The following is a 1098772-nucleotide window of genomic DNA, read 5'->3' on the forward strand; positions in this document are numbered from 1 at the left end:
AAAAACAATAATGAGCCCGTATTCGCTGGAAATTTTAAATGTAATTATTGAAACTGGATTTTTTTAATTAATAATAATAATAATAAATATTTACTAACAATCACGCCACGTTAACTGGTCCCGTGATAAGTTCGTAAAGAACTTGTGTTACAGGTACCAGATAACGGAAATAAATGTAAGATTTTTATTATACACATACATATATTTAATATACATCCATAACCCTGGAAAAGACATTTATATTTATCATACAAATATTTTCCCTTGGCGGTATTCGAACCCGCGACCCCCTTGTGTAGTGACCATGTCACTTACCACTACACCAGACGGCCGTTAATTTATTTTATCAATGTACCTTCTAATTCAGCACGCAATAGAACCTATATAATAGCAATGTCAAGCGCCAACTATTTTCGCATTAATAATTATATCTCACATTTCTTTACTGTTAATTCAAGTACAATTAACAAATTGAAAGTACAAGTTTGCAATAAAATAACTTTAGGATCATTTAATTTTAAGCCATGCGCTATTAGATTTACTGATCCACTAATATTTTAAATGACTCCAATTTATAATTAATAAATAAGTGCATATAACTCAAGCCTTTGTGTGTGGCATTGTATTGCAATATGTTTTACTCAATGTTGATAAAAATCAAGACTTACTGATTAACTAGAAATATTACCGCTGCAATGTTAGAAGTCGCCTACGTGACAATGAAATTTTCAAGCTATAATCAGCAGACCTCGCAACAAATAATGAGACATTTCCTTTGAATACGTTACTAACATATATTTATATTGAACGAGATAAGAAACTACTGTATTAAACCTGCAATACAGGTGTAATTTTAATGAACTATACAAGTACAAAGATGGTGTATGGTATGTTAAGGAGAGATAGTCAGAGCGTTTGATACTATGTAGAACAATGATGCGAAAAGTACTGCCACGCCGACCTTTCTAGTCAAAATCGTGTCAATACCTATCTCCATGCAGCAAGGCTTTTAAAATATAATTTTATGCCCTTTTTGTTAGCTCAAAATGTTACAAAGGCGCTCATGTTCAGCATTATAAAAAATTTATTAATTTTACAATTTAATTCGATGTAACGATTATAAAAAAGCCAGATTAAACTGTTACAGATTAAAATAAATGATTTAATGAATATAAGCCGTAAATAATGAAATAAATGATATTCCATGAACCATAAACCAAAAAGCAAACACGCATATTGGTTTAGTTTAGCTACATTTTACGACCATAGTAATTTTCATGGAATTATATACGAATTCTTTTATGATTAAACATACAACAGTACACGTGTACGAGGACAACATAAAATAACAAAATTAATGCTTAATCAAGATATTGTAGGGATGAAGATGAAGGTGAAAGTGCTTAAACGTTAAAATTACCGGTCATCGTTCTTCGCCGGATCTTGACAGTGGGTCGCGTTTCCGATCCGGTAGTAAATTCTGCGGAGCACGGCTCTTGCTAGGGTTCGTGTTAGCAACGTCGTCAGGTTTGAGCCCCGTGAGCTCACCTACTAGTTAAGGTTACGCTGAAATACCCCGTCAAGGCTATCGCTTCGGTAGGCAAAAAAAAAAGTTAAAATTTTCTTCTTGTTTTTTTTTGCTTCTGTTTGTGGACGGCCTTACGGCCCACCTGGTGTTAAAAGGTTATCGGAGCTCATAGACATCTACAAAGTAATTGCCGCTACCTAACACAAGACACGACGGCACACATTACAACGGCAGCCCCATTCTTCAAACCGAAACGCATTACCGCTTTACGACAGAAATAGACAGGGTGAAAAAGACCTCCTACTACCTGTAATTACGCAATTTATCATTTTTTATTTGTTACACGATGTTATTCCTTCACCTTCGAAGTTAATCGTAAAGATTTGTTTAGTACGTATTTCGTACGTAATTGAACACCGGTGCATCGCTAGATACGAATGCACCGGATGTCCTTTACGTCACGACTAAACTTGTTGCCCACGACGACTTGTTGCCCTCATCCCACATTATGTGATGTTGGCGCAGTATGTCCTCTTGCTATTCATAGAGATTTAACATGAGGCTTAATACGTCTGCCAGACTACACCGCTCCTTCTCATCTTCAGTAGTATACCCGTTGCAACGTGAAGAATGGACTTTTTCTGTTTCTTCCTTTGGTGTTTCTTTTTTTTTAATCTCTCTTTGGTTCTTCGTTGACATTCGTGTTTTTTTAATTATTATTTTCTGAACACGATCAAGGGGTTTGAATGACACTCACGCCACGCTATTATTGGTCATAACAGAATGCCAATAGTTAGCAATTGTGGATACAATGTGACTTTCGATTTAGAGGTAATTTCGGTATTGTCTGAATGTATTTCTTAGAAGCATATAGCACAGGAGAAAACTAAAACAATGTGGATCGTTCGTTTAATCTTTACATGACCTGAAATGACATTCCAAACAAATAAAAAAACATACATTTTCAATAATTACTAGAAATTTCTGTCACATTACAAAGTGTTTTTTTTGTCCTCGTAAGCAGAAGAACATACGGCCCACCATTTTCATTACTACATTTCTACTTTCAAACGCTTTATTATAAACTTCTTAGCTTTTGTCAGACTACTTATTATAAATAATGCTACAAACAATTTCGCCGTCGCAAGAGACCGTCAGCCGCTGATCTATTGACATTAATATATATATTTTGTTCCTACCTATGCTTGCGTGCTACCTATGCTTTACGATAGCCTTAAGAGGCTGGCTATTTCAGCTTCTCCTTGACGTGTATGTGAGCTTACGGAGCTCAAACCGAGAGTGTTGTGAACACTGGCCCTAGCAAAAGCAGTGCTTCGCAGAATCTACCACCGGATCGGAAAAGCGACCCACTGAGAAGATAGGGCGAGAAACTCAGTGGGCTGTGTCTATCGGTTAATTCACGGTGACCGGGTAAATATGTTACTGGCAGCCCACCGACTTAAAGCAACGGTTTCTCGACGGTACTGCTCAGCGAGTCACGATTCCGTTCTGGTGGAACATGCACTCGAAACAGCTGCTCTTGAGCTGTAGCAAGTCTTTCTCTCCTGTCTTAGTCATCCAATTTGCCCGTCCGTCTGGGCTAAGCGACAAGGTCTCTGAACGAAACCCGTTCGTTTCATCTCAAAACAAAAGCAGAAAATCTTCAACCTGCATTTAAACGTACCAGGACCGCATTTAGGTTAGGGCAACCGGGGCGAAAGCCCTGGGCCTCCACAAGCGGAGGGCCCCCACAATAGACTTTGGAAAAAAAATCTTTCAAATTCTGACAAGTAAGCACTACTAAACAACTTTTCCTTCCTCCAAAATTTTATTTCAGATAGATAATTCTTTTCTCCGATTATATTTATGTATGTTTGTTAAATACTAAGAGAATCTACGTGGTTTGACAATAAATTATTTATTGGAAAACTCGACTGAAAAAAATTGCTCATTTTATTTGGAGAATAATTTAGGGCCGGGGGCCTCCAGACTTCTAAATCCGGCCCTGAAACGTACCTTCTTATTTAAGTATCTTAAATGTAAATTAAAACCGGTTCAGTTTAATCGTAAGTCCATAGAGGTTATAAGGCAATAGAGTTCAGTGCACCGCAGTGCAATTGTCGGTGCAAACAAAACAATCCGAACGCTAACCATTGCGCCAACGAGGCAGTCAAACATACAAGAGCCATGCTTTTGTAATTGGTAAGTCGTATTGTAAACCTCACCGAAGGTACCATTCTGCCGATTCTGCTACTAAGAATAATATGTTCAACTAACACAAGTCATGAGTTCAGGTTTGAAAAGTAACACAGCTATCATGTCAATACAAGGTGTGTTACAGTATTGACGAAGCATTCGATACGATAACGCCGCGCGTCTTACCGATTTTACCAAATATGCTTCTATACCGGAGACGCACCTGTAGAATATTCTAGAATAAATGCAATTTTAGTTTAAACAATCATTTGTACATATCTCAACTATTATACAGGGTGGGAATCTCATAGTGCTAAAGCAAATAAACTACCAACCCTAAATTACCCTACAAATAAACTGTATATATGTAATATGTTATTTAATTGACTTTTTTTCGGATATCTGTAATACGGCGCAAATGCAGCTAACAGACCTCTCTAGGTATACCTGTATACTTTACATTTTTTTGGGCACAAGTTTGAATGTTGAGAATTGCCACTTGCCTTTATACTATCTATCTTAATTTTCAGTAACCGTTACGATACAAAATGAAGCTTTTTTTTTGTTTTTTTTTTTATTGCTTATTATTATTTATTTAAACTGACAAGAGAGCGCAAAAAATCATACTCGATAATTTTTTTAAACGCCATTTAATACAATTTCATAGAGAATTAGTGATGCGCCGAATCTACGATTTTAAGACCACTGTTTTACCACTATTGTACTCACTAAAAATGGTATTTCCAACCACCTGTGCATATATACAGGGTGTATAAAAAGACATATGTGCTGGAACTATAGGTGATTGTAATAGTAGCTCCTGGATGCTTCAGCATTTAATTATTACTTCAAAATAATAAAACAATCAATAATTTCTTTATATAATTCATTTATTTAAATTGTATAGTATTCACATTGTCGCTACGAGTTTCAAGACTTGAAACACCAGCTTTATATATAAAATGAGAACACAATGATTCACAAAAAATAATAATTATGAAACTAGATTACAGAGAAATGCAGCGTTCGAACAAAAGCTTAAAACTAGAGGTTTTGCTTAGCAAACGATAGTAATACAACTAAGCGGGGCTACCAGATTTAAAGACTTATTAGTACAATTTTAAAAAAAGTCCAGAAAAGTCAGGAAAAAATGCCTAATAGTCAACAAAACAAAATACATTCATAGATATTTTCGTAGAAAGTTATAGTTTATTGCCAATCAGGGGAAATTCTATTTTTTGATCTGACCACCCCGCGTCTAATTAAACTACTTGGCAGTTGAGAGTCTGAAGATAAAATGTTTAATACTGGTATTTGCCAAGAAAATAGCTTATGCGTGCGTTATAGAAATAAAGGGGTTCGATATCGATAGGTTATGGAAAAGTAAGTATATTTAAAAATTATATTTTACCATAATAAATAAAATACTTTACGTATTCGTGAAATCTCTTGAGCTTTAAAGTCTTTCTATATTTGTACTTTAACGAACGTATTGCTGGCGAAAATGTATTTAGAATATCGATTTTCTCATTCTATCGATAACGATAAATTTTATCGAACAAATAAGAATGATTGTAAAGAAACACGCAAGCACACAAGCTATCACAATTCGATTCGAGGCTAAAGTATGACTCGTTTCAGCCGTTGCGTTATTTATTTAGTAGCGAAATTGAGAGAAAAAGAAAGCTATATAATAATTGACTAAATACCTTAAGATTGCTATGAAGACGAAAAGGAAGACATATTAATGTATTCGACAAATAAAATATTAATGTGTAATGCGACTCCAATTTTCAATTAAATTTAAATGCTTAGTGTTGTATCATGATTAAGATTGATTATTTTATTTTCTAATTTGAATAAAATAATACGGTGCAATCGATTTGGTCTATTAATGAACTTCTAAAGTGGTTAAAGAAAGCCTTACAACAAACTTATTTTAACAAGATACGTTCTTAATAAAGTGTGTTGTTTTTTCAAGTTTCACGAAATTAATTATAAATAATATAATATAATAAACCTAATACCAATATTATTATTATTATGTAATTATTTATGCATAACTTAAAATAATTCTTTGTTTTTTTCTAAATTTTTGTTACATTCTCTCTAGTTTGTATAGCTAAAATTGTTGTTCGAATTTTAAAGTTTTAATTGAGGAGGCATTTATTTTAAAATACTATATTTTTATTTATTTTGAATATTCATTAAATACGCACTTATGATACGTATGAAGAATATAACATAAAAAATCGTACAAAATACATAGTGAGAGGCGTGAAATAAATAAAATTTAATATTTTTACTTTCTCCTAGAAATATTTACTTAATTATTCCTGAAATGTTCGTTTAAACCTCCTGTTTAATAACACGAAATAACAAAAACTACTTATGAGTACTAGTGCAATATTTACGTACGTTCAAACAATTGTGAAATCTAAGATCAGTCAGTTAAGTATCAAAATCGATTGCCAAACGGAATATCGATCGAATGCTCTTGGGTCGAATCCAGGAATATGTCTTCCGTTACGAAAATAAAATTAATCTAATGTCATCGTTACATATTATATGTCAGGATTAATAAAACTCCGGACGTATTTATTATTTACTATTATTGAGCACGTTATAAAGAAGGCAGTCGACGCTACAATAACAAAAAAAATGCTGTTTGAGTACACAGAGATGGGTCAAGATGTAAAACATGAGTGGACAATCACTAGAAATATGACAAAATATCGTTTCACGATTCGATTTTAACTAATCGGTCATAGATATCGATGATTCACTAAATTAGTGTTGTGCAAATATCGATATTTCACGTTCTGTATAGCTGTGTGTATTAGATCAAATATTTAAACAATTAATCAGTTTATCGAGTTTCTGAACTAATTTAGAATTTGTCAACACAATAAAAGCCTATAATTGTTTTTCATTCTTGTATTAAGCACTGTCCACTCAAAAAAATAAATTGCATGAAATAGTAAACAAAAAAAAAACTAAACATTATATTATAGTCATACATTTAATATGTAATCACATTATCGAAATTAATTTTAACAAAGAAAAAAAAATATTAAAATAAAAATGCTCAATCGATTACATACAATAGGCCATTTTCACAATTACACAATAGAGGAAGACAAACGAAAGTTTTTTTTTTTATAAGCGAGTCAAACATATTGCACTGTTAGTGGATTATTTCGAATGCATTTCAATACAGTTACAATGCAATGCAGTTGAATACAATTCAACAACATTTTCGGTAATTAACCCTATAACTGCCATGTGGGTCACCGGTGCCCCACGTGGCCCACTCAAGTAATTATATCGATTTCTGTTATAACTTTGCCTGCTTTTTAAAGTGTTTCAGTATTTTTGGGTCTCTTAGAAATATAATTCATACTTAGTATCTTCGGATTCGTTTTTCCGAGAGTCTACTAGATATTTGGGCGATTTAGTAACAGAAATCGACTTAGGGCACCGATGACCCACATGGCAGTCAAAGGGTTAATAGACAGTTTAAATGAAAAAAAACAGTCATAGGGTTAATAGACAGTTTAAATGGAAAAAAAATTAAGAGTCAGAAACAGTTTTGATTGCGACACGATCGCAGCTTCAAGCCTCAAAACGAAATTAAACAGAATGCGTTTTATACATAGAGATAGATAGAAGAAAACGTCTCAGAGAAGCAACATTGGAAATGCATTTTGCAAATAAATTGTAACAAATTACATTATGATCGAACATAAGTCGTTCGGCTCGAGTTGTCTGCGTCAAAACACTACGGTATGTTCGACAGTATAAAAACTAAAATCATTAGATAAGTTGTAATAACGTGATACAAAACAAAAAAAAAATGCAAATTTAAATAACATATCATGTACTTTCGTAATTATACTATTTGTATATAACAACTCTCCATACAGATATGGCAAAGAGTCTTCAGTTAAATATTTCGTCTACTGGTTTACATAAAGCGCAGTCAAGGGCGTGACAGACTAGCGTAGAAAAAAACGCGCGTTTAAAATGCCGCTAAAGTTTCCTTGTATGTTTATCTTCGTACACAAGTACGTTTGAACGGTTCAGCACTTCATTCACGCTCGTTCGTCAAACCGCTGACAAACCAATACATAAATCACACCGATGCAATCACAACATCCACTACGCTATGTTGACTGAACGAAACCCACATAGCTTAGTTCCTTAAACTAGTTCAAAAGGCCTTTTTAACTAACTACCCTTATATCCAAAAATTCCAATTATAAGGTCACAGTTTCTTTACTAATACAGCGTCACTATATCACTTGAGAGAAGTAAACTAAACCTTACCATAGAATTAAATTATAACTAACCAAAAAATGTTTCTGTAGAAAAATTGTTACGTTATTTAGTCACACAATAAAGTTCGCTTATACTAAGGTTTTCGAGAGGGATTTTTTTTTTTTATGAAAAAAAAAACTTATTACAATCATTAACATCGCTCGCGTGTCCGTGACGCCAATCCCGGAGAAAACTCCGGCGACGAAGCGTTACCATTTGGCAGTACGAATCAAACAATTCAGTTAAAATCTTGTTTTAGCACGTTGCAAGATTCTACGAATTTCGAAACGTTATTTAGAAACACTACGAAGCGACCGTGCTCGCGAACAAAAAATTCAGCTCTCGAAAGCTCAAAAGTCGTTTTCGGTAAAATACTCCCAAAGAGTTCCCTTAAAGTGGTCGAGGTACCTAAATACTAAACCAGACTTAGTACGCGCTAACATCGACACATCGTTCTCACGATATATGTATATTACATAGAAAACAGTAAAACACGTTAGGTTACTCGCACAATTCCACTACAAGTCCGTACTTATTCATAGTCTTTATTTTATTTATTGAGATCAATTTTGCCTCTATGCACTAGATGGGACGCTCGCCGCCAAGCGAATAAAGTTCAACTTCCCCCTACTGCCTAAGTAATTTAAGTTAAATTAAACTAGGTAGGAACATTATTGTGCATTAGTATTCTATGTCGAGCGTTTTGACGCCGCGTTTCATACACAAGAAAAAAACGCCCGACTGCACGATTCCGTTAGAAAGACACTTCTAAGAGTATATGGTCAATTAAATATTTAAGTGTCTATTTAAAGGAATAGTGTAGTATAAATAAATTCAAATGAGAATAAACTAACGAAACCGGTGTTCTTCATTTACGTGTCTCCAAAAGGTCTTAGGTACACGAACGAGTATACAGGAAATACATCGTTGTTACTTAGGCAGTAAGTGCAAGTATCGCGTGCGCACTGTCGTTGTGTCCACTATTGATCGCCGTCGAACATTAACGTCGCTGCACTGAGTTCCTTGGGACGACCCGAACCGCCTTGTAATTGACTCCGTACTATGCGAACACGCACGCGCACACACACAAAACAAAAACTAATTGACTATAATCGAATTTCAATTATTTTCATAATTTACGTATTTCGTTGCCGATTGTACAAAGTACAGTCGAGCGCAAAAGTAAAGCGTCTGATTAAGGTAACTTTTTCAAATTATTAACTGTATCATAATCGTGAAAAGCAAACGTGACTCAGCGACAAAGCGTGAACTTCAGACTAGTTTGAACAGTAGACTAATTTAATGTTGAAATACCTGAAAAAAATTCTATTTTAACGAATCTAGAGCTGTAGGATTGAAATGATTTGAATAGACCTAGAATTTTTTTTTTTCTGTGCACCGAATATGTTTATTGCCTATCATTTACGTATAAAGCAGTTATTGTCGCTTAGTCACGTTTGCCTTTTAAGTGTCGATATGATAAATATATTATTGTTCGGGTTTGTAGTGACATCGAGATGTCACAATCGGAATATTAAAACTAAAACCATTTTGGATGTCATCGTGTTTATCAAACGAAATCAATTTTGAACGTTTTGTTTGGGGGCGGTTTTGTGTATGGCGCGGGGGGTTGGGAGGGGGAGGGCGCGCGCGGTTCACACGAGGTGGTCCCGGTCGTCGAGGGAGGCGTCGGAGTCGCGGTCGGGCCGCGGGTCGCGCTCCAGGTCGAGGCTGCGGCGCTCGAGCTCCGGGCGCGGGCACGGGGCGGCGCCGCACCGCCGGGGCACCTCCAAGGACGACACCTGCACATGCGAAAAGAACACACGTGTACGAAATTGAACAACTATAGCTCTGAAAGCGTTTGAAAACGTAACACATTGTAACTAGATCAAACGATCATTAATCATTGTTTTTTTGTGAAATATAATAATTTAAATTTTGTTAAATTCCAACAATTTTTACTAAATTAGTAACAAACGCATGATGTCTTATGAGACTAATCTTTTTTTTCTTGCTTTCAAAAGCAAACAGCTCTCTTGCCATCTACTTACATTAGATTAGATTGTCTTTTACTTTTGGCCCCAAATGACGTCTCAGGCAATGAAATTGCATTTAGCCGAAAACTGCATTTCATGCATGCATGCATAAAATTGTGAATGTTCATCGCAGTTAATTAAACAGTTTTTTTACTTGAAACTGACATAAAGCTAAAACTATTGCCATAAAAAAAAACGGTTTTATGATAGGTTTAGACTTAGAAAAGTCAAAATTTGTGGATACTAACCTTGGCGAGTCGCCTGGTCGAGGGCGGGCGCTAGGAGGGCGCGGGGAGGTGCGGCAGCTTACCCCCCGCCGCCCAGTACCGCCCGCCCTCCTCCGACAACGCCGCTTGGAGCTTCGCTTCTGCGAATACAACCTTCATATTAACACGTTGACTGCGTTAAGCGAATTAAAAGCCCCACACGCGACTATTCCCTGATGCCGCAGTCAAAACTTTTCGCTTGGTGCGTAAGGCGACAAGTCCACATCTCTATAAGTATGGGTATACTAGCTGTAACCGTCCGCTTCGCTGGGCATTTAAAATTAACGTTATTATTTCTCGCCCCCACAAAGATTCTCATCATTAACGCCCCCGCAACTGATGTAGGGAGTACAGCACTCATATAAATATTCAGCCTATCCATTAAGTACATGTATTTTCTACATGGATACCAAGTTTCAAGTTAATCGGATGTGTGGTTCGGTAGTTATAACGGAACATCCGTAAAAACCACTGTATATTAATATATTAGTATAGATTCGAAAACATTAAGGTCTCATAGCGTAAACAAGTCCAATCTTGCCTTGGAAAGACCACATGCGAACTGGCTAAAAATCCCTCAAATAGTCAACGTGTTAATTAAACATTAAAACAAAACGCGCTACTTGAGTAAAAATATTTTCAAGATACCATACAACATCAGTGTCGCATGATATCAGATGGAAGTCAACTGTCTCGCTGATCAGAACGGATGCACTAATGCTTCGTGAAAGAAATAGGAAAAACGATATAATGAACTTTACTCAGTATGCAAGTGGATTTTGCGAACTGACTCTTACATTCATCACTATTTTATGCTACAGCAATTGTAGGCTGAAGCTACTGAAGTTCCAGGTGGAATGTTTACGGCCTAGCAGCAGCAAGCAGGGGATTGGCTATAACTCTGGCGTAGTTGATATCCATGAGCGACACTAATACAACTAGGTTATTGAACCGTCTGCTGCCTATTACAATAAAAAAATTTTTTTTTCGAAGTACGACTAGTGATGTGTCTGTAGTGTAGTAGAGCGAGGTGTCTGTAGTAATTGAGAAAAAAAATTCTACCTACCTATGCTGATAGCTTTGAGAGGCTATTTCAGCTTCACCCCAGCGTGTAGGTGAGCTCACGGGGCTCAAACCGGAAGTGTTGCTAACACTGGCCCTAGCAAGAGCAGTGCTTCGCAGAATCCGGCGAGAAACTCAGTGGACTGTGTCTATGGGTTAATTTCCTCGTCGAGCCCTTCGTCGCTCGTGACGGGTTCGGCGAGGACGGTGACCGGTGCTTGAAGTACCTAAAAGCACCGTTAGTGGAACCGGAAGAAGTGTTTGCGTAACGTGTTATTTATTTTTATTTTATTTATTCCATTCAATACAAAGTCAGGCTTACAGTTTGCACCAAAACCCTGACTTGTTAACACAAAAAACATTATTAAAATTATTAAGTACTATTATAATATTATGCTAAAAATAACATTATTTTGGAAAAAAGTATTCCCATTATATTATTAGAAAGGATTGTGTCTCACTGGCGACTTGCGAGGCGTTGAACGTGACAGGCGTGCGCGCGAGCGGAGTGCGCAGCGAGCCTCCTCGCCCCCCCGCTGCACCGCCCCCCGCCGCGCCACTCGCCCCGCTCGCAACGCTCGTCTGTAACACACCGAACACTGTAGTAGCTACAGAACAAAACAATCAGCATTTCAATTTATTCACATCGTTTTTATAACCGTGTGGTGGTTAGCGAGCGGGTAATATTGCTCGGTAGACCGACGGTCCGAATGTTGTCTACCTAATCTGATGGTCTTGAGAGACTATTTCAGCGTAACCTTAAATAGTAGATGAGCTCACGAGGCTCAAGCCTGACATTGTTGCTAACACTGGTCCTAGCAAGAGCCGTGCTTCGCAGAATCTACCACCGGATGGGAAACGCGACTCACTGAGAAGATCCGGCTATCAGTGAACAGTGAGCTGTGTCTATGGATTAATTTACTCGCCGACCCCTTCGTCGCAAGCGACAGGTTCGACGAGAACGATGACCGGTGCTTGAGGTACCTAAAAGCACCGTTAGTGGATCGGGAGGATCCGAATTGACGTGTCCCGAATGTTGTTGTTCGGAACTTGTATATTATGAAAGCTTACTTTGAAAATGTCGTAAGCGAGATTCAGGCATTTGTCAAATATCTTGTGTTGTATGATGGCTACCGCCACAACCGTCTTAGTTGCAAATTTTACTAGTGAAAGGGCGTAATGTGAGCCGGCACTGGCAACTAAATCCATTATTACTATTTCTGAGGGAATGTGTTCCAGCACGAAGAGTGTTATAACCTCTTTAAAATACAATTCAGACTTCAATATTATTATATCAAGTTGGCAATCACGTTGTCTGTGAGTTTCAGTTATCACTCAGACCTTAGTTGATTGAGTCCGTGACCACGTCTGAAAATCGAAAACAGTAGGAAAAACAATATTTTACTTAAAATTCCGCGACAAACTTGATATATTATCTCGAATTCAGAACGAGGACGTCAATATTTTCAACAATAAATTGTATTGATGTTATCTATTACAATTTTCGGATTTGTTATGCACGCTACTAATTACTTGCTACATTTCAAATTTATTACTATTACCATTGCTATATTTACCATTTCAATACGCTTAAAATTCAAATTGTGATTTTAATACACCAGAGCAACAAACTAGCGTTCTTTAAGGCCAATTCAATAACATCGTCTTGTATTATTTTGTATATACATATTTGTCCTTTGTTGCAACTACAACATGGTTTATAACTATACGAAGGTCGAAAACATTATTTCAAACAACGTAACAATACCCAATACAAAACAATCTAAATAAACACATATAAAACTGTAAAACATATACCGAATAAAAAATAATATAAACAAATCAAAATTTGTATACACATTCGCCGTAGACTAAACTACAAATAGATAAAAACATGCATGATTCATTGAAACATTCAATCCTTTCTTTTTTTTCTTCAATTTAATCTAAATATCACAAGCGTACACACCAATAAAGATTAATGATCATGGTTCATTAATCTTTATTCAGATCTTTATTTAGATCGTAATCTTTATACTGAATTCGTTCCCAAAGAAAATCGACGCTTGAAAGACAAACGTGACTAAGCGACAATGCGTGAACTTTACAGTAGACTAATTTAAAGTTGAAATACCTGAAGAAAAAAAAAATATTTTAACGAATCTAGCTTTAGTAGAATCTAGCTAGTAGCTGTAGGATTGAAATGATTTTAATAGATCTAGAAATATATATTTTTTACGCATCGAATATGTTTATTGCCTATCATTCATGTACAAAACAGTCATTGTCGCTTAGTCACGTTTGCCTTTCAAGCGTCGAAATGCTTTTCAAAGAAAACCTTTTATAAATCAAATTTCTGGGTAACACGAAAATTCTACAACTTAATAAAACTGCAAATTAATAAAAAACGAATCGAGTTGTTTGTCGCGTGTATATAAATCTTCTAATGCGTATCTACTCTAAATCTTTGTTTCAATTGCATACATTAGGTGTCTTAAATAGGGGAATCCGTGCCTCGTTTGGTTGCAGAGACAATAAAAAGGATAAGTAGTAAGTAGAACAGAGAAGGTTCAAATTCAAGGTTGGAGTTAAATTGACATTGAATGTTGTGTGCTGAAGTGTTAATTTTTTTTTTATACACGGCCATTTTCACACAACTTTCTCTAGCCCCCAAGTTAAGCTTAATGCTTGTGTTATGGGCGCCAGATTACGGATATACTACATACATTACTTTTTGTTGTAAATATATAACATATAATAGGTAGAAAACACCCAGACGCAGTACAAATATCAGCGTTCATCACACAAATAGTTGTCCTGTGCGGGGATCGAACCCGCGACCTCGAAACGGCAGTCGGTGTCACTTACCAACACGCCACGAGGCTCATCAATTAAAACCAGCATGGACACTTTTGTTTTTGTAAAACTGCTTTATACTACATCTCACTGGCAGTATCGTACCCCACCTTTATTCGCCTCACGATATGAAATTCGGGTTCAAGATGATAACGATAATGAACTTCACACAACTTATTAAGAAAATTGGGGATGCGCAGTTTTGGGAGGCAATTTTTTTTAAACTTAATTTGTTAAGTAAATCTGTTCATGATTTATTATTAAACCTGCTGGAATATGTGCGACCGTTTACGATACCGTTACCCATGACAAAACGCAGTCAATCATCCTTAATTGATTTTAAAACTTGAAAATTACTCCCCGATATCTGCAAGCACATTCCAGCTTTAAATTCGCAAACAACTCGATTCGAAAACAAAAACAATAAATAAATAAAGCGGACGCTGTTATGCAAAACAAGATCCAACCGAGAAATCCTTATTTAAAATAAAGATATTAAAGGCATAATGGATAACTAAGAAGCATTTAAAATATACATTCATCGATAGTGCAATAGTGGATCTTTGATGTATAAAAACGTCCGGTGTCATGAAAAAAAAAGCGGGTGTAAAACAAACCTATTTGTCAGTGCAGTTGGGGTGCGCGAGGCGCTTGGCGTGGTGCGCGATACTAACGTGGTTGGGTTCGTCGTCGTGGGGCGCCCTCGGCAGCCGTCTCCGAAGCCACGCATGGCGTAGCGCTGCGGCCGGCGTGAGGCGCTTCTCTGGGTCCCATTCTAAGCAACTGCAAAATCATTTAACCCTTGCATTAGACGCCTTTAGTTCGAACACTAGGAGGAGGCTTTGAGACCCCGGTAACCGTACTCGTCGAGCTGAGTTTCTCGCCGGATCTTCTCACCGCGATTCCGATCCGGTAGTAAATTCATTAGTGAAGCAGCTGCTCTTGAGTTGTTAGGTCTCCTTCGGAGGCGCTCGGGCAGCTGTTAGCAAATCCCACCCCTCCTAACTGAGCCTTTGCTCGCCCACCTGTCCTGGTTGGCACCGGAAAGGCCTCCGAGCCACCAGAAATCCAACAATTATTAAAAAAAATGTATGTAAATATACATACCACGTTTTTACTCGACTTCTTTGTAAATTATATTGCAATTGACTTTAAACATAATTCCTTATAATTAAGAGGCTTAAATCGAAAACAGCTCATCAAAGAAGGAGTATACGTAAGTATTTAGTTTTGATACAATTTATATAGTTTCAAGAAAAGAAAAAAAAAATTGCATCCTATCTGATTAAGTTCGTTGCGGGATCCAAGATAAATAAACTTTGCCTCTGTTTGTTTGAACCTCATTATACAGCGTATTATGGTCGCTGCTGTGGTTCCTACACAAGAAGTGGAAAGAATAAGGGCTGAGTAAATAAACAAAAAAAAAAACCCGAACACCGGATTTGCTTCACGGCAAAAATAGACAGAACTAGAACCGAATTGGAGAACAAATTGTTGGAATTGACACTTCGAAATTATGTCTACAGTGGCATTCACGCTGTGATATCTATTCGCTGCGATAAATACTTAACATCAGGATAGCCTTGAACTAGTCGAGCAGATGTAGAGCTTTATAACAGTTTTTGTGGAATGGAGCTGAACAACAACTGTAATCCTATTTTATTCTCAATAATAATGTGCTCCAAGTATCATAAATATTTATAAAGAATTTGCAGATTCAAAATATTTTTGTTTGTAGTAAACCCAATAAGTCTTTGATGTTATTTCGACAATACGAAAATTATTTAGTTTATTTCATGTCTAGCGCATCGAACTAAGACATGACCGATTTTAAAACAACAAAAAAATCCATACCAAGAAACAAACTTCGTTCTTCCATCGCCAAATTATAAAGAAGCAAATGAATATTTATTCCACATTTCCGGATATCAATGGAGAAGTAAGGAAAAAACATCGTAAAACCGCCATAGGCTGAATTTTTATCGCTTTAGCAATGATTAATATGTTGAGTGTATCTTCAAAGCTAATAAGTCGAGTACCCACGTAATGAGAATTTTGGATATTATTATATTAATCGACAAAAAAAACTGTGGGAGATTCTCGGTACGCATATGGAAATTTATTTTTGTTTGAATGGATATATTTTTATAAATTTTCAGATTGTCTACCAGATCATCCACCAACATCGGGTGAATAACTTGCGTTTTTAAAATTCAATAACTTAAAAAAAATATCATACAGGTATACGTAATTGCGAAATTCTTAGTAAATTTAATCGTTCTGTTTTAGGATTGAAATCGATTTACAATTCTTTTTATTATATTACAATAAAACAGAGGATGTGATCTCTAGTTCCAAAAGCGGTGACGGCATTTAGTTATGCCTATAGACTCCATTAACCACTTATCGCAAAGTGAACTGTAATTGTGTTCGCGCACCTAGATAAAAAGAGCAGAAACATGGCTCCATTTAACACAAAACTATAAAAAATGTTTCATCACTTGACATCAACAATAAAAAAAATACTAATAATCAATAAATACAACATTCACACAGCCTGAAATTTCATGTTATGTTACAAATATAATCCATGTTTTTTTTGTTTTCTTAGATGGGTGGACGAGCTCACAGCCCACCTGGTGTTAAATGGTTACTGGAGCCCACAGACATGTACGACGTAAATGCGCCACCCACCTTGAGATATAAGTTCTAAGGTCTCAGTATAGTTACAACGGTTACAATGGTAAACTCACCGTCTAATGAAATCAATGAAAAATTTGTCTTGACATCCTTTTAGTGCAGTAACAAAACTCTTCGATCCCGGCGGACCTCGGGGCTTGCCTCTCCTCGACATGCCTGAAAACATTACAAAAAAAACAATTCAGATTTCACAAAAAGACATTGCGACTAGAAACAACAACACTGACTCTAACGGAAACATTCATCGTATTTTTAATATAGACTCAGGAATATAAAATAATAATGTTTATTATAAATTTAAAGTCCTATAACTAGTGCTTAATAACGTCGGGATAAATTTTTTTATTGCTTAGATGGATAGACGAGCTCACAGCCCACTTGGTTGTTAAGTGGTTACTGGAGCTCATAGACATCTACAACGTAAATGCGCCACCCACCTTGAGATATAAGTTCTAAGGTCTCAAGTATAGTTACAACGGCTGCCCCACCTTCAAACCGAAACGCATTACTGCTTCACGGCAGAAATAGGCGGGATGGTGGTACCTACCCGTGCGGACTTACAAGAGATCCTACCACCAGTAAAAAAGGATTACGATTAATATCGTTAATCCTTTAGTATAAATTGTGACGTAAACTCTAGATAAATAAGTTTCTCGATTATAATGTTCATTATAAAGTACATATGTATTTACTAAACTGTATGTAAACAATGACAAACGTCGCCCCGTGAACTCTGTTTACAAACACTACGAGAAGAAATACTACATTGAAGACATTTAAGAAATACTAAATTGTTTTATTTACCCGTATTTTAAATTATAGCTTTTAGATTCCGATGTACAAAAAATAAACAATCTTCACAAAAAAATTTTATTGCCTAGATGAGTGGACGAGCTCACAGCCCACCTGATGTTAAGTGGTTACTGGAGCCCATAGACATCCGCAACGTAAATGCGCCACCCACCTTGAGATATAAGTTTATTATCATTATCACATTGCTCATTGAATCTTAAAGAAGACTGTATCTTTTAAATGTATAATAGTATTTTCTAAGCTTATGAAAGACTACTTTTGTCTGACAACGTAGCCTAAACACAGAAATTAGAATTAGAGAACACACAAACATTAGAAATCGGGAGAGATGTGGTTGTAGCCCGTATTTTAAACCCCAAATGGATGAATACCAAGATACCGTCCGCAAATGTGCAACATACGCATTAAGACATAATTAAAACTACATTTCGTCTTTTCGCATTAAAAGTATACAATTTCCAAAAATATTCGAAATTGAGTTAATATGCGGAATCATTTGGTATCACCAGTATTTTTCTCATAAATTTGAGAATCATATCGAGCAAGATCGAGGGACTGCTGATCAATAGCCTTTGCAGTAGGCAATTGAAAGGAGAAAAAAAAAAAAAAAATGGTAAAAAATGTATATAATGATAGTTATGTGTTAGATTTTTTTTTAAGTTACTAACATAGCTTATAAGTAATTATTACTAACAAAATGTTATGGTTTTAAAAAAAAAAAACTGAAATAAAGTGTTAATAATAATAATAATAAATACTGTCAAAAGAGCGTAGTTTAGTTTTTTTTTTTTTTTTTTTTAGTTTACCTACTATTTTGACTACTATCAACAAAATTAATACATAATTTTATCTTACTTTAAAAGACAGATAATGTATCTGGTAAAAAATAAAAAATAAATGTTACAAAGATGATTAATATTAAAAATATCACATGTTAAACCTTTAAAAGACTCTCCTGTAAAATTAGTAAGTTTTGAGATTATACACTTTTAATGCGAGAAGACGATTTAAGTTTTGAATATCAAAATTTTACGTGGTCACAGACGACTAAGGTAAAACTAATTTTAATTATGTACACGATTTGAAAAAACCCTAAATAGTATTATACGCGTTTAAGAGATAAGCAACAATTTTTATTTACAAAATTTATCATATTTCACTTTTAATCGTGAACGAAGTTTAGTACCCTGCATACGACACGATCGTTCAAAATTTTCGTAATACCTCTAAGATGTAAAACTTAATAACTAGCGACCCGCCCTCGCTTCGCTTCGGAAACTGTAATTTATTATTGATTTCTCCACTATTTAATGGATGTTATTATACATATAAACCTTCCTCTTCAATCACTCTAACTATTAAAAGAAACCGCATCAAAATCCATTGCGTAATTTTAAAGATTTAAGCATACATAGGGACAGATATAAGAACAGAGAAAGCGACTTTGTTTTATACTATGTAGTGATATTGACACGTCAGTGAAGCGTTTGTAATGCACACGAGAACACAACATTATCGGACTTTTACTACGACCAATTCGAAATACGAATCAATATATCGTTGAGAACGTGACAAATCTGATCCGCACATACTCATACGACAAGTCATGAGCTATGTAATAACACACCTGACCGCGTCAACATTTGTAATGCCATTAAATAAAACCACGGGAAACTTAACACCGTAACGAGACTAACATCGTAGGATTATCCAAGTCATTACGCATACATTTTGGCAGTCGACCAAAAAGAACAGACAGCATCGAAGACTGTGTGTTGGTCTGTGGTATCTATATATTAATACGTGAAGCAAAAACTTTGTATCCCTTTTTACGAAAATTGCGCGGACGGAGGAGTATGAAATTTTCCACACTTATAGAGAATATAGAGAAGAAGTGCACAATGCTAATATTTTTTTTAAATCATGCATAAAAGATACATTAAATCAATAAATAAAACATTACACGCATGCATACTATTTATTGTCAAACTTTTGTTCTTGGCGTCTGTTGTCAAATTGAGAATAGATTAAATATTGTTTGCCTTTGTTAATATTTTTTATAGTGTAGCCTTGGCGAAATTTGTGATTATAGAAGTATAAAATACAATCATAACAGTGTACAAACTTACAATTCCAATTAATTATAGTCGAATTTCGACTACTGCGGGACCTCTAGTTATTATTAATGTGCCGTTCACACTAAACAACTCATATGTTTTTTTAATGTTTTGAAACCGCTAATATTTATTTTGTAATAATATGCTTTTTTGTAAATTATTTTCTTTGCTATGATTATTTTGAGTTATGTTAACATGTCAAAGGTAATAAATGAAGCCTACATTGTATTATTACGTATTTACTATTACTTTAAAGAAGGTTACAAGAGAAATAGCGTTGTAATTGCAACGAATATTTAATTTAAACTTTACACTTTTATTTAATTCGTGTGAGCGCGTCTTTATTTATCAAAAACTCTGATTAATCTGTGAATCATTAACACATAAGAAAGTGACGTCTCATTTTATGTTTAAAAACATCGTTATTAGACTGGTATGTGTGAGTCAGGGTCGCTGTGAACTTTAGGATGAAAACCCCCTAAAAATCCGTGCCGGAAAAATAATGCCGCGTAGTAAAATATAATAATATGTATAAAATGTATTATTTAAAAAACTAGGATATAAAATAAAAAAATATCCTTTTTTTTTTGCTTTGATGGGAAGACGAGCTAACGGCCCTCCTGGTGTTAAGTTACCGGAGCCCATAGACATCTACAACGTAAGTGCCGCCACTCACTTTGAGATATGAGTTCTAAGGTCTCAGTATAATTACAACGGCTGCCCCACCCTTCAAACCGAAACGCATTACTGCTTCATGGCAGAAATAGGCAGGGTGGTGGTACCTACCCGAGCGGACTCACAAGAGGTCCTACCACCAGTTATTCAATAGATTATGTTTTTTTTTACATTTTGTCGATTCATGTCAATATTTACTGCTGTGGATCAATTTAATGTTTAAGAGAAACGCATTAGTGTTATGAGCGCTTAGTATTTAAGTAATCAGTGTCCTTTAAGAGTCTCGGTTATCTAAGAAAAATGATGAACATTGATATTAAATCTATCAATAGAGTCTCTAGATGATCTGTATTCGTATATAGTCAGTCGTAGCAAGACGAGTGCTTCCAGGCCAACATTCATCTATGCATAAAAATATAGTAAGGCGATTAATAAAAAGATAAAAAAAATCTTGTACAAAATAAAATTAGATCGGTGAAATCTTTCATCATAAACAATATGAATTTTTAATGAAAAAAATTAACATTTTTTTAGAATCAAAAATAGATAAAACCGAAAAGAACCTAAAGTCATAAACAATTTTCTCCATATCGACGCTTGAAAGGCAAACGTGACTAAGCGACAGTAACTGCTTTGTACATAAATGATAGGCAATAACCATATTCGATGCGCAAAAAAAAAAATTTCTAGGTCTATTAAAATCATTGCAATCCTACAGCTACTAGCTAGATTTTACTACAGCTAGATTCGTGAAAAGAATTTTTTTTTCAGGTATTTCAACTTTAAATTATATTAGTCTACTGTAAAGTTCACGCATTGTCGCTTAGTCACGTTTCCCTTTCAAGCGTCGATATGAAGAAAATAAACTTGAAAATCGAACCTATACACGCGTATTACACACATGTTATAGATACATTAAAGTCTCGCGTGAACTATTAATACGACAGCAGCCATGAACGTAAATAAACATTGCTACGAATATTATATTTAGTTTTGTATGTCCGCCATGGAACAATTAAAACCATGGTTAGATGCGAGGATAATATTACTGATGTTCGGCCTTCGCATCAAATGAACTGGCATCATATCAACACAACAGTTCCAAAGAACAACTAGTCTGAAATTTATAAAGAAATTGTATGTACCATTCCTTATTAAATTAAGTAAAAAGCAGCCTGAGTAATTTAAATTCGGAAATTCGGAAAAACTTTTTTGCAAAGAAAATCCTAAAGGCAACTTGCGATAGGGATTAATAAGGATTACATAGAAATCGTCACTTGACGAAAAAGCGCCTCGCTTCTGGTTCAGTCATAAACAAATGTGAGCTTTAAACACGGCCGCATAAAAACTAAAGCCGGATGCGCTATTGACTGCAAAGTTATATATTTAAATCTCGACTTTAACAGACTGATTCAGAGATGAAATTTAAGAATCGAATGCAGATTTTAAAAATGAACTTTTTATTGAAATTAAGATCTTCGATGGGATCTTCCAACAGCATTTGTTTTTCATACTTTCGTGGACGAGCTCACGCCCACCTCACCTCACTTCATCCCAAAGGGTTACCGAAGCTAATAGACATCACAACACAATGTAAATGCCAACACACATCTTGATACTTGAGGACGAATTCTCAATTGTACTTTATATATTGCAGAAATAGACAGGACAGTATTTCCCCAAAAAAAAGGTATCGGAATGCGGGATTTAAACAACAGCATAATCGCATCGCCTGATACGGCACCAGACATCTTATAGGCTATGACAACATGATTATATTACTCTTTGGAACTGAGGCATCGATATACTATGTACTTCTTTTACCAAGGTAAAGTTTTAATTGTGTTTCTGACGCTGCCAAAGTTCTATGTGTGAGATTATGCTTGTTATATTATTAGTTTTGACAATAAAAACAATTACAATATTGTGAATTTTAGATATCAATAATGAATCTTATCAAAACTAACACAACAACAGTATGAAATTTCACAAATAAACTTGAGAGGTAGACACGATTTGCTACAGAGGTAGGCAGAGAAGGAAAAAGACCCGTGTTAGTTCAAAACATTTACAAACACCACGTACTAATAATAGATTAAATCTGAAAAAATATTCCACAAACAGAACCGAAATACTTTCGACAAACGTTAAAATAACTGTAATGAATTTATATTGGGAAAGTCGGATCATAAACCTTGCTCAGACTAAGGTCAAATTCTTTCATTTACACCATTTGAGTCTTCTCAACGCGTGTTGTTCTAACGATATAAATAAACGCTCGTATAATTGTAGGATGATATGTTAAATTTCAAAAACATTACTACCTAACCCTGGCATTTCAACCTTACTCAAGCTATTACATACGGGAAATAAAACAGAAATCTAATGTCATAGTTACGTTTAGACGAACGTACAAAAGATCCCTTGTGTTTACAAGTGGCTGGCCATTTAGCCACGTTATCCACTCGAATAAGCCGCCGAGTGTATTTCGACTTAGATATTTAAGCTATGGAACTAATCTGCAAACCAGAGACTCTGGACTACGTCTTCAACTGACCGAAAGCAAATCTCAGAGGCTTTAGTCGTATTATTTCTAAAACCGGCTTCAGATACCGGACTTAATAATATTTAACTAAAATGCAAGTACGCGTTATTTTGATTTCTCATTTACTTTCTATAAAGGTGTATCGTAAATGTATTCACTGATGTGTCTCACATTATCAAATAAATAATATGTAGTTTAAAAAACTAAAAAAATACGCTTTTATATAAAATCCAACTAAAAATAGAAAATAAATTTTAATAAAGTTGAATTAAAAATAATTTAAGAAAAAATGATATTATTGTAAAAAAAGCGTGGGGATAACGAATCAAACTGTTTTAAATATTGAATTGTCATCGGTCCTTAATAAGTATGCCAAATTTCGAGTTAATCCGACTTTTGGAAGGGGGTCAAAATCATGTTCGAAGATTCAGTTACATACATACGTCTGAAGCTAATAAAAGCGTATTAATAATGTTATTTCAATGTATGTATATGAGCCATGTTGATTAGTCACCGTCAGAGTATATTCATTTATCGGTTTAAAAAATCGCGTTTAATTTACTGGTGCTTGTTTTCATTATTATAATTTAATATTTGTATACATTTGTTTACGGCATACAGCCCACCTGATGGTGAGTGGTTACCGTCGCCCATGGACTTCAGCAATGCTAGGGGCAGAGCCAAGCCGCTGCCTACCGCTTAGTACTCTCCACAAGCCTCGTTTGAAGACGGACATGTCATAGCGCTCGAAAAACACCGTGGAGGGGAGTTCATTCCATAGCCGGATGGTACGTGGCAAAAAAGACCTCTGGGAACGCACTGTGGATGACCGCAGTGGCTCCAGGTAGTACGGATGAACTCTACTCCGATGGCGGGCAGTGCGATGGTAAAAACGAGATGACGGTATCATCTCGAACAATTCCTCAGAGCACTCCCCATGGAACATACGGTACAAAGTACAAGAATCTAGAAGTTTTTTAATTGTACAAGAGTAATCAAATTAAAGATTAAGCGAATTGATTTTACCTCCACTGAGCACGGTGGTTCCGTCGGCGAGGGTGGTTGCCGTGCAGTATCGCGGCAGGCCCTTGCTGCTGATGAAGTTCTTTGACCGTTTCCCCTGTTCTATTAACTTGGGGGGAGGCATGCCTAGCAGCTCTATGATGCATGCCATTTGGTCCGCTTCGTCTTCGCCGGGTAGTAAGGGGAACCCTGTAATGCGCATTGAAAAGATTTTGTATTTTCTCTAATGTCAAGTGATTTTCTTAAGTTTTTTTAGGATTATTCTTATTCAACTATTTCATATATAATATTAACCTCAACAGGCATTTCAAAATACGAATACAGAACGAAATACGAAGTGTCGAATTGATTGAACAAGTAAAAGTGGACAAAAAATATGTCTATATCATATTATCTCTATATAATATATGATGTTGTTTACAATAACCAGTTAAATAATTTTAGCAGCGTCTGCTTTCATTTAATTTCTTTTTTCTTAAAATTGTACGTAATATGAAGTGTTCATGAGTGCTCACAGTAACTAATCAGCAATATATAATATTAAGGTAGACGGTTGGGTTTAGACCACTTATCCGTGCTAGTTCTAGGCAAATTAATTAAAAAAAAAGGTTAAAACCTTTCCATTGCAGTTATACTAAGAGACATTGCTGATTGAAAATTAATGCAAAGATTAAATGCAAATGTACCTGCATCAAAAGCCCTTACCTGGCTCATTTTTAAGGATCAAAATTTGTAACCGCTGAATAGTTAATGATTCATGAGTGAACGTTTTAATCTGTCTAACGCGAACTCGTAGACGCGACCGGTTGGAGTCGTTTTTTTTTTTATACGTCTACAAAGTTGCGCCCTGAACTGCAGGTCGACTGAGACTTGCTAGAATTATAAACTAGTTAACTGGTAAATTAATTTGTCACATAACATTTTATTAATTGAATTTTTCGTGTTACCGTCACACCCTTGTCACAAAAATGAGCATGCCTCAAACTGACACATAATACTGCTTTAGAACTCTTTTTTTTTAGATGGGTGGACGAGCTCGCAGCCCACCTGCTGTTAAGTGGTTACTAGAGCCAATAGACATCTACAACGTAAATGCGCCACCCACCTTGAGATATAAGTTCTAAGGTCTCAGTATAGTTACAACGGCTGCCCCACCCTTCAAACCGAAACGCATTACTGCTTCACGGCAGAAATAAACTAAAGTTAAGAACACATTAGAGTTCACTAAAAATTAATTATTCAGCATAGGTACTCGTATTGTATGGGCAGACGATTACAGTGTGCGTCTGGTGTTACGTAACAGTCGAAGCCGTTATGTACTAAAACCCGAATTACTTCGATGCATGACTGACTTCACTATCAACTGCATTAAAATAATTAATCGTTTTGGAAAAATAATGTAGATCTTTAGCAATGTCGCGAGCAGGTTCACACCACGACCAGGCTGTAGTACTCAAAATGAAAATAAAAAAGAAAACATGGTAAAAATTTTGATGAGTTTTTTTTTAAACTGAGACTGTTAGAACTCAGCTCGCCTGACGTTAGTACGGAGCCCTTAAGCATCACACATGATTGCCGCCATCGACCTTTAGACATGAGTTCGAAGTCTCATTTGTATAACGTCTGTCAAGCCCCAACCGAAAAGCCGTCGCCCTGTAAATACGCCCTTCCAATGGTAACAAACCGCTATCCATTGCCGCCAATTCTGATTCGGACCATCAGATGGATCTCGATTTTGTTGGAAAAAAAAGAAGTATAATTACCAATGAGTAACTCCGCGAGTATGCACCCAAGGGACCACATGTCGATGGGCATACCGTATCGGGCGCCCATCATCACCTCAGGCGCGCGATAGAACCGCGACTGTATGTACGTGTAGACGCGTTGGTGCTCATAGCAAGAGCTGCCGAAGTCTATCACCTGGAAGGAAATAAAAGCGTTCATTAAATTAAAAGTGAGACCTTGGAAGTTATGTTTCAAGGTGGGTGGCGGCATTTACGCTGTGGATGTCTATGAGCTCCAGAAACCACTTAACACCAGGTGGGCCGTGAAATCGTTCACCCAACAAAGCAATAAAAAAAAAACACTATCTACATGTTAACATTGATCTTATCTTTTTTTTTTTTTTTTTTTTTTTTTTTTTTTTTTTTTTTTTTTTTTTTTTTTTTTTTTTTTTTTTTTTTTTTTTTTTTTTTTTTGTGATTGAAAGTTTACTGGTGGCCCGAAGGCCTTTCCAGTTTCACCAGGACAGGTGGGCGAGCAAAGGCTCAGCCAAGAGGGGTGGGATTTGCTAACAACTGCCCGAGCGCCTCCGAAGGAGACCTAACAACTCAAGAGCAATTGTTTCGCGAATGAATCTACTACCGGATCGGAATCGCGACCCGCTGAGAAGATCCGGCGAGAAACTCAGCGGGCTGATGCATGGGTTAGGTTGCACGTCGACCTCTTTGTCGAGTTCGACGAGTACGGTTACCGGGGTCCCTAAGCCTGCCCCTAGTATTAGAGCTGAAGGCATCTAATGCAAAGGTTATTGGATCTGATGGATCCGTAAGGACGTGTCTAGGGCGTCGACGGTGACTGGCTCCTGCATGATCAGGATTCGGGGAGTAGTCAGCGGCGGCAACGATAAGGCGATTATCATGACGCATAGCCTTATCGAAGTATCGTTCCGACGCTGACTTCATGTATTTCCGAATTGATTCGAGGCCCAGGTCGTCGTGTAGGTCAACGTTCCTCACGAACCACGGAGCCCCGACAGCTAACCTGCAAAAGCGGGATTGTAGGGATTGGAGGGTGTCTATGTGTGTGCGGGCCGCGTGAGCGAACACCACACTCGCGTAAGTCATGACGGACCTTATGCAAGTTTTGTAAAGTGTCACCTTGTTCCGAAGGGACATTTTACTCCGCTTACAGATCATGGGGTAGAGTCTACCGAGAATAAACGCGGCACGGTCACGGACTGATTTTATATGCGGGCGGAATGTCATCGATGCATCCAGGGTAACGCCCAGGTACTTGACCTTCCTGGCCCAGGGTATGGGTTGTCTAAAGAGAGTAATCGGGGGTGTGAGATTCCTCCTCCTAATCCGGGAGGAAATCCGTGTGGAACTTCCCCTCTGAAATAGCACCGCAGTACTTTTCGCTGGGTTGATGTCTATGCTTCCGAAAATGAAGCTTCAGAGCGCAGCCCTAGGGCTGCGCTCTGAAGCTTCTTCGCGATTAGGGACTTATTTCTACTAGAATAGTAAACAGTCGTGTCGTCGGCGAATAAAGCTAAATGGGTCGGCGGCGACCGGGGAATATCGTTGACGAATAAGCTAAATAGGAGGGGTGAGAGGACAGAGCCTTGCGGGACTCCAGCTGTGAGAGGTCGTGGGGAGGAGCGGGTTCCCTCGACTCGATATCGAAAAGAGCGGTTCGACAAGAAGTCCCGTATGATGAGCACGAGACTATCCGGCACGCCCATGTTGAATAGTTTGAAAATCAAACCATTGTGCCAGACTTTGTCGAACGCTTTTGCGACGTCGAAGAAGAGAGCTCCCGTGTATAACGGTTTTGGTCGATTAAGCCCCACAAGAATGTGCTCCGTGAGGCGGTGCACCTGTTGAACGCATGAGTGATTTGTACGGAATCCGAATTGTTCATCGATGAGAATGCCCTTGGATGAGACGAAGTCTCTGAGGCGTTTGTAGAGCAGACGCTCATACAGTTTGCCTAGAGACATGAGGAGGCTAATCGGGCGGTAGCTCGTCGGATGATTTTTTGGTTTACCGGGTTTATGTATGCCGATAACGTCCGCTTCTTTCCACACCGCGGGAAAGATACAGTTCGCCATAGCGGCATTGAAAATAGATGCCAACATCACGATGAGTTGGACGGGTAGAAGTTTAATAACGCGGTTGGATATACCGTCGGAACCGGGAGCCTTGCGAGGACGTAGGTCTTTGATCAAGTCTTTAACTTCCATCGGGGTGACGGGTGGTAACGCATCAGAGGGTGGCAAGGAGGCTCTGCGTTCTACCTCACTGTCTACTAATTCTACATGAACAGGGTCCACGGATTGAGTGCTGGGCGTGCACTGGGTTTGCAATGTATCGGCCAGCAGCTCTGCTTTTTCGTCATCATCGAGCGCCGCGAGTCGGCCTGAGGGGCCTACGAGGGGGGGCATAGTTACTACCGTATCCGATTTGAGAGTACGAGCTAAGCGGTAGTAAGACCTTTGGGAGGGCGCGAGTCCTTCTAAGAAATCAGACCATCTGGCATCTCGGACTTCGGCGATGCGAGACTTTACGTCGCGTTGTAGGGCACGCATTCGAATACGATTTTCCGCGGTAGGATACCTGTCGTAGGCGCGTATCGAGGCGTTCTTAGCTCTAAGGAGTTCCCTAATATCGTCGGACAATTTGAAGCGGTGAAGGAAGTCCTCCGCTACAACTTGTTTCGATGACCTATCTAATGTCGAGGTGATGTGTGACGTTAAGATGTCTATGGCTTCAGCGGTATCCTGAGGAGACGGGATAGAGTCCGGGTTAAACGGGAGCGATGGTGGATCAGATTCAGCCAGGCTGATGCCCAGCGTGTGCCAATCCACCACAGTCCTCGTGACGGGAACGGAATCGGGAGCGCGACCGAGCTTCATAACGACGGGACGGTGGTCTGAATCTAACTCTGAAACTACTTCGATCGAGTGTAAGCGCAGAGTTACGTTTTTTAATAACGCTATGTCGAGTATATCCGGGCGATGCGCGATATTTAGCGGGTAGTGAGTCGGGGTTAGCGGAGCGACGATATCGAAGGCGAGATCATCGACTAACGCGTCAAGCCGCCTGCCATTCGGGGTTGTGGTGTGTGAGTTCCACCTGATGTGTTTACAATTTAGGTCGCCCGCCAGAATGACAGAGCTCCCCATACCGAGCAGCGCCTCGATATCACTGCTTAGAACGATCTTATCCGGTGGAAGATAAACGGACGCGATAACGATCGGCGCGTGTCCCGTCAGTGAGATTCGGCACACTGATGCTTCGATATTAGCGAGCGCGGGAGGATCGAGCGGGACGCAATGCAGGGCTCTTCTATAGTAAATGACGGTACCACCACCACGGGCAGAGAGCCTGTCGTTCCTGACCATGTTATAGTTCGCGATTTTAGGGTCACGGCGCGCGGGCTTAAGTAGGGTCTCCTGCACTAAAAAGATATCAATTTGGTGGTCACGCAAAAAGTCAGAAACCTGATCACGTTGATTTGCGAGACCGTAAGCGTTAAAAAATCCTATCGTTACGGATAGGGGCTTTATTCTACTTATATACGCCATTGATTACCGGCGGAGTGAGGGGAGGACGTACGTATTTAATGACGCGTATACGTCGGCGTATTCCTGCACAACGGCGATAAAGTGTTGTGCAGTGGAGGCAGCGCGAATGGCGTCGCCCAAAGCGTTAACGCGCTCAAAGTTGATCGACTGAAAGAAGTCGATCGCTAAAGCGAGATTGTCGGACGCGGTCGGAGGGCAAGTCGCGGGAGAGGGACGAGTCGCGGGGGCGGGACGAATCGCGGAGGAGGGAGTTGTAGCCGTGTTCGTGTACGGCAGCGGTTTTGCCCAGGCCGAGACACTGGGCACCGCCGCCGGAACGAACGCTGGCTTAGCCTGCGACGCAGAGGGTGCCGAGGCTTTGATGTCTGGGCCGGAAGCTCGGAGGCGGTTTTGGCGGGCGACGCGGCGATTTATTTTAGGGGCTCGGGGGCAACCACGGTAATTCGCGGGGTGACCCTGTGTTCGACACAGGACGCAGCTAGGCGGTTCCGTCGCGGTTTTTTGGTCGCGAGTGCAGAGGGCCGTGGCGTGATCGCCCAAACACTTAACACATCGGGGGCGCGCGTGACAGTTACGGGAAGAGTGCCCGTACAATTGACAGTTATGGCACTGGCTAGGAGTGCCTTTTTTATGGGGGGCTTCGACGGCGATACCAGAGAGCCTACAGACGGTCTGTGTGTTAAAGATTTTCTTACCCTCGGGGGTGGGCTGGAGAGCGACTAGAACCATATTATATGGCTCCCTACCGCGACCGGTGTGCATGCGGTGCACAGAATTCACTGGTAGGCCTTGTTCTAACAGGTCGGCTTTTACGAGCTCTACATCTAACTCTTTAGGGATTCCGCGTATTACAACGCAGAGTTCGCGCTCCTCCTGGAGCGTATACGTATGGAAACTTATACGCTCCTTACGGAGGTAAGAAGAGAGGGCCCTATGGTCGTCGGGTGTTTGAACCTTAATTTGAATGCCGTTCGCGAGGTTACGGGCATTCGTGAAATTTATATTTTTGGCCTTAAGGGCCAGGCAAACTCGATCCCAAGCTGCCTTCTCCTGAAGGATAACCGGGGGAGGGGTCTGGGTTTTATTTTGTGCCACCGGACGCGGCGACGGAGTGGCACGGGCTGGGGGCGCAACGGGAGTCTGAGGGCGGGGGCGCGACGCGTTCACGGCTTTGCTAATTTTAGCGGCCGCGGGAGCTCGAGACTCCGCGGCACGCTTCTTACCCTTCTGTACCAGGGTGAATCCATCCGTCGATGAGGCGGGGGCGAGGTCGACCTCCATGTCCGAGTCAGAGTCGGAGCACGAGGAGGCGGGTGCAGGCGACCTACGAGCAAGTGTAGGTGTTTTAGAGGGCGCGACGGAGGCCGCGGATGATCGCTCAGCTGAAACGATGGTCACGGCGGACGACGCAGCAGCTTTTCTCGCCAGTATAGGCGACACGGGAGCGGCAGGCACGACAGAGGCTGCGGTGCTCAATGCAGAAGCTCTGCACGCAGGTACAGGCGACGCAGGAGCAGCGAGCGCGGCGGAGTCCTCGAGAGGGCTCGCAGTGTGATTGGCCTTGAAGGCCAAAAACTCCGAGGCGAGCTGTGGGTGGCGAAGTCGGAGGAATTCCGCGAATACAGCGTCCATGATCGCTGAGTACCCAGGTGGGGCGGCCCCGGGTCTTGAAAACACTCGCCTTGCGGCGAGGCCCCAACTTCTCGGACCTGAGCGGTTCTATTGAACACAGGTGGCAATGCGGCGCGATTACTACAGGACAAAGAAAAAGCACAACAAAACAGAAATTACGAAAAGAAACAAAACAAATAAATACTTGCAGGAAACCACTTTGTCGGCAGATGTACCACGAACACAGAAACAACAAAAGGAAACAAAACAAATAAAAACTTCCAGAAAGAGCACTTAGTCGGCAGATGTACCACAAACACAGGCCGCGCGAACAATGGCCGGGCTAACAAAAGCCGGGCGAACAAAGACCGGGCGATCGAGTGGACGATGAGCACGTCCGCACGTGACGGGTGCCTCTATCGGAATGAGATCTTATCTATTTCTGCACATAAACTTCTACATAAATTATGCATAGCATGTTTGTAATCTATGCGTTTTTATTAGATCCTTCGTTTGATTTTCATCTACATTGTGTGGAGAAGTGACACTCGACTTATTTTAATAAATGTGCTCTGTTTTCTTTTATTCAGACAATATTACAGCCTATCTGATGGAAAGTAGACACCGCCGCCCGTAAACACTTGAGCCTCGCTTGAAGGACAGCAATTCATAGAACCCAGAATTCCAGGGGATGTGCAAGCCGCTACCTAAATAGCTCGTAAATATCCATCTCTCAGTTTATTTTCGTTCAGGACTTAATAACCATATAACACCGTAACGTAAGTTAGTTTTCTCGTGAAGAGGAATTTTAAACACTTCCACTAATCTCGAGTGCGTGAATTTTTTAGGTAAGATTGGATTGACATCGAGTGTGCTGTATACACTAGCCGCGTAAGGACGCGACATGTAAGATTCTAAGACTTAAACATAATATCTGGAGGTGAGTATCTACACTACGCATTTTTAACATTATCGGCCGATCTAAGAAATAATCTACTTTGGTCGGTAGAACATGGGTAGAACAGTATGCTGTCCTAATATGTAGACAAGTAATCTAGCGAAATTACTATAGCAACTAACCTCCAGATTACATTTTTTTACTGCCCTCGAAATGGCACAAGCATAGGGCCCATTTAAGGTAGAAAAGGCAAGGAAAAGGCACGTGTAAAAATAGTTCAAAAACGTCGAATGATATTATACGTACTTACAGAAATGTTATGCCGGTCAATTAACCAACTGTTACGTTATATGAAACAAGGTTTACGATTTAACGTTGCTTTTATTTGATTAAAGCTTAAGAATTATCAACGTTCTGAATACCTGGAGCCTCTGGGTCTGCGGAGGGACTTCGGTTCCCTCTGTATTTTGTACCGTATGTTCCATGGGGAGTGCTCTGAGGAATTGTTTGAGATGATACCAGCGTCTCGTTTTTACCATCGCACCGCCCGCCACCGGAGTAGAGTTCATCCATACTACCTGGAGCCACTGCGGTCATCCACAGTGCGTTTCCAGAGATCTTTTTTGCCACGTACCATCCGGCTATGGAATGAGCTCCCCTCCACGGTGTTTCCCGAGCGCTATGACATGTCCTTCTTCAAACGAGGCTTGTGGAGTGTATTAAGCGGTAGGCAGCGGCTTGGCTCTGCCCCTGGCATTGCTGAAGTCCATGGGCGACGGTAACCACTCACCATCAGGTGGGCCGTATGCCCGTCTGCCTACAAAGGCAATAAAAAAAAAAAAAAAAAAACTTTCGGTGGTTTTTTTTCCCAGCTTTACGCGTTTTTTTGAGCTTTCCGCAGTCACTGAGCACATCGGTTAAACATTTATAAATGGAGTGAGAGAGAGATACGTTACAACACAGAGCGCGTGGAAGATTTCAAAATTTTATACGATTTTGGATGCCGATTAATTCACATTAACACATTTGTAACGATTTCAAGACATTAATTAACGTATCTGGTAACCTATTGTTTTGTATTTGTTAAACATTATAGTTTATAATAAACCATATTTTGTTGTTTGTGGTCGGCCTTCTCTTTGCATTGCTTTCAGACTGGTCAAAGTCATTCTCGACATCTGCAAGATAATTTTTTGTTATGTTTGAGAGATTACTGGTGGCCCGGAGGCCTTTCCAGTTTTACCAGGGCAGATTGGCGAGCAAGGGCTTAGACAGGAGGAGTGGGATTTGCTAACAGCTACCCGAGCGCCTCCAAAGGAGACCCAACCACTCAAGAGTAGCTGCTTCGCGAATGAATCTACTACCGGATCGGAATCGCGACCCGCTGAGAAGATCCGGCGAGAAACTCAGCGGGCTGATGTTTAGGTTGGGTTGCACGTCGAACTCTTTGCCGAGTTCGACGAGTACGGTTACGAGCAAGATCATATACACCACCATATGATAGGATAGCCTTACCAATCAAATAAAAATAACAAAAACCAATTAATTGCCTTCACAATACATAAACCACATTGTTTTCTTGTATAGGACAAGTTCATAGTCTTAGTATTTTATTTATGAATATAGGCTATCATTTATAATAGGCGTTAACATTCAGTACGCTAAAATGAAATTGAAATGAAAATGAAATTTCACATTATTATTATTTTTAAACTGCTATTAATTAGAATTTATTTCAAAAATTATTTTGAAATACTAAATGAAAATGTTACTCTGCTATTTACAACGTAACTATGTATATGTTTTTAGGCTCCAATCCAAGCAATGAAACTGAAGAAATAATTGGATAACAATAATTGGAAAGTAGTATTATTATAATTGATTATTGATTGTCCCTAGTAGGAAAACGTTAAAGACAAACGCATTTTTATCATCTTATCAGTTCGTATTCAGTATTCGTGATTACGTTATAGATGCGTATATATTACAAATACATACATACATATGTATAAATACATACATTATACATACATATGTATGTATAAGTAATGTATGTATATGTGTGTATATATGTACTTAGAAAAAAAACTTACATGATCACATCCTGCCGACACGCTTACATCATTATACGCATTAGTCCAAACACATTTCAAAATGCAGTTAGGGACTTATTAAATAAGATAACAATGTATGGACACAATCGAAAAAGCTTCCACCCACCCACTCGCTTAAGCAATTATTGCTTTCTAAGAAATGTTCCAGAGAATTGGAAAACAGTATTAAAACGCACCCACAAACACAAAACAATGGAGTGTGCGTCAATTGCACGACTCCAATAGTATAACGGAATATTAATGTAAACAATAGGTATTATAATACCATAATATCACACTTGCATTGTAGTCACAGTCAGGAAACTGGGAAAGTATAAATAGACGATGATATTATTTATTGACTCGGCCGTCCCGCCCGGCCGGAGAGTCGACCTCACGTCTTCCCTTGCATTAAGCCGGTACTGTAGTCCATAAACACGCATACATAACCTGAACTTCTCCGTTGCGTGCGTAGATTTTTCGATGAGCTTGGAGTCTCGGATGCAGTTTAATAAACGACTATGGCGTCGGCTGTGACGTAATCGTAATATTTATCTAGTCTTTTCCATAAAACCATTTAACAGAAGTCGTCGTGGCCTAAAGGATAAGACGTCCGGTGCATTCGTATCTAGCGATGCACCGGTGCTCGAATCCCGCTGGCGGGTACCAAGTTTTCTAATGAAATACGTACTTATCAAATGTTCACGATTAGCTTCTACGGTGAAGGAATAACGTCGTGTAATAAAAATCAAACCCGCAAAATTATAATTTGCATAATTACTGGTGGTAGGACCTCTTGTGAGTCCGGACGGGTAGGTACCACCGCCTTGCCTATTTCTACCGTGAAGCAGTAACGCGTTTCGGTTCGAAGGGTGAGGCAGCCGTTGTAACTATGTATACTGAGACCTTAGAACTTATATCTCAAGGTGGGTGGCGCATTTACGTTGTAGATGTCTATGGGCTCCAGTAACCACTTAACATCAGGTGGGCTGTGAGCTCGTCCACCCATGTAAGCAATAAAAAAGAAGAAAAAAAAAGTTCGGTCACGAATGCTCAAAGTTAGTATTGTGTGCAATTGGACTATCAGTTTGCTTTGTCAGTCGTCTAGTCATTTAGTACAAACTAATGAGGAACGTATAATCCGTGACGCACGAGCGATTCTGATCATCCTTGAATAGCCTATTGTTGTAACATAAGTGAGGAAGCTTCATATGTAATGGTTCTATTCGAGCATAAGTTCTATCGTCATAACATTTTTCTTAAATCATTAACAGTATGAAGGATAACTGACGTACAATTTGATTTAATTATTTTATCTGAATCTTATAATCGAAAAAAAAAATCCAATAAGTAACAATTTTTTTTAAACTTAAACGACCATAAATACCAAATTCGGTTAGTTTTATATTTGTACTAGCGACCCGCCCTCGCTTCGCTTCGGAAACTGTAATTTATTATTGATTTCTCCACTATTTAATGGATGTTATTATACATATAAACCTTCCTCTTCAATCACTCTATCTATTAAAAAAAACCGCATCAAAATCCGTTGCGTAGTTTTAAAGATTTAAGCACACATAGGGACAGAGAAAGCGACTTTGTTTTATACTATGTAGTGATAAATAATTACTAATTTTAATATTGGACTGTAAATAAAATCTAAAATGCCAATGCGTTTTTTTTTCTAAATTCTTACTAGGATATTTTTTGTTTTCCTTGAACGAGCCCTTTATCGCGATTCAACATGTCAGGGCCACACAGGTGCTGCATGATGGATCTGGAGCGATGCCAATGCCGCGGCGCTTCGGAGAAACACCGGTAAACGAAAATTTTCACCTATTTATTACAGTTGGACGCACAATTTTCTAAAGAAATGTCACAATCGTTCTTCCATTGACGTCAGAAAATTTAAGGTGCCGTTTTGAGTGAATAGTTCTTGCTTCAATACCATCAGGTTGCAGGTTGGTAAGAGTGTGTTAACTATGAATGTGGAAGGATGTAAAGGAAGAGGTAGACCTAAATAGAAATGGATGGATAGCGTGAAAGACGATATGTGTAAGAGGGGAGTGAGCGAAGAAATGGTATATGACAGAGAAGTATGGAAGGGCAAGAGAATGATGATGTCACTATACGCCTATATCATCGAAGTCATTCCTAAAATTTATTAAATAGGTATTATATACGTAGGTACGGAATTTGAATAGGGACATAGCATTGTTCGGTATAAGTACACCAGTTTCTTATCAACTAAACCACGATAACTTAGGTAAAAATATTTTAAGTATGCATTACATCTCTATATATAAAAATGAATTGCTGTTCGTTAATCTCGAGAACGGTTGAACCGATTTGGCTAATTTTGGTCTTGAATTATTTGTGGAAAGAGAAGGTTCAAAAGGTAGATAAATATGAAAATGCTCGGAATTCAATAAAAATAACAATGTCTTTTTCCTTTGATGTGTCCCCCGTCGGATCGATTTCTTTTGTTTGTTTTAAGTTTATTTTATACAAAAGCATAGGTATTTTATTTATCGATTGAGGCACTACGAAGTCTGCCGGGTCAGCTAGTTATTTTATAAATAAGTAAACATTCACTGTATTTATTTTTTATAGTTGAAAAAGAAAGAAAGAATGTCTTTAACTATACATTTACAATACGAAGACATGTCACGTACGTGCAATACAATACAACAGTGAATAGGGCTTCAAGAAATCTAGATTTTACAATTTGGTCTCTGAACTCAAAACTACACCCAATGTTTACGAATCAGCTCCTCCATTTACCTTCTCAAGTCAAATGGAGTAATACTTTATGTATGAACGTTTGGCAGCTTTCCTTAAAACTAATTAACTATTAGTTACGAACTCTTTTAAATATGACTTTCTAAGAATTTATTCAAAATTCACACATTTGTTGGGTGCTTTTAAATATGACTTTTTATTTATTAAGCTTTTTGCTATTTTACGTTATTATTCAAATATATGATACTTAAAATCATTTGTACTATTTTTTATTACTTTTCAAAGGAAGAGATTCAATCAAATTCATCCAATTGAAATCATGATTTTCAAAATTTCTTTGTTTTTTTTTAACTTTTGTTCTTATATTAGTTATCAAGCAATAAGACCACCTATTTTATTTATACTCGGATCTAAGTTTACAAAAAATAAACCAATTTTAATTCTCCGTACGGTCTTTCACTCTATCGCTGGCTTTGTACCTTCGAAAATTTTACCAAAATGTATGTAATATAATGTTTAGTAGTCCGTTTATTTATATGTTTGTATGAACTGTGACACAAGCGATACAAATATCATCCTACCACTTTTTTGAAGTCACCGATTAAGTTTAGAATTTGATGCACAAATTCCTAAGCCCACACACAACTAGAGAGTTATATCATGTCACCTACTGGAATGATGACGGAGTTGTAGGAACTTGAGAGTGTTAATCATAAGATTAAAATATTTCGTTATATTTTATCGTTTTCTTCGGAACTTTACTACATGTAAGTATATTGTGAATTTCGGTTATAATTACATATCGTTTAGGTTAAGATTTTAACACTGTGTGAATTAGGATATCCGTTTTCTATGTATAAAATTGACATGTAAATCGTATAACCTTGATCGAAGTTGGCATATGTGCATCCCATTGAAAATATTGCACTTCCGGGACTGGGCGCATACGTCTAACTGTATTTTCAAGTCATTTACAATGTTACGTGCATACGTCACGCAAATTGTCTCACGCCTGTTAACGTATGTATAATAATAAGTTTCGGCAATATAATTTGTTGATGAATTAATTATGCAACTAAATTTCTATGAAATTCTGATCTTTTTCATAGTTGCCGAGGAAAATGCCAATTGTTTTTATTTCCCTACCTGTTCGCTGTTAGTCTAAGAGGCTATTCCAGCTACACCCGGACGGGTAGGTGTTAGTAAGTCCTCTCAACCTGAGAGGATTTGCTAACACTTGCCCTAGCAAGATCAATGCTTCGCAGAATCTACCACCGGGTCGGAATCGCGACCCACTGAGAAGATCCGGCGAGAAACTCAGTGGGATGCGTCTATGGATTCGTTCGCTCATCGAACTCTTCGTCGTAATCGACAAGTTCGACGAGGACGGTGACCGGTGCTTGAGAGACCTAAAACCATCGAGAGTGAATCCGGAGGATCCGACAAGGCATATTTCGTGTGATGGCAGCTTTGCGTAGCCCCGTCGCGGATAAGATTTGCCAATGACGCACCTGATGAAAAACTAGATGCGCAAAATTAATAGCAGGTACACAGGCAAGTATGTATAAGCCTACCGCTCGATTTCCAAATGTATATGAGTTGATATTGGAAAATTTAATCGGTCGCTAAAAGCGGATGCATCACATACGAAAATTATGTTTACAATTAGTGGTATAGCAACACCATAACCACATGACGCTCGGGGAAGTACCGTAAATACATCCCGGCCACTTACAATATTTCAAAATTAATCATTTCGCGTTTACGTTCGTGTGACTTTACAACAACTGACGTCAAGGAAATAATTCTCTCGTAAATCTTTTCGAGTTCCTGTCATTGCAGATACACCTCGCTTCCTTTAAATAACCCGAGTTAATGGTAACATCCGGTTTCGGTTCGTCTATTAATGAAGTGTTACCAATACTAAAACTACTGCCATGTTGGTATTTGTAGATAAATAAGTGAGGCTATAATTTCTACTAACTCCTCCGAGTCCTGAGGTTGCGCGTTTTCAATCGATTCGCTGCTTTGTGTCATGAAACATTCAAATGCTTAAACATGTCTCAAAATGGACAGCGACATTTCTTTTGTGATGTCTATTCACTCCAGATCACCGGGAGCTCATATAATAAAATTAAAATGTTTTTTTTTTTTTGTTTTTTTTTATTGCCCTTGTAGGCAGACGAGCATACGGCCCACCTGATGGTGAGTGATTACCGTCGCCCATGGACTTCAGCAATGCCAGGGGCAGAGCCAAGCCGCTGCCTACCGCTTAATACTCTCCACAAGCCTCGTTGAAGAAGGACATGTCATAACGCTCGGGAAACACCGTGGAGGGGAGCTCATTCCATAGCCGAAATGTACAAAAAGTTCACCAACTCAAGTATGCGTGTTTTTCAAAGCTTCCTTTTTTATTATGTACTAGTGGACCCGGCGAACTTTGTTCCGCCACACGGTTTGTTTCAAACACATCAACCGGTCAACTTCAAAATTCTACTATAATTAACCATAGAATATATTACGTTTAGCTGTCAGTTGCGTTTTATTATTCCATATCAGTTGCGTTTTGTTATACCACGTTATATGTCGCGTCCCACGGGAACGTGATAAAAAGTATCCTATGTCCTTCTCCTGGTTTTAAGCTACCTCCTCACCAATTTTCAGCCAAATCAGTTCAGCCGTTCCTGAGTTATAAATAGTGTAACTAACACGACTTTCTTTTATAGGTATATATAGATTAGAAACGTTTTCGGAATGTGTACCAGAATTTGACATAAATGGCAGTAATTTAATACATTACCTAAATAATTAACACAGTGTTAAAAATATTATAATAGTTAAAAGCTTTTAGTCCTTTATCTTCATTCATAGTTAAAATAAATAAATTCTGCTTCGAGCTATTCAAGCAGAATCTTTCAAAAGTAAATATTTTTTCTGTAATAAAAAATATACTTGAAAATACACGACAGTAAATATGTATTATTTATGCAACATTACTTATGTATATTTTTTATATAAATAGATTAGATCTAACCATCTGGATGCAACCGACTACATTAAATTTACTTTGTGAGGTTCCCATTTGGTATTAAAATAAATACAACTCAAAAACGGAGCACAATAAGTTTGGAATGCGTTTTACACTATTATTATTATTCATCCGTTAAAACATTTAAAATATCACCCACATCAATATTAAATCAAAATCCGAGGTAAAATTACTCAAAATACACATCTATATTTATATACCAGTGTTTGGTTTTAAATAAATACTAGGAAAATTCGATTGTTATTAAACATTTTCCTCGTTCGCATTGTAGTAAGATTATAATACAACATATTCCAGGAGACGTTAATGCATTATGATCTGATATAGAAAGCAGTTTATGCGCGAATGAAACAACAATAAAGGTGTGTAATTCCCTTTTGACGTCAGTTCAGTTTTAAAGTTATATATACGAATATAAGTGGCGGAATTTGTGACATGTACAAAATCTGATAATGGAAAGGTAAAAAAAATGGTCTTGAAGGCGGTTGGGTCTCTTATGAATGTTCACCACAGCACCTGTTTATTTCTCCCGTGAACAAGAAACGCATTTCGATTAGAAGGGTGGGGCAACCTTTGCTTATAATACTGAGACTAAGAGCAGATTTCTCGAGGTGAATGGTGGTATTTGCTTTGTTGATATCTCTAGGTTTTAGTAAGGACCAGATGGGGGGCAGTGAGCTCGTCCGCCCATCTAAAAAATAAAAAAACAGTAGACTTCTAAAATCGTTCATTATTTACAATGCTATAAGGATTACAATTAATAAGCTATATGTGATACTTCGGTCACATCGCTCCGATAACTTAAGAGAAGCTGATGGTAGTTTGTCAGGTTGACGGGAGAAGATCACGCGAACGCTCACCTACCCGATGGTCTGATCTGGTAAAGACGCTCCACGGTCTGCTAATAATCGAGGCTATAAAGACCGGGCACGACAGGAAGACGTGGGGAAGTATTATGCATAAGTCAACATTTCAAACTAGACCCGACTTTCAGCAATGAAGAGACCGACTCAGAAGAAGATGTGATATTTCGTAACTATAAAGTAGAAGTGATTATTTTACCAGGGGAAAAGAGAGTACTCTGAAATACCTAGAGATATCGTTGGTGTAGACGGCGATTGTGATTGTCCAGATGACTTCAATCTGTCCAGCTATTAATGAGTACTGATGTTGGGTCGAGTTCGGAATGGTTCATGGCGGCGATCAAGCCTTCATATTATACTAACGGCTATACTCGGAGTGTAGCCGTTATTATAATTCAATTAACATTTCGCTTATACGTCTCAAGCGACATCATTGTAACTGATATATAGTATAGGTACGCGGTATGATCACCCGCCTATTATAGTATTGTAAAATAAAACTGGTTACTGGTGGTAGGACCTCTTGTGAGTCCGCACGGTTAGGTACCACCACCCCGCCTATTTCTGCCGTGAAGCAGTAATGCGTTTGGGTTTGAAGGGTGAGGCAGCCGTTGTAACTATACTGAAACCTTACAACTAATATCTCAAGGTGGGTGGCGCATTTACGTTGTAGATGTCTATGGACTCCAGTAACCACTTAACACCAGGTGGGCTGTGAGCTCGTCCACTCATATAAGCGATAAAAAAAAGAAGGCATTTTGAGCTATTGACATAAATACAATTACTAACGAGAAATATGCTTTACGTTGAACGAAAATGGTTCCAGCTGGCTTATTACTGGATAGGGATGAAAATACGCGAAAGCGATTACGTTTACGTATAACTTCTATTACTCTGTTCGCTTACCGAGAAAACGTCAAATAAATCTAAAAACAATTCGGTGCTTCACAAAGACCGACTGACTGACTTTACAGTGAACAATCTGGTTGGCTTAACAATAAACTTGAACGTGTTTATTTAGAAGATCGTTAAATATATTTCAAGAGCAATGAATCTGTTTTGTTGCGAAGATACCTAGTTTCAATTTTTAAGTGCACTTTTGCTATATTCCTCGTTTTAAAATACTTAATACCGATTATTTAATAATAAGACATAGATATAACAAAAACAAGGCGCTCGCTCCTGGCCTTTTCATTTTTCATTATTATTATTATTATTTTTTTAATTGTAATTTGTTTTTTCTTTTATTGTAAATATTTTTATTTATTTAAAAAAAAGAAAATATTTGAGAAAAAACAAAAACAAAAAAAAAGCCCGCTGAGTTTGTTTCGCCGGTTCTTCTCAGGACTGTGGCTTTTTTTGGAACCGGTGGTAGAGTTAACATTGTTATTTGTATTTTGACATTCAACAAGTGTGTCATACTGACATCTAAGTTGAAATAATTGATTTTGAATTTTGAATTTTGAAGATGTATTCGTTTTGTGAGATATGTATGTAATCGCAATTGGTCATCCAGTGTGTTGACGTTGAAACCGTTCTATGGGACTCTGGGTTCTGCAGAACTACTACTCATCAGCGTAACCGCCTTGCCTATCGCTGCATAGAAACGATTATTTGATGCTAAAGGTATATAGGCTGTTATTCAATCGATACGAAACTGCCTTTTAATATTTCAAGGTAAGCAAAAGAAGCTTACTCAACACGCTCAAATCTTAATTTCATATTTTTAAAGAAAAAACTTTTCCCATCTTCATATATTAACTCATCAGCTCTATTAATTAGGACAGGATCGTTATTTACTAAAATACATGCGCTAATTATGTTGATTGACATTTCCGAGTGCGTAAATTGGCATAACGTTTAAATATTTATATTTTTATATGAATAATTTGTTTCGGGGAGGTCTTCGTCGAATCGTGACACAAGTGATTTTATTCCCTCCTGGCTGAGCCTTTGCTCGCCCATCTGTCCTGGTGAAACTAGAAAGGCCTCCGAGCCAACAGAAATCTTAAAAAAAGTGATTTTATGAAGACCTTTAGCGGTTATCGAAGATGAAAGTTTGTAGGAAACGGCTTGAGCTAGTCTCGAAATTGCCGTGTTCCTGGATGGATCTCCGCAACGGTGACCGGTTATCGCTCTCGAAGGGCTTGGCAAGTAAATTAACCCACAGACACAGCCCATTGTTTGATCTTCTAAGTGAGTGGCAGTTTCCGATCCGTTGGTAGATTCTACGAAGCACTGCTCTTGCGGGAGTTAGTGTTAGCAACGTCGACAGGTTTGAGCACCGTGAGCTTACCCTATTCGCCCGGTGACGCTGAAATAGTCTCAAGAGCATCAGCTGAGGTAGGAAAAAGAAAGCAGCCGTGAATATGATCAGATGATCTGTTAATTAAAGATTAATTCAAAGTCATCGTCACCCATTTTTTTTGCCTACATATGCTAGTAATATCGTATAACCTCGAGGTTATACGATGGTTTATACTAGCTGCTAACCTAGCCTAGCGAAGCCTAGTTCTTCTAGCCTAGCGAATTTGCTGATACTAGCCCTAGCAAGAGCAACGGCACCCGTTGTCTAGTTTGCATTATTATCCTGAAATTTCGTTTGAAGAATGTCATCGTTGTGTTCGAGATATAAGACGAAGAATTATTTCTAGAACTTCATAATGGTCAAACAAATCAAAATTCACATTAAGCGGCCCAGGGTTGGGTTTTGCTTCTGTATCCCAGGTGCCAGAAACCCAATACAAAAAAAAAAAAAACAAGTATACCTAGAATCCGAACACCGGATATCTCTCACGGAACCGGAATCGAATATGAACTTCGTGGTAGGGCTACTGTCAGGGTCATTAACACTCGACAAATGAACGAACCGCTCTTTCTACACTCGTTTTCATTCTATTCATTCGTGATCTCGTAACATTATGCTGGTAGTTGGACGTGCCGTAAAAGGTTTATTCCTTTACATCAGGGAAGTCGTAGTCATAAAACAGAAATAAAAATAAAAACAAAACAATTTAACTTTGTGACAACTTAATGAAGTAAATTGTCACGATCTCTTGGTCTCCTTTTCGATGGGGCAATATTACTTGTTAGGGCTTGTGTTTTTTTATGATTTTTTTATTGCTTAGATGGGTGGACGAGCTCACAGCCCATCTGGTGTTAAATGGTTACCGGAGCCCACAGACATCTACAACGTAAATGCGCCACCCACCTTGAGATATGAGTTCTAAGGTCTCAGTATAGTTACAACGGCTGCCCCACCCTTCAAGCTGAAACGCATTACTGCTTCACGGCAGAAATAGGCAGGGCGGTGGTACCTACCCGTGCGGACTCACAAGAGGTCCTACCACCTGTAAAAAGAGTGTTAGAATAAACCAGTGCTAGCAAATTCTCTCAGGTTGAGCCCGTGAGCTCTCCTATCCGTCAGAGGATAGGAAAAAAAAAGACTATCATTTGAGTTCGTGTCCACGACGAATTCATTCAATTGGCCTCGAAATGGTGGATCTATACTAATATATAAATCTACAGGGGTTTTTCGGATGTTCCGCTATAACTACTAAAACATGTATCCGATTGACTTGAAACTTGGTATCCATGTAGAAAATACACGTACTTAATGGATACGCTAATATTTATATGAGTATTAGACTCCCTACGCCAGTTGCGGGGGCGTTAATGATGAGAATCTTTGTGAGGGTGAGAAATAATAATGTTAATTTTAAATGCCCAGCGAAGCGGACGGGTACAGCTAGTCGCATATGAGGCCTATAAAATCAAAGGCAGCTAAATCCAAGTCTGTCAAATATTCAGGTAAACCACAAAAATCGGCCCTAAACACGTCATTACGGATCCTCCCGATCCATCGAAGTACTGCTCTTGCTAGGGCCAGTGTTAGCAACACTCCGGGTTTGAGAAGCGGAAATAACTTTGCTCGGATAACTACGATATTCTTTATTTTAAAGCATATTTATAAAGAATTTGTGAGAGATTTAGCTGCATTTGTTATAACATGAAAACACTAAAGCGTGTCCAACTAACTAAACAAGATAGCGTCATTGTTAATCCATTTTACGACATTAAGGCGTTTAACTGCCTTTGATTTTATAGGCCTCATATAATATCGCATCTCCTGAAATCTGCATATCTTCAATTATATATTTTAATTGAAAACGTGATTACGGCATCGAACGACCTTCGCAATGACGAGGCCGCTGCGAACGGAACGCAACAATACAACAGTGCGTGCAACTTTATCTGGGTTAAGAGCACGCGCATAACGGTTTCACGTTTACTAAACTAACTGGTTCTTTATAATATGTTTTCATTTAATTTTAATGCCTCCATCAATGTTACACATTCATTACTGGTAAAAGTTTTAGTTTTTTATTTTAATGTCTTCCAGTATAAGCCCGATTTCGCGAAGTACTCAATAAAAGATGGATTCTTAGGGCTTGTAACACATATTTTACTTCATATTTATAATAATTTTTTTTTTACTTTAATTGGTAAATATCATTTCTTTTTTCCTGTAAGTAGTAAGTGACAATGTATTTACGCTTGTTCACCGAAGGTAACATGTTGACATTATTAATGACATTGGCGACAGTTTTGTTTAAGCCAGCTGCTCATATTGCAGATCGAAAACTAGATGTGCATAGGTACAATAAATGCAGTAGAGTTTACCAGAAGCATATAAACTATTAAGCCAATAGATACTTGTGTCTAAGAAATGTGCTAGATTTTTCTTTTAAAATAATTATTATCTAAGTTAATGATTCTTCTGAGCCAATGATACAATTCTCTTCTTCACTTTAGATAATGTGGTTTTTTGATTGATGTCATTGAGAGTTTTCGTTTTGACTTTACTTAAGGTCGCTTCACACTTACGGTAGAAATCTCGACCGTATAAGGCACAATTTAATTTTTATAGTATGACACCTAATTGACGCGGGCAATTAATTTAACTAAAATCCTGTTTAATGGATCGTACAGTTTTTTACCAGTCTTACAAACAGAACTACGTACACTTAACTAGGTGCCCTTCAAAAGTAGGAAATGACATGCAAAACCGCAATAACAAATCTATTCACACGCAACTTTACTAATTGTTTCCGTTTTCTAGTTTAGTTATGAAATTGTTTAGAAAGTTGTTCCGGAGGTAAACACTCTCATTTGCCGCACTTCTGCTGTTTTGTCTCGCTTCATCACTTTCGAGTCTAGAGCAGACTTGCATTTTGATCATTGCTTTTTTCAAATAATACTTTTCACAGAACAACATATGCCGAAATCGGATTTTTAGAACGCATTTTCTCCGAATGACAATTATTACGCGGTTGTAAATGAAGAAATTCCCGCGTGTCCAATTAATCTATTACGAGAGTTTATTTTAACAGAGAAACCGGGTCAAGAAAATCAAAACCGCAACAGAAAAACAATCTAAGATTGCGTATAACCTTCACGGATCTACGTAAACATGAAAAGCCGCGAATTCGATAGAGGGGTTATTCAATTTTTTACCATATTTCCATCGGTAAGTAAAGTTTAAATCACATTGCATAATGATTCGCAACGTTATGTTGTGTCGGTAATCGACCGACAGATGTGGGGTATGGCCTCATTGCGAGCGCGAAAAAACACGCCCCGTAATTAAGATGGTTTCTCCCTGACGAGTGGATCTGTGTCACTGGCGAAAAAATATATTAAAAAGTTACATTTTCACTAGAAATGTTGCTGACTTTGAATTATTAATGTGATGGTCTACAAGTTCTGAGAATGTTTGACGAAATCGCAACTACGTGTAACGGGTTCTCGAATAATTCGCGAAGCTGATGAAACATATATTTTTTGGGTCTAAATGGTACAGATCGATAACGGTAAGGACAACACTTTATTTAATTTATATTTGTCGGTGGAGCTAAAATTATTAACACCATCGTCAGATATCGTAGGGGCGAATAAGGTGATCGAGCTAAGAGAAATATTGAGTACACCAATCACGTTTGCTGTCCTACAACAGTTTTAAATGTTCTCTTGACGTTAGCAAACGAAAACGAATGACAGTTCTTGGGACGGATGCACCGCTCTTCAAGGAGGCTGGTTGGTAAGTGTCATGGCGTCTACGCGCCTCCATCGGCCAGGCTCTGTCGTAGCACAAAGTTAGCCGAGTTCCGACGATACCGCAATCGTGCTACCATCTTTTGGGAATCGTGCTGCGTTTCGTTTAGCCACCAAACTAATGACCGTCACCGACATATTTTTAAACTATAGTCATCATCATCATAGTCGGCTGCTCTTAGCAGAGCAGTCGTGACCATGTGGAATTCTTGTTTGTTAAAGCCTTGACAGATGTTTTCCATAGATTGCGAACTGACGCTTGGCGCACGCACTTGTTATAGTATCGTATGGTATCGCGCATGAAGATTCGTCCACGAGATCTCTTACCGTTGACCCTACCCTGAACAACAAGTTTCTCGATAGACTCAGCTGGCCGTCGCGATAGTAACGAAAATACCATAATAGCGAAACCATAGTATCCCGTCTTAAAATTTTTAAATATATGGCACGCCAAGTTATCACCAAAATATGCAAAGTGCTCTCTCTGTAGCCAAAATAATTTAGCGTTATCAGAACTTTATAATCACTGGACGGGCGCTGGTGAAATCAGTGGAATGGATATTTCTGTTTCAAATCAAAATCGTTGTTATATATTATGTACTAGCGACCCGCCCTCGCTTCGCTTCGGAAACATTAAAACACACATGAAACAAAAAAAAATAATTAAAAAAGTAGCCTATGTTCATCAGGGACAATGTCGGCTTCTAATGGAAAAAGAATTTTTCAAATCGGTCCAGTAGTTTCGGAGCCTATTCGAAGCAAACAAACAAACAAATCTTTCCTCTTTATAATATTAGTATAGAGGCAAGATCGAACAGCAAACGTTCAAGTTGTTTCTTCGAACGTGTCAAAGTCCTGAAACGGGGTGAGTATTATTGGCCTGATGCCCGAGGGTGCAATACCGAGTACAGAGATTCCGTTGATTCTCAATCTGGGCCGCACTCTGTGGTTTATTTCCGGACTGTGTTCCTAAAAGGGGTGACTCAGGGACGATTCTAAGCAGTGCGTGCTGAAAGATTTATCCGTGAAAATTATCAGTAAAAGGATTACTAATTTAACGAGTTCTCGCGAAACCACAGACCTAATATCTTCGTAGAAAGCTTGTTGCCTGAAAAATGTATTCACTTACAACTTAAATTTGTGATCGTCTAAAATTTTATCTCCCTAAAATGTACTACTATCTGTACGTGATAATTGTGACCAGATAATGTGAACTCACTTATCCACCATAAACACATAGGTCAAAGACCTGAATAAATTAGAATAAACAAAATTAGAATAAAAAAACGCTATTGCCTTGCAGAATACAAGAGAATAGTACCATCAAAATCAACAGCATAGTGTACGAACTTATCTATTAAAGAACATTTTTTTTTTCAAGCCCCATCACACGTTCAAAGCAAATACCTGCTCATATATCTACACAAATTCTCAAATAAATATACAAGATTCAGAAACCGCTAATTACCATTAAAACAGCTAATTAGAAACTTAAAACTTGTTTGCACTGGTCGTGGCACGTGCGATGCTAACGTAATTCGTACGTAATTCCAACAGACTATTTATTAAACAACCATATTATCGATGTGTGTGACTCATGACGCTATGATATGCGACAAATACAAAAATCGACCAATCACAGCACATATATCGTAAGAATCACGCATTGCAATTGGTCAATGAGAATCAGATTTAAAATCAGATTCATTATTCAATGCTGTACTGGTTTAATGTCATCCATTTAACACTTTATTACCTTACTTAATGACTGCGAATTCACGCTACAACTGTACTTACGCAATAAAGTAGTTGCTGGATTTATAAGTCAAAAAAACGTATGTGTGTGTGTGTGTGTGTGTGTGTGTTTTTTTTTATATTCCATTTACTCATGTCTATGATTGAACGCTTTTATTTATCATGATTAACATAACCATTATTATAATACCTTATTACGTGTACAGTATCATTGAAAGATATATTCGCGTTACGAAATCATGTTTGAAAAATGGATCGCTATCTTAACATACACGTATAGGTATATAATGTAGCGATGCACCGGTGTTCGAATCCAGCAGGCGGGTACCAATTTTTCTAATGAAATACGTACCCAACAAATGTCCACGATTGACTTCCACGGTGAAGGAGTAACATCGTGTAATAAAAATCAAACCCGCAAAAATTATAATTTGCGTAATCACTGGTGGTAGGACCTCTTGTGAGTCCGCACGGGTAGAGTAATGCGTTTCGGTTCGAAGGGTGGGGTAGCCGTTGTAACTATACTGAGACCTTAAAACTTATATCTCGAGGTGGGTGGCGCATTTACATTGTAGATGTCTGTAGGCTCCAGCAACCACTTAACACCAGGTGGACTGTGAGCTCGTCCATCCATCTAAGCAATAAAAAAAAAGTGTAACATAATATTCAATACTATTTTTAGTGTGCGTACCTAATTCGGCTTCGTTGACGCTTTAGATAAAACATACAGTCATGTATGTAACTTTCCGCAATTTATATCGTTAACTCACACCCACAACGCTCATATACAAAAGCTGTCATTAATACGATACTATCTTGTTCATTCTATTAAACGACATGTAGACGTCGATCTCGCAACCCTTCTGGTACCAAGTGGCTATGGCTCTGGCTCTGGTACCAAGTGGTGACGGATTGAAACGTGAAGTCGAGTTTCTCGGCGGATAGTGGGTCGCGTTTCCGATCCGGTGGTAGATTCTACGAAGCACTGCTCTTGCTGGGGCCAGTGTTAGCAACATTTCCGGTTTGAGTCCCGAGAGCTAACCTACACGCTAGGGTGAAGCTGAAATAACCTCTCGAGGCTATCAGCATAGATAAGAGAAAAAAAAAAGTAGTGCCAAAAGTAGCTTATATTCTGCAAGCTATTTCTAAGCCAAGTTTCGAACTATTTCTAAACCGAATTTGATCAAAATCAACTGAGCGGTTTGAGTGTTAAAACGTAACAAAGAGACGATAGTTTACCTTCGTATTTATATTATTAGTATGTTTTTATACCAACTAGAGGTCCTGCAGTTGTCGAAATTCGACTATAATTAGTTGGAATTGTAAATTTGTACACTATTATGATCGTATTTATACTTCTATAATCACAAATTTCGCCAAGACTACACTATAAAAAATATTAACAAAGACAAACATTATTTAATCTATTCTCAATTTGACCACAGACGTCAAGAACAAAAGTTTGACAATAAATAGTATGCATGCATGTGTGCGTCAAATACATGGTATGTAGTGTGTGTAATGTTTTCTTTATTAATTTAATGTACCTTTTAAGCATTATTTAAAAAAAAAATTAGCTTTGTGCACTTCTTCTCTATATTCTCTATAAGTGTGGAAAATTTCATACTCCTCCGTCCGCGCAATTTTCGTAAAAAGGGATACAAAGTTTTTGCTTCACGTATTAATATATAGATTGCGCTACAAAGAGACGGAAAATAAAACGTAAATTACTTTGTTTTCGGTTTGTTTGTTAACAATGAACAAATCTGTAATGTACATTTCAAGGAAGATATTTAGATCGATAGCCGATAGCTACGAACGAAAATATTTACGTTACAAGATAAATAAGATGTTTGATGATTACACGTTTGCCCTCGCTCCGAGAATTATGTGTTTGATTGTATTGATCGTATCCGATTTTCTCTTCTTTGTAGTAATATGTTTGATATTGTTTATAAAAGTGTGATTGTTCCTGGAGCTTCTGTTTTTTTTTTTCTAAATTTATTTTACTGTAAAGATATTACACGAGTCGGAATAGAACACTAACAAGTAACAAGGATGTTAATAAACTATAGAGCTTGTTCTTGAATTCTATAAATAATAATGTGTTTTAATTTTCAGTAATAAAATATTTTTCTACAATGTTTTTTTATACCGCAAATAGTTCCAACTCTTTAATTACGATACTTATGATAATTACGTCACAAATCTCTGCAGTGCTCGCTGCTCGCTTATTGTAATGAGTTGAATAAAGCTTGGTTAAATATTTAAAAGGACATTTTAAAAAAGCTTAATCTTTTCAATTAGTATGACGTTATTTGTATTGTATACTAGCTGACCCGGCAAACTTCGAAGTGCCTCAATCGATAAATAAAAGACCTAAACTTTTGTATAAAATAAACTTAAAACAAACAAAAGGAATCCATCCGACGGGGGACACATCAAAGGGAAAACAAAATTGTTATTTTTATTTAATTCCGAGCATTTTCATTTTTATCTACATTTTAAACCTTCTCTGGACTACCACAAATAATTCAAGACCAAAATTAGCCAAATCGGTCCAGCCTTTCTCGAGTTTTAGCGAGACTAACGAACAGCAATTCATTTTTATATATATAGATTTGTCAAGATTCCTCCCTAGTCTTAAGATAGAAACACATTGAAAAGAACAGTTGGTCAGATAATTGATCAGTTAAATTTAAAAAAGTCTTCTTTTTTGAGCTACAATAGTATGTTTTTCTAAAACACTAAGTTATGTTACATTACAAACAGAACAATTGACACCAAACCCCATCCACACTGACGGCCAGATATATTCATAAAACTACAAAGAATATTGAAGTCAGAAAGAACTGGTAAAATAATAAAGTAGAATAAGACTTCAAAAAACTTTCATAGCTTTTTAACGAAAAAGTCCCATTTTACGAACGTAAAAACTTAAATAATATCTTCATATAACACTAGTCTTCATTTTACGAGGTGCAATTAAAAATTTTCGACCGGACATATTTACATACAGGTCTCCTGATACTAAACAGTTATTCTTAAGATGAAAGTCGTCAAGTATTACGGTTAAATGATTTATATCAGTCTTGGGTTATTTTTGAATATTTAATTGTAATTTCCATGCTAGAGCAACAACATTAAGATCATAGTTTACACAACGTTACCATCACCTTCTAATTTCGAACTAAAAGAGTGAAACAGAGCTTCTACGACAACAGAGTTGCTTTATCACACAATGAAATCTTAAAACAATATTTCCAATATTAAAAAAAAAGTATTCAGACACATCAAATTGTATTTTTTTTATGATTGAAGGATCACTGGTGGCCCGGAGGATTTTTCAGTTTCACCAGGACAGATGGAAGAGCAGAGGCTCAGCCTGGAGGGGTGGGATTTGCTAACAGCTGCCCGAGCGCCTCCGAAGGAGACCTAACAACTCAAGAGCAACTGCTTCGCGAATGAATCTACTACCGGATCGGAATCGCGACCCGCTGAGAAGATCCAGCGAGAAACTCAGCGGGCTGATGCACATCACATTGTCCGAGCGGAGCATTCATTCAAAACAAAACAATCCGTCAAGTGGTTAGGGTTCGATCACCAGTCGGAGACAGCGTATTTGTTAAACTGAGTTATGAGTTAACTGAGTTATCGCCGGATCTTCTCAGTGGGTTGTGACTTGTGACTCTGATTCGGTGGTAGATTCAGCAAAGCACTGCCCTTGCCGATTGCTAGTGTTAGCAAATTCGTTGGTTACTAGCAGTAGATAACAAAAAATCAGTGGAAGATATTTGGTATTCGGGTTTTGATGTACTTATTATCAGTTGTAAATTGAAATTCCATGAATTGAAAAAGCGAACCTAAAAAGAAACAAACATTCACTTAAATACAGTTTAAGAATGCGAAAGAATTAGATAGAAATCATTCCAAAAACTTCACTCCTACCGTGTAAGGACCGCGCACAGGTTTTTTTTTTTGATTAAATCACAAATACCTACTACAAATAAATTATTTACGAGCCGTATTCGATACATCCTGTACGTACATCGCATTATAAACATTACGTTAAGACGCGGTAAACCTATTTTTTCGCCATTCTCATTAATATTTCTCGGTAAAAACCCCGACCTATTGCTTTATAGGCGTTCGCGTGAAAAGCTAGTAATTAAAATAATCGGGTTTATTGATTTTCAGGTAATTAATAATTAACATTATAAGCCTTGCGATAAAAATACGATTCCAATTAAAAAATTCACCACAATAACATGTAATTTAAAAACGCCAATTTATATTTCATTTTAAAAATTTCTGAAATGTCTCTGAGATGTACAATAAATATTCAATATTAAAAGTCCATTAAATGAAACCCTTTGTACTTATTGTAGGTCGATTCGTAAGCACTTTAAATTGTATTACATCACACATACGTTTTAAATTAAAAAGATTAAAAACATAAACAAGAAACAGACTTCAACTTAATGGACACGATCAGATTTCGTCCAAATTGACTAAATGCCACGGTTCGTATTATTAGAAGCATTCTGCTGTGGCTTCACAAACACACATTACATTTTGACTTAAAAAATGTAAAATTACTTCCTTTGAAAGCCTCGATTTAAATGTATTGCCATCTTGCGAGCGTTATCCACCATTTTTCGTAAAAACATCTGCCAAAAGCAATACAAAAAACAATCTGAGAACGGGTTTAAAAGAGTTTAAAAAAACATTCATTTCGCGAGTGTCTCAACATGTCAACTGCATTAAGAACGTTCAAAGATAATAAAACGGCAACGATTTACTGAAAACATTGTGCTTTAACATCAGTATTGATAAATAAAAATGTTTATTAGTTTGAAATCCTGAGATTATGACACTGGGACAGGCTGAAATCGAACTTGTTCATTATCTCTCTTTGATCTTACAGGAAATGCATTAGCAACATCATTTAGCCATTGAAAGTCTTATTCAGATTTGGATTTTTAAGGGATATTTATAGTAAGTTGCTTGAGAGTCATAATTCTCAACTTAATTATGTCAATATTTCGACAGGTACAATAACATTTTAACTCAGCCTATTCTAAATACGATTTACAATGTTATTTCTTGCATGTGTCCGCTACCAGGACCATAGGCCTGATCAAATGTGATTAATGTGATTTGATGGTTGAAAGCATTAGTCTATCTATGGCCTGGTCTGACTGAATTAAGAATTACGAATAAAAACAACTATAGTTTCCGATTTCAGGGCATTTTACTTTTGGAGCACAAACAATGAATCTTCCTTGTTGCGGACGATTCAAAGTTCTCATTACTAAAGTTTTTAAATGCGATCGCTCGCCGCAGCAGATGCTGCGTTATTTAGTTGAATCTCTTTGTTACAAGTTTAACTAATGCGCCATCGCTTTACGTGTCCGAGACATAATCATAATCTCAATTTGTTGTCGTTTCCAGAAAATCAAGATGCATTATTTCAAATAACTCTTTGCTGTTTGTAACACGAGCTTTGATATGAACGTCAAAACAACATTTAGATACATTTTTTATGTGAATAAATTGAATTGAAAAAAAAAAAACCGATTTATTTTAAAAAGCTTTTGTTTATAGTCAGTTCGTTTGTCTGCTAAGCTGATTCCGAAGAAGCTGCTATTGTCAGGTTACGATATTATCTAAGAAAATAGAAAGATAAATCTTATTTTTAAATTAAAAATGTTAAATAAGAAGAAAATTTTATAGAGATTGAAAAAGATAATGTGAGTGCAACAACAAAAATAGTTGTTATCAAATATTTTCAGATTACACATTGAGTGTTTTAACGTCTATTTGTAAATAAGTACACGCATTAAAAGAGAAGCAAATTTACTCGCAAAACTCAAATACCCATCTACGACAGAAAAAAATATTAATGAAAAGAAAATGTATAAATAATTCAACATGTATTATAAACTACACGAAATAAAACATTTTCCTTGAGTAGTTGCAGGAACAGAAAATACATAAATAATCATTAAGTGATTGTCAAAAATAATTCCGACCAGACAGGTTGACGCTGCTACGGCATTTTTTATACGAGTATGTGATGATTTTTCTTTACCTCGTAATGTACAGGCGATAAATTAGCACTTTCCGAGATACACACCCACAAATAGACGACGAAAGAATTCTTTCCCCTTGGATTTTCCACATGACGATATTACATTAAAATTGATTCATATAATAAAACTAGCTTTTGCCGGCGACTTCATTTACGTAGAAGGTGAAAATATTTTTTAATAATAGAATGTTAAGGAGCTATTTAAGGTACCAAAATAACATTTTTAACCGACTTCAAAAGAGGAAGTTATCAATACGGCGACCATTTTTTTATATGTATATGTTTGTTCACCGATTTCACGAGAATGCTTGAACCGATTTTGATAATTCTTTTTTTGTTCGAAAGGGTAGAATTTCCGAATGGTCCCGTAATCATAAGAATCAGGATTTGATAATGAAATCCCGGAGAAATCCAGAAAAATCTACAATTTTCAAAGCCTATCTTGAAGTGATTTTGGGGGTTTCGTATTATTTTTCTTATTGTGTGCCGCCGCGCACCGGCTGGCCGGCGCCTTGTACGTCATTATCACGCGCTTGATCATTATTTTGGTGCGATGTTAAGATGTTATGTTAAGCCTTCCTCAATAAATGGGCTATCTAACACTGAAAGAATTTTTCAAATCGGACCAGTTCCTGAGATTAGCGCGTTCAACTAAACAAACAAACAAACTCTTCAGCTTTATTTAGCATAGATAAATTGATCAGTTTCTTTATTTTTCTTTCTTTAGTGTGAATGGTAATTAAGACATATTTAAAATGAGTGTAAGAGTCTCCTTACAACTAACAACGGTATGATATTCTGCTATCCGTAAAGCTTCCACAAAGCATTGAGAATTACTTACTGGTGGTAGGATCTGTTGTGAGTCCGCGCGTGTAGGTACCACCGCCCTACCTATTTCTGCCGTGAAGTAGTAATGCGTTTCGGTTTGAAGGGTGGGGCAGCCGTTGTAACTATACTTGAGACTTTAGAACGCTTCAGCAATCACTTAACACCAGGTGGGCTGTGAGCTCGTCCTAAGCAATAAAAAAAAACAACAAAACAGGATTAGCTTGTACTTTTGACGCAAAAACAAAATTACATCCATTCCAATATTTGTTTAGAATTATCAATGGTTGGCACAAATGAGCACCCATGTGTTCGACATCGTAGTACAAATTTAAATCTACGGAATTTAATATTTATTACAATATAAATATTTTACATGCTAAGTATTTCGGTATCTGCCTTGACCCGTTCGTTACGAGTTCGCATGTGGCGTGACAGCCCGCACAACTCCGAGATCCGATAGCTGTGACGAAATTCATGGACTATCTGGACGTGCGGTTAATTAATGCTTTCATTGCATCTGAGGAATCGTGACACTTTAATTCAAGTAGTGTTAAATTAATTAATCTATTTCACGGCGTATGAGGGTAGACTAGCATTCGATGTTGAATTCAATTATTTTATTATTATTTAAGGTAGTAGTTCTAATGCAATTAATAAATGTGACACTCAGTTTGGCCATATCTGCAACCCAAGGCAATGTTTGACATTAACTCAAAAATTTAAAAATTTGCGTAATATTCTAATAATAAAGACGTACTGAGAAACCGTACGAGTATGTCCTATGAACCCAACTATTTCTGCTGCGAAGCAGTTCAGGGTTGGAGGGACAGTAATGCAGATTACTATTGAGTTTTCGACCCATTGTCTCAATGTGGGGGGCAGTATTCACTTTATGACCTATGTTATTACCTAACCTTTCTTTTTTTTGGGCCGGGGGCCAAACCTCCTCCGAGGTCCCCGCGCCTAGGGGGCGCGCGGGGTATGTGGGACTTGACGATCTGCAAGGTGTTGGGAACAGACCGCAGGCCCAAGGATTTTTAGGGCCCTATCGCACTAAACAGCTTCCCTGCACTCTTACATCCGACGTCCGATCTCTGTCCGAGGTCAGAACCCAGTCAGAGTAAGGGGGTTCCTGCGGTCAACACCACAACCAGACACGCGGCGCCACCCCGAGGACGCCCGACGGGTCGTCGAGACGATAGTCGACGACCAACGATGCCGGTATCGGACGCGATGAAATGATCTCGCATTCATTACTAATCATCATCATCATCATAGTCGGTCACTAGTGGGAGAGCAGTCGTGGTCATGTGGAGCCCTTGTAAATTAAAGCCTTGACAGCTGTTCTCCATAGTTCCCAAACGGAGGCTTGGCGCACGCACTCGTTAAGTGGAGTTTTGGTAAGGATTATCATCTGATCAGTCCAGCGCATGGGGTTTCATCCACGAGGTCTTTTACCATTGACCCTACTCTGAACAACAAGTTTCTCGATAGACTAATAATAATACTAATATATCATTTAAAAAAACCACGTCAGTTCAATAAAAACTTATTTTACTGCTATATATTTATATGACTATTTTAAGCTCTATATTGTATCATTTATATCTGCAAAATGAACGAGAAAAATTAAATGGAAACCCAAAGGCCCAAAAGTTTCGCAGAAAACTAAAAGGAAAAAATGGATCGGCAAAAAAAAAAAAACTGCACTCAACTCTCCAAGAAACCGAAGAGATAAATTGAAAAGCGTCTTCTTCTAAACATGTTCTTACATTTTATGTGTTACACGATTTGTCCGGGTTTTAGCTGGTTTCCCTGAACGGTTCACTGGAAGGGGTCGAGCGGTGGCAGATGCCAAATTATTAAACACCGCGGTTCGTTGTACTAATGATGTTCTTAGAAAATGATTTTTATCTTCACGCCCAATGAACAGGTGACGTATGTGTAAATTTGCACGAGGAAATTAATAAATATTCTATAAACAATCACAAGATTATTTTAAATTTAAATATGGTACTCGTTCTCTCTGTAGCGTATAATATGCGTATATTAATTTCGACATATTAGCACGAATTTAATTGTATTATTGCTGACGCACGATCACAAGCGACGTCGATAACAAAAGAATAACATCGTAACAAAAATAATTTCACCAATCATTAACATAGACGTTGCGGATTAAAGGGTTAAAAATCTTCATATCTCAAAGCGGGAGGTCACCTTAAATAGGTCATACTGTCTACCATCATACAGGCTATGAGCTCTAGCCTTAACATCGCCGAATCTTCTCAGTGGGTCGCGTTTCCGATCCGGTGGTAGATTCTGCGAAGCACTGCTCTTGCTAGGGTCAGTGTTAGCAACACTCCGGTTTGAACCCCGTGAGCTCACGTACAGTCAGGGAGAAGCTGAAATAGCCTCTCAATGCTATCAGCATAGGCAGGATAAAAAAGACGGCAAAAGTTTGAATACAATACAAATAGTACTAGATTTTTTTGCGACACAATAAAAAATGAAAGCGCATTGAAAACAAAAGCGGTCGCGTTCTGAACGGTGACCATTAACCGAGTTAATTGTCGGACAGTGAAGAGAGCGTGACCGGACAACGTACCACCCTATTTAACTACCACTGTCTACTTGTAAATACAAAGAATCATTTCTATAATAAATCTGTTTGTAACTCGATTTTTTTACTCACACTTTAAAGGTTCCGATCTTTCGAAGCATACATGTGTATTATTACCCAGTTACAAAAAGAGAAGAATAACATAAGAAGAAGAAGAACAACAACATAATACAGAAAAGCAGACAAACGTATAGTTACCCAGTTACAAAAAGAGAAGAATAACAGAAGAAGAAGAACAACAACAACATAAGACAAAAAAGCAGACATATGTATTGTTACCCAGTTACAAAAAGAGAAGAGTAACAGAAGAAGAAGAAGAACATCAACATAAGACAGAAAAGCAGACATGTATTGTTACCCAGTTACAAAAAGAGAAGAATAACAGAAGAAGAAGAACAACAACATAGGACAGAAAATCAGACATGTGTATTATTACCCAGTTCCAAAAAGAGAAGAATAACAAGAAGAAGAAGAAGAACAACAACATAGGACAGAAAAGCAGACATGAGTATTATTACCCAGTTACAAAAAGAGAAGAATAACAAGAAGAAGAAGAAGAACAACATAAGATAGAAGAAGCCACGAAAGGCTGAATAAATTTAAACATAAATCGTTAATGCGATTAAATCTGTGAGGTTAAATTTAAAATACATCGATTTTTGATAAACAAAATTAGTATGATATCATCACAACAAATAAATAAATGCGAATCCTTTCACAATAAAAACGAAGGCTTACAATTGCAATCGGTTAATTGCGTCATTAAGCGCAATTTAAGTAAAGTTCAAGGGAAGCACTTTATGTTACTTTACAGATATGTTTTAACGCGTGATGTTTTTATAGGAAGTTTTTTTTAAGTGATCGACATTAAGGTGTAATCAACTATATTCGTAAATGTACTGCACTGTACGAAGAAATCCATTTAATCTATATATTAATACGTGAAGCAAAAACTTTGTATCCGTTTTTACGAAAATTGCGCGGACGGACGAGTATGAAATTTTCCACACTTATAGAGAATACAGAGAAGAAGTGCACAATGCTAATATATTTTTTAAATAATGCATAAAAGATACTTTAAATCAATAAAGAAAACAGCACACACACTACATACCATGTATTTGACGCACACACGCATGCATAGTATTTATTGTCAAACTTTTGTTCTTGACGTCTGTGGTCAAACTGAGAATAAATTAAATATTGTTTGTCATTATTTATATTTTTTAATAGTGTAGCCTTAGCGAAATTCGTGATTATAGAAGTATAAAATACAATCATAATAGTGTACAAACTTACAATTCCAATTAATTATAGTCGAATTTCGACTACTGCGGGACCTCTAGTAAATCTTAATCGATCATAATACACAAATTATTATGGTGATGATACATTTTAATGTTCATTCTTTATATTAGACAGAGATTTTGGAAATCAATGTTCTTCTTGTATGGTACAGTAGCAATTAATGCTCGATAAAAAAGTCTATTAAAACGAGCCATAAATTATATATTGCATTTTAAAATTCATCAATTTTTTTGACAATTGCCATAAAAAAAGGCAATTATTTAAATCAATAAAATTGTGAAATTATAATAAGTCGTATATGACCACGAAAACTGTTTAGCATTCAAAACGTTTGTAAATTGAAAAACGAATAAGAATTCGCAAATTTGACGTGTTTTTAATAAAGAAAAGACATATCGCATCTATGTCATCACTAGTAACAGTACATTTATTGCAAAATGAATAATTGAGCTTACGATAGAGCATTCTGCTAATATCAAAGTAATTTGTTTTAATTGCGGATATGGACCATTGCGTGGCGAGATGTGGGGCTTCGAAGAAAAGCAAAATTCGCAGCGATGTTAAAATAGGACGACGAAAAAACTCTGAAAGAAATTAATACTGATTTTGTCTTTAGTCAAAGTAGGTTGAGTTCTGAATGTGCCAACGACGAATATGTAACATATATACTAATGTCACATCGGGCACATAACTAGCTCAACTTTCGTAGAAACAAAGCTCTACACAGATCTATAATAATTTGGATGTGGTAGTAGCTCTAAACAGTAGCAACTCAGTAAGTATTTTTTATTTTTTTGTTTTATTAAAGACATTTTTGTGGGTTCCAATAGTTCCACTCCGTAAAGGGTTGTTTAAAGAGGGTACTCTAAACGGTTGGTTCTCTCTATGGTTGCGAATTGTATCACGTGTTTATTATAGTGTATTATTTTCCAATTGGTTCCACAATATAGTTTTTATCAATTCTTTGTAGATTTCCAGACGTGCCAACATTATAAATAAGTGGTTACCGGAAAGCCTTAAAAGAATCGAAGTCTGAATTATATGTATTCATTATACGTATACCAATATAAGCGAATTATGTAATTTAGCATATACAACAAGAATGTCATCCATATACGAGAGTTTTGTTTTTAGAATTAAATTATTATTACTATTATTTTTACTGACTTTAGTGATAAAACCGCTCGTTCGCTAGCTAGCCTGAATATTATTGTACTTATAAAATATTTAATTTTTTCATCAGATGCAATTAATTTAAGCATGACAATGCCTCAATAACAATGTTGTATTGCTGCACATGTCCCGGTCACCGTCCTCGTCGAACCCGTCGCTTGCGACGAAGGGGTCGACGAGCGAATTAACCCATAGACACAGCCCACTGAGTTTGTCGCCGGAACTTCTCAGTGAGTCGCTTTTCCGATCCGGTGGTAGATTCTGCGAAGTACTGCTCTTGCAGTGTTAGCATCACTCCGGTTTGAGCCCCGTGAGCTCACCTACTAGTTAAGGTTACGCTGAAATAGCCTCTCAAGGTTATCAGCTAGGTAGGAAAAAAAAAGCACATGTTACAGCAACAGGCTTCATGTTTCTTACAGAGGCCGCTGCAAGTTACGTGGCAGATGCAGTGACGTTGCAGACTATAAATAATGTATTTGACCCACTTGTTGTCTCGAATGTTACACGGATGTAAGAATAATGAGCGAGCGCTGCTTCGTTTCGACACGCCGAAAATTTTGTTTATAGGTTTTTTTTTTTCATTACATTTCGATCTGTTTTATCGATTTCCAAGAGTCAGTGACTTTAGGTTTTAAGGGCTGGGTTAATCCATTACAATTCAGATTTTGTATTCATTTCTCAGGGCCACCAACTTAATACCATTAATGTTATGGTATCTATAAGATATGGAAACCTTTTATCACCTTTTTTTTACTGGCGGTAGGACCTCTTGTGAGTCCGCACGGATAGGTAGGTACCACCGCCCTGCCTATTTCTGCCGTGAAGCAGTAATGCGTTTCGGTTCGAAGGGTGGACCAGCCGTTGTAACTAAACTTGAGACCTTAGAACTTATATCTCAAGGTGGGTGGCGCATTTACGTTGTAGATGTCCATGGGCTCCAGTAACCACTTAACACCAGGTGGGCTGTGAGCTCGTTCACCCATCTAAGCAACAACAAAAAAAAAACAAATTGTCCGTGAGCACATCTGTCATCGGTGCCACTAAAATAAATCTGTATTGATTTAAAAGCAACATAAAGAAATGATTGACAGACAATATAAAATTTTGGATTCGACATTCGCATAGCGATTTTAATTTCAGCCATCTTGACGTCAATGTAAATAATTTTCTTAGAACTCATTAAAAGCTTCTTTATGCAGTATCGGTTCATCGGGCAACCCAGTACATTAATCTCGAGCAATTACTCATTGAAATGATAACAATTGAGTAACTTTTTTTTTTTTTGGATATAATCCAATGATTATGAAACAAAACGTTTTATAGATCGATAAATCTTCAGTTAACTTTCATCGTACATAATAATATATTTACTGCATTCTTTCTGTGCCGATCGTTAATTAACCGTTTTATTTTATTAATAAATATATTTTAATAACGATAATATTTTTCGTGACGCACGGATGTGGAGGTGACATATTGTGTGCACCTTCTGATTTTGACTGTTTTATTTTTATTGCCATTGTAAGTAGAGAGGTATAGGGCCCATCTAATGGTGAGCCATTTACTTGTTACTCATGAATATCAGCAATGCAAGTGCACAGTCAAGCCGCTAGAACTACAATACAGTTCATTTGGTTCCATAGTTCTTTTTTTTTTTTTATTGCTTAGATGGGAGGACGAGCTCACAGCCCACCTGGTGTTAAGTGGTTACTGGAGCCCATAGACATCCACAACGTAAATGCGCCACCCACCTTGAGATATAAGTTCTAAGGTCTCGAGTATAATTAAAACGGCTGCCCCACCTTTCAAACCGAAACGCATTACTGCTTAACGGCAGAAATAGACAGGGAGGTGGTACCCACCCGCGCGGACTCACAAGAGGTCCTACCACCAGTAAAGTTCATTTACGGTCGTGTTTTTTCATAAACTTTTTCAAAGTTCAGCAACCGCTTTTCCGTTTAGTCTAATATTAAAGTGTTGATAGCAGGGCGTATAGCCCGTTTATTAAGTCTGCAAACAACAACAAGCCAGGGTTCGAAGACCTCACTTAATAGATCGTAACAACTGTACCAATAACTCTGCATACTATTTACAGAGTTCAATTTAAAGGTATTCGATAGCGGCTCGTGACGTCAATGTGAACACACCGTCGGAGTGCATCAATCAATCTAAGTGCACCAAATGCAACCGACGTACAGTTGTTACCATGCGGTATGTACGTCATGAGCCGGGCGGTCATTGAAACCCAAATGTTTAAGCGCTAATGTTTTGCATAAAGACGGTGCTTCAAAATTTGGAAAAGCCGGTCCCTAGTAATTTTTACATATCCGTTATACTGGTGGTAGGACCTCTTGTGAGTCCGCGCGGGTAGGTACCACCGCCTTGCCTATTTCTGCCGTGAAGCAGTAATGCGTTTCGGTTTGGAGGGTGGGGCAGCCGTTGTAACTATACTGAGATCTTAGAACTTATATCTCAAGGTGGGTGGCGCATTTACGTTGTAGATGTCTATGGGCTCCAGTAACCACTTAACACCAGGTGGGCTGTGAGCTCGTAAACCGAACTAAGCAATAAAAAGAAAAAAAAACTCATGTCGATTATAAAATTAAAATCGCTATATTAAATGGCCAGTTCAAAATTTTCTTGTTTGTAATTGAACTAATATTTTTAACAAACGATAAATAACCTTTTTTGCTGCACCAGTACCTACTTAGATCTGTTGAGAGGTCAGTGTAACCGATTTAGTATCCGAATTTCAAATTAACCTGCAAAACATTACAGTTTACTTGTAAGTACAGTTGTTTGTTAACGGTATCGGTTCCATTTAGTGAATAAAGTCTTAGTTTAGAATTCGGATTAAGTATTTTTTCATTTACATAAATTCGTATAAATGAAGGTTAGGTTATCTCGAAAACATTTTTGTAACGAACTTTCTTAGGGATGCGGATGAGTACCCTAACCGGTAAAAACGTCCGTAACATAAGAATTTTATTAGTAATGCACACAGTGTACGACTTAATTTGTAATAACGTACAAAAAATAACATATTTTTATTACATATTTTTTATAAATCATTGTGAATAAAATACAGTTGATATCTTTGTAGTTTTTTTTTATTTTTATCAATAAAAAAATCATAATAAAAAATGTATACCCGAATAATAATTTTTTTTTGTACCTCGAATAGAACTTAAAATTAATATTTATAATTAATATTTATATATTTATATATAAATATTTAAATTCATATTTCGATATTTATATATCAGTAACTTCGTTCCTATCCGGTGTCCCACGACACCACACTTTTTTTTTTTGTACTGGCGGTAGGACGATATTATGAATCCGCACAGGATTATTTTTCTATGAGCTTTGTACTATCTGCAATCAGTACTTATACTATAAGCAGGTGAGGGGTAAAGATTATAGTTTACGGTGGCCAATCCAATGACAGAGTCTCTTTATTTAGCAGGATGCAAAATTTTCATTCAGAATCCGCACGGGTGGGTAAAATCATTTTATTTGGTTCAATCGCTAAGCAGATATAGAGTAAGAAAAAAATATTTTAACCCGGATTCTCAAGGCGGGTGGAAAAATTCACGTTTTTATCACTATGAATTAAAGCCTCGTAAGCTCGTTCGTCCATCTGATGCATCAAAAAACATCCATTATTCATGCTGGTTGCAGACTGCACTATAAAGGGTGGTTTCGGTATCAACAGTCATCTACCAGCTCAGCAGCAATGACTTAAAGCGGAAAGCATTGATATGCCGGTTATTCTTATAAGTTCCCCTCCTGGCTGAGCCTTTGCTCACCCACCCACCTGTGAAACTGGAAAGGCCTCCGGGCCACCAGTAATCCTTCAATAATAAAATAAATCTTATAAATTATACACTAACGAACACTTTAAAGTGTCGAACACTTTATCGGACCTCAGCTTAAAATGAAAAAACAACCTAATTTTAAATTATGAATTACGAAAAAGACCACCAGCAGGAAAACTCGTAAGGTTTAAAAAGCAAACAACAAAAAAAAACTTTAAGATCTCTTCATGGCTGTTTGTTTGTGTTTTTAACTCATTTACATTTGAGTGTATATTTGTAAATTATCAACGTGACCATCGCATAAGTTTTACGAAGCCGGCGCCAAGTGGACGTTGAGTCAACCGAAAGATTTAACTCTTCGGTTGCGATGATGCTGTCTTGCAACGTAACGCGAGACTGGATATGAATAATAGTTATTTTTACAATACTAGCCGTGATCCGTGGCTTCACGCATGTTTTTCCCATGCAGCAGAGATGCGAATGTTGCGATGGATGTGTGGAGTAACGAGAATAGATAGAATACGAAATGAATATATTATAAATGAAAATGAGGTTGGTAAGAGAGTGTTAATTATGAATGTGGAAGGATATAGAGGAAGAGGTAGACCTAAGAAAAAATGGGTAGATTGCGTGAAAAACGATATGTGTAAGAGGGGAGTAAGCGAAGAAATGGTATATAATAGACGAGTATGGAAGGAGAAAATATGTTGCGCCTACCCCAGGTGCCTGGGACAAGGGCAGGAGAATGATGACGATGATATTTTTTTTAACAGTAGTCCTATGAAAACTCTAGAGAATGAGTTAGAAACTGGCTTACTACTACTATGGAGATTATCGTCTCCACCTCTATTAAATGATGGACCCTCGGTATTAAGCGATGACGAATACAAACCCTATTACCCAAAATTTAGAATCGACGTGACAATTACCGGACGACAATAATAGTACGGTTTACCCTACCTCATATTTGGTCATACATCTCTAATTTTACTAGAGCACTTACTTTAAAACCAGAATGTGTTCCACTCAAATTGTACAGTAAACGGTTACGGAATAACGGGAACAAGATACCCAAATTAGGAAAGAACAATAAGTACGGTATTACGGAAACGGGCTGCATACGAAACTGGATCGAGAAATGAAAAATTCTTTGTTTCGTAGAAAGCTCGGATGTGAACCTGTAACCTGAATTACGGAACGCCGAAACGTCCGCGCCCCCGGCCGCAGACACATATAGCGGGCTTCCCCGAACTATATTACATGCACCTCGACTTACGGAGGCGGTGACTACGTGTTAAGTGGAAGACACGTCGCAGCGTCTTCCTGAATCCCGCCCTCTTTTATCCCGTCACTATAAATATGTAGCCGAACCGTTCCCTGTTCAGTCGTTCATGAAAGCTCGAGGTGTGCACCGTGCCAAATCTCGCTACTCCATAGCGGCAACGTGATCGCAATCGCGTCTCGAAATCATAACATTAATTTACGGGATTTCGTAACTTGGCGATATATCAAAGGGAGCATCTCTGTGTTGTTTGTGTGTTCATAATGTTGGACAAGTCTTTCATCGGGGGCAGTTGGGAAAGCGTGGTAAGTTCGATTTTATAAATTAAGTAACGTTCCATTTCAGCTCTAAACGTGTCGGCCGTAAACAAACATAGGCGGTGCGCTGATTACGGAATACTGACCGGTGGTTATTACGCAAAGCGGACGGCCAGTTTAATGCGCTTAAAAGGCAGCTGACTTGTCTACAACTGCTGTCATTGAACTGTGAGCGTGCGGGCTCGCTGTTTGAATACGGAATTACATTATTTTTGTGGTTAAAGCTCTTGACATTGCCACTTTTGGAAAGTTTCACGGCTGCGACTGCGAGTCGAGCATTAAATTAATCAACGTCAAAAATCGATTTCTCGTGTTTGATTAAATGTCGAGATTAATAAAAACTTCCTCTGACGTTCTTTTGATTGAAACTTCAAATTACGGTAAAAAAATAATCACTAATAAAATTAAAGAAATTCGTAGGTTACTTCGCGACCTCGAGATATTAAAATTTCATGGACGTAGTCAACTTTAATATCTGTAATTTTATAGTTGCGGTACCAAATATGTTACAAAATAAAGATAATCAGGTTACAAAAAAAGAACGATATTACTAAATTAGGACACTGTTGAGTTACAATATTAGAAAGTGATTATCTGTCAGGCACACAATGAGAGCTGTCAGAACTGTCAAAGCTGTCATAAATATCGATTGTCGACATACCGGTTTTGTTCTTAATACGATCGTTTTTAATTCGCGAACCGGATGGCGTGCTTTGACTTTCACTAGCGAATTCAATATTCAATTTGAGAATCATAAAATTTCTATATAATTGCGCACAATAATGATCTGTTTTTAAACTTAGGTTCGCTTTCAAAAATAATTTTCTATAAAAAATAAATAAATATTAATGTGCTGTTTTAATTTCAATATTTAACTTTTTCTCAAGTACGCATTTATATAAACTTAATAACTAACAAAATAAAATATATAAACTTAAGAACGGCTGTCGAGAATTATCAAATCCTTAAAATTGGTTTATTATTACATGTATAGCCCATATACAAAGTAAGAGCAACACAAATCAAGTGCACAAGTTGAACTGTACGCGCTCACACTTCATTTAACATTCATAAATAAATTTAATTAAACGGAGGCAGACGAGGGCGAAACTTTCGGCGAAAAAAAAAAAAAGAAAACATGCATCAAATTAAATCGGGCAATGTTGTGTTTTACATTAATGAACAAAGCGAAACGTACGTAACGCCTCGTTGATTCAGCTAAACGATCCTCCGAGCCTACTCGAGCCATTTAGCATATGAAAAACTTCTTTTCACCGATTCATTTATTTGTTAGGTCAGCCTGACAAATATTTGGTCATAAATACAACGTTAAGCATGGAAAATCAAATCTCTTCCATCCGTCGGGAACGTGTTACGAGCTTCTTCGGACACATCATGCGGTCTCTCAGACATTAATTAGAGAAGCTCATAATTGCGGGTCGCATAGAGGGCAAGCACGCCGTGGTCAGAACACCAGTCAGATGGTCAGATCTAGTAAGAGAAGCACTTGGTGGTAGTCTGTACCATGCGGTCCGTGTCACCCATGATCGAACACAGTGGAAGAACGTCACATGTGATCGCGATCTTCAGCAGTGAGGTCGATATAGAAGAAGAAGAAGAATGGAAAATCATATTTTATTATTTATCAGTCATAGTTTACGCTTGTAGGATACATGAATTTAATTAGAGGATTGTACGATCGAGCTTTTTTTGTTGCCCTTGTAGGCAGACGAGTATACGGTGGTTAGCCAAGCCACTTGCTACCGTTAAGTATATGGGAATACCACTACGTTGACAATCCTTTTTGAATTGTAACCACGTAATGACTTTTTTCCAAATATTGGTGCTGTCGTAGGATTAAAAAAAAAGGTTAACCTTAGTTTACATTTCAAAACATTAACGTCTCATCGAGCAGACGTGGTGAAATAAAATGAAAATTGATTACTCATAGAAAAGTGATGCGTTGTGAGAGAAAATCCGTGTGGGCAATGCTCTTAGTCAGAGGACATCGTCATTATACGTCACAGTCTAATTATAGTGTTTATTACACTGAAGACATATCTCATTTTGACCTAAGTAGGTGAAAATTGTCATAATACATATTTTTATTTAAAACAAATTAGTCGGTTTTTTTAACTGTTTCATTTAAGGTTCCACTAGACGATGACCGGTTTTTTTTTGATAACGCCTGCTTGTGTCTTTAAAGCGGTTAGTTGCCCTCAATTAAGAAAAATAGTATTATTATTCGCTAATAGATGTCGGGAAGAGTTGATTATTGAAAACACGAATAAAACAACATTTTCTGAAAATAAATCGTAGCTGGATCGATTTATCGCCCCCGAAATCCCCTGTATACTAAATTTTATGAAAATCGTTGGAGCTGTTTCCGAGATTCAGATTATTTATATATTAATATACAAGAATTGCTCGTTTAGAGGTATAAGATCTAGAGTCTCTAATAAACTAACTGCTCGGCTAAATTAAGTAGTCCTTAACACTAAACATACCATAACGGGTCAAATGACCCATTTGAACTTTTGCATTGTAAATGCACATATCATCTTATTGCTTTTGCACATTTGACTTCATGACTTTTTCTAACCAATTAATCTACAGTTATTATACTTTTTTATTTTGTTTATTTTTAGTAATACTTGTCGTATATCTACCCGCTATGGTAGAAATAGGTGTTGATACGATTAGTTCGTAATACTTTGTCAAAACGAAAAGATTTATTAAGATCGGACCTCCTCTTCTGTGTCAACAAGAGATCGTGACCGATGTTGTCAATTTGGCGGTATGCCCTAAAAATCTTATGAATCTTATCAGACATTTTAAAGTGACGCAATATTTTGATTACAAATAGCTTGCAATTTTATAACACGGTTATTAACCTTCGCACGTACACATCATCTGCATGCATAACTAATAATAGATCCCCGAACTATAGTTGAAACGAACTAAAATAGAACGATGTTATATTAAAACTAATGCAAATGTTCGCGAATTTAGAGACTCTTAAATAGGCCACCATTGTTTATAAGTTTGTTGCGTAAAAATAAAACGTTGATGTTTTGATATACGTATCTGTAGCGTTTTCAAAACTCTCGACAGATCTTCGGCGGTTAAATAATTAGTTTTATATATTTTTTTTTATTGCTTAGATGGATAGACGATCTCACAGCCCACCTGTTATTAAGCGGTTATTGGAGCCCATAGGTATATACAACTTAAATGCGCCACCCACCTCGAGATATAAGTTCTAAGGTCTCAGTATAGTTACAACGGCTACCCCACCATTCGAACCGAAACGCATTACTGCTTCACGGCGGAAATAGGCGGGGTGGTGGTACCTACCCGTGCGGACTCCCAAGAGGTCCTACCACCAGTGCTTACGCAAATTATAATTTTGCGGGTTTGGTTTTTATTACACGATGTTATTCCTTCACCGTGGAAGTCAATCGTGAACATTTGGTGACTACGTATTTCATTAGAAAAATTGGTACCCGCCTGCGGACACCGGACGTCTTATCCTTTAGGCCACAACGACTTCTAAACGACTTTTATATTATTTAAACTCATACATATTTAAATTCACTGTAGATTAGAAAACACTTCCGAGTGGAATCTAATTTCATGATTTTTCAAAAGCAATGCACTGTAACGTCTGCATAAAAATACGTCTGCTTGAATTTTAGAAACAGTACATTTGCTTTCGACCCTCGAAAAATGCTACATCAAAAACCTAATGTTATCTACGACACACAATTAAACCGCTGCACGAGCATAATAATAGCAGTCGCATTGAACTAGAAATAGACTTAACACGAATATAATGTGCAAGATTATATATAACCTTCGGGGCCAAGACATGGATTATTATTCTAAAAATAAACATCGCACGGGAATAATGTAAGAACTACGTTTAATAGTAATAAGGGACTCTATTATTAGAGTGAAACTTCTTTAGAATCGTTGTGATTTCAAACTCGATGAAACGAAAAAATAAGTCCATAGAGACACAAACACATAAATGTATAGGAGAGAATGAGATAGAAGACATTAAACGTTCTCGATCTCCTCTTCGTAGCATCCCCACTATCGTCTACTGAGCATTGTCCATATGTAAGCTCCTGTGTAGTGGGATAGTCAGTATATCTATATCTTATTTATAAGTTTCACTTCTACCGTGTGTGACTTGCAGACACACACACTTTTTTCCATTTTCTTCATCTTCGTAACCTTCTCATAAATATTAAGCGCGGTCAACACAACACGTCATCTTTTTAGATTCAAGCTTATCATATGTCATCTCTGCACTCACAACTTTCTGTCGCATATCCTCTTTCATACAGTCCATCCAAGTCTTTTTAGAATGCCCCCTACTAATATTACCGTGTATATCCAGGGTATTTTTTGCCAAATGATCGTCCTCTATTATTTTCTTTTTTATTCAATAAAAATCTATGGCAAAAACCCCTTTAACGCCCCTGGAGGTAGGACGGTGGTAGGACGTCTTGTGAGTCCACACGGGTAGGTAGCACAGCAAAGCCTATTTCTGCCGTGAAGCTGTTTTGCGTTTCGGTTTGAAGGGTGAGGCAGCCGTTGTAATTATAGTGAGACCTTAGAACTTATATCTCAAGGTGTGTGGCGCATTTACGCTGTACATGTCTATGGGCTCCAGTAACCACTTAACACCAGGTGGGCTGTGAACTCGTCCACCCATCTAAGCAATAAAAAATATGTAGAGTTAGACGTTGATATGTCACGACAATAAGGATTTTTTGCGTTGTATGAATTTTTGAGTTAATTCAATATTTAAAATAACTTACGCCTATGACGTCTGAGAAGCGTACACACCAGAACTGACGGACATTGAATAATTACCTGAAAATTGAAAAGCCAAGGTTTAACGTTACGTTCAAAAGCCAATGTGTTTTAGTTCAAACACGTAATTTGCGATTCCAATTGGACCGCGTTAACTAATAACATTAATAGGACGACTATTAAAAGTTGACCCATTTAATTTTTCGCGACCCAAATTCGCAATGCAATGTTGTTCTTTTAACAGTATCACATTAAAAATGTTACACAACATGCCTGTCAGAATACGAAAGCGAACAGATTTGTCGTTTCAAAGACATTGGGACATTGAAATATTAACTTTCTTTAGTCGTATCAATTCAACCGAGAATTAGGACGCTCCTTTAATATTTGAAGTTGAGAATGACAGCCATAAAATTAAAACGATATTTTACGAAGCGTTGAGTAATCAGGCAACATTCAGAAATGTGATTTGAATGTTAATCTTTCGAAATGGAACATCGTACAGAAATCTATATATTAATACGTGAAGCGAAAACTTTGTATCCCTTTTTACGAAAATTGCGCGGACGGAGGAGTATGAAATTTTCCACACTTATACAGAATATAGAGAAGAAGTGCACAATGCTAATATTTTTTGAAAATAATGCATAAAAGATACATTAAATCAATAAAGAAAACATTACACACACTACATACCATGTATTTGACGCACACACGCATGCATACTATTTATTGTCAAACTTTTGTTCTTGACGTCTGTGGTCAAATTGAGAATAGATTAAACATTGTTTGGCTTTATTAATATGTTTTTATAGTGTAGCCTTGGAGAAATTTGTGATTATAGAAGTATAAAATACAATCATAATAGTGTACAGACTAACAATTCCAATTAATTATAGTCGAATTTCGACTACCGCGGGGCCTCTAGTTTCAATAAACACTGCTATTAATTTTTTTAAATGTCAAACATAATTTTATTAATGTTTAATTGCGTTGAACGGTCCACGATATTTTAACGTTGTAAATATACAATTCTAATGAAGTCCAGTAGGATCGTTTCTATTTCAGTCTGACCCATTATTACAGAGAGAGCCGACTCTGTCGTAAAGTGGAATTTCAAGAAAACCCCATAAAATTCTTGCACAACATGAAAATACCCAAATTTAACACAACACAACACAAATGTCGTAGAAAATTAAGCACCCGAGTGTTGTATAACCGTTATTTAATCATTAGACACGAAAGCTTTTACCTTTGGAAGATGCACAAAGTCAAACAATTTTTGTGAAGGTCCTGTTAATAAATAAAAAATTTAAACCCATGTTTATTTTGCTTCTTTGTGCGAGATTAATTTCGTAAATAAACAGACGTACTGTAGGTAAATTTATTAGTACGATATGAGCCCGTGAAATAAAACTTCCTAGACGCAACTACACACAGTTGATCTATAAATATATTAATAAACAAGTTCACGAGACTTAAAACATATGGCACGTCTGACAGGTGTTCTCCGACACGTTGGAATCGAAGGGCTCAAATGACGACATAAAGATAACGAGCACTGAAAAACAAAGTGAAAAATAGCTCGAATTTATTGAATCAAATAATTGTTACATTGTTTTTCGACGTCGCCCAAAACACGTCATTACGGATCCTCCCGATCCATTAACGGTGCTTTTAGGTATCACAAGCACCGGTCACTGTCCTCGTCGAACCCGTCGCTTGCGACGAAGGGGTCGAAGAGCAAATTAACCCATAGACACAGCCCACTGAGTTTCTCGCCGGATCTTCTCAGAGGGTCGCGTTTCCGATCCGGTGGTAGATTCTGCGAAGCACTGCTCTTGCTAGGGTGAGTGTTATCATCACTCCGGTTTGAGCCCCGTGAGCTCACCTAATAGTTAAGGTTACGTTGAAATAGCCTCTTAAGGCTATCATCAGCTTAGGTAGAAAAAAAATTTGTTTTATATCATTATTTATGAGAAATTAAATCGTTCCAGGTGTCGCGAGACGACTACGAGGTCGACTACAGCTCAAGCCCGAGGGGATCTCCGCTCAAGGACACGTCTAACATCCAAGATGACCAAACATATTGCATCAGTCGTCACAACCCCAACAAAACTTACCGCCGCGAATCCGTGATCGCTTCGTGGAAAAGTTTGAAGAAGGAAAGGGAACTGGCTTTGGGGAAACGTGTTATTTACGTTGACCCTAACACTTACAAGGATTATTATGGCAGGAATCAGATGAAGCGATGCAAGAGCGACAGAACAGCTAATGTGCCCAAGGTTCCGAAGAAGGTTAAAAGGGCATATTCAGTTCTTTATAGATACGATCCTAATGAAGAAAAAGTTATTAAAGAATATAAATATCAACTCCCCAAAGAACCGCAGGTGGTAACTCCGCCGCCAATGCAGAGGTCTTACTCGGAACCTTTCTTGAGACCGGAGGCTGTGCCAAAGAAGAAGGTAAAAAGATCTTTCACCACCCTCCTCAACATCAAGACGAAGTTCTTCAACATTTTCTCTTCGAAAAGTTAAATCGTTTCGTGAGGATTTAGGATGATTAATTGCTCAAATCAATGCATTTCGCGTTCATTGACTAATTCAAATTTAATGAACACAAATTGGATTTCATTGCCAAAGTATCTAGTCAGAGCTTGACGAAGACGAATTGTGTATAAATAATTTTGATTCGCAAGGAGAAAGTAGAACCCTTTCTTTATTTAAAAGTTTTATACTACGGCAAAAAGCTATATGATTCAAATTGTATTCTCACACAGCGTTTTTAGAAATAAGTTAATTAAGTTTGTAATATTAAGTGTGTTGTGATATAATTTAGTATTTTTATATAATATTGCACGGTCTCTATGTTGTATATTTTATACAATATTAGACGACGTTGCTGTAAGCTTTGAATAATATTATGTAATTTGCATTTAATTAGGTATATGAGAAATTTGTAGTTTCTTTAATTTTTTTATTTCATTATGAAATATAAATAATTAAGTTTAACTATTTGGAAAAAATATTGTAGTAATTTTCACAACAACATTAATTAAATATTCATTAAAATCTATATATAGAGACAAAATAAAGTAATTTTTATATTTTTTAAATAAAATATATTTTTAATTACATTTTGTGTTCTGTTTATAAAAAAAAGAACAGGTTCAATGAATATATCTCAGAAAATATGTATTGCTATTATAATAATCTGCTTTACTTTTATAAAAATGGAAGATACTGAAAATCTTAGGCTTTATGTCATATTCATGATATGACATATAAGTTTTAAGGATAACTTTATTTCAAAAACTAATTACTTCATGTATAATAAAAAATATAACAGATAAATGTTTAAGTACTTAAATTTCTTTTTAAATTCCAATGTTTGTGTATTTTACATTTCTAATGAGTATGTCATGTTTTATTTTGAAATAAAAGTAAAAAAAAGCTAATTTATTAATAAATACAAGCTAACAGAAATTATACATTCATTTAATATCGACTAAAGCCCTTTTTCTTTATACAAGCACGGCTTTATTGACAAATCTGTCGTAACTAATCTTATACCATGTTTTGTCTCTTTCGATTGTCTAAAGTTAACTCAATGACAAGAGGAAAATGTTGAACACTGTCCCTAAGTTACACGACGCTTATAAGACCAGTTTTGTTTACAATCATGTATTCATGCTTTATAGGCGTACAGTAATATTCATTAACCGTCGCCAGTATTATATACTTGTCCAATCGTTATATGGACTCTACTTATTTATATTAGCTATTGTATAATCAAACGAAATATTTTGTCCTTATTTTTAAAACCTATTCTAGTTTATATTTTAGTATATTATAACCATTCCTTAGGAACACTATTTAGATATTAATTAGTATAGTGATTTTATATTTAAAATATCTTATATTTAGTGTTTGGTTTTAATGATAGAGGAGTGTTTGTTGATCGCCGATATTTTTTCATGTACTACATTGTTCATTATAGTTCGTCTATTTATTTAACTAGGTAGACTCTAACTAGTAAGCAAAAATATTACTGTTCGTTTAAAATTTATTTGATAAAATAATAAAATTTCAGATTTAATTTGTTAAAACAATATTAAAGTTTCGTCTATGAGCTGCTGAAAAATAGCATTTATATAAATCGAAGATATTTAGCATTATACCATAAACAATATAAAATTCTATAAACATTTTGTAATAATTCTAAAATATACAGGGTGAAGTTTTAATACTTTTTTAGTATTCTTCTGCTTGACCAGTTTTTCGATCGAGTTGTTGGTTTTTAGACGTAAATATAGAAATAGAGTGAAACTGTCTTAGTAATTATCGTTACGGAATAAACAATCTTATGTCATTACCCATAGTACTCAGAATAAGTACGCCCTTTAAAAATACACGGCGAGTTTATAGAATTGGGTAATTTGACACCGAACACTCCTCATTTACATTACAACATTAATTGACCATATCAAATTTTAGTATATTAAGTTTTCAATTAACTAAATGACTTTATTTACGAACGTATGCTATTATTGATTGTATTCAATAGATTTTTAAGCAATAAATTTTATTACATAATTATATTTTACGTGTTTCAATAGCATGGGACATAGTTCGATTGATTTAAAAGCCTAGTTAACGTTCGTGTAATGCTGACAATAACTTCTTCCTAGTCGTACACTCTTAGGAGAGTGGTCGTGGTCATGCATCAGTCGGATCCTGGAATACCGATGCTCTCGCGATGCGATGCCATGTGGCGCGATGTTTCGCAGAGTAAAAGCAATTATATATGTTACAGTGAGTCACAGATTTTGTGAGGTCGGTCCATCTTGTTGGAGATCGTCCGCGAGATATTTTGCCCTCGACTTTCCCTTGCACCACCAACAGTCCTCCAATAACTATGTAATCAATAAATAAATGATAATCAATTGAGTGGATAAAAGGAAATTTACTTTTTGCTTGTTCCTAATGATGCCATCTTAATTACCAATATGTATTAACTGTAAATTTGTATTCTTACGGAGACGAGCACGCGACCCACTTTATGGAAAGCTGTTACCGCCTTAAGTTAGACACTTAGAAAAATATGCCGTTGCTACAGACATACGTACCACAGAGCTCATAAAACTTCAAACGTACGTGTCTTTACTAAAATTTAACTTTTACACTGTTCTACACTGAGACTATTGTATTTAGAAGAGATATTTAATAGTATTTGAAATATAAAGCCAATGAAGAAAAGAGCAGAATTATTGTGGAACATCAACGATTTCTTGTAACTTATCAGTAAATCAACCAACACATATTATGAACTTTAAGAATATTCTTGATAATTTACTATCGAACTGAATATGGCCTAGCAGATTCGATTCATTTAATTACGCGATTGTTCCGTGGTTCGATTCTGGGGTGGGTATCATTACTTCTAAGCCCTTTTCTAACTATTATATGCGGTGAAGAGTAATTAATAGAAGAATTGTGCTTATGAGCGCTCGAACGTGTCAGTGGTCCACAGTCCTGTATTTTTATGAGGCGGACTATTGCATTTGAGGCTACGACCTCACTTCTCAAAGCATTTAATTTAGCAAAGGACCACTTCAAAATTGCGACAACCTAAATTATTTGGCGTACAAATTTCTTTATGTTAATTTCACTATACTGTAACCGAAATTTGGAAACAATGTCAAGTACATTGAATAAGCCCGCATAATAGGCACTATTAATAATTTAATCCACGGTCGTAAGATAGGCTATCTGGGGGAGGTTAATGCGGGCCCTGACGATCCTGTGACGGGTAACTAGGGTTTCGGTTAATTCAAATTGAAATTGTAAATGACGTCATGAAAATTGTTCGGTTACATGATTTAATAAAGACCTCTAATATTTTTTTTGGTTTTCAACTCTAAGATCCGCTTTGGGTTTAACTAATGCCAATGTACCGTTAATTAATTTCGTGTAATCATTACAGAACAGCGTTCAAATTTGACATATATTTTGTGCTTGTCAACCGATTTAATACACACCCAATAAACACGGTTTATTTAAGAATAATAACGTCGTAAGCATGCAGCAAAAAATATTCTTTATTAACATGTTTTGCAAGTCGTTAATTTCAATGCAATGTGATATTTTAACAATAACGAGACACACCAATGCGTCATAGCTGTTTATTTATTTATTTATTTTATGTACACACAGAAAACAAGACACAGTACAGAGTAATAGGAAAATTATGTACAAAGGCACTGCTTATTTATTTGAGAAATCTCTTCCAGCAGACCTGCGAGAGGATAATGAGAATAATAATAAAAAGTGATAAGTGTGTGTAGAACAAATAACACATAACTAAAATAACAAATACAACATGAGAATTATAGCACATACACATAGCAAATATTATAAGTAACACAGTAACACTCGTTTATTGTTGTGCGTCGGACTAACAAGACTTCTTCCCATTAAAATATTCAGTGGTGAATGGGCAGCAGCATACCCTAAGTACGATACCAGCGTACGATAATCGTTGTCGGGTATTCACTGGCGGTGGGGCGTACTGTAAGTAAGCCCGCACGGATAGGTAATACCAGCTTCGCTATTTCTAGGGCAAAGCACTCATGCGTTCCGGCCATTATAAAATACAATTGAGACTGGTTTTGAAGTGGGTGGCAGCATTCACGTTGCGATCTCTATATCTTTTTTTTTATTGCCCATGTAGGCAGACGAGCATACGACCCACCTGATGGTGAGTGATTACCGTCGCCCATGGACTTCAGCAATGCCAGGGGCAGAGCCAAGCCGCTGCCTACCGCTATTTTCTAGGCTCCGGTCATCACTTCACGAGATATGGGCCGTGATTTCGATTAATCATCAGAGCAACAAACAAAAAAAACGGAATGAACCTGTGGGATTAAGCCTCCCACAGGTTCATTCCGTTTTTTTAGACGTAGACGGAAGGAAGATCTTGCACTGGGCGGCTGTAGTTACTCGGTAGACCGACTATCCGAATGTTATTATTCTTAATTTGTACATAGGTATACAGGGTGTCCCACAAAGAATGGATAATCCTGAAACACCTCATAGTAGAGCTATTTTGGACTTAAAATAAATAAAAATACTTTTTAGGTACCCAAATTAAAAATTAAAAAAGTACCATATTTCATGATTAAAATTTAAGTTCAGATTAACTTTTATAAAAAAATACACTAGCTACTCATACGATTTCCTCCATATTCCTTAGTATAGTCCATGTAGAATATTATAAAACCAAAAAGCCTATGGATTTCATTTATTTGTAGCTGTTGTATATTTCAGAAACGCACTGTATATGAAAAATACTGGTACTACCTGAGAAATATTTTTTTTATTTTGTGTCCCCAATAGCTCTACTATGAGGTGTTTCAGGATTATCCATTCTTTCTGGGACACCCTGTATATGCAAGCTTCTCTTGACAACGTCTAAGCGAGATTAAAGTATATGTCAAATATCTTGTGTTCCGTGATGGCTATCCGTCACAAACCTATCAAAGCTTTCAAATATTATTTGAACTAGAGGTCCCGCAGTAGTCGAAATTCGACTATAATTAATTGGAATTGTAAGTTTGTACACTATTATGATTGTAATTTATACTTCTGTAATCACAAATTTCGCCAAGGTTACACTATATTTTTTTTTAATAAAGACAAACAATATTTAATATAATCTCAATATGACCACAGACGTCAAGAACAAAAGTTTGACAATAAATAGTATGCAAGCGTGTGTGCGTCAAATACATGGTATGTAGTGTGTGTAATGTTTTCTTTATTGATTTAATGTATCTTTTATGCATTATTTAAAAAAAATATTAGCATTGTGCACTTCTTCTCTATATTCTCTATAAGTGTGGAAAATTTCATACTCCTCCGTCCGCGCAATTTTCTTAAAAAGGGATACAAAGTTTTTGCTTCACGTATTTAATATATAGATAATTGGACAATCTCGTTGCTAAACGACAGGCACCCTTATTGCTGCATTGTGTGCTTCAGCTTGATTCATAACATAAGTAAAACTCTTCGATCGGGCTTCTTCGAACACAAAACGTTTCACTTTAATTTTTAACTAGATGATGACCGAGCATTGCTCGGTTTTTTTTATAACGCCATCTTGTTGTGTCTTTAAAGCAGTTAGTTGCTCTCAATTAAGAAAAATAGTATTATTATTCGCCAATAGATGTTGGGAAGAGTCATAAAGTTGATTATCGATAAAGTTGATTATTGAAAACACGAATAAAACAACTTTTTCTGAAAATAAATCGTAGCTAGATCGATTTATCGCCCCCGAAATCCCCTGTATACTAAATGTTATGAAAATCGTTGGAGCCGTTTCCCAGATTCAGATTATATATACAAGTATTGCTCGTTTAAAGGTATAAGATAAGATATACTCACTTTTACCTGGATGGGTTCCCCTTTAGTTGAGAGTCAAAGCGAATTTTCGTTTGCAATCGCCTACGTCAATGCAAGCCAACGGATGTTGGTAGCTATTACAATCAAGCGATAGTTCATAAGGAATTTTCGTGTTCTCAGAGTTGAATATATTTTTGATTTAAGAAACGACGAACCATCGTTTACGTTGCGAATGTCAAAAGATCAAACGGAAAAATAATTTATGACGACGTCTAAGGTCTCCGTTCGAAGAACATACAAAACTATTGACACTGACAATGTTCCAACAATATTTAAATGTGCTGTGAACTTGTTCTATAGAAAACTTGAAAATGCGTTTCAAGAGCGCTTTTGTTGCCGAAGTTCTTATTTCAATATCAATGGCGACATACATCCAGAGATTCCCGGATACACTTTTGATGTTTTTGGAACCCTCAAGCACCGGTCACGATCCTGTCGGTCAAGAATTCGACGAGCGAACTAACCTATAGACACAGCCCAGTGAGTTTCTCACCCGATATTCTCAGTGGGTCGCGATTCCGATGGTAGATTCTGCGAAGCACTGCTCTGGCTAGGGCTAGTGTTAGCAAATTCTCTCAGGCTGAGCCCGTGAGCTCACCCACCCGTCCGGGCGTAGCTGGAATAGCCTCTTAGGCTACCAGTGAATAGGTAGGGGAAAAAAATCCAGAGACAGACTTTTAAATTGAATTGTATAAGTGATGACACCAGATATGGTTACTGTTGGACACGGAATATTCCTGTCACACTACCATCGACGTACGATCAGTAGCACACCAGTAGTTTAAAAAAAAACATACTTTTCCTACAATTAGAAATCACAGGGTTATCAGGTTTCAATAGTGCGTTAAAAAATTCATACAAACCAGTCGCAATTAAGTTTTAAGAACCAGTATGTGAAATTTCACGAAGCAAACAATGAGGCAACAATCGTTCAACTATTATATAATCTCCGTATATTTGTGTCAGCGACCCGTTAATGACGGATAAATTCATGAAGCCGCAAACCTAATAACGTAATTAACATGCAAACCCGTTTCCCCGGACCGAATAGTCATTTAGCACGGTATACGGAATTAGGAAACCGGGACAGCGTGGAGGGATACAGAACAATGCTTCCACCAGGCTACACGTAAACAATCCTTGAATAATATTAAAAGGAGATTACTTAAGTAGTGCAGACTTTTTGTAGGTACTGTTAGAAGTGAGACCTTACAACTCATGTCTCAAGGTGGGTGGCGGCATTACATTGTAGTTGTCTATGGGCTATGGTGATCACTTAACATCAGGTGGGCCGTGAGCTCGTCCGTAAGCAAAAAAAAATGTTTTTTTTGCACCACTACCTCTTTGAATGTTACCGCTCGTCTATACTAATATTATAAAGAGGAAAGATTTGTTTGTTTGTTTGTTTCGAATAGGCTCCGAAACTACTGGACCGATTTGAAAAATTGTTTTTCCATTAGAAGCCGACATTGTCCCTGATGAACATAGGCTACTTTTTTTAATTTTTTTTTTGTTTGTTTCATGTGTGTTTTAATGTTTCCGAAGCGAAGCGAGGGCGGGTCGCTAGTTTGAGATAAAGTAAAAGACGCCATCCATTGAAACGTGTCGGCTATCTATTATTCAAAATAAAACGCATGTTAATTTTATTTGCATTAAAAATAGACACGAATGTGGCTTACCCACGCGGTCTCACTATACCACCAAAATACTGTAAGGCGAATATACTTTTGCGTTAAAAATAAATATGTAAATGAATGAACATTCTTAATTTTAATATTATCAATATTGTCGTCCATAATTATTATAAAATATTTTTCGTGTATCTCAGGAATGTGGACAAGATAGGACTATTATAACAAATTACATTATTATTTTAGCAACGTTTCGGTCTTTTATTAGACCTTCATCAGGCATCTGAAAATTACACATAATTGATAACCTACAATACAAAAAACAACAATTGTCCAAACTACCATATTTACCATAATATGAATTTAAATAATCTCTATCATACACTGCACAATTGTCTCAGACATCAGAGACTAATACAAATCTACAAAGCCACTAAATTATTTAATTACTATTTTTTGATTCCGGAAACAAAGCCAACACGACACATAAAATTGCTAATTGCGTGACAAAGGTAAGCCCACTATTGAAACTTCAGTACATAGACTATACTTTACAATATTTTATACTAGCGCAAACCTCGCTAAGTATCAAATTCAAATATATCTGAAATGAAGGTTATTTTTTTCTATTAGATTTATACTCTTTTAATATATCATTATATAAAATACTTAAATTGTTAGTGTCTGTTCGTTTGTTCACAGTATCATTAGTTTTTATAAAGATCATTTCACTAACATTACGTTTCCACCAATTCATTTCTTTATCCAAGATTTCTATCTTATCAAACTTAAAATTATGATGTTGGTCAAAGTGGTGGGTTGCTAATGCTGTTTTATTCTCTTTTAATATATTAATATTTTTACAATCATAAATGTGTTGTTTTACTCTATTACTCAAATACTGCCTAGTTTGTCCAACATAGCATAAGTCACACGAACAAGGTATTTTATACACTATTCCAGTTTGTTGTTGTTTATTTACTGGATCTTTTAACTTAGAATAGATTGAATTAACTCTCAAGATGTTATAAAATGCTAATCTTACATGAGTTCCTATAAAAACTCTGTTTAATTTATGTGATAATTCTGCTATATAAGGAAACCGACAATATCTAATGTTATTATTATTTGAGTTGACCAAACTCCTTGGTTTATTATTTAAGTTCTCTTTAAATTTATTTATAACACTGTCTACTAATGGTATTTCATAATTATTATTCAACAATATGTTACGAATCTTACTAAAATTAATTTCATAAAAATCACTACTACTTAACTTTGTCATTCTATCAAGTAAACCTTTTATCATACCTATCTTCTGAGACCGAGGATGATTTGAATTCCAATTTAATAGCCGACCTGAACTAATGGGTTTGACAAACCAATCAGTTATCAATTTATCATTTGATCTTTTGACTAACACATCTAGAAAAGATAAACTATCATCCTTTTCTACTTCCATGGTAAATTGTATATTATTGTCAAAGCTATTAAATAACTCTAAGATATTATTTACTTCCGACTCCGGTATGGCTGCGATAGTATCATCCACGTATAACTTTAAGAAGTGAATTTCAAACGGTAGAATCTTCAATATCTGATCGATGACATAGTTCATAACGATGTTAGCTATGACTGGACTTCTTAAAGTTATACGTGGATGATACTATCGCAGCCATACCGGAGTCGGAAGTAAATAATATCTTAGAGTTATTTAATAGCTTTGACAATAATATACAATTTACCATGGAAGTAGAAAAGGATGATAGTTTATCTTTTCTAGATGTGTTAGTCAAAAGATCAAATGATAAATTGATAACTGATTGGTTTGTCAAACCCATTAGTTCAGGTCGGCTATTAAATTGGAATTCAAATCATCCTCGGTCTCAGAAGATAGGTATGATAAAAGGTTTACTTGATAGAATGACAAAGTTAAGTAGTAGTGATTTTTATGAAATTAATTTTAGTAAGATTCGTAACATATTGTTGAATAATAATTATGAAATACCATTAGTAGACAGTGTTATAAATAAATTTAAAGAGAACTTAAATAATAAACCAAGGAGTTTGGTCAACTCAAATAATAATAACATTAGATATTGTCGGTTTCCTTATATAGCAGAATTATCACATAAATTAAACAGAGTTTTTATAGGAACTCATGTAAGATTAGCATTTTATAACATCTTGAGAGTTAATTCAATCTATTCTAAGTTAAAAGATCCAGTAAATAAACAACAACAAACTGGAATAGTGTATAAAATACCTTGTTCGTGTGACTTATGCTATGTTGGACAAACTAGGCAGTATTTGAGTAATAGAGTAAAACAACACATTTATGATTGTAAAAATATTAATATATTAAAAGAGAATAAAACAGCATTAGCAACCCACCACTTTGACCAACATCATAATTTTAAGTTTGATAAGATAGAAATCTTGGATAAAGAAATGAATTGGTGGAAACGTAATGTTAGTGAAATGATCTTTATAAAAACTAATGATACTGTGAACAAACGAACAGACACTAACAATTTAAGTATTTTATATAATGATATATTAAAAGAGTATAAATCTAATAGAAAAAAATAACCTTCATTTCAGATATATTTGAATTTGATACTTAGCGAGGTTTGCGCTAGTATAAAATATTGTAAAGTATAGTCTATGTACTGAAGTTTCAATAGTGGGCTAACCTTTGTCACGCAATTAGCAATTTTATGTGTCGTGTTGGCTTTGTTTCCGGAATCAAAAAATAGTAATTAAATAATTTAGTGGCTTTGTAGATTTGTATTAGTCTCTGATGTCTGAGACAATTGTGCAGTGTATGATAGAGATTATTTAAATTCATATTATGGTAAATATGGTAGTTTGGACAATTGTTGTTTTTTGTATTGTAGGTTATCAATTATGTGTAATTTTCAGATGCCTGATGAAGGTCTAATAAAAGACCGAAACGTTGCTAAAATAATAATGTAATTTGTTATAATAGTCCTATCTTGTCCACATTCCTGAGATACACGAAAAATATTTTATAATAATTATGGACGACAATATTGATAATAGCAATTTACCGAGGGGTTTTTTTCAAGTAATGAGAATTGCACATGGAGATGAAGTAGTAAGATCAGTAAAGGAATGGTCGAATAGCATAATTAAATTGACATCATTACATAACAGAAAAATTTTCTTACTAAAATGCCGTACAAATAATATTATTCCTAAACATATCAGTAATAATATGAAATGTATTTTATCATTAAATATTGAGGATCATCCTTTTAAGAAGATGTCGGATAGATTGATTACGGGTTTTCAAGGTTCGATATTGAGTCTGGAGATAAAGGTGACACTATGGAAATTAGAGCAACAAAATAAACGGATAGTAGACATGGAGGATAAAGTTAAAGGTTTGGTCTCAGAACAGTTATTTAGAAGATGTGTGGTAATGATCAACAAAAGATATGAATATAATTTTAATAAGATAAAAAATACCAACATTAAAAAATTTGATATATTAATTAAACAAAAAATAAACCGTCATACATTATCAAGCAAGAGTAAACATATTTACAATTATACAGATGTACAGCTACCAACTGAAGTAGAAATGATATTGAACTTAGAACCTAAGTTTGGTATAGAAATAAAAGAAAAGTGGAAGGTGATACCAACTGTGATTAAGGATTTAGAATTTGGAATTGAAGCTGTACAGTTGGATGATTGTAACGATGAAGGAAAAGATATTGTTAAGAATAATTTGAGATCTAAAGCGATTAATGTAATTTCTAACTATTACAAAAAAACAAAAACAAAAAAAAAAAATGATAGACTAAATCATACAGTATTAATAAAAAATTTATATATTACTCGAAAATTTCTAAAAGAGAGACCGGACTTAATAATTGCAAGAGCGGATAAAGGGAACACAACAGTGATAATGTTAAAAACTGAGTATGACACTGAAATGAGAAAGATGTTGAATGACAAGGTGACATATAAATTACTGAAAAAGGATCCTACAAATAAATGGCAAAAAGTTGCAAACAGTTTAGTGAACAAGTTAGTAGTAGCAAAAATTGTTGAGGAACAACAAGGTAAACATCTGAAAGCAAAGTATACTGTTGCACCCAGGATTTATGGTTTGAGGAAAACACATAAGGAGACTTGTTGTTTGCGTCCAGTGGTCAGTTGTGTTAATTCCCCGAGTTACAGCCTGGCACGGTTCCTACATGAAATACTGACTCCAGTGATTGAGAAGTTTCAATATAATGTAAAAAATTCATTTGACTTCGTGACATTTAGTAGAAAGGTTAGCTTACCGAAGAATTATGTACTGATTTCATTGGATGTAGTGTCATTGTTCACGAATGTACGTCGTGACTTGATTCTTAAAGTAATTGAGGAAACTTGGGATAACATGAAGCATTTAGTAAAAATTCCTAAGAGTGTGTTAGTTGACCTCATTACGTTTTGTTATGATTCAAGTTACTTTGTATATCAAGGAGAGTTCTATGCACAAACGGAAGGCAGCAGTATGGGAAACCCTGCAAGTCCAGTCATAGCTAACATCGTTATGAACTATGTCATCGATCAGATATTGAAGATTCTACCGTCTGAAATTCACTTCTTAAAGTTATACGTGGATGATACTATCGCAGCCATACCGGAGTCGGAAGTAAATAATATCTTAGAGTTATTTAATAGCTTTGACAATAATATACAATTTACCATGGAAGTAGAAAAGGATGATAGTTTATCTTTTCTAGATGTGTTAGTCAAAAGATCAAATGATAAATTGATAACTGATTGGTTTGTCAAACCCATTAGTTCAGGTCGGCTATTAAATTGGAATTCAAATCATCCTCGGTCTCAGAAGATAGGTATGATAAAAGGTTTACTTGATAGAATGACAAAGTTAAGTAGTAGTGATTTTTATGAAATTAATTTTAGTAAGATTCGTAACATATTGTTGAATAATAATTATGAAATACCATTAGTAGACAGTGTTATAAATAAATTTAAAGAGAACTTAAATAATAAACCAAGGAGTTTGGTCAACTCAAATAATAATAACATTAGATATTGTCGGTTTCCGTATATAGCAGAATTATCACATAAATTAAACAGAGTTTTTATAGGAACTCATGTAAGATTAGCATTTTATAACATCTTGAGAGTTAATTCAATCTATTCTAAGTTAAAAGATCCAGTAAATAAACAACAACAAACTGGAATAGTGTATAAAATACCTTGTTCGTGTGACTTATGCTATGTTGGACAAACTAGGCAGTATTTGAGTAATAGAGTAAAACAACACATTTATGATTGTAAAAATATTAATATATTAAAAGAGAATAAAACAGCATTAGCAACCCACCACTTTGACCAACATCATAATTTTAAGTTTGATAAGATAGAAATCTTGGATAAAGAAATGAATTGGTGGAAACGTAATGTTAGTGAAATGATCTTTATAAAAACTAATGATACTGTGAACAAACGAACAGACACTAACAATTTAAGTATTTTATATAATGATATATTAAAAGAGTATAAATCTAATAGAAAAAAATAACCTTCATTTCAGATATATTTGAATTTGATACTTAGCGAGGTTTGCGCTAGTATAAAATATTGTAAAGTATAGTCTATGTACTGAAGTTTCAATAGTGGGCTAACCTTTGTCACGCAATTAGCAATTTTATGTGTCGTGTTGGCTTTGTTTCCGGAATCAAAAAATAGTAATTAAATAATTTAGTGGCTTTGTAGATTTGTATTAGTCTCTGATGTCTGAGACAATTGTGCAGTGTATGATAGAGATTATTTAAATTCATATTATGGTAAATATGGTAGTTTGGACAATTGTTGTTTTTTGTATTGTAGGTTATCAATTATGTGTAATTTTCAGATGCCTGATGAAGGTCTAATAAAAGACCGAAACGTTGCTAAAATAATAATGTAATTTGTTATAATAGTCCTATCTTGTCCACATTCCTGAGATACACGAAAAATATCTTAATTTTAATGTTTACGACGAATTTAACTTTCGCATTCAAAGCGTTCTGTATTATTAACGTGATAAAAAGTAGGTTAAACAAGTCAACATATTGTTATGCAAAAATACATTACAAAATAAAGACAATAGGCGCAACATCGGGCGTTGCTATAAACTATTCTAATAGTAATTTTTATTCAAAAACGGCATTTGTTACCGTTTCCAACGTTACGATTCGCACATTAACTTTCTTTTTGTTTCCTCTCAACAGTACAAAGGTACGTTTACGTGTAACCACACTCATAACATATGAATAAACGCTACGAATGATCCCACAGTCAATTTACGGTCGCCCGTTCGAGGGCGTGGCTCGGAGCCCGTGGGAAATCCATACACGATCCCTGGAAAACTGTGGGAATCAGAATGGGAACGGCACAAAAACTTTGCGCAACTCAGTACAACAAAATTGATATCTATCAGGCAGTGTCTTGACATTGCTTTTCTTTTCTTTTTTTTTCGTACCTATGCTGATGGTCTATAGAGACCATATCAGCGTAACTTTAACTAGTATGTGAGCTCACAGGGCTCAAACCTGACGATGCTGCTAACACGAATCCTAGCAAGGGCCGTGTTTCGTAGAATCTACCACCGGATCGGAAACGCGACCCACTGAGAAGAGTCGGCGAGAAACTCAGTGGGCTGTGTCTGTGGGTTAATTTACTCGCAGAGCTCTTCGTCGCGACGGGTTCGACGAGAACGATGACCGCCATTGCTAATGACCATGAGCGACGATGACCACCTACGATTTTGTGGGCCGTATACTATATATATTTTGATAATATCCTGAAAAGCACCCCACGCTTTTTTACAATAGAATCATTTATTCTTACACTATTTTTAATTCAAATTTATTTTCTAATTACTTATTTTTCATTTTTTAGTTGAATTTCAACTTTTTCAATTTTTTTTTATTTTTTTTTTAAGTAGGTAAAAATTGAATTTTCATCGGTGCTTTATACAAAATTTCGAGTTAATCCGACGTTTTGAAAGGGGTCAAAATCATGTTCAAAGATTCCGTTACATACATACGTCTGAAGCTAATGAAAGCGTATCAAAAACGATAATGGTTTGTACCAACGGATGCTGAAGGCGAAATACGTTATTGCATGACAAAATCGTAAACAATAAGTACCTACGTATTTTTAAAACTCTCACTGTGTAAACCAGCCTTTAAAATGATTGACAGAAGACAAACAATACTAATTCAAAGTTCAAATAACATTTTCTTCTGAATTCTTTGAAACAATTTATCGTCGAATCTCGAGTATGTTTGTAGAGAGATTTTTGAAGGCTTCGAGAGCAAAGGAAACAGGCTTACAGGCTTCCCGAATTAATCACAATGGCAGTACTTTTGCTGAAATTCTAAATGTGTTGTTCAAACTCGCATATTGTTTTAATTCAAACTTCCATAAATTTGATTCAATTACTTTTAATTTACTTTTACATATTGAAGCATTGTAAAAATAAGGGCGACTCCTGTACTTAACACGAGACACTTGAAATATTTAAACTAACTTTTTCACTAAAAATTTTCTCTTCTTCTTACTCCAATTAGACCAACACTTTAGAAATACATAAGAAATTAAAATAATAAGACTTATGAACACGGACGGGTTTGTACCGTGATCTTGCTTATTTCTATAACGAAACCATCATAAAGTGAAGGGATGTCATTTTATCATCTTAGTTCTAGGTGTAAGGTAGCCGAGATTGGGTTTTTTTAACTTAACATACAATGACATTCTCTATATGACATCCACGGCCCCTAAAACAGTTTGTAATTGCAGCGTTTACTTATTTGCAAAACAAAGTTATAAGTGAGTGGTTTTTTTTTATTTTCTAATAATATTGTCATTTTTATAAATGTACTAGCTGACCCGGCAGACTTCGTAGTGCCTCAATCGATAAATAAAAGAGCTAAACTTTTGTATAAAATAAACTTAAAACAAACAAAAGAAATCCGTCCGACGAGGTACACATCAAAGGAAAAACCAAAATTGTTATTTTTATTTAATCCCGAGCATTTTCATATTTATCTACCTTTTAAACCTTCTCTGGACTTCCACAAATAATTTAAGACCAAAATTAGCCAAATAATTTAAGACCAAAATTAGTCCTGCCGTTCTCGAGTTTTAGCAAGACTAACGAACAGCAATTCATTTTTATATTTATTATATAGTTTTTTTAAACTACCGTACTGCGGAAACGCTAGACTTGAATGCATCGACTGGACCAAATAAAAAATTCAGAACGTTACGTTGCATTTTACGTTTGGAGTTTTTCGTATTTGGCATTTCTGGTTATATTTTAAAAATAACCTTTCTAGCTATATTAATATAGTAATATTTTAAATATGAAAATATTTGTGTTACGTTTTCACTTCGTAACAACTCAACCTATCATCATAAAACGGCATAGAAGGGATACAGGAAACGACATAGGATTCTATTCATCCAGAAAGAGTACCTACAATTTCCGAACGATATAATATACTTTCCCTGCATTAACGCCCGCGAAGCCCAGTGTAAAAGCTAGTAATATAATAAAAACAGCCATAGCAGTCTTGCTTCACAGTCAGATGCAGTAAATGCTATACGTGGTTCTATTCCTAAGTAGGTTTGCTCGTTAATAATGGTTATAAGCAGAGCTATGAACCCTATGTGTTAAAAGGTTTTAGCCAAAGCACACTTTATTCTGTACACATTGGGTATCTTTTACTTTCATATGCAATCAAAGTCTTGATATTTTAATTGAAAGGAAAGGGAGCAGCGTTGTGGATGAAGCAATTATGGATACTAGAGTTGGCCCAATAATCGAATTTCGACCGTAATCATTGACATCTTAAGATTTAGATTCATTCTATGTTTTGTTATTGACATTAAGAAAAATAAAACTGAAAATATCCAAAACTTTTTTAATGATCGCACTAAACTAGTCAACAGCAAACTTAACTTTTCTGTCTTTGTCTATTTATACCTAGGTAAGAGTCCTATATTAGTATAGTACCTATATTAACTATTTAAAATGTTATTTTCGTGAACATCATTCTATACGAGAATATTATAGCAAAGCATTTGTAAAAGGTCCAATGTAGACATCTTACATTTATTTCCGTTATCTGGTACCTGTAACACAAGTTCTTTACGAACTTATCACGGGACCAGTTAACGTGGCGTGATAGTTTAAAAAAAAAAAAAAAGGATTCCAAAGTCCTACGCACAAATAAACCACTTTTACGATCTGTAAATTCTGATTCGTGTTTGGCTACAATCAAACTTGGAACTATTTCCAGAATGAAGGGAACGTTGTTGTGAACAAGATTATAATGAATCCACTATTTACTTTTCAAATGGTATGAGCAATACCGTCTTTACCATAAGGGCACACGGGGCCCGTGCCCAGGGCCCCCATTCTCAGGGGCCCCCGAAAGACCAACAATTTGGTTACCAATTGTAGTCGAGAGCGGTCATTTTCGCAGCTTAAGAGAATAAAAAATGAATTGCGAACAACAATGTTACAAGAACGGCTGAGTAATTTGTCAATTATGGGCATAGAAAGTGATATCCTTCAAAAAATTTACTTTAAAAATATAATGGAATATTTTGCTCAACAGAAATCCTGAAAGAAACCATTATCGTAATCGTAACCAAAAAACCAGCAGCATTCTAATATAATTAATATTATTATATCATACTGTATTTGATTACCTATAATAAATGGTCATACTCAGCAAAAAAATATTATAATTCGCTTTTTTTATTTTCCAAAAGGGCCTCAAATTCTTGTGTGCCCAAGGGCCCCAGCCTAGTTTAAGACGTCCCTGGGTATGAGGGCTGTGAGGTTGGTTCTCTTCAACCTAATCTGCTGTTACCAGAGGCCATGGATATCGCAATGTGCTTGCCACCACGCTGCTTAAATCATGAGTTGTAATTCTCGACGTATTGTCTTTTTTTATATATTGGTTAGGTGGGTGGACTAGCTCACGGTCCACCTCATGTTAAGTGGTTACCGGAGACCATAGACATCTACAACGTAAATGCGCTACCCCCCTTGAGATATAAGTTCTAAGGTTTTAGTTTTTACAGTAAAACGGCGGCCCCACCTTTCAAACTGAAACGCATTACTGCTTCACGGCAGAAATAGGCAGGGAGGTGGTACCTACCCGTGCGGAGTAACAAAACGTCCAACCACCAGTAATTACGCAAATTATAATTTTGCGGGTTTGATTTTAATTACACGACGTTATTTCCTCACCGTGGAAGTCAATCGTGAACAACGTCTGTCCTTTCAAATCATGATAAGTCCATGTGATAAACAAGTTTGTTTTTACTTTGTCTGGGTGGTTAATATCTATAAATGTATATTGTTAAACGAATATCAGTCTCTCTACAAAGAATCATAGTTTGGAACTCGTAGATGATCGTGCGTAATTTGTCGTCGATTATTTATTTATTTATAATAAAAAATATGTCGAAAAATCCTATCATCATAAATAGCAACTGAATGTTGAGTATGAGCAATTATCTTACTACGATTCCTTGTACTATGTGAAGCTACTGCGCGCTATCTGATTATTTTTTTATAAATTTCGAATATTTTCACACCCTCCCTTTGCGAAGCATTAACATGAATACCTACACTTATACAACGTTATACAAACACAACGTAAAATCACTCAAATATGTTTGTAATGACAAACATATCTTCACTACAAAGTATTATTTATATATCTCTATAAGACGTACACGGTACAGGTCACGGGAACCTTGTCAATGACATTGACTTCAATTGGTAATAACGCTAGTGAAAACGTTCAACCTTGCCGTTTCGTTACGGCACGATTTGAACGTTAAGAAACCGTACACGGGTGATCTATGAACGGTTTTCTTGATGAAAAATAAAGAAGTAATTTTATTTTATTGTTCGCTCACTTCCTGTTTGCAATGAAATAATTTGCCCGTGCTTGCATTACTTCTAGTTATTTTAAGTTCTATACTTATACTTCTGAAGATGTCTAACGTGCAAGATGCCTTGTGTGACCGTAATAATGCAATTATGCCTTGGTTCACAATCCTGAAGCTGCTTTCAGACTATGTTATACTATAGTGCCATATAGTATAGCAGCCTATAGTTAGCCAATAATATATAGTACATTATAGTGTGAACGTGTCCATAAGAGTGTATGGTGCGCGATATTATATTGTAGCGTAGTCTGAAAGCAGCTTGAGGGCAAGTAACAATTTTTGGAACTAAGTTCGGTAATACGGCTGGTGCAGTATGGGTAGAATAACTGAAATCGTCACGTAACGAGATAAGCGTTATGCTCTTGACCATAAATAAATATGTCTTCTAAACAAAACAATGTAAAGATTAAACTCCGATATACTATTTACTGCAAACCTATATTTATTATATATTATTTTTGTCTGAGAAGTTATTTGGTGTCACGAGATAGTGGTGTAGGGTTGAATTTATTTTTATTTTTATTTTCAGCACATGTTGAGTTCGCACCGATCAGTATTGTACCACTTACCAGCCTCCTGCGTATTTCTGTACATAACCAATGCTTTGTGATTCATAGAATTTTGTAATATCTCTGTTATAAACGTTCCAATGCATATAGACTGAGCTAACCGGTTTACACTAGGCGAGCCGTCGACTCGTCTATCAAGTTTCACTAACAAAATGACTTTTTCTTCTGTTCTTATCCCGGGGTCAATGATGTATTATTACCCCCCCCCTCCTCTTTCGACACATCTGTAATTAATATTTTAAATAAATACTACAAAATTCACCAGTGACGTAAACGAAAGCCGTTATTACTATGAAGGTTTTTATGTCACGACATTAAAAAAAAAAGATAGTAGGCCAATTAATGAAAAAAACAGCTAAAGTTCAACATTCGAGTTTGCAAACTTATGCAAGAGTCACATGAAACGAAAATAATTTATTAAAGCAATGGATTTTTTTTAAATTAATTTTATACAATATACAGTCGGATTGAAAATTCATTTTTAATTAATGCAAATGGCATAATGTTCCAAATTATATGCAAATTTTTTTATAAGCCATTATAATGAATACGAGCGCTATTTTAGTGTCTATTCTAAATTATTACAGCCGCATTTACTGTAGTATTGTGTTAACATTTTCACGTAAAAATATTAATGGCATAATTTTTTTCTAAATTATTATACGGCCTACTGAGACTAACCCCGTAAAAGGGAATTGCAATGCAACTTAATCATCGTTCCTTAAATTATATTTTTGTAATATATTTGTAATCTTAACTGCAAATCATACTCTGAGTATTAAAAATGTTAAGTTCGGCAAATTCTCAAGCGGTTTGTGATAATATCGCTTATATGTGTACGTATATTATGTTGTAAAATAAGTTTTATTTGAACTTAATTAAACATTAACACGCCTCAATTGTATTTTATTCAAATTTTGCGAGTCCGTAATACTTAATTAAAACTAGAAATTTTAGCACTTCATTGGTTTTGATAAAATACAAATACTCGCTAAAAAAAACAAGCTAATTCAACGTATGATACGCAAGACCGTTAGAATAAAACAAAAACCCAAACTTCAATAGAGAAGTTGGTTGACGCTTATCTAACTTAAGTTCCTTTTATCGTGAAGATGGAAATTCAAGTCACAGGGACTGCCAGACCTCAAATTGCTGTTCTCTATGAGTGGGAAGAATTGTAAATGCAATCAAATAATTTTCATAATGAAAATATGACGACAACGGGCACTTTATTGAAATTATGATAAATAACACTTTTTTTTTTTTTTTGTTAACCTATTCTGATAGCCTTGAGAGGCTATTTCAGCTTCGCCCTAACGTTAGTAGGTGAGCTCACGGGGCTCAAACCTGTTGACGTTGCTAACACGAACCCTAGCAAGAGCCGTGCTTCGCAGAATCTACCACCGGATCGGAAACGCGACCCACTGAGAAGATCCGGCGAGAAACTCAGTGGCCCGTGTCTATGGGTTAGTTCGCTATATAAATAACACATTAATCGTCCGTGACTACGAAAACAGTAAAGTCGAAACGTCATGAATAATAAAATTAAAATATTAAATTCAAGATTAATCCATAATAGTAGTCTAAATTACAATCAAGCTGATCCGTTTTAATTAATATTAATTTAAAAATATTTTATTCACACGCAATTTTTCATAATAAATAAATTGCACTTATTTAATCGAATATGATGGCGCCATAGCATTGTTCTTCATTATAATGTTGACATCATAGACTCGTGGGAACCGTTCATGTATAGATATCAAAATAAACATCAAATCACAAATGAAACCGGTCGTTAAGACAAACGGTACATATTTTTATAGCTCTAGTTTTGGACAGATTTGTAAATTACTTTTTTTATTTCTCCAACAAAATAATTTTTGTTTTGGTAGTTTGAAAAGGAATACTCCTTATTAAGATAGCTTTTGTAAGTTAATTCATCTATACTAATATTATAAAGAGGAAAGATTTGTTTGTTTGTATTAAATAGGCTCCGAAACTACTGTACCGATTTGAAAAATTCTTTCACTGTTTGGAAGCTACACTATTTCCAAGTGACATAGGCTATAACGTTTTTGAAATTTTTTTACTAAAACTCCAATAATGTAACCCAAGGTATAAAAAATTACCTAAAATATTCTTTACATCGCGTGTCATGCGCAAACTATTCATGATAGAATAAAATAATGTACTACGACTTTGTAGAACACATTATTATTTACAAAAAGTGTCGCGACAGCATATGTCTAACTATGCTATTATAGTTATGCCGCAATAAGTGTTCTTTTATTTAAAAAAATTAAATAACGTCAAATATCGTTGAAATTTTTGTTAAAGACCCGAGCAGAGCCGGAGCGGGCCGCTAGTATAGTATAATTAGAAAAGAATAATGGAAAATCGCACTCTTTCGCTGTGGGAATCGCTAGGAGCATATAAATACAATAATTTCATACTTTAATTTCGTACATTCAAACAATAGTTAATGTATGGATTCGTGTTAACATTAAATCCACAACCAATTTAATTAAATTTAGAAAGCAAAACTCTTTATTATGCGATTGTGACACTGAAATAGGAAATCTTTCTAAATTTACATCTTTTTAAAATTAAATATTATATTGATTCGATATTCAGAAGACTCGTGTAGGTGTCGCTTAACGACTTGGCTAATGATAAAAATATTCCAAATTAATAAAGTGTGATAAATAATAAATTATTCGATACAGATTTGATCGACGGTACGAAATCTATAATAATAATAAATATTTACTAATAATAAATAAATATTTACTAATAATAAATAAATATTTACTAACAATCACGCCACGTTAACTGGTCCCGTGGTAAGTTCGTAAAGAACTTGTGTTACAGGTACCAGATAACGGAAATAAATGTAATATTTTTATTATACACATAAATATATTTAATATACATCCATAACCCTGGAAAAGACATTTTTATATTTATCATACAAATATCTTCCCTTGGCGGGATTCGAATCCGCGACCCCCTTGTGTAGTGACAATATCACTTACCACTACACCAGACGGCCGTTATCTGTCTGATCTAATCTGAATTGTAATAGTTTTCTGTTGGCGCATCATCACCAGACAGTTAAGTAGCTACCGAAACCCATAGATACATTTGATTAATAAATCGAAATCACAAATATTGTTTAATGTCTTTATTAGCCTTCAAAGCGGAACACATTTCTGTTTCGCGTCACAAATAATCTGATTGGGAGTTACGCATTTATAAATTTTTACGGAAAACGAAAGCTGTCGATGCGGATTCCCAGAGCAAACTGTACGTCACATTGTCATGGAATGCCCACTAACGAGATTCGCAGGCCAAGTGGAGGATCTCAAAAATGTAACAAAAGAAGCTATCGATTATTTCATAAACTGTAAATTTAAATTATAACCACGCAGTGTAAACGAATGCCATACGATAAATAAATAAATAAACAGTTTAATTTTTTTGCAATGCCATCTATACAACCCCTTATCGCGGGGATAGTTCGTGGATACATGTCAGATGCGTATATACTTGGAACAAAAAACTCATACCTGCTAAATGATTTTAACTTCGGCACGGCCTCAACACTAGGTCTGACATCTTCCCGATTACTCCACGGATGCTACACGGACATGTTTTGTTGAAGTTGCATATTTTTTTTAAATATCAACGAACGCAATTAGTAAATGGGTATCATGGTTCCGGCAATATCAGAACCACAACCAAACCACCGCTATGTTTTTTTTTATTGCTTAGATGGGTGGATGAGCTCACAGCCCACTTGGTGTTAAGTGGTTACTGGAGCCCATAGACATCTACAATGTAAATGCACCACCCACCTTGAGATATAAGTTCTAAGGTCTCAAGTATAGTTACAACGGCTGCCCCACCCTTCAAACCGAAACGCATTACTGTTTCACGGCAGAAATGACGGGATGGTGGTACCTACCCGCGCGGACTCACAAGAGGTCCTACCACCAGTAACTGTTGTATGTTGCTTTAAATCGAACAGCACACCGTCACGTTCATCCACAATGATTTACCTGTAAACAAAGAAATAAAGTAATTAATTTTAACATTACGATAAAATATGATGGAAAGGGACATTAAAAATTTAACACTGAATGTTCCGATTTATTTTCCAGTGTACTTTTTGGAGAGTAATAAAGCTTTAACGACCTGGTTTCTGTTAACCATTTATATCTTACTTCATTTAGGAGCTTATATAAGCTCGTTTTGTCGTTTCTTTGTTTATTTAAACATTAATTTAATATTCGAATTTATTGACACGACTTTTAATGTCATCTGTGTTCGTTCTTTTTACGATCGAGCTTTTCTTATGAATTCAAGACCATAAAAAGAGTGGAGCCCTATAGCTTTGTGGTCTCCTCCATGGAATCTAGAAGAGATTGGAGTATAAATGATTTTATTTTTGATTTTCAATTTAATATATGATTCAAATGTTTCGAATGATTGTATTCCAAATTATATATACTTAGTTCTTGCGTCGTTCCAGGAACGGACGTCTACTGACCTCAAATAGCTTTGATCTCGCAACATATGCCATTTACGACTTCGTTAAACTATAGACCACCGGTCACGGTCCTCGTCGAAACCGTCGCTTCCGACGAAGGGCTCGACGAGCGAATTAACCCATAGACACACACTGAGTCCACTGAGTTTCTCGCCGGATCTTCTCAGTGGGTCGCGTTTCCGATCCGGTGGTAGATTCTGCGATACTGCTCTTGCTAGAGTCAGTATTAGCAACAGTCCGGTTTGAGCCCCATGAGCTCACCTATACACGTTAGGGTGAAGCTGAAATAGCCTCTCAAGGCTATCAGCATAGGTAGTAAAAAAAAGCTATAGAAACTATAATAAATTCTCAGAAATTATTGGTAGAGGAACTTTAAACAGAGCTTGTCTAGCAACAAAAGTCGAAATATTGCGTGTCTGCGGTTAGCCTTGACGGGTGTCTGATACATAACAGTTAGTGCAGTTACAACAATAATCTTCAAGGTGACAAACGATATTTGATTTATTTTTAGAAACAAAGTCGGATTAGTTTACTACAGAGTGCAGTAATGAAACGCAAGAGAAACTTTTAAATATCAACAAGACGTATTTGATGTTGATTTATTTTGTTAATACACATATGAATGTACGTGAAATTATTATTTTTTGGTCAAATAGACATACATAAGTACTAATACAATTAATATTATTTCAAATAATAAGATCACTTAGGTATGTCAAAAGGATCCTTAGATTTAAAATGACATATATAACTAAGGTCTCTTTCGGTTTTGCTGTAATAACGTATTTCTTCTTTCTATTAGTAACAACATCTCTAATAAAACAATCGATGACGACATTAATTTCGAAAAATTATTAATATTAGTGTTTAAGTAATTAACGGTAGTTATAAATAGGGTGTGGGTTCAGAAGTAGTCATTCTGTCGCGAAATATTATTAATGTTTTGTAGAGATAAGCGCCGTTATGTGAATGCAATTGCGAATTAGGAGAAACGTTTATTTGACGTCAGTTTTTACTTTGGAATTACTATGAGCGTCAGTAGCCACCTTTATTTATATTTAAAAAACATAATAGATTTGAAATTGACAGAGCACTGTTACGAACGAGTCTGTGTCGCCACCTTGTCTGTCACTTCACAATGCAATAAGAACGATAATCGTTGCAAATATGTATAGCATTTAGTATATAATATATATCGTTTACTAGTCGTATTTGCCCGCTTCGCTGGACATTTAAAATTAACACTATTATTTATTGTCATTATTATTAGGGAGTCCAACACTCACATAAATATTAGCCTATCCATTAAGTACGTGTATTTTCTACATGGATACCAAGTTTCAAGTCAATCGGATGCATGATTCAGTAGCTATAACGGAACATCCGTAAAAGCCACTGTACATTTTGTATATTAGTATAGATTTAGACTATGAATAGCACTCTGAATTAAAAATCTGGTATACGAGAGTACATATTTTCCAATTTCAGTGTTTGAAGTGAAATCTTCTTTAGAACCGTTGTGATTTTAAACTCGATGAAAAGAAAATGCGATACTAAAACGAGACGAACATATATGTATATAAGAAGTTTGCGAGCGAATGACGTTTAATATTTCTTTTCTTTCTACCTCGTTGAATTGTAGACATACATAATTATACTTTTTTTTTACTAGTAGAAAAAATTATCGAAACTAAGCCGCTATTTGTCACATCTGCTATAATATTTTCACGAGCATCTTAGTAGAAGAAAAAAAAACATGAATTAATTTCAGATAAATATTTATTTATTTATTTGTAAAAATTAAAAGATCGGGTTTTTATTACAGCCCGTTATTAAATGCAATTCACAGTGCTAATAAGTTTATTACGCTTCAGAGCCTATCATTATACCAGAATGCTAGTAATGTACAAAAATTATAAGATTATCCGATTTCTTAATTAAAAAACGTAGTACCTACTACGGGTATATTATATTTTAAAATAATTCAAATAAACGTAATTCGTCGTAAATTTTTCAATTCACCAATATTCTATGTATAAAAGCTTATACGGTAATGTCTCTCTGAGCTCATTCGTTTTATTCTTCGTGTTACGTTTGAAACATTTTTCATAACAAATCTGTGCATAAAACAACGATAAATAACGATATTCAGACGTTGTACACCGACATTTATAAATTGTACAAGCCAGCGCAAAGTCTCGAGTCTAGACTACTAAATAACCCTGGTACCGGTTTGACATCCAAAAGCGATCAGCGCACCTACCTTCCGGCAGTTGGAGGCCAAATGACTAATGCACGGGAGAACACCCACCCTCTGGAACAGGGTTCGTTGTGCCTAATGTTTTATACCGAATTAAACAGAGCTTTAAAATCGTTTATCTCATTTTAAATTGTCCGTGATTTTTCTGGAATCTGGTAGATGCGGAGAGCGCAGGACCATTCAGGAGCACAGGACAAGGATCATTCATTGTGGCTAACCTTGCAGGAAGGTCAATGTTCAACAGTCCTTTTTATAATCTAATGATGATGGTTACAATATTATAGATCCCAAACTGTTCCCATAAAGAGTACTATTGGCCACTCCATCGCATTTTTTCCCGATGATTGGATGGATTGATTTCGATGTCTTCCTTTTATGGCAGTTTGAATGGTAAGACAACCATCCACGTTGTATCAATGCAATTGAGATTTAGTGGTATTTGTATCAAAACCAGCAGAGATATTCACTTTGTGGTGGTTATAGATTCCGATAGATAGAACAAAAAAAAATTTTTTTTTATTGCCCTTGGAGTCAGACAGCATACGGCCCACCTGATGGCGAGTGGTTACCGTCGCCCATGGACTTCAGCAATACCAGGGGCAGACCCAAGCCGCTGCCTTCTGCTTAATACTCTCCACAAGCCTCGTTTGAAGAAGAACATGTCATAGCGCTCGTGAAACACCGTGGAGGGGAGCTCATTCCATAGCCGGATGTTACGTGGCAAAAAAGACCTCTGGAAACGCACTGTGGATGATCGCAGTGGCTCCAGGTAGTATGGATGAACTCTACTCCCGTGGCGGGCGGTGCGATGGTAAAAACGAGATGAAGGTATCATCTCGAACAATTCTTCAGAGCACTATATCGGTTCGAATCGATCGTTAATGAAAAAATATCTGAAGTCCGTATAACCTACCCAAACTGCCTATGTCGTCTCACAAGATGATGCTTAGAAGGAGATCAATCAAGAAGATTAATTTCTTAAAGTGTGGTGTCATGGTGAAGTTCTTAGCCGGTATAGCCGCATCGCTCGATATCAGTACACTTGGCTTCTTGACCATTTGTCCAAGAATAAACGACACTGAAGAGCCTCTCTTATCATAGTCATTGAGGAAACACGTGTAGATACCGGCCAAGGACCGATTGCATAAAGTAAGATTAACATTGTTTTACATCAATTAATTGTAAACAAGGATAGAATTACTTGCATTCATCGGCGTCACGATGTCGCCCGGAAAATGTTGATTGATCGTCGACACGTTCCAAAACAAACATTTTCAAATCTATCGCAAAAGCGGAATGGAAATAAGCTGAAGTAAAATCACTTTGCTACATCACTAGATTGAAACAAATTTTGTCAAGATGTTTTACTGAATTACTTGCAAATTACGAAATAAGACTCAAGTGCTCTTTATTACGAACTAGTGGCTCGCTCCGGCTCCGCTCGAGTCTCGAACAAAAATTTCAACGATATTTGACGTGGTTTTATTTTTTTTAATAAAACAACACTTATTGCGGAATAACCATAATAGTTAGACATATGTTGTCGCGACACTTTTTGTACATCATAATGGGTTCTACAAAGTCGTAGTACATTATTATATTCTATCATCAATAGTTTTCGCAGGGCAGGCGATGTAAAGAATATTTTAGGTATTTCTTTACACCTTGGGTTACATTATTGAAGTTTTAGTAAGGATACCTAATTTTGTTCAAAAAAGATTATAGCCTATGTCACTCGGGAATAGTGTAGCTTCTAAACAGTGAGAGCATTTTTCAAATCGGTTCAGTAGTTTCGGAGCCTGTTCAATACAAACAAACAAACAAATCTTTCCTCTTTATAATATTAGTATAGATTAGTATAGAAGAAAAGGAGATTCGAGATTAATCTCCCTACGGTAAACTTGATAGATAACGTTTCAGTATTCATGGAACCCTAGTCTTTGTTAAGAGTACGAATACTCGTGTTGTGATTCCCAAACTGTTATCTGATACGGAGCGTTTTGTAAACGCGCGTGCATGTTTATAGATATGTAGGCGTACAAGGTGATCATGACGTTAACACAAATTTGTATATCGAGATTGTGTTAGAAATAGTTCATGAAATATACAATGCATGATGTGCTGAAAGGCTTACATGCTAAAATATTTGAAGCGTTCCAAAACGATGGAACAATGCCACATTTAAAACGAACTGACAAAATTAATTAATTAATTTTCGTGAATATATGAGACACATTGTGAACCTCGTGAAGTCGTCGTGGCCTAAAGGATAAGACGTACGTATCAAGCGATGCAACGGTGTTCGAATCCCGCAGGCGGGTACCAATTTTTCTAATGAAATACCTACATTTCAAATGTTCACGATTGACCTCCACGGTGAAGGAATAACATCGTGTAATAAAAATCAAACCCGCATAATTATAATTTGCGTAATTATTGGTGGTAGGACCTCTTGTGAGTCCGCGGAGGTAGGTACTACCATTCTGCCTATTTCTGCCGTGAAGCAGTCATGCCTTTCGATTTGAAGGGTGGGGCAGCCGTTGTAACTATACTGAGACCTTAGAACTTATGTCTCAAGGTGGGTGGCGCATTTACATTGTACCTAGATGTCTATGGGTTTCAGTAAAACCACTTAACACCAGGTGGGCTGTGAGCACGTGCACCCATCTAAGCAATCAAAATAAATAAAAAACCTACACGCAACAGAACTTATTGCGTTCCAGTACTGCGATGTTTGTTATTCCAATGCACTCGAAACTTCACAGATATGTCTCGAGGTAAACGGCAGTATACGGTGTGATATCTATGGGCTGTGCAATCCATTTAACACCGGAAGCCGTGCGAGCTTATCTGCCCAATTAAATCAATAAAAAATGTGTTTTTTTTATTTTTTTATTGCTTAGCTGGATGGTTGAGCTCACAGCCCACCTGATGTTAAGTGCTTACTGGAGCCCATAGACATCTACAACGTAAATGCGCCACCCACCTCGAGATATAAGTTCTAAGGTCTCAGTATAGTTACAACGGCTACCCCACCCTTCGAACCGAAACGCATTACTGCTTCACGGCGGAAATAGGCGGGGTGGTGGTACCTACCCGTGCGGACTCCTAGGAGGTCCTACCACCAGTATAGGTGTCGTGGGACACCGGATAGGAACGAAGTTCCTTATTATAAAAATATTAATTTTAAGTTCTATTCGAGATATAAAGAAAATAATTATTCGGGTATACATTTTTTATGATGATTTTTTTATTGATAAAAAAAAATCTACTTTACAAAGTTATTAACTTTATTTTATTCACAATGATTTATAATAAATATATATAATAAAAAAATGTAATTTTTTGTACGTTATTACAAAGTTAAGTCGTACACTGTGTGCATTACTAATAAAAATCTTACGTTACGGACGTTTTTTACCGGTTAGGATACCCCTCCGCATCGTCCCATAAGGAACTTCGTTCCAAAAAATCTGATGTAGTCAAAATGTTTAAAGAAATACACAGAAAGTAAAGCAGTAGACGTGGATTTCAAATGGTAATTTATTATTAATTCGATTACAATTCCTTACATTTGTTTCCTAGTGAATATTGAGTTAGTTTGCACAATAATTGTAAACAAGACGTCAAACTCGTAGCTCGTCATTGTTTCACGATTCCCGATTCATTTCGCATTCTCTTTGTTAGCTGAAGGAAATAAATATGTTATTCGGTGAAATGCTCCTTCGGCTTCAAGTTCAACAGGTATTTGACAGTGTTAGCTGAGAACCGCCTGATCAGGTTACAAATTAGCATGACAAAGCAGCATGAAAACGATGTCTCGGCTTGATTCCACTTTGCTAATGGCGCGACCTTCTCGAACACCGTGTTGTGTACGATTATTTTATCTATCTTGCGATCTAAGTACAAGATTACGGGTAATTATAGTTAATTAAAGACCAAGGATCCGTGGAATTGCTTGAGAGTTTTGACCTTTACATGATTCATTTAGTACCGATCTCTATATTTTTAATTTTATATGGTAGGCAGCGGCTTGGCTCTGCCCCTGGCATTGCTGACGTCCATGACCGACGGTGACCACTTACCATCAGGTGGGCCATATGCTCGTCAGCCTACATAGACAATAAAAAAAAGCCTTCTACCGTTGTAAACAAACAATCGACATAAGTAAACTAATTAATAGAATATAATTGAGTCGTATTACTCAGATCACGTACGTGTGATAACAAAGGCATATCCAAACAAAGGGCCAGACGTTAGAACAGACAAAGGCTCGATACAGACTCCTGGCTTCGGGCCAGGATCATCTGTTCGGTCTTCGTCACCGCTTACTCATGTTGGGAGGAGAGCTGGTATAAAATAATATCTACTAAAATCGATTTAGATTACCCATCCTCCTTAGTCTGGAGACGTTTAGATTTTTGCCTGTATTTCAATATAGTTTTACGGTCTGATTTCAATTGGTTCAGTAAAAGAAAACAGAAATGTATGTATACTACACTTATACGTGTTAAAAGTATTTACTTGAAAGTCAAAATTTCATTTTATGAAAGACGCTGATCTGAATCCGAGACACTTTCAGTATAGACAAATCCTTCTCGGTAATGAACGACACGAGAACCCTCTCATCGTGGCCGCCGGTAACTACATTCTTGATCCTGCGGACAGAATGGAAAGCAGTCGACGTCGCCCAAAACACGTCATTTCGGATCCTCCCGATCCACTAACGGTGCTTTTAGGTACTCAAGCACCGGTTATCGTTCTCGTCGAACTCGTCGCTTGCGACGAAGGGCTCGACGAGTAAATTAACCCACAGACACAGCCCACTGAGTTTCTCGCCGGATCTTCTCAGTGTGTCGCGTTTCCGATCCGGTGGTAGATTCTGCGAAACACGGCTCTTGCTCGTGTTAGCAATGTCGTCAGGTTTGAGCCCCGTGAGCTTAGGTAGTAAAAAAAAAGGTAATGAATCCTAATAATAGATATTATTTAAAATTGCTATTCCACTTAAAAGCTATCAGTCATTTTTGACGGTGTCTCATACAGCTACACGTAAATAAATAAATGCCCTTTTCAGCTGTACTTCGATATTAGATTGGTTCAACTTATGCTTACAAGGCATTTCATAAAATCTTGTTTAATAACTAATTATAATAAAATATACTTTTCAGGTTATTTTTTTGTTGCGCATTTTAATTGTGCTTCAAAATACAAGTTTTTGTAAACATTTTCTGTTGTGAATCCCATCACATATAGATTTAGAAATGAACTTAAACATACAAACATAAAGACGATTTAAATTTTAAAACATAGTCCTGCCAGTATTTTTGTCAGCATTTTAATTAAAAAAATTATATTCCTTCATCGTTAAAGCCGTTCGCGGACTTATTAGATACGTATTTTCTTTCAAAAATTGATATTTGCTCACAGAATTTTAGCCCGGGCCTAGCCGCATCACTGGATGAAAATACACCGGGCATATTAATTAGGCCACGACGACTTCATATTGGCGGTGTAAGTCGATCCCTCAAGAGCACAAGTCCCACCGCCTATTTCTACTGCAAAGCCATCGTGTATTTCAACTAGAAATGCAGGATAGCTGCAAAATACTCAAATAAAAAAAAATATCGTATCGATCTTAAATTAAATTACATAAATAGATTCAAAGGCGTTGAAATAAAAATAAATTATTCAAGTTCTGTTCAAAGTCAAAATCGGAACGACTAGAGCCTTCTCTAAAATAAAAACAACTTCTTCTTGTTTAACAACTAAGCTTTCTGTAGCTAGTTAAGTCGGGCACCTCTGCTGACGCATGTCTGCAAAGGCAGATCTTCGGCGAACTCAACTGCTGAATTGTGGAATTCGCAGACGACGGCATCCGCTGGACCGGTGGTCCGATGCCCTTCCCGTTAGATTAAGATTAGTAATAAGTTAGTCTTAAGTCAGATTTGGTACGGAATAAACGTTCATAAAATATAATTTCTATTTTTTAAAACGTACTCCGCGTGGCCCGCAACTTGACTGGCGCAGCCGGTAGGATTTCCGCGATCGCGAACTCAATCTGGAAGTAATCGCGACGTACGTTTTTACGCGTTTAACGGAAATTCGAACAAAATAAATTCGTCAAGACAACACGACCACAACAGCTCCGGAAGTCACCACCATCTGCTTGAGATTCACCCCGAGGATATGGACAGTCTGTGAGTAGACCCTAATCGCTATTTTCATTCCATTCCATTCCTTAGTATAATAGTTATACGTTTTTCTAGAAGACAGAGCGCTATTTCCAAAATTCGAAAGGTGTTTTCAGTTTTCTTTTAGTTAGGAATTAAGTGTAAAATTAATAAAATTACAAATAATACATAAAATTAAAGAATATTGAAATTTACTTTTAGTTATAAGAATTACAAAATTTTATACGACATACTTATTAAAATTATTTCGATTTTATTTAAACAAATTAATTATTAAAATAAATTAACATGTTCAACATATCTCAGATACCACGTGAAATTGCTAACGTCATCCCCAAATTCGACGGTGACGAAAAGTTATTAAATTTATTTATTAGAAAATGTGAATATGTAATTCGATTGTGTCGTGTAGATGATAGTAGAGAACAGGACTTATATATATTTCATGTTGTGACATCCCGATTGTGTGGGAAAGCCGCAGCTCTTATTAGTGAAAGACAAGACTTAGATACATGGGACTCATTAAAAACAGCCCTAGAACAACATTTCGGAGATCCACGTTCGGAAGAATGTATTGCAATAGAATTAGAAACTTTAAAAATTAATAACGGAGAATCGTATCTTGATTTCTGTAATAGAATACAGCATATTAAAAGTACTTTGATTGCAAAAGTAAATTTAATACAGGATGATAGCCTTCGTAAAAGTAAAGTTATAATATATGACAACATGTCTATGAATGTGTTCTTATATAATCTACCGGAGGACCTTCTTCGTATAGTTAGATTAAAAGGATGTGATTCGTTAGAAAAAGCACTAAGTATAGTATTAGAAGAAGTTAACTTTATGTTCCAATATAGTTCACGCAATAAAATGTTAAAACAACAAAATACCCAGTGTACGGCTCCTAGACCTCAACCGTTCAACAATTTTCAATTTTCAGATAAAAATGTAATAAAACCTCATTTCATTAGTAACACACAACCTCAGTATAAATTTGGTATTCCACAGAATGTCGCAACCATGTCAAATCAACCTCAACAGCAAAATAAATTTAAATTTGGAATTCCCGCTAGCAAACAAATAAAATTACCACAAACGCAACAATTCGGATATCGACCTCAAAATCAAACTCATTTTGGATATCGACCACCTTTGAACCAAAATCAATTTGGTTACAAACCAAACTTAAATCAACCTCAATTCGGTTACAGACCCCAGTTAAATCAGAATAACCCTCAATTCGGTTATAAACCCCAACAATTCGGATATCGTCCCCCACAGGTGTTACAACCTAGGAACGGATCGACTGATGTTAGTATGCGTACCGCTAAGCCACTAGGAATACGCATGAACGAATTATACAACTTAAACGATGACGATAATAATTATAACCATTCTGAAATTCAGAACCCTTCATACGATGATTATAGTAATACAGAAGTAATGGAAGAGTTTGAAGCAATAAAAACTGATCAAACCGAAGAATACGACCCCGTAGTAGAAAATTTTCACATAATTACCAACAACCAACCCCCGAGATAATAAACTTAAATTGTAACGCATTAAAATTACCATATATTAACATCCCCGAAATCAATGGTAAATTTATGATAGATACCGGAAGTTCACGCTCATTTATTAGCCCTAAGCTGGTTACTAAATATTTCGAAAATTTTAAGTACTATGAACCCTTTGAAGTAATTAGCACACACGCAACTAGTAAGCACGACGAAGTAATATATATACCGTTATTTCCAACATTTAATAGTGACGAGATGCATAAATTTTATATATATGACGTAGACGGACGTTACGACGGACTAATAGGAAGTGATCTACTAAAACAGCTAGATACAAAAATTGATATGAAAAATTTATTACTACATACAAATACTACTAAAATACCTATAATATATAATCCCGGTTGTTCAATTAAAATAGCCCCGCGTTGTGAACAAAGAGTTAGGTTACCTACAAACCTACGGAACGGACAAGCAATAATGAATTATAAAATATTTTGTGATGGAGTTAGAATGCCTAGTGCAATAGTAAGATGCGAAAACGGTTTCGCGACGACGGTCATACAAAACATTAAAGACCGCGAAGTAACTTTAAATTTCCTTACACCAGTAACCGTAACTGAATACAATAGTGACACATGTGAAATTAACAATATAACTGACATTGACATGACAAACATAGACGTAGACAGTATATTAACCGAAAATTTAAATAATAAATTACGATTAGATCACATGAATGAAGAGGAGAAAACATACATTCGTAAACTCTGCTCAGAATATAAAGATATATTTTATTCTGAAAAACTACCCTTGACTTTTACCAACGATGTTAAACACCACATTCGCACTCGTAACGAAGACCCTATTTTTATACGACCATATAGACAGCCCCAAGTGATTAACGACGAAATAAATAGACAAGTTGAGAAAATGTTAGAAAATAATATAGTAACTCACTCTCACTCACCCTGGAGTGCACCCGTGCACCTAGTACCAAAAAAAATGGACGCTAGTAATGAAAAGAAATATAGACTTGTAATAGATTACCGTAAACTTAATGAAATTACCATCGATGACAAATACCCATTACCAAATATTACAGACTTATTTGACAAATTAGGACGCAGCTGTTACTTCTCTACCCTAGATTTAGCTAGTGGTTACCATCAAATTGAAGTCGCTGAAAAGGACAGACAAAAAACCGCATTTAGCACAAATGCAGGACATTATGAGTTTACTCGTATGCCCTTCGGACTTAAGACAGCTCCGGCTACTTTTCAAAGAACCATCGATAATGTGCTGCGAGGACTACAAGGAATACACTGCCTAGTATATTTAGATGATATTATCGTCTATTCGTCTAGCCTTCAAGAACATTTAGACAAATTAAGGACCATTTTTGACAGACTTCGAAAAACCAACCTTAAGGTACAATTAGACAAGTCAGAATTTTTGAGGAAATAAGTTCTATACTTAGGACATACAATCACGAGCAATGGCCTTAAGCCTAATAATGATAAGATTAAAGCCGTTTTAAACTACCCCCTACCCCGTACTACTACCGAAATAAAAAGTTTCTTAGGACTAATTGGTTATTATCGACGTTTCATAAAAGACTTTGCAAAGATTACACAACCTATGACCGCTAGATTAAAAAAGAAACGTTCAATGCCAATAGACGACGAAAAATATATAGCCGCCTTCCAAAAATGTAAAGAGTTATTAGTAAATGCCCCTATCTTACAATATCCAGACCCTGAAAGACCATATATATTAACAACAGACGCTTCAGAATTCGCTCTCGGTGCAATATTATCACAAGGAACAGTAGGAAATGACAAACCTGTGGCGTATGCCAGCCGAACTTTAAATGATGCTGAAACACGGTATAGTGTAACTGAAAAAGAATTGCTTGCAATCGTTTGGGCAGTCAAACATTTTCGACCCTATCTTTATGGTAGAAAATTTACAATTGTGACTGATCATAAACCCCTCACTTGGCTTAATACCCTTAAAGAGACAAACAGTAGACTGACCCGTTGGAGACTTAGACTATCAGAATACGATTTTAACATCATTCATAAAAGTGGAAAACTGAATAATAACGCAGACGCCTTATCGCGTATTAAAATAAATGCCTTAGACAAAGATAATAGCTCATTGAAAGTAAACGTTGACAAAGATATAAATAGAAATAAACATGTAAAAGAAATTATTAAAGAAATAGAAAATTTGCGTAGAGAACCCGAGGAAAATTTAGAAACTATGTCTATTTCCGACACAGACTCTGAGAGAACTTTAACAGCCCATTGTCGCTCACCTTACTCAATACCATACTCTAGTTCCACCCTGACCGCATCCGAAGGTTCACCTAGTAACACAGAAACTGCTCATTCCGCACAAGATACAGAATCGAAAGGTATTCCTATCTTACAAGAAGCCATAGACACAAAACCAAATCAAATTCTAGTGTATACATGGCTTATCGACAAACTCTCAGTTAAAAATTTGTCTAGAGAAAAACAAAGAATTTTAGAAGTCCACCTACCAGTTAATCGACCTGACCTCGTTAAACAGTTTCTTAAGGAATACATAAAGAACAATACTAAATACTTCATTTATTTCGAAGATGACCAACATAGGAGACAATTTACAGAAGCAGTAATCTTTTTATTCAAAAAGGAAATGGTACAATTTTTCGAATGCACTAAAAGAGTAGTTTTTATTGAAAATGAATTAGAACAAAAAGAAATCGTTGAAAAATATCATACAGGTAAAACATGTCACCGAGGTATAAGAGAAACACTTACACATATTAAACGCACATACTTTTGGCATAAAATGGAACAAACCGTTTCAAGTGTCATAAACTCTTGTGAAGTATGTAAACGTATGAAATACGACAGGAAACCCCTCAGACCTACACTACAATTAACACAGACACAGACTAAACCTTTAGAAGAACTTTTTATCGACTTATTTACTATCGAAGGACATTACTATCTTACTATTATTGACGCCTTCAGCAAACTGGGACAAGCACTAGAAATTACAAACCGATCTACTCCTGAAGTAGTACGAGCCCTAATAAAATACTTTTCATTTTATGGGATACCCCAAAAAATTAGCTCGGATCCCGGTACGGAATTTAATAATGCACTTCTAAAAGAACTCTTATCATTTTACAAAATAGATTTACACATCAGTACACCTAACAACCCGAACTCCATGGGACTCATAGAAAGGTTCCATTCCACAATACTAGAAATATATAGATTGGCTAAATACGAACAAAAATACACGGATGCAGCATCCATAATGACCTATGCTATTATGGCCTATAATCAGTCAATTCACTCCAGTACTGGCTACACCCCATTCGAGATATTCCTAGGACACACAGACTCTAGAAATACTTTTGATGCCGACTTTAATAAGCAATATATACAACAATTAATAAAAGAACACGCAAAAAGAACTAAATTTTTATACAAACATATTTCGGAACAAACAATAAAAATGAAGGAAAAACGAAACGAAAAAAGAGCAGGAGAAACAGAATTTAATATTAAACCAGGAGACACCATATTTTCCAAAAACACAAATAAAAGAATTAGCAAAGATAAGCCGCGTTACCAAAAAGCTATAGTAACAGATGACATAGTCAGAAACACAGTTCCCGTTCAAATAAAAGAACGTAGTACAAAAGTTCCATTAAAAAACATTAAACGCCCTTCACAGGCACCTCCGCGTCCTCCTGATGACGATCATGACGACGCAAGTCCACGCCCTTCAACTTCAGGTATTAAATAACAATCCCGGAGTTTTACCCGTCAGGGAAGGCACTGCTGTTTTGAGCAAAGACAAGTGGATAATAGCAAGAGTATTGGACTTTAAACCTATTAGGGAAGACTTAGATCTTAACATTCAATGTTTCAGGGAACTAAATAGTTTAGTTAGTATTAAGTTTATTAAGAACTTTACTTATAATTTTATAGATGTAAGAGAACAAGTAGAATATATGCAAAATCTAACAGTAAGCAAATTCGAACAAATCACTCCTACCTTTAAAATCAAACGCGGACTGATTAACCCAATTGGATCATTAATTAAAATCATTACAGGAAATCTGGATCACGATGATGCCATAAAATACGATAAATTAATTAGTGAAATAAAATCAGATCAAGACGCTAATGATAAAAAATTAACGTTAATCTCTGAAATGGTGCAATTGTATCCAATTCAACCATTACCTTAAATAGAAACCTCATTAGATTGAATAAAGAAATTGCAACATTGTGGCAAAATTATACTGAAAATTTACGTATTGAACACTTTGAAGTTCAAATTATATCCGCATACAATAAAATATACCATAACCTTCAGACGATTCATGTTAAGCTAAATGAAATAGAAACTAGTTTTGCACTTAGTAGATTAGGAATATTACATCAATCCATTATTGATTCAAACAAATTGTTAAGTTTACTTGAAAATATTCATAAGAAAGATAAATTAGTTCATACCCCTAGTTTAGAAAATTTAGTTAAGATAGAGCAAACGATAACACTTAAGGCTTATTTTAAGAAGAGCCAAATTACCTACGTTTTGGAAATACCTTTGATCGAAAAGGAAACCTATATCTATTATAAACTAATACCATTGCCCGTATCTCAAAATCCTACAGTAATTATCCTTCCAAAATATCCCTACCTCTTAGCGAAAGGGTTGAAGATCAGACTGCTTGCCCAGCCATGCCAGGAAATCGACGAGGCCAGCTTCATCTGCATCAACGATGAGATGCTACAATTCATACAAGACCCCTGCATAACTGATCTAATGATGTACGTAGAAAACGTGAAATCATGCATTCAAATTCCAGTAATTATAGAAGACATCAAAATTCAGATTCTACAACAAAACCAATGGATTTTATACGCTAGAGATGAGACATTACTCACCAAAACCTGTCCTGAAGAAATATCCCGACAGAAAATCCAAGGCACCTATATACTCACCCTTGATGACCCCTGTGAAATTAAGGTCCGAAATATAACTCTGAAAATACGCCAAACCAATGTGGAAAATATAGAATACACAAAATCACCGATGCTCAATTTACCCCTACTTGATTCAACGAGTAAAATAAAAACTGCAGAACCAGTGCACCTGGAAGACGTCGATCTTACAGACCTGAAGATGCTCTCATTCGCCCTCAAGAAAAGTGTTAGTGGTTGTGAAAACAGTGAAAAGGCAATTATCCATGTGAAAAGTGTTAGCGTTTGGACTCTTTGCATTTATGTAATTTTAATAACTTTCATGTTATGTGCCTTAGTATATAAGTACCGTCTGAAATTCTGTAAAATTTCAGTACGTAGTTCTCCTGAAACAGAGAACTCCGTTCTTAAGGAGGGAGGAGTTAAGTCGGGCACCTCTGCTGACGCATGTCTGCAAAGGCAGATCTTCGGCGAACTCAACTGCTGAATTGTGGAATTCGCAGACGACGGCATCCGCTGGACCGGTGGTCCGATGCCCTTCCCGTTAGATTAAGATTAGTAATAAGTTAGTCTTAAGTCAGATTTGGTACGGAATAAACGTTCATAAAATATAATTTCTATTTTTTAAAACGTACTCCGCGTGGCCCGCAACTTGACTAGCTTCGCTTTTACGATTTTGTTTATAACCTCAAACAGAATAAGAAAAGCAAACGAAGGTCAGTTGCGAAACTTTCGGCGGGGTCATAAAAAGGAATTTCATAAGCTTCACTAAAAAAGTTTATAGTGTCAGTGTGGTTGTGAAATAAAGCTAAAAAGCTCCTTTAGAATATTCCGTGCCTCTGACTTATAGTTTTTATATCTAAAAGTTAAAAGAGAAGGAAATTATTCTCCGAATTCGGAAGACCTCACACCTTGAGGTGGGTAGACGAAGCATCATTAATTATATGGTAATTAGGAGCTCACTATGTGCCAACTATGTAAAAAAACAACACAAATACAAATCATTTCACAAACTAGCAAATATCCTCGTTACAAATCGATTAAATGATTACCATGCCACACAGCGTTTATAGCCATGCTGCTACAGTTGTATTGAGACTTATAAATTTTGTAGTACTCGTGTTTTCAGATTTATGTTTTTAGAAAACTTATATAAATAGTAATTAAATTAATTTCATCTGTATAAACTCGCGATTCCAGACGTGAGTTTAGAAGTATTAAAAAACAAAATTGATTTTTTTACTTTTATACATTTTAATTGTAATACTTATAGTTTAAATAAAAAAATGTCCTCTCAATTTTTATTAACATTTCGAAGTCACAATTTACAACCAGGCGATTGAGGCTAAATACTGATTTATCGACCACTTACCTATCAAAAACTTTGTCACATTTGAAGTTAAAAATGTATGTTTATATTTTATAACTCTGGTGGTAATCCTTGGTTATAAGTTCGAACAGGATAGTACAAATTCGTTGTGCTAACTTCAGGTGTCGCACACAATGTGCCATCTTATCTAATGTACCTTTTACAATTATTTTCATGGTTCCAAAGTGCAAAAAAAAACACTTTAAATTTTAAAGATAAAATATGTAAATACGGGAAGTATCTGTAGCCCATCGCGGCACCGTGAGAAACTTACGGATGATATTAAATTTACCTCCCCTGTATTATACGTTATCTTTTTATGTTGTTGTAGTTTATGTGTCTCGTTGATTTATTATACAAGGGTTAGAAAAGTATTATAAGACTTTAAATTCTAGGTATCTATGAGGATTGGGAAACTCCATTAAGTAACTCAATGACACCGTTAAATTAGATAGGCGTTTTTTTACTCTACGTTAGTTTCCTAATAATAAATATGGAGCCCATAGACATCTACAACGTAGATGCGCCACCCAGCTCGAGATATAAGTTCTAAGGTCTCAGTATAGTTACAACGGCTACCCCCAGCCTTCGAACCGAAACGCATTACTGCTTCACGGCGGAAATAGGCGGAGTGGTGGTACCTACCCGTGCGGACTCCCAAGAGGTCCTACCACCAGTGATTACGCAAATTATAATTTTTGCGGGTTTGATTTTTATTACACGATGTTGTTCCTTCACCGTGGAAGTCAATCGTGAACATTTGTTGAGTACGGATTTTCTTTAGAAAAATTGGTACCCGCCTGCGGGATTCGAACACCGGTGCATCGCTACATACGAATGCACCGGACGTCTTATCCTTTAGGCCACGACGACTTTAGCGATGTGACGTCCCTATTCGATAAAGTAGCGATCAGATGACAACACTTACAATTTCACATTAATATTACTGTGACTGACATACAAATTACTCGTATTACGTGTTAATAAATCAATAATAACTTGTATTGCGAAGTTCGAAACGAGGTAGCAATACCAATTTACCAGCATTTACCAGAAATATTATAGCAACAAAGAAACGTGCCTTCAGTTCCAATATTTTGAAATTATTTCGTCTACACAATATTAGCAATAGTGAAATACGTAAGTACCCTAAATCAAACAATTTTCTCAACAAAGGAAATATCTATGTTTACATTTATAGATGTTGTAACTAACTGTGTATGACGATAACATAAGTTGCAATAACATTAGCATTAAATAACTATTACATTTAAACAAATCATCCGATACGGCGGTGTAATGGCTCATTGGTTGTATTAACGCAATCCTACTCGTGACTCGAGGAAAACGTGATTTAAAATAAACAATACGGATGATTCTGCGTATAATTTATTGAGTATTTAATTACTGTGAACGCGTGTAAGACGATTGTGAACTTGACATCTTGATACGCGTACAGATAATTCCGTGTACAACACGACGGATATCTAATAGCGCAGATTGGAAGTGTAATTAGAGCATGTGATGAGACGTCTCAATCTATAGAATTCAAGACTTGGTTTCTAGAAATTGTTTTACGATAGATTTAATAGGTAAACAACCTCTGGATGTTTTACTGGAGCCCATAGGATACAGATAGCAACAACAAGACAACGTGCATTTCGCTAATCTACATTATTTATCTCTTTGTTTACCTTACATTTGAAGTAATTGAGAGAGGGAAAATACAAATAAACCACTGTGTCGCGCTCACATACTGCGGTCTAGGACGTTAGGAGCAGGAAAATATGCCTACCCTCTAGTCTGCTTTTGAGTGTTACCATTGAAAACTCGATGACTCGCGTCGCCGAGAGACACTTATGGTATCGATAGTTTCTTTCGGATACTGAGGAAGCATTGTTATATATGGCTAAAGGGCAATTAGGCAGAGAATCTTCTAGTTAATAATCGGACAGATCATATTATATACCTTCTAGATAAATAACGTCAGATGAAAAAGCAACCTTGACCTCTACGATATTACGTCTAATCCCAAGCACTAACGTTAAACATTCATATTGTACTCTCTACGAAAAACATATTCAGGATATACACGTAGCAAAAAAACTCTGAAAGCCGCCGCGTCCCATAATGCTAACCCGAAATGACAGCATGCATTATTCAATACTACTATGGAGACTGTCCGTTTTTATAACACACAGAGACTTCATTTATCAACTGGTATTCGAGCACAATGGGGGCGAGTAATCTAAATAAAGTAACCCCTCGGTGGAAAATATATTGATTTTTTTCAATTAACGTGTGTGCGTCCCTCACTTTACGCACCGGAATGAAGGTGTTTTTGAGTGTTCACAATTTATTTATGATAATAAATAAAACTCTAAAAAGGCTCGTCGTTCGTGACTGGTGATGAGACCTCTTGTGAGTCCGCACGGGTGGGTACCACCACCCTGCTTATTTCAGCCGTGAAGCAGTAATGCATTTCGGTTTGAAGGGTGGGGCAACCGTTGTAAATATACTGAGACCTTAGAACTTATATCTCAAGGTGGGTGGCGCATTTACGTCATAGATGTCTATGGGCTTCAGTAACTACTTAACACCAGGTGGGCTGTGAGCTCGTTCACCCATCTAAGCCCAATAAAAAAATAATCGTAGAAACAATTTTAGGAGAATAGATGCAAAACAATTTTATCTGTCTAAATATTTTTTTATTGCCCTTGTAGGCAGACGAGCACACGACCCACCTGACGGTGAGTGGTTACCGTCGCCCAAGGACGTCAGCTAATGCCAGGGGCAGAGCCAAGCCGCTACCTACCGCTTAACACTCTCCACAAGCCTCGTTTGAAGAATTAAATATCGATTAAGATCACAAAATATAAATTTAAAACGGTTCTTTTATCACTTTAAAATGTGTTGTGCACCATATTTAAATACAAAGAACATTATATGTCACTTTCTGTACGAATTGAAGAAATGGCAAAGTAAAAAAAGAAAAAATACTGAAGTAGCAGCGCCCACGCTGTTATAAGTCTATTTGTCGGTTGATTAGGGCTTGACAAGCCAAATTAAGTTACGGCCGACTTAAATGTGTTTTTAATAAGGACTTCTCGAGACACAAATAACAATTTTGTAAGATTTAACCAAATTGATTTATTACGATAATACACAATAAAAATGCGTTATTGAACATGCTTCTTTTTCAAGAAGACGTAAGACTGGACACGATGATATTTGCATGACTACCTGGTGAAGTGTATTCACTACAGTGACGACTTCTGAGTCGCCTATAAGTAATTTACTGTCAGGTCTGTTGGCCATCTGTCAGAGGAAACAATCCGTACACATTAGTTACATATGTCTTCCATAAACAAAATACAACATGTTATTTTTAGTGATGTACATAAACAGACGGCCTCTAGGCTTACTGCGTGCTGCGAATGATTATGACCTTGAAAAACCCACTGAGTTTTTCGCCGAATCTACTCAGTGGGTCGCGATTCCGATCCGGTGGTAGATTCTGCGAAGCACTGCTCTTACTAGGGCTAGTGTTACCAAATTCTCTTAGGTTGAGCCCGTGACCTCACCCACTCGCCCGAGCGTATCTGGAACAGCCTCTTAGGCTACCAGCAAATAGGTAAAAGTCCTTGAAAACTCTTGCTTGAGATATATAAAAATGAAGTCAACCAGATATAGGCAAGATGTTCACAAGTGATTCTTAAACTAGCACGTTCTTATACGCGTGTGGCATCTGATACAGGCCCACCCAAATCCTTCCGTTCTCATTTCGTGTTTGTAGTAACGTTGTCTAAAAGAAACAAAATTTTATTGTATTTTAGAAGCGTTCTCGCTGAACATTGGAACGAATTCGTCTAGTTCGATAGACGTTGGTTGAATTATTTAAGGAAGTATCTATATACCCGTGTTATAATTTTATTATTTGTTTCTTTTGATATGGAAAAGTATTGCAAATCCATAATTTTACAACGCTTTATTCAATTTGTTGTAAATTTCGACTAACGCAAGTTTTTTTATTTAATATTTAACAATCAGTTACTAGTGACCAGGCTATACCAAGTTTCACAACGAAATGAGATTTTCACTCTTTAATCTTCGACGAAAATACTCAAATACATATTGTATGTACCAAGATCTTGATGCAGTTTTCCATAATCGCCCACATCGATTCAAGTTACACCAGAAGCAACGAGGGGTCAGGATTACACTTTTCTTTGTTGTCTGGCGAGCGAATAAACACATGCAATTAGCATTCCAAGCCATGACTTGTGTGTACTTGACTTTAACAAACTTAGCCTTAGTATTTAGTTTAATTTCTTTTTTCCAAAACTAAAAATTATGGTGTTCTACTTTGTGTTGCAACTGAAGTCTTAGTAATTACAAATAATGATAGATTTCGTATTTCAATTCATAAAAGTCATTTATCGATCTCTTCTAAATATTGAACGGACATTATAATCGTGACAGAAAAGCAGTGAATACTACTAGAAATACAAAATTTTCAATAAAAGAGAGACGACACCCTGTGGTTGTCTCAGTCAAGGTTGAAAACTAAATACGAGCCACTTTATTTGTTTTAAAGAGTCTAAATATAAAACTTTAAAGGTATTTTGATAACTTTTTCTACCTAATTACTCCAAGGTACTCAACGAATATTTACCCGAAATTTCACAAATTTAAGTCGATCGGTTAATAAAGAGCAAAGGCAAGATCGTATTTGTTCAAAACAACGAGTTTGACGGATGAAACAATCGGAACTTTTCCTTGTAACTTCCACAAAAAAAACATCGAAATGAGAGAAGCAAATAAAAGTCTGCGTGTACAAAAAGACAATAATTCTTATTTTTGTCAAATAAATGGAAACTATTTTGGCAAAATACCGGCATAAATTTTATTCTAGAGTAAAACTAGCCATATTTTATTTATGCTATGCTCAAAAACAAGATTATAACATATTCTGAATTTACCACGAGCTGCAGGCATGTGTAATGGCATTCTTTTATTTTTATTTAACTTGACGAACGGACGGATCTCGTGGCTCGCCTGATTTTAAATTGTTATCGGAGCTTTATCTGGAATCAATAATTAATTTATAATTTATGTGCCTTTTTACGATGCGATGTTTTTTTTATCGTGAAAATCGTGAGACATGAAATCGAGCGTTGGAAATGTTTTCTTCTAGAGCAATTGATACTTTTGACTCCGACATGGTCGAATCACTTGTTGGAAGGACATAGGTCTTGAAAATGTTAATTTTTTTTACATATTCTAGTAACCTTGAGAGGTTATACTAGATTCGCCGAGCGAGTAGGTGAGCTCACAAGGCTCTAACCTGGTGAAAATTTCTAAAATTTAATCACAAGCATTAACTTTATTTTTCAATTCAAGTAATTTTTTGACAGAAGGTTGGTACTAAATTATAGTATCTGCACATGCACATGACTCACCCTTCGACAAGTACTCATGATAGGGGGAAGGAGTTAACGAATTTACGCAAGAAAAGACGCAGGTGAACATAATAACTACCATCACGGAAGTAAGGCCGGAATCACATATGCAATTACTATCTCTAAATCTGTGTTTAAATGAGCGCATTGAAATTATAAAAAACAAACTAATTCCTAATTCAAATGCAAACATGAATAAAACCCAAGTTCTTAACATGTTACTGCATGCCGATCGTAAATTCAACCTATAAACATCATTGTAGATATAGCACCATTACAAACTAAACAACGCTACGCCAATGACTACGGCCGTACCACAATAATTGCTCCACTGTGACTGGACAATACATAGAAATAAACCAGCTATGTACATTGTTAGACCCACTTTACGAGAAGAGCTCCGGTTAAGCGTATCATGTAATTCGGGCGGCCTACATCCTGTGTGAACTATTCGTGCAGGCTAATTGGGTTTGGGGGAGAATTTAGGTGTATGGTAATTATTAAGGTTGCGATGATGTAGGATGTGATATTGGCTTCCTACCGATGTCAGCCTTTGATTTAGCCGCAATTTACCGATCATTAATTCCGATTATCATTAATTCGCTTAAATTCGCTTCCGATTTATCATTAATCCGCTTAAACAATGCAACCAATTAAATAACGTTCTGAGTAATGTTACAATCAAACTAAATTCGGAAGTGGTAATTTCATACGATCACCTGTGAAGTCAGTCGACAGCTGTTCACGGTGTTCTGATAAAACGTGCATTTAAACATCCAATAGTCGGTGCAATGTCAATGACATCTGTGGTTCATTGACACCGCCAGCTGTACCTGTCACTGTATCGACATTTTAATTTGGTTACTGAATGGTATTAAGGGCTCGATCAATAAAGTCTGATTGTTTTTCTTAGAGTTCCACTTGAGTTCTCAAGGCCACGTGTGTCGCAACAGTTTTTCTGTCTTATTTTTTGCTTATCAAGCATCAGGTTCGATAATTGGCACGTACTCAGCTCATTTAAGGTCTATGATTGTACATTATCTAAAGTTTTTTCACAAGTAATTGGCCACCTGTACATAAAACCTGATTAACATGCGGAAATCTATTGTAATAGAGCAACGCAAACTACACAGTAAGAACTTTTTATAGTTACATAAATTTTCACTTCGTTATATGAAGATAGCGTTTTGAAACAAATCTAGGCCAGAGGTTCTCAAATGAATAAAGGGTTAGATATATAGTCTCGCATTTACACATGGTCTATTATATTTGACTTTTCGAAATTGACAATAGATTGACGGCCGCGTCGATGGCATATCATGCGAACGCACTGTCGGCGCGGTGCGCGTATGACGACAGCATTAATAAGTCAGTAATTGGTGGTCGGTCTAAATACACTGTGTGTTTGGTTACGTAACGGTTGCCGGTTTCTTGACATAGAATCTACGTTCTTCAAAAATCGGCACGTTACGAAAACTCTATTGTTATGACCGGCTTTAATTACATACCCAATCGAGGCAATGCAAAGCCGTCATCACCCTATGATCAACAGGCCTTGTCGGATCCTTCGGATCCACTCTCCGTGCTATTAAGCGCTCGAAGGACCAGTCACCAAAGCACCGGTCACCTTTTTTTTCCTTTCTGTGCTGATAGCCTTGAGAGGCTATTTCAGCGTAACCTTAACTGGTAGGTGAGCTCATGGGGCTCAAACTGGAGTGTTGCTAACACTGGGCCTAGCAAGAGCAGTGCTTCACAGAATCTACCACCGGATCGGAAACGCGACCCACTGAGAAGATCCGGCGAGAAACTCAGACGCGTCGATTACGACGAAAAATTTGACGAGCGAACTAACCCATAGACACAACCCACTGAACTTCTCGCCGAATCTTCTCTGTGGGTCGCGATTCCGATCCGGTAGTAGATTCAGGAAAGCACTGCTCTCGCTAGGGCTAGTGTGCTAGCATATTCTCTAGGTATAAACCCATGAGCTCACCTACCCGTCCGCGTGTAGTTGGAATAGCCCCTTAAGCTACCAAAGATTAAATACAGAAAAAAAGAATCTGCGATAATTAGCTTGTGAAGTTAATCGACAATTGCGATAATTGACTGAAATTATAATTCTAACAAGATGTACATTTTGGTACTGCAGAGATATTTTAAATATAACTAAAACTGCCCTCCTTCGAGTAAAAAATAATCATACATGTCATTTTATTTCTTTTGATGAGTACTTTCATTTAAAGTAACGTCGGATCCAAAATTCCTTCTATCATTAAAGAACGAATTTAAAACAAAAAGTGATTCGTCATGCAATTTATCCATCGGTTTAGGTTGTATACTTTGTCGGTCAGTCTGTACTACAGTTGCATAGATATACCTGAGCCCTACCTCATACACATAACGACCGACCGTGATCACCACGACAGGATGTGCCCGGGTGGTCATTGGAAACGGAAGCCAGATAAATTATATGTAACGCGACGTTGCGCTCGACGTCAAATGCTTGTACAAAGATAAGACTTTAGTGGGTCTTTTACTTCGATTCCAAATTGTAACGGCTTCATATTTGAACGGGGAAGTAAACTAACATAATACAGACAAGATTAATAAAAGTGACCGTTAAATTTTAGGTATGCGTAACAGTTATTTTGATTTTAGAAGTGAATGTATATAAAACTTTGGCGATTAAAACCTCATCTGATGTGTTATCATCATGAGCTCAAATTTATCTAATGCAGAGGCTTTGGGAGAGCCCAATACGCGCTATTGAGCCCAGTTTTCAGCTATACCAGTATAAGACAGGCCGCTTATGTGAACAAGAATAATTTTTCATATATCACTAAAAAATCTTATTTGTTTGTTTAAGCTTAATATACATATTTGGAGTTTTTTTCAGACAATTCATCCCCATTAAGAAACGGCATTAGGAAACAATCATACTTATTTCAAAGTTTCTTAAATTCGTTTACAGTCAAAACAATGTAACAATCATAATTGACTACCACATGAGCTTCAAAATCTATCAGAAAATAATTTAACTGATTAATTTTTAAAAACTTTTCATTAACTAATTCGAGAACTACATATTATTATAAACCTAATAAATGGGATAAACAACTCTTCTCAGCACTAGTTATTCACACTCAAATGGATTTCCAGTAGTGCATCTCATATATTTTTAAATCATTCGACTAATATTTAACAGACGGAGCAGTTCAACTGCTGCAAAAAAAAGGGCAAATTAAAAATATGAAACCACAAAGACGGGTTTAAAAGTCAAGACAGAGACAACGATATCGCTGCTGATCGAATCTCTTGGTGTTGAGGCGAGACAAATCGATTTATAAGTTGTCCGTTAAGAATTTTGTTAGAGCAGGATAGACATATAGGGGATCCTATGGGAAAAAAACGTCCAGACGGACAGCTTTCGAAGTGCAGAAGAACGTGTAAGGTCGTTGCCATGTACCTAAACACAAAAAGTTAAGATTTGTAAGATTAGATGTCAGAAAATGCAGTTGGATCAGTTAAACGAGGTAATACAAATCTTTCCTTGAACTTAACTTAAGATTCATAATATTTTTTTCATATTTTCTGGTTAACATTTCGCTAACACTTTTTCGTACTCTGGTTTTTTGTTTGATACAAGGCGCGATTACGTGGAAGTAAATTAAAAAAAAAGACTATTAGGGATTCGGTACGCATTTAACATTGGTCGGCCTTAAGCTCGTTCTATGCAATAAAAAGATAAATACTTGTATTCAATAAACAAAAAAAAAATCCTTTCATGTAGTTGCTTAAAATCTCTATATTCATGGTAATGACTCATATATCCCATATATATATAATCAAGAAAGGTTAATAATCAATTATCAAACACATATTTAAGTAATTAATTGTATATGTGACTTTGTAGTTTCATGCATTAAACTACATATGTATATTAAATTATAATCCAAAAATTTCTAAACGTTAGCTCGTAATCAGAACCTTAGTACACACCGTTGTTGGCGCCAAAGGGAGGCCAATCAGGATAGATGCAAATGTGTAGATATCACTTTGTGATAGTCATAGCTAAGTACTAGAGAACTGTGACTTTGGTTGGCGGCATTTCATTTGTTCATGTCCCCCCCAAAATCATATGCCCGCTTCCCCTGCTAGTATTCCATAAAATATTAAACTATAAACCGATAGACTACGGATCAATCGTGACATAATCTTAGTGAAATAATAATCTTTTGAAAATAATAATAAAAATCGTAATTTTTTCATACTCAGCGGTTAAATGTTACGGAACGAGTCTTTTCGTTTTATTTTTATTACCTAATAAATTCGAAAGTATTCTGACGAGTCATCTACTTAGATTGACCGCTATCGATTTACGATTCTCGATTTAGAGATATTGTGGTTTATAATAAAATTCAAGCGTATATTACGCACGTCGAACCTGAGCATTAGAAAGGATGAAGACATAGGAAGGACACCCCTTTTTTTTTTTTTTTTTATTGCCCTTGTAGACAGACGAGCATACGGCCCACCTGATGGTGAGTGGTTACCGTCGCCCATGGACTTCAGCAATGCCAGGGGCAGAGCCAAGCCGCTGCCTACCGCACCTTTAGTCACTATACGACATGTGACTGAAGTCCCAATTGTTTTACGGCTGTCCCCTACCTTTCAAACTGGAAGCGTACGTCTGTCTACAGGATTTGGTGGTAGGACTTGAGTCCGCACGGGTAGGTACCACCACCCTGCCTATTTTTGCCGTGAAGCAGTAATGCGTTTCGGTTTGAAGGGTGGAGAAGCCGTTGTAACTATACTGAGACCTTAGACCTTTATTTCAAGATGGGTGGCGCATTTACGTTGTAGATGTCTATGGGCTCCAGTAACCACTTAACACCGGGTGGGCAGTGAGCTCTTCCGCCAAGCTCATCAAAAAAAAAAAAAAACGGCTATTTCACCGATCAAGCCACGAGCGTGTCTGATGCACACTTTCACGAATACAAATCTTGGTGAGGATCTTTTAGTTATGCGTGCACACAGAATTCGCACTGTAGTCCGATCGCGCCCTCATACGAATCTGCCCCTAGTCCTAATGGGGTTAGCACTCCCTAAGTTGGGGACGGACATTTGCGAAGGGTCTCCAAGATCGATACCGGCTTGAGGTATACTGACAATACACATATTAAAGCTAGATGAATGTATCATCACTATCACTACATAGTATAAAACAAAGTCGCTTTCTCTGTCCCTATATCCTTATGTATGCTTAAATCTTTAAAACTACGCAACGGATTTTGATGCGGTTTTTTTTAGTAGATAGAGTGATTGAAGAGGAAGGTTTGTATGTATAATAACATCCATTAAATGGTGGAGAAATCAATAATAAATTACAGTTTCCGAAGCGAAGCGAGGGCGGGTCGCTAGTTTACTGATAAACGAATTCCAACACGTTTCATAGAACATTAAAATTGAAACAAAAGCGATGAGGTACAATAAAAATAGACGATAGTTAGAATGTTTAGTCATCTGTTACCACGAAAACGGTATAGGATTCTGACATTGTTACGAAAATACAGAAAAACGAATTAAATGTGACATATGAAATCTTTTTAGTATTAGAAAATTTCATTTAATTCTTACTAATCTAAATATTTGAAAAGCTTCTTTCAAAAGTTTATCATCATCGCATTGAGCCAATTTCTCTCTAAAAACAGAAAATGGTATGGACGTTTCGATCTCGAGATTTTAAATTAAATCAATTAATATTTTCGTTGGTCCATCCAATCCGAGATCGTATTTTTTCTTCATTCTTGTTTAATTTCTAAATGATAGTGATAATAATAAAATTAATAGATATAAGAGTAGAAGTAAAATTAAATGTTAACAATACTAAAAACATTCAGAATTATCAACGATTTGTGTAAATGACCTTTTCAAATGGATTGATTTATGTGACAAGGATGATATGGAAATTTATTCAAGAAAAACACTGCAGTTAAACGTCTAACGGTCTCCGGAAAGAGTGTATACAAATAATTCTCAAATATAATGCTATGGTTATTTTCATTTCGTAGCTATTGAACTTATCCATTCGGCGTCAAGTGTTAGACTAGGCCAGTGAGTTCAAATGTTTTACGTGAACTATTTATAAAACTGTAACTGCGCGGACGCACCGCGGCTTACGATGTGCAAAAATAGATGGATGTTTTTAGGGACGTGATCATGTAATGATCGTTACGATTTTAGACGATTCGTGAAATCGATTTTTATCGATCGACTAAAACATTTTTTAAATTACGAATGTTGTGTTTAAGACCATATTACCTAGCTAGATTTAAGTGATATAATTGTCTTAAAGTTTATTGTATGTATGTATATTAACTTTACTACATGTACGCTATAGACGACAAATTGGCGGTTATTAAAAGCAAACATTAAGTCAATGAACAAATTTATTATTTTAGTTTAAGAACCCTAAAACTAAACGGAAATACATAGTTTTGTCTGTCTATTTATAGACTTTGTACTAAACTAGTTTGTTTCATTTCTGTTTAGAGAACAATTAAAAAAGCTTTAGTGTTTCTTTAAAATTAAATTCTGAAAAAAATAAGACATTTAATCTTCAAGTTACTGCCACGAAACAAATATTGAACTTAGAGTTGAAAATAATTACCACGTTTGTGGAAAATATAAAATAAAAATAAAATCTCGTCAAATTAATCTCCAAGGCGTCACAAAGTAATATTACAAAAGTAGTCAAATCATGCTTCACCGCATTAATTATTTTTTATTACTTTCAAGACAGACGAGATGACCCAGGTTTTTATTCATTTAAGTTATATTAATAGTTATAGCGATTGATTGATACTAAAATCGACTTAAGCATAATCGTTATTAAAATCGATACGAAAATCGGACATCACGCCAACACTGAGTCTAAAATTACGAGCAGTCTGCGTTAAAATCTCCGCGTGAACGTACACGCCCGTACGTTGTGAAATGATGATAATTTTCGTTTTTCTTTCAATAAACAACGTTAATTTGCGAACGTTTTGGCACAAGCCAAGTTCAAACCAATCGCAATGTTTATGTTAACTGCTATTTCGTTAACATTGATTCCTCCAGCTTCCTGATACGAATATAGAAATTCGATTTTGCGTTATCTTTCCGCATACTCTACAGTTCGTATCCTATTTGAAAGAATGAACTTTGCAAACAGATTTTCAATTCTTTTGAAATGATTTACAAATACATACATAAAGATGAAAGTATTTTATACGCTTCACAATATAGGAATTCTTACACATCTATTGTAGAGTTCTAATTTTAATGAAATGTTAATCTGCATATTAATCCGCAAAAACCATACAACCACTTTTGAATGGAAAGAGGATTTTTTAACATGTAACAATCTACTTAAATGTATAGATAATAAAATACGTAATCATTTAATACAATGCGAAGCTCAAGAGTTGTTATTAGTTATTAATCGGAAGACAGCGAACTTGCCGTAGCAGTATCTGTAACTACTTATTCTTTCAACAAACTCCCTAATTTGTGCAAGGTACAACAAGGCAGGTACCTAATTTTTCTTTGTTCCTTGTACAAATTATGGGCTAAAATACGTGTAATTATAAGTCCGAATGGATTAGTACCGTTGCAGTAATTACTGGTGTAAGCCCATCTTGTATTCCAGTTTGTAGCTCAGGACAACCGATGGCATTTCGGTAAGCGCTAAACAGAAGTTGGGCCTAGAGCTATAAAAGTAAGACGTCCACATTGTTACTTCAAAAAAAAAAAAAAATTTCAATGTCATTTATCGTAATTAATTAACAGCTCGTTATATAATTTACTGTTGGATATAATAAGATATTCAATAAAATACAACAGACAAACACAACAGTGAATACCACAGTCATAAATAGTTTTCGTTTTGTTAATAGTTTTTCCCAGAATACAAACTCGAAGAGACATTATTGAATATTGCATACCTATTTTAGTGATATAGATAATAGCATTGTTACTAAAATACTCGCCTAATAATAAGCTATGGATGTGGTATAATTTGTTTTCGAACAAAAAACGAACAAAGATTAAATTCTGTACAAAACATAAGATCAAAAACCTTTTTTTTTTGGTACAACTTTTCCTTATTAGCAGAGGCAAGGGGATCTAAGCCCATACAGCCTTGTCTGTTCTATATAATTTCTGAAATATAATCATAAAGTCCAATGAAGACTGATCCATAAACATAAAGCCAAAGTAACAATAATAATAAATCTACATTTTAAAATGAGATATAATTGTAGTTCAGTTAGTTCTTAATCAAAAAAAAAAAAAATATATATATATATATAGTAATTTGTATTGTTGTAGTTCAGCTAGTTCTTAATCAAAAAAAAAAAATATATATATATAGTCATTATATACATTTCTAAGAATTCCTTCTAATTAAAATTGCGTAAAAAGAATACGGTAAACAAAATTACCGAACTTAGTTAATGACAATAAAAGAAGTATTAATTCAATAGTCTACAGAAACCTGGAAATTTACAACGTTGCGTTATTGAATATGTGTAATATACTAAATTTTTTAGAGCCTTTGCAGGCAAGCACGTGAAAAAGCTGACAAAGTTGTCACCATCGCTCATAGACGCGAAAATGCCACAGGGACAAGCAAGTTGCAGTCTACCGCAGAGTACTCACAGCAAACCTCATTTTAAGTAGTACATACGTTCGGGAAACACCCTAATTATATATAAGCATTATAAAGCTATATATTATAAATGAGGAGATCCCTAGAAGAACGAAGGTTGCTGACATAGCCCGTAGAATTAGTGAACTGAAGTGGCAATGGGCCGGCCGCCACATAGCACGAAGAGAGGACGGTCGATGGGGCAGAAAGATCCTGGAGTGGCGACCACGTACTGGCAAGCGCAGTGTGGGACGGCCACCTACTAGATGGACCGACGACCTAGTAAAAAGCGCTGGGTCTCGTTGGATGCAGGTGGCAATGGACCGGTCGCACTGGAAATCTATTGGAGAGGCCTATGTTCAGCAGTGGACGGCGATAGGCTGAAATGATGATGATGATAAAGCTAGTGCTTTCCAAGACGCCTTTGATTCTTTGCATCTTCTTCTTTACAAGCCGATAATGATTTCCTTCTGGGCTTTGTCCCTACTAACCTTGATCCTAATAACGATAAGGAACACTAGATAATTACAAATGATATGTGTGAGTAATATCCTTATATTAATCTCCAGTCGTATCTTGTATAATACACTTACATATGTATATTTTATCCTTAACGACGAGCGTTTAAATCGACAGTTCAATTACCTGCAACAAAAAAATAAAAGATCGTTACACATTTATAGACAAAAAAACATACCTAGTTTTTATGAAACCAAAAAAGGGTATAAGGAAAATAGACCGATTAAATATTAGAATTTTCTTGGTATTAAGAATGCCCTTTTTTTTTATTGCTTAGATGGTTGGACGAGCTCACAGCTCACCTGGTGTTAAGCGGTTACTGGAGCGTATAGACTTCTACAACGTAAATGCGCCACCCACCTTGAGATATATGTTCTAAGGTCTCAGTATAGTTACAACGGCTGCCCCACCCTTCAAACCGAAACGCATTACTGCTTCACGGCAGAAATAGGCAGGGTGGTGGTACCTATCCGCGCGGACTCACAAGAGGTCCTACCGCTCAATGGTTTCTACATGCAGTTACAGTTATATGGACGTTACCAAGCTAATATCTGCAGCGAACAGTTTTTTGGAGATTTCTATACTTTCACTATACTCGTTTCAAGATTTATTCTCACGTTTTTCATGTATTATTTCGAGTTGCAGACAAATGGCAGGTTTAATTATACCCACGACTGACAAGTTTTCGTCAATTAACTTTTCATTGGAGATGGTGGCATGGCACCCTGGCTAGATGGTGCGATGACCTCCGCACGGTGGCCGGCAAGAAGTGGATGAGGAGAGCCGCAGACCGGGCTCAGTGGTGTGGATTGGGGGAGGCCTATGTCCAGCAGTGGACGACTGTGGGCTGTTGATGATGATGATGATAATGATTCAAGATTATAACATTTTGAAAATTTTTCACAATCATGGAACGTCAAGATGTAGAAATCTCAAAATAAGCCACATAGCTCTAATCTAAATAAAATTATCCATAACAGGAACTTGGACAAACTTGCAGTTTCAATATATAATTACTGTAACCAATTTATTTATTTATTTATTTATTGCCTATAAATATAAATATGAACGATTTTTTTTTATTTATTGCCCTAGTAGGCAGACGAACATACGGCCCACCTGATGGTGATTGGTTACCGTCGCCCATGGACTTCAGCAATGCCAGGGGCAGAGCCAAGCCGCTGCCTACCGCAATAAATATTAATATGAACTAATTGATTAAATGCTTACAATTTCAGAGAATCGTATTACTTTATTTATCATCCAAACCTAACAAGACCCATTACTAAATGTATAATTTGTGTTTTATAGATCTATTTAAAAAAATATATAAACCTTAATCTTAATATATAAACCGTAATATATAAATTTATTAACCTTAATATATAAACCTTTTTCGAACTAACGACGGAGGATAATTGACTTTGAGCGTATGTATGTATATTTATTTATCCAGTCCTTTGGCACGCGTTAAACATTTTTGACGTATTACAACAAATTATTTTCTTTATATTCGTTTTAATTTTGCAAGTGACGAATTATATATCATTTGTGGTAGGACCTCTTGTGAGTCCGCACGGGTAGGTACCACCACCCTGCCTATTTCTGCCGTGAAGCAGTAATGCGTTTCGGTTTGAAGGGTGGGGCAGCCGTTGTAACTATAATTGAGACCCTTAGAACTTATATCTCAAGATGGGTGGCGCATTTACGTTGTAGATGTCTTTGGGCTCCAGTAACCACTTAACACCAGGTGGGCTGTGAGCTCGTCCACTCATCTAAGCAATAAAAAAAAAAAAAATTGTATAAGCGTTAACAAAAATCGTCAATTCGAACTTTCCAATAGTTACTTTAATCTATTAAAATTATTAAAATAATTATTATTAATTAAATTAATAGATCTGCATCCTGCAAGAAATAATTTATTATATTTTTAATCGTTCTAACAAAAAATTGTGAGACCAAATAGATTATTAAAAGCTACAAAAACGCAACTGCATTAATTTGGGGGTTGGTGCTTCCCGCTTCCGTAGGTTTAACCCGCGATTCCCTACAAGTGACCCCTGGGTGGTGCTAAACGGGAGCCGAAAACATAACCGGTGGTAGGACTTAGTCCGACTGGCTGGCGACCACCCTCCAACTAGAATCCGCCGCCAAATAGCCTAGCTGTGTTCCGGCGTGTGGGTTGGAGAGCCAGTTCTATCCCTTCCCTTTCCCCTTCCTTGTTGGGGGTGAGTCTTGGTTACGCCTGGAACTTGCGGAGCAGACGTGCGTGCGAACTCGCGGGGCGTGATTGTTTGACGGGGGTATAGGGAGACCCAGTGAAACGGTATCCGCTGCCGCCCGCCGGTCAGTAGGGGACCTGAACCCGGGTGTCTCTACTAAACTCCGCCCCGGGAAGCTGTCCCGCCAACCGGTGTAAAATTCTGCCGTGCGGTCGTCGTGCCGGAGTCGGAGACCGGAGTGGATCCCGGCGATCGCACGCAGAGTGGACTGGGGGCCCTTCCATGCCCTGCGTCAGTCTCTCACGCAACCCGTGGTCGAGCACGTACTATGTTCCGCGCTTCATTCAGGTGTTGCCTCGATCTCACCTCTAACATCCTACCTCTCCTAATCCTACTCTCCCGAAATATAACAACTTAATGAAGTCGAAAAAAAAGAAAAGGGTTTTACAGGCGGCTCCCCATTCCACATTTAATGTGGATTTCAGCAATGTCAGGGGCCTACATAGCAACCTTGACGCCGTACACCACCACCTTGAGACGGCGCAGCCTGCCCTGCTTTTTTTAACGGAGACGCAGATATCTGCTCCGGATGATACCTCATACCTTGAATACCCCGGCTACGTATTGGAGCACAACTTCCTGCGTAAAGCCGGGGTGTGCGTATTCGTCCGGGCTGATGTCTGTTGTCGCCGTCTTCGGGGCCTCGAACAACGGGACCTGTCCCTCTTGTGGCTGCGCGTAGATCACGGGGGCCGTAGCCGAATCTACGCGTGCCTGTACAGGTCCCACAGCAGTGATGCAGGTTCAGCTCTGTTTGAGCATGTGCAAGAGGGGACTAACCGCGTGCTTGAGCAGTACCCATCTGCGGAGGTGGTGGTTCTTGGAGACTTTAACGCTCACCACCAAGAGTGGTTGGGGTCCAGAACCACTGACCTCCCGGGTCGGACTGCCTACGATTTCGCCTTGGCCTACGGCTTCTCCCAGCTGGTGACACAGCCCACCCGTGTCCCAGATATCGAGGGGCACGAGCCTTCTTTGTTGGACCTTCTGCTGACCACAGATCCGGCCGGATACAGTGTGGTGGTCGACGCTCCGCTTGGATCGTCTGATCACTGCCTTATTCGTGCTGCCGTTCCACTCTCTCGTCCTGATCGTCGAACGACGACCGGGTATCGAAGAGTTTGGCGGTATATGTCAGCAGATTGGGATGGATTGCGTGAATTTTACGCATCCTACCCATGGGGGCGGTTCTGCTTTTCCTCTGCTGATCCTGACGTCTGTGCGGACCGTCTTAAAGACGTGGTGCTCCAGGGGATGGAATTGTTTATTCCCTCCTCTGAAGTGCCCGTTGGGGGTCGCAGCAGACCCTGGTATAACAATGCCAGCAGGGATGCTGCACACCTCAAGCGGTCCGCATACGTGGCATGGGATAATGCCAGGAGACGTCAGGACCCTAACATCTCAGAGGAAAGGCGGAAATATAACGCCGCTTCCAGGTCCTACAAGAAGGTTATTGCCAAGGCGAAGTCGGAGCACGTTGCTAGAATTGGCGAGCGACTGAAGAGCTATCCCTCTGGGAGCCGTGCTTTCTGGTCGCTCGCCAAAGCTGCAGAAGGAAACTTTTGCAGGTCTAGTCTCCCACCACTACGCAAGTCCGATGACAGTCTGGCCCATAGTGCGAAAGAGAAGGCTGACCTTCTGGTCAAACTCTTCGCCTCGAACTCGACTGTGGACGACGGGGGTGCCACACCACCGAACATCCTCCGGTGTGATAGTTCCCTGCCCGAGATCTGCTTTACACAGTGTGCAGTCAGGCGGGAACTCCGACTCCTGGACGTCCATAAGTCGAGCGGGCCAGACGGCATCCCTGCAGTGGTTCTGAAAACGTGCGCCCCTGAGCTGACGCCTGCGCTAACGCGTTTGTATCGCCTCTCTTATTGCACTAACAGGGTTCCGTCTTCATGGAAGACTGCCCACGTCCACCCTATCCCCAAGAAGGGTGACCGGTCGGACCCATCGAGCTATAGGCCTATCGCGATAACTTCCTTGCTTTCCAAGGTGATGGAGCGAATAATTAATATACAACTCCTGAAGTATCTGGAGGATCGCCAGCTGATCAGTGACCGACAGTACGGTTTCCGTCACGGTCGCTCAGCTGGCGATCTTCTTGTATACCTTACTCACAGGTGGGCTGAAGCCTTGGAAAGCAAGGGCGAGGCTCTTGCTGTGAGCCTTGATATCGCGAAGGCCTTCGACAGGGTCTGGCATAGGGCACTTCTATCGAAGTTACCATCTTACGGAATCCCCGAGGGTCTCTGCAAGTGGATCGCTAGCTTTTTGGATGGGCGGAGCATCACGGTCGTTGTAGACGGTGACTGTTCTGATACCATGACCATTAACGCTGGCGTTCCACAAGGTTCGGTGCTCTCCCCCACGCTTTTCATCCTGTATATCAATGACATGCTGTCTATTGATGGCATGCATTGCTATGCAGATGACAGCACGGGGGATGCGCGATATATCGGCCATCAGAGTCTCTCTCGGAGCGTGGTGCAAGAGAGACGATCAAAACTTGTGTCTGAAGTGGAGAACTCTCTGGGGCGAGTCTCCGAATGGGGTGAATTGAACTTGGTTCAATTCAACCCGATAAAGACACAAGTTTGCGCGTTCACTGCGAAGAAGGACCCCTTTGTCATGGCGCCGCAATTCCAAGGAGTATCCCTGCAACCTTCCGAGAGTATCGGGATACTTGGGGTCGACATTTCGAGCGATGTCCAGTTTCGGAGTCATTTGGAAGGCAAAGCCAAGTTGGCGTCCAAAATGCTGGGAGTCCTCAACAGAGCGAAGCGGTACTTCACGCCTGGACAAAGACTTTTGCTTTATAAAGCACAAGTCCGGCCTCGCATGGAGTACTGCTCCCATCTCTGGGCTGGGGCTCCCAAATACCAGCTTCTTCCATTTGACTCCATACAGAGGAGGGCCGTTCGGATTGTCGATAATCCCATTCTCTCGGATCGTTTGGAGCCTCTGGGTCTGCGGAGGGACTTCGGTTCCCTCTGTATTTTGTACCGTATGTTCCATGGGGAGTGCTCTGAGGAATTGTTCGAGATGATACCAGCATCTCGTTTTTACCATCGCACCGCCCGCCACCGGAGTAGAGTTCATCCATACTACCTGGAGCCACTGCGGTCATCCACAGTGCGTTTCCAGAGATCTTTTTTGCCACGTACCATCCGGCTATGGAATGAGCTCCCCTCCACGGTGTTTCCCGAGCGCTATGACATGTCCTTCTTCAAACGAGGCTTGTGGAGAGTATTAAGCGGTAGGCAGCGGCTTGGCTCTGCCCCTGGCATTGCTGAAGTCCATGGGCGACGGTAACCACTCACCATCAGGTGGGCCGTATGCCCGTCTGCCTACAAAGGCAATAAAAAAAAAAAAAAAAAAAAAAAAAAAAAAAAAAAAAAAAAAAAAAAAAAAAAATGCAAATTAAAAATCGAAAAACAAGCTCTGTATAATGTATTCTTCAGTGTATTTTAAATTTATTTCCATCTTCGGATTTCCATAGTATAATTTAAATGTAGCATGAATATGAAGATAGACGACAAACAAAGAAATTAATATTTATGTGTTATTTAAACATCCCAATCATCTTGTCGTTCTTGTACTTACTATTGACACACACAATAAATAGTATTAGATATGTCTATAATACGTAGATCTATGTCCGTGTCGACCCCATAAGACATCACTGATTTAGACGACAAACAAAGATATTAATATTTATATGTTATTTAAACATCCCAATCATCGTGTCGTCCTTGTACTTACTATTGACACACACAATAAATAGTATTAAATATGTCAATAATACACAGATCTATGTCCGTGTCGACCCCATAAGACATCACTGATTTGAAAATAGTAGAGGTCCCGCAGTAGTCGAAATTCGACTATAATTAATTGGAATTGTAAGTTTGTACACTATTATGATTGTATTTTATACTTCTATAATCACAAATTTCGCCAAGACTACATACACTATAAAAAATATTTACAAAGACAAACAATATTTAATCTATTCTCAATTTAACAACAGACGTCAAGAACAAAAGTTTGACAATAAATAGTATGCATGCGTGTGTGCGTCAAATACATGGTATGTAGTGTGTGTAATGTTTTCTTTATTGATTTAATGAATCTTTTATGCATTATTTAAAAAAAATATTAGCTTTGTGCACTTCTTCTCTATATTCTCTATAAGTGTGGAAAATTTCATACTCCTCCTTCCGCGCAATTTTCGTAAAAAGGGATACAAAGTTTTTGCTTCACGTATTAATATATAGATACCACAGACCAACACACAGTCTTCGATGCTGTCTGTTCTATGTTAGATATGTCTATAATACGTAGATCTATGTCCGTGTCGACCCCATAAGACATCACTGATTTAGACGACAAACAAAGATATTAATATTTATGTGTCATTTAAACATCCCAATCATCGTGTCGTCCTGGTACTTACTATTGACACACACAATAAATAGTATTAGACATGTCTATAATACACAGATCTATGTCCGTGTCGACCCCATAAGACATCACCGATTTGAAAATATTATACCAATATGATTTGTATAATTAACAACCGATACTGTCAGCAACTGGTTGACAATGTTATTGGAATAAGTGACGCGACGTGTGCGTTTAGGTCGCTAAAACGGGTGTCAGCATTTATAAAATCAAATATATAGAAAAGCTATTAAGGTATTTAAAAACGTGGTATACCTAGAGTTGGCTAGGCCAGCGGCGAGGGCAACGACCCGATCGCATTGACCTTACTCTTGAACGTTGTTCGCATGTTTTACAAGTACGATAAACGCGAAAATTGTATATCGTTATCGCTTTCTTAGATTTTTTTATTAAACTTTTTTCTACTTACATTAAATATATCACAACAGATCGTAGAGAGATAGCTTAAGCCAATCGGAATTAGTAGACCCAATGAGGGGTGACTAAAAATACCTATACCTTTAAGGGAACACAATACGTATGTTTAAAAGTAACATAAAAATATAGTATTTTATAATGAATTCAGTGAAACAAGTGTAGATTCATCAAAATACTAGATTACATATTGGACAGGCTAATTCAGTTGAGGACAAGTTTTCTGGAAATTAATTATGTATCCTATATACGATAGTTCACAATGCAGATGTTAATTTTGAACTGTCTACATTTTTGAGTCATTAAATTCAAAATTGAAATTGAAAAAAATATTCAGTATTACATTCTCACGAATTGGTTCCGATGTATTCTACTTTTACGAATGACTTAGCCACATGCCAAAACATTTTTGCCTTCAAACAAAAACTAAATGGTTCAAGTACCCCGAATTGGAATTGCTTGTTGTCGATAATAACGTTTAGTTCCTATTATATCGATAATCATTTTTATTATTAAAATAGTTAGGTCAAAAACCTCAGTAGCATTTCAAGGTAACTTTTCGGTTTTGTAATCAAAACTTATTTGGAAATCTGGTTTTAATTAATCGCCAAGTTATTCGATTTTAATTATTGCAATAACTTTAACGCCTACTTCAGAAGAATTTAGGTATTTATTTGATTTTCACGATGCAAAGTTATGATTGTCTTATTAATTTCATGTGATTGGATTTGACTGGAAACGAAGGCCAGGCTCCTGTTGCTCCAATGAATACAATTGGGACTAACCTCATTTTTAAAGTGGTAATGTAGCCATTCTCAATATAAGCTTTACTGAGTTTGATAACGCCTATTACTAAGCTGACGTACGAGCTATGTATATGTGATACACTGCCTAACTTTTTTATTGCTTAGATAGGTGGACGAGCTCACAGCCCACCTTGTGTTAAGTGGTTACTGGAGCCATATACATCTACAACGTAAATCCACCACGCACCTTGAGATATAAGTTCTAAGATCTCAGTATAGTTACAACGACTGCCCCACCCTTCAACCTTCAAACCGAAACACATTACTGCTTCACGGCAGAAATGGGCAGGGTGGTGGTACCTACTCGTGCGGACTCGCAAGAGGACCTACCACCTGGTAAAACTACCACCACTATCCACTTAATTAAGAATATCGAGTTTCATCAATTGTCTACAACAAGATATAAATTATCAAATAACAAGTATCTATATACCCATATAGTAATGAAGATGTTTCCTTTTTCCACATTATCTGAACAGAAAAAAAAATCACTTCATTGTAGATACCGACATACGAGCAAGGTAAAAATTTTCGTGAATACGTTTTTCAATGGGCATATGCTAAAAACTGGCCCTATTGATAGATAAACCATCAGATAGTCTGAGTAACTATAGCTTATTTATTAACGAATTGTAACAAATAACATAAAATAGGGATATCGATAACCGGTAACCCAAGCTCATTGAAATCAGCACTGTCAGAGGCACAGGCTTGCTGCCTACTGCTATATGGCGATAGTCTATGAGCAATGGTCACCTATTAGCATCAGGTAGACCGTTATTTTATTACGGCAACGAAAAAAAAACTGAACTCCAACAAATAAACGCATCCGTCATATTATTAATTACATATAATTGTGTCTTTGCCGACACAGACCCACTGACATACAGTTGAAAGAACAACAGTTAGACAAACGTTTTTCAAAGCGTAGGCGCTATGTAAACTAGCAGACAAGTTTTTTCTTTACCGAAATTATAAGACGCAATTGACTTTTTTTCATAGATGGCCAGATCTTTTTATTTATTGCTTAGATGGGTGTATGTGATTATGGAACACCTGGTGCTGAGTGGTTACCGGTCACATAGACAATCAATAAAGCAAATGCCGCCACCCAACTATATACTTAACGATATGAGTTCTAAGTCTCAATTCACAGTACAACTCAATAGTAGGGTAGGGCAATCCCTACCCTTTAAACGGAAACACATTAGTGCTTCACAGCAGAAATAAGCAGAGGGGCGGTATCTACCTCAGCGAACACGCAAGTCCTACCACCAGTCATTACATCAATTAAATAACTTTATTCAAGTTCCAATTTCACTCAAAGAACTCTTTCTTACCCCACCGTATACTGGAACCTAAAATTTATTTACATTAGAAATAGCAAAAACGGCAATGGAGAGCCATAAACAAATGAGTGCTTATCTACACTAATATTTACTCTATTTATGTTTCTTAATTAAACATTTGCTGTTCATAAACGCATCTACTTTATTTTTTTACTAGATTTTTTTTTGGTTTTCTCAATAAGTAACGGGTTCAGTACAAGTTTTTACGTGAGAAGTGTGAAACTCTTATGCGAGTTGAAACTATATTAAGAAGTAAAAAAAATATGATTGATATTTAATGATAAATAGATTAGATTTAACCAATGAGATGGACCTACGAGCTGTGTGTTTAGTGAGAGTTTTTTAACGTTCTCAATAGCGTTAAAGTTAACTCAAATTTCTCCGGCATCGCGAAAAAGAGACACAGGCATCCCATTCGAACTGCCACTAAAAACTTCGATCGCTTATACCTCTGAAGTTTATTAGCTGATTCAATTATCTCTTCAACATAAGTATTAATATTTAGTTCCAACTAGCATGATATCAGTCAAATAGTTGACTAGAACTCCAAACGCTTTAAGTGAAACGTGATTTTAGTAAGGTCATTGTACATCGCACTAGTTACAAAAAAAAAACTGGACACAGATGGACCTCAGGCTCAAAGTTCCGACCTCTCGTATATAAGGCACGCATGATATGCTTTAGAATGAGCAGCTAAACGTTCTCTCTTGTCTCATGTCGTACATTTGACATGCGTCAGAAAGGAAACTAGCAACCGGTTTATCGGTTTATCCCTAACAGTACAATAGGCCACGTGGCGTTGACCTCCACCAATTATGGTAATGGTAAACTGACAATAATTACGACGGTAAACTAATGACTCCAGTAATTTCCTTATGGTCTCAAGCTACCATAGAGAATACGAGATAAATTTCGACTAATGGAAAAACGGTGCCGATAACCGGTTTTTAAAACTGCATTAAAATGATTTATGGCTTTTTAGATTATGAATTCGATTATGTCTGTTTAGAGAGATTTAATGTTGCCATTATGTAAAAGCTGATGAACGTTTCGTGTTTTGTTATGTTTTAGAATGTTCAGGAGATATGAATTTATAGATTTGAAACTAAACTACCCACTACGTTGACTAATTAATGAACCAAAATATTAGTAATAAAGGCTTTTCATATAATAGTTTTTGCCCAAATACTATTTAAAATTTCTCTAAGTTGACGCTTTTGGTACTATCTAAACTATGTCATTACATTTCCACATTCGTTTTTAAAGTGAGACATATTCCAAAGCATTTGTTACTGCGACTTCATATCTGTGTGGTGATGTGTACCATCATCATTCATCGATCCACTATTGTCCACTATTGGACATAGATCTCGCTCAATTTGTAGCACCGAACCTGACTTTGGTCTCTTCTCTACACGTCTTGGTCTTTCGTCTATGGCTATGGCATAAATTACTGCACACGTGTGTATAGGTATCTAGTAACTACTTAATAGGTTAGCTCTGAAGTCGTCTACCTCTAATAAAACTAACACGTACATACAAAGGCAGGCATGTATATGATCACATTTACCATGTTTCCTGGTTTTTCAGTTTAATCATCGATCATTGACCCCGAAGGTCGTCTCGGGACGTTAGCACGTTTCCACGGTTCAATATTCAGTGACCGTGATGATTCAATAAAGAAAAAAAATGGTAGAATTAATGTACGTGTATGTGCTTGCGGTCACATCGTATTTTGTTCCGAGGGGAGATGCGTTAAGAATTTTAACGGTAACTTAGGATGCAGCAAACGTTTTTTTTTTAATTTTCGTGAAAACAACGTGATCATAACACGACAGTGTGTATCATGGACACTTTTCAGGAATCCAAAGAACATTGTTTCGATACTAGACAATTGTGACACAATACTGCCTATTTTGATCGCAAAGCTTATGTGTCAAGGTAGGTGACGACATTTACATTGTTGATGTCTATGGGCGCCGGTAATCACTTAACCTCTTAGCAATAAAAAAGGTATACGTATATCAGAATTTATTTTTGATTCGTTCGGCCCCAATCTATCCCATTGATAACAGTTTTAAGCATCACGATTAGTGTGAAAACGTTCAAAATACGAATCGATTTATATTACTATCATACTAGATTTGAAAGTAAACATTATAAAATATAAAAAACGAAGACGCAATATATACTTTCTCTTTCACGTATTGTCATGTGAGTGTTAAGTTGTCATCAAAGTGGTTTGTCAGAAAACGAAGTAGAAACTGACGTAGAGTAGAAATTTACGATTTTCACTTTTATTCTTTTATTCATAATGAACAGAAGCCGTATTCAATCAGCCGATATTGTACAAACATTGATCTTTCGATGCTCGAACATTGAATTGTTCAGCGAAAGTTTAAAAGTTAATTAAGAATGAGTTTTCGTGATGTTGAACCAACATTAAAACATTTTGAAATCAAGATTACGATGCGCTAGGATGAAGTAGATTATCTTCAAATTAAAATGTAATAAAATGAAAATAGCTTCTTATATTATTTTCTTCTATTACTGGTGACGCAGAGGTTGCCACTACTGACTGTTCAGCCAAGAGCTGCAGGTTTGATTCCCATTTCCGACAAACATTTGTGTGACGAACCGGTATGTTTTCTCTGTGTCTAGATGTTTGATATTTATATATCTATATCAGTCATTGGTTCTCATGATACAGGAAATCCTAGTTTGGGCTTAGTTGACCGTGTATGATTTGTCGCAATTATTTTTTAATGATATAAAATATCTTTGTACATTTTCTATACAATTCTAGATGCTTTCTGAAGTCTGGCCTACACCTCCCAGTATTTGAGTTAGGGGATTGTTGTGAGCAAAGGACTCCCTATTATCCTGGAGTAACAGCAGTATCCTCAGCTATTCGGTAAAACCTACTAAACTTAACTAACAGTAATAACAAAGCCGTTCGATTAATGCAATTTAGCCTTTAATTTTTTGTCTCAAGGTAGAGAGAGCATTGACTTATTTATTCTACTTAATACCACAAGTTAAAGCGTTAATAATAAAACTGTCAACTATTTTCCTTGAACAAAACAATAGTTCGATGAATATTCGTCATTATTATGAGGGATTAGGACTCTCTAGTTAGGCGCGACGTTGTCCGGGAGTTATGTGGGTCATGTGACGTCATCGGCGCGGGTACTCGTCAACTCACGCCCGCCACGGATAGTGACAATGTTTAAATTTTTTTTTCCAACTACACCACGCATTCTATTTGCGATGGGCCTTGTTTAGTTCAATGGCGATTGGTAAAAAAAATGTTTTTGAAGATATAAAAATTTCCATGTCGCCCTATGTCCAATGATCTATAATATATTTCTTGGTAAAATAATCTTGACGTTGCTCCGTAGCTGCGTCAACAACTACAAACTAATAATTGTTCTGGTCAAAGCCGACTTTCAGATTAAAACAGAAGAGATTGTATTATATCACGGAATGTCTTCGGTCTGAAAAGAACAAACGCATCCTTGTGGCGGTAGCTATCATAAATAGAGAGATATTTGACAGGTGTTTTAATGTCACTTACGACATTTTCAAGATAAGCTTGCTTATATACAAGTTCCGAGCAACAACATTCGGACCGTCGGTCTAGCGAGCAATTACACCCGCTCGGTAGAAGATCTTCCCTTTGTCGTAAACCTCCATATAGTTGACAGAAAAACTTTTACGCTTCTAAATGAAAATTCTTTAAAAAAGACAATAAATATAATTATGCTTCGTCGCTATCAAGAAAACCGTATCCTTACAATGAATATACACAGTAGCATTGTTAACTAACGGTTTACGATCTGTACACGCGAGAGCGATTGTAAGGACGACAGCGTGTAACGGTAAACATATGTGTGTATGCGCGTTTCGGTCAATAGATCGCGTATCGTAACAATAACGTGTTGTGTTATTACGGAAAATAGCACATTAAAAATAAACCAACATTTTATTTAATTAAATAGACTAGTAATCTCGTTCAATATAAATATATGTTAGTAACGTATTCAAAGGAAATGTCTCATTATTTGTTGCGAGGTCTGCTGATTATAGCTTGAAAATTTCATTGTCACGTAGGCGACTTCTAACATTGCAACGGTAATATTTCTAGTTAATCAGTAAGTCTTGATTTTTAACAACATTGAGTAAAACATATTGCAATACAATGCCACACACAAAGGCTTGAGTTATATGCACTTATTAATTATAAATTGGATATTGGAGTCATTTAAAATGTTAGTGGATCAGTAAATTTAATAGCGCATGGCTTAGAATTAAATGATCCTCCAAAAAAACCCCCAATCTGTGATGTACCTAAAGTTATTTTATTGGAAACTAGTACTTTCAATTTGTTAATTGTGCTTGAATTCACAGTAAAGAAATGTCATCGTGTTAGATATAACTAGTGGTCGCCCGGTAATCGAAATTCGACTATAATTAATTGGAATTGTAAGCTTGTGCAGTATTATGATTGTATTTTATACTTCTATAATCACAAATTTCGCCGAGACTACACTATAAAAATATTAACCTTTGTTAACCCTCGTCTTTACAAACAATATTTAATCTCAATTTGACAACAGACTTCAAGAACAAAAATTTGACAATAAATAGTATGCATGCGTGTGTGCGTCAAATACATGGTATGTAGTGTGTGTAATGTTTTCTTTATTGATTTAATGTATCTTTTATGCATTATTTAAAAAAAATATTAGCATTATGCACTTCTTCTCTATAAATGTGGAAATTTTCATACTCCTCCGTCCGCGCAATTTTCGTAAAAAGGGATACAAAGTTTTTGCTTCACGTATTAATATATAGATAGATAGCTCGTGTAGAAAATGACTTTTGTTTTCCGTAATATAAGATATATTTTTGTACTTATGTATAATGCGGACTATGAAACGATAATATTTTATATTAGCCTTTACCTAATTATCCAATTTGAAGGGCGGGAAAGCCGTTATTTTTATGCAAGTAAGAACTGAAGTTTATCGCAACGTAGTCAGCGGGATAGTGATTAAAACGTCGAGTTTATTCGTGTAGAACTACCCTCTTTTGAGTACCGTTTTTATATATCCCTAATACATGTTCACGAACGATTTCCACGATCAAGGACATTCGTTTGTGTAACAAAAATGAAACCCACAAAGTTTATCTTCCGCAAATCCGTCACGCGTCCCGACCAAATTGTGATTTCGAGCTCATGTCTCGCAATGAGTGACGACACTCTTCCTGTCTTTAAGTTAATACAGACAACGTATATTACAGTAATGCAGTTTTAGCACGGTAAAAGAATAACATCGTGTAATAAAAATCAAACCCGCAAAATTATAATTTGCGTAATTACTGGTGGTAGGACCTCTTGTGAGTCCGCACGGGTAGGTACCACCGCCCCGCCTATTTCTGCCGTGAAGCTGTAATGCGTTTCGGTTTGAAGGGTGGAGCAGCCGTTGTAACTATACTGAGACCTTATAACTTATATCTCAAGGAGGGTGGCGCATTTACGTTGTAGATGTCTATGGGCTTCAGTAACCACTTAACACTTAACTTTAATTTTTATTTAATTAATTTAATAATGTCATTTTGTTGTCCTTTTCATAACTGTATCTTTTTTTATTATTCATGTTCTTTTATTTTTTAATATATTTTACAATGTTGTGTATTGGTCGGTCTGATGCTGGTGTGCGCGTCACTCCGCAGGTGCCGGCGGAAGATCAGCGCCGCAGTACCGATTGTTTCGTTACTGTTAGGCATTGCTGAGCCGGTAACCGTTTCCAAGCCTCGTTATTTTTGTTATCTTTTTTATTTATTTTTTGTACTTAATTTGTGTTTGGAATAAATGTTTATTATTATTATTATTATTATTAACACCAGGTGGGCTGTGAGCTTGTCCATCCATCTAAGCAATAAAAAAAAAATTGAAACTACTTTTACGGTTCAATCTCACTCATTAAATTTATTGTCATTATAATATTATTAAAATAAAATAATAAGACAATGAAAAACGATATACAAAACCATATAAAAGTAATTTTAATTATTTCTAAGGTTCACAAATATCTAAGTAATATACTTCACATTATATTTTCTATTTAATTTAGCCAGTGTTCGGTTTTAAAGAACATTACAATTAAATTTATGTCATTACAATACAACGCAACGATAAAATAAATATAATACGCACTACAATTTTCTGGATAACGATTGAAATCGAAACCACACCTAGTATTAACCGGGTTTTTACTTTTATCAAATCAATATTCTAAGTCAGTGTATGTAGTGTAGTACCTTTAAAAAATAAAGTCGTCGAAACACCGATAAATAAGTATGTCGGCCGTTGACCTCATAATCTCAGCTGATTGTAATGTCAACAAAACGTAGCAATGTGGAACGAGTAGGTACGGTAACGACTAACGATGATATAATATATACGGTTATTTATGCAGAACATACATAAGTCGCGAACAAATTGTTAGAGGAAGTCTGAAAGTGGCACCTGCGACAGAGAAGCTGTGAAGTGCGCGTTTGGGATGGTATGGACATGTGATGAGACGAAATGAAAATGAGGTTGGTAAGAGACCTTACTGGTGGTAGGACCTCTTGGGAGTTCACACGGGTAGGTACCACCACCCCGCCTATTTCCGCCGTGAAGCAGTAATGCGTTTCGGTTCGAAGGGTGGGGTAGCCGTTGTTACTATACTGAGACCTTAGAACTTATATCTCGAGGTGGGTGGCGCATTTAAGTTGTAGATGTCTATGGGTTCCAGTAACCACTTAACATCAGGTGGGCTGTGAGCTCGTCCATCCATCAAAGCAATAAAAAAAAAAAAGAGAATGTTAACTATGATGTGGAAGGATAAAGAGGAAGAGGTAGACCTAAGAAGGATTGCGTGAAATTGGATGGATTGCGTGAAAGACGATATGGGTAAGAAGGGAGTGAGCGAAGAAATGGTATATGATAAAGGAGTATGGAAGGAGAAAACATGTTGCGCCGACCCCAGATGACTGGGAGAAGGGCAGGATAATGATGACATTTGTCGCGAACATATATCCGAAGAAGCCTGTTTTCTTTGATTAAGACATTACAACATAATTTTATGTGGCTTTTGTATAAGTATGGTAACGGTAACCATGAAAAGGAATGTGACGAATTGTAGAAAAAAATACGATGACGTATTAAAATCTAGTTGGCCCCCCCTAATCGAAATTCGACAATAATTAATTATTGTCAAAGACTATTATAAACTTCTATAATCACAGATTTTGCCCAGACTACACTTTAGACAAACAATATTTAATCTATTCTCAATTTCACCACAAGCAATAACAAAAGCTTGACAATAAACAAATAGTATGCATGCGTGTGTGTGTGTGTCAAATACATGGTAGTGTGTAATGTTTTTATTATTATTGATTAAATGTACTTTTATGCAAAATTAAAAAAAAATATCTATAAGTGTGAGAAATTCCATACTCCTCCGTTGGCGCAATTTTTTGCAAACAAAAACTTTATACCCCTTTTTACGAAAATTGCGCGGACGGAGGAGTATGAAATTTTCCACACTTATAGAGAATATAGAGAAGAAGTGCACAATGCTAATATTTTTTTTAAATAATGCATAAAAGATACATTAAATCAATTTTTTTTTTAAATAATGCATAAAAGATACATTAAATCAATAAAGAAAACATTACACACACTACATACCATGTATTTGACGCACACACGCATGCATACTATTTATTGTCAAAATTTTGTTCTTGACGTCTGTTGCCAAATTGAGAATAGATTAAATATTGTTTGTCTTTATTAATATTTTTTTATAGTGTAGCCTTGGGGAAATTTATGATTATAGAAGTATAAATTACAATCATAATAATGTACAAACTTACAATTCAAATTAATTATAGTCGAATTTCGACTACTGCGGGACCTCTAGTTTAATATAAATACCTAATAACGTCATCACAATCATCCTGATGAAATTCATAAGAGCAAATTAACTAAGGAAGTGTCAATCAGTAATCACAATAATAATCGAACGTCAGTTTTCACTGTAATTTGCCATTTTCAACATCACATACATATTTCCATGTTCTTTCTTAGAGTACTCAGTAATATTCTCCGGAAACAAACCAATAATTGGTCGTCGACGTGCTTTCTACATAACGATCGATCACTTCGACTCATGAACCAGTTAATGAAGACCTCGTGAAAAGCAAATTTTATAGTTTGGTTGATGAAATCTTTTTATTTATTTATTGCTTAGATGGTGGACGAGCTCACAGCCCACCTGGTGTTAAGTGGTTACTGAAGCCCATAGACATCTACAACGTAAATGCGCCACCCAACTTGATATATAAGTTCTAGGGTCTCAAGTATAGTTACAACGGCTGCCCCATCCTTCAAACCGAAACGCATTACTGCTTCACGGCAGAAATAGGCAGGGTGGTGGTACCTAACCGCGCGGACTCTCAAGAGGTCCTACCACCAGTAATTACGCAAATTATAATTTTGCGGGTTTGATTTTTATTACACGATGTTATTCCTTCACCGTGGAAGTCAATCGTGAACATTTGTTGAGTACGTATTTCATTAGAAAAATCGGTACCCGCCTGGGATTCGAACATCGGTGCATCGCTCAACACGAATGCGCCGGACATCTTATCCTTTAGGCCACGAAGACTTTATACATAGTTAAAAAGGAAAAGATACGAAACGATGTTTTGTTGTGTTTTTTAAATCCTCACGATAGGTCCCAAGATGCCATTGGGCACAAAAAATCCAAACACCTCAACGCATTTTGTTAACATAATCCAAAACTTGCAGTACTTACACAAGAGTACGTTCACATAATATAATGATTGCATCATAAATTGCTACATATGATATCTTCCAGCAACACAAGATAAGTTTGATAGAGGTCAAGTATATTCAAGAAACGGTTTAGCATAATATTAATATCTTAGCGTAACATAATCCTTTATCAGAATTTGTCTGTGAGGTAACATTATACTATAACTTCTGGAGTCGCCGAGTGCTGCGAATTTAATATTTTAATGGCAGTTGTATTTCTTTGTACGGTCACATCCTGTTTTGTCATAACACTAGTTGAGCCGGCAGATTTCGTAGTGCCTCAATCGATAAATAAAAGACCTAAGCTTTTGTATAAAATAAACTTAGAACAAACAAAAGGAATCCGTCCGATGGGGGACACTACAAAGGAAAAACAAAATTGTTATTTTAATTTAATTCCAAGAATTTTCATATTTATCTACCTTTTATACCTTCTCTGGACTTCCGCAAATAATTCAAGACCAAAATTAGCCAAATCGGTCCGGCCGTTCTCGAGTTTTAGCGAGACTAACGAACAGCAATTCATTTTTATATACAGATAGATTATTGCAATGCATGAAGCATTGATGCGATTACACTCACTCATGCTCAGACTCATTACACACAGAGGGTACATTAATATACTTATTTCAATAATTTAAAAAAATTTAAGCTCACTTTTATGCAATCCATGAATTTCAGATTAATTTTCGTCAAGTAATTTTCTATTTTTGTGTATCTGAAGTAAAGCTGTCGTATTCTTTGTACAAGGAGCACTGCTGCTTGAGATATAGGTTTTATCACCTAGTTTAAGCACAGGTGCAAATTATGATTGTGATTCTACTTCTGTGTTAACAATAAATAAATTAACCGTGATCATAATAATAAATAAAAATTAAAAATAAATTGTTCATGTGTTATTTTGAATTGAAATATTGCGTTCTCTCCAGAAACCGTTAAATAAACTGCCAAATATATAAGTTTTATTATACAACAATTCTGTAAGTTAATTCTGGTATATTAATATTTCAACCGCTCATTATATTTAGGGTCAAGGTTTCTTGCGACATTGCACATGGCGATGTCTGTATGATACGATAACAGAATAATCAGTATTGCACTAGTAAGTAATGAATCTTTTCCTCTCTATCCCATTTAGACTTTTTTTATTGCTTAGATAGGAGGACGAGCTCACAGCCCACCTGGTGTGAAGTGGTTACTGGAGCCCATAGACATCTACAACGTAAATGCGCCACCCACTTTGAGATATAAGTTCTAAGATCTCAGTATAGTTACGACGGCTGCCCCACGCTTCATACCGACACGCATTCCTGCTTCACGGCAGAAATAGGCAGGGCGGTGGTACCTACCCGTGCGGAGTCACAAGAGGTCCTACCACCAGTAAAACTGGTTAGAAGATTGGTATTATTATACAATTGAAACTTTACTTAAAACCGAATGGCCCTTTCCGACACTCATCTATTCTAATATTCATAAACTACACGTATTGCGATTAGAAATCATAAAAGATTTCACAAAGTTAAAAACTCACAAATAAAATTGTTACATATATCTAAAACGTTTACAACTGAAACGTTTGTTTAAACAAGACTTTTCTTTAATGGCTCGTAAAATGATTGAACGGTTTGAAAAGAAAGACTTATTGTAAAGTGCAATGACTCGGCGGGACTCCCGCGCAGAAAGTTTGCTTCTATTAAAACATGTCATTGTCAGTTTAATAGCGGGATGAGAGGGCGCAGTTATACAATTATTTTTAGTCAATCGACTGAAAACGGATAGAATTCTAATGGTGATTACTATGTAATTAAATTCATGTGAATATTACACGAACGCTGGCTTTATAACACTAAAGTTACATTGGTGATTTTTATGGGTTTATTTGCTGTAAACCTAATTTTGTTTGAAAATGCTCCAATACAAAAAAAAACGGTTTTTGGAACCAAGTTCCTTATGGGACGATGCGGAGGGGTACCCTAACCGGGAAAAAACGTCCATAACGTAAGATTTTATTAGTAATGCACACAGTGTACGACTTAACTTTGTAATAACGTACAAAAAATAACATTTTTTATCATTCATTGACCACGATCTCAGAGAGTTCATTTGCAAACAACCGTGAATGAAGTGTACCACAATAAGTTCGCACGTTACCGAATGACCGTGGGTTGTTGCGAGACCTCCAGCTTTATTTTCTTTATACCTCGAATAGAACTTAAAATTAATATTTTTATAATAAGGAGCTTCGTTCCTATCCGGTGTCCCACGACACCACACATCTTTTTTTTATTGTCCTTGTAGGCAGACGAGCACACGGCCCACCTGATGGTGTGTGGTTACGGCATGCCGCCCATGGACTTCAGCAATGCCAGAGGCAGAGCCAAGCCGCTGCCTATCGCTTAATATTCTCCACAAGCCTCGTTTGAAGATGTGTTACAATAAACATGTATCAGATCGTTGCGTTTTACAATACACATAAATTTCAAATATAATCAAAATTATTCGACACAGAGAACAATCGAGAACAATAAGTGGCAAATACTAAATTTTTCCGCTCACTGAGAACTGTAAAGATTAACGATTTAATATTGGGACGGAAAAGAATATTAGACTTAGTTACTTAGAAATTACGTTTCACATTTGCAACGGAATATCTCGACAGCCTCTACTCATAATTCGATTAGTGAGTGTGCAATTTAAGGTAGCCTTAAAGATTCATTTTAACGTTAGCATCTACTGCAGCATTACAATACACTTTCTTTCCAAACACATTACATGCGAACGCCAAAAAGGCAAGTTGGATATCGTCCATGTGTATGTGATTTTTATTTATTTCTTACGTTTACTTATGTAGTTCACGGTCCAACTAGGATTGATCACAGAAGCCCAAGGACCACACAGTAAATAGCACATTCAAAGGAGGCCACAGTCTCAAATATATTGCAAAAAGGTCGGTGATCACATCATGCCCTGTCATCTAAGCTAAAATTTGTTTTAAGCTCAAAATACATTTTACCAGTTCAAGGACCTCGTAGATCAATCAATACATTTATGATGGTCGAAAAGGAAATCGACCATTTTCGCTTATGAATATTCCCACAGAAGAACCTGTTCACTAAATCGACCATGTTGTTTGTCTGTTTTAACGAAATTGATTTAACAATAACCAATTTATTCCGGTCCTATTCTATTTTATTACGGTTTATTAAATCGGTATAAACAAGTATAACCTATGTACCTTTCAATAAAAATAACACGACCTTGAAATACATAATACGTATTATTGGATATGATATTAGTAGATTTATTAATGAATACGCAGTTATAATCGGAAACAAATGTGCGGACACGAGTATGAACATTTACGCTGCGAGTCATTTTACTTACTGTTTCTTTTAAAATAATTACAATAAAAAAATACTTCCTTAATCTTATATATCAGTCTCAGTAATAACCATTTTAATTAATAAGTTACAAACGAATTTCCAACTGGTTCTTGGACAGACTTTTGTCAGACTACATATTATTATGTTATATTTTTTAGTTAACGTTTCATTTAATTTTTTTTATTGACTACAATTAGAAAACTGAGTTGTACAATAATTTAAAGACAAAAATATATATTTGGTATTTGGGTTTCGTTTTTCGGCACTGTGAGAAAAAAAGTCTGCGGTGATAACCACGAGTCTATGGACTCCAAAATCAAGATAGCTAAAAGACAAAGACTGTTCGATATTAATGCATTATGACTTAAGCGTCCACAGCCCGTTATTAACCCCGGATACGACAACGAGGTCGAATGAAGGATAAGCAAAAGTAAACTTAGTTTTGAAGGTTCTATTTTGCACGACCAACTATAGTGATGAGTCAGTTTTTCATTGCAAAGGTAAGTTAATGTAAATATAAAAAATCAGCTACATTCTATTTGTTATGATTAATATATTTGTTAGGTAAAAAATCTTTTTAATACGCTTTTATTAGCTTCATACGTATGTATGTATGTATGTTTGTAATGGAATCTTTGAACGTGATTTTGACCCCCTTCAAAAGGTTAGATTAACTCGAAATTTGGTATACTTATTAAGGACCGATGACAATTCAATATAAAAATAAAGATTGAAAAAAAATAATTAAGAATTGAAATTCAACTAAAAAATGAATAATAAATAATAGTTTAAAAAACTATGCATGGTATCAGTAGTTATAAATATTTTATGAACAGATATGAGTAGAAGGGTTATTTTGATAATAATCTGAAAAGCCCCCACGCCTTTTTTTTACAATAAAATCATATTTTTTTTACAGTATTTTTAATTCAAATTTATTAAAATTTATTTTCTATTTTTTTAGTTGGATTTTCTATAAAAGAGTATTTTGTTAGTTTTTTTAAACTATTATTTTTTATCACATTCCTATTCCTTCTTGCGTCGTGTTCCTCAGTGCTGAGAGTCGTGACCTTTACGGAGCACTTTTCTTTGGACTATGTTCCTCTATTCCCTCCTCTGCGCAACGGATAGCAACATTGATGTCGGAGTCCAATGTCGTCTTAATTTGATCGGATCAGCGCATAGGACTAGGCTCCCTAAGCCTTTTTCCTTCCACTTAGCCGGTAACTCACATTAGAGATCAATAAATATTACCTACTAGCTGACCCGGCAGACTTCGTAGTGCCTCAATCGATAAATAAAAGACCTAAGCTTTTGTATAAAATAAACTTAAAACAAACAAAAAGAAATCCGTCCGACGGGGACACATCAAAGGAAAAACAGAATTGTTATTTTTATTTCATTCCGAGCATTTTCATATTTATCTACCTTTTAAACCTTCTCTGGACTTCCACAAATAATTCAAGACCAAAATTAGACAAATCGGTCCAGCCGTTCTCGAGTTTTAGCGAGAGTAACGAACAGCAATTCATTTTTATATAGATAGATAGATAGATTTTCTTGAGCACAAACATATCGCGTGATTTATTATTACATAGGTGGTTAGAGTCAGTGACACCTGAAATTTAATTATGATCTATACGTATATTTAAGAAAACTGTCAACGTAAGTTTGTGCTTCCAAAGCATATCGTGAAGTTAATCAGTTACTTGATCGATACTACCACGTGAGATTAAGATGTTGGCTCCGGGCCATTTCTATTTTCCTCTTGTGATAATTAATTTTAGTTTTACGGGCATTACAAAAAAAACTGGCCGAATATTTTCAAGGCTAGATTGATTTTACTTTTTTTTTGGGATGTAGGGATTTTTGGTGGCCCAGAGACCTTTCCATAATCACCAGGACAGGTGGGCGAGCACGAATTCACCCATGAGGGATGGGATTTGCAAACAACTGTCCGAGCGCCACCGAAGGAAACCCCAAGGGCGACTGCTCCGCCAATGCACCTAGCTACCGGATCGAAAACACGATTAGCGGGGAAGAATCCCGTGACAAAATCGGCGAGTTAATGCTATGGGCTAAATACCTTTTACCACCATGGTAGAGTTAACGTATAGTATTAAGATACTCCACAAGTACGTTATGATGACATACTTAATTACTGTAATTTGTAATAATTACAATTTTTCGTTTGAAAAAAAAAGCATACTGTCACCTTTTTTATAAAGACCACAATTTAATTAAGATAATCAAACTTCTTTTATATTTTCTTACCAGTATTTTTCGCACTACGAGTAGTATCAATTTTAGAGAACTGGACACCGTACATGTTACATTTTGAACCTGATTAAATAATACGTGAAACAGTCCAACGACATAGTTGCAGTTTCAATGTATGGACGTTACAGCTCCATATTATGTCGTACGTAATAAGATTCTTTGCATTGCATCCGCGAAATAACTCTACAACCGGTTGTTATTGAACAAGAAGCTTCATTAGGTACATGCATTCCTTTTTTTTTCGTTGTAAAACTCATATCAGTAACATCTTTGAGTTGTATGATGCGATTAGAGAAGTTCTAATATAAAAATAATAATAGACACATTACCAACGTTTTTATTATTATTAGCATTATTGTCACCCGGAAATGAGGCATTCGCTCCTGGCCTTTTCATTTTCATTTCCATTTTTCATTATTATTATTTTTTAATTGTATTTTTTGACTTGTTTTTTCGTTTACTGTAAATATTTTTAATTATTTAAAAAAAAAAATTTGAGAAGAAACAATAAAAAGACCGCTGAGTTTCGCCGGTTCTTCTCAGGACTGTGGCTTTTTTTGGAACCGGTGGTAGAGTTAACATTTTCATTTATATTTTGACATTCGACAAGTGTGTTATGCTGACATCCAAGTTGCAATAAATGATTTTGAATTTGAAAGGTGACGATCAATCACCGTTGGATAAACTTGCCTTTTATTGTCTTTCATTTCATGTTTTAATTGAATTTCTTCGAAAACGGAACATTATTATTCAATTAATATTCATCCACTCGCCGAAATTGTCGTAGCTGCGTAAAAAAGCTTCTATTTTTAACCCATTATTTAATTCATAAAATCCAATTGATAATTTGAGAAAAATACTTAACACCACATCTAAAACAAACCGCCTATAAAATCGATTCCATATCGAACGAGCGTATAAAAATCGAAATAATCTAAAGCGGAATTTTAAGTGCACGGTGCGTTGACCCCGACCGGAGGATAGCATGGCGACGCATCTCCTGCGCGTCCAATGCTTCTATAAAGAATATAGAAATTTATTAGACATACTACACATATATACATACATACATAATTTATAGAATATAGAACATGGGTGGACGAGCTCACAGCCCACCTGATGTTAAGTGGTTACTGGAGCCCATAGACATCTACAACATAAATGCATCAGCCACCTTGAGATATAAGTTCTAAGGTCTCAAATATAGTTACAACGGCTGCCCCGCCCTTCAAACCGAAACGCATTACTGCTTCACGGCAGAAATGGGCGGAGTAGTGGCACCTACCCGCGCGAACTCTCAAAAGATCCTACCACCAGTAATTACGCAAATTATAATTTTGCGGGTTTGATTTTTATCACACGATAATTTAAACCTTTAATTTTCAAATAACTACTTATATCAATATTGTTTATTTAATTAATTTCACAGTTATCTCGTGCGGTCCTGATGCATCACTGCGCTTCAATACCGTTACATACTTCTCAGAATGTTTTGTCTTAACGGATTCGACTCGTTCACAGACCTATAATTATTAAGATACAAAACGACGCGACGCTTTAAGCATTTGCGTTTTTATTTTTTCTCCCCGCTATTTTCAATTTTAATGCATAAATTCGTTTTGTGTCTTGTCGTAAAAATCGAACCCGCAAAATTATAATTTGCGTAATTACTGGTGGCAGGACATCTTGGGAGTCCGCGCGGGTAGGTACCACCACCCTGCCTATTTCTGCCCTGAAACGCTAATGCGTTTCGGTTTGACGGGCACCCGTTGTAACTATACTCCTTAGAACTTATATCTCAAGGTGGGTGACGCATTTACTTTGTAGATGTCTATGGGCTCCAGTAGCCACTTAACACCAGGTGGGCTGTGAACTCGTCCACCCATCTAAGCAATAAAAAAAAATAACAAAAAAAAGTGTGTGTGTCCGCTCCGACGCACGACTGGAGTTTACTGGATATAAAAAATTAAACGAAACAATACGAGAAATAGTTCTATATTACGACAACACGATACACTACAGATTATTAACAAATTAACGAGACACAAAACAAACGACTAACAAATATATGAAAATACAATAATGAGAGAAACGCGCGATCAGTACGAGGCTTTGTGGCGGACTGCCGGCGCAGCAGCCCGGCGTCACCTGCAATAACGCGGCCGCGCGTTGGCTCCTGATTGGCGCGCGCACGCATCACGCAATCAGGAGCCAATCAGGCGCATAACGCATTTCGTGTGACATGCTAGTACGATTTTGATTGGCGCGCGCACGCATCACGCAATCAGGAGCCAATCAGGCGCATAACGCATTTCGTGTGACATGCTAGTACGATTTTGGTCCCCATAATTTTCATACCCCGGGCCTATATATGTAAATCGATTCTAAAGGAGTAAACTCCAAAAAAAACATTAAAACTAGCCTTCATTTCACGGTTATTATAAACCATGGGGAGAGGGAAATGTCGTTGTGAAAGTTACTGTGTATTGGTTCAGAGAAGTCTCTTCACGCAAAAAAAAGCAGTAACGAATTACGCAATAGATTCCTCTTTATGTAATATTTGTTTCAATTTCCACGAAAGGATTTCGGACGTATTGCCCTTTAAGAATAAAATTCGGTAATTCGATTCAATACACTCCTAATTTCGACGCGGGGCATCCTGTTTACGGCCGAGTTTATTTGAGTAAAGCAGGCGCAGATTTGGGATATTTCTCGGGGAAATATTTTTCTTCTTCATTTTTGATTTGATTAATCCCTTGGCAGGAAAGGGTGGAAAGATACGAATAGTGCTAATGAGCAGAACTTATTCATAAGTCTACGTTAATTTGGTCGCCACACGTTGAAGCTAAACAGTACTCACTAAAAATAATATAAATTGGTCATTTAACGGCCGTCTGGTGTAGTGGTAAGTGACATGGTCACGACACAAGGGGGTCGCGGGTTCAAATCCCGCCAAGGGAAGATATTTGTATGATAAATATAAAATATCTTTTCCAGGCTTATGGATGTTTATTAAATATATGTATGTGTATAATAAAAATCTTATATGTATTTCCGATATCTGGTACCTGTAATCCAAGTTCTTTACGAACTTAGCACGGGACCAGTTAACGTGGCGTGATTATTAGTAAATATTTATTATAATTTTTTATTATATTTTAGTATATTACTACGGTACATAGTATATGGCTTAAAAAAATTATAACTGGACCCGTGGTTCCATTCGCAGACTTTGGAATTAAATTATACATTGGTACTTGAAACGGAGAATCGATTTTTTTTAAACAGGTAGATTTTTAAAGTTTTCTTTTCATTTCCACAAATAGTACTTAGTACTTCAGATTTAAGCATTGTACTGTGCGTAACACTCAAATGTTTTTATGTGGGGTATTTAATCAGAATGCCGAGAGTACGCACCATTCGGACATTTTATATTATGATGTGTATAATTAAATACGTAAATCGGTATTGGTTTCCTGCACGAAAGTGGTCGGGCCGAGTTTTGGTACTTTGAAAGCATCTTTATGTTGGTGATAAAATAAAATTTCACAACACCAGATTTCTCTTATTTATACTAAAGATTTTGATCGATCTTTCACGTTGATTTTATTAATGATAGTAAGTTTTTATTTAAATACGCCTCATAGAACAAAATCGTTTTTTATATAATTATATATTTTGAACATTACGGCATTAATAATTGCATACTTTCAAATCATTGTCTGTAGTATGTAAATGCGCTACCGGTATGTATTATGTTCATTAGTATTGTCGTCGACGTATCGACAAGACAATGACAACAGCAGCTAAATACATTTCTTAGTTACCAAATTAAATCACTTACCAAATTTACAACAGCCTACAACAGCCTTAACGAAGAGACACACAAAGCCGACCTGACACAATATTCTTGTTTCCCGCCGATTGTCAATGCGTGCCGTTATTAATGCGGCGGCCATTGTTTTTCGCGCCAAATCCGTCCGCGTGTAGGTGTTCGCGGTGTCATTTTTTTGTTCGCACGCCACACTATATTATAATGACGGATTGATTGTGGCAACGTACGCGAAACGAGGACAGTGGACTGTTAATGTGGGTGTTTCACTGTTCTAATGATTCAGAAGCGCGGTTTCGAGGATGATAAGGACCGTTCTTTTGACCTCGTTATTAGTGAAGGATTACAATCGAGAAGCAAATAGGCCAGAAGCATTCTCATATGTCTCAAAATTGACAATAATTATGATTCGAACGAACACATAAAGACAAAACTGAACACCGAAATAATAAGGGTCTATCTTTTTGATTAATTCTGTTAAATATTACGTCCTCTATAATAAAAAATTTAAAAATGGATTCAAAAATAAAAGCCTAATTTGTGTCAAGGTGTGTCAAGTGTGTGTGTCATGTGTCAAGGTAGGTGGCGGCATTTAGGTTGTTGATGTCCATAGACTCCACCACACCGCCGTAAGCTTGTCCACCCATCTAAGCAATAAAAGAAAATACAAACGTAGCAAGCCTAAACTAAGATTACAGTGTAGCTTATTACCGAAATTAAACGCGTAATCACATAGCTAGAAAGTACAGGATTAGTGCACATCAACCGAAATTGTTCATTGACCAACTTGGATGGCTTAGGAGATTACAAAGCGCTTTGAACGTGTAATTAAAGGTCACAAGAGACTTATTGCACAATACAGATAGAACAGTAATGTGCTTTAATGATATTACAGATTATAATAAAGAATGGTCTCATGTTACTTTTCCATATTAATAAACTGTTTTTGGTTGTTAATACCTGAAGGGGTACCACTACTTTATTTTGGATGAAACTATAATCCCAACATTGTATGCAGCGTAACACTCAGTTGAACAAGTAGGTTAACTAGCTTTTTAGTGCATATCGTGATTTGTTATCAATAAGCCAACAAGTGCAAATTTTTGCGTCATTACTGTTCTCCTTATACTATGATTATAAGACATCCATAAAATTTACTTAGCGGTTACTCGTCCAAATTATCATGAGCCGTTGTTCGTTGAAGCTGCCCATTTGAGTAGGTCAATCAAAACGGTGAAGTGAAACGACACGGTAAAGAAGGAATATAACGAAGCGCCAATAAAACTACAGGACGGTTATTGTTATGTTAATAATCTCGTTTAAGATTACTGAAAGTTAATTTTCCTATAAAAGTTATGCGTATGAAGGTAATTTCATTTCAATTTTTTTTATTTTTTTATTACCGTATAGGCAGACGAGCATACGGCCTTGATGGTGAGTGGTTACCGTCGCTCATGGACGTCAGCAATGCCAGGGCAGAGCCAAGCCGCTGCCTACTGTTTAATACTCTCCACAAGCCTCGTTTGAAGAAGGACATGTTATATATCACAGTTCTCTATGGAATTCAGTAGAGACCTAGTTTTGGACGCCTATCAACAATGTAAACACGAGACATTAGCTCGTACAAGCATGGTAAATGTAGGTCACCTCTAATTAGTCATTGGGAAATATATGAGTCTAGCTTAATGTTCAATCATGACTTTAAACACCATCATTGAAGTTTCTGTTGCATTGAATGACCCAAAACGCATGATTGTATCGCTAAATTTGGCAGATTGGTGGTACGCACTCGTGCTATTACATTACGGAAGAGAGAGACTAGAAATGTAGTCCTAAAAAGCGTGTTAGGACGTATCCCAATAATCGTAATTATTAATTACTCAAAGATGACAGAAAATTTTCCAAAAAGGCGACCTCTTCGGTCCAATATCCGAATTATAGTGAACTATAATCATTAAAATCCGCTAATTTGCAACATAGGAAATAATATTTTTAAAATTTTAATAACCTTCCTTTCCAATTCAGGCGCACTATTGATTTTGGCCAATACGAAATTGTGTCACGGAATGCCGTAAAAACTTATCGGAGCTCTTATCACGGCGCGGTCTATCCTGATACAGTCGAATAGCATCTGCGCCTAACATAATGTGTGTTATTCGCGTTTCGGATGTATGGCAAGATGCGAGATGATGCCTTAAACTTTAGTTTGTTTGGCAGAGTTAGAACACATAGGTATACGTTATATTAGAAGTAAACAGACACCATTTTGATTGTTGTGTGGAGTAGGCGTTCATATTTAATTTTCACATTTTTTATAGAGCTTATACCAAATAATAAAACGATTTTGCCAGTCTACAAGTTTGGCAACAAAATGTGTGACTGCAAAAGTTTAGTAGAATCAGTATTTATCATAGGAAAATGAATCTAGGTTATTTGATGCGCATTAGAAATCATGTCATTGGTATGTCTAATTAGCCACAAAGACCACAATATAGTAGTGGCTAACAATTAGTCATAATTAATAACAAATACATGTTAAAGTTCATAGCTTCATATAGCACATAGCTTCCGTGTGACGCAGAATAAGTTCCGACACATATTTCCTGAGTAATTCTTGACATTCAATGATTTTTTATGACAATGATATCTTAAATAAATAAGTAGTGCTTTTCAGATGTAGTGCTGAAGGAGAATGTTGCAAATCCCGTGGATGATACAGGGTTGCATGGTACATAGATATCATCGGTTATTCTAAAGAAGCTTGCAATACCTCCGCAGAATATTCGTTTTTGCTTGCCATTTCACCCGTTGCGACCAAAAACTGTTGTGAATTTAAACAATCGTTTCATACAGAAAAAGCATATTATTCATTATAATTAAATTAGTGAGCAAACTTCAATGAAATACATACCCATAGAATTCAAATGAATTGGACAAATATACTTTTTGGCTAAAAAAAGCGCATTTACTTGTAGATAATTTTATTTTTGTCGAAATAGATGAAGCATGGTAAGTTAAAATATAAAAGAAACATCTATTGTATCAGTGTTTCTTTGAAATCCTTCATATTAAAGGTCTCAGACATCTGTCTCCATGCAACAAAACAAAACATCAAGGCCTGACACACTGAGATCCTTTGAAACAGATTCTCGGAATAAAAATCCTTAACCACCGGAACTTGAACCGGTCATAATTAGTCATTAAGTATGTGAATCATACACGCGATCCGTTGATCGTGTGGCAATTGCAGACATGCCCAGTCGAAAGACATTTGTGTTTTTTTTTCGAATTGGTGAAACGTATTTTTTTAAAGTGAGGCGTTGAAACATGCAGAAATATCACTACATAGTATAAAACAAAGTCGCTTTCTCTGTCCCTATATCCCTATGTATGCCTAAATCTTTAAAACTACGCAACGGATTTTGATGCGGTTTTTTTAATAGATAGAGTGATTGAAGAGGAAGTTTTATAATATGTATAATAACATCCATTAAATAGTGGAGAAATCAATAATAAATTACAGTTTCCGAAGCGAAGCGAGGGCAGGTCGCCAGTAAAGTATATGTCTCTTTTACGGTTTAAATAAGTGGTATTTCTATGCATTAAGATAAACTACACTAGAATTCGTGTAAACTAAATTAGACTAGCTGGAAACTATTATAAATACATTCATAGACGTCACTATAATTTTCTCTACCTAATCGTTGGTAGCCTAAGGGGCTACGAGTATACTTCTACCAGTATATCATTTAGTAGGTGACCTCACGAGGCTCAACCTCTGAGGACTTGCTAACACCAATGCGTATATAATAAACAATAGATGCGATGTCTATGACATAGTTAAAGGTAGTTTTCCAATTACAGAGCATAATGCGACTCAGTGACGCACAATGCCGAATTATGCTGAAGCTTAATTGGAACGTGAATTAGTTTTCAAATGCATCAGCAGAGTGCGCTAAGTTAGCACAGTTTTAATTAACATTGATTATTTCTAAGAAACTACGACGAAACGAGTCTTACAAATTTTTTCAACATTAAATAATATTACTAACGATAATATAATCAAAATTTCGATCAATGCCAACTTAAAGAAAAAACACTAGTCAATTTTCTGTCACTGAGTCGGTATCGATTGCGAGTATCACGCGAGAGCAGTACTTTTGAGAGTGGTCGATTGTGCGAAGCGTTGCTGTAGTTGGAACATTCAACGTTAAGCATTATGCCGCATAATGCGCTCTTGTGCTGTAATTGGAAAACTACCATTAACTACAGACATCAACGCTTTCGGTAATTTATGACTTTTTTTGTTTTATCCCAACCTAAGCGTCCGCGTCACCGCGTTAGTAGGTGAGCTCACGGGGCTCAAACCTGACGATGTTGCTAACACGAACCCTATCAAGGTCCGCAGGATCGGCAATGTAGATACCGGCAGCCACGATGAAAGGGTTCTCGTGTCGTGCCGCTTTATCGAAATAGCGCATTGATGCCGCCTGTAAATACTTACTGATGGAATTTATGACTACTAGTTTATAATCAAATAATATTATATCAATAAAACCTTATTAGTTATATTTAGATGTTTTCTCATTCCCGTTTAACCTATAACAGAAGGTTTTTGACCAAACCAAGAACTGATTCCTAATGTAGGCCTACGGACAAAAGGTTATGTGGACAACTATTTAAAATCTATCCAAAGCATTTCATTTATTTCTAATGAAAGACAGTCCTTTTTCCAAATATTTTGTCTAGAGATAACTCATGTCGTAAATCCTGTTTGGATATCACTCATAAATCATCAACATTCATATCCTGTTAGGATTGAATTACTTTAGATATCATGTTTAATACGTAGAATACGTTCTGATTTCCGGTGTAATCTCGTGTACGTAGATGACACATTGTCATCCTATTGTGACGAAAAAAAATGGGTTTTACAGTTTTTCAATTATGATAAATTCGGTTTGTAAAAATGTTTGTTAATAGTATCTCATGTTTTATTAAAATTATTAAGACAGGACTTTTAGCAACATATATCAGTAAGATTGAGAAAGATACAATTGTTCATTGTTTAGTTGTTTGCAATTTATAGCTAACTAGCGGCCCGCTCCGGCTCTGCTCGGGTCTTTAACAAAAATTTCAACGATATTTGACGTTATTTTATTTTTTCAAATAAAAGAACACTTATTGCGGCATAACTATAATAGTTAGAAATATGCTGGCGCGACACTTTTTATAAATAATAAAGTGGTCTACAAAGTCGTAGTACATTATTGTATTCTATCACTAGCGACCCGCCCTCGCTTCGCTTCGGAAACATTAAAACACACATGAAACCAAAAAAAAAAAAAATTAAAAAAAGTAGCCTATGTTCATCAGGGACAATGTCGGCTTCTAATGGAAAAAGAATTTTTCAAATCGGTCCAGTAGTTTCGGAGCCTATTCGAAACAAACAAACAAACAAATCTTTCCTCTTTATAATATTAAGTATAGATCAATCGTTTTCGCGGGGCACGCGATGTAAAGAATATTATAGGTAATTTTTTTACACTGTGGGTTACATTATTGGTATGTTAGTAAAGATCCCTAATTTTTTTTAAAAAGATTATAGGCATGTCACTCGGGAATAGTGTAGCTTCCAAACAGTGGAAGAATTTTTCAAATCGGTTCAGTAGTTTCGGATCCTATTCAATACAAACAAACAAATCTTTCCTCTTTATAATATTAGTATAGAAGTATAGATATAATATTAGTAGCTCATATAATGATTATATTATTTGTGACCCAATTGCAAATAATTAGATAGAACGCGATGACGTCATTAAGAAGATTTAGATCTATCGATTTTTTTTCTTGAATCCGCAAAAAGCGAGTGCCGAATGCTATCAGTTATCACTAGTATCAGTCGTTTGGATTGCTCATCGTACGTAATCGAGGTCACCTGACGATACGATAAAGTATTTCTTATTATTTATTTGTTCGTAGTTTATTGTATTGGCTGTGGAAAACGTGACTGATAACAATTTCTAGATTTAATGTTTGGCACAAATGTTCTAGATAAAAATTCGTTTGGGAAATTACAATTTTTCCTGTTCTTTTTTTTTTGTTGCTTAGATGGGTGGACGAGCTCACAGCCCACCTGGTGTTAAGTGGTTACTGGAGCCCATAGACATTTACAACGCAAATGCGCCACCCACCTTGAGACATAAGCTCTAAGATCTCAGTATAGTTACAACGGCTGCCCCACCCTTCGAACCGAAACGCATCACTGCTTCACGGCAGAAATAGAGGTCCTACCAACAGGGTGTGTATTTCTCCCAAAAAAAAAAAAACAAATCCACAATACGATACAGTTTCAACAGCATGATATTCTCTTCCTCTCGTTCCATTCTAGGACCATCGAGACTTCGTACTTAAGTCTGGAGGGATACCGCCGCTGAACGTAGTGTCTATAGATACTTGAACTCACGATACTTTAAATCGAGGCAACGAATTTTTTAACTGCACTCTCACGACTGACGTTTTCTGAACAGATTCGCAATTTTTTTTTCAGCCTCTAATATCTGAATTAAATTCACTTCAAAAGTAACAGAATAAGTAAATATTATTTTCAACCTCTAATATCTGAATTAAATTCACTTCAAAAGTAACAGAATAAGTAAATATTATGTTCAACAGATCTTTTTAACTTTATCAGAAAAAATATAAATATAAAATTAATTTCTTATAATTTTGTTTGTGTATTTTTCGGTAAGTATACTTCCATTTTCACGTGTTTCGTACATATAATTCAATTTCATATTTTTGATAAAAACGAAAACAAAGCGACATTCCATGTTTGTCCTGAATTGCGACATTATAGATGTCAGAAAGAGATACACGCGTTTTACCTTTTTCCCTTTGAGGGTTTCACATTCAGCGTAGTATTTCGTTTAACTTATTGCAATTTTTTTTCAAATCTTAAATTGGGTAGATTATGTAAATATAAAAATATAATGTATACCTTTGAGAACTATTTTAAAATACTGTTTAGCTTTTAATCAGAGAACATGAGTATTAATTCTGCGGGCCGATTCAATTTGTGTATACCGATTTGTTTTATCCCATATTTAGTTGAAAGGCTTTTTGCCTTATTAATTTTATAATACACTAGCTTTTGCCCGCGACTTCCTCCACGTGGAATAGTTACGTTGGCATAACGTTAAATTTTTGCCGCGACTTCATTTACGTAGAAAGTGAAAAAAATTTTTGAATAATAGAATGTTAAGGAGCTATTTAAAGTACTAAAATTACGCTTTTTAACAGATTTCAAAAGAAGAGGTTATCAATTCGACCACAATTTTTTTATCTATGTGTGTTCACCGATTTCCCGAGAATGCTTGAACCGATTCCGATAAAAAAATACCTTTTTTTTTTATCGAAAGAGTAGACTTCCCGAAAGATCCTATAATCAACAAGATCTGATGATGGGGTCCTGGAGAAGTCCAGAAAAATCTATAATTTCTTGTTATTCTTCTTATTATGTGCCGCCGCACACTGGTCGGCTGGCGCTTTGTACATCAATATTACGCGCTTGATCATTATTTAGCTGCGATGTTATTTTAAAACTGCGATATCTTCTCATACTCATTAAAATACTCATAGCGAGATACTCATTAAAATTAAAATTTCTTTAAAATTAAAAACTTGTAATGAATAACGTATTTATTTGGATAGGGATTAATATCATCTTCATAAAAACACCTTCACAAGAAGTGCTTTATTTTAGAACAAATTTGGTTAGCATAAAAAACGTTATAGTGAGTCAACCTTAAAATATAGACATATGCTGCATTTTTTTAGAACTTTTAAAGGGGAACAATTTTTACATACATTGGGAACAAATTATTTTAGCGAAACTTTAGCAAGCCGTTTTCGCAACGCACGCAGCGGAAGCTCTCAAAAGGGAAAAAACCCCGATTTTGAAACATTCTTTATTGGTGCTTCGCTTATACTGATTTAACGTGATGTTATATAGTTTATAGCCTTCCTCAATAAATGAGCTATCTCACACAGTAAAGAATTTTTCAAATCGGGCCAGTAGCTTCTGAGAGTAGCGCGTTCAACCAAACAAACAAGCAATGTAATATGTAAGGAACACAGATGCAAGATGTTTTCAGTATTGAAATAAAATATATTGTTTTAATATTAATTGTAATTTTTTTAAATGTGTGTAGTGTGTAGTGGTAAGTGACATGGTCACTACACAAGGGGGTCGCAGGTTCGAATCCCGCCAAAGGAAGATATTTGTATGATAAATATAAAATGTCTTCTCCAGGGTTATGGGTGTATATTAAATATATGTATGTGTATAGTAAAAATCTTACATTTATTTCCGTTATCTGGTACCTGTAACACAAGTTCTTTACGAACTTAGCACGGGACCAGTTAACGTGGCGTGATTGTTAGTAAATATTTATTTATTTATTATGTATTAAAAAAAAACCACACTTTTCTGAAGATAAAACTGAACTCTCTTAAAGCTTGGAATTCCTTGTAACGTTACCAAACGAAATTTGAAACAATACAACGTTATTTAGGTTGTTTCGTTCAATGTTATCTTTTGTTTCCAGTTTCTTGAAGATTTATTGTTAATCTTGTAGTTTTATTTGGGAGTTTCCGACGGATTTAATTAAGATTATTCCGGATTGAAATTTCGCAGGACTGTAAGAAACTTTCAATAAACATAAAACATAGGTATGCTATTACCATTTTCCATTATATCTTAAATTTCGTTATAATTCTTAAATGAATCTCGAAGGTTGATTTTGAAAACGACCATCCCCAGTGGGATAAGAATGAAAACAATAATGTTTTTCGTTAATTTTAGAATACATTTCGTCTTCTCGCATTAAAAGTGTATAACCTCCAAACTTACTAATTTTACAGGAGATTTAACATGTGATAATTTTAATATTAATCATCTTTGTCACATTTATTTTTTATTTTTTACCAGATACATTATCTGTCTATTAAAGTAAAATAAAATTATGTATTAATTTTGTTAATAGTAGTCAGAACATCGGTAAAAAAAAAACTAAAACTAAACTACGCTCTTTTGAGAATATTTATGAGAAAAATACTGGAGATACCAAATGATTCCGCATATTAACTCAATTTCGAATTTTTTAGGAAATTGTACACTTTTAATGCGAAAAGACGATTTCGGCTCATTTCACTCATTCGTGCACTGTACGGACACAATATTACTGCTCAAATGACCAAAGTTTCCGAATTAAACAGAACGTAATGTGCGTATCGCAGAAGTGTCGATTAGGTAAAACGGTCATCGGTGTTCGGTCAATCATAGAGTATCCGGCAGTCACACATCACGTGATCAACAGATAGTAATCATACGCAGTCGGAAATGTAGAAAGAAATTTGTTGGCGTTCTTATAATACAATTAGCTGGTGGTAGGACCTCTTGTGAGTCCGCGCGGGTGGGGAACACCGCCCCGCCTATTTCTGCCGTGAAGCAGTAATGCGTTTCGGTTTGAAGGGTGGGGCAGCCGTTGTAACTATACTTGAGACCTTAGAACTTATACCTCAAGGTGGGTGGCGCATTTACGTTGTGGATGTCTATGGGCTCCAGTTACCACTTAACACCGGGTGGGCTGTGAGCTCGTCCACCCATCAAAGCAATAAAAAAAAAACAATTGAAACTTCCACCAAATGTTTGAAAGTGAGCAGTGGCAGTTACATCATACTGTCTACTAGCTGAATCCCGCGATGTTATGCGCGGTTATTGTCGTGCCACGGGTGACGCCGAGGGGCGAAGCTAGTCTAAAAAAGTAGCCTAAGTTACTCCTTATATCATCAGCTACCTATCAGTGAAAGTCTCGTCAAAACCGGTCCAGCCGTTCCAGAGACTAGCCGGAACAAACAGACAGACAAAAACTGTAAAAAATGTTATTTTGGTGTATATACCGTATATATATTCATATGCATGTAGTAAGAAGCGGTTATTTCAATATTACAAACAGACACTCCAATTTTATTTATATTTATAGATGAACTCACGAGTATACAACTGCATATACTGTGATATCACTACCAGTGTGTTTGGAGAAAATAAGGTAAAAATAAAAATTTCAAACGGTGCGCATTACGAACGGATCGATGGTCACAGTCTGACGGCAGGACATTTTCCTGGTGTTGCCATCATGCATTATTCATGCGAATTCTAGCAGTTTTCGCGGTTATTTTTTAATAAACGTCAGTAATTTTGAACGTTCGGGTGATTCCTGATAATCCTACTCTGAAGTATTTTCACTGTGAACCTTTTTTTTATTCCATAAATGGGTGGACGAGCTCACAGCCTACCTGGTGTTAAGTGGTTACTGGAGCCCATAGACATCTACAACGCAAATGCGCCACCCACCATGAGACATAAGTTCTAAGGTCTCAGGTATAGTTACAACGGCTACCCCACCCTTCAAGCCGAAACGCATTACTGCTTCACGGCACAAATAGGCAGGTTGGTGGTACCTACCCGTATGGACTCACAAGAGGTCCTACCACGAGTAAACACCTAACCTAAAGTTCCATAATCGATTTTACCGATTTATTAAATACGATCGTTCGACAAACGCTCGAAAGAATTTTGATTAATCGTTTTACTTCATTTTAAAATAAATAATGAATCTCGGACACAATATGCTCTAGTTTTTCGCTGAATACATAATGTACACTTTTCTTCAACAAATTCGCGTGGCACCTATGAGCATCGATAGTATTATGTCTGAACCATCTTTGATCTTCTAACGTTAACTGTACAAAATTTCAACTGTAAGAAATAAACTACATACAAAAAAAAACATTTTAACTTTATTTATAGAACTATTTAGAAATACGTTAATATGATTATGTAATGTGTAATAATAAATTTATATAGACTATTTAATGGAGTTATGTAATTTTGATCTCGTATCTAACTTACTCATAAAAAAAATACATTTTTATTTTATTTTTTAAACGGGCAAGAATTTACCTAAGTGTCAGGAAAAAAACAACATATTGAGAGAAAAACATTTTGTAAGTATAATTTTGCATCATTTTACTAAAATAAACTTGAAAAATTATTAAGTCGTTTAAAGATCACGAATTGAAATCTCTTGTCTTATTAAATTCGAGTGAATATGAATATTTATATGAACTCGACTTTGCATTATGTAATAGGACCTCGTAAGCAATATGGCGTCGGGAGCTGCTTTCCCTACACTCGGATGAAATCGTGTTATGAACACGAGAAGCAATCGACACTTCGCATATGTAAATGCGAAATTATCCCTTACTTTACACCAAATATGGCTGAAAACTGCAAAACAATATTCTTTCAGCGTAACGCTCTTGGGATGCGAAAAACTTCGAAAGTTGAAATGCACGAACGTCTACTGTACTTCTAAAGTATGCTTTATCTCAAGCGGTCACAGTTACTTTTCCTTTGGCGATGCTGACGACAAAAATTTTAGTTATATGAATAGGTAGGTACCCTGATTTTATGATATCATGTTTCAGTGAGCTAGTGTGATTTTAAGGTTGTCTGCCGCGTGGTATCTTTTTATAAGAGGTTTTTAATTATAATAACCACAGACTTACAAATTAACAAGAGTATAACCGTTGTGTCCAAAGAATAATTATAAACGTGGATCAGTTATAAAAAAGTCTTAATACGGAACAGATCGCATTTTAACTCAATCAATAAACGTAGGAATAATCGAATTTCATATATAATTCCGTTCTAACGTACGAATATTAACATCACACTATTCGATAAGTAATTTGCTTTTAATACTAATACTACTCAATATTCTAAACAACCGTACTCGTGCAACTCAGTAAAGAGTTCGACGCGCAACCTAACCCATGCATCACCCCGCTGAGTTTCTCGCCGGATCTTCTCAGCGGGTCGCGATTCCTATCCGGTAGTAGATTCATCCGCGAAGCAGTTGCTCTTGAGTTGTTGGATGTCTTTTGGAGGCGCTCGGGCAGCTGTTAGCAAATCCCACCCTTCCTGGCTGAGCCTTTGCTCGCCCACCTGTCCTGGTGAAACTGGAAAGGCCTCTGGGCCACCAGTAATCCCTCATTTATAAAAAACGTTGTGGCGCATTATACCATGTTACCTGCCTGTCACTAAATTCCTCCCAATTTTGGGGGTGACTTTATTTTGATATGGTGTCCGCGAAAATAATAATGGAAGAGTAATAAATAAGCTGTTCAATAAGCTGTAACAAATGTTCACGATTGACTTCCACGGTGAAGGAATAACATCGTGTTATAAAAATCAAACGCGCAAAATTATCATTAGCGTAATTACTGGTGATATGATCTCTTGTGAGTCCGCACGGATAGGTACCACCACCCCCCTATTTCTGCGTGAAGCAATAATGCGTTTCGGTTTGAAGGTAACTCATCATACATAAAAAGAAAACTCTAAACGTTTTCAAGACAACTGCAGACAGTGAAAAAACCCGGTACGATAAAACGCCCACTTTCTATCGCTAACAATGCACGCGCGTTTAGATCATCTGACGTCTGTAGGGTTGACGAATTCAAAACATTTATTTATTTACATTTATAAAATTTTAACATAATTAAATTGTTTTATTTGGAATGAGGTACGTTCTAAGAAATTATCAAAATCAATTCTAGTGTGCATATATTAGAACAATATTCTGAGATTAATCTTATGTGATATAACTTTATGTACTATACAGTATACTATGATTTATTTTTTCAATAGTCGTGCATAGAGTGTATCATGCCTGGTGTACTCGTATCGAACGATGCGACTGTATCGGTGTTCAAGTCCCATTGACGGTTACATTTTTTTCCTACTAAAGCTAATTTTTTTAGCGTAGCATTTTAGCGTAGTCTTAACTAGTAGGTGATCTCAAGCCTGACGACGTTGCTAACACTAACCATGACAAGAGCAGTGCTTCGCAGAATCTACCACCGGATCGGAAACGCGACACGGCGAGAAACTCAGTGGGTTGTGTCTGTGGGTTAATTTCCGATTTTTGTAATAAAATAAGTAATTCTCAACTCAAGTTCACGTATGATTTCCACGATGAAGGATCTTCATGTAAACGGTTTGAGGAAGTTATGAAACTTGACGAAGGGTTGTTATTATTACCCACCCACATCAAACGGTTATACATAACAGTCAAGATGTTTGTTTTAATTTAATGATGATATTGCATACGAGCATACGTCCCACGTGGTAGTGCTTTCCGTCATATAGTATGGACGTTGCCAACAGCTAAATAAACCTTGCCGAAGTCAATGTGCTCTAGACCTGAGAGACAAAAGTCATATTGTGCTGGCATAATAACGAATTCGTTTGTGATAAAAATACTAATAAGTTGTTATTACTTAGTTGATTTTTAATTATAATAATATTAAAAATCAAACATACCTATAAATAAATCATTGCACAATTATATAAAAAAATATTTATTCATTAACAGTTTTGTTATTATCATTAATATAATATACATATATTGCAGCCCTAATCGCGAGCAGCATCGATGCTCATCTTGCGCAAACCGGACATGATTGTCAGTCGGTACGGCCCATTTTTTCGAAAGTCAAAAATGAAACGCTTCGTAATGTTTTGCTGTGAAAATGTCATTGTGCTTTTTAAACGTACTCATTAGGTCTACGGTACTTCAGAACGTATGTACCATTTATAAGCTAGTTTTTTCATTGTTGTCGAGGTACTGAACTGTTGAATTTGTTGTTGAAGTGACGACAGACAGCCATCGGCTTGGTTGTGTTAGCGCTGTCGAAGTTCTTCGGTGCAAACCACTTTCTAAATGGCTGGCAGCTCGATTATCATCCTTGGCAACTTAAGACTAACTTTGGAAATTAATAAAAATAATGAAACTTATCGACACAAATATATCTTTACAGAAGTCTAATAACATATAAACTAACCTATTTAAAAGTACTTTTACGGTTTAATCTCGCTTGTTTTTTATTCTCATTAAACTATTTCCGATGTATCGAGTAGTTTTCGCGGTTACGGGCGAATGACGTGTATTATTCGTCGACATTTGAATATTGTGCTAACTGTAATTTTACGTCAAACGCGACAGTCAACCGTAATCGTCATTATCATCATCATCATCAGCCTGTATCTCTCAATTGCTCGATGTAGTCCGCCACAATGAACGGGCCTTTATAACTGTAAAAGCAGTTTTAATAACATCCTTTTCGACCAAACCAACCTTTTTAACCGACTTCAAAAAAGGAGGAGGTTCTCAATCCGACTGTATGTTTTTTTTTTTTTTAATGTTTGTTACCTCATCAATTTTGACTGGGTGAATCGATTTTAATGATTCTTTTTTTATTATAAAGCTGATGCTTCCCGTGTGGTCCCATTTTAATTTAGTCCAGTTCTGATAATGGTATTCATAAGAAAACCATATAAGTCTTAAATTTGCATTAAATACGTGCGCGACAAATATATGAATAACTCAATAACTCAATATCACGCCAACCGATTTCGATGATTATTATTGTTTTTAGTATATATTAATTTGTTTTGGAATATCATTTTTTTTTTCTATTTCAAGGCGGTTTCTGCTAAAGCATATCTATTTATAATTATCTGAATTGTATTTATCTGATGCTATTTTCCGTAGTTTTCAGTATTACACTGAAATAAGCATGGATTTGAAAAACAAAATTTTATAGGATTAGTACATGTTAAGCACAAATTTAATAATAAACTACGGTGGACTACCCAACATCCGTTAATTAATTTCATATTTCAATTTTATGCGTAAAACCTATACTAATATTATAAAGCTGAAGAGTTTGTTTGTTTGAACGCGCTAATCTCAGGAGCTACTGGACCGATTTGAAAAATTATTTCAGTGTTAGATAACTCATTTATTGAGGAAGGCTTATAGGCTAACGCTATCACATCACGGTAAAGCCAATACAAGTGGAGCACCAATAAATAATGTTTCAAAATAGGGGTTTAAATAGCTCCTTAACATTCTATAATTCAAAAATATTTTCACTTTCTACGTAAATGAAGTGGGGGTAAAATTTAGCGTTATGCTAAAGTAACTATTCCACGCAGACGGAGTTGCGGGCAAAAGCTAGTACATGTATAAAACAACTCTGCTCTAATCTAAAATTAGTCAATCACCTCCATAATAATTTAATTTACTGTCAGATCCAACAAAGAACTGTTCAAATAAGGAAAAACTATTAAAACAAAAAAAACACAAATCACGCTGTGTTCCGTACAAAAGAATGATTCATCTTGATTTATATTAGTATATTTTATTGTGTTCCGGAATCAGGGCCTCATCATTAAAAACATGGCCTGCTTTAGAAAATATATATTACGGCTTTTACAATCCACTGATACAAGACGTGAGATAAAAAAATATTTAATGAACGAAGTAAATTATCGTATGTTTTCTGTACGTTGATTTCAGATTATTACTTTAAAAGTGAACCAAACCTCATCACACTTTTGTTATCAATTTCATCTAGTATCTTAATTCTATACATATAAATAAAATTGGAGTGTCTGTTTGTAGTATTAAAATAACCGCTTTTTACTACATGCATATGAATATTATATGGTATATACACCAAAATATATTTTTTTCCATTTTTGTCTGTCCGATTTTGACGGGACTTTCACTGACAGGTAGCTGCTGATGATATAAGGAGTAGCTTAGGCTACTTTTTTAGACTAACTTCGCCCCGCGGCGACACCCGCGATACGACAATAACCGCGGGTAGCATTGCGGGACTCAACTATCAATAATAAATTTTAATGTTTCCGAAGCGAAGCGAGGGCGGGTCGCTAGTTAATTATAAAATGCGACTAGTGTCATCCATGGTAAACCTCGATCAATTTCTTATGTGCATACTTTAACCATATCATATCTGCCTTTACGTTACCGTGGTGTTTATGTGTATACCATTAAGAAGTATTTTTCTTTATCTTATCCCACTAGATGGAGTCGGCATAGCAAATTTTTCTATTCCATTATTTTCTATTAGTCGTCATCTCAACACTCATTCCTCTCTCTTTCATATCGTCATTCACATACTCCATCGATGTCTTCTTCGATCGGCCTCTTCCCCCTCTACCTTGCACTACGATTTCCATACATCTCTTAGTCACATCTCTCTACGCATCACATGTCCATACCACGCTAACCGTTCGCTCTTTTATTTGATAATGTGTATGTTTATGTTTTTTTTATTGCTTAGAAGGGTGGACGAGCTCACAGCCCACCTGGTGTTAAGTGATTACTGAAGCCCATAGTCATCTACAACGTAAATGCGCCACCCACCTCGAGATATAAGTTCTAAAGTCTCAGTATAGTTACAACGGCTACCCCACCCTTCAAACCGAAACGCAGTACTGCTTCACGGCAGAAATAGACAGGGTGGTGGTACCTACCCGTGCGGACTCACAAGAGGTCCTACCACCAGTAAATGTGTATACCACGTACGTAATAATATCATGAAAATCGCATTTAAGCTTTTGAATGGACGTTTAAAATGAGAGAACGTGAAAATGCAATAAACAAAAAATCGCAAACAGTTGCCGAGATATAACTTGTAATTAGCGGCCGCTGCTTCGAGAACGCAAGAACTGGGGTGCCCGAGAACAAAAGGTGGTTTTCAGAACAACTGGTTTAATTAAACCGGTCACTGTTAATAATTACTTCCTGCGCGCAAGGCTGCTTATATGCACGACCTGCAGACGGAGGGCGAAAACTGTATTAGTTCTTGTTATTTATAAAAAAACATTTAACGTGGAAGAGTTGAACGCAAGATCCAACTATTGTCTATATATCTATCTTCATCACTACACAGTATAAAACAAAGTCGCTTTCTCTGTCCCTATATCCCTATGTATGCTTAAATCTTTAAAACTACGCAACGTATTTTGATGCGGTTTTTAATATATATAGTGATTGAAGAGGAAGGTTTGTATGTATAATAACATCCATTAAATAGTGGAGAAATTAATAATAAATTACAGTTTCCGAAGCGAAGCGAGGGCGGGTCGCTAGTATATATAAAAATGAATTGCTGTTCGCTAGTTTCGTTAAAACTCGAGAACGGCTGGAGCGATTTGGCAAATTTTGGTCTTGAATTATTTGTGGAAGAGAAGAAGAGTCCAGAGAAGTTTTAAACAGTAGATAAATATGAAAATGCTCGGAATTAAATAAAAATAACAATTTTGTTTTCCCTTTGATGTTTCCTTTTGTTTTGTTTTAAGTTTATTTTATACAATAGTTTAGAGGTCTTTTATTTCTCGATTGAGGCACTACGAAGTCTGCCGGGTCAACTAGTTAAAAATAAATTTCAATCAAACTCGTGGAATTTATTTTTATTTTACATCGAATATGTTCGTTTTATTATATTGGATTCTGTAAGTATGTTCACAGCTCGACATTTAGTGTTGTATTATATCTTTATTTATTGTTTATTGTCTTTTAGCCTTAATCAAGAGTAGTTTAAATAAGTTATCTTATTTTAACTGTTTTCCTTTTCTGTTTTGTTAATTAGTCAGCTGTTCGATTTTAGCTGGTTTTCAATTTACAACAAAGCAGACATCTCCTTTAATTATGAGTAAGTGGTATCCCATCGCGTTAGGTTAATTGAGGCCGTCAGCGCAAAAGTAGCCTAAGGTTGCCATAGTTATTATGGAGCAATGAAGTTTAAAAGTTTTCATGAATTTGAATTTGAGTAGGCAAAAAACAATACGCGCAAAAATAAGGTTTACAAAGCCATCTGTTATCTATGGGTGAAACTATGGATAGGCTGGTTTTGCATCAAAATTTATTATATTTGATTATCAAAAATTGTGGATTAGGCCACTTTTGCGCTGACGGCCTCAATTGTACTCTATTAATAAGAATAAGAATAACCTTATCCCGGGTATGTGAAGAAAAAAGTAAAAAAAAAAAAGTGTGTGTGTCCGCTCCGACGCACGACTGGAGTTTACTGGATATAAAAAATTAAACGAAACAATACGAGAAATAGTTCTATATTACGACAACACGATACACTACAGATTATTAACAAATTAACGAGACACAAAACAAACGACTAACAAATATATGAAAATACAATAATGAGAGAAACGCGCGATCAGTACGAGGCTTTGTGGCGGACTGCCGGCGCAGCAGCCCGGCGTCACCTGCGATAACGCATTTCGTGTGACATGCGCAATCAGGCGCATAACGCATTTCGTGTGACATGCTAGTACGATTTTGGTCCCCATAATTTTCATACCCCGGGCCTATATATGTAAATCGATTCTAAAGGAGTAAACTCCAAAAACCTATTATATTCAAATCGTACGTCACAGCATACGTACGTAAGAAATCCAGACATTTATATTGACTATTAAAGTTGGCGCAAAATTAATGTGGAAAAACACGAGACTAAATAAAACTAGCGAATGAAAAAAATTATTCCCGCTAATAAATCCAGTGAAATCATACGCTCCACGCGACATTATATTAAACAGGCGATCCGCGATTGTTTTTATCGCTCTCCGGAACATACACACACTCACGACTCTCACAGTTGGCAGCTGCGATGCACTCAACAGCGGTAACGTCACACTGTAAGCTATAAGAAATTGATTTTGAAAGCTATACAAGTTTTTGAATAGAATAAAGCACGATTCGAACATTATTATTTTATACATTATCACCCCATTCGGACTTAATCACTGTCGGATTATTATTACATGATGGCTTATATTTACGAAACATAAACGTTAAAATAGCAGTTAAGTGTCCAGTTTCAGCATTATGGCACTAAGCATTCGTTCAGAACTTAACGAAAACTTTCTATTAAATCATACATTTTGAAAGCTTGAGAACAGTTTATGCGCTATGCTATTTCCCGAACTGAATACATACTTTCTTTTTTACATATCGACTGATGAAAGGATATTAGGTTTAAGCGACATTTCTGTAACCTTACAGGAGAGTCATTTAGAGTTAAAAATTTGGATAAAATATGATAACAGAAAAACTTATTCAGCTATTTGAATGGAGTAAACTTAGTTGAAGTTCAATTAAAAACATCGAACTGTTACAAAGATAAATGTTGCGTATCCAACGAAATGTCGCCTTTTACCCCTCGATATAATGTTACAAGAGAGCGCTCAATAATGTGTAGCTGGACAGATTCAAATCCACGAGCCACGTTCTACCTCTTCCGATTCGGTGTATTGAAGTCAACAAAAACTTAAGAATAACTTATTTAATCGCTTTACATGTGTCAGTAACTTTATAGACGAGTAACAATAACACACAATGTCCGGTACAGGTGCGCGAGAAACGTTTACTCGCAGAATAGTTGAGATTGATCGAATTATTCGTGTTTACGTGTTGTAATGTAATTTACTGTACGCAGCTGATGTTTTAATGTGTGGTTTAGTTTTTTTTTTGTCTATTCTAGTTCATTCTAGACGGCCGTCTGGTGTAGTGGTGAGTGACATGGTCACTACACAAGGGAGACGCGGGTTCGAATCCCGCCAAGGGAAGATGTTTGTATGATAAATATAAAATGTCTTTTCCAGGGTTATGGATGTCTGTTAAATATATGTATGTGTATAATAAAAATCTTACATTTATTTCTTTTTAGTTCTTTACGAACTTAGCACGGGACCAGTTAACGTGGCGTGATTGTTAGTAAATATTTATTTATTATTTCTCGTGCTCATGTAACATTTTTATATTCATCAAAAATGCTTTCTCAGCGCACCCAGAGAATGACATCGTACTATTTCGTTCCATCCAATAAAAACGATGACCAAAGCTAATGAGAAAAACAATGTAGATGCCGAACACCTGTGAACATTCTATAAATGTATTAAATATCATTATACCACTTCAAACTTGAACGCATTAGTTAATACGCGAGTTGTCCTTATAAATTAACTAATTAGTTATTCATTATCTGAGCACGTAACCATTCCGCCAATAGGATAACTCAAATTGGCTGGCGTGGTCCATTTGCTAATCTCTTAAAACGTTACAATTCAATATGTTTTGAATAATTTGATTAATCAATCTCTAATAAGAGGGGAATTGAGACAAGTTTTTGGCTGTCACACCCGTTACTTTCCACAGTTTATTTATTAGGCATAGCTTCAATTTCAATCGAGGAAGTCCGTGAAAGTGATAATATTTTGTTTTATAACGTGAACTCACTGCTTGAACTTTATAATAAACCAATAAAATACATGAAATTGCTATTAGTTCGCTGTCAAACCGCGTTCGATGTCCATACACATTTATATCTGTTACGTCTATACGTTTATTTTATTACCGATATGTGGATTAAAGGGTCGATATGCCTTAAACGTAAAAAATGGTAAAGTCATTATTATAATTAGAGAATAATTCGTTGTGTATTAAATTTTAACATTTGTGACGTCCAAATGAATGAAATATAGATTTTATTCGATTAATATTTTTTCACTAATAAGTGAGGACACTATTATGTTTTAAGTCTTGTCTACAGTACGGAGCTAGCGCGCCTGCGAAATATCTATCATATTTTTTTATGAGAAAAATGGCGTTCGCTACTGTAGTGTGATGCTTAACACACTGGGCTAACATAAGCGCACGTTGTTGTCAAATGTATAACTAGTCAGGTCATAAGTATTGTCACACAGTAAAAACTTTTCTTTTAGAATGCTGGTCACAAAAAAGTTTATTGAATTCCAATTTCGAATTGTTCATGAAAATAAAAATGTATACTTTTAGAATTTTACTCACTTTCAAATATAGAGTGGACGCTTAAAGAAGACCGTGTTGCAGTTATTGCGTTGCATCGTTGCGGTTACGCGCCAATTCAAATTTTTAACATACTGAAAAATTTCAATATAACCAAAAGATTCGTTTATCGTACCATCAAACGATACAATGAAGACTCTAGTGTAGATGACAGGTCAAGAAGTGGTCGCCCTCGGTCTGTTAGGACTCCAGCAGTGATAAAAGCTGTGAAGGCGCGAATTCAAAGAAATCCCAAACATAAGCAGAAACTGTTGGCCCTTCAGATGCGGTTAAGCAGAACCACGGTGAAAAGGGTGTTAAATGAAGACTTAGGGCTTCGGGCATATCGAAGAAAAACAGGACATCGTTTGAATGCTCGTCTAATGGACCTGAGACTGAAGAGATGCCGCGCTTTGTTGAAGCGGTACGCGGGAAAAAAATTACGGAAAATTCTTTTTTCGGGTGAAAAATTTTTTACCGTAGAAGAGAGCTACAACAAACAAAATGATAAGGTGTACGGACACAGTAGTGAAGAAGCGAGCAACCGTATTCCGCATGTCCAACGAGGTCATTTTCCATCCTCGCTCATGGTATGGTTGGGAGTTTCTTATTGGGGCTTAACAGAGGTACATTTTTGTGAGAAAGGTGTAAAAACGAATGCAGTTGTGTATCAAAATACAGTCCTGACGAACCTTGTGGAACCTGTTTCTCATACCATGTTCAATAACAGGCACTGGGTATTCCAACAAGATTCGGCGCCAGCTCATAGAGCGAAGAGCACACAAGACTGGCTGGCGGCGCGTGAAATCGACTTCATCCGGCACGAAGACTGGCCCTCCTCCAGTCCAGATTTGAATCCGTTAGATTACAAGATATGGCAACACTTGGAGGAAAAGGCGTGCTCAAAGCCTCATCCCAATTTGGAGTCACTCAAGACATCCTTGATTAAGGCAGCCGCCGATATTGACATGGACCGCGTTCGTGCTGCGATAGACGACTGGCCGCGCAGATTGAGGCTTTAAACTTTAGTGTCATAAGAATCTATGTTTTGTTAAGTTCATTTTGGTATATGAATGGTTACATAATGAATAAACTTGTTTCAATTATTTTACATTAAACATGTGACAGAATTTATGACCTGACTAGGTATAAGCGCAGCGGCTTGGCTCTGCCCTTGGCATTGCTGAAGTCCATGGGCGACGGTAACCACTCACCATCAGGTGGGCCGTATGCACGTCTGCCAACAAAGGCAATAAAAAAAAAAGCGCGTTTTTTTTCCTGTCTATGCTGATAGCCTTAATATCAGCTTCTCCTTGACGTGTAGGTGAGCTCACGGGGCTCAAACCGGGTGTGTTGCTAACAGTGGCCCTAACAAGAGCAGTGCTTCGCAGAATCTACCACTGAGAAGATCCGGCGAGAAACTCAGAAACACGATACGGGAACAAAACAGTGAAATACATAAATGAAGCTCATTTATGTTCTTTATTTTTTATGGATATGTTCGGTAGTCGCGATAGGGCTGTCAACTCCGACCTATGCAAAAGGTGTGATGCGGTAAAATCGGTATCGTGGCCGATGTCTCTTTAATTGTTGAGAATGCAACAGGAAAAACGGAAATAAAACCAATAACAAAATAATTCAAGTATAATGAAACAACTTTCAACTTTTATTATTATGTTATAAATTTCTTATCGACAACAATTTCCGACTTTAGAAGATTAAATTTTAACTTAATAATCATCGTGCGAACACAAAAAAGCCATTAGTTACGTAAAATTACAAACCTTTAATTTATGTATATATATATACTTATAAAAACGCACAAATACTGATTTTGTGTTACGTGACGAACCATTGATTTATAAATAAGTACTAACGTAAATATTTAACTCCCTTAAAAAAGTTTAGGTATATTTAATAACGATAATTAAGAATTTAAGATCGGATTTAAATATCTATTAACTGAATAGCAACTTTTTGGCACATATACGAGATTAACATCTACAGAAGACATTGTTTTTTTTTAATTAAAATATTCTCTATTAATTTTTACCATCGCGTCTTGAAGCCCTTTTATTACAACCCTTGACGTGGTCAGGCACGTAAAAGGTTCTTTTAACATTTATAAGTGGATTAACCCAGTTCGCGGGAGAAAATTTTTGATTGTACATACAAATTAAGAGAAATTTTTCAACGGTCTTTTGCGTCGAGGGTTTTCAAATTTTTACGCTGACTACGCATTTCGTATTTCATTATGGATTATCTCCATTATTGTATGTATGTACACCGTCGCCGCGTCGTCTAGAAAGTTAGCGGAGATTTCAATTTATTTTTACCTGCAGCTGCAACAGTAGCTGTATCACGTATGTTCATGAAAGCAATTTGAGTTAATCTTACACTCACATCTACTTAACTTAAATCAGATTATTTGAATTAAATTGAGCACGTCGTTAGGTTACTGTTTCCAAAATTTCCATAAAATCGGTAGTTCACTGTAGTACTTTTGATTATAAATTCTTGACATGTGGGTCAACCATTCTTACTCCGAACACGTGAACAAAAAAAATACTAAGGTGACGTGTTAAGTCAAAGAGCCTTCACCCTATCCGCATGGCAGTATATATGGCACCACTGAACCATGAGTGCATAAAGGGATCACATAGGAAATAGCACAAATACCGCTTTTATCCTAGTAATATACGAAATATTTTAAGCTCTTATCAAACCGTCTGCACCAACCCTATTCAGGCGACCTTGTTGTTGGCCGTCGAAGTTCATTATTTGTGACGAAAAAGCGAAAAACATCAGGTAGTTATATATTGCACAGCGAAAAATACTTTCACTCCGCCTATGGACGAAGACACGTAAATACGTACCTACTGTTATAATCGACCTAGAACATAATTCTCTTGCCGATTGTACCTTTGTTATTCTTTTGTTGTCTTCTACGTTAGCAAAATTGAATAGCATCGATCAAAGCTGTAATGTTATGTGTGGACTGGACTGTACATGTTTTTATATTAAGTAGTTTAATAGTAATATTTTTTCCTAAAACTTTAATATCCTGTTTATTTTCTGTTATTTACCTGCGACTAAGTTACCGTTTAAATTTGAACATCGTGTGAAGTACTGTTTAATAATCGACAACAAAATGTTTTTTTTATTTTTTATTGCCCTTGTAGGCAGACGAGCATACGGCCCACCTGATGGTGAGTGGTTACCGTCGCCCATGGACTTCAGCAATGCCAGGGGCAGAGCCAAGCCGCTGCCTACCGAAATGTTATGACAATTGTTAATGTTAATGTTATGATAATGTTTATTGACATTAAGGTTTTTGACATAGTCTGTCCATCTGTCTAACGGGTTGGTTTGGATGTTACCTGTATTTTGCGCTTAAGGCAAAATCGAGAAGAGTGAGAAGATATAATTTCCAAGACAAATCCACATTGCCTCGCTGAGCCAAAACTGACAATTTGTATGAAGTGGAACTTCAAATTCATTGAGAATCCTTTCTGTATTCGATGACTGAATATACGTAATTTATTTTAATAATAAACTAATGTGGTTTCTGTGAAAGTCATTTTCTTTTGAACTTTGAATAAAGCTCTGAGTAAAACTGTTTTGTTTGCCATTGAAAAGGCTTACATCATTTGTATTTTAACAATAGATGCGTAATGACGTATTATATTATCTACATTTACATTACAAGGCAGTTAAATTTTGTGAGTGAAAGTGTAATGCGAATAGTTTTACTATTTAATTTACTCTACAAAAATCTGTAATGAACAAACAATCAATTATTTGAATAGACTATAAATAATTTAGTGTACTTGTTTTAAGGTATTTGGGCATTTTATTTTTATAAAACTTTTAACCAGTCTATGGTTGAAATTATTAATTATTGACAATTATTATTGTTGACTATAATTACGATCCTATTTTTAGCCGAAGATTAACAGTATTCAGTCCATCCGCGATCACGGACCTTGCAACCACAATAAAATCTTCTAAATAAAATTTTCAACAAATTATCAAACATTAATAAGTTTTTTTAACCAGAGATACACTTCCTGTTGTATTTGAGTTTCACAATAAAATTTAACCCACGGAGTTTCTCGCGGGATCTTCTCAGTGGGTCGCGTTTCCGATCCGGTGGTAGATTCTGCGAAGCACTGCTCTTGCTAGGACCAGTGTTAGCAATAGTCCCGGTTTGAGCCCACCTAATAGCTCGATTGATGAATCTAGAATAACCCATCGAGGTTACTAGAATAGGAAGGTAAAAAAATATATATAATAATTTATTTATTTCTCTCTTAAAAGTATAGTAGAAATACATATAGAAATTAACCTTATAATTTATTTTGTAAGCCTTTGAAAGAGCTGAAGTCTGTACTAGGTTCAAAGAGCTGTGTTACTGATCTCACTTAACTGTGGATGTCACTTAACTACTCGGGCATAGTCAAGGAGCTACTTACCTTAGTTATGGATATAACCTTATACTACGTTTAACAGTCAGTGTTCGCGAGTGCTCAAAAGCATGCGGGTGGTTAATTAAAAGCATTTTATCTTTATTAACGAGCTGTCACAGTATTAACCAATAGTTTCATGACGTTCACTAACATTTTTAAGAAGAGTTTACTGGAATATAACAATAAAACGTTTTCGTAAAATTACACAAGAGTAAATTTATCTAACTGAATATAATGTATCAATCAACATTCATCATCAAAACACACAGTGTACATTGAATGGAGTATAAACATTATTTCAGTACACGGTTTAGCTCTGATTCTATTCGCGCGTACATTTTCAAGGAGCGGAATGAAATATTCGTCAGATGTAATTTTATAAGTGAAAATTGCATTACCCACAACAGTTTGCTATAAAATAACACTTGACAAAAAACAATACAATTATAATTTAGACAATGAACGGAAAATCACAAAGGTTAACGTACTGAAGTTAATCTGACATAGACTTCTAATAAATAATAGTTTAAAAAAACTAATAAAATACGCTTTTATAGGAAATCCAACTAAAAAATAGAAAATAAATTTTAATAAATTTGAATTAAAAATAGTGTAAGAAAAAATGATTTTATTGTAAAAAAGCGTGGGGTGCTTTTCAGAATATTATCAAAATAATCCTTCTACTCATATCTGTTCATAAAATATTTATAACTACTGATACCATGTACCCCACGCTTTTTTTACAAATAAATAATTTTTTCTTACGCTATTTTTAATTCAAATTTTTAAAATTTATTTTCTATTTTTTAGTTGGATTGTTTATGAAAGCGTATTTTGTTAGTTTTTTTAAACTATTATTTATTTTTCATTTTTTAGTTGAATTTCATTTTTTTCTTTTTTTTAATATTCAATTATCATCGGTCCTTAATAAGTATACCAAATTTCGTGTTAATCCGACGTTTTGAAGGGGGTCAAAATCATGTTCAAAGATTCCGTTATAAACATACATACGTCTGAAGTTAATAAAAGCGTACTAAAAACTATACTATTCTTTTGCAATAATACTATAATCGCTTATCTCTTAAATCATTTTAATATGGCGAGTATATTCGATTAATTAATCCGCGAATATCAAAACATTGTGTATCAATTATAATGAAAGGTGGGATAAATTTTATTGAAATTTAATTTTTTGTTATTTTTAAAGGCGGGTAGATTGCCGTTGCTTACAAAAGGCAGTACGGTAAAAGGTTGGTGGCGATATTATATTTTGTGACGCCAATTTGTGAGTTAGTTCCATTTTACTGTTTGATCGGTTCCTTGAATTTCACTTTGGCATAAAATTGTACTTAGAGCATAGCATCTGAGTGTAAATAGATCTCATTCTTAAAAATGTCTGCTAAAGATCCTCTTTGACAACTGTTATTTCTTTGCAAACATTTTAGTCTTGTCTTTATTTAACTGTAATTCCTTCGTCGCTTGCAACTACATATTTACAGCGGTACTGAATCAGCATCTAATGCAGAAATAATACACAACTATTAGACAGTGGCAATCGGTGTCTGGGCATTGCGAGGTCGCTGTTGCATTGTGTAGAAACCTTGCGGCTTGTGGTCGGCGTGAAAGTTTAAATTCTGAGTACACAACAGCAGCTAATTTTATATTTCTTTAGAAGCGCGTATACTTCAAAAAACACCCTTTTAAAGTTTTAACTTTATACTCGAATGTGTGAAATAAAAAAAAAATTGCTTAGATGTGTGGACGGGCTCACAGACCACCTGGTATTAAGTAGTAACTGGAGCCCATAGACATCTACAGCGCAAATGCGCCACCCACCTTGAGATATAAGTTCTAAGATCTCAGTATAGTTACAACGGCTGCCCCACCCTTCAAGCCGAAACGCATTACTGCTTCACGGCAGAAATAGGCGGGGTGGTGGTACCTACCCGTGCGGACTCACAAGATATCCTACCACCAGTAAAAATCAGCAATGTTTTTTTTTTTTTTGTGATACGGCAACACTACTAAAATACATTTACATTAATTAGTCCACAATACCGCAGTTGCACGTAAAGCATATTTTTTTTATGACAGCCCGTAATGCTTAATTGTTAAACGTTAAGGAGCTTAAACTACCCAGGTCACGACCCTTTAAGGAAACGTTTCAGAAAGGGGGTTTGTTACTTCCTTAACGAATAATTAAATCGAAGAAAAAAAAATTCTTTCGTTACGACTGCTTACGCAATACAGTCGAGCAGAACGGAGCGGGTAATGAAGACAATATTTGCAGTTCAGTTAAAGTTTAATGGGACGACTTAATTTAATTCGTTCCTTTTGTTTTGATCAATGACGTATCAGCGTAATTAAAAATGAAAATGTAGCGAAACAGGCATTACTACTACATACAGTAATATTACAATAGGGCATTATCTGTATACAAAACTACATATATTTTCCAACTAGCGACCCTCACCGGCTACGCTCGGGTCTTTAACAAAAATTTCAACGATATTTGACGTTGTTTTATTTTTTTAAATAAAAGAACACTTATTGCGACATAACTATAATAGTTAAAAATATGCCGTCGCGACACTTTTTGTAAATGATAATGTGTTCTATAAAGTCGTAGTACATTATTTTATTTTATCGTCAATAGTTTTCGCAAGGCACGCGATGTAAAGAACATTTTTGGTATTTTTTTTAGACCTTGGGCTACATTATTGGAGTTTTAGTAAGGATCCCTAATTTTTTTCAAAAAAGATTATAGCCTATGTCACTCGGGAATAGCTTCCAAACAATGAAAGAATTCAACAACAACAAATAAACAAACAAATCTTTCCTCTTTATAATATTAGTTTAGATAAAACAATAGGATAAACGCATTTCATGGTAGAAGAAAATCATATTCAAAATTTCATATTGAACGTTGACGTCACTGTTTGCGTTATTATAATAGTAATAAACTCGATCGTAAATACTAGCTAATAATACTTAATTACGTATTATAAATCAGTCATCTCGGAAAGATCTCTGCGATAACACATTGCAAATACAGATGTGGTAGTCTTTAAACGCTCCGATGTGTAACAATAGTGTGGTACGTACAGGTGTTTAAAACAGATATAAGACTAAACTCGCTAAACCAATAAATTATAAAGTTGAATGCAGAGAAATAAATGAAAATTGTTGTTGAACAATATGTCAGGAAGAACGGTGTTGTTTTGTGTGGGCGATAGTCACACATAATTCAAAGATTATATGAGTCGACTATTATCAAAGCCGGCAATGTGACTTTTGGACAATTATTGGTAAATCAGAAAAAGGAATTATTGACTTTGTATTCCATTGGCAGTCACAATGGTTATTGGAGCCCATAGGTATATACAACTTAAATGCGCCACCCACCTCGAGATATAAGTTCTAAGGTCTCAGTATAGTTACAACGGCTACCCCACCATTCGAACCGAAACGCATTACTGCTTCACGGCAGAAATAAGCGGGGTGGTGGTACCTACCCGCGCGGACTCACAAAAGGTCCTACCGCCAGTAATAAATTGCAGTAATAAATTGTTATGCAGCGGCGCGATTTTTGTATGTCCACATGTGTGGTATCTAAAGATTAGTTTTGGCTTGATTTCCAAGCTTGTTAGTTTTCGTTTTTATTAGAATTACAAGAGGTACTGCGTATTGTAAAGACCACGAGTAAGTATCCCAATCCCACCTATATCTGCTGCGAAGGTGTCACGCTGTAATATCGTGATGTCTTGACGTGATATTTATGGGCTGCGGTCGCCAATTTACACTAGAGGATCTGATCTAGAGCAAAATCAAAAATAACTTTTTATTGATGAATGAAAAACATAATAAAACGCATTCAGTGCGTCATTGCTGTCACTAAATCAGTCACAGCTTTTTTTTATCAAGAAATTTCAATTCTATGAGAAGACTAAGTCTACTTGATTGTATCACAGTACTTTCATGAGCAATGTCGAACATTTTCAAATTAAATTATACTTTCAAATCAATTGAAACAACAAAACAAAAAAGCTATTTACGTAACCGACATCGATCATAGCCAACTACATTTTCAGTCGCTCAAAACTATTAAACAGCACTTAACCGATACTAAAAGGGGGAGAGAAACAAATAAATCACGTTATGCCTACATACATTATTTGATTTAAACAAAAACTTTTTTATTAGCATGAATAACAATGTATGGTCCTCGTGCTCTCGCGATTTTAAGACATCGTTTTCAAACAATGTAGAACATATTCGCCGCCAGTGATTAATTACAAATTTATGTTCGAATTTTAATTTATCGATCATTGAGTCGATTCATCTATTTTAGTGACTGTGTTTTCAACAAAAATCTCATTTAATACGTATGTATACTTTTGATGTCGCCGTTCTGCAGACATCAAATGCTCACTTTGATATTCATTAATTCACATTGAAGACAAACACATAAAATAACTGTCTGTTCCGTTTTTTTATTGCTTAGATGGGTGGACGAGCTCACAGCAAACTTGGTCTTAAGTGGTTACTGTAGCCCACAGACATCTACAACGTAAATGCGCCACCCACCTTGAGATATAAGACCACCCTTCAAACCGAAACGCAGTAATGCTTCACGGCAGAAATAGACAGGGTGGTGGTACCTACCTGGGCGGACTCCCAAGAGGTCCACCAACTGGTGGACCTTATGATTTTTTTTATTACGAATGAATTACGAATAACGTTTAAGAATGTTACGAATGATCCTCTAAGACTACTTATCTACTTGGAATGTTTTTTTTATTTCTTTTTATTGCCCTTGTAGGCAGACGAGCATACGGCCCACCTGATGGAGAGTGGTTACCGTCGCCCATTGACTTCAGCAATGCCAGGGGCAGAACCAAGCCGCTGCCTACCGTGTTTCCGTGAATATTGATGTTTGAGTGAGCAGAAAGCAATTTTGATTGAACTGAAACCGAGTTTGCTTTCGAACTTATCTAGCTGATAAAAGGTGGGTTAATAATAATTCAACGGAGACAGGCTATTTCAAATAAAAACAAGTTAATTTTAGTTTAGCAGCGACAATAAATACAACTATTTTGTGTTTATTTATTGCATATACGGGTGAATTAACTCATGGTTCGTCTAGTTTTAATCGCTTTACCGGGACCCGCATAGTATATATGTAACCTCTATACGATTAATCCTTAAAGAGGTTAATATGTTATTTATATCATTCTTCTATAGATGACATAAATAGAATTTCGATTATTGAAACATTAGAACATTAGACATATAAAGAGCATTTTTGCAATATTAAAATATAAAAAGATATAAAAATAATGGTGAAGCAATAGCTTTAAATGTTGTTTCTCTTTATAAGAGCAACCCAATTGCTATAGTTTTACAAAGTGAAACTGTATTTTGATATAAATAAATAAATAAATACATTATACCTATAGTTTTTACTGCAGTAAATGCGCCATTTTCAAATGGATTAAACGAAAGGTTAAACCAAACGTTAGTTAACAAAATTCATTGCAAGGTTAATGAAAGAAGGGACAAAATTGCTTGGACAACTATTGCTCACGAATGCACGGAAAGATATAACGAAACTGAACATAGTGTAACAGGGTTCTCTCCAAAATATTTACTTCAGGGAAAAAACGTTGATATTCTACCAGATGAACTGAAACAGAATATAACAGATAGTTATATATTGCGAGACAGAAAAATTGCTTTAGAAAATAGTATAAAATCTCATAATTATAATAAAGAAAGGTTTGATAAAAACAGAAAACATTATGAACTAAAAGTTGGTGATTTGGTATTTGTTGAAAACGGAAACCGATTAAACCGAAAAAAACTAGATGAATTGAAAATAGGACCTTATCAAATTGTAGACAAAATATCCAACACAATTTATAAAGTAAACACAGGTCATAGAAAGTCTGAGTCAAATCTCTTTCATATTACCAAACTTATTCCAGTAATGGAGTAGTTTATTAAATAAGACTTTACAATTTTAAGGGGGGGAGATGTAACCTCTATACGATTAATCCTTAAAGAGGTTAATATGTTATTTATATCATTCTTCTATAGATGACATAAATAGAATTTCGATTATTGAAACATTAGAACATTAGACATATAAAGAGCATTTTTGCAATATTAAAATATAAAAAGATATAAAAATAATGGTGAAGCAATAGCTTTAAATGTTGTTTCTCTTTATAAGAGCAACTCAATTGCTATAGTTTTACAAAGTGAAACTGTATTTTGATATAAATAAATAAATACATTATATATATATGTGGGATCGCGGTGCACAATGAAATTAGCGAATTCGTTAAATTTTATTTAATCGTCAGCTCAAAAAAATTTACGTCTTTTCTTATTTCGTCTTAATCATTCTGTCATATACTTCATGCACCATCTGTCATCTGTCAGGTCGGTGTGGCCAATGGTTACACCTAATTATTCCCACATATATATATATATATAAAATCATTTTATGTAATTACAAAACGTAGTCACAAGTCCTGCTCACAGTATATAGGACGTAGTGTATTTCTGTACGTGAAAATGTCACGAAAGTGTTGCGCAAACGTAACGTACAAGTCGGTTACGTCTCTATAAATATTTCGCTAACTGGCAGTTCAACTATCGAATTTAATGCCGATTATATATTATTATGAAGTTAAAACTTTGGGTGTACTAAATTTGTTTACAAAATTTACTTTAGTGACGCAGATGTTCAATTCGATTTCTGTGGCTATTCGGAGGCGATACTAATCTGTGATGTAAAATAGACAACAAGATTTGGAAAAAAAAACTTCGCTTTAACCGTTAACTTCGCTTAACTACTTCTACTTGGGCAGTCCCTTAATTCTTGCTTAGCTGGTTATTGTCTAGCGTCATCATAACCATAGAGTTTTTTTTTTGTTCTGAACAAAACTTTTGCTGCCATAACAAAGAAGTTCTGCTATAGTCTCTTGGTTGGAGTAACTATATTGTTTGCACACACTCAACTGGTTTGTTCCTGTATACTCCAACCATTTTCTTTTAAAAACTTTTTAACTATTATAACTAAAAAGGAATGATTGCTAGAAGCGATTAATTACATCCAGACTATAAAACTGTTATTTGATGGATTATCAGACCTTTAAATTTTGTTTGTAAGTTTTCGAAATGTGAAATTGAAAGTCTAATTCCAGCCATACGTTTAGGATAATCCAGATTTGTAGAACATAGCAACAGAGCTGTCTAGACAGACGGTCGAGACACGATCTTAGGAATACATAAAAGCCTACATGTGTGGGAAACGAAATGCACGGTGCTCAGACATGCGAAGGCCGAGGTCTGCGAATACAATTAAATTTGATATGACATTGTATTATCAGTTGAATATTTTTGAAAAAATGATGGTTTCCTAATGTATGTTCTATGTACGTAATGTAAATGATCTCTAAGAGTCTATTTTTAATTATTCAACGGAAAATCAATGCAAGCTTATTATTATCCTCCATTACATTTTATTGCTAATTCGAATTATACTATAGCTATTAGTACAACCATTAGTTAACTAGCCAATGGCTATTATTAGTTACGGTAAACACAAAACTACAGTTTATTTCAATACAAATTAAGTTACAAATAGTTGTGCAAACATACCATATCCGATAATCTCTCTGTATTCTGCGGTTCGCATCATGTATTTTCACAATTTACCCAGAAATTTACTGCAATACTAAATATTCAAAACGTACCTGTAACAGAAAAAAAAATTTTAGTGAAAATTTTCTTAGTTTTATTTACATTACATTTTTCGTACGTGACATTCCATTATTAAAAAAAAGTTATTATAATTATTAAGAATATAAATTAATTTTATTTTTTGACATGTTCAAGTTTTACCGCTTACCGTTAAAATAATAAAATAAAATTCATAAAAATATAGTTTCTTAATTACGAGCATATACGGTCCATTCGATGACGAGTAGTGATCAGAGCGATGACAATGTCACTGCCCAGTTTATTTATTTATTTGTAGTCCAATTTTTGTATCACGACAAACGAAGTCAATATAGGTACAAACATTTCCGACTGATACCCGTAAGGGACATTGTAATCTCAATATGGTACAACGTTAAATTAAAATTTCAGAAGTCAAAGACGTTTCACAGTAATTGTTTAAAAATATTTCAGCATTGGCAAGATAAAAAAGATAATAAATTCATTATTTCTCCAATATTTCTTTTTAACGCTGGGGAATCTGTTTTCGGATACCCGGTCGAGAGGGGTAACAGACTGGGTTATGTTGGACTCCGGCGACTCCAGAGAAGAGGGAGAAGAGGAAGATCAAAGTCCTCCTCTTCTTCCAATTCCTACCGAGAGATTACACCTTGAGAAAGGCGCGCGAGGCGCTACGTGGCAGTCACCACGCAGGACCCGCCCCGCGAAACCGACTACCGACTAAACGCCATCGAGCCCCACCACTCAGATTCCACGAAACCTACACCCTCACCCGGTACCCACAGTACAGCCTCTACGGGAGATTAACGGGAACATCGTGCCCGCGTCGCTCACCCCGCCTTCTTCGCTGAGGAGCCCGAAGAGAGATCCCACTCCCTTTCGCGCTCCCTAGTTTCACGGAACGCCATGACTAGGTCGCAAAATCTGGCCATGGCCTCCCATGAACTCTGGTCCTCTAGCATGCGGGCGAAGACAGCCCGCTATGAGAGATCCCTCCCCAGCACCGCGATGAGATCTTCAATAATTAACCTACTGATATTCGAATAACATTTACTGTCTTGCACACGCAACCGCATATTATCGTTTGAAACATCTCAATCCGTTCAGTCAGACCTACATACACGCGAGATTGGTACATCGAAACGGGAGTCACGTGGAGTATCTTATCTCATATTCGTGAATTGATAAATTCATAAACATAATATACTCGAACATTATGCTGCCATAGTTTAAGGTATCAAACCCGTATATGTATGTAAGATTTTGAAGCGATTCGAACAATAATAATTAATAAACAAAAAACTTTTTTATTATCGATTATTTTATTGGATACAGCATCCGCTGACTAGTAACAGAAGCAGAATTGGTTTCCTGAAATCTTAAGTTAACGTTTTTTTTTTACTTTAGATATTGTGATGATGTTTAATTATAATTGATTCGAAAGTCTCATTGACCCATTGGTTAGTTATGACTATTGTACTCGGTTAGTATAGTTTGAGACGTGTGTGTAAGACAGAGTTTGGGTAAACTTATTATTGTCTCACTGGTGTTTGGCGATACTCATAATTTAGAAATAAATACTTGTTTGAGAATGCGTTCCAGATCGGACGAAAAATGTAACAAGCTACGTTGAATTTATTATTTTAAGAAAATGTAAATTTTCCGTAATATCGAAGACATTTTCAACAAAATTAATCATTATGTCAAATTAAAATAAGATTAATAATTATGCACTATAAATTAAATCGATCGCATTCTCTCGGCAGCCTAATAATCTTTTTCTTCTTCTTTTTCTCCACCTAATCCCACTAGGTGGGGTCGGCACAGTTAATTTTTCTCTTCCATTCTCTTCTATCAGCCGTCATCTCAACACTCACTCCTCTCTCTCTCTCATATCGTCACACACTGCATCCATGTGTTCTTCGGTCGACCTCTTCCCCCTCTATCTTGTACAACCATCTCCATACATCTCCTGATCAATTGCATCTTCTCTCTACGCATCACATGTCCATACCACGCTAACCGTCCGCTCTTTAATTTGTTAATGACCTGGGCTACTTTCACACTTCCTCTGATATACTACTAATAACAGATGTAATTTGGAAAGCAGGTGTAATAAGAACAAAGCAAAGTTAGTAGTTGATTGATATTGAAAATCGTGTAGTAGTATTATTATTAGTAGTAGTAGTACAGTAGTGTGGTGATAGTGCGAAGTCATTTTACTGAGGTTTGGCACTTTCCCCTTGCCGACTCGTTGACCGTGCAAAATGTAGGCTATTTGCAAACACGCTTCGGTCAGAATTCGGAAAAAAAATCGCACACATTTCACTATGTAGTTTGAACGAGCATTAGTGACCGAAATCGGGAAAGTATTCCGTGAAATCGAATATCACGTTCAGATAAAATCGCTAGGATCGAAGTAAATGTAAAAAAAAAAAACTTTAAATTTAACTTTTGTCTACAAATATATAGTGTTTTATAATTCTACCGTGTGGTTAAAATCCCGCCGGCAGACGTAAAATTTTCTACCGAAATACTTAACTAGCTTTCACAAACTGTATGTGGCAGGTAGCCATCTTACAACACAAGATATTTGACAAATACCTGGATCTCGCTTACGACATTTTCAAGATAAGCTTGCGTATATACAAGTTCCGAACAATAACATTCGGACCGTCGGTCTACTGAGCAATATCATCCGCTCGGTGGAAGATCTTCCCTTTGTCGTATACCTACATATATATTCGGTGATTACAAATACATCATGTGTCATGGTTTTAAGGTTGTGACAACAGATATACAATAAAATTGAGACTTTGACCTCAAGTCTCAAAATGTGAATTCCATGGGTCCGGTAACCGTTTAACACGATCTGACCTGTCAGTTCTTACATCTGACCAGTGCAATAACAATAATTAGTAAATGATGTAGATGTAAAATTATCTTCTGTCCCTTTTCAACTTAAGGAACTCTTTATTATATCAGAACAACGGAAGGTCAAGTATCGATAACATTTCCCGAATACAAACTGCTTTGAACTCGAGTACAACGACCGAACAAGTAATAATAATCTAAAATCATTGAATGTTCATGTTTTAGGTCAAACTCTCTTGGCACATTAACAACCCGGTCGGTTCACGTCACGCAGGCTTTTAAGTTTCGGATTAACGACCGGTCAACAACATCTTTGAGGTTTTAATGTGTCAATACTTCGACAACTACCGTTCGAGGCGATCGATCAATAGAAAAGCAACTGAATCGATGAATAATAATGTACGTATCCTTGTTGATGTGGCTTTTTTTCATACGTACACACGCCTAATCTAGTAAGAGCAACGACTGAGTCATTGAATCCAACTCATTCGTCAGACAAAGGTTCTCAACGCCCACCAAGCTCCTTACCCACGCTTACCTGAATTCTAAGAAAGGTGCGTATTATATTAGTTCTTGCAAAGTAAATCGGTTACGATCTAAAACAATAAATTTTGGCCCCCTAAATATTGTTACCAGTTCACCTAAATTTTCAGTCAAAATCGATAAACCGGTTAGGGTGTCCCAAGGTCGCCACTCATGTGTGCTGCTCAAGCCCGCAGCCCCTTCGAGGGTGTTTACGCAGGCGGCCAGGTGTTGGTTGTGGAATTGCCCAAAATAGCCGGGACACGCAGCCTGTTGCTAGTTGAGGCGGAACTAACATTATCCGGTATTACGCGGTGCGATCTCCGATTATCGATCATGCTATGAGAAACTTTTAATTTTATTTTTAACCTGCTCTACAAACTCAATATCTTTCAAAAACATATCGTCTTTTCGCATTACTTAAAAGTGTACAATTTCCAAAAATATTCGAAATTGAGTTAATATGCGGAATCATTTAGTATCACTAGTATTTTTCTCATAAATACTGTCAAAAGAACATAGTTTAGTTTAAGTTTTTTTATTTTTATTTTACCTTTGTTTTGACTACTATTAATACATAATTTTATCTTACTTTAAAAGACAGATAGTGTAGCTAATAAAAAATAAAAAACAAATGTTTCAAAGATGATTAATATAAAAAATATCACATGTAAAACCTTTAAAATTCAGTAAGTTTTAAGATTATACAGTTTTAATGCGAGAAGACGATATTAGTAACCATATGTTTGAGTCATACTGATCAGATAACAATGAAAGCTAATTTTTGGCGATGGATATGTACATGTGTAACACTTCCTACTGTTTATTTGGACATCAAAGCAACATCGTTTACAGCTACAGGAACAAGCTCAAAGCACATCGAAGTACATGCAAATGATCATCAATCAGAGTGCAAACGAGTATGGAAAGGCACCATATCCGTTTCCTCTTGCAAGTGGAAGTGACTAACAAATACAATGGCCTTTGCTTTCAAAGAAAACGTCGCGCGCCGTCGTGGAGCATATGGCTTTGTTTATTTAATTTTTGAAAGTACGAAACCATTTTTATGAACAGAAAATATGTTTAGAGAACTGCCTTGTTTTAAACTGCATAATAAACAAACCTAAAGATTTTGAACACTAATATTAGTTTCCTTTGAAAATACTCTAAAATAAATTCTGTGGTGCACTTCAATTATGAAGTAGTATACTCTAATAAGTTTTGCTTATTATGCTATCGTAATATTGTTAGCAATGTAGAACTCCGCTTCCAACAGTCAGGAAATAACACACAGATTACAGTAGTTCACTTAATTTTGTATTGCTTTATTTTTAACTCCACTTGTACAATCTTTAGATATCTGCTCACTACTGAATACACTGCTTTCTGTCCCGTTTTTTCAGACTACCGCCTTTTTTATTATGTCACGTCCCCACTACTGCCATTGCTCTCACTAACAGTGTTGCTATTTGGCAATCCGAAAATTGCCTTAACTTTGACATGTAAAATTTCATTTAATTATTTTACAACAAACCTTACGGTAACATATTATTAAATTCTAACAAAACTATCTACTAATATAATGGATGTGCAGGATATCAGAACAATAGTAAATAATTAAGTGAAACGATTCCGGCTATTGTCATGTCCAGGGAAGCGACCGTGTACAATAACAGGAAATACATTTTGTTAAGTCCTCTGGCCAAATGTCGCTTAGGAGACGTCTTTTTCGTGCAACAAAAACATCTTATATCTTAAAATTATTTTTAAGAGACATATTTGACAATGTCGTTGGTCAGATCCCCGAGATCTGATTCGACTGTGACTAATATAAATGAAATATAAGTTGCGAAATTTGATATCCGCACTCAATACTTGTCGAGTCTTCAATCTCATTAGCATAACGCACTCCAATGAAACTAGTATTGTTGATCAGACGGTGATAGACAGCATTATGGAAAATAACCCTTTCGTCATTGATCTTAATCAATATGACTCTTTTACATTTAGCCGTGACGATTTTTATTGTCAATGTTTAAGATTTCACAATGACAGTTCATAGGAATCGCAAAGCCTATCAATAACCACGTTAATTCAATGGTGCAAGATTCAATTTCATTCTGATAGATGCCAAACACATCGGTCTGTGCATGAATGTTCTCTGATTCGTACTGACAGCGAGTGAGCTCAATTGAGATGTGAATAAAACTATCGTGATTGAAATAACCTACGCTAAATTCTGTACTCTCGAAGAAACTTTGGACTTGCTAAATTGATATTAAATCGGTCGAGATTCAATTTTATGTAGCACGATATTTATTGCTTGGATGGAATTTAATATCTACGCTTTTATTGAAAGGATACTGTTTACTTATTTCATGACAAAACCACTTTGAGAACTTTAATATACCTGAACAGTTTGACGTTCAATCAAAGATACAATCAATCTATGGAATTGCTAGCAAGCCTTCAAGCGTAGTTTTTTGTACTTACCGCAATTACAATTCTGTCTAAGCCATTTAGTCAAGGACCTTGAATTATTTGAGTTCGTGACTGAACAGATAGGTATCATAAATACAGGCATCATAGTCCATTGAAATGGACGTACCCAATTATAGACGCTTCGGACCCGCTTTTGTATCGAAGTTAGAGGAAAACAACTTTGAGCAACACATACCAAAGGACTGATTTGAAAATATAAAATCGGCACCTGTTCTTATTCGTTCTGGTTAAAACCAATAAAAAATAACTAAATCTAAAATATTAATTATGAAATTTATGTCTAAAGGTCTTTAATATTTGGTAAACCAAATATTTTGAATGAACATTTCATAACACGAATCAGGATATTTCACAGCTGAACTCTAAAGCCCAGGGCAAGTTCTCGATTCGCATTCCGTTCCATTCGTCTCGTGAACGATATCAGGGCAATTAAGCGGTCCTTTTTAACGTTTTGCGATCAATGATTACACGGTATTGGCATACACAAGTGGGTGTAAATATTTAATGATTCAAGTTGCCTACGCGTATTCTGAATTAACGGGTCTGCCGCGGTTTCTCAATTGATTAATTAGTTTATCTATTTTCACATTATTTGACATATACAACTCAAACGACGAACCGAACGATCCCCGTAATCTTCAAAGTGTTATTCGAAAATATTGAATATTAAAAATCTATCTAAGGCAACTTTTACGTTTCAACCAAATACCCATAGTCATTGGCCTGTCTACCCTCTTCCTGTTGTCATTAGTTTTACAACAGTGACGACTGAGTTAGATTGTAAGGTGATAGATGTCAATCAACTCCGGGGCGCAGGTCGTGTGGGTTTGGCATTAACCTACATTTCATAGCCCGTGGGAGTGAGATCTAATATTGTGTAGTGAAAAAATCCACCAGCGTTTTTGTTTGCTTTATGCGTACGCAATACAGTTACTGCAACAGCTCAAGAATAAACAGCATTGAATCCGAGAATGACTAATGAAGTTGCGAAACGTTTGTTTGACGATGGATTTGATGCGTTAACTGTGTTTAGGGAAACGAGCGTACTTGCAAATGTTAGTAGTGATCGTGCACTAATATTTGCATACTTCTCAAATGCACAATAAGGAAATATTGAAACGTTCGCTACTTTTTATAGGGCAAGTAGTTTGTGAATTCCGAATGAGAACAACATTGATTCATAAGAGGAAATAAGATGATAAATTGTAAAAAAAATGGCAGGAAATCGCTACGTAATTTCGTTTAAAATGTGAAATAGAAAGTAGGTGTAATTACTGAAATTACTAGTACGGCAATATTATTTCGCGAAAGCATTTATAGCGTTTGTTAGGATTCCATTACAATACTTTCACGAACTGAAAATGTAGCCTAGTGGACTATATATTTAATTGGATTCGCTTATAATGCATAATTAGTTAACTTTCATTGTAAATGCGGAATCATACGCCGACTTGAACACAACTAAAAACCGTAAGAAAATAGTTAATTAAATTAACACATCTCTTGGCATGAATTTTGTTTGAAATACTACTTCGATACAATTAGTTGATTTCGTAAAAGCACAAACGACATAAATACATTTTATGTTTAATATTTTCATCAAAATAAATTATTTCAAATGTTTTTTAAGATACTAGAATGGGCATTAAAAGTCGCTTTTGTGTGTATCGTTGTCAAAATAATCAATTCGAATGTATCTAGGTCATAATCTCGGTGCATAGATAATCTGTACAGCAGCTCAGTCCCACGTACGTCATTAGTTCCAACAAAAGTTTGCTTTCGGTTTAATTTAAATAATAATTCTTTTGTATCGGTCTGGCTGAACGCTTCTGTCCGTATTTGGCAGGTCTCCAACTGCTTCTGGTGTTTGGTGCAACACGAGAGCGAACACAGTCTAACGTATTACGCAATTTATATTTATCTCTTTAACGTTTTGTGCATTTGCAGGGTTACTGTCCTTGATAAACCGCTAAATGTTTTGCGATAAATCCCCCGTGAACTAAATCGAAATGAAGACCGATGTATTTTCTTATTAGACACGAACAAGACAATAAGCTTGTTAACAAAGCAAACTACACTACAGTATCTAAATTACAGTGAAACTAGGATATTTCATCTTTACGACTCACAACAACTTAAATCTTATCACTTCTTAATTTTGATTTATTACAATGGACGAGATAAACGAGAATCATTTGTGTTATCACGAAAACAACAAATAAACAATTTATATCATGACGGTTATTACTATTTACAAATTAGGTGCATCTATTGATCCATTTAATTAGATATATTAGTTGTTATTATTTGATACTCTCTTAGTTGGCGATTAAAATTAAATACGGATGAAAAAATCTTGGACCAAGCACTATCGGTTAGAGCAGATTAAGGCAAGAGCTCTTGGGGACACTTATAGCTGAAGACCGGCTGTCTACGCTCCTGGCTTGATACCGGACCACTTTACGAGATTGGCCTATCCAACCAACCAACACTCAATATTTAAACGCCCTTTATTTGGACACAGAAACTACTAGGCAATGAATTTGATAAGTGTGTTTGCTCGGCTGACTTGATTTACATAGCGACTTGACCAATTAACATGTTTAGCGAAAAAATGAACTGGAATACTATCACGTTCAGATACAGAGTTGTTTATTGAACGAGGTCAATGCTTATGTCCCGTCGAGGTGATCTGGATAAACCTGATATCGAACTGAATAAAAGTTGGTAAATGTTAGAGGATAATTCCTTTGTTTGTCTCGTTGGAGCAAACTAAAATTGTAGATCGATGAAACAACCTACAGATTTCAGAGTTATTAAGTCACAATCGACTTTTTTGGGTTACTTCATTTGTAAACGTTTATACTTGACTGAGTATCGTAATACTTAAGTATGATTTAACGATTCAATGTTCTGTCCCATTTTTTTTTTTGGAAGCCTTAATTGCTTATACTAAACAATGATATTTACACATAGTAGCAAATTGTTTTAACTTAAATCTAATCTAATACATCGGGTTTCCCGGTTCAGTGATCAGCGTGTCCTGTGACAGATAGGCCTCTTCCAGTTGCTTCTATTCTTCTCTATTGCTAGCTTTTATGTAATGTAATACTTAAGTATGATTTAACGATTCATTATTCTGTCCCATTAGTGTTATAATATCAGCTCCAACAAGAAGAATTTATTTACGGATCTTTATGTTTAAGATAAATTACTGACATGTAATTGTTGATACTTCAGGTACTATACAGTGACATTAAGATTTATGTTCTCTTATAAGGATTTATAAAGGAGAGTGCAATAACCCAGCCGATTTATCTTGTTGCGTGGCTGCAATCGATCGAGCCCTAGACCGTTGCTCCTGTCAGTGTGACCTGCTTACGTCCCCGTGTATACCTCCGAACCGTAATGGTTACGCACTTTGATAAGTAGCCCCGCGTCTTAACTTTTAGATGTGAGCGTAACAAAGTTAGATCAATAAAATCTATCAACATTATTCTGATTTTATTGTAGCTAGTAATTTCTTATCTTAGAAATGTTATTTAGAAATGCGTACATTGTTTTATAGACACTTAAAGTATCTTTCAGTTCAAGCTTTTATTTATTCTGTAATATTGTATTGTATTGTGCTGATTGTATTGTTATTACAAGAATTATAATACCTCAAATACAATATCTAACAACGCGAATCAATAACTACATATTTAATGGATTTCCAATGGGTCGAGCATACACCGGTTCGCAATTTCTCACGGTTGGCTGACACGCAATAACAATGAGCCCTCACTTATTGGCAGTTTCGTTACGTGCTCTTTATACTGAGTGTCAAGTGCAGCTTTGTCTTAAGTTAATGATCACATTTGCAATCCGTATATGCAGTGCCGTTAACGCCTGACTTCGAATTTATTCAATACCGTATTCTGACAGGTTTCACTTTTGAAAACTATGGAAATTTTACTCATTTTACACGGATAGGTATATCGTTAATAGCTCCCTTCAAAGATAGCATAATGAAGTGGATGGGATATACTTACTAGCCCTACTAGTCTACTGAATGTAGAATGTAGGTGAACGCAGCTATTTTAGAGAGAAGATAGAGAAAATAGAGAGAACAGAGCTTGGTGGTAAGTGACGCAATGGTAAAATAAAATTTAATTCTTCAGTAGACTTCTTCCGCCAAATTTCCCATCAATAAGAATTCCATCTTGTTACTTACAGTTGGTGAAAAATGACGGAGAATTAAATTTACTTTTTAATCCTGATTTTCTCATTTCACAGTTACAGTTTTAGAAACGTTCACTGCAGTAAATATTAGTGTTTTTTTTATATATTGGATATTGCATTATATTCAAGCAAACGAACGAAAGTAATTAATCACGGGTAAGCTCATCGTGTCCAAGTTATTAAGTCCGGACCACTTCCCGGATTAATTGAAAGCGTTTTCTCGAGAATCCGGGTCATGGATTACTAAAACAAAAAATATCTTGCCACCAATCTGATCGACAACTTTTTAAATCAATTATTTAAAGTATCACAGTTTATAGTTAAAAAAATATTGAACTAAGATTTCTTTATTTCACGACAGAGACAAACAGTACTATTTTTATTTATTTATTATAAATTAAAAACTTCAAAGATGATAATAATATAAAATAAAATAATATCGTTTAGGTGATTATACATATATCTCTCATTTTATTCACTGCATCCGAAGGTTACATCGATATTCGCCGAATGAGTTATGATTTTATATAAAATTCAGCGTAAACGATAAGTTTCTCAGTTCAAAGTCACGTTCTGCTGTATATTTATCGGTATTAAATCTAAATAAACCTTGAGTTCACAAAATATTCTCTTGGCCGCTTCGTACGTACGGGTGACAATATTTTTATTCGTATTTAATGTTATTTTTTTATCAGAGGCTCCAAGAGGCACGAACTTACACATAACAATCTTTAAGAAAATAATTTACTGCATGATATTGCAGCAATCGAACTGTCAAGATTATTTAAAGAAATAATGATGTTTCGGTGTAAGATTTGTTCGTTAAATATTCTGCTGAAGTTGAATTGTGTAAAGGACTTATGTACATATGCGTAAAATTAAACAAGTTTGGCTCATCCCTAAAATCGTCTGACACTTATTTCATAAATTACTGTAGGAACATTCAAACCCGTGCAAATCTATTTTATTTCTGTACTTGTCCCCTTGCCTAACCTTTACTATCATTCACGTAATACATTTTTCGCTTTTAATTGGTATCTTTAATGAAATCAATTTTTTTTTGTTTTGTTTAATTAATGACATACATACATATATGAATATAACAATAGTGTGTTCGTTTTAACTTCACACAAGAAACTAATAACATAATTTCCTTCCACTATCATGATCGGACATTTTTCAGTATGTCCTTAAATTACCATCACTGTTACGGCCGTCTGGTGTAGTGGTAAGTGACATGGTCACTACACAAGGGGGTCGCGGGTCCGAATCCCGTCAAGGGAAAATATTTGTATGATAAATAGAAATGTCTTTTCCAGGGTTATGGATGTATATTAAATATATGTATGTGTATAATAAAAATCTTACATTTATATCCGTTATCTGGTACCTGTAACACAAGTTCTTTACGAACTTATCACGGGACCAGTTAACGGAGCGTGATTGTTATAAAAAAAAAACTGTTTGTATTCCTCATTTGAAATCAAGGTAGCTGCTGTATGTAGAAAGAAATTTATGTGGACTATGTTTTTATTTTTAATATTCGAAGTAGTATTTCAGAAGGTAAAACTTTAAAGTAGTATTAGTATAATAAATAATCTTCTAGAACAGCCTAGATAATTGATATCGACTTAGCATAATATATACAGAGTGCGAATCTATCAATGGGTACTTTTCCATTAAATTATTCGATACATGCGAATGACGCCGAAGTCCTTTGCAGCTGACACAGAGATAAAATTGGGTCACACGGCCGAGACGGCTGCTATCGATTTTGCCATCTAACGCAAACCATTGGTGTTGTGTACATTGCGTGGTCCGTACTATGAGAAGATTGCTTTATACTCCACAGCTATTTTTGGACGAGCATAGGCTTTAATGCTTTCCAATTGGAAATGTATAACTTTTGTTACAAAACAGTTGTGATTGAGCTGACCTCTAAAGATAGGCAGCGTCCGTCCATATAATAGTGTCTCTTAACATCAGTGTGAACCGAAATTATTCCGAATTATTCAGTGTGAACCGAATATTATTAATTATTTAAAAAGATAACGCCAAAAAGAATATAACGATAGCTATTTATTCTCCTCTGACGGTTATAGATAGAAGAAGATACCGGAACAATGGAACCTTCTCAGGTATAGTTAAATCTTTAAAATAATATTATGTTGAAAAGAAGACTTAAAAAAGAAAAGACTGAAAAAAGAATAGATATGAAAAGAAAAAAAAATCTCGCAGTTAGTTGATTTCGATGATGATCTATTTTAGAATTTAATTATCTGCAATTGTCGACTGGGGTCTAATGAAGATGATGAGTTATTTATGATGACGCAGGCAAGTAAGCAAGATTCCGCAAATCCATGTGTTTAGTGATGTATTTATCTTCTTATATATAGAAAAAATCGGATAGAACAAATATCAAATTTTAAAAATAAGGAATTTACAAGGTTCACTTTCATGCTATCATCTTTACTTTAATTTATACGTTCAAGAGGGATTCCAAAAGCATATTAACAGTTTCTAATGTAGGAAGGAGACAGATCATCACTTCTTTATCTTGGATTCTTTAATCATCACTTGCCATTTTCGAGTATTTGTTTATTATACAATTTAAATTTATTCGGATTCCCTATGAAGCTTTTTTGTATTAACAAACACGACATCAGTCGACTACTCAATTAGGCCTAATTCAACCAGGGTTTAGTCGTTTACTTTGTCGACCCAAAAATGTTGCGTTTATTTAACTCTTAATCACGACAATAACGAACACATTGAATTATATAAATTTGTTGGGTGAAGTCTTTTGTGTAAAACGTTAATGTCCACAAAACGCCCGCATCTCGTAACTTGCATAATCAAAGAGACAATATAATTCATTGCTGCCAGAGAATTTAATATGAAACAGTCATTGTTCGGAACAAGAAGTTTTTGAACCAGTCAACATTGTTTCATCGTATGAAACTCAATATGTACATCTACTTTGCAGAATAAATAACTTTGTATTGATTGTCAAGATTTGTTCTTCATATTTAAGGATATACGAAAAGTTAAGTTGTTTCAACAAATATCATTGTTGCTTGATGTATAGTCAAGGTACGAATTTGTTTGCTGCAATATCGGTTTTTAACTTACACTTTTAACACACAGACCACCTGATGATGCGTCTCTTGTATCTTCAGACGATTAGGTAACATCTCCATCATAAATACACTTTGAAACGAAAAGAAAATCACATAATAAACTACATTTGTCAAAATACTTCACCTTCGCGTAGAATTTATTCTTCATATTTCTTAACGACGTTCTATTTTTAAATAATAGGGTTTACAGAACCGAAGCCCGCCGCAGATTAATGGGCAAAACGTTCCAGAGCGTTGTGAACTTCTAATAATTGGGTCACAGTTGATTGATGTTTAATTTTGATGGTGCTATAAATAAATAACGGTTAACAAATTCGTTTCTTTTTTTTTTTTAATTAGGGTAGTTTCACACCTCTAATCTGTTGTTGGTTATCGAATATAAACAAACTGTACTGAATGAACTACATTCGTTGAGTGAGAATTTCAACTCATGTCGAGGCTTATATCCTCGGATATGTACTAAGGCTTCATATAGAATTACAGTAGTAATAAAAGTGACAAGAGCTGACCTGTTGAGCCAGCACGGGTTGATAGCAACATTCTGTCTGTTAAAAAAGCAGTCATGCATTTAGATGGGATAGTCTTTTATTGAGATCAAATCATGACTACAGTGCTCTCAATAACGATAGTTATCTGAGATGATGGTAAAGGAAGATGACGATCTCTCTTTATCATCCCGTCCCTTAGTAACAGAAAACACCGCATTAATCTGCATTTTTGATGCATCAGACTCTGGAATTAACACCTATCTACAGTGCTTTTCAAACTAGGCAGCGCTTTGTCCCGTGCTATTGCTGATAACTCCGAGCGACGATAACCACTAATCACCATCAGGTGTCCCCTACAGCCTTAGAAGATATTTAATAAAATAACCACCTCATGTCTTAATGTAGTAGGCAAAATGTACGGAGCTCTAACAGCCGCTTTACCTTTCATCACCATTAATAAGTAATAGCAAAATCTACACATATATTATGGACTAGCTGTACCCGTCCGTTTCGCTGGGCATTTAAAATTAACATTATTATTTCTCACCCCCACAAAGATTCGCATCATTAACGCCCCCGCAACTGGTGTAGGGAGTCCAACACTCATATAAATATTAGCCTATCCATTAAGTACATGTATTTTCTACAGCGATACCAAATTTCAAGTCAATCGGATGCACGGTTTAGTAGTTATAATGGAACATCCGTAAAAACCACTGTAGATTCATATATTAGTATAGTTAAGTACATAAAAGTCAACGCTATTAAAAAGTTATGTTCGAAATCATCAATTTTATAATAATTAAGTACTGCGCAAAAAGCAAAACTGACGAAGACTAGGTTACATGGTCTGATTGAAAAACTAGATTTAATCTTAACAACGAAACTATTCGAGCGAAATAGCTCCGAGCAACGTTCCGAATCGTCTTGTTTGGCCACTAGTTTATCAAAGGAGGACGGGCGTGTGTGGAGCAATTAATTGAAACAAATGGACATTAACTAGTATCGTCACTGGCTACTGTGGTTTTACGAAAACGGCAATTGGACTCAAATGTGATGAAAAAAATACTAGAGTATGATGATAAAATCGAATAATGTAATATGCTAAGACAGGGTTGCGTAAGCAATGAGGACCGTGCGAGCAGTTTCTTTTTTTTTTATTACCTACCTATGGTGATAGCCTTGAGAGGCTATATCAGCTTCGCCCTAACGTGTAGGTGAGCTCACGCGGTAGCAAACTGGAGTGTTGCTAACACTGGCCCTAGCAAGAGCAGTGCTTCGCAGAATCTACCAGCGGATCGGAAACGCGACCCACTGAGAAGATTCGGCGAGAAACTCAGTGGGCTGTGTCTGTGGGTTAATTCGCTCGTCGAGCCCTTCGTCGCAAGCGACGGGTTCGACGAGGACGGTGACTAGAGAGTTTCTCATGTTTTTGGTGCCCGCAAGATGTATTTCGTGTCGGAATAAAGATAATTTAAATTAATTCTATAGATTGGTTCTAAAAGTTCAGTATTTAATGAAAAATACATATTGAATTTTGTTTTTCCTTGAAATGATATTGTTAAGTCTTATATGGCCAGCCAGTAGATGTCGTAATTGTTTTTTGGCTCGTGCAATAAGCCATCCCGGGCAGCCCTCTCGTGTATTATTATTCTATAGCAGACCCTCTTACTTAAACTTATAATTTAATTTTTAATTTACCTCAATCTCTTAGCGGGTGTCGTACATTCGTATTTTAATTAAGCCAAGCCATATAACGACAGAGTCATTGAATGCGAATGTTGTGGTAAGGTAACCCATAAAGTGCTAGTTTATGCCAAATTTCAATTAAAACCCCACAACTTAGCTAGAAGGGAGGGCTCCTTTATTCAAGAAACTTTACACAAACGCTTCTAAATGTTAAATTAGGTAAAATTTAACAGCCGTCTGGTGTAGTGGTAAGTGACATGGGCACTACACAAGGTGGTCGCGGGTTCGAATCCCGCCAAGAGAAGATATTTGTATGATAAATATAAAATGTCTTTTCCAGGGTTATGGGTGTATATTAAATATAAGTATGTGTATAATAAAAATCTTACATTTATTTCCGTTATCTGGTACCTGTAACACAAGTTCTTTACGAACCACGGGACCAGTTAACGTGGCGTAATTAAAAAAAAAAGAAAGAAAAATGTATAAATGTTAAGTCTTGAGGTGCTTGAAGAAGTTACCAAATTTAACGAGTTTTTTAAGTGAAAAGACATCGAGAAAGTATATTTTTAAAGAATTATATCTATACTAATATATAAATCTAGTGGTTTTTATGGATGTTCCGTTATAACTACTGAACTATGCATCCGATTGACTTGAAACTTGGTATCCATGTAGAAAATACACGTACTTAATGGATAGGCTAATATTTATATGAGTGTTGGACCCCCTACACCAGTTGCGGGGGCTATAATGATGAGAATGTTTGTGGGTGTGAGAAATAATAATGTTAATTTTAAACGCCTAGCGAAGCAGGCGGGTAAAGCTAGTAACTTATATAAACTAATTTAACTTAATCATTTGTGTATATCACACAAAGAACGCGTAACATGCGCATCAAGTACTTTGACCTTTAAACACGCTTCCGCGTAATAACACTATTTAACACTTTGTTTAATAAATGCAAAACGGTAATAAACGTTTTAATAGTATTAGAATTTTACTATACATGGCGCGTTAGGTGTCATGTTAGTATCCATTGCGCACAAGATTATGTGTTTTTTTGTCTTCATCCTGCGTAAAAACACATTCGTTTTCTTTAATATTATTATTCATTCTTTGTACTCGGAAGTGCGCGTCCTTTTGTTGTTTACACATGGCATTAAACAAGGAAGGAACATGTTTTAAATACAAAACGCTTCCTACTTTTTAAATTATTTACACTCTTGAATAATGTGTAAACGTCTCAATTTGTTTGTTGCCCTTATGCGGGTAAATTTTATGACGAACATAATCCTCAAAAAAGGAATGAATTTTTCCTTTAATTAAAAATCAAACTGATTCCTCAATGTCCTATAATGATGAGTTTATGCAAATAAACGTATACAAAACGAATTATTCAGATTATTGGAACATGCGTGTGCGTATTAACTCATTAACAATAGTATTTATGTATTGCATTCGAATACTTTAATTAAATGCATACGCACGTGTGTTTCTCGGAATTACAAAGGCGCGAGCCATTTTACCATTGTGTCATGGATATTTTAATATTATTAATTAAAAATCGGAATTATTCACTTTGTCTTTTTTTTTTATTGCTTAGATGGGTGGACGAGCTCACAGCCCACCTGGTGTCAAGTGGTTACTGGAGCTCATAGACATCCACAACGTAAATGCGCCACCCACCTTGAGATATAAGTTCTAAGGTCTCAAGTATAGTTACAAATGTATCATCGCGGTATCATTATTATTTGTATACACCACGATTGTTTCAATCGTCTTTGAAACCAACTGGCAACGTAAAATAGGTCAACAAATAAAGCTTATCTTCTTTTCAAATTAATGTGTTCTTGTTCATTCGATTACTCCAGCAGATTGTCGTTAAATACGAAGTTTGGTAACATAAAAACTATGACATTATATGCGAGAGTGACCATGTTTGTTATGCTTTCAATTGATTAGTTAAAATACTCAGCTGATTATCAGGTAATTTAGCATACACTTTGTCAGGAGTATAGAAAATGACAGAGTAATTTTCATCTAGAAAAAGTACTATTCCAGCGGCATATAATTTATTTTCGCGAAGAAATGTTCACTGGTAACAGTTTCACCAGGACAGGTGGTCGACCACGAGCTCAGCTAGGAGGGATGGGATTTGCCAACAGTCGCCTGAGTGACTCCGGAGGAAACCTAACTCTAGGGCAGCTGCTTCGGAGCGTTGAACTCTTTGCCAAATTCGACGAGCACCGTTAATTTTATTTCTACATTAAAACGAGCAAAGCCGTGTATAAAAGCTAGTGCCTCGTAAACATTTTTTTCATTATATTGCTGAAGAACTCTAAACCTACCTGGTACCGGTCATTGTTCTTTACTCGTCGAGCCCTTCGTCGCCAGCGACGGGCTCGACGAGTAAATTAACTCTCAGACACAGCCTGAATGTTTTTTTCATTTCACAATTTCATTTATTATAAATCCGAAAAAAGGGGTTTTTGCAAGCTATATAGTTTTAAAATCTACAGGCAGGCGAACGCAGAATTGACAGCGTGGCAAAACAGGTGACGTCATTGAGCAGGTGTCGGTCTCATGAAGATACGATGAAGTCTATAGCCGATGTGAGTAATGTGGAAGAGTTGTTGCACCAATAGAGATTGACCCGAGGTTTGTTCCGGCTGCTCTACAAAAAACCAAACAGATTACCGCACTCCTCAACGACGCGTGATTCTCGCTAGGATGTACCAAATTTTTCTCTGAAATACATTTTTTTTTTCATGTAGATCGTTTAATTAAATTTTATATTTAGATGAACAATAAGAACTGTCTACTCTACTGCAGTAAAGATACAAAACTGGATCTTGGCCAAATTGTATTTCGTTAATAATTAAAATTTTAAATGCATGAGCAATGTTGTTTGTTGTAAAATTACAGCATGTACTAGAAACAGTTCCGTAAGGCAAACACACAAGGACGCATGTGTGTTCCACATTTTTCGACGGTTCGATACATATGTACGTACGTCTACGTATTAAATTATTTTGGAAAATGTATAATTATGAACGTTTTCTGACTTGAAGAAAACAATAGTTAATTTTTCGTTGAAGTTGTCGTGGTCTAAAGGATAAGATGCCCGATGTAATAGTTTCGAGCAATGCGAATATGCCAGTGTTCGAACCTCGCAGACATGTACGAAAAAAATAAAATATGTACTTAACAAACGTTGACGAATGACTTTCATAGTGAGGGAATGACATCGTGAATTAAACATTCCCGATCCTGCGGACAGAATGGAAAGCAGTAGACGTCGCCCCAAACACGTCATTTCGGATCCTCTCGATCCACTAACGGTGCTTTTAGGTACCTCAAGCACCGTTCTCGTCGAACCCGTCGCTTGCGACGAAGGGCTCGACGAGTAAATTAACCCTCAGTGAGACACAGCCCACCGAGTTTCTCGCCGGATCTTCTCAGTGGGTCGCGTTTCCGATCCGGTGGTAGATTCTGCGAAGCACGGCTTTTGCTGGGGTTCGTGTTAGCAACGTCGTCAGGTTTGAGCCCCGTGAGCTCACCTACTAGTTAAGGTTACGCTGACATAGCCTCTCAATGCTATCAGCTTAGGTAGGAAAAAAAAAAGTGAATTAAAAATCAAACCCATAAAAAATATAATATGCGTCAATTATTATTTGTAGGCAGCCTTATGAACCCGTACGAAAAAAAAACAGATTCCATTTTGTCGGAATAAATAATTGCTTCTATCACTATGTACCAAAGCAGGTACATAAACTATCAGTCGATTTGTATATTAGTTTGTACCTAAGTATTTAAATCACGAACATCATGTCATTTGTCATGATAAATTTACACTGTATACAAATCTATATTATTAAATACATATTAATACGTGAAGCAAAAACTTTGTATCCCTTTTTACGAAAATTGCGCGGACGGAGGAGTATGAAATTTTCCACACTTATAGAGAATATAGAGAAGAAGTGCACAATGCTAATATTTTTTTTAAATAATGCATAAAAGATACATTAATTCGATAAAGAAAACATTACACACACTACATACCATGTATTTGACGCACACACGCATGCATACTATTTATTGTCAAACTTTTCTTCTTGACGTCTGTGGTCAAATTGAGAATAGATTAAATGTTGTTTGTCTTTATTAATATTTTTTTATAGAGTAGCCTTGGCGAAATTTGTGAATATATAAGTATAAAATACAATCATAATAGTGTACAAACTTACAATTCCAATTAATTATTGTCGAATTTCGACTACTGCGGGACCTCTAGTTTATTATAATTATACCAATAATAATGCCAACTTCAAACTATGTGTGAATTTTATGCAATTCATTTCAGCGTGATCGGAAAACAAACATACAAACTATCACATTTATAATATTGACCTAGATAATGAAAAGAGAATAACAGTTTCAGAAGAAAAACTTATTTTATGAATTTTCATATTCGATGACCTAACCTATTTTCTCTTGCAGACAACTTAGCAACCATTTGTGTAATATTTGGACACGTGCTATTTTGGCACGGTTTATCCACGGCCACTGTGTTACATTGTTACGTAAACTTAACAGTTTATATGAAAATAACAGAGCCAGGGGATCTTACAAACAGTACAGTCTGCCCAACTATGTATCTAATCGGAAGATATGAGTTATCATCGGCCGTGTGTCTTAATCTAGGTCTAGAATTCTCATTTTCGAACCAACCATTCTCTACTGTTATCTTCTTCCAAGTCTTTCTACGTATTTTTGCCGTGAAGCAGCCAGTCTTCACAATTCGAATGGTAGAATCATTATTACAAATAGCACTTCGACATTATAAGGGCATAGCTACCACTAAAAACTAGGTTGCGTGCACATCTGCAACAACAAAAACTAATGGAAACAATGGAATCTTCTCATTGGGAGGATGTCTTATGAGTCCGCACGGGTAGTTACCGTGCCTATTTCTACCGTGAAACAGTAATGCGTTTCAGTTTGAAGGGTGGGGCAGCCGTTGTACTGTAAAAACGGAGACCTTAGAACTCATATCTCAAGAAAGATGGCGGCATTTACGCTGTAGATGTCTATGAACTCCGGTAACCACTTAACACCAGGCCGTAAGCTCGTCCACCCATATAAGCAATAAATAAAAACATTTTTTGTGTAATTAATTGTGATTGTGCTTGTAGTGGCGTTTGCTACCTTACTGCTCCTTACTGTCGCAAACATTCGAACCGGTTTTAAGGGTTAAAGAATAGTACATGAAACATTCTCATGAAATCAAAACATCGAACTCGTGTTTTTAATGCGGGAAGATATGTTTATGTAGCGATGTTTATCCGGGCCCAAAAACCGAATTTAGTATCCTCTTCTACTCATTTACGCCTGTCATAGAAAACGCTAGCTATAGTTATTCTTGTAATAAAACAGTACTGTTGTTTTCATGATGCTCGATTTGAAATCCTTTGTTCTGCTTTTTATACTATCAAAACAGGAAACGTACAAGGAAATATGTAAAAACAACTGTTTCACATGTACAATTATTGTAGTAAAGGACATTACGGAAATCCAATGCGGGGAGTAAAAATACAAACAGTATCATAATAATACCTTTGAAATAATTGTTCGCGTGGTTTTTATTAAATTAAAATACTTATACAATAATTAACGTCAATCTAATATTGACCTTAAGTACATAGAAATAGGTAACATCGGAAACAGTTTGATGTATACGACGAGATGCGAACCCGTTCTAGTAGGACTGGTTTTATTTATAAAACTACCTGCGGGCACAGGTGTTCGACCCTCTAGGTCGCTGCACATGCCGATAAAACGAGTCCTGTTGTGCAAACGATTGCTGTTAAATATGCCGTTGCTATGGCGACGCGTTTTGCCGGCTTAGTTTTAAGTTCATTTATTTTTGTACGCAAAAGATTAATCTGCACATTAATATGAGGCGTTAACGTTGTCTACACACTCGAAGTCTTTTGTCGTCTTCTTCTTAGATCTCTTTTGTTTTTTTCAAAAAATTATGAGATATATTGCCATCCTGTAGATAGTTAGGGGCGACAATTGAAAGGTTGTGCCTGTGGCATCATTCTCATTCGCTATTGATTGAGTCAGATCTCAACGAAGTCTTGCCCGCATCTCTCAGGAAATCCAGAAGTAATACAAATGGACCTTACATTCACCTATTGTACTCAATTTATTTCGACACTTACATATTGTATTCGTAAAAACAGAAACTGATTTAAAACCTTCATAGAGGTTCAATAAAAAAAAAAAATCAAGAAGCTTTTTTTTAAACATAACCTCTTTTTTAATGCACATGCAAAACACAGTGAATGCGGGTTCTACGCAGCCTGAGGTTTCAAAGATTGATTGACTTTGCAGTACTACGTCGGATTTCGTGGCTGCCAATAGCCCACTGAGTTTCTCGCCGGATCTTCTCAGTGGGTCGCGTTTCCGATCCGGTGGTAGATTCTGCGAAGCACTGCTCTTGCTAGGGTCAGTGTTAGCAACTCTCCGGTTGAGCCCCGTGAGCTCACCTACACACGTTAGGGTGAAGCTGAAATAGCCTCTCAAGGCTATCAGCATAGGTAGGAAAAATAAAAGGCTGCTATTGCAGAATTGCAGCCACGTAATCCGATGTCAAAAATAGTAACGAAACAGACACAGACCGGTCGGCGTTCCGAGCAGACTAATGCTAAACTGGTTCGACAATTTTCAACTACTATTAACAAACGCTAAGATTTCTTAGTAAAATATCGTATTACCTGACTTGAGCATTGATGACGTTCAAATTCTTATAAAATCCACGTACAAGTACATCGATTACCTACAGTAATTCGCAAATCCATTACGACGTAACGAATAATGAAATTAGAGTTACTAGTGGTTCCACAGAAGTCGAAAATCGATTATAATTATTAGTTTAAATTATAAGTTTGAACATTATTATGGTTCTATTGTCAAAAACTTTACTTCTTTAATCACATATTTTTCCAAGGCTACATTATAGACAAATAATATTAAAGACCAACCATATTAATCTATTCTCGATTAGACCAAAGACTTTAACAATAAACAAAAGGGTATATATGCGTGTGTGTGTGTCAAATACATCTAATCTAATGTCTAATGCTTTTATTATTGATTTAATGTATTTTTATGTATAATTAAAAGAAAAAATTAGCATTCTGCACTCCTTCCCTATATTCTCTATAAGCGCGGGAAATTTCATACTCCTCCGTCCGCGCAATTTTCGTAAAAAGGGGTACAAAATTTTTGCTCACGTATTAATATAACAATATAGATAATGTACGAAATTAAAAAAAAAACCGGCAAGAAAGGCAACCCGGTTTACTTTGCACAATAGAAAGCAATAAAACGAATACTCGAGACTTCCCACACGTAACGTAAGCCGTGACCCATTACGTAAATTAACAACAGCGTGCCTGCACTTAATACAATGTCACAAATTAAGATAAGATGACCTAGATTGAACGTCTAACAAATGTAGTTCAATATTCTGACAAGTGTGTATTTAAAAACATTTAAAACATTATTGTATCTGGGTCGACGGATGGTTTACTCGACTAACGGTAATTTAATATTTTAAGGCATCAGGAACATGGTCCTTCCATTTGGATGCGTGTGTTTTGTTCACGTTATATGAAGCCGTCAGCGCAAAAGTAGCCTAAACATACCTTAATTAGTATGGAGAGTATACTAAGTAAGTATTAGGTTTGAATTTACTTTTACACTGCTTCGTAGGCAAAAGTAATACGCGTAAAAATAATGTTTACAAATCCATCTGTTATCTATCAGTCAAATTAGGGATAGGCCTTGTTTTAATAGGTTTTAAATTAATGGCAATATACGTATAAGGACGAATATGAAAAAATTGTGGGGTAAGTCACTTTTGCGCTGACTGTCTCATATATTCACGTATTATGCGCGTCGGCTTTGGGCATTTGCAACGAACCTCTTTACGACTTAATCTAAATTATTTTTAAATTTCAATTTCGAATAATTTACAGATTTGGTGTTCACACACAATCAAGTTGTTTGGACACATTTTGGCATTGAGATTATAATACGTAACTGTTTTTTAATCACAATCTTAATTACTCGAGTATCCGTATATTTAATTACAGCCTGACGACAGTAAAAAAACTGAAAACATTACAGCCACATTTATTATTTGTATACCAGAAGCGTAATGTTAATAAGCGGAGAATTGTAATTAGTTTACGCTCTAGTGAAGTAATCAGCAGGCAGTAAATTAGTGCAGGCGGTTTTTTAACACGACCTCATCTCGTTTACAATTACGATCAAACGGAATTTAATTTGCAGGGTGAAAACTAATTACTACAATGCTATATAACTTTTGCATTAAAACACTGGAGATAATGGTATTATAAAAAAAAAACGATTTTAGAAACTCAAAACAAAATTCATAGAACATATTTATTTGATTTATATTCATAACGTTTCCAGTCAGTCCTCAATCACTAAAAAAATAGGATTGTAAATTTCTATCAATTGGCTGTAATATAATCAAGTTTATATTTTTTTTAATCTACAAGACCATTAGTGATCCTTTTATGGTTTATATAATAATGTTTGAAATTGAGAGTCCATTGCTCCCAAAACTTTTAGATCGTTAGACAATTTTTAGGTGCTTTAATTAAAAGTTTTACGGCGAAATTTTACGAAATCGGTTAAGGAAACCGGTTAAAAATTAAGAACTCCCGTTATTGTATACGCCGAATGAAAATTACGATTGCCGGGCCATATTCATATACATTTTATAACATATCATTTTCGACAGTCGTAATTCTAATTAAAGAATTAAAGAAATTAAAGAATTCTCATAGAACCGTGACGAATTGAATCGTAAATTTTAGGTATACATACTAGAATTTTAAATAAGCTCTTATTTTGTATTACTTTCTTTACATTTGAAGTTATGTATTTTCTTGGATGTTCACAGTCACAATAATTCATAAAACTCCATGCCACAAGAGTATTTATTATGTTAAAGAAATGATCTGGTCTTAGCTGTATATTTTACTTATGTATGTAGTTACATTTGTATTAAAAATGCGATAAGTATCTGCTGTTATATTGTGGTTCAGGATGTTAATAAAAGCAACTAAATGTGTCACGCTGATCCACCCGTGTTAAATTCGGAAGAGTTAATGTGAATAGCGTATCTTGTATTATAAATGCACATTTAAAATATTATTTTAGTTTTTTTTACTATTCGGACTTTCACAACTTCAAACACATTCTCAATAAACTGCAATGAATTGTAAATCAAATGTGGTCTTACGGTTAATCATTAGCTCTCGATACCTTAGCTAGATTTTACGAATTAAATTGTAGTCATCTTTTAAGTGCCAGATGCGGTACGGTCCACTCGCTATTAAATGGTTACTGGAACTAAAAGGCATATTAAGGTAAATCCCGCTACCTACCTACCTTGAGGTACAGCTTGTATAGTAATACAATGTCGTATGTCCATTTACTGGTAGTAGGACCTCTTGTGAGTCCGCACGGGTAGGTACCACCATCCTGCTTATTTCAGCCGTGAACCAGTAATGCGTTTCGGTTTGAAGGGTGGGGCAGCCGTTGTAACTATACTTGAGAACTTATAACTTATATCTCAAGGTGGGTGGCGCATTTACGTTATAGATGTCTATGGGCTCCAGGAACCACTTAACACCAGGTGGGCTGTGAGCTCGTCCACCCATCTAAGCAATAAAAAAAAACAATGACTGCCTCAAACTTCAAACCGGAATGCATTACTGTCTGCGGAAGTAAGCAAGGTGGTGATGATTACCCGTGCCGACTTACAATAAGCCTTAATCAAAGTTTTGCTTCTATATATATTGCAATACATTGCGTTTAGGCATAGTTACAAATTAATAATGACATACGTTCCCAATGAAATATTTATCTTATCGGCTGCATATCTATTATTGTAGTGTTGATCTAGGTCTCACCTGAATAAACAAAAGAGCTACATTTAACTATGAGTTTTCGTGATGGATACCACCTAATACACTAGTTCTGGAATTTTCGTTCAGGTAAATACTATGCTGATGGTTTTCGATTTGATTCCTAAATATACAAAATCCCCACGGATATAAATATATTTTGAGTCAAATATTTTTTTATTGGTTATGTTACAGTTTGAGAACCAAATATATTCTATTAGGTATGAAAGAATAGCCCACTTAACATTTAATTTTAGGCTTTGCGATAACATCTAAATTAACCTCAGAATACGACTACAATAAGTGTAATAGATACCTAGTTCAGTAGTTTATATAAATCTACTTGGATGTAATAGCCCACTGAGTTTCTCGCCGGATCTTCTTAGTGGGTCGCGTTTCCGATCCGGTGGTAGATTCTGCGAAGCAAGAGCAGTCTCTTGCGAGGGCAAGTGTTAGCATCACTCCGGTTTGAGCCCCGTGAGCTCACCTACTAGTTAAGGTTACGCTGAAATAGCCTCTCAAAGCTATCTATCAGTTTAGGTAGGAAAAAAATATTGGATGTAGTAACAATAGAAAACACTTTTATGCATTAAATAAAAAAATATTTTTTCGAAACTGTAGTACTATAGGAATTGGTAGAACTATATGTTACAAGAAAACGCGAGTGTCAGAACTTAAATAAGCTCGAGGAAACTCAATCAACTTGCAGGTCAAAGTTTTTACGGGAAGATAGAGAGCGATCGAAGGTTTCATGTAGTTTTTGCAGTTTCATTGCGGCAATAGTGGCATTGGTTCGGGTTACGAGATGTGTATTGACGTAAATAACTCCGTCTAAAATCACATGGCTTTTGAACGTCTCCTCAATGTATTGGGAAGTATCAAAATAGAACACGTTGCTTCGCGCGATCTTTCCACAGATAACGTTTATCTCGGAATGATTACGAAAATACTTCATAGAGTTCGTAGTCTTTGCAAAAAAAAAAAAAAAGAATACTAAGGGCCGGTGAAAATCAGAGGTTGCGGGTGTGGTCAGCTGATCAGACGCACACACAAGTATTTTAAGAGAAAAAGTATAACTGTATTCTCTGATTTCGGCTTATTGATTTTACCCGATGTGTGCGCCATGTGAACAGGTGTTCGGACTCCGTGATTGTTGTTAGAATGCAAACAAAACGGGTTTCTAACTTTTAAACAAAGTCCCCAAATACTGCTTCACTTAAAAACGTATTGTGGAAGTGTATTATTTATTTTGTAATTCAGTTAAGCTACGTAAACAAGATAACGAAAACTAGACTAATGGAACACTAATAATGAAAATTTCGAAATATGCATAAGGACTGCAATTGGTTTGATTATTACTCGGTATTTTATAGATAGTAGTATCATTTTTACACAACCGGTTATAATCATTTTAAGCATACTGACCTTGATACCAGATCGTCCCTGTTGCTTGAGCAGCACGTTCTCTGGCTTCATGTCGCAGTGGATGATGCGGTTCTTGTTTAGAGCGTGCAGACACTGCAGAAGACTATGCGAGAACTTACGCACCAACTGCAGAGAGAAACCTTGGAACTTGTTCTTCTTTATCAACTCGTACAAGTTGATCGAGAGTAGCTCGAAAGTGATGCACGTGTGATTCCTGAATGTGAACGAGTCGAACATGTGGATGACGTTCATCGTGTTGTCCTTGTCTTGCTCGCGGAGGTGCTCCAGTATACGGATCTCCTCCTGTGCTTGTCTGTGAAACCGCTTTTCGTTGCGGACCATCTTGAGGGCAACGTGTTCGCGTTTCTTATGATCGAACGCTTTCACCACTTGCCCGAAGCTACCTTTGCCGATGACTTTCAGCACTTCGTATCTGTAGGCTATGTGGTCGTGGGGGATGTGGATATACGAGCCCTGCTCGTTGTCATACTCGCAATTGTTTGGGAACCCGACTAGGCCGGGGCGCTTCTTCGCGTTCGCACCTATGAAGTACACTTGAGGATAGTCGAATATTTCACGGTGCTCGTAAGGCGTGAGTTTGTTCATATAGAGCTTCATGACCTGCTCGGGACTGGCGGCGGCGGCCGTCGGTCGCTTGTCGGGCGGTTGCGCGTTGGCTGCCGGCGGTGCGGGCGGGCCAGGCTCCAGCGGCGGCAGTGCCCCGTCCCGGAGCAACGCGAGCCCGAACGCGTGCGCGCTCCCCAGAGGCATGTCGCCGGTCATGGCCGCACGGCCACCGCCACCTCCGCGTACTTCGGTCGCCGTGGCCGAACCGACCCACGCTCGTTCCGACACACCACCACTGCACCTCACTGCACTTGCACTTGATGATGGCGCCACTCTGGCAAACGCGACATTTCACATCGACCGGGAGGAGCGAGACCCACGCTTCCACTAAAAATGCGGGCACATTCCTTCTCGACGATACGAGGAATCGCGATCACGAATAACTCCGCACCGCACAACGCGAACGTGAAACGCAAACAAAGACCCCCTTCCTTACGGCCTGACCCGACGACAAAACCAGAGAGAAAATAGAAACGGTCTCTAAAGTCATTGAACCATTCGACGTCGCGGAGTGTGCGAGTGCGAGTGGGAGAGAATGCGTTTTGTTCACCATTTGAATTTCCGGTAGATGGCACTAATCAATTCAAAACCGTCACTGACTTTGTATTTTATGAAAGACCGAATGACGAAGAAATAAAGTTTTTACTCTCCTTAAACTAAATTGTGCTTTGTCAACCTATCCTTTACGTTGTTTCATAATTTTAACTTAATTAATTAATTTAAGATTATTTATTTTGAAAAAGATCCTAATCCTTTAGTACTTTGAATATATTTTTTATTTTCAGCTGTGTCTTATGATGAATGGTCATCGTTGCTTATGGTCGTGATCAATGATAACACAGCCATGCAGTTGCCTACCAAAGAGAAGTTTCTTCAATCTTAAGCTGAAGAAGAACATGTTATAACCAAAAAACAGTGAATAAAAATTTGTTCCAAAGCGGGATGGTACGCGGTAAAAAAAAGCACTGAAAGTGTAAAATGGATGAACGCAATGGTTATATGGTGGTGGGATGGTAAAAAGGAGATGAAGGAATCATCTGATTGTCATCACATTGTCCAAAACGTACCAAACCGAATAAAAGTCCAACCAAAACCAATGATCCCAGAGGTTCCAAATTATCGTCATTCTGACGTTCAAAAAAGTGGTTGATAGTTGGGAATCCTTAGAGTTGGTCGCTCTACTGCACGCGAAACCGAATTTGTGTTTTTTCAGAAAGTACAACATTTCATCTGACAGTATACCTAGTCCCTCCATACTCTGTTGAGGCCTCCTAATACTTTAGAAGTCAACTTGGTTTTACCATTCAAATACAATTTTGAACACCGCTCGAAATATGAACCCTAAGAATTTTAATACTCTCTAAAGTACTCTCATATTCCAAGGTTTCCAAAAACTTTAATAACATTTTTCTTGTTTCTTATACCTACAGATTTAGGTCTATCATAATACCAAAAATTGTCTATGAATCTTTGAAAATGTTTATTGCGCCATCTACCGACATCTGTCAAAGTTTAGTTTCTCACTCAATTCACTTATCATCGGCGACTGTCTATTTTACTCCGTTGTTTTCTGTCGTCTAATGAAATCGTATTCTGAAAATAATTACAGTCCTTAATTTTAAAAGGAAATTATGTAAATATTATTCGAGTGCAAATACAACATTTAGTGCATGTTTGGACCCATTTCGGTAAGTACAGCAACTAAATTTTATTTGAACAATAGTTGAGTTTTTTTTCGTTAATATTTAATTACGAACCTATGTATTGCAAACAATATTATTATTACCCTGAAAGACAAAATTATCCACATAACGTAATTATACACATTAACGAGGTACTTACAATTTAAAAAAGAAAAAAAAAACGATTTGACAGATTAGTAATGACAAAATAAAATATTATAAATGAGATATTATTTAGATTAATAATCTTATTTACAACAAAAATATATCATTAAAGTCATTATTACTGTTCCTTATTTATATAGTATATCATTTTTTAGTATGAAACTTCAAGGTAACAATAGGGCTCTGCCCTGCCCCTAGTGACAAATACTTCCTACTCTACCGACCGGTGTACCTACGCGATTTTAATTTATGTTATTTGGCAATCAACCAGTACATTCAATTAAATATATGTGTAAACAAAAATTGATATAAAATAATCATACACCCATTGTTTATTTTTTATTCTCTTGTGTATGAGTCATTAGGTTGTATTGAGAGTGTACATAATGCTATAATTTACGAGGTATCCACTAAACCTTGACCAAAAGCAAGGATTTGATGTATTGTTCACAAAATAATAACTATGAAATAGCACATTCAAAATATATTTGAATACCTTTTTTTTTTCCTTCAGGAATTAAACAATGTATTTAAAATTTGGTTTGGGTAATTTATTGATTATTAGAAGACATATCTCTTTTATTGCCCGAATGCTGATTCAGCACATTTGGTAGGTCCAAATGAGTGGTGGCCTGCGTGACAAATAGCAGTCTTTGACAACCATAGAGGTTAAGCACTTGCACTTGTGCTCACACCAAAACTCCCACATTAAGCTTTGTTTCAAAAAAGATTGTAGTCAAAAAGTGCTGTATTTAGTGTCAAAGGCTTTGAAAAAATTTCCAAAACTAATATGTCAGTATTCTAAACAATATACAAATGTTACTAATCAGTCCTGGATGCATCAGGTTTATTTCCACATACACAAATACGTTAAAATGAGTTACAAACAGATTGCTATTGCTTTGCTTATGATTCTTTTGTGTGCCTGTATGTAGGCAAAATATATGTTCTTTTTCTAATGCACAAAACTGTTAGTGATTCAATTTGAACACATCCCTGACACGAGTATTTATCAATATTATAATTATATTCATAAATAATAGTAATATATTTTTTTAAACAAAAACCATTTATTAACTGGTATTAAATGATGAATGTCTCACAAAAAAAAAACTTAAAAAAATGACTGATCAGGAATTTTAGTAATTTCACAGATGGCAATCAGTAACGTATAGTTAAAACTCGTATGGCAGTATATATTTGTATATTAAATATAATTCATGATGTCATACCAATCGCCATACGTATCAAAGTTGGCAATGAGAAAGCTCAGAGGAAAAGTACCCTAAAACTGAATGTTTTTAGATTTTCAAACAGTTTACAAAAGGACTTTGGGCTTGCTATGTTTATAAAATAAAGTATTTCATATATAAAACATTTGAAAGAAACGCTCTTGGTGTACCACCTTTTTTCCGATGCTAAGAGTTAAGAACAATCCTTTATAATTCAGAGGCTTGAACTAGACAAATGAGCTTAGATCAATTTTACCACATGCGAGGTTTAAGGGATATAAACTAATTTTACTAAAATGATGATTGTTATGATTACAAAGTAAAACTATCTTCATTAAATGATATTTGTTTAAATTGGACATATATTTACGACATTGTAATTAACACAAGTAAACTGTGCATTATTGTCTGATAAGTTTTGTTGAGTTGGTAACAATAATAAAGGGAAAAGTGCCCATTTAAACTGGTTTTGAAATCATGAAATAATTAACTAATGATTTGTAGCAGTAAAAAGAATGAAACTTAAATCCTGTACATTCATCTGATTTTCAGCTATCTTATGGTTAATGGAAACCTAGTAGTACATTGAGCCACTTAATCTTCAATTTGTTTTAATGGAGTTACCATATTTATTTACTTAGTGAAAAAGTTTATGGTCCCCCTTGTGCTAACCTGTGATCGGTGCCCATAGAGATCACAATATTATGATCCCATCTATCTACCTTGAGATGTGAGATCTTAATGTCAATCTCTCACCTTCAATTGTGGTGCTTCACCACTGAAATGGGCAAGATGGTGATACCTACCTTTACGGGGTTACAATGTAACAAATCATATAGAGTGACTAAGATGTAGCCTCTAAATTTGTCTTTGAATAAACATTGTCACTAATTACCATACTAATGAGGTAAATAGAGGATAATGTATGTTAAGTGATCATTTAGCAAGTAGAGATCTTGAAAAAAAAAGTTCTGCGTAAATAATAGTACTTAATAATAATGATTGATTGGTTCAAATTTTTTCCTATATTAATTTAAGAATTCAACATATTGAATACATAAAAATCAATATTAGTATCTCTTTATTTCTGTTTAGATTTAATGTTGTCAAGTTATAGTTTACACATGCGGAGTTTATCATTAAAGTACGACAGGTGGCGCGCAAGTAGTTTCAACAATGGTTTTTTCACAAACTTTAGTTGTTATCACAACGGAGCATAGGCTGTTTTCACTAGTATCTATTGTTATAAATTGTAATCGAAAGGCACACCGATAAACACTTTTCATTTATTAGAATAGCAGAGATTCACATCACCCTACCAGATGCCTGCACTTGGCAATGCTGCAGTGTTCTTCGTACTATAACAAGACAATTTTTTTTACATCAATCAACAAACTAACATTTGACTGACTCGGTGGTTCACTAATGAAACAGTGAGGGCCCTCACTGTTTCGTCGAGGGTCGTGGGTTCGCTTCTCAGATCGGGTAAACATTGTGTGATGAAGGTTTGTTTGCTCATTGTTTAGACGTTTGCTATCTATATATTTAAACACATATAAGTATGTTTATCAGTCTCTAGTACCCATAACAGTGACCGTGCGTGATTTGTTCTCCGTTATTATTATTTAGGTGCCTTTATTTCGTTTTAAAAAACAAAACATTATTGTGAGTATCAACTCTGAATCTTTTTTTTCCTACCTATTCGCTGGTAACCCAAGGGGCTATTCCAGCTACGCCCGGACGGCCATATTTTCTAAGAACGAAGGAAATAATAATATGTAGATACCAACCCAGGTATATTTTCCTTTAGCTAAAGACGTCGGTGAGCGTGGGACAAATCTTACTTTAATATATCGAAAAATTTGATACATTTACAGTTGTGTACTATCGGGAACTGTTGAATTTATCCACAGTAGGTTGAGATATCTTTTCCCACGTACCGTCCGGTTCTGGAATAAACTCCCCTGCACGGTGTATCCCGAACTTTGAATTAGATTTGAGAAGAGTCCTCAGCCCGCCCTGGTTGCTTCCTGGCTTTGCCGATTCCTGTGAGCGTCGGTAACTAACTACCTACCGTCGTATACTCATCTGCTTTCAGTAACATTTAAACAAAGAATAAGAAATAAATTGGATCACACATCGGGTGGTTTATATGTAATTGTTTAAAAGAGATATTCAATAATATTCTATTCGATGCTATCTTCAATTAGAATCGAGAGACATTTTTGTCGCTCTTGCGTCAAAACTTGTTGGCTCATTTCCACATTTAAGATTCAAATAAATTATTTTATTTTATATTATTGTTTGTTGACATATATTGGACATTAAAATAGTTAACGGGCGTTCTTGCAGATTTTACTGTACATACTTATAAATTATATTTTAATTAAAATGTAGTGCAATTTTGTGAACTACTGTAGTATCGATTTAACCCTCAGACACAGCCCACTGAGTTTCTCGCCGGATCGTCTCAGTGGGTCGCGTTTCCGACCCGGTGGTAGATTCTAAGAAGCACTGCTCTTGCTAGGGCCAGTGTTAGCAACACCTCCGGTTTGAGCCCCGAGAGCTCAACTACACGTTAGGGTAACGCTGATATAGCCTCTCAAGGCTATGATCATTGGGAGGAAAAAAAATTAATAATGCCAATATTATACTGTCAACCCTGGATGACGCTGATTTTTGCTGAAGTCGTCTCAAAAATTGAAACGGTTTGAAAAATGTTGAACTTTTTTTGATGTACTAAGCCCGGCGAGAATTTTGACCACCTGAGCTAGTGGTCACCCTAGCTCATGGACGTCTGCAAAGACAGGGACACAGACTGCCTACTATTTAAACATTAAATACATTGAATGACCTTAAAGTCTTAGAACAATCGTGCTGTTAATAGTATTGTATTACTGTTCTTGTTTAGTCACTATAGCATTAATGTAATAATATCACTGGAGCTAGTAAACCATGAAATTAAACCTGCTCGCGGCAGTGACTAATATTTTATTACCTAACATAGTAAATAGCAATGTTTTTTTTAATAACAAAAACGATGAGAACTTAAACAAGTTTTAAGATGAGTCAAGTATAAATATTATAACGAGTTGTACCTTGAGTTTAACAAAATACTTATACTAGAGTGGCAAGTGGTAGCAGCACAAAAAATCTTGTAATGAAGATGAATTGTTTGGTACCGTCGCATCGTCTTTGCCATCGGATTAACACCACCGGAGTAGACCCATGCCACCTGGAACCGCTACGTTGATTTTTTTCTTCCTACCTAAACTGATAGCTTTGAGAGGCTATTTCAGCGTAACCTTAACTAGTAGGTGAGCTCACGGGGCTCAAACCGGAGTGATGCTAACACTGACCCTAGCAAGAGCAGTGCTTCGCAGAATCTACCGCTGGATCGGAAACGCGTCCCTCTGAGAAGATCCGGTGAGAATCTCAGTGGGTTGTGTCTATGGGTTAATTCGCTCGTCGAGCCCTTCGTCGCAAGCGACGGGTTCGACGAGGACGGTGACCGTTGCTTGTGGTACCTAAAAGCACCGTTAATGGATCGAGAGGATCCGTAATGACGTGTTTTGGGCGACGTCGATTACCTTGATCCATAGTGTGTTTGTAATGAACATTTTTGCTCCTATCCTATTCGGCTCCAGAAAGATTTTATACCCACGATTTTTCCTAGCAATGTATTAATTCGGTATGGAACCTGTATGGACATATATTAAATGTACGAAACCTGAGAAAGAACCTATCTTTCATCTCACTGCTGATCTCAGATTTCCGCCCACGTTAAATACTTTGTCCACCCAAGCGGTGGTACGGGCGGAAAGCTAATAGTCAATAACATTATATAAAATAGATGTGGACAATATAGAATAGACATAATATATATTTCGGTTATTTTCTACATATTTGCTTCTCATAGCTATTATATATGATATTGGGTACTCCAGAATCAATAAACAATGAAAACTTAATTTGCATTTTCTATTATATGTATAATAAGAAAACGTCATTTAAAGCCCTTATGTAATCTAATAAAATTGTATCTAATAAATCTAATAAAAATGTATGGAAATGGTAGTGCAAGGTAGAGGGGGAAGAGGTCGACCGAAGAAGACATGGATGGAGTGTGTGAATGACGATATGAGAGAGAGAAGAGTGAGTGTTGATATGACGGCTGATAGAAGAGAATAGAAGAGAAAAATTAGCTGTGCCGACCCCACCTAGTGGGATAAGGTGGAGAAAAAGAAGATGTCATCTAATAAAATTAATAATTTTAAACAAATTTAAATTTCGTTTTACTGCATGACAGACTTCACTGAATGACATTCAAGAAAAATCCTTTTTAGAAAACTAAAGAGTTTTAAACAATAAAGGTTTTTTTTACACTTCTCCTCCTTGGGGAAATAATTACGTGTTGTTCATGTAGGAACTGACACTGGAGATAATTTTGTAATATGGTAGAGGTTCGATTCCACTTTCTTGTGCCCGATGTCGAACTAAATACCTATTTTGAATTTGATTTCTTTTTTAGAATTTTATAGGGTCCAATTACTATTTAATCGATTTCCATTTTCTTCATTAAATTTAATTAACATGCAGTTATACCAATCAACACTACAGTCTAGAATTTATTTTTATTTTGTGTTTGTCTTCTTTTATTTTAAATCATTCACATTCCTTATTGAAATCTTTAATCCGTTGGTAAGTGTTTGGATTTCTTCGAGAAAAATTAAAATCATTATCAGCATTAAAACCATTAGCCCGCTGAATTTCTCGCTGGATCTTCTTAGCGGGTCGCGATTCCGATCCGGTAGTAGATTCATTCGCGAAGCAGCTACTCTCGAGTTGCTTGGTCTCCTTCGGATGTGCTCGAGCAGTTGTTAGCTAACCCGAAGAGGGTGATCGGGGGTGTGTACAGTATTATCAGTTGCCCCGCCCCACCTCTCAAACCGGAACATGGTTTGCGGTAGAAATAGGCAGTACTATTCTAAATAGTAGAAACTTTGATTAGTTACGCCGCTTTCGTTGATAACAAACAGACTTATGTCATCGATATTAGTAATAGAATTAAAGTATTACTGACTTAAATGCAAAAGTACAGAATTAATCATGTTTGCGTCTGTAAAGCTGTAAAGGGCACTGTATAAGTAGTCGTAACTATCAATTACCCAATGAGACCTAATAGTTAACTAACGAAACGTGAATTCAATACATACCACTGACTTTTGTAACACAGGTTTTCCTAGCATAAAAGTCAGGGAATATTGTTATTAGATACCTCATAAAAAAGCCATGTATATTATTATACTAGTGTTAAGAATTCTTGTACGTGTTTGTATTTTAAGAGGCTTGAATAAAAAATATTATTATTATTATTATTTACATATGTTTCCCCTTTCTCAGTTCAGTCTGTCGACAGAGCCGGTGGAACTGTATATACGGGCTTTTGGCCAAGTAATATACATTAGTTATGAGTTAATAATTATGCTAGTTTTTATTGCGTGTAGTAAGTTTGGTTTTCTTCAAGCTGCATAAACTTTCTCACTATTCTGCATGTATTTAGGATAGCTGCCTTTTGTAGTGAAATAAATATGTTATCTTTTAAATCTAGAAGCTTTAAGCTGTTGTGGATGTGGTTTGGGACAACTCCAGTGGTTGAGATTATTATTGGGACTATGTATGCTTTTTTCTGTTTCCAAATTCTAACTATTTCTTCTTTAAGTTCTGTGTATTTTGTCATCTTTTCTGTAAACGTTTTTTGAATGTTGTGGGTATTCGGGACTGCAATGTCAATAATGTAGGTGACTTTATTGTTTTTATCTTGTAAAGTGATATCCGGTCTATTGTAGTGAATCGTCCTATCGGTAAGAATAGCGCGATCATAATAAAGTTTACAGGAGTCATTTTCAAGAACGGTTTGTGGTTTATAATTGTAGTACGGTGTGTTTATATTTTGTATCAATTTATGTTTGAGAGCCAGTTGTTGATGGATAATATTAGCAAGTTGGTTGTGTCTGTGAGTGTAATCTGTCTGTGTAAGGGTTGAACATGCTCCAGTTATGTGCTGTATTGTTTCTGGCTGGGTGTTGCATTTGCGGCATTTATCGTCTCTAATAGTGGGATCTTTAATAATATATTTTCTGTAATTTTTTGTGTTTATTACTTGGTCCTGTATGGCAATTAAAAATCCTTCCGTTTCGGGGAACAGACTTCCTGTTTTGAGCCACATGTTTGATGCCTTGCTGTCTATGTGAGATTGGCTTAGGTCATGAGGGTGTCGTCCATGTAGCGCTTTTTTCTTCCAGTTTTCTTCCATGTCTTTTTGTGGGTTTCTATTTCTTAGGTTTTCTGTATTATCTATTAGTTCTTTTTGTTTGAGATTTAGCGGTGTGTAGTTGTTATCATTTTGTGCTATGGCTCTGTGAATTTCACTTAAATCTGATTTTATGTAGAAAAATGTTTTTAAGCTGTGTATTTGTTTACGCCATAGATGCCAAATATCTATCATGCCTCTACCCCCGTCTTGTCTTTTAATTGTCAATCTTTCTATTGCAGATTTTGGATGAAGATTATTGTGTTTTGTTAATGTAGTCCTTGTTATGCGTTCTATTTGTTCTATGTCAGTTTTGCTCCATTTTATTATTCCAAATGAGTAGGTTAGAATGGGTATTGCATAGGTGTTCAGTGCTTTTATAAGATGTTTTCCAGATAATTTCGTTTTGCAAATGGCATTGATACGTTTTTTGTACTCTGAAGTTAATGATTGCTTTATTGTTATATGATCGAGTCCTTTGAGCTGCTGAAAGCCCAGATATTTATAAAGGTCACTTGGTTCCATCGCCGTTATTGTGTTTGTGTCATCTATTGTATAATCACCGGGTTGGACTTTTCCTTTTATTATATGTACGGTTTTACATTTATCAAGTCCAAATTGCATACTGATGTCGTTGCTGAATATCGTGGTAGTATCTATTAACTTTTTCATTTCTTTGTCATTTTTTGCGTATAATTTAATGTCGTCCATATAAATCAGGTGTGATATTATTGTTTCGGTGTTATCTTGTTGTTTAATGCGGTATCCCGCCCGGTCATTATGCAATTGATGGGATAGTGGGTTCAAGGCGAGGCAAAACCACAAAGGGCTGAGAGAATCACCTTGGTAAATACCCTTTTTTATGGCTATTTGTCGTGTTGTTACAAAATTAGGAGGGTTTTTTAATTTAAGTGTGGTTTGCCAATGTGTCATGATATTGCGTAGGAAGCTTATTATTATAGGGTTAATTTTGTAGATTTCTAGGACTTGGATCAGCCATGAATGTGGGATGCTATCAAAAGCTTTTTTGTAGTCAATATATGTACAGTGTAAATTTCTATTTTTTGTGGTGGCGTGTTTCATGATGGTTGAGTCTATAATTAGCTGTTCCTTGCAGCCCATGTGGCCTCGTCTACACCCTTTCTGTTCTTCAGCTAAGATATTATTGTGTTCTATATGTGAATTTATTTTCTTTGTAATAACTGTTGTTAAAATTTTGTAAATAGTCGGAAGGCATGTAATTGGTCGATATTGGGATGCTTCTATAGAGAAGTCACCTTTTGGTATCATATAAGTGATTCCTGTCGCTATGAATTCGGGAATACTTTGATTTCCAGAGATAATATCTGTTAGATTTTTGGCTATTGTTTTGTGTAAGCAAATTAGTTTTTTAAACCAAAAATTATGGATTTTATCTATACCTGGGGATTTCCAGTTATGTAGTCTAGCTGTTATAGTAGTTATTTCTTCCTCTGTCACGTCATCAAATTGCATTTCTTCTATTGTATCCCATCTTTCTTTTTCTTCAGTAATCCAATTTGCTTTGTCATTATGTTTTGCACTATTTTCCCATAACCTAGCCCAATACATTTCCAATTGTTCTGCTGTTGGTATATCTATATTACTATTGTCTCGATCAGTTTTCGGCTTTATTAGGTTTCTGTAGAATAGTTTTTCATTTGTTAGAAATATAGTGTTCTCATTCTTTCGTTTCTGTGAGTTGTTATATCTTTTTAGTCTGTGGGCTTTTAGAGCTAATTTTTGTTTCAGTGTGTCTAAAAATTCTTGAGATTTTTTATTGCCATTTTCGTGTGATGTGTGTATTTTAGTGTTTTTAAATATTTGTTCAACGCTTTGGACTACTTTTTTAGATCTATTATTATTTATGTATTGGGTCAGTTTACCAATATCTGCTCTCAATTTTGCTATATCCTTCTCCAATCTTTGTTGCCACGGTGGTTTGAAGTTTTTTTTATGTCTCGCGTTTCCTTCTATTGCTATAATTTTATATTTTAGTTGTTCCGAAATAGTTACGGCGGTGCAATATGTTAATGTATGTACATCTGATAGTTGTGTGTCTGGTGAGATGTAATCTACAAGTATGTCATTATTAAATAGACGTATCAGTTCATTTAGCTTAGAGCTATATTTAAGTTTAGGCAATGGCGGCCTTGCTTTAGGGTCCATGCCTGAGTACATTGTTAAATTCGTTTCAAATTTATCTTTAACTTCTTGTGTCTGTGTTGCCCCTTCTGTGGGGTTAGTATTTAAAATATCGACTTCATTTTCTAACAGCAGAGTTATTGATTCGGTTTGAGTGGATGAATGAGAGGTCTGTGTGCTAGAGATAATATTTGTATGTTGCTGTGTTTTCTTCGTTAAAATAGTTTGTGGAGTAAGTGTCGTATATTCGTGTGAATATGTTTCTGAATTTAATTTTTCATTTTCAACATTATTGGTTTGTTCGTCTTCGAGCTGTTTTCTCACTTCCTCTTTTAGTCGGTCTAGGGTTTCTTGAGATAGTAGTTTATTTCTTTCTATTGCCCTTTTTTGGTCAGATATTCTTTGCTGTGAAATTATTACATTAGGGTATTTTAGTGAAAAATGTTCATGCAGCTTTTTTCTGTAAATAGTCAGATCAGTTTCTAATTTAGTGACGTAGTAGTAGGTGCGCATGATAAATAGGTTTACTTCTCTGCTCCATTTCATGCGCACCCTTGTTTTGCCAGCTTTGGTGGACGCAGGTAAAAAGGCATTCGCCCCCTGCGCAACATCCATAGTCGACGTTGGTGAGCCTCTATGACCCGAGGATGATGGTGATGATTGTACCGAGGGGTTGTATGAACCGGTACTCGGGCTGTAAGGTTCACATGGGCTATTGCTCCTACTTTCTACATCGTGATTTCTGTTGGCGGCTGTAGCATTTTCGGGTTGTAAATCCCCGGCGAGAGCCCGCCTGCTCAACTCTCCGCCGCTGACGGATCCTATGCTGGAACACCCAGCGCCAGCTCCAGGTGTGCCCCGGCGATCGCCCCCGGGAAGCGGCCCTCTCAATTTTCTTTTTAGTCTTGTCTCCATATTAATGGGTTACCTTTACCTTGTTAGCCGCGTAAGTTTCGATAGTACGCGTTTCCGCTCCCCACGTGGACAGATGTTCGCCTCGGACGTAAGGTAGGATTTTAGGGAGCTTATTATTATTATTATTATTATTATTATGTACCTATTGAACAACATTATTTAAATTAGCATAGGACCCCTGGACTTCGACAACATGATTGCTACCAACCACAAAGTGTTTTCCTTAAACTTTATTTCAATAAGGACATGATAGTGTACAGAGAATGAAATATCTCAAGGAACATACGTTTGCATACATAGCAGATTTCTTCGAGATTCATATATGTCGTGGTTAACGACTTTTAGTAATATTAAGACGTTGTTTTGACTATTATTTTAAACGATGAAATGTTGTTTTGATAAATATCACAAAATGTAGGGTAGACTCCGTAACGCCACAGTATAAAATGGCGGTACGTGGACAGAGTCGTGGCATTCCGTGTCAGACAGTCATTCAGTCCGTATCAGACGGTCCGTCCGTCTCAGTCAGTGAGTCTCTGGCAGTCAGTCAGTCGGTCTGTCGGTATGTGAAACGAAACTGTCGGTTTACCCTGTCATTGTGAAAGTTGTGTGTGTTGAGTTTCAATAATTATTATTCGGAAAGTTTTATTGACTAAACTGAGTTCAATCGAATACGAGTGATGACGGAAACTACCGCTTAGCCATCCCTGGCGCCGCGACGACATATATGTATTTAATTACACGACGCAATCATTCTTAGTCGTGAAATTTTTCACACCTAAAAAAGAACCGTATAATGACATAATTTGACAGTGTTGAAGCTCTTCAAAATGCCTTCCTAAACTGTTTTATTAACTAACACAGTCAGAAGAACCATCGCTCTAATAGGATAGCGTGCTCATAACAATTCTAAATACATTGTATTAACAGGCTGAAAACATTGGCACTAATGAGTAAGTACCCCCATTTTGCGGGCGCAGACTTTGGTAGGACCTCTTGTGAGTCCGCGCGGTTAGGAACCACCACCCTGCGTATTTCTGCCGTGAAGCAGTAATGCGTTTCGGTTTGAAGGGTGGGGCAACCGTTGTAACTGTACTTGAGACCTTAGAACTTATGTCTCAGGGTGGGTGCCGCATTTGCGTTGATGTCTATGGACTCCAGTAACCACTTAACACCAGGTGGGCTGTGAGCTCGTCCAACCATCTAAGCAATAAAAAAATAAATGTCTTAATAGATTCGTTGGGATACCGCCTGACCATCAACATGATCAACGTGAACCTTCATGCATATAGCATATGCATAGCTTTACATGCGTTATTTAAATAACTAACATTGATAAGTTATTTCCACACAGGTATTATCTTTTATTTTTCGCCGATAAAACTTATAGAATGATTGTTTGATAAAAATATTTATGTTAAACATTTCGATATAATGCTTTGCAGAATACAAAGGCGTGTTGTCTGTATTTTGTGTAAACACTATTTATAACTGACGGTGCTTTGAGGACAGTGTTTGAAGCGAACATATTAAATTACCGTTTTAATACTTACTTATCGGGCTCGGTGACCCGAAGTTTATCTTGAACTGCGAAATGAGATCCCTTCGTTCGTCTCGATCTTGTATCCTGGGCCCGTTCAGCCGCTTAATCTATATCTATTCTAATCTATACTAATATAGAAATCTACAGTGGTTTTTACGGATGCTCCGTTATAACCATGTACCACTTGCCACGTACCATCCGGCTATGGAATGAGCTCCCCTCCACAGTGTTTCCCGAGCGCTATGACATGTCCTTCTTTAAAAGAGGCTTGTGGAGAGTATTATGCGGTAGGCAGCGGCTTGGCTCTGCCCCTGGCATTGCTGAAGTCCATGGGCGACGGTAACCACTCACCATCAGGTGGGCCGTATGCTCGTCTGCCTACAAAGGCAATAAAAAAAAACGTGTTGCACTCGGGAACTGCCGCGGTAAAGGTATTGCATAGCATTTTTTATCAACTCATGCAATTATAATTAGACAATGATAATTTAATATTAAAACAATAATAAAACAAGACCACGCTATATTAAATATTAATAAAAGCAAAACCTGAACTGTCCCCTTCATACTCATAAGCTAGACCGCGCGAGAGAGAAATGGGCAGACTTTTCATGCACATGCAGTGTGACGTCACGCCACGCGCTAATTCACAAACACTACACAAGCGCAACGTGTGAATGTGTTGAACGCGAGCTACATAGTATGCGGAGTGAGGGTGTAAGGTTTTTTTCGTTACGGAATTTCATGATTCGGTCGCCGCGCCCAAGGCCCGCGATAAAAGCTATGCAATAGCTTAAAAAACTACTGAACCATGCATCTGATTGACTTGTAACTTGGTATCCATGTAGAAAATACACGTACTTAATGGATAGGCTAATATTTATATGAGCCTTGGACTCCCTAATAATAATGACAATAAATAATAATGTTAATTTTAAATGCCCAGCGAAGCGGACGAGTACGGCTAGTACATAATACGTATATGCGCATGCTTTATGTTTAGTGTTGAGCTTTTGAAAGTAACAAGATTTTAGAACATTCGCAAGGCAACTTACAGAGTAAGAGTAATGGGGATGTCAAAAGTGTGTCGGAAATTTCGAAGTACACTTTTATCATGCATACTCTTATAATTTAATGCTGAGTTTTTCGAGAAAAATAATTAGCAAATGATTTTTTTTTTAATTATTGCAAAACAGATGTTATTTTAATTTGTTAGTGGCCTGAAAGTGCAAAAAACAGTCTATTAAATTACTAGCTTTTGCCCGCGAATCCGTTCGCGTGGAATAGTTACTTAGCATAACGCTAAATTTTACCCTCACTTCATTTACGTAGAAAGTGAAACGACATTTGAATTATAGAATGTTAAGGAGCTATTTAACCCCCTATTTTGAAACATTCTTTATTGGTGCTCCACTTGTATTGGTCTTACCGTGATGTTATATATATAGCCTATAGCGTTCCTCAATAAATGGGCTATCATACACTGAAATATTTTTTCAAATCGGACCAGTAGTTCCTGAGATTAGCGCGTTCAAACAAACAAACAAACTCTTCAGCTTTATAATGTTAAGTATAGATAATATTCGAGCAAATCGGATAAAATATTCAAATCGTAATATAAAAATAATAAATTCGTCATAAGAGTTCAGTACTTAAATGAGATGAACTGACAGCTGCGCTCACAGATGCGCGCACAATGTCGTCTGCTCCGGAAAATAATACGACGACAGGAAACGCACAATTAGTGAGAATTGAGTGCACTAATTAACTCGAACCAATATGCATATTCATAATAGTTAATTTACAATCTTCTAGTAAGAGCACTTATGTAATTTACTTGTCGCCGAAACGAGTGTAATTATTTGTTTAAATGAGCCTTCTTCTTAGTCGCATACTTCATTGCTGAAGGTCGTCCCTGGAAGCCCTTCGTGGCTCTAAAAACTGTGTAAATGTAAAATGAGCCTAAACCAAAAATAATTTTTGTTTCTTTCGGATTTCGCGTATTGTAGATATAATTAAAACTGCTTTAATTACTTTAACAGTTTTTACCAAAAATATAATACATACATACAAATATAAGTATTCGAAACGTTGGAAATAATATAAAGACAATAAGACCGGGTGATTAAGCTATAAAATCTATTTATCCGAACCGATTCCAGAGGCTTGTAAAGTGTTATAAGCCTAGGACGGCCTTGCACCAAAATAATTGAAACTTTGATCTTATGTGACATCTGAGTGAGGGTGAAAAAAAATCAACTATTCAAATAAAAACATGTCTCGTTGTCTTGTCACTAAACCAATGAAAGCTACTTAAATGTTTCGTCTTTGCATTGTTTACGGTAAGATACGGCATTTGTTTGCGTTACGTTGGTTAAATGTAAAAAAATACATATTTGATTGAATTTTGATTGTAAATTTAGAGTTATCATTTCTAGAATATTTCGGGAGTGTATTAACTTAAAATTTAATTTGTCACAATCGAACTAATCGGTGCTCAGAAAGGTGATTTAGGTTTCCCTAAAAAAATATAGTTTTTCTCATATTATGATCACAAAAAATGGTTGCATAAAATGAGATATGATTGTAGAAAAAACGAATTGTAAAACATTTATTTTTACTTTAAATCTTCAATCGATTCGACTTTAAATTATAATGGATAATTATTTAAAAGTAAGAAGCTTGAAAACAATATCATTTATATTTTCAATCCAGCAAATACTATATGGATTGTAATTGAATCTTAATATATAAGAAAATGTAGCAAGAGGCTCATAATTTCACTACGATCCTCAGATGCTTGTCTGCCAGACCAATTACGTTTTAATTGAACGTGATAACTAAACAGGCCTCATAGTTAAGGAGTTAAAAGTACTTGTTATTTAATATGGTCCTATTTGCTCAACAAATAAAAAACATATTTAAACAAAATTCAATAAAGCTACTCTTAAACCATATAATAATAATCGATAATGGTATGAACCCGATACCTACAGGGAATCCTAGTTTGGCCTTAGGTGACCGTGTGTTAGGTGTCCTTGATCATTTATTCATAGATTATTTCTAAAGTAAATCTTATGGGTTATTTAGCTTTCTATATTCGACCAGAAATACCTAATATAAAATGTTGGACCAGGCGCAGCTGATGATATATAAACGTAAATATGTTCTGAGATGAAGAAAAATTTCAAGGAAAAAGAGTAATATTTGTTTGTTATGTGTATTACCTAAAATCATAAAAACTCAAAATTTAAATTCACGAAAAACTTCCATCGTTCTCCAATTAGGTACTATCTCCAGCAAAGATTGATATCAACCAGTCTAGTCGAGTGCATTACAAAAGTAATCTTATCTCGAAGGGTTTGCGTTGAAAATAGCTTGAATTATATCAGTTCAGTTCGTTTCAGAGGGCAACGTGAAAGGCATAAATAGATTATCGTGGCTAACAAGCCGTGAATATTTCATAGGCCCATATTGTTTGTCGGGGTTTGTTAGGCCTTTTGACTGACAGAAGGTATGCGCATTTACCGTAATTGACTATGTTACAAGTTAATTTAAAAATGTATACGCAATGTCTCTCTCAGTAATAATACTGCTTTTATAACTTAGCTTAAAGGTCAAACATTCCGGTGACTGGATCTACTGCTGCATCGTAAGTTTTAAAGGACAAATCGATATTGCGCAGACAATCGCTACAGACTTTTATCACGCCCTGTAACATTTTCTCTGCAGTACCTGATGCAACAGAATAGTGATTACGCTGATATTTATACCAATAAACATGCACATAGGTTAGATTAATCGAAATTTTTATATAAATAAATGGTTTGTCTTTGGAAATCTGATTAGGTGGTAAACTAATGTCTTAGTTGCTTAAACAGAATAAGTCTGTTAATCTGTCCATAAAGTTCATTTAAATGTTTTAAGTGTTTCTTCTATTTTTAGAATCATAAAACAATATCAAAGCATTCAATTTGTTTAAAAGCCATTTTTGTACTCGTAAAACGTATTGTAAAGCCAATAATACATAGAGTTACGAACCCTTGGATAAAAGGTTCTTATCATAACCGTAGATGGACCGCGACTGGAATTCATATTTTCCGGTTCAACGAATTGAATAGCTCTCACTATCAATGTCTTAACGAAACGGCTTTAGTATCGGTACACTAAATACACATATATTATATAATAATATAAAGATTGAGGGATTACTGAAAGTGGAAAAAAAAATGAAATGAATATTTTTGATTGAACGAAGTCTGAATTTATGTTTAAGGCTTTAATTAATTATTATAAATATTTTTTTAAGTCTTAAAAGACTCAAAATTAGCGCTACTTATTGTCTTCATAATAAATTGCCGAAAAATATGCTATGATGCTTGCGAAAGGCTTGATCACATCTTCTCTAGGGATGACGGAAGGAAAGAGAATACTGATATTATTAGCAAAGTAGCTTTTCACCCGCAGCTTCCATAGTCCATATTCAGTATCCATTCAATAGTTCCAGAGATGATACAGATTCCAGTAATTCTATTATACTATTAAATGTATTGAGAAAATAGTTTAAAATCATTAAAATATTTACTCATGGTACATGCATGATCTGTTGTAGATATTTAAGTGATTAGTTTGGTTAACAGCCGTTTGGAATGGTGAATGAGCAAATAATGTCCGATCATTGCAGTTAATATTGGATCGAAGTATTCCAGACGTCATAATGAATATTAAAACATTAAACGAAGCTGGTTACTAGATTAGTTGAGATTACCAAACTCGTTGCTACAACGGCTGTGGATTTAGATTTATTATTAAGATTAGATTTTGTTTGCCTTTTTGCGAGGGGCAACGGTTCGATCACGTTGCGAGTTATTTTCGCATTAATGACTGTGTTTTGGTGTTGCTATAATTGTGCTTTGTATAATTGCAATGGCACGTTCTTTTGTCTCGAAACTGGTATTGCTTTAGGAGTTTTAGTCGAACTAGCGATCGAATTCTGTTATAACAAAAAGACAAACTCCATTATATTTGTTGAATAAGTAGCGTTTAGCGTCTTGGAGTTGATAAAAAAGATCTAATGTATGTTTTCATAGAACTGCTGATTTGGATCACGGCTCATCTTGTGTTATGTGGTTTCCAGAATTCAGAGAAACCACAACGTGAAACCTGCAACTTCGCTTGAAACATAAGGTCGAAATCACAGTTGGATATTGCCAACAGCAGCAGAAACAGACAGGGCCGTTTAAAATATTTATGTGTAGGGAAAATGTTAATTTTAGTCGACTATGTATCGTTTTTGTATACTCGATTCGACAAGAAACAAAGGTCAACAATCTCATATCTATAAAGGAAATTGTTTAATGATGTCTTTAACTTGTCGTCAGATAAATCTTATTATGTTTTATATATACATTACGTGTATTAATTTTTGTAATCATTGTGAACGATTAGAATGAAATAATATATTTTAAAACACATGTTTGATCATTAATCTTTTGTTTATAAAACTACTAACTAACTAACTAATTATTGTTTATAATCGCGTTATTTATTGAAAAAAAATTAAAAAGATCAGAGGTTTTTATTTAAAAAAGGACAAAAATTGCACACACGTAAAAACCTAGCATTATATCGGATTAAAAGAATTCATTGGTAAATGCCTTTTGAATTTGCAATCGAACCATGCCTGGCAACTTGAAAACAAACAGCAAGCAAAGCGAAGCGAGTTCAAAGTTCACACCTAAATATACATAACAATAAATGCTGTTGCAGTATCTTAGGTTTGTGATGTGTGGGCTATCTTAATGAAACGAGTGCTTTGGTCGACGATCGTTTATTGACTGTCTTACTAATTACTTAATACAAAATACAATGGTTATACCTATACTACAACTAAAGTAACGTGTTGTTGCACACTACACCTTCGGGGGTGAGAAAAAAAATAAAAAAATATGTAAAAACATTTTTTTTTTTTTTGTCTTATAATAATGAAAAAAAATACTTACTGCTAAGTTTAATGCTAATACATGTAAATTAAATTTAAATGTCATGACATGTAAATTCTATTATTCTATAATTAAACATTAAGCTTGATAAAATGGTTTTATCCTATTCTTATGTACTAATTCTATTTTGTTATCTTTTAATAATTTTACATTAGGTCCGCAATCTTCTACAATACTATATGGTCCGTGAAACACTCTGTCCATTTTTGTTCCGGTCTCATTTTTTAATAAAATTAAATCGTCTTTTTCGTACACAGTTGACTTACTGTTCTTATCATACGTACATTTTCGTTTTATTTTATCTGCAATTAACTTTTCTCTTGCATCCTTATTTGCTAATTGTAATCTATACCTTAACTCTAATGCATAATTATCGATATTATATATTGGCTCTACAACATTACTTGTTAACCTAGTAGGAATATTACATTTCTTCCCAAATACAAGCTCATAAGGTGCATATGTGGTTGACGTATGCACGGTATTATTATATGTAAAAGTCCAAAACGGTAACCAATATCCCCAAGATCCCACGTTTTCATCGCATTGTATACGTAAAAAGTTACGTAGACTTTTGTGTGAATTTTCCAATGCGCCTAACGACTGATGGTGATAAGCCGTGGACATTTGTTTGTCTATGTTCAGAAGTTTACATACCTCATTCATGGTGGATGACACGAACTCGGTTCCTCGATCGGTTACAATCGCCTTAGGAATTCCATATCTCAACACAAAATTACTTACAAATGCTTTTGCGACTGTTATCGTATCCTTTGAGGGTATTGGGTATGCTTCCACGTATTTGCTCAATTCACACTGGATAGTCAAGATGTAAATATTACCTGAGTCGTCCCTGTCTATTGGACCTATAAGATCTAAATAAATCTTATCGAATGCTGACTTAGCTGTTGAAGTGATAATCATCGGTTCCTTCGCGCTAGGTGTATGTTTCATTATCTGACATTTAGAACATTTTTTTACGAATTTCCTAACATCATATTCAAGTTTTGGCCAAAAATACTTTCTTTTAATATTGTTTACCATCCTTCGAACTCCCGCGTGTCCGCTAGTTGGTAGCAAATGATAGTCTTGTAATATAAACGTATTTTCATCTTTGTCAACAACTTTCTTTACGCCTTCAATTATTAGAACACGTGGTCCGGACCATTTGTTTCTACTATATATTTCGCTTATTAATTCTTTTATAAATAATACATTGCTATCTTCTTTTACTATGCATAGTTCTTTTATTTTAATATTTTCACAAAAATATCTTAGTTCATTTACAAATACGTCTCGCGTGAAATGTAATTTAAACCTAAGATTAATATATAACGTTTGTTCACTCGGTGCAAACGCAAAACATTTTTCTTCGCATGTTATTTTATCATTCTTTCGTAGTTTGTCTAATTCTTTATCGCTTTTGAAAACTAAGTCTATGGTATCGTTCGGTTTCCGTAATATTTCTGCGACTCGAGGGTGATCAATCCTTTTGTCTGCGGATATATTAGGGTCACTTTGTATACCATGGTCTACATTTTCCAATCTTTTTTTCTGTGCTCTAATCATTACATTAATACTTTGATTACTCATATCTTTTAATTCATCTGATGTTAAAGTAATTCTGGACAAAGCATCTGCCACAACATTTTCCTTTCCTCTTACGTAAATAATATTGAAATCGTATTCTTCTAGTGTTAAACGAAATTTTAAAAGTCTACTAGATGGGTCTTTCATCCCAAATAAATAAATTAAAGGCTTATGATCAGTTTTGATCGTAAATTTTCTGCCATATAAGTATGGTCTGAAGTACTTAACACTCCACACTATCGCTAATAACTCTTTCTGTATGGTTGGGTAGTTTAGTTCAGCTTTATTTAATGGTCTGCTTGTATACGCTACTGGTTTCATATCTCTATTACATAATACTGAGCCTATTGCTTTCTTTGAAGCGTCTGTTTGTAAGATAAATTCATTGTCCTGGTCAAAGTTTGGATACTGTAAAATAGGTGGTGTAATTAATTTATTTTTCAATTCATTAAACGCTATATCGCATTCTTTGGACCAAACAAACGGTTGATGTTTCCTACATAAGTTATTTAAGGGTATTGTTATCTCTGCGAATGATGGAATAAACTTCCGGTAGTAATTGCAAAATGCAACGAATCTTCTAACCTCATCAGCGTTTTTCGGAACTGGATAATTTTGCAAAGTTCTAGTTTTTTCTGGGTCTGGCAAAACTCCTTCAGCTGATACTACGTGTCCAAGATAGAGAATGTTTTTCTTTAAAAAGTCACACTTTGTTGGGTTAAGTTTTAAATTAACTTTTCGGAATCGCTCAAAAACTGAAATTAAATTCTTATTATGCGTCTCTAAGTTCCTTCCAAAGACGATGACGTCATCGCAATACACAAAGCATTTTTCGTATGTTAGTCCTGAAAGTGCTACTGACATTATTCTAGAGAAAGCACTTGGGCTTATTTTAAGTCCCATAGGCAATCTCTTCATTTGATATTGGCCGGTGTTAGTAGTAAATGCTGTAACTTTTCTGCTTTCAGGATCTAAAGTAACTTGATAAAAACCTTGATTTAAATCTAAATGAGTAAAATAAATGCTTCCTGATAGAGCGTCTAGTATGTCTGTCATGTTTGGTAACGGGAATTTATCGTCCTGTATATTTTCATTAACCTTTCTAAAATCTATTACTAATCTCCATTTTTTATTACCATTTGCATCTACTTTCTTTGGTACTAGCAATATCGGACTTGACCACTCGCTATTCGATTCTTCGATAATATCCTCACGTATCATTTTATCAATTTGTTTTTTAATCTCTGGTTTTAAAGATTGTGGTAACCTGTAAGGTTTCGTATAAATTGGCTTCACATTTGGTTTCAAAGTAATTGATTGATTCATAATATTTGTTGTTGTTAATGTATCTCCTTCTAAGTAAAAAACATCAGAATATTTAGCACAAATTATCTCTATTGATTTTTGTTCTTCCAACCCTAAATGATTTAAATTTAATTGAGGTAGTAATTTTTTCACTCTGTCTACATCCGATTTTAATTTTCCGATTTTACACTGCTCGAAATTGCTTAATAAGTCTACACATGGTTCAAATACTGGTAACTTAATATCTTGCTCACTGGTGTTCAGAATTTGTACTGGAATTTTATTATTTTTCGATCTGACTATGCCTCCTGCCAAAAATAAATTTTCTGTTAGCTGCTTAGAGCTTACCACAAAATCTGTTTGTTCATTATATTTGCAATTCAAAAAATGTATTGACTCACTACGTGCTGGAATATTTAAATAAGCCTCAAAATCGCTGCTCTTATGAATTTGTACCACGCTCTCTCTACCATTTCTCAGTAATGTTAATATGTTATTTGATAAATCAATATTCGCGAAGTTTGTTCTCAGGAAATCTAACCCGATAATTCCGTCGACTCGACATGGTAATGAATCGAATAAGTAGAACCTGTGACAAAATAAGTCTCCGTTTTCTAACGATAATGTTATGTCAGCAAAGTGATTCACGCTAACTTGACCACCAACGCCGTTTATAACAACATCGCTTTTGTTTATAGTTACGTTCTCGGGTATCGCCCTTCTATGTAATACAGATAATGTTGCTCCGGTGTCTAATAAGAGATTATATGTATGATTGTTAACATAAACTGTTATGAATTCTGTGTCATGATTACAAGTTAGAATTTTATGGCCGAAAAAACTGCATTTGCCTAGAATCTACATTTTCTTGAGTACTACTTGTAGGAGGCGGATTATTCGTATGTGACATAGGTTGTTGCATTGTATATGCTTGGTGAGAGTTGTGACGTCCTCCCCTATATGTCTTATAGGTATTTACGCGTCCGCGATAAGATTGATAATGGGGACGTGACGGCCGTATGTAGCTATTTGCCTGTTGATGGAACATTGGTGCTCCAGGGTGTCTGTAAAAATTACCATAACCACGATGACCTGCAGGGCGCTGAGATCTGTAGCCGTAACCTTGGGAGTGGTTCTGCCTGTATATATTTGATGGAAAATAATTTCGCTTACCCCGATAGTTTAACACGGTGCCTTGCGGTGGCTGCGCTGATTCCTCATCCTCAGCTGCTCTTACCGCGTCCTTGAAGTCGCTGTAGTCCCGCGCTGATATGATTGTACTCAATCTCCTATTGCGGAGACCATCCGCAAATTTTTTCACGGCCAACTTCTCATTAATTGGCCTCAAAATTTCGTATGCCTCTGGTTTTGAATTAGCTTGAGAAATTGTGAGGTCAACGAACATTGTTTCTAATTTATTTGCATAATCTTTTATGGTCATTTCTTTTTGACTTATATTATTAATTTGCGTTAGAAGAGAACTTGCCGATTGCTTAGTTAGTAAATATTTTTGTATGTCAGTTATCAATTCCGTAACAGTTGTATAATTTTGTTTTAATTTGAGTTTAGCAGTTTTACTGATACGCGTTTTTAAAACAAAAGAAATTAATAAAACTTTGCAAGTTTGCTCTTTTAAGCATGAATCATACATTTGTATAGCATCAATCATTTTTTCAGTAATTTCCTCCGTACCGTTCATCATGGGGATCAAGGCTGCCGCCGTTTTAATGTCGAACTTGTCCATGGTTACACTTTCAATATTTGACTTTATTTCGTAACTTAAAATTTTCTTAAAAGTTAAATCGATATCCTTAGTTAACAATTCCAAAAAATATGCATTTTCCTGCACATACTGTACGTCTAAACTTTTTACTAAATATAAATGCTCCTTATACAATATCTTAGCGTTTTCTATCTTATTTTCAACATTGTCCTTATATTTTTCTCTCCTTTCTAACCCTAATTTTCTTAAATTCAAACAAATACTTTGGAGTTCGCTTAGAATAAACTGTAATCGCTCACCCATTTAAATTGTCCACTCACTGTAATCACTTTCCACTTTCTTCATCTACTGGCTCCAACCTTCTGCGCCATGACATGCGACGTCGAAGACCTTCTACAATTTCAGCTCGTACTTCTCTCTGTATCCATTTCTGGTGACATTTCCGGTATTGCCTGTAGGCTAGCACGCCGGCGACGAGGATGATAATTACGCAAACAATTCCTACGAAAATCTTAATCGTGGACATGTGGCTCTGAAACTCTTGGATCACTGCTGAATTTCCTTCTCCTCCGGCAGTATTTTGAGCTATCACTATTTCCTCGTTTTCCTGTTTCGTATTTTGTCCTCCCATGTTCTTAGTATAAATAGATTCTCTTCTTTTTTCACAAACTCTTTATAAACAGGTACAGACGATGCTTAGGTAATGTCAAAAATATGTTTGTGCGGAACAAATAAATTTAAAATTTTTGTAAGTTACTCCAAAAATTGTTATGCACTTATTTAAAACTCGGCGTAACTAGGTGTTACTTTACAAGCGGCGCGCCCGCGACGCATCCTGGCAGGGTCGCCATGTGATGTGTGGGCTATCTTAATGAAACGAGTGCTTTGGTCGACGATCGTTTATTGACTGTCTTACTAATTACTTAATACAAAATACAATGGTTATACCTATACTACAACTAAAGTAACGTGTTGTTGCACACTACAGGTTTATAAAGATAAGTGTGTTCGACGCGTGAACAGCGTTTCATGTTTCTTTGTGTGAATGAAGTAAAATATTACGTATCTCTTTATTAGTGATACAATACTCCCTGTTTTATCAACCCGCACGTGCCGATGGTGCCCCAATAATCTTGCCTATTTCTTTAGCGAAGCCATGATGCGTTACGACTTTAACTGCAGCTATGCATTGACTGGAGACTTTGATTTTATACCTTAAGGTGGCGCTTATCTTGTAATGTTTATGGCCTTCGATAACTTTAATATCAGGCGAGAGGTGCACTCGTTTGCCCAACCAGAGCAATAATAACGGGTACTATATAGTTTGAAATTCGTACAGGTCATGTCCTCAGAGTTTTACCGCATGATCTTCTATTTATGTCTAACAAGTGTCAAGCAATGAACTCTAATAAAATATTGTGCAGCATTCAGCAGATGAGTAATCCAGTGTCGAATAACTTCACAGAACAGTCTTTTTGAAAGTTAAATTTCACCGTCAATCATTGCGTGACGCATACACTTACCGCTTTTAAGTTACCATTCGGCTCGATCTATAAAATATAAATAAATGTAAGAATAGATATGTTATTGAAAGCCACGAGGGTCATTGAAAGAACATCAACCTCAAAAGAAAAAGCGTTAAGACACGACAAACCGTCATATGCATTCGTTTTAGCGCTGAACTGACCATATGTATGCATAGTTTGATATTAGATTCATGAAAACTACCAAACAGTTGAATGAAGTCAATGGATTGTAAAGTCATTTGCACTTTCGCGTGAATTTGTGTATTAAATGATAACATCATTTTATATGAAGGCTATGCTCTGAGTTAGAGATCAAATCAAGATGAGGAGATTCGCAGGAAAACCTTCATAACCGATATGGCCCAAAGGATTGCGACGAAGTTGCGGTGTACAGGGCACATTGCTCGTAGAACAGATGGCCGCTTGGGCCGAAAAGTTCTTGAGTTGCGACGGCGTCCAGAAAACACCACTCCTTCCACAACGTGGACCGATGACCTATTGAATTTAGTTGTGGTCGTCAAGGTCGTTGTGGCAAGGCTTGGGGAGGCCTATGCCCAGCAGTGGCCGTCTCTGGGTTTGAAGAAGAAGATGAAGCTTTCGTGGTAGCCTAAGGGGCTATTCTAGATACTCGTAAACGGGTGGGTGAGCTCACGGGCTCAACCTGAGAGGATTTGCTAACACTAGCCCTAGTAAAAACAGTGCTTCGCAGATTCTACCACCGGCTCGGAATCGCAACCCACTGAGAAGATCCGGTAAGAAACTCTGTGGGTTGTGTCTATGGGTTAATTTTCTCGTCGAATTGTTCCTAATCAATGAGTTTGATGAGGACGGTGATCCGTGCTTGAAGAGCCTAAAAGCAACGAGAGTGCGGCTTTTCCCTGCTCCGTCGCCTGGATCGAAGATGTATTATAGTCGATTATCGTGTCGCGCCGCTTTGTAGAAATAGCGTTCTGACGCTACCTTAAGATACTTACATATCAGGTCTAAATTTAGATCGTCGTGAAGACGGCAATCCTGCAGAAGCGGAATTGGATGATCTTGAGAGACTTCTCTCTCGAAGCACAGATGCGCTATTGTTTAAAACCTAAATTAATCTTAACCAAGAATTTTAGTAACTTATTTTTCCCTTCAAATAAAAGTTTCATATTTAGTATGTAAATTCTTCATTAAACTTAAATAGTTTTGAACACACCCAGAGAAAAATTAAAATACCCCATTATTTCTTCCCGTCGACTAATGTAGAAGCAAATAATAATACGTATTGTGAAGAACGTCAATGAGTCGTTGTGATATCGGCTTTAATCACAAGCTGTTAGAATGTGCGCCGTATCAAAACTAGGTTAATTATAGTATTGAAGTGTATTAATGGGCGTCGTTGTACGAGCTTGAATCACATCCAATTACCATGCCGTGTAGTGTTTTATATGCTTTTGTCGTTGGGGAGTAAAATTTTATCTTATCGATTGGTATGTATTTTTTTTTTATTGTTTATTATGCAGATTCCGAAGGTCGGATGAAGCGACGCATATTTATTTAGTTATTCTTGTAAGAAATGATAAGATCTTTCAGCGAGCGAGTGTTGTGACTCAATACAGCGACAGTCCTAATGTTTTTGTTCTAACTTGTGTGCTTATTACATATATGCAAGATTTTTTTTTAAATTTCCAGTTATTTTGTGTGTACAATTTTAAATCAATCTTCTTTTTATTCACCTACTAGGTGGGGTCGGCACAGCTAATTTTTCTCTTCTATTATTTTCTATCAGCCGTCAGCTCAACACTCACTCCTCTCTCTCTCTCTCTCTCATATTCACACACTCCATCCATGTCTTTTTGTAATGTCGTCACAATTTTAAATCAATCAAGCAAAATTCATTACTAATTCATTCATTACTAATTCAATCAAACAAAATTCATTACTAATTAATACATCTTTTATATATGTATTAAAACACTGTAAAAAAGGTTCTTCTCCTTCTTCTCTGTTTTTCCCCATTGTTGAGGATCGTGACTCTACTCTAGTCTTCTTCATGTTTCTCTGCACCGATTCCTATCTTTGAGAACCACGTTGCCCAAACCATTTCTAGCTGCTGAATGACCTGATCAAACCACCGACATACTAAAGCTTTTAAAAATATTTTTTTTTATCTCTCCAGCTTGTTAATTATAAAAAATAATGAGGTTTTAAAACAAACTACAACTGATAACAAAATCATAATAAACATCTGGCTAAAATAATGGTCTAAATGTACATATACTATACGGTAGATTAGAACTGTAAATTATTGGCGGCGACTCATTTTGGTTTTGTATACGTATATATTGATGATACTTTATTTCACACTAGAGGTCCCGCAGTAGTCGAAATTCGACTATAATTAATTGGAATTGTAACTTTGTACACTATTATGATTATATTTTATACTTCTATTATTACAAATTTCGCCAAGGCCACTCTATAAAAAAATATTAATAAAGACAAACAATATTTAATCTATTTATCTCAATTTGACCACAGACGTAAAGAACAAAACTTTGACAATAAATAGTATGCATGCGTGTGTGCGTCAAATACATGGTATGTAGTGTGTGTAATGTTTTCTTTAGTGATTTAATGTATCTTTTATGCATTATTTAAAAAAAATATTAGCATTGTGCACTTCTTCTCTATATTCTCTATAAGTGTGGAAAATTTCATACTCCTCTGTCCGCGCAATTTTCGTAAAAAGGGATACAAAGTTTTTGTTTCACGTATTAATATATAGATATCCTTATTTAATATTGCAAATATTTCATACAAATAGTAAAAATGTGGAAGTGTTTGTTTGTCCTTCTTTCACGTCGAAACGAGGCAACGGTTTGAAACCTTCTTTTAAACTGATTTTAGTTCAATATACCCACTGAGTTTCTCCCCGGATTTTCCCAGTGGGTCGCGATTCCGATCCGGTAGTAGATTCAGCGGAGCACTACTCTTGCTAGGGCTAGTGTTAGCAATTCTCTCAGGTTGAGCCCGTGAGCTCACCTACCTACCAGTCCGCGCGAAGTTGGAATATCCCCTTAGGCTATCAACGATTAGGTAAGAAAAAAAAAGTTCAACAATGTTACATAGGCTACCTTTTATACCTGAACAACTTCTTTCCATGGGGAACTGCACAGACACTTCTATGATCACGCGGGCAGAGCCGCGGTTAACCGCTAGTAAATATATAACTACTAATGTTGTTTGCTATATTTCTAATCTTACTATCATACTAATAAAGGAGTTGATGAACTTCTGTTAACCGAAAGGAAAAATATTCGTAATATCCTAGCGCTGATGTAATGGACGGAAACATTAACTTACTCTTATTTTCGCGACGACCTTAATAAGATCACACTTGTAACTGTAACGATATCTACTCTTTCTACCAAAATCAGAAATCATTACTCTTAATTTAGCAGCGTAGTGCTACTATAAAGGAAATTAAAAAAAACTTGAAAGTATTTGAAGGGCTTTTAAACCTTATTCCATTTATTTAAATTATTTATTGGAATCATAACCATGATTAATTATTTATTAATATCGGTATATAAAAGTCGATAAGTGTATTTCAAGTCGGGCCAGGTTTACTGGTGGTACAACTTTTTGTGAGTCCGTACGGGTAGGTACCACCACCCTGCCTATTTTTGCCGTGAAGCAGTAATGCGTTTCGGTTCGAAGGGTGGGGCAGCCGTTGTACTGAACCGAGACCTTAGAACTCATGTTTCAAGATGGGTGGCGGCATATACGTTGTGGATGTCTATGGGCTCCGGTAACCACTTAACGCCAGGTGGGCCGTGAGCTTGTCCAACCACGTAAGCAATAAAAAAAATTTAAAGGTTTGACTAGTTCTTTATATGTTCTCCAAACTTAAACATCCCCTCTAATATTTAGTGACCAAAACTTTCAATAAAATATGGTTATTTTATTGTTCACAGGTATGAGTGGGGTGGCCACATCGAAAATGTTCCTGAAACTAAACTCAAGAACGTCAAGAACGTTGAGAAAACAATAGGGGATAAATTCCTATACTAGGTCTCTTAGCACATCGTAATAGATGCTAGTTTCGTTTAACAATGGATACGCTTCACGTTACCCACGCTCACAGTAAAGGGTCCAGCCGGAGCCAGTCGCCTTCCGCCGCGGACCTCGCCGTGGTTACCGATGACGCGGTCATCAGGTCAAGGGTACAATCTCCATCTACCGTACATCATGTTGTTAGTGTAAGTATGAAATATGTAACTGATGCTTTTTAGAAGGAAGCGTATGGATAATTATTCCATAAAGACTTTAAATTAAAATAATAATACATAAACAAAAAGTGTTATGAGGCCTTCTAATTAAATTTATTCGTAATTTACCTTGTAATTAAGTTTACAGGTTTATCGTTTTAACAAGTCTCATTTTATTTAACGAGAAATTTACACGAAAGCTGAATTCCTTTTCAAAGTTTAAATTAAATTACAAATATTAAACTTTTAATTAAAAAAAAATACATTCAATACATTAGCAGTGATTTACTGTTATTTCTCTCGTAGTCTCGTTCGCAAAACTTTTCGCATTTTCAAGCGATGCAGTAATTAGTTAATATTACGAATAAAGCACTTGAGAAATAAAGACGATGCGACAGCGTAAAAGAATTTGCCTTTTTAATCGTCCATTGTGTTGACCTTAAATCGTGTTCAAAAAGTTTCAATCATTATTAATTCCAAATTAATGCCGTAATATTTAGCAAAAGATTTAGCGCTAGAAATAGTTACAAAGTCGCTTTCTCTGTCCCTATATCTGTCCCGATGTATGCTTAAATCTTTAAAACTACGCAACGGATTCTGATGCGGTTTTTTTAATAGATACAGTGATTGAAGAGGAAGGTTTATATGTATAATAACATCCATTAAATAGTGGAGAAATCAATAATAAATTACAGTTTCCGAAGCGAGGCGAGGGCGGGTCGCTAGTAATTTTATAAACGGTAAATTTTATATTCTCGTAATCAACAAACATTGTTCACATGAGCCTCAATCACATGTTCACGTCTGAGTTAAGACAATAGCCTACACTTTACCGATATGTCGGCTTATTCGTGGAAAGAATGTTGGATAATATCGTTTTTCCAATCTACAAACAATACTAAGAATGCTCAAGTTATTCTCATGCTGGCAAACATTTGTGCGTACTTCATGTTTGAGTGGCACTCGTTCGAGCCACGGTATAGCTACTGCAAAAGAAGTATTACTAAGTCAATGCGTCATACGGTCCACAGTAAACTGGCCTAAACTAGCCTATTTTTTTGACCAATGGGTGCCGAAATGCAGATAATCTGGAAAAGTCCATAATTTCGGATATGGTAACGCGTAATTACGGTACGGAAGGTAAAAGCCCTCGGGGAAGAAATCCTAGATTTTGGTCGGACCGATTGGCTGAAAAACTTAAAATACCAATGCCTAAGGCTCTCCACAATTAGTGAGTCAACACCTTGACAAGGAGGAGATTGAATGCAGACATACACCCAGACCTCGACTACCAAGGGTTAAGTGATAAATTATTCATTGCGCACTGCTTTTCTATTATGGAAGTTGTCGCGTTTCAAAAGGTAATGGAAATCGAATTACTCATGGATGCACAGGTTTCATGTCCTTGTCATGTCAGGAATGTTTAGCGACAACGATATCAATAAAGAACGCAGTTTTATTATTTATATTCAATCATTCATTTGATCATAAAGCCATTTGTTGTATCGGAAGATTGCTTCTAAAATGGCTTCAAGTTAAAAAGACAGCATTTTGTGAAGAAAGTGATTGTTACAACTTTTCCAACAGCACTAGCCGGATACAGTCATTGGTATCTTGACTATGTCCATGGCATTGCTGAAATGCATGAGCGACGGTGACTACTTACCGTCAGGTGGGTCGTACACTCGTGTGTATGCAAAAGCAATAAAAAATAGCTGAAAAATTCAATCATAATTCGCCGACCCGAAAATTTCAATCTTTAACTATAATACGTGTGGATCTCTATCGTGGAATCAAGACATGCCCTTTTTTCCCTACCTAATCATTGGTAGCTTAAACGGCTATTCCAACTACATACGGACGTGTAGGTGGGCTACTGGGGCTGAAAGGACTTACTAACACTATTATGAACAGTACTTCGCCCAATCCACTATCAGATCGAAATTGCGACTCACAGAGAAGATCCGGTGAGAAACTCATCAGAAATGCGTTTCGGTCTGAAGGGTAGGGCAGCCGTTGTAACTATACTGAGATCTTAGAACTTATATCTCAAGGCGGGTGGCGCATTTACATTGTAGATGTCTATGGGCTCCAGTAACCACTTAACACCAGGTGGGCTGTTAGCTCGTCCACCCATCTAAGCAATAAAAAAATGTAAAGTTTCGTTTATAGTTTAATAAAAAAAAATGTAACTGCAAAATTTATAAAACATTCTGATCAAAATTAGTTTTCTTGTCTAGCCGTAATTCAGCATATCGTTGAAAGTCAGCCAAGTCTAACAAGAACGTTATAATGTGAAACGAAGTTGCCCGCTCCCGACAGAAGTCCGAACCCTTGACCCTTGGCCTCGTGTCGTTGACCCGACCCCACCAGTCCAATGATACGTCCCGACACGTAACACAAAATCTTTTACAAACCTTTTACTTTTTACAACTCTATAAAATTCATATCAGCGCATACTATGCGCTTTATATTTTTACTGAATATGATAGTAGTACCTTGTCTGTGTTCGGTCACAGGGGTCCATAAAAACAGAAATGTGAATACCGCCATTTTGATAAATGTTGAATTCCTATTTCTTATTATTTAGATGGGACGATCTCGCGGATCATCTATTGTTAAGCGGTTGCCGGAGACCACAAACAAAAATTCAAAATTCAAAATTCAAAATTCAAAAACTTCAAAATCTCTTGAGCTTCATTTCTAAGTCTCAATTTTTATAATACAAAGCCTAACAGCCTTTCAAAGGTATCAGGTACCTACCACAAGTCAATTGCATTGGAACAAGTATCACTACCTGTAAAACTTGAATGCATTGATTATTTTACGGAAGGAATGAGCAGGTAGATGCTTGTTTTATCCGCATAAAACACATCCTATTCCGAGTAAATAAACAAACGAACTTATAATAATACTTTTGAGAAGATTTACAAACCTTACACCTTCATTCGTGGCGACAGCGAAATACAAAATAAGCTTTTTTCACCTTTACCTACACATAAATTTTTAAGTTATCGTATCGACTGTGTCTCTCTATCTATTCACCTTTATTATTCTACCACCAATCCTTGTTTAGAACGCCCATTCCACTTTGGTTATGTCGCGATCCCGATCTGGTAATAGATTGAGTGAAGTATTATTCTTGGGCTAATGTTAGTAAGTTCTCTCAGGTCAAGCCCCATGAGCTGACCTACACGTTCGCATGCATATATGTATAGTAGAATTATTTTGTCCGTGCAGTTTGGGTCATGAAACATAGCCCGGCTAGGGCGGTGAGCATATTGCGCGGACGCAACGCCATTATCGATAAAAAGAAATGAATCATCGAGACATTGTTATGTTAAGTCATTTGTACTTACCTGCAAATTATAGTACATTATGTCGAAGAGTAATGTGTTTTTATGCATTTGTTCTCTGAATTTCTTTAGTGACACAATGGCTACTCCTTTGTTTTGTATCAAAACGGCAGAATTTATTCAAAATAATATTTGCACGTGCTGTCAACAATGTGTTAAAATTTTTCACTGAAATAAGAATAAATCCCGACGAGTTACAAAGTGTTAATTTCTGCCGTTCTCGTTAACTTGCTGCGGCGATATGTGGTGTAAGTGTTCGATTAGAGATTCTTTCTTTCATTTTTATCACTAACCCACGAAATGACAAAACTAAATACACTATCGATTACGCTTATCGACAACAATAATGCGCATCACTATGCTCGTCCATAAGGCTCATGAGTGGAAGAGAGAGCGAAATACTCGCTTCACCGCTCCCGATTTTTATGACCCAAACTGCACGGACAAAATAATTGTAACTATAGTTGGAATAGCTTTTTAATCTACCAACGATTAGGTAGGGAAAAAAGGGGTTGTCTTGATTCCACGTTAGAGATCCACACCTATTATGGTTGAAGATTGAAGTTTTCGGGTCGGCAAATTATGATTGATTTTTTTTAGGTTTTTCTGATTGCCTTTGTATACACGCAAACGTACGACGCACTTGACGGTAGGTAATAGCTAGTCATCGTTTTTCATGCCCTTCAGCAATGCTAGGGTTACAGCCAAGATACCTATGATTATATCTAACTAGTGCTGTTTGTAAATGTTGTAATAATCACTTACTTCAAAAATTTTAGAAGCAAATAAATAAATAAATATTTACTAACAATGACGCCACGTTGTCCCGTGCTAAGTTCGTAAAGAACTTGTGTTGCAGGTACCAGATAACGGAAATAAATATAAGATTTGTATTATACACATACATATATATAATATACATCCATAACCCTGGAAAAGACATTTTATATTTATCATACAAATATCTTTCCGTGGGGGGATTCGAACCTGCGACCCCCATGTCACTTACCACTACACCAGACGGCCGACGTTACGACGAAAACCAGCAATCTTCCGTTATTATGAAAATGTTATAACATGAATTATCAAATATAAATAATAAAGCTGCGTTCTGAATTGATTGATACCCTTGTCGCTAACTTTCGTTATGTCATCCCATGCCCGTATCTATGTATGGCATGGCTTGCAACGTAAACTATATTATGAAGAAAGAAAAAAGATTTATTTTAAACACAAACACTTTTAAAGAGGTGTAACTTTCGTAAACGGATTCGGTGTTAAAGAGGCGTATCGTCATTAACAAAAATAACTCGGAGACTGCACAGTATGCATCATCGGAGCATGCTTGTTTACGTGCGTACCATTGGTTCGACATTGTTTTCAGATCAGGTTACTGTTCATTGTAGTGGAAGCTTTCGGCATAACAACACTATAAAATTACGGCCAAAGTGCATATACTAAGTGTGTGTTAAAATTGTTTCTGGAGTAATTAAGTAATAAAAAAACAAGATTATTTTTTAAGGCATTAAATTGTAAAATTAATTGTAAAAAAGTTATCACAGAATTTAAAGCCTGACAGTGTAAAGTGTATAAACTACAAGAAATATCCAAACAATTTTTATTATTCAATTTTAAAAGCTCAAAGTAGACTTAAGCTTTAAAATTAACGCTTAATTCCTTTACGTAAAAAATTCATTGCGCATTTGTTTTCACCTACACTGCGCAGTGGAATGCAATTAAGTATGTTTTTTTTTTGTTCCGTCCTCATATCTCTGTAAAGGCAATGTAATGTAATTAATCTATAATCATTTAATCCTGTCCCCTTATCTTTAAGCGAATATTTTTTAAATGGTCCTAAAAGGTAATAATAATATTGATAGATTTAATTCGTTTTCAGGAGCCGTCTTCAAGTTCATCGTCTCGTCACGGCGATAGAACGCATCACGCCAAGTCTCATTCACGAGATCTCGGTAACAGTCCTCTTACCGCCAACGCCACGGGAAATACATCTAGAGAGTTAGTACCTTAGGTGTTTTTGAAATTAATTAAAAGATATTCAATCGTTTTTTGACGTTTACTTCACTATTATTGATCCGAGTATCATTAGTTCCCTACCCACATTCATGTGACAACGAATTTGCTTTGTGTCTGGGTGCCTTATCTCTATATGAGTCGTCTATTATCAAAGGTGGCAATCTGTGCATTTGGACAAAAAAATGTTATTGATATGTCAATACAGATTGATTTGAATATAATCGTCTCCTTAAAAGAATACGGTTCAAAACCTGCATTAAATAAAGGTTAATACTTAACCTGTTATTTATCTAAGATGTCGATCAGAAGAGTTTTGTGACTGCCAATGGAATACAAAGTCAATAATTCGTTTTTCTGATTTACCAATAATTGTCCAAAAGTCACATTGCCGGCTTTGATAAAAGTCGACTCATATAGTATGTTATGGTTTTAATCCGCGTTTTTTTTTTTCTATCTACCTGTGATGTACCTATTTGTTATTAACAATTTTCGTGGTCATTGATAACTTATTAGTCAACATTTGTATATTGTTGAAGCTAACCGTCATAGAACCAACCATCAATGTACGACAAATAGCGCTCGACTAGTTCAAAGAAACAAGTTTCTCATTCAATTATGTAGTGATAGTTACAGAGAAGCATAAGCGTGTTCACTGGTTAAAATCCAATGGATAGCGAACTAATAATTATATTCATATTTTTATATCCTGTTGATACTGGGATATTAGAGCGATAAAACTAATGTGCAAATTTTCATGTCAATACAAATGTACGTACGTGCCAAGAAAACGCCCGTTGAGTTTCTCGCCGGATCTTCTCGGTGGGTCGCGTTTTCGATCCGGTGGTAGATTCCGCGAAGCACTCCTCTTGCTAGGGCCAGTGTTAGTAACACTCCCGGTTTGTTCACCTACACGCTAGGGTAACGCAGATATAGCCTCTCAAGGCTATCAGTATTGAAAAAAAAGAAAAGAAAATAAAATCGTGTTAAAAATACTAATATTTCAATTACAGTTTAGAAGATTCGCCGCAGAAGAAGATTCTGTCAGGTCTGATGGCTCCAGGCGACTATGCCAGTACCGTATACAGCCCCAACGTATCGTACGCTCTCTCTTCGGACGAATACGGCTCGCCGGCCTACAGGAGTGAGTCGATATTCGATTTTGACACTGATATTGGCATGTACGATTTGCATACCGATCGATTACGACATATCTAATTTGTTTTATGTATTACTAGCGACCCGTCCTCGCTTCGCTTCGGAAACTGTAATTTATTATTGTTTTCTCCACTATTTAATGGATGTTATTATACATATAAACCTTCCTCTTCAATCACTCTATTAAAAATCTATTAAAAAAAACTGGGGATCAAACTGGGACATTCACTTAGGAGCATATTTTTTTTCTTAAAATCGGTATTTAAAAATAAAAGCACAAAAACTTGAATATCTCAAAAAGTAATCGCTATCGACTAGGGTCCATATTATGACAAAATATATTGCAAATAAGCTCTACTTTTACCCCTCCAAAGGAATGTATCGAATTTCAGGTAACCCTGTATATAAACCTTCCTCTTCAATCACTCTATCTATTAAAAAAAACCGCATCAAAATCCGTTGCGTAGTTTTCAAAATTTAAGCATACATAGGGACAGACAGATACAGGGACAGTGAAAGCGACTTTGTTTTATACTATGTAGTGATAATTAATTGTTTTTATGTTTATTTGTTTAGTTCTATGCATTTGTGCGTGTTTTATCGAACAAACTCTAAGCTCAAACATTGTCGTTGCCATTTTACGGAATTTCTTTTGCCATGTATATACCACGGGTGGCGCCCTAGTCGTCTTTGTTAATGCACCTTTCAAATATTAATGATAGAAATTATCTATACTAACTGTCTATGTTAAATCAGCTCAGAAATTTCGGACAAGGATACGGAGTGACATCGGGCCTAATAGTAAATTCATATTATCATTAGGAAAAAAGCTTTAGTGAATAATTTGGACTAGTCGTAAATGTCAAGTATTGAGTTTATTTAAAAAAAAATTATTTACTTATATTTATGTATTTATATGTATTTCAGGTCAAGATGGTGATTACTCGACTCAAGGTAACATCAAATATATTTGTTTTTTTGTTGGTTTTGTTGAAAATATTGTAATTTTGTATCCAATAGTACTATACCATTAACGTTGTTTCTAGTAGAAAAGGGTGAAGGGTTTCTTTAGCCATAATATATACGGTCAAGTGAGTCGTACGTTGGTACTTTCAGTTCTAAAACCTTGAAAAAACTTAAATCTGGTAGGACGTATTGTGAGTGCGTACGGGTAGGTACCACGACCCTGCCTATTTCTGCCGTGAAGCAGTAATGCGTTTCGTTTTGAAGAGTGGGGCAGCCGTTGTAGATGTCTATGCGCTCCGGTAACCACCTAACATCAGGTTAAATGGCGTTAGTTACAGCTGCATGCGACTGTACATTGGTACTGTCTATGCACTTTTGATTTTTTTTTGATTAATGCTCGACAAACAACATGTATCTATCATAGAACAAAATAAATTTGACATAAACCGAAATCTCACTTAGAGATATTTTCAAGATAACTTTTCATATATAAAAGTTCCGAACAATAATAATAATGCACTATAGAGATGAGATTTGAAACGAATGTCTCAAGGTGGGTGACGCATTTACATTGTGGGTGGGTGTCCATGGACTTAAATTAGTTGGGCCGCAAGATTGTTCACCGGTCTAAGCAAGAAAAGAAATTGCTGGAAAACACATAAGTTTAATAATATAATTGTTTTCAGATGAAGCAGATGGTACCAACGCTACATCGACTAAAGCGCAAGCGGCCATCGCTCATCTGAACAACAAGATTGAACGTACTAAAGAACTGATACGGCTCGAGCAGACCATCAGAGACGGTGAGACAGATTTTTTTTTTTTTTTTATTGCCCTTGTAGGCAGACGACCATACGGCCCACCTGATAGTGAGTGGTTACCGTCGCCCATGGACTTCAGCAATGCCAGGGGCAGAGTCAAGCCGCTGCCTACCGCTTAATACTCTCCACAAGCCTCGTTTGAAGAAGGACATGTCATAGCGCTCGGGAAACACCGTGGAGGGGAGCTCATTCCATAGCCGGATGGTACGTGGCAAAAAAGATCTCTGGAAACGCGCTGTCGATGACCGCAGTGGCTCCAGGTAGTATGGATGAACTCTACTCCGGTGGCGGGCGGTGCGATGGTAAAAACGAGAGAAGATTAAGATGAAGTCGTCGTAGTGTAGAACAGTGGTGCTCAAACTAGAGGTCGCAACCTCTATGGGGGCCACTAGGAGATTGTGGGAGGTCGCCATTTTTTGGAGTTTACTCCTTTAGAATCGATTTACATATATAGGCCCGGGGTATGAAAATTATGGGGACCAAAATCGTACTAGCATGTCACACGAAATGCGTTATGCGCCTGATTGGCTCCTGATTGCGTGATGCGTGCGCGCGCCAATCAAAATCGTACTAGCATGTCACACGAAATGCGTTATGCGCCTGATTGGCTCCTGATTGCGTGATGCGTGCGCGCGCCAATCAGGAGCCAACGCGCGGCCGCGTTATTGCAGGTGACGCCGGGCTGCTGCGCCGGCAGTCCGCCACAAAGCCTCGTACTGATCGCGCGTTTCTCTCATTATTGTATTTTCATATATTTGTTAGTCGTTTGTTTTGTGTCTCGTTAATTTGTTAATAATCTGTAGTGTATCGTGTTGTCGTAATATAGAACTATTTCTCGTATTGTTTCGTTTAATTTTTTATATCCAGTAAACTCCAGTCGTGCGTCGGAGCGGACACACACACTTTTTTTTTTAACTACGCAGCTTGTAATGCCACGCCCTCTCCCTAGTTTACAGATCGCCAAAAATGTCTCTACTGAAGGGGACGTAGTCAAAAAAAAGTTTGCGCACCGCTGATTTTTCTAACTAAACGTTATCATATGTGCGTGTAATAAAATGGTATTCGCAGAAAAAAAACGTTTGTCAAATTATGCGATATCGAAGTCGTCGTGGCCTTAAGGAAAAGATATCTGGTGCATACGTGTTGAGCGATGCACTGATGTTCCAATCTCAGGCAGGTACCACTCAACAAATGTTCACTATTGACTTCCACAGTGAAGGAATAACATCGTGCAATAAAAATCAAACCCGCAAAATTATAATTTGCGTAATTACTGGTGGTAGGACCTCTTGTGAGGCCGCACGGGTAGGTACCACCACCCCGCCTATTTCTGCCGTGAAGCAGTAATGCGTTTCGGTTTGAAGGGTGCCGCAGCCGTTGTAACTATACTTGAGACCTTAGAACTTATATCTCAAGATGGGTGGCGCATTTACTTTGTAACGTCTATGGGCTCCAGTAACCACTGAACATGAGGTGGGCTGTGACCTCGTTTAGCCATATAAGAAAAAAAATTGTGAGATGTTCCCTTTTCGTAATATCACATTCAATTACATTAATATTATTTTTTTACTCAATCCGTCGCCTATATTAATTGGTTGCAGACAACGTAAACGAATACTTGAAGCTGGCGGCGAACGCGGACAAGCAGCAGCTCCAGCGGATCAAGGCAGTGTTCGAGAAGAAAAACCAGAAGAGCGCCCTCTGCATCGCGCAACTGCAGAAGAAACTCGAGGGCTACAACAAGAGGATCAAGAACTGGGAGGTGAGACACGAGATCAAACATCAAATCGGAGTGTCCATTACATTTTTTTTTAACGGACTTTATGACCTGGTAACTAAAACCTTTAGGTCTTGTCTTAAATTTATATTCTTATTTTTATGAAAAATGATAATATGGGGTGAAATTAAATGAAGATGATTAATTTGACATATTAATCAACTGAAATTAAATGTAGTGAGATGAGTTGATATGGGATGGAATATAATCTCAGTAAAATTGTGGTCATTTACTAAGATTTTTTCAGTGTACTTTTTGGAGGATCCCGAGAAGCTACGTCCAGCAGCTTTCTTTCATTTTCCCACATTTGTGCACTTTCACAGATATTAAGCAATTAATAAACCACCATTATTACACATTAAAACCTGAAGAAACACTAAAAAGACAAATTAAAACAAATCACACAACTTCACTCCTCGCGTTCCCGCCAAAAAGTCACAATTAATAAAAGAATAACGTATTAGGGTTGTACCTACCCTTTAAATCAGATCGCGGGACTCATTCACAACAGAGATAGCCAGGGCGGTGACTCATACCCAGGCTACTCCTGCTACAAGACATTCCATATTATTGATTTCTTTATAATTGAACATCTAACACTTGTCTATGAGAAGTCGCTTTGAACGATAACATATTATTAGTCTTGTAGAATAATTATTTACTCCAAAAAAAGGAATATTAGAGCATATCCCTGTTAAATCTAACAGACTTCAATATTAAGTACATATAATGTTTACTTGTATCTCTTTTTGTGTATTCAAATTGCTGCTTGAACAAAAATTATTATTTAATACTTAAGTAAAAGACATGCCCGCTATTTTTTTAGGGAATGTATCTCTTATTGCCACCACTTATAGAGCTTATTTTCACTTCACAGAAGAATGTACAATGGCATCTCAATTAAAATAAATTTTAATATTTTTTTTCTAGCAACATGGCTCCAGCGGACAAGCTCACAGACAACCTCGAGAAGTTCTGCGAGACATGGGACAAGGTTTAAAGTATGTTAACTTTTAACGTTACTGATTTATATATTCTAAAGTTTTATTTAATCTAATTCAAATATAATAAAGGTAAATGGGTTCCGTAGCATAAATGAAACAATGTTCAACACCTTTTTTAATTTATTGCTTCGATGGATGCTCATTACCCACCTGGTATTGAGTGGATACCGGCGCCCATAGATTTCAACGACGTAAATGCCGCCACCTACTATGTGACACGAGTTCTAATTCAATTTTTTTTTAAAACGCATTACTGCTTTACTGCAGAAACAGGCAGGGCGGTGGTACCTACCCGTACGGGTTTATAAAACACCCAGTATCCTGTTAAAGTAAAAACAAAATAAATAGGAGAACTCTAATGACGTTTGCTTTCTTGTTTCCATAGAAACGTGGGCGGAAACATCCGCGACGGCATCACGGGTCTCGGCGGCAGCGTCATGGCCGCCCCGCGAGAGTTCGCTCATCTCTTCTCGAGGTCCAACCGGTTCGGATCCGCTGACAACATCGCTCAATTAGCCGGTCTGTATACGCTATCTTATCACCTCAGTTTATGGAGGTTAGGGGCAACGAGCACACTGTACTGTAGATTGGGGGGAATAGAGACTAGAGTTAGAATAGGGACAAATCTGGGATATCACAATACTTTATTTAGTGTTTAAAAATATTAAATTGTTTAATTTACTCATCAAAGTTTTGTAACTAATTAAAGATGTTAAAAAGTTAATTACCTAAAGTTAGATACCCACCTAAAAACTAAATAGTGCCAGCCCTATCGAAAAACTGTATTGTCCCCATACGTAACTAGGTTCACGTCAAAGCCAAGGTGAATCAGGTCAAGCTAGTTTTTTCAGTTTTTGTAAATATTTTGTAATGAAATATTTATCATAACGCACCGTATATAAAAATTTAAGCCTCCGGAACCATTTTAATCTCAATTTTATTGGTATTACTCTAAGAAAAACCATTTAAAAATTTGTATTGGATTTGGAAAGGGTCCCGATTCCCCCCAATCTACGGTATATGAAAAAGTGTCCTACAAAAGCGGTTAGGGTGGCGCCACCGTAGCAACGGCTGTGTTTTCATAATGCTACCTCAAAAATTATTATTTTATAATTTTCAACTTATGAAACTTTATTTATAACGGCCACATTCATATTCACTTGTTACGCTGTTGTTTTTTTAGTGGGTTTTTGTGAGTTATTATTTGCTGCTCATTGTTGGACACTTTTTCAATTCGTTCTCTCCATATACGACAGTTTTCCTTTCTTCTAACCTCCATACATAATTTTATAATCGATGGTGGACAGGCGTATGGTTCATTTTCTCGTAACTGTTACGGTATTATTCGAAAACAACTGCATTACTTTTGATATGAAGTCGCGCTACGATATATCGGCACCGAAATAGGTCAGTGATTCGATAACAAGGTATCGTGGCGGTCAGTATTCTAAGCCAACGGGGACGGGTCTGTCATTTAGTCGCTCCATGCACTAGCACTCCGATATCGATGTATTGATTATTTAGTCTTAATGAGTTTTTAAAGTAATACTTATGATGCGTTAAAAGACTCGCTTCTTAGAGCAATTGGTAACCCTAACACTGATTCGACAATGTCGCCAGTGTATCGTATAAAGGGTTGTCCGTTTATATTATCGATAAAATCTTTTTACGATATAAAGAAGCAATCTTAGTACACTATTTCTTAATATAAATTAAACAGACATGGGATTTTCGTTTGAAAAGATAATCGTAGGAACCCTCGCATCTAAGGGTCGCTTAAAAGAAATAAATTAAATATTGAACTCTAAAATGATAGATAGATAATCGTGATCAATGCTAAAAATGCTATTATGATATACTTTTATTTATATATCCAATAGTAACGCCACGCTTCATGGCGCGAAAAGTTTTCGTTTGCTATTTATTGGTTGATGCGTGCGCGCCATGTTCGTTACCCGCCGCACCTGAGCGAGATAGCAGCTGTCTCTGTTTCTGTTGACATAAAATCTTAACGTAACCCAATAAAGACTATATTTCAACGGAATTAGCACATGTTTTTGATCGCCTTTAGCTTACTCTCTGGTTTCTGCAGTCGTACTTTGCCGACGCTACTCATAAATGTGATAAGACCTGTTACTCTGTTTGTATACATATCTATAAACTCTATTGTCTACGCTTTAATATGCTTTTTGCTTTAAATGTTACGTATACAAAAAAAAAAAACAAGTTCATGTATCCATATTATGTGTCTTATTTTAATAGATATTTATTTTGTCTCACAGAGAACACGGGTGCTTGTGAGTATATAAGGAAATTGGTAGTGTTTCATGTATCCTGTAAATAATTTACACTCACATTCATTTCATTATAGTGAGTTATTTTTTTTTTTTAACTTTAACTAAACTGTGTGTATATTAATACCATCACAATAGATTTGTTTGTAGCGTACGGTCTTAGGTTTTATTACTTATACCGTCATGTAGTCAAACATAAAAGTAGAGACTTAATTTAAAAAAAAATTAACTTCAATATTAGTATTTAATAATGCATGAATAGTCATTTAGCCCCGAATTAGGATTCCCTATACTATGGGAAACAGGGTCTACTTAAATACGTTTAAATGTATAAATATAAATGTTGATATTAAGATATTAAAAATGTGCGTCACACAAATGTTTGTCCGATGTGGGAATCGAACCCACAACCCTCTGCCCAGCAGTCAGGTGCTCTCACCACTACACCACTGGAGCAGCTATTTCACAGAAGTGAAATTTTATTACCTTTTTTAGGCAAACGAGCCTCTCCACCTGATGGTGAATTGTTACCGTCGCTAATGGACGTCAACAATGCTAGGGGCACAGCTACGTCGCTGCGCATTCTACCTATATTATGAAATCATTGCAGCAAAAGCGTACATACATTAACGTAAGGAAAAAAAACAACATAATGCCGCGGGATTATTGACGACCAGTCGTGCGTGAATAAAACACCGTATACATTTACGCGTTCAACGACTCGTGTCGTTAAATATCAATTTGTATCTGTTGGAGAACTATTTATTAAACATAATTAATTTGCAATAGTCATAAATACTACTGACGTGACAACGTCTTATAATTCGACGGAGCCGGCTGCACGCACGAAAAAACATGACTCATTGAGGCGTTCCATTTAAGGCTTGAAGTGCAAGCGAGAGCGCACAACGAGCGACAAAGAAGCATAATCGGCCTCCGCATTCGGCAGCGTTCGACATCTGTCTCTCTCCTACTTGAGTGAGCGATGCATCCGCGTGGACAGCTGCTATACAATAATACATTTACATGTTTTCGTCAAGTATGAAGTTCAGTGAAAAGTGAATGTGGTGTCAATTGTCCATACAAAATATTTATCAAACAAACAAATAAAATTAAAATTTTATTTTGAAAAATGAAACCATTTCATGAATATTTTGTTATGACGTTGCCACGTTCAACTATCGTCAGAAAACCGACTTTACAGACAACCGATTTTTTATAACAAATTACATGCAATATAAGTGCACGAATATAAACAATGTTAATTCTAATTTCGATAAAGAAATATTTTTTTTTGGATTATTATGTTCTAGTATTTTTTGCAATAAGCGTAAAACGTACTTAACGAATATATTCTGGAACACGCCGGGACAACCCCGTATCTCGCGCTACACGGACAACCACAAACCAATAAGGCACCTGACAGTTGACTCCAGTTTCATTGCAGTTTAAAAAAAACCAAATTAGTAATTAATCTTGAATTTAGTCATTTATGTAATAGTGTTTTCTTTCACGTTAATAAGGTGGTTGTCGTTTCGGTTTAATTACGATTCTTTAACACCCTCTACTAAATTTAATAGAAGATCACGTTGAACAAAAATCTTCTATTTAAGTTTGCTTTACATTAAAATAAATAATTGTACATTTATTCGCGATAAGTTCGCGAACACGAACTCGGTGAATAAAGAACGGAAAACGCGTTAAACAAATCGTCGCCTTACATATACACATCGACCTATGCAGTAATCTGTGAGTAATCCGCGAGACAAGTTGTTCTCTCTGTGCTAAACGAGAATATTGTACACAGTCATGATGACGTAAAGGTGATAATAGTGATAATGTTGTTTCGAAAATGCAAAAGGTGCCGAAAGAAATGTAAATATATTCATAATAACTCAGCATCAAGGATCGGGATTCGATGTTAGATATTGTTGTTTGGTTCAACAGTATTGTTGACTGCGGTCTGTATTGTCCTGTTAATACTATGTCCTTCTTACATCCTTATCTATGTCATTATCGCGCCGTTATCACCGAGGTCCCTTCTGTTGGTGTCAACAAATGATGTAATATTCATATACAATAAATTCAATGTAATTTAAATCTGGCGATGCTCGATAATGTAGGGTCGCTCTCATTGATAGCACGTAGTACGATCTCACGCAGCAAAGTAAATGAAAATCATAACTTAATTAAAATTATTCTTATGGTTTCTTTTCTTTCTTTCTTTCTTTTCAGTTACATTGTATACGACGTTTTGAAAACTTCATAGTCTTCATTAATCATAACATTAACCTAACATAATCATAACAAATGGGTTTCTCGAACAATATTTTTTTTCCTAAATATATCTCTAATGAAATTTAATTTACATGTTACATCTAAATTGAACAAATCGCCTCATATTGCATGACCATATCCATTGGTTAATTGTAATTGGCGCCGTATTCGTTCCTACGCCGGAGACAATTGTTTCAGTGTCTAACAAGACAATAGGAAATGTATTCTTCTTCTTGTCTATATGCTATCAACAAAGAAAAACACACAAAAGGCTCCTCTGACCTTGGTATGTGCTTAGTATCGAGAATATTTAGTAACATTTGTAAATTCGAAGAGATAAGAATATTACAGATGTTAATTATTTAAATTGGATTTAAAACAAATGTATTAAGCAATGTTTATTAGTAGAATATTATAAAAATAGGTACTAAAATTTGTATTATTCGGTAAATAGAAGTTAAGTCCAATCGATTATATGTAAATATATTTTTTATTTATTTTATTTATACTTATTATACACAAAAAAGAAAATACAATAAAAACAGATTTAAAAGAATGTCTAAATACTATGTACAAAAACGAGCTTAACTCATTCATGAGTTTTCTTCCAGCAAACCATTAGCAGAGAGAAATACGATACGAATTGTGATTATCTGACAAATATAACAAGTCAAAAACAGCATCCCATTTATACGAAACCACACAATAAGCTACCAACACTGGTCGCATATTGCTTTAATAAGGATCTTTAGAACGAAATAAAAAATTGTTTGGTGTTCGAAATTTAAATTTCCCTCCACAATTTTATGAATAACACTAAAATGTGTTTAATGTTTCTAACCTAAAAATAGATCCGATTTTCGCGCTAATTTTTGGTCGGCTTAAATGCGCCAATACAAGAATAGTTACTTTGGTATAATCGCATTAATGGCGTTCGAAGACAAAAGCCTGCCTCAGGTGATCTTTTAACGATCACTTATTAAATCTAAGAAAAGAAAGTGACATCCTTTGACGGGTGTTAGAGCAAAAAAACTGCAAACAACATTCATATATTCTTCTTGGCTATGTCTCTAGTATTGCTAATGTCCATGAGCCACGGTGACTAACCATCAGCCGTATAATATTCTGCCTAGAATATCAAATAAACCGTAATGAAAATAAACCGTACTATACAATCGTTGCTCGAGCCAAAATACACGAGTTGTTCTATCCACATAGGCCGTGACTTTTTGAAGGTGAAACATAACATAACAAATTGTAAAGTTTATATTTTCATATTTATCACAACGACCTGCCTATTAATGCAATATATCCCAACGTACGATCGTATAACATTTCCAATTTTTTTTATACTTTTCCTATTCGCTGGTAGCTAGGGGCTATTCCTTTTAGTCAGGTCGACTCCGACATGCCCCGCCCCCCATCCCCAGTGGAGGGCGGAAGTCCGGCGATTTCCTCCTGACCAAAAAAAGGGGCTATTCCAACTACGCGCGGACGGTGCTTTCGTTGCCTTTCGTGAGTGGTAGACTTTTTTTTTAATTCTCTTTATATTCGTTCAGACGTTTTCGTCATAACGGATACTCCCGATCCATTAGCGGTGGTTTTAGGTACCACAAGCACCGGCTCGACGAGCGAATTAACCCACAGACACAGCCCACTGAGTTTCTCGGCGGATATTCACAGTGGGTCGCGTTCCCGATCCGGTGGTAGATTCTGCGAAGCACTGCTCTTGCTAGGGTCAATGTTAGCATCACTCCGGCTTGAACACCGTGAGTTACACGTTAGGGCGAAGCCTCTCAAGGCTATCAGCATAAGTAGGGAAAAAAAACCGACGTTACGATAAATATACAGTTTTCGTAGTCACGGAAGAAGAGAGTAGGGTTATTCGTTGATAGTTAACATTTGACATTGTGCTGACGTACATAAGTATATAACGTCTATGACGTTTTGTGACTAAAAGTTGAGATCATATTTCCATTATTAATCTCATCGTTCATACGTTGCACGTGTATTAATTTGTAATTAGCATTGATTCGAGCACTGTCTTAACGCGTTAAAAGTGTAATAGAAATAATTCGCTAACTTGAGGTACATATCACAAGATTATTATTAACAAATACAATAAGAATGTTTACTTAAGTTCAGTTCTCATCGCTTGTGTGCCGATCCCAAGGAGGATAGAAGCAAGGGACGACATTTGAAATTGGTCGTAAAATAAAATCAAATTGAAATATATAATGGCAAGAGAAAAAGGTATTCAGATATTGGTGTTGACAGCTTCTAAACATTGTGCTACTGTGGGATAATCTATTTGAAGGATTTTACCAGGTATTTTTCTGAATGTCACCGTGATAGATTTCGTTCTTCTATTTACAACTATTGAGAATAATTTGAAATGTATTTGACTGAAATTCAATCACATTTTTGTATTTAAGAGATTATAATTAGACTCCATAAAATAACCTTAAAATACGTAGAGACCAGCGGAATAATTCGTTACTAATTACATCAAACGGACTCAACAGACTTAAACGGATTATTTATTCTGTCTTTTATTGTACAAAAGACAAAATAAATAATATATTGAAAGTGTACAAATATTACATTTACCTAGTCACCTAGTGTCTCAATAGGATTAGTTTGTTCGCTTTAACCTATTACATATTAAGCTCGTCCCCTTGTAGCTCCTTGTAGCTAAATATGCAAAAGCTTTCTTAGCGATTATCATTTCGTAGTTTCTAGGTAAACATATTTACTATAGCAGGATTTGCTAAAACAAATCTTTATCCACATTTTCAATCATAGAATATAGTTATATATTTTTATTAACCAAAAAAAAAAAAGCGCATTTGTGTGTAATTGTGTCGCTTATCATGCTGTCTCGTTTTTACACGCCAGCCCCACCACATGCGGAACTAAGAGGTAAATAAACACTTTACACTGTAACGGTTTACTTTTTTGAGTTTTCGTCTTTATTAGTGTTCGTATCACGAAATTCGACTATAATCACTGGCATTTCAAGATTTCATACATTACATTTTTTTCCTTTTGTTTGTAATTGACATTCTGAAAACAAAACTGACTGCAGCAAAAAATAACAAAAAAAAAGGAAATTAACTGACAAACAGAGGAGAAAATAGTGCTTAATTATTATTAATGGGACATTATTGGTACTGTTTTGTCTATTCACATATAAACATGGTTGTTGGTTTAACGGCTTCCACAGATATACAACGCGCACGCTTCCTATAATAGCTTTGTTTTATTAAATTTTAGAGTGAATATTAAAAGGTAATAAATTTGTAAAGCAATAAAAAAAAGCATAAATTTTTTTCACTCACATAGAAATACATTTATCACATAACACTTAAATTTTAAAATATATTGGCAATTCTGGTCTGGGACTGGGGGATATAGTGTCTTTCTATTAAAATGTTTACGTTAATAATATTACAAAATTTAATACATTGAATGAATAATTAAAACAATGTTAAAATATTGTTATAGTTTAGATTTATGTCATGTAATTTTGTTAAATTGTCTTCATTATATAACTTTTCGTTACATCATATTATAAGTACATGAGAATAGATGGCAGCACGTGTATAAAATAATTTTGTAACAAGCTTTTTGTACAAATCTTTTTTATCTAATAAATATAAATTTATAATAAAGCACGTGCTTGACATAGGGGAGGCATTTATTAACCTCCTTATGATCTTCGCACTCAAAGAGTAAAACCCAGTCACGCCTCGGTGCTGGTACGCCCGATTTATTTGTCTTTCGCCTAAATTTCACAATGCGACAATTTTATGGTTATAACTTAATATGACACTAACATTTTTCTAACATTACATACATTTTTCTATGATTGTTTGACTAACTGCATAGTTCCAAAATTAGACTATATATCTCGTGGCTCTGTTACCTTGTCATTGTTACTATGAGTCATCCCGCCACTCACCTTGAGACATGAGGTCGAAATTTGGGTAGCATTGGCATATAACAACTATTAGCCTACTCGTTAGAGAAATAGGCAAGACGATGGTATCGATTAGCCCTGGCTGACGACTTGCTTTATTAGTGTCTGTACTATATTGGCATATAACAACTATTAGCCTATTCGTTAAAGAAATAAGCAAGACGATGGTACCGATTAGATCTGGCTGACGACTTGCTTTATTAGTGTCTGTACCATATTGGCATATAACAACTATTAGCCTATTCGTTAGAGAATTAGGTAAGACGATGTACCGATTAGCCCTGGCTGACGACTTGCTTTATTAGTGTCTGTACTATATTGGCATATAACAACTATTAGCCTATTCGTTAGAGAATTAGGTAAGACGATGTACCGATTAGCCCTGGCTGACGACTTGCTTTATTAGTGTCTGTACTATATTGGCATATAACAACTATTAGCCTATTCGTTAGAGAAATAGGCAAGAAGAAGATACCGATTAGCTCGTCGTTAGTTAGTCAACAGTCGTTATTGTGTATTGAGTGCCTCTACAACTTGACAGCGAACGCGTCGTCTGAAGGTTCGAGGGCTTCGGAAGTAGGCGAGGCGGCTGCCCCCCGAGGCTCAACGTTGCCGCGCGCCGCTACGTCACCAGCGCCCAAGTACTCGCCCGACGCCTCGCCCAGCTCATCCGTCACCAGCGAGGGAGCGCCGTAAGTGAATGACAACTTCTCGACGTTAGGGACATGATGATTTCCTTTTCACAAATTGGACGTTTCAGACTGTGGTTTTTGTTAATCTATCCTCCCCCTCCTTCAGTCGATCGCTCACTGCTGAGCATCGTGATGCGTCCGCCTGTGACCTTTTTTTTTGTAATTTGTATCCACTTATGTCGGTCAGAGGCACAGTGAAGTGCGTGGCTCAGTCTCATGTCCAGATACTCGGACACTTGGTCACTCCATCTTTTTCGGCTTCGACCTCTGGATCGTCTTCCATCCATTTTATCCATCACTATGAGTCTCTCCAGGCTGTCAGAGTGTTTTCTTGCTATATGACCAAAATATTGGAGCACTCTATATAGGCATTTGGTGAATGAATAGCCTCTGTTCAACTTTTAACTATACTAATATATAAATCTACAGTGGTTTTTACGGATGTTCCGTTATAACTACTGAACCGTACATCCGATTGACTTGAAACTTGGTATCCATGTAGAAAATATATGTACTTAATGGATAGGCTAATATTTATATGAGTGTTGGACTCCCTAATAATAATGATAATAAATCTGGTGGTAGGACCTCTTGAGGCTCCGTGCGGGTTCGTACCACCACCCTGCCTATTTCAGCCGTGAAATAGTAATGCGTTTCGGTTTGAAGGGTGGGACAGCCGTTGTAACTATACTTGAGACCTTAGAACTTATATTTCAAGGTGGGTGGCGCATTTACGTTGTAGATGTCTATGAGCTCCAGTAACCACTTAACACCAGGTAGGCTCTGAGCTCGTCCACCCATCTAAGCAAAAAAAAAAAAAACGAACAAAAAATATTGGATGCATTGATGGGATCTATGTAACAGGTACCCAACGCAGACGGGTGCGAACAATATGACCGACTCTGCGTTCACACTCAAACCGATCCTGAACGAACTACGCGAGCGGAGGGAGGATTATGAGCGGTTAGCCGAAAAACTAGAGGCGCTGAAGGTGGTACATAAATGTTTTATTATAAATACAGGGTGTTTAAATCCAGTATTAAAAATAATAATTATATACAGGGTGTTTGATTCTAGTATTTTACGTACATTTTTATTTATATGTTTTCGGCATTTTTAACTCGTTCTTCTATTGGCTTATGAATGTGTTATATGTATCTATGTATGTATGTAACGGAATCGTCAATGTAATTAAAGAATACTTATAATAGTATTTTTACTAACTTATAGCCATTTAATTAACTTGAAAATATGCGCACTGTATCAAAGACCGATGATAAAACAATAGTTTTATTACCTCGGTCAATGTTCTATGTGGGATTATCAGGTTGAATGTTTGATTTTAAGTTCGGCTTGCAATTTGAATTTTATATTTTTCTTACTTTTATTAAAGTAATTTTTTAAATGAATGTACAAAAAAAAATTTTTTTCTTGTTTTATTTTTGCTTTGTTTTAGTTTGGCTCAAAGTCATATGTCTAATGTGAATGGAATATTCTAGAGCCTGTCCCAAGAAGTATCGTTCCTGTCTTCCGCGTTGCAAGAGGAACGATTCAAAACCGAACGCTTGGAGGAGCAAATCAATGATCTCACTGAACTACACCAGAATGAGGTGAGGATGACATATTATGATCCATAAAATGACCTCAAATACGCCTATTAGGAAATTGTAGATATTCAATACATCGTTAATATAAAGTGTAAAAATATTATTTTTCTAATCTATATATTAATACGTGAAGCAAAAACTTTGTACCCCTTTTTACGAAAATTGCGCGGATGGAGGAGTATGAAAGTTCCCACACTTATAGAGAATATAGAGAAAAATGCAGAATGTAATTTTTTTTTAAGTTGAGCATAAAAATAAATTAAATCAATAAAAAAATACATTACACACATTACCATGTATTTGACACAGACACACGCGTGCATACTATTTGTTTATTGTCAAACTTTTGTTATTGCATATAGTCTGTGGTCAAATTGAGAATAGATTAAATATGGGACTTTTTGGCGGGAACGCGAGGAGTGAAGTCGTGTGATTTGTTTTATTTTGTCTATTTAGTGTTTCTTCAGGTTTAAATGTGTAATAATGGTGGTTTATTAACTGTTTAATATCTGTGAAAGTGCACAAATGTGGGAAAATGAAACAAAGCCGCTGGACGTAACTTATCGGGATCCTCCAAAAAGTCCACTGAAAAAATCTTAGTAAATGACCACCATTTTACTGAGATTATATTTCATCCCATTTTATTTCATTTAATTTCATTCCACTCCATAATATCATTTTTTATAAAAATATGAATATAAATTAAGACATGACTTAAAGGTCTCAGTTACCAGGTCATAAAATCCCTTAAAAAAAATTGATTAAATATTGTTTGTCTTTATTAATATTTCTCTATAGTGTAGTCTTCGCGAAATCTGTGATTATAGAAGTAAAGTCTTTTACAATAGAACCATATTATTGTTCAAACTTATAATTTCAATTAATTATAGTCGAATTTCGACTACCGGGGAACCACTAGTATCAATAGAAGCACCACTAGTCGTTGCAAGATTTAGTCCTGAGATATCTTATCAATATTCTGGCAATGTCTTGAACGTGTTTAACGAAATGACATTAAATTTGTGTTCCATTCAGGTGGAGAACTTGAAACAAGCCCTCACAGACGTGGAGGAGAAAGTACAGTACCAGAGCGAAGAACGAATACGAGATATACACGAGGCGCTGGACCTCTGTCAGACTAAGGTATGTCGGCAACGTCGACACGTCCATTGACTGCAGATAATTGCCCCAAAATCTGCAATTTTAACACCGTTATGATATCCGAATACGGTGTAATAACAATAGTTTAGAAATTAAAAAATATCACGCCTGAATAGCACACAGTACTAAAGATAAACATGATCATTTCTTTACGCCGTTGATTCTGATCATGGGTCAAATTAATAAAATTATTGTCTTGTTATCGGTCCTTTTAATGCCTGGACAAATTTTCAATTTAATCTAAATAAAGTAAATTTTTAATAAAAAAAAAAAGGATTGGGTGGTTTTATGAAACCACGGCACTGGCACAAATTAGTAAGAGTCTATACACTGCACGGTCAGCTGCTGCGAACTATAGGCGCCACCATATTGGCCTTGGCTGCTCTGACGAGCGCCTTGCACTTTATCCCTACTCCGCGGCCGAGCGTCACGCGACATGCAACATGCAACACACAGACGAAAAATTTTCACTAATAATAATAATATAATATTTAGTTTTTTTTTTTTTTTTTTTTTTATTGCCCATGTAGGCAGACGAGCATACGGCCCACCTGATGGTGAGTGGTTACCGTCGCCCATGGAGTTCAGCAATGCCAGGGGCAGAGCCAAGCCGCTGCCTAGTTTCGTCTAGTACAAAGCGTGGTCGTCTCGATGTGACTTGGAGGCGGTACTTCCATGACTTTTCGCCCGTTCGAGTTTTGTTGCGGCGGTATCTGACGCGACGCGGTCGTGTAGTCTCACGGTTTGGACACAGATCAGCAAGCTGGAGCAGTGGGCGGCGAGCGGGGGCGGCGGCACGGGCGGCGGCGGGGCGGGCGGCGAGGCGGGGGGCGCGGGCAGCCTGCCGCCGCGCGTCGTGCTCGTCAAGCTGCTCAACGTCGCGCTCACCCTGCTTCAGCTCGCCTTGCTGCTCGTCGCCACCGTAGCAGGAGTCGCCATGCCCTTCTTGCGGACCAGGTATCAGTTATTCCCTAAACCGCGTCGGTCAATACACTTAATACTTAAGACTGAACTTTACTGGTGGTAGGACCTCTTCTGAACCCGCGCGGGTAGGTACCACCACCCTGCCTATTTCTGCCGTGAAGCAGTAATGCGTTTCGGTTTGAAGGGTGGGGCAGCCGTTGTGACTATACTGAGACCTTAGAACTATATCTCAAGGTGTGTAGCGCATTTACGTTGTAGATGTTTATGGGCTCCGATAATCACTTAACACCAGGTAGCTGTGAGCTCTTCCACCCATCTAAGCAATAAATAAAAAACATTGTTACAGTAATTGGGGGGAATTGGGACAAATCTGGGATGTCACAATACTTTTGTCGGGTTGTTAGAGATTTGACTTTGTTGAACTGAAAATAACTTTTATTTTGTGTTTAAGAATATTAAATAATTTAGTCGTCAAAGTTTTGTAACTCATTAAAAATGTGAAAAAGTAAATTACCTAAAGTTAGGTACGTACCTAACAACTAAATAGTGCCAGCCCTATCGAAAAACTATTGTCCCCATACGTAACTCGATTCACTCCGTGCCTGGGTGAATAGGGACAAGTGAGTTTTTGTAAGTTTTTATGGTTATTCTTTAATAAACTATATCTTAATGCATTATAAATGAAAATCTAACTACCGGAACCATTATGATCTTCGTTTTATTACTATAACTACAAAAAAAAAAACGATAAAAATCAATGTCGAATTTAAAAAGTGTCCCGATTCGTTCGTCGTTACGAACGATCGTAAAATTTTTAGTCAAAATAAAAATAATAACTAGGCATGGGAATATTGTGGAAATTATGCCAAGATAAAAATCAACAGTGGTCATGCATCTCTAAAGAAACCGACAATGACTTGGTCTTGTTAGTGAAAACACAAATTATTGCATTAGGCGGTCTTGTACTGGAAATTGCCTATATCACAACAGTATGTTCTTTTTTATTAAACTCCGAATCATGAAAATTCTCTTAATTTACTTTTTATGCCAAATTAATCGATAAATAGTTGTCGATGTATATTAAAATTATCGATAAATAGTGGTCGATAATTAAAATAATCGATAAATAGTTGTCGATATATATTAAAATCATCGATAAATAGTTGTCGATATATATTAAAATTATCGATAAATAGTTGTCGATATACATATATTAAATTTATCGATAAATAGTTGTCGATATACATATATTAAATTTATCGATAAATAGTTGTCGATATATTTTAAAATTATCGATAGACTTAGAGGACTAATTATTACGATTGCAGAGTACGAGTGCTAACGACGTGTCTTGCGGTACTAGTCGGTATAGTAGTGCTGAAGCAATGGCCCGAAGTGTCTCAAGTGTCTGAACATTTGGCGAAAAGACTCAAACATTACTTGTTGGACGCTCCCGCGGACAGGTAATGTCATACGTCGGCCTCTGTACTCCCTCCACTTTCTGTAGATGTCGATTGATCTTTTAACGTTTCTGGATGTGAAATTTCTTAAATTTTCATTGGTATTCAATGCATTCTTTGATAATTATTTCATTTAACTCTAAATGATGCACAACTTTCGCACGTGTTGAAGTTTGAAAGGTACTTATATCATCGATATTTAAAACGTGTCTCTGTTGACTATTAACAACTCTTTCTTATTTAATTTTCTCTTATGTGCTATAATGATATTTTAAGTCAGTATTCGCTTCTTTTTGTAATCTTATGTTGATGTCAAAATTATGAAAAAAAGTATTTATTTTCGATTTTTCACATCCAGGTTAAACGGTGTGCGTCCGTGTTCTTCAAATATAACAATTAACTGTTGGAATCTAACTAATAATAATGCTTAGGTAAATAAATATCTCAAGGTTATGATTTTGATGAGCATTTACTAAAAAACATTAGGTTTTTATAAAAAACATTTTATGTTTTTCAACTAACATTCAAATATATTGTCGTAATAAAAATATGTACAAAAGTAAAAAATAATATTATAATTATTAATATTATAATGTACTTAAATGGAAATTATGCAAATACCCACATTTACTGTTTGGTAATGATTAGAAGTACAATTTTATCTGTAAAGTAATTAATCTGTCAATTGTGAAAAAGGTTTGCAAACATTTGCTAACTATGAAAACGAACTTTTTTCATAAAACGTATTTGCCGTTCCATTAAAGTAATTTTTTATATAATTCATGAATAATGAAACATGATATTTAAACTAACAAAAAAATATATTTCTATTCGGAAATATAATTTTGGTTTTTCTATTCCAATAAAATGTTGATATAGAAGGATTTTCTCTCTCTCTCTCTCTCTCTTTCGGTAGCTCTTTAGAGTATTAAATAGTATCAAGTCGTTTAAAAGTATGTATTTCCGAATATCAATATTGTTTTGAGAACTAAAAATAACTAACATTTATTGGGACTATTTTCAATACTAACTCTGAAATTAGTTTTAATGTAATAAATAACTTTACACATGAAATAAATTTGATGTATTGTAATGTATTTATTTGTGTATTATATTGGAATATAGGCTATAAATTATGTAGAGAGTTTAGCACTATTTTATTATGTGTTATTTGTGCTTTAGATGGATAATAGTGGGGATATAATTAGATATTAAAGTGTATATCCGTTTGGATTATAACTTTCAATTTCAATATAACTTGGAAATGATTCATACAAGCATCAAAACGTAACACTGATTTTTATTACATTTAAAAGAAACTTTATTTACATTAATTGTTGGTATGTTTTAGCTTTTTAGTGAAAGTAAAAAAATGTAGTATTTTATAATAATACTTGTGGTATTTGCAAAAAAAAATAGTTTGAGTTTACAAGAATATTAGATAAATCAGCATGTCCATATACCCGATTGAAAGTTTTAATCTAAACACAAGTTTATAATTAAATAGGGATATGAATCCGGTATGTTTTTACATTCTTATAAAATTACTGTCAAATGTTTAATTCATTAACATATATTATTAAACAACATCAATAACAACTATATTAAAATATATAATCACAACTTTTTTACTATATTTATTTAATTAAAAAAAAAAAAAACTAACACGCCTCTTGTGAATGAAAAAAATTATCTATAAACATAATGTTTGTATGTAGTATGTTTGTGTAGCCTTTGTTAATTTTTGTTTTTGTTCCACTGCAGGTATGAATGCAAGTCGTTGTGTGGTTGATAGCCTTAGTTAAAACTTAAAGTGATGTGTGAAAACGTTTCCGAGACAAATTATGAGGAACACGCATTCAAAGTACTCTTTTACGGCAAAATTTGTTTCGATTATATCGGATTAAATTTCCAAGGAATTATAATCGATTTCTTAACATCAGAATGTATCGTCATATTTTCAGTCTTTCTTATCGTATGTGATTTATTCTGTGTATCGTACAATTATTTCAGTTTGAATCTTTTTATGTTATCAAAGTAAAAATATTATAGCAAATTACTGACAGGTATACGAATAATAAATCAAAATCTAGATTCAAATGAGTTAGTATGAGTTTTTTCGTAAGTTTCAACAAGGTCATTATTCCCGCCATCTCTGTGATTTGATGGTGGACTGATGAGGAAAACCGTGAGACTGAAAGAGTGTAACAACGCCCTATGTGTTTAAATATGCTGTGGTGTAATTTGCGAGAGGCTTCACTAGATAGTATAAAACAAAATCGCTTTCTCTGTCCCTATATCCCTGTGTATGCTTAAATCTTTAAAACTACGCAACGGGTTTTGATGCGTTTTTTTAATAGATAGAGTGATTGAAAAGGAAGGTTTTTAAGCATAATAACATCCATTAAATAGTGGAGACATCAATAATAAATTACAGCTTCCTAAACGAAGCGAGGGCGGGTCGCTAGTATTTATTCAAATTAGACATCTGTCTGTGGACTAATGGTGTTTATCTACATTTTCAAAGTTTTTATAAAAATAGAAGCTTTATTCGCAATAGAAACAAATTTTCAAGTTCAAATTAATTGAGTGCTAAATATGCGTGTCAGTTGCATGTGAACATTAATGGTCAATTTGTCTCGAACGTAATGCGTTGTTTTACGCGTGATTTGATAAATGTAAGCGTAATGTGGTATATTTCGCAGTGATATTAATATGTTTTAAGTCCTTTGTAAGTGATGATGTGATGGAATATTCAGAACGTCTACGAAAACTTTTCTTTCCAGCAAGCTAAAGCCAAAAGCGACATTAGGCTAAAACTAAATTAGATGCTCTACAAATTGGAAGTAAAAACTTTTTTGTTTTGGTAAACATATTTTATTTTAAAATTATTTTTGCACTACATAAGTGCTTCATTTAAAAATAAAATTTAGTTTTGAATATTACATCACATTTGATTTATATTAAACGTTGACGGGCTGGGTCCGATTTTATTTTGATTATATTAAATTATTGTTATCTAAATATATCTTTTGTAGTTAATTTATATCGAAAACTCATCGCATTGCACTGCATTCTGTAAGTAGAAAGGTAATTATTTCAATGAAAAATATTGTTTTAAACTGAATTGATAGTTGATAAAGACATTTTTTATATATTTTTTTTATATATTTCAATGATTAATTTTCAAAATTTAATTTTAAATTTCAAAATAGAAGATTCGGTTCATCAGATAGATAGTCCAATCGTTTAATGAACAGGCGATTTCTCATAATGTATAAAATAATATAACATTGAAAAAAAGAATCGGTTAATAGACATGGGAAGTTTTTGGACATTATTTATTTCTTAAATTTAATTGGGGCATTTAATTGGGGAATTGAATATGAAATTTTTGTTACATAAATGATTATTGGATTTTGATAATAAATTGAATATTTTTAGAATAATTGAATACATATATTTATTTTTAAAATTTTTTTTATTGTTTTCACATAGTATATTATAATCTGCTCGTTGATGATGTGATTAATCGTAAAATTTGTTTTATAATACTCTGGTCTGTAGTTAGAGGTAATTTTCTAGAAATTCTCATAATGATAAAACTTAAAAGACCACCATAACTTGAATAAATATACATATCGACGCTTGAAAGGCAAACGTGACTAAGCGACAATAACTGCTTTGTACATAGATGATAGGCAATAACAATATTCGATGCGCAAAAAAATATATATTTCTAGGTCTATTAAAGTCATTTTAATCCTACAGCTACTAGTTAGATTCTACTACAGCTAGATTCGTTAAAATAAATTTTGTTTTCAGGTATTTTAACTTTAAATTAGTCTACTGTAAAGTTCACGCATTGTCGCTTAGTTACGTTTGCCTTTCAAGCGTCGATATAAAGTAAAAAAAGAGATTATTTTATATTGGGAGCATGTTCTACAAACTTTGTTTATGAAAACTCTCAGAGCACTCCATTGAAATTATTCAGAAGACAACATCTCTGATTTCACAGCTGAAATAAATTTATGTTTTGTATTGTTTTAATTTTGTTTCTTTTTTGTTAAGTAATAGAACTCATAATTAAAAAAGAAACATGTCTATATCAATGTGATTATTGTAAATTGTATTAATTAATATTTGTATCCATTGTATTGCAATTTGTAAAGATAAAACATTCCAAATTTTTTTTAATACGTTGAACATCTATGGTTGTGTGTGATGCTCCTAGTGAATTCATTGAAACATGAACCAAAAGTATGGTTATTACTGTAGAAGTAATTGATATCATTAATTTGATTTTCATAATATTAAATCTTTTAGTCAAGCGAAAAAATTATGCCATTTAAATAAGCACAGTCACAGCTCGAGAAACAAAAACACATGTGTAAAAAAAAAAAAATTGATTCGTACTCATTTTTTTATATGGTTAGTAATTGCCAGGCTTGCGTCACACCCGGATAATGTAAATAAATGCATATTTATTGATCGCTCAATGAAACACCAACCTACAGTGATCGTAATGTACAAAGTAAAGTTTTTTTAGAAGCAATAATCTAATGGTTTTGTAAATATAAATGCGTTTTTATTGTTGCTCCTGTAAATATCGAATCAAGAATCATTACAATTTGCCCGTTTTCTTTTATTTTATTGTAAATGTTAGATGCAAACCAATTTTTTTTTGTAATAGTTTTTGCTCGTCCATCATCAATGTATCTATAAATTTAGATATAATTATGATCTCAATATAAATAATTTATAATTATTCTCTAAATTCAATTGATTGTTTCAAATTGGTTTGTATCGTTTTTAGTCTCAATTACGAATGCAATATGTTTACGGGGTCGTTACTGCCGCCCTTATTGATTCAATAAAATCATCACAGTTTAATTCTAATGTTTTTCATTTCAATGTCTATTTACAGTCCATAAAAATTTACAATCTATAAAATGTATTATGTGTAGTGTATTAATTAATCAATGAGACGATTATTTGTTTTCATTTGTAATTCGTTTTGACACGTCCTTACGGATGCATCAGATCCAATAACTCTTGCATTAGACGCCTTCAGCTCTAATAATAGGACCAGGCTTAGGGCCCCGGTAGGTACTCGTCGAATACTGCAGAGTTCCTAGCCTAAATGGAACTTAACCCATGCATCAGCCCGCTATGTTTCTCGCCCGGATCTTCTCAGCGGGTCGCAATTCTGATCCGTTAGTAGATTCATTTGTTAAGCAGCTGCTCTTGAGTTGTTGGTCTTCTTCCGAGGCGCTCGGGCGGCTGTTCTCAAGTCCCACCCCTATTGGCTGAGCCTTTGCTCGCCCATCTGTCCTGGTGAAACTGGAAAGGCCTCGGGGCCACCAGTAATGATAATAATAATATAACTCTTTACTTAATACCACATGTACACAGTAAGCATATAAAACAAATAATAGACGGTGACATAAATTGGCGGCCTTATCGCTGAAAGCGATCTCTTCCAGGCAACCTTGCAGCGAGAGGAATAAGCAAACTGGACGGTGCTTTATCTTAATAAACTTACATAAAAATATATACTTATACACATGTGAAAAATAAACACAATATAAGATAGACTTACATACGATTAAATACAAATAAATACTAAAAATATGTAAGTTAATACAAAATAAGTAGCAACTTAGTGCATAAAATAAGTAGCAACAAGTAGTAAGGGCTCAATAATAAATAAAAAACCTCGTTTGGATAACGCAATATGTTTGCACCGATTTTCCGAAAAACAATACCAATGAATACCTCTATAATCAAAATAAAGTTTACTTAGAAAACGGGATATACCTTAGGTTACTTAAAAAATTGTAACATTGTTTTTTATTGTAAGAGCATAACATAACAGTCTGAGGTATCTTTAATGACTAGAGGTCTCGCAGTAGTCGAAATTCGACTATAATTAATTGGAATTGTAAGTCTGTACACTATTGTGATTGTATTTTATACTTCTTTAATCATAAATTTCGCCAAGGCTACTCTATAAAAAATATTAATAAAGACAAACAATATTTAATCTATTCTCAATTTGACAACAGACGTCAAGAACAAAACTTTGACAATAAATAGTATGCCTGCGTGTGTGCGTCAAATACATGGTATGTAGTGTGTGTAATGTTTTTTTATTGATTTAATATATTTTTTACGCACTATTTTAAAAAAAATATTATCATTGTGTACTTCTTCTCTATATGCTCTATAAGTGTGGGAAATTTCATACTTCTCCGTCCGCGCAATTTTCGTAAAAAGGGATACAAAGTTTTTGCTTCACGTATTAATATATAGATATGTAAATTGTACGGATAATTTGTTGGATGTATTGAGAGTACAGATGAGGTACCACCGATCAACTTCTCTGCCGCGAAATAAACATGCGTTCCGTTTTGAAAGATAGGGCAGGCAGCCACTGTACATTAACGAGATATCGTCCTTATGTCATATCAAAAGACCACTTAACATCAGGTGGGCTATGAGCTCGTCCACCCGTCTAAGCAGTAAATAAAAAAGGCGTATTTAAAAAAACTACATTAAATAAATTATTAATATTTTATTAATATTTATTATTTAATAAATAAAAAATTGGATCTTAAATATATCATTATAAAATTTTACAAAAATAAAATTAAAAAAATATGAAATGAATACTGCACCTAAAAACGAAATATTTTCAGCCCCGTTAGTCATTAAAAACAGCAGTCTGCAGACCTTTCTAAACATAAATAAAAGAAATGAAATACGGAATGTTTGACCTTTCATTTGCAGCCACCTTATTAACCTAGTCGCCGTTGTGTCTAATTAATCGACTCCTCAGAATTAGATCTAGGCAGTGGCGATAAATTATCAGGCTTTGGAGGCGGCTCTGGTTTCTCAGCAGTCGGCATACCCCAGCCCGAATCCTCCACCAGTTGGTACATCTCTGTAGTCTCTACTGTTTCGGTAATTACAGCATCATCACTGGATCTAAAATCACACAAGATTCGGTTTAAGTATCCAGGTCCCCCAGATTGTGCTGGTATGATGCTGTGCAACTGGCGGGAGACGATGTAACGAAAGATGAGCAGATTTCGATTCCAAATCAATTTCATCCGCTTCCGAATAATGCATTTAAGTAGAATTAATATAATCTTTACCAACTTGATATATTGGTTAGTAAATATATGCTGTTAAACTTACAATAATCATTAAATCGAATTGATTTGTCTAGGTAATAAAGGTAATAAAATATTTGCATATAGAAAAAAATTCATTTCCAATTCCATATTATTTTTAATAGTTAGCTCCATTTTTAAAATTGTAATTTTTTTTTTAATCTGCTCTATTCTATATATCTATTATCAGTCGCTTAGACGTGGAGAATTTACAGTCGCTAAATAGTTTTAGTGCGAAAAGGAGAAATGAAAAGATGCGAAATACGAAATCGGTTTTTATTTTATTTGTTTACATTTTCGTCTAAACATTCCAGACAAGTAGCAAGTATCACTAGATCCAGCGTTGTTAGTTAATTTCAGTTTATAAACAAAATTATTCTTAGCATAATGATCATCATAGATAAAAAAAAAACTAAAATTCTAAAATCGTTTTAAAAATCCTTAAATAATAAAACTAACAAAATAAAAAATTTACATTTAAAAAAAAATAATAGCAAATAATATAATCGTTGTTTCCCCTGAGGAATGTAAAATCTAATAAAAAATATGAAATACATTCTGCAATACAATTAATATGTAGGCAATTTTTAATTAAATGGAGTTTAATGTTTTTTTTTTTTTTTTCATAATTATAAAATACAAATGCCAATAAAGGAATGCAGAGTAAACAAGGAATGTAAATAAAGTTATGAAAAAGAAAAGAGGCACGACGCAATTGTCTACAAATCTTTTGTTCGTAGTCAATTTGTAGACAATTGACATTGTAAGTATATGACATTAAAATACGTAACTACAAAAATGTATATAAAACGTACAGACACGTACGATTACGCAGTTCCGTTGTACATAACAATACAAACACCCATGTAATATCACATAATCAATTCCACACACACACATGATTGCCAACTCCCAATGTTTTTATAAGCAATATTCATAAATAAAATACGTATTACACTTTCGAATAATTAATTATAAAATGAAAGTTGATCTAAAATACACAAAAACTGCATTATATTGAGTTTATGTCTTTTTGTCATTTTAATAAAATGGTGCATTTTTTTACTTAGCACATTTCCGTTGGCACGGGCAGCACGAGTGTCCTTACAAATCCAATTAAAAAAAATGAGAAAAAAATACATTATATCGTAAAAAAAGATTCGTTGTAAAAAATGTATAAAAGTTGACAAGTAATTAATACTAATTTATTTTATAAGCACTAAAATTCCTTCATTTTTAATATTTAAAAGTATTTTTTTAAAGTACCGTGAATGCAATAGCTATTCGCTTTTTAACGAGTTATATTTAGTTTATTTTAGGCCGCGATCATTCATTACGGAATTACAAAAATTAGAAAAACGCTTGTATATTAAGTATTTTCAGGCAGTTTTATAAAACGCTGAAGTTTTAAAATGATAACTTATAAAAGAGAGAAATTATACAATATATTGTTCGTAAAACTACATTTAGTTACAAACATGGCTGCTTATTGTTTAACTTTATTTATATAGTTGAAAGGCCAAGTAAAAAAACAAAAAAACTGAAAGTTAATATATCAATTAAACATATTATATTATATAAACTTTAATAAGTTATGTTTCGATGCCTCCAATGAACACTACGCTAACTCCAAATTCGTAGATTTACAGGAGGAGCGTTTAAACGAAAAAAGTTGATAAAATCTTTATTATTGCAGATATATTTATGGTTTTTTTGTGTAGCTAGCTGATTTACCCTTGCTTTGAACCCCATTAATAATGATTAATTGTAATACTTTTAACATAGTGAAGCGATTTGCGTGGAAAACCAAAATTTCAAAATTTTGAGTTAGAGTAGTGTTCATTGGAGGTATCGGTTTGTAAATATGAATAGAATACGCAGCATGTTATTCTTAAAACCAACAGTTTCTCAACTGATTTTTTTACTAAATACTTTTAAATATTGCATGTTTATATTTTCATATATAATAATATTACATATATATAATGTTCCCACCTATTACACAAACACGAAAGTATGAGACACAATAAGCAGTAAATTAAACATTCACCAATCCCAATAATTGATTATATGAAAACAATTCGTTACTTCATTGAAGATAAATCGAACAAATATAAATCAATTCAGTTCACATTTCAATTTCTTTTTTGATTGTACATATTTTGAAATGGCATAGATCTTTGAAATATTGTTTCCGTTTTAAATTATTGTGAATATTGTATGCATTTCATTTGTAAATAAATCTGTTAGTCTTTACGAAATGCGAACGAATTATTTCCATATTATTCACCACAGCACAGAATAATGATGTATTGTATAAACATACACAGTATGGAATGTAAGACATTTTTCAGTCTTTTATTTTTCAAAATGGCGAAATCAACTCCTATATATATTTCGTTGTAACGGGGAGGTGGGTTATACAATTGATTTTATATTTATATGTATACACGATCAGCCCAAGCTAACGCACACATAGATCCGTTAATTGTCGAACATAGAATTTTGGCTATTTTCGTGTCGATAACATTAAATTTCGTTTATAAATCTTATTAACATATAAATGTCTTTACAACATCATTGACGGAATATCAATGGAAATAGTACGAAGAAATAATATCTTTGCAATTTGAAATATTTAAAAAAAGAGATACGATTTACGAGATTATCGATATTTTAACGGGAGTTTTCCAACACTAGTCGGTTGTTTTATCCATTTAGGGAAAACTGCATTTGATATATTAAATTGTAGGTTAAGCAATATTGTAAAATTCCATCATTGACATCATCGATACAACGAAACTGAATTTTATCGACAACAAGCTCAGGCCGGTCCGACTTACGGCTTGACGGGCGCGTCCATGGTGGGTATGTAGTCCAGCGCCATGAGGCAGGCGAACACCGTCATGATCATCTTGGGCTTCCGTTCGGTGATGTCCTCGGGAAGCGCGTACACGCGCCCGCCGCAGCGACGAGCCATCGATATCGCGTATTTAGCGTTCGCCAAGTTCTCCTGTCGAATTATTACATAACACCTCAGTTCTTACGTTCACAATGTTAACATTTTAGAAGTAATCATTACATGACATCAGAATATATCTGTAACAATTTATTATGGATATTCGTAACAAGGGTCGCCCGATGTAGAGCGTTGCAACTGTCCTAAGGACATAAATATTTCACAAATGTCACAAACGACTTCCATTATGAATAAGTATTGTTTAAAAAATAAGAATGATATGAAGCCTATGTCTCCAATTTATAACTGTCCCACTCTTCAAATTTGGAACGTGTGACTACTTCGAGACAGAAATAGACAAGATACGGTAAGTTACGGTAGGCAGCGGCTCTGCTCTGCTCCTGGCATTGCTGAAGTCCATGGGCGACGGTAACCACTTACCATCAGGTGGGCCGTATGCTCGTCTGCCTACAAGGGCAATAAAAAAAGAACAGAAGATACAACTTCAAGCCGGCACAGCTAGGGCCTAAAATACGCCCTACCACTGCTAATTACGAAAAATAAATAACTTAATTCAAATTTTTACGGGTCTGAATACACGATAAATGTGTTAACAAGATAATCGAACGAACCTCCTCGTTGCCTCCGGGCAGCACTAGGTCGTAGTTGATGGAGCCCGGTTTGATGGCATCGATCAAGTCAATAACGACCTTCCCATCGGCCAGTACTTCATCCTGAAAAATACATTTTTATTATGTTATTAAAACTTAATAAAATAAATTGAAGAATTTTCATTATATCATTCATTAAGTTAATAAAATAAATTGAAGAATTTTCATTATATCATTCATTAAGTTAATAAAATAAATTGAAGAATTTTCATTATATCATTCATTAACTTAATAAAATAAATTGAAGAATTTTCATTATATCATTCATTAAGTTAATAAAATAAATTGAAGAATTTCATTATTTTCATTAACTTGAATCAAGAAAAATTACTTAGATATGTTTTTTTAAAGTATCTAATTCTTTTAGACATTAAAACGAAAAAAGGCCTTATCGTTTTCTAAGCCAATTTACAATTTAATAAAACATAACAATTTGTACGAAATTGAATCGACAATTTCTCTAAAATTTGTTTCTATTTATGTGTCTATTTATCTTTAAATTTAAAATCGATTGCAACCACAGACAACGTACACAAACAACGATTATGTGATGCCGCAGGAATGTTCTAATCAAACCTTAATTATATCCCTCAAATAGATGCTAGTACATATCATTCTATTATACTATTAACATAATCATTGGGTAAGTATTAATGCCTTTTAAGTATTTTCTCTTTTGGATGGATAGAAGGGTGAACGAGCTCACGGTCTCTCTGATTTTAAGTGGTACTTGCCTCTTAAGGTGGCAACAATCTGGAATCTTATCCTGACTAGAACATCTTTAATGTCTCTTAAGACAGTACCTGGAAGCTCCTAATGGAGGACTGCTTGCCCGCGCTCTGCAGCTTATTATTGACCCACTGAACGATTTCCTTCTCTATGATAGGGTTGCCAGTGTTGGCCAGCCGGGTCAGCACCGACAGCGTGTACGCTCGCATCAGTTGCCAGATCAGAGCTGAAAATTTCAACGAATATGGTCAAGATATAGTCTTTTAGTATTTTTAGATATCTAATGTCAGCGTGGAGAATGAATGAATGAATCAAAAGTTTGCCTGGTCTTGGTATGGAATGGGAAAGTACCATAACCTTGTTATGTTTGCCGCTAAGTAGCTGGGTTTCAACGGTGGAAAACACAATTGAGACGTCGACCTCATGTCTCAAAATCGGTGACGGGGTTAACGTTCTGTTGTATAAAACCGGACAGAGCCAAGGAGAGGTTATTAGAACCAATTGCTAACTGAGTTTCTCGCCGAATCTTTTCAGTGGGTCGCGTTTCCGATCCAGTGGTAGATTCTGTGAAGCACTGCTCTTACTAGGGCCAGTGTTAGCAACACTCCGGCTTGAGCCCCGGAGCTCACCGAGTCAAGGAGAAGCTGAAATAGTTGTCGTGGCATTCGTATCTAGCGATGCACCGGTGTTCGAATCCCGCAGGCGGGTACCAATTTTTCTAATGAAATACGTACTCAACAAATGTTCACGATTGACTTCCACGGTGAAGGGATAACATCATGTAACAAAAATGAAACCAGCAAAATTATAATTTGCGTAATTACTGGTGGTATTACGTATTGAGTCCGCACGGGCAGGTACCAGCACCCCGTCTATTTCTGCCGTGAAGCAGTAATGCGTTTCGGTTTGAAGGGCGTGGCAGCCTTTGTAACTATACTGAGACCTTAGAACTTATATCTCAAGATGGGTGGCACGTCGTAGTTGTCTATGGGCTGTGAGTCGTCCACCCATCTAAGCATAAAAATCCTCTCAAGTCTATCAGTATAGGTGTAAGAACTGATAGTCGAGTATAGGTAGATGCAAAACGCTTGTCGCACCCAGCGTGAGCGTGGCGTTCCCCTCGTTGATGTCTGCGCCCGCGATGCCGACGAGCGAGAAGCCGAGCGCGCGGCCGAGCTCCACCGCGTAGTTGCAGTTCTCCAGGCGCTCCATGAACTTGCGCAGCTTCGAGAACTGACGGTGAACCTGAAGTCACATAATACAGACATACAGTAAAAGCTCTCGCGCTCTCTTTGGGTTTACGACGAAAGAAAGATCTTCCACCAAGCGTGTGATATTACTCGGTAGAACGACGATTTCAATGTTGTTGTTCGGAATTTGTATATAAGCAAGCTTATCTTGAAAATGTCGTAAGCGAGATTCAGGCATCTGTCATGGCTAACCGCCACACTCTCTTCATTTGCGTTTTCAATATTTGCAGTTTAAAAAAAAAAAAAACCTAATTCCTATATTCGCTGATCTAATAGGTACATCGGTACATACAAATTTATAAAAGGATTTCAATGTGTTGATTTCCAACTGAATATCCTTTGTAAACGTGTCGTCAAATGGACTAATAAAACAGTAAAATATACCTTATTACAGATTTGCTAAATGCATATCCCTTATAATTTCATTTATGTTTGTAATCAACGTTTGTAATCAATCAATGTTTGCAATCTCAAATAAATAATGATATACCTACTTACTTATTTTTGTTGTCAGTTTGTGATATTAGTTCCGCCCTTTATTAAAAGGTGGCTCTGTCGTCAAGAAAGATCAAAGTAAACCGATATGAAACCCCTTACATAATTCAGACTATATCATTTACCTTCTTCCAATTGACGATGCCCGGCTTGATGATGTCGTACAGCTGGAAGATGACGAGTCCGTCGGTGAGGTCGGAGTACAGCCAGTTCACGTGCGGCGCCACGCCCATCGAGTTCATCCAGTTACGGTACGCTGGAAACGAACACAAAAACCTTTCAGTATTTCATTCGCGAGACGAGAACGTAATTTTAGTTAGTCTAATATTGAATTTTTATTTTTTATAGTTTACGACATTTCCTTTCAAGATTGTAGTAGTTAGCATAATCCTCGATAGTCAACGGATAATACTTTAGTCATCTGTTATGTCTTAAACTGTAAAGTATTCGCAATAACAAAAATTATAAAAAAATATGTGTGGTGTCCATGACACCGGATAGGAACGAAGTTCATTGTTCTAAAAATATTAATTTGTTCTATTTGAGGTATAAAGAAAATAAAACTGGAGATTTCGCAACAACCCACGGTCATTCGGTAACGTGCGAACTTATTGTGGTACACTTCACGGTTGTTTACCTAAAGCTATTGCTTCAATATTGAAACCTTTTTTTAAATGTGCAGATTTTTGTAATTTTTTAAGAAAGCACGTTATCTTTTTGATTGTCCAAAGCCAGAGAGCGATCCCAATTATAGAATGAACATAGCTTCCATCATAGATAATATGATAGTCGAAGCTAATGCGCGGGAAATTGAAATGCTATGAAGGGCCAAGAGAGCTTCATTTACATATCGACGCTTGAAAGGCAAACGTGACTAAGCGACAATAACTGCTTTGTACATAAATGATAGGCAATAACCGTCTTCGATGCGCAAGAAAAATATATTTGTAGGTCTATTAAAATAATTTCAATCCTACAGCTAGATTCGTTAAAATATTTTTGTTTTCAGGTATTTCAACTTTAAATTAGTCTACTGTAAAGTTCACGCATTGTCGCTTAGTCACGTTTGCGTTTCAAGCGTCGAATTATGTATTAAAAACGAATTATTGATACGTATTAAGTTGTATAACTGACTTTTCTCTTCCCTAGTCTCGTCGAGCTGGTGGTACTCCTCTGCGTCGTCGGTGCGCTGGAGGCCGGGGTGCTGGTTGAAGAGGTTGGCCACGAACGCCAGGTTGAGTTTGTAGACGCCGGCCACCACGTCGGCGGGCGTCACGAACGCGCGGCACCGCAGCTTCTCCGCTTGTTGCAACATTATCTCGGCGCGACGGTGCAGATCGGACTCCTATAGTAACAACAAATATATATTTAAAATTTTTATTGCTTAGATGGGTGGACAAGCTCACAGCCCACTTGCAGGAACGTATCTAACGTGTTATAGGAGGGCTACCTGTATTATAATTGATCATCACGTGTCGATCACGTGACCCGGTGATGATGGATGATGCATTATCCACTTTTAGTAGAGTAACGGCTGTGTGACGTTTCCGGTAGACACTTGCTTTTGCATCAGCACAATTCCTCTGAGTATAAGTGCTATGGTCCAACCAAGTGGTTCTGACCCTATCTAGCGTAGCAGAGTTGGGAGTTATAGAGTACCGAGAGAGCCTCGAGCGTGACGCCGGCGTCGGAGGGCGCGATCTGCTTCAGCAGGTAGGAGTAGATCTCGGAGTCGGCCACGTCGTGCTGGAAGTTGGCGCAGCGCCGCGTGACGCCGGCGGACTGCAGCTGGTGGTTGACCCAGCGCAGCAGGATGGCCTCCGGGGACAGAGCCAACAGATCCTCGATGCGTTCCTGGGGACAAACATTGACACATTAATATTAAGCTGACCGAACGTTACGTGGCATTAGATAGTGTCACGGTACCATCAACGTGCGTGGCGCGCGATTTTTTTTTCCCCTACCTATGCTGATAGTCTTGAGAGGCTATTTCAGCTGCACCCTAACGTGTGTAGGTGAGCTCACTGGGCTCAAACCGGAGTGTTGCTAACACTGACCATAGCAAGAGCAGTGTTTCGCAGAATCTCCCACCGGATCGGAAACGTGACCCACTGAGAAGATCCGACGAGAAACTCAGTGGGCTGTGTCTATGGGTTAATTCGCTCGTCGAGCCCTTCGTCGGTGGCGCGCGAGCAGTCTCAACCAATACATGTGTGGCGGGTAGCCATCATACAACGCAAGATATTTGACAGATGCCTGAATCTCGCTTACGCCTTTTCAACATAAGCTTCCATATATACAAGTTCCAAATAACAACATTCGGACTGTCGGTCTATCGAGCAATATCATCCGCTCGGTGAAAGACCTTATCTCCATCGTTATGCATACACACGTGAATTTCATAGATTTAGTGATAATTACAGCGGTGCACGATCTATTTATTTCTTAGATGGGTGGCCAAACTCACGGCCCACCTGGGGTTAAATAGTTACCGGAGCCCATAGATATCTACAACGTAAATCCGCCACCCACCTTGAGAAATGAGTTCTAAGGTCTCAGTTTTTACAGTACAACGGCTACCCCAACTTTCATATTGGAACACATTACAATATGAAAGAAAGATAGATTCATACCTGGTCATTCAGCAATTCCGTGAGTCCGGGGCAGTGCTCCAGCGTTATCTGGTTGAAGAGACCAATTCGGATGATCTGCCACAGGAGACCGAGCACCAGATGAGGTTTGCCTGAAGAAATATTTTAATGCATTTTATAAATGTTATACTGTTTAAAGCAAAAACACATTTTTTCTTCTGTAACAAGGTTATTTGAAAAATACCCCATAATAAGTATTTTAAGTTTAAAATGCATAAAGACTAATTTCCATTAATTTATATGTTTATTTATAGAACAAAATTCCATCTTTACTTTTGAGACACCGAAGACTCCAAGACCAAATAAATATCTGGCAAGGACTATAAATCTATTCAATAACATAAACGCATGTTTTTTCAAATTTTTTATATCACGTAAGTACGAATTTATTGTCATTAACCGTAATGGGATGTATTATAAGCCTGCATGGGTTAATACACCCATCCTCTTTATGTCAGGTGCAAAGTAACAGTTTCAAAGGTGTTGTTATAGACCCTATTCTTTTGAGACATCGACCTCATGTCTCAAGATGGGCGTTCACGATGACATGTCTATGTGCAACAATAATTCCTAAACACCTAAACCGTCAAAAGCCAACATCAGAAGTATAGCTTCGGATTTATTTTAACAACAAAACTCTATTTATGTTCGGTTTTTGGTTTTTATTATATCAAGACATCTAAGACTGAAGTTTTAGACTAATTATTGAAAGGAATTAAAACAATGGATATTCGACTTAATGTTCATAATGTAAAGATATATTATTGAGTTGTTGCGGTCATCGTTCTGCAAAGCACTGCTCTTGCCAGTGTTCTTGTTATCAACAACGTTAGGTTTGAGCCCTGTGAGCTCACCTACTCGCCCGGTGACGCTGATAATATGGTCTCTCAAGACCATAAATTTAGGTAGAAAAAAAAATAGTTTCAAAAACGAACAAAACACGCTTTTATAGAAAATCCAACTAAAAAATAGATATTTTTTTTATTAAATTTGAATTAAAAATAGTGTAGGAAAAAATGATTTTATTGTAAAAAAGCGTGGGGTGCTTTTCAGGGTATTATTAAAATAACCCTTCTACTCATATCAGTTCATAAAATATTTATAACCACTGTTACCATGCACCCCACACGTTTTTTTTACAATTAAATCATTTTTTCTTAACTATTTTTAATTCAAATTTATTAAAATTTATTTTCAATTTTTTAGTTGGATTTTCTATAAAAGCGTACTTTGTTAGTTTTTTAAACTATTATTTATTTTTCATTTTTTAATTGAATTTAATTTTTTCTATATATTTTTTTTAAATATTGAATTGTCATCGGTCCTTAATAAGTATACCAAATTTCGAGTTAATCCAACGTTTTGAAGGGGGTCAAAATCATGTTCAAAGATTCCGTTACATACATACATACATGCGTCTGAAGCTAATAAATGCGTATTATTTTATTTATTTAATAAACAATGTTTCAACAGCATTTAACTAGACACAGGGTACAGAGGATGTTTTCCCAAACATGAGCCAATTAAAGAAACACATTATGTTTCCAGAAAATTTTAACATAATTAATGAACACAGGTAGATCAACTAAAAAAAAAAGAGTTTTTATATTCGTTTACCTTTAGCAAGATCGTGAGCGTCGATGTTGACGATGTTACACCCGATGGCCTGCGAGGAGACCAGCGCCAGAGTCAAGTTCTCGTGTTTCGTGTATAACGTCAGGTTCTTCTTGTTGATCGCTCGCTCGTCTATCGTGTCCGGGCACGAGTGATTTATTACTTTGCTGCGAATTTCATTGGACGATTTAATAATAATTTATTACTAATATTACGTTATACAAAGTGTTACAAAATACCCCGTAAAAAATTTAATTAATTATCGAAGACAAAAATTTTGTCAACCCTACTAAGCTGTCATGTCAGGGAACCAGATTTATTTAACAGAAAGGCCTACGTACATATGTTACTTATTTTAATAGTTTTTATATTTTTCATTCATAGGTGTTTACTACCTCAATACAAGAATTATACACAAGTATTTGTTGTACTTGTCAAAAATTTTGTCTTACGCGAATTAGGTAGAAATTGTAAGTACATTCTGCGTAAACTACTCTTTAATTTTACTGATTTTTTAATTTTTTTGGGGTATGTTATATGGCGTTACTACGGTTCTTAAATATTGTGAATGGACTCGTTATAAGGCCCCATTTAACCTCCTTTCGGCTTTACGGGTAGTTTTGCAACACCTTGTTGTATATTAATTTATTTGTTATTATTGATTATTATATAAAATACATTAATTAGTATTATAAATATGAACGGGTATTTATTTGTTCTGGTTTCACGTGATAATATTCTTTAATTTAGTTTAGTAGTTAGATTTAGTTTTTCAGGTTTCTTAGTAATAGATTTATTCGCAGTATCTTTGGATTCGTCTTTCCCATAGTCTATTAGATTTCCCATGCCTTACACAGATACAAATGTAGATAGATACACAGGTGCGTAGTCTTCAAACCTGTTGCTTCCTCAGAACCCCACCACTTCCTCGTCACTCATAATTAAATGTGGAGTATGAAGACCAACTTTACATTAGGCGGCCGATCATAAAAGCAACAAATTAAAATACACGATGGACACAAATAGTGTCATCCTTACATATTGAGGCTAGGGTAGGATACTGACCATAGAATAAGTCCGTCTTTGAGTTTTTCGTAGAGCTGCTTGCCTTCGGGATCGATCGGCAAGAGATGTTTGAGGTCTGGATCGTGTTCTAAGTTACTGTTGATCCAACCAGAAAACGCCATCTGTTCTTCGAGTCGTACAGAGTGCGTTGTACCTTAGAAAAAAATAACAGTGCGTTGTATCTTAGAAACAAAACAAAATCTGCTCGACCAAAACCCATTCTTAAAATCGCAAATTACTACTTATCCCCTACAACTTAAGGGTCATCCTTTTTACTATACGTTATTTTTGTATCAAAATGACATGTCCTCGATGAAAAGCCAATAACACCTAACCGACCTGTTTGAGAAAACTAACTTTTTAATTCCAATAGACTGAAACTTGAATTTTGCATCGATGAAAATATCTGTTAACTTTTTATCATTATAATATGGGCTGCTAGCAATTCATAGAAATAGCTACTATTAAAATGGCAACAATTTTTTTACGATTTGCAATCAATCGTTTTTTTTGCCTAGTGAGAAATAGATGATCATGCACTTAGGAGTTATTGGTATGTACCCCATCGACGATATACTTTATTTTTATGCGTCAAAATGACAGTGACATAATGTGGGCGTGCACAGAGTATAAACATATTGCATTACGTATAATTGAAATAACATTGCGTAGAAGCACACCTTATTCAACATTACTTCTAAGCTATCCCGTTTATTTAATGGTAATTTTTTTTCTACTTTAATGGGTGGACGAGCTCATAGCCCACCTGGTGTTAAGTGGTTACTGGAGCCCATAGACATCTACAACGTAAATGCGCCACACAGCTTGAGATATAAGTTGTAAGGTTTCAGTATAGTTACGACGGCTACCCCACCCTTCAAACCGAAACGCGTTACTGCTTCACGGCAGAAGTAGGCAGGGTGGTGGTACCTACCCGTGCGGACTCACAAGAGGTCCTACCACCAGTAATCATGATAAGTGGTCAGTTCAGCCACAAAATTTCTCAACATTAATTAGCATTTAATACAACAGGGTCACATTTAACACTAATCATACCAACACTTACTGGTACCAATTTCTACCATAGCGAGTAGATAACGGTATACGATAAGTATTACTCAAAATAAACAAAAAAAATAGTATATTAACTACAGATTAATTGTTAAGAAAAAGTTCATGACTTCTCAACAATGTGCTAAAACAATAAGATGAGATGTGCGTTTTCAATGCAAAAGGTTAGAAATGGGTCATTTGACCCGTTATGGTATGTTTAGTGTTAACATAGAATGATGAGAATCGAATACCTACCATCGCTTGATGCTTCGCTCATGCCTCCCAGGTGTTCCAAATTCTCTTTTTTACTGACCGCCTGCTTGAAGGTGCTCGACACCTGAGACAATTGAACGTTAATTTCAACAATCTCTATGTTGTAATCCCTGAATATTTTTACAACTACGGGCGAACCGCTTTACCTCCGATTCAAACGGAACAAACTATATATTGATCAAAACCTATTCGTATACGTCATGTGGAAATCAAGTTCAAATGGGTTAAGATTGGAGATCTCTGTGATAAACATCCAGCCATGTTTACGATTTAATGATAGATAACTAACTGGAAACAGATCACGCCACAGACTTCCGACCCCAATTGAGAATTACCTGTGTTATAGGTACCAGAGACTGGCATAGATACTTATATCCTTCTTTTCTTTAATAAATACATATTTAAAGATAACTAGCGACCCGCCCTCGCTTCGCTTCGGAAACTGTAATTTATTATTGATTTCGCCACTATTTAATGGATGTTATTATACATATAAACCTTCCTCTTCAATCACTCTATCTATTAAAAAAACCGCATCAAAATCCGTTGCGTAGTTTTAAAGATTTAAGCATACATAGGGATATAGGGACAGAGAAAGCGACTTTGTTTTATACTATGTAGTGATGATCATCCAGATAAAGAGCAAACAAATCTGTTCATCAAACAAATGTTTGCCTGATGTGGAAATCGAAGCCACGATCCTCAGTGCAAAAGTCAGGGGCGCTAAATACTGTACCACCGAGTAAATTTTTTTATTATTGCCCTTTTAGGCAGACGAGCGTACGGCCCACCTGATGGTGAGTGGTTACCGTCGCTCATGGACTTCAGCAATGCCAGGGGCAGAGCCAAGCCGCTGCCTACCGAAATTTCTACCTAATTTCATTGATAATCATTTTAAACAGTGACATTATCTATTTCCCGATTAGCTAGCTTAACAATAGTTCACGTCATCCTCCACCTATTTTATCTAAAAAGAATTACATTAAAAAGTTAACGAGTACTAATCAGATGGTGATGTCAGCGTTTCCAACGATTTAATTGTACAGATACGCCACAGCGGAGTACCTAATGAATCTATATATTAATACGTGAAGCAAAAACTTTGTACCTCTTTTTACGAAAATTGCGCGGACGGAGGAGTATGATCTTTCCGACACTTATAGAGAATATAGAGAAGGAGTGGAGAATGTTATTTTTTTTTTAAATGATGCTTAAAAATACATTAAATCAATAAAAGAGAACATTACACACACTACCGTGTACTTGACGCATACACGCATGCATACTATTTGTTTATTGCCAAACTTTTCTTAGTCCGTGGTCAAATTGAGAATGGATTAAATATTGTGTCTTTATTAATTAATATTTGTCTAAAGTGTAGTCTTGGCGAAATCTGTGAATAAAGAAGTATAATAATATTTGACAATATGTAGTTCCTTAATAATGTTCAAACTTATAATTTCAATTAATTATAGTCGAATTTCAACTACCGCGGGACCACTAGTCATGAACAATTTCCCTTTCCCTTTTGACGAATACGATCCAATATGAAGCGTCTATTTCGACCCGGAACACCAAATAATCTGGTCACGGAATGCGCTATGTTGGCTGTTAACCCATCAAAACGGTCATGGGGATTAAATAACTCGACATAATTTACGAGGGCCTCATTTGTGGGACGTTGTAAATCTTGAATTACGCATTCATTTGAAGTCGTTGTGGCCTAAAGGATAAGACGTCCGGTGCATTCGTATCGAGCGGTGCAACGGTGTTCGAATCTCGCTGGCGGGTACCAATTTTTCTAATGAAATACGTACTCAACAAATGTTCACGATTGACTTCCACGGTGAAGGAATAACATCGTGCAGTGAAAATCAAACCCGCAAAATTATAATTTGCGTAATTACTGGTGGTAGGACCTCTTGTGAGTCCGCACGGGTAGGTACCACCGCCCCGCCTATTTCTGCCGTGAAGCAGTAATGCGTTTCGGTTTGAAGGGTGGGGCAGCCGTTGTGACTATACTGAGACCTTAGAACTATATCTCAAGGTGTGTGGCGCATTTACGTTGTAGATGTCTATGGGCTCCAGTAACCACTTAACACCAGGTGGGCTGTGAGCTCGTCCACACATCTAAGCAATAAAAAAAAAAAAAAAAAAAATTCACGAAGTTAACTGCCCTATACTGGGGTCCGAGATTATTAAAGTATTGCGCCATACGGATATATTTGATTGTATTAAATGACATTGTTCCGGAACATAACGTGCCTATAAAAATACTACGGATTGAGATCTATCAATTCCTCGTGTCCTGGAATGGTTTGCGGTCGCCTTATTACCATGAATTCCAAGGAGCCGCGAAGATGTAATGGCGTTTTCCATTTAAAGTAAACACCGATGTTTCCGGTTCGCGCCGAGCGTTCACGAATCGGTAAAATGACGTTCGTTTCCTTTTAAGAGATACTATTTATATATGGAAGTTGGCTGACGTTTAAAGATTGTATTTAACACTTTTTTTTCCTACCTAAGCTGAGAGCCTTGAGAGGCTATTTCAGCGTAACCTTAACTAGTAGGTGAGCTCACGGGGCTCAAACCTGACGACGTTGCTAACACGAACCCTAGCAAGAGCCGTGCTTCGCAGAATCTACCAGCGGATCGGAAACGCGACCCACTGAGAAGATCCGGCGAGAAACTATGTGGGCTGTGTCTGAGGGTATTTAACACAATGTGAGCAGCATGGTAATTATAAAATACGTTCACAGATGAATGAATTAGTATTACCTACCAATCGGTGGTTGTTTTGAATGTGGATAATTAAAGACTTGAATGGACGAAGGGGTTAAGTACCATTTTTAAGGTTTTTGAGTTTTTACAGTGAATGAAGGTGTTATGTGCCTATAAACTATATTAGACCTTAACAGTGCGGGTTTAAAGGCCATTTTTATAAACATGTGATGAATGAGTTATGTACGAAGAGAAAGTACAAGTAACAAAAGTTTGTTGCCCGTTTTCTCAAAATTAAAATATTGTATCATATCCCCTTCATCCTCTCATGTCTTCAATTATTCAACAAAAATAAAATTAAATTTACATCATCGCCATGAAAATGCGAGCGTACGTGAGTGATGGTGGTTTTTTTTTAAATATCAATTGCCACGTCATCATACAAAAACTATGATGGGGTTACAAAAAGAAAATTCTTAGTTTTCGAGCAAAGAGTTCCTATGAAATTTCTGGAACCTTCTCACCTGTTGTGCTTTAAGATTGGCGCACAGATCCTCAAACTCCACAAGCGACATGCCGTTCCGTCTGGCGTCGCCGTTCAAACTTCCGTTGACACCTCGTCCGTGCTTCCCTCCATTATCGTAGTACTCCTCGATCATGCACCGTACCTAAAGAAACAGCGCTTGAATTAGCGAAGAATTGAATATATTTGGTTTTTTTTTTTAAAAAAGAACATACCCCGTAAGTTAGCATGCAGAATAAGAGAGGTTGAAATTTCCATTGACAATAAAAAAAATAGTTAAAAAAAACTAACAAAATACGCTTTTATAGAAAACTCAACTAAAAAAAAGAAAATAAATTTGAATTAAAAATAGTGTAATTAAAAATCATTTTTTCTTACACTATTTTTAATTCAAATTTATATTCTATTTTTTAGTTGAATTTTCTATAAAAGAGTATTTTGTTAGTCTTTTTAAACTTTTTTTTTTTTTTATTATTTCAATTTCTTCAATATTTTTTTTTAATTTTTAATTTTCATCGGTCCTTAATAAGTATACCAAATTTCGAGTTAATCCGACGTTTTGCAGGCGGTCAAAATCATGTTCAAAGATTCCGTTACATACTAATATACGTACGTCTAAAGCTAATAAAAGCGTATTAAAAATGAGAATTGTTTTCAAAAACTTTAGTATACCTTCCATTGTGGAATCTTATATCCTACGCCATCTAGAGCATCCTTCAGTTCCTTCAAGTCGATGTAGCCATTGCCGCTAGTGTCCAGCTGTGAACAAAGGAAAGTTGTTTTCTGTACATTTTGAATTTCGAACTCTTTCTTTAATTATTTATTTATTTAATTATTTATTTATAACTTCTTATACTAGAAAGTATAAAGGCGGACTTAATGCCATAGGCATTCTCTAACAGTCTACCTTAGGGGAGTACAGAGATGAAGCTTATTGAATTAGTACTTATGTATTGACGTACACAAGGACCGACGGTATTTAACGGAAGCCCGTAGATATCACATCTTACAACAAATATGATCAGTTTCTATTCGATTTTAAGAATGACAATTAAACCGAATCTCGAAGCATTATCACGGCAGATATGGGCCAAGCGTTAGCACTTACCCGCACATTTACGAAACGAATTACTTCCGATAAAAACGTGTAAGCATGACACTTATAGAGAGCTATCCCTTATGCCCATAGAATTGAGTAGTTATAAACACAGGAGTCGCATCTACCGCCTTCTAATTTACTTTTTATTAAAACGGTCACACAAACTAAATTGAACAGATTGATTATTAGGATTAAATGATCAATCAGCATTTAAATGAGCTGAATGAAGCAATCAGTGTGACCTCATTCGATTTCCAAACAACAAAATTTAGTATACACACACACACACACACATACACAAATTGAACTCATACGACGTTCACGTTCTAGAACCACTCGTCCATTGTCTTAATTAAGTTGTATCCACGAAAACAAGAAACGCTAGGCGTAATTAAAATCGCGAACGAAAATACAAGCTTATAATCAAATCAGTGTACGTTAGCGTAAAACAAAAAATACTACGCGAATGTAATAATAACATTTAGTGTAATGTACATATTATACCATTTCGGAATCGCACTAAAATTGAAAGTTATAAGCTTTTAACTAGATTATAAACTCAAAAACGAAAGACCGTGAAACATTAAAAATTAAGATTTTCGGTCGTATTAAACGGAGTGGACTGCTTGAACATGTAAAACCGATGAACCTTGGGCTTACCTTATTCGTTTCTTCAACGATATCGACTAATGTATTTTTAAACTCATACTGATTTATTTATTCAGAGAATAGTATATATTTGTTTGGCTTCGTTTAGCGTTCACACGAAATTAAATCTGATAGCTTTTTTTATCGGTCTTTACAAAATTCGACTCAAATGAAACTCGACTCACTCGACTGTGACGTCATTTGAGGCCAATATGAAAGACGAGCTATCCATTAACCGTACACTAATACACAAATGATTAGCCACAATGTGCATTGATTGGTGATTTAAATGGTGATTTAAAATACATTTCGTAATTTTTTTAAAAGAAACAGTGATCCCTGTAATTTAGGTATAGTAGGTATAGTAGAAGGTATAGTAAGCACATCCAGTGGTCAACATTTCAAACTAGACACGACTTTTAGCAATGAAGAGATCGACTCAGAAGTAGAAGATATCTAGTTATTAGATTGTTACGTTATTGTACGCCCATTTGCCTAGTACAAACAGATTAGTCTTCTACAGCTTCATCTCAATATTTTAATCCCTTGCTTTTAACACTACAGCGTATTCATAACATCGCTGTAAATTGCCGAAAGCGTACTATATGCTTTAAGCTACTGATATTAAAGGGTATAAATTAGAATTTTGGGGACGCTGTCTTGTTTAATGACACGTTGATTCGATCAGGTCACCTTTATCGCTGTTTTCATTCTATCTAGAGTTATTTATAGATCACGAGGGACGAACTACATTCCAATACTAATAAAGTTCTATTTAACATAGTGTATACTTCAAATAGATCATTATCGGCGTTTTTATCTAGTCATGACTTCACCAACGCTTCGAAGCGCAATTTTTCCATCAAGAAGAATCGACAAGAAAGCGTTGTTTACCCGTTAGATTATTTTTTATTGAAATTAAAAGCGAATGCACCCCTAATTAGAGGAGTTTTACTAATAGCTATTTACAAAAACTGAAGACAACGAAACATTTTTATATCGTTTGTGCATTTAAAAGAACTTTTGGTTGAGTTTTTAAATTAATTACATCTCATTAGTATAATAAGGAATGGGACGCTGACGGTAAGAGGAACTGTGCTATAGCTAGAAACTATTATTATTTACTTTGCAAACTTTCCAACCATGCCACAGAGATCGACTAAACATCATTACTAGTTAGATAACGGTAATAACTATTACATTATTTTCATAATATTCATTCATATCATAGATTATAATTTTAATAAACATAGATGTTACAGCCGACATGCAATCCACCAGTAAATATGAAAATTTATAAATGTTTCCGTTTTCATTTTTATTCCCTTCCTTTACATCCAGGACTCTTATCCTTTAAGCCAGTCTAGGCCATAGACGATTTTAGATGCTTGACTATCCGCTTATAATTCAACGAAGTTTGTCTGGCATAGTACATTCTTTCGACGACACTAGTCTTTCCACTAAATACTTCTGTTCCTTAGGTTTAGTCATAAACGACGCGTGGCCCAGTTTCACTAATGGATCATAAAAATAATTATCTAAGCTAACCGCATTTATTGTAAAACAACAACGTTAAAAAAAGGAAATCCCAATTAATTCGAGCGATGAGGCAGCAAAAAAAAAGCATTAATTGCCATTACGTCACAGACCAACAACACAACATATGCTGTTTGTTAATGATGGTACGGTCCGTTTGCCACCGAAATGTAGTAGCAAGGTCGTTACAACGCAATCGTGTAGCAGCTAGTATGCATTTCATCACTTTTTATTAAGCACGCTTATTTTTGTTAAGTGAAACTTGCAATGCGTAAGTACCAGCGATAATTGTAGATCCGAACAGGTTTTATGAGTGAAGATTCGCTCTCTGTTTAAAAAATTTAGGACCGGCTTTAATATACATTTTTTTATTGCCCTTGTAGACTAGCGAACACACGGCCCACCTGATGCTGAAAAGGTTACCGTCGTCCATGGACTTCAGCAATGCCAGAGGCAGAGCTAAGCCGCTGCCTACCGCTTAATATTCTCAACAAGCCTCTTTTGAAGAAGGACATGTCATAGCGCTCGGGAAACACCGTGGAGGGGAGCTCATTCCATAGCCTGATTGAGAGTTTGACTTCACTTCAGATGATTCGTGTTGCGGTGTATATGCGCTTCGATAACCAAAGATATGCAAAGAATCGATTCCATTAAAATGCAAGTAACGCCAAGGACTGCCAAATCAGCTCTACCAAGTTTCATCATAATCAATTTAGGGAAAAACATAATATCTTATATTTAATACAGACACGACAACCACATGCGAACCCCAATTTCTTTTTGTATTACGAATGCCGAAAACATTTACGCGACAAGAAAAATATGCATGCCCAATACCCGAGTATCTCTCACATAGGTTCTGAAGTCGTCGTGGCCTAAATGGTAAGACGCCTGGTGCATTCGTATCGAGCAACGCGACTGTGCTGGTGTTCGAGTCCCGTAGTAGAATCGAGTACTAATATCTCTAATGAAACACGTACTTAACAAATGTTCACGAATGACTACCACGGTGAAAGAAATAACATCATGTAATAAAAATCGAACCCGCAAGAAAGATAATTTGCGTAATAACTGGTGGTAGGACGTATTGTGAGTCCGCGCGGGTAGGTATCAGCACCCTGCCTATTTCTGCCGTGAAGCAGTAATGCGTTTCGGTTTGAAGGGTGGGGCAGCCGTTGTAACTATACTTGAGACCTTAGAACTTACATCTCAAGGTGGGTGGCGCATACACGTCGTAGTTGTCTATAGGCTGTGAGCTTGTCCACCCATCTAGGTAAAAAAAAACTCTGAAGGCTATGAGTATAGGTATAAGAACCAATAGTCGAGTATAGCTAGATACAAAGCGCGCGTTGCACCCAGCGTGAGCGTGGCGTTCCCCTCGTTGAGGCGAGGCGTTTTGTGAGCCCGCACTGGTAGGTACCACCAACCAGCCTACTTCTGCCGTAAAACTGTAATACTTTTCGGTTTGAAGGGTATGGCGGCCGTTGTCCCGTAAAAAAAAACTGAGAACTTAGAACTCATGTCTCAAGGTGGTTGGAGGCATTTATGTTGATGACGTGTATGGGCTCCGGTAACCAATTAACACCAGGTGGATCGTGAGTTCGTACACTCATCTGAGCAATAAAAAAAGGAAATCCTAACTTCGACCGGGAACCGAAGCCCGACCTTGTGATACTACGATAGTGCGGGTCACTACTATCTAATGATTTCTCTAGATTCATTGGAACTAAAACTGTGATGTGCCCTCTTTATAAATGTTATCGTGCCGTGTAATTAAGTCGATACAGTTAAAATATAATTAACTGAACGTATCAGCGATAACCCGATGTAATTAATAAACTATACTATCACGATAACCCGATGTAATTAATAAACTATACTATCAAGGCATATAACATTGGTTAGATCATTTATATTGTTTTGTTTGTGTGAATAGGTTATCGGCTATTGCATTCTTCAAAAAGTTAAAATTATATTATATAGTTCAGTAATGGAACACATATTAGTAAGATTGATGAAGATTGATCATAGATGTACACGATATTACGCCTCATAAATAATTACTATTGTAATTTTAAATGTTTATTTCTTAAATATTCCCAACGGAATAGGGACGATTGGTAATAGAATGACCGAAAGAGAAATTGAGCGTATTTCGTTAAAGCAATATTCGTAAGAGATCGTTGCATTGTACCTACTCATGAATTACAATATCACACTCATTTCAGTTGTTTATTACACTCATTTCAGTGGTTCAGAAGACTGATGTACTCGTCTGAACTAGCGCAGTTTTTTTTCCTACCTATTAGCCTAAGAGACTGTTCCAGTTACGCGCCGTCGAGTAGGTGAGCTCACGGGCTCAACCTGAGAGAATTCAACACCAGCCCTAGCAAGAGCAGTGCTTCGCAGAATCTACCATCGGGTCGAAAACGCGACCCACTTAAGAGATCCGGCGAGAAACTCATTGGGCAAAAGAGAGCAACGCTTAAACTACTTTCAGACTACGCTATAATATAATATCATATAGTATATAGCTCATAGCACAACAATATCGTGCACCATACATTGTTATGGAGACGTTCACACTGTACTGTGCGGTCACCGTCCTCATCGAACCCGTCGCTTGCGACGAAGGGCTCGACGAGCGAATTAACCCATAGACACAGTCCACTGAGTTTCTCGCCGGATCTTCACGGTGGGTCGCGTTTCCGATCCAGTGGTAGATTCTGCGAAGCACTGCTCTTGCTAGGGCCAGTGTTAGCAACACTCCGGTTTGAGCCCCGTGAGCTCACCTACATGTTAGGGCGAAGCTAAAATAGCCTCTCAAGGTTATCAACAAAGGTGTGAAAAAAAAACTGTACTGTACTACCTATATATATTATTGGCTTACTGTACGGCTTACTTACTATGCTATATTACATGGCACTATAGCATAGCGGAGTCCGAAAGCAGCTTTAGCCTGTATTACCCCGAACAACGGACCCCACGCGATGCGAAAGTGATTGTCTCCATAACCGTTTAATACACAATATCGTTATCATTTCAGTATCTGAAGAGTTATAAGTATGCGACGTACTGCTTACACAAGTGTGGTGTGAAAATATTTAAGGTCGAATTGTTGAGAAACACGTGTCCAGCAAATACATGAGAATAACATTTATGCATGGTTAAAGCCGATATCTATACATCGTTTATGCATGCTCCACTATCACCTAAATATATTATAATATCGAAAAAGATTTAGATCCATTAGACTGTACACATGTATTTATTTATGTGCAAATAAACACACTGTCATTTTATGTTTTATTAAGATTATTCATTTTCGAAAAAAAAGGACGTTTTTAAAGAATTTATCGATAATTCTAATGATAATCGATTTCCAAATGAACCTGATAAAATCCATGTTAATGAATATTCAAACAATCATATTCTCTGATCTACTATTTATACCGCGTATTATGGGTAGAACGATTAATTGATAACTGAAAATAGTCATTTTCTTTGTGTTCTATTAGGTCATTTAAAAAAAAACCTTTGTTAGTTGACAACGTCTTCCTTATTATACTCGACAAGGTCTTAAGGTCCTTAGACAATCACATACCTCACGAAGTCATAATAAAACATTTAGTAAAACCGTATAAGACATATTGCGTATAAAATTGACGAATCTTGATCGATGTTTAAGATCCGGTTCAATTGAAAACCGCTATATTGGTTCGAGCATTATTAAAAATAAACCGAAGGAGTTTGACCAAATTCCATCACACTTTCTCAAAATACGTAACGCATTTAAAACATGGACGATCGCCCCGAAAACGACGCCCTTAATTCATAAGAAGCATATTATATTTGAATTTGATTATATAATTTATATAATATACATTATTATAACTTCATATTATTGATATGCATACACAATAAACTTCATAAATATATTAGCAGAGCAGCGCAACAACATATCACTATTTCAATCACATCATTAATTTTATATCATGAAGCAAATTTAAACGGTTTTTGACATTTTGTCCGTAAATCATAAATTTTTCATTTACGAGTACATCCCGTTAAGTAAGTGTTTTACGAAATAAAGTTTGTGATACCAATTCACAACTAACAGCGACTTTACATAACTAAGATGATGTTTTATTTATATCTATACCAATATATAAATATACAGTGGTTTTTACGGATGTTCCGTTATAAATACTGAATCATGCATCCGATTGACTTGAAACTTCGTATTCATGTAGAAAATACATATACTTAATGGATAGGCTAATATTTATATGAATGTTGGACTCCCTAATAATAATGACAATAAATAATAATGTTAATTTTAAATGCCCAGCGAAACGGGCGACTACGGCTAGTTATATTAATATTCAATCAATCCCAGTCGCAATTAAACTGGTGGTTCATTTAAAAATACAATTGACTCATAAAACTGACGCGTAAAACGTATTTGACATTAAAATATTTTCTTCATATAAATTTTTACGATGTGACCTATTTTAATAGCACGACTGGATGTAATCTACATCACAGAGAACGACATAACAGAGTGACTCATAAGCGTGAATCACGGACATACTTGTTTTTATAAACATTTAGACGTAATACGTACCTACGTGTTTTATGCTTGCATTGTCATATTCTATAATAACAGCGAAACCTAATTACTTATTACAATAGTAGTGACAAGTGATTATATTTTAGAGATTTCGTAATGATAATACATTTTTTCTGTTTTATTAAGTTTTTTAATAACACATTAGCACCTCGGTTGTCCGATGACGGAAATAAATTATCGATAAGTTATTTATTAATCGAACATTAAAAATTACAACCATATGGAAGCGACAAAGCTTTTGTGTTAGTTGCATCTAGAGTCTTTTGTTTTGCGACGCTTTCGATCCCTTGAATAATGTATTGTAATGTGCAGTCCACAGAACGTATTATCCTTTGGCTGCAAAATAATTCGATCGTTTTATTCTGCATCTCTATGGATTTTGTTGCAAACCAGAGTAATTTTCACTATTCTGTCTATTTCAAAGGAATTATGCGATACATTTTTCGTTGGGTAAGACGACCCATATATTATTATAATACAATTGAGATTTCGATGTCATGCGGTAAGGCGACGCGGCGACGTGGCATTCACTTAGTGATAACTTATAGGCTTCCGTAGCAACTTAACAATCTAAATAAGAGATGAACTGTAGGCCTGTTAACCCATCTATGTAATAAAAAAGAGATGAATAGCTCTTTTGTATATTTAAAACATTTATACAATTTGGAGATTTGGTAAATTCATTTCACTATATCACATTATATACTAATATTTATAAGCACATACTAGTAGTAGTACTAATTACGTAGTAGGCGTATAGTTAGTCATTTACATTATTGATTTATTTCAAAGACCTACATTTAATTTTTTTTTGATACGATATTATTATTGATAATTAGCTTAACAATGTGTACTTATCGAAAATTATTGTGATAGTTCTCGGAAAACATAATCCGATATCTGTAGATACTTATCAACGTACAAATTTTTATTTTTAATAGCGTTCCATAAAAAAAAAAAAATTAATACGTTTAATCTGGTCGGATCAATATTTTACTGTATGGTCATTTACAGTCATTAATATAATAAAAATAAATATAGCTCTATCTAGGAATTACATTTTGTGTTTTCATGTTGACAGTTTTTACTGGTGGTAGGACCTCCTGTGAGTCCGCACTGGTAGGTACCACCACCCTGCGTATTTCAGCCGAGAAGCAGTAATGCGTTTCGGTTTGAAGGGTGGAGCAGCCGCTGTAACTATACTGAGACCTTAGAACTTATATCTCAAGATGGGTGGCGCATTTACGTTGTAGATGTCTATGGGCTCCAGTAACCACTTAACACCAAGTGGGCTATGAGCTCGTCCACCCATCTAAGTAATAAAAAAAAAGTTAATTTCAAACGTCAACGAAAGAGACAAATGTATTGTGATCAATCAGGTGTTGTGAAATGTCCTAAATAAGTCTCTTGATGGGTTCATTAATTTTTATTACTAATGTCAATAATGCTAGCGTATTTTTTAAATGACAATTTATAATGTTTGGAAAACAAGTATAGTTTTTTTTGGACAATGTAGAATAATAACATTCAAGATTCCTTAACAGAGTTGCATCAAAATGCAATATCACTTACGAAATGTTCAAACAATTGCACGAGCAGATTACAAAAATCATTCCACTATTTCATCGAATCAAAATTTGTATAAATAAACAAGCAAAACTGTATTTTACAATTTCCGACTGTGCTTTGAAACAATTAATTGAAAATAGTCTTTATCCTGTTTACTTAAATTACAAATACGTCGAAAGAATCGCTCAAAATTAGTCATTCTGTTCATATCAATGAAAGACTCAAATGTAGGGAAACATTATAGTCAGTGTTTAATTTTTAATACAACACAGTATAAAAGTTTTACTCAATAATATTTTAATATGTCTGAGCGGGATGGAACAAAATTCTTTTTTTTTTTCATACGGTTCTATTGCTATTTTGAAAATCAATTTCTCGTCGGCGCGTAGTTGGAATACGCCCATAGTGCCACTACCTATTAGGAAAAAGAACGAAAATCAACAATCGTTTATAAATAATCTCATAACAGGAGACATTATTACTATAGAACCTCAGTCAGTAACTATCTACAATCGGCATCACTGCGCCACTTTGAGAAGGCGGCACGAGAACCCTCTTATCATGGCCGCTGGGAATTACATACACGATTCTGTAGACTGAATGGTAAATAGTCGACGTCGCCCAAACATGTCATTATGGATCCTCCCGATCCATTAACTGTGCTTTTAGGTATACCAAGCACCGGCCAAAGTCCTCGTCGAATCCGTCGCTGGCGACGAAGGGCTCGACGAGCGAACTGACCCATAGACACAGCCCACTGAGTTTCTCGTCGGATCGTGGGTCGCGTTTCCGATCCGGTGGTAGATTCTGCGAAGGAATGCTCTTCCTAGGGCCAGTTAGCAGCACTCCGGTTTGAGCCCTGTGAGCTCACTTACATGTTAGGGCGAAGTTGAAATAGCCACTCAAGGCTATCAGCATAGGTAGGAACAAAAAAGGGAAAAAAGTAATTAAATAAAACTCATTAAAAAATTTAGATAGCGAATTATAAGTTAATCATATGCAACAGAAACTTCAGACTTAATATTTCAAGGTTGTGGTTATCGTACAATATTCGATCGGTGGAAATCTTGTTTGCCCATAAGTGGTACAGGAAGATTGTAAATACATACGTCATATGTGGTTTTATTTATTTCATACTACAATTGGATTCTATTAAAATAATTCAATTACGAGTCTTTTAAAATTGAAGTTTGTGTATTTTATTTGTACTAACTGTAACACATAAGGAAGATAATGTATGATCATCATCATAATATAGCATTGTTGAATTTAATTCTACAAAAGCCAACAGTTTCCCACCTGTACCAAAAACGAAAGCACATTTTTTTTGTGAATTTGCTTTAAGCTTTAACAAGCACGATAAAGTTCAATAAACTACCGCTCTGATGCTTATGAGATTAGGAGTACAACGACCCGTGACGATTTCGGAGTCTAACAAGCTATTGAATCATATTACGGCTGTTTTAGGAACGGGGAAGACCGTACTTTGAATTTATTGATAACAACATTTCTTATCGTTTTAGAGTTCTTTGGGTGAATGCCAAGGTAAAATCGTCTTTTTTTTTTATCGCTTCGATGGGGGACGAGCTCACAGCCCACCTGGTGTTAAGTGGTTACTGGAGCCTATAGACATCCACAACGTAAATGCGCCACCCACCTTGAGATATAAGTTCTAAGGTCTCAAGTATAGTTACAACGGCTGCCCCACCCTTCAAACCGAAACGCATTACTGCTTCACGGCAGAAATAGGCAGGGTGATGGTACCCACCCGCGCGGACTCACAAGAGGTCTTACCACCAGTAATTACGCAAATTATAATTTTGCGGGTTTCATTTTTATTACACGATGTTATTCCTTCACCGTGGATGTCAATCGTGAACATTTGTTGAGTACGTATTTCATTAGAAAAATTGGTACCCGCCTGAGATTCGAACACCGGTGCATCGAAAACCGTCTAGCTACTAATGGAAATATAACTCATATAATAGCGTTATTCACTCGCATTTTAGAAATGCGTATAAACTGGACGAATTACCGACCGAGCTAAATGCGTGTTTGGTAACGTGTAAATTTACAAGATACCTTTGCCCTCTTATCAGGTTAAGGACATCCGTTGCTAAATATGAACCTTTGGTTTTCCTTAATACACGAAATGCTACACTACGAGTATAAACAAAGGCCAATACTGTGCCCTATTTCCACGAAATTTAGTCACTAATGATATCAACACGAAGCAGACGAGAAACCATACAAATAAGGTTAAAGGTTCATGAACATACGCGGGTGTTTAATACCCAAATTATAAATATTAGTAGTCTAAATTCGACAATAATTAATTGAAATTATAAGTTTGAACATTATTATGGTTCTATTGTCAAAGACTAATAATATTATACTTCTATAATAACAGATTTCGCCAAGGCTGCGCTATAGACAAATAATATTAAAGACAAACAATATATTTGTTGTGTCAAATGCATGGTAGTGTGTGTAATGCTTTTTTTATTGACTTAATGTATATTTTATGCATAATTACGAAAGTAAATCTATACTAATACTAATATATTACTACAGTGGCTGTTACGGATGTTCCGTTATAACTACTGAGCCATGCATCCGATTGACTTCAAACTTGGTTGGTATCTATTTAGAAAATACATGTATTTAATGGATAGGCTAATATTTATATGAGTGTTGGACTCCCTAATAATAATGACAATAAATAATAATGTTAATTTTAAATGCCCAGCGAAGCGGGCGAATACGGCTAGTATCTAATAATACGAACATATTGCTCAAATTATTTTCAATTATGTAAACTGTTGAATTACACAAATTGCGAGATATAAGTAATATATGACCGCATTGTTATGATAGCTATCCGAATCGACAAACACGAGTGCGCAAGCAAAAACTTGGACATCAATTTCATAACAAAGTCAATATGTCACATACAATTAATTATTGATGATAAGCAAGTTTTACTTACATTTTTCTTGTAAGCAAATTAAGTTTAATGTGGGTGAGCTACATCACGTACAGTCGTGAAATCGTAATTATCTGCCCACAGTATTATATATAGATCACGACGCCTATATTTATTTGATTATACGGATTGCAAAAGCATTTTACAGTAGAGCGTAAATAAAAATCACATAATATTAAAATCTATATACACAAAAATGAATTGCTGTTCGTTAGTCTCGTTAAAACTCGAGAACGGCTGGACCGATTTGGCTAATTTTGGTCTTGAATTATTTGTGTAAGTCCAGAGAAGGTTTAAAAGGTAAATAAATATTAAAATGCTCGGAAATAAATAAAAATAACAATTTTGTTTTTCCTTTGATGTGTCCCCCGTCGGACGGATTCCTTTTGTTTGTTTTAAGTTTATTTTATACAAAAGCTTTTATTTATCGATTGAGGCACTACGAGGTCTGCCGGGTCAGCTAGTACCTGATAAATATTGTTTTCATAACAATAATATATAAATAATAATCTTTATAACTTTACTGAACTCCTCACAAGTCCGTGCATTTAGGACCTTTTTTCCCCTACCTAAATCGTTGGTGCCCTAAAGGGCAATTCCAACTACACGTGGACGGGTAAATTAGCTTACTAGCTCTAGCAGGAGCAATGCTTCGCAAAATCGATGTGAAAATCTCGACCCATTGAGATAATCCGGCCAGTAACTCAGTGGGTTGTATTTGTGGGCTAAGTTGCGCGCCGAATGCTTCGAGAACTTAAAAACACCGATAATAGAACAGGAGGATCCGATAGGAACAATGTACGATACAAAACTTTAATAATTGTAAATAGTGATGCTTTAACAAAAACTGACTTCAAATAGAAAAAAAAAAGATATTCCAAAACAAATTAATATACACTAAAAACAATAATCATCCAAATCGGTGGGCGTGATATTGAGTTATTCAGTTATTCATCTATTTGTCGCGCACGTACTTAATGCAAATTTAAGGCTTATATGGTTTTCTCATGGATACCATTATCAGAACTGGACTAAATTGAAATGGGACCACACGGGAAGCGTCAGCTTTCTAGTAAAAAAAAATCATCAAAATCGATTTACTCAGTCCAAAAATGAGTTAACAAACATAGAAAAACATATATTCGAATTGAGAACCTCTTCCTTTTTTGAGGTCGGTTAATTATAACGCATATATACGTAACTGCAATAATATAGATAGTTCTGTTACAGGAACAAGTTACATTTTAATTTTACATTTTTCATTCTTAGCCCCGATGCGCAAGGCACTACCTAGAGATTCTTTCAGCCAGCTCGGTCAGTCATTGAACTTTCTTTTAGATTATAGTCGGATTATAGTGAAAAAAAACCGTTGAAACAACGTAATCCCACTGGGCGACTACAGTATTACAAAGATGATATGAATATTTTTTTTAACTAGAGGTCCCGTAGTAGTCGAAATTCGACTTTATTTAATTGCAATTGTAAGTTTGTACACTATTATGATTGTATTTTATACTTCTATAATCACAAATTTTGCCAAGATTACACTATAAAAAATATTAACAAAGACAAATAATATTTAATCTCTTCCCAATTTGACAACAGACGTCAAGAACAAAAGCTTGACAATAAATAGTATGCATGCGTGTGTGCGTCAAATACATGGTATGTAGTGTGTGTAATGTTTTCTTTATTGATTTAATTTATCTTATAGGCATTATTAAAAAAAATATTAGCATTGTGCACTTCTTCTCTATATCCTCTATAAGTGTGGAAAATTTCATATTCCTCCGTCCGCGCAATTTTCGTAAAAAGGGATACAAAGTTTTTGCTTCACGTATTAATATATAGATTAGTCGTCGTGGCCTAAAGGATAAAACGTCTGGTGAATTCGTATTTGAAGCCTGTCTATTTCTGCCGTGAAGCAGTAACGTGTTTCGATTTCAAGGGTGGGGCAGCCGTTGTAACTATACTGAGACCTTAGAACTCATTTCTCAAGGTGGGTGGCGGCAATTACGTTGTAGATGTCGAGATCCAAATTCTAAGGTCTCAAGTATAGTTACAACGGCTACCCCCCACCCTTCGAACCGAAACGCATTGCTGCTTCACGGCGGAAATAGGCGGGGTGGTGGTACCTACCCGTGCGGACTCCCAAGAGGTCCTACCACCAGTGATTACGCAAATTATAATTTTGCGGGTTTGATTTTTATTACACGATGTTATTCCTTCACCGTGGAAGCCAATCGTGAACAATTTGTTGAGTACGTATTTCATTAGAAAAATTGGTACCCGCCAGCGGGATTCGAACACCGGTGCATCGCTACATACGAAATTATGTGAAAATACCAGCACTTATGTTTCTAAGGTCTCGGGTCCTTCTCTACCATCGAACATGACGTCATAAGTTTTCTAAAATAAATGTTAAAGCATTTGATAGATTCACAAAGAATTCCAACATTTTGTTTTTTTTTCTATATTATTATCAAAGAAATCCGTAAAGTTGTAACCCGTTTCAAAGGTTAGATGCGGCTAGATTAAACGAATGAACAATGAGAATGGGTTGAGAAGCAGAGCATGGGAAGATAGCGGTAGACACCGATGCTTATGTATGTGGTGGTACTTGTGACGGAAAGTTCACACAAACTAAGACGCATTCATCAAACATTAGAAGCGGAGACAAACGTTTTGTACATTTGGTAAAGGGTTGAATTAAATTATTTAGAAATATCCCATATTAATACGCTTTTATTAGCTTCAGACGTATGTATGTATGTTTGTAACGGGATCTTTGAACATAATTTTGACCCGCTTCAAAACGTCGTATTAACTCGGAATTAACGCTTTTTTTTAGAATAAAATCGTTTTTTCTTACCGTATTTTTAATTCAAATTTTACTAAAATTTAATTTTCTATTTTTTAGTTGGAGATTCAATAAAAGAGTATTTTGTTAGTTTTTTTAAACTATTATTTATTTTACAGAGTTCGCTTATTTCCAAAATCGGTCATTAATAAAAGTGTATTGTTTCTTTCGAACGTTGAAAGTAATTAATATAAAATTATATTTAAAAAAAAAACATTATATATTTATGTTAAGTTATGTGATTTCTAAAAGGTAAATAATACAGTTAAATTTGTTTTACCTAAAAATTCTGAATTAGATATTCAACAACCAAATGAATTTCTAATTCAGAATACATATTTAGGTAAAACAATATTATACTTAGGATACAGAAATCACGAAGATGCTGCAGTTCGTAAGATTATATCGACACATTACAAAAATTAATGACCCGATGAATTCTAAATCTGGGGGCGTTTTAATGATGAAATAACAATAATTCTACAATAATGTTTCGATCTACATTTAATAGTCTGTCGAATGATGTTACGTAATAATCGTGTTGTTTTTCGAAATGACGTAATCTCACAACGTTCGAAAGTTTCGATCTAATTTCACACATGTGCATTCTGTTCGCGTGTCGTTCCTATACTTTGCGTAATACGAAAAGATGACATTATTTTTAGTGACGTAACAATTTGTTACCACATTTCAAGTGTTGCGAAGAAGAACGTTCGGAATTACAATTACACGTTTTCAATTTATCATTACGATAATACTATCACTGCTTATAAGTAGAATTGTTATCGAAATAGAACATTATATCAATTTTATGCGACGTAACAATCTAAATTTTTTTTTTTTTTTTTATTGCCCTTGTAGGCAGACGAGCATACGGCCCCCCTGATGGTGAGTGGTTACCGTCGCCCATGGACTATATATTAATTTATCGCAATAAAACTAATATTTGATAGAATATGAAATTGAAACAACTCGTTAGGTATGTGCTCCAAGTAAATTAAATATGACATGCGTCAGTTGCGTAACGACGATATATTTTATAAATATCGTCATTAAATTTGATAAGAGATAGAAGATAATAATTGAAATCGACAACGGATGCTTCTGCCCTACGATTGTTATAATCGTCAACGATGTTGTAGCTTAAGTAATAACACCGCGCATATCAAATACAGTTTACAAACGTCTTCAGTAAAGACAAAAAACACATATTTGTTACTCTATATTTAGCAATTTATGGGAGACATCACATACTCGTAGATACAGACGTCTAACAAAATCCTCCAGCTATACAAGTTCAGTGTTTTGTCTGCGCTGAAAACAATCTCAAGCACCGGTCATCGTTCTCGTCGAACCCGTTGCTTGCGACGAAGGGCTCGACGAGTAAATTAACCTTCAGACACACCTCACTGAGTTTCTCGCCGGACCTTCTCAGTGGGTCGCGTTTCCGATCCGGTGGTAGATTCTGCGAAGCACGGCTCTTGCTAGGGTTCGAGTTAGCAACGTCGTTGGTTTGGTTTGAGCCCCGTGAGCTCACCTACTAGTTAAGGTTACGCTGAAATAGCCTCTAAAGGCTCTCAACTTAGGTAGGAAAAAAAAAAAGCTGAAAACGAAAAAAAAATTGACGAGCACGGTGTTGTAAGATATTATATGTACAATTTATATTACATTCAATAAAAAGTGCTTAGCGAGTATCAAAAATAATGATATGAAAGTTTCGCGACAAATGCCGCCTTAAAATACCACTAGTGAATTTAAAACATTTCCTTTGTAGATTTAACATACATTCCAAAGATAAGTTTAGCAGAAGAACGAGAGCATTTTTTTTTTTTTATATTTATATATTTACCTAACTAATGATGACCGACACAAGTGTTGGTTTCTTATCTGAAGCGCGTCACAGAACGGCCGGTAGCAAACGGGATGCTTGTTCTGATAATGCCCGCAATAAAGCTTAACATAAACAGTGATGTTCATATTAAAATATTCGCTCGCGTTCGATGTACTGAAATTGGTTTATGTAAATCTCTTCTTTCTTTCCCTAAGCTGAGAGCCTTGAGAGGCTATATCAGCGTAACTTTAACTAGTAGGTGAGATCGCGGGGCTCAAATCTGACGACGTTGCTAACACGAACCCTAGCTAGAGCCGTGCTTCGCAGAATCTACCTCCGGATCGGAAACGCGACCCACTGAAAAGATCCGGCGAGAAACTCAGTGGCTTTAATGGGTAAGAAAACATAAAGAAACTAACTAGCTCAAACTTAGGCACGTGTTCGTAGTCTTCTTAAAAACGAAATTATTGTAATACTCGTAATAGATATTATAATAATCTTATTTAAGCGACGTTAAAGAGACAGAATGCGATATAATACGCATTTCAGTGGTAAGTCATACGTGATCATTCTGAATTATTAATTTAATTTTTTCCTAGCTGTTCTAGTAACATCGACGGGTTATTCTAGATTCACCGAACTAGTAGGTGAGCTCGCAGGGCTCAAACCTGACGTTGTTACTAGCACGAACTCTAACAAGAGCCTTACTTCGCAGAATCTACCACCGAATCCGAAACGCGACCCACTGAGAAGATTCGGCGAGAAACTCAGTGCGCTGTGTTTGTGGGTTAATTTACTCGCCGAGCCCTTCGTCGCAAGCGACGGGTTCGACGAGAACGATGACCGGAATTATTAATACTTCACATTCGCCGTACCAGTAAGCCTAATCATATTTTCTTGCCTATCTCTTCTCTTAAAATAAGTAGTTGTACTGGAACAATAAGTAATGCACCACTAATACAATAATGCAATAAAAATACGACTAATACTCGTACAATAAAATCCAGGCTTCGAATTCATGTCTCATGATGTACGCCGGCATTCGGGAAAGAATCTATCGGCTCCAGAAACAGTAGGAACATGTATATACACATAAAGGATCTTCCATAAAGGACTGACTCTTTAGTAAGTTGAAGTGTTGACAACAAAAACTTACTGATTCGGTTGATACATCATACACTTTATGAGTGTGACAGCAGCTTAGCAAAGGCAATAAATGAATAACTCGAGCAATGGTCATCCGATCATATAGGCTACTATAGGAATATACTTGTCTCCGAATGCTATTGCAGGATTCATACGAGAGGTGTTTGGAGATGAGGAACCGAGAAATGACATAAAGATCCCAAAGGCCGAACAGTTGGCTAAGTGTCTGCCCAAGCTTTCAAAATCCAAGATAACAGTGTTGCTGTCCTAGGGTACCGCGTTGGTACGTACGGCTCTCACAAGTTGTCTCCACTGGACCCTGTCTTGCGCTTGCTACTTGATATCACTCCAGGTCATGCCGGCAGTCCTCATCTCACTCTCCACGGTGCGTCGCCAAGTATGTACAAGGCGACCAGGCCTTCTCCTGCCAAGCGGTTCCTACTCAAACGCGATTGATGCTGCGTTGACTCCGCTGCACCGTAGAGTGTGTCCTATCCAACGCAATTTCCGACAGGCAATGTTTTGCGCGATGGGGATTTGGTCAAATTTAGTCCAGAGGTCTTTATCTAGATCAATCTAGGGGCTGACCAAATATGCGGAGTATCGACCTCAAGCACTTATTTACAAATACCTGCAAGTCCTTAAATTTAAATAGTTTATGAAAACCCAAGACAAAAAAATTTACAGTAATCATAATTATTGAATAGTGTAGAGACGTAAAAGACGTAGTTTACCCCAGTTATTTTCGTTCATTTTGAATATTTATAATACCGTTAAGCTCAGAACACCGTGTATGTATTTACATTAGTCACTTTGATTCCATGAAAATAGACGACTAACGCTTCTGCGTAAATTATACGGAACCATATGTTGAAGTTTATTTATTTATTCAGCTTTACGCACAAAAGTAAAATGGCTGACGTAATCCTGGAAGCATTCTCTACCAGTCAATCAAGGGTGCTGTAGAGAGCCATGTGGTAGATGCAATTCGAATATATTTAATTCGAAGCAATGTTTTGTAGAATCTGAAATCTTTAAATATACTTTTTGATACTTTTTGGGTATACGTAGAATCAACAGCAATATGCAGCAAATCAACTAATAAAAGTAGTCATAAGACTTATTGTCATCATTACGTTTTTCTGAATAATAAGAAGATATTACACCAAAATTCTTGTCATCCACTGATGAACATAGCTATATTTACACGAACATAGGGAATGTTTAATAGATTTGAACCTACTTATTTGGTTCGATATAGTTGCAAGCAATCCTGCTACAATTCAAACCCAATTCCAATTTGATTTCGAAGACAATTAATTCCTATTTTGTTTGTCATGAAAACCTTTAAACTCCAAGCTGGATTCTACTGATCCTCGAAATTACCACAAATATTTCTTTTATGCTTTACACGCGGGCTAGGTTGACTAGATACAATTTCATCACTTAAAAAAAATGACTTTAATAAACACATATACTACAAAGCTATACATTAATATGCTGGAATTCAAATGATGCTGAATTACAATACTGTGAATACGGGTTAAGACTTTAAAGACTAAACAATAATGACAGCGTTTTTGTTATTATTCCATTGTTGTTACAGTGGGAGTGGAATCTAATACAAACTAATGTCTCTATCGATTTACATTTATTCAGCTATAATCTATTTGTTTATAGCCACCATTGTAATTTGAAATGGTTATGCAAATTTACTGTCGCAACTTGCATGTGAAATAAGTGTGAAATTACAACGACAGCTGGAATATTAATCTTATACTAGAGGTCCCGCAGTAGTCGAAATTCGACTATAATTAATTGAGATTGAAGTTTGTACACTATTATGATTGTATTTTATACTTCTATAATCACAGATTTCGCCAAGACTACACTATAAAAAATATTAACAAAGACAAACAATATTTAACCTATTCTCAATTTGACAACAGACGCCAAGAACAAAAGTTTGACAATAAATAGTATGCTTGCGTGTGTGCGTCAAATACATGGTATGTAGTGTGTGTAATGTTTTCTTTATTGATTTAATGTATATTTTATGCATTATTTAAAAAAAATATTAGCATTGTGCACTTCTTCTCTATATTCTCTATAAGTGTGGGAAATTTCATATTCCTCCGTCCGCGCAATTTTCGTAAAAAGGGATACAAAGTTTTTGCTTCACGTATTAATATATAGATGACAAGACGTTTGACAATGTATGAAATTGACGCAAATAATTAAGTTTCAATGGATTCTTTTTTATTTATTTTATTCAACGTTTCTAAAAGAAAGCATTTTTTTTATTGCTTAGATGGGTGGACGAGCTCACAGCCCACCTGGTGTTAAGTGGTTACTGGAGCCCATAGACATCTACAACGTAAATGCGCCACCCACCTCGAGATATAAGTTCTAAGGTGATATAAGCATGAAATATTTTATAATTACGCAAACTTTGTAGGATTACCTTCACACCCTTTTAAATTATTTTTTAACGCTGTAAATTTTTAAGCAAACCGGATCATATCGATCTGTTTAAAAATCACTTACCATAAATAAGTCGTCGTGGCCTAAAGGATAAGACGTCCGGTGCATTCGTGTGTAGCGATGCACCGGTGTTCGAATCCCGCAGGCGGGTACCAATTTTTCTAATGAAATACGTACTCAACAAATGTTCACGATTGACTTCCACGGTGAAGGAATAACATCGTGTAATAAAAATCAAACCCGCAAAATTATAATTTGTGTAATCACTGGTGGTAGGACCTCTTGGGAGTCCGCACGGGTAGGTACCACCACCCCGCCTATTTCCGCCGTGAAGCAGTAATGCGTTTCGGTTCGAAGGGTGGGGTAGCCGTTGTAACTATACTGAGACCTTAGAACTTATATCTCAAGGTGGGTGGCGCATTTACGTTGTAGATGTCTATGGGCTCCAGTAACCACTTAACACCAGGTGGGCTGTGAGCTCGTCCACCCATCTAAGCAATAAAAAAAAAAAAAAAAATTATCAATTATCAACGTGGGTGGCGCATTTAGGTTGTAGATGTCTATGGGCTCCGGTAACCACTTAACACCAGGTGGGCTGTGAGCTCATCCACCCAAGCAATAAAAAATAAATAAAAAGCCTTTTACACCTACCCACTAAAAGTATGCGGTTTTTCTAAATGGTTACATTCTTTTTTTCGGTTTTTACTATATTCACTACTATGGAGTTAAATAGTTTTGACTACAAGTATGTTGAAAAACATTTAAAACATTTCCATTTTATAAACAGTTTCATTTATTTTAATTGAACTTGTATTCGTTTGAGAATTTTCAATCGTAAACCACGATCTGGTGATTTAAAGGGATTATACATACATATTATCTGAACAACGTCATCTTTATTGATAAAGGCTCAATGAAATCCACTGTAATTATTACTGAATGATGAAAGGGCTACAAACGAGCCGGCAAACTTGATATATGCATGTCTAATGTTATTAATAATATTTACATGTATGCATATTAAACAGATTTATTTGTTTTTATCATTTAAAAAATGAAAAAAAAAACGGAACCAACTGAAATCTATATCTATAAAAATGAATTGCTGTTCGTTAGTCTCGCTAAAACTCAACAACGGCTGGACCGATTTGGCTAATTTTGGTCAGAGAAGGTTTAAAAGGCAGATAAATATGAAAATGCTCGGCATTAAATAAAAATAACAATTTTGTTTTCCTTTTGATGTGTCCCCCGTCGGACGGATTCCTTTTGTTTGTTTTAATTTTATTTTACACAAAAGTTTAGGTCTTTTTTTTATCGATTGAGGCACTACGAAGTCTGCCGGGTCGGCTAGTAGATAATAAAATAATTTGTCGAATTTCAAACGTCCGTTCATTCGAAAGGATTAAAAGCAAATAAAATATCAAAAGGGACATTAACAATGATAGTGTCGAAACACAGTCGTTTGGGGATAATGATAAATATGTAGTTTTTATTTTTAAATATATTATATTTAAACTCGTGTATTTGGTTTCTCTCAATCCCGATGCTGACTATTTTAACCAGAAAGCATACATTAGCAGTTTGTAAATGAACACGTTGTATGTTTTACGATCCACCGGTGGGCCTAGCGTCCCATTATACCATTCGGGCCAAACCAAATCAGGGTTTCAGTAATCAACTTGAGACTTTTCATTCTAAATTTTAATGCACGGAAGATAAAAATTTACGACTTTTACCGTTTAGGAACTTTAAAAGGCTTACAGGTGACCCCACTCACGGCTCGAATGGTTCAGTTAAGATAAGGCTCACTGTTGAGCACCGTGGTCTGAATGAAAATACTAAGATGCCTTTTGGTAGGCAGCGGCTTGGCTCTGCCCCTGGCATTGCCAAAGACCATGGGTGACGGTAACCACTCACCATCAGGTGGGCCGTGTGCTCGTCTGCCTACAAGGGCAATAAAAAAAATTAAAGATACTTTATTTTCACGTGGCGTTCAACGTGTTAACCGTTACACGTTATGGGTACGTACGGCTTAAAACGTTACAAACCAAAATAAGTTGTGGTAATCAGTTATCGAGCTATTTGTGTACGGAACACGACCGGAGCACGCGCACCATTTCCGCGATGACGGCGCTCGATGCATTCCGTGACTGTATAAATTAAGTTACATAGACAATACATAGACAAGAGAATTTCGTTTGTATTAATCATATCGAGTTGTTTTAAGCGACATTTTTGCAAGTTTACAGGAGAGACATTTAGACACAGCCCACTGAGTTTCTCGCCGGATCTTCTCACTGGGTCGCGTTTCCGGTCCGGTGGTAGATTCTGCGAAGCACTGCTCTTGCTAGGGCCAGTGTTAGCAACACTCCGATTTGAGTCCCGTGAGCTCACCTACATGTTAGGGCGAAGCTGAAATAGCCTCTCAAGGCTATCAGCATAGGTAGGAAAAAACAAAAAAACTTAAATGAAATGTCGCTTAAATCAAATAACCTTTCAACCCTCGAATTATTTGACTACTTAAACTTTACAAAAAGATTCATGCCGGTGGTCGTTTTTATATATATAACAACATATTACACGTGTCCTGTCCGTGCAAGAATAACTGTGCTTGATAATCGCTGTTCGGATTCGAAGCTCTCTGCGTGGGAGTCCAGTGTGCTTAGTGCGAGTTTTTTAACGTTCTCGATAGCGTAAAAGTTACAAACGATCCCATTCCATACAAATATGAGTTAACTTTTACGCTATCGAGAACGTTAAAAAACTCGCACTAAGCACACCGGTCCAATCAATACGTTTTAATATAAACATTCCAACAGAAATAACTATCGGTTTAGCAGCATTCAAAATATGAAGAAGCACTTGAAATTTATTCATATTTATTACGAATTGAAAACGTTTAATCCTCGTTCATGTGTCTACACCGAACACACACCCCTTACCTTTGTATGATTCATCGAATATTGACCCAACTGTGTTTCTTTCGTCTTGCGTTGCGTAAAGTATTGGTTTTGGAATGTTAAAACTTGTGTTCTTGAATCACGCATCTTGAGAATTTTATTGATTCAATTTTTGAAAATTCATAATAGGCAAATGTCTGAAGAGTTGCATTTAGCTATACGACTATTTGTTTATAATATGAAAACCTCCGTGCATCATGGCATAGAATATGTCTACAATTTTAAAAAATGCGTAGTACCTACATTTTTTATTGTGTATATGGGATAAGGAGCGAACTTACAAACTTTGAGCCCCGTGAGCTCACCTACTAGTTAAGGTTACGCTGAAATAGCCTCTCAAGGCTATCAGCTTAGGTAGGAGAAAAATGCACGAACTTACGATACGACCTATCACTAATAAATACTATTAGACGATTCGGGTATGTTGGCACGTTCAAAGAACGCTGAACCCTCGTCCGCGTGCTACCCAACTGTCCTGGTGAAACTGGAAAGGGCCAACAATAATTCCTCTCTTCAAACAAAAATGACGATGCTGCCGCTGCCCGTTCTCTGGTTAATCCCTTAGTCACCTTTAATGACACCCACGTATTGAGATGGGGGGGTGCTATTCTAGGGAGAAACGACACAGCCAGTAATCGGATTAGAATAGACTTATAACAAAACAAAGGACACAAAACGCTGCTTTTCTTTTTAAAAAATTAAGATTTATTATTCACCAAACATTGACCAAAACTAAATCTGGGCTCACTGTATTAGTAGATATGCGTGGTAGTTCTACATTTTATGCAAACACCAAGACTAAAATAAAATTTTCACAATTTTTAATTACCAGTACACGAAAATATTAGTTACATTAATTACATAATTCGTTCTGATTAACAATTAAATTATTCAGGTTGTATAAATACATATACATAATTTTATAATAATTATTATTTCAATCAAAGAAATGTGTTTTAATGTGAACACTATAATAAGCACTGACAAAACAACAAACCACATACATGTGTGTGATACCTTTCTTATACATTTTCCTGTATGCCCTTGTCAATCCTTTGTTCTTTCTAAATCTATCGCTATTTGGTATGCAATTAGCAATTAATCAGCAATTATTACGAACATAATATAATATCAATAGACTAACGGTAGTAAAATCTTTTGTTAATTGAAAACGTATTTAGCGGTAGGCTTAGCTCCGCCCCCTGCGTTACTGACTTTCATGAGTGATGGTAACCACTCACCATTAGATGGGACGTATACTCGTCTGCTTAGAAGAGGAACAACAAAAGAACGTTACTTAACACGTTGAGAGCCAAGCTTATAAACCGTGTTTTTTGATATTTAGACTTTGCATTTTTTTTGCCTAATTCGTATTCTAATGCTATTTTAATAAAATATGTATGAAATAAATGCATGTTTTGCCAAGATTTTCCACTAATTTTCACGTGTGCCTAAAAGACACACGGGGCCCCTGAAAAAGTTTTTGTAAAAAATCTTTGTCATGGGCCGCGTGTATCGTTTTGGAAACACCAACTTTTTTTGGTTTTCTGTAACTTTCTTCAATATTTTCCTTTGTATTATTTTAGTTTAAAAATAGTAAAGAGGAGAAGAAGAAAAAATAAACCACAGAAAAAAGGAGGGTCAGAAAATCCTAAAGAAATTTAAAAAAAACGGTTTTTTGACCCTTTTTTCTGTTTGTTTCAAGATAAAAGTGTAAAGTGAAAAAAAAGTGTATAAGCAGATAAAACAAGACTAGACCACAGTGAAAAAGACTATAATAATACAGTGAAAAACAACTTCTAAAAGAAAAATAATAATAATCCATGTCGTTTATTCAAGATGGATTATTCAAGCGATGATTCTGTAGCAATCCAGACTTTGTCTGGAATCACAATCTGATTTATCTGATTCACCGGATAACTCGATAACTCACAAAGAATTCGTACAAACCGAACGATCAGTGAAGCCTAAATGCATCGTAGACTATAACACCGGAAAGTCCAGCATAGATCTGAGTGACCAGATGGCGTCATACCGGTCCGCTTTGAGGCGTTGTACAAAATGGTATCGGAAGTTATTTTTTGAGGTGTTGTGGGGTACGAGCATCGTGAATGCTCACTACTTGTATTATGAAAATACTCCCAAAAAGAAGCACAAAATAACTGAGTTTAGAGAGGAAGTAATCAAAGGAATAATTCGCTAATACGCAGCAGTTCAAGAAGGTCCATCGACATCAAAACCTCGCCCAGCGTCAAACAAGCGTCACAGGCATGTGTGGAATGTAAAGGAGAACCCTCGTAAAAAACGTAAAGGATGGTGCTTAGAATGTTATAAAATATACGGAAGAAAAGGGAAAACTGTAGATGGAAAAGTCAAATTTACAAAACAAACTAGCAAAATTTGCTCTGTGTGCAAATTTTTATTGTGTGAAGAGTGCTTTGAGAAATTCCATTAACTTTTTTCTGTCATTTCAGACTAAATTTGTTATTTTTTTGGATTTTGCATGCAAGACGATTATACAAAAACTAAATAAAGGTCATAAAAAAAAGGGTTTTATTTTTAGACATAACTTTTGATCAAAACGTCGTACAAAAAACCCACTCACACCGAAATAACCGTGGAGACCAGAGGTATTAGAATTCATAGTAAAATGTATTGAAATGTGTTTCCTGGCGGACACACTGGCCTACGAATAAAGTACTGCTCGTGTTTCCTAAAGGAAACACGCGGCCCCTGAAGGTGGTACTTTGTGTTTCCAGAAAGATACACATGGCGCTCAACGTGTTAATTATTCCCAGTTATTAAAAAAAACGACTAAATAGCTTCAGAGCAGTTGATTTGGGACCAAAAACTAAGTCCAACGTTCAGTCCTCCAAGCTGACCTTTTACCTATAGTAAGTAACTTTAAGATTAAATGCAAAAATAGACTTTAAAGGAAGTTTAGGTCTTCTGTAGACTAGACAGAAGATAGGTTGTACTCTTGGCATTGTCAACGTCCGCAGCCGACGATAACCACTCACTGTAGTGAGTCGAAAGTTCATTTACCTTCGCTGACTATTGTCAACAAAAGGTACCTTTTTTTTAAATTACAATACTTTTTTACATATTCGTAACTGTTTATTTTGAAACCGTAGAAGGGTTGATCTCCCTGCCCTACTGTGTTTACCATTGATAGCACTGTTTAACCCTTTTGTAACAATGCAAATCGTGCCACGTGTAATAATCAAACCCCTCCTTTTTGAGTCAACTATCCGGTTTAAGACCGGCTTTATTGTGACGAAGTTATGTACTGTTTCATGGTTAGTCGGCAACACCTATGTGTGACTCATAATTTCATAATGGCTATTGAACTCATTTCAAGCAGCGAGCCGTAAGCAAAGTAAAATTTGAATGCACCTTTGTTCGAAGCGACACGTTTATTGAAGCTTCTGGTATTTTCTAAACAGTCCCAATCAGTCATACAGAACTGTAGGCATTCTTAAAGAAATAATCGGTGATTTTGAGCTAATCTATCTTAATCGTGTGTGTGTGTGTGTGTGTGTTTTTTTTTTGTTTCAGCTCTATCCATAATATGATGACAAAGGAATTAATGCATGCGTGTAGGACCTTTTGTGAGTCCGCATGAATCGGTACCACCCTTCCTATTTTTGCCGTGAAGCAGTAATGCATTTCGGTTTGAAGGGTCTGAAGGGTTTCAAGGGACAGTCGTTGTAACTATACTGAGACCTTAGAACTTATATCTCAAAGTGAAGGTGGATGTCTATGGGCTCCAGCAACCACTTAACAATAGGTGGGCTGTGAGCTCGTCCACCTACCTAAGCAATAAAAAAAAAAGAATTCCATTTTTACCTTTTTCTTTTTAGTCTTTATTATAACAATAATGTTGCGATACTTTTTTTATAAGTTCACCTTAACAAAACAAAAAAAAAAATACATCTATCTACATTGTCTAGAGAGTTGCAAAGCGTTATCAATAACGTATTATCATTATTGTTATCGGTGTTACGCGTCGGTGTCAATGTTCTAGATAACAAATAAATTGAAAGCGAATAGCTTCGATGCACAATGAATTCACATTTAAAATGCACATACAAAGGTTAGGGCTTGTTCGAAGATTTTATATTCGCACTTGGCAAGTTCACAGAACCAACAAAGTTCTGAAGATTACAATAAAACTTAAGCGAAATAGTAAAGACGCGATGCCGTCCTCTTAGGTATTTTTGTGAATAAAACTAATTTGTATATGTGCGCGTGTATGTTTTTGTATGGAACAAATCAGCACTAAATGTTTACATTCTTCTACATTAATTATGTTTAATGTTATGTATTTTCATAGGGAAATTAATTGGCTATGCGCTAAGACTTCCATATATTATTATTATTACTAGAGGTCCCGCAGTAGTCGAAATTCGACTATAACTAATTGGAATTGTAAGTTTGTACACTATTATGATTGTATTTTATACTTCTATAATCACAAATTTCGCCAAGACTACACTATAAAAAATATTTAATCTCAATTTGACAACAGACGTCAAGAACAAAAGTTTGGCAATAAATAGTATGCATGCGTGTGTGCATCAAATACATGGTATGTAGTGTGTGTAATGTTTTCTTTATTGATTTAATGTATCTTTTATGCATTATTTTAAAAAAATATTAGCATTTTGCACTTCTTCTCTATATTCTCTATAAGTGTGGAAAATTTCATACTCCTCCGTCCGCGCAAATTTCGTAAAAAGGGATACAAAGTTTTTGCTTCACGTATTAATATATAGTTATATTCCAAAGATTTTTTGAGATAACCTACGGCGAGTATGGCTATATATAGTGTTTTAGTTTCGTGGCTTAGTATATGCGTATCTCTTCTCTACTCGTGGGTGTCATAAAAAGCGGCTAACATATTTACTGAAGAATGGACAGCAGAGTACTTATGTAATCGGAAAACTTTCAACCTACCAAAAATAAAAAGTAATCTTGACCAGCATTCTGCTGTCTATCGTATTCTTCTTGACTGTATACGTGATGAAACGGACATATTTGTTGACCACGCTTCTCTAGCCTCACTTAAAATAAATTTACGATCCGTGACCCACACTGATCTGTAGACCACATTTGATTTTTATTGAACATTAATTTCCCTCTTTTTTTACTGTTGATTGTTTTTTGTTAGTTTTTATTGGCAGTTTTTTGTGTTCTCTTAGTTTTAATATTATCTACCGACATTTTTATTTTATTCAAAACCGCTCGTATGCAATTTGTGTTCACACCCAAAAGGGTGATTTCTATAATGTTTTTTTTTAAAATAAGTTCAATGTTTATGTGTGCATATTTTATCCAGTTGTGTGAACTTAATAAAAAAAAATTATATCAACGTACTGCGATCCTCAACTGGCATTTACTAATCGGAGGGCGTATTACAGACACGATACCACCATCTTGACTATCACGGGCGCGTTGCAATAATGCGTTCTGATATAAATGGTAGGACAGCCGGTATACAACATAATTGAGACTTGGACCTCATGTCTCAAGGCCTCAACGTTACACCAGTTGATCTTGTTCACCCATCTAGGCATTAAAATCCCTACGAATTACTGTTACGATTATTATGAAAACACAACTCACAATTTTACAATGTACAGTAATTTTTAGTAAACAATTAGTATCCATTGTAACACAGCTAAACTGTATAACTTACAACGCCTAAGCATCGTTTTTTTTATGACAATAGAATGATTCATTGTTTTCTAACCGCAAACGTACGACAAATTATTTCTATAGATGACAAAAGCTTGTTGGTGTTAGAACATATAAGTTGTGATGTAACATATAAGTGTTAGAACATAGAACATGTAAGCTCTAATAAGTAGCTTTTTCTCATTTTTGCCGCATAAAATTAGTGTGACTCCATTTGAAGGTTGCGACAACTATTCTTCAATAAATAAATAAATCTCGGCCTCCTGTTTCAAAGTGGATGGCTTCGTTCAGGTTATGATTGCTAAGGGCTGCAGTAATCGATATAGTAACAGATATTAAATATTAGGGTCAGATATCAGCTAGTCTGTCCGAATATAAAATTCATATTATATGTGATCAATAAAGTTTTTTAAACCTTAATTTTTTCTTCAAATATATTGGAATGCTTTTCTGACTCACGAGTTGTGTACACATACAGATTTTTTCTAAAAATAAACACGTAAAGGATGTTTTTTTAAAAGAACTTTGGTATTTTGATATTTTTGATTTTGGTAAGTATTTTGATTTTTGGTATTGTTTAGTTGAATTTTATATTCGTATTTATCGTAGATTAAATCACTAACGTCTCAATTTACGTACCATTTCCTAACCCATAATTTAATAAGCCAATAAAACTAAATCGCCTTTTTTACTATAGGCTAACTATTACTCTAATTCAGGTCTGAGAAGAATCATTTAAGATACGTAATTTCTTTTAAGCTCAGTAAAAGCTTTGAGATGTAGACACGAATGCTTAATAACGTTGTTCGGAGTCCATAGGCCATTTGCCAGTCGCAAGGTCTCGGTCATTGCCATTTGAATCTGTACCGTCCATTGTATGTTGATCTTTCGGAGGTCATTCTCTTACATCCATCCTGTATAGAGATGTCGATGTTAGTCGCTGCTGTAGGTCTCACAAGACTGGCTGTTCGCAAGGCTTTCTTTAGTGAATATATTTATCGATTTAATGAATGTCACACAGCATTTTAAGCAATACTTTTTACACAACTGGTTTTTTGTTGTTGACTTTCCGGATAGTGTTGCGTTATTTGGTTGGTATACATTGGTATAAATACCAAAATTAAATTGAGGCCTATAAAATCAAAGGCAGCTAAACGCCATAATGTCGTAAAATGTATTAACAATCGCTCTATCTTGTTTAGTTAGTTGAACATGCTTTAGTGTTTTCATGTTATAACAGATGCAGCTAAATCTCTAACAAATTCAGTTCAAAAAAGTTAAGTTTACTCTGTATTAAGTACTAATAAACGAAGTTTTATCATTTAATATTCAGATTATTAGTAATATTCTCATTCTTTATATATCTGTTTTAAAATAAAGAATATCGTAGCTATACGAACAAAGTTATTTCAGATTCTCAAACCGGGAGTGTTGCTAACACTGGCCCTAGCAAGAGCAGTACTTCGATGGATCGGGAGGATCCGTAATGACGTGTTTAGGGCCGATTTTTGTAGTTTACCTGAATATTTGACAGACTTGGATATAGCTGCCTTTGATTTTATAGGCCTCAATTGAACTGTGTATAAATTTGTCATTCGGAAAATCATTTCAACACCTAACAATCAATGGAAACTCCATTTAAGACACAAAATTTTTAGTATAAACTATAATAAAATATAATGTTTAATATTAAGGCAATTATTATCTATATCTATTTAGTGTCTCTTTGTCACGGACTATGAAAATTAAATTTATAGGACACGTGGCAGAGGAGACGGTTTGCAAACATCATAAAAATAATACCATAAAATATATTTGTACGTAGATAATTCGATGAACGCAATGATAATAATATGTTTTTGTGTGTTTTGAAATGTAAATTGATGTTGGGAGGTAGTAGGAAAATTTCATTTATAGGCAGGGCTGACGCAGTATAGTCCAGGAGAAATTTCTTATGGGAGGTCACGATCCTCAGCATTGAGGATTATCAACGCAAGGAGGAGAAGCAAAATTTAGTATAGTTGACGGTATGTTAGTACCTACATTTATTTACAGAGGACAGAGGCACCGATCGGGTTTAAGCTGTTTGCTCATATGCTAACATAGGTCAATGAAGAGGAAGTCATAATAATATACAAAGGCAAATTCCATGAATAACTTATTCAACTCGATTCTTAAGATATTACCATGATTTCTTATTGGTCGTGTAGTGCGCCTTATAGGGCCTAATTACTTGAGCATTAAGGGCGATTTTAATAAATAATAGACTGGTGATATTGTGGCAAGCTTATAATCCACTAGTAAAAAATCATTCGCCGACAAGATTACGTATCTCATCATCTGACGTACATCCAATATTACGAATAAAAATATGTTCAATTTCGTTGTTATGACATCCGTTATTGCTTTGTTAAATACACAATAGAATATTTAAAAACAAAATACGCAATGAACTATGTCTACTCATACGAACGTTAAATAAAATCATTTGTATATTTTCCTTCTTACCTCTAATACAATTAAAACATCAGTCATATTGTTCGGAGTAGCTTAGATAATTCTATCAGAACTGTATATGACTGGTGGTAGGACCTCTTGTGAGTCCGCGCGGGTGGGTACCACCACCCTGCCTATTTCTGCCGTGAAGCAGTAATGCGTTTCGGTTTGAAGGGTGGGGCAGCCGATGTAACTTACTTGAGACCTTAGAACTTATATCTCAAGGTGGGTGGCGCATTAACGTTGTGGATGTCTATGGGCTCCAGTAACCACTTAACACCAGGTGGGCTGTGAGCTCGTCCACCCATCTAAGCAATAAAAAAAAAATGACGCGTTTACTTATTTGCACATACATTATATTTTAATGTAATCTCAATTTCGAGCTTAATTCGTTTTACGATATAATATTCTAAGTATTAAATGAATTCCACTACATTACATTTTGAAGAATTGATAAGCATTTTGTTAATTGCTCTAAACTAATAAAAAATATAGATACAATAGATTTCTTAGATTTAATACTCATATTTATCATTATTTACCTCGGTATTGTTTTTTATATAACGTTAGGACAGCCTTGTAACTAAATACATAACCCATAAAGATCATGTTATGAGAAAAAAAGATCCCCACACGATTTCATATTATGTTGCAGTAAAATTATTTAATTACGAACAAGATAATTTAGCCCAAATTCTTTTGCGTCTTATATAAAAATATGTAAATTTTAAGTGACGAAGGACTAAATCCGTCGCATTATATAAATTCCGTTCGTTAATAACGGTACATTAACCGGTCAGTTCCAAGCCGATGCCTTGATCTCATCAATCATATTTACGAACTAACAAAACTATGGCATACCTAATGATATTTGGATGCGGCATTTTGCGTTATAAACCTTATGATGACTTCTTTAATGTATGTACGCATTGCTTCTTCTTGATTTTAGATTAAAAAATGCCATCTCTGTTTTCTTCTTCATTTGAATATTTTTTTTATTTACTTACTTAATTATATTCGTCAAATTTTGAATTGTATTTAAAGTATTTCTTAAATATTTCTTTAATGTATGTACGCATTGCTTCTTCTTGATTTTAGATTAAAAAATGCCATATCTGTTTTCTTCTTCATTTGAATAATTTTTTTATTTAAGTACTTAATTATTTTCGTCAAATTTTGAATTGTATTTAAAGTATTTCTTAAATATTTCGTAGTTCGATTTTGATAATGTAATAAGAAATAGAATGCAAAGATTTTACAATTTCATCACCGTCGGTGCACTAAATCCTCTCTCTCTCTCTCTCTCTCTCGGTTGACTAACGAAATTAAACAAATCTATTTAAAGGTAGAATTACTAAGAGTTAATCGCGTGAAATGAAATTACACAAGTAACTTGCACAAGTTTATAGCTTCGTTCAAAGGGGAGCTACGAAAGGCTAAAATTAAAACCGAACTTCTAATCCCAAGATGTTTACACAACCTAAGCTGCATTTCATCACGTATTATAACGCTGCTCGTTCAATAAGAAGTATGTTACTCCTTATTATTTTACGCATAGAGAGCAATAATTAATCCCATTGAAATCAAATTCATAATATAGATTTGATGGTAAATTAATTTAAATTAATAAGTTAGCCAACATATTTTTGCAATTGGCTAACTTATGAAATTAAATGAAATGATCAAAAAAAAAAAACAGAATTGATAAATAGAAATATGGAATTTTGAAAGCCTTAATAATAAAACATGATCACAATGAATATCATGCATATAGTGCCACTATAACAGCCACAATCACTCTAACAAGAGCTTCAGACTAAGAAGCAGAAATTGTTGATTTTATAGTAGACAAAGAGTCTTTACAGAGAGATTAAATAACGAAGTCAAAGTTCACATCTGCAATTCAAAGTCTTAGATAACTTTGTGGGAGAGAGAAGAGCATCCCCAAAAATAGCTTAGAGCTAATGACAAACACCATAGAGAAGTTTATTTCTGAGTGAGATAGTAAAAGTGTAGTTCTTCTGGGTAGTGTGGGTAAACTGCTCTCACTGCAGCACACAACAAATTATATCATTATAATGGTTTTTTTTTTTTTTATTTAATTTATCGATAAGACTTTTATGACTTTTTTTTCCTACCTATTCGCTGGTAGCCTAAGATGGTATTCCAGCTACGCCCGGATGGTACGTGAAGCTCATGAGCTCAACGTGAGAGAATTTGCTAATACTGGCCCTAGCAAGAGCAGTGCTTTGCAGAATCAACTCAACAAACACCGGATCGGAATCGTGACCCAATAAAAAGATCCAGCGAGAAACTCAGTGAGCTTTCATGATTAGAGTATAGACTGATAATAATTTATCCTATTCATCAGCTACCTTTAGACCCTTAGCCCATCAATAATAAAGTTTAATTTAATAGAATTTCAGAAAAATTTACTATAAACGCATTTAAAAAAATTACACAAAATTACTAATAATCAAGCTCTCACGAATTTTAAACTCATTTATACACCAAAATATGGCTCATACTTTGCATTCTTGTTGTTTGGTTAAACAACATGAAACCCACAACAGACGTGTCAAGGCGACATGCTCTATACACAATTTGAATACTAAGTATCACTACATAGCAAAATTGCCTCTTGGGTAATGTACAATGAATCATGCATATAAGTACCAAAATCACGTAACTAGTATGAGTGCCATGGCTTATTTTCAATTTATAAATTGAATTTTAGTAATTTAAATATAATTTAATGTCAAGATATTTTAATATCAAAACTCAGTAAAAAATTTCATCCAACATTTTGATATTTAATCATCTTTCTGACATTTTGTGTTGCATATGCAAATGTGAATGCATAATGAATACTTGTGTTTGAGGAATACATATTGCATTTCAAGAGTGGGTAATAAATTAATAATGGTGTAGAATATTCAATGTAGAATATTCCCAAAGGAGAAACGAAAAAGACTTAGACTGTATTGTCATTTATCATCATTTTAGTCAATTAAATTTTGATGAACCTACAAACAATTAAAAGATACCCTTCATCTTAGGCAATGGTTCTAGTACAACTTGTGTATTTCGGTATACTCATATAACAATAAATGAGACACTTAAAAATTGAGATTGTAATTATACCAACATATCACCAAGAATCTACTTAACAATGCAGACTTAATAATATATTAACTCCTCACCCACCTGCACATTATGCCAAAATAGGCATTGGTATGTGCATAGTAGATGATAGTTGATATTTTGGTTGAGTTCTATTCTTGCGATTCTTGTTTTGTCATATGGCAGTTGTAGTATAAATAAAACCCATATATACTGCACTTACTCAAGTATCAAGTAGCAGTAATACTGGACTTTGTTTACTTTATTTTAACTTTGATTATTGGAATAAGTATAAATTGGCCATTTGAATTGGCTATTTGAAATGTTTCTTGGGGCTTGAATTGTAGCCTATTCGAAAGCAAATAAAACTTCATCCTATCTCAATATCCGCAACATAAACTCGATATTATTTTAACTCAAAAGAAGAATCATTAATTAAATCAAATTTTACTGCTTACGGAACACCGTTACAAACAATGAGCATCATAAAATTTATGACTATCTATGTATTACAAAAAAAAACAGTGTTATTATCGAGATAGTTTAAATGTTTTAGTTATGAAGTTTTTCTTATTATGTTAATTCATATTCAGGTATCAATTTAAAGTTTAACAACTACCACATTTCTCAGAACACTACACTGAGACTACACAAAAATAATAAATGAAAATATTAGTTGTTGCTTTTTATGTAGTGTTCGAAAGTGGTACGTGGAAATTAATAAAAATTACAAAATATACAAAACGATTTCACCCATTTTGTGAACCTTTGTTAATTAAATAACAAGTTTTTATATTTATAACATTTTAGAAGCTGTAGAAACTTTGGGTAATTTAAAGTTAGACTTTAACTAGCAATGGTGGATATTTTTAACTGTTTTAGGCTTCATCTCATGTTGTATTCATTTGTACTCAAGGTTGACCACACGCGGTTTCACACAAAAACAATACGTACAAACAAGTTTCTGATGAAGCGGCAGATGTGTTAGTAAGTGTTTTATTGATTTTACATAGAAACATAACAAATTACCTGCGCGAATTGCTCCCGGATCTCTATTAATTCTTCGTCGGTCAATTTTGAATTGTCTGCCATTGTCAGTTTTGCAAAATTCACAAAAACAAATCACATGCACATACGCCGCTTTTGCTAGTCTCTATCTCACTATCGCTTCTTTCACTGTTCACTTACACATTAAATATAAACGTAGAAATTAGTAGCACTTTTTATTTAGATTTCATTTAGTAATTTTCCGCCTTCAAGACAAGTCTTATTCGACCGTCCCTTCTACGTGTTCGTCAAATATGAAATAACTTAGGTCGACCTCAGCTACGTACGACAAATTGCAGAATGTGGCGCTAGGCTCGTCGAATAAACATCGAAACAATTATCAACTATCGATATTTTAACTCGATTTATCGAAATATTTGATCACTATTTAATATCTCGGACGGTAATTTTATCGAACATGTTCCCCGACTGTATTACCAGTTCGTAGAACGACCTGTCGCGTCAGGGAAGAAGATGGCACAAAATCGCGTGGGAGTTTTTAAACGAATACAGTAGGATGACCTCGAGCATAGAGAGAACGCGGTATATCGCGAGGCGTATCAAATCCACCCTATCTATCTCCAGTACCGCGGGATGCAACCACTCTGTTAGAAGTGTAAATATACATACTTGTAGAATTAAGCATATCATTCTCCGGCTCCCATAATGCAGAAAATTCTAGTTTTAGGCCACTTTTCCATGTATGCTTTGTTGCCGAGTATTCTTTTTGTAGATTTGGTAATTTGTTATCAAATGTTGTATTGTTTTACTTTCATATTAGATCATACTAGATCAAGATATTGTTGCTAACTGTGTTAGAAACAGGTTAAGCGTTTATGTCGGTATTATTACTTAGTAAGAAGAGACAATTGACCTGGATTAGACTTATTAGAGCACGAAAACTGTTTGAAATTACATAGATAAATCGTAGTTTTATAAAAAAACCTCGATAACGACATCGAAATCGATATTTGCTAAAAATATCGGTTTGATATTTCAAGACCTTTTGGCATTTCTGACATCCCTATGCGGAGCGTCGATGAAGAACAAGCGGTGGGGATCGAAGTGATCGAACTTCTTTCTACCTTGATACCACCTTGATACCTATCTACATTTAGACAATTTTTGATTTGCCGATGAAATACGTACTCAACAAATGTTCACGATTGACTTCCACGGTGAAGGAATAACATAGTGTAATAAAAATCAAATCCGCAAAATTATAATTTGCGTAATTACTGGTGGTAGGACCTCTTGTAAGTCCGCGCGGGTAGGTACCACCACCCTGCCTATTTCGGCCGTGAAGCAATGCGTTTCGGTTTGAAGGGTGGGGCAGTCGTTGTAAGTATACTGAGCCCTTAAAACTTATATCTCAAGGTGGGTGGCGCATTTACGTTGTAGATGTCTATGGGCTCCAGTAACCACTTAACACCAGGTTGGCTGTGAGTTCGTCCACGCATCTAAGCATTAAAAAAATTAAATAAAAAAAGACACTCGCTTTAAATACTAAATAATATTATATTATACTCGCCGACTGCCAAAAACAGACGAATGACCACAATCATATACACTTTTTAATTGAGCATAATTAATCATAATATGTGTTTATATTGAGAGATGAAAGGCTATTAGATTTAAGTGAAATTTTGCAACTTTACAGGATTCATTGAAAGCTTATTCCTAAAAATATTCATATTTTTTTTAAAAATAATTATTTTACAAGAATATAATGATGTTATCGTTCAAAGCGATTTCTCACAGACAACTGTTAGATAGTCAAGTATAAAGAAACCAATAATGTGGAATGTCTAGTAGCAGGAATAGTCTGGGTATGAGTCACCGCCCTGGCTATCTCTGTTGTGAATCAGTCCCGCGATCCGATTTAAAGGGTTGGTACAACCCTAATATGTTATTCTTTTAATAAAGCCACTGGACGTAACTTCTCGGGATCCTCCAAAAAGTCCACTGAAAAAATCTCAGTACATGACCATCACTGTACTAAGATTATATTTCATCCCATATCATCTCATCGCATTTCATTTAATTTCATCCCAGTTGATTAATGTCTCAAATTAATCATTTTCATTTCATTTCATTTCAATCCATATTATCATTTTTCATAAAAATATGAATATAAATTAAAATAAAACACGACTTAAAGGTCTTAGTTACCAAGTCATAAAAGCTCTTAAAAAACATTATAAGATTAAGTGTATTATCTATGGCTCCGCGTGTTTTAGGTTGGACTTGGAAAAGTGACATCTATTGATACAAATAGGTAATACACTTAGTAAGTTTATAATGCTACTAGACAATAGATGGCAGTATAAAACACAAAACTTTAGAACATTCTCGTTCAATAACATATTATTTACGCCCTCTAGAGTTAACTAGAAACATCTCGTTCTACAGTGGTCTCTACGACGCGGGTCGCATTTGAATGACACCAAACTGATTTAAAATGTTAACGTTTACTGAAAATATACTCTGGGAGTTAATTCAGAATTTAACATGAAATGTATCCGTCTCTATTAACTATTTTAATAGTTGCACTTTTAAGCAACTTAGTTAAGTGACCATACTTTATCATGCGTTTTTGATATGAAATCGCAGGTTTTTGACTGGATTACTAATTATGTTTTTTTTATACATAACAGTAGATAAGAAACCTAGTCACCTGGAGACAAGCAGTTCTAGTTGCGTGTTAATATGAGCAATGAAATAGGCATAGCCTATTCTATGCTGCTTTCATCGGTGTCCATATTAGTTTTTTACAAATTATTTTTAGTTAATTGTCCATTAAATTCACACTACTGTATGTGACTCCATTAATTCTTGTTGACTCTGTACAGAAGAGAGCCTGTACCACTGCGTTCATCGAAATGAGACTTAAGAATTTCATATTGCTTTTTGGACAAAAGAACTCCCGCGTCGGTGTATTCTTATCACTAAGACATGTATTTTTTAAATTAGGAGTTGAAACGGTTATTTAACTTGATCGTACACAACTGATTTTGAGATGTTTTGACCAATTTTTATTAGGAGGGTCATATGATTGTTAGTTACCAGAAGTAATAACGACGAAACAACGAAAATATAAATTTTCAGTTCAAAATTTCCAGTACTTCATGAACTGCCTGCGGCCCATTTTGTCTATAATGGTTCCCGGAGTATAGATATAACGACGTGCATACCTTTGAGACGTGATGTCGAAATCACAATATTACTTACATTGATCTAGCGGAATGAAAGCAAAAAATAAATATTTTTAAATTATTAAGATTTCTTGATAAATAAGTTAAATTAATTGTTCCAATGAATTCAAAATGATTTCAAGAAAATTAGAAACTAAGCGACCCACAATTTGATATCCCTGCGCACGAGAAGCTTCCACAATATGCTAGTAGATTGCGCCACTGCATAAAAGCGAACGTAGCGGCGAAATGTCAAGCATTTGAATTCAAGCGATCGTGACTGAAACAAGTGAAAAAAGTCTTCAAAACTTAGTGAGCATCTTTACAAATCTACAACAACAAAATGTCGTTGATTCCGTGGTTATTTGATTACGAAATTGAGCGTCCTCGTCGCCTCATGGATCAACATTTCGGCTTGGGGCTGACTCCGGAAGATTTTCTCAGTGCTGCAGCCGGCCCCCTTGTGAGCAGAGAATACTACCGCCCGTGGCGTCACCTTGCTGCCGCGGCTCGAGACCTTGGCTCCAGCATCAAAAGTGATAAGGATAAGTTCCAAGTAAACCTGGACGTCCAGCATTTCGCCCCGGAAGAAATCTCTGTTAAAACGGCGGACGGCTACATCGTGGTTGAAGGCAAACACGAGGAGAAGAAAGATCAGCATGGTTACATATCGCGTCAATTCACTCGTCGCTACGCTTTGCCGGAGGGCTGTACGGCTGAATCTGTGGAGTCCCGGCTGTCTTCAGATGGTGTGTTGTCTGTAATCGCACCCAGGAAGGTGCCGCCAGCAGTGGAGGGTGAACGCAAGATTCCGATCGCCCAAACCGGACCCGTGCGCAAGGAGGTGAAGGACCAATCCAACGGCGACAAGGCTTAAGTCGTCAGCAGTGTCAGCACAAGTGTTCTATTTTAATTACCTACATAGCCATTCCGTGATCTTTGTTTTAAAGACTGATTGCTTTTAAGTTACAATAAATGTTCGCTTAGTACATACTAATTGTTTTACTTCCAACTTTTTTATTTGTGTATTATTTTGATGGGTAGGCCTTTCATCCTTTCAAATATGCACGTGGTCAGCCTGTAGCGTCTGTTTGGTGGATTTAGGCAAACCACACGGCTATACCTACGCTTTGTTAACCGTTTCTATTTCGACATTCGTACAGAAGATCCTACAGGCAATCCATGTAGTTTAAAAAACGACGAATTTAGGTATTATATTAGTAATAATTTATTATTATTATACATATTGCACGATTTGCAAAAAATATGCAAAAATTCGGGGTGTACCCTCGGAGCACCACACCAGAGGAGACTAGGCAATCTCGTAAGCATTTTTAAGTTGTCATTTTTACCCTTTTAAGCCGATTAGCACACAGTACACCTGATGGTGAATAGTTTACATTTGCTCATGGATATCAGCAATGCTAGAAGCATATCGTCTCTGCCCGCCTGATGTTAAGTACTCCGCAAATCTCGTTTGAAGAAATGCATGCTACAGCGCTCAGGAAACATCGTGGAGTTCATTGCAAAGCCGGATGGTAGGTACATGGCAAAAAATCTCTCAAAACGCACTGTGAATAATGTTTTGCTTGTACCCTGCACCCTAAAATAATGATGGGTGGTAATGTGGTGCTATTATTATAAAACTACTACATATTATACTTTTATACAATTTTTTTATACATACATAGCTGCATAGTGTTTTAGTTTTATTTCATTCGGTAGGTGTAGATAAAATTTAAGTGGGTAAAAAATATTATACTGTCTCAGGAATACTTTAAAGTTCAATGGCAGTTTGTTACAATGTTAGAAGAGCACTTTTTGGTATTTTTCGGGTTTACCGCAAAATGTGTTCTCAAGCAGAAGCTCGATACCCACCCTACTGGTGGTAGGACGTCTTGTGAGTCCACACGGATAGCTACCAACATCCTGCCTATTTCTGTCGTGAATTAGTTTCGGTTTGAAGGGTGGGCAATTGTACTGTAAAAACGAAGACCTTAGAACTCGTGTTTCGAGGTGGGTGGCTATAGTGTAGTATTTATATTGTAGATGTTTATGGGCTCCGGTAACCACTTAACTCCAGGAGGGCCGTGAGATCGTCCACCTGCCTAAGCAATAAAAAAAATTGCTTTTGGCTTACTCTGTGTATTGATGATTATATTTCTCTAAGTATATCTCTAATAGGTTTTCTATATTTTCTCCCTACCTTATTGTGGGTAGCCTACGAGAATATTCCAACTACGCGTGGACAGGTAGATCTAATAGTATGTTATCTTCAAAAAAGATTTAAGAGAATTATTTATTTTGCTTCTAGGCTAATCTTCCGCCACACCTTCTGGTATATTTATATTTATTTATATTACTTTATTTATATTAGACATGGGAGAGCATTGCGCATCGCGTGGTCAACATTTTAAATTAGACATGACCTTCAGCAATGAAGAGACCGACTCAGAAGAAGAAGATTTATATTACTTATATTTACGTTTTATTTAATACTTATAAATTATAACACTATTAACACGTCTGTGGCGATGAGGCGAGTCACAGACGCCCATTGGTAGTCCGTTTTTTACTAGTGGTAAGCCAAATGCCACAATGCAAAATTCTGAAAATGTAGTTAGTGAACTCCGTAAGATTATCGGTTTTGATTCGCAAAAGTTTTAAAATACATTCCTTAAATTCATTTTTATGTTACGTTACTTTAAACTTTAAAGTATATTTATGTTTTTAGACCTAGATATGTACAAAGTTTTTTATTTAATTTTAACTACTGAAGTCCGGTTTAACCTATTAAACATAGAAATCGATGTGAATCGAGAAACATCGTGCTCTTGGAACTACTCGCTTGTGACATATGGCACATTGATGGCACCCAGTGGTAGATTCTGCGAAGCACTACTCTTGCTAGGGCTAGCCTAAGCACATTCTCTCAAGAGCCCGTGAGCTCAACCACCAGTCACAGCGTAGCTGAAATAGCCAGGCTACCAGCGAATAAATACGAAAACAAAATGAAAACTCACACGACAACCATACATTATTTTTTAATTTATGTACAACTTTATATTTTATATGTATTTATTTGTTTGTTTATAGTTTTATTAATTTTTCCCTTGTATTTACTTTCAACGCCATCAAGTTAGGATTTTCTCCTGTGTTATGTGTACCGAAAACACAAACTAGATTAGAACAAGTGCATCCAGACCCCCGAGAACATATACAAAAAGACAGACATATTACTGGTGGTAGGACCTCTTGTGAGTCCGCATGGGTAGGTACCACCACCCTGCCTATTTCTGCCGTGAAGCAGTTTCGGTTTGAAGGGTGGGGCAGCCGTTCTAACTAACCTGAGATCTTAGAACTTATATCTCAAGGTGGGTGGCGCATTTACGTCGCTGGTGTCTATGGGCTTCAGTAACCACTTAAAACCAGGTGGGCTGTGAGCTCGTCCACCCATCTAAGCAATAACAAAAAATAAAAAAAAATACTGACCGACTCTGACTAAGAGTCTAAGTCGGATCACGTAGTACAGTTTTTTAAGTAACTAACCACTCGACGATGCGATCATCATACAAGTTTATTTATTTAAAAAAAAAAACAATAAGTTAATTTACAATAATGTGCAGTCTCTTTGAACGGTTATGAATGAATGAATGAATGAATGAATGAATGATTTATTTTATTTCAGACAACAAGTCCATATGTGTACATAGTATCATTGAAACATACTTAAAATTAACAAAACCAATCAAATAAAAAAGATACATTTATTAAAAATAATTATCAGTTGAATACATTTCAAATATTCCATTCAACTGATACTTACTTCAAACCAACCATTATTATTATTATTTAGTCCGCAAGTTAATCACAGTAATTTTTAATTAATTTTATCCATCACAGTAATTTTTGTCACTTGCTCGGAGTTTCTTCTGTAATCTCCTTCCGAACCGGTCCGGTGTGCGTTATGGGAACGTCTCTCTCGTTCTTTGAAGCCTCAGCTTGTCTCGGAGCCACCACTGTGAGGACTCCATCTGAAGAAAGCCTCGATGCGACCGCGTCAGGATTGCTGTCATCAGGCAGCTTGAACCTTCTCACGAACTGCCGCGAAATGTAACCGTGCTCATCCTGCTTCTCCTCGTGTTTACCCTCGATGACGATGTACCCATCGGCGATTTTGACCGTGACCTCGTCGGGAGCGAAGTGCTGCACGTCCACGTTGATCTGCCACTTGTCCTTGTCAGCTTTGATTGAAGAACCGGCGTCTTTCGGCCACCACGGTCTGAGGCGCGGCACCACGGGGCTGGTAGCTGCGTTCAAAAGGTCTTCCGGTGTGATCGTGAGCCCGAAATTTTGGTCGAGAAGTCTTCTCGGCCATCGAGGCGCGTCGTAGTCAAAGATGTAAGGTAGCAGAGACATTTTTATCTAATCACGTTTACCTATCGTCTGTTTTATTGCGAGACCAGCCCGCTTATATATAACACGTCGGATGCGTCATTTGCGTACGTTTTTAGATCGGTTAGCGAGAACGAACGTTCTAGATGCATTCGGCTTTCGGAGTGGACTTTGTGGTGTTTATATCATAGTTTTGTGAAGTGTATCGGCGCTCGTATATTTAACGGCGCATTTGAATAGTATTAATTTTTTTTATCGTTAGTAGACATATTGTGTATCCATCGCTCATTTGGACATTACACACACAAATATCTCGCTAATTATTAAAAAAAAAAGTCTTAGAAAGGTTGTTTGGTGTCAGTCCAGAATAGCACCGACTAATATCTTTCAATGTGTATTGTAATAACAAAGAGATTAGGTATTCTCCAACTGTGTAATTGTAATTTGCATATTAATTATGCAAATTAAATCACGTCTCGTGAGTCCGCACGATTAGGGGTACCACCATTCAGTCTAAATAGGAGAAATCTACCGTGAAATAGTAATACGTTTCGGTTTGAACTGTGGGGCAGCCGTTGTGTACTATAAAAACTGAGACTTTAGAACTCATGTTTCAAGTTGGGTGACGGAATTTACGTTGTAGATGTCTACGGGCTCCGGTAACTATTTAAAACCAGGTAGGCTCATCCACCCATCAAGGGTTGAGCTTATTGTGAGCTCATGCGAGTACCATCGCTTCGGCCCTCTAAGCAGTCTTGCGTTCCTTTTTTTTCTACTTATTCGCTGGAGCTTAAGGGGCTATTCCAGCTTCTCATGGACGGGTCCAATTTAAAGGGGGGATAGTCATTATGCAACACCATTGGAATTTAAAACGCTCATTTTACGGTGCGCGATTAACCAATTTAGACGTTAAACAAACAAAAAAACCTATAGTGTTAAATATAATGGCTAAAGTGGGTTGCAGTATTTGACGTTGATAAAACTATAGACTCTTTTAGTCGTTGAAAAACAGGTGGACCATGACATCGTCTCTCCGTCTGGATCAATAAACAATACATTTTTCTTTTTAAAGGTACTATCTCTTCAAAAATATAAAATGAATGAATGAATGAATGATTGAATGATATATTATTTCAAAAAAATGCAGGTACTTAGCATCATTGAAACACTTAAAATTACTAAAACAAATTAAATAAAAAATACATTATTAACAGATGAATACTCCATTCAATTGATACTTACTTCGAGTCAACCATTATTATTGTTATTTTTATTTAGTCCGCAAGTGAGTTATGGTACAGCGGTTCAAGTCCCGACAGTCATTACGGTCTGCTAATGCCTTAAGGATGTTGAAAATGAAGTTTTCTATATCTATACTAATTTTATAAAGAGGAAAGATTTGTTTGTTTGTTTGTTTCGAATAGGCTCCGAAACTACTGGACCGATTTGAAAAATTCTTTTTCCATTAGAAGCCGACATTGTCCCTGATGAACATAGGCTACTTTTTTTTTTTTTTTTTTGTTTCAAGTGTGTTTTAATGTTTCCGAAGCGAAGCGAGGGCGGGTCGCTAGTTATCAATAAAGTAATTGTCAATTCAATATGCATTATTAAAGAAAAAAATCTACTGGTTCGATCTTCATAAATTTAAATGGGGACCACATGAGAACTAGCTAGCAAGCTTCAAATAAAATAAAGAATCGTCAAAATCGGTTCAAGTTCTGAGGTGATGATGTACATAGGAAAAAAATCAATAGATTGATAATTTTTTTTTTTTCGCTTTCTATTTGCTGGTCGCCTAAAGAGATTAAGCCCAAACGGGTAGGCTTACAGGCTCAACCTGAAAGAACTTTAAGTCGTTGTGGCCTAAAGAATAAGACGTCCGGTGCATTCGTATGTAGCGATGCACCGGTGTTCGAATCCCGCAGGCGGGTACCAATTTTTTTTATGAAACACGTACTTAACAAATGTTCACGATTGACTTCCACGGTGAAGGAATAACATCGTGTAATAAAAATCAAACCCGCAAAATTATAATTTGCGTAATCACTAGTGGTAGGACCTCTTGGGAGTCCGCACGGGTAGGTACCACCACCCCGCCTATTTCCGCCGTGAAGCAGTAATGCGTTTCGGTTCGAATGGTGGGGTAGCCGTTGTAACTATACTGAGATCTTAGAACTTATATCTCGAGGTGGGTGGCGCATTTACGTTGTAGATGTCTATGGACTCCAGTAACCACTTAACACCAGGTGGGCTGTGAGCTCGTCCATCCATCTAAGCAATAAAAAAAAAATTAAAAAAAAAAAAAAAAAATTTTTTCGACAAGTATTTCTATCTATTTAGAGTGTAGTCATCGATTATTTGGCAACCCAAACTCAAAACTATAATTGTAGAGCATTATATTTGTGTCTCTGTACACCCACTCAAAAACGATGCGTGACTATTTTTATAAGTAATGTTATTAATAATGGTTTTATTTTTAGTTTTTTATTTCATTTAGGAATATGATTTTTCGTAATCAAACACATACATAGTTGTTAAAAAATAAAATATATTGTATAATAATATAATTAAAAAAAAACAAGTTTCGAAAAAGGAACCTTCAGTGTTGCATTATTTGTACATTACGTACGTACAGCACAATAATGTACATTATTTTGTTAAATTGGTAAAAAATTAAATTTTAGTTGCTGTTCACATATTATTTAATTTTATTAAAAAAATTCTATACGCAAAACTAAGATTATTTCTTATTGTCTTTGTTATTTAAGTAATCCTCACAGGAATTCGTGCTTTTAATATTAATTTTTTCCTTATCATTCTTCTGCGGATCTGAATAACCTATTGGTATCAAAGTTTCACAGGGCGTAGTTGTTTCCCAATTTTTTCTAGGCGCTGTTATCGTGAGAATGCCTTCAGGAGACAGCTTAGATTCAATCTTCTTCGGACTGCAACCCGGAGGTAATCTGTATCAAAAAAAAGGCAACGAATCTCAGTTGTTTTGCTATTCTTGTGTTTTTTTTAGATTAACTGAAAATATTGTCATGTGTGATCTTTCTTGCGACGCTTGCTGGATAGATTGATGGACTGCGGTAGTGATGTAACAAATATCTACTCGCACGGTTATAACATTAAACTAGCTGGTATTACTGTATGCACGACGTATTATGCCTACCCTATTATAGTTTCAAGATTAAAATAGGCGTTTGCACTTCGTTCGATCTCAAGTTTCATCGTCAATACGTCTTGGTATACAGAATTTGCCTTTGACTGTATAGTCACGTCTATGCTAGTTTATTTATTTTTATTGTTTAGATGGGTGGACGAGCTCACAGCCCACCTGGTGTTAAGTGGTTACTGGAGCCCATAGTCATCTACGACGTAAATGTGCCACCCATCTTGAGATACAATTTCTAAGGCCTCAAGTAGTTACAACGGCTGCCCCGCCCTTCAAACGGAAACGCATTACTGCTTTACGGCAGAAATAGGCAGGGTGGTGGTACCTACCCGCGCGGACTCACAAGAGGTCCTACCACCACATCCTAATTAAAATTTACTGTATGGTTAACTACTGAAAAAACAGCGAGATTAAAAAAGAGATACAACAAAAAAACTGTTTGATCAATACGCCGAGTTTTCTGATGAGTTTTGGATCTATAAAATACGGTTTGCGATTTCCACAGAGCAGGTATGTTTGAACTATTAGATAGTTTGTATCGAAAATCTCATTCAAAATGTTTGCGAAAATGTCGAGACATGATCTTAGGTTTTCATTATACAGACAAACTCACAATTCACATGCACGGCAATCGGCGCCATATCGTGCATCACGCTGCCCATCATTTCAGAAAACACAAGTGCGGTAATGCAACTATTATTCTAACCCTGAAACAGGAAAGCAATCTGCCCCACTGCAGAAAAACGGAAGTGCTTCTACACGTGCCGACTCCCAACAAATTCTAATAGCATTTAGGCAGTAAAATAGGTGTTGAATAATGGCACGATAGCAGCATATAGTAGATCATCGTGTCTGTGTAACTTTAGTTCAGTGAGTGGTAATTCAATATTCGGATACCTTGACTTAAAGCTAAAACGTGAGCAGCAATGGATAGTAAAATAATAGTTTGAGGACCTGAATTTTCTTGTAAACCTTCTCATGACGTAGCCAGTTTTCGTCTTTCTCTCTTGCTTCCCTTCAATCACCAGGCAGTCTGGTCTAGCCTTCACTCTTAATTCGTCTTTATTGAATTTATGAACATCGACACTCAGCTGGAACTTATCTTTTCCTATTTTAATATTCGACCTTAGATTTCGTGTTTGAGGAACTATTGCGCTTATAAATGGATGTAATTTGCAAAGGTATTTTGTAAGTATCATTGTTTATATTGAATCTATGTGACTTGTCATTTTTTACGGCGTGTAGATAAGGTTGTAACTAATAAGATTTTAATCAACAGTATTTTTGCAAAAAGTACTCTCTATAGACAGCCGCGAACTAAACTTAATTTAATTCTACCAAGATTTAAATGGATAAGCTTTATCCATTAACTTAGTTGGCCGAAACATCAGGTCGAAGACCCACCCTTCAAACCGCAATGCATTACTCCTTCGAGGCTGAAACAAAATGTTATCAACATTGGTGCGAGCCCATAATATGCCACCTGTGTTTTTATAAAAAAAAATCGTTGTCACCATGAATCTTGATTTGTATGAAGTAGGCTGTAAGTCGTGGCAACACTGATTTTGGACTTGATTTTTTGGCAGTGTAAACTTAGTTTTCAATAGACAGAAAAAAAACATAAATATACTTAACATATAAGGAAAAAGAATAGGCAGTTAAAAAAAAGCAAGTTTTAATTAAATTAATAGAATTAAATTAAAAATTAAGTACAGCACTCACAGTCTACACTACACAGTCTTTGTGGCTTTGTAGTTTTGTTAATTTAGGTGGGTTTTTTTTTTCTTCCTGGTATTTCTTACTTAACCTAGTATCCTTGATTTGTTTTTTTTTTATTGCTTAGAAAGGGTGGACGAGCTCACAGCCCGCCTGGTGCCAAGTGGTCACTGGAGCCCGTAGACATCCACAACGCAAATGTGCCACCCATCCCGAGATACAAGCTCTAAGGTCTCAAGTATAGTTACAACGGCTGCCCCACCTTTCAAGCCGAAACGCATTACTGCTTCACGGCAGAAATAGCCAGCGTGGTGGTACCTACCCGCGCGGACTCTCAAGAGGTCCTACCACCAGTAAAGTGTGTCTGTTTATGTGTATAAATAATAATATAAATATCAGTGCATATCAATGCACTCATTAGCATAGAATTCACCTACATATATAATATTTATTTGTAAACAGATTCAACTTCACATATTACTTTGATCGATAATCCCATCCATCAAAATATGAGAGATTATTCCCACCCGCGCGGACTCACAAGAGGTCCTACCACCAGTAACAGAGAGTCTATACCAGCGTAAAATAGCGAATAAGTGAGCTCATGGGGCTCAAACCTGACGAAATTGCTAACATTAACCCTAGCAAGAGCAGTGCTTCGCCGAATCTACCGCCGGATTGAAAAGGCGACCCTCTGAGAAGATCCGACAAGAAACTGAGTGGGCTGTGTCTGTGGGTTAATTTTGTCGCCGAGCCCTTCGTCGCAAGCGACGGGTTCGACGAAAACGATGACCGGTGCTTGAGATATCTAAAAACACCCTTAGTGGAGGGATCCGAAATGACGTGTAAGTGGGCCGATGATGATGATGATGATTAGGAACTGTCAGTGTCAATTCTCTCAAGTTGAGCCCGTGGTGAGCTCACCTACCGGTCCGCATGAGGTTGGCATATCCCCTTAGGTACTAACTAACGATTAGGTAAGTAAAAATAATAAATCAAGAATAGGATTCAGAAAATAAAATCTTTCATGTTTTCCTAAGGTAGAAAAATATTGTTATAAAACTTAAAATATACTGTTGCGAATAAAATTTTTAGTAAGATTAAATTATTACTACAATTTTTTAAGTAATGGGAAGGCCTTCGTCCATCAATAATCGATCTCTCTTAAAAGTTTGGGTCTTTCTCATTCGTTTGAAGGTTCCCGTGTAAAAACCATAAGACGAGTCGTGGTGATTGAATTTTAGAAAATCGAAATTATCATCGTTGATGTTCTTAAGTGGGCGATAGACATACGAACTTAAAGTACACGTTTTTTGTCTTAAAAATCTTTCGCGAACTTCGCTCGACACGTGTCGGTGACACGCGTGAAGTTTTACTCACAATGTGTTGCGATATTGTCGATAGAAAAAACTTTTTTGTTATTTAGCAATTAGATCGAAGTGTGGATAAACAACTTTGCAGTTCGTGCACGAAGGTTTCTGTTGCCCCAAATGTAATATAATAATTATAGGTTTCAGTTAATTTGACAAATTGTAGGTGTTTATGATTAGAACGTTTCAAACTGAACAATACTGTTTACTATAGACATTTGTGCTAGTAGTTAAGTGTTATATGCGATTATATGTATGGAAAAATAATATTTGTAATGGATCTAAAGATTTTAGTATTTAAGTTGAGAATTCAAGAAAACAAAAACGGTTGTTCCTACTTAATTCTTTACCCGTATTTTTGAGATATTAACAGATTTAGAAATGATTTTACGAGTATGTCAGGTCAATTATATGATTTGGCGATATTATGTATAGACAAATACATTCAAAACTATTTTGGACAAAGAGTATCTTTTCCGGTCTCAGATTTTATAATGTGAACGGTAGACCTAAATAAATTTGATTTTGAAAAAGAAGAATAATACCTATGTCTGTAGTGTAAGGTTTATGATTATTTATATTAATATGATTATATAGAGTGTAAGGTTTCTGATTATTTATATGATTATATAGAGTCCTGTACATATTAAGAATTATTATTAAATATGAGGTTTATATTGCAAACCATTAAAATATTGTTAAGTTATAAATTCAACAGTTGACAAATGTCGTCAATAGATGTCACAGGCTAACAAAATTACATCGCGGTAGCGTTGTGTGTAAAAATTTGTATAAGAAGTCCAAAGTAATTATGAATAAATCAAGAACCAAACGCATCAATGTAAAATTGGCAGATTAAAGCAAAGTGTGAACAAAGTTAGCCTGTTTAATTTATATGTCTGACACCCAAAAGGTCAGAAGCGGGATAAATAAGGCTCTAGAAAACTAACCTTACTACGCCCACGGATCGGTAAAACGTAAGTTATTATTAATTATTTACATCTGATTCAGTGATATTGAAAATTCTGATGGTTGTGATTTTTTTTTTTTTTATATGAATTTTCTTTGTCTTGTTCCTCTTCATAATACAAACCCGCACTGAGTCATTTTTTATTATTGCCTTGTAACCGATCAGTGCAAGCGCACTGAACAATCGACCACGTAATGATCACATGTGCGTTGGGTTGAATAAACCAATGACGAAGAACCAATGAAGAAATCAATGACGATTATAACTTTGACTTAATATAAGTAATTAAACTTAAAACAACAAATTCATTCTACCCACCTGCCGTTTTATTTACATGGTGACGAAAAAGTTAAGGGTTTTATAGGCTCTATTAGAATCTAACGACACTCGTTATTGCATTGGTTTAAATGTTTACATAAATATATTAGAGTGCGTCAGGTCTTTGGAAATACATGATTTTCGATGAATGCACATGCATAATAAAGTTTATTTTCTTTTCTGTTCCCCGTTCCACGAGGAGTCCTCTTCTAGCTTTTCGGAATGTACCCGATATTATGCCATTTAAATTACCCTATTCTACTTTTTGCAATTATTAAACCCGGTTAAAGCAGTTTATAATTATCATCATTCTAAGCTCCACAATGTGAGTTTCAGTTACGCTCATCATCTGTGACGTGGAGGACGACACTAGCCGAGGAGAAGGGTCTGGTGCTCGGCTAGTAAGAGGAAGTGGCTTAATGATAAAAGGAGCCCATGTGCTTAGTCGAGGGGAAGGACTAACACATAGGGAATGACCAAGGAGCATCCGAGGCTGAGGATGTAGGTCACATGTGCTTAGTCGAGGGGAAGGGCTAACACATGGGAGTGACCAAGGAGCATCCAAGGCTGAGGGTGTAGGTCAACAGGGAAGGATTGGGAGGATGAGCTCGCGGATAGAGCAAGGAGCATCCGAGGTTAGGATGTAGGGTCCATGTGCTTAGTCGAGGGGAAGGACTAACACATGGGAGTGACCAAGGAGCATCCGAGGTTAAGGATGTAGGTCAACAGGAAAGGATTAGGAGGATGTGCTCGAGGATAGAGCATGGAGCATCCGAGGTTGAGGATGTAGGGCGACAGGAAAGAATTAGAAGGAGGAGCTCGAGCATAGAGCAATATGTAACATTTGATAAAATGGACAAGGACACGATGATTCGAAGAGAACGGTTGCGTGGAAAGCGATCGAGTGAACGACGATCGCGTAAGCAGCGGTCGAGCAGGCAACAATCAAGCGGCTCTGATGACAGGGACGAATACGAAAGAAGGAGATGGAAAACAAGGACAAGGACAGGACAGAGGAGACGGCATGTGTCTTCCTCTTCAGGATCTGATATGGGGTCACCGCAGCTTCCGCGCAAGGTTGAGCGTGGTAAGGAGGACGACGGTTCAGATACAAAGGTATTAGTAGATAAATTCTTGAATATTCTTGACAAAATAAAAGGTTCAGATAAGCCCAAACTTACGTTCAACACAAATGTTATCCCCGAATTTGACCCAATGGCAAAGGAACAAACTATCCTTACTTGGCTGACGAAAGTGGAAGAATGAGCTCACATATATGGGTGGGAAGACAGGGAAATTATCCACTATTCCTTGCCCAAGCTTTCTGGTGTCGCTAAAACTTGGTATCAGGGCTTATCTAGCCTATTATTTTACATGGACTGAGTGGAAACAAAAACTTATAGAATCTTTTCCCCAAAGCGAGAACTATGCTGAGTTATTGCATAAAATGTTAGCAAAAACAGTTAGATACGGTGAGTCGTTTGAACATTACTATCATGCGAAAATGAACTTGTTAAATCGTTGCAAAATTTATGGCAAGGAAGTGGTAGACTGTTTGCTGTACGGGGTTGAAGATCGTGCCGTTAAAGTGGGTGCTCAAGCCGCTCAATTTAAGCAACCTGAGCAAGTGCTCAAATACTTTAGAACCGTGAAGGTAGGCAAAGTTCGTGACTCCATTAACGATGCCAACCTGAAAAAAACAAATCAATCTGGCACGAGCAGGGCGGGCCCTAGTAATAACGGAATCCGTTGCTTCAATTGCAACGAAATAGGTCACCCTAGCTTTAAATGTACAAAACTTATCGCGAAGTGTACGACCTGCGGGAGGATTGGTCATTAGGCGATTAACTGTTTAAAAAAATAAAACTCCGATTAATAAAGACGATAGTCAGGCCTTAGATAAAAATAATGAACAAAAACAAGTATCTAATGTAACTGGCGATGATAGTGCTATTGATAAATATATACTGGATATAAAGATTAACAACTCAGGGGTCAAGTGTCATGTAGATTTAGGGAGTCAATGCTCGTTAATTAGACAGAGTACCGCTAAGGAGTTGAACCTGAATATCGATGTGAGGGAAGGTATGCCGGTATTAAGAGGAATAGGAGGAAACCTGACTTGCCCTTTAGGTGTAGCTACCGTGAGTGTAGAAGTTCAAGGGTTAAAAAAAACTATTGAAATATATGTAGTAGAAGATTATGTACTAAGTTACTCTGCATTACTTGGACATTCCTTTACAGAGAAGCCTGATATTATAATGACTAAAACGCCGACTAAGATCGTATTTGAAAGACTCGCGTGTACTAAAATAAGACTCATAGTGGAAGATGACACGGAAATAGATGGTAACGTTGTACGTCCCATAATTGTTAATGCTGATGGGCAGGGAAACGGTAGCATCTACGTCCATGGCTCGTTAAGGGGTGCTGAAGGAAAAGAGTACTATCTTTTTCCCGGTACGTACGAGATAAAAGACAGCCGCACAGCGCTTTTAATTTATAATGCCTCGTCAAACAAGGTTTGTATAAAGAAGGACACTCTCTTAACACGAGCACTGCGTAATACGCATCCAACACCTTTTTTCCAATCTTGTAGCGTTCTTACCGATAGGGGACTGGATGAAGAGATCAGTTGCAATCCTGAGCTAACAAAACAGCAGCCCGAAGAACTACAAAAGTTATTATTTCAGCATAGCGATTGCTTCTCAAGTGGGCTCAAGGACCTTGGGTTTACCAACATCACTGAGATGGTTATCGACCTTAACGACACGGAACCAGTCGTGTATCGCCCATGCCGTATGTCACATACTGAGCGACAATTAGTAAGAGACATGGTTAAGGAGATGGTAGATAATGGTAGAGCTAGGGAGTCATCTTCATCATATGCCAGTCCTATAGTCCTGGTACAAAAAAAAGAATAGTGAGAAACGATTGTATGTGGACTATCGAGCTCTAAACAGAAAGCCCAAAAAGGAACACTACCCCCTACCAAGAGTCGAGGATCAGTTGGACCTATTATCCGGTAACACCCTATTTACGTCATTGGACCTTGCTTCCGGGTACTATCAAACACCAGTCGCCGAGGCCTCCCGTAGTAAAACTGCCTTTGTAACACTTGATGGGCAGTATGAATACAACCGCATGCCTTTCGGACTAGTTAATGCACCATCTGTGTTCCAAAGGACAATCCATAAAATATTAAAGGAGGCCCAAATTAAATATGCTGTTGTCTACATGGATGACATACTGATACCATCCAAGGATTTTAGGGAAGGCATCCAAAGACTAGGCGAAGTTCTCACACTGAAATTAAGTAAGTGCTATTTCTTTTTGAATGTCATAGACTTTCTAGGGTTTGAAGTGAGTGCTAATGGTATCCGCCCAGGTAGTAAAGAAAAAACTGAAGCCGTCTCAAAATTCCCAACACCTACCAATCAGCACGAATTGCGTCAATTTCTGGGTATGTCTGGGTTCTTCAGACGGTTTATACAGGGATATGTTACGATAACTGCACCGTTAACGGATTTACTGAAGAAAGACGCTAACTGGGGTTGGCCGAACAGGATCAGGCGTTCACAGGCACTAAAAGCGCTCTGGTGGAGTGACCGGTGCTAGCTCTATACGATCCTAAGTCCGAAACCGAGCTACATACGGACGCTTGCAAAGAAGGCCTAGCGGGTATTTTACTGCAGCGTAACTGTAATGGTGCATTGCAACCAGTTTCCTACTTCAGCAGGAAAACTACCGCTGACGAACGCAAGTTTCATTCGTACGAGCTCGAAACTTTGGCGGTCATTGCATCTCTCAATCAGTTTAGGGTTTATTTAGTGGGAATACCATTTAAAATCTTGACCGATTGCAATGCACTCAGGTCCACTCTAACTAAGCGTGACTTGATACCTCGCATAGCTAGGTGGTGGGTCCAACTTCAGAAGTACGACTGTACAATCGAGTACCGGCCTGGTGTTAGCATGGCACACGCGAATGCCCTAAGCAGAAACCCAGTCAATTCTTCCTCAGGTAACACATGTACTAGATGTTTTACAAATACAGCAAATCGAACAGGACTGGATTACGACGGTACAAACTGCAGATGACGAGATAAATAAAATCAAAAGGATTCTTTCTGACCCTTCATCGGCGGAGGTAGCGGACATACACAAAAACTACAGACTGAAGAATGTCCATGTTTACCGCGTGGTAGGTGACGAAATAAAATGGCTGGTACCCAAAAGTGTACGCTGGCAAATTTTAAAAATGAACCACGATGACGTTGGCCATTGTGGTTTTGAAAGAACCCTACAGCGCATCCGAGGCCATTATTGGTTCGCGAAAATGCGGCGTCTCGTCCGGAAGTATGTTACCTCCTGCCTTGAGTGCGCGTACCACAAAGCTCCAGGTGATAAACGAGAAGGAGAACTCCACCCAATCGAAAAGATAAAGGTACGAGTTTCACCAGTAAGGCGTTTCAAGATTTTACGACCTCTTACGGGATCAAACATATTGTAAATGCCGTTGCAACGCCTCGAGCAAACGGGCAAGTAGAAAGGTTTAATAGAACGATTTTAGATGCTCTATCGACAGCCAATCACGGCGGCGACGACAAGTCGTGGGACAACCACATCACTGATATACAGGTTGGTATGAACACAGCTCGACATAAAACTACCCAAAAGAGCCCCTCTGAGCTACTATTTGGATTTAACATAATTAATAGAACGGAAAGCATACTTAGTACGGTAATCAATGACACCCTAAATAGGACTCCCATTGAGGAATTGGCGGAAGTCAGACAACAGGCTAGTAAAAAAAAAAAAAAAACAGCAACAAGTTAAAGATGCAGTCAATTTTAATAAGCATAGGAAACCAGCGAGGCAGTACCAAGAAGGGGATTTAGTACGCTTAGCAAGGCAGGCTCCGCACGATGGAAAATCTCAAAAGCTCTCTGTTAAGTACCAAGGCCCTTATCGTATACTAAAGGTTCTTCCCAATGATAGGTTCGTGGTAGAAGATATACCAATGACTCGCAAAAAAGGTAGAAGGTATGAAGCAGTTGTATCTATTGATAAGATTCAGCCTTGGATGTCGTTCTGTAGAGAATTAGAATCTGATGAATCTAGTTATAGTGTTGATGACAGTGATTAGATACTTGATTACTCAGTTTATGTTTGACATTTAGTTACTTAAGAAAGAAATTGTTATTTTAATTATTATTTTGATAGAACTTAAAACCATGGAAACGATTTAGCGATAGATATGTGTATGTACTTAGTATTTATAGCAAAAAAAATGTTTAAAAAAAATGTTACACGTCATATATAAACCTAGTGTATAATTAATTGCATTTATTATTATTATTTTTTTTGTAACATATATATTTTGTTTTTTTTTCTTGATCTCAAAGCGAAGGGTCTCGCTTTAGGTAGGATGGCCGAGCTGTAAGGTTTATGATTATTTATATTAATATGATTATATAGAGTGTAAGGTTTCTGATTATTTATATGATTATATAGAGTCCTGTACATATTAAGAATTATTATTAAATATGAGGTTTATATTGCAAACCATTAAAATATTGTTAAGTTATAAATTCAACAGTTGACAAATGTCGTCAATAGATGTCACAGGCTAACAAAATTACATCGCGGTAGCGTTGTGTGTAAAAATTTGTATAAGAAGTCCAAAGTAATTATGAATAAATCAAGAACCAAACGCATCAATGTAAAATTGGCAGATTAAAGCAAAGTGTGAACAAAGTTAGCCTGTTTAATTTATATGTCTGACACCCAAAAGTAGTAATATTATTTTGTGTGGGTAACTAATGTTAAGGTATGTAGATTTAATAAAAAGCCAGAATTGAAATAAAGGTAAGTTTATTGATTAAATAAAATTACTTAAACTTAAAATAAGATACAAACTGAATCAGTCTTACACAGACAATACTTTGGAACAAATTAAAATGCACCATTGCAAAACCACCCTACTTATTTTCGGCATCCTGGGTTCCCTCGCTCTGGTCCTTGATCTCCTTGCGAACGGGACCGGTCTGTGCGATGGGCACCTTTCGCTCTCCCTTGACGGCGTCGGGTACCTTCCTCGGCGCGGTGATGGTGAGAACCCCGTCTGATGACAGTCGCGATTCCACAGTCTCAGGCGCCGCGCCTTCAGGCAGCGCGTAACGTCGGACGAACTGCCTTGAAATATACCCGTGCTCGTCTTTCTTCTCTTCGTGCTTGCCTTCCACCACGATGTACCCATCGGCAGTCTTCACCGAAATCTCTTCCGGCGAGAAGTGCTGCACGTCCAGATTGACTTGGAACTTGTCCTTGTCGGCCTTTATGCTGGAACCGAGGTCACGAGATGCAGCCGCGAGTTGTCTCCATGGTCTGAAGTAGTCTTCGGAGAGCACTGGACAGGCGACGGCAGCCAGCATGTCGTTCGGGGTTAGCGCCAATCCAAAATCTTGATCAACAAGACGACTGGGCCAGTGGTTGTGACGAACGCGGGGCCAGTCACCCAACACGAATGGTAGAAGAGACATATTTGGTTGTATTTGAATAGGTATGGTAAAACGCAGAGAAAAGTTCGCTTGAACGCTTCACAATTCGATAGCTTGACTCAAATTACTTGGTCGTTGGCAGGCGGCGCGCGTTTATATATGATTTGAGCAGTGACATCTAGTGTCGAGTAGAAAGTTCTCGAATGCTCGCGACATGACTAACGAAACAGCTGCGCGCACAGTTCTGGCACGCACACATACAAGTAAAATATACACACATATTCACAGTGCTATGTAATGTTAACAAAAAACGTCATCTTTATCGAATTTTCTTGAAATGCCGCGAAGCTCGCCGAAAGAACAGCCGAGTGCTGAGCGTGATTCGTTGTTTGTAAACAGGTGGTTATTTATGTAGATGTAGAAAATTATTATACGAAAACATGATTGTAATTACTGTAATTTTACATAGATTTTACATAGATGAGAAATATGTAATGTCATTAAAAAAAACCATTTGAGGATGATGATAATAAATTTTCAATATTGATCTAGTTAGATTAGACAGGATAAATTGAGAGAACTAGCGATGTATTTCACTGAAAAAAATAACCCTTTTTTAGCTTTTAATACAATTTGTAAGATAATTTAAGGAAATATTTAGAAACAAAGGTCGTTTGCCAAGCAGTTTCCTAGGCGATTTATTTTCTCCACATTTAGAATTGCCATTTTTTTTTTTATTTTTTTTTTTTTATTCATTAGATGGGTGGACGAGCTCACAGTCCACCTGGTGTTAAGTGGTTACTGGAGCCCATAGACATCTACAACGTAAATGCGCCACCCATCTTGATATATAAGTTCTAAGGTCTCAAGTATAGTTACAACGGCTGCCCCACCCTTCAAGCCGAAACGGATTACTGCTTCATGGCAGAAATAGGCAGGGCGGTGGAACCTACCCGCACGGACTCACAAGAGGTCCTACCACTAGTAAAAATTTCAATCCAATCATCGAGAAATCCAATTGAGATTTCGACCTCACGATTCAAGGTTGAGCCGATATTGACATTGTGATATGTATCTACGCAATAAACAAATAACATGCAGTAATCAATATTGCGCCAAGCAATGTTTGTTTTCCTTATTGATAAAATCATTGGAAACAAACAATAATGTCTGCAATAATTGTGTAAGACAAAACGTGAAACTTCTGTTCACCTTACGAGAAGTTTCTAGACATAATGAACATTGTCCACCATTTATCTTGCATGATGTCACTTTATGAACGTCTATTATCGGAGTTTTACGTGTTCTGTTTTATTAGTTACGATGGACAGGCTCACGGCCGTCTGATATTAAGTGGTTAACTGGGCCTATGGGCGTAGCGTGAATTCCACAACCCGTCTTGAGTAATGAGTTTGTGTTCTCTGATTGCCCTACCATTAGCAGTGGGCAACGGGTTGACTGTGCTCCTGGCATCGCAGATGTCCATGAGCAACGTGACTGCTTATCATCGGGTGGACTGTATGCTCGTCTGCCTAGGGGGGCGAACAGCGTTGCTACACTAGACTGACACTACATAGCACGCTTTTTATCGTATTTTTCTATTACTAAATAGTTCTAGTAACAACAATAAGTAGTACAAAATTTTCTGAGTTTAAATGTAGCTCACACGCAACCAGAACGACTTCCACGATGTTGCAAATACTTTTATTTATTTATTTATATTTTATTCCACTTTATTGTTTAGGGAAAAAAAAAACATAAAATTTTGTTAGTATAAGAATTATTTATAATCTATGTTAGTAACTTAAAAATCTCACACATAGCTATCAGACATACATTATATAATATTAAATTATATTACTGGTGGTAGGACCTCTTGTGAGTCCATGCGGGTAGGTACCACCGCCCTGCCTATTTCTACCGTGAAGCAGTAATGCGTTTCGGTTTGAAGGATGGGGCAGCCGTTGTAACTATACTTGAGACCTTAGAACTTATATCTCAAGATGGGTGGCGCATTTACGTTTTAGATGTCTACACACATGACATGATCACTACACAAGGAGGTCGCTGGTTCGAATCCCGCCAAGGGAAGATATTTGTATGATAAATATAAAATGTCCTTTCCAGGGTTATGGATATATATTTAATAAATGTATGTGTATAATAAAAATCTTACATTTATTTCCGTTATCTGGTACCTGTAACACAAGTTCTTTACGAATTTAGCACGGGACCAGTTAACGCGGCGTGATTGTTAGTAACTATTCATTTATTTATTTATTATTATTATTATTTATTATTATATATACCATTATAATCTTTTCTTTCCAAATGCCTGCTGCAAAGACTATTAATCAGCAGTCCCTCGATCTTGCTCGATATGATGCTCATTAAGAATAACGTGGGTACCCCAAAATGTATATTGCTAGAGCGCACGGGTATAACCAGCTGCCTATTTCATTCGGGAAGTATTCATGACCTGTGATTTAGACAAGATTTAGGCATTTATTGCGATTAAGTCTTCAACCGTATATCTATGATAATGGCGTTGAGAACATGATGTCTATGGTTTTTCTGCTATGATTATATTTCAAGTTCGATGTTCAAATTACTATTTCGAATAATTTCTCCAGACAGTATTTATTGTAACGGCAACCAATTTTTTTTTTTTAAATACATTAACTGTCAATTCAATATTGAGTCAAACGTCATACATATTATACCTATGTTCGCTGTGGTTCGCTGTAGGTGAATTAAAATTAATTGAAACTGACCTCTCCTCCACGAGCCAGACGACCTTTGCATGCGTCCTAGTTCATAAAAAATCAATACTGTCTGGTTACCTAGCAACAGCCTAGGGAGGATTGTTCTCGATTGAGGAGAATTTAATACATATACCTACTCGTAATGTGCGCAAGTACAGTTGAGACATGAGGTCGAATACTCAGTTTTAATGGTAGAATTGAACGGATTGCCTAAATTCATACTAAAAAGAACGTGGCGATTTAAAAATAAATATTCGTTTTAGAGAAAATAATGTTTTTATTGCATGTTCATTTTTACACGCTTTATATTAGCTTCACTTGTATGTATGTTTGTAACTGACTCTGACTCCTTTAGACGCGATTTTGACCCACTTTAAACGGCCAGATTTCATTCAAATTTTGTTGATTTATCGAGGACCGATGACAATACACTAATTTGATAAGATTATTCCATTATTCAATTTGCAAAATAAGATTTTTGCCAATTTATATAATTTTTATCTATAGTCGATAAGGCAGAAATTGATGTTACAGTACTTAATAGTTTTAAAAATACGCTTTTATAGAAAATTTTATTAAAAAATTAAAAATAAATAGTAGTTAAAAAAAGTGTGGGTTGCTTTTTAAGATATTATTGAAATAATAATTCTTCTACTCATATCTGTCAGAAAAATATTTATAACTAATAACACCACGCACCCCACGCTTTTTTTACAATAAAATATATCTATTTTTACACTATTTTCAATTTAAATTTATTAAAATTTATTTTCTATTTTTTAGTTGAATTTTATATAAAGCGTAGTTTTTTTAAACTATTATATTATTTATTTAAACGTAAATATATGAAAAATGTGTAGAAGTACAATTTATATACTATATAATATATTTTCTGATTTGCAATAAATAGAAATCATGGTTTTGTGATTTATTAAACTAAAACTAATTTTATTTCAACATTAAATTATAACATAAGTATCCAATGAACGTATTTAATAACATAAGAAATATCTTGAGACTGTGGCTCCATGTCTCAAAGTGTGCGGAGACATTTACGTCGTCATGATTATGAGCTACAATAATCACTTAATAATATGCGATCCGTAAACATGCTGACTCGTCTACAGTAATAAGAAAATCGATAACAACAACAAAAATACGTATGATAATAAATTACAAACATTCAATTCGAATATAATTCCAATTTAGAACGACCTTCATCGTGACCTACCCCACGAAATCGTCGGTCCAGAAAGTACCAGACACAACGCGACGTACGTATATATCTATACAATAGTACACAGCTGTGCACAAACAAACCTCTACAACAACAGCATTGTCAACAAATTTGTAAGAAAGAGACAGAACGATAAAATATTCCAGATAATTCTCGTAAGGTCGTTGACTCCGAAGCTGCCAGTCGATGCGCATGTATAAAACATACGGCCCGCATTCCATTTTATTTACATTTTGTTTCAAAGTTAAAATTTGAATCTAGTTAAAGTTAGAATTTTCAATAACTTTTATATGCTTACTATAATATACTACTTAATTTTGAAAATTTTCCAAATCTAAATGTAAAAGTCCAAAATATTTTTGGCATTTATTCTTTTTTCGAATGGTTATCAGCCTACTAACTATTGAAGGAAACTCAATTTGATATCATGCATTTAAATCAAATGATTTATGACTTTAAGTCTTATGTTTTAGGTACACAATTTTCAATTTTTGTAAATAAAATTAGTTGCGGCCCATAACCATTTTCAGTTGATGCCCCTGCACGATCTGGTATATTCTACCCGATACTAGAGGGCGCTGAAACAATATAAATACGAATAACAAACCGTCAACGTCAGTTGAATTTCGATCCACAAGTGAGAATACAAACATACAAAGTTATATCCAAGCGATTTTCGGGAGTAATCTTCAATAAAAAGCAAGAATGTCGTTGCTACCATATTTCTTCGATGATTTTGGCTCTAGACGCCCTCGCCGTCTGTTGGACCAGCATTTTGGCCTTGCCTTAACACCAGATGATCTTCTTAGTGTCGCTGCCGGGCCTTTGCTGAACAGGGAATACTACAGACCGTGGCGCCATCTCGCTGCAGCGGCTAGAGATGTTGGTTCCAGCATCAAAGTCGACAAGGATAAGTTCCAAGTGAATTTAGATGTGCAGCACTTCGCGCCAGAAGAGATCTCTGTGAAGACTGCCGACGGGTACATCGTAGTGGAAGGCAAGCACGAAGAGAAGAAAGACGAGCACGGGTATATTTCAAGGCAGTTCGTCCGACGTTACGCGCTGCCTGAAGGCGCGGCGCCTGAGACTGTGGAATCGCGACTGTCATCAGACGGGGTACTCACCATCACTGCGCCGAGGAAGGTGCCTGACGCCGTCAAGGGAGAGAGAAAGGTGCCCATCGCACAGACCGGTCCCGTTCGCAAGGAGATCAAGGATCAGAGTGAAGAAGCCAACGAGAAGGAAAAGTAGAAAGGTTTATGAAGAACTTCGTTTATTACAAAATGGCGGTGCCACGAGAGACTGATTCCAAATATTGTGTAGGTGTGCTATAAGTTTTATTTGTAAGCTTTGTGTATAATTTAAAAATAAACTTTTAAAAGAAAAAATCTTCTTTTATTTGCTATTATATTTCCTTTTTTTGGCTGTGCGAAGAAGTTAAGAGTCTAAGAACCGCAATTTGAATACCAAAGATTTGATATTATGAGACCAAACTGTTAGAGTTACCTATTTATGTAAGTCAATTTTAGAAGTTTTTACGCAAAAATGATACCCATTATCAGGTCTTCATTTTTTTATAACTGTGATAGTAAACTTTAATTTATTAGGTATCCACAATTCACTTTCATTGTCACAAGAATCTCAATTCCGTCGTAGGGAGACATTCAAAGTAATTAGTACCTACCTAGAACTTTGGCCTAGTATCTAGGGAGAGTTGCCCATTGTGGATCAGGAGTTGATTTCCCTATTTAAAATGTCAACAAAAAATTATCCTTGAAGTGCTACCAACCTTATATTCACAAAAGTATTGAATAGAAATAATCAGCTTATGCGAGATTCGGACTTTAGTGGTTTATGTCAAACGATTTAGGATATTGTAGGTTACAAATGAGACGGTAGACTTAAATGGTAATGGTTGGTAATAGGTTCATAGATAAACATGGTATTTAGAAGCTTTGAAATGCCAAGCTCTTTACCATTATAATATAAGAGTACACAGCGCTAAATCGCGTTGAAGTGAAATCGAAATCCATGTGCGGTTTCGGCTTGTTTATTAGCGCCAATGCCATAGCATAGGTACATGATCTAATAAGAATTGCTGATTATGTATTTACTACGCAATTACTACATAGTATAAAAAAGTCGCTTTCTCTGTCCCTATACCCCTATGCTTAAATCTTTAAAATTACTTAACGGATTTTGATGCGGTTTCTTTAATAGTTAGAGTGATTGAAGAGGAAGGTTTATAATATGTATAATAACATTAATTAAATAGTGGAGAAATCAGTAATAAATTACAGTTTCCGAAGCGAAACGAGGGCGGGTGGCTAGTAATGTATAAACTATACTTGAAACTGGAGAACCAGACCAGATGAGCCGCGTGGACTCATCATACAAGCCTTATAAAATTTAATACTGATCTGTTTTTAATTTTTCAGTTGTTTGTTAAAATTTCACTTAAAATTTTGTTTCTCCTATAGTCTATGGAGGGTAAAAATAAAACACTTTATTGTATGAATTTTTTTTTAGCTACAACAAAATTAACATCTCTTCCTCATAGAAGATTATTAAATTATTTTTAAATTAGATGCGTTTGTGTATAAACAAATAACATCAATTGTAATTCTGTAATGCATACGACTACTGTGCGGTGTATTCACAAATTTTATTAATTCAATGTCGATTTGGAAAGGAGCTAAACAAGTCAAGTTTATCGATTGCCTAACAAAGAAAGCATGAAATGGTTTGTTTACTAGTTTGAGATAGAGTTTCTTAAAACCGATAATAGATGGAGTATTCTTCAACTTTGTACTGTGGAATGATTCCAATTTTTATTTAGTATTTGCCTTGGAATGCATGTTTATTACATTACATTAATTCTAATGAATTTGAAGAGTTCGATAGCTTTTTCATGTAAAAGTATCCTAAAAATAAGCACGATATTCTTTTAGTGTGCAATTTCCAAATCGATATTAAATTTAGTACATATTGCCTATACCTTGAGACTACATAGTCGTTTAAAAACTAGTAAATTAACTATTTAAATATAACTTATAATAAATTTAACATTGCATTTATAAAGTAAAAATTAGTATAGAAGAAAAATTACAAAACCAGAGTGGTTGATAGCGCCATCTATTGAAATAAATAAATAGCTATTTTCAACAACGACAAACTTGAAAATTGAACTAAGATAATTTTTAAATCAATTAGTGACATGTTTATAACAAAATATTGGATTGTATAAAACATTTGGTGTTATAAAAGATTTAGTGCAATAATGTAAATAACTTTCTTCTCTATAATATTATATATCTATTTAGTATTTCTATAAATATTTACACAGTATTTGGAAGGCAGGAGGCGTGTGCTTAAAATAAACAATAAAAATGTATAATTACAATAGTATATCATCAGTAATCTAACACAGCTCAACATCGAATTTAGAAACATTCCTTCTATTAGACTTTTTTTGTAAATTTATTTACTAACAACTATTTCTTATTTTCTAAAATCTAAACATGGACGTAACAAGGAAACTAGCATTTACCTCGTTTAAGTTTGACATCCGTAGAAATAGCAAGTACCTACGAAATTTCTTGTTTTTTGTATTAAAAACAATTTTTAGTTGCTGTTTATTGTAAAAAATGTCAAACTTATTTCTTTGATTTCCACGTTTGCTAGGAACATTTAAGCGCTTTTTTTTCAATTGTACTACATATTAACTAGGTATGTCACGTCCATGATTCTAATTACAAGATTCATTGATCGAACTTAGTAGGTACCAGGTAACCACAGAACCCTTTATCACCAAGATTAGAACATTCTAGTTTGATGTTGAATGATATCGTGGTTAAGCAACGTCCGTTATCTCTTGACACTAGTTGGACCACAGAACACACAAAAGAGCTGTGTGTCTTCTGTCCTTTGACATTTAAATTTAAAAAAATTAATTTTAAAGTTTGAATGTGAGTTCATTGACCCGTAGACGTGTCTTCAATACTTTTTCGACTAGTGAAAAAAGTTAACTCAAATTTGTATGCAGTCGGAACAGCGGCAAACGTAGGCAAACGTTCAAACTCCATACAAAGTTGAGTTAACTTTTACGCTATTCTGAACGTTAAAAAACTCGCACTAAGTACACTGTTTTTTTTTATTTTTGACCGGTCAAGTCGATACTAAGTTCGTTCAACGCGTCTAATTAAGCTACACGAAGATCAATTTTGCCTTGCATCTAAATTCCTAAGTAACATTTAAGTACAAAATTGAGCTTTATTGATATGTATCGTTTCATTACTTTTGTACCTAATTTGTAATTTTGGTATCACGTTATAGTATAACGAAAAATCGAAATACAAACTCAAGATTCATGCTCACTCAGATTTTTCACTAAATGAATATTGAACGAACTGTAATTTCTGTGAATTAACAAACAAAATAAATAAAATTGTAAATTGAATTTTATTTTTAATCAATTAAATTCCAAGTTCTTGTGATTTAATCGATATGCAAGAATCTGAGGGCCTATAGTAATCTAAAATACCTAAACTTAAATTCTTGAATCATAATTTCCAATAAAACTTACACATACATATAAATATATAAGCAAATAATGCGTTGAAATCCTTCGGAATCTACGAATATTATAAATAAATTTAGCCACAAGTGACGTCATACGTCAAACTACAAAACTTCATTTTTGTAGACATCGCTCTGTTTGTAACAAAACAAAAGCTTTTAGTCGTAATCAAGCCAATCGGCGTAATGTGATTATGCAATTAAACCAACTATTTAATAAGGGTTAATTTTGACTTAGTCAGTGGTATCATTTTTCTAAATAGCACTGTACCTATGGAATAGTGTCTTGTAATAAATTCAGAGAATAACAAAAAAAAAAAATTGTGTTTTTTTATTTTTTTTATTGCTCTTGTTGGTAGACGAGCATACGGCCCACCTGATGGTGAGTGGTTACCGTCGCCCATGGGCTTCAGCAACGCAATGGGGGAAGACCCAAGCCGCTGCCTACTGCAATTAATTATCACTACATAGTATAAAACAAAGTCACTTTCTCTGTCCCTATATCCATATTATTATGTATGCTTAAATCTTTAAAACTACGCAACGGATTTTGATGCGGTTTTTTTTAATAGATAGAGCGATTGAAAAGGAAGGTTTATATGTATAATAACATCCATTAAATAGTGGAAAAATCAATAATAAATTACAGTTTCCGAACCGAAGCGAGGGCGGGTCGCTAGTTAAGCATAAAAATATGAACTTGCACGGGTTGTACACGCAGTCCTGCGATAGTGAAAAAGAGCTGTGTGAGCGCTCAAACGTAAACTATACTTTTTTCTTCATAAAAAACGTGATACCAAATTATATCATCATATTCAATGAACGAGGTTTTTTTTGTCGTCTCAACTTAAATGTTAAAAGCAAATTCAATTATTTTCGATAACATAACTTTAACATAAAAGTACATTTTGTACATTTGAATTTTTTTAAAACCATAACCATCTTAGATAAAGTGTGCATTCAATTAACTCTATACATTTATTTATCTATAATATTAAAATAAAGGTTGTCTTAAATTAAATACATTCTTATTACATTAAAAGGTGAAATATTCAAATTTGTACTATGAAAATCCGTCATTGAAACTATAATTTTTAATTTGAAGGTTAGTTTATTTAAAATTAGCACTATCTGTTCTTATTAAGATTATGTGAAAAAGTAAATACAAATAATAGATACAAATTCTAGTTTACCTTTTAAGTGAATTCACTGCATAGATTTTCGGTTCGATTTTTTTCTAATTAGTCCAAAGTATTTTTCCCTTTTATAGTTTCAATTTCTGACGAATTTTCATACAATTTTTTTCTTCATAAATTTATCTAAATAATTTGAAACAATGACACACAGACCTCTGTGTTACCCTAAATATTTAACTAAAGAATTTACGTAATAATTGCAAAAGAAAGTATTGTAATCGTTACAAAGCATGATTTCGAATCATTTATTTTTGTAAAAATTCTCTTAAGGTTAGTGTTCTAGAATAGGGATTGTGTATTTTGTTTAAAGAAACTACATTCTTTTGAGGTTTTTAGAGTTTATAGTCTGAACTGAATTAAACACACGTATGATATTCAATAAATACAGTATAAGTGATTTTTTTTAGGGAAGAAACTCTGGTCCAAGTCAAGTTTTTTTATTGCTTACATGGGTGGACGAGCTCACAGCCCACCTGGTGGTAAGTGGTTACTGGAGCCCATAGACATCTACAACGTAAATGCGCCATCCACCTTGAGATATACGTTCTAAGGTCTCAGTATAGTTGCAACGGCTGCCCCGCCCTTCAAACCGAAACGCATTACTGCTTCACGGCAGAAATGGGCAGGGTGGTGGTACCTACCCGCGCGGACTCACAAGAGGTCCTACCAGCAAATACCAGTATTTTTTGTAAAATTGGATGCAACTTTAATGTTATTTCTTAGGAAGTCTTTGTTAGGAATCGGGTAGGTTACCATGCTTAGTGCTTAGTTTTTTAACTTAACGATCGCGTAAAAGTAAACTGCAATTTGTATGGAGTTGAACAGCGCCCCTGCGTTGTATGTAAATACCCCTGGTACTTTAATAAATTAGTACTCTATAATATTAATTTATTATAGACGACGAACGAATTCTTCCATCGAAGTTGTTCGTGAACATTATTTATTTGGAAAGCATCCGGTATCACTCGTCATGCAACGAGCGCTTAGGTTATTACTACCGTTGGTATTACCATAATGCCGTATAATATTCTATTTAATCTTTTTGATAATCCGAGCTTATTGTCGTCGTATATTATATAGTTTTTACACCACCGTGGAATTATTTAAAAATTATTTAAAATAAACGGATGTTTTAGAAATGTAGGTTATTTTATATTTTTTTGTGCTTGTAATTTATCTAGTGGTATGATAATATTGTTTATTGTATTGAACAGAAAAAAAGATCCATTTTCAACGTCTTTTTTTTATCAAATCCCTCTTCTAGAACAACGAAAGAAAATAAAATAAAATGAATAATCAAAATTTACAAACTCAAAGAAGAATGTACTGTAAATGTAATCATATTAACGAACTCATTAGTAATAGTATTATTTATAAAATAGTTTCTAATTAAATAAATCAATCGTTTAGATCTTTCAATAATATCATAACAATGTGTTCTTAAATTACGTAATATACATTTAAAAAACAACAATTAATATCTAAATCAGGAAAAATATTAATAAAGATATACATATATAAGTACATATGTGTCGCTGACTAAATTCAGCTGTGGTAAAAGCACGAAGGAATTATCATGTTCACGATGCTTAGAATTTTATTGTGGTGTAACTTACTCTTTGGGAATAATGTATCGAATTACAATTTGGATACGAAAGGAGAGTTTTTTTCAAAGATAAATTAAATTCATTTAGGTATATTAATTTCAATAATTTCATTTCCATTCCATTCCATTTGATTTTCATTCCATTCTATTCGTCATAGTTTTTAAATTAACATACAATTTTACTTTCCGATCGATTTTTTTTAGCAGTTTAAGCAGTAGACCTTCGGCCCATCCTAATCCTTTTTCATCTTTTTCTTTTATCTTTCATAGGTTTTTGGATTTATCGAGATCGAGTATCTTTTTAATTTGCCAAAACTGAATTCAGTCAGCTTAATATGTAGGTAATTTAAAATTCATTTAGCGTACATTTTTTGTTTTCGTACAAAAATGTAATAACGCTTTCGTTAAAACAAGAATTATCTTTCGCTACTAAAATAGAATTAAAACTAAAATTTAACGTACAATTACAGATACATGGTGCTCTGGAAAAGCTCCCGAGAAACAATACTATACTGAATGTATTATGTTAATGTTGCATAATATTTAAAAAAAGTTAGGATTTTTTGAACTAACTTTTATTTAATTTTTTGTTAACGTACTGTTAACATTTAAATTTAGCCAATATTTCTGCGGTTTGTAAAATTGCTCTAACATGTCATAGTGTGTTATAAGAGATTGCTGTACATGCCTGTAACTGGCTTACATACCAGTACTTAATTTTATACATGTTAATTTTGAGCTTGAATGATTTCTGTGTATTGCTGTTGGTGTGTCTAAATAAATAAATAAATAAACTATAAACTTCAGTATTATACTTTTTATTAATATAGAAACTAGATGTTGCTCCGATTGAAATTATCGGGAGCGGTTCCAGTACACCATAGATGCGAATTTATTCCTAAACAACATTACTAGTCAGCAGTATATGGACACATTTACAGCATTCTATGTTGACGACGACTATAAAGGTTTCCGATATATAGATGTACATACCTTACCGTGAAAAGATATATATTCTCTGTATATTCTCTGGAGCCTTTAGATCATGACCGATTTACGTGCATGTACATAAAATATAAAATATATAAAATTATGAGTAGCAACGTCTTCTATTTGATGAATACGTAAATTAAAATGTTATTTTTCCTCTTCCGTTTCTAGTTTAAGCTCCTATATGTATTACCCTATAAATAGTGTTTCGACCCTATGGTTTACCGGCAGAGATTGCCGTAAGGCGTTAAGTTCGCTCTTTACACCCTTTTTTGGAACAAATTTTAAATAAATAATTCAAAAACCTTAGTATCATATTATATTACTAGCGACCTGCCCTCGCTTCGCTTCGGAAACTTTACATTTTATTATTGATAGTTGAGTCCTGCGATGCTACCCGTGGTTATTGTCGTACCGCGGGTGACGCCGCGGGGCGAAGCTAGTCTAAAAGAAGTAGCTTAAGTTACTCCTTATATCATCAGCTACCTGTCAGTGAAAGTCCCGTCAAAATCGGTCCAGCCGTTCCAGAGATTAGCCGGAACAAACAGACAGACAGACAGACAAAAATTGTAAAAATGTTATTTGGGTTTGTACCGTATATATATTTATATGCATGTAGTACAAAGCGGCTATTTCAATATTAAAAACAGACGCACCAATTTTATTAATATGTATAGGTGTATAGATATATTGTTGTTAGGTGAAGAGATGACGTCTGGTTCAGTACGTGGACCAGTCTAACGAAAATATTTAGCTATTTATTTAAACTATAGTAGATTACTGACAAACGATGCGTGTTATTAGTGGGCCTCATTCTTTTCCAAATGACAGTTAATTATTTAAAAAAACTAAATTAAAATCTTACGTAGGGGTACGAAAGGGGTAGTTCGGGGAATCTTATCTGTTCTTATGAGGGGATTGATAACCAATATCGCTTTTATCTTATTAACGAATGGCTACTAAGTATATTAAGGGATGTTTTTTTGACTATAAGCACTGTGCAATTCGTATATAATTAAAAAAAGGGTTTATCTGTTTATATGTGTGTCAATGTGCATAAATAATCATAAAAATATAAACATATTCACATTTCTCATTAGCATAGGTTAATTCACCTACTTAAATCAAATTTATTTGTAAACATATTCAACTTGATATATTACTTTGATTGATGGGAGATATTTTGATGGATGGGATTATTAGTTTGCCTTCGATTTCAATGATAATGAATCCAAAGGATAATTATTAGTTGTTTTGTCGTCGCCAACACACTAAGTACTTAGACGGAGCGTCATACAATCACATTACTACACTTCGAACATTGGAACACAAGAATCTATGTCTACATCAAATTAAAGCTTTCCACTTTACCATTTTTAATACATTACATTTTGTTAATATTTATTGTGTAACGTCCTCAGAAATATCTAGGTGTCTATCATAAGTTTTGAAGCACAGGAGCAAAACTTTACAACGGTAAGGTAATTGTTTGACTTCTGATTCTGCTTTGTAAACAAAAATAATAAGGTATAATCGGAGACTAATCATCCACAGCCCTTGCCCTAAACACGTCATTACGGATGCTCCCGATCCATTAACGGTGCTTTTAGGTACCTCAAGCACCGGTCACCGTCCACGCCGAACCCGTCGCTTGCGACGAAGGGTTCGACGAGTAAATTAACCCATGGACACAGCCCAATGAGTTCCTCTCCGGATCTTCTCAGTGGGTCGCGTTTCCGATCCGGTGGTAGATTCTGCGAAGCACTTCTCTTCCTAGGGCCACTGTTAGTTACACTCCGGTTTGAGCCCCGTGAGCTCACCTACACGTCAAGGAGAAGCTGAAACAGCCATCTGCCGCCAAATCTGGGTTTCTCTCTACTATCGGTACCAGAAACTGCTATACGATGTTTAGAGGTATAAATATATACACATACGTGTATATATGCCTATATAGATATATTATGTCTATATGTCTCTGTAGATATCCCAGACGTAGTCTGGAAAAGCTTTTCATTCTTGGTTAAGTGGACGGGAAACCAGCCAAGGGCAGGGCAAATAGTACAGTTGGAGGCTGCATCCAACAGGTGGTCCACCTCGCAGCAGATCGATATTCATGGAAATACTTGCATACGTGCGGTCGCGACCTTCAGTAATGAGGGAAGGACGAACAAAAAGATATTAAGCACCGAGGCACCGGTAAATTTAGAAATAGAAGAAAATTTAATCTGATTTATTCATATATTTGCACGGAACACCTTTCCACTGATATTTTTTAACCGATGTAAGCTTATGAAAATTGTTAGGGTTTAAAACAATCTTGATCCAGTGTAAAGTTTTGCTAAGTGTTCCATCCTAATGGTGCATTCACATTTAATAACAGCTACTTACATCGATCTAAACGAAATGCGCGTTAAAACTACATTCGAACTAGCCGAATAACTACACTTAAATTTGTCTAAAGTAAATTATTTTTCGGCGCTCAGCTATAAAATTCAATAAAGAATATAATGATTCAAGTGACAAGTTTGATTACAAAACAGTTATATTGGATAGAGGTGCTCACAAAAACCGGTTTGATGAATAATTTAGAGCCGAGGTAAAATCGATTACGCTAAATACGCTACCGGAGACAACAAACGAAATATTAACAGTGTAAAAGGCGTAATACACTTATTTACAAAACCCAGCCTTTAAGATCAATCTACAAGCACCAGTCCTAAATCGAAAATAAAAACGAAATACATCACTATGATATGTTTAGTTAAACGTCTCAGTCTTCATACTACTACTATAGTTAGTTCTAAGCTAACGGATTTTATAATCCCACAAGAAGAGGACGCGATTTTTTCAAAACACAATTCATCGACAAGCTTCTCAGGATCTTCGCTACAACATCCAATTTTATAAAACACATCCCTAGAAAAATATTTAAGTATAATCGCACCAGCAAAGGGCTCATTCAAATCATCATATATTGTAATACTCACAGCATTCATGATATGTTTCGTTTCATTAAAACTATTTACGTCTAATACACTTATATAGGTTTTTGTGATATGTTCATTTTGTGCGTTTTCTAAAGCGCGTGCATCGTGCTCTTCGTTCACAACAGATACTACATAAAAATCTATGACGTCATCAAATTTATTTAATGCGTTCATAAAATTAATGAGATTATTAAAAAGAAAAGTATTAATATATGAAACAGCATCTAGTTGACTAGAAGGTCCGTTTGGCTTATTTACCAAAGTCGAGACCCGATTAACGATATTATTGATGAGAGTGAAACCGGATAGGGTTTTAGTAGATTGTTGAATGTGGTATAAAAAGGTTATAACAATGATAATCATGTAGAGGTATTTCATTGGCCGGAGGCTGACAGCCGAGCTGGGGGGAGCGGGGTACACGACATCCACTTCGGCGATCTTGAAAATCGAGAGCAAGAGATGAGACGAGATGTCTTCGTGTTGCGAATTTATACGAGACTTGACAATCTTTAGAACGTCGATGCATTGTTCCTGTAAACGAAATGGCATATTTAGCCCAGTTCTATTAGAATATTACTTAAATGATAATTGTAGTTTTTTGAATCGAGAGTTGAGTGAGGCATGTTTGGGTTTGACATTAATTATTAGGTCTACCAATACTTTTTTTATTGCTTAGATGGGTGGACGAGCTCACAGCCCACCTGATGTTAAGTGGTTACTGGAGCTCATAGACATCTACAACGTAAATGCGTCACCCACCTTGAGATATAAGTTGTAAGGTCTCAGTATAGTTATAACGGCTGTCCCACCCTTCAAACCGAAACGCATTACTGCTTCACGGCAGAAATAGGCAAGGCGGTGGTACCTACCCGTCCGGACTTACAAGAGGTCCTACCACTAGTAAAGTACAGTTTACTGTAAATGAAAAGCTACTCTTTATGTTTGCCTAAGATGAATACGTGTATGGCATTCGAATTTACGTTCAGCTCAAGTTTCCGTCAACCTTAAGTTTTGATCAGTTTAAATTATCTGAATTTACCTTTTCTTTATCAAGCAATGGCTCCCCAGCTTCTCTCAGCACCTCCTGCTCCTTCGGAGGAATGCTCGCTGATATTATGACGTTTTCATTGCTGATGTTGTACAAAGTCAACGTGCAGTTTGTCTGAAATTGTCAGTGTCTTTTTTAATGCGTTTTAAGTTGTTACCGAACTCTATAAATATCACAATCTGAACGCCAACTTGAAACTCCAGATTGAAGTCTCTATCTGGAGTCAAGCTGTTGCCTTTCTGAAATACTATTTTTATTGGTCTTTCTGACATTAATATTTATTCCATAATATTTACATTTATCTCATCGAAACGTAATCCTAATTGAAGATAGTAGATTAATTACTGAAATATTTTAGTAATGAAGATTTCAGAAGAGAAAGAGGTAGACCTAAGAAAAAAATGGATGGATTGCGTGAAAGATGATATGTGTAATAGGGGAGTGAGTGAAGAAATGGTTTATGATAGAGGAGTGTGGAAGGAGAAAACATGTTGCGCCGACCCCGAATGACTGGGAGAAAGGCAGGAGAATGATGATGATGTAATTAAGATTTCAGAATCTTGAATTGTTTATAGGAAGTCCTTACCTTCTCGTCATGGATTGTGTAAAGATATTGCTGAAGTAGTCTAACAGCATCTTCTGCTCCGAGACCTGTGTGCGGCCGCAGGAGTGCTTCGTCTACAGCACTAAACCCTAATAGAAGATAAACTCCTTCTGGAAGTTTATATTCACCTGAAAACAAAACATACTTTTGCAAATAGCTTATAATATATGTTTTCGATTATTTGTTTTCATCACCATCAACAAAAAAATTATTGAACAAAATCCCTAATAATCTTTCATGAATAGCGATAATCATAGTATATTATGTATACATAAAGAGATGGGGCTGGACGGAAAAAGAAAGCTGTGAATGCGGATGCCCAGAGCAAACTGTACGCCACATTGTCATGGAATGCCCACTAACGAGATTCGCAGGCCAAGTGGAAGATCTCAAAAATGTAACAAAAGAAGCTATCGATTATCTCATAAACTGTAAATTTAAATTATAATCACGCAGGGTAAACGAATGCCATACGATAAATAAAATAAATAATCTAGTCTTGTATAAAAATTCGTTATAAGATATATAAAAATGAATTGCTGTTCGTTAATCTCGCTAAAACTCGAGAACGGCTGGACCGATTTGGCTAATTTTGGTCTTGAATTATTTTTGGAAGTCTAGAGAAGGTTTAAAAGGTAGATAAATATGAAAATGCTCAGAAATAAATAAAAATAACAATTTTGTTTTTCCATTTATGTGTCCCCCGTCGGACGGATTCCTTTTGTTTGTTTTAAATTTATTTTATACAAAAGTTTAGGTCTTTTATTTATCGAGTGAGGCACTACGAAGTCTGCTAGGTCAGCTAGTTCATTATAAGATAAAAATATCTCTGTTCAATTAGTCAATCTTGCATTGGTTGTATTTTTCTATGCACTTGACATACAAAATTAAAAAAGCATTGGCAATATAGCCAGTGTCTATAATCTCGATCGAACGCACGTATCAGACCTTCTAGTTGCAATGGAGATCCATGAAATATCCATACTACAACAACAAGTGCTTATGGTGTTTCTGTTTGGTTTATTTGTATGTTTTGAAGTAAATTTAGTATATCAATGTTTTTACTGTAAGGCTAGTACTATATTCCCATTTATTTTTTGAGAACGATCTCTTTACGGCTTGTTTGTAATGAAGACACATTGATGACCAACCAAATCCTAAGTGATATCTTGTATAAAGCCCTTAAAGTTTTTAATCTCACCTGGGTTAGGTCGCATACAAATAAAGGACCCAGAGTAACAATAGCATCTCCCCCTATAGGCTTGGTACGCCGGAGCCGCATGGGAATAGTGGGCTAGCCGGGACGAGCAAGGCGCCCGCGGTACGCAAGCCACTTTGCAGGACACTTGGAGTGTCGTCTCACAGACGCACAGGTCCGTGCACTCTGCGAGTTCTGCTGATCGATACAACTGAAATAGTTTAGAAAATTTGTTAGAACAAGACCGGCTGTGTCAAAAAATATAATAATCGAATCAAACTTATTTGGAATTAGTTTTCAAATTAAAGTGTTTTTATTTTTATTTAAGTACAAGGCTCTTGCTGAATTTTGGAATTGGAATTCGGAATGCAATTTGGCCACTGCGAACGAAAGTTAAGGCTTTGATCTATTTCAATTTGGCTAAATTTAAAATTGAAACAACTCTAAATTACTGAGGACTAATCAAATATCAGCTTACTACCATTCTACGTGGAGTATAATTTTAAACCCACCAAATTCTTTCATTGACATAGTTTTTAGGGTATTTTTAAATTTTTCATTGAACTTTTAAAGCTAAATCCAAAGTGTCTCAGGGGATTTTGTTGTAATAAATTACTGCTTTACTAATAATACCTGCTTAAACATTTCCCCTCTATTTTATTGGTTAAAGTTAGTGTTTTGATACCTGGAGATTCTTTACATCACACTTTACAGATTTACATTACACACCTTACACAACTTAAAATTCGGTCATTTTAATTTGTTACTATGAATATTTTTTCATATGGCTTATGATGTAATTTTGTTTCTATAAAGTTGCCATTGGTTCCAATTTGGTGAATAAAGCCATTACAACGTGAACACTGCCCTTTACCATGGATCTCAGGCTTAATTGCACTGTCTATCCCACCTATAAACCAGGCTTTTATGAGACTTGGACTTTTCTGGTTATGGAAACTAATAATTAGCACTAGTAAGCCTTAACCTTAGTATCCATAAACGCTAATAACGTGTTTTAATCAATCTCGAACTTACGCGTCTCGTTTCCCCCATTTTAATATACTGCGCTTCGTCATCACTCTCCGGTTTCTTCACAATGCAGTATTTGGTTGGCTCTAAAGTGGTTGTGGGCTTCGGCGTGGTCGTGGTTGTTGTAGTGGTCGTGGTCGTACTGGTTGTGGTCGTTGTGGTGGTTGTCGGCTCCGTGGTTGTCTCCACAACCGGTTCGGATATTTGCGCCACTTCGTTCGGACCTACGGTTTGTTCGGACATCGTTGTGATCGGGCTCGGGACTTCGTGGGATTCCTGGAAGTTGTTAATTTCGATTGTTAGTACCATAATAATGGATCTCACAAATTTAGACTTATCGGATAATAGCTAAATAATAAATGAATTTGTCTATACTAATATATAAATCTACAGTGGTTTTTACGGATGTTCCGTTATGGATACTGAACCATGCATCCGATTGACTTGAAACTTGCTATCCATGTAGAAAATACATGTACATAATGGGTAGGCTAATATTACTCTAATAATAATGACAATACCCTAATAATAATGACAATAAATAATAATGTTAATTTTAAATGCCCAGCGAAGCGGGCGAGTACGGCTAGTTATTACAATAAATCTTCTATTACTTCATTTCGCGTTTCACCAGAAATATTTAGAATAAGTTTGCTTTCATATTAGTCGTGATGCCATTTTTAATTTTTAGAGTAAGTAGTTTTTTTATTTTTTTTTTATTGCTTAGATGGGTGGACGAGCTCACAGCCCACCTGGTGTTAAGTGGTTACTGGAGCCCATAGACATCTACAACGTAAATGCGCCACCCACCTTGAGATATAAGGTCTAAGGGTCTCAGTATAGTTACAACGGCTGCCCCACCCTTCAAACCGAAACGCATTACTGCTTCACGGCCGAAATAGGCAGGGCGGTGGTACCCACCCGCGCGGACCCACAAGAGGTCCTGCCACCAGTAATAAATTAATCCCAAATTGACATAACTTATTTGCGGTATAACAATTTATTTGTAGATACGAGATGGATGAGAAAGTAGTTTTATTTTCTATCAATATCCCGTTAAAAAGGTACATTTTCGTTGATGTAGTCAAGTCTCAGTTTATTTCTATATTTATTATGCACAAAATCACAGAACATTAAATCTAAAAGTCCCACAGCGCTGAATCCTCGTTGTGACGGTGAGTGAGCGAGTGACGTGAGATTGCTTAATAGAATTATGCATTATGTCTTTTCTATTTCACAGCCAATTCAATAATTCAACTTTAAACTAAAACTAATTAAATAAGAATTGAATATACTGAACCGAAACGGCTTTTTTAAAATAAATGAATAAGTGTTCCACATTCAACAGTTCAAGATCTCCTGTGTTGTCTCTCCTGTATGTAGAAAACACACGTATGAGATAAGAATAGATCTCGGACGCTTAAATATCTTTGAAAGAAATGCTGACTGACGGAGAATCTGACTGGGAAATGAAAATTAGGTGATAACTAAAAAAATTAAATTATTGGTAAACATACCTCAATATGCTCAATCTGGGATGAGCCGTGAGTGGTGTGGCGGTGTTGGTTAGTGGTGGTGCGGTGGTAGATCGGAGACTCGGGAGGCACTGTGATGTACCGGATGCCGTTATCATAGGGAGTGGTGGTCAGGATCGAGCCATATGTCTTGATGTGATAGTCACTTTGGGACTCAACTGGAATGATAGTATTTATATATTTCAATATATAATTCAATAGCTATTTTAGTTGTTTTTATTGTATTATTTTGACGAGTGGGCTACCTCACCATTACCCATGGTGTGCATTGGTAAGCGGATCCCACAGACATCACCAAAGTGAATATTGATCCTCACCTTGAGACATCAGACCGAGCCCTCACTAGTATAGTAATTATAGTTGCTCCATCATTCCGACCAGAATATGTGAATGCATTGATTGCAAACAGACTGGACTGCCCCTATATAAGACACTGTTGTAATAAGCATCTGTCACTCATTAAGCTAACACAGTGACTCGTATGGTGGCGGTTACTCAGTTAACATTATTTCATTATTTATTGTATTAGTTCTTTTATTAATTTAAATTTTTTATTAGTAGTTGACAATTTTAATTTTAATAATTTTGATTTGGTTTCATTTTTGTTTGTTTTTGTTTTTAGTCATTCTGATAAATTGTAATTTTAATTTTATTGTATATTGATTTAGATATTATGTAATTGTATGTGAAATTTTATGGGCTTAAGTTGCCTGAAATAAACTCATTTCATTTCATTTCATTGTGGCAAAAAAAGTTGTATGTTGGTTTTGGAGAAGCGCAAATAATTGAAAAGTATCCTGCTACGACGGTTCAGTTAAGCGATGAGTATTGCTGGATAGACTAAGAAGAAGACAAAAGGGACATTTTCAGCCGAGTAGATCTGCAGACCCAATGTTGGTATTTAGATTTGTTAAACGCAAATTTATCTTGACAATATCTATAACGGGATTCAAGTTCTTGATGTATTTCTTATACTCCATGATAGTTACCGCTATAGGCTATTTTTAAATAGGATTCTCTTACTGGAACTGCAAATGCAGTTGAGATTTAGGTCTCATGTATCAAGGCGATTGGGAATTTTTATGTTAGATGATCTGGCCTTAATTTACCATTTGCTCTACCTCCATTGATAAAACTATACACAATAAATAAAATTTTACACGAAAATTCCATGTAATTCCAATATATTTTAAGATTTAGCATTGGGTAGCAAAACATCAATTGCAAACGCGACACGTGTAACGGCATACGCGCTGCTAAACTTTCTCGATGTTCATAGAACTTTTCTGATTGGAACCGAAAAACCTTGAGAATTGAATAAATGGAAATGTAACATCAGAATATACTGTGTTACACTGTCACAGATGGGCATAACGATGATAAAACATAATGGTCTTCTGCCACACGACCAATTTTAAAAGTGCAGCATACTTGATGTTCACAAATTAGCTAATTTGGACGTATGAACTTTTCAAGACGCAGGAGAGTAGGTTGAGATGGTATGGTCACGTAAAACAGAAAGCCCCCTGACTCGGAAATTTGGCACTATTCCTCGATCTCCCCGGCCGGAGACCTAAAGGTAGACCCAAGACAAGGTGGAAGGATGTAATTCTCAAGGACAAAAAGAAATGCAATGTTGCTGACGAGGATGTCGAAGACAGAGCGAAGTGGAGGAGTAAAGCAAGGAAAGTTGACCCCACCACCATGTAGGATAGCTGGGAAGAAAGAGAAATAGAGATAGAGAGAGAGAGAGAGAAATTTTCGAATGTAAAAGAGACCAATTCATTTTCAACTTGAAATAGGACCTGTATACCGCACCTCTTAGATTTTCGTCGATATCATGAATGGCTACTGAATTATTCACCAGAAAACAAGCAGTGGCATTCCCTAAGTTATAGCAATGATACTGCGATCGTTAATCTGTAAACGCTTACTGGTACCAGAGCGTATTATAAACCTATCTTCGTTCACGTTGAAAAAATATTGTTAGTTAACAGTTACCTTTAGACAACTGGAAATTTCTTGTTTTTTTGGTAGAGTAGCTGATAGTATAGTATAGAGATTTTTAGTGTCCAGAGGTCGGCGAATAGTTTCAACTCGGTAAGTCGCATGTAGGAATTTAAAGGTAATAAAAAGGAAGACTATTAGTTCTTTGATTGTCTTACCGACACAAGGGTTCAGCCATAGAAGACGTTGCCAGCCCAAGCAATCGTATAGCTGGGCGAAGTCAGTGCCGCGGCAAGCGCAAGCCGCACGTAGCTGGGTGCCGAGCACGGCGACCACAGCGGCGCGGCAGGCTGCAGGAGATCCAGCACACCCTTGGGTGACAGCGTCCACAGCGCACCATTGTTCGTAGTTTTCCAAGCGGATTCTAGAAAGAAAATCGTTGTCAGTTTTTATGTTCTATATCTGATTTAATGGTGGTATGGCGTCTTGTGAGCTGCATTGGATGTTTTCTTTTGTTTTTTAGACGGGTGAACGACCTCGTTGCCTACTGGTGCTAAGTGAATACTGGAGCCCATTGACATTAACGTAACGTAAATGCTGTCACTCACTTCTAAATATGAGTTAGGGCAGAAATATCCAGGTAATGATGAACCAACCCGTGGGGGTTCACAACACAACCGTACCACCAGTAATTACGCAAGTTAATATTTTTGCGGATTTGATTTTTTTATTACGCGATATTATTCCTTCACCAGTCGTCGTCGTGGAAGTAGTACCACCATTCCTGCTACAAAGCAGTAATACGCTCTTCTTATCTGTTCTGTTCTGTTTCGCTACGAATGATAGGCAGCCTGGATATAATACATGTGTGACTATGAACTCTTGTCTGAAGGTGATGGCGAGATTCGGGTCTTAATTTGTATGGACTTCGGTAAAACAGAAGGCCGTGAGCTCTTCTGATTATCTAAGTCAATTTATTGTTTTATGTGATACAGGGGCTTGGCATAGCTGACGTCCATGAGTGACCCTGTCACTAGGAGTAGTGACCCCGGTTACCGTACTCGTCGAACTCGGCAAAGAGTTCGACGTGCAACCTAACCTAAAACATTGCTGAGTTTCAGCGGGTCGCGAATCCGATCCGGTAGTAGATTCATTCGCAAAGCAACTGCTCTTGAGTTGTCAGGTTTCCTTTAGAGGCGATCGGGTAGCTTTTAGCAAATCCCACCCCTCCTGGCTGAGCCCTTGATCTCCTGGTAAAACCGGAAAGGCCTCCGGGCCATCAGTAATCTCTCAAATATAAAAAAAGAGTGACCGTGTTTATTGCTTAGGGAGGCAATAATTTTTTTAAAATAAAAATCGAACTTTTTAAGCAAAAATATGAAATTAGATTCTGTATAAATTTTAGACCTAAACTAGGCGATTCGTTTATTCTAGTTTATACTGTTGGTTTAGATGACACACTTGTTGACCTAGATACAAGAGATGGCCGATTAAACCACACACACGATCGCCACTTGTTCACACAGCCACAGCTATTTCATTATATTAGTTTGTAACACCTTTGTTGTATGTTCATTTATTTGATATCGATTTTAAATACACAGCAGAACGACAAGACAAATAGACGGCAGAACATTCAAATGTCGAAGATAAAACACCTTAGTCATCCGTGACCAAGTAAACAATAAACTACTCTTTTTTTTTTATTGCTTAGAAGGATGGACGAGCTCACAGCCCACCTGGTGTTGAGTGGTTACTGGAGCCCATAGACATCTACAACGTAAATGCGCCACCCACCTCGAGATCTAAGCTCTAAGGTCTCAGTATAGTTTGTAACTACCCCACCCTTCGAACCGAAACGCATTACTGCTTCACGGCGGAAATAGGCGGGGTGGTGGTGGTACCTACCCGTGCGGACTCACAACGCGGTAAATAATCTAATGAGAATTTAAAAAAAAAACAAGTGGGATTTATCCGTAAAAGTACTTTTAATTAACGGGATAAGTACTATGAAAAACGTTATATACTTTAAAAAGGATAGGTCCGGTTTTTATGTATTTTTTATTTATTTTAATTGCCTTTGTAGATAATCGAGCCCTGCTGATCATCAAGTGGACCGTATTATTGTGGCATAGCCTTCTAGTTTTCATCGTCACGAAAGATTACAATCTCTGTTGTTTTTAGTTGTGTGAATTGTTTTAGGGTTAAGATTTGGATTATCCAAGTAACTTCTTTTATAATGGATAAAATGTTAATTCTATATCCCAAAAAAAAAAACGTTGTCTTAGTTAAAGTTTGTCTTAAAAAAAGAGTATTAGTTTTTTTGTTTGGAACGAAGTTTCTTATGGGACGATGCGGTACCCTAACCGAGAAAAAACGTCCGTAACGTAAGATTTTTATTATTAATGCAGTATACGACTTAAGTTTGTAATAACGTACAAAAAATAACGTATTTTTTATCATTAATTGACCACGATCTCAGAGCGTTCGTTAGCGCAATACACTAACTCTTATGCAAACAACCGTGAATGAAGTGTACCACAATATGTTCGCCCGTTACCGAATGACCGTGGGTTGTTGCGAAACCTCCAGTTTTATTTTCTTTATACTTTAAATAGAACTTAAAGTTAATCTATACTAATATTATAAAGAGGAAAGATTTGTTTGTAAAAATTATTTTTCCATTAGAAGCCGACATTGTTCCTGATGAACATAGGCTACTTTTTTTTTATTTTATTTTTTTATTTATTTTTTTTGGTTTCATGTGTGTTTTAATATTTCCGAAGCGAAGCGAGGGCGGGTCGCTAGTATTTTTATAATAAGGAACTTTGTTCCTATCCGGTGTTCCACGACACCACACATCTTTTTCTATTACGTTACTGACCTGCACTCGGGTTCTTCACGGCAAGCATGAGCCAAGGTGTGGCAAGCTGGAAGAGGGGATCCTATAGGAGGCCGCTGAGCACAAGAAGGATGTAGACGCTCCTGAGCATTCATGCAGGAGTCTTCACGGTTGTCGGTTTTTCTAGAAGAAAATACACGTATTATAAGGGTAACAAAATTTGCCACAAATGAATGCTAAGGTATTCATGAAAGAAGTTACATTTTCATTGTCGTCTGTTAAATAGTAAATAAAGTTTATTGTTTCAATATCTTTGCTGCAGTTACGGCCTAAAACCAGGCGCGCGTTTAAAGACTTAAGTCTAAAGCTGATACTCACTCACACATAGATACATCTTCTCTCCCATATAGGTCCGCAACAGAACTATAATAACATATGATACAAAAAAAACAATAACATCCAATTTGGAAACTGCCATTACAAAACAAATATAATCCATTGTGTTATCTCATTTTCGCGCGAGCTTTTGTCAAATATTCTTGTGACATGAGTGGGGTGAAAATAGAACCAAATTCCTGTAATATCATTACACAAAGTAGGTAGGGAGAATTGTTTTAAACTCTCCATCTGTTAAGTCTTTAACGGATAATGGAGCGCCGAACAAATGTGTCAATTCTCTCGGAGCAAAACATCAAGACCCGTCTGTCTATCTACGATCTGTATGCAGCGTCTTCTGAAGTACTTCGGACACGTGGCCCGACGAAATCCTGACAACTTGGAAAAATTAATAGTAGTAGGTCACGTGGAAGGAAAGAGAAGTCGACGAAGATTGCCAACCAGGTGGACGGACATTGTCAAGGAGGCCACAAACACCAGCGTCCCGAGCGCCATTAAGCAGGCCGAATGCAGGCAGCATTGGAGGAAGCTGGTGCAAAAACTGGACCAAGGTGGTCACGACCCTCAGCAATGAGGAAGCGACAAAGAAGAAGGTGTACTGGTCTATTAATGTGTATAATGAAACGTTCTCTGTTGGCGACAGAAGCTAAATACTTAACAATACCAGGCCCTGTTTACAAGAAATTTTTTTATCAGCAAGACTAAGTACCAGAGTTCGATACATAGGTGAGTAGCAATTAACCGTTTCTAATATCATCAGAGTCTTTCACTCTGTCTGTCTGTCCGCCAGATAAAGTATATATATATGCTATATGGTCTCTTTTTAACATTATAACTATAAACGACACCATAACTTGGTTTCTTTAAAACTTTCCATAAGATTGTCAGTGGTCTATTTTCTTCTGAAGAAATTTCGCATTCCAATAATGATTTAAGGCCTGTATTGTGACCAAAGTGACATTTAGAATGAGTTTCATATGTTCAAAATTACATTAACGTATATATGTACAAATTGTGCATTAAAATGTGTCATGCCATAGAAAAAACGAAGTTCCTTCTTACAATATATATGGCCACATATGCCCATAGATAGACCTTATGGAACAGTCCGAAATAATTCTTCCCAATTCTCGTATGTATTGAATATGAAATATAAAAATTACTTACTTGCACAAACAAAAGGCAATTTCCGTATTCCAATGGACGCCTGGTTTCCTATAGAAAGATCTTAGTGCGGTCATGCAACCCTCTCGGTCGCAATCCGTTGAGTGACACTTCTGCAATACTGGGGTAAGTGACGTCACACACACGCTGTCCTTGATGCAAGCGTCCAGGGCCACATGGCAAGTAGACTGTAGTGCCGCTTTCTCATCACCTGATTTACCGTTCTCTTTGCCAATTCTCTCTGTTGATTTTTTTTATATCTTTAATGTATTATGCAGTGCATTTGTGTAAAATGTGTAGGGTATTTGTGATTGTTATAGCGGTGTTTGGTTTTATGGATTTTTAAGCTATTGCACAGCTTTTATCGCGGGCCTTGAGCGCGGTTTGAGAGCGGAATCATGAAATTCCGTAACAAAAAAAACCTTGCACCCCTCACTCCGCCTACCATATAGCTCGCGTTCAATACATTCACACGTTGCGCTTGTGTAGTGTTTGTGAATAAGCGCGTGGCGTGACGTCACACTGCATGCGCATCATGAAAAGTCCGCCCATCTCTCTCACGCGCGGTCTAGCTTATGAGTGTGAAGGGGACAATTAAGGTTTTGCTTTTATTAATGTTTAATATAGCGTGGTCTTATTTTATTATTGTTTCAATATTAAATTATCATTGTCTAATTATAATTGCATAAGTTGATAAAAAATGCTATGCAATAGCTTTACCGAGGCAGTTCCCGAGTGCCACACGTTTTTTTTTATCGTTATAATTGTGTGTTTTTTCAGTACCGATACTGGCATTTGTTGAGCTGAATAGAAAATAACAAAATATTTCTATTAAGCCGTCAAACTAGATGAATATACTGTAAATCGAATCAAAACGTTTGAGAATTTATTTGTCCACATTTTTTATTTATTTTATTTACCAAGATATATCATCATAGTGTGCTCTGTGCCAAAATGTATTTTAACGATCTATTTGTAGAATACATAATCATTCTGGAATCCGCAATTATTACTATTTTATTTATAAACGCTTCAAAATCATCTGTTTAAAACTGAAACTTTAAACAAACAAAATCATAGAGTAATAATAAATAATACTTGACAATACTTAAAAATAATAAATTCGAATAAGGTGTGTTTGATATTCATATTGCTTTGAATCATGCTCAAATTTATTAATACGATATTAAATACGATACTTAAAAATGTGAATGACACTATACGTCGTGTGATCAGAAATATAATATAGATGAATACAATGAATGTCAGTGACAATGGTCAGTTTGTATTACAAGCAAGTACATAGTATATTTAGTATGAACGTTTCATGCGCAATTTTTACTGTAAAATGAATGAATTCATTTGGTAATAAATTCGAGCCATACAAAATTTAATAGTTGTTCCAGAAAAAAATGGTTTCTTTCATATTTCTATCAAATCTTGTATGGTTTTATTTTTATAAGAATGTTAGCAATTTGGACGATAAGTAGTGTGTATGTGTGTATTATTTTTTAAATTTAAATAACTGAATCTCTTTTTTCAATCAACATCTACGGAACCCAATGTTTAACGAATTATTTTATTAGCTTTGCGAAGGATTCATTTGCGGGAAATTTCAACTAGAGATCTATTATTGTAACGTAAAACACGATAACCGCTATCTGGAGAAGAACTAACATCAACGGGTTCTAAAGCTTTATCAAAAACCCTGATACTACGCAAAGCCTCTGTTTTCGTATTTAAAGTATCTAAAAGTAACTATGAAACTGTGAAATAACTAGTCTATAGTGCTCGAATACAGGGAGTAAATAATAAAAGGGTAGATTAATAGAGCACTTGAAAATAATTACAAATGGGGCTAGTGCTGAAATGAACCATGTCATCTTTGTCTTAATGATGATTCGAAACCTTTAGTATCTGTACAGTATTTAAGCTCATAGTGTGTCTTACGATATCTATGGTTAGTTGTACAGTTTGTTTTTAAAGTGTTTGCCTTCCTTCCGTCTATATCGTCAATACTGTCAACCAATATTTCTACTTTATCAGTGTCAACGCGGTTGTTACTACCCATTTTAATTGTTTCTTCTTTATTTTCGGAAATATTAGTTGACTTAGGAATAGCTATACGTACGGTTCTCGTCAATGTATCCAGCTCCGTAGACCGTCTTGGTTGCGTACAACGGGTCTTCACTTCCCCCCGGTTCGTGGTTCCATCGATGGTAATGATGCCCGTGAGGATTGTAGTGAGGGCTTGCGTAACGATGGATGTGAGTCATAATTTTGTCCGGAGCGATCAGGTTGCCATCGTTTGTTATAGACATACCGCCGATCCACGAGGTCACGCCAGTGCTGTTTCGATTCGTGGTCCGTCCATCCGACATCAGCTTTACTGGAATTGCATCCATGGAATCGCTTAGCTCTGGGAAGCTCGGGGACCGAGTTATGGCGCGACAGGACTCGAAAAGTGAGGCTCTCGCGCCCCTCGATCAGGCAACTGACATCGATTACGAAACAGACCCTACCCAGAGCAGACAACAACAATAATCTCGACAACAACAAAAAAAAACACGACATTTACATGACACAATGTAAGTCATGATTCAAAGATATTGAACCTTTCAAACAAAAATTGCAAAGCCTCCGAATTTCAGGCCCACCCGAACTATTTTCACAAAGCCAAATCTATGCCGCGCAGTAACCATAGAGATCGTAGGAAAGTAGGAAAAGCTTAGAAACATGCAGACGTGCAACGCGGGCCTCAAAGTAGATGTATCAGCGTTTTGCATATAAAGAAAATACATAGGAAATGCAGAAGAAGATAAATTAGCAATGATCTAAAAAGCATGCGTGAATAAAGTAGGAGCGAATGTTTTTATTTCAATTAAAATTCGTATAGATTGTACCTGGCACATAACGGTGTTACTTATTTTCTACATACTACAAATAGAACTATAATTATAAGATAACCTACTTGTAGATTTTTAAACATAGTAAAATACAGAGTATCGTATTGTTGTTGTTTATCATAAAAATCATCCTTATTGTATGTAGTATAGGTAATACCATCACGCTCCTACCTTACGAAGCAAAGAGCGAAGTGCGCAGTGCCAGATGCGACGGAATCCGACAAAGAAACACAGAGAGAGAAGATGAAGAGAGGGTGCGGCGGCGGCTCACCGTGGCGGGGTCGAGAGGGACGCGGGGAGAGGAGGGCAGCACGCAGGAGGCTCGCGGCGGCGGCGCGCGTCATCAGCCGGGTGCCGTTCTCGGTGAGGAGGAGGATGGTTCCGTCCGGCGCAGCATAGCGCGTGAGGGGCGGAGCGCGCACCGCCGGCCGTCTCGGGGCCTCGAACAACGCTCGAACTGCCGGCGGGCAATCACCCCACGTCGCCGCTGCCCCACAACCACGTTACCAACAGCCACGAACGCCCACCATTGCCGCACTGTGAATACCCTCAAAGGACCAAAAAGGACATCCTTTGAGAGTACTCCACGTAAAGACAAGTTCGCTAGGATCGTGTGTGCCGCCCCCTAATCGTAAAGATCATCATCGAAGGCTGAAAGTGTCGGAAGCTAAGAGTTGAGGTAACTGCGGGCATGTACGGTGTGTGAGGTCAGGAGTTCGCTAAAAAAAGCTCAGTGTCCAGTGAAACATAAAGGATCAGCCTTGTGTGGTAAAGTTGTGATCTAAGTTTTTCCTAAGGCCTATGCATCTAGTGTCCAAACAAAATAGGCAAGTTTAACTCAAAAGGAAAGTAAAACACAACGAAATAAAAACGAATAACAACTAGTACGTTGACGGCTATTACTAGCGAGTCTAATACATAATCCTTGTAAGCGTTTGATAGTGTTCATGATTTTGTTTTATTTTGTCAAAGGGGTTATGAAATTATTAAAAAATTCCTCGACGAACGTTCAAAAAATAATGTTTTCAAGAAATTAATTTAAGGTGTATTGAAAGGTGGCTCTCAGTCGCAATGTTTGTCTAACACATATTTGTTAGTGTAGCACAAGTCACGCGTGTACCTATGCGTTGCCATAAAACACTTAAAGCTATAATTACTAAATTATTCAGTACAGTATCATCGCTGGTTCTGAGTGGAAATCCATTATGCCGTAGCGTTTGAACTGTTAAAAACACTTTGTCGCACATTCATTATTCACGGGAAGCAATACAGGAAAATACAGGAAAACGAAATATATCAGGAAGTCTGAAAAGCAAACGTGGAGCCTCCCTTGAAGCGTTTCGTTTTCAGATTACCTTTCCTCGAGCACAACAAGGCCTGTTTGAAAGGTAGGTATTTTTCGACAAACGTCTCGAAGCGACGTCGGATATTTTGCCCCCGTCTCGGCAAGTCGGAGAAAGTAATTTGAGCAGTTGTATGTGTTCCCACGCAGGGAAAGCGAGCCGGCCGGGGTGACCGTGTTAAATTTTAAAATTAGGACAAACAACAAGACCGAAGACCCTTTTCATCCTTTGTAAACCGATGAGAAATAATCGGCTCAGAGGTTTTAACCAAGGTTTCGGTGAGAATAACAACAACTTATTCATTACGTTTAATGTGTTTGTCGGTATGTACTTTTACGTTGATTATGATGAGATGCGAGGAAAGAGTTTTTCGTACAAGGACAGCGGAACAGATGGCTGCTCCTGTAGTCTCTCCAGGGGAACAATGAGATGACGAGGTTGACCTCACATGTCGAGTCGATTTTTCCTTGGCCACAAAGAAAAAAAACAAAAAGTGTATACACTACTAATACCAGTTTTGGGCAGATATATCTCCATCAAACAATTTACAGGCAAATGCATCCCTTTGATTCCAAAAAACAATTTCTATAATTTTGGGTGTTAAAATTGTATTTTTAATCGCTGTAGCATCTTTTAAGTACTTTAAGCTCTTTGTATTCTGATTAATGAATATTACCAAAGTTTTCATGATAAAATATTATACAATACAAGAATTTCAAATTCTCTTGGTAATATTTTCCATTCGATTCATTTTGATCCAGAAATGTTTACGGCATGAAAAGCTCAATTAAAATCGGTTAAGCTTGGGGGTTGGTCTGGACAAACAAGCATTCGTTGTGTAGTCCAAAAATAATCATAGCTTGTTATGAAAGATAATTATTTTATTTTATTGTAGTATAAATAAAGAAATGTTCATGCGACAATAAAATAAAATAATGAGTAAAAATGTTTAAAAAATTTTTTAAAACAGATTTTTTTACTGGAGCCCATAGACATTTACAACGTCAATGCGCCACCCACCATGAGATATAAGTTCTAAGGTCTCAAGTATAGTTACAACGGCTGCCCCACCCTTCAATCCGAAACGCATTACTGCTTCACGGCAGAAATAGGCAGAGTGGTGGTACCTACCCGTACGGACTCACAAAAAGTCCTACCATCAGTAAAAACAATAAACAAACATATAGAACAATATTCAAATATCAACGAATTGTACGTTAGTCATCCGTGACCAGGAAAACTGTAAAGGGTTTGCGACGTCAGAAATTACTAAATTTTAAAAAAGCCAACATAGCTTTTGGTTTTGAAAGAAAAAAAAAAGCAAACCAGAACCGGTTCGTGTCGTATTATAATATTCTAGAAAATCTAATTCAATTAAAAATTTCAGTGTTTTACACTATAAAAATAAATAATAATAGAAATATGGATACCGCAAAGGAGTATCTGTCAGAGTCAATATCTGAGGTTGAAAATGCAAAAATTATTTGTAACCATTTACATGAAATTACGTAGATATTCGAGGGATACGAATTGTTTTTGTTTAAATATTGAATAAAAAAAAATGAATTGCTGCTCGTTAGTCTCGCTAAAACTCGAGAACGGCTAGACCGATTTGGCTAATTTTGGTCTTGAATTATTTGTGGAAGTCCAGACAAGGTTTAAAAGGTAGATTTAAATATGAAAATGCTCTGAATTAAATAAAAATAACAATTTTGTTTTTCCTTTGATGTGTCCCCCGTCGGACGGATTCCTTTTGTTTGTTTTAAGTTTATTTTATACAAAAGTTTAGGTCTTTTATTTATCGATTGAGGCACTAGAAGTCTGCCGGGTCAGCCAGTATTGAATAAAATTTTCACGTACATTCGGAACTGTTTATTGTATCCATTATTCGGGCATTAGAATAATTATTTCTTTTATTATAATTAAGCCTCCTAAACATGGTCACCGTGCTATGCCTAAATTATGGCTATCAGGAATTATTTTTAACAAAAGTTATATAATCTCAAAATTGCAGTTAAATTTTTCATAATTTAAAATGATTTCATTAAGACATTTACAGTTTTAATACCACAGAATAATGTCTAGTAATTCGGATTTGCATAAAAAAAACTTGCATTTACGATTTAATTTTAATTTTTTTTTTTTTATTGCTTAGATGCTTGGGCGAGCTCACAGCCCACCTGGTGCTAAGTGGTTACCGGAGCCCATAGACATCCACAACGTAAATGCGCCACCCACCTTGAGATATAAGTTCTAAGGTCTCAGTATAGTTATAACGGCTGCCCCACCCTTCGAACCGAAACGCATTACTGCTTCACGGCGGAAATAGGCGGGGTGGTGGTACCCACACGTGCGGACTCCCAAGAGGTCCTACCACCAGTGAATATTAATTACTATGAAGACTTTTTTTTATTGCCCTTGTAGGCAGACGAGCATACGGCCCACCTGATGGTGAGTGGTTACCGTCGCCCGTGGACTTCAGCAATGCCAGGGGCAGAGCCAGGCCGCTGCCTACCGTTAAAACGACTATTATTTTTTATTTTTATTTTCTCTGAATGCGTTTGAAAATGGATCTTAGTAAATCTTCATTTGTGCTTTTTTATATATTTAATTCGGGTAAGATCGCCTATATAACATGCTTAATTTTTAAGTATTATTTTCGACTTTTAAAAGCAACAGTTTCGTCAAAATCTGTTATATAGTTTTTATATGATATCCGAACAAAACAAAAAAACAATTAATTCACCTATGTTTGCGTGATTGTGTAACAACCGATCGGAATATGGTTATAGATTTAATGATTTCTAGTTCAATATGCCCAAAAAGGTTTTGATGGTTAAAATAAGTTACATATACTTAAAGTTAATCGGCACCTGAGACTCCAAAGTTGAAAAAAAAACCTTAAATTTCTCCACTTCAAAACCGTGAACTTTTCGAACTTTTACTCGACAATATGACTCGATTGAGACGACCTTCAATGATTCCGTAAACGGTTCGATGTATTCGAAAATATACATTGGTCTCACATTACACAATCGCATACGACTTCATTACTGGTGGTAGGACCTCTTGTGAGTCCGCACGGGTAGGTACCACCACCCTGCCTATTTCTGCCGTGAAGCAGTAATGCGTTTCGGTTTGAAGGGTGGGGCAGCCGTTGTAACTATACTTGAGACCTTAGAACTTATATCCCAAGGTGGGTGGCACATTTACGTCGTAGATGTCTATGAGCTCCAGTAACCACTTAACACCAGGTGGGCTGTGAGCTCGTCCAACCATCGAAGCAATAAAAAAAAACGACAATCTCCTATATACCAAACGGTATGGTTCAATTCTATTAACACAATCACGAATCTAATATGCTCCTTCTAACGCAATAAGACGTTGACTGCCTGGTGTAGGTATAGAATAATACCACCCTATCTTTTCCCTTGGATGTAGTAAACGTGATTAAGGGATTCACCGGAGAACGGAGAGTAATGTTATCTGAGTATTATACTAGCGTATTATGATCATCAACCGGCATTAGCTGGTGGTAGAATATATTTTGAGTTCACACGGGTAGATACCACTATCCTGTCGCGAAGTAAACAGTGTTTCTATTTCCAACCGTGGAATAGTCATGTCATTCAGTTGAGACTTCGAATTCCAGTCTCAAGATAATCTAGAGACTTCAAAATCCCTGACCTACCTGATTTAAAGGGAGCAAATGTTATACAAACTTCTTATTTTCTCGCCATCATGATGAGAAAGGGATGCTTTACGTTTGTAAATTCAGAACGAGATTACAAATTTAAAGTAGAAGCTAGCAGTCATTCTTTGACGCTGAAATCAGAATAAGAATCCACCTATCTTACTACGGGCTGGGCGCCCGGCGGATACTGCTGCCGGGTACCGTCCCATCGTGCTGCTGGATGAGGTGGGCAAGCTGCTGGAACGCATTCTGGCAGCCCGCATCATCCAGCATCTGGTCAGGGTGGGACCCGATCTGTCGGCGGAGCAATATGGCTTCCGAGAGGGCCGCTCAACGGTAGACGCGATCCTTCGCGTGCGGGCCCTCTCGGATGAGGCCGTTTCCGGGGGTGGGGTGGCTTTGGCGGTGTCACTCGATATCGCCAATGCGTTCAACACCCTGCCCTGGTCCGTGATAGGGGGGGCGCTGGAACGACACGGAGTGCCCCCCTACCTTCGCCGGCTGGTGGGTTCCTACTTGGAAGACAGATCGGTCACGTGTACCGGACACGGTGGGATCGTGCACCGGTTCCCGGTCGTGCGCGGTGTTCCACAGGGGTCGGTGCTCGGCCCTCTTTTGTGGAATATCGGGTATGACTGGGTGCTGAGGGGTGCCCTCCTCCCGGGCCTGAGCGTAATCTGTTACGCAGACGACACGTTGGTCGTGGCCCGGGGGGGGAGTTTTGCTGAGTCTGCCCGTCTTGCTACGGCTGGGGTGGCGCATGTCGTCGGCAAAATCAGGAGATTGGGCCTCGACGTGGCGCTCAGTAAATCCGAGGCCATGTGGTTCCACAGGCCCCGGAGAGTGCCACCTGTCGATGCCCATATCGTGGTTGGAGGCGTCCGTATCGAGGTCGGGGTGCAGTTGAAGTACCTCGGCCTCATTCTAGACAGTCGTTGGACCTTCCGTGCTCACTTTCAGAATCTGGTCCCTCGTTTGTTGGGGGTGGCCGGCGCGTTAAGCCGGCTCCTTCCCAATGTTGGGGGGCCTGACCAGGTGACGCGCCGTCTCTATACAGGGGTGGTGCGATCAATGGCCCTATACGGGGCGCCCGTGTGGGGCCAGTCCCTGGCCGTGGGGGTAGCGAAGCTGCTGCAACGGCCGCAACGCACCATCGCGGTCAGGGTCATCCGTGGTTATCGCACCATCTCTTTCGAGGCGGCGTGTGTACTGGCTGGGACGCCGCCTTGGGTCCTGGAGGCGGAGGCCCTCGCTGCTGACTATCAGTGGCGGGCTGACCTTCGTGTACGGGGCGTGGCGCGTCCCAGCCCCAGTGTGGTCAGAGCGCGGAGGGCCCAATCTCGGCGGTCCGTACTGGAGTCATGGTCTAGACGGCTGGCCGATCCTTCGGCTGGTCGTAGGACCGTCGAGGCGATTCGCCCGGTTCTTGTGAACTGGGTGAATCGTGACAGAGGACGCCTCACTTTCCGGCTCACGCAGGTGCTCACTGGGCATGGTTGCTTCGGTGAGTTCCTGCACCGGATCGGAGCCGAGCCGACGGCAGAGTGCCACCATTGTGGTTGCGACTTGGACACGGCGGAGCACACGCTCGTCGCCTGCCCCGCATGGGAGGGGTGGCGCCGTGTCCTCGTCGCAAAAATAGGAAACGACTTGTCGTTGCCGAGTGTTGTGGCATCGATGCTCGGTGACGACGAGTCGTGGAAGGTGATGCTCGACTTCTGCGAGTGCACCATCTCGCAGAAGGAGGCGGCGGGGCGCGTGAGAGACGCACAGGCCCGCCGCCGTCGAGCGGGGGCCAGAGAGGCGGATATCGCCCAAGCCCTGGCCCTCTAAGTGTTTCGGGTCCCCTCACATGTCGGCCTGGGGACCGGCGAAGGGGGCCTAAGAAGACGGCGTGCAAGCTGCTCTGCACGCGTTTTATGCATGAGCATCCGGGTGATGGAAGGCCGGCTATCCTCAACCCACGCTGGTTCTGACCCAGCGGGGTATTCCGTAGGATAGACCATTCTAACCGGCGCCATCTAGGCGGGCTTCGGATAGCCTGCCGACCGAGAGGGCTGGTGGTCGTGGCGCCGACGACCGCCAGTCCGGCGTCCCGAGGGGGAGGGTGATGGGAGAGATGTGCTCCGCACTAAACGCTTCACTTTCCCCCCTTTGCCTTTTCATGAGTTTTGTCTCATGCGAGGTTTGGACGTTGGTTGTTGAGAGACAGGAGGTTTTAGTCGGTTCGACTCCGACATGCCCCGCCCTTCATCCCCAGTGAAGGGCGGCAGTCCGAAAAAAAAAAAAAAAAAACGGGCTAGAATTCGACAGGGTACCTACTAAACGCAATTATGCATTGTCCGAATATACTCCAATCCTTTCTATGTGCTTGTTCTTGATGGTAGGACTGTTGCACGCCTGTTCTAGCTATTATAATTCAGCATAAATCTGTAGCGAAACAATGGTCAGTTTGAAGAACAGAATAGCCACTGTGTTTAGGTGATTTGTTGTGATATGTATTGGCACCGGATCCTTCAAGCATCACGCGATATTTTTCATCTAATAAATTAGTTAGGTTCAAAAAACTCAGCTTGTTTATCTTAAATCTCTATTATAAGCTAAGTTTCCCTTTAAGCTGTGACGACGGCAATTAATCATTGCTTTCACAGGCTGCCAAATCTGCTAATATCCTAAAACCTGTCCATCTTGTTCGGGTGAAGCGTGTACATAGAATCGGGATCATGGTTCCGTTGTATGGCAGCTTAACTAGAGCTTGCGAGGCCTTCGGGCGAGACAGGTTTCATATAAACTTGGTAGTTACACATTGTGAAAGGATGATGAAGTGCCTAGGCTCTGTTCGGGATATTAGTTCTCATGAGGTCGCCTTGTAAAGCCTCGTTAAAGTGGAACTTATTTTAAATTGATCGATTCAGTGGCGGTTTCACTTGAAATTGTGTTAATATTCGTGTGATTAACAGGTTTGTTTGCTCTTTGTCTTGGTGTTCATTATAAATAAATTGAAACTTAAATATACCACGATGTAAGAGAACCCTATATTGGGGCCAGATTAACGGGTTATGTGTCCCTAATTATTTATTTAAGGATTGTGTTTGAATTCGTTGTGTTTCAGCCGGTATTTTGGCAATAAAGTGTGTTTATTGGTCGCATAGTCTGGTTTCTGGACGAAGCTCACAGTTTACTTGGTATTTTTTAATTTTTTATTGTCTAGATGTGTGGCCGAGGTCACAGTGCAACTGATGTGGACCAATGTTTACCGGAACCCATAGATATCTACGATGTAAATGCCGCCACCTACCTCGAGATATGAATTCGAAGACCTCAGTTTTTATAGTAAATCGGCTGCCGCACCCTTCAAACCGAAATGCATTACAGCTTCCGCAGAAATTAGCAGGGTGATGGCACCTAGCAGTGCGGCTTCACAAGATGTCTGACCACCAGAATTAGGTTCCTATTGGTACGTAACCATAATTACAAATACTTCAGAATTTCATGAAGAAAATGCTCCTTGTTACTTTTATATCGAAGCGCATAATAATATTTAATTTACTGGTGATAGGACCTCTTGTGAGTCAGCGCGGGTAGGTACCACCATCCTGCCTATTTCTGCCGTGAAGCAGTAAGGCGCTTCGGTTTAAAGGGTGGGGCAGCCGATGTAACTATACTTGAGACCTTAGAACTTATATTTCAAGGTGGGTGGCGTATTTACGTTGTAGATGTCTATGGGCTCCAGTGACCACTTAACATCAGGTGGGCTTCACGCTCGTCCACCGACCTAAGCAATAAAAAAAAAAAACGCGTCGGATATTTAAATTTTTTTATATATTTTGATCGATAAAACTAATATTGTTCCAGTTTTCAATATTCCATACTTCACACAAAAAAAAGCGTTGAAAAAATCCAAATATTCTAATCGAAATCAATATCGTTCTATCACGTTTTCAAGATCACGTAAACGTCCATTGTTCTAACATAAAACTGGAACAATTTTACTTTGGTAATCATTATTAACATAATCGAATAAGGGCACAACGTCAAAAGGGAAAGAAAGGGGGCGTTCAAAAGCTTTTTTCTTCGCACCTCAAAATGAAGTTCACAAAGGGCCCACACTGCGGCGTGCCTTTGTTTCCCCATTGGATTCCGCGACGTCGGCAAATTAATATTCGATTCAACTTATTGACGTTTTGCGCCTTGGCAATAATACACTTTCGCTTCATTTCGTGAGAATTTTGAGGGAATTTTGATTAAATGATGGGTAGTAACGAAATTTTGCAGTAAGACGACAACCGAACTAGATTATTGTATGTTAATATTTTTTTTTATTACCCTTATAGTCAGACGAGCATACGGCCCACCTGATGGTGAGTGGTTACCGTCGCCCATGGACTTCAGCAATGCCAGGGGCAGAGCCAAGCCGCTGCCTACAAACACATCATAGTTTGAAATACTGCATTATGATATGTACAGCAAGGCAAGACTGCAGGGCAGTTGTTTAGTGGGTCACATCCAACGTCTTCCCAGTGTCACACATGCCGCGCTATTATTTATTTTTTGAACTTACCTAATTGCTTTGGAAGTCGTCTCGGTCTAAAGGATAAGACGTCCGGTGCATTCGTATGTAGCGATGCACCGGTGTTCGATTCCCGCAGGCGGGTATCAATTTTCCTAATAAAATAAGTACTTAACAAACGTTCACGATTGACTTCCACGGTGAAGCATCGTGTAATAAAAATAAAAACCCGCAAAATTATAATTTGCGTAATTATTGGTGGTAGGACTTCTTGTGAGTCCACAGTGATAGGTATCACCACCCTGCTTACTTTTGCCGTGAAGCAGTAATTCGTTTCGTTTTGAAAGGTGGGGCAGCCGTTGTAACTATACTGAGACCTTAGAACTCATGTCTCAAGGTGGGTAGCGGCATTTACGTTATAGATGTCTATCGGCTACGGTAGCCACTTAAAGTCCACCCATCTATGCAATAAAAAAAAAAAAACAAAAAAAAACATTGCTTCGCAGAATCTACCACCGGATCGGAATCGCGACCAACTGAGAAGATCCGGCGAGAAACTCAGTGGGCTGTGTCTGTCTATGGGTTAGTCGACAAGGACGTTGACCGTTGCTTGAAGAGCCTAAAAGCGCCGAGAATGGATCCGGGGGATCCAACAAGACAAGTTTTGAGTGACGGCGTCTTTGCTTTGCCCTGGTCACCTGGGTCAGAAATGTCTATATTTAATCGACTTCAAAAAAGGAGGAGGTTCTCAATTCGACTGTATGTTTTTTTTAATGCTTGTTACCTCATAACTTTTGGCTGGGTGAATCGATTTTGATGATTCTTTTTTTATTAGAAAGCTGACGCATCCAGTGTAGTCCCATTTCAATTTAGTGCAGTTCTGATAATGGTATTCATTAGAAAACCATATAAGTCTTAAATTTGCACTAAGTACGTGCGCGACAAATAGATGAATAACTCAATAACTCAATATCGCGCTAACCGATTTCGATGATTTTAGTGTATACTAATTTGTTTTGGAATATCTTTTTTTTTTCTATTTGAAGTCGGTTTTTGTTAAAGCATGTCTATAATTATGAAATAAGATACTACGTAGCAGATGGAAGATTTTGCTCATGATTATTTCAGAGTTTTATAATTCAAGGTAGACAAATTACTTTGATAACGGATTCGGGGTACGTTGCAGATGACAAAAATGAAGTTTGTCGCGGTGTCGATAGAAAAACCCGTTAGTTTTTCAGAACATATGACTGGTTTTTGCCTGTAAAGATCAACAGAGAATACAGGCTTCACCGATAAATAGCCACTATCTTATATTTGTATAAATAATCCATTAATCTCTAAATGTGATCATTTATGTTCGTGCTTCATAAGTTTTTACTTAAAATGCATATACAAATACATATACGTTGCAGATGTCTATGGGCTCCAGTAACCACTTAACACCAGGTGGGCTGTGAGTTCGTCCACCCATCTAAGCAATAAAAAATAATAATAATAATTCGCGATGGATATTTAAAAAAAATTATATATTCTGATCGAAAAAACTAATATTGTCCATTTTTCAATATTCCATATTGAAGTGAATTGTACGCATGTTTTTTTTTTGTTAAAGACCCGAGCGGAGACGGAGCGGGCCGCCAGTGTTCAATAAATGCATCTATGTCAATATTAAATGTAACAGTGTATTGAACGTGTGATTTCAAGAAATCTTTGTGCGACGTATTATATCGAAAACGCTTGGTAAACTTGTTCCATATTGTGTTAGCTTTAGAAACTGTGTTACAGAAACACGAATCTAGAATATATGACTTTTAAGTTGTGGCGGCTTTAAATTATTGTTATTTTCTTTTGTAGATCGCGTCATTTCCTCACTGCTGAGGGTCGTGACCATTATATTATGACAGGATTTTACTCCCTGTAATGTTCCGCCAGTGCCTCCGATCATTGGCCTCTCATGGGACCAATGGGATCCCTAGTGTGGTGCCGATTTGGTCGACTGCGCCCTCGCGGTCTCTTTCCCTCGATCTTCCCTGTCACGAATAGTCTCTCTAAGCTATCCGGTGTTTTCCGAGCAATATGACCGAAGTACTCGAGCGCGCGGCGAAGGCAGAGTGTGGACAGTCTTGTCTTGATATGCAGTTGGTCTAAGTGTAGAACTATGTGTTATTAAATAAAAAAATTCAATTTAATGAATTAGTTCTTTTATGTGCCTATTTAGAAAGCGTGCCGATGGCGATGGGCCGTGAGTGAGCTCACCAAACTAAGTAATAAATAAACGGTAGCTTCATACAGTAATTAATCTCACCTTTTTGTTTACCACTAGATTAGAACTTACGACCAACTATAACGTCAGATATCTGCTAATTAAAGTCCCGTCAAAACTGGCTCGAAAGACGAGTTAACACAGATACTGGATACGATTTTTTACTGGTGGTAGGACCTCTTGTGAGTCCGCACGGGTAGGTACCACCACCCCGCCTATTTCTGCCGTGAAGCAGTAATACGTTTCGGTTTGAAGGGCGGAGCAGCCGTTGTAACTATACATGAGACCTTAGAACTTATATCTCAAGCTGGGTGGCGCACTTACGTTGTAGTTGTCTATGGGCTCCAGTAACCACTTAACACCGGGTGGGCTGTGAGCTCGTCCAACCATCTCAGGAATACATAAAAAAAGATTAGACTACAATTTCATTGAAGTCATCAATTAAAAAGAACGCAACTAAAAAATCCTAATTGAAAATAAGATTGAACGTAAAACATCGTGAGATTCGTATATAATAATATATGAAACGAATGTTTGGGAATATTTGGAACATGCCTTATCGAGCGCACATCAATCACTGCGCCAAATATTTTGAGAGCCAACGCCTCGAGCAAATTGACTCTCGAACGGGAGTCAACGATAGAATTCCTCTTTCTAACGATCGGTATTATTTGTATTCTTATTCGAGAAGTGGAGCATATCTTTATATATATACTAGCCGTACTCGCCCGCTTCGCTGAGCATTATTATTTATTGTCATTATTATTAGGGAGTCCAACACTCATATAAAATATTAACCTATCCATTAAGTACATGTATTTTCTACATGGATACCAAGTTTCAAATCAATCGGATGCATGGTTCAGTAGTTTCCGTAAAAAACACTGTACATTTATATATTTATTAGTATAGATTTTTTCTGTGCGTGTGTTTGTCACGGAGCTTCTCCTAAGCGGTTGAATCGATTTGAATGATGATTTAATGATTTAGTTTTATCATTAAAAAATATTTGTTGTCTGGGTTTTTACGAATAGATCCTGAAAGTGCATAGTGAATAATATGGTGTTTAAAACAATTCGTAATATGATAGATTATGTATTATAATACAATGTTCGGGATATGATTGGTTTTTTGGCATCGGTTTTTTTTCCCTACCTGTGCTGATTGCCTTGAGAGGCTATTTCAGCGTCGCCTTGACGTGTAGGTGAGCTCATAGGGCTCAAATCGGCGTGTTGCTAACACTACTAGGAAGTAAGAGCAATGCTTCGCAGAATCTACCACCGGATCGGAAACGCGACTCACTAAGAAGATCCAGCGAGAAACTCAGTGGGCTGTGTCTATGGATTAATTTACTCGCCGATCCCTTCGTCGCAAGTGACGGTTTCGGCGAGGACGGTAACCGGTGCTTGAGGTACCTAAAAGCACAGTTAATGGATCGGGAGGATCCGTAATGACGTGTTTAGGGCCGGTTTCTTGTGGGATGTGTGATGATCTATAAATTTATTTCTTTGCATAATATCGACCGTTGCAGATACAAAAAAAACATTAGCTGTGAAGAAAATACTTGAGGCACAACTTCTTGATGATTATTCTGGAGGAACTCATCACCTAATGACGGGGGACTGTAGACTACGTCGTATTTGACATTCGATTGTGCCACAGAAAAAACTACCAGCTGATTTTTTAAATCGGAATCGATGACTATTGTCCGGAACACGCAAACGCCCCGAACAAAATCTCGAAATAAAAAAAATAAAAAAAGAGTACTAAAAATTTCGTAGAAAAGTCTTATTCTTGAAGATAACCAGGAAAAAGAGGAAAGTAAGGGTTTCGAATTACGTTTTCCATTTGTTTGTTTGTTCAATCCAGCTAATCCTTAATCCCTGGCATCGTGTTATCGCAGGAGTCTCCGCGGGGCGCGGTCGAATTCAAAAACGCTTAGAATATTTCCTTCTTTATAGAAACTGGGACATTGTCCGCTTAGAATCGTTCCTTGTTTAAAAGAAACTGGGACATTGCCTCTTCTTCTTTTTCTCCACCTTATCCCACTAGGTGGGGTCGGCATAGCTAATTTTCTCTTCCATTCTCTTCTATTAGCCGTCATATCAACACTCACTCCCCACTTTCTCTCTCATATCGTCATTCACACACTCCATCCATGTCTTCTTCGGTCGGCCTCTTCTCCCTCTACCATTTCCATACATCTCCTAGTCACATGCATCTTTTCTCTACGCATCACATGTCCATACTACGCCATCAGACACAAAACATAGTATCAGATTGATTAGCCCTTCGTATCATGATTTTCGATCATGAGGCTTAGCTAAAAACGCAAATTGTTCTTTTAAGAAACAGTAGTTCTTTTATAAATGGTTTTTTTTTTACCAAATGAGAAATATGAAGTAGATCTTTACTCAAACATCAACATTGGACATTTATAGGACGGAATTTTTTTGTTACGATTAGTTACATGTGCTTCTCGTCGAGCGATTAGCGAGTCTACTGCAACTCTAGTCTGACGATTTCTGTCAACTATGGCTGTCTGGTGTCAAAATAGAATGACACCAAGCGATTCACCGGATCTTCAGTATCATTCTCGAATTATACCAGCGCACTGCGAACGCCAATGGCATTTACTAGTGGAAACTGGTATTGTAGATGGTTGTGGTAAGAACGCTAGGTTAACGTATGTACGATTAGGTATTACTCTACCTACCTCCTCTACCTACTTCTGCTGTCTCATGCGTTTCATTTATTTTTTTTATTTTTCCTACCTAAGCTGATAGCCCTAGCGGCTATTTCAGCGTAACCCTAACTTTAGTAGGTGAGCTCACGGGGCTCAAACCTGACGATGTTGCTAACACGAACCCTAGCAAGAGTCGTGCTTCGCAGAATCTACCACCGGATCGGAAACGCGACCCACTGAGAAGATCCGGCGAGAAACTCAGTGGGCTGTGTCTGAGAGTTAATTTGCTCGTCGAGCCCTTCGTCGCAAGCGACGGGTTCGACGAGAACGGTGACCGGTGCTTGAAGTACCTAAAAGCACCGTTAGTGGATCGGGAGGATCCGAGATGACGTGTTTTGGGCGACGTCGACTGCTTTCCATTCTGTCCGCAGGATCGGGAATGTAGTTACCGGCGGCCACGATGAGAGGGTTCTCGTGTCGTGCCGCTTTATCGAAGTGGCGCATGGACGCCGACTGAAGATACTTACTGATGGACTCTAAGTCCAGGTCGTCATGGAGGTCGACGTTCCTGACGAACCACGGGGCTCCGACGGCTATCCTGCAAAAACGGGATTGAATGATTTGAAAGGATTTTAAGTGTATGCGGGCCGCGTGAGCGAACACTACACTTGCATAGGTCATGACGGGGCGTATGCAAGTTTTGTAGAGTGTCACCTTATTTCTAAGGGACATTTTACTTCGCCTACATATCATCGGGTAGAGACGTCCTAGGATGAAGGCGGCACGGTCGCGTACCGTCTTGATGTGGGGGTGCGTTTCAGTTTAAAGGGACCGACCTTATGCAATACAATTAATTGAGTCTGCGAATTGATCGCTGATGGTAGCGGCATTATGGCATGGTTAGCGTTGTGATGAAGATAATAAGGAAAATTATTTTCGGTAAAGAAAATCCTTAGGGTCCTCGAATATTTGTGTGTTATATGTATGCGTGTAGTTTATATCGTATACAATCACATCATCACTGAGTTAGCTCAATTATTAATCGATTAATTAACAAACTTAATTTGATTTATTATATTTTTTAATAAAACGATACATATACATGTCACTGATTGCTGATTTAACTGAAACGTATCAAAATAAAAACGAGATTTACAAATATCATGAATCTAATCAATAATCAATTTTTCTAATGAATTACGCACTCAACAAATGCTCACGATTGACTTCCACGGTGAAGGAATAACATCGTGTAATAAAAGTGAAACCCGCAAAATTATAATTTGCGTAATTACTGGTAGTAGGACCTCTTGTGAGTCCGCGCGGGTAATTACCACCGCCATTGCCTATTTCTGCCGTGAAGCAGTAATGCGTTTCGGTTTGAAGGGTGGGGCACCCGTTGTAACTATACTGAGATCTTAGAACTTATATCTCAAGGTGGGTGGCGCATTTACGTTGTAGATGTCCATGTGCTCCAGTAACCAACATTTAACACCAGGTGGGCTGTGAGCTCGTCCACCCATCTAAGCAACAAAAAAAAAAACAATCTAGAAGATGCCATTGCGTAAAATAAAAGAAAAATTCGGAAACAAAAACAAAACACAGCAAATCAGAAACGCTATGAGTTGACAACTTGCGAAGTTTTCGCTTGAAACATTACGTTTTTCTCAGAAATCAGTCCGCCTCGAGACTAATGAGATTACTCATTCGTATTCTGATGTTCGTTTCGCGTAATATTGCCCATGATCCGGCTAAATAGTCGATTTATCTTAGAATATTTTTTTGTTGTGTAAAATCGAGGAGCGCTTAACGAATAAATTATATGATCTTTTTGTGTATTCAAATCATAATTTATTGTGACTATCGTGGCACCTATGCTAGGAACTGCCCTTAGAATACCATCAATTTTTCTAATGAAATACATACCCAACAATTGTTCACGATTGCCTTCCACGGTGAAGGAATAGCATCGAGTAATAAAAATGAAACCCGCAAAATTATAATTTGCGTAATTACTGGTGGCAGGACCTCTTGCGAGTCCGCGCTGGTGGGTACCACCACTCTGCCTATTCCTGCCGTGAAGGTTTGAAGGGTGGGGCAGCCGTTGTAACTATACTTGAGACCTTATTCTCAAGGTGGGTGGCGCATTTACGTTGTGGATGTCTATGGGTTCCAGTAACCACTTAACACCAGGTGGGCTGTGAGCTCGCCCACCCATCTAAGCAATATAAAAAAAAAAACAATACGCTTAAAGTAATAACATTGTAATTAAGTTCATAGGTTCATAGTTCATGGGTGTGTCAGATTTCGCTTCCAGTTCAGAATCAATGTCTTAGTTTTACCGGCACTCACGAAAGAAGGGTTAATTTTAGATTAGAGACGATAAAGTCATTGTCTATTGATTTGCAAAGACAATTATTTTTCACCTTGCCGGTGGGTCGCTGAAGGAAAATAAAATAAAAGATAGCCTTAGTACGTTGCATACGTTGCACTGTACAAAAAAAAATACTAATTTAAAATGCAGCATTTTCCCTCAAACCTTCATTTGTTATGTAACTAACATATCGCTAATTATTTAATGATCTAAACATAAGATTAGGGAACGACTCGGTAGCTTTAAAAACAAAGTTCTAAAATTTTTTACTTACTATCAACTTAAATAATGTCATTGCTCTAAGTAAGCAGGTACTTTGTAAGACTTAGACAAGCCGATCGAACGTAAACAAAACTTGTCACTTAAAAAGTAATGGTATATATACACAAGGGAAGTCGCGATCAATTTATAGTATTAAAGGGCTCCGCTCAGATTGAAAGTTGACGCGCCCCGTCTACGGATGAGCCCGGGATTACCACGGGATTAGGACCCCGGCCCTCCGGGATACCGAGATTTCGGAATAAGAACTCAGCCGAGATTATAAGAAATGAATCAAACGTTCCGTTATATTGAAACAGGGAATTAGGGAAAAACGTTGAACATTCTATTAAATCTGTTTTGTTGTGGTATTTGTATGTTGTCTTATGTTTCAGTGTATGAACATTTATCCGTATTAGGCTTAATAGTTTTTAGTCCGCACGGGTAGGTACCACCGCCCCGCCTGTTTCTGCCGTGAAGCAGTAATGCGTTTCGGTTTGAAAGGTGGGGCAGCCGTTGTGACTATACTGAGACCTTAGAACTATATCTCAAGGTGTGTGGCGCATTTACGTTGTAGATGTCTATGGGCTCCAGTAACCACTTAACACCAGGTGGGCTGTGAGCTCGTCCACACATCTAAGCAATAAAAAAAAAATTATAATAATAAAGATTTGCATTTTGACGCTATTTTCAGACACGTTTCTCGGTAAGACGGTTCCGTGACAGTACTAGAGGATGAAGACGACTAGAGCACGTGGGAGGTTAACTTCGCGATGGTCAGATTGGTTGAAGTCGGTTATATATGTCCCACTGCATTAGCTTACCAGAATCACTGTATAGATGGTGAGAATTCGCGTGGCGTGCTAATTTATCAACAAGTTCATGAGATCGCGACCGACCGCTCTAGGTGAAATGACGATGAATAAGACTTAAATAATATTATTATTAAACATTTGAAAAACTGTGCAATAAAAATTATCAATTAATTTGTTTATTTTTTTATTTTACTACCCTGCCTATTTCTGCCGTGAAGCAGTAATGTGTTTTGATGTGAAGGTCGGGACGGCCGTAGTGCTACGAGTATAAATAACCTTCAGAACTTTCAGGTTCAGATCTCAAGGTGGGTGGTGGAATTTACGTTGTTGCCGTCTATTCTTAACGGTGCTTTTAGGTACCTCAAGCACCGGTCATCGTCCTCGCCGAACCCGTCATTTGCGACGAAGGGCTCGACGAGTAAATTATCCCATAGACACAGCCCACTAAGTTTCTCGCCGGATCTTCTCAATGGGTCGCGTTTCCGATCCCGTGATAGATTCTACGAAGCACTGCTCTTGCTAGGGCCAGTGTTAGTAACACTCCCGGTTTCAGCCCCGTGAGCTCACCTACTCGCCCGGTTACGTTACATAGCTTCTCAAGGCGTCTATGGGCTTCGGTAACCACTGAACACCATATGGGCCGTGAGCTTGTCCACGCATGTAAGCAATAAAACAAAATAAACTTAAACAGCATAGGAATTAAAAGGCTCTCAACGCTTTTCTTTTAATTATTCTCCATCGGTGGACATGTTTTAAAGACTAGAGAATACGTAGTTCTTAAGAATATCTGGATATGCAAGATTTCCGAAGACGATTAAAATTATACAGTGAAATTAAAGTATAAGTTATTCAATACTGAACTCATCACCCTGTGCCAACGACTACAATTAGAAAGCGATATAGGTAATTTAAGCGCGTTCGTCCTAAATAAATTAAAAATCTTAAGTTTGAGTGAATGGTATCTTTTTAAATTTTCAGTATAATATAAATATTACTTTTGGTTTTAAGTAAGTACTGGTGGTAGGACCTCCTGTAAGTCCGCACGGGTAGGTACCACGGCCCCACCTATTTCTGCCGTGAAGCAGTAATGTGTTTCGGTTTGAAATGTGGGGCAGCCGTTGTAACTATACTGAGACCTTAGAACTTATATCTCAAGGTGTGTGGCGCATTCACGCTGTAGATGTATATGGGCTCCAGTAACCACTTAACACCAGGTGGGCTGTGAGCTCGTCCACACATCCAGGCAATAAAAAAAAAAAAGTCAATTTACAAATAGCGACGCTTTACTTTTTCCTTGATTAATTTTTTTCGATATTTCGAATAGAAAAGTACAAAATGAATGGATTATGTTATAAGACCTTTATGACAACCTTACCGAAACATACAGCTGATATTCTATTCTATTCTATCAGCCCATGGACGTCCACTGCTGGACATAGGCCTCCCCCAAGCCTCGCCACAAAGACCAGTCCTGCGCTGCCTGCATCCAGCGGATCCCCGCGAACCTCAATAGGTCGTCAGCCCACCCTGTGGGAGGCCTACCTACGCTACGTCTTCCATAAGATAATATAATAATATAATAGCTAATAATAGAATAGGAAATATTGTCTGTTCCATTTTCTATAACTCCGTGTACTGTTCACGAGTCCAGTCAAGCAATAGTCGATAAGTTCATTATATTAGTTCCACGAGAACTCGTAGGGCGTATATAAGTACTCTTGGCGAGTGCTTATATAGAGTACAGTCGTTAGACATATTTATTTAAAGGATTGCGTAAGGGTTTATTCCATAGAATGTTTATTAATAAGATTATGTTTGAGATTTCGATAAATATGTTGAACGATAAATAATGAGGATTTTTTCTTTTGTTAGAGATAATAATAAGACGGGCGGCCTCTTTTCATTATTTGATGCGCACTATAGATACGTAGGTAAGTACATAACAGACATGGATACAGAGAGAGAGAGAATGTACTTTATTGCACACCAAAACACAATTAACATTAGAAAAATACAGGGGAGAAAGAAAAAAGAATGTCATCATCAATACGCTCTTAATTCACTTCAATGATTTGAAAATGATATATTGTTTTTAACTTTAACGTTTCGATACTAGAATATAAACATGACAAGGTGGTATGGTATAACCGGATTTAACATTTACGTAGAAGACTGAGTTTCTTTTTAGAAACTGGTGAAATATATTCGAGGAACTGGTGGTAGGACCTCTTGTGAGTCTGCCGTGAAGCAGTAATGCGTTTCGGTTTGAAGGGTGGGGCAGCCGTTGTAACTATACTAGAAATTATATCTCAAGGTGGGTGGCGCATTTACGTCATAGATATCTATAGGCTCCAGTAACCACTTAACACCAGGTGGGCTGTGAGCTCGTCCACCCATCTATGCTATAATATAAAATAAAAGAACTGGAATAATTGTATGTAAAATACGTCATAACCCAAGGAAAATGACGAACACGTGTCTGAGTTTTTATGTAAACATTTTATCGTCATCGAAAGCACACCAACGCATATTGGTAGGTGATCACAGTCGCTCATAAACGTAAGTAATGCCAGGATCATGAATGAGTCGTCAAGTAACAGTGATCAAAAAACGCCGTTGAGCTAATTTTGTTTCAGAGCCCGATGGTGTGTGGTAAATATGATCTTCTAAAGTATAATAAACTAACGCTGTGTTTTTTTTTTATTGCCTTTGTAGACAGACGAGCATACGGCCCACCTGATGGTGAGTGGTTACCGTCGCCCATAGATTTCAGCAATGCCAGGGGCAGAGCCAAGCCGCTGCCTACCGCAAACGTGTTTCTAAGTAACAGGTTGGAACTCTGTTGTAGTGCATGATAATATTAAGATGGTCATCTCAATTTCTTAGAGAACTCTCCATAGAACATGCGGTGTCGAACGCAAAGTGAACTGAACCCATCGTAAACTCCAATCCTGGCTGAGCTCGTACTCGCCATCTTGTTTTGGCGAAGCTAAAACACCTTGGATCCACCGGTTATCCTTCGACAGCAAAAAATCCTCGTAGATCCGTGGACCCGTTTAATTAAAACACCAACACTTACTTTTCTAATCAGTACACTATATCACTATGATTGAAACAGTTAGGGCGATCAATTAACTCTAGTCCCTGATATGAATTTCCCTCAGAACCAGCGAGCCACACCCAGCGTGCGTGTTATAAAGGCTCAAAGTACTCACCGACGCAGGGATTGTGGTTGACGACAGCAAAGATGCGATCGCATCGTTTCTTCATGTGCGTATTGGGGCAGATGCAACCAAACAGTGGCGAGAGACGTAACCCAGCCCAGGCTTCACGACAAGCCTCCCTGTGATAAACATATAATTTTTTTTAATTTTTTTTGTAGATGCACCCTATTAAGTGCCGATATTGCCAAGATTGCCAAGATTGCTACACGCCTCAAGACATGAATTTGAAGTCTCAATTGTGTTTATAAAACGGCTTTCCAAGTTAGCGAATCGAAAATTAGAAATAGAAAAGATGATAGTGTCTGCAGTCGTGGACTCACAATACGCCACGTACCATCAGCAACAACAAAATCTCATTTTTATGTACCAATGCTAACAGCTTAAGTGCCGAACGAGGTCTGATCTACCTCGTGCTTATTCCCTTAGGCACTAATAAATACCTATACACTCTCTCTTGCGAAGGCCGTAACTTCGTTTTCATTTAGTTTAGGAAAGAGGTGAACAGATGTCTTATTAAAACGGAATGCCTGCTGTGAATGTGTCAAGTACACCATTGTTCTTTTTCTTTTTTCTTTTTTTTATGATTGAAAGATTACTGGTGGCCCGGAGGCCTTTCCAGTTTCACCAGGACAGGTGGGCGAGCAAAGGCTCAGCCAGGAGGGGTGGGATTTGCTAACAACTGTCCGAGCGCCTCCGAAGGAGACCTAACAACTTAAGAGCAGTTGCTTCGCGAATGAATCTACTACCATTGTTCTTCTTCTATCTTTAAACGACATCATAAATCAGCTTCATCGATTAACAAAAAAACATTAGCATAGACTACCTGTCATCCATACGACATTCTCCGTCACGTGCTTTGCAAGCGTTTTTGAACCGGTCAAAGAGCACGGAGCAAGCTTTTTCGTTGTGGCAGACACTCAGAGCATAAGTACACGTAGGGAGAGTCTCGACGGGGTATGGATCTTTCTCTGTAAACAAGATTTTTTAAAGTAAACCATCGTGATTTGAAACTCGCTTCATAAGCGACACTAAAAAGAGATAGACGTGTGCAAGAGAATGAGATAGAATACTTCTGTAGGTTTCGCTTTTGGGACTAGTGAACTGCACTCATGGTTTTTTTTTTCAGTTAAGGTCTGACACCGATATTATGGGAATGCGGCCACCCACTTTGGACATAAAGTTGATATCACAATTGTTATGGTTTGGTGGCTGTCTCATCCTTTTAATCGAAATGCGTGATTAGTTCAGGGTAGCTATAGCCAGGGATACTCGTAAGGGCTTGCAATCTACGATACCACTATTCATACATACTTAAGATACATACTTCCACTATACATGCTTAAGTTATCGAATTACCAGGAAAATCAGGCGGGTTTAAGACAATAGGGACAGATAGAGAAGTGATAGCAGTAAATTTTGGGGAAGACGAAGTCTGCTCCTTACTTTCTATGCAACAGGGTTACTTAAGGTAAATTTCATTTATTAAAAAGGTAAAAAAACCGTATTTAAAATGAATAATTCTTTCTTTTCATATCCTATAATCCTTTCCTTCGATAATCCATAATATTTCTTCAAACTACGGATAGTAAAAATAAAATTAATAATAAATATAAAATAAATAAAACTGAATAATTATTTTATTTTCACTTAACAAAGATATCTCCAATCTTCATCGGGACAAGAAATGTGTCCTGTCATAATCAAACCGGTATTGCAATTAGTAAAAATGAAACATTACAGAGTAGAATAACTATTCCCACACGAGATCTAAATCAACCTCAGCGTTATAGCTATTGATATAGAAATAGACATATTCAAGATTATCTGAAAATAATTCTCAATAAACACATATAATAATCTGTAGTGTTTCGGTAAACCGTTTTCTATTCTATTCTAGGACAAAAGATCGGTAATATCATACGTTGTGTCGGATTGGATTGATACATTTTGATTGGCACGTCTCGGTCGGTTGTGTATTATATATTGTATTTATAAACTTCAGACTTTTTATTTATATTATTTAATTTATTTCTTACATACATACCGGTTCCTACGATTTTGTCAAAAACACGTTTTGAATTTAAAACAGTTGGTTGTCTCTAAAGTCGGTTTACGGACGATAGTTTTACGTTTTAACGTCAGTAGCAGAAATATTCGAACTGCTAGATCTGACGGTACGCGAGAAGAGAGATAAATGTGTCACAAGTCAACGCTTGGACCGATCATGCCTCTCTGTCGCTTGTTCCGCGGTCTCCCTTGCACGCTTAGACGGAACGTGACACTTTTACGTGCGTGCATCCGGTTTTCATAGATTTTTATGATGTTATCACGCCAAAAATGACATACAAATAAAATTTTAAGAACCAAGACTAGTCTTAATATATCATTTCTAACACAATGCAAGCTTTGTAGTTGTGGGTAGTTAGAAACTACGCAATATCAATGTTCTTTCGAATAAAAATAACACGACTATAAAAACACGAAAAGATAAGTTATATAGCCTATAGCCTTTCTCAAAAAAATGGGCTATCTAACACTGAAAGAATTTTTCAAATTGGACCAGTAGTTCCTGAGATTAGCGCGTTCAAACAAACAAACAAACTCTACAACTTTATAATATTAAATAAGGTATATATTTAAAAGTCTTACCTTTCTTCATAACGAACACGCAAGGGTGATCGAACAAGAAGTCCCTGAAAGAATTACATTCCGGATCGACGTTCGGTTCCCGGCAGAGACAGGTCGGCTTGAAGAACGGGAATGCTTGCAAGGTTCTTAGGGCCGCTTGGCACTTTGTCACGGTAACGGTCGAGCAAGCCACTGAAACAATAGAGATTAATTTAATACGTATCCCTGTGTTTCTTAAATCTTCTATATATATAAAAATTAATTGCTGTTCGTTAGTCTCGCTAAAACTCGAGAACGGCTGCACCGATTTGGCTAACTTTGGTTTTGAATTATTTATGGAAGTCCATCCAGAGATTTTTTTAAATCAAAAGTATACAAACAGAGCTTATAAAAGGTTATTTGCAACTTCACATAATATTTGTAACCTTCACGGTGGAAGTCAATCGTGAAGATTTGTTAAGTACGTATTTCACTGGAGAATGAAATGAAATGTAAAGCAGGCGGGAATGAAATGTAAATCAAATTAAATGAAAAGCAGCTCCATTGGACAGTGGCCGTAACATATTGTCCCATATCCATTAAAATATATCATAGAGGCCTGATGTAGAGCTTCATAAGTCCATTTACTCTTTAATCAGACCCCGAAACCTTTTTGCACAAAAAGCGGTGACTCAGTCAGTCATTCGGTCACTCCCTAATGTCTTGGACACGCAAAAACGATATCTAATTTCGCGAGTAATCGTACCGGCTGTTTTTGTTAAAGCTAGTTCGATTCCCAATCTAAAAGGATTGCGCCCAGGAATTTTAGAAAACGTGTTTCGTAAATGGTACTTTTGTCATACGGGTTTCGGCAGGTTATTTGGTTAAGGGCAGTGTTTGAGGAACATTATTTTACGACAAACGTCAAACATATAAGTGCGCTGTTACATATCTAGATTTTGTTATCTATAATATATAATAATTAAATATATGTATACATTTAGACGCATATAAGTATGTATATTTACCCTGTATTTTGTGGTACCCATAACACAGGGAAGGCTTATTTAGGGCCGGATGACCTTACGCGATTTGTTCCCAGTAATTATTATTATTATTGTGATTCAATCGATATTTTCATCAATGGCTTTTTTGCCACCATTTTATGAAAAAATAGAACACATAGGTATAAAATATTCAAAAGTTTTATAATTAATTTGAAGATCAAATTTTTTTACCTAAGACAAAATGGTAAAATTTTCGGTTCTTCCCAAGAGGCAAAAAAGGAATATCTTATGACAGCCTGGTCCACTTAATGAATATTCAAATTAAAAACGTTTGAAATGATTTAAAATTTTGCACAGTCGTTGAATGTTTGGAAAAACCAAAGATAATCTAATCACCAGGTTTTAGCAATGTACCTACACACATTTTCGGCAGCAAATTATCTGAATGCGCTTCGTTGGACAGCGGTTAATCAATACGAAAATAGGTGTGTACGGCATTATTACATTGTCTATTAATGACATTATCTCGGGCCGAGGTAAGACGAAGTTGTTAAAGAGAGATCGTATCTGGTATCAGAGTCTACCGAATTGAGGTTGCCACGATAATTAACAGCGCCGGCTGGTGTCATATTGTTGTATCTGTCTTGTGCAATTTTTTTAAAGATTGATTCTCTAATAGCAAATAATAAACGTGTCTCTAAACTTTTTCTCCCTAAAACTCTAGAATTTTCTTATTTTAAATGAAGATCTGTCTTGCGCGGCAAACAGACTTCGTTGATATTGTATTAATAAATATTTATATTACGGTTAATTTTGATTATAAAGGATAAAATGTTCCCGATTGCCCTTGTACAGGACATTTTATTTATGTTATTTTATATAGTATTTATGATACTATAGTACGTCTACGTATGGTACGTATTAACGGTAGGCAGCGGCTGGGCTATGCCCTTGGCATTATTGAAGTCCAGGGAGTTAGTGTCTGCTAAAAGCCATTCATCATCATCATTCGAGATGTGGTGCTACCGTCGCCTGTAACGAATTAGTTGGACACAGAGGGTCAGGAACAAAACCGTGCTTCAGCGCGTTCATATGTCCCGGAAAATGTTGCCTTCTATCAAAAAGCGCAAGATAGAATATCTCGGCCACGTGCTCAGGAACGATAGATACACGCTGTTGCAGTTGATAATGATGGGCAAAGTGGACGGAAAAAGACGTGCTGGGCGAAGAAAGAAGTCATGGCTCTGGAATATCCGGGAGGGGGCCGGTATTGACTCCGTCGAACAGCTGTTCCGGCTGGCTGCTGATACAGATGAATACAGGAAGCTAACGGCCAACCTTCAGGATTGAAGAGGCACTGGAAGAAGAAGAAGAAGAAAATCCATCCAAGGGATCTTGTAGCCTTACTGGTACACTACGAGTCACTCAGTTTTTTCGAAACTATTAAACTCACTAAGCATGGGTTGACAGATATTATACATGGTTAAGTACTTATAGTTATTCGGTATTCCGACGTTTCAGGGTGACGAGGGTCGCGTATTATCGACGCTACAGCATAAAATTGCTCTCAACTCGACTAATTTGGCGTCGGCTCTTTCAGCCAGTGAAATATGAACGACGATTTGTCATTCTCAAGATGTTATACCGGATAGAAAATTTCTCGAGCGATTAATTTTTATGAGAATTTCGCTTGATAAATGGTTTCTTACATTGTGATTTTACTTTTACTAGAGGTCCCGCAGTAGTCGAAATTCGACTATAATTAATTGGAATTGTAAGTTTGTACACTATTATGATTGTATTTTATACTTCTATAATCACAAATTTCGCCAAGACTACTCTCATACTTTTTATAAAAAAATATTAATAAAGGCAAACAATATTTAATCTATTCTCAATTTGACCACAGACGTCAATGACAAAAGTTTGACAATAAATAGTATGCATGCGTGTGTGCGTCAAATACATGGTATGTACTGTGTGTAATGTTTTCTTTATTAATTTAATGTATCTTTTATGTATTATTTTAAAAAAATATTAGCATTGTGCACTTCTTCTCTATATTCTCTATAAGTGTGGAAAATTTCATACTCCTCCGTCCGCGCAATTTTCGTAAAAAGGGATACAAAGTTTTTGCTTCACGTATTAATATATAGATTTTTAAACATTTAGCGAATGTGGCGCTCGTGCGATTGCTAATGGACGTTTGATTGTCATAAATAAGTTATAATTGATACAATTAATGCTTTGATTCAATTACGACATCTTTATCAGAATTTTGGGTCAAAAAGGACGTATAAAAGACTGATGAGTTGTACAGTCGTAAGGTATCTTCAGACTTTGTGTGCTTAGTGCGAGTTTTTTAACGTTCTCGATAGCGTAAAAGTTAACTCAAATTTGTACGGAGTTGGAACGTTTGCCCACGTTTGCCACTAGGGGCGCTGTTTCAACTGCATACTTTTAGTTAACTTTTACGCTATCGAGAGTTCTCATCGATGAACAATTCGGATTCCGTACAAATCACTCATGCGTTCAACAGGTGCACCGCCTCACGGAGCACATTCTTGTGGGGCTTAATCGACCAAAACCGTTATACACGGGAGCTCTCTTCTTCGACGTCGCAAAAGCGTTCGACAAAGTCTGGCACAATGGTTTGATTTTCAAACTATTCAACATGGGCGTGCCGGATAGTCTCGTGCTCATCATACGGGACTTCTTGTCGAACCGCTCTTTTCGATATCGAGTCGAGGGAACCCGCTCCTCCCCACGACCTCTCACAGCTGGAGTCCCGCAAGGCTCTGTCCTCTCACCCCTCCTATTTAGCTTATTCGTTAACGATATTCCCCGGTCGCCGCCGACCCATTTAGCTTTATTCGCCGACGACACGACTGTTTACTATTCCAGTAGAAACAAGTCCCTAATCGCGAAGAAGCTTCAGAGCGCAGCCCTAGCCCTAGGACAGTGGTTCCGAAAATGGCGCATAGACATCAACCCAGCGAAAAGTACTGCGGTGCTCTTTCAGAGGGGAAGCTCCACACGGATTTCCTCCCGTATTAGGAGGAGGAATCTCACACCCCCGATTACTCTCTTTAGTCAATCCATACCCTGGGCCAGGAAGGTCAAGTACCTGGGCGTTACCCTGGATGCATCGATGACATTCCGCCCGCATATAAAATCAGTCCGTGACCGTGCCGCGTTTATTCTCGGTAGACTCTACCCCATGATTTGTAAGCGGAGTAAAATGTCCCTTCGGAACAAGGTGACACTTTACAAAACTTGCATAAGGCCCGTCATGACTTACGCGAGTGTGGTGTTCGCTCACGCGGCCCGCACGCACATAGACACCCTTCAATCTCTACAATCCCGCTTTTGCAGGTTAGCCGTCGGAGCTCCGTGGTTCGTGAGGAACGTTGACCTACACGACGACCTGGGCCTCGAATCTATACAGAAATACATGAAGTCAGCGTCGGAACGGTACTTCGATAAGGCTATGCGTCATGATAATCGCCTTATCGTAGCCGCCGCTGACTACTCCCCGAATCCTGATCATGCAGGAGCCAGTCACCGTCGACGCCCTAGACACGTCCTTAAGGATCCATCAGATCCAATAACCTTCGCACTAGACGCCTTCAGCTCTAGGAGCAGGCTTAGGGACCTCGGTAACCGTACTCGTCGAACTCGACAAAGAGTTCGCCGTGCAACCTAACCCATGAATCAGCTCGCTGAGTTTCTCGCCGGATCTTCTCAGCGGGTCGCGATTCCGATCCGGTAGTAGATTCATTCGCGAAGCAGCTGCTCTTGAGCTGTTAGGTCTCCTTCGGAGGCGCTCGGGTAGCTGTTAGCAAATCCCACCCCTCCTGGCTGAGCCTTTGCTCGCCCACCTGTCCTGGTGAAACTGGAAAGGCCTCCGGGCCACCAGTAATCCTTCAATCATAAAAAAAAAAAAAATAAAAAAAAAAAAAAAAAAACGCTATCGAGAACGTTAAACAACTCGCACTACGCACATAGAAGTCTGAAGGATGTTGAAGGCATTGTCATTCTACATTAAACAAGACATTAACACGAGCTCACCCACTAACTACTTAAGACTAGTACTATTACTACTCATCCTATTCATCCGTAGTAGTCCTTGCTTTATTTTTCTAGTAATTCTAGTGTGAAGGACTGAATGACGTATTTGTGAGCTTGAACGGATAGGTGTTACTATGCTCCAGATTTCTCGGTGCGCTGTGAGGTGCTCATCTATATATTAAGACGTGAAGCAAAAACTTTGTATCCTTTTTTACGAAAATTGCGCGGATGGAGGAGTATGAAATTTTCCACACTTATAAAGAATATAGAGAAGAAGTGCACAATGCTGATATTTTTTTAAAATAATGCATAAAAGATACATTAAATCAATAAACAAAAAACATTACACACACTACATACCATGTATTTGACGCACACACGCATGCATACTATTTATTGTCAAACTTTTGTTCTTGACGACTGTTGTCAAATTGAGAATAGAATATGGTTTGTCTATGTTAATATTTGTTTTAGTGTAGTCTTGGCGAAATTTGTGATTATAGAAGTATAAAATACAATCATAATAGTGTACAAACTTACAATTCCAATTAATTATAGTCGAATTTCGACTACTGCGGGACCTCTAGTTTAAGTTAACTAACAATTTCATTGTATATCAGTATAAAATATAAACATCTATTTGAATGTTTATTATGTGTATTTTAATTTTACAAAACTTTTATTCTTTTAAAAAACAAAGATTGTTTTTAAATCAAGACCGCTGAAAGTTTTCGCATTTGCATTTCGCATTTGCATAAACTTATTACGTGTTTTTTATTTAAATAGCATCGGATTGTGTTTGAGCTTATGAATACAAACAAGCTCTGTTGCATTGAGAATTGAATGTACTTGTCTTATTTCGCGGTACTTATTTCAGTGAATCGGTACGTCTCTAGTAAGTTTTTTAAGTGTGGATTGAACTATTAAATTGAATTACCGGTGGTAGGACCTCTTGTGAGTCCGCACGGGTAGGTACCACCATCCCGCCTATTTCTGCGGTGAAGCAGTAATGCGTTTCATTACACGATGTTATTCCTTCACCGTAGAAGTCAATTGTGAACATTTGTTAAGGATGTATTTCATCAGGAAAATTGGCACTTGCCTGCTGGATTCGAACACCGTTGCATCGCTACATACGAATGGACGTCTTACATTTTAGGACACGATTACTAAATTACCGTGTAAAGTTTATCGCGACGAGTCTTATTTATATATATTGACTTTAAAAATTGTTAGAACTGCCCTTTTCTGTTTGAGGAAACACAGTAAAATCATCAATATACGTTACACAATTTGATTCAGTCATGTTCCCATTGTTGTTAATTTTTGTAATGATTTGACCGGATTCTATTGTTGGTTAGTGATGTTGCTTTTCTTTTGTTCGCACCGGTCTGCGTGAAGTTGGAATAGCCCCTTAGGTTGGGTTCACACGGCAATGTTCTGCACGTTTATTTGCAGTATACGTCTTAACGAATGAATAGTGGCACATGCATTGTACATAGAACCATTCTCATGTCGTTTGTACTGCAAAAAATTGTACACCGCTTATGCGTTTAAATGAATACTCAACTTATCAAGCAAATCGAATGAACTTTAACATTGCAGTGGCGTATAATATAGCTCTGTCTCGTTCACACGTTCGTTTTTACACGAATGAAAATCTACCGTATGATTGTACGTTAAAATCATGAATACAGAGAAAACGTGCAAGACAATGCCGTGTGAACCCAACCTTAGGCTACCAACGGTTCGGCACCCGGTCACCGTCCTCGCCGGACCCGCCGCTTGCGACGAAGGGCTCGACGAGTAAATTAATCCATAGACACAGCCCACTGAGTTTCGCGCCGGATCTTCTCAGTGGGTCGCGTTTCCGATCCGGCGGTAGATTCTGCGAAGCACTGCTCTTGCTAGGGCTAGTGTTAGCAACACACCCGGCTTGAACCCCGTGAGCTTACCTACACGTCAAGGAGAAGCTGAAATAGCCTCTTAAGGCTATCAGCATAGGTAGGAAAAAAAATAAGAAAAAAACAAACGTGTGGCACTCGGGAACTGCCACGGTAAAGCTATTGCAAAGCATTTTTTATCAACTTATGCAATAATAATTAGACAATGTTAATTTAATATTAAAACAATAATAAAACAAGACCACGCTATATTAAACATTAATAAAAGCAAAATCTTAACAGTCCCCTTCACACTATAAGCTAGACCGTGCGAGAGAGAGATGGGCAGACTTTTCATGATGCGCATGCAGTGTGACGTCACGCCACGCGCTTATTTACAAGCACTACACAAGCGCAACGTGTGAATGTGTTGAACGCGAGCTACATGGTAGGCGGAGTGAGGGGTTAGGTTTTTTTTCGTTACGGAATTTCATGATTCGGTCCCCGTGCTCAAGGCCCGCGATAAAAGCTATGCAATAGCTTAAAAAAAGATTCGACAGGAAAAAAAAGGTTCGTGAAATGGCGAACAGCGATTATGAGTATATTAATCATAATTTTTTTATTCAGGCTCATGTAGCCAGCTCTGGGTATTTAGGTACTCGAGTTAAGGGGTATTTTAAAGTATTACTGTTTATTCACGGACAGAGTTTCTGCTTATAAATATCTCAGCAGAATGAATACCGGCTGAGCTCGCCGCATTTATACGGTTCGAAGCCGCTTAGAATTCTAAAAGGAAAGTGGTTACTTCCGAAATGCTATTTCCCAGACATTATTCGTTTATTTGTCGTAAGCATCAAACACAAAAATGACATTAATTTTGTAGATTTTTTATAATCTGGCTTTATATAAGCACATATTATATAAATCAATGTTCTAGTGACGACGTTAACGGATTAAAATTTTCTAATATGCAATTATAATAAGGTAAAGTAAATTGAGCATTTATCAGTAGTGATTTGAGCCTTAATAGAAACTAATCGGTTATATTATTTCCGATGTTTCGAATGCTTCACAGGTTTTGCGGTCACGGACGACAAAGAGGTTATTCGTCGCGACTTTTTAATATTGTACTGATTTTTATAAACAAAGATAAATAACTAAGTAGAGTATTATCTTTTGTTTGTAAGTCAATTTATAGTCAATAGCTACAGATATAAGAAATAGATGCTTCAAACTATACGTACCAGGTCCACGATCCCGTGGTATGCTCAAGAAACGCTGGTTGAATGTGGTAAAGGCGGATATGGACGAGAATAACCTCATCCAGAAGGATGCCGAAGACCGGGAAAAGTGAAGTAGGAAAGCAGACCTAGGCATTAAACCGGGAAAACGCCAGGAAGAAGACGAAGAAGAAGCTATAGAAGAGCTTCGGTATTATCGATAAGAAAAATGCAAGAACTCAGTTTTATTGAAAATATCAATAAAGACACTAGTGTAAGAAAATGTAATACCTACATTAAATGAATTTGAACGCTGAGGTGTCAGTGATTACGGTCGTATTTCGATTATAATGTGAACACTAGCTGAATTTAAATAATCATCCAAACACTATTTCCGTGTCAAATTATAATAATATTTAAACCTTATATAAGTTATTTTTATTATTAGTTTGGGGTTCGTTCCCGCATCAAACAAAAAGACAAACATTCGTGCTAAAAACAATTTTGTTCGCTCTGTTTTGTTACTAGCTGTTTACTTTTCTCCATGTCTCCTTGTCTCCATTTTTTATGCACGTATCGGTCATCGAAACAGTCCCAAAACTCCCGGAAGTGTCTTTCCTCAAGTTTTTTTTTTTAGGGATTTTATGACCTGGTAACTAAGACCTTTAAGTCATGTCTTATTTTAATTTATATTCTTAATTTTATGAAAAATGATAATATGGAGTGAAATGAAATGAGATGATATGGGATGAAATACAATCTCAGTAAAATTGTGGTCATTTACTGAGATTTCCCGCCAAAAAGTCTTCTTTCCTCAAGAAAGCTTCGGATCCTTGACAGATTATCTGTCGAAAGGCTTCGCAGTATTATATTCATTCGTAGATTCGGTACATGGGAAAACATCAGTGTTTGATAAGATATTAAAAATTCCCTACATTGTTCAAGTGAATGATGAATACGGCAGGTACATACTATATCTTTCTAATCATAATCCTTCAACTATTGTAGTAAGTCAATTTAAGAATTATTCTTGTATTTTTCTAAAATTTGGTGAGCTGTATTGTATGCATTATGTAGCATTGCAGTCTTGTGACAAAATTGTTATCTAAGCAAATAGATTCATAAAAAAATATTAATAATGTAGAAACTGATAAAAATAGTATACAAATATGCCACACTATATTATATTGTGGTGAGTGGTGACCATTTATTTTCGATCATTTTTGTCTTCCAACTGGAAGATAGGCAGAGGGGACGCAGACCATACAGCCATACATATTTTTTTATAAAATAAAATCAATCACCTCCCAATACAAAACGCGGTTGAAATCAGTCGGGTTTTGTAAATATTGCACGGCATTTTAAAGAGAAAGACTTAAGGAAACAATAAACGTGAAATTAATAGTAAACCGTAAAACTTGTTTGAACAAACATTCTGATATAATTCAATAAACAAATGCTATTTCAACAAGAATTAGGTCGCTCACACAGAACATTACTCATGGAAATGTTTAATCAATATTAACCAGAAATAATATCCAATGGAATTATGCGTTCGACAATTTGTAGCATGAAATACACGTATGTAATGCCCTGAAGATAAATTCGTATGCCTTGTTTCGTTATTTATTAATTGGTAATTTAAAACTTTTGATTTCTAGTTGATAATTTTTAGTCTTTAATTCTATAATGAGCAAACTTGATAACGAACTGGCGATTGTCGAGTTTAATGTCAATAAACTTATTTTTATATATTATTATGAAAAATAAGACGGTAGTTAGCAAAATGTTTGCTTTAATTGTCAATGCACTAGTTTTTCATCAAACTCTACGTCTTTCTGGAACTTGCTTTGTCTATCTCTGGCCCTGAAGGCGTGCTACATGTCCAGCCCATTTCCATATTAAAGTTAAGCCTTGAATTAATACATCATTCTTATATTCTAACTTACATTTTGCTTAAACGAAAAAGGAAAATAAAACATTGTTTCATTCCTAAGGATATAGTCGGGAATCTTCAGTGGATTTTGTATTTTTACCAGGACTGCACGCCTTTTAGGATGTAAACGTAAAAGAGGAATATTTTCTGTGCATTAGGTGGTGACAAAACGGCCCTGTGTCAAAGGTCAGTCCCTTGTCATGCGGTTCATTGTACGAACTCGACATTCTGAGCTGGGCTTTACCGTCCTATTTTATAACTTGTGACTAAAGTTAATTTTGTGAAGCATTCTATTTCAAAATCTAATTATATATTTTTTCCAACACGGAGAACCCTAATTTGGGACCGGATGACCGTGTGTGATTTGTTCCCAGTTATTTATTTATTAGTTTTCGTTTTTATTTGCTTAGATAGGTAGACGAAGCTCACAGTCCACCTGGTGTTAAGTGGTTACTGGAGCCCATAGACAACTACAACCTAAATGCCACCACCCACCTTGAGATATGAGTTCTAAGATCTCTGTATACTTACAACGGCTGCCCCACCGACTTTCAAACCGAAATACGTTACTGCTTCACGGCAGAAATAGGCGGTGTGGTGGTACCTACCCGTGCGGACTCACAAGAGGTCCTACTCTTACCACCAGTAAAATTATTATTAAAATTATTTTTATTCCTTCATCGCGGAAGTCATTTGTGGACATTCGAGTTTAATTTTTTTATTTTATTTTTTTGCTTTTGCAGGCAGACGATCATACGGCCCACCTGATGGCAAGCGGTTACCTTCACTCATGGACGTCAGCAATGCCAGGGGCAGTGCCAAGCCGCTGCTTACCATAAAACCACTTTAGCCACTGTCATAGTTAACTGAAATATAAACCACGATATCTTTATATGCGCATCTGCTATTCAAAGTGAAAGCGGTAGTCTTACATATTTAGAAACAAAAAAAAACCAACAAGCCAGACCAAACCATAGTGAGACTATAAACTTTTCAGACAATTAATATAGTGGAGCTCAAATTTCAGGTAAATAATAACTCAGTTTATTTAGCTTTTGTCCGTAGTTTCGTTATGTACACGAGCTTTGAGCACCATCTAATGCCTGGAGCTTTTCCGGTTAGTGTGTATTTTATTATTTTATGTATATAGAAATAGGCAAAGACGATTTTTTTGTTTAGTAAAAATAAATTTAAGCAATGAAAAGATAATAGAAATGCTATTAAATTAGTGATAAAAGTTCTGCATTTAACGGTCTCAAACTAAGATTTCTCTTGATGCTATAATTGTTTCAGGCCTCTAAAACTGAATATGGCCCATATTTGATTTGATTTGATTTGATTTGAAATGTATTTGGCCATTATGCCATTTGCCAGCAGAACTACATTCTTAAAGTCACACAGTGTGTTGGTGCTAAGGGCGATCAAACTTTACATTTTGTGGAACTTTAAAAAAAGTAGCATATTCGTAACGTATTTTTTCTCAAGTCATGCTCATGTTGTATGTACATATACTTATCGTCTTCTCGCATTAAAACTGTATAATTTCAAAACTTACTAATTTTACAGGAGAGTATTTTAAAGGTTTAACATGTGATATTTTTAATACTAGTGGTCCCGCAGTAGTCGAAATTCGACTATAATTAATTGGAATTGTAAGTTTGTACACTATTATGATTGTATTTTATACTTCTATAATCACAAATTTCGCCAAGACTGCACTATAAAAATATTAACAAAGACAAACTATATTTAATCTCAATTTGACAACAGACGTCAAGAACAAAAGTTTGACAATAAATAGTATGCATGCGTGTGTGCGTCAAATACATGGTATGTAGTGTGTGTAATGTTTTCTTTATTGATTTAATGTATCCGTTATGCATTATTTTAAAAAAAAATTTAGCATTATACACTTCTCTATATTTTGTATAAGTGTGGAAAATTTCATACTCCTCCCTCCACGCAATTTTCGTAAAAAGGGATACAAAGTTTTTGTTTCACGTATTAATATATAGATTAATGATATTTGAAATAATTATTTTTTATTTTTTACCAGTTACATTATCTGTTTTTTAAAAGTAAGATAAAATTATGTATTAATTTTGTTAAAAGTAGTCAAAACATAGGTAAACTAAAACAAAAAAACGTAAAACTAAACTACGCTCTTTTGACAGTATTTATGAGAAAAATACTGGTGATACCAAATTTTAATGTTTCCGCATATTAACTCAATTTCGAATATTTTTGGAAATTGTACACTTTGAATGCGAAAAGGCGATATGTTACCGAGAGTTTTGCTTTAGTGTAGGTAGCAAATATAGATTTAAAAAGCTATATCTGCCTATATGAGATGAATGCCAAGTTTCCGGGCCACAATCTCGTACTCGGCGAGGTCTCGAGGTAAGCTGAAGTGGCCGTCTTGACCTCAGGAACACTTCAGATACAAATTTATCCAGGAAATTCGAAGACTTCGCGGATGAAAATTTTGATTGAAACAATGTAATAAATATGTTTGACTTTTTTACATTCAAGTCTTGGTAAGGTCTTCCTCTTAAATGTAACGACTGTGCGTGGATAATGTTTAGTGTTCAATAGATGTAGTTGAGAGGTCATTTTCTAAGGATGCTGATGATAGGTATTCATCATCATCGTCATCATCAACAGCCCACAGTCGTCCACTGCTGGACATAGGCCTCTCCCAATCCACACCATTTATATATATGATAGGTATTGCTATGGCCCTATAGGATTTGTAGTTTAAGCGCCTCAAGTGAACTACCAGTTAATGGAGATCTATTGATAGCAGTGGTTTTACTAATGTCACGTGGTGTTAAGGTATTGGTAGATACCAGTGTTCCATCTTGAAAAGTCGGATAGCCGTTATATCAGTGCAAATTAGTCTCTGACCTAATGACTTCAAATAGCGGTATACTAGTTGTGATATCTATCTGCTTCCTTACGTAACATTGGTGGTGGAGTAGCTTGTGAGCCCGCACGGAATGTACCATCAGCCTTTTTTTTTTTTTTCGTGTAGAGTGCCGAACCTCCTACGCCCGCGCAAAAGGGGCGCGCGGGGTATGTGAGACTCTACGATCTGCATGGTGTTGTGAGCAGACCGCGGGACCAAGGATTTTAGGGCCCACCCACTAAACGACTCCCCTGCACTCTTACACCCGACGTCCGATCCCCTCCGAGGTCAGAACCCGGATGAGGTAGGGGGGTTACCGCGGTCAACACTACAACCAGACGGCGCGGCTCACCCCAAGGACGCCCAGCCGACGGAGCCTTCGAGGCGAATCGAAGGCTCTGAAACGTCGGTCGTCTCGGTACGGCAGCCCGTCGGGCCGCCCAGACGGTGCCGCTGGTGTCCTGGAATACCCCGCTGGACCAGAACCAGCCTGCCGGGTCGGGACGCGATACACCGTCGACCGGTCGCTCTATTTAGTCCATGGCAGCGCGCTAGAATGCTGGTAGCGCGCCGCGCGGCCTCACCCCCTCAGGTCGCCCCTTGACCTTCACCGGGGGGAGTTCGCCTTTTACAGGGGCTGAAGTCGGACAAAAGCCCTTCTGCGGCCCCCGGCTCGGCGGCGACGGATAGGTGCGGAGAGGGATGAGCTCTCCCTCTCTCGTTCCGCCGCCTCTTTCTGCGAGATGGTGCACTCGCAGAAGTCGAGCATCGCCTTCCAGGACTCATCGCTGCCGAGCATCGTAGCCACGACAGTCGGCAGCGATAAGTCCGGTCCTATTTGCGAGACAAGGACACGGCGTTGCTCCACCCATGCGGGGCAATGTGCGAGCGTATGCTCGACCGTGTCCTCGTCGCAGTCACAGTGGTGACACTCCATCGTCGGTTCCCTCCGGGCAACGCGATGCAGGTACCGGCCGAAACACCCATGGCCGGTAAGCATTTGCGTCAACCGGAAGGTGAGACGCCCTTGGTCACGGTTCGCCCATTTCGCGAGGACCGGGCGCACCGCCTCGACGGTCCGGAGACCGGCCGACGGGTCCGCCAAGCGGCGAGACCACGCCTCCAACACAGACCGCCGAGATTGGAGCCTCCGCGCTCTAATTGGTCCTTCTCCGGGACGTGGTTAATCGGCAGCGAGCGCCTCCGCCTCCAGGTCCCAGGGAGGCGTCCCGGCGAGAACGCACGCCGCCTCGAAGGAGACGGTGCGGTATCCACGAATCGCCCTGACTGCGATTGCACATTTGAATGTTTATTATGTGTATTTTAATTTTACAAAACTTTTATTCTTTTAAAAAACAAAGATTGTTTTTAAATTATACATACAAGACCGCTGAAACTTTTCGCATTTGCATTTCATATTTGCATAAATTTATTACGTGTTTTTTATTTAAATAGCATCGGATTGTGTTTGAGCTTATGAATACAAACAAGCTCTGTTGCATTGAGAATTGAATGTACTTGTCTTATTTCTCGGTACTTATTTCAGTGAATTGGTACGTCTCTAGTAAGTTTTATAAGTGTGGATTGAACTATTAATTTGAATTACCGGTGGTAGGACCTCTTGTGAGTCCGCACGGGTAGGTGCCACCACCCCGCCTATTTCTGCCGTGAAGCAGTAATGCGTTTCGGTTTGAAGGGCGACTTACTGCTTCACAGCAGATATAGGCAGGGTGACGCGGCGGTACCTACCCGTGCGGACTCACAATACGTCCTACCACCAGTATGTTATTACGCAACTTATCATTTTGCGGGTTTGATTTATATGTATTACACGATGTTATTCCTTCACCGTGAAAGTCAATTGTGAACATTTGTTAAGTACGTATTTTGTTAGAAAATTTGGCACTTGCCTGCGGGATTCGAACACCGTTGCATACATACCAATGTAGGTCTTACACTTCAGGACACGATGACTAAACTACTGTGCAAAGTCCATTGTGACGAGTCATTATCTATCTATATATATAAAAATAAATTGCTGTTCGTTAGTCTCGCTAAAACTCGAGAACGGCTGGGCCGATTTGGCTAATATTGGTCTTGAATTACTTGTAAAAGTCCAGAGAAGGTTTAAAAAGTAGATAAATATGAAAATGATTGGAATTAAATAAGAATAACAATTTTGTTTTCCCTCTGATGTGTCCCACGTCGGACGGATTTCTTTTGTTTGTTTTATGTTTATTTTATACAAAAGTTTAGATCTTTTATTTATCGATTGAGGCACTACGAAGTCTGACGGGTCAGCTACTATAAAAATTGTTTGAACTGCCCTTTTCTGTTTGAGGAAACCAATTGAAGCCACAGTAAAATCATCAATATACGTTACACAATTTGATTCAGTCATGTTCCCATTGTTGTTAATTTTTGTAATGATTTGACCGGATTCTATTGTTGGTTAGTGACGTTGCTTTTCTTTTGTTCGCATCGGTCTTCGTGAAGTTGGAATAGCCCCTTAGGTTGGGTTCACACAGCATTGTCCTGTACATTTATTTGCAGTATACGTCTTAATAAATGAATAGTGGCACATACATTGTACATAGAACCATAGACATCAATCCAGCGAAAAGTACTGCGGTGCTATTTCAGAGGGGAAGCTCCACACGGATTTCCTCCCGGATTAGGAGGAGGAATCTCACACCCCCGATTACTCTCTTTAGACAACCCATACCCTGGGCCAGGAAGGTCAAGTATCTGGGCGTTACCCTGGATGCATCGATGACATTCCGCCCACATATAAAATCAGTCCGTGACCGTGCCGCGTTTATTCTCGGTAGACTCTACCCCATGATCTGTAAGCTGAGTAAAATGTCCCTTCGGAACAAGGTGACATTTTACAAAACTTGCATAAGGGCTCGACAAGTAAATTAATCCATAGACACAGCCCACTGAGTTTCGCGCCGGATCTTCTCAGTGGGTCGCGTTTCCGATCCGGCGTTAGATTCTGCGAAGCACTGCTCTTGCTAGGGCTAGTGTTAGCAACACACCCGGCTTGAGCCCCGTGAGCTCACCTACACGTCAAGGAGAAGCTGAAATAGCCTCTCAAGGCTATCAGCATAGGTGCATAAAAAAATAGGAAAAAATGTGGCACTCGGGAACTGCCGCGGTAAAGCTATTGCATAGCATTTTTTATCAACTTATGCAATTATAATTAGACAATGATAATTTAATATTAAAACAAAGACCACGCTATATTAAACATTAATAAAAGCAAATCCTTAACTGTTTCCTTCACACTAATAAGCTAGACCGCGCGAGAGAGAAATGAGCAGACTTTTCATGATGCGCATGTAGTGGACGTCACACCACGCGCTTATTCACAAACATTACACAAGCGTAACGTGTGAATGTGTTGAACGCGAACTACATGGTAGGCGGAGTGAGGGGTGTTAGGTTTTTTTCGTTACGGAATTTCATGATTCGGTCGCCGTGCTCAAGGCCCACGATAAAAGCTATGCAATAGCTTAAAAAAAGGTTCGACAGGAAAAGAAATGGTTCGTGAAATGGCGAACAGGGATTAAGAGTATATTAATCATTATTTTTTTATTCAGGCTCATGTAGCCAGCTCTGGGTATTTACTCGAGTTAAGGGGTATTTTAAAGTATTACTGTTTATTCACGGACAGAGTTTCTGCTTATAAATATCTCAGCAGAAGGAATACCGGCTGAGCTCGCCGCATTTATACGGTTCGAAGCCGCTTAGAATTCTAAAAGGAAAGTGGTTACTTCCGAAATGCTATTTCTCAGACATTATTCGTTTATTTGTCGTAAGCATCAAACACAGAAATGACATTAATTTTGTAAATTTTTTATAATCTGGTTTTATATAAGCACATATTATATAAATCAATGTTCTAGTGACGACGTTAACGGATTAAAATGTTCTAATATGCAATTATAATAAGGTAAAGTAAATTAAAAATAGTAAATTAAACATAAAAGAGGACACTACAAGACGCATACAGGCATTTGAGATGTGGTGCTACCGTCGCATGTTACGCATTAGTTGGACACAGAGGGTCAGGAACCAAAACTGTGCTTCAGCGCGTTCATATGTCCCGGAAAATGTTGCCTTCTATTAAAAAGCGCAAGATAAAATAGCCACGTGCTCAGGAACGATCGATACATGCTGCTGCAGCTGATAATGATGGGCAAAGTGGACAGAAAGAGACGTGCTGGGCGAAGAAAGAAGTCATGGCTCCGGAATATCTGGGAGTGGACCGGTATTGCCTCCGTCGAACAGCTGTTCCGGGTGAAAAATGATAATATGGAGTGAAATGAAATGAAGATGATTAATTTGAGACATCAATCAACTGGGATGAAATTAAATGAAATGAGATGATATGGGATGTAATATAATCTCAGTAAAATGGTGGTCATTTTCTGAGATTTCCCGCCAAAAAGTCTTCTTTCCTCAAGAAAGCTTCGGATCCTTGACAGATTATCTGTCGAAAGGCTTCGCAGAATTATATTCATTCGTAGATTCGGTACATGGGGAAACATCAGTGTTTGATAGGATATAAAAAATTCCCTACATTGTTCAAGTGAGTGACGAATACGGCAGGTATATACTATATCTTTCTAATTAAAATTCTTCAACTATTGTAGTAAGTCAATTTAAGAATGATTCTTGTGTTTTTCTAAAATTTGGTCAGCTGTATTGTATGCATTATGTAGCACTGCAGTCTTGTGACAAAATTGTTTTCTAAGCAAATTCACAAAAAAATATTAATAATGTAGAAACTGATAAATATAGTATACAAATATGCCACACTATATTATATTGTGGTGAGTGGTGACCATTTATTTTCGATCATTTTTGTCTTCCAACTGGAAGATAGGCAAAGGGGACGCAGACTATACAGCCAAATATTTTTTTTTATAAAATCAATCACCTTTATACCAATGCTTTAATTACAAAAAGCGGTTGAAATCAGTCAGGTTTTGTAAAGATTGCACGGCATTTTAAAGAGAAAGACTTAAGGAAACAATAAACGTGAAATTAATAGTAAACCGTAAAACTTGTTTTAAACAAACATTCTGATATAATTCAATAGACAATTGTTATTTTAACAAGAATTAGGTCGCTCACACAGAACATTACTCATGGAAATGTTTAATCAATATTAACCAGAAATAATTTCCAATGGAATGATGCGTTCGACAATTTGTAGCATGAAATACACGTATGTAATGCCCTGAAGATAAATTCGTGTGCCTTGTTTCGTTATTTATCAATTGGTAATTTAATATATTTGATTTCTAGTTGACAATTTTTTTATCTTTAATTCTATAATGAGCAAACGTGATAACGAACTGGCGATTGTCGAGTTTAATGTCAACTAGATGATGACCGAACTTTGCTCGGCTTTTTTTTTTATAACGCCATCTTGTTATCTTTAAAGCAGTAAAAAAAAGAAATTATTATTCGCCAATAGATGTCGGGAAAAGTCATAAAGTTGATTATCGATAGAGTTTACTATTGAAAACACGAATAAAACAACATTTTCTGAAAATAAATCGTAGCTAGATCGATTTATCGCCCCCAAAATCCCCTGTATACTAAATTTTATGAAATATATATATTAATATACAAGAATTGCTCGTTTAAAGGTATAAGATAAACTGATTCTTATGAAAAGTAAGACGGTAGTTAGCAAATTGTTTGCTTTAATTGTCAATGCACTAGTTTTTCATCAAACTCTACGTTTTTCTTGTAAATAAAAAATATGTGTGGTGTCGTGGGACACCGGATATGAACGAAGTTTCTATAAAAATACTAATTTTAAGTTCTATTCGAGGTATAAAGAAAATAAAACTGGAGGTTTCGCAACAGCCCACGGTCATTCGGTAACGTGCGAACTTATTGTGGTACACTTCATTCACGGTTGTTTGCATAAGAGTAAGTGTATTGCGCAAACGAACGCTGTGAGATCATGGTCAATGGTCAATGAATGATAAAAAAAATATGTTATTTTTTGTACGTTATTACAAAGTTAAGTTGTACACTATGTGCATTATTAATAAAAATCTTACGTTACGGACATTTTTTCCCGGTTAGGGTACCCTCTCGGCGTCGTCCCATAAGGAACTTCATTCCACAAATAAAAAAGCCCTTAGGTTTCATGCAAGTATTGCAAAACAAAATTGAATATATGTTGGTTCATCATCATCATCATTTCAGCCTATCGCCGTCCACTGCTGAACATAGGCCTCTCCAATAGACTTCCAGTGCGACCGGTCCATTGCCACCTGCATACAACGAGACCCAGCGCTTTTTACTAGGTCGTCGGTCCATCTAGTAGGTTAGTTAACTAAAAATATGTTTGTCGGATAATATTAGGTACCTACTATTTCCACTTGCAAGAGCTCCTCCTCGCCTCCTCCAAAGATAGCCAATCTTCTCAAGATTGCGCTATTTTAATCTAATTTATAGTTGCTACTTTCTTTATATTTTCTTCCCATCTAGTATATGGTCTTAAATTCTTTCTTTCCCCAGTGGGCCTTTCCACATTGGAACTTGCTTTGTCCATCTCTGGTTCTGAAGACGTGATACATGTCCAGCCCATTTCCATTTTAAAGTAAAGGCTTGAACTAATTCATCATTCTTATATTCTAACTTACATTTTGCTTAAACGAAAAAGGAAAATAAAACATTGTTTCATTCCTAAGGATATAGTCGGGAATCTTCAGTGGATTTTGTATTTTTACCAGGACTGCACGCCTCTTAGGATGTAAACGTAAAAGAGGAATATTTTCCGTGCATTAGGTGGTGACAAAACGGCCCTGTGTCAAAGGTCAGTCCCTTGTCATGCGGTTCATTGTACGAACTCGACATTCTGAGCTGGGCTTTACCGTCCTATTTTATAACTTGTGACTAAAGTTAATTTTGTGAAGCATTCTATTTCAAAATCTAATTATATATTTTTTCCAACACGGAGAACCCTAATTTGGGGCCGGTATACCGTGTGTGATTTGTTCCCAGTTATTTATTTATTAGTTTTAGTTTTTTTTTGCTTAGGTGGGTGGACGAGCTCACAGCCACCTGGTGTTAAGTGGTTACTGGAGCTCATAGACAACTACAACGTAAATGCCGCCACCCGCCTTGAGATATGAGTTCTAAGGTCTCTGTATAGTTACAACGGCTGCCCCACCGGCTTTCAAACCGAAACACGTTACTGCTTCACGGCAGAAATAGGCGGTGTGGTGGTACCTACCCGTGCGGACTCACAAGAGGTCCTACTCTTACCACCAGTAAAATTATTATTAAAATTATTTTTATTCCTTCATCGCGGAAGTCATTCGAGTTTAATTTTTTTATTTTATTTTTTTTAATTTTGCAGGCAGACGATCATACGGCCCACCTGATGGTAAGCGGTTACCTTCGCTCATGGACGTCAGCAATCCCAGGGGCAGTGCCAAGCCGCTGCTTACCATAAAACCACTTTAGCCACTGTCATAGTTAACTGAAATATAAATCACGATATCTTTATATGCGCATCTGCTATTCAAAGTGAAAGCGGTAGTCTTACATATTTAGAAACAAAAAAAAACCAACAAGCCAGACCAAACCATAGTGAGACTATAAACTTTTCATACAATTAATATAGTGGAGCTCAAATTTCAGGTAAATAATAACTCAGTTTATTTAGCTTTTGTCCGTAGTTTCGTTATGCACACGAGCTTTGAGCACCATATAATGCCTGGAGCTTTTCCGGTTAGTGTGTATTTTATGTATATAGAAATAGGCAAAGACGATTTTTTTGTTTAGTAAAAATAAATTTAAGCAATGAAAATATAATAGAAATGCTATTAAATTAGTGATAAAAGTTCTGCATTCAACGGTCTCAAACTGGGATTTCTCTTGATGCTATAATTGTTTCAGGCCTCTAAAACTGAATATGGCCCATATTTGATTTGATTTGATTTGATTTGAAATGTATTTGGCCATTATGCCATTTGCCAGCAGAACTACATTCTTAAAGTCACACAGTGTGTTGGTGCTAAGGGCGATCAAACTTTACATTTTGTGGAACTTTAAAAAAAGTAGCATATTCGTAACGTATTTTTTCTCAAGTCATGCTCATGTTGTATGTACATATACTTATCGTCTTCTCGCATTAAAACTGTATAATTTCAAAACTTACTAATTTTACAGGAGAGTATTTTAAAGGTTTAACATGTGATATTTTTAATACTAGTGGTCCCGCAGTAGTCGAAATTCGACTATAATTAATTGGAATTGTAAGTTTGTACACTATTATGATTGTATTTTATACTTCTATAATCACAAATTTCGCCAAGACTGCACTATAAAAATATTAACAAAGACAAACTATATTTAATCTCAATTTGACAACAGACGTCAAGAACAAAAGTTTGACAATAAATAGTATGCATGCGTGTGTGCGTCAAATACATGGTATGTAGTGTGTGTAATGTTTTCTTTATTGATTTAATGTATCCGTTATGCATTATTTTAAAAAAAAATTTAGCATTATACACTTCTCTATATTTTGTATAAGTGTGGAAAATTTCATACTCCTCCCTCCACGCAATTTTCGTAAAAAGGGATACAAAGTTTTTGTTTCACGTATTAATATATAGATTAATGATATTTGAAATAATTATTTTTTATTTTTTACCAGTTACATTATCTGTTTTTTAAAAGTAAGATAAAATTATGTATTAATTTTGTTAAAAGTAGTCAAAACATAGGTAAACTAAAACAAAAAAACGTAAAACTAAACTACGCTCTTTTGACAGTATTTATGAGAAAAATACTGGTGATACCAAATTTTAATGTTTCCGCATATTAACTCAATTTCGAATATTTTTGGAAATTGTACACTTTGAATGCGAAAAGGCGATATGTTACCGAGAGTTTTGCTTTAGTGTAGGTAGCAAATATAGATTTAAAAAGCTATATCTGCCTATATGAGATGAATGCCAAGTTTCCGGGCCACAATCTCGTACTCGGCGAGGTCTCGAGGTAAGCTGAAGTGGCCGTCTTGACCTCAGGAACACTTCAGATACAAATTTATCCAGGAAATTCGAAGACTTCGCGGATGAAAATTTTGATTGAAACAATGTAATAAATATGTTTGACTTTTTTACATTCAAGTCTTGGTAAGGTCTTCCTCTTAAATGTAACGACTGTGCGTGGATAATGTTTAGTGTTCAATAGATGTAGTTGAGAGGTCATTTTCTAAGGATGCTGATGATAGGTATTCATCATCATCGTCATCATCAACAGCCCACAGTCGTCCACTGCTGGACATAGGCCTCTCCCAATCCACACCATTTATATATATGATAGGTATTGCTATGGCCCTATAGGATTTGTAGTTTAAGCGCCTCAAGTGAACTACCAGTTAATGGAGATCTATTGATAGCAGTGGTTTTACTAATGTCACGTGGTGTTAAGGTATTGGTAGATACCAGTGTTCCATCTTGAAAAGTCGGATAGCCGTTATATCAGTGCAAATTAGTCTCTGACCTAATGACTTCAAATAGCGGTATACTAGTTGTGATATCTATCTGCTTCCTTACGTAACATTGGTGGTGGAGTAGCTTGTGAGCCCGCACGGAATGTACCATCAGCCTTTTTTTTTTTTTTCGTGTAGAGTGCCGAACCTCCTACGCCCGCGCAAAAGGGGCGCGCGGGGTATGTGAGACTCTACGATCTGCATGGTGTTGTGAGCAGACCGCGGGACCAAGGATTTTAGGGCCCACCCACTAAACGACTCCCCTGCACTCTTACACCCGACGTCCGATCCCCTCCGAGGTCAGAACCCGGATGAGGTAGGGGGGTTACCGCGGTCAACACTACAACCAGACGGCGCGGCTCACCCCAAGGACGCCCAGCCGACGGAGCCTTCGAGGCGAATCGAAGGCTCTGAAACGTCGGTCGTCTCGGTACGGCAGCCCGTCGGGCCGCCCAGACGGTGCCGCTGGTGTCCTGGAATACCCCGCTGGACCAGAACCAGCCTGCCGGGTCGGGACGCGATACACCGTCGACCGGTCGCTCTATTTAGTCCATGGCAGCGCGCTAGAATGCTGGTAGCGCGCCGCGCGGCCTCACCCCCTCAGGTCGCCCCTTGACCTTCACCGGGGGGAGTTCGCCTTTTACAGGGGCCGAAGTCGGACAAAAGCCCTTCTGCGGCCCCCGGCTCGGCGGCGACGGATAGGTGCGGAGAGGGATGAGCTCTCCCTCTCTCGTTCCGCCGCCTCTTTCTGCGAGATGGTGCACTCGCAGAAGTCGAGCATCGCCTTCCAGGACTCATCGCTGCCGAGCATCGTAGCCACGACAGTCGGCAGCGATAAGTCCGGTCCTATTTGCGAGACAAGGACACGGCGTTGCTCCACCCATGCGGGGCAATGTGCGAGCGTATGCTCGACCGTGTCCTCGTCGCAGTCACAGTGGTGACACTCCATCGTCGGTTCCCTCCGGGCAACGCGATGCAGGTACCGGCCGAAACACCCATGGCCGGTAAGCATTTGCGTCAACCGGAAGGTGAGACGCCCTTGGTCACGGTTCGCCCATTTCGCGAGGACCGGGCGCACCGCCTCGACGGTCCGGAGACCGGCCGACGGGTCCGCCAAGCGGCGAGACCACGCCTCCAACACAGACCGCCGAGATTGGAGCCTCCGCGCTCTAATTGGTCCTTCTCCGGGACGTGGTTAATCGGCAGCGAGCGCCTCCGCCTCCAGGTCCCAGGGAGGCGTCCCGGCGAGAACGCACGCCGCCTCGAAGGAGACGGTGCGGTATCCACGAATCGCCCTGACTGCGATTGCACATTTGAATGTTTATTATGTGTATTTTAATTTTACAAAACTTTTATTCTTTTAAAAAACAAAGATTGTTTTTAAATTATACATACAAGACCGCTGAAACTTTTCGCATTTGCATTTCATATTTGCATAAATTTATTACGTGTTTTTTATTTAAATAGCATCGGATTGTGTTTGAGCTTATGAATACAAACAAGCTCTGTTGCATTGAGAATTGAATGTACTTGTCTTATTTCTCGGTACTTATTTCAGTGAATTGGTACGTCTCTAGTAAGTTTTATAAGTGTGGATTGAACTATTAATTTGAATTACCGGTGGTAGGACCTCTTGTGAGTCCGCACGGGTAGGTGCCACCACCCCGCCTATTTCTGCCGTGAAGCAGTAATGCGTTTCGGTTTGAAGGGCGACTTACTGCTTCACAGCAGATATAGGCAGGGTGACGCGGCGGTACCTACCCGTGCGGACTCACAATACGTCCTACCACCAGTATGTTATTACGCAACTTATCATTTTGCGGGTTTGATTTATACAGGGTGGCCCATAAGTCCTTTGATATGAAAAAAAATTATTAAAATAAAACTAATTACATTATGAATTAAATTTTTATTTACATAAAAAGCTTAAAAAACGGGAATTATTTTTTGAAAATAACATCTCCTAAATGTAATCCGTTGCGATCACGGCACTCTTGCAAACGACGTCTAAAATTGTCGATGACTGCGCGGCACGTCACTGCTGAAATGCTTGTCATTTCTCTGCGGATGTTTTCTTTTAGGGCCTCAATTGACCGCGGGTTTGTGTCGTATACTTTAGCCTTAAGGTAGCCCCACAAAAAAAAATCCATCGGGGTCAGATCTGGACTACGTGGAGGCCAGGAAATGTCTCCTCTCTTAGAGATAACTTTGCCAGGAAAAAGTTGACGGATAACGGGCATAGCAGTGTTAGAGGTGTGAGAAGTGGCCCCATCCTGTTGAAACCACGTCCTGGCATTAAAGCCTGAAAAGTTTTGCAATTCTGGTATGAAAAACTCTTCGATCATAGCCACATATCGCTTACGAGTTGACTGTGTCGGATTTTCGCGAATAGACTGTGTCACTGTGTCTATGTTTTGTTCCGTACGTGACGTCCTTGGGCGACCCAACCGCGGTTTATCTAACGTCGAACCGGTCTCCTCGAACTTAGCAACCCAGTTCTTAATCGTTTGAAGAGTTGGAGTGTCGTCAAAGTTGTGTAAACCTTTGTGTTGCCGAATTGTCGTTTTTATAAAACTCGCGCACACAAAACGCACGGTCCGCTCCGGTAAAACGCTCCATCGCGACTAAATTCCCAGAAACCGAAGTTACTCCCCCCGCTTCCCCTGCACCGCTCACGCGCGCCCTGTTCGTTTTATTCAAATTTTACTTTTCAAAGGACTTATGGGCCACCCTGTATTACACGATGTTATTCCTTCACCGTGAAAGTCAATTGTGAACATTTGTTAAGTACGTATTTTGTTAGAAAATTTGGCACTTGCCTGCGGGATTCGAACACCGTTGCATACATACCAATGTAGGTCTTACACTTCAGGACACGATGACTAAACTACTGTGCAAAGTCCATTGTGACGAGTCATTATCTATCTATATATATAAAAATAAATTGCTGTTCGTTAGTCTCGCTAAAACTCGAGAACGGCTGGGCCGATTTGGCTAATATTGGTCTTGAATTACTTGTAAAAGTCCAGAGAAGGTTTAAAAAGTAGATAAATATGAAAATGATTGGAATTAAATAAGAATAACAATTTTGTTTTCCCTCTGATGTGTCCCACGTCGGACGGATTTCTTTTGTTTGTTTTATGTTTATTTTATACAAAAGTTTAGATCTTTTATTTATCGATTGAGGCACTACGAAGTCTGACGGGTCAGCTACTATAAAAATTGTTTGAACTGCCCTTTTCTGTTTGAGGAAACCAATTGAAGCCACAGTAAAATCATCAATATACGTTACACAATTTGATTCAGTCATGTTCCCATTGTTGTTAATTTTTGTAATGATTTGACCGGATTCTATTGTTGGTTAGTGACGTTGCTTTTCTTTTGTTCGCATCGGTCTTCGTGAAGTTGGAATAGCCCCTTAGGTTGGGTTCACACAGCATTGTCCTGTACATTTATTTGCAGTATACGTCTTAATAAATGAATAGTGGCACATACATTGTACATAGAACCATAGACATCAATCCAGCGAAAAGTACTGCGGTGCTATTTCAGAGGGGAAGCTCCACACGGATTTCCTCCCGGATTAGGAGGAGGAATCTCACACCCCCGATTACTCTCTTTAGACAACCCATACCCTGGGCCAGGAAGGTCAAGTATCTGGGCGTTACCCTGGATGCATCGATGACATTCCGCCCACATATAAAATCAGTCCGTGACCGTGCCGCGTTTATTCTCGGTAGACTCTACCCCATGATCTGTAAGCTGAGTAAAATGTCCCTTCGGAACAAGGTGACATTTTACAAAACTTGCATAAGGGCTCGACAAGTAAATTAATCCATAGACACAGCCCACTGAGTTTCGCGCCGGATCTTCTCAGTGGGTCGCGTTTCCGATCCGGCGTTAGATTCTGCGAAGCACTGCTCTTGCTAGGGCTAGTGTTAGCAACACACCCGGCTTGAGCCCCGTGAGCTCACCTACACGTCAAGGAGAAGCTGAAATAGCCTCTCAAGGCTATCAGCATAGGTGCATAAAAAAATAGGAAAAAATGTGGCACTCGGGAACTGCCGCGGTAAAGCTATTGCATAGCATTTTTTATCAACTTATGCAATTATAATTAGACAATGATAATTTAATATTAAAACAAAGACCACGCTATATTAAACATTAATAAAAGCAAATCCTTAACTGTTTCCTTCACACTAATAAGCTAGACCGCGCGAGAGAGAAATGAGCAGACTTTTCATGATGCGCATGTAGTGGACGTCACACCACGCGCTTATTCACAAACATTACACAAGCGTAACGTGTGAATGTGTTGAACGCGAACTACATGGTAGGCGGAGTGAGGGGTGTTAGGTTTTTTTCGTTACGGAATTTCATGATTCGGTCGCCGTGCTCAAGGCCCACGATAAAAGCTATGCAATAGCTTAAAAAAAGGTTCGACAGGAAAAGAAATGGTTCGTGAAATGGCGAACAGGGATTAAGAGTATATTAATCATTATTTTTTTATTCAGGCTCATGTAGCCAGCTCTGGGTATTTACTCGAGTTAAGGGGTATTTTAAAGTATTACTGTTTATTCACGGACAGAGTTTCTGCTTATAAATATCTCAGCAGAAGGAATACCGGCTGAGCTCGCCGCATTTATACGGTTCGAAGCCGCTTAGAATTCTAAAAGGAAAGTGGTTACTTCCGAAATGCTATTTCTCAGACATTATTCGTTTATTTGTCGTAAGCATCAAACACAGAAATGACATTAATTTTGTAAATTTTTTATAATCTGGTTTTATATAAGCACATATTATATAAATCAATGTTCTAGTGACGACGTTAACGGATTAAAATGTTCTAATATGCAATTATAATAAGGTAAAGTAAATTAAAAATAGTAAATTAAACATAAAAGAGGACACTACAAGACGCATACAGGCATTTGAGATGTGGTGCTACCGTCGCATGTTACGCATTAGTTGGACACAGAGGGTCAGGAACCAAAACTGTGCTTCAGCGCGTTCATATGTCCCGGAAAATGTTGCCTTCTATTAAAAAGCGCAAGATAAAATAGCCACGTGCTCAGGAACGATCGATACATGCTGCTGCAGCTGATAATGATGGGCAAAGTGGACAGAAAGAGACGTGCTGGGCGAAGAAAGAAGTCATGGCTCCGGAATATCTGGGAGTGGACCGGTATTGCCTCCGTCGAACAGCTGTTCCGGGTGAAAAATGATAATATGGAGTGAAATGAAATGAAGATGATTAATTTGAGACATCAATCAACTGGGATGAAATTAAATGAAATGAGATGATATGGGATGAAATATAATCTCAGTAAAATGGTGGTCATTTTCTGAGATTTCCCGCCAAAAAGTCTTCTTTCCTCAAGAAAGCTTCGGATCCTTGACAGATTATCTGTCGAAAGGCTTCGCAGAATTATATTCATTCGTAGATTCGGTACATGGGGAAACATCAGTGTTTGATAGGATATAAAAAATTCCCTACATTGTTCAAGTGAGTGACGAATACGGCAGGTATATACTATATCTTTCTAATTAAAATTCTTCAACTATTGTAGTAAGTCAATTTAAGAATGATTCTTGTGTTTTTCTAAAATTTGGTCAGCTGTATTGTATGCATTATGTAGCACTGCAGTCTTGTGACAAAATTGTTTTCTAAGCAAATTCACAAAAAAATATTAATAATGTAGAAACTGATAAATATAGTATACAAATATGCCACACTATATTATATTGTGGTGAGTGGTGACCATTTATTTTCGATCATTTTTGTCTTCCAACTGGAAGATAGGCAAAGGGGACGCAGACTATACAGCCAAATATTTTTTTTTATAAAATCAATCACCTTTATACCAATGCTTTAATTACAAAAAGCGGTTGAAATCAGTCAGGTTTTGTAAAGATTGCACGGCATTTTAAAGAGAAAGACTTAAGGAAACAATAAACGTGAAATTAATAGTAAACCGTAAAACTTGTTTTAAACAAACATTCTGATATAATTCAATAGACAATTGTTATTTTAACAAGAATTAGGTCGCTCACACAGAACATTACTCATGGAAATGTTTAATCAATATTAACCAGAAATAATTTCCAATGGAATGATGCGTTCGACAATTTGTAGCATGAAATACACGTATGTAATGCCCTGAAGATAAATTCGTGTGCCTTGTTTCGTTATTTATCAATTGGTAATTTAATATATTTGATTTCTAGTTGACAATTTTTTTATCTTTAATTCTATAATGAGCAAACGTGATAACGAACTGGCGATTGTCGAGTTTAATGTCAACTAGATGATGACCGAACTTTGCTCGGCTTTTTTTTTTATAACGCCATCTTGTTGTTATCTTTAAAGCAGTAAAAAAAAGAAATTATTATTCGCCAATAGATGTCGGGAAAAGTCATAAAGTTGATTATCGATAGAGTTTACTATTGAAAACACGAATAAAACAACATTTTCTGAAAATAAATCGTAGCTAGATCGATTTATCGCCCCCAAAATCCCCTGTATACTAAATTTTATGAAATATATATATTAATATACAAGAATTGCTCGTTTAAAGGTATAAGATAAACTGATTCTTATGAAAAGTAAGACGGTAGTTAGCAAATTGTTTGCTTTAATTGTCAATGCACTAGTTTTTCATCAAACTCTACGTTTTTCTTGTAAATAAAAAATATGTGTGGTGTCGTGGGACACCGGATATGAACGAAGTTTCTATAAAAATACTAATTTTAAGTTCTATTCGAGGTATAAAGAAAATAAAACTGGAGGTTTCGCAACAGCCCACGGTCATTCGGTAACGTGCGAACTTATTGTGGTACACTTCATTCACGGTTGTTTGCATAAGAGTAAGTGTATTGCGCAAACGAACGCTGTGAGATCATGGTCAATGGTCAATGAATGATAAAAAAAATATGTTATTTTTTGTACGTTATTACAAAGTTAAGTTGTACACTATGTGCATTATTAATAAAAATCTTACGTTACGGACATTTTTTCCCGGTTAGGGTACCCTCTCGGCGTCGTCCCATAAGGAACTTCATTCCACAAATAAAAAAGCCCTTAGGTTTCATGCAAGTATTGCAAAACAAAATTGAATATATGTTGGTTCATCATCATCATCATTTCAGCCTATCGCCGTCCACTGCTGAACATAGGCCTCTCCAATAGACTTCCAGTGCGACCGGTCCATTGCCACCTGCATACAACGAGACCCAGCGCTTTTTACTAGGTCGTCGGTCCATCTAGTAGGTTAGTTAACTAAAAATATGTTTGTCGGATAATATTAGGTACCTACTATTTCCACTTGCAAGAGCTCCTCCTCGCCTCCTCCAAAGATAGCCAATCTTCTCAAGATTGCGCTATTTTAATCTAATTTATAGTTGCTACTTTCTTTATATTTTCTTCCCATCTAGTATATGGTCTTAAATTCTTTCTTTCCCCAGTGGGCCTTTCCACATTGGAACTTGCTTTGTCCATCTCTGGTTCTGAAGACGTGATACATGTCCAGCCCATTTCCATTTTAAAGTAAAGGCTTGAACTAATTCATCATTCTTATATTCTAACTTACATTTTGCTTAAACGAAAAAGGAAAATAAAACATTGTTTCATTCCTAAGGATATAGTCGGGAATCTTCAGTGGATTTTGTATTTTTACCAGGACTGCACGCCTCTTAGGATGTAAACGTAAAAGAGGAATATTTTCCGTGCATTAGGTGGTGACAAAACGGCCCTGTGTCAAAGGTCAGTCCCTTGTCATGCGGTTCATTGTACGAACTCGACATTCTGAGCTGGGCTTTACCGTCCTATTTTATAACTTGTGACTAAAGTTAATTTTGTGAAGCATTCTATTTCAAAATCTAATTATATATTTTTTCCAACACGGAGAACCCTAATTTGGGGCCGGTATACCGTGTGTGATTTGTTCCCAGTTATTTATTTATTAGTTTTAGTTTTTTTTTGCTTAGGTGGGTGGACGAGCTCACAGCCACCTGGTGTTAAGTGGTTACTGGAGCTCATAGACAACTACAACGTAAATGCCGCCACCCGCCTTGAGATATGAGTTCTAAGGTCTCTGTATAGTTACAACGGCTGCCCCACCGGCTTTCAAACCGAAACACGTTACTGCTTCACGGCAGAAATAGGCGGTGTGGTGGTACCTACCCGTGCGGACTCACAAGAGGTCCTACTCTTACCACCAGTAAAATTATTATTAAAATTATTTTTATTCCTTCATCGCGGAAGTCATTCGAGTTTAATTTTTTTATTTTATTTTTTTTAATTTTGCAGGCAGACGATCATACGGCCCACCTGATGGTAAGCGGTTACCTTCGCTCATGGACGTCAGCAATCCCAGGGGCAGTGCCAAGCCGCTGCTTACCATAAAACCACTTTAGCCACTGTCATAGTTAACTGAAATATAAATCACGATATCTTTATATGCGCATCTGCTATTCAAAGTGAAAGCGGTAGTCTTACATATTTAGAAACAAAAAAAAACCAACAAGCCAGACCAAACCATAGTGAGACTATAAACTTTTCATACAATTAATATAGTGGAGCTCAAATTTCAGGTAAATAATAACTCAGTTTATTTAGCTTTTGTCCGTAGTTTCGTTATGCACACGAGCTTTGAGCACCATATAATGCCTGGAGCTTTTCCGGTTAGTGTGTATTTTATGTATATAGAAATAGGCAAAGACGATTTTTTTGTTTAGTAAAAATAAATTTAAGCAATGAAAATATAATAGAAATGCTATTAAATTAGTGATAAAAGTTCTGCATTCAACGGTCTCAAACTGGGATTTCTCTTGATGCTATAATTGTTTCAGGCCTCTAAAACTGAATATGGCCCATATTTGATTTGATTTGATTTGATTTGAAATGTATTTGGCCATTATGCCATTTGCCAGCAGAACTACATTCTTAAAGTCACACAGTGTGTTGGTGCTAAGGGCGATCAAACTTTACATTTTGTGGAACTTTAAAAAAAGTAGCATATTCGTAACGTATTTTTTCTCAAGTCATGCTCATGTTGTATGTACATATACTTATCGTCTTCTCGCATTAAAACTGTATAATTTCAAAACTTACTAATTTTACAGGAGAGTATTTTAAAGGTTTAACATGTGATATTTTTAATACTAGTGGTCCCGCAGTAGTCGAAATTCGACTATAATTAATTGGAATTGTAAGTTTGTACACTATTATGATTGTATTTTATACTTCTATAATCACAAATTTCGCCAAGACTGCACTATAAAAATATTAACAAAGACAAACTATATTTAATCTCAATTTGACAACAGACGTCAAGAACAAAAGTTTGACAATAAATAGTATGCATGCGTGTGTGCGTCAAATACATGGTATGTAGTGTGTGTAATGTTTTCTTTATTGATTTAATGTATCCGTTATGCATTATTTTAAAAAAAAATTTAGCATTATACACTTCTCTATATTTTGTATAAGTGTGGAAAATTTCATACTCCTCCCTCCACGCAATTTTCGTAAAAAGGGATACAAAGTTTTTGTTTCACGTATTAATATATAGATTAATGATATTTGAAATAATTATTTTTTATTTTTTACCAGTTACATTATCTGTTTTTTAAAAGTAAGATAAAATTATGTATTAATTTTGTTAAAAGTAGTCAAAACATAGGTAAACTAAAACAAAAAAACGTAAAACTAAACTACGCTCTTTTGACAGTATTTATGAGAAAAATACTGGTGATACCAAATTTTAATGTTTCCGCATATTAACTCAATTTCGAATATTTTTGGAAATTGTACACTTTGAATGCGAAAAGGCGATATGTTACCGAGAGTTTTGCTTTAGTGTAGGTAGCAAATATAGATTTAAAAAGCTATATCTGCCTATATGAGATGAATGCCAAGTTTCCGGGCCACAATCTCGTACTCGGCGAGGTCTCGAGGTAAGCTGAAGTGGCCGTCTTGACCTCAGGAACACTTCAGATACAAATTTATCCAGGAAATTCGAAGACTTCGCGGATGAAAATTTTGATTGAAACAATGTAATAAATATGTTTGACTTTTTTACATTCAAGTCTTGGTAAGGTCTTCCTCTTAAATGTAACGACTGTGCGTGGATAATGTTTAGTGTTCAATAGATGTAGTTGAGAGGTCATTTTCTAAGGATGCTGATGATAGGTATTCATCATCATCGTCATCATCAACAGCCCACAGTCGTCCACTGCTGGACATAGGCCTCTCCCAATCCACACCATTTATATATATGATAGGTATTGCTATGGCCCTATAGGATTTGTAGTTTAAGCGCCTCAAGTGAACTACCAGTTAATGGAGATCTATTGATAGCAGTGGTTTTACTAATGTCACGTGGTGTTAAGGTATTGGTAGATACCAGTGTTCCATCTTGAAAAGTCGGATAGCCGTTATATCAGTGCAAATTAGTCTCTGACCTAATGACTTCAAATAGCGGTATACTAGTTGTGATATCTATCTGCTTCCTTACGTAACATTGGTGGTGGAGTAGCTTGTGAGCCCGCACGGAATGTACCATCAGCCTTTTTTTTTTTTTTCGTGTAGAGTGCCGAACCTCCTACGCCCGCGCAAAAGGGGCGCGCGGGGTATGTGAGACTCTACGATCTGCATGGTGTTGTGAGCAGACCGCGGGACCAAGGATTTTAGGGCCCACCCACTAAACGACTCCCCTGCACTCTTACACCCGACGTCCGATCCCCTCCGAGGTCAGAACCCGGATGAGGTAGGGGGGTTACCGCGGTCAACACTACAACCAGACGGCGCGGCTCACCCCAAGGACGCCCAGCCGACGGAGCCTTCGAGGCGAATCGAAGGCTCTGAAACGTCGGTCGTCTCGGTACGGCAGCCCGTCGGGCCGCCCAGACGGTGCCGCTGGTGTCCTGGAATACCCCGCTGGACCAGAACCAGCCTGCCGGGTCGGGACGCGATACACCGTCGACCGGTCGCTCTATTTAGTCCATGGCAGCGCGCTAGAATGCTGGTAGCGCGCCGCGCGGCCTCACCCCCTCAGGTCGCCCCTTGACCTTCACCGGGGGGAGTTCGCCTTTTACAGGGGCCGAAGTCGGACAAAAGCCCTTCTGCGGCCCCCGGCTCGGCGGCGACGGATAGGTGCGGAGAGGGATGAGCTCTCCCTCTCTCGTTCCGCCGCCTCTTTCTGCGAGATGGTGCACTCGCAGAAGTCGAGCATCGCCTTCCAGGACTCATCGCTGCCGAGCATCGTAGCCACGACAGTCGGCAGCGATAAGTCCGGTCCTATTTGCGAGACAAGGACACGGCGTTGCTCCACCCATGCGGGGCAATGTGCGAGCGTATGCTCGACCGTGTCCTCGTCGCAGTCACAGTGGTGACACTCCATCGTCGGTTCCCTCCGGGCAACGCGATGCAGGTACCGGCCGAAACACCCATGGCCGGTAAGCATTTGCGTCAACCGGAAGGTGAGACGCCCTTGGTCACGGTTCGCCCATTTCGCGAGGACCGGGCGCACCGCCTCGACGGTCCGGAGACCGGCCGACGGGTCCGCCAAGCGGCGAGACCACGCCTCCAACACAGACCGCCGAGATTGGAGCCTCCGCGCTCTAATTGGTCCTTCTCCGGGACGTGGTTAATCGGCAGCGAGCGCCTCCGCCTCCAGGTCCCAGGGAGGCGTCCCGGCGAGAACGCACGCCGCCTCGAAGGAGACGGTGCGGTATCCACGAATCGCCCTGACTGCGATTGCACGCTGCGGGCGTCGCAGCGCCACGACGTTTCTGCGAGTCAAGGCGCGGCACCACACGGGGGCTCCGTATAATGCAATAGACCGCACCACCCCTACGTAGAGGCGGCGCACCACCGTGTCAGGCCCTCCGACGTTTGGCAAGAGCCGACTCAGCGATCCAGCCGTCGCCATCAGTCGGGGGCCCAATGTACCATCAGCCTGCCTATTCTACCGTGCAGCAGCAATGCATTTCGGTTGAAAGGGGCAGCCCTTTTTCACCACCAACCCACCTATCTAAGGCACCCAAGGGCACCCATCTAAGATTTAACAAAAAAAGTGGGCTGTGACTATAAAATTTAATTTGAAAAGAACGATATTGTCTGCCTTGACTTTAATGCATTGCATAACAGTCACAAACCACTCTACGAAAATCACAAAGCCTTGAGATATAATAGAATCTGAAAATTGAACGTTGTTGAAAAGGTTCTATATCTATACGTAAAAAATATACCCAAACACTCTGTAAATAACAGTGGACGGATGGATATACGGTTTGAAGGTGTGCCAAACAGGGTTGTCATGTTTAAAAAGAACACGACGTGACACTATTTAAATTAATTAATTAGAAGAAAAAAAAAAGTGAATGACAAATATCACCGTCAGAAATATACCCACAGTGTAATAGATCATCTAGAGTTTTTTTTTATTTTATTTTTATTGCTTAGATGGTTGGACGAGCTCACAGCCCACCTGGTGTTAAGTGGTTACTGGAGCCCATAGACGTCTACAACGTAAATGCGCCACCCACCTTGAGATATAAGTTGTAAGGTCTCAGTATAGTTACAACGGCTGCCCCACCCTTCAAACCGAAACGCATTACTGCTTCACGGCAGAAATAGGCAGGGCGGTGGTACCTACCCGCGCGGACTCACAACAGGTCCTACCACCAGTAATTACGCAAATTATAATTTTGCGGGTTTCACTTTTATTACACGATGTTATTCCTTCACCGTGGAAGTCAATCGTGAACATTTGTTGAGTACGTATTTCATTAGAAAAATTGGTACCCGCCTGCGGGATTCGAACACCGGTGCATCGCTTCAACACGAATGCTCCGGACGTCTTATCTTTTAGGCCACGACGACTTCGTTTTAGGCCACGACGACTTCGTAAAGTTGAACATCATCTGCAGCTTTACCAGGACAAACGCTACGCGAATGTATCTATTACCGGATCGGAATCGTGTCCAACTAAGAAGATCCAGCGAGAAACTCCAGCGGGCTGATGTATAGGTTAGAATTCACGTCGAACTCTTTGACGAGTTTGACGAGTACGGTTACCAGGGTCCCTATACCTGTTTCTAATGCCAGAGCTGCCGGCGTCTAACTAAATAACGACATAATTTTATAATAGATTTTCATTGGTTTTCGAAGGCAGCAAGCATACGTCTCTGGACATTTTCGCTAGTTAGCGATGCCAGGGACAACGTTGAACCACCACAAGATAGATTCAACAATTGTCAATTTTAATAAAGTGAATAAATAGTATTATCCTCGGATTTCTGGAGTTGTAGACATTATTTAAGCAACATTTATGTTTTAATATTGCGTTTATTATTTCCTGCGCTATACATACATTAAAAAGATTTAGAATCCAACGTGACGCAATGCAAAACGACAATTGTACAATTAAATTTTTTTAGTATTTATCTTCGGCGTTCTTAAGTTTCAGATATACTTGAGTCTACTTTTCGGGTTTAATTTCTTTCGGTTTAATATCTTAATTTAGTACAATATTTATATGTTGACAAACTATTATTTGTATTTTTAGTCTTCCGTGACCACGAAAACTATAAAGTATAAGAAACGTTAGAAACAATTTAATGACAAGAAAAAACGCGAAATTGAACCGTAGAAGTAATTTAATTGTACATTTATTTAGTTTTTCCATTTTTAGTAGACTGACTCGGTGGTGTAGTAGTTAGAGGCTCTGAATATTGTGCCGAGGGTCGTAGGTTCGATTCCTACAGCAGGCAATGATTGTGTAATAAGCAAGTTTGTTTGCTCTTTGTCTGGGTGCTTATTATCTAGGAAATCCTAAAATGGGGCCAGCGGACCGTGCGTGATTTGTCCCCAGTTTTTACGATTCGTGATTTGTCCAGTTTTTACGATTATTATTCAGATATATTAATACGTGAAGCAAAAACTTTGTATCCCTTTTTACGAAAATTGCGCGGAAGAAGGAGTATGGAATTTCCCACACTTTTTTTTTTAAATTATCTATTATTAATACATGAAATCAATAAAAAAAACATTACACACACTACCATATACTTGACATACACACCTATGTAGACTCATGGTCAAACTTTTGTAATTGCATAAAGTCTGTGGTCAAATTGAAAATGGGTTTATAATATTGTTTGTCTTGAATATTATTTGTCTATAGTATAGTATGGGCGAAATCAGTGATTATAGAAGTAAAATAGTATTTGATAATAGGACCATAATTATATACAAACTTATGATTTCAATTAATTATAGTCGAATTTCGACTACCGCGGGACCAGTAGTTCAGATTAATACGTTGTAAATTACTTGATGGATAACCAGATTAATGAGTAATAAGGCGTATATGAATATTAGACTAATAAAAGAATTTATTTGGGTTACACTTTAATTGTAATCCACGTTATGTTAATGTATTATTTGTTAGCGTGAAGCCCTGAGAAATGAGCATGTGTGCGTGCTAGCCGTAACAATGGGAAAGAGGTCACTGCCGCGATAACTTGATGTTAATATTGATTTCACAGTTATATTTATAACTACGACATATACTACTAGTTGTACGTATAAGTCAAACGTTTCAAATCTGTATATTTTAACCTAGAAAATATGTAGAGTTTTATTCGATTGGTCACATGTTGCATGAACTCCAAAGAGTTTTTTTTATGAAGGAAGTCTCACTAGTGGTCCGAAGGACTTTACAGTTTCACCAGGACGTCGATATCTTTGCCGAGTTCGATGAGTATTGTTAGCGGGGTTCATAAGCCTCCTTCTAGTGTTAGAGCTGAAGGCGTCTAGTGCTGAGGTTAATGGATCTGATCGATCCGTAAAGATGTGCCAAAGAGCTTGTCTAATAAATTTTGAAAGTTATATTAAAGTAAGTGCCTTCAAAGTAAAGATGACGTTACGGATGTATGATTTTATTAACTTTTTTCTTTTAAGTTTTCAATCAATTTGAACATACACGGTGTAGGTTTTGGAATACTAATAAATTGAAGTACAAGGAAATCAATTACCAAACTAGCCATTACCATTACCATTACAATTATTAATTTTCATTAGGAATATCGCTTTTTAACAGTTTTCGGGTAATGCGTTCTTGAAGCTGTAGCTGTAGCTGGTGTTGATAGCTCATTCATTATGCATAAGATCGAATGTAGGTCTTTTCGAAATTCATGAAATATCAAATGATGAATTGAATGATTCATTCATTTAACATAACGTGTGCACAGCAGGCAGTCGATGCGGGCGCTCCATTTTTTTTTTATTTCTACCTAAGCTGATAGCCTTGAGAGGCTATGTCAGCGTAGCCGGGCGAGTAGGTGAGCTCACGGGGTTCAAACCGGGAGTGTGCTAAAACTGGCCCTAGCAAGAGCAGTGCTTCGCAGAATCTACCACCGGTTCGGAAACGCGACCCATTGAGAAGATCCGGCGAGAAACTCAGTGGGCTGTGTCTATGGGCTAATTTACTCGTCGAGCCCTTCGTCTCAAGAGGTTTGGCGGAGGACGCGTTCCATCGAAACCGTTGCCCTCACAAGTTAATACTTAGTTTGATTCTAATTGTGTTACATTGCTTACTATGTAAAACAATGGTCTATATGTAAATTTTTGGATAGGCATTACCGATTATATTCGCACTTAACACTAAAATAGTTCTTGTTTATTATGTATTATATAATAAACAAGAACTATTTTAGTGTATTATGTATTATATAATAAACAAGAACTATTTTAGGGTTAAGTGTTTTATTACGAATACGACGGCGTTTTCATTTAAGCATTGTCTTTTTATGGCGCCCAGCGTTTATACATTTACTTAAGGTTTGAAGAGTATCATAAATGAGTGGGAACAAATCACGAATAACTTGTTTTATGGGTACCAGAAACTGAGATACATGTTTATATATAGGTACGTTTATATATATACAGATATACATAATAAACACCAAGATAAAGAGCAAATAAATAAGTTCTTCACTCGAATGTTTGCCTGATATGGGAATCGAACTCACCACACTTGGTGCCATAGTCAGGGTCGATAACTACTACACCAGCGAGTCAGTCTATGGGCTTCTTCTTCGGATGCAAAGGTAATGTGCTCGTTTATAGAAAAAAAAAATTTCATCCTTATTTTAAATAGTTAAATATTAAGTTTTTATTTTTATTACACGATGCTATTCCTTCACCGTGGAAGTAAATCGTGAACGTTTGTTAAGTATTTATTTTATTAGGAAAATTGGTACCTGCCGGCGGATACGAATGCACCGGAAGTCTTATCCTTTAGGCCACTAAGACGACTAAATTACTTATTACGTAAAATAACACTATATACGAACAAATTTAGTGGTCGCAGAATTTGTCGAGCCGTGGACAGTTGGGAGATGTGTTCAGAACGCGCGCGGAAATATCACCACATTGAAATGAGAGTCTGGTAAGCAACATAAGATAGCCCCACGCTCATTACGCTTCTAATTAGAGAAAAAATTACGTATGTCAAAGGATTCAAACACGGCATAGTCGTATGGCTTGATATTTGTTTACTAAGCGTCTTAAGCCTTAGCGACGGCCTCTTCAGATAAAATATCACCACAAAATCTTTAACAATTTAATTCAGTAAGAAAAACAACTCAATATTCTCAGTTTCTATTAGTTGAAATTTCAAGTACATTATTAGGTATAATAATTTTTGAGGCATAATGGACTTTTGGCACGAAAGTATCAAAGTTTTAATAAGTACGGTAATGTCGTTTAGAAGTCAGAGCTATTACTTCGATGTATTCGAAGTTAAGAATATAGAGTAAAGGTTTTCTTGTAGCGGGAATATGTATCGCTGCGCGATAGCGTTCTTTAGGTAAATAAAAAATATAAAATATAATTAAACATCGCTTGTACATAGTTTTACGGTCTATTTCAATAAGACGAAAACTGAGGGTAAATGAAAAAAAAAACTTTTTTATTTTAATTGCAATTTTAGTCAGCTTACCGTCACCCATGGACTTCAGCAACGCCAGGGGCAGAGCTAAGCCGCTGCCGACCGCTTAAAACCAATATGATTTTCAAGCGTTATTTTTCACATCAAGATGGCCACTGTTCTAAACGTTTTCACTGATTATTCACATTAACGGGAAAATTCATCATAAAAAACCAAAAACGATACTAAATGATTGGTAATAGCTTCGAACTCACTCATCATGAGCTCGTCCACTGTTGGATATAGGTCTCCAACAGGACTGCTACAATGAGCGATCTTGCGGAGCTTGCATCCAGCGGATTCCCGACACCCATAAGCAGGTAATCGGCACCTTATAGGAGGCCCAGCCACGCTATGTTTTTCGGTGCGAGGTCATTAGTCACCACTCGAGTTTTTTTTTCTCCTAGCCGCCAACTACTCATAAGTCTTTTTTTTAAAGCTACCAAATAAAAACAATTTCAAATTACCGCCTATTTGATTTTCGTAGTATGTATGATATTACGTATCAAAAGTTCGGTAAATTAAATATTTTATCTATTATATACTTGTAGTTTGTCAAATAAGACTTATCTATATATTAATACGTGAAGCAAAAACTTTGTAACCCTTTTTACGAAAATTGTGCGGACGGAGGAGTATGACATTTTCCACACTTATAGAGAATATAGAGAAGAAGTGCACAATGCTAATATTTTTTTTAAGTAATGCAAAAAAGATACATTATATCAATAAAGAAAACATTACACACATTCCATGTATTTGACGCACACACGCGTGCATACTATTTATTGTCAAACTTTTGTTCTTGACGTCTGTGGTCAAATTGAGAAAATATTAAAATTAAATATTGTTTGTCTTTATTAATATTTTTTATAGAGTAGCCTTGGCGATATTTGTGATTATAGAAGTATAAATTACAATCATAATAGTGTACAAACTTACAATGCTAATTAATTAATTATAGTCGAATTTCGACTGCTGCGGGACCTTTAGTTGATTATTATTCAGTGTTTCGTTTTGTAATAATTTGTTTTCGTCTACAATAAAATCATTACTCGAGTACGTAAATTATTTATAATGCGCTATGCTCATTTAAGACCGCAACTTAAGGCTTTTTAAAACTGAAATAATGTGATGTCAGAAAATAGATGGTTGTGTTAGATTAAGAAAGAACCTCGCTTCGAAAATTGCGATGAAGGTCGAATGCGTTAGGTTAAATAGAAGCGTGGGTCGTATACAAGGTTAAATATTAATAATTAATACTTAAAACCTGTCCTGGGAAAGATTTCATGTTACTATTGTAAAATGCTTAGAGTTTATAGAAAAAAAATATTCCAATAAGTTATATTGGACACTTGTATATGAAAACAAAACATGGGTTTGTCGTAAACTATTAATTTATGCTCTAAAAATCTTAATAAACTAAACGTTATTTAGCTTTACTGGTGGTAGGACCTCTTGTGAGTCCGCACGGGTAGGTACCACCACCCCACCTGTTTCTGCCGTGAAGCAGCAATTCATTTCGGTTTGAAGGGTGGGGCAGCTGTTGTAACTATACTAAGACCTTAGAACTCATATCTCAAGGTGGGTGGCGGCATTTACGTTGTCGATGTCTATGGGCTTCAGTAACCACTTAACACCAGGTGGACTGTGAGCTTCGTCTACCTATCTAAGCAATTTAAAAAAAAACGATAAGCTTGAATTACTTGTATGACATTTTTTGATGTTAGATTGTAGAACGTATAGTTAATATAAAAGTCAATGTTCTTTTTTTTTTTCGTGCTTGACGCGGAACCTCCTTCGAGGTCCCCACGCCTAGGGGGGCGCGGTTTATGTGGGACTCAACGATCCGCAAGGTGTTGGAAGCAGACCGCGGGCCCAAGGAATTTTAGGGCTATACTCACTAAACGACTCCCCTGCACTCTTACACCCGACGTTCGATCTCCGTCCGGGGTCAAAACCCGGTCAGAGTAGGGGGATTCCCGCGGTCAATACTACAACTAGACACGCGGCGCCACTCAAACGTCAATGTTCTAACCCAATTCGAAGGGAATCGCCTGAAGTTACGTAAAATAGGGTTCTGGGAACGTGACCGAAAAGCAATGGAGGCGTGTATAGAAATTAATTTTCTTTTAAGAATACGTGCCTTAATACAATCTAGATTGAGGCACGGTCGTGGGAGCGCGCCAAATAGATATAAAGTGCTCTGAAAGGGTCCTACTTAGGGCCGTGTTAGCCGTGCGGGCTGCGTTCGAAGAATCGAGCCGTAGAAAGTATTTCACAAATTTCCTGAACTTCTTATTAGATTTCTTTTAGCGGCTGTTGTTCATGAATAATTCAGTTAAGCTGTAATTATATTTTAAGAAATGTTTCTAATGGAAACAATATTGTAAGTTTGGAGTTCGTTTTTTTGTGTAAAAATGACCTACTTTTAGGCTCTGGCCTCGTGTTTTTTCAATACCCGAGTACTTTGTTTTCTATGTAAATATTTCTTGTTTATCCAAAACACAGAAGCAGTAATTTAAATGTTGATAAAACATTCTTGTTTTTATTTTGAGAAGATGGACGATTAATGGATGGTTAATATAGAATTTCTTGAACTTACGGGGAGATTGGGTGCTAAATATGTCGAAGAAAGAACGTATGGACAGGTTGTGTGAGTAAAAATAATGTCACCTAAACATATTTTATGTATGTATCATATTTATTATTCTAAAAATATAGAAAAACTTACAAATGTTATATTATATTTTTATCTTTCTGGTATTGAAAATCTGAATTTTGGTGCATATGTTTATGATGATCAAATGCTAATCATAGAACCAAAATTTGTTGATATAAAAGAAACGCAAAAAGAAGAAACAGAAAAATCCTTCCGTGTGGCACGTATTCATGCATGCATACGGATTATGCATGCATGATAAGAAGATATGCTGCGCCGACACCACATAATGTGGGAGAAGGGCAAGAAGAAGAACGTATACATTGATATCAATACGATACTGAATGATACGATACGATGATATGATATGATACTGATACGATTCTGAAAACCATTGATATAAATTTGATATAAGTGAAGCCCATTTGTCAAACGAATGATTATTTGATGACGTCTGATTTAGGCCACGTCTGTGATATTTTATTCTCTCTTGGCGTCCTTCCCTGGAGTGACTGCGGCGAGAAGTCGACTCCCAGAATTTTGTCACACCGTAATGTTGTGAATAATAAAAATAAAACTAATTTCATAATTTACTTGCACTCATGGTAGGTTAGATGTGGTAGGTATGATATGAGGTGTAAGTATAAAATTGTGTAACACTTTTTATTGTATCGTTGGAAACTAGTGCATAGCAGCGGATTGAAAGTAAGGCTATTTCTTTTCCGGGTCTCAAAACATTTCCATATTTACTTTCTTCAAAATTTAATTTTGTTGCATCGGCAGAAGTCGTCTTGGCCTAAAGGATAGGACGTCCGGTGCATTCGTGTAATATAGCGATGCAACGGTGTTCGAATCCCGCAGGCGGGTACCAATTTTTCTAATGAAATACGTACTTAACAAATGTTCACGATTGACTTCCACGGTGAAGGAATAACATCGTGTGTAAAAATCAAACCCGCAAAATTATAATTTGCGTAATTACTGGTGGTAGGACCTCTTGTGAGTCCGCACGGGTAGGTACCACCGCCCCGCGTATTTCTGCCGTGAAGCAGTAATGCGTTTTAGTTTGAAGGGTGGGGCAGCCGTTGTAACTATACTGAGACCTTAAAACTTATATTTCAAGGTGGGTGGCGCATTTACGTTGTAGATGTCTATGGGTTCCAGTAACCACTTAACACCAGGTGGGCTGTGAGCTCGTCCACACATCTAGGCAATAAAAAAAAATCGGCGTCAAAACTTAACTGAATTTTCTATCTTTAATATTAGATTATACTAGCTTTTATGATATAGTGATATCAGTTTAGATAATATGTCATATATTTTAGAAGTTGATTGATCCTGCCAGACCAATTAAGACGTGAAGTACTTCAAATAGCTAGTCCATAGTCCATAGGTGTCCTGCAATAGGTATATATAATGAATCGTATTCTAGAACAGTAGTCTTAATCTCGTCACTGCGGACGTAAATAATAATATTTAGTACGAAAAATATCCTTTATGCTATAAATTATATTTTAGCGTCAGTTACGTGCCGGTGTAACTTACAGCCGGCTCTCGAAGGTAAGATGTCGCGGTTAGATTCTCATATATGTTCTCATGCATAATACCGGAGTCTTAACAAAAGAATCACCCTGTATATAGTACACGCACATCGCTCAAAGACGTCTTAAGGGTGCGATGCGGGATTTGTTCAGGAATACTTGGAAATATATTTTTTATTGTCCGCCGCTATGTCTGAAGTGTTTGTTCTGTATTATAACTTACCCAAAATTATACTTTAAAGGTATCAGAAAAAAAAAATTACTTAACTTAGAATTTTGCGAATAAAAACATCGGTATAGTTTTGATTCTCATTTAAGAGTGAACAAATCTCAAATCGATAAATTGTATTATTAAAAATAAAACAATTAAGAAGTAATTAAGTTCAGTTATTTTCCTTTTCAACATTAAAGAAATTAAATTAAATTTTAATGACTATCGACCTTATTATTTATTCTTAGCTATCCACTTATATATCTTTAAATAAGTGTCTGTTTTATGGGAATGTGAATGGTCAGTAATTTTCGAATAATTTTCAGTTTTTTTCGTCACGAATGACGTCCATAAGTTAATGATGTAAGTTAATAAAAGAGATTTTTCACCACCAAAACCAAATCACTAGAAAAATCATGTCCCTTCAAAGTAATTGATTAAAATCACTGTACAACCAGTAGTGTGTAGTGTAGTGAGAGTAGTGACCAATTTCAAAATAAAACATTCCTGTCTAAAGAAAGGTTACTAAGTAGACTTCATCTCAGATTTGCAATTCGATAAAATTTTGTCATCGCTAAGTGAAATAGCGACGCGATATTCCCTTGATTTAGAAGTGTTGACTTTTCTGTAAGTATAAATATAAACGTGGACGGTTGTCCACACGATGGACCGATCAAGTCAAGTCGGCAGTTGGCGGTTTTTTACGTGAGTGTACCAGACTCACTGCAAATCGGGAGAAGTGGCGATTGCTTGTGAGGCACATAACATTTGCCCACAGCAATGATACCGAATGGCGACCACGACCGCTCTGACAAGAGTGATACGAGAAAGAAAAAAATGTGTGTGTGTGTGCAAGTCACACGCGGTAGAAGTGAAACTAATAAAAGTTAAGAACAATCGCAAGGGTCAACCACCAACTACTCCGCAGTGCAATGGAGCAGCCTCACACTGGGGAACCGCCTGCATATCACGGTATCTCTGCACCAGGTTAATATGATTTAGCAAGAGAAATACGAGAAAGTTTATTAACTGTGTATCATCTCGTCATCGCGATTCAGGAATTGTTTAATTTACGTGCAGCGACATCTGTTGATAACAAACTAAATAGAAATAATCGTAAATCATCTTTTATAGTATGAGGTAGCGCCCTCTGTGAATTGATATTTTAACTTCACGTTTCATTTTTTCGTTTCATCGAGTTTGAAATCACACCCAAAGATTCTAAAGAAGTTTCACTTCAAAAAGAGGTATGTATATATAAGTCTTACCAAGTTCAGAGCCACAGACGCGCGGTATTATCTCGAGGATGGCGGAGCAGGAGGCGTCTTCGAAGCAGAGTTGTCGGGCCAGCAGACAGTTTAGTATCGCCATTGTGCCCTTAATACCGGGCCCTGAGGATAGAGAAACATTAATTAGAAGAGTTCAATTTCCAGCCACTACTTAGTGAAATTTGAGCTTCGAGATTGTAAGTTATTTGATACATCGTAAACTTTAGAATTAAAATTTTAAAGACGATGTAGAGACGTAAAATTCATTTTGATATAGTCATACATGTGTAATATACATTAAAATCAATTTTACGAATAATTAAAAATATTGTAATTGAATACGAATGCTTGTGTGTCTTTTATTCGTTGCAAATAAATCCCGAATTGATTTAGCTGAATTTTTATATACAGATTTTTTTATTGTCCTTAGAGACAGACGGGCATACGGTCCACCTGATGGTGAGTGGTTACCGACGCCCTTGGACGTCAGCAACGCCAAGGGTTGCGCCAACCTGCTGCCTACATAATAATGCTGATAATTTACAATTTGGTTATTTAGTTTTACATAAATTTTTAATGGTAAATGTATAGATCGTGTAACACCAATTATATCTACTATTATAATAAATCGTAGTAGTTTATAATAAGTTATGAATTGCCATAAAGTGATACTTATTTTTTTAGCAGCCAGTATGGAAATACGAGCCTACCGATTTAGAGAAATGGACATCAAAACATATACGCTGTTGCCAAGTAGTCTCGTAAGATATGTACAAATAAATACATTTATTACCGAAACCAAATTATAATTTAAATAGATATGGAGCTCACATTAGGCAAGCCCGTGTGCGGAGTGTTTGTTTCGCCTTCTTTTTTTTCCTACCTATGCTGATAGCCTTGAGAGGCTACTTCAGTTCCTCCTTGACGTGTAGGTGAGCTCACGGGGCTCCAACCGGGAGTGTTGCTAACACTGGCCCTAGCATTAGCAGTGCTTCGCAGAATCTACCACCAGACCGGAAACGCGACCCACTGAGATGATCCGGCGAGAAACTCAGTGGGCTGTGTCTTAGGGGTAATTTACTCGTCGAGCCCTTCGTCGCGAGCGACGGGTTCGGCGAGGACGGTCACCGGTGCTTGAGGTACCTAAAAGCACAGATAATGGATCGGGAGGTTGAAAATCTAAAATGAATTGAAAAGTATTATCTTTGGTCAAAACCAAATACGTTATGTAAAGAATACATCGATCAATCAACATAACAGAACAACACTAATGGAATATACAAACTAATTTGTCGAGATGAAAACATACCGACCGAAATAGAGGTTCAATATCGATCGCAACCAGCGCCGCGTATACTACAAACTCGTGGATGCTTTATTTAAGACTAACTTTCGGAGAGTTGTGGCAGATTTGTTTGGATGGTATATCTAAAAGTGTACTTCGATGAGATACGATAGAAATCTGAATGAATTATGTGGAAAAAATTTGTTTATTTACAAAAGTCAAAACATAGATTTGTCTGCACAACTATAAGCTACTGAATGGACTGGTGGAATAGAAATCGACGTCAATCAGTAAGCAGAAATACATGTATCGTGGTTTGAAGAATAAGGATACGTAGCAAGCGATGCGAGTGTTTTCATGTTGTACTCACAAATGTCCTCACGGTGAAGCAATGAAGTCATGTTATTAAAATAAAATTTTCAAAAACTGTATATATACTGGTGGGCTTATAATCAACGAATACCAGATAGACCGTCAGCTCACCCACAAAATAAATACGATACTTTTAATACAGATTTATTTTTTCGATTCGGTAAAGTAATACTCGTAATACAATACAGCCTACATAGTTTAATAAAGATAGATAGACAAAAAAACATCAGCTTCCACCATTAATACAACACATGAGTGTATAGTGAACCAAAATAGTTAAAGTTAGACTTAAAATTTACAAAAAAGATGTGTGGTGTCGTGGGACCCCGGATAGGAACGAAGTTCCTTATTATAAAAATATTAATTTTAAGTTCTATTCGAGGTATAACGAAAATAATTATTTGGGTATACATTTATTATTACGATTTTTTATTGATCAAAATAAAATAAAAACTACTTTACAAAGTTGTCAACTTTACTTTATTCACTACTAGCTGACCCGGCAGACTTCGTAGTGCCTCAATCGATAAATAAAAGACAAAAGGAATACGTCCGATGGGAGACACATCAAAGGAAAAACAAAATTGTTATTATTATTTAATATCGAGAATTTTCGTATTTATCTACCTTTTAAACCTTCTCTGGACTTCCACAAATAATTCAAGACCAAAATTAGCCAAATCGGTCCAGCCGTTCTCGAGTTTTAGCGAGACTAACGAAAAGCAATTCATTTTTATATAAATAGATGATTTATAAAAAAATATATAATAATAATATGTAATCCTCTCCAAAATAGAAAGAAACAGCTATTTATATGAATAATAATAATAACCGTCATCACGTAGACTATACATTAGACACTGTATAGCCACCATACTAAGAATATACATAAATAATAAAAATCTTACGTTTTTTTTTTTTTTTTTTTTTATGATTGAAAGTTTACTGGTGGCCCGAAGGCCTTTCCAGTTTCACCAGGACAGGTGGGCGAGCAAAGGCTCAGCCAAGAGGGGTGGGATTTGCTAACAACTGCCCGAGCGCCTCCGAAGGAGACCTAACAACTCAAGAGCAATTGTTACGCGAATGAATCTACTACCGGATCGGAATCGCGACCCGCTGAGAAGATCCGGCGAGAAACTCAGCGGGCTGATGCATGGGTTAGGTTGCACGTCGACCTCTTTGTCGAGTTCGACGAGTACGGTTACCGGGGTCCCTAAGCCTGCCCCTAGTATTAGAGCTGAAGGCATCTAATGCAAAGGTTATTGGATCTGATGGATCCGTAAGGACGTGTCTAGGGCGTCGACGGTGACTGGCTCCTGCATGATCAGGATTCGGGGAGTAGTCAGCGGCGGCAACGATAAGGCGATTATCATGACGCATAGCCTTATCGAAGTATCGTTCCGACGCTGACTTCATGTATTTCCGAATTGATTCGAGGCCCAGGTCGTCGTGTAGGTCAACGTTCCTCACGAACCACGGAGCCCCGACAGCTAACCTGCAAAAGCGGGATTGTAGGGATTGGAGGGTGTCTATGTGTGTGCGGGCCGCGTGAGCGAACACCACACTCGCGTAAGTCATGACGGGCCTTATGCAAGTTTTGTAAAGTGTCACCTTGTTCCGAAGGGACATTTTACTCCGCTTACAGATCATGGGGTAGAGTCTACCGAGAATAAACGCGGCACGGTCACGGACTGATTTTATATGCGGGCGGAATGTCATCGATGCATCCAGGGTAACGCCCAGGTACTTGACCTTCCTGGCCCAGGGTATGGGTTGTCTAAAGAGAGTAATCGGGGGTGTGAGATTCCTCCTCCTAATCCGGGAGGAAATCCGTGTGGAGCTTCCCCTCTGAAATAGCACCGCAGTACTTTTCGCTGGGTTGATGTCTATGCGCCATTTTCGGAACCACTGTCCTAGGGCTAGGGCTGCGCTCTGAAGCTTCTTCGCGATTAGGGACTTATTTCTACTAGAATAGTAAACAGTCGTGTCGTCGGCGAATAAAGCTAAATGGGTCGGCGGCGACCGGGGAATATCGTTGACGAATAAGCTAAATAGGAGGGGTGAGAGGACAGAGCCTTGCGGGACTCCAGCTGTGAGAGGTCGTGGGGAGGAGCGGGTTCCCTCGACTCGATATCGAAAAGAGCGGTTCGACAAGAAGTCCCGTATGATGAGCACGAGACTATCCGGCACGCCCATGTTGAATAGTTTGAAAATCAAACCATTGTGCCAGACTTTGTCGAACGCTTTTGCGACGTCGAAGAAGAGAGCTCCCGTGTATAACGGTTTTGGTCGATTAAGCCCCACAAGAATGTGCTCCGTGAGGCGGTGCACCTGTTGAACGCATGAGTGATTTGTACGGAATCCGAATTGTTCATCGATAAGAATGCCCTTGGATGAGACGAAGTCTCTGAGGCGTTTGTAGAGCAGACGCTCATACAGTTTGCCTAGAGACATGAGGAGGCTAATCGGGCGGTAGCTCGTCGGATGATTTTTTGGTTTACCGGGTTTATGTATGCCGATAACGTCCGCTTCTTTCCACACCGCGGGAAAGATACAGTTCGCCATAGCGGCATTGAAAATAGATACCAACATCACGATGAGTTGGACGGGTAGAAGTTTAATAACGCGGTTGGATATACCGTCGGAACCGGGAGCCTTGCGAGGACGTAGGTCTGTGATCAAGTCTTTAACTTCCATCGGGGTGACGGGTGGTAACGCATCCGAGGGTGGCAAGGAGGCTCTGCGTTCTACCTCACTGTCTACTAATTCTACATGAACAGGGTCCACGGATTGAGTGCTGGGCGTGCACTGGGTTTGCAATGTATCGGCCAGCAGCTCTGCTTTTTCGTCATCATCGAACGCCGCGAGTCGGCCTGAGGGGCCTACGAGGGGGGGCATAGTTACTACCGTATCCGATTTGAGAGTACGAGCTAAGCGGTAGTAAGACCTTTGAGAGGGCGCGAGTCCTTCTAAGAAATCAGACCATCTGGCATCTCGGACTTCGGTGATGCGAGACTTTACGTCGCGTTGTAGGGCACGCATTCGAATACGATTTTCCGCGGTAGGATACCTATCGTACGCACGGATCGAGGCGTTCTTAGCTCTAAGGAGTTCCCTAATATCGTCGGGCAATTTGAAGCGGTGAAGGAAGTCCTCCGCTACAACTTGCTTCGATGACCTATCTAATGTCGAGGTGATGTGTGACGTTACGATGTCTATGGCTTCAGCGGTATCCTGAGGAGACGGGATAGAGTCCGGACTAAACGGAAGCGATGGTGGATCAGATTCAGCCAGGCTGATGCCCAGCGTGTGCCAATCCACCACAGTCCTCGTGACGGGAACGGAATCGGGAGCGCGACCGAGCTTCATAACGACGGGACGGTGGTCTGAATCTAACTCTGAAACTACTTCGATCGAGTGTAAGCGCAGAGTTACGTTTTTTAATAACGCTATGTCGAGTATATCCGGGCGATGCGCGATATTTAGCGGGTAGTGAGTCGGGGTTAGCGGAGCGACGATATCGAAGGCGAGATCATCGACTAACGCGTCAAGCCGCCTGCCATTCGGGGTTGTGGTGTGTGAGTTCCACCTGATGTGTTTACAATTTAGGTCGCCCGCCAGAATGACAGAGCTCCCCATACCGAGCAGCGCCTCGATATCACTGCTTAGAACGATCTTATCCGGTGGAAGATAAACGGACGCGATAACGATCGGCGCGTGTCCCGTCAGTGAGATTCGGCACACTGATGCTTCGATATTAGCGAGCGCGGGAGGATCGAGCGGGACGCAATGTAGGGCTCTTCTATAGTAAATGACGGTACCACCACCACGGGCAGAGAGCCTGTCGTTCCTGACCATGTTATAGTTCGCGATTTTAGGGTCACGGCGCGCGGGCTTAAGTAGGGTCTCCTGCACTAAAAAGATATCAATTTGGTGGTCACGCAAAAAGTCAGAAACCTGATCACGTTGATTTGCGAGACCGTAAGCGTTAAAAAATCCTATCGTTACGGATAGGGGCTTTATTCTACTTATATACGCCATTGATTACCGGCGGAGTGAGGGGAGGACGTACGTATTTAATGACGCGTATACGTCGGCGTATTCCTGCACAACGGCGATAAAGTGTTGTGCAGTGGAGGCAGCGCGAATGGCGTCGCCCAAAGCGTTAACGCGCTCAAAGTTGATCGACTGAAAGAAGTCGATCGCTAAAGCGAGATTGTCGGACGCGGTCGGAGGGCAAGTCGCGGGAGAGGGACGAGTCGCGGGGGCGGGACGAATCGCGGAGGAGGGAGTTGTAGCCGTGTTCGTGTACGGCAGCGGTTTTGCCCAGGCCGAGACACTGGGCACCGCCGCCGGAACGAACGCTGGCTTAGCCTGCGACGCAGAGGGTGCCGAGGCTTTGATGTTTGGGCCGGAAGCTCGGAGGCGGTTTTGGCGGGCGACGCGGCGATTTATTTTAGGGGCTCGGGGGCAACCACGGTAATTCGCGGGGTGACCCTGTGTTCGACACAGGACGCAGCTAGGCGGTTCCGTCGCGGTTTTTTGGTCGCGAGCGCAGAGGGCCGTGGCGTGATCGCCCAAACACTTAACACATCGGGGGCGCGCGTGACAGTTACGGGAAGAGTGCCCGTACAATTGACAGTTATGGCACTGGCTAGGAGTGCCTTTTTTATGGGGGGCTTCGACAGCGATACCAGAGAGCCTACAGACGGTCTGTGTGTTAAAGATTTTCTTACCCTCGGGGGTAGGCTGGAGAGCGACTAGAACCATATTATATGGCTCCCTACCGCGACCGGTGTGCATACGGTGCACAGAATTCACTGGTAGGCCTTGTTCTAACAGGTCGGCTTTTACGAGCTCTACATCTAACTCTTTAGGGATTCCGCGTATTACAACGCGGAGTTCGCGCTCCTCCTGGAGCGTATACGTATGGAAACTTATACGCTCCTTACGGAGGTAAGAAGAGAGGGCCCTATGGTCGTCGGGTGTTTGAACCTTAATTTGAATGCCGTTCGCGAGGTTACGGGCATTCGTGAAATTTATATTTTTGGCCTTAAGGGCCAGGCAAACTCGATCCCAAGCTGCCTTCTCCTGAAGGATAACCGGGGGAGGGGTCTGGGTTTTATTTTGTGCCACCGGACGCGGCGACGGAGTGGCACGGGCTGGGGGCGCAACGGGAGTCTGAGGGCGGGGGCGCGACGCGTTCACGGCTTTGCTAATTTTAGCGGCCGCGGGAGCTCGAGACTCCGCGGCACGCTTCTTACCCTTCTGTACCAGGGTGAATCCATCCGTCGATGAGGCGGGGGCGAGGTCGACCTCCATGTCCGAGTCAGAGTCGGAGCACGAGGAGGCGGGTGCAGGCGACCTACGAGCAAGTGTAGGTGTTTTAGAGGGCGCGACGGAGGCCGCGGATGATCGCTCAGCTGAAACGATGGTCACGGCGGACGACGCAGCAGCTTTTCTCGCCAGTATAGGCGACACGGGAGCGGCAGGCACGACAGAGGCTGCGGTGCTCAATGCAGAAGCTCTGCACGCAGGTACAGGCGACGCAGGAGCAGCGAGCGCGGCGGAGTCCTCGAGAGGGCTCGCAGTGTGATTGGCCTTGAAGGCCAAAAACTCCGAGGCGAGCTGTGGGTGGCGAAGTCGGAGGAATTCCGCGAATACAGCGTCCATGATCGCTGAGTACCCAGGTGGGGCGGCCCCGGGTCTTGAAAACACTCGCCTTGCGGCGAGGCCCCAACTTCTCGGACCTGAGCGGTTCTATTGAACACAGGTGGCAATGCGGCGCGATTACTACAGGACAAAGAAAAAGCACAACAAAACAGAAATTACGAAAAGAAATAAAACAAATAAATACTTGCAGGAAACCACTTTGTCGGCAGATGTACCACGAACACAGAAACAACAAAAGGAAACAAAACAAATAAAAACTTCCAGAAAGAGCACTTAGTCGGCAGATGTACCACAAACACAGGCCGCGCGAACAATGGCCGGGCTAACAAAAGCCGGGCGAACAAAGACCGGGCGATCGAGTGGACGATGAGCACGTCCGCACGTGACGGGTGCCTCTATCGGAATGAAAAATCTTACGTCTTCCAAAAACATAATATTTTAACTGTACCATCCATATATTATTATATACAAGAATGTTGTTTGTTTGTTAAAAAGCACCCACAATTATATAAATCGTGTGGCGAGTACTGTCAATTTAATACAAGATACCCTACTAAACTAATGTTACCAAGTATAAATACTCGTTACTACCATACAAACTGTTATCCTATGACTATCAGAATATTTAATAAGATACCAAACAGCATAAGAGATCTTCCACTAAATCAATTTAAAAGAAAATTATATTTATGGCTAATAGACAAGGCTTATTATAGTGTGCAAGAATTTTTAAATGATAAGTGTTGTACATAATAAAATATTAGAATAAGAAGTGATAGAATGTAAAAATAGATAGATTTAGTAAATTTTGTGTTATAATTAATATAAAAATAAATTAAATTTTCGCATGCCTAAACAGGCGAAATATATGAAACTATGTCCTATATCTTGTAAACTATATTTCTGGCGAATAAAGATTTTCTTTCTTTCCTTCTTTCTTACGGACGTTGGGGTACCCCTCCGCATCGTCCCATAAAGAACTTCGTTCCAAAAGGTAATAGACATAAAAATATAGAGAATAGAGAATAGATATAAAAAAATAGGAAAAAAATTGGAGTCAGACTACTGAAGGTATTTTGTTTCACGTTCAAAAACATCACACTTTACGATCCAATTTCACAGTTTTCATTTTCAACACACACACACACAAACACACACACACTCACACAATATATTGTGACGTAACACTGTGGCGCATAAAGAGGAAACTCAACGAATTTGCATAGCGTAAACAAACTCGGCACGTAGTTGCAAAGCGATATCAATGTTTTAATGCACGTCTCTGCGGTTTTTGGTGCGACATCTGTTCCGAATGCGAGTTTAAATTTAAATCGGACAAATAATGTTTTAAAACAACAAAAGTAAACACGCTGAAATAGTGAGTGTTTGTAAAAATTGATATAGTATTTAGTGAAAGGGATACGATTATCGTAATGTTAACCTTGATAGCTTTACTTTCTTTTTTTTTTTAATAAGGGTTTTCTCAATTTCGAGACGTCCCCTCAAAGTTTACGCAAAAATTTTAAACGCGACGCTTTATACTTACATCTACCAACCTTGATACTTGTTCTTATACATACTCAAGTTAATCGAACGTCTTGAAATTGGTGAATATTACTTCTTATTTTTTGGTATGGAAGAATTACTGATAGCCTGAAGAAATTTCAAATTTCGTGAGGACGGAGCACATGCTCCGTCAGGAGAAATAGCATTCTTAACAGCTGATCGAGCCCCTCCGAAGAAGCTAGAGCGCAGCTGCTTCGCGATTGGGTCTACTACCGGATCGGAATCGCGACCGCTGAGAAGATACGGCAGAATTATATCACAACACCGTAGGTTCAACCGGCCTGCCTATTTCTACCGTGAGGCAGTCCCAACATTTCGATTCGAATGATTGGGATAGCTTTTATCTATATATTGATAGGTGAAGCAAAAACTTTGTACCCCTTTTTACGAAAATTGCGCGGACGGAGGAAGGAATATGAAATTTCTCAAACTTATTGTGAATATAGAGAAGGAGTGCAGAATATTCATATTTTTTTAAAATTATGCATAAAAAATTCATTAAATCGGCAAAAAACATTACACACACTACCATGTATTTGACACACACACGCATGCATACTATTTGTTTATTGTCAAACTTTTCTTATTGCTTAAAGTCTGTTGTCAAATTGAGAATAGATTAAATATTGTTTGTCTTTAACATTTTTGTCTAAAGTGTAGTCTTGGCGAGATCTGTGATTAAAGAATTATAATAGTATTTGACAATAGAACCATATTAGTGTACAAACTTATAATTTCAATTAATTATAGTCGAATTTCGACTACCGGGGGACCACTATAGAATACATTTGTACATAGATCATGTTTCAAAATGATTTCCTTCGAATTACGTTGTTTGTGAGGTCCAGTGTGGGTTTAAATCTAGTGGGCTTCGATGCCCGTTTGTGCAAACAAAATAAAACTATTATTATTATTATAGTGTATTAAACACTGCCACGCCTGGGAAGACGGCAGGACACACTCCGGCGAGGTGGGCAACAATCGGCCGGAGCGTTAGGGACTATTGGGAGAGAAACCGGCGAACTATACGGGCATTGTCGAGCAAGACTGCTTTTTGCATTTGGGCCACCACCGACTTTTTGTTGAGACCAAGCCTCTCGAGATGTTTTGAGAGGCTTTTAGGGACCAAACCATTCACCGACACAACTACCGGGATTATTTCTGTAGATACCACCCTCCACATGTCGGTCACCTCGTGCGCCAGGTCCAAATATTTGGTCTTTTTATCTGCCTCGGCCCGCACGAGGTTCTCGTCGTAGGGGATGGTGATATCCACCAGAAATACCCGAGACTCCGTCTGGTCCATCAACACGATATCAGGCTTATTCGCAAGAATAGTCCTGTCCGTAATGATAGGCCGGTCCCAGTAGAGCTTGGCACGGTCGTTTTCGAGTACAGCGTCCGGCTGGTACTTATAATACGGTAGCCTCTGTTCGATGAGGTCATACTTAAGGGCGAGCTCTTGGTGGAGGATTCTGGCTGCTTGGTTATGTCTGTGCAAGTACTCAGTGTTAGCAAGCATAGAACAACCAGAGGTGACATGTCTGAGGGATTCACCCGGTCGGCGGCATAATCGACAGATGTCAGCTGTCCCATCCCTCAGAATGTGCTTCCTATAGTTGTTCGTCCTGATAACCTGATCCTGTATTGCACAGACAAAACCCTCGGTTTCCCCAAAGAGGTCACCGAATCGCAGCCAGTGCAGGGAGGCTTCTTTGTCCACGTGGGGCTCATGCAGTGCCTGAATTATTATTATTATTATTATGTATTATCTATATATATAAAAAATGAATTGCGGTTGGTTAGTCTCGCTAAAACTCGAGAACGGCTGGACCGATTTGGCTAATTTTGGTCTTGAATTATTTGTGGAAGTTCAGAGAAGGTTTAAATGGTAGATAAATACGAAAATGCTCGGAATTAAATAAAAATAACAATTTGGTTTTTCCTTTGATGTGTTCCCCCGTCGGACGGATTCCTTTTGTTTGTGTTAATTTATTTTATACAAAAGTTTAGGTCTTTTATTTATCGATTGAGGTACTATGAAGTCTACCGGGTCAGCTAGTGTCTAATAAATTGTTATATTTTTGTTGACTCAGTACGAAAATAAAAATAAAGCTACAAGAAATACAAAATAAAATCGCTAAAGACGTAAAACATACGTAAACCTGGAACTGAGCATGAGACAGCATTAGCTGGTTTTCTTTTACATGTCATTAACTTTATGACAAGTACGGACTTGGGGAAAGTAACCTTGTAACATGTAGGTCAGAGGTACTCAAATTTGTGACGTAAATGTGTGTCCCACTTTCAAAGTAATTTCATCCTACGAAGTATCAAAGAAGAGCTAGATCATGTAAAAACTAACCAAAGGAAGTTTACTAATACCAACTAAGTTTACTATGCTATAGTTCACATTACATTTTACACTATTTTACTGAACTATATTATTCCAGTAGTTAATAACTCTAATTACTATACATCTGAGTCCACGCTTGACTTCCGACAGTATCCTCTTTCATATCGGTATTGTGCGTTTGGATGACTTAGTCAGATGACGTAGTTAGGAAACAATCCTATGTATATTTTTTGGAATACATAACATATGAGAAAATCGTAGATCGGAGACCTAAGTGTCAAAAGTTTCTCGTTTTATGAAATTCTATGTGAAGAAGAGTGAAGAAGAAGGCTTGTGTAAACAGCAAGATGTCTTTCAGACAAGTTGCAAGTCAGGAGTCATTGCTAACAAATCTCCAAGCGCAAGCATATCTGAAGATATTTCTTTACTTCACATTTTTAAATTTATATACACAATAAAAAGGGATGAACATCAAAACTGGGATAAGGGTGTTGGTTACGTCTGTTAATGAGTAAGTTTGTTACCAGTGCTGTTGCAGTGTGTTTTGCGTCACCCTTAAAAGTGTGCAAATGTTTGAGAATCACCGTCCTTCTTAGCCAACATCATAATAAAAGACGTCTTATTTACAAACTTTGATACTAAACAAGTAGGCTGAACGAAAGCCTAGTAATAAACTGGGTATTAAGTAATGTAACTAACATGTCAGTACGAGAATTACAAATGGAATTCGGCTATAATCTTGCTGGTGACTGTTTTATCTAAAGACTATGTTGGTTTTTAGGTGCGATTCTGTTTTTTTTATTGCCTTTGACGGGAGACGAGTTAGCAAATCATTTTTTGGTAATTACAGCCGCGCCTTTACTGTATTAAAAATGTTAGTGAATAGGTATGCATTGAATTTTGGCTTGATTTTTAATGTATTATTGTAGATGTAGCTATCTAGGATTTGCTCTTCTTCCTTCCCTCGATGCCGTCGCACGGTTTGCACGCTGTACTGTTATTGCTGGTGGTAGGACCTCTTGAGAGTCTGCGCTGGTAGGTACCACCACCCTGCCTATTTCTGCCGTGAAGCAGTAATGCGTTTCGGTTTGAAGGGTGGGGCAGCCGTTGTAACTATACTTGAGACCTTAGAACTTACATTTCAAGGTGGGTGACACATTTACGTTGTAGATGTCTATGGGCTCCAGTAACCACTTAACACCAGGTGGGCTGTGAGCTCGTCCATCGTATCTAAGCAATAAATAAAAAAAAGTTCCTTTATAATAATATATCTTTGGTATTATTGTACTGTCTGTCCGCCTGATTACTTTCAATATACTGCTGGATGTTTACTGCTGGTTTGTTTTGAATCCCACGCAAGTTCTACCTGCGTGACTGACACGAACCAGAGGCCCGCATGTCATTCATCTGCTCTAATATACTGTACTTTATTTATTTGTTATTAAATATGTAGTAGTGTATAAACAAATCTGTACGAATTACAATGAAAAAATCATACGGCTGTCTAAAAAATTTCGTAACAGTCAATCACTTTGCGAAGTGTCCAACTGTCAGAAGTGTTGTATAAGTTGATCCTCTCGTGAATTTGGTTCAATTTAACGAATGACCTCGATTCTTTTCGGCTTTGTAATCGAGAGCGATCTAGATTGGACATCTCGGTACGTATACACAAAAGTGAATATTTGTGGCTCAATTTTTTTGTTCATATTGAAACTTTCAGTTCTATTGTTGGCAATTCAATGTAGTTTTCCGGAAATTACTATATATAGCGAATACGTGGTCGGGTTCTCTCAGTTAATTATGAATCTCATTTACGAACCATACTATTCAAATATACTTATTGACCTGTAAAATAGGACTCCAAAATAGATTGTATTTTACAAACTTGTGACATTTCAAATTATTTCCGTTTGTTTTTCTTCGGGAAGCTCGCATCCGCTCTGGAGTTTAGCGATTATTAGCAACTATTAACTAGGGTATTGAAAGGAAGCAACCGTTTTATCTATCTATTTCTGCTGCGACTCAGGTTACGGTTTTTTTTTATTATTGTTAGATGAGTGGACGATCTCACAGCCCACCTGGTGTTCAGTAGTTACTGGAGCCCATACACATCTACGACGTAAATGCGCCACCCACCTTGAGATATAAGTTGAAAGGTCTCAGTATAGTTACAACGGCTATTGATACACACTGGATTACTACTCTCATCTCGGGTTTAGGGATCTCAATTAGCAGCTACTTCCAAACCCACAGAAGAGAATTGATCGTATTGACATCGAGTCGTGTCGTCGCGAATTGTTTGATATCGTTCTCCTTGTTCTGTATGGTATGTTTCATGGAGATTGCTCCGAGAAATTGATTAACATAACGCCGTCATCTTTTTATCATCAAAAATGTGCTATCGGAGTAGAGTTCTTCCGTGTACGTAGAGCCACTGCGCTCATTCAAAGTACGTTTCTAAAGATATGTTATTGTCTCGTTCTATGGGACTTTGGAATGACTATCAACCATATAACTATAGTAATATATAAATATACAGTGTTTTTTACGAATGTTCCGTTATAGCTACTGAACCATACATCCGATTGACTTCAAACGTGGTATCCATGTAGAAAATACATATAATTAATGGATAGGCTAATATTTATATGAGTGTTGGACTCCCTACACCAGTTGCGGAGACGTTAATGATGTGAATCTTTGTGGGGGTGAGAAATAATAATGTTAATTTTAAATGCCCAGCGAAGCGGACGGGTACAGTTTGTCTTCGATAGTTTTGGAGCATTATGCTATGTCTTCTTCATATTTAAACGGAGTTCGATGAGAGCTTACCGTGGTCAACGTTTACGGTTAACTAGGAGATGGGCCTTATGATCGACTACTATCCAAGACAAAATAGAGAGACACGAAGAAATTCGTGAATCACGGGTTATAAAAAGCATTTATAAATAAGTAATCTCTCATCCTCCTTAAAGTGTCCGTTAACGACTAACTTAGCTATTTTCGTCTACATGAATAGCTACCGAAGCCAAATTTTCTTTTGAAAACTATTGTAGGGCGCACAGCTCAACAGAGACGCCATTCTTACTTCTGTTGTGAGATCTCTTCCAAACGCTCACGGGGGACATATGTAAGATGTTTTAAAATTTAATATCCCTGTAACGTATTTCCCTTGTGGTGTGAGCTTTTCTCAAGCGGTCAGTAGAAGACAGCTTTAGGTAACGTGTAGTCATCCAAACGTATGATGTCCATGGACCAGAGTGATTACCTATATAGTGTGTACATACATTCGTGAATGTGAATCGAGTGACTTGACCGATGGATAGAGGCTCATCGAAGACAAATAATGCACATCAAGCTTGCGATGTACATAACTGTATGAGATTGGCAAATATCGCTTTGTAAGGGTTAAATAATAAACAGTATTTAGAAAAAATAAAGTATATTGAAAAACTTAGATAAAAAATAAAAAGTCTAGTCGCCCTCGTCTCCCCCTTCTTCCTCCTCGTCGAACTCGCCCTCTTCTTCAGCAGTAGCATCTTGATACTGTTGGTATTCCGATACCAGGTCGTTCATGTTTGACTCTGCCTCAGTGAACTCCATCTCGTCCATACCCTCGCCCGTATACCAATGTAAGAACGCTTTGCGCCTGAACATCGCCGTGAACTGTTCCGAGATTCGTTTAAACAGCTCCTGTATTGCTGTTGAGTTGCCTATGAATGTAGCAGACATTTTCAGCCCTCGAGGCGGAATATCGCAAACCGCTGTTTTAACATTGTTTGGAATCCACTCAACAAAGTACGACGAGTTCTTGTTCTGAATGTTCATCATTTGTTCGTCCACCTCCTTCATAGACATGCGACCTCGGAAGACAGCGGCCACAGTCAGGTAGCGACCGTGGCGCGGATCGCAAGCCGCCATCATGTTCTTCGCGTCAAACATCTGCTGCGTCAACTCCGGCACCGTCAGCGCACGGTACTGCTGACTCCCGCGTGACGTCAGAGGTGCGAAACCCGGTATGAAAAAGTGCAATCGCGGGAACGGCACCATGTTCACTGCTAACTTACGCAGATCTGCATTCAACTGACCAGGGAACCGTAGACAAGTCGTCACGCCTGACATTGTCGCCGAAACAAGGTGGTTCAAGTCGCCATAAGTCGGGGTTGTTAGCTTCAGCGTTCGGAAGCAGATGTCGTACAGAGCCTCGTTGTCAATGCAGTACGATTCATCTGTATTTTCCACCAACTGATGTACGGAGAGGGTTGCGTTATACGGCTCAACTACGGTGTCAGACACTTTCGGTGAAGGAACAATACTAAAAGTATTCATTATTCTATCAGGATATTCTTCACGGATTTTGGAAATGAGTAACGTTCCAAGACCAGCTCCGGTTCCTCCTCCAAGTGAGTGAGTCAACTGGAATCCTTGCAGACAGTCGCAACCTTCAGCTTCTTTTCTGACTACATCGAGCACAGAATCTACCAGCTCCGCGCCTTCGGTGTAGTGACCCTTAGCCCAGTTGTTGCCAGCACCCGATTGCCCAAAGACAAAGTTGTCCGGACGGAAGATCTGACCGAATGGTCCCGAGCGTACAGAGTCCATTGTCCCGGGCTCCAGGTCCACAAGGATAGCCCGAGGCACGTACTTTCCTCCGGTCGCCTCGTTATAGTACACGTTGATGCGCTCCAGCTGGAGGTCGGAGTCTCCGTGATACGTTCCCGTCGGATCGATGCCATGCTCATCGGATATAACTTCCCAGAACTAAAAAAGAGTTGATCGTTAGAACAATTTTATTGCTTAGGTGGTTGGACGAGCGCACGGCCTACCTGATGTTAACCGGAGCCCATACACATCTACAACGTAAATGCTGCTGCTATCTACCTTGAGGTTCTAAGGTCTCCGTTTTTACAGTACAACGGCTGCCCCGCCCTTCAAACCGAAAAGCATTCCTGCTTCGAAATAGGCAGGATGGTGGTACCTACCCGTTCAGACTTACAAGACGTCCTACCACCAGTATGCAATTAATGAATCCGATTAAGAGGACATTTTAATTGGTCTATTATTAACTAAATTGGGCTTATAGCGATCTTTGGCGATCGTGTTAGTTAATTATAATCGACGCCATACTTAAAATAAGATAGGTTTTAATTAAAACAATACTCAAAAATTACATTTACAACACTATAAACAAACGAATACTTTAATAATAAAAATAATATGGTGTTTATTGGTTCAAGGCTTTCTTTTTCTCCATCACAGACATCAAAATGGCGACTTGAGCAATCAGTGGCATTGTGAAAAAATTCATAAATTTTTAAATACGTATAGCAAGTAAAGTCTAGTTTTGATATAATATATTAGTTAAAAAAAAAGGTAATGTAATTGATGATAAGTTAACACGCATTGATCAATAAATACTTAAAAAATTGTTTTCGCATTTTTAACTATTATGAAAACATAGATAGATTACCTTAGCTCCAATTTGATTGCCGCATTGACCGGCCTGTATGTGTACAATTTCCCTCATTTTAAATGGAATAAAAACACTTTTCTAGTAACTACAGAGATTGGGAGGACTTACTCTACTCACTGCAGATCGATAAAAACAATTGACATTTCGGAACGCAGTTCAAATTTCGTGCGACATTCGAAAAAATTCAAAAAGGACAGTTAGTTATATTGTTGCGAACTTTTTTCATTTTCTATATGTAGGTTTTAATGCCTTACATTTAAGAAAAAATTTCGGGATTCGTTGTGTTTAGATTTACATCAATCCAGTGACTAAAAAAAGTATTCAATATATATAAAAATGAATTGCTGTTCGTTAGTCTCGCTAAAACACGAGAACGGCTGGACCGATTTGGCTAATTTTGGTCTTGAATTATTTGTGGAAGTCCAGAGAAGGCTTAGAAGATAGATAAATATGAAAATGCTCGGAATTAAATAAAAATAACAATTTTGTTCTTCCTTAGATGTGTCCCTCGTCGGACGGATTCCTTTTGTTTGTTTTAAATTTATTTTATACAAAAAAGCTTAGGTCTTTTATTTATCGATTGAGGCACTACGAAGTCTGCCGGGTCAGCTAGTTATCAATAAAATTGTAAGTGATGACATCGTTTACGTAATTGTAAATAAGTTTTATTAGAAGGCAGTTTATGCTTAGTGTTTTTCCTTCTGTGTCCATTGCGCCTTCTTTTATTTCCAAAATATAAATACATTTCTTGGTGCTTGTTGTCTTCAATGCGAGGGATTGGCAGCTTGAAATTCCTATGAGGAGTTTATTCCACACCCTTGAAGATTCCTATGGGTCGAAGATGCCATTTTTTCAGAAGTTGACTACCGCCTTTCAATTTACAGTTATACTATACACTACTTATACTATACATAAAAACTATGTTCTATTCCTTTTCTGAACACCGCAATATTTCTCCATCACATCATCATAGCTGTCTTCGCATAGATTTGACGTGTAGGTGAGCTCTCGGTGCTCAAACCAGAGGTGTTACAACACTGTGCCTAGCAAGAGCAGTGTTTCGCAGAATCTACCATCGGATCGGAAACGCGATCCACTGAGAAAATCCGGCGAGAAACTCAGTGGGCTGTGTCTATGGGTTAATTTACTCATCGAGGCCTTCGTCGCTCGCGACGGGTTCGGCGAGGACGGTGACCGGTGCTTGAGGTACCTAAAAGCACCGTTAATAGATCGGGAGGATCCGTAATAACGTGTTTAGGGCGTCTTATCTGAGAGTTTATTGTTTCAGTGTCACTCTGTTAAAACAAGTTTTAGAGTAAATGAAAGTAAGTATGAAAGGCATTAAATGTCATAAAATCTTTAGCGCATCTGCAAGAACTTATTATCTATTCCACTATTTTACTTGCTTATTTTCTAAAGCCCTAAAGACCTTTCATGTAGCTTTTTTTAATTAAACACGCTCGTGTATATGTATACACGAGCGTGTTTAATTAAAAAAGATATATAAAATATATCGATTCGATGTCGAATCGATATATTTTATATATCTGAAAACAGTTTTATAAGATACCCTTTCAATGATTACACGTTTTCCATATCTTTCTTTTTCTTCTTCATTCTTTCTATCTTTTTTCGTCACCTTCTTTCCTAAAATAAAGTCCTTCTACCTAGATCTGGTGGTCGGCTTTGTGGCCCCCATACCCCAGTATTATTACGTTATTAAGTATGTGGCGTTTAAGTACGCACCTTTTTATGATGCCTAAGCCGGAACGCACGAGATGTGAAAAACAGAATATAGTCTGTGAGACAATACCTTTTTACCGCCAAATATGAAAAACATAAAAATAATTTATAATGTGTTAAATAACTAATTTAATGTAATTACTTGATGCCGCTACAACAATAAAATTTATATTGTTCCAACTGTGGTGTTAATTACATAAAACACGACCATGCGAAATAAAGAAGGGACTCTATATGCACTCCCTCAAGTAAAATATAATCTTGTATTTCATTTTGAAATGTTTTTATTTTATTTTATTAAAACCGAACCGACTTGATGAATTGACGAAAATTTATTACTTACATATCGATAAGGTTAAGTACTTAACCTCATTACATTACTGACGATAATTAATTAAAAAGTATCCATCGTTTTGACAATAGCTATACCTGTCATTATACTTTTCTAGATGGACACGGAGTCTGATTTTTTTTAGAATTTTTTATTTTACTGTTTTTGGAAGTTTTAGTTGGTCGTGGCTTAGTTTCGTATTATTGGACAATAAGATACACAGTATTATATAGTTTACAAAAGAAATGAGGGAAATAGTTCATATCCAAGGAGGTCAATGCGGAAACCAGATTGGGGCTAAGGTGAATAGCCTACTTTACTACTAGTTCGGTATTGTTATATCTATTTCATGAATAGTTGGTTTTACACGATCGCCAAAGATTACACTATAAGCTATATTTAGTTGTTAATAGAATAATTAGAATGTCCTCTTAATCGGATTCAATAATCGCATACTGGTGGTAGGACGTCTTGTGAGTCTGAACGGGTAGGTACCACACACTGCCTATTTCTGCCGTGAAGCGGTAATGCGTTTCGGTTTGAAGGGCGGGGCAGCCGTTGTACTGTAAAAACTGACACTTGAAAACCTCAAGGTAGGTGGCGGCATTTACGTTGTAGATATCTATGGGCTCCGGTAGCTTCTCATCATCAGATCGGCCGTCAGTTCGGCCGTGACTTCCAACCACCTAAGTAATAAAAATAAATACAGAAAATTCTAAATGTCAACTGTTTTTTAGTTCTGGGAAGTTATATCCGATGAGCATGGCATCGATCCGACCGGAACGTATCACGGAGACTCCGACCTCCAGCTGGAGCGCATCAACGTGTACTATAACGAGGCGACTGGAGGAAAGTACGTGCCTCGGGCTATCCTTGTGGACCTAGAGCCCGGGACAATGGACTCTGTACGCTCCGGACCATTCGGTCAGATCTTCCGTCCGGACAACTTTGTCTTTGGGCAATCGGGTGCTGGCAACAACTGGGCTAAGGGTCACTACACCGAAGGCGCAGAGCTGGTAGATTCTGTGCTCGATGTAGTCAGAAAAGAAGCTGAAGGTTGCGACTGTCTGCAAGGATTCCAGTTGACTCACTCACTTGGCGGAGGAACTGGAGCTGGTCTTGGAACGTTACTCATTTCCAAAATTCGTGAGGAATACCCCGATAGGATCATGAACACCTTTAGCGTGGTTCCATCACCTAAGGTATCAGATACTGTGGTCGAACCGTACAATGCCACCCTTTCAGTACATCAGTTGGTAGAAAATACAGATGAATCGTACTGCATTGACAACGAGGCTCTGTATGATATCTGCTTCCGCACGCTGAAGCTAACAACCCCGACTTATGGCGACTTGAACCATCTTGTTTCGGCGACAATGTCAGGCGTGACGACTTGTCTACGGTTCCCTGGTCAGTTGAATGCAGATCTGCGCAAGCTAGCAGTGAACATGGTGCCGTTCCCACGGTTGCACTTTTTCATACCGGGTTTCGCGCCTCTGACGTCACGCGGGAGTCAGCAGTACCGTGCGCTAACGGTGCCGGAGTTGACGCAGCAGATGTTTGACGCGAAGAACATGATGGCGGCTTGTGATCCGCGCCACGGTCGCTACCTGACTGTGGCCGCTGTCTTCCGAGGTCGCATGTCTATGAAGGAGGTGGACGAACAAATGATGAACATTCAGAACAAGAACTCATCGTACTTTGTTGAGTGGATTCCAAACAACGTTAAAACAGCGGTGTGTGATATTCCGCCTCGAGGACTAAAAATGTCTGCTACATTCATAGGCAACTCAACAGCAATACAGGAGCTGTTTAAGCGTGTCTCGGAACAGTTCACGGCGATGTTCAGGCGCAAAGCGTTCTTACACTGGTATACGGGTGAGGGTATGGACGAGATGGAGTTCACTGAGGCAGAGTCAAACATGAACGACCTGGTATCGGAGTACCAACAGTACCAAGATGCTACTGCTGAAGAAGAAGGCGAGTTTGACGAGGAGGAAGAAGGGGGAGACGAGGGCGACTAGACTTTTTACTTTACTAAGATGGATTTTGTGATATGGTTTTTTGTAATAAATTATTTTTCTTATACTATATTCTCATTGAATACTTCTTGTATTAGAAGGCGTTGCTTGAAAGCTAATTCATTATATCTGACATCAAACGCTGTAACTGGAAATGAGTTAAATTAGTTTAGTTTCTAGGTATATAGCGCGTAATTTTCCGTCGAATTAGTGATGCGAGTGTTTGCGAGTGATGTTGAATAGTGCATGAATGACCACCTATTCCTATTTCCTTCCTTCCTTGATTCCCTACAAGTAACCCCTGGGTGGTGCAAAACGGGAGCCGAATACATAATCGGTGGTAGGACTTGTCCGACTGGCTGGCGACCACCCTCCAACTAGAGTCCGCCGCCAAATAGCCTAGCTGTGTTCCGGCGTGTGGGTTGGAGAGCCAGTGTTATTCCTACCCTTTCCTCTTCCTTGTTGGGGGTGAATCTTGGCGATACCTGGAACATGCGGAGCAGACGTGCGTGTGAGCTCGCGGGACGTGATTGTTTGACGGGGGTATAGGGAGACCCAGTGAAACGGTGTTCGCCGCCGCCCGCCGGTCAGTTGGGGACCTGAACCCGGGTGTCACTACTAAACTCCGCCCCGGGAAGCTGTCCCGCCAACCGGTGTAAAATCCTGTCGTGCGGTCGTCGTGCCGGAGTCGGAGACCGGAGTGGATCCCGGCGATCGCACGCAGGGTGGACTGGGGGCCCTTCCATGCCCTGCGTCAGTCGCTCACGCAACCCGTGGTCGAGCACGTACTGTGCTCCGCGCTTTATTCAGGTATTGTCACGATTTCGCCTCGAACATCCTACCCCGCCCAATCCCACTCTCCAAATAAAAAAAATAATGAAAGTTCGAAAAAGGAAAAGGGTTTTGTCGGCGACTCCCCATTCCACATTTAATGTGGATTTCAGCAATGTAAGGGGTCTACATAGCAACCTCGACGCCGTACACCACCATCTTGAGACGGCGCAGCCTGCCCTTCTTTTTCTGACGGAGACGCAGATATCTGCTCCGGATGATACTTCGTACCTTGAATACCCCGGCTACGTATTGGAGCACAACTTCCTGCGTAAAGCCGGGGTGTGTGTATTCGTCCGGGCTGATGTCTGTTGTCGCCGTCTACGAAGTCTCGAACAACGGGACCTGTCCCTCTTGTGGCTGCGTGTAGATCACGGGGGCTGTACCCGAGTCTACGCGTGCCTGTACAGGTCCCACAGCAGTGATGCAGGTTCAGCTCTGATAGAGCATGTGCAAGAGGGGACTAACCGCGTGCTTGAGCAGTACCCATCTGCGGAGGTGGTGGTTCTTGGAGACTTTAACGCTCATCACCAAGAGTGGTTGGGGTCCAGAACCACTGACCTCCCGGGTCGGACTGCCTACGATTTCGCCTTGGCCTACGGCCTCTCCCAGCTGGTGACACAGCCCACCCGTGTCCCAGATATTGAGGGGCACGAGCCTTCTCTGTTGGACCTTCTGCTGACCACTGATCCAGCCGGATACAGTGTGGTGGTCGACGCTCCACTTGGATCGTCTGATCACTGCCTTATCCGTGCTGCCACACCACTCTCTCGTCCTAGTCGTCGAACGACGACTGGGTTTCGAAGAGTTTGGCAGTATTTGTCAGCAGATTGGGATGGATTGCGTGAGTTTTACGCATCCTACCCATGGGGGCGGTTCTGCTTTTCCTCTGCTGATCCTGACGTCTGTGCGGACCGTCTTAAAGACGTGGTGCTCCAGGGGATGGAATTGTTTATTCCCTCCTCTGAAGTGCCCGTTGGGGGTCGCAGCAGACCCTGGTATAACAATGCCAGCAGGGATGCTGCACACCTCAAGCGGTCCGCATACGTTGCATGGGATGATGCTAAGAGACGTCGGGATCCTAACATCTCAGAGGAAAGGCGGAAATATAACGCCGCTTCCAGGTCCTACAAGAAGGTTATTGCCAGGGCGAAATCGGAGCACGTTGCTAGAATTGGCGAGCGACTGAAGAGCTATCCCTCTGGGAGCCGTGCTTTTTGGTCGCTCGCCAAAGCTGCAGAAGGTAACTTTTGCAGGTCTAGTCTCCCACCACTACGCAAGTCCGATGACAGTCTGGCCCATAGTGCGAAAGAGAAGGCTGACCTTCTGGTCAAACTCTTCGCCTCGAACTCGACTGTGGACGACGGGGGTGCCACACCACCGAACATCCTCCGGTGTGATAGTTCCCTGCCGGAGATCTGCTTTACACAGTGTGCAGTCAGGCGGGAACTCCGACTCCTGGACGTCCATAAGTCGAGCGGGCCAGACGGCATCCCTGCAGTGGTTCTGAAAACGTGCGCCCCTGAGCTGACGCCTGCGCTAACGCGTTTGTATCGCCTCTCTTATTGCGCTAACAGGGTTCCGTCTTCATGGAAGACTGCCCACGTCCACCCTATCCCCAAGAAGGGTGACCGGTCGGACCCATCGAGCTACAGGCCTATCGCGATAACTTCCTTGCTTTCCAAGGTGATGGAGCGAATAATTAATATACAACTCCTGAAGTATCTGGAGGATCGCCAGCTGATCAGTGACCGACAGTACGGTTTCCGTCACGGTCGCTCAGCTGGCGATCTTCTTGTATACCTTACTCACAGGTGGGCTGAAGCCTTGGAGAGCAAGGGCGAGGCTCTTGCTGTGAGCCTTGATATTGCGAAGGCCTTCGACAGGGTCTGGCATAGGGCACTTCTGTCGAAGCTACCATCTTACGGAATCCCCGAGGGTCTCTGCAAGTGGATCGCTAGCTTTTTGGATGGGCGGAGCATCACGGTCGTTGTAGACGGTGACTGTTCTGATACCATGACCATTAACGCTGGCGTTCCACAAGGTTCGGTGCTCTCCCCCACGCTTTTCATCCTGTATATCAATGACATGCTGTCTATTGATGGCATGCATTGCTATGCGGATGACAGCACGGGGGATGCGCGATATATCGGCCATCAGAGTCTCTCTCGGAGCGTGGTGCAAGAGAGACGATCAAAGCTTGTGTCTGAAGTGGAGAACTCTCTGGGGCGAGTCTCCAAATGGGGTGAATTGAACTTGGTTCAATTCAACCCGTTAAAGACACAAGTTTGCGCGTTCACTGCGAAGAAGGACCCCTTTGTCATGGCGCCGCAATTCCAAGGAGTATCCCTGCAACCTTCCGAGAGTATTGGGATACTTGGGGTCGACATTTCGAGCGATGTCCAGTTTCGGAGTCATTTGGAAGGCAAAGCCAAGTTGGCGTCCAAAATGCTGGGAGTCCTCAACAGAGCGAAGCGGTACTTCACGCCTGGACAAAGGCTTTTGCTTTATAAAGCACAAGTCCGGCCTCGCGTGGAGTACTGCTCCCATCTCTGGGCCGGGGCTCCCAAATACCAGCTTCTTCCATTTGACTCCATACAGAGGAGGGCCGTTCGGATTGTCGATAATCCCGGTCTCACGGATCGTTTGGAACCTCTGGGTCTGCGGAGGGACTTCGGTTCCCTCTGTATTTTGTACCGTATGTTCCATGGGGAGTGCTCTGAGGAATTGTTCGAGATGATACCGGCATCTCGTTTTTACCATCGCACCGCCCGCCACCGGAGTAGAGTTCATCCATACTACCTGGAGCCACTGCGGTCATCCACAGTGCGTTTCCAGAGGTCTTTTTTGCCACGTACCATCCGGCTATGGAATGAGCTCCCCTCCACGGTGTTTCCCGAGCGCTATGACATGTCCTTCTTCAAACGAGGCTTGTGGAGAGTATTAAGCGGTAGGCAGCGGCTTGGCTCTGCCCCTGGCATTGCTGAAGTCCATGGGCGACGGTAACCACTCACCATCAGGTGGGCCGTATGCTCGTCTGCCTACAAGGGCAATAAAAAAAAAAAAAAAAAAAAAACCTAGAATGCTTTCTTTGATGTCATCATTACAAGGCTTTTTGCATATAAAGTTTACATTCGTATTTAAAGTTAAAGTAATTCGAAATTTAAAAGGGTATGGAGTTATTTGAGGTTAATATTTCTGCTTGCTGACTGCTTGAAATCTGAGAGTTATTAACTTAGTCTTTTTGTAGTTTAGTGTTATTCGGGCAAATTAGCCAAACCCCTTCTCACGGTGTGTGCGCTCTAGCCCATTGATTTTTAAATAATATATCGAGTGGCAGGAACCCTTAGCACATAAACTTCTCAATATGCTTATCCCCTACCCATCATGATATCGAAGAAATCGAAGCAAACAGCTACCTGCTTTCGAAGTGGAACATAATACACCATCGCGTCATTTATATAGTTTGTACATGACGTATAGATTATAAACCTACCTATCGCCATTAGTTTGAGGTTTTTTATTTTATTTTTATTGCTTAGGTAGCTGGATGAGCTCACAGCCCACCTGATGTTAAGTGGTTACTGGAGCCCATAGACAACTACAACGCCAATGCCGCCATCCACCCTGAGACATGAGTTCTAAGGTCTCAGTATAGTTACAACGGCTCACCACCCTTCAAACCAAAACGCATTAGTGCTTCACGGCAGAAATAGGCAAGGCGGTGGTATCTACCCGTGCGGACTCACGCGAGGTCCTACCATCAGTAAAACCAGTTGAGGTGTACTATGATGATGTTTTTGCCTGTTTAAATATATTTTTTGGAATTTAAATTATGATCTTGGTTCATTAGCAAACAAATTGCTATACGGTTTCAGTTCTATCATGAAAGCTTTCACGTTAAAACAATGAAAGTTCGAACTTACTTGCTTCCTACATAACCCTAATTATTCAACTCAGCAATTCTCTTTACGGAGTCAACGAGCTTCGAAAGCCAGTTATGTGATGTGTTAAGCGCTGTCCCGTTCTTTCACATGTAATCTCACATACGTCGCTTTCGTGTGTTTGCTTAATGACCTTTTCACGGGGGTCATGTGCTTAATGAATTAGTATATAAAGGCTGATAAGACCAAAGTTTAATCTGTAGATGAAATTCTGAAGATTTACAGACTTTCAAATACTGATTCGTTCGTCTTCAATTGACCGGATAAACGATTTGAATAGTAGTTGAGTAGTATCTATATTATTATTTGATAATACGTGAAGCAAAAACTTTGTATCCCTTTTTACGAAAATTGCGCGGACGGAGGAGTATGAAATTTTCCACACTTATAAAGAATATAGAGAAGAAGTGCACAATGCTAATATTTTTTTAAAATAATGCGTAAAAGATGCATTAAATCAATAAATAAAACATTACACACACTACATACCATGTATTTAACGCACACACGCATGCATACTACATATTGTCAAACTTTTGTTCTTGACGTCTGTTGTCAAATTGAGAGTAAATATTGTTTGTCTTTGTTAATATTTTTGAAGTGAAACTTCCTTATCGGCGTTGGAAAAAAATTTACCGTCACATTTTTCGGTTACGCGTCACTTTTTTCCGTTACGCGCCATCTGTTTTGTATTCATGTCTATGATAATAAAATCCTTTTGTTTAAACTTTATCTAATTTAACTTTTTTGTATTCATGTCTATGATAATAAAATCCTTTTGTTTAAACTTTATCTAATTTAACTTTATTTAACCAATTTCTAGAAAGTTGCATGTAGATCATTTTTCGAAAAATAAGGCCATAAACAAGTTTCACTTCTTACGTGTGTACACTAGTACACGCACACATTTTTTTATAGTGTAGTCTTGGCGAAATTTGTGATTATAGAAGTATAAAATACAATCATAATAGTGTACAAACTTACAATTCCAATTAATTATAGTCGAATTTCGACTACTGCGGGACTTCTAGTCTATATTATTATTTGATTATAGCAAACCGCTACAAGAGAATGTGTAGACCGCGTTTAGTCTATATAAACGTATGCTGGACAACATCGCGGCAGAAATAGGCGGAAGGGTTTTTTACCAATGAATTGATCACCGTAAGCCTAAAATTTAGTATCACCATACAATTTAGACTGACCTTATGTCTCTGATTAGCGGCCTTCACGTCACGATAATATATCTATGGGCTCCGTTACCACCAAGCGAGAGAGAGATGGAGGGAGAGAGAGACAGAGAGAGAGAGATGGAGAGAGCCACAGAGAGAGAGAGATGGAGAGAGCGACAGAGAGAGAGAGAGAGAGAAAAAGAGATGGAGAGAGCGACAGAGAGAGAGAGAGAGAGAGAGAGAGATAGCGTTCCACAAAGAAAAACACTTATTTTCTACGTATCATTCAATGATTTTTTATACAAATAAAATATCATTGGTATCATCCCTAATTACATATAAAATATCATTGGTATCATCCCTAAAAATTTCAATTGTCCAAAGCTTTATAAACGATTAACTAAAACACATACATTCAAAATAAAAATGTGTGCGTGTACTAGTGTACACACGTAAGAAGTGAAACTTGTTTATGGCCTTATTTTTCGAAAAATGATCTACATGCAACTTTCTAGAAATTGGTTAAATAAAGTTAAATTAGATAAAGTTTAAACAAAAGGATTTTATTATCATAGACATGAATACAAAAAAGTTAAATTAGATAAAGTTTAAACAAAAGGATTTTATTATCATAGACATGAATACAAAACAGATGGCGCGTAACGGAAAAAAGTGACGCGTAACCGAAAAATGTGACGGTAAATTTTTTTCCAACGCCGATAACGAAGTTTCACTTCAAAAACGTCATATTTAATTAAAGCAGAAATTTGTTGTCAACGTGTTTTTTTATTGACAGTACCACAGTAATCAAGAAAATGAACGCACTCACATTATGAAAACGACGATACACAAAACAGATGAGACCGATTGTGCTTAACAGATCAATTCTACTAATGCGTTTTATTCAGGACGCTACACAAATGCGAGTTCCTTTTTGGGACGGTTTGTGTTTGTGAACATCGAAATTTGTTGCTTTAGAATATTAACGGACCGATTTTTATTTAACGTTTTCCGCTTTTTTTAAATCTAAGACGACAGGTGCTCGAGTATGAGATTTAGATAAAAGACAATTGATCGTTTGGAACCTCGTTTGGAACCTCTGGGTCTGCGGAGGGACTTCGGTTCCCTCTGCATTCTGTACGGTATGTTCTCTGAGGAATTGTTCGAGATGATACCGACATCTCGTTTATACCATCGCACCGCCCGCCACCGAAGTAGAGTTCATCCATACTACCTGGAGCCACTGCGGTCATCCACAGTTCGTTTCCAGAGGTCTTTTTGCCTTGTACCATCCGGCTATGGAATGAGCTTCCCTCCACGGTGTTTCCCGAGCGCTATGACATGTCCTTCTTCAAACGAGGCTTGTGGAGAGTATGAAACGGTAGGCAGCGGCTTGGCTCTGCCCCTGGCATTGCTGACGTCCATGAGCGACGGTAACCACTCACCATCAGGTGGGCCGTATGCTCGTCTGCCTATACGGCAATAAAAAAAAAATTGGGATCTAAAGTTATAAGATATAATTAAAAAATTCATATATTTTTTTGGTATCTATAATTTCTCTTACTCTTTCTTCTACTGTGAAAGCTGTAAACTGCCCAAACTATGTTATAACGAGTAAGAACTCAATTTCACGTCATCAAAGTGTTTTTGACTGAGTCCACAAAAAGTCTAGTCTACACTAAGGAATAATCATATACACATTCAATAAACTAAATAGCGTATTTTCATTTGATGAATCTGATTTATTATTGTTTAAGGGTTATTATTGATTGAGATTGCGATAAGGTCACGTAATGAGACTTTGGCGTGTCGAGCGCGGCGTTATGACACGAATTACATTTTCTTTTTAAATGTTACTATGCTATTTTCGTTGCTTAATCGATCTGTATACATTTATAACGCTTGTTAGAAGTCGAAGAGAGTTCGTAGTATTTTCTTCGCTTTTCGCGAGTCGTAGATATAATTCAGACTAGTTACTTCAATAAAGCGTTTCTTTATTGTCATTATATCGAGAGGTGAAATGCTATTTGGCTTAAGCGACATTTCATTTCATACGCGGCATTTAACTTTACTAGAGGTCCTGAAGTAGTCGAAATTCAACTATAATTAATTGAGATTGTAAGTTTGTACACTATTATGATTGTATTATATACTTCTATAATCACAGATTTCGCCAAGGCTACACTATAAAAAAATATTAATAAAGACAAACAATATTTAATCTATTCTCAATTTGACCACAGACGTCAAGAACAAAAGTTTGACAATAAATAAATAGTATGCATGCGTGTGTGCGTCAAATACATGGTATGTAGTGTGTGTAATGTTTTCTTTATTGATTTAAAGTATCTTTTATGCATTATTTAAAAAAAAATTTGGCATTGTGCACTTCTTCTCTATATTCTCTATAAGTGTGGACAATTTCATACTCCTGCGTCCGCGTAAGTTTCGTAAAAAGAGATACAAAGTTTTTGCTTCACGTATTAATATATAGATAGTAATCAAATGTAATGTATAAGTGAAGTCGTCGTTGCCTAAAGGATAAGACGTCCGGTGCATTCGTGTTGAAGCGATGCACCGGTGTTCGAACCCAAAGCGGGGACCAATTTATCTAATGAATATTACGTCCTCAACAAATGTTCACGATTGACTTCCACGGCGAAGGAATAACATCGTGTAATAAAAATCAAACCCGCAAGATTATAATTTGCGTAATTACGGGTTGTAGGACCTCTTGTGAGTCCGCGCGGGTAGGTACCCCGTCCTGCCTATTTCTGCAGTGAAGCAGTAATGCGTTTTGGTTTGAAGGGTAGGGCAGCCGTTGTAACTATACTTGAGACCTTAGAACTTATATCTCAAGATGGCGGCGCATTTACTTTGTAGATGTCTATGGGTTCCAGTAGCCACTTATATATTTTTTATTGCATACTTGCTTGGACGAGCTCACAGCCCACCTGGTGTTAAGTGGTTACTGGAGCCCATAGACATCTACAACGTAAATGCGCCACCCACCTTGAGATATAAGTTCTTTTGAAACCCGCTTTACAAGTCGAACAAGCCAATAGAACCAAATGGATCCCAGTTAGGATAATACGCCAAAATAATTGAATATGCTATGTGCTAAATTCATCTGTTCTTGATACGTGTGAAAATTTTAAACTTAACTAGACTTCTTGAAATTAATAAAAATTAAATTGTACAGTTCCGTTACAATGATAAAAAAAGAAGTGTGACACTCGGGGACTGCCGCGGTAAAGCTATTGCAAAGCATTTTTTATCAACTTATGCAATTACAATTAGACAATAATAAAAATAAGACCACGCTATATTTATAAACATTAACAAAAGCAAAACATTAACTGTCCCTTTCACACTCATAAGCTAGACTGCGTGAGAGAGAGATGGGCAGATTTTTTATGATGTTCATGCAATGCGACGTCACGCCGCGCGCTTATTCACAAACACTACACCAGCGCAGGGTGTCAGGTTATTTTCGTTACGGAATTTCTTGATTCAGTCGCCGCGCTCGAAGTCGCCGCGATAGAATCTATGCAATAGCTTAATAACTTATTAAGCTCACAAAAGCGTGTTAAATATGATAGTAACAGTCGGCACTGCATGATATCTCCTTCTAAACTTTATGTAGATTCTGTGAAAGTTAAACAGGTAATGCTACATAGTAGGCGTAGTGAGGGTGTCAGGTTATTTTCGGTACGGAATTTCTTGATTCAGTCGCCGCGCTCGAAGTCGCCGCGATAGAAGCTATGCAATAGCTTAATAACTTATTAAGCTCACAAAAGCGTGTTAAATATGATAGTAACAGTCGGCACTGCATGATATCTCCTTCTAAACTTTATGTAGATTCTGTGAAAGTTAAACAGGTAATATTGTATGAAAGGCATTTGTTCAAGAAATTTACGATTTCATAACCGGACCGACATCGCAATGGTTAGGTATAAATTTACTTGGATTTTATAGTCTGCGAAATCTAGTTTAAAATAGAATTTTAAGTTGAGCTTCGTACGGTGCATGTCATGAGAAAATTTTGATACTACTCATTTATTTCGGTAAATTATTATTTGATAGGTACTCCAAAGCTCGGTACCACCTAGCTGCCTTCTCAATAAACGATATTACGTTTGAAATAGGCAGTGACCCTGGATACTTTTGAATAATGGGGCTTTCATGATCAAGTTACCATCATGTAAGCGTGTGAAGTCACATTAGTTGAAACTCAGAGACGGGCGGGTATCTATCAGCCAGACCCGAAAAAAGAAATTTCTCAAGTTATTACGGATCCTCCCGATCCATGAACGGTGCATTTAGGTACCTCAAGTACCAGTCACCGTCTTCGCGGAACCCGTCGCGTGCGACGAAGGGTTCGACGAGTAAATTAACCCATAGACACAGCCTACTGAGTTTCTCGCCGGATCTTCTCAGTGGGTCGCGTTTCCGATCCAGTGGTAGATTCTGCAAAGCACTGCTTTTGCTAGGGCCAGTGTTAGCAAAGTTACCAGTTTGATCCCCGTGCGCCAAGGAGAAGCTGAAATAGCTTCTTAAGGCTATCAGAACAAGTAGAAAAAAAAACAAAAATATTTTAATCTGTGTCTAGCGTCTGTATTGTTGTATATTTAGTGCTTAATCTGTGGTCGGTACATTTAATGTACACTGCATTCTGTATAATAATGTGCTCACGTCGTTACCCTCGGTCCCGCCTGAAAATTAATGGCCAAACACAGCGGAGTTAAGTCATTTCCATGAGCTATGCAAGTGTAGTGTTCGCTCACGCGGCCCGCACTAATTTGAAACCCCTACAAGACATGCAATCCCGTTTTTGCAGGATAGCCGTCGGAGCATCGTGGTTCTTAAGGAATGTGGATCTTTATGATGACCTGGAGCTTGACTTAATAAGTAAGTATATACACTCGTCATCAATGCGCCATTTTGAGAAGGCAGCACGATACGAAAACCCTCATGTCGTGGTCGCCGAAAATTACATACCAGATTCTGTGGACCGATTGGCAAACAGTCGACGTCGCCCTAAACACGACATTGCGGATCCTCCCGATCCACTAACGGTGCTTTTAGGCACCTCAAGCACCGGTCGTAGCCCACTGAGTTTCTTATTCTCATCTTCTTAGTGGGTCGCGTTTCCGATCCGGTGGTAGATTCTGCGAAGCACTGTTCTTGCTAGGGCCAGTGTTAGCAACACCTCTGGTCTGAGCCCTGAGAGTTCACCTACACGCTAGGGTAACGCTGATAGCTTCTCAAGGCTGTCAGCATAGGTAGGAAAAAAAAGAAGTAATTTTTAATATTTACTAGACTAACATAAATATTTTTTCCAAATTTTTTCCCCAAATAACGTTGTCTTTCTCTATGATTCTCATATCTTATACCACACATATCAGGCGGTCCGGCTTCTGGCAATGGTTCCAAATTGCACCGTCTATACGTTTGGATGCATGTACATTCGACCTAGTTCCAGACATCTCAGGTATCCTAGGCAACGGATTACGTCACACTATCTCGGAAACTGAAATAAACTAGATAATGCTATCTGGTATTTTAAATTGAGTATTGATTTTATATCATCCCGCGTATATGAGACGATTATGAGCCATTTTTAATGTTTGGCAGACCGTAATTATCTATAGATAGATATATTACTTAGAGTTGATAGAAATCGCGCAATGATGTTAGCCTAAAGTCTTAGTGAAATTAGTTCAATCACTATCCCGTCCTTTAGATATAATATATGTAGGCTATTTCGTGAAAAAACAACCTTTTATTACCCGATGTTTAATTCCTTCATCGCGGAAGCGGACCGAGAACATCTTTTTTTTATTTTTATTGCTTAGATGTGTGGACGAGCTCACAGCCCACCTGGTGTTAAGTGGTTACTGGAGCCCATAGACATCTACAGCGTAAATGCGCCACACACCTTGAGATATAAGTTCTAAGGTCTCAGTATAGTTACAATGGCTGCCCCACCCTTCAAACCGAAACGCATTACTGCTTCACGGCAGAAATAGGCGGGGCGGTGGTACCTATCCGCGCGGACTCACAAGAGGTCCTACCACCAGTAATTACGCAAATTATAATTTTGCAGGTTTGATTTTTATTACACGATGTTATTATTCCTTCACCGTGGAAGTCAATCGTGAACATTTGTTAAGTACGTATTTCATTAGAAAAATTGGTACCTACTGGCGGGATTCAAACATCGGTGCGTCGCTAGATACGAATGCACCGGACGTCTTAACCTTTAGGCCACGACGACTTAACATCTGTTAAGAACGTAATTCACACGCATCGGTAAACCAATCGTCTTATCCTTTAGGCTACTGCGATGCGTATTCAAACGTGTTTATCTCAAGAGTTTCCAATCGGATTTAAAAATAAGAAAAATCTAAAATAAGCATTCGAATTAGATATAGTATTTAACCGACCTCAAAAAAGAAGTTCCTAATTCGTCTGTATGTTTTTTTTATGTAACAGATTACCTTATGACTTTTGGCTGGATGAATCATTTTTGATGATTTTTTTTTTATTAGAAAGCTGACGCTTCTCGTGTGGTCCCATTTCAATTTAGTCCAGTTCTGATAATGGTATCCATGAGAAAACCATATAAGCCTTAAATTTGCATTAAGTACGTGCGCGACAAATAGATGAATAATTCAATAACTCAATATCACGCCAACCGATTTTGATAATTTTTAGTGTATGTTTTGGAATAACTTTTTTGTATTTGAAGTCGGTTTTTGTTAAAGCATGTCTATTTGCAATTATTATTCACAATAGCTTACTAAAATTACAGTAAGCCAGGTAATGTAATGAATTAATACTGAGACATTGTAAAAATCTAGATTTTGAGAAGAGTCTGCAGGCTGTATCTTATGTCTACTGTGTATATCACGTCAACGATAATGTTCGAATTCATTTTAGTTATTACGTGAAAGAAAAATATACACCTATAGGCAATTTATAAATTTCTTTTTTTTATTACACGCTTTATATTAGCTTCACTTGTATGTATGTTTGTATCTGACTCCTTTAGACGCGATTTTGACCCACTTTAAACGGCTAGATTTCATTCAAACTTTGTAGATTTATCGAGGACCGATGACAATTCAATATTAAAAAAAGTAATTGAAAAAAATAATTGAAAAAAATAATTGAAATTCAATCAAAAATGACAAATAAATAATAGTTTAAAAAAACTAAAAAACACACAAAAAAGCGTGGAGTGCATGGTGTTATTAGTTATAAATATTTTTCTGACAGATATGAGTAGAAGAATTATTATTTCAATAATAACTTAAAAAGCACCCCACGCTTTTTTACAATAAAATATAATTTTTTTACACTATTTTCAATTTAAATTTATTAAAATTTATTTTCTATTTTTTAGTTGAATTTTATATAAAGCGTGTTTTTTTAGTTTTTTTAAACTATTATTTATTTTATTCTCGAAAGGCTGTCCAAATATTAGTAGTTTTTATTGAAAAAATTATCTCATTTAAATAGACAAGTTTGCATAGGATTCGGCTATTGTGGCTTGTTTGCCCGCAGTTCAGGTTCACTTGGTTTTGTCTGATTTCGGGGATAGCTCCGTCGGAACGAGGGTAAGTAAATAAAAGGTGTTCGTAACTCAACGATAATTGGATGGATTTTGTATGAATTGTGCCCTTTTTATCTACAACGATTTAAAATTTTAAGAAAACAACATTGTTTATTTAGATATTACTAGCTGACCCGGCAGACTTCGTAGTGCCTCAATCAATAAATAAAAGACCTAAGCTTTTGTATAAAATAAACTTAAAACAAACAAAAGGAATCCGTCCGACGGGGGACACATCAAAGGAAAAATGAAATTGTTATTTTTATTTAATTCCGAGAATTTTCATATTTATCTACCTTTTAAACCTTCTCTGGACTTCCACAAATAATTCAAGACCAAAATTAGCCAAATCGGCCCAGCCGTTCTCGAGTTTTAGCGAGACTAACGAACAGCAATTCATTTTTATATATACCTATATAGATTATTCAGTGTCTCTTAAATTATTTTTAGTGATCGTATGAAATTAGATAATTTAAATATCAAATGAATTAAATTTTATGATAGCTATGGCTGTAGGCATGAAAACGAAACTTAATTCTTATATCACATACCGTCTTTTCGCATTAAAAGTGCACAATATCCAAAAATATTTGAAATTGAGTTAATACGCGGAATCATTTGGTATCACCAGTATTTTTCTCATAAATACTGTCAAAAGAGCGAAGTTTAGTTTTAGTTTGTTTTTTTTATAGTTAACCTTTATTTTGATTACTATTAACAAAATTAATACATAGTTTTATATTACTTTAAAAGACTGATAATGTTACTGGCAAAAAATAAATGTTGCAAATATGATTAAATTAAAAATATCATATTTTATGTTTAAACCTTTAAAACACTCTGCTGTAAAATTTAGTAAGTTTTCAGATTATCTATATATTAATACGTGAAGCAAAAATTTTGTACCCTTTTTACGAAAATTGTGCGGACGGGGGAGTATGAAATTTCCCACACTTATAGAGAATATAGAGAAGGAGTGCACAATGCTCATATTTTTTAAATATAAGGCATAAAAGATATAAATCAATAAAGAAAATATTACACATACTGCCATGTATATGACACACACACACATATGTACATATACTCTTTGTTTATTGTCAAACTTTAGTTTGTCAAAAACTATGGTCAAATCACTAAAATATGAAACCTATATTATGGGTCAAATTGAAAATAGGTTAATATTGTTTATCTTTAATATTATTTGTCTATAGTGTAGTCTTGGCGAAATCTGTGATTATAGAAATATAATTAATTAATAGCCTTTGACAATAGAACCATAATAGTGTTCAAACTCATAATTTCAACTAATTATAGTCGAATTTCAACTTTTTTTTTTTTTTTTTATGATTGAAAGTTTACTGGTGGCCCGAAGGCCTTTCCAGTTTCACCAGGACAGGTGGGCGAGCAAAGGCTCAGCCAAGAGGGGCGGGATTTGCTAACAACTGCCCGAGCGCCTCCGAAGGAGACCTAACAACTCAAGAGTAGCTAACAACTACTGCGGGGTCACTAGTACAGCTTTAACGCGAGAAGACGATAAGGCAATTTGTAGTGTTTATCGACTTACGTAGCTATTTAATAGGTACCAAGCTACCACAAACATACAAAATAACACAAAATCTGTAATAATACGAATACAATAATTGAATTGTTCCGTTTATAAAATCGCTTCGGTCACGATTTCACGGTCAGATTTCGAATAAAGGCGTTTTACATTGTTCGTGAATTTCCTTTTTCATTCGATTCCGATACTTTATCAAAGTCCCAATTAAATTGTGATCTGTGAAAGATTCATTAATTCCGCTAACTCGACTTTTAATTTGTTCCATGGGGATTCAACGTTAACTTTTATATTCATTGTCAATCTCAATTTATACTTTTTTGCGGGCTTTTTATTTTTGTACGAAGATTTTTTATTTATTTTATCGTTCAGGGAGAAGGTGAAATGAGAATGCCCGGGTAGGTATCGGTGTAAATGCGTTGTAGTCGCGAAGCAATCATGAGTTGCTCACACAAGGTCTATGAAGGCATATCTGAGTCGTCTATTATCAAAGGTGGCAATCTGTGCATTTAGACAAAAAAATGTTATTGATATGTCAATACAGATTGATTTGAATATAATCGTCTCCTTCAAAGAATACGGTTCAAAACCTGCATTAAATAAAGGTTAATACTTAACCTGTTATTTATCTAATATGTCGTTCAGAAGAGTTTTGTGACTGCCAGTGGAATACAAAGTCAATAATTCGTTTTTCTGATTTACTAATAATTGTCCAAAAGTCACATTGCCGGCTTTGATAATAGTCGACTCATATAATATACGTTGTGATGTCTATGTAACCACTTCGCTTCGGACGAGCAAAAAAGCATAAATATCTTAAGATAAGACTGCATCAGTTTGGTGAATTTATTCTCTTAACGTTGACATCAGGTTTTAAGCTCGGCATAAGCTTGGGGATTTACGCGAACAAGCTTCGATGTAAGCCTAGGCACTTAGCGGTTACATCCTGCTCCAACATAGGACCTCAATACCAAAGTAAATATAATGCTAATGAAATAACCAGAGAGTATATTTCAAGTGGCCGTACAATAACGTTATCGTTTTCAAAGATAGTTCTTTATTTTGTTATTATCGACGTAAATCGAGCTTACGTGCATCTTTTCTTTTTCTTTATTGCCCTTGCAGGCAGATGAGCATACGGCCTGATGGTGAGTGGTTACCGTCGCCCATGGACTTCAGCAATGCCAAAGGCAAAGCCAAGCCGCTGCCTACTGCATGTGCTGTTAAATTACCACCGGCGCCCGTAGACATCACCAGGAAGTCTCGTACGTAATCACTGTTCCACACTTCTAGAAAGATCGTAGTGCTGTTACTTTTGAATTTTATTAATACTTACGAAGAGCGTACTGTTGTAGAGAGGAACGTATTTTTTCTCGTACTCTGACTGACTTGGTGGTGTAATAGTTGGCGCCCTTGACTGTTGCACCGAAGCTCGTGGGTTCGATTCCTACATCGGGCAAACATTCGTTTTTTTTTATTGCTTGATTGGGTGGACGAGCTCACAGCCCACCTGGTGTTAAGTGGTTACTGGAGCCTATAGACATCCACAACGTAAATGCGCCACCCACCTTGAGATATAAGTTCTAAGATCTCAGTATAGTTACAACGGCTGCCCCACCCTTCAAACCGAAACGCATTACTACTTCACGGCTGAAATAGGCGGGGTGGTGGTACCTACCTGCGCGGACTCACAAGAGGTCCTACCACCAGCAGTCGTTTGATAAACAGGTTTGTTTACTCTTTGTCTAAGTGTTTATTATTATCTATACATGTATGTATACATGTACATATTTAAATGTATATAAGTTTGTTTTTCATTCTCTGGTATCCATAACACAGGGAATCCTATATTGGGATCGGATGATCGTGCGTGATTTGTTCGTAGTTATTATTGTTATCATTATTAAAATCTGAGATGAACTCTCTCATGTCGAGTTTTGATAGCGTTGTAGTATTACACATAAGACTTTAAATGAGCTGTAAAGAAGGTAATTGACGTTAGGTAGCGGTCTACCTATGTCGCGGGTATCATCGTTTACCGACAAGCCGTGGGTGGGTTCTTCAACTCTTTAGTACAATTATAAATAGAATCAATAGAATATTTGAAGATATGCTTAGATAAAATGCTTAGATTTTAATAGACAAATTACAGCGGATTACAATTATCGTCCAGTGGATTATTTTTACTGGTGGTAGGACCTCTTGTGAGTCCGCACGGATAGGTACCACCACCCTGCCTATTTCTGCCGTAAGCAGTAATGCGTTTCGGTTTGAAGGTTGGAGCAGCCGTTGTAACTATATTGAGACCTTAGAACTTATATCTCAAGGTGGGTGGCGCATTTAAGTTGTACATGTCTAAGGGCTCCAGTAACCATTTAACACCAGGCGGGCTGTGAGCTCGTCTACCCATCTAAGCAATAAAAAAAACATTAAAATCAGAACAACATTTTGCCGACAGTAATTACGTAAAATAAATTGAGTGGGTTTGAATTCATTACACGATATTATTGCTTCATCCTACATTGTTTACTTACATTAACTTATGATTACGAACCGTAAGGGATTCTCCGATATTTGAAAATACAGAAAATTATAACTTTGGAAAAAGAGTATAATTATTATTTTAGGATTGAAGGATAAACCGAAGGTCTTTTCAGCTTCGCCAGGACTTGTGGGCGAGCATGGGCTCAACCAAGAGTGTTAGGATTTGCTCGAGCGCCTCCACAGGAAACCTGACAGCCCAAGGGTAGCTGCTTCGCGAAAGCCTCTACCACCGGATCAGAATCAAGATCCACTAAGAAGACCTGGCGAGAAATTCAGTGGGTTGATGTTATTGCACAATTACCTGAGTGCCTATGCCGGATGCCACTGCTAGAGCTGCAATTGTCTAGTCTTCTTCTCCTCAATCGTGTTACACTTGACAGAGTGGTCGTGATCGTCATGTAGTGTTGGAAGCGGCAGACTTGATGTCCCGCCATCTCTCCCTGCTCGAGGCCATTCTACTGCACTCATTTAGGGGATTTCCCACTGCAGTTTTAATTTGGTGACCACTAAATTGTCTAGTACAAGGACTCATATATTATATTAGAAGTACATAATTGGTCGCCCCGTAAACTAGTTTCAAGTGATGTGACTATGCCGGGTATGAATTTCGGGACAGGCTACAGTTTACGTACGTAAATACATAAGTATAGGTAATCCAATCTTGCCTATTTCGGCGTCAAAACAGTAGGGTGTTCCGGATTGGAAGATGCGTTGTTGTTGTTTTGAATTCATTTATTTAAAGTAACAACAGTAGCTCTACTAACAAAGCATTTGAATAGTGAAACATTACAAGCTATTTGAAGTCGTCGTGGCCTAACGTCGTGGGTGTAGAGCGATGCACCGGTGTTCGAATCTCAGGCAGGTACCAATTTTTCTAATGAAATACGTACTCAACAAATGTTCACGATTGATTTCCACGGTGAAGGAATAACATCGTGTAAGAAAAATGAAACCCGCAAAATTATAATTTGCGTAATTACTGGTGGTAGGACCTCTTGTGAGTCCGCGCGGGTGGGTACCACCACCCTGCCTATTTCTGCCGTGAAGCAGTAATGCGTTTCGGTTTGAAGGGTGGGGCAGCCGTTGTAAATATACTTGAGACCTTAGAACTTATATCTCAAGATGGGTGGCGCGTTTACGTTGTGGATGTCTATGGGCTCCAGTAACCACTTAACACCAGGTGGGCTGTGAGCTCGTCCACCCATCCAAGCAATAAATTAAAAAAAGCTAGTGCTGTACTAAGCTGTTTCGCAAAGCCCAAAGATCCTAAACGACCTCAGCACTAACAGTCTCCTGTTCTGTCAATAACTTGTTGACTTAATGGGGAAGTACAGGGAAGGGGAAAGAAAGTAGCATCAACCCGAAGTGATAGTTGAGATAAGTTTTGGTAGTTGTAGAACTAGGCAACAAAGTGATTTTAAAAAGAATTTAAATAAAATTAAATCGATGGGATTCGATTCGAATTAAATCGATTTTTTTGGATTCACAAAGCACTTGGAACATTTCGAACACACGAGCGAGCCCACGTCCCATCGGGTATTGAGTAGTCATCGGAGCCCATAGACATCAACAACTCAGTTTTTAGTACAACGGCTGCCTAGTCTTCAAGACGAAAAGCAATACTGCTCACAGGACGCCTTAGCATCAGTAATTCCGCAAATTATTATCCTGAGATTTGTATAAGAGCTTGAGTTTTTGGTAGCGTTTATATACCTATATATTAGCTAAATGATGTCCAGTTATTAAACTGTAATTAGCTTTTAAACGTTGTAAATGTGGTCACATTGAGATAGAAAATCACGAACGCAGTAAAAAAGTAATTATTTAAATTTGAAATGCGAATACATACCGGTCTGTGCTTTATATTTATGTTCATCGATATATCATGCGCGTCCACCACGCCCCAAGCCGTAATCTAGACCCTTACTTAAAAAAACAACTAGAACATCAGAGGACTACTAAACATAACATTGCATAGCATTTAAGGAATTTTAGACGCAGTCAATATATGTACTTACTTACATTTCTCATCGATGGTCTGAGTAATTTACAACGGATTCCGAACTCCACTAGATTCGGAAACTAATTTATAAGATCGTTAACGCTATCGGAGGATATAGACTGAATTGGAACGGGTGCATCAGCTAGAGAAATATATAGATGCTTAGTTTGATCATGACGACTTGTTCTTGTATTATTGTGGTAATATTCAACCGATTAACGCGTAGAAAGGAAATTATTTTATACTTTCGTGGCTACCTGTATTCATAGTAGATAGATACATTTGTATAGATGAATCATGGCTTTATATATTTTTTTATTTTTAAGGTATTGCATAGCTTTTATCGCGGGCTTTGAGCGCGGCGACCGAATCAAGAAATTCCGTAACGAAAATAAAACCTCACACCTCCCACTCCGCCTACCATATAGCTCGCGTTCAACACATTCACACGTTGCGCTTGTGTAGTGTTTGTGCATAAGCGCGCGGCGTGACATCGCACTGCACGCGCATCATGAAAAGTCTCCCCATTTTTCTCTCGCGCGGTCTAGCTTATGAGTGTGAAGGGGACAGTTAATGTTTTGCTTTTGTAAATGTTTATAAATATAGTGTGGTAAAATATATTTTATTATTGTTTTGATATTAAATTATCATTGTCTAATTATAATTGCATAAGTTGATAAAAAATGCAATACCTTTACCGCGCTTTACCTTTACCTTTGAGTGCCACACGTGTTTTTTTTCTATATTTTGCATACAACGTAATCACGATTGGACTGATTATATTCTAATTTGGCATTATTATTTTTTATTGCTTAGATGTGTGGACGAGCTCACAGCCCACCTGGTGTTAAGTGGTTACTGGAACCCATAGACATCTATAACGTAAATGCGCCACACACCTTGAGATATAGTTCTAAGGTCTCAGTATTGTCACAACGGCTGCTCCACCCTTCAAACCGAAACGCATTACTGCTTCGCGGCAGAAATAGGTGGGGCGGTGGTACCTACCCGTTCGGACTCACAAGAGGTCCTACCACCAGTAATTACGCAAATTATAATTTTGCGGGTTTAATTTTTATTACACGATGTTATTCCTTCACCGTGGAAGTCAATCGTGAACATTTGTTAAGTACGTATTTCATTAGAAAAATTTGTACCCGCCTGCGGGATTCGAATACCGTTGCATCGCTCGATACGAATGCACCAGACGTCTTATCCTTTAGGCCACGACGACTTCAAACGGCATTGTTGGTTTTTATTGAGTAATACGTGTTGCGTCAAACTCTGTTTATTATTTTAAAAGAAAAATCCTTTTTCAAAAAATCTTAGAGCAAATACAGTAATTATAAAAGCAATGAAACATTGATCTTCAAAAGGCCTCATTAAACCTAAGCGTAATTTAAAAATTCGAAAAAATACGATGTCGTATTCATCTCTATTGTTTTTTGTGTTTAAGTAGATGTATAGTATAGTATAGTATAGTATAGTATAGTATAGTATAGTATAGTATAGTATAGTATAGTATAGTATAGTATAGTATAGTATAGTATAGTATAGTATAGTATAGTATAGTATAGTATAGTATAGTATAGTATAGTATAGTATAGTATAGTATAGTATAGTATAGTATAGTATAGTATAGTATAGTATAGTATAGTATAGTATAGTATAGTATAGTATAGTATAGTATAGTATAGTATAGTATAGTATAGTATAGTATAGTATAGTATAGTATAGTATAGTATAGTATAGTATAGTATAGTATAGTATAGTATAGTATAGTATAGTATAGAGTAGTGGTGGTGGCGTTATGTTATGTCTCTCTCTATTCAGATCGATTTGAAAGCAAAGTAGAAATGTACAATTGTTATCTATATTATTTAAGATTTGATAATTAAACGCAAGCTAAGTGCAAAATATACCTATTTTAGTCTATAAAAAAATCTTAAGACGGTTTTTAATTAGCCGAGGCAAAAACGTGTACCTTTGAAGGAAATCAAACGTGCGGCCTCCGGAAAGTGGATACGGCCTGTAGACAAAATGTCCTACTCAGCTCGCTACGCTATATTAAAAGGTCAAACGTCGAAGGTTAAGCATCTAGAGGCTTAAGAACTTAAATATATGTAATAAATGTTATCAAACAAATTAATAAGCCTATGCAGGTAGGTGCAGTAGGTGGTAGGCTAAATGCGACCAAAATCCCATCGCGCAAGACATTGCTCATCGGAAATGGCGTTGGATAGGACACACTCTACGGCGCAGCGGAGTCAACGCAGCATCAATCGCGTTTGAGTGGCAACCGCTTGGCAGGAGAAGACCTGGTCGCCCTGTACACACTTGGCGACGCACCGTAGAGAGTGAGATGAGGACTGCCAACGTGACCTGGAGTGATGTCAAGGAGCAAGCGCAAGACAGAGTAAAGTGGAGACAACTTGTGAGGGCCCTATGTACCAGCGGGGTACCCTAGGACTACAACAACAACAACAACATGCAGGTAGGTAGGCAAACAAACAAACAAATAGTGACATACCATAAAAATAGCTAATGCATAATTGCATACACATATCGACGCTTGAAAGGCAAACGTGACCAAGCGACAATGCGTGGACTATACAGTAGACTAATATAAAGTTGAAATACCAGAAGAAAAATTTTTTTTAACGAATCTAGCTGTTGTAGAATCTAGCTAGTAGCTGTAGAATTGAAATGATTTTAATATATATATTTTTTTTTATTGCTTTGGTGTGAGGACGAGCTCACAGCCCACCTGGTGTTAAGTGGTTACTGGAGCCCATAGACATCTACAACGTAAATGCGCCACACACCTTGAGATATAGTTCTAAGAGCTCAGTATAGTCACAACGGCTGCCCCACCCTTCAAACCAAAACGCATTACTGCTTCACGGCAGAAATAGGCGGGGCGGTGGTACCTACCCGTGCGGACTCACAAGAGGTCCTACCACCAGTAATTACGCAAATAGACCTAGAAATTTTTTTTTTTTTTGCGCATCGAATATGGTTATTGCCTATCATTTATGTACAAAGCAGTTATTGTCGCTTAGTCACGTTTGCCTTTCAAGCGTCGATATGTATATACATATCGTCTTTTCGCATTAAAAGTGTATGTACCATTTCCAAAAATATTCGAAATTGAGTTAATATGCGGATCATTTGGAATCATCACCAGTATTTTTTCATAAATACTGTCCAAAGAGCGTATTTTAGTTTTAGCTTCTTTTTTTTACTTTGACCTAAGTTTTGACTACTATTAACAAAATTAATACATAATTTTATCTTACTTTATAACACAGATAGTGTGACTGGTAAAAAATTAAATATAAAGATGTTGCAAAGATGATTAATATTAAAAATATCACATGTTAAACCTTTAAAACACTCTCCTGTAAGATTAGTAAGTTCTGAGATTATACAGTTTTAATGCGAGAAGACGATATGTAATGATATATACATACGTCGATACATCGAGGCGATCATGTCTATCAGTCACGAGGAGCACGAGTGGAGGAGGATAATACATATATAAATGCGTAATTATAGTATGTATGGGAACGAGCCACGACCCACTCTTTGTAAATGTCACCACCATTAGATGTGGCTCTTGACTCAGCCTTCGCATCGAAACGCATGATTGCCACATATTCTACTGAAGTTGAAACTTCATGAAATTCAATTTCCATAATAAATCATTCATAAAGAACGAACGACGATAAATTATTTGATCATTACAAATACGACCTACATTACACTTGCGGCCCATTTAATTGGGCACTCGTTAAAAATGCATAGAAACACGAATTGATCGCGATCGACTGTCGGCTTCGTTAAAACTTTGTAAGCCGCCGGAATTCGAATGATCGATTCAGTATTTAGATTTGTTTTATTGATTTAACTTCATTAGGAAACAATCGAAGAATCAGTAATTAACTATATTGCTATAAAAAAGCCCGTTCTACAATTTACGTAACTATACTGAGACCTTAGAACTTATATCTCAAGGTGGGTGGCGCATTTACGTTGTAGATGTCTATGGGCTCCAGTAACCACTTAACACCAGGTGGGCTGTGAGCTCGTCCAACCATCTAAGCAATAAAAAAAAAAACTTTATTTAAATTTCGCGAAATATTAACTATAATAAAAATATAGAAAAGTTGACGGATGTTCCCAGAAGATATGGACAAATAAAAAATCACTCAAAGTTCTAACTTCAACACAACTAACTTCAATCGTAGCGCATTTTAGATTTGCGCTAATGCGATAGTTGCTATGTAGCTTTAGTTAGTCCCTTAACTTCGTCTGTCAATGAAATATTTTATTGTACGATATTCAGAACAGTAGGTATTCGAAATGATGACATCTAGATAAGATGGTATCTGGCTCTTAGCGATAAGATCGCCAATTTTTTTTTAATTTAATTATTGTATCGCGTTGTTTATTTATTTATTTTGGTGTGAAATAAAAAATACTCTCTCTCTCACTCTCTCTTATTTGACAAAATATACAAGTCTTGTACAAAGAAAGAAATAATTTATTTAATAGATAAAATATTTAATTTACCAAACTTTTCATACGTAATACCATGCATACTACGAAAATCGAATAGACGGTAATCTCTCTCGTTTTCTCTCTCTAGTTTTTTTGTTTTTGTCTAGATTTTAATGGGTTCATGGACTGATCTCTGGGCCTATATGCATTAAAGTGTTAATGCCATGGCCTAACACCACCTGAGGTTCACAATTCAATTACCTTATTTAGTGGAGTTCATCTTCTATAACGTTACCTCACTGTTGAGGATCGCGACCACATGTGACGCTCCTCCAGTGTTCGATCATGGGTGGCATGCGCGTGGTACAGACTACCACTAAGTGCTTTCTTAACCAGATCTGACCATTTGGCTGGTGTATTGCCCACGGCGCGCTTGCCCTCTATGCGACCCGAAATTACGAGCTTCTCTAATTCATGACCATTCATTATCTATCTTAAGCCAATACGGCATCGATGATTGCTGTGTTGCAGAAGTAGTAATGATAATCGAGTGTGAGTTTACACCAGTTTCTTGACGGTGGCTCTTATCTTACCATTGAAATAAATTCATAAGTACTGTAATTTTAAGCACCGAAATTATTTTCGCAATTTGTATTTTGATTGCCTTGAAATATTTGCATAATACTTTGTCTTGGAGATAGCATGTACAAGCAATGATATTTTATGTTTTCAAAAGTTTGTGACGTTCTCACAATCCAATTCGAGTGTGAAAAGTTACGGGTCTTTGATCTCTGTTTGTTGAAATTAGCCTGAATTCATGTCAAGCTTGGTTACGTATGAATTTATGAGTTTCAGTTTAGCGCATAATTTAGCATTTTTGGATTTTAGAATGCTGGACGCAAGCAGCGCTGGACTGATCGCTGTGGCGAGGCTTGGGGGATTCCTATGTCCAGCAGTGGAAATCTGTGGCTGATAGATAGATAGTAAAAATGACTGCAGCACGATACATATCTATCTGTATACGGCTGTATTCTCATAGTTACTCCAAATGAGATCTGAGGAATTTTCAGCAGTGGCTAGCAGTTTGGTACACATGGCACTCAGCATCATATACTCAACAGATTTGAAAGAAAAAAAAAGTATTTGTCATATATTTTAGAAAAGCAGTAATAGGTTCCATCCTGACTCGGACTTTACGCGTTCATGCCTCTTAAATTTAATAGAGCTGAGTTCTTTTAACGTTATTATTATCGGTATTTCTACAGAGTTTTTGGTGTGATAGTAATTGAAGTCTAATATAGTATGTACTAATATAGTAATATTTTATGTCATTCGTTTCAGAATTTAGCTACAGTCACAGCGAAGAGTGGATAGCAGAGAGACGATACCATTGCACTTGGCCCAAGCAATGCGACCATAACTTATTCATAAATAAATATCGTAATAAACTTCTTTATCTATAATTAAGTATTATCTTGAAGCCAGTTTGTGTGTCTTTATTTTGTTACAGAATACTAAAACTGTTTTAACCTTATAACCAAAAACTTGTACACTAAAACCGAAATATTAGAATATTATTTTGGGCGCCACTGTAGTTGGTTTATTTTTATGAAATTTGTACAGTTACTCATTAAAGTTTTTGTCATACCAAACATTGCCGCAATGCGGGGCTCAAAAAAAGGGAAAAATGACGAAGAATAATGGCGTTTAATGCCAAACGAATAAGGTCGCGGTAAATAGTAACCATTTTTCTATTGAGCTAGGTGTACAATAGGTCACGCACGATAGCGTGAGAGTTGCCGGAGCTTAAGATTACAGTCGGTTTGAACCTGGCCCTAAATCGTGGTCACCACAAATAAGTATTTGGCACAAACGATGTTAGTTTTTTTTGTCAATTTCTTCAATCTAGTTTTTTCGGTTTTGGTTAGGTACTGGTAAGCTCGGAATAGCAGATAATTGCAAAAACGATGGTCGGGCTAGTACCAACGCCGATGTATGGGATGAGACATAGAAACGGGTGTTTCTATTGTAGATAATCGTCGAGTGTCGAGCTAGCGGAGTCCATACACTTCAAGTCCGATTATTAATACTATTGCATTACCTGTATGTACATATGTATATTTCACCCATTGTATGACTAGCGTGGAAGGGTGCCCACGTGATGGACCGACCAGATCAAGTCGGCAGTTGGCGGCTATTTGCATGAGTGTACCAGGCTCACCACAAACCGCGAGGAGTGGCGATTGCTCGTGAGGCACATAACATTTGCCCACACCAATGATACTGGATGACGACCACGACCGCTCTAACAAGAGTGATACGGCATTCGAGATGACTAGCAATTACTGACAAGATCAAGATAAAATATTTAGTGGACCTTGAGATATGAGTTCTAATGTCTCAGTTTTTATAGTACAACGGCCGCCTTACCCCTTTGAAACGCATTACTGCTTAACGGCAGAAATAGGCAGCGTGGTGGTACCTATCCGTGCGGACTCACAAGACGTCCTATCACCAGTAATTTTGAAAATTATAATTTTTCGGGTTGATTTTTATTACAAGATGCTAGTCCTTCGCCGTGAAAGTCAATCTTTAACTTGTAGATGTTACAGCATCTGCTAATGCCAGTCAAAGCAGTCCCCCAAACTGAGGACAGAAGCATGTAATATTTCCCGAAAGTGACTGCGAAGCACAATGATTTTGGGTCTTCGACCTCATTCATGCCTATAGATCGGTGATGTCCATGGGTTTCAATGAATGTTACCAATGATGCCGTTTTTATTGTTTCAAACGTGTACTGTCGCTTAGGTCATTATTCTTGTTTGAAAGTTCTAAGCTTAATTAGCATTTCCAGCTATTCGAATATGTATATGTAGGTTAACAAAAGTTAGTTCTCTGTAACACGGCGGTACCAATTGTTTTAAACTAATTTATAACGTGCCTCGAAGAGTTTAATTAGTTTAAAGGTTTGAGGTTAAAGTATAATTGAGAGTCAGACATGGTTTATTGGATGAAATCCATTAATATTAAGGATCCTTAATTTAATACCTACTAGTATTTTTCGCGACCCTTGTCATCTCTAACTACTGCTGCTACATCCTATTAAATTATCCGTCTGGCAGGGAGAAGTTGATCTTCTCAATTGGCTCAATTGGCTCCAAAGCGATGAGTCGTTGCGTGCGATGTTGGACTTGTGGAGTCACCCACTTTCTTTTCCAGCTGCAGGCGGGAGGGGGGGTACTACAGTTGTAGGGACCTCGCTCGATTCTTGGCCCACTCAGTACTTTGGTTTTGCTCTATATGCTGGTTTCGGGATTAGCGAGCGATTTCTAAGTAATAGATTTCACCTTGAGAAAGGCCAACCAACCGTATGACACATTTTGTTTTCTTATCCAGCAGAGGGTGACTCTGCCCGATAAGGAGTTCGAGTTTGAGGTACCGTCTAAGCAAGCGTCGGATGTCTTGCGTACCCAGATTCCCCGTGAACATGGCTCCGACGACATTCGGTGCGTTCCCTTGCGAAATTGTTCACTTCTTCCTCCATCTTCGGTTTTACTCCAACAAGTTCCACATATCGCCCTCAGAAAGTAAGTGGAGCTCTGGGGAATAGTTGATTGAGAAAAATACGCTTTTAGGATTTGTTTCTTTCTCCAAGTATTCGATGTTGGTGATTCAACGCAGGCGTTGTGGACAACCTCTAAATAAATTAACGAAATGTTCAAATTGCAATTTCAAGTATGAACTTGTAACTGTATAAAATAATTACACTCCAGGACAGCTTTTGAAGAGCGAAGTTCGTGACATGTAAAGTTCCTCAGATGCTGCATGTGTACTTAGAATTAACAAACCAACCTCACTCGAAACAGCCCAACTTTATTTGAATGCATACCGAAGTTCGAACATTAAGCAACGCCAGAATAATATTTGGGAACGAAAACGGTTTGTTGAAAATTTTTGGGTTTGATTGTTTTATATTTACGAGTTTGGACTGTTTTAGCTTAGACGCTATGTAGTGTCATGCACTCCATTCAAGGGTGAGACATGTAAGTTGCGGTTTCTATGGAATTAGATAACCTACTATTTACTAATGTCAAATGGGCTGTAATTTCCTTTGCCCAATAATCTATACCAATAAAACATTTAACATCTAACTCTCATTAGAAACGTTTGCTGAAATCGCTTATGCACGAAGTGGTGGTGGCTATTTTAACAGACTTTACTGTAGGGTAAGTGGTACTGTAACTTTACCAAGAAAAAGATAAAAATACGTAGATTTTAGAAATCAGAATTTTAGAATTTTTGTCTTTTTCTTGGGGTGACAAATGATTTCATAGAACCACTTAAGTATTTAATTCGTAAAATGATCTCTAACAAAAGCTCATAAAACACTCAGCGTCAGCCCAACGATTCCTGAAAAGCATTCCGTTTATCGTGTATCTCAGTTACAAGTTTTGGAATAAATCCAACTGGATGGTGCCATATCGCTTCATTTACTGCACAAATCGTTGAACTGACGCCCTACCGGGCTACCTGCCAATCCAGATGTTTCATTCTCGTGCCAATTAAAAGTAGGTTAGAGGACTTAATTGTTCAAATAATACGAAGCGATTCGTTTTTTTCCCTACCTATCCTGATAGTCATGAGAGGCTATTTCAGCTTCACCCTAACGTGTGTAGGTGAGCTCACGGGGCCAAAACCGGTTTGACTAGGCTGCTCTTGCTAGGGCAAGAGCAGTGCTTCGCAGAATCTACCACCGGATCGGAAATGCGACCCACTGAGAAGATCCGGCGAGAAAGTCAGTGGGCTGTGTCTGTGGGTTAATTCGCTCGTCGAGCCCTTCGTCGCAAGCGACGGGTTCGACGAGTGCGGTGACCGGTGCTTGTGGTGCCTAAAAGCACCGTTAATGGAACGATTCGTTAATAACATAGTCAGAAAATGAACGAAAAACTATACTCACTTAATCTTGTTAGACCAACATTAAATTTTTTTGGAAAACTCATTGATCTGTCGCGATTCTTTTCAAGTTTTTTTTAGTTAAGTCTCAATGCACAACGAACTCCTCCGAGTCATCCAAGAACGTTAACCTCGGGCGACAGCTGCTTACATTGCGTGCTGTACATAAACATTATTAAAACGAATCACTAACTCAATCGTAAGTCCCCTCAAACCAAAATTCGAATCACCTTAATGACTTTAAAGACAAATTTTCAACAATAATTATTAAAAGTGAGAGGTTTCGTAGCGTACACGAGTACAGTTCAAACAAGTTCTCTAAGCGTGCAAAAAAATCGTTTATGAATGTTTGATGGTGTATGATTGTGGACACAGGCGGATCTAGGTCAGAGTGACGTCACGAGCTCGGCTCGCGCCAGAACTGCTTTCTCTATCTACAGTCCAGCTTTATTTATAAAACGCAGCTAGCTGGCTTTTGTGAAACTTGAAATTTTCATTCGCTTCTTCAAGCTTCTTGTCGTGAACGTGTTTTGCAGTATTAAATGTTGCGATGTATCGTTTTAATTTATCCGTAAGATTCTTCATACATATTATTGACATTGCTGTATGAAGGATTAAAATTTATGAAGGTGAGGCTATTTTGTGGGCATTTCCTTTTTATTTTTTTAGTAATACACATTGACTCTATATTTATTAAGAACTGCAATGTGTCCTGCCAAAGATATATATAATAGTTGATAAATTGACTGAGACAGGCAGACCTACTGTGCATCTGATGGTGAGCAATCCTGCTACTCATGGGCATCAGCAACACTATGGGCACAATCAAACCCCCTGCACTCTCGCCCAAGCGTCTAATACCCCCGAAGTTAGAGCCCGGGTGGGGTTTATAGGGTAGCCCCTAAATGGGCTGCCGCGGTCAACACTGCTACCAGATGCCCGGGTCACCCCAAGGACGCCCGATCGACGGAGCCTTCGAGGGGCATAATCAAACCGCTCTCTGCTTAATACTCATAACGATTATTTATATTTTCGGAATCGATTTACGATGTTATTCTTTCATTTCCAAAATCATTCGTAAGCATGAGCTAAAAACACTTTCCATAAATAGTGGTAGCTGCTGCGATTTGAGCACCGGCAGTCTTCTTTATAGTTACGAATACACTATTAGGTTACAAACGCATTGAAGGAGATAATAATTCATTCAAGTTACAGTTCCGAGAATAGTAATCCTAAGCTTTGCTTAAAATTCAATTAAATCAGCATCGGTCGTGGCATTCAAAACTTTATTGTAGTAAATAATTAAGACTAAAATCATTAGTCGGTCTGCAAAATAAATTAAATTTCTTTAATACAGAATTCAAGATAAGTGTTCAACAATAATAAATTTTAATTTGCGCCCGGGAAATCCTCGCGATAGCTCACGCCGCGCCGTGAGAAACGGAAAAACATTCTTCCAACTCCGCGGAATCGTTCTGGATACAGTAGGTAATTCAACTTTTTTTTCCTTCATTCTTGAAGATGCCATTGAAAAGTTTTAGCTTTTTATTTCATCGAACCGTTTCTTTGAGAGTGCACTTTTATGTTTTGCAAATTAATTTTGCTCCTTGAATGATCTTTTATGTTCCACTCGATCTTAATTTTTTCACTTGTTTTGTATTATAGAATATAGAAATATCTATGTATTAATACGTGAAGCAAAAACTTTGTATTCCTTTTTACGAAAATTGCGCGGACGGAGGAGTATAAAATTTTCTACACTTATAGAGAATATAGAGGAGAAGTGCACAATGCTAATATTTTTTTTAAAATAAGGCATAAAAGATACATTAAATCAATAAAGAAAACATTACACACACTACATACCATGTATTTGACGCACACACGCATGCATACTATTTATTGTCAAACTTTTGTTCTTGACGTCTGTTGTCAAATTGAGAATAGATTCAATATTGTTTGTCTTTATTAATATTTTTTTATAGAGTAGCTTTGGCGAAATTTGTGATTATAGAAGTATAAAATACAATCATAATAGTGTACAAACTTACAATTCCAATTAATTATAGTCGAATTTCGACTACTGCGGGACCTCTAGTATGTACTAAGAGATGAATGTTAGCTATGTCATAATAAAAAAACAAGACAAGGTTCAAATGGAAACAAACGTCATGCGAAATTATAGTGATTTTACAGTCTCAACGAGGTGTAGTTTAGAGCCTCAGGAATTTGTGTGTAATAATAATAATAAAACGGATAATTTTAGTACAAAATTCTTAGAAAGTCAATGATAGTCTTATATTAAATCTAATTTAAATGCTATATCTTTATCCTTTACAGAATTTCTGTAAATTAAACGGTTGTCTGGAAGAGATTGCTTTTAGCGATAAGACCATTTTACAAATGTATCTGCTTGTTGACTGTTTTTCTATTATTAATTGTGTTATGGTGTGCAATAAAGTATATTTTCTCTCTCTCTCTCTCTCTCTCTCTCTACTTCTCTCTCTCTCTCGCTCTCAATCTACAGGTCTGTTACCCCATTAGCAACTCAAACATATGTAGGTACATGTAAAAGTATATTTGCAAAATTTTTGTCCCCCCCAAAAGATTCAAGACTAAAATGAAAAGAGCTTGGAAACGTAAAAGGACAAAGGTTCAACAAGATTTGTTTAGAACAACACAACTAAAAACTCAACAACGGATCCCGTCTTGTTAGAACTAGGGGAAACTAGTTCACAATTTACGGACATCGAAGTCCCGAGTCGCGACGATGATACCGGTAACTTTTTAAAGTTCTTTCCCGGTTATTTTTCTTTGTGGTCGTGATTCGTTAGCTTCTAATTAAAAGGAAGGATTGTCGGGACTTAAGTAATCGTTCAAATCTTATACATTTAAACGAGCAATTCCTATGGATAACGACTTTTAGTAATATTAAGACGGTGGTTTTGATTATTATTTTAAATGATGAAATGTTGTTTTGATAAATATCACAAAATGAAGGGTAGAATCCGTAACGCCACAGTATAAAATGGCGGCACGTGGACAGAGTCGTGGCATTCCGTGTCAGACAGTCATTCCGTCCGTCTCAGTCAGTGAGTCTCTGACAGTCAGTCAGTCAGTCAGTCAGTCGGTCTGTCGGTATGTGCAACGAAACTATCGGTTTATCCTGTCATTGTGAAAGTTGTGTGTTGAGTTTCAATAATTATTATTCAAAAGGTTTTATTGACTTTTTATAAACTGAGTTCAATCGAATACGAGTGATGACGGAAACTACCGCTCAGCCATCCCTGATGGGTCCGCCAACATATATATAATCTGAATCTCGGAAACGGCTCCAACGATTTTCATAAAATTTTGTATACAGGGGATTTCGGGGGCGATAAATCGATCTAGCTACGATTTATTTTCAGAAAATGTTGCTTTATTCATGTTTTCAATAATCAACTCTTCCCGACATCTATTGGCGAATAATAATACTATTTTTCTTAATTGAGGGCAACTAACCGCTTTAAAGACACAGTGCCTTCAAAGGTAATTGAAAGAGACATAGCTCATTCAAATTTTTCAATTATTTCACATAATTTTGAATAAAGGTATAAAACTTAGCGACGTACATCATCAAAATGTTAGAATTACAGTCAAGACAATACCCTGAAAATTTTCCGTTTGGTTACCTTTGAAGTATCTTCAAGTAAATGCACAAAGATATTATGTAAATGTTGGTAGGGAGGTGAAGTTACTCAAGCAATAGTTGGATTTCTGCGGAATGTTTTAATCAAAATCTTATTCTACCTAGCAACGACTTAATTAATATTGAGTTAACATTAAGTTATCTTAATAATATTAAGCTTAATAACTGGAATACGCTAGTCTTAGAATATTTTTTCTTTTTTTATTGCCCTTGTAGACAGACGAGCATACGGCCCACCCGATGGTGAGTGGTTCCATCGCCCATGGACTTCAGTAATGCCAAGGGCAGAGCTAGGCCGCTGCCTACCTACCCAATATTGATTTGTAATTATTTTATTTTTTTGTCTTTTGTGAACAGTTTTCTCTTAAAGCGCTCCCACTTTTAACTCAAGCTCTTTTCTTTTTCCTTGTGAACGTGGCTGCACAACTATGTTTTTCGCTGCCTCTATTCAAATTCGGTTGGAGAGTGTCTCTCTGTAATTCTCGTCCCTACGTGACCAGCCGAACGTACTTAGCTTTATCCGCACTGAATCCACAATTTATGTCGAATGTGCTGGAACTACTATAGAAGCCCCATAGTTTTTTTGCTTGTGAGACTTAAGTTTGACTATGTGTGGATTTTTTTTCGGTTTTCCGAGCTGTATAATCGATATTTAGTATCACGGAACCCTTCTGGTGACAGACACATCGTTTCATATATACCCCCAAAGCTGAAAACCATTATTTTTATAGATATGTATATCTCGAAAACCCATATATTATGATAAATAATCTACGTAACTAATCAAGTCAAATCTTTTAGCTCTAATTGCAAAAGGATAAATTATACTAATACTTTGAATGAGGAGATGTTTTCATAGACTCCTCTTGATACGATGTCGAAGTAGCAGTAAGAATTCGCTTAGCGAACTATTATGAAATGCTCTTCGGTTAGCAAATTATTGTATTTTGGATTAATTATGAATTATCATTCTTTTAATGTCTTATCGTTAGCAAAAACAACAATTATTCAAAATCAGAGTGATCAGAATTGGCAAATTAAGAATCAGATTTCCTAAGAACTTTTTTGATAGAAGCTAAAAACGTGGAGCCACTTCGACATAAATTAATCTATTTAATATATAAGTGATTTATGGTAACCACAGCCAGAATGGGCAGTAGGGCCAAGTGGAGGCGAGAGGGGGATAAGAACTACGAAGATTTGTCTCCGAGCCGGGATGAAGAGTTGTCGCTAATGTGAATAGTTGTTCCGAGCTTCAACGAGGATGTTTGCGCTATAACTTGTTTGGGAGGATTTCCTGATTTTTGAAAACAAAAGATCAGAGTATGCGTAAACTAACGAATCTGGTGGTACATTTTTATTAAAACGAAATAGTAAACTATATCGACGCTTGAAAGGCAAACGTGACTAAGCGACAATAACTGCTTTTTACATAAATGATAGGCAATAAGCATATGAGATGCGCAAAAAAAAAAAAAATTCTAGGTCTATTAAAATCATTTGAATTCTACAGCTAGATTCGTTAAAATAGAAAATTTTCAGGTATTTCTCAGGTATATTTTAAAATAATTTCAACTTTAAATTAGTCTACTGTAAAGTTCACGCATTGTCGCTTAGTCACGTTTGCCTTTCAAGCATCGATATATATTTCATGTTTCTATTTTTTAATGAAACTATGCTTAATGAAAGATAATATTTTAATTACTATTAAGGTAACTTCTAGTTGTATCTCTAATGAAATGGAATTAAAATGTTGTAGAGGGGAAATAGTCCTCATATATATGATAGGCGTATGAATGGTTAACGGAACCCATAGATATCGCAAGGTTAATACAGTGATCCACCTTTTTTATTGCTTTGATGGACGAACTCACCGGACTTGGTGTTAAACAGTTACTGGAGCCCATTGATATCAACAACGTAAATGCTGCCACCTTGAGAAATGAGTTTTAAGGCTCCGTTTTATAGTATAATGGCTGTTTCACCCTTCGAATCGCAACGAATTAATTCTTTGCGACAGAAATAGGCAGGGTGGTAGTACCTACCCGTGCGGACACTCTAGGCTACCTTCTGCTAGTAAAACTTTAGTCTTATTTAATGTCTCACAGCTGCCCCACCCTTCAATTTGCAGCGGATTAGTAAAACCTTAAAGTCTTATGTAATGTCTCACGGCTGCCCCACCCTTCAAATTGCAGTGCATTACTGCGGAAGCGGAGCGGTGGTACCTACCTATGCCAGCCTAAAATATGACCTACAAAGTAATTACGTAAAGTTTCAAATTTCGTGGTTTTGATGTTCATTGCGCGATATTATACCTTCAACGTGGAATTCGTTCGTGAATCCGTGTCAATTACTATTTTCTTAGAAAAGTTGGTAACAGCCAGCGGGATTTAAATACAGGAATAGTCGTATCGCTTAATACGAGTGCGCTTGACACTTATTTCTTTATTCCACGACTTCAGCCTTCCGCCGCGATTATATAAGCTCATCGAGTTCTGACTCCTCAGATTTTTCTAACTTCAATTTTAAAGTGAAACTTTTATTATTACATCGTCTCAAACTTTTTCGTCTGTGTGTTGCATGTCGCGTGACGGTCGGCCGCGAAATAGGGATAAAGTGAAAGGCGCTCGTCAAAGCAACCAAGGCCAATATGGCGGCGCCTATAGTTCGCAGCAGCTGATCGTTGCCATTTGCGCCAGTGCTCCACGCTATTTTGTTTGTTTTTGTCAGGGTCTAATGTAAATGTGTCAGAGTTAAATGTCTATAATGTGAGAAAAAAGTTTCACTTTTACCGTGGTTTCATAAAACCACACAATCCTTTTCTTTTTATTTCTTCATCTTAATTGTGATTATGTGGGAGATGAGCGAATTCTCTTTAAGCTAATTTATCTTACGAAAACAAAGTTCTTGACGCATTCACGCTTATCTGCGGAGCGGAGCAAAGAGCATTCAAGTGTAATAATAAGACGCCGGTTGATTTGAGCACATTTCAATCGTGTTGAGTCGACTGTAAATCTAGTGACATTACAAATCGATTGTTCGAGTTCAGTGACATTTAATAGCAATTAATTTCATTAATAATCCTATTGTGAATTATTGGTCTTGAAAATTTTACGGGTAACATAATAAAATTCTTCCTTTGTTATCGTCTTCAAAGTAATTCCGCGATAATAATCTGTTTGGGCTATTTAGTTAATTAGAAGATAGTCCAAGGTTATCTCAAGCTCCTATTATCAATCTGTGGATGGCAGAAGATTATTTTCCGTCTTATCCGTCCTACATACAATCTAATTTAATTGTGAGATTTAAACGTGACCTGAATATCTGAAAACGTTCAGTGCGTTTTGTGGGAGGTACTAGGAATGACCTCTTCAACAAAATATAGTAAGTAGTACCACGATAAAGAGAAGTCAGTGTCATCCCTAGCTGTTCAACAGAGGATTTGTTGTGATCGAGTGTAAGTTCATTTGCAGTCCTAGAAAGCTCCACTCTGCCTCTTCTTTCTCAAACAAAAAATCAATTGTAAAGTTTAGTTAGTATTGTCGATTGGATTAATAGAAATTGTCACTTATTGGTCTTAGGAGCGTAAAACAATAAAAAAACAATGCTGCGAATTTTAATTAGTGCTAAAAGCTTCCCGTAGACATTTTTATTGAACATTTGCGACAACCTAAATAAAATTACATACATTTAATCTGGATTGCATTGGGACAACAATAAGATTTCTCTGAGAGCACGCTGTGTAAGGTTGAGGTTTCAAAGGACCTCTTTTGAATACGTTATCATAAATTTATTTATATTTATTCATCGACTCTAGTGACTTTAGTATGTACTATAAATTGCTTTTTATAACGATTGTGACGATATGAAATTGTGTTTAAGCTATTGCATAGCTTTTATCGCGGGCTTTGAGCGCGGCGACAGAATCAAGAAATTCCGTAACGAAAATAAAACCTAACACCCCCCCACTCCGCCTACTATGTAGCTCGCGTTCAACACATTCAGATGTTGCGCTTGTGTAGTGTTTGTGAATAAGCGTGCGACGTCACGCCGCACTGCATGCGCATCATGAAAATCTGCTCATCTCTCTCTCGCGCGTCTATCTTATGAGTGTGAAGGGGACAGTTAATGTTTTGCTTTTGTTAGTGTTTATAAATATAGCGTGGTCTTATTTTATTATTGTTTTGATATTAAATTATTATTGTCTAATTATAATTGCATAAATTAATAAAAAATGCTATGCAATAGCTTTACCGCGGCAGTCCCCGAGTGCCACACGTGTTTTTTTTTTATAATAGTCGTCATTATATTTAAGAGTTAGCTGGTAATCTTAGGTAGTATTTATTTGTGCTTGATTTTTGTAGACTCCGATAAACATTTAAGACCAGATTAATCATTATTTACTCTTTACAGTACTGAAGTTACCGTAATATTGACATAAAATGTAGCCATCACTTTCATTATTTCTGACTGTTTATTTTTTGCGCGAACATAAAATAATTTGATTCATGATTCTGGTAAGAGTTTCATTTTAAAACGAGCAAGAAAGATAAAGTGTAGTAGTATATTGCCCACTATGTATTTTATTGTTTCTTTGTTCTTTATGATAATAAACTCTTTATGACGACAATAAAGTTAATAAATTTTATTTTTATACAAATCAGAACAAGCCTGAGCTATTTTAAATCTATCAACATAGAATGAGAAAACTCTATATATTTAAAACATAAACGTTACATACATACATTGTTTGAAGTTTAATAATACATATAATTAATTTTAAACGACTAGTGGTCCTTCGGTAGTCGAAATTCGACTATAACTAATTGACATTATAAATACCCTATTACGATTCAATTGTTAAAGACTATTATACTTCTATACTTAGTCTGGCCATAAATACTGTTACAATTGAAAATAAAATATTACATTTGAATTTGCAATCTGTCATTTTTATATGATTGCTCATTGAGTTTTCTCATTTTGGCGCCAATACATTGTACAATATTTTACGATATTAAAATGGAGTGGGGTAATAAAGAGAGAACCGAATCGCTGTGATTGCATTACACAAAGTAGGTATGGAGCCAAATGCAATTTTTAAAACTCTCCATACGCTTAGTATTAGTAAAATGTTTGTGTACCGGGCTATTAATAGAAGCAATGAGACCTCCTCTGTTTGTGACAGAAAAAGATCTGGCCGTCCACGTAGTGTTCGTACGAAAAAGGTGGTCAAAGCAGTAAGGGAAAGAATTCGAAGAAATCCTGCCCGAAAGCAAAAGATTTTATCTCGGGAGATGAAGATAGCACTTAGAACCATGTCGCGTATTTTCAAAGATGACTTAGAACTTGCAGCCTATAAGAGATGTACTGGTCATTTCTTAACTGATAATTTAAAAGAGAATAGGGTGGTAAAATCGAAACATCTACTGAAGCGGTACGCAAAGGGAGGTCATAGAAAAATTTTGTTTATGGATGAGATTTTTTTTACAATTGAGCAACATTATAACAAACAAAATGACCGTATTTATGCTCAAAGTTCTAAAGAAGCTTCCCAATTAGTCGACAGAGTGCAACATTGGGCACTATCCGACTTCAGTGATGGTTTGGTTGGGTATTAGCTATGAAGGAGTGACTGGGCCATACTTTTGTGAAAAAGGTATCAAAACATCGGCACAAGTGTATCAAGACACCATTCTTGAGAAGGGAGTGAAGCCCCTTAACAACACAATGTTCAATAATCAAGAATGGTCCTTCCAGCAAGACTCGGCGCCAGGTCATAAAGCTCGGTCTACGCAGTCTTGGTTGGAAACGAACGTTTCGGACTTCATCAGAGCTGAAGACTGGCCGTCGTCTAGTCCCGATCTTAATCCGCTGGATTATGATTTATGGTCAGTTTTAGAGAGTACGGCTTGCTCTAAACGCCCTGATAATTTGGAGTCCCCAAAATAATCCGTACGATTGGCAGTGAAAAAATTTCCCATGGAAAGAGTGCGTGCTTCTATTGATAACTGGCCTCAATGTTAAAGGACTGTATTGCAGCCAATGGAGACCACTTCGAATAAGCTTTTTATACTTTAAATTGTTTTATATTTATGTATTAAACTAAGATACTGTAAAAGTAATAAATGTTATTTGCAATAGATATTTTGTTTATTTTTCACGTATTAATATATAGATTCTCCAAATATAACAGTAATCCCCGCTTCAGCTTACGCTACCGCTGATACGTCAGGTTCCTGAAGCCAAGCCTTCAACAGAAAAGTTACGTAATACTACTTATTTTGATTATCCGACACGTCCCGAACGAGTGTCAAACGTTAAATAGTATTCGGCCGGGAGTAGGTACTTTTACGTCGTGACGTTTACGAGATATTCTGAATCGATCTTTGTCTGATTAAATTTACTTAGTGAACGTATGGAGCCTGTGATGTTTATGAAGATTACTGATCGTATGATGAGAAGTGCGTTTTTACGGGATCTTGTAATGGAAAGTAATTGTCGGCTATTTTTCTTAATATGAACGAAGAAAGAATTTAAGTCTATATTTCAATTTTTGGCAGCGGCTTGGCTCTGCCCCTGGCATTGCTGAAGTCCATGGGCGACGGTAACCACTCACCATCAGATGGGCCGCATGCTCGTCTGCCTACAAGGGCAATAAAAAAAAAAATTAAAGTCGATGTTTGTATGTGGCCTATAGACTTCGAAACGGCTGGACCGATGTTGATGAAATTTTCGGGAATTTTTAAGGTTAGCCTATGGAGTGATTGTGTAAGATTTGGTAGCGCTCGGTACAAAAGTCAATTCGATTATCGGTCAGCAAAGTGGACCGGGTTTGACTAGTAGAAAATATAATTATATTACAGAAAAAGAAATCAACAGGAAATGCAACGCCATAGTGTCAATTTATTTTTAAAATTGATATATTAAAGTATTCGGCTACTACTAAGTGGATGAACAGTTTTAAAAATTCCATTTGACTGTATAACTAATTTACGTGACTTTATTGCAGAAATTTGGTTATCTCTATGATTCCACTCATTTTTAAGATTAGAAGAAGATTTCTAAAAGATTTTAATACCAAACATAATAATTAAAAAATGACAGGTTCTAAATTCAATTGTAGCATTATTGTAGTAGTATTTATGGTCGGACTTCTATATTTGTAGTATATCACATAGATTATACAATGAAGTCGGTGTCACTGTTTCTATGTAATCTATTCAATAAGAAAATAACCTAACATAGTGGAAATAGTCTGATGTTTATTTACATCAAGCTTATTAAGCAAGGGACCATTGCTTCGCGATAGTCGTGTTATAGCCAACATTTCCGGAAAACAGGAAATAGATCCTAACCAAACCTGACCTTGACGGGTCCTGAAAAGCCCATTATCGTATTGTGTATGGTTGGCCGAGCGTATCCCCAGCTGCTTCAGCCAACCGCGACCAACCCCCACATACAGTGGCCATTAAACGTAGAAAGTTTGGATAAAATATGGCATTAGTGTTATAAACTTATTTCTGTGGTTTGTGTGACTGGCTCTGGGCGCATAAAGTAAGAAGGTTAACAGCCTAACATCCTAATAGACTGCACGATTTAAATAGATATGAAGCGTTATTTATATATGCTAATGATGTTTTCATTTATTTATTTATTTCAAAGAGAACTAACAGCCAACTTTACATAATATAATTATATAACAGACTATCCAATATAAACAAGTTAAAACATCAGAGAAACAAAAAATATAAAACAATCAGCAAGAAACAACATAAGCAAAATAAGGAATACACTAAATTAATTTAAAAATATGTATCTATACTAATATAATAAAGGGGAAAGATTTGTTTGTTTGTATTGAATAGGCTCCGAAACTGCTGAACCGATTTAAAAAATGTTTTCACTATTTAGAAGCTACACTATTCCCGAGTGGCATAGGCTATAATATTTTTTGAACAAAATTAGGGATCCTTACTAAAACTCCTATAATGTAACCCAAGGTGTAAAAAAATTACCTAAAATATTCTCTAGATCGCGTGCCCTGCGAAAACTATTGATGATAGAATATACAATATTAATGTACTACGACTTTGTAGAACACATTATTATTTACAAGAAGTGTCGCGACAACATATGTCTGACTATTATAGTTATGCCGCAATAAGTGTTCTTTTATTTAAAAAATAAATAACGTCAAATATTTGTTAGAGACCCGAGCGGAGCCGGAGCGGGCCGCTAGTAGGTATATTTATAAAAAGATACTTAGATTGTACTATGGTCTCTTTTCGAAATTTCTAGTCTAGTAGTTGAGGTCCGTATTGTATCATGTCATATCCGATTTCAATTCGGGCTCACAACGGTAAGTATCTTTATAAAATAATTTTCGGTCTCGTGTGTCTTTTTGTAACGCAAATGTTACAGGAGGACAAACTTAGATTGATATCGTTTGTAGGTTATCATTTCCACATGGTGGGTTGTGGATTTTTTCGTTCATTGCTACACAAGAGCGGGTTAGTTCAAGGCTATTAAAGCTATGCTGTTTTTTTTTTTCCAATACTTCGCAACTATGCGCAATGTGTCAATTTATCCCGCTCGATTGGTTCGTTCCAATGAACAATCTACTGTTTCAATTCGAGCGCTGAAAACATAGTATGTTTTGTGGTGTTACTGAGGCCTTATTTCGTTTTATGATTATTTCATCGTCAATGGGTTACCAAAGCGTATTACTAAGTGAATGCCACAATCCACCTTCGTCCACGTGGCTGAAGCGTCAGTGCTATAATATAACAGCTAACCCGCCCTTGGAACCCAAACATATGGCCCTCCCAAAATAGTCAGAATAGTAGAACCAAAGCATGCAACGTCCAAGTGAAAAACCACAGAAATATAATTTGTATAATTACTGGTGATAGGACGTCTTGTGAATCCGCACGGGTAGGTATCACCGCCTTGCCTACTTCTACTGTGAAGCTGCGTTTCGGCTTAAAGAGTAATGCCGCTATTTCACTACAAAAACGAGACTTAGAACTCGTGTCTCAAGGTGGGCAGCGGCATTAACGTTGTTAATGTCCATGGGCCATCACTTAACACTATATGGGTCATAGGCTCATCCACGAATCTAAGCAATTCATTGTTCTCAATAGTAGCAGCAAATGTTAAAAAAAAAAACTCAAATACTGACCCTCGCAAATCATTTTCTCGCCAAACTGATATCTCGATTTTCGTTGAGCGTGAAAACAAACAATAAGACAAAGGGAAAGGGAAGCAAAAAGTACAAGTCGACTGTGTTTTGTATTCATGACTTTCAATAAATAACCGTACCTACACATCGAGAAGAAAGGAATAGCATCGTACCAGTGGTTTTCGATCTTATCTCGATTGTTACGACTTATGCATGTAATGCATTTTTTGTTCGATGAAATCGTATTGCCTTAATTTATTTTTTATTTTTTATTGTTTAGATGATTAGACGAGCTCACAACCCACCTGGTCTTAAGTGGTTACTGGAGCCCATAGACATCTACAACGTAAATGCGCCACACACCAAAATTCATCTCGTACCGCTCTTAGTTTGACAGGTTGCAGGAATCGTATGGAGAGGGACAATCGATTTACTGCATCGACAGACTTGTAATCAATTAGCGATAAGACAATACTTGAAAAGATTTTGGAAGAATAAGAAAATACGAATTCTTACTGTTTGCAGTATTCACGACCAAAATGTTTTTTTTCTATAAGCTTTGCTAATATTTTAAACATTCACCAATATTAGAAGTATTAAGTAATTTTGTAGGCAGAGGCTTGGCTCTGCCCCTGCCATTGCTGATGTCCATGAGCGACGGCAACCACTCACCATCAGGTGGGCCGCTTATATACCGCTTAATACTCTCCTACCTACACTCTCGTCTGCCTACACGGCAAAAAAAAATCCTGTTTTTAAATTATGATTTTTCGAATGCACAAATGTGCAGTAAAGTATACGATCCGCCTGATGGTAACTGGCTACCGATGCTCGTAGACAGAAATCTTCGAAATGTGGACATATCACAGGACTCACGAAAAAAAATTTTTTTTATTGCTTAGATGGGTAGACGAGCTCACAGCCCACCTGGTGTTAAGTGGTTACTGGAGCCCATAGACATCTACAACGTAAATACGCCACACACCTTGAGATATAAGTTCTAAGTTACAACGGCTGCCCCACCCTTCAAACCGAAACGCATTACTGCTTCACGGCAGAAAGAGGCGGGGTGGTGGTACCTACCCGTGTGGACTCATAAGAGATTCTACCACCAGTGATAACGAAAATTATAATTTTGCGGGTTTGATTTTTATTACACGATGTTATTCCTTCACCGTGGAAATCAATCGTGAACATTTGTTAAGTACGTATTTCATCAGAAAAATTAATACTCACCTGCGGGATTCGAACACCGGTGCATCGCTACATACGTATGCACCGGACGTCTTATCCTTTAGGCCACCACGACTATCGGACTAATCGCACTAATTTGCCTAAAAATACACAACACACGCTTGATATATGCAATAATTATAAACTTATTATTTGCCTGTTGTTTCATATATAGAAATTTTTATTAATTCTCGGTAGTCTACGGTACTATTTCTTTTCTTAAATAGTTCTTCTACTTACTGCTTTAGTACTGGATCGGTTAGATAAGAGAAAAAATATAGGTGGCCTAAAGAGATAATCGCCATAGAAGCTGCAGGCTTAAAACCAATGTTTCTTAATGACTGTGCAAGTGCGAGAGAGATAAAAATATACATTATTTAAAGTGCGACCGCGATAGTATTGTTTGTTTTGTATTCGTTAACGTAAAAACAGCCAATCAAAATTTTACCTTATAACAGAACAAAATATATACAGGCAGACGGCCATTGCGCCTTTGGACATTTATTTGTCATAAATATAGGTAAATAAGAAGAGACTGAAAATGATTGTCATAATAATCAACTTAAGGATTGACGAAGCATGACGAAGCATGTTGCTGATAACTCTGTTTCTATAATCTGACGAAGCGTGTTGCGGATAATAAATAATATGTACTTTTAGGTTAATTTTAATATATTTTGTATAAATATCAAAATAAAATTATTTACTTAAGAATAGGAACTGGCATTACTTTAAATTATTCATTTTAAATAGTTTTCCCGTTAGAATTAGATATTAATTTAAAAATAATTTTAGAACATAAAACCGTGAGAATCAATGGTACTCGAACGGTACTCGAAGATCCAAAGTAGAGAGCGAAATTTATTAAAGGTTTCCTCACGATTTCAATAGCGTGTTTTATTTTTAAACGCGTTACAGTTCATCTGTAATACAGGAATTTTATAACTTCACTCTAATATCGTGACCAGTATCAACAGTAAGTTTTGTTTGTTACTTAAGCGTCTCTTTTAGTTTTAAACAATATCTGTCTATGGTATTATTATCTTTTTATTGCCTGTGACATTTGGTGTACCGAATCGTTTGCTATCAAAGATGATAAAATTACTCTATGATAATGTCTCCTCATACCTTAATTATTTTCTCATAAAAATATTCTGATGGGTAGAAAATATTTGGTGCTCAGTGAAAACATTATCCTCAATCTTCTTCATCTTTTCTGTGAAATATTTTAGTAAATATCACGATATTTATTGTTTTAAAGAAAGCCAGAATAATTAAATATTGTTTCTTTCATTCGAAGTTGCGTATTTGAAGAAAATTCAACATCTCAACTCCCATTAAAGTGAGGTGTCGCAAAAACGGAATAATCGCACCCGATAAATCAGGATATCGGCAAAATATCGACTAGCGTCTACGTGCTCTGTGCCTCCTCTGCGGGGCATTTTAATGAGCTTTCGCTTAAGCTCACTGTATACCTGCCGTGACGTGGTAGGGCGTATTGTAAGCCTGCACGGGTAGGTTCCGGAATCCTACTTATTTCTACCGCGAATGAGTCACGTGTTGGAAATAATGACTGCTTTGGCTGTGCACTTTTCAAACCGGAGTTTGAAGGATGGGCAGTGGTTATGCAATTACGATTTTTGGTGACGATAAAGGCCTTTTTATGTCTATGGGTTTCAGTAACCACTTAACGCCGGGTAGGATGGCAGTTTTTTTTAAATCACTTCATATTAAACCCCCTATTTAGTCTTAAGTACTATAAAAAGTAGATAATTGTAAATACACTTTTATCGATTTATCTATACTAACATTATAAAGAGGAAAGATATGTTTGTTTGTTTTTATTGAATAGGCTCCGAAACTACTGAACCGATTTGAAAGATTCTTTCACAATTTGGAAGCTACACTATTCCCAAGTGACATAGGCTATAATCTTTTTTGAAAAAAAATTAGGAAACCTTACTGAAACTCCAATAATGTAACCCAAGGTGTAAAAAAAATACCTAAAATATTCTTTACTTCGCGTGCCCTGCGATACCTATTGATGATAGAATAAAATAATGTACTACGACTTTGTAGAACACATTATTATTTACAAGTATTGCGACAGCATATGTCTAAGTATTATAGTTGACACAATAAGTTTTCTTTTATTTAAAAAATTAAAACAACGTCAAATATCGTTGAAATTTTTGTTAAAGACCCGAGCGGAGCCGGAGCGGGCCGCTAGTTTGGTTAATAAAGATTTTTTACATCATTAAGTTTTCTATAAAAAATGCCAAATCTTCCTCTTATTAAGTACTTAAATGAGGATTGGCGTGGGAATGAAACACATTTACCCGAATCATATTTATTTTGAGCTCATTTCGATTTTCCGCAACCGTACAGCATACGGAGAGCCTAATTCAGTTTTATTGATCACGCGCTGCCATCGACAGCCGATAGATGGGCCACGGTGAAAAATCGTTTTAAAAGTTAGAATAACAAATGGTAATACGAGAAATGAAGTTTATGGAACATTTTGTGTACTAAATATATTTACTTAATTTGGTTTACTGATTACGAGTTATGACGTTTTGAAATACAAAGTTTACATGTTCAGGTCCTTGAACATAACTAAAGCTGTATTTTTGATAAACAAGATCAGGACTACCCATTATTATTATTATTGACTTTGTATGTAGACGACCGTACGACCCACTTGACGGTAAGCGGTTACCGTCGCCCATGGCCGCAGTCAAGTAGTTGCCTATCGTAAATATGGTATTGAGTAGTTATCGGAGTAAAAAACGTGAATGCCATCACCCACATTGAGAGCAAAATCTTCATTGTATTCTTTATGCAGTATTGAAACCTTGAAACCAGAATATGAATATTTTGTGCACCTGAATAACTCGTAGAAAGGGTGATGGTATCTACCCGCTCGTGCTTATAATAGACTATAACAATAAATTCATTTTTATACAACCTATTTACGGTATTACTAATGCATTATCGAATCGTTGTAAAAGTTTAACAAAGACCAAATCACGCAAGAAAATACTGTTTAAATACGCACTAAATTGAATTAAAAAAATATCTTTCCCATATATTTTTCTATCCTCCCCTATTCTTACATCGTCATCCAATCTTTAGCTAAATTTTTCCAATCTCAGGAGCTGAGTCTAAAAAACAATCCGAAAATTATTAATGATCGGCCGATGAGAAACAATAATTTTACAGCAAAGAGTGAAAAAGGTGATGTTTTTTTTTGTTTTCCTAGTTTCGGTTTCTTAGTCTAATAATCTTAAAATACCAATTTGAGAAAAAGGTGATTAGTGATTAATTCCCATCAAAAATAACAATTCCATATGTCTCTATAGATATACCGAATCAGAAAGGCATTATTGCACAAACACATTAAGTAACTGTTGAGAATTTTCGTGAACCAACAGTGCAGGTTAATTGGCAGTCTAGTTCATAATAACCTAGATCTAACAAGACGATTAGTTATAACAAATTCAGATATAATCAAGTAATATTTCCTAACCCTGACACCTAATTTAGAAGGAGCTTTACTGTCTTTAAGTCGAGTACTTTTCGAATAAAAGCCTTGATTAAGTAGATTCTGATTCTTGAAGGCACCGTTTCCAACGTTATCTTAAGCTTGATATTTCCAATATTTCTCAGTGACAATATCATGTGATTTATCGTCAAAGCGCTGATGGCTGTGAGAAGGTGATGGGTTTTCTTATGGACAACTACGACAAAACGTACGAAATAAAAAAAATGTATTGATTTTTTCTAGTTGGTGTAATTTTGAAAATAAAGGTACCGATTGCGACGTTCCAACTAGTTAAAAGAGGCCCTATACACATGACAATAAAGTTTCGATTGTAATGCATAACGACTGTTGCACTAGTATAGTTTTCAATTATCAACGACCGTAGCTACTGACTTTTTTCTATAAATGTTTTGTTGCTTAACCATCAAAATTAAAATTATTGCATTCTCAAAATTACCCCCCAAGTATGGTCTGTACATATGTATCCCTGTTGTAATTCATCTCTCTTAGTGAGTGCTCTGAGGAATTGTTCGAGATGATACCGGCATCTCGTTTTTACCATCGCACCGCTCGCCACCGGAGTAGAGCTCATCCATATGACATGTCCTTCTTCAAACGAGGCTTGTGGAGAGTATTAAGCGGTAGGCAGCGGCTTAGCTCTGCCCCGAGCATTGCTGAAGTCCATGGGCGACGGTACCACTCACCATCAGGTGGGCCGTATGCTCGTCTGCTTACAAGGGCAATAAAAAAAATCTTATATCTCTGTGGGAAGGTGAAGTAATGAAATAAACTAATCATACTTTCACAAAGGGAAAGTAATATATGGAATATGATACTAAGCATATACAAACTGCACACAGAGCAAAGTAAAAACATATCGCTATAGAATTAAAAATGTACGAAGCATAAGAGTTTCATGAAAATAGTCTCCAAAATTGAATTTCAAGTCCATGACGTCATCATTATTAACGCAAGGATCTTTTGGTTAACGAGTGAGTGTTGCAAAGCTGTTCCTTTCTAACATTCCAGTCTGAAGCTTGCTTTGAAAAAAGGCACCCTTTTGAATATATTTAAGCGTTGTCATTCTACTAGTGTATACTTCCAAGGATATTTGTAAGTCGTATTATGATATTCTGAGATATGCCTATTCCTGTCGATAATGAATAAAAGAGAAAAAGAAAAAGAAAAAAAATTAAAAGACCTTAGGTCATATATGCACTTGCCGATCGGCTAGATCCTTTGGCACTGCGTAGGGATCTATCTTCCATATGCATTCTATGCAGAATTTACAATGGGGAGTGTTCCGAGGAGTTGTTCAATTTAATAGAAGCCGCTGATTTTCGCAACCGATCGTCTCGCCGGAACTATCATCCGCACCATCTGGATGGTTGGCGTTCCACTACAATGCGCTTTAAAAACAGTTTTCTGCCACGCACAGTAAATCTCTGGAATTCGTTGCCATCAGCGGTCTTCCCCAACAACTGCGACATTGGGTTATTCAAGAAAAGAGCATATTCTTACCTGAAGGGTAGGCAACGCACTGGCGTAAACGCTGGTGACCGTGGGCGGCGGTGAAACACTTACCATCAGGTGACCCGTCTTGCTCGTTTGCCTCTTAGTTGTTATAAAATATATATATATATATATATATATATATACCTTTTTTTTATTATTATGTTTTTTTTTTATTTAAATTATATTATTATTTAAATATCCATTAATCAGCATTTTTAGATCATTTTAAAACCTCTTAACTCTGTCTCTCCGAATCTTAAGAGAGATGTGTAACTACTTACTCAGGTTCTCGTTGCTCGTTTATGTAACGCCTAAAGCCGAATAAAAGCTTCCAAAGCTCGACTTACCTGAAAAAGAAAAGATTTTACTTTATCTTTTTAGTTTCAAAAGATTTCACACTTAATTCTATTCTTGCACTGAAGCTTTTAAACTATCAAAGGCAGGTTATTAAGATTGACGTTTCTCGAAAAAACAATTGAAGACATTTGAGACGATGTAAATTTTTTATCAGTATATTAATTTATTTTTTGTAATGTAATGAAATTTAATGTATGTACACACACGAATTTGGTCTTGTAATTTAAAAGTGTGCAGCCTTTTTTTTTTTTTTTTTTCCGGGTAGTTGGCCGAACCTCCTACGAGGTCCCCGCGCAAAAGGGGCGCGCGGGGTATGTGAGACTCAACGGTCTGCATAATATATGGGTGTTTTTAAAACGAATTAAATAGATACAGTACTTTGGTTGTATCGCCTTTTAAGCCAGCGATGCTTGGTGATATAAGGTATTTTTACTGGTAGGACCTTTTGTGAGTCCGCACAGCTAGGTACCACCATCTTGTCTATTTTTGCCGTAAAGCAGTAATGCGTTTCGGTTTGAAGGTTGGGGCAGCCGTTGTCACTATACTTGAAACCTTTAGAACTTATATCTCAAGGTGTGTGGCGCATTTACGTTGTAGATGTCTATGGGCTCCAGTAACCACTTAACACCAGGTGGGCGGTGAGCTCGTCCACTCATCTAAGCTATAAAAAAAGCACTCTGTGTTTATGTCAGTTGATGGTGACCGTTTACAAAGAAGTCAATATTTCAAACTATAACCTCTATAAACTAGGGAGCCGGGAGCCGAAATAACTTGTTCGTCGTAGGTATATAGAAACGGTCTCGCGCTCCTAGATTTGATAGCGCGATAAATGACCGATCCCTCGGAAGGTCGTATGGCCCGATGGTAATAAAACAAAAACTCATACCGTGTCTATCAAGCTTGGGTTCAAAGGGCCCCCGATATTTGGTGTCGATCGGTACGCGAACAGAACTAACTGTAAAACAAAATTGCGGTTGCAATTCTTGAAGCAAAGAGCCGGACAAGCATCTATTATTACTTGGTGACTTAGATAGGAGTCAATTTACAATTTACAGTTTGATGACGACGCTTGCAGCTGAAAGTAAGTATTGTACTTTTTGACGAAGCATGTTGCTGATAACTAACTCTATTTCTGTAATCTGACGAAGCATGTTGCTGATAATAACATGTACTTTTAGATTAGGGATATTGTGTTCTTTTTTTTATAATAAATAAAGTTTTTATTTTTTATTTTTTTTATTTATTGCTTAGATGGGTGGACGAGCTCACAGCCCACCTGGTGTTAAGTGGTTACTGGAGCCCATAGACATATACAACGTAAATGCGCCACCCAACTTGAAATAAGTTCTAAGGTCTCAGTATAGTTACAACGGCTGCCCCACCTTTCAAACCGAAACGCATTACTGCTTCACGGCTGAAATAGGCAGGGTGGTGGTACCTATCCGCGCGGACTCACAAGAGGTCCTACCACCAGTACAAAAGTAATAAACACAGAGTATTTACAGTTTTGCATGTCACAAATTATGTATTTATTTATTGCCTAATTGGACGAGGAAATAAAAACGTATTGAATATCGCCCCAATGGAACAAGCTCCAATTATTTGAAACGTGACGTTCTTTAGGTACTTTTCTTAAATACGAAATATTTAAACCTTCAATGTGATAACACGTTTTCCTTTTGAACCGATTCTCTTAAATTCAAGTTCTACAATACGATAATGCTACGCTCGTATTTTACGAGTATCTGAATTTTATTACAAGAATTACATGTTTGAATCATCGCCGCGTCTCTAGTACATGTTTAAATAATATTCATTTTAGTTTTTACGTTTTTGTGTTGTGTCTTTTTGAGTTTTTTTTTATATATATATATTTAATAAATCCAAGTTTTTATTTTACTTTACTTCTAAATTCATTACAAATAATTGATTTATTCAATGGTTTGAAACATTTACAACATATTTATTTAATAACTTCATTATGTACATTAGAAACATTTTCACTTGATCTATTACGATTTGTAACTTTATTGAGTTGTCGATGTTACAGTAGACTAAAGACTGCGGGTAAGATGTTAGGAGCAGACAGATCTGTTTATACTTGTTTTTTGCAGTGGCGCTGTATAAAATTTAATCAAATTATTTATACAGATGTTTCATTGTCTATGTTTTGAAGAGGTTCTTTTTTTTTAAATATAAACTTAACGCATTGTCTCTACTCTGTTATTAAAGAATGTGGCTTTATTATTCTCACTATTGTATCGAGATCTATCAACGTCTACTCTAAACATTACTTTTAAGCATAAAGTGCTTACAAAACCAATTTAATCATTTTAAGGCGATGATCGAATGTACATATAAGCGTGAACAGATAGTTAAAAATATAAAATGGCCGATTTAGAGATCAAGAGATAACACTAATTATTTTGTATAAAGAATAAAGTGTTTAGAATAATGTTGTAAGTAAATAGCCCAGGAATCGTGACAACAAGTAAGTCTTTCAAAAACGGGTATTCAGGTTATATTTTCTAGAATTTAACTAAGAAGAGTCGACAATAAATAACTTTGTATTCTCGATAAGGCGTAATTTTAAAAACAAGGTCTTCATTTATTATGCAATTTAATCTTAATTTCAGTATCAAGTTAACCAAGAGTAATAGCATTACTTAAGTCGCGGCATCAATAATTATCTAGAGCTATCTTAACTGAATTACCGTCAAATTTCTCTGGGCTACAGGTAGCTAATTTATTGGCAAAGAATAGTTGGCGGTTTGAGGCTGTTCATCAACTACGACTTTGACGCTTCTGAGAAGTTTTTTTATTTTTTTTATTGCTTATATGGTTGGACGAGCTCACAGCCCACCTGATGTTAAGTGGTTACTGGAGCCCATGGACATCTACAACGTAAATGCGCCACCCACCTTTAGATATAAGTTCTAAGATCTCAGTATAGTTACAACGGCTACCCCACCCTTCAAACCGAAACGCATTACTGCTTCACGGCAGAAATAGGCAGGGCGGTAGTACCTACCCGCGCGGACTCACAAAAGGTCCTACCACCAGTAAAAGTATCGCCTGATAGCTTCATGTCTCAGCAGTATAATACGTGCTATTCATTTGAAATGTCTCAGGTTGGGTACGGAAGCTGGACACGTACCATCACGTTTTTACTTATTATTTTATTCATAATAACATTTTACATTACAGGGTGTTTTAGAAACCGAAGTGCTCAAACTTTGACGTAAACGGAAAATCAATGTTTGCTTACTAAGCATGTTAATAAAAACTTGTCACGTTAGAAGTAATTTTGTAAGCGCGCAATGGAAAGCAAAGTTGGCGGATGAAGCGTCACTCGAAACGACGGGTATAACAGCTTTTTAGTTGGTTTATTGAATGCAGTAAATAAAAAATTTCGTCCGCAATTTGAACTAGTATTGTATCTGGAATTATCACTCATTATCATCGTATTCTAGAATAGCTAGTTCCAATACATTTGGTATAACTTAAAGAGCGTTTACAGTGAGCGACCTATTTTTCTATTGTAATATCACCAAGTTAAATAGCAAATTTCCATATATAAAAATGAATTGCTGTTCGTTAGTCTCGCTAAAACTCAAGAATGGCGGGACCGATTTGGCTAATTTTGGTCTTGAATTATTTGTGGAAGTCCAGAGAAGGTTTAAAAGGTAGATAAATATGAAAATGCTCTTAATTAAATAAAAATAAGAATTTTGTTTTTCCTTTGATGTGTCCCCCGTCGGACGGATTCCTTTTGTTTGTTTTAAGTTTATTTTATACAAAAGTTTAGGTATTTTATTTATCGATTGAGGCACTATGAAGTCTGCCGGGTCAGCTAGTAATATTATAAATATGGAAGTAGCTCTATTTGTTTCGTTCTTGTCCCAATCACTGTACAAAATTTAATGAAATTCATTAAAAATTGAAAATAGTTTGACCCCTTGGAAACAATTGAGGTTAACTTTTATCCCAGTATCGAGTACGAATCTTGGCCCATACTAGTAAAGTGTAGTCTGAAGATGCGCCGAGACAGTTAATTTTTTAATACACAACTTCAGATTTTAGCTTTTGTGTTCAATGCTTGTCTAGAAGCTTTAGGTTAAATATATTGAAATCACTTCTCATTTTGCAAAGTTTAACGTGACGCATCGGACCCGAAAAACGCCCCCCCAAGAATACATCTGATAAGGGTGAATTTCCTGAATAAACAATACCGATTTCCAGAAAAGGTACTTTACTAACTCACGAACAATACGTCGAAAGGTAAGTTTTTGTTTGCTTCAAAAACTACGCGAGAAACATGAGCGAGGTTGATAACAATCTTGTTTGTCAACAGGTAAAGAAGTTCTGAAGTATTTCTTTCTAATCTATGACTAAGTAGATCTCGGCGAGTCGGGAGGAGGCAGCTTAGGGTTGTCAATCGTGTGAAGTCTGGTATGTCGTTTTAGGAGCCCGCACGGACAAATCTAACTGCGTGTTTATGGGATGCAACAATGAGTTTGTATTTAGTGCAAAAAAACATTTCGCTTTTATGATACGCATACGAGTATGTGCCTGTTTATAGAAGACAATATAGTTTATTACTGGTGCTAGGACCTCTTGTGAGTCCGCACGGGTAGGTACCACTACCCTGCCTATTTCTGCCGTGAAGCAGTAATGCGTTTCGGTTTGAAGGGTGGGGCAGCCGTTGTAACTATACTTGAGACCTTAGAACTTATATCTCAAGGTGGGTGGCGCATTTACGTTGTAGATGTCTATGGGCTCCAGTAACCACTTAACACCAGGTGGGCTGTGAGCTCGTCCACCCATCTAAGCAATAAATAAAAATAGACAATATAGTTCCGTTATATACCTATATACTTAAGGTTGTAGTTAATACTTATCTTGACAATGATTCGCCGTAACATCTTTTATAACGATCTCTTATTACGTAAAGCTAAGGTTTCATCAATATTGGGGTTTATTTAGTTAAGAAAACGTTAAATAAGTTTGAAGTAAATAATGATAATATCATAGAAAGAGATATATGACTAATACATCCTGGCATATCACCTGGCCGTTGGTGTGACCAAATAACGACACTCACTGGTTTGTCTGTGACCTTAGCCCTTACAGCTGCAGAAAACTGAAATAGCTTGAGGCTTTTGACTCAAAGTGGTACATGACCAAGAAGATCTTCGTGCATTAACATATATATATACCTGGTGGATCGTGAGTTCGTCTATCAATCGACTTTAATTAAAAAAATTAAACTTTTCTGCTTATAAATCTAAAATTGAATGTATTTTAGTATATTACAATCGATTTCAAAGAGAAACGAGCATGTATTACTTTAAAAAAAAAACTCAGGGTGTTGCAGCTCACGATCCGCCGATGTTTTTGAATAAGTAAAAAACACAAGTATGTTATCATTTTTGTAAATAAACAATCATTCACCAAGTCATTCAGTAACGTCGTATAAAATAGCAATTTAAAAATTAAATAATGTTTGGTGATTCGTTATAGCAGAACACATAATGGCATTGAAATTTCTTTGACATATTTTCCATTAGTCGCTAAAAAAACACTACCATTTGAATCCAATTTTGTGTCTTTAACTTTGTACTATTTATTATAAAACCGACATTCGTGCTAACTGACACTTCTTACGTCTCGTATAGCATGTTTCCATGAGTAATGTTTTCGGTCAAACCAAATAACCTTCAGACCTAGCCAACAGGAACGCAGGAAGTTTTATGTCAGTTCAGTTTTCGAATTAACGTAATCTATACTAATATACCTAGTCAGGTCATAAGTATTGTCACACAGTAAAAACTTTTCTTTTAGAATGCTGGCCACAAAAAAGTTTATTGAATTCGAATTTCGAATTGTTCGTGAAAATAAAAATGTATACTTTTAGAATTTTACTCATTTTTAAATATGGAGTGGATGCTTAAAGAAGACCGTGTTGCAGTTATTGCGTTGCATCGTTGCGGTTACGCGCCAATTCAAATTTTTAACATACTGAAAAATTTGAATATAACCAAAAGATTCGTTTATCGTACCATCAAACGATACAATGAAGACTCTAGTGCAGATGACAGGTCAAGAAGTGGTCTCCCTCGGTCTGTTAGGACTCCAGCAGTGATAAAAGCTGAGAAGGCGCGAATTCAAAGAAATCCCAAACGTAAGCAGAAACTGTTGGCCCTTCAGATGGGGTTAAGCAGAACCACGGTGAAAAGGGTGTTAAATGAAGACTTAGGGCTTCAGGCATATCGAAGAAAAACAGGACATCGTTTGAATGCTCGTCTAATGGACCTGAGACTGAAGAGATGCTGCGCTTTGTTGAAGCGGTACGCGGGAAAAAAATATCGGGAAATTCTTTTTTCGGATGAAAATTTTTTTACCGTAGAAGAGAGCTACAACAAACAAAATGATAAGGTGTACGCACACAGTAGTGAAGAAGCGAGCAACCGTATTCCGCGTGTCCAACGAGGTCATTTTCCATCCTCGCTCATGATATGGTTGGGAGTTTCTTATTGGGGCTTAACAGAGGTACATTTTTGTGAGAAAGGTGTAAAAACGAATGCAGTTGTGTATCAAAATACAGTCCTGACGAACCTTGTGGAACCTGTTTCTCATACCATGTTCAATAACAGGCACTGGGTATTCCAACAAGATTCGGCGTCAGCTCATAGAGCGAAGAGCACACAAGACTGGCTGGCGGCGCGTGAAATCGACTTCATCCGGCACGAAGACTGGCCCTCCTCTAGTCCAGATTTGAATCCGTTAGATTACAAGATATGGCAACACTTGGAGGAAAAGGCGTGCTCAAAGCCTCATCCCAATTTGGAGTCACTCGAGACATCCTTGATTAAGGCAGCCGCCGATATTGACATGGACCTCGTTCGTGCTGCGATAGACGACTGGCCGCGCAGATTGAAGGCCTGTATTCAAAATCACGGAGGTCATTTTGAATAAACTTTAGTGTCATAAGAATCTATGTTTTGTTAAGTTCATTTTGGTATATGAGTGGTTACATAATGAATAAACTTGTTTCAATTATTTTACATTAAACATGTGACAGAATTTATGACCTGACTAGGTATAAATCTATAGTGGTTTTTACGGATGTTCCGTTATAAGTACTGAACCATGAATCCGATTGCCTTAAAACTTGGTATCCATGTAGAAACTACATGTACTTAATGGATAGCTTATTATTTATATGAGTGTTGCACTCCCTAATAATAATGACAGTAAATACATAATAATGTTAATTTTAAACGCCGAAGCGAAGTGGGCGAGTACGGCTAGTAACAAATACGTACATACATATTTTCGATCTCAAGTAATCCAATAATGAGTGGCAACCCTACCGAGTGGGGCGGGGATCCTCAAAGTGCTCGAGAGTCCGGATTGTATTAATATATTCTACCTAATTGCAAAGTTGACAATCTTCCTGAAACTGAATATTTTATCGCCGCTCCGATGAGCGCTCGAGTAGAATCTGTGATTCACCATTATGGATATTCAGGGATGTGTATCCTTCAAGATGATTTATCACTCTACGATCGATATTATTTGAAAACCAAAATTTTTGTATCAACCTTTTTATTATATAAAATTAACATGAAAGAATAAAAACCCGATGATGTAAATGGAACACCAAAAAAATAAACTGAAAAAGTCCTTCTCTGTGTCACGTTGCATTGGATATTATAATACAACTGCAGATCTAAACCAAGAAGAGTTTATGGTCATAAAACTCATGCCAAATCCCTATTTAGCAGGATAAGAGGCCGTGGTGCACCGATCCCGTATAATTCGGTAGGCAGCGGCTTGGCTCTGCCCCTGGCATTGCTGAAGTCCATGGGCGACGGTAAACTCATGTTGGCCTTACATACATTTGCCTAAAAAAAAGTGGGAAAAGGACTGGAAGATCACATCGGTGATCTCGCTGGAAATACCGATAACCATGGACGGCGTGGTCGTCACCTTCTGGGAGTTTTAGTTGTTGTTTTCGATAGACTGTAGCAACTTAGACATCATCCGCTATTTTCACGACTATGGTCGCTCAATCTTTTCTAAGAGTCCTTGCGTATTAAGGCCAAACCCGAGCGACTATCAACGTATCATCCAAGAATTTAACACGACCGACCGCTTTTAGGTTAAGTTAAAAATAGGCTCAATATTTCAACGCTGTAAATGTTATTATAAAAGAGAAAAGGGAATCTGCAAGCGATGACGCTGAAAGCGATTTGATGTTAGGTGGGGCGTTCTATCCCTCGATAAATTCGATCCACTGGATGCAGATGCGATCTTTGTGGCGAAGCTTGGGGGGAGGCCTATGTCCAGCAGTGGACGTCTGCGGGCTGATAGAATAGGGGCATTCTAAAAAGACTAAGGACTTATGGACTGTGTGAACGGATTTGTGGGAGAAGAGTGTGGGTGCAGGGATGACGTATGATAAGCCTGATTGGAAAAAGAGGACATACTGCATGACCCCACATAGTCGGATAAAAGCCCGTAAATATTTAATGTTCGTTAAATGTTCCCTTTAATTTGGGTTAATCTATTATAATACTAGACTAATTCACACTACGGATTGCTTTAAACTTTCGCGTCTATCTATTAAATAACGGGGTCTTATCGCGATTTTTATGCTTGGTGAGTTCTTAATATTTCGACGCTGTTGTGTTAAAGGTTGTATCAGTGCCATGTTAAAGGTTGGCATTCAGCCGTGGTGGCCAACTATTGGTAATCAAGGCAATATGAAAATGGTGTATACTTAATCATATCATATTTTTTATTAGTGTTACTACTAATAATAAACTCCAGTAGATCGACTGCAACACTAGGCGAGTGCTAGACGGTAAGTAATAGAAACGAAGTTAACATTCAGCCATTGTACGAAGCAGCTGACTTATATTATGCGTGCAACACAAGTATCATATTTAGTGCTGAATATTTGATAGCAAAACTTCTAGCTCTGTCTCGTTTAATTCTGTGGATCGAAAGATAAATGCTGTAGTTAAATGAAACACTAACATATGTATATAATCTATTAGAAATGAGATTTTATGATAGTCTGAAAATGGCCTTGAATTATAGAATGTTCATGTAAAATAATAAATATGGGTAACATTGTTACGTCGCTAAGAGTAATGCCATCAATCACCGAATAGTCGAACGAATATCGAAGGATCTAGTAACACCTAGAACGTTCGAGAAGTACAACTCCATCTATTGTCAGATAGCAGAAACGCAATACTCGAAATGTGTGAAATATTCTCGATAATTCTAGATGTGGTATCGGCTAAGCGTTGCAGAGACGGCACGCAGTCAGTTAGTAATCGGAACTACTCGAAGCAAAACAGCGAACGGATCACCTGAGGCGAAGCACAAGAAACGAATTGAAAATTTTAAAGTGTTTGTGAAGTGCTTTAAGTGTTCTAAGTGTCGAATACAGTTTTTAAGTTGTACTCCGGTAGAATTTTTATTTATCCCGAACCTCAGCGCGTAACAATATGTTTACGCATTGTTAATTATGTTAATTTTCTCATCATTGATGCTCGGGTCTCTTAAGCTAAAGTCCTTCTATCTAATACTTCTTTCTGTTAGTACTTTTATATTTTAAAATATTTACATATAATTTGCGTTGAAAACGAAACTGCTTAGTCAATTTCCATAAACATAATTATCTAAGCCCGATCGTTTTTATACCACATTTCACTCACTGATTAAATTACAGAACTAAGAACATTTTATGGGCTTTACTCATGAAGTCCTTAATTTAATAATCGCCATGGAGCATGTCCCATAAATGAGTCTTCTACAAAACGTCTACGCGCATGCTCGCGTAGCCCCCCCGTAGCATACCGTAGCGTGTGTAGGCATAGTAAGATCGTAGCTATTTCTTGAGAGTTAGTTATTGAATTTTCCGCATTACGCCTTTAGGATAAAGGGGACTTTTGTTTGCATTTAAGTGAGAGATAGTCTGAATTAAATATTAAAGGTTCTGTTTACATGTGATTACAAATCGTAATATGTTCCTTAAGTGTTTTGCACCTAATTTAGTTTATTTTTTCTGTTTATATGGCTTCTTATACAATTATTTGTGGTCAAATAATCTCAACGATAATAGTAATGTATCAACATTTTGACCTCTTTCCGATATGAGCGCTAGAATAGCCATTTGATGGACCTTTTGTGAAATGAAGAAATTTCTAGAATCTCAATGTTAAGTTTGCGAGATGCGATTAATAATAATATAGTTTGTAAGTTTAAAAAAAAAATACGTTTCTTATATCGGTTTCCCAGCGATTTTCACGCCGATTGGTATACCACTGCATTACGAAGATAATGAGGATAATCAAATTTGGATACGGTGCTGAAGTACGGACGTACATAAAGTGCCTGTTTACAGCACCCACGGTTAAGCTGCTTGTCCGCTGATAATTTTTGAATGAGTAGCCATCAATAAAACTGGAACAAAATGTATGTTTAGCTATTATGTTTCAGCCGCAATTAATCCATACGTTTCGATTCGTATATTAGAATTGCAATTATTATTATGACTTGGAAATTGAAGTAGGCTCACACTGTGTTTCTGTCCTCATTTCAATAGGTAGGACAGCGTGGTCTCTTGATACAAAAACTGTATCAAACTATCAGTCGAACTTATTTCAATTAATTATTAAGTTCTATGAAAAAATACGTTTATGCTAAGTGTTTTTTCTCTCCTCATTTCAAATGGAACGTCAGCGTGGTCTCTTGATACAAAAACTGTATCAAACTACCAGTCGAACTTATTTCAATTAATTATTAAGTTCTATGAAAAAGTACGTCTGTGTTAAACACGTGCATTGTCCATAAATGACAGTTGAAAACCGCATTTTCATCTTCCCCATATGAATGTACGTTCGGAATCCCTTAATTCAATCAAAGTCACAGCTAAGAAATAACGCAATTTCCCTTATTCCCCGTAACGTCATATCTTATTACTAATAAAGATGAGTACGTGTGACGTCAGAGACGAGGCTTTCCTGCTAGCGTCGTTTTCTTAACATAATAATATCGTGAAAATTATTTTACTTTTTGATTGTTTTTAATATCAAGCGATCTCACTGTCCTATTAAGGGGTCATTAAGTTAACTGATATCACATCGCGCACGGCAACCCGCCATTAATTCGTTTAATATTATTAATATGATTGGTAATCTCTATATATAAAAATGAATTGCTGTTCGTTAGTCTCGCTAAAACTCGAGAACGGCTGGACCGATTTGGCTAATTTTGGTCTTGAATTATTTGTGGAAGTCCAGAGAAGGTTTAAAAGGTAGATAAATATGAAAATGCTCGGAATTAAATAAAAATAACAATTTTGTTTTTCATTTGATGTGTTCTCCGTCTAACGGATTCCTTTTGTTTGTTTTAAGTTTATTTTATAGAAAAGTTTAGGTCTTTTATTTATCTATTGAGGCACTACGAAGTCTGCCGGGTCAGCTAGTTAATGATAAAATGACAATTCTATTGTTCAAAGTTGGTACTATCTGTGGTATATACGTATATATGTATAGAATAGTATACCCACACGGGTAGGTACCACTACTCTGCCTATTTCAGCCGTGAAGCAGTAAAGCGTTTCGATTTGAAGGGGTAGGGCTGCCGTTGTACTGTAAAAACTGAGACCTTTGAACTCATATCTCAAAGTAGGTGGCGACATTTACTTTTTAGATGTCTATAGGCTCTGGTAACTATTTAGCACCAGGTGGGCCGTGAGCTCGCCCACCTTCTTAAGTAATAAAAAAAAAGATCAGTGGTAGATGATTTTTCAGCTGTAAATCCGATATATTCGAGAGTTCTGGGACCAAGATAATTAGGATTTTAAGTCCAAATGTGAATAAAATTAAATACGGTACGATTCGTGCCTTTGATACGCTGTTGCAACGCTGTTGATTATAAAAAATGTGTAATTTATTTTAACACCTAACATAGCGCTAAAGCTATATGATATACATCACATCGAATCAAAAGGCGTAACTGATTCGCAGAAGAAATGTTTCACGAATATTACCATTTCTGCCGTGGAGCAGTAATGCGTTTTGATTTGAATGGCAGCCGTTGTACTGTAAAAACTGAGTTTTAGAATTCGTCTCTCAAGGTGAGTGGCGGCACTTACACTGTTAATCTGTATGGATTTTATATGGGTGACCACTTAACACCAGATGGACAATGAGCTCATCCATCCATCTAAATAATAAATAAAAAATATATTATAGCTTACCTCACAGTAGGCCCTACCAGTAAAATCTGCACAAATCCATTAATCTGCGCAGTGGCTCAACTATTTTTTATGTAACTTTGAATTTAAAAAGGTTTAAAAGGTTTAAGCTGTAAGGCGCTGTAAAAGGTTTGAATAGGATTTAAATGCATATTTCATTCAAAACAGCAGCAAAATGTAACTTTGTTATTAGCTAAACTTCTATAGAAAATCTTTTATATTATAGCACGGAGCTAAGCTGCGTATTTTTAAGACTTATTTTAGCCCACTGAGTTTCTCGCCGGATCTTCTCCGTGGGTCGCGTTTCCGATCCGGTGGTAGATTCCGCGAAGCACAGCTCTTGCTAGGGCTAATGTTAGCAACGCCTTATGATTTGAGCTCACCTAGACGTTAGGGTTACGCTGAAATAAAATTATAATTTGCGTAATTACTGGTGGTATGATCTCTTGTGAGTCCGCGCGGGTAGGTACCATCGCCTTGCCTATTTCTGCTGTGAAGCAGTAATGCGTTTCGGTTTGAAAGGTGGGGCAGCCGTTGTAACTATACTGAGATCTTAGAACTTATATCTCAAGGCGGGTGGCGCATTTACGTTGTAGATGTCCATGGGCTCCAGTAACCACTTAACACTAGGTGGGCTGTGAGCTCGTCTACCCATCTAAGCAATAAAAAAAAACATAGCCTCTCAAGGCTTAGGTACAAAAAAAAGCTTCACGTTTTCCCTAACTACTAATAAGTCTCACTAACAATAAAACCTTAGCCTTACGTAATAAGAGACAGTTTTACAGTGTGTTGCGATACATCATTCGCACGACGGGCAATAACTATGATCTCAAACATATAAAGCGTAGTGATTATATTATTCTCTTACGCAAACATGCTTACATCATTGTTAGCAGAATATACTTAATGCACTATTATATTATTTAATGCACTACTAATTAATGCATTATTATATTGAGGATTGAAAGGCTATTTAATATATGCGAAATTTTTGCAAATTTACATTTAAATTGCTCTTTCAATTAAAGTTTAAAATTTGGAAAGTTAATCATACCAAAAAAACTTCTTCAGCCATTCGAAAGGGGTAAACTTAATTGAAGTTCAATGAAAAACATCGAATTGTTGATACTAATACTAAATAAAACTGTTCTTCAATTACTTAATAAAATGTCGCGTAGTAAAAGCGAAATGTCGATTAAACTAAATGGCTTTTCATTTGTCGATATATTAGCAGTAGTAGATGTATTCATAGATCAGTTGGTATTTAGTTATGGGAATGAGAATTGTACAACAGTTGTCAAACACTTCAAAGACAAACGCCAGAGTGCTTCGTGGCAGAAATAGTGACACACGAATAGAAATGGGGCCATCGAATTGTTACAGCTCACAATAACTGTTTAGTTTATTTTTACACTATTATTATTTCCGTCGAAACTTTGGTGGACACGTGCTAAACACGTATGTGTGTATGTTTGAAGTCGTCGTGGCCTAAAGGATAAGACGTCCGGTGCATTCGTATGAAGTGATGCACTGGTGTTCGAATCCCGCAGGCGGGTACCAATTTTTCTAATGAAATACGTACTTAACAAGTGTTCACGATTGACTTCCACGGTGAAGGAATAACATCGTGTAATAAAAATAAAACCCGCAAAATTATAATTTCCGTAATCAATGGTGGTAGGATCTCTTGGGAGTCCGCACGGGTAGGTACCACCACCCCGCCTATTTCCGCCGTGAAGCAGTAATGCGTTTCGGTTCGAAGGGTGGGGTAGCCGCTGTAACTATACTTAGACCTTAGAACTTATATCTCGAGGTGGGTGGCACATTTACGTTGTAGATGTCTATGGGCTCCAGTAACCACTTAACATCAGGTGGGCTGTGAGCTCGTCTATCCATCAAAGCAATAAATAAATAAAAAATGTGCTTCAAATTGGTACACGCCACGGGATTTGAAGTCGCATCGTTTGACAATTATACGCTTTACACTCTGAGAGGTTTAACGACGGAGAGATCTTCCACCGAGCGGGTGTTATTACTCGGTAGACCGACGGTTCTAATGTTGTTTTCTTTTCCTACATATTTTAGTAACCTCGAGGGGTTATTCTAGATTCACGGAACTAGTAGGTGAGCTCGCGGGGCTCAAACCTGACTTTGTTGCTAACACGAAGCCTAGCAAGAGCCGTGCTTCGCAGAATCTACCACCGGATAGGAAACGCGACCCACTGAGAAGATCCGATGAGAAACTCAGTGAGCTGTGTCTGTGGGTTAATTTACTCGCCGAGTCCTTCAAGTCGAGTCTCAAGCGAACGATGACCGGTCCTAATGTTGTTGTTCGGAACTTGTACAGGTTTATAGGTAAGATTCTCTTGAAAGTTCCGTAAGCGAGATTCAGGCATCTGTCAAATGCTCTATGTTGTATGATGACCCCCGCCACAACACTTTAAGCCACGAGGACCATTGCGTTGATGTTCCCTTGTCATTAAATTTTTATTTTGAAGATATGCGTTCTCTTAAGTTTGTAGATGAAGAACTTTTACACTATATAACGATTACTGAGTCTGTCAAGAGTGAAACGATTGAAAAGAAGAAAGAGGATTAAGGAAAAATAATCCAATGTGAAAAAAAATATGCAATAGACTTAAAATTGAGTTTGAGTAGAGTATTTAGAACTTTTTTGTTTCGGTTGCAATGAGATACGGAGATGAAGCTTAAATAACTAAAGCTGCACCGCAGTCTAATCACGCGAGCTTAAAATACGCCCTATCACCAGTAATTTATTCAGGAAAATTCATAACCATTGCGGGATACGTTTCATTATACGATGTTACTCCTTCATCGTGGAAGTCGTTCTTGAGCACGTGTTAAGTCCTTATATGAGTCCTTACGTTTTAGGAGCATTGCCCTCGACTTACGTCCAAGCTAGATACGAAATGAACCAGCTGTATATTAAAGTTTGGCAGATCAAAATTAACTCTATCTATTCATTACGGGCATCAAAGTTTTGTCATTAAATCGTAACCGTCTTCTTAGGAACTTTCGTTCGCCAGTTAAAGACAACATCTATCCTGATGCTCCGTCTTTTAATACGATTTTATTAGCTTCAGACGTATGTATGTAAAGGAATCTTTGAATATGATTTTAAACCCCGTCAAAACGTTGGATTAACTCGAAACTTGGTATACTTATTAAGGACCGATGACAATTCAATATTAAAAATAAAATGTTTTTTTTTTCAATTAAAATTCAACTAAAAAATGAAAAATAAATAATAGTTTAAAAAACTAACAAAATATGCTTTTATAGAAAATCCAACTAAAAAATGGAAAATAAATTTGGATTAAAAAAATTGTGTAAGAAAAAATTATTTTATTGTACAAAAAATATTTCTGGAAAGAATTGTCAATGAATGTAGCGGTTCCAGATAGTATTTATGAGCTCTGCTACGGTGGCGGGATCATCTCGAACGATCTCCAGAATAACTCCACATAGAATATACGGTATGAAAACACAGAAATAATCGAAGTTACCCTGTAGAGTCAGAAGTTCATTTACGCAGAATTAAAATAATGGAAGTGATTACTGGTACATGGAATTTTCGAGGCAATATTTTCATGTAAACGCTAGATCAATGCTTAGTCTAGACCTAACTTATTTCTATACCTTATATACATAGTTATATGTACATATAGTTATATGTATTTACTGATTTGATAATTTTCTTTATGATTGTTTTTTTTCCTTAATAAAGATCATGATGTATGGATATTATTTAGGTGCCTCTGTGCCACATGTGCCTTAAGTGAAATGTATACTAACGTTAGTAAGAAAACAGATGTCTAATTAAAATTATTTTATATGAGTCAACAATTTAATTACTCAATGATTTTATTCAATAGCATTATTTAACTTTAAATGATTTCAGATTAAAACCACTAAAACGAACGAAAATCATTTATCTTCGCCCCCAACCGTTAACGTTCGCCGCGAATACGATATAATTCGCCTGACAAAACTAATTTGGAACTTAAAAACAATGATAAAGACCGCATTTGGACGCTTCAAACCGCTTACACACGCAAACATTCGTTTAGCCCCTAAAACGCACATTAACAACTCTGAAAATCTTATTAATTCTCGTATTCTTGGATCAATTTCAACCTTATCCGAAAGTCATAAAGACTACATATTAACACATTTACAAGATTCGTAATTAAGGAATTATCGTCTTTATACGCGAACAACCAAGACACGATTTTGCTTATTATAGACTCGTATCTGAAATACATACTTATTCAACACATATATAATTTTTAAATTATTTTCTGATAAACGTTTTTAATTCAAAATAAGGTACTCACCGTCCGTCGTCGTAAAATTCATGTTGCTGGCTGATTGATTCGGCGCGTTCACCACAAACATACGGTTTTTCTGTAAAGCCGGCCGCTAGTAACTCTTGGAAAGGTATGGATGAGTACAGAAACTCACCGATTAGAAAGAAAGATGCTACTTTCCGAGCAATCCAGAGGTTTTTGATAGTGTAACGACAAAACAAATAGCCCGGAATGAGTGAGGTTCGCGCATGCGCACTGGTTTTTGCTGTATGCGTACTTTGTTAAGACGCGGTTACTGATATCTGATCGTTGCTATGTTGTTTTTTTTATCTTTATTTATAGAAATTATAAAAAAAGAGAAGGAAGGAAGAGGAAGTGTGAAAGTAGCCCCGGTAATCAACAAATTAAAGAGCGGACAGTTAGCGTGGTATGGACATGTGATGCGTAGAGAGAAGATGCATGTGATTAGGAGATGTATGGAAATGGTAGTGCAAGGTAGAGGGGGAAGAGGTCGACCGAAGAAGACACAGATGGAGTGTATGAATGACTATGAGAGAGAGAGGAGTGAGTGTTAAGATGACGGCTGATAGAAGAGAATGGAAGAGAAAAATTAGCTGTGCCGACCCCACCTAATGGGATAAGGTGGAAAAAAAGAAGAAGAAGATAGAAATTATAAAAAAAACATAAAATAAAAATGAAAAGATTTTGAAGCTTTAGAGGCCTCAAAAAAGGTAATCGATTTCTGAATTTCTGAAACCCGATACAATCTTCAATGCCCTTGTAGGCAGACGAGCATACAGCCCACCTGACGGTGAGAGGTTACCGACGCGCATGGACTTCAGCAATACCAGGGGCAGAGCCAAGCCGCTGCCTACCGTTATGTACTGTCCACAAGCCTCGTTTCAAGAAGGATATATTATAGCGCTCGGGAAACATCGTGGAGGGTAGCTTATTCCAAAGCCGGATGGTACATGGCAAAAAAGATCTCTGGAAACGCACTGTAGATGAACGCAGTGGCTCCAGGTAGTATGGATGAACTCTACTCCGGTGGGGGGCGGTGCGATGGTAAAAACAAGGTGATTGTATCATCTAAAGCAATTCCTCAGCGCACTCCCCATGGAAAATGAAATTGTTTGGATATTAGTGTCGTAAAATTAAATATGTTTCGGCCTATTGGAATTAATTCTACATTTTCGCAAAAATGTCAGTCTTTTGAATCGAATAAAAAATACTATTTGTAGTTATTGTTATGTTGATGCATCTATGATTTTTCCAATTTCTTTTGAATTGTGTATTGAAATTCCTATTCGCCTGTGTACATTTGCGTAAAATAGACTCTGTGTATAAATTACGCGAAATATTATCGATTTACCTCAGTAGACTTAGACTGAAAGCAATCTAAAAGGTAAAAAAGGGTATAAACATTGAAACATTGGTAAAGAAATTATTATATTATGCAAATATTTTAAAATATATTGAATATTAAGTGACAGTTTTACAACCCATAATACGATATATATAACTGCGCTAAAATTACATTTAGCAATTAATAAAAAATAGTTTAAATAATAACATTTAGGACAAAGTCATAGTAATTGCTCTGCCTGTTAGACCAAGGGTCGGGGATTCGAGTATAGCACATATTCTTGTGACGAATAGATTTGTTTGCTCTTTTCTGTTAATTCTGCTTTTCTTATTTAATATGTCTGTCTATTTATATATATCAGTCGCTAGACGCCAGACGATTGCGCGCGATTTTTCCCGATCATTATTTTTAATTATAAAAAAATCGTAATCGAATAAATTTGCAAGACATTTACGGTTTCCCAAATAAATAATATTCGAACAAACTAAATGTTTATTCGATTTTTTAATATATTTGATTAAAACACAATTGAAATTCAATATGGACGTTGCCCTATATCTGCAACGAGGCGGGCGGCGTCACATTTCGCGCAGGACGGCAATCTTCAGATATTCATCAAAAACAACGATTCTTGACATATGTCAACCTGACAGTAAAAATATATTTTAAAGATCAATATCATTTGATCAATAAATGAGATATTCTACGTAATTAGCCGTGCTATGTAACTTTATAATTATCACATAATAAAAATCAAGTTTTAATTGAAAAAATACAAATTCTCCTAGTTTCACTAGGGCAGATGGGTGAGCAAAGGCTTAGCCAAGAGAGGTGGGATTTGCTAACAACTGCCCGAGCACCTCCAAAGGAGACCTAACAACTTAAAAGCAGCTGCTTCGCGAATGAATCTACTACCGGATCGGAATCGCGACCCGCTGAGAAAATCCGGCGAGAAACTCAGCGAGCTGATGCAGCATGTGTTAGGTTGCACGGTTGAACTTTTTGCCGAGTTCGACGAGTACAGTTACCGGGGTCTCAAGCTGAGCAAGCTTATCGAAGTACCGTTCCGACGCTGACTTCGTGTGTTTCCGGATGGATTCGAGGCCCAGGTTGTCGTGTACGCTAATGTTCCTCACGACCCACAGAACTCCGACGGCTAGCCTGCAAAAGCGGGATTGTAGGGATTGGAGGATGTCTTTATGTGTGCGGATCACGTGAGCGAACACCACACTCGCGTAACTCATGACAGGCTGGTCGTCATCCAATTTAGAATAATAATGAATTTTTACTAAGAGAAATAAGTAGAAAAGCCACGTATTCAAAATGTTAGTGTTTAGCGGTGTTACGTCAAGGAAAAATATATTGATACGAAAATGTCTTGATAACATAACGGATCGTTTGGAACCTCTGGGTCTGCGGAGGGACTTCGATTCCCTTTGTATTTTGCACCGTATTTTCCATGGGGAGTGCGCTGAGGAATTGCTTTAGATGATACAATCACCTTGTTTTTACCATCGCACCGCCCCCCACCGGAGTAGAGTTCATCCATACTACCTGGAGCCACTGCGTTCATCTACAGTGCGTTTCCAGAGATCTTTTTTGCCATGTACCATCCGGCTTTGGAATAAGCTACCCTCCACGATGTTTCCCGAGCGCTATAATATATCCTTCTTGAAACGAGGCTTGTGGACAGTACATAACGGTAGGCAGCGGCTTGGCTCTGCCCCTGGTATTGCTGAAGTCCATGCGCGTCGGTAACCTCTCACCGTCAGGTGGGCTGGATGCTCGTCTGCCTACAAGGGCATTGATGATTGTATCGGGTTTCGTTGTCTATAATAGGTGGCGAGGAAAGGCAAGCCCGTAGGGAACCACCATGCTTTCTATGAGTAAACGCGAACTAGACATGGCAATACGCTAATATGGAACTGAAATAGCACTGCTTCCGATTCTCCGGTAAACTTTTTCTTTCATATGGCGACGCGGCACAGCCAATTTTTTTTTATTATTCCTTAGATGAGTCGACCAGCTCACATCCCACCCGGTGTTAAGTGGTTACCGGAGCCCATAGACATCTACAACGTAAATGCGCCACCCACCTTGAGATATAAGTTCTAAGGTCTCAGTATAGTTACAACGGCTGCCCCGCCCTTCAAACCGAAACGCATTACTGCTTCACGACAGAAATAGGCGGGGTGGTGGTACCTACCCGCGCGGACTCACAAGAGGTCTTACCACCAGAAATAACGTTGTTAACAATATTATATGACTAATTAAGGGGTGTAGTATATATAAAGCGCCTCTGACTCTTGCGCCAAGGGTGTTGAGTTTGATTCCCACTTCAAGCAAACATTCGTGTGATGAACAGGGTTTTTGCTGTTCGTCTGGGTGATCGTTATTGATATATGTAAATATTTAGTCGTATATCTATGTCAGTCTTTGGTACCTATAACATAGATAATCCTAATTTGAGAACGGATGGCCGTTATTAATAACTAGGAATAAATGACGCACAGTATTATTATTACTAGAGGTCCGGCAGTAGTCGAAATTCGACTATAATTAATTGGAATTGTAAGTTTGTACAGTATTATGATTGTATTTTATACTTCTATAATCACAAATTTCGCCAAAAATACACTATAAAAAATATTAACAAAAACAAACAATATTTAATCTCAATTTGACAACAGACGTCAAGAACAAAAGTTTGACAATAAATAGTATGCATGCGTGTGTGCGTCAAATACATGGTATGTAGTGTGTGTAATGTTTTCTTTATTGATTTAATGTATATTATATGCATTTTAAAAAAAAAAAATTAGCATTGTGCACTTCTTCTCTATATTCTCTATAAGTGTGGAAAATTTCATACTCCTCCGTCCGCGGAATTTTCGTAAAAAGGGTAACAAAGTTTTTGCTTCACGTATTAATATATACTTTTGTCACATTATCCTTACATGACTGATATTCATTCACCTTTATAACTTGAAGCGATTTTTACAAACGTTCTTTTATTGCCGGTGTCATTTACCCGGGGGGCGGTTTTTGTGGCTTTTTGACGCGCTCCCTCGACGATATCGACGTTTTACGGTTTTTCATTTTATTTTATGTTAATCAATTTCGTTAAAGGTCTAATCTAAGATGGCCGCTTCATATTTAGATGAACGAAAACTAGGTTAAAGTTCTCTATTCAGACGTTCTTCGAATGAATCTTTGAGGAGAAGAATTCTAGAATTGAATTCAGTCGTTTCGATTTTTGTAAGGGTTAATAAATTATTACACTGGATTATTAAAATCGCTGGTATGGAGGTGGGAGAAATAGGGATTTCCTTTAAATGCATTAGATATACAAGCTCACATTTTATCAGGCGTGTAATGTATAACAATATTCACGGCCGTCTGGTGTAGTGGTAAGCGACATGGTTACTACACAAGGAGGTCGCTGGTTCGAATCCCTCCAAGGGAAGATATTTGTATGATAAATATAAATGTCTTTTCCAGGGTTATGGATGTATATTAAATATATGTATACCGTTATCTGGTACCTGTAACACAAGCTCTTTACGAAATTAGCACGGGACCAGTTAACGTGGCGTGATTGTGATATCAAAAAGTCAATTTCGTCGCTTATCTTGAGATATAAGGTTTTGGTAACATAAAAATACTTCTGCTTCTTATTTTTATTGTAAAAATAGACAGAGGAGCTCACGGCTCACGCGGTTACTAGAGCCCATACACATCAACAATGTAAATGCCGCCACCCACCTTAATATACGAGTTGTAAGTCTCAGTTTCTTAATAAATGATATCTGATGACTACTAAAATGAAAAATGATATCAAGCTGCAAGGTTATAGTGTGTATATACTATATTTCAATACTATACTCGTAGTACACAGGGTATAAATATATTGCAGATTAAGTAGATATCTATTCAATTAATAACAATAAAAAGTTTGTATATTCTGATGTTACGTGAAATTTAGCAACAGTTTATTCCGGAAAATTTGTAACGTGTTTAATTTCTTTGATACTAACTCGGTGCATAGTTGTTGTACAGTAAAATGAATGACAAGAAATAAGATATCATTTTAACTTAAATATTGAAATATTTTAACTCTAGCAACGTTTTAAGAACCTTTAAAAAAGTGGGCACTTTCCTTACTGAACATTTTGCATTTTCCGAACCCTTCTCTCTTAAAGTTCATCGAAAAACTTGTTGTGATAACAAAAGAGAGCCTGCACCTTCATCTCAGTATTCCCGAAATATCGATGTTTTATTCAAAGAAGTATGGCGAGTTTAAAATTTTAATCTGACCTAGATATTGTGAAAGTTTGGGAGTGGATGTGCCCTTTGAAATTACTTTCTATTTTTTACGAATAATTTCAAATTTTCGTTTTCATTTAGATTACAAATATTTAGCGGGTCCTTAAAACGGTATTTATATTTTAAGAGTTCCCAGTATTTTGGCGTGCCGCAAGCGTCATGATCACTGATTGACTGAAGACTATGGAATGTTAGGAGCCCAGACGTATTTGCTGCCCCGAAAATTCGACCCTCTCTGGGCAGACTGGCCCTAAGTAGGCGATCTAACTACTTAATTGGTGTTAATGGGTACTCTTACGTGAATACAGCTGCCAAGCTTGAAGGAAGAGTTAGAAGTCTCAATAAAATTGTATAATAACGATTATATCGCGAAATCATATCGCGTTTGAGACAGCACTTGTAACATAAGTGCTTCTTATCCTTACACTAGAGACTGGATATATTAGAAATATGTTTTTAGGTGACTGTGATGATACGAAGACGTCATGGATAAGACGCCGGCTGTAATTGTAATGAGATATGCTATGTACTGTACCCGAGTACGTGAGTAGACAAGTAATGAGATGGACAAATGACCTCCAAATAGCTGAGCTGGATGCGAAAGGCAAGAGACCTAAAATAATGGAAGTGGTGAGACTCACACACAGCATCGGACGGACACTCGTCAAAGAACATAGATGCACGAATTAAAATCACGAAAACAAGTACGTATTTGTTTTAAGACTTGTTCTTTTTCTCCACCTTATCCCATTAAGTGTGGTCGGCACAGCAATTTTTTCTCTACCATTCTCATCTATCAGCCGTCATTTCAACACTACTCTCTTTTTCATATCGTCATTCACACACTTCATACATGTCTTCTTCGGCCGACCTCTTCCCCCTCTACCTTGCACTACCATTTCTATACATCTCCTCGTGCATCTTCTCTCTACGCATCACATGTCTATACAACGCTAACCATCCGCTCCTTAGTTTGTTAATTTCCTTTATATACTTTCACCCTTCCTCTGATATACCCATTTCTTATCTTGTCCATTCTTGTCACTCCACACATCCATCTCAACATTAGCATCTCTGCTGCATGCACTCCTCTTTCATGCTTTACTTTCATCGCCCTACATTCAGATCCATACATTAAATACAAATTAAAAAATCGCATTATGTAAACATTAAGCTCATAGAATATTTATTGCGTAATTACCGATAGTAGGGCGTATGAGGCAACCATTATAATGTAGTTGAGATTGATATCTATTGTTAGTGTATTTCTTGCTTGACAAACAAAACCGCATGGTTTCTTCGCGGCAGAAATAGGCAACTTGGATCTGTTAGTTCGAGCTTACAATACGAAACACCATCAGTTAGACTCAGTGAAAATTTTCCTTAATACAATGTGATATGTATGTATGTATGTGTGTATATGTATATGTGATTGTGTATATATGTATGTATATACTTTTTTGTGTATATATTTGTAACTTAATATAAATTTCATTGCACCTACCACTATTTACTCTGCACTACCTTTGGTTGACTGGTAGAGAATGCTTTAGGCATTAAGTCCGCCAATGTAAATTTTACATAAAGTGTAATAAATAAAATAAAATTTCGCTACCAGCATTAATCGCAGTCATTTTCGGTACGTGGTAACTGTTATTTTTGTTGTAACCCCTCATCGGAATACCTCAAATCAGTTAGGTAATATCTCGCATACGGCTCAATTTAAAGAACCTAATTTTCTAGGAAAACTCAATTAGGCATACAGTGTAACGATAACATCTCGGATTTCGTAATTGAGAGAGGTTTGTTTAAGAAAACTAAGTACATAATTGTTTTACCGTTACCTTAAGCGTTGCTAAGTGAAATTAGGAAGATTTTCTTTGTTATGAAATTCACATTGTTTTTATCTTCAAAAATATATCGTTTATCTATACTAATAATAGAAAGAGGAAAGATTTATTTGTTTGTTTGTATTGTATTGAATAGGCTCCGAAACTACTGAACCGATTCGAAAAATTCATTCACTGTTGGAAAGCTACGCTATCCCCGGGTGACATAGGCTATATTTTATATATTTTCAAAAAAATTAGGGATCCTTACTGAAACTTCAATAATGTAACCCAACGTGTAAAAAATTACATAATTTTTTTTACATCGCGTGCGCTACTACCCATGCGAAGCCGGGGCGGGCCGCTAGTGTGATATAAAATACGCGTTAATTTATTTGTAGAATGACGTCATCGTGAAGTCGACTACCACTTTATGTGGGGCAGTTCGAGCGAACTAATCCCACTCCAAGGTCCACTCACTGGGCTCAGGCACAGAATCTTGAAGAAAATACTGATTGGATAACGTCGTACAAATTTATACCAATAATAGTGTTGTATTTTTAATGGTGGTAGGACCTCTTGTGAGTCCGCACGGGTAGGCACCACCGCCGCGCCTATTTCTGCCGTGAAGCAGTAATGCGTTTCGGTTTGAAGGGTGGGGCAGCCGTTGTAACTATAATGAGACCTTAGAACTATATCTCAAGGTTTGTGGCGCATTTACGTTGTAGATGTCTATGGGCTCCAGTAACCACTTAGCACCAGGTGGGCTGTGAGCTCGTCCACAATCTAAGCAATAAAAAAAAAATGTATGAAATTTTAAGAGGGAGAGAGTGAGAGAACATGCTTTAATTCACACCAAAACACAATTAACATTAGAAAACAGTCCACAAGCAGATACGTTTGTACAATAGGCGGTCTTATCGCTAAAAGCGATTTCTTCCAGACAACCATATAATTACCCGAAATTCTAGATAGGTAAAGATACAACATGTATTTCGCGGTGTACTTATTAACAATACATTATTAAACATTATTAAAGAAAATACATACATACAATAAATAGATATATACAGTTAAATATAATATGAAATCACTATATGATTCTGATTATGATATTAAAGCTTAGTATTATATATTATTTCTTTAGTACATTTATTATACCACTAAATTTACTGGTTTGAATAACTGCTTTAGCAAACATGATTAATTTTTTTGTGTAGACAGGTGAAGGAGCTCGCAGCCTAGATAACATTAAGTGGCTACCGTAGCCCTGAGATCACAAGGTGAATCCCGCCAGCCGCATTATGATATGAGGTCTATGCCTCATTTGTTTAGTATTTAGGCACATTAAAATTTACGCGGTTACGATATTTTTATTACACAAAGTTAGTCTTTCATTGTGTGGGTGTCTTCAGTGGACACGTGTAGTAAAAATTGGTGTCTACCTTTCTGCGGGATTTGTACACCGGTATAACCGCGTCCGCCATCATAACATTACCGTTACGATGGACCGATCAATTTAAGGCAGCTAGCTCTAAACGGTACCGTCAATTAGTACACAAGAAGAGCCGCGATACGTGAGGTATGGCGACGTCTCATGAAGTCGTCGTGGCCCAAACGATAAGACGTCCGGTGCATTCGTTTTGAGCGATGCACCGGTGTTCGAATCTCAGGCGGGTACTAATTTTTCTAATGAAATACGTACTCAACATATGTTCACGATTGACTTCTATGGTGAAGGAGTAACGTCGTGTAATAAAACTCAAACCCACAATATTATATTTTGCGTAATTACGGGTGGTAGGACCTCCTGAGAGTCCGCACGGGTAGGTATCACCACCCCCCCTATTTCTGCTATTTGTGAAGCAGTAATGCGTTTCGGTTTGAAGGATGGGGCAGCCGCTGTAATTGTACTGATACCTTAAAACTCATCTCAAGGTGGGGTGGCATTTACGTTTTAGATGTCTATGGGCTCCACTAATCACTTAACACCACGTGGGCTAAGCGTTCGTCCACCCATATATGCAATAAAAAATAAAAAAAGCGCAACACCACCCGAAATGGTGACCACGACCACTCTGCCAAGGGTGATAACAACTAAGATGAAGTTAGATACGACTCATTCATACATCGCGCAGCTTATCCTTTAGAACACGATGACTCCATGTCATAAGTTTTTTGTCTTGCGGCTATAGCCGCTGGCATTCCAATTTGCTTTTTATCTACAAACAAATTGTTTGATCCAATATTCGAGCTATGTTATACAAAATATGAAACGTGTTTACGAATGTTCGCAGTTGCTAACGTGCTGATAAAGTATTATTGTAAATTATAATGTGAATAAGGTTTATATTGAAGTATACGAAAAAAATATATGTGTAGACGAAGTTCAGAGCCATCTCAACGATACTAATATAGACTCATAGAAATTGCCCCGGTTACCGTCCTCGTCGAAGCGAATTAACCCATAGACACAGCCCACTGAGTTTCTCGCCGGATCTTCTCAGTAGGTCGCGTTTCCGATCCGGTGGTATATTCTGCGAAGCACTGCTCTTGCTAGGACCAGTGTTAGCATCTCTCCGGTTTGAGCCCCGTGAGCTCACCTACTAGCTAAGATTACGCTGAAATAGCCTCTCAAGGCTGTCAGCATAGGTCGAAAAAAAAATTGTAGTTTCCCACGGATAGTCTCCGTCGTGTCTATTTCTGGAGCAAGCCATTCAAGACTTCCGCTGCTAAGAGTGCGATAGCCGTTGTCCATTACAATTTAGACTTCGACCTCTATGTTTGAAGGAAGTGGTATCTTTCAAATTGTGATATCCATGTGCTCCGGTAACCACACAAACATCACACACGGCAGGATGTGAGCTTATTCACTCATATGTGTACTCTAAAAAAATCAGCAAATATTACATAGAGCAAAAGCTTTTTTTAAATACATCTTAACTGTGTCATTAACAGCCCTTACAGCAGGCATTGATGGAATATTCAAAAAAATATAGACTGGATTGCGATATGGTTTTTGGAGTTGAAATGACTTTGTGTATTTTATAGAGATACAAGGATTTTCATCTACATTCAACAACGAGCCCTTACGTTTTGAAGCAGTATTTTTCTGTTTTCCTTAACCACCTTTGGGATTTAGGACCATTTGAACCCCAAAGTGGTTTAATATATGGTTTTCTTTAAGTAAGAACATTTTACTATGCACCTAGTACCTTCACTATCTATAGCAAGAAGTCGTAGCCTTTAGTAGACTTTTGTCTGCCCCATATTGAAATTGCGGCCGTGATATTAGTTTCGAAAGATGGAAATCCGTTTATCAGCATGTCAGACTCGAAGACCGTTAACTTAGTAACAAATTTAAGTCAATCTTGAGAAAGCAGCCCAGTTACGTAACCAAGGGGCGTGTTTAATTTCCGAGTTAGAAGATACATCTTGTTAGTGAGTTTAAATGATGTCGTATTTATCTAGTGGATAGCTAATCTTTGCCGTTCGAGATTAAATCAGCGTAGTCGAAACAATTCAGGGAAAGACGATTCTAATTGGTCAGATTTGAATTTCGTTCTGGAATTCCAAAATTGAAATCAATTTTAGAACCGACGCCTAGGCTGAATAACTAATACCAAACTTACTGAATACGTTCAGAAATGTTACATACGTATCAGAAGATCGGATTCGGGTATCGCAGAAATACATTATTATTTCATTACTTTGTTGGAAATAAAATATGAATTTTTTTTCTTCGACAACTTTACAAAGTCACGAAATATTAAACGTGTTTACTTGGAAGTCAGCGTTCGTTATCCACAGAGCACGTTTCTGGGACAAGAAATCATCAGCCGGAAATTATTACAAGAAAAAGTAATATTTTTTAATTTTTTTTATTTTCATTATAAATTCAAGGAGCAGACGAGGTAAACAAAAATAAATAAATAATGGTTTAAAACAACAACAAAAAGACTTTTATAGAAAATCCAACTAAAAAATAGAAAACAAATTTTACTAAATTTGAATTAAAAATAGTGTAAGAAAAATGATTTTATTGTAAACAAAGCGTGGGGTGCTTTTCAGGATATTATCAAAATACGAACATACATAAGTCTGAAGCTAATAAAAGCGTATTAAAAATTTCATGTTTTTCCGTTGTTGTTACATTGCAAATGCATTATTTTATGATTTCTCATTATATTGCACAATAATTACATGTGCATATTTACTTAAACTCAGTAAGCTTTTTTTGTTTTTTTTTCCTTGATTGTACACTTCTTTCCACCACCTTCAACTTATTACTTAGACCTAAGCTGGAAAGAAAGTCATGTCTAAGTTAAGATGACCTTTTACATATTAAATTCTGCCTATTACATGTTTATGTATACAAAAAATCAAATGATGCCTAAAACTGTTTGCTAACATTTCACCAGCGCCGAATTAATTAATGTCAATTTACAACAAAAAAAACCACCTCTATTCATTGCAGTGTTGCCATCAAAAAAAACGTAATTAACACTGGCCCCAATGAGCCAACAATAGACCGGGCGAAACGTCGAACAATGGGTACCAATTTACCCGTTAAAACAAGAAACGTGACTGTAGCCACACCATAATGCGATAAAAGAACCTTTTAAAGCCGCACGCGAATGAAATCCGATCGATATTTCTGGGTACTTCATAAAACGAGAGAGCTTTTTATTTGTTTCGGTTATATACAATGAATCATTCTGGTCGGTGTTAATTGGTCTCTAGCATTTGTTAACACGTTATTTTCGGAATTTTGATTTAGACGGTGAGGTGACTGCCTCTTTGAAGAGTTGTGTCAAAAAACAACGACCTTTGATCTCATTTGTGACGTTGGTAAGTCCAATGATCCTACGTACGAAGCACCAATGATCCTGATAGATCGTGTTGGATCATTGGCGCTTCGGTTGACAAAGAGTCCAAAAATACAATTTAACGAAAAATAACCACGCTTTCCGTCATTTTTATTTAAAAAATTAAAATCCCTCACTGCCAGACAGGCTGATTATCATGCGGCACAACTTTTACTGATGATAGAACGTCTTATGAGTCCACACGGTTAGGTACCAACCCTTATTTCTGCCGCGAAGTAGTAATGCGTTTGGGTTTGGAGGGTGGGGCAACCTTTGTACTATAAAATGCGATATTTAGAACTCATGTCTTAAGGTGGGTGGTGACATTTACGCCGTTGATGCCTATGGGCTCCAGTAACAACTTGGGGGGTCAGGTGACCAGGTGGGCCCTACATCTATGCAATAAATAAGAAATCCCTTATTGACTTCATGATTGGTTTTGCGAAATAAAAATAAAACACAATAGTGTAATTTTAGTTAGTTCTACCATCATCTATTCCCCGCGGCGCGAACCTTCTAGTAAAATTAAGCCAGGCTTAATTACTAGAAGGTATTAACGTGCGGAGGAGTTTCGAGTTCTTTGGACATATCGCCAGAAAGAGAGGTGACAATCTGGAGAAGCTGCTGGTGACAGGCAAGGTATGCGGGAGAAGGCAAAGAGGCAGAAATCCAATACGTTGGTCGGACCAAATAAGCTCCGCTCCACTCTCAATACCTCAGTCCACGTTGCTATCCACACAGCCGAGGACAGGCAGGAATGGCGCAAGATGATGCAGGAGAAAGTTATTAGAGGAGGCCACGTCCCTCAGCACTGAGGATTATCGACGCAAGAAGGTGGACGTAAGCGTGAGACGATTGCGTGTACCAGACGATTCGTTGAAGTACCAAACCATTATTAACTTTTTAACTTCTACGGCGAAGTGAAAACGTTAATTGTATCGATGTTGCGTTGAGTATTTTTTTGGGCTATTCGTAACTTTTCGTGTCGTTTTAATTGAATCATCGAGACTGGCAGAATTGAGGTGGCTTTTGATAAACCGAGGCTATAATATTCGTAAAATTAATTTCAAATGATTTGTTAAATTAGTTTAGTGATGTTGTATGAGCATACCGAATAGCCAAATATTCAATATTAACGTTTTTTTTTCCTACCTAGTCTGGTAGCCTTGATAGGCTATTCCAGCGTAACCTTAACTAGTAGGTGAGCTCACGAAGCTCAAACCTGACGACGTTGCTAGCACGAACCCTAGCAAGAGCCGTGCTTCGCAGAATCTACCACCGGATCGGAAACGCGACCCACTGAGAAGATCCGGCGAGAAACTCAGTGGGCTGTGTCTGAGGGTATATTAGAAGAGAAACATGATTTTGTAGTGACTCGGTGGTGCAGTAGATAGCTGTCCGGACTGTTGCGTCGAAGTACGTGGGTTCGATTCTCACACCGGGCAAACATTGTGTGATGAACAGGTTTGTCTGCTCATTATCTAGTTGAAGTCGTTGTGGCCTAACGGATAAGACGTCCGGTGCATTCGTGTTGAAGCGATGCACCGGTGTTCGAATCCCGCAGGCGGGTACCAATTTTTCTAATGAAATACGTACTCAACAAATGTTCACGATTGACTTCCACGGTGAAGGAATAACATCGTGTAATAAAATGAAACCCGCAAAATTATAATTTGCGTAATTACTGGTGGTAGGACCTCTTGTGAGTCCGCACGGATAGGTACCACCGCCCCGCCTATTTCTGCCGTGAAGCAGTAATGCGTTTCGGTTTGAAGGGTGGGGCAGCCGTTGTGACTATACTGAGACCTTAGAACTATATCTCAAGGTGTGTGGCGCATTTACGTTGTAGATGTCTATGGGCTCCAGTAACCACTTAACATCAGGTGGGCTGTGAGCTCGTCCACACAGCTAAGCAATAAAAAAAAAAAAAAAAAATATCTAGTTGCTTATTATCTATATATGTACATATTTAAACATAAATTAGTTTGTTTACTTTGGTACTCACAACACAGGGAATCCTAAGTTGGGGCCGGATGACTGTGCGTGATTTATTCCCAGCTATTATCATTTTTATTGTTTTACTATATTTTTTAAAATCTTATTAATCATAATTTTTTATTATATTAATAAATATATTAACGATAAGATATTAAAGATATCATGTTATTTCAACTAAAATCAAAATCATGTATGAAAATCACCTTTTCCTCGGTTCCAACCAAAATCCTCGAAACCGATACGATTAGAGCCTCACATTATATCGGATCGGTAATAAATTCCCCGCAGTTTCAGTGGTATGTGGCACGTTGTTCCTAAACAGAAGACAATCAAAACGCGGGCTTTGTTGACTGCGCCAATCATTAGGCTGAATTGTCGCAGAGAAGCGACGCCATGTTTACTAATCAGACTGTGCGCTTAGTAATGTTCTGGCCGTCAACAGATACGGATCCAGGAAGAAGAAAACTTTTTATTTACTCTTCAGATCACAATTTGATTGTAGACTTTCTGCTGTGTACTAGCGGAGCGCAGGCACGATGCAAGGTAAAGTAGTGAACCCGTCTAAGTACTGTCTGGATATTTTTTTGGGTACACGCCTCGTAGACTTGATAAGAACTAAGGTTAAAATATACTACTAGTTAATGTTTATTATTGATATATTGAAATTTATTATTGAATATCGATCATGGAATCGAGGATCTTTGAAAAGCTGGACACTTCCAGATAATCGAAACAAAGGGGTTTTTTTATTGCCATTTTGCGGCCCACCTGATGGTGAATGGTTAGCATCGCCCATGGACCTTAGCACTGCTAGGGGTAGAGCCAAGCCACCCATTTCAATTTTCATCTAATGTGTAATTGTGAAATTCAAGATTAATGATTTGGGATTAACGAAATAGGGAAGATCTTCCACCAAGCGGCTGAAAAGGCTCGGTAGACAGACGGCCCGAATGATGTTGTTCGAATTCGGGCTCCAAGATCGGAGTTTTAATCATTAAGTTATCGTTGTCCGTGCTGAGATTAGTTTGCAAGTGGCAGTGCTATTTGGATTCTGCAACAAGTCAAAACTGAGCTGGAATGTGTCAGTACTGTGAATAGTCTATATAATGAAGAGCTGCCAAGCCGGAGACATGTGACTTTAAGTATTGATGATCTGGTCTTGAGCTGCAATAGGCTATAGTGGCATGATGTGGCAGTGAAAGTGCCTACCGTAAAATCAGGAAGGGCAGTGATTTAGCTGCGATGGGCCTGTTGAGATTGCGATGCTGGTTTGCTGTGGGACGACTGTTGATGACTTGTGTTTAACTGTGAGAGGGCGGTAGTTGTGGTAGGCGAAGTGGTAGTGTCAAGGCTGCAATTGTCCGTCGTAGGTCTACAGTTTAGGGATAACGAAAAAGGGAATATCTTCCACAGAGCGGGTGAAATTGTTCGATAGGCCGACTGCCCAAAAGTAATTGTTCGGAACTTGTAGGGATTTAAGCATCTGTCATATATCTATTGTAATGTGATAACTACTCAAAAATTGTAACAGCTAAGCATTGATGACAATTGTCAATTGACAATTGACCCAGTAAATTTTTTGGGGCCTGGAATATATATGTGCATTAAAATGCGTATATCAACTTCTTTGAGCGTATAATTGTGGCCGTGATTACTATTGATGAAAATTTACATTCAATCGATTAGGAACAACTTGTCAAATACGTAAGAGCCAAAGAAGATTCTGCAATTTGCCCCGTTTTCAGAGATTGTTATTCGTTGAAACCTTAAGTATTTGGAATAAATCACTACGTTCCCTAGACGCCACAAAATGTACGTTTTGTTTGTATACTAATCATAATATATACGTACCGTTGACATGAAATCGTGGACGGTCAAAAAGTGTATTCCCAAGTGCTATAATAATACAATACAGACTTCGACTGCAATGTGGTTGGAGGCATTTGGTTTATGATGTCTTCGGGGTCCGATGATACCAGGTGGACACTAAATAACAATATGGTATGAAGTAATGTAGCTACGTAGCAAAAAGAGAGGTTTTTATTACCTTATATGGCCAGACAATTTCAAGAATAAACCTCATAAATAAACTTTGTATATTAAAAGACAGATAGCTCATTGAAACAGTCAGTGACTCTTTTAAATGAATGTCACCCTTGATATTGACGTTACAATTTATAGTCAATTAGTTTGAAATTTAAAAAGCACAAATATTGGCGTCCTTAGTACATATCTGTGCAAATTGATTCAATACATTCAGCAGTACGAATTAAACAAAATTGGACCTTAAAATTAGGCTTTTTAAAGTAAAGTTTTCATTGAAGTATCGTAGCGTAAGTCAACTGTAATTACAAAGTGAATTAAAAGTAAAGAATAAATTAGTAGCAAATTCGAAATCATTAAAAAAAATGTTTAGAGAAGGACATATTATCATATACTTAGCACACAAGAATTTCTGTCGTGGAATGTGTGGTCGGGTCAAATGGAAACCGCTCGTAATTAGGAGGCCATTGGCTCTAGCCATCTACCTCAAATTAAAAAAAAATACATTTATAAAATTACAATTCTTGAACGCGACTCCAATACTTAAACTATGACCATACTTTTGCTTTAATTTTTCGTAAATAACCGTAACGGGGTCAGGTCATGCATCGGACGCAAGCCACAAACAATTAAATGTATTTGTACGGTGTTCATCGCTGGTTGTTTTTTCAATCGCAAATGTACAACAGAAAACATTCTATTTTATTTCTGTTTTAGAAACAACGAAATAATCCATCATCATCATCATCATCATCATCATCATCATCATCATCATAGTCGGTTGCTCTTGGCAGAGCAATCGTGGTCATGTGCAGTTCTTGCTTGACAAATGTTTTCCATAGTTTGCGAACCGAGGCCCGGCGCATGCACTCGTTAAGTGGGGTTTCAGTAAGGTCTTTCACCTGATCAGTCCAGCGCATGGAGATTCGTCCACGAGAATTCTTACCATTGACCCTGCCTTGAACAACAAGTTTCTCGATAGACTCTGCTGGCCGTCGCGATAATCTGTAGTTCTATCAATTGATGGCCAAAAAATGGAAATTTTACGGATTTATATACTTTTAAACCTAGACAATTCCAAGACTATTCTAAAATATGTTTTATTACTTCAATTCTGTCATTGGGTTCAATAAACACATATATTCGCTGTAGGCAATTCCTGCATTGAAGTACGATTCATATAAGGCGAGTTTCTAACCCATTGAGTTTTTCGTCGGACCTTCTCAGTGGGTTGCGATTTCGATACGGTGGTAGATTCTACGAAGCACTGCTCTTGCTAGGGCTAGCGTTAGCAAATTCTCTCAGTTGAGCTCGTGAACTCACCTACCGCGAGAAGCTGAAATAGCCCCTTAGGCCACCAGCAAATAGATAGAGGGAAAAAGGCGAGTTTCTCACTGACCTTATAACCCAAATGAATTAGCACTAAAAATATAAAATTCGATTTGAAGTTAAATCTGTAATCAGAAATTGTATTAGAATATCTCCAAACATTAATTTACTTAAGCTTGAGAGAGAACTCACAGTATTTATGCGCGATTGAATCTGAAATGATGAAATTCGTAACAGAACTAAAGTAAACAATATAGCCCGGAGAATCGCGAAGCTGAAATGGCAATGACGGGGCACATAGATCGAAGAACGATGGCCGCTGAAGTCAAAAGCTGGGAGAATTCTCGAATGACGAACGCGCACTCTCAAATGAGTCGACTAACCGCCAACTAACCTCTGTCTAAACGGTTACATTGAAATATGAACTCGTAAAATAGTATTCGTTCTTGTCGTACCGGATCATCTCCGCCTGATACGTGAAAAGTTGTCAGTTTCGAAGCTGAGCACGTACCCAGTACATTTTGTGTTTTACGAGAATTTTACAAATGCTAACTGCATCCACTGGTACAGTCTGTCGTCAGGTTTGAGCCCCGTGAGCTCACCTACTAGTTAAGGTTATGCCGAAATAGCCTTTCAAGGCTATCAGCTTAGGTAGGGAAAAAACGTAGGGTAGTAAAATACATATAAACAGTAACATAGGGTAGTAAAAGGGTATAGTCGCAAACACCAGTTTCATAACTATAAATTAGCATTGACAATGATACGAGCAAGATTTGCTGCTAGACTTGTTTGTGCCGATGAAAACTAATAAAAGTAACAAACAAATAGCAATAAAACAAATAGTATTTAAAAGGGACCAAAAAAATAACCAGCAATGTACGTCGAAACTAAACATTTGCTTGTCAGTTTATTAAATTCTCTTGTTTATTGCTGCGGGGCATAAAAAGGGTAAGTTCGCGTGATTGAACAGTCGTATAATGTCATGGCAAATACTAAGTATATTTTCGTCAAACAACTGCTACTTACGGCCATAACTATAATTTTATTGCTGACGATATGTTACAAAAATTGAAGCAATTATTTTAATATTTTTTTCTAGTTTAGCTGGTATTTGAGCAGCTCAATATTAAGATATTGCTAAGAGGGTGTTCATGACGATGGTGAAGAAGAAACCACGCATGACAGTTATTTTTAATCGTTTTATTTAATTACTTGCAAAATACATTATAATATTAACAAATGTTGACACGTGTCACCCACCCGACTGGTCGACGAATACTAATCTCAGGCCGCGGGCGCATCCTCCTCCCGCTGCCTTCCCCCATCCCCTCTCTCGCCCTAAACGTAGTGAACAGAGGGTATTATCAATACCTAACTAGAACTAGCGAACGGACTTGTGCAAACAAATCTCAATCGAAAAACTGTAAAAGATATTACGTGTTGTAAAGCCAACGCGTAATAAGTGAAACTTTAATTATGTATATCGTTTTATTACAAGTTTCTCGCAAATGGCCTAATAGCTCCTTCTAGACGCGTTCATATTGCACTGGATTCCAATTAATTTCTAGTTATGATAAAGCATTTACTATACTATTAATCTACAACATCGATTTGCTTCCACGTGTTCTTCGACCAGGGAAAAGACACCTTGTAATGAACTGTATCGATTAGTAAATATATTTTATTAGGATTGATTAGTAGATACTCTCGCAAGCCTGAGCTGCCTCCACAGACACTGAGTTTCGTCTCTTAAAGAAAAAAACGAACTTCTCATTAAGCTAGATTTCCTACTTGCTTTGGTAATAGCCAAAAAACTGTGAACTATTTTATAATTGTATAGAAAACACTTGAGAAGTCTATATGGATTGGAGAAAGAATCCGTCTTAAAAGGCCAGCCGTAAGAAGTTCAGAAGTTGAGCTCCATGTAATCCCAGAGGTTTTGTCGCGTGGAAACTCAGCAACTATTGTTGTTCTCTGACAAAGAAAGTATATATTCGCGTTTGTTTGCTCGTAAAGTTTGCCTCCGGATCACTAGGTGATGCGTGATGTTTCACCTATATTGTGCGTTGTAAACGATTGATATACTTCGGAAAAATTAGGTTGTCAGGGATTCTGGTTATTGAAATCAAACATAAGGGACAAAACAAGTAGAAAAACCTATGGGTCGTTGGGAGTTAAACGAACATCGACTCAGGACGTAACTGACTTTAAAAATGTAAAAGAGAGTCTATTCGCGTTGTCTTTTAGTGGTTTTGACAATCTGCTAACAATAAAAATGTATAAATTAGTTATTAAAATAGTAGCATGAGAACGACAGCAAAATCGTTTGGTACATCTAGTCATATTGAGTGCAGTTATCGACTTATAAATCTGTCAATTCATGTCCCAATTGAGAGAGAAATAACATAGACACAGCCCACTGAGTTTCTCGCCGGATCTTCTCAGTGGGTCGCGATTCCGATCCGGTAGTAGATTTTGTGAAGCGCTGCTCTTGCTAGGGCTAGTGTTATCAAATTATCTCAGGTTGACCTGTGAGCTCACCTACCCGTCCAGGCGTAGCTACTAGCAAATACGTAGGGGGAAAAAAGAGTAACAAACGTGGAAACTGTAAAGGCTGTCGCACCTTCCGAAGCGGAACTAATGACTGCTTTGCGGCAGAAATGGCCTCATGAAAATAACGCGAAACCAACGAAAAATACAATATCTTTGAGGGCTTACAATCTGATTACTGATTTAGGTTTAACACGACCGCGTGAGACGTAATCGCCGGCAACAATCGGCGCTTTATTGCCTTGTGTTATAATTAAATTCCTACTATTTACGTAGCAATTATTTAATGTATTCTTTCGTATACGTGTCCAATGCTAGTACAAAGGCTAAGTTAGCGTTGACAGTATGCATGCTGTGGTCGCCTATTTAATTTAATTTCATTATTATAGTGCAGAATTTCAGTATCGTTAAAAAATAATGAAATGAAACAAAATTAGCATTCTGATATCTACTATCTGTAGATTATATGACAACTAAAGTTTTATTATTTAAAACTAGCTGACCCGGCAAACTTCGTAGTGCCTCGATCGATAAATAAAAGACCTAAACTTTTGTATAAAATAAACTTAAAACAAACAAAAGGAATCCGTCCGACGGGGGACACATCAAAGGAAAAATTAAATTGTTATTTTTATTTAATTCCGAGCATTTTCATATTTATCTACCTTTTAAACCTTATCTGGACTTCCACAAATAATTCAAGACCAAAATTAGCCAAACTGGTCCAGCCGTTCTCGAGTTTTATCGAGACTAACGAACGGCAATTCATTTTTATATATATTGATAGATAAGGAAAGTGGACATGTAGCGTTACGTGTTGGAACAAGATTACGTGAAAGTAAAAAGGAAAAGATCTATCTCAAACAAAACACGCATATACAAAATAACCAAGCTATTAATTTAAGGACAATGAAATCTTCATATCTGATACACAACTTGGCTTCCAACTTAAATGAGCGAGACAACACAAAATGTCAAGTTGGAATGCTTGTTTCGGTGGAATATTTACCTACAAACTTGTTACTTTGAGCTTCAACTTTCTCGTTTAAGTTACGAATAAGTTACGTTTAAGCTAGGCCTCGTTAAGCTGCAATGCGGCTTGATGAATCGGTCTTTCTTTTATTTTCAACGAAAACAAATGTAATTGAATTGTCTATCTGTGATTTCGAAATTAAAAAAATTAAGTCTGGTTTTTTTTGTATGTATTGTGTGTGTGTCCAAAATAGATTTATTAGACTTTATATTATTTTCGTTCGTTGAAAGGCTAAACAAAATACAAATAGTAGCGTAATATTTTTTTTAAATGGCGGTAGTAAGATTTTTTATCAAACCGAAAGTAACCAGAACTATATGTACAGTAATTTAAATGCAATTTTGTTTATGAAGTTATGAAGTCGTCGTGGCCTAAGGGATAAGACGTCCGGTGCATTCGTGTTGAGCGATGCACCCGGTGTTCGAATCTCAGGCGGGTACCAATTATTTCTAATGAAATACGTACTCAACAAATGTTCACGATTGATTTCCACGGTGAAGGAATAACATTGTGTAATAAAATTCAAAACCCGCAAAATTATAGTTTGCGTAATTACTGGTGGTAGGACCTCTTGTGAGTCCGCGCGGGTGGGTACCACCACCCTGCCTATATTTGCCGTGAAGCAGTAATACGTTTGAACAAAATGCAGTTTGAAGGGTGGGGCAGCCGTTGTAACTTATTTGAGACCTTAGAACTTATATCTCAAGGTGGGTGGCGCATTTACGTTGTGAATGTCTATGGGCTCCAGTAACCACTTAACACCAGGTGGGCTGTGAGCTCGTCCACCCATCTAAGCAAGAAAAAGAAAAAAAACATAAAAAAAAACCTAGCATTCCTAATTTAGCAAAGTGACGGCGATGAAGTTTAAACAAAGTTTTTAATGGTTTTATTACTATCAAAAACTAGACGAAGTTTTACCACCTATACGCATAAGATCATTTAGGAGTTCTTGTGGCTAAGATAGATGGATGAATTAACGGCCCACCTAGTGTTAAGTGGTTACCACAGCACATAGACATCAACAACGTAATTGCCGCCACTTTTCTTTCGACACGTGTTCTATTATAAAACTGAGAGTTTAATACAACGGATTTCCCGCCCTTAGGATCATTACACGTTACTACTTCACGACAGTAATCTCAGAAGACGCTCTAGCTAATACTGGTAATAAAGCGAATTATAATTTAGCGAACATGTGTTGTACGTTTTTTTTTTTTTTAAAGTACTTGATTGGAGCTGGATCTCCGGTCAGTCAGTCGCATCGTTCGATACGAATGCATATAGGTAGAAGTTTCAATTACTTTTATAAACATTTTACATCGAACAGCACAAGACGACTTTCTTCTGTGTTATGGATACCAGCAGTGACGGATTTAGGGTTGATACCGCACTGCGCCCTGTTTAAGACGCCGCCCTTAATCTCAGAATAAATTTTACTAATTTTAATCCAATATTTTTATTTTAAATTTGAAACAACTTTTTTTTATGAAACGGTAGGCTTGCGGCCAGCGGCTTGGCTCTGCCCTTGGCATTGCTGACGTCAATGAGCAACGGTAAACACTCACCATCAGGTGGGCCGTACGTTCGTCTGTCTATACGGCAATAAAAAAAAATCTGAACTCATTCTCAAAGGAGACTGTCTTTACTTTTTCTTTGTCTCTAGAAATTTTAGCATTTCAAAACTTTTGCCGCCCCTCAAATCATGCGTAGGCCCGGGCCTAGGCGTAAATCCGACAAATATAAGACATACACATGTGTAAATACACTAAGACCCCGTACCCGGAATTACTTATCAATAGATAAAGGAGCAATTAATTTTAAACGAATAACACTTACAATTATTCTCTTATTTGTAACTAATTATGTAAACTGGATTTAATTTATCTTATGCTTACATTACACATAAAATGTATACGTTCTTTAAGTAAATTGTCCAATCGAGTCAAGCGGATCCATCCGTAATGAAAGTACGTGGAATTGCCAACTTGAAATTAGCACCGGTCCGTTTTTACTGTCGACTTTAGGATCACCAGTCCCCACATATTAAGGGCGTTACATATTAAATTCAGTTCGATTCGTATTTACGAATGTGTGACAACAGCCTTAAATAATAAGATTCGTGACTTGAATCGGAATATTTATCGCTCTAATGACTGGTCTCGCTCTAAGGAATGTCTTTTTATTGGTGGTAGGACCTTTTGAGTCCGCACGGGTAGATACCACCACCCTGCCTTTCGGTTCGAAGGGTGGGGATGCCGTTGTAACTATAGGTACTGAGACCTTAGAACTCATATCTCAAGGTAGGCGGCGGCATTTCGGTTGTAGATGTCAAGGGGCTCCAATAACCACTCAACACCAGGTGGGCCGTGAGCTCGTCAACCCACCTAAGAATAAAAAAAGCTCCCTCAATCTTTTTCAAAGCGAGAACATCAAGGTTATTGGCGGGCAATGAGTTGATCGAGTCTCTAACACAACTGTTGATTACGAGCTACTGTAACTGCAATTACAAATTTTTGTGTGTAATTAAAATAATAAAAAAAACTAAAATATTTCGGTATTCTAGTCTCGTAAGATCCTCTCCAAGTTACAGTGCCACGTTTGAGATAGGCGAGTTTATTGAAACGTATTGTATCAGTTACCTGCGTTGTCACGGAACACCTCTTCAATTCCGAACACGTAAAATAAACGTCAGATGACATTTGTTACAATTTGTTACAACATTGAGTTATATTTTGTTTGAGATAAATTGCAAGGTTGTTTTTTTTATATTATTTTTCGTACAATTTTTTTGGTAAACATTTTCGTTAGGAATTAAAAACAATTAATATTGTTTTTTAAATTTAGTAAATAGGAGTTTTGCTTTTCATGAACCTGTTGCAGCAACTTTAAAAATACTTACTCTATAATTAAAGTTGCAATATTGTTAAGCGCAAATGAATAAAATGTACGCTTTTTTTTTTCCTACCTATGCTGATAGCCTTGAGAGGCTATTTCAGCTTCACCCTAACATGTGTAGGTGAGATCACGGGGTTCGAACCGGAGTGTTGCTAACACGGACCCTAGCAAGAGCAGTGCTTCGCAGAATCTACCACCGGATCGGAAACGCGATCCACTGAGAAGATCCGGCGAGAAACTCGTGGGCTGTGTCTATGGGTTAATTCGCTCGTCGAGCCCGTTGTCGCAAGCGACGGACTCGGCGAGGACGGTGACCAGAGCTTACGCTGATTTCTATCTACTAAAGTAAAAAAACTAAAATATTCTTTACAGGCAAAAGACGAGCTTATAACCATAAAATAATCACTGATGCTCATGGACATCAACAATTCCTGCTGTGCGCAGTCAATCTGTTGCTTCCAGATTTTTATTTATCGATGCCAAAGGAAGTAGTGATAATATCTAAATTTCATTCCTATACACGGTAAATTATGTTCTTGTTCTTCTGCTATAAAGTAGGAGATCTTATGTCATACTACATAAGGTCGAAATTTATGACTTTTGCTTTATTTGGGTTACGAAGTCATTGCGAAGAAACGGACATATATCATTTAATGAAACCTTAAGAGATCTATAAAAGATAATGATGTAATTGCTAGAGAATAGATAGTAATTGCTAGAGAATAAACGACCTAGAAGGCGAATGAACTCATGGATATAACATCCGAGAATGGACTGAAGATCATCCATATAATACTGATTAATCGTAGTAAAGAAATGTAACCAACAACCATCCTTCAATATTGGGTATTGATAGAAGAAAATACCTTTGAAAGACTCTCTTGAGAATTACAATTAAAGCCAATACGATTCAACAATCAACCTTACTACACGAACTAAATCCAATCAACTAAAAGGGTTAACTCAAAAGCGAAAAAAAGGAACATTAAAGTTAGAAGAAACGGACATATATCATTTAATGAAATCTTAAGAGATCTGTAAAAGATCTGTACTAATTGCCAGAGAATAAACGACCTAGAAGGCGAAAGAACTCATGGATATAACATCCGAGAATGGACTGAAGATCATCCATATAGTACTGACTAAACATAGTGAAGAAATGTAACCAACAACAACAACATCCTTAAAGATTGGGTATTGATGGACGAAAATACCTTTGAAAGACTCTCTTGAGAATTACAATTAAAGCCAATACGATTCAACAATCAACCTAACTACACGAACTAAATCCAATCAACTAAAAAGGGTTAACTCAAAAGCGAGAAAAAAATAACATTAAAGTTACCTTATTCTCAAGGTACAATCAAAAAAACCGATTCACCGCTCAACTAAGCCTTAGCAATTTGTCGAAGCTATCCGCATTCCTTCCGAATGGAAACCGCCGCCTCTTTCTAATTCACAACACGTACACAAGACGTAAGACGACGATTTTACTAGGGGATACCTCCTACCCAGATTACAGTGTCCCTTGTGAAAACCAAATCGGATCGGTTACGTTTTAGCAGAATAGAAGTCTTAATTAAACTTGGCTCCATCGAATCGTTCGTCGAAAATTGGAATTGATTGAGTGTTGGCCTTTAAATAGTTGATCGGAACGTGTCTTGTTTGTATGAATAGCTGTCACTATTATTGACTAGAAAATGTAATTTAGTTGTTTTTGCTGATTATTCTTTGGCGGTGAAACTGTGTTCTTGGTCTAAAATGCCTATTTAAGGGAAATATTTAGCTTTTAATTTAATTTTATGGAGGCTTGTTCGTTAAAAATGATAATAGCTGGGAGCGAATCACACATAGCTATCCGGGCCCAATTTAGGATATCCTGTGCTATAGGTACCAGAGACTGAAACATACTTATGTATGTATATAGGGTCGTAGGTTTGATTCCCACATCGGGCATACATTGTCTGACGAACAGATTTGTTTTCAGGGCGTTTATTTATATATTGCACCATATATACTGCACCATCTAGTCTGTCGGTAGCTTATTATAATTCTTTTCTTTTATTTTATTTTTATTTCTTAGACTAGCTCACAGCCCACAGCCCACCTGGTGTTGTTAGGTGGTCAATGGAACCCATAGACAACTACAACGTAAATGCGCCACCCACCTTGAGATATAGATTCTAAGGTATCAGTATAATTACAAAGGCTACCCCACCCTTCAAACCGAAAGGCATTACTGCTTTACGGCAGAAATAGGCGTGGTACCCACCCGTGCGGACTCACAAGAGGTCCAACCACCAGTAATAGACCCTTCTACGGGGTGTGCTCAGAGAAGCTTGATAGAGTATTATATTCTACCATTCGTCACTGCCGTTTTTATCTGCGACTGTTATGTAACTGACGTAACAGCAAAATGCTCAGTAAATAGAAAACTGGACCGATTGCCCCTTCTCTCTAATCTCAAAGATTAAAATATAAAAATGCAGATGTACGAGAATCAGACGTTAAAATTGTGTGTCGATTGGTATCACCAGAATATGAGGCTACACGATTACGCCAAGAGAAAGTTTATGTCCAAATCAGATTACAAAACTTTATTTTAATTTTGTATCTCATCATCGTACATTACAACTTTTTCAAAATACGAACGCAAACTTTTTGAATTACTTTTGTAAATCGCGAAACTTGAAATGAAAATGAAATGTATTATTTCAATTGGACAATGAAAGCCGCAGAAACAACTTGAGCAATGTAAAGAACAATCACTTAATACAAGCCAAGATAAATAAGGTGAAGTTTACCGAGCCCGGGTCACGCAGGTCAACGTTGAGTAGTATAGCAAACATTAGATGTTTGCTCGTTTGTTCTTTGACTGCCGGATAGGTGGCCTTTCGCTCAATTATTTTAAAGGCTATTTCAGCGTAACCTTAGCTAGTAGGTGAGCTCACGGGGCTCAAACCGGAGTGATGCTAACACTGATCCTAGCAAGAGCAGTGCTTCGCAGAATCTACCACCGGATCGGAAACGCGACCGACTGAGAAGATCCGACGAGAAACTCAGACGGCTGTGTCTGTGGGTTAATTCGCTCATCCAGCCCTTCGTCGCAAGCAATAGGTTCGGCGAGGACGGCGACCGGTGCTTGTGGTACCGAAAAGCACCGGAAAGGATCCGTAATGACGTGTTTTGGGCGACGTCCACTGTTCTACCATTCGGTCTACAGGATCGAGTATGTAGTTTCCAGCGGCCACGACAAGAGGGTTCTCATGTCGTGCAGCCTTCTCAAAGTGGCACAATGATGCCGACTGTAGATACTTTTTATTTATTTATTGCTTAGACGGATGGACGAGCTCACAGCCCACCTGGTGTTAAGTGGTTACTGGAGCCCATAGACATCTACAACGTTAATGCACCACCCACCTTGAAATATAAGTTCTGAGATCTCAATATGGTTACAACGGTTGCCCTACCCTTCAGACCGAAACGCATTACTGCTTCACGGCAGAAATAGGCAGGGCGGTGGTACCTACCCGTGCGGACTCATAAGAGGTCCTACCACCAGTAATTACGCAAATTATAATTTCTGCGGGTTTGATTTTTATTACACGATGTTGTTCCTTCACCGTGGAAGTCAATCGTTACTTACTGAGTCAAGTTACAGGTCATCATGGATAAATAGTCACCAGTTACCTAGTGTTAAGTAATAACTGGGGCTCCTATGTACGTGAATGCGACATGTTTAAATTTTAAACAGTATTCGTCCAGTCCCAGAGCTAAAACTGTTTATCGTTGATCAGTGGTGACATTTGATCGAGGTTGCTTCTTTCTACGTTCGTATCGTTTTTATTTTATTAATAAGCTATAATTTAAGATATGTACATGTAATGAATGATTAAATGTCAATCTGTCATATGACAATTGATAGTTGTTTAAATAATTTTTCGGTTAATGGACGTTGTGAAATGTATGTTAAAGAATTATTGAAGAAAGGGCATTAAATGTTGTTTCTTGTTGTTTAGAAGAAACGCAATTTCGTCTTTTCTTATTTAAACACCGTAAATACCATTATAAAACAACATTTTTGCTAATATATTGAGAAAATGGAGAAATTAAGATTTGATTTTACAATGAAATCAATGGCGGATGGAAAAACAAACGTCATATGCATAACTTCCATTGCTACACCAAGTGGACAAGTTTTTGGAATTCCAGTCGAATATCAACCCGTAAATCTTCATAAGGTGATCACAACTACTCCTAACTACACTAGAGTAAAAAACTCTTTAGTAAAAACGCATCAAACGAGGAAAATATGGATAACTGTGACGGAGGAAATTTCAAAAACATATTTGGATGAAGAACAAAATTTGCAATTCAATGATTGTTATTTGGAAGAGATTTCAGAACAACCTGTTAGTTATGAATCGACATCTAGTGATTCTAATCACATGCTTGAAAAACTGTTAGAAAAACTACAAGAACAAAAACAGCAGAAACCAGAAAAACAAAATTTAGGGAAAATTGCAAAGGATTTTATTATAGAAAAATTCAACGGCCGTAATTCAAATGCATTACAGTGGATCAAAGATTTTAATAAAGAATGTGAACGTTTTCAAATAAACGAGGATAAACAAAAAATTGAAATTTTGAAGAACTTCTTAGAAAATGCTAGTGTAGATTGGTACAGTTGTATGCTGATGAAGCTTACAGTACAATCAGAATGGAGCAAATGGGAGAAACATTTTTGTGAGACATTTGCGAACAAAGGATGGTCCTCCACTAGATATGCTCTTGCCTTTAAATATCAATCGGGATCCTTACTTGAGTATGCTTTAAAGAAGGAGAAATTATTGTTGGAAGTCAGGAAGACAGTGGATACCGGAACAATTATTGATCTCATAGCATTTGGTTTACCCAATTATGTGGCGGACAAGATTGACAAAGAAACATTACAAAGAACGGAAGACCTTTACAATGAGATAAGAAAATTGGAACATCTGGTGATGAAAAATAAATATGAAAAAAGGAACAGCTCATATAATTTAGATAATAAAGGGAAAAATATTGACGAAAAGAAACCATGCCCAATCTGTTTAAATGAGAAAAAAGGGAAACGGTTCCACCCAGAAGACAGCTGTTGGTTCAAAGAAAAAAATAAAAAAGCTGTGGTAAAAACAGTAAATAATTCAGAATTGGAAATAGAACTGAATGAGAAAAATCCAAAAAACTAGAAATACCACCATTAATAAAAATAAGTTTACAAATAAATGACACTTTGAAGGTTTCTGGAATCTATGACTCTGGATCTAATGTTTCTTTAATTAATGCAAGATTATTGAAAATACAAGAGAAACAGAATACAAATGATATGCAAATTGTAAACTTAAAGACTATTAATGGTGAGAAAAAAACGAAAGGTATGGTAACGCTAAAAATAAAAATCTACAATATTGAAAGAAATATGGATATTTTTGTGGTGGATAATGAAAATTTTAACTATGACTTCTTAATTGGTTTGGATTGTATAAAAAAATTCAAATTAATACAAAATGAAGAACTTAACATCATACAATATCCCGTAAAGAAAAGCATAATCTCAAATGAACATTGTTTTAATGAGAATAATGTAACAAATGTCGGAATTCCTGATGTACTAGGTGACAAAAATAAAGAAAAAACATTTAAAGAGAGAATAGAAGAGAAAGAGAAGATAGAGATGGAACTATACTCTGAGATAGTAAAAAAGGGTACTACTATAAATACCAACAAATTGTGTGAAATTAATTTCAATGAACATGTAAACATTGATGAATTTCAAATGTCTGTAAATCATCTAGATTTATATCAGCAATCAAAAATTGAGAAGTTAGTAGATAAATACAAATCTGTTTTTGCTAAGGACAAATATGATGTTGGCTCTGTGCAGGATTATGAAGCCCATATAGACTTGATGGTAGATAAATACTGCTATAAACGTCCGTACAGATGCACAATTGAAGACAGAACAGAAATTGAAAGTCAAATATCGAAGCTACTACAGAAAAATTTGATAGAGGAATCTTACAGCCCGTTTGCTGCTCCTGTAACTCTAGCATATAAGAAAGAAGATGATAAAAAAACAAGATTATGCATAGATTTCAGAGATTTAAACAAAATAGTAGTTCCACAATCACAACCTTTCCCACTTATAGAGGACTTAATGACCAAAACAGTAAACTGTAAGTATTATTCTACATTAGACATAAACTCAGCATTTTGGTCGATCCCATTGAAAATTCAAGATAGACATAAGACTGCTTTTGTGACACAAGAAGGACATTTTCAATGGACTTGTCTCCCATTTGGGTTAAAGACTGCACCAGCAATTTTCCAAAGAATATTGAGCAATATTATAAGAAAACACAGACTATCTAACTTTGCAGTAAACTTTATTGACGACATCTTAATTTTTTCTAAAACTTTTGAGGAACATATACAACACATATCGAGACTACTGGAAGCAATACAAAAGGAAGGGTTTAGACTGAAGTTTTCAAAATGTACATTTGCAAGTCACCATGCTAAATACTTGGGTCATATAATAGAAGACAATTCAGTTAGACCTCTGAAAGATTATTTAACTGCTGTCAAAAGCTTCCCAATTCCAGAAACAAGGAAAAATATACGGCAGTTTTTGGGAAAAGTAAATTTTCATCATAAGTTTGTACCACATAGTGCAATTATCCTCGATCCATTACATAACTTATTAAGGAAAGATGTGAAATTTGTATGGACGGCAGAATGCCAGGAAGCATTTGATAAAATTAGAGCATTGCTTTGCTCAGAACCAATCCTAAAAATATTTGACCCAGATTCACCGATAAGAATTTACACAGATGCTAGTATCAAAGGAGTTGGAGCAGTGTTGAAACAAGACGATGAAAACGGCGTGAGTAAACCGGTTGCTTATTTTTCGAAGAAATTAACAGAACCACAGAAAAAGAAGAAGGCAATATACTTAGAATGTCTGGCGATAAAAGAAGCAGTCAAATACTGGCAACATTGGCTTATGGGAAAAGAATTTATGGTATACACAGATCATAAACCCCTGGAAAATATGAACATTAAAGCTCGAACTGATGAGGAACTAGGTGATTTAACATATTATCTATCACAATATAATTTTGAAATTAAATACAACCCAGGAAAATCAAATCAAGAAGCGGACTGCTTAAGCCGAAATCCAGTCTTAGAAGCAAATGATAATAACGACGATTTTTTGAAGGTCGTAAATTTAATCGATCTACAAGAAATAAAGAATGACCAGCTAACAAATCCAGACCTACAAAAAGAAAAGAATAAGCACATATTAGAGAATGAAGTTTATTACAAGAAAAATAAAAGAAGAAATAAGATTATACTGTCAGAAAAACTTAGCAAAGCTCTAATAAAAAAAGTCCATGACACATACTGCCACATTAGAAGAACCCAAATGACAAATAAAATAACACCATTCTTTTCAGCCAAAAATATTACAGCAAACATTAATAAAATGTGTGATGCGTGTGAAACCTGCATTAAAAACAAGTCCAGGAGGAAGTCGAAATATGGATTAATGTCACATTTGGGACCAGCCACACACCCGTTTGAAATTGTATCCATCGATACTATTGGGGGCTTTGGAGGATCCCGATCAACCAAAAGGTATTTGCATCTTCTAGTGGATCATTTCACACGGTATGCCTATATTTGTACATCAAAAACTCAAGGCTCCAATGATTTCATTAAGCTAATGCAAAAGGTAACAAAAAATTATGACGTTAATATGGTATTATCAGACCAATACCCTGGCATAAATTCAAAAGAATTTAAAGAATTTCTAAAGAATAATAATATCAAAATAGTTTTCACAGCTGTTGATGCGCCTTTTTCGAATGAGCTTAACGAAAGATTAAATCAAACACTAACAAATAAGATAAGATGTAAAATAAACGAAAGCGATAAGAAGACATCTTGGACAACAATTGCACAAGAATGCGTAGAACAATATAATGAAACAGAACACACAGTTACAAAGTTTGCTCCCAGGTACCTTCTAGAGGGTGAAAATGTGAGTATTCTACCACTACATTTGAAAACAAGTTGTACAACAGAAGATTTGAGAAGAGATCGAAAATTAGCCTTAGAAAACACAATAAAATCTCACAATTATAATAAAAATATATTTGACCAGTACAGAGAAGGGTATAAATTGGAAGAAGGAGATAGTGTTTATGTGGAGAATGGAAATAAACTAAACAGGAAAAAAATGGATGAATTGAGAACAGGGCCATACAAAATACTAAAGAAGATTTCAGAATCGATCTATGAAGTTGACACCGGACACAAAAAAGCAGAATCAAACCTCTACCATATAACAAAGTTGTCTCCAGTGTCTATCTGATATGATAAACAATTGTAAAACCATTCACTGCCTCTTACAATTGTCTTTTCAGCGGGGGAGATGTAATGAATGATTGAATGTCAATCTGTCATATGACAATTGATAGTTGTTTAAATAATTTTTCGGTTAATGGACGTTGTGAAATGTGTGTTAAAGAATTATTGAAGAAAGGGCATTAAATGTTGTTTCTTGTTGTTTAGAAGAAACGCAATTTCGTCTTTTCTTATTTAAACACCGTAAATACCATTATATACATATATCAGATAGTTGGATCGTATCTTCTATAATAATATATAAGTATATATAAATGAATTGCTGTTCGTTAGTCTCGCTGAACTCGAGAACGGCTGGACCGATTTGGCTAATTTTGGTTTTGAATTGAATTTTAGGAAGTCCAGAGAAGGTTTAAAAGGTAGATAAATATGAAAATGCTTGGAATTAAATCATAATAACAGTTTTGTTTTTCCTTTGATGTGTCCCCCGTCGGACGGATTCATTTGTTTGTTTTAAATTTATTTTATACAAAAGTTTAGGTCTTTTATTTATAGGTTGAGGCACAACGAAGTTTGCCGGGTCAGCTAGTCATTAATATAAATGTAACTTTGAGTACTTTATGCGCGAAAACTTTCGTAAGACCCATTTTTAAATCGAATTGATTATTTCAGTAAATAATGTGATAAAGTCAATTCGAATTTGACTATGACTGAGCCCCTCGGTTCAAGGACAGAGCGTTTAGGTCAGAAACCAAATAAACATGCAAACATTGATGGCCGGGGTTCAATGTCTTCGCAAAGTCACCCTGTATAAATATAATTTCGAAATGTAGGCACAACGCACATGAATTTTTGAAACGATGGTAAGTTGTTCTCAAATAAATCTAAAATTAATAATGTTTTTGTGAAAGAAAAGATTATGTAAATGATAAAAGAAATGTAAATTTTTAACTCCGAAGAGTAGATACAGATTTCTTCAACCACGTAGTGAACTATAATTAATTATTAATTAACTAATTCATTAATCGTCATAATCGCATTTACTATGATGTAACATAGTACAAGGTAATTTGACCATAGAACTTATATCTCAAGGTGAGTGGTGTGTTTACGCTGTAGACGTCTATAGGCTCCAGTAACCACTTAACACAAGGTGGGCTGTGAGCTCGTCCACCCATCTAAGCAATAAAAAATATATTTTAAGTACCATATTGCGCAGTTCAATACGTTGGTCCGACCAGATCCGCACCCCTCTTGATTCCACATTTCACAACGCCCTCCACACCGCCAGAGACAAAAACAGATCGTCTGTGAGATGATACCGAAGGGTGATCACGACCTTCAGCAGTGAGGAATACGACCATACTTCGTGTGTATATTTCTAATGAGTACTCAAATTAATTTCATCATAATTTTGGCTGTCTCACCGTATGTTGAGACAAAAACAAAACCAAAACGTAATGAACTTTTAAATTACTTGAAAATGAAGCTGTTTAGCTTGTTCACAAGGTGTGCGCCATCTTAATAGCGGACTTCGCTATACTTACAGTACATTGTGTGTGTGTGTTGGCATCAGCCTACGAGGAGACAATTCAGGACCGTGAGACAAATGAAACGTACGTAACCCGCGACCCTGCTTGAGCGCTCTACGAGCTCACTCTAGTGATGTGCTAATGGAATACGATAATTTAATGTGTATATCGATAATTTTTAAACATACGAAATAAAAAGTAATATTTTTTGTTTTTTTAATCAAAATATTCCCAAATAAGTTTAAGCGTTCTAAATTGTAATAAATAATAATATCTAATAAATTCTAAATCACTTGGAAGGAGAAAAAAAAATGTAATGATATAAAATGTATATTATAATAATAGTTATGTGTTAGAATTTTTAAGTTACTAACATAGATTATAAGTAATTTTTACTAACAAAATGTTATGGTTTAAAAAAAAACTGAAATAACGTATTAATAATAATAATAATAAATTCAACAACCTTACCAAATCTGAGTGTAGTTATTTAGTAAGGTGTACATATTAAAAATACGAATTAGAAAATCAAAATGAAAAATAATAATGTCAAAGGGTCAAAAATAATTACATAAAATGCCAAAATAAACTTAGTAATACAGTGATTTAGGATTAATAAACACAAACAGTGTTTTACAAATACGAACGTAACTACGAAAGAATATTCTTACATAATTAAAGCCAATGTTACGAATCTCGGTGCTCGAAAGGCAATTGTCACCTCTAAATGTCTTCTCGACTATTGACCCGAATTAATGCCAGTTTAAGTGTATGTCATGGTTTAAGTTTAACTTCAAATAAACATAGTGTATATATAAATCGAGACCCCATCGAGCTTAAAAATGAAATGCATTTTTTTAATGACTTAAAACGCTTAAAGTTTTATTCTGGAAAAGAGAAATAGGGAAGTGAATTTAAAAAGGAAATTTCTTTATATGGTAGATTGACATTTAGATAAGTATGACGGCGCGCCAGCAGGGGATGGCTGAGCGGTAGTTTCCGTCATCATTGGTTGAACTTAGTTTATTACAATAAAAGTCAATAAAACCTTTTGAATAATAATTATTGAAACTCTCAACACATAATTTTCACAATGACAGGGTAAGCCGACAGTTTCGTTTCAACTGACCGACTGACAGACTAACTGACATACTAACAGACTGACTGACTGAGACGCACTGACTGTCTGACACGGAATGACCGTCTGACACGGACTGAATGACTGTCTGACACGGAATGAATGACTGTCTGACACGGACTGTTTTTTTTTTTTCCTACCTCAGCTGATAGCGTAAACGACTCTGTCCACGTACCGCCATTTTATACTCTGGCGATACGGCGTCTACCCTACTTTTTTGTGATATTTATCAAAACAACATTTTATCATTTAAAATAATAATCAAAACAATGTCTTAATATTACTAAAAGTCGTTATCCACGACAAATATATCTATTTATATCGCATAATGTGAAATTAATAAAGGTTTATTATATACAAGTTCCTAGTTCATTAAGGTTTTGAGTGATTAAATTACTGGTTAGATGTTATACGACACAGCAAAAATATCAGTCATCGTCTGAATTTTCGTTTCCATCGTCTCTTCACTACAAGAAACACAGCTGCAATGCCAGAGTACAATGACACGCAACACAAGCCCGCCGTTTCGTGTGACTTTACAAAGGGGACGTCTGATCTTATTTTCTGCAATTTCATCTCATCCTGTGGTTTTTCTTTATGGATTTAAAAAGCGTAACAGTTTATTGAGGGCTCGTGGAAATTTATAGACTGTAACTGGCATTAAAGCTTATGTTCGACGATAAGTTTTTTCTTTCTTAAATCTTGGTTTTTAAATTGGCTTATCGAATATGGCTCGACATTTATTTGAAACGTCAGCTTTGAAAGAAGTCGTCGTGGCCTAAAGGATAAGGAAGTCCGGTGCATTCGTGTTGAACGATATGCACCGATGTACGAATCCCGCAGGCAGGTACCAATTTTTCTAATGAAATACGTACTTAACAAATGTTCACGATTGACTTCCACGATGAAGGAATAACATCGTGTAATAAAAATCAAACCCGCAAAATTATAATTTGCGTAAATACTGGTGGTAGGACCTCTTGTGAGTCCGCACGGGTAGGTACCACCTCCCTGCCTATTTCAGCCGTGAAACAGTAATGCGTTTCGGTTTGAAGGGTGGGGCAGCCGTTGTAACTATACTGAGACCTTAGAACTTATATCTCAAGGTGGGTGGCGCATTTACGTTGTAGATGTCTATGGGCGACAGTAACCACTTAACACCAGGTGGGCTGTGAGCTCGTCCACTCATCTAAACAATAAAAAAAAATATTTTTTTTATCGACTTCAAGATTAAGTTAAAATATTGCAAGAACCGTCGTCGATAGTTTTATAACTTCGCTTTAATAGTTAGATTTGCTATTTAAACGTGTTCGTTTTACTTTTTAAACTATTAACATTGATATCTACATATTAATACGTGAAGCAAAAACTTTGTATCCCTTTTTACGAAAATTGCGCGGACGGAGGAGTATGAAATTTTCCACACTTATAGAGAATATAGAGAAGAAGTGCACAATGCTAATATTTTTTTTAAATAATGCATAAAAGATACATTAAATCAATAAAGAAAACATTACACACACTACATACCATGTATTTGACGCACACACGCATGCATACTATTTATTGTCAAACTTTTGTTCTTGACGTCTGTTGTCAAATTGAGAATAGATTAAATATTTTTTGTCTTTGTTAATATTTTTTATAGTGTAGTCAACAAACTTACAATCCCAATTAATTATAGTCGAATTTCGACTACTGCGGGACCTCTAGTATTATTAGTAACTAGCTGACCCGGTGAACTTTGTTCCGCCTTAGGGGCAATAAATGAGCAGACTTTGATTTTATCAAGGTCTATTTTTTTGGATAATTACGTGTTCATGTTTATATGTATGTATATACATATAAACATGAGCCCCACTCTAACTCAACTCTCCCACTAATTACAGTGCTAATAACTGTCATTATTAAATTATTTCTATACTAACTACTACATAATAATATTTTCATAGGATTGCTGTCGTCATCATCGCGATGAAGAACGAGGTCATTAACAATTATATTGATTATAGCTTGAGCTATATTTATAGCATACGGTGTTTTCCACACGTAGAGAATAATATAACTCGGCATGAAAATTGGGGATTGGTGTTATATTTTGTGAAATGGGAACTGGTTTAAAAATAACTCAGTTAACTATAGGCACGTTCAGAAACATGGCTGTTAGTTCTATATTCAGCCGTAAGATGAAAATCTTAATTACATTAAAATAATGGTCACTTTGTCTTTGAAAACGCGTAATGAAGAATCAAACCTCTATTGTTTTGGCATGTTCCATAAAACTTGACGGAACACAACTTCACAATGTCTGACGAGACATACGAGAAAGACACAAGCAGACACCGTGTACCAGTTATTGACTTCGACCAGGAATCGAATCAGAACCCTGTGGTACAATAACCGGTCACCATAAGGAGAGCCGAGCTCAGTGGTGTGGATTGGGAGAGGCTTATGTCCAGCAGTGGGCGACTCTGGGCTTATGATGATGATGATGAAATGCTAGAGAAACTAAACATTACTTAATCTTACTAAACTTTATTTCCGTACTAAATATTTTAGGTGCTTTTGGGTATCAGAATTCTCAAGTTCATCTGTCACATAAGCGTATCTAGTCTTAGTTTGGTGTTAATTATAAAACTTTTTTTTTTTTTTTTTTTTTTTTTTGTTTTTTTTTTTTGTCAGGAGGAAATCGCCGGACTTCCGCCCTCCACTGGGGATAGAGGGCGGAGCATGTCAGAGTCGAACTGACTAAAACCTCCTGTCGCTCAACAACCAACGTCCAAACCTCGCATGAGACAGAACTCATGAAGAGGCACAGGGGGGAAAGTGAAGCGTTTAGTGCGGAGCACATCTCTCCCATCACCCTCCCCCTCGGGACGCCGAACTGGCGGTCGTCGGCGCCACGACCACCAGCCCTCTCGGTCGGCAGGCTATCCGAAGCCCGCCTAGATGGCGCCGGTTAGAGTGAGCTATCCTACGGAATACCCCGCTGGACCAGAACCAGCGTGGGTCGAGGATAGCCGGCCTTCCATCCCCCGGATGCTCTTGCGTAAAACGCGTGCAGAGCAGCTTGCACGTCGTCTTCTTAGGCCCCCCTCGCCGGTCCCCAGACCGACATGTGAGGGGGGACCCGAAACACTTAGAGGGCCAGGGCTTGGGCGAGATCCGCCTCCCTGGCCCCCGCTCGACGGCGGCGGGATTGTGCGTCTCTCACGCGCCCCGCCGCCTCCTTCTGCGAGATGGTGCACTCGCAGAAGTCGAGCATCGCCTTCCACGACTCGTCGTCGCCGAGCATCGATGCCACAACACTCGGCAACGACAAGTCGTTTCCTACTTTTGCGACGAGGACACGGCGCCACCCCTCCCATGCGGGGCAGGCGACGAGCGTATGCTCTGCCGTGTCCAAGTCGCAATCACAATGGTGGCACTCTGCCGTCGGCTCGGCTCTGATCCGGTGCAGGAACTCACCGAAGCAACCATGCCCAGTGAGCACCTGCGTGAGCCGGAAAGTGAGGCGTCCTCTGTCACGATTCACCCAATCCACAAGGACCGGGCGAATCGCCTCGACGGTCCTACGACCGGCCGAAGGATCAGCCAGCCGCCTGGACCATGACTCCAGCACGGACCGCCGAGATTGGGCCCTCCGCGCTCTGACCACACTGTGGCTGGGACGCGCCACGCCCCGGGCGCGAAGGTCAGCCCGCCACTGATAGTCAGCGGCGAGCGCCTCCGCTTCCAGAGCCCAAGGCGGCGTCCCAGCCAGTACACACGCCGCCTCAAAGGAGATGGTGCGATAACCACGGATGACCCTGACTGCGATGGTGCGTTGCGGCCGTTGCAGCAGCTTCGCCACCCCCGCGGCCAGGGACTGGCCCCACACAGGCGCCCCGTATAGGGCCATTGATCGCACCACCCCCGTATAGAGACGGCGCGTCACCTGGTCAGGCCCCCCGACGTTGGGCAGAAGCCGGCTTAACGCGCCGGCCACCCCCAACAAACGAGGGACCAGGTGCTGAAAATGAGCACGGAAGGTCCAACGACTGTCCAGAATGAGGCCGAGGTACTTCAACTGCACCCCGACCCCAATCCGGACGCCTCCAACCACGATATGGGCATCGACAGGTGGCACTCTCCGGGGCCTGTGGAACCACATGGCCTCGGATTTACTGAGTGCCACGTCGAGGCCCAATCTCCTGATTTTGCCGACGACATGCGCCACCCCAGCGGTAGCAAGACGGGCAGACTCAGCAAAACTCCCCCCCCGGGCCACGACCAACGTGTCGTCTGCGTAACAGATTACGCTTAGGCCCGGGAGGAGGGCACCCCTCAGTACCCAGTCATACCCGATATTCCACAAAAGGGGGCCGAGCACCGACCCCTGTGGAACACCGCGCACGACCGGGAACCGGTGCACGATCCCACCGTGTCCGGTACACGTGACCGATCTGTCCTCCAAGTAGGAACCCACCAGCCGGCGAAGGTAGGGGGGCACTCCGTGCCGTTCCAGCGCCCCCCCTATCACGGACCAGGGCAGGGTGTTAAACGCATTGGCGATGTCGAGAGACACCGCCAAAGCCACCCCACCCCTGGAGACGGCCTCCTCCGAGAGGGCCCGCACGCGAAGGATCGCGTCTACCGTTGAGCGGCCCTCTCGGAAGCCATACTGCTCCGCCGACAGATCGGGTCCCACCCTGACCAGATGCTGGATGATGCGGGCTGCCAGAATGCGTTCCAGCAGCTTGCCCACCTCATCCAGCAACACGATGGGACGGTACCCGGCGGCAGTATCCGCCGGGCGCCCCTCCTTTCTCAACAGCACGAGTCTGCCCGTCCTCCACGATGAAGGAAACCGTCCCGACTCGAGGCAGGAGTTGTAAAGCCTCAAGAGTCGGTCCCCTAGGGCACCAAGAGCCAAGGCCCAAACCCGGCCATGCACGCCGTCCGGGCCGGGTGCAGTGTCTTTCGCGCACATTTTGCGCACGGCCACACGGAGCTCCGCCCCCGTTATGCGGGGCACCTCAGCAGGGACTTCGCCGTCGTATTCCGGCGGCGCGTCCATAGCGGGAGCGGAAAATCCCTCCCGCTCCTGCGGGAACAGCGCCGAGACGATGTCCCGCAGCTGCTGAGGCTGGAGACGCTCCGTGATCGGGGGGGCCCATGGGCGCATTTTATTGCGCACCATATGATAGGGCCGCCCCCACGGATCCTCATCCAGCGTCTCCAAGAGACCCTCCATGTGTTGGTTCTTGGCTCTTCTGATGGCCAGCTGCAATGCCCTCTGCGCGACGCGAAATGCGCCGTGCAGCCGGGCCTCTGCCGCCGCGAACGCAACCGGATCGTTGCGCCGCGGCAGGCGGCGGCGGCGATGCCTGGCGCACTCGCGCCTCGCCCGAACGCACTCCACGCGGAGTTGCGCAATTTCGGGCGACCACCAGTACGCCTGGCGATTAGGGAGTCTAGGGCCGATCCGGGGCATCGACGCATCACAGATGCGACGCATCGTGTCCCGGAACCACCCCGCCTCTCCCTCGACCTCGACTGGGTGTGGACGCATGGGCGCCCACGCCGCCACCGTAGAGGCTTCCATCAGGAGCGCCTTATTCAGGCGCTTCAGTGCCCACTTGGGGAATGACCGGGATGCACCACGGGGGTGGTCCCCGTGGACGTCCGCGACTGCGGAGCGGGCGGAGAGATCAAACCGAATATATCGGTGATCTGACAGCGTCTCCGCCCCCTCCAAAACTCTCCAGTCGCGGATACGGCGTGCGATGGCCGGGCTTGCGAACGTAACGTCCACAATAGACTCGCCCTGCCACCGCACGCACGTCGCAACCGAACCTCTATTCAACAAACAGAGGCCGGCCGCGTGCGCCCACCTCTCCAGTAGCCTACCACGAGCGTCCGAGCGGGGGGAGCCCCATGCGACAGACTTCGCATTGAGGTCCCCCGCGAGAATCACTGGACGAGGAGCGAGGCGGCGAGCAATCGCCCCGATCCCGCCCAGGAAATGCCCGAACTCGACGGTAGGCCTATTCGGAGAGAAGTACGCCCCGATCACGACGGTCCCTTCCAGCTGCACCGCGACGAACCCTTGACCCCTGGTCACCATCGCCAGGGGGGGGATCGCCGCGTCTCTTCTTATGACTATGGCCGCCAGGCCGCCGTCGTCCCCAAACCAGCAATCATTTGCTGGGGGAACGAAGTACGGCTCAGCGACCACAGCCATATCTATGGACCACTCCGCCATGCTCTGAGACAGCATGTCCTGAGCTCTGGCGGAGTGGTTTAGATTTCCTTGGAGGAAGCGATAGGTGCGGTCCATTACTGTTGGACCACATCCATCGCCCCCTCCCCTTCACCGCTGCCCCCGCCCTCCGGCACCGGCGCCGCATCGGGGATTACAGCGTTGGCCAGTGCTCCTCTGGCCAACCTTCTCTTTTGTCGGCGCTTTGATTTTCGGCGCCGGTTGCGTTCGGTATTATCACCGGACGGGAAGCACGCCTTGCCTCCCGCCCGGTGGTTTGCCCTGCGCCCGGCCGCAGCGCACAGAGCGCAGTGCGGGGCGGCTGTGCAGGACGCCGCTTTATGGCCCGGCTGGCCGCAGCGGAAACACAGACCGCTGCGGTCAACCGAGCTAGTGCACCTAGCGAGGCCGTGCCCGGTGCTAAAACATCGGAGACATCGCCAGGCACGTGGTTCTTGGAGACGCACGTGGGCCGCTATCCAGCCCACGCGCAGTCTCCCCGGGTCCCCCGTCGATCTTCCCGGCGGAGGAGTGGCCAAGGAAGTGGCTGCCTCCACAGGGCAGCGCGCCCACACCGACCTGGCTCCAGAGTACCCTGAGCGAAGTTCGCCCACGGTCACGCTCTCCAGGGCACATCCACCTTGGGCGGCTATCGCGGCTGCCACCTCCTCCTTGGTAGCACAGTCGTCCAGGCCGGTGATTCTAATCTCGGCCATCCTCACCGGCCTGTGCACGCGCACCTCATCCTCCGGCAGTGCCACGCGGAGCGTCGCCACTAGTTTGTCCGCGATGCCAGAACTATCGGCACCGGGACACTCCAGCAGCTTCGCTCCATTGGCTGTGTGCCGGAAGCGGAGGCCCTCCTCTGCCCCGATTTCATCCAAACTTACGGCCGCGCGCGCCCGGGCCATCACCTCATTATAGGTGAGGCCCTTTTCGGCAGCGGCCGGCAGCAACGTCACTACGACGGCAGCCGACCGCGCTGCGCGCGGCCTCTTCTTTTTACCATTCTTCTTCCTGGCTGCCAGTGCTCGATTCTCACGAGGAGCAGCTACGGCCGCCAGCTCTGTGCTTCGTGCTGCAGCGGTCGGCGCTCGACCCCCTCTGGGAGCTGCCAGAGCCGCTGTCTGCTGCCTTGCTTTCTTGCCCCGCTTCACCACTTCCGTCCAGCCCTCGTCCATGCTTGACGGGGGAGCAGGAAGGGGACGGGGTTGGGATTTTGGGGCAGGATTCTGGGCACCCGTACCCTTGTTGTTTTGGTCCCGGCCTCTACGCCGTGCCAACCTCGCGGATGGAGTGGGGATAGAGGTCGGCCGGGCGGCCTGGCTCCGCGGGGTGGCTGCAGCTGTTGGCGCCGAGATGCAGTCTCCGGAACCAATCGAGGAACGGAGCATCTCCTCGAGGCCGGCAAAGTGCTTGCCGACCTCAACCGCCACCGCCCGCGAGATACAGGCCACCATTTCCTCTCTGCTTGGGAGGGAGTCCACCTCTACCATCCCAGCAGCCGTGTTGTGTGGCCCGCGAGCCTGCAACCCCGCAGCACGCGAGGGCGAAAGAGGCGGCGGTAGCGCCGGCCACTCATCCACCATCCTCGCCAGTGGCGAACGGATGTCTTCAGCCCGCGCTGGCGCAGGGCTTAGCCTTCCTCTCCGTGTAGACGCAGGGGCGGCCGATATCCGCGGAGGCGGCGCAGGCCTTAACTCGACCCTACGTGGAGGGCGAGGGAGCGCGGGGCTATGCGCTAGCGGGACAGGGGCCACAGGATTGGGCTCTGGCATTTGCGCCGTCACACTCACAGCGGACCGCAAGTGCACGTCAATATCCATCGCCCCCGCGGGGGGGCCAGAGCGAGCCAGCGGCGGCCTCGGCAACAGGGGAGTCCCTCCCCGCAAGGCCGGGGTATCTCCCGAGATGCGACTCTCTCTGGAGTCACAATGAGCGACAAGATCTTTGCTCTCCACCTCTCGGCTCTCTACCAAGTCATAAAGCTTGGACATGGTGGGGATCAGCCTTGTTCTCACCATAGCGGCTGCCTCCCGGAGCCGTTTCCGGTAACTGCTGCCTGGCTCGGCGCCCTTGGCAGCCACAGTCGACAGCAGCTTGCCCAAATTGACCAGTGCAAGGTCGAGGTCCCGGAACGTCTCGTCCCCGCTAGCCAGGGACGCGGCCGACGTCGACATCGACTCCACGGACGTCGCTGGTGACACAGCGCCCCTCCTCCTCACTGGTACCCACTGGGGAGCGGGCATCGCGTCTTCCGACGTAGCAGGCCCCGGAACCACCGGAGTCACCTCCTCGATGGCCATCGTCTTTTCCGGCACCTCAGTGCCGGAGGATGACGCGCAGCTGTCATCGGAAATTGGTAATGCCGTCTTTCTTCTCCCCCTCTTTTTCCCCGCCGATGGTTTGGTGGGACTGATTATACCCGAGTCGCTGGCGAGCGCAGAGCGCATCGAGCCGGCGATCGGGGAACACCTCGGTTCGACGGGAATTCCGCTGCCCGTCGCACAGCCCCCTTCATCCTGACAATTGTTGCCCCCCCCAGAGTACGTGGGGCAGCGTGCTTCCACTGAGGTGGAAGCACGGAGGGATTCTCCGCCCGACTCGCGGGCGGTACCCTCCTGGGGTACAAACTTTTTACAATGTGCCATCATATATTGCCTTTTTATTAACCAGGGGTTTGGTCCCCTGGGATCTATGACACCCTCGGGACTGGAAACCCTCCAGCCATACATCCCATCGCCGGGTGTCGAGCTTGGGATTAGGGCATTTTTGAAGAGGTTTGCATCCTCGCGGCTTCGACCAGTAAAGGCAGAAGCCCCCGTTCCCCATGACTGGGGTTTACGGTTTGGCCGACGGTGGCCGAAGCCTGTCCATCGCCCACAACGCGGTGCGGAGCCACGCCGGCGAACCGGTACCTCCCATATCTGGAAGGCCTTCCCCTGTAGCCGAAGCCGGGGACATGGCAACCCGCAGCCGGAAGACACCAAAGTGCCGCTGGCTCACCAGGCTCCCGAGAACCAACCCCTCATCCCCAGAATGGAACTCTTTGTCAGTGCAAAGGGCGTGGGGAGAAGGTCCCTCGCTCCCTCTCAAGGCATCCCCCGCAGAATGCGAAGGCGGCCGAGGAGAGCTGGGCGCAGTTCTCTTAGTCGCGGCGTCCCACACAGATTCCTCTGCACGCGATTTTAGGGACGCACGCTTAAGCCCCACCGCCACGACAAGGCGGAACTACATTCGGTGGGGAATTATAAAACTTAACTCAATTGCTTAGAGCATAAAGCATATACTCGTTTGAAATTAATTATACAGTGAAAACAGCCAGACTAATTACGGAAGGCCGAAGGGTATCTCTTTGAAGTCACCGCCTTGTAATTTAGAAACATAATAAGCAACTTTGAACTGGACGATAAAATTTTTGGTTCCTCGAGGTGTTTATAGGCTGTTTACTTTAATTGAAGATATAATTGAAGTTTTGAATGTGATTAAAACGATTTCGAGATGATTTACGGATTAAAGAATCCATTTTCACGGACAGGCGCGTTCTATGTGAGTTCTAAGGTTTCAGTATAGTTACAACGGCTGCCCCACACTTCAAACCGAAACGCATTACTGCTTCACGACAGAAATAGGCAGCGTGGTGGTACTTAACCGTGCGGACTCACAATAGGTCCTACCACCAGTAATTACGCAATATAATTTTGCGAGTTTTGATTTTTATTACATAATGTTATTCCTTCACCGTGGAAATCAATCGTGAACATTTGTTAAGTACGTATTTAATTAGAAAAATTGGTACCCGCCTGCGGGATTCGAACACCGGTGCATCGCTCGACATGTACGAATGCACCGGACGTCTTATCCTTTAGGCCACTACGACTTAATATGGTGCCACCACTCCTGCTTATTTCCGCCGTGTAGCATTCATACATTGCAGTCATGCTGATTCTGGGTTCCATTAACTACTGAACACCTATTTAGTCGTAGTTCATTCATACGTGTATAAGTATGTATAACCACCTTAAAAAAACTTGATGTAATAAACATTATTTTGACAAACACATTTTGCACTGGTCGTAATAATCAATGTTTCATTTTCCATGTCCTCAACTTAAGATTTTTCGTATGAGACGAAAGCAAAGATAACCAGAACTCGAATACCAGATAAATTTACAGAAAAGCTGGATCTAAGCGAGCATCGAATCCTGGCTCTCATTTACAAATTTGCAACTACCCTCAGTGTCTGAGTCCCGAAATAATCGCATCACTCAAAACTTCATGACAGGCTGGTATCCGAAGCTCGACAGCTCCTGCAGGAAGTCAATCACTCATTTGACCTTGCCGGCGACCTAGGGGGATTATCTGGTAGGAGGTGGCAAGACAGTTCGTGTACGTATTTGTCATTGGTGAGTACTTTTCTTATGTGGCAAAGGGACACGTATAGGCAATTGTTTTTTTTTTTCACGATAACTTTTATAGTCCCAAAGATAGCGTAGGATAGTTTATATCCCGAAATATGTAGGGAGGTAGTGGCGTAACTGTTACTAAATCAACAAGAACCCACATCTTTCAATGTTTATTAATACAATTGTGTGTATAAGAGAGTTTGTCTGTCACGAAACGAAAAACACTAACTTCGTATCTGTCTTCGGTTTGTCCAGGATAAACACTGAAGCGACTAGACATGCTGAACTGATTCCGATGAAATTTCATTGACCGACGGCTGGTACTTTAAAAGACATTATGGGGTAATTCTATCTCAAAGCTATACACAATTTTGTATATATGCAGCGTATTAGGTTAGATTACGTTTGCAATACCTTTTTTTTATAGCCCTTGGAAGCATACGCGCATACGGCCCACGTGATGGTGAGTGATTACCGTCGCCCATGGACTTCAGCAATGCCAGGGGCAGAGCCAAGCCGCTGCCTACCGCTTAATACTCTCCATAAGCCTCTTTTAAAGAAGAACATGTCATAGCGCTCGGGAAACACCGTGGAGGGGAGCTCATTCTATAGCCGGATGGTACGTGGCAAAAAGACCTCTGGAAACGCACTGTCGATGAACGCAGCGGTTCCCGATGATATGGATGAACTCTGCTCCGATGGCGGGAGGTGCGGTGATAAAAAGGAGATGAGGGAATCATCTCAAGCTTAACCACTGATAAAATCTTGTTTGGAATTTACCATAAATGCCTAATAGAATTTACCAAATACCGATGCGCTTACAAAACAAAAACATAAACGAAAATTGCAAAACAAACAAAAAACTATAGAATAAAAATAATAAAAACTTATATGTATATACGTACATATATGGTGCAAATTAATTTTCGTTGTTCGTTTCGCGGCCGCGTCTCGTTCAGGTTACGTAATGGTCAAAGGTCGGTATTTTACAAGCCCCGGGGCCTCGACGCGCCCAGTTTACGACTTCATAAATTTTGCAAAGTTTGACGAGACCGTGTGTGTGCTGCAGACGCGAACGCTAAAGCTCAGTGTTACCGCGATCGACCGTTCTACCCGGTAATAACAAATTAATATGTTCCGATCCCTACATTACCTGATGATACAACAGTCGGACTGTTAATTGAAACAAAAGTCAGCCAGGTTTCATTGAGTCACCACTTCTTCCCGACGATTCGTCATTAATATTATTACGCGCTGGGGTTCGGAATAAATAAATGTTCCGCCAAAGTATAATTAAAACTGTATTAGCACTTAGAACGCTTAAAACACTTCACTACACTTCTTCAAATACTTCTTCCGTTTCGCTTCAGGTGATCCGGTCGCTGTTTCGCTTCGAGTAGTTTCGGTTACTGACTGATTGCGCTCCATCTTTGCAACGCTTTTACAGCCGATACTGCATTCCTAGAATTAATTATCGAGAATATTCCACACAAGTCGAGTATTGTGTTTCCGCTATCTGACAATGGCCTTGTACTTCTCGATGCTCCAGAAGCTACTAGATCCTACGATATTCGTTCGAATATTCGGCGATAGACGGCGTTATTCTTATTGGCGTAACAATATGAATATCTTAATTTACAAAGTAACTCTTCCGCTAATTCTCATTTTATTTTCTCCCAAACGAATAATTAACATTTCCACAGGTTTGAAGGTGTGTTTATCTTCAAGGTAAAATCATATCATCCAATCTACTATAGTCATCTTTTAAATTCATTATATCCCAAAATTACGTGACATATACATTTTGATAGCCTGATTATACCACCACACGCGGTAGATGTGATGCGATAATCCGTTACGTAATCTTAATAGATATTTTTGATGTGTCTTCTCCTCCACAGTGTTCCTTAATCGCTATTGTGTATCTTCAAACGAAGTTTGAAAAGAGCCTTAAGCGGTAGGTGCGCCGAAACAGTACTCCTTTGCGAATGAAAGCCACTGTCACTGTCACTGTTTTTTTTCCTGTCCATTCGCTGGTAGCCTAAGAGGCTATTCCAGCTACGCCCGGACGGGTAGGTAAGCTCACGGACTCAACCTGAGAGAATTTGCTAACACTAGCCATAGCAAGAGCAGTGCTTCACAGAATCTACCACCGGATCGGAATGGCGACTCACTGAGAAAACCCGGCGAGAAACTCAGTGGGTTGTGTCTATGGGTCATTTTTTGTGTCCTCGACCACGTGCATATAGAATTTCATGATAATCGGTTCAATAGTTAAGACGTGAAAGTTTAACAAACAAACAAACTCAGTTTCTCATTAATGATATTATGTACGGATAGTAATTGTTATTTTAAAGTGAAGTGTCTGAAAGTGGCACCTGTGACAGAGAAGCTGAGGAGTGCGCGTTTGGGATGGTATGGACATGTGATAAGACGAAATGAAAATGAGGTTGGTACGAGAGTGTTTACTATGAATGTGGAAGGATATAGAAGAAGAGGTAGATCTAAGAAGAAATGGATAGATTGTGTGAAAGACGATATGGATAAGAGAGGAGTGAGCGAAGAAATGGTATCTGATAGAAGAGTATGGAAGGAGAAAACATGTTGCGCCGACTCCAGGTGACTGGGAGAAGGGCAGGATAATGATGATGATGAGTAATTGTTATTTTAAATTCATTAATTAAGATAAAAAAAACGTATCGACTTTAAGAACATTCCCTTCCAGGCTGTTTAATCGAAATAGCTAAGGCTAAAATTAAAATCCTGGGCTAATTCCTGAACAATAACAATAGGTTGTTCTTGCTTAACAAAATTATTAAAAAAAAACAGACCACCAAACTAAAACAACCACAACCAATGAACTATCAAAAATAAAACCACCGGTTGGCTTTAACTGAATCACTCATGATGTGCCTTAAGCAAATTCAGACATAACACTCTCTGAATACGGCACAGTTTTGTTTGGATTGTTATGTTAATATGGTCTCGGTGCCCCGGGGAGAGTGCACCTTTGACGTTTCGGCTCGCGCAGGCCTTTATTTACTCAAACTCTCTGTTGGGTATTTATGAATTTTGATAAATTCGAAACATTTTGAGGGCAGCTCAGATTCCAAATATAAACGATTTTGGTCTAGAATCGAGTGGTACATTTAACTCTGTTTCAGTAAATGTGCTTTTTATTAATGTCGTGATGTGCGATTTATATTGATTTTTCTTTTATTCGACTGTAAATTTCATACTATGAATTAGGCATAATATGTTTTTTTTTTTATTGCTAAGATGGGTGGACGAGCTCACAGCCCACCTGGTGTTAAGTGGCTACTGGAGCCCATAGACATCTACGACGTGTAAATGCGCCATCCACCTCAAGATATCATAAGGTCTCAAGTATAGTTACAATGGCTGCCCCGCCCTTCAAATCGAAACGCATTTTTGCTTCACGGCAAAAATAGGCAGGGCATTGATACCTACCCCTGGTGGTGGTGGTGTTATAAATTCCAAATAGCACAATGACAGTCTTAACTGCAATTAAGAATTTATTAGTAAAATCTTGTGTGCAATCTGTACATATTTAATTCAAAAGCATTTGGAAAACAAAAATGTACATGAACTCTGGGGCTTTCAAAAGTTTTGGCATAAGCATGAGAACGACCTTGTTTAAACAAAAATCTATACAAATTTTAGAACATAGTCGAGTTGTGACAAATCTATAGTATTGAATAACACTCCCTCTGCTGGCCGCCGCGATAAGTGTCCGTACGTGAACAAAATCACTGTACTATGATTTACGTATATACATACATATTTTTCCCTACCTATTCTAGTAACCTCGAGGGGTTATTCTAGATTCGCCGAACTAGTAGGTGAGCTCACGGGGCTCAAACCCGGAGTGTTGCTAACACTGGCCCTAGCAAGTGCAGTGCTTCGCGGAATCTACCACCGGATCGGAAACGAGACCCACTGAGAAGAACCGGCGAGAAACTCAGCGGGCTCACATACAACATGTCACCGCCCGCCACCGGAGTAGAGTTCATCCATACTACCTGGAGCCACTGCAGTCACCCACAGTGCGTTTCCAGAGATCTTTTTTGCCACGTACCATCCGGCTATGGAATGAGCTCCCCTCCACGGTGTTTCCCGAGCGCTATGACATGTCCGTCTTCAAACGAGGCTTGTGGAGAGTATTAAGCGGTAGGCAGCGGCTTGGCTCTGCCCTTGGCATTGCTGAAGTCCATGGGCGACGGTAACCACTCACCATCAGGTGGGCCGTATGCTCGTAGGCCTACAAAGGCAATAAAAAAAAAAACTAAATAAACAATCAAAAAACGCCCTTTAGTAACTCTATGGAAACGATCACGTGCCAGGAATGACATAAGGTTGGATGACGTGCTAGGCGTGTCACATGCTTAATGTCTTTGTGGTACAAACAACAAGAGTTGAAATGAAAAAAAAAGGGTGCAATTCATACGTGGTAATAGTGAAACCTACAAAATTTTTGGCTCAAGATAATGAAACCAATGTAAAATTTCGGGAAGAGGATAACAGTAGGTTTTAGTAATGATCATAGTGATACAAAGTTTGATAATTATTTTACATTTTATTCGCATATATTAAATAGATTTATACAGAATGTATTAAGTACGAATATTAGGTATGATATATTAGGTATTAGTAGGAATTGACTCCCCTCCATGGTGTTTCCGAGCGCTATGACATGTCCTTCTTCAAACGAGGCTTGCGGAGAGTACTTAATGATAGGCAGCGGCTTGGCTCTGCTCCTGGTATTTCTGACGTCCATGAGCGACGGTGACCACTTACCATCAGGTGGGGCGTATGCTCGTCTGCCTTCAAAGAAAATAAAAAAGGTACAAAGCAGAACACAAAAAGAACCACGAATATAAGAAACACTGAATAATGCCTATCCTCTATTCATATCTCCTATCCTATCTCATTTTCCCCCACGTTAAATCTTATCAATTTATGAGTCGGTCTGTTTTTACTGTCGCTTTTTCCTTTCATCGACTTTCGGATCACAACGATACCAGAGAAGATTTCACTTTAAAAAATGAGAATGTGACTTATTTATATATCAACCGATCATGACATTTTGAATTGTGGCAATCGAGACTCTCTGAAATAACGATGAGAGACGAATAAAAAATTTCAAATGTAATTTTATAATTATGATATCTTGGATTATTTGATTGTAATTTATACGCATAGGCGTTTCTTCCACTAGAGTAATTCATACAAGAAAGATCCAGTACTGTGTCCTCAATTTCATCGAACAGTAAATATATCTGTTTAATTATTTATAATATTATCTGTAATTTTTTATCCAAATCTTGGTAATATTTGAACATTTTAGTTAGTCCTCTTGAATGATGAAGTTTATAGTAACACGTACGCAATATTTGCGAGAAAAGACTTAAGTCCACAAATTAAAATCTCAAAATTTTGAAACTTATTACTGATACTTATCGTAGTATTTTCCTCGGCCTTTGAGGTCGTAGACATAATTAAAACTAATTTTACTTTTAATATTGAGTTTATTATTTCCATATATACTTATAAGTTAATCGTGGTCACAGAAAAACTTCAATTATGATATGTAACAACACAGTTACACTATAATTGCAATATTAACGCCATCGATGTGCTCACACAACACTAATAATTACGCAAAGAGTTAATTTGATTGATTTGTCAGTACACGATATTCTAAAAAGATGTTTTATAAAGGTTCGTCAAGAAAAATATAAGTAAAAACAAACGCTTTATACTATAAACGCTAGCTTTCATATTTTGCACCATATCCTAATGTCCGCTCGTTTGTCTGCAGCTATCAAATTAGCGGGCAGATTGCCCCTTTGGCCCACTAACAGAGCTTAATGCTTTGCGGCCCTATGATGGCCCGTTTACGCAACTTTTTAGTTGCTAGTTGCTTGTCCCGTAGTGTAAAATTAAGGATAATTAAAGGGAGAAAGTACGCAAGACTTCGGAACTTAACTTCAATGTGTGACAAGAGTATGTTTTATCCATCCATTATGTAAGAAAGTAGGCACACCGTACTGCCACATCGTTTGGGGGAATAACCCAGTTCAACAAATATGTAAGTCTAAAGAAATCATCAGTGCTACCAGCGTCTGAGGAAACTCGTCGCTGTCCTCAAATTAAACAGTATATAATAAGAACATAAAAGTAAATGAGTTATGTAAAAAAAAAAACAGGAGGACACAAACAAGCACAGTTCTTTTGACTAGACATCCCTAATGTGATATAAACTGCAAATTAAGTAAAAACTCTCCGAGTTCATAGCCGGCTACGCTTTAATGAAACTCAGGAGTATGCTATTAGCCCAAAACGTGATGAAGTTACAACGGTAATGGAGAAGTACATCTGATTTAAAAACATACTCTAACACTGCTAGAATAAGGTTTCGATTTGTTTGCGAAGAATATAGTGTGGGTCGTTCGGGTAGTGTCATTTCTTTTAAACAGGAAGAGTGATGTATTCTTTGATAGTCAATAGGCGAGCCAACTTACATTAATGCTGTTAAGAATGCTAAAAGTTTAATAAGCTTAATAGAATTACGTCCTTAACGATAGAGGCTCTTCAACTTTATGGACAATAGGCTTTTCATACGTAGGTACACCCAGTGATTTCCACTTACTACTGCTAAATGCTGATAATATTTTGAAGTCGTCATGGTCTAAAGGATAAGACGTCCGATGTATTCGTGTCGAGAGATGCAACGGTGTTCGAATCCCGCAGGCAGGTCCAATATTTCAAATGAAATACGTACTTTAACAAATGTTCATGACGAACTTTACTACACGATGTTATTCCTTCACCCTACGGTGAATATGTAGTAATAACATCGTGTTTCAATAACATCGTGTAATAATAAAGCGTGTAAAAATGAAACCCTCAAATTATAATTTGCGTAATAAAACTGGTGGTATAATATCTTGAAGGGTGGGGTAGCCTACTGCATAATGCTCTCCACAAGCCTCGTTTGAAGAATGACATGTCATAGCGCTCGGGAAACACCGTGGAGGGGAGCTCATTCCATAGCTGGATGGTACGTAGCAAAAAATATCTCTGGAAACGCACTGTGGATGACCGCAGTGGCTCCAAGTAGTATGGATGAACTCTACTCCGGTGGCGGGCGGTGTGATGGTAAAAACGAGATGATGGTATCATCTCGAATAATTCCTCATAGTAAAGCATATCGATGGTGATTTTACGATGGAGGAATAACATAATATTATTAAACACTCCGTTTTTTAGTTGCATAAACACTGGTGGTAGGCAATATGGGCTGTACGGTTAGGTACCACCATTCTACCCATTTCTTTGCAAAAGAAGTAATGTGTTCCACTGTAAATATTAACAACATGGAAATATGATAAAATGAAGACAGACTCATTCCTTAAGACGGTCTCATTCGTCTTGTGACGTTTAGACTACTAAAACGAAGCGTTTTTTTCTTCAGGTCTTTGGTCGATCCTCCTTTAAGGTTTCCCGCCCTAGGGAACGCTCAGGATATGAGGAACTCAGTGCTCGAAGATGGTAAAGGGCCATCCACAAAACGATTCCCCTATAACTGTGAAAGTCTGTAAGCGTTCTTCATCCACTATCGATTGACCGATTGCAAAAATAAAACACCCATTTTCTTAAACCATTCGACGTAAGTAATATATGAAATCCAACACCCTCCCCACGAAATATTAAAGAACTGGAACACACACACACACATAATACAGTGCATAGACCCGACAGCGCCAACCAACTTTATCGATCACACCGTAATTACCAGGGTGCTTACGTTCAAACGTTATTTATGTGGTCAGGATTCTGTTTATATTATGAATTACGGTCTCGAACACGTAACGTAATATAATAAGCGGTTGTTGTAAAATTACTGGATCTCGTGACATTACTGACACCGCAGTGGGAGTATTGTAAGGATTTGTATACAGTCGTTTAATGGTACTTTATTACAATGGATTTCATTTGTTTGTCATCTTCGTCAATTCTAAATTAATTGTTTCTGTTCGGACCCACATTTGCCATTCGCATCCCATCCCATCTATCCCATCCGTTCCCATCTTCCAGAGTTTCCCCTTCATTCTACCATAACCCGTTTTCAGAGTCGCGACACTCATCAATATTTTCATTATGTAATTATTCTTACAAAATTCACCAGATCTTACCATTTTTAACGTTATCCCTGAGACATCCTTATTTCCAGCAGTTCTCCTTTTTCAACATGTAGTGCTTCGTTACTGCGTTAGTTTTATTTAAGATAATGTTTAGAGACTTGTAGAAGTAAGAATTTATAGAGATTTAACCTGTAAACAGTATAGCTACTCAAAATGTACATTTTAATCTCAATACTTACGTTTTCAGACATGATTTCTAAAATAAGTCATTAATAGTTCAGTTATATCATTTGCGCGAATGGTATTCATCATCATCATCAACTTATGGTAGTCTACTGCGGACATAGGCCTCTCCAATTGTTCGCCACTGAGCACGATCCTCGGCTTCTCTCATCCAGCTCCTGCCAGTCACCCTGTACAGATCATCACTCCACCGAGCCTGAGGGCGTCCTGTAAGATGGAATCCGGAACGAGGTGATCCGACAGAGAACCAAAGTTATAGACATGGCACAGCGAATTAGTAAGCTGAAGTGGCAATGGGTTGAGCATATTAGCCGGGCAACCGATAACCGTTGGGGTAAACGCGTTCTTGAGTGGAGACCGCGAATTGGAAAACGCAGTGCGAATGATATAATTTTTTTGTAATATAATTATATCTATGATTTAACATTCTTTGCTTAATAACCGATCAAATCTTATGCGAGTGCAGTGCTTTTTCTCTTGTCCATTGTTTAGATGCCTTTATTATTCGCTAACACGGACCGCACCCACATAAACTTTCTTCTAATCTTTCAATATCTTAATCTGACACTATTTCCACGGCACTAGTCTCCATTCGTGGACATCGGTAACACTAACGAAACACCAAATTCTCTGTCTATCTTCGAGGAAATATACATGTAAATTGGATATTTTATAGGCAAAACAACGTAATATTACGCTTTAGTAAGGCTAAGCCACAACCCACCGTCGTAAAATGAAAATTCGCTATGAAAGTAAAATCAAGTTGCCTCACTTAATCATTTATTGACGTTAAGAATACATTTTTGTTGCTCTAGATGAGTGAACTTACATACTTTTCCTTGTTTTTTTTAACCTCGTTTTCAAGTATAATATATAAATATGTATTTTTCTAGTAACTTTAATATTCAACTCAAATATATCCTATTCAATTCAAATATATTCTACGTGAACATTGTCAGGAATTGTATAAAAATATTTGGAACGTCAATATTGATGGAGGAAGTCTTCAAAATATTCCTGCTATTTTCTTTTATGAATGTATCCGCAGTGCCATAACTAGAGACAGATGAGAAATTCTTGCAAAAGTTGTAACAGGCTTATCAGAAAATTGAAAACCACGACCTCTACGAGGAGTATACTATTAAGAAAAATCTCTTTTTACTCTCTAAGTCTCTCCAAAGTTGTTATGACTATATTTAGTTGTCATTTCGGCAATCTAAAAAATATCTTGTAATCTTTATTACATTTGACTCCTAGGAATGATGGGGGTTATGGGAATGACGATTTTTGTAGGTAAGAACAAAGGGAAGATCTTCCACCAAGCCGGTGTATTTGCTCGGTAGACCGACGGTTCTAATGTCATTGTTCGGAACTTATAGGTATGCAAACTTATCTTGCAATATAGACATTAGCGACAATCAAGTATCTGTCAAATATCTTATGATTTATGATGCCTACCCTCTTCATAATCAATAATTATTTTATCAGGCCCCATCCTGAAAAACCACATTAGAAACAAACTGCCATCAGGTACCGTCTTGTTATTAGGTACTATATCATTATGAGGCCCTCGTAATTTATGCAGAGTAGATAATACCAAAGCGAACATTATTGAACCGTAAATTTAAGATAAGTACCATAATACATATTTTAATGATGTAGTAGTGTCGTATATTACGAATCTAATGTCATTGAAAACCGTATTCGGCTACAGATGCAACGTACATTAATCTTATATAGTAAATTAGTTTAGTAATGGAAGATTCTTTTGTAGTCTCACGGCCTAAAAAATAGGACGTTGATACGACTGTGCTGGTTTTGAAAATCGATCAAACATTAGAAAAGATAACCGATTGACTATGAAAGATAGATTAGAAGTCACCGAATCTTTGGTTTTCAAGAAATATTAATGTACCAAAAATACAACCTATATGAATATTCGGTAATTTTTTAAAGCGTGGCATAGTCTGAATTCCATGAGACCGTTCTTCGCAATAGCAACCATTACTCAACTCTTTTAAAAAAAAAATCTACCCCTCGGTTACTTACATAAAAATAAGACAACTGAAAAATGACATTACTAAACCAAGAATAGCAAATAAAGCTGTGGATTCACGAAATGTCAGGGAAGCTCAAAGTGACTTCGAGAGATAGAGCGCAAATAACATCCACCATTAAATGATCCGAGCCGTACATCTTCTGGCTGTCAAAGTCGGCGGATCTCCGGCAGGCCAGCGTTAAATGGTCGGCAGCACCGAACCCAATATGGTCGGGGAGCAAGGCAATTGCCTGTCACTTCTCTACATCGCTGATTTATTTCCTCATTACGATGGAGATTGACTAGATATTTCAGCTCATTTATTTAAAACTCACGTTTTTACTAAAGCCTCAAAATCTAGATCGTGCATTTCACAAATAAATGAACAGTTGTTATTTAAAACTTAAAGAATTTTGCGTTTGTTACAATTTCATTATTAAAGATGAAAATAAAAAACAGATTACCGAAATTTTTAAGAAAAAATAGTGACACATTGTACAGAATCAGGGACCACAAATTCTGACCACACGTTTATAATATTTTGCCAATTCTTCTATTAATGTAATTTTTGTGAATTATTTTCTAGATGGTTTATAACATTATGGAATTTTTCTTTAAAATATATGTAATTTAAGCAAGTCCACTCCGTTATGTGTTTAAACTAACATCAATAATTGAATAGTGGCAATTATCAATTTTATGAATTGCGAATATGAGTTATAAGTTTTCAAGGGTATAGAAAAGAACACAGCGACACTGTATTAATCCGGGGAAATGTACTATTTTTTGTGCGTTTTTTTTTTATTGCTTAGATTGATGGGTGAGCTCACGGCCCGTTTAATTTCGAAGCATTGTTTCTTGGTCGGCCACAGTAATAAAAGTCTTTATTTATTTATTTATTTTATTGCTTAGGTGGGTGGACGAGCTCCCCGCCCACCTGGTGTTAAGTGGTTAGCGGAGCCCATAGACACCTACGACGTAAATGCCGCCACCTACCTCGAGACATAAGTTCTATGTCTCAGTTTTAACAGTACAACGGCTGCTCTACCCTTCAAACCGAAACGCATTACTGCTTCACGGCAGAAACAGGCAGGTGGGTGGGTGGTACATACCCGTGCGCCGCATATACATAGCCGCGCTTAATGATTAGTAATTAGCAAACCCACTTTTGTTATAATTTAAAGAAAACTCAAGAATTCCAGGTATTTTTCGTTTTTTTTTATTGCCCATGAAGGCAGACGAGCATACGGCTCACCTGATGGTGAGTGGTTTCCGTCGCCCATGGACTTTAGCAATACCAGGGGCCAAGCCGCTGCCAAGAAGCGTTAGAAATAAATTATTAGATTAGACGTGAGCCACAACGATGATCTGCGGAACTATAAGCTCATCAATGTCATCCCAAAATGAAATATTCAACCCAACCCTGTTTCCCTGCTACGTACACTGTGAAGCAAATTATTTGAAAGACGATTTTTTTTTATTTGTTAGTCAAATATTATGGTGCTCCACTGATTGTTGCGCCGTGGGTCGCGGGTTCGATTTCCACACCGGGCAAATTTTCGTGCTATGAACAACTTTGTTGGATCTTTGTCGGATGATTATTATCTATCATATATACATATATACATATATTTAAATGTATATAAGTATGCATGTCAGTCTTTAGTCTTTGGTACCCATAACAAAGGGAATTTCAATTTGAGGTCAGATGACCACCTATGTGCTCACTTACACGAGTGTATACGCAATAATGTATTATAATGTGTATTTTCGTTGTAAAACGATCTCTTGAAAAAAATATCAATCTAGTGATTATAGATACGTCATTTCCAAAAAAAATGTCTTTTGTTTTGTTTTGCCTATCTCGCACTTTTTGGCGGGAACGCGAGGAGTAAAGTTGTGTGACTTGTTTTATTTTGTCTATTTAGTATTTCTTCGGGCTTAAATGTGTAATAACGGTGGTTTATTAATTGTTTAGTATCTGTGAAAGTGCAGAAATGTGGGAAAATGAAACAAAGCCACTGAACGTAACTACTCAGGATCCTCCAAAAAGTCCACTGTAAAAATCTCAGTGAATGACCACCATTTTACTGAGATTATATTTCATCCCATATCATCTCATTTCATATCATTTCATTTCATTTCATTTCGTTTCCATTTCGTTTCGTTGCCATGTTTCATATTAATCAACTTCGACTCATTTCATAATATAATTTTTTATATAAAAAAGTTTTCATTACAATTAAAAATAAGACGCCTTAAAGGTCTTAGTTACCAGGTCATAAAATCCCTTTAAAAAAATCTCGCAGTTTGAATTGTCGCGAAGCGTGGCTGTCAGCTATATTGGCTTTGGCGTGCGGATTCACAACATTTGTATTTCCTGTTACAAGTGTTCGTACTTCGTCTTCGTAATAGTTTGTTGTCAAGTAAACTTCGAGGGGGCAAATTTGACGCGTCCTACGATATCCCGCCATCTTTTCCGGCTTCTTTTGACCGGCGCGGTCCTATGTCATCCCATCCCTTTCTATCTATTTGTACTCAGTAAATGAATTTGAGCTTTAATTTAATTTAAACTAGTAGATGTTTCACGTTAGGATTCGGAAACTGGTTTTTGACGTGACAACTTCTTATAATTCGATGGAGCCGGCTGCACGCACGAAAAAACATGACTCATGCGGCGTTACCTCACTCTGAGGCGGTTCCATTTAAGGCTTGAAGTGCAAGCGAGAGCGCGCAACGAGCGACAAAGAGGCACAATCGGCCTCCGAGTTCGGCAGCGTTCGACATCTGTCTCTCTCCTACTTGAGTGAGCGATGCATCCGCGTGGACAGCTGCTATACAATAATACATTTACATGTTTTCGTCAAGTATGAAGTTCAGTGAAAAGTGAATGTGGTGTCAATTGTTTATAGCAACGATAATTGCGGCGATAAAGGTTCTTTCGATATTAAATATATGTTTTATGACGTTGTCACGTTCAACTATCGTCAGTAAACTGGTGGTAGGACCTCTTGTGAGTCCGCACGGGTAAGTACCACCACCCCGCCTATTTCCGCCGTGAAGCAGTAATGCGTTTTGTACTGAGACCTTAGAACTTATATCTCGAGGTGGGTGGCGCATTTACGTTGTAGATGTCTATGGGCTCCAGTTACCACACCAGGTGGGCTGTGAGCTCGTCCATCTATTTAGGCAATAAAAAAAAAAAAAAAAAAATTGACAACCGATTTTTTTTTCACCTTGTATAACCAGATCCTGAAGTTTTTGGTATCATAATTTTGAATATTTCGGTTCCGCACGTTACAAATTAAATATACATGGACGTGACTATATTATTCTAAACCCCAAACCGTGCTTAAAAGTCTCTAGTGATATTTGAGCGATTCCAGAATGAACAAATCCAGTGAAAAGTAAACATACAAACAAAAAAATCGCGACATTTTTATTAATTTACTGTCTCGCGTATCGATGGAATTTATTGTAATTGAATTTTAGACTAACTTCTTGAACAGCTAGACTTGAAATTTTGAACAATGACGTTGGATGAGAATGCTTATTTTTTTAATGATAATGATAAATCCAGACTGTATTCAAAGCATAGATAAAATACGAAAAATAAGAATTATATTTATGTTATTTTTTTTGCTGCAATTCCAAGGGTCGAGGCATCTTGAAACATTAACTCAAACTCACAATCGTATGTATTACGGTTGACCAAAATACACACTGCTTCACAGCAGGAATAAGCAGTACCGTGGTACCTGTGTCACAATGTGCCCCACCAATAATAATAGTAACAAAAGAACTCATTGTTATAGACATGTATATCTTACTGTTATGTATATGTTACTAGTGGTAGGACCTCTTGTGAGCCCGCGCGGGTGGGTACCACCACCCTGCCTATTTCTGCCGTGAAGCAGTAATGCGTTTCGGTTTGAAGGGTGGGGCAGCCGTTGTAACTATACTTGAGACCTTAGAACTTGTATCTCAATGTGGGTGGCGCATTTACGTTGTGGATGTCTATGGGCTCCAGTAACCACTTAACACCAGGTGGGCTGTGAGCTCGTCCACCCATCTAAGCAATAAAAAAAAAACTTAATTTAGAAATAAGTATAGTAAATGTTTAATTATTTAATACAACGCGAACGATGTTCTTCGTAAACGTAATTAGCATTATGGGAGTAAAAAGGATTTGCCTCGGTTAATTACATTTAAGAACAGCGTTGGTTTCTGTGAAGTATTTTCTTGACTGTGCGGAATAAGGCTCGGTAGTCTGTTTAACGATTTTGTATATCTTGTGTATTGTATATCTACTGGTTATGAATGCAACGGACGTTTTATCTATGAGGCCACGACGACTTCCAATATTTTTCTTCTGATGATAAACTGTCTGTGTGAAATTCCAAATTCGTGTGTAGATGCTTTTTTTTTTTTTTTTTTATTCCTACCTATGCTGATAGCCTTGAGAGGCTATTTCAGCGTACCCTAGCTTGTGTAGGTGAGCTCGCGGGGCTCAAACCGGAGAATTGCTAACACCGCCCTAGCAAGAGCAGTGCTTCGCAGAATCTACCACCGGATCGGAAGCGCGACCCACTGAGAAGATCCGGCGAGAAACTCAGTGGGCTGTGTCTGTGGGTTAATTCGCTCGTCGAGCCCTTCGTCGCAAGCGACGGGTTCGGCGAGGACGGTGACCGGTGCTTGTATTGCCTAAAAGCACCGTTAGTGGATCAGGAGGATCCGTGATGACGTGCTTTGGGCGACGTCGACGGTTTACCAAACGGTCTACAGGATCGGGTATGTAGTTTCCGGCGGCCACGACAAGAGGGTTCTCATGTCGTGCCGCCTTCTCAAAGTGGCGCAGCGATGCCGACTGTAGATACTTACTGACGGGGTCGAGCTCCAGGTCATCGTGGAGGTCCACGTTCCTCTGGAACCATGGTGCTCCGACGGCTATCCTGCAGAATCGGGATTGTATTACCTGAAGGGGTTTCAAGTTGGTGCGGGCCGCGTGAGCGAACACTACGCTTGCATACGTCATGACGGGGCGTATGCAAGTTTTGTAGAGGGTTACCTTGTTACGGAGGGACAGTTTGCTTCGTCTACAAAGCATTGGGTAGAGTCGTCCTAGTATAAACGCGGCGCGATCGCGTACCGTTTTTACGTGGGGACGGAATGTCATCCCTCTGTCGAGGGTGACGCCTAGGTATTTGACCTTCGGGGCCCACGGTATGGGCTGGTCAAAGAGAGTGATGGGGCTAACGGCGGAGGTGTTTACGCGCCTACTGGGGAGTGGGGTGCTCGAAGTGGTATTCGGAGGGCGACCCCTTTTGAATAGCACCGCTGTGCTTTTCGTGGGGTTAATGTCTATTCGCCACTTCCGGAACCACTGTCCCATGGTGGTTACTGCGGTCTGGAGTCGCCGCTGAAGCAACGACATCTTCCTACACGAGTAGTAGATAGCCGTGTCATCGGCGAAGAGCGCTAGATGGGTCTCCGGAGACCGGGGTATATCGTTGATATACAAACTAAATAGTAACGGGGATAGTGCGGAGCCTTGCGGGACTCCGGCAGTCAGATGACGGGGACGAGAACGAGTTCCCTCTACTCGATATCGAAACGAACGGTTCGACAAGAAGTCTCGTATGATGAGCACAAGTCTGTCTGGCACTCCCATGTTGTACAGTTTGTAGATCAAACCGTTGTGCCAGACTTTGTCGAACGCCTTCGCTACATCGAAGAAGAGGGCGCCGGTCGGGATTTGTTTACGCCTATTTAGCCCTATTAAGATGTGCTCCGTGAGGCGGTGCACTTGTTGTACGCACGAGTGTTTGGCGCGGAATCCAAACTGCTCGTCTATTAGAATTTTATTCGCGGTAACGAAGTCCCAGAGGCGTTTCCGAAGGAGCCGTTCGTAAATTTTGCCTATCGCTGGGAGGAGACTAATCGGTCGGTAACTAGCGGTTTCATTATTCGGTTTGCCCGGCTTGTGTATACCGATAACGTCTGCTTCTTTCCATACCGCCGGAAAGATGCAGTGCGTCATAGCAGCATTTAAGATGGTAGCCAACATTGTTATCAGTTGGACTGGTAAGAGTTTTAACGCGCGGTTGCGGATGCCGTCGGAGCCGGGTGCCTTCTTAGGTTGAAGGTTGTCTATTACTTCTCTAACTTCGTCAGAGGTAATGGGGGGTAACGCGTCCGAGGGTGGCAGGGAAGCTCTGCGCTCGACCTCCCTGTCGACTGCCTCGGTGTGTTCGGGGTCCGCGTATTGAGTGCTGGTGCAGCACTGCTCTTGCAGTGCATCGGCCAGCAACTCTGCCTTGTCATCGTCATCGAAAGCCGGTGGTTGGCCTGAAGGGCGTACGAGAGGAGGCATAGTAGCGGTAGTTTCGGACTTGAGAGTCCTTGCTAGTCGCCAGTATGCTTGATGAGAGGGCGCGAGTCCTTCTAAGTAACTATCCCAATTCTCATTTCGGGCGTCGCTTAGGCGAGATTTTACATCCCGCTGTAGACGACGCATCCGAATCCGGTTTGAGTGCGTGGGAAGTTGATCGTAGGCCCGGATTGCCGCGTTTCTAACTCTTAGGAGGTTCCTAAGTTCGGGGGACAGTCTGATGCGGTGGAAGCTATCCTCCACATCGACTTCTTTTGAGGATCTTATGATCGCGGAAGAGATGTGATCCGTGATGATGTTTATGGATTCGACTGTGTCCTCGGGGGAGGGAGTTGAATCCGGGCCGCAGGGGAGGATTGGTGGAGCGGCATCGGCTAAGCATTTGCCCAGCTTCTTCCAGTCCACCATGGTCCTCGTAGCTGTGACTGGGTTGTGGGGGCGACCGAGCTGCATAACGACAGGTCGGTGGTCTGAGTCGAGCTCTGACATTGCTTCGATGGAACGCAAGCGCAGAGTTACGTTCCTCAGCAGTGCCAGGTCTATAGTGTTCGGACGGAGCGCGATGTTATACGGATAACATGTTGGAGTTGGGGGACCGACTACTTCAAAGGTAAGGTCGTCTATAAACGCGTCGAGACGCCTACCATTTATGTTTGAACTGTGGCAGTTCCACCTAGTGTGGTGGCAATTTAAATCGCCTGCCAGGATGACGGAGTCTCCCATGCCGAACAGTGACTCGATGTCACTGCTCAGAAGGGGCTTGTCCGGGGGGAGATAAACGGATGCGATGACGATCGGCTGGTGTCCCGTCAGCGAGATACGGCACACTGACGCCTCGATATGTGAGAGCGAGGGGGTATCGAGAGGGACAACGTGCAGGGCCCGCCTATAGTAAATGGCAGTCCCGCCTTTGGAGGCGGTGAGTCTGTCATTCCTAACCATGACGTAATTCGCGACTTTCGGGTCACGACGCGAGGGCTTCAGGCAGGTCTCCTGCACTAGCAGAATATCTACAAGATTGTCGCGGAGGAATTCGTAAATTTGATCGCGTTGTCGCGCGAGTCCGTTAGCATTGTAGAATGCTAACGTAAGGGAATATGGTTTCTCTCTAGCGTTTTGCGCCATTGATTACCGGTGATTTTAGAAAGTACGGGCCACGGACTCATAAACGTCCATGTAATCGAACGCGGCCGCGAGCCGTTGTTCGGGGTTTACCGCCCTTCGCAACGCGTCTGCGAACGATCGCAGACGGTCGAAGTTGACTTCCGTGACGAAGTCGCGCACGAGCGTGAAGTCGTTGACGGCTGAGGGTTGCGAGGGACGGTACGCGGGCGCGGGGGGAGGTGCGAGCAGGGGCTGCGGCGCGGGACGTGTCGCGAGCGGGGGCTGGGGTGCGGTTTGTGTTCCCGACCTCGTATACGGCAGCGGTTTATTCCACGCCGAGACGGTGGGAACCGCAGCCGGTACGAAGGCGGGTTTCGGTGCTGAAGGCACCGAAGTCTTTGGGCCGACGGTACGGGGGGCTGGGTGGGTCGGACGTTTTCGCGGAGCCCTAGGATATCCACGGTAATTCGCGGGGTGCCCTTGCTTAAGGCATAGGACACAGCTTGGAGGTTCGGTCGCGGTTTCCCTAACTCGCGAGCAATCTACCGTGGCGTGATCGCCGAGACACTTCACGCAGCGGGGGCGCGCGTGGCAATTCCGAGCCGAGTGGCCATATAGTTGGCATCTGTGGCACTGTCCGGGAGTGCCACGTCTATGGGGGGCTTCAATGGTAACCCCGGATAGGCCACATACTGTCGCGAGACATGCGATCTTTTTCTTGGCCTCCGGGGTTGGTTCTAGAGCGACTAGAACCATGTTATATGGTTTTTTGTCGCGGCCGTTGTGCATCCGGTGCACACTTACTATCGGGAGGGACTGAACGGTCAGATCCTCCCTTACGTACTCTATGTCGAGTTCCTTCGGAACTCCGCGTATTACTACGCGGAGCTCGCGGTCCTCCTGAAGAGCATAGGTGTGGAAACCTATGTTCTCCTTTCGGAGGTATGCTGAGAGGGCCCTATGGTCGCCCGGCGTTGCGACCTTTATCTGAATCCCATGCGCGACGTTACGCGCATGGGTATAATTTATTTTGTTTGCCTGAAGGGCCTGGGAGACGCGGTTCCACGCTGACTTCTCCTGGAGAATCAGCGGGGGCGGGGCGACGGTTTTTTGCGCGGATGCGGGCTTGGGACGCGGCGGTGGGGTTGCGCGGCGGCCGGAGTCCGACTCCGGTGTCACGACTACCTGCGGACGGGAGGCAGTCGCTGACTTGGTTTGTTTTGTCGTGGAGCTCCGGGACTCCACGGCGCGAGTACGTTTTTTCCCGCGTTTTACCGTTTGGAACCCATCCGAGGTTCCGGGCTGCGGGCTCGTCGCGGACTCGAAGTCCATCTCCGATCCGGTATCGGAGTCTGAACCTGAGTTAATTATTACGGACGACGCGACGGATGATATTGGCGAGAATGACGTCGCGGGTGCGTTAGGCGCTTCGTTGGCGCTAGGCGCTTCGTCGTGTAGATGCTTTGTATTTTGCATTCTTATATACTACCCACATAATAATACAATATTTTTTTCGAAGCAACCCTAAATAAAGTATAGCTCTGTGCACTTAAAGTTCATATTGAATTGGAATCCTAAATTAAACTATAAATACGCCGAAAACATCTTTTTACTGGTGGTAGGACCTCTTGTGAGTCCGCACGGGTAGGTACCACCGCCCTGCCTATTTCAGCGGTGAAGCAGTAATGCGTTTCGGTTTGAAGGATGGGGCAGCCGTTGTAAATATACTTGAGACCTTAGAACGTATATCTCGAGGTGGGTGGCGCATTTACGTTGTAGATGTATATGGGCTCCAGTAACCACTTAATACCAGGTGGGCTGTGAGCTCATCCAACCGTCTAAGGAATAAATTTAAAAAAATTGGTCGAACTGTGTTCAGCTAGATTTTTATCACAAATTTATGTCGGAAATATTTCTATGCGTAGTACTTACTCGTTTTCACGGACCAGTAGTTCTGAGTCAACTTGTCGCGTCACATTGGCGCTTCAGAAACCTCAGTCGGGTGTGTCGCAAGATTCCCAAATACGACATTTTTATACATATAAGGTGACACGCGGGAAATATATCTCGAAGGTACAAGTGGGGTGGGGTAAAAACACAACAATTTATGTTAAAGTTGATTTATTTATTTATTGGTTAGATGGATGGATGAACTCACAGCCCACCTGGTGTTAAGTGGTTACCTTAGCCCATGGACTTCCGCAATTTCAGGGGCAGAGCCAAGCCGCTGCCTACCATTAAATACTCTCCACAAACCTCTTTTGAAGAAGGATATGTCCTAGCGCTCGGGAAGCACCATGGAGGGGAGCTCATTCCATAGCCGGATGGTACATGGAAGATGAAGCAGTGGCTCCAGGTAGTATGGATGAACTCTACTCCGGTGGCGGGCGGTGCGATGGTAAAAACGAGATTTTATTGATTAAAACAAAAGAAAGTAAAAGTAAAGAAAGTTATTAATAACTAGCTGACCCGACAGACCTCGTAGTGCCTCAATCGATAAATAAAATACCTAAACTTTTGTATAAAATAAACTTAAAACAAACAAAAGGAATCCGTCCGACGGGGGACACATAAAAGGAAAAACAAAATTGTTATTTTTCTTTAATTCCGAGCATTTTCATATCTATCTGCCTTTTAAACCTTCTCTGGACTTCCACAAATAATTCAATACCAAAATTAGCCAAATCGGTTCAGCCGTTCTCGAGTTTTAGCGAGACTAACGAACAGCAATTCATTTTTATATATATAGATAGAAGATAGATAGCATTGTTATATTAAAACATCTGATCAGTAAAACAATGTTAACGACAGACCGTAACACACAAGACCAGACTTACAAAGCAACGATTCCCTAAATATATTTATACAGAGCACCAAAGAGTCGGCCTTGTCATCCTTCATCTTCGTCTGAGGCAAACAAGCGGAAACAGTGAAGCAGCTGTGTTGTCAGATCAAGGAATACCTTTGTATCGTTCTGGTGTATTCTTGGACACGTCAATTATACGACAACACTGGATAGTGTTATTATAATCCGATGTGGGCGTTGTATTTGTTTTTAGGAATTGTTTTTTGCACAGCTGAACGAGAACCTTAATTGATATCACAATGTGAGAAGCCCCCATCTTGAGCCTTAAGGTATGGATTGCTGTTCGTTAGTCTCGCTAAAACTCGAGAACGGCTGGACCGTTTTGGCTGATTTTGATCTTAAATTATTTGTGGAAGTCCAGAGAAGGTTTAAAAGGTAGATAAATATGAAAATGCTCGGAATTAAATTAAAATAACAATTTTGTTTTCCCCTTTGATGTGTCCCCCGTCGGACGGATTCCTTTTGTTTGTTTTAAGTTTATTTTATACAAAAGCTTTGGTCTTTGATTTTTCGATTGAGGCACTACGAAATCTGCCGGGTCAGCTATCTAAAATATATATTATAACGACTGTTTAAACATAACACTTCAAACCGCATTGCTGCTTCGAGAAGAAAAAGGTAGGTGGTGTTATCTATCCGTAATAATTTACAGGACGCCTTATCACCACTAATTATACAAATCACAATTCGTCTGTGCTAAGTACACATTTAATTATTTTTTGTTGCTTAGGTGGGTGGACGAGCTCACAGCCCACCTGATGTTAAGTGGTTACTGGAGCCCATAGACATCCACAACGTAAATGCGCCACCCACCTAGAGATATAAGTTCTAAGGTCTCAAGTATAGTTACAACGGCTGCCCCATCCCTTCAAACCGAAACGCACAAGAGGTCCTGCCACCAGTAAAAAAATTAAATTAAAATGTTTCGAATCCTAGTTGCATTACGGCTTCGTCGGGAAAGATTTGATCGTGTTGGTCGCGCCATGGCTTTCTTAATGATTACCTATCTCGGCACAATAAGCTAATAGAAACTCGAAACAAACATACCAACCGGTCAACTTCAAAATTCTACTATAATTAACCATAGACTACATTACGTTTAGCTGTCAGTTGCGTTTTGTTATATCACGTTTTATGTCACGTCCCACGGAAAATGATAAAAATTACCATATGTCCTTCTCCTGGCTCTAAGATCCCTCCCCACCAATTTTCAGCCAAATCAGTTCAGCCGTTCTTGAGTTATAAACTGTGTAACTAACACGACTTTCTTTTATATACTTACTAGCGGACCCGGCGAACTTTGTTCCGCCACACGGTTTTGTTTCAAACACATCAACCAGTCAACTTCAAAATTCTACTATAATTAACACAATTAACCATAGAATATATTACGTTTAGCTGTCAGTTACGTAGTTACCACGTTTTATGTCAAGTCCCACGGGAATGTGATAAAAAGTATCATATGTCCTTCTCCTGGTTCTAAGCTACCTCCTCACCAATTTACAGCCAAATCAGTTCAGCCGTTCTTGAGTTATAAGCAGTGTAACTAACACGACTTTCTATTATATACCTATATATAGATTAGATTAGTAATGGAAGATTCTTTTGAAATCACATGGCCTAAAAAATAAGACGTTGATACGACTGTGCTGGTTTGAAAATCGGTCAAACATTAGAAAAGATAACCGATTGACTATAAAAGATAGATTAGAAGTCACCGAGTCTTTGGTTTTCAGGAAATATATAAGAGAATCGTAAGTGTTCACATTTTAGAGGTATATCTATCTGCCTGCGGGATTAAAGCACTGTTGTTTGAACATAGCCGTTTATTATTCCACTTCTTGGTTCCTAAACGAATACCTTACACCCAGTATAACATCTCTCACACGCTCCAACTGAACAATAAACATATCACGTACACGAACGCGTGTATCAAGTTCACAGTTTCCGAGTTATCTCGCTTAAGTTAATTTCAATACTTGTAAATGATAAGGGTTCTCAAGTGCCGCGCCCGGTTCGTGCATTGATGGTATCGTATTTAAGTTGCTTGTACTTGTACAGCTGTATGAGATTTGTGTGGCACACGATTTTGGGTGTGTGAATTTCGATAGGATTTTTTGAGATGAAGTTCCTTATGGGACGATGCGGAGGGGTATCCTAACCGGGAAAAAACGTCCGTAACGTAAGATTTTTATTATTTATGTATAGTCTTAGTATGATGGCTATACAGTGTCTAATGAATAATCTACGTGATGGCGGTTATTATTATTCATATAAATAACTGTTTCTTTGTATATTATTATTATATATATTTTATAAATCATTGTGAATAAATTAAAGTTGATAAATTTTTAAAGTAGTTTCTTTTTTATAAATATAAAAATCATAATAAAAAAAGTATACCCTAATAATTATTTTCTTTATACCTAGAATAGAAATTAAAATTAATATTTTTATAATAAGGAACTTCGTTCCTATACCACGACACCACACATTTTCTTTTTTAGGTATTTTTGGACTTGAGCTTAAAAAAAAGGAGCGGACTCGTGAAAATCGTCACGTAACGAAATAACGAACGATTATTCTATCTATCTCTCTCTGTATTTGTTTCACCTATCATTTTTATTATATTAATACGTGAAGCAAAAACTTTGTATCCCTTTTTACGAAAAGTGCGCGGACGGAGGAGTATGAAATTTTCTACACTTATAGAGAATATAGAGGCGAAGTGCACAATGCTAATATTTTTTAAAAATGATGCATAAAAGATACATTAAATGAATAAAGAAAACATTACACACACTACATACCATGTATTTGACGCACACACGCATGGATACTATTTATTGTCAAACTTTTGTTCTTGACGTCTGTGGTCAAATTGAGAATAGATTAAATATTGTTTGTCTTTATTAATGTTTTTTATAGTGTAGTCTTGGCGAAATTTGTGATTATAGAAGTATAAAATACAATCATAATAGTGTACAAACTTACAATTCCAATTAATTATAGTCGAATTTCGACTACTGCGGGACCACTAGTTTTTATTAAAAACACGACTGTGCGTCTCAGTATCGAGTTCCGAGTAGGGAACCTTTTCGCCGGTATTTGTATAACATGAATACTTTTTTATAAGCCAGCGTTTTTATATTAAAAATTCTCATTTTTTACATCGAAATTTTAATAATAGTATATATTTTCATTTGTAAAATGTATTAAATAGAACCTTCGTGCTGACAGCGACACGCCAACGCGTGCGTTTTTATTTTAATCATGTTTATACGATTTTTAATTCTTCATTGCACAAACAGTGAACCCTGTTCTGGGTTAGAACTTCATTATCTATACATATAAATAAAATTGGAGTGTCTGTTTGTAATATTGAAATAGCCGCTTTTTACTACATGCATATGAATAAATATACGGTACATACACCAAATCATTCCGATAGAGGCACCCGTCACGCGCGGACGTGCTCATCGACCACTCGATCGCCCGGCCATTGTTCGCCCGGCTTTTGTTAGCCCGGCCATTGTTCGCGCGGCCTGTGTTCGTGGTACATCTGCCGACTAAGTGCTCTTCCTGGAAGTTTTTATTTGTTTTGTTTCCTTTTGTTATTTCTGTGTTCGTGGTACATCTGCCGACAAACTGTCTTCCTGGAAGTGTTTAATTGTTTTGTTTCTTTTTGTTATTTCCGTTTTGTTGTGATTTTTCTTTGTCCTGCAGTAATCGTGCCGCATCGCCACCTGTGTTCAATAGAACCGCTCAGGTCCGAGAAGTTGGGGCCTCGCCGCAAGGCGAGTGTTTTCTAAGACCCAGGGTGGCCCCACCTGGGCACGTAGACATCATGGACGCTGTATTTGCGGAATTTCTCCGGCTTCGCTACCCAAAGCTCACTTCTGAGTTTCAGGCCTTCAAGGCCGATCACACTGCGAGCCCTCTCGTGGACTCCACCGAGCTCGCTGCTCCTGCGTCGCCTGTACCTGCGTGCAAAGCTTCTGCATCGAGCACCGCAGCCTCCGTCGTGCCTGCCGTTCCCGCGTCGCCTATACTGGCGAGTAAAACTGCTGCGTCGTCCGCCGTGGTCACCGTTCCAGCAGCGCGATCATCCGCGGCCTCCGTCGCGCCGTCCAAAACACCTACTCGTAGGTCACCTGCGCCCACCTCCTCGTCCTCCGACTCTGACTCGGAGATGGAGGTCGACCTCGCTCCCGCCTCATCGACGGATGGATTCACCCTGGTGCAAAAGGGTAAGAAGCGTGCCGCGGAGTCTCGAGCTCCCGCGGCCGCTAAAATTAGCAAAGCCGCGAACGCGTCGCGCCCCCGCCCTCAGACTCCCGTTGCGCCTCCAGCCCGTGCCACTCCGTCGCCGCGTCCGGTGGCACAAAATAAAGCCCAGACCCCTCCCCCGGTAATCCTTCAAGAGAAGGCAGCTTGGGAACGAGTTTCCCTGGCCCTTAAGGCCAAAAATATCAATTTTACGAATGCCCGTAACCTCGCGAACGGCATTCAAATTAAGGTTCGAACATCCGACGACCATAGGGCCCTCTCTTCTTACCTCCGTAAGGAGCGTATAAGTTTCCACACATATACGCTCCAGGAGGAGCGCGAACTTCGTGCCGTTATACGTGGCATTCCTAAAGAGTTGGATGCCGAGCTCGTCAAGGCCGACCTTCTCGAACAAGGCCTACCGGTTAACTCCGTACACCGCATGCACACAGGCCGCGGAAGGGAGCCATATAATATGGTTCTCGTCGCCCTCCAGCCTACCCCCGAGGGTAAGCAAATATTCAACATCCGAACGGTCTGTAGCCTTTCCGGAATCGCAGTCGAAACCCCACACAAGAAAGGCACACCTAGCCAGTGCCATAACTGCCAATTATACGGGCATTCTTCCCGTAACTGTCACGCGCGCCCCCGATGCGTCAAGTGCTTAGGCGATCACGCCACGGCCCTATGCACTCGCGATCAAAAAACCGCGACAGAACCGCCTAGCTGCGTCCTGTGTCGAACACAGGGTCACCCCGCAAATTACCACGGATGCCCCCGAGCCCCGAAAATAAATCGCCGCGTCGCCCGCCAAAACCGCCTCCGAGCTTCCGGCCCAGACATCAAAGCCTCGGCACCCTCTGTGTCGCAGGCTAAGCCAGCGTTCCGGCGCCGGTGCCCAGTGTCTCGGCCTGGGCGAAACCGCTGCCGTACATGAACACGGCTACAACTCCCTCCTCCGCGATTCGTCCCGCCCCCGCGACTCGTCCCTCTCCCGCGACTTGCCCTCCGACCGCGTCCGACAATCTCGCTTTAGCGATCGACTTCTTTCAGTCGATCAACTTTGAGCGCGTTAACGCTTTGGGCGACGCCATTCGCTCTGCCTCCACTGCACAACACTTTATCGCCGTTGTGCAAGAATACGCCGACGTATACGCGTCATTAAATACGTACGTCCTCCCCTCACTCCGCCGGTAATCAATGGCGTATATAAGTAGAATAAAGCCCCTATCCGTAACGATAGGATTTTTTAACGCTTACGGTCTCGCAAATCAGCGTGATCAGGTTTCTGACTTTTTGCGTGACCATCAAATTGATATCTTTTTAGTGCAGGAGACCCTACTTAAGCCCGCGCGCCGTGACCCTAAAATCGCGAACTATAACATGGTCAGGAACGACAGGCTCTCTGCTCGTGGTGGTGGTACCGTCATTTACTATAGAAGAGCCCTGCATTGCGTCCCACTCGATCCTCCCGCGCTCGCTAATATCGAAGCATCAGTGTGCCGAATCTCACTGACGGGACACGCGCCGATCGTTATCGCGTCCGTTTATCTTCCACCGGATAAGATCGTTCTAAGCAGTGATATCGAGGCGCTGCTCGGCATGGGGAGCTCTGTCATTCTGGCGGGCGACCTAAATTGTAAACACATTAGGTGGAACTCACACACCACAACCCCGAATGGCAGGCGGCTTGACGCGTTAGTCGATAATCTCGCCTTCGATATCGTCGCTCCGCTAATCCCGACTCACTACCCGCTAAATATCGCGCATCGCCCGGATATACTCGACATAGCGTTATTAAAAAACGTAACTCTGCGCTTACACTCGATCGAAGTAGTTTCAGAGTTAGATTCAGACCACCGTCCCGTCGTTATGAAGCTCGGTCGCGCTCCCGATTCCGTTCCCGTCACGAGGACTGTGGTGGATTGGCACACGCTGGGCATCAGCCTGGCTGAATCTGATCCACCATCGCTACCGTTTAGCCCGGACTCTACCCCGTCTCCTCAGGATACCGCTGAAGCCATAGACATCTTAACGTCACACATCACCTCGACATTAGATAGGTCATCGAAACAAGTTGTAGCGGAGGACTTCCTTCACCGCTTCAAATTGTCCGACGATATTAGGGAACTCCTTAGAGCTAAGAACGCCTCGATACGTGCCTACGACAGGTATCCTACCGCGGAAAATCGTATTCGAATGCGTGCCCTACAACGCGACGTAAAGTCTCGCATCGCCGAAGTCCGAGATGCCAGATGGTCTGATTTCTTAGAAGGACTCGCGCCCTCCCAAAGGTCTTACTACCGCTTAGCTCGTACTCTCAAATCGGATACGGTAGTAACTATGCCCCCCCCTCGTAGGCCCCTCAGGCCGACTCACGGCGTTCGATGATGACGAAAAAGCAGAGCTGCTGGCCGATACATTGCAAACCCAGTGCACGCCCAGCACTCAATCCGTGGACCCTGTGCATGTAGAATTAGTAGACAGTGAGGTAGAACGCAGAGCCTCCTTGCCACCCTCTGATGTGTTACCACCCGTCACCCCGATGGAAGTTAAAGACTTGATCAAAGACCTACGTCCTCGCAAGGCTCCCGGTTCCGACGGTATATCCAACCGCGTTATTAAACTTCTACCCGTCCAACTCATCGTGATGTTGGCATCTATTTTCAATGCCGCTATGGCGAACTGTATCTTTCCCGCGGTGTGGAAAGAAGCGGACGTTATCGGCATACATAAACCCGGTAAACCAAAAAATCATCCGACGAGCTACCGCCCGATTAGCCTCCTCATGTCTCTAGGCAAGCTGTATGAGCGTCTGCTCTACAAACGCCTCAGAGACTTCGTCTCATCCAAGGGCATTCTCATCGATGAACAATTCGGATTCCGTACAAATCACTCATGCGTTCAACAGGTGCACCGCCTCACGGAGCACATTCTTGTGGGGCTTAATCGACCAAAACCGTTATACACGGGAGCTCTCTTCTTCGACGTCGCAAAAGCGTTCGACAAAGTCTGGCACAACGGTTTGATTTTCAAACTATTCAACATGGGTGTGCCGGATAGTCTCGTGCTCATCATACGGGACTTCTTGTCGAACCGCTCTTTTCGATATCGAGTCGAGGGAACCCGCTCCTCCCCACGACCTCTCACAGCTGGAGTCCCGCAAGGCTCTGTCCTCTCACCCCTCCTATTTAGCTTATTCGTTAACGATATTCCCCGGTCGCCGCCGACCCATTTAGCTTTATTCGCCGACGACACGACTGTTTACTATTCCAGTAGAAACAAGTCCCTAATCGCGAAGAAGCTTCAGAGCGCAGCCCTAGCCCTAGGACAGTGGTTCCGAAAATGGCGCATAGACATCAACCCAGCGAAAAGTACTGCGGTGCTCTTTCAGAGGGGAAGCTCCACACGGATTTCCTCCCGTATTAGGAGGAGGAATCTCACACCCCCGATTACTCTCTTTAGTCAATCCATACCCTGGGCCAGGAAGGTCAAGTACCTGGGCGTTACCCTGGATGCATCGATGACATTCCGCCCGCATATAAAATCAGTCCGTGACCGTGCCGCGTTTATTCTCGGTAGACTCTACCCCATGATTTGTAAGCGGAGTAAAATGTCCCTTCGGAACAAGGTGACACTTTACAAAACTTGCATAAGGCCCGTCATGACTTACGCGAGTGTGGTGTTCGCTCACGCGGCCCGCACACACATAGACACCCTTCAATCTCTACAATCCCGCTTTTGCAGGTTAGCCGTCGGAGCTCCGTGGTTCGTGAGGAACGTTGACCTACACGACGACCTGGGCCTCGAATCTATACAGAAATACATGAAGTCAGCGTCGGAACGGTATTTCGATAAGGCTATGCGTCATGATAATCGCCTTATCGTAGCCGCCGCTGACTACTCCCCGAATCCTGATCATGCAGGAGCCAGTCACCGTCGACGCCCTAGACACGTCCTTACGGATCCATCAGATCCAATAACCTTCGCACTAGACGCCTTCAGCTCTAGGAGCAGGCTTAGGGACCTCGGTAACCGTACTCGTCGAACTCGACAAAGAGTTCGCCGTGCAACCTAACCCATGAATCAGCTCGCTGAGTTTCTCGCCGGATCTTCTCAGCGGGTCGCGATTCCGATCCGGTAGTAGATTCATTCGCGAAGCAGCTGCTCTTGAGCTGTTAGGTCTCCTTCGGAGGCGCTCGGGTAGCTGTTAGCAAATCCCACCCCTCCTGGCTGAGCCTTTGCTCGCCCACCTGTCCTGGTGAAACTGGAAAGGCCTCCGGGCCACCAGTAATCCTTCAATCATAAAAAAAAAAAAAAACATACACCAAAATTACATTTTTTACAATTTTTGTCTGTCTGTCTGTTTGTACCGGCTAATCTCTGGAACGGCTGGACCGATTTTGACGGGACTTTCACTGACAGGTATCTGGTGATATAAGGAGTAACTTAGGCTTTTTTAGTACTTTTTAGTACTTTTTTTAGACTACGACAATAACCGCGGGTAGCATCGCGGGACTCAACTATCAATAATAAAATTTAATGTTTCCGAAGCGAAGCGAGGGCGGGTCGCTAATTATTGTATAAATTTGAAACATTATATATTTATTTGACAAAACATACTTTTACCTTGATCATCCAGAAATTTCATGAAGATCGGATAAGTAGTTTAGTATTAATCAAACTACAGGACAAATATGTCAACCAGATAAACGAAATCGCTTGCTTTTTTCGATCTTATATGATGTATTTTACTATTAAAGTCTGTTTTCATTATCTTTTCATTATTAGAGGGATATAAAATAAAGGAGCTTAAGAGACCAAAATTGAGTACAGATATACTAATAGTTGACTAAACATACATACCATACTCTAGATCAGCGGTCGGGGAATCGGGGTAAGTTACCCCAAATAGGGTAAAATGAACTTTTGGGGGGTGAAAATGAAACTTTTGTGAGTAAAAAGTATATATTGAAGTGAAACTGCTTTAGAATCGTTAAATTTTTAGTTATTGTTTTCTTTTCAAAATTATCATGGGGGTTATAATATGAAAGTTGCTAGAAAGAAACGATTTCGTTTTTTTTTTGTTGCCATGTGGTAATATCAACTTACACAAAAATATTTTGGGGTAATAATTAAAAAAGTTCCCCGACCGCTGCTCTAGATTAATTCAATACGATCACTGACTTCGAAGACAAATTTCAAACTCACGACTAGAATTATTTGTTTCTGAGCTTTAAAGCAACGTTTTCTAGATCTTTCTGTATGGCGTCGAGAGCTGTACCTTAAAAGAGGCTGACAGGCAAAGATGCATTTGACATGTGGTGCTTTCGGCGCACGTTGCGCATTCCCTGGACGCCTTTCCGTACAAACGCGACCATCCTCAACGAACTCAAAGTTGACTAAAGACTACCCACCATATGCCTGCATAGAGTGTTCCAGTATTTTGTTCATATAGCAAACAATACCCTTTGATAACATTTGAGACTCATACCGGTAAAGCAGATGGACAACTAAAGCGGTGGATGAAAGGCGATTACATGCAGCAGAGATGCGAATATTGCGATGAATGTGTGAAGTAACGAGAATGGATAGAATACGGAATGAATATGTTAGAGGAAGTCTGAAAGTGGCACCTGTGACAGAGAAGCTGAGAAGTGCGCGCTTGGGATGGTATGGACATGTGATGAGACGAAATGAAAATGAGGTTGGTAAGAGAGTGTTAACTATGAATGTGGAAGGATATAGAAGAAGAGGTAGACCTAAGAAGAAATGGATGGATTGCATGAAAGACGATATGGGTAAGAAGGGAGTGAGCGAAGAAATGGTATACGATAGAAGAGTATGGAAGGAGAAAACATGTTGCGCCGACCCCAGGTGACTGGGAGAAGGGCAGGATAATGATGACGGGTAGAGTGGATGGAAAACGATCTAGAGGTCGGAGCCCGAAAATATGGAGTAATCAAGTGTCCGAGCACATGGATATGAGACTGAGCGACGCACTCCACAGTACCCAGGACCGACATAAGTGGCTATAGATCTCAGGCGGGCACCACGATGGTCAGCAATAAACGAACAATTAGATTCACTGGACCTCTTGTGAGTCCGCGCGGTTAGGTACCAGGACCCTGTCTATTTCTGTCGTGAAGCACTAATGCGTTTCGGTTTGAAGAGTGGGGCAGCCGTTGTAACTATACTGAGATCTTAGAACTTTTATCTCAAGCCGGGTGCTGCATTTACGTTGTAGATGTCTATGGGCTCCAGTAACTACTTAACACCAAGTGGGCTGCGAGCTCGTCCACCCATCTAAGAAATAAATAAATAAAGAAGGAAGAGAAGGAGATGAAACATATTTCAGACGAATTATTTAAATGTAAATCTGCATACTTTATTATATCTAGACAGACAACAAACTAGAATCAGTATCGACCAGAATATAAATGTTTGTTTAAGGCATACGCGAAGGTATAATAATACTATTCTTGTTATTTTTAAAGTAGACTACTAAATCAACTATTAAAAAAGTTTTCATACCTTTAAATCCTAAATGAAGACACCACGTGTATAATCTGTGGCCGAAAAAATTACCGCGAAAGCGGTACAATTAAAAAATCGCTTTAAATAGAAAATACATATATTGATCGCAGAATTAGTCGTCCCGAGTGTACAAAAACAATTTACATTTCACGGTAGGCAGCGGCTTGGCTCTGTCCCTGGTATTGCTGACGTCATGAGCGACGGTAACCACTCACTAGCAGATGGGCCGTATATTCGTCTGCCGGCAATCCAATAACCCTATGTAATCATCTCTATCTCGCAAAATTTCAAGTGATGAAGAATTGCGGCCGCCAGTGAAATCCGCACCCAGCGAAGGAAGCTACTGAACAAGTTATTTCAACGGTCTTATCATATTCCTCATCTGACAATCCTCTTATTTTACAACACGGATTTGCCCAATTATAATACAAAGTAACTTAACCAAAAGACAGGAGCTTATTCGCTGTTCACACAGGACTTCAAACCATGCTAAAGAAATGGACGTAATTTGAACACGATTAAGATTTAAATATTTTTTGTGGGAATCAACGGCGCGGTACGGTTTATAGGTGCTTAATTTCATATGGACTATTTGTTCGTCTGCCCGTCGTGGCCAATACAATAATGTTATGATCAGAATTCGTGGTTATTTCAATGCCTTTTCTGTTTAATTCGCAGCATTGAACAGAAAAGGCATTTGCGACCTCACATTACGTGGTGTTAAGTGGTTATCAGAACCGTCAACCATCTTGAGGCATAAGTGCAAAATCGTGATAGTATACCTACTATATATATATATATAGTATACAGGCATAGACACTTTAAGCCGATACGCTTGACTAAGGAATGATACCTAACCGTACAGGCTCCATGTGCTTTCCTACCGTGAAGCAACATAGACCATTTTAATTAGTCAAGGCCTACTTCACCGCTGCTATGGATCAGCGAATCCCTGTGGTTTCAATCAAGGCTACAACAGATCTCCCTGCCTTTGCTGTCGAAATAGGAAAATCGTTTCCGAACGCTAGATATGTAAGCTCCAAGTTTCCAATCCCATTACTGGATTTAGTAGATTGAATTCATAAGATTACTGAAGCTCTGCCGATGTCATACACGGCTCTGTGAATTGATTGGCCAGTAAATGGTAATCGCAGTCTCGGCACACCAAAGATCATGCTTTTTCAAAATATTATGATCGAAAATTAAATTTTATTTGCCATAAAATATCTACTGGGTCCTATTGGATGGATTGTTTGTTTATCGAAGACATCACAGAGTAAATTTTGCTACAGACCTTCGGAGATAAGGTTGAATTATCAATTATTTTACGTCTAACTCACACCTCAAATAAAAACTGATTACTGTTTTGCGGCAGAAATGGGAGAGTGATATATATGTATATGAGCCCACAATATGCCCTTTTACGAGTAGATTTTTTTTATACTTAACGGTAATTAGCATTGTACATAATACAGTCAAGGCCTCAAGAAACGCCTCAATGACATTTGTGTACGTAGTCTTAAGAAAATATTCCATTATTTCTTGACCCTAAAGAATTGAGCTGATTAAAATTCTGTGAAGGGCATGACAACATCGGAAATGAGAACACGAAAATCCGACAAGCTCATTACAACGGATCCAATAACAGTCAATCCTCGAGCTGGTCGGTTTACAGTGGATTTGTGTTCAACTACAAGGGATCAATGACGTTTTCAGATCAGAAGACGATGTTATCAAAAGCTAATAGTCTTTGGAAGGGACAAATACCATTATTGAATGTAAATGCTTCAATTAATGTTGTTCTTTTCTTAGTACAGACACGGTCAGTATTAAAATGTGTTGAAAGTTTGGATAGATACTTATATCCTGTCTCTTTTTGGCTCAAAGAGTCGTGCCTTGACATGAACATTGTGATATCAATTAAGATTTCTCATGCTGGGCACTCAAATACTTTTACATAATAAACATTAATGTATAAATAAGTATTATCGACACAAACAAGCACAATTTTTTTCTTGTCAGAGTTGTCAATATTATAGCATCCCTCGTAAATGACAGTTACTGTCGTATCATAAGATTAATAAAATACGTATATAAACTTAAAGACAGTAGTTAGTTAGTAACTAACATCAATGTAATTACAAAATATTTATTTTTAATATATTATTATCTCCTATTTTATAGATAAATTTTTTGCACGTAAATTTAGTGACTATTTAGCCTTTATGGAAAAAACCTAAAAAAACCGGTTTTTTGAGCAAACAACCGGTAATAAACAGGTAATAAAAATAAAATTCTTGCAGCTGAGAAGGCATTCGAGCGCCTTGTAGTATAGGGTAAGATGAAGAATAGGGCAAGAATTTCAGAACATGGTTGGTCCTTAGTAATGGACTGACCGAGTAAATGCTGCAATGGATTGTCCCCCACACGGAAGCACCATACACGCAGCCTAAAGAGAGGAGTGGCTTCATTTAAATATCGAATCTAAGAACATGGTGGCCACAATTCTTCGTACAGTGGCCAAAAGAGTAGCAAGGAAGGAGGGACTGTCATAGGCTACAAAAAATTATACTGAAATCAACCTACAGTGATAATCCTCTGTAGACCTCAGTAGGTGGACGGTTCAGAAGTTGTTCTTCGGAATATGTATCTATATATAAATGTGTATTTATTTCACCTTGATATATAGAGTTCAATGGAAGCAAAATTGGAAGACCATTGTAAATCAGGAAATCGAAATCCAAACGAGTCATTTCGTTTGGCACTAATTCTGCTTGACACCGTTCCGTCATATGCTCAAAAAGAGGGTCAGACTAAAATAATTCCAAGATTTCGCGTGTAAAAAATGGTACCCATAATGTACCCTCATGCTGCAATACGCGCCTAACCAACCCTAAATTGCCGGCTTCATTTGTATTCATAAACACGAACCGATGGGACGGACGATAGCCATTAGTACGCGCCGTCAATGTTAGCGATTATTCATAGAAGAAACACGCCAATATCAAATTCTAACGCATTTTTCTTTCTTTTTTCCGGACCGGGGGCCGAACCTCCTACGAGGTCCCCGCGCCTAGGGGGCGCGCGGGGTATGTGGAACTGGTTCGCAAGAGCGAACCGCGGGCTCAAGGATGGGATTAAGGGCCCTACCCACTAAACGACTCCCCTAAACTCTCGCCCAAGCGTTGGATCCCCCCGAGATCAGAACCCGGGTGAGGTAAGAAGGTTACCGCGGTGAACAGACAGCGCAGCTCACCCTAAGGAAATTTCTGGTGTATTTGTATTTTTTTAATGTGTAGACGGTGAGCTTGGACCCTATATGATGTGATAATGGTATAATAAGGCTGCCAAAGGACTTCCCTGATAAAAAGAAAATCGTACAATAAAATGTAACTCCAAAAAATTATGATATGTGGGATGGTCTGGCGAAATCTAGTGGATAAATGTAATTAAACAACAACACCTTTAATTTTTTCAAAAAATTCTATTCGTAACATCGTTATGTCAATTTGATGACTGTCATTTATATTCTCTTATTTTAAAATAAAATTAGTGTGCCAGTGTGAATTAACCAAAAAGTACCGATCTTCCCACTTATAAACTGGAGATCATTTTGTGAAATTATAAGAACCTTTATTCTAAAGTAACCAAAGTTTCAACTTCATCATCACTCAAAGTGAGCATCTATGCTAATATTATAAAGCTAAAGAGTTTGTTTGTTTGAACATGACAATCTCAGGAACTACTGGTCCGATTTGAAAAAATATTTCAGTGTTAGATAGCCCATTTATTGAGGAAGGCTATAGGGTATATAACATCATGAGACCGAGACAAGTGGAGGAGCCACCAATAAAGAATGTTTCAAAATATTTTCACTTTCTACGTAAATGAAGTGGAGGGTAAAATTTAGCGTTATGCCAAAGTAACTATTCCACGCGAACGGAGACGCGGGCAAAAGCTAGTCTCTCATTTAGGTCGCCCAAAGGCTAGAATGAATATTTTCCTGTTCCTGTAATAATATCATGGCTTAATCATAGATGCAGCCCAAAAGCAGTGCTCCTACAAACTTGTAAGATTACGCCCGCACTGCCACCACACAGTTTCACGACCGCATAATTTTATTCGTCAAAATAAGCCTATAGTCGAACGAGCGTAATGCTTTTATGCAGCTATTTATAGTCAATCTTTATTACCGGCTTAAGTAAGTAAATCACTTACAGTAGAAACGCCAAGAAACCTTGAAGATATTTTTGAAGCCTACAAATTAAAATTACGCATTTTAAACGCTTTGAAAACATAATTTTCCTTGGGTACCAATAAAGGTTTTTTTTTAATTAAAAATTGTCGCAGAATCTACAACCGGATAGGAATCGCGACCCACTAAAAAGATCCAGTAAGAAACTCAGTGGACTGCGTCTATAGGAGGTTTTATCACCAATAGATAATTTATAAATAGTATAAATATTGCATTATGCTCAATGAGCTGATTTTAAGTGACAATTGAAGTTCACAAACGCCATCATAAAATAAGGTTCAATTCACAGTGGTAAGTAATACGTACTATGTTTTTGATAAAGCAAATTTTCGTCAAACCTTCTTAATGTATTGTATATAGGCATTTGTACCTAGCAATAAACGAATTATGCTATATCTCCTTTTTATGTTCGTGTTGTTTATTTTTTGTCAAAAAAATACTTCATTTTAAAAAGACATGACTGTGTCTTTTCAGGTCTGTAACTCTTGGTACGTGCTTGGTACCTATGAAACCAATGACATTTAAGTTGACGTAAATTTTAATTACTAATCAGCTGAGCAGCTTACATGTTTTTATTTAGCAGATTAGATACTGTGTAGATACTTTACAACGTCAACCAGGCCTATAAAAATTCCTGCATTTCCTCAAAATACTGTGGCAAATCCAATTTTATCTCATTTTACACAGGGTACAATTTATGTTGATTGTATTTCTGTTCAGAAAATTTGTAACATTTAACAAGAAAAACTATTATCTAGATCTTGAGACGAAATTAATTGCTGGCGGTATTCCCCGCGTTTGCATGCAGCAGAGATGCGAATATTGCGATGGATGTTTGGAGTAACGAGAATGGATAGAATACGAAATGAATATGTTAGAGGAAGTCTGAAAGTGGCACCTGTGACAGAGAAGCTGAGAAGTGCGCGTTTGGGGTGGTATGGACATGTGATGAGACGAAATGAAAATGAGATTGGTAAGAATCTGTTAACTATGAATGTGGAAGGATATAGAGGAAGAGGTAGACCCAAGAAGAAACGGATGGATTGCGTGAAAGACGATATGTATAAGAAGGGCGTGAGCGAAGAAATGGTATATGATAGAGGATGATGGAAAGAGAGCACATGTTGGGCCGACCACATTTAAGTGGGAAAAGAGAAGGAGAATACTGGTATTCACCGCGTCGCAACCGCCGTCAAAACATAAAAATGTCTATAAAACCTCTTGCTTTTTTACCACAACGCACCATCGCTAAACTTGATCGAAAACAATTACATAATGTAATTCACGTCTGATAAACGCATATTAGAATTATCAATTGCTTTCAGTTACCCTGGTCATAGTAGAAATAGATATAAATTTCTTAATGAATTTCTAAAATAAAGCTTTTTTTAGTTCTCTTAAACTGGATTGTCTTACCTACTGTTATTTGGTGTCCAGAAGCATAGAGATGAAATTAAAGATTTAGTGGTATCGTAATAACAGAAATAGACAGAAGAAAGATCTTCCACCAAGCGGATGAAATCGCTCGATCGACATTATTGCGTAGTAAGAACAGGCTTTTTTATTGCTTAGATGGGTGGACGAGCTCACAGCCCACCTGGTGTTAAGTGGTTACTGGAGCCCATAGGCATCTACAACGTAAATGCGTCACCCACCTTGAGATATATTCTAAGATCTCAGTATAGTTACAACGGCTGCCCCACCCTTCAAACCGAAACGCATTACTGCTTCACGGCATAAATAGGCAGGTTGGTGGTACCCACCCGCGCAGACTCACAAGAGGTCCTACCACCAGTAAATACGTTACGAAACATATTTTGAAATTTAAACAGAGTATTTGAGTTTTGCAAAATTATGCAAATGTCTCAAACGTCGCGTTCAACAGGCTGAGTAATCATAATCCTGCAATTAGTTATAGCGTTCCCAGCTGGATATGTTGAGTTCTGATTTATTGGATTAAATTACGTATAATTTATATACACTCACTGAATTTGTCGCACGTGGAAGGATAATTCGTCTTGTGTGGTCTAATTGGTCTTTAAAATATTGCTATATTTATTTTGTTGGTGCGTAAAGGACCTTAAGGTCTATCTCGGTCAGTTATCAGGGACTATAGACACGAAATCGTAGTATCCCAATTATCGTCAAAAAATTACTCTCTCAATTTTGCATTTTACTATTTTATTACTACGAACTGTTCTATCCCTAGATTGTACAGACTAATGGTTACCAAACACCTTACTCATCATAAACCCTCTTACAATGATTTTATAAGAACATATCAGTCTTAGTTCGAGTCAGATATTCATTGAAATGGGACGTTTACCAATTTTCCTCACTATCTCCAAATTATTTTATTATAATTAGTTATTCTTTATAAATATTTTGTAGTGTCCAATAAAGACTTTTTAAAAAAGAGTTTGGCTTTCTCACTACTAACAGAACGATAGTAAGTACCTATCCAGGCCTACATTACGACAAGGCATTATCACTGAGATTTTCTTGAAGTAGCCGTTAAATATAAAAACAGAAAACACATTTTAAATATTTGTTTTATGAACACACATATTTGACAACGATATTTATTTCAAAATCTAGAACATATTGCTTACGGGATCGAAAGATCACTTCTGGTTCAACTGTTGTAATCTCTCGAATCACTTATAATATTAATAAAGACTTTTATCATTATGGCCGATCAAGAAACAATGCTTCGAAATTAAACGTCACAAAATGGTGATAAATTATGTACTACGCCGGAAGGATGAAAAACTCAATTTGATTCCCAATAAAAGATCAAATTCGTCTATAAACATCATGATATTTTCCTTAACTTAAATAGCTCGATGAACGTTGGAACAATTGTATTTACGGACTGTTGAAATTACCAGTAAACGCCCACGTCATAATGAATTGCGTGGGATAGATTTGAAGGTTCTTAAATAACACAACTTTTAAATAACGACATTAACATCAGTGGCTTTATTTCTATATCTACTGTATCAAATCAATTTACAACCCTCCTGGTGGCAAGTGGTTATTCTCTCTCATGGACATCTGTATTTTTTTTCCTACCTATCCTAGTTACTTCGCTGGGTTATAATAGGGTCATTTAAGGTGTAGACGAGCTCACGAGTCTCAGCCTGGCAAATTTGCTAACACTAGCCCTAGGAAAGACAGCGCTTCGCTGAATCTACCACCGGATCGGAATCTCGAAAGATAGGATCGGACTTGTCGCTTCCGAACGTCACGACTATGATGCTTGGCAGCAATGAGTCCTGGCAGGCCATGCTCGACTTCTGCGAGTTCACCATTTCGCAGAAGGAGGGGGCGGAACGGGAAAGGAGAGCTCTTCTTCTCTTTCGACGCCGTGCCGCTGCCATCGCGCCAATTATACTGTGGAAGAGCAACCCGATCGGCATTATATCGGTTTCAACCCGGCAGGCTGGTTCCAACCCGGTAGGCTGGTCCCGACCCAGCGGGGTAAGCCCGGAACTAGCACCCGACCCGAAAAATAACAAAATAACACCATAGTCAAGATACCTACCGTGAATATAACTGTTTGGTCTCTCCAAATATTAATCGGTACCTTTAGTCCTGCTAGGTTCTGATTCTCCATCATCTGTATTCTTATGTTAAGTATAATACTAGGTAGGTCATGTTTGTAAGTAAGCAACACAGTCTGATCGCAAAACCATAACGAGTTCCGGATTGAAATTTAAGACCACCTAATATTATGCTTTAATTTAGGGCATATTATTAACAGCATGTGTAAGAAAATCATGAAAGAACATTGAAATTTCTATCTCGTTCCCTTAAGCAATATTATTGAAGCATTATCTTGTCGGGTGATTATTTGACAGCAACGACAGCAGGAAATATCAATCAACCTATCAGTACTGCTATTTCATAGTTCTTCATATAATATTGAATCTTATTTCAATCTACATAAAAACTAGTGTAATCATAAGAAGCTTTACGATCGATTGCTTGTTTGGTGTTAATTTTCTTTAGGCTATATCTCCAGTGGTATATCCATTGCAAGGAACTTTTACTGTTTCTTATTTAGGTATTTATTTTACGTCATCTGTACTTGGTTCTATGATTTGCGATTTATCATTATAAACATCAAACACTAAAATTTAAATTTTCAAATATTAATAGATAAAAATTATTACATTTTATTCGTTTTTTTTTCTGTATTGGAATTAATAGTTCAAGAATTAATTGTAACTAATATTTTTATTTTTATTTCAATCACAATACCAAATTTAATTATGAATCTTGATATGTTAGTGATTGCGGTAAAATACCGAAATACTATTATTGTTATATAGCCAAAACTAAGAAATGTTTCTCATGCTTTTATCACCATTCTTGGCAGACGAGCATACTCTCTGCCTGATAGTAAGCTATTAAGATAAATAAAATTTTCTGTCCTACCGCTGTAATCAAACAGTCGATCAAACGATCGAAATTTAATAATATTAGGACTAGCGCTCTGTGCTAATACACGATAGTCATATTCCATCTCGTCTACATCTTACAAACATCATTACTTGTAATATAAGCGGAACATATTCATGGGCCATTAATCAACTGTTCCAATCAGAAAGAAAACGTTGAAGAGAACGAAAAGGTTGTCCGTTGTAAATAATAAATAAACAATTTTACTTTTTTCCATTAGTCGAGATAGTTCAATATTCCACGCCGGTCGAGTGGTTTGTGACTTTACAAGCAAGCCGCGCTTTGTCATTAATTAAAAGCACTTTTACGATTTAATCTCTTGTTTCTTATGTCTCAGTTGGCTTACAGTTTTTCGGATCACGGACGACTGTGAAAACCGATAAAAACATTAGATGCTTTTGTTCTTGCCTATATACAAATAATTCAAGTTATTTTCCTGTCTAGAATTGGGATATTTGTTTACTATTAGTTTAAGTTTGTTTTGAAACCACGCTTTTTTTTTATTGCCCTTGTAGGCAGACGAGCATACGGCCCACCTGATGGTGAGTGGTTACCGTCGCCCATGGACTTCAGTGCCAGGGGCAGAGCCAAGCCGCTGCCTACCGCACTCCACAAGCCTCTTTTGAAGAAGGACATGTCATAGCGCTCATTCCACAGCCGGATGGTATGTGGTAAAAAAGACCTCTGGAAACGCACTGTCGATGAACGCAACGGTTCCAGATAATATGGATGAACTCTGCTCCGATGGCGGGAGGTGCGATGGTAAAAAGGGATGAGGGATTATCTCAAACAATATATACGCATATTTTATTGTGACCTCTAACTACTAACCCTCTTTACATACCTGTAATCTTTGTTAAAGGCGGAGTGACCGGTACAGCCGCTGTCGTGGCCGTGTTCGGAGGGTACACAGGATCGCAGCATTCTCGTTCCGGGAACTCGCTCGCCTTCACACAAACAGTCAAAAGCACCACTCCCACAAACGACAACAATCCATTTGCCTTCGCACACGGACGAATCATCGATCTGTATTTGAATAACGAACACAGTTTCTTCAATCTTCGATTCGTCATTGGTGAACCGTAGCCGAATTTACCCGAACGGCGCGCGAACTTCGTCGAACGATTTAACCCCACTCGTTTATGTGTATACGACATTTTCCCCTTCTTTCCGTCTCTTTCTTTTTCACTTGCCTTATCATTGCCTCCGTCCTTTTCTTTTGTCATTTGATTGAATTCACATTACACTTCCGATGAATTATTATTTATGTTTAATGATATGTTTCAGTTAACACTTATTTAAGTAGGATACATAATTGACTTTATACGAAAAAAATTATATGTTATTGATAAATCTGAAATAATTTATAATTACAATTAGTTAAGTCTTTAGCTTAGTCATTTTTCAACATCTATTCAACGTTCTATGCCTTTCATACTTCTGTCATGCCCAACGCGTGCTTCACTATCTAAATATTGCAGGTCAAGGTTTAGTTGAAGATCGATATTAATGAATGTTTCGTATTATATATTATAGTATTCGTATAATTTACTGTTTAGATGGACATGCTCATAACCACCTGGTGTTGAGTGGTCACCGGAGCCCATAGACATCTACAACATAAATTCTGCCACCCACCTTGAGACATGAGTTCGAAGTTTTAGTTTTTTTACAGTACAACGGCTGCCCCATCCTTCAAACCGAAACGTGTTACTGCTTCACGGTAGAAATAGGCAGAATGCTGATACCTACCCGAGTGGGTTCAAAATACGCCCTATCATAACTTTAATAAGTTTAATTCATTGCTAATTGCGAAGGGTAATTACTTGAAAACGAAAATTCGTCGTTAAATGTACGTGATTAAGATGCAAAAGGCATAATTAAATGTAAGTACTGTAAATCGAAAATAATCCTAACATTATATTATTATATTCGTCCTAATACTTCATAGGTACATCAAAATTGCTGAATAATAAATAATGGTTTAAAAAAAACAAAAAAATACGCTTTTATAAAAAATCCAACTAAAAAATAGAAAATAAATTCAGGATATTATCAAAATAACCCTTCTACTCATATCTGTTCATAAAATATTTATAATTACTGATACCATGCACCCCACGCTTATTTTTACAATATAATAATTTTTTCTTACACTATTTTTAATTCAAATTTATTAAAATGTATTTTCGATTTTTTAGTTGGATTTTCTATAAAAGCGTATTTTGTTAGTTTTTTTTTAAACTGTTATTTATTTTTCATTTTTTAGTTGAATTTCAATCTTTTCAATACCTATATATTTGTTTTAATATTGAATTGTCATCGGTATACAACATTTCGAATTAATCAGAAGTGTTGAAGAGGTTCAAGATCATGTTCAAAGATTCTGTTACATACTAACATACACACGTCTGAAGCTAATAAAAGCGTATTAAAAAACTTGAAATCATAAGAATGTATTAAATTACAGAAACGAATATATCTCTCGACCACAGCTTAATATTTATTACATACACAATACGCTTATATCCATTCGAAATGCCATAAAGCAGCTATAAAACTCATAGTACACATAAAACTGTCACATAACAAACAGATGTACATTCTCATAGTAAAATGAACGCAATATCGGCCCACTTCGAAACAGATAGTTAGTTACCGACTGATATTTGAAGTATACGTAATTATTCTTTTAGTATAATTAACGATTACATGTGTTATTTGGCGATTGTAAAGGACAGCTGTAACACCAAACAATTATAAAGAAGGCACGACGAATAGAATTTCCAAAACAATGCTTAAGGTATTTTCTTCAGTTTTCGGCGGGTCGTAGGCATGATTAAAACTACTTATACAGTTTTATTTACTAAATCTACAGTCATTAATAACGACGATAACTGTATAGCAATCGAAACATATAGCAATTGAATATAATATAATAAATGTCCCGTAATGGCAGTTTTAGTTAAATTAGGATGAGTTTGAAGTTACACACTTTAGAACATTTTTTTCGGGACGATTGGCGTACCGACGTATCTTAGTAGAGAATTTTAATGTTTCTCTGCGTAATTACTGATGGTAGGACCTCTTGTAAGTCCGCACGGGTAGGTACCACCACCTTGCCTATTTTTACCGTGAAACAGTAATGCGTTTCGATCCGAAGGGCGGGGCGGCCGTTGTAACTATACTAAAACCTTAGAACTTATATCTCAAGATGGGTGGCGGCATTTACGTTGTAGATGTCTATGGGCTCCGGTAACCACTTAACACCTCAACTGTGAGCTCGTCCATCCATATATGGAATAAAAAAATAAAAAAAGTAATAATAACGTGACATCGGTTCTTCTAACTATACTTGACGGATTTACGACATGAAATTACCAAGACAACAATAATTTATATAATAAGAACAAGTTTTACTGTTTAATAAAACATTTTTTGGCATATTATTTAAATGGGCGAATACGTTCGACTTTCGTGTGTTACCAGAAAAACTATAAAGTATTCGACATATCGGAATATCATTAAAAAACGTGAGATTAATTCGGTAAAAATAGCATTAATTATGTCTACTAGCCGTGAAAACCGATGAAAATATCAAATCTATGGAGTAATATGTATTAGTCAACGGCCCAAACGGTCATAAGCGACTTCACGAGCGGATAGCATAGCGTTATAACCCAAGCAGTAATTTCGCGCCGTTTGCCAATAGTCAAAGGATAAAATGGAAGACGAAAAGTTGGGGTAAATGAGACTTAGACATTTTCCTGTCGATAAACAATATTTAAATAAACGATGGAAATGTTAGACAAGGCAATAACAAGCTCTTAAATGTTGAATCAACGAATGCAAAGTTTAAAGTAAAGCTGAGTTGTGGAAATAGTTCGGCTAATTACAGAAGTTCCGTTTGATCTTACAGAAACGTTTGAGCTTTGGATAAAGCTTTGACAGTGTTCAGTTGGAGGGGTTTTAGGGGAATTATTTGTCGTTTTCGTCATGATTGGATTTGAGTTGAGATCACTTGTTTCTTAAGTTTTTAATTAAAATTTTAATATCTCTTAATAATTACCATTATATTTTTGCCCGCGATTAGATCCGTATACAAAACATACTTCTAAAAAATCACAGATTCTTTTAACTTTGAGAAATAAGTAGTCACTTAATCTGTGGGAAAAATAAATATCCTCAGAAGTGAAATATAACGATTATACATATTTTTGAGATGCTCTTTATTCTATATCGGGAGGATTCCCAAAATCTCGTATTTTAAACATGAATTGGACGAGATATGTTGCTTATAAGTGCTCTATATTCTTATGAAGTTTCTAAGAAAAGTAGTATAGTGGTATAAATAGCAATAGTAATAATTGTAAATAGGCATGCTTTAAGAAAAACCGACTTCAAATAGAAAAAAATTATATTCCAAAACAAATGAATATACACTAAAAACAATAATCATCAAAATCGTTGGCGCGATATTGAGTTATTAAGTTATTCATCTATTTGTCGCGCACGTACTTAATGCAAATTTAAGACTTATATGATTTTCTCATGGATACCGTTATCAGAACTGGACTAAATTGAAATGGAACTACAGGGGAAGCGTCAGCTTTCTAATAAAAAAAGAATCATCAAAATCGATTCACCCGATCAAAAGTTATGAGGTAACAAACATAAATAAAAACATACAGTCGAATTGAGAACCTCATTTTTTGAAGTCGGTTAAAAATAGTATGTAGTACACTTTGTTCTTCGGCTTTCGAGATAAATATTTATTTTTCGAATATCACGTGTAATGTTTCTCTTCATAATTAAGTTATTTTAATTCATAACACATTAGAAGACTAATATAATGTAATAATCTAATGGTAGAAGAATAATCTGTATTCACAAAATGCATTTATCAACGTCCGTGCCCATCGAGATAATTGTTTTTAAGTAAACGGTGACATTTAATTCTGAACTACGTGGAAACGAAGAAACATATTAACAGAAGTATTTTTTTTATAATATAAATACTAAATAAAGTGAAACCCGCAAAATTATAATTTGCGTAATTACTGGTGGTAGGACCTCTTGTGAGTCCGCGCGGGTAGGTACCACCGCCCTGCCTATTTCTGCTGTGAAGCAGTAATGCGTTTCGGTTTGAAGGGTGGGGCAGCCGTTGTAACTATACTTGAAGCCTTAGAATTTACATCTGCAACGGCTGAACGTACAACGGCTGCCCCACCCTTGAAACCGAAACGCATTGCTGCTTCACGGCAGAAATAGGCAGGAAAAATAAAATCTTAATAGGTACTCAAGGTTTCATTTTATTGAAATTCCCTTTATACAAACGCACGTGAACCCATAATATTCTTCAATATCAATATAAAAACAAAGGCCTTAAGGTCATGCACAAAATCAATAACCATAAAAGGTATTCACGGCTATTTTTCCCAACGGTCCGTCGGTATAAATAAAATATACCGGACGTCCAACTAAGACATGCTTCGTTCGATTCACGAGGCGTCTGTATGTTTCTCGCTATTTATTATTTTTGCATGATCAGTTCGTATAATATTATATTAAAATATGTGAAGCAAAAAGTTTATATCGCTTTTTATGAAAATTGCGCGGACGGAGGAGTATGAAATTTTCCACACGTATAGAGAATATAGAGAAGTGCACAATGCCAATATTTTTTTATAATAATGCACAAAAGATACATTAAATCAGTAAAGAAAACATTACACACACTACATACAATGTATTTGACGCACACACGCATGCATACTATTTATTGTCAAACTTTTGTTCTTGACGTCTGTTGTCAAATTGAGATTAAATATTGTTTGTCTTTGTCAATATTTTTTATAGTGTAGTCTTGGCGAAATTTGTGATTATATAAGTATAAAATACAATCATAATAGTGTAAAAACTTACAATTACAATTAATTATAGTCGAATTTCGACTGCTGCGGGACCTCTAGTATTATATTATATCATCTAATGTTTTACTACTGAAAATGCTTGAACTTTGGGAAGCGAATTGGCATTGCTGAGATCCATGAAGAACGGTAACCACTCACCATCAGGTAAGCCATATGCTCGTCTGCTAACGAAAGCAATAAGAATATGGAGCTTTTTAGTTGAAATCGCCCAAAGAATCTGTGATTTCTTTACAAGCATTGTATATGGAGGTAATTGTGGGCAAAAATAATGATTATGAGATATTAAAAATTTAATTAAAAACTCAAGATACAAGTGATCTCAACTCAACTAAACAAGAAGCCATGTTTGCTTAGCAAGAATACAAAAAAATTTAATTCTATCTGTGATGACTTTGTAGGGACCACAAATGTCCCCATAGCAACTAATAAATTATATGTATGTGTTAGCGGTAATTATATTGCAATGATGCTACGTCAGTCTCGAGATTGTCGGGCTGTCGATAGCACGTTAGGTTGTAATCCCAATATACGTTAGTCACTTAACTAAACATGTGTCTTACTGGTGGTAGGACCTCTTGTGAGTCCGCACGGGTAGGTACCACCGCCCCTCCTGTTTCTGCCGTGAAGCAGTGATGCGTTTCGGTTTGAAGGGTGGGGCAGCCGTTGTAACTATACTGAGACCTTAGAACTTCTATCTCAAGGTGTGTGGCGCATTTACGTTGTAGATGTCTATGGGCTCCAGTAACCGCTTAACATCAGGTGGGCTGTGAGCTCGTCCACACATCTAAGCAATAAAAAAAAAAATAAAAAAAAAATCCTTGCCCGATATAGAGATTCGAACAACTTTATTACAAGCTTCGCGAATCTTCACCATCACTACATAGTATAAAACAAAGTCGCTTTCTCTGTCCCTATATCTGTCTGTCTTTATGTACGCTTAAATCTTTAAAACTACGCAACGGGAATAAGTTGCGCTTTTTTTAATAGATAGAGTGATTGAAGAGGAAGGTTTGTATGTATAATAACATCCATTAAATAGTGGAGAAATCAATAATAAATTACAGTTTCCGAAGCGAAGCGAAGGCTGGTCGCTAGTATTGGATAAATTCAAATAAATCAATAGGTCGTAATCGATGATAATTAAAAACGGACTTATTATAGGACATAACGATTTGACCGAAACACCTGCTCCACATTACGATTACGGACCCCAATAAAAAACCATCGATAAAACTTTATAGTGACATAACACACGATATTTCGGATACAATAATCGAGTAGTCGGGTTCGTATCGATTCGCGTGCCCTTGCCTCTGACTAGACAATACAATCGTACCGGTGATTTATTTGGATGGCTTTCACCGTAACTGCGTATCGGAAAAGTAAAAGTATTGCGAACGAACCAACACGGTTTTGTCTTTTTCGTTGAACATAGCTATTGTTTTTGACTTAAAGGTAAATTGTTGATTAATTAATTTAATAGAATAAACTTTTTAAGTTTAAAATAAAGGACAATTAAAGTCGTCCTTCATTGCAAAATTAACATGTAGATAACTCTTCAAAATACTTCAAACTTTTTTTTTTATTGCCTAGGTGTGTGGACGAGCTCACGCTGGCCAAAGTTGGCCAAAAGCACGCTAAAATAACTATTCCACGCGGACGGTGTCGCGGGCAAAAGCTAGTATTAAATAAAGTATTCCAACCTAACAAACAAACTGCGTTATGTACTACAATAAAAAAAAATGTTATATCGATAGATATGTTCTTTACAATATTCAAAAATTCAGAATCACGAAAATCATCACGAAACGCAATTGAGTTTATTATGTAAAGAATATCAAAGCCAAAATTGTGTGAAAGGAAAATTTTGTTTATCCCACTGAAAATGATAAGCAAACCAAATATTTCTCGAATGAAGCTTGGTCTTACACGAACTGCCACCTGCCACAGAATATTAGGTGGCGAAAAGAATACAATATATAACATGCCATACCTATTCCCAGTTGGTACGATAAACCTCCTTTTGGTTAACTCTAGGAATCTCGAACAGTTTTCATGAATAACATTTGCTTCAATTCTGCTCACAGTGATATTTTTTGGCATTATCACGTATGTACACATATTCCCCAGAACGTCAATTAAGTAAATGTTATTTCCAGTACATTTTTATGAAGAGCTCTTTTGTACCTTTTGCGAATGAGTGCGGCACTTTGAAAAAATTGTTTTGACATCTTTTTTTATAGACATTTCTTTATTTTTTATATTAGAAAATAAAAAGGTTTTTAACTATATATCTCATAAAATTTCGATAAAGTTGAATAGTAAGTCAATTCTTAATTTATTAAGCATACACGCTTAAATACCGCGTAGAGATAATAACAAATATGTAAATCAATTATTATGTTCACAAAAAAAAACAATTAATTTTTTTTATTGCTTAGATGGGTGGACGAGCTCACAACCCACCTGGTTTTAAGTGGTTACTGGAGCCCATAGAAATCCACACCCGTAAATGCGCCACCCACCTTGAGATATAAGTTCTAAGGTCTCAGTATAGTTACAGTTAGAGTTAATTCTCAAAATCTTTCCACAAAAAACATTTTTCTTTTATGATTAACAAATAATACATTTAAAGGACGTATTAAATCACTTCTCATTCAAATCCGAAGCGAACTAAACATTGAAAAGTAATTAACACTAAAATACATAGTATTCAGCACACGAAAATTTAAGTTAAGTGAAATGAATAAAGTTTATTTTTGAGTGTCCGTTCAAACGTGGACGTATTGTTACACTGAACTAATTAGGTCGAGCCGCGAGTTAGGAACGTAACGTTGAAAGCCAATCTCTGGCTGAAGCGGTTCGTATTTTAGAAGTCCAGAAACTAGTTTCGATCGTGAACACGACCGGCGGTTTGACGGATTGCGCCGAGAATAATAAATCATAACGTTAAATGAAGGCAGTTTACATAAATAATATCATCTTGCTATATCGTCTTCTCGCATTAAAACTGTATAATCTCAAAACTTACTAATTTTACAGGAGAGTGTTTTAAAGGTTTGACATATTGTGATATTTTTAATATTAATCATCTTCGCAACATTTTTTTTACCAGTTACATTATCTGTCTTTTAAATTAAGATAACATTATGTATTAATTTTGTTAATGGTAGTCAAAATATACTTAAACTAAAAAAAAAATTAAAACTAAACTACGCTCTTTTGACAGTATTTATCAGAAAAATACTGGTGATACCAAATGATTCCGCATATATTAACTCAATTTCGAATATTTTTGGATATTGTACACTTATAATGTGAAAAGACGATAGATCCGTTCCGAACGATAAAGCAAATTCTTGGCTGTTAAAGTTACATATATGATACACGAAAACAAATGTAAAATGGCCAAATTGTCATTAAAATTAATCTTTAAGCCGTTTGGGTTTCTTTTTATATTCTGTATAATTTTTATTTGATTTTATTTCTCTTAAAATAATAATGCACACCTCTTTGGAGAAACGTTAAAGAACATTTTAAGGAGACATTTCAATTATTTAAACATCAAGTTCAAAAGAATTTCGTAGGCTTTCGTAGACCCCTACGAACCGTAGACCTTACGTAGACATTTGTATCTTGTCAATGTTACTGCTCGTAAACTCAGGTTGTAAAATGAACGAAGCAGTTACACTTTTTTTTATCTTTTTCCCCTCTTTCGTATAGTCAAAGAGTTAGTGATATTCATAACTAAAACATTTTTTTTTTAAGTTTGAAGGTTTCTTTTTTGTAAGCAGACTTTTACCAATTTTGCATTAAATCCTCAAGAATAATTATTCCCTTAGGCTTTAAAATTCGAACCGCTTCGCTTTGCGGAAATTACTCAAGCTAGTAATAAGATTGCATCGGCATCGTGTGCATGCATTAAACATTATAATCCATCATAAAACGTTCCTTAAACAAAACTCTGCTTAATATTTTAATTCCCAATTTCCCCCAGCATGATCCAGGAGCTTTCTGGATTACAGTACAATTTCCATTTTAAATTTGTACTTGAAATTTTAATAACATTCTCTTACGCACACTTCGGCTACGTTCCCGCCATTTTAACGGTCCTGTATCCTGGTTTTCGCGCGCTTTCGACTGACATTTCCATTTTTTAATTCAAATAGCATCATCCATTCTAAAATCCCATGTGATTTTGAAAAAAAAACAACATAAAATAGAACACTTTCAAAACAACTGGGTCAAATACTTATTTACAGATAAGGCAACACTCAGATTCACGCTCTCTCGGAACACACAGCGTCCACTCATAAAGGAAACAAATTAGAAAGTAATTAAGATAAGACGAAAAGAAAATTACGTTTCTAAAAAATGGAAAAATTTAAACGGTTGACGCGCGCCATCCGTGCGTGCAGTACGACAGACGCGACAATACTAACGTAGTAGACTCGCCTGGAAAGGCTTTAGCTCCCCCCTCTGTGCCTCCCTACACCCCTTTCAGCCCTCGGCCGTGGCTACTGCAACATTCCAAAAGATGACATGCACCATAACATTTTCAAAATAAAATGGTTTTTGAACGGTAACGCGAAAGCTCTAAATACTATGGATATCTAAATTACTCGCCCGCTGAGGTGGTGTGCCTGAAAACCGAATGCACACCGTCCTACAAGTCAATAGGTTGTACAATTTATACACAGTTTTAATCGATTTTCAACTTAATAGTCCCATCGATAGAAACCAATTTCGTTTTAATTAACTAAAACGAACAAAATAGTGCATATGTGTGTGAATTCGATTATTTGGTTTTATAATTGTCCTGGAAATATCTCATATATAAAATGACCCTTAAAGCTTTAGGATTAAGTATAAAATCGATGAGCGAATGAAGTTTTCCAGATACCTTGTTTGCTTTACACCATTCATATTAGTTGTACATTTGAGATACGGTCTATTGGAATTTATGCACAATCACAATAGATATAAATATTATAACAGCCTGCTGGAGTTATATAAGAAATTCGAAATAGTACGTTGTGGTCGTATTATATTGGAATGAATTTCATCAAATGAATCTTTGCATTTTATTTTAAATTCGAGTTTCTTTTGTTAGATTTTTAGGGTTCAGGTCTTTGTCGAATTACAGTGTGCTTGTGTTTAGTGACATAGAAAAATAAGTAAGAACATACATTCAGCGCTATTATAAATGAAACTGTTTTATAGTATATGTAGAAAAATGAATACATTCTGCATTAGTAATAACTAATATAATTTATTTCATTAAATGTTAAGCTATTGTATAGCTTTTATCGCGGGCTTTCAGCGCGGCGACCGAATCAAGAAATTCCGTAACGAAAATAAAACCTAACACTCCCACTCCGCCTACCATGTAGCTCACGTTCAACACATTCACACGCTTGTGTAGTTTGTGAATAAGCGTGCGGCGTGACGTGGCACTGCATGCGTGTCATGAAAAGTCTGCCCATCTCTCTCTCGCACGGTCTAGCTTATGGGTGTGAAGGGGACAGTTAATGTTTTTATATATAGCGTGGTCTTATTTTTTATTGTTTTAATATTAAATTATTATTGTCTAATTATAATTGCATAAGTTGATAAAAAATGCTATGCAATAGCTTTATCGCGGCAGCCCCCGAGTGCCACACATGTTTTTTTTTTGTTTAGAAATTCGCTATATTTTTCTGTCTTTGTTGGTAAAAATCGTCTAACACGTCAATCGGTCACGTGATTCATCCAACAATACATAATAACTACAAGGAAATTTCGAATCAAACGTTTTTATTGTAAAGCCGAAAATTGATTTTCGATGAATGAGCTTTTTTTAAACCCTTTGACCCAGACGAATTGACCTGATTTTACGTTAACACTTCCACGATGCTTACAGATCGAACATTGCTTACAACTACTCGATTTTCTTGTAAACTATTATTAGCTGGTTTATTTATGACTAATTTTTTTTTATATGCTATATATGTTTAAAAAATATGTATGTATAATTAGGTTTTCCTGTGTTATGGGTACCAGAGACTGACATACATACTTATATACTTTTAAATAATAATATATACATATATTGTTAATAAGTACCCAGACAAAGAGTAAACAAACCTATTCATCAGATAAATGTTTGCCCAATGTGGAAATCGAATGTATAGATTTTAAATGTCACTGTCACAAGCGACAACCAAGTAAGCCACGAATAAGCTGTTATGAATGTCATTAATATCGACAAAATGACATCGAGATTAAGCTTTTTTCAAACTGAAACCGATCGTAGCACTAGATTGGCGAGTTTGCTTTACAATCTACGACTGCTAAATATATTTGTACTGAAATACTACAATCGATCGATGTTACAAAAATAAATGCCTAAATCAGAGTTGTGCTACTGACGTGAGCAGTTCTGTTTCAATATAATGTCCACTTCAGTGTTGTTCATACATATACGAGTATATGTCGGCGCAATGTCACTATTTCGTTAACTAAAAATAGTTAAAGTTAAGTGTTTTCTTAACGTTACACATGTCAACAGCTGCTTAAGACGGTGTTCAAGACAACTCATAACTAACCTACCCCCACTTTCTACTATAAATACGAGTGAGTATTGTCGCACAAAACGGGTGCTTTTAGGTACCTCAAGCACCGGTCATCGTTCTCGTCGAACCCGTCGCTTGCGACGAAGGGCTCGACGAGTAAATTAACCCACAGGCACAGCCCACTGAGTTTCTCGCCGGATCTTCTCAGTGGGTCGCGTTTCCGATCCGGTGGCAGATTCTGCGAATCACGGCTCTTCCTAGGATTCGTGTTAGCAACGTCGTCATGTTAGAGCCCCGTGAGCTCACCTACATGTTAGGGCCAAGCTGAAATAGCCTCTCAAGGCCATCAGCATAGGTAGGAAAAAAAAAGAAAAACACACAAAACAGTCCGGCTCGAGCAGCCGAACAAAGCGGACCTCTTTGCCATCAAAGCCATTGGCGCCATCGTTAGCCTCTCCGTCATATACAATAACGTGGCGCCTGTATTAGATTATTCTATTCTGTATGTTGTAACGCATAGTATTTTTATTCTGGCCGTAGATGCGTTACTGTTACAAGAACCTATGGGTATTCCGTATGTACCATTCGGAGAGTACTCAGTCCTAGATAGCATACTTCTAGCATTAGACGTCCATCAGCGACGTTAACCACTCATAACCAGGTGGGCCATATGCTCGTCTACCTACAAAAGCTATAAAAAATAACTTTTGTTCACTCAGTGATCTAAATTAGACCATAATCACTAAAACATCAAGTTTCAAATTCAATTGACGCATTACGTTTTCTCTCTTGTTTGTAGATCACATTTTGAAAAAAAATCACTAAAACTCTCCAATAGCCACTTATATAAAGAAAATTTGTTGGAAAGTAGAGGAGTTAATGGTTAATTAACTGTTTTGTTTTTGCCTATTTCTATTATAATAGTGGTGAAAAGTATTCATGTTATTTTAAGGTATAGCTCCAATTGAATTAGACAGTTGACTATTCTACCTTTCAAAGCGAAAATGTGGTAGCTACCATGATCCCTGTCTGTTCCGTTTTGAAGGGTCAACCATCATAGAATAGGATTGAGACTTCTATGTAATGTCTCAAGCTGGCGGTATCCAAGTTATGATCTCAATAAGTAACTCCTTAACAACAGTTATGCGGTGGGCTTGTTAACCCACGTATATGACGGCGCCATGAATGGCTGAGCGGCAGTTCCGTCATCACTCTTATTCCGTTGAACCCCGCATATTGCAATATTTGCAATAAAAGTCAATAAAACCGGCAGACCGACAGAGCGACCGACCGACTTGACTGCCTGAGACAGACTGAGGCGACACTGTTCACGCACCGCCGTTTTATACTGTGGCGTTACGGTGTCTACCCTACATTATTGTGATATTTATTAAAACAACATTTTATCATTTAGAATAATAATCATAACAATGTCTTAATATTACTAAAGTCGTTATCCATAAGTAAATAAACTAAACTATATATTTATTATGTTATTTATTGCCAATTGTGGCGTTTGCGCCCACACGGCCATACTGACTCCAGCGCGACCCTTGCGCTGTTTTATTTCACATAAGACATAGCCCCGACTGAGATATAGCCAACACACAAGACATAGCCCCGACTGAGATATAGCCAACACACAAGACATAGCCCCGACTGAGATATAGCCAACACACAAGACATAGCCCCGACCGAGATATAGCCAACACACAAGACATAGCCCCGACCGAGATATAGCCAACACACAAGGCATCACCCATACGGGATCTAGCCAACACACAAGGCATCACCCATACGGGATCTAGCCAACACACAAGGCATCACCCATACGGGATCTAGCCAACACACAAGGCATCACCCATACGGGATCTAGCCAACACACAAGGCATCACCCATACGGGATTTAGCCAACACACAAGGCATCACCCATACGGGATCTAGCCAACACACAAGGCATCACCCATACGGGATTTAGCCAACACACAAGGCATCACCCATACGGGATCTAGCCAACACACAAGGCATCACCCATATGGGATCTAGCCAACACAGAAGGCATCACCCATACGGGATCTAGCCAACACACAAGGCATCACCCATACGGGATCTAGCCAACACACAAGGCATCACCCATACGGGATTTAGCCAACACACAAGACCAGGATTAAGGATTCGCATGGTGGCCCGCCAGCGTTTTTAGGAAGGATAATTGGATAGGAAAATAAAAGTAGACACTTAAGTCATTTTACAGCAGAGCAAATCGCTCTGCCCATACGGTCAATTTGTCAGTTATCAGGATCCACTAACATTTAGAGGACTGATTCACCATTACCAAACCTTCCAAACCTTTACCTTTACCAAACCTTTACCTTTACCTTTATCAAAACACATTGGATTGTAGAGACCGCTCGTCCATCCATTTCTTACCAGATGATTCAACTTCTCTTAATTCATCATTCAGCGGACCATTTTCAATCTGCTTTATTTTAATGGCAGGTGGGGAGCATCATCCTCCCAATGTCTTTGCATCCCTGTCCCACTTTTGTGCTGCAGCCTATAATCAACATCTCCGCGTCGGTAGTTTTTCCAAAACTGCTGAAAAGCTGCTGTTGGTATTCTGAAAGCTCTAATTAACTGCATCATGTTTCTCTGCTTTACTTCGAACATGGCACGCCAGTGAGAGTAGCGTTCTGATCCCACTTCTGATGACGGCGCCATGAATGGCTGAGCGGCAGTTCCGTCATCACTCTTATTCCGTTGAACCCCGCATATTGCAATATTTGCAATAAAAGTCAATAAAACCGGCAGACCGACAGAGCGACCGACCGACTTGACTGCCTGAGACAGACTGAGGCGACACTGTTCACGCACCGCCGTTTTATACTGTGGCGTTACGGTGTCTACCCTACATTATTGTGATATTTATTAAAACAACATTTTATCATTTAGAATAATAATCATAACAATGTCTTAATATTACTAAAGTCGTTATCCATAAGTAAATAAACTAAACTATATATTTATTATGTTATTTATTGCCAATTGTGGCGTTTGCGCCCACATATACAATACAATGAAATAATTAAATATCTAAACTTAAGCAATTACTGGTGGTAGGACCTCTTCTGAGTCCGCGCGGGTAAGTACCCCACCCTGCTTATATATGCCGTGAAGCAGTAATGCGTTTCGATTTGAAGGGTAGAACAGCCGTTTTAACTAGATCTCAAAGTGGGTGGCGCATTTACGTTGTAGATGTCCATGGGCTCCAGTAACCACTTAACACCAGGTGGGCTGTGAGCTCGTCCACCTATCTAAGCAATAGAAAAAAAAATACAACTTCCAAATAGAACGAACAATAACATAATTTTCCTGAAACCCAAGCGTTTGTTATATTCCAGCCATCGATCCTTAAACTAATTACTTAGCAAACGCTAATTTACGAAGGTCGTTATCAGGAATTACCTCTCGGACCCCAACTGTCCCCGGACATCGTCCTAATGAGAACATTTTTACGCGGAACTGTTCACTATTCAACATTCACTGAACTTACGAGTTTTATTCTCGGAATGAATCAATAGTTTCGTAGAATTTACAATGAGGAAAGGTTTTTTTGTTTAAACTTTGCACCCGTATTTTAGTAATAGAGTAGCTTCGATTTATTTAAAAAAGCATTGAATTCTATTGAGTACAAGAACTGAAAATTAATAGTTAAACGATAAAACCTTTTATTAAATATGCTTAGGGGTCGATACGCGATAAGTTTTTTGGGACACCAATCACTCGCTCAAACTAAGTACTCAAAATAAGAATTAGATATAGACGGATGATAGAATTGTTAGTGGTGAGAGGCTTGAAGCCGAGCCGAAAAAAAGTCTGAATAAAGTGATTAACTCAATAATATTATTCGCTCAAGCAGCAAGCACGAAAACTATTCAGGCATCGATTGAACAGTGTAAGTCTGCGTGACGTCGACGTATACAAGCGACCGCGTCACCACCTACCTAGACCAGTAATTTCATTGTAATAAGAGTGCTATAATAAACTCACCAATGCCGACTAGTTTATGTACGCAAATCGACTTTTTATTAGCCGGTAATCAAAGATGATCTTACTGATAACAGTAATAGTCGCACTTACCAATTTCAATGTGAAATTGGTAATCATCTTTTTATTTAACCGACTTCAAAAAAGGAGGAGGCTCTCAATTCGACTGTATGTTTTTTTTTGTTTGTTACCTCATAACTTTTGATTGGGTGAATCGATTTTGATGATTTTTTTTTATTAGAAAAGTGACGCTTCTCGTGTGGTCCCATTTCAATTTAGTCCAATTCTGATAATAACATCATATAAGTCTTAAATTTGCATTAAGTACGTGCGCGATAAATAGATGAATAACTTAATAAATCAATATCACGCCAACCGATTTCAATGATTATTGTTTTTAGTGTATATTAATTTGTTTTGGAATATCTTTTTTTTCTATTTGAAGTCGGTTTTTGTTAAAGCATGTCTATTTACAATTATTTATTTCTTAAATAAATGGACGAGCTCACGGCCACCTAGTGTTAAATGGCTACCGGAGCCCATAGACATCTACAAAGTAAATGCAGCCACACACCTTGAGATATGAGTTCTAGGGTCTCAGTTTTAGCAGTACAACAGCTTGCCTCACCCTTCAAACCGAAACGCATTACTGCTTCACGGCAGAAATAGGCAGGGTAGAGGTACCTACGCGTGCGGACTCACAAGACGTCCAACCACCAGTAATTAAGCAAATTATAATTTTACGTGTTTGTTTTTTATTAAACGATGTTATTCCTTCACCGTGAGAGTAAAATATGAACATATGTTGAGTATGTATTTCATTAATGTATCTACCAAATTAGTATCTACCTGCGAGATTCGAACACCGTTGCACCGCTTGATACGAATGCACCGGGCGTCTTATTCTTTAGGCCATGACGAATAACAATTAAGGTAATGTATCCTCTTGAATTCAACGTGCATTTTAAAATTCTAACCAATTCATTTTCTATTCATTCAACATGGAGAACATGAAATAGTTACCAAGCCATAATTCCACTACCAGGTTGCAATCTGCTGTAATACACGTTTTATATTAGCTTTTAAGCTTCTCTATTAGTGGATGGTGAGTCGGACGCTCCATGACTACGAATAGACTTATAACAGCTCACTGAAACATTGGAGACTCGATAAATTTTACTATCCGTGGTAAGAATCCGTCGAACATTAGTTTAACATTTTTAATGTCACGAATAATAACAAAAGGTCAAACCTATTCATATAAATACGATTGCATATATGTAGTATGACTGGCCGAGGCTATTAAGTTCAATTGCATTCCACGAATTCAAGACTGCTAACGCCGTTTATAACAACAGCGTGGGTCAATAATAAATGTACTAAACAATTTTATTTACAACTGATTTAATTTAACAAATATTTATTGCACAAAACCCGACTACTACATTGCTACACAACAACTAGAATTAAAACCCTTATAAATTACTTCCAAAATTACTCATACCAACATTATTATCCGCATCCAAAAGATGACATTCATCAAAGTCACTAGATTTGTCTTTATCGAAGTTATTTTTACATAGAAACTCACTGTCGCACATATAATCATTCCTGCCATCTTCTATCATGGAATTATCGAAGCCGCCCCTAAACCTTTTATTGTGTTCATTCTCATATTGGTACCTTATTTCGAAATCCGGTGATATATTTTGTCCTTCATTAGCTGTCTCTTTAAGTAAATCAGTTTCAATATCTTGAGTGTTCATTTCATTAAAATTAACTCTATTTGTTTCGTCCTTCACTTCGTATTTCATTTCATGAATATTAACATCTTCTCTTGTTTCCATGAGTGGTTTGAGATTCATTAGGTTGAAAGTTGGTATCATTCTGCTATCCCATTGCGTGACGTTTGTTTCTTCGATTTGAACATCGTCAACTTTTTTGAATGTACCAAGATTGTATTGTAGTGGAATCGAGAAAGTCGGCAGTTCAGCTTGAGGATTCTGTCGTGTTGGAAGTGCTGATATGTGAATAGCTGGACCTGTTTGTTTCTGATTTGGTATTTCAGTTAAATTCACCATTTGCGACGACGAAACTGAAATTATTATAATGTAAGATTAAGAAGCCACTGTGATTAATATTGAATTATAGTTTCGTGCATTTAAAACTATTGTCTATCGGCTGATAAGGATGCGGGCTATAATGACCATTATAATTCGTTTATTTGCCTTAATCTATCAAATAAAAAAACATTAACTATTGGATTTACCTGGAATAGTGATAAAATCCCTCATCTCCAGCGCCAGAGCAGAAGGAGAACGGTCTGAGGGTGACCGGCCTCTTGGTGGGAATTGATCACAACCCGACTTTTGTTGCTTACGCCATTTTGCCCGCCGATTTTGAAACCATACCTGAGAACAGTCGAGAACAAATTATGCAAAATTTCACTTTTATGTCGGACTCTTTAAGCTAATATAATTAAGTGGCATTTAACTGTTTTCCATACTTTCTTTAGCATAATGGACAAAAATAACCCATAAAATACGTGCTTACATACTAAGGTGTTCATGAATAACATTTAGAAGAAATAGCATCATTTAACGGCACCGCAATTTATGCATAGATGGGTGGACGAGCTCACAGCCCACCTGGTGTTAAGTGGTTACCGGAGCCCATAAACATCTATTACGTAAATGCCACCCCCCACCTTGAGATATAAGTTCTAAGATCTCAGTATAGTTACAACTGCTGCCTCACCCTTCAAACCGAAACGCATTACTGCTTCATGGCTGAAATAGGCAGGGTGGTGGTACCTACCCGTGCGGACTCACAAGACGTCCTACCACCAGTAATTACGCAAATTATAATTTTGCGGGTTTGATTTTTATTACACGATGCTATTCGTTCACCATGGAAGTCAACCGTGAACATTAGTTAAGCAGGTACGTATTTCGTTAGAAAAATTACATACATACACGCCTGCGGGATTCGAATATCGTTGCAGACCACAACGACTTTATATTATGAACATTATATTATAACAAATCTGTATTATACAATAGTAAGTGTAGCAATTGATATCCAGCGCTCGATTGGAATTTGGAAATGTGAAATCACTCAGAGCAAAAATACTGGGCATTTTACCAATTACGCTCTTGATACACTCTTGATTTGACATAGAAGTTAAACTGGTCTGTAATCTGGTAAAATTTAAGTACATTTACTACCTGAACTCTGGCCTCCGTTAAGTCAATTCTCATAGCAAGTTCTTCTCTAAAGAACACATCGGGGTAGTGGGTCTTCTGAAACGCTGACTCCAACTGCTCCAGCTGAATATTGGAGAAGGTGGTTCTGGAATCAATAGTTCAAATACCAATATATGTAAATCAATAATAAATTAACAGCTTGTGTCAGTTAGCTCAAAATCTCATTAGCAATATTCTGTACTTAAATTTAAGGATTTCAAATATTGAACTTTATTCGCTTCTAAAAACTTTAAATGTAAATGTAATTGAAATTCTTTCATTTATTATTCATATAACTTTTTTACAGACCTGTATCTTCTTTGTTTTCTTTTGGGTACATCACCCTTCGACCCTGAGCCTGTAAGCGTATTATAATTAGAATATTATCGTCAAACAAACTGAGAGATGTACAGGTGCATAGATTTTTTTAACTACTGCGGACTTTTTATAATTTGCGTAATTCCTGATGATAGGACCTCTCGTGAGTCCGAATGGGTAGGTACCACCACTCCGCCTATTTCTGCCGTGAAGCAGTAATGCGTTTCGGTTTGAAGGGTGGGGTAGCCGTTGTAACTATACTGAAATCTTAGAACTTATATCTCAAGATGGGTGGCGCATTTGCGTTGTAGATGTCTATGGGCTCCAGTAACCACTTAACACCATGTGGGTTCTGAGCTCGTCCACCCATCTAAAGCAATAAAAATAAAAATGAGAAATGTACATGATGATCTTACTGGATTTAGGTGAGTATTCTTCGTCGTCTTCAAACTGTTGTTCCTGGTCCTCCGAAGGTTCAGTGTTTTGAGGGTAAGCTTCTGAAGGCTCAGTCTCAGGACGCTCACAGAGAACGGAACCAGGACCCAACCTAAATTCGTTAAAAATTTAAATCCATCATTTTGATAGTTTTATTGCAATTATGAATAGTATTTAATAATAAATAAAAAAGGTAAAACTCTAACGATGGGATATTTTTTTTTGAGATATTGTACCTGCCTGCGGTATTCGAACACCGGTACAGTCGCTCGATATGAATTCACCGGACGTCTTATCCTCTAGGCCACGAAGTCTTCATATCAATGTAATGAAAATTAAAAAGATACCGGCAGTGGCAGTGCAAGATAGAGAGGGAAGAGGAAGGAGAAGAGGTCGACCGAAGAAGACATGGACGGAGTGTGTGAATGACGATATGAGAGAGAGTGTGTTGAGATGACGGCTGATAGAAGAGAATGGAAGAGAAAAATTTGCTGTGCCTACCCCACCTAGTGGGATAAGGTGGAGAAAAAGAAGAGACCGGTCCGTCGTGCACAAACGGAAGCCTGAGTGTCTTAATAGTAATGCATTTTGTTCGTAAAGATCGGAATAAATCGTACCCGTTAAATAAATTCGGAATCCCATAGCAGAAGCTCGTAGTTGGTGCAACGTCATCATTCAAGATGGCCGCCGAGTCGAAACCACCGGCCGATACTTCCCGCCCATCCAATGTTTCTTCCATTTTTCTGTTGTTTAATTACGCACTATATATACTTTTAAAATGAAGAATACGCTATAGAGCGTTATCGATAAATTTTCGTATTTACATACCATCGCAACATCCTTCGTATTTTAGAAGCAGTTGCTTATTTGAGCAATTGAATGATTCTGTATAATATTTAGCTGCAATAAAAACTATCAACTTTTTTTTTATCCTAACTAAGCTGATGATCTTGAGACACCATATCAGCGCAACTCTAACAACTAAGTGAACTCACGAGGCTCAAACCTTACGTTGTTGCTAACACTAACCCTAGCAAAAGCAGTGCTTCGCAGAACCTACCACCGGATCGGAAACGCGACCCACTGAGAAGATCTGGCTAGAAACTCAGTGGGCTGTGTCTGCAGGTTAATTTACTCGCCGGATCTTTCGTCGCAAGCGACTGGTATGACGAGAAACTATCAACAATATCGGCATTAGATGACAGGTTACCAGTCGTGAGTACTCGTAAACATGTATCACGTTATATACAAATTCACGTGTGTGTCACAAGATTGTGAATGTCAGCCTCAAACGGAATAACGCGTGAGGTGGACTGTGGGTCGTCGACTCACATTTGATTTTAATGCTTTCAATTGTAAGAAAAAAGGGTTTTCGGGGTAGTATAATGGTACTTGAGCTATTTATAATAATAAATAACTGGGAACTAATCACGCTCGGTCATCCGACTCCAAATTAGTATTCCCTGTGTTATGGGTACCAGAGACCGACTTACATACATACGTTTTAAATATAAAGATAATAAACACCCAGAAAAAGAGCAAACAAACCGTTCACCGAACCCGCGACCCTCTGCGCAACAATCAGGTGTGATAATTACTGTACCACCGAGTCAGTCATTTATAACCTGTGTCAATGTAGAGCAAAGATGAGTACTACTACAGTACAACTGGGATAAATTGCTATTCTTATTAATTTTATAGATCTTCAAACATAAACGTAAGTTTGTTCATCAAGTAAATGTTCAAGAGCATTTTGATTACTTTTCAAATGTCAATTACATTAATTTGCAATACGAAAAATATCGTTCAAGTTCAATGAAAGTAGCAAATAAACTTTTGAATTCTCACAAAACTTTTTTTATACGCCACAGCCAATAAAATTATGACAACGTCCAAGGTCATTGACCGTGAGTGCCTTCTCTAGTCGTCTATATCGCTCAAATCGAATTAAATGTCTATAATTTAGTTAAGTTTATTAAATTACCACTAAATGAGTATAATTTGTGTCGCTTTACCATTATGCCTCCATAAATGGTTCTCTACACGCGTTCAATGAGACGCCATATTTAAAAGAGCACACGATATTTTTGACGTAATTATTGGCGCGTAAATAAAAACATATTTTTGGAGCTGTAAGTGAATTAATTAAAAAAGTCGTGTTTTGTTGTGTGTGCGCTTTATTTAAATTTGTTTAATCAATTGAATTATTTAAGAATTTAATCAATTGACTATGATTATTATCGTCTATTTTAATGATTTATTTATTCAGTGTTGATTCGAAGTGCCTATTGTGTCTACTGCTATAGAGTATAATATTTTTTTCTGACGGCTAAAAATACCACATATTTTTTCAGAGATTTTGTACATCAGACATTTTGGATTTTGGACATCAGAATGGGTACGGAATTTTTTGGTCATAGTTTTTGTTTTTTGTTTGTAGAATAAGATAGCCACTGTTTCAATGTTATTAAAATTTCATTTTGTCCCTCAACATGGTAAGCGAATTTTTTTAATGCCGCTATAAACAGAAGAGAATACGACCTACGTGATGATTAGTGTTCACCGTTGCTCATAGACATCAGTAATGTAAGCTGCTGCCTACTGAATTAAGGTTTTAATATAGGGATCGCTTAACTGTTCATAAGTGGGCTCTAACGAGCCGCCCATAAAAGCTAATAGACATAAAACTATTTTCTTTATATCTGTACTAAGTTATAAAATTCTCAACCTTTCTTATTATTTATTACTGAACATCTATTAATAAAAAAATCCTTTTAAATTGTTATTCCATTCTTATTCACTTTCATTATTGACACAAATAGAGATGAACACAACAAAAATAAACTCTAATTAGATTACAGTTACAGATTTCTAAGCCCAATAATATCGATAGTTCTTTAATTAGATAAGGTCGGTTTTTTTTAAACGCAAACACTGAGTAATGTTAACCATGAACACCTATGAGTACACGAAACTATCTTAAAATAATTATTACCTAACTAAGTTTTAACATGATTATTGTAAATAAGAAACTTACCAAATATATATTTTTTACAGATTCAAACTACACTTTTTTTTTAAATTCATCCACTAATAAAAATAAATAGCAGAGAAGACTGTAACTATTGTCACGTGGTCATATGTACTGAAGTGAATGCTCGCGGACCGTCAGTTCGATGTAGAACAAGGAAACGCGTGGAGGTGACAGTTTCAAGAAAGATTTTTTTTTGTTATCGGTCTATTATTTGAAGATTTATTGATCTATAGACAAAACCTTCTAATCACAAAGTTAAACGCTTAGATCTTTAGTTTTAATCTATATTTTATTTAATTGAATTTTGACGGATAAAGACAGGTGACTGGCAAATGTAACTTCAATTTCAATACGATTTATTATTTACATAATAAAATTATCTTATTGTATTTGACACATTTTTTAAAAACAGTTTAATGCAATTATTCATAACTAGAGGTCCCGCAGTAGTCGAAATTCGACTATAATTAATTGGAATTGTAAGTTTGTACACTATTATGATTGTATTTTATACTTCTATAATCACAAATTTCGCCAAGACTACATTATAAAAAATATTAACAAAGACAAAAAATATTTAATCTATTCTCAATTTGACAACAGACGTCAAGAACAAAAGTTTGACAATAAATAGTATGCATGCGTGTGTGCGTCAAATACATGGTATGTAGTGTGTGTAATGTTTTCTTTATTGATTTAATGTATCTTTTATGCATTATTTTAAAAAAATATTAGCATTGTGCACTTCTTCTCTATATTCTCTATAAGTGTGAAAAATTTTATACTCCTCCGTCCGCGCAATTTTCGTAAAAAGGAATACAAAGTTTTTGCTTCACGTATTAATATATAGATAATGAGTCAATCGTTTATCTTAGTTACTGAAAAAAAAAAGTAGGAACGCCCACTCCATAGAATTATTTCGTTTGTCTAGGAAATTTATGACGTTGACTATTATACAGCGCGTACGTATGTATCGACGCGGGTTCACCTGACTCGCTAAGGACAGCTTAGTACGATGCCTTACAAGTGATAGCTATCGCTGTCAGATGTACTGTGGCTTTTGAAGCCACTGTTAAACAATCCTAGCTTGTGAGAAAGAAATGAGTTGGCTTAATGAGGGAAATGATCGCTCCACGTAGAGTAACAGGTTTCGTGGGGTTGAATTTCAAGGAGTGTGGTATACTTCTAGACAGAAACAGTCAAGAGCCTCGATCAAAAATTGAAGTTTTTTTTTTATTTAAATATATTGCGAATATAATCACTCATCTAAATGTAGTTTTGAGATGATGTGTAGTCAACTGTGAAAATTTTCAGGCCTAAATACTTCTTCATAAACATGTACATACATATAAATAGGAACATAAAAATATAAAACATTACCTTGATACAAACATCTTAAAGAAACCTTATGACAAATCGAATTGTCATATGCAAAAACGGAATTGGATGACCTGGAGAAAGCTTATAATGGTAAGGGCCTCGTGAACAATCACTACACTTTGATAAGTCATGGCGATGCGTATGCAAGTTTTGTAGAGCACTTGCTTCATGGGGTAGAGTCAGTTTTTTTTATGATTGAAGGATTACTAGCGCCCCGAACGACTTTTCAGTGGACGAGCAAAGGCTCAGCCAGGAGGGGTAGGATTTGCCAACAGCTGACCGAGCACCTCCAAAGGAGACCTCATAACTCAAGAGCAATTGCTTCGCGAATGAACCTACTACCGGATCGGAATCACGACGCGCTGAGAAGATCCGGCGAGAAACTCAACGGGCTGATGCATAGGTTAGGTTGCACATCGACCTCTTTGTCGAGTTCGACAAAGTCGTCCTTAGGCCTGCTCCTAGTGTTAGAGCTGAAGGTGCCTAATGCAAAGGTTATTGGATCTCATGGTAGAGTCAGTAGGAACGCGAATTGGTCCCGGACTATTTTTATAAGAACAGACAGAAGACAGAATGTCATCCCTCTGTCGAAGGTGACCAATAATTACTTTTTTTGGAAATCGACATGATACTGAATGCGGTTTCGTACCATCGTACATTTCTATCGCGACGCAGTAGTGCATTTTGATTTGATAGGGAACAATGTTTTATACGGGCATAAACCTCAATGGTGGTGGAATTCACCTTGCGCCGTAACCGAACTCGCCCGTCTATGCTTTTATTTATTGCCTTTCAGGCAGACGAGCATACGGCCCACCTGACGGTGATTGGTTACCATCAGTCAGCAATGCCTGGGGCAGAACCAAACCGCTCCATACAGTAAAATGAGATAATAATTGTTTACGATTAAAATGATATCTCATATTATTTTATGTATGTCATACTTTTTAGGTAAATTCTTTAATATTCTTTTAAGGACTATACACATACATCCAATGTTTCATTTAAGTTAAGGTGATACATCACCCTGAATTCAATATGTGTTTATTAGTGTCAGCGGTTTACGGGTCACAGGTGAAAGGCTCAAACTAAAATAAGGTACGAAATAAAACAACATTTCCCTCATGAATGTTAATTCATATTTAATAAATAAATACGTTTTCCATTGTATTTTTTTTAAATAGAACTATTGTAAGTGACTTAGTTGTAGCAACTCTCAACAATATTATAGATACATTGTGAGGCGAGGCTACTCAGCAAAACTCAGCTGTATGCATCTTGTAAACCTTTGTGTGCATTTGAAATTTGACGGAAACAAATATATGTCAACACATTTTTATTCATGTTCACAAGTGTACAATGTGTATGTACACTTGCGGACAATAGTGAAGGCATCTTCACTATTTACTAAATACCGAAATTATGTGGACGTGAAATATTTAAAGATACCCTATTTTAAATAACAGTTTGGACATGTAATATTCCAACCATAAATCACCATCTCCGGAAAAAATGGAAAGTTATTGTTATAGCTACTGTCAATCCAAAACATACAATTGATATCTGAAACCCAAACACGAAAATACATTACTTCTAATTTTACTTCGAATTTAACAAAAAAAAAAGAATCTTTCATAATCTTAATTAACCGAAACACCTACTCTCGTTATTCAATAATCAAAGTTATAATTTTTAATAAAAGATATCCGTCTACAAAGTTTTGTGTCTATCAATTAATTTCGTTTATAAACTTGATGTCTACAGTTTTGCTGTGCATACAGTTAGGCTTTAATGAGTGGACACGCCCAAGAAATACGCAAATGTCACGCGTTCGTTACTTATTTCTAAATTTTATTCAACAATTTACGAACTAAAGGATATATATTAGAAAAGTACTCTTTAATATACATACAGGGAGATACAAGTTAGTGTTTATGTTACAGAAAAAAAAAACTTATAACTAAAGATAGTAGATTTAATTATTAAATTAATTTATGAACATTATGCATTGAAAATATTTTTATTACAATTCTTTTTTTAATTAAGCATTTATTACTAAGTAGATTTATATAGCATTTAAGTAGGGAAGAATACAAAATTACGCAAACATTTTACTATTCATGAAAATAAATATAAAAAAAAACACGCGTGGCACTCGGGGACTGCCGCGGTAAAGCTATTGCATAGCATTCTTTATCAACTTATGCAATTATAATTAGACAATAACAATTGAATATTAAAACAATAATAAAATAAGAGCACGCTATATTTCTAATCATTAACGAAAGCAAAACATTAACTGTCCCCTTCACACTCATAAGTTAGACCGCGCGAGAGAGAGATGGGCAGACTTTTCATGATGCAGTGCGACGTCATACCGCGCGCTTTTTCACAAACACTACACAAGCGCAACGTGCGAATGTGTTGAACGCGAGCTACATGGTAGGCGGAGTGGGGATGGGTGTTAGGTTTTATTTTCGTTATGGAATTTCTTGATTCGGTCGCCGCGCTCAAAGCCCGCGATAAAAGCTATGCAATAGCTTAAAAATAATTACGTATTTTGACACATAATGTTCATATTATGCAAAAAAGATTAAGTGAGAAGTGAATCATAGAAATAAGTTCAATCTTAAAATTAAAGATGTAAGAAACAATTTTCTACAAAACAAAACTCTTTCATCGTTTTTAAGACTTTTGTATTTAATCGAAGAATTAAATTGGAATACAATGGTATTCGTCGAGAATCGTATTTAATTCGACAGTTCTTTTGAAAGGCGCTGAACACAGAAAATATTACATCTTTGGCTCTAAGCGAAATTTACAAAAAGCAAATATTTCCACACGATATAATTTCTTATTTAAAAAAAAAATATATAAGAAATATCTTTTTATTTATTAAGTTTAAACTCGATACGATTTTCATTATACAGAATATAAATCCTCATTAAACTAGGGAACGTCTTAAATAAAGACAATTGAAAAGAAAGAACTCTTCGAATTATTCTTTTACAACATGGTTACTTTTTGTATGGACACATTTAGGTATCGACCAAACGATGACAACCCTATCATTATATCGAGGCGTGAAAGGCTAATTGGTTTAAGCAACATTTTTGCAACTTTACAGGCGAGCCGTTTGAAGTTTAAAATTTGGAAAAAATATCAAGAAAAAAAAACTTCTTCGGCTATTCGAATGGGGTAAACATAATTAAACTTCAATTAAAAACATCGAATTGTTGATACTAATACCAAATAAAACTATTTATCCTTACCATCTTAAATAAAAGTATATGTTATATTTGTATAATGTATTATAATATAAAGTAAGTATGTGTGTATGTGTATATATATATATATATGTGTGTGTGTGTATATTTGTATGTATATATATTGTTTTGTATCTTGTAATATGTATATATTATTATATGTAATGTTTACTGTATGCACTAGGTTTGAGTTCCTTATTCTTCTCTCCTTTTGCGGGCCTACTGGAAGAGATTTCAACATGAAATAAGTAGTGCCCTTGTACTCTGTATCCGTATTGTCGTGTTTTTTCTAACAGCTGTGTGTACAAAATATATTAAATAAATTAATAAATAAAACGAACCTAATTATTAAGTAAGTAAGTAAGTAATTACAAAGATAAATGTAGATTATTAAGGGAAATGTTGCTTAAGCCAAATAGCTTTTCATTTCAATTTCAATGAACCACACATTCGAAAAATCATTTAAAAAAGTAAATACTTTCACTATTCTATACAGGAATAAACTTTAATAATGGAAATAAGCATTTAAAGAGATTCTGACGTGTTTCCAGATGCTGTATACCTCAGCCATACAAATACAATGATTCATTTTCAATTTAAATATATCTAGCTATTATTTTAAGTCTCGCTATAAGACTCAAAGAACCGCATTAGAAAGTTTTTTTTTTTCTCTAAACTTAGCAATAAAGTTCAAATTCGAACGAACAAAAAACACATTTATCAATTCCATTAATTTCGTCGCGCATGACAAATTTGGCGATAGTTTTTCTGAACTACCGCGTTTATCAGAACACTTCATGGGAAAACCCACACACGCACACATTTAATCCTGAAAATCCCAATGAATTTTACGTCATTATGATGGGGAGATTCTCATTAAATCTGCAAAAGCGAATTGGCTCTTTGTCACTGAATTAATTGATGCTCGTCGATGGCTCGATTGACGCGATAATAGGGAATATGCACGTGACTCCAAGATGGAAAAAACATTTTTATTTGTAAATTTGATTGCTAAAAACACATACCTATACAATTATTTTTGAAATTTATCATGATTTAATAGTGAAATTTAATCATAAAAAATTGGCTTTTTTCAAATTCCCTCGCAAATTTCTAAAACGCAACGCTATTGGTGGAACAAAATGTGACGTCAAACTACACTGTCAACAGGGTCAACAAGTTGTTTGTATGGCTTCTAGTGATTATGTGTATCATTTGTTTCATGTTAAGTTAATAAATAATAAGTTCTCAGTGTTAAATTATTACATTCTTGTGTAGAAAGACTCAACATAATGACTGAAACCGGTTTTAATGTAATCTGACGTCACAGAAAAAGCGTGCCAAAATGGCCGCCTTTAAATAGCCCCAAAATTATAGTGATTTTAATAAATAAAAAATTGCCGAATGGTTTGTATTACGGATGTGTTATATTTGTTTTTGGTAAAGCAATAACTAGTAGAATGGTTTCAAAAAATACATGCATAATCCCTATTCAAGCGTACACAATTAGATTACGTTTGTGGAGTCCGCAGTATCAATCGCATTACGGCAGCGCGAAAAAATACTCGAATGAAAAAAGTTTAGGACTTATATTTAAAATTGGAAGAGATATCCCTAGAAAATTCTAGAGTTGAGAGTTGGTTGAATTTTAAAATTAACTGTGATCTATTCCATTATTCGTTCACATCTTTTCACTAGGCAATGTATGCGTAACACAGAGGCAATAGAACCAACTTTACAATCACGCTTCTTCTGTAAATATTTATTTACATGACAAACGTGCTATGATTTTATTAATTTGACAAAACCTGTCATAAAATACTGTAATAATAAACTTAAGCTTTTGCTTTATCGCCAATCAAACAAAAACTGTTATAAAGGATACGTCAATATATTTTATAATAATAGTAAAAATGACACGAAAAAGAAATAAGTTCAGATTTAAAAAAATAAACAGTTTTAGATTAGAGAAATTTATGACGTCACTATATATGTTATACGTATTTTAATATTATTCAACAAACGCGGCTATTAACTAACTGTTATCGAACAGTACATATAACAAGTCTAAGTAACGCGTACAAAGTCAACAGTTTCCTAGTTAATGTTACTTAAATGATGTTATGATCGATCTTGCAACAGAAAATATCGTACTGAATTAACTCCTATAAATATTGAAGTCTTGAAAAATGGTAAACTGAATCTAACCAAGGACGATAATTTTCGAAACCGCAGCTTAAAATTAAGTATTCCTTAAGGCTTTTAAAGTCCTTCGTCTGTTAAATACAAAGGATATTTATTGTTAATTGTATTAAGAAAATCATTTATGAATTTTAAAATACTCTTTAAAATTAGTTGAATAGGTTACTTAGGTATTTCTATTATTGTTTTCTTTTTCTTTTATTAGTTCGCATTATTTAATGTAAGCTAAGGCTGTGTATTATTAGAGTTACATTAAACATGTGTTCTAATATTGAATAATTTTTATTTATGTTCTACTGTAACTTCTGTTGGTAAGCCTTAAGGAATTAATGGATCATAGTAGACAGTTGCTTACTTTTGGTTTAATATTTCGCTTTCACTAAAGCTTTTTTCGAAGCACGCGACGACTATGACGAGCCATTTTAACTTAAAATTCACTTCGGTACGAATGTAGGCAAACCGATCTTATGACGTCAAAAGATAGTGATGTTCGGCGAATGAAAGTATAAAAATCCTACATTGAGTGTAAATGTTCATGAAGCAAAAAATCCCGATTTTTTTTTGATAATAATAATTTATCTCGATAGTGGCGTTGTAAGTACTAATATAAGACTGTTTCACAAGATCGATCATATTCTTATAAGTACATATCGCTACCGGGTACACTTCAAAAGAAAATAAAACGTAAGTTGGAAGTCGAAAAGTCAAAAGCAGCCTTTTTGTACAGTCGTGTGAAGAAAATCGTACATAATTTTGGAAGAATTCGTTTACAACAAACAGGGATGGGAGATTAGATAGAATTCAGTTATCGAGATAATCTTAATCGATAACTTCAGTGATTCCGTTTTAAAGATCAATCGATTATCGATGAAAATTATCGAGACAACTCGAGAAACATATTAAGTACAATTTTTTAAGAACTCCTCTAAGTTATTCAATTTTTCATCAAAATCTAAATCTATTAAAAATCTTCAACAATTATGAATAAATTCGTTTTTTTTTTCAAGTTTTTATATCGATATAAATTTATAATTTAACAAGTGTAATCTATGTATTGCTTTAGATGTATCCTGTGCTCGAGTTACTATTGCATTATTATTATTTTTTTCTAATCCAAACGTATGTACAATTATTCTAAAGAAATGAATCGACTCTACTAAACATTATAATTATAAATCTGAATAAATAAGAAACCGAACAGATTAAACCTTAAAAGTGTACTAAATCATGAGCAAGACTCACGAAAGCTCACCAAAATATTAAATTAGTTTGTGGTAACGTACGTTTCAGCTATTTCTTTACTTCGACTCTGCTTGGTATTATTTAAATACACAACGACGGCACTATTACGTCTAGCTAGTTAATAATATAAATTATCAATAATTCTTCAAGTCAAGTAATTAGTAAGTATTACCAGCTTCCAAAACGAAGAAAGTGTTCATTAATAATGATTCATGTTAGGTATATTTTTGTTGTAATGGATTGTCAAGGCTGTTGACATGTCAATGCAAATAGCTAAGATCACAAATGAGGTAGATGTCTCTATTGTATTGTGGAGGCTCGCAGTGCGCGGTGTCAGTAAGCTTCACTTTCGAATTATTGACAATTTATTTCTAACTGACACGTGTCAAAACACTATCATCAGTAAACGTGGACCCATATTTCGATTTATTTACGACTCGACGTAAACGCTTCGAGCCTCAAATTCCGAATTCGTACACTCTTGTATCGACTTTTTTTATCGATATCTAGATCATAGTCAACACTAATGAGAACATCTCAAATCGATATAGTATCGATTTTGGATTGCGATAATCGAAAGCTTCAAAAATTTTACCTCGCTACAACGACGGTTATATATTTTTAATTTCTACAGAAAAAGATGTTGGCACCTTATCGCATGAAATAATCCTTCATCAAATTCTGTTCTGTATTAATCTTGCCTTAAAACCGATTGCTTTTAAAGTAACTTAATGAATTTTAGAAATACTTACCAATCGATTTTCGACATAGAAAATCGAATTAGCATCGACTTAATCGACAAATGTTTCTTGACTTTATCGACAACGATTATATTTTATCGAATTTTAATAACGTAAGCAATTCTTTTTTAATTAAAGGTTGCCATTAAGAACCGTCTACAGCATTTAACGATACATTGCCTATTTTTCAAAACAAAACCAGCAATGTAGTTCCGAAAATAAAAAAATAAAAACACAAGATGGCACTAAACGTATCGAGGTATTCGACGTTTGTAGCCGACCACGAGAATCGCGAAATATTATCGAGCGCGTGCTATTAAACATGCATAATCATGAAAAATTCATAATAAAATCTGTCTCTGAACTGTAAACCTAAAAAAATGCAATATTTCCAAATTATTACGAGAGGAAATTCGCAGAAGATTGCTCCGAATCGAATGGATTCGTTCGTTACTGTAATTATTATGTTTTCGTTGCACTTCAAACTTCGGTGCTCTTCCCGACCTGCCCGTGCTTCGCGTCCGGGATCCCGGAGGCGCTGAGCTTACGAATACGTCCCGGGAATATGCCGCCGAACAAACGACCTGGAAAAGAATAAACGCATTTGTAGCAAGCACGGAACATACAGGACGATTAAATGTGTTACTTTGACAAAAATACATAATAATAATAATATAACTCTTTATTTAACACCATATTATGTACAGAGTAAACTAATAAAACAAAAGTCGGTGATATAAATCGGCGGCCTTATCGCTGAAAGCGATCTCTTCCAGGCAACCTTGCCGGAAGAGGAATAAGTGAACTGGACGTTGCTATATCTTAATAAACTTACATAAAAATATATACTTATATACACATGTGAAAAGGGTCTGCGGAGGGACTTCGGTTCCCTCTGTATTTTGTACCGTATGTTCCATGGGGAGTGCTCTGAGGAATTGTTTGAGATGATACCGACATCTCGTTTTTACCATCGCAGCGCCCGCCACCGGAGTAGAGTTCATCCATACTACCTGGAGCCACTGCGGTCATCCACAGTGCGTTTCCAGAGCTCTTTTTTGCCACGTGCCATCCGGCTATGGAATGAGCTCCCCTCCACGGTGTTTCCCGAGCGCTATGACATGTCCTTCTTCAAACGAGGCTTGTGGAGAGTATTAAGTGGTAGGCAGCGGCTTGGCTCTGCCCCTGGCATTGCTGAAGTCCATGGGCGACGGTAACCACTCACCATCAGGTGGACCGTATGCTCGTCTGCCTACAAAGGCAATAAAAAAAAACCTAAAAGATAAACTTACATACGATTAAATACAAATAAATAATAAAAATATACAAGATAAAATACAAAAGAAGTAGGAACTTATACAGTTATATATATTACTTATACAGTTTATACTACTTATACTTATACAGTTATACATAATGTAAACTGAAAAAATATTCATTTACTGTGCTAATAAGAAATTTAGAGGCATCGAGTCTTATATATGTCGCAGAATGGGCAGATATCTTCATAATTTTTGTGACATTGTGAGCGGACGGTGGTTAATCGTACAAAGAGCTTGCGTAACACGAAACAATGACAGTTCCGAGAAGTCTCCACTCTTCCTAAGTCAGGCACATAGATAATGCACATAAATTAGTTATAGATAAGCAACTCGAGCACTCAACAAAAATGTTTACGGGCGTCGGCCAATAGATGGCTTCGCTTCGATTAGTTTCTCATTGCTCCTGTAGATGGCAGTAACATATTACCTATCCTATATTTTATTTTGTAATGAAGGATTTTGTAAAATTCAGAAACCAAAAATTTATAAAATTTAATCAATTTGTCTATAGCAAATGAAGACCTGTATGATTTTTTTTTTATTTGCTGTGTTTAGTTATATAATAATTAAATGCCTTATTTTTAACAACATATAAGTTTAGGGGCATCCGCTACAAGACGTCGCTAGTTTCTATACAAAAAAATATTTGTCTTAAAGTATCGCAGTTTTAAGGACCTGGTCAGGCAAACAATGCGTCTCGATTCCACTCGAGCAATGACATCTCGACTCTGCCGAAGCACGCCACTCGAAGTGAGCCGACGTTCGTCTAGTAGTTGCGGCTACCACCCACTAGATGGCGCGCTTTCGTTTCGTTTGCCGTATCCGGATGCGACATAATATAGATGATATCAATATTTTAATTACGATTTCATCTTGCGCGTTCTTAAGACCAAACGACTTCAGTATTCATCATTGATGACGACACCTTATGGAAGGAATGGAAGGATTTGAAGGTATTATAGCACCAAGCACATACGTCAGGTGACGCGCGATAACTTTCAACAAAATGACGCAAACCAAACTGATAGATATCCAAATCGTAAAACTGTAAGCTAAATCTAATTACTTCATCGACCGTCTCTGCGATAATCGTAACTCATGGACATTGGCAATACCAAAGACATTAAATTTAAAATAACGCTTCTAAGAATTATTCCTTACCCGGCGACCGTTGTTCCGTGGGATGTCTCGGTGAAGTGGCGTGTAATGCGTTCCTGCTTCCCTGCTGGAAGGAGACGGACATGCCGCTGTCCAGGGACCCCACCGACCCGCGCCGCTGGAGTCGCTCCGCTGCAAGAGCCACTGCAATTAAGCAAACTAATACATTGGAATATGGGGCGGTTTTTTGATTCTATTTACTATGCAAACTTACCTACCATTCCAGTAAATTGGCTTTTTTTTAAATTGCCCTTGTAGGCAGATGAACATACGGCTTACCTGATGGTGAGTGGTTACCGTCACTCATGGCCGTCAGCAAAGCCGAGGGCAGAAAAAAGCCGCTATCTACCGTTCACGTAAAAGAAACGTACTGTCTCTGTTATTAACAAAGTTTCCTCTGAGAAGACTTTATAGAACTAAATACTAATATGAATTTACTGATAATTTGAGTGCACTTATTATGTGTGTTGGTGGATGACGAAAAATAGACTAAGGAAATCACCGGTGCATGGACATGTTTTTTAAATTGCTTATATGATTGGACGAGCTCACAGCCCACCTGGTGTTAGGTGGTTTCTGGAGCGCATAAACATCTACAACGTAAATACGCCACCCACCTTGAGATATGAGTTCTAAGGTCTCAGTATAGTTACAACGGCTGCCCCACCCTTCATTAGAAAAATTGATACCCGCCAGCGGGATTCGAAGGCCGGTGCATCGCTAGATCGCTAGAATGCACCGGACGTCTTATCCTTTAGGCCACGACGACTTCAAAATTTCGACTTCGACTTCGATTCGATTCGATTTCGACTTCATATTTCAATTTGAGGCGGCATTCCCGTTCTGATGTCTCAAATAACAGTCTGATTGTTCTGATATGAGGTGGAAGTTCAAAGGACATATGGGTCTATATACTTACCCGGGTCATTGATATCGACTAGAGAGTTGCTGAGCACGTTCCGTTTGATGATGCTGGTGGGCGGTGGGTTCGAGGAGAGCCTGGAGGGGGCTGCTGGTGCTGGACACGAGGGCGGAGGAGGAACCACCACGCTGGAAACAACCAAAGACAATGCACATCACTTCCTAGTATGTATACTAGATGGCGCTGATCATGATATTATACTTTTACATACAATGCCCGGTAGCTATCAGAGCGAGTAAATTATGAATTAATCTGGCATATTTTGAATTAATTTTGAATTATTTGAATTATTGCAAAAAATCTAAAATGTATCCAGCTTTAAAACTCCTTCTTCTATAAGATTCTAAACACAACTTGTGCTATGCAAATTAGGAAAAAAACTTACAACCATAACCCAGATGTTACTTATAATAAGAACGGAATTGACATAATATATTGAAACTAGAGACGCTCGGGCAGCTGTTAGCAAATCACACCCCTCCTGGCTGAGCCTTTGCTCGCCTTCCTGTCCTGGTGTAACTGGAAAGGTCTCCAGTAATCCTTCAGTCCTAAGAAAACAAAAAAAAACATACCCGTGCATGTGGACGTGGTCGACGCACTGCTGGTGATCGATTTCAACATCAGCCACGCCGCTGTCTCGGTTTTCCATCACTGTTACGAACATATAAACAAACAAACTGTTAGTATAACGCGCTTTTTGGCGGGAATGCGAGCAGCGTAGTTGTGTGAATTGTTTTATTTTATTGAAGTAAAACTTCTTTAAGCACGCTTGACTTGGGGAGTAAGCTGGTGAATGCGTATCGAGAGCGTTACGAAAAGTGTGATCGGGCGACGCGAACAGAAGTTGAGACGGAGATATAAGTTAGTGAAGAAAAAGAGTGAGAGAGTTACGTTTCGTATTATCTGAGACATAGTTGACCTATTGACTATATTACACTATAAGTGCTATCAAAAATCTTAATTTATCAATGAAAACCCATAATAAATTTAAGTATTAGTAGAAAAATAATATAATTATGTAGTATGCAATATATTATACACATAGATATACATCTAGATGGAGCTAAATAAATTTTTACTTCAATCCTAAACACACACTCTTTTTATAATTTAGAGTTGCTTTACCACCACCCTGCCTATTTCTGCTGTGAAACAGTAGTGCGTTTCGGTTTGAAGGCTCTGACAACCGTTGTATTGTAAAAACTGAGATTTAGAACTCATGTCTCAAAGTGGGTGGTGACTAAATTTACATTGTTGATGTTTATGGGCTCTAAGTTACCATTGGCAATATAACTTGACGTTTACGTCTCAGTTGTTTAGTGACTACATATGCTACAATTTTCGCGGGTTTCATTTTGATTACAAAATGCTATTCTTTCATCGTTGAAGTAATTCGTGAAGATTTCCTTAGAATAAGTAGTATATTGGTACTCTTCAATTGGAGCTCGGCCACCGATCTAAGCAATAAGAAAAAAAACCTGCCTGCGGGATTCGAGCATCGGCCCAGTCACATCCCTCGATACTAGTACACCGGGCGTCTTAACCTTTAGGCCACGACGACTTCAAGTGTGTATCATCATTCTCCTGTCCTTCTTCCAGTCACCTGGGGTCGGCGCAACATGTTTTTTCTTACCATACTCCTCTATCATATACCATTTCTTCTCAAGTATAGTTACAGCGGCTGCCCCACCCTTCAAGCCGAAACGCATTACTGCTTCACGGCAGAAATAGGCAGGGCGGTGGTACCTACCCGCGCGGACTCACAAGAGGTCCTACCACCAGTGAATAGGCAGGGCGGTGGTACCTAGAAGTACCTATTACCTAGAGTATGTATGTAAGCTCAATAAATGTCTCAGAACAGCTCTCTTACCGTTCCTGGCGTTGTTCCCGGTGTTCCTTCCCTTCCCCCTGTTGAGTTCGCCCTCGATCCTCATGGCCTCCATCTCGTCCATCTCGGCGATACTCTCGCGAAGGTCCTCCGCGAACTTGCAGCGGTCGTGCTCGTTGCGAGCGTTAAACGTAGACAAGCGACGGTTGTCGACTCGACGAGACAAACGTATGCCGAACGGGTAATCTGAAAGTTGATAAACGTTAGACAAATCGATATATAAATAAATAAAATGGTTATTTGTTTATTGCGATCACAATGTGAATGAGCACCCCCCCCCTCCCCCTTGAGGCACGAGGTCCATGTCCCAAATGTATATGACGGAGAAAAGCTGACGTCATTCTCTTTATCATTATCATTGCCTTCCATAGCGACAGTCATTAAGACTCACTTTTCCAATGAATTCCAGTTATTGCATCTAGCGTGTATAACGATACAAACAGAGAGCTCCGCCTCAGTCGGCTGCTCGAGTCGTAATATTTTGTGCGACAATAGTCACTCGTATTAATAGTAGAAAGTGGGGGTAGCTTAGTCATTAATTCGTTTGACCGTCTTAGACAGCTGTTGACATGCGTAACATTAATGACTCGTATAAAACTCTTCAACAAGATGAACGGAAACCATAATTGGTGTTTGACTTTATTTATAGGTTTATGAAGGTAGGTAGGTATAAATGTTTTTTTTTAAACAATCTTACAAAAATAAAATTGTATCAAAGAGAACGTTTCGTCGTGGTGTTTGTTATAGTGAATTTTAGTGTTCTTATATGTTTTGGAGTGAGGTAGGTGGTGATCTAACTCACGAGGCACGGAGAACAGGCTGACCACCATGCCGCACAGCGGAAACGACTGTCGGAAGGTGTACGTCACCGACGATTTCTTCTTGCTGAAGATTTTCGTGATCACGAGTAGATCGTTGAAAAGGAATACCTGACACAAAATAAGTATATATAACTAGCTGACCCGGCAGACTTCACAGTGCCTCAATCGATACATAAAAGATACATAAAAAAAAAAGTTTTGTCTATACTAATATTATAAAGAGGAAAGATTTGTTTGTTTGTTTGTATTGAATAGGCTCCGAAACTACTGAACCGATTTGAAAAATTCTTTCACTGTTGGAAAGCTACGCTATCCCCGGGTGACATAGGCTATATTTATTATATTTTCAAAAAAAATTGGGATCCTTACTAAAACTCCAATAATGTGTAAAAAAATTATCTAAAATTCTTTACATCGCGTGCGCTACTTCCCAAGCGAAGCCGGGGCGGGCCGCTAGTATAAAATAAACTTAAAACAAACAAAAGGAATCCTTCCGATGGGGGAGACATCAAAGGAAAAACAAAATTGTTATTTTTATTGAATTACGAGCATTTTCACATTTATCTACCTTTTAAACCTTCTCTGGACTTCCACAAATAATTCAAGACCAAAATTAGCCAAATCGGTCCAGCCGTTCTCGAGTTTTAGCGAGACTAACGAACAGCAATCCATTTTTATATATATAGATAGATAGATATAGATTGAGTGTGGCGGTAGCCATCGCAGAACACAAGATATTTGATATATGCCTGAATCTCGCTTGCGACATTTTCAAAATAAGCTTGAATATATATAAGTTCCAAACAACAACATTTAGCTCGGTGAATCTATAATAACCCCTCGAGGTTACTAGAATAGGCAGGAAAAAAAACAACAACAACATTTGGAACGTCGGTCTACCGAGCAATATCACCTGCTCGGTGAAAGATCCCTTCCTCAAGTGGACAAGTGGGCGAGCATAGGCTCAGCCAAAGGTGTGGGATTCGCTAACAGCTGCCCGAGCGCCTCCAAAGGAGACCTAACAGCTCAAGAGCAGCTGCCTCGCGAAATGAACTGTGGAGTGTGAGACTGCGACTCTTACTTCTCTCTGATGGACTCCGGGTCGCTCCTTCTTGTGTATGTCAGGTATCTCGTACAACCTGCAGTAGCAGACGAGGCGACGGTGCGGCAGAGCGAGGTGGGGCTTCTTCCCGACTATCGTCGCTTGCACTTTCATCACCTAAAATTTTGAGGGTAGTTTTGAATTTGCTGTATGAACAATATTAGGACTTTTTGGCGGGAACCCGAGAAGTGAAGTTGTGTGATTTGTTTTATTTTGTCTATTTAATGTTTCTTCAGGTTTAAATGTGTAATCACGGTGGTTTATTAACTGTGTAATATCTGTGAAGTGCACAAATGTGGGAAAGTTAAACAAAGCCGCTGGACGTAGCTTCCCGGATCCTCCAAAAAGTCCACTGAAAAAGTCTTAGTAGTAAATAACCACCATTTTACTGAAATTATATTTCATCCCATATCATCTCATTTCATTTCGTCTCAGTTGATTAATGTCTCAAATTAATCATCTTCATTTCATTTCACTCCATATTATCATTTTTCATAAAAATATAAATTAGAATAAACTTGACCTAAAAAGTCTTAGTTACCAGGTCATAAAATATAATAAAATAATAAAAAAATTAACAACATTATCCCCTGAGACATCAGTGATTGAAACATTTGAAGCTAATTTAAATGAAAATAATAGAAGTACCTAACTGATACAGATGCAGTGATGACAATTGTGATGAGATCGTAAATTTTGAATTTTAGTTCCAAATCAAACGCATAGATGGTGCTGTACTAAAATAATTTGATAAGAAAATTCTTTACCAAAAAACTGAAATCATTATTGACTGTAAGTACTAGCCTGCGTGACGTGGTCGCTGCCGGGTCTAAACTCGTTCGCCTTGACTCTGTCGTAGATCCCAGCGAGCATGTCCCTGTCGATGTCGCCGCAGTCGTCGATGCCGCGAAGGTTCTTCACGAAGTCTTCCAAGGACATGCGAGCTTCCGGCTTCAGGTTCGGAGTGTGCAAATCCGTGTTCAGCATTATTATGGCGAAGGCCAACACGAATATCTGCAGGTGACCAAAGTTTGATTAACGATAAACATCCTCCTGATTCATTTAGGGACATGATAATTACTCAAATGTGTATGTAGTAACTAAGCGCAAATAGAACCATTAAGGTGACAATGATTAAGAGATTATTTTTAAATATCATTTTTTTAATAATTTATACAAATCTATATATATATAATATATAAATCTACAGTGGTATTTTTACGGATGTTCCGTTATAACTACTGAACCATGCATCCGATTGACTTGAAACTTGGTATCCGTGTAGAAAATACATGTACTTAATGGATAGGCTAATATTTATATGAGTGTTGGACTCCCTAATAATAATGACAATAAATAATAATATTAATTTTAAATGCCCAGCGAAGCGGGCGAGTACGGCTAGTAATAGTATAATAACAGAAACCAGACAAATCAGTATAAGATTACTCCGAACACATTAGCCCACTGGTAATTATGGAACGTGGAAGTGTGAATAAGTGGAACAAAAATGTTGTAATATAAGACAAAGAAAAAATATTGCTTACAGGAGTGGATTTATTTGCAAACAATTCTCTACTCAAAGCTGAACTAGATGGCGCTATCTGAGGCTACATCAATAAAGTAAGATCAATGGACGTACCGTGTCCTGAGTCCGCAACCTTTGAACGAAATCTGTGTTGCAGATGCAGTATCTTCTGGCGAACGCTTCGACCAGACGCTCGATCTTCTGCGCCTCGCCCGGCAACCGGAAGTGAGCCTGGTACCGGCGCAGAGCCACGTCTACCGCCATACCCGACAAGTCTAGCTCGTTTACGAAGCATCTATAACAAAAAAAAAGGATTGTGTGGTTTTATGAAACTCTGAAAAACAACATTTACATTAAACACTGACAAAAACAAACAAAATAGCGTGGAGCGAGTACTGGCACAAATGAGTAATAGTCTATACACTACACGGTCAGCTGCTGCGAACTATAGGCTCCGCCATATTGGCCTTGGCTGCTCTGACGAGCGCGGCGAAACGTGGCACCTTTTCTTGCAGCCAGTTTTAAGACGTTATAACGTCATAAAAACATTTGTTGTCAAATCCCATTTGTAGATCGAACATTTAAAACAAATTCAATGTTCCACGTAATTAAAGTTAAATTTAACATTCAAACAAACAATTGATTTACGACTTCTTCAAATCAAGTCGATCAAGAATAAAGTCATAAAGTTGTATTAAAATTGAAGACTCACTCCAGAACTGCCATATTGAATGGATTCTGCAGGTTTCCAAGGTATTCTCCGATCATCTGTTTGCTCAGGCCCTTTCTGGTGATGAGGAACCTTGCCACGCCCCGCGGCGAGTTCTCGAGGAAGCCGCGGGAGATCAGGTAAGCGATGCCGCGCTCTGGTTTCTTGTTGAACAAGTTAAGGCCGACGCGGTACTGGCGTTTCCGGACAGTTTCTGACACCTGAACAAAGAGAATGTATTTAAAAAATACATAAATTTTAAATTATCTCGAAAATGAAGAATTTTATGAAGTCATCGTGGCCTAACGGATAAGAAGTTCGGTGTATTCGTGTTGAGGGATGCACCGGTGTTCGAATCTCAGGCGAGTACCAATTTTTCTAATGAAATACGTACTCAACAAATGTTCACGATTGACTTCCACGGTGAAGGAATAACAACATGTAATAAAAATCAAACGCGCAAAATTATAATTTGCGTAATCACTGGTGGTAGGACCCCTTGTGAGTCCGCACGGGTAGGTACCACCGCCCTGCCTATTTCTGCCGTGAAGCAGTAACGCGTTTCGGTTTGAAGGGTGGGGCAACCGTTGTTACTATACTTGAGACCTTAGAACTTATATCACAAGATGGATGGCGCATTTACGTTGTAGATGTCTATGGGCTCTAGTAACCAATTAACTAATGCTTATCTAAGCAATAAACAAAAAAAAATCAATAAAAAAAACATATGGTTTTTTTTTACACGTATATGACTGACTAGCCTTTAACGGTTGCTGATGCTGATGGTGCTCATGCTGTGGCCTACAGCAGGGCGCTGCCATCGGGGGCGGGGGGGCTTCGTAGTAAGGAGCGGCCTCCTGTCTCTTCCAGACGGAGTACCGATCTCCTTCCAGCACGACGCCGGGACGCGCGTTGAGGTACTCTGGGACGTGCACGTGCGTCTCCTATACACGTGCCAAATATATTTAATTTTAATTTTTAAACTAGCTGACCCGGCAGACTTCGTAGTGCCTCAATCGATAAATAACAAAACCTAGACTTTTGTATAAAATCAACTTAAAACAAACAAAAGGAATCCGTTCGACGGGGGGACACATCAAAGGAAAAACAAAATTGATATTTTTATTTAATTCCCAGCATTTTCATATTTATTTACCTTTTAAACCTTCTCTGGAGTTCCACAAATAATTCAAGACCAAAATTAGCCGAATCGGTCCTGTTCTCGAGTTTTAGCGAGACTAACGAACAGCAATTCATTTAAATATATAAGTATAAGTAGATTTGTAATTTTGTTTTCAATAGCCAAAGCTATGTACCTACATTAATACGGGTTTACTGAATGCATATACCATTTAGATTGCAATCCAGATTAGATCTAGGTACTAAATTAAAGGTGCGTTTTATTTAGTACTAGCGACCCGCTTCGCTTCGCTTCGGAAATGTTTAATTTTATTATTGATAGCTGCGTATCGCGATGTTACCCGCGGTTATTGTCGTATCGGGAGTGAGGCCGCGAGGCGAAGCTAGTCTAAAAAAATCCTAAGTTACTCCTTATATCACCAGCTACCTATCAGTGAAAGTCTCGTCAACATCGGTCCATTCGGTTCAGAGATTAGCCGGAACAAACAAACAGATAGACAGACAGCCAGACAAAAATTGTAAAAAATATTATTTTGATGTATGTACCGTATATATATTCATATGCGGTTATTTCAATATTACAAACAGACACTCCTATTTTATTTATATGTATAGATTTACCATTTTCGTTAATTGCTTATCTTATTATACAGTCTTTATATGCACCAACAAAAAGTCACGATGTAAGGTACTGTTGTGTTACTACAAATTGAACAGAAGTAGTAAGGAATCAATCTACTAACCGGCTGCCTGGGCTGGTAGGGCTGGTGGTAGTGATGGCGATGCTCCTGCGATGATGATGAGGACGAGGACTGCACGGAAGACATCGATCCTCCCCTGACGACCGCTCCGCATTCCGCACGTCTAAGCGACACCGGACTCTCGGCGCTGGAAGCAAATGTATTACCATCAATTCCCATTCACCGACACATCTGATGCTAAGCGTCTTTTTTTTTCCTACCTAAGCTGGTAGCCTAGAGAGGCTATTCCAGCGGAACCTTAACTAGTAGGTGAGCTCACGGGGCTCAAACCTGACGACGTTGCTAACACGAACCCTAGCAAGAGCCGTGCTTCGCAGAATCTACTACCGGATCGGAAACGCGACCCACTGAGAAGATCCGGCGAGAAACTCAGTGGGCTGTGTCTGAGAGTTCATTTACTCGTCGAGCCCTTCGTCCCAAGCGACGGGTTCGACGAGAAAGGTGACCGGTGCCTGAAGTACCTAGAAGCACCGTTAGTGGATCGGGAGGATCCGAGATGACGTGATCTAAGCGTCGAGCATCTGATGAGCCTATAGATTCTTCCTTTTCTCAGTCGTACACTCCTGGCGGAGTGGCCGTGGTTACGTATGTCTTATTGCTGGGTTGCGGCTTTTGAGAGACTTCTCCATCTCTCTCTATCTGTGGCGGTACGTGTATGTCGGCGTTAAGCCAGGATTTACACACATAAGTTCTTTTACAATGAAAATACAATACAATTCTATAAAACTTTAACATTACTTGTTTACAACAAAAAGCCACGCCTGAGTTATTCAGTGGTTTTTACACAATTAGCCATTTTGTGTTGGTTATAGCAACTACAACTTCTTTTATACAAACAAATGTAATTACTGCGAAACAATTCACAAAACATAGCTTAATATTCAAAATACATATTTTAGTGATTTTACATGACTCACATTTAATTTACTTTACATGAATTACTTTTAAGTAATATTAACTAACATTGTTATTATCCAGCCTAATAATAGATGGCGCCAACAACATCATTGCATAACAATTACAATACTTAATTAAATTATTAGTACTGTTAATTATAATATAAATTATTATTAATATTTATGCTTTATTCATATTTAATCATTTATACAGTCATTTGTGTTTTTAAACAATAATATTAACATTAAACATATTCTGAACATTTTCACATCAAAACAGTGTCTGCTAATTATTAAATATGGTAGAATAACAGTTTTGTTGCTAATAATAAATAAATATTAACATATAATAAACTAAACTATATATTATTATTTTAATTATTGCCAACAGTGGCGTTTGCGCCCATATGTACATTCATAGATAGTGTAATGTTATACCGATTTTTCCACTCTTTAAGCCAACTACTTTTTTATTTTCTTAATGAGTGACATGCGCACGGAGGAGTTTCGAGTTCTTTGGACATATCGCCAGAAAGAGAGGTGACAATCTGGAGAAACTGCTGGTGTCAGGCAAGGTATGCGGGAGAAGGCACAGAGGCAGAAATCCAATGCGCTGGTCGGACCAAATACGCTCCACTCTCAATACCTCAGTCCACGTTGCTATCCACACAACCGAGGACAGGCAGGAATGGCGCAAGATGATGCAGGAGAAAGTGATTAGAAGAGGCCACGACCCTCAGCACTGAGGATTATCGACGCAAGGAGGAGAATGAGTGACAAGCTCTCAGCCCGCCTGGTGCTAAGTATTGTATAGCGTGGTGTAAATATACAGGATAGTGGTGCCTACCCACCCGTGCGGGCTTATAAAACATAACGCATACTTCGGTAAATACCACAGTCGAATTTTACGATAAACACGAAATGAGATTTGTGCGCCTGTACAACAAAATCCCACAAGATGTTCAGAACCTACATATACATAGGTTTAAGAAAACTATTAAAGAACATCTGTGCAATAAAGCTTACTATAAAGTCAATGATTATCTAGAAGATTGCACAAAGTGGGAATGAGTTGCTCGCTCCGGGCATTTCAATATTGTAATAATTGTTATGTTATTATACTCATGTAAAAATGAATATTTAAAAAAATCTAATATTAAAATAATAATCTAATATTTAAAAAAAAAAAAAACATGCCCGCTGAGTTTCTTGCCAATTCTTCTCAGGACGGAGGCTAGTTCTTGTGAATTGGCGGTAGTTCTTTTGACGTTCAACAAGTATGTACTTTCATTTATGTTGAATAACATTTTTTTGATTTGATTTGATTTGAGATGGATCAGTGCTGTCTTGGACAACACAATCAAATCACAAATCAAATCTGAAATTAATATAGCAAATGGCGTAGTTTTCAATTATAGCAGCGACTTTAATAAATTTTTTCTTCATCGTCCACATCGTCCACGAAACATATTCGTTCAAGTACGTCTTTGTCAAAACAATCGTCACACTTCCCGAGTTAGGATCCCGGCGTAGGGACGTAACTCAAGATATTTTAAACTGTCTGACCGTATTTGCTGATAAAAGGCTTGAGTTAAATAAAACTGCAATTAAATGGATAAAAACAATTGAAAACTTTATAATTACTTTAGAGTTATGCTGCTCGTTCTTTTGGGCACTTCCGGAGGCATCCTCCTGGCGTTCGCAGCTTGTATCGCAGCCAGTTGCTGCTGCTGTCGGGGGGTGGGAGACGACAGGGGTTTGCCACCCGACGAGAGTAGATTTCCATAGATCGGACCTGAAATAGACGTTGCTTGTCGGGTTATGGCGTACTTGTAGTTTTTAGTATATACTGTTACGCCGGTAAGAGTAACGCCATCTATCGCCGAATAGTCGAACGAATATCGAAGGATCTAGTAACACCTAGAACGCTCGAGAAGTTCCACAGATGTGTGGAATATTCTCGATAACTCTAGGGATGAGGTATCGGCTATAAAAGAATTGTAGAGATGGCACGCAGTCAGCCAGTAATCGGAACTACTCGAAGCGAAACAGCGAACGTATTACCTGAAGCGAAGCGGAAGAAGCGAATTGAGAATTTTAAAGTGTTTGTGAATTGTTTTAAGTGTTTTTCAAGTGTTGAATACAGTTTATAGTTGTAATTTGGTGGAATTTTATTTATCCCGACCCCAGCGCCTAACAATACATATACGTCCGATGGACCATTAACATATAATAACATATTCGTGTGATGCGTTTGGCGATAGTTACCGTCGCCGTTTCTAGGAAGAACTTGCGTAAAATTTACCTAGTGAAGATTTAATTTAGTTTCAGCTAGATTCAAGATGATAGCTCATGAATGTGCTTCTAAAGATTTGATATCCTAATGTTAAGTGGATAAGGAAGCTTGTAGGCGTGAAGTAAAAGTATCTATTGTATTGTATAAAAACTGCCCAACCCTTCAAACTATTTCGGTAATATTATCGGTAGGCTGTGTTGTGAGTCCGGTAGGTAGATACATACCACCCTGCCTATTTCTGCCGTGAAGCATTAATGCGTTCCGGTTTGAAAGGTGGGGCAGACGTTGTACTGGAAAACTGGGACTTGGAAGTAATGTCTCAAGCCGGGTGGCGGCATTTACGTTGTTAATGACTATGAGTTCCGGTAACCACTTAAAATCGGGTGGGCTTTGACCTAGTTCCCCCATATAAGCAATGTTTTTATTATTGAACGGCCGTCTGGTGTAGCGGTAAGTGACATAGTCACTACACAGGGGGTCGCGGGTTCGAATCCCGCCAAGGGAAGATATTTGTATGATAAATATAAATGTCTTTTCCAGGGTTATGTATATATATTAAATATGTGTATGTGTATAATAAAAATCTTACATTTATTTCCGTTATCTGGTACCTGTAACACAAGTTCTTTACGAACTTATCACGGGACCAGTTAACGTGGCGTGACTGTTAGTAAATATTTATTTATTTTATTTTATTTATTATTTATTGAAACATTTTATTTGTAACCTATTATTCCGCCCATATAAGCAATATATTTTTAAATTATTTATTCCAACATACCAGTATTCATCATCTGGTGATTGTGTAGAGATTCATTGTGCGATGATGAAGTCGATATATTGGTCACGGAGCCGCTAACTGAACAACTGCAAACCTGAAATTCACGAAATACACGTGATTACATATTAATTTAAAACACCGACTAAGTAAATTGTCTTGCTGATTAAATAATACTGAAAATATTATTTACATTACGTTTGAGTCAGGATTGTTTGGTTTGAGAATAATTAAAAGTCGATTTTTGTGTTCTCACTTAGGATATAGAATAAATTAATTCAACTCGTAAAAATACAGTGATGAGGTTTTTTTTAATTGATTTGTTAGCCAGGTACTAAATCGCAACAAAGCTTAGTGACGGAAAGCTTAAATCCCAAATATTTTTTTTATATAACAGGATTAGGTGACACACTAGTTAGCACCCCTGACTGCTTTGCCAATAGACGTTGGTTCGATTCCCAGTTCGGATATTTGTGTGACGGACAAGTTTGTTTGCGCTTTGTCTGAGAGTTTAATGTATACGTTCCCTAGATTATTTGTTTATTAATATGTTATTTACTTTAACATTCTTTGTTTTAATGTGATAATGACATTTCACAGAAATTTAATTCAGAAAATTTTTTCGCAACTCGACGCGATGGCACGCGATCACTATCATTTCTCTGTTCGTATGAAATCCATACATCGTGAGTAACAAGTGCTCACGGATGCTCACGGCTGGAATTTAACAGCCGATCTCAGCACTCAATAAAATACAGCCGGTATTATACGAATGCCATCGACCTCCTTGCGGAAGCCGTATACTATTTTTATCTAAATAGGAAAGCTGACGGCTGATATTGGTGTTCCCTGTGACAATCCCGGAAGCTACCCTTCCGTCGTGATTATACCAAAGAAAAAAAGACCTACATTATATTTACGTAAATCATATTTTCCGGTATTGAAACTCCACAGTCTTGTCATTTTCACTATCCGAAATACATCTTTGCTCTTCTTTGCCGATTTCATTAGCACTTTCGACTTTTTACGATTCACTTCGTAACACATTTTTTTTTGTTTCTTATTTTTCTAGAAATATCTAAGTGAGCACTAGGTTTAATGTCGCGTCGTATTCAATAGTTGATATACCGTATTTAATTACACGGTTTCTATAAGACGGTGCGCAGGCGACCACACGACGCGGCGCACGTCACCAACTGATAGAATATTGTTTGGGCTATCATGTCATTGTGTTTATTTAACTAATAATACACACACGCTTTGTGTAACAGCCGAACAAGGTTATTATATTCGCTAAGATGTAGTGCGTTGACATTTTTATCGCATAGTTTTTATGTAGGAAGTGTCGCGATCGCTATACCTACTCGTGTTACGATGCTTTAGTTATAGAAATTTTCCGTTATTTTTAATTGCACAGTGATTAAATTAGATTAAATTAGATACCGGAATCACTAGGAAAAGTAAGAACACAGTTAGTAAAAATATATATATGGTAAATATAGTAAATGCACAACAGAATTAGCTGAGTCATATTTTTTTTTGTACTCCGTGTGTGTACCCAAATCAACAGAATCAGGGAAATATAAATATTTATACAGTAATTTGAAGGCTTTTCACAGAAAATAATAGTTATTCAGTACTTCTAATTAGAATAAACAAAGCATTTAGAAATTAATCTGGGTATTTTTTTTCCTATCTAAGCTGATAGCCTTGAGAGGCTATTTCAGCGTAACCTTAGCTAGTAGGTGAGCTCACGGGGCTCAAACCGGAGTGATGCTAACACTCACCCTAGCAAGAGCAGTGCTTCGCAGAATCTACCACCGGATCGGAAACGCGACCTACTGAGAAGATCCGGCGAGAAACTCTGTGGGCTGTGTCTGTGGGTTAATTCGCTCGTTGAGCCCTACGTCAAAAGCGACGGGTTCGACGAGGACATTTACCGGTGCTTGTGGTACCTAAAAGCACCGTTAATGGATCGGGAGAATCCGTAATCACGTGTTTTGGGCAATAGGTCCTAGTACAAAGGCATATATTCGCACAACTACGAATACATCAGACCTTTTTAATTTGGAAAACGAAGGTTTCTTACATGTATTGACTCATTAAGAAGTTATGTACCAAAATTAGGTAAAAGTTAAGTAATGATTTGTTTAATATCCGTCATACCCCGCTGTCTGCGTCAGCCGGATGAAGCACCCCGGGCGGTAGATCGGTGGCGATCATGTGGATCTGGTGAGCCGACTGCTGAACTCTAGCAACCATGGCTTCTACGTCGTGCGTGTCGCATTGCAAGTGGTTGCTGCGAAAAAAAAACAATACCACCACTTAATTTTTTGATTCAAAGTTAAAATCTTATACCTTTGTATAAATTGTGTGAGTCCGCACGGGTAGGTATCACCACCCCGCCTAATTCTGCCGTGAAGCAGTAATGCGTTTCGATTTGAAGGGTGGGGCAGCCGTTGTAACTATACTGAGACCTTAGAACTTATATCTCAAGGTGGGTGGCGCATTTACGTTGTAGATGTCTATGGGCTCCAGTAACCACTTAACACCAGGTGGGCTGTGAGCTCGTCCAACCATGTAGACAATAAAAAAAAAAGTCCTGTATCAGCATTTTTATGCGGCTATAAATTCTAGAGATTTATCTGATTATTTCACCTTTTCAATACAAATTTGTAGTATGCAGTTAATTTCAGTCAAGTTCAGCTTACAGAATTTTTGTAAATGCTTACTCCTTAGTACATACAAACAATTATTAAATTATAATTCACAATATTCGAGTCGAAGAAGCGACCTAAATTCAATATACTTTTCCCTTTTATTTCTGTACTATAATTTGATACTTTACGGCAAAAGTAATTAGATAAAAAACCTCTTTTCTTTAAGAAGGATTTAATTTGTATTCGATAAGGACATGTCCTTGAAACCCGATTGCCGATGTCCTTAGCTAGGCGGTGATTCCTCTGACCTTCCTCTGTTTATTTTCCTTATATTATTTCCGACATTTCGTATACTTTTTTAGTGGTCACGGACGAACAAGATGTTGTTCGTGTTTGAAACTGTGATAGCCCAGTTAGCATTAGATAAAAAATTAAGAGTAGTACATAGTATATATTAGAGTATAACATCGTGTAATAAAAATCAAACCCGCAGAATTATAATTTGCGTAATTACTGGTGGTAGGACCTCTTGTTAGTCCGCGCTGGTGGGTATCACCGCCCTGCCTATTTCTGCCGTGAAGCAGTAATGCGTTTCGGTTTGAAGGGTGGGGCAGCCGTTGTGACTATACTGAGACTTTAGAACTTGTATCTCAAGGTGGGTTGGTAGTCGTAGATGTCTATGGGCTCCAGTAACCACTTAACACCAGGTGGAATGTGACCTTGTCCACCCATCTAAGCAATAAAAAAAAAGTTTGAATTATATTAACGAAAATCGAAGAAAATAATAGATTTGATGTTCTAGAGCTCTGTCGTTACTGACTGGAATTAATCGGCTATTGTATGACCTCTCTGTAGGATTCCTTGTAACTTACCCCATGTCGGGTGGTTCGTGTCGCTCCCGCAAGGACATCGACCTCATGGGTCTCGTCAAAGCTAACATCTTTTCTGTGCCGCTGGGACTTTTTTGTAGCAACGTAGTCGCGTAGATATCAGTACCTGTAATTACGGACAAATGGAGTTTTAGAATCGGAATAATTGTTAAACGTAAAATTGTAGATAAGAGCAGTTTTTTTTTTTAAATTGTGTACTGTAAAAACGGTGACTTAGAACTCACGTCTCAAGGTGAGTGACTTCGATTTAGTCGAGAAGCATAATAAAAGAGTGTGGCCTAATTTCCGCTATTTCAAACAATTATTACCTCGCTAACTTTAATATTCTGCAATAATTTAATATTTTCGCTTAAAATTAAATGATTACACAATAAATCTGTCATTACTTAGTCTGTCTAGTCCAACTGTGACGCTTGCGACATTCCGAAACCACGTGGACTCATTGAATGCGAAAATCGCGGTAGGAAATCGTTATATAATAATGAAGGTCGCTTGCGACGAAGAGCTCGACGAGTAAATTAACCCATAGACACAGCCCACTGAGTTTCTTGCCGGATCTTCTCAGTGAGTCGCGTTTCCGAGCCGGTGGTAGATTCTGCGAAACACTGCTCTTGCTAGGGCCAGTGTTAGCAACATTCCGGTGTGAGCCCCGCGAGCTCACCTACTAGTTCGGAGAATCTAAAATCACCCCTCGAGGTTACTAGGCAAAGTAGGAAAAAAAGACACATTCTTTGCCTGACTTCGGAAGAGTGAAGGAGTGAACGTCTCGGATCTGTCGTTGTTTCGTGTTGCGCAAGCTCGTTGTACGATTACCTACTGTGCGCTCACAATGTCAAAAAAATTATGAAGACCATCCTGCGACATATATAAGGCTCGATTCCTCTAAATTTCATATAAGCATAGTAAATGAATATTTTTTCGGAGCAACACTCCGGCTTGAGCCCCGTGATATCACCTACGCGTCAAGGAGAAGCTGAAATAGCCTCTCAAGGCTATCAGCATAGGTAGGGAAAAATCGTTACCATTGACTAATTGACCGTGATCGGGACCGTCTTGTAGCCGTCTCGCATTCGAGTCGGCAGCTTTGGCCATAGCCGTGATCGCGCTGAACTTCTTGAGCAGTTGCCGCCTTCGGAACGCGCGCTGGATGGTGACGGCAGCCCTGCGGGCGCGGAGACCTCCGTATCGTCTCTCTAAGATTTCCACTTGCTTATCGAGCAGGTCCTGCGACATCTCATAGCGGCTGAAAGTTCAATGACACTTATTTAAAAAAGAAAGCCTTGACGTTAGGAAGTAATACTTTAGAAGTTTCATTCTTGATTTTATTAATTGAGTCAAAACCAAACATTTATAAAACAGAACTGAACCTGAACTGAACTGAAACTAAACTGAAACTGAACTGAACTGAAACTGAACTGAAACTGAACTGAAACTGAACTGAAACTGAACTGAAGCTGAACTGAAACTGAACTGAAACTGAACTGAAACTGAACTGAAACTGAACTGAAACTGAACTGAAACTGAACTGAAACTGAACTGAAACTGAAACTGAACTGAAACTGAACTGAAACTGAACTGAAGTGTTCATAGCTCACTCAAAAAAAAGTAAGAAAGTAAAGAAAATCACATGTGCATTTATTTGGAATTCTCGAATAGACCCATAAAGTATTACTATTTTTAGTGGAACACAATCGAAAAGATGCAAGTTAAGAATGGTTAAGGTTTGTCTTGATAATGCAGCATTCTCGGGGTTCATAAATGTTCATGATATGAAAGTAATTTGCGATGAAAACAGTGACGTCATAAATTAGTAGACATGTGATCTATCTAAATAAATACATATAATAGAAAGAATGAAATAATTTCGAACATTATTTATTAAGAAATACGTGTTTTATTCATTCGGTAATATTGTTAAGATTTATAGCAGTTTTCATCATAGTTTACAGTTTCTTAGTTACAAGATTACTTATAGTTTTTTTTTTCTACGTTCAAATAATTTGTGTAGCTAAATTGAAAAAAACATTGAGCACATATTCAGCGAGAACAGATAATGAATAATGTAACAGTGATTGCAATTATTAATTTAATTTGACAATAACATTTCAATGGTGTGTGTGATTTGCTAGAATCCCACTGTCGAAGTTTGTGCTTGAAATATCCTCCCAGATAAATAAAATAATTTACTCTTGTGATTACATGATTTCGAATCGATACTAGCTACAGAAAATCGATGTGAAATAAGATCACTAATTGACAGAATTTGTATTAACTTTGTGCAAATTTAGCAGAATATAGATCTAATAATAAGTTTTTCCGTACATTAATTATTAAATTATCAAACGCGAATGTATTCAATTTATTTCAAATTAAATGAAAGGCACGAATTAAAAGTCATGCTGTTACTCCTATATAGATACACTAATAGATTAAGAATCAGTTCAAGTTTAACTAACTTTACTTAATAAAAGTTGAATAGTTTTAACAACATGCTTTATTGTTCTTGGTATTACATTACTTTCGTTATATAGTCAAAAGGTGTTTTTTTTTTCATTCATGGGATTATTGAGTTAGAGTGAGAATTGTGTTGAGAATTATACATTATTTTTACGAAAACATTGAATTGAGAAAACGATAAACATGATAAACGAACAAGCCTAGGCTGCTACTTTGTTTGTATGTAGATAATATTCTTAGATAACATTCTATCATCAACAGGTATGTTCTAATGACATTCAAGTTTGAAATAAATTTTGTTTCTATTTATTTTATAGTTGTTTATATAATGGTTTAGCAAAAAAATCTAAAATAACAATCAAGTTCTCCAATACCCTTAATGGCATTCAATCATATCATTGTCGTTTTCATTACGGGCAGAAACACTGAACCTGTTAATTCAACCAGTTGCTCCTCATAGATAAAATAAATCGAAACAAAAACTTAAAAATTGAAAGGTACATCTTTGTACAGAAAAGTGAGTCACGTAAAAACGATAATGAGTGATATTTTATTAATAAACATCAAATCTATTATACTTTAACACAAAAATAATAATTATGTATAATTCTCAACACGAGAAAATCAGTTATGAAAATCATCTAAATGCGAAAGGGTTAATATCTCTTCGGCACTTGACCTACCCTCTTGTTAGTTTACCCCTTTTCTGGGGTAAACTAGGGTCTTTTTGTGTTATCCCCGCCGTACCAATGATGGATACGTCTGTCCCACGCCTAAAGAAAATGAAAGAAAAACTATATACAATATTGTATACAACATATTGTTGAGACAAAGACACTCAAGAATCCTGGAAAGTGCTTAGTAATATTGTTGTGAAAGTTTATACGGGTACATTTCTTTACAAATAAAAATCAAACCCGCAAAATTATAATTAGCGTAATTACTGGTGGTAGGACGTCTTGTGAGTCCGCACGGGTAGGTACCACGATCCCATCTTTTTTTGCCAACCTATTCGCTGGTCGCTAAGGAGCATGTCAGCTACGCCCAGACGGCTGTATCTATAAGGGTCTACCCTGCCTATTTCTGCCGTGAAGCAGTAATGCGTTTCGGTTTGAAGGGTGGGGCAGCCGTTGTACTGTTAAAACTGAGATCTTACAACTCATGTCTCGAGGTGGGTGGCGGCATTTACGTTGTAGATGTCTATGGTCTCCGGGAACCACTTGACACCGAGTGGGCCATGAGCTCGTCCAACCATCTAAGCTATACAAAAAAAAACATCCTAGACACTTGTTCACCAATGACTTTTACGGTGAAGCATGCTGTAATTAAAATCATATTCGCCAGATTTATGTAAGCCCGCAACAACAGCCTATTTTGGCGCGAAGCAGGTGTACTTTCCAGTTTAAATGGCGTGATAATAAATACAATTGAAGCTTCTACCTCATGTCCGAAGTTGGGAATTCGCGTTGTTGTGTCTATGGGCTCCGAAAACACCAATTGGGCTTTTCAGCTTCTTCCCAACCGTATAAATTGAGTTTAAGAAAATAAAACAATCACGAAACAAAGTTAAGGAGTACAAGTGTCATACTTATACATAGGGTGTGGAGACATCTTTCCCGAAATCGAAATAGGATTAAACTAATTGTCTAATTTTTTTTATTTCCATGACGTCACATTTCGAGAACCAGCAATGCAATGCGTATGCAGCTCGTAGCCGCTCCCCGCGTTCCTTCGGGTTCATTAACCCCGAACGTCCGGTGATTTATAGATGCGTTACATAGCGTGCAAAAACTTTTGTAAGTATTTCTAATAGTTTACGACATCAGTAATCGGGGAGCACTATTTTCGCATTCTGTATATTATTATATAGTGAACAGTAAAAAATATGTTAGACGATCTTCTAAGGCAATTAATTAACATTAAGAGAATGGAATTCAATTTACGTCTTTTGGTTTAAGTCATTTCTTTTTAAATTACTTTATTGTTCAGGATACGTATTCGCGGATGGGTAACGAAAATCTTCACGTACACAATGGTGTATAAAATTATGAATGCAAACCTTTGTCTGATCCCCATTATCCAGATCCAGATTAATTGTACGAACACAAACAAAACAAGAATTAATACAGAGTTATATATTACACAAAATCACAATGTCCAAAGATTTTAAATGTTCTTACATATACCATTCCTAAATATTGCTCAAAGAACGGCACACTGTTGTTCATCTTAGACATCGAATACACATCGTTCGTACCAAGGACATTGGAGAGTGAAATGGACGAATCCAGTAACTGACTATGACGAATTTTCAATTAATTTTGAACTTGTTCAACAAACCCATCAGGGTTACGGTGAACAAATTTAAATGAATAAAATTACTAATAGTTAATAATAATTAAAACTGTAAGTATAACAGAATAAGAACGATAATCGCATCGCGTTGAGTGCAATGAGATTGCTGTAACGTAAAGACAGAATTGACGATTTATATTACATCATATATTATCATCAGCCTGTAGCAGCGGACTGCTGGACATAGGCACAATGAGAATTTATCGTACCTAAAAAACGACGAGTATTGTCCCTTTCTTAAGGACTTCACTTGTAGATTATAATTTGCAGGTAAACTATACAAAGAAATATAAGCTAAAATCGACACGTAATATGGGTACAGTAAGACGTACATAATATATAAACATCTACCTTTATCTGATACATTAGAATTACAACGTTGAAATCTCGAGAATTATGAGGTGGCTAGAAAAAATATCCAAATCCAGAACCACTCTAGATTTATACATTAGTATAGATGCATAATGGTTTTAGAATTTGAACACAAAATTATTTAAAGATGTTGTAAAAAAAAATTTACTAAATACTATAAGGAACTATTTACTAAATATTATAGGGAATTCTAAATATATGTAGTAGCTAAAATTATTTTATTAATGTTGAGCAAAATATAATGTTTTTTTTAGGCATAACAATCCGCAAACCAAATCCGCGATCCACTGAGAAAATCCGCCGAGAAACTCAGTGGGTTGTGTTTGCACGGTTGTCTTGTCTCTTTTATAGATATGGTATTAATGACAATTTGATTTGAATAAAAATTAATTTAACACGTTGAAAAGATATAAACATATTTTTGGCATATGAAATCTTCTTATATTAACATAGATTTGCGTTACTATAGTTTGAACTGAGCTTAAGGTAAAGATCAATTTCACACCACGATACTTTTGATAAGGTACGTTCATAATTAGTAGCTAAGCACGCTGTGTGCTCTATCATTATTTCAGCAGAACAAACAATATAACGTTTTCTTGTTGATTTTTTAAAGTATTTATTCAATATTATTGTAATTCAGTTACAAATGTTGTTTCATATAGCAGGTCCTTCAAGCTTCTACCACTAAATGACTGGCAGTATCATAAAATCTAGAGTTAAATTGTATGTTTTCTATAATTTTTGTGAAAACCAGTTTTAAAAATACTATAAATACTACAAAATTGTTTTATGGTTTAATCTGTAGTGTCGTTGGGCAGGCGTATTGTACGTAGAAAAAATCAATTAGCAACATCTTAACGTAACTGGAAACACTTTCGATTTTATTTGATTGTTTGCATTACACTGACCTGTTGGTATGAACGGCGAGGCCGAAGCCCTCCGGCGGCGCGGCAATGTAAAGCTGCGACGCCGGCTCCTGTGCCGTGCAAAGACCCGCGCCCGTCGACGCGTTCGACGCCGACGAACATGACGAGTTCGAATGATTTAGAGCTGGAAGGAAACAATCGAACCGACTAAATAAAACAGAAATAAATATTCAAAAACAATTCATTTATCGCGTCAATGGATTTCCTCCTTGTGATTACGACGTCGATGTGCATACCACTGCTATTTTCCGTTATTTCACAGTAATTCACGGGGATCCTATGTCAAAACTTTAATAGTGATAATAAATGATTATTCGCTATATTATACATAAATATGTACGCAACTTCTAGAAAGCTTTAATTTTCCAAAACTGCATGATCGCCTTTGCCAATTGGAGACAAGAAGAAATCACATCAAGAAGAAATCACAAGGGCTTTTTTCTGTTCACTCTCCTCTGTTAGTCTTCTACAAGATGAAGCATCTAACCATCATCATCAACGAAATAAGCATCAAGTTATTTTGTTAAGCCCCAGCGCATGCATACGTTGGTACATAAGAAATTATACTTCAGAACAGAAAAATCATTCGCATTTGACTTACTCTGAACCAGGTCACAAACGAAAAGCCTTTTACAATAGAACCAACATTAGTTATTTGATGTGGAAAAATATCATTATAAAATCGATATTATTATCTGTACCCGCATCCCGTAAAACACCCTGCTTCAATTTCAAAAGTACCGTAGATGCAAAATGAAGTTCTATTTCAATCTTATATTTAAACAATTAGCCCACTGAGTTTCTCGCCGGATCTTCTCAGTGGGTCGCGTTTCCAATCCGGTGGTAGATTTTGCGAAGCACTGCTCTTGCTAGGGCCAATGTTAGCAACACTCCCGGTTCGAGCCCCCTGAGCTCACCTACACGTCAAGGAGAAGCTGAAATAGTCTCTCAAGGCTATCAGCATAGGTAGAAAAATAATAATAACAATATAGATATATGTGTTAGACTGTTCTATGTCTATCTATGTGACCATCCATCCATTTATGTACTTTAAAGAATGTAGCCTCAACTTCACCAACCTGGTAACGGTCGATGGACATCGGTGACGTATCTGTTGCCATCCATGTACCCTCGGTCGGGCTCAGTGTGGGCATGATGCGCGTGGATCGAGTGCTGATGAGTGTAGAAGCCGTCCGGTGGATGCAGCGGAACCCCGCCGCCTGGCTCCTCTTCGTCTACCTTCTGCGAAAAGCTGAGGACAAAATAAAAGTTATAGGTTAGTTCAATAATCAACATGGGCATTATTGGATCCATAATTAAAGATATCTAAAGTTTTGCGTCGGATATTTGTACACATATTTATATTATTGCTTGGGTGGACGATCTCACGTCCCACCTGTCATTAAATGGTTAGCGAACTGCATAGACATCAACCCACCTTGAAAAAAATCTTAGTTTTTATAGTATCTGTCCCACTCTTCAAACCGACACGCATTACTGCTTCACGGCAGAAATAGGCAGGGTGGTGGTACCTACCGATGCGGTATACGGTATACAAGAGGCGCAGTATATGCCAATTGGCGATAGCAGTACACTGCTATAATGCGTAAAGAATGCTACTATTCTCCGGTGAATCGCTTAATCTCCTCTTACGAGGAGTTGAAGCAGTGTTATTCTAGCCCAACAAACACACAGCCAAAACGTCGTGGTATAACAAATGAAAATAGTGTTGGTCTCATATAGAAATTCAAAGTTTCATGCCGTATGACAAGAGGTTATTACATCCGCCAGTCGACAACCTGTGTGCATCAGACGGGCCGCTAGTACCTTTACCAATTTACAGTAATAAAATAACATTTATCCCTTTGTAGCAAATTTGAATGGAAGCCAGTGTTTCACGATTAAAATAATACATTTTGTAATTGGAACACTAAAGTGATTCCTCTTATCGTTCATTACATATTCAGTATTTTAAGTTTCACAAGATTTCCCCTTATCTAAAACAAATGTTTAAAGTAAAGGAGGATATCTGGGACGCTTTCGTAAGCTTCGGTAAATAACATTACAGCATTTATCTCTTTTACGCTTTCCTTATACGAACGAGTGGGAGAGAGACACACTTCAAGGCTATTACAACTGCAATTAATGTCATATACCTGTTTTACTCAAGTAAACGATTTATTTGCGTCTTTACGGAAAACGCAAGTATAGCGAAATCGCGAATTTGAATCCAGCGAAAATAAATAAAAATACTTTGTAAAAAAAACAAAAACAGTTAGTATGTATATTAAAAAGGTTAATCTAAATTCAGATGAATGTGTTTTTAATTCACATAAACAAACTTAAATTATATAAATTTATGTTTTTGTGGCAATCGACCGCGTTGAGAATAATGCCTCCATTAAATATATTACAATTTCGGTGTTATGTGAGAACAATGAATACTGAAGGTTTTGAACTAGAAAGAAAACCTAAGGTCGAGACACATTTTAGGATTGCATTGTCGTGGCAGATAACTATACCATACATAATACTATACCACATAACCAGACCATAACCACTGCCGGAGTCACGATCGTTCGGAGAAAGTAAGCAAAGACAACGATTCTCCATGGTTAACGATCAAAGATGTTATCCAGCCATAACTAAATAATTTATGTGGAATTTTTTTGGTTGAAAAACGAAAGTGTGAGAAGTTCTCAAACTTTGGAATTTTATACATAAAGACCCTAGAGGGATTTATTTGTTGAGCTTGTTGCTTGTTGTAAGCAGCTTCTTCGCATGAGCATCACATATCTTTACTATCATCGTCAAGGATAAAGTTGATTGCTGCGTTAACCGAGTGTTTAGTAACTGATTATTGCACCATGAGCTCCGGGATCGATACAGGCATCTTGTAAGTGCAATGTTAATACACCTGATTAAGTAAATTTCGTAGAGCCTTCTCTTCTTTAACATTTTAAATAGCTCAGAATGTGGGTATTATTACAGAGAAACAAAAAAAGAAAAGGCGATCTTCTAAAAAAAGAAGATCTTCCAGTGAGCGGTTAGATGTTATGAATGTTGACAACATTTGTATTTATTTATATAAGTAGTAGATTTTCTTAAAATCGTCGTAGGTAAGATTCAGAGCTTTGCCGGATTTATTCTATTCAACAAGATATACCGCTATTTTTACCTAAGGTAGTATGTGACTGGATTCTAATGAACCATCAAATTGTCTGTGGTGTGTTCGTAATAGGAATACGCGTCGTTGTGTCACTGATCGTTAAAAATAGCGAACAGAATGATCAAGAAATAACCCAGTTGGATTAACCACGATACGAAGCAGTGAAGTGGAGGACGTTGATAACGCAACAATCCAAATCAAACTTCTCTGGATAGGGTACATGTAGTCCTGGTATTACCATAGTAGCCTGACCTCCCAAGAGTCGATCTTCTGCAAAACAACACTAACGCAACATTCGAGACCAGAATTTTATTCACAGAGCCAAATTTTGCGGTGACCATAATATTTCAAAGCATTCTAGGGAGCGTGAACTTACACATTTAAATCATCGAAATACAAATTCAAAATCTTATTTTAACCCCGAAAAACGGTGTTTAAATGCAAAATTTCAAAGTGTTCAACCACAATCTCAAAGTACAGTCGAAGTTAGGTACGTAACTTTGTTTCTCCTAATAGAGGAAATAGTTAAGAGTACAGTTCCCATAAGGCTATTAGTCTAACAGCATACTTTCTCGGTACAAGCTCCGAGGAACTTGGGATGCAACATTTTAAGGTAGACTCAATGGAAATTTAGATGTAATGTTTATATTATTATTATTATATTTTTTTTAATAATATAAAATATTTACTAACAATCACGCCACGTTAACTAGTCCCGTGGTAAGTTCGTAAAGAACTTGTGTTACAGGTACCAGATAACGGAAATAAATGTAAGATTTTTATTATACACATACATATTTAATATACATCCATAACCCTGGAAAAGACATTTTATATTTATCATACAAATATCTTCCCTTGGCGGGATTCGAACCCGCGACCCCCTTGTGTAGTGACCATGTCACTTACCACTACACCAGACGGCCGTTTTGCTTTAGTTTGCTTTTGTTGCTAATTTATTTTAAATGCAATATGAATGACGTCGCCTACTGCGGTTGTCTTTTCATATTTGATAGTAGGTTTAACTAATGGGTGCATTATTTCACTTTCAACAATACTCGAAAACTTTAGGAGTATAGTTAAATATTACAAAAATATTGTGTTCAATCCTAACGGAATAGATGATTTTACTTTAAGATTGTTTTCGTTTTTTTTTTTGGATTGTTTTAAAGATGCAGTTCACCAAAAGATAAGAGACAAAAAATAATACAATATCATCATAATATTGCAATAGTATAAAATCTCAAAGTTAAACAATATTTGATTCTGAAGTACGTGCGAAATTTTTCAACTATTCTGAATGAGCTGCACAGAAATTTAATTTCAAAATTCATGAAAGCGGGTCGATCTCTGTGTAATATTCAGAATGTGCAATGCTGTATTGTTTTATCGTGTGTTGATTACGCTTGTATGCATTGTGACGATAATTACTGTACATAATTTACCATTGTTTTGAAAAAAACTGATAATCGACATATTATTATGAAATGATGTAATCGTTTGAAAGTATAGAGATAAGAAAGAACACTTAAATACGTTTAAAATCCAAAAAATATACGTACAGGTAGGGAATTTTTGAGAAGATTCTAGAATAGGAATAAAACATGGATATGGCATGTAGGAAGATGTCATTTATAAATTTTGTGACTGGGTGTACACAGCTTACACACTTCATAACTTTTAGACAGACGACTATGAATGGCATTGTATTTTTTCCATTTTTTTATTAACAATTAAAGCCTTTGAAGAATTATTTATTTAAATTCTAGAAATTCTTAAAGACACAGAAGGTCAACCTAATTTTGTAGTTAAAATGAAACCTAAAATCGAAGCAGGTAATTAATCGCAAAATACATCCGACGTTAGCTCATGGCAGTATTTATCCGTAAGCTATGAAATAAAGATGAAATTAAAACAATGGTTTTAATTTAAATATTTTTAAAAAGTCTTATGACCCTTCTTAATGAAAGCGTACTGGATCTTTTTATTAAGATTTACGGTTCGTAAAGTACGCAGAGAATGGTAGAAAACAATCGCCCAAACCTTGCGACAAACTTTGCGACAATACGCAGCAGTGGAAACAATATTAACTTTGATTAATTACGAATAATACTAATGATTGTACAGTCATGAAGTTTCGAATCAAATTAACCGACTCAGATCTCGTTAGCTTAAATGTAAACTCAAATAGAGCCTCAAATATCCAAACTGAAAACCTCTTTGAATGTTTCAAAGCGTATTTATTAACAAACACGGCAAAGTTTGTACAAAGGCCAATAAGAAGTTATACCCGACTTGGGAATACGAGAAAGTCACGAAAAGATCTCAGACACATTTGCCCGTAACAATATCCTGCTTGAATTATACACGGAGTCATGGGAAATCAACGGTCTTGTATTTAGGCCATTTGTTTAGCAAGTTAGTTTTCAAGAATTTATGTAGATTGGATGAAATTTATTTCCAATAAAGTATTAATGCTAATTAGTAAATGCGTTAGCTATAGAATCGCCAACTGGAATTTACTTTTGTAATATTGATTTTTAGCGTCCAATAAAATGAACCTTTCATATTAAAACGCGTTTTAAATTTTTATTTTTTTGAATTCGAACATTTTTTGTAATTCAAATTAGAGATCTCCTTTTCAAACTTTGAATTATAAGCTGGTCCAATAACACAAATTAATAGGGATGACAAACAAAGTGACCTATTTTAATTTTCAACAAGTATTTTAGATGTCAGAATTGTATCATCTATAAATTTAAGGTACCCAATTCATATCGAGGCTGAACAACCATTACTTTTTTATTCAACGGGCAATTCCCGCTGATAAAGCTTCCCAATTAGCGAGATAGGTTGTTGGAGAGGAGCCAAAACAGCGAAGTGCGGGACGATCTGCTGAATGATACAACGTTCTTTGTTTATTTTTAATGGTTTGTTTAAATGATACCTCTAACTAGTGATTATGTCGGAAAAGGTTTTGCGGCAAAGTAGTACTGTGTATTTCATCCCTCGAATTATTTCTACTAGAGATTCGCCAGATGGGTGAGCGAGGTCGTAAGGCGAGCGTAATGAAATCATGACCCACCTACCTGTAAGGCTATCTATAAATTTGAACTTTTAAATCTTTCTAACTAAATGAAGTAGTGAATTCCACAGCAACTTTGCAGCTTGGTCTCTATTGCGTTGCTATTCTGCCTTCATCATATCAATCCGAACATGTGTCTGCTATTCCGCAGAAAGAGTCATGGCGGTGATCTCTATCTATGCAGTATTTCAAACTTTCACATCGAGCCTTAGCAAAAAAATGTTTGGTTTAGTTTGTGAAGATAATAAATATGTGACATTAAGCATTTGTGATTTTAAGAACGAAGATACTGAATTCGCACTTTTGATGGGATTTTTGGTTGAATAATTTTAATGAAGAGAGAATAAATGCATAAACAGTAAATTTCAAAAGCCATACTACAATTATTGGGATTTTATAAAGAACGTCTGTATACAAAGAAGATAAAAACGTAGCGTTTAGGCAATTGAAAAATCGATTTTGTATTTATGCAAACTAATCTTGAAATGTTGCTTCAGTTACAAATTTTCTCCGAATTTCCTATGCTCTGTGATAATTCATGTTGCAACAGCATTACACGCGAGTTTTATTCAACAAAAACAGCTTATGTTTCTCTCATGCCTATCCCTATTTCGAACATTAATTAAATAGAATAGGATATCCTTCCCCTTTGTCCCAGTTGTGGAAAATTAGGCCGCAAGTGGGATGCGATCTGTGTCCGATACCAAGAGTGTTGCTAGATTTTAGTGTTTACCGCAAACTCGCACATTGCACATCGCATTGTTTTATCGGTCGACGATTGAATTTATATTTTTCGCCATATTCTGTTTTTATATTTTACGTAGATATATTTCATGTATACATCTGAGTGCACATAAATCAAATTAATAACATTTTGAGTTCCTTTTTAACAAACTGATCTTGAACGGAAACACATTCAAAATATATTACATGATAATTAGTGATTGGTGCTTAATAGATTTTTGAGACCTCAGAAATCAAATGTGCATAATTTTCCTGGAATTAAAAAAGGAATACAAAAGTGTGTTCTCACTCGACTATTTGTGGACTTCACGAATATCGGCAGTTTGAGTTGAAACTTTTTTGGCAACACCAGATACAGACATCGAATTTGCACACATTAACATAATTTGTTTTAACACGCCCCCCATTATGTTAGTTGGTATCATAGGAGATTATCAGCCGTGACTTTTGTTAAGATTTGTTTATTTATTAAGGTACTAGCTTTTGCCCGCGACTTCGTCAGCGTCGAATAGTTACTTTGACATAACGCTAAATTTTACCCGCCACTTCATTTACGTAGAAAGTGAAAATATTTTTGAATAATAGAATGTTAAGCAGCTATTTAAGGTACCAAAATCACGCTTTTTAACCGACTTCAAAAGAGGAGGCTATCAGTTTGACCACCATTTTTATCTATGTATGTTCACCGATTTCTCGAGAATGTCTGAACCGATTCTGATAATTCTCTTTTCTGTTTTTTGTCGAAAGGGTAGACTTCCCGAATTGTCCTGTAATCATCAAGACCTGATGATGAGATCCTGGAGATATCCACAAAAATCTATAAATTTCAAAGCCTATCTTGAAGTGATTTGTGTGTTTTTTGTCATTGTTCTTATACTGTGCCGCCGCGCACCGGCCGTCCGGCGCCTTGTACATCAATATTACGCGCTCGATAATAATTTTGCTGCGATGTTATTTTAAAACTGCGATATCTTCTCATACTCATTAAAATACTCATAGGGAGATACTCATTAAAATCGAGTGTGGGTAAATTTCTTTCTCTTCTCTGTCAACACACCGAACTAAAATACTTTATAGAGGACTTTTTGGCGGGAACGCGAGGAGTGAAGTTGTGTGATTTGTTTTATTTTGTCTATTTAGTATTTCTTCAAGTTTAAATGTGTAATAACGGTGGTTTATTAACTGTTTAATATCTGTGTGAAAATGTGGGAAAATGAAACAAAGGCGCTGGACGCAACTTCTCTGCATCCTCCAAAAAGTCCACTGAAAAAATCTTAGTAAATGACCACCATTTTACTAAGATTATATTTCATTCCATATCATCTCATTTCATTTAATTTCATCCCAGTTGATTAACGTCTCAAATTAATCATTTTCATTTCATTTCACTCCATATTATCATTTTTCATAAAAATAAGAATATAAATTAAAATAAGACATGACTTAAAGGTCTTAGTTACCAGGTCATAAAATCACTTAAAAAAAAAACTTTATATTCAATAATTAAGTAACAAGTAACACAATTGAAATCGAATCGAACATATCGTTTTTCCACAAATGAATCTCAGTTTACTCGTATACTGTGGGAGGGCGTATTCAGTCGCCCCGACTTGATTATTACGGCTGAATGCATCCGCCCGTTGCAAAAGTGACCCACTTTTAACGAAAAATTGTGGGTTATTAGACTGGGCATTGCCTGTGTCAGCCAGAAATGTAGCTGGGTTTATGGGCTAGGGCCCTAAATGATTATATTTTCTTTTTTTTTTGCATAATTCCACTATGTTTTATTACAACGGTTGTAAAAAGAACAATTGTAAATACAACACTAATAAAAAAACTATATTCATTTACATTCTTAATATATCGCCTTTTCGCATTAAAAGCGTACAATTTCCAAAAATATTCGAAATTGAGTTAATAATATTTGTAAACATTTGGTATCACCAGTATTTTTCTCATAAATACTGTCAAAAGAGCGTAGTTTAGTTTATTTTGTTTACCTATGTTAAGGATCTCTAAATCCCCCTCCAAGCGGGTTTTATTCTCGCCCACCACCGAGCTTCACTTCATCGAGCGATCGCAAACGCATGCATATACATTTTAACGATTACATACTATACATTATCTACTCCAATATATAACCACATTGTTATTTGTTCTTCAGTTGTTTGTCTTTAATAAACCTGTAAATGCGAGCCAAGTCTTTTCATTGAGGAGAACAAGACATCCAGCAAAGAACATTGGTGACCTCGACGTGATGAACGTGATCAACATCAAACAGCAGGGAAGTGTCCATTCCTGATTTATATCTATTCTCATCATAAATCATCCATTAATTCATCCATAGGCCTTAGACTCGAACAAAAGTTAGCTTAATGTACTTTAAACTTTAACAAACTACCTCCATCTTAATAACTAAGAGTGAAATACATTAGTCAAAACTTGATTATTACACATTAATAAAGTCAAATATCATTTCGTAATCAATACTTCATTAAATACAGCAAATTATTATAATATTACATTTTGTTAACGCTGAGATTGCAGTACAACGAGTTGTTACAATACATTTCGAAATAATTCTTTAATAACAAGCGTAAAATTTAACATTTAATTATTCATCATACGCATTCATTTAATCATAACATTTGTTTTGAATAGTTCAATTTCTGCATTCCAGTAAACGCTTCGTGTCGCACTACGTGTGTCATTTCAAAGCCGTTCGTTCCCGCATCTGGCCGACTACAGTTTATAAGACACTGCGCTGACCTTGACCCATTGTTAATTGAGGGCATTGACCGGATTGCATAATTTACGTAACATTCTATTTTAATTTTATTTATTTTTCTCGTTTGCTTTCAATTTTGTATTGCTCATTCCTTTGCCATTATGTCTCACACTGAGAGATCTATCTCGCCAATCGGGAGTCTTAAACTAGATGTCCCCAGTGCAAGCACAGTAAGCACATTAAAAGAACTCAACGCTCGTCGTAGTTCCGTCAAGGGTCGCATTACTAAATATAAAAATTTATTTAATAAGATCTCAGAAACGCAGCCGACCTTGCAGGTTGATTTGTGTATGCTTAATCAGAGATATGAAAGTTTGAGAGAAATGTTTTCCAAGTTTGATGAATTGCAGACGCAGATAGAAATAATGAACACTGCTAATCTAGAAGCTGAACTAGATATAAGAGATGATATTGAGACAGATTTTTCATCACTTATAGCAAAAACTCAATTATTTTTGGAGGCTAATCAGACGCAACGCGAGGACTTTAGGCCCGCGAATTCTGAGATTTGTTCCAATTGTTCAAACCCAAGTCAACATATATCAGGCTTCAAATTGCCTACTATAAAAATTGCGAACTTTGACGGAACTTACTTTAAATGGCTAGAATTTCGAGACACTTTTACGTCATTGATCCACAGCAACAACAGAATTGAATCAGTACATAAATTTCATTACCTCAACTCTTATCTTGAAGGAGAGGCTGCTCACGTCATCAGCAATCTCGAAGTTAGTTCTGCCAATTATGATGAAGCCTGGAAACTTCTTTGCGAGAGATACAACAACGAAAAGCAACTGATAAGCAATCATTTAAACTCGCTCTGTAACCTTCAGCCCGTGTCTCGCGATTCATCTAAAGATTTAAAATTTTTAATCGATCACATTTCGAAAAACTTACGGGCTCTCAACACCCTGGGCGAACCAACGGCGTCGTGGGATACGCTAGTAATACATCTGGTCACTTCAAAACTCGATAGTAGCACTAATTTTAAGTGGGAGGAGCACAGGAGCAATTTCAAGAGATCACCTTCTCTTAAAGATTTTTTTTGTTTCCTGAAAGCTCGAGCCAATATTTTGGAATCAATACAATTGAATAGGACAGAGCGTGCTTCAATTAATAAACGTCCGCTAAATTCCTTCGATTTGAGCAAAGGTCAACGGCCTCAAACAAGATCATTTGTGATTTCAGCTGGCCAATCCTCCTCCTCGTCGACTTCCATATGCGTCCTGTGCGGTGGTGATCATCGCTTATATGATTGTGCGACCTTCTTGGCAAAATCAATCGCTGACAGGACCGCCGAGGTGGTGAGGTTAAGACTATGTTTTAACTGCCTACGCAAGGGGCATTCAGTACAACAATGTAGGTTAGGTCCTTGTTACATTTGCAAATTATTTCACAACACCCTACTACATAGGGATAATTCTCAGGCTGCAAATATATCCAACGTTCAAGCACAAAGCTCGACAACCGAAGCGGGGTCTGAGGGTGAGCAGGCTACGTGCAATAGCGCTGTCAGTATGTCAGTGGGTTCCAAATCAAATGTACTTCTTTCAACGGCGATGGTCGAAATATACAATCCAAACACAAGACATCATGTCACGGCTCGTGCACTTCTAGACAGCGGCAGTCAGTCGTCCATTATTACAGAGAATTTAAAATTGAAATTACAGTTAAGTTCTTTACCGACTAAATTAAACATTATAGGGATTGGTAATCAAAACACATGCTTGAAGTCGTTGAATCGTTGCAACATAGTGTTGGCCTCAAAGTGTAACGATTATAATATTGAAACTTCATGTTTAGTGCTGCCTCAAATTACAACCAACCTACCTAATAAGACAGTAGATATTTCAGAAATACAACTTCCATCTCATTTAAAACTCGCAGATCCTAAATTCAATTATTCGGCACCTATTGATTTACTAATAGGAGCCGATATTTTTTGGACTTTAATTGAACCGCGACAAATTTCTTTAGGAACCAACAAGCCCGTTATGCATAAATCCAAACTAGGTTGGATATTATCCGGTCCAATCTCAACCAGTCAAAACAATCACAAGAATTCTATACATTGTAATTATGCTTTTATTCAATCGCGCGAGTCGAGAGTTTCAAATAGGTCTCTTAATGAGCAACTAGCTAAGTTTTGGGAAATTGAGCAAGTACCTCAATACGATTCCCTCAAAACAGAAGAAGAAATAGAATGTGAAAATCATTACGTTGCTAACACATATCGTAATGACGAAGGCAGGTTTTGTGTGAGATTGCCATTAGTTTCAGAGCCCACTTGCTTAGGCGACTCATTCACACTAGCTAGAAACCAGTTCTTGTCATTGGAGAGACGTTTGTCAAAAAACAGTGACCTTAAAAATTTATATTCGCAGTTTATACATGAATACTCTGTGCTAGGCCACTTGTCTGAGTCGGAGATATTGATTCCTCGGCAATCTTATTTTATACCTCACCACGCGGTACTGAAACCATCTAGCGAATCAACCAAACTGCGCGTCGTATTTAATGGTAGTGCGAGGACAACATCTGGATTTTCCATAAACGATTTATTAATGGTTGGCCCAAATATACAAGATAAACTTTTTAACATTTTGCTTCGATTTCGTCAATACACTTACGTAATATCAGCTGATATAGAAAAGATGTACCGACAAGTACAAATACAAAACAATGACCGCGATTTGCAAATGATACTTTGGCGTGATACAAGTACGGAGGCACTGAGATCACTGCGGCTCAATACAGTTACCTATGGCCTTTCTAGTTCAAGTTTCCTGAGCACACGTTGTCTGTGGCAGTTGGGCGAGGACTCTTGTGAACCTAAAATTAAAAATATTATTCAGAACGACTTCCTGGTGGACGACATGCTCACCGGAAGTGACAGTGAGACTGAGCTACATTATATTAAAAAAACCGTAGAGAGTACATTAGCAGCCGGCTGTTTCAATCTACGTAAGTACCGTTCCAATATACCATCTCTCTTGATCGAGCCGCAGTCTGTTCAACGTGAACTCATAATTAGTTCATCGTCACATACCTTAGGGATAGGTTGGAACCCCAACGAAGATTACATTAGCTTTCCTAGCAATTACAAAATTACAAAAAATATTCCTACCAAAAGATCAATTTTATCAGATTCATGTAAAGTTTTCGATCCTCTTGGATTGCTGAGTTTATTCACAATTAAACCTAAAATCATACTGCAAAGACTTTGGCTGACTAAAATCGATTGGGATGAACCTGTTCCCGCCGACATAAGTAGAGCCTGGCAATCATTTCTTTTGCAGCGTGTCTGAAATCCAGCACTTGCGAATTCCTAGACATGTCTTATGTCCCGAGTCGATTAACACAGAGCTGCATTGCTTCTGCGATGCTTCGCAGTCTGCATACGCAGCATGCATTTATCTCAGATCTCACGACGCGCAAGGCAACGTGCGCGTACGCTTGTTATGTTCCAAAGCTCGAGTAGCTTCTGTGAATCCGATGACTATTCCAAGACTCGAGCTATGCGCGTGCGTCCTGGGCGCACAGTTGGTGAGTGCTGTGTGTCGCGCATTGCGATGCGCAATTTCCCACAAAATATTTTGGACTGACTCATCTATTGTGCTGACCTGGTTGAGTATGAGATGTGATAGACTGAAAACCTTTGTGGCAAACAGGGTAGGTACCATTTTGGAATCGACTGACATTTCTGAGTGGCGTCATGTGCCAACGTCGTGTAATCCTGCAGATTTAGCTTCACGTGGTTTGGATGTGTCTGCACCTCCTCAGATGGATCTTTGGTGGAACGGCCCAAAGTTCTTGAAAGAAAGCAAGAATGAGTGGCCAGCATTGTTTAACCACCGCCATCCCACTGATGATTTGCCGGAAATAAAGATTAATTTAGTGAACACATCTAAAAACATGATACAGACATTAATACATTTTGATAGGTATTCTAATTTGCGCATATTGCAAAGAGCTTGTGCATATATTTTAAGATTCGTTTTAAATTGCAGAAACAAACCCAATAAAAAGAATGGTATATTGCAGCCTGATGAGCTCATCAATTCATTTGAAACTTTAGTGAGATTAGCTCAGAAGGATAGTTTTAGTACTGAACTAGCCACAATCGATAATAAAGGCGTGCTGAGTCCGAACAATCCTTTAATTTCCTTAAGCCCGTTTATTGATGATAAGGGTATATTACGTGTAGGTGGTCGTTTAAACTATTCTTGTCAGATTTACGACAAACGTCATCCTATGCTACTACATGCGAAGCATAAATTGACAAAACTATTGTTCCAGCAAGAACATTTACGTCTTCTGCACGCTGCCCCACAGTTACTACTGTCCACTGTCAGAGAGTTCGTCTGGCCCATAGCGGGCAGAGATCTGGCACGTGCTACTGTGAGACAATGCATTGTATGCAGGCGGGCAAGTGCTAAGATGCTTGCACCTATGATGGGCGCATTACCCAGTCAACGCGTTGATCCTGACTTCCCCTTTATAAGTGCTGGTATTGATTTTTGTGGACCTTTCTTAATAACTGATAGGAAGGGTAGAGGGTGTAAGATATCGAAATGTTATATGTGCGTTTTTGTCTGCCTCAGATACAAATGTTTGCATTTAGAAGCCGTAAGCGACCTCACCAAAGAGGCATTCATATTATCGTTGCGTCGTTTTATCTCTCGCCGAGGTAAGCCGAAGGAGATTTTCTGCGATAATGGCAGAAACTTCGTATCTGCATCCAAAGAAATTACAGAATTTGTGAACTCTCATGCTGATGGCGTCGGTGGATTCCTTTCTAGTGAAGGGATTGATTTTAAATTTCAACCGGCATATGCACCACACTTCGGGGGTCTATGGGAGGCGTCAGTCAAATCAGCCAAATTTCATTTGAAAAGAATTCTCGATAACACTCACTGCACATTTGAAGAATTAGCTACTTTGTTTAATCAAATCGAAGCCATACTCAATAGCAGGCCTTTATGTCCCTTATCTTCCTCTCCTGATGACCTTGCTCCTCTGACTCCCGGACACTTCCTCATTGGAAGACCTTTGACGTCGTTGCCATCACCTAACTACATGCAACTTAGTACCTCTAGATTGAACCGATACCAACACTTGGAGCAGATTCGTCAACATTTTTGGAATCGATGGCAGCTAGAGTACTTGAACGAATTACAGCAAAGACACAAATGGCGCGTACCAGCAAGATCAATCCAGAATGGTGACTTAGTTCTACTGAAGGACGAGAATATTCCACCGATGCAATGGCGGACGGGTCGAGTCATCAACCTATTTCCAGGAAAGGACAATATCGTGCGAGTAGCCGAAATCAAAACTTCGACTGGCGTTTATCGGCGTGGACTTCGATATCTTTGTCCTCTATTGGATACTGCAGAAGATTCTTCATTGGAAGCAAATGCTTCCAAGGCCCCGGAGGATGTTAAGGATCTCTAAATCCCCCTCCAAGCGGGTTTTATTCTCGCCCACCACCGAGCTTCACTTCATCGAGCGATCGCAAACGCATGCATATACATTTTAACGATTACATACTATACATTATCTACTCCAATATATAACCACATTGTTATTTGTTCTTCAGTTGTTTGTCTTTAATAAACCTGTAAATGCGAGCCAAGTCTTTTCATTGAGGAGAACAAGACATCCAGCAAAGAACAACCTATGTTTTGACTACTATTAACAAAATTTTATCTTACTTTAAAAGACAGATAATGTAACTGGTAAAAAATAAATGTTGCAGATATGATTAATATTAAAATATGACATGTTATAAACCTTTAAAACGCTCTCCTGTAAAATTAATAAGTTTTAAGATTATATAGTTTTACTGCGAGATGACGATATGACTTTACATTTCATTTACATGTAAGAAGACAGAGAGACCGATGATTTTAATGACTTTATTTTGTATTAATAAATTACATTTATACCCGTAAACTGGAGTTGAGCCATGACTTGGCTTGTGGAGAGTATTAAGTGGTAGGCAGCGGCTTGGCTCTGCCCCTGGCATTGCTGAAGTCCATGGGCGACGGTAACCACTCACCATCAGGTGGGCCGTATGCTCGTCTGCCTACAAGGGCAATAAAAAAAAAAAAAACGATTGCCAACAATATTAAACGATTAGTATTATCTAGAATTCTTTTCTTCTTCTTAGTCGAATACTTCATTGCTGAAGGTCGTGTCCCTGAAAGCACTTCGTGGCTCTTTGTACAGCTTACATTTCTTTCGGTTTTCGACTTCTCTCATGGCGTTCGCAACAGAGGGTCCAGAGAGCGCAGTTATCTGATCCGACCAACGGTTTGGTGGCCGGCCGGCGGGTCTTTTCTTAAGTACTAACAATACCGTACAACTACTTAATCGGATAAACAAACAAACTTAGAATACGCATTATTATATTTAGATATCAATTCAATATGCTATATTTATCACATATGAGAATAAATTCCCCTCTACGATGTTTCCTAAGCGCTTAAACATGTTGTTCTTTGCACGAGGAATGCGAACAGAATGCGGTTGGCAGAAGTTTGACTCAGTCTTCAACTATCTGATACCCAGCAGCAACAATGATCAATTAAAACCAGGCGGGCCGAATTCTCTTTGGCAAAACAGATGTTTATTATAACTTTACTATATATTCAACACTTCAGTCCACGTTTCTATCCACACAGCCGAGGGTAGGCAGGAAAGGCGCAAGATAATCCAGGAGAAAGTTATTAGAGGACAACACGACCCTCAGCATTGTGGACTATAGACGCAAGGAGGAGGTTTTTTTTTATTGCTTAAATGGGTGGACGAGCTCACAGCCCATCTGGTGTTAAGTGGCAACCGAAGCCCATAGACATCTACAACGTAAATGCGCCACCCTCCTTGAGATATAAATTTTAAGCTCTCAGTATAGTTACAACGGCTGCATCACCCTTCAAACCGAAACGCATTACTGCTTCACGGCAGAAATAGGCAGGGTGGTGGTATATATTACATTTAATATTATTATATAAGCTATACTTGAATTTATGGTTCTCGGGTTTAGTTTTAATTGAGTTGAAATTTCACATGAACTTCAATACGTTCCTGTGGCGAGGCCTAGATTACGGCGCTTTGAAAAAAAGTCGCTTTCAACATCAGCTTTTCTGCAGAGAATAGTAATTTCTATTTTAAATATGATATATCTGAGTATTTGATTATGGCGTAATGATTACTTCTATTTCTCAGTTAATAGTATTTAATACCTTTTTTCTTCATACCTATTTGGTAGCTTAGGGGGCTATTCGAGCTATTAGAGTTGTCAGATGTCCTAAACGGAATCCAGAATACTGAGTACGTACCAAACATTTCGAAATCAGTTTATTTTGAAGGAACTAGAAATAAAATTATTTATCACACATGTCAGTGGATTTTAAAAGTATTTTATTTTGATTTTTAATTAAAACCCATTTATATGCAGAGCACTGTTACATTGCATAATAAAGTAAAATAAGCCATTTTCTCTTCTTTTTTTTATCCTACCTATGCTGATAGCCTTGGGAGGCTATTTCAGCTTCGCCCTAACGTGTAGGTGAGCTCAAGGACTCAACCTGAGAGAATTTGCTAACTAGCAAGAGCAGTGCTTCCCAGAGTCTACCACCGGATCGGGATCACGACCCACTGAGAAGATCTGACGAGAAACTCAACGGGCTGAGTTTATGGGTTAGTTCGCTCCTCGAAGTCTTCGCCTTAATCGACGAGTTCAACGAGGATGGTGACCGATGCTGGAGGGATCTAAAAGCACCAATTTAATAACAAATGCCTTGTATTCTATGGAGGCTTATGTTCATTAATGACGGTAATGCCATCATAGCTTCTTCCATTTAAAAGTGACGTAGCCACACTGACTTTTACATTGAATATTGATATTGATTGATATTGAATAAAATATAGTTAATAACTAAGGAAAATATTTGAGAAAGACGATCCCTATCATTTAACCAAACCAAGACCAAAAGAACTCATTAACCAAAATATGAAATTCAGTTTGAATAATTAATTGGTAAATTTACGTTGAAGCGAAAAAGAAAAACAATAATTATACGTTTTTATACTTTTATTCGGATAATCAAACAGGTTTATAATCCGCAGACCTTGAAGGCAAACGTGTCTTTGTACATTAAGCCAAATCACGTGTCTGAGTGTGTGTCTGTGTGAACTGTAATCTAACCTATGTCACTATTGTCAACCTTTAAATTATATACAATCCTCACGTTAATCTGTATGCTTAAATTACAATCTTACTATGTCTTATCATTTGTTTGAAGTTTTAGTTCACTATGGTAAGGCATGTTTGCATAGATCTTACTGCGAATTAGTAAATATATGTATTTTTTTATTTATTGCTTAGATTTTTATTAGACGAGCTCACAGCCCACCTGGTGTTAAGTGGTTACTGGAGCCCATAGACATCTACAATGTAAATGCGCCACCCACCTTGAGATATAAGTTCTAAGGTCTCAGTATAGTTACAACGGCTATCCCACCCTTCAAACCGAAACGCATTACTGCTTCCCGGCAGAAATAGGCGGGGTGGTGGTACCTTCCCGCGCGGACTCACAAGAGGTCCTACCACCAGTGATTACGCAAATTATAATTTTGCGGTTTTGATTTTTATCACACGATGTTATTTCTTCACCGTGGAAGTTAATCGTGAACATTTGTTAAGTACGTATTTCATTAGAAAAATTGGTACCCGCCTGCGGGATTCGGACACCGTTGCATCGCTACATACGAATGCACCGGACGTCTTATCCTTTAGGCCACGACGACTTCAAATAGCCCCTTTCACAGCATTCGTAAGTAAAACAAGATGGATACTGAAGCTATTTGAGAGAGCACGATATATACGAACTTTTCCGAAAAATTACGAAGGAAAATCTTTACTCACTATATCTGTATTCAAGTTGCAATAGATGAATATTCGTGATCGCTTAAGCCGAGCTGAACGCCGAACCCTGAATCCTGGTACAGTAATTAAAAAAAAAGAACCACGGCTCCTATTGAATGAATAACGATAACGAATTCCGCCACGTCGACAACACGCATTGGCACGTGTCCAGGAATTGACATACTACAGTATCCCCGACCCAGAGCGGATCTATATAAGCTCTGGAGTTCACTGCTCGGTTCATTGCTCGTAGTGAATTATGATGAAAGCTGTTTTTTGCATAAACTTTTCAGTTCATGGGTTGCCTAGTGTTAGGCTGTTATCGGAAACTACAAACATCACCATATTAATGCAGCCACCCACATGATGGCTGAGCCTCAAACGTTCTCTAATGCTGACATCTTTTGCTTGTCACTTGTAGCATGTAGAAAAGCTATTTTGGAATATTTGTAACGTGATTTAGTCCGATGAGTACCTATTACTTAGTTTTATAGCGTAAGTTGATGTTTTTTTTTTATTGCTTAGATGGGCGGACGAGCTCACAGCCCACCTGGTGTTAAGTGGTTACTGGAGCCCATAGACATCCACAACGTAAATGCGCCACCCACCTTGAGATATAAGTTCTAAGGTCTCAAGTATAGTTACCACGGCTGCCCCGCCCTTCAAACCGAAACGCATTACTGCTTCACGGCAGAAATAGGCAAGGTGGTGGTACCTACCCGCACGGACTCACAAGAGCTCCTACCACCAGTAATATACATAATATAAAGTAATGTAAAGTGATGTACATAATATTATGTGCGTATTTGTTGCTTTTGTTTTTTGTGTAAACTTAAATTTCTAAATTTATTTTGTCTTTTCACTTTCTGATTTTGATGGTGGAAAAATGTTTGGTTATTGTTTTAGCTATTTTGTAAAATACTATAATATGTTTATATTGTACTGTTGGTTTCTCAAATAAATAAATAACTGAATAAAATTTACAATCCTGAACGCATTAATGCTTCGCGGTAGAATCGGGCAGAATGGTGGTATCAAGACGACCACCGATTAAAAAAATGTAAATAATAATTCCACTTCGTTTTTCTTCCTCTGACAGTCGGACCGACATTCCTGGATTCAATAAAGCTGCTCCAAGATATTAATATACAAAAGAATGAGATATCTCTAAAATAGTCGACATTGCTAGAAGTTTCAAAACTTCACCTCGATCTAACCTAACAAGGGAACCGAATATTAATAAACTTATCAACTATCCCGATACACAAAAACTTGGAACATCAATTAATTAATGTCCGAGCTAAATATTAGAGTTGTCAGATGTTAACGGAATCCAGAATACTGGGTACGTACCAAACATTTCAAAATCAGTTCATTTTGAAAGAACTAGAAATAAAATTATTTATCACACATGTCAGTGGGTTTTAAAAGTAATTTAATTTGTTTTTTAATTAAAACCCATTTATATGCAGAACAGTGTTACATTGTATAATAAAGTAACATAAGCCATTTTCTCTTTTTTTCTTTTAAATCCTACCTATGCTGATAGCCTTGGGAGGCTATTTCAGCTTCGCCCTAACGTGTAGGTGAACTCACGGGGCTCAAACCGGATCGTTGCCAGCACTAGCCCTAGCAAGAGCAGTGCTTCGCAGAATCTACCACCGGATCGGAAACGCGATCCACTGAGATGATCCGGCGAAAAACTCAGTGGGCTTTGTTTGTTGGTTAATTCGCTAGTCGCGCCCTTCGTTGCAAGCGACGGGTTCGACGAGGACGGTGACCTGTGCTTGTGGTACCTAAAAGCGCCGTTAATGGATCGGGAGGATCCGTGATGACATGTTTTGGGCGACGTCGACTATTTACTATTCGATCTACAGGTTCGGGTATGTAATTTCTAGCGGCCACGACAAGAGGGTTGTCATGTCGTGCCGCCTTCTCAAATTGGCGCAGATTTTCTCGCTTATGAACTGTGTCTATTCAAAAAACCAGGTAGATCCGTTACCGCATGATAGAAGGAAACACCGACAAACGCCGTTTGGCATTTTAAATATTGTCATGGTGATACGTTACAATTAAAATTATCTGCTGATTATTAAATTCAGGTTCACTGTCTTTTAGATTGTCCACCATCTAATCAGTATATCAATACGACGCTTAAAACATTATCTAAATCATCGTAAAGTATCAAGTATATTCGGCACTAGTATACGACCAACACCCGCCCTTTTTTCTCGTGAATTCATCATTCTTGAGTTCATATTCAAGGAAGGCGCAATAAGTTGGGTTGTTATTTCTTTTGTCGGTATACATCAGTGTCATTTGATAATCCGCTTACATACTGAAATTTCAAAAAAATGACTTTTGGAATTTAACTATGTAATCTAAGAAATTTCTTTAAAAAAACATTGTTTTTATTGCGTAGATGGATGGACGAGTTCACAGCCCACCTGGTTTTAAGTAGTTCCTGGAGCCCATAGACATCTACATCATCATAGTTAAAACAGCCGCCCCACCCTTCAAACCGAAACGCATTACTGCTTCACGACAGAAATAGGCAGGGTGGTGGTTACCTTCCCGTGCGGACTCACAAGAGGTCCTACCACCAGTAAAAAGTATATAAGTAAAGTATAATATAAAACAAAAATCGTATTTTATTTTAACAAAATACTCACTACATTCTGTCAAAACTAAAACTACTGACTAAATTTTGTCACTATGACTCATTTAATATTTTAATTAATTTATTTTAACAACACTGAAAGACTAATTCGTTTGATAATACGAAACTGGAAATTGTTTATCACTTGAAACGGGTTTTTCGTATTCTTTAGACGATACTCAATTTAGTTCAATTTGTACGAGAAATTAAGTTTTTACTTGTGCAGGAAAAAAGTGTAAAATTTATACTGTGATATTTAGTAATACTGTGATATAATCATCATAGCATAATCTGTCGATACTACCGCTGAGTTATGGGTTTACTCTGAACGTAAATAAAATTTTAACCTAGTCTCTCTCAATACGTCTTATATAATACAATTGAGGCCGTCACCGCAAAAGGGGCCTAAGCTCACCATAGTTATTATGGAGCAATGAGGTTTAAGTTTTCATGAATATGAATTTGAGTAGGCAATAGTAGTCAGATCTAGCAAGAGAAGCACTCGGTGGTAGTCTGTACCATGCAGTCCATGCCACCCATGATCGGGCGCATTGGAAGTACATCGCATGTGGTCGCGATCCTCAGTAGTGAGGGAACGATATAGAAGAGAGGCAAAAAAAGAATACGCGCAAAAATACAATGTTTACAAAGCCATCTGTTATCTATAGGTGAAACTATGGATAAGCCGATTTTGCATCAAAATTTATTATATTTTAAATAAATTGCCATATACGTAATTATAAGCATGATTATGAAAAATTGTGTATTAGGCTACAATTATCGATCTACGTCTGAAAAAACAAACAAAAAACTTTTTTTTTTATTGCCCTTGTAGGCAGACGAGCAGCACACGGCCCACCTAATGGTGAGTGGTTACCGTCGCCCATGGACTTCAGTAATGCCAGGGGCAGAGCCAAGCCGCTGCCTACCGAAACTTGACAACACTGAAAAAAAAACCATATTCGCATACGTCGCTGAGTTTGCTGTTAAGACTTCCGTACGATAAAAATTCAACTACCGACAATTTATTAAGACTAGAGGTCCCGCAGTAGTCGAAATTCGACTAGAATTAATTGGAATTGTAAGTTTGTACACTATTATGATTGTATTTTATACTTCTATAATCACAAATTTCGCCAAGACTACACTCTATAAAATATTAACAAAGACAAACAATATTTGATCTATTCTCAATTTGACCACAGACGTCAAGAACAAAAGTTTGACAATAAATAGTATGCATGCGTGTGTGCGTCAAATACATGGTATGTGGTGTGTGTAACGTTTTCTTTATTGATTTAATGTATTTTTTATGCATTATTGAAAAAAAATATTAGCATTGTGCACTTCTTCTCTATATTCTCTATAAGTGTGGAAAATTTCATATTCCTCCGGCCGCGCAATTTTCGTAAAAAAGGATACAAAGTTTTTGCTTCACGTATTAATATATAGATAACAGTTCAAAATCTTAAATAACGAGTTATAACGACTTCGGAACTTGCGTTCAAAGACATATTTGTACAGAGACGTTGCAATCTCGTTACAGAGTCAGCTCTTACTAAGTTTCCAGCTGAGAAATCTTTAATAAACTGGAGAGATAGCGAGCACAATTCTAATAACATTCTTCGTGTCGACAAAGTTTGGATTCCGCAGCCTTTTCCTTTATCGCTAAATGAGTTTTAAAGTTTGATGGCTTCGCTAGATTTTACCAAAGTTCATAAGTATCACCAGAACCATATTTCCGCTTAGACTAACAATCAACTTTTTTTAATTCTAAATTAGTTTTTTTTTTGTTATTTGTGATAATTATCACAAAATGGATCTTATCACATATCAATAGCTTAATGTATTTATAATTTTTTACATATGTGTACTTTAGCCCACATGATTATCATTTAAACTGAGATAAGTTCGTAAATATTGAAACACACCGAAATCTTAGGGCACAATGGACCAACTCACCCGTAGCCAGGTTTTTGGCAAAACCAAGATCTGGTTAGCTTGGCGGCTTCGAGCAGCACACCTCCGAGGTCACCGATCCTCATACCAGCGCAGGAACAGCACCCATCACCTTCCCCTTCGGCCACTAACTGTACACGAGACTCGGACTTCGCCACTTTGGAAAATGGGCCTTTCACCAAAGAATATCAGAAGTTCTACTTCTCTTCTTGTTCATTCCATTACGTTTAATATATTCGATAAATTTCCTGAACTGGTTTATTAAAATAATTGTCTCCAAATTAACACTGAACCACTGACACTTGTTGATTGCACCATGAACTGTAGGGTTTATAAGGAATAAAATATTTTGTTACTTTCGCAATTATAGTCACTGAACTTTCAACAAATATTGAAAGTACTCTGTCGCTTTATATGATTTACTTTATATAACTGCAAATTTTGTACTGAACGAGGAGAAAAGTTGTTGAACATCTTAATATTATGCATAACGACACGACTTCATGACGCAATATGACGTGACAAATAAAATGAGACGAAATCTACAATCCGGACAAATTTGATACTTTATATTTAAAAAGTTAAATTTGTGCAAAAATACGTAGTGTGACGGATTTAAATATAGTGTATATAGTGTAGTCTAGCATGTAGTGTAGTAGGCAGCGGCTTGGCTCTGCCCCTAGCATTGCTGAAGCCCATGGGCGACGGTAACCACTCACCATCAGGTGGGCCGTATGCTCGTTCGTCTGCCTACAAAGGAGAAAAAAAAACTGGTAACGAAGGCGGACTACAGAAGATTAGCATTATTTTATGTCGTAATCTATTATTTGATGGATATGCAGTGGACCAACCAAATTAAAACTGCAGTGGGAGGTCCCCTAAATGAGTGCAGGAGAATGGCCTCGAGCAGGGAGAGATAGCGCGACATCGTGAGACGCATTAAGTCTGCCCCTTCCAGCACACCATGACGATCACGACCACTCTGTCAAGAGTGACACGATTGAGAAGAAGAAGAAGAAGAATTATGTGATATGATTTTCCTCAATAAAAAGGCTGAACTGAACCATTCTATCGAAGCGGTTTACTACATAAATGCAGCTACCTTCTTATGAAAAGTTACTTCTACTCGAAGGACTATCCCTTGAACCGAGGCAGTTGATTGATCGATTGCAAATGACTTCACAGTAAAAAGACAAAAATATCATTTTTGACAGACAGACAGACAAAAATTGTAAAAAATGTTATTTTGGTGTATGTACGTATATATATTCATATGCATGTAGTAAAAAGCAGTTATTTCAATATTACAAACAGACACTCCAATTTTATTTATATGTATAGATATAAGTACAAAATGTTTTCTGATTCCAAATTCAATAAAAAATGTAATCCAAACTTTGCATACATCTAAAAATGAGCAATGTCCTTATACCAAAAACGTGCTCTCAAGAATAGTCCAAACTCTTAGCAGCTCACGTTACGAAGACTTGTCGATGATACTTGATCACTAACGGATCACATGTCCATACGATATTCACGGTCGACGTGATATACTGACCAACTTACTCATATTGACACACATTGTGTCCGTGTCGTATGTCGAATGCGTATCTACATACGTTTGCGATGTGCATTATTTAAAGGCTTTAGCTTTTGTTTTAGTAACGGTGTAAGGCTTTTTGGGTTCATTTCGTAACTCGACAAGATCGCTCGTGTTCCTCGAGTGGTCAGTGGTAAATTTCCGCAATTCTACAATAACAATTAATTGTTTTTAAGCTATTGCATAGATTTTATCGCGGGCCTTGAGCGCGGCGACCGAATCATGAAATTCCGTAACGAAAAAAACCTAACACCCCCTCACTCCGCCTATCGACATTCCGATAGAGGCACCCGTCACGCGCGGACGTGCTCATCGACCACTCGATCGCCCGGCCTTTGTTCGCCCGGCTTTTGTTAGCCCGGCCATTGTTCGCGCGGCCTGTGTTCGTGGTACATCTGCCGACCAAGTGTTTTTCCTGGAAGTTTTTATTTGTTTGGTTTCCTTTTGTTATTTCTGTGTTCGTGGTACATCTGCCGACAAACTGTCTTCCTGGAAGTGTTTAATTGTTTTGTTTCTTTTTGTTATTTCCGTTTTGTTGTGATTTTTCTTTGTCCTGCAGTAATCGTGCCGCATCGCCACCTGTGTTCAATAGAACCGCTCAGGTCCGAGAAGTTGGGGCCTCGCCGCAAGGCGAGTGTTTTCTAAGACCCAGGGTAGCCCCACCTGGGCACGTAGACATCATGGACGCTGTATTTGCGGAATTTCTCCGGCTTCGCTATCCAAAGCTCACTTCCGAGTTTCAGGCCTTCAAGGCCGATCACACTGCGAGCCCTCTCGTGGACTCCACCGAGCTCGCTGCTCCTGCGTCGCCTGTACCTGCGTGCAAAGCTTCTGCATCGAGCACCGCAGCCTCCGTCGTGCCTGCCGTTCCCGCGTCGCCTATACTGGCGAGTAAAACTGCTGCGTCGTCCGCCGTGGTCACCGTTCCAGCAGCGCGATCATCCGCGGCCTCCGTCGCGCCGTCCAAAACACCTACTCGTAGGTCACCTGCGCCCGCCTCCGCGTCCTCCGACTCTGACTCGGAGATGGAGGTCGACCTCGCTCCCGCCTCATCGACGGATGGATTCACCCTGGTGCAAAAGGGTAAGAAGCGTGCCGCGGAGTCTCGAGCTCCCGCGGCCGCTAAAATTAGCAAAGCCGCGAACGCGTCGCGCCCCCGCCCTCAGACTCCCGTTGCGCCTCCAGCCCGTGCCACTCCGTCGCCGCGTCCGGTGGCACAAAATAAAGCCCAGACCCCTCCCCCGGTAATCCTTCAAGAGAAGGCAGCTTGGGAACGAGTTTCCCTGGCCCTTAAGGCCAAAAATATCAATTTTACGAATGCCCGTAACCTCGCGAACGGCATTCAAATTAAGGTTCGAACATCCGACGACCATAGGGCCCTCTCTTCTTACCTCCGTAAGGAGCGTATAAGTTTCCACACATATACGCTCCAGGAGGAGCGCGAACTCCGTGCCGTTATACGTGGCATCCCTAAAGAGTTGGATGCCGAGCTCGTCAAGGCCGACCTTCTCGAACAAGGCCTACCGGTTAACTCCGTACACCGCATGCACACAGGCCGCGGAAGGGAGCCATATAATATGGTTCTCGTCGCCCTCCAGCCTACCCCCGAGGGTAAGCAAATATTCAACATCCGAACGGTCTGTAGCCTTTCCGGAATCGCAGTCGAAACCCCACACAAGAAAGGCACACCTAGCCAGTGCCATAACTGCCAATTATACGGGCATTCTTCCCGTAACTGTCACGCGCGCCCCCGATGCGTCAAGTGCTTAGGCGATCACGCCACGGCCCTATGCACTCGCGATCAAAAAACCGCGACGGAACCGCCTAGCTGCGTCCTGTGTCGAACACAGGGTCACCCCGCAAATTACCGCGGATGCCCCCGAGCCCCGAAAATAAATCGCCGCGTCGCCCGCCAAAACCGCCTCCGAGCTTCTGGCCCAGACATCAAAGCCTCGGCACCCTCTGTGTCGCAGGCTAAGCCAGCGTTCGTTCCGGCGCCGGTGCCCAGTGTCTCGGCCTGGGCGAAACCGCTGCCGTACATGAACACGGCTATAACTCCCTCCTCCGCGATTCGTCCCGCCCCCGCGACTCGTCCCTCTCCCGCGACTTGCCCTCCGACCGCGTCCGACAATCTCGCTTTAGCGATCGACTTCTTTCAGTCGATCAACTTTGAGCGCGTTAACGCTTTGGGCGACGCCATTCGCTCTGCCTCCACTGCACAACACTTTATCGCCGTTGTGCAAGAATACGCCGACGTATACGCGTCATTAAATACGTACGTCCTCCCCTCACTCCGCCGGTAATCAATGGCGTATATAAGGAGAATAAAGCCCCTATCCGTAACGATAGGATTTTTTAACGCTTACGGTCTCGCAAATCAGCGTGATCAGGTTTCTGACTTTTTGCGTGACCATCAAATTGATATCTTTTTAGTGCAGGAGACCCTACTTAAGCCCGCGCGCCGTGACCCTAAAATCGCGAACTATAACATGGTCAGGAACGACAGGCTCTCTGCTCGTGGTGGTGGTACCGTCATTTACTATAGAAGAGCCCTGCATTGCGTCCCACTCGATCCTCCCGCGCTCGCTAATATCGAAGCATCAGTGTGCCGAATCTCACTGACGGGACACGCGCCGATCGTTATCGCGTCCGTTTATCTTCCACCGGATAAGATCGTTCTAAGCAGTGATATCGAGGCGCTGCTCGGCATGGGGAGCTCTGTCATTCTGGCGGGCGACCTAAATTGTAAACACATCAGGTGGAACTCACACACCACAACCCCGAATGGCAGGCGGCTTGACGCGTTAGTCGATAATCTCGCCTTCGATATCGTCGCTCCGCTAATCCCGACTCACTACCCGCTAAATATCGCGCATCGCCCGGATATACTCGACATAGCGTTATTAAAAAACGTAACTCTGCGCTTACACTCGATCGAAGTAGTTTCAGAGTTAGATTCAGACCACCGTCCCGTCGTTATGAAGCTCGGTCGCGCTCCCGACTCCGTTCCCGTCACGAGGACTGTGGTGGATTGGCACACGCTGGGCATCAGCCTGGCTGAATCTGATCCACCATCGCTACCGTTTAGCCCGGACTCTACCCCGTCTCCTCAGGATACCGCTGAAGCCATAGACATCTTAACGTCACACATCACCTCGACATTAGATAGGTCATCAAAACAAGTTGTAGCGGAGGACTTCCTTCACCGCTTCAAATTGTCCGACGATATTAGGGAACTCCTTAGAGCTAAGAACGCCTCGATACGCGCCTACGACAGGTATCCTACCGCGGAAAATCGTATTCGAATGCGTGCCCTACAACGCGACGTAAAGTCTCGCATCGCCGAAGTCCGTGATGCCAGATGGTCTGATTTCTTAGAAGGACTCGCGCCCTCCCAAAGGTCTTACTACCGCTTAGCTCGTACTCTCAAATCGGATACGGTAGTAACTATGCCCCCCCTCGTAGGCCCCTCAGGCCGACTCACGGCGTTCGATGATGACGAAAAAGCAGAGCTGCTGGCCGATACATTGCAAACCCAGTGCACGCCCAGCACTCAATCCGTGGACCCTGTGCATGTAGAATTAGTAGACAGTGAGGTAGAACGCAGAGCCTCCTTGCCACCCTCTGATGTGTTACCACCCGTCACTCCGATGGAAGTTAAAGACTTGATCAAAGACCTACGTCCTCGCAAGGCTCCCGGTTCCGACGGTATATCCAACCGCGTTATTAAACTTCTACCCGTCCAACTCATCGTGATGTTGGCATCTATTTTCAATGCCGCTATGGCGAACTGTATCTTTCCCGCGGTGTGGAAAGAAGCGGACGTTATCGGCATACATAAACCCGGTAAACCAAAAAATCATCCGACGAGCTACCGCCCGATTAGCCTCCTCATGTCTCTAGGCAAACTGTATGAGCGTCTGCTCTACAAACGCCTCAGAGACTTCGTCTCATCCAAGGGCATTCTCATCGATGAACAATTCGGATTCCGTACAAATCACTCATGCGTTCAACAGGTGCACCGCCTCACGGAGCACATTCTTGTGGGGCTTAATCGACCAAAACCGTTATACACGGGAGCTCTCTTCTTCGACGTCGCAAAAGCGTTCGACAAAGTCTGGCACAACGGTTTGATTTTCAAACTATTCAACATGGGTGTGCCGGATAGTCTCGTGCTCATCATACGGGACTTCTTGTCGAACCGCTCTTTTCGATATCGAGTCGAGGGAACCCGCTCCTCCCCACGACCTCTCACAGCTGGAGTCCCGCAAGGCTCTGTCCTCTCACCCCTCCTATTTAGCTTATTCGTTAACGATATTCCGCGGTCGCCGCCGACCCATTTAGCTTTATTCGCCGACGACACGACTGTTTACTATTCCAGTAGAAACAAGTCCCTAATCGCGAAGAAGCTTCAGAGCGCAGCCCTAGCCCTAGGACAGTGGTTCCGAAAATGGCGCATAGACATCAACCCAGCGAAAAGTACTGCGGTGCTCTTTCAGAGGGGAAGCTCCACACGGATTTCCTCCCGTATTAGGAGGAGGAATCTCACACCCCCGATTACTCTCTTTAGTCAATCCATACCCTGGGCCAGGAAGGTCAAGTACCTGGGCGTTACCCTGGATGCATCGATGACATTCCGCCCGCATATAAAATCAGTCCGTGACCGTGCCGCGTTTATTCTCGGTAGACTCTACCCCATGATTTGTAAGCGGAGTAAAATGTCCCTTCGGAACAAGGTGACACTTTACAAAACTTGCATAAGGCCCGTCATGACTTACGCGAGTGTGGTGTTCGCTCACGCGGCCCGCACGCACATAGACACCCTTCAATCTCTACAATCCCGCTTTTGCAGGTTAGCCGTCGGAGCTCCGTGGTTCGTGAGGAACGTTGACCTACACGACGACTTGGGCCTCGAATCAATTCGGAAATACATGAAGTCAGCGTCGGAACGATACTTCGATAAGGCTATGCGTCATGATAATCGCCTTATCGTAGCCGCCGCTGACTACTCCCCGAATCCTGATCATGCAGGAGCCAGTCACCGTCGACGCCCTAGACACGTCCTTACGGATCCATCAGATCCAATAACCTTCGCACTAGACGCCTTCAGCTCTAGGAGCAGGCTTAGGGACCTCGGTAACCGTACTCGTCGAACTCGACAAAGAGTTCGCCGTGCAACCTAACCCATGAATCAGCTCGCTGAGTTTCTCGCCGGATCTTCTCAGCGGGTCGCGATTCCGATCCGGTAGTAGATTCATTCGCGAAGCAGCTGCTCTTGAGCTGTTAGGTCTCCTTCGGAGGCGCTCGGGTAGCTGTTAGCAAATCCCACCCCTCTTGGCTGAGCCTTTGCTCGCCCACCTGTCCTGGTGAAACTGGAAAGGCCTTCGGGCCACCAGTAAACTTTCAATCATAAAAAAAAAAAAAAAAAAAAAACTCCGCCTACCATGTAGCTCGCGTTCAACACAATCACACGTTGCGCTTGTGTAGTGTTTGTGAATAAGCGCGTGGCGTCACGTCACTGCATGCGCATCATGAAAAGTCTGCCCATCGCTCTCTCGCGCGCTCTAGCTTATGAGTGTGAAGGGGACAGTTAATGTTTTGCTTTTATTAATGTTTAATATAACGTGGTCTTGTTTTATTATTGTTTTAATATTAAATTATCATTGTCTAATTATAATTGCATAAGTTGATAAAAAATGCTATGCAATAGCTTTACCGCGGCAGTTCCCGAGTGCCACACGTTTTTTTTCTTTTACGCTTCACATATAAACTTTAATAAGATACGGTATTTAAGCAAAGATGACGTAAGGATCAGAAATAGTTTCTTTATTCAAACATTGAAAGCCAAAATTATTTTATGTGTGGGACGGACTATTGTTGCTTAACTGTAACCAAGGATATAATATACTGAATTTGTAATTTTAAATGTAATTCGTGAAAAAATAAAAAAGTAATCAGTAATGATATTCCATAATAATTGTTTTATACTAAAGTTTAACACAATATTGAATAATCATAAACATTATTTTTTTTCTAAAGCTACAGTTCCCATAGCAAAAGAGTATATAAATTATTTGTATGATTTTTTTAATTAGAAACGTCATGTGTGTTAATAAGTCAATAAAGACCCGTCTATCTACGATCTGCATGCAGCGTCTCCTCAAGTACTTCGGACACGTGGCCTGACAAAGTCCTGACAACTTAGAAAAATTAATAGTTGTAGGTCACGAGGAAGGAAAGAGAAGTCGAGGAAGATTGCCAACCAGGTGGACGGACATAGTCAAGGAGGCCACAAACACCAGCGTCCCGGTCGCCATTAAGTAGGCCGAATGCAGGCAACATTGGAGGAAATTGACATATTTGTATGCCATACTTCTCTAGTCTCACTTAAAATAAAGTTAAGTTCCGTGATCCACACCGAGCTGTAGACCAACCACATTTATTTTGATTTCTATAGAACATTAATTTCCCTCTTTTAATTTTTTATTTTTATTGTTTTTTTTTGTAAGTTTGTATATGCAGTTTTTTGTTTTCTTTGTCTTGATTTAATATTGGTTAACGATATTTTTATCTTAAGCACAAACGCTCTTAAGCAAGATGTGTTCACACCCAAAAGGGTGAATTCTATATGTGTGCAGATATCATCCAGTTGTCTGAACCTAAAAAAAAAAAAGGAGCTAGTGCAAAAAGTTGACCAACGTGGTCACGACCTTCAGTAATGAGGAAGCGACAAAGAAGAAGAAGTTTGTTAATAATCACATAAATTAATAAAAGTTTGAACAGAAATTCAAGTATCTCAAATGCTACACTATAATTAGCCGTATTATAATAAACAACAACTACTTACTCTATCAAAGAAAACGTTTATTACAAAATTAAATAATTCATCCGGTTCTCGTTGTAAAAAAAACACGTACAAACAATAAAAAATTTCATATTGCTTAATTGAAGTCAGAATTTCGTAACATACATATATACAAACATTCCAACTTTTACAAGGGCAGCAGTGAAGTCAATGAATTTGTCTTAGAAGTAAGTACGTGGATAACATTTTGTAATGAACACGCTTTTATTGGTGTGGCTCTAGACTATTTCATTGTAATTTTCACCAATTTCAAGACGTCTTAAACTTAACATTGATATTTGTCACGTGTCTAGGTTTTTGTTTTTTATTTATTTATTTATTGCGTAGATGAGTGGACGAGCTCACAGCCCACCTGGTGTTAAGTGGTCACTGGAGCCCATAGACATCTACAACGTAAATGCGCCACCCACCTTGAGATATAAGTTCTAAGGTCTCAATTATAGTTACAACGGTCCGATGAGAACAAAACACTTTTAATACTTTTTAGCCTAATATCCTGATCTAAAAACAAGAATAAAAAAAAAGTTTAATTCGGCTTGTTATTCATGCATGTTTTTATAATTTTTATACAATATTTACTCTTTACGAGGATTTCATACTTTCCTTTAGCTAATGGTGCAATGTATCTCAATTGTCTCATAGCTAGGGTATCATTATTATTAGGATAAACCTCATATCAAACAAAATAAATATGCCTCGAGAGATTGTTAGTTTCTTCTGTCTAAAAAATGTAAAGGATTATTCCGTAAGCCTCAAGAAATATTAAATAAAAATCTTATGTCATGATTTATTTTATTTATATATTTTCATATAACCTGCCTACATAGAATATTGCGGTATTTTGGTCATGCTGCACGCAGGGACACCAGAAATTTGAAACGCCTTGTGGTGACCGGTAAAATCCCACTGGAGCTCAACTAAATTTAATTCACCCCTTTCGGAGAGCTGCCTATTTTCTCTATATTACTGGTGGTAGGACCTTACTGGTGATAGGACCTCTTGTGAGTCCGCACAGGTAGGTACCACCTTGCACTACCACCCTGCCTATTTCTGCCGTGAAGCAGTAATGCGTTTGGGTTTGAAGGGTGGGGCAGCCGTTGTAACTATACTTGAGACCTTAGAACTTACATCTCAAGGTGGGTGGCGCATTTACGATGTAGATGTCTATGGGCCAGTAACCACTTAACACCAGGTGGGCTATAAGCTCGTCCACCCATCTAAGCAATAAAAAAAGAAAAGAATAACGGTACGAGTATTAGTAATAGTCAAACCTATTATCAGTTAATATCTTCAAACCTAAGAATACATAAACAATGACTTTAAATTAATTTAATAGGAAACTGACGGATATTTTCAATGCCAATTAGAAGAATCTGATGTTATATAGTCGTATAGTTTGACACGTTCTTGCAAAATACAACTTCATAATTTAGGAGCTGACGCAATATTTCTGCATCGCGTATTCTACAAAGACGTGTCTAATCTCATGCCGGTAATAGATAATAGATTTATATGTTGAGACGTAGATAGTTTGCTGACACAAAGGAAATACGGTAGGTTAAATTGAATTGAAACTTGGAACGGTAAAGGGAAGTTTTCGTCCTGTATTTAACCGCCTTAGGGGATGAATTTTAAATCATATATTATTAGTATTCCTACCTGCTTTATATGAAGTACTTCCATATAGCAAAGTATATGCGACTAGTCTAAGCGTTGTTTGTTAGTGAGTGTTTGACTAATTTTAATATAGGTGTAGCGAAAAGTATTATTTAAATGGAAATAACAAAAGTGACATTTAAATGCGACGATAACACTACATATAATCGCGCCCAAGCTCTCAAAAGTACCCGATTAATTAGTAATTCACAATATTAATGGCGATATTTAAAAACGTGCTTCGAAATAATTTTTAAAGCCATACAATAAACCTCAATTCCTGCAATCGTAATCCTTTTAAATATCAAATCGAATGTATAAACCGTTTGTGACCCATAAAACCGATCGTATATTTTAACGTTTATTTGCTAAGTGGGACAACACTTTTTCTAGACACTTAGAATTAATTTACACTCTGTTGTCTAAGATGTAAAAGTTCAATTTGCTCTGCACGCACACTAGTTGTCGAGACAAAGGTCTAAATGGATATTTTGGATCGGATAACACCCTAACAACATTGAGTCTAAAGATTATTGATCTGATCCCAATGGTATTAGTTTCTGATATTGGCTTCTAAATATCCATTTCTATGATATGATGTTATTAATGTATAATGTTAATTGGGTAAAAATTAACATAACCAAATGCGTAATTAATTCAGATCCGCTTATAAAACTACAAATATATTATCGAACATAAAGACGGATATAAAAGCGGAAGAAACTCTGCAATAGCAATGTAGTTTGGTATCATTGGAAAAACAACAGTCTATCTGGGACATTATAACAATGTGACAAAAAAATAAGGATGTTAACTTGAACATCACTTAAACCTGAAGACGCTTGTATTCAACCTGCTTAGTATTGCCATTTTAAACCAATTCCATAACAGAGACAGAACACATAGACAATCTATATATTAATACGTGAAGCAAAAACTTTGTATCTCTTTTTACGAAAATTGCGCTGACGGAGGAGTATGAAATTTTCTATATATATAGAAAATATAGAGAAGAAGTGCACAATGCTACTATTTTTTTTAAATAATGTATAAAATATACATTAAATCAATAAAGAAAACATTACACACACTACATACCATGTATTTGACGCACACAAGCATGCATACTATTTATTGTCAAACTTTTGTTCTTGACGTCTGTTGTCAAATTGAGAATAGATTAAATATTGTTTGTCTTTATTAAAATTTTTAATAGTATAGCCTTGACGAAATTTGTGATTATAAAAGTATAAAATACAATCATAATAGAGTACAAACTTACAATTCCAATTAATTATAGTCGAATTTCGACTACTGCGGGACTTCTTGTACATGTAAATATATTCCACTTACAGATATGTCACACAGTAAATATTTCATCATTACTCTATTAAGCCTGATAGACATCTAAGTAATAAAACAGGGAAGTGCCTAAGGTCGAATGATTATGTCATTACTATCACAGTCGATCGCACTTCGGTTTTTTATTCTATATTTATTCTCACCTGCCATTTCGTTGAACGAGACCACGTGAAAGTCAGGGTTAAATTCATGCAAACGTTACAAAGCTTTATTGATCAACACGATCGATTGAAAACATAAAGTTTGTGTATCGAAATGGTGAATCGATGATATGACACGTTTTGTAGATTCAATTAAAGAAATCGATGAAGAACTCAACTAAACAACAAAAATTTAAACAAATTAAGTTTATCAGGGCAAATATAAATGAAAGCGATGAGATATTTAGAAAAGCGACACGTACTAACCTACCTATATGAAGATCCAATTGTTAACACTATTTTACATATACATATCGTTAATGCCAATATCGACCAGTCCTGTTCTAAATACCTAATAATTTTAACTATTTCAAAAGAGCCTCTTATGAGGCTCTATGGCTTGTGCCTTAGCTTTAACTTAGCCTTGATATTAAGGGCGAGTTTAAATGGGCAACGAGTGTGCCAATTTAATACTATTAAATTTAAACACCGTCTCCATAACATAAGTTTCTAAATTAGAACACAAAACAACAGTAAATGAAAAGCTTGTAAACGGTTTTGTCAATCTGAAAGTTAAGGGTGTACTAAAGGTCCGCCGACGGCCTTCAGCACATTAAATCAAGGCTTTATATAATTAAGACGCAAGCCATAAGCTCACAGCGTATAGTGAAATATGTTAATGCACCTTAAAGATCAACGTGAACGTAAACTTGATTGATATTGTTTTATGAGAAATCCAATTTCGTTAATGATTGATCAATGTATAGAAAGCTTGATTGTAGAAATTTCTCCGAATGACTGTAGATTTGGTTACTGAACTTTCTATTGAAAATTAAATTTGATTTCAGAGTGAATTTGTTGGGTCGAATTTCAATATGAATTCCTGAATTAATTGTTATAACTGCATCACTAATTATAATCTTGAGCTGTATTGCTGTTAATGCAAATGAAACATGTATATTAGCCTGTCTCGGATGCAGTTTCGACAAGCTCCGAGGCGATTTGTAGAGCGACAGAGGGTTTTGGTACGTTCAAACGCGACATACCCGCAATATCGGCGATTTGCTGCTCACCAAACAAAAAAAAACTTGACGATATTTGTTAATTAAAATTTTTATATTATATTTTTAATTTTATATACTGTATCCAATTTATCTAATAAATTAGCAATAGTCTTATCTTTATTCCAAGATATACTTATTGACAAATTCTTAAGATACTATTTTCCATTTTATTTTAAAGATTATTATTAGTATGCTTATCGTCAAGAACTGTATTTTACCTTTTACGAATTTGTAAGGCAATTGCTAAACTTCTATATCATTTTAAGGTCTACTCGAAATGTAACCCGCAGTCTTATGCAATGTTTTCTTCTATTCTTGTTTAAGCTACAAATCCAAATTAAGACAACAAATCTATTTATCGCCAAATTAGTGTGACTTGGGTCGTATCACGTAATAATGCAAACCGATACTGGTCCACGCGGAGACATCGCCGCCACCCACCGGCCAGCCGCAGTTGAAAATAAACATAATTCCGTAACTGATAAAATTCAAAACCAATTAAGCCGAAATGATTTTGTTTAAGAGCATTAATGGATGTTCAAATGTATCGGTATATATTATTGTGGTTTCTATGTTTTTATTTTCTTTCACCGAGTTCTTGCTTTTTATTTTTGCATGTGTCAAATGCCTAAAGGGTTTAATTCTGGCTTCACCTTAAACGGTGGGCAAGGTCAAGGGGCTCAGCGTAAATGAGTGCTACATCTGCCCTAGCAAGAACAGTGCATCGCTGAATTTACCACGTATCGGAATCGGGACCCACTGATAAGATCCTGCGAGAAACCCAGAGGATAAGTTATTGCTACTAGGATAATACATTTTGGAAAAAGGCTAAATATGGTACCTTTGCACGAGAAATTATACAAATAATAATATGTATAAAGTGAATAACAATGCTAAGACAAATTCAACATACAGTTCACGATCAAGGAATTGAAATCCGTAAGAAATAACTAACTAAAGACACAAGCAATACGGTATTAAGTAAACCGTATTGTAAATTGGGAGCATCAAAGGTAGCTAATTATTGCATCATTGAAGACATTTTGCCTTAATTAAAGAGTTAGGCCAGTTACTTATGTACAAACATGTTAACCCATCTCCGATCAGAGTCAAATACCCAACCTGATCCATCAACAATATCACATCTAAACACAATTTCATCATCTAATATATTATGCACATCAAGATTCGTATCTTATTACGTTCTGCGAGCAATACGACACCTAAAGCTAATGGCATAAGGTGTAAAATTACACAATTAACGGTCCGCTGAACATGGCAATGAGCTGGTATTATTTGCACAGATTGGTGCGAGCTATTTTGTTGCGAATGCCACACTGAGCTCACAAGTTCTAACTTCGTTATTTTGTAAATAAATGAATTTGTGGTTTTTTCGATTTGTCTTTAATTGGCTTTTGTGGTTTCCTACATAAGTTCTGTTCCACAAATTGTATATATACTTATATCGAATCATAAAACTATAATCTTTTACCAGTGTTGGAATGATTTATCTACTCGATCAAAACTTTCTTTTTGTATTTATTTTCTATTATTTTCGATTTTACACGTAATGATACATATTAAATTTAATTTTCTATCGCAACATTAAATTTAAGTTCACTTAACATTATAACATAAGTTACGTATTTCGATTGCATTAAATGTAAGAATTATTAACGTCTTCTTTAAAGGAAATAAGTGCTCCACTTCACTATTCCCCAAACCTAAATATCAGCCCGCTGAGTTTCTCGCCGGATCTTCTCAGCGGGTCGTGATTCCGATTCGGCAATAGATTCACTCGCGAAGCAGCTGCTCTTGAGTTTAGGACTCCTATGAAGGTGCTCGGGCAGTTGTTAGCAAATCCCACCCCTCCTGGCTGAGCCTTTGCTCGCCCACCTGTCCTGGTGAAACTGGAAAGGCCTCCGGGACAGCAGTAACCCCTCAATCACAAAAATATACTTCACTATTCTGCAATAATGTACTCCTATATATTATTTATTAAAATTTGATTTTATTTCTATTGAGATCAGAGGGAAGATCATGTTAACAGGATAACAGTGTGAGAAAAACGAGTACGCAAACAGAATTTGCTAGCTACTAGTTCCCCAGTACTTTTCTGTTGTGGTAAGATCACCTAAGTGTGTACTAAGTGTGCTTTCCCCAAATTCTTTTTGCTGTTCGAAATATTTCTGTCACGAATTGATTATATTTTCCAGTTCCAAGATTAAATCGATATCCCTATTATAGACTTAATCCTCAATGAATCAAATCGGGAGATACCATTCACGAAGCTGCCCAAAAACTTCCAATAACATCAAACAACAAAATTTAAAATAACTTCTAATATCTTCTAGTATTTTTACCTCCCAAATCAACAACCCAAACTTGAACTCCATAAATAAGATCTCAAACTTATTTAGATCTATCTATATTGAAGTCTATCTCTTTAATATTATCAATAACACAAATTGCGATTTCAATATAATTGTTATATGTCTTTTGAGTCACATCAGCAGTTCCTTTGTCAATATTCATTGCGATCGGCAATTCCCCGTTGCATTTACGGCGTTGTTACAACACCATTAATATGCGGGACGGTTAGTCTAGCCGTTTCACGCAAAGGTCATCTGAGGTCCACCGCTGTTTATCTTATTGCTTTAACGCTTCAGCTTCTATTAACATTAAAAACAGCTATAAAATTGGGCATTCGAACAGCCGTAATAGAAGTCTAAATCGCTTTTCAGGTGAATTCGTGATACGTACTAAATACAGTGCGCATGAGTAAATAGATATCCATGTTTCGTGTAGTTTCATCTCTTCATGTTGGATTAGTTAGTCCTCTTTCATCGGCTTGTGGAAAACAGATTTTATACAAATTTGCATAGGTATTTATTGTATTAAGCGCTTTTCTATTTTGTAATTTTTCATGTAATTATAACAGCGGTTTTTATACCGAGGAGACCTCACTTTTGTGTGTATTTCAGATATTCCGAGAGTTTTTTATCAAGTTAAATTGTGTGACGAATTTAATTAGATTCAAAAACATTTAGAATAATAACGTAATTAGACACGAATCACGTACAGTAGATATGATATTAGAATGATTTCATAAATTACGAGAGGAAATGCTAATGGAAAGATGCGAAACTATTTACTTTTTTTTTTCTCCCTACCTATGCTGATAGTCTTGAGAGGCCTTTTCAGCATTACTCTAGCGTGTAGGTGAGCTCTCGGGGCTCAAACCGGAGGTGTTGCTAACTCTGGCCCCAGCAAGAGCAGTGCTTCTCAGAATCTACCACCAGATCGGAAACGCGACCCACTGACAAGATCCGACGAGAAACTCAGTGTGTTTGGGTTAATTTACTAAGTGTCCACTGGTATTAAGTGTTTTTTAATATATTTATTGACCGTGGGCCATTTTCGACGAATCTTTACAAAAAATCAGGTGTACGTCTGTCTACTATACTTTGCCTATTCTGGGAACATTAACGTGACTTCAATATTCATTTGTGCATTACACATAGTCACATGGAATGTAATACAGTACCGTAGAATCTATGAATTTGTCTGCGGCTTGATGATAACAATAAGCAATCTATTTCGTAACATTCGTATTTCATAAATTGCAGTTACTTGCAATTTTGTAAACGTTTTACTCTCGTATAGTAAAGTAGTAATCGCATGAAAGTTGCAATCAGAGCGGATCGCTCTGGTCGACGCGCGAGTCGCACGCGACACGATACTTGTGCGCATGCGTTGGAGAAAATGATTCTATTATAGATACAACAGAAATAAAAAGGCTCATATCTATCTACATTTTGCGAATCTTCGGTAGCCATCGCGTGTAACTTAACATTTAGACGAGCTCTATAAATACATCTTTCTTACCGATTATTCAAAATAAAAAATCGCGGATACCGAACCATTCGTCGCTAACTTCGGAAAACGTCGACTATTTTGAATATAACTCCTAAGAATACCATTGCGAAGCCACCAATATTTTTTTTTTTTTATGTGCCTCTCTGCGATCAGTCCTGGACTATGAGCAGATGCGTTGCGTGTGCCATCGCGTCGAAGAGGCTCCTCACCAGGAGACTCCTCATTGATCACCATCTGTCACCAACTCCCTGTATATCACGACGTTTCAGTCGTTTGATGTAACTGACTTTTGTCAACGCATTAGCTAGGGTATTTGGGTGGATTTCCAGCCGAGTTCTGTACTTAGTCCCTGTCAACCTTATCTCTTCCTTAACAGTTCTCATGTTCATGGCTTCATGGATCTCAGTGTTTGTCACAAACCATGGTACGTTTGCTATGGTTCTTAAGATGCCATTCTGCATTCTTTGCATGATATTTAAACTGGAGTCGCATGCACTTCCGCACAGTTGCAATCCGATATCAAATATGAAGTTTTGTTATTGATCCAATAGTTAAAGAACGTATTTTGTCACTATCCAAATAACACAGTCTAAAAAGTGTGTGTGTGTCTGTTTGTGTCGAAGAAATGCCAAAAAAAGAGCGGGTGGTTTATTTGGAAAGTATGGATACTGGACCCTATCTGGTGAGTCGATGACTTAAATGTTCATTCACCAAAAGAAAACAATAGGTGGTAGGACCTCTTGTGAGTCCGCGCGGGTAGGTACCACCACCCTACCTATTTCTGCCGTGAATCAGTAATGCGTTTCGGTTTGAAGGGTGGGGCGGCGGTTGTAACTATACTGAGACCTTAGAACTCATATCTCAAGGTGGGTGGCGGCATTTGCGTTGTAGATGTCTATGAGCTCCGATTAACACTAAACACCAGGTAGGCTGTAAGCCCGTCCACCCATCTATGGAATAAATAAATAAAGTACTTTATATTAAGTCTTCAATTGTCAGTGTCACCACGATGAACATTTGTTTCATCAGATCAACTTGATGCAATATTTAGAAGAACTTTTTAAAGAGTTATCTCATGGAATGCAACTGAAAGTGAATTGACGATAATCAATCATCACTAGCTAGATTTCACGCAACTGCGTCCAAGAAACGTGCAAGATAATTATTGCTAATTACATTATATAATTACGTGGTTTTTTTCTGTTTATCTTGAACAAATTTAAAGAATTTTAAAAGAAGAATACAATCAAGAAGAAGCTAATTACCCGATTTTAGTCAAGTAACTATGCAAATTTAAAGAATTTTAAAAGAAGAATACAAATAAGAAGAAGCTAATTATCCGATTTTAATCAAGTGACTATGCAAATTTAAAGAATTTTAAAAGAAGAACACAAATAAGAAGAACTGTGAAGAAGTAACTGTGCCGTAGGTCTTATAAAAACATTAGTGATAACACGCCGGGCTGAGCTCCGTGAGCTCGCCTACACGTTAGTTGAAGCTAGCATAATCCCTCGAGGTTAACAGCATAGATAGACAAACAGAAAGTGGTAACATCTACTCTAACTACAATCTAAAGCGTTCCCTTAGTTCAAACAAATCATTTCTAGCCTATTTATGGGATTAAAAATGAACAGTTAAAATAATACAGCAAAGATTTGCAAGTGGACCCTAAACACCACATCAATACCCTTCATAATTCCATTTAGCCAGAGTACAATTAAGTCTCAAACAAAATCGACAACGAACCGAAATCGAATAGCATTCTTTTTTTTTTATTGCTTAGATGAGTAGACGAGCTCACAGCCCACATGGTGTTAAGTGGTTACTGGAGCCCATAAACATCCACAACGTAAATGCGCCACCCACCTTGAGATATAAGTTCAAAGGTCTCAGGTATAGTTACAACGGCTGTCCCACCCTTCAAACCGAAACGCATCACTGTTTCACGGCAGAAATAGGCAGGGTGGTGGTACCCCCCCCGCGCGGACTCACAAGAGGTAAAAGCATTCATCCAAAAACTAAAAATCCGAAGCGCCAAACGAATATTAACATCCATTTAGCATTTAACATCCATTACGATACGCATGACCGCAAACAATCACCGTCCGAGAAAAACGAAGTCAAAAATACTCGATACTACACATGCAACGCACGAAATTCTTGTAAAAATAGATATAAAACTCGTAAAAGCGCTTCCACACGAATTAGATTATTCACAAAATGTTCACTTCGCACGCGAGGGGCCATCTCTGCGCATTGTCTTCTTGACACCGGCTATACGCATGTAACAGGGCCAAACGTAATACTCGTGCGAAGCCTACATCATTGAGTAATTGTGTAGATGAAAATATTGTTGCCGTTAATTTGGCAATGTAAAATGAATCGTCTTTTGTTGTATATAATATGTGAAATTTATAGTTTTAAGTCGTATTGTTTGTTGTATAACAGTGGTAACGGGAAGTCACAGCCATTTTGGATTACGTGAGCAGTTTAGAAGCTTATTTTTGCTACCGCTGCCTACTACTAGTTATTCTCCGTGAGTCTTATTTCAAGAAGGACATCGCTCAGGAAACATCCTGAATAGAAATACATTTCAAAGCAGAAAAGATCTCTGGAAAGGCAGTGTGGACGAATGCAGTAGAAGAGCAGTACCTATAAAGGTAGTATGGATGAACTCTGCCCCGGTGATGGGCGGTGCGCTGACCAAAACAAAATGATTGGATCATCTCAAACAATACTTCAGAGCAATCCTAATAGAACATGCGGTTCAAAACACAGACAGAATCGAAATCCCTCCGTAGAGACCCAAGGGTTCCAAGCGATCTGTAAGAATGAGATTTTGATTTAACTTCAATTCCTTAAATAATACGTCATTAAATAATCAGAATCCTCAACTTAAAAAATATTGATATAGATGAGGAATGTAATCAATCTGGCAATAGACAGACATCAACTTAGAGCTCAATTGAATTGGATTAAACATAATAAAACCAATGAAAATCCAAAATCGGGAACTTGGAAAGTATCCCAAGCTACATCTATAAGGTCATTGAGCAGTCTGCACACACAAAATTCGGTACACATTAAATGATACCGTTCGTTTCTGCAACTGACAGCATAGGTCCGTTTAGTCCGACGTCTGAAACAGTAATAACCCATTGACCCGGATCATGCGCCGCAATCCCGCATGCCAAAACCATCAGCGTAAAGATTAACACCTTTTTGTTATTTAAAAAAAAAACAATAAGTGAAAACATTTGTAAATTATTCCTTTTTTGATGGATCAAACAGAGTCAAATTTTGACAACTGATTTTGAATAACAACAATATTAAAATTTATTCAATGCCATTTTGCAGTTAATATAAATAACTATAGGGTAGGGTAAATGGTAAGAGATCTCGTGGACGAATCCCCATGCGGTGGACTGATCAGGTGAAAGACCATAATGAAACCCCACTTAACGAGTGCGTGCGCCAACCATCAGTTCGCAAACTATGGAAAACATCTGTCAAGGCTTTAATAAACAAGAGTTCCACATGACCGCGACTGCTCTGCTAAAAGCAACCGACTATGATGATCATGTGATACTTAGGACTTAATTAAAACATGGAACATGAAATTTTATTAATTTAAGTACATAATAAGATTGAACAAATAGTTGAGTCAAGTAAATATGGTTTATGAAAGAATAATAAAATTATAGGTCGATTTTGTTTGCGTCCGTTTTATAATTGCAATAAGATGTTGTAAGATTTTGTTTATGTCGGTTCATAGCGCCAGAAATAACCCATTGACCCGATTCACGCGCGACGCCGTCTGGCAGTGTTTCCGTAAAAAAAAAAATGTAAGTGAAATTATATTTTGTGCCATCCCGACTAGTGCTATCAATACTTTGTAAATCAAAGTTTAATAAAGTAATAAAAATGTTGTATTGTCGGGATTATACAATCAGTTTGTTTGGAATTGTGCATGAATAACACAGTCTTTCTTATATCATTATGCTTAATTTACTATACTGACTAAGCTAACTTGGTGTTTTAAAAATAGGTATCTTAAAAACGTCTTGTGAATGGTACTCTACACGACAAATTAATAATCTAGTTGATTTTTATTTCAGATAATGAAGGGCTCCATTCACTGGCACCATACCTGTGACCACAAAGTCTGTAAGGTGTCGGACACTTCAGAAATAATATTATATAACGAAAATGAAAAAAAAAACGCAAGATTGAAACCTAAATCTAGTTTTCAGTAGTTCTATCTAGTTAGTAGTTCTAGTATTAGTAGTAGTTCATCTAGTTAGTAGTATAACAGCACATCATGGACGCTGTATTTGCGGAATTTCTCCGGCTTCGTTACCCAAAGCTCACTTCCGAGTTTCAGGCCTTCAAGGCCGATCACACTGCGAGCCCTCTCGTGGACTCCACCGAGCTCGCTGCTCCTGCGTCGCCTGTACCTGCGTGCAAAGCTTCTGCATCGAGCACCGCAGCCTCCGTCGTGCCTGCCGTTCCCGCGTCGCCTATACTGGCGAGTAAAACTGCTGCGTCGTCCGCCGTGGTCACCGTTCCAGCAGCGCGATCATCCGCGGCCTCCGTCGCGCCGTCCAAAACACCTACTCGTAGGTCACCTGCGCCCGCCTCCTCGTCCTCCGACTCTGACTCGGAGATGGAGGTCGACCTCGCTCCCGCCTCATCGACGGATGGATTCACCCTGGTGCAAAAGGGTAAGAAGCGTGCCGCGGAGTGTCGAGCTCCCGCGGCCGCTAAAATTAGCAAAGCCGCGAACGCGTCGCGCCCCCGCCCTCAGACTCCCGTTGCGCCTCCAGCCCGTGCCACTCCGTCGCCGCGTCCGGTGGCACAAAATAAAGCCCAGACCCCTCCCCCGGTAATCCTTCAAGAGAAGGCAGCTTGGGAACGAGTTTCCCTGGCCCTTAAGGCCAAAAATATCAATTTTACGAATGCCCGTAACCTCGCGAACGGCATTCAAATTAAGGTTCGAACATCCGACGACCATAGGGCCCTCTCTTCTTACCTCCGTAAGGAGCGTATAAGTTTCCACACATATACGCTCCAGGAGGAGCGCGAACTCCGTGCCGTTATACGTGGCATCCCTAAAGAGTTGGATGCCGAGCTCGTCAAGGCCGACCTTCTCGAACAAGGCCTACCGGTTAACTCCGTACACCGCATGCACACAGGCCGCGGAAGGGAGCCATATAATATGGTTCTCGTCGCCCTCCAGCCTACCCCCGAGGGTAAGCAAATATTCAACATCCGAACGGTCTGTAGCCTTTCCGGAATCGCAGTCGAAACCCCACACAAGAAAGGCACACCTAGCCAGTGCCATAACTGCCAATTATACGGGCATTCTTCCCGTAACTGTCACGCGCGCCCCCGATGCGTCAAGTGCTTAGGCGATCACGCCACGGCCCTATGCACTCGCGATCAAAAAACCGCGACAGAACCGCCTAGCTGCGTCCTGTGTCGAACACAGGGTCACCCCGCAAATTACCGCGGATGCCCCCGAGCCCCGAAAATAAATCGCCGCGTCGCCCGCCAAAACCGCCTCCGAGCTTCCGGCCCAGACATCAAAGCCTCGGCACCCTCTGTGTCGCAGGCTAAGCCAGCGTTCGTTCCGGCGCCGGTGCCCAGTGTCTCGGCCTGGGCGAAACCGCTGCCGTACATGAACACGGCTACAACTCCCTCCTCCGCGATTCGTCCCGCCCCCGCGACTCGTCCCTCTCCCGCGACTTGCCCTCCGACCGCGTCCGACAATCTCGCTTTAGCGATCGACTTCTTTCAGTCGATCAACTTTGAGCGCGTTAACGCTTTGGGCGACGCCATTCGCTCTGCCTCCACTGCACAACACTTTATCGCCGTTGTGCAAGAATACGCCGACGTATACGCGTCATTAAATACGTACGTCCTCCCCTCACTCCGCCGGTAATCAATGGCGTATATAAGTAGAATAAAGCCCCTATCCGTAACGATAGGATTTTTTAACGCTTACGGTCTCGCAAATCAGCGTGATCAGGTTTCTGACTTTTTGCGTGACCATCAAATTGATATCTTTTTAGTGCAGGAGACCCTACTTAAGCCCGCGCGCCGTGACCCTAAAATCGCGAACTATAACATGGTCAGGAACGACAGGCTCTCTGCTCGTGGTGGTGGTACCGTCATTTACTATAGAAGAGCCCTGCATTGCGTCCCACTCGATCCTCCCGCGCTCGCTAATATCGAAGCATCAGTGTGCCGAATCTCACTGACGGGACACGCGCCGATCGTTATCGCGTCCGTTTATCTTCCACCGGATAAGATCGTTCTAAGCAGTGATATCGAGGCGCTGCTCGGCATGGGGAGCTCTGTCATTCTGGCGGGCGACCTAAATTGTAAACACATTAGGTGGAACTCACACACCACAACCCCGAATGGCAGGCGGCTTGACGCGTTAGTCGATAATCTCGCCTTCGATATCGTCGCTCCGCTAATCCCGACTCACTACCCGCTAAATATCGCGCATCGCCCGGATATACTCGACATAGCGTTATTAAAAAACGTAACTCTGCGCTTACACTCGATCGAAGTAGTTTCAGAGTTAGATTCAGACCACCGTCCCGTCGTTATGAAGCTCGGTCGCGCTCCCGATTCCGTTCCCGTCACGAGGACTGTGGTGGATTGGCACACGCTGGGCATCAGCCTGGCTGAATCTGATCCACCATCGCTACCGTTTAGCCCGGACTCTACCCCGTCTCCTCAGGATACCGCTGAAGCCATAGACATCTTAACGTCACACATCACCTCGACATTAGATAGGTCATCGAAACAAGTTGTAGCGGAGGACTTCCTTCACCGCTTCAAATTGTCCGACGATATTAGGGAACTCCTTAGAGCTAAGAACGCCTCGATACGCGCCTACGACAGGTATCCTACCGCGGAAAATCGTATTCGAATGCGTGCCCTACAACGCGACGTAAAGTCTCGCATCGCCGAAGTCCGAGATGCCAGATGGTCTGATTTCTTAGAAGGACTCGCGCCCTCCCAAAGGTCTTACTACCGCTTAGCTCGTACTCTCAAATCGGATACGGTAGTAACTATGCCCCCCCTCGTAGGCCCCTCAGGCCGACTCACGGCGTTCGATGATGACGAAAAAGCAGAGCTGCTGGCCGATACATTGCAAACCCAGTGCACGCCCAGCACTCAATCCGTGGACCCTGTGCATGTAGAATTAGTAGACAGTGAGGTAGAACGCAGAGCCTCCTTGCCACCCTCTGATGTGTTACCACCCGTCACCCCGATGGAAGTTAAAGACTTGATCAAAGACCTACGTCCTCGCAAGGCTCCCGGTTCCGACGGTATATCCAACCGCGTTATTAAACTTCTACCCGTCCAACTCATCGTGATGTTGGCATCTATTTTCAATGCCGCTATGGCGAACTGTATCTTTCCCGCGGTGTGGAAAGAAGCGGACGTTATCGGCATACATAAACCCGGTAAACCAAAAAATCATCCGACGAGCTACCGCCCGATTAGCCTCCTCATGTCTCTAGGCAAACTGTATGAGCGTCTGCTCTACAAACGCCTCAGAGACTTCGTCTCATCTAAGGGCATTCTCATCGATGAACAATTCGGATTCCGTACAAATCACTCATGCGTTCAACAGGTGCACCGCCTCACGGAGCACATTCTTGTGGGGCTTAATCGACCAAAACCGTTATACACGGGAGCTCTCTTCTTCGACGTCGCAAAAGCGTTCGACAAAGTCTGGCACAACGGTTTGATTTTCAAACTATTCAACATGGGTGTGCCGGATAGTCTCGTGCTCATCATACGGGACTTCTTGTCGAACCGCTCTTTTCGATATCGAGTCGAGGGAACCCGCTCCTCCCCACGACCTCTCACAGCTGGAGTCCCGCAAGGCTCTGTCCTCTCACCCCTCCTATTTAGCTTATTCGTTAACGATATTCCCCGGTCGCCGCCGACCCATTTAGCTTTATTCGCCGACGACACGACTGTTTACTATTCCAGTAGAAACAAGTCCCTAATCGCGAAGAAGCTTCAGAGCGCAGCCCTAGCCCTAGGACAGTGGTTCCGAAAATGGCGCATAGACATCAACCCAGCGAAAAGTACTGCGGTGCTCTTTCAGAGGGGAAGCTCCACACGGATTTCCTCCCGTATTAGGAGGAGGAATCTCACACCCCCGATTACTCTATTTAGTCAATCCATACCCTGGGCCAGGAAGGTCAAGTACCTGGGCGTTACCCTGGATGCATCGATGACATTCCGCCCGCATATAAAATCAGTCCGTGACCGTGCCGCGTTTATTCTCGGTAGACTCTACCCCATGATTTGTAAGCGGAGTAAAATGTCCCTTCGGAACAAGGTGACACTTTACAAAACTTGCATAAGGCCCGTCATGACTTACGCGAGTGTGGTGTTCGCTCACGCGGCCCGCACGCACATAGACACCCTTCAATCTCTACAATCCCGCTTTTGCAGGTTAGCCGTCGGAGCTCCGTGGTTCGTGAGGAACGTTGACCTACACGACGACCTGGGCCTCGAATCTATACAGAAATACATGAAGTCAGCGTCGGAACGGTACTTCGATAAGGCTATGCGTCATGATAATCGCCTTATCGTAGCCGCCGCTGACTACTCCCCGAATCCTGATCATGCAGGAGCCAGTCACCGTCGACGCCCTAGACACGTCCTTACGGATCCATCAGATCCAATAACCTTCGCACTAGACGCCTTCAGCTCTAGGAGCAGGCTTAGGGACCTCGGTAACCGTACTCGTCGAACTCGACAAAGAGTTCGCCGTGCAACCTAACCCATGAATCAGCTCGCTGAGTTTCTCGCCGGATCTTCTCAGCGGGTCGCGATTCCGATCCGGTAGTAGATTCATTCGCGAAGCAGCTGCTCTTGAGCTGTTAGGTCTCCTTCGGAGGCGCTCGGGTAGCTGTTAGCAAATCCCACCCCTCCTGATTATTATTGATTTATACTGATTGATATTGAAATCATTCTTAACAATTTTTACTATCTTACACCTAGATTAAACTTGAGGTAAACAAAGATCGTCCGAAAATACACATCCATATACTCAAGGGAGTCCATCGATGTGTCAAAAGTAGGATTGCGTGTTTTTCATTTGCTTGCCCAAGATGATGGCTTCACAACGCGTGTATGAAATTTAAACAAGTTTATTGTTTGTTTTATGAGGTATACTTTTAAATTTATTACACAATCATACAGTTTAAGTGCAAACCTTTTATGAATATACTATTTTTTTATTTATTGCTTAAATGGGTCAACAAGTTCATCTGGTGTTAAACGGTTACCGGGGCCATCCAGCCAGATATCAACCTGGCTGCTGTCCTGAAACCTGGACTATCACTAATTGTTTAAAATATATGGAAACTATGGTGGTAATGGTGGTACTACGGCGTATGTACAGAGTTTTTTTTTTATTGTCCTCGTAGGCAGACGAGCATACGGCACACCTGATGGTGAGTGGTTACCGTCGCCCATGGACTTCAGCAATGCCAGGGGCAGAGCCAAGCCGCTGCCTACCGCTTAATACTCTCCACAAGCCTCTTTTAAAGAAGGACATGTCATAGCGCTCGGGAAACACCGTGGAGGGGAGCTCATTCCATAGCCGGATGGTACGTGGCAAAAAAAATCTCTGGAAACGCACTGTGGATGACCGCAGTGGCTCCAGGTAGTATGGATGAACTCTACTCCGGTGGCGGGCGGTGCGATGGTAAAAACGAGATTCCGGTATCATCTCGAACAATTCCTCAGAGCACTCCCCATGGAACATTCGGTACAAAATACAGAGTTCCGTCATAATCGAATAAATAGCTTTGAGACGGAGAAAGAACAAAGATACAATCTCTCTGATGATACTGGTGGTAGGACCTCTTGTTCGGCCGCGCGGGTAGGTACCATCACCCTACCTATTTCTGCCGTGAAGCAGTAATGCGTTTCGGTTTGAAGGATGGGGCAGCCGCTGTAACTATACTTGGGACCTTAGAACTTCTATCTCAAGGTGTGTGGCGCATTTACGTCGTTGATGTCCATGGGCTCCAGTAACCACTTAACACCAGCTGGGCTGTGAGCTCGTCCACCAATCTAAGCAATAAAAAATACATTAAATAAAGCATTAATTTTTATTTACGTAACTAAAAAAATATAAATACATTTGATTATAAGTTGATATATTTAAGTATGCTTTGTCAGGTCATTGTTATTGGTACAGTTGTGCAGCTCTGCAGTGTGAACAGAATTTTATTTACTTGTCATAACCACAATCAAATGTGCTTATCATTCTTAAACGATATCTGATCTTCGTCATTCCGATCTTCATCAAGAATTAAGGTAGGTACACATTTGATAAAATCGTGGCTTTTTTTTAACTAATCTTGTGCTCTACTCTTTGTTGAAGGTAGTAAAGTAACTTATTTAGCAATAAGTCGAAAAATTTGTGGCCTATATACAATAAATATTTGTTAATCAAGAAAATATACCTTGTCTAAAAATACAAACCTTTTTAGACAAAAAAGTTTAGCTCGTTTATACATACAAAAATTAAATGAATTCTATAAAAAAGTAGACAAGAACTTTTCTTATAGCGGCTAAACATATCCTTGAATGGTTTTTTAATCGTTAATTTAGAAAATTAGCTTGACTACGAAAAGTTTGTTTACCAAAAAATAAAAAGGTTAAAATATAAAACATAATATAATAAATGAGGATTTTTTTTAATTGTGCAGCTTGGAAAAACCAAATAAAATTCAAGTTAATTAATTATCGAAAGTATTCCACAATTAATAATCGTCAACAGAATACCTGGTGTAGTGGTAAGTGACATGGTCACTACAAAAGGGGGTCGCGGGTTCGAATCCCGCCATGGGAAGATATTTGTATGATAAATATAAAATGTCTTTTCCAGGGTTATGGATGTATATTAAATATGTGTATGTGTATAATAAAAATCTTACATTTATTTCCGTTATCTGGTACCTGTAACACAAGTTCTTTACGAACTTACCACGGGACCAGTTAACGTGGCGTGATTGTTAGTAAATATTTATTTATTTATCTCAGTGTCTACTATTATAACGCAAAGGCGACCCGAAAAAAATACTAAATAACCGGTAACATAACACAGATGGTAATGCTCCGGAGAACCAGTTCCGGTCCTCCGTAATGCCTGAGGTCGTATGTAAGGTCGTACCGGCAATGACCTCGAAGGTTTGACATGATCCGTATACCTGTGCACACTTTTTACATACGCATCCTTAAAAGCCGACTATTAGTACCATTAAGATTGCAGTATTAATATCTGTTTTTGTGGTACTTATATTTTCATTTAAATAAATCCATCTTTCGTTTCTATGCGTCAGTTTCTATGGTTTCAGGTACATACGAATTTGATTCGAAAACATTTTAATTATAAAAAGGTTACATTGATTTTACTCTATTTTCGATTGTATTATGTAATATTTACTATTATTACTATCTGTTAGCCGGCCTCGCCTGCGCAGTCAAGGGGAATTATTAATATACAATAGTTTCCCCGTAGGAATTAGATTTTTTTTTATCGGATAGATGGTAGCCTTGATGACCTAATATTATCACTTTAAAAAAAATCATATCTACTACTACTCTATACATCATATATCATACTAATTTATATCCAATGCTTTCGTTCTGTGAAATACACGAAATAAATATAAACATACCGGAAAAGTTAAGAGTCAACTCAAATGACATCATACATAGTAATATTTTTTTTCTCTTTATTGAAAATTTTCTTCTAATAAAAAGGAATCTTTATCAAAACTAGGAAATCAGATGAACAAATAAAATAAAAATAAAAACGTTACCAAAAATAATTATCAACAGAGGTCAAAATGCGTTCAATATTTTTGAGTCACTTAATTGTTTCATAACCGAATGAGAAGATACTCCGAAGCACAATTTATAACCAACGAACGTTCAAAACGTGGGTCACAATTTATGATCTTTTAGTAAACAAATAATATTATAAATCTATAAACTTAGAAGAACCAAATTTGCTGACATAGCCCGTAGGATTAGCAGGCTGAAGTGGCAGTAGGCAGGTCACATAGCGCGAAGATCGGACGGCCGATGGGGCAGAAAGATCCTCGAGTGGAGACCACGTACTGGCAAATGCAGTGTGGGACAGCCACCAACTAGATGGACCGACGACCTGGTGAAAATTGCTGGGTCACGTTGGATGCAGATGGCAACGGACCGGCCGCATTGGAGATCACTCCAGGCCAATCAGCAGTGGATAGTAGACAGGCTGAGATGATGATGATGATGATGATAAAATTAGCATTTGAATGAAGAAACTATTAGATTCCCCTCCACAATTAGTTTTCAACTGATCTTCAACGATCGTAAATTTACAAATCATCAATATTTGTTAAGTTTGAAAAAACAAGAGCAATTGAAAATCAACTTTCTTATTCCCCAAAAAAGCAATCGGTTGAGTCGGACTTAAAAAAAAAATGTTTTTTAACTACAAATCACAGTACACGATTGGACGGGTGAAAGTGAGAACGCCATCTATAGTGCGGTATTGTGACGTAATGTGACAAATCGGACATTGTCCGTTTGTTTGTCGGTTACGACAGACAGTGATTGACTAATTGGAAGTCTGGAATAGTGTTTGCGCCCTTTGTCCGCAGCAAACTTATTTCAGAGAGCACAGTCTAAAGAAATAAAACGATCGTTTGATGCAAATTAATCCCTAATTATTAAGGTAGTTTGAGAGCTTATATGAAACCGTAGTTTTGAGAATATCAATTTCATGGGCGGCACAATGTCCATTGACATGCCCATATCAATCAATCTACAGTGGATCCAGTAGGTCTTGATGGTCTAGGTCTTCTAGACCAGATCCAATAGGACTTGATTGTCTAGGTCTTCTGAGTCTTCTTGTAGTAATTTGGTTGTCCATTAGATGTTTAGCAAGGTTATTCGGGTGGGCTTTCAATCTTTCAAAGCACGCTTTAGCTTTATAGATTAATTTATTTTTTACTTTTAATATAGTAAAATCGCAATGGATTCTTTCATTTGTAACATACTATGGCTCGTTCACTACCATCCTGAGCGTTTTGGATTGAAACCCTTGAAGGATTTCAAGGTAAATATATATAAATTTGTTTTTACTATCATGAATTATCGGCTCATTATTACTTTAGAGGTTGCGTAAATTATTTATCAATGAGCTAGATAACTTGATTATTTATCGTAACGGAATTCAATTCGATAAACTTTTGAATCTTGAATGAAATACTAATCTTTGAGTGATTCCAGATTGTCCACGAGAAAAATTAACATTAATTATTTTTTTAGTTCTAGTGTAAAATACTGGATTGCGAAATGTCGCAATTTATATTCCATTCAGATATCAAGTGGCTCTATATTCTTCCGTCAGTCGAGAACTGAACCGTCTGAAAATTTTACGCATGCTGTTCTCTGAATACTGAATAATACATTTTACATGTTAACGTTGAAGACGTTTGACAAATTAAGTAGCGCGGCAAAAGACGCATGAATCACAAGTAACAATCTCAGGATACGAATAGAGATTATACGAAAGAAAATAGGGACCGGGGTAAATACATAAATTTTTTTCCCGAAACCCTTACGAAATGTATTAAGCAGAAAATCTTCATTGTAAGTCAAGACCCACGCATGTTTACATACACCAGCCAATGTACTGTAACGAAAAAGGTATCCAATCATTGTATTCATGATGAACAAGAAAAACATGGACGGTTTATGTTGATAAAACTATATTATTGTAAGCTCCGTTCGAAGATGAAAATGTCAACATATCCTTCGAGGTTGTAAAGACACCCACGACCGCACTGTGTGGGCGTATTATCTCAGGTAGGGTTAGTACTTTGTGAAATAATTAAGTTTTTTTGATTAAGTTGCATTTTTCAGTCCATTACAATGAAAAAATTCAGTACATAAAATGTAAGATTACAATGAAAAATTTCAGTACATAAAAAAACGTCACTAACAAAATAAATGAGAGTATCTTGAGATCGGCAGTTTATTTGACTTGGATTTTCATCTTCATGATAGGGAGAAATCAGGTCTTAGATAAGATACTATTAGTTGTTTTCGTACGCAAAAAAGAAAGTCACAACAAAAATAATTGAAATTTGACGGTACTTACTTTACATAATGTTTAAATTGAAATCGTCGGTAAGTAACAAAATGAAAATCGTAAATGTGAGATTAAGCCGTAACAGTAGTCTTAACTAGGTCACCGGCTGACGAAAACTGAAGAAAATACTAGAAGGAATTATGTTAAAGTATATCTATCTAGCTTTGTGCATATAACCAGCCCTATGGAAATCTAAAATTAGTATTGTACAACGTGGCAGGCTTCGTGGGCTGCCCATTGAGGTCATTCACGAACCATTCCGGAGATAGACATAGCATTGTGTGAATGTCATAGATTTACACAGATTGTAGGAATTTCTTCTCAAAATGCAAGTTATGGTATTTATTTGACAGATTCTATATTGCGTAGGTTGAGATACGAGAAATACGCTTACTTAAGCTAGCGCATCATCTGATCCAGTCAGAAATAGAATCGAAGTTCCTGAACATATCAAAAGTATTATAACAGAACTATATACAGAAATGAGATATTTTATTAATCATTGGATGCGAGCCAAACAACTAATTTTATTTTTTATAGTATACAAATTGCTATTGATTTTACCAATTAGAAAACATTATATACAGACACATAAGATTTCCAAAGCTCGGGGTAAAAGTGTGGAGTGGTCTACGGGAATTAATTAGGGAATTGAGCGAAAAGAACCTGAAGATATTGCACAAGCCACAAACAGTGAAGGAAGTTATAAAAATGAATTGTGGGTAGTAAAATGTTCAGTAAAAGGGCTGCAAAATGGAGATGTGTTAATAACGTAACGAAGATTAAGGTCACGTATCTTCCGGTATTTCATTATACCTGAATTAAAAGGAGATTCTTTTCATTCATCTTCAATTTTGCAACACCTACAACTATACGATGCACTTAATTTTTATCATTAACCAATCACCGGATACAATAGACTAGAATACAAGGTATCCCGCCGTTCGTATCGACCTGGCCCATGAAAACGGGAATTAGGGAAAAGCATAAAGAGGTTTATTGAGATAACACAGTAACGATATATTATGGACGGACAATGGGGTACGCATTACTCACAGGTGCGTATTACATTTAAGGAACCCGCGGAATCTGACGTCGCATACTTCTTTCGAAGAATAACAGGACTATTATCGTGTCAGGTATTCAGACCAAAAATATATATCTCAACTTAAAATGGGTGCACTGACTGGTTTCTTATATTATTTCTCGGGCTTCAACAAATTTTGGGACAAAAAATCCGTTGAAAAAGTTCAATAGGATTGGTAATATAAAGTAAGGTTTTGTTAAATTTTTACCGTAGCTAGATTAATCTGATTATGCTCGGCTAGGCTTTTACACACGTACACTTTGAATGCCACTTCGAGTGACAGTAAATTTAAGAATGGATTGACAAGTGAGATTGGTAGGACGTACTGAGAAACTATCAGATTGTTACCATCGTCCTAAACATGTCTACCACCAAATGAAACCTATCTAAAACCAATGTAACTGTTATGGAGCTATTGTTTCAAGGTAGCGCCACTTATTAACCGATTAACAATTTGTAGACGCGTCCCCATATTTAAATAAAACTAGACCTCAAGTCTCAAAGTGAATTACGAGATCCGCGTTGTTGTTGCCATGTCTGATAACCTTACAAGACTATATAGGTTGATCTACGGCGCGCCATGAAACTCAGATCAGCAATATATATCATGGAAAGTAAAAGTATCCACAAGGAAATACCGAGAAAACTTGATAGATGTTAACGAAGAAAAATACCAGGTGAAGAAATGCGGAATACTCAACAATTCCACATAGTTAGCTAACTGGATTTTTACAGGAAAAGCTAGTTATTCAAGAGGGCCTTTAGGAAGAGATTTATAAGGGGCTCTTCCTTATCTTAACCATGTTTTAAATGTACAAACGATTTTGGCAACTTTCTAAAATAATATTGTGTTTAAGCTTTATTAAGCTAAGCGTTTTATTACTTTACTAGCTGACCTGGCAGACTTCGTAGTGCCTCAGTCGATAAATAAAATACCTAAACTTTTATACAAAATAAACTTTAAAAAAAACAAAAGAAATGCGTTCGACGGAGGACATATCAAAGGAATAACAAAATTGTTATTTTTATTTAATTCCGAGCATTTTCATATTTATCTACCTTTTAAACCTTCTCTGGATTTCCACTAATAATTCAAGACCAAAATTAGCCATATCGGTCCAGCGGCTCTCGAGTTTTAGCGAGACTAACGAACAGCAATTCATTTTTATATATGTATATAGATTACTTACGAAAATAGGTGCCCCCTGGTTATTATATACGGGATTCATACAATACGCATAGATCATGGCTCTTCATCAGAATGTCACGAGTACAGAGTGATTTAAAACACTACGTTATGAGATTTTTTAATCAGTATTGTATCTTTTAACGAATAATGCATAGTTCTTTTTTTTAATATATGTATTTTGAAAATATAGTACATATGCGGAATGGAAACAAATCTACCAGAGTGCTACCAGATTACTCTTATTACTTAATATAATACTATGCAGTAACTAAAGTGCGAAACTAAGTACTATATAATTCACGTCACGCCATCAAACACAGATTCACGAAAGGTCGCTTAGAATCTTGTCTTCTCGAAGGTCACATTGACACTGAAAGGTCATTTGTTAATGATGTTTCGCTGAATTGACTTCACGAACCATGAAGCTGACGGAAGTATTATTATAGTGTAATGTCCGCTTCTTCTAGGAGCACAGAAATTATTGTTGACGATGCAAATTTAGCACACGGTGAAATAGAAGTAATCTCTTGCGATTTGTTCTTGGGTATCAACAATACCCTTCAAGGGCTTTTCTACCGTTGAGGATATTCGTTTAAGATTTGTTTGTTTTTAAAAAGCATAGATGGAACATCGTTAAGCCGTTAATTTCGAAGCTCCGTCGGGCGGGCGTCCTTGGAGTGAGCTGCGTTGTAGTATTGACCGCGGTAAGCCCCTTACCTCATCCGGGTTCTGACCTCGGAAGGGTTCGGTCGCTTGGGCGAAGAGTGCAGGGGGGTCGTTTGGTGGGTAGGGTCCTGAAGACATCCTTGGGCCCACGGTTTCGCAGTTGCGGACCAGTCCCACATACCCTGCGCGCCCCCTAGGGGCGGGGACCTCGTAAGAGATTCCGAATGGAACATGGCATGAAAGATCTCTGACAACTATGCAGATTTCAATGGTTCCGGGTATTAAGGAGTCCCTAGGTCCCGCGATCCAACATCTGCAGACCTGAAATAATTTCTCTATGCACATATGAAATGGTCGTAATTAAATTTTGTTGGATGTGATCACCCCACTCTTTTGACACTTTGCTTCATATTGATGTTGGTAGACTAATATGTAACTAAAGTATCAAGTATCTGATTTTCATATCATACATTTAATACTCTCTGTGATCATCATAACGTTAAAAAATGTATCCGAACATACTCGGAGATAATGATATGCAAGATATCACGAGGACAAGACCCTGATAATTGAGAGGATGATAAAAATAAACCGATAAAGATTTGATTCATTTGGTGGTTAATATTACGTGTAAATAACTTACGAAATTGCAACAGCGATTTCATAGTGAAATAAATAAGGAAATCAGAGGTATCGTTTTAAAGCGTAATTAAAAACCTACAAGGAACTTGTTCATTTGCTTCAATCTAGGCACTATTGATTTCTTAATTATTGTCGTGGCTAGTGACCATGATATCACCAGTGTCTATAAATTTGTACGTCTTTAAAATACTAGTGGTAGGGCGTGCTGTGAGCCCGCACGAATTGGTACCGCCATCCTGCCTATTTCTAGTCGTTTTCTTTTCTACCTACTCTAGTAACCTCGAGGGGTTATTCTAGATTCATCGAATTAGTAGGTGAGCTCACGGGTCTCAAACCTAACCTAACACTAACCCTAGCAGGAGCAGTGCTTCGCAGAATCTACCACCGAATCGGAACCACGACCCACCGTGAAGATCCGACGAGAAAGTCAGTGGGCTGTGTCTGTGGGTTAATTTACTCGCCGAGCCCTTCGTCGCTAGTGACGGGTTCGACGACAACGATGACCGGTGGTTGAGGTACCTAAAAGCACCGTTAGTAGATCGTGAGGTTCCGAAATGACGTGGCTATTGTCGTGCGTTCATACAATGCAATTGAGACTTTAACGTCATTTCTTAAGGTAGGTTACGAAATTCACGTTCTAGTATCGATGGAGTCTCGTAACCTCTTTACACAAGATGGTCCGTGAATTCATTATGCAACAAATAAAGGTTTTGCTAGTCCAATGCTAATCGAAAGAGTACAAACAAGGAACAACAAGAAACACGTAACTGGATTTGTAAAAATATCGCGATTGCTTAAAACGTCACGCAAAAGCTAAAGGCGAAATTGTTAAAGATTAAAAAAAAGAACAAACGAAGAGTATCTTAAGCGTTGTTGAACGTTTAGAAGTTTCTAGAAAAACACAACTTGCTTAATACTACCGTTCGGAGTCTCAACAATTGTATGTAATTTTTAAGGATTCTTCTAATCCGCAAAACTCTTTGCAGAAATCGAGTTAATTTTTTATATCTATTTATTACTTACTAGACGATTCTTTATAATTTTATTTTTGAAGAGTCTATCCAACCTAAAATACTTATGAATACATAATTTACGCAATACTTTTGATATAAGCACTTGATAATTTATTTTAATAATGTTCTTAGATTTGTTTATTCATAATAAAAGATGGTCATTAGTAGGAAATCTAGTGTAGATATTGTTAGACTGTGATAAATTACTTAGAGGAATAATTATCTCGGATCTCTATTGCGTTGTGGAGATATTTTTTAAATTTGAACTATAGATGAATGTATTAACGTTGAATGACTGTCTGCGTGTTTGTTTGTTTGTTTACGACCTAGGCTTTCTGTCTTATTGAAGTGAAACTTCATACTGTTGTCGTTGGCAGATCAGAAATTCATTTTATCATAACACCGCGCATAATTTTTACCGCGCACTAATAGATTTTTTTTGCTCTATATTTATATTGATCGCATTAAGTACACATTCGTGCCCATTAAAACCAAACCATATTTTGAACACAATAGGGATGCTAATTTCTAATATAGCCAAAGACCATCTGACGTTGCGTCACAATTTAAAAAATTTTTTTTTTCCTCAGGATAAAGTCGCCGGATTCCCACCCGCACGGCAGGTGGGGTATGTGGGAGTCGAACCTCACTAAAAACTCCTGTCGCTCACAGCCGGCGCCCTACCCCGGACCGGGCGGGAGCCCAGTCGGAGCTATTGAGACGGTGGGACAGGGTTTACGCAGAGCATATTACATCCATCCCGCCGTCCCATACAACTTGTTTTTCTTATAATGCATCACGCTACACAAGAGTACTTTAGTATTAATTCGATATCCTTATCAGTTCGTTCTGGTACACGGTTTAACCTACATACGAATGTCGTTGAAATATATTTCGATTCAACGCTTATCGACACATCCTGACGCTTGTCAGATATAGCCGTGGGAAACGTTTGTGTCAACAACAGGGGATATATCCGTGTCATCGATGACATTACATATCAATGAAAGTAAAATCAATTGTGGGTTCCTTTAAGATATGTTTCTCAATCGTTCCCTCATTGTTTCGGATGGTGGCTTTTAGTGCATTTTATGCATATTAATACGTATATTATTTAAACATATTATTGGAACGAAGTTCCTTATCGCGCGTTGTGAAAGGGGGCTAGACGGAAAAAATTCTTACGAAAAGTTGTCACGACACTTTTTGCTATTGTAAGCCATTGTAAGCTGTGCGGCGTCGCATGTTTCTCTGCCTGTCTGTCTGTCTGTCTGTCTGTCTGTCTGTCTGTCTGTCTGTCTCTCTCTCTGTCTCTCTCTCTCTCTTATAGAAAGCAAGTCAGATATTTTCATTTCTATTTCGCATTGAACAGTGTGGTGTCGCGACGATTATTTTTGTTGAGTGTATACAGGTTTTTTGTAAATAATAAATAATAAAAAATAAAAAAAATATTATTATAAATTAAAAAAAAAAATTTTTTATTACAATTCCTTCACTAATTAATCGAAAGGAACTTCGTTCCATCCGGGTGTCCCTTGACACCTCTCAAGTTTTATTTTATCATTTAAAATGCTTAGTTCTTTTAAGCCTGATGACGTCAAATATGATGCGAGTTATTTTTCCTTGTCGGACTAAAATAACATTGAAATCGAGTGAATCTGTCTGCCTTAGAAACTCGAAATGTTTCGTGGAATTAAAATATAGTAATACTTTTATTGGAGTTTAAACATAATAATGTCATAGACAGCTGCAATACCACGAATTGTATTTGATTAGCATTCTTGAATTAAAATACTAGAATGGTCAACTAATGCAATCGCACAGAAAAGAAAAGCTAACTTTTATTTATTTCTAAATCACATCATGAAGTCATGCCAATAATCGTTAAAAATAACATTACGATCCGTATCTGTTCCACGATATTAACTCGTGACAATTTGTATTAAGCGAAACTAATGACATAAATATAAAAAAATATTATCAACACATAAGATATACAGAGACTAATGCGGATCGTTTCACTTTCAATACGGTCTTCGGTTACCGGATTCGAAGGTGAAACAGCTTCCTACTCAAAAATTGTGTTACTCAAATCATTCGGAAACGCGAACTGAACATTCACGAATAAAGTGAAGTTTCTAGTTTTTCAACAAGGAACGAATAAGATCGAATACTAGAACGTCCTTCTACAGTTGAAAAATAATTACAGTTTCAGCAAAAAAAAGTCACAGCGCGTGACGATAGTCGTACAAAAACATCAAGATCCTCTCGTTTTTTTTTGCAACACTACACTGCTAACCTTGGTAAATCCCAAGCGTTTAACACAATATTTGTTTTTGCACTGTGGACACTCCAGCACACAATCAATGACGTAAACACACTGAACTATCAACTGTTTATGTCAAATCCGGATTTGACGTTCAAATTACGTGCGGCCCGCCCGAAAGGCCGTGAGCGACTGGCAGTAGCTGACATAGTTGAGACACCAGCTCCGGCAAGCGCCACAGCGCTTACGGAAAGCGAAACTCCTGCGCACAAAACCGTATGGGCTCCGTGTCCTCGATTGAGCAGCGCTGTACCGCTGTATTTACAGTTGACCGGCTTTCTAAGATATGGTCAACTTCATTCCACGTTGCATATTAAACACCAAGTGATAGGAGAAATGCTATGTGTCTCTAAGAGAAGCAATCTTGCGGAACCAGATCCAATAGCTTTCATATTTCATATCGCTTGCCATATGCTCTTCCTGTGAATCCGAGAAGCCTTAGTGAGTCTATAAATGTCGGCCACATGTCGTCCGTGCAACGCTTCAACGTCATGCCCTAGGCAAATACATATAAAGAAACACCTGTGGAACAATAGCCTGTACCAAGGTGATTTATTCCATTACGAAGGTCAATAACACTACGATGATTACGACCGTAATTGCTTATCTTCAGAGCTGTTTGCTTTAAATAACTAATAAAAAGTTTTCTAGATGCTCATCGTACACGCTTTATCGCTCAACTAGATTCGCGATGACTATTGGAATTTTAATTGAACATTTTACATCAGGTACTTTGTTTTAAATAACACATTTGGATGAACTACAAGCAAGTACATTAAACAAACGCCAGTCGATCTTGATTGGAAAATTATAGTACTAATTAGTAGTAGTATTAATTATATTATAATATATAGTAGTATAGTAAAACTATATTATTATTTAAATTTTTTTTATTGCCTTTGTAGGTAGACGAGCATACGGCCCACCTGATGGTGAGTGGTTACCGTCGGCCGTGGACGTCAGCAATGCCGCTATGCAGGGCCAGAACTATGCCGCTGTCTACCGTTAAGTCCTCTCCACAAGACTCGTTTGAACAACATTAGCTAAATGTTTTTTGCAGGTAGACAAGTGACCAACATAAAGTGATATTTACATTGACAGGGCAAGCAATCGAATGTTACGAAGCGCTTATAGATCAGCGAGTGAACGTGCGTCGCGTCGGCGCAAGGTCGTCAAGACCGGTCCAAAGTGACCGAAAGCGGTGCTACTGTTTTAATGTAGGTACGTACGCCCGAGAATCTCGACGACAAATTCTAAATCGCGTAGAAATGACAGAATGTATAATTAAAACTTGTCGTACTGATTTATACGGATTTTCGAAGCTTATGTATATTTAAACACAGAAAGGATCTTTTTTTTATTTACATAGGTCACGGTCCACCTGGTGTTAAGTGGTTACCGGAGCCCATAGACATCTACAACGTAAATGCCGCCACCTACCTTGACACATAAGTTCTAAGGTCTCAGTATAGTGACAACGGCTGCCCCACCCTTCAAACCGAAACGCATTCCTGCTTCACGGCAGCAATAGGCAGAGTGGCGGTACCTACCCGTGCGGACTCACATAAGGTCCTACCACCAGTAATTACGCAAATTATAATTTTGCGGATTATTCTTATATTCTTATTATATTATTCTTACATTCTTATATAATTCTTAATTATAATTCTGCAATTATAAAATATGTAGCTTGAGGTTATTATAGATTATCGCAGTGCCAATCAACTTCTCCATTGAAGTTTGGGTATTTTTAACAAATAGTTTTATTTTATCAAAAGTGATAGAAACGATTGGCACCACAAACACCAGATTGAAAAAATGAAATAGCTGTCCCGCCATTGAGACTGGTACGCATGGCTGCTTTACTGTAAAAATGAACAGCATGGTGGCAACGCACCTACATATGCGGGCACGCATTACGTCACCAGTAATAATTAAATTTTGTTCCATGTCAAATATCCCAATATAAATTGTTTAATGTACTTTATATAAATTTACCGAGAAAATCACTTCTAGTGATCTCCTGGTTCCTAGGAAATTATACATCTGTGTTGAAAGTATACTTTTAAAGAATAATTTTAAATTTGAAAAAAATTTTAAGAATACTTTTAAAACACGACCGGTATGCTATGAATAAAACTTAATCTCAAATCACTTTTTTTTCCCTACCTACACTGATAGCCTTGAGAGGAGCTATGTCAGCGTAACCGGGCGTATAGGTAAGCTCTTCGGGTTCAAACCGGAAGTGTTGCTAATACTGGCCCTAGCAAGAGCGGTGCTTCACCGAATCTACCACCGGATCGGAAAGGCGACCCACTAAGATATCCGGTAAGAAACTCAGTGGGCTTTAAAAACGCTAAAAATTGCTTCAGCAATACCAACATTCATTCAAATAGTCCTTATAATCATAAAGGGCTTAAACAGTCAAAGAAAGAGCCTCCCTCAATAGAATGTTTTGTTTAAGAGTTGATAATTTAAAAATGGGAGGCCGGTTTTAACACCTTGACAAAAAAGGTATCATGTGGGTTTTTTTTTGGTAATGTGTAAATCGCCGACTTCCGCTCACGCTTCAGGAGTGGCGACTTGGATATGTTAGGGGCGAACCATCCTAAGCGTGTAACTCAATCAGTAGGTATCTATTTTATTATTTTTAGTATCTTTTACCTTAATAATTTATGGGTAGGGGTACTCACATCCCACCTGGAATTTTATCATCAAAGAAGTTTTAATCGAATTGGCTATGAATATGTTTATCGTAATATTGACTTAACGATGAGCATCCCACTTCTCAAGCTGTATGGCTTAATTGGCTTGATAGTTTTACAATAACTAGAGATCCCGCAGTAGTCGAAATTCGACTATAATTAATTGGAATTGTAAGTCTGTACACTATTATGATTGTATTTTCAACGCCAAGACTACACTATAGAAAAATATTAATAAAGACAAACAATATTTAATTTATTCTCAATTTGACAACAGACGCCAAGAACAAAAGTTTGACAATAAATAGTTTGCATGCGTGTGTGCGTCAAATACAAAATGTAGTGCGTGTAATGTTTTCTTTATTGATTTAATGTATATTTTATGCATTATTAAAAAAAAAATTAGCATTGTGCACTTCTTCTCTATATTCTGTATAAGTGTGGAAAATTTCATACTCCTCCGTCCGCGCAATTTTCGTAAAAAGGGATACAAAGTTTTTGCTTCACGTATTAATATATAGATATACTAATATTATACTACTAATAAACCTACCAATAACTTTATACTAACACCGAAGAGACTATTGATTGCAAGGTGAAAACAAACGTCTTTATCATGGTCGCATTACAAACGAGCAATTAGAGGAACCCGTTTTAGAATTCAACATCAATAGAAGAGTTGACGTGATGAGGACTAGCCTGGAGCGATGTTAAGCAAGTCCTAGACAAGGTGAAGCGGAGACAACTTGTGAGGGCTATGTGTACCAGCGATACCCTTGGACTACAACAATAACAACAATAATTGTAAATAGACATGCTTTAACAAAAACCGACTTCAAATAGAAAAAAAAAAGATATTCCAAAACAAATTAATATACATTAAAAACAATAATCATCGAAATCGGTTGGTGTGATATTGAGTAACTGAGTTATTCATCTATTTGTCGCGCACGTACGTAATGAAAATTTAAAACTTATATGGTTTTCTCATGGATACCATTATCAGAACTGGACTAATTTGAAATGAGACCGGGAAGCGTCAGATTTCTAATAAAAAAAGAATCATCAAAATCGATTCATTCAGTCAAAACTTATGAGGTAACGAACATAAAAAAAAAACACAGTCGAATTGAGAACGTTCTCCTTTTTTGAAGTCGGTTAAAGCACCAAAATTCGGTGCGAACAGAAATTGACATTAATTGTTACGGGAATTTAGTTCAAACTTGTGAGTTCTGAATCACCGAACTTGTCAATCTGTCGCACCGTTTATTAAGATCGAAGCATACGAACGTACGTTAAGTTACCGAGTAGTTAGTTCGTGTTTGCAGAACACATTGATACGGGTTTCAACGACTACTCATCGGGGAATGCGAATCGGGCCACGTCTGGCTGCTGATGCTAGATGTATAATATATTTGTTTGGGATACAGGGATTACCGGTTTCCGGGTTTGTTAATAACAGCTCAAGCGAATCTGAAGAGCTCAGACAGCTCAAAGACGTCTGCTTAACCGGAGTATGTTTCATGGGATGTTAGTGTCGTCTTCGATGAGTTCCACTTATTCAGTGATCAACGCTATAGCTGCTGATACCGTTACAATTAATAGTATGCAAGTACCAAAAGTTTTTATTACTGGTGGTAGGACCTCTTGAGTCCACACGGGTAGGTACCACCACCCCGCCTATTTCTGCCGTGAAGCAGTAATACGTTTCGGTTTGAAGCGTGGGACAGCCGTTGTAACTATACTGAGACCTTAGAGCTTATATCTTAAGGTGGGTGGCGCATTTACGTTGTAGATATCCATGGGCTCTAGTAACCACTTAACACCAAGTGGGATGTGAGATCATCCACCCATCTAAGCAATAAAAAAAAAGTTGATCAGGAAGATTCATCAGGAATACTACAATCCCTTAAATCATTCGTCACAGCTGCGTTGTCCCGCCCACTTTCTTTCCACCTACGTCCCTAATTAATGATGGGATGTATTGTCATCTCATACGTATAGTAGGTACCATTGATCTTCATATTTCTTTTAGTGAAGTAGTCACGTGTCCACTTTGTATGGTGAGACAGATTTTGTACATTACAACCAACAAAGTTTAGCTTAATGTCTCAAGGTGAGTGGCGGTATTCAGGTAATGTCTTTGAGCTCCAGTAACCACTAAGCAGCAGGCTGGCCGAAAGCTCGTCAATTCATTTAGTGGAAAAAACACAACAATAAAATTTCATTGTGAGTTCAGAATAAAACAGGCTATTGTTATAAAATGTGTTCAATCACAACTTCCAATCGCAAACCTAGAGTTTGTTTTCAATTTGAACAACGTTAACCCTCGCTGACCCTGTATACAGAGCTTTCAGTTTTACAACACAGTCACTTATTCACAATCGCGTGTACAGTCCGCAAAAGGATAAAGTTTTCTTGGTCACGGACGGACTTTTTGGCGGGAACGCGAGGAGTGAAGTTTGTGATTTGTTTTATTTTGTCTATTTAATATTTCTTCAGGTTTAAATGTGTAATAACAGTGGTTTATTAACTGTTTAATATCTGTGAAAGTGCACAAACGTGGGAAAATGAAACAAAGCCGCTGAACGTAACTTCTCGGGATCCTCCAAAAAGTCCACTGAAAAAATCTTAGTAAATGGCCACCATTTTACGGAGATTATATTTCATCTCATCTCATTTCATTTAATTTCATCCCAGTTGATTAATGTCTCAAATTAGTCATCTTCATTTCATTTCACTCCATATTATCATTTTTCATAAAAATAAGAATATAAATTAAAATAAGACATGACTTAAAGGTCTTAGTTACCAGATCATAAACCCCCCTAAAAAAATATTGGTCACGGACGACTATGGTCTTATTCGTAGTCACTCGGATATTGTGCGAACTACCGTCAATTTTTCTATAAAAAAAAACTAGACTTTTCTTTTTTAAGTTTCTATTCCAACAGAATGGATCATTGGTACCTTGAAAAGTATTCCAAGTTTCGAAAATAATATAATAACAATAAAAACACGAGATAATGCTATAAAAATATTTTTAATTATATTAACCTCTTGAGGGATGTATTTTTTAATGTACAAAAACATACATTTTATTTATTCCTTATTGCGATTTGTTCATTTTATATAGAAAACAATTTACTAAGAAAAAAAAAAAGAAAAAATATTCAAAACACATTTAAAAAACGTTCAAATATGTCGTCATTCAGCGCAGAATTAAATGATAATAAATAAATAAACTAAGCGTACACACATATGTGCCAATGTTTCTGTCCAAATCCGATCCAGATGAAGGGTCAACGTAAGGTCGCCATCGCCCGAAACATGTCTTATCGGATCCCCGGTCCTTGAGGCCTCATTCGCGCGGGAGTTTTTTTAGCGTGCGTTAAAAAAGCGTTCAAATAGAACAGATGCATTTCCTAGTATATATGTTCATACGTCAGCGCTTATAAAACGCGACGCTTTTTTATTGCGCAGTGTTGCGTTTTGAGCGCTAAGCGTTGGGCGTTACAGATTACGTCACATCGAGAACGTTATAAACGCGACAACGCCGAGTTTTAACGCAACGTTTTTAAAACGCCCGTGCGAATGAGGGCTTAAGGCCCCTCAAGCACAGGTCGATAAGCGTTCGACAAGCGAACTAGCCCATAGACACAACCCACTGAGTTTCCCGACATATCTCAGTGGATCGCGATTCCGATCCAGTGGTAGATTCTGCGAAGCACTACTCTTGCTCAGACTAGTGTTAAAAAAAATCCTCAGGTTAAGTCCGTGAGCTAACCGACGCGAAGCTGAAATCGCCCCTTAGGCTATCAGCGAAGGTTGAGACTTTGTAAGTAGTAGTCCGAAGGCTGTAGTTCGAAACTTGTATATAATATATGCGAGCTTAACTTCAAAATGTCGTCGAGATTCAGGCATCTTTTTTTTTTTTTTATTGCCTTTGTAGGCAGATGAGCATACGGCCCACCTGATGGTAAGTGGTCACCGTCGCTCATGGACGTCAGGAATGCCAGGGGCAGAGCCAAGCCGCTGCCTACCATAAAGAACTCTCCGCAAGCCTCGTTTGAAGAAGGACATGTCATAGCGCTCGGAAAACACCGTGGAATCTGTCAAATGTCATGTGTTGTATGATGGCTACCGCCACAGGGACAAAATCTTCCTGAAGAAGTTAATTATGTCTATGACTCGCTTTTAAGTAGACTATATTGAACAGGTTGATGAGTCGAACTGGCACCGGCCGCACCAGGCCGCAAACCGTCGGCCTACTATCACATTGCACCACTAGTCTGTACTAGTTTGTAGCGATCAATGACCTCGATAGGATCAGATTGAAGATGTTATCACGGAGCGGTCTAATTTTTATTGAACTATTTTTTTATTGCTTAGATGGGTGGACGAGATCACAGCCCACCTGATGTTAAGTGGTTACTGGAGCCCATAGACATCTACGACGCAAATGCGCCACCCACCTTGAGATATAAGTTCTAAGGTCTCAAGTATAGTTACAACGGCTGCCCTACGCTGAAACGCATTACTGCTTCACGGCAGAAATAGGCAAGGTGGTGGTACCTACACGCGCGGACTCACAAGAGGTCCTACCACCAGTAAAAAATAGTCGAACAGACAACGCTCACTGTCGCCTTGCTGTAATTAAGCACTCATACTGCCGCGGAGCAATCGCGCTTTCCGCTCCGAGAAGCAGAAACACTGTTATACCAAAACTAATTAAATTTTGGACTTAATGTTTTCAATTGAATGAAAGTTCAGGAAAGGGTATCCTTGCGTTTCGACTATTATAATTAAGTGCATTGAAACATAACACAGAAACTACTAAAAATAAAACGTACTAAAAAAAAGACAATTCATTTTAATTATAACACACTGGCAGCCCGCTCCGGCTCCGCTCGGGTCTATAACAAAAATTTCAACGATATTTGACGTTGTTTTTTTTTTTAATAAAAGAACTTATTGCGGCATAACTATAATAGTTAGACATATGCTATCGCGACACTTTTTGTAAATAATAATGTGTTCTACAAAGTCGTAGTTCATTATTTTATTCTATCATCAATAGTTTTCGCAGGGTACGCGATGTAAAGAATATTTTAGGCAATTTTTTTACACCTTGGGTTACATTACTGGAGGTTTAGTAAGGATCCCTAACTTTTTTCAAAAATGATTATAGCCTATGTCACTCGGGAATAGTGTAGCTTCCAAACAGTGAAAGAATTTTTCAAATCGGTTCAGTAGTTTCGCAGCTTATTCAATACAAATAAACAATTAGAATCTTTCCTCTTTTTAATATTAAGTATAAGTATAGAAGTATATATTACCACTAGAATTATTTCACAACTCCTTTCAATGCTGTTCTTACCAAAAAGCCTTCTTTACTGGTTTGTTTGATTTCGGTTCCTATTACGTATTAAATACAGATTTAAAAAAAAAAACTTTATTATTAATACAACAAACATTCTAACGAGAAGCAGGTTTCAAGGCACAAAGAAACAGTTCATAATTTATGTTATACTGAACAACTTAACATCTGCATTTAAACTTGTAGGCACCGTTTTAATGATCCTTGGACATATCTGTATCGATAAGTTTGTATCGTCTCAGATACAGCGGCAGATGCAAACGTTCACCTGTTTGAGACGTTGCATTCAACTTATGACGTAAATGACTTTATTAAAGACTAGCGACCCGCCCTCGCTTCGCTTCGGAAACATTAAAACACACATGAAACCAAAAAAAAAAAATAAAAAAAAAAATAAAAAAAGTAGCCTATCTTCATCAGGGACAATGTCGGCTTCTAATGGAAAAAGAATTTTTCAAATCGGTCCAGTAGTTTCGGAGCCTATTCGAAACAAACAAACAAACAAATCTTTCCTCTTTATAATATTAAGTATAGATATCTTATTAACCGTCAATTGAATTTTGTTCTAAGTATGGACGAATTTAATTAGTTGGTTTTTTGGGGTACAATGAAACGTATTTTAGAATTTAGAATGGCAACAAGGAGTGAAAAACTATTGAGCTTAAGCGACATTTCGCTTAATACGCGATATTTATCTTTGTCATTGACGGTCCGTTTTATTTGGTATTACCTTCTACGATTTCAACGGCCGTCTGGTATAGTGGTAAGTGACATGGTCACTACACAAGGGGGTTGCGGGTTCGAACCCCGCCAAGGGAACATATTTGTATGATAAATATAAATATCTTTTCCAGGGTTATGGATGTATATTAAATATATGTATGTGTATAATAAAAATCTTACATTTATTTCCGTTATCTGGTACCTGTAACACAAGTTCTTTACGAACTTATCACGGGACCAGTTAACGTGGCGTGATTGTTAGTAAATATTTATTTATTTATTTAATGTTTTTAATTGAATTTCAATTAAGTTTAACCTCATTCAAATAGCTGAAGAAGTTTTTGTTGTTGTGATATTCTTTCCAAATTTTAAACTTTAAACGGCTCTCCTGCATAGTTGTAAATATTTCGCTTAACCTTTCAGACCCTTGGTGTGATTATTCTATTAGTGGATCTCTTAGTCGAGTATCTGATGGATGTTTAAGCCCTTTACAATTGTGAAGGCTATTTGAATGAATGTTTGTATTGCTGAAGCAATTTTTAGCGATTTGAAGCCCGATGAGTTTCTCGCCGGATCTTCTCAGTGGGTCGCGTTTCCGATCCGGTCGTAGATTCTGCTAAGCACTGCTCTTGCTAGGGTCAAGGTTAGCAACACCTCCAGTTTAAACCCCGAGAGCTCACCTACACGCTAGGGTAACGCTGATATAGCCTCTCGAGACCATCAGCATAGGTAAGAAAAAAAAAATGTGTGGTTTAAAACTTATTATAGTTTTTGTTGGCACTTCTGTTTTGTAACCAATACCATTAATGAAGGACAGGTGGCGCGCGAATAGTTTCAACAGATGTGTGTACATTTAAAGATGGTCATAGAAGAGTCCGAACACATTCCACTACATAATCAATACATAGAATAAAATAATAGAGCACGGTGTGCCTTACATTGAAGAAAAACAATTAGATAGATGGGGCACAACTAAAACAACTACCTATTTAATCAATTTCCGAATATCAAAGTGTCAGTGCGTAATGTCCGCCGTGACGCCAGCTCTGTTTCAAATCCAGTCGCCAAGAGCAACGCGTCAATTTTATATTTCTCTTATATTAAGTCTTTAAATTATATTAAGAAGGTTCAATAAATATCTCAAAAACAATAAATACAGTCCACGCTCAATTACTACAACGCAAACCGTCACCGTCAACCGGCAAGAGTGAATTCGCTCGTCAAGTCCTTGGTCGCAAGCGACGGGTTCGACGAGCGAATTCAGTCTTACACACAGCCCACTGAGTTTCTCGCCGGATCTTCTCAGTGGGTCGCGTTTCCGATCCGGTGGTAGATTCTGCAAAGCACTGCTCTTGCTAGGGTCAATGTTAGTTAGCATCACTCCGGTTTGAGCACCGTGAGCTCACCTACTAGCTAAGGTTACGCTGAAATAGCCTCTCAAGGCTATCAGCTTAGGTAGGGAAATAAAAAACAACGCAACACTTCTAAGAGAACACAAACCACTGGTTTTAATAAATATTTTCTATGTCCTGTCTATTACGGGACTAATGAAGGCCTTTTAATGTAGTTTTCCCGGGAAGCCAAACTTTAATTTAGAGCTGAGTATGTTTAATCCAAATTGTTATTTGTTAAAAATGATAATTTAACAATTTTTGGCATTTGCTTTCTATAATGTTAGATCTTAGAAGTTATGTAGCAAATATTATTATTATATACACGAAAGTACCTCAGTCTGTCACGACCAAACCGCTGATGAGATTTTGGCGAATTCCGCTATGGAAATATTTTGATCCCCGGGAAACAGTGTAGTCTAGCATTAATTCCATCGCTTAGCACAAGTCTCCGCTGCTGCGATACAAAGTGTCGTCCACGCGGGCGAAGCTGCAAGCGAGTTCTAACAATAAAATGTTAAACACGTAATCCGTATGTAAAATTTTGCATACTTTAATATAATAATCAAATGTTGCACGTATTCTTGAGACGCCGTTTATCATGTTACGTAACGCGAACGATGAACGTGTCTAGACTTTGCAGTGCGCACTTAATGAGCCAGAAGTGAAATTGAATTATGTCGTGTTTTAAGAGAGTTACTCCTTCCTCACTCTGATATCATAATGACGGACCAATGTACCTAGTCGTTTCAAGCCATTTTTTGTCACAGAATCAACGTAGAATATTCAATTAGTTACTTCTTAATTAGTGTTACTGTAAAATCGCACGAAGCTTTCGTGTACCGATGTCACTACGAGAGTATCTCCATGCATGTTTTTACTGATGGTAGGGCCTCTTGTGAGTCCGCGCGGGCAGGTACCACCACCCCGCCTATTTCTGCCGTGAAGCAGTAATGCGTTTCAGTTTGAAGGGTGGGGCAGCCGTTGTAACTATACTGAGACCTTAGAACTGATATCTCAAGGTGGGTGACACATTTACGTTGTAGATATCTATGGGCTCCAGTAACCACATAACACAAGGTGTGCTGTGAGCTCGTCCACCCATCTAAGCAATAAAAAAAAAACATAATGACGGACCAACGTAGCTAGCGTGTTTAAGTCGTTTTTTTGTCACAGGATCAACGTAGAATATTCAATTAGTTACTTCTTAATTAGTGTTACTGCAGATCAGATCCGCACCGCTTTGGACAGTACAGTGTACAGCGCGCTGCATGACGCCGTGGACAGGGGAAAGTGGAAAAAGATCCTAAGATTGAAGCTCATGGGTGATGGTGGTCACGACCCTCAGACATGAGGAACACGACTCGAGGAGGAGGAGTGTTACTGCAAAAACGGACGAAACTTTTGTTTACCGTTAACGATGTCACTAAGAGAGTGTCTTCCTGTATATGTGTTAATTCTCAAGCCGCGGTTCGAGAATAGCAAGACTCGCAAACTACTTGGAGGTACGAAGCATATTACTAAGCTCATGTATTGCCGGATATGTTTACTATTTACATATTATAATGGCAGGTTTAATTTTTATGACACGATAATTATTCCTTCATCGTGAACATGAGCTAAGTATGCGTTTCATTAGTAAATTGGTACCTAACTTCGGGATTTGAACACCGGCATAGTAGCCGTCGCTCGCTATGGTACACCATACAATAGGCCATTACATGTTCTTTTGGCTCCAGTAATGAAGTAGTTACTAAGTGATCTGTGAGCTTGTTCACACAACTATGCAATTAAAATATAAAATATGCATGTCTTTCTTCAAACGAGGCTTGTGGATCCCTCCACTTAATCGTAGTCAGCGGCTTGGCTCTGCCCTTGGCATTGCTGACGTCTATAAGTGACTGTAACCATTATTATTATTATAATTACTAGGGCAATAACAAAAAAAAGATAAATAAAATGATCTCTGGCATGCACTTCTTCCACGACTTTTCTTTCACGCTATGACATTTTTTTCAAACGAAATTTTCATACCCATTTTTACTTCGTCTCCTAGATAGTACTAAAATGCGAACCGCTGTGTTTGCTAATGACGGAAATCAAATCATAATAGTGCTCTATTCAAATGCAACTATAGAAGTTTGTGTAAAAATGAATGATCATTCAATTGTAATAAATGTTTACGTAATAACGGGGTAAGCTTGGTTTATAAGACTATCGCAACAGTGAGGTGAACTACCGATCTAGTTACGGAGATCACGCAACAAGCGGACAAGTTTCGATCTTGCGTTACGTAGCGATTGTGGTACTGTTACAGTAGACGCGAACTGATATAATTTGAAAACAAGATATTTTTCACACAATTATATATGCTCACGGTGAGTAAACGTTATCTGAATCGAGTAAGTAGTATCCAGTCGCACTTAGAGTTATTCACTTTTCACTGTGAAGAACGTACGCTGAATATACGCAGCGTTTAAGTCATTCGATTCGTTTTATGAAACTCTTAATAAGCACAGAGGATAAGACACGATAATTAGTATATCTAAATATTAGGAGAAATCCAGAATTGGGCAACCGTGTGGTCTCCCACGAGTCGGGTTATCTGAACATATTAAATTTTAAAATTTGGTGAGCAAGCTTTTGGTCCAGTCTCTCTACCTAGTTTTAATAATAATAATATTTTTTATTCAAGCCTCTTAAAATACAAACACGTACAAAAATTCTTAACACCAGTATAATAATATACATGGCTTTTTTATGAGGTATACAATAACAATATTCCCTGACTTTTATGCTAGGAAAACCTGTGTTACAAAAGTCAGTGGTTCAGTGCTACGTCACCATGTAAAGAAAGTTAACCAGGAAGAGCGGTCTGTAAGAATATAGTACGTACACGTGTGTGTGTGTACGTGTGTGTGTGTGCGTGTGTGAGTGTATGTGTGTTAGTGTGTTTGTGTATGTTGACTTCATATTATGTTTTCAATGGGTAATCATCGATTTGAACCTTGTAATTAAATTACCAAAACATACTAAAACGCGCCCGGTCTTGAACCTGCGACCTCACGATACCGATGTAATACGTGTGCGTTTTGAAATACGTTTATCATTGCTATGCAAATGAATACTTACAACACAAAAAATAGCATTTCAGTTTTAACTACACTTTTTATATCATCTCTATCTGCAAATACGACTGCACTATCAATGCACTAACGTTGCATTTCTAAAGTTATTTTATAATAATAATAATAAAGATCATTTATTGCCTTTCACATCACAAAATGAAATACAAAAAAAAAGAAAAGCAAAAAAAAAGAGAAAAAGGCAAAAGGAGGTGGCTCAGCTATTGCTATTCAAGGGTGATAAATTGAACAGCGCTGATTTTCAGTCACCCCCGTTTCCCTTTGGTTCTTTGCGGGAATGAAGACTCCGTACGTGTGTACATACTCAGAATATAGTATAAATTAGTAAAATTAGTAAATTATAAAAATTTAAGAAAAAAACAAAATAAAAATCAAATTAAATGGTGAACCCGAAAACAAAACCAAAAATTTAAGAAAAAAACATAATGGCTTTGGATTAGACACCATCCACGGTTCTTATGCTTTGAGATATCTTTAAAACGAGCCTTAAAGAGCAGCAGACAAAAATATTATAGCTCGCTATGAGACAGAACCATTAAGGCAAGACTGATGTACAGTGAGCGGAGATAGCTTGTTTTTATTGGATGAAGTATGCGATGTGTGTCCCAAAAACGTTTAACGAACAACATCATAACATAAAGCAGCAACAAAACGATTATCACGTTTGAAATTATTGTAGAATTACAAAAAAAAAAAAAACAACACATTCACTTTTTAGTTGAAGTGGAAACAAACACATTTATTGCAAATTGAAGTCGGCTGTGTCAATCAAATTAGGTGGTTTACGGAGAAACTCAGCAATAGTTTACGGTATAGTGAACGAGCTCACGGCTCGCTTAATGTTAAGTGGTTACCGGAGCTCATTGAGATGAGAACGTCGCTCGATCGTTTTGAGAAATGAGGCGAGTCTCAATCAAATCGTATAACTATTGTAGCATTGTAAACAACTATCAAACCGTAACAAATGGTTTGCGGCAGAAATAGACACGTGTATTAATAGGAGTATTAAAACGGCCTATTTTCTTACCTTCGTTCGCTTTTGCAAGGCTGTAAGGAAGGCTGTTTTGACTCAACATAGTTATAACTTCACGTTAGCAGCTCTATTAATCAAAATTTTTTCCTACCTATGCTGATGGTCTAGAGAGACCATATTAGCGTAACCTTAACTAGTAGGTTCACGGAGCTCAAACCTGACGATGTTGATAACACGAACTCTAGCAAGTACCGTGCTTCGCAGAATCTACCACCGGATCGGATACGCGACCCACTGAGAAGATCCGGAGATAAACTCAGTGGGCTGTGTCTGTGGATTAGTTTACTCGCCGAGCCCTTCGTTGCAAGCGACAGGTTCGACGAGAACGATAACCGGTGCTTGTGGTACCTAAAAGCACTGTTAGTGGATCGGGAGGATCCGAAATTACGTGTTTTGGGCGGCGTCGAGTGTTTACCATTTGGTCCGGATGTGGTTTCCGGCAGCTACGATGAGAGGATTCTCGTGTCGTGCCGCTTTATCGAAGTGGATTAACCAATATCACTGCTAAGAGCTTTTATATCACAATACTTTCTCGTCCATTTTTAAAAACTACTTTTTCGGTTTCATCTCTTGTTTATTATTTATTTTTCCACTATATCCGACTTTTAGAATGACATACAGCTTTCGTAAGCATGCAGGACTTAGGAATTCAATTATTCATTAATATTTACGTTTCTTTGCACATCAAAGGAATTTATAGAGTCTGGGCTTGGAGAAATCCATAAAAGGAATTTATTTGACTTGGGTTTCATATTCGCCATAAGACCGTAAAAGTGATATTAATCTATACGAATTGCGAAAACTTATAAAGGTACTGTTACATCTTTAAGACTCACCTGTTATAAGAACACTGGCATCCCTCCAACAAACAAAAATACGGCGATTTCATTTTCTTTTTCGTCAACAACATCGTACGTAATCATCAAACTGTTGTAATAAATTTTTCATTTAAGTACCGAATTATTAAAAAAAACTATTTACTCGATAAAAAGTAACAAAAATAAATTGATTTTATTAAAACAATTAAAAGAGGAATTCTAACAGAAGTCTTATTAAAATTAGTGATTAATTAACATACTGTGTCTATCACATATTTGCTAAAATTAAATAGATATCTATATATGTCCAAGAAAATCTGTGCACAATGAATATTCACAATATTTTTATTATCAAATACGCAAATATGCAATTTATTTTTAACTTTATTCGAATATCAAACGTCGAAAAGGCGTCCATATTATATTTTTATTATGTAAAACAATCAGACGATTTATTATATTCCGACTTTGATATTTCACAGAATGTAAGAAACCAATTTATGCACACATGGATCTCTTACGTTATTTTTTATTTTTTTTTATTTAAAAGCAAGTTTCTTGGATATACGGATAGAAACTCATGACGGTTTTTTTTTTGTTTTTTTAAAACACTTCGCGCAAATGTTAATTGAACAGAAGCGATCCACTATATGCTAATGTGGGTGGACACAGAACGCGTCACCAGAGCGGTGGGCGTTTACTTTATCACGGTGCATCGCTTTTTTTTTTCTTTCCTACCTAAGCTGATAGTCTTGTGAGACCGCTTCAGCGTAGCCTTAACTAGTAGGTGAGTTGATGGGGCTCAAACCTGACGACGTTGCTAACATTTATTACTAGTGGTAGGGCCTTTTGTTAGTGCACACGGGTAGGTACCACCACCCCGCCTATTTCTGCCGTGAAGCAGTAATGAGTTTCGGTTTGAAGGGTGAGACAGCTGTTGTCACTATACTGAGACCTTAGGACTTATATCTCAAGGTGGGTGGCGCATTTACGTTTAAGATGTCTATGGGCTCCAGTAACCACTTAAAACCAGCTGTGAGCTCGTCCAACCATCTAAGTAATAAAAAAAAAACACTAACCCTAGCAAGAGCCGTGCTTCGCAGAATCTACCGCCGGATCGGAAACGCGACCCACTGAGAAGATCGAGATTGTTCAACTTATATGTACTAGATTTGAATTCAATAAGCAGCCTGCGATTAGTCTTTTAACTGTATACTGCAACGTAGCAGATGAAAAATGAGCTTATTGTCAAATTAATTTCAACAACATCACTCACTGCCTGCAATAAAACCTTCTCGTTTGAAGAATGTCGTAACACGCGGTAAGATACGTCATTATTTTAATGTTTATATTATTGTAATTTGTTAAAACGAAAGGAATTTAGAATTTAAAAAATAATAATGATACTGTTGTATTCTATTTCGTTTAAATATGCATTGAGCCTATGTAGGTAAAGAGAAGGTTATGTACCTAAATAATTAATTTGTCGGTTTGTAATTTACAGCTTTTTACTATGCATATGAAAAGATACATATACTCGGCATTTTAATATTTTTATTTTTTGTGAGTGTGTATTGTTGTTGTTGTGTGTGTTTTGTTACGATTAATCTCCGAAAGGGCTTAATAAATTTCGATCTAACTTTCACTGCCAGATAGCTGATAAATGCTAAGCAGCAACTTGCTTGCAACAGCTGATTTTGGTTCCAAATTGGTGAAAACTGAAAAATATGTTAAATTATTAACAAAATTCGATTCGAATAGAAAAATTATTTTTAATTTCAAACAAAACGACAGTAAATCGTGGCCTACTTTAGCTAGTTTGTACCTAATGTTGTTCGTCGGCCAATTGATAAGTCAGCATACACGCAAGAAATCGAAGTTCAATGAACTAGAAAAACAGGTGACTTTTCATGCGTATGGTCAAGAATTACCTTCGTTTAATATTGAAAATAGAATACTGCAAAATAACGCTTACCTGCTATAAGATTGATTAAAAACAAAACCTTGATTTACATATATGTACAGTATTTATTCAAACTAATGCGGAATGTCCTCGCTGAACCCGTCGCTTGCGACGAAGGGCTCGGCGAGTAAATTAACCCATTGACGCAGCCCACTGAGTTTCTCGCCGGATCTTTTCAGTGGGTCGCGTTTCCGATCCGGTGGTAGATTCTGCGAAGCACTGCTTGCTCTTGCTAGGGCCAGCGATAGCAACACACCCGGTTTGAACCCCGTGAGCTCAGTTACACGTCAAGGAGAAGCTGAAATAGCCTCTCAAGGCTATCGGTACAGGCAGTAAAAAAGAAAAAAAGAAAGGACTGAAAAGCACTGTATTCGATATTAATTAATTTTTTAAACTAATAAGTTATTGTTTCTTTATAGTACCGTGTTGGAAATTTTCGCTGAAATACGTATAAAAGGCTAAATAAAGGCAAAGGGATAAATGACAAATAACAATAGGCAACCAGTCATTAAAAACAAAATAATCAAATATTAGATAAAAACGATCATCATATCTGTGGATTGAAAAAAAAAAAATTATTTTAATTTACTAAACAAAACATATCATAAACAATGATCGCAACATGTTATCTCATACGTGGCCAATCGTGATTGTTTTGTAAATGTAATATTCTACGGTTAGTTTGCCGCGTACTCGGATTTCTAATGACGTCACACGTAATGAAGTTTCTTTCGTCCACATGTTCTATATATGCGCGGCAATTTTGAAAAAAAAAACTATCCATGTCCCTAATCCGATAAACGACAATATGTTACAAGCAAAGAATACATTTGTGCAATTGAATTCAACCTTTATACATTAATTGATGGGACTGGCTGAAATTATTTTTTGGCTCAGACAGTTGTTTATCAATCATATGGTCCGATCGAATTTGGTTAAATTTTGACACCAAGCAAGATATTATTGAAGCGATAATGAGGTCAATGTCGGTCGAAACGAAATATGTAAGCTTATCAGATAAGGCTATGGACGAAACATTTCACGGTACGCTTCCCGAAATCATTATATTACGCCAAAAATATCGTATTACTAGCAGACCCGGCCACACGTTGCTGTGGCTAAGGTTTTCGTTTCACGTGGCCGGCTATGCTAATACCAAAAATGAACAAATTAAGAACAATTGGATTTCACTGTATTGCGTTTACTACGAAACAAATTTCACTTATACTTTAGCCTCAGTAACACGTGGTGTTTATGTCATTAAATTGTAGCTATGTGAATCGTTGGTATTTTTAACACAGCGCCATCTATGAGATATTAATGTCAGACAGTATTATAATTGTCTGTAAAAACTGATTTAAGGTACCATCTGTTTTACACTTATGAAACTTACAATTAATAACAATAATCAAGATAAGAAATCATTTTATTGCTAATTAATAAATATTGCGACCATTAATCCAAATAAAAACCATCCTATGGCCTAAGTTGGAACAAAATACATATTTAAAAAAAAAAAAGTTAAAATCGGTTCAGTGGTTTAGGTGTCCATCGCGGACAAACAGTGTGACACGTAATTTATATATATTAAGATTTAATTTGGTAATAAAATCGTTTTTATACAAATATCGTGTATTCATTCTGAGACTAGTTAAAAAAACTTAAATCGCCGGCTACGGAAGGATTTTGGTTCAATATTTTTTATTTGGGATATTCAAGCTAGACCACTCGAAGCGACTACTTTTCTTAACTCTAGCTTTCTAGTTATCATTTTTTTAGTCTGCCGGCCGTGAATTAATCGGAGGTTCCATTGAATGAAATTTCTTCTTCTGAGTCGGTCTCTTCATTGCTGAAGGTCGTGTCTAATTTGAAATGTGGACCACTCGATGCACAATGCTTCCCCACGTCTTCCTGTCCTCGGCGGTATTTATAGCCTCGGTCATTTGGCAGGCCTGAATGAAATTTAGTGCTACTCGAATACGTCTCAGGGACTCTTCTTTCAAGGAAGACTACTTTACGTAGGTGTGATTTTTGTGCATCAGAAGTATTTCGGACCTTCGTCTAAGAGTTAGGGACGGAACGTACCGCCAACTATTTCCACCGCTATAGATTTCGGTGAGTTTCCGTGGTAAAGCTATTACTATCCTACACATGCACAATAAAGTTTAGAGTGGCATGTCGTAGCAACGATTTAACACTGTTTGGGCCGTCAGCTCGATGAAATATTAATAGCATTAAATGAACAATCTTAAATAAACCTTGAGCTAAGTTTGTAGGTTTTTCGTCACTAATACCATCGAATATTCAAAAGGTCAGAAATTCAATAATTTACGCAGAAAACCCGTTATTAAGTACTTTAGCATTTTCATTGTAGCCACAATCTTTGATGATTGTGTCATGTGTTTTAAATAATTATGTCCTGATTGCAGACCATGTCACCTTGAATTTTCATTTTAAACTAATATGAATTTACATAGCTGTTTACGAAATATTTAATGATTATCAATGAAAGGAAAGGAATCAAAACTGATTATTGACTAATCAGTCATCATTTATTTATTTAAGCAAACATAAAATAAAAACAGATAATTTTTTTTTACGAAATTTTATCTGAACTGTTTGAGATTTAAAGTTATATATTGTCATTAAAAATACAAATTTATCAACATAAGAAAAATAACTAATAAAATACAATATAACTAGTTTCAGAACTCAAAAAAAAACAGATTTTAATAGCAAACCGAACCAGTAATGAATTTCATATTTTATATCCAATTGATACAGGATATCAGAGCGAAGTTATAAAATTATTGTACTATCATCGCTCCTTAATGAGTGTGCCAATTTCAAGCCGATAATGATGTTCCAAATTTCTCTTGCATAATAAAACATTAAAAACTAATAAAAACGTGTTATAATCTATCTGATATTATTACACGAATTACTTTCACACAATTTGCAATGTGAACGAAACATCGCGACGAAAAGAGACAGAGAAGTTTCAGGGCGTTTAATTAATTATGATGTAGCTCTTTAGCAAGTTCACAAGCAATTTATTATGAAGGAAATGTTAAAATTGAAATGTCAGAGTGACCTCCCAGAGCGTTTGTGGTACTCGAATCGTTCTAACATTCCCCGGAGGCTGTTCCCTTAACCTGACAAGCGAACCAGGGCCGCGACCCGCGCGATTAAACCGCACGACTTAAAATAACGCGCTCCCTCGATATATTATTCAGAACGCTTCTAGTCCGAATTCGGATTTAATGTTTGTTTTGCATAAAATATTTCTTTTTTTGTTCGTTTCAATAACTAAATTGAAACATTCGCGTTTAAATTAATTTATTTTTTGGTCTGAATTTGTTTAAAACCCGAAAAAAATGACAGAATTGGTGGTAGGGGTCTTGTGAGGCCGCACGGGTAGTTTCCACCACCCTATCTATTTCTGCCGTGAAGCATTAATATGTTTCGGTTTGAAGGGTGGAGCTCTAAGCTCGTTCACCTATCTCAGCAATAAAAAAATCATTATGAACTAAAACACAAACCTTCATACTTTATTGGAAAATGATTAAAAAAAAACACCAACAAAATTGATGACTTTTACCAATGAAACTCATAAGTTAAAACTACCCATTAACATATTACCAATGCATTTACCAATAACGCTAATGGCATTGCTAATACCGGGTTAAGGTCAAAGCCCAAAATGATGAGACTTTCAATACATACATGTGTCGAAATTTTTAGGGTTCTGCAATCAAATGACAAAAAAAAACGAAACCCTTCTAATTTTATCCTATCCGTTCTTTTCGTCCTAATAGCCTTTGATACAATATGATATATGAGCCTGATATATTGTCATAGTGACACATGGACGTCAGCAGTACAAGTTTTACTGCAAGATGTTTTTATCTGAACTTTTAACTGGAAGACTATTAGGACCAAAAACATATTTCCAAAGGTATGACAAAGCGATGAGTTCCTGGAAAATAAATAAATTGAGGTGGCTTTTTGTACGTGAAACTGAGCGATAAAAAAAGGTGTATGTAATACCATACGAGAATGAGGCGAGAGTAAATTAGTTTTCAAAAATTACTCTTCCAGATTGTTTTTAATCCGCAATGTTTTTTTAACATGAACCGCCCTACCTACGGAACCCTACACATAATTATTCAGTTAATGTTCTCTCTAAATGTATTTTTGAGATTTGTTTATCATTTTACTAGATTTGTTTAATTCTTTCGTGAACGATTGTCAAATTTTTACAGGCGTGTTCAAAACTGTTTTCTGGGTAAGTACTTGTTTGTGTTTATAGTATAGTATTTACACAAATATGTTGTATTTGATATGATGACTGTAGTAGGTAGTCGTCATGTTCGACGCGGACTATTGAATTATGGACGTTACGTTTTATAATATACTTACTTAATAATATAAGAAACGAAATTATAAATTGATAAAATTAAATATTTAATGGCGTATGCTAAAATGTCTTGCATGTGTGACAATTCATAGATATAAATAATAACCATAATTTGTAACGGCTGCGATGCAAGATCCAAAAATTGGTGCGACTGATCCTTAAATATACGCCAACACACATACAATGTTTCTCTGTATCTGGGTTATCCGAAACATATTTATGTTTGCGACACGTACTTTAGCGGTTCGCATAACTTATTTTAAGATCAAATCGCAAAGAAGAGAAAATGAGTTTTTTTTTTGTTGCATCGACGGCGGATTTTTTTTTTTTTCATAAAAATAAACAACCCATAAAACAAACGATAACAAAAAACCAGCCAAATGATAGAATTTGGTTTATTTCACCTACGAAGTCACGTCTTTATTTTAAACTAAGATCTTTTTTTTATGAAGATTTACTGTTGGCCCGGAGGCCTTTCCAGTTTCACCAGGATAGGTGGGCGAGCAAAGGCTCAGCCAGAAGGGGTGGGATTTGCTAACAGCTGCCCGAGCGCCTCCGAAGGAGACCTAACAACTCAAGAGCAACTGCTTCGCGAATGAATCTGCTACCGGATCGGAATCGCGACCCGTTGAGAAGATCCGGCGAGAAACTCAGCGAGGTGATGCATGGGTTAGGTTGCACGTCGACCTCTTTGTCGAGTTCGACGAGTACGGTTACCGGGGTTCCTCAGCCTGCTGCTGTTAGAGCTGAAGGTATCTAATGCAAGAGTTATTGGATCTGATGGATCCGTAAGGATGTGTCTAGGGCGACGACGGTGACTTGCTCCTGCGTGATCAGGATTCGGGGAGTAGACAGCGGCGGCAACGATAAGACCATTATCATGACGACTAAGATCTATATACGCACGCAATCTGTTAGCTAAATACATTTTTACTTCCAGATATAAAAAAAACACATGTCCAATTTTTATTTCATTGATGATCAAGTTCAGTTTCGGGATTTAAACGAACAAAAAAAAACATATCGCAAACAACTAGTAGGTACTCATGTTTTCATATGTTGAAACGATATTTTCTTTGTATTTGCCGGCGTTTAAAATTTCGGAAACACACGGGGGCGGAGTTGGAAGATTTTTTAACACGCTTCGTTTTATTAGTTCGACCTTTCTCTATTTATGTAAGCGAATTTTTCAAGGTATTATAATATTCAACTGTTGAAAGGCGTATTCAACAAATACACAAACAAAACCTTTCATATTTATATAATAATACTAGCTGACCCGGCAGACTTCGTAGTGCCTCAGTCGATAAACAAAAGACCTAAGCTTTTGTATAAAAAAAACTACTATAATAAACTAAAACAAACAAAAGGAATCCTTCCGACGGGGGACATCAAAGGAAAAAGAAAATTGTTATTTTTATTTAATTTTTAGCATTTTCATATATATCTACCTTTTAAACCTTCTCTGGACTTCCACAAATAATTCAAGACCAAAATTAGCCAAATCAGTCCAGCTGTTCTCGAGTTTTAGCAAGACTAACGAACAGCAATCCATTTTTATATAATAATATATAGATAGATAGATATGTTGATCTTTTTATATCTTGAATCAAAATTCACATTTTGCTTCAGTTACTATTCCAGTTCATAATTTCGATAGTTAATGTGGTCGAACACATAGGTATATTTATACAAGATCAGTTCATAGCCGTTCAACCATATGGAAACAGATCCCATCGCTACACCGAAGTTCGGAAGTCGTGACGTCAAGAGGTTTTAACCCACCTACGAGCATAATAATGAAGTAACGTAGCGTAGGCTCGTTTTGATTTATGGCATTGGTGGGTTAATGAGCTTATAGCCCACGTGGTGTGGAATGCTCACCGGATCCCTTGGACAACACGTCGTGCAGTGCGATAACAACACAGAATCGTGCAGACTTAATTGAAGACATGAGTGGATGAATGGGCTAAGTATCAGTTTTAAGATTTTTGAGTTTTTACATTGAATAAAGGTGTTATGTGCCTATAAGCCGTATTAGACCTCAAAACTTCGGGTTTAAAGGCTATTTTTAGAAACTGCATGTGATGCAAGAGTTATGTAAGAAGAAAAAGTACAAGTAACAAAAGTGTGTTGCCCGTTTTCCAAAATTAAGAAATTGTATCATATCTCCTTCATCCGCTCATGTCTTCAATTGTATATAAATAATTGTCCCATCTCTCTAATCTTCTTCGTCTGTCTTCTGAGTCGGTCTCTTCATTGCTGAAGGTGGGGTCTAGTTTGAAATATTGACCACTCGATGCACTATACGATATACTAGGTATACTTCTGTATCTGCACTATATCTTTCTAATGGAAACGTAAAAAAAGAATCCGAGTACCTATTCGTGCTAGTAAATCTCATGTATCATCAGTATCAAATATTTCATTGTTTGCCTACAAAGAAATACCTAAAACAATTTAATTACACCCAATCAAATTACACAAAAACTAACTCGAAGTAAAAGCTTTCGAAAGTATACGAAGCTCATTAAGTCAGCTACATTATAGTTCAGCGGGTTGGCGGTGTTGCCCGCACAAGAGGATCCTTTCAGAGCAAGGACCTTCTTACGTCATAGGCGTCGGAAGCTTCTCCCCCGACAACGGGCATAATACTGACGCGTGTTGGCGCGCTTAGCATGAGAGCTAGCGGGCATTAATATTATTCCATATTTGTCTGAGATATGTTTTTGTAAAACGTATGTCTTAACAAATAATGTTCACATCAGACATGCAAATAGACGCAGTTAACGTAGAAGTCTCTTGTAATAATGTATTTACTATTTTTCAAAATATTGTTAGTATACTAATAATAATTTTTGTTTTCGTTGAATAAGCGAAATGCTATCCATAAGATGGGTGGGGGCAATACCTAATAACAATGAAGCCGAGCGCTCGTCTGCATATTTGAAGAAATAAAAAACATGCGTAATGTTGTCGGATTAGTAAAATCAAATAAGCCTTCAAAGTGAAATAGACTCTTACTATTCTGCTTTATTTAACGCCTTGACTTACTCGTTAGTCAAGTTAATGACTGTCCTGCTTCGATTCCCGTTCGATTTTAATATTTTCATTCATTCGTTTTATTGAGTACTAGCTGACCCGGTAGACTTCGTGGTGCCTTAACCGATTAATAAAAGACCTAAACTTTTATATAAAATAAACTTAAAACAAACAAACGGAATCCGTCCGACAGGGGACACATAAAAGGAAAAACAAAATTGTTATTTTTATTATATTTAATTCCAAGCATTTTCATATTTATCTATCTACCTTTTAAGCCTTCTCTGGACTTCCACAAATAATTCAAGACCAAAATTAGCCAAATCGGTTTAGCCGTTCTCGAGTTTTAGCGAGACTAACGAACAGCAATTCATTTATATATATAGAAGACTAGCGGTCCGCTCCGGCCCCGCTCGGGTCTTTAACAAAAATTTCAACGATATTTGACGTTGTTTTATTTTTTAAATAAAAGAATAGTTATTGCGGCATAACTATAATAGTTGTGTTCTACAAAGTCGTAGTACATTATTTTATTCTATCATCAATAGTTTTCGCAGGGCACGCGATGTAAAGAATATTTTAGGTAATTTTTTTACACCTTGTGTTACATTATTGGGGTTTAGTAAGGATCCCTAATTTTTTTCAAAAAAGATTATATATAGCCTATGTCACTCGGGAATAGCGTAGCTTCCAAACAGTGAAAGAATTTTTCAAATCGGTTCAGTAGTTTCGGAGCCTATTCAATACAAACAAACAAACAAATCTTTCCTCTTTATAATATTATATTAGTATTAGTATATTAGTATTAGTATAGATAAAGTAAGCGGCTACGTATTTATTTATTTTAATTATTAAGTTTGATTCAATTATGTCTTCAAGAATATGTAGTTCTTTTTTTTCCTAACTATTCGATGGTAGCCTAAGAGGCTATCCCAGCTACGCCCGGACGGGTAGGTAAGCTCACGGACTCAACCTGAGAGAATTTGCTAACACTAGCCCTAGCAAGAGCAGTGCTTCGCAGAATCTACGACCGGACCGGAATCGCGACCCACTGAGAAGATCCGGCGAGAAACTCAGTGAGTTATTATAGTTCACACAACTCGATACAAAAAGTTCCGAAGGTTTCATTATGTAGTTTGTTTACTGTCACAAATACATAAAGATATTTCACAATATATTCATAATTTTATTTGCCGTATTGCTTATTGTCACAAATATTATTTATAGGTATCCCATATTAAAATAACACTTTTATTTGCCGTAAGGCAGTTTTCGTTAACTAAAGAATTTTCGTCTCTACTTATTCTGTACTAGCGGCCCGCCCCGGCTTCGCTTGGGAAGTAACGTACGCGATGTAAAGAATTTTAGATAATTTTTTTACACAATGGGTTACATTATTGGAGTTTCAGTAAGGATCCCTAATTTTTTTTAAAATGTAATAAATATAGCCTATGTCAACCGGGGATAGCGTAGCTTTCCAACAGTGAAAGAATTTTTTAAATCGGTTCAGTAGTTTCGAAGCCTATTCAATACAAACAAACAAACAAATCTTTCCTCTTTATAATATTATAAATAAATAAATAAATAATAATAATAATTATAATTATATAGTAAAGTAATATTAGTATAGACGAATAAGTTTAATGATTCATCTCTAAATTTTTGTATTTGAACCATACAGTATGTGGCGCGCGAGGTCCCCGGACTGTCGAGCTTTTCAAAGGACACAGAAGACGTAGGCATCCTTTGTCTGCCGGGAAACGGTTGGTATGTACCTACACCCGCCCGTACATGAGATTATTATGTCACTTAAAACATTTTTTCACAAAAGCATATTTCGCTCACCTGTCGTCCTGCAAATGCTTCAGCTCGCTTATCTCCAACTCCCGCCGCAAGTTGGAAACCTCGCAGAGGAGCAGGTCGCGTTCGGCCGACACCTTCTCGAGTTCAACCCTCAAGCGGACCACCTCGTTTGTGAGATCCATTGTCGCCATCTTGACGACTATCGATAATCACTATTGGCACTACACATCACTAATCACTCGCAAACAAAAAAACAACTGACCAATCGCGTTCGCTCATTTCAAAAAACGAACATAAGCACATTGAAACCTTTGTGGTTGGAATTAATTGTATCGATCACTGAGATTTTCAAGGCGCCGTCATTAAATCCAGGCTACATTGTCGCCATCTGAAACAACAAATCATTCTGTTAAAGGTCGGATGGTAATGTGAAACCGTCTTGTCGATATAAAAAGTCGAAATATTCAGTTCATACATTGGAGAACATATTAAGTTATTTGACGAATCCAACAACATTCGTATTTTGAATAACAAAAGACGGTCTGGTTGCGCCCTGTTTTCGGGACAAACATTGAATTTATTATTAGTACATGTTTGTTTTCTGGCTGAATAACGATTGATAAAAGAATATTCGTAATAATCTAGTCATACTTTGACCTCGCCGGCTATTCTCTTTGTCTCTTTGTTGGCAGCTCATCTGTGAGCTCCGTAAATACAAAACGAAATATAAGTTACAAAAAACTTATATGAAGTGTATGTTCCAATGTTATTATATTAAATACTAGCGACCCGCCCTCGCTTCGCTTCGGAAATATTAAATTTTATTATCGATAGCTGAGTCCCGCGATGTTACCCGCGGTTATTGTCGTACCGCGGGTAACGCCGCGGGGCAAAGCTAGTCTAAAAAAAAGTAGCCTTTGTTACTCCTTATATCATCAACTACCTATCAGTGATATAAGTAAGTCTCGTCAAAATCGGTCCAGCCGTTCCAGAGATTAGCCGGAACAAACAGACAGACAGACAAAAATTGTAAAAAATGTCATTTTGGTGTATGTACCGTATTCATATGCATGTAGTAAAAAGCCGTTATTTCAATATTACAAACAGACACTCCAATTTTACTTATATGTATAGATATATATAGATGACCTATGAACTAATACTGTTCTTGTATCACCCGTATTTGTTTGTGCTACAAACCTAATTTTGTTTACTTTTTTTTTACCAAGAATATAATAAGCATGAATAAAAAAAACTTCGAGACTAAGTTAAAAAAGCGTTTGTAATTAAATTTGATTAATATAAATTTAATTTTTTTTTAAATGCAGTATTAACAACATGCCTATAACGATGTATTTCCATAACCAAGAAAATAGGTAATTTAATTTCAAAGAATACTCGAGAATTAATTAAAAATGACAGAGCCGGTGGGAACTGCGGCACTTGCGAAATAATTACGAGCCGATCGATTTTTTGTTACTCTTAACAATTATCTTTATAATTGAAAGAAAATTGCAACTCTATAACCACCATTTTATTTTATTTTAAAACAAAACTTTTTTTTTTTCAAATATTTTCTTTACAAGATCATCTTCAAATCATAAGGATCCGAATAAGATTCTTTATGGCCTTTGTAGGCCCACCTAATGGTGAGTGGTTACCGATGAAGAACACAGCTAAGTCGCTGCCTACCGCTGCGTACTCTAAGCTCGTTTGAAGAAGAACATGTCATAGCGCTCGGGAAACAACGTAAAGGGGTGTCCATTCCTGAGCCGGATGGTACGTGGCACAAAAGATCTTCGGAAACGCACTATTGATGAACCCATCGCCGATGATACGGCTATCTACTACTCGAGTAGGAAGATGTCGTTCATGCATAGAAAACTCCAAATCGCCGCCACCAATTTAGGACAGTGGTTCCGAAAGTGGCGCATTGACATCAACCCCACGAAAAGCACATCGGTGCTCTTCAAAAGCTAGGGCTAGGGCTAGCAATTCTCTCAGGTTAAGCCCGTGAGCTCACCTACCGCTCCGCGTAAAATCCGAATAGCCACTTAGATTACCAACGATTAGGTAGGATTTAAATGAACGCAGTAGTTCTAGGTTTTACTGATGGTACGGCCTCTTGAGTCCGCGCGGGCAGGTACCACCACCCTGCCTATTTCTGCCGTGAAGCAGTAATGCGTTTCGGTTTGAAGGGTGGGGCAGCCGTTGTAACTATACTGAGATCTTAGAACTTATATCTCAAGGTGGGTGGCGCATTTACTTTGTATATGTCTATGGGCTCCAGTAACCACTTTACACCAGGTGGGCTGTGAGCTCGTCCGCCCATCTGAGCAATAAAAAAAAAAGGTAGTATGGATGAATTCTGTTCAGTTCGGTATTTTCAGTCTTATAAGATCCACAAATAAATATGGGTATTAGACACGTTACGTACATCTCAAGTTGCAATGAATATGAAATCATTAAAGAGAGGCCAGTAGTTGTACGTGAAAATTTTCGCCATCAACACACAATTACATGGCGTTTAAAAGACGACATTATGCTAAATTGGCGACACCGTGATAAACGGGCGGAACGGCGCAAGTTGTAGACTTATTGTAATTAAAGAAAAGAATTAGAAATCAAATGTATTGTTGGATATTTATGTGGCAGTCCGGAAAAGGGGCTCTTACATGTCACATTTTTTATTGCTTAGATAGGTGGCGAGCTCACAGCCCACCTGATGTTAAGTGGTTACTGGAGCCCATAGACATCTGCAACGTAAATGCGCCACCCACCTTGAGATATAAGTTTTAAGGTCTCAAGTATAGTTACAACGGCTGCCCCACCCTTCAAACCGAAACGCATTACTGCTTCACGGCAGAAATAGGCGGGGCGGTGGTACCTACCCGTGCGGACTCACAAGAGGTCCTACCACGAGTAATTACGCAAATTGTAATTTTGCGGGTTTGATTTTTATTACACGATGTTATTCCTTCACCGTGGAGGTAAATCGTGAACATTTGTTAAGTACGTATTTCATTAGAAAAATTGGTACCCGCCTGCGGGATTCGAACACCGTTGCATCGCTAGATATGAATGCACCGGACATCTTATCCTTTAGGCTACGACGGCTTCAAAAGTTCGTAAGTTCTGTCCGTTTGATTCTATGTAAATTGATAAAGTACGTTCTATTTCACTGTTCGATTGGATCCTTGAGTTTAACTTTAATTATCATAAAATTGTAGGTACTTAGATCATAGGATCTGTGTGTAAATAAATCTGATTGTTTACATGTCTTTTAAAAACCAGTATCATCCATATCTTGTGACTTCTATAATTAACGAGAACGCTAATTTTTACTATGTAGAGTTACGATATTGTGGTTTTAGATATATATTTTAGGCTACTTATATATTTTAGTTATAGCATCTCTGTCGATATTACGAATTAGCGAAATATCACGCATCAATTGGAATTAGTTCGTATTTGCCTTCCCATGTCCGCACCTATCAGACTTTTCATCTAAAAAATAGCTGAAGTCAAAAATCGTATGCCTCGTACCACATAACAAAAACATTATAATTCCGCATATTATTGCCTTAAACAGGCATAGATAGAGTATCGTGCAATTAAAATTGAGATATTACCCCATTTAGAAAAACTTAAGAACATTTTAAGCGAACGATATGCACTTCAAAAATGTATATTAAATTTAAATGGCAGTATTATAAAAAAAAAGAATTTTTAGTATTTTTACACAGTTGCTTTTTGTGATATTTTCTGATGAAAAAAAAATTGGTGATCATTAGGAGGTAATTGTAATTTGAGCAGACAAATAAATAAATAAATTCAATTGGCCAACTTATTTTATGTATAAAATCTAATGAACAATTCTAAAACCATTTGGGTTTATTTAAAAACTCAAGCTCACTACCGCCATCTGTTATTGGATAATCGCAAAACTACTCAATGTTTGTAAACATTAACACGCGGGCGCACAGGTGATCGACAGACTATTTTTAAAATCGACAACAGATGTCGCTATTATTATGGTTCATTTTACTGTGTGTATTCTTAGCTTGACGATGTACAGATAACAGACTGTTTTGGAGTTCATTAACTTTTAATTCAGCTATACACGGCACGTGGCACGAAAGTAGCAACATTACTGCAAGCCATATATAAAAACAAATAAAGAAACATACCTGAATTCTCTAATTTGGAATTAAAGAGCTAACCACTAAAATACCTTTTTAAAATGAAATTATAATAAGTGTTGTGCTTGGATAAACCTTCGGTAACGGAATGAGGCGCTTATCAATAAGCGATCAACTGAACGGAGTTATCTAAAACATTAATTAAACAGATAGCTTACAACGTTTCGAAATGCACAGGAGTATTTTTCTATTTTATTGCTTAGATCGGTGGACGAGCTCACAGCCCACCTGATGTTAAGTGGTTAGTGGAGCCCATAGACATCTACAACGTAAATGCGCCACCCACCTTGAGATATAAGTTCTAAGATCTCAAGTATCACAACGGCTGCCCCACCCTTCAAACCGAAACGCATTACTGCTTCACGGCAGAAATAGACAGGGTGGTGGTACCCACCCGCGCGGACTTACAAGAGGTCCTACCACCAGTAATTACGCAAATTATAATTTTGCGGGTTTCATTTTTATTACACAATGCTATTCCTTCACCGTGGAAATCAATCGTAAGCATTTGTTGAGTACGTATTCGCATACGCATCATACAATATAATTCATTTTTTCAGATACAATTAATCTTTATGACTTCAAAATCTTATTACTGTTAAACTCGTATTTTTGTTTTTAATGTGATTCTTAATAGAGTTAAATAATAAGAATACTTGAAATTTTATAGTTCAAACATCTATGAGTATTACAATAGGTTTGACCTGGACTGTCCATGCCAGAGTCGATTTGGACATCACGGCTATGACGTAGGATTTTCAATCCGTTGATGTACGATGTTTCAAATTGTTTATGACACCAGCCTCATAGACACAGAGTCCATTGAGTTTCTTGCCGGATCTTTTCAGTGAGTCGTGTTTCCGATCCGATGATAGATTCTGCGAAGCACTGCTCTTGCTAGGGCCAGTGTTAGCAACACTTCCGGTTTGAGCCCATGAGCTCACCTACAAGCTAGGGTAAAGCTGAAATAGCCTCTTAAAGCTATCAGCAAAGGTAAAAAAAACATCAAGGCATTACTTTCCACGAATAAAGAGTAATTCCATATATTTACTTATACAACGTCAAAGTTCGGCAAGCATTTCATCTGATGCTTAAGCTGTAAACCGTGCAAATATGAAAGCGCAGTTAGTATCAGAGAAAATGGAATTCTGAAATAAAGACTTATAGGTAGATACAGCAACAACGATAAAAGAAGAGACGGCACATCGATTTCAAAAATCAATATACACAAAGATACCTACATAAAAAAATCAGAGATTTATGTTTTAGTATCCCCATAAAGGAAGTGACAATAATATACCAGATACGCCCACGTATTTGTCAAACCGAGTGCTGTAAAGAATTATTTATTCCTAAAATCTGGATACGAATAGATCGGAGCTAATAAGAACTCTTTCTAATGAAGGATGATGGAAAAGTAGAAACGGTAAGGTGCCCTATTACCAGCTCAAGAAACATTTAAAACAAATTTAACGTTTTTATGTTAAAATTGTTTCTCTATGTACAAAACAGACGGTAGTCGGCACGCAATAGAAATATCGACAAATAAGAAGGCCTCAGGCGTCCGCGACCATTAAAATTGAGAATTATTCCAAGCGTCTGAAAAATAAAATAATAATAAAATAAAATAAAAATTGAAACATAAATACGATCGCGATGACCAAACATCATAACATTGTCTCATTGATCATTTTTTTTTTTTTTTTAACGCTGGGGAGTTCCTTTTACGGATACCCGGTCGAGGGGGGTAACGGACCGGGTTATGTCGGACTCCGGCGCCTCCTGAGAGGAAGAAGGGGAGAAGAGAAGGGCCGAGGTCCTTCACCTCCCCCAATTTCTCACAGGAGACTCTCATTGTTCCTAACAAGACAAAAAATCATTTCGTTATGAAAATCTACGAAAAGCTTATCACAATAAAACACGACATCCGTGATGACATTGTATTTCAAAGATTCGGAAATAGGTCAGCACTTAGCTTTCAAAATCAAAGGCACACAGAAGTGTATGGAATAGTCAAACCACACTGCAATCTACATGAAGCCAATCAAAAATTTTCATCTGCGAACAGTCACGTTTCACGTGTTTTTATTCTTTAATGGAAATAAGTACATCTTTGTTGGAAATAAGTGTAGTCGTCGTGGCCTAAAGGATAAGACGTCCGGTGCATTTGTATTTAGCGATGCAACGGTGTTCGAATCCCGCAGGCGGGTACCAATCTTTCTAATTAAATACGTACTTAACAAATGTTCACTATTGACTTCCACGGTGAAGGAATAACATCGTGTAAAAATCAAACCCGCAAAATTACAATTTGCGTGATTACTGGTAATAGGATCTCATGTGAGTCCGCACGGGTAGGTACCACCACCCCGCCTATTTCTGCCGTGAAGCAGTAATGCGTTTCGGATTGAAGGGTGGGGCAGCCATTGTAACTATACTGAAACCTTAGAACTTAAATCTCAAGGTGGGTGGTGCATTATCTATGTGTATGTATGTCTATGGGCTCCAGTAACCACTTAACACCAGGTGGGCTGTGAGATCGTCCACCCACCAGAGCAAAACAAAAAATACAGTTCGAATTAAAAAAAAAACACTTAAATATTCAGTCGAATTTAAAATTGAAAGTTTTTTTACACACGTTTTGAAATATTCAAGATAAACTTTACGTCTGATACGTATTAAAGTTGGTGAAAACTACGTTGAAAGACTCCGTTACATAGATAGATAGATAGATCAAGCCAAAGTAACGTGTAAAAATTAACAGTGTAATAGAAATCTTGTTGATAATTATAGCATTATTAATAAATGTTTGAACGATCTCCAACTTGATGTTTAAGCATCTTAACGTGAAACTCGAAACTACGACTTAATTTCTAAAAGCACCACGCTTTTTTTAGTTGGATTTTTTATAAAAAGCGTGTTTTTTATTAATTTTCTAACTTTTTTTAAAAAAAATTAGTTTAATTAGCACTATGCATCAAATTATTCATGAATTACATTCAAGCAAATACAACAGCTTCCAGTTTGCTAAATGAAAAAAAGAAAGCGCTTATGAATTTGCTGGTTTAACTGCCCAAAGTAAATAACGGGTCTAACTGTTTAAAATATTGAATTGTCATCGGTCCTTGATAAGTACGCCAAATCCCGAGTAAATCAGACTTTTTTAAGGGGGTCAAAATCAAGGTTAAGGATTCCGTTACATACATACTGACATACGAATGAAGCTAATAAAAGCGTATTAAAAACAATTAGTAACTGATCGCGATCTATTTAAATATTAGCACGTTTTCAACGAATCAAACATCGACTTTGTTTCTCTCATTAATATTGTAGAGCCAATCGTCTAACTCAAATACTAATTGCTACGAGAACTCAATTAACTTTTTGTAACGCTTTTGAGAGCTCTTGCGCTGTGAGAAATTCTCACTTGACTTTTCAGCGAATCTATTCGTCTCCGCTACAATTAACCTTAGTTAATCTCTTAGAATTCCTTTTTTAAAATTAAATTCGTATTTCGATTATGAAGCATCTCTATTTTACAAAAGACATACCAAGTTTAAAGATAAGTGTGCTTGTGCGAGTTTTTTAACTAGCGGCAAACCTAGGGGAGTTGTTCCAATGTTAATTTTCCATGATAATTTTTTTTATACATTTTTTCCTTATTAGGAAAGGCAAGGGGATCTAAGCCCATACAACCTTGTCTGCTCTATATAACTTCTGAAATAAATTGTTAATTTTCCAATAAAATTCCAATGTTAATTTTAGTTATCTTTTACGCGATCGAGAAGTTAAAAAGCTCGCATTAAGCACACCGTAGACATATTTTTGTCAGTCCGTTTCTGAAGGACGTGAACGCACCAAAGTTGATGATGCACACGAGATAGTACTCAAAATTTCATCGCGTTTCGTACAGTTGCACCCATTAAAGAATTTTATGGTTAAGCAGAAGAGTTCAACAAAAGTTGTTATGCAGAAGAGAGAAGAGACTTCATACAAATTTGATTTAACTTTCACGCGATCGAGAAATAGGTGGTAGGACCACTTGTGAGTCCGCGCGGATAGGTACCACCGCCCTGCTTATTTCTGCCGTGAAGCAGTAATGCGTTTCGGTTTGAAGGGCGGGACAGCCGTTGTAACTATACTGAGACTTTAGAACTTGTATCTCAAGGTGGGTGGCGCGTCTACGTTGTAGATGTCTATGGGCTCCAGTAACCACTTAACATCAGGTGGGCTCGTCCACCCATATATTATTATGCAATAAAAAATAAATAAAAAAAAGAAGCTAAAGAGCTCGCATTAAGCACACTAACGTCATCGGTCTTTGGCAACGCTTAAGGCAAATCCCTCATAGACAATCAGCACGCTTTTGATTGTAACATGACGCACGCGATATACTAAAGAGGACCTCGACTCGTGAACCGATGTTGATGATCCAAGGTGGTACACGTGCTGCATTAGTTCCGCAATGGATTATTCAATATTATTATTCATGTATTTCCGATGAAATTTTATAGTCAGCAGGAAGGCACAATACAGCGTTCCTGTTTTATTTTAATTTTTAATTCGATGATAGTTCTTAATGCACAAGGTAAAATCAATTTTTTTTTAAGATTCTCTTATATTTATATATATTTTTTGTTTTTATAGCTTAGATGGATGGACGAGCTCACAGCCCACCTGGTGTTGTTAAGTGGTTACTGGAGCCCATATTAGACATATACAACGTAAATGCGCCACCCACCTTGAGATAAGTTCTCAGGTCTCAGTATAGTTACAACGGCTGCCCCACCTTTCAAACCGAAACGCATTACTGCTTCACGGCTGAAATAGGCAGGGTGGTGGTACCTACCCGCGCGGACTCACAAGAGGTCCTACCACCAGTGATAATTTTCTTGTTCTTCTTAAAGTTTCTACTTTTAGACTATAGACTTCAGGTGTTGATTATTAATAGTTCTTGTTATATAAACAGCCGCAAATATATTTACGCAATACTTTTAAACAAAACTCAAATCATGAATATCTGGCATCCGATATAGCGATATGCGAGTATACTATGTCCCACTTTTCTAACCAGAGATATACAGGATGGTGATACCTACCAGTATGGGCCCCCAAAACGCCCTACCACCAGCAAAGGCCGGTTAGCGATGCCCATTCCTTACGTCCCATTTACGACAACTACAACTAAAGATCCGTGGTGCTATTCTAGAGCGAGACACCACACAGTCAATTCCTTGTTTATTAAAAATTCGATCATGTTTAGCTTAAAGAATTACAAATTTAACCCCACCACAAAATCTATAATATGTGTAGTACGCTTAATATAATAACCCATCAGTTCCATTAATCGAAATACTGTATATACAATTATATTACACTATTATGATTCTATTGTCAAATACTATTATACTTCTATAATTTTTATTTATTGCTTAGATGGTTGGACGAGCTCACAGCCCACCTGGTGTTAAGTGGTTAATGGAGCCCATAGACATCTACAACGTAAATGCGCCACCCACCTTGAGATATAAGTTCTAAGGTCAAAAGTATAGTTACACACACGAAATCACAGATTTCGCCAAGACTACACTTTAGACAAATATTAATAAAGACAAAAAATATTTAATCTATTCTGAATTAGACCACAGACTGTAATAAGCAATAAGAAAAATTTGACAGTAAACAAATAGTATGCATGCATTTGAGTGTCAAATACATGGTAGTGTGTGTAATGTTTTTTATTTAATGATTCAATGTATTTTTATGCATAAGTTATAACAAATATAATATTCTGCACTACTTCTCTATATTCTCTATAAGTGTGGGAAATTTTATCCTCCTCCTCCTCCGTCCGCACAAATGTCGTAAAAAGGGTACAGTTTTTGCTTCACTTATTCAAAGTAGTATATAGAGATAATACAATAACAATACAAGTTAGGATATGTTGGTGTGTGACGTGTTGGACCCGGCGGCGACGGGACACTTTTACTCGCATTCCGTATAAGAAGCCACGGTTTCTCGCACGCATGTGGCATACCGGAGAGATTAATAGTTTTCCGTTGCGTATAAACATATTGCATATATATTTTTGAAGTGAAACTTCTTTAGGCGCGTTGAGAGTAACATTTAACTCGCGACAGATTCGTTACGGCTAGAGAGAAAAGATACAATTTAGAAAGAGCGAGAGTGAGAAAACAGACAGAGCGTCTCGTGAACCATTCGACTGTGGAGAGTGGGAAAAAACAAAGCTAGTTAGGTCGATTCTCTTATACACAGCATTCTCTATTACAAGAGAAATTTGATTTAAGAACGAAAAATGAAGACACACCGCAAAAGAAGTTTGACTTCTTTCACGTTCACCAAGTTGCACGCTTATTTTTTGTAACAACAATGTTTGTTAAAGTGATTGATACATTTCCTGAAAGTTGAAGGTTTGTGTTGTTCCCTCTGGCCCAAGTATCGATTAATTAAAGCGATGCTATTGTCTTGTAAGATATGAAAAATTTTCTATTCCGAATCGGTTACGTTACGATGTAAATTTTAAATCGTCTACATTCGTGATGATATCCCAGACAGGTGCCTGTTTATCTTGATTTGCGGCCGACGCCAACGACAGTCGGCCCGTTTTGACGAAGCGGAAAGATTTATTGGATGTTTTCATTGAACAATTTATTTTCGTATATATTTTGAGGAACAGTACTAATATGCGATTTCAGTATAATTTATTATGGTGTTAACTTTACGGTATTTTGTGGTATCAGGGCTGGATTTAGCATTCATTATTATCTAAATAAAGATTCTTTATTTCTATATGATACCTTGATGTAGCATGCCGCTCGGGAAACATCATAGAGGAGAGCTCATTCCATGTCTATTTGGAGCTTACTGGTGGTAGGACCACTTGTGAGTCCGCGCGGATAGGTACCACCACTTTAGAACTTGTATCTCAAGGTGGGTAGCGCGTCTACGTTGTAGATGTCTATGGGCTCCAGTAACCAATTAACACCAGGTGGGCTGTGAGCTCGTCCACCCATCTAAAATATATAAAAAAAAAGCTTAGAAAAAATTGCATAATTTATAAAATAGAACGTCATTGCGTTAACTTTTTAACAGAAAAGCACGAATGAAAGTGTTCGGGTGGGTGTCACCAATGAGGATAAAAGACAGTCCGATTTCTTAATTGTAACTTCGATCACGTTCCAAGCTATTGATTAATCGACGCGCTTAAGTGGTCATGCCGGAGAATCGTTTTCATGTAGCTACTTTTCTGTGTACATCCACATGAGTCACGACCATTGTTTTCATTTGTAGCTTTATTTTGAGCACGTGGAAATAATGCGATATTAAATCATAATTCGATTCTTATTTTTATTGTTATTTCTATATTCGGGTTAAGTACGCTAAGCAGAATTTTGTACCGAATCGCTCTGACCCAGCATTGATGATAAGCGAAAGCGATGACTAAAGATCGAGTCATATATGTGCCTAATCATCTCATAGCGTTGAGACTATAGTAGTCTTGGAGGATCATATCTCTAACGGAGTTTGGTGATTTTCTGATATACACACATTCAAACATCTGATATTTATGTCAAAATGCGAGCTTGACATTCCACATAATAATATGTGTCAAAAATCCAATTTTTTTGTATTTTTTTTTTTTTTTTTTTTTTTTTTTTTTTTTTTATGATTGAAAGTTTACTGGTGGCCCGAAGGCCTTTCCAGTTTCACCAGGACAGGTGGGCGAGCAAGGGCTCAGCCAAGAGGGGTGGGATTTGCTAACAACTGCCCGAGCGCCTCCGAAGGAGACCTAACAACTCAAGAGCAATTGTTTCGCGAATGAATCTACTACCGGATCGGAATCGCGACCCGCTGAGAAGATCCGGCGAGAAACTCAGCGGGCTGATGCATGGGTTAGGTTGCACGTCGACCTCTTTGTCGAGTTCGACGAGTACGGTTACCGGGGTCCCTAAGCCTGCCCCTAGTATTAGAGCTGAAGGCATCTAATGCAAAGGTTATTGGATCTGATGGATCCGTAAGGACGTGTCTAGGGCGTCGACGGTGACTGGCTCCTGCATGATCAGGATTCGGGGAGTAGTCAGCGGCGGCAACGATAAGGCGATTATCATGACGCATAGCCTTATCGAAGTATCGTTCCGACGCTGACTTCATGTATTTCCGAATTGATTCGAGGCCCAGGTCGTCGTGTAGGTCAACGTTCCTCACGAACCACGGAGCCCCGACAGCTAACCTGCAAAAGCGGGATTGTAGGGATTGGAGGGTGTCTATGTGTGTGCGGGCCGCGTGAGCGAACACCACACTCGCGTAAGTCATGACGGGCCTTATGCAAGTTTTGTAAAGTGTCACCTTGTTCCGAAGGGACATTTTACTCCGCTTACAGATCATGGGGTAGAGTCTACCGAGAATAAACGCGGCACGGTCACGGACTGATTTTATATGCGGGCGGAATGTCATCGATGCATCCAGGGTAACGCCCAGGTACTTGACCTTCCTGGCCCAGGGTATGGGTTGTCTAAAGAGAGTAATCGGGGGTGTGAGATTCCTCCTCCTAATCCGGGAGGAAATCCGTGTGGAGCTTCCCCTCTGAAATAGCACCGCAGTACTTTTCGCTGGGTTGATGTCTATGCGCCATTTTCGGAACCACTGTCCTAGGGCTAGGGCTGCGCTCTGAAGCTTCTTCGCGATTAGGGACTTATTTCTACTAGAATAGTAAACAGTCGTGTCGTCGGCGAATAAAGCTAAATGGGTCGGCGGCGACCGGGGAATATCGTTGACGAATAAGCTAAATAGGAGCGGTGAGAGGACAGAGCCTTGCGGGACTCCAGCTGTGAGAGGTCGTGGGGAGGAGCGGGTTCCCTCGACTCGATATCGAAAAGAGCGGTTCGACAAGAAGTCCCGTATGATGAGCACGAGACTATCCGGCACGCCCATGTTGAATAGTTTGAAAATCAAACCATTGTGCCAGACTTTGTCGAACGCTTTTGCGACGTCGAAGAAGAGAGCTCCCGTGTATAACGGTTTTGGTCGATTAAGCCCCACAAGAATGTGCTCCGTGAGGCGGTGCACCTGTTGAACGCATGAGTGATTTGTACGGAATCCGAATTGTTCATCGATAAGAATGCCCTTGGATGAGACGAAGTCTCTGAGGCGTTTGTAGAGCAGACGCTCATACAGTTTGCCTAGAGACATGAGGAGGCTAATCGGGCGGTAGCTCGTCGGATGATTTTTTGGTTTACCGGGTTTATGTATGCCGATAACGTCCGCTTCTTTCCACACCGCGGGAAAGATACAGTTCGCCATAGCGGCATTGAAAATAGATGCCAACATCACGATGAGTTGGACGGGTAGAAGTTTAATAACGCGGTTGGATATACCGTCGGAACCGGGAGCCTTGCGAGGACGTAGGTCTTTGATCAAGTCTTTAACTTCCATCGGGGTGACGGGTGGTAACGCATCCGAGGGTGGCAAGGAGGCTCTGCGTTCTACCTCACTGTCTACTAATTCTACATGAACAGGGTCCACGGATTGAGTGCTGGGCGTGCACTGGGTTTGCAATGTATCGGCCAGCAGCTCTGCTTTTTCGTCATCATCGAACGCCGCGAGTCGGCCTGAGGGGCCTACGAGGGGGGGCATAGTTACTACCGTATCCGATTTGAGAGTACGAGCTAAGCGGTAGTAAGACCTTTGAGAGGGCGCGAGTCCTTCTAAGAAATCAGACCATCTGGCATCTCGGACTTCGGTGATCCGAGACTTTACGTCGCGTTGTAGGGCACGCATTCGAATACGATTTTCCGCGGTAGGATACCTATCGTACGCACGGATCGAGGCGTTCTTAGCTCTAAGGAGTTCCCTAATATCGTCGGGCAATTTGAAGCGGTGAAGGAAGTCCTCCGCTACAACTTGCTTCGATGACCTATCTAATGTCGAGGTGATGTGTGACGTTACGATGTCTATGGCTTCAGCGGTATCCTGAGGAGACGGGATAGAGTCCGGACTAAACGGAAGCGATGGTGGATCAGATTCAGCCAGGCTGATGCCCAGCGTGTGCCAATCCACCACAGTCCTCGTGACGGGAACGGAATCGGGAGCGCGACCGAGCTTCATAACGACGGGACGGTGGTCTGAATCTAACTCTGAAACTACTTCGATCGAGTGTAAGCGCAGAGTTACGTTTTTTAATAACGCTATGTCGAGTATATCCGGGCGATGCGCGATATTTAGCGGGTAGTGAGTCGGGGTTAGCGGAGCGACGATATCGAAGGCGAGATCATCGACTAACGCGTCAAGCCGCCTGCCATTCGGGGTTGTGGTGTGTGAGTTCCACCTGATGTGTTTACAATTTAGGTCGCCCGCCAGAATGACAGAGCTCCCCATACCGAGCAGCGCCTCGATATCACTGCTTAGAACGATCTTATCCGGTGGAAGATAAACGGACGCGATAACGATCGGCGCGTGTCCCGTCAGTGAGATTCGGCACACTGATGCTTCGATATTAGCGAGCGCGGGAGGATCGAGCGGGACGCAATGCAGGGCTCTTCTATAGTAAATGACGGTACCACCACCACGGGCAGAGAGCCTGTCGTTCCTGACCATGTTATAGTTCGCGATTTTAGGGTCACGGCGCGCGGGCTTAAGTAGGGTCTCCTGCACTAAAAAGATATCAATTTGGTGGTCACGCAAAAAGTCAGAAACCTGATCACGTTGATTTGCGAGACCGTAAGCGTTAAAAAATCCTATCGTTACGGACAGGGGCTTTATTCTACTTATATACGCCATTGATTACCGGCGGAGTGAGGGGAGGACGTACGTATTTAATGACGCGTATACGTCGGCGTATTCCTGCACAACGGCGATAAAGTGTTGTGCAGTGGAGGCAGCGCGAATGGCGTCGCCCAAAGCGTTAACGCGCTCAAAGTTGATCGACTGAAAGAAGTCGATCGCTAAAGCGAGATTGTCGGACGCGGTCGGAGGGCAAGTCGCGGGAGAGGGACGAGTCGCGGGGGCGGGACGAATCGCGGAGGAGGGAGTTGTAGCCGTGTTCGTGTACGGCAGCGGTTTTGCCCAGGCCGAGACACTGGGCACCGCCGCCGGAACGAACGCTGGCTTAGCCTGCGACGCAGAGGGTGCCGAGGCTTTGATGTCTGGGCCGGAAGCTCGGAGGCGGTTTTGGCGGGCGACGCGGCGATTTATTTTAGGGGCTCGGGGGCAACCACGGTAATTCGCGGGGTGACCCTGTGTTCGACACAGGACGCAGCTAGGCGGTTCCGTCGCGGTTTTTTGGTCGCGAGCGCAGAGGGCCGTGGCGTGATCGCCCAAACACTTAACACATCGGGGGCGCGCGTGACAGTTACGGGAAGAGTGCCCGTACAATTGACAGTTATGGCACTGGCTAGGAGTGCCTTTTTTATGGGGGGCTTCGACAGCGATACCAGAGAGCCTACAGACGGTCTGTGTGTTAAAGATTTTCTTACCCTCGGGGGTAGGCTGGAGAGCGACTAGAACCATATTATATGGCTCCCTACCGCGACCGGTGTGCATACGGTGCACAGAATTCACTGGTAGGCCTTGTTCTAACAGGTCGGCTTTTACGAGCTCTACATCTAACTCTTTAGGGATTCCGCGTATTACAACGCGGAGTTCGCGCTCCTCCTGGAGCGTATACGTATGGAAACTTATACGCTCCTTACGGAGGTAAGAAGAGAGGGCCCTATGGTCGTCGGGTGTTTGAACCTTAATTTGAATGCCGTTCGCGAGGTTACGGGCATTCGTGAAATTTATATTTTTGGCCTTAAGGGCCAGGCAAACTCGATCCCAAGCTGCCTTCTCCTGAAGGATAACCGGGGGAGGGGTCTGGGTTTTATTTTGTGCCACCGGACGCGGCGACGGAGTGGCACGGGCTGGGGGCGCAACGGGAGTCTGAGGGCGGGGGCGCGACGCGTTCACGGCTTTGCTAATTTTAGCGGCCGCGGGAGCTCGAGACTCCGCGGCACGCTTCTTACCCTTCTGTACCAGGGTGAATCCATCCGTCGATGAGGCGGGGGCGAGGTCGACCTCCATGTCCGAGTCAGAGTCGGAGCACGAGGAGGCGGGTGCAGGCGACCTACGAGCAAGTGTAGGTGTTTTAGAGGGCGCGACGGAGGCCGCGGATGATCGCTCAGCTGAAACGATGGTCACGGCGGACGACGCAGCAGCTTTTCTCGCCAGTATAGGCGACACGGGAGCGGCAGGCACGACAGAGGCTGCGGTGCTCAATGCAGAAGCTCTGCACGCAGGTACAGGCGACGCAGGAGCAGCGAGCGCGGCGGAGTCCTCGAGAGGGCTCGCAGTGTGATTGGCCTTGAAGGCCAAAAACTCCGAGGCGAGCTGTGGGTGGCGAAGTCGGAGGAATTCCGCGAATACAGCGTCCATGATCGCTGAGTACCCAGGTGGGGCGGCCCCGGGTCTTGAAAACACTCGCCTTGCGGCGAGGCCCCAACTTCTCGGACCTGAGCGGTTCTATTGAACACAGGTGGCAATGCGGCGCGATTACTACAGGACAAAGAAAAAGCACAACAAAACAGAAATTACGAAAAGAAACAAAACAAATAAATACTTGCAGGAAACCACTTTGTCGGCAGATGTACCACGAACACAGAAACAACAAAAGGAAACAAAACAAATAAAAACTTCCAGAAAGAGCACTTAGTCGGCAGATGTACCACAAACACAGGCCGCGCGAACAATGGCCGGGCTAACAAAAGCCGGGCGAACAAAGACCGGGCGATCGAGTGGACGATGAGCACGTCCGCACGTGACGGGTGCCTCTATCGGAATGTTTTTTGTATTGCTTAGATGGGTGGACGAGCTCACGGCCCACCTGGTGTAATGGTTACTGGAGCCTATAGACATCTACAACGTAAATGCCGCCACCCACCTTGAGATACGAGTTCTAAGGTCTCAGTATAGCAACAACGGCTACCCCACCCTTCAAAACGAAACGCACTACTGCTTCACGGCAGAAATAGGCAGGGTGGTAGTACATACCCGTGCGGACTCACAAGACGTCCTACCACCAGTAGGGGCAGCCGTTGTACCATAAAGCTGAGATTTAAAATTAACATCTCAGGTACGACGGCGGCATTGCGTTGATGACTTAGACAATAAAAAATAAATACTTAAATTACAAAAAGTAGCATTTACCAAATAGTATTTTTCTTTTATCCGAAATAACCCAGCACACATATTTACATTTTCCTAATTCACCTACCGTATACGAGACCCTGTCATATTTCAGTACCCGTATTTCCTTTGTAAAGTTACTGTTTGCGGACGAACGCTCCGAGAACAGATTGACTGTTATTCGTTCCTGCATTACTTCCATCTGTCATATCGAATGTGTTCTACTGTGTAACTATATTGATTGCTGGTTTTGAAAGTTTTGGCTTTGAGCGACAGTGATCATCAATGATCACCATTAGATTATTTTTTTCCTTTCTAGGCAAATGAGTCCTTTCTAGGCAAGTGAGTTTGCGAGTCGTCGTGGCCTAAAAGATAAGACGTCCGGTGCATTCGTATGAAGCGATGCACCGGTGTTCGAATCCCGCTGGCGGGTACCAATTTTTCTAATGAAATACGTACTCAGAAAATGTGAGTGACTTCCACGGTGAAGGAATAACATCGTGTAATAAAAATGAAACCCGCAAAATTATAATTTGCGTAATCACTGGTGGTAGGACCTCTTGGGAGTCCACACGGGTAGGTACCACCACCCTGCCTATTTCCGCCGTGAAGCAGTAATGCGTTTCAGCTTGAAAGGCGGGGCAGCCGTTGTAACTATACTGAGAACTTAGAACTTATATCTCAAGGTGGGTGCCAAATATTTATAATTTTATATTTTTAAACTAGCTGACCCGGCAGACTTCGTAGTGCCTCAATCGATAAATAAAAGACCTAAAATTTTGTATAAAACAAACTTAAAACAAACAAAAGGAATCCGTCCGACGGGGGACACATCAAAGGAAAAACAAAATTGTTATTTTGATTTATTTCCGAGCATTTTCATATTTATCTACCTTTTAAACCTTCTCTGGACTTCCACAAATAATTCAAGACCAAAATTAGCCAAATCGGTTTAGCCGTTCGCAGCAGCCGAGTTTTAGCGAGACTAACGAACAGCAATTCATTTCTATATATAGAGATTTCATGTACTATGGGAACTAGATATTGATATGCACACGTAAATACGATTTTAAATATGTATTATACATGTATGGGTTTTAAGCACATAGACAATGAACAGACGAACCTATTCATCACATGAATGTCTGCCCGATGTGGGAATCGAAATCATGACCCTTGTCATGGCAGTCAGAGACGTTAACTACAGCACCATCCAGCCAGTCATTTTTCATATACATTAAGAAAATATACCGTTCCTTTTTATTTTGTTTCCATCAACTTGACACGTAATGGCTACCAGGAAAAACAATGATAATTGAATATACTTGGGAGAAAACGAGCCCCGAATAGAAATGAGAAAAGTCGTTCGCATCGAAAGCGGCCTCCTTAGTCGGACCTTCACGAGAGCTACGAAATTAAGTACAGGTAATCCTCCGATGCCATGAGAACAAACGAGTCCTTTCTAAGGCAGCTAAGCTAGACATCCGAAAAAGGCTCTCTTCCATCTGCCGGGAACGTGTTATGAGCTTCTTCGGACACATCATGCGGTCTCCCAGACATGAATTAGAGAAGCTCATAATTACGGGTCGAATAGAAGGCAAGCGCGCCGTGGGCAGAACACCAGCCAGATGGTGAGATCTAGCAAGAGAAGCACTCGGTGGTAGTCTGTACCGTGCAGTCCATGCCACCCATGATCGAGCACATTGGAAGTACGTCGCATGTGGTCGCGATCCTCAGTAGTGAGGGAACGATATAGAAGAAGAAGAACCCTCCTATAACGCGGTATTTTACAACACGGTTCCTCTCTAACACGAAAGGTAAAATTCCCCAGAACCTTTTTATAACACGGTACTTCTACAACACGATAATGAGATTTTTATTTAAAACTAGCTTTTGCCCGCGACTCCGTCCGCGTGGAATAATCACTTTGGCATAACGCTAAATTTTACCCCCACTTCATTTACGTAGAAAGTGAAAATATTTTTGAATTATAGAATGTTAAGGAGCTATTTAAACCACTATTTTGAAACATTCTTTATTGGTGCTCCACTTGTATTGGTCTTACCGTGATGTCATATATCCTATAGCCTTCCTCAATAAATGGGCTATGTAACACTGAAAGAATTTTTCAAATCGGACCAGTGGTTCCTGAGATTAGCGCTTTCAAACAAAACAAACAAACTCTTCAGCTTTTTAATATTAGTATAGATTAGTTACAAAATTACATTATGTACTATGAACACACAATATATGGGAATAACCCAAATTTAACTGCTGATTATTTATGTATGTATGTATAATAGGTAAAAAGACATCTAAGCTTAGTTCAGAGGTTTCATTCAGAAAAAAATACTCTGCTTTTTATGCTGGCTTCTAGTAAGTTCTAGTCTGATATAACACGGTTTCGCACACAGGACTTTGTAGGATCGTATCTACCGAGGGTAGGAGGGTTACCTGTATTAAATAACGTTGGACCTAATGGTATTCTTTGCAGGACAGTCACACGGAAACGTTCTTAGACAATGAAAATGTATAAGCCAGTTGTGACTGTTTACATGTTGGTGTTAAACAGCTGAAGCTTCCAAATTGCTCTCCAAATTTCAGCATGAAATTCCTCCTTCAAAGTTACAAGACATAGATTGATTAGATACTAGCTGTACCCGACCGCTTCGCTGGGCATTTAAAATTAACATTATCATTTCTCACCCCCACAAACATTCTCATCATTAACGCCCCCGCAACTGGTTTAGGGAGTCCAACACTCATACAAATATTAGCCTATCCATTAAGTACATGTATTTTCTACATGGATACCAAGTTTCAAGTCAATCGGATGCATGGTTCAGTAGTTATAACGGAACATCCGTAAAAACCACTAATATGGTATGTTACCATATGAATCAGACACATATCAATCAGAATTTTGCCCATTAACATCGATAAATCATCACACGTATGCAATTAAGGATTGTTATTTATACATAGGTTTCTGTTCCCCAATGGCATTATATTTCCCGCAGATTCAAGTTTGAAAACCATGTACCTTAATTATAAAAACGAACAAACTAATCAGAAACACAGGTGTACCAAGGCTATATGAATCAGATATTTACCTTAGATTTATATATTAGTATAGATTAATGTCATATTTTCGAAAAACTATCCTGTATATTGTATAATATTTGTTCATACAATGCTTACGCTATCTGTCTCAATCAATTCTAAGCAAACCAGCTAAAACCTTAATATGATTTTATTGGTAGCCGGTGCTTAAATTTTTTAATGCGGATGAGAATTTGTTAATTACGCTTTGATAATGTAACCAATCATTATAAAAACTTTTAATAGTACCAGAAGTACTGAAGTCCTTTTCAAACATAAAACTACAAGTCCCCAGCTATATATTTTTTTCTGCATTACCCCAACCAAAGCCGCGTGTAAAAGCTAGTTGAAAATAAAACGAAAAATTTATGAACATCCTTTTTACTGTAGTTCTGATTTATTAACAATGTTAAAGAGATTTATAATTAAAATAGATTAAGTCCTAAATTACTACTAACACTAGTGAGAATCACCCTCTCTTTCTCTTAACAAAACATACATAATTTTTGTCCAAATTCGTTTCCTGGGTCGTAAATACAAATAAAATATATCATCTACATAACATGGTGTCGGAAATAATTTATTTCGACAGTCAACCACGATTTAAGATATTTGTTTTGTAATGAATTTAGTTAAGATTTGGAAATACTAAGTCTGAAGAGGGAATTCAGTTCTCTTTGTATTTTGATGTTTTGTACCGTATGTTCTATGGGAACCGCTCTGTAGGATTGTTTGTGATGATTCATGATCTCCACATTACCATGCTACCATTCGTCACAGGAGCAGAGCGAATAAATACTACCTGGAAACACTGCACTCATCTACATTTGATTTCCGGAGATATTTTCTCCTAAGCACCATCCGGCTCTGGAATAAGGCCCCTCTGTAATATTTTTTCGTGAGTGCTATGATATGTCCATATTTCGAAGATTTCTGTCTACGAGCATCAGTGGCCAGTTACCATCAGGCGGACCGTATACTTTACTGCACATTTGTGCACTCGAAAAATCATAAATTAAAAACAGGATTTTTTTATTGCCGTGTAGGCAGACGAGCATACGGCCCACCTGATGGTGAGTGGTTGCCGTCGCTCATGGACATCAGCAATGGCAGGGGCAGAGCCAAGCCGCTGCCTACAAAATTACTTAAATACTTCTAATATTGGTGAATGTTTAAAATCTTTGCAAAGCTTATAGAAAAAAGAACATTGTGGTCGTGAATACTGCAAACAGTAAAAATTCGCATTTTCTTATTCTTCCAAAATCTTTTCAAGGGTTGTCTTAACGCTAATTGATTACAAGTCTGTCGATGCAGTAAATCGATTGTCCCTCTCCAAACGATTCCTGCAAACTGTCAAACTGAAAGCAGTACGGGATGAATTTTGGTGTGTGGCGCATTTAAGTTGTAGATGTCTATGGGCTCCAGTAACCACTTAACATCAGGTGGGCTGTGAGATCGCCCACACACATAAGAAAAATATATATATATGTCGTGGATAAAGACTTTTAGTTGTCGTGGATAACGACTTTTAGTAATATTAAGACGGTGGTTTTGATTATTATTTTAAATGATGAAATGTTGTTTTGATAAACATAACAAAATGAAGGGTAGACTCCGTAACGCCACAGTATAAAATGGCGGTACGTGGACAGAGTCGTGGCATTCCGTGTCAGACAGTAATTCCGTCCGTCTCAGTCAGTGAGTCTCTGTCAAGTCAGTCAGTCGGTCAGTCGGTCTGTCGGTATGTGCAACGAAACTGTCGGTTTACCCTGTCATTGTGAAAGTTGTGTGTGTTGAGTTTCAATAATTATTATTCAAAAGGTTTTATTGACTTTTTATAAACTGTGTTCAATCAAATACGAGTGATGACGGAACCTACCGCTCAGCCATCCCTGACGTGAGCCGACATATATATATATATATATATATATATATATATATATATATATATATTTAAGGTTGTACTGACCCTTCGATATTTTGGGAAAATGAATGTATTTGTTTCAGTTCGTTTTTATGTTACCGCGGGATCTTTCATTCTAATGAATTCATTTTTGGTCCTAGATGTAGTTCATATGTATACTCTATAAATACTTAAAAAATATTTTTATTAATATAACCCCGTGTTTTCTTTCCTACCGATATATCTAACTACCACAAACAGTAACTAGACTATGGCAAAAACGAGAAACACTTTCGTTACTGGAGCCAGTACAGATGTTAGGGTTCGGGATAAATAAATGTGCCACCTTTTTTTTTCCTGCCTAGCTGAGAGCCTTAAGAGGCTATTTCAGCGCAACCTTAACTAGTAGGTGAGCTCACGGAGCTCAAACCCGACGACGTTGCCAACACGAACCCTAGCAAGAGCCGTGTTTCGCAGAATCTACCACCCGATCGGAAACGTGACCCACTGAGAAGATCCGGCGAGAAACTCAGTGGGCTGTGTCTGAAGTTAGTTTACTCGTCGAACGATGTCCGGTGGTTGAGGCACCTAAAAGCACTGTTAGAGGATCGGGAGGATCGGGAGGATCCGAAATGACATGAGTGCCACCAAAGTACACCTTAAAAGTGTATTTATCACTTAGAACACTTGAAAATTCTTAATTCCGCTTCGCTTCAAGTGATCCGTTCGCTGTTTCGCTTCGAGTAGTTCCGATTACTAACTATGTTCGTGACATCTCCGCAACGCTTTTATAGTCGAAACGACATCCCTAGAATCGTCAAGAACATTCTTGAAAGTCGAGCACTTTCGATGCGTGCTTCCGCTATCGTAACTACTCGAGCGTTTTAGGTGTTACTAGATCCTTTGGTATTCGTTTCGGCTATTCGGCGATAGATGGCGTTACTCTTACCCGGGTAACAATAAAAACATCAAAAGGTAAATACTCAATTGTTTTTTTGCGTACTCTGCGAGAACTGAAACTGTGCAGGATATGCAAAAAAACTTTTGCCGTGAGTTTCTCCGTGAGGCGCAGCGTCGCTCTCGTTGAAGCAGCCCGTGGAGTACTCGCTGAACAGACTGTAGAGCACTCACGTCAAAATTGATTTTTTGCGTACTCTGCGAGAACTGAAACTGTGCAGGATATGCAAAAAAACTTTTGCCGTGAATTTCTCCGTGATGCGCAGCGTCGCTTTCGTTGAAGCAGCCCGTAGAGTACTCGCTGAACAGACTGTAGAGCACTCACGTCAAAATTGTTTTTTTGCGTACTCTGCGAGAACTGAAACTGTGCAGGATATGCAAAAAAACTTTTGCCGTGAGTTTCTCCGTGATGCGCACCGTCGCTTTCGTTAAAGCAGCCCGTAGAGTACTCGCTGAACAGACTGTAGAGCACTCACGTCAAAATTGTTTTTTTGCGTACTCTGCGAGAACTGAAACTGTGCAGGATATGCAAAAAAACTTTTGCCGTGAGTTTCTCCGTGATGCGCACCGTCGCTTTCGTTAAAGCAGCCCGTAGAGTACTCGCTGAACAGCCTGTAGAGCACTCACGTCAAAATTGTTTTTTTGCGTACTCTGCGAGAACTGAAACTGTGCAGGATATGCAAAAAAACTTTTGCCGTGAGTTTCTCCATGAGGCGCAGCGTCGCTCTCGTTGAAGCAGCCCGTAGAGTACTCGCTGAACAGACTGTAGAGCACTCACGTCAAAATTGTTTTTTTGCGTACTCTGCGAGAACTGAAACTGTGCAGGATATGCAAAAAAACTTTTGCCGTGAGTTTCTCCGTGATGCGCAGCGTCGCTCTCGTTGAAGCAGCCCGTAGAGTACTCGCTGAACAGACTGTAGAGCCCTCACGTCAAAATTGTTTTTTTGCGTACTCTGCGAGAACTGAAACTGTGCAGGATATGCAAAAAAACTTTTGCCGTGAGTTTCTCCATGAGGCGCAGCGTCGCTCTCGTTGAAGCAGCCCGTAGAGTACTCGCTGAACAGCCTGTAGAGCACTCACGTCAAAATTGTTTTTTTGCGTACTCTGCGAGAACTGAAACTGTGCAGGATATGCAAAAAAACTTTTGCCGTGAGTTTCTCCGTGATGCGCAGCGTCGCTCTCGTTGAAGCAGCCCGTAGAGTACTCGCTGAACAGACTGTAGAGCCCTCACGTCAAAATTGTTTTTTTGCGTACTCTGCGAGAACTGAAACTGTGCAGGATATGCAAAAAAACTTTTGCCGTGAGTTTCTCCATGAGGCGCAGCGTCGCTCTCGTTGAAGCAGCCCGTAGAGTACTCGCTGAACAGACTGTAGAGCACTCACGTCAAAATTGTTTTTTTGCGTACTCTGCGAGAACTGAAACTGTGCAGGATATGCAAAAAAACTTTTGCCATGAGTTTCTCCGTGATGCGCACCGTCGCTTTCGTTGAAGCAGCCCGTAGAGTACTCGCTGAACAGACTGTAGAGCCCTCACGTCAAAATTGTTTTTTTGCGTACTCTGCGAGAACTGAAACTGTGCAGGATATGCAAAAAAACTTTTGCCGTGAGTTTCTCCATGAGGCGCAGCGTCGCTCTCGTTGAAGCAGCCCGTAGAGTACTCGCTGAACAGACTGTAGAGCACTCACGTCAAAATTGTTTTTTTGCGTACTCTGCGAGAACTGAAACTGTGCAGGATATGCAAAAAAACTTTTGCCGTGAGTTTCTCCATGAGGCGCAGCGTCGCTCTCGTTGAAGCAGCCCGTAGAGTACTCGCTGAACAGCCTGTAGAGCACTCACGTCAAAATTGTTTTTTTGCGTACTCTGCGAGAACTGAAACTGTGCAGGATATGCAAAAAAACTTTTGCCGTGAGTTTCTCCGTGATGCGCAGCGTCGCTTTCGTTGAAGCAAACCGTAGAGTCCTCGCTGAACAGACTGTAGAGCACTCACGTCAAAATTGTTTTTTTGCGTACTCTGCGAGAACTGAAACTGTGCAGGATATGCAAAAAAACTTTTGCCGTGAGTTTCTCCGTGATGCGCAGCGTCACTCTCGTTGAAGCAGCCCGTGGAGTACTTGCTGAACAGACTGTAGAGCACTCACGTCAAAATTGTTTTTTTGCGTACTCTGCGAGAACTGAAACTGTGCAGGATATACAAAAAAACTTTTGCCGTGAGTTTCTCCGTGAGGCGCAGCGTCGCTCTCGTTGAAGCAGCCCGTGGAGTACTCGCTGAACAGACTGTAGAGCCCTCACGTCAAAATTGTTTTTTTGCGTACTCTGCGAGAACTGAAACTGTGCAGGATATGCAAAAAAACTTTTGCCGTGAGTTTCTCCATGAGGCGCAGCGTCGCTCTCGTTGAAGCAGCCCGTAGAGTACTCGCTGAACAGCCTGTAGAGCACTCACGTCAAAATTGTTTTTTTGCGTACTCTGCGAGAACTGAAACTGTGCAGGATATGCAAAAAAACTTTTGCCGTGAGTTTCTCCGTGATGCGCAGCGTCGCTTTCGTTGAAGCAGCCTGTAGAGTACTCGCTGAACAGACTGTAGAGCACTCACGTCAAAATTGTTTTTTTGCGTACTCTGCGAGAACTGAAACTGTGCAGGATATGCAAAAAAACTTTTGCCGTGAGTTTCTCCATGAGGCGCAGCGTCGCTCTCGTTGAAGCAGCCCGTAGAGTACTCGCTGAACAGCCTGTAGAGCACTCACGTCAAAATTGTTTTTTTGCGTACTCTGCGAGAACTGAAACTGTGCAGGATATGCAAAAAAACTTTTGCCGTGAGTTTCTCCGTGATGCGCAGTGTCGCTTTCGTTGAAGCAAACCGTAGAGTACTCGCTGAACAGACTGTAGAGCACTCACGTCAAAATTGTTTTTTTGCGTACTCTGCGAGAACTGAAACTGTGCAGGATATGCAAAAAAACTTTTGCCGTGAGTTTCTCCGTGATGCGCAGCGTCACTCTCGTTGAAGCAGCCCGTAGAGTACTCGCTGAACAGACTGTAGAGCACTCACGTCAAAATTGTTTTTTTGCGTACTCTGCGAGAACTGAAACTGTGCAGGATATGCAAAAAAACTTTTGCCGTGAGTTTCTCCATGAGGCGCAGCGTCGCTCTCGTTGAAGCAGCCCGTAGAGTACTCGCTGAACAGCCTGTAGAGCACTCACGTCAAAATTGTTTTTTTGCGTACTCTGCGAGAACTGAAACTGTGCAGGATATACAAAAAAACTTTTGCCGTGAGTTTCTCCGTGAGGCGCAGCGTCGCTCTCGTTGAAGCAGCCCGTGGAGTACTCGCTGAACAGACTGTAGAGCACTCACGTCAAAATTGTTTTTTTGCGTACTCTGCGAGAACTGAAACTGTGCAGGATATGCAAAAAAACTTTTGCCGTGAATTTCTCCGTGATGCGCAGCGTCGCTTTCGTTGAAGCAAACCGTAGAGTACTCGCTGAACAGACTGTAGAGCACTCACGTCAAAATTGTTTTTTTGCGTACTCTGCGAGAACTGAAACTGTGCAGGATATGCAAAAAAACTTTTGCCGTGAATTTCTCCGTGATGCACAGCGTCGCTTTCGTTGAAGCAGCCCGTAGAGTACTCGCTGAACAGACTGTAGAGCACTCACGTCAAAATTGTTTTTTTGCGTACTCTGCGAGAACTGAAACTGTGCAGGATATGCAAAAAAACTTTTGCCGTGAGTTTCTCCATGAGGCGCAGCGTCGCTCTCGTTGAAGCAGCCCGTGGAGTACTCGCTGAACAGACTGTAGAGCACTCACGTCAAAATTGTTTTTTTGCGTACTCTGCGAGAACTGAAACTGTGCAGGATATGCAAAAAAACTTTTGCCGTGAATTTCTCCGTGATGCGCAGCGTCGCTTTCGTTGAAGCAGCCCGTAGAGTACTCGCTGAACAGCCTGTAGAGCACTCACGTCAAAATTGTTTTTTTGCGTACTCTGCGAGAACTGAAACTGTGCAGGATATGCAAAAAAACTTTTGCCGTGAGTTTCTCCATGAGGCGCAGCGTCGCTCTCGTTGAAGCAGCCCGTGGAGTACTCGCTGAACAGACTATAGAGCACTCACGTCAAAATTGTTTTTTTGCGTACTCTGCGAGAACTGAAACTGTGCAGGATATGCAAAAAAACTTTTGCCGTGAGTTTCTCCGTGATGCGCAGCGTCGCTTTCGTTGAAGCAGCCCGTAGAGTACTCGCTGAACAGACTGTAGAGCACTCACGTCAAAATTGTTTTTTTGCGTACTCTGCGAGAACTGAAACTGTGCAGGATATGCAAAAAAACTTTTGCCGTGAGTTTCTCCATGAGGCGCAGCGTCGCTCTCGTTGAAGCAGCCCGTAAAGTACTCGCTGAACAGCCTGTAGAGCACTCACGTCAAAATTGTTTTTTTGCGTACTCTGCGAGAACTGAAACTGTGCAGGATATGCAAAAAAACTTTTGCCGTGAGTTTCTCCGTGATGCGCAGCGTCGCTTTCGTTGAAGCAAGCCGTAGAGTACTCGCTGAACAGACTGTAGAGCACTCACGTCAAAATTGTTTTTTTGCCTACTCTGCGAGAACTGAAACTGTGCAGGATATGCAAAAAAACTTTTGCCGTGAGTTTCTCCATGAGGCGCAGCGTCGCTCTCGTTGAAGCAGCCCGTAGAGTACTCGCTGAACAGACTGTAGAGCACTCACGTCAAAATTGTTTTTTTGCGTACTCTGCGAGAACTGAAACTGTGCAGGATATGCAAAAAAACTTTTGCCGTGAGTTTCTCCGTGAGGCGCAGCGTCGCTCTCGTTGAAGCAGCCCGTAGAGTACTCGCTGAACAGACTGTAGAGCACTCACGTCAAAATTGTTTTTTTGCGTACTCTGCGAGAACTGAAACTGTGCAGGATATGCAAAATAACTTTTGCCGTGAGTTTCTCCATGAGGCGCAGCGTCGCTCTCGTTGAAGCAGCCCGTGGAGTACTCGCTGAACAGACTGTAGAGCACTCACGTCAAAATTGTTTTTTTGCGTACTCTGCGAGAACTGAAACTGTGCAGGATATGCAAAATAACTTTTGCCGTGAGTTTCTCCATGAGGCGCAGCGTCGCTCTCGTTGAAGCAGCCCGTAGAGTACTCGCTGAACAGACTGTAGAGCACTCACGTCAAAATTGTTTTTTTGCGTACTCTGCGAGAACTGAAACTGTGCAGGATATGCAAAAAAACTTTTGCCATGAGTTTCTCCATGAGGCGCAGCGTCGCTCTCGTTGAAGCAGCCCGTAGAGTACTCGCTGAACAGCCTGTAGAGCCCTCACGTCAAAATTGTTTTTTTTCGTACTCTGCGAGAACTGAAACTGTGCAGGATATGCAAAAAAACTTTTGCCGTGAGTTTCTCCATGAGGCGCAGCGTCGCTCTCGTTGAAGCAGCCCGTAGAGTACTCGCTGAACAGCCTGTAGAGCACTCACGTCAAAATTGTTTTTTTGCGTACTCTGCGAGAACTGAAACTGTGCAGGATATGCAAAAAAACTTTTGCCGTGAGTTTCTCCGTGATGCGCAGTGTCGCTTTCGTTGAAGCAAACCGTAGAGTACTCGCTGAACAGACTGTAGAGCACTCACGTCAAAATTGTTTTTTTGCGTACTCTGCGAGAACTGAAACTGTGCAGGATATGCAAAAAAACTTTTGCCGTGAGTTTCTCCGTGATGCGCAGCGTCACTCTCGTTGAAGCAGCCCGTAGAGTACTCGCTGAACAGACTGTAGAGCACTCACGTCAAAATTGTTTTTTTGCGTACTCTGCGAGAACTGAAACTGTGCAGGATATGCAAAAAAACTTTTGCCGTGAGTTTCTCCGTGATGCGCAGCGTCGCTTTCGTTGAAGCAGCCCGTAGAGTACTCGCTGAACAGACTGTAGAGCACTCACGTCAAAATTGTTTTTTTGCGTACTCTGCGAGAACTGAAACTGTGCAGGATATGCAAAAAAACTTTTGCCGTGAGTTTCTCCGTGATGCGCACCGTCGCTTTCGTTGAAGCAGCCCGTAGAGTACTCGCTGAGCAGACTGTAGAGCACTCACGTCAAAATTGTTTTTTTGCGTACTCTGCGAGAACTGAAACTGTGCAGGATATGCAAAAAAACTTTTGCCGTGAGTTTCTCCGTGATGCGCACCGTCGCTTTCGTTAAAGCAGCCCGTAGAGTACTCGCTGAACAGACTGTAGAGCACTCACGTCAAAATTGTTTTTTTGCGTACTCTGCGAGAACTGAAACTGTGCAGGATATGCAAAAAAACTTTTGCCGTGAGTTTCTCCGTGATGCGCACCGTCGCTTTCGTTGAAGCAGCCCGTAGAGTACTCGCTGAACAGACTGTAGAGCACTCACGTCAAAATTGTTTTTTTGCGTACTCTGCGAGAACTGAAACTGTGCAGGATATGCAAAAAAACTTTTGCCGTGAGTTTCTCCGTGATGCGCAGTGTCGCTTTCGTTGAAGCAGCCCGTAGAGTACTCGCTGAACAGACTGTAGAGCACTCACGTCAAAATTGTTTTTTTGCGTACTCTGCGAGAACTGAAACTGTGCAGGATATGCAAAAAAACTTTTGCCGTGAGTTTCTCCATGAGGCGCAGCGTCGCTCTCGTTGAAGCAGCCCGTGGAGTACTCGCTGAACAGACTGTAGAGCACTCACGTCAAAATTGTTTTTTTGCGTACTCTGCGAGAACTGAAACTGTGCAGGATATGCAAAAAAACTTTTGCCGTGAGTTTCTCCATGAGGCGCAGCGTCGCTCTCGTTGAAGCAGCCCGTAGAGTACTCGCTGAACAGCCTGTAGAGCACTCACGTCAAAATTGTTTTTTTGCGTACTCTGCGAGAACTGAAACTGTGCAGGATATGCAAAAAAACTTTTGCCGTGAGTTTCTCCGTGATGCGCAGCGTCGCTTTCGTTGAAGCAGCCCGTAGAGTACTCGCTGAACAGACTGTAGAGCACTCACGTCAAAATTGTTTTTTTGCGTACTCTGCGAGAACTGAAACTGTGCAGGATATGCAAAAAAACTTTTGCCGTGAGTTTCTCCGTGATGCGCACCGTCGCTTTCGTTGAAGCAGCCCGTAGAGTACTCGCTGAACAGACTGTAGAGCACTCACGTCAAAATTGTTTTTTTGCGTACTCTGCGAGAACTGAAACTGTGCAGGATATGCAAAAAAACTTTTGCCGTGAGTTTCTCCGTGATGCGCAGTATCGCTTTCGTTGAAGCAGCCCGTAGAGTACTCGCTGAACAGACTGTAGAGCACTCACGTCAAAATTGTTTTTTTGCGTACTCTGCGAGAACTGAAACTGTGCAGGATATGCAAAAAAACTTTTGCCGTGAGTGTCTCCGTGATGCGCAGCGTCGCTTTCGTTGAAGCAGCCCGTAGAGTACTCGCTGAACAGACTGTAGAGCACTCACGTCAAAATTGTTTTTTTGCGTACTCTGCGAGAACTGAAACTGTGCAGGATATGCAAAAAAACTTTTGCCGTGAGTTTCTCCATGAGGCGCAGCGTCGCTCTCGTTGAAGCAGCCCGTAGAGTACTCGCTGAACAGCCTGTAGAGCACTCACGTCAAAATTGTTTTTTTGCGTACTCTGCGAGAACTGAAACTGTGCAGGATATGCAAAAAAACTTTTGCCGTGAGTTTCTCCGTGATGCGCAGCGTCGCTTTCGTTGAAGCAAACCGTAGAGTACTCGCTGAACAGACTGTAGAGCACTCACGTCAAAATTGTTTTTTTGCGTACTCTGCGAGAACTGAAACTGTGCAGGATATGCAAAAAAACTTTTGCCGTGAGTTTCTCCGTGATGCGCAGCGTCACTCTCGTTGAAGCAGCCCGTAGAGTACTCGCTGAACAGACTGTAGAGCACTCACGTCAAAATTGTTTTTTTGCGTACTCTGCGAGAACTGAAACTGTGCAGGATATGCAAAAAAGCTTTTGCCGTGAGTGTCTCCGTGATGCGCAGCGTCGCTTTCGTTGAAGCAGCCCGTAGAGTACTCGCTGAACAGACTGTAGAGCACTCACGTCAAAATTGTTTTTTTGCGTACTCTGCGAGAACTGAAACTGTGCAGGATATGCAAAAAAACTTTTGCCGTGAGTTTCTCCGTGAGGCGCAGCGTCGCTCTCGTTGAAGCAGCCCGTAGAGTACTCGCTGAACAGACTGTAGAGCACTCACGTCAAAATTGTTTTTTTGCGTACTCTGCGAGAACTGAAACTGTGCAGGATATGCAAAATAACTTTTGCCGTGAGTTTCTCCATGAGGCGCAGCGTCGCTCTCGTTGAAGCAGCCCGTGGAGTACTCGCTGAACAGACTGTAGAGCACTCACGTCAAAATTGTTTTTTTGCGTACTCTGCGAGAACTGAAACTGTGCAGGATATGCAAAAAAACTTTTGCCATGAGTTTCTCCATGAGGCGCAGCGTCGCTCTCGTTGAAGCAGCCCGTAGAGTACTCGCTGAACAGCCTGTAGAGCCCTCACGTCAAAATTGTTTTTTTTCGTACTCTGCGAGAACTGAAACTGTGCAGGATATGCAAAAAAACTTTTGCCGTGAGTTTCTCCATGAGGCGCAGCGTCGCTCTCGTTGAAGCAGCCCGTAGAGTACTCGCTGAACAGCCTGTAGAGCACTCACGTCAAAATTGTTTTTTTGCGTACTCTGCGAGAACTGAAACTGTGCAGGATATGCAAAAAAACTTTTGCCGTGAGTTTCTCCGTGATGCGCAGTGTCGCTTTCGTTGAAGCAAACCGTAGAGTACTCGCTGAACAGACTGTAGAGCACTCACGTCAAAATTGTTTTTTTGCGTACTCTGCGAGAACTGAAACTGTGCAGGATATGCAAAAAAACTTTTGCCGTGAGTTTCTCCGTGATGCGCAGCGTCACTCTCGTTGAAGCAGCCCGTAGAGTACTCGCTGAACAGACTGTAGAGCACTCACGTCAAAATTGTTTTTTTGCGTACTCTGCGAGAACTGAAACTGTGCAGGATATGCAAAAAAACTTTTGCCGTGAGTTTCTCCGTGATGCGCAGCGTCGCTTTCGTTGAAGCAGCCCGTAGAGTACTCGCTGAACAGACTGTAGAGCACTCACGTCAAAATTGTTTTTTTGCGTACTCTGCGAGAACTGAAACTGTGCAGGATATGCAAAAAAACTTTTGCCGTGAGTTTCTCCGTGATGCGCACCGTCGCTTTCGTTGAAGCAGCCCGTAGAGTACTCGCTGAGCAGACTGTAGAGCACTCACGTCAAAATTGTTTTTTTGCGTACTCTGCGAGAACTGAAACTGTGCAGGATATGCAAAAAAACTTTTGCCGTGAGTTTCTCCGTGATGCGCACCGTCGCTTTCGTTAAAGCAGCCCGTAGAGTACTCGCTGAACAGACTGTAGAGCACTCACGTCAAAATTGTTTTTTTGCGTACTCTGCGAGAACTGAAACTGTGCAGGATATGCAAAAAAACTTTTGCCGTGAGTTTCTCCGTGATGCGCACCGTCGCTTTCGTTGAAGCAGCCCGTAGAGTACTCGCTGAACAGACTGTAGAGCACTCACGTCAAAATTGTTTTTTTGCGTACTCTGCGAGAACTGAAACTGTGCAGGATATGCAAAAAAACTTTTGCCGTGAGTTTCTCCGTGATGCGCAGTGTCGCTTTCGTTGAAGCAGCCCGTAGAGTACTCGCTGAACAGACTGTAGAGCACTCACGTCAAAATTGTTTTTTTGCGTACTCTGCGAGAACTGAAACTGTGCAGGATATGCAAAAAAACTTTTGCCGTGAGTTTCTCCATGAGGCGCAGCGTCGCTCTCGTTGAAGCAGCCCGTGGAGTACTCGCTGAACAGACTGTAGAGCACTCACGTCAAAATTGTTTTTTTGCGTACTCTGCGAGAACTGAAACTGTGCAGGATATGCAAAAAAACTTTTGCCGTGAGTTTCTCCATGAGGCGCAGCGTCGCTCTCGTTGAAGCAGCCCGTGGAGTACTCGCTGAACAGACTGTAGAGCACTCACGTCAAAATTGTTTTTTTGCGTACTCTGCGAGAACTGAAACTGTGCAGGATATGCAAAAAAACTTTTGCCGTGAGTTTCTCCGTGATGCGCAGCGTCGCTTTCGTTGAAGCAGCCCGTAGAGTACTCGCTGAACAGCCTGTAGAGCACTCACGTCAAAATTGTTTTTTTGCGTACTCTGCGAGAACTGAAACTGTGCAGGATATGCAAAAAAACTTTTGCCGTGAGTTTCTCCATGAGGCGCAGCGTCGCTCTCGTTGAAGCAGCCCGTAGAGTACTCGCTGAACAGCCTGTAGAGCACTCACGTCAAAATTGTTTTTTTGCGTACTCTGCGAGAACTGAAACTGTGCAGGATATGCAAAAAAACTTTTGCCGTGAGTTTCTCCGTGATGCGCAGTGTCGCTTTCGTTGAAGCAAACCGTAGAGTACTCGCTGAACAGACTGTAGAGCACTCACGTCAAAATTGTTTTTTTGCGTACTCTGCGAGAACTGAAACTGTGCCGGATATGCAAAAAAACTTTTGCCGTGAGTTTCTCCATGAGGCGCAGCGTCGCTCTCGTTGAAGCAGCCCGTGGAGTACTCGCTGAACAGCCTGTAGAGCACTCACGTCAAAATTGTTTTTTTGCGTACTCTGCGAGAACTGAAACTGTGCAGGATATGCAAAAAACTTTTGCCGTGAGTTTCTCCGTGATGCGCAGTGTCGCTTTCGTTGAAGCAAACCGTAGAGTACTCGCTGAGCAGACTGTAGAGCACTCACGTCAAAATTGTTTTTTTGCGTACTCTGCGAGAACTGAAACTGTGCAGGATATGCAAAAAAACTTTTGCCGTGAGTTTCTCCGTGATGCGCACCGTCGCTTTCGTTAAAGCAGCCCGTAGAGTACTCGCTGAACAGACTGTAGAGCACTCACGTCAAAATTGTTTTTTTGCGTACTCTGCGAGAACTGAAACTGTGCAGGATATGCAAAAAAACTTTTGCCGTGAGTTTCTCCGTGATGCGCACCGTCGCTTTCGTTGAAGCAGCCCGTAGAGTACTCGCTGAACAGACTGTAGAGCACTCACGTCAAAATTGTTTTTTTGCGTACTCTGCGAGAACTGAAACTGTGCAGGATATGCAAAAAAACTTTTGCCGTGAGTTTCTCCGTGATGCGCAGTGTCGCTTTCGTTGAAGCAGCCCGTAGAGTACTCGCTGAACAGACTGTAGAGCACTCACGTCAAAATTGTTTTTTTGCGTACTCTGCGAGAACTGAAACTGTGCAGGATATGCAAAAAAACTTTTGCCGTGAGTTTCTCCATGAGGCGCAGCGTCGCTCTCGTTGAAGCAGCCCGTGGAGTACTCGCTGAACAGACTGTAGAGCACTCACGTCAAAATTGTTTTTTTGCGTACTCTGCGAGAACTGAAACTGTGCAGGATATGCAAAAAAACTTTTGCCGTGAGTTTCTCCATGAGGCGCAGCGTCGCTCTCGTTGAAGCAGCCCGTGGAGTACTCGCTGAACAGACTGTAGAGCACTCACGTCAAAATTGTTTTTTTGCGTACTCTGCGAGAACTGAAACTGTGCAGGATATGCAAAAAAACTTTTGCCGTGAGTTTCTCCGTGATGCGCAGCGTCGCTTTCGTTGAAGCAGCCCGTAGAGTACTCGCTGAACAGCCTGTAGAGCACTCACGTCAAAATTGTTTTTTTGCGTACTCTGCGAGAACTGAAACTGTGCAGGATATGCAAAAAAACTTTTGCCGTGAGTTTCTCCATGAGGCGCAGCGTCGCTCTCGTTGAAGCAGCCCGTAGAGTACTCGCTGAACAGCCTGTAGAGCACTCACGTCAAAATTGTTTTTTTGCGTACTCTGCGAGAACTGAAACTGTGCAGGATATGCAAAAAAACTTTTGCCGTGAGTTTCTCCGTGATGCGCAGTGTCGCTTTCGTTGAAGCAAACCGTAGAGTACTCGCTGAACAGACTGTAGAGCACTCACGTCAAAATTGTTTTTTTGCGTACTCTGCGAGAACTGAAACTGTGCCGGATATGCAAAAAAACTTTTGCCGTGAGTTTCTCCATGAGGCGCAGCGTCGCTCTCGTTGAAGCAGCCCGTGGAGTACTCGCTGAACAGCCTGTAGAGCACTCACGTCAAAATTGTTTTTTTGCGTACTCTGCGAGAACTGAAACTGTGCAGGATATGCAAAAAACTTTTGCCGTGAGTTTCTCCGTGATGCGCAGTGTCGCTTTCGTTGAAGCAAACCGTAGAGTACTCGCTGAACAGACTGTAGAGCACTCACGTCAAAATTGTTTTTTTGCGTACTCTGCGAGAACTGAAACTGTGCAGGATATGCAAAAAAACTTTTGCCGTGAGTTTCTCCGTGATGCGCAGCGTCACTCTCGTTGAAGCAGCCCGTAGAGTACTCGCTGAACAGACTGTAGAGCACTCACGTCAAAATTGTTTTTTTGCGTACTCTGCGAGAACTGAAACTGTGCAGGATATGCAAAAAAACTTTTGCCGTGAGTTTCTCCGTGATGCGCAGCGTCGCTTTCGTTGAAGCAGCCCGTAGAGTACTCGCTGAACAGACTGTAGAGCACTCACGTCAAAATTGTTTTTTTGCGTACTCTGCGAGAACTGAAACTGTGCAGGATATGCAAAAAAACTTTTGCCGTGAGTTTCTCCGTGATGCGCAGCGTCACTCTCGTTGAAGCAGCCCGTAGAGTACTCGCTGAACAGACTGTAGAGCACTCACGTCAAAATTGTTTTTTTGCGTACTCTGCGAGAACTGAAACTGTGCAGGATATGCAAAAAAACTTTTGCCGTGAGTTTCTCCGTGAGGCGCAGCGTCGCTCTCGTTGAAGCAGCCCGTGGAGTACTCGCTGAACAGACTGTAGAGCACTCACGTCAAAATTGTTTTTTTGCGTACTCTGCGAGAACTGAAACTGTGCAGGATATGCAAAAAAACTTTTGCCGTGAGGTTCTCCATGAGGCGCAGCGTCGCTCTCGTTGAAGCAGCCCGTGGAGTACTCGCTGAACAGCCTGTAGAGCACTCACGTCAAAATTGTTTTTTTGCGTACTCTGCGAGAACTGAAACTGTGCAGGATATGCAAAAAAACTTTTGCCGTGAGTTTCTCCATGAGGCGCAGCGTCGCTCTCGTTGAAGCAGCCCGTAGAGTACTCGCTGAACAGCCTGTAGAGCACTCACGTCAAAATTGTTTTTTTGCGTACTCTGCGAGAACTGAAACTGTGCAGGATATGCAAAAAAACTTTTGCCGTGAGTTTCTCCGTGATGCGCAGTGTCGCTTTCGTTGAAGCAAACCGTAGAGTACTCGCTGAACAGACTGTAGAGCACTCACGTCAAAATTGTTTTTTTGCGTACTCTGCGAGAACTGAAACTGTGCAGGATATGCAAAAAAACTTTTGCCGTGAGTTTCTCCGTGATGCGCAGCGTCACTCTCGTTGAAGCAGCCCGTAGAGTACTCGCTGAACAGACTGTAGAGCACTCACGTCAAAATTGTTTTTTTGCGTACTCTGCGAGAACTGAAACTGTGCAGGATATGCAAAAAAACTTTTGCCGTGAGTTTCTCCGTGAGGCGCAGCGTCGCTCTCGTTGAAGCAGCCCGTGGAGTACTCGCTGAACAGACTGTAGAGCACTCACGTCAAAATTGTTTTTTTGCGTACTCTGCGAGAAGTGAAACTGTGCAGGATATGCAAAAAAACTTTTGCCGTGAGTTTCTCCATGAGGCGCAGCGTCGCTCTCGTTGAAGCAGCCCGTGGAGTACTCGCTGAACAGCCTGTAGAGCACTCACGTCAAAATTGTTTTTTTGCGTACTCTGCGAGAACTGAAACTGTGCAGGATATGCAAAAAAACTTTTGCCGTGAGTTTCTCCGTGATGCGCAGTGTCGCTTTCGTTGAAGCAAACCGTAGAGTACTCGCTGAACAGACTGTAGAGCACTCACGTCAAAATTGTTTTTTTGCGTACTCTGCGAGAACTGAAACTGTGCAGGATATGCAAAAAAACTTTTGCCGTGAGTTTCTCCGTGATGCGCAGCGTCACTCTCGTTGAAGCAGCCCGTAGAGTACTCGCTGAACAGACTGTAGAGCACTCACGTCAAAATTGTTTTTTTGCGTACTCTGCGAGAACTGAAACTGTGCAGGATATGCAAAAAAACTTTTGCCGTGAGTTTCTCCGTGATGCGCAGCATCGCTTTCGTTGAAGCAGCCCGTAGAGTACTCGCTGAACAGACTGTAGAGCACTCACGTCAAAATTGTTTTTTTGCGTACTCTGCGAGAACTGAAACTGTGCAGGATATGCAAAAAAACTTTTGCCGTGAGTTTCTCCGTGATGCGCAGCGTCGCTTTCGTTGAAGCAGCCCGTAGAGTACTCGCTGAACAGACTGTAGAGCACTCACGTCAAAATTGTTTTTTTGCGTACTCTGCGAGAACTGAAACTGTGCAGGATATGCAAAAAAACTTTTGCCGTGAGTTTCTCCATGAGGCGCAGCGTCGCTCTCGTTGAAGCAGCCCGTAGAGTACTCGCTGAACAGCCTGTAGAGCACTCACGTCAAAATTGTTTTTTTGCGTACTCTGCGAGAACTGAAACTGTGCAGGATATGCAAAAAAACTTTTGCCGTGAGTTTCTCCGTGATGCGCAGCGTCGCTTTCGTTGAAGCAGCCCGTAGAGTACTCGCTGAACAGACTGTAGAGCACTCACGTCAAAATTGTTTTTTTGCGTACTCTGCGAGAACTGAAACTGTGCAGGATATGCAAAAAAACTTTTGCCGTGAGTTTCTCCGTGATGCGCACCGTCGCTTTCGTTGAAGCAGCCCGTAGAGTACTCGCTGAACAGACTGTAGAGCACTCACGTCAAAATTGTTTTTTTGCGTACTCTGCGAGAACTGAAACTGTGCAGGATATGCAAAAAAACTTTTGCCGTGAGTTTCTCCGTGATGCGCAGTATCGCTTTCGTTGAAGCAGCCCGTAGAGTACTCGCTGAACAGACTGTAGAGCACTCACGTCAAAATTGTTTTTTTGCGTACTCTGCGAGAACTGAAACTGTGCAGGATATGCAAAAAAACTTTTGCCGTGAGTGTCTCCGTGATGCGCAGCGTCGCTTTCGTTGAAGCAGCCCGTAGAGTACTCGCTGAACAGACTGTAGAGCACTCACGTCAAAATTGTTTTTTTGCGTACTCTGCGAGAACTGAAACTGTGCAGGATATGCAAAAAAACTTTTGCCGTGAGTTTCTCCATGAGGCGCAGCGTCGCTCTCGTTGAAGCAGCCCGTAGAGTACTCGCTGAACAGCCTGTAGAGCACTCACGTCAAAATTGTTTTTTTGCGTACTCTGCGAGAACTGAAACTGTGCAGGATATGCAAAAAAACTTTTGCCGTGAGTTTCTCCGTGATGCGCAGCGTCGCTTTCGTTGAAGCAAACCGTAGAGTACTCGCTGAACAGACTGTAGAGCACTCACGTCAAAATTGTTTTTTTGCGTACTCTGCGAGAACTGAAACTGTGCAGGATATGCAAAAAAACTTTTGCCGTGAGTTTCTCCGTGATGCGCAGCGTCACTCTCGTTGAAGCAGCCCGTAGAGTACTCGCTGAACAGACTGTAGAGCACTCACGTCAAAATTGTTTTTTTGCGTACTCTGCGAGAACTGAAACTGTGCAGGATATGCAAAAAAACTTTTGCCGTGAGTTTCTCCGTGATGCGCAGCGTCGCTTTCGTTGAAGCAGCCCGTAGAGTACTCGCTGAACAGACTGTAGAGCACTCACGTCAAAATTGTTTTTTTGCGTACTCTGCGAGAACTGAAACTGTGCAGGATATGCAAAAAAATTTTTGGCGTGAGTTTCTCCGTGATGCGCAGCGTCGCTTTCGTTGAAGCAAACCGTAGAGTACTCGCTGAACAGACTGTAGAGCACTCACGTCAAAATTGTTTTTTTGCGTACTCTGCGAGAACTGAAACTGTGCAGGATATGCAAAAAAACTTTTGCCGTGAGTTTCTCCGTGATGCGCAGCGTCGCTTTCGTTGAAGCAGCCCGTAGAGTACTCGCTGAACAGACTGTAGAGCACTCACGTCAAAATTGTTTTTTTGCGTACTCTGCGAGAACTGAAACTGTGCAGGATATGCAAAAAAACTTTTGCCGTGAGTTTCTCCATGAGGCGCAGCGTCGCTCTCGTTGAAGCAGCCCGTAGAGTACTCGCTGAACAGCCTGTAGAGCACTCACGTCAAAATTGTTTTTTTGCGTACTCTGCGAGAACTGAAACTGTGCAGGATATGCAAAAAAACTTTTGCCGTGAGTTTCTCCGTGATGCGCACCGTCGCTTTCGTTGAAGCAGCCCGTAGAGTACTCGCTGAACAGACTGTAGAGCACTCACGTCAAAATTGTTTTTTTGCGTACTCTGCGAGAACTGAAACTGTGCAGGATATGCAAAAAAACTTTTGCCGTGAGTTTCTCCATGAGGCGCAGCGTCGCTCTCGTTGAAGCAGCCCGTAGAGTACTCGCTGAACAGCCTGTAGAGCACTCACGTCAAAATTGTTTTTTTGCGTACTCTGCGAGAACTGAAACTGTGCAGGATATGCAAAAAAACTTTTGCCGTGAGTTTCTCCGTGATGCGCACCGTCGCTTTCGTTGAAGCAGCCCGTAGAGTACTCGCTGAACAGACTGTAGAGCACTCACGTCAAAATTGTTTTTTTGCGTACTCTGCGAGAACTGAAACTGTGCAGGATATGCAAAAAAACTTTTGCCGTGAGTTTCTCCGTGATGCGCACCGTCGCTTTCGTTAAAGCAGCCCGTAGAGTACTCGCTGAACAGACTGTAGAGCACTCACGTCAAAATTGTTTTTTTGCGTACTCTGCGAGAACTGAAACTGTGCAGGATATGCAAAAAAACTTTTGCCGTGAGTTTCTCCGTGATGCGCAGCGTCGCTTTCGTTGAAGCAGCCCGTAGAGTACTCGCTGAACAGACTGTAGAGCACTCACGTCAAAATTGTTTTTTTGCGTACTCTGCGAGAACTGAAACTGTGCAGGATATGCAAAAAAACTTTTGCCGTGAGTTTCTCCGTGATGCGCACCGTCGCTTTCGTTAAAGCAGCCCGTAGAGTACTCGCTGAACAGACTGTAGAGCACTCACGTCAAAATTGTTTTTTTGCGTACTCTGCGAGAACTGAAACTGTGCAGGATATGCAAAAAAACTTTTGCCGTGAGTTTCTCCGTGATGCGCAGCGTCGCTTTCGTTGAAGCAGCCCGTAGAGTACTCGCTGAACAGACTGTAGAGCACTCACGTCAAAATTGTTTTTTTGCGTACTCTGCGAGAACTGAAACTGTGCAGGATATGCAAAAAAACTTTTGCCGTGAGTTTCTCCGTGAGGCGCAGCGTCGCTCTCGTTGAAGCAGCCCGTAGAGTACTCGCTGAACAGCCTGTAGAGCACTCACGTCAAAATTGTTTTTTTGCGTACTCTGCGAGAACTGAAACTGTGCAGGATATGCAAAAAAACTTTTGCCGTGAGTTTCTCCGTGATGCGCACCGTCGCTTTCGTTGAAGCAGCCCGTAGAGTACTCGCTGAACAGACTGTAGAGCACTCACGTCAAAATTGTTTTTTTGCGTACTCTGCGAGAACTGAAACTGTGCAGGATATGCAAAAAAACTTTTGCCGTGAGTTTCTCCGTGATGCGCACCGTCGCTTTCGTTAAAGCAGCCCGTAGAGTACTCGCTGAACAGACTGTAGAGCACTCACGTCAAAATTGTTTTTTTGCGTACTCTGCGAGAACTGAAACTGTGCAGGATATGCAAAAAAACTTTTGCCGTGAGTTTCTCCGTGATGCGCAGCGTCGCTTTCGTTGAAGCAGCCCGTAGAGTACTCGCTGAACAGACTGTAGAGCACTCACGTCAAAATTGTTTTTTTGCGTACTCTGCGAGAACTGAAACTGTGCAGGATATGCAAAAAAACTTTTGCCGTGAGTTTCTCCGTGATGCGCACCGTCGCTTTCGTTAAAGCAGCCCGTAGAGTACTCGCTGAACAGACTGTAGAGCACTCACGTCAAAATTGTTTTTTTGCGTACTCTGCGAGAACTGAAACTGTGCAGGATATGCAAAAAAACTTTTGCCGTGAGTTTCTCCGTGATGCGCAGCGTCGCTTTCGTTGAAGCAGCCCGTAGAGTACTCGCTGAACAGACTGTAGAGCACTCACGTCAAAATTGTTTTTTTGCGTACTCTGCGAGAACTGAAACTGTGCAGGATATGCAAAAAAACTTTTGCCGTGAGTTTCTCCGTGATGCGCAGTGTCGCTTTCGTTGAAGCAAACCGTAGAGTACTCGCTGAACAGACTGTAGAGCACTCACGTCAAAATTGTTTTTTTGCGTACTCTGCGAGAACTGAAACTGTGCAGGATATGCAAAAAAACTTTTGCCGTGAGTTTCTCCATGAGGCGCAGCGTCGCTCTCGTTGAAGCAGCCCGTAGAGTACTCGCTGAACAGCCTGTAGAGCACTCACGTCAAAATTGTTTTTTTGCGTACTCTGCGAGAACTGAAACTGTGCAGGATATGCAAAAAAACTTTTGCCGTGAGTTTCTCCGTGATGCGCACCGTCGCTTTCGTTGAAGCAGCCCGTAGAGTACTCGCTGAACAGACTGTAGAGCACTCACGTCAAAATTGTTTTTTTGCGTACTCTGCGAGAACTGAAACTGTGCAGGATATGCAAAAAAACTTTTGCCGTGAGTTTCTCCATGAGGCGCAGCGTCGCTCTCGTTGAAGCAGCCCGTAGAGTACTCGCTGAACAGCCTGTAGAGCACGTCAAAATTGTTTTTTTGCGTACTCTGCGAGAACTGAAACTGTGCAGGATATGCAAAAAAACTTTTGCCGTGAGTTTCTCCGTGATGCGCAGCGTCGCTTTCGTTGAAGCAAACCGTAGAGTACTCGCTGAACAGACTGTAGAGCACTCACGTCAAAATTGTTTTTTTGCGTACTCTGCGAGAACTGAAACTGTGCAGGATATGCAAAAAAACTTTTGCCGTGAGTTTCTCCGTGATGCGCAGCGTCGCTTTCGTTGAAGCAGCCCGTAGAGTACTCGCTGAACAGACTGTAGAGCACTCACGTCAAAATTGTTTTTTTGCGTACTCTGCGAGAACTGAAACTGTGCAGGATATGCAAAAAAACTTTTGCCGTGAGTTTCTCCGTGATGCGCAGCGTCGCTTTCGTTGAAGCAAACCGTAGAGTACTCGCTGAACAGACTGTAGAGCACTCACGTCAAAATTGTTTTTTTGCGTACTCTGCGAGAACTGAAACTGTGCAGGATATGCAAAAAAACTTTTGCCGTGAGTTTCTCCGTGATGCGCAGCGTCGCTTTCGTTGAAGCAGCCCGTAGAGTACTCGCTGAACAGACTGTAGAGCACTCACGTCAAAATTGTTTTTTTGCGTACTCTGCGAGAACTGAAACTGTGCAGGATATGCAAAAAAACTTTTGCCGTGAGTTTCTCCATGAGGCGCAGCGTCGCTCTCGTTGAAGCAGCCCGTAGAGTACTCGCTGAACAGCCTGTAGAGCACTCACGTCAAAATTGTTTTTTTGCGTACTCTGCGAGAACTGAAACTGTGCAGGATATGCAAAAAAACTTTTGCCGTGAGTTTCTCCGTGATGCGCACCGTCGCTTTCGTTGAAGCAGCCCGTAGAGTACTCGCTGAACAGACTGTAGAGCACTCACGTCAAAATTGTTTTTTTGCGTACTCTGCGAGAACTGAAACTGTGCAGGATATGCAAAAAAACTTTTGCCGTGAGTTTCTCCATGAGGCGCAGCGTCGCTCTCGTTGAAGCAGCCCGTAGAGTACTCGCTGAACAGCCTGTAGAGCACTCACGTCAAAATTGTTTTTTTGCGTACTCTGCGAGAACTGAAACTGTGCAGGATATGCAAAAAAACTTTTGCCGTGAGTTTCTCCGTGATGCGCACCGTCGCTTTCGTTGAAGCAGCCCGTAGAGTACTCGCTGAACAGACTGTAGAGCACTCACGTCAAAATTGTTTTTTTGCGTACTCTGCGAGAACTGAAACTGTGCAGGATATGCAAAAAAACTTTTGCCGTGAGTTTCTCCGTGATGCGCACCGTCGCTTTCGTTAAAGCAGCCCGTAGAGTACTCGCTGAACAGACTGTAGAGCACTCACGTCAAAATTGTTTTTTTGCGTACTCTGCGAGAACTGAAACTGTGCAGGATATGCAAAAAAACTTTTGCCGTGAGTTTCTCCGTGATGCGCAGCGTCGCTCTCGTTGAAGCAGCCCGTAGAGTACTCGCTGAACAGACTGTAGAGCACACACGTCAAAATTGTTTTTTTGCGTACTCTGCGAGAACTGAAACTGTGCAGGATATGCAAAAAAACTTTTGCCGTGAGTTTCTCCGTGATGCGCAGCGTCGCTTTCGTTGAAGCAGCCCGTAGAGTACTCGCTGAACAGACTGTAGAGCACTCACGTCAAAATTGTTTTTTTGCGTACTCTGCGAGAACTGAAACTGTGCAGGATATGCAAAAAAACTTTTGCCGTGAGTTTCTCCGTGATGCGCAGCGTCGCTCTCGTTGAAGCAGCCCGTAGAGTACTCGCTGAACAGACTGTAGAGCACTCACTTCAAAATTTCTTTTGTGTGCACTCTGCGAGAACTGAAATTGATAGTGTCAGGTCAAATTTTCCATCGAATATGGTCACTTGCTGTTGGTTTAAGAACTAGTATAACCTGAAAGCTGAGATATCCACTCTCTTTCCAGTTGGATCCATCATAATGTATCTAAGACTTCGATGGCATTTCGCCTTTGTGTGAGCCGGATTTCGGCTGTAGTTAAAAGGAGGCAGCGTAACGGAAGAGGTAAAGCTCTTTTCCTCTCGGCGCGGTGCCACTGTCCCCGATCCGAGGATTGCAAGAGGGCGTTGGTCTAGTTCGAGCCCCTCTAGAGTGGTAGTTCCCTCCCGCTGATGGCCACGGGCTGACCTGAGGGGGTTGCGCCCCATGCTACCGTAACTCTTCTTAAATTTTTCAAGATTACTATGTCGATTTATGTAAAACAAGTAAGTTGCTTAACGTTTAGTACATTTCAGTATTTTATTTATTTATTTTATGACACAGTTTTAGATTTAATCTGTTAATATTTATTTAAGGCTTTGCTTTCTTCCGGATAAATTAATGTTTAATTAGTTACGAATGTGTCAACATCGGATAACAAGGAAATTAAGAAACATCCAAACCCTATTCCATTATTTTGTTCCTTGAAACGATAACAAGTCAAAGCAAATTAAGCAATTAAATGAATTGACATTTGAATTTTAAATTAATAAAATCGAACGAAATCGTTGCAACTTAAAATAATAATGAAATATCAAATAAAAACAATTTGTAATAAAGAAAAGCCTTTAACACTGATACTTATAGTTCAAAGCACTCACTCAACAAACATATAATGTTAATGACCATTTAAAAGGTCAGGCAATGAAGTAGCCATCTTAAGAATTTAAAATAGCGAAAATAAAGTAAAGGACTGTTAATAAACTATTATTACGTACGTATAGTTTAATAAGCGTAGGCGGCGGTCGCCGTAGAAACCGAGGGCGGAGCTCTGGTTTCCCGTAGCACATGCGCTGAGGCGCAATGCAATTCGACCGGGCATAAAAAAACCACACGATAAAGTGAGAAATATCAATAATTCTAGACACACATTTTCTCTACAATACTAGTTATCTTTACAGTTATAGACGATGTATGTAGACATACTATAGATCTGCCGAATACAATAATTTATTGATAACAAAGTAAAAACATGCATGAAAATAGGTTTGGAATGGTTAATTACATTTTAATCCGACTTAGTTCTTGACATGCGTAGGCGGCGGCTCCTTTAGCATTTGGGGGCGGCGCCCCACACCCAGCCAGCTTATCTATAGATGCGAGAGAGAGGAAGGTCAAAATTTTCAGAAAAACTTACTTCAATAAACAACTGTTGGCAGACTTTTAAGATATTAGAAGACTTTTAAGAATAAAATTAAGAACATACCTTTTGTTTCGCCATTGTAGTTCTCTTGTAGTCCGGATTAAGGCGCATGATACAAAAAAAATCAAACCATTGTTGAGTTTTTTTTAGGTTACCTAATAAATATGAAAGGTATTCGATTGATTTAAGTTCTCCTTCCAGTTTCTGTTTCTGTGTTGTGCTTTTAAGTGTTTTTTTTAATAAGCTCAGAACAGAGGCTGGGTAATGGTAGCCATCTTGTCCATGACTCGGCTGACTATGAGAGCCGCACCCAATATGCATCGCGCATGCGCAGACCATGTCCTAATCCTTTATCGATCCTGCGCTTGACACCGGCAACTGCGAATTTAAGCAAAGAAAACCTGTACAAAACCCTCGATTGCAGTAATTAAAAGTATATAATAGTCGTTGTTTATATCTTACCACTGCGTTGCCATTGTTGCTCCTTCTATCTTTTTCATTCACCCCCTCCCCTATCCCCCCATTAAGAAAGTACTCTCGAATAATATGTAAAGCACATAAAAACACTGCATAACTTTAAAATAACAACACACTACACAGTAAAACATTGACACGTTCTCTGAAAAAATACACTATAATTACATAATAAATAAATTAACACACAAAAACACAATGAATGCACAAATCAAAAAACTTTCACATACACAAAATCACTGTTTATCATTAAATAAAGCACACTCATTCACTTATTCAACACTGATTTGAACACAAAGAAATTTATGATATTACGTGTCACACGTCTGAACGTGACGAGTGCTCTTCTGGTAATAAATCAGGAGGCGCGATCCCTGAGGGGTGAGAAGTCCTGGGCCGGTCGATGCAGCCTGCGCCTCGGTACCAATGCGTTTGTATTGTACACTCTCTAGAGAGATCACTTAGGCATGAGACACAGTGAGTACAATGCAATATGTTAATAATTAAATTAATAACAAATTAAAAAAAACAAAATGTGTGCAATTCACACGTGGTAGAAGTGAAACCTTCCAAAATTAAAATACAATTATCCTAAACGTCTTAAGTATATGTAAAATTTTGTCATTAGTAAATAATTGTAAGGTAGCGCCCTCTGTGAATTGATATTTTAATTTCACGTATAATCCTAAATTAAAATTCACTGCAAGAGCTTTCATACACACGTTAGTATTAAAAAATCTTACAGATGGCGCTGTATTAAATAGTATGTATATTTCTGTCTCATTCTTTGTATTTGTGTCTCTTACCTGTCGTTTTTTCCGTTGCATCCGGTTTGAAATCACAACGATTCTAAAGAAGTTTTCACTTCAAAAATCTTTAATTCAAGCACTGTGTCATTTCACGTAACAAATGAATGCGATCAACAAGGATTGTATCGTTAAAATTAGTAACAAAATTCACAAATTACAAATACTATTTTACGGGTTCTTACCACGGTTTTTAATTTTAATATGTTTCCGATATTTTAGTCACGATCACAGAACCAGCTTATTAAATATAATAATAGTATTGTAATGTAAATAACCAAGAAAGCTTAAAACAACTCGCAAAATCACAACTCTCCTCCACGACATTTTACAAAATCTTCGTTTGTTTGTAAACATTTGTATGGCCTTGTATTTTACATAATTTCGATTTCTAGATTATAAACTGATTTTGAAAAAAATTGCAGGAGATGAAAACAAGTTCATGTACGCTTTATAAGATCTCAGTGTATCCCAAGCCTTTACAACGTAAAACAAGCTTTCAACAGTCAGTGCCTTTGGCACAAGGCCTGCTAACATAAAATGAACTTTAAGTCGTTGGACATTAGAGCCAATCTCGCTTACAGTTCCATCGTGCATCGCTAGTTGCTCGTGGTACAGGATTGAGGCTGAAAATTTCTAGGAAATTCAATCTGCAATTTACGTTGCGCAGAATCGAGATGCACCGTCCCAATTCCAAAACGGCCGATTTACTAGCTGTATTGATTTGTCCCGGGCCAGACAGTACCTAGGTACCCTGGGCTAATGCGTAATTAATTTATTAATTTGGTAAATAATGTATGGAGTATATGAAGAAATAAAGAAAATTGATGTTTGGTACAGAGATAAGTGTAAGATAAACAGAAACGCAATTTTTTTTTTATTGTTAGATGAGTGGACGAGCTCACAGCCCACCTGGTGTTAAGTGGTTACTGGAGCCCATAGACATATACAAAGTAAATGCGCCACCCTCCTTGAGATATAAGTTCTAAGGTCTCAAGTATAGTTACAACGGCTGCCCCACCTTTCAAACCGAAACGCATTACTGCTTCACGGCAGAAATAGGCAGGGTGGTGGTACCCACCCGCGCGGACTCACAAGAGGTCCTACCACCAGTAATTACGCAAATTATAATTTTGCGGGTTTCATTTTTATTACACGATGTTATTCCTTCACCGTGGAAATCAATCGTGAACATTTGTTGAGTACGTATTTCATTAGAAAAATTGGTACCCGCCTGAGATTCGAACACCGGCGCATCGCTCAACACGAATGCACCGGACGTCTTATCCGTTAGGCCACGACGGCTTCTTACCAGTCTTACTTAAATTATGTTAGTCGACATTGATTGTTGATTACAAAAAGTCGCAATGAAGTCATTCTTACTGTTAATTTTCACAAGCATAACGAGAAAAAATATATTAAAATTAAGTTAGTTTCACTTTATTTTCAACAATAAGATTATAATATTATATTCAATAAAAAATTCATACAAATTCACATAATGTTTAATAGGGATTTATTTGTTTCGGGAAACTTATGCATCGAATAGATAAAACAGTTTTCCTTGTAAATCATAAATAAAATTCCAAAAAGGTCGAAAAAGGAACATCAAGGGACCAACAGAAATTAGCATGCATTGCGTCTCTTTAAATATTTGACATACCAATTAGCGGGCAGGTAAAGCTGCTTGTGACATCATAGGATGACCACGCGTTCATTTTGTATTATGGACATAAAAATCGTATCACTAATAAAAATCACCGAAAAAACTGTGAAGCTCTTCGTTTTCACATTTATGGTAAATAACGCATAAGCAAAATCCTCAACCTTCAGGAAATATAAAAGTTATATCCAAAAATGCCGAAATGAAAAAAAGATCTCCGTTGTAAGATAAACACGTCTCACAATAAGAGACATATATAAGTTATAGATATAGACAATAATAGGCATGTACTTGGTAACAATCGATGCCTTTCAATTAGTATCGCGCAAATATGGACACAAAATGATGGTCACCCTAACCCGAAAAGCGGGTCGCATTCAGCCGTTTGAAGTTTGCAAGGGCGCACTTTGGAAGCGATACTGGTGAAAATGTTGACGTTTTCAAAGGTGTTCCGCTTTGGTCGTGATAAAGATAATTATTCGAATTATCTACCACGGTGTTTGTTTAGTCCTTACCCATGTTTTACTTGTTACGCTTGTTTAAATTTGAACAGACTGAAAAAAACTTTAATTAGAGAGCTGTAAGAACACTATTGCTTAATTATTACAGCTATTGCCCACTGAGTTTCTCGCCGGATCTTCTCAGTGGGTCGCGTTTCCGATCCGGTGGTAGATTCTGCGAATCACGATTCTTGCTAGGGTTCGTGTTAGCAACTTCGTCAGGTTTGAGCCCCGTGAGCTCACCTACTAGTTAAGGTTCCGCTGAAATAGCCTCTCAAGGCCATAAGCTTAGGTAGGAAAAAAAAACCGCTATAAAAAAAAACAGCTATTATTTGGATTAACCTAGGGATAGTAATTCTTCATTGACAACTGGAATTATAATCGCACTTAACTGGGCACTTTGATTTTTAGTATAATCTAAGTCTCAACCTACAGTAATACACAGAATTACATTTTCGTTTTTTTAGCTTATGATTGATTTTCATTGCCTGCACAGAAGGTGGAAAAATAATTTCTTTTAGCACACTTTTATTAGATTAGTCTGTATGGATACAGGGTGTTACAAAACTTAGAACGAGTTCATTCGCTATATTTAACAACCGCAGTAATGCTGTATAATATACCCCAAAAAAATATATATATATTATTATTTTCAGTGATGTGCATATCTTATTTCAGTAAAATTAAAGAGTAAACTACGCAGAATGTACCTACCTACATTTATATCCCATTCGCGGAACGACAAAAATTTTGACAAGTACGACAAGTACTTGAGTATAATGACAGCCTTGTATTGAGGTTTTTTTTTTTTTCCACAGGAGAAAATCGCCGGATCCCCACCCGCGTGGCAGGTGGGGTGTATGTGGGAGTTGAACCTCACTAAAAACTCCTGCCGCTCACAACCGGCGCCCTACCTCGGACCGGGCCGGAGCCCAGTCGGGGCTATTGAAACGGCGGGACAGGGTTGACGCAGAGCACATTACATCCATCCCACCTTCCCACGGACGCCGGACCGGCGGCCGCCAGCGACACGACCACCGGTTCCCTCGTTCAGCGGGCCGAGAGCCCGCTTTGATGGCGCCGCGTTACACCTTCCCCCAGAGCGGTCGGGGGAACGCGGTCTACCATCACCCGGCTTCCTACTGCGGGTGAGCGTGCAAAGCACGCCACCCCACGTCTGGGTCTCTCCCCGCACAAAACGGGTGGGACCCCTAGCTCTTAGGGGGCCAGGTCGCGGATACGACCCCGGTCCCGACCCCCTGCTCGGCGGCGGCGGGTTTCTGCGTAGTTAGGAGAGCTTTGCCTCACTCGCCCCGCCGCCTCCTTCTGCGAATTGTATTGAGGTAGCAAACATTTATGAATGACAAATAGAAATTTTGTTAAAGTAGACAATTATTAGGTAAAATAGGTACCTACGTAGGCCTATCTGTTAAATAATCTAGCTCCCTAATATGACAGGTTAATAGGGTTGACAAAATTTTTGGCTTTGTCAATTAATTATATTTTTTACGGGGTATTTTGTAACATGTTGTATAGTCCTTTGGACGTCAATTTCACTGATTAGCTTGAAAACTTGCAATTGCATCAACGACCGATGGCGATACAATAATTTTACAACAAATATCCCGACCGGAGTATCAATGGAACAAAAAAACATGAAATTAATTGTTAGGTCGGTTTGCTATTTACTTGTCAACAGCTACTGATATAAAAGCAACCGATTGACAAACAGAGGAGAAAAAGGCATCGGCGGGGTATCCTTGGTCGGGCGGGCACACAGTTCCGTCGTGAGGTCAGCTCCGACCCTGACCGGGTTGCGAACGATGCCATCCACAATAGAATATAAGCCCGATGTAGAAATTTAAAAGCGGCTCAAGTTTGTTCAACCGATCGTCTTTCAGATTTGGATATGCGAAATTTGTATATTTCAGAATAAGTAAAAGGGGAGAATCCAGTCAACGCAGTTTTGGTATCAGCGAATTTAAAAAAAACGCAATGAACCCGCAGAAGCAGACGGCTTTCGGCTTAGTTGGTTGATATCCGATGACCGTCAAGTCGTCGTGGTCTTAAGGATAAGACGCCCGGTGCATTCGTTGTTGCGATGCACCGGTGTTCGAATCCCGCGGGCGGGTACCAATTTTTCGAATGAAATACGTACTTAACAAATGTTCACGATTGACTTCCACGGTGAAGGAATAACATCGTGTAATAAAAATCAAACCCGCAAAATTATAATTTGCGTAACCACTGGTGGTAGGACCTATTGTGAGTCCGCACGGGTAGGTACCACCGCCCTGCCTATCTCTGCCGTGAAGCAGTAATGCGTTTCGGTTTGAAGGGTGGGGTAGCCGCTGTAACTATACTGAGACCTTAGAACTATATCTCAAGGTGGGTGGCGCATTTACGTTGTAGATGTCTATGGGCTCCAGTAACCACTTAACACCAGGTGGGCTGTGAGCTCGTCCACCCATATAAGCAATAAAAAAAAAAAAAAAAACCAAGAGAGGTATCTGTCAACATAATTTCGAAGATCTTTGACTGTTGTACTGAATGCGATTTTAATACCATCAAAATTATAATCTGACAACTATGACGATGAATTCAAAATGCTTGAATTTATTGTTTACTTGCTTCTGAATCTGTCCCAGTATTCATCAAGAGACCGCAAGCCGGGGTAATAGAGAGTATCAGCAAATAGGCGTATGTTGTTGCCATCAAAGCTCGTATGTGACGTCACAGAGATTATATACGCCGTATCTCAAAACTAATTTAATATACGTGCATTTATGGATGATGTTTTCTATTTTATTTATGTAAACTCAAAAACATAAGCAGTATTAGTTTTGGACTAAAAACGCCGGAATGTTGTTCTTACACCAAACACGGTCTTAACATCATTGATTCCAGGATTAAATCGAATCAGCGACACTATAGCGAACAAACATATTATAAGTAAAAAGAATACTCAGTCCCAATTTATTGTTTAACGTGATTCAGCAAAGATCAAGCAACGTAAACAAAATGAATAATTCATTCCATTTCGTTAATGGAATGGTATGTAGAGCAAACATTGACATCGACCGCGGACATGGCAGCAATTATGACATTGCAAGATATCCTCAATTCTGATAAGCAAATAATTAAATGGGCGATACTAAAGTAAGGTCAATAGCACGAAAGAGGCCAATGTAGTTAGATTGGCTATTTTTCATATGCTAAAAGCGGCATAAGACCTCACGGCTTTGAAAGAAACTACCTACCATGAAACATTAGATTGAATTGACAGGTATTTTCGTGCAACGAATTTCCTCTTCTCTCTAAACTAAAGCATAATTGATAGCTTCGAGGCAGATACATATAAAATGGATCCTGCGTATATTAACTGTATCTGTGATATATGTACAGAAATTAGGAATGGACAGAACCTATCATTAGTATACGCAGAGATAGAAAAGGCGCTTAGACGACCCGAGCTGCCTATCAACAGGGACCTAGCCAACTTCAAACCGACGAGATTGAAGTCACGAAACCCACCGGCATTACAGGCACACCAACCACACTCCAATTGGAACACAAACGAGGCCTGGGTTAAAGAATGGTCAGCCAGATGCATCCCATCTGAACTGTTCGAGCTGAATCCACACTCCCGCCCACCTGGTTTCAGAGAAAAACGCCCAATCTGGTGCATGCTTAACCACCTAAGAACGGGAGTTGGTCACTGTAACCAGCTGCGGAAGAGATGGGGCTGGACGGAAAACGAAAGCTGTGAATGCGGATGCCCAGAGCAAAGTATGCGCCACATTGTCATGGAATGCCCACTAACGAAATTCGCAGGCCAAGTGGAAGATCTCAAAAATTTAACAGAAGAAGCTATCGATTATTTCATAAACTGTAAATTTAAATTATAACCACGCAGTGTAAACGAATGCCATACGATAAATAAATAAATTAGTAGCGGATGGTAGATAAGGGATAGCAATATTTTAGTTTCAGATTAAAATCCGTTAGGAGTATTCGGTATCAATAACAATTTACCGACCAAAACATTGTTTTTTTAACCTCCGATATTTTCCCACCACTGTAACTCCTGTTTACCCAGGATCCACAGTGGAGACCACACGAAAATACTCCGAACAATAAAGTTCAGGTTACCCGAGAGAAAACTTATATGTCTTGGATCAGGCAACGAATTAAATCAGAAGATCATCGGAGACGTAGAATTTTAGTTAAAGTAAGTAAAAAACAAAAGTCAATGCAATGAAAAACTGCACCATGTGGGTCGTCATTTGGAATCATAAACCTGACTAGTCGTTAAAACAAAAACACACCAAGATTCAAACCTTTACCATGCATTTGGAAACTATTGGCTTAAAATAATAGACCAAACGCGAGCAATTACAAAATCAATACCTTCGTTCTGTATCTGAACCTTTTCGTACCTGACTTCAAGGTAGTTTCATGTACTTAAACTAGATGGAGCCTTAACAAATAACTTACAATAAATAAAACATTTGAGCAAGATACAAATTATAGAATAAGATAAGATAGAAATGAGTTTAACGTTTATCAAAACACGACAATTGTGTTCTAGACACGTTTTCATATCAGTTCAAATTTAAATAAAGATTTTTGGAATGGTATTTGGTAATAAATACCAAGCATTTTTATTAGTTATATTAAAGGGATATTTTTATTAGATACACTTATAGTAGATAATTTTTTTATTTCGTGTGATCAACATGGAACAAAATTATTTTACAATCAAAGAAAAAAATGCTAATGCTCATTTGGTCTGATACAAAATTGTAATTGATAACAAGCCTACTTATTCTAGTAAGTTCGAGGGGTTATAACAGATTCACTGTACGAGAATGATCACAAGCAATCGCTCACTGCCACAATACGTACAAAAACGAGGATTAAGCATAAATCGCGGAAAACATTCTCTAAATTAAAATTCCGAATGTTCCGAACGGTTTATCGGTTGTACTTAATTCGTTTTCTGGTAGAAAGTTTGCAAATTAAACTGAGATTAGCTTCGGTCCAACACCTGGAAACCAATCGAAGTCAAATTGAATCTTTTTAGTTCGGAAGCAAATTGCACGTTTATATCGATCCTGCAAGTTTCCTATCGACATCCGAGCGCAATACACATACAAAAATCAGACCTGACACAAATAAGGGGAGCGTTATTTCCTTAAAATATACCTTAGAACAGTTTCTTTAGTTGCCACCTCCCACCAAAATTCAATCTACTCCGCACCCTTGTTTTAACTATTAGTATATTATAAGCCCACTTAGATCGCCACCAGTTTTACGAATATCTGTTGTAAAGTTGTATTCGTGCTTTACCTTCCAAAAGTAGGTGTTCAGTTTTGGGGTTTAAATTTTGAACACTCCCGTCAAATTGCCCGTTACCATCGCGATCAACTGAGCGCGATTAAGAGGCTATTTCAGCGTAACCTTAACTAGTAGGTGAGCTCACGGGGCTCAAACCGGAATGATGCTAACACTGACTCTAGCAAGAGCAGTGCTTCGCAGAATCTACCACCGGATCGGAAACGCGACCCACTGAGAAGATCCGGCGAGAGACTCAGCGGGCTATGTCTATAGGTTAATTCGCTCGTCGAGCCCTTCGTCGTAAGCGACGGGTTCGACGAGGACGGTGACCGGTGCTTGTGGTACCTAGAAGCACCGTTAATAGATCGGGAAAAGTCGTTCGTTAAATCACCAGCAGATGACGGTAAGTTCGTATTCCTTAAAAACGTTAAAATTAAATAAAACTGAGATATCCTATCGTACACTCAGGAAGTTACTTTTCAATAGTATTGAGGCTTTCATCTTCTGTCTTAAGTAGGACATCGAAAACGACCAATGAGATCGCAACTCCATGTCCAAGAACTTCGGGAGCCGCTTGTTACGGATACATTTCAATTTTCTTACCTGCGACGACTAAAGTTGTACATTATATTATGATTTTATTATTGCTTAGATGGGTGGACGAGCCCACAGCCCACCTGGTGTTAAGTGGTTACTGGAGCCCATAGACATCTACAACGTAAATGCGCCACCCACCTTGAGATATAAGTTCTAAGGTCTCTAGTATAGTTACAACGGCTGCCCCACTCTTCAAACCGAAACGCATTACTGCTTCACGGCAGAAATAGGCGGTGTGGTGGTACCTACCCGTGCGGACTCACAAGAGGTCCTATCACCAGTAGTTATATTACGACTATTCACACATTAATGTTATAAGATATTAAAATCGCAAAGGCAAATCTACTAGGAGAAATGTTTCTTGATTTACGTCAAGGGAGCCAATTTTTTCAAAGACGAACTTATTCAGGATTCAACAAGAAATTAGGGTGATCTCGAAAAATTTAAACTCCTTAAAACAAAATCTGATAATGAGAGTGAACTGAATTTTTCTTTTGTGATTCCTGTCAGCCGTTTTTCAGGGATCTGTAATCTACAAAGGGCCCGTGGGATTCACTGCTCCCCTCGTGAAAATTTTAATGGCACGTCTAGATACGCTTTGTCAAGGCACTGAGCATTCAAGGGATAATTGTTGACATTGTTATAGCTTAAAGATTTTTTAATTATAATTGGACATTTTGTGGATCCAGAGTTTTATAACGCTGTAATAGAAGACTAGGCTTGTAACGTTATAAATGTACATTACATGTTCTTTTAATTTCATTTCATTCGTTGAAAAATGATAAAATTTGCGTCACCCAACGAAATTGTCGAGGTTTTTTTTGTTTCGACTGGTGGACGAGTTCACAGCCCACCTGGTGTTAAGTGGTTACTGAAGCCCAAAGGGCATAGACAACTACAACGTAAATGCGTAAACCCACCTTGAGATATAAGCTCTAAGATGTTCTTTTAATTTCATTTCATTCGTTGAAAAATGATAAAATTTGCGTCACCCAACGAAATTGTCGAGGGTTTTTTTTGTTTCGACTGGTGGACGAGTTCACCTGGTATTAAGTGGTTACTGGAGCCCATAGACATCTACAACGTAAATGCGGCACCCACCTTGAGATATAAGTTCTAAGATCTCAGTATAGTTACAACGGCTGCCCCACCCTTCAAACCGAAACGCGTTACTGCTTCACGGCAGAAATAGGCAAGGCGGTGGTACCTACCCGCGCGGACTCAAGAGGTCCTACCATCCGTAATGGTACAGTACAGGCACAATAACTATCTTAAGGCCCACCTGGTGAAAAGTGTTTTCGAAGCCCATAGACATCAGAACATGATTGCCGCCACTGAATGGTAATCATGTTCTGATGAAATGGAAGCGATAGCTACTTCAACAGACTCAATGAATTCTAACTGAAACAATTATTTTCGGAGGTATGTTTTAATTACTTTCAATCAATAGCTTTTCATTGCATATGAGTATTCTTATTCATTCTTTCATTGCATATAATAAATAATAATAAATAAATAAATAAATATTTACTAACAGTCACGCCACGTTAACTGGTCCCGTGATAAGTTCGTAAAGAACTTGTGTTACAGGTACCAGATAACGAAAATAAATATAAGATTTTTATTATACACATACACATATTTAATATACATCCATAACCCTGGAAAAGACATTTATATTTATCATACAAATATCTTCCCTTGGAGGGATTCGAACCCGCGACCCCCTTGTGTAGTGACCATGTCACTTACCACTACACCAGACGGCCGTTAATATGAGTATTCTTTTACTGGTGGTGGGACCTCTTGTGAGTCCGCACGGGGAGGTACCACCACCCTGCTTATTTCTGCCGTGAAGCAGTAATGCGTTTCGGTTTGAAGGGTGGGGCAGCCGTTGTAACTATGCTGAGATCTTAGAACTTATATCTCAAGGTGGTTGGCGCATTTACGTCGTAGATGTCTATGGGCTCCCGTAACCGCTTCACACCAGGTGGGCTGTGAGCTCGGCCACCCAACTAAGCAACAGAAAAAAAAATTGAGCTAAATAAACGTAATTTTCGTTTCATTCACTGCATTTCTTTCCCTTTGAAAATCCTTAGACATGCGCAAATATAATTAATGTCTGAAGATCCTCGTTTCTTTGAATTATTGATGCTCCACGGCAATACGTAGGGTAACAACGAAACGTAAACGTGACGTATAAAATTGGACTCTATCAAGTTATCATTGTGTTGTTCGAAACACTCATAACGATCATATCTATACTAATATTATAAAGAGGAAAGATTTGTTTGTTTGTTTGTTTCGAATAGGCTCCGAAACTACTGGACCGATTTGAAAAATTATTTTTCCATTAGAAGCCGACATTGTCCCTGATGAACATAGGCTACTGTTTTTTATTTATTTTTTATTTTTTTTTTTTGTTTCATGTGTGTTTTAATGTTTCCGAAGCGAAGCGAGGGCGGGTCGCTAGTTATAAAATAAAGTTCGCAGTACATATTCGCCACAACTATTCACATAACACACAAGATATTCACCAAACATTTTCGCTTGTCCAGTCTTTTTTTGACAACCACCATCCTATTCATACAACACGTTGCTTTAAAATATTAGGTTCGATTTATTTATCCGACTGGTGGTAGGACCTCTTGTGAGTCCGCACGGGTAGGTACCACCGCCCTGCCTATTTCTGCCGTGAAGCAGTAATGCGTTTCGGTTTGAATGGCGGGGTAGCCGTTGTGACTATACTTGAGACCTTAGAACTTATATCTCGAGGTGGGTGGCGCATTTACGCCGTAGATTTCAATGGGCTCCAGTAACCACTTAACACCAGGTGGGCTGTGAGCTCGTCCGCCTACTCGTCTTTAATCGTATCTTGTACAAAAAGCGCTGTATAGAATGAGTGTAAGTTGTGTGTTCCCTAAAACGGGACCAAATCCAGAGCTGAAAACTAAACCTATATTGATTATACATATCTTAGTAACACAGCTTAGTACATTCTAGAAATATATTCATAGTAACTTAAGGACTTGTGTTTTTAATTGAATATTAATAAATAAGATCATTGATGTACCAAAAAATGATATTCAAAAAGGAAGGAAACATTGAAAATGGCAGTTACATTCAAATATTCAATTTCGTTCCTTTATTTATCATTCCTGGATAATCATGGTCATATTACCCAGGGTTGAAGCCCAGGCTCAGGTGTTTACGAAAATACATTTAAAACAACTCCATTAAATATTCCATTATGTGACATACTTTGAAAGTAATTACGTACAGTACTTACTCGGCTCAAGATAACCGAGACGTCTTTTGTTCGAGATGATACCAACGTCTCGTTTTTACCATCGCACCGCCCGCCACTGGAGTAGATTTCATCCATACTACCTGGAGCCACTGCGGTCATCCACAGTGCGTTTCCAGAGATCTTTTTTGCCACGTACCATCCGGCTATGGAATGAGTTCCCCTCCACGGTGTTTCCCGAGCGCTATGACATGTCCTTCTTCAAACGAGGCTTGTGGAGAGTATTAAGCGGTAGGCAGCGGCTTGGCTCTGCCCCTGGCATTGCTGAAGTCCATGGGCGACGGTAACCACTCACCATCAGGTGGGCCGTATGCTCGTCTGCCTACAAAGGCAATAAAAAAAAAGAAAAAGAAAAAAGAAAGAAGCGAAATAGTTTCCAAGTTGATGCAAAAATTAATCTCTCGTTTTGACGTTGAGATCTCTAAGCTATAAGAGATACATACGGGTTACTGTCACGTCGAATCTTTCAACTAGTTTCAAACCTTCCAATATCTATTATTCTGATCTGCCAATATAGCATCCCAAAAATGTAGGGTTTTGCATCTGGTCATGAAACATTCAATTGATTAGATTAAGGTCATTACAGCGTGCTCGTGTACTGACGGTAACACATCATCACAAATACGTAAGTGATTACTTAGGTACCATCAAAATTGCTAAACTCTGTTCGTACCTGTCGCGAAATATACATATTAACAAAAACTTACAGTCCACTGTTCGCATGGGGGACAGTCGAGTTAAATAGTGCTCATGTACCGATTTCAATTTTTAAATATGCAGTTTACGAATCAAAGTGCGGTTCACGTAATTCATATAACAGCGTTGATCTCTGCCTCGTCCAATTGTAAGGTCACGGTATTATTAAATGGACGTTAAGTGATCTTGATGCATCTGTGGTCGATTTATTAACTGATTCATTTTTCTTTGGTTCAGATGGATAAACTCACACCTTGAGACATTAACTCGAAGTTTCAATTTCATTGGAACAGCTCACACATTGGCTGCCTGTTGGCGGATAGGATTGCCCGATGCCTTACTACTGACAAGCAGCGATACTAATTACGAATAAAAATATACATGAGAATGGTAATAATAACAAGAGTCCCGATTTTTTTTTTCATTTGAATCTTCCTACCCGACCTTGCCGTCAATTTAAATACACATGATATTTTGAGTCGCATTAGTCGTATATGAACTAAGCGATACTGGTTCATATTAAAATAGAATGACCTCATCGTTGAAGCACCCAATTGAATGAACTCAGTGACACTTATTAAATTCTATATGCACCGTTGGTAGAAGGGTCGGGATTGTGATAATTTTATTGCCGAAAGGCTTGCTCAAGATACTTTTAAATATGATTTCTGGACAATATATTTTAACGGAAGAGCATAAAAATTCCAAATGTTTATCCATTACTAGTCAAATCCGGTAACGATAAAACACATTGATTTCGTATTTTCTTCGGTTAGATCTGGCATTTTTATTCTCAATGTATTAAACGAGTATTTTTTTTATTGCTTAGATGGGTGGACGAGCTCACAGCCCACCTGGTGTTAAGTGGTTACTGGAGCCCATAGACATCTACAACGTAAATGCGCCACACACATTGAGATATAAGTTCTAAGGTCTCAGTATAGTTACAACGGCTGCCCCCACCCTTCAAACCGAAACGCATTACTGCTTCACGGCAGAAAGAGGCGGGGCGGTGGTACCTACCCGTGCGGACTCACAAGAGGCCCTACCGCCAGTAATAAATAGTATATCGACGTTCCGACGTTTCAAATACGTATTATTCATTAACAGTTGTAGATTATGCTAATTACGGTCTAATTTTAAGCACCGCAAAAGGACTGTTAATTATGTCTGCAATCCACGAAAACTGGAGAAAAGTCTGCACATTCAGGATTCTATAAAAGTATTTTTTTTCTTATACCGGGTTTCACTTATAATTCTTCAATGCTTCCAAATTTAAAACAGACGTATTGCAGAAAAATGCAAAGCCTATGCTGATATTTTAGTAACAGTTTTTTTTTGCGTAGATCACGCCAAGCTCACGCCCAACCTGGTGAAAAATTAAAGCTATCTAATGACATCATAACGGGAATGCCGACGACCTTGGGACATGATTTCGATGTCTCAATTGCCTCGTATAACGGCTGCCAAACCAAATGGCTGGTCTGCGGCACAAGTAAGTAGAAAGACCTTCCCGTGCGTGCAAGTATATAAGAGTAGTCGATGACAATACGTTGATAAGTGTCCATAAGCGCTGTTTAAGATTCTCCGGTGAATCCCTTAGTCGTTTATTACGAAATCTATGGAAAGACATGAAATTGTGGTATTCTAGGTCGGCACCACACAGCCGAGCCAACTAATTTCCATTCAGACGGACCATATTACTTGCGACTCATACAAGCTTCTCATCATTCAACACGTCCATTTCATTCACGAACGGCTGTCAGATACAAAATGTCACGATAGTGACGTAATCGACGAGGGCGGGGACCGATTCTCGACCTTTGATAGCGCTGTGAATGTTTTGACAATTGACGAAATTGGTACCGCGCCTGTTCTGATAATGTTTTGTTTGGATCCGAAAGTTGTTAGCGTAGAACTATGGGTGCGCTTGTGCTGTGTTGGGAATGACTCCCGAATTTATTTGTAGCGATTATATTATGTATCTAGTGGCTTCGTGAGTGCGCACTATGTTTTTTTTCCTACCTATTCTAGTAACCTCGTTATTCTAGATTCACAGAACTAATAGATGAGCTCACTGGGCTCAAACCGGGAGTGTTGCTGACACTGGCCCTAGCAAGTGCAGTGCTTCGCAGAGTCTACCACCGGATCGGAAACGCGACCCACTGAGTTGATGCGGCGAGAAACTCAGTGGGCTGTCTAGGGGTTAATTTACTCGTCGAGCCCTTCATCGCAAACGACGAGTTTGGCGAGGATGGTAACCGGTGCTTGAGGTACCTAAAAGCACCGTTAATGGATCGGGAGGATCCATTTCTCTTCATGGCAGCTGCGAATTAAGCACTTCACGTCTCAATGCACTACTTATTAATATTATAAATAAGAAAGTAGCTATATCTCTTTGTTACGTTTTCGCGCCCAAAACAATGGACAAATTTTGACGAATTACAGAATAGAAAAGCTTTGAAATGTGTGAAATTATATAGGCTAGCTTTCATCCCACTGTTGAGCATGGGTTGCCGTCCACGCGATATATTGTACTCCAGGTGGGTGCAGCTGCGTATGGAAAGTATGACAAAAAGAAGAGCTCATGTCCGACTTGCAGTTGGTTGCAGGAATACATCGAAATCTCATTGTGAAGGCCGCTCTCTGCCTACCTATGATTTGAGATGGAAATCTCAAGTCTACATAATAACGATAATTGGTAGCGCCCATTTCTGATTTACTACATCTCTAATAATTTATACCACTTTCCTAGAATCCACTATTTACACCAAGGTACATAAAGCACAATCTCAAAGTTCAAATTAAAATTAAAGAAACGAAAAATAAAACGTGAACATACCACGTTAATATATTTACCGTCTGTTAAACAATAGATAGATCAGACTCACAGAAAACAGATGTTGACCGCATTACGTAAATCAATTTCACGAACTTTTCAAACAGTTCATTCACCTGGGAACAGATCAGTTCCGTGCATTTCAACTCCTGGATGATATATTCATACTCTCAGGTGGAAAAAAAGATCTTAACAAGGTTCGGCCCTCGAAAAAAAAGGGCTATGCAAAAGGTTTGTTTATCATCTGTGCTAAAGTTTTATTTTGTATTTCATGGTGAACAATATCGCTGCCCACCTGGTGTTAAGTGGTTACCAAAGCCCATAGACATAGCAACGCGAAAACCACTACCTACCTTGAGAAGTACCTATATGATTTAGGAAAAAACCATTGGTACATTTCTGCGGGATTCGAACCCCTATACAGTCGCATCACTCGGTGCAAGGACATGGGGCGTCATATCCTTTAGGCCAAATATTTTTTTGTAAATATTCTATTTTTCATAATGTCAATAAAAAATAGAAAGAGCAATTGTTATGAAAGTAAATCTGTGATTGTGGTCGAATTTCGATTATTATAAAAGATAATTAATTTGCCCAAACTCGCTTAACAATAGACATTGAAGGGTTCCTAAGACCAGATTCACCAGTCCGAGAACAGTAGTCATATTCGGAAAGACCCAGAGTGCTTAAATGATGATCGCAAAGAACATTCCATGATTGATACTTCTATGATTCTAATCAGAAATTAATCAAAAATCTTATGGGATTGTAGGCAGTAGCAAAATTAAGTACACAGCTATGTACTTCAGCAGAATTTATACCACGGAATTAAAAAAAAAGTTGATTAGTACTACAAACTGATATAGAAAGCATTAGTGGAAGTCATTCAAGTTAAGAATATGCAAATATATATTACTCTGTTAACAAGATGCTCTAGTTTAGTCCTAGCGTAGTTCGAAACTAGTGATAATTTTAGTGAACTCCTGTTTCTGAGCATCGGTGAGCACTGACCGTTAGATTGATCTTTTTTTTTTTATTGCCCTTGTAGGCAGACGCATTAAGAAAATAAACGCATTTGAAATGTGGTGCTGGAGACGAATGCTCCGAATTCCGTGGACGGCCAAGAGGACAAATAAATCTATCCTGGATCAGCTTCGCATCCGAGTCAGGCTCTCAACAATCTGTTACCAGAGGATCCTCAGCTACTTCGGTCATATTGCCCGCCGACAGTCAGATAACTTGGACAAAGTGATTGTGACGGGCAAAGTAGAAGGAAAGAGACCCCGCGGCCGATTACCTAGCCGTTGGTGTGATCAAGTAACCGCTCTAACTGGGTTGCCAGTCGCAACCGCCATTCGAGCAGCTGAGGACCGGACGAGATGGAAACAGCTCACGAGACAGGCAACGGTCGAGTTTCAGGGACACGACCTTCAGTAATGAAGAAAGCGACGAAGAAGAAGAAGAAGAAGAAGTAGGCAGACGAGCATACGGCCCACCTGATGGTGAGTGGTTATCGTCGCCCATGGACTTCAGCAATGCCAGGGGCAGAGCCAAGCCACTGCCTACCGCTCATAGCGACGGCAACGTCGAAAGCAATCAGAGATTCCTTAATGCAATCCAAAAGAGACATCACAAAACTCCCTTCTACTTTAGCAGACAGACTCAAATATAAACACATATGCGTGTATTACGTCAATATAATATATCGTGTGTCATCATGAACAATTAAGTTCACGGGAAAACCTGAGTAATTGTTTTAACGAAAATAGCCGAAATAATTCTTCGTAGAACGTTCTGTGTGTAAACATTTTTTTCGTTAAGCACTGTGGCAAAACTGTCGTCACCTGTTTGTGATGACACAGTAGAAAGAGAACAGCATAGCAACATTCGTTTGAGCGAAAGAGAAATAAAAACCTGTTTATTATTATATTTTACTAGTATTTATTAATTTACTAACTGACCCGGCAGACTTCGTAGTGCCTCAATCGATAAATAAAAGACTTTTGTATAAAATAAACTTAAAACAAACAAAAGGAATCCGTCCGACGCGACGGGGGACACATCAAAGGAAAAACAAAATTGTTATTTTTATTTAATTCCGATTTTCATATTTATCTAAGTACCTTTTAAACCTTCTCTGGACTTCCACAAATAATTCAAGACCAAAATTAGCCAAATCTGTGTAGCCGTTCTCGAGTTTTAGCGAGACTAACGACCAGCAATTCATTTTTATATATATAGAGATTGCATGTTTTTACTAACGATGTTTTTAAAATTTCACATTGCTATTGAAGTTTTGATCTAAAGCTTGTTTATGTATGTACATTAATTCATAATTACTCCCATAAAAAGTTCCGGGTAGGCTAGAAATGAAACTTGTCGTATTTTTAATAGGATTTTGTATTAAAATAACTGCAGGAATACCGAGTAAGCTTACTGTTAAATTTATACTACGAGGTAGATTAGCTGGCGCGTGCGCAGTATCGGATATGACGTCACAGCCGTAATAGCGGTTAGCGGTGCGCCAATCATTATGTCTGCGAGTTTCGTTCAATGCAGACGTGTTACTCGCACGATGATTGACGTTTGTCTGGCATAATATTGATGTTACGAAATTACTAGTCATGTCTTAACATATACTTTTTTATTTTTTATTGCTTAGATGGGTGGACGAGCTCACAGCCTACCTGGTGTTAAGCGGTTACTGGAGCTCATAGACATCTACAACGTAAGTGCGCTACCCACCTTGAGATATAAGTTCTAAGATCTCGTATAGTTACAACGGCTGCCCCACCCTTCAAACCGAAACGCATTACTGCTTCACGGCAGAAATAGGCAGGCAGAATATTCATCAAATTTAGTTAATCTATAAGTTCTGTTGTTTTATGTAAATATACGCTTTGTAGGTAAATATACCGTTAATCACGTCCGATATATTTTTTACTATATTATAACAATTTGGTTGTAGGAATGATTCGTTAAAAGCAACCAAAAATAACACTAAATATAAACATCATCAAAAAATCTATATGAAGCTCTAAATACATCAATAGCATTCACGACAGCGTCTTGTGACGTAGTTGGATCGCCCTGGAATCCCCCTATCCACCCCCATTATATTCCCTTCGGGGTATCGTCTCACGCGGTTTCCGCGATAGGAATAACGTACATGCCCTTTTGTATTCGATCGTCGAAAATATTCTATCATTTTTAGTCCCTTTCGGAGACCGCTTGGGCGTCAACATTGATATGGTACTGACGTATAATAATTGTTTCCTGGTATGGAACATCCCTTCGTGACACGAAAGAACGTGTACTGAATGGAAAAAATCTATTAATAAGGGATTCAGATATGTTCTTATCCAACTTATACATTTTTATATTTTTTTATTTTATTACTCGTGGACAGTACTTAACGGTAGGCAGGGGCTTCAATAAGCGACGGTCACCATCAGGTGGGCCGTATGTTCATCTGCTTGCAAGGGCAATAAAAAAAAGGATACCTTTAGGCCACAAGCTTTAGGATACACATTCACGTATCATCAGATGATTTTAACAACAACGATCAATTAAAAAATTTAAAATATCTTTGTCAAAATGATTTATTATTAAAACAAAAATCCACATTTGAATAAAAAAATTATCTATCTGTAAATGAAAATCCGAAAGACGTGCCGCTCGGCTTTGATAAAACAATCGATAGTATTAAACGCTCTTGACTCAAAAGCACTTGTAGGCAACGGGGTTAGAGAATTATAATCGGAAGTATTACAGACGTCACCCGTAAGTGGTGTCACAATCTTCGTATAGAGTACCAATTTATTTTATTCATGACACCAAGGGCGCGACGATTGCGCTATGTCAAATATACCGGTTCTCAAAATATAAATTACTTAAATTTATGAAATTATTTTCTCGTTTGGGTATTATTAGTATTTAGGAAAGAGAATCAAGTTTTCTAATAATATAGGTATAGGTCGTGCACTGAATAATTTTCATAATGAAAGAAGAAGATTGAGTAATCAAATCGAACCCGAGTCCCCAGTGACGACTTAAATTTTCGAAGTTTGGGACGACTTGGGTTTGGTGGTAGATTCTGCTAAGCACGGCTCTTGCTGGGGTTCGTATTAGCAACGTCGTCAGGTTTGAGCCCCGTGAGCTCACCTACTAGTTAAGGTTATGCTGAAATAGCCTTGTGGCGTTTATGAACGCACATTTTTATGATGCGTAAGCCAGAACGCACGAGATGTGGGAAAAAGAATATAGTCTGTGCCACGGGACCTTTTTACCGCCAAATATTTAAAACGTAAAAATAATTTATAATGTGTTAAATAACTAATATAATGTAATTATTTAGAATTATTTATGTAGCTACAACAATAAAATTTATATTGTTCCAACTGTGGTGTTAATTATATAAAACACGACTTTACGGCGAAATAAAGAAGGGACTCTATATGAACTCCCTTAGCCTCTTAAGGCTATCAGGTTAGGTAGGGGAAAAAAAGGTTTGGTCAGTCACCAACCACTATATTATGTTCGGCGAGGATAGGCGGTGTTCCTCTTGTGATGTCTGTAGCCTATTCAAGCTGATTGATAGCATAACTTTCAATCCCAAAAAGTACAGGTAAACGTATCAAGAATTTCTTAGACTTAATTTATCATACTAAAATACATCAGTTTTCGGGTATTTGCCCACCACTCTTTCCCACCACTGTAATTCCTGTGTATCCACAGCGGCGACCACACGAAAATACTCCGAACGATGAAGTTCGGGTTACCCGAAACAAAGCAGATGTATCTTGGATCGCGCAACGAATTAAATCAGGAGACCATAGTAAACGTAGAAATTTAGTTTCAGATTTCTAGCAAGGGATAATGGAAGCTGAAATGGGAGTTGGTCATAAAACTAAGAAAAGTAGCACTTTAGAGAAATTCAAAAATCAGGCACCACAGACCCATTATGAATATTATTTTTTTTAATATTTTTTTTTTTGTCGTACTGTTAAGATTTGAATTTAATCTATTTCTCCGTTGTTTGTAAAGTTGCTGTAACATGTCATAGTATGTTACAAGAGATTGCTGTACATGCCTGTAACTGGTATACATACCAGTACTTAATTTTATACATGTTAATTTTAAGCTTGAATGTTTTGTGTGTCAATACATGTTGTTGGTGTCTAAGTAAATAAATATATAAATTTATGTATGTATAGTATTTTCTTATTTTAATAAAATATAATTAAATTTACAGTTAATTTCGCTGTCGCCTATATTATTTTCAACGCTTCAAATACTTTACAATCTTCGTAGTCCCACGAACGACTAAACTGTTATTCGTCGACATGTCCATATTGTTCTAACTACCGCCTTATTTTTATAGTTTATTTAATGACCACTAAAACTGTTGTAAACTCCACTGCCAACAGCCAGGAAATAATACACAGACTGCAGTAGTTTACTTAATTCTGTAGTGATTTATTTATAATTCAACTTTTTTCACAAATTTTTAGGTACATGTTCTCTACAAAGTACGCAGCCTCACGTTATTTTTCCGACTACCTGCCCTTTACCTCTCCTTTTTCTCCTTAGGCTGGTAATAGTAGCCCTAGCAAGAACAGTGCTTCGCAGAATCTACCATCGGTATCGGAAATGCGACCCACTGAGAAGATCCGGCAAGGAACTGAGTGGGCTGTGTCTGTGGGATAATTTACTCGTCAAGCCCCACGTCGCACGCGACGGCTTTGACGAGAAAGGTGACCGGTGCTTGAGGTACCTAGAAGCATCGATAGTGGATCGGCAAGAACCGAAATGACGTATTGAGTGCTGTTTACCTCCTTTTCCGCCGTTTTTAATATGCCTCGTCCCCACTACCGTCATCGCTCACACCAACAGTATCAATGAGGCAATCTAAAAGTTGTCTTAATTTTCACATGGTAAATTTTATATTATAGTATTTTACAACACACCATACACTCTAAAGTATTCGAAACGTCAAAAAAAATATAATGACAATAAAAACGGGAGTACCTATATTTTTATACTAGCTGTACCCGTCCGCTTCGCTGGGCATTTAAAATTAACATTATTATTTCTCACCCCCACAAAGATTCTCATCATTAACGCCCCTGCAACTGGTGTAGGGAGTTCAACACTCATATAAATATTAGCCTATCCATTAAGTACACGTATTTTCTACAAGGATACCAATTTTCAAGTACGGAACGGAATACAATACAATAACGGAACATCCGTAAAAACCACTGTATTTTATATATTACTAGCTGACCCGGCAGACTTCGTAGTGCCTCAATCGATAAATAAAAGACACATAAAGGGGACACATCAAAGGAAAAACAAAATTGTTTGTGTTTATATAATTCCGAGCTTTTTTATATTTTCTCACCTTTTAAACCTTCCCTGGACTTCCACGAATAATTCAAGACCAAAATTAGCCAAATCGGTCCAGCCGTTCTCGAGTTTTAGCGAGACTAACGAATAGCAATTCATTTTTATATATAGAGATGTATTAGTATAGATTAGAACGGGCCCTACTACTAAAACCGCGGACTAAGGACTTGTTGCGCACAAAGGACGCGCTACATTACAGCACAATACACAACTTTCACTTCACCTAACCGAGCATCTATCTATACATAACACCGGTGACCATGAGGCTAATAAAAAACGTGTGTAACCAGCGAGCTTGACCGAGAAAAATCAATATATACCTAGGGAATGTCTCCCGTTTATATGGGTCATTAGGCTGTGTAGCAGAAACATAAACCTGACCGGTTGGTATATAAATAACATCACTTTTAATCAATATAACGTACGTAGCAGAGCAACGCAGTCGTCTAGAAGTCAAGGTTCATAGAGAAAGTGGAGACATTACGTGATCGTAAATTTTTCCATCAGGCACTTTGAATGGTATTCATATTTACGAAGCGTGCACTCTTTACACATAAATTCGGCTCTCATTAGCTCACTATAGGTAAGTTAATAGACGCTTTTATAACGTTTGATGCGATCATAATATGTGACTTCTGGCTGAGGCCGTGCTCGCCCTGTCCTGGTAAAAAAGAAAAGGCCTTCGGGCTAAAAGTAACCAAATACCAGACGCACGAGTGAAAATGATGAGCTTTTAAACATTTAAGTAATCACTGGTGGTATGGAATACTGGAAGCATTTTTCAGACGGTATATCACTTTGCCTGTTTAAAAATAAAAAAATCTACAAGAACATTTCGAGATTAATTATTCACGTTCGCGCTAAAACAGCTTTGTTCGATTCCAAAGAAAATTGTATGTGTAGTGATGTACCTCGATATAAATGAATATCATCAAAACATCAGCACACATTTCAAATACCTATGCTAATTCCAAAAGCAATGTTATAACTCAAAGCAATTTATAAGAACTGTTTCATTTTTAATTAGAAACAATTAAACGACCTCTTAATTTCGCTTTCTACTTTCTTGCATAAAAATAAATTACAAAACTACCAACTACTACACTAGCACTAAAATTTTGATAGAATTAACATACCTTTACATGTAAAGTGAACAAGAAACAAATGAAATTTGCTTTTGTTGCATAATTTTGTTACAATTTAATTTTCGAAGAACTTCAATTACGTTGTCTCTAACACATAACGTCATGAGCTTAGAAAAAAAGAACGATTGCTAAAAAAGATTTTAAATGAAAAATTGTTATTGTATAACTAGCTGACCCGGCAGACTTCGTAGTGCCTCAATCGACAAATAAAAGACCTAAACTTTTGAATAAAATAAACTTAAAACAAACAAAAGGAATCCGTCTGACGGGGGACACATCAAAGGGACAACAAATTTGCTATTTTTATTTAATTCCGAGCATTTTCATATCTATCTACCTTTTAAACCTTCTCTGGACTTCCACAAATAATTAAAGACCAAAATTAGCCAAATCGGTCCAAGCGTTCTCGACTTTTAGCGAGACTAAAGTAAAGTAAAGTAAAGTTCATTTTTATATACATAGATTATATAAATTTATTCAACCATATGACGTTCCGATGATACTTAATCAAAATGAATCTGTAGCATAACATGTACGAAAAAGTGTACACGGAAAACTTTATGACGTTTCATTCCCCGGTCACCGTCCTCGCCGAACCCGTCGCCTGCGACCAAGGGTTCGACGAGTAAATTAACCCAAAGACACAGCCCACTGAGTTTTTCGCCGGATCTTCTCAGTGAGTCGCGTTTCCGACCCGGTGGTAGATTCTGCGAAGCACTGCTCTTGCTAGGGCCAGTGTTAGCAACACTCCCGGTTTGAGCCCACCTCCAGGGGGCTAAAACCGGGAGCCACCATAATGAAGTCATCGTGGCCTAACGGATAAGACGTCCTATGCATTCGTGTTGAGCGATGCACCGGTGTTCGAATCTCAGGCGGGTACCAATTTTTCTAATGAAATACGTACTCAACAAATGTTCACGATTGACTTCCACGATGAAGGAATAACATCGTGTAATAAAAATGAAACCCGCAAAATTATAATTTGCGTAATTACTGGTGGTAGGACCTCTTGTGAGTCCGCGCGGGTGGGTACCACCGCCGGTTCGGTTCGGTTCGGTTCGGTTCGGTTTGAAGGGTGGGGCAGCCGTTGTAACTATACTGAGACCTTAGAACTTGTATCTCAAGGTGGGTGGCGCATTTACGTTGTGGATGTCTATGGGCTCCAGTAACCACTTAACATCAGGTGGGCTGTGAGCTCGTCCACCCATCTAAGCAATAAAAAAAAAGTCAGGGAGATGAAATAGCTTCTCGAAACTATCAGCATAGGTAGGGAAAAAAGTAGTTTCATCACAAAATTAAAATGAAACACAACGACCGGACGAGAACAATGAATGTTAATATTGATAGCCGGCTAACGTACCAGCCGTGCCAACAATTACGCGTAGAAATTCGTTTAGTTCCACGAACTACATAAAAGCAATAATTACCAGTAAACTGCGGCGCGAAATGGTCATTTCGACTGAATGTTGCGTTGCTTTGATTCGGACCGTTTTGCAGGGTAATCATGAAAACTAGCGTTCACCCAATTATCGAAATTCGACCATAATCACTAAAGCCTTAAGATTTAGATTTGTTTTATCTATTACATTTGTTATTGACGTTTCGAAGATAAAAGCAGACATTTCCATTTATTTTATCGATAACAGTAAACATCTTACATGGTTACTACAACGTAGCAACTATTTACTAGGTTTGTAAATTAGTCAAACTACAAAAAAACATGTTGGCTTTGACTTTGCCTATTTACACATACATAGATCATTACCGTAACCAAGACAAATTATATTAGTTTTCCTATTTGCATTGACAGACAGGCTCGCTTCCTAACACATTGTATCATATTGAGGGAGTTCGTATAGAGTCCCTTCTTTATTTCGCGGGAAAATCGTGTTTTTGAATCACTCGTAATTAACACCACAGTTGAAACAATAGGAGTTTTATTGTTGCAGCGGCTTACACAGTTCTAAGTTATACTCTTTTTTTTTCGTCTTATGTATTTTCGGCGGTAAAAAGGTCTCGTGTCACAGACTATCTTCTTTTTTCCACCTCTCGTGCGTTCTGGCTTAGGCATCATAAAAAGGTGCGTTCTTAAACGCCACAATATCTAACGTTCACATCTCGAGACAGTGTGTTATAGTAGTAAAGTTTACAGCCTTCGTGCATCAGACTAGCATGTTGGGTATGACTAGGTGTGGTCATGCACCCGTGAGCACAGTACCCGCTGCCCACTACCGTGAACTTACAAACAACTTACGAACTACAATAATTGTTAGTAAGAAATCATATTTCGTGAACGTGCCCTACAGAATGCATTGATATGTTTACAATCTAAATATGAACATAATCCTGGAATGTATTGTCAATGATACACCACAACATACCTACTATATTTTTATATTTTCCAGAATTTCTCTAAATTAAACGGTTGTCGGAAGAGATTGCTTTTACCGATAAGACCGTCTATTGTACAAATCTACCTGCTTTTTGACTGTTTTTGAATGTAAATTGTGTTTTGGTGTGCAATATAGTGGATTCTCTCTCTCTCTCTATCTCTAATTTAGTAGTCCACAAGAATGATATTTCATTATATAATGATCGCTTCAGGCCATTCGCTTGATTTTTTAAAAAGCAAAACTAAGTTTAAACACCTGGTTTTTGATATTCTCTATATCAACAGAGCATAAGCTACCATTGTCAGCGTGGGTTCCTAGGTAATTCAACTACTATCCAATTTCACTGTAAATGGCAAGACACATACATAAAATACTCTAATGTGACTATATTTTTGTTTTGTATTGTGATACCCGCTATTCCATATAAAAAAATATTGGTTATTGTGTTACGTACCTATGTTTTTTTATTGCTTAGTTGGGTGGACGAGCTCACAGCCCACCTGGTGTTAAGCGGTTACTGGAGCCCATAGACATCTACAACGTAAATGCGGCACGCACCTTGAGATATAAGTTCTAAGGTCTCAGTATAGTTACAACGGCTACCCCATCCTTCAAACCGAAACAGATTACTGCTTCACGGCAGAAATAGGCTGGGCGGTGGTACCTACCCGTGAGGACTCACAAGAGGTCCTACCACCAGTGATAAGATAATTTTTGAGGCATACAGAAAAAACACTGTTTTGATCGATGCCACAAATTGTTTTCCAATAATTTAGATTAATACCCTTTTGTTGTAAGCGACAAACACAATACAATTCACGTTGCAACGGATTCCCAGAATTTTTAAACCAATAATATCTGATGCAACGGTTTGTGCTTACAGGAGTTTTTGATATTCAAATTTCGCTAAGATATTATGTAAAATGATATTTTTTTTTATCGAAGAGATAAAACTTTGAAATGTGCAATATGCTGAAATCGTCGTAAGGTACAGATAAGATATTGTTATAGTTAATTGCTTCATTTGACTTAATTGTGTAATTTTTAAACATCTATACATAATAATATTAATAAAATTGGAGTGTCTTTGTAATATTGAAATTACCGCTTTTTACTACATGCACATGAATTAAATAGATATATATACAGTACATACACCAAAATAACATTTTTTTCAATTTTTGACTGTCTGTCTGTTTGTTCCGGCTAATCTCTGGAACGGCTGGAACGATTTTGACGAGACTTTCACTGATAGGTAGCTGATGATATAAAGAGTAACTTAGGATACTTTTTTTAGACTATCTTCGCCCCGCGGCGTCACTCGCGGTATGACAATAACCGCGGGTAACATCGCGGGAGTCGGCTATCAATAATAAAATTTAATGTTTCCGAAGCGAAGCGACGGCGGTTCGCTAGTTTCTAATAAAACCGATACACCTATTCATATCGAGCGATGCCACTATGCCATTGGTCATATCCCGAAAGCAGGTACTATTTTTTTAAATGAAATACGTATAGGCTTAACACGTGCTTATTAATGACTTCCACGATAAAGGAAATTTTCAGTAAAATTCAAATTCTCAAAAAATTATAATTTTCGTAATTTGTTGTCTGGGCGTCTTGTGGACCTGATCTAATCCACCGACCACCACCCTGACTATTTCTGCCGAGAAGCAGTAACGCGTTACATTTTGAACTGTGGTACTCGCTCACTAGACCTCATGTTTCAAGGTGGATTGCGTCTTTAACATTGTGATATCTATAGTTCCGGTAATAACTTAATTTCCAGTGAGCGGTGAGCTAGTTATACCCAATCTATATATATAAAAATAAATTGCTGTTCGTTAGTCTCGCTAAAACTAGAGAACGGCTGGACCGATTTGGCTAATTTTGGTCTTGAATTATTCGTGGAAGTCCAGAGAAGGTTTAAAAGATGAATAAATATGAAAATGCTCGGAATTAAATAAAAATAACAATTTTCTTTTGTTTCCTTTTGTTTATTTTAAGTTTATTTTACACAAAACTTTAGGTCTTTTATTTATCGATTGAGGCAAAACAAAGTCTGCCGGGTCAGCTAGTAATTAAATAAAAATAACTGAATAAAATATAAATATCATGGATCAGATATTATTAGGCGAAAGATAATAAATATTCCTTACAGATAAACACTTTCTTATCATCATCATTATTTACTTGCATTGCATTGAAAATGTTTAGTTGCATTATGAAGTAATCATAGTGCTGAAAACACTCAGATTGTTGTTCATTTAATTAATTGGTTGATTAATAAATTTTCATCGTCGAAGAAAGAACAAGAAAACAATTGCATAGACATATAAATTATATCGTTGTAGTAGTAACTTGTTGAGATCATATACATATATGTTGGTACCACCATCCTGTTTATTTTTGCAACGACCTAATTAATCAAGCGTGCCTGTTCACTGGTGGTAGGACCTCTTGTGAGTCCGCACGGGTGGGTACCACCAGCCCGCCTATTTCTGCCGTGAAGCAGGTATGCCTTACGGTTTGAAGTGTGGGGTAGCCGTTGTAACTATGCTGAGACCTTGGAACTTATATCTCAAGGTGAGTGGCGCATTTGCGTTGTAGATGTCTATGGGCTCCAGTAACCACTTAACACCAGGTGGGCTGTGAGCTCGTCCACTCATCTAAGCAATAAAAAAAAAAAAAAAAATATAACAGCCGCTAGTTAAATGCAATTGAGAATCTTTCACATTATATAGTGGATTTTTATAGACGAGGCTCAACCTCTCCGAACCTATAGATGTTAATTCAAACATATACACGTCAATAACCATGATATTCTTTATTCATTTTGATATATTTTCGTTAAGCACAATACAAGTTCCTGTTACATTAATCTGCACAGCTATTGTATATACGACAACAGCGTATTTCCTCAAACACGTTTAGAAATGATTTTCGCTTGGCAATATTTTAGCTTTTGTATACAAAAGAATAATACTACTTACTACCAATGTTTTCATCTTATCGTTTCTTTTGTACAAGTATCAAACACAAAATTTATCCTAATACGCATTGTTATTAATTCCGTAATAGAATTATTTGTTAAACCTCCCAGTTTTACCTATGATAATAGCTTCGGGCTTAGTCCTCTGTTGGTATTGAGAGAATACGGTTACTAGAAACCATGTTTTGATTTAGTAAAGCCATAACATTTTTTTTTGTTAATGCAATTTTTAATATATTTTTCGGATTTGAGACATTTTACTTATGTATTTATCAACAATGTCAATCACATCTATACATATAAATAAAATTGGAGTGTCTGTTTGTGATATTGAAATAACCGCTTTTTTGCTACATCCATATGAATATATATATGGTACATACACCAAAATAACATTTTTTACAATTTTTGTCTGGCGAATTTGATGAGGCTTTCACTAATAGGTAGCTGATGATATAAGGAGTAGTTTGGGCTACTTTTTTTAGACTAGCTTCGCCCCGGGGCGTCACCCGCATTTATTGTCGTACCGCGCGCAACATGGCGAGACTCGCCTATCAATAATAAAATTTAATGTTTCCGAAGCGTAGCGAGGGCGGGTCGCTAGTATATTATAAATTCAAAGTTTTGAGCACTTTGTCTTACTACATTATAATGCTAAAATGTTGAGTTTTCGAAAAAAAAGAAGGAATTAAACCATCGAATTACCGTATTCATAAACCAAAATCGATATAAAATACACAAATAGTTCTGTTACAAGTCTTAGTTTCTTATCAAATTGTTAATTTCCCATTAAGGGAAAATAACGTGTTTAGTAACCCACACTACGTTTGGTTGCACGAATTTACTTGTAAGTCTTCATAAAAACCTGACCGGCTTGATCCACTGGTAATTAATTAAAAAATATAAAGGTATACAAGATTTGTTTCATTAATTTTCTCAACGTCTGCTCAGAATATTAATTATTACGTAATGGGATATAAACATTTGCTATAGCAAAGTCAGGAAATAAATGACGCCAAGTTGCTATTCCAAGGAAGTGTTAACAAACGTTTCGCGTTTATAAATTCGTCCCCAGACACTTCATAACCGGCGCCCACCGTGATGCCGCGGGCACACCCAAACCAATTTCCCATTAAGCACGGAAAAGCAGAACAAAACTCTAATTATATTTCATTAAGGACTGTATTCCTTTGTCATTGATCAATGTCAGTGATTGCTGCTTAAATTGTTGTCGTGATTCGAACCTTATCACGATTGGTTAATGGCGGTGTTTCATTAACGAGTACGATAGAGGCTATGGCGACACATACAGTGGGGGGCCGGTGTGGGGTCCTGAACAACAGGGAAGCTTCAAACTGGCGCGACAGTGTGGAGTGTGCAACTAGAGTCTATTGTCTCCCAAGTACAAATGACACCGTGTAAAAGTTTTGCAGAGTTCGATAAGGAGCACGCGAGAGCATCACTGCCTTTACTACCATGCAAATTAAAATCATAATACAGAACTTCGTATTTTGTTTAACTATTAGCTAACATTATGTTTTTTTTTTTTATTGCTTAGATGTGTAGACGAGCTCACAGCCCACCTGGTGTTAAGTGGTTACTGGAGCCCATAGACATCTACAACGTAAATGCGCCACAAACCTTAAATGTTGTGTATGTTTTTCGGAAACGTGATATCTTTGGCTAGAGATTCTGATTTGTTTTTATGATGAGTTCTATTTCATGTACACTATTACTTAACGGGATCTTACGACGATTTTCACATTTCAAGAGTTCCCCTTTTGTCGCAACTGCCACGATCACCGGTGAACTAAAAACTGCGGATAAGATCTTGCACAGTCTTCTTTCTGATTCGTTTTTTTAGTGTTACCACTGAAAGTCGATGACTCGACTCAACGATATACACTAACAGCATCGGCAGTTTTTTGAGAACCCAATGCTATTAAAACCAAATCTAATACTGAATCTCATTCAGTTTTAGCGTCAGTTCTATTTCGTGAAACTTGGTCTATTCATATGAAGCATCAGACTGATACTAGAGGAAGGTAATTTTTTCTTTGTTAAATTGTATTTTTTATAATTATATTTAAATACGAATTACATATTGATATTATATTATTTGTTATTTTCTTTCAATAAAAAAAGTTTATGTTTAAGTTGATTATCGATAAATTTGATTATTGAACAACACTTTATGAATATAAATCGTAGCTAGATCGATTTATCGCCACCGAAATCCCCTCTATACTAAATTTTATTAAAATAGTTTGAGCCGCTTAGGAGATTCAGATTATATAAGTATATATTTTTATATAAGAATTGCTCATTTAAAGATATAAGGTATTCATTTAACTCTTCTTACATATCTAACTGTAAAGATTGCTTGATTTCATTTAGTGTCAAATCTATTAGAATGTAGCCGTAAAACACAGCGGAATGTTCGAATGTAACAAACACACCCCTCTAGATATAAGCAGAGTCCCCTAACGTCTGGCCCACGGGCAATTTGTCAACCGTCCGGACCTACCCTCACAGCCCCTCTCATAAAAGCCTTTGAATAATCGAAATGATGACGCAGACCTTGATATTGCCAATATACTTACAGGTGAGCTCATGCACAATAATGGATTCTTTTTAGTTTTACGATGACAAGTCACGTCAATGATTCCAGGTGTTTTATTTACAACCGAATTTTATATCAGTGAATTGGGACAGGATTTTCTTGAGCGCATCAGTTCTATATTTGCAGGCTAATGAGATATGGGAATTTAATGTTTTGTTGATTTTTAAGGTGAAGCTCTTTTCCTCCATAGCAAAGGAAGTTTCTAACTGGAAATCGTACCGCGCTCTTCAGCGATGACGTCATTGTACAAAATACAAATCTGTCTAAACATAAAATGCTAAGAGCTTCTTTATGGAAATCTCCGTTTCCTTATCCCTCTGTACTTATGGTTAGATTATTTTATGATACAATTAAAATATCGCTCACATGATATTATAAGATATTTATCACACAGTTCATTTAAGTTTACATTTGCAGTAAATTGACATTTGAGACGAGTCAATGTAACCATTTGCTAAATTCTATGTTTCCTCAACGACTTAATATCGAAACGCAACCAAGAAATTATCATGCGGAAGCCATTCACGATTTTATTGGAAATCGCAAACAACCATGATATCGAGGCGTCCATACAGCCCTGCATTTATATTCGGAAAACAATAGAGCTTTAGTCACGGCTTACAAACTTTTGTATAGCTATAAGATTATTATGACTTTGATACAATGCATTAGACACAAAGGTCTTTGTAGGGAACTTGAACATAAACTGCTGATCGATACTTATGAAGGAATTGAATATCGGATACTTAGACGATGTACTTCAAGTGACCAATGTTAACAAAGTTTAGTAAATGACAAAATGTATTTCGTATTTGAAGGCCAAATTTCTGGTATGGTATTCAATTTACTTAAATGTAAATATGTTTATTCGAATACTAATCTATATACATATATAAAAACGAATTGCTATTCGTTAGTCTCACTAAAACTCGAGAACGGCTGGACCGATATGGCTAATTACGCTCTTGAATTATTTGTGGAAGTCCAGAGAAGGTTTAAAAGGTAGATAAATATGAAAATCGGACGGATTCCTTTTGTTTGTTTTCAGTTTATTTTATATAAAAGCTTAAGTATTTTATTTATCGACTAGCGACCCGCCCTCGCTTCGCTTCGGAAACATTAAAACACACATGAAACAAAAAAATAAATAAAATAAAAAATAAAAAAAGTAGCCTATGTTCATCAGGGACAATGTCGGCTTCTAATGGAAAAAGAATTTTTCAAATCGGTCCAGTAGTTTCGGAGCCTATTCGAAACAAACAAATAAACAAATCTTTCCTCTTTATAATATTATAAGTAAGTATAGATTGAGGCACCACGAAGTCTGCCGGGTCAGCTATACAAATATAAAAGTACGTTCCGTTTTAAATTGTTTTATTTCTAGAAAATGTTAATTTATAAAAAGTATTGTTTCGGTTTAACGGGCAAAATGAATGTTATTTCGAGGACGTTTTCCGTCGAAAAGAATTACGCAGCGGCATTACTTTCAGTGTAAATCTGCTACAGCCATTCAAATCAAATCAAATCAATCAAATAGCGGGAGCACATATCGAAACTACTCGATCTGTCTGGAACGTCTCAATAGTTCTAGGGATGTCGTATCGACTATAATAGCGTTGCGGAGTTGTCACGAACATAGTTAGTAATCAGATTTACTCGAAGCGTAACCGCGAACGGATCACCTGAAGAGAAGCGGAAGAAGTGAAATACTAATTATAAAGTGTTCTGTGAGTGTTTTAAGTGTTAAATAAATAAAGTTTTAATTTGTACTTTGATGGAACTTTTATTTATCCCGAGCCCCAGCGCATAATAAGAAGCGAGATGACCTCGTAAAACTGTTGGATCAGTTTTATGTGTGTGTAACTCTAACTACAATACCATTTGTAATTCATTACCGAAAACGAAAGAACAAATATCAGTTTGTTCCTACCTGGGTTCGGCAGCTTAACACCAAAAAGATTTCAAACTATTAAAATCTCAACGACTATTTAATTTTTTATTTATTGTATGAGCATAAGTTAGTTATAAAACACGTATAAACTATAAATAAATCTGTTCTGCGCTGGCACGAGCGACCACCCTCAACGGTGACTCACGGCCGGGGGTACAGACCGTATAATGTCAACTGGCGTGATGTTTAAAAAAACTCGCTTGCCAATAGAAAATGTAGAAGAATATTGAATATGTCATGTTAAATCTATATATTAATACGTGAAGCCAAAACTTTGTATCCCTTTTTACGAAATTTGTGCGGATTGAGGAGTATGAAATTTTCCACACTTATAGAGAATATAGAGAAGAAGTGCACAATGCTAATATTTTGTTAAAATAATGCATAATAGATACATTAAATCAATAAAGAAAACATTACACACACTACATACCATGTATTTGACGCACACACGCATGCATATTATTAATTGTCAAACTTTTGTTCTTGACGTCTGTGGTCAAATTGAGAATACATTAAATATTGTTTGTGTTTATTAATATTTTTATAGTGTAGCCTTGGCGAAATTTGTGATTATAGAAGTATAAAATACAATCATAATAGTGTACAAATTTATTATACAATTCCAATTAATTATAGTCGAATTTCGATTACTGCGGGACCTCTAGTTTATATAAAAACTGTTACTACTTATCGTATTCAATTCACGATTGGTTATTGCTTCTGAACTACAAGTATTACTTTATTCACTTACGAGCTTTATTGTGTTTGAGCTCGCGGAAGACGATACAGAAACTTTAAAATTGTGAATTGCAAGAAAATTAGCAGTGAGCCTTCTTACAATAATTTACGGTGAAAGTAACTAAATATTTTGTTTGCAGCTTTTGAAATTGACAAAAAATGAAGATATAAGTTTCTATATAATAAATTACACTTGTACCACTCATTCGAGCGCACGCAGGAGAAAGAAGAAAGGCCGATATCGAATAACCATTCCGCTGGCTAACCGTCTCCCCACTTATGACGGGACTGGTGGTAGGACGTATTGTGAGTCCGCAAGGGTAGGTACCACAGCTCTGCCTATTTCTGCGTTTCTGTTGAAGGGCGGGGCAGCCGTTGTTTTGTAAAAACTGAGACCTTAGAACTCATGTCTCAAGGTAGGTGGTGGCATTTACTTTGTACATGTCTATGGGCTCCGGTAACCACTTAACTTTAGGTGAGCCGTGAGCTCGTCCACCCACCTAAGCAATAAAAAAAATATTAACTGCAATATCGTTTTTTAAAACACAACTTTTCTTTGACAACTTTTTGGTTTTGAAATTGGCTTCACACAAGGCGCACCCAATTCTGTGTATAAATTTTACGGAATTATTAACCATATCGTCAGTTATTTGTCAACTAACGATGAGGAATTATTACTTACGGTCATATATTTAGAGAGGCTCAATACTATGAGCGAAACACCATAAACATCCATGTTGTGCAATTGAAAACACCCTATTTATGACTAAATAAAGCCCTTTTGATGTACAAACTATAAGACAAGTAAACAATAACATAACCCAGATACCCAGTTCTTAGACGAGAAAACTGGAGGAGCATTCTAGTTGAATTTATGTATTTAGGTTAAAAGGTTTATAAATTAGGTTAAATTATCGGCGTAATTTTTCTGATGCAACACGGATTTTTACATGAGTATTCATTATTATTTCGTGACTATTATTCTGAAATAGTGAAATTATTGGAACCATTTTTTTGAGTTTAGATAAATTTTACGGTTTTCTACGCCTTTCCAATACTTTTGGTAAATTTTAAATCTCGTACGAACTGGTGTCTGTGTTGCTTAGGAACCATTGAGGGGTACTCATCACTATATTAGTTCTGACAATATCTAAATACTCGTTAATGAAGAAAACGAGTTAAGTTAATTTTACATAAGCCGCCTATTTGAGGCCATTGAAATTAAATACAACCCAAAACTACAACGTAGAAATTGGCTGGCGCTTATTTATAATTTGGGATCATCTTATCGCGGAAATAAAACTTAAGCCTTTCTGTGTGCAAGTTAAAACTATCCTCGATATATATCAAGGAACGATATTCAAACTTCAAATTTTCACAAACAAAAACATCTGACTAGTCGTCAACGACTTGCCAACCAAAACTACTAGTGCAACAGCCGTTATATGCACTATTACATTGAGACTTAGACCTCATATTTTGAGGTAGATGATGGCGTTCAAGTAGTGATGTCTATGGGCACTGCTAAGTATCGGGTGAGCGTCTTCATCTGTCTAAGCACAAAAATACAAATTCCAAAAAACCAATTTCGTAAACTCAAAATCATAGGTACTTACATAATACAGAGCAGAGAAATCCAACGTTGTATAAACAATTACCATACGCTTTGTTACCTAAACGAATTTATTTTTTATCTTCACAGCGATCTAAATGATCATGTCCAAAAATCGCGGTAGTTGCGGCTACGCTATACGGTATCTTGGGCGGCCAAACAAAATTACTCCATTCATTCATGAGTTTGTTACAACTACTCCTTGTGTGGTTTTGTTGGGCCTCAACTTTTATGTAACGCAAGTTGAATGGCCGACAATTCGTTGATTATTAGGTTCCTGAGTTTCAATACATGTTTTTTAAACGACTATACAATTTAAAATTTATTTATTTAAAAACTAGCTGACCCGGCAGACTTCGTAATGCCTCAATCGATAGTAAAAGACCTAAGCTTTTGTATAAAATAAACTTAAAACAAACAAAAAAAATCCGTCCGACATCAAAGGAAAAACAAAATTGTTATTTTTATTTAATTCCGAGAATTTTCATATCTATCTACCTTTTAAACCTTTTCTGGACTTCCACAAATAATTCAAGACAAAAATTAGCCAAATCGGTCCAGCCGTTCTAGAGTTTTAGCGAGACTAAGAACGAACAGCAATTCATTTATATATATGCTTAGATGGCTTGTGGTTTACAGTCTAGTGTCAATTGGTTACCGGAGCCCATAGACATGAAGAAAGTAAATGTCGCCACCCACATAGAGACATGAGTTATAAGTCTCAGTTCTATAGTGACAACGGCTGTCAAACCGAAACGCATTAGTGCTTCAATAGCCTTTTATAAGCCGTCGTATATCGTCTCACTTATAACATAGACAAAGCTAAATATATCATTGTGTCTGCCACGTAGTAGTACTAATTGAAGAGCCGGTGATTGAAATGAATCAAGATGAGCCTAAACCTATGCCTTTTTTTTTTTTGTTCAGGAGGAAATCGCCGGACTTCCGCCCTCCATTACTGGGGATAGAGGGCGGAGCATGTCAGAGTCGAACTGACTAAAACCTCCTGTCGCTCAACAACCAACGTCCAAACCTCGCATGAGACAGAACTCATGAAGAGGCAAAGGGGGGAAAGTGAAGCGTTTAGTGCGGAGCACATCTCTCCCATCACCCTCCCCCTCGGGACGCCCGACCGGCGGTCGTCGGCGCCACGACCACCAGCCCTCTCGGTAAACCTATGCCTAATAAATATCTAATACCTAGAAATGCAAAGTAACGTTCACTCTCAAAGAATACCCTAATTAATTTAAAATAAAGACAAACGAATTACATTGTTCCTACAAATTCATAAAGTTCATTCAATAATATCGTTCAAACAAGAAGAATCACGAAGCTTTCCGTTTTAATGTTCAATTATCCACTCAAATTACTATTTGTATTCGTTAACTTGATTTAATAGGAGACTCGCAACAGAGCGCACTCCCCTCTTCATCAATTAAGCATTCATGGCTGCAAATGAAGAGGGGTATACCATCGGCCAGGTATACACGGACGATAATAAAATAACAGTGTTATAAAACTCTAATATGTCCCTGTAACAAAACCTTATGCTGTGTATACATTGGATTTGGTTGAAGATATTTAACGGGTTTAGATTTGGGAAATCCTATTCGAATATCCTAATTATTTATTTCTGTTAATGTAATCTTTGGTTTTATAGCATTTCGTTAAGTTTTCGCGAGTTGTACTTGAATCGGTGGTAGCCATCATCGAACACAAAGATATTTGATAGACGCCTGAATCTCGCATACATTTTCAAGATAAGCTCACATAAGAATAACTCACGAGTAATCGTCAGATCTACATAAAATACAACAGCTTCCAAATAAAAACAATAATAATGATCGGTTTACCTAGAAAACAGTTCTGATGTAAAACACATAAAAAAGTCGAATTTACTGGTGGTAGGACCTCTTGTGAGTCCGCACGGGTAGGTACCACCGCCCCGCCTATTTCTGCCGTGAAGCAGTAATGCGTTTCGGTTTGAAGGGTGGGGCAGCCGTTGTGACTGCTTCGGTGAGTTCCTGCACCGGATCAAAGCCGAGCCGACGGCAGAGTGCCACCATTGTGGTTGCGACTTGGACACGGCAGAGCATACGCTCGTCGCCTGCCCCGCATGGGAGTGGCGCCGTGTCCTCGTCGCAAAAATAGGAAACGACTTGTCGTTGCCGAGTGTTGTGGCATCGATGCTCGGCGACGACGAGTCGTGGAAGGCGATGCTCGACTTCTGCGAGTGCACCATCTCGCAGAAGGAGGCGGCGGGGCGCGTGAGAGACGCGCAAGCCCGCCGCCGTTGGGCGGGGGCCAGGGAGGCGGATCTCGCCCAAGCCCTGGCCCTCTAAGGGTTTCGGGTCCCCTTCACATGTCGGTCTGGGGACCGGCGAAGGGGGCCTAAGAAGACGACGTGCAAGCTGCTCTGCACGCGTTTTACGCAAGAGCATCCGGGTGATGGAAGGCCGACTATCCTCGACCCACGCTGGTTCTGACCCAGCGGGGTATTCCGTAGGATAACCCATTCTAACCGGCGCCATCTAGGCGGGCTCCGGATAGCCTGCCGACCGAGAGGGCTGGTGGTCGTGGCGCCGACGACCGCCAGTCCGGCGTCCCGAGGGGGAGGGTGATGGGAGAGATGTGCTCCGCACTAAACGCTTCACTTTCCCCCCTTTGCCTTTTCATGGGTTCTGTCTCATGCGAGGTTCGGACGCGGGTTGTTGAGCGACAGGAGGTTTTAGTCAGTTCGACTCCGACATGCCCCGCCCTTCATCCCCAGGGGAGGGCGGAAGTCCGGCGATTTCCTCCTGACCAAAAAAAAAAAAAAAAAAGCCGTTGTGACTATACTGAGACCTTAGAACTATATCTCAAGGTGTGTGGCGCATTTACGTTATAGATGTCTATGGGCTCCAGTAACCACTTAACACCAGGTGGGCTGTGAGCTCGTCCAAACATCTCAGCAATAAAAAAAAATAAAAAAAATTCATCATTTTGGAAGCAGAAAACCTTGTCATTAAAATCTTACACAAACCGGCCTGCAACACATTACTTATAAACGTACATTTATTTAAGAACCTACTAAAATAATTTTGAATCCCTTGCAATGAAATCTGCAAAAACGGGGAACTTCAATGACGTATGAAGTCAAGCATCGTTCAAGCCCAGCGGAGTAGAAAATGAAGCGGCACAGCCAGCATAACTTAAAATAAATAAACAGCAAGCGTTAATAAGTCTTGTGTCAAATGGATTTCCACAAAAACAGTTTTCAATAGAGTTATAATTAACAGGATTTTCTTCACAATACTGTCTTTCCTACTTAGGTATTTATTAACCATTGAAGACGTCTAATTGTGCTCCCTCAGGAGAACGCACTATACATGCGGAGTATTAAATATTTTGTCGGATCATTGGTAGGTTTTTTGTGTCAAAAACAAGCGTAATAATCGTTTGTATTGATCGTAAACGACCCCTTTATTTTATATCCCGTAAGGTTCATAATAATACGACCTTGGAGATCAGGTGCACTTGAAAACCGCGACAGTGGCACAAAATATACGGAGTAAACGTCCTTTGAATCCGAAACATAAGTATCGTCCATACGTTGATTGCATTAGTTTATTATATTATGTTCGCAAACAAACATTTCAATAAGTTCGTTTGATGCAGATAAGTGTAAGTATAAAATATCAACTGCGCAGTAGTAAACTATGACACTTTTTTTTTGTTTCAACAATGTAATGGTGGAAACGGAAAGCTTTTATTTCAATTATTTTGATTAATGGAGCATTTAATGGACAACCAAATGACTACAAGAAGACTCAGAAGAAGAGTGCCTCAAGATCTTCTAGATCTACTGTAGATTAAGTAGATTAATTGATATGGACATGTCAATGGACATGTGCATGCACCGCCGAAGTTGTTTTTATCAAAACTACGGTTGAATGTCTTACGACAGCTTACTGTATAGAATAAAAAAAAAATTTTTTTGAGTCTTTGATTTTTTTTTCGAACGTAGATAAGTTTCATAATAATATTATAGTTTTTACGGACAGCGTCACGATTTTCAACGACTATCAGGTATTCGGTGAATATCTTGTAGAGTTACAGGTTCTTCTTCAAACGAGCTATTGGATTAGGTTTAGAAGAGCAGACAGCGGCATGGCTGGGCCCTTATGATTTCTAAGGTCCCTAAGCGCCAGTTACCTCTGTCGATTGAGTTGATCCCCTTCAGTGACAGAGAAAGTGACGTAATGGCCCTATAACTTTTTGTCGGATCAGATCAAACCCCTTTATTTCTGAAGCGAAGAAAATAAAACAACGCGAAATTGTATCCGATTGACCATAACGAGGTATAATGATGAAATAGAAAAATATCTTAAAGATTAAAGTTTGGTTAACAAAACAATGGGTTTATGTTAAACATAAAATATTTATACACGACGAAATAGAATAACTTACTCGGTTCGCATGGATTTAATAAAGCGCTCCAGGCCACGAGGTATGGAATTATATTATTTCAACTGAGTAAAACAATAAGTATATACCTACGTAAATGTTTTATTACATCCATTTTGGAGATTAAGACCGACAATGTGCTTTATAATCGAAAACCCAAGTCGTTACGAGAAATTTCCATTGAAATAGTTAGTGTAGGTGGTCTTAAATTAACATTCGTACTTGAGAAGTCACGACCTTGCCTCCACTAAACATTCCTTTAATATTTCAAACAATTCATTAAATAATAATGATCATTTACCAAATGATAAAAGTTTTCTATGCCTTCTTGATTCCGTACTGGAAAATCGGAAGGTCGACAACAGCTCAAAACGAGAAACAAAAATAATAAAAACATTTTCGCGAGCAATCCAAATTTTTTGCTGGTATTTTATCTTTGTAAGAGTCCGGTGGCCGTTTCTTAAAATTCCTAATTTCGCCTTTATAAATTTTACAAAGGGAAATTTTATTCGGGGGCGTTCTACGAAAACACGGTGATTACAGGCTAGTGAAGGGATCTCTCGTTAATTAAAGGATGCTATCTTCGCTGTTACTTTAATAAAACTGAATATTTCGAACCTATTTTTAAACACAATAAATTTGAAAGCAACATTAACAAATTTATATATGATTAAAAATGCTTACCCAATTCAGGAAGCCGGCAAAATCTGTAACAAAAAAAAAAACAATTTATTTATTTATTTATTTAAGGATTACCGACAGGGTTTACAGTAAGACATAAAATAACATTGACGTGTATAGAGCAATTGATAACTGCAACTCTAATTATAGGCAATCACAGCATGCATTACATTAACATATTAATAGAGATTTAACAATACTATAAATAATAATAATAAAAAAAAAATTAAAAACAGAAAGACAACAAGGACAGTAATACCCGAGTACTCAGACCAAGGCCGAGGCTGAGGTTCAACAACAACTTTTTATAATTTTGTTCTTAAATATTGGAAGGGAATCGCCAAATATGTCAAGGTTTTCAACTTTTCTAACTAGATTATTATAAAGAATTAATTAACACATGAAGAACACAGAATAATGACAACCAAAGAAGAAACGTGCGTGACATTTCCATTAGAGAAGTGTTTATTCTCAGCATACAAGAAAACGGAGAATAAGATAAATAAAGTGTTCATGAACAATTCAGAATGAAAATGTTTTTCGACAAAGCACCACATATTTGCTTTATGTTTATATGGAAATTACAGAAATGACAGTGGGAACAAGAATACAATCTATATATATATATCTATATATTAATACGTGAAGCAAAAACGTATCCCTTTTTACGAAAATTGCGCGGACGGAGGAGTATGAAATTTTCCACACTTATAGAGAATATAGAGAAGAAGTGCACAATGCTAATATTTTTTTTAAATAATGCATAAAATATACATTAAATCAATAAAGAAAACATTACACACACTACATACCACGTATTTGACGCACACACGCATGCACACTATTTATTGTCAAACTTTTGTTCTTGACGTCTGTTGTCAAATTGAGATTAAATATTGTTCGTCTTTGTTAATATTATTTATAGTGTAGCCTTGGCGAAATTTGTGATTATAGAAGTATAAAATACAATCATAATATTGTACAAACTTACAATTCCAATTAGTTATAGTCGAATTTCGACTACTACGGGACCTCTAGTAAAAATGAATTGCTGTTCGTTAGTCTCGCTAAAACTCGAGAGCGGCTAAACCGATTTGGCTAATTTTGGTCTTGAATTATTTGTAGAAGTCCAGAGAAGGTTTAAAAGGTAGAGAAATATGAAAATTCGTTTTAAGTTTCTTTTATACAAAAGCGTAAAGTGTCTTTTATTTATCGATTGAGGCACTACGAAGTCTGCCGGGTCAGCTAGTACCTTATAATTGAATTAAATAACATTATACGTATATCTCAGAAATTCTTGATCACAAACGGAAATATACTTAGGTACTTCAAAATCCACATTAGACGTTCTAACGGTTCCTATTATGAGTTACCCTATATTTATTCGCTTCAATTAAAATATGATATCGCTTTTCTTATCATCAGCTCAACGTCTATCAAGCACTATTGCCTACATTACCTGTCTATACGTAATTCGACTTTTCTTTCATTTTTTGTTTCATCCAGAAATATATTTTCATTTTAAATAATTTTGCACAGTACGAATGTGTAAACGTTACACACAAAAACCTTAAAACTACAGCAAAAACACTACTTGAACCTAACGCACCCAACGTTTGAAATATCCAGAAAAAAGGAACAGATCACGCAATAATGTATGTAACACGTGGGTCAAACCCCTTAGTCTAAATGCAATGATATCAATCCCGACCTTATTTTGTAGCTGATAGAAGCGTATGTTGGAAGAAAATAAAACACGCCCCCCTTTCAATAAATTGATTGCAAGATATGCAACCAGGGTGCATTCGATCGATACAACAGGAAAATATTCGGTTATCGAGATTCGAACCACCAAGTGAATCGAGTGAATTGGAATCTTTTAGAAATATTTGTTTGCTATTTAAGAAACATAGTCGCTGTTTAGATGGAATCTATACTAATCTATACTAATATTATAAAGAGGAAATATTTGTTTGTTTGTTTGTATTGAATAGGCTCCGAAACTACTGAACCGATTTGAAAAATTCTTTCACTGTTTGGAAGCTACACTATTCCCGAGTGACATAGGCTATAATAAAAAAAAAAAAAAAATAGGGATCCTTACTAAAACTCCAATAATGTAACCCAAGGTGTAAAAAAATTACCTAAAATATTCTTTACATCGTGTGCCCTGCGAAAACTATTGATGATAGAATAAAATAATGTACTACGACTTTGTAGAACACATTATTATTTACAAAAAGTGTCGCGACATTATTTCATTCTAACTATTATATAATAGTTATGCCGCAATAAGTGTTCTTTTATTTAATAAAATAAAGCCACGTCAAATATCATTGAAATTTTTGTTAAAGACCCGAGCGGAGCCGGAGCGGGCCGCTAGTAGATAGATAATAGCCTTGCTTTGGAGTTAAATTATTGCTCAATTTAGATCACTAAATTCGCATGTTTCTTTTATATATTGGTAAGTAATGAGATTCTGATTAGACTAAAATAGTAATAATAATACTCATAGTATTATATCTTTATGAAGTTTTTGTGATATTAATATTTACGTATATACCCTACGATTTTAATTAACATCGTGTCAATTGTAAGGGGTCTGTACTATCAAGTCGTGAAAACAACACCGGTTACTGTTTTTAAAACAACAAAGGTCTTCTGAATACCATTAATCTACGGTGGGGCAATTAAGGGTAGGGTCGTTAATGTAAATGATTTAAAGTAATACCTTGGAAACTTGCGCGGCTATTTTCCTTAAAAGTATTTGTATGTTTCAATAAAAACTCCCTCTTATTATAAGCAAATCAATACTTCTTCACTTCTTCTGTTTGTGTTACATAAGAAAAAGGATTGATTGTTAGTTAGGAAAGTGTATGTGCTAGTAGATGTAGAATTGTAAACTATAAAGGCTGACACGATGTAAGGTACGTCATAGCTAAGTTAGTGAAGATTGTAACGAATTATATTATTGTCTTCAATATTTATTTTATATAAAGCACTGAATATCTTTCTGATACAATCATAGATATGTTAACGATTTATGCAATATAATGCAATCGAGATTTGTTGTTAACCAAGAAAACCCATTAGTTGGTTAATATCTTCAAGACTTTTACCCATTACTTTACGGGAACGTGAGCAGAACTTTGAAAGTAGTATTATGTTAAAACTACACTTTTAACTCAAAAAATTTATTAAAGAAAAAACAGCGAACGAACAATTTTGCTTAATCACTAACTTCAAATCTGATTGATTTTTCTTAATTTTATACATACTCCTTTTACGGTTATTACTAAAAAAAATTATTAAATTAAGTATTTAATATAATTGGATTCTACTATGTTTTGTAAAGATGCTGTAGTCTACTGATTTTACTAATAAACAATTGGCAAATGTTGGCGATTGAATAACATCTCATCATTATCAAATTAATTGTTAATTCGAGTTGCTATTTAAGATTTTTATTTTATTTTATTCTACAATTTTTTTAATTGTCATATCATATTTCAATTTTGTATCCAAATGACATGATCGTATAACTATCGTCTTCCGATTCTCAAAACCGACAATCCGCCATAACCCGACACTATATAACCTCGCGTGCTTTGGCCTTCCCGCAATGAACTTGATATTGATTTTCTGCAAAAGGGTCGGCGACATTTCTGTAACAACAAAACGATTGTTCGTTCGTTTTCATTCGAGATCGAAGTATATTAGATTTTTTTACAGAATTGGTTTGCTATCTATAAAGTTGCATATATTCATAACACAGGATATCACTTTGAACTAAAATCGCTAAATAGACGTTTCTTATAATAATACACAATTATGTGCTTTAAAACAATGCAAGAAGGAACAAAAACTAATTGTTTGTGCACACAAAATAAATTCTTCACAAAAAAACCCATGAAATATCGAGAATTATTAATATTTAAATCAATTTCAGATTCAAGAAGCATATTTCATTGAATTTTTGGCGGAGTATTGTGCTAAACAATATTGAGATAGCGACGAAAAACATAACTTAGACTTTCGTTACCACGAAAATTATAAAATAGGTATTCAAAACGTTAGAAATAAAAATACTATAATGACATAAATAATAATTGCGAGATTAAACGGTAGTTTGAGTTATGTGTACTTGATATGTCAATTCAGAGAGGTTCCCTACACTGCCTTAATTAAAAAAAAAAAACTTTCGCCGAATTACCTTTTTTTTTTATTGCTTAGGTTGGTGGACGAGCTCACAGCCGGCCTGGTGTTAAGTGGTAACTGGAGCCCATAGACATCTACGACGTAAATGCGCCACCCACCTTGAGATATATAAGTTCTAAGGTCTCAGTATAGTTACGACGGCTGCCCCACCCTTCAAACCGAAACGCATTACTGCTTCACAGCAGAAATAGGCAGGGTGGTGAAACCTACCCGTGCGGACTCACAAGAGGTCCTACCACCAGTAATACCTATTATATTTTTTTTACTTCCATAATATTAACATGAAATGCAGTTGTTTGAAATTTGACTGAAGATGACAGTAAGCGATATGCCAAGTGTACGGTCTAGAAGAAAATAATTGACATCTTAAAATTGTACAATGAACCAAAAGTAATGTTGTAATTACTTATGTGTTATTAATAGCAATGAGCTAAAACAGTTTGATATTAAATTTACTTTTATTGACGGCTGATATGTCTTTCTTCAAACGAGGTTTGTCCATTGAGTAAGGCATGGCTGTGCCTATGGCATTGCTGTCGTCCACAAGCGACAGTAACCACCAAGGGCGGATCCAGCTTTGGCGCCAGGAGGGGGTCACATAGTCAAATTTTCGATGCGTTCATTCCGCCATCATACAAAGTTATTATATTATATTAAATTAATTAAATATTGACGGTATGTAGTTACATAAAATCTGTATGGTGACAAAATATATAAATAAAATCATTATATTTAATTAGTGGTTTACCTAAGTCTTGGAAGCAGCTCAGGGGGGGGGTCATGACCCCCATGACCCCCCCCCCCTGGATCCGCCTTTGGTAACCACTCACCATCAGACAGGCAGTATGCTCTTCTGCCTAAAAAGGCATTAAAAAAAGATTACTTGGATTTCCTTGTAAGCTATTTTACTTTCAATGCTACTTGTAATTTTCTTAGTTGAATATAATAACATGTCCAACATACGTATTTAGAATAGTACCAATGGACTAAGAAGAGATTAATGATGCATCCCATTTCTCGTAAGGTAAGCACTTTTAGTATTCACAAAACAATGGAATCGTTTGATCCGGTATCAAATACGTGAACGAACATAATTTTATAGACATTGAAAGAACATGATCTGAAAAGAATTCACAGCTTCTTTGAGACAAGATATTTGCCTTTGAGATTCCTGACGGGATGTTTCGCTGAAACTCTCATTTTATCGACGAACCGCGCTAAACAGTAATAGACATGTTATTATTATTCGTAAACAATTTGTATTGAATGTTCAGTAGAATTTTCTCCGAAATAAGTCACTGAACTCACCCAAACCTATTATAGCTTTCTATTAAATCTATTGACCAAAATCGAAAATCTTCACTGGTGGTGAAGTCCTCTTGGGAGTCCGCACGGGTAGGTACCACTACCCCGCCTATTTCCGCCGTGAAGCAGTAATGCGTTTCGGTTCGAAGGGTGGGATAGCCGTTGTAACTATACTGAGATCTTAGAACTTATATCTCGAGATGGGTGGCGCATTTACGTTGTAGATGTCTATGGGCTCCAGTAACCACCTAACACCAGGAGGGCTGTGAGCTCGTCCATCCATCTAAGCAATAAAAAAAATCGTATTTACAAAAAATTAAAATGTAACAAAAGTTGATTACCGTTACATGCCTAATTATCGTCTTAGTGATAATTCGCAGAATCTATCGAAAAGGACATTGAACATGCAAATGTAATTGGTGCACGTGTTTTAGATCGAATTCATAATCTTCACATAACTGATATTTGTCCACAGAAGCATTATTTCTATAGACTTAATATAGCGGTTTGACCACGTCGACAGCTGTGTTATGTACGTAATGAAACAAAATTCACCCACTGTTTCAACTTGTCAGCTGAGCTATAAAACCGGGTCGAGTAAACACGATGTCACAGATCGTAAACGGAATCGTAAAGCGTTGCTTTTCTAGAGCAGTCGAGCAAAAGGGTTCGTGGATATTATCTAAGGCTGAATCATGATAAAATTCAATCACGTGAGAGGTATGTGAAAATGAGGAAAATAATTAACTGTGCAGCACCGAATTGTGAAAGAGCCAAATACCAGCCAAGCCAGATTTCAAAACACACCATAGTAAGGACGAATGGTTTTTCCACCCTACCTATTCGCTGGTAGCCTAAGAAGGGTATATTCTAGCTACCCCCAGACGGGGGCAAATGGGTGTTTCGATAATAGTGAAATATATAAAATGGTGTAAATTTTTGTGTCGTGTAAGTGGCGATTGTGAAATTTGACGCCTGCCAAATGATTATACCGAAGACAAAAGAAAAACACGATAATATTATGAAAGCATATTAACGGGAAAAGCTAATCTGACCCCTGGTAAACTTCCCGGAATTCGTTACAGGAACATGATAATGGGAGTATCCTTGTATCTTGTGGCCTCAAGTGGACGACTTGAGCTCAGGCCATATGTGGTTTGAAGCAATCGATTTATTGCAGCAACGAATTCGAAACCAAAACATGTCACGAAATTCTGTGTCCAACAAGATCATACGATTTAGCGAGGTGCAGCTTTTTTGGGTTTATGTGATTAAGCAAACACTTTCTGAGCTCAAGACGGAGTTCTAATGCGTTATTGCCGGGACACAGCCACATACGGACTGTATAAAAAAATTCACCGAAATTTTCTAATTTCCTATCATTTCTTTTTGAAGAAAAGATTAGTGTGGGCCCGAAGGACTTTCTAGTTTCACCAGGACAACCAGCCGTATAACCGGATCGTATAGCCTATCACCAGAACCACAGTGGCCATTTGCCGGATATTTCATTTCACACTTAATCGATAAATGTCTATTTTATATGCAACAAAAATATTACAAATCGCTCAAAAGATACGTGTTGCCATTTTTTAAAGTAAAACAGTACACTCTTATTGAAACACCATATATTACAGAATGAACAAGTCGTTGCCTACCGAAACATGAAATATAAAGAATATTATTATTATCTTGAAATCTATTCGACTGTAAAAGTATAAAGATATCGTTTTACATTCACTTTTGCATAAAACAAGGGTAAAGGCGAAGTAAACATTGCATTGCAAATTTAACATCGCAATAAAATAAAAGACTGCCAACATAGTACAAGCTATCGAATTGTCGCCAGTCGTTCAAGCCTCGAACAAATAAATAGTATTTTTTCTTACCTAAGCTGAGAGACTTGAGAGGCTATATCAGCGTAACCTTAACTAGTAGGTGATCTCACGGGGCTCAAACCTGACGACGTTGCTAACACGAACCCTAGCAAGAGCCGTGCTTCGCAGAATATACCACCGGATCGGAAACGCGAGCCACTGAGAAGATCCGGCGAGAAACTCAGTGGGCTGTGTCTGAGGGTTAATTTACTCGTCGAGCCCTTCGTCGCAAGCGACGGGTTCGACGAGAACGATGACCGGTGCTTGAGGTAGCTAGAAGCACCGTTAGTGGATCGAGAGGATCCGATATGACGTGTTTGGGGCGACGTCGACTGCTTTCCATTCTGTAATAAGCAGAAAAACTTGACGTTTAACATAGAAAGTTGAAAACAAAAGATTCACGGACAATTTAACCTGGAATTTTGCTGTTAAGAGCATGATGCTATTCATTTCGGTTTTTAACGTAGCAAAACTTTATGGTCACCTCAAAGACATGCCTAAATCTACTCAGTTTCCATGATATTATGTAATGCAAAGCTTGTAGTAGAGTTTTCAATGTGTATTATAATAAACTATTCGCCACGCTTCGTCATGTGATCATTAACATTCTTGAAACACACTGGGAGGTACTCGTGTATAATGATTAATCAAAACGGTACGACGATTTAAATTAGTACAAATTAAGTACTACAGTTGAGTGCTCCGCAAACAGATTTACGTTAGCGAATTCTATTAATCTTAATCAAAATGTTCTCAGGACTATAACTTAATGATTTATCATAGTGGTGATAATGAAACGATGCCACCTAGCCCACTGAGTTTCTTATCGGATCTTCTCAGTGGGTCTCGTTTCCGATCCGGTGGTAGATTCTGCGGAGCACTGCTCTTACTAGGGCCAGTGTTAGCAACACTCCCGGTTTGAGCCCCATGAGCTCAACAATACGTCAAGGAGAAGCTGAAATAGCCTCGCAAAGCTATCAGCATAGGTAGGAAGAAAAAAAAAAGATGCCGCTACACAATGTAATTGTGTCGACAGCTGAAAAGGAACACAGATGAATGAGTATAGTAAAAGGAAGTCTTTGATTATTTACAGAATAGAAGCTGTTTATAACAGCACGCTAATTGTATAAAATCGTGTCACAAAATCTATCAGTGTCACGCCTACGTACCATTAAGTATGTTGAAAAGATTACGGCAAAAGCAGAGGTAAATCGTTTCACTAAAGAAGAATCGATCCCAAGGCATTTTTTTTTTGTTTTTTTATTCCTTAGACGCCTTAGACTTGGTCGAGCTCATAATCTACCTGATGTTAAATGGTTACCGAAGACTATAAATATCTGCAACATAAATGCCACCACCCACCTTGAGAAATCAGTTCTAAGGTCTCACTCAGTATTTACAGTACAACGGCTGCGCGATCTTTCAAAGCGAAAAGCATTACTGCTTCATGACAGAAATAGACTGGATGGTGGTACCTATCCGTGCGCACTCACAAAAGGTTCCTACTCAGTATCTCAGTAATCAGCTATAGCCGACTATTACTGAGAGAATTCCAAAAAATCTAAAAACAATTCTGGTCAGATCATATAGTATTTGAAATGGTGCGATCAAATCTAAAATAACTGGTCAAATACCTATTTTATTGCAAAAAAATTTTTTTTTTTATCAATCACTATTAATTCCATCTTTTTGTGACTTCAATTAATAAGAAGAGGAATTCATACGTCAATACAACTCGTAGATTACTATAACAAAGGCAGATGAATCCACGAAATTATCCTCAAAACATTTTTATTGTCGTATACATGCGTCCAGAATCTGAATACCTAATGCAACTTATCCCATGCGGACCACGTTTCTTAAATGACACTCGCTTGAGTACATTTCAAGCTGTAATTTTAAAGGATTTGAAATGCAAATCTATGGACGTGCAGGTTGCGTCTGTATTCTCGAGACCGGCCAATGTTGGATCCAAATTGGTCTCACACCAGAATAGAGCTTTTACTAGACCCAAGTACTCAAAACGGTTCAACGTGAAATATTTCGTGTTTTATTTCTTACATATATTTTATTTGTGACCCCAAAGTCTCTTGGATTTTATTGTGTAAATAAAATACTATTAATTCCTGTATCAAACATGTAATTTTTAAATGAAAAACAAAAGAATTACATATTCTGCTTGACCTTTTGTTTCTTTAACCTGGCACTAACGTAGTAACACACCCGCTGAAATCAAGAACAAACATTGGTTCATTTTTGATTCAACAATATCACAGATTTTCGTTTGGAATCCAAATATCGCCAGCGAATTCAGTAAGTAATATTCTACAAACGACGAAAAGTATTAAGTTATGAACGTTACGTTTTCAGGGAGGCGGATTATTGAGATTCTGTTTGTAAAGTGGATGCGACTTTCAGAATTTACATATTCTTGAGACATTTAATATAAGTGCGAAATGGTTTATTCGCTTCATATTATTTAATATCTACTTTTATTACGGACCATGTATTCTGTTGTGGCATGTGATTTGTATTTATACGCTACTCCACATTAATATTGCTTGCTGATGACAATTATCATTGGTGTTCATAGTCCTTGATTTTATCTTATTATCCCCTCGTTGGTGATTTGTTTTCCTGATGGTTTTACGAAATTCTTTCCCTGATCCAAGTCAGTGTTTCTGAGCTGTCCGCATCAGGAGTTTGGTTGTAATTACCCCGAATGTTTCCATACACACGAATGAACTTGGAGTTGAATGTTAAGTATTTATTAAGAGTGTTATTTACGAATCAAACCCCATCAGGTGGGCAGCTGGTTTAAATGCGAAGTTTTTTTTTGGAACGAAGTTCCTTACGGCAGGCTTGGAGGGGATAGGGATTTTGCTGCGCGACCGAACTGAAAAAAATGTGATAGTAAAACCGTAAGAAAAAATCCGTGGAAAAAAGTGCGTGGAATAAAACCGTGGAAAAAAGTGCGTGGAATAAAACCGTTAAATGAGACGTGCGCAGGCGCGACAGTCGCATACACAAGCGAGTAGTGTATAATACGTTTCTCTTTCTCCTTCTTTCTTTTCGTTCTCTAATCCCTTCTCTCTCTATTTAGTAATTACTTCTATTTCTATGTAATTTTATGTTGTCAACCAAAAATAAAGAGATATATTTTGTTATTTTAATTGATAATTTGAATTACTATTTTTTTTATTTTACGTTATTTATTATTTCCTAAAATACTGAGTTTCCTAAATACTTTCCCGTACTTAAATAAAAACTAATCAGCAAAATTTAATAGAAAAACCAAGAAAACCTACATAAAATTGAGCACCATTTCTTTTTTTGCAAACTGTGTGGATTCTACATTAGCCGAAGGAACTTCGTTCCTACCTGGTGTCCCACGACACCACATCTTTAATTTTTCACCCCGATGGAAGTTAAAGACTTGATCAAAGACCTACGTCCTCGCAAGGCTCCCGGTTCCGACGGTATATCCAACCGCGTTATTAAACTTCTACCTGTCCAACTCATCGTGATGTTGGCATCTATTTTCAATGCCGCTATGGCGAACTGTATCTTTCCCGCGGTGTGGAAAGAAGCGGACGTTATGGGCATACATAAACCCGGTAAACCAAAAAATCATCCGACGAGCTACCGCCCGATCAGACTCCTCATGTCTCTAGGCAAACTGTATGAGCGTCTGCTCTACAAACGCCTCAGAGACTTCGTCTCGTCCAAGGGCATTCTCATCGATGAACAATTTGGATTCCGTATAAATCACTCATGCGTTCAACAGGTGCACCGCCTCACGGAGCACATTCTTGTGGAGCTTAATCGACCAAAACCGTTATACACGGGAGCTCTCTTCTTCGACGTCGCAAAAGCGTTCGACAAAGTCTGGCACAACGGTTTGATTTTCAAACTATTCAACATGGGTGTGCCGGATAGTCTCGTGCTCATCATACGGGACTTCTTGTCGAACCGCTCTTTTCGATATCGAGTCGAGGGAACCCGCTCCTCCCCACGACCTCTCACAGCTGGAGTCCCGCAAGGCTCTGTCCTCTCACCCCTCCTATTTAGCTTATTCGTTAACGATATTCCCCGGTCGCCGCCGACCCATTTAGCTTTATTCGCCGACGACACGACTGTTTACTATTCCAGTAGAAACAAGTCCCTAATCGCGAAGAAGCTTCAGAGCGCAGCCCTAGCCCTAGGACAGTGGTTCCGAAAATGGCGCATAGACATCAACCCAGCGAAAAGTACTGCGGTGCTATTTCAGAGCGGAAGCTCCACACGGATTTCCTCCCGTATTAGGAGGAGGAATCTCACACCCCCGATTACTCTCTTTAGTCAATCCATACCCTGGGCCAGGAAGGTCAAGTACCTGGGCGTTACCCTGGATGCATCGATGACATTCCGCCCACATATAAAATCAGTCCGTGACCGTACCGCGTTTATTCTCGGTAGAGTCTACCCCATGATCTGTAAGCGGAGTAAAATGTCCCTTCGGAACAAGGTGACACTTTACAAAACTTGCATAAGGCCCGTCATGACTTACGCGAGTGTGGTGTTCGCTCACGCGGCCCGCACACACATAGACACCCTTCAATCTCTACAATCCCGCTTTTGCAGGTTAGCCGTCGGAGCTCCGTGGTTCGTGAGGAACGTTGACCTACACGACGACCTGGGCCTCGAATCTATACAGAAATACATGAAGTTAGCGTCGGTACGGTACTTCGATAAAGCTATGCGTCATGATAATCGCCTTATTGTAGCCGCCGCTGACTACTCCCCGAATCCTGATCATGCAGGAGCCAGTCACCGTCGACGCCCTAGACACGTCCTTATGGATCCATCAGATCCAATAACCTTTGCACTAGACGCCTTCAGCTCTAGGAGCAGGCTTAGGGACCTCGGTAACCGTACTCGTCGAACTCGACAAAGAGTTCGCCGTGCAACCTAACCCATGAATCAGCTCGCTGAGTTTCTCGCCGGATCTTCTCAGCGGGTCGCGATTCCGATCCGGTAGTAGATTCATTCGCGAAGCAGCTACTCTTGAGTTGTTAGGTCTCCTTCGGAGGCGCTCGGGTAGCTGTTAGCAAATCCCACCCCTCCTGGCTGAGCCTTTGCTCGCCCACCTGTCCTGGTGAAACTGGAAAGGCCTCCGGGCCACCAGTAATCCTTCAACCATAATAATAATAATAATATCTTTAATTTTTTATTGCTTGGATTGGTGGACGAGCTCACGGCCTACCTGATATTAAGTGGTTACCGGAGCCCATAGACATCTACAACGTAAATACCGCCACCCACCTTGAGATATGAGTTCTAAGGTCTTAGTATAGTTACAACGGCTGCCCCAACCTTCAAACCGAAACGCATTACTGCAGAAATAAGCAGGGTGGTGGGTACCTACCCGTGCGGACTCACAAGAGATCCTACCACCAGTAAATAATGCGAAGTACCGATTCTGGGAAGAGAAACTTGAATGACACACCTCAGTTATGAAAGTTTTCAGTTATTCCTATTTCGAGTACCATAGAACTAGCATTAGCTATCCTACACAGTGTTCCCCCGGCGCACAAGTCCTTCTTTAAATGAAGTTTGAAGAATACTTCACAACGTGGAGCGAGGTCGCTGTACGGTTGAAAATCTCTATGATGTACGACATTTTTAATTATGTACGGTTTTTATATTGAGGAACATAGCAACGACAACAATATTATCTATACTAATCTATACTTATATACTTATAATATTATAAAGAGGAAAGATTTGTTTGTTTGTATTGAATATGTTCCGAAACTACTGAACCGGTTTGAAAAATTCTTTCAGTGTTTAGAAGCTACACTATTCCCGAGTGACATAAGCCATAATAATTTTTAAATTAAATAAATACATAAAAAATTAGGGATCCTTAGTAAAACTCCAATAATGTAACCCAAGGTGTAAAAAATTACCTAAAATATTCTTTACATCGCGTGCCCTGCGAAAACGATTGATGATAGAATAAAATAATGTACTACGTCTTTGTAGAACACATTGTTATTTACAAAAAGTGTCGCGACAGCATATGTCTATTATAGTTATCCCGCAATAAGTGTTATTTTATTTTTTTAAATAAAACAACGTCAAATATGTAGTATCGTTGAAATTTATGTTAAAGATCCGAGTGAAGCCGGAGTGGGCCGCTTGTTGTGTATACTTTAGTAATTCGATGGTGTCTTTCCAGTTTCATGACAAGAGACTCCCATGCTTTTATAGTTGCATTTTTTCTTGTCATAATAGATAGACGAGCTTACGACCCAGCTTACGTTAAGTATTCACAGTCGCTCTTGTAAGTATATTAAAAATGCCTGGGCCACAATAAGAACACACATAATACACTAACTTACAAATAGTCTACATCATCATCATCATTATCCTGCCCTTTTCCCAGTCACCTGGGGTCGGCGCAACATGTTTTCTACTTCCATACTCTTCCATCATATACCATTTCTTCGCTCACTCCCCTCCTACCCATATCGTCTTTCACACAATCCATCCATTTCTTCTTAGGTCTACCTCTTCCTCTAAATCCTTCCACATTCATAGTTAACACTCTCTTAACAACCTCATTTTCATTTCGTCTCATCACATGTCCATACCATCCCAAACGTGCACTCCTCAGCTTCTCTGTCACAGGTGCCACTTACAGACAAATAGTCTACATAGGTACTAAAAGTAAAAACGATTGTTTGTTATTCATAATCCGTAGTGATTTCACAATGAGTTCGTTTTCAGCTGAGTGCTTTCACTTTTACAACAAATATTCTGTACGGCAACGGGTCCAACCGTGACATTGGCACGTCGTGTGAATAATGGTTGGAGTCTCTTAAAGGGATCGGTGATTCGACATTACGACGTTCTGGTTCTTAAGTTCGATTCAAAAACGAGCTGAGAACCAATCATAGTGTTATGTATTTAACAGACATTAAGAAAAACAAAGGAGATTCTTAAAAAAAAAAAATTTTTTTCTTTTCTTTATCTTGCAATCAGTCAGCTAGACTATGAGCAGATATGGTGAGAGCTGTTAGGTGGTCAGAGCCAAATCTCCATCGAGACTGCTCCACTCTGTCAATCGTGTCTATCAAGACTTAAGATTTGTCAAGGATTCTTCAAAATTAACGGGAGAATATTGAAGTTCTTACTTCCTGCATTGTCATCTGATTACAAAGTTAATTTTCAAAATTTCAATTCTGAACTAGAGAAGGAAGTTTGAAATCAATTATAACATTCGAAATGACGAAACATAGAAGAAAGCGAATTAATAATTACGCGGTAAAAGAAAAATTCGCAAACAAGAGGCCTTTTTTGAAGCGACATTCTGCCGGCGGTTTTACGGATGGAGTCTTTGTGATTACACAAAGATCCGTATTCCCAACGAGCCGAGTATTGTAAAATGTAATACATTATTATTGCGGTTCGGTAAAATATTATCGAAGGAAGCGAATCTCTTGGCTGATGATTAAAAAAAATTGTTTTATAAGGCAATAGGTCTAATTTATTATTACTATATATACCTAATTCCCATTTTCAGGTAGCTATCGTCATGATATAAGGCATACCCATAACGAATAGATGTAAATGTTAAGTATATGTAGGTTGAATCTTGTTCAGGTAAATCACTACATAGTATACTTAAAACAAAGTCGCTTTATCGGTGCCTATATCCCTATGCATGCTTAAATCTTTAAAACTACGCAACGGATTTTGATGCGGTTTTTTTAAATAGATAGAGTGATTGAAGAGGAAGGTTTATATGTATAATAACATCCACTAAATAGTGGAGAAATCAATAATAAATTACAGTTTCCGAAGCGAAGCGAGGGCGGGTCGCTAGTACTTCATATAAAATTAAGTGGGCTTAAATCAAATGGTCGCATATGATAATATTCTTTCGGCATACGACCCTACCTTTCATAATATCTGCTAATAATAATAATGACTAGATGATAATTCGGGCTAGTATTTTTTGGCACGTCATTAACGAAAATCAAGAGCGCCTGACGTTTTTATTATAACTAGTGGTCCCGCAGTAGTCGAAATTCGACTATAATTAGTTGGAACTGTAAGTTTGTACACTATTATGATTGTGTTTTATACTTCTATAATCACAAATTTCGCCAAGACTACACTATAAAAAAAAGACAAACAATATTTAATCTATTCTCAATTTGACCACAGACGTCAAGAACAAAAGTTTGACAATAAATAGTATGCATGCGTGTGTGCGTCAAATACATGGTATGTAGTGTGTGTAATGTTTTCTTTATTGATTTAATGTATCTTTTATGCATTATTTTAAAAAAATATTAGCATTGTGCACTTCTTCTCTGTATTCTCTATAAGTGTGGAAAATTTCATACTCCTCTGTCCGCGCAATTTTTGTAAAAAGGGATACCAAGTTTTTGCTTCACGTATTAATATATAGATGACTAGATGATAATTCGGGCTAGTATTTTTTTGGCACATCATTAACGAAAATCAAGAACGCCTGACGTTTTTATTATAATTTTGGAGGTGACGTGTTCCTTGTCTCGCGAAAACCACTCGATTCGGATCTTCGCGTTGGTTCATCCATATTTAGACGTTCGCTCCCACCGATTTCGAATCCGACTGAAGCGGCAACACGAGTTCAACTATTATTGAATTTTAAAAAAAATATTGAAAATGAAATCATATTCAAATGCGTTTAGGTTCAATTCCGGGTGTCGTTCGATTTGTACTGTAATTCTGGGTTCGAGTCGAACGTATCTCGTAAATTAATGTTTTGATGTGAGATGGGTCACTTACTTGTTTAAAGCATCGGTAGCTACGGGTTAAAATGAAATTTCGAATCAATTATTTGTTCGTAACTTCGTTTTGTTAATTTTGAGCTATTAATCAATAAATCAATGATGAATAGATAAATCAAAACTTAATAGATCCATTTTCATCTTTAAAAATACGGTACTTAAATCCTTAATCCCATAATACGTTGGGGACTAAGCGCAGGTAAACAGTTGAACTATGTTAAATCGCTAAATATAATAATACTATATGAGATTACAATTAAAAAAAAAACGACTTTCATACAATTTTGGATAAGCAAAAGTGTTTAACAAAGCACTTACTAAAAAGCGCCCCCACAGACACAGCCCACTGATTTCTCGCCGGATCTTCTCAGTGGGTCGCGTTTCCGATTCGGTGGTAGATTCTGCGAAGCACTGCTCTTGCTAGGGTCAGTGTTAGCAACACTCCGGTTTGAGCCCCGGGAGCTCACCCACACACGTTAGGGTGAAGCTGAAATAGCCTCTCAAGGCTATCAGTATAGGTTAAAATTAAATAAAAATCAAAAAAGCGAGAATGTTAACGACGTACTTAACTAAACAATTAAATTGAAATATACAATATCTCCAATAATCTATATGCATATCTTCTGCCCAGTTCATTTTATAATTCAAAAGGCGTCGTAAAAACTAAAGTGCCGTAAGGAATACCACGAGCCTTGATCATGGCGCCAAACTGACACAATGACCCGAAAACAATGGAGTTACGTGCACGATTTATTACAATCATTCAAGGACAAAAAAAACAGCTTAGAGGCATATTCAATTGAACAATGACTCTCGTCTAACTAATTGAGGGATCTTATTACGCCTCTGTATAACAGACTTACTTTCCAAAAAAAGATTGAGCTTGTTAGTATCGATGCGCATTATCAATTATTTCGATCGCGTATCGATTAAACCTGGTATTGACTTTTCGCGGTCAGGCCAAAGCGTCTTAATTCAATGAGCCCAAAAAACAAAAACGATATGACACATTTTCCAGCAATAGCAGCCGTCATTTCTAAAAAACATAAGACAGCAAAATGACCACAACCTATCTATATATTAATACGTGAAGCAAAAACTTTAAAACTATGTACCCCTTTTTAAGAAAATTGCGCGAACGGAGAAGTATGAAATTTCCCACACTTATACGATAATATACAAAAGGAGTGCACAATGCTAATATTTTTTTAAAATAATGCATAAAATATACATTTGATCAATAAAGAAAACATTACACACACTGCCTTGTATTTGACACACACAAATACTCTTTGTTTATTGTCAGACTTTATTTTTTTAAGGGATTTTTATTACCTGGTAACTAAGACCTTTAGGTCATGTCTTTAATATTTTATATACTTAATTTTATGAAAAATGGTAATATGGAGTGAAATGAAATGAAATAAAATGAAGATGATTAATTTGAGACATTAATCAACTAGAATGAAATTAAATGATATGAGATCAAACTTTAGTTAATGCTTAAAGTCTGTGGTCAAATTGAAAATAGGTTAATATTGTTTATCTTTAATATTATTTGTCTATAGTGTAGTCTTGGTAATGTTCAAACTTATCATTTCTATTAATTATATTCGAATTTCGACTACTGCGGGACCACTGATCTACATAATTAATTTATTTATTATAAAAAAAAAAGAACACAATATTCCTAACCTAATCGTCAGATTACAGAAATAGAGTTATCAGCAACATGCTTCGTCAAAAAGTACAATACCTACTTTCAGCTGCAAGCGTCGTCATACATACGCATACGTCTACATAATTATCAAAATCGTCTTTTAAAGCAATCGCCGATGACGTTCACAGGACCAGCCGCGGGTGCAGCGACCGTGACTCATCGATCAAGTGCATGTGGCGATGCTCGTGCGCCGACGTTACTGGATTTAGAACAAGATAACAACACCACTGGTTATTTTCGGTGGCAAGGGACGATCGAGAACGTCCAACGCTTGTGAAGTGATTAAGGAAATAAACAATCGAAGTTTAGTGTTTGGACAATCTGATTAGGAAATCTGACTGTCGATTATTCAGATTTAGAGAGAGAGAGAGAGAGAGAAATTTCAACGATATTTGACGTTGTTTTATTTTTAGTACATTATTTTATTCTACCATCAATAGTTTTCGCAGGACACCCGATATAAAGAATATTTTAGGTAATTTCTTGACACCTTGGGTTACATTATTGGAGTTTTAGTAAGAATCCCAAATTTTTTCGAAAAATATTACAGCCTATGTCACTCGGGAATAGTGTAGCTTTCAAACGGTGAAAGAATTTTTCAATTCGGCTCAGTAGTTTCGGAGTCTATTCAATACAAACAAACAAACAAATCTTTCCTCTTTATAATATTATTATAGTATAGATAGTATAGAAGTATAGATAAATAAAACTAAATGTATTAAAATAAATCAGTTCTATGCTAAGCCGTTATTGTTTCAAACATTATTAACATGACATGACAACGTACAGCCAATATACATATAGCCAATACGTACGCCAAAGACATACTAGGCATATTAGCCAAAAAACGTGTAGTCAATACATAAAACACATACTAACTAAGATATTCTGTTGGAAACCAGAGATGAAGTTGATTTCGTCCAGAAATCTAATTCAATTAAAGAAATTCCACGATTCTTTTCTTAATTCAGTGCCAATAATTTCTGAAAATGTATTTTCTCAAAACGTTTTCCACAATTCAAAGGGTTATTTATCAAGCCGTTTAACTCCAACGGCAAGACCAATATTAATATTCTTAATCAATTCAGAAACTTCGGTATTCCCGGAAAGGCACACCATATTTACCGTGTAGCCGGCATCTTGTGCTGACTTTGTCTTTTAACCAACAAACCGGGAATTGAGTTGAGTGCTTCGATTATTATTCCTATCGTATTGTTGTTCTGATCCACTTTGTTCGTGTAAACATTATCCTGCAGTCGTTGTAATTCGTGGCGTGTTTATAACACCGAAGATGTACATTTTACAGCTATCAATTGCACGCGAATACAATACTAATTAGACTACAGTGTCATTGTGTGTATTTTTCTTCACAACATAAATTACATATACTCTGAATACGATCTATGATATATTTTTTTTATTGCCTAGATGTGTGGACGAGCTAACAGCCCCAGGTGTTAAGTGCTTACTGGAACCCATAGACATCTACAACGTAAATGCGCCACACACCTTGAGATATAGTTCTAAGGTCTCAGTATAGTCACAACGGCTGCCCCACCCTTCAAACCAAAACGCATTACTGCTTCACGGTAGAAATAGCCGGGGCGGTGGTACCTACCCGTGCGGACTCACAAGAGGCCCTACCACCAGTAATAACGCAAATTATAATTTTGCGGGTTTGATTTTTATTACACGATGTTATTCCTTCACCGTGGAAGTCAATCGTGAACAATCGTTAAGTACGTATTTCATTAGAAAAATTGGTACCCGCCTGCGGGATTCGAACACCGTTGCATCGCTATATACGAATGCACCGGACGTCTTATCCTTTAGGCCACGACGATCTCAAAATGAGTCTTTAGATTTTAACATTTTATGTACTTATTACGAGATTTTGCGTTAAACCGCTTTCAGACTACGCTATAATATAATAGCATATAGTATATAGCTCATAGCACAACAATATCGCGCACCATACATTGTTATGGACACGTTCACACTGTACTGTACCATATATTATTGGCTAAGTATATATAGGCTGCTATATATATGGCACTATAGTATAGCGTAGTCTGAAAGCAGCTTTACGTAAAGAATTCGTTATTAGTGAAGATTGAAATACGCAAACTGTTTAATAGCTACAAACTTAGTATTAATATCAAAATACCAATTTTGGAAGGAACGTTAATGGGTCCTGTGAGATTTTTAGTTGCAGAATACTAAACTAACGATATTGGAAACGCATTCCAGAGATAGTTTCACGACATTATGTTTGACGTCGATTCGGTACACAAGTTTTGTTCAGATATTAGACCTTTGTGAACAGTAATAAAGTAACTCTGCAATAAAGACCAAAGAAATAGGGATGAGTGAAGAAACGTAATGCCTAATGTTGAAATAGTGCATACTAACAAATCTCGATTACTTAATTTCGTATGTAAAATGGCTACGATCAAGTTCAAGGTACACATCGCAACAGGAATCTAGCTCTAATATTTGAGTACTGTTCAAAAATTTATATAATGTAGCAGGACATTTTTAAATAACGAAAATCCATTATCATTGAGAGTTATAATTTATTTATATAATCGATGTTAAATTATTCTGTTATTTTGGTGACGATTAATAGTCTCGCATTTGAATAAATGATAATTTTGATTGAGAGCGGGTATACCACCTTGAGATATAAGTTCTAAGGTCTCAAGTATAGTTACAACGGCTGCCCCACCCTTCAAACCGAAACGCATTACTGTTTCACGGCACAAATAGGCAGAGTGGTGTTACCTACCAATACGGGCCCACAAAAAGCCCTACCACTAGTCATTACGCAAATTATAATTTTTCCAGATTTTATTTTTACACGATATGAACATTTGTTGAGTACGTATTTCATAAGAAAGATTCCTGCGGTATTCCAGCATCGGCACAATCGATACGAATGGACCAGGAATCTTATTCTTTAGGCCGCGACGACTTAGTCCAAATTATGTAACTGATACCAAGACGAGCAGAGTTTTTAAGGTATTTTTATTTTTCCAATTTTCGCAAGTCAATAATACATACGATTTAAACTGTGTTTAAGGTTCAATTTCGCATTTACTATTTTCTTATTATTAATTCTGTCGTTTCGTATACTTTACAGTTTTTGTGGACACGGAAAACCGAAGTGTAATTCATCGAAATTTAACTACTGTGTTAACTCTGAGCACAATAAAAACAGTTTTAAGAGCTACTCGTCGAACCCGACATAGAGGTCGACGTGCAACTCAACCCATGCATCAGCACGCTGAGTTTCTCGCCGGATCTTCTCAGCGGGTCGCGATGCCGATCCGGTAGTAGATTCATTCGCGAAGCAATTACTCTTGAGTTGTTAGGTCTTCTTCGGAGGCGCTCGGGCAGTTGTTAGCAAATCCCACCCATCTTGGGTGAGCCTTTGCTCGCCCACCTGTCCTGGTGAAACTGGAAAGAAAGGCCTCCGGGCTACCAGTAATCTATCAATCATAAATAAATAAATAAAGTTTTAAGAGCATTTACTAATGAAAAGCACGTTAACATGTGTATTCAAGATTTTTTTGACATCATTAAAAGCACGCGATGATTCATAACAGAGGGCTTTTAGCACTGCCGATTACGTGTTTTGTGTTCAACTTCATACATAACTCGATCAATAAATCTCGAAAAGCCATTAGCTACATACAAAACAGCTGAAATTCGCATCGTAACGTCATATTAAAGAAATTTAATGCCTTAATTTTGGCTTTGTACCTAAAATATTACGAAAGGCAGGAAGTTCCATTGCCAATGTTATAGCCCTGATATGTTTTTAGCAGAAACGTATTGCGGTCAATGTTAATTAAGAACAATGTTTTATTGTTCCCAATGTTGTTATTGTTAGCGGAAATTTAATTTAATGCAGTCAATTAAGAAGTAATATTAAAATGACGATTAACAGGGCAATTATATATCGGACACGATCTGAATCTAATTATTTGTGAATTGATATCAATGATTCTGTTTAGAACAGCCTTTTGTTTCGCCATTCATACGACAGAGGACAGGAACGTGAATTGTTAACATTAAATAACCCTCAACACGAACGATATTTGAACGTATGAAAAGTCCTGCCTGGTACTGAACCATTCATGAGCGTTGCGAGTACCAAATGAGAACAAAGCACTTGTTTTAGAGATGAATCAGATAATAATGCTCTTAATAACAATTGGTCACGAAGCACAACACAGTTCCTAGACAAACAACGATCAACTCAAGAATAGAACAGAACATAGGCTGCTTTTATCAAACTTTATTCTACCCTCACCTCATAAACTCTGCATACTAGTAGAACGATTTGGGTCTCGTTGAATAATTTTGCTCATGACCCGGATGCGACAAGTATTTTGAAATATAAAAAAACTTCTACATGGTGTGTTAGCAAATCCAAATTCGTACAATTAAATTTTGTGGCCGATTATTAGGTACTTAATGTTCGTTGAGGGTAGATTGATAAAGTTAATTTTGTTCCCCTTTATTTACTTATTTCTTGACTTCCAAATAATTTCTAACAATTTCCCAAAGGCATTAATTCCTCAAACGTTCTCAAAGATACTCGACTTTCTGCAGCCGACTATTATATCAATATTAGCGTAAGTAAATCTATTAGTTTATTTCCACCAGTGTTCCAATACTATGAGCACGGCATTACTTAACGAAAGTAAAATACAGAATCGGCTTATTAAATAAAAGCTAGTTAAATCGGTCACGGCTTTAATCGGATTTCACGGTTCGTTCCGAAGCCAGCCGACCTCAAAACGCGACCTCACGACACGAAGCTCGTAAATAAAATAAATGAGTATTTCATAGGAAGTTAATTTTACATAATTTAACACTCATTTTTTCGTTTAAGCTACTATTAGACTAATAATTTTTTTTACGGAGTGTTTCACTAGTGGGTAGTATTGAATTGTTCAGTCATTATTAATATAAACGCTGAAAATTTCAGACCAGATTTCTTTTAGTATATTATGCGATATATTTTAAGGGCATACAAGTCAACAGTCTGAGTTCATAGCGACTTGATACGTGTAAGTAGTAAGAAGACAACAGAATAGTCATGATCCTTAACAATGAGGGGACCACTGAGAAGAAAAATACGTGTGAATAAGATGTTAACCAACATTATTTCACCTTTTTTTGTCAATATATTAGACAGTTAGATAGTTTCTTAGTATAATTAATAAACATATAATGTGAGGACTTTTTGGCGGGAACGCGAGGAGTGAAATTGTGTTTTTTTTTTTGCCTATTTAGTGTTTCTTCAGGTTTAAATGTGTAATAACGGTGGTTTATTAACTATTAAGTATATGTGAAAGTACACTAATGTGGGAAAACAAAACAAAGTCGCTGGACGTAACTTCTCGGGATCCTACAAAAAGTCCACTGAAAAAGTTTCAGTAAATGACCACCATTTTACTGAGATTATATTATTTCATCTCATATCATCTCATGTCAGTTGATTAATGTCACAAATTAATGATCTTCATTTCATTTCAATCCATATTATAATTTTTCAAATCAAATTAAAATACGACTTGACCTAAAGGTCTTAGTTACCAGGTCCTAAAATCCCTTAAAAAATAAAAACATATAATGTCATTTTAATGACTGTAAACGTCAAAGATGCACCACAGAATCACACTCCGTAAGAAAACCTATTATTAAACCATTAATTTTAAAAATGGAAGCGGGCGGTCAAAAAATATATCAAGTAATAAAATATAAATTGCAAAATCCAGACACTCTCAAAACGTTCAACTACCTAAGAACGTTTCATGCGGATTTACCAAGTTGTACGACCAGACGGCGGAAGGAACTCGCCATTAGTCTCTGCCTTGTTTTTGTGTTAGGTACGAAACTTTTATAAATTTTTGGTTCTGCAGTTTTTATTATTATTCTGATATAATGAACTTGAATAAACGGTATGCATGTTATTTTTATTCATTTCAAAATAAACAGTAACGAAAAATTCACTTTGTCTACAGCGCTTGTTGTGTAGAATTATTAAGTAAATACGCTTAAAAATTAATTTTATTTTAATTTTTTTAAAAATGCTGTTCATCGTATTAAATATTAATTATGAATTTTTGTTTTATTTTCTTTCAATTTATTTGAGGTCCATTGGATCCATTTCTATTTTTTAATCACTTCTATTAATTAGTATTATTATTTTAATAGATTTAATGCTGTGTTTAGAATAATGCAAATATTTATTGATTGAAACAAAAAGAAATTACTTTATTACCAATACTAAAAACCAACCGAAAAATAAAACCAAATTTACTTTAATAGTTTGTTAGAAGTTGGAGTTTTAAAGTTGCATTTTAAATACAGTCATTCGATAATTTGTATTTTGATTCACAAATTTTAGATTCTTTTCACATACAGTATCAACGAAACTATACGGTCTGTGCCACTATCAGAACATATGATGCTATTTAATTAAATTTGCATAATTCAGCAAACATCCCTTGGGTTCATAACGCAAAGCGGCAACAAAAGTCATCACGTGTCCCTTTCATCAATCGACTGCTCAGAATTCACGGATTTTGTCAATTATTCACCGGTCACTGAACCGAGAGGTGATTATGTCCCGCGTTAATAAAATTTCAATTAGATCTTTCAATTAATAAGAAGTTAATTGGACAACTGAATTTTTTTTAACGTGATGTTAAGCAGTTACGGGGTAAGTTAGTCTTTATACATAAGATTAGTCACAATTGTATAGGGAAGATGTCTATCACACCCCTCAGAGTGCATTATTGATTCTACCACTGTAAGCCAGTTAGGAATCGCTGCCATCAGTACTAAAATTTAAACTAGAGGTTTAAGAAGTCGATGGAAAAGCAGATATGAATACTGCTACTATAGACGGATTATATAAAAGATAAGCCTCGTGGAAGACTGATTCTTATAGCCTCATAATTAAAAACCGGATATTTATTGACTCTGTACGGTTGCTTTGGCAAGAGTAAAGAGTAAACTGCCCTTTACTAATGAAACAAGTTGATTGCAATTTTAACTCCGTATATTCACCAGTGTCTGCCGTGTCGGGTGGGCTATGTACGACTGTAAAAAATTATCATCTTCTTTATCGGTGAAAGTTAACATTGGTCATAATACTACGGGACCCTAAATCAGAAACACGCTCATAGTCTTACCGTGGAACCGAGTTTCTTACAGCCACTGTGTATTTTACTCAGAGGCTTAATTTAATGGCAACAACAATTTGTATTTTGTACGATTACTGTCTTCAAAGATGTCTGCTTAGATAGTTTGGATGGTTTGCTTTTTTCGTTGTACTGCTTGTTAAGCGTCACTTAATGGTTACATTAATGATTCTGAACTTTAAATATCTTTAATAAAATATAAAATAAATATTTAACATCGTTAAGAATTCATTTTTTTAAGTACAATAAACTAATGGAGAAGGAGATTCTTACGCGGAAGTGGCATTGGATTGGTCACACTTTGAGAAAGCCCGATACCCACCTATCAAAGAGAGCACTGATCTGGAAAGTGTCTGGCAAAAGGAAGAGAGGCCGCTCCAGAACAACTTGGCGTCGCTCGGTGGAGCAGGAGCTGGGGTCTTGGGCACGACGTGGGAGGAGCTAGAACAGACTGCCCAAGACCGATATAAATGGAAAAAAATTATTCGAGCCCTACATCCCAGCAGAGGGTAATAGAAAAGAATGATGATGATGATGATGAAGTACAATAAACAAGAATTTCATTTATTCGTTATTGCGATTTGTTCATTTTATATTGAAAACAATTCAATAACCACTTAGCTGCCAATCGTGACTATTTAGGGTAGAATAAAATATATGTCGTGGATAACGACTTTTAGTTGTCGTGGATAACGACTTTTAGTAAAAGACGGTGGTTTTGATTATTATTTTAAATGATGAGATGTTGTTTTGATAAATATCACAAAATGAGGGGTAGACTACGTAACGCCACAGTATAAAATGGCTGTACGTGGACAGAGTCGTGGCATTCCGTGTCAGACAGTCATTCCGTCCGTCTCAGTCAGTCGGTCTGTCGGTATGTGCAACGAAACTGTCGGTTTATCCTGTCATTGTGAAAGTTGTGTGTGTTGAGTTTCAATAATTGTTATTCAAAAAGTTTTATTAACTAAACTGAGTTCAATCGAATACGAGTGATGACGAAACTACCGCTCAGCCATCCCTGACGTGAGCTGATATCAGAAGTGGGATCAGGACTCTACTCTCACTGGCGTGACGTGTTTGAACATGTTCGAAGTACAGCAAAAAAAACATGATGCAGATCAGAATACTAGTAGTGGTACGCCACAAGAGCGTGAATGCAGCATACGTAAGTCGTGTAGTAACGTCTCTGTTACCTCGATGGAAGATCTGTGCCACGACGAAATCGTCACATCTTACATTCTGGCTCATTTTGCCCAGTTTGACTGTCGACTTCATCACATGGCATTTACTAGCGGAAATACAACACGTAACAAGCTATTGCAAGAAATTAAGGCAAGTGCAAATCTCAAGTGAAACTTCCATCGCAATAATGGATCTGTCATGATGAGTGGGTAGTTCCGACAAGAGTTATTTTAAGCGGCTGACTTCTGCTAGAGTTACATGGCACTAGTGCAGTAAACCAGGACATGAGACTGTGAATTGTCGCTGAAACTTTAGAATCTACTGGATTCAATACCAATAACACTACACGTTCGATGACTTCGGACTCCAGCAAGCAAGCAAACAAGAAAGCAAGCAAGTTTCCGTGGGGAAGAAAAATTGACACATCTGAAGTCGTCGTGACCTGTAAGATAAGACGTCCGGTGCGTTCGTGTCTGGCGATGCGGCGGTGTTCGGGTTCCGCTGGCGGATGCAGGTTTTTCCGGTGAAGTGCGTGCTTGTGCGTGCTTGACAAGTGTTCGCGGTTGGCTTCCTCAGTGTGGGAGTAACATCGTGTAAGAGAGGTGGAACCCGTAAAATTGCAGTTTGCGTGGTGGCTGGTAAGATTTGTTGCGGTAAGAAGTTTGCATGGTGGTAAAATGTCTTGTGAGTCTGCACAGGTAGCCGGAGGTGAGACTTCCGCGGTCGCGGCCCACCCAGTCTGCGAGAACCGGGCAGATCGCCTCGACGGTACGGAGGCCGGCCGACGGGTCCGCCAAACGACGAGACCACGCCTCCAGCACGGACTGCCGAGATTGGAGCCCCCGCGCTCCGGCTGCACTTGCGCTAGGGCGCGCCGCCTCGTAGGCGTAGACTGTGAGGTATCCTTGAATAACTCTGACTGCGATCGCGCGCTGCCGGGCGTCGCAGCGCGGCGACGTTCTCGTGGGTAAGGACGTGGCACCAGACGGGTGCTCCGTATAGTGCCATCGACCGCACGGGTACCATCACCCTGCCTATTTCTGCCATGAAGCAGTGGTGTATTTCGGTTTGAAGGGTGGGGCAGCGGTTGTAACTATACTGAGACCTTAGAACTTCTATCTCAAGGTGTGTGGTGAGTTTGCGCTGTGGATGTCTATGGGTTCCAGTAACCACTTAACACAAGGTGGGCTGTGAGCTCGTCCATACATTAAAACGAAGAGCGTAATCAAACGAAATTAGATATGAAGTTTAAAGGGCCGTTTAAAGTAGTTGAAGTATTGGATGGTGACCGTTACACATTGAAAGCTTTAAATTCAAAACGTACTTACAAATACCCACATGATAGGCTAAGAAAAATGCCAGCATGACACATACCAGTCGAGGTTGATGTAAATGATGATGATGAAGAGCAAGCTTAAATTGTGGTGAAAACTCGAGTAAGGATAGTCTATCGGCCGTATTGTGTTCGACCGTACCAGTAGCTATTACGTAGTCGTAGCCCGGTAGAAATCGGTGTCTCTTGAGGCAACTCAAGTAGTCCGTGGGTGCGCGGTGCGCGTTTGGCTCTGGCGGAGGTCGGGGTCTGTAAAGACCATCGTGTGTAGTCAGCGGGTGATGCACACGGGCGATCCACGCGGTGGATGCGCATCATGAGGGCAATTGCGATTGCTGGTCGGCTGGAGAGCCGTGGCGTTAGATATTTTTACTCGGAAGTTTTCTTTGATCTGAGTTCCTGTAAGCTATGCCTGATTTGTACAGAGTAAATTTGAAGTTTAATGAACGACTGTGGTACGTGCTCTGACTGCTGAATAGTGAACTTTGTATACCCTATTGTTTGATTTGGTTAAAATGGTATTAAAACAGTTTAAAGCTTTGATGACTTTAAAGTTTCCGATAAGTCGTAAAGTGTAGTCAGGAGTGACCGAGCGGAACAAGTGTTCTCGTGGATGTTTTTGATTGTAGGTTAACCATCACACGAGGACATGTACAATCAGGAAGACCATGTCGCAATCAACACGTGATTGCTGCAGCCAATACGAGATATGGGACGCAGACGCCGTCTGTCGGCGCTCGATGGGTCAACTATTCACCGGCCGAGCGGAGCAACGTGCCGGTAGCTGCGTAACATCGGGCAATTTTGGTAAATAAGAACAATCTGGTGAGTCGTATTATTTTTATTTGGATTCGGGTGCCGAATGCTCTCTTGTCAAGAAATCTATTAGTAGTAGCTTCATAACTCATCAATTTTATACGATGGTTCTCATAAAAGGTTTCTGTTGTTTTGACTCAAAACTGTACGGAACAAATCCTATGCTATGGTTTATTGCTTACCTATTGTATGTCATGTACTACCTGATAGTTGTTTTAATCGATTCAGTGAGATTGAGCATTCAGCGAAATAGAACACTTAAATCTAGTGTCCTTATTCGAAGCCCAGACTTGCGTTATTGATGACCAAGCTCGCGGTGAGCTCATGGAATTGTTCTTGACAAGAAGTGCTAGAAGCCGTACATCTATTTTAAATTTTTCTACCATAAGAATAACAAAAGTGAGCTCCTTCGAATTCTTAATAGTTCGCGTGCCATATCCCTAAAGGTTTTTACTTAAAATGATACTGAAAGTAAGAGATTAACTTTGACGAGACCAGAACATTGGAAAGTTAGTAAAATTTGATGTTGAATTTTGTGGCTTTAACTGGTAATAGAACCTATGATTACATAAGGTTGCCTCTAAGTAGTGCTACTGACGAGACTGATCAGTGAGGTGAGAGCATCTCCATCGATTGGTACAGCGGAGACCTGGGTCTCAATGGAGACTATTGTTGTGTTGGTCTACTAATGACCTTGACTCTATATTGTGAAGTGATGTGTATTGGTTTTATCATTTGTTTTAATGATAATGTGGGTGGTAATGTCACTAGCTGCACCGGCAGCCAGGCCAGGAGCGTTCTATATGATTTTGTTGACACTAGTGATGTAGAAGATGTAGGATCAAATGACCACGATACAACTGACTGATTAAAGTAAGGATTTTGTTATCCTATTTTGTGTGATTAGTAAAGAACAGTATTCAGTGTTATTTATGACTGGTAATTGAACACCTCGCTCGATTTAGGTGATGTGTTCGTTTTATTGCCGGATGAAGGCATTGCGATGTGTTTTATGGTTGAAGTGGGTACTGGATGGAAGTTCCACTTGCGTGCCGGATGGAGGCATTAGTGTTTTGTGTTGAAGTTGGGTACCGGATGGAGGTCCCACTTATTTGCCGGATGGAGGCAATAAGTAGTCAAGAGCTACTTGATGGAGGTGGCACTTGAATTGGTTTATCGTCACTCGATATAGGTGGCATGAGTTACTCTCACTAGATGGAAGTAATTGTAACGATAGTTTGTGGTTGATACAGAATACTGATGAAATACTGCTCAGATTGAGTTGTTTTGTAATAACTCGGGTTTATAATGCTTATTGAGCATTAATGAAATTTTTCAGTTGTATAGTGTATCACTAATAATTGGGTAATTAAGTTATCTACTCACACAGGTTAACATGGTCTGTTAAAGATCTTGTTGAGAGCTAACGTTATGGTTTGTAATGAAAGGAATCCCAATCCTCAATCGTGAATGTATCAGGATTGGCCGAGACGAAACCTGTTTGATATTGCAAAAGGTAGTTTTTCTTGCAGGAGCGTCACACAGGGACGTGTGACATGTCAGAATGGCCGTGTCGTGGATAACGACTTTTAGTTGTCGTGGATAACGACTTTTAGTAAAAGACGGTGGTTTTGATTATTATTTTAAATGATGAGATGTTGTTTTGATAAATATCACAAAATGAGGGGTAGACTACGTAACGCCACAGTATAAAATGGCGGTACGTGGACAGAGTCGTGGCATTCCGTGTCAGACAGTCATTCCGTCCGTCTCAGTCAGTCGGTCTGTCGGTATGTGCAACGAAACTGTCGGTTTATCCTGTCATTGTGAAAGTTGTGTGTGTTGAGTTTCAATAATTGTTATTCAAAAAGTTTTATTAACTAAACTGAGTTCAATCGAATACGAGTGATGACGAAACTACCGCTCAGCCATCCCTGACGTGAGCTGATATATATAAATAAATGAAAAAAAAAAACCGAACGTACACATATGTACTTATGTATGTATGTGAAGAGGTTAAAAGTACACCAACAATACATATTTTTATATTGCTTTAATCAGTGAACGAGCTTACATTTTACCCTTAGATGGTGTTAAGTGCTTACCTAAGCCTATGGACATGATGATGTCTGAACTATATAGAACAACGGCCGCCCCGTCCTTCAAAACTGTTAAACATTACTACTTCGCGCCAGAAGTTGGCAGTATTGTGGTATCTACTCGTGTGAGCTCACAATAGGTACTTCTTACCTATCCATGCACAGACACACTGTACTGTTCTATTGTTTTTAAATTTTATTAGCTATCTTTTATTACCATTATAATTGGGTATCCAAATATGAATCTCTATATATAAAAATGAATTGCTGTTCGTTGGTCTCGCCAAAACTCGGGAACGGCTGGACCGATTTGGCTAATTTTGGTCTTGAATTATTCGTGGAAGTCCAGGGAAGGTTTAAAAGGTGAGAAAATATAAAAAAGGTCGGTATTATATAAAAACAAACAATTTTGTTTTTCCTTTGATGTGTCCCCTTGCTGTGTCTTTTATTTATCGATTGAGAAACTACGAAGTCTGCCCGGTCAGCTAGTATGTAATAAAAGTTTTAAACACACATTAATTTGGCAACACGCTTAAATCGTTAATTATCAATTGTAATTTGGCATCACGCTTAAATCGTAAATTGATTAAACATGATTAAATTAGTTTTTTCTAGAAGCTTTACAAGAATACAAATACATTGCATTTAAACACGAACACGCTAATTATCGCGAGACAGCGATCATTAGTAACCCAATAACTTAGATCCAGTGAATGTAAAAGATCACAATAACATCGGCAGACCGTATGCGGAATCTTGTTATTGGCTTGAACAGGAGAAAGCTATGTAAAACAATAACGAACTTGATATGATTTCATTTACTTGGTTAATTTTTTTTTATTGCTTAGGTATGTGGTTGAGCTCACAGCCCACATGATGTTAAGTGGTTACTGGAGCCCATAGACATCTACGACGTAAATGCGCCACACACCTTGAGATATAAGTTCTAAGGTCTCAAGTATAGTTACAACGGCTGCCTTACTCTTCAAACCGAAACGAATTACTGCTTCACGGCAGAAATAGGCAGGGTGGTGGTACCTACCCGCGCGGACTCACAAGAGATCCTACCACCAGTAAATTGTTTGATTCAGAAACCTGTAACAAGTTCTTTAGTTCTTTCATCGACACTGTGTTACTAGAAATCATTTTTGCCAACATACGGCTTCATTTCGAATAACTGTCAGTCGATTGAATAGATCAATTCATACTAACCCGATTTTCATCAAAAAAAAAAAAAAAATTCATTCATTCATTTTTACAATTTTTTATATATCTTTCCGCCGAGCGTACTGTTCTTAGGTGGTTACTGTCGCTAATGGAGATCAGCAATGCCAAGGGTATTACAGCACGGAGGGGCAGGCAGGAATGTCAGGAATGAACTCTGCAAACGAACAGCAATATCAAACGGAACGGTCCAGTGAAACCAATTCATTTTGAAGTTCTTTAAACCTAATTTAAGAATACAAACATTGTTTTAGTAATACCGTGTTTACTCACTTCCATGTGTCGAAGAAGCGAGAATAGTATAGCGGACAAACAAACTTCCAAATGACGAAAATTACGACTAAACCAATATAAAAGTTCAACAATAGAATGACCTAATATGATGCAAGAGTCATTACCATCGCAGTGCAGCTGTTATTGTTGAAAGACCAAGTGACAGTGACTGGCATTAACAAAGGCAGCTATAACAGCGAAGCTCATCGAAGTTTGGTCTTTTAGTGCACCTGGGCCAGTACTACTTGAGCTCTCGTACCCCCCACATTTCAATTAACAATAGAAGTATCTAAACAAGTATCGTGGATCTTTATGTTTGGTCGATTCACCTTCTTACACACTTGGCCCGTTTCGCAGATTCGCAGTAAAACAAAGGTTACGTTATCACGATCATTACAATTATCTATTCTTATATGAGCAATGTGTTCACACGAGACTGTATGTTTTGATTGAAAATTTTATATTCATGTTTCTTTGTTTATGATTGTTGAGGTTCTATGGTTTTGTTACATTAATAATCCACCAATAGACCTTGCTGTCCATCGCAACGTACGGGAGATAAGTCGTTCCATGAGTTTATTCTAAGCTGGGCTGTTTATTCGTTATTATATAGACATGAATATATATGAATACAATATCCAAAATCATTGTGTACTATTATTACCTAGTCTATACTAATACATAAATCTACAGTGGTTTTTACGGATGTTCCGTTATAACTACCGAACCATGCATCCGATTGACTTGAAACTTGGTATCCATGTAGAAAATACATGTACTTAATGGATAGGCTAATATTTATATGAGTGTCCCTAATGATAATGGCAATAAATAATAATGTTAATTTTAAATTCCCAGCGAAGCGGGCGAGTACGGTTAGTTCGTTATATACTAATCCACATAAAATTCTCCAAATCAGCGGTCAGTTTCACAATCTTGCCTATCACGGTTGTGATCATGACGCCTAATTTAATTAGAAAGATATCTTGTTATTAAGTACAACAGGAACTTATCTCAGGTTTTAAACTCATTCCCACTTTTTAATCGACTTCAAAAAAGGAGAAGGTTCTCAATTCGACTGTATTGTGTTTATGTTTGTTACCTCATAACTATTGACTGGGTGAATCGATTTTGATGATTCTTTTTTTATTAGAAAGCTAACGCTTCCCGTGTGGTCCCATTTCAATTTAGACTACTTCTGATAATGGTATCCATGAGAAAACCATATCAGTCTTAAATTTGCATTAAGTACGTGCGCGACAAATAGATGAATAACTCAATATCACGTCAACCGATTTCGATGATTATTGTTTTTAGTGTATATTAATTTGTTTTGGAATATCTTTTTTTTTCTATTTGAAGTCGGTTTTTGTTAAAGAATGTCTATTTACAATTATACTTCGTTTTTACAATTATATTTCGTATTTGGCGGTAGGACCTCTTGTGAGTCCACGCGGGTAGGTACCACCACCCTGCCTATTTCTGCCGTGAAGCAGTAATGCGTTTCGGTTTGAAGGGTGGGGCAGCCGTTGTGACTATACTGAGACCTTAGAGCTCATATCTCAAGGCGGGTGGCGGCATTTACGTTGTAGATGTCTATGAGCTCCAGTAACCACTTAACACCCATCTAAGCAAAAAAAAAATTAAACAATAATTACGATAGAAAACACAAAAGACCAGACTTTTATCTGGTTCATTGGTTCGTGGAGCGTTTAATTTCCACACGAACGGACCGTGATGACGTGCCGTGAATATGTCACGGCGAAACTAGAACGCTGGCGTTAAAGAACGTATTCACATCATCTGGTTTCATTTGAAAACGTTTCTTATTGACAGGACATAAGCTGCTAGAGTGGATCCAGGAAAAGGAATGTGAGTTTAGGAGTTTAATACTGGTGGTAGGACCTCTTGTGAGTCCGCGCGGGTAGGTACCACCACCCTGCCTATTTCTGCCGTGAAGCAGTAATGCGTTTCGGTTTGAAAGGTGGGGCAGCCGTTGTAACTATACTGAGACCTTAGAACTTATCTCAAGGTGGGTGGCGCATTTACGTTGTAGATGTCTATGGGCTCCAGTAACCACTTAACACCAGGTGGGCTGTGAGCTAGTCCACCCATCTAAGCAATAAAAAAAAAAAAAAAAGTTCGATGACGATTTTTAATACGCTTTTATTAGCTTCAGACGTATGTATGTTTGTAACGGAATCTTTGAACATGATTTCGGCTCCCTTCAAAACGTCGGATTAACTCGAAATTTGGTATACTTATTAAGGATCGATGACAATTCAATGTTTAAAAAAAAATTGATAAAAGTTGAAATTCAACCAAAAAAATGAAAAGTAAATAATAGTTTAAAAAAACTAACAAATTACGCTTTTATAGAAAATCCAATTAAAAAATAGAAAATAAATTTTAATAAATTTGAATTAAAAATATTAGGTTAGGGTACCCCTCCGCATCGTCCCATAAGGAACTTCGTTCCAAAAACCGTCTTAAGGTGACGTCACGTAAAACTGTTTAATTTATTTATTTCAAGCACTTAGACGACTAAGGAGCCGCCTCACAACTTGAAACGTGTAGACCATGTGCACCTTATTAATGAACGTGCCGACAGGACTCCAAACTTTCTATCCCCTATAGGGAAGTCATTGACCAGCTATACCACAGTTATTTACTTATACCACATACTGTATTCATGCTTAATGCCTTATAGATAGGCCTAGATGACAGAGGGGACGACTAATGGCCTACTTGACAATATGGATATCAAATTTAATACATCAGGGGAAGCCAAGTTATAAGTGCCTACTATACTAAGAGACAGATATTGTACCGAAATGCGACGTTATGAATATTTGGTCCGGCTTCAAAGAATTTGAAATTTCAAGCCATACTTTTCGTCTATGAACTTTCAAAAATTTCTTCAAGAATCACATAACCAATAAATCGTTTGTGGCCTCATTGGCAAACTCGCCTTGGATTTGCCTAAGATGGATGACGGCGTATGTTACGATAGTTCTGTTCCGTATTGGTATATTTATGCCGCGTTTATAATAAACAAAAGCTATAAATCAGGAAATCTATTGAATTAGAATTTGTAATAAGTAAATTTAGTTTAAACACTAAAAAAATTAATATAAGTTACTCTTTTTATTTATCCCTTTGATCAGGATATAAAGCCTAAATGGTAAAATTTATTTTACTCTCTCTCATTAGTCATGAGGCGTGTGCCAAATTTCAAATTTGTGAAAATTGCGTTGAAAAAATACGTTAGTACGTAGACAGGTAGGGCTAATGAGATATCTCGCTGGTTCCTTGCCAATAAAAAGCTCATATATCATTACGATGACCTTGGCATGTCATTACCCTTCGATGACTCATACTAAGCGACCTTTATTCGATACTACGATTATAATCATGACTCCTTTCTTCTTTAAGACTCCTGTTTCGAAATAATACGGCGCTGAGCAGATGTTTCGGATCTTACGGCGAGAAATTTAATTAAAGTGGAAAGGATGTCGGCTTTCGTCATCCTGACGAGATTAAGTACATCGGACCGTGATTGTTTCGTTGCTCGAAATGATTGGTTTCATTTCACGGACTCGATCTTGCAATTTGTGATTGCGATATTTTACCTCATTCTTCACAAACCGAACTAATTCAATGATGTAAATTCTTTTGTTTCATTTCATTTCAGACATTCGAAATGGTTCAGTAACGAATGTATTGCACTGATTTTTTATTTCATAGCCCTTGTAGACTGACGAGCATACGGCCCACCTGATGGTGAGTGGTTGCCGTCGCCCATGGACTTCAGCAATGCCAGGGGCAGAGCCAAGCCGCTGCCTACCGTTGAGTACTTTCCACAAGCCACGTTTGAACAAGGACAAGTTTAAATTATTAATTCATTAAATTAATAGTTCTGTTCCTATCGTTTCTACCGAACGTGCTCATCATCTACCATGCGTTAGGGGGTCTCGGAATTATGGCTTTCATTACACGCTATGCCATAATTGTGGAAATCATGCGTTAAGTATGAATTTCATTAGAAAAGTTGTTACCTTTTTTTCGAGCCGGGGACCGATACTGCTACCTGGTTCCCGCGCTTAGGGGGCGCGCAGATGTTGTACTCCGTACCCGAAGATGGTATAGACCCACCCAGTAAACGACTCAAAAGAACTCTCACCCGACGCCCGATCCCCGCTCGAGAATGAACCTGGGCAAGGGGGATACAGCGGCCAACACTATAACGGGACGTGCAGCTCTCCTCAAAGACACCCGGCCAATGGAGTAGTCGTCTTGGTGTGGCAGCCCATCAGGCCAATCCAGGCCGTGTCGCTGGTATCTTGGAATACTCCACTGAACCAGAAACAGCTTGTGGGGACGTAGACAAATTGTCCCTTGCCTACAATTTATTCAGATAAATCTATACTAAGTAATATTATAAAGCTGAACAACTAATATTATAAAACTGAAGAGTTTGTTTGTTTGAAAGCGCTAATCTCAGCTGGTCCTATTTGAAAAATTCTTTCAGTGTTAGATAACCCATTTATTGAGGAAGGCTATAGGCTATATAAGGCACAATACAAGTGGAACACCAATAAAGAATGTTTCAAAATAGGGGTTTAATTAGCTCCTTAACATTCTATTATTCAAAAATATTTTCACTTTGTACGTAAATGAAGTGAAGGTAAAATTTAGCGTTATGCCAAAGTAACTATTCTACGCGGACGGAGTCGCGGGCAAAAGCTAGTATGTCTGTAATGAATTAAAGCTTCGTTTAAGTAAGTTGACAACGGTACAGACGAATCATATAACAAAGGAAGAGTATATTTTTTTTTTTTTGAAATCGCAACAGAACTTGATTCTGAACTAAACTTTTCTTTTTAAATACCATACCTTTGATACAAGTTATGTCGGTGATGCCAGCACTGGAACGTAGGGCTGACAATGCATTACATTGCATAACGGCGTTATCAAGGTATTGTATACAAATAATCGTGAACAGATGATTGCGTCATCGTCTCAGATGCTCCAGATGTGAAGATCGCATTGTTCGTTGCGAGTTTTACGATGCGGTCGGACGCATGTGTGAGAGATTATGTTCGGATCGCGTGGAAAAAATATTACCGAACGGGGTAGGGCGTTGGCCCCCACATGCGAGTACAGTGGATAGCGATCTTTATAAAGTACTGGTTATTTTGGTGGACATTACCTTGTGATTGAATTCGGACAGGTAATTGCTTTGTTCTCACTTTGAGACGGCTCACGACTTCTTCATGAATTTCGTATTTTTTTTAATTATCATTTTATTCAATTCATAAATGATACATAAAAGTTATACAATGGTAATCCTTCATCGTAGAAGTCGTTCTTGAGAATGTACTATGTACTTATTAATATTACATTGTGCACCAAGGGAGAAAAGTTGGACTTTCTTCCCTGTACAGCGGGAGGAAAAGTTAGACTTTCTTCACTGTACAGTGGGAGGAAAACCGAACATTCAGCGTAGGTAGGAGAAAAAAATAAGTATCAGATTCACACGACCTATTGAGGTTCGCGGGGTTCCGCTGCATGCAAAAGCAGCTCAGGGCCGATCGTTGTAGCAAGGCTTGGGGGAGACCTATATCCAGCAGTGAACGTCTGTGGGCTGAAAGACAGATAGAAATATCAGATTCCAGTTTAGCAGTCACATCGGATGCAATTTGTTAATCAATGCACATTAATACAATTACCATTATAATAAAAAGATTCATAACAATAGGACGTGATATCGTGATTGACTCTCTGTGTCCTTGAACGCGTTCAAGTTCTTATCAGATTAGATTGTTTGCATTGGATATTGTATGAGTGGCAGTTTGATAATAAATTACGGATATTCTGCATCTCAACGATGTAAGAGCGATATATTATTATTTAGTTTTATTGCTTTAGAAGTTTAGATGAATCCTGTTCACTTAGTCTTATGTGGATCTCTGAAGACTTTGTCAACAGCAAAAATAATTTCCGATTGTAACTACTTATACACTTTCCTCCTCCTCATTCCCGATCCTGTGGACCGAATGGTAAACAGTCGACGTCGCCCAAAACATGTCATTTTGGATCCTCCACTAACGGTGCTTTTAGGTACCCCAAGCACTGGTCATCGTTCTCGTCGAAGCCGAAAAAAAAACATATTTTCTCTACTTATTAAATCGGATACATTTTAAATAGGATTCGACCAATCAGTAAAGTGCGGATTCAATAAATAGAATTGATGCATCGTAATAATTCTTTCTTTTTGGACTTATCACTATTTGCCTGTGAGCTCAGGTATGTGATCCGTTCGTAGAAATGATAAACGATTAAGTTGACTAATAACAGTTATAGAGTTTAGATACTGTAGTCCCGTAAACGTCTACTGTTCACGTATAGACGATTACGGAATCTTCAACAATGTTAGACAGCTGACTACAGCTACTCTTAAAGACTACCCTGTGGGCACATCTGTAACGGACAGTGGAGATTGAATAAACGTTGATATACACGAGCGCAGTGATTTAAGGAAACACTCCACAATCGTAAGACAGTGATATAATGACTTGTATAAAGTTTCATTGGTTCAATCGAATCGCGATTAGATGTGTTGTAAGCTATAGTCTTACGGTCTAGTCAAAAACATTGAGAAATTACATGTCGGTTGGTTTTTTTTTCTAGAGGCTATATCAGCGTCGCCTTAACTAGTAGTTGAGCTTACGGGGCTCAAACATGATGACGTTGCTAACACGAACCCTAGCAAGAGCCGTGCTTCGCAGAATCTACCACCGGATCGGAAACGCGACCCACTGAGAAGAACCGGCGAGAAACTCAGTGTGCTGTGTCCGAGGGTTAATTTACTCGTCGAGCCCTTCGTCGCAAGCGACGGGTTCGACGAGAACGATGACCGGCACATCTAGGTTGGACTTGCACGGTGGTTATTCCGGAGACGTCTGATTGATTCGCGATATTAACAAACAAACAAACTGTTACTAAGCGCGAGTGTTCTCAAGCCACGTTACAACCAGTTTCATTTTGCCAACTGGTTACTAAAACCAATTACTGTCGGTGTAACATATCAAATTTATAACTGAAATGAAAAGTCAATGGTGACCTCACAAATCAGATGGCTATTGTCTTCGGCGTGGGCGTGAGCATCCGACTTCGTAAGTTCTTGACGACGAGCCATCATTAATCATTGCCAGTAGCCACTGACAATAGATATTGGGTCAAACTATGGGAAAATCAATTTACACTAAGCCTTCAAAGCTTAGACAACAGAATGACAAGTCATTAGGTAACAATCGAATATCATTTACCTTCCAAAACATATATGTTCAAAGCATCACATAATGGGAAGTGGAAATGGAAAGTTAAGAGATTTTATTAGTGATTTTAATTACATCTCACCATCTGAGGTATTAGATATGAAGTACATAATATATTTTTCTTAATGAACCGAAACAAAAGCAATTATTAGCAGCTTAATTCATGTATTTAATCATCAACATCTAGTAATATATAAAAATTGAAATGTTTTATTTATTTGTTTAATTAGTTGCACCAACAAAGTTACTCACCAATTCAGGGCATCGATAAAATGATAAGAAGGTATGCTATAAATGTCACCTTAATTATAGGCACAAACGACAGGGCTATAGATGAGAAGATATTGAAATTAGAAACAAGAATAATTGCATAATAATACAATTTAAAAAATTCAAACTACTCTCATTATTTTGCAGTGCTTACCATGATCAGAGTGAAACTAATCTTAAATTCAAGCTAAGTATAATCATGAAATAAAATTTTTGATCAATAAAAAGTTCCTACAGAAAATGATATTGTCATGTAACATATTGAATTAAATTCATGTAACAGTTTGAAACATTTATCCATTAGAGCTTCATATAATTTTGATATATTTTTACCTAAGGCTAATTATGACTTGCTATTCGAAAATTAAGGATAAATGAAAATTTAGGATAAATGAATAAAAATAAATTAAATTGCCTGGATTCATGATTTTAAGGATGATTGTACAATAAATGTTATTTACTGGAAATCTCAGTTGTTTTAAAATTATTTTTATACTAAGTAATATAGATTTAAATTTTATTTTGTATAGCACTCCAACATATTAATTGATGGTTTATAAATAAAAAAAATCTTAATAAGAAATGATTAGCGGTCACTAGCTTTGCAGTCTTTCAAAAGTACATCACTTGGTCTTTAGACATAAGTATCTTTTTTATTAATTATCAATGAAAATTATGTATACGCATGTACTAACCCAATGAAATACTTCCCCATTTGGACCCAACAACAGCTAACTAAAAATATCGCAAAAGACGTCGATCTCAAAACTAAATATTTAAACTAATTAGGAAATACAACACAAAGTACAAAGCGCACAATTTTATTCATGTAAAGCTGTAAATACCAAGATTTGGGCTAGATAAGGTATTCTAACGGAAATAGAATTTAATTCAACGGACTTAAACACTTGGTTCAACTTTTGAAACTTGTTTTATAGTCTTAGCGGTTTTTAATAGTGACAGTAGATTTTTATAAATTTTGTTTATGAATATCAGTAGTCATAACAATACAGTAATGTAGACAAAAGGGGGTAAATATCGATCATACTCACCATAACACGATTCGCCGGTAACTCGAAGATCGTAACGCTTAACGCGTTTTGAGTCACAATTTACCACACAAACGTTCACTAAAACTCACATCACACACTTCACTTATATTTACAACTGCAAAATCGTATTCTCTGAACAAATTTCAGTCACTAAACGTGAAGAATTACACTTTCACAACATTCACCGAACGAATCTCGATATCCGACTGTCACAACACAATTTCAAACGCGAGCGACAACAGACTGACTAAAGGCGAAATTCATTCACCCTACCGCAAACGCGACTACTCTGCTATTGACTCCGTTACTTTTACTATAATGCGGCAAAATTGAAATGACGTTGAAGGCCTCCAAATGTTTCTTAGCCCGAGAACCTCTTATTAAAGAGAGTTGTGTGCAACGCCATCTGCTTACTATTTCAAAACAAATAAAGCGATTGTACTGCCATCTTTTGAAAAGTTGTTATTACGTTTGTAGCTGTCGGAGCTGTCGACATCTTTCATGTTACATTATAAAATATAATTAGTTAAGAGGTGCTTTCAGAGATGGCGCTTTAAGCAAGTCACTGCGTTCCAACAAAATTAAATCTGATCTAATTTTACGATAATTATTATCGTTTCAGCTCCGAGAATTTTTTTTGGTATGAAGGCATTACTATTAACCCGTAGGCTATTCCAACTTTTCTTTAAACTTTAATAATACTTTTCAATCTTTTCACTTTTTTTTTACCTATTTCATTATCTCTTTTGTTTTTTTTATTGACATTTAAAAATTAAAAAATAGTGGATGCTAATAATGTTTGTCAACTAAACAAAAAGAGAGAATCGGTTGATAAACAGATGAGAAAATAGTACTCGCTTATACGTATTTACATTTGATCGATAAAATTATTATCTTTTTTTTATTGCTTAGATGGGTGAACGTGTTGACAGCCCACCTGGTGTTAAGTGGTTACTGGAGCCCATAGATATCTACTACGTAAATGCGCTACCCACCTTTAGATATAAGTTCTAAAGTCTCAGTATAGATACAACGGCTGCCCCATCCTTCAAACCGAAACGCATTACTGCTTCACGGCAGAAATAGACAGGTGGTGGTACCTACCCGTGTGGACCCATAAGAGGTCCTACCACCAGTAATGAGTGCCCTGTGACAGATTTTTCTTCAAACGAAGCTAGGCATGGACCCATAATACTGCTGACGTCCATGAATAATAGTGAGCGCTCATTACCAGGTGGATCGTATGCTGGCCAAAGATGATAAATGATGAAAGACAAAGGACAAAAGCGCCTTTTCATGTTCACGATTTTGTGACTTATTGTAATATATTGTTCTGATATCCATTGTTGTTTTTTGAAACCTTTAAATGTAACCAACTATGTAATTGACAATAAAATATTGTTAAATGTTTCAATCCGTATTGCACAATCAAAACATATTATGATCTTTGTTACGCCGGTATATTATATCCTATTTGTTACGGTTTAACTATTAATCTTTTTTTATTGCCCTTGTAGGCAGACGAGCATACGGCCCACCTGATGGTGAGTGGTTACCGTCGCCCATGGACTTCAGCAGTGCCAGGGGCAGAGCCAAGCCGCTGCTTACCGCTTAATACTCTCCACAAGCCTCGTTTGAAGAAGGACATGTCATAACGCTCGGGAAACACCGTGGAGGGGAGCTCATTCCATAGCCGGATGGTGCGTGGCAAAAAAGACCTCTGGAAACACACTATGGATGACCGCAGTGGCTCCAGGTAGTATGGATGAACTCTACTCCGGTGGCGGGCGGTGCGATGGTAAAAACGAGATGCCGGTATCATCTCGAACAATTCCTCAGAGCACTCCCCGTGGAACATACGGTACAAAATACAGAGGGAACCGAAGTCCCTTCGCAGACCCAGAGGTTCCAAACGATCCGTGAGAATGGGATTTATCTTTGTCCTCGTTTAATTGCAATTTGAGTGCATTCATTCTATTTCGACCTTAAACTCTAGACGTTTTTCACTGTGTTATATCGCAACTGCATGAATATTGCCCAAAACACGTCATTATGGATCCTCCTGATCCATTAACGGTGCTTTTAGGTTACAAGCACCGGTCACTGTAACCCGTCGAACCCGTCGCTTGCGATGAAGGGCTCGACGAGCGAATTAACCAACAGACACAACCCACTGAGTTTCTTACTGGATCTTCTCAGTGGGTCGCGTTTCCGATCCGGTGGTAGATTCTGCGAAGTACTGCTCTTGCTAGGGCCAGTGTTAGCACCACTCCGGTTTGAACCCCGTGAGCTCACCTACACGTTAGGGCGAAGCTGATATAGTCTCTCAAGGCCAGCATAGGTAGGATTAAAAAAAAATGAATCATAAATAACGAGATGTTACCGCGGAACGTTTAAATTTTGTACTTAGAACAACAAAATATCAATAGCTATTCAATAGATTTGTTTATGATTTTATTCGGATGTTATATCCGGCACTGAGTGCCACCACTACAACCCCTGTTTAGTCAGAATCCACAGCGGCGATCACATGAAAACACCGAACTATGAGGTTCAGGTAACGAAAGGAAAATCTAATTAATTGGTCCCCCAACAACTCTTACACTCCAAATTTTTTTTTTTAGTGTTAAAAGATTACTGGTAGCCCGGAGGCTTTTCCAGTTTCACCAGGACAGGTGGGCGAGCAAAGGTTCAGCCAATAGGGTTGGGATTTGCTAACAGCTGCCCGAGCACCTCCGAAGGAGACCTGATAGCTTAAGAGCAGCTGCTTCGCGAATGAATCTACTACCGGATCGGAATCGCGACCCGCTGAGAAGATCCGGCGGGAATCTCAGCGAGCTGATACATGGGTTAGGTACTCCAAATTCTCTTCAGGTGTGAAGCGGACGACGAGTTGTTGAACCAGAGACTAAGAAGAGTAGATAGGCTTAATTACAATTTAGAATCACTACATAGTATAAAACAAAGTCGCTTTCTCTGTCCCTATATTTGTCTGTCCCTATGTATGCTTAAATCTTTAAAACTACGCAACGGATTCTGATGCGGTTTTTTTAAATAGATAGAGTGATTGAAGAGGAAGGTTTATATGTATAATAACATCTATTAAATAGTGGAGAAATCAATAATAAATTACAGTTTCCGAAGCGAAGCGAGGGCGGGTCGCTAGTTTATAATATAGAATAAGGATTATGAGCGGCGATGCAGTTTATAGAGCAAATAATAACTATGATATTGAGTTATCTATGTGAATGAAAGTTTAAAGCAATTAAGCATCAAGAAAATTTACACAAAACAAGATAAATTAACATCAACCTCGATACCGAAACATTCCCATCGGTCCGAGAGTTCAATCTTTTTTTTATGTTTTTTTTTTTTTCTTTTCTTTATCAGAGGCCGTAAACTTTCCAAGAAGCGGTGAACGAGAGAAAAAATATCTGGGAGTCGTTTCGAATGGTCCGAATGAACCGTTTTGGTTCTTCGACTGGGACTTCCGCTTGCGATGACCGCTGGGGACGAACGCATTAGTACTGGCACAGAGGTGGCATTAAGCTGCTATTGATTTAAAACTTCACTAAGAATACGTTCACCCAAATCATGATCGTTACATATCTATATATTAATACGTGAAGCAAAAACTTTGTATCGCTTTTTCCGAAAATTGCGCGGACGGAGGAGTATGAAATTTCTCACACTTACAGAGAATATTATAGAGGAGTGCATAATGTTAAATTTTTTTTAATATCATTACACACTACCATGTATTTGACACACACACGTATGCATACTGTTTGCTTACTGTCAAACTTTTCTTATTGCTTTAGTCTGTGGTCAAATTTAGAATAGATTAAATATTGTTATCAATATTTGTCTAAAGTGTAGTCTTGGCGAAATCTGTGATTATAGAAGTATAATAGTCTTTGACAATAGAATCATAATAGTGTACAAACTTATAATTTCAGTAACAGTATGGAAATGATCATGATGCAAACAAACAAGGAGTTAATAGATGTATAAAGGGAGTTAGTTTATTCTAATATATTCAGTTACATCGAAGCATCGACATGGTTTTCGTATGCAAGGGTAGGCAGCGGCTTGCCTCTGCCCTGGCATTCCTGAAGTCCATGGGCGACGGTAACCACTCACCATCAATCAGGTGGGCCGTATGCTCGTCTGCCTACAGGGCAATAAAAGAAAAGGGCAAAAAAACTGTTTTTTTTTAATTACTTAGATCGATAGACGAGCTCACGGTCGACCTGGTGCTAAGTGTCTTGCGGAGCCCATTTACATCTACAACGTAAATGACGCCACGACATCCAGACGTGAGTTCTAAGGTCTCAGTTTTTACAGTGTAGAAATGTTATCAATCCTTTACACACAACAGCTACTGATTGTTCTATTTTAAATAGGTACTCATTTACGCAACCTCGGTACAATATAATGCGACAATTAAAATAGAAGCCGTCTCAATAGAACTAGTTTTCTTTAGCGTGAAGAATGTTATTAAGTGGTTATGTAGAAAAAACAAAAATATCTCTATCCAGCGTCGGTGGGACGTGATAATTAGTAGATACGTTCGGTCTTAGCGTCGCGCGGGTAAACACGTTTTTTCTAATGCCGAAGTAAAATTGTGTGATGCTTTTATTTGCTCTGGTGTCGGCTTACAATTGATGTGTTCAGATTAAAGGGCTTGCAATGATAGTAGGTGACGCTTTGTTTTCATTGTTTATTGTGAAAGCAGTCCAATTTTTGTACCGTGATTAGTGTAGTTTGAGGAACCAGTATCTTTCCAATCCCCACGGCAGTGTTCCTGACAAATTTGAAACGATTTGTTCATTCTTGCCGCTACGATTGCCAAACATACATGCTATTATTATATAACAACGTATTCAAGTAGAATAAAAAAAAAAAAAAACTTTTGTTTGTATGAAACACGAACAAATATACGAAAATAGTTTGTTTTCAATGTGATACTTGAATCGAAGCAATTAGACAGGTAAGTACCGAACTATTTTGCGATAATGATAAGTTAAAACATAACTCAATTAATAATATCGAGGGCTTAAGCGACATTTTTGCAAAATTACAGGAGCGCCTTTTAAAGTTAACAATTTTGAAAAAAAAACCATAATAATAAAAAACTTCTTCAGGTATTACGAGTAACTATATTAAAAAAAAAATGAAGTTAGAAAAAATCTTACAGTGAAAATTTCACACTAAACGAACTATTTTGCATCGGGACTTGTAGAATGGGGTAACTTAATTGAAGTTCAAATAAAACTATCGAATTGTTGATGCTACTACCAAATAAAATGGACCTTTAATTACAAAAATCAATGTCGTGGATTAGGAGAAATGTCGCTCGATATTATGTTTAATATCAGTACATACTATTAAGTATAATCTATGGTACATAGGTACTGAATGAAATGTTAAAACAGGACTTTTTGGCGGGAACGAGAAGTTGTGTGTTTTGTCTATTTAGTGTTTCTTCAGGTTTGAATGTGTAATAACGGTGGTTTATTAACTGTTTAATAACGAAAGTGCACAAATGTGGGAAAATGAAACAAAGCTGCTGGACGTAACGTCCCGGGATTCTCCAAAAAGTCCACTGAAAAAGTTTCAGTAAATGACCACCATTTTACTGAGATTATAATATTTCATCTCATATCATCTCATCTCATTTCATTTCATTTCATCCCAGTTGATTAATGTCTCAAATGAATCATCTTCATTTCATTTCATTTCACTCCATATTATCATTTTTCATAAAATTAAGAATATTAATTAAAATAAGACATGACTTAAAGGTCTTAGTTACCAGATCATAAAATGTTAAACGTAAAGTGACATATTAACACGTTGACTGCCGTGCAGGTCACCAGTGCCCTTCGGCCTTCGTTGGACACTGAAGTAATTATGTCGATTTCTGTTACTTAACGCCTGGATTGCCTAATTTTTCTTTTGTTTTTAATGTGTGTTTTAGTCTTTTAGGTCCCTTATAAACAGATTCAAGCTCAGTACCTTCGGTTTCGACTTGGCCAATGTCTAGTAGATATTCTTTTTTTTCTTTTTATCGCCCTTTCAGGCAGACGAGCATACGGCCGACCTGATGGTGAGTGGTTAGCGTCACTTTCAGCCATTACCATGGACTTCAGCAGTGTCAGGGCTAGAGCCAAACCGCTGCCCACCTTTAAGTACTCTCCACAAGCCTCATTTGAAGAAGGATACGTCATAGCGCTCGGGAAACACCGTGGAGGGGAGCTCATTCTAAAGCCGGATGGTACGTGGTAAAAAAGATCTCTGGGAACGTACTGTGGATGAACGCAGTGGCTCCAGGTAGTATGGAGGAACTCCTTCGTAATCGACATAATTACTTTAGTGCGGTACGTAGGGCATCGGTGACCTACACGGCAGTCAAATCGTATGTCACTAAAGTCGAATATTGACGTAATCATTTGTGAAAAGTCTATGTTCTTTCTTATAACAATAATCCATTTAGAACGGAATAAAAAAAAATTGCACATGCCAAGATGCATTTTTGTCTCTTTTTAAATTATAATTTAAATGTCAGAGTCAAAGCCAAAGCGCTCCCTGCATTGAATACCTTTCATGAAAGTAATAAAAAACAATGCAGAGCGCGTCCGGTCTAGCTTCGTACTATTCCGTAATAGTCTGTAGCTTAAAACTATGTAGTTATAAGTACTATTGACAATAAAGTTTTCTATAGTGTAATAGTTTATGCATTTCTTTCTACTGGGCGAATTTTAATGCTCGGTAGAGCGATGGTCCAGATGCAGTTGTTGGGAGCTTGTTTAGGCTCATGTTCATCTGGAAAATGTTGAATCAAAATATCCACATTTCTTACTTTGTCTACACGGCTTTTTTTCTCTACAGTAACGTAGCGACCACTCTGTTTAATCTCTAATTTTTATTTTAAAATTGACCGTTTTAAAAATATAATTACAGCGCCATCTATTAGTTACTTTTAGAAATAACATTTTCAGCGTTGATTTAAGATGTCGCTAAGATAATATCGTAAGTTGCAAGATAAAGATTTTTATGATTACACTCTTTAGCTTAAGCGATTCAATTCGATTTTACAAATGAAAAAATTATATCTTATAGCCGTAACGAAAATTAATCGTAGGAAACTATTTGTGAATTTACTTGTATTTCACATAAATTCTGTTTAATATCATTTCTCTTTACATAACATTAGGCACATATAAGAATTGCGATATCAGATTTTCATGTTTTCAACGTTACATAATGTAATTGATGCTCACTAATAATAATTAGAGGAGCTTATTTTTCTAAATTAAGATCTCTTAAGTCAAGTATTTGATTTTGCATTATTCTGAAGACTAGAAAATAATTTCAGTATGATGAGATGAATCCAGTAACACAATGTGAGCCCGCCCGGCTTGGCACCACCATCGGGCTTGAAGAGTGGGACAACTGTAACACAACACGCATTGAAACTAGAACCTCATAACTCAAGTTGGATTGGTGGCGGGCGATATTTTTTTATCGACGGACTCCAGTGACAACTCAAGAGCTGCTGAGCGATCAGAATGCTTAGTGCAAGCTTTCTAACGTTCTCGATAGCGTAAAAGTTAACTAAAATTTGTATGTAGTTGGAATTTTTGCCTACGTTTGCCGCTAGGGGCGCTGTTTCAACTACATACTTTTAGTTAACTTTTACGCTATCGAGAACGTTAAAAAACTCGCACTGAGCAGCTTGCTAACCCATATGTCTTATAAAAAAAAAGATTAAGCCTTTAGTCTTTACAATAACAGTATATAAAATTGCTTCGAAACCAAATAATAAGTAATAACACTATCGATTCATCTGAAGCCACGACACTGCCAATAGTCTCGCACTTGGCGCGACCAATACCCGATAACGACCATAAAACGAAATTGAGACAGCTATATACACGGGCAACGAGCTAAAAAGGGTCGGACGATATAAAGTCATAAATATCGCACAGCTGGATTCTCAAACGAATCTTTTTTCTCCAAAAAACGAAGTTCTTACAGCGTTTACGAGTCAAGAGACAGTCGAGCGCACAAGTGAATTGAAAACAGTATTCTTAATAAATACGTATTACATTATTCGCCCATATTATCCAGTCCAGCCATATTTTGTTCAGGCCGGGCTTAAAAATAATAATCTCATCAAAGATAATGCTCACATACAGCTACCTCAACTGGAGGATAGGCATTTTGAAATTTCTGAATTTAGAAAAGTTAATTTCAATTTATGCTGTTAGTTTAAAAACATTGCAAATTTAGAAGAGATTTGCAATTATTCTGCATTCACCATTTTCTCTGAAGAGTGGAGAAATGACCAGGTATTTATGTAAGCTTCAAAATAAATAACTTATTTGTTTGGACTTAATCGAATTAAACTGCACACAATACGCTTCTGCAAAACATTAAAATATTCAAGATCAAGGTTTGTTAATTTTATAGCGTGGGCGGTTGAACTTGCTCATGAGCGACTTGATGTTAAGTGCCCACCGAAATCAATAGACATCACGAAATGAATATCTCTATCCAACCGGCTAGCCTAAGCCTAAAACCAGACAACATCACAACAGAAATCTATATATTAATACGTGAAAAACTTTGTATCCCTTTTTACGAAAATTGCGCGGACGGAGTTAAATTTTCCACACTTATAGAGAATATAGAGAAGAAGTGCACAATGCTAATATTTTTTTTAAATAATGCATAAAAGATACGTTAAATCAATAAAGAAAACATTACACACACTACATTTTTTTTTTTTCCACAGTAGAAAATCGCCGGATCCCCACCCGCGCGGCAGGTGGGGTATGTGGGAGTTGAACCTCACTAAAAACTCCTGCCGCTCACAACCGGCGCCCTACCTCGGACCGGGCCGGAGCCCAGTCGGGGCTATTGAAACGGCGGGACAGGGTTGACGCAGAGCACATTACATCCATCCCACCGTCCCACGGACGCCGGACTGGTGGCCGCCAGCGACACGACCACCGGTTCCCTCGTTCAGCGGGCCGAGAGCCCGCTTTGATGGCGCCGCGTTACACCTTCCCCCAGAGCGGTCGGGGGAACGCGGTCTACCATCACCCGGCTTCCTATTGCGGGTGAGCGTGCAAAGCACGCCACCCCACGTCTGGGTCTCTCCCCGCACAAAACGGGTGGGACCCCTAGCTCTTAGGGGGCCAGGTCACGGATACGACCCCGTTCCCGACCCCCTGCTCGGCGGCGGCGGGTTTCTGCGTAGTGAGGAGAGCTTTCCCTCACTCGCCCCGCCGCCTCCTTCTGCGAGATGGTGCATTCGCAGAAGTCGAGCATAGCCTTCCATTACACACACTACATACCAAGTATTTGACACACACACGCATGCATACTATTTATTATCAAACATTTGTTCTTGACGTCGTCTGTGGTGAAATTGAGAATAGATTAAATATTGTTTGTCTTTATTAATATTTTTTTATAGTGTAGCCTTGGCGAAATTTGTGATTATAGAAGTATAAAATACAATCATAATAGTGTACAAATTTACAATTCCAATTAATTATAGTCGAATTTCGACAACTGCGGGACCTCTAGTAGACTGAATTATACCAACTATGGAGACTCGTGATACTGTTCGAACGTCACCAGTCCCCCATCAGTTAAACATATCACATTCAGAAAAGCGCTTGCATACAGGGTCTATCCCACTCGGTCCCAACTACAAAGCCAGATTATGTACTTGATAATAACGAACACCATAAGTATACAGAATCACCATTGAAAAGTGAAACATATAGAACTATTTTATTGTTATCATCCTTAAAAGGGACCGCGGTCCGCGCCCGCAGTTCCTTGGACTAGCAACATTTAGAATTGGCTTCCAATTCTTATTTAAAGACTTTTAACAGCTAAAATATTTATAATACTGCAATTGTACCATTTAGCCCACAGACACAGCTCACTGAGTTTCTCGTCAGATTTCTCGAATTTGACGGTAGTTTCAGAAAAGCACTGCTCTTACTAGGGTCAGTTTTGCCAAACTCTTTCAGGCTGAGCCCTGTGAGCTCGCCCACCAGTCAAGATAAAGCCGAAATATCCCCTCGAGGTAGATAGACAAAAAAGTACTACCAAATTCATATTATTCAATTCATTCATTCTGTTAATATTAGGGTACGCACTCTCCGTGATAAGTCTAACTAACGGGTTTTGCGACTACCCGAGTAAAAACAGAATTTAGCCGAATCACCGCCGAAGCACCGCCGCACGGCATTTTAATCGCCGAAGCGCCGCCGCACTATGACTATGACGATTTGCAATTTTTTCTGCTTACGTAAAAGTGGGTTCGCTGCTCTACCGCCGAAACACCGCTGCACGGCATTTTAATTGCCGAAGCACCGCCGCACCATAGCCGCGACTGTTTAATAAGAGTGGGTTCGCTGCACTACCGCCGCACCACCGCTGCACTACAGCAGTGACATATCATTCTCATATATGTGTATGTGAATGTAAACGTTTTTTACGTACAGTGTTTAAGCGGCCGGCTGGTGTAGTGGTAAGTGACATGGTCACTACACAAGTGGGTCGCGGGTTCGAATCCCGCCAAGGGAAGATATTTGTATGATAAATATAAATGTCTTTCCAGGGTTATGGGTGTATATTAAATATATGTATGTGTATAATAAAAATATTATATTTATTTCCGTTATCTGGTACTTGTAACACAAGTTCTTTACGAACTTAGCACGGGACCACTTAACTTGGCGTGATTGTTAGTAAATATTTATATTTATATTAAATGTATAAACGTAAAAAATTCGAAACGTTCGGCTATGCTTCGGCTGTGGTGCGGCGGTGCTGGGAGATTTATTTCGAAGCGTGCGGCGGAATTTTCCGCTAAATGGCGGTGGTGCGGCGGTGGTTCAGCGTTGTGGTGCGGACACCGTGCAGCGGTGGTTCGGCGATAGACTTGAATTTTTTTTTTTTATCAAAAAATTATAATTTCATTTTTACTCGGGTAAATTCACACACATTATAACCGCTCTAACTGGGTTGCCAGTCGCAACCGCCATTCGAGCAGCTGAGGACCGGACGAGATGGAAACAGCTCACGAGACAGGCAACGGTCAAGTTTCAGTGACACGACCTTCAGCAATGAAGAAAGCGACGAAGAAAAATAATACGGAGAAGCGATCAACGTAATTCTGTTCGTTTAATTTTCATTTTGGCAAACAATTCTGAACACGACAGCGTGTTTACATCGTGAATTACTTTTTTTCTCGGAACGAATAGTTTGTTTCGTAATATTGTCAGCGTTGTGTTTGAAACTAACTGATTTATTGAGTCATTACGTACCTATTATTAGGTAATATGTAATTCTTTCGTTTTTTTAGACTACATAATATTATATTCTTGTGGTATATTTAGTTGCAATTCTATGCTTTAACGTTATTGTTATAAAGTTGACATGTAAGTTTATAATGGATGGAACAATAGATTAACAATAAATAAAGCCTCTACTTTCTTAAATTTCATATTACAACTTAAATTATTTTCGTGTCGTCTGTACATGTAGGGCACACCGATAAATCCAAATAGTCTTTATTGGAAACCCAACAGAGGCATCCGACACCGTCCCTGTATGAATATAATATATTTTATTAATTATGATCATGGATGTAACATCACTGGAGGAAATTTATTATTGTTAATAATATTGCGTTGTGGTGAACGGGCCTGTAGCCCAGCCGGCGTCAAGAAGTCTCTGAAGTCCATAGACATCATAACGCGAATGCATAAACGTTCTTGTTTCACGTCGAAGCAAAGCAACGGATTGGCATTTGGAACAGAAAAGTGACAAGCCCTTCTTAAAATAAAAAAAGCCCACGCGAAACTACACCGACACTCTCACACTGACGAAGCCGCGCGTAACAGTTAGTATAATAAAAATGAGACGACCTCGTCAGCTGAGTGACATTTTTTGTGATCTCTATGAAGATCCTATAGTACTAGGCGGGCTGTGAAGCCGGTACACACACATGAAGCGGTATAAGCCTCGAAATCCAAATATATTTGTTTAAATTCATTGTCATTCACCTCCAAGTTGTGACCTACGTGAAAGCTTTAATATTAAAATCGCACCAGTAACTTTGAAAATAATTTTTTGAAAGTTTTATTTTTCCTACCTATGCTGATAGCCTTGAGAGGCTATATCAGCTTCTCCTTGACGTGTAAGTAAGCTCACGGGGCTCAAACCGGGTGTGTTGCTAACACTGGCCCTAGCAAGAACAGTGCTTCGCAGAATCTACCACCGGATCAGAACCGGACCGGAGTAGGTATCTCCGTCTTGGCTGTGCATTATAAGTAATAATACATGAATTACGTTATGTTTTGTGAGCTCCGTAAGCCTATTTACGTGGTTTGAGGAAAAGCTGCATTCAACTATTAAAAAAAAAACCTTAAGCAACTTTAGTCCTAATATCTATTAAACGTCCATGTTATTTTATTAATTACATCTTGTTCTTCATCGATTACTCATAGCATTATCGGGTTTAAGACGTTATTTGTCATTCCTTTTCGGGTTTGTATGTTTGTTTTTAATAGTTTCGGATATTTCGTTAAGTGTATAGTGGTAGTAGCTGAATGTATACATATACGACATGATCCATCATCGCTTTAAAGACGATTTTAATTCTTAATGTATGCTTTGGAAGTAATCTATTCAACAAGAGTTCATAGTGAATGTTTCAAGTTGATTTAATGCTTATGTCTTATGTGACATTGAGATGTCTTAGGGTATCAGCAACTACTATATAGACGGTGATCTCGTCTAACTAAATTCTAATCTCAGTGGATCGCGATTCCGATCCGGTGGTCGATTCAGCGAAGCACTGCTCTGGCTGGGGCAGATGTTAGCCAACTCTTTAAGGCTGAGCCCCTTGAGATCGCCCACCAGTTAAGGTGATGATAGAACAGCTCCTCATAACTACGTAGTATATACGTAGATAAAAATTCATGCGTTACTGGTGGTAGAACCTCTTGTGAGTCCGCACGGGTGGGTACCACCGCCCCGCCTATTTCTGCCGTGAAGCAGTAATGCGTTTCGGTTTGAAGGGCGGGGCAGCCGTTGTAACTATACTTGAGACCTTAGAACTTATATCTCAAAGTAGGTGGAGCATTTACGTTGTAGATGTCTATGGGCTCCTAACCACTTAACACCAGGTGGGCTGCAACCTCGTCCACCCATCTAAGCAATAAAAAAAAAGCCCGTGATATATCTTTCTTGTCAAGTGTTTCAAAGCGGGCTTGATTAAATTAGCCAATAAATAAAGTTAATTGTGGGGAGAAAACTAAAGCAAACTTCAATTACATTAACACGTATAACTCAAATAATAACGCTAGTAGGTAGATGCATTCATAAAACCAAAATTTTAAATAACATAAAGTTAATTGACGAGGAAACTCTCCCAAACACCGATCTTCTCACCGAAACCTGTTCGGGTGAATAAGCGATCATTTTATAACGAAAAACCAACAACAAAAAAAACAGTTTTGATAAGAGTTAAGTGTCACAGGATAGACCGCTGGAATTTATGTTAATCGAGACCAAAAAAAAAACATTTAAAGTACTCATTTTGAACCTTTTTTTTTGTTGTTGTTCAATGCTCAAAGCGAGTTAAGCTCGATTCGGTGCTTGAAGAATTTGTACCTAAAACGCCCTATCGGTTTTTTTATGTACATATAAATAATACTATTTTCTTCTGTTTTGCGAGTCGTAGATATAATTAATACTACTACGACTAGGGGTGGATTACGGGACAGGAAAAGCAACACATTTGAGATCCGGGTACAATTTTAGTATCTCGACCGCGGCTGTTGGGAATGCTGACGCATTGATCCGTCTTTTACCAACACAGGGGGCACGAGCAGCATGCCCAGGCGATACGGCACTACAACACGAGGCTGATGCCTTATACGAAGTTTCCGTATATAGTCCTTTGCCTCGATTACTGGTTTTTTACTGGTGGTAAACCTCTTGTGAGTCCGCACCGGTAGGTACCACCACCTTGCCTATTTCTGCCGTGAAGCAGTAATGCGTTTCGGTTTGAAGGATGGGGCAGCCGTTGTAACTATACTGAGACCTTAGAACTTTCAAGGTAGGTGGCGGCATTTACGTTGTAGATGTCTATTTTTTTTATTTTTATTTATTTCATTTACATCAGATTTTGCATCCATATTACAGTCATTAACATTTCATTTATACTAGAATTAAATAAATACAATAACTACAATCTCGGCCTAAAACAAAATCAACAATAATAATAATTAAAACAAAAAATCAAATAATAATAATAATAATAATAAAACACAAACTCAAAATTTACATCAAAACTATCTTAACCTAAAGGCTGGTTTGGATACAGAGTGCTCAACATGCACACGTGTCCAGTGTTGCATTATTGGGCAGTCCAGATCCATTCGTGAGGCTTTGGTAAACACTTAACATCAGGTAGGCTGTGAGCTCGTCCACATACTTAAGCAATAAAAAAGTACATGTTCTACCTTAAGGTTTCCAACCATCGGTTCCTTCCAGAATGTAGCTCACTCTTCCAGCTCGCACGGAGGAAGGAGCAAGAAATACAGCAACGTCATTCATTCACTGTGATTATTTGATTTCCATGTTTTTGTTTGTATTCTATCAGAGGTGGCTTCACTTATGGTGCAGGGTGTGGGCGCCCCCAACACTACTGTGTTAGGGGGCGTCGATCTCGGCGCTTTCAATTAACCTGTTAAATTTTTACCTGTTCCATTATGACCACCCGTTTATTAAAGGGTACTAGGGTAATGATTGAACACGAGTGGTACTTGGCTTAGAAACATCGTTTCTCATTGTAGACTGATGTGCCTACGGCCCACCTGATTTTGAGTGGTCGCCCATGGACGATAACATTTCCAAAGACATAGCCAAGCTATTGCCTACCGATCAATTGTTGTTATAATATTATCGTCTATTATCGCCTATAACGAATAATTTCTTCTCTTGTTCGTTCATTCATCACAATACTATTATAATACACTAGCGGCCCGCCCTGGCTTCGGTCGGGTCTTGAACAAAAATTTAAACGGTATTTGACGTTGTTTTATTTTTTTAAATAAAAGAACACTTATTGCGGCATAACTATAATAGTTAAAAATATGCATGCTGTCGCGACACTTTTTATAAATAATAATGTGTTCTATAAAGTCGTAGTACATTATTTTATTCTATCATCAATCGTTTTCGCAGGGCACGCGATGTAAAGAATATTTTAGGTATTTTTTTACACCGTGGGTTACATTATTGGAATTTTAGTAAGGAGCCCCAATTTTTTTCAAAAATGATTATAGCATATGTCACTAGGGAATAGTGAAGCCTCCAAACATTGAAAGAATTTTTTTAATCGGTTCAGTAGTTTCGGAGCCTATTCAATACAAAAAAAACAAACAAATCTTTCCTCTTTATAATATTAGTATAAAGTATAGATATTAATATAGGTACATTAAGTTAACATTACCTAACCTTAGAAATGATTCAGTAAGCATTTGCAATTTATTCATCGGAAAGCTTGCAGTTTTGCACCTGTGTTTTTGCTGACCCGCGTCAAGAACGTATCTCGGAATACTGAGATCCGTGTGAAATGAAATACGATGATTGTTGCATTTTAAAGCTAGTTAACATTGGTACATTGATTACTTGGAAATAAAGGTTGCAAATAGATCATTCTCGGAGCTGAAACAGCGTCAAGGTAACTGGAGAATAATATCAAATAGCTATTATATATGTACATGCATGTTATTCTGGTAACTTTTATGTTATACTAAAACGATTATAATGCATAAAAATAAATTAAGCATGAATTCATTAAAATGGCTTGTAACGAATAAAATAAAAAATACGGTAAATGAGACTTACATTTAATTTTTATTGTGCATAATGCATTATGGTTTCTATATCTTTCGTTTTTTTTTCCTAACTATGCTGATAGCCTTGAAAGGCTATATCAGCTTCTCCTTGACATGTAGGTGAGCTCACGGTGCTCAAACCGGGTGCGTTGCTAATACTGGCCCTAGCAAGAGCAGTGCTTCGCAGAATCTCGATATCCAAACGAACGGTTCGACAAGGAGTCGATGTCGAGTATGATGAGCATAAGTCTGTCTGGCACTCTCATGTTATACATTTGTAAATCAAATCGTTATGCCAGACTTTGTCGAACGCCTTTGCGATATCGAAGAAGAGGGCTCCGGTCGGGATTGGTTTCCGCCTATTTACCTCTATTAAGATATGCTCCGTGAGGCGGTGCACTTGTTGTATGCACGAGTGCTTGGCGTGGAACCCAAACTGCTCGTCTGTTAATATTTTCTTCACGGTAATGAAGACCCAGAGGCGTTTCCGAAAGAGTCGTTCGTATATTTTGCCTATCGCTCGGAAAAGACTAATCGGACGGGATATAGCGGTTTCATTTTTCGGTTTGCCCGGCTTATGTATACCGATAATGACCGCTTCTTTCCACACCGCGGGAAAGATACAGTTCGTCATAGCGGCATTCAAAATGGTAGCCAACATTGCTATCAGTTGGACTGGTAAAATTGTAACCGTGATTGTGGATTCCGTTGGAGCCGGGTGCCTCCCTATATTGTAGGTTGTGGATCGCTTCTTATATTTCGTTTGTGGTAATGGGGGGTAACGCGTCCGAGGGCGGCAGGGAAACTCTGCGCTCGACCTCCCTGTTGACTAATATTCATTACACGGGTAAGGGAATCAAACTACTTTCTACTACTTCCTCGTCTTTCACTGTAGCATCCTCTTGATCTTGAACAGATTTCCTGTCTCCGTATTTCCTCCGTGTGCTATGCTTTTTTTCTCTGCTCAGTGTTTTTTTTAATTGCTAGATGGGTGGACGAGCTCACAGCCCACCTGGATTAAGTGGTTACTGGAGCCCATAGACATCTACGACGTAAATGCGCCACCCACAAAAAAAATTAACGTATAAAATTTTTACCGGAAAGAAAAGAATGATTATGTTAAATACAAAGTATCTATTGATGAAAAGTATTATCTTTTACATTTCAATGTATGGAGTTTTAGGTATTACGTAGCTCAAATAGGTATAAGAAGACTTTTCCAAAATGATAAACACACTCAGATCCAACATGTTAGATACAGAATACAACCATCCGTTGAACTTCTAAGCGACAGGAAGTGACGCGGAAATTTAAATTAACATTCACGAATTAAGTACTGAATAAGATAAAATTACCAATACAAACATCGAAGCTGTATTTTTATCATATCGTATACCGAAGCAAAAGCCACTAAAGTGTATTTATATTACGAAAATCATACTTCGTATACAGGCGGGATTTAAGAGCTCATGACAAACCAATAATCAAGCACGATTTATCATTGGAATCGCAAAAAAAACGTACAATAATCACGAACATAAATCCGACTTGAGGTCAGAATTTTCACGGTTCGGTTCGAAAAGGTGACTAAAGTTGACTCATATTGTTGTTTCATTATAAATTCACGAAATGTCTTAATTAAATGATCGAAACCGGCGTAATAATTCAGAAAAAACACACAGCATCCTACTCCGGTTCTGTCCGTCTCCTTCCAACCAAAGCTATCGTATTCTCCATCTCGTTCTAGCCCAGACGGACTTGTGAATTGTTCTTTTTACAAACCGTACGTTGTTAAATGGCTTATGTGTATTCATATGTAAGAACTGTACCTTCGCCGATACACATAAAGTCGAATTTGGGCTGGGCGAATGTAGTTGTTACATCTGTGATCTTGTAACGATGATCAAGTTATCTCGCTCGGGCAAAACAAAATACAGCACAAGTCCTTTGAGCTTTCAAGTATGGTTGCCCCAAAGAGGATGCTTTTTATGGTTAGATACATTTTGATTGGTATTTTCTTATGTTTTTGCGGGTCGCGTGCAATAAAAACACTTTCACGGATTAATATTGCATTTTATAAAATCCGACATTTTGTATCGGTTACAGTTTTCGTTTTTTTTTTGTTTTCATCAAAGTTCATAGTTTTAAGTTTTAACTGGTACCGTAGACTGAAGACCGTGTAGCTCGTCTAGTAAATTTAGTGGTAGGTGTTCCATCGCAGATTGAGGATCATCGACGCAAGGAGAAGGAGGTTCCATCGAGGACAATTTTAAACTTTCATTCGAAGAATGATATAGCAGCAAAAGGAAAGTATCGTGGCGATATAATACAGAAAAAATATTTTCGTCTATTTCCGCTGCGAAGTGGGTCGCGATTTCGATCCGGTGGTAGATTCTGCGAAGCACGGCTCTTGCTAGGGTTAGTGTTAGAAAATTCTGGGTTGAGCCTGTGAGCTCACTTACCCGTCCGGTAGTAACTGGAATAGCTTCTTGGGCTACCAGCGAATCCTCTTCGTCGCGTCGTTTTCCTCATTACTGAGGGTCGTGCGTGACTGCCCCGCTGCATCAGTTCCTCCCGTACGATTCCCCTTCATCTGCTGCGATCCTTAGCTTCATGAACCAGCGAATAGGCAGGGAAAAAATCCAGTTCCGAACAAGATTCGGATCGTCGGTCTACCGAGCAATTTTGCCCGCTCGATGGAAGATCTCTAGGTTGTTAAACCTCCCAAAGATAATGCCGATGACAATTATGAGACTTATTTGTAATCGTCCGAGGTTAATTCCATGTTAAAGTCACTTTTCAGTGCAAGTACAGTATTCATATGTCAATACGAAGCTGACAGCGACAGCTCACGTCATTGTTCGTTGCAAGCCACACAATTGGGTTTGGTTCCAACATATTTGTCTCGAGGTACTTGGCAAATTTTTCATGAGCCCTTAATCCCATCAATGCGGCACTGCGTAAGGCTCTTCTTATGATGGAGGTTCTTACTAATACATGATTCATGCAGAGCCCGCAAGAACCAATTTCACGCATTCTATCATGTATGTTCTTTTGTAGATAGTAAGTGGAGGTTTACGTTATCGACGTCTGTTTTAGTTTTAGGGTATTCGAAGGATCCGAACGCGAAGGAAATTAAATTTGGAACTCGAAATCAAGTTCCTAAAAATTTTTTTTTTTCTGGAAAATACCTATGTAGATCAATGTATAATGAAAAATAAAAGTTTTTTTTTTATACAGACATGGGTTCGTATTTTTCGGATACTTTCGGATTTGATGATTTTTGAAAACTACCTACCGACCAATTTTAATATGAAGGAAACAATAGAAAATCACGAGAATGATTTGGAAAATATAGCTCTTTCACTTTTGACTGCTAGTTTTTATCCGGTTAATATTTTCACTGGAAACTTCTAGAACACGTTAACTTACTTAACATACATGAAAACAAGGGTTTTATTTAGGACGAATCCCGAATGGAACTCCAATTTTAAAGTACATGTTTATGGGATACCTAATTCGTTTATAATGTAATCAAACGTGATATTACTGTCAGTGGTCTATGATCCCGAGAGCTGTGGAGTATTCAAAACGTTGGTAACAATAAACTGATAATAACAACGCCAAATTAAACAATTAAAAGTGTTATTAACTATGTCTATAACACTCAAAAACCACGGCGAAAATACTAATTTACTATTTATATACTCGTATTTATTAGCATACAACTTTCGATGAATTTCCTGTCTCAAAAACACGATAGAAAAAAAAAGAGCTCGCTGAAACTACATTTTTCTCGTAATACAAAGATTTTTTCCCACGGTCGCTTATTTCGTTCAATCCGAACGGAATATAAAAATCTGTTTGAACAAACGAGAAGCAGTTCATGTTCTGTGCTTTTAAAGCGTGGTCTACACTGCACTCTAACATAAACTGCGTTTACACTAACGCAAGTGTAGACAACACAAGTGCCCTATATAAAAAAAACGGCTATTCTAAAATCTTAACTCTGCTTTAGACGCACCTATATATTGCAAAGACCGGGAAAATATCTCGTACTACCGTCAAAAATCGACTGCCGTTTGACCGCGCTGATTAAGACCGGTAGTTTTTTCGATTATCCCAATATCACGAATCTGGGCTCTCGGAGCAGAGACCGCAAATACCTTGAAATTAATTTGTTAATTTTTGCTGGATCTCATTAGCACCTGAACCCTGCGAGATAGCGACTACCGCAAGACAGACGCAATTGAAATTGGTTGCCGGTGAATAATGCTCGATATATCGTAGACTGAGTTCCACGCCAATGAGACTAATCAGGTTAAGGCTGCAATGGAGAGTCCTCTGTAGAGAAGAGAGGATTGGTGCAAGAAGAGAGGATTGGTGCAAGAAGAGAGGATTGGCGCTGGTTCCTAAAGCTAGTCGCTAAAAACATTACGGCTACAACCACTCTGCCAAGACTGTAGCGACGAAAAAGAACTCGACTTCGGAATGGACCACCAGGATGCTTCCTGACTGCTACGACATGTGCTTCTGTTGTTCTGAAATATTTCTTAGCCTAAGTCAGTGGTCAGCAAACTTATAAGCCAAAGAGCCAAATATGAAAATTAAAACGATTAAAAAAAATTGAAAGCTACATCTGTTTGTAAATGTAGTTAACATTTATTATTGCAAATCATAAAATAAATGCTATATATTAAATAAATAAATAAATTTCGTCCACAGCCGGATAATATTAGAGGCCAGGCAAGCCCGTAGGATATTTGTGTCAGAGTCAAACTCAAGAGCTTAAAGAGCCGCATGCGGCCCCGGAGCCGCACTTTGCCGACCTCTGGCCTAAGTCTTCGGTTCAGACCTGTCTCTCGCAATGCTGGTATCAACGAACGTCCACTATCATGTTCGTCTTAAAGTCAATAAAAGCGATTAACCAAACGCGCCCTTGTTCATGGGGTCTCTAAAATTCTCTAGATTCTTTCGTCCGTTTTCCCGGAACACAAGTAAGTGTATTGCTTGAGACGTCACCGCTCCTCATCCCAGTTTAAATATTAACACGGCAGTCAACGCAAGTAAATATTCAGTGATGAGTATTTACCGACCACTTGACGTTTAGATAATTATTTAGTCCGTATATATTTTTTACATCTTTTATTGTTAACGAACGTATCGGTAATAATATATTTTTGGTTGGTTTAAATGAGTAGGAGCGGGAGATTAATAGCCTGCAGTAAGTTAATAAGGTTCCTACCAAAATACCTACACAAAAGCGCGATTTAACTTATGATTTTCATTTCTCTTCGTTACTGTTCGGACATATTACATTATTGTTTGCACTGGATTTAATTTAATACTTAATACTAAAGATGGAACACACCAAATGTGTTTTAAGTATTAGAAGAATTTAGTTAAGAGGAAGAAAATCCGATATAAATCAGATGCGGTCGAATTAATCACTAAATTCTCTGAAGGATTGTTTGTCACCGCACCACCACATGCTACTATGAGATTCTGGATTTATTTTATCCTAATTTGCAAAAATCACTTACGTTGTAAAACCTTCTTCTGTTTGTCTGTATGAAGACAACGTGACGCTAAACTTCTAATAATAAATTAAATAAGACTTGTAGACAAATTTCATTTTCTTAAATCCTTTATCCATACACACGCACACAAATACACACACACACACACGCACACACAATTATTTTACAGGTCCTTACCACGATTTTTATATTTCAGGAATTCCCGATACTTCGGAGCGGTTGCGATGACTCGTCGACTCGCCTTAACAACGTAAACCCACAGTATTGAGAGTTTTTTCTGAACACTATTCGAGTTCCAGTGGTAACACCAAAAAAACTGACTAGAAAGAAGGTTGACAGACTTTTCTGCGCCCAACATCCTATGCCAGTCTTCACTCTTCAGTCTATCCGTGATTGTGGCGCTTGCAACACGTCGATTTTGATTTATGAGGAACTCGTGAAATTTGAAAATCGGGGTGAGAGCCCATCTGCGTTATGTAGTCGTGAAAATTTAAAACAATCCTTAATAGTACATAGTTCAATACACCCAAAGATTTCCCATGTGTACCTAATCCTTAAAATAATATGAGGTATGATAATTAAACCACAATTTGTAAATTAATTTTGCGAGTAACATGTCAACTTAGGCAAGACACCAAATTCTAAGATAAATCTTTAATATATCTAGACGGATGGCAAGGTTATAAAATTTGAGTTACAGTAATTTTTGTTATTCATTAGATTCTAATTGAAGAGGTCGTGGCCTGAAGGATAAGACGTTTGGTGCATTCGTATCTTGCGACTGTGCCGGTGTTCAAATCCCGCAAGCAGATACCAATTCTTCTAATGAAATACGTACTAACAAACGTTCACGACTGACTTCCACGGTGAAGGAATAACATCGTGTAATAAAAATCAAACCCGCAAAATTATAATTTGCGTAATAAATGGTGGTAGGGCGTTTTGTGAGTCCGCACGGATAGGTACCACTACTCTGCCTATTTCTGCCGTGAAGCAGTAATGTGTTTCGATTTGAAGGGTGGGACAGCTGTTGTACTGTTAAAACTAATAATACCTTAGAACTCTTGCCTTAGGTATACGGCATTTATGTTGTCTATGCGCTCCGGTAACCACTTAACACCAGGTGGGCCGTGAGCTCGTCCACTCATCTAAGCAATAAATAAAATGTTGCAGTCAGTTTGGCTAATACAGTTATTATTAATAAAACCCGATTAGTATTCACAATATGTGCAACACTAATCAATGTATTATAATAAATACGGTCGGAACAATCAATTTACGTAGATCTTATGTTTGAGAAATTCGGTATTAGGCTTTAAACTTTAAAGTGATCTTCAAATTAGATTTCGATAAAAACTTCCTGTGCGGTAAATAGCAAAGTTACATAAATGTATCTATTTAATACTACAAAACTCGATGATATATAGATTTTATTAACACATGGAATAAATTGAAAACTATTAAAAATAAACTAAATTCAAAGGTTCGAATAATTTTTTTCAATACGTTCTTTTTTTTTCTTAAATTGATTATATCCAACTTAATATTAATTGTATTAAAAGATTCTTATTGACCAAATTAATTTTCTAGATTACCCAGATTAAGCATTATTGCCTTGAATCAACTAACACCTGCAATTAGTGTCAGACCTCCCACTCACTGAGTTATTTTAAACGTCCACTAGACTCGATAAAAAACTTTTATCGACCATGCAAATTCATGAATTATCTTTGTTTATGTTAGTGCATCATTCAGCATAGCGCTGAGGAAATGCGATTAAGACATTATCTGGTTAGCACTATCCCCGCCAGAGAGAGACAACGAAAAAATTCGTTTCCATGTTATTTGTATTGAAATAACTCTCAGTGCGAGCGGGACGTAATTATTGAAATGTCACGTTCGACGCGTGTGTAATGAGAAAACGGCTGTCTCTTTCGCTCCTGACGTTTTACAAACGTTTATTGTCATGTTACTGTCTCGTTTCGACGGGCGAGATTGAGATGGAATCGCCGTCCGTGTCCTCCCGCAGACCCGCTGGCCGGCCGCTATTACTATTCTATGTCGGCTCGGGCCGCGTCGATAGTGGACGTGTTCGTATTTTAATTGATTTGAAATCGTTATTATTTCTTAAATAAAAAAAACAAACATTTTGAAACCACGCGAACGGTTATTGCCGTGGGTGTAAAGTGACTATTTATTTATTTATCCCGCTGTGACAAATAGTTTTATTTTTGGTTTTATAAATTGACAAGTGAGCATGTGTTATGTGCGGTATTTATTATTATGCGAATGGATTGCTTTGCCGGCGATATAGTTTGACACGAGATGACCCGACTAATGAAGATATTTTTCTGTAAGTCATCTGAATTCACTTAATCGAATTTATTCTTAGTAAAAGTTTAAAATAATTCACAGCTCGACAAAAACGATTTTATGAATTACCTGTTTTTCTTTTTTTTGTTTTCAAATGTAACGCTGAAAATGCATTGAAATATATTTTTAAAAGTGACAAGTGAAGTTAAAAGTTCTGAACATGTGGCTCGAGTATTTTGTACCTGCTACGATTTTGGTCGAAAAGGGATTGGACTTTTTGTGTGTTCAAAAACAAAGGAGAGACCAGGACGACGGGGAGCCCATGTTGCAGTTCAGTCACGTTTTTCGTTATTCCCGGGATTGACCGGAGTTTTTACATTTTATATGTCACTTCTGAACAGAGAGGATTACGTATTTAACATTTCTTAAATTCAACACGTATAAGTTTTGATTCTCTGAAGCGGGACGGATGTAAGCTGAATAATGGAAGATATTATTTTGATTTATCGTTATAAGAGACGTTTTATGATTATCTTTTTTGTTAAAAAAACGAATGTGAATATTTTGATACACTGCGCTTACATTACCTATTCTATAAACTTGGCTGCATATAAATACGCAAATAAATTACATCATAGTTTCTCGTTAATTGTTAAAAAAGAAAAAGCAGAAGAATTTGTTAGATCATATCTCTAAAACCGAAACCCCAAATGCTAGTTACGTCAGATATATTATGAGATAATTTAATTTTGACCGTGAACAAAACCTGATATTATATCATTTTAATAAATATAATAATGAGATGCAGGAAATCAAATCGATAGTACAATTTTACAATGAATACAAAATCGTTACCATTTCAGCCTGTATTTTCTCGATATAGTTTGTCGAACGTAGCTTGATACGCAAGAAAGTTGGGAAAGTGACATTAGTAAGATTGGGTTCTGGTCGATCAAAAAATCCATTATCGAACGACGATGAATATTCTTTTAAATAAATCGCGTTAAATTTGACAAACAAAATAATAAAAAAAATCTTGCCTAACTTCAATAATTAACTTTTAATTCTCTGAAACATTAGATCAATTTTTCATTTTTGTTCCCCGCTTAGTATTTGACTGGTAAATCATGTACTATGTGAAGTTAAAGCCATTGTCCACCTTAAGGGATGAGATCGGGGTCGCTATTACAATCAAATACCTACTGATGATTCCAATCTTTAGAGTTTAAGCGAATCGTCTTTACACTTTCGTAATTAATTGATGGCAGAAAGGGCCATGTACTTATCAACTTTTCCTCCTACCTATGCTGATAGCCTTCCGGAGTGATGCTAACACTGGCTCTAGCAAGAGCAGTGCTTCGCAGAATCTACCACCGGATCGGAAACGCGACCCACTGAGAAGATCCGGCGAGAAACTCAGTGGGCTGTGTCTATGGGTTAATTCGCTCGTCGACGGGTTCGACGAGAACGGTTACTACCGGTACTATCAATAAGCACCGGGCTTAACATGAAAAATAAACACACATGTGACATTGTGATATTAATTATAAATGGCGGAAATATTACAAACGCGCCATTTGAAGGCAGCCGCTTGGCTGTGCCCCTGGCATTGCATCAGCAACCTCATACCATGAGAGACATTGATCATACACCATCAGGCATCGATATACTCGATAACTTATAATCAGAAAATGAAATGACTTTCTTTAAATAACAATTTTACATGTCGTTCTTCAAACGAGGCTTGCGGAGAGTACTTAATGGTAGGCAGCAACTTGGCTCTGCCCCTGGCATTGCTGTCATCTATGAGTGATGGTAACTATCAGATGGGCCATATGCTCGACTACCCACAAAGGCCATAAAAAAAATAAGATTTTAAAATACCTTAGGGTTACCGCTTAGCTTTGCTTCTGAACATTATTTATGTTCACTGGCTATGTCCACCGGTCACCGTCCTCGTCGAACCTATTGCTTACGACGAAGGGCTCAACGAGTGAATTAACCCATAGACACAGCCCACTGAGTTTCTCGCCAGATCTTCTCAGTTGGTCGCGTTTCCGATCCGGTGCTAGATTCTGCGAAGCACTGCTCTTGCTAGGGCCAGTGTTAGCAACACACCCGGTTTGAGCCCCGTGAGCTCACTTACACGTCAAGGAGAAGCTGATATAGCCTCTCAAGACTATCAGCTTAGGTAGGAAAACTAAGGCTATGTCCACAAGTCAGTAGTAGTGGTAGGTGAATTATGAGTTTGTACGCACAGGCACGTATTCACCATCACCCTTCGTATTTCTTCAAAGCAGTCATATGTTTCGGGGTAAATGATCATCCATCTGTTAGTATTAAAAAGAAATTCCGTATCCTAACGCGGGCGGCGTTATTCGCGATGTCCGGGGACCCTAGTAACAACTTACCGTGAAGTGGAATATGAAAGCCGCATTATCACGAGATACGCCTTTTCGAGATCACGCCTTTTCGAGTTCTCTTTTTTTCTGGGCCGGGGCTGACCCTTCTACGAGGTCCCCGCGCCTTAAGGAAGACGCTTGACCCCGCATAATCGGTTTTTTTTAATTGTCAAATTAGTCGGAGTGAGAAAAACATTGCTAAAATAATTTTCCAAAGCCATATTAATGTTATCGTATCAAAAATTACTAGTCGACTCCCTTAGTTTTAGAATTACCGTTCACATTTTCTGCCTGCTTATTTGAAAATTGATACTTCTGGTGACATATATGATACTCGTTTTGAGGTTATCATTACTAACTATACAGCTAATCTAAGAATGTACGATTCGCTTCGTATTGTTTTATTTCAACCCAAAAATGGCTTAGACATCATTGCAATTCCCGCCATGCACTTTTAAAATGTCAAAGTCAAACGTCAAATTTAAAAATAGAATAAACGATAAATTAAAAATCAAAGAATTCATAGATTCACGAATCGTCCCGAACTTGCACGAGTTTACCCGAAAGCTACATGTTGACCCGATCGTTTCGATCACGAACGCTTTAAGATAAAGCAATGATTTGTTTCCATCGCACACAGAGAAATTATTCTGAGATGTTATTTATTGAATTGCAAGTTATAATTAAATGTTATTGAATTGATATATTGACTATTTTTATTTTCGTTGTCGCCCGAGGACGTTTCTAGAGATTCTGAACGATGAAACACGTCAAGTTTTGAATTTATGAATCTTTATTTATGTTGTTCGAAATACCTACATCGATACTGGTACTCTTTTACTTTCTAATTGAAAAAAAAAGGGTTTAGTTAATGAATTGTTTCGAAATACAATGAAAACGGGCAAGAGGCTTCTCATAAGTAGTATGAATCTGAAGAAATTATTCGAGATGATCCCCTCATCTCCTTTTTATCATCGCACCTCCCGCCATCGGAGCAGAGTTCATCCATACATATTATCTGGAACCGCTGCATTCATCGACAGTGCGTTTCCAAAGATCTTTTTTGCCACGTACTATCCGGCTTTGGAATTAACTCCCTTCCACGGTGTTTTCCGAGCGCTATGACATGTCCTTCTTCAAACGAGGCTTGCGGACAGTACTTAATGGTAGGCAGTGGCTTGGCTCTGCCCCTGGCATTGGTGAAGTCCATGAGCGACGGTGACCGCTTGCTATTAGGTGGGCCGTATGCTCGTCTGCCTGCAAACCCAATAAAAAAAAATGCGAGTGCGAAGTCCGATCTGCTGAAAATAATGATACTGTATTCTTTTATTTTGAAAACTACTGCGCATTACTTGTATATCATTTAGGTAGTTCGTTTAGCTCTGGCAAATCCAGGTTGTTTCTTCAAATCTTCAACGAAAGTCTATTTCAGAATCCAGTTACTTTTTTTCCTTCAATTCGTTCACTAGTTTATTTTAAATGACTGACTTATTATATTCTAATCATAATATCAATCGTATGGTAAAGTTTTTTATTTACTTCTTTTTTTTCAGTTTCCGATGTGCAAAAAACTTCTCTAAAATTAGAAGCGGCTCGTATCCAATTCATCCACTATAAGTCATATCCCAACACACAAAGGGGCAACGACGATACAGTAAAAAAGAGCAAATAACTCATTAGTTTTAATCGAAATTTTAATTTTACGAAAGTACTACGCTGAAACACAAACCGATTGTACAATTACCGAAAACATATCCCTAATCAATGTAATAACGATTTTGATGTTTCTTAACATATAAAATACTCGAATGTCCGCCTCTATCACAGTTACAAGTCTATTTATGTGTACAGCCGATATAAGGGGTGGCCAGGTTCAAAAGTAATTTATTATTCTGGTGATTCTGTTCTGTTTACGGTATTAAGTTGAAAATTAATTGTTTTTGCCTAACTATTTCATAAATTTTCTCTTATTTTCAAAAGTAATCGTCGCCGTGCTTGTTCTCAAGTAATTTGTTCCAATTTATATCACACGCATCATGATTAAAGAAATTGGATGTACATACTATCATGCTGCAACTGAATTTGTACTAATCCATAAAGTAACGTAGTTAGTATCCAAATTTGTCCAACTTATCCATACATTTCACGGATATATATACAACTTTACTTATAATTTTATTGTATGTGATTAATTAATATTGTTGCTTCCAACTGCATGAATCTTAATTACAGACTTACGTATGTATAGGTATAAAAAATAAGAATAACTCTTGAGACAATGAAAATGTACATGAATAAATGAGTCCTCGGCCGACCTTATATTAAGTGGCTTCCGGACCTTTTTTTTATTGTCCTTGTAGGTAGACTAGCATACAGACTACCTGATGGTGAGTGGTTATCATCGCTCATGGACGTCATATAACGGAAACGCTGCTGCGAAACTATTTGGAATTAATAAATGTATTGTATAGTAAATTCCGCCCTTCAAATCAGAACATATGACTGCTTCAGGGTGGTAACAGTCAAGATAGCGGTACCTACCAATGCCGGCTTACAAACCTTACCACACTGAATCGCTTAGAGGCCTATGAAGATAAAACAGCGGGAAGACAACACAAGCCAGCCACTATGTAGACTATGACACGACTATATGTCACAAAATTTAGCAAAGTAATATAACCTACAGTAATTCGCAATGCTCTAAATAGGCTACAACAAACCCATTCAGATTTATTTCCTCATTACCATGGCAACACCATTCACGGGCACCGGTCATCGACTTTTGATCTCTCCATCGATCTCCAATAGAGTTGATTAAGCAATTATCAAAACTATACGTTTCCTACACACCGTGCCGCCCCGTCGTTTTAGAGATCCTTGATAGAAAACAACGAAGAATAAACTCGCCTAAGGCTACATTCACTTGTAATAGTCGTTCCGTTTAATTCTTTACATCATTGTTCAGATTTCGATTGGAAGAGCTTTATGTGCAATATTCGTTTCGTGATTGTGTTGTCCTATCATTATATAATTATATATATTTCTATAGCAGTGGGATCATGTCTCTACTTACAAGATGGCGAAAAGTTATCGAACAAAATGGTACCTACGTACTTTAGTTAAATGTAAATAAACTATATTAAAAAGTGGTAGGACCTCTTGTGAGTCCGTACGGGTAGGTACCACCGCCCCGCCTATTTCTGCCGTGAAGCAATAATGCGTTTCGGTTTGAAGGGTGGGGCAGCCGTTGTAACTTACTTGAGACCTTAGAACTTATATCTCAAGGTGTGTGGCGCATTTACGCTGTAGATGTCTATGGGCTCCAGTAACCACTTAACACCAGGTGGGCTGTGAGCTCGTCCACACATCTAAGCAATAAAAAAAAAAGTTGTGAATTTTCTTAAAAAATGCTAAGAAACTTTTTCCCCAACTTTAAACGAGTATATGAAGGTTCTGGAGAGAGAAATGGGAAAAAAGCTAAGTATATGACTTCTTGAAATAAAGCAGTAATTGACGCTCTGACGAAAAAATTTAAACCAACATGACAGAAGGATAGTTTATTATTTTTATTATCAGAGATTTTTTTTTACAAAGAACTGTCTTGTGCCAAGTACGAGTGTTAAATAGGATTTTTTTTTTTCAATTAAAGTAAATTTCGAAACAAGAACAATAGAGAGGTCATTGGTCGATTTATAATCTCATATTTATAAATGTAACATGCAAACTACAGAACCCAATATGTTTTAGGGCGCTCAATCATTTTTTTTTCCTTCGAATATTTTGTTCCCGTTGAAACTATGTTCTATAGGTGGTTATTTTTTTCGTGATTTATTATTGTGTATATTATTATGATTATAGGCTTGTTCCGAATTCGTAGTGTCCAAATGAGATATACTTACGTTGTTTTCACGATAAGTGTTACTTCAACAATAATTGCTTACGGTCAAGTTTTTTGGATTTCGATTTTGTAACTGCAAAGCTATACGTCAGTAACTATACTGAGACCTTAGAACTTATATCTGAAGGTGGGTGGCGTATTTACGTTTTATGGGCTCCAGTAACCACTTAACACCAGGTGGGCTGTGAGCTCGTCCACACAACCAAGCAATAAAAAAAACGTCACAGTGGTAACAGTCTTCTGAACATCATATCGAGCAAAATCGAGGGACTCCTGATTAATAGCCCTTGCAGCAGGCAATTGGAAGGAAGAAAATTATAATGGATAGTCTGATAGTCATTTGTTAGGATTTTAAATTACTAACATAGATTATAAATAATTCTTACTAACAAAATGTTATGGTTTTTTTTTAAACTGAAATAAAGTATTAATAATAATAATAATAATAATATACTACTCATAAATAACTAGCATATAATTTATATAAAGCGAATTACTCATCACGAGATTTTTAAACTATCGAAGTGTTTTAATTTGGTGTAGGTGACGTTTTTAGGTAACGGACTGATTTTACGTAAACCTTATTCAAAATAGATTATTTGTTTACCATCTCGTTTATAAAAGCAATGCATACCCACAGCAAACCTGCTTATTTCTGCCGTGAATCAGTAATACGTTTCGATTTGAAGGGTAGGGCAGCCGTTGTAACTATACTTGAGACCTTAGAACTTATTAATAAGAAGAACATAATACTGTATTATATTGTGCATAAAAATATTAATTAATTACGGTCGAAATCGTAATGGTCTAAAGTGTACTACCTACTCGTAGTATCTAGCGATGCGACTGTGTCTATGTGCAAAACCCGCAGGTAAGTACAAATTTTTCGTTCCAATAAAATACGGAGTTATCTTCATATACGATAATTAAATAACATAGTCTAATAATCCAAACCCACGAAAAAACTAGCGTATTTACAATACAATGAGACATACACGTAGTTGCAATATTAATATTAATTACCATGGGCTCGCATTTATTTATTGCTTAGATGGGCCTGCGAGCTTACGGCCCGACTGGTGTTATGTGGTTACCGGAGCCCATAGATATTAAAAACGTAAATGCTGTCTTTAATTTATTTTATTTATTATTATTTTATTATTATTTGTGGTCAACAAAGATTAATATTAATAAATGTATCACTATGTCCTGCTAGTAAAGCGTACAAATATTAGGTGTAAGTGTAATAATCTACATAAAAATAAAAATAAACTTAAATTATAATTATTTAACTCTATTCTACTTTATCATTTAAATTATCTAAAGTTATCGTCTAAATATTCTGACATACTATAGTAAGCCTTATCTAATAAAAATACTTGCAATTTTTGCTTACAATCTTGTAAATCTACTGTCTTCAAAATTTTTATAGGTAGTTTATTAAATATTCTTGTTATACATACTAAAAAAAACTCTTGTCATAAGTTCTATGAGGTAGCGAAGAAATCTTGACTTTGAGATATGGGTTCTAGGCGAGGTTTTTACAGAAAAACGGCTGATCCGCCCTTCAAATCGAAACGCATTACTGCTTCACGGCAGAAACAGGCCGGGTGGTGGTACGTACCCGTTTGGGCTCACAAGACGCCCTACCATCAGTATATAGCGCCTGGACTAGGCCATTAACAACGACAATAATTTAATCTAATCTAAAATGCATAGACTTTTAATATCTCAGATTAACATAACTAATGAACGTTTGTATTAATCAATGATTAGTGTAATCTCTGTTAAAATAAACCATGCACTACGGTAAGTAGTTATCGACGTTCATGAAAACTAGGAATTTCAGCCGTTAGCTGTCTACTGATGTTTCTAAAAGTATCAGCCAAAACTATGATTGGGAGTATGTGAGATATTCGAAAATCTCCCTATATCTACCCATATAAATGATTGTTATACTAATATTATGAACATAAATACCAACTCAATTAACTAAAAAAAAACAACATTAAAACTCAACCTTCGAGCCACAAATACGTGATATCCTGACTCTATCATAATAGCGTTACGAATTCCAAAAAGGCGTATGTTAATGGGTCCGTTCGGCGCAGAAGTCGTTTCGTTATTAAGTACCCCAGGACCGGTCGCGGGTCACCCGAGGTCAGGAGCATGATGAAGACATTGGGAACGAATGAACCTTGCGTTCGAGCTCTTTAGAAATATATTCACTGGTTCTCTGATCATGATTGGGTTAATATTGGCCGAATTTTTTTGTTACATTTTTTTCTATAGTATAACTTAGGACGAATTTTACTTTAAGACTTAATTGATGTTATATGAGACCACAGACATCACCACTTGTAAAAGGTTGATCTCTAATTGCATAGCTACGACAGCTGTCCCACACATAAAGTCAGAACGCCGCAGAAATGGACAGAATGGTCATCATGACAGCCATACGTGCGGACTTGAAACACCCAACTGGTTCTGAAGATAGGAATTATTAAGGCTTCAAGTACAATACTCCAAGCTTGTACGAGACAATACTTACGCAGAAAAATATTAGACTTCTCCTAAAATCTGAATATATTTCTGAATGTTGTGATTTACGTTAGTTGATAATTCATAAGTAATTGTTTTGTATTCGCCTGTCATTTAAGTATTTGCGGGAGCCGATATTCATTTTGTAATTTCATTCAGTTGTTTTAATCCTCGGATCTTCACCCCACTGTCAAGCCTTAAACTGCTCCAAGGTGTTTAGTAAGACCGCACGAAGGATACTACCCTCCTGTCAAGTTTTACGTCGAAGCAGTCATTTGTGCTCTTTTGGAGGCTTAGACATCTATTAACTATGAAAATCGGCCTGTCCGTGAGCTCATCCAATCATCAAGCAATAAATAAAATCCTTTTTTCCAAATTAACACCCCATGGCTTGGAACTGATTTCGGTCACTTCACTAGAAACTACAACAATAAAAGTAACGGATCTTTTCGTTCATTTCATTGGGTTCTGTTTGTTGAGCTATTTGATTAGCGAGATAGTCAAGTTTATTAATTTGTTCTGCCGTATAAAAGCTAACTAATTAACAATGTCTTTGGATACGCGCGCACGCACACACTCGCGCATTAGTAACTGTTTTGATTAACTATTACAAAGTTAGCTTCTTCAAAACGAACGAATACCGTGGTATTAATTTCTCAAGTGAAAACCTCTCGGACGTCATCGGTATTCGAAATACAATGAAACGAAAAAGCGACACTAGAAAGAGACGAACATATGTTTATAGGATTTCGCCTGAACTAAGAGCTATTTTCATTAAAATTCATTTTAGCATCAAAATCAAGCTTTTTCATCACATTTAACGTTCCAAAGTATATTGTGTAATCTAATTTCTCTTGTGTTTTGGTTTATCGATCACTATACGGAAGGCGAGCGAATGTGATCGAATTGAAAAAAAAATCTTCGACAAAGCTACACAACATGATAACCCTCTTACCGTAGCCGGCGTAAGCTACACCCCCGATCCAGATATTGGGGCAACAATCAGCCGCTGTTGTCCTAGACAGGACGATGTACTCTCGTGCTTCTTAAACACGGGCCAACGTTATTGTCGAGTTTCTCAATCGGTGATAGATTCTACGAAGGACTAGTGATTGTTAGGGCAGAACTGCACTCTTTCAGGCCGAGCCCCGTGAACTAGCCCAGCTGTTAAGGTCAAGCCAGAATAGCCTCACGACGCTATTAGTACATACGCAAAAAAAGTATTTAACGCTAAACCATAAAGTTTATTTCAAGTTGACATAAATAATATATTTTTAAATTTTAATTATTTATTTGTTATTAGAGCAAATAGACCATCATTCTTATTGTAAATAAACGCCACTTCAAAGTTAAATCGTTCGTTTCGTTCGTTCGATTGGAACGAATTCTTTCAGCGGTCGGACGATAGATGCTTTGAATAATATTAGTGTTCGCCCCATTAATTGAAATTCGACCATAATCACTGATATCAAAAGATTTAAATTCCTTTATGTACATATATGTAGGATGGCGGAATAACGAGAAATGGATCTCACCTTATTTATTTTTATTTTTTACACAAAGAAACAACAACATATCACTTTTACATCTTACCACCACCACACACACTAATCTTTTTTTTCTGACTACCTCCTGACTTTGACAGCCCATCCACAAATTGGGGTTGTCAGATTTAAATAAAATTAAATTCTAAAAAATACTCCACACGGCCGTCCTGGTTAATCATCTGACCCAGATGAATAATTTTCTTCCGACGTGACCCATGGTTTCATGAAATCAGCAGAAGAAGTCGTGTTGATTGGACCTTCTGTATTTCCAACTTTCTTCACAACATATCGGTCATTTCCTTTGTTTTTTAAGACTTCATAAGGTCCTAGGTACTTAGGAAATAATTTACTGCCTTGAGAGAACTGCGTTTTCTTGATTGCAACTAAATCGCCAACTTTGTAAGACGTCGCTTCTTTTCTCTTTCTGTTATAATTTTTTATGTTTTCTTCTTGTATCTTCAGTAGCGATTCTTTAGCTTTTTCTCTCAGCTCTTGTCTTTTTTCTTTAAACATTTGTATTTCTTCTTCCTCTATTAACTTCTTAAGTTCATCATCGTCTTTATCTTTTATTTTAGTGCCAAAGAGTAATTCAAATGGCGTCATTCCTATGCTTCTTTGGTAGGTACCATTCAGACAGCGTTGTACTACAGACACACGGCGATACCATTTGGTCGGATCATCAGCGCTGAGCTTGCTCAACACGGCAATGATAATCTGATGAATCCTTTCGACCTGGCCATTTCCTCTGGGTTGTCCTGTAGTAATCGTATAGTGTGTAATATTTTCATTACGGCAATACTCTTGAAATTCATTTGCAGTAAATGCGGCGTTTCGATCAGTAATAATCCTTTCTGGTGACCCGAAAGTTTGCTGTTGCAGTCTTAACTTTTCTACCGTCTCTAGAGCGGTAAGAGTCTTAACAGGGTAAATCCAGGTAAATTTGGTATAAGCGTCAACAACGGTGAAGATATACTTGTAATTTTTATGAGTAGATGTCAAAGGTCCGAGATGATCAATGTGGTATGTTGATAATGGAACATTGCCTTTGTCTATCGGGTGTAATAGTCCTTCCCTTTTACCTCTCTTGTGCGATATGAGAATGCATTCAACGCAGTTATCTATAACTTTTCTTATCTTATCTTGTAAATTCTCAATATAATATTCTCTGTTGATTAATTCTTCTGTTTTTGTAATACCAAAGTGTCCTCTCTCATGGTTTTTACGAATGATCTCGTACTGCATTTTTTTAGGTATAACAATCAATCTATTTCCTTCCTTCTCTTTGTAAAGTATGTCTTGCTGTATAATGTAGTCTTGATAATTTTCTTTCTCTAAAATTGTTTTTATTAGTCTTATTCGTTCATCTTCATTCTGTGCTTTCCTCAAACGAGCCATCGTTTCAGTGAGAATCAAACAAACTGGATGTCTACTCAAAGCGTCAGCGTGCTTCATTCTTGATCCTGGCCTGTGTTCAATTTCATAATCGTATTCTTCGAGGAGCAGAGCCCAACGGGCGACTCTCGGTGGCAGATCCTTTTTCTGCAAAGTCATTGTTAGGGCAGAACAATCGGTTACTATTTTAAAATGTATTCCCAAAACGTAAACTCGGAACTTCTTAATAGCAGCAACTATAGCTAAAATTTCTAAATAATAGCTGTGGTATTTCCTCTCAGCTGGTGTCGTTTTCTTACTCATATAATAAACAGGGTGCATTAGATTGTCTTTAGGGCATTTCTGTAATAGGACAGCTCCGTATCCATCCATGCTTGCGTCTGTATGAATTTCTGTTTCATAATCGGGGTTGAAAATTTGGAGAACTGGCGATCCACAAAGTATCTTCTTTAGTTCAATAAAAGCCTTTTCACATTCATCGTCAAAATTGAACTCGGCATCGTTCTTCAAAAGATTCGTTAATGGTTTTGCGATCAAAGAGTAGTTTCTTACAAACTTTCTAAAATATCCAGTGAGTCCGAGAAATGATTGTAGTAATTTTACATTGTGTGGTATTTTAAATTTAGACACCGCGGCAATCTTTTCTTTTGATGGCCGAACCTCATTATCTTTGATGGCATAGCCCAGATACTCTATTTCTTTTTTCATGAAATGGCATTTCTTGTAGTTAAATTGTAAACCAAATTCTGCAGCTCTTTTAAATACCTTTTCTAACTTTATCAGTCCTTCTTCTTCTGTCTTTGCTGGAACAATAAGATCATCGAGATATGCCAGGACAGTGCCATTTGAGATAAGATCTTGAAAGATGTTATTGATGAATCTTTGAAATACAGATGGCGCTGTGCAGAGACCGAAAGGCATTTTAAGAAATTCGTATTGGCCTTGGGGCGTAACAAACGACGTATATTTCCTGCTATCTTTATGGACGTTAACGTGCATGAATCCATTTTTCAAATCTAGCGTCGAGTACACTTTCGCTTCCTTTAGTTTGTCTATTTGGTCTTCGATCAGTGGTAATGGGAACCGGTCTTTTATTATCTTCTTATTCAGTCTTCGGTAGTCAACGCATAGTCGGTAAGTTCCATCTTTCTTATTAGCTAGTACCACAGGGCTTGCGTAGTCAGATTTGCTTGGTTGTATTATCTCTTGTTCTATCCATTCTTTTATCTGTTCATTAACCGTCTTCATTTCCAGGGGTGAAAGTCGTCGCGGATTTTGATGTATTGGTTCGTCGTCGGTAAGTATAATCTTCATTTCAACGTTACTTTCTCTCTTTACTTTGTTAGGTTTATATTCTTCTATTATTTTTCTAATTTTCTCTGAATTTTCTGATTTAATTGTATCATTTTCATTGTAGATATTTTTCTCTTCAGTTAATAGCGTAAGATATACAATTTTTTCAACAAAAATCCCATTTGCAGTAAAATTAACTTCAAATTCTCTCAATATAGGGTTTCCCAAAATCACATTTACAGGTATGTCATTATCTTGGACAATGTAGAATGTTATATCAGCGTAACAATCATCTATTTGTAATCTTGCATTAAAGACTCCTTTTGTGTATACCTCCTTTTCAGCTATACCTGTCAAGCATATCTTAGAGTTATTTTGATTATTCAATGCGTCTTTCGTAATCCTTTCAGCTTCAGTCATCCTAATCAAATTAACATCGCTTCCTGTGTCTATTAGCGCTATCATTTCTGTTTCATTAATCTTTATCTTCTTGTAGGGAACTTTCTCTTCTTCACTTTTATTTAGAATGTTCAGAGACTTCTTAGTTTTATTACTTGTACAGTCTGTAGATTTGTGGCCAAACTCGTTACATTTAAAACATTTGATTCCTTTTGGACAGGCAGGTGCTTGATGGTCCAAGTCGCCACAGTTGAAACACCTTTTCACATGAGTCTTCTTATGGGTTATGTGACTTGCAGACGACTGGCCAGAATGAGAAGGTCTAGCAGACATCTTCTTTCTAAATTCACTATAGATGTCCAACTTCTTTCGAAATTCTTTTATGTCTGCTGCACCGTACAGAATTGCTTTATTGGCTTCAATGTCACGAATGCCATCTATGACGTATTCTATTAGCGCAGCGTCCTCAACTTTACCATGTAGGGCTAACTCTTTCATCGACAAGAAGTATTGTTGATATGTCTCGTCATTCTTCATTTTACGCGAAGCAAGTTTTTTGTGTACAACTGCGCTGTTAATTTTGGGACCGAACTCTTCTTTAAGAGCATTCTTCAAGGTTGCGTAGTCTTTTATCCTTCCCATAGATCGTAAGAAAAGCTTGGCAGTTCCATCTAAGAGTCTTTTTGCGTAAATCAATTTTTCGACTTTAGTCCAATTCATGATCTGTGCCACGTCTTCGAATTCGTCAAGAAATGTCTCAATCGGGTAGGTGTCATCTCCGGTAAATATGTTCATCGACTTCTCCAAGTCTTTGAATGAAATATGCACGTCTACTTCCTGTTCCTCACCTTCAGCGTCTTGTAAGTCTTTTTTCGGCGGCATCGTGATGCTTGTATTAATCTTAGCTTCTTTAGGGATCTACTTCTAATCTTAGGGCAAAACGATGGTCTTCCTGGACTTATTAAAGTTTTATTATATCTTCAACATCAGAAAATGGACGAAAATTATCACATCAACACATCATCAAAAACTATAATTTCCGTATTTTTTTGTAATGTGGCAACATTTTTCACCAGTGTGTCGGTAAAACAATTCTTCACCTTCAGTTATCAACTTTGAATGATTCAACGTTTTTCGTCTTCAGTCTTCGATCCACTTCAAATCAATATTTTAGCCAATCCCGGACGAGCCCCCAAAAGATGTAGGATGGCGGAATAACGAGAAATGGATCTCACCTTATTTATTTTTATTTTTTACACAAAGAAACAACAACATATCACTTTTACATCTTACCACCACCACACACACTAATCTTTTTTTTCTGACTACCTCCTGACTTTGACAGCCCATCCACAAATTGGGGTTGTCAGATTTAAATAAAATTAAATTCTAAAAAATACTCCACATATATGTACGTTGTCTCTTTTGTTTTGTTATTCAATTATTATTTTTTATTGCTTAGATCGGTGGACGAGCTCACAGCCCACCTGGTGTTAAGTGGTTACTGGAGCCCATAGACATCTACAACGTAAATGCCACCACCCACCTTGAGATATGAGTTCTAAGGTCTTAGTATAGTTAAAGATCTGTTTCTCGATAAAATTAGGAAGAAACGATTCCCAGTTCGTTTTACTGATAACCAATTAATATTTTCGAATACAAATAAAAATAATGGAAATCTATTAACGAACAATGTACTGAACTTTAAATCATCCATAATCTAGAGATTAGCGTGTACAAATGCTCAGACAAATTCTAAGTCAAAAAGTTTACCGCTTTGATTATTATATACACGTATAGATTATACCATAGATATAGATTACCGAGAATGCACCAGAAACCGTGACACGACCAGAAAATACAACCACAAAATATTTGTACAGTCAGCGTCGTAATAAACACACAGAAGCGAGTCGAATCGTAGCCTCAACTAAATAAATTTCCAAACGGGGCGAACAAAAAAAAAAAAAAACAAAAAACTGTCGAAAGAGTCATCTCTCGGGTAGAACTAATTGGTGTTCGTTGGTTTATGCTTTAAAAAAAGATATTTGTTATACTGGCAACACTATTTTGATGGTCGCTCGGACGTGAGGTTCGATCGGGCAAAAAAACCGAGCGTGATCGTAATTTCGTTGCGTTACTGGTGTTGATGGTTCAAGAGAAAGGTTTTGAATGTTGCCAAGAAAAAACATCGTTGCTAGTTTTGATGAGGTAATAGCTTCGCTGTTCACGAAAAACTAGTCCGTAGACATCGGGTACTGTGGGTTTTTATATAGATATATGAAGATAGACATTATTTGGGATCACCGTGTTGAAACAGTACCGAAATATTGGGAGCTTATGAAATGTAAGAAGCGTCGTAAGAATAATGATTTATGCCAAAGTTAAGGATCTTCAAATATGAATAGGACCAAAACAAATACGCATTCAAATCTCGTTAGATCCTCAAATATTTAATAGACTGGATGAATCTGATGAAACGGCACGTGGACAGTATTGAGTTATCAAACATTATACAGAATCAATTACAGTATCGTGTAAGATAACTTCGATACGCCATCGAACACGTCGGTTTTAGTCAAACACCTGTATACCCGCCTACCTACCCTCTTATAAATATGTAACCCCCCATTGTCCTCACAAAGGGAATCTATTCGAAGACTTGCTAACAAGGGTTTCGGGTAAAAAAACGCTCAAGAGTTCCGAATGCAGAGCTGCGTCGAACAATAGCTTTGAGAAACGGTCAGGTAGAATAAATTTCTATTGTTGGCTACCATTAGGCCGTAATGCTCGGTGGTATTTCGACGTAATAAAATAACGTGAACGATCTATTTTTTTCCCGGAACTCTTCAGTCTGTATGTAATGATGCCCTTGATAAAGTGACGTGTAAAATTTACATTAAATTTACGAAAGGAAATTTGTGCGTTTTTAACAAATGCACGATTTTTGGGGCGGTTTCATTAAAAGCAAATCGAGGGTTGGAAGATTGTTTGGTCATTTATCTTTGTGATTAAAAATGCGTTTTATTTGGTTTCAGCATCAACAATTCGATGTTTTTAATTGAACTTAAATTCAGTTTACACCATTCAAATTATGATATCTTTTTCAAATTTTAAGCTTTAAATGGCTCTTCTTTAACGTTGCAAAAACGTCGCTTAGAACAAATAGCCTACCAACCGTTGAAATATTGCTTTAAATAAGACTGTTTTCTAGACGTTATATCCATTCAAAATTCTTGTTAAGAACGTTATCTATTCAAAAATCACCAACTTATGTTGAGCCGTTAGAATTAATGACATTGCTTTCGCTGATGTCCCAAACACCGATCGTTGCTTCGAAACCTTTCTACCTGACTTGACGTGTCTATTTAGACATCAAAATACACTTTTTTGTAGTCGATCTGTGAAACTTGTTTCGCCTAACACAAAACAATCTATTGTTGAACGATTTTAATGAGTCTCTCTGTGTATTTAAACGGTTTCGTTCTTCGAAATTGCCTCAGTTTGCGCCTCATTCTGCGATTTTTTGGGTAGCTCAGCCCTTAAGCGACACCTTTTATGCTCCGATTGCGTTAAAATTTACGATTTTCTCGCGAAACGTGACGCACACAATGTCAATGATACACTTTTAGTTGGGTAAATAATGTATTTTATTTCGTGTTTAGCGAATCGATGCTAGTTTATAGTAATGGAGGTGTTTAAGGATTTTTTTGTGAGCCAAATTAAAGGTTTCATGGCATGTGATCAATTCGTGGCCCGTTCAGTGAAAATTTCTGTGTAGTTGTAGTTAAACATGCTAAAATAAATTCCGTAGAAATGTTAATTGGGGTAATTTTTGAGCTGCACTTGTGGTAGGCCTTATGCGTTGCTAATATTGACATACCTAATCATTGGTAGCCTAAGTGACTATTCCAACTACACACAGTTTGGTGGGTGAGGCTATTGGGCTCAAACTGGGAGGACTTGCTAACTCTAGCCCGACAATAGCAGTGCTTCGCTGAATCTACCATTGGATCGAAACCACAGACTGGAGTGGTAACTTAATCAAATTTGCTTTAAAAAATATTAATCCAAATTATCATTTTCATATACATAATATACATCACCCAAATAATGAATTGTTATTATGATAACGACAATTCATCCTTCTTAATTTACATTACCAAATATTTGTATAGGATTTAAATTTTTTATCTCGAAATTTCATGAACCGGAAATCGTAAGGCTGATATTAAACAATCAAGTCGTATGTGCTTATGATATTATCTTATCGTGGCCAGACGGACAAGCAGGATGCAATGGCTCCCATTGCAACTGACAGTCGGATCCCCGGGCAAACAGTGACTGTGATTGCGTAAGTGCCATATTATCTGATGCTGTAATAGATTAATTGAATAGTTTTGCTACAACATTGTGAATAGCGTTAATTGGAAAGTATAACGTCTGATTATTTCATGTGACTCTTAATGCACCCGCGGTGACATTTTCTATTAGTCGAACTTCTGAGGAAGGAGTGTCAAACTCCAAAACGGTATTTCAAATTTGATTCGAGTCCTGTTTAAAACTATTGGTTTATTAATTTATAGAAAAATGCTTGGATTGTTGATGAAATGTTTTGAATTGCGCTAATGCTACTTGTGAGATAATTGATTTTGTATTCTGAATGTCCGTGTAATGTTCTTTACTCGATTGGAACCATAAGGTCGTATCTACTTTAAATACGGATCCGTGTTTGATTTTGTGTTATTGTTGGAGTTTTCATTCCCACTTTTATTTTTAAGGAAAATACCTTAATGAAAAATTTCACTTAAAAAAATATTCGAGTAGATATTTAGCCATTAGGACAAATTCCAATTTTGGCTATAATTTCGAAGTATTGATTGATATAATATACTTACATAGAACTTCGCTGGGAATTTAAAAATAACATTATTATTTATTGTCATTATTACTGGGGAGTCCAACACTCATATAAATATTAGCCTATCCATTAAGTACATGTATTTTCTACACGGATACCAAGTTTCAAGTCAATCGGATTCATGGTTCAGTAGTTATAACGGAACATCCGTAAAAACCACTGTAGATTTATATATTAGTATAGATTCATCAGTCGATACATATGTATATGTATACCTAAATACACTGCGATATACATATACGTATGTGTATACTCCCGGTGCGTCTTGTTAAATAAACCCGACAACTCTGGCGTACTCCGAAGTACTCCAACCAAACACATTAGACTTGTATACGGTGATAATGACAGTTTGCGTCGGCAGTTAGCGAAGCAGTGCGAGCTACTGGCGCGCTACCTGAGCTTCTAAATACTGTATCGGAAATGGCCAGATAAAAAAATAAAAAAATTATGTTATCTGTGTTCAAATTTTAATTTTTTTTTTATTGCTTAGACGGGTGGACGAGCTCACAGCCCACCTAATGTTCAGTGGTTACTGGAGCCCATAGACATCTACAGCGTAAATGCGCCACCCACCTTGAGATATACGTTCTAAGGTCTCAAGTATAGTTACAACGGCTGCCCAACCCTTCGAACCGAAACGCATTACTGCTTCACGGCAGAAATAGGCAGGGTGGTGGTACCTACCCGCGCGGACTCACAAAAGGTCCTGCCACCAGTAGTACTACCAATAGAATAGAAAGACTTTAATTCCCTACTCAATACTTTAACATTTATGAACAAGTATGATCACCTAACTAACCTAATAGACTTTGGTATATACTTGTAGTTGATTTATTTACATTTTTTTTTTCTTTTTGCAATTCGCTTACTATTTGAACATAGAACATATATTTTTTTATTATTTCTAAGCAATATCTGTAGAAACCCCATATTGAGGATGCCCAGCTATCTCTGTTCTGTGTAATCTTTTTCTTCTTTAGACCGGCTTTCCTTCTAATCTCATCTTCCCAACGAGTCAATGGTCTACCTCTGTTCCTTTTATCTAGCGGGCCTTTCCAAATTATCCAGCCAAATGTTAAAATTTAGAATTGTTTCGTATTTCGAAAATTTGTCATTGCTTTCAATTTGAATTTGAAATAAAGTCATTGCTGACTTCCATGAACAACGGTTACCACGCACCATCAAGTGGGACGGACGCTCGTTTGCCTACAATGACAACAAAAATATCGTAACAAAAAAACAATCTTTCACTGCTTAATTTTGCGTTTATTATTTTTAGTCATTCGTGACGGCGAAAATTGTGAATTATTAACGCCGGAAATAATAAATACGATTATATCGTCAACGGGGTCGTAATTAACTGCATAATAATATATTATTTAAAAAAAGACGTGTGCCACTCGGGGACTGCCGCAGTAAAGCTATTGCAAAGCATTTTTTATCAATTTATGCAATTACAATTAGGCAATAATAATTTAATATTAAAACAATAATAAAAATAAGACCACGCTATATTTATAAACATTAACAAAAGCAAAACATTAACTGTCCCCTTCATACTCATAAGCTAGACCGCGTGAGAGAGAGATGGGCAGACTTTTCATGATGCTCATGCAGTGCGACGTCACGCCGCGCGCTTATTCACAAACAGCGCAACGTGTGAATGTGTTGAACGCGAGCTACATAGTAGGCGTAGTGGGGGTGTCAGGTTATTTTCGTTACGGAATTTCTTGATTCAGTCGCCGCGCTCAAGGCCCGCGATAGAAGCTATGCAATAGCTTAAAAAAATGTATTATATTATATTCTTAATCCATTTCTGTTATCCATATCAATCAAATAGTACATATTATACAGTAAATTAAATTTAAACAAACCAATTAAAAAGAAAGGAATAAATTGGAAAATTTTAAATTCCGCACTGAAACAAAATATCCTTGTATCTTTCATTCATTTCCTCACACGAAGACATCACAAACGCATTACTACAATACACAATAAGTTATCCACCGAGCTAATAACTACATAATTTCTATAAACCAGTTCGAATTGGAATGTGCGTGGGCGATTCCCGGACTGGACAATGTTTCGGACACCGGGCCTATTGTACCGTAATAATATGGAAATTGATTTAATTCTCACTTGTGTCACTTGAGCGAGAACGTCTGGTAAGTTCTCAGAATTTAATTTAAAAAAAGTTAAAGTTTCAAATTTTAATATTATATTACTAAAATTGGAAGTTATAAGTTTTCACTTTTATCTACAGTTCCTATGGTAGCCAATTTCTTTTTTTTAATTAGTTCTAGGTTCCGTCGCAATGACTAACAACAAGATTTATTGACTGAATAAGAATTCTGGAGAACAAGCGAAATCCGACCATCGATACTTCGGAACGTTTCTCATTAAGCCCGGTAAACTTTTACGATTTGATATAAAGGTCATAAATACGGGTCGCCAATTAATGTTTGTATAAAGGTCATAAATACGAGTCGCCAATTAATGTTTGGCCCGGAGCCCGGCTTTGTAACAAGTGATGCCCCATTGCGCTCAGACAAGTCATAACACGATTAAAGCTAATAATATACAGACCGTTTATGTCGATTTCTACTAAAGAACAGACAGTAATCTGATCAATTCAAAAGCGCAATTTCTTAAATAAATTAAACTATAAAAATAACAATTATTTTTAAATCAAATTTGAAATTTTCCATTCCGATATCAAATATAGAGACGTAAATAAAAAAAAAAAAAAAGATGTGTGGTGTCGTGGGACAGCGGATAGGAACGAAGTTCCTTATTATAAAAATATTAATTTAAGTTCTATTCGAGGTATAAAGAAAATAATTATTCCGGTATACATTTTTTATTATGATTTTTTTATTGATAAAAATAAAAATAAAATACTACATTACAAAGTTATCAACTTTATTTTATTAACAATGATTTATAAAAAATATATAATAATAACATACCAAGAAACAGCTATTTATATGAATAATAATAATAACCGTCATCACGTAGACTATACATTGGACACTGTATAGCCATCATACTAAGACATATACATAAATAATAAAAATCTTACGTTACGGACGTTTTTTCCCGGTTAGCGCACCCTCCGCATCGTCCCATAAGGAACTTCGTTCCAAAACTGAGTCATTAAATAGCTGAAAGCGGATTGATCTGAAAATTAAATAAATACGTAACGAATCCTGTCAAACCAATATTTGCGTACCGAAACATATTTAAACCCAAACACAATTATGCGCGATTCGAACTGAATACGAAAACTTCAAAACACAATATTTGCGCATACGTATTGGAAATACGTAGATCAAACATATTTAATACCGGAGTTTGAACAAGTGGCGGTCGAAAGGCAACTATTGTGCGTATCACAAATGAACTAAAATACAAATAATACAACAAAAGTGAGGATTTGTGAAAATTATACACATTCTTTTCGAATACGGAGACACTTGACAGTTGTCAAATGACATATTGTGTTTTTTTTTTTTTTATAAAATCCCTTTGCTTTCTTTTCCTGCTCAACATAATATTGTTCGTTCTTTTGTGTTTTCAAAATTATTACTTCAGTTTTATTTAAATTTCGATTATTTTTTTACATACAGCCACAAAATTTAGATAAATATTAAAATGTGCTACCTATCATTAGTTTATAATAATTATTTTTTTTAGACTAAGGAATGTAGGCAAAGGGATGCTATTTTTTACTAAGAGGCAAAACGAGTCTGCTCTGAGGCCTTGTCATCTAAACTGCTTCCTACAAGTCCGGCTTCACTGGTAAACTTTTATTGTCATAGAAAGTAATCCCTACTAAGAGTTTACTTATAATAACATGTAATAGAGCTGCAGTACTCCGAACACGAGTTAATTCTTTCCATTAATTCCAAGTTTGATGGAAAGACCATTTGAAATGCGTGGTGTTTTAAACGCCACGGCCTCGAAAAAGGACTATTTGGCTACCATAGACAGAGATAACAGTAAGACATGTTCATAAATACCACGACGTTAAATTGCGAAACGAGATCCAAGTGTAAATGTATTGGAAAACGATAGCATAGATGATACACATAAATTAGCTATAGATAAGCGACTTAAGCATTTAACAAAAATGTTTACGGGCGTCGGCCAGTAGATGGCTTCGCTTCGATTAGTTTTTTATTGCTACTGTAGATGGCAGTAACATATTAATTTTAATGAAGGATTTTGTAAATTTTTAGAAACCACACATTGATAAAATTTAATCAATCTGTCACTCGTGTAACAAATAAAGACTTGTATGATTTATTATTTTTTTATTTTCTGTGTTTAGTTATACCATAATTAAATGCCTTAACTTTAACAACATATAAGTTTAGGGGCGGCCGCTACAAGATGTCGCTAGTTTCCACACAGAAAAAAGAATTGTCTTAAAGTATCGCTATTTCAGGGCCCTGAACGATAGTTCTACGGCGCTTTCCTCATGGCCACGCTTATATGTAGTTTTTATTGTCATTACGAACGCTTCCAGTAATATTATGTTAGCCATGTAAGACAATGTGGTGCAATACGATAATGTTGTCAAAAAGGTTATCGACTGCAGGACCTCGAATCTGTCCCCAATATCGCTTGGTTATAAAATTTCGTGGCGATATAAACGCAATTTATTAATACAGCAAAATGTAACCACAATTATTGGAGATCGAAATTAACTTATGGTTAAGATCTTTATGAATCGGTAAATTCATTATTTTACGTCAGTGGCGGTGCGTTTTATATAATATACCACATCTAATAACATAGTTTGGCAATAATTGGAACAATCAACACTCTGTTTATTTTTTATTAAAAAAATTACAATCTATATAGATGAATCGTGGTCTGACCTCACTGAATGTTCTATTTAAATTCTTTTTCGACTATCTTCATAGAAAAAAAGGCCACATTTTATTTCATTTGATATATAATTTATAACAGATGCATTGTATTAGACAATACCTCTGTTGTCTCTCTGCGTTCGAACTTAAAAAAAACTTTACATCTGTAGTCGAAAATCTATGTATGTATGTGAAAACATAATGTCAGATTTACTGGAAGGGATGAAATAGCAACGACCAATGTAGATTTTTAAGAGATGGCGACCGGACGATATAATGACGAGAAGCAAAATGGATCTTCAAAATCGATACAATTAATTAAATAAATAAATTCCTGTATGGGAACCCAAGACTGATAGACATATATACGAGTATTCTTCCTATTCGTGCACTCTTGACAAAGTGGTAGGACCTCTTGTGATTCCGCGCGGGTGGGTACCACCGCCCTGCCTATTTCTGCCGTGAAGCAGTAATTCGTTTCGGCTTGAAGCGTGGGGCAGCCGTTGTAACTATACTTGAGACCTTAGAACTTGTAACTCAAGGTGGGTGGCGCATTTACGTTGTGGATGTCTATGGGCTGCAGTAACCACTTAACACCAGGTGGGCTGTGAGCTCAAGCACCCATCTAAGCAATAACAAAAAAAAAAAAAGTGGTCGTAGTCATACATCAGTCGGATCCTGCGATACCGATGCTCTCACGATGCGACGCCCTATGGCACGGTGTTTCGCAGAGTGAGAGCAATCGTTGGAGTGAGTCACCGATTTTATACGAGTATGTAGATAATAAACACCCAGCCAAAGAACAAAATAACAAGCTCGTCACACAACTGCTTGCCCGATATGGGAATCGACCCACGACCCTCACTCAGCCCAGCAGTCAGGAACGCTATACAACCACAGAGTCAGCCAAGTGTACATTTCCTAAGATCGTTTATAAACATGTAAACGTACAAACTTATTAGACTACCTGACCATCTTCCTCCACAGAAATAGAATTATCCAATACGCTTAAACCTTAGGCACACCTACACTTCAATTAGTACAGAACCACGAACGAAAAGCAAAGTCTTTTCAACCTACTCCCAATGATATTACGATCGAAATTTAAACTAAGCACGACTGTAGACTCTTCATGAAAGATGTTCTCGAATTACCGAGTTATCTTATGGGTCGTAAGGTGTACTTTCGCTTGCAACAGTCGTAGTTTGCTCAAAACTTCATGTAGCAACACTAAAACAGTTTCTTAGAAGAACCTTTAAGTACATTCAATATTTACGGAGCGAGATCGCGGGGTGTACAGTAGCTTATTGATATTTCGGATACTTGGTTACCGCAAACATTGATTTCGACCAGTTCCAACAGTAAACAGACAAGGTATTTTTTTTTTAGTAGTACTCAGCAAATCGGGCGGGGAACGTATACTTAAATTAAGTGAGAAATTTGTCCGAAATCTAAAACAGCATCTTTGCTGGTGGTTGTATATGCACGTTTAGATGCCATTTACATAGTGAAGCAGTCTTGGGCTCGAAGAGGCGAGAGAATACCCTCAGACACAGCCCACTGAGTTTCTCGCCGAATCTTCTCAGTGGGTCGCGTTTCCGATCCGGTGGTCGATTCTGCGAAGCACGACTCTTGCTAGGGTTCGTGTTAGCAACGTCGTCAGGATTGAGCCCCGTGAGCTCACCTACTAGTTAAGGTTACGCTGAAATAGCCTCTCAAGGCTCTCAGCTTAGGTAGGAAAAAAAAGCGAGAGAAGAAAACTTAGATTTTTATGTCATAAAATGACTGGCAGCACCAGTGTTGTATCTATGAGTTAAGATGAACGCAAACAGAGCGACAAATTAAACTGTTAGAATTGAATTCATAAGGTGGAATACCGTCCATGAGTAAAGGTAGAAACGGTTACATTAGGGCGGGCATTAGGATTGTCTATTACGGGACGTAATACTTTACATGGTAGAAATTTAAATATTGCAAGCCAAATAAAAAAATCCTGCTCTGACATTTTAGATACGTGATACCCAACACTTTTTAAAAGCACGAATAAGTTAGTCATTCTTAGTTAGAGCATGTGTTACCGATCTCGTTGAATACAACGAAGAGTTTGACGTGCAACCTAACCTATAGACACAACCGACGGAGTTTTTAGCCAGACTTAGTAGGTCGTCCGGTGGTAGATTCAATGAAGCACTGCCAACTACCAAACCGGGCGTAGTTGGAATATCCCTTTAGGCTCCCAAAGATTAAGTAGGAAAAAAAATGTGATCCGTCACGGGACGCCTGGCAGTTGTGAAACATCGGCAATATTTTGCAAAAGTAATATGCTGAAAAGAACAGATTGTGATAGAAACTAAATATGTCATAATGATAAAATGAAATATCACGAAAAAATAATTTGTTTTCAAGTAAAACACAGGTAATGTGTACTGTAGCAAACAACACTGTATACACTAGGGAGTATACACTATAGGTATCCGAGCTCAGTGTAGCGAGAGAGATGGCTTAACGCCGGATCGAGTGGGAGAGAATCGCACAGTCGATTGCGCATGGCGACGCGTCGCCTCACCGTACACACTTCTGCATATTGACTGTATATATATACCATCATATAGCGTGGCGACGCGTCACCACTATATGATTGGCAGAAATCGGTTTTACGTGCGGCTATAGATGTTTCACATCAAAAATAGCCTAAAAGGAAACGTTTACCACGAAAGATCTTCCAGAAACCGAGAACCGAACGCCAACAAAATAATTAAGGTCTTATCGCACGGTTTACACAATTCACCACGGTTAGTGTTATAAAAAGATAAAATGTACAAAACGTTACATGAACTGCTCGCTGTGTAAACTTATCATCACATTTTTATCACGACTGCACCTATACAAATAAAGAGCGAGCTTCCATATTAATGCAAACATTGGCTTTGGTTCTTGACTTTTTTGTTCTTGAAACGCTCGGATGATATACTTATGAAATATTTGGGTCTGTAAAGCGTCTTGCGTCTAACGTTGCGACGTGTGCAAGTCGTGTATTTATTTATAAACCTGAAACATATTCGAAATGTTACACATATTACTTAGTATGAATTTTTTTTGTTGCGTTTCGTAATTATCAAAAACCGAAGCGCGCTTTTAATAGGGATGTCAATTTAGGGTTGAATACAGCAAAATTTATCAATAGATTAGCGAGTGTTTTTGTCTATAATTATTTTTTTTAGCTTGTGATTCTAATTATGTATGACGTATTTTTAAAAAGGCACGTCATTTAGTAGTATATTCGAACTGTTTAAGAAAGATACAGACAGACAAACAATAATCTGTGATTGTGTAATCTGTGATTCAGTCGAAAATAGGCGGACTTTTCCTATTTTCCAAAATCTACTTATATTATAGAAGTCACTAAACATTTTACAGACTAATAACATTGTTTAGTGTTTATATTTAAAGTATAAATTTAGTGACACGTATCCGGGAAATGGTCTTAAAAGTGCAATGAAAATAATATGATCAGTAATTAAATAAGCGATGATGTTGAATAAGTCGAGGATGCGTCTGTCGTTATATAGCTTGCTCCAGAAATGCTTCGTCTACTCTTGCATTTTGGTGTAGGGTTGACACACTGAACTTTTAAAAATTTAATATTTTTTTAACTTTTACAGTATATCAGTCCATGGGTGACTGTAATCACTTATCATCATGTGGACCGTATAGTCGTCTGCCTACAAGGGCAATTAAAAAAAATAGATATAACTAGACGTGCGGCACGGTTTTACTCGTCTAACATTTGTTTTTAATTACAAAATAAGAATGAAATACGCTATCCTAAAGAGTTGCTTGTGTCATTCTGATGCGTTTACATGTAGAATCTCGAACCCCAGAGAACACCTGCGACTGAGTGTAACGGAATCTTTGAATGTAATTTTCATCGACAACGAATCAATAATTTTATAATGTAGCTCTATTATCTAGTCCAGTATCAACACGATAACGAATGGTAAACAATCGACGTCGCCCTAAACACGTCCATTAACAGTGCTTTTAGGTACCACAAGCAACGGTCACCGTTCTCGTCGAACCCGTCGCTTGCGACGAAGGGCTCGACGAGCGTATTAACCCACAGACACAGCCCACTGAGTTTCTCTCCGGATCTTCTCAGTGGGTCGCGTTTCCGATCCGGTGGTAGATTCTGCGAAGTAATGCTCTTGCTAGGGCCAGTGTTAGCAGCAACAAAAATTTGCAATAAATTGTTGATTCGATTAACTATAATTTTTAAATAGTATAAATGCAATAAATAATTTTTATTGCATGTTTATTTCAAAACGTTGAAAATAAAATAAGAGAGTAAATGTAACACATAATTAATAAACCATAAAAAAAATATATTGGAACGAAAGATCGTTTATCTATTGAAAGTGTCAGCCCTGGAATTGGTGTGCATGTAAATATTGACGCTTTCTGTAAGCTCCAGCGACGCGCGGCGAGCGCTCGACGTTAAATATTGACTGTTTGCCGTTCACCGTCAACCTAATAATGCACTTGTATTATAATTTTTACGAGATTTCTGTAAACTTCACCGTTGCGACATATATCCGTATTGTGTTTATCATTTAAGGTTTTTTATACTACATAGTATGTACTACTCGATGACTACAGACTGACTGGGTGGTGAAGCTATTTTTCCTACAAATGCTGATAGTCCTGAGAGGCTATTTCAGCTTCTCCTTGACGTGTAGGTGAGCTCACGGGGCTTTTTTTTATAGCTTAAATGGGTGGACGAGCTCACAGCCCACCTGGTGTTAACTGGTTACTGGAGCCCATAGACATCTACAACGTAAATGCGCCACCCATCTTGAGATATAAGTTCTAAGGCCTCAAGTATAGTTACGACGGCTGCCCCACCCTTCAAACCGAAACGCATTACTGCATTACTCAAACCGGATTATTGCTAGCACTGGCATTAGTAAAAGCAGTGCTTCGCAGAATCTACCACCGGATCGGAAACGAGACCCACTGAAAAGATCCGGCGTGATCCACATCGTGCAACTTTGTGTGATTAATACGTTTGTTTGCACTTTGTCTGGGTGTTTATTATCTATTTATGTGTACTAGAGGTCCCGCAGTAGTCGAAATTCGACTATAAATGATTGGAATTGTAAGTTTGTACACTATTATGATTGTATTTTATACTTCTATAATCACAAATTTCGCCAAGGCTACACTATAAAAAAATATTAACAAAGACAAACAATATTTAATCTATTCTCAATTTGACAACAGACGTGAAGAACAAAAGTTTGACAATAAATAGTATGCATGCGTGTGTGCGTCAAATACATGGTATGTAGTGTGTGTAATGTTTTCTTTATTGATTTAATGTATCTTTTATGCATTATATAAAAAAAAATAGCATTGTGCACTTCTTCTCTATATTCTCTATAAGTGTGGAAAATTTCATACTACTCCGTCCGCGCAATTTTCGTAAAAAGGGATACAAAGTTTTTGCTTCACGTATTAATATATAGATATTTTAAAACATATATATGTCGTGGATAACGACTTTTAGTTGTCGTGGATAACGACTTTTAGTTGTCGTGGATAACGACTTTTAGTAATATTAAGACGGTGGTTTTGATTATTATTTTAAATGATGAGATGTTGTTTTGATAAATATCACAAAATGAAGGGTAGACTACGTAACGCCACAGTATAAAATGGCGGTACGTGGACAGAGTCGTGGCATTCCGTGTCAGACAGTCATTCCGTCCGTCTCAGTCAGTCGGTCTGTCGGTATGTGCAACGAAACTGTCGGTTTACCCTGTCATTGTGAAAGTTGTGTGTGTTGAGTTTCAATAATTATTATTGAAAAGTTTTATTGACTAAACTGAGTTCAATCGAATACGAGCGATGACGGAACCTACCGCTCAGCCATCCCTGACGTGAGCCGACATATAAGTATTGAATGATGTAATTAAGGTTCAATTTGGTTTGCGTACTATCCGTAAAGAAAAACTGTGTGTGGATGCAACGACATTTATTTTGCGACTGACTTCACTTTTGACAAGTAAAAATATAGTAATTAGCAAAGAGTATAAGGTTAGTAACAACATACCGCCCACCAAAGGACCACTAAGTTCTTTCTAAATCTATTGCACTAATTACAACGTCAAGGTGACTTCAAAACCATATTCTACAAAACGAAATAAAGGTTGCTTAAATACTAGACATCATAATACAATATGCTTAACTTGAGACTTCGTATTAATTTAATAATAATATTGCTACAGTGACATTGGTAGAGAATCTGACAAAATTACAAGATGACATTTCACTGATTGGAATCCACCGGCAAACAACATAATTTTGTTATTGATCTTTTTGTCACAGCACTGCCACTTTTCACACTGTAAACTCTCGTGAGATTATCAGGACCTGGGTGCTTCTCGACTATTCTTCCCAAAGACCATTTTCCAGGCGGCAAGTAATCTGTTTTTATCAAGACTATATCTCCAATTTTAAATTCCTCTTCTCTTCTTAGCCACTTAGGACGCTGCTGCAGTCTGGATAAGTACTCGTCCTGCCATCGCCGCCAAAAATCATTGACCAGCTTTTGTGTATGTTGCCATCTAGATAAATGATGTACCCGAACCTCCTTCATGTTAGGCGATGGTACGACGATAGGAGCTTCTCCAATTAGGAAATGCCCGGGTGTCAATGGGTTTAAATTTTCTATATCTGTGTCATCCAGCGGACATAACGGTCTCGAATTTAAACAAGCTTCCACTTGGCAGAGAATGGTGCTCATTTCTTCAAATGTAAGGTGAGTTTTAAGGATCCTTTTTAAATGAAATTTTATAGACTTAACTCCCGCTTCCCATAATCCGCCAAACGTAGGACTGTAGGCCGGAATAAAATGCCATTGGGTACCTTCTGCAGCAAGCTTTTCTGCTATGTTTCCGGGGAACTGTAATTGAGCCTCGTTCCAGGCATCTTGCAGTTCCTTATCAGCTCCTATAAAATTTCGACCTTGGTCACTCCAGAGGTGACAGCATTTGCCTCTTCTGGACACAAAACGCTTAAAAGCTCCGATGAAGGCTTCTGAAGTTTGATCACTAACTAGTTCAATGTGGATCGCCTTAGTAGCCATACAGATGAAAATACATACGTAGGCCTTGACTGTCTTACATCCTCTGAACCGCGACATCAAGATGTGAAACGGCCCTGCAAAGTCAACCCCACTGTTTATAAATGGTCTTGATGGGTTTACTCTCTGCTCCGGTAAGTCTCCCATTAGTTGGGTTCTTGTAGTAGCATTCATTCTGGCGCATATTAAACATTGGTGTACATGTTTCTTTGTTATTGATTTTGCCCTTAAGATCCAATATTTTGATCTGAGATAACATAGCATTAACTGAACCCCTCCATGTAGTGTCTTGATATGGGCGTCAGCAACGATCAAGTGTACTAGGGTGTTGTTATTTCCAAGAATAATTGGGTGTTTTCGGTCATCAGGTAAGTTAGTATGTTTAAGGCGACCGCCCACCCTGAGGATATGATTCTCATCCAGGTATGGGTTTAGCGATCGTAATTTACTTTTTCTTCTAACTTGTTTCTTATCTCTTAGCCGATCTATTTCTTCTTTGAATTCTTGTTGTACTAACTTAATGCATGTGATAAGCGCCTCTTCAAATTCTTGTGTAGTTATTTCCTTGCTCGTACTTAAATTACTTTTGTGTCTTAAAAATCTTTTACAGTAAATAATAGTTTTTAGTAATTCTGGTAACGTATCAAAATCTTCAAACTGAGCGGTTAAAGGTTTTAATTCTTCTGCATTGTGGTAAGTATTTAATTTTATTGGTTTCATTTCCAATTCTGTTTCTGTTATTCCTGGCTTACTGTATATTATTTCTTTTTTGCATAACCACTTGGGCCCTGTCCACCACAACTCTTTCTGTTTCAAGTCCGCCAGCAGCATGCCTCGCGACCCGATGTCTGCAGGATTCTCTTCCGAAGCTACATGGAACCATCGATGTGTGTTTACATTCTCTACAATTTCTACGACCCGGTTCGCCACGAATGTCTTCCATCTATGAGGATCACCAGATAGCCATGCAAGAACAATTGATGAATCTGTCCATGCATAGATGTTAGAAGTAGGTATACGCATTGCATTTTCTATTTGCTTAAGTAACCTTGCTAATAACAGCGCCCCACATAACTCCAGGCGTGGTAGAGACACGGTACGGAGTGGTGCCACTCTAGTACGGGCAGCTAATAGATTGGTGAATACTGAACCATCTTCCCTCTTTACACGAATGTAAGCTACCGCAGCATAGGCTTTCATGGAAGCATCGCTGAAACCATGAACCTCGATGTTTTCCATCTGTGTGCTTACTGTGTTTAGCCATCTTGGAATACCTATCTCTTTTACATGTTCAAAGTCTTCTCTAATTGTCAGCCAATCGTGTAACAGCGATTGGTTAATCTCGTCATCCCAGCCAATCGGTTCTAGCCATAGCCTTTGTATGAGAATCTTAGCCAAAATTAAGCTAGGGGCGATCCATCCCAGTGGGTCAAAAAGTCTTTGAATATCAGATAGTATGCCTCTCTTTGTAATACTGCTTGACCTTGCTGGTAAGTTAACCTTGTACTGAAACTGATCCGTGCCCAGGTTCCAGATCAAACCTAGAGCTTGTACTTTTCCATCCAATTTAAAATCCAACTGTGCTCGAGATGTACGTTTGTTTGGTTCGATAGATTTCAAAAATTCAGCAGAATTGGATGACCATTTTGATAAAACAAATCCACCTTTCTGTAGAATATTATCTACTTCTTGTGCTCTTTTTATGGCTTCAGGAGCACTGCTCTCCCCCGACATTAGATCGTCCATGTAAAAATCTTCTTTAATAATTCGAACAGCCATTGGGTGATTTCGACCTTCATCGTCCGCCACCTGGTGAAGCGTTCTTACAGCCAGGTGAGGAGCCGCCGCTGTACCAAATGTAACACGAAGCATACGATATTCTTTAATAGGGTCTGTATCATTCTCTCTCCACAAAAGGCGTTGATATCGATCGGCGTCTTCTTCATAAAGTAATATTTGCAGGTACATCTTTTGTATATCACTTGCATAGCAAACACGATGTAATCTCGATCTCATAAGTATGTTCCTTAAGTCTTCTTGCAGTTGTGGACCTACAAGCAATTCATCGTTTAGAGAAACGCAGTTGGAGCCCTTCGCTGAAGCATCAAATACTACGCGTGTCTTAGAAGTTTCTCTGTCTGCGTGTACCACGGCGTGATGAGGTAAGTATACTGATTTTCTCTCATTTATTTCTTAGGTATTTCTTCCATGTAGTTAGCTTTTATGTATTCTTGCATGACCTTTATATAATCTTCTTTTAGTTTAGTTTCTTTCTTAAATCTTCTTTCTAGCTGAAGTAACCTCTTTCTAGCAATTTCTTTCGTATTTCCTTCAGTCGAAATTGGATTCTTTGTATTAAATGGCAGCCTCACTAGATATCTTCCTTCACTATTTCTCGTATGTGTGCTTTCATATATTGATTCACATAGCTTTTCTTCCTTTGTTAATATTCTCTTTTTATCATTGTCAATTTCCCAGAGGGATTTCAACATATGATCTATATGGACTTGATGATGAAGGACCAGAAATGATTCATTTTCACGGTTATTATCGATTTCTCCGAAGAGGATCCACCCCAGGTTGGTTTCTTGGGCACATGGAGAACCTGGAGGGCCCTTAATAAGTGTTGGTTGCACAATTTGTGCATACTCTTTAACACCAAGAAGTAAGTCTATCGAACCTGGTTGGAAGTAGTCTGGATCTGCCAGGTTGAGTCCTTCTAGATGTGGCCAATGTGTGACAGTTACAGCTTTGGAGGGGATCTTCGTGGTCAACTGTTTACTCATAACATATGCTTGTATGTTGATTTCGAAGCTTGGATTCCAGCGGGAGCCAATCTTAAGTTGAACCACGTGATCAACATTAGTTCTTGTAGATCCCACCCCGATAATACTTCCTCTCGCTGATTGCCTGGTAAGTTTGAGCATTTGAGCCGCCTTCTCGCTTAAAAATGAAGCCTGCGAACCATGGTCTACTAGCGCACGAAGAACAACGGTTTGGTTATGCTCGTTCCTCGTTAAAACCATCGCTGTGGCTAGTAGTGCTGTGCTTTGCTTAGTACTGTGATGTGACGCCACCATGCTATTTATAACCTCTTCTTTCTCTTTTACCCCGTGGTGAGATGCACTCGGTTGATTCCTTTCCTCAGTTTGTGCCGAGTCTTGATGGCGGTGGAGAAGAGTGTGATGCCGTCTTCTACATAAGCGACAGGACATTTGTAACTTACACTGGTAAGCAGAATGCCCAGGCACCAAACAGTTAAAACACAGATTGTTGGTCTTGACATAATCAGCTCTTTCTTTAGGTTGCAGTTTGGTAAAATTCTTACAATGACATAATGTATGTTTTTCTTTACAGAGCACGCAAGTTCTTTCATTTGGCTGTGACGTGGTGGCTGTGGCAGTTACTAAGTGTGAACGTTCTCTTACAGGTTTGTCACGGCTGCTACAAGTCCCTGACACGGACAATACAAGTTCTAAGGTACGGTATCTTGACTGCAGGAAATCTTTTAAATTCTCCCAAGTTGGTAGTTCGTCCTCTGATTTTGAATAAGCTGTCTGCTCCCATTCTTTGTGAGACTCCGGGTCCAACTTCTGTATCACAAGGAATATAATTATAGGATCCCAGGAGGTCGTAGGTATATTTAAATTTTCTAAATTATTCAAACAATCTGTCGTGACGTCTAATAAATTTTTTAATTGAGTTGCAGACTGAGAACTAATTTTCTTCTGATTAAATAATTTCTTCAACACTGAGTTAATTATTAATCTTTTATTTCCATACCTTGACTTCAAAATGTTCCATGCTTTTTTATAATTGTTTTCCGTGACTTGAACAGGTTTTAATAATGTTTCTGCCTCGCAGCTGACTGTACTCTTAAGATAATGTAACTTTTGTACGTCACTTAAAGCCGGGTTCTTATCCACTAAGGAGGTAAATAGGTCTTGAAACGTAGGCCAATCTTCATAGTTTCCAGTGAATTTCGGTAATTCGATTCTCGGTAACCGAACAAGGTTTTCGGTATCCGCAATAATCTTAGAATTATTTGGTGAGGACGTTACAGTACTCGGCGCGGCTGCTTGTGTGAAAGATTGCAAAAGATCTTTTAAATCGGCTAACAAAACGAGATACAAATCTTCGAACACGAAGTAATCTTCATTTTGAAAATATGGTAACTCTTGTCTTTGTTCTTTCGGTGTTATTTTTACCAATTGTAGATGCGTTTGCTTAAATGTAGTCCAATATTCTTCGATACATTTGATTCTTGCTTCTACATAACCTCTTGTCAATCTAGCTTTTGGACATTTCTTTAAATTAATTTGAGTTTTGCTTAAGAGCGCAGCGGTATTTTCTAAAACGTTCAAAAGTTCATCCATAGTACCGTCCAACCAGAAAACGCAATAAAATTGTAATATTTATAAATTATGTATAAATTATTTGTCTTTAAATCACTGGAATGTGGTTTACGGCTTACTGAAAAACAATATTTTCACTGACCGGCGTCCATCATCGATAGCTTGTATGTTCAAAAAATCCGCTCGAATTTGACCAATATGAATGATGTAATTAAGGTTCAATTTGGTTTGCGTACTATCCGTAAAGAAAAACTGTGTGTGGATGCAACGACATTTATTTTGCGACTGACTTCACTTTTGACAAGTAAAAATATAGTAATTAGCAAAGAGTATAAGGTTAGTAACAACAAGTATGTTTATCAGTCTCTGCTACCTATAACAGGGAATCCTAAATCGAAGCCGGATGACCGTGCGTGATTTGTTCCCGGTTAATAAAAACTTCTACGTAATATTTAATATCTTCTTCGAATAATTAAAGCATCGTAACGCAATTATTGTCGTGCGGAAATCAGTGATGTTAATCGTTCTGTTTATCTTTTTGCTTGCAGTAGCTGATTCAGAAACCTACCATAGTTATTGATATTGTCAAAAAATTTATACTTAAGCAATTTCTGACTTTTAATTAAAGTACAATTTCCGTGGTCATTAATTACTGTCTGTTTGTCTATTTCAAAACTGCTAAACGTAATTTTTGCACGTTTTGCAAAATATTTACATAAACCAGTGTTTGAATCGTAAAAATTGTAAAAATAGGCATATAAATAAATACTATGAATTGAATTTGGACTGTAAACTCACTTCTGTTAGTTGTGAAGTCTATGGGCTCTGGTAACCACTGATTACTGTTACCATGCGCTCACGATAAACAAATAACATTCACAAAACCGACTGTAAGGTGACAGCTATCACTGGTGGTAGGACCTCTTGGGAGTCCGCACGGGTAGGTACCACCACCCCGCCTATTTCCGCCGTGAAGCAGTAATGCGTTTCGGTTCGAAGGGTGGGGTAGCCGTTGTAACTATACTGAGATCTTAGAACTTATATCTCGAGGTGGGTGGCGCATTTACGTTGTAGATGTCTATGGGCTCCAGTAACCACTTAACACCAGGTGGGCTGTGAGCTCGTCCATCCATCTAAGCAATAAAAAAAAAGCTCTCGAATTGTAAAGGTTAATAAACCATTATTTTAAATTAAACGAAAAACAATAGTAATTTCATCTTCATCATTAACCTGTACTTTCCTCTGCTGGATCTAGGACTCTCTCATAGTCCGCCGCAATGAACGATCCTCCGCTTTCCACATCCAATATTTTCCTGCAATCGCCGCAAATCATCGGTCCACCGGGCAGAAAGACGTTCAACGCTGCGCTTACCGGTACGTGGTTTCCAATCCAGTATGCTTAGTGCGAGTTTTTTAACGTTCTGGATAGCGTAAAAGTTAGGCCAATTTTGTATGCAGTTGGAACAGCGTCCCTAGAGGCAAACGTAGGCAAACGATCCAATTCCATAGAAATATGAGCTAACTTTTACGCTATCGTGAACGTTAAAAAACTCGCACTAAGCACACAGAACGCGTCTGCACCATCGGCAATTGATTCTGCGACACGTATGATTGCCACTTCAGCTTGCTAATCTTTAGTAATTTACCAAACCTAAATCTTCGTATACATGTCCTGATTGACTCATCATATAAACCGCTCCGGTCGCAAACTTGAAATTTGGCAGTGGATGCCTTTTATGTTGTAAACATCCGCCAAAGAAAGAAGGGTTAGGACCAAGAGGTTAAAATAAACGGTGGACACTTGAAGGTAATTCTTCATCTTCAATATAAAATACCAACAAGAAACTTTATATGTTTGCTTCTGGTTAGAAATAAATTTAGAAATTTAACGGCGTATTTCAAAAGCTTTAATTGATTGCTTGTCGAAACTTTATATGGAAGTTGGTCACCGTTGAACATTCTTTGGATCTTCGTTTGATTATCAGAATTTTCGTACACCTAATGTTCAAACATGTTCCAATAAAGGATGTATACCATTTTTTATTGATAAATATGTCACTATTTTCATACCTATTACGAAAGGTCAATCTATATAATATATAAAAATGAATTGCTGTTCGTTAGTCTCGCTAAAACTCGAGAACGGCTGGGCGGGTTTGGCTAATTTTGGTCATGAATTATTTGTGGAAGTCCAGAGAAGGTTTAAAAGGTAGATGAATATGAAAACGCTCGAAATTTAACAAAAATAACAATTTTGTTTTTCCTTTGATGTGTACCAGTCGGACGGATTCCTTTTGTTTGTTTTAAGGTTATGTTATACAAAAGCTTAGGTCTTTTATTTATCGATTGAGGCACTACGAAGTCTGCCTGGTCAGCTAGTAACAAAATAATAATTAAACGAACAATAATAATGCATGAGCGTTAATAAACAACACAACACGAGATTATTTATAATTGAAAATTAACGATGATTATAACTACTTAAAATTATGAAATGCTCAATAAAATTTAATATGTCGATAACATATATATAAATAGTGAAATACGCGCGGTGGTTGCTTGTATCTGTCGCGCGGAGGGCGATAAAGTCGCCCCATGACACCGGCTTTATCGAGACATCGAATCGATATAGCTGTGTTATCGATTTATCGATATCGATAAAATTGATTGCTGTTTATTACCCTATTTGGTATTTTGCGATCAATTTTGGTGAATTGCATATAATTCGATAGCTATCTATGCGTTGTCTGTTAACGTGATTTGTAGTTGTAATTAAAATATAACGTAATACAAATGGTACTTCAGTTTGCTCGAGTAAATAATGATTCATGAATACATTGTTTAAAAGCATTTGATACAACAAAACCAAAATCAATAACAAACAGCAATGAAAGCAGTATCTCGACTATAAAACAAAAGGGCAGCGCGTAAAGGAATAGTGCCGGACACGAATTATCGATAATCCTACGCTTTCTTCAATAATGGCCGGGGCGGAGAACGCGCCATACAAAACGAGAACCAAGAAAACCAGGTATATTGTTATTACAAAGCGACGGATACGTGTAATGAACGCACGCACGATTGGTGTGCGCAAATTGTTAGGTGAGCGTCGGTAAACTTAAAATGAGACGTAAGTGGACTTGAGAAGTGGAAGTCGACTCCTTGTATTGATTGAAATGATGTCTACGCCTACACGCGTACGAGAGTCGCATCGAACAGATATCTATCTGCCAGTTTATGGGTGGGTAGTTATAAAAACTTTTTATGAGATAATTAAATGTAGTTTATAATAAATGTTTTTTTTCGAAAAACAATGTTCCTTGTCAAAGAAATTAGTGAGTGTGGTAAGATGGGTGAATGAGTTCACGCTTCATCTGAAGTTAAGTGGTGACTAGAATTCGTGGACCGTTCAAACGGAAACGCATGACTGTTTCGCTAGAGGAATAGACAGGGTGGTGGTAACTTCTCGTGCGAAATTACAATACCCTACCATAACGGCCGTCTGGTGTAGTGGTAAGTGACATGGTCACTACACAAGGGGGTCGCGGGTTCGAATCCCGCCAAGGGAAGATATTCGTATGATAAATATAAATGTCTTTTCCAGGGTTATGGATGTATATTAAATATATGTATGTGTATAATAAAAAATCTTACATTTATTTCCGTTATCTGGTACCTGTAACACAAGTTCTTTACGAACTTATCACGGGACCAGTTAACGTGGCGTGATTGTTAGTAAATATTTATTTATTTATAACTATGTTTCAATATTAGCCACTTTTTTTTATTTAACTTTTCATTGATTTCTCTAAATGTTCTCACAGAATGAAACTAAGCAGTAACTTCGCCGTGAAAATTGAAGTCACACATAAAACGTCGCACCGTTTTATTTCGAACGAATCATAACGATAGCGACGTGTAGCTCTCCAACGTATATAATTTAGTAAGGATTGAGTTATTAGTAGCGCGTCCCGAGATATGGGCACAAACGAGTACATGTTTAATGTTTTCGGTTTTTTCGACGACTTAATGTTCTTTTGATATGGTGTGTCAACCAAGACTTCGACATGGCAGATGATCTGGCGCGATAACGTCGTGCGTATATGCGCTCTCGAGCTGTTGCTATCAATCATGTTTGACTTGATAATCTAAAACTTCCCTTTCCCCTATGTTCCTGGTGGGGCATGTTAATAGGCTGCCTGTCTTAGTCGGGAACTAATCGTGCGTTACAAAGGTCAGAGTAATTTTAGTAGGGGATTGTATTGACGTCTATTAAAATATAGTAAGATTGTAAACTGATCTACGTGTATATGCTAATAAGATATATTTCGTTTGAAACACGCTTTTATTAGCTTAATTTTCACCAATTTCAAAGTCCGATTAATTTTAGATGTTGCAAGTGAATCAAAGACAGATGACCATATCGACGCTTGAAAGGCAAACGTGACTAAGCGACAATGCTTGAATTTTACAGTAGACTAATAATTTAAAGTTGAAATACCTGAAAACAAAATTTATTTTAACGAATCTAGCTGTAGTAGAATCTAGCTAGTAGTTGTAGGATTGAAATTATTTTAATAGACCTAGAAATATATATTTTATTTTTTGCGCATCGAATATGGTTATTGCCTATCATTTATGTATAAAGCAGTTATTGTCGCTTAGTCACGTTTGCCTTTCAAGCGTCGATATATTAATTACTCGATTGATATCGAGACAAGAATTTTTAAAATCATATTTTAGTCTATTTATTTGTAAATTGAGTCATTGTTTGGTAAGGCGATGAAATTCCAACCACTTTACCAGGTGTTTTAGTTTACAATTTTTATGGTAAGCTACGCAATGCTACCCATATCGATATGCTTGTCTCTCCCAGTGAAAGTTTAAGAATGAAATCATGTCACACGCGTACCCGTTGGATATTGGAGGCAGCGATCATCGTAAACTCTGTAGCCTACGACAATGTCCTTAATTAAACGTCGTATCAGAATTTTACCCTTACGAATCGCCTTATTTACGTCTCCGTAGCTACAGACCGGATCCGTGGGTGTAGCATCGTCGCTTTCTTACGACTCTTTTGAATTGATTAAGGCGTTTTTTTTTTTATCTCGCATTGTAGGGTAATCACTGCATGTCTTTATCGCGGCTAATGATCTCGGATTAACATGTACCGGGACGGTGTGATGACGAGTTCAAAATTTAAATTGTCTTCCCGAGTACATCGTCGATTACACGCTCGGAAACGGCTCCATCTAAAATGGTTTTTATGAATTACGTGCGTGGAGAAATTGTTCATCAAATGTTTAAATCTTTTGTAAAGGCTTTTTACGAAGGTCGAATTAGTTTCATAAGAACACAAAAGCGGTTTGAATGTTTACCCTAAATTCGTGTGATAAGTTGTTGTCGTGGCCTCCTACCAGATTCTGCTTCATATTTTTTCGTCAATTTAATTGTAATAAGTTTATCAAAGTTTCAGATCATTAACTCGGATCAAGACCCTGTGAATAGAGATCTCCTATGAGAGTCATGCGTTATTAAGAAATGTTTTCGTATAAAATACGCAGCGTCATCATCTGTTTGTTATTCAATACGAAATATAAAAAAAGCGTCCGTACTAATAACCGAGTGAGTTGCTATTCGTTCATTGGAAATTAATTAATTAATATTTTCATTTATACGTCTATATATAGTTAGGTACTTCGATTATTATATCATTAAAATTCCGGAGTGAGATCTCACTCGGACAACGGCGGCAGATCTATTTAAAAACTTAAATTCTGACAACGGTTAACTTCGTTCCATAAAAAAAATAAAAGGATATTTTTGAACATTTGAATTCGAAAGCGGGACCGCGAAACGAGTCCTAACGAACTTTAAATTTTTTTTTTTTTTTTATTCCTTTTCTCCACGCTGGCAAGACAGCATGTCGGCGCACGAGAGTCGCTTCGGGCGTTTTCGGTGTAATTTTTTTTTCTCGTAAGACTTGCCTTCGCCGAGGCTTGTTCTTGCGGGTAATGGCTTCATTATACCACACTCCAGGTCTCGGAAAGTCCTCGCAAAAACCGGCCACGCTCACAGAAAAGATAACGAACAGACTTAGTTTTGAAAAGAAAAAAGAAGTTAACTTAATTTTGAGACTAACAAATTCCTAATTCAAAATTCCTAACTTAATGAATTTGCTGTAAGTGGTGATAGGGCATTCGCACAAGCGAAGCGATACTGTCTTCGCACTTATTCATATTTCAAGGTAAGCGCGCTTATAAGCTCCAGTCACATATTACTAGATGAGCCGTGAGCTAGTTTAGCGTAATAAAAATTAAATTTTCATTATTCGTTTTATTACTTCGTCCAATACCCTTTCCATTAAATACACGACACACTTATAATTAGGCTCACAATATGAGCAATCGGAGAATTGTCATCGCTATAATTGAGTGCTATTTTATCATCACGGAGGTCCTCAATCAGGGTATGTAATGACAGGGTCTCCCGCCAGTTACTTTACCTCCGAGTCTGAAGCTTGATTCGTTTTATTTTTCGCCTTATAATTAAGTGTGCAGTTTCGAGCGCTCTCAAGTATTTCTCGGAATCAATAATTCGTACTTACGTTAACACTCAGAGATCTTTATGCCGGCAAAGATGATTTTGTGTGTGAGCAAAAAAAATTATCGAATTTCGAATTTTATGACTAAACTTAATCCCGTTCACGTTCACAACGAGATGTCGACTTCAGATTAAATAATAACAAACAACCCTCGACGTTTTATACTTGCCGAACAAAAACAACATTAATCTGTGCACAGCACGGTGTTTATCTCTATTCAGCCATTGAAAAGGTGCAATAAATATAGTGAACACACGTCGGGCAATTGAAACGCATACTACTTAATAATCGCTGGCGTGCAAGTACGCGGTTCGCACACGACTCTCGCTCCGTGTGGCCGGCGCTCGCGAGTCGAGACTCGATTTTATCGATACCGCGTGAACGTCACTTCCCCGTCACTATTTTATTGACAGCCGCGTTATGGGATGTGGCTTTAGAAACCGAATAGGATGATTGGGCGGGTTTGTTAATCTTTTTGTGTGTAATTACCGCTATTATACTATGCCTTGTTGGATCAAACGAACAAATAGTATTAATTGCGGAATATTCAATTTTTTGTTGTAAACTATTTTGCTATTTTTCATCACTTTCTTTTTCAAATTACAGACGTAAGTCCAAACAAAATGAAAACACTCGAAAAATTTAAAATATGTTAACTTAACTATGCGATTTATTATTTGTTAAATGAAAATAAGTTAATGATTCGTGTTAATGACTTAAAAATAAAATCCCGCTTAATTTTCAAAAATCGATCAGACTGAAATTCTACTCAAGAAAATTAAATTACGAACGTCAAAGAATTTCAAATTCAAAAAGGTTGAATCGAGTGAAACGGCCAGTGTTCTAATCGTTTCGATCATCAGTCACGTGTGGTCGACTGAAATCGATTGTATCGATACCGTGCGAAAACACGGTGTGACAACGCCACGGCCGGTTTGTTCGCGCCGTGTTGTACGTACATTTAATTTAATGTCCATACGTGGTCGGATCATGTGATAAGTGCGATCGGATGGATTCATGTTCGAGGGTTCCGTATTAGCATAATAGAAAAAAAAATCGATTTAATTTTAAATATTTCAATGATAACACTAATCGATTATGTGCGACCTTATTTTATGTGTAAATTAAGACGACATTGGACTCCAGTATCAATGTCATTATCCACCACGGAGAGGACAGGAAAGAATGGAGGAACATCGAATAAAAGTGCTCCATAAAGGTCACGACCCTCGGCACTGAGGAACACGATGCGAAGAGGAGGATGTGACCTCAGCCTCTTTAGGTATTGCCATATTATCCATCATCTTATTTTACCACACTCATTTTATTTTAACACGTATCTCTCTTCTTAATTCTCCAAATTTCTTCAACCTATTTGTATCTAATTAATGAATATGAATTAACAAGATCAAATCGTATAATATAAAATCACTGGTAAACCAACAACTTATTGCCGCGCAACAATGATGTCCTAAATAAACTAATTATTATCTCGTTGAAAACCGTTCTGATATAGATTCCGCATTCGCTTTGATAGATCCAACCCTAAAACATATGTATATTTGTTGACAGTACTAATAAAACGCGGATTGATTTATAGCTTTTTTTTTTTCTATTTCCCGGTAGTTGTCCATAACTGTTGAGAAGGCGGCTACGTGCGAATGTGTCTTTTGAAATACGTCCACTGAATAAAATGTTCGTAGAGTGATTTATTGATGTTTGACCTTAAAAATTTGATGCATCTTTAATTCATTGAGTTTACGTTTAGTGTGGCCACTATGAAAGTAAAATGTAATGTGAGGAGGCAGCGTCCTAAAGAGACTTGGATAGGCTGTGTAAAAGTGTATATGCGAGAGAAGGGTGTGAGTTCAGAGATAACGTATGATTGGCCTGGGGACAAGGGTGATAAGGGCAAGAAAAAGAAGACTAGTGGGACCAGAAATTATTTCAGCCGAACATTTGAAGTCCGTGAATACATAAAAAAAACATTCTGTTCGGTTTTTTTTCGGTAGCATAGATAGCAAAACTTTTACGATTAAACGTGGCTCTTACAGTTTTCGTGGAGACGGACGACTTGACCACTGTAAACTGTAAACTATTCGAAAGCAGTTTTTAAATAAAATATGGCCCTGTGTGAATTGAGTAACTAATTTTGAAGAAAAGTTGTGTCAACAAAGTTGGGTCTGTCATTTGGATTACTTTAAATTTATCAGAAGTCCATGGACATTGTAACGGGAATGCCACATACATGAAAACGGTGCAAAAAATATGTACCTACCCAAGTTTTCTTCAAAATTAGTTACTTAATTCACACAGGGCCATTTTTTATTTAAAAACTGCTTTCGAATAGTTTGCAGTGGTCAATTCGTCGGTCTCCACACAATCCCGTTATGATGTCCATGGGCCTCTGTCCTTAATTAAGCTGTTGACTCATCATCGCAAAACGTCAGCTCTGACGAACGCGTATCAATTATTATAATAGTCGCTCGAACTAAGATTTTACATAATACTGAATAGCAGTTGGATAAAACAAGTTTTGTATAGAGTAGAGTAATCTCGCGTAGAGCTGTGTCCTTAGAGGCGCTTCGCGACGATGCGATCGAAGTGATAAGAGACAGGGACATAATTTCTACCTAATCTTTTATACAGCGTGTTGTCTCAAGACTATCGTATATATTAAAATCTATATATATATAAAATGAATTGCTGTTCGTTAGTCTCACTAAAACTCGAGAACAACTGGACCGATTTGGCTAATTTTGTTCTTGAATGATTTGTGGAAGTTCAGAGAAGGCTTAAAATGTAGATAAATATGAAAATGCTCGGAATTAAATAAAAATAACAATTTTGTATTTCTTTTGATGTGTCCCCCGTCGGACGGATTCCTTTTGTTTGTCTTAAGTTTATTTTATACAAAAGTTTACGTCTTTTATTTGTAGATTGAGGCACTACGAAGTCTGCCGGGTCAGCTAGTATAATATTAAAAAATAGCAAATTAAATTACAGTAAAATTAAAATCAGGTTTATGTTTATTTATTATCTTTTTTTACTAATTGTGAAATTAAAAAAATCTGCCCTAGCAATTCTCCTTTCTATTTTGCCCATTTTGTGGAAGAGAGCACTTATAGATATACTTAGGCCAGCTTATTTCACAAATGCACCTATTTCAAACTTTCAAGCTCCCGGTTCCCTAATTTCCACGCCAGGACTTCCGACCACAGTACAATTGAGACTTGACCTCACGTTTCAAAATGGACGGCGGCGTTTGATATCAATGAACTTCGTTGAACACTTACGATTAGCTAAATCGTGATATAGAGCATCCATCTAGTGCAATAAAAAAAAAAACGTGTTATGTAATTGACGAAAATGTTTTTTTATTAAAACATTGGATTTAAAGAATGTCTGTTTGTTTGTAATACTACTTCGATATTTCTACCGAGTGCCATGTCTGTTTCGTACTGCTCTCTCTTAAACTAATTAATTTTCTTAGCTAAACGAGATTGTCCTACAGGCGCGATTCTACGATGCTATCTCACCGATAACATAGCGGTCCAGTTCCTTGGTAGATCTAAATCGATTCATGAATTAGCACTGGCTTTAGTTCAATTGTGATCTTTAAATGGAGTGTTAATTTATAAATGTGGGTCTCGTTCGTAACATACCCTAATGGTTTAGAAGGCATCTTATTTAAAAAAGAAAACTTATTCTGATAGTGCTTCACATATAAACAGCTAATACATTAAAAAAATTACAATATTTAACCAATAATTTTTCATCTATGAAATCTTTGATAGTCTTGAATATAGATGGTATTTCTAATAATACAAAAAAAAAACTAAAGATTATTATTTGTGTTTGCGAGTACATTAAATTGGAAGCTTTTTGGCAATGACGTCGTAGGTCTTTTAAGGCGAATGTTTGTATGGCAGCGTAGGCTAACAAACTATTACACTGCCGAGTTCTAGGTTCAAGATGCTACCGTCATTTCTTACTTATACTCTATCCCAGTGATTCTCAACCTTTTTTTTTGTTGCGGCACATATTTAACGATTTCAAAATTTGGAGGCACACAAAAGTGCCGCGGAACAGTGGTTGAGAATCACTGCTCTATCCCGACAATCAGGAACCGATTAGGATTATCTGGAATGTCTAAGAGGTGTCCTTATTCAAGCAATATTTGAAAAACTCCCGCATCAGTAGTAAGATACGTTGGTTAGTTGTGTCGTAACCTCGTTTTTACCATCGCACCGCCCGCCACCGGAGTAGAGTTCATCCATACTACCTGGAGCCACTGCGGTCATCCACAGTGCGTTTCCAGAGATCTTTTTTGCCACGTACCATCCGGCTATGGAATGAGCTCCCCTCCACGGTGTTTCCCGAGCGCTATGACATGTCCTTCTGCAAACGAGGCTTATGGAGAGTATTAAGCGGTAGGCAGCGGCTTGGCTTTGCCCCTGGCATTGCTGAAGTCCATGGGCGACGGTAACCACTCACCATCAGGTGGGCCGTATGCCCGTCTGCCTACAAAGGCAATAAAAAAAAAAAAAAAAAACCTACAACCTTTGTAACCACAACACACACCCGGTGTAATTCTTGTTAAATCATTTTCAGGATTTATTTAGATGGAAAAGGTTGCCTGGAAGATATCGCATTTAGAGATTAAATCGCCCATTGTATAAACTATACCTATAATATAAAATGTAATAAAAAAAACACTTTTTTGGGCCTTATGGGCAGATGGGCTTACGGCCCACCTGATGGTGAGTGGTTACCATCGCCCATGGACGTCAGGAATGTCAGGGGTAGAGCCAACCTGTTGCCTACCGTAAAGTACTCTCCACAAGCCTCGTTTGAAGAAGGACCTTTCATAGCGCTCAGAAAACTCCGTAGAGTTCATTCCACTCCGAACTCATTCCAAAGCCGGACGGTACGTGGTAAAAACGTTCTCTGGAAGCGCACTGTGGATAACGCAGTGGTTCTATTTTGTAAGCATTGTGGATGAACTTCTCTCTCTCTCTCTCTTTCTCTCTCTAACTCTCTGCTTCTGGCCTTGTTCTGTCCATGAACAATGGTGACTCTTCGTTCTTGTTTTCCTTCGACACAGAACACGAATGTCCAAAAAGATAAGATGTTATCATAACAAATAAACATCTCTCACTTCCTCGCTTCAGGTAACCTCCCGCTCCCGCTGTACCTCATGCCCTATGGTGCATCCCGATCTGAAAACGCACGCATCCTTAAACACTTATAAAGGTTTGTGCTGGCAGTTAATTAACCCTTACAAGATTTATCGGGCTCCATTTCTGTCGTGTCATTTTTGATATAGTGCCCGTATGTGGTGACCATTACAGGTGAGTATTTAGATTAACAAGGGACTTTTTTTTATACGACTCATTAACAAAAATCTAAATGGCTCTCAGGTCCAAATTGTAATTTGCGTAATTACTGGTGGTAGGACCTCTTGTGAGTCCGCGCGGGTAGGTACCACCCCCTGCCTATTCCTGTCGTGAAGCAGTCATGCGTTTCGGTTTGAAGGGTGGGGAAGCAGCCGTTGTAACTATACTTGAGTCCTTAGAACTTATATCTCAAGGTGGGTGGCGCATTTACGTTGTGGATGTCTATGGGCTCCGGTAACCACGGCTCGTCCACCCATCTAAGCAATAAATAAAAAGGTCCGATTTTTTCCACAATGCCGTGGAGAAGAACTGATTGTGCATAGATAGCATAACAAGGTTCTAAAAAGTGTAATCACAATAGACTTTAATTGGTTTAATTTGAAAATGCAAAACGTACATAAATAATAATTTTAATAATACTAGGAATATGTATTGTGTTATATTGAATAATATAATATATTTAAACACATATTAAAATACAAATCGTAGTTAGTGATATTTTAAGCAGGCACCCAAATTTCAATGAAACCTGTATTCATAGGAAAACATTAATTTTAAATTTGTAAGCATTTTTCAATAGGTAGGTAATATTATTCATTACTAGCTGACCCGGCAGACTTCGTAGTGCCTCAATCTAAAAATAAAAGACCTAAACTTTTGTATAAAATAAACTTAAAACAAATTATACCTTTACATTGCTTTTTAAACCTTCTTGGACTTCCACTAATAATTGAAGACCAAAATTAGCCAAATCGGTCCAGCCGTTCTCGAGTTTTAGCGTGACTAACGAACAGCAATTCATTTAAATATATATAGATTAAAACTGCTGATCAAATGCGGCTGAAAGTAATTTCACTTCGTATGACGTTATTGGGACCCAAAACCAATTTTTGGATCATCCCTTAGGCTAAAATCCTAATCCTAATAATAAACTAAAAATATTAAACAAAAATTATATCATGTCATTCAGTGATTTCATTCAATTATCTACAAAGCATATTAAATCGTATTAATTGAATTGACATTACTACTGCCCAGATTACTTATTACGTCCCTGGCGTGGCCCGGTCGATATCGGCCATACTCGATTTTGTATCGACGTTAATTGAAATACCGATTATTTTCGGGCTACATGCCGGTGATAGCAACAGTAATAATTGCACTTAATCACAGCTTAATACAATTTTCTTAGACAGAGTCATTAAACTTTGTATAATTTTTGAGTAATATCAATTTCCTGATTGAGCATAACGACTTTCTTAATTTTGGTAATTAATATTTTTATGTTGTAGTACATCTTAAAAATCTGACTGCTCTTCCTCCATCTGCCCCTTTCCAATGCCATTTGTAATTGATTGATTTTGAAAACCCCTACGTTGATCTTATTATTTCTGTCTCTTTTTGTCTTTAAATGCATCGATATGGTGTTGTCTCATTCTTGTTAAACTAACATTATAAGACACTTTACACATCGGCTACAACTGCGCGAATGCGTTCAGAACAATAAAAAAACTGTCAAAAATTCCTCATTACTTCGATGTCTTCATAAGGCAGGATACACACCGCTCTACGATAATTAAAGAGGCCACCGGATGATAAATAACCGAGTGTTCGTGTTTTTACCGCAGATGTCATTATCTCAGCCGACTCTATCAGACGTAAGTCGATTACGTTGTGTGGATTTGTATGGAGGTGATAAAACCAAGTTCCCGCTTATATTATCGAACATTTTACTTCTTTTTCATGTCCTTATCCCACATTATATGTGGTCGACGTAGCTTGACTTTGTATAATGCTGCATACGATTCGGCATAAGTTTTACATATTATGGAACATTTCATGGATTCATGGAACATTAATTGTGTTTTTTTTATCAATTGACAATATTACAATACGTTTTAGTAAATTATCTTCAACCACAAGACATATCAACTTTTTTAGAATTACGAGTCACATCAAATACATAACATAATAATTATGTAACTGTCGTGAAGTCCCTTGAAAAACGAATTTCATTTTTTCACACGCCTCACCATACTTTCTCCGCATTTAGAAGAACAATGCGTATTAAATTTATTCATTTCCAAAGACTTACTTGTAATGCCTCTATAAGTATATTCTGGGCTTATGATAGCGTAGCGCATGAATAATCGAAACGTACCCGACCTGATGAGAGTCCGTGAGAGTTTTTGTCGTGACCATCCACGATTGTGCCCTTAGGAAAACATATGGTAATGTGTTATAGACTGCACTTTATGACTACAATATCAGTAGGAGCGGCAAGCAGCGGCAGAATATTGTATTTCTTTTATTTGCATAAATGAGTAAAGGAAATCAATACCTTTCTGGCGTATATATACGATATTGCAGGCACGGCTTGTACCTTGTCCTTTGTTGATAATTCCATTTATTTGATTTATAGCTATTTCGTTGGTAGTTTGATAAATTGCAAAATATTAAATTTCTTCTATGTAAACAAATAAATGTGTTTATGATTTAGCGGTTGGCTCTGCCCCTGGCATTGCTGAAGTCAATGGGCGACGGTAACCACTCACCGTCAGGTGGACCGTATGTTCGTCTTCCTACAAGGGCAATAAAAAAAAAGTTTGTTTTCTATGCCTTCTTAAGCCTTTTATCCAGTGAAATTAAGACAATTGCTGTTAGCATTCTAGACAAGGTTAGTGATATAATACTATTAAAAAACTGCAGGTGACGCTTGACTTGTTTCAAATAAATTTCGCTTTTATTATACATCCATTACTTTCGATCTATGAACTAAAAGATAATTTAAAAGAGTATTTTTTACAACAGAAAAGACTTTAAAAGTATACTTTTTTTTTTGGGATTTTATGACTTGGTAACTAAGACCTTTAGGTCATGTCTTATTTTAATTTATATTCCCATTTTTATGAAAAATGATAATATAGAGTGAAATGAAATGAAGATGATTAATTTGAGACATTAATCAACTGGGATGAAATGAAATGATATGGGATGAAATATAATCTCAGTAAATTGGTGGTCATTTACTGAGATTTTTTCAGTGGACTTTTCTGCACTTTCACAGATATTAAACAGTTAAGAAACCAACGTTATTACACATTTAAACCTGAAGAAACAAACGTTCCCGCCAAAAAGCCGTTAAAAGTATACTTCGAACTATTCAGCATAGATAATTAAATACGTCACACGACAACACGCCAGTTTATATTCCATACAAATGGAACTATTTGCACTCATTTGAGCAAAAAACACTTCAACGACCAATTAAACTGCTCTAAACTAAAATTAAGACATACGATTGTCGACTGACTGCTACTTATGCTGTTAATTATTATGTTCTTATACAAGTACTAGCGTGATCGAACACGCGGACTTTATGTAGTTTTTTTTTTAAATTGTGTTATAATTGGGCATTGTTCGATAACTTGTAAGGAGTTCTTCAAGTTGTTTATGAAGTGTTGAATTAATTGGTTTTGGTAAAGTTTATTGAGTTATAACGTTTTTTGGTTTACTTAAACGGGAGAACGACAACATAATGCTAACCTAGTGTTGTAGACATCATAACTTTAATATCCACTTTGAAACATAAGTGGCTTTATCAGAATGACCCGATTTTTTTTTTTTTTTTTAATTAGTTTAAATATTTTTTTGTCAATATATTTTATAAACGGTAATATTGTTATTTAATTATTATTCTCAATATCCTCTCTTTATCGAAGTGTCTCCTTTGAATACTGGTTATACTGAGATTCAGCAGTGGAAGCAATATCCGCCTTGCCTATTTCTGCGCTTAAACAACTGTGCCTTTTGCGAATAGTCGCAAATGTCTTAATATAAGACATTTAAGGCTTAGATTCGCGTCTCAAGGTGTAGTTCTCACGAGCTCTGATTAAGACCGTAAAAAATTGAAAAAGTCCTTGTTCTAGTCTAAATTTCGACCATTACAGAAGGATGTATTAAAGATAAAACATTTTATTACACGGCAGGTGGAAAACCGATACAAACAGTTGCAGAACATTAAAAAACCTTATAGAGCGTAATTAGGGTACATATAAAATTAATAATTCTATAAAGAAATTAATTACTTGGTCAATTAAAAGTAAAGACTGAATAAGAATGCGTAATTACTGAAAATATATAAAATTAATATTTTCTAATCAAGAAATTAATTACGTATTCGGCAGTATAAAACTATGAGACAATTTTTTACATTAAGGCAATAAAAAGGATGAGGGTGAATAAGTCGTTCTCTAGTGCGTATCGCTAATTTAAAATATGCAATTTTCAAAATGTCCCTTTACAGTTTTATATAAAAAAAAGATGTGTGGTGTCGTGGGACACCGGAATTCACCGGATAAAAACGTAGTTCCTTATTATAAAAATATCAGTTTTAAGTTCTATTTGAGGTATAAAGAAAATAAAACTGGAGGATTCGCAACAACCCACGGTCATTCGGTAACGTGCGAACTTATTGTGGTACACTTCATTCACGATTGTTTGCATAAGAGTTAGTGTATTGCGCAAACGAACGCTCTGAGATCGTGCTCAATGAATTATAAAAAATATGGTATCTTTTGTACGTTATTACAAAGTTGAGTCGTACACTGTGTGCATGACTAATAAAAACCTAACGTTACGGACGTTTTTTCCCGGCTAGGGTACCCCTCCGCATCGTCCCATAAGGAACTTCGTTCCAAAAAATAACACGTAGTATTTGAAATTTACCTGGAACGTTTAAAAAGTGCAGAAGTCCCATTAGGAGTTAAATATTTTCTTATTTGAGCCACAGAATCACGAATTAAAGATTAAGGAGGCGTGTAAAACGTAGCATTAAAACGCGTTGATCACCCCCTGCCTCAAAATACACATAATAACACTCTCTGAAAGGTTTCAACGCGAACACACTATTTCATTAATTGACAATATTAAATGCAACATTATCGAATTATATACATTTTTAGAGATAACAGTACGCGCACTAACGAGAATCGATTTATTTTAATGTTATAATTCGATGTTGTTGAAATGTTGAGGACACCTGCGTGTTTAATTTACATAACTTTATGGTGTATTCCTGTTGGCCAGTTTAATTAACGTGGAATGTATGAGTTCACTTTTTCACGAAAATATTTTTAATTTTGTAGCGATTTGTAAGGAATTCGTGTTGTGAATAACAACAACGTGAATCAGATGCGGCCACAAGTGAGGTTTTTGGTTTTTTTTTATTGCTTGGATGGGTGGACAAGCTCACAGTCCACCTGTTGTTAAGTTACTGGAGCCCATAGATATCTACGACGTAAATGCGCCACCCACCTTGAGATATAACTTCTAAGGTCTCAAGTATAGTTACAACGGCTGCCCCCCCCCCCCTTCAAACCGAAACGCATTACTGCTTCACGGCAGAAATAGGCAGGGCGGTGGTACCACCCATGCGGACTCAAGAGGTCCTACCACCAGCAAAATATAATAAGGAATATAAAATTAGTGTCATATCTTGAATCTGCGGTGCTGATCTTCTGCTCTGTGCTAATAATTGTTTTCGACATCGGAAGAGAAACAAGGCGTAACATTAAAATAAAACTTTGCTAATAGGCGAACGGGTCCAACCACTTCGAAGCAACGGATCGAAGTTTCGTGCCTTTTAATATTTATTTAATATTTTTTATTGATTGCTTTGATGGGAGGACGAGCTCACGGCTCACCTTATGTTAAGTGGTTGCTGAAGCCCGTAGACATCTAAAATGTAAATGCCGCCACCCAGCTTACACGGCGGTACTCCATCATCCTTGGCAGTATTGGGTATATACATGAACTTCAACTCGATCGCATCACTCTTGCTTGGAGTACATAGAGCGTCACTTTTTTACAATACATATATATATAGTTTAACGGCCGTCTGATGTAGTGGTAAGTGACATGGTCACTACACAAGGGGTCGCGGGTTCGAATCCCGCCAAGGGAAGATATTTGTATGATAAATATAAATGTCTTTTCCAGGGTTATGGATGTATATTAAATATATGTATGTGTATAATAAAAATCTTACATTTATATCCGTTAAAGTATAAGTTATTTACGAACTTAACACGGGACCAGTTAGCGTGGCGTGATTGTTAGTAAATATTTATTATTATTATTAAAAAAAAAAAAGGTTCAGTATTTATATTCTGTTAATTATTTTTGTAAATTTTGTTGCATACTACTTAGTACTCGTTTATAATCTTTTGAGTAAACATAACTCTTTATATTCGAATCAGAAGAGTTCATAATTTAAATACTTTCTTTTTACTAAAAGAAGTGTGAAGTGTGTGTGACACGTTGGATTAGTCCACTGAGTTTCTCGCCGGATCTTCTCAGTGGGTCGCGTTTCCGATCCGGTGGTAAATTCTGCGAAGCACTTCTCTTGCTAGGGTCAGTGTTAGCATCACTCCGATTTGAGCCCCGTGAGCTCACCTACTAGCTAAGGTTACGCTGAAATAGCCTCTCAAGGCTTATCAGTTTAGGTAAGAAAAAAAAAGGAAAAAAACGTTGGATGTATAATTATTTAATAACATTTGTAATGCTTTTTTGAAGTTATACTTCTTTAGGCGCGTTATGAAAAATTTATGGGAGTGAAATTTTACGATGCGTGCGCACTGTGACACAAAATTAACAGAATGAAGTTGCCCACTAAATCGCTCATTACAATACGACGGACGTAACTTGGAGAGTCTGAATATAGCCGCAGGTGAACTTTCCGAACCGTACCGAGAATAACCGAATTTATACGATGTCAAGAAAAGGGATGTCCAATATGCGTGTTTGAGGATGTTGTTTAATCGAATTTTTTTCAAATTGATTGAAATTTAAATAAAAAAAAAGAAATAAATTTAATGAAAATAAAGTATAACTTCTTACGCGCGTACATAAGTACATAAGTAAGTTTTTTTTTAATGTTAAATTTTTGTTTCAAAAACTGAATTTTCAAAAAAAAGATTTTTGCCTTATAAATCATTTTAAAGCTTCGAAGTTCGTGCAACAGAAACAAAAAACTTTCAGCTCGTTAAACACGTAAAGGTATGCTTAGTGTTTTGTTATTCGAGAGAACAATGTAAAATGCAACGAATTTAATTCGAATGCATATTTTTGTACTTCTACAATGTAAATATTACAAAGAAGTCACGTGCTGGGCGCGTGTATTTTTGCTCGTGAAACATTAAAAGATTTGTTTTGAGTATTTTTATGGCGAAACGTGGGCGAAACCGTTCGCTTTCCGAAGCTGAGAAAGCGAATATGGTTTCGTCGACTTTGGCGTGTGAAGACGGAGCGTAAAAAACAGTACCGTTCAAATTTAACCCTGTTACCTCTTGCAGGAATCATCAAATAATGTAGATTAAGCTTAGAAAACATGTTTACGATAAAACGTTATTTTAAAGTTTTTTTTATTTTTTCTTGTTGCTTGGGTGGACGAGCTCACGGCCCACCTGATGTTAAGTGGTTACTGGAGCCCATAGACATCTACAACGTAAATGCGCCACCCACCTTGAGATATAAGTTCTAAAGTCTCAGTATAGTTACAACGGCTGCCCCACCCTTAAAACCGAAACGCATTACTGCTTAACGGCAGAAATAGGCAGGGCGGTGGTACCTACCCGTGCGGACTCACAAGAGGTCCTAACACCAGTAAAAGTTTTGCATTAAAAAGTGGCAACGGTGCTGTAATTGCAGTTTCATCACCCAAAGGGAAGATGAAATCAAATTATCATATCATTATAAAATTAAATGCAATAGTACTTTTTACGCGCAATGTATATAATCAGCTGATACGCGCAGTGATCCCATCTCGTGTATAATCGAGTCTAGTATAGTCTAGCCTTGGACTTGCGCTTAAGGGAATATGGACATTTCTAACTCAAGAAAGCTTTGTGTTTAACTCGGAAAATTAATACCTACTAGAGGTCCCGCAGTAGTCGAAATTCGACTATAATTAATTGGAATTGTAAGTTTGTACACTATTGTGATTGTATTTTATGCTTCTATAATCACAAATTTCGCCAAGACTACACTACAAAAAATATTAACAAAGACAAACAATATTTAATCTCAATTTGACAACAGACGTCAAGAACAAAAGTTTGACAATAAATAGTATGCATGCGTGTGTGCGTCAAATACATGGTATGTAGTGTGTGTAATGTTTTCTTTATCGATTTAATGTATCTTTTATGCATTATTTAAAAAAAATATTAGCATTGTGCACTTTTTCTCTATTTTCTCTATAAGTGTGGAAAATTTCATACTCCTCCCTCCGCGCAATTTTCGTAAAAAGGGATACAAAGTTTTTGCTTCATATAGATTGTCTATGAGGACCTTACCACACCTTTTATAATACGGAAAAAAAAAGCGACAAATATGTAACGTAAGCTTTGAAAACTAATGCTGCATCACTAGAATTTTGAAAATTCATCGTTATGAAATTGATTTCGTAAAAATAGTATTATATATCACCAGATTGCGTCTTTGAAATGGATGACGTAACGTAATGACACTTACATATGAATCAATTAATAAAATTTATCAAATTCTAACTTTGCTTGGAATCATATTATAATTTATGTATTAACATACACAAGTTTATTAATATAATCCAATAACAAATTATTTGAGCGGACCATTCAAATATCTGGAATAGTCTCCGTATGCTCTATTAAGGCGAAGTTAAACTTTACGCTATATGAAATATAATGTTTTATTTATTTTAAAGAAAAAAAAATACTTTTGTATCTAATAATACCATATATATTTTATCTAATTTGTTTTAAAAAACACTACTTATATAAGAATAATTACATTCGTTTTTTTATCAATAAATTTATTTTTCCAAGTACTATTTATTGTTTTGAAGAAAAATTTTTGTGACTCTTTCAAATTTTGTAAATTGTAATTTTTGGCTCTTGCTAATCAAAAGGTTGCCGATCTCTGGCTTAGATGGACGTCTGTCCTGCTCGTTTTAGTCCATCCGCTAGGATGTTCAGAACTTTAATACATGAGTTCAAAGTGTCCATTAAGTAGTTCCGGCTTGCTTTGCACAGGCAGGATGGAGTCACGATACGCCACTGTACAATAAACACCAAATGTACCAGCAATAATAAATGGAATTCTGATATTCTTCCATCGTGGGTAGTCGTGTAAATTATATATTTATCCGCCTTTATTCCTGCCCACGGACTTGAAAACCGGCTGTGTGAAGTGGCTATATAAGACTAATTTGGGTAGAATACCCAATAAACTACGGATGTAATTTCCGATATCGTCTTATCGCATTAAAAGTGTACAATTTCCAAAAATATTCGAAATTGAGTTAATATGCGGAATCATTTGGTATCACCAGTATTTTTCTCATAAATACTGTCAAAAGAGCGTAGTTTAGCTTTAGTTTTTTTTTTAGTTTCCCTATGTTTTGTCTACTATTAACAAAGTTAATACATAATTTTATCTTACTTTAAAAGACAGAAAATGTAACTGGTGCAAAATAAAAAAGAAATGTTGCAAAGATGATTAATATTAAAAATATCACGTTAAATCATGTTAAACCTTTAAAACACTCTCCTGTAAAATTAGTAAGATTTGAGATTATACAGTTTTAAAGCGAGAAGACGGTAGGCAGCGGCTTGGCTCTGCCCCTGGCATTGCTGAAGTCCATGGGCGACGGTAACCACTCACCATCAGGAGGGCCGTGCGCTCGTCTGCCCACAAGAGAGAAAAAAAAAAGACGATATGTTTTTTTAAGTTCTCACAGGTTATTATGAAATTACATCCAATGCCAATAAATAATGTTCCTCTTAAATGTTTCGGTTCAAATTGAAACCTCCCCCTTAACCAGGTAACGCAATGCAAACGTAACCACGTAGCCGCTTCTAAGAAGCCAGATAAAAAGGTTTGTGTCTCATAAATTATTGTGCTTTTTTGAATAATTCAATTCTTTCTTGTGTCATTCAAATCGTTGTAGTTCAAATAAAAATTTCGTGTTTATTTTTGAAGATTATTGACGTCGTTTAGACGTCGTTTACTGGTGGTAGGACCTCTTGTGAGTCCGCACAGGTAGGTACCACCGCCCCGCCTATTTCTGCCGTGAAGCAGTAATGCGTTTCGGTTTGAAGGGTGGGGCAGCCGTTGTGACTATACTGAGACCTTAGAACTATATCTCAAGGTGTGTGGCGCATTTACGTTGTAGATGTTTATGGGCTCCAGTAACCACTTAACACCAGGTGGGCTGTGAGCTCGTCCACACATCTAAGCAATAAAAAAAAAAGACATTTAGAAGTCCATGGCCGCCTTTAAAAGTACCCCCTGCGTAATCCTACGCTTATTAGAAAACACAGTCTCCCTGGAAATTATTTATAATTTTTTTTTTGCTTAGAAGGATGGACGAGCTCACAGCCCACCTGGTATTAAGTGGTTACTGGAGTCTATAGACATCTACAACGTAAATGCGCCACCCACCTTGAGATATAAGTACTAAGATCTCAGTATTGTTACAACGGCTGTCCCACCCTTCAAACCGAAACGCATATCCATATCTGCAATGGTCTATTTTGCGTACTATTGCTAGCTTCCCCGTTATCCATTCTTAGTAGTAGAGTTTCTACGTAACTGCTCCCTGTAATTCCTGTCTTGAATATCAGTGATAAGGCATCGTATGAACGTATCAATTCTAAGTTCCAATAGGAAAATTCGAACCGCCTTCCGCTACACGTTGTTGTGAAATTTCAACCTATCATTTAATTATTGTGGCATTTTTTATTTTTAGCTTCAGACATCTAATGTCCTCTGCTAATTGATTGTTAGTAGTAACTAATACTAATGACATAATATTTTATACCTTTAAACGAGCCATTCTTGTATATAACTATATATAGATCATCTGAATCTCGGAAACGGCTCCAACGATTTTCATTAAATTTAGTATACAGGGGATTTCGGGGGCGATAAATCGATCTAGCTACGATTTATTTTCAGAAAATGTTGTTTTATTCGTGTTCTCAATAATCAACTCTTCCCGACATCTATTGGCGAATAATAATACTATTTTTCTTAATTGAGGGCAACTAACCGCTTTAAAGACACAACAAGATCGTCATCTAGTATATACCTATATAATAATGAGCGAAGAAATGTTATATGATAGAGGAGTATGGAAGGAGAAAACATGTTGCGCCGACCCCAGGTGACTGGGAGAAGGGCAGGAGAATAATGAGTATTAGAGAGAGAGAGAGAGAGAGAGAGAACTAATACAAACTATTACAATCAATTAAGCTGATATATGACCTACATGCATAAAATTACATCGTATGATTCTTTAGGCTTTTAAGTTTCATAAGTAAAACGAGGCTATCCTGGGAAGCCACATCGATTTACCGAGACGCGTGCACGTCTTTACGTCTGCGGTCACAGGTTCGATTTTTTTTATTCTTCGCCTCGGAACACGCGGGAAACCGCAAACATTGAGTGAACATTGTTCAATCATAGTTTAAACTTGGAAAAAAAGGCTTTAAAATTGATCGATTTGTAGCCCGTAATGTTTAGTGTGTGTGGGACAAATAAATAGGTTTAGTAGTATTGTAGAAAGAACGTGCCTTAATCTGCGACTGATTTTTGTTTTTTTTTTCCTTCGATTTTCATTTTGATAGCGTGGCTTAGTGAATAAATGTATTTAATGATGGTGGTGGTGATAATGGTTAATTGAACTCTCTTGTTGCCAATATACAACGTAAATATCGTTCGTTCGCTAGCTCGAGATATTACGTACCGACGGATGTACAAATCGATTTGTAGTTTAGGTATAAACCGTTCCAAATTTAAACGGGGGTGAAATCGCGTGGCACGTTCTGTTTGTAATGAATTCTAAACCATTCTTTTGTCGTTGGCAAATAAAAAAAAAAAAAAGAGCCAGACAGTCAAAAACCAAGACACGTTAAGGTAATCTTGTATGTACCGCAGCGCAATGCTAATTATTACACTATAACACGTTGGTTAGCATTCGGAAGCGGCGCCAAACGATTTATGAGCTTTGTCACCGAGAAGATCGATGGATCGAATTTTTAATCGATTGCCACCCGACTAGGGTGTTTGACGCGATTTTGTTTGTTAAATTATCATTGTTTGCCATAAATACCATATCGGAGGGAGGAAAGGTTATTTGGCTTGAGCGGCATTATTATAACTTTACAGGAGTGCCAATTAAGGTTTAATATTTGGAAAAAAAATCATAACAAAAAAAAACTTATTTTTATTGCTTATATGGGTGGACGAGCTCACAGCCCACCTGTTGTTAAGTGGTTACTGGAGCCCATAGACATCCACAACGTAAATGGGCCACCCACCTTGAGATATAAGTTCTAAGGTCTCAGTATAGTTACAACGGCTGCCCCGCCCTTCGAACCGAAACGCATTACTGCTTCACGGCAGAAATAGGCAGGGCGGTGGTACGTCTACCCGTACGGACTACCAAGAGGTCCTACCACCAGTAATTACGCAAATTATAATTTTGCGGGTTTGATTTTTATTACACGATGGTATTCCTTCACCGTGGAAGTCAATCGTGAACATTTATTGAGTACGTATTTCATTAGAAAAATTGATACCCGCCTGCGGGATTCGAACACCGGTGCATCGCTCAACATGCATCGGACGTCTTATCCTTTAGGCCACGACGACTTCGAAAAGACTTAATTGAAGTTCAATTAAAAATATCGAACTCTTGATGCTAATACCAAATAAAACGCGTCTTTAATTACAAAGGTAAATGACGCGTATTGAGAGAAATGTCCTCGATATTATCATTTTGCTCTCTAGAAATACGTCTGAGTGTGACGGTGTTCACCATTAACCATTGATGTCAGCAAATAACAGCGCCGTAGCAAAAGATAATGTTTACCGGTGAGAACTATGCTCGAACGCGATAGTGGTTCCGAATACGGATATCCATGTTACTTCAAGAAAACTAGTACATAAAATATTGGGTTGAGTCGTCCAACACACCTACTCTTAGGGATTTCTTGTATCAAGTCGCTGGTTGTCTGAGGCACTTCTGTAAAAGCCGTTTGCTTGAATTTTGCGATAGTATCGAGGGCTAGAATTTTTTTAAGCAAGCATTTCTGGTCGAATTACCTTAGCTGAGCATCTCACATTTTGATTATTTAGGTCATTGTACTCAAAGAGTATGTGATGGATAGTTTCTACCTCCAACAAGTCTTCCGCTTATCCTGCATCCTTTTCCAAAGTGATTCAGAGTCCATAGCATGTGAGATGTAAAATCTTCTGACGGTATTCTTTTCGTGAGCGCCCTTTTTATTTTAGTTGGGTTTTGGGTTGCAATAAGGCACGGCAATAAGGTGTATTCTCTCACTCTCTCCCCCCTGTCGTTCATAAGACCATCTGATGTTAATTTCGTTACCATCCTATGAACTAGACTAGCTTTTATTAGGTGTAACCTCAAATTTTTATACTAAAATAAACTGCCTGCCAAGTCGATGAAGGACATTTAAAAATAAAGAACATTCTTGATTCTCTTGACGAAAGACTTTTCAGAATATCTTTTTGTACCATTTTTCATTTCTATATACATGCTAAATACTAAGTTTAAGACATTGTAACAAATATTAGCGTAAATTTGGCGTTTTGTGTGCACTAGTGCAACGCGACGTGCTTCAAGCATCTGAATCGATTAATTTGCATTAGAATAATTTTATAAATCGTTATCGATTTGCATAAATACCTTTTAAAACAATGGACCCATAACTTTAGAGATTCTTGCTATAAGTTTTGTTGCAAGAGATATAAATAAGATCTAAAATAGAAATGGAATTAATTTTATTGTCTTGTTTTTTTTAATTCAGAGTTAGATGATGTCATTTGATATAACAATCTTGTAGACTTAATCGACTATTTTAGTCACAAATCGTCATATTTTCTCTGTTTTATATCCACTATTTCTTTTCAGCACAATTATTACCTATATCTAACTAAATCGGATATGACGACCAATGAACATATCATCTAAATTAAAATGGTACATTATCGATAGTTTGAAGTCGTCGTGGCCTAAAGGATAAGATTTCCAGTGCATCCGTGTGTAGCGATGCACCGGTGTTCCAATCCCGCTGGCAAGTACATTTTTTTTCTAATGAAATACGTACTTAACAGATGTTCACGATTGACTTCCACGTTGAAGGAATAACATCGTGTAGTAAAAATCAAACCCGCAAAACTATAATTTGCGTAATTACTAGTGGTAGGACGTCTTGTGAGTCCGCCTGGGTAGGTATCACCACCCTGCCTATTTCGGCCGTGAAGCCGTAATGCGTTTTGGTTTGAAGGGTGGGGCAGCCGTTCTAACTATACTGAGACCTTAGAATTGTAGATGTCTATGGTCTTCGGTAACTGCTAAACACCAAAAAGGCCGTGAGCTCGTCCAAACAACTAAGCAATAAAAAAAAAATACGAACAGGGCACAACGTAACACAAATTATGTAAAGTTTCAATATCTTAGCCAAAATCGGAGTTTTGTGTTATAATCATAACTTATTGATAATTATATGTGATGGATGACAGATCACAACGATAAAGTAATTAGGTTGACTAGAGATAAAAATGAGAACAATAAAAAAAAAACCTTAAAAAAAAAACCTTAAAAAAAACTGCGTTTCAAATTCCTATATTAGAGCGATGTTAAAATCTTACTTATATTGAATGAATAAAACGCAATAAAACATGTAAATCCTACAAATATATCCACACAAAAAACTAACGGACTATCACCGTATCAACTGATACTAGAGGTCCCGCAGTAGTCGAAATTCGACTATAATTAATTGGAATTGTAAGTTTATACAACATTATGATTGTATTTTATACTTCTATAATCACAAATTTCGCCAAGACTACACTATAAAAAATATTAACAAACACAAACCATATTCTATTCTCAATTTGACAACAGACGTCAAGAACAAAAGTTTGACAATAAATAGTATGCATGCGTGTCTGCGTCAAATACATGGTATGTAGTGTGTGTAACGTTTTCTTTATTGATTTAATGTATCTTTTATCCATTATTTTAAAAAAAATATTAGCATTGTGCACTTCTTCTCTATATTCTCTATAAGTGTGGAAAATTTCATCCTCCTCCGTCCGCGCAATTTTCTTAAAAAGGGATACAAAGTTTTTGCTTCACGTATTAATATCAATTGATATTTCCACTCTGTCCTTCACGCCGCAGACAAAATTATTGGCTCGGATTCGTGAACTCTATTTACGAAATACATAAATGTTTTATCACGTTGTAACGAGAGTGTATCAATAAAAATTCGCATACAGTTTTGGCCCCTGTCCATTTTTCGTGAGTATTTCTTTCCTTATATTATTTGTTGCTATATTCCATTAGTATTTATTATATGCATATATTGGTTAGATATCGTATTTCTAAATAATTTTTTTTTATTGCCCTTGTAGGCAGACGAGCATACGACCCACCTGATAGTGAGTGGTTACCGTCGCCCATGGTCTTCAGCAATGCAAGGGGCAGAGCCAACCAAACTAACCAAGATTGGCTCACATTTATAAAGAAATAATAGTACATATTTTAATACCGAGATTACATTATATCTTCACCGTAGAAATCAGGCGTTCAGGTATTTTGGGAGAAATTAATAATAAACTTATGTTTTTTGTACAAGATTCGACCTTAATGTCGAGGAAAGTGTTTCCTGGCTGACTGACTCAGCAACGCAGAGCTTAATCCGCCGAAGCTACCAAACTTTATCTCTAATGATTGTGATCTCTCTAATCTCTAATCTAGTGAATTAAAGACCAGAAGTATGAAATTAGAATAATTTATTTGTCTTTTTTGAGGCCTCAAACTACAATTATGGATCAAACATTTAAAAATATATTAATATTTAAAATGGTCGTATAGATATCTATCCTACATTAGAACCAATTACAATTTCAATTGTTTATAGTATGATTCTATTGCCGGCGGCGTATCATGGGTACAGCGAGGACGTTCATAGCTCACCAAATTTTCATATAAATACGTATACATGTGACTTCCACGGTGAAGGAATAAGATCGTGTAATATAACGCTTTCTTACTGGTGGCAGGACCTCTTGTGAGTCCGCACGGATAGGTACCATCACCCGGCCTATTTCCACCGTGAAGCAGTAATACGTTTTGTTTTGAAGGGTGGGGCAGCAGTTGTAACTGTACTCAGACCTTAGAACTTATATCACGATGGGTGGCGCATTTACGTTGCATTATGCCCATTATGTCTATGGGCTCCAGTAACCACTTAACACCACGGGCTGTGAGCTCGTCGACCCATCTAAACAATAAAAAAAATCATTTATATCGGACAACATCTTTTAAAGCACTATTATAAAACACGACTGATTTATATATTAACACGACACTCAAGCGACTTTCGCCTGAAAGTGAGGCATTCATTAAATATTGATACGGTGTGTTCAATCATGTTGACGCGATCCATCTAAAACAAACGGCGATTCAAATTCGAGGTCCTAACTTAATTTATAGTTCCCGCAACCGGCAGTAAAAAAAAGCCGTAAACTCGTTTCGAGCAATGAATCCAGAAAATGACTACCAATCAACGTATAAAAATAAATTATAATGTAAATAAATAACTAGCTAACTTTATTGTTCCAAGCACCGATTTCTTCAGGTTCTTCGCTAGACGACCTCTTGCTTGTGCAACTTGAAACAAACGCGTGCGTGATAAAGACGGAAGATATCAAGCGTCTCCGTAACTTTAATCGAAGCTGTTTTATACATTACTTCCTTAGACCGTGTTGGGAATACGCTATCTATATAAAACAAATTTAAAACCTCCATACGAACCCGAATTTAAATAAAAATACACCTTAAACGAAAAGCGTTAAAGTCAATATCGTACGCAACAGATGCCACGTTAAATTTGTTGAAACAGAGGCGTCAAGTCATTAAGTAGTCGACGCCGAAACGCAATAAAAGTAGAAAACATAAATAAAGTTCTACAGTGAATGAGCAGCGTTCATATGCATCAGCAATAACGTATCGTGTGGGGGCGCTGATACGACTGAAGACCTGGTAATTATAATTCTGCATTTCGGACCTAATGGTCTCTGTCATATGAACGAAATTACGGGCAAACGTAGAAAACTTGATAATTTTATCGTTTATGGTATTTGAAAAATCGAAAATTTAGTTAAAATGCTTCTCTTTCTTCTTTTTCTCCACCTTATCGCACTAGGTGGGGTCGGCACAGCTAATTTTTCTCTTCCATTCTCTTCTAACAGCCGTCATCTCAACACTCACTCCTCTCTCTCATATAGTCATTCACACACTCCATCCATGTCTTCTTCGGTCGATCTCTTCCCCCTCTACCTTGCACTGCCATTTCAATAGATCTCCTTGTCACGGAGTCCTAGTCCTAGCTATTGCTTCACTAAAACAATTCATAATCACATCAAATTAATTAACGGCCGTCTGGTGTAGTGGTAAGTGACATGGTCACTACACAAGGGGGTCGCAGGTTCGAATCCCGCCAAGGGAAGATATTTGTATGATAAATATAAATGTCTTTTCCAGGGTTATGGTGTATATTTAATATGTGTATGTGTATAATAAAAATCTTACATTTATTTCCGTTATCTGGTACCTGTAACACAAGTTCTTTACGAACTTATCACGGGACCAGTTAACGTGGCGTGACTGTTAGTAAATATTTATTTATTTATTTATTTATAATCGCCTAAATTGTCTTAAATGGCAGACGTGTTTTGTTTGTTTGCTTTGTAGACAGACGAAGCAAACTGCCTTCCTAATGGTGGTATGGTATGGGGCATTGCCAAATACTACCGCAGATTACTCCACAATCCTCGCTTGAACAACGACTTTTTTTTATGTACAAGTGCTTTATAGAAATGAGGCTTATTTAAGCTCAAGCCTTAATGGTACTCAAACAACGTTTCCTACTGTGAATTCATCTTATACCTTTAAACGAGCAATTCTTGTATATATATATATATATAATCTGAATCTCGGAAACGGCTCCAGCGATTTTCATAAAATGTAGTATACAGGGGATTTCGGGGGCGATAAATTCGATCTAGCTACGATTTATTTTCAGAAAATGTTGTTTTTTTCGTGTTTTCAATAATCAACTTTATCGATAATCAACTTTATGACTCTTCCCGACATCTATTGGCGAATAATAACACTATTTTTCTTAATTGAGAGCAACTAACTGCTTTAAAGACACAACAAGATGGCGTTATAAAAAAAAATACCGAGTAAAGCTTGGTCATCATCTAGTATTAATTATACTCAAAAGTTGCATTACTAAAAAAACAACCAAATTCAGGTCATCGGTTCAAAGTCACTTTGTCGCAGCGATCTAACAGCGCTCTATTGATTTTGATTTGATGTCATTTTAAAAGAGCGACGTTCGCGTAGACGGTTTTAACAGAATCGCACTGCTGAAATATTTCACTAAGAGCATAACTGACACTTTATCATAAACATAGTGCATTGCTGACACATTCCAGAGACTTCTTACGAGCTGTCACTTTCAAAGTACTCTTTACATAATATATATACAATGGAACCATGATTTGTCGCAAATCTGAATCAGTTCAGTGGAGAATGTTACGTCCGCTTTCGAGAAAAGTACATTTAAGAAATCAGCCTTGCATTTTTCACGATTAAAACTCGTGTGAGTTCAAAAGATAATTTTTGCGATGGAATTGAACTAAAAATATTTTTTGGGTTTGCGATTTTTATTTAAAAAAAAAAAAAATTACATTCCGATCAATTACTTCAATTAGTCAAGATTGGAACCTGCCCATCTTTTATGGTGGGTGGCCGTAAAAGGGATTTAGAGCGTTTTCATTTTTTATTTATTGCTAATGTCTGTGGACGAAGTCACGGCCCTCGTGATGCTAAGTGGTCACCGGAGCCCACGGACAACGTAAATGCTGCCACCTACCTTAAAACCTGAGTTCTAAGGTCTCAGTTTTTACAGTACAACGGCTGCCCCACCCTTCGAACCGAAACGCATTATTGCTTCACGGCAAAAATAGGCAGGGTGGTGGTACTCACCCGTGCCGACTCACAAGACGTCCTACCACCAGTAATAATAAAATTCCTCCATAAAATACTAGCGTTGTGCGATTACCAGCCAACATGTACTGGTATTTTAAGCTCGTATGGATGAACACCACCTTTCAAGGTATCTGCCGCGAGCTAATCATGTTTTCCGGTTTGAGTGATGAGAGAGAAGTTCTACAAAACTATTGAGGTTTCGACCTCATACCTCCAAACGTGTGAAGGTATTCACGTGAGCTCCATTATCTCTACTTCATTATTACTAAGCGTGCTATTCATCTAAGCACTAAAAGAACAGATCTATATATAACATAAACACGTAAACTATACATTATTAAATCGTAAAAGTATTTTTATGAAGTCATATAACAGCAAGACCTGTCTGAATATCATGTACTAGCCTTTGCCCGCGACTTCGTCCACGAGGAATAGTTAGTTTGGCATAACGCAAAATTTTACCCGCCTCTTTATTTACGTAGAATATCATCTTTATAAAAATACCTTCACAAATAATGCTTTATGTTAGAAGAAATTTGATTAGCATAAAAAAGTTCTAGAGAGCCAACCTTAATATATAGAAATATGCTGTCGCGGACTTTTTGAAGTGAAACTTCCTTATCGGCGTTGGAAAAAAATTTACCGTCACATTTTTCGGTTACGCGTCACATTTTTCCGTTACGCGCCATCTTTTAATTAACGGCTGTATGTTCTGAAGTATGGATGCGCATTTGAGAAACCGACCTCATGTCTCAAGGTGGGTCACGGAATACATTTTGTAATTGCAATAATCCCAGGTAACCCACTTAATATCACGTGGACCGTGCTATTATTGTTATTACGTAAAATAATAGGAAGAAAAGTACCAGGGTATTATGATATCAAAGAGATGTATTATTATAACTTTACTCTGACGTACAGCCTTCTTTATTAATTAACGGCTGTATGTTCTGAAGTATGGATTCCGATTTGAGAAATTGACCTCATGTCTCCAGGTGGATTACGGAAATCATTTTGTAATTCCAATAATCTCAGGGAGCCCACTTAATAATATCACGTGGACCGTGCTATTTATTACTGTTATTACGTAAAATAATAGGAAGAAAAGTACCAGGGTATTATGATAGCAAAGAGATTTATTAATAATTAACGGCGGTATGTTCTGAAGCATGGTTTCGGATTTGAGAAATCGACCTCATGTCTCAAGGTGGGTCAAACTTCACGAACCTCAGGAACCCCATTTAACACCACGTGGACCGTGCTATTATTATTAATTTATAGGAAGAAAAGTACCAGGGTATTATGATATCAAAGAGATGTATTATTAAAATGCTGTAATAATCTTAGTAGCAAAAAGGTAAAGTGAAATAATTGTATTATTTGTATTCATGTCTATGATAATAAAATCCTTTTGTTTAAACTTTATCTAATTTAACTTTATTTAACCAATTTCTAGAAAGTTGCATGTAGATCATTTTTCGAAAAATAAGGCCATAAACAAGTTTCACTTCTTACGTGTGTACACTAGTACACGCACACATTTTTTTTTTTTTTTTTAGATCTTTTAAGGGGGAACAATTCTCTTATACATTATTTTAGCGAAACTTTAAACGTTTCCGCAGAGCACGCAGTGGAAGCTTTCAAAAAGGAAAAAACCCCAATTTTTAACATACTTTATTGGTGCTCTAATTGCATTGGTCTCAGCGTGATGTTATATAGCCTATATATAGCTTTTCTCGATAAAAGGGCTATCTAACTCTGAAAAAATTCTTAAAATCGGACCAGTAGTTCCTGAGATTAGCGCGTTCAAACAAACAAACTCTTCAGCTTTATAATATTAAGTATAGATATAGATCTTTCGTTGATTTTATGACTACTGTTTTCATGCGAGCATCCTTCGCAATTTAAACACAGCGATGCTCACCGTGGCTCTGGTGCTTAGAAAATACTTTCACGGAGCGATTAAAACAATAGATTCACACATCATGTCACAATGAAATACGAATCTTTGATGTTTAGTGGAATTCGTTCGTGAACATATGTGGGGCACGAATTTACTTACAAAACTTATTATTAGCCAGAGGATTCGTATTACATCATCAATCGATACGAATATATTCGAATGAATGTCCTTACCTTAATCTCCTGACCTATAAAACTTTTGAAAGATTGATTGTGGTGGGCAAGGTAGAAGAGAAAAGACCCGCCGGCCGGCCACCAAACCGTTGGTAGGATCAGATAACTGCGCTCACTGGACTCTCTGTTGCGAACGCCCTGAGAGAAGCCGAAAACCGAAGCAAAGGGAACTGAAGCAATGGGAAGGCTGACATAGCACTTAAGGAGACACAGTCGTCGACGCTTAGATTTAGCTCGCATTAATCTTTATTTAGCTCGTATCTCTTAGTGTGACACGAGTGTATCGCAGCCGGACGAGCACGTAGGGACCCCTTTAGCTCCACCGACACGCCTTAAGGTACCGTGCCTCATTATAATTTATGGATGTCCTCCGCTTTGCACCTCGAATGCTAAGTTTCACGATGAAAGGGTCAGCCGCTCGGTTTAGGATTAAGTAGATTTTGTTCCGTATAATTCGGATGCGATATATCAAAACGGACCTCGGTTTTTTTTTTGCTTCTAACCCATTAGTACATTTATATTCCTGCACTAGGTGACCCGGCAAGCTTCATAGTGCCTCAATCGATAAATAAAATACCTAAACTTTTGTATAAAATAAACTTAAAACAAACAAAAGGAATCCGTCCGACGGGGGACACATCAAAGGAAAAACAAAACTGTTATTTTTATTTAATTCCGAGCATTTTCATTCATTTATCTACCTTTTAAACCTTCTCTGGACTTCCACAAATTATTCAAGACCAAAATTAGCCAAATCGGTCCAGCCGTTCTCGAGTTTTAAGAGAGACTAACGAACAGCAATTCATTTTTATATATATAAAAGATAGAAGATAAAAGATAGAAGATTATTGATACGTTAATTTTATCACCTGCTATCAGTAGCCAAGACCTATATATAATCAGGTGAGTTGCGAGAGGTTATGCTTTGGAGGGGCAGAGCCAATGCCTAGCCTTAGTAAGGTAGCACGTCGGCTCTCTTAAGTCTTCTAATCGGATTTGGCTGCAAGAGCAAGCCGGACAACGGGTTTGGGTGAATGGCCAAGCGGTTCTTATAGTTGGCTGAGTATCGTTTAACTTCATCCAATATGGTTGGGATTTCTAAGTACTCCTACGAGAGTACCCTCAGGATACTGTTTTCAGCTCTTTGGAGGCACATAATGTTGGATTTGCTGGCTGTCGAACACATCCAACTGTGTTGGATAATACGTCCATATCGGTTTTATTATTGAGCAATACACCCTCAGCTTATTGGATAAGGATAAGGCAGTCTGTTTACCAAAAACCAAAGTAGGTTTTAAATCTAATGTTAATTTTGTTACGCTTCGATATATGTAGACAGCGGCTTGGCTCTGCCCCTAGGATTGCTGAAGTCCATGGGCGACGGTAACCACTCACCATCAGGTGGGCCGTATGCTCGTCTGCCTACAAGGGCAATAAAAAAATAAAATAAAAAAAAAGTGGACTTTTCATGTCATCCTTCGATCCAAGTGAAATCTTGTTAATAGGTAATTAAAAACTATTTGTAAATCATTTTTTGGAACGAAGTTCCTTATGGGACGATGCGGAGGGGTACCCAAATCGGGAAAAAGCGTCCGTAACGTAAGATTATTATTATTTATGTATAGTCTTAGTATGATGGCTATAAAGTGTCTAATGTATAGTCTACGTGATGACGGTTATTACTATTATTCATTTAAATAGCTGTTTCTTAGTATATTATTATTATATATTTTTTATAAATCATTGTGAATAAAATAAAATTGGTAACTTTGTAAAATAGTTCTTTTTTATTTTTATCAATATAAAAATCTTAATAAAAAATGTATACCCGAATAATTATTTTCTTTACACCTCGAATAGAACTTAAAAATCTTAAAATTAATATTTTTATAACAAGGAACTTCGTTCCTATCCGGTGTCCCACGACACCAACAATTTTTTTTTTTTAAATATTTAGTATTCGAAATTCTGTGCTGTAAAAATAGTTGCAATAGATAAACGGTTTCTTAATTTCAAAACAACGGTAATGTAACGCGAATTCACTCACACAACAGGTGCACGAAAGTCGCTGACATATGTACCTTTACATTTGCAAAACGACGCATGCGTTATAAAGCGCTTTTTAATTAGTCAATTCGCTTGCTGCCCGCGTTTCTCGCAGCCAGAGGCCACAGCTAATGACAACGAGTATTGTTCTGCGCGGCTTATAAGCCGAGGCGTAAGAAACGCGGCGTGAGTGGGCACCCTAATGGCCTGCTAATGCGAACTTTGGTGTTGCCTATCCGATGATTTGTCGTTGAATATTAATTTGTTTGTATCGAGGACTCGGGCGGCGGACAGTGATCGATTGCGTTTTAAGTGATGATTTCATTACGTTTTCGCGGGTTTTTTTTTTTTTCGTCTGTCCGAGCCGTTTTTGAATGATTTATGAGAGCTTGTTTAATAGTTTACGGAATTTAAAGGAATTTTATTTCATCGATACTCCTATTGAATTAAAATAGCAGTTAAAGTACTTAACGAACGTTCACGATTGAATTCCACGGTGAAGGAATAACAACGTGTAATAAAAAGCAAACCCGAAAAATTATTATTTGCGTAATTACTGGTGGTAGGACCTCTTGTGAGTCCGCCTGGGTAGGTATCAACACCCTGCCTATTTCTGCCGTGAAGCAGTAAAGCATTTCGGTTTGAAGGGGGGGCAACCGTTGTAACTATACTAAGATCTTAGAACTTATATCTCAAGGTGGGTGGCGTATTTACGTCATAGATGTCTATGGGCTCCAGTACGCTCCCGTCTAATATTTTCCCTATTCGAGATTTGAAAAACAAATATATAAGTATCAGACATGAACAAGTATAATACCAAGTATAATAGTAAGTATAATACCAATATAATACCAAGATAAGACCAAAGTGTATTCTATTTAGACACTGACATTGGCCGAGATAGGGTCCGGGACTACGCAGCGAAGTCAAGTTCACTATCCACACAAACAAGACGATCTAAAATAAAGCCTTAATAAAGTAATACAAAAAGTAATAATTAGTTTAGATCTACAACAAGATACTACCAAACTATGCTACTGAATTTTTATACCCTTAAGAAAAATGACAGAAATCGTTTTGCTCTGTATAAGAGATATTTAGCAGTAGGTACATAAATTATTATCAGACAAACAAACCTATGTGAGGATGAGGTATTTGTTTCTGGCCTTTTAATTTTTATAATGTAAGACCAAATCTAAAAAAAGAAATTTGATTAGATTTTACAATGTTACGTGAAAATGACACCGCAATGCACAAAGCAAAGTAAACCATAAGTTAATGTCTTAAAACTTTTTTTTTTAAGTGCTATGTTTTCATTTCAAACACTTGCAATTGTTTTCCATCCAATATATTATATGTACATATTAGTAACAAAGAGCTTAACAAAATTAGAATCTTAATATTATGTATCTCTCTCTCTTCGATCGGTCCCTCACTGCTGAGGATCGTGACTCCGTCCGATTTCGTCAACCAACTGTCTCCATCGATCCCGCCCTGCAGCCCGGTGGAGTGCGTCGCTGATAGGTATCCCCAGTTCCTCCGCTATTTGGTCCGACCATCGTTTGGGACCTCTACCCCTAGGCCTTTTTCCCTCTATTTTACCGGTCACCACAAGGCGTTCCAAATTGCTTATTATTATGTATAAATAGCTTAATTACTTTGGGATCACATAAAAGTAATATAATATTATTATTAGAATTGACATTAAAAGCTGTAGGTATTTATTTCACAATCATAAAACTAGTCCGTTTAAAGGGATGTCCATCTTGTCAGAATGAATATATCGATAATAAATAAATTACTGTATTTGAATGTTTTTCCAATTAAAAAAAAAATTTTGCTCAATAAGTTTCTGAGTGTTTTTCATTATTCATTCTGTCGTAGAATTTACATTGGAAGCCTGCAGCAGCAGCAGCGATTTTTAAAACATTTAGATTTTTTTTTCCTACCTATGCTGATAGCCTTGAGAGGCTATTTCAGCTTCACCCTAACGTTTGTAGGTGAGCTCGCGGGGCTCAACCGGAGAGTTGCTAACACTGACCCTAGCAAGAGTAGTGCTTCGCAGAATCTACCACCGGATCGGAAACGCGACCCACTGAGAAGATCCGGCGAGAAACTCAGTGGGCTGTAGAATTTAATATTCGCTTCTAATTAAAAATAAATAAGGTCGCAATTATATAGACATGGGAAACTGGCTTAACGACCAGTGAAATGACAGCGAGTTTTGGTTGTGCGACAAAAACGCTGGCGACAAATTGAGTGGGTCGACCAAGCGGATCGTCATTGTCACATACGAAGAAAAGAAGTGTGGCGCCAGTGTTAGCAGGTAGCGAGAGAGAGAGAGTCCTCAACAATATTTGTACAAATCAAAATTTCTATACGCGAATTGGGGCTTAACTCATTATTCGAACGTAGTTAAATTTTGTATATCGTAGTGATATTTAGGGTTGCTAAATTAAAAAAAAAAACTTGATGTTAATCATGATTTCCATTCTTAAAAAAACTTAATCTAATTATTTCAATTGTAAATTTTTTGTTTTCACGATAACGCCAATGCCTTTCAATTAGTCGCGAACTCCGTAAACTTAAACAAAACATAAGACTGGTCGGTGATGACCACCACAAGAATTCTTTCCGTAATTAATGAAGATGTGATTGTTTCGGACGTGGCTCATTGTCCCCTAAACACGGCCATCTTATATAGTCCCGTAATGAATCGATCGTAAAACTCGATATCGATATATCGATACTCGTTTTCATTGAATGAGATTTACGATGCTTATGCGTGCGAATTGGCGGGCAGTTCGAGTGCTCGAGTGTCAAATTTTATGGGGTATTCAAAAATCGAATTGTAAATTTCGAATGTGTTCGATTAATTGCTTGTTTTGCGCGTTTTATTTATTATGATTAATGTTTCATTTTAGTACGCGTCAATGGCGTCTGAAGAATACGTGGTTTCATTAAACACGTGGTTTGTCGGTATTGACAATAAAATGAATCTAAATTTCAGTTTTATTATATAGAAAGGTACATTGACCTGCATTAAGGTATCGTCAAGCATTTTCATAATTGACACTTAGATTTTTGGATAATAGATGGCAGATGTTTCATGTTGTGTGCATTTTTATTTTAAATAATTTTTTATCTTATTATTTTATACCTTTAAACGAGGAATTCTTGTATATATATAATCTGAATCTCGGAAACGGCTCCAACGATTTTCATAAAATTTAGTATACAGGGGATTTCGGGGGCGATAAATCGATCTAGCTACGATTTATTTTCAGAAAATGTTGTTTTATTCGTGTTTTCAATAATCAACTCTTCCCGACATCTATTGGCGAATAATAATACTATTTTTCTTAATTGAGGGCAACTAACCGCTTTAAAAACAACAAGATGGCGTTATCAACAAGATGGCGGTCATCGTCTAGTTTATTTAAATGACAGCAATTTACGAAATTTATGTCACGCAACTAATTCTATAAAGATGCATGTTTTTTATACTTTAACATTAGCAAAATATCGACAACAAGATACACATCACTAAATTTGAAATGAGCAGTGCAGAGCGCATGCCGGCCCTCTTAATGCGGCCTTTAATTACGTTTTAATCGTTTTTCGTCTTCGAAATGTTTCGGAGGCTTCTTGGAAACGAGACTAAGGACCATGGTGTTGTTTTTAGCGTTACATTGTGGCCGATCTACATTCCGTTTCGATTTAAATATAAAGGGCACATTGTTGTCTTAACATTTTAGAATCTATATATTATTAATACGTGAAGCAAAAACTTTGTATCCCTTTTTACGTAAATTGCGCGGACGGAGCATGAAATTTTCCACACTTATAGAGAATATAGAGAAGAAGTGCACAATGCTAATATTTTTTTTAAATATTGCATAAAAGATATATTAAATCAATAAAGAAAACATTACACACACTACATACCATGTATTTGACGCACACACGCATGCATACTATTTATTTATTGTCAAACTTTTGTTCTTCACGTCTGTTGTCAAACTGAGAATAGATTAAATATTGTTTGTCTTTATTAATATTTTTTTATAGTGTAGCCTTGGCGAAATTTGTGATTATAGAAGTATAAAATTCAATCATAATAGTGTACAAACTTACAATTCCAATTAATTATAGTCGAATTTCGACTACTGCGGGACATCTAGTTATCATTGTTTCTTAAGTAGCGAAGAAGAAATTTATGTCAATTATATCGACAGCTCAAGAATATAAATTTATTAAGGCACTATGGTGTTTTTTGTCGTGTTTATGGTCAGACGAGATTAAAGCCCAGAGGTAACTGAAAACGACTACCCATTATGAGTGATCGATGGTGTATGATTACTGCAATCATAATGCAAGTGTTTGGAAGTGAAATATAGGCTACGTGGAAATGACTGTTAGGAAATGTTTGATGCTCTATATTGAATGACCTCAAATAGTTAAATAGTTATAAAAAAATCGAGTACAAATCCCACAAGGTCATCTGTTACCAAAATATGATTATAATATGATAATTTAAGTTGACATATATTTATACGATATATCTTAAATTGCGTAGTATAAAGTGGTTAACGGAGCCGGAAATCACAACGCGCATGATGCCGCTCACCTTGAGACACCTCAAAGACTCAATAATATTTCATAACGGCTATCCCACTCTTCAAACCGGAATACATGCTTCGCGGCAGAAATAGAACGATTCGTGCAGTTCAATGCTTCTTAAGATTCCCTTGCACGCGTTCTCCTCTACCATTTTAAGCTTAAAATATCTAATCTTTTTTTATTTTTTTTATTGCTTAGATGGGTGGACGAGCTCACAGCCCACCTGGTGTTAAGTGGTTACTGGAGCCCATAGACATCCACAACGTCAATGCGCCACCCACCTCGGATCTCAATCTCGGATAATCAATGGAACTCTTTGCTAATTTACTTATTAAGATTTTCCTCTTAATTATTTTTGCCTCGCACACTAAACGGAAAAAAAACTAGCTATTTTTCTGATAACACTTGCTTGAATTACTGTTTGTTACTCTCGTAACTGTTTATAGAATCTACTTTTTTTATTGCTTAGATGAATGGACAAGCTCACAGCCCACCTGGTGTTAAGTGGTTAATGGAGCCCATAGAAATCTACAATGTAAATGCGCCACCTACTTTGGGATATAAGTTCTAAGGTCTCAGTAAAGTTACAACGGCTACCCCGCCTTTCAAACCGAAACGCATTACTGCTTCACGGCAGAAATAGGCAGGGTGGTGGTACCTACCCGCGCGGACTCACAAGAGATCCTACCACCAGTAATTATGCAAATTATAATTTTGCGGGTTTGATTTTTATTGCACGGTGTTATTCCTTCACCGTGGAAGTCAATCGTGAATATTTGTTGAGTACGTATTTCATTAGAAAAATTGGTACCCGCCAGCGAGATTCGAAAACCAGTGCATCGCTCGCATTACTGCGCATTACGCATTACTGCTTCACGGCAGAAATAGGCAGGGTGGTGGTACCTATCCGCGCGGACCCACAAGAGCTCCTACCACCAGTGATTTACGCTGTGATAAATCGCATTTTAAAAATATGAAAAAAAAACGCATCATTAACACAAAGACAAAAAAAAATCCACAAAACTGCTTAATTAACACATAACCGTACAGCGCTCTCAATCGTTATAATTAAATGTGCTTAAAGCGCATCCCTCTAACAGATCACGAATTAAGATAACGACGCTATTTCTTAACAAATTTAACGCGCAAAGAAGATCGCATTATGCCATTTAATTAATCTCACACTTTCGTGTTATGAAGACGCAATAAAAGCAATCGCACTGAACAATGGAGGCGAAGACTTAAAAGCCGGTAAATTAAGTTATTTTTCGGAAGCCAAATATAATGTGTCATTAATGGTGACGCTTTGTTACAGGTGCAGAATGAGAACAAACAAAATAATGCGAAACACAAATCTCGGCGATGCAAAAGAAGATTTATGATGACGACGAAAATGGATGAAATGAGACTAGAATTGACCTGATCGTGACTTAAAAGTGAAGTGGAAAAGTGGACTATGATGTGGTTGTGTTAGGACTTTGAATATGCCTGATCGGGAGTCAGTGGGAGGTCCCGGGAACTCTGGAAGCGGTTTCCTACCACTACAGTTTCCCTCGGCGTTTGCTGCCTTCCATGCTACGACCCCACCAGGGACCCCGTCCGCAGCTATGCATCACGCTACGCATTATCATCATCATGCTCAGTAAGCTATTCAATTTAAATCTATACTTATTTTTAATATTATAAAGCTGAAAAGTTTGTTTGTTTGAACGTGCTAATCTCAGGAACTACTGGTCCGATATGAAAAATTATTTTAGTGTTAGATAGCCCATTTATCGAGGAAGGCTATAAGGCTGTATAACATCACGCTAAGACCAATACAAGCGGAGCACCAATAAATAATGTTTCAAAATCGGGGTTTTTTTCCTTTTGAGAACTTCCGCTGCGTGCGCTGCAGAAACGGTTAAAGTTTCGCTAAAATAATGTATGACAAAATTATTCCCCTTTAAAAAATCTAAAAAAAAGTCCGCGACAGCATATGTCTATATGTTAAGGTTGGCTCACTATAACGTTTTTTATGCTAACCAAATTTGTTCTAAAATAAAGCATTATTTGTGAACTATTTCCACGCGGACGAAGTCGCGGGCAAAAGCTGGCAAAATATTCATATTTCCGTAAACAAGGACTTCATGAGTGAGTCGTCCGTGAGTGAGTGATCCGTGACAAAGGAATATGTAATAAAACCCGCAAAACCAATAGATCTTATTAGCAGACGGTCCGCAATTCAAACCACAACGTATGACTGCTTCGCGATAGTAATCATTGGTTTGTACAGAAGACAAAATGATTCCAACAAAATAACATAAGAATATCATCAATGTAGTCGAAGTCAATTAGATATGCCTTATTAAGGATGGTCCAAAAAATACTGGTGAGATCTTTACAAAAAAGGGACTACACTAGAGACGCCAGCTTTCATATAAAGAATCAACAGAATCGTTTCACCCAGAAAAAAAGTGCTGAAGTAACAAACAATACACATAATAATATAAAGAAACAGTCGAATTGAGAACCTTTTGCTTTATTTGAAGTCAATTAAATATTGTTTTTTTTTTATTGCTTAGATGGGTAGACGAGCTCACAGCCCACCTGGTGTTAAGTGGTTACTGGAGCCCATAGACATCTACAACGTAAATGCGCCACCCACCTTGAGATATAAGTTCTTAGGTCTCAGTATAGTTACAACGGCTACCCCACCCTTCAAACCGAAACGCATTACTGCTTCACGGCAGAAATAGGCGGGGTGGTGGTACTAACCCGTGCGGACTCACAAGAGGTCCACCAGTAACAAAGTACAAACACGTATTGTATCGGCTTACACTCAGTTGCAGAAAGCGTTCTTTAGATATCTCATTAGATAAAGAGTCATTACCACTAATTATTTCATTAAATTAAAGACGTTGCACAAAACATAAATGGTTCCATTATGAAGCCCTTTAGCTAAGGAATATTTAATGGCACCCTTAAAAAGTATTGCCAGCATTTAAATAAAAATTGAATGAAATGAGTGAATGTTTTACGTTTTGTTCACACAAATTTCATCAAAGTCGTTTTGTTCCTGTAAAATTAATGAGAATAAAACGCAAACGTCAAGTGCTGTCTGTCATGTCAAATGATTTGATTGATCGCATCGCTTACATTAAGTTCGTGGTGATTTCTTTCGCTGCATATTTTGATTTAATATTTTAATAATTTAAACAAAATGTCGCAAAAACAAGTTAGAAAACGTGGAGCAAATTACACTCAAGAGGAAAAAATATTGCTGCTGGATCTCATCATGCAGTAAGTACCTACCTATGGTTTACACTTAGCTTGTTGTGCTGGTAAATAAATAATCTGTCTAGAAGATGATAAATTTTCGGAGATACAAGTAGGTATTTAAATCTAGCCAGTTATAATAAATTGTAGGGCAAACATGGTGAAGTCCCTTGACTGTAACATCAAATTAAGATTTTACCAAAATTACAACATGGCAATTCTGTAATTTTAAACATTATATATTGTAAAGTTTAGCTGTATAACTTGTTATTTTTGCAGATATAAAGATATTGTGGAAAGTAAACGAACAGGTGGCATTATTATCCAAAAGAAAAAGGAGGTTTGGATAACTATAACCTCAAAATATAATAGCAGCTGCAGTAGTGGTCCCAGGGATGTTGACCAGCTGAAAGCTTTATATGACAATATGAAGCAAAAATCTCGCAAAGAAATTAGTGAAAAAAATGTAAATTTAATTCTTAATTCCGTAGGGCACAGTATAAGATCATAGCTATATTTTAATTGTAAGTGTGTACTATATTTTAATTGTACTTGCGAGAACTTACCAAGTATTTTTTGTGTTGGATGAAAGGGATGTTCTCATTAACAATCTTCATTATTGTACCAATTTAATGAGAATTTATTTATGAGTATTAATTTATTAATATTTATTATGTGCAGTAATGTCATAAATTATAATATATTCACAGAAAGAAGCATATATTCAGGCAATGGAAATGGAAGTTGTGACTGAGGCAGACGTTACACGAGCTTTAATAAACATTAAAGAAGACAAGGTAAAGATCATTTATTAATAACATTTTACAAATATTAAAAGTGTTGATGTTTTCTATTTATTAATATAAATATTTTTAGATCGAAATGAAAAAGACTGGTGGTGGCTTCTGGAAACCAAAATCTACGGAAACAGATGCAAAAGTTCTTTCAATAATAAAAGAACAGACGGAACCACTTCACAATCCATATGATAGTGCAGCAGATTTTTTTAATGGTTTGTAATTTTTATTTTACATTTAATAATTTTCGTATTGCTGTAAGTACAGAGAAACCTTAATTTCAGATGTAGTTGAAATAACTTGTACTGACGAAGGCAACAAGTTAATTGACAACGATTTAATAAATTCATCTCCGTACACACCTTGTGTAGCACTAAAAGAAATAAGTATGACTACAGGTAAGTTTTAAATTTATATATGTGTATGGCATGTGTACATATTGTCAAATCACAACAATAATTTATGTATACTTATATTTCTTATTTCTCTTTTTTCAGGTCTCGAAGAAGTAACCCCCAAAAGAGTAGCATCGGAAAGTGAGGGAAAAGTTGTAAAGAAAAGAGGTAGAGAATTGAATTACACAGATTTATATTTTTATACTTAACCATTGATGAACTTGTGATTGTTTCAGGCTATAATCATAAACTGTTTTTTTTTATTCTAGAATTTTCAATGGGATCTGGCAGTATAAAGAAAATAAATGAACCAGCACATATCAAAATGCTACAAAAAAAGAAAGGTTGGTACACAGCCAAGCTTTATCTTGTTATACATTTGTTAAGTTACATATTGTTGAAAAAATTATACTGGCATTTTTGTTTCAGTGACTCCAAGAAAATTAATAAAAAAATCATCTGCAGAGCAGTTAAAGAACACATATTTCAAAAAAAAAAGTCAGAATGCTGATTTGGAAAGAAAAAAGCTGATGATTGAGATATTATACATCAAAAAAGAGCATGAACTTCGGATGCAGATTCTAAAAGCAAAACAGTGGAGACTAGAAAAACATTAGTCTCCACTGATTTGCTTTTTTTAAATCTTCATGTTCATATGAATTCATTTTTAACATTTTTCATACTATTGTTAGCCACAGGAATAAAAACATATTTCGCACATATGTATTTCATTTATTTCTTAAGTTATTATCTTTACACAAACAAGTATTAATTAATTATAGTTTAACAAAACACACTATTTACTAGTGCAGCACGAACAGCACTGTTTGTGGACTGAGAACTTATAGACAATATTCCAATATTAGGACTGTCTACTGAAATTTCAATGTCTTCTGGAGGATCAACTTCATTTAGCTCTATGCATATGTTATGTAGCACTACACATGCCACAATCACCTGAAGAATGGTTGAAGTTTTTTTTAAAGTTATTCCTTTTTCCAAGCATGGGCAGCGACGTTTAAGTACCCCGAAGCACCTCTCCACAGTATTTCTAGTAGAAATGTGGCTTTTATTATAAGCTTCCTCTGCAGAATTTTGAGGATTCAAAAAAGGGGTCAGCAAATAGTTCTTATTGAAGTAGCCACTATCTCCTAATAAATGGTATGGGCTATATTTTCCTCTTTCAAAATCTGCACACAAATGGGAGTTGTTGAATATTGTTGAATCATGTACAGATCCTGGCCACCTTACAATTAAATCTCTTATTTTTAAAGAGGCATCACATACCGCTTGAACATTAATTGAAAAATATCCTTTTCTGCAACGATACAGTTCGGCTAAGGACCCTCCTCGGCTAACTATTTTGATATGGGTGCAATCTAGGGCTCCTGCAACCCGTGGGAATCCAGCAATCTCATAAAAGTCTTCTGCAACCCTTCTCAACTCCTGCCTATCAGGCATCTTAATATAAGCTAAGCTCAGATCTGCGAGCTTGCGTGTCACTTTCTGTACTATACGACATACTGTTGATTTATGAATATTAACTAAATCACCAAGCACCTGCTGAAATGATCCAGTGGCAAAGAACCTCAAACAAATTAATAATTGTGTTATGCCATCTATGGCTTTATTTCGTTGTGTTACTGGTTCTAAATCCAAAAGTTCAGAAATTTGCAGAGCCGTAACTTTAGATAGACGATATCTAATGCGGAAATCTTCACCATCATGTTCATCAAATATATTTACCCTATCTGGTATTCTACGTCCAGTTGAAACGACTTCTTCCGGGTCAGACAACGACGATAGGCTTGAGAGCGACATTTTAATTAGCAAGAATAGGTTTTATCACTGAAACACTATTAATGACGATTTTAACGAGAGCGTTTGCAGTCATTAAAAATTACAACCTCAAACTGTCAAAATAATGGTCCTTTAGCGCCAATTTGACGTTAATGACGTTTTGTGCAACGTAAATTATAGCTAATGTGCAAGATTGACACTTCATAAGTTAAATTTAAAGAGGCATTAAAATCTTTGCTAATGTTTGTTTGTGCAACAAGTTAATGATTCAATTGCATTTAAAGAAGGCATTAAAATTTAAAGTCTGTTTCTGCAACTGAGTGTTAGTCTATTAATCAGTCAGTAACAGGTACGCATGCTATCATCCAGATAGAACCGGACGCAACGGAAATTTCATCAATAAGTAAAGCAACTGCCGCCCGTAACAATTTCGGATAAACTTTATAGATTACAACAGTATTAATATTGATTCACAATGGTGGTAGAACCTCTTGAGAGTCCGCGCGGGTAGGTATCACCACCCTGCTTATTTCTGCCGTGAAGCAGTAATGCGTTTCGATTTGAGGGGTGGGTCAGCCGTTGTAACTACTTAACCTGAGATATACTAAGCAATTAATAAAATAAAAAGTTAAGTTTTAAAACACGAATTCCTAACCAAAGAATTACCTTGCATGCAACTTTATAATGTTCCATCTACTTTCTATGGCTTACTTCTCCATTCAGCGGTATTAACTCGAACTCAATTAAACTCATAAAACAGCTTATTAACATAATACACTCAAGCTATATCGTTGTTTTAGTGACTCGCTTATCATAATCCAATACGGGGATATCTCTCATCTACATATGTAATTTTATTGCGATTTTCTTGCAATGCAAGTGTCCTTTAGTATTACGACCGGACCGGTGATATCTGGCTGTGCCTAAACGTCAGTTTCTTTAAGTGAACCGCTCGATAAAAACCCAAGTTTTATTAGACTCATTCGAATCGAACTCATTCGAAGGGTCCTTTTAATTACACAATTGCCGGCTCTCTTTCGAGTTATCTACGTGTTTATACCAAAACAATGTTGTGGATGTACGACTATAAAATATTTCTTAATTAATCTTGAAGTACAAATTAGTTTCGCGTGCACCTTTTCGCGTACTGTTATTTAACCTCTTCAGGGACTTTGGCGCGTATGTGTAAGTTTGGATTTTTTTAAATTAGTTATACATATATTTAACTCTACGCTAAATGGCCACATAATATGTGAATTATTAAAAAAAATGAAAATTCATTATGTTTCTTAATTTTATACAGGTACCTATGAAGTTTTTTTAAAAAAAAAAAAATAGGTCGCAATGAAGAATTAACTAAATTCATGTTGTTCATGCTTTGAAAAAATATTCCCTGAAGAGGCTAACGGTGACTTTTAAGAACTCTAATGTAAGCTTAACATAAAAATACATAATTTGGAGAATTTACATTGAGTTCAGGTATAACGAGGTAGGCCGTTTAGATTGGATTAAAGCAGTGGTATTAACAGCTCGTGGTCGATGCTCCATAAAATTCTCGGGTAAGACAAGGTGTTACTTAATTATAATTTATTGCAAAACATCGGACACGTAACCGATTCGATTCGGCCGCGACATTAATCTTCCGTAAATGGGAACAATAAAAGAAATCGTAAAGAATCGACACCTGATTCAGTGAGCTGATGAATGACAGGCATGATGTACCTGGATTGAGACATTTACAACGTTAGGACCGACGTTAATAAAACGCACAACAAATAACTTAGTCCCTTATGAGCGTGGGACGCGTGATGATGTTGCACTCGACTGAAGTGATTAATGGGTTCACGAATAATGCCCTTGTTCATTTTAAATCGGCTTATGAACTAAATTTACACACATTTTCAAAATAAGTCAATCACTATTCAGATATTGTTAAATTACCACTTTAATTCTTGACACGTAAAGTGATGCGATGGAACCAATATCAATTCATTGAACCACTCAAATGGCCGACGGTAAATTTGTCATTACACACGACTTATGTGCAGTAATTGCATTCCTCGTTGCGTTACAAGATTGCGATTGGAAGTATAAAGATGTCTTTCTCGGAAGTCCAGTAATCCTTTAACCACGGTTGCACGCGAAGGATTTCGTCGCCGGATGGCCGCACCCATTAACGACAGTTTCTCGTTGCCTCATTTAACCCGCTGCTGCGATAATTGCCACCATGTGTTTATTTCTAAGCATTCTAATTATATCACGCACAATGGGTTGGACACGATCGACTATTTTCGTGATCGTTCGCTTCGTCAATGTCGATTTTGTCCGACCACAAAAGAGGTGTTGCGAGTCGGTTGTCGTTTGATTCATTAACTGGAACCCTTTGAACTGATGAATAGGCATCGTGGACTGCATTCCGTATTAATCTGCTCGGTGTTTTAGCTTCAATCCCTTTGTGAACTTATTTCTGTTCGAAACGTTCGCATCGTTTGCTTTGTTCGTGACATTTCAATCTTGTTTTATTTCTTGTTTTGACGTTTGATCGTGCTTTCATTCATTGTTACATTTTTTAATAAACGGCATACCATTGTACAGTTTTCCTATTAACTAAATTATGATGTATTAAAAAAATAAAGAAATTTTCAACCGCATATATAAAGTACGTTTCACAAAAGTCCTTTCATCTAACACATGTGTCGCCACAAAAGCTAGCCCATAATAACATGCTATTCACTCGCCCGCATCCCACTAAGGCCTTATTGTAACGTCCTGTCTTCACAAATCATCGACAACAGAGAGAAAAAAAAACCCAATCATTATTTTGGTGTAAAGACAAAAGCACTATCAAATCTTGATTGTGCGACGTGTGTGGCTCTATTGTTTTCGGCATGTACAAGCTTGCGCCAATTACATTTAATAACTTTATCATTTTCGGATCTATTTTATTGAGATACATCTTCATCTTGTAACGTGATATTTGTATGGTAAAGTTTACTTTGTTGTGTCTTAATGCCGATTGTATAAAATGTTTTTATAGATGATTATCTTATCGTAGAAAATATGATACGTCCTCTAGATCGTCAACGAGTCAGTCGTATTTTGTTTAGTTTATTGTATAATTTTCTTACAAGAATTATTTGACGTCTTTTCAAGGCTTGTGATAAAAATGTTAATGATAACATTAAATTACGTTGTGATACAAAAATCTATCCAGAAAATTAATCTGTAGAGATTTAAACGACCAAAGTTTCGTATTCTAGTCTAATGTAAATTTCAAACAGAAACAATTCAAACTGGCGAATTCAAGAATAACCGAATATATTTTCGACTTCTGCATATAATTTCCAAATCCTCAACTGGAAATCTATACGGATTGATTTATTAGTACAGTTCGAACTGTGACTGCTTCGTCCGTACTTAAAATAAACATAAACCCCAAGAAACCAATTATTGGTTTTTGAACAAGTCTTTTAGAAGGAGGAGAAAGATTTACTGTGCCGTTCGATTTAAATGCTCCGAAGCCCTTGGCCATTGAAGCCAACTAAAATGGCTAGTACGAACTTTTAGGAAACCGATAATAAAAGTTGCGATCCAATTACTGCGTTCGGATAAAATTACTGTCATCGTAAATTAAAATCTAAATAGAAACTAGTAAATGGGTTTTGTAATCCAAGGTGTCACGCATGGCTCGGCTCAAAGGCCAAATTATTTGAATAAAAATAATTACGAAAATCCATAATATTACCTGAGACCACTTCAAATGGCCTCACGAAAAAAATAATGAGACAACTGCACGTCCAATTGTTTTTTTTGTAGTATTAGCACCGATCCTTTTCTAATCTACATCGCCATGTGTCAATAGCCCCCACCGTTCTAGAAAAAAAAAAGCGGGTCGGTCAATCGCATCCATAAAGGAGTTCCGGTCGTAAATTACCCCATCCCTGGACGAACTTTATTGTCAAGACTTCCCGGTATAAATAGAGCAGAAGTTACAACGGAGATAAGGGTTTTCGTAAAATCGGGTTGAAGGGCGACTGGTTTTATTCTTATCTATGGATCATCAGTCCCCACCAAAGTTAATTAGTCGAGTTTTCTAATTACTTATCAGTGTATCATTATACCACTTACGATCCAATTTTCTGGTCGATTCGAAGCTGGGCAAATAGTCTATGGTTCAATTTATTTCAACATCCTTTAACATTCTCAATTAATGTATGGTTAAGAATTAACATAGATGGTAAGCAGCGGACTGACTCTGCCCTTGGCATTGCTGAAATCCATCCATGGGCGACGGTAACTACTCACCATCAGGTGGGCCGTATGCTCGTCTGCCTACAAGAGCAATAAAAAAACATAGTATTACATTGTATTAATGTCAGTGCCATATATATACAACGATTTTGTTAAAGCCACATCTTCACCTATCAACTTCAGTCATTGAACGTAACTGTTGATAAGAATTGACAATATCAGAGGCATTGTTTTACTGGTAGGACCTCTTGTGAGTCCGCACGTGTAGGTATCACCACCCCGCCTATTTCTGCCGTGAAGCAGTAATGCGTTTCGGTTTGAAGGGCGGAGCAGCGGTTGTAACTATACTTGAGACCTTAGAGCTTATATCTCAAGGTTGGTGGCGCATTTACATTGTAGATGTCTATGGGCTTCAGTAACTACTTAATACCAGGTGGGCTGTGAGCTCGTCTACCCATCTAAGCTAAAAAAAAAAAAGATATGCTATATCCCCAAGTACCCTCTTATAACCTTTTTTGAACATATGCATAATGTTGGACATTTTTCTTTAAACGAATTCATTGCCTACCCATTGCTAAGCAGCTCCCAAGCAGCATATTTGGATAGAAGAATTCACTGCCTGGCCATTGCTAAGTGGCTCCCAAGCAGCATATACCCTGAATGCCGCCAAAAATTTTCAATTCCATGGGATTTTATAATGTTTGCGGATTTTAGCTACTCAATTTTATTCCATCATCTATCTTTAGATCATAAGTATAATTGTATTCGAAGTCCCTCACAGACCGTCTCAATTAATTTAGGTTAATCACTTGTCCATCGCCTCCCACGTAGCCATTCTAAGTATAGAATAAATAGATAACACGTTCATTGTAGGCAAATTTCCAGTGTCACGACAACGTGTAGTGGCGGTAAACAATAGTGGTACATGACAGAAGTATAATGCTACTATATTACATTGTATTGATTGTCGGCTTTTGCTTTCTGCCTTATTGCTTTCAGATTTTGCAAAGGAATACCTACAGTATTAGCATGTCCTTGAATTTTGACCAAACAAATTATGACCTGACTGAGTGTGAAAGTGAATTGAATTTATTCAGTCAAACCTGGGTTATTTTTATTGCGTTTGTGCTTTATTATATCTTAAGCGTTTCATGTTTTTTTGGAACGAAGTTCCTTATGGGAAGATGCGGACGGGTACCCTAGCCGGGAAAAAACGTCCGTAACGTAAGATTTTTATTAGTAATGCACACAGTGTACGACTTAACTTTGAAATGACTTACAAAAAATAACATTTTTTATCGTTTATTGACCACGACATCAGATGGATCAAGGATTATGGAAACAACCGTGAATGCAGTGTACCACAATAAGTTCGCACGTTACCGAATGACCGTGGGTTGTTGCGAAACCTCCAGTTTTATTCTCTTTATACCTCGAATAGAACTTAAAATTAATGATTTTATAATAAGGAACTTCGTTCCTATCCGGTGTCTCACGACACTACATATAGTTTTTTTTATATTCGTGTTAACGTTAACTTGGTCCACACGTAATAAGCAAGCGATTAGACAGTATTTCTACTATATTACGAACTAGACGTAACCCTCGTACATATATTCTTCTTCTTCGTCGCTTTCTTCATTACTGAAGGTCGTGTCCATGAAACTTGACCGTGGCCTGTCCCGTGAGCTGTTTCCATCTCGTCCGGTCCTCAGCTTCTCGAATGGCGGTTGCGACTGGCAACCCAGTTAGAGCGGTTATTTGATCACACCAACGGCTAGGTAATCGGCCGCGGGGTCTCTTTCCTTCTGCTTTGCCCGTCACAATCACTTTGTCCAAGTTATCTGACTGTCGGCGGGCAATATGACCGATATATATAAATAAAGTATAAATAATATATATAAAGTATGTATAAAGGTTTGTACTCATATCGCTTAATTCGAATACACCGGGCCCTTTATCGTTTAGGCGATAGCGATTAAAAAAATAATAAGAATCTTTACAATCTATATATATAAAAATGAATTGCTGTTCGTTAGTCTCGCTAAAACTCGAGAACGGCTGGACCGATTTGACTAATTTTGATCTTGAATTATTCGTGGAAGTCCAGGGAAGGTTTAAAAGGTTAGATAGATATGAAAATGCTCGGAATTATATAAAAAGAAACAATTTTGTTTTTCCTTTGATGTGTCCGCTTGATGTGTCTTTTATTTATCGATTAAGGCACTACGAAGTCTGCCGGGTCAGCTAGTCATCAATAATTTTTAAGTATGGAAATAATCAATATTTCAATATAAATATTTTCTCAGGGCAAGTAATGTGCTTGCTCCCTTTGCTGTCCAAGACACTGCATTAAACTATCAACATATATGTATTATGATTGCTTTGCGGGGGATTATACGAAACGTATGCGAGAGTGGCCATTAAACTAAATTAAAAGTGTTTTTAATCAAACTCTTATTATCCTCAATAATGTAGGCTACGAAACGATGCATTAATCAATAGGCTTGCAAAAATCGCATTGGACACGTAATTACAGTAATGAAATCGGACCTTGGGGGCCATAAAATGGTACAAAAAACCAAGTCATGCGATGTAGCGTGCTATCGGGCAACAGTAGCCTATGAGCTGCCGAGTGTGCGGGGAGCCCTTCGTGTTCATTAATTTTAAAATACACGTCTGCGTGCAGCCTTATTTATTTACGTTTGTTTCGGTTTAATGTGTCGTTTATTCGTAAAGAGCTGAAGTTTATGCAAATGTAATTTTGTGGTTTTTTTTTGTGTGTGTGATCATATAAGATTTTCAGGCTTAATTCGACCGCTTGTTTTAGTGTCTACATAAACATATGTATTTAAAAAGAAATGGCATAATAATTTAAAGTTTAAAAATAAATGTAATGTTAGTAAAATATAAAAATCTATTTTCAGTTTTTTTTCATGACTACGCTACCTTTTCATCTATTGGCTGTTTGGTAGATTACTTTGAGAGATGAGAGAAGCTATTAAATTTTATTCATGATTGTAGTGTTGCTTGAAGTATCTCTTCAAGATTTTAGTAGTTGCAGAAACATTGAGATTACTTTTTGGAATATGCATCTCACTTCAATCTATATTAACGTTAACGTTCCGATCTGCTGTATGGTTGAGACGTCTCTCTTTTCACATACCATCATCAACCCTGTTCAGTCAAGTCCTCAAAATAACAATCTATAGGTGAAAATAATTCTAAAAGGCTATGAGGTATTTTGTTTCAAGTACCCGTAATGTGCTTTCATTAAGCTTCATTAAAGCTCGTTGCGGTGGTTGGACACAATCAGGCGTAAACTTACCGGATTGTGGTCTCATATTAATTTGATTAAAATTTTCTGACTTGTTTGCTTATCTATCTTGTAAGTAATAACATAGCTAGTTCTTCTTCTAGTACATATAAAGAAATACGAATAGATTAAAAAAAATGATAATGTATGATCGTATAGACATTTTGGTGTATAAAGTCATGCTAATTTCGACACAGTTAGTGGAACCGGCGATATAACGGCTTCCATTTAAAAAAACTTAGGCCTTCTGATTGAAAAGACTCAAATAGTGAAATAAAAAGGTCTGGCATAAAATTATATAATATTATATAAGACTTGAAAAGTATTGGGATTCCGTAGCTAAAAATAAAATTTTGTAAAATGCTCTAACAACACGACTTCTTAAGAAGTACTTGTAGTTACGTGTAATAATATATGTAATATTTAAAAAAATAAAAATAGTTATTCGGGAAATTGCTGAATGTCCTTCAGCAATTTGCAGATTTGAGAGAATGCAATGTTGCTGACGAGGATGTCGAAGACAGAGCGAAGTGGAGGAGTAAAGTCAGGAAAGCTGACCCCACCACCATGTGGGATAAATAGCTGGGGAGAGGGAGAGAGTTATTCGGGAAATTCGGGAAAAGAAACTCGATAGTAATTTTTATAACATGCTCGGTTTTATAACAGAATCCGTTATTTAAAAAAAAAGCCTTTTAGATCGTTTTTTTTTTTTTTCGTATTGAACAAATCAGTGTAGGAATTCGTTTAAAATGTGAATAGTAACATTATATATTATCAAAGAGCGTCAGTTCGGAAACGTGGCACCTGTTGATGTGTTTACTGAGAAAACACGGGACTGTTTGTTTAGCTGCTGTCAAGGTATAAGCGATCGCGGACAATTAAGTCACCATCACTATATCTTTAGTTTTGGTCTAAAAACTTTTATCATCGTATTGAAGAGAAAAAAATCATAATTTTATTTATTTAAAAATAATTTGGAAGACTATGATTTGTTTTGGAATCGATAAACACACGTATAACAAAACGTATTACTTTGGCTTTTCTTTAAATAATAATAGTACATTGTGCACCAAGGGAGAAAAGTAGGACATTTCCTCCCGCGTGTAAAAAAAACAATTTAACTGTTTTTTAATTTTTAAATAAACTACTACTAATTGAATAAGAACTGTCTGATGAACTTATCTTTGTTTAATACTTCACTATTAAATTTTATTGCCTTTTGTTTATTTCACTTTTACACTAAACACAATATTGCAAATTACCCGAGCACAACAATGGCGGAGAATTTTAGGTACGTGAGAGCAGACGTAGACACTAACGCGCATGCGCACTTGTCAGTACCCAGGGAGGAAAAGTTACACTTTCTTCCCTGTACAGCGGGACGAAAACCGAACTTTCGGCGTAGGTAGGAGAAAAAAAATTTAGATCACTGTCATCGAACTGACCAATGAAAATAAATTATCATATCAGTTTTATCTGTATACTTTAACTCATAATAACGCTTATGACTTGTACCGCAAAGGATTCGTGTTGTAAATATAGGACCGTGAAGGGTTAAATTTGTCCACTAATAGCGGTCTCCTAATGAAATGCTAGTTCTGCTTCACCGAGAAAACTGTTATACGACCAATCCTTTAAATTTCTTTGGAACATAAATTAAATTGTTGTAATTTATTTATTTTATTCTTTGGGAGTTGCGTTGGAATCGTCATATATTGCACATTTATTCGTTGCTAGCTGTACCCATCCGCTTCGCTGGGCATTTAAAATTAACATTATTATTTCTTACCCCCACAAAGATTCTCATCATTAACGACACCGCAACTGGTGTAGGGAGTTCAACACTCATATAAATATTAGCCTATCCATTAAGTACATGTATTTTCTACATGGACACCAAGTTTCAAATCAATCGGATGCATGGTTCAGTAGTTATTACGGAACATCCGTAAAAACCACTGTAGATATATAAATGACTAGCGACCCGCCCTCGCTTCGCTTCGGAAACATTAAAACACACACGAAACCAAAAAAATAAAATAAAAAAAATTTAAAAAAAAGTAGCCTATGTTCATTAGGGACAATGTCGGCTTCTAATGGAAAAAGAATTTTTCAAATCGGTCCAGTAGTTTCCGAGCCTATTCGAAACAAACAAACGAACAAATCTTTCCTCTTTATAATATTAGTATAGAGTATAGATAAATAGTACATTAAAATACTATGTTCCCTTAGCCTTCCATATATTCCATATATTAAGTCTATACAATATAAAAAGAAAAAATATATATTGAATACATAAATATGTAATAGTGATAAAACTGTTTACCGCTTATGTATTCCACATGTAAGTATCTAATTTCGAAAAATCATTAATGCATTATCCCATAACACTTTTACGAGTGTATAATCTCAATATAAATAAACAGTTCGTAATTGAACTAAATGTGTTTCTGGATAAAAAACAAAAATATTAATCCACCTTGCGTGACAGTCATGTTAACGTTTTTATTGCTGGCAATAAAAATGCAGCAATGTGAATATTTCGTAAAAATTTAGATATATTATACGATTTGAATCAGCAACTTATGTATGCAACAGGGAACATTATCAGACTCAATTATTAGCAAAAATTACTGTTTTCCAATTTTGACTGCACTAGAACGACTTCACGGTCTGCCAGATCTTAATTGGTCATAGGAGCCCACGGACATCACCGCGTGAATGTCGCCCACCTTGAGATTGAAGGTTGAAGTATCTGAGCGACTTTTTTCCTTCTTTCGTTCATGTTGTAGCTGTACGAAAATTAGCAAAATAATAATTAAAAAAATAGTATCTGCCTAAGGATTAGATCACGATACATCTTTGATTTAACCACTGCAAATTTGTGATTATAATATTAACGAAGTGAACCTATTTGTATTCTGTATCACACAGTCTGTCTGAAACTACTGAACTGTAACCGACGTAACTGTTTTTTTTAAAAATCTCATTAAATCGCTCTCTTCTTCATATTACACCAAACGACAACAATAAAAAAAATGTAATTTCGAGAAAATAGGAACTGAATCACGTTTATGCATTATCATAAAAGTTTTTAAATATCATTATCACTGTCTGTCTCATTTATTGAGTCACTTAAAAACGTGAGCCAATTCCGGTAATTGACTTCAGAAAAAACTCGAACGTTGCCCGATAATAATGTGGTTTTTAAAAACTATGCATGTATATGTTGATCCGAGCATTGATATCGATAATTAATTCCTAATGTAATTTGAATTTGAAAATAGTAGTCGTTCTGACATTTCTTCTATATTACGTTTGGGTGTCGGCTAATTTTAAATACTTGAGGTCCCGCAGTAGTCGAAAATCGACTATAATAATTAATTGGAATTGTAAGTTTGTACGCTAATAAGATTGTATTTTATACTTCTATAATCACAAATTTTCTCCAAGACTACATTATAAAAAATATTAACAAAGACAAACAATGTTTAATCTATTCTCAATTTGACAACAGACGCCAAGAACAAAAGTTTGACAATAAATTGTATGCATGCGTGTGTGCGTCAAATACATGGTATGTAGTGTGTGTAATGTTTTCTTTATTGATTTAATGTATTTTTTATGCATTATTTAAAAAAATATTAGCATTGTGCACTTCTTCTCTATATTCTCTATAAGTGTGGAAAATTTCATACTTCTCCGTCCGTGCAATTTTCGTAAAAAGGGATACAAAGTTTTTGCTTCACGTATTAATATATATGTAGAAATCGTCATTGTCAAACCAAAATCTGCTTTGGGCACTTTTTGAGATTTTTATTTTTTGACCTTTTCGTATAGTTCACAGCCATATAAAAAAAAAACTGTATGTGTCTATAATATTTATCTATAGTTTTCATTTGATATAGTTCTTAAAAATTCATCTTCATATAAAATTTGATATATGAAAATGTTTTTACTCGTTAATTCAAAATAGAGTTTTTGTACATAGCAGATTTTGATTTGACAGCGACGATACGAGATTTATGAATAATCGATTTTGTGCAAAAGCTATTACTAAAAGCTTACCATAAAATTCCCGTTACCGATTAATAATTCACACCCCTTTGTTAATCGTTTATTGCTATGAATATAATCGTTTTGTAGATAAATTCGATTTCGTATCCCTAGTTATACTAATGTGTCAAAAGACGTCCATAGTAGCTTCAGACATGTGGTCCGTTCAAAACGTTCTAGTGACGTTCTAAGGTGCATTTTTAGTGTTTTTTTATTATTTGTTATTTTTATAGGTCAAGAACCTGTACGAGGGCTGTCCGGTGATCGTAAAGCGGTTGTCTCAATAAAATGCGCGCCCTAGCCTTCAGCCGGGCAGCTTACGAGTCATTCCCGATTTTATAACACCCCGTATATCGCGCCGCGCTTGTGTGTGTACAAGCCTGCAATTATTTTGTATATTGCGGTGATAAATACATGGTGTTTTATTTTTGTCTTAAATAAAATGATTAGCTCTGATTGATGATTCGAAAGGCTCAAGTTATTTGTGTTATTATTACCAGAAACACACGCGTGTGAGATGAGAGCAACTACAACGAGTTTTTACTTTTATTTGAGAATTTTCAGGCACAAGATAAACAATATTTTCCTTTTACACTCGTATATTGTACTAGCCGTACTCGCCCGCTTCGCTGGGCATTTAAAATTAACTTTATTATTAATTGTCATTAGTATTAGGTAGTCCAAAACTCATATAAATATCAGCCTATCCACTAAGTACATGTATTTTCTACATGGATACCAAGTTTCAAGTCAATCAGATGCATGGTTCAGTAGTTATAACGGAACATCCGTAAAAACCACTGTAGATTTATATACAATTAGCGTAGAATTATAGATTGGGTGGCATATTTTTTTTGTTAATACATCAGTATATTGCTTCTGACATTTTAATATAAATGCTATTTGTCACAGTGTTTGAATATATTTTTTTACTTTAAATTTTCCGTATGTATGAATGTGTAAGTTCCGAAAGAATGTGGCAAAGGAAAGTTTCCGAAGTACATTGTGATGCACAACAAAGTCCGATTCACTTCATGACATGACATCATAATGTAGAAAGCGGGTGCATCTACTCGAAGTTTAAATATACTGCATATTGCATTCGTTCAAACGCGCACAAAACAGAAACATCAACAGCAGGCTTACTGCGTGACATTTAAATTAATTTTCATAAATAAATAATAATAAATATTTACTAACAATCACGCCGCGTTAACTGGTCCCGTGATAAGTTCGTAAAGAACTTGTGTTACAGGTACAAGATAACGGAAATAAATGTAAGATTTTTATTATACACAAACATATATTTAATATACATCCATAACCCTGGAAAAGACATTTATATTTAACATACAAATATCTTCCCTTGGCGGGATTCGAACCCGCGACCCCCTTGTGTAGTGACCATGTCACTTACCACTACACCAGACGACCGTTAAATACTCCCCAGTTTTGATATAAAAATTAAAAAATAATTTTATATATGTGTAGTTCGATTGATAACAAACGGAATAAAATATAATGAGAAATGTTGCAATATTTTCCAGAACATAAAAATAGTGCTGCAATATAAAATTTTGTTGATCACTCTCATTACAATTCAGTGCAACCATTTCGGATTCTAAAGTCAGCATCGAAAGACATTGACATTTACTGTTGTACGTAAATTAACGACAAAGAATAATCGCTACAATGTAGTTTAGACTCACCTCATGTCTCGAGCAAGGACTAAATACGAGCAAGAAGTAAATATTCATTATGTTTAGATGCTGAGCCTAACGGTAATATAGACTATTTTTATTGACACGATTTTTGCACCGCTCGCCACCGGAGTAGAGTTCACACATACTACCTAGAACCACTGCGTTCATCCACAGCGCGATTCCAGAGATTTTTTTTGCCGCGTACCATCCGGCTTTGGAATGTCCTTCTTAAAACGAGGCTTGTGTTTAACGGTAGACAGCGGCTTGACTCTGCCCCTGGCATTGCTGATGCCCATTAGCGACCGTTACCAATCACAATCAGGCCGTGTGCTCATCTTCCTATAAGGACAATGAAAAAAAGCTGAATATATCTATGTGTTAATTATCGTCTTTTTAATGTTTTAAAAGCATTCCACATACAACGTTCCCAAGCTAAGATTATTTTACAAGAATTCGATAATAACAGAATGCATTCAGTATTGGCTAGGACTTACGTTTAATAAAGTTTTTTGGAAAGTCGAAGTTCCTTACGGCAGGCTTGGAGGAGATAGGGATTTTGCTGCGCGACCGAACTGAAAAAAATGTGATAGTAAAAACCATAAGAAAAAGTCCGTGGAATACGGCCTTGTTTTCCGCACAGCGATATTTCACCGCGCGATTTTTTTTTATATGGCACTTCGTTCCTATCCCACGACACCACACATCTTTTTAATTTTCAAACTCGTTTATTCTGAGCCTTCTGTGCGAACTTGAATATTGTGTTAACTCTGTTAAAACAAGTACGTTGACAGTGCAACGGTTAGGGAACTCAATATCTGCGAATATTTAACTTGAACGACACTTACAATTGTTAGTGTGCCGTTGTCTGCATTGTTAACTTGTTATTTTCATTGTTGTTGCAATTGATAATGTAAGTACTGTATACGCTGCGACCGTGACAGATTTCAACTTCAGAGACATTTAAACTTAATCAGAATTAACTGGTACTGATGCTGACCTTGTGCGGGGCAATCATTCGTTGCAATTCCAGAATAGCATCACATGTAAAGTCTGCCTTGACTTCATATGTCAAAGAGAGGGTTTGTGTAGTGAGCTACTAACATATAAGTACCACCGCGCTGCACGTTTCGGTCGGGAAAGGCTCAGGTGATTTGTATATAGTTTGAATGGAAGTTTGCCCCGATTATCACGAATGAACCAATTAATCAAATCATTCTGGTAGTAGAACCTCTTGTGAGTCCGCACGGGTAGGTACCACCATCCCTCCTATTCCTGCCGTGAAGCAGTAATGCGTTTCAGATTAAAGGATGGGGCAGCCGTTGTATCTATACTGAGACCTTAGAACTTATATCTCAAGGTGGGTGACGCATTTACGTCGTAGATGTCTATGGGCTCCAGTAACTACTTAACACCAGGTGGGCTGCGAGCTCAACCACCTTTCTAAGCAATAAAAAAAAGTCAGATCTTACTACCTAAAGTACCTAGACTCGAAGTTTTAAACACATTTTAAACACAAATTTTAAACACACCTTCTATCAATCGATGTAAATATTAGTAAATGTACGCCATTGAACTTGAAGCATGAAAATATATCTTAATCTTAAACAGCGTAAAGCTATATTTCAAAACATCAAAACACCAGACGAGACAAACATCAACAGTTATTACAATAAGGTCATCAAAATATGTAATTGTTTACTTAATGCAAATGCAGGAAGTGCGCATTTCCTTTGACCGAGCGTTACAGACTAAACAAAATCCAAGGTCTCCGTTATCTATTAACATCTAGGAAGGCTTCCTCCCCGACATCCGTGGTCGGGAATAGAACATCATAATTCAATAACGTGGTACAATGACCCGAACCACTACCATTTGTATGATTCGAAATTCCATTCGAGCTGATTTTGTAGTTTACGGTCAGTCTTCGTCGAATTCATTGCTAAACGTGAGAAAATTATCATATCATTACAGAAGTACGTTGCATTATTATCACTAGATGATGACCGAGCTTTGCTCGTTTTTTTTTTTTTTGATAACACCATCTGGTTGTGTCTTTAAAGCCGTTAGTTGCCCTCAATTAAGAAAAATAGTATTATTATTCGCCAATAGATGTCGGGAAGATTCACAAAGTTGATTATCGATAAAGATGATTATTGAAAACACGAATAAAACAACATTTTCTGAAAATAAATCGTAGCTAGATCGATTTATCGCCCCCGAAATCCCCTGTATACTAAATTTTATGAAAATCGTTGGAGCCGTTTCGAGATTCAGATTATATATATAGGTATATAAGTATATACAAGAATTGCTCGTTTAAAGGTATAAGATTCTTCAGTTTTAATATATGATTGGCAATTGATGTTAATAAATTAGTAAATGAAGTTATTCGTTCACCAATATAATCTCTCCTGTTTAGACCTTACCTTGTGCAGTTTACCGAAATCAATCATATCTTTAACAGACATTTACAATCAAACCAATCGAATTCAAAGTGTTTTTTTTTTATAAATGAAGGATTTAACAGACACTTTTAACTTAACAACCGATTTGGAATGACCGAAGGATTTTACCAAAGAAGGATCGGCGAGAAACTCGGCCTCTACTCTTTTCCAAAAAAAGGGATCTACCAAAAAATGTACGTTTTATTATTATCAAAATATAAAAAAATAAGTACGACTGGAAATAGAGCAGGTCAACGTAGCTCAACACTGACCACATTGCTGTTCTGTGTGAAAAACAATTTCAAGTCTTTCATTTCATTTCTTACTGGTGGTAGGACCTCTTGTGAGTCCGCGCGGGTAGGTACCATCACCCTGTCTATTTCTGCCATGAAGCAGTAATGCGTTTCGGTGTGAAGGGCGGGGCAGCCGTTGTAACTATACTGAGACTTTAGAACTTATATCTCAAGGTGGGTGGCGCATTTACGTTGCGGATGTCTATGGGCTCCAGTAACCACTTAACACCAGGTGGGCTGTGAACTCGTCCACCCAACTAAGCAATAAAAAAAAGTCGCCCACTGTCCGGATAGGACAACTACACAAAAAATTTCCTTATTATAAAAATATTAATTTTAAGTTCTATTCGGGGTATAAAGAAAATAATTATTCGAGTATACATTTTTTATTATGATTTTTTTATTGATAAAAATAAAAAAAATATGTTATTTTTTGTACGTTATCACAAAGTTAAGTCGTACACTGTGTGCATTACTAATAAAAATCTTACGTTACGGACGTTTTTCCCCGGCTAGGGTACCGTCCCATAAGGAACTTCGTTCCAAAAAAATTAATATATTTTTTTTAAATCAAAATTAATCTTTTCTTGCACGATCTTCTGCAATTATTGCAATAAGTCTGCAGTTTAACTTTATACAAATATAACTCGTGGTAGTGGCGAGGTCCGGTGAGCGGAAGTCAGCGTTGTGCAGGCAGGCCCAGCAATAAAATAATGCTTGATGATTTATTTGTAAACAGAACGTACGCACGTCAACGCACGGCGGCAATATCGTGTACAGACGCAGGATGTTTTGTAATTCGGATCACTATAGGCTAAAAGAAATTACTTTATAATCTATCGTACTATTTTTCAAGACAAACGCTATATGAAAATCGAAGATATAAACTTTTTTATTTTTCATTGCATTGATGGTTGGACGAGCTCACAGCTCACAAGTGGTTATCGGAGCCCATAGACTATCACGTAAATGCCGCCACCCACCTTGAGATATAAGTTCTAAGGTCTCAGTATAGTAACAACGGCTGCCCCGCCCTTCAAACCGAAACGCATTACTGCTTCACGGCTGAAATAGGCAGGGTGGTGGTATTTACCCGTGCGGACTCACAAGAGGTCCTACCACCAGTAATTACGCTAATTATATTTTGCGGGTTTGATTATTTATTTATTAAATGACAAACTGTACTGGTCTATCATATACGTAGCGTTTGCAGAACACACGAAAGAAGTTTATCATTTTATAGGTTATTTAATAATACATTTTTCACATACAACATAACATGTTTAACTCAATATTCAGTTGATTTTGACGGATCATTTCCTCATTTATGAAAGGATGTAGTTGATCAATTGGATGATTTTATTTTAATTCTTCTTTATTCATAGCTTGAGGAAGTAAATATTGATCTAGATTTTAATCCATAATTTAGACAAATGAATGTAAAATATATATTGAATACTACGTTTGTGAAGACAGATCGTAAATTACACCAAAATCGTCTACGTAAAACTTTTGGCGTGAAATGAATCAATAAATTAAATAAAGATTTACCGTGATGTGCAGTAGAGAACGGTTAGAATAAGAATAAGAAATAATATGTTAAATTTCTAAATATCTATTTTTAAGCTATTGCATAGCTTTTATCGCGGGCTTTGAGCGCGGAGACCGAATCAAGAAATTTTGTAACGAAAATAGAACCTAACACCCCCCACTCCGCCTACCATGTAGCTCGCGTTCAATACATTCACACGTTGCGCTTGTATAGTGTTTGTGAATAAGCGCGTGGCGTGACATCGCACTGCATGCGCATCATGAAAAGTCTGCCCATCTCTCTCTCGCGCGGTCTAACTTATGAGTGTGAAGGGGACAGTTAATGTTTATAAATATAGCGTGGGCTTATTTTATTCTTGTTTTAATATTAAATTATTATTGTCTAATTATAATTGCATAAGTTGATAAAAAATGCTATGCAATAGCTTTACCGCGGCGGCAGTCCCCGAGTGCCACACGTATTTTTTTCTATTCACGAAACAATTTCTCTTACGCCCGTACGCATTCAGGGTGAAATGTTTACACAGCGTCCTTTGTTTATTTTTGCTAGCTATGGATTAAAAAGCTTCTGAACTCCATTTTCGGATTTTATAGTCTTTTTGTTTGATTACGTTTAGTTTGTTTGTAATAGGTTCGGTAACGTGTTCAACATTATTCTTAGACGATATGTTAATTTTTTATGTATTCATTTATTATTTTAATAGTGATACAGATGTAGCGATGAACCCATTTTCGTGTTACCAGACATACCTACGTTTCTCTCTTAATTAATTCTAACGTCAATTGAACAATGTTTAGCGTTTTTTTTTTATTGCTTACATAGTTGGACGAGCTCACAGCCCACCTGGTGTTAAGTGGTTACTGGAGCCCGTGGACATCTACAATGTAAATGCGCCACCGACCTTGAGATATAAGTTCTGAGATCTAAGTATAGTTACAACGGCTGCCCTACCCTTCAAACTGAAACGCATTACTGCTTCACGGCAGAAATAGGCTAGGCGGTGGTACCTACCTACTACTAACAAGAGGTCCTACCACCAGTACAAGAGGTCCTACCACCAGTTTAGGTTTGTGTCAATCGCGATTCAAATATACCAAACTACTGCTGTTTGAACCAATGCTTTTCTATTGCATGATGGTGGAACAGGTCAGTCCATAGAATCACAACCTGAATGACGTCATCGAATTTGATACACAAGTCTAAGACTCAATTACACAGTGCAGCGGTTTCAAACTCTCTTTGCATAGATTGTTATGCGTAAAGAAAATAACCCACATTCCAATGAGATATTATGTAAATAATTGATGTAATTTATTGTCCAGTTCGGGCGGACGAACGAAAAAATTTCAAGATTTATTAATCCCACAAAACCTTTGAACGCGTATCGGCAATTCTTATATTCTAATTAGGTCTCATAAAAACTAACATAAAAGTCTACTAACACAAGTCGGATATAAATCATTCTAACTCATCTCTATCGTGAATCGTTTGACAACCACATGAAGAGGTTGTTAAACTTTTGTTTTGTACGTAATTCGATGTCGCGAAAGCGTTGAAAAATTAATAAAGACATTAGTTGTAAAGGCACAAACGTATTCTTTTTTTTTTATTGCTTAGATGGGTGGACGAGCTCATAGCCCACCTGGTGTTAAGTGGTTACTGGATCCCATAGACATCTACAACGTAAATGCGCCACCCACCTCGAGATATAAGTTCTAAGGTCTCAGTATAGTTACAACGGCTACCCCACCCTTCGAACCGAAACGCATTACTGCTTCACGGCGGATATAGGTGGGATGGTGGTACCTAAAACGGCACAATAGAATAAGGACTAGTATTTTCATTAAAATCGTAGCAATTTTGCAGATTTAAATAGTTGTCAAACAGTTATTGGCATTCATAAATAACATATCGTTAATAGAAGCACCAACCTCGAACAAGAGTTCGAAGTAGCAGCATAAAAAATAATGGCCAGCCTTCTCTTTAAGTCAGGGCGCATATCTCATTTCCTCGCGTCAAGAAGTGACAGAAAGCATGAAGCATTTACTGGTGGTAGGACCTCTTGCGAGTCCGCACGGGTAGGTACCACCGCCCTGCCTATTTCTGCCGTGAAGCAGTAATGCGTTTCGGTTTGAAGGGTGAGGTAGCCGTTGTAACTATACTGAGACCTTAGAACTTATATCTCAAGGTGGGTGGCGCATTTACGTTGTAGATGTCTATGGGCTCCAGTAACCACTTAATACCAGGTGGGCTGTGAGCTCGTCCACCCATCAAAGCAATAAAAAATAATAAAAAGAATCAGTACGGATAGCACTGAAATTTATTTTTGATGATTTTATTTCATCAATACTACTAACTACTACTCATTAATAGGACGAGCACTGTATTCTAGGGTCGTTTTAAATTTTGCGGCCAAAAAAAGTAACGATTTCATGAATTTAAACTTTCTCTAATTTTCCATAGGTATATTTTTTTTGTATTTAGGCATGCTCAGAATAAAAAAAATGCTTCATCACAATCAAGTCACAATCAAGTCAATCACTAATTTATTGATAATATTATATAATAATCATTTATATTTTTCATTTTATGCATTTGATAACGCCAACACGGATGTCAATTTAAATACGAACTTTTTAAGAAAGCTTAGAAATCGTATTACTTTTATATATATTTAATAATGTTCTAATATCCAGTTAGTTTTCCTTTACTATTGTGTTATATACTGATTAAATAAAAGTGCCGAATTTCAACACGCATTACTGGAAAATAGCAAACAAGTTAGAATTTGAATTTCGGACCAGTGATAAGAATGAGATTTGGGGTAGTTTTTAATATAACTCCTAATCCCAGTGTTTACGAATATATAGTTATAGGACCACGTACCTGTTGTCGTAACAACAGATTTACTGTACTTATAATTACGGTAATATTAAGGTTATGAGAATCAAATCAAATAACTCGCTTTTGGCCCCAAATTTGAAAACGACCCTCTAGTTCTATTTAGGAATCGATGCCAAAACCCTCGGTCCAGCAGTAAGAGGCGCTAAACACACAGTGCCAGACAACCGATCGAATAAAATAAAAACACTAAGATGAAAACGCTCATTAAGAATAGTCTCCGTTCGATCACATCTGTCTTATATCTGCTCAGGCTTTTACGTCATAAATCTCTTATACAACAGAGCGATTCCGAGGTGCGCCCGAATCTTAGTAATAAAACGTTTGAATTTTATTAGTTCCCAAGCACTATAGTTTATGGATGTTTTAATTCGTGGCGCGGTATGTATCGTAAAACATAAAACAATAAAAATTGCACAATCGCGTATTAACAGTTTAGTTTAAGGGCTACTGTGAATTGAGATTGATTACTAGATTGATATTTTATAGGGAGTCTTTACTAATTCAAATAATAGGAAAGTTTAGCGAGCAGCATTAACTTATCATATGCTACATTTATCATTCACGTTCAGTAAATATGATACAAAATATAATGACAAAAGATAAAAAATCTAGTATGTAATGTGCATAAAACGTATTTAGATCGCTTCAGTCAGTGATCATTATAAATCTTTCTAAGAAAATCTCAGTTGATGACATTAAGTTAATGAATGAACTCACACTTCTTCTTGCCCTTATCCAACATACTACGGAGTGGCGGCAACATGTCCTTTCATCATTATGCATAGGGATTCGGCATAAGATTAACTATCATGAACTTCCTTGGGTTGGAACCAAGGACGCCCAGCACCATTGCGACGGATGCGGAGCGGCTTTCACTTTTTTCAAAATGTTCCAAAGTCTTACCACGAGCACAATAAAAATCCTCAATATCCTTAAAACCAGAAAGACATATTAAGCCACATCTAACAGCCCGTAGCTTCGTATTCATAATTTAACGGTCGCGTTTTAATCAGGCCAAAGTTTTATTCTTGTTTATACCACTTGCATTAATGAAGAGATTGTTAACCTTTTAAATTTTGTGGCGTCTACAATTAACGAAATCCATTATGAACGGAAGACTGATTATTTATTTTCGAGGCGGAGATAAGCTACACACATTAAACTATGTATTTATGCGTGTGCTTCGTCTTTGTAAGGGTCTCAGGCTTATCAACGTTCCCAAATAGGCACCCAAAAGGAATAAACATCAAAATATCACGTTGATTACATAGCTATCTCATTGTTTTAAATAAAACTTAACTGTTAATAAGATGACTGGCATCTGTCGGTTCTAGTGGTGAGTAAATTTTCCGTTTGTTTTCTTTGAAATCTGCAATTGAATCGAAGCCTTCGATCGCTGCCGTCTCTAATATAAGTCAAATTCTGGTAACTAATACTCTTTATTTACATAAATACGTTTTTCGTTCTTTCAATAGTGTTTAAGCCATTTCCAGATCTCATAGATTTTGTAATGCAACTACCCACTTAAAGCATGAGAGGCTATGCGTCATGATAATCGCCTTATCGTTGCCGCCGCTGACTACCCCCCGAATCCTGATCACGCAAGAGCAAGTCACCGTCGTCGCCCTAGACACGTCCTTACGGATCCTTCAGATCCAATAACTCTTGCATTAGATACCTTCAGCTCTAACACTAGGAGTAGGCTGAGGAACCCCGGTAACCGTACTCGTCGAACTCGACAAAGAGGTCGACGTGCACCCTAACCCATGCATCAGCCCGCTGAGTTTCTCGCCGGATCTTCTCAGTGGGTCGCGATTCCGATCCGGTAGTAGATTCATTCGCGAAGCAATTACTCTTGAGTTGTTAGGTCTCCTTCGGAGGCGCTCGGGCAGTTGTTAGCAAATCCCACACCTCCTGGCTGAGCTTTTGCTCGCCCACATGACCTGGTGAAACTGGAAAGGCCTCCGGGCCACCAGTAAACTTTCAATCATAAAAAAAGCATGAGACTGTAGTCTGTTAAGCACATATAAGCTGGATAATAGTGTCTGTACGGATCCACAATAATAACAACTATTACGTAATTGATTTTATTGGTAGATCCTCCCTTCCCATCCCTCTGTTTATTTCCACCACGAAGCAGTAATACTTTCGACTAGAAGGGCGCGCCAATCAGTATTTCAAAACTGGGACTTCCAAGTCCAATGTCTCAAGCTAGCTACGTTTACCTAGTGGCTCCGGTAACCAACCGGCGTGATGTGAGCTCTTTCACAAATCTATTCAATAAAAAAATCTGCTGATAAAAACATATTCAAATTATGAAATAATAATAGATATAAATATGACATAAATAAATAAAGTAACGTCGACGAAAACTGTTACATAACAGTCTTTTGATAAACTGTTTAAAATAGCACAATAAGCCAAGCTAGCATTCAGGTCACAGAATAATGAAATTAATAGACACAAATATGATAATTAATTGCTTAGTTAGACCTCCTTCGATGGGTTCAAAGTACGTTATAATTTATATCATTGAGAACGTAATTTCTACATGTATATGTATTTCACTGGATTGGTACACCGCGCGTAGTTCGTTTCCAAATGATTCTTGTCCACCCGATGGTCGTCTGGAAGAGATCGCTCTTAGCGATTAGACCGCCAATTGTACTTTTTGTGTTTAATGTATCGCACTGTTTATTTGTTTTTTGATGTACAATAAATAATACTCTCTCTTTATCTTTATCTCTCTCTCTCTCTCTCTCTCTCTCTCTCTCTCTCTCTCTCTCTCTCTCTCTCTCTCTCTCTCTCTCTCTCTCTCTCTCTCTCTCTCTCTCTCTCTCTCTTTCTAATTTCTTAGATTTTATTACGATTGTATAATGTTTTCACTATTATGCGGTGTCCGAGAGAATGATATCAATTTAATTTAAATTCAGTCCAAAATTATATCATGAATTTTAATGTAATGATTATTATTTTAAATTATAAGCATTCGTTAGTATTGTTAGGGCGTTTTTTTTATTTAATCGTATCTTCTACGCGCTTCAATTTTATATCATCCGTATGATCAAGAATGCACATGCTCAGCGACGGAATAATAAACAGGTTAGGAACTTGTCTTCCAACGTAAGCCAAAACTTAGAAGACGCAACCATTAGAGGTTAACAAAATGCCCTGTCGCCAATTTTTTATCCAATCCAATAATTTCCAAATGCGAATACTTATAAAAAAAAATGCGCAGACATCATCAAATTCAACTTAATCTGTATCTTTATGCGTGTTATTAGCTCTGACGTCACTTGGGGCTAAACACACAAGGTAATCATAAATCATACGCTAATACTCCACAAAATGTGATTATGTAATGGTTTTATTTAATTATGATTCACTAAGCTATTTTTTTGTTTTATTATTATTGCTGTCCGGTTGTCTATTATAATCTATATATTAATACGTGAAGCAAAAACTTTGTATCCCTTTTTACGAAAACTGCGCGGACGGAGGAGTATGAAATTTTCCACACTTATAGAGAATATAGAGAAGAAGTGCACAATGCTAATTTTTTTTTTTAAAATAATGCATAAAAGATACATTAAATCAATAAAGAAAACATTACACACACTACATACCATGTATTTGACGCACACGCATGCATACTATTTATTGTCAAACATTTGTTCTTGGCGTCTGTTGTCAAATTGAGAATAGATTAAATATCGTTTGCCTTTGTTAATATTTTTTATAGTGTAGTCTTGGCGAAATTTGTGATTATAGAAGTATAAAATACAATCATAATAGTGTACAAACTTACAATTCCAATTAATTATAGTCGAATTTCGACTACTGCGGGAGCTCTAGTAATATCTAAAGTATAATGTAAAATTATCATTAACAATTCATCAATTACCAATTAACGCTATCAATTATTATCAACGTATTAATTAACGCAAACCGCGTAAGGATCGTGAAGGATAAATGGCGAGCAAGCAATATACGTTTGCCAACACAAAGGATTTCAATCTTTACGTACGTGGAATATGGTTGATTACGACTTATTGCGCAAATTAGGTCCATCACTATTCTCGTTGTGTATGCAACAGGAATAAATTTGACTCGTGTTGTCTGATTGCAGACTAATAGACAATATGTAGACATAAGTCACATGCTAATAAAAACAAGGCTATTGTTCTCGCTTTTTAGAGATCACAGGGAGGACTTATCAACTGTGTATGAATATCCTTTTTCTTGAATTCTTATTTCGTGATCATTAGGTACGGAGAGAGGAGATTGATGGGGGCAAATTCTTTTTAGTCGATGCCGTTCTACTGTACTCATTTAATTATTGTGTTATTCTTAATTGGCAGATTTAATTGGCAACTTGTAACTCATGGTTAAAACAATTGCCTTTAACCATATACTGGTTAAGTGTCGAAGCTTTTTTGCGAAAAACTTCCGAAACTTCTCAGTTAATTTCGATTATAAAAGAAAATACTTGAACATGGTGCGGAATGTGAAAACGATGTATGCGTTATGGCTTGAAGGGTGGGACAATCTTTATACAATTCAGTTGGAATTTCGACTCTATGCCTCAAGGCGTGTGGTGCCATTCACGTTGGAATGCCTGTGAGCATCGGTAACCACTTGACATTAGGTTGCCCGGGACCTCACTCACCCATCTAAGTAATGTAAAAGAAAAAAAAACCGATACTAGTAATTCAAACTAAGATTTGCGAAATAAAAAACCAGACTTTCGAAATGAGACCCACTAGTGTGACCATGAAATATGTGTTTCAAACAATACTCCCACCGTAGGGTGCCCCCGCGGTTACCACTAGTCCCTTCTCGGAAGGACGTGCCATTATACAGAGTGACTCATTTTAAATCGTTTTTTTTTTACACGATGAATTTTCTATGCTTGTTAATTATAAATTCATGTTAAAATGCCACTTACTCGTTTTTATTGTTCCGTTGACTCATAATTTCGGATCAACGATTGATGTATCGTGATTAAGTTGTGTTTTTTTTTGTACACGTGTTTATGAGTTTTTAACAGGATGACGTATAAATTTTATTGCTAATAAAAGTAATTTTTTTATTGGCTATAATTGTGTTTTAATAGTTTTAATTTTTTTTTATCTATAAAGATTTTTAAAATTCACATGCGTAAAATGAAATCTGCAAAAGCATTGAGGTTAAAGCTTTTCGAGATCGTAATTTAAAACACCCTATATATCAAGAGGTCGTACGAAATTTCATCGCGTTCATTCTCGCCGAGGCATCGAAAGAGGCTTAACTTTTTTTTTTTCTTAAACCTCAATAAATCTACCGTCTGGACACATATGGGTAAGGAGCCCGTGAAAGCCTGATTAAGTAGTATATCTTACTGAAAGCGGAAACCTTTAAACGTTTTGTGTCTGATATAACGATTTGGATGTCATATCATGAAATATCTAATTGTAATTTTGTATTTGACATAGCTTAGAGTAGACACGGGCTTGCTTCGATTTAACGAACATTCGAGTTATCTTGTGTTCGAAATTTATATCTGACGAAGGGCAAGAGCACAAGAGTTTAAAAGACCGTTTCTCGGTTGACTGTCTTTTAATTTTATTTGATTTACATTCCGACTTTTCGAACGATGATCTACAGAGTGAGCACGATACATGTTTGTTCTTTTTTTCCTACCTATTCTTGTAACCTCGGGGGGTTATTCTAGATTCACCGAACTAGTAGGTGAGCTCGCGGGGCTCAAACCGGGAGTGTTGCTAACACTGGCTCTAGCATGAGCAGTGCTTCGCAGAATCTACCATCGGATGGGAAACGTGACCCACTGAGAAGATCCGTCGAGAAATTCAGTGAGCTGTGTCTATGGGTTAGTTTATTCATAGCTCGTTCTTGACGCGCTTTTATTAGTCTTTTTTTTCTAGTTGCGGGTTATATCGGCGTAACCTGACAAGTAGGTGAGCTCACGGGGCTCTAACCTGATGATGTTGCTAACAACAGCCCTACCGAAAACAATGCTTTGCACCGGATCGGAAATCGGCCTACTGATAGGATCCGGGGAAAAACTCAGTGGGTTGTGTCTGTGGAGTTTTGTGTATGCTTGTATGTCTGCAACGGAAGCTTTAAAGCTTTACGTCATTCTCGTCGACTTCAAAACTCACGAGTAACTAGAACTAGAGAAAACTTGCACACGCATCAAGGATCAATGACAGTACAATAATTTTATGACTTTTCCTCGGGTATCTTGACCAGTATCAATACGATGAAAAGTAGTTGAAATAATTTGTTAGTTCGGTTTGATATTTAAGCGTATTTTTTAAGTTTTTTAATTACATATATTAATTATTACTAAAATGTCTCTGTGCTGCACTATGACTTGCTTAATCTACGACAATAAAAATACAAATTTCTTCAGCATTCTATTGTGAACAAACCCAGGTTGGTACTTCAGACATTCCTGTTCGAACAGTGGGATAGCGGACGATACAATTGAGGTCAAAATTTCGACCTCATGTCCCAAGATAATTCGCGGAATTCCCGTTGTAATATATTTACGCTCCAGTCAATCCAACCACTATGGCAATAAAAGCGTAAAAAGCCCCACTGACTGACACAAACCTCAAATGTTTAATCTAGAACCAATTACAAAAAAAAAAACCAATTCAACGACAAACCGTATGTGGCAGTCACTAATACCTAATTGGTCATTCAGCAAAAAGACCTAATCTGCGAGGATCGTTTGTGGTCACAAGCCAACGTAATTGCTAACTGGTTTTTCATGAAACATTCATAAAGCAATGATTGAGTTGCTTGCACGGTAACTTAGATGGTAGTGAGTTTTATATTGATTTTAAGTTAGTATTTATTGGTAAAAGGTGAAAGATAATTATTCTAATATTAATCGCGAATTTTCTTAGGAAATTTCTGAATAGAAAGTATAGTGATAGTAGTCAAAGTGACAATTCTTTTGTGTAACGGCAGTCACATATAGAAAAAGGCAGGAATGTTGTGGCACATATATTAGGGGTCATATTACGTTCTAAGCTATTGATTTTCAATATAATTCCTTCATCATGTAAATTGTCCACGAATACGTTTTAGAAATTGAGATAAATCGGTATTTGCCTCGAAGTGTTGACCTCCGACATTGCTCCAACACTCGGATACACATCGGCTGTTCTAGTTATGACTAGAGCATTTAATTATAAGTAAAGACGCTTATTAATTATGTTTACTTTTATTCCAAATAACGCTTCTCGTACACTAATAAGTTTAATATTAAGTAATTACGTGTGGTTCCATAACCACACTCAGACACGAATATGAGGAGCTTTTAAAAGATAGGTAGACATGGTATGTACTGATATGTTTAATTTTTTATATTTTTTGTTGAAGACAGAAATGCATACGGCCCTCCTTAACTGATGGTAAGCAACAGTGATTGTTGCTCATTCGAATTCTTGAAATAATTTCTATTGCGGCTTTTTAATGTCGTATCTATGACCGTCAGATCCGTTGTGACAGTGTCAATTATCTATATATTAATACGTGAAGCAAAAACTTTTTATTCCTTTTTACGAAAATTGCGCGGACGGAGGGGTATGAAATTTTCCACACTTATAGAGAATATAGAGAAGAAGTGCACAATGCTAATATTTTTTTTAAATAATGCACAAAAGATACATTAAATCTATAAAGAAAACATTACACACACTACATACCATGCATTTGACGCACACACGGATGCATACTATTTATTGTCAAACATTTGTTCTTGGCGTCTGTTGTCAAATTGAGAATAGATTAAATATTGTTTGCCTTTGTTAATATTTTTTATAGTGTAGTCTTGGCGAAATTTGTGATTATAGAAGTATAAAATACAATCATAATAGTGTACAAACTTACAATTCCAATTAATTATAGTCGAATTTCGACTACTGCGGGACCACTAGTATACTATAAAGTGTACTTACTTCTATTCGCTAAACATTCGTGTACTAAATAATATGTATTAGGTGTATCCTAAGTTTCATCCGTTTTAGTTTATATTTGAATATGCTTTTTTTTAAAGTTAAAAGCTTAAAGTCTTACCGTTAAATGTTGAGGTCATATTTTAATTACCTATAGTTATATATACTTCTTTGTTATTATAAATATCTTGAATGTATAAACATGCTTCCGATTTATAAAGTATAATAAATATATTCAGAGACAAAATAATACATTCAACTTGAAGTCGAAGAAAACGTAAATAAGTCGTCAAATCAAAACGCGTGTCTTCGCGAAATCTGTAAAACTTGTTTCACATCGAGGGAACAGTTTGAAAAACTTTCTTCTTCGAGGAAACACTTTGTGTTCTATTCATCTCTCTCGCACTCGGAGTATTAAGCTCGACTCGAGTGTGGAAGAAAGAGATAGGTCATTTTACGTCACGCAGGGCGAAGGCACGCGAGTGTTCTTGCACTTGCTTTATTTATTTTGTTGGCCGCCATGTTTTTTTTGGTCTTTTTCCGAAAGGGACGTCTTTGTTTGGGCTCGGCCGTGGTCGGTACCTCGGATAATTTCTTTATTCCACTGAGCCCACCCTACAATTTCCTTCGTCGCTATATTACAAGCTTGATTTGTTTAATAATTTTATTATGCGCTGCGATTCAATGTTATTGCTTCATTATGTTAGTTCTGCGATTTTGTTCTGTTTAGTTCTCTGTAATATTTATTAGTTGCGGGTTTGCTTTTCGAATTATTCGTAGGCAAGATAATAAACGCATACATTGCTACTGTAAATGACATCAGAAAAAAAAATGCCATTATAGAAGCTATTGGAAATAACAAACTTAGAACTCACCGAATTTTACGGTAGGCAGCGGCTTGGCTCTGCTCCTGGTATTGCTGAAGTCCATGGGCGACGGTAACCACTTACCATCAGGTGGGCTGTATGCTCGTCTGCCTACAAGGACAATAGAAAAACATAGTATTACATTGTATTAATGTTTTCAGTGCCATATACAACGATTTTGTTAAAGCCACATCTTTACCTATCAACTTCAGTCATTGTATGTAGTAACAGTTGATAAGAATTGACGATTTTGGAGGCAAAGGCATTTTATATATCAAAGTACCCGCTGACCTTGTGTTTAAAGATATGCATAATTTTGAAAAAAATATATTAAAATGCTGATAAGTGTAGCTACTATATAATCTGAAGCGAATATAACTCTTATTATAATGCCGTTAAAACTTTGAGATAATAATTCCACAACAGCTGTTCTCCCGGAACAAGTGATTATCTTGCGCCCGAAACAGATAGTGTGCTAGTGATACCCATAATTGAGAATCTGCAAAATGCCCTTCCGCAAAAAAACCAAAAAGGTGATTCAAACATCAAACGGATCGCTTCAATCTTTTGATTCTTGTTAAGCTCAGAAGAAAGAATACGATGCTTATTTAAAACCGGCTCCGCCCGACCACGATTTGGCAATAATATTTTTTCCTATTATAATCCGATTTTCATAATTTCAAACCTAACTTACTCTTTTTAGCATTAGCATTTGCCTGTAAAAGGTCCGTCGTAATCTTTACAGCCATTTCGGAGAGCCAGAGTGAATTAACACACAGTAAAATGTTTTTTTTTTACAACACTATATTTCTAATTTTATTGTGGGCGTAGCCATCATACAACACAAGATATTTGACAAATGCCTGAATCTCGCTTACGCCATTTTCAAAGTAAGCTTGCGTATGTACAAGTTCCGAACAACAACATCAGGACCGTCTACCGTGCAGTATCACCCGCTCGGTGGAAGATCTTCCCTTTGTCGTATATTTCCCCAAATTATAATTGAATATGCAATTTCATTAAAATGTTCAAGAAATGAAATAACTGATTATTTTCTAAAGCAGTGTAAAATTTAAAATATTAACTTTTGAGATACCTATATTTTAATGTTAATTAGCAATTGAAAATTACTGGAATTATTATAAAATGGCTGTAGGTAAGCCTCAAAACTACATGTATATGAAAAAAACGTATTTGACAAAATATGCGACATGTGCCGTTTTCGAAATGGCATATTCAATTAAAAAGGACTCGAAAGTTGGTATTTTGACAATACAAACTAAAATTTCGATTTTATTTGTTTTTATGGACTGTAAGAGTTCGATGATGCCGCCGACACGGGGCCAAGCCTTGCTTTTTACGCCCAATGGAACCCCACTGCTAGACCTTGAGGATCGCGTTCAAATGCCAAATATTCGGACCGAGAATACGACAAAAACAACTAACCTAATATGTCATTGTGTTCCAAACTAACAATGAAAAATATAATTTACATATTAAATTGCTAGTATCTTTTTTTTATTGCTTAGATGGGTTGAGGAGCTCACAGCCCACTTGGTGTTAAGTGGTCACTGGAGCCCATAGATATCTACAACGTAAATGCGCCACCCACCATGAGATATAAGTTCTAAGGTCTCAAGTATAGTTACAACGGCTGCCCCACCCTTCAAACCGAAACGCATTACTGCTTCACGGCAAAAAAAAAAAAAGGGTGGTGGTGGGTAGGTAGGGTCTCTCAAGAGGTCCTACCACCTCTACTTATTAAATTCATTAATGAATAACTTTTGTTTGGAACCAGGTTAGCTGCAGCAGCGGCAGCGGCGGCAGGAGCCACTAGCGAGCTGAGCTACCTTGCTGCGCTCCACCCCGCCTACCGCCCAGTGCCCTATGACCATCCCCTGTACGGTGCTAACACCTTAAGAGGTAAGATAAAGCTACTATAGCCACATCAATGTATATATTTTATAACCAAACCGTCGAAGTTTGAAGTCGTCGTGGCCCAAAGAATAAGACGTCCGGTCCATTCGTATATAGTATAATGAAATGCGTACTTAACAAGTGTTCAGGATGGACTTCCACGGTGAAGGAATAACATCTTCTTCTTCTTCTTCTATATATATATAAATGAATTGCTGTTCGTTAGTCTCGCTAAAACTCGAGAACGGCTGTACCGATTTGGCTAATTTTGGTCCTGAATTATTTGTGGAAGTCCAGAGAAGGTTTAAAAGGTAGATAAATATGAAAATGCTCGGAATTAAATAAAAATAATAAATTTGTTTTCCCTTTGATGTGTCCGCCGTGGGACGGATTCCATTTGTTTGTCTTAAGTTTATTTTATACAAAAGTTTAGGTCTTTTATTTATCGATTGAGGCACTACGAAGTCTGCCGGGTCAGCTAGTCGTGTAATAAAAATCAAATCCCAAAATTATAATTTGCGTAATTACTGGTGGTAGGACCTCTTGTGAGTCCGCACGGGTAGATACCACCGCCCCGTTTATTTCTGCCGTGAAGCAGTAATGCGTTCCGGCTTGAAGATTGGGGCAGCCGTTGTAACCATACTGAAACCGTAGAACTTACATCTCAAGGCGGGTGGCGCATTTACGTTGTAAATGTCTATGGGCTCCAGTAACCACTTAACACCAGGTGGGCTGTGAGTTCGTCCATCCATCCAAGCAATAAAAAAAAGCCTAATAAACATGTGGTGCCAAAATAGATAGATCAATACAGAATTCCAGCATATACCATTGGAGATAGATTTGAAGGAGGTTTGGCGACAGGCATGATGTAAAACTCATGCTACATCCCTATGCAGTATTATACGAGGATATGCGATGCCGACTCCACATAACGCGGGATAAGAGGCAAGAATAATGATAAGTTAAAGGATTTCGTGATATTAGGTCTCAAATGCTAGACAGATATGCTTTTCTTAAAGTAGTATATGAGGAGAGTCTTCTGGTGTGATTTGAAGCTCGATGGTGTCTCTAATAACCTTGATGAGCCACGCTGGCTATTGTTAGCAACACTCCCGGTTTGCGCCCCGTGAGCTCACCTACTAGCTCGGTGAATCTAGATTAACCCCTCGAGGTTACACTAGCTCGGTGAATTTAGAATAACCCCTCGAGGTTACTAGAATAGGTAGGAAAAATAAATAATAATTAAAAAAAAACTAACAAAATACGCTGCTATAGAAAATTCAACTAAAAAATAGAAAAAAAATTTTAATAAATTTGAATTAAAAATAGTGTTAAGAAAAAACGATTTTATTGTAAAAAAGCGTGGGGTGCTTTTCAGGATATTATCAAAATAACCCTCTACTCATATTGTCTCTGTTCTCTACTCATAGTACTGATACCACGCAGCCCGCGCTTTTTTTTACAATATAATCATTTTTTCTTACACTATTTTAGATTCAAATTTAGTAAAATTTATTTTCTACTTTTTAGTTGGATTTTCTATAAAAGCATATTTTGTTAGATTTTTTAAACTATTATTTATTTTTCATTTTTTAGTTGAATTTAAATTTTTTTTAATATTGAATTGTCATTGGTCCTTAATAAGTACACCAAAGGGGATGGCCCATTTTAGGCCCAAAGCGGACAATAGATTATAGAAAAAATACTTAGTGCATTAATTTTGTCATAAATAAATATGCATTTACTTTCTTGCAAATAAGCGCCACTACAGTTTACAATAAGTAGTTTAAAAAAAGTAACTCTATTGAAAAAACAAGGATTTTTATTTTTGCGGGAAAAATATTGCCAGCTTCAAAACCTTTTACGTATAAAGTAAATATTTTGAGTATATAAATAAAACATATAAATAAATCATTTTAAGTATTATCATTAATCAATCGACTTTAATGGATTTTATGCACATAAAATAACATCGAAGACATACCCATTGGACTTTAACTATATTACTATATTATTATATTACTTTTACTATACTTGAGACCTTAGAACTTATATCTCAAGGTGGGTGGCGCATTTACGTTGTAGATGTTTGTGGGCTCGAGTAACCACTTAGCAACACCAGGGTGGCTGTGAGCTCGTCCACCCATCTAAGCAATAAAAAAAACTTTACTAGTATTGTTATTTAAATATGTACAACTAAAACAAAAACATAAAAAATAATGTTTACTCGTAAAAAAAAGATTAAGATATAAATCAATTATCGGTTATTAAAAATATAATCGATATATGAATTTCATGTAATTATTTTTCTTTATACTGACAACACTGAATTTAATCTGACTGACTGACACTTCGCTTGCTGCTCGTGGTGTTGTGCTTGCGTACAAAATGGATGTGTTTTGATTTTTCTTCGATTTATTTTACTTTTATCAATAACGTTTCATACTACGACTAAAAAACATTGTGTGAATTGTGGTTTTACCCTGATTACCGAGATTTAAAACCGTGTATATGCTCTCTTTTGCTATTTTTAGATGATACTAATTGTGTATGAAGATGAAGAAAATATAGATATTTAAAGAATTAAGTTTGTTTTTTATACCCTATTGGATAAAAATACATTAGGAACATCTTAAACATTAAGAAAAGAAAAGTTCTTGAAGTATCTCATAATCCGACACTTATTTATATAGAAAATTAACCTCAAAACGAGTTTTTATTTTTATTATATTTTTTATAATAGTGGCGTCAATTTCAATATATTTTTTAGATATCCAATACATTTAAGAATTTGAATCAGTACATTTTTATAGTAATATTTGATGTCCATCTTGGGCCTAGCACACTATGGAGAGTGGGCAATCCCCTTTCGAGTTAATCCGACGTTTTGAAGGGGGTCAAAATCATGTTCAAAGATTCCGTTACAAACATACCTATCACGGTAACTTTGCTTTTGATGCAAACAAAAATACCAAATTACCATTAATATCACTTTACATTTTTATCAAGCGTCAGTTTCTGATACTTGTTACTTCAATTTTGAATAGTAAGTAAAAGCTTTATATTACTTCAAGGTATTTGTAAGTGATGCAGTAATTCGAACATCATGAGAACATAGCACAGCGATAAGGAACACATCTACTTGAAGTCCGTTGTAAAATGCATTCGGTAATAGGGTTGTCATTAACAGAAAGTATTGCAACTATAATGTAATGTTAGTGAACTGAATATTTTATTTCGATACTAGTAAAAATATTATTATTACTTAAGCTCTACATTAAAAAAGGTATATTTCTCATTGAATTATGGCGTAGTCGCGACAAGGGACCACATTTTTTAACAATTATTGTAATTACCTAAAATTTTCAGTTCCTATTTTTATATTTATTATATATGTATTTTTTCAAAATTTTTTAATTATTTATATTTCATTTCGTGATGTGTAAACCAGTCGACATTTGGATATTGTGACAATTAGTCTATTTATTATTCTACAAAAAAATATTATTTGTTGTTTCATTTCACACAGAATGAACTATATAAGTATATAAATAAGTATCTTGCAGTCGATCAATTTGTTTTATTTAAAGTCAAATTAGTTTAAATTACGTCTATAGCTCACGAATACTAAAGAAAATACAATATAACAACAACATGCAATAATTAGAGCTTAAATTAAATAAATTTCATGGTCAATGCCTGATCTCGAAACAATATCATATGAGAGATACGACTATCTTCGTGAAATATAAATGATAAATACTTATCTATTAGCAAAAAAATTAAAAAAAAAAATCTTTTGACAACCTTGTCCGTCTGTGAATTGAATGCAACGTTACACTGCTGATAAATATTGTAATACTAAACTGAACGATATCGAATGCCCATGCGCAGACGGAATTGTTCTTAAAAGGATTAAATAAAAGTTTTAATAATAAATTAAAACATGAAAAGGCATGAAGAATGAGAAGGATGGTAGAATCCTGTCATCATTGTTGCGGGCAAAATTACTAATATCGTCTTTTCTTAAGCTTTCGCATGTCGCAGGTATTAAGGATGTTTTAATGTTTCCTTTGGCAATAGTTTTTCTTTTCGCAATTTCCGATTTTTGTAAACGACCTACAACATTCTTGATGTTTTGAAATTCGCGTCTATGTAACGGGCAAATAAGCGTTATTCAAATTTCTAGATACGATATTTGTAATGCCGGAAACTGGTTAGTAACACAAATAATACACATAGCAATATAAAATATAAGCTAGCCATAATGCAGAAAAGGTTCACCATATAAATAATTTAAATTGATATTTCACCAAAACGATTACAATCACTTACACGAAATATATGGTTACTTGGAAAATTTGTTGAGGAAACAATTAATTAACAAACGGCTTTATTTATTAAAAAGCTTTTTTTATTTTTTGTCCTTCAAAGTTTTTTATTTTTTATTTTTATTTTTTTATCCTATCTAAGCTGAGAGCCTTGAGAGGCTATTTCAGCGTAACCCTAACGTTTGTAGGTGAGCTCACGGGGCTCAAACCTGATGACGTTGCTAACACGAACCCTAGCAAGAGCCGTGCTTCGCAGAATCTACCACCGGATCGGAAACGCGACCCACTGAGAAGATCCGGCGAGAAACTCAGTGGGCTGTGTCTGAGAGTTAATTTACTCGTCGAGCCCTTCGTCGCAAGCGACGGGTTCGACGAGAACGGTGACCGGTCCTTCAAAGGCGATATAGTCATACAGCCAACGGACATAAACCACAAAATAAAACGATGTATGTATAGCCTAACCAATAGGAAAACCGAAGGTACAATATCGAAGCAATTTATCTATACACTAAGGTGTTAATTATTATTAGAATTTGAACTCACGACTGTTTCAATTCCATCCAATTGACATTACAAAGAAAAAACAGCTTTATTCATACATATTATTGAGATGGAAACCGAACGAAAGCCATCAGATTGGAGATACGTAAATGTGGCTATTAAGAGACGGAGCGTGTTTAAGTCACGGGTTGAAATTGGCATGTGTTTGAATAACGAAAGGTTTTGTTACGACCTTAAAATTATGTGATACTTACTTACATACTTATTTCGGAGGGACCTAGTCTAAAGTGGATTTTATCTTCTCCGTGGTAGATTTTACATGACTCCTTTGCGTGAGGTGGTAGAAGAATTATGAAGTCTTAAGGTTGCCTAAATAATCATAATCCTAAAGAATTTTACTAGGGTGTTTTAAGTTTCCAATGTTTTCGAATATTTTGGTTATAGATTCTGCTTGGTCTAGATTTCAATGAGTGCTAGGATAATGTTGATCAAATCTAATCAAATGAAGTCAAATTTTTTTTATTCAACATAAATTAAAGTACATACTTGTTGAACGTCAAAAAGAACTACCACCAATTCACAAAAACTAGCCTCCGTCCTGAGAAGAACTGGCAAGAAACTCAGCGGGCATGTCTTTTTCCTTTTTTTTTTAATATTAGATTTTTTTTTAAATATTAATTTTTACAATGAGTATACGTAACAATTATTGCAATATTGAAATGCCCGGAGCGAGCAACTCATTCCCGCTTTGTGCAATCTTTTAGTGATGATGTTCTATCGATGATGTTGTTAACTTTAAATTGTTTTCAAACAGTAAAGACAACTAATTGTAGCATTCCGAAGGTGATTCTCAGAAATGCGTCTTACTTAAAATTTAACGTATCTATTACACGAAGCACCCAGTTTTATGTTATAACCTCTACATCATTGTCTAATTAACACGTAATTAAAAACGTAATTGGGTATTTTGTGATAAGAAAAATCCGTTTGTGGATCATTTACGTAAGCTAGCTCCCTAAATTCTGAGTTTTTATTGAGCTTATGTTAATTCAAATAAATCTCAGGTCGTTTTTTAAGGTTGCATTGAAGAATAAATTAACCCGCGACTGATCTGATGATAAGTTAACAGCACAGCGTAAATTCTAAACTTATCGTGAGAAAGGCTAAAGATTTAGTAGTGAAAATGACTCTTCAGACCAGAACGCGTGATCGCTTCATTCGCAGATTCGGTATTCCTAACATATAAGAATGGAAAGCAGTCGACGTCGCCCAAAACACATCATTTCAGATCCTCCCGATCCACTAACGGTGCTTCTAGGTACTTCAAACACCGGTCACCGTTCTCGTCGAACCCGTCGCTTGCGACGAAGGGCTCGACGAGCAAATTAACCCTCAGACACAGCCCACTGAGTTTCTCGCCGTATCTTCTCAGTGGGTCGCGTTTCCGATCCGGTGGTAGATTATGCGAAGCACGGCTCTTGCTAGGGCTCGTGTTAGCAACGTCATCAGGTTTGAGCCCCGTGAGCTCACCTACTAGTTAAGGTTACACTGGAATAGCTTCTCAAGGCTACCAGCTAACATATACAATCCGTAACAGACGTTTTAAAATATTTTCCGTTCAAAATTGAAAGCGTTGAGGATTTGATTGGTAAGACGATATAGAATGGTATTAAATATTTCCTCATGACTAGCTGTTGAATAACTCATACGTTGAAACTACACGCACGCCATCTGTTGAAAGGACAAGCGCTATAATCTCGCCTGAAGTGCCGTAAGAAGTAAGAAAGCTTTATCGCAATTGGTCGAAAGGCTTCAAAATGCACAGAGGACAAGAAACCTCCAATTTACTATACATCTATACTAATATTATAAAGCTGAAGAGTTTGTTTGTTTGAAAGCGCTAATCTCAGGAACTACTGGCCCGATTTGAAAAATTATTTCAGTGTTAGATAGCCCATTTATTGAGGAAGGCTATATAAAATCACGGTAAGACTAATACAATCGGAGCACCAATAAAGAATGTTTCAAAATAGGGTCTTAAATAGCTCCTTAATATTCTATAATTAAAAAAATATTTTCACTTTCTACGTAAATGAAGTGGGGGGTAAAATTTTGTGTTATACAAAAGTTACTATTCCACGCGGACGGAGTCGCGGGCGAAAGCTAGTTTCTTATAAAATAACTCTTTTTTACATATTAAATTCAGTATATATAATTAATAATTCATTCGCTTGAAGCTTACTGTAAAATCTCGGTGTTTCTCTCCGCCCCGGAGTATGCATTACTGATTCGCTGTGGCCACGTATACCCATTTTAAGTAATGCTAACTTAACTATAACTTAACTTGAACTTAGAATATATTAGCGCACCTTCCAAGAACAAAGAAAACAAGTCACAAGTAAACGAATTTCTTTAATTACATATCTAATTAGAGCCATCATAAATTATAATTGTTATATTATAATTAAACATAAAGGATAAGCTATGTAAGTTTGAAATGAAGTAGTTTTATTAAAGCCCATTGAGAATTGAATGATAAAACTTAAATCCCAAGTAATTATTAAGTCTAAAATCATAATTACCGGTCTTATTACTTATTGGGTCTTGTTTGGTGGCATCTCGAGATAGATTATTTTGTAATAATCATAAAACTTCACTCATTTATTTTATTATATTAAACTACATGGAGATATTATGATGGTAAAATTACTAAGGTACTTGATCCAGGCGTTTGCCATGATTGCTTTTTAGAGTTTTTTTTATTGCTTAGTCGGGTGTACGAGCTCACAGCCCACCTTTTGCTAAGTGGTTACTGGAGCCCATAGACATCTAAAACGTAAATGCGCCACCCACCTTTAGATATTAGTTCTAAGATCTCAGTATAATTACAACGGCTGCCCCGCCCTTCAAACCGAAACGCATTACTGCTTCACGGCAGAAATAGGCGGGGCGGTGGTACCTACCCGTGCGGACTCACAAGAGGTCCTACCACCAGTAATTACGCAAATTATAATTTTGCGACTTTTGATTTTTATTACACGATGCTATTCCTTCACCGTGGAAGTCGATCGTGAACATTTGTTAAGTACGTATTACGTATTAGAGATGGTGTTTCATTAATATAGTTTCACCTGTATGGATGCCGGTGCATCAAACCCAGAGTTTTATCTATAAGTTTGGAAGCTGGTATCACTACGCGAAACATCAACGGGACCCGTTTTAAAGAGCATCTCTTATGTCACAAAATACAATACTTGGGTCTCGTGTATCAAAGTGTACGAAGGCATTTACCTTATGATGCTTCTGGACTACAGCTGACCATTTCCCACCAAGTGGACTGTGGGTTTATTCGTCTATGCAACGGAAATATGTATTCTGTATCGGGACAAGACCCGCTGTGCGCTTCCACTTAACTCACGTCTACACATATCAAAAGAGACATTTAAAGAAACGTGATTCGATAATAAAGAAATTTAATTAGATGCATTCGTACCAAGAAGCAATGCGAGCAGGTTCGTTTTTTGTAGTTTCCAGACCATGAATGTAGAACATTTTTTTTTTATTTTTTTTTTATTGCTTAGATGGGTGGACGAGCTCACAGCCCACCAGGTGTTAAGTAGTTACTGGAGCCCATAGACATCTACAACGTAAATGCGCCACCCACCTTGAAATATAAGTTCTAAGGTCTCAGTATAGTTACAACGGCTACTCCACCCTTCGAACCGAAACGCATTACTGCTTCACGGCGGAAATAGGCGGGGTGGTGGTGGTACCTACCCGTGCGGACTCCCAAGAGGTCCTACCACCAGTAATTACACAAATAATGATTTTGCGGGTTTGATTTTTATTACACGATGTTATTCCTTCACCGTGGAAGTCAATCGTGAACATTTGTTGAGTACGTATTTCATTAGAAAAATTGGTACCCGCCTGCGGGATTCGAACACCGGTGCATCGCTACACACGAATGCACCGGATGTCTTATCCTTTAGGCCACGACGACTTCAAACATGGTACAATGGAACATGGTAATTATCCATCTGTCAAGGTTTTAATAAGCAAGAATTCCACACGACCACGACTGCTCTGCCAAGAGCAACCGATTATGATGATGAATTATCCATCGCAAACCCATATATGCCCGTATTGATCCTAAGGGAAACCAGAGAAATACGACGCCATTTAAATCGCGATAACATTCTTATTCTTTTAATACCAAAGCAACTATAAAGATAGGGATCAAAACTCGTAAAAGTGTTGTCTTTTTTTTTGTATATTTTTTAATAATTTAACCGCATCGCATACCCATTATTTTTATAATCCAATTAAAACGAAATTGTTGAAACGGTAAATTTTTCTTCATCAATGCAGTTAGTTATTGCGATTTCTCGTATGCATGGGTTCATTGAAATGGTCAAATGAAAAGGACGAATGACACTATATTTGTTTACAAATACATTATGTAAAGTTTATTACTGGTGGTAGGACCTCTTGTGAGTCCGCGCGGGTGGGTACCACCACCCTGCCTATTTCTGCCGTGAAGCAGTAATGCGTTTCGGTTTGAAGGGTGGGGCAGCCGTTGTAACTATACTTGAGACCTTAGAACTTGTATCTCAAGGTGGGTGGCGCATTTACGTTGTGGATGTCTATGGGCTCCAGTAACCACTTAACACCAGGTGGGCTGCGAGCTCGTCCACCCATCTAAGCAATAATAATAAAAAAAAAGTATACAGGAAAATGAAGACGTCAATGTAATATTCACTTGTCTTGGTTGTCGTGTAATGTTACGATCAATTCGTACCTACCCACAATTTAATGTTTCAACTTTAATAATTCATTTACTGATTGGAAAATTAAAAGTAAAGTTTCTTGTACATACTAATGAGCGCATCGTGTAGATTTATACTAACTAATCTTTAGTTCATTGCTGCAACAAAGTCAACGTGCGTTAGAGTTTGAAGAGTACTTTTACTGGTGGTAGGACCTCTTGTGAGTCCGCACGGGTAGGTACCACCGCCCCGCCTATTTCGCCGTGAAGCAGTAATGCGTTTCGGTTTGAAGGGTGGGGCAGCCGTTGTGACAATACTGAGACCTTAGAACTATATCACAAGGTGTGTGGCGCATTTACGTTGTAGATGTCTATGGGCTCCAGTAACCACTTAACACCAGGTGGGCTGTGAGCTCGTCCAAACATCAAAGCAATAAAAAAAAAAGAGAAAACAAGAGTAAAACAGTAAGTAGAATTTCACGATAATATAAAAAAAAACAAGCAGCTTGGATTAGATTTTAAAATTGAAACCAAATCAAATTTTCACTAAAAGTCGAATTTCACACACGATCGCAACACGTAAGTAACATAACCCAGTAACCGTCCAAAGTAAAATGTTTTGTTAATAAATAAAAATAATAATGAAAAAAAACAATCGGTGTCTGTTAACTGAAGCATACGGATCATCTTACATGTACGCAGACGCATCTTTTGGTAACACTCAATTAGGTACTATTTCTGGACGGTTTCATTAAACATGTCGCTAATTTGTTTTTAAACTGGTATTCGGTATGGTATACAATAATGCTAAAAAATATACTTCTTCTTCTTCTTGCTTCGGTTTCCTCAATACTGAGGGCCGTGACCACCTCCTCGCAACAAGAGTTTATTACGGACCATTCCACGCCATTTGCCTCTATCTGCTGCCGAGTGTAGAGCATCGTGAACTGTGGTGTCGAGGGTAGTGCGGATCTGGTCAGTCCAACGTGTCGGGCCTCTACCTCGTGGTCTTCTTCCGTTCACCTTGCCAGTCACCATTAGCTTCTCCAAGCTGCCGTGATCCCTTCTTGCAATGTGGCCAAAGTATTCCAGAACTCTACGTAGGCAGATGGTAGAAAGCCTCGTCTTTATCTGGAGTTCTTCAATATACAATCCATGAAAAATATCTAGTCTCAAAATATATATTTTTTCATTTTGCTGTTTATTGTAGAGGAAATTGCAAGGAAATTGCAAATTTATGTAGATAAAAAAAGTTTTGAATTCTATAAGGTAAAAATTTATAGGCTGAAACTTTTTTTATCTTTTATTGTTATTTAGTAGAGCATGGAAGCCCTCGTGGGCTAGCCACTGTGATTTCTGACACGACACAAACACTATAGCAGAACATGGTAGCGGCTTATTTCAAATTACAAAACTGAAATTTTGCTTCGTCAGCAAAAATGCTTATTCGCTTATTATATTTTAAATGTCTGTCAATGATGAGCTCTCCAGTATAACTTTAGTTAATAGGCCGCGAGTTCAATGCACAAATACAAAAATAATAAAAATAATTTATCACATAATATATATAACAAGAGGTCCCGTAGTAGTCGAAATTCGACTATAATTAATTGGAACTGTAAGTTTGTACTCTATTATGATTGTATTTTATACTTCTGTAATCACAAATTTCGCCAAGGCTACACTATAAAAAATATTAACAAAGACAAACAATATTTAATCTATTCTCAATTTGACAACAGACGCCAAGAACAAAAGTTTGACAATAAATAGTATGCATGCGTGTGTGCGTCAAATGGTATATAGTGTGTGTAATGTTTTGTTTATTGATTAAATGTATCTTTTATGCATTATTTTAAAAAAATATTAGCATTGTGCACTTCTTCTCTATATTCTCTATAAATGTGGAAAATTTCATACTCCTCCGTCCGCGCAATTTTCGTAAAAAGGGATACAAAGTTTTTGCTTCACGTATATATAGATAATAACCATTCATCGACATATGGGAGTTAAAGTAGAAAAAAAAACAAGCATAAAATTAATCTACTTTAACTTACCTTAATTAATAGTTTGTCCCCAAAAAGTGAAACTTCAGCAGTGTGCTCAAGAATTTGTGATAAAACGATAATTTTATTCGATCCTCGGAAATAGCTTTGTTTTGATGACTTTATTGTCGGAGGCTGTTTTCGATGTCCGCAAATATTTTTTAGTTTCAAACGAATCGACTTTTGATTGTCATACCGCAAATTGCTTGAGAAAACGTGAGGGCCTTTATAATGAGCCGTCGATCGCATTTGTTTTTGTACGGATAGGCACTGTGTCGATAGCGTGTCAGCCAATCTTAGGCGCCAGTTTTCTTACGATTGTTGACTGTGAATTGTAGCCCACTGAATTTCTTGCCGGATTTTTTCAGTGGAACGCGATTCCGATGCGGTGGTAGTTTCAGTGAAGCACTCCTCTTGCTAGGGCAGATGTTAACAAAATCTCACAAGGTGAGCTTAGCCTACGTGTTAGATGAGGCTAGCGTAGCAACAGATAGGCAAAAAAAAAAGAATTAAAACTGAAAAAAAAAATTTTTATCTTTTCAAAAGTTAACTATCAGTCCAGTGAAACATATCTTAGTCTTATTAAAATATAGGCTATTTAAAAAAACTAAAAACAAATATTTTAAATTTTATTACATTAAATTGCAATATTGAATGTAAGTCGCATAAAACCGTCCAGACAGGTTAACTGGAAATCGGCTAACCCAGGCTCGGGTTACACCGCTTGCACCGGACGGACCCAGTTCTGTGTTACACAAACCTATTTGACCATAAGTGACCTTCAGGTAACGTGACCTACCGGTCTAGACTTTAGTTTACAAAGGGGTTTCTGTTTATTCCGGTTAAACCCGTCATTTTTTGTATAGACTTTGCTGAAGTTTTAATGTGCTTTAAAAATTTAATGTCATTTGACGATGATACTCGTATTATTTCATTTCATAATTTTGACAATTAGTCGTAGGACAAAAATATGAAATCGATCTTAAACATCAAATTAATAAATTATTAACACAAATAAAATAAATAAATAAATATTTACTAACAACCACGCCACGTTAACTGGTCCCGTGATAAGTTCGTAAAGAACTTGTGTTACAGGTACCAGATAACGGAAATAAATATAAGATTTTTATTATGCACATACATATATTTAATATACATCCATAACCCTGGAAAAGACATTTTTTAAAATATTTATCATACAAATATCTTCCCTTGTCGGGATTCGAACCCGCGACCCCCTTATGTAGTGACCATGTCACTTACCACTACACCAGACGACACAGGGAAGTCACTGTTAAAATAATTTATCCGGGCGCTATTATTATTGAATAAATTAGACGGATGAATAGTTACGTTTATCAGAGATGACCTTAGATATATATTTAGGATACGAATTCGACCGATCTGTTACCTTGAAGTCTGCGATACACACTAGGTAAATAGGTAATAATTTTACAACAACCTTCACATTGACGCTTTATATAATTATTCAATTCTCCCTTTAATTAATACTATATGGATTAACCTTTGTTTCTTTAGAATCGCGCATCGTTGAGATTGCAGAATTTCGCGAGTCATTTGACAGGCCACAAACATAATGACTTACTCAGAAATGCACCAGCAAATTGGGAACTGACTCTGGAACCGGCTCCGTGAGCCTACATCGCGGTCTCGGGCCTTCGATCTCTCATATAAATCGTGTTTTTATTCAAATCGAGGCCTACGTGCCGCGATAAAACCCCTCAAAACAAATACGCGACGAAATTAAAGAAAAACTTGCATTAACACGCACGAGAAGAGCTCAAAATCATGTATATGCAACCAGAAATTGAGAATCGGACGACAACAGGTCTTAGCGGACGGTTAAACTGAGTTGTAGTTTCAGAAATAAGCGGTCTCGTTACGGCATTCACAGTTCGTTGTAACGTTTCTGAAATGCACGAAAACAATCCTGCTAACAAAGCGAATTGTGTTCTGATTGTTGGAACGCAAGGATCACAATAAATTGACGCTTCCCGTTTACATATGGCGTTTGATTTTAATGTAGAACGAGATCGTGATCTCGAGTCCACATATAGAGGATAATTTAAAGGTTCATCGAGACACTTTTTCACTCAATCCGACTCCTTTTATTCTGCGTTGGAATTGAATGCGAATTTTTAATATCGAAAGGGTTTTGGTGTCATTGCATAATATGATTCCTTTATACGGCTTTCAAGGGAAACGTGTGTCTTATAATCTCGTGTCCGCGATTTAATAAAGTTGTTGGGGACACTTAATTATTCATATATATTTTTTTTTTAAATAAATAATTCAATAAAACTTCAGTAGTGTTGTCGGTTATGAATAAAATCGCTAATGGCTGCTTGCAATCAACTTCACAACGTACTTAAGTAATGTTTTTTGCGATCGAATCGACCACATGTTAATTTTAATGCAGGCAATAAAACGTATTGCATTTCTTGGAACCGTTTTTAGTTGGTGATATCCGAGTACTGTTAATTTTATCTTTAGCAATCAATTTGTTTAATTCAAGTTCTAACGCTAATCAAAATAAAAAATGCTTAGTACACAACAGCTTAATATCAAAAGTGCTTATGTCGGTGTCATGCGAGAACGAAGCAAGAATTTTATTTTAACTCCGAAAACTTATTCTCTTTTCATTCTTTTACAATTATATTATAGTGACGACAATGACTTACTCATCCGGTAGATCATATTCATGTTTTTTCTTTAACATTATAAAACACGACTTTTACGAAAAGAAAACAAGAACTAACTTTCCATATTTAGCGGCCCAAGTCATGGGGATTGTGGTGGCTGAAAAATTCCGCCTAATAGAAAAAATTAAAAACGTTGCACTTTTATGTTTATATCGTTCTCTAGCTCATAAATTACTAGACGATTTGTAGATTTGTTGGTACGTAAAATCTAACACCACAGAACAGTCTTGTCAATTACGAAGATAAAAAAATGTATGCTTATTTTAATATTAATACAAGATATACATACATAATAATATATAAAATAATAATTACAAGATATAATATAAAGTAGTGGCCTCAGTAGTCGAAATTCGACTATAATTAATTGAAATTATAAGTTTGTACACAATTATGATTCTATTGTCAAAGACTTCTATAATCACGGATTTGGCTAAGACTACACTATAGACAAATATCAATAACAATATTTAATCTATTCTCAATTTGACCACAGACCACAATACTTACAGCAGTATTTGACAGTAAACAAATAGTATGGATGCGTGTGTGTTATTTTTTGGTATTGATTTAATGTATATTTTATGCATCCCGATCCATTAACGGTTCTTTTAGGTACCTTAAGCACCGGTCACCGTCCTCGCTGAACCCGCTTGCGACGAAGAGCTCGGCGGGTACATTAAACCATAGACACAGCCCACTGAGTTTCTCGCCGGATCTTCTCAGTGGGTCGCGATTCAGATCCGGTGGTAGATTCTGCGAAGCACTGCTCTCGCTAGGGCCAGTGTTTGCAACACCTCCGGTTTGAGCCCGGAGAGCTCACCTACACGTTAGGATAACGCTGATATAGCCTCTCAAGGCTCAGCATAGGTAGGAAAAGAAAAAAAAATCGCTGCGTTGTTTCCAACAGCCTAGGTTCACGGTCTATGAGGTATAAAGCCATTCATAATCAATTGCCTATCAAACAAAAACGTTTCCTAATTTTATGTGCGTGTAGATTGTCAAGGAAACTAATTGTATTATAAACCTGATGACTTGTTACTTTTAGGACAACATACTAGGGGGACTGAGTTCAGAGATTGAGTTTGATTTAAAGAGTTCCATAACGGAAATGACTACTTAAAACTTATGGTCGTTTTTTATTGATTTACCTAGTTGTTAGAAAGCAACAGTATAAAATAGTATAGACTCTATAAACTAATTGTCTTAGTGCTTTATTATGAAATATGTTTTTATGGCGTAAAAAATAAACAATTTCCATGAACGGATGTTCGCATTGCAGCAGACGTTTGTAATGAAGTCACCATCAGGATCATGTCTTATTTGCAAAGGAGTAATGGAAACAAAATAGGGATGATTGATGGCCCAGTGTTCATTATTTCCGCTTTCATGAATTGAAAAAACTTACTATAATATTCATTTATTGAGAGTTTAACTTCTAGCTTAAAGACGAGTGGTGGCATACACGTGATGCCTATTGGCTCCGGTAATACCACGTAATCCATGAGCTTGGCTCTCATCTTAACCGAAATAAATAATATCCTTATTAAATTAACAAGATTACTTCTAATATCCAGACTTAATACATTATGTCCTACCGCCAGTACTGAAGGCAATTTAATATTAGGGAAATAATGTAAAGCGGACATACACGCGTTACATTATTTCCACACCATTACTGGTGGTAGGACCTCTTGTGAGTCCGCACGGGTAGGTACCACAACCCTGCCTATTTCTATCGTGAAGCAGTAATGCATTTCGGTTTGAAGGGGTAGGGTAGCCGTTGTAACTATACTGAGAACTTAGAACTTATATCTCAAGGTGGGTGGCGCATTTACGTTGTAGATGTCCATGGGCTCCAGTAACCATTTAACACCAGGTGGGCTGTGAGTTCGTCCAACCATCTAAGCAATAAAAAAAAAAAAAAACGCATCTTTCGCATTGCAACATCCTCTGGAGACATTTTTTTTATTTCCAATGTAGGTAGAGGAAAACACGGCCCATCTGATGGTGAGTTGTTACCGTCGCCCATGGACTTCAGCAATGCCAGGGGCAGAGCCAAGCCGCTGCCTACCTAAACGTATCCCGCGTTCCTTATGAAACGATCTCCATCGTTATAGCGTTTGATAACTAGCCGATGCGGCGGCGAACCGGGTTTCAGAGCAAGACCGCTCACACAAGTGGTCGGATTAATGCACTTAAAACTTTGAATGCTTAATTTGGTTCTCGGTTCATTTATCCCATTCGATTTCGGTCTTCACTTCTGATAAACACATACGAAAGCAACAAGGACTGAAGCGTTGGGTTTAATGTAGAATTTAAAAGAGAATTTTCGTGTTTTAATTACCTGTGATGAGCTCATGGCTTACCTGCATGCCGTTCTCCAATTTGAAACCACACTCAATAAAAGTGAGAATGACTAATATGAATACTAATACAATATTTTATTTATTGCTTAGATTGGTGGACGAGCTCACAGCCCACCGGGTGTTAAGTGGTTACTGGAGCCCATAGACATCTACAACGTAAATGCGCCACCCACCTTGAGATATAAGTTCTAAGGGTCTCAGTATATGTACAACGGCTGCCCCACCCTTCAAACCGAAACGCATTACTGCTTCACGGCAGAAATAGGCAGGGTGGTGGTATCTATCCGCGCGGACTCACAAGAGGTCCTACCACCAGTTGCTAGTAAATGCTGATTTACTAAATCACTAAGGTGTGAAATAGGTTAAACGTTGACTTTGACTGACAAAACTGATAAACATTACGAGTGTTAGCGTGGTTTTGTACTAGTTACTTTAGAAACATACTAGAACATTCTATAGCTTCTGAATTGATTCCGAAGCTGAAAAAATTACTAAACGTTTTTTTTTTAAATATCATTCACAGTCTGGCTTCAGAAATGAAATGTACCAAATAATTTAGTGTACCGTTGATCCAACGATAAAGTAATTGATTTAAATATTATATAATTTATACAATAAATAACATTGTATCGTCTATTTATCATTCACGATATTTCATTGTTTTATTACGAGCTGAAAGCCTCCAACCGAGATAGTCAAGATATTTCTTAGTCTAGGAGGCAGAGATTGTCGTAATTTTATTCAATAAATAAATGTTACGGTTTCGTTCAAAATTCCTATGTCCTACTTTTACTACCACAAAATGTTATGTGTACTTTAACTTAAATTTAGGACGATTGTCTGACTTAACACATCAGAACCATCAACAAATATATTAAACGGTTGTGGGCCAAAAAACAATCAATGCTATCAAATACTGTTTATAATTTATTCTAATAAAGTGTGTTTGTAACTTAAAGAATTTTCTAAAATGTAGTTCATATTTAGGTGCATATTTGATCTAGTATTTTTCTTCTTTTTGATTCTAAGTGATTGTGAGTATGTGGCGTTGAGTGATTCACACAGAAAACTCTTGTTGCGAGGAGGTGATCACGATTGAGGAAACCGAAGAGAGGAAAACGAGATTCACTTATATGCACTGTATCTATTTAATAGTTGATTATTTCTGTACATTATTCTATTCTTTAAAATGGAACTCAATCATGTTTTACGACAATCCGGACAAGTCTATTTAACGATGTTATTATAATTCTTGATTATAGAAGTAATACATTTAATAGGTCTAACAACCCATTATCCAATTCTACGATATTTGGATATTAGATGCCTTCCTTTAGATAAAATACTCTCCTTTTGTTGTAATTTCATAATCATAATTATAAATTTATTATTTATATGCAATGTACACGAAATAGAAGTAATATTTAAAAAATACTGAATCATATAGAAATCGTAAACCATACGTAATAGAATAACCAGTCAATATATTATATAAATTTCCATACAAAAACATCCCATCTCCTCGACTAGCATCTTAATGATCGACGAGGCGAACTCTACATCGGCAATCTACATTATCCCCGCTGCGACTCTACATCTAAATGTTTTAATACATCTCCCGGGTCTTGCTAATAGCGATAATTTCTTCACTCGACTCTTTGTGTGTTTATTTGAAGGCCGTCATTTATCGATCTATTTGTGTAAATAAGGTAGAATTCAATAATAGACTATCTGTTTATTATATCAAAGACTGTATGATTTCACTGTAGGCGAGGTATACTATAAGCGGATTCGGGTAGGTATCTTTCTGATCATTTTGCCCCTGAGCAGTGTGAATACCGGTCCGGAATGCAGCAAGCCGCAATTGCAGTACTTGGATATCATATTTTAAGGCGTCGCACACGTTGTTATATCTATAAGGCCCGACAATCACTAATCACTTGACCAATTCGTAATACCGTAAATAAAAGAGAAAAATCGTTCAAAATAAGTTAGTTTCGAATGCTAAATTAACGTTTACAAAAAATAATAATATATTATTGTAATTTACAAGTCAACTTCGAAGGTCAACGACTATTGCATTGTCCCAAATTTATACGCATCTCATTTCCTCACCTTGTTTCAAAATTCCGAAAGATTCAGCTCTCCTGATTAGAAAATACTATTAATTAAACCAAACAAGCTATAAACAAAGAATGTATTCCCTCAAAACATCCAGACGCGGTGGTAGTCCGGTAAGTTTTTCATTATTATTATTTTTCGAACCAATCGGAAACCAGTTCAGCGATGATGGATGAAAAAACCCGTGGGTCGGTGTCGATTGAGTTGGTCGCTATCGTGATTGAGACATCTCGAAACCCGTTCGGCTTGGTTGGGCGCGCTTTGGTGAGTGACACAAGAAGAGAGCGATCGCGATTTGTATGAGCGATGGGGTATTTTATTTAATTTTTTTTTTCTTTGTTAGAACAAAATAGGCAGCTTTACCGCTTGTTAGTTCAAAATGAAGTTTCAATATTGAAATGAAACGCTTTTAAATATAATTACAAATTTCACAATTAAGTTATATTTTTAGACCAATGAATGAATTCTGTAGCTGAAATAAGAGCATAGCTAACTAAGCCAGTTACTAGTGGTCTGGCTATCAAAAATTAAACTTGGTTATGAGACTCAATTCTTGAAATAAAACTACTATACTTCATCATCACCCTGCATAACTGCTCTTCCCCCAATTTTCATGTTGATATTTTTATACTTGTGTACTGTGCGCTTTAAGCTTGGACGAGTGTTTGTGCTCTCTATATTTGTAATGACGCAGAACTTTATCTGCAAAATTGGTATTATATTATATATTGGTATTATATCTTAAAATATAATTCGAGAACAATTTTCACATAAGTTTTGCCTATAGCATTTTTTTTGGTTTGATGCTTGAACAAACACACGACCCACCTGGTGTTAACTGGTTACCGGAGCCTATAGACATCTACAACGTAAATGCCGCCATCCACCTTGAGATATGAGTTCTAAGGTCGCAGTATAGTTAACCAATTAACTTTTAATTAATTAATGAACTATTTACCAATATACAATTAATAAAACTAAAGTAAAAGTAGGTCAACACAATCGCTAAAGCTTATCAATTGAGCTACAGCCCTAAACGCCTACGCTACACGCATTATTCCCAGAAAACTTCGAACCGAGCATTTAATAATCACGTATCGATAAGAGATAATTTGTTTCACTTATTATGTGCTAGTGTTTTATGTCTTTCGTAATTGTTGAAATTGTTTTAAAAAAAATCAATTTTTATGTATCGTACCGATTGATCGATACTAATTATGATATTCGATTCGGCTTTGAATCGAATACCGTGATAATGTTTGTAATCCTTACGCTATAAAGACGTATTTTACGACTTACTTTTTTGTGGATGTATAGTATGGTGTAGTAATCAACAACCATTCAAGAACTGTTGAAGTTAAGACATAAAATTGATCTTTTTTTTCTAATTCAAACACCGCAGACACAATGTAAATGTCTACCTAGTCAGGGCATAAATTCTGTCACATGTTTAATGTAAAATAATTGAAACAAGTTTATTCATTATGTAACCATTCATATACCAAAATGAACTTAACAAAACATAGATTCTTATGACACTAAAGTTTATTCAAAATGACCTCCGTGATTTTGAGTACAGGCCTTCAATCTGCACGGCCAGTCGTCTATCGCAGCACGAACGAGGTCCATGTCAATATCGGCGGCTGCCTTAATCAAGGATGTCTTGAGTGACTCCAAATTGGGATGAGGCTTTGAGCACGCCTTTTCCTCCAAGTGTTGCCATATCTTGTAATCTAACGGATTCAAATCTGGACTGGAGGAGGGCCAGTCTTCGTGCCGGATGAAGTCGATTTTACGCGCCGCCAGCCAGTCTTGTGTGCTCTTCGCTCTATGAGCTGGCGCCGAATCTTGTTGGAATACCCAGTGCCTGTTATTGAACATGGTATGAGAAACAGGTTCCACAAGGTTCGTCAGGACTGTATTTTGATACACAACTGCATTCGTTTTTACACCTTTCTCACAAAAATGTACCTCTGTTAAGCCCCAATAAGAAACTCCCAACCATACCATGAGCGAGGATGGAAAATGACCTCTTTGGACACGCGGAATACGGTTGCTCGCTTCTTCACTACTGTGTGCGTACACCTTATCATTTTGTTTGTTGTAGCTCTCTTCTACGGTAAAAAATTTTTCATCCGAAAAAAGAATTTCCCGATATTTTTTTCCCGCGTACCGTTTCAACAAAGCGCGGCATCTTTTCAGTCTCAGGTCCATTAGACGAGCATTCAACGATGTCCTGTTTTTCTTCGATATGCCCGAAGCCCTAAGTCTTCATTTAACACCCTTTTCACCGTGGTTCTGCTTAACCCCATCTGAAGGGCCAACAGTTTCTGCTTACGTTTGGAATTTCTTTGAATTCGCGCCTTCACTGCTGGAGTCCTAACAGACCGAGGGCGACCACTTCTTGACCTGTCATCTACACTAGAGTCTTCATTGTATCGTTTGATGGTACGATAAACGAATCTTTTGGTTATATTCAAATTTTTCAGTATGTTAAAAATTTGAATTGGCGCGTAACCGCAGCGATGCAACGCAATAACTGCAACACGGTCTTCTTTAAGCGTCCACTCCATATTTAAAAATGAGTAAAATTCTAAAAGTATACATTTTTATTTTCATGAACAATTCGAAATTCGAATTCAATAAACTTTTTTGTGGCCAGCATTCTAAAAGAAAAGTTTTTACTGTGTGACAATACTTATGACCTGACTAGGTATATTAGCTTATAAATATAAAAGTCCTGTAGCATGATCTGTTTATATCTGTATGTATGTATCAATCATTTAACTTCATCGACTGCACGATGTAATCTATATATTAATAAGTGAAACAAAATCTATGTATCTCTTTTTACGAAAATTGCGCGGACGGAGGAGTATGAAATTTTCCACACTTATAGAGAATATAGAGAAGAAGTGCACAATGCTATTTTTTTTAATTTTTTTTGCATAAAGAAATCATTAAATCAATAAAGAAAACATTACACACACTATCATGTATTTGACACAACACATATACATATAGGTACTCTGTGTTTATTGTCAAACTTTTATTATTGTTTAAAGCAATGAAGTAGGAAACCTATGGAAATGAAACGTCAACCAAAATTTCGTGCCACTGTGACGTCATCTGGCCACAAAACATGGCGGATTTAGTGCTGTACAAAAGATTTAAATGTTATCAGGTTTTATCGATAAACCTTCTTGGCTCATTTTATTTTAAATATTGTTGAGTATTATTTATTTGTAGAATTTATACTTTAATGGGAAGTAAGTAGGTATATTGTTATGTGCAAATATGATATGATTTAGATGGGTGAAATCTAAGACAAGTTCGTCCTTCGAATTTGCCAAGTAAACGATATGATGATTTTTAAAAGTTGCTACACTGATTTTATAAAGTTGTCGTTTGTCGCAAAACATAAAGATATGGCGTAGTTCAAAGCCATCAGCCCATTTCTAGCATGCTAAATGTTATCGTATTTTGAGTACGTGTTTTTCTTAGACTATTACAATCTATTTTAATTGTTTTGCTGACTCTAAAGTCCGTAACATACTACCGCAGCGCACCCCAAGGAAGGTGCGCCGCACCATTTGAATCACTTTCGCTTGAGAGTGATTCAAATTTTAAACTTATCAAGGGACCGCGTGAAAAAAAAAAAACACCTACAGAACATTTATTCATTAATTACAAACGTCATTCCTTGTGACTTCCTCTCTAAAATCACTTAATTATTAAATATTTAACAAATTTACAATAGTGTTTTACTCACTGCGGAATAAAACTATTTTATTTAAATAGTTCCGAAGAGATTTTGTCGGTAGCCTTTTTCCCGAAATATCTAAACAGAATGTCTAAATATGTTTTGATGACATATTTTAAAGTGGTATTTATGATTAGTGTCATGATCAATAGATTCCGACCGAAAAATTGATTTTTCGGATGAGGGCTCCATAATGAATTTAAATACATATAGATAATAGTTTTAGGACATCGACTTTCTTGAGATCCTATAAAATACGTTTTAATTATTATTTTTGTATGTTTTAAGCATGATCAATTATGAAATTTTATATAATCAATCATATTAAATCGATATCATAGTCAATAAATAATGTACAACCCAAAACAGACGGCCGAACTGACGTGACAATGACATTTGGCGCGCTAAACATGGCGGATTTTCGGCCTCATTAGACGGAGACGGAGATATTTACGTATATTCATGTTTCATTTTATGTACGCACTGAAATACTGTTATATTGTTTTCCTGCGAGTTAAAGTGCTGAGTAAGAACGAGATAGATATATGTTTATGTATGTGCCTTCAAAATGGGTGCTATTTATATAAGCAATTGTACGTATAGAACAATATGTCGTGTCCCTACTATATAGGTCTATGGTTTAAAGTCAGGTCAAATTAAGAATAGATTAATATTGATTGTCTTTAATATTATTTATCTATAGTGTTATTTTGGCATATCGCATCGGTTGGAAGGGTAAAGTGGCCGTTGTGCTGTTAAACTTAGATTTAGAACTCATGTATCAAGGTGAGTGGCGGCATTTACGTCGTAAACGGCTATGGGCCTATTTGGTAACCAATCAACAACGGTGAGCCGTTAGCTTTTTTACCTGTTTAAGTAACAAAAAAATGCTTATCATTGTTACTTATTTCCGACAGTAAATAAGATCGTGTTTTCGATTTTTACAACAACGGTAATTCGAATATATGTAATTGTGATGTGAGAGTAAAGTTGTATGCAATTCACTGTACACCACGTGCGACCTGGTGGTAGATTCTGCGTAGCCCTGCTCTTGCTAGGGCTAGTGTTAGCAGCGTCGCCTGGTCAGAGGCCTGTGAGCTCTCCTATATGCCCGGTGAATTTAGTATCCCTCGAGGTCACTAGAATAAGTCGTCATTACGGATTCTCCCGATCCATTAATGGTGCTTTTAGGTACCTCAAGCACCGGTCACTGTTGTCGCCGAACCCGTCGCTTGCGACGAAGGGCTCGACGAGTAAATTAACCCATAGACACAGCCCACTGAGTTTCTCGTCGGATCTTCTCGGTGGGTCGTGTTTCCAATCCGGTGGTAGATTCTGCGAAGCATTGATCTTGCTAGGGCCAGTGTTAGCAACGCTCCCGGTTTGAGCCACGCTAGCTCACCTACTAGTTCGGTGAATCTAGAATAACCTCTCGATAAAAAAACCTTCGGCGACCGCATCACGTCCATTGGACCGTGAGCCTAGTCGGGGTTTGCAACTACTACTATCAAACCTCAATAAAGAGTATTCGTTGTTTTTTAACTATTGATTTTAACTATTGATTTCGGTTCCCTCTGTATTTTGTACCGTATGTTCCATGGGGAGTGCTCTGAGGAATTGTTCGAGATGATACCAGCATCTCGTTTTTACCATCGCACCGCCCGCCACCGGAGTAGAGTTCACCCATACTACCTGGAGCCACTGCGGTCATCCACAGTGCGTTTCCAGAGATCCTTTTTGCCACGTACCATCCGGCTATGGAATGAGCTCCCCTCCACGGTGTTTCCCGAGCGCTATGACATGTCCTTCTTCAAACGAGGCTTATGGAGAGTATTAAGCGGTAGGCAGCGGCTTGGCTCTGCCCCTGGCATTGCTGGAATCCATGGGCGACGGTAACCACTCACCATCAGGTGGGCCGTATGCCCATCTGCCTACAAAGGCAATAAAAAAAAAAAAATTAATAATTATGTGTTTCTTAAAAATTCAATTTCTAATATGAAAATTAACATCGCTTGTCACCAGTTAAATGTAAATCAATGCGACACATGGCACACCGTTCCGTTTGCTTCACCAAAACTTAATTAACAACTTAACACATTTTTTTGTTTGACAACCGTCCAGTATAATTGGGAATTCATTACCGAAACCAAGATTCGTGATGACGTGCCTCCGTGATTTGGTTATCCCAAAACACTGCAGACGTTTCCAACATTTGGCGACAACTGCGGATTATGGACTGCGCTTTGAAATTTGAAACTGAATACGCAGTCGTAACATCTGCGTCATTTATTTATTTACATTCTCCGTATTCAAACTATGCGTGTTTGTTTGAAATCAGCGAAATCGTTTAATTAAATTTTGTGTAAATTCAAAATTTACTATATTATTATTATTATTATCCTGTATTAAACACTGCCACGCCTGGGAAGACGGCAGGACACACTCCGGCGAGGTGGGCAACAATCGGCCGGAGCGTTAGGGACTATTGGGAGAGAAACCGGCGAACTATACGGGCATTGTCGAGCAAGACTGCTTTTTGCATTTGGGCCACCACCGACTTTTTGTTGAGACCAAGCCTCTCGAGATGTTTTGAGAGGCTTTAAGGGACCAAACCATTATTATTATTATTATTATTGTTGTTGTTCAGTCGGAACATAATACAAAATATTTTATTGCACTTAGGTACATCAAAATAATTACAATGTACAGAAAAAGGAAATGGGAAACAGTACACTTAAAGCTGAAGTACAATAGGAAATTATTTAGGAAATCGGAAATTTTGGCGTAATAAAAGAAAATAAAAAAAAATACCTCACATATTTACAAAATATATTAAAAATACATAAAAATATAACCAAATTGCGTACATATAAAACAAAAAGATATATTCAATCTAACAATGATTCATTGTCTTACGATATATTTGGAAACCTGGTAATTATTAGATTCATCGCAAAGTAATTAGGGCTCGTTGTTTTATCAATAATTATAGATAAATCGAATGTTAACAGTAAATGTTATTGGAAGAAACATTCTTCTTAATTACTTCCCAATCAAAGCAGAGTCCTTAACGAGCAATTAACTTCACCGGAAGGACATGTGCACGCATCTTGTCGGTTTCAAATTCCTTCCGTACGACCCTCCATGATTGAGTAACACCAACTTTAGTTGAACTCAGAAAAAAATTCTAACTTCTCTGTCTGTCGTAGATTATACAAGTTTAAAAAAAAAACCTATATTAGACGGTAGACTTTGTATTAAAAAGATAGAGCAAAAGGTAAGTAGAATTGTAAAACCTTTTTTTTTTGTTACCTATTCGCTGGTAAACTAAAGGCTATTCCAGTTACTCATAGACGGGTAGATAGGCTCACGGACTCAACCTGAGATAAGCTGCTAACACTAGCCCTAGTAAGAGCAGTGGTTCGCTGAATGTACCACCGGAACAAAACCGCGACCTACTAAGAAGATCCGGCGAGAAACTCAGAGGGCTGTGTCAAAGCTAAGCAAAGCAAAGTTAAGCTTTGAAAGCTTTGAAAACTTCGATGATGCCCGTGAGTAACCATTTTTCTCCAGTAGTGTTATCTAAATCGGACATGTCACGAATTGTTTCGATCGTGCCGTAGTTTTATTTTTTTTATTTTTTTTTATTGCTTAGATGGGTGGACGAGCTCACAGCCCACCTGGTGTTGAGTGGTTACTGGAGCCCATAGACATCTACAATGTAAATGCGCCACCCATTTTGAGACATAAGTTCTAAGGTCTCAAGTATAGTTACAACGGCTGCCCTACCCTTCAAACCGAAACGCATTACTGCTTCACGGCAGAAATAGGCAGGGTGGTGGTACCTACCCGCGCGGACTCACAAGCGGTCCTACTCACAACTTAGCCTTTCCAATGTGCCCACTAAGTAATATCCATTGTAATTCGTAGTGGGTCAAATTAAAATGGTTTCCATAATTAGTCCAAGTCAATATTTTGACTCCCAATTAAGTTTGAACTTAATTAGTGAAGTCGTAAATTAAGCACCAAACGTCTTTTCATGATTGTACTCGACGAGGTTTGTTTACGGTGCAGCGGTTAGATTGTTCTTCAAATATTTTATGTAGGGTAAAATAAATGGTTGTTCAAGTAAGGTTGTTTTAGTCGTCGTGGCCTAAAGGATAAAACGTCCGGTGCATTCGTATCTAGCGATGCACCGGTGTTCGAATCCCGCAGGCGCGTACCAATTTTTCTAATGAAATACGTACTTAACAAATGTTCACGATTGACCTCCACGGTGAAGGAATAACATCGTGTAATAAAAATCAAACCCGCAAAATAATTATTTGCGCAATTACTGGTGGTAAGACCTCTTGTGACTCTGCACGGGTAGGTACCACCACCCTGCCTACTTCTGTCGTGAAGCAGTAATGCGTTTCGGTTTGAAGGGTGGGGCAGCCGTTGTAATTATACTTGAGACCTTAGAACTTATATCTCAATGTGGGAGGCGCATTTACGTTGTAGATGTCGATGGGCTTCAGTAACCACTTAACACCAGGTGGGCTGTGAGCTCGTCAAGACATCAAAGCAATAAAAAATAAAAAAAAAATACAAAGAATGAAATCGGTTTCTGCTTTTAGTCCTCTTGAAGTACGCGAAAGTGGTTATAGTAATTGTTATTACCACTGTAGGTAAACAAGCTTAGGACTCACCTGTTGGTCAGTGGCCGCGGACACTCATAGCGTTAGCAATCTCAGGACGTCATAGTCAAGACGCTGCCGTCAAAAAACACATTCATGATTTAATTCGTGTTTTTGTTTGTGCTCTATACACTCTCGGATCTACTCCTTTGAGTTATATATTTGCCCAGGCGATTGCACTTCACATAATATATTGGACGTAGCGTGAATATACTTTTGACAAACAGGTATATTTCACATGTATAGTCATTATTTTTAAGGCAATCATTTGAATTGTAACAAAAAAGAATTTAAACCAATTTATTACTTAAACCAACGAACGAATACCTTGTTAGTTGTTTACAATAACAGCCATCTATAAATATCAACTTGTTTTATTTAAACAAGTTTGAAAATCACCCATCCCGGTATCGCCTGCCTCAAAAACCATTTTAAAACGAGCCCTCTTCTACACTCAATTAATTAAACTCCGGTAGTAAACGAAATCACAGTTCTAAAACTCTTCCAAGAAGCTCGTGTCCACAAAAAATATATTATAAAGGCATAAACGAGATACGTTTATGAATAAATCAACGGGCGGACTCGCAAAAATAACAAGGACCCCCCCGTCAGAGTGAAACGGACTTACGTTTGTGACCTTTGAGCGAAGGAGACGGATGCCGCTTGATAGGAAAAGGTGTAATTATGCTGTTAAGAATATAATTTTACGTTGTTAAAGCGATGCATGCGTCACATTATTAGGTTTTTTTTGCTTGTTTCATATACGCGGGGATTATTAAGCCTTTTCGATTCTGGCGTGGCGATATGTGCCGACGGAAATTGGATAACGTATTAATTTAAGCAAAGGACCAATTTGATTTTTAAAATTAGTTTCTATTGCTATGGAAATGTGTCCAGGAATGTGCTCGTTATCAAATAGGGAAACATTAAGAAAGGGGAGTAACAGTATTGAAGGCTTTATTTATGTCATTTTTTTTTTTGGAACGAATTTCCTTGTCGGTCGATGCGGAGGGGTACCCTAACCGGGAAAAAACGTCCGTAACGTAAGATTTTTACTAGTAATGCACACAGTGTACGACTTAACTTTGTAATAACGTACAAATTAGAAATGCACACAGTGCACGGCTTAACTTTGTAATAACGTAGAAAAAATTACATTTTTTTATCATTCATTGACCACGATCTTAGAGCGTTCGTTTGCGCAATACACTAACTCTTATGCAAACAACCGTGAATGAAGTGTACCACAATAAGTTCGCACGTTACCGAATGACCGTGGGTTGTTGCGAAACCTCCAGTTATATTTTCTTTATACATCGAATAGAACTTAAAATTAATATTTTTATAATAAGGAACTTCGTTCCTATCCGGTGTCCCACGACACCACACATCTTTTTTTTATTGCTTTGAAGGGTGGACGAGTTCATAGACCACCTGGTGTTAAGTGGTTACTGGAACCCATAGACATCTACAACGTAAATGCGCCACCCATATTGAGTCATATGTTCTAAGATCTCAGTATAGTTACATTTGGGTACCGAATCTACTGTCTGGTCGATTAATCAATTTAGCGAGTTCTTTATATGAACTCTTTTACGAGTATCATAAAGTGCATTACACTGCTGATATACTCTAGGCGCTCTTGGCCCATTTAGGGTCATGTGGCAACCAGAATCCACAGATATCAATCACCATGTAAATACCGTCACCCATCTTGAGAGGCAAGGTCTGAATCTCAATTTAAAGTAACACGACTGTCCCAATCCTTCAAAGCGGAACCCATGACTGGTTCGCGGCAAAAATAGCTAGAGTCGGCTACCTTTCTTTGCCAACTTCGAATATATGATAGCACCAGTACAAACACAAAGATTTTCCATGTACGTTTTCATAATTATTTCGAATAGTCGTCCAAGATAATGAAGACATTGAATAATCTCATCTGTTAATGTTCATAGTATCCCTTGAATAGGCCGCATCCGCAGTTGATCGGTGTAATGCGATGCACCTGCCTATACCTGCATCACACTTCAGACCACAGCATAAAAACCTTGTTAAGAAACACCGCTGGTTTTTTTTCCAACTCCAAATTAATGATAGCTAATCGGTTTATGACATGTGATGGCTGGGAGCCGGTCGGGTCTGTTATTTTTGACGCGGGTCGTGGGCAACAGGTAGGACAATTACGTGGTCGATCATAATGTATTTCGGCTATGGAATAGCTATTGATATTTTGTTGTTCTAAGTACGAAATTCAAAACGTTCAAGTCGCCGTGGCCTAAAGGATAAGACGTCCGTCCGGTGCATTCGTATCTAGGCTATGCAACGGTGTTCGAATCCCGCAGACGGGTACCAATTTTTCTAATGAAATACGTACTTAACAAATGTTCAAGATTGACTTCCACGGTGAAGGAATAGCATCGTGTAATAAAAATCAAACCCGCAAAATTATAATTTGCGTAATTACTGGTGGTAGGACCTCATGTGAGTCCGCACGGGTAGGTACCACCGCCCCGCCTATTTCTGTCGTGAAGCAGTAATGCGTTTCGGTTTGAAGGGCGGGGTAGCCGTTGTAACTAAACTGAGACCTTAGAACTTATATCTCAAGGTGTGTGGCGCATTTTCGTTGTAAATGTCTATGGGCTCCAGTATCTAGGCCATAAAAAAAACGTTTCACGGTAATATCGCGCTATTTATGATTCACGCAGTTGCGATATAACACAGTGAACAACGTCTAGAGCTTAAGTCGGAATAGAATGAATGCACTCAAACGTAAAACAGTGAACATTGTAATTAAACGAGGTCAAAAGATAAATCAACCAAACTTGCTCCTTAACAAGGCAACAAAGTCTTCGAACGTTTGAATAATTTAGTCGCGCCAACGCTCGTCTTATCGGACCTGTGAATATTTTAAATACTTTAACCGTAACAAATACGATATATACCGGCGTAACGCCTTCATCTCGCCGCGCATTCGTCTGGCAGCCAAACATGTAATTTACGATTCTCATTAGTATACTCCGTTACAGAGTGAATTCTGGCCGGGCCAAACGCACCGCCCAACTCCGCCATTGACATTCATATTTTAACGCTAAACGTGACCGCTGACAACTAGACCACGACCGTACGTATACCGATTTTACGGCCAATCGATTCGAATAAAAATGAATACGTCAATCGAGAAAACGAATCGAGCGAAAACGAGTCTAATCGAATCACTCGACCGTTGGATATTCAAATATTCGAAAAGGAACTTAAGGACAGTTTTCGTTTGAAGTTTTTGCGAACGGTTAAACCAATGTCAGGGTGACCATTCCGAGCTATCGCAATCCGTAGTGGACCCGATTGACCTGAATCGATTTTTTTTATTTGCTTTTTAAAAGGGACACACAGTGGGTCGATTCTATGATTTTAGTGACTTAGGGACCAACTTTGTTTTTTTATAAAAAAAATTATGTAGATAGATAGAGCTCGTTAATCTCAATAATAATTGTTTTGGGCAAAAATTACAAAAACTTTATAGTTTGGTCAGAAAAATGTGTTTTGTGATTTTTTTGTATGGAGCGGGTCACATTAAATTAAATTCCTGCTAAGTACCGCGAGGTCCCGCTTTGAAACTTTATTTTCCTTATACCTTGTCTAGTCTACTATCATTTGATGCTATGAACATGTGCATAAAGTTGCAACTCTGCCAAATAAATGGATCGAAAAAAATTAATAAATACATAGAATAAAAACCTTTATATTTTTTTTCGTAAGTGCTTTTAAGTTAAATTTGATATGGATTAGTAAGTAAAAGCACGTAATGATACCCATAATTACATAATACCTAACAACAATACATTTAGTAGGTCTCTAATTATGCAATCTCTCTAAATATTATATATTTTGTTTCACCTTTCGATCTTTGGGTCAGAAGACGAAAGAAGATTGTGTAAAATATCCTCATTAGTCGACGTTCTACTTCTCATTCTTGAATAACATCTCTCTGTATATTTCCGAAAATCTTTATTGCGAGCTTCCGCTGCCTCTTCCGAGAGTTTACCTATACGAATGGCACCAAAGTTCTTCATTATTATATATCACTGCCATGTGCCAACAATTTATGGATACTGGAAGGCATATATAATACCAGGGATATACATTAACATACAATTCTGCAGTATATCTAAAAAATTCCGAAAAATTGTAAACGCGCTCTCCAGATGCAACAGAGTGAAGAATCACGTGAAGCCTCTCTATTAAATCTTTACGTATTCCTGTTATGCGGGCTGTTTCTTCTGCATCCCTGAAAAATCTTCTGGCAGTATTGCCATCATTGGTTGTTCCTACTCCTTGCTTGACAACATCTATAAGTAAACCGCATTCCTTTTTAAACGCTTGCTGTATAGCGCTCTTTCTGATTGATATTTTTTCTTTGTCATCCCCCCTTGCAACCCCATTTCTTGAAGTCCAAACGATAAGACGCAAATAAAAAAGTGTCATATATAAAATAATCTCACAGGAAACTACGTACGATGAAAAAATTGTGAAGTAATAAAATTATATTTACCGATATGAAGTAAGCACTCCATGCATCTTATCCAGGCATGTAAAGATGGCATTCCATACTGGAATATTTCTTCATTATTTTCTCTTTGATAAGTAAGTCACTCCAAAAAACTCTGACGGTTTTGCTTTGCAAATATCACAGACAGCAGAAAATGTTTCTGAAAAATATGAGGCTATTTTGCCGTCCATCATCATCATGTGCAATTGATGCTTAACTTCAACTTGTTTGATTTTTGATGGCTGAAGTCTTTCTATTTCTTCTGTTATGCTAGCTTTTATAATTGTCACTGTTGACTGCGTTTCTTTTGTAAATTTAAACATTATTGGACGGCAATAAAAAGTTGATGAGGTCGTCTTCCCAAACAATTGTTCCATCAAATTTCTGAAGCCTTATAGGAACTAGACTGATCATGAAAATAGATGAATCATCAAACTCTGTTTCAGTTTTTTGTTTATAATTACTTTGACCTGGGGCTCTATCAAAGCCTATTTGCTTATAAGCAGTAGCTCTCTTGCAGAGTCCAAATCCGAAGTAATCACATCTAAAAGCCTATATAGCGCCAAGTTTAGTAATGCTTGCATTTTAATAGCAGCTCCTTCTTCAGTAATAATTACCTCGTCTTTCCCTGGATAACATTTGGTCTTTTCTTGCTTAATTTTATATTAAGAAGGGTATAAATCAGACCCATTTTCACTTGCTGCTTCTCTTAGGTTTATATACTGCCACTTAATTTAAGTGAAACTAATATTGCCTTATCGGGAGAATATGTACTACTTTTCACTTTACTTGTAATTAAATACTCATTAACTTTTTCTAGATCTTCGGGGTGATTTGACAAGTGGTTCATTATTTCTCCTACATCTTCATTTCTAGTGTTTCTCAAACTAGTAATTGTAGTAGCTTTCATTTCATCCGGGGATAACGAAAGCGATTGGTAAATTTGTTCAATGCGTCTTCGTTTTTGCCTGGATCCCAATTCTTCAAAAGGTTTTCGAGGTGCAAAAATAGATGTCGAGGCTTCTGTAGTATATTTGAGGGTGGTACATTTTCAACATCTTCAGTCTTAGAAATCTCGAGCCTTTCATGTGCAGTGTTGATAGCTTCAGGTATCATTCCTTCGGGCCAGTTTATTGCACATTCTAACCAATCACATTTTTTTCTTATAAACTGTGCTAACATGCGACTACTTCGTTTCCATATTGCACTTATATTTGAACAAAATTGCGTACTGAATTTTTGGAGCTCAACATTTTTCTCTTCGGTCACGTTTATTTGATTTTGTAGGAATTGAAAGAGTTTTTTATTATCAGACAGCGACTGTAGTTGCTCTCTTAAAATCATAAATAATCCTAAATTGTTAACAAAATTATCAATTATAACGGAAACAGCAAGATCACAACGACAATCACGAGATGTTAGTAGTAGTACGAATAAACGAACACTAGTTAGTATATAATAAACATGGTCACTTTATACTTCCAGAGACAAACAAATGTTTACTATATTTTCTACTACCCAGTAATGGCTACTTAACTAATTATCCTCATTAAATAATGTTAACTATCTTAATAATTAGAGAGATTGCTTAATTAGAGACCTAATAAATGTATTGTTGTTAGGTATTATGTAATTATGGGTATCATTACGTGCTTTTACTTACTAATCCATATCAAATTTAACTTAAAAGCACTTACGAAATAAAAAATAAAGGTTTTTATTCTATGTATTTATTAATTTTTTGCGATCCATTTATTTGGCAGAGTTGCAACTTTATGCACATGTTCATAGCATCAAATGATAGTAGACTAGACAAGGTATAAGGAAAATAAAGTTTCAAAGCGGGACCTCGCGGTACTTAGCAGGAATTTAATTTAATGTGACCCGCTCCATACAAAAAAATCACAAAACACATTTTTCTGATCAAACTATAAAGTTTTTGTAATTTTTGCCCAAAACAATTATTATTGAGATTAACGAGCTCTATCTATCTACATAATTTTTTTTATAAAAAAACAAAGTTGGTCCCTAAGTCACTAAAATCACAGTATCGACCCACTGTGGGACATCGAGTATCGATGTTTCGGTTCTCACATTGGATGAAGACATAAAAATTTAGGACTGGAGCGGCGCGTCAAAAGAGACCACATGCGTTATTTTCGTGGGATTTTTCGTGGTATTTTATTTTTGTTTAGTGTGTTATGAGCTAAATTGTTGGTTGCTGACGCCTTTTGTACCGAACCTATTATTTCTGGCTAACGACCGACTCGGATCATCGGCTAAGGACCGTGATCAAGGAATGTAATCATTTTTTTTTTTTATTTTTTTATTTATTACATGTGGCGTGTTTGTTTTCTGTCTTGTTAAAGGTATAATTAGAATGGATATAATTTTTGATTAGAATCTGAATAGATTGAAAAAATATTTAAACGAGGGCCAAGAACCTCATTGAACTCAGGAAATTATCAACTATATATACGGACACATTACAGAGAGGTCTCCATTAACTTATTTCTTAACTACCGTTTTCAAATTGCAACTTAATCGTAGTTATAGGACTTTATTACTAGTTTTTACCTCTTAATTACAGTATTAAAAATATGAAAAACGTATTTTTATGAACAAAATTTATATTCATCTATCATTTTCTATACTTAGAGAGCTTAATAGCTTCATCAACTGCGAATGAAAAAAAAACGATCTACAACTTACATTAATCACAGAACGCGTTAAGTGGCCACTTTATATGCAAACAGGGTCTCATCAGGTTGACGTCTCAATCTAAATCTTTATGGTTGCAAAACTGGATCAGCTATTCGCATCAGTAGCGAGATTAGTCGTGATTTACATGATAACATAATAATTATAATAAATATAAGACTATATTAGAACGATTAGAAGTTTTTTTCAAGATCGACCAGTTTGTGTTTGATTGTAATATACTTATTCGTTTTTAGTGAGTATTCCAGGGTTATTTTATTCTTTTTAAGATTGTTTTGACTGTGCGATTTTTTAAATTTTATTTCGAAAATGAGAAAGCCTAATTAGTTCCTTACCGGATCCTCTCAACGGGTCGCGGTACCGATCCAGTGGTAGATTCAACGAAGCATTGCTCTTGCCAGGGCAGACTTTAGCATAGTCTCCTAGGCCGAGTCTCGGGAGCTTCGCCTAAATAGGTAAAACATTATATATTGCGAATTTGAGCCTTATTGTTTTACTTATAACTTTTATTATTTTTTATTTGTTGTGTAGCGCCGAGAGGTTTTTTGTTAATCACTTCAGATCTGGCTCGGTGGCTCATCGATACAATATCGGTACGATTTTATAACCGACGACAAAAATAAAGACATTGACTAAAATCGTGAATGATAAAAATACGTGCGAACAATCGTAGTGCTTAATATACTTATCTGGTAATATCACGAGTCCTCAACCAACATAAATGTATCACATGGCATCTCCACGTTTGAACGAAGCAATTTTCTTTGAAATAGTTTCTACAACAAAACAACCTTTATCTGAATTTTGAGATTAAATTATCATTTGTTCATTTGTTACAGGCTTGGAGTACTTAAGTGCAGCAAGGAGCTTACATCCAGAGCTTCATGCCGGAAGCACGCTCGCGAGCCAAGACTTTCAACTTAGTTTAGATGGTAATTCGATTTTTACAGTTTTATTTTTGTAAATATTTACTCGTGGTAGGACCTCTTGTGAGTCCGCGCGGGTAGGTACCACCACCCTGCTTGTTTCTGCCGTGAAGCAGTAATGCGTTTCGGTTTGAAGGGCGGGGCAGCCGTTGTAACTATACTGAGACCTTAGAACTCATATCTCAATGTGGGTGACGGCATTTACGTTGTGGATGTCTATGGGCTCCGATAACCACTTAACATCTGGTGGGCTGTGGGCTCGTCCACCCATCTATGCAAAAAAAAAAAAAACTTTAGTTTTCGCGAGCTATAAATAAATTAAAACCAATTTTACTTCTTCATTTTCATCTTCAATTTATTATTACAGATATTTCGTTTACAACAGTTTGCAGTTTACGTGGTCGCTAACGTCATTGATTAAACAAATAAACACGAGATTAAATCGTAAAATTAGTTTTAATTTTTACATCACTATTCAACGAATGGCGTTGGGCAGGGCATATGGTTAGAGGTAAAGATAAATGGAGCAAAATTGTGACACGATGGTATCCTAGAGAAAGCAAAAGGAAAAAAGGTAGACCGCAAAAAAGATGGGATGACGACATAAGACAAGTGGCAGGCGTCACATGGAACAGAGTGACTCAAGAAAGACATGAGTGGAAAAGGTTGGAGGAGGCCTTTGTCGATTGGCCAACAGATCTGCAGAAAATAAGAAAAAATCAAATAATAGGCTAGATTAAGGTTTAAATAAAATTTAAGTTTTCTATATATTATTATGTTTTTTTATTTTTTTATTGCTTAGGTGCTTGGACGAGCTCACAGCCTACCCGGTGCTAAGTGGTTACTGGAGCCCATAGACATCTACAACGTAAACGCGCCACCCACCTCGAGATATAAGTTCTAAGGTCTCAGTATAGTTACAACGGCTACCCCACCCTTCGAACCGAAACGCATTACTGCTTCACGGCGGACATAGGCAGGGTGGTGGTACCTACCCGTGCGGACTCCCAAGAGGTCCTACCACCAGTATGTATTATATTTAGTCATATAATTATAATATGGATCTGCATAAAAGGCTATATTGTTATTATTCAACTATTGGTGTCTGTTTCAGGTTCTAGAATAGCGTCTCCAACGAGATTAAGGTTATCGGGCGGTGCAATCGGCGCTTCTGCGAATCGAAAACGGGCAGTCTCGTGGAGTCCGTATTCTGCGGAATCTCTGGACTTAGCTGCCGTGATCAGGGCGTCTCCAGCTAGTTTGGCAGTCAGAGCGCCGTCCGCTGCTTCCACGGGAAGCTATGGACACCTTAGTGCAGGTGAGGATTTTGCGTTTGACCACGGGAACCTACTCTGACCGGGTTCTGACCCGGAGATCGGACGCCGGGTGTAAGAGTGCAGGGGAGTCGCTTAGTGCGGTAGGGCCCCTTAAATTCCTTGGGCCCGCGGTCTGCTTTCAACACCTTGCAGATCGTCAAGTCCCACATACACCGCGCGCCTCCTAGGCGCGGGGACCTCGTAGGAGGTACGGCGCCCGGCCCAAAAAAAAAGGGTGAGGATTTTGCGTAGCGATCATGATATACAAGTGTAATATTCGTTGATGTTAGAACTCATAATTCTGTCAAAAGTTTGTACAACATATGATTGAAATAAACCAACAAAATCTCGCTCTATTGAGTTTTTTTTTGCTAATTACCACTGAGTACTATGAATTTAGTACTTAAGTAAAATGTGGTAATTATGTACAGAACACTTATTTATTCAGGACCGGCACATGCATTAGGTATTTAGCTTAGTTCATATTCTGTCAAATCTTGATTCCAAGGCCCAAGGTCTCCATACGATGCTCGTTTTTCAAGACTTCTATTACTAAATTTATCCTGTATTTACGTATGTACAGTGGGAGCGATAATACAAGAAAATCGAATAGGGTCAGCTATTGGTGCTCACCTTAAAGTCGCTAACAATTCAGACCTCTTTGCGTTACGGACATATTACAATAATATATCATACTATAACCCTATGGTAAGAATGGTCAGGCAGTATAACGATTTGGGGAAATGTCACGGTGACCTTGATATCTTTGAACCTAGACTCGGGATTTATCAGATGTATGAAGGATATTCTATTTAACAATGACTAGTTATCATTATAATGTTTGTGTTGGTTGTATTGCTGTCTACTTATGTGGATACCGTATTATTATTTTGTTGTTTTTTTTTCTGGAACTAATATTTGTAATTTTATTTTTATTTTTATTTGTAATTTGTAATTTTATTTTCAATAGTCAAAGCTATGTACATTGATACGGGTTATCTGAGTATATCATTTAGATTGCAATCCAAAGTAGATTTAGATACTAGGTACTCGTACGATTTAGCTAATATGTAATGTACTGTAATGATTGTAATTTGTTTTGTGTTGTAATAAATAAATAAAAAGACGTATAAACTATATAGATATCAAAATAAATGTTTTCTCTCGAGACTTCGGTTGACTAGCCTCCAACGTAATCATGAGCTTTAGATTTTATCGAAATAAAATCAATGTAGTATGTCTAAATATAAAGCGTGGGAGTAGCTTTACTAATCCTACGTGTTTCCATCTGCGAAAGTTAACCGTTATGATTTTATTAAAATCCATTTCAGGAGCGATATCTCCAGCCCTTTCCCTCTCCCATGCTTCGTTGGCCCAACAATTGTTGGCTAGAGGAGGAGTGGTGGGAAGCAGCGGAGTACTGGCCGGAGGCGTACTGCTAGATCCTGCGCATCAACAGGCGGCAGCAGCTGCTGCTCATCATGCCGCTCATGCCCATCTGGTAGCTGGCATTCATAGGCAAGTTATTCATTTTATTACCTTGGGTATCTTAGATTACCAACCCGCAATAATTTAAAAGAGTGAAAGTAGACGCTAATATATGGAGGGGGCGTTCTAAAGAAGTTATCTATATATATGTATATGAATATATATTACTACTTATATAAAATTTTACGATATAACACTTTTATCTACTTTTTTTTCTTCACGGCAATTGCCGATTAAATCGATCAGGGTACTTACTACGTTCCATCCCAAGCTACATTACAATTAGTACAACTAAAACGTAGTCATTGGATATAAGCGTTTTTTTTTGCTTTGATAGCTGGACGATTTCACAGCCCATCTGGTTGTTAAGTGGTTACTGGAGTCCATAGACATCTACAACGTAAATGCGCCACCCACCTTGAGATATAAGCTTTAAGGTCTCAGTATAGTTACAACGGCTGCTCCACCCTTCAAATCGCTCACGGCTGAAATAGGCTGGGTGGTGGTACCTACCCGTGCGGACTTACAAGAGGTCCTACCACCAGTAAAAAGAGCATGCACAAATTAAAGTTTGTTTATCATTTGCACCGCTTTTAAAACGTTCATGAATGTTCTTAAATAAGAACTACTGGGTCAACAACTGGGAATTACTGGGTCAAGAATAATGGAGAAATGTAGGAAAATACCACTAAGGAAGTGAGAGGTAGAAACGTAAAAGACGTAGTAGCAAGAGAAGAGTAAAATCACAAATCCGGATCATCTAATTAAAAGCTTTACAGATAACTAGCATTAAAATCGTTTTGATCGTTTTCCTGTCTATAAATTTTATCAGGTATTAACTACGAATAAATAATAAGTCTTAAAAACGGGTCAATGAGAATGCCACTCGTGAAATTGATTGAAACAAATACTATCATTGTAAAGACTGGTCAAAACATGGTTAATCAAAGTCTAGATCACTTATACAACTCAGTGTTTCCTTGTTTGCAGATCTCACATATCGTCACCGACACAATTGCTCATGGGTCCTGTGGATGTCAGACAGGGCTTGGGACTAGATGGAACCCCTCCTCAGCACCTCCAACAGCCTTCGCAGCAACCTGAAATCACTAGTGTTATGGAAGCTGATAGGTAAATAAAAACATTCCACATTTAGAAGAGGGCCGTTCGGATTGTCTATAATCCCATTCTCACGGATCGTTTGGAACCTCTGGGTCTGCGAAGGGATTTCGGTTTCCTCTGTATTTTGTACCGTATGTTCCATGGGGAGTGCTCTGAGGAATTATTCGAGATGATACCATTATCTTGTTTTTACCATCGCACCGCCCGCCACCGGAGTAGAGTTCATCCATACCTGGAGCCACTGCGGTCGTCCACAGTGCGTTTCCAGAGGTCCTTTTTGCCACGTACCATCCGGTTATGTGTTTCTCGAGCGCTATGACATGTCCTTCTTCAAACGAGGCTTGTGGAGAGTATTAAGCGGTAGGCAGCGGCTTAGCTCTGCCCCTTGCATTGCTGAAGTCCATGGGCGACGGTAACCACTCACCATCAGGTGGGCCGTATGCTCGTCTACAAGGGCCATAAAAAATAAATAAATAAATTTAGAATGCGAGCTAAGATCGTATTCTTTGATTTTGTTCCCAAATACTGAATGTCTTAAACACGTGCACTGCGGTCATTGGATCAGTTAACTCTTTTAACTTGTGCCTTATGCGGACATGTTGGTCTAAAGATAACTCTATTTTAATGGGTCATGAGATTAAATCAGCCTTAACCCAATGGTTGATTCTACTAGTTTCTGGCGATGAGCACCAGTGCAAGTAACTAAATGCATTTGACATGTTTAAGTTTAAGACAGTAAGAGAAAATAATTTACATACACCGAGTGAAATAAGTGTACTTTTGGAACGAAGTTCCTTATCGCGCGTTGTGAAAGGGGGCTAGACGGAAAAAATTCTTACGAAAAGTTGTCACGACACTTTTTAGATCCGTCATTCTGACCAATCAACGTGTAGGCGCTTATCGCGTGACATTGCTCGTATCCGATTGGTCCGCGTAATGAGTACAGTTTCTCGAGATAGCGTTTCAACAATAGTAATTTAGTCCATAGTATTGTTTTTTTCTTCTTCATAATGCCGTAACTTATTATTATAACTTAAAAAAAAATATTACAATTCCTTCACTAATTAATCGAAAGGAACTTCGTTCCATCCGGGTGTCCCTTGACACCTCTGAAGTTTTTTTGGAACTGCGTGGAAATTCTGCGTGTACTATAATATAGCATACCATAGGGAATATGTAATATACATATAATGATATGAAGTAGTACTTCAGTGTGCTTAGTGAGAGTTTCTTAACGTTCTCGATAGCGTAAAAGTTAACCCAATTTTGTATGCAGTTGGAACAGCGCCCCTAGCGGCAAACGCACGCAAACGATTCCATTCCATAGAAATATGAGCTAACTTTTACGCTATCGGGAACGTTAAAAAACTCGCACTAAGCATACAGAACGAATAAACAATAAAGGACTTGCGTTTTCCGTTATATAATAAGAAAATAACATTTAAAGCCCTAAATCTCTTTTAAATTTAATATTAAAAATTCAACTAAACACAGAAGGTGTTCCATGACACTGAAGAAAAATCCTTTTTAAAACTAAAGAGCTTTAAATAATAAAGCTTTTTCTTTACATTCATATTATGTATATCCACTGATTACGAAATGGAATCGAACTCGGAGCCCATCGCACATGGGCTAAAGTCAGTGAACCCATAACCATCGAGACCTGTGTTCTACGCTCGAGGTTGATTTGGCAAAAATAACTAACAATTGATTTTAAGTCATAATAAAAAAAAAAATGTATCGACTCATAATTCGGATTGAAGTAAAGGTGTTTTTATCATAGACATTCCGGTCACCGTCCTCGCCGAACCCGTCGCTTGCAATGAAGGGCTCGATGAGCGAATTAACCCACAGACACAGCCCACTGAGTTTCTCGCCGGATCATCTCAGTGGATCGCGTTTCCGATGCGGTGGTAGATTCTGCGAAGTACTGCTCTTGCTAGGGCCAGTGTTAGCAACACTCTGGCTTGAGCCCCGTGAGCTCACCTAAGGTGAAGCTGAAATAACCTCTCAAGGCTATCAGCATAGGTAGGGAAAAAAAACATAGACATTTCCAACCTATTTTTCGATTTCAGTGCTACAGGGCTGATGCAGCGCAAGTCGCCTCAGGGTATTCTCACGCACCGAGATAACGTGAGCAACAAGCCGCTCTCGGCCGCCGCGGAGAGCACAGTCCACGACGGCCTCGACTCCAAAGACGAGCCAGGAGATTTTATCGAAACCAACTGTCATTGGGTAAGTTTTTATTGCAGCTTAGATGGTTGGACGAGCTCACGACCCACCTAATGTTAAGTGGTAACCCACCTTTCGAGACAAGAGTTGTAAGGTCTCAGTTTTAACAGTACTTCAAACCGAAATGTATTAGCTTCACGGCAGAAATAGCTGGGGTGGTGGTACCTACCCGTGCGGACTCACAAGATGTCCTAACACCAGTAATATTTATCGCACTATATAAGTCACAAGACGCCGAAGTCTCAGCTGTATTATAGAGGGGCTGTCGCATCATTCAAGCCAGAACTGGTTGATTTGCGGCAGAAATAGGGAGGATTATAGTACCTATCTTTTTGCCTACCTATCCGTCAGTGGCTGCGAGGGGCTATTCTGGATTTGTCGTGACTAATGATAAACACCTTATCAGACCGCGACGGGGTAAGGCAAAGCCGACGTCGCCCGAAACGTGTCTTGTCGGATCCCCCGGATTCACTCTCGGTGCTTTTAGGCCTCTCAAACATCGGTCACCGTCCTCGTCGAACTCGTCGATTACGTCGAAGAGTTTGGCGAGCTAACTAACTCATAGAGGCAGCCCACTAAGTTTCCCGCCGGATTTTCTCAGTTGGTCGTGATTCCGATCCGTTGGTACTCGAAGATTCTGCGAAGCGCTACTCTTGCTAGGGCTATTATTAGAAAATTCTCTCACGTTAAGCCCGTGAGCTCACCTACCCGTCTGAGCGTAGCTGGAACAGTCTCTTAGGATACTATAGGTAAAGAAAAAAAAAGATCACACTATGCTCAATCTGAGAGGGTTTGCTAACATCTGCCCTAGCTACATGAGTAATTTGCTGAATTAACCAGTGAATCGGAGATGACGATCGGAGTGAGGATCCAGCGAGAAACTTCGTGGCCTGTGCTTATGGGTTAGATTATTATACTTCGAAGTCTTCATCATATTCGATGAGTTGAATGAAAGCGATGACCGGGGCATGGAATGCCTAAAAGCACCAAGAGAGTGGATCAGAAGGATTCTACGTGATATACAAGATGACGGCGGCTGTTCTTTGCCCCGTCGTCTGGGTTGGTGGTGTAACTTGCGGTACCTACCATTACAACTAGTAATTGCACAAAATCTTGCAAATTTCTGCTATTACCTGTATTACTGACCTAACCTGAAACAGTCCACGACCTGTATTAATAGTGAAACGTACAAAATTGCTTATAGGTGGACTGCAAGCTTGAATTTCCCACTCAAGATGATTTGGTGAAGCATATCAATACGGACCACATACACGCCAGCAAGAAGGCGTTCGTCTGCCGCTGGGTCGGCTGTTCCCGAGACGAAAAGCCTTTCAAAGCCCAATACATGCTTGTCGTTCACATGAGGAGGCACACTGGAGAGAAACCTCATAAGTGCACTGTAAGTATAAGATTATATCTTCTCCTTCTGCTTCTCATCCTTAGCCATTAACTCTTGTCATGCAGCCCGAGATTTGGCATCAGTTTTACTAGTTTCATTTGAGTATGGCACTTGATCTATCCGTGTATAACGTATAACATATTCTTCGGTATTCATGAGTCGTCGAGATAAAGCTATAGTAATACTTCTACGTTTGTTTTATATATATTTCGAATACCTTGAATGTTTTGTGATCATGAACAATCCCAAAAATTGTAAAGTTTTTAAAGCGTCGAATATAATGTGATGACAGTAAAAAAATAAGTCCAGATTTTTTTTTGTCTTTTAGCCTTAGCGAGGACTAAAAACTTATCAAATTTTATCATTTGCAGTTCGAAGGCTGCTGCAAAGCGTACTCCAGGCTGGAAAACCTGAAGACCCACCTCCGGTCGCACACTGGAGAGAAACCGTACACCTGCGAGTATCCGGGGTGCGCTAAAGCTTTTTCCAACGCGAGCGACAGAGCTAAACATCAAAACAGAACGCACAGTAATGAGGTTGGTTCGCAAGACTTACCAGCGAATTTTTTTGAACGCTTTTCAGAGGCGCGCGGCACTAGCAAATCAAAGAAGCGATTACAGAATTGTTACCACATTTAGTTTTCGTTACTTAGGTGGCTGAAAAGCTCACGACTCATCTGATTTGAAGTGGTTACCGGAGCCCATTAACATCAGCAACGTAATTGCCACCTCCACCGCCATTGAGACCTGAGTTCAAAGTCTCAATCGGGAAAAATCATGGTGTCCAATATACATATCTTTTTTTTGGGTATCATGTGAACGGGAAAATAATGGGGGCGGGAATGGACCATGGAGATATGCTGTAGCTGACGCGTTCTTCAAATGAGATTTGAGGACAGGCTTTAGGGTTGATATGTGGCTTGGGCATGTTCATAATATAGGAGAAGTACATCGACATCAACGACCGTGCCCTGTCTTTTGGGTCCTACGCTTATAACGGCAATGAAAAAAAACATTATCTTTACTCGTTTCAATTTCTACGTGATTATTTTCAGAAACCGTACGTCTGTAAAGCGCCGGGCTGCACCAAGAGGTACACCGACCCCTCCTCGCTCCGGAAACACGTGAAAACCGTTCACGGAGCCGAGTTCTACGCGAGTAAGAAACATAAGGGTAAGTAAAACGAAGCAGCGATGATAAGTGCACAACAAAATCCTTCGAAGAGTTGTATCTGCGAGGAGCCTTACGATCGCCCCCAAACTTGAAGAGATTGAGTTTGAACAGAGTCTACGAGAAAAAAACATTTCAAGGAATACTCTTCTTCAAGTTTGACTGATTCGGTGATGCAGGAGTTAGCGCCTGTGACTGCGGGGTCGAGGGTCGTGAGTTGGGTTTCCGCACATTCGTGTGAACAAGGTTATTTGTTAAGGAACAATGGTCAAGTTAGACAAAGGTCTAAGTGTTTATTATCTATACGTGTTCCGTTTCTGGGTTTCTTAGGACAGGGAACCCTAATTTGAGGCAAGATGACCATGTGTGTCCTCCGTTATTTATTTAGTTATCTATATAATTAAATTTGAACAAAAAATAAAATAAAATTATTGTTCTTTTTACAAGATTGAGAACAAAAGCACTACAAACTTTTCCTTCTTCACTAGTAATATATATTGCATTTTTCGCTTTTGTCTTAATTTGGCCTCTCATTCATGCGTCTTAGGATATGAAAAGGCCTATTATGACGATCCTGATGGAACATTTTAAGTAGTCCAACATAGGTCGGATTCATTTCGGTCGGACGCATTGGAACACAAAATATATTGTACCTTACCGATTCTATTCTCAATTCTTTTAGGTTGCACGAGAGGTGACGACTCCGCGGAGTCTGGCGGCGGTGGCGCAGGGTCGTCTCCTCGTTCGGAGGAAGGCGGAGTACCACCCGCGATCCGGGGTCACACATCATCGGCGTCCGTCAAGAGCGAGAGTCCCGCGTCGCCCATACCGCACGGCTTGCACACTTCCGCCCACCAGGTTCATTACGATTCCGTCACAGATTATTATAAGGTTTTAATTTTATTATTATTACTGGTGGTAGGACCTCTTGTGAGTCTGCGCGGGTAGGTACCACCACCCTGCCTATTTTCTGCCGTGAAGCAGTAATGCGTTGCGGTTTGAAGGGCGGGGCAGCCGTTGTAACTATACTGAGACCTTAGAACTTATGTCGCAAGTTAGGTGGCGCATTTACGTTGTAGATGTCTATGGGCTCCATTAACCACTTAACGCCAGGTGGGCTGTGAGCTCGTCCACCCATCTAAGCAATAAATAAATAATAAACATAATGGTAATCATAGGTGTCTTCAAGCATCAGCTCAGGGTAGCTTGAGGTTAAGTGGGCTACCACTCCACTCCGGGCTACCGGAGATATCGCGAATTCATGAACATTGCTTTCCTCAGACCGGATATCGAAGACTTAATTATTCTTTAATAACAGCTGTGCTTAACGCGTGGTTATCTCACAGCAGGAACCGTTAAGATCGTATATACCTTTTCGGTCTCACCTAGCGTGAACACTATAAATAATTCGTATAATAAAAGAGAATTTGAACTAGAAGAAATAATATGTAAATATAAATTAAAACAAATTTTCTATAGACATTATTATAAGTAAAAAAAATATGATTTACAGTTGTCTGCGCAATGCGGTGGGGAGCTGGACTTCGGCGGCGGCCTGGGAGGATACCGGGATGAAAACGGCCTGCCGTACTTCAGATTAGACGGAGAGGTCAGTCAAAGCTTAATTTATCAATTCTTCAATTTAATCAATCTCTGTACTAAAGCTTATCTCATGGCTTTGATAGCCATAATTTTAATTGTCCAAACTAAATATTTCAAGTTGAATTCTATTGTATTATGGATTCGATTTGTCGTGGCCTAAAGGTTATGATACCTGGTGTACTCATATCAAGCAATACGACTGTGCTAGGTTCGAATTCCGTTGGCAAGTGCCAGTTTTTCTAATGATATGTATTTAACAAATGTTCACGAATGACTTCCCCAACGAAAGAATAACTTGCCTAATTACTAGAAGAGGGGTGTAAAGTGAGTCTGCAAGGGTAGGTACTACCGCCCCGCCTATACGAAGCAGTAAGGTGTTCTGGTTTAAATTGTGGGGCAAAATTATATATTGCAACCGAGACTTCGCACCTTCACCTTGTGGCCAGTTCCACAATCATTCATCCATCAGCACATTTTTTTTTTAATATTTATCTGCAATCGGCTATATAGCCATAATCCAAATGTGTTCCGAGAGGTTCGAGTTGTGGATGACATTACATTAAATGTCATCAATTACAGCATTAAATTTAATTTCTTCGGTGTGAGTTTAAAATTTGCCATCTTTTTAAACGTTTCACATCTGCAGTTGCAACACATTTAATGAAAAAAAAATGTCTTTCAGATCGAGCAGGAAGTGGTCGGTGAAGTGGGACAGTTGCCGCTGATGCTGCGAGCTATGGTCGCTATCGGCGAGCCCCGCGCCGCCCCGCACGCCCCCCGCCTCGGGAACAAGATGGCGCTCGCGAGGATGCCACCGCCACACGCCGACCTCGGAGGAGGCGAGTTACTTTTCCGCATTTGTAAATACAGCACATTATAAAATTAACTAGCGACCCGCCCTCGCTTCGCTTCGGGTACTGTAATTTATTATTGATTTCTCCACTATTTAATGGATTTTATTATACATATAAACCTTCCTCTTCAATCACTCTATCTATTAAAACAAAACCGCATCAAAATTCGTTGCGTAGTTTTAAAGATTTAAGCATACATAGGGACAGATATAGGGACAGAGAAAGCGACTTTGTTTTATACTATGTAGTGATTCATTAATTAAGCCAGATGGTCAGATCTAGTAAGGGAAGCACTTGGTGGTAGTCTGTACCACCCATGACCGAACACTGTGTGTGTTGAGTCTCTATATCGGGCAAGGATTAATGTGAAAGACATGTGTTCAGTTAAGTGACTAAAGTATTTTGGGATTATAACCTAACGTGTTATCGACAGCCCGACAATCCCGAGACTGACGTAGCATCATTGCAATATAATTACCACTAACACATACATATAATTGTTAGTTGCTATGGGGACATTTATGGTCCCTACAGGTTTATATGAACGATCAATTTCCTGTTGTACAGGCGGGGTCACGGGGAGGACAGAGCTGGGCAGCACCAACGTTGGGGTGGAACTGAAGACCGGGGCCTCTAACACGAGGCGCGATTCTGGAATCTCAAGCGGCAGTAGCCTCTACAGCGCCAGGTGGGTGCTCGTCCGACACGTGCTTGAATCTAATAAAGCTATTGGTCTTGGTCAAGGTCATCATCCAAATGACGGCCGTCGCTTATGTATATCAGCAATGGTGGTGAATTCAGTCCAGCAGTATCAGTGAGAATGTAGCTTCGATGGTGGGTTGGGGATTGAAGTCGTCGTGGCCTAAAGGATAAGACGTCGTGTAGAGCGATGCACCGGTGTTCGAATCCCTCATACGGGTACCAATTTGTCTAATGAAATACGTACTTTTAACAAATGTTCACGATTGACTTCCACGGTGAAGGAATAACGTCGTGTAATAAAAATAAAATGCGCACAATTATAATTTGCGTAATTACTGGTGGTTGGAACTTATAAATCAAGGTAGGTGGCGGCATTTACGTTGCAGATTTCTATGGACTCCGGTAACCACTTAACACCAGGTGGGCTTTGAGCTCGTCTATCCATATATGTAATAAATAAATAAAAGATAATATATAAATAATAAATAATAATAATGCAGATGATGTTTTCCAAATTTTCGATAGTAACTTGCTTTTGCTTGATTTTGCGGTAATTAAAATAATAATCTTAACTTAATGATTTACTTCTCTCTTTCGAAGAACCACACGGAATGTAATCTGCACACACTAACAGAGGCTTTACTGTCAAACAGGTCTTCGGATATATCTCGTAAAAGCAGTCAAGCATCAGTTGTATCGGGAGCAGTGGCGGGAGGAGTCGGGGCGCAACGTCTAGTCGCGCACCACACCGCGGCGTACGACCAGCTCTCTCCCGACAGCAGTCGAAGGTAAAGTAGCACTTTATCGTAAATTTCCGCGACATTACCAATTCTTTAAGTAATCTCCCACCGCACCCTCGACTGAAAAGCGGATTGAGCTGCATCAAACTGCTCAATTGAATTGAGTTAATTGAATGAATGAATGTAATATGGATGCAAGATCTGAAATAAATGAAAAAAAAAAAAAAAAATTGATACCAATTGCTGGTACCTTAAGCTCTTTATTGTTGTAAATTCTTAAAACAACATAATTATTAAAAATTAATTATCACTTTGAAAAATCATGTCACACAGTTTGTGTGCAGTCATTTTGCGTAGGATCACTAAGAAATCGGGAGAGATTTATTATTCCTTTCTTGTCTCTCGCTTTTGAGGGAAATAGATACTCTGTTTAAGGAAAGTCTAGTCTACATTTGCTTTAAGCTTTATATTTGTTACTAATCAATCAGTCGTAGTTCGTTTCCAAATGATTCTTGTCCACCTGATGGTTGTCTGGAAGAGATAAGACCGCCAATTGTACTTTTTTTATTTAATGTATCGCACTGTTTATTTGTTTTTTGGTGTACAATAAAGAATACTCTCTCTGTCGTATGCACTCTAGGCAGAGTGGTTGTGGTCACCATTTCGGGTGGTGGTGTGCTTTACCAGCCGTCGCCATTCCTCGCGTACCGCGGCCCTTCTTGTGTACTCGTTAACAGGACTGTTCAGAGCTGCCTTTGTTTGGTCGGTCGTAACCGTAATCTGCCGCGCGGTGGTGTAAAACCTCTATCACGCCCTGCACCACCGTCGTTCACCCCGTCGCAACATATCTAATCATAATACTATTACTAATCATAACGTCCGCTTATTCCAGATCTAGTCAAGTTTCGTGTGCGGGATACGCACCTCCGCCCTCATCAGCCCTGGCCGCTGTGCAGGCCGTCAGGACATCGCAAGGGAATCAGGTACAGGTCTCACAATTCCACTTTCAGGACACGATAATACTTAACTTCGTATGTAACACGTGCTGTATTTTTCTTCAAGCCCCACTTCATAAACATCAGTTAGCTACTTAATTCAGTTTTTTATTGCTTTGATAGGAGAACGAGCTCACGGCCCACCTGATGTCAAGTGGTTATCAGAGCCCATAGACATCTACAACGTAAATGATTGAGATAAGAGTTCTAAGGTCTCAGTATAATTACAAGTATAGCAAGGTACAAGTATTATATTTAAACATCTCTGATGCTCAGGAGCCACGACATCTTGCGTCTTACCACATCACGCATACCAGGAATCGAGCTCATCATAATAATTTCCAACAAATCATACGTGCTGAAGTATTTCTGTACCATTCGGTGGTCGCTTTGAATTACGCTGCCCTGCAACCCTCAGACACATCCCACTGAGTTTCTCACCGAATCTTCTCAGAGGGTCGCGTTTCCGATCCGATGGTAGATTCTGCGAAGCACGGCTCTTGCTAGGGTTCGTGTTAGCAACGTCGTCAGGTTTGAGTCCTTTGAGCTCACCTACGAGTTAAGGTTACGCTGAAATAACCTCTCAAGGCTCTCAGCTTGGGTAGGAAAAAAAAAACCGCCCTGGTAAAAGAACTACTGGCAATGATTTACTGTCGTCGTATAAGAAGGCGTGAACTTACGATCCAGTTCATTTTACGGATTTATCGTCACTTATCTAAAATATTAATCGGTAGTTACTACAAGCGTAGCCGGTCCCTACTTTTATAAAATGACTAGTTGTACCCGTCCGCTTCGCTGGGCATTTAAAATTAACATTATTATTTCTCACCCCCACAAAGATTCTCATCACTAACGCCCCCGCAACTGGTGTAGGGAGTACACTCATATACACACAACACTCATATAAATATTAGCCTATCCATTAAGTTCATGTATTTTCTACACGGATACCAAGTTTCAAGTCAATCGGATGCACGATTCAGTAGTTATAACGGAACATCCGGAAAAACCACTGTAGATTTATATATTAGTATAGATAAAATTAAATAGCGATCTCTCGCGCTATCTTCCAGGCCATCCTACTCCGGGGAGTCACATGTTCTGAAGTCAGGGCAGAGGAACTAGCATTGGAGTTGGATCCGAACGTTCAAGTGAAAGAAGAGGCGAGAAGACTTTCGGAGCAGTCGAACTTAAGTGATCAGACCCAAGGCTACCAGCCGTACCCTTGCGGAACCGACGGTTTGGTAAGTTAACGTTTTTTGCTCAAATGCCAACTTTTCAGACACCATAGTTCATATTGATGTTGAGTTGCTGCTGTATTTGCTGTTTCTATTTCTGTAACGCTATGCCAAAAGTCAAGATCTTCAAATTCAATGTCTAAGCTGTCACGTTCACGCGACGGTGTCTACAGATTCTGATAATTGCTTGGGATCATGTGCATTTTTAATTTGACTAAATCTTACAAAAATGCAGTAATCATATTATTCTTTTACGTAATAGTGAAAGAGGATGCATCATTTTTTAGAAATTCCTATAGATAAACTATTTAATATGTCTTGAAGGGTTTCAGAGAAGTTGATTCTTTTGTCTTCAACATTTCATCGACAGTAATTTTGTTATTAAATGCTTTTAGGGCGACGCTCCGTTCCCGTTCAAAACTGAATGCGACCAGGAAACTGTGACGTATAAGGAGTCACGGTCCAATTCCACCAGCACCGTGGTGGTCACCACGGCACAGATCCACCACCCCAACCAGGAAGTCAACTTGGAACAGGTACGAATAAAAATGACTTGGAGTTTTCAAATTAATTAATCTACCGATTGAAATTGTTACAAAGAAATCAGAATATTTATCAAGATATAAGATTGCATGTACAATAAAGATAACAATAGTGTAATGATTATTTCAATCACATTGGAATACCAGCATAAAGCGGTTTTTATTTTAAATTAATTGCTTAATCTTTTTTTCTCATAAGGTGGCTGAAGGTGAAATGGTGGAGAATAAGCTGGTGATACCCGACGAAATGATGCAATATCTTAACCAATCAATATTGGCAACCGAAGCGGAAACATCAGCTAAAACGGACTCCGCAAATCGACCTAACACAGAACCGAGTCTAGATAAGGACAGTGCTACCAAAGACAATACCACAAACGAACAACAAAACACTAATAATTCCAGTGATAAAGTCAGTGACGTAGCGACCAGTGACGATTCTCTACTTAAAAATCTAGGTGCCATAGGAAGTGATCTCAATATAAGTGATATTCAAGTCGATTTAAGGTCGTTAGACGTTAGTATGTCGGGCAACAGCGGCTCTCTTCTGGCTGTCAAAACACCCGAAGATAAAACTCCTCTACAAGAACAAGTCACCCCGGAAGTCAAAGCAGAGAACAAAGAAAGGGAAACGAAGAAGTCGGATCCGAATCCTTTGCAATCACTGCAAACGATGACAGCCAACCAGACTGAACAATCCAATAAAATTAGGGCTAATGCTCAGAAACAGAATAAGACGAATACTAAGACTATAATGAGTCAAAATATTTTGAGTCCGCAGAACCTGCCTCACAGCATGTTGAGTCCACAAAGCCTCCCGCACAGTGCAATGAGTCCACAAAGCGTTATGAGTCCGCACAATATCCCACAAAATATTATGTCCCCTCCCAGTGCTTATAACGTGATGAGCCCCCAAAGTGCGATGAGTGTAATGTCCCCGCAGCATAATGCCATGAGCCCACAAAGCATGCAAAGTCTCATGAGTCCACAGATACCCAACCAAATAATGTTGAGCCCTCGTCACAATAACGTCAGTAGCCCCATGTCACAGAATATGGCTAGTCCCATGATGAACATGGCTAGTCCGATGGGACAGACCATAGCCAGTCCCATGAGCCACGGTATGCCCAGCCCCATGCATCCAGGAATGCAAAGCCCAATGGGACAGGGCATGGCAAGTCCAATGATACAAAACATGCCGGTGGCTATGAACGGACCTGTGAACCCCAATCTCCAAAATCAAATGATCAACGTTAATCAACAACAAATGGCTCTCAACTATCGGCCCAACTGTCACAGAATGCCGGCTCGGCCAAATATGCCGATGCCGAACCAGTACACGCAAAATTACAATAACAACCAACCACCACAATATCCAATGCAAAACCAAAATGTTAACGTGCACCATCAAAACGTGCAAAATTATCAAATCATGCAATCTTACAACCAGAACCAAGCACCGACGGTCAATCAAATGGTTCAAAATCAGAACGTTCATTATCCGAACCAGCCTATGATGAACTACCAACAGATGAACTTCAACCAGAACAGCCGTGCTCACCCGATGCAGTCGTCTAGATCGTCCATGATGAGCGTCGACAACAGCGGCAATATGACCCGGGGTGTAATGACCAGTTACTGCGACACGCAACACCAGTGCCCGCCCGCACAGACCAACCATTACAACCAGAACGTACAGTACCCTCAGCCGCCTCCATACAATGCCGTCGTCAATAACAACGTGATGGGACCTCCACCACCGAAGAACAATCACCAATACAACCAAGCTATGATGAACAATAACCAATATTACAATCACCAGAGGCCTTACAACCAATGGGACTATCCAGGCAATCAGTTCAACAAACACAATCCACAGAAGTCCACACCGAATTCCGTGAACATGTCGACGGGAAGCCAGAAACAAGTCAAGTGCAACCGGCTGACGAACTGCAACCAAATCAAGAACGACCAGGCTGATTGCAGCATGAACAGCCTGAGGAGCCAAAACAATCAGCCCAGCGAAGTCCAAGTCTGGGACATATCTCAGTCGCAAATCGAAGCGAACAACGGAAGACGGAAGACCCAAAACAATTCAATGAGACAGGAAACTTATCAGAGAACGCTGGAGTACGTCGAGAACTGTGAAAACTGGAAGAGTTCTGAAATGGTGTCGAGCACCACGCATCCCCTGCAAGGCGATAATATGGTTGTGAATGACCTCCAGACGTCTTTGTCTTCGTTTTACGAGGAGAATCAATACCTCCAAATGATTCAATAGTTGCTTAAGTGTATTATTAATATTTTTTTTGTAAAATCAAGGACATAAACTACATACTTGAACAGTGCACTAATGCCACATATTCGATTTCTAATTCACTTATTGTAGGGCAGTTAACAAGTGAGAGTGTACGTAATGTACTATGCTCAAGTTTCAGAAGTCAATCGAAGCAACCATACCATTTTTAACTTTCAACGAAATAATATAAAGAAACACGTTTGGCACTCTGGGACTGCCGCGGTAAAGCTATTGCATAGCATTTTTTATCAACTTATGCAATTGTAATGAGACAATAATAATTTAATATTAAAACAATAATTAATAAGACCACGCTATATTTATAAATATTAACAAAAGCAAAACATTAACTGTCCCCTTCACACTCACAAGCTAAACCGTGCGCTAAACTAAACCGTGTTGTGCATGCAGTGCGACGTCACGCCGCGCGCTTATTCACAAACACTACACAAGCGCAACGTGTGAATGTGTTGAACGCGAGCTACATGGTAGGCGGAGTGGGGGAGTGTTAGGTTTTATTTTCGTTACGAAATTTCTTGATTCGATCGCTGCGCTCAAAGCCCGCCATAAAAGTATGCAAACATGGCAAAATAATTATAATAATAAATGCGAAGATATGTGATATTGGGTGGATCTTTAATACTCATTCACGCAATAACTACAGCACAGATTTTGATGAAACTTCATAATGCTATAGTTTATTTAACCAAACCACATGAGCTATAATCTAGTACGAAAAATGTACGGCAGGTGGCGCGGTTGTAGTTTCAATTGCCCTATATTTTTCATGCCATTTCCCTGTGAACCGGAATAATTTTAGTTCCTAACGCGTTAGTGGGTGGATATGACCTCGTAAAGGTCAGTCGTTTGAAGATCCGTTCTTTGGATACCCGTTTAACACTGAATACGAGATGTCGGATCGCTACCTCTCTGAAAACCTCTGTTCAGGTTCGTGGATTATGTATCCTTGATTCTTGGTGCATTGAAACATAGGTTGTTGCTACACGTCCCTTCGAGACTGATTATTTTTTAAAACATACTTTTACATATAAAAAATTTAAAAAAAAAACCTTAACCTAAGTTCTAAAATTTAAAAGACATCGTTTGAGATTGTACATAACAAATCGTCTTCCAATAGTACTATTATTGCATTTACATGTAATTTTGTAGCTTTTTACATAAAAAAAATGTGCCTTAGAATGTACATACACGAAACTGTACATACTTTTAAGATACAATGTATTTTGTGCCTTAAACGTTCTTGGATTACGTATTATTTTGTATTTTTAATTTTTAGTCTATCACATAAGTGATCTATGAGATTATTAGCTGGAATAAAATTTTGTACAAAATAGATATTTTCATTAGGATTTTTATTGTAATATCGATCGTTAATTAAATATTAACTAACATTAATTTAGTTATGAATCTCTTAGAAATAGTTTATTATAATTTTTTAATTGAGATTACTAGTTTTTAAATATTTGTTAATGGTATTTAAATTTACGCACAAAACGAAAGGTAGAGAAATAAATGAACTGTATCTTGTAGTAAATTATTTGTTTTATACTGTTTTGTAATAGTTGGGGGACATCTGTGACATTTATTTTCAAATAAATATTCTTGAATGAAAATGTGGCATCATTAATTTTTGTGTTTTTTCTTTCTTGAATTCATTTGGTATACCCTTATCGCATCAGAATGCGATGCTATAATGCGGTTCAAGTGTTGAAGGTATATTGACGCCAATATATAATTAGAACACATTTACTGTACATAAAAAATAACATAAGAAATTAATTCACAAAATTCTTCAATTCAAACCTTAAAATTTCAATATGATATTCGATACTACTATATATTTTAAATGAGTCATGAGCGAACTTTTCTTTATATATTATTTTGTTATAAAAGTCTTATGCCATCATCGCTGAGTATGAACATCAATAGGGGATACATGTAGGTTTCCCCCTACCATCTCGCATCGCGATTTAGAACATTTTATACTACACGGGGAATACCAATGAGGGGAATTGATCCCAAAGCCGAATGGTATGTAGCAAAAAAGGACCTCTTGAAACGCGCTGTCGATGAAGGCACTACTTCTAGGTAGTATGGATGAACCCAGTTCCCTTTGGCTCTTTTAGTCAAGCTTTCAGAAGAGTTTTAGCGAAAGGCTTGTTGACCTCTTGCATTACATACGTTCATAAGCGTCGGTGCTCACTCACCATCAGGACGTATGCTCGTCCGCCTAGTAGCAACAACAAGTCAGAGACTAGCAAAGCCGTTATCATTAAAACATTGCGATAGATCTCATCTGAATCATGTGACATCTCGATTATCGTAATGAGCCGCGAAGCCGTCTTTTCTTTAACATACAATTTCGATGACAGGTTTCGTTTACTGACCAGCCAGGTGAACGCAGTACGTACGACGCAGTAAGTACGAACGAGGTAGGAACTCTTGTGAGTCTGCACGGGTAGGTACCACCAATCTGCCTATTTCTGCTGTGAAGCAGTAATGCGTGTCGGTTCGAAGGGTGGGGCGGCCGTTGTAACTATACTCAGACCTTATCTCAAGGTGGGTGGCGCATTTACGTTGTAGATGTCTATGGGCTCCAGTAACTAATTAATACCAGGTGGGCTGTGAGCTCGTCCACCCATCTAAGCAATAAAAAAAGTCTTTGTAGGTTTTTATTGACGCGGTGACAGGCGGGCATCTGACGTACTAATAAGTTTATACTGGTGCTCACCGACATCAGCAGTGCCAAGTCCTTGCTCATAGCCGAGGACTCATTTCAAAGGATGTTTCAAGGTATTAGCGCCTTTCCGAGACTTACCATGAAATTATTTAGTTTAAGGTTTTCAGATGACGTAGATATAATTAAAATTATATTAACGATTTTAATCTCATAATAACTTGAAATAATCGTATATAACATTATTCGAAATTACAACACAAAATCGATAAAACAAACACGGTATTTATCAATACAATTAATTGACGGTTGACATCTCGGCTATACTTGACCACGAAAACTGTAAAATAATCGCAACATCTGAAATAATATAAGGATAATAAAAAAAAACACCCAAAATTAAACCGTAAAAGTATTTTTAATCGTGTCCACAACACGCGAAGATCTAAGAAAACACAATTATTACTATAAAATTGATTTAATCATTAACAGTCACAAAGCTAAAAGTCTAGAATAAATCCAGCTCGGCTCGAAGACTCGTACAGTAGAATATTCATGAAACCATTCTTGAAGATACGAATAATATAACAGAAATATCCGCACGAGCAAACATTCCACCGAGTTACGTCATTGAACGCGTTCAAAATAGACGTGTATTTGTGTAACCGTTGCCAACAGACGGCATCAATAAAATTGGTTTATGTAAAAAAATAAAAAATGGCAAACCGCGGCCGTGTCGTGTGGGACCTCACGTACAGAGACTCTCTTGAAGACATTCTTCGCCGTTCCCTCACTGCTGAGGATCGCGACGACATGTCGTCTTCTCGCATTAAAACTGTATAATCTCAAAAATTACTAATTTTACAGGAGAGTGTTTTAAAAGGTTCAACATGTTATATTTTTAATATTAATAATCTTTGCAACATTTATTTTTTATCTTTTAACAGTTACATTAAATGTCTTTTAAAGTAAGATAAAATTATGTATTAATTTTGTTAATAGTAGTCAAAACATAGGTAACCTAAAAAAAAAAAAACTAAAAGTAAACTACGCTCTTTTGACAGTATTTATGAAAAAAATTAACTCAATTTCGAATATTTTTGGAAATTGTACACTTTTAATGCGAAAAGGCGATGTGATTTCCTTCATAATATTCCGTCATGGGTGGCATTATTTTTCCTACTTATGCTGATATCCTTGTGAGGCAATTTCAGCTTTACCCTAGCATATAGGTGAGCTCTCGTGGCTCAAGCCGGAGTGTTGTCAACACTGGCCCTAGCAAGAGCAGTGCTTCACAGAATCTGCCACCGGATCGGAAATGCTACCCACTGAGAAGATCCGGCGAGAAACTCAGTGGGCTAAGGACCGCACGGTATAGACTACCACCTTTACTGGCGGTAGGACCTCATGTGAGTCCGCACGGGTACCACCACCCCACCTATTTCTGCCGTGAAGCAGTAATGCGTTTCGGCTTGAAGTGTGGGGCAGCCGTTGTAACTATACTGAGACCTTAGAACTTATATCTCAAGGTGGGTGGTGCATTTTGCGTTGTAAGTGTCTATGGGCTCCAGTAACCACTTAACATCAGGTCGGCTGTGAGCTCGTCCACACATCTAAGTAATAAAAAATATATTTGCTCCCTTAATTAGTAGATCATCTGGCTGGTGTTCTGCTTGCATTCTATATTCTCGCCCACATACAGATACACGACATAAAAACTGACATTTACCTAAAGCTAATTTAGTCTGAAGTCGATAATGCTTATCCGAATGCAATACAATTATTAGTAGCACAGAAATAATTGCTTAAAGAATAAGACGCTCTTGTAATCGTAACGCAGGTACGACATTGTTTTAATTGAACACGCTTTTGACCCAAACGACTTCCACGGTGAATGCATAACGTCCCATAGTAAAAATTATATACATAAAATCGCGTCGCCACTGGTAGTAACATCAAATGCCTATTTCTGCCGCGAAGCAGCCGGTTAGACTATACAAGACTTCGACATCGTATTTCAAGGTGCTTAGGCATTTTTCACGTTGAGGTGTGAAATTTACAGAACCCGCACAAAATCAGGCGGTCTGTGAGCAGTTAGTGGAATAACAATAAACAATAGTATAAAAAACTACAAAAATACGCTATTATAGAAAATGCAACTAAAAATAAAAAATAAATTTTAATAAATTTGAATTAAAAATAGTGTAATTGATTTGATGATCACTTTGTTGGTGCAACTTAATAAACAAATAAATAAATAACAGTATCATCTTACAGATTAGCACTGGTTAATCTTCTTCTTATTGCCCTTATTCCAAATTATGCGGGGTTGGTGCAGTGTCTACTCTTTTTCCATTCAGACCCGTCGTACTTCATCTCTGAACTCACACTTCTCTATCTCTCTTCTTCTCTTCCAATAGTGTGGATGGTGTTTTATGATTACGTCACAGGCTTCTAGTTAGAAAAATCGCTGCCTGATTCCGGGGCGACACATTAATGTTTTCGGGTTTGAAGGGTAGGACAGCCATTATAATATATAATCGGGATTTAGAACTCTTCTTTCAAGATGGGTGACAGCATTTACGTGCTCCAGTAACCGTTTAACACATGTAGGCATTGAGATTGGTCATTAGTTTAAAAACAATGTATACTCCTAACACTAACCTAACAAAAGATTTAGACCAAGTGTTATTAAAATCTATCTGTCGTATTTAACGATGGAACGACCTAACAGCGATGAAAAGGCAATGGCCAAAATCTATATAGAACTCTTGAGTCAAGTCATGACTCACGAGTGCCAACTCGCAGGAAAGGCATGAGAAGTGTCCGAGAACGAGGTCAGCGGTGTCTAGAGAGGTTTATCTCAGTGATGACATCAAACAGGTCGCGGTTTATCCAATTTTACCAAGTACCCACCTTAAGGGTCTGTTCACACAGACTGGATCGGAGAGGAGAGCAGATTTTTATCACGCTGGAAACAGAGTTTTGAGTAATTGTGGTAAAGTGTATTTTTGCATGTGCACTTTTTTGTCATTAAGAATGCTTGAACGCGCTGCGTGTGAAATAATAAAAGGAGCCGAACGGGTCTGATTTACCGGACATATGCTTTCAATCCCCGATTTCCGATCACGCAGGACCCAGTCACCGTCGTCGACGCCCTAGACACGTCCTTACGGATCCATCAGATCCAATAACCCTTGCATTAGACACCTTTAGCTCTAACGCTAGGAGTGGGGATCCGGTAAGCGTACTCGTCGAGCTCGGCAAAGAGGTCGACGTGCAACCTAACCTAAACATCAGCCCGCTGAGTTTCTCACCGGATCTTCTCAGTGGGTCGCGATTCCGATCCGGTAGTAGATTCATTCGCGAAACAGCTGCTCTTGAGATTCCGATAGAGGCACCCGTCACGTGCGGACGTGCTCATCGTCCACTCGATCGCCCGGTCTTTGTTCGCCCGGCTTTTGTTAGCCCGGCCATTGTTCGCGCGGCCTGTGTTTGTGGTACATCTGCCGACTAAGTGCTCTTTCTGGAAGTTTTTATTTGTTTTGTTTCCTTTTGTTGTTTCTGTGTTCGTGGTACATCTGCCGACAAAGTGGTTTCCTGCAAGTATTTATTTGTTTTGTTTCTTTTCGTAATTTCTGTTTTGTTGTGCTTTTTCTTTGTCCTGTAGTAATCGCGCCGCATTGCCACCTGTGTTCAATAGAACCGCTCAGGTCCGAGAAGTTGGGGCCTCGCCGCAAGGCGAGTGTTTTCAAGACCCGGGGCCGCCCCACCTGGGTACTCAGCGATCATGGACGCTGTATTCGCGGAATTCCTCCGACTTCGCCACCCACAGCTCGCCTCGGAGTTTTTGGCCTTCAAGGCCAATCACACTGCGAGCCCTCTCGAGGACTCCGCCGCGCTCGCTGCTCCTGCGTCGCCTGTACCTGCGTGCAGAGCTTCTGCATTGAGCACCGCAGCCTCTGTCGTGCCTGCCGCTCCCGTGTCGCCTATACTGGCGAGAAAAACTGCTGCGTCGTCCGCCGTGACCATCGTTTCAGCTGAGCGATCATCCGCGGCCTCCGTCGCGCCCTCTAAAACACCTACACTTGCTCGTAGGTCGCCTGCACCCGCCTCCTCGTGCTCCGACTCTGACTCGGACATGGAGGTCGACCTCGCCCCCGCCTCATCGACGGATGGATTCACCCTGGTACAGAAGGGTAAGAAGCGTGCCGCGGAGTCTCGAGCTCCCGCGGCCGCTAAAATTAGCAAAGCCGTGAACGCGTCGCGCCCCCGCCCTCAGACTCCCGTTGCGCCCCCAGCCCATGCCACTCCGTCGCCGCGTCCGGTGGCACAAAATAAAACCCAGACCCCTCCCCCGGTTATCCTTCAGGAGAAGGCAGCTTGGGATCGAGTTTGCCTGGCCCTTAAGGCCAAAAATATAAATTTCACGAATGCCCGTAACCTCGCGAACGGCATTCAAATTAAGGTTCAAACACCCGACGACCATAGGGCCCTCTCTTCTTACCTCCGTAAGGAGCGTATAAGTTTCCATACGTATACGCTCCAGGAGGAGCGCGAACTCCGCGTTGTAATACGCGGAATCCCTAAAGAGTTAGATGTAGAGCTCGTAAAAGCCGACCTGTTAGAACAAGGCCTACCAGTGAATTCTGTGCACCGTATGCACACCGGTCGCGGTAGGGAGCCATATAATATGGTTCTAGTCGCTCTCCAGCCTACCCCCGAGGGTAAGAAAATCTTTAACACACAGACCGTCTGTAGGCTCTCTGGTATCGCTGTCGAAGCCCCCCATAAAAAAGGCACTCCTAGCCAGTGCCATAACTGTCAATTGTACGGGCACTCTTCCCGTAACTGTCACGCGCGCCCCCGATGTGTTAAGTGTTTGGGCGATCACGCCACGGCCCTCTGCGCTCGCGACCAAAAAACCGCGACGGAACCGCCTAGCTGCGTCCTGTGTCGAACACAGGGTCACCCCGCGAATTACCGTGGTTGCCCCCGAGCCCCTAAAATAAATCGCCGCGTCGCCCGCCTAAACCGCCTCCGAGCTTCCGGCCCAGACATCAAAGCCTCGGCACCCTCTGCGTCGCAGGCTAAGCCAGCGTTCGTTCCGGCGGCGGTGCCCAGTGTCTCGGCCTGGGCAAAACCGCTGCCGTACACGAACACGGCTACAACTCCCTCCTCCGCGATTCGTCCCGCCCCCGCGACTCGTCCCTCTCCCGCGACTTGCCCTCCGACCGCGTCCGACAATCTCGCTTTAGCGATCGACTTCTTTCAGTCGATCAACTTTGAGCGCGTTAACGCTTTGGGCGACGCCATTCGCGCTGCCTCCACTGCACAACACTTTATCGCCGTTGTGCAGGAATACGCCGACGTATACGCGTCATTAAATACGTACGTCCTCCCCTCACTCCGCCGGTAATCAATGGCGTATATAAGTAGAATAAAGCCCCTATCCGTAACGATAGGATTTTTTAACGCTTACGGTCTCGCAAATCCTAAAATCGTGACCCTAAAATCGCGAACTATAACATGGTCAGGAACGACAGGCTCTCTGCCCGTGGTGGTGGTACCGTCATTTACTATAGAAGAGCCCTGCATTGCGTCCCGCTCGATCCTCCCGCGCTCGCTAATATCGAAGCATCAGTGTGCCGAATCTCACTGACGGGACACGCGCCGATCGTTATCGCGTCCGTTTATCTTCCACCGGATAAGATCGTTCTAAGCAGTGATATCGAGGCGCTGCTCGGTATGGGGAGCTCTGTCATTCTGGCGGGCGACCTAAATTGTAAACACATCAGGTGGAACTCACACACCACAACCCCGAATGGCAGGCGGCTTGACGCGTTAGTCGATGATCTCGCCTTCGATATCGTCGCTCCGCTAACCCCGACTCACTACCCGCTAAATATCGCGCATCGCCCGGATATACTCGACATAGCGTTATTAAAAAACGTAACTCTGCGCTTACACTCGATCGAAGTAGTTTCAGAGTTAGATTCAGACCACCGTCCCGTCGTTATGAAACTCGGTCGCGCTCCCGATTCCGTTCCCGTCACGAGGACTGTGGTGGATTGGCACACGCTGGGCATCAGCCTGGCTGAATCTGATCCACCATCGCTCCCGTTTAACCCGGACTCTATCCCGTCTCCTCAGGATACCGCTGAAGCCATAGACATCTTAACGTCACACATCACCTCGACATTAGATAGGTCATCGAAACAAGTTGTAGCGGAGGACTTCCTTCACCGCTTCAAATTGTCCGACGATATTAGGGAACTCCTTAGAGCTAAGAACGCCTCGATACGCGCCTACGACAGGTATCCTACCGCGGAAAATCGTATTCGAATGCGTGCCGTACAACGCGACGTAAAGTCTCGCATCGCCGAAGTCCGAGATGCCAGATGGTCTGATTTCTTAGAAGGACTCGCGCCCTCCCAAAGGTCTTACTACCGCTTAGCTCGTACTCTCAAATCGGATACGGTAGTAACTATGCCCCCCCTCGTAGGCCCCTCAGGCCGACTCGCGGCGTTCGATGATGACGAAAAAGCAGAGCTGCTGGCCGATACATTGCAAACCCAGTGCACGCCCAGCACTCAATCCGTGGACCCTGTTCATGTAGAATTAGTAGACAGTGAGGTAGAACGCAGAGCCTCCTTGCCACCATCGGATGCGTTACCACCCGTCACCCCGATAGAAGTTAAAGACTTGATCAAAGACCTACGTCCTCGCAAGGCTCCCGGTTCCGACTGTATATCTAACCGCGTTATTAAACTTCTACCCGTCCAACTCATCGTGATGTTGGCATCTATTTTCAATGCCGCTATGGCGAACTGTATCTTTCCCGCGGTGTGGAAAGAAGCGGACGTTATCGGCATACATAAACCCGGTAAACCAAAAAATCATCCGACGAGCTACCGCCCGATTAGCCTCCTCATGTCTCTAGGCAAACTGTATGAGCGTCTGCTCTATAAACGCCTCAGAGACTTCGTCTCATCCAAGGGCATTCTCATCGATGAACAATTCGGATTCCGTACAAATCACTCATGCGTTCAACAGGTGCACCGCCTCACGGAGCACATTCTTGTGGGGCTTAATCGACCAAAACCGTTATACACGGGAGCTCTCTTCTTCGACGTCGCAAAAGCGTTCGACAAAGTCTGGCACAATGGTTTGATTTTCAAACTATTCAACATGGGCGTGCCGGATAGTCTCGTGCTCATCATACGGGACTTCTTGTCGAACCGCTCTTTTCGATATCGAGTCGAGGGAACCCGCTCCTCCCCACGACCTCTCACAGCTGGAGTCCCGCAAGGCTCTGTCCTCTCACCCCTCCTATTTAGCTTATTCGTCAACGATATTCCCCGGTCGCCGCCGACCCATTTAGCTTTATTCGCCGACGACACGACTGTTTACTATTCTAGTAGAAATAAGTCCCTAATCGCGAAGAAGCTTCAGAGCGCAGCCCTAGCCCTAGGACAGTGGTTCCGAAAATGGCGCATAGACATCAACCCAGCGAAAAGTACTGCGGTGCTATTTCAGAGGGGAAGCTCCACACGGATTTCCTCCCGGATTAGGAGGAGGAATCTCACACCCCCGATTACTCTCTTTAGACAACCCATACCCTGGGCCAGGAAGGTCAAGTACCTGGGCGTTACCCTGGATGCATCGATGACATTCCGCCCGCATATAAAATCAGTCCGTGACCGTGCCGCGTTTATTCTCGGTAGACTCTACCCCATGATCTGTAAGCGGAGTAAAATGTCCCTTCGGAACAAGGTGACACTTTACAAAACTTGCATAAGGCCCGTCATGACTTACGCGAGTGTGGTGTTCGCTCACGCGGCCCGCACACACATAGACACCCTCCAATCCCTACAATCCCGCTTTTGCAGGTTAGCTGTCGGGGCTCCGTGGTTCGTGAGGAACGTTGACCTACACGACGACCTGGGCCTCGAATCAATTCGGAAATACATGAAGTCAGCGTCGGAACGATACTTCGATAAGGCTATGCGTCATGATAATCGCCTTATCGTTGCCGCCGCTGACTACTCCCCGAATCCTGATCATGCAGGAGCCAGTCACCGTCGACGCCCTAGACACGTCCTTACGGATCCATCAGATCCAATAACCTTTGCATTAGATGCCTTCAGCTCTAATACTAGGGGCAGGCTTAGGGACCCCGGTAACCGTCCTCGTCGAACTCGACAAAGAGGTCGACGTGCAACCTAACCCATGCATCAGCCCGCTGAGTTTCTCGCCGGATCTTCTCAGCGGGTCGCGATTCCGATCCGGTAGTAGATTCATTCGCGAAACAATTGCTCTTGAGTTGTTAGGTCTCCTTCGGAGGCGCTCGGGCAGTTGTTAGCAAATCCCACCCCTCTTGGCTGAGCCTTTGCTCGCCCACCTGTCCTGGTGAAACTGGAAAGGCCTTCGGGCTACCAGTAAACTTTCAATCATAAAAAAAAAAAAAAAAAAAAAAAAAAAAAAAAAAAAAAAAAAAAAAAAAAAAAAAGCTGCTCTTGAGTCGTTAGGTCTCCTTCGGACGCGTTAGGGCAGTTGTTAGCAAATCCCACCCCTTCTGGCTGAGTTCTTGCTCGCCCACCTGCCCCGGTAAAATTGGTCTCCGGGCCACCAGTAACCGCTCAAACATAAAAAAATATGCTTTCAGATCTCTTCCAGCCGGTTGATGTGAAATAGTTGGCGGCTCCGCTCCGGCCAATTCTAAACGTATACGATCCGGTCTGTGTGAAAAGAAAAAAGCGGTCCGATGCTCTCCGAGCCGGTCTGTGTGAACGGACCCTATGACGAGATTAAAATCTCTTAAGATATTTATTGTTCTGAAAGGAAACATATAATTTTTACAAAAGCTACGTAGGACTTCTAATGTTTAATCAAACGGACTTCGAAAAAAGATTAATTCATCCCTACCCTTCCTCAAGAGAGATTTTAAAAAGGGTTTTAGCAGTATGCTACATGTGATTATAAGAAAATTCTATATGACGTTTATAATAAACTAATATGTTGGAACTTATATAATGGCAATGCTATTATTTTAAATTGCCGTAGCTATGAAACAACTGTAGGTACTAGAGACTAGCTGTCTCAATAGTAGTATAATGATGGTTTTTTTAATAATATGGCTGTATTTTTATCTTTACTATACAATTAATACTGCGAAATTACTTTTTATTAAATTAACATAAAGTCGATTTTAAACACGCGCTATAATTTTAAAAGTCGGTATGGCCGCATCATTGTTCTTTCAACAATGTACAATATCACTAAAAAGCTACGATGTATCGTAAATCAGCGGGCACGGTAGATCAGTTTCAATTAGCAATTTTATCAATGAATCTACTCAAATAAACAAATAATTTTAAGAAATGTCGGTCCAGCTGAGCCCTGTGCTGTCCAGTGATTGTTGAATTTGCATTATAACATTACTTTGTAATTGCAAGACCGACATTTGTTGAAATTAACCGATGCCTTTTTTTTCTTACAAAATCTTACATCGATACTCTCACGCCTTGTTCACGGGAATAACTAGAAATAAACATTTCGTGTAAATTTTTATTGCAAGATCTTTAACGAATGCCATTTTTTTGTTCCTACAAAATCTTACATCGATACTCTCAAACTACGCCTTGTTCACGGGAATAACTAGAAATAATATTGACATTTACGGATTTTCGTGTGAATTTTATTGCAAGACCTTTAACCGATGCCATTTTTTTGTTCTTACAAAATCTTACATCCCACAAACACAGCCCACTGAGTTTTTCGCCGGATCTTCTCAGTGGGTCGCGTTTCCGATCCGGTGGTAGATTCTACGAAGCACTGCTCTTGCTAGGGTCAGTGTTAGCAACACTCCGGTTTAAGCCCCGTGAGGTCACCTGCTAGGGCGAGGCTGAAATAGCCTCTCAAGGCTATCAGCATATGTAGGAAAAAAAAATTGATACTCTCAAACTACGCCTTGTTCACGGGAACAGCTTAAATTAACCTTAAAATTTACCGATTTTCGTATGAATTTTCTAAAACGAATCTTTCCTACAGATCTTGGCCTTGCAATTGCATACGTAATAAAAAAGTG

General features: G+C 37.8%; 18 protein-coding genes, 5 long non-coding RNA genes and 7 other non-coding genes across 60 annotated transcripts; 15 read left to right on the top strand and 15 right to left on the bottom strand.

Moving 5' to 3' along the window:
* Positions 1-4596: 4596 nt before the first annotated feature.
* LOC101740640 (dual specificity tyrosine-phosphorylation-regulated kinase 2) lies at positions 4597-216883 on the bottom strand. The gene is made up of 8 exons (XM_038020824.2): positions 215749-216883; positions 25901-26057; positions 24141-24326; positions 17018-17120; positions 14882-15047; positions 11870-11990; positions 10329-10447; positions 4597-9846 (listed from the first exon to the last, which is right to left on the bottom strand). Exons 1-5 carry the CDS (start codon positions 216529-216531, stop codon positions 14882-14884), a joined length of 1395 nt encoding a protein of 464 aa, XP_037876752.1. The 5' UTR covers positions 216532-216883; the 3' UTR covers positions 4597-9846; positions 10329-10447; positions 11870-11990.
* Positions 26067-341902, top strand: LOC134201541 (uncharacterized). Its single transcript, XR_009976887.1, has 2 exons — positions 26067-26335; positions 341712-341902. It is a non-coding gene; the product is annotated as an uncharacterized LOC134201541 (long non-coding RNA).
* On the top strand, positions 65477-75446 carry LOC105841727 (uncharacterized). The gene is made up of 2 exons (XM_012690967.4): positions 65477-66007; positions 72844-75446. Exons 1-2 carry the CDS (start codon positions 65966-65968, stop codon positions 73381-73383), a joined length of 582 nt encoding a protein of 193 aa, XP_012546421.1. The 5' UTR covers positions 65477-65965; the 3' UTR covers positions 73384-75446.
* LOC134201538 (uncharacterized) lies at positions 80816-82576 on the bottom strand. The gene is made up of 2 exons (XM_062676507.1): positions 81291-82576; positions 80816-81222 (listed from the first exon to the last, which is right to left on the bottom strand). Exon 1 carries the CDS (start codon positions 82555-82557, stop codon positions 81556-81558), a length of 1002 nt encoding a protein of 333 aa, XP_062532491.1. The 5' UTR covers positions 82558-82576; the 3' UTR covers positions 80816-81222; positions 81291-81555.
* On the top strand, positions 82585-86953 carry LOC134201537 (uncharacterized). Its single transcript, XM_062676498.1, has 2 exons — positions 82585-83796; positions 83865-86953. The coding sequence occupies exon 2, from the start codon at positions 83983-83985 to the stop codon at positions 86515-86517; it is 2535 nt and encodes an 844-aa protein (XP_062532482.1). The 5' UTR covers positions 82585-83796; positions 83865-83982; the 3' UTR covers positions 86518-86953.
* Mir2774b-2 (microRNA mir-2774b-2) lies at positions 141040-141116 on the top strand. The gene has a single exon (NR_107355.1). It is a non-coding gene; the product is annotated as a microRNA mir-2774b-2 (primary transcript).
* Positions 217881-277184, top strand: LOC101736790 (transmembrane and coiled-coil domains protein 2). Of its 6 annotated transcripts, none has more exons than XM_021346170.3 (18): positions 217892-218063; positions 246488-246772; positions 252035-252153; positions 253182-253312; positions 254254-254280; positions 254979-255095; positions 256715-256875; positions 257821-257891; positions 258280-258413; positions 260177-260191; positions 265364-265387; positions 266989-267139; positions 268004-268133; positions 268639-268749; positions 269782-269889; positions 270662-270864; positions 272160-272294; positions 274056-277184. In XM_021346170.3, the coding sequence occupies exons 2-18, from the start codon at positions 246626-246628 to the stop codon at positions 274081-274083; spliced, it is 1812 nt and encodes a 603-aa protein (XP_021201845.1). In that variant the 5' UTR covers positions 217892-218063; positions 246488-246625; the 3' UTR covers positions 274084-277184. The 6 variants fall into 6 exon arrangements, with proteins under 6 accessions (XP_062532488.1, XP_062532489.1, XP_021201845.1 ...); XM_062676501.1 differs by having other exon boundaries at positions 217893-218063; positions 268004-268130; XM_062676502.1 differs by lacking the exon at positions 265364-265387.
* LOC101745417 (plastin-2) lies at positions 278854-332133 on the bottom strand. Its single transcript, XM_004923454.5, has 15 exons — positions 331574-332133; positions 296146-296232; positions 295475-295618; positions 292212-292293; positions 290904-291057; positions 289842-290005; positions 288207-288316; positions 287233-287427; positions 286708-286918; positions 285699-285829; positions 284926-285073; positions 283903-284054; positions 283061-283162; positions 282313-282482; positions 278854-279281 (listed from the first exon to the last, which is right to left on the bottom strand). Exons 1-15 carry the CDS (start codon positions 331634-331636, stop codon positions 279113-279115), a joined length of 2082 nt encoding a protein of 693 aa, XP_004923511.1. The 5' UTR covers positions 331637-332133; the 3' UTR covers positions 278854-279112.
* Positions 310563-314039, top strand: LOC134201542 (uncharacterized). The gene is made up of 3 exons (XR_009976888.1): positions 310563-313030; positions 313351-313512; positions 313928-314039. It is a non-coding gene; the product is annotated as an uncharacterized LOC134201542 (long non-coding RNA).
* Positions 335077-335778, top strand: Hsp19.9 (heat shock protein hsp 19.9). The gene is given in 1 exon segment (NM_001043519.2): positions 335077-335778. A coding segment is annotated over 1 exon segment (534 nt). The 5' UTR covers positions 335077-335128; the 3' UTR covers positions 335663-335778.
* On the bottom strand, positions 338416-339338 carry LOC101745277 (protein lethal(2)essential for life). The gene has a single exon (XM_004923453.5). The coding sequence runs from the start codon at positions 339202-339204 to the stop codon at positions 338698-338700; it is 507 nt and encodes a 168-aa protein (XP_004923510.1). The 5' UTR covers positions 339205-339338; the 3' UTR covers positions 338416-338697.
* Positions 341903-346002: 4100 nt separating the features above from the next.
* LOC134201539 (uncharacterized) lies at positions 346003-347708 on the top strand. Its single transcript, XR_009976885.1, has 2 exons — positions 346003-346418; positions 347066-347708. It is a non-coding gene; the product is annotated as an uncharacterized LOC134201539 (long non-coding RNA).
* Positions 347709-352588: 4880 nt separating this feature from the next.
* Hsp20.8 (heat shock protein hsp20.8) lies at positions 352589-353339 on the bottom strand. The gene has a single exon (NM_001098324.1). The coding sequence runs from the start codon at positions 353271-353273 to the stop codon at positions 352713-352715; it is 561 nt and encodes a 186-aa protein (NP_001091794.1). The 5' UTR covers positions 353274-353339; the 3' UTR covers positions 352589-352712.
* Positions 353340-357854: 4515 nt separating this feature from the next.
* Hsp20.4 (heat shock protein 20.4) lies at positions 357855-358610 on the top strand. Its single transcript, NM_001043573.1, is given in 1 exon segment — positions 357855-358610. A coding segment is annotated over 1 exon segment (546 nt). The 5' UTR covers positions 357855-357938; the 3' UTR covers positions 358485-358610.
* Positions 358611-364544: 5934 nt separating this feature from the next.
* On the top strand, positions 364545-365419 carry LOC134201540 (uncharacterized). Its single transcript, XR_009976886.1, has 2 exons — positions 364545-364701; positions 365084-365419. It is a non-coding gene; the product is annotated as an uncharacterized LOC134201540 (long non-coding RNA).
* A 343-nt stretch (positions 365420-365762) lies between these two features.
* LOC101736650 (uncharacterized) lies at positions 365763-626028 on the bottom strand. 2 transcript variants are annotated; one of them, XM_038020818.2, is made up of 15 exons: positions 625525-626028; positions 452282-452404; positions 407079-407249; positions 405253-405397; positions 404421-404548; positions 382485-382742; positions 380357-380594; positions 378836-378976; positions 376170-376375; positions 373987-374162; positions 372476-372745; positions 371444-371651; positions 370225-370370; positions 369630-369752; positions 365763-369121 (listed from the first exon to the last, which is right to left on the bottom strand). In XM_038020818.2, exons 1-15 carry the CDS (start codon positions 625904-625906, stop codon positions 368381-368383), a joined length of 3456 nt encoding a protein of 1151 aa, XP_037876746.1. In that variant the 5' UTR covers positions 625907-626028; the 3' UTR covers positions 365763-368380. The 2 variants fall into 2 exon arrangements, with proteins under 2 accessions (XP_037876746.1, XP_037876747.1); XM_038020819.2 differs by lacking the exon at positions 382485-382742.
* On the bottom strand, positions 466959-469165 carry LOC101744975 (tubulin beta chain). The gene is made up of 2 exons (XM_004923451.4): positions 469004-469165; positions 466959-468294 (listed from the first exon to the last, which is right to left on the bottom strand). Exons 1-2 carry the CDS (start codon positions 469058-469060, stop codon positions 467008-467010), a joined length of 1344 nt encoding a protein of 447 aa, XP_004923508.1. The 5' UTR covers positions 469061-469165; the 3' UTR covers positions 466959-467007.
* LOC101736514 (tubulin beta chain) lies at positions 471176-473166 on the top strand. The gene is made up of 2 exons (XM_012697798.4): positions 471176-471382; positions 471818-473166. The coding sequence occupies exons 1-2, from the start codon at positions 471326-471328 to the stop codon at positions 473102-473104; spliced, it is 1344 nt and encodes a 447-aa protein (XP_012553252.3). The 5' UTR covers positions 471176-471325; the 3' UTR covers positions 473105-473166.
* Positions 626029-642601: 16573 nt separating the features above from the next.
* On the bottom strand, positions 642602-645951 carry LOC101744829 (homeobox protein ceh-62). Its single transcript, XM_062676506.1, has 5 exons — positions 645830-645951; positions 645189-645324; positions 644442-644570; positions 643484-643625; positions 642602-643309 (listed from the first exon to the last, which is right to left on the bottom strand). The coding sequence occupies exons 1-5, from the start codon at positions 645949-645951 to the stop codon at positions 642690-642692; spliced, it is 1149 nt and encodes a 382-aa protein (XP_062532490.1). The 3' UTR covers positions 642602-642689.
* Positions 645952-650742: 4791 nt separating this feature from the next.
* On the bottom strand, positions 650743-897050 carry LOC101744693 (IQ motif and SEC7 domain-containing protein 1). 21 transcript variants are annotated; one of them, XM_021346151.3, is made up of 23 exons: positions 896748-897050; positions 855991-856013; positions 769564-769909; positions 683140-683312; positions 682043-682184; positions 679088-679177; positions 676970-677190; positions 675930-676053; positions 674564-674696; positions 672401-672494; positions 670968-671118; positions 668410-668554; positions 667288-667470; positions 666530-666747; positions 665932-666112; positions 665094-665303; positions 664269-664406; positions 663169-663295; positions 662349-662552; positions 661051-661129; positions 660476-660606; positions 659560-659700; positions 650743-657660 (listed from the first exon to the last, which is right to left on the bottom strand). In XM_021346151.3, exons 3-23 carry the CDS (start codon positions 769710-769712, stop codon positions 657557-657559), a joined length of 3138 nt encoding a protein of 1045 aa, XP_021201826.1. In that variant the 5' UTR covers positions 769713-769909; positions 855991-856013; positions 896748-897050; the 3' UTR covers positions 650743-657556. The 21 variants fall into 21 exon arrangements, with proteins under 21 accessions (XP_021201826.1, XP_021201828.1, XP_062532474.1 ...); XM_021346153.3 differs by having other exon boundaries at positions 659560-659688; positions 896748-897044; XM_062676490.1 differs by lacking the exon at positions 679088-679177 and having other exon boundaries at positions 659560-659688; positions 896748-897044.
* On the top strand, positions 655596-655698 carry Mir3410 (microRNA mir-3410). The gene is given in 1 exon segment (NR_107688.1): positions 655596-655698. It is a non-coding gene; the product is annotated as a microRNA mir-3410 (primary transcript).
* On the top strand, positions 691042-697479 carry LOC119630684 (uncharacterized). Of its 2 annotated transcripts, none has more exons than XM_062676499.1 (2): positions 691042-693150; positions 696146-697479. In XM_062676499.1, the coding sequence occupies exons 1-2, from the start codon at positions 691948-691950 to the stop codon at positions 697301-697303; spliced, it is 2361 nt and encodes a 786-aa protein (XP_062532483.1). In that variant the 5' UTR covers positions 691042-691947; the 3' UTR covers positions 697304-697479. The 2 variants fall into 2 exon arrangements, with proteins under 2 accessions (XP_062532483.1, XP_062532484.1); XM_062676500.1 differs by having other exon boundaries at positions 691042-691874; positions 693035-697479.
* On the bottom strand, positions 792883-792959 carry Mir2778a-3 (microRNA mir-2778a-3). Its single transcript, NR_107354.1, has one exon. It is a non-coding gene; the product is annotated as a microRNA mir-2778a-3 (primary transcript).
* Mir2778c (microRNA mir-2778c) lies at positions 793034-793110 on the bottom strand. Its single transcript, NR_107353.1, has one exon. It is a non-coding gene; the product is annotated as a microRNA mir-2778c (primary transcript).
* Mir2778d (microRNA mir-2778d) lies at positions 793185-793261 on the bottom strand. The gene is given in 1 exon segment (NR_107361.1): positions 793185-793261. It is a non-coding gene; the product is annotated as a microRNA mir-2778d (primary transcript).
* Mir2778b (microRNA mir-2778b) lies at positions 797413-797489 on the bottom strand. Its single transcript, NR_107363.1, has one exon. It is a non-coding gene; the product is annotated as a microRNA mir-2778b (primary transcript).
* Mir2778a-4 (microRNA mir-2778a-4) lies at positions 797715-797791 on the bottom strand. The gene has a single exon (NR_107365.1). It is a non-coding gene; the product is annotated as a microRNA mir-2778a-4 (primary transcript).
* Positions 897051-920277: 23227 nt separating the features above from the next.
* On the top strand, positions 920278-1087632 carry LOC692674 (transcriptional activator cubitus interruptus). Of its 2 annotated transcripts, XM_062676509.1 has the most exons (21): positions 920278-920587; positions 967095-967176; positions 996584-996910; positions 1032672-1032796; positions 1068200-1068292; positions 1069401-1069604; positions 1070934-1071120; positions 1072081-1072221; positions 1074288-1074447; positions 1075649-1075843; positions 1076215-1076379; positions 1076898-1077015; positions 1077695-1077870; positions 1078526-1078621; positions 1079297-1079453; positions 1080036-1080156; positions 1080824-1080958; positions 1081803-1081893; positions 1082979-1083149; positions 1083539-1083679; positions 1083885-1087632. In XM_062676509.1, the coding sequence occupies exons 3-21, from the start codon at positions 996753-996755 to the stop codon at positions 1085964-1085966; spliced, it is 4716 nt and encodes a 1571-aa protein (XP_062532493.1). In that variant the 5' UTR covers positions 920278-920587; positions 967095-967176; positions 996584-996752; the 3' UTR covers positions 1085967-1087632. The 2 variants fall into 2 exon arrangements, with proteins under 2 accessions (XP_062532493.1, XP_062532492.1); XM_062676508.1 differs by lacking the exon at positions 967095-967176.
* Positions 941846-942566, bottom strand: LOC134201515 (uncharacterized). Its single transcript, XR_009976855.1, has 2 exons — positions 942289-942566; positions 941846-942120 (listed from the first exon to the last, which is right to left on the bottom strand). It is a non-coding gene; the product is annotated as an uncharacterized LOC134201515 (long non-coding RNA).
* LOC119628387 (uncharacterized) lies at positions 998066-1000436 on the top strand. 3 transcript variants are annotated; one of them, XM_038021303.2, is made up of 8 exons: positions 998068-998550; positions 998806-998992; positions 999237-999323; positions 999403-999538; positions 999614-999721; positions 999821-999886; positions 999988-1000062; positions 1000148-1000436. In XM_038021303.2, exons 1-8 carry the CDS (start codon positions 998471-998473, stop codon positions 1000333-1000335), a joined length of 927 nt encoding a protein of 308 aa, XP_037877231.1. In that variant the 5' UTR covers positions 998068-998470; the 3' UTR covers positions 1000336-1000436. The 3 variants fall into 3 exon arrangements, with proteins under 3 accessions (XP_062532385.1, XP_037877231.1, XP_037877230.1); XM_038021302.2 differs by having other exon boundaries at positions 998069-998550; positions 999608-999721; XM_062676401.1 differs by lacking the exon at positions 999614-999721 and having other exon boundaries at positions 998066-998550.
* Positions 1087633-1098772: the final 11140 nt, after the last annotated feature.

This window comes from Bombyx mori, chromosome 27 (assembly GCF_030269925.1).
Source record: "Bombyx mori chromosome 27, ASM3026992v2".
Classification (NCBI taxonomy): domain Eukaryota; kingdom Metazoa; phylum Arthropoda; class Insecta; order Lepidoptera; family Bombycidae; genus Bombyx; species Bombyx mori.

Excerpts from the sequence above, each read along its gene's own strand:
- LOC105841727 (XM_012690967.4), top strand. The coding sequence starts at position 65,966 with ATGTTGGACAAGTCTTTCATCGGGGGCAGTTGGGAAAGCGTG. Across the intron at positions 66,008-72,843 it reads GGGGCAGTTGGGAAAGCGTG|GTGTCGCGAGACGACTACGA; the intron begins GTAAGTTCGATT and ends AAATCGTTCCAG.
- LOC134201538 (XM_062676507.1), bottom strand. The coding sequence starts at position 82,557 with ATGAACTATGTCATCGATCAGATATTGAAGATTCTACCGTTTGAAATT.
- LOC134201537 (XM_062676498.1), top strand. The coding sequence starts at position 83,983 with ATGGACGACAATATTGATAATAGCAATTTACCGAGGGGTTTTTTTCAA.
- LOC101740640 (XM_038020824.2), bottom strand. The coding sequence starts at position 216,531 with ATGACCGGCGACATGCCTCTGGGGAGCGCGCACGCGTTCGGGCTCGCG. Across the intron at positions 26,058-215,748 it reads AGGGACGATCTGGTATCAAG|GTGATAGACTTCGGCAGCTC; the intron begins GTCAGTATGCTT and ends ATTTCCTTCCAG. Across the intron at positions 15,048-17,017 it reads TTCATTGATTTCATTAGACG|TTGCTTAGAATGGGACCCAG; the intron begins GTGAGTTTACCA and ends ATGATTTTGCAG.
- LOC101736790 (XM_021346170.3), top strand. The coding sequence starts at position 246,626 with ATGGATACGCTTCACGTTACCCACGCTCACAGTAAAGGGTCCAGCCGG. Across the intron at positions 269,890-270,661 it reads TGGACCTCTGTCAGACTAAG|ATCAGCAAGCTGGAGCAGTG; the intron begins GTATGTCGGCAA and ends GTTTGGACACAG. Across the intron at positions 270,865-272,159 it reads ATGCCCTTCTTGCGGACCAG|AGTACGAGTGCTAACGACGT; the intron begins GTATCAGTTATT and ends TTACGATTGCAG.
- LOC101745417 (XM_004923454.5), bottom strand. The coding sequence starts at position 331,636 with ATGGCAGACAATTCAAAATTGACCGACGAAGAATTAATAGAGATCCGG. Across the intron at positions 291,058-292,211 it reads GAGCGAAGCATCAAGCGATG|GTACAACGCACTCTGTACGA; the intron begins GTAGGTATTCGA and ends TTTTTTTCTAAG. Across the intron at positions 285,074-285,698 it reads GCATCGTCAATTGGAAGAAG|GTTCACCGTCAGTTCTCGAA; the intron begins GTAAATGATATA and ends ATGTGACTTCAG.
- LOC101745277 (XM_004923453.5), bottom strand. The coding sequence starts at position 339,204 with ATGTCTCTGCTACCTTACATCTTTGACTACGACGCGCCTCGATGGCCG.
- Hsp20.8 (NM_001098324.1), bottom strand. The coding sequence starts at position 353,273 with ATGTCTCTTCTACCATTCGTGTTGGGTGACTGGCCCCGCGTTCGTCAC.
- LOC101744975 (XM_004923451.4), bottom strand. The coding sequence starts at position 469,060 with ATGAGGGAAATTGTACACATACAGGCCGGTCAATGCGGCAATCAAATT. Across the intron at positions 468,295-469,003 it reads GCAATCAAATTGGAGCTAAG|TTCTGGGAAGTTATATCCGA; the intron begins GTAATCTATCTA and ends ACTCTTTTTTAG.
- LOC101736514 (XM_012697798.4), top strand. The coding sequence starts at position 471,326 with ATGAGGGAAATAGTTCATATCCAAGGAGGTCAATGCGGAAACCAGATT. Across the intron at positions 471,383-471,817 it reads GAAACCAGATTGGGGCTAAG|TTCTGGGAAGTTATATCCGA; the intron begins GTGAATAGCCTA and ends ACTGTTTTTTAG.
- LOC101736650 (XM_038020818.2), bottom strand. The coding sequence starts at position 625,906 with ATGACAAAAGAAAAGGACGGAGGCAATGATAAGGCAAGTGAAAAAGAA. Across the intron at positions 380,595-382,484 it reads TGGATACATTGACGAGAACC|AGAGAATTGGCAAAGAGAAC; the intron begins GTACGTATAGCT and ends AAAAATCAACAG. Across the intron at positions 369,753-370,224 it reads ACACAATCCATGACGAGAAG|ACAAACTGCACGTTGACTTT; the intron begins GTAAGGACTTCC and ends TGACAATTTCAG.
- LOC101744829 (XM_062676506.1), bottom strand. The coding sequence starts at position 645,951 with ATGGAAGAAACATTGGATGGGCGGGAAGTATCGGCCGGTGGTTTCGAC. Across the intron at positions 644,571-645,188 it reads ACTCACCTAAATCCAGTAAG|TCCAGAACCACCTTCTCCAA; the intron begins ATCATCATGTAC and ends TGAACTATTGAT. Across the intron at positions 643,310-643,483 it reads GGATTTTATCACTATTCCAG|TTTCGTCGTCGCAAATGGTG; the intron begins GTAAATCCAATA and ends TAATAATTTCAG.
- LOC119630684 (XM_062676499.1), top strand. The coding sequence starts at position 691,948 with ATGTCTCACACTGAGAGATCTATCTCGCCAATCGGGAGTCTTAAACTA. Across the intron at positions 693,151-696,145 it reads CTGACAGGACCGCCGAGGTG|CAAGAACATTTACGTCTTCT; the intron begins GTGAGGTTAAGA and ends CTATTGTTCCAG.
- LOC101744693 (XM_021346151.3), bottom strand. The coding sequence starts at position 769,712 with ATGGCGACAATGGATCTCACAAACGAGGTGGTCCGCTTGAGGGTTGAA. Across the intron at positions 671,119-672,400 it reads TCACCAGATGATGAATACTG|GTCCGATCTATGGAAATCTA; the intron begins GTATGTTGGAAT and ends CGTCTATTTCAG. Across the intron at positions 660,607-661,050 it reads GACCACGTCCACATGCACGG|CGTGGTGGTTCCTCCTCCGC; the intron begins GTATGTTTTTTT and ends GGTTGTTTCCAG.
- LOC692674 (XM_062676509.1), top strand. The coding sequence starts at position 996,753 with ATGCCTGATCGGGAGTCAGTGGGAGGTCCCGGGAACTCTGGAAGCGGT. Across the intron at positions 1,068,293-1,069,400 it reads CTTTCAACTTAGTTTAGATG|GTTCTAGAATAGCGTCTCCA; the intron begins GTAATTCGATTT and ends TGTCTGTTTCAG. Across the intron at positions 1,083,680-1,083,884 it reads AGGAAGTCAACTTGGAACAG|GTGGCTGAAGGTGAAATGGT; the intron begins GTACGAATAAAA and ends TTTTCTCATAAG.
- LOC119628387 (XM_038021302.2), top strand. The coding sequence starts at position 998,471 with ATGTCGCAAAAACAAGTTAGAAAACGTGGAGCAAATTACACTCAAGAG. Across the intron at positions 998,551-998,805 it reads CTGCTGGATCTCATCATGCA|ATATAAAGATATTGTGGAAA; the intron begins GTAAGTACCTAC and ends TTATTTTTGCAG. Across the intron at positions 999,539-999,607 it reads TGCAGCAGATTTTTTTAATG|ATGTAGTTGAAATAACTTGT; the intron begins GTTTGTAATTTT and ends CCTTAATTTCAG.